Source organism: Pseudophryne corroboree, chromosome 1 (assembly GCF_028390025.1).
Source record: "Pseudophryne corroboree isolate aPseCor3 chromosome 1, aPseCor3.hap2, whole genome shotgun sequence".
NCBI classification, from domain to species: Eukaryota; Metazoa; Chordata; class Amphibia; order Anura; family Myobatrachidae; genus Pseudophryne; species Pseudophryne corroboree.
The window spans coordinates 244,181,313-245,334,745 of NC_086444.1; the positions used below are offsets into that span (position 1 = coordinate 244,181,313).

Genomic DNA, 1,153,433 nt, shown 5'->3' on the forward strand with positions numbered 1-1,153,433 from the left:
CTTGGGTGGCTGGGGGGGGGGACCCCTTGATTGAAGGGGTCCCCACTCCCCCAGGGTACCCCGGCCAGGAGTGACTAGTTGGATTTTTGATGCCACGGCCGCAGGGCACTATATAAAAGTGACCCCCGGCTGTGGCATTATCTGTCCAGCTAGTGGAGCCCGGTGCTGGTTTTAAAAATACGGGGGACCCCTACTCTTTTTGTCCCCCATATTTTTGGGACCAGGACCAGGCGCAGAGTCCGATGCTGGTTGCTTAAATATGGGGGAACCCCTGTCATTTTTTCCCCATATTTTTGCAACCAGGATCGGCTCAAAGAGCCCGAGGCTGGTTATGCTTAGGAGGGGGGACCCCACGCATTTTTTTAAATTATTTTACAGTGTTTAATAAAAATAAAAAAAATAAACCCAGCACGGATCACACAGATCCGGCCGAGATTGATTGTAAAAAAAGTCGGCAGTGTTTTGCTAATCACTGCCGTAAAAATAGAAAAAAAACCACGAATGACATCGACATCGGAACAAAAGAAAAACCCGAATACGACAGCTTAGTAAATTAGTCGTAATCAATTCAAAAAGTTGCAGTTTTACACTTTCGATGTCATTCGTGATTGAACTTTGACCTGAAACGGGAAAATACGAATCTTAGTAAATTTACCCCACAGTGTCTCCTAGTTTCTTGACTACCAGATCGTTTTCTGATACTCGCCTTTGCTCGGTAAATGTGTTGCTCTTGGAATTCTACTAATCCGTCCTTGTCATCAGAACCCATTCCAGATCCTTTCTCGACCTCTCTGGTACTCTCACCGAAACAGACTGCTCTGGTCAACAACAGGGTCAACAGGAAAACCCGGAATGCAGTCTCTTGGGGTAAGTCCATCTTGTTAAGGGGAGAGAAAAAGGAGCAAGGAAGGGGGAAAAGAGGGTAATGGGAGATGGAGAAAATAATAACAAGGAAAAAAGAAATTTGGTGCGACAACCGCCTCTGGTCTTGTAGTTCTCTGTGCTCAGGTGCCACCTCAATCTTCCCGGAACAGACACTCCAGTGATACGATGTTCTCTGCAGTTTGTTCTTTGTCACGGGCTTTCTCGGGGTCAGTGACCTACTTACAGTGGGACGAGTGGACCCAAGTCTCTTTTTCGCCAACCTTCAATGCTGTCGTGCTGGTTAGTAAGACTTGGTACGGTCCTTCACATCTGTCAATAAGGCAACCTGAGCGTAGAAAATTTTGAATCATTACATAATGCCCAGGTTCAATGTCATGACAATTACTGTTTGGTAGGTCAGGAATCACCAGCTTTAAGTTTCTGTTTTGATTCCTCAACTGCTTGCTCATCTTAACCAAATATTTTACAGTCACTTCATTATTGCATTTCAAATCATCCTGGGGTCAATCATTACATGGGGTTGTCGACCAAAAAGAATCTCAAAGGGTGATAGGTTAAGGGGGGACCTGGGAGTGGTTCTGATGCTGTACAATACAAGTGGCAAAGCTTCTGGCCATAACAATCCAGTTTCAGCCATCACTTTGCTCAGCTTGTTCTTAATAGTGCTGTTTACTCTTTCCACTTTCACATTCGCCTGTGGGCGGTACGGAGTATGCAGCTTACTATTAATTCCCATCAGTTTGCACATAACCTGAAAGACTTCACCTGTAAAATGGGTACCCCTATCACTTTCAATTATCCTAGGGATACCATATCTGCACACAAATTCCTGCACAATTTTCTTTGCAGTGAACGTAGCAGTATTTGTGGCAGCGGGGAACGCTTCTACCCAATTTGAAAACACGTCAATACAAACTAACACATACTTTAAATTTCTGCAGGGTGGCAACTGTATGAAATCAATTTGTATTACCTGAAAAGGGCTGTCTGTCGGCGGGATATGGGATGGTTCTGTTGGTATTGACTTTCCAATATTCTTCCTCAAGCAGATAAGACATGTCAATGCTCTCTTACCCGCATGAGAAGAGAATCCTGGCGCACACCAGTAGGCTCTCACCAGCTTACACATACCTTCTTTGCCCAGATGAGTCAGACCGTGTGCCGCCTCAGCTAAGCTTGTAAGATATGCTCTGGGGGCTACTGGCTTACCTTGTCCATCTGTCCAGAGTCCTGAGGACTCCTGGCCATATCCTTTTGACCTCCAGACTGCCTTTTCCTGTGGAGAACACAAATTTTGCATTTCACTTAATTTTTGTGTGTTGACGGTATTGAATACCATCGGTTGTGTGATATCTGTGTGTATGGGGGTGCTGGCTGCTGATTTAGCAGCTTCGTCTGCCCGGCTGTTACCAAGTGACACTGGGTCTTGACTGTAAGTGTGGGCTTTGCACTTGATAATAGCCAATCTGTCAGGTTCCTGTATCACTATTAGAAGCCTTTTTATATGGGATGCATGCGCTACAGGTGTGCCAGCTGCCGTCATGAAATTTCTGAGGCACCATACAGCCCCGAAATCATGTACTACTCCAAAGGCATACCTAGAATCTGTATATATATTGGCTGACTTACCCTTAGCCAATTCACACGCTCTGGTTAGGGCGACCAGCTCAGCAACTTGTGCTGAGTGTGGTGGGCCCAGGGGTTCAGCTTCTATGATACCTTTGTCATCTACGACTGCATATCCAGTACACAAGTCTCCCGAGTCCGTCTGTCTGTGGCAACTACCGTCAGTGTAAAAAGTAAAATCTACGCCTTCCAGTGGGTTGTCACTAATGTCGGGTCTTGCAGTGAAAGTTTGGTTCAGATATTCCATACAATAATGTGTGTCAGTGTCTGTACTAAATCCTCCTTCACCATCACTCTCATCCTGCACCCTTTGTGCCTGTCCAGGCACACCTGGGAGATAAGTTGCAGGATTTAGTGTGCTGCATCTCTTTATGGTGATGTTTACAGGTGCCATTAGTGCTAATTCCCACCTTGTAAACCGTGCTGATGAGACATGTCTGGTTTGGGCAGAATTCAGTAAGGCTGACACTGCATGAGGTGTATGGATGGTCAGGTTGTGTCCCAACACTACATCTTCGCTTTTACTCACTAGCAAGGCTATCGCTGCAACACTTCGCAAGCATGTGGGAAGAGACCGTGCTACGGTGTCCAACTGTGCACTGTAGTAAGCTACCGGCCTGCTGGCATCACCATGTCTCTGGGTTAGGACACCTGCCCCACACCCAGCACTTTCTGTAACGTACAACTCAAAAGGTTTCTCATAATCTGGCATGCCTAATGCAGGTGCCTGTGATAGGCATTGTTTAAGTCTCTCAAATGCCAGTTCGGACTCATCTGTGTGAGAGATCCGATCTGGTTTGTTCGAGGAGACCATTTCCTGCAAAGGTAAAGCCAGTATGGAGAACCCTGGGATCCAGTTTCGGCAGTACCCACACATTCCAAGGAAAGTGCGGATCTGCTGCTGGGTTTGTGGCAGAGTCATGTCGCAAATCGCCTGTATTCTATCAGCGGTGAGGTGTCTCAGTCCTTGTGTCAAGCAATGTCCCAAATATTTTACCTTGGTCTGGCACAACTGTAACTTATCCTTTGAAACCTTGTGTCCCGTATTAGAAAGGTGAAACAGAAGCTGTTTCGTGTCTTTCAAGGACGATTCGAGTGAATCAGAACACAGCAGTAAGTCATCTACATACTGTATTAATACTGATCCGCTCTCAGGTTGAAAGGATTGTAAACAGTGATGCAAAGCCTGAGAGAAAATACTTGGGCTGTCAATGAAATCTTGGGGTAGGCGAGTCCAGGTGTACTGTACTCCCCTGTATGTAAATGCAAACAAGTATTGGCTGTCAGGGTGCAGAGGGACCGAAAAGAAAGCAGAACAGAGGTCAATGACAGTGAAAAATTTCGCAGTAGGGGGAATTTGCATAAGGATGACAGCTGGATTTGGCACAACGGGGAATTGGCTCTCAACTATCTTGTTTATCCCCCTTAGATCCTGCACTAGCCTGTAACCCCTCCCCCCACTCTTTTTCACAGGGAAGATGGGACTATTGGCAGTGCTGGACGCCCTAACTAGGATGCCCTGTTGTAGCAAGCACTCTATGACTGGGTACACTCCTAATTCCACCTCTGGCTTCAGAGGATACTGTGGGATTTTTGGAGCTATCCTACCATCTTTTACTTGCACTACTACAGGAGCTACATTTGCCATCAATCCAGTGTCTTGTCCATCTTTGGTCCAGAGGGGTTCCGGTATCTGGGAGATCATTTCCTCTACCTTGGATGGACACCTGTCTATAACAGCAGAGTGTAACATTAACCTTTGTGGGGTGTCTAACATATCCTGCACTTCCTGAACGTGATTCTCGGGTATTTCTAAGAAGACACCCTCAGGAGTACAATATATGACACACCTCATCTTACACAATAAATCTCTCCCAAGTAGATTAGTTGGAGCCGATGCAGCTAGCAAAAGGAATGCTTGGTTTGCAAAGGCCCTATCGTAATCTCCGCTGGTTTACTTAAAGGGTAGTGTTGCACTACTCCTGTTACCCCCATTGCTGAAATTGTTTTACCCGTGGTTTTCATACCTACCGTTGAATTTAACACTGACCTGGCCGCCCCTGTATCTACAAGGAAAGGTAGTGATCTACCAGCTACATCAACTGTAACCTTGGGTTCATTTCCAAGGCTAGCAATCAACTTCACTGGCTGCAAACTACAGGTGTGGCCTAACCCCTATTGTATGTTGTGACCCTCCCGCAGCGTGCTGTCAGCTACAATGTGTGAGGGGGGTAGCTGAGAATTTCCAGAGGTCTGCCAGTCCCTCTGAGGTGGGTACCTCCTGGTTTCCCCTGCATCTGGCTCATAACTCCTATGCGATCCCTGATCCCAATTACGTGTGTTATACTGTGGGTCATGTTCTGGTCTAGGGGATCGGTATACATTATGGGTGTCTTTAAAATTACAGTTCCGTGCGTAATGTCCTTCCCTCTGGCAGTTATAACATTTTACAACATACGACTTACCATCAGGGGTCTGGGGTTTTGGCTGATGTGGCTTCGTTGTCAGGGCTTTGATACTTACGGTCATCAGCTTATCCCCCTGTGACTCCCTGTGCTAAATGATGTTCCGATCGTGCTCGATAGCGGACTCTCTTAATGCAGCCACCGAAATACCTCTCCAGTTAGGTTGAGTGGTTTGTACCCTGGTTCTCAACGTTTCTTTTAACCCTGAAAACGAAAGGTTGTGTTGATCTGCGCTCCTAATTTATGCAGCTGGCAACCTAATCGGGTTACACCATACCCGTATAGTCACATATAAAAGTAAAAGGGTTAGGTTGCCTGCGCTGAATCCAATCCTTTATATATAAACAGTTTATTGCGGGTATATTAAAACCACCCGTGCTGTTCAAATATAATGTGAACCATTAGTTTCATATAATTTTACCAGAAACTTATACCAAATGGATATTATATATTATAAAATCCTCATCATAATATATTGTTAATAGTAAAATCACAAGCCCAGTTTATGGACAACCACCCTTCGGCTTGATTCCCCTCCGTGGATTGCCCCGTGGGCAGACACTTACTTTAGTGTTCTCACCCGTAGTCACAGAAAGGTATCTTTTCCACGAAGCCCACTTATGTGCAAAATGGTTTTCCACGAAGCCCCACTTATGTGCAATAAGGTTTAAACGACACACCAAACTTACATTTTACTTCGATCTCGCGTGCTCCAAAAGGTTTCTTTAGGTCCCCGTTCTTTTTATAGAATCAACAGAACCGTGTGGATCCAAAGATAAAAGATTTATTTTAACATAAATATGGTTAAAAGTCCAGGTACATCTTCTCAGTCACTAACAGGATGGTCAAATAGCACACTTAGCCCGGTTTCCGTACGTGCTGCAGTCCACGATCTGCGCCGGGGCAACGGATGTTAGATGCGGCTCAGACTCCCCCTGAAGTGGCTTCCATAGCTCCTGGAAATGACGGCCTCAACACGTTTCAGATAATGCTTTATCCTTTTTCAAGAAATGCCGTCATGCACTTCCTTTCTGACATTTATCCTCCAGGGTCTCAGGTCATCTGACCCATATTCTCCAATCTTAGACGACCTATACCTGGCTTTTTCAATCATTTCATCAATCAGACACACCGTTCTAACTTTAAACCTCTGTTACTGGTTTCTATATGGAACGTATTTTACGCAGTATTCACAAAATTATACATTCTCATTTAAACACAGCCTCATTATTCGAATCCTAGTTAATATAGCAGATCTATTACAAACTTGTTAATATGATACATTAAATAAAATTAAACCGCCCCCTAACTATAGTCATCACATCCATTATTTATGTACATTGGACACACACAGCCAGGGATGATAAAGGGGACAAAAAGAGAACAAGTATCAGATATTTCATCATAATAACATCTTTCCCCCATTTTATGGCTTACATGTCATAAGAACCATTTAGATTCAAAATCAACGTTTAACCCATTAGGAGTCAATGTTCTCATCTCATATATAGTGCGCATCTCCAGCCTCGCTAGTGCTGCTTCCACATCCTTAGTGCGCCAATTACATTTCCCTAATTTAATACCACAAAATGATTTTAAATCTTTAATCTCACATTTATGCTTATCCCTAAAGTGCACAGATACACTACGGTTCTCAAAACCCTTTCTGATATTTCTAATGTGTTCGGATAGTCTTTCTTTCAACCTTCTACCTGTACGTCCGATATATTGAACCCCGCACTTGCACTCTAAAAGGTATATAACATTTTTGTTGTTACAGGAGATAAAGTCTTTGATCTGGTATTCCACATTTGTAATATTGGACTTATACTCCGTTACCTTATTCTGGGTTTTACAATTTTTGCACATTAGGCATTGGCCACATCTATAAAAACCTTTTGAGGTAATTCTGGTGGTCATTTTTTGTACTGGCAAAGCACTTTTCACCAACTTTGACCGTAAATTTTCCGCTCTTCTATATATGAATCTAGGGCGATTTGAAATAAAAAATTTTAAAAGTGGATCTCTTTCAAGAATCCCCCCAATGTTTTTTAATAATTTTTTCCACCTGTTGCTATTGTGAGGAATATGAAGTAATGAATGAAACCTCTTTATTCTGATTACATTTATTATTTTTATTCTTCCCATATAACATTTTATGCCTATCCATCTCAGAGCATTTCTTTCTAACTTCTCTAATAGTATTTGATTCAAAACCTTTATTAAGGAATTGTTCCTCCATGATGTTTGCCTGATCTTCATAAGATTCTAAATTGGAGCAATTTCTTCTCAGTCGTTGAAATTGGCTATAACTCCTATATTGATTCCAGTAGTAACCATCATGTAAATTGGATTAGGAGTATACCGAATAGCCAATTTCAACGACTGAGAAGAAATTGCTCCAATTTAGAATCTTATGAAGATCAGGTAAACATCATAGGATAGGCATAAAATGTTACATGGGAAGAATACAAATAATAAATGTAATCAGAATAAAGAGGTTTCATTCATTACTTCATATTCCTCACAATACCAACAGGTGGAAAAAATTATTAAAAAACATTGGGGGATTCTTGAAAGAGATCCACTTTTAAATTTTTTTTATTTCAAATCGCCCTAGATTCATATATAGAAGAGCGGAAAATTTACGGTCAAAGTTGGTGAAAAGTGCTTTGCCAGTACAAAAAATGACCACCAGAATTACCTCAAAAGGTTTTTATAGATGTGGCCAATGCCTAATGTGCAAAAATTGTAAAACCCAGGATAAGGTAATGGAGTATAAGTCCAATATTACAAATGTGGAATACCAGATCAAAGACTTTATCTCCTGTAACAACAAAAATGTTATATACCTTTTAGAGTGCAAGTGCGGGGTTCAATATATCGGACGTACAGGTAGAAGGTTGAAAGAAAGACTATCCGAACACGTTAGAAATATCAGAAAGGGTTTTGAGAACCATAGTGTATCTGTGCACTTTAGGGATAAGCAAAAATGTGAGATTAAATATTTAAAATCATTTTGTGGTATTAAATTAGGGAAATGTAATTGGCGCACTAAGGATGTGGAAGCAGCACTAGCGAGGCTGGAGATGCGCACTATATATGAGATGAGAACATTGACTCCTAATGGGTTAAACGTTGATTTTGAATCTAAATGGTTCTTATGACATGTAAGCCATAAATTGGGGGAAAGATGTTATTATGATGAAATATCTGATACTTGTTCTCTTTTTGTCCCCTTTATCATCCCTGGCTGTGTGTGTCCAATGTACATAAATAATGGATGTGATGACTATAGTTAGGGGACGGTTTAATTTTATTTAATGTATCATATTAGCAAGTTTGTAATAGATCTGCTATATTAACTAGGATTCGGATAATGAGGCTGTGTTTTAATGAGAATGTTTAATTTTGTGAATACTGTGTAAAATACGTTCCATATAGAAACCAGTAACAGAGGTTTAAAGTTAGAAAGGTGTGTCTGATTGATGAAATGATTGAAAAAGCCAGGTATAGGTCGTCTAAGATTGGAGAATATGGGTCAGATGACCTGAGACCCTGGAGGATAAATGTCAGAAAGGAAGTGCATGACGGCATCTCTTGAAAAAGGATAAAGCATTATCTGAAACGTGTTGAGGCCGTCATTTCCAGGAGCTACGGAAGCCACTTCAGGGGGAGTCTGAGCCGCATCTAACATCCGTTGCCCCGGTGCCGATCGTGGACTGCAGCACGTACGAAAACCGGGCTAAGTGTGCTATTTGACCATCCTGTTAGTGACTGAGAAGATGTACCTGGACTTTTAACCATATTTTATGTTAAAATAAATCTTTTATCTTTGGATCCACACGGTTCTGTTGATTCTATAAAAAGAACGGGGACCTAAAGAAACCTTTTGGAGCACGCGAGATCGAAGTAAAATGTAAGTTTGGTGTGTCGTTTAAACCTTATTGCACATAAGTGGGGCTTCGTGGAAAACCATTTTGCACATAAGTGGGCTTCGTGGAAAAGATACCTTTCTGTGACTACGGGTGAGAACACTAAAGTAAGTGTCTGCCCACGGGGCAAGCCACGGAGGGGAATCAAGCCGAAGGGTGGTTGTCCATAAACCGGGCTTGTGATTTTACTATTAACAATATATTATGATGAGGATTTTATAATATATAATATCCATTTGGTATAAGTTTCTGGTGAAATTATATGAAACTGAATGGTTCACATTATATTTGAACAGCACGGGCGGTTTTAATATACCCGCAATAAACTGTTTATATATAAAGGATTGGATTCAGCGCAGGCAACCTAAACCCTTTTACTTTTATATGTTTCTTTTAACCTGTCCATTAATACAGACACAGCTACCTCTCTATGATGTACATTTTCCTTAATGTCCTCGACCCCAGTGTATCTAGCCAATTCCTGCAGTGCTCGATGGAAATATTCAGAAGCAGTTTTGCCTTCTTTTTGTCTTATGGAAAATATTTTATTCCACTTGACAACAGTAGGGAAATATACTCCTAACTGCAGATTGATCTATCGTACATTCTCCTGAGTGTATTCATCAGTGAGAGGTACTTCTGCGTCTAATTTACAATCAGCAATGAATTTCACAGGGTCAATATTGGAGGGCAAACATGCCCGTAGCACTGTCCGCCAATCTTTGTTTGTGGGTTCGGTGGAGTTACCTAGTTCTCTAATAAACCTCTGACATGCGGCTAGATCCTTTCTGGGATCGGGAAATTCAGACATAATTGTCCTCAATTCTGTCCGGGACCAAGGACAATGCATAGCAATGTTCCTGACGGGAGTGATTCCCTGAGCGTCAGTATTCCCATTGGGGACTGCGATCACCCTTACAGGATTTAGTTCAATTACATCATTCTGGGTTGCTTCTACAATGTGAGGTGCAATTGTCTCTGCATAATGTACTGTACCGTACTTACCTGTGGACACAACCTCACCTGTCCCTCCGCTAGGGGCCTTTGCTACTGTTCTTACTGGTTGGGCCGTGCCCACTTGTGTGTCTTGTATGGTTGCTGCTAGAGAGAGTGCCGATATCGTGCTGGGCTCATCTTCTTGCTCGCAGTACTGAGGGAAGTTTAAGATGGGATACAACTTGCACGGGTTAGCATTAATACATTTATCAAGTTCACTCTTATCATATATTAGTATGCCATTGTCTGTAGGCACTTTCTCCCCTGTAATATATGGTGGTGGTGGTGGTGCAGTTGCAATCAGTTTCCTGCTAGGGTTGGAACCGGCTGCGTGAGCTAGTTCCCTTTGCATATCACTCTCTCGTTGCCATAAATGAAAACAGTTTGAGTGTCTGATCCTTTCTTTTTGGAATTTTAACAGACATATCCTAATCCTTAAATTCTGCAACACCTCTGGATTAAAACTGCCTACCTTAGGGAATGGTTCCCTATCTTCCGCAGTCATACGTTCCCATTCATTGCATAAAACCTCTGCGTGTGATCCATATTTCTCACACATTATGAACCTCGCCGACCCCTTGGGCCACGGAATATCAACCTGAACCCTGGTTGATCGTCCCTTACTTGAGCAACTGGCCCCCATCTTTTGCAGGTATTGCCTTCTCAGCTAATTCCTACAAAAAACAAAATACTCAGTGATAAGGCAACGGTGAAAGTTCAACGAGTGCTCTCACCCACTCACGCCCACGTTGGCCAATACACCTAAACACTGTCATCAGCGCCGGTCGTACCCAACCTAGGGCCCCCGTGTAACCTCTATTTACTGGAAATGTGTGGTCGTTGGAGATTTCCTGAGTGACCAGCGAAACTCCCTTAAAATACAAAATTGTTACACAAATCACGTTGCGTGTGCTACACCTAGCGCCAATGAGCCCGCGATTTTTACGCAAAATGCGTAAAAGGGTATCGCGGTGAGCTAAGTATTGCACCCACAAACGCGCGGTCCAATCGCCCAGCGTATAGGTAACTGTTACTTATCCGCTGTACGACCAATGGAATCGTTTTTCAGGCTGCGAAACCTCAGCCGGAGCGTATCTGAACGGGCCTATATGGGTACTACGCCAACCCCCTGGGCTGCGCTCTCTACACAAAAACCTTGCTGACCTTTTAGGCCGCGGTATTCAGAGCTTCGCTTGACTTTGTCAGCGGTTTTCTGACTTCGCTGACCTCTTGGTCTGCTGTTATCTACTACTGGCTCCTTTATACCTTAATCAATGTTAATGTGAGCAAGCCACTCTCACGCCACCAAGTGTCCACTCACCTGGTGTGGTCTCCTACGGGATCCCGAATTCCCTGGGTCCACAAAACCTGTATTGTTTGCACACTCACGCTCGTTCACTCATATACACTTTGGTTTTTCTGTACAGAAAATTAACTTTCATTCAGATAAAACAGCCTAAATTCCAGAGGTAATACAGTAAAAAAGGTATTTAAACTAAATATTGGGAAACTGATCAATTTGTGCTAATATCGCGTGGCTACCGTCTCGCGCTTAAACTAAAACAATGCTATTGTGTGATTTGTACTTAGTGGGCGTACCTTTACGCACGTTGCGTAAACATGCCACGTGTGTATGCCTTTATGTTGCGTACGCAGTCCCGTGTTTTGTCCGAGACACGTGTACAAAGGCCGTACGTCCGCAGTACTACAAATCCCACACTTCTATAAATGTAAGCGATATTTACCTATAATCGCTCACTTAACACAACACACAGTTTCCTCTGTATCAACCTTTACAACTAGGCCAGGCTGTGTGTGCGTCTTAACTTACTTCCTTAAATATTAACTCTATATTTTAACTAAATAGCAACAAATTTTTTTCAGTACAGGTCAAAATGAATCTAGTAATCAATGCTTACGGCAATAATGCGAGCAGATATGCAAAGTACAAAATACAGGTGTATGCGTGTGTTGCGTGCGCATTTGGCGCCAAACAGAAATTTACAGATTTTAAAAATAGCTTTGCGTTCTTACCTTACGGATTCCTCCAGCATCCCTTCAAACCATGCAGGGCAGACGCTTATCTAATCAGCACTAGTGTATCCACTGACCAAGAGAAGGCTTACAGGGTATACCTTTCCGCCCTTTGCTGATATATAAAGTCTGCGTAAACCTGCTAGGCTGCGGGTATGAGGAAGAACCGGATGAGCTCCAAATTGATAATGTCGATATTATCATAGACTGAAAAGCTATACCTGTAGATACACTATTACCGTGGAGCTGCTATGGCCGTTAGACTGAATACACGTGCTACGTACTTTGTACGCTATTTGCGTACAGAGTCACGCATGTGGTACGTACTTGGCGTACACACGCCCCGCTGAGTGTACAGAGTACACACAGCATGCGCACACACAATTGATAACCTTTAAACCTTGCTAATTATACAATGCAATGATATGATTACACTTTAAACCCTTAGCAGCAGAGTACTGCAACGATGTTATACCTTAAACCTTAAGTAGCGCTGACGGTACAAAGTACCCGCAGTGCGTACACCTTATCAATACTTATACACCTTATACAGATAAATACACTCTAAAACCCTTGCAGGAAAGTGAAGACACAACACTGATTTGTAGTTGCAACCACAGGGTTCTAAGGCCACAGTGGATTAATTCCAAAAGGTAAAACAGTACAAATCATACACTACAGGCTAACAAGATAAATCTAAACAGAATAATGGCTACAGAGAATGTACATACGTGAGAATGTTCGCAAGCGCAACCCGGCCGGTCCTCCGCTGGTCATACAGATAGCGTTCAGAGTCTTCTGACCGGCCAGGCAACAATGGGCTTTTTATACACAACATGCATACACAATACAATGGTCACTGTAATCTCATTGTCCATTGGACACAGAGATGTGTCTTTTCATTACAGAAGAGGTCATAGGTTGATTTGAATAGATGGGCGATGTCTTTCCCCAACTGCTCTTGTGGGTGGTATCCCCTGGATTCCCGCCGCATACATAATATAAGTAAATACAGTTAATGTTCATATTCTACTTTTGCACATAACTATACGCTGGAACATGCAATCTTTCTCTAACCAACACCAGAATGTTACCCTCAAAATACCCTACAGCTGGATACTAGACATCACCTTCCAACCTTTGTCTGACCCTTCCTATCATGTAAAGGCGAATCCCCTTGTCCAGGAACTGTTTAAACTATTAATACTCGCTTATGTGGTGTAGGGGAACTATATCTAAAATGTACACTATTTGGATTAAATATGTAATGTTCTAATAACCCTCTATGCTTTCACAAACTCTACCGTAAATGCGCATACCACGCTCTAAGGTGCATGACCGTGGAAAGCTACTTTACGCAAATTGCGGATATGTGCACGCACGGCAGACTGAGTGCACGCGCAGCGGGCATGTGCATGGGGTTAGTACGTGGGGCATGCATTACAATTTTTTTTGACTTTGACAATATATACACACAGTCACCGGAAGGGGCACTCTGGGATATCTGGTGAAGCTGCCGGGGTGCCTTCCAATCAATAATATACAAATGCAGGTGTCCCCCATGCAGAAAGGAACAGGCGGCACTCCTCCGGACTTTTTCATGGAAAGCAGCTGCTTTTAACAGAACGACGTTTCAAGGCCCATTGACCTTTTCATCAGGTGCAATGATTGCACCTGATTAAAAGGCCAATGGGACTTGAAACCTTGTTCTATTAAAAGCAACTGCTTTTCTTGAAAAAGTCGGGAGGAGTGCCGCCTGTTCCTTTCTGCATGGAGGGACACCTGCATTTGTATATTTTATATATATATATATATATATATATAAGATGAGCGGGTTCAGTTTCCTGAGAAACGAACCCCCCCAATCACCTCACCCCCCACCCGAACTTCAATACCCATGCCCGGATCTCAACCCGGCTCAGGTTTTCCCGCTTGACTCGGAAACCAGAACGAAACAAAATGTAATCATCCCTCTGTCGGAATCTCACAGGTTTTTGATTCCATATAAGGAGCCGTGTGTCGCTGCCATTTTCACTTCAATCCCGGAGAGTGTAAAGAGAGTACGTGTCTCTGTCCTCAGTGTCTGTGCGGGAGTGAAAAAGTGGAGTGGCGATTCTAGTGCTGTCTTGACCTTCTCAGTCCAGTGTAGTGTCTTATGCTGCATCAATCCAGTCACAGTGGTGGTGTCCTCTGCTACCATATGTTCAGTGTAGCTGTATAAGTCCAGTGCATTGGTGCTGTGTTGTCCTGCTTCAGTACAGTGGTAGTGTCTTGTGCTGCATCAGTCCAGTCACAGTGGTGGTGTCCTCTGCTGCCATATGTACAGTGCTGCTGTATAAGTCTAGTCCATTGCAGTGGTGCTGTGTTGTCCTGCATCAGTCCAGTGGTGGTGTCCCTGTGCTGCTTTATTAGTCCAGTGGTACTGCCGTATAAATCCAGTGATACTGCCGTATATGTCCTGTGATACTGCAGTATATGTCCAGTGGTAATGCTGTAAAAATCCAGTGATACTGTTGTATATGTCCAGTGGTACTGCCGTATAAAACCAATGATACTGCCATATAATTCTAGTGGTACTGGCGTATAAGTCCAGTGATACTGCCGTATAAATCCAGTCCAGTGATACTGCCGTATAAATCCAGTGGTACTGCCGTATAATTCCAGTGATACTGCCGTATAATTCCAGTAATACTGCCGTATAAATCCAGTCCATTGGTACTGCCAAATAATTCCAGTGGTACTGCTGTATAAATCCAGTGATACTGCCGTATAATTCCACTGATACTGACGTATAATTCCTCTGATACTGCTGTATAAATCCAGTCCAGTGGTACTGTCGTATAATTCCAGTGATACTGCCATATAATTCCAGTAGTACTGGCATTTAAATTCAATGATACTGCTGTATAAATCCAGTCCAGTGGTACTGTCGTATAAGTCCAGTGGTACTGCAGTATAATTCCAGTGATACTGCCGTATAATTCCAGTAATACTGCCGTATAAATCCAGTCCATTGGTACTGCCAAATAATTCCAGTGGTTCTGCTGTATAAATCCAGTGATACTGCCGTATAATTCCACTGATACTGACGTATAATTCCTCTGATACTGCTGTATAAATCCAGTCCAGTGGTACTGTCGTATAATTCCAGTGATACTGCCATATAATTCCAGTAGTACTGGCATTTAAATTCAGTGATACTGCCGTATAAATCCAGTCCAGTGGTACTGTCATATAAGTCCAGTGGTACTGCAGTATAATTCCAGTGATACTGCTGTATAATTCCAGTTACAGTGCCGTATAATTCCAGTGGTACTGGCGTATAAAATCTGTGATACTGCTGTATAAATCCAGTCCAGTGTTCACTGCTGTATAAGTCCAGTGATACTTCCGTATAATTCCAGTGATACTGCCGTATAATTCCAGTGATACTGCCGTATAAATCGAGTCCAGTGGTACTGCCATACAATTCCAGTGGTACTACTGTATAATTCTAGTGATACTGTCGTATAATTCCAGTGGTACTGGTGTATAAGTCTACTGATACTTCCTTATGAATCCAGTCCAGTGGTACTACCGTATAAATCCACTGGTACTGCCGTAAAATTCCAGTGATACTGCCGTATAATTTCAGTGATACTGCCGTATATGTCCAGTGGTACTGCCATATAAAATCCAGTGGTACTGGCATATAAATCCAGTCCAGTGATACTGCCATATATGTCCAGTGGTACTGCCATATAATTCCAGTGATACAGCCGTAAATGTCCAGTGGTACTGCCGTATAAATCCAGTGGCACTGGCGTATAAATCCAGTCCAGTGATACTGCCATATATGTCCAGTGGTACTGCCATATAATTCTAGTGATACTGCCATATAGGTCCAATGGTACTGCTGTATAAATCCAGTCCAGTGATGCTGCTTTATATGTTCAGTCCAGTGGTGCTGCCATATAAGTTCAGTGGTGCTGTCCTGTGCTGTATATTATTTACTCCAAATAAAGGGGTTATTAATATTTAATCCAAATAATTTTACGGGGTTTGCCCTGTGTGGTGTAGATGTACACTCTCCTTTGCTGCATTTTTTTAATATAACTCCAGAAAAATAATGGAAAACAAAAATATGAAGGATAAAATAGGGAAAGATCAAGAACCACTAAATCCTACTGCTGCTGCTGCTGCCGCTGCTGTTATTGCTGCTGGGATTCACTCTTCATCCCAGAGGTGAAGTCGAAAGACCACTTCTACTACTTCAACTAAGCAAATGACTGTCCAACAGTCCTTTGCGAGGAAGATGAAATATGACAGCAGTCATCCAACTGATGCCTTGACAGCTATGTTGTTGTTAGACATGCATCCGGCATCTGCCATTAGTGCAGTGGGACTGTGGTGCCAACCCTAGATGGGCCAGGTGTTTGTGCTACACACTTGTGTCGCTTAGCTTAGCCATAGAGCTACCTCATTGCACCTCTTTTACTTCTATGCATGATGTACTGTTTGGGGACTAGTTTTTTTTAAGTGCCATCCTGTCTGCCACTGCAGTGCCACTCCTAGATGGACCAGGTGTTTGTGCCGCACACTTGTGTAGCTTAGCTTAGTCATACAGCTACCTTATTGCACCTCTTTTTCTTCTTTGCATCATGTGCTGTTTGGGGCCTGTTTTTTAAATCTGCCATCCTGTATGCCACTGCAGTACCACTCCTATATGGGCCAGGTGTTTGTGCCACACACTTGTGTCACTTAGAATAGCCATCCAGTGACCTTGATGCACCTCTTTTTGTCTTTGCATCATGTGCTGTTTGGGGACTAGTTTTTTTAAGTGCCATCCTGTCTGCCACTGCAGTGCCACTCCTAAGTGGGCCAGGTGTTTGTGCGCACACTTGTGTCGCTTAGCTCAGTCATAAAGCCACCTCGGTGCAACCTTTTGGCCTAAAAAAAACAATATTGTGAAGTGTGAAGTGTTCAGAATAGGCTGGAAATGAGTAGAAATTAATGTTATTGAAGTTAAAAATACAGTAGCATCAAAATTACCACCAAATTCTGTGATTTTAGTTGTTTTTAGTTTTTTTTCAAAAATCATCCAGATCCAAAACCAAAACCAATACACGAAAGGGTGGTTTTGGCAAAACCAATCCAGATCCAAAACACAAGCATGGAACCAGAACCAAAACCAAAACACAAAAAGTGCCCACCGCACATCTCTACTCCAAATAAGGGGGAAAAAATGTCGGCTACTATGTTGTTCAATGGGATTATTGAAAGGACATTTGCTAAATGCAGGGAAATAATTCCTTCCGCAATCACAATTGTTGGGTGTATTCAATAAGTGTCGGAAGCTGCCGTCTTGTCAGAAAGATGGAAGGGGTTCCGACCTATTCAATACTGGCTGTGGATTGTCGGATTAGCCGCGGATCCACGTGTTCCGCAGCCAAATCCGACAGGTTTTGGCCCCGGTTCCGACAATGTCAATCCTACTTTTTTTAAAGTCTTATTAACATTGTCGGAAGCGGGAGATTAGATGTGTGAGGTGGCCAGAGGAGCAGCGTGAGATGGTCGGAGGAGCAGAGGCATAGGCAGCCGGAGGAGCAGCAGGACAAGCAGCCGGAGGAGCAGCGGCAGAGGCGGCCGGAGGAACAACGGGACAGGCAGCCGGAGGAGCACCGGGACAGGCGGCCGGAGGAGCAGAGGCAGCCGGAGGAGCCGGGGATCGAGGACTGGTGAGTATTGCCAGTGGCAGCAGCAGCACGGCCCGGTGCTCAGCAGCGCACCTACAGTTGTCGGGAGCGGCCAAATCCGACAGTCGGATTCGGCCGCCCCATTGAATACTCACCGACAGGTATTGAATATACCCCTGTATGTCAAATATATTCACTTATGACAAGTACCTAAAATATCTACAGTCATATACTATACAGTATTTGTGCATATTATAGTAGATATTTTCGATAAACCACCTTGTATTATAGATATAGTGGTCCTCTAAAGGATTTGCATTTTTTTTTTATCTTGAACTGTTTTGTTTAGTCCTGCAAAGCAATTTAAAGTTAATATAAAAATCCAGTATTTTATACATGCCACAGAGTATGAATCTACTTACTACAAATACTACTTGAATACTAAAAAGCAGAAAATGAAAAACATTTTGAGATGATGCGACTGTTTAGCAATTCAGGATACAGCTTTGGAATAATGTAATATGATGCAATGTGATATTTATATTTCACCATTTTCAAGAAAGAATTAAGGCTGTTTATGAAAAATTTTCTTCTATTATAAAACTTGCTGTGTGCAAAAATTATATATGATAATGGTTTTACTATATAGAAATTATATGCGGGGTAAAATTGCACAATAAAAGCTAACAAATAGCTTCAAATGCCATAAACTGTGCAGCTTATACTGAGCTATATTCCTTTTCAAGAATTCTGTAGTTTTATGGCACTATGTAGCAGTAACGTGATGTGTGGTTGGTGATTAAAGCTGCATAACCATCTTTCTTTCCGTCAGTGTCTTTACACCAACAGAACTTTTCATCAAATATAAGTATTTATTTATTGAAACAGAAACTCAGTAAAATTCTGCAATTTGTCAGATCATATCCCAGTTTGTTATTTTAACAATTTGTTTGGCCATCGATGGTATCATATACATATACTTATACATTTTGAGAGTTTTATTTGTTTAAATATAAACTCAAAGTAGAAAATCATATGCACATGGGTGCATCAAGAGAGGAGGAGGCCTGTGTGCAGCCTCCATTTGTGCCTCCTCCTCTCTAGCCGGCAGCATTGTGGACTCTAGGCACTAGGGTTACTAGAGGACCCTAGCTCTGTCGCTGAGCCTAGTGTGCATGGTGCATGCGCAGGTCTCTGAGAAAATGGCTAATTTTCCCAGCTATTTTCCTACTGAGCATGTGCAGAATGCCAAGAAAATGTCCGCCATGCTGTTTTTCCTGTGATTTCTGCAGCACTGCTGCTACCGATGAGGGACTCTGGAGGGTAGTATTGAAAAAATGGGTGCAGGGTATGCGGTGTGGGCCCCCCTGGATGCCAGCAGTCTGTGCTTTGCGCACACTGCACCCATGATAAATACGCCAGTGCATCATATAAACAGTAGAATTAATGCAAACAAGTCTTTAGAAGTGATGAGCCCAAATTAGTTAGCATAGCATCTGTTAACACATTCTACACCATTGTAGGAAAAAATGGCACACATTATTTCACAGCAATAACACAACTAGAAATTTTAAATCTCAAAAATAAATACAAGTTGAGTATCCCACATTTTTGGGTCAAATACTGAGATAATACTGAGATAATGACGTATAGATTATATATTATGTGTATTAGTGATGAGCGGGTTCGGTTCCTCGGAAACCGAACCCCCCCGAACTTCACCCATTTTACACGGGTCCGAGGCATACTCGGATTCTCCCGTATGGCTCGGTTAACCCGAGCGCGCCCGAACGTCATCATCCCGCGGTCGGATTCTCGCGAGATTCGTATTCTATATAAGGAGCCGCGCGTCGCCGCCATTTTCACTCGTGCATTTGAAATGTTAGGGAGAGGACGTGGCTGGCGTCCTCTCCGTTTATTAATGTTGCTGCAAAAATTTGTGCTTATTACTTAATTGTGGGGAGGACTGGGCAGCAGCTGTATTATATAGGAGGAGTACAGTGCAGAGTTTTGCTGATCAGTGACCACCAGTTTTATCCGTTCTCTGCCTGAAAAACGCTCCATATCTGTGCTCAGTGTGCTGCATATATCTGTGCCCACACTGCTTTATTGTGGGGACTGGGGACCAGCAGTATTATATAGGAGGAGTACAGTGCAGAGTTTTGCTGACAGTGACCACCAGTATATATAGCAGTACGGTACGGAAGGCCACTGCTCTACCTACCTCTGTGTCGTCAAGTATACTATCCATCTAGATTCTATACCTGTGGGGCATTTTAGTTTTGCAGTTTGCTGACAGTGACCACCAGTATATATAGCAGTACGGTACGGAAGGCCACTGCTCTACCTACCTCTGTGTCATCAAGTATACTATCCATCTAGATTCTATACCTGTGGGGCATTTTAGTTTTGCAGTTTGCTGACAGTGACCACCAGTATATATAGCAGTACGGTATGGAAGGCCACTGCTCTACCTACCTCTGTGTCGTCAAGTATACTATCCATCTAGATTCTATACCTAGGGTGCATTTTAGTTTTGCAGTTTGCTGACAGTGACCACCAGTATATATAGCAGTACGGTACAGAAGGCCACTGCTCTACCTACCTCTGTGTCGTCAAGTATACTATCCATCTAGATGCTATACCTGTGGTGCATTTTAGTTTTGCAGTTTGCTGACAGTGACCACCAGTATATATAGCAGTACAGTACGGAAGGCCACTGCTCTACCTACCTCTGTGTCGTCAAGTATACTATCCAGCCATACCTGTGGTGCATTTCAGTTGTGCGCAGTATATATAGTAGTAGGCCATTGCTATTGATACTGGCATATAATTCCACGCATTAAAAAATGGAGAACAAAAATGTGGAGGTTAAAATAGGGGAAGATCAAGATCCACTTCCACCTCGTGCTGAAGCTGCTGCCACTAGTCATGGCCGAGACGAAGAAATGCCATCAACGTCGTCTGCCAAGGCTGATGCCCAATGTCATAGTAGAGAGCATGTAAAATCCAAAAAACAAAAGATCAGTAAAATGACCCAAAAATCAAAATTGAAAGCGTCTGATGAGAAGCATAAACTTGCCAATATGCCATTTACGACACGGAGTGGCAAGGAACAGCTGAGGCCCTGGCCTATGTTCATGGCTAGTGGTTCAGATTCACATGAGGATGGAAGCACTCATCCTCTCGCTAGAAAAATGAAAAGACTTAAGCTGGCAAAAGCACAGCAAAGAACTGTGCATTCTTCTAAATCACAAATCCCCAAGGAGAGTCCAATTGTGTCGGTTGCGATGCCTGACCTTCCCAACACTGGACGGGAAGAGCTTGCGCCTTCCATCATTTGCACGCCCCCTGCAAGTGCTGGAAGGAGCACCCGCAGTCCAGTTCCTGATAGTCAAATTGAAGATGTCACTGTTGAAGTACACCAGGATGAGGATATGGGTGTTGCTGGCGCTGGGGAGGAAATTGACAAGGAGGATTCCGATGGTGAGGTGGTTTGTTTAAGTCAGGCACCCGGGGCGACACCTGTTGTCCATGGGACGAATTTGGCCATTGACATGCCTGGTCAAAATACAAAAAAAATCACCTCTTCGGTGTGGAATTATTTCAACACAAATGCGGACAACAGGTGTCAAGCCGTGTGTTACCTTTGTCAAGCTGTAATAAGTAGGGGTAAGGACGTTAACCACCTAGGAACATCCTCCTTTATACGTCACCTGGACTGCATTCATCAGAAGTCAGTGACAAGTTCAAAAACTTTGGATGACAGCGGAAGCAGTCCACTGACCACTAAATCCCTTCCTCTTGTAACCAAGCTCCTGCAAACCACACCACCAACTCCCTCAGTGTCAATTTCCATCTTACACAGGAAAGCCAATAGTCCTGCAGGCCATGTCACTGGCAAGTCTGACGAGTCCTCTCCTGCCTGGGATTCCTCCGATGCATCCTTGAGTGTAACGCCTACTGCTGCTGGCGCTGCTGTTGTTGCTGCTGGGAGTCGATGGTCATCCCAGAGGGGAAGTCGGAAGACCACTTGTAATACTTCCAGTAAGCAATTGACTGTCCAACAGTCCTTTGCGAGGAAGATGAAATATCACAGCAGTCATCCTGCTGCAAAGCGGATAACTCAGGTCTTGTCAGCCTGGGTGGTGAGAAACGTGTGTCCGGTATCCAGCGTTAATTCACAGGCAACTAGAGACTTGATTGAGGTACTGTGTCCCCGGTACCAATTACCATCTAGGTTCCATTTCTCTATGCAGGCGATACCGAAAATGTACACAGACGTCAGAAAAAGAGTCACCAGTGTCCTAAAAAATGCAGATGTACCCAATGGCCCTCATTCCGAGTTGATCGGTCGGTATTTTTCATCGCATCGCAATGAAAATCCGCTTAGTACGCATGCGCAATTTTCGCACTGCGACTGCGCCAAGTAATTTAACAATGAAGATAGTATTTTTACTCACGGCTTTTTCATCGCTCCGGCGATCGTAATGTGATTGACAGGAAATGGGTGTTACTGGGCGGAAACACAGCGTTTTAGGGGCGTGTGGATGAAAACGCTACAGTTTCCGGAAAAAACGCAGGAGTGGCTGGAGAAACGGAGGAGTGTCTGGGCGAACGCTGGGTGTGTTTGTGACGTCAAACCAGGAACGACAAGCACTGAACTGATCGCACAGGCAGAGTAAGTCTGAAGCTACTCTGAAACTGCTAAGTAGTTTGTAATCGCAATATTGCGAATACATCGGTCGCAATTTTAAGAAGCTAAGATACACTCCCAGTAGGCGTAGGCTTAGCGTGTGTAACTCTGCTAAATTCGCCTTGCGACCGATCAACTCGGAATGAGGGCCAATGTCCACTTAACCACGGACATGTGGACAAGTGGAGCAGGGCAGACTCAGGACTATATGACTGTGACAGCCCACTGGATAGATGTATTGCCTCCCGCAGCAAGAAAAGCAGCGGCGGCACCAGTAGCAGCATCTCGTAAATGCCAACTCGTTCCTAGGCAGGCTACGCTTTGTATCACCGCTTTCCATAAGAGGCACACAGCTAACAACCTCTTACGGAAACTGAGGAACATCATCGCAGAATGGCTTACCCCAATTGGATTCTCCTGGGGATTTGTGACATCGGACAACGCCACCAATATTGTGCGTGCATTACATCTGGGCAAATTCCAGCACGTCCCATGTTTTGCACATACATTGAATTTGGTGGTGCAGAATTATTTAAAAAATGACAGGGGCGTGCAAGAGATGCTGTCGGTGGCCCGAAAAATTGCGGGCCACTTTCGGCATTCAGCCACCGCGTGCCGAAGACTGGAGCACCAGCAAACAGTCCTGAACCTGCCCTGCCATCATCTGAAGCAAGAGGTGGTAACGAGGTGGAATTCAACCCTCTATATGCTTCAGAGGATGGAGGAGCAGCAAAAGGCCATTCAAGCCTATACATCTGCCCACGATATAGGCAAAGGAGGCGGAATGCACCTGACTCAAGCGCAGTGGAGAATGATTTCAACGTTGTGCAAGGTTCTGCAACCCTTTGAATTTGCCACACGTGAAGTCAGTTCAGACACTGCCAGCCTGAGTCAGGTCATTCCCCTCATCAGGCTTTTGCAGAAGAAGCTGGAGACATTGAAGGAGGAGCTAAAACAGAGCGATTCCGCTAGGCATGTGGGACTTGTGGATGGAGCCCTTAATTCGCTTAACCAGGATTCACGGGTGGTCAATCTGTTGAAATCAGAGCACTACATTTTGGCCACCGTGCTCGATCCTAGATTTAAAACCTACGTTGTATCTCTCTTTCCAGCAGACACAAGTCTGCAGAGGTTCAAAGACCTGCTGGTGAGAAAATTGTCAAGTCAAGCGGAACGTGACCCGTCAACAGCTCCTCCTTCACATTCTCCCGCAACTGGGGGTGCGAGGAAAAGGCTAAGAATTCCGAGCCCACCCGCTGGCGGTGATGCAAAGCAGTCTGGAGCGAGTGCTGACATCTGGTCCGGACTGAAGGACCTGCCAACGATTACTGACATGTCGTCTACTGTCACTGCATATGATTCTGTCACCACTGAAAGAATGGTGGAGGATTATATGAGTGACTGCATCCAAGTAGGCACGTCAGACAGTCCGTACGTATACTGGCAGGAAAAAGAGGCAATTTGGAGGCCCTTGCACAAACTGGCTTTATTCTACCTAAGTTGCCCTCCCTCCAGTGTGTACTCTGAAAGAGTGTTTAGTGCAGCCGCTCACCTTGTCAGCAATCGGCGTACGAGGTTACTTCCAGAAAATGTGGAGAAGATGATGTTCATCAAAATGAATTATAATCAATTCCTCCATGGAGACATTCACCAGCAATTGCCTCTAGAAAGTACACAGGGATCTGAGATGGTGGTTTCCAGTGGGGACGAATTAATAATCTGTGAGGAGGGGGATGTATACAGTGAAAGGGGTGAGGAATCGGAGGATGATGATGAGGTGAACATCTTGCCTCTGTAGAGCCAGTTTGTGCAAGGAGAGATTGATTGCTTCTTTTTTGGTGGGGGCCCAAACCAACCAGTCATTTCAGTCACAGTCTTGTGGCAGACCCTGTCGCTGAAATGATGGGTTCGTTAAAGTGTGCATGTCCTGTTTATACAACATAAGGGTGGGTGGGAGAGCCCAAGGACAATTCCATCCTGAACCTCTTTTTTCTTTCATTTTTCTTTGCATCATGTGCTGTTTGGGGACTATTTTTTTAAGTGCCATCCTGTCTGACACTGCAGTGCCACTCCTAGATGGGCCATGTGTTTGTGTCGGCCACTTGAGTCGCTTAGCTTAGTCACACAGCGACCTTGGTGCGCCTCTTTTTTTCTTTGCATCATGTGCTGTTTGGGGACAATTTTTTTGAAGTGCTATCCTGTCTGACACTGCAGTGCCACTCCTAGATGGGCCAGGTGTTTGTGTCAGCCACTTGTGTCGCTTAGCTTAGTCACACAGCGACCTTGGTGCACCTCTTTTTTTCTTTGCTTCATGTGCTGTTTGGGGACTATTTTTTTGAAGTGCCATCCTGCCTGACACTGCAGTGCCACTCCTAGATGGGCCAGGTGTTTGTGTCGGCCACTTGTGTCGCTTAGCTTAGCCATTCAGCGACCTTGGTGCAAATTTTAGGACTAAAAATAATATTGTGAGGTGTGAGCTGTTCAGAATAGACTGAAAATTAGTGTAAATTATGGTTATTGAGGTTTATAATACTATAGGATCAAAATGACCCCCAAATTCTATGATTTAAGCTGTTTTTGAGGGTTTTTTGTAAAAAAACACCCGAATCCAAAACACACCCGAATACGCCAAAAAAATTTCAGGGAGGTTTTGGCAAAACGCGTCCGAATCCAAAACACAGCCGCGGAATCGAATCCAAAACCAAAACACAAAACCCGAAAAATTTCCGGTGCACATCTCTAATGTGTATATATAGATATAAATTCATATAAATTCAAAATCACACATTTTGGTCCCCCTACTGAGATAATAACACACACACACACAAACACACACACACACACACACACACACACACACACATACACACACACACACACACACACACACACACACGATCGCGTGTGTGTGTGTGTGTGTGTGTGTGTGTGTGTGTGTGTGTGTGTGTGTGTGTGTTATTATCTCAGTAGGGGAACCAAAAATGTGTGATTTTGAATTTTGGATAAGGGATACTCAACCTGTACCCCCAAACCCGTTCCCTATTATCCATAGTAGTACTGAATTTCATGGGAGAAAAACAATTTTTTACATTCTAAAGAGTCATTCTTGGAATAGCGTCCTGCCTCATATGTTTTCTTTGATTGGCGACCCAGCCTAGTTATCTTATCAGGAGTGTTGGCAGGCTTTGTATCCCCACCATTGCCTGATAAAACATGCTCACCTCCATCTCTTTCTGGAGATGTTCAATCAAGTCTGGACAAAGTAGATGCTCTAACAAATTCTTCTGTAATTGAATGATGGCCTTACTATCATGCTACCAGTGCATTATTGTGGCCTTTGCCTTTCAGTTCTGTGAATCCAACATGCGGTTAATACTGTAGCTTCCTATAGCAGACAACCTATGTTTTTCAGATGCAATTCTAAAGTGGTCTATAAGCTTGTCTGTAAAAACAAACACAATTACATGATCAGTACATCTTTGTGTTATCCAGGGTAGATGGATAGATAGATAGATAGATAGATAGATAGATAGATAGATAGATAGATAGATAGATAGATAGATTGTAACTAAGGTAGATGGTGCCCAGAGCAAATGTAAAAAAAAAAAAGAATGACGTTCCTTGAAAACTGTTGTAAAACTGTGGATGAATTTAAATCTGGCAGCATAGTAGCCCCCATAAAAATCTATGGGGGCTGCATTTGCATAAGAATATGAGGTACTACGGCAGATGTCAGAGATATCTGCTGTGTTCTTTCTAAAGCACATCTGAGGGGATCCTTAATATTTGTAGGTACCACCCCAAAACAGCCATTTTCTGGGAAATCATGCAAATATTTAATGATAGGCAACTATGTCTTTGATCAGCATTACAGCAATGTATCATATCCATAGGTGTGCACAGCACATTTTATTAGGGGGTGCACAACTGGAGTGGCATGCTTAGCACCGCCTACTGGACGTGCCTATCAAAGCCTACTGGGCATGCCTAGCAACATATATTAGCAGTCAATGCAAACTAAATAATACTGTATAGGGAATTTGATTAAATAGAGTGTACAGTGAGGGCATATACATACAGACACAGAGAATAAATGGGACTCCAAATTCCACACCATTAAATATGCCTGGATGCCTTCAGTAATATAGAAATTTATAGTCAGTGAAAGGCTGTGGCACTCACAGGTCTTGTAATCTTTATGCAGGTTATATACTGGTCCACTTCACCTTAGAAGGATACTCCAATCCATGTAAAGGTCAACGTTTCATTTTATTACATAAAATTTTGTATGTTCTGACAAAATTCAATGTAATAAAATGAAACATTGATCTGTATATGGACTGGAGTGTCTTGCTAAAATTAGGTGGACAAGTATATAACCTGCTTACGGATTACAAGACCTGTGACTGCCGCAGCTTTTCACTGATTAAATTTATATATATATATATATATATATATATATATATCAAACTAACAATCGTCACTCTCACTTCAGCTGCATCCTGCCGCGGTGCACATTGGTACAGTGTATACAGTCCTCCAGGCTATGGCACTCAGCGGACTCCTTCAGGAAATAAAACTCCAACAGCAATATGCTAGTGTGCAATGTTTCGGCTTTAATTAGCCATTTTCAAGCAACATCATAAACAATGAGTGGTACAATAAGAGTTTAAATACCCTTACCTTCACATCTCGTGTCTGCAGCTCCCTCCCGCGATCCGCGTGCGTCACTTCCGGCTTCCGGGTGCAGCATCGTTGTCCCTCCGCACAGTACTCACTGTGCGTTGCCATAGCAACCCGCCGCTAACCATATCGGCTAAGGCCGCTGTGCTCTCTCACCAGTGCTGGCATGTCTGACATTGCTTGAATTAGTTTTAAAACGTAATTACTTTTATTTCAACAGTAAATACTACAAGCAGTGCTCTGGCTGTTCCATAGGGTCCCCTGTGGCACCGGTATATGCTAATACTTACATGTCAGTACTGGAAGAACAACTTTTCTTTAATCGAGAGGTGCGTGATCATATAGTGTTTTACAAACGCTATATAGATGATGTCATACTGTTTTGGAATGGGACATATGGGGAATTGGTCAACCTCATTGAACAAATCAACAGGTTGGATTGTCCCATTATGTTCACACACACCATCAGTCGTGAAGAAATCACATATTTGGATGTAAGGATCCAATTGGATGGAGACAATAAGATCCATACTGGCATATATTCAAAAAAATTCAGACAGAAATACTTTGTTGAGGGCAGATAGTTTTCACCCACAGGCCACAATTAACAGCCTTCCATATTCTCAATTTTTGAGAGTAAAGAGGATTACCAGTGATACAAGGTTGCTGGAAAGCAATCTTGATATCATGACCAATAAATTTAGGGAACGAGGTTACAAAGATGACACACTTAAGGCTGCCAGAAACAAAGTATCTCTGGGATCTAGACAGGATACCCTTCTGAATAGCAAGAAGGATGACTTTGCGGATGCCCTGAATTGGGTTTATAAATATACCACAGCCCATAAAAAAATTAGAGATAGCAGTACTAATTTATTGCCCATGATACAGAATGACATTAAGAGTTTGAAACACACAAGAATTAGGCATTGTTACCAGAGGGGAAAAAATATTAGAGATTGGACCGTGCATGCGGATATCACTAAACAATTGCAATCGAGGGATGGTACAACCAGACGTAGCAATGGTTATCACAAATGTACAGGTTGTACTACTGTACCTGCAGCCATATGATGGCTGGCAAATATTTCTTCCATCCACATACGGGCCGCAGGTATGAAATTAGACATTCTGTAACATGCACGAGTTCATACATTGTCTATCTGATTAAATGTCCATGTGGACTTTGTTATGTAGGGAAAACTATCCGGACCTGTCGGGAACGGATGGCCCTACACAGATCCGCAATTAGAGCGGCATTGGGTGGTAAAGGGTCTGAACAACCGATTGCCAGACATTTTAAAGAGGCCAGGCACAACATGGCCAATTTACGACATATGATTATAGACCATATCCCCGATGACGGCAGATTGGGGGACCGACATAAGAAGCTCCTACAATGTGAGGCCAGGTGGATTCACCTCTTGGAAACAGTAAAACCTAAAGGGTTAAACGATCAATTTAATTTAAGTGTATTTCTATAACTAGTTCATGGTTTACATTTATCAGAATGTTATCTCATGTTGCCTTTAGGGATTATACAGTATCATCTATTATAGGTTTGTGACATTGGAGACTGAGTAACCTTTTGTTTTTAATTTCAACATTATTGATTGTTTTTAATTGTTTTGTATTTTCACATGGTGTTTTTTCTTTCATGTGATGTGTTTCAGTGATCCCGACCGCGCTACCAGCAGGCTGTCTTACATACTGGCCTCGGGGAAGCACGGGAAACCCTACATGCCAGCACTGGTGAGAGAGCACAGCGGCCTTAGCCGCTATGGTTAGCGGTGGGTTGCTATGGCAACGCACAGTGAGTACTGTGCGGAGGGACAACGATGCTGCACCCGGAAGCCGGAAGTGACGCACTCGGATCGCGGGAGGGAGCTGCAGACATTAGATGTGAAGGTAAGGGTATTTAAACTCTTATTGTACCACACATTGTTTATGATGTTGCTTGAAAACGGCTAATTAAAGCCGAAACGTTGCACACTAGCATATTGCTGTTGGAGTTTTATTTCCTGAAGGAGTCCGCTGAGTGCCATAGCCTGGAGGACTATATATATATATATATATATAAGCAAAAAGAAAGGACCGGCACTCCTCCTCACAGGTTCAATGCTTGGGTGCCCTCCTAGCGAGTAGGATACAGGGTAACAAAAAATAGGCGGCACTCCAAGTCTGTAGTAAATTTCAAGTGTATTACACACAAAACTTATTCCAACGTTTCGGGGTCCAAGCGCCACTTTGTCAAGGTGAACAGTGTTCACCTTGACAAAGGGGCGCTTGGACCCCGAAACGTTGGAATAAGTTTTGTGTGTAATACACTTGAAATTTACTACAGACTTGGAGTGCCGCCTATTTTTTGTTACCCTGTATATATATATATATATATATATATATACTAGGCGATTCATCGCGCCCTACGGGCGCTCTTCACACCGTCGTTTGTGGCTACGCCCCGTTAACCCCTGCACTCCTTTGAACATACGCAGGCCGGTAGAGAACAGATGCAGAAATGCAGGGCAATATAGAGGGCATACAGAAAAGAGAGAGGCGTAGGGGGGAAGGGGGGGGGGGAATGTACAGAAACGCTGTGCGATGGGTAAAGGATAGGGAGAGGCAGGATGGTAGGGAGAGGATAAAGAGAGGCAAGGTGTTACAAAACAAAATACCAGTGGGTGCTGTGGGTACCACGGGTGGGGAAGGGGTGTTGCGGTTGGGGAAGGGAGTGCTGCGGGTGGTGGAGGTGAGGGTGTGGGTGCTATGGGTGGGGGAAGGGGCAGGAGTGCCGGGGGTGGGGGAGGGACGTGTGCCGCGGGAGGGGGGCGGATGTGAAGGATGCTGTGGGTGTTTAGGTGAGGGAGGGGTGTGTGGCACGGGTGGGGGGCGTATGTGGTGGATGCCGCGGGGAGGGTGGTGGGTTGCAGGGGGGAGAGGTGGGTATGGGGGTAGTGCGGGGTTTTTGGGGTTGGCCCGGTGGCATTCGGCATTCAGCCACCGCGTGCCGAAGACTGGAGCACCAGCAAACAGTCCTGAACCTGCCCTGCCATCATCTGAAGCAAGAGGTGGTAACGAGGTGGAATTCAACCCTCTATATGCTTCAGAGGATGGAGGAGCAGCAAAAGGCCATTCAAGCCTATACATCTGCCCACGATATAGGCAAAGGAGGCGGAATGCACCTGACTCAAGCGCAGTGGAGAATGATTTCAACGTTGTGCAAGGTTCTGCAACCCTTTGAATTTGCCACACGTGAAGTCAGTTCAGACACTGCCAGCCTGAGTCAGGTCATTCCCCTCATCAGGCTTTTGCAGAAGAAGCTGGAGACATTGAAGGAGGAGCTAAAACAGAGCGATTCCGCTAGGCATGTGGGACTTGTGGATGGAGCCCTTAATTCGCTAAACCAGGATTCACGGGTGGTCAATCTGTTGAAATCAGAGCACTACATTTTGGCCACCGTGCTCGATCCTAGATTTAAAACCTACGTTGTATCTCTCTTTCCAGCAGACACAAGTCTGCAGAGGTTCAAAGACCTGCTGGTGAGAAAATTGTCAAGTCAAGCGGAACGTGACCCGTCAACAGCTCCTCCTTCACATTCTCCCGCAACTGGGGGTGCGAGGAAAAGGCTAAGAATTCCGAGCCCACCCGCTGGCGGTGATGCAAAGCAGTCTGGAGCGAGTGCTGACATCTGGTCCGGACTGAAGGACCTGCCAACGATTACTGACATGTCGTCTACTGTCACTGCATATGATTCTGTCACCACTGAAAGAATGGTGGAGGATTATATGAGTGACTGCATCCAAGTAGGCACGTCAGACAGTCCGTATGTATACTGGCAGGAAAAAGAGGCAATTTGGAGGCCCTTGCACAAACTGGCTTTATTCTACCTAAGTTGCCCTCCCTCCAGTGTGTATTCTGAAAGAGTGTTTAGTGCAGCCGCTCACCTTGTCAGCAATCGGCGTACGAGGTTACTTCCAGAAAATGTGGAGAAGATGATGTTCATCAAAATGAATTATAATCAATTCCTCCATGGAGACATTCACCAGCAATTGCCTCTAGAAAGTACACAGGGATCTGAGATGGTGGTTTCCAGTGGGGACGAATTAATAATCTGTGAGGAGGGGGATGTATACAGTGAAAGGGGTGAGGAATCGGAGGATGATGATGAGGTGAACATCTTGCCTCTGTAGAGCCAGTTTGTGCAAGGAGAGATTGATTGCTTCTTTTTTGGTGGGGGCCCAAACCAACCAGTCATTTCAGTCACAGTCTTGTGGCAGACCCTGTCGCTGAAATGATGGGTTCGTTAAAGTGTGCATGTCCTGTTTATACAACATAAGGGTGGGTGGGAGAGCCCAAGGACAATTCCATCCTGAACCTCTTTTTTCTTTCATTTTTCTTTGCATCATGTGCTGTTTGGGGACTATTTTTTTAAGTGCCATCCTGTCTGACACTGCAGTGCCACTCCTAGATGGGCCATGTGTTTGTGTCGGCCACTTGAGTCGCTTAGCTTAGTCACACAGCGACCTTGGTGCGCCTCTTTTTTTCTTTGCATCATGTGCTGTTTGGGGACAATTTTTTTGAAGTGCTATCCTGTCTGACACTGCAGTGCCACTCCTAGATGGGCCAGGTGTTTGTGTCAGCCACTTGTGTCGCTTAGCTTAGTCACACAGCGACCTTGGTGCACCTCTTTTTTTCTTTGCTTCATGTGCTGTTTGGGGACTATTTTTTTGAAGTGCCATCCTGCCTGACACTGCAGTGCCACTCCTAGATGGGCCAGGTGTTTGTGTCGGCCACTTGTGTCGCTTAGCTTAGCCATTCAGCGACCTTGGTGCAAATTTTAGGACTAAAAATAATATTGTGAGGTGTGAGCTGTTCAGAATAGACTGAAAATTAGTGTAAATTATGGTTATTGAGGTTTATAACACTATAGGATCAAAATGACCCCCAAATTCTATGATTTAAGCTGTTTTTGAGGGTTTTTTGTAAAAAAACACCCGAATCCAAAACACACCCGAATACGCCAAAAAAATTTCAGGGAGGTTTTGGCAAAACGCGTCCGAATCCAAAACACAGCCGCGGAATCGAATCCAAAACCAAAACACAAAACCCGAAAAATTTCCGGTGCACATCTCTAATGTGTATATATAGATATAAATTCATATAAATTCAAAATCACACATTTTGGTCCCCCTACTGAGATAATAACACACAAACACACACAAACACACACACACACACACACACACACACACATACATACACACACACACACACACACACATGATCGCGTGTGTGTGTGTGTGTGTGTGTGTGTGTGTGTGTGTGTGTGTGTGTGTGTGTGTGTGTGTTATTATCTCAGTAGGGGAACCAAAAATGTGTGATTTTGAATTTTGGATAAGGGATACTCAACCTGTACCCCCAAACCCGTTCCCTATTATCCATAGTAGTACTGAATTTCATGGGAGAAAAACAATTTTTTACATTCTAAAGAGTCTTTCTTGGAATAGCGTCCTGCCTCATATGTTTTCTTTGATTGGCGACCCAGCCTAGTTATCTTATCAGGAGTGTTGGCAGGCTTTGTATCCCCACCATTGCCTGATAAAACATGCTCACCTCCATCTCTTTCTGGAGATGTTCAATCAAGTCTGGACAAAGTAGATGCTCTAACAAATTCTTCTGTAATTGAATGATGGCCTTACTATCATGCTACCAGTGCATTATTGTGGCCTTTGCCTTTCAGTTCTGTGAATCCAACATGCGGTTAATACTGTAGCTTCCTATAGCAGACAACCTATGTTTTTCAGATGCAATTCTAAAGTGGTCTATAAGCTTGTCTGTAAAAACAAACACAATTACATGATCAGTACATCTTTGTGTTATCCAGGGTAGATGGATAGATAGATAGATAGATAGATAGATAGATAGATAGATAGATAGATAGATAGATAGATAGATAGATAGATAGATTGTAACTAAGGTAGATGGTGCCCAGAGCAAATGTAAAAAAAAAAAAGAATGACGTTCCTTGAAAACTGTTGTAAAACTGTGGATGAATTTAAATCTGGCAGCATAGTAGCCCCCATAAAAATCTATGGGGGCTGCATTTGCATAAGAATATGAGGTACTACGGCAGATGTCAGAGATATCTGCTGTGTTCTTTCTAAAGCACATCTGAGGGGATCCTTAATATTTGTAGGTACCACCCCAAAACAGCCATTTTCTGGGAAATCATGCAAATATTTAATGATAGGCAACTATGTCTTTGATCAGCATTACAGCAATGTATCATATCCATAGGTGTGCACAGCACATTTTATTAGGGGGTGCACAACTGGAGTGGCATGCTTAGCACCGCCTACTGGACGTGCCTATCAAAGCCTACTGGGCATGCCTAGCAACATATATTAGCAGTCAATGCAAACTAAATAATACTGTATAGGGAATTTGATTAAATAGAGTGTACAGTGAGGGCATATACATACAGACACAGAGAATAAATGGGACTCCAAATTCCACACCATTAAATATGCCTGGATGCCTTCAGTAATATAGAAATTTATAGTCAGTGAAAGGCTGTGGCACTCACAGGTCTTGTAATCTTTATGCAGGTTATATACTGGTCCACTTCACCTTAGAAGGATACTCCAATCCATGTAAAGGTCAACGTTTCATTTTATTACATAAAATTTTGTATGTTCTGACAAAATTCAATGTAATAAAATGAAACATTGATCTGTATATGGACTGGAGTGTCTTGCTAAAATTAGGTGGACAAGTATATAACCTGCTTACGGATTACAAGACCTGTGACTGCCGCAGCCTTTCACTGATTAAATTTATATATATATATATATATATATATATATATATATCAAACTAACAATCGTCACTCTCACTTCAGCTGCATCCTGCCGCGGTGCACATTGGTACAGTGTATACAGTCCTCCAGGCTATGGCACTCAGCGGACTCCTTCAGGAAATAAAACTCCAACAGCAATATGCTAGTGTGCAATGTTTCGGCTTTAATTAGCCATTTTCAAGCAACATCATAAACAATGTGTGGTACAATAAGAGTTTAAATACCCTTACCTTCACATCTCGTGTCTGCAGCTCCCTCCCGCGATCCGCGTGCGTCACTTCCGGCTTCCGGGTGCAGCATCGTTGTCCCTCCGCACAGTACTCACTGTGCGTTGCCATAGCAACCCGCCGCTAACCATATCGGCTAAGGCCGCTGTGCTCTCTCACCAGTGCTGGCATGTCTGACATTGCTTGAATTAGTTTTAAAACGTAATTACTTTTATTTCAACAGTAAATACTACAAGCAGTGCTCTGGCTGTTCCATAGGGTCCCCTGTGGCACCGGTATATGCTAATACTTACATGTCAGTACTGGAAGAACAACTTTTCTTTAATCGAGAGGTGCGTGATCATATAGTGTTTTACAAACGCTATATAGATGATGTCATACTGTTTTGGAATGGGACATATGGGGAATTGGTCAACCTCATTGAACAAATCAACAGGTTGGATTGTCCCATTATGTTCACACACACCATCAGTCGTGAAGAAATCACATATTTGGATGTAAGGATCCAATTGGATGGAGACAATAAGATCCATACTGGCATATATTCAAAAAAATTCAGACAGAAATACTTTGTTGAGGGCAGATAGTTTTCACCCACAGGCCACAATTAACAGCCTTCCATATTCTCAATTTTTGAGAGTAAAGAGGATTACCAGTGATACAAGGTTGCTGGAAAGCAATCTTGATATCATGACCAATAAATTTAGGGAACGAGGTTACAAAGATGACACACTTAAGGCTGCCAGAAACAAAGTATCTCTGGGATCTAGACAGGATACCCTTCTGAATAGCAAGAAGGATGACTTTGCGGATGCCCTGAATTGGGTTTATAAATATACCACAGCCCATAAAAAAATTAGAGATAGCAGTACTAATTTATTGCCCATGATACAGAATGACATTAAGAGTTTGAAACACACAAGAATTAGGCATTGTTACCAGAGGGGAAAAAATATTAGAGATTGGACCGTGCATGCGGATATCACTAAACAATTGCAATCGAGGGATGGTACAACCAGACGTAGCAATGGTTATCACAAATGTACAGGTTGTACTACTGTACCTGCAGCCATATGATGGCTGGCAAATATTTCTTCCATCCACATACGGGCCGCAGGTATGAAATTAGACATTCTGTAACATGCACGAGTTCATACATTGTCTATCTGATTAAATGTCCATGTGGACTTTGTTATGTAGGGAAAACTATCCGGACCTGTCGGGAACGGATGGCCCTACACAGATCCGCAATTAGAGCGGCATTGGGTGGTAAAGGGTCTGAACAACCGATTGCCAGACATTTTAAAGAGGCCAGGCACAACATGGCCAATTTACGACATATGATTATAGACCATATCCCCGATGACGGCAGATTGGGGGACCGACATAAGAAGCTCCTACAATGTGAGGCCAGGTGGATTCACCTCTTGGAAACAGTAAAACCTAAAGGGTTAAACGATCAATTTAATTTAAGTGTATTTCTATAACTAGTTCATGGTTTACATTTATCAGAACGTTATCTCATGTTGCCTTTAGGGATTATACAGTATCATCTATTATAGGTTTGTGACATTGGAGACTGAGTAACCTTTTGTTTTTAATTTCAACATTATTGATTGTTTTTAATTGTTTTGTATTTTCACATGGTGTTTTTTCTTTCATGTGATGTGTTTCAGTGATCCCGACCGCGCTACCAGCAGGCTGTCTTACATACTGGCCTCGGGGAAGCACGGGAAACCCTACATGCCAGCACTGGTGAGAGAGCACAGCGGCCTTAGCCGCTATGGTTAGCGGTGGGTTGCTATGGCAACGCACAGTGAGTACTGTGCGGAGGGACAACGATGCTGCACCCGGAAGCCGGAAGTGACGCACTCGGATCGCGGGAGGGAGCTGCAGACATTAGATGTGAAGGTAAGGGTATTTAAACTCTTATTGTACCACACATTGTTTATGATGTTGCTTGAAAACGGCTAATTAAAGCCGAAACGTTGCACACTAGCATATTGCTGTTGGAGTTTTATTTCCTGAAGGAGTCCGCTGAGTGCCATAGCCTGGAGGACTATATATATATATATATATATATAAGCAAAAAGAAAGGACCGGCACTCCTCCTCACAGGTTCAATGCTTGGGTGCCCTCCTAGCGAGTAGGATACAGGGTAACAAAAAATAGGCGGCACTCCAAGTCTGTAGTAAATTTCAAGTGTATTACACACAAAACTTATTCCAACGTTTCGGGGTCCAAGCGCCACTTTGTCAAGGTGAACAGTGTTCACCTTGACAAAGGGGCGCTTGGACCCCGAAACGTTGGAATAAGTTTTGTGTGTAATACACTTGAAATTTACTACAGACTTGGAGTGCCGCCTATTTTTTGTTACCCTGTATATATATATATATATATATATATATATATACTAGGCGATTCATCGCGCCCTACGGGCGCTCTTCACACCGTCGTTTGTGGCTACGCCCCGTTAACCCCTGCACTCCTTTGAACATACGCAGGCCGGTAGAGAACAGATGCAGAAATGCAGGGCAATATAGAGGGCATACAGAAAAGAGAGAGGCGTAGGGGGGAAGGGGGGGGGGGGAATGTACAGAAACGCTGTGCGATGGGTAAAGGATAGGGAGAGGCAGGATGGTAGGGAGAGGATAAAGAGAGGCAAGGTGTTACAAAACAAAATACCAGTGGGTGCTGTGGGTACCACGGGTGGGGAAGGGGTGTTGCGGTTGGGGAAGGGAGTGCTGCGGGTGGTGGAGGTGAGGGTGTGGGTGCTATGGGTGGGGGAAGGGGCAGGAGTGCCGGGGGTGGGGGAGGGACGTGTGCCGCGGGAGGGGGGCGGATGTGAAGGATGCTGTGGGTGTTTAGGTGAGGGAGGGGTGTGTGGCACGGGTGGGGGGCGTATGTGGTGGATGCCGCGGGGAGGGTGGTGGGTTGCAGGGGGGAGAGGTGGGTATGGGGGTAGTGCGGGGTTTTTGGGGTTGGCCCGGTGGCATTCGGCATTCAGCCACCGCGTGCCGAAGACTGGAGCACCAGCAAACAGTCCTGAACCTGCCCTGCCATCATCTGAAGCAAGAGGTGGTAACGAGGTGGAATTCAACCCTCTATATGCTTCAGAGGATGGAGGAGCAGCAAAAGGCCATTCAAGCCTATACATCTGCCCACGATATAGGCAAAGGAGGCGGAATGCACCTGACTCAAGCGCAGTGGAGAATGATTTCAACGTTGTGCAAGGTTCTGCAACCCTTTGAATTTGCCACACGTGAAGTCAGTTCAGACACTGCCAGCCTGAGTCAGGTCATTCCCCTCATCAGGCTTTTGCAGAAGAAGCTGGAGACATTGAAGGAGGAGCTAAAACAGAGCGATTCCGCTAGGCATGTGGGACTTGTGGATGGAGCCCTTAATTCGCTAAACCAGGATTCACGGGTGGTCAATCTGTTGAAATCAGAGCACTACATTTTGGCCACCGTGCTCGATCCTAGATTTAAAACCTACGTTGTATCTCTCTTTCCAGCAGACACAAGTCTGCAGAGGTTCAAAGACCTGCTGGTGAGAAAATTGTCAAGTCAAGCGGAACGTGACCCGTCAACAGCTCCTCCTTCACATTCTCCCGCAACTGGGGGTGCGAGGAAAAGGCTAAGAATTCCGAGCCCACCCGCTGGCGGTGATGCAAAGCAGTCTGGAGCGAGTGCTGACATCTGGTCCGGACTGAAGGACCTGCCAACGATTACTGACATGTCGTCTACTGTCACTGCATATGATTCTGTCACCACTGAAAGAATGGTGGAGGATTATATGAGTGACTGCATCCAAGTAGGCACGTCAGACAGTCCGTATGTATACTGGCAGGAAAAAGAGGCAATTTGGAGGCCCTTGCACAAACTGGCTTTATTCTACCTAAGTTGCCCTCCCTCCAGTGTGTATTCTGAAAGAGTGTTTAGTGCAGCCGCTCACCTTGTCAGCAATCGGCGTACGAGGTTACTTCCAGAAAATGTGGAGAAGATGATGTTCATCAAAATGAATTATAATCAATTCCTCCATGGAGACATTCACCAGCAATTGCCTCTAGAAAGTACACAGGGATCTGAGATGGTGGTTTCCAGTGGGGACGAATTAATAATCTGTGAGGAGGGGGATGTATACAGTGAAAGGGGTGAGGAATCGGAGGATGATGATGAGGTGAACATCTTGCCTCTGTAGAGCCAGTTTGTGCAAGGAGAGATTGATTGCTTCTTTTTTGGTGGGGGCCCAAACCAACCAGTCATTTCAGTCACAGTCTTGTGGCAGACCCTGTCGCTGAAATGATGGGTTCGTTAAAGTGTGCATGTCCTGTTTATACAACATAAGGGTGGGTGGGAGAGCCCAAGGACAATTCCATCCTGAACCTCTTTTTTCTTTCATTTTTCTTTGCATCATGTGCTGTTTGGGGACTATTTTTTTAAGTGCCATCCTGTCTGACACTGCAGTGCCACTCCTAGATGGGCCATGTGTTTGTGTCGGCCACTTGAGTCGCTTAGCTTAGTCACACAGCGACCTTGGTGCGCCTCTTTTTTTCTTTGCATCATGTGCTGTTTGGGGACAATTTTTTTGAAGTGCTATCCTGTCTGACACTGCAGTGCCACTCCTAGATGGGCCAGGTGTTTGTGTCAGCCACTTGTGTCGCTTAGCTTAGTCACACAGCGACCTTGGTGCACCTCTTTTTTTCTTTGCTTCATGTGCTGTTTGGGGACTATTTTTTTGAAGTGCCATCCTGCCTGACACTGCAGTGCCACTCCTAGATGGGCCAGGTGTTTGTGTCGGCCACTTGTGTCGCTTAGCTTAGCCATTCAGCGACCTTGGTGCAAATTTTAGGACTAAAAATAATATTGTGAGGTGTGAGCTGTTCAGAATAGACTGAAAATTAGTGTAAATTATGGTTATTGAGGTTTATAACACTATAGGATCAAAATGACCCCCAAATTCTATGATTTAAGCTGTTTTTGAGGGTTTTTTGTAAAAAAACACCCGAATCCAAAACACACCCGAATACGCCAAAAAAATTTCAGGGAGGTTTTGGCAAAACGCGTCCGAATCCAAAACACAGCCGCGGAATCGAATCCAAAACCAAAACACAAAACCCGAAAAATTTCCGGTGCACATCTCTAATGTGTATATATAGATATAAATTCATATAAATTCAAAATCACACATTTTGGTCCCCCTACTGAGATAATAACACACAAACACACACAAACACACACACACACACACACACACACACACACACATACATACACACACACACACACACACACACACATGATCGCGTGTGTGTGTGTGTGTGTGTGTGTGTGTGTGTGTGTGTGTGTGTGTGTGTGTGTGTTATTATCTCAGTAGGGGAACCAAAAATGTGTGATTTTGAATTTTGGATAAGGGATACTCAACCTGTACCCCCAAACCCGTTCCCTATTATCCATAGTAGTACTGAATTTCATGGGAGAAAAACAATTTTTTACATTCTAAAGAGTCTTTCTTGGAATAGCGTCCTGCCTCATATGTTTTCTTTGATTGGCGACCCAGCCTAGTTATCTTATCAGGAGTGTTGGCAGGCTTTGTATCCCCACCATTGCCTGATAAAACATGCTCACCTCCATCTCTTTCTGGAGATGTTCAATCAAGTCTGGACAAAGTAGATGCTCTAACAAATTCTTCTGTAATTGAATGATGGCCTTACTATCATGCTACCAGTGCATTATTGTGGCCTTTGCCTTTCAGTTCTGTGAATCCAACATGCGGTTAATACTGTAGCTTCCTATAGCAGACAACCTATGTTTTTCAGATGCAATTCTAAAGTGGTCTATAAGCTTGTCTGTAAAAACAAACACAATTACATGATCAGTACATCTTTGTGTTATCCAGGGTAGATGGATAGATAGATAGATAGATAGATAGATAGATAGATAGATAGATAGATAGATAGATAGATAGATAGATAGATAGATTGTAACTAAGGTAGATGGTGCCCAGAGCAAATGTAAAAAAAAAAAAGAATGACGTTCCTTGAAAACTGTTGTAAAACTGTGGATGAATTTAAATCTGGCAGCATAGTAGCCCCCATAAAAATCTATGGGGGCTGCATTTGCATAAGAATATGAGGTACTACGGCAGATGTCAGAGATATCTGCTGTGTTCTTTCTAAAGCACATCTGAGGGGATCCTTAATATTTGTAGGTACCACCCCAAAACAGCCATTTTCTGGGAAATCATGCAAATATTTAATGATAGGCAACTATGTCTTTGATCAGCATTACAGCAATGTATCATATCCATAGGTGTGCACAGCACATTTTATTAGGGGGTGCACAACTGGAGTGGCATGCTTAGCACCGCCTACTGGACGTGCCTATCAAAGCCTACTGGGCATGCCTAGCAACATATATTAGCAGTCAATGCAAACTAAATAATACTGTATAGGGAATTTGATTAAATAGAGTGTACAGTGAGGGCATATACATACAGACACAGAGAATAAATGGGACTCCAAATTCCACACCATTAAATATGCCTGGATGCCTTCAGTAATATAGAAATTTATAGTCAGTGAAAGGCTGTGGCACTCACAGGTCTTGTAATCTTTATGCAGGTTATATACTGGTCCACTTCACCTTAGAAGGATACTCCAATCCATGTAAAGGTCAACGTTTCATTTTATTACATAAAATTTTGTATGTTCTGACAAAATTCAATGTAATAAAATGAAACATTGATCTGTATATGGACTGGAGTGTCTTGCTAAAATTAGGTGGACAAGTATATAACCTGCTTACGGATTACAAGACCTGTGACTGCCGCAGCCTTTCACTGATTAAATTTATATATATATATATATATATATATATCAAACTAACAATCGTCACTCTCACTTCAGCTGCATCCTGCCGCGGTGCACATTGGTACAGTGTATACAGTCCTCCAGGCTATGGCACTCAGCGGACTCCTTCAGGAAATAAAACTCCAACAGCAATATGCTAGTGTGCAATGTTTCGGCTTTAATTAGCCATTTTCAAGCAACATCATAAACAATGTGTGGTACAATAAGAGTTTAAATACCCTTACCTTCACATCTCGTGTCTGCAGCTCCCTCCCGCGATCCGCGTGCGTCACTTCCGGCTTCCGGGTGCAGCATCGTTGTCCCTCCGCACAGTACTCACTGTGCGTTGCCATAGCAACCCGCCGCTAACCATATCGGCTAAGGCCGCTGTGCTCTCTCACCAGTGCTGGCATGTCTGACATTGCTTGAATTAGTTTTAAAACGTAATTACTTTTATTTCAACAGTAAATACTACAAGCAGTGCTCTGGCTGTTCCATAGGGTCCCCTGTGGCACCGGTATATGCTAATACTTACATGTCAGTACTGGAAGAACAACTTTTCTTTAATCGAGAGGTGCGTGATCATATAGTGTTTTACAAACGCTATATAGATGATGTCATACTGTTTTGGAATGGGACATATGGGGAATTGGTCAACCTCATTGAACAAATCAACAGGTTGGATTGTCCCATTATGTTCACACACACCATCAGTCGTGAAGAAATCACATATTTGGATGTAAGGATCCAATTGGATGGAGACAATAAGATCCATACTGGCATATATTCAAAAAAATTCAGACAGAAATACTTTGTTGAGGGCAGATAGTTTTCACCCACAGGCCACAATTAACAGCCTTCCATATTCTCAATTTTTGAGAGTAAAGAGGATTACCAGTGATACAAGGTTGCTGGAAAGCAATCTTGATATCATGACCAATAAATTTAGGGAACGAGGTTACAAAGATGACACACTTAAGGCTGCCAGAAACAAAGTATCTCTGGGATCTAGACAGGATACCCTTCTGAATAGCAAGAAGGATGACTTTGCGGATGCCCTGAATTGGGTTTATAAATATACCACAGCCCATAAAAAAATTAGAGATAGCAGTACTAATTTATTGCCCATGATACAGAATGACATTAAGAGTTTGAAACACACAAGAATTAGGCATTGTTACCAGAGGGGAAAAAATATTAGAGATTGGACCGTGCATGCGGATATCACTAAACAATTGCAATCGAGGGATGGTACAACCAGACGTAGCAATGGTTATCACAAATGTACAGGTTGTACTACTGTACCTGCAGCCATATGATGGCTGGCAAATATTTCTTCCATCCACATACGGGCCGCAGGTATGAAATTAGACATTCTGTAACATGCACGAGTTCATACATTGTCTATCTGATTAAATGTCCATGTGGACTTTGTTATGTAGGGAAAACTATCCGGACCTGTCGGGAACGGATGGCCCTACACAGATCCGCAATTAGAGCGGCATTGGGTGGTAAAGGGTCTGAACAACCGATTGCCAGACATTTTAAAGAGGCCAGGCACAACATGGCCAATTTACGACATATGATTATAGACCATATCCCCGATGACGGCAGATTGGGGGACCGACATAAGAAGCTCCTACAATGTGAGGCCAGGTGGATTCACCTCTTGGAAACAGTAAAACCTAAAGGGTTAAACGATCAATTTAATTTAAGTGTATTTCTATAACTAGTTCATGGTTTACATTTATCAGAACGTTATCTCATGTTGCCTTTAGGGATTATACAGTATCATCTATTATAGGTTTGTGACATTGGAGACTGAGTAACCTTTTGTTTTTAATTTCAACATTATTGATTGTTTTTAATTGTTTTGTATTTTCACATGGTGTTTTTTCTTTCATGTGATGTGTTTCAGTGATCCCGACCGCGCTACCAGCAGGCTGTCTTACATACTGGCCTCGGGGAAGCACGGGAAACCCTACATGCCAGCACTGGTGAGAGAGCACAGCGGCCTTAGCCGCTATGGTTAGCGGTGGGTTGCTATGGCAACGCACAGTGAGTACTGTGCGGAGGGACAACGATGCTGCACCCGGAAGCCGGAAGTGACGCACTCGGATCGCGGGAGGGAGCTGCAGACATTAGATGTGAAGGTAAGGGTATTTAAACTCTTATTGTACCACACATTGTTTATGATGTTGCTTGAAAACGGCTAATTAAAGCCGAAACGTTGCACACTAGCATATTGCTGTTGGAGTTTTATTTCCTGAAGTAGTCCGCTGAGTGCCATAGCCTGGAGGACTATATATATATATATATATATATATATATACTAGGCGATTCATCGCGCCCTACGGGCGCTCTTCACACCGTCGTTTGTGGCTACGCCCCGTTAACCCCTGCACTCCTTTGAACATACGCAGGCCGGTAGAGAACAGATGCAGAAATGCAGGGCAATATAGAGGGCATACAGAAAAGAGAGAGGCGTAGGGGGGAAGGGGGGGGGGAATGTACAGAAACGCTGTGCGATGGGTAAAGGATAGGGAGAGGCAGGGTGGTAGGGAGAGGATAAAGAGAGGCAAGGTGTTACAAAACAAAATACCAGTGGGTGCTGTGGGTACCACGGGTGGGGAAGGGGTGTTGCGGTTGGGGAAGGGAGTGCTGCGGGTGGTGGAGGTGAGGGTGTGGGTGCTATGGGTGGGGGAAGGGGCAGGAGTGCCGGGGGTGGGGGAGGGACGTGTGCCGCGGGAGGGGGGCGGATGTGAAGGATGCTGTGGGTGTTTAGGTGAGGGAGGGGTGTGTGGCACGGGTGGGGGGCGTATGTGGTGGATGCCGCGGGGAGGGTGGTGGGTTGCAGGGGGGAGAGGTGGGTATGGGGGTAGTGCGGGGTTTTTGGGGTTGGCCCGGTGGCTTTTGCTGGTTGTGGGTGTTACGGGAGGCGGCGGGAGTGCCGTGGGTGGGGGAGTGGTGTGTGCCGCGGGTGGGGGGCGAATGAGGTGGGTGCTGTGGGTGGGGGAGGGGCGGGGGGTGCGGATGTGGTGGATGCTGTGGGTGGGGTGGAGGGTGCAGGGGGGTTAGGTAGAGGTAGGTGTGGGGTGGTGGAGGTGGGGGGGTGCTGCGGGTGGGGGAGGGGTGGGTGGGGTGGAGGGTGTAGCGGGGGGAGAGGTTGGTATAGGGGTGGGGGTAGTGCGGGTGGGGGAGGGGCATTGGGTTTTGCGGGGTGTGGGTGTTACGGGTGGGGGAGGGGGCGGGAGTGCAGCGGGTGGGGGAGCGGTGTGTGCTGCGGGTGGGGGAGGGGTGCTGCGGGTGGGGGCGGGAGTGCCGCGGGTGGGGGAGGGGTGTGTGCGGGGGGTGGGGAGGGGGCGGGAATGGCGCGGGTGGGGGAGGGGTGCCGCGGGTGGGGGATGGGTGCGTGACGCAGGTGGGGGAGGGGTGCGTGTTGCGGGTTTGGGATGGGTGCGTGCCGCGGGTGGGGGAGGGGTGTGTTCCGCGGGTGGGGGAGGGGTGTGTGCCGTGGGTGGGGAGGGGTGCCGCGGGTGGGGGCGGGGTGCGTGCCGCGGGTGGGGGCGGGAGTGCCGCGGGTTGGGTGGATGCCGCGGGTGGGAGGGTGCGGGATGCCGCGGGCCGTGTGCCGTGGTTGGGTGGGGTGCGTGACGCGGGTGGGGGAGGGGTGCGTGTTGCGGATGGGTGCGTGCCGCGGGTGGGGGAGAGGTGCGTGTCGCTGGTGGGGGAGGGGTGCCGCGGGTGGGGGAGGGGTGCGTGTCGCGGGTGGGGGAGGGGTGCGTTCCGCGGGTGGGGGAGGGGTGCATGCCGCGGGTGGGGGAGGGGTGTGTGCCGCGGGTGGGGGAGGGGTGCGTGTCACGGGTGGGGGAGGGGTGAGTGCCGCGGGTGGGGGATGGGCGGGAGTGCCGCGGGTTGGGTGGATGCCGCGGGTGGGAGGGTGCGGGATGCCGCGGGCCGTGTGCCGTGGTTGGGTGGGGTGGATTCCTGTCTCCCAAATCCCCAGCAGTGTCCCGGATCAGAGCACCCACCTTTCGGGCCAGGCGCATCACGCACAGCACGCAGCTAAGCACAGATTGCCGGAACTCCTCATATGTCAGCCAGTCCCAGAGCCGCTGAAGCAGGATGGAGAGGCGGGACCCGGCCCAGCGAGCCCCCTTCCTGAGCTGCCGAGCGCCGGACGCGGCCGCTCTACTGCCCAGAGCCCGGAGCAGCACGGAGCAGAGCAGGAGGAGCGGGGCAGGCATAGTGCGGGGGCGGCTGGGGGGAGACGGGCAGCGGTCCCAGAGGGAGGGGACTGTCCAGCCGCCGAGATCTGTGCCTGTGACTCCGCCCAGCGTTACGGGCACAGAGTCACAGACTAAGGCAAATATATAGGAGATATATATATCCAAAATTTGCCCCGGCACTCCTCCTGGTAACTGGCTGAGGTGCCCTTCCTTGTGGGCATGCTAATCCACCAACATGCAGCAAAGAGAAACAGGTGGCACTCACAGACTTGGAAGAAATGTTCAACAAACTCCACTCCGTGAAGCGTTTAATAGAAACAACAGGTGACGTTTCGGGGACACATCCCCTTCCTCAGATATATCAACCTGCACAGGTTATTTCCCAAATGGAAGGTCCTGTGTGGAGTATGTTTAATAAATTTATATTTCTTCATTATGTATAGAAGTCTGGAGAGTGCCCCCTGTTGGACTGCATATATATATATATATATATATATATACACAGTATATATAAAAGAGATGAGCAGGTTCGGTTCTCAGAGAATCGAACCGTACCGGACTTCACCATTCGATCCCGGATCCGAGTCAGGCTCGGGTTTACCCGCCTGACTCGGAAACCAGAACGAGGTAAAACGTCATCATCCTGCTGTCGGATTCTCACGGGGTTTGGATTCCATATAAGGAGCCGTGCGTCGCCACCATTTTCACTCCGGCATTGGAGAGTGTAGAGAGAGGACGTGTCTCTGTTCTCTCAGTGTCTGTGTCTTGTGCTGTATTTGTCCAGTCACAGTGGTTGTGTCCTCTTGCTGCCTTTTGTCCATTGCTGCTGTGTTGTGCTGCATCAGTTCAGTGGTGGTGTATTGTGCTGCATCAGACCAGTGGTAGTGTCCTGTGCATCAGCCATCAGTTATTCCAGTGACCATGCAGTCACAGTGGATGTGTCCTCATGCTGCCATATGTCCATTGCTGCTGTGTTGTGCTGCACCAGTTCAGTGGTGGTGTATTGTGCTGCATCATTCCAGTGGTAGTGTCCTGTGCATCAGCCATCAGTCATTCCAGTGACCAGGCAGTCACAGTGGTATACTCTGCAGTCATATGTCCACTGCTGCCGTATAATAAAATATTATAATAACAACAAGTCCCTTATAGTGTTCCTGTGTTGTCCTGCATCAGACCAGTGGTAGTTTTCTGTGCATCAGCCATCAGTCATTCCAGTGACCAGGTAGTCACAGTGGTATACTCTGCTGCCATATGTCCACTGCTGCCATATAACAATAATAATAATAATAATAATAATACTACCAACAAGTCCCTTACAGTGTTGCTGTGTTGTCCTGCATCAGACCAGTGGTAGTGTCCTGTGCCTCAGCCATCAGTCATTTCAGTGACCAGGCAGTCACAGTGGTATACGCTGCAGTCATATGTCCACTGCTGCCGTATAATAATAATAATAATAATAATAATAATAATAATAATAATAACAAGGCCCTTACAGTGTTGCTGTGTTGTCCTGCATCAGACCAGTGGTAGTGTCCTGTGCATCAGCCATCAGTCATTCCTGTGCCACATATTTTGGTATATAACTCCAGAAAAATAATGGAGAACAAAAAATTTGGAGGATAAAATAGGGAAAGATCAAGAACCATTTCCTCCTAGTGCTGAAGCTGCTGCTACTAGCCATGACATAGACGATGAAATGCCATCGTCGTCTGCCAAGGCCGATGCCCAATGTGATAGTAGAGGGCATGTAAAATCCAAAGTTCAGTAAAAAGACCCCAAAAAATAAATTTAAATGGTCTGAGGAGAAACATAAACTTGCCAATATGCCATTTACGACACGGAGTGGCAAGGAACGGCTAAGGCCCTGGCCTATGTTCATGACTAGTGGTTCAGCTTCACATGATGATTGAAACCCTCAACCTCCATTTTGCCATTTAATTCCAGTGATTAGGACATATAATTCCAGTGATTTTGCATTATAATTCCAGTGATTTTGCCATTTTATTCCAGTGATTTTGCCATTTAATTCCAGTGATTTGGACGTTTAATTCCAGTGATTTGGACGTATAATTCCAGTGATTTGGACGTATAATTACAGTGATTTTGCAGTATTATTACAGTGATTTTGCAGTATAATTCCAGTGATTTTGCCATTTAATTCCAGTGATTTGGACATATAATTCCAGTGATTTTGCCATTTAATTCCAGTGATTTGGATGTATAATTCCAATTATTTGGACGTATAATTCCAGTGGGAATTGTTTGTGTCGCTTGGCTTAGTCATACAGCTACCTCATTGCACCTCTTCGACATCTTTGCATGAGGTGCTGTTTGGGGCCTAGTTTTTGAAAAGTGCCCTCCTGTCTGACACTGCAGTGTCTCTTCTAGATGGGCCAGGTGTTTGTGCCGTACACTTGTGTCGCTGGGCTTAGCCATACAACATCATGTGCTGTTTGGGGCCTTTTTTATATCTGCCCTCCTGCCAGACACTGCAGTGCCACTCCTAGATGGGCCAGGTGTTTGTGCAAAACACTTGTGTCATTTAGTTTAGTCATACAGCCAACTCGGTGCAACCTTTTGGCCTAAAAAAAATATTGTGAGGTGTTCAGAATATACTGGAAATGAGTGGAAATGAATGTTATTGGGGTTAATAATACAGTAGGATCAAAATTACCCCCAAATTCTGTGACATTAGTCATTTTTATGTTTTTTTTTTAAATCATCCAGATTCAAACCAAAACCAAAACACGAAAGGGTGGTTTTGGCAAAACCAAGCCAAAACCAAAACATGAAAGTGAAATCAGAACCAAAACCAAAACACAAAACAGAAAACCACAGCACTTACCACCCCAGAAGCAGGGCATACCAATGCACTTACCACTCATAGGGTGGGGTGCAAGTAACACAGCATTTGCCACCCCAGAAGGGGGGGTACACAACTGCACTTACCACTCATACGGTGGGGTGCATGTAGCCCATGAACACATCACTCAAATACACACAAACAGAGAACCCAGCACTCACCCGAGTAAGCTCACTTATCCTCAACACTTCTATAAATAAATGATGGGGGTTTAGTTAGTGGATTGGCCAATGCACAGAAGCCTGCAAACCGATCGCCAAGGTACCCCACCATTTTGCAGGTCCTACACTATCACAGAGTTTTAAAAACTGACTACAGTTTCACATATCATCTGCCTGCTAGATTTAATGTGCACCTGTCACACACTTTATGGCTTTTAAAGGTACACTAGTCACCTTACACTGGCTAACAGACTGCTAAGCAACAGCTAAGACAGGTTCAGGATAATCGAGTCCACATAGGGGTGCATGAGAAAGCTAGTTGTTACGGTTAATAAGAGATAACCATAGATTAACCCCGTCATATACACAAAAAGAAAACCACAGCACTCACCACCCCATTGGGCACACCATTGCACTTACCACTCATAGGGTGGGGTGCACGTAACTCAGCACTCGCCACCCAAGAAGCGGGGTATAATACTGCACTTACCACTCATAGGGTGGGGTTCATGTAGCCCATGACCACATCACTCAAATACATACAAACAGAGAACCCAGCCAAGGTACCATGGCGATCGGTTTGCAGGCTTCTGTGCATTGGCCAATCCACTAACTAAGCCCCCATCATTTATTTATTGAAGTGTTGAGGATAAGTGAGCTTACTTGGGTGAGTGCTGAGTTCTCTGTTTGTATATATATATATATATATATATATATATATATATATATTAGAGATGTGCACCGGACATTTTTCGGGTTTTGTGTTTTGGTTTTGGATTCGGTTCCGCGGCTGTGTTTTGGATTCGGACGCGTTTTGGCAAAACCTCCCTGAAATTTTTTTGTCGGATTCGGGTGTACAAAAAACTCTCAAAAATAGCTTAAATCATAGAATTTGGGGGTCATTTTGATCCCATAGTATTATTAACCTCAATAACCATAATTTCCACTCATTTCCAGTCTATTCTGAACACCTCACACCTCACAATATTATTTTTAGTCCTAAAATTTGCACCAAGATCGCTGGATGACTAAGCTAAGCGAACCAAGTGGCCGACACAAACACCTGGCCCACCTAGGAGTGGCACTGCAGTGTCAGGCAGGATGGCAGATTTAAAAAATAGTCCCCAAACAGCACATGATGCAAAGAAAAAAAAAGGTGCAATGAGGTAGCTGTGTGACTAAGCTAAGCGACCCAAGTGGCCGACACAAACACCTGGCCCATCTAGGAGTGACACTGCAGTGTCAGACAGGATGGCAGATTAAAAAAATAGTCCCCAAACAGCACATGATGCAAAGAAAAAAAGAGGTGCACCAAGGTCGCTATGTGACTAAGCTAAGCGACCCAAGTGGCCGACACAAACACCTGGCCCATCTAGGAGTGGCACTGCAGTGTCAGACAGGATGGCAGATTTAAAAAATAAATAATAAATTAAAGAAAAAAGAGGTGCAAGATGGAATTGTCCTTGGGCCCTCCCACCCACCCTTATGTTGTATAAATAGGACATGCACACTTTAACAAACCCATCATTTCAGTGACAGGGACTGCCACACGACTGTGACTGAAATGACTGGTTGGTTTGGGCCCCCACCAAAAAAGAAGCAATCAATCTCTCCTTGCACAAACTGGCTCTACAGAGGCAAGATGTCCACCTCCTCCTCATCGTCCGATTCCTCACCCCTTTCACTGTGTACATCCTCCTCCTCACAGATTATTAATTCGTCCCCACTGGAATCCACCACCTCAGGTCCCTGTGTACTTTCTGGAAGCAATTGCTGCTGGTGAATGTCTCCACGGAGGAATTGATTAGATTGCTGACAAGGTGAGCGGCTGCACTAAACACTCTTTCGGAGTATACACTGTAGGGGGGCAACTTAGGTAAAATAAAGCCAGTTTGTGCAAGGGCCTCCAAATTGCCTCTTTTTCCTGCCAGTATACGTACGGACTGTCTGACGTGCCTACTTGGATGCGGTCACTCATATAATCCTTCACCATTCTTACAATGGTGACAGAATCATATGCAGTAATCGTTGGCAAACATGTCAGTAATCGTTGGCAGGTCCTTCAGTCCGGAGCAGATGTCAGCACTCGCTCCAGACTGCCCTGCATCACCGCCAGTGGGTGGGCTCGGAATTCTTAGCCTTTTCCTCGCAGCCCCAGTTGCGGGAGAATGTGAAGGAGGAGCTGTTGACGGGTCACGTTCCACTTGACTTGACAATTTTCTCACCAGCAGATCTTTGAACCTCTGCAGACTTGTGTCTGCCGGAAAGAGAGATACAACGTAGGTTTTAAATCTAGGATCGAGCACGGTGGCCAAAATGTAGTGCTCTGATTTTAACAGATTGACCACCCGTGAATCCTGGTTAAGCGAATTAAGGGCTTCATCCACAAGTCCCACATGCCTAGCGGAATCGCTCTGTTTTAGCTCCTCCTTCAATGTCTCCAGCTTCTTCTGCAAAAGCCTGATGAGGGGAATGACCTGACTCAGGCTGGCAGTTTCTGAACTGACTTCACGTGTGGCAAGTTCAAAGGGTTGCAGAACCTTGCACAACGTTGAAATCATTCTCCACTGCGCTTGAGTCAGGTGCATTCCCCCTCCTTTGCCTATATCGTAGGTAGCTGTATAGGCTTGAATGGCCTTTTGCTGCTCCTCCATCCTCTGAAGCATATAGAGGGTTGAATTCCACCTCGTTACCACCTCTTGCTTCAGATGATGGCGGGGCAGGTTCTAGGAGTGTTTTCTGGTGCTCAAGTCTTCGGCACGCGGTGGCTGAATGCCGAAAGTGGCCCGCAATTCTTCGGGCCACCGACAGCATCTCTTGCACGCCCCTATCGTTTTATAAATAATTCTGCACCACCAAATTCAATGTATGTGCAAAACATGGGACGTGCTGGAATTTGCCCAGATGTAATGCACGCACAATATTGGTGGCGTTGTCCGATGTCACAAATTCCCAGGAGAGTCCAATTGGGGTAAGCCATTCTGCGATGATGTTCTTCAGTTTCTGTAAGAGGTTGTCAGCTGTGTGCCTCTTATGGAAAGTGGTGATACAAAGCATAGCCTGCCTAGGAACGAGTTGGCGTTTGCGAGATGCTGCTACTGGTGCCGCCGCTGCTGTTCTTGCTGCGGGAGGCAATACATCTACCCAGTGGGCTGTCACAGTTATATAGTACTGAGTCTGCCCTGCTCCACATGTCCACATGTCCGTGGTTAAGTGGACATTGGGTACAACTGCATTTTTTAGAACACTGGTGACTCTTTTTCTGACATCTGTGTACATTCTCGGTATCGCCTGCCTAGAGAAATGGAACCTAGATGGTATTTGGTACCAGGGACACACTACCTCAAGCAATTCTCTAGTTCCCTGTGAATTAACGCTGGATACCGGACACACGTTTATTACCACCGAAGCTGCCAAGACCTGAGTTATCTGCTTTGCTGCAGGATGACTGCTGTGATATTTCATCTTCCTCGCAAAGGACTGTTGGACAGTCAATTGCTTACTGGAAGTAGTACAAGTGGTCTTCCGACTTCCCCTCTGGGATGACGATCGACTCCCAGCAGCAACAACAGCAGCGCCAGCAGCAATAGGCGTTATACTCAGGGATGCATCGGAGGAATCCTAGGCAGGAGAGGACTCGTCAGACTTGACAGTGACATGGCCTGCAGGACTATTGGCTTTCCTGTCTAAGGAGGAAATTGACACTGAGGGAGTTGGTGGTGTGGTTTGCAGGAGCTTGGTTTCAAGAGGAAGGGATTTAGTTGTCAGTGGACTGCTTCCGCTGTCACCCAAAGTTTTTGACCTTGTCAATGACTTCTGATGAATGCGCTCCAGGTGACGTATAAGGGAGGATGTTCCTACTTATTACAGCTTGACAAAGGCAACACACGGCTTGACACCTGTTGTCCGCATTCTGTTAAAAAAATTCCACACCGAAGAGGTGATTTTTTTTGTAATTTGACCAGGCATGTCAATGGCCATATTCATCCCATGGACAACAGGTGTCTCCTCGGGTGCCTGACTTAAACAAACCACCTCACCATCAGAATCCTCCTTGTCAATTTCCTCCTCAGCGCCAGCTACACCCATATCCTCATCCTGGTGTACTTCAACAGTGACATCTTCAATATGACTATCAGGAACTGGACTCCGGGTGCACTTGCAGGGGGCGTGCAAATGGTGGAAGGCGCCACCTCTTCCCGTCCAGTGTTGGGAAGGTCAGGCATCGCAACCGACACAATTGGACTCTCCTTGGGGATTTGTGATTTAGAAGAACGCACAGTACTTTGCTGTGCTTTTGCCAGCTTAAGTCTTTTCATTTTTCTAGCGAGAGGATGAGTGCTTCCATCCTCATGTGACGCTGAACCACTAGCCATGAACATAGGCCAGGGCCTCAGCCGTTCCTTGCCACTCCATGTCGTAAATGGCATATTGGCAAGTTTACGCTTCTCATCAGACGCTTTTAATTTTGATTTTTGAGTCTGTCAAAGTCGAAAAATATTGTAATGCATGCCCCGCGTACTAACCCCAGGCACATGCCCCCTGTGCGTGCACTCAGTCTGCCGTGCGTGCGCATATTCGCAATTTGCGTAACGGAGCTTTTCACGGCCATGCGCCTTAGCGCGTGGTATGCGCATTTACGGTAGAGTTTGTGAACGCATAGAGGGTTATTAGAACATTACATATTAACCCAAATAGTGCATTTTGTACCCATAGTTCCCTTGTACCATGTCAGCGAGTATTAATAGTTTAAACAGTTACTGGACTAAGAGATTCGCCTTTGTATGATAGGAAGGGTCAGATAAAGGTTGGAAGGTGATGTCTAGTATACAGCTGTAGGGTATTTTGAGGGTAACATTCCGGTGTTGGTTAGAGAAAGATCGCTTGTTCCTGCATATAGTTATGTACAAAAGTAGAATATGAACATTAACTGTATTTACTGTATATTATGTATGCGGCGGGAATCCAGAGGATACCACCCACAAGAGCAGTTGGGGAAGGACATCGCCCACCTATTCAAATCCACCTATGACCTCTTTTGTAATGTAAAGACACATCCCTGTGTCCAATGGACAATGAGATTACAGTGACCATTGTATTGTGTATGCATGTTGTGTATAAAAAGCCCATTGTTGCCTGGCCGGTCAGAAGACTCTGAACGCTATCTGTATGACCAGCGGAAGACCGGCCAGGTTGCGCTTGCGAACATTCTCACGTATGTACATTCTCTGTAGCCATTATTCTGTTTAGATTTACTTGTTAGCCTGTAGTGTATGATTTGTACTGTTTTACCTTTTGGAATTAATCCACTGTGGCCTTAGAACCCTGTGGTTGCAACTACAAATCAGTGTTGTGCTTTCACTTTCCTGCAAGGGCTTTAAAGTAGATTAATCTGTATAAGGTGTATAAGCATTGATAAGGTGTACGCACTGCGGGTACTTTATACCGTCAGCGCTACTTAAGGTTTAAGATATAACATCGTTGCAGTACTTCACTGTGAAGGGTTTAAAGTGTAATTATATCAGTACATTATATCATTAACAAGGTTTAAAGGTTATCAATTGTGTGTGCGCATGCTGTGTGTACTCTGTACACTCAGTGCGGTGTGTGTACACCAAGTGCGTACCATGTGCAGGACTCTGTACGCAAATAGCGTACAAAGTGCGTAGCACGTGTATTCCGCCTAGCGGCCATAGCGGCTCCACGGTAATAGTGTATTTAGAGGTATAGCTTAGCGGTCTAAGATAATATCGACATTATCAATTGGGAGCTCATCCGGTTCTTCCTCATACCCGCAGCCTAGCAGATTTTCACAGACTTTATCTATCAGCAAAGGGCGGAAAGGTATCCCCTGTAAACCTTCTCTTGGTCGGTGGATACACTAGTGCTGATTAGATAAGCGTCTGCCCTGCATGGTTTGAAGGGATGCTGGAGGGATCCGTAAGGTAAGAACGCAAAAGCTATTTTTTTAAATCTGTGAAATTTCTGTTTCGGCGCCAAATGCGCACGCAACACACGCATACACCTGTATTTTGTACTTTGCATATCTGCTCGCATTATTGCCATAAGCATTGATTACTAGATTCATTTTGACCTGTACTGAGAAAATTTGTTGCTATTTAGTTAAAATATAGAGTTAATAGTTAAGGAAGTAAGTGTAAGACGCACACGCAGCCTGGCCTAGTTGTAAAGGTTTATACAGTAGAAACTGTGTGTGTGTTAGGTAAGTGATTATAGTTAAATATCGCTTACATTTATAGAAGTGTGGGTTTTGTAGTACTGCGGACGTACAGCCTTTGTACACGTGTCTCGAATAGCGTACGGGACTGCGTACGCAACGTAAAGGCATACACACGTGGCGTGTTCACGCAACGTGCGTAAAAGTACGCCCGCTAAATACAAAGCACACAATAGCATTGTTTTAGTTTAGGCGCAAAACTGTAGCCACGCGATATTAGCACAAATTGATCAGTGTCCAATATTTAGTTTAAATACCTTTTTTACTGTATCACCTCTGGAATTAAGGCTGTTTTCCTGAATGATTGTTAATTTTCTGTACAGAAAAAACCAAAGTGTATATGAGTAAACGAGCGTGAGTGTGCAAACAATAAAGGTTTTGTGGACCCAGGGAATTCGGGATCCCGTAGGAGACCACACCAGGTGAGTGGACACTTGGTGGCGTGAGAGTGGCTTGCTCACGTTAACATTGATTAAGGTATAAAAGGAGCAATTAGTATAACAGCAGACCAAGAGGTCAGCGAAGTCAGAAAACCGCTGACAAAGTCAAGCGAAGCTCTGAATGCCTCGGCCTAAAATGTCAGCGAGGTTTTGTGTAGAGAGCGCAGCCCAGGGGGTTGGCATAGTACCCATATAGGCCCGTACAGATACGCTCCGGCTGAGGTTTCGCAGCCTGAAAAACGATTCCATTGGTCGCACGGCAGATAAGTAACAGTTACCTATACGCTGGGCGATTGTACCGCGCGTTCGTGAGTGCAATACTTAGCCCACCGCGATACCCTTTTACGAGTTGTGCGTAAAAATCGCGGGACCATTGGCGCTAGGTGTAGTACACGCAACGTGATTTGTGTAACAATTTTTTTGTTTTAAGGGAGTTTCGCTGGTCACTCAGGAATTCTCCAACGACCAATATTTACTGGTTAGGGTAAGTCACTCCCACACATTTCCAGTAAATAGAGGTTACACAGGGGCCCTAGGTTGGGTACGACCGGCACTGATGACAGTGTTTAGGTGTATTGGCCAACGTGGGCGTGAGTGGGTGAGAGCGCTCTGAGAACTTTCACCGTTGCCTTATCACTGAGTATTTTGTTTTTTTGTAGGAATTTGCTGAGAAGGCAATACCTGCAAAAGATGGGGGCCAGTTGCTCAAGTAAGGGACGATCAACTAGGGTTCAGGTTGATATTCCGCGGCCCAAGGGGTCGGCGAGGTACATAATGTGTGAGAAATATGGCTCACACACAGAGGTTTTATGCAATGAATGGGAACGTATGACTGCGGAAGATAGGGAACCATTCCCTAAGGTAGGCAGTTTTAATCCAGAAGTGTTGCAGAATTTAAGGATTAGGATATGTCTGTTAAAATCCCGAAAAGAAAGGATCAGACACTCAAACTGTTTACTTTTATGGCAACGAGAGAGTGATATGCAAAGGGATCTAGCTCACGCAGCCGGTTCCAACCCTAGCAGGAAACTGATTGCAACTGCACCACCACCACCGTATATTACATGGGCGAAAGTGGCTACAGAGAATGGCATACTAATATATGATAAGAGTGAACTTGCTAAATGTATTAATGCTAACCCGTGCAAGTTGTATCCCATCTTAAACTTCCCTCAGGACTGCGAGCAAGAAGATGAGCCCAGCACGATATCGGCACTCTCTCTGGCAGCCACCATACAAGACACACAAGTGGGCACGGCCCAACCAGTAAGAACAGTAGCAAAGGCCCCTAGCGGAGGGACAGGTGAGGTCGTGTCCACAGGTAAGTACGGTACAGTACATTATGCAGAGACAATTGCACCTCACATTGTAGAAGCAACCCAGAATGATGTAATTGAACTAAATCCTGTCAGGGTGATCGCAGTCCCCAATGGGAAGACTGACGCTCAGGGAATCACTCCCGTCAGGAACATTGCTATGCATTGTCCCTGGTCCCGGACAGAATTGAGGACAATTATGTCTGAATTTCCCGATCCCAGAAAAGATTTAGCCGCATGTCAGAGGTTTATTAGAGAACTAGGTAACGCCACCGAACCCACAAACAAAGAATGGCGGACAGTGCTACGGGCATGTTTGCCCTCCAATATTGACCCTGTGAAATTCATTGCTGATTGTAAATTAGACGCAGAAGTACCTCTCACTGATGAATACACTCAGGAGAATGTACGACAGATCAATCTGCAGTTAGGGGTATATTTCCCTACTGTTGTCAAGTGGAATAAAATCTTTTATATAAGACAAAAAGAAGGTGAAGCTGCTTCTGAATATTTCCTTCGAGCACTGCAGGAAATGGCTAGATACACTGGGGTCGAGGATATTAAAGAAAATGTACACCATAGAGAGGTAGCTGTGTCCGTATTAATGGACGGCTTGAAAGAAACGTTGAGAACAAGGGTACAAACCACTCAACCTAACTGGAGAGGTATTTCGGTGGCTGCATTAAGAGAGTCCGCTATCGAGCATGATCGGAACATCATTAAGCACAGGGAGTCACAGGGGGATAAGCTGATGACCGTAAGTATCAAAGCCCTGACAACGAAGCCACATCAGCCAAAACCCCAGACCCCTGATGGTAAGTCGTATGTAGTAAAATTTTATAATTGCCAGAGGGAAGGACATTACTCATGGAACTGTAATTATAAAAGCAACGTATATCGACCCCCTAGGCCAGAACATGACTCACAGCATAACACACGTAATTGGGATCAGGGACCGCATAAGAGGAATTATGAGCCACATGCAGGGGAAACAAGGAGGTACCCACCTAGGAGGGACTGGCAGACCTCTGGAAATTCTCAGCTACCCCCCTCACATATTGTAGCTGCCAGCGCGCTGCGGGAGGGTCACAACATACAATAGGGGTTAGGCCACACCTGTAGTTTGCAGCCAGTAAAGTTGATTGCTAGCCTTGGAAATGAACCCGAGGTTACAGTTGATGTAGCTGGTAGATCACTACCTTTCCTTGTAGATACAGGGGCGGCCAGGTCAGTGTTAAATTCAACGATAGGTATGAAAACAACGTGTAAAACAATTTCAGCAATGGGGGTAACAGGAGTAGTGCAACACTATCCTTTAAGCAGACCAGCAGAGATTACGATAGGAACTTTGCAGACCAAGCACTCCTTTTTGCTAGCTGCATCGGCTCTGACTAATCTACTTGGGAGAGATTTATTGTGTAAAATGAGGTGTGTTATATATTGTACTCCTGAGGGTGTCTTCTTAGATATACCAGAGAATCACGTTCAGGAAGTGCAGGATATGTTAGACACCCCACAAAGGTTAATGTCACACTGCTGTTATAGACAGGTATCCATCCAAGGCAGAGGAAATGATCTCCCAGATACCGGAATCCCTCTGGACCAAAGATGGACAAGACACTGGATTGATGGCAAATGTAGCTCCTGTAGTTGTGCAAGTAAAAGATGGTAGGAAAGCTCCAAAAATCCCACAGTATCCTCTGAAGCCAGAGGTGGAATTAGGAGTGTACACAGTCATAGAGCGCTTGCTACAACAGGGCATCTTAGTTAGGACGTCCAGCACTGCCAATAGTCCCATCCTCCCTGTGAAAAAGAGTGGGGGGAGGGGTTACAGGCTAGTGCAGGATCTAAGGGGGATAAACAAGATAGTTGAGAGCCAATTCCCCGTAGTGCCAAATCCAGCTGTCATCCTCATGCAAATTCCCCCTACTGCGAAATTTTTCACTGTCATAGACCTCTGTTCTGCTTTCTTTTCGGTCCCTCTGCACCCTGACAGTCAATATTTGTTTGCATTTACATATAGAGGAGTACAGTACACCTGGACTCGCTTACCCCAAGGTTTCATTGACAGCCCAAGTATTTTCTCCCAGGCTTTGCATGACTGTTTACAATCCTTTCAACCTGAGAGCGGATCAGTATTAATACAGTATGTAGATGACCTACTGCTGTGTTCAGATTCACTCGAAGCATCCTTGAAAGACACGTAACAGCTTCTGTTTCACCTTTCTAATACGGGACACAAGGTTTCAAAAGATAAGTTACAGTTGTGCCAGACATAGGTGAAATATTTGGGACATTGCTCGACACAAGGACTGAGACACCTCACCGCTGATAGAATACAGGCGATTCGCGACATGACTCTGCCACAAACCCAGCAGCAGATCCGCACTTTCCTTGGAATGTGTGGGTACTGCCGAAACTGGATCCCAGGGTTCTCCATACTGGCTTTACCTTTGCAGGAAATGGTCTCCTCGAACAAACCAGATCGGATCTCTCACACAGTTGAGTCTGAACTGGCATTTGAGAGACTTAAACAATGCCTATCACAGGCACCTGCATTAGGCATGCCAGATTATGGAAAACCTTTTGAGTTGTACGGTACGGAAAGTGTTGGGTGTGCGGCCGGTGTCCTAACCCAGAGACATGGTGATGCCAGCAGGCCGGTAGCTTACTACAGTGCACAGTTGGACACCGTAGCACGGTCTCTCCCCACATGCTTGCGAAGTGTTACAGCGATAGCCTTGCTAGTGAGTAAAAGTGAAGATGTAGTGTTGGGACACAACCTGACCATCCATACACCTCATGCAGTATCAGCCTTACTGAACTCTGCCCAAACCAGACATGTCTCATCAGCACGGTTTACAAGGTGGGAATTAGCACTAATGGCCCCTGTAAACATCACCATAAGGAGATGCAGCGCAGTAAATCCTGCAACTTATCTCCCAGGTATGCCTGGACAGGCACAAAGGGTGGAGGATGAGAGTGATGGTGAAGGAGGATTTAGTACAGACACTGACACACATGATTGTATGGAATATCTGAACCAAACTTTCACTGCAAGACCCGACATTAGTGACAACCCACTGGAAGGCGTAGATTTTACTTTTTACACTGACGGTAGTTGCCACAGACAGACGGACTCGGGAGACTTGTGTACTAGATACGCAGTCGTAGATGACAAAGGTATCATAGAAGCTGAACCCCTGGGCCCACCACACTCAGCACAAGTTGCTGAGCTGGTCGCCCTAACCGGAGCGTGTGAATTGACTAAGGATAAGTCAGCCAATATATATACAGATTCTAGGTATGCCTTTGGAGTAGTGCATGATTTCGGGGCCCAATGGCGCCTCAGAAATTTCATGACAGCAGCTGGCACACCTGTAGCGCATGCATCCCATATAAAAAGGCTTCTAACAGCGATACAGGAACCTGACAGAGTGGATGTTATCAAGTGCAAAGCCCACACTTACAGTCAAGACCCAGTGTCACTTGGTAACAGCCGGGCAGACGAAGCTGCTAAATCAGCAGCCAGCACCCCCATACAGACAGATATCACACAACTGATGGTATTCAATACCGTCAACACACAAAAATTAAGTGAAATGCAAAATTTGTGTTCTCCACAGGAAAAGGCAGTCTGGAGGTCAAAAGGATATGGCCAGGAGTCCTCAGGACTCTGGACAGATGGACAAGGTAAGCCAGTAGCCCCCAGAGCATATCTTTCAAGCTTAGCTGAGGCGGCACATGGTCTGACTCATCTGGGCAAAGAGGGTATATGTAGCTAGTGAGAGCCTACTGGTGTGCGCCAGGATTCTCTTCTCATGCGGGTAAGAGAGCAATGACATGTCTTACCTGCTTGAGGAAGAATATTGTAAAGTCAATACCAACAGACCCATCCCATATCCCGCCAACAGATGGCCCTTTTCAGGTAATACAAATTGATTTCATACAGTTGCCACCCTGCAGAAATTTAAAGTATGTGTTAGTTTGTATTGACGTATTTTCAAATTGGGTAGAAGCATTCCCCGCTGCCACAAATACTGCTACGTTCACTGCAAAGAAAATTGTACAGGAATTTGTGTGCAGATATGGTATCCCTAGGATAATTGAAAGCGATAGGGGTACCCATTTTACAGGTGAAGTCTTTCAGGTTATGTGCAAACTCATGGGAATTAATAGTAAGCTGCATACTCCGTACCGCCCACAGGCGAGTGCGAAAGTGGAAAGAGTAAACAGCACTATTAAGAACAAGTTGAGCAAAGTGATGGCTGAAACTGGATTGTTATGGCCAGAAGCTTTGCCACTTGTATTGTACAGCATCAGAACCACTCCCAGGTCCCCCCTTAACCTATCACCCTTTGAGATTCTTTTTGGTCGACAACCCCATGTAATGATTGACCCCCAGGATGATTTGAAATGCAATAATGAGGTGACTGTAAAATATATGGTTAAGATGAATCAGCAGCTGAGGAATCAAAACAGCAATCTAAAGCAGGTGATTCCTGACCTACCAAACAGTAATTGTCATGACATTGAACCTGGGGATTATGTAATGATTCGAAATTTTCTACGCTCAGGTTGCCTTATTGACCGGTGGGAAGGACCGTACCAAGTCTTACTGACCAGCACGACAGCATTAAAGGTTGCCGATAGAGAGACTTGGGTCCACTCGTCCCACTGTAAGAAGGTCGCTGACCCAGAGAGAGCCCGTGACAAAGAGCAGAGTGTAGAGGAAATCGTATCACTGGAGTGCCTGTTCCGGGAATGTTGAGAGGCAGGACTGTTGTCACGGCACCTGAGCACAGAGAACTACAAGACCAGAGGCGGTTGTCGCACCAAATTTCTTTTTCCTTTTTATTATTTTCTCCATCTCCCATTACCCTCCTTTCCCCCCTTCCTTGCTCCTTTTTCTCTCCCCTTAGCAAGATGGACTTACCCCAAGAGACTGCATTCCGGGTTTTCCTGTTGACCCTGTTGTTGACCAGAGCAGTCTGTTTCGGTGAGAGTACCAGAGAGGCCGAGAAAGGATCTGGAATGGGTTCTGATGGCAAGGACGGATTTGTAGAATTCCAAGAGCAACACATCCATTGAGCAAAGGCGAGTATCAGAAAACGATCTGGTAGTCAAGAAACTAGGAGGCACTGTGAAGGGTTATTGGCTGAGGAAAATTGTATTTGTAGAAACTGTGAAAACATAGTTGAGGACGGGTGCATCCAGAGATGTCAGTCCAGCCTTAATATCAACATGGACCGTCATCTATTGAGTGATTATCACTCATTAGTGGGTAAGGTTTTAAACCAAACAGAATGCTGGGTGTGCTCACAAGTACCTCAAGGTCAGAGCAAGTCAGGACTAGTACCGTATCCTTTAACAATAGATGAGGTACTTGAATTAAGGGGTGGGAGACCGGTGGACAAGAAATTTTATATTTCTAGGCCCCCTAGTTTGAAGCTCCACCAATATCATGTGGATAGATCCTTAGTATGTTTCAACATTTCCAATTCCCGAAAGCCGGGAAATTGGGAAGTGACATGGAATAACCAAACCATGGCATTTTCACACAGAGCCGATAGAATGCCCGTAGACACTGAACTTATACGTCAAATAGCCGACGGTTGAAGGTATTTTCGGTACAGGTATACTCTATGAAGTAGGACCATGCGGATTGGAGAAGTATCACCAGGGTTCTGTGCGCATATCATACAGCCTGATACGTGTACTGAACAGATGAGAGAGTTAGGGATAGGATTTTTCACTTGGAAGGTTTGCAATATGGTAATGTCATATTCTGTCCCATATGTTCTCCCCGATGATGCATATTTCATATGCGGGAGGAAGGCGTATAAGTGGCTTGTCCCAAACTCAGAGGGATCGTGTTACATTGGAAGAGTGTTGCCAGAAGTTATGACCATAACCCATAATAAGATGAAAGACGTTCACCGCAATGCTCAAGCTCCTTACACTCACACCCACTATGAACACATCGTTAAGAGACACCTTATAGATAGGACAGAGCACGCAGCCTCTGATTTGATCCACGAATCCACTGGGATTCAATTCCTACTCGCGTTAGATATCACCTGTACCGCCAGAGGAATTATAAATTATAGGTATATTCATGCGCTAGCGAACCTGATAGATAATATCACCGAGATGCATGATGACACCTTCAGGTATACAGGGAGGGAGTTGCAAGCTTACAAAACGGACCTGATCCAGCACAGGATGGTTCTAAATTATATCACAGCGGTGACAGGCGGGTACTGTGTCACTTTGGGAACTCAGTATGGTGTGAAGGGCTGCACGTACATTACAAACAGCACTGATGACCCAACCGAGGTCATAGATCAAAAGATGGACGATATCTTGCAATTGAAGTGGGAGTTCCGGAGGAGACACAACCTTACCCTTACTGCTGTGAGTAATGAACTGACCGGCTGGGTCTCATGGTTGAACCCACGCAATTGGTTCTCAGGTTTAGGAGAATGGGCTCAAAATGTTATCGTGAGTGTAGGAAAGTTTCTCCTTTGTATCCTGGGAGTTGTCATAATGATTTGTTTGGTATTTAGGTGTGTTCGAGTTTTAACGCGGCGCAAGCACGGTACCAAAGTGATGAGTTTGAGGAGCGGGGGCATTGTTACAACAACTGATTTAATTTATGACCCATCAATAGAGACAATGTTGTGATAAGATGTGATTCCACGGTCCGTTTCTTTCACCCGTTTCTCCTTTGTTTTCCCTCAAGCAAAAATACATCCATTGGGAAAAGACTTTGATGAACAATACATCCATTCGGAAAAGACTTTGATGAACAATACATCCATTCGGAAAATACTTTTGATGAACAATTCATCCATCCAGAAAAGACTTTGATTAACACTTTCAGCAAAGATACACCCATCCGGATAAGACTTCAGCCAACACCCAAGAACGATTGCACAAATGTTATGTGATTGTATTTGTGATACGTGTCTTATCTTCATCTCTACAACCTTCAGGTAGTGACACACATAGTCGACAGGTGATATATATACATATATTAGCATTCACATGTGTTTCCCCCTCCATGTATCATCAACTAAATGTGCACCCCATTTGTTGGAACAAGAAGCCGAAAAGAGCTCGGTAGTGTTTGTTGGCCCACTTACAGACCCTTAATACGGGATGAGAAGGATTTAATGTATACTTCGCAATACCTCGAAGCTTATCTAGAACATGTACGGCACGATGATACATGCGCCTCAGACATGGATTTCATACATACATGCTTTTACTATCCCACTAGGTCATACATTTCCCGCCTACTCCTCTCCTCCTACCATCCAATTATTTTATAGATATTGTATTGTATATTTTTCTGTTTAATGTTTAGATAGTGGCAGTTATTGTTGACTGCCAAAGGGTGGACTGTAAAAGTCGAAAAATATTGTATTGCATGCCCCACGTACTAACCCCAGGCACATGCCCGCTGCGCGTGCGCTCAGTCTGCCGTGCGTGCGCATATCCGCAATTTGCGTAACAGAGCTTTTCACGGCCATGCGCCTTAGCGCGTGGTATGCGCATTTACGGTAGAGTTTGTGAACGCATAGAGGGTTATTAGAACATTACATATTTAACCCAAATAGTGCATTTTGTACCCATAGTTCCCTTGCACCATGTCAGCGAGTATTAATAGTTTAAATAGTTCCTGGACTAAGAGATTCGCCTTTGCATGATAGGAAGGGTCAGATAAAGGTTGGAAGGTGATGTCTAGTATCCAGCTATAGGGTATTTTGAGGGTAACATTCCGGTGTTGGTTAGAGAAAGATCGCTTGTTCCTGCGTATAGTTATGTACAAAAGTAGAATATGAACATTAACTGTATTTACTGTATATTATGTATGCGGCGGGAATCCAGAGGATACCACCCACAAGAGCAGTTGGGGAAGGACATCGCCCACCTATTCAAATCCACCTATGACCTCTTTTGTAATGTAAAGACACATCCCTGTGTCCAATGGACAATGAGATTACAGTGACCATTGTATTGTGTATGCATGTTGTGTATAAAAAGCCCATTGTTGCCTGGCCGGTCAGAAGACTCTGAACGCTATCTGTATGACCAGCAGAGGACCGGCCGGGTTGCGCTTGCGAACATTCTCACGTATGTACATTCTCTGTAGCCATTATTCTGTTTAGATTTACTTGTTAGCCTGTAGTGTATGATTTGTACTGTTTTACCTTTTGGAATTAATCCACTGTGGCCTTAGAACCCTGTGGTTGCAACTACAAATCAGTGTTGTGTTTTCACTTTCCTGCAAGGGCTTTAAAGTAGATTAATCTGTATAAGGTGTATAAGCATTGATAAGGTGTACGCACTGCGGGTACTTTATACCGTCAGCGCTACTTAAGGTTTAAGAAATAACATTGTTGCAGTACTTCACTGTGAAGGGTTTAAAGTGTAATCATATCAGTACATTATATCATTAACAAGGTTTAAAGGTTATCAATTGTGTGTGCGCATGCTGTGTGTACTCTGTACACTCAGTGCGGCGTGTGCACACCAAGTGCGTACCACGTGCAGGACTCTGTACGCAAATAGCGTACAAAGTGCGTAGCACGTGTATTCCGCCTAGCGGCCATAGCGGCTCCACGGTAATAGTGTATTTAGAGGTATAGCTTAGCGGTCTAAGATAATATCGACATTATCAATTGGGAGCTCATCCGGTTCTTCCTCATACCCGCAGCCTAGCAGATTTTCGCAGACTTTATCTATCAGCAAAGGGCGGAAAGGTATCCCCTGTAAACCTTCTCTTGGTCGGTGGATACACTAGTGCTGATTAGATAAGCGTCTGCCCTGCATGGTTTGAAGGGATGCTGGAGGGATCCGTAAGGTAAGAACGCAAAAGCTATTTTTTTAAATCTGTGAAATTTCTGTTTCGGCGCCAAATGCGCACGCAACACACGCATACACCTGTATTTTGTACTTTGCATATCTGCTCGCATTATTGCCATAAGCATTGATTACTAGATTCATTTTGACCTGTCCTGAGAAAATTTGTTGCTATTTAGTTAAAATATAGAGTTAATAGTTAAGGAAGTAAGTGTAAGACGCACACGCAGCCTGGCCTAGTTGTAAAGGTTTATACAGTAGAAACTGTGTGTGTGTTAAGTAAGTGATTATAGTTAAATATCGCTTACATTTATAGAAGTGTGGGTTTTGTAGTACTGCGGACGTACGGCCTTTGTACACGTGTCTCGAATAGCGTACGGGACTGCGTACGCAACGTAAAGGCATACACACGTGGCGTGTTCACGCAACGTGCGTAAAAGTACGCCCGCTAAATACAAAGCACACAATAGCATTGTTTTAGTTTAGGCGCGAAACTGTAGCCACGCGATATTAGCACAAATTGATCAGTGTCCAATATTTAGTTTAAATACCTTTTTTACTGTATCACCTCTGGAATTAAGGCTGTTTTCCTGAATGAAAGTTAATTTTCTGTACAGAAAAACCCAAAGTGTATATGAGTAAACGAGCGTGAGTGTGCAAACAATAAAGGTTTTGTGGACCCAGGGAATTCGAGATCCCGTAGAAGACCACACCAGGTGAGTGGACACTTGGTGGCGTGAGAGTGGCTTGCTCACGTTAACATTGATTAAGGTATAAAAGGAGCAATTAGTATAACAGCAGACCAAGAGGTCAGCGAAGTCAGAAAACCGCTGACAAAGTCAAGCGAAGCTCTGAATGCCTCGGCCTAAAATGTCAGCGAGGTTTTGTGTAGAGAGCGCAGCCCAGGGGGTTGGCATAGTACCCATATAGGCCCGTTCAGATACGCTCCGGCTGAGGTTTCGCAGCCTGAAAAACGATTCCATTGGTCGCACGGCAGATAAGTAACAGTTACCTATACGCTGGGCGATTGTACCGCGCATTCGTGAGTGCAATACTTAGCCCACCGTGATACCCTTTTACGAGTTGTGCGTAAAAATCGGGGGACCATTGGCGCTAGGTGTAGTACACGCAACGTGATTTGTGTAACAATTTTTTTGTTTTAAGGGAGTTTCGCTGGTCACTCAGGAAATCTCCAACGACCAATATTTACTGGTTAGGGTAAGTCACTCCCACACATTTCCAGTAAATAGAGGTTACACAGGGGCCCTAGGTTGGGTACGACCGGCACTGATGACAGTGTTTAGGTGTATTGGCCAACGTGGGCGTGAGTGGGTGAGAGCGCTCTGAGAACTTTCACCGTTGCCTTATCACTGAGTATTTTGGTTTTTTATAGGAATTTGCTGAGAAAGCAATACCTGCAAAAGATGGGGGCCAGTTGCTCAAGTAAGGGACGATCAACTAGGGTTCAGGTTGATATTCCGCGGCCCAAGGGGTCGGCGAGGTACATAATGTGTGAGAAATATGGCTCACACACAGAGGTTTTATGCAATGAATGGGAACGTATGACTGCGGAAGATAGGGAACCATTCCCTAAGGTAGGCAGTTTTAATCCAGAAGTGTTGCAGAATTTAAGGATTAGGATATGTCTGTTAAAATCCCGAAAAGAAAGGATCAGACTCTCAAACTGTTTACATTTATGGCAACGAGAGAGTGATATGCAAAGGGAACTAGCTCACGCAGCCGGTTCCAACCCTAGCAGGAAACTGATTGCAACTGCACCACCACCACCATATATTACAGGGGAGAAAGTGCCTACAGACAATGGCATACTAATATATGATAAGAGTGAACTTGATAAATGTATTAATGCTAACCCGTGCAAGTTGTATCCCATCTTAAACTTCCCTCAGTACTGCGAGCAAGAAGATGAGCCCAGCACGATATCGGCACTCTCTCTAGCAGCCACCATACAAGACACACAAGTGGGCACGGCCCAACCAGTAAGAACAGTAGCAAAGGCCCCTAGCGGAGGGACAGGTGAGGTCGTGTCCACAGGTAAGTACGGTACAGTACATTATGCAGAGACAATTGCACCTCACATTGTAGAAGCAACCCAGAATGATGTAATTGAACTAAATCCTGTCAGGGTGATCGCAGTCCCCAATGGGAAGACTGACGCTCAGGGAATCACTCCCGTCAGGAACATTGCTATGCATTGTCCCTGGTCCCGGACAGAATTGAGGACAATTATGACTGAATTTCCCGATCCCAGAAAAGATCTAGCCGCATGTCAGAGGTTTATTAGAGAACTAGGTAACGCCACCGAACCCACAAACAAAGAATGGCGGACAGTGCTACGGGCATGTTTGCCCTCCAATATTGACCCTGTGAAATTCATTGCTGATTGTAAATTAGACGCAGAAGTACCTCTCACTGATGAATACACTCAGGAGAATGTACAACAGATCAATCTGCAGTTAGGGGTATATTTCCCTACTGTTGTCAAGTGGAATAAAATCTTTTCTATAAGACAAAAAGAAGGTGAAGCTGCTTCTGAATATTTCCATCGAGCACTGCAGGAAATGGCTAGATACACTGGGGTTGAGGACATTAAAGAAAATGTACACCATAGAGAGGTAGCTGTGTCTGTATTAATGGACGGCTTGAAAGAAACGTTGAGAACAAGGGTACAAACCACTCAACCTAACTGGAGAGGTATTTCGGTGGCTGCATTAAGAGAGTCCGCTATCGAGCATGATCGGAACATCATTAAGCACAGGGAGTCACAGGGGGATAAGCTGATGACCGTAAGTATCAAAGCCCTGACAACGAAGCCACATCAGCCAAAACCCCAGACCCCTGATGGTAAGTCGTATGTAGTAAAATGTTATAATTGCCAGAGGGAAGGACATTACTCACGGAACTGTAATTATAAAAGCAACGTATATCGACCCCCTAGGCCAGAACATGACTCACAGCATAACACACGTAATTGGGATCAGGGACCGCATAAGAGGAATTAGGAGCCACATGCAGGGGAAACAAGGAGGTACCCACCTAGGAGGGACTGGCAGACCTCTGGAAATTCTCAGCTACCCCCCTCACATATTGTAGCTGCCAGCGCGCTGCGGGAGGGTCACAACATACAATAGGGGTTAGGCCACACCTGTAGTTTGCAGCCAGTAAAGTTGATTGCTAGCCTTGGAAATGAACCCGAGGTTACAGTTGATGTAGCTGGTAGATCACTACCTTTCCTTGTAGATACAGGGGCGGCCAGGTCAGTGTTAAATTCAACGATAGGTATGAAAACAACGTGTAAAACAATTTCAGCAATGGGGGTAACAGGAGTAGTGCAACACTATCCTTTAAGTAGACCAGCAGAGATTACGATAGGAACTTTGCAGACCAAGCACTCCTTTTTGCTAGCTGCATCGGCTCCGACTAATCTACTTGGGAGAGATTTATTGTGTAAAATAAGGTGTGTTATATATTGTACTCCTGAGGGTGTCTTCTTAGATATACCCGAGAATCACGTTCAGGAAGTGCAGGATATGTTAGGCACCCCACAAAGGTTAATGTCACACTGCTGTTATAGACAGGTATCCATCCAAGGCAGAGAAAATGATCTCCCAGATACCGGAATCCGTCTGGACCAAAGATGGACAAGACACTGGATTGATGGCAAATGTAGCTCCTGTAGTTGTGCAAGTAAAAGATGGTAGGAAAGCTCCAAAAATCCCACAGTATCCTCTGAAGCCAGAGGTGGAATTAGGAGTGTACACAGTCATAGAGCGCTTGCTACAACAGGGCATCTTAGTTAGGACGTCCAGCACTGCCAATAGTCCCATCCTCCCTGTGAAAAAGAGTGGGGGGAGGGGTTACAGGCTAGTGCAGGATCTAAGGGGGATAAACAAGATAGTTGAGAGCCAATTCCCCGTAGTGCCAAATCCAGCTGTCATCCTCATGCAAATTCCCCCTACTGCGAAATTTTTCACTGTCATAGACCTCTGTTCTGCTTTCTTTTCGGTCCCTCTGCACCCTGACAGTCAATATTTGTTTGCATTTACATACAGAGGAGTACAGTACACCTGGACTCGCTTACCCCAAGGTTTCATTGACAGCCCAAGTATTTTCTCCCAGGCTTTGCATGACTGTTTACAATCCTTTCAACCTGAGAGCGGATCAGTATTAATACAGTATGTAGATGACCTACTGCTGTGTTCAGATTCACTCGAAGCATCCTTGAAAGACACGAAACAGCTTCTGTTTTACCTTTCTAATACGGGACACAAGGTTTCAAAGGATAAGTTACAGTTGTGCCAGACATAGGTGAAATATTTGGGACATTGCTCGACACAAGGACTGAGACACCTCACCGCTGATAGAATACAGGCGATTCGCGACATGACTCTGCCACAAACCCAGCAGCAGATCCGCACTTTCCTTGGAATGTGTGGGTACTGCCGAAACTGGATCCCAGGGTTCTCCATACTGGCTTTACCTTTGCAGGAAATGGTCTCCTCGAACAAACCAGATCGGATCTCTCACACAGAAGAGTCTGAACTGGCATTTGAGAGACTTAAACAATGCCTATCACAGGCACCTGCATTAGGCATGCCAGATTATGGAAAGCCTTTTGAGTTGTACGGTACGGAAAGTGCTGGGTGTGCGGCAGGTGTCCTAACCCAGAGACATGGTGATGCCAGCAGGCCGGTAGCTTGCTACAGTGCACAGTTGGACACCGTAGCACGGTCTCTCCCCACATGCTTGCGAAGTGTTGCAGCGATAGCCTTGCTAGTGATTAAAAGTGAAGATGTAGTGTTGGGACACAACCTGACCATCCATACACCTCATGCAGTATCAGCCTTACTGAACTCTGCCCAAACCAGACATGTCTCATCAGCACGGTTTACAAGGTGGGAATTAGTACTAATGGCCCCTGTAAACATCACCATAAGGAGATGCAGCGCACTAAATCCTGCAACTTATCTCCCAGGTATGCCTGGACAGGCACAAAGGGTGGAGGATGAGAGTGATGGTGAAGGAGGATTTAGTACAGACACTGACACACATGATTGTATGGAATATCTGAACCAAACTTTCACTGCAAGACCCGACATTAGTGACAACCCACTGGAAGGCGTAGATTTTACTTTTTACACTGACGGTAGTTGCCACAGACAGACGGACTCGGGAGACTTGTGTACTGGATACGCAGTCGTAGATGACAAAGGTATCATAGAAGCTGAACCCCTGGGCCCACCACACTCAGCACAAGTTGCTGAGCTGGTCGCCCTAACCAGAGCGTGTGAATTGGCTAAGGATAAGTCAGCCAATATATATACAGATTCTAGGTATGCCTTTGGAGTAGTGCATGATTTCGGGGCTCTATGGCGCCTCAGAAATTTCATGACGGCAGTTGGCACACCTGTAGCGCATGCATCCCATATAAAAAGGCTTCTAACAGCGATACAGGAACCTGACAGAGTGGATGTTATCAAGTGCAAAGCCCACACTTACAGTCAAGACCCAGTGTCACTTGGTAACAGCCGGGGCAGACGAAGCTGCTAAATCAGCAGCCAGCACCCCCATACAGACAGATATCACACAACTGATGGTATTCAATACCGTCAACACACAAAAATTAAGTGAAATGCAAAATTTGTGTTCTCCACAGGAAAAGGCAGTCTGGAGGTCAAAAGGATATGGCCAGGAGTCCTCAGGACTCTGGACAGATGGACAAGGTAAGCCAGTAGCCCCCAGAGCATATCTTTCAAGCTTAGCTGAGGCGGCACATGGTCTGACTCATCTGGGCAAAGAGGGTATATGTAGCTAGTGAGAGCCTACTGGTGTGCGCCAGGATTCTCTTCTCATGCGGGTAAGAGAGCAATGACATGTCTTACCTGCTTGAGGAAGAATATTGGAAAGTCAATACCAACAGAACCATCCCATATCCCGCCAACAGATGGCCCTTTTCAGGTAATACAAATTGATTTCATACAGTTGCCACCCTGCAGAAATTTAAAGTATGTGTTTGTTTGTATTGACGTGTTTTCAAATTGGGTAGAAGCGTTCCCCGCTGCCACAAATACTGCTACGTTCACTGCAAAGAAAATTGTACAGGAATTTGTGTGCAGATATGGTATCCCTAGGATAATTGAAAGCGATAGGGGTACCCATTTTACAGGTGAAGTCTTTCAGGTTATGTGCAAACTCATGGGAATTAATAGTAAGCTGCATACTCCGTACCGCCCACAGGCAAGTGCGAAAGTGGAAAGAGTAAACAGCACTATTAAGAACAAGTTGAGCAAAGTGATGGCTGAAACTGGATTGTTATGGCCAGAAGCTTTGCCACTTGTATTGTACAGCATCAGAACCACTCCCAGGTCACCCCTTAACCTATCACCCTTTGAGATTCTTTTTGGTCGACAACCCCATGTAATGATTGACCCCCAGGATGATTTGAAATGCAATAATGAGGTGACTGTAAAATATATGGTTAAGATGAGCCAGCAGCTGAGGAATCAAAACAGCAATCTAAAGCTGGTGATTCCTGACCTACCAAACAGTAATTGTCATGACATTGAACCTGGGGATTATGTAATGATTCGAAATTTTCTACGCTCAGGTTGCCTTATTGACCGGTGGGAAGGACCGTACCAAGTCTTATTGACCAGCACGACAGCATTAAAGGTTGCCGATAGAGAGACTTGGGTCCACTCGTCCCACTGTAAGAAGGTCGCTGACCCAGAGAGAGCCCGTGACAAAGAGCAGAGTGTAGAGGAAATCGTATCACTGGAGTACCTGTTCCGGGAAGGTTGAGAGGCAGGACTGTTGTCACGGCACCTGAGCACAGAGAACTACAAGACCAGAGGCGGTTGTCGCACCAAATTTCTTTTTCCTTTTTATTATTTTCTCCATCTCCCATTACCCTCCTTTCCCCCCTTCCTTGCTCCTTTTTCTCTCCCCTTAGCAAGATGGACTTACCCCAAGAGACTGCATTCCGGGTTTTCCTGTTGACCCTGTTGTTGACCAGAGCAGTCTGTTTTGGTGAGAGTACCAGAGAGGTCGAGAAAGGATCTGGAATGGGTTCTGATGGCAAGGACGGATTTGTAGAATTCCAAGAGCAACACATCCATTGAGCAAAGGCGAGTATCAGAAAACGATCTGGTAGTCAAGAAACTAGGAGGCACTGTGAAGGGTTATTGGCTGAGGAAAATTCTATTTGTAGAAACTGTGAAAACATAGTTGAGGACGGGTGCATCCAGAGATGTCAGTCCAGCCTTAATATCAACATGGACCATCATCCATTGAGTGATTATCACTCATTAGTGGGTAAGGTTTTAAACCAAACAGAATGCTGGGTGTGCTCACAAGTACCTCAAGGTCAGAGCAAGTCAGGACTAGTACCGTGTCCTTTAACAATAGATGAGGTACTTGAATTACGGGGTGGGAGACCGGTGGACAAGAAATTTTATATTTCTAGGCCCCCTAGTTTGAAGCTCCACCAATATCATGTGGATAGATCCTTAGTATGTTTCAACATTTCCAATTCCCGAAAGCCGGGAAATTGGGAAGTGACATGGAATAACCAAACCATGGCATTTTCACACAGAGCCGATAGAATGCCCGTAGACACTGAACTTATACGTCAAATAGCCGACGGTTGAAGGTATTTTCGGTACAGGTATACTCTATGAAGTAGGACCATGCGGATTGGAGAAGTATCACCAGGGTTCTGTGCGCATATCATACAGCCTGATACGTGTACTGAACAGATGAGAGAGTTAGGGATAGGATTTTTCACTTGGAAGGTTTGCAATATGGTAATGTCATATTCTGTCCCATATGTTCTCCCCGATGATGCATATTTCATATGCGGGAGGAAGGCGTATAAGTGGCTTGTCCCAAACTCAGAGGGATCGTGTTACATTGGAAGAGTGTTGCCAGAAGTTATGACCATAACCCATAATAAGATGAAAGACGTTCACCGCAATGCTCAAGCTCCTTACTCTCACACCCACTATGAACACATCGTTAAGAGACACCTTATAGATAGGACAGAGCACGCAGCCTCTGATTTGATCCACGAATCCACTGGGATTCAATTCCTACTCGCGTTAGATATCACCTGTACCGCCAGAGGAATTATAAATTATAGGTATATTCATGCGCTAGCGAACCTGATAGATAATATCACCGAGATGCATGATGACACCTTCAGGTATACAGGGAGGGAGTTGCAAGCTTACAAAACGGACCTGATCCAGCACAGGATGGTTCTAAATTATATCACAGCGGTGACAGTCGGGTACTGTGTCACCTTGGGAACTCAGTATGGTGTGAAGGGCTGCACGTACATTACAAACAGCACTGATGACCCAACCGATGTCATAGATCAAAAGATGGACGATATCTTGCAATTGAAGTGGGAGTTCCGGAGGAGACACAACCTTACCCTTACTGCTGTGAGTAATGAACTGACCGGCTGGGTCTCATGGTTGAACCCACGCAATTGGTTCTCAGGTTTAGGAGAATGGGCTCAAAATGTTATCGTGAGTGTAGGAAAGTTTCTCCTTTGTATCCTGGGAGTTGTCATAATGATTTGTTTGGTATTTAGGTGTGTTCGAGTTTTAACGCGGCGCAAGCACGGTACCAAAGTGATGAGTTTGAGGAGCGGGGGCATTGTTACAACAACTGATTTAATTTATGACCCATCAATAGAGACAATGTTGTGATAAGATGTGATTCCACGGTCCGTTTCTTTCACCCGTTTCTCCTTTGTTTTCCCTCAAGCAAAAATACATCCATTGGGAAAAGACTTTGATGAACAATACATCCATTCGGAAAAGACTTTGATGAACAATACATCCATTCGGAAAATACTTTTGATGAACAATTCATCCATCCAGAAAAGACTTTGATTAACACTTTCAGCAAAGAATACACCCATCCGGACAAGACTTCAGCCAACACCCAAGAACGATTGCACAAATGTTATGTGATTGTATTTGTGATACGTGTCTTATCTTCATCTCTACAACCTTCAGGTAGTGACACACATAGTCGACAGGTGATATATATACATATATTAGCATTCACATGTGTTTCCCCCTCCATGTATCATCAACTAAATGTGCACCCCATTTGTTGGAACAAGAAGCCGAAAAGAGCTCGGTAGTGTTTGTTGGCCCACTTACAGACCCTTAATACGGGATGAGAAGGATTTAATGTATACTTCGCAATACCTCGAAGCTTATCTAGAACATGTACGGCACGATGATACATGCGCCTCAGACATGGATTTCATACATACATGCTTTTACTATCCCACTAGGTCATATATTTCCCGCCTACTCCTCTCCTCCTACCATCCAATTATTTTATAGATATTGTATTGTATATTTTTCTGTTTAATGTTTAGATAGTGGCAGTTATTGTTGACTGCCAAAGGGTGGACTGTCAAAGTCGAAAAATATTGTAATGCATGCCCCACGTACTAACCCCAGGCACATGCCCGCTGCGCGTGCGCTCAGTCTGCCGTGCGTGCGCATATCCGCAATTTGCGTAATGGAGCTTTTCACGGCCATGCGCCTTAGCGCGTGGTATGCGCATTTACGGTAGAGTTTGTGAACGCATAGAGGGTTATTAGAACATTACATAGTTAACCCAAATAGTGCATTTTGTACCCATAGTTCCCTTGCACCATGTCAGCGAGTATTAATAGTTTAAATAGTTCCTGGACTAAGAGATTCGCCTTTGCATGATAGGAAGGGTCAGATAAAGGTTGGAAGGTGATGTCTAGTATCCAGCTATAGGGTATTTTGAGGGTAACATTCCGGTGTTGGTTAGAGAAAGATCGCTTGTTCCTGCGTATAGTTATGTACAAAAGTAGAATATGAACATTAACTGTATTTACTGTATATTATGTATGCGGCGGGAATCCAGAGGATACCACCCACAAGAGCAGTTGGGGAAGGACATCGCCCACCTATTCAAATCCACCTATGACCTCTTTTGTAATGTAAAGACACATCCCTGTGTCCAATGGACAATGAGATTACAGTGACCATTGTATTGTGTATGCATATTGTGTACAAAAAGCCCATTGTTGCCTGGCCGGTCAGAAGACTCTGAACGCTATCTGTATGACCAGCGGAGGACCGGCCGGGTTGCGCTTGCGAACATTCTCACGTATGTACATTCTCTGTAGCCATTATTCTGTTTAGATTTACTTGTTAGCCTGTAGTGTATGATTTGTACTGTTTTACCTTTTGGAATTAATCCACTGTGGCCTTAGAACCCTGTGGTTGCAACTACAAATCAGTGTTGTGTTTTCAATTTCCTGCAAGGGCTTTAAAGTAGATTCATCTGTATAAGGTGATTAAGCATTGATAAGGTGTACGCACTGCGGGTACTTTATACCGTCAGCGCTACTTAAGGTTTAAGATATAACATTGTTGCAGTACTTCACTGTGAAGGGTTTAAAGTGTAATCATATCAGTACATTATATCATTAACAAGGTTTAAAGGTTATAAATTGTGTGTGCGCTCGCTGTGTGTACTCTGTACACTCAGCGCGGCGTGTGTACACCAAGTGCGTACCACGTGCAGGACTCTGTACGCAAATAGCGTACAAAGTGCGTAGCACGTGTATTCCGCCTAGCGGCCATAGCGGCTCCACGGTAATAGTGTATTTAGAGGTATAGCTTTGCGGTCTATGATAATATCAACATTATCAGGTCATTTTACTGAACTTTTGTTTTTTGGATTTTACATGCTCTCTACTATGACATTGGGCATCGGCCTTGGCAGACGACGTTGATGGCATTTCATCATCTCGGCCATGACTAGTGGCAGCAGCTTCAGCACGAGGTGGAAGTGGATCTTTATCTTTCCCTATTTTACCCTCCACATTTTTGTTCTCCATTTTTTAATGTGTGGAATTATATGCCAGTAATTTATCAATAGCAATGGCCTACTGTACCGTACTGCTATATATTATATACTGGGGGTCAGCAAAATGATGCACTGTCCTCCTACTATATATACTGCGCACAACTAAAATGCACCACAGGTATGGATGGATAGTATACTTGATGACACAGAGGTAGGTAGAGCAGTGGACTACTGTACCGTACTGCTATATATTATATACTGGTGGTCAGCAAAATTATGCACTGTACTCCTACAATATATACTGCGCACAACTAAAATGCACCACAGGTATGGATGGATAGTATATTTGACGACACAGAGGTATGTAGAGCAGTGGCCTACTGTACCGTACTGCTATATATTATATACTGGTGGTCAGCAAAATTATGCACTGTACTCCTACTATATATCCTGTGCACAACTAAAATGCACCACAGGTATGGATGGATAGTATACTTGACGACACAGAGGTAGGTAGAGCAGTGGCCTACTGTACCGTACTGCTATATATTAAATACTGGTGGTCAGCAAAATTATGCACTGTCCTCCTACTGCTGCGCACAACAACTAAAATGCACCACAGGTATGGATGGATAGTATACTTGATGACACAGAGGTAGGTAGAGCAGTGGCCTACTGTACCGTACTACTATATATTATATACTAGTGGTCAGCAAAATTATGCACTGTACTCCTACTATATATACTGCGCACAACTAAAATGCACCACAGGTATGGATGTATAGTATACTTGACGACACACAGGTAGGTAGAGCAGTGTACTACTGTACTGTACTGCTATATATTATATACTGGTGGTCAGCAAAGTTATGCACTGTCTTCCTGCTATATATACAGCGCACAACAACTAAAATGCACCACAGGTATGGATGGATAGTATACTTGACGACACAGAGGTAGGTAGACCAATGGCCTACTGTACCGTACTGCTATATATTATATACTGGTGGTCAGCAAAATTATGCACTGTCCTCCTACTACTGCACACAACAACTAAAATCCAACACAGGTATGGATGGATAGTATACTTGACGACACAGAGGTAGGTAGAGCAGTGGCCTACTGTAACGTACTGCTATATATTATATACTGGTGTTTAGTAAAATTATGCACTGTCCTCCTACTACTGCGCACAACAACTAAAATGCACCACAGGTATGGATGGATAGTATACTTGATGACACAGAGGTAGGTAGAGCAGTGGACTACTGTACTGTACTGCTATATATTATATACTGGTGGTCAGCAAAATAATGCACTGTACTCCTACTATATATACTGCGCACAACTAAAATGCACCACAGGTATGAATGTATAGTATACTTGATGACACAGAGGTAGATAGAGCAGTGTACTACTGTACTGTACTGCTATGTATTATATACTGGTGGTCAGCAAAATTATGCACTGTCTTCCTGCTATATATACCGCGCACAACAACAAAAATGCACCACAGGTATGGATGGATAGTATACTTGACGACACAGAGGTAGGTAGACCAATGGCCTACTGTACCGTACTGCTATATATTATATACTGGTGGTCAGAAAAATGATGCACTGTCCTCCTACTACTGCACTCAACAACTAAAATGCAACACAGGTATGGATGGATAGTATACTTGACGACACAGAGGTAGGTAGAGCAGTGGCCTACTGTACCGTACTGCTATATATTATATACTGGTGATCAGTAAAATTATGCACTGTCCTCCTACTACTGCGCACAACAACTAAAATGCACCACAGGTATGGATGGATAGTATACTTGATGACACAGAGGTAGGTAGAGCAGTGGCCTACTGTACCATACTGCTATATATTATATACTGGTAGTCAGCAAAATAATGCACTGTACTCCTACTATATATCCTGCGCACAACTAAAATGCACCACAGGTATGGATGGATAGTATACTTGACGACACAGAGGTAGGTAGAGCAGTGGACTACTGTACCGTACTGCTATATATTATATACTGGTGGTCAGCAAAATAATGTACTGTACTCCTACTATATATACTGCGCACAACTAAAATGCACCACAGGTATGGATGTATAGTATACTTGACGACACAGAGGTAGGTAGAGCAGTGTACTACTGTACTGTACTGCTATATATTATATACTGGTGGTCAGCAAAATTATGCACTGTCCTCCTACTATATATACTGCGCACAACAACTAAAATGCACCACAGGTATGGATGGATAGTATACTTGACGACACAGAGGTAGGTAGAGCAGTGGCCTACTGTACCGTACTGCTATATATTATATACTGGTGGTCAGTAAAATGATGCACTGTCCTCCTACTACTGCGCACAACAACTAAAATGCACCACAGGTATGGCTGGATAGTATACTTGATGACACAGAGGTAGGTAGAGCAGTGGCCTACTGTACCGTACTGCTATATATTATATACTGGTGGTTAGCAAAATTATGCACTGTACTCCTACTATATATACTGCGCACAACTAAAATGCACCACAGGAATGGATGGATAGTATACTTGACAACACAGAGGTAGGTAAAGCAGTGGCCTACTGTACCGTACTGCTATATATTATATACTTGTGGTCAGCAAAATTATGCACTGTACTCCTACTATATATACTGCGCACAACTAAAATGCACCACAGGTATGGATGGATAGTATACTTGACGACACAGAGGTAGGTAGAGCAGTGGACTACTGTACCGTACTGCTATATATTATATACTGGTGGTCAGCAAAATTATGCACTGTCCTCCTACAATATATACTTCGCACAACAACTAAAATTCACCACAGGTATGAATGGATAGTATACTTGACGACACAGAGGTAGGTAGAGCAGTGGCCTACAGTACCGTACTGCTATATATTATATACTGGTGGTCAGCAAAATTATGCACTGTCCTCCTACTACTGCGCACAACAACTAAAATGCACCACAGGTATGGATGGATAGTATACTTGACGACACAGAGGTAGGTAGAGCAGTGGACTACTTTACCGTACTGATATAATACTGGTGGTCACTGGTCAGCAAAATTCTACACTGTCTTCCTGCTATATACTACAATGCAGCACAGATATGGAGCGTTTTTCAGGCAGAGAACGTATAATACTGGTGGTCACTGGTCAGCAAAACTCTGCACTGTCCTCCTACTATATAATACTGGTGGTCCCCAGTCCCCACAATAAAGCACACTGAGCACAGATATTTGCAGCACACTGAGCACAGATATGGAGCGTTCTTCAGGCAGAGAACGTAAATATTTTCAGCACACTGAGCACAGATATTTGCAGCACACTGAGCACAGATATGGAGCGTTCTTCAGGCAGAGAACGTAAATATTTTCAGCACACTGAGCACAGATATTTGCAAGCACACTGAGCACAGATATTTGCAGCACACTGAGCACAGATATGGAGCGTTCTTCAGGCAGAGAACGTAAATATTTTCAGCACACTGAGCACAGATATTTGCAGCACACTGAGCACAGATATGGAGCGTTCTTCAGGCAGAGAACGTAAATATTTTCAGCACACTGAGCACAGATATTTGCAAGCACACTGAGCACAGATATTTGCAGCACACTGAGCACAGATATCAGATATTTGCAGCACACTGAACACAACTGAGAGAACGCTGCACGTCCTCTCCCAATCATCTCCAATGCACGAGTGAAAATGGCGGCGACGCGCGGCTCCTTATATAGAATACGAATCTCGCGAGAATACGACAGCGGGATGATGATGTTCGGGCGCGCACGGGTTAACCGAGCAAGGCTGGAAGAATCCATTCTGCCTCGGAACCTTGTAAAATGGGTGAAGTTCGGGGGGGTTCGGATCCCGAGGAACCGAACCCGCTCATCTCTAATATATATATATATATATATATATATATATATAAATGTCCAGCAGTAACAGCACACGGAGATTTACTGGATGGATATATATATATATATATATATATATATATATATATATAGTCCAGAGGCGGCACTCACGGTGTACAACGAAGAAAGACAATGGAAGCTGTAGCTTACAGCAATGTTTCAGCTCTTTATTGAGCTTTTTTCAAGCACAACACATTTGGAAAAACAGATCAATTTAAATGCAGTCCCCACCACCAAGCACCTATCCACTCCAGTTACGTATTTCTGGTCAATTAAGCACCGGCTTTCAAAACTTGGTTACAAAATACAAATAACACCAATAAATAAAAATGTAGCCATACATCCATGAAATGTTGTTTCAATAAATAGTATCAAGATAGATATAAACAGTTGTAACAAATAAAACAATACTGTCACACTGTCACATCGAATGAAATGCAAAAAAATTCACATATGATACAAAATACTAGACAAATACATGCAGCATCGCTACTGGTTACAAATGAAATATTTCACATATACCAATTACCAGGAATAACAAAAAGGAACAAAATATATGGACCATCTACAAATAACAATGTAGCCCTAGTGTCTCATTTAACCCACGAGGGGCCAGGGCATCCAGACGTTTGATCCACCTTGCTTTAAGCATCAGCAATTGTTTAGACTCCCCCCCCCCCCTCCTCGTGTCAATGCTGGCACATGATCTATGATGCGGAAATGCAAACTGCAAGCTAGAACGATTGTGTTTAGCTAGAGCGTATTAGCACAACAAAATAATAACCTTTTATTTATTTTTTAGACAGAATTTTTTTTCCCACCCCCTGCCTGGCCTGAACCCCTCTTTTTTCCCTGGTGCACACAGTGAGTAAGTGAGTGAGTGAGTGAGTGAGTGAGTGAGTGAGTGAGTGGTCATTCAAGTCTTGATTCTTACTCACAGTCTGAAGGCTCAGGCAGTAAGGCTCAGCTGCCTATGTCCAGAGAGACCACCACTGTCCTCCTCCAGCGGTCCTTGGGGCTCCAGAAAATAATGGCATGTGTGCTGTGGAAAATGGCAGGGCACACACGAGTGACTGCCACTGCCACTAGAAATTGAGCGCGGACGGGAGCCAGGAGTAGAGCGCAGGGTGGGCAGGTGGGAAGTAAGGGAGAGAGGACACGCGGAGTGACGTGCTGATGTCACACTGCGAGGCAGTAGGACCATGATGCCGGGTGGGCTGGGCTGTGCAGCCAGTCATCCACCCACAACAAAGCTGACACTCAGTTCAGCTGAGACGAGTCTTACCGGTGGCGCAGCAGGAGGGGGTGACTGTAACAGCCCAGGCAGCGATGCAGGAGGTGATCCAATCATCTACAACAGCAGCACACAGTCAGCGATGATCGGATCGCAGGCATGCCTTGCGGGGGGGTCCCGGACATTAGAGGGTGCCTGTGCGCACCAGGCACCCCCCGTGTGCATGATATTTTGTGCTGTCTAGTCCCATTGGCAACACAAGGATGTTCCGGGGGTGTGGGCCTCTCCCAGGTGTTGCCCTTCCAAGGAGAGACACCAAAATGCAGACTCCACCGCAGTGAGAGGAAACGGATGCTGCAGTGTGACATTAACTTGTAGCCGTCAGCTCCAGTCACTGAGAAGGAACCTTCAGTGCTGGAAGGTAGTGCCATAAATACACTTTTTGGTGCCATGTGCCAGAAAGAAAATTGACACCCCACCCCCCATTTTTCCAATAGGGACATAAAGCACATGCCCTCGTGTTGAAAGGGAATGACAACATTGTTCACGGCTTCTTGCACGGAATGCAGAGCTGCAACTATTTCACAGCTGGCATTAATTTATACAGGGGTGTTTTAAGAGAGGAGGGGACTCGCTTGCAGCCTCTGTTTGAGCCCCCACCTCTTTGGCAACAAGTAGACTCTGCGCATGGATATGTCTCTGGGAACATGGTGCTTGCGCCTTTTTCCCCGAAAACATCTCCAGCACGCATGTGCAAATCACTCAGAAATGGCCGCATTGGTCATTTTCCAAGTGATTTGTGTCCGCACTGCAGGGCCGGAACCACGATACTCCGTAGGCATAAGTATAATATGTGGGTGCACTAAAATGTCTAGTTACAGCTTTGGTACACATTATGACCATAGGTAAATGCACATTACGGTGCACAGAAGAAATCCAGCCCCCCCACACCCACACCTCCCTACATCATTCTCTGAATGCAGCTCTTACCTGTATAACACCACTGGAGCCGGGTGAGCCGCAGACTCTACCTACTCCAGTGCCGCCTTTTCTGCAGCCCAGTGCCGATGGAATGACTCCTTGCAGGGCACTGTGGGACTGGACTGGGAGAGCCATCATGACATCTCTACTTTCCCTGAAGATATTAAAGAAGCTGGGGAAGGGGGCAGAGAACACAGGCAGTGCTGCCCACTGTAATATGTATTAGTATTGAGCACACAACTACTATTATACATTATAGCGGGCAGCTCTGCATACAAAGGAGAGCGTGGGTGAATGTAGCTGTTCCGACCAAAGGGCATGGAGCAGCAGCCAGGACAATAACTTAGGTGGTGCGGCCGGTGCTTGGCACACAGCACAGTGTGCTGAGCACCAGCCGCAACACCCTAGTTATGGCCCTGGCTGCTGCTCCATGCCTCATCATAGGTTATTTTCCTCACTCTCCAAGAGTGTCCGTGAAAACTTGCAATGTTGAGTGATGTGTGGAGATCTATATCTTAACAACACATTGCTGAGAATTACATTTTGTACTCTAAAAGTCAATTTACTGTATATCAGTGAATAATGCATCATAACTAGGAGTAGAAGAACACCTTCACCAAGAAGTCATTGTTGTATAGTACCTCTGGCCCAACTAACAAACAAATAATTGAGGGTACTGTTTCTGAGATACTCACTGTTCATTACTGGGGCAACGATTAACTCTCCTCTCCATTGAAATTCATGCAGTGGCAATCAAGGTGAGAGGAGGGATGGGCAATAGCATTGAATGCCCAATCCCCCACCCTCCACCCTCCTACTGTCACCTGGATACACCCCTGCCCTAGTAGTAATTTGCTGTGAATAGTTATATTGTGAAATTGATGTGATTAAGGGCCATGCATTTTTCTAAATATAGTTGCGTAAGGAATACAAGAGCTATACATCAAAACTATTCTTTAAATACATTATTTTGTCATGTGGAGAGGTGCTTTTTAGAGCCCTTTAAATGTGATTATATAAAGGTTTATTTATATCTACCAATTGAACTGCAAGCATTTCTGTTTTAGGACTGCATATTTCCTCACTTTTATTTAATACGGGGATCTGAAAATACAATGGAAAGTTATTTGCGATATCTGATACAAAACTTATGTTTCAAGTCACAAAACCAATTATTTCTCATACCTACAGAAGATTTCCCCCGGGGTGCGAGCACAAATCTGTATTTCTAGCCACCCAATGTTTAATGTATGAAGAGATCACATAATGAAAGCCTCATTACGCACATAAATACAGTAATACCACAGCAGGTAAACACAGATCTTCGGAAGATTTCTCGCCATATGCATGTATGCAGTCATTTATTTGTCAGGCATCAGAACATCCTGCCAACTTTACAATTTTCACTTTAACTTTCTGAAAACATTAAGCTAGTTAGTACATTTAAAGAAAATGGTTTGGCTATGCTCCATTATACATATTTGAGCACTTAACCATATGGAGCATTAATTAAAGGAAAAAGACTTGTAAATGAGCAACATGAAACCCTGTGTAATGTTGTTCTTTGATTATACAAGTGCCATATAGTCATTTTAAGCATAGAAAAAAAATAAAAGGATGTTAGCTACATACATGCCGACATTTAAAATAAGGGCCCTCATTCCGAGTTGTTCGCTCTGTATTTTTCATCGCATCGCAGTGAAAATCCGCTTAGTACGCATGCGCAATGTTCGCACTGCGACTGCGCCAAGTAACTTTACTATGAAGAAAGTATTTTTACTCACGGCTTTTTCTTCGCTCCGGCGATCGTAATGTGATTGACAGGAAATGGGTGTTACTGGGCGGAAATACGGCGTTTCAGGGGCGTGTGGCTGAAAACGCTACCGTTTCCGGAAAAAACGCTGGAGTGGCCGGAGAAACGGTGGGAGTGCCTGGGCGAACGCTGGGTGTGTTTGTGACGTCAACCAGGAACGACAAGCACTGAACTGCTCGCACAGGCAGAGTAAGTCTGGAGCTACTCAGAAACTGCTAAGTAGTTAGTAATCGCAATATTGCGAATACATCGGTCGCAATTTTAAGAAGCTAAGATTCACTCCCAGTAGGCGGCGGCTTAGCGTGTGTAACTCTGCTAAATTCGCCTTGCGACCGATCAACTCGGAATGAGGGCCAAAATCCGTGCACTCTTGCTACTGAACAGGTATACAGTATCTAAAAACACAGAGTTAATGCAAAATGGCTGCCTCTGTGATTTTTTGCATTGTGCAAGCTCAAAAAAACATCCAAGGCATAATTCAGTATCTCTGCGGATCAGCAGGCTATTGAAGCCCTCCGGATCTCCGCTTGAGGCTAAATGGGTGCAACCGGTGTACCCAGTGGCATAACTACTGCCTCCGCAGCCCTCGCGGTGGCTTGTAGGCGCAGGGCTGCGGGGGCGCCGCCACTGATTTAGCGCAGATTGACATGCGGACAAGCCGTCCGCATGTCAATCTGCTGTCTCCTCTCCCTCCTTCCCTCCGCTGCTGTGATGGAGGGACAAGGAGGGCACAGCGCGCCTCTCCTGTGTCCCTCCTGCGTCTCCGGCGGGTCTAATAAATGAAGTGCCGGTTCGTGAGCTCTGATTGGCTCATGAACCGGCACTTCATTTTACAGACCGCCGGAGACGCAGGAGGGACACAGGAGAGGCGCGCGCTGTGCCCTCCGTGTCCCTCCATCACAAAACAGCGGGGGAGCGCGGGGGGGGTGTTAACTGGCACTGGGGTAGCATATTCGGCACAGGGGGAGCATATTTTGCACTTTGGGGGCATATGTGGCACTTTGGGGGCATATGTGGCACTGGGGGGGTATATGTGTACCTGGCACATGGGAGGGGTATATTTGGCACTGGAGGCATGTGAGTACCTGGCACTGTGGGGGAATATCTGGCACTGGGGGCATATGTGGAACTGGGGGGGTATATGTGTACCTGGCACATGGGGGGGGGGCTATATTTGGCACTGGGGGCATGTGAGTACCTGGCACTGTGGGGGAATATTTTGCAGTGTGGGCTTATGTGGCACTGGGGGGGTATATGTGTACCTGGCACATGGGGGGGGCTATATTTGGCACTGGGGGCATGTGAGTACCTGGCACTATAGGGGAATATCTGGCACTGGGGGCATATGTGGCACTGGGAGCACAGCCCTAGCAACAAGCACTACCCCATAGCAACGAGCATGACACCCAGTGCATGAAACCCCTGGCAACGAGCATGGAACCAAGAGCATGAAACCCCTGGCAATGAGCATGACACCCAGTGCATGAAACCCCTGGCAACGAGCATGACACCCAGTGCATGAAACCCCTGGCAATGAGCATGACACCCTGAGCATGAAAAAACCTGGCACCGTGCATGGAACCAAGAGCATGAAACCCCTGGCAACGAGCAGGTAATTTAAAAGTAATTAGAAGCCTTACTGTAGGACTTAATGTGTAATGGGCATTACGGTGTGTGGCATAATGTATCACGGACATTGCGGTGTGTGTCATAATGTGTCACAGGCATTACGGTGTGTGGCATACTATATCACCGGCATTGTAGTTTGTGGTATAATGTCTCAGGGGCATTGCAGTGTGGCATAATGTATAATGGGCATTGCGGTGTGTGGCATAGGGTATAACGGGCATTGCGGTATGTGTCACAGGCATTACGGAGTGTGGTAACCTATATCACGGGCATTGTGGTATGTGGTATAATGTGTCAGGGTCATTGCAGTGTGTGGCATAATGTATCACGGACATTGCGGTGTGTGTCATAATGTGTCACAGACATTGTATGTGCTATAATGTATCAGGGGCATTGCAGTGTGTAGCATAATGTATAACGGCATTGCGATTCCTGTCAAAAGTAGACTCAAGGCTTTCCTGTTTACTCAAGCATTTCCATAATGTCCCTTTTAGTATCTTCATGCTTCTGTATTTTATGAAATTGTACTTCATTATTTTCTGTACTGTATTATGCTATGTATCTGTTAAGCGCCTTGAGTCCTCTTGGAGAAAGAGCGCTATATAAATAAAATTATTATTATTAATATTATTATTATTAGAATGTGTCACAGGCATTACGGTGTGTGGCCTAATGTGTCGGGGGCATTATGGTGTGTGCATATTGTGTCATCTGCATTATTGCGTGTGGCATAATGTCTTAGGGCCATTGCAGTATGAGGCATAATGTATGCTGGCCATTACTATAAGGAGGAAAAATGACAAATAATGTAAGGGGCATGAATCAGGATTATTTTTCTTTCCTGTGGTGGCCAACGTCTGGGCGTGCAGGTTGCAAAACTGGGGTATAAGGTAGTCTTTTCCTGCAATGCCATACCCCATTATGCGAAGCCACACCCATTTCAATGAAGCCACACCCTTTTTTGTGGCCTGTGCGCATGTTTATCCCTTTACTGGTGCCAATTATGGGGGATTGGGGGGGGCCGCGCCGGAGAATTTTTTGGCTTGGGGGAGAAATATTTCTAGTTACGCCACTGGGTGTACCCCTGACAAGAAGACATGGCTCTGTGTTGTGGTGGCATGGGGACATGTCTGTTGGCATGCCCCTGTTTTTCATCATACTGTGGGCATGGCCAAAAGTTCCTGAGCTGCTGGACCAACCCAGTCTGTCACTCCAGTGGTTAGATGAGCATGTCATCCATTCCCTGCTGAGTGACTGTTCCTCCAAAATCTGTACAGTTGGAAGGACTGAGCTTGGTGACAATATGGCAGTCACAAGGTCCACTGCCAAATGTAGCTTACTTAGCGGTAGGTGTACGTAAAAGTCTTATCAGTGACAGAACCCTTGCACGAAGTCTAAATGCAGACTGGTAATGATGGAGGCTGATTTCACAAGTGAATATATAGGGGCGGTGCAGTCACATAGATCTAGCCGACTGAATACAAGCAGAAATCTCCAGCTATTTTCAGCATAGAGCAGCCATTTTGAGTGTAGCTCTGAAGCAGCTTATTTTATATGTGGTTCAGGCTAGGTGTACCGCAGAGCACTATAAGCACCATCCTGCTAAATTCACTCACCTCCATTAATGTATTGTTTTTCTATTTAAATTATACTTTTTCAATAATGCTGATTTATAAAGGTCAGACAATAAAAACAAATAATGATTTAATTCATTATGCAAAACAAGAGAAACCACACTGTATCAATATTGAAAAATTGGAATATTTCAGAAACAAATCAAATTTTGGGATCTCTCTGGAAACTAGGGACCATTAGTAAATATGCATATTAATCTGCTATATTGTTATGATCATACAACTCCAGTTCAGTTACAGGCAATAGACCCGTGCCTATATTGTGCAGAATAAGTCCACATGGAACTCCAGACTTGGGAATATCACAGGCTTCCTCTTTGTCTCTCGTAATTAGTGCACACATCAAAACAACTATATGAAACCGTTCACATGTTATAAAAGCAGTTCAACTACTCATTAAAAAGCAGAAGCCCTGGCATTGGTGACAGTTAATTGTCGTTATTCAAAACACTGATTAGCTTGATCTCCTGTATGATGCAATATGATGTAATAGGGACACAGTCAACAATAAAACAGTATTTATAAGTACACTGTGGATAGATTTTACAAGTACAGTAATGATAGACAGAGATAGATAGGTAGATAGATAGATAGATAGATAGATAGATAGATAGATAGATAGATAGATAGACACTTTTTGTAATATATGTTTTGTATTGGAGCACATGGGGTTTTATTGCAGCACATTAAAGTATGTGTCTATTATTTTACCTGACTTTATATACTGTGTAGAGAAAAATTAAGTAATAAAAGGAAATACACACTTGCTGATCATGCTGATCATTGTTAGTTTTACAAAATATCTATCACATTATTTTCACATTCGTTTTCCTAATAAAGATTTTACAGTAAATAGAGATATTTTATTAGCTTCGGATGCAGTGAAATGGTTTAAATGTAAATGCATATAATTGGGGGCTAATTCAAAAATGGTCACACAATGAGAATCTAATTACTAAAAAAAAAAATAGTGCACCCAAAATAATATATATCTGTGCATATGCAGAGATAAAAATGGCCAGACACACTTCACTGGCACTAATGTTGCACATGCATCCTTGTTGTAAACAGAGGCGTCAGAATGGGGGGGGGGGGCAGCATGCCCCCCAAACATGAAAGAGGCACAGGCGCTTGGGAGGGGTAGCGCTTTCCTCCGAAACTCCGCTGAGACTCCTACTTTAAAAGTCTGCTGCTGGGGCCGAAGCGTGCTGCCCCCTGTCTTGTCCTAGCCGGTTCTTCACTGATGCATTACTGGGAGGAGGCAGGGATGTCCCAGCAGGCCCAGCATTTCCACGCCTCCTCCCAGTAATGCATCCCGGAAGAGTGAAGAGCAAACCAGGACAGAACATGTGGCAGCAGGCTGCGGCACTGGTGGCAGCCTTTTTACTGTACTAGTCTCTATGGGGATCCGGAGGTAAGCGATCCCTGCACGGAGAGGGTTGGGTATGAATCAGGGGGCAGCACCAAAATGTATATTTTACTATGTCGTTCCCCTCAACCATAAAACATTCCTGCGCCCCTGGTTGTAAACCATATATATTTTCTGCAACAAAAGCATTTGCTATTAGCAGTGGCAAATCCAGAATTTCTAGAGGGGGGTTTACAATCTCCCACTCTGCGGAACATTGGAGCAAGTGCAGGAGTCTGGAGGAGTGGTAGAAGAACTTAGTAACGACCCTGGACATTAATGTAAACATTGATCTTTTTATACACTGGATACTGTATGACATACAGTATTTATATTTAACAATATAGATAGTCTATAGCAGTGTTTCCCAACCACGGTCCTCAAGGCACACTAACAGTCCTGGTTTTAGTGATATCCAGGCTTGAACACAGGTGACTTAATTAGTACCTCAGTTATTTTGATTTAACCATCTGTGCTGAAGCCTGGATATCACTAAAACCTGCATTGTTGGTGTGCCTTGAGGACCACGGTTGGGAATGCCTGGTCTATAGTATAGGCTGTATCAAACATTTAAATAATATAAAAACTTTCCCTTTAATAGAGGTGTTTTTGCCTTTACCCCTGTAAAATATAGTTGTTTTTTTTATTTCAGATACCCTGATTTATAAGCCCGTGAGTATTGGCTTTAGATGACGCTGAAGGACTGGGTGGGTGTATGTCCTGTGGGTGGTGTATGGCCTGCAGAGTCAGTGCAGCACCACTGCGTGACAGAATTAGACTAAGGGGACTGGACACAACCTGTGGACGGACACAGCACAGCCACAGCACAGGCACTTAATGGACACAGCACAGGCACTTAATGGACACAGCACATCCACTTGTAGAGTACAGCGCAGCACACAACAGCATGACTGGAGTGAAAGGGCGCTAAATCACTGCCACTGGGTCCTTATATAGAATACGGTGTCGTATTCTCGACACCGGGTGGATGATGTTTTGTCTTGATTTGGAATCCAAGTCTGGTGGGAAAACCAGAGCCTGGGCTCAGATTGACATGGAACTCAGAAGCACGAGTGGCTTGGATTTCAGGAAATTCAAAACACTCATCTCTAATTAGAATGTCCCAGTCACTCCCTTCTCTGTCCATACAGGTAGGATTACCACCTTTTAATTTTTAGATTCCTGCATGACCAAAACCACAAAATGGTCACAATCTTTGTTTTTCTCATATTTCAGGCCCACACATAACCATTCCGTGTGTACCTTAGATGGCATCAGAACTCCCACATGCTCCTTATATACCTTAGATATACAGTGTTCAATATTCTTCTTCCTAGAAGACCAGAGGGTAAACACTCATATATCGGTAATATACCTCCCATCTTCATTAGGTAAGAGAGGCTGTATGTCTGTAAGTACAGTAGTGGTTAAATATATACCACTTAAATACACTCTAACCAGTGGCATCACTACGGGTGTGTGGAGGGTGCTGCCCACACCCGGGTGTCACCCACTGGGGGTGACACCAAAGTGAGACTCTTCCTCAGTGAAAGGAGCCAGGTGCTGTGCTGTGACAGTACATGCAGCACTCGCCTCCTGTTACAATGTAGGAGCCAACACTGCACTCACACTGGTCTCCAGGGCAGCCTGCATCCTCTGGACCCTCGGAATGTTGAAATGGGGGTTCGTTCCATGAAGCCACGCCCCAACCCATGAGGTCACGTCCCCTTTTTTGCTGGCACATAACATATATCCTGCACTGGGTGTCACCGTCATCAGTGACACCTCTGACTCTAACCAGTGAGGTCCAATGAAATCAGATTCTCTCTCCGTGATTCACTGTCATATTAAGACATTCACAAAGTTTAGCATGTTTAGCACCCCTGCATTGCACGATGCAGTAAAACAAGCACAATAAAACATTTTAAAATGACCCCATCGAAGCAGGTTGAAAGTACACCAAAGTCACCCCTCCCCCACCCAGGCACCACTACATTGCATGAAGCAGTAAAACCAGCACAGTGAAACATTTTAAAAGCACCCCTGCACACATTTAAAAAATATACAGACCCCCCCACCCCTGCACTGCATAATACAATACAACAATCAACATAAAAAATATTGAAACACACCACTGCACACATTTTAAACGTACCCCAAACACATCCGAGCTACCCCAAAGTACACCTCATGCACCCCTCCCCCACCTATACATTACATGCTGCACTCTAACCTCATACAAACCACCGCAAATGAACTCACAGAAGCACCCCTGCAGTACACATGCACGTACATGCAACACCATACACAGTTGGTACTTACCTAAAATTGTAGAAAACCATCCTGAAACGCCCTCTCATCTGTCCAACACTGTCTGTCTGTCTGTCTGTCCTCGCCGGATGATGGTCTGCTGTGTGCTAGTTCACCGTAGTGCACTTTTCCCACAGCAAAAGAAGCCAAGTGATCACTCTGCAGCACCACTCTCCGCTCTGCAGATTAGCAAAACAGTGACTGGACCACACCGAAAACACCCCTTATATCAGGTCAACAAGAGCGGGAAGTCTAATCCATTCCGCCCACAATCCGACTGATTGGTCCTTTTCTGAGAAGAGGTGTGTCAGATTCAAAACACATTAAATAGTGGGATACCTCTGACCGGAGACGGGATTCGACTGTCGAATTCCGGCGGAACTGAAAACTGTCGGAAATGGTGCCGTTTCTGACTCTAATTGAATATACCCCTGAAAGAGAGTGTCCTGTGCTGTCACTCCATGCGACACTAGGATCCCAGACTACTGGAGACACGTCCTCCAACCTTGTGCGCTACATCCATCCTTATTGCTAGAAGGACATGCCCCTGAGAGTCTCCAGTGATACTTGTGTAGAGACGATGTTACACAGGTCAGGACCCCAGATAGTTCCACTGCATCGCCACCACCGTTCTACTGCTGCATGCATAGAGCCAGTGTGCATTCTCCACTGTTGCCACTGTATGTGCAGACACATGAGTGTGCTCACACCTGTCACACACAACCTACATTTCTGGCTGGATCTGGTATATACTGTACATTATATCTGCTGAATTAACCCTGTGTCATAAACCTGTTCTGCCTGGTTAATAAACCTATGCCCTGGTTACAGTAAGTTATCTACCGTGTGGTCTAATCTGCATCACACACCGCTGCCACCTTTATCAACTATAGGTTCTGCCAATATAGCAAGAGACTATTGGAACTATAGACTATGCAGATTTGTACGTATGCGTGGCATGCTTATTTGGACTGGTACAAGAGCACACTTATAATTAGAGTTGAGCGATTTGGTTTTCACATTTTCTGGATAGCCAATTAGATTATGTTTTCAAATATAAACTTGCAATGAGTAAAAGTTAATGTTGTATACATGTGCACCAAGCGTTATAGGTGACTATATTGTTTAAGGAATGTTAAACTGCGCAATAGGCAACCAATCTAAATAGAAATCAAATATGGGATGTGTGCTATGCTCAGCCTTGTGATAATAAATGAATAAACTGCGTGACCAGTAAGAGTCTTTATGTGTTACAAGCTATAAATTATAAACATAAGTCTCTATTGTAGCCAGTGTGCTTTGAAATCATGGTATCGAAACAATGTGTATTAATAGAACTCTTTTACTAGATAAATGTTAAAAATTGACACAATGGCCCTCATTCCGAGTTGTTCGCTCGCAAGCTGCTTTTAGCAGCATTGCACACGCTAAGCCGCCACCTACTGGGAGTGAATCTTAGCTTATCAAAATTGCGAACGAAAAATTCTCAAAATTGCGAATAGAAATTTCTTTGCAGTTTCTGAGTAGCTCGAGACTTACTCTGCCATTGCGATCAGTTCAGTCAGTTTCGATCCTGGTTTGACGTCACAAACACACCCAGCGTTCGCCCAGACACTCCCCCGTTTATTCAGACACTCCCGCGTTTTTCCCAGAAACTGTAGCGTTTTTTCGCACACACCCATAAAACGGCAAGTTTCCGCCCAGAAACACCCACTTCCTGTCAATCACACTCCGATTACCAGAACGAAGAAAAAACCTCGTAATGCCGTGAGTAAAATACCTAACTGCATAGCAAATTTACTTGGCGCAGTCGCACTGCGGACATTGCGCATGCGCATTAGCGACTAATCGCTCCGTTGCAAGAAAAATATAACAAACGAACAACTTAGAATGACCCCCAATGTTCCTTCAATAACAAAAATGTTGAAACAGCTGATGTAACAAAATATACACTTCTCAAATAATAAGAATGTTCTCATTAATGATTTAAAGGACCCTAATTCGCATGGTCAGAGTTAGTAGTAAACCAGGTAACTGGTCTAAGGTCCACCTCTAAAGCTATTATGACTTTATACCATTATGTAAAAGGACCTTATTAATAAATAGTAATATATGTTAGTAGCACATTTAATGAAGTATATTAAATGACAATATTTTTATTAACATTTATATAAACAAAAGGAGGGGTATAAAAAAAGAGGGGGGGGTTACGATAAACAAACAACCGGAGACATATACATACTAGAGATGTGCAGGTTCCATTTTATGAAAACCGGCAGCTCTGGATTTCTCACTTATAAGTGGTGTGATTCACCGCTGTGAGTTCTTATTTTCAAAAAAAGTATTGGTCATTTGAAAAAAAATCTGGGCATATTGTACATAATGTACATTTGTTGACATAATAAATATAAGCAGTGTGACTCGCCACTGTGAGTTGTCATTTTCAAAAAAAGTAAATAAATAATTGCTTTTTTTTATATGCAAGCTGTATGTGCTGTACTCCACTGCGGCTTTGTTGATGTAATAAATATAAGGGGTGTGACTCTCCGTTGTGAGTTTTTTTTTAAATATTTGTTTATACAAGCTGTGTCACTGTACATTTTAAATATATGCAGTTTTACTCACCGCTTTGTGTTGTCACTTTCTAAAAAAAAAATAGCTTTTTCTATGCAAGCTGCGTGTGCTGTACCTCACTGTGCCTTTGTTGACATATATACTTATATAAATATAAGCAGGTTGAAAGTAATAATTTGAAGAAATAATTACTCTTTATTTATGCCAGCTGTGTGTGTTATATGCCACTGTGCCATTATTGACATAATAAATATAAACAGTGTGATTCACCACTGTGAGTTCTCATTTTCAAAAAAAGGAAAAACTACTGTAATTGGTAATTTTGTTATACAATCTGTATGCACTGTATGTCACTGCACCTTTATTGACATAATAAATGTAAGCAGTGAGACTCACCATTGTGAGTTCTCATTTTCAAAAGAGTAAAAAATAATTGCTTTTTTATATTAAAGCTGTGCATGCTGTATGGCACTGCACCTTTGTTGACATAATAAATATAAGTGGCATGACTCGCCGCTGTGATTTGTCATTTTCAAAAATAGTAAAAAAGAATTGCTTCTTTTTATTCAAGCTGTGTGCGCTGTACCCCACTGCGTCTTTGCTGACATAATAAATATAAGTAGTGTGACTCTCTGCTTTATGTTGTCATTTTAAAATATATATATATATATAATTGCTCTTTTTTAATACAAATTGTGTGCACTGTACCCCACTGTGCGTTTGTTGACATACAGTAATTATAAATATAAGTGGTTTGACTTACTACTTTGTGTTGTCACTTTCAAAAAAAGAAATAATTGCTCTATATTTATAAAGCTGTGTGTGTTGTAAGCCACTGCACCTTTACTAAAATAATAAATATAAGTGGTGTGATTAACCGCGGTGAGTTCTTGTTTTATAAAAATAAGTAAAAAAAGAATTGCCAGGTTTTTTACACAAGGTGTGTGCACTGTACGCTACTGAATTTTTATTGACATAATAAATATAAGTGGTGAGACTCGCTGCTGTGAGCTGTCATTTTCAAAAAAAGTTAAAAATAATTGCCTTTTTTTATACAAGCTGTGTGCGCTGTATGCCACTGTGACTTTATTGACATAATAAGCTGTGTGATTCACTGCTGGGAGTTCTTATTTAAAAAAAAATTGTAAAGTGTTGCTCATTTGTCTGTACAACTTGTGTGTGTTGAGTTCATCGAAATGGATCATGATCAGTAGAAGAAAGAGCACCTACTCAATGTGACATAATTTGCTGTGAGTTCATGAAATTTATTTTACACAATTATAATAATGTGTTGTAATTAACACCTACATTATCAACCTCCTCTTTAGTGATCAGAGGTAGTCCTTCCAAAAACTGTTTTGTGGGGGCCCAAACAAAGCACTTTCACCACAAAAAGGGAAGTTCCTGTCACTGAAGTGGTTGGATTGGTAAACTGTGCATGTGCTTTTAAATATCCAACATAAGGGTGAGTGGGAGAGTCCAACTCGCACTACTTTTCTTTTCTACTGTACATGAATAAAGGTTCTGGGACCATGCACATAAAAAAAAGATAAGCAGCAAAAAAAATAACTCTTCTGAAGAAGAACCCAGTAGGGTTTGAAACATGTTAAACTGACTGGCTACTGTGGGGACTCACTTGCTTTGACCAAAACAAGGAGATGTGGGGTATCCTGAACTCTGTGAATAGCCTTGGACGCGATCTGCTCTGATTAGTATATGATGTCCATACAGATGAGATGGATGATGTGTTAATGCTTGTATATATATTTACTTTGTGAGTGCATTTGATATACTGTACATATGTTAATCTTATTAAGTGTATCTGCACTACTGGTCTTTACTTTTGTTTCCTCTATGTGCATATTATAATAAATGACTATTTATGCCCATTTGTACAAGGCTTTTATGACCAGCATTTGATTGTCATTTATTGATTACAATGGATTGTGGGATTCTGTCTTGAAACACTTTGGAAAGTAAGGGTGATTATCCTTTATGGAACTATGATAACCGGTTTTACGCATTTTTTGCATTATATTATTTGTTAATACTACTTTTTTTTCCTGCCATTGCTGTTTGGCAATGTTTTATGGATACAATATATAGAATACATGGAAAAATACAGACCACCAAGAACACAAATGAAGAAACACCAAGGGAGGTAAATGGATCTGAGGGTCCAGATCCGACAACACACTATGACGATTCAGGTGAGCCTGAATCTGAAACAACAGAGGCAGAAATACATATGAGGGCACCAACTCCTTCCCCCTCGATTACATAGAAATGCAATTAAATCATTTTATAACAGTGGAGGCAGGTAAAGTGAAATAATGGGACTTCAAAGATCTGCATTTCAAAGTTAATCTGATGTTTAGAAATGACTCTAAAAAAGAGGGAGGGCTAGATGAGGGAGGGCTAGTAGATTTCCATAATTGAGCTATACCAGCCCTACAAACATTAAAATCTGTCCAGTTGAGTAACGTTCATGTTTAGTGATAAAAGATTGGTGCTAGTGTAAACAGTGAGAGTCAGATCCGGGGTCATAGCATTCTTAATAACTTTAGACAACAAATCAAAAAGCATAATTCAAAAGGGATGAGTAAAAGAGCAGTCACAGACTAGATGTTAGGGTCTCCTGCCCTGTGCTGCCACGTCGTCATGGCAACCGGGAGACAAGTGCTAGCGGAGTAACCTGAGCGGAGCTGATACTCCGGTTCGGGTCTTTTGCTGTGCAGTGGTTATAGGCTCTGTGCACGGCAGGGGATCCGGTGCTGGTTTTTGTGCTCACAGTCTGTGAGGTCTGAGTGGGGCGTGGACAGCACCTGCTTTATAAGGCCTCTTCTCAGGGTAAGCAGATGCTGCTGAATCTTTGTTGGTTAGTCAGTTCCTGAAAGTTAGCCAGTACTGTGTAGCTTTGTATTTGTTTGTTGCTTACTGCAAATAGGCCTGGGGATTTGGTATTACACTCTGCCAATCCAGACCTGGCAGTAAGACTGGAGTCAGTCGTTTAGCTTGCTGGGGTTCTGTTACTACTCTGTGAACTTAGCAAGTTTGCGGCTGTATTCTAAGACTTGCCTGTCTAATCCTGTCTCACTGTGCTAGGTGTCAGGGGTCAGTTTAGTGGCAGTAAGCTGAACCTGTGCACTGCAAGTGAGAATTAGGATTGTGGAGACTCTCCTTGTGTCTATCATTCCATCTCTGACCAAGGAGTTTACTGCCACACCCGTTGGTAACCCTTTAGGGTTTTGCTGTTGCCCTTAGCAACAGCATTTCGGGTTCTCTACGTATTAAAACACAACATCTTGCTTTTCCCATCTGAGCATTTCTAATACAAGGGAGATACCCAGTTCCTTAGCCTCTGGGCTTCTCTGTTCACTTTGTGTGTATTTTGTTACCCTATCACCTTCTGTGTACGTTATGTCATATTCCCCAGTCTGTCTGTGAGTCCATTTGTTTTGCATAACAGTTCAAACACCAGTACATTCCTGCAGGCACTGGAGTGCATAACAGTTCTGACACCAGTACTTTCCTGCAGGCACTGGTGTGCATAACATATTCAGCAGCCTAATACTCCTGTTGAAATTTTGTGGGAATATGGAGCATACCCCTCAAAATACGTTGCAACAGGTGGTCGATCAGGTGCAGGTCCTGACTCGACAATTTAATGATTTGTCCATTAAAATGCACACCTCCCAGGCTGCTGGCGGAGCTCCCGCAGCAGCACCTGCAGGGGTTAAGGAGCCGAAAGTAAATCTCCCGGATCGTTTTTCTGGAGATCGCTCGCAGTTCTTTTGTTTCAAGGAGAGCTGCAAGCTATACTTCCGGCTTAGGCCTCAGTCTTCTGGGTCGGAGATTCAGCGGGTGGGCATAGTGATTTCCTTGCTACAAGGAGACCCACAGGTCTGGGCATATGGGTTGCAGCCTGACTGTCCGTCGCTTAAAAGTGTTGATGCTTTTTTTACGGCACTGGGCATGTTGTATGATGACCCTGACAAGACGGCCTCAGCCGAGGCTCAGATTTCGATCCTTAAGCAAGGGCGAAGGCCAGTTGAGGTTTACTGTACGGAGTTTCGGAGGTTGGCCCATGATACCCAGTGGAATGACCCAGACCTGAGACACCAGTACCGAAGAGGTCTTTCTAACCAGATAAAGGACCAACTGGTACAATATCCCTTGCCTGATAGCTTGGATCAGCTCATGCAGTTATCCATCCGGGTGGATAGACGGCTGAGAGAGCGTAGGCTTGGAAGGGAGACTGAGATTTCCTTCCTTCCCAAGGGAACCTCAGACTCTGAGGAATTTTCCGAGGAGCCTATGCAGATTGGGGCTACCCGCCTCTCCTCGCGTGAGAAGACGCGGAGGAGACAGCAGGGGTTGTGTTTGTACTGTGGGAATAAAGGTCATGTGGTAGTATCATGCCCAGAAAAGCCGGAAAACTTCAGGGTCTGAGGGTGATGGGAAATATCCTGTCAGGCCAGAAGTCAGAATTTCCCAAGAAGACTTTTATCATTCCGGTGACCTTGAAGATCCTCGGTCAAACTGTCAAGACTGAGGCCTTTGTGGACAGTGGGGCCGACGGGGTTTTTATGGACCGCCAATTCGCCCTGAAACACTCTGTTCCCTTAGTACCCTTGGCATCGGAAATTGAGATTTGTGGGTTAAACGGGGAACCATTATCCCAAGGTAAAATTACCTCTTGCACTAGCCAGATTTCTTTGTTTATTGGAGCCACACACTCTGAAAAATTGTCCTTTTATGTGACTGTCTGTACTTTTGCCCCATTGGTGTTGGGGTTACCCTGGTTAAGGGCCCACAATCCTCAATTTGACTGGGTCTCTGGGGAGATTCTTAGTTGGGGTACTGATTGTTTCAGGAGTTGCTTGAGCCTTCCAGTCAGGCTCTCGCAGCTAAGTTTGCCAGGATTGCCAGGGTGTTATGCAGATTTTGCGGACGTGTTCTCCAAAAAAGTTGCAGAGGTACTACCTCCCCATCGCCCCTATGACTGTGCCATTGATTTGTTGCCAAATGCTAAGCTTCCCAAGAGCAGGTTGTACTCCCTGTCACGTCCTGAGACTCAGGCTATGGCAGAGTACATTCAGGAGAACTTGGCTAAGGGATTTATCAGACCTTCACAGTCTCCAGTTGGGTCGGGGTTCTTCTTCGTGGGTAAAAAGGACGGTTCGTTGCGACCCTGCATCGACTTCAGGGAATTGAACCGTATCACGATTAAAAACTCATACCCACTGCCTCTCATTTCGGTCTTGTTTGACCAGCTTCGTACTGCCACCATTTTTTCTAAGATTGACCTACGCGGTGCGTACAATCTAATCCGAATAAGAGAGGGGGATGAATGGAAGACTGCCTTTAATACCCACTCAGGGCATTATGAATATTTGGTGATGCCTTTTGGGCTCTGTAATGCCCCGGCAGTCTTCCAGGATTTCATGAATGATGTGCTCAGGGAATATTTGGATAGATTCTTAGTTGTATACTTAGATGACATCCTAATCTTCTCCCATTCCCTGGAGGAACATCGGAAGCATGTACGCTTGGTCCTCCAGAAACTCAGAGACCACCGGCTTGGGGCGAAGCTGGAGAAGTGCGAATTTGAAGTTCAGCAAATCGCATTTCTAGGATATATTATCTCCCCAGAAGGTTTCCAAATGGAGGGTTCCAAGGTACAGGCAGTCCTGGATTGGGTGCAGCCCACTAGTTTGAAGGCGCTTCAACGTTTCCTGGGCTTTGCAAATTTTTATAGACGATTTATCGCTGGATTTTCGTCTATAGTGGCGCCCTTGGTGGCACTCACTAAGAAAGGGGCGGATGTTGCTCACTGGTCTTGTGAGGCTAAAGCGGCTTTTGCCCGTCTCAAAAGGGCATTTGTTTCGGCCAAGGTGCTGCGACACCCAGATCCAGAGCGTCCTTTTGTGGTGGAGGTGGATGCCTCTGAGATGGGTATTGGGGCAGTGCTTTCTCAGATGGGAGTGTCTGATAATCGCCTTCATCCCTGTGCTTACTTTTCCCGTAAATTTTCGCCTGCCGAGATGAATTATGATGTGGGTAACCGGGAATTGTTGGCTATTAAGGATGCACTCGAGGAGTGGAGACACTGGCTTGAGGGGGCTAAGTTTGTGGTCTCAATTCTCACTGACCATAAGAATCTGGCATATTTAGAGTCAGCGAAGCGTCTCAATGCCAGGCAGGCACGATGGGCTTTGTTTTTTGCTCGCTTTAATTTTTTGATAACATATCGCCCTGGGTCAAAAAACATCAAGGCTTATGCGCTCTCGCGGAGTTTTGCTCCAATCCAGGAGACCACCGAGGAGCCGTTGCCCATTGTTTCCCCATCATGTATTAAAGTGGGCATTACCCAGGACCTCTTATCATTAGTCCTTAGAGCACAGGAGCAGGCTCCTCCAGACCTTCCGGTAGGTCTTTTGTTTGTGCCTCCTAGGTTAAGACAGCGAGTGTTCCTGGAATTCCATGCCAAGAAGTCGGCAGGTCACCCGGGTATTGCCAGAACTCGGGAGTTGCTATCTAGGGCGGTGTGGTGGCCCTCGGTGGCTAAGGATGTGGATCAGTGGGTTCGGGCATGTGACATCTGTGCCCGAAATAAGACTCCTAGAGGGGTTCCTGTTGGCCCATTACATCCACTCTCTATCCCATCTAAGCCATGGACCCACATTTCAATGGATTTTGTGGTGGACTTACCCAAATCCTCGGGGATGACAGCCATCTGGGTTGTCATTGACAGGTTTTCGAAGATGGCGCACTTCGTTCCACTGGTTGGGCTGCCATCGGCCAAACGCCTGTCTGAATTATTTATGCTGCATGTTGTGCGTCTCCACGGGTTGCCACTTGATGTGGTCTCTGACCGCGGATCCCAGTTTGTGGCCAAATTCTGGAGGGCATTTTGTTCCGATCTCCAGATTTCTGTCAGCTTGTCGTCAGGCTACCATCCGCAGTCTAATGGGCAGACTGAAAGGGTGAACCAGTCCTTGGAGCAGTTCCTCAGGTGTTATGTCTCCAAGTGTCAGACTGACTGGGTTGCTCATCTGTCCATGGCGGAGTTTGCCTATAACAACGCGGCTCACTCTGCTACAGGGATCTCTCCCTTCCTTTGTGTGTATGGGCATCATCCTAAGGCCAATTCTTTTGACCCCCTGGACTCCACGCCTGGTGGTTCCTCTGTGGTTTCGGTCCTTAGAGGTATTTGGCGGAAAGTGAAGAAAGCCCTTGTGTCTGTGTCATTAGTGACCAAAAGGGTTTTTGATAAGCGGAAAAGACCCTGCAGCTTCAAATTAGGAGACTTCGTCTGGTTGTCTACCAAGAATTTGAAGTTGAGACAGCCATCTCATAAGTTAGGCCCCCGGTTCATCGGCCCTTATAAGATCACCAGGGTTATCAATCTGGTGGCATTTCAGTTAGATCTGCCCCGTTCTTTGGGTATCAATAAAACATTTCATTGTTCCCTTTTAAAACGGGCGATTAGTAATCCTTCTTCCAGTGGAAGACCTTCCCCTCTTCTGATACGTGGCCAGAGGGAGTTTGTTGTTGAAAGGATTCTTGACTCCAAGGTGGTTCGGGGTCGGCTGTCATTTTTGGTGCACTGGAAGGGGTATGGCCCGGAGGAGCGGTCGTGGGTGCGCAGTTGTGATCTTCATGCCCCCAGACTGATACGCTCTTTCTTCTCGCAGTTCCCCGATAAACCCGGTGGTAGGGGTTCTTTGACCCCTCGTCAGAGGGGGGGTACTGTTAGGGTCTCCTGCCCTGTGCTGCCACGTCGTCATGGCAACCGGGAGACAAGTGCTAGCGGAGTAACCTGAGCGCAGCTGATACTCCGGTTCGGGTCTTTTGCTGTGCAGTGGTTATAGGCTCTGTGCACGGCAGGGGATCCGGTGCTGGTTTTTGTGCTCACAGTCTGTGAGGTCTGAGTGGGGCGTGGACAGCACCTGCTTTATAAGGCCTCTTCTCAGGGTAAGCAGATGCTGCTGAATCTTTGTTGGTTAGTCAGTTCCTGAAAGTTAGCCAGTACTGTGTAGCTTTGTATTTGTTTGTTGCTTACTGCAAATAGGCCTGGGGATTTGGTATTACACTCTGCCAATCCAGACCTAGCAGTAAGACTGGAGTCAGTCGTTTAGCTTGCTGGGGTTCTGTTACTACTCTGTGAACTTAGCAAGTTTGCGGCTGTATTCTAAGACTTGCCTGTCTAATCCTGTCTCACTGTGCTAGGTGTCAGGGGTCAGTTTAGTGGCAGTAAACTGAACCTGTGCACTGCAAGTGAGAATTAGGATTGTGGAGACTCTCCTTGTGTCTATCATTCCATCTCTGACCAAGGAGTTTACTGCCACACCCGTTGGTAACCCTTTAGGGTTTTGCTGTTGCCCTTAGCAACAGCATTTCGGGTTCTCTACGTATTAAAACACAACATCTTGCTTTTCCCATCTGAGCATTTCTAATACAAGGGAGATACCCAGTTCCTTAGCCTCTGGGCTTCTCTGTTCACTTTGTGTGTATTTTGTTACCCTATCACCTTCTGTGCACGTTATGTCATATTCCCCAGTCTGTCTGTGAGTCCATTTGTTTTGCATAACAGTTCAAACACCAGTACATTCCTGCAGGCACTGGAGTGCATAACAGTTCTGACACCAGTACTTTCCTGCAGGCACTGGTGTGCATAACACTAGATTAGCTGAAGGCTGCATAAGCCTGAGGCCATATAAGAGCCCAATTTTTTGTGATTGGTTGTTTATGACTAAGCAGTTGCTAGGTAGATTAGTTTTTCTCTGGTATTTTTCCTATAGGATTATAGAGCTGTCCGTCAAGGGTTTTGGGGTTGGTCTCGGAATAATATATAAGCCATAGTCATGTGCCTCAGACTTCCTCTTGCCATTTTGGAATGCCCTCCCGCCAACCCTGACTATATTTTTTCTTGCATCTTGTCTTTCTCTGTGGGCTCTTGACAGCCAGATTGGCGGGAAGTCGCTACCAACCAGCGGTCTGATGGGCATAAGTGGTCATTGTGGGGCACCCTCTTTAGAAGGACGGCAGGTGTGTCCTTACCTTGCGGTTGGACATTTAGACGTTCCCCTGCGGGAACCGAACGTTTGCCAGAGAAAAGAGTGGTGAGTCCTGCACAATGCGGGTTATGCAGGGAGGAGGCGGTGTTGTGGTTTAGTCCCCTCCTCAGTTTTTGTGTTTCAATCTAAATGACTGGAGCTGGTGTCTGGTAGCGACTTTTCCTTTGCCATCCTCCAATATAAAATCAATTCAATTACAATTATAGTTTAAAGAACAGGTCAGCGATCAATAAATATCGTCTGACCTTTAACTACAGCTAACCGTGTCCGTGTCGTTATTTTAGTGTGTCGTTATTTTAGTGGTAAGCTAGCTTAAAGAAGTGTTTATGTCAATCACATTAAAATTATGGGCACCTTATAAGAAAAAGAGTGCCTTTTTATTGAACAAAATATAGGGGTATATGCAATTGCTGGCGAATTGCGGCAATTTTTCGCCCGTTTTTTAATTCGACACAATTCGACCGTCAAACTCTGGCAGGTGGGTCCAAGAATTCTACATATTCAATAAAAAATGGATTCGACAGTCCCGCTGTCGAAAAACGGCCGATTTGACGGATTTTAATTAGATTTCTAAAAATGTTAAAAAAACTGGAAAAAACGGTAAAAAACCCGAAAAAAATTGCATGGCGTTCCCCCTCCTAAGCATAAGCAGCCTCTGGCTCTTTGAGCCGGTCCTGGTTGCCAAAATACGGGGAAAAAAATTACAGGGGATACATACTTACCTATGTTGACCCGCCGACTGCCACGTCTCCAATGTCGCCGACGATCCGGGGTACCTGTGAATAAAATTATACTCACCTCAATCCAGTGTCCTGTGATTTGTAATCCACATACTTGGCAAAACCAAAAAACGAATACCCGGACCACACGGACTGAAAGGGGTCCCATGTTTACACATGGGACCCCTTTCCCCGAATGCAGTGACCCCCCGTGACTCCTGTCACAGAAAGGTCCCTTCAGCCAATCAGGAAGCGCCACTTCGTGGCACTCACCTGATTGGCTCTGCGCGTCTGAGCTCAGACGCGCATTGCACAGCCCCCTCCATTACTTTCAATGGTGGGAACTTTGCGGTCAGCGGTGAGGTCACCCGCGGTCAGCGGCTGACCGCGGGTAACCCCACCGCTGACCGCAAAGTTCCCACCATTGAAACTAATGGAGGGAGCTGTGCGATGCGCTGTCTGCCAGCTCAGACGCGCATACAGCCAATCAGGAGAGTGCCACGAAGTGGCGCTTCCTGATTGGCTGAAGGGACCTTTCTGTGACAGGAGTCATGGGGGGTCTCTGCATTCGGGGAAAGGGGTCCCATGTGTAAACATGGGACCCCTTTCAGTCCGTCTGGTTCGGGTTAATGCGGTTTGTTTTTTTGCCAAGTACGTGGATTATAATAAAAGACCAGGACACTGGATCAGGTGAGTATAATTTTATTCACAGGTACCCCGGATCGTCGGCGACATTGGAGACGTGGCATTCGGCGGGTCAACATAGGTAAGTATGTATGTGTCGGCATGTATGAAATAAACTTTTACTTTCACGGTGTGTGTCTCCTGTTTTTATTTGGGTATTTTTTTTCCAGTAGACCTACAGGTACCAGCGGGCCCGTTTCCCCCCCGCATGCTGGTACTTGTGGTTCTCCAAGTACCAGCTTGCGGGGAGGCTTGCTGGGACTTGTAGTTCTTCTGGAAAAACCAATATTCGTGCATTTTACTCAAGGCTATCAGCCCCCCATCCGCAGCCCTTGGATGGGGGGGGGGACAGCCTCGGGCTTCACCCCTGGCCCTTGGGTGGCTGGGGGTGGGGACCCCTTGATTGAAGGGGTCCCCACTCCTCCAGGGTACCCCGGCCAGGGGTGACTAGTTGGATATTTAATGCCACGGCCGCAGGGCACTGTATAAAAGTGACCCCCGGCTGTGGCATTATCTGTCCAGCTAGCGGAGCCCGGTGCTGGTACAAAAAATACGGGGGACCCCTACTCTTTTTGTCCCCCGTATTTTTTGCACCAGGACCAGGCGCAGAGCCCGGTGCTGGTTGTTAAAATACGGGGGATCCCCTGTCATTTTTTCCCCGTATTTTGGCAACCAGGACCGGCTCAAAGAGCCTGAGGCTGGTTATGCTTAGGAGGGGGGACCCCACGCATTTTTTTTTCAGATTTTTACCATTCCATTAAAAAAAACAAAAACATTAAAAAATATATTTTAAAAAATATATAAATAATACTTGTGCCTCCAAAATAGACAAACCAAGTACCTAATCCCTTCTAATATAAATATATATGCTATTACCAATAAAAAAACACAAAAAAAACATGTTTTTAAAATTTTTTATTAGATTCCGCCAGCAAAGTGTGGCAGATTGAAAATGACGAATTTACTGTCTAAAAGCACTGTTGTCGAATTTACAATCTTCAATTGAATATACTTTTGTAGAATTGCCGCATTTGTACCATTGCAGAAATGTCGAATTTGACAAATGTCGAATTTCAAAAAGTCGAATTTGGAAAGTCGTTTTTTTTGGCGAAAATTACTGAATTGCATTGTCAAATTTTTTGGGGGGGCGAAAATGTCCCGTTTTTCAACATTTTCGGGAATTCGACCGCAATTGCATATACCCCATAGAGTGGATTGGGTATGATATGTCAACAATCATTATGTCGACACTCATTATGTCAATGTGACTATGGGGGTCATTCCGACCCGATCGCTCGCTGCAGTTTATCGCAGCGATCAGGTTGGAACTGGTCTGGCGCTGGCGCCGCAGTGTGCCGGCGCATGCCAGATGGCCGAAGATCGTTGTTGCCTAGCGATCGCATCTGCCTGATTGACAGGCAGAGGTGGTCGCTGGGTGGGAGGGGGCTGGACCATGGGCCGGACCGTTGGGGAGGCGTGCCGCGGTGGCTGCATGACATCACACGCAGCCGCTGCAACCCGGGCAGCGAAGAGGTTCTCCCGGCCAGCAGCAGGAGCTGTGCTGGCTGGGAGTTACTCCTCAAATGCAAAAGCACTGCCGCTGTGTGATGCTTTTGCATTCTGCAGGTGGGGCCGGCACTGACATGCGGGGCAAACTAGCCCTGTGCTGGGGGTTCCCCCGCATGTCTGAGTGCCTGATCGTAGCTGTGCTAAATTTAGTACAGCTACGATCAACTCGGAATGACCCCCAATGTCATCATAACATTCATCTTGTACACAGTGATGAAAAGTTGACATGTAAGAATGCCAACATACAGTGACACAGGGGGTGACATGTAATAGGATGCGATTTTTAGTAAGATTCCAAAACCGCCCCCTATCGCATGTTTGAAATTGTAATTTTTTTGTCAAAATCGCAAATGTAATAGGATGCAATTTTGGGAGTGAAACATGCGATATCGGGGGTCATTCCGAGTTGTTCGCTCGTTGCCGATTTTCGCTATATTGCGATTAGACGCTTACTGCGCATGCGCAAGGTTCGCAGAGCGCATGCGCTTAGTTATTTTACACAAAAGTTAGGTATTTTACTCACGGCATAACGAGGATTTTTCATCGTTCTGGTGATCGTACTGTGATTGACAGGAAGTGGGTGTCTCTGGGCGGAACTGGCCGTTTTCTGGGCATGTGCGAAAAAACGCTGGCGTTTCTGGGAAAAACGCGGGAGTGTCTGAAGAAACAGGGGAGTGTCTGGGCGAACGCTGGGTGTGTTTGTGACGTCAAACCAGGAACGAAACTGACTGTACTGATCGCAATGGCTGAGTAAGTCTGGAGCTACTCAGAAACTGCTAAGAATTTTCTATTCGCAATTCTGCTAATCTTTCGTTCGCAATTCTGCTAAGCTAAGATACACTCCCAGAGGGCGGCGGCTTAGCATGTGCAATGCTGCTAAAAGCAGCTAGCGAGCGAACAACTCGGAATGAGGGCCATCATGCGATTTGACGCGATATTATGACCCAGTAATGTACACTTTTCTGACCAACCAGAATGCGATTTCCAACACCCCCATTACACACAAGCAACGAACCCCACCTATTGGCCGAGCTAAGTCCCCTGGAATCTGCATCACACACCCTATATAAAGGGCTCAGTCACCATTTTGCCCTTTGTTAGGCTGGGAGGAGTGTAAGATGGAGAAGAGAGTGTCCAAGAGAGGAGCATGGAGAGTGGCAGTATGGTGGCAAGGAGAGCAGTGGCTGGGAGGAATCAGGAGCAGCAGGAGGAGGCTGGTGCTGGAAGCTGGCAAACTGATAGAGGAGGAGGATTTTGAGAGGGAGCAGGAGGAAGAGCTGAAGGAGCCTCTCCTTAGTGACGTTGACTGGCAGGAGGAGGAGGGTGATGGGGGCCAGTTGGAGAAGGAGGCCACAGAGGAGGGTGAGGAGGATGAGGAGGTTGAGGAAGGCCTATGCCAGGGTGTACACCCAGTGGTCGCCATGTGCGTTTCTCCTATGAGGAAAACTGTGCTCTAGCAGAGCAATGGTGCCAGTTTTTAATCAGCTTCTGGAGAAGGATAACCACCGCTCTATTATGGTGCGTAAGCGCAAAATGTGGGTAGATGTTATAGATGCAGTTAATGCGGTTAGCAATTTTAAGCGAAAAGTTGTGAACGTTAAAAAAAAGATTTAATGACATAAAAAGACTGCTCAAAATGAAGATGGCTGCAGAGAGAAAGGAGGCCAGATACACAGGGAGAGGTACCAGTGCACCAGGGACGTGCAGTCAGGGGAGGCAGGGGAGGCAGTGCCTCCCCTGTCATTAATCAGTAAAATAATGTAAAGAAGATATTTATGACACATATTCTGTGTCATAACTATCTGCTTTAGCCTTTACATTATTTTAATCTTTTTAATTTACAAGAAAACTGCCTGTAGTGTGATTCGGAGGCACTGCTGTCAGTGCCTCCCGCTAGCAATGTGAAATGTCCGGTAGCGGGGGGCGGGGCTAAGCTTTTGCCAGTGAAAGCCCATTAAAAATATCAGCAGAAGCGGCACTTACTATAAGTGCCTCTGTGACAGGGGGCGTGCACGCCCCTGTCACTACCACCCATGTCATTGGCCAGTCGCTGGAATAGAGGGAAGGGGGGGCGAGGGGACGAGACACAGCATGGATTTTATCTTACTTTATCTACATGTGCGGGTGCCTATTAGCTCCCCGCTCTCCCATCCCCCGGTAATGCAATATGGCCCAAGGCAGAGAGATAGGAGCCGCCACTTCAAAACCCTGTCCACTCGGCTAACAAACCCCTCCGCACGGCGCACTGACTCCTCGTCTGCCTGGTGTGTGGCAGCCAGAGCCTCACACCAGGCAGACGAGGAGTCCGTGCGCCATGCGGGGAGGGGGGGGGGGTTCGCAGTGGCGGCTCTTCTTATCTCTCCTCTGCCTCTGGCCGGACTGCGTTACCGGGGGTTGGGAGGGCGGGGAGCTAATAGGCACCCGCACATGTAGATGTAGACTATGAAAAGGTACACGTTGCTAAATAGCAGGGAGACATCGCGGCCGGACCGGGAGCTGCAGGTGAGGTGACAGTGATGCTTAACTGTGCGCTTATTCACAGTACTGCTCCCATCCTGCCCAACCCCCCCTTCCCAGCTCAGCACCGTTACTCCCATCCTGCCCCACACCACTACTCTCATCCTACCCCCTGCCCCACACCACTACTCTCATCCTGCCCCACACCACTACTCTCATCCTACCCCCTGCCCCACACCACTACTCTCATCCTGCCCCACACCACTACTCTCATCCTACCCCCTGCCCCACACCACTACTCTCATCATACACCTTGCCCCACACCACTACTCTCATCCTGCCCCACACCACTACTCTCATCCTACCCCCTGCCCCACACCACTACTCTCATCCTGCCCCACACCACTACTCTCATCCTACCCCCTGCCCCACACCACTACTCTCATCCTGCCCCACACCACTACTCTCATCCTACCCCCTGCCCCACACCACTACTCTCATCCTACCCCCTGCTATGCACCACTACTCCCATCCTGCCCCCCCTGCTATGCACCACTACCCCCATCCTGCCCCCCCTGCTCCGCACCACTACTCCCATCCTGCCCCCCCTGCTCCGCACCACTACTCCCATCCTGCCCTCCCTGCTCCGCACCACTACTCCCATCCTGCCCCCCCTGCTATGCACCACTACCCCCATCCTGCCCCCCCTGCTCCGCACCACTACTCCCATCCTGCCCCCTCTGCTCCGCACCACTACCCCCATCCTGCCCCCCCTGCTCCGCACCACTACTCCCATCCTGCCCTCCCTGCTCCGCACCACTACTCCCATCCTGCCCTCCCTGCTCCGCACCACTACTCCCATCCTGCCTCCCCTGCTATGCACCACTACCCCCATCCTGGCCCCCTGCTCCGCACCACTACTCCCATCCTGCCCTCCCTGCTCCGCACCACTACTTCCATCCTGCCCCCCCTGCTATGCACCACTACTCCCATCCTGCCCCCCCTGCTCCGCACCACTACTCCCATCCTACCCCCTGCTATGCAAGACTACTCCCATCCTACCCTCCTGCTCCGCACCACTACTCCCATCCTACCCCCTGCTATGCAACACTACTCCCATCCTACCCCCCTGCTCCGTAACACTACTCCCATCCTACCCCCTGCTATGCAACAGTACTCCCATCCTACCCCCCTGCTCCGCACCACTACTCTCATCCTAACCCCTGCTATGCAACACTACTCCCATCCTACACCCTTGCTATGCAACACTACTCCCATCCTACCCCCCCTGCCCCGCACCACTACTCCCATCCTACCCCCTGCTATGCAACACTACTCCCATCCTACCCCCTGCTCCGCACCACTACTCCCATCCTACCCCCCTGCTCTGCACCACTACTCCCATCCTACCCCCTGCTATGCACCACTACTCCCATCCTGCCCCCCCTGCTCCGCACCACTACTCCCATCCTACCCCCTGCTATGCAACACTACTCCCATCCTGCCCACCCCTGCTCCGCACCATTACTCCCATCCTACCCTCCCTGCTATGCACCACTACTCCCATCCTGTCCGCTGCTCCACACTACTCCTCCGCCTCAATGACGTCACACCACTCGAACGGCCGCTCACCAGCCCGTGTTCTCCTGCGGGGCCTACCAACTCCACTGATGAGGCTGAGAGACAGTGAAGGTCGGGCAACTGAGAGGCACAGACAGAAGGGGAGTCGTACGGTATGCCGGCGCTCGGGCTCCCGGCGACCAGCATACCGGCGCCGGGAGCCCGACCGCCGGCATACCGACAGCGTGGCGTGCGCAAAGGAGCCACTTGCGGGCTCGCTGCGCTCGCCACGCTGCGGGCACGGTGGCGCGATATGCGCGCCACACTATTTTATTCTCCCTCCAGGGGGGTTGTGGACCCCCACGAGGGAGAATAGTTGTCGGTATGCCGGGTGCCGGGATCCCGACATTCGGCATACAGAAGACCACCCGACAGAAGGGTGGGAGGCTCAGAGGCACAGAGTGAAGTGGGGAGAATGAGAGACAAAGTGAGGGGTATTGCGAGAGATTCAGATGGGAGTTGATGGTGTGGCTGAGAGACGACGCAGGGCGGAGATGATGGTGTGGCTGAGAGATGCAGGGAAGGGGTAATGGCGTGGCTGATAGATGCAGCGGGAAGGAGGTGACACGAGTCTGGGTGAACCTCTGTTGTATGATGATGACATTGGTTATATTCCTACACAAACAGGCATCTTCCGGATCATGTGATCTCCTACAGGAATAGTGATCACCGACTGAAGACACTGTCTGCCCAGGAAGGATACATTTCTTCAGAGGTTCCCCGTTATGAGAAACCACCATATAGGTAAGGTGCATATTGAATAGAAAAGAATGCCAGTAGGTGGTGCTAGACACGCCCGATAGGTGTTGCTAGACATGCCCAGTAGGTAGGTGGTACTAGACACGCCTCTACGATGGTGCACCCCCTAATAAAATGTGCTGCGCACACCTGTGTACGGCGGGGGCTGCGGCGGGGGAGAGTGGTGGCTAATTTAGTTTATAATGGGCTGAGTTCACCCATGCTTTATCAGTGACCCAAGGCTCAGGGCTGTACTCCTTCTGTTGTATTCTATACTGCTGGTAGAGTGGGACAGTAATGTGCTCTCCCTGGCGTCACCCTCTTCCTGTCACCCTCTCACTGTCACCGACTGCTCTAACCCACAGCTGGCACCGACTGCTGGTACCCTCTCACTGTCACCCTCTCCCTGGCGTCGCCCTCTCGACATCACTCACAGCTGGCACTGACTGCTGGTACCCTCTCTCTGGTGTCACCCTCTCGACATCACCCACAGCTGGCACTGACTGCTGTCACCCTCTCCCCGTCAGCCACAGCTGGCCCCCGACTGCTGTCACTCTCTCCCTGCCACCCTATCCCTGGCATCACCCTTTTCCCATCACCCACAGCTGGTACCGACTTCTGTCACCCTCTCCCTGTCGTCACCTTCTCTCCATTACCCACAGCTGGCACAGACTGCTCTACCCTCTCACTGTCACTCACTACCTGGCGTCAACTTCTCCCTGTCAACCTCTCCTTGTTGCCCACAGCTGGCACCGACTGCTGTCACCATCTACCTGGCGTCACCCTCTCTCCATTAACCACAGCTGGTGCCAATTGCAGTCACCCTCTCCCCCTCTTCTGTCACCAACTCCCTGGCATCAACCTCTTCCTGTCACCCTCTCCCTGTGACCCACAGCTGGCACAGACTGCTGTCACCCTCTCCCTGTGACCCTCTTGCTGTCACCAGCTCCCTGGCATCCTCCTTTCCCTGGCGTCACCCACTGCTGTCCCCCTCTCCCTGTTACAAACTGCTGTCATCCTTGCCCTGGCGTCACCCACTGTTATCACCCTCTCACTGGCAACACCTTCTCCCTCTCACCCTCTCCCTAGCATCACCCAGTGCTGTCACCCACTCCTTCTCCCTGGAATCGCCCACTGCCTTTCTTTGTCTCCCACTGACCCAGGGACAGCGGTGGTAGCAGGCATTGGCTTGGGTGCGGTGGCGCGCATCGGCGGGACACAGCAGACATTATGGCTGCAGTGCCTCACCAGCCACTGAGCTCACCGCACGCCACTGCAGTGCACTCATACAGTTCACAGCCTACGAAGAACAACTTAAGTGAATAATACCGCCAGAGATACTTCCCGGGCTACACATAGCTGGTACTGATCAGCCTGCATCACCCCCACAAGCTGGTAAGTGATCACATTTTTTGCCGATAAAAATACATTTACATTAACAAACTATGGGGGTAATTCCAAGTTGATCGCAGCAGGATTTTTTTTAGCAATTGGGCAAAACCATGTGCACTGCAGGGTAGGCAGATATGACATGTGCAGAGAGAGTTAGTTTTGGGTTGGTTATTTTGTTTCTGTGCAGGGTAAATACTGGCTGCTTTATTTTTACACTGCAAATTAGATTGCAGATTGAACACACCACACCCAAATCTAACTCTCTCTGCACATGTTATATCTGCCTCCCCTGCAGTGCACATGGTTTTGCCCAATTGCTAACAAAAATCGTGCTGCGATCAACTTGGAATTACCCCCTATGCTAGGTACTCTTGCTATGTGTTTTACAATCTGGTGCGCAGCCTGCGCCCTCCTCCTGCACAGCTCCTCCAAACGTGCAATATCACATACACACAGCTCAACTCCTGACTGCATAAACTCCATTGCTCAATCCCTCACAGGTGCCCTAGATGATGTAGGGGTATTTGTAGGGGTGGTTCTGATGAAAGTATGGCTCACCTGTGCAAAAGGAAACACTTTATTTTTGGGGGGATAATGGAAGTACTCCAAATCGCCTAGCTCTACCTGGTCTGTTTTGTGTGTGGTTTTTAGTAAATTTTTAAGTGCAATTTCCAAAATCGCATCCTATTACATTTGCGATTTGTGTACTTTTGAATGGGAAAACATCTGGATGCGATTTGAAGTGCAAAATAAAAACGACAGGTGAAAAATAGAGATGTGCGGCGGGCACTTTTCGTGTTTTGTGTTTTGGTTTTGGTTCTAATTCCCTGCTCGTGTTTTGGTTTCGGCTTGGTTTTGCCAAAACAACCCTTTTGTGTTTTGGTTTTGGATCATTTTTGGAAAAAACATAAAAACAGCTAAAATCACAGAATTTGGGGTAATTTTGATCCTACGGTATTATTAACCTCAAAAACATTCATTTCCACTAATTTCCAGTCTATTCTGAACACCTCACAATATTGTTTTTAGGCTTAAAAGTTGCACCGAGGTGGCTGTATGACTAAGCTAAACAAAAGTGAGCGGCACAAACACCTGGCCTATCTAGGAGTGGCACTGCAGTGGCAGACAGGATGGCAGATTTATAAAAATAAGCCATAAACAGCACATGATGCAAAGAAGAAAAAGAGGTGCAATAAGGTAGCTGTATGACTAAGCTAAGCGACACAAGTGTGCGGCACAAACAACATGGGGTGTGCTGGAATTTACTCAGATGTAATACACGCACAATATTGGTGGCACAGGATAGCATACCCCTAAACCAAATACACACACAGCAAAGCCTGTAAAATTAATTTGGAAAATAATAACCCTTTTATTGAAGCTATTATAATAATATGCAGCACAGGTAAGCGTACCACTAAACCACACAGGGCAAACCTTGTAAAAATTATTTGGATAATAATATAAGTAATGTATATAACCCTTTTATTTGGAGTAAATAATATACAGCACAGGACACCACCACTGGACTTATGGCAGCACAAGGCACCACCACTCGACTGATGCAGCACAAGACAGCACCACATGGATTGGACTTATACTGCAGTACTCCTAGATTTACACGGCAGTACCCGTGGAGTTGTATGGTAGTGTCATATAGGATGGCACTTTAAAAAACTAGTCCTCAAACAGCACATGATGCAAAGAAGAAAAATAGGTGCAAGATTAAATTGTCCTTGGGCCCTCCCACCCACCCTTATGTTGTATAAACAGGACATGCACACTTTAACAAACCAATAATTTCAGCAACACGGTCTGCCACACGACTGTGGCTGAAATTACCGGGTTGTTTTGGGCCTTCACCAAAAAAGAAGCAATCAATCTCTCCTTGCACAAGCTGGCTCTACAGAGGCAAGATGTCGACCTCATCCTCATCCTCCAATTCCTCACCCCTTTCACTGTGTACATCCTCCTCCTCACAAAGTATTAATTCGTCCCCACTGGAATCCACCATCACAGGTCCCTGTGTACTTTCTGGAGGCAATTGCTGGTAAAGGTCTTCCCAGAGGAATTTATAATTCATTTTGATGAACATCATCTTGTCCACATTTTATGGAGGTAACCTCCTACGCCGATCGCTGACAAGGTTGTCGGCTGCACTAAACACTCTTTCGGAGTACACACTGGAGGTGGGGCGGCAACTTAGGTAAAAAAAAAAAGCCAGTTTGTGCAAGGGCATCCAAATTGCCTCTTTTTCCTGCCAGTATACATACGTACTGTCTGACATGCCCACTTGGATGCTGTCACTCATCTAATCCTCCACCATTCTTTCAATGGTGACAGAATCAGATGCAGTGACTGTAGACATGTCAGTAATCGTTGGCAGGTCCTTCAGTCTGGACCAGATGTCAGCACTCGCTCCTGACTGCATTGCATCACCGCCAGCGGATGGGCTTGGAAATCTTATCCTTTTCCTTGCAGCCCCAGTTGCAGGAGAAAGTGAAGGAGGAGCTGTTGACGGGTCACATTCTGCTTGAGTTGACAATTTTCTCATCAGCAGGTCTTTGAACCTCTGCAGACTTGTGTTTGCTGGAAAGAGAGATACAAAGTAGGCTTTAAACCTAGGATCGAACACGGTGGCCAAAATGTAGTGCTCTGATTTCAGCAGATTGACCACCCTTGAATCCTGGCAAAGTGAATGAAGGGCTCCATCCATAAAGCCCAAATACTTTGCGGAATCGCTCCGTCTTAGCTTCTCCTTTGATTTTTCCAGCTTCTTCTGCAAAGGCCTGATGAGTGGAATGACCTGACTCAAGCTGGCAGTTTCGGAACTGACCTCACGTTTGGCAAGTTCAATGGGTTGGAGAACCATGCAAAAGACGGAAATCATTCTACACTGCGCTTGAGTCAGGTGCATTCCACCTCCTTTGCCTATATCGCATGTGGATGTATAGGCTTGAATGCCCTTTTGCTGCTCCTCCATCCTCTGAAACATATAGAGTGTTGAATTCCACCTCGTTACCACCTTTAGCTTCAGGTGATGGCAGGGCAGGTTCAGACGTGTTTGCTGGTGCTCCAGTCTTCGGCACGCGGTGCCTGAATACTGATTGTGGCCCACAATTTTTCGGGCCACCGACAGCATCTCCTGCATGCCCCTGTCATTTTTCAAAAAATTCTGCACCACCAAATTAATTGTATGTGCAAAACATGGGACATGCTGGAATTTGCCCAGATGTAATGCACGCACAAAGGCCCTCATTCCGAGTTGTTCGCTCGGAGATTTTCATCGCATCGCAGTGAGAATTCTCTTAGTGCGCATGCGCAATGTTCGCACTGCGACTGCGCCAAGTAACTTTACTATGAAGAAAGTAAGTTTACTCACGGCTTTTTCATCGCTCCGACGTTCGCATTGTGATTGACAGGAAATGGGTGTTACTGGGCGGATGCACGGCGTTTTAGGGGCGTGTGGCTGGAAACGCTACCGTTTCCGGAGAAAACGCAGGAGTGGCCGGGGAAACGGTGGGTGTGCCTGGGCGAACGCTGGGTGTGTTTATGACGTCAGCCAGGACCGAAAAGCACTGAACTGATCGCACAGGCAGAGTAAGTCTGAAGCTACTCAAAAACTGCTAACTCGTTTGTAATCGCAATATTGCGCATACATCGGTCGCACATTTAAGAAGCTAAGATTCACTCCCAGTAGGCGGCGGCTTAGCGTGTGTAACTCTGCTACATTCGCCTTGCGAGCGATCAACTCGGAATGAGGGCCAATATTGGTGGCATTGTCCGATATCACAAATCCCCAGGAGAGTCTAATTGGGGTAAGCCATTGTGCAATGATATCCCTCAGTTCCCGTAAGAGGTTGTCAGCATTGTGACTCTTACGGAAAGCGGTGATACATAGCATAATCTGCCTCGGAACGAGTTGGCGTTTGCAAGATGCTGCTACTGGTGCCACTGCTGTTGTTGCTGCGGGAGGCAATACATCTACCCAGTGGGCTGTCACAGTCATATAGTCCTTAGTCTGCCCTGTTCCACTTGTCCACATGTCCATGGTTAAGTGGACAGTGGGTACAATTGCATTTTGTAGGACACTGAGGACACTTTTTCTGACATCTCTGTACATTCTCGGTCTCCCCTTCCTAGAGAAGTGGAACCTAGATGGGATTTGTAACCGGGGACACAGTACCTCAAACAATTCTCTAAGTCCCACTGAACTAATGGCGGATACCGGACATCTGTCTAACACCAACATAGCTGTCAAGGCCTCAGTTATCTGCTTTGCAACAGGATGACTGCTGTCATATTTCATCTTCCTCACAAAGGACTGTTGGACAGTCAATTGCTTACTGGAAGTAGTACAAGTGGTCTTCCGACTTCCCCCCTGGGACGATGATCGACTCCCAGCAGCAACAACAGCAGTGGCAGCAACAGCAGGTGTACCACTCAAGGATCCTCCAGAGGAATCCCAGTTAGGAGAGGACTCCTCAGTCTTGCCAGTGACATGGCCTGCAGGACTACTGATGTTCCTGACTGAGGAGGAAGTTGACGTTGAGGGAGTTGGGGGTGTGGCTTGCAGGAGCTTGGGTACAAGAGGAAGAAGGGATTTAAGTGTCAGTGGACTGCTTACGCTCTTACCCAAAGTTTCACAACTTTACACTGACTTCTAATGAATGTGCTGCAGGTGCCGTATAAGGGAGGATGTTCCTAGGTGGTAAACATCCTTTCCCCTACTTATTACATATTGACAGAGGCAACAGATGGCTTGACATTTGTTGTCCGGATTTGTGGAGAAATAATTCCACACCGAAGAGGTGGCTTTTTTGGTATTTTGCCCAGGCATCACAATGGGATTCTTCATCCCATAGACAACAGGTGACTCCCCCAGTGCCTGATTTAAACAAACAACATCACCATCAGAATCCTCATCGTCAACTTCCTCCTCAGCGCCAGCAACACCCATATTCTCATCCTAGTGTACTTCAACAGTGACATCTTCAATTTGAATATCAGAAACTGGACTGTGGGTGCTCTTTCCAGCACTTGCAGGGGGCATGCAAATGGTGGAACGAGCCACCTCTTCCCATCCAGTTTTGGGAAGGTCAGGCATTGCAACCGCTGACACACTTGGACTCTCCTTGGGGATTTGTGATACCATCTCAGAATGCACAGTTCTTTTCTGTGCTTTTTCCATCTTAAGTTTTTTCATTTTTCTAGTGGGAGGATGAGGGCTTCTATCGTCATGTGAAGCTGAGCCACTAGTAATGAACATAGGCCAGGGCCTTAGCCGCTTCTTTCCACTCTGTGTCATGAATGGCATATTTACGTTTCTCCTCAGACCATTTAAATTTCTTTTTTGGGGTCTTTTTACTGAACTTTGGCTTTTTGGATTTACATGCCCTCTACTATCACATAGGGCATTGGCCTTGGCAGATGATGTTGATGGCATTATATCATCTATGTTATGACTAGTGGCAGCAGCTTCACCACTAGGGGGAAGTGGTTCTTGATCTTTCCCTATTTTATCCTCCAAATTTTTGTTCTCCATTATTTTTCTGGAGTTATTTAACACAATATGCGGCACAGGAGAGTATACCCCTACACCTCACCTGGCAAACCCTGTAAAAAATATTTGGATTAAATATTAATAACTCCTTTATTTAGAGTAAATAATATACAGGACAGCACCACTGAATTTATATGGCAGCACTACTGGACTGGAGTTATATGGAATTATATGAATTTATATGGAATTATACGGTAGGATCACTGGAATTATACGGCAGGAATACTGGAATTATATGGCAGGATCACTGGAATTATATGGCAGGATCACTTTAATTATACGACAGGATCACTGTAATTATATGGCAGGTTTACTGTAATTATATGGCAGGATCACTGTAATTATACTGCAGGATCACTGTAATTATTCGGCAGGATCACTAGAATTGTATGGCAGGATCACTGGGATTGTATGGCAGGATCACTGGAATTATACGGCAGAATTACTCGAATTATACGGCAGGATTACTCGAATTATACGGTAGGATCACTGGAATTATACGGCAGGATCACTGGAATTATACGGCAGAATCACTGTAATTATACGGCAGGATCACTGTAATTATACAGCAGATTCACTGTAATTATACGACAGGAGCACTTTAATTATACGGCAGGGTTACTGTAATTATATGGCAGAATCACTGGAATTATACGGCAGGATCACTGGAATTATATGGTAGGATTACTGGAATTATACAGCAGGATCACTGGAATTATACGGCAGGATCACTGGAATTAGGCAGGATCACTGGAATTATACGGCAGAATCACTGTAATTATACATCAGGATCACTGTAATTATACGTCAGAATAACTGTAATTATACGGCAGGATCACTGTATGTATACATCAGGATCACTGTTATTATACGGCAGGATTACTGGAATTATACGGCAGGATTACTGTAATTATATGGCAGGATCATTGTAATTATACGGCAGGATTACTGGAATTATACAGCAGGCTCACTGTAATTATACGGCAGTATTACTGGATTTATATGGCAGGATCACTGAAATTATACGGCAGGATTACTGAAATTATACGTCAGGATAACTCGAATTATACGGCAGGATTACTGGATTTATACGGCAGGATTGCTGGAATTATACGGCAGGATCACTGGAATTATATTGCAGGATCACTGGAATTATACGGCAGGATTACTGTAATTATACTGCAGGATCACTGTAATTATACGGCAGGATGACTGTAATTATACGTCAGGATCGCTGTAATTATACGGCATAATCACTGTAATTATACTGCAAGATCACTGGAATTATACGGCAGGATCACTGTTATTATACGGCAGGATTACTGTAATTATACGGCAGGATCACTGTAATTATATGGCAGGATTACTGTAACTATATGGCAGGATTACTGAAATTACTGATGCACAGGACACTACCACTGGTCTGATGCAGGACAACACAGCAACACTGTAAGGGACTTATTATACAGCAGCACTGGACATATGGCAGCAGAGGACACCACCACTGTGACTGGACTGTTGCAGCACAACACACCACCACTGAACTGATGCAGCACAACACACCACCACTGAACTGATGCAGCACACCACATCACCACTGGATAGCACTGGACATATGGCAGCAGAGGACACAACCACTGTGACTGGACAGATGCAGCACAAGACACGGACACTGAGGACACTGAGAGAACGGAGACACGTCCTCTCTCTACACTCTCCAATGCCGGAGTGAAAATGTGGAATCCAAACTAGTGATGAGCGGGTTCGGTTTCTCGGAATCCGAACCCGCCGAACTTCAGCTTTTTTTACACGGGGCCGAGCAGGCTCGGATCCTCCCGCCTTGCTCGGTTAATCCGAGCGCGCCCGAACGTCATCATCCCGCTGTCGGATTCTCGCGAGGCTCGGATTCTATCGCGAGACTCGGATTCTATATAAGGAGCCGCGCGTCGCCGCCATTTTCACACGTGCATTGAGATTGATAGGGAGAGGACGTGGCTGGCGTCCTCTCCGTTTATAGAGAAGAGAGTAGAGAGTTAGAGACACTATTTACTAATTTTGGGGAGCATATTAGGACTGGAGTACTACTACTTGCTGATAGTGTGACCAGTGACCATTGACCACCAGTTTAATTAATCCGTTCTCTGCCTGAAAAAAAACGATACACAGTGTGACACAGTCACATACCATATCTGTGCTCAGCCTCAGTGTGCTGCATCATCATATGTAATACTGTATATCTGACTGTGCTGAGTGCTCACTGCTCACACAGCTTAATTGTGGGGGAGACTGGGGAGCAGTTAGAGCAGGAGTACATAAATAATATATTTTAAGTACAGTGCACACTTTTGCTGCCAGAGTGCCACACTGCCAGTGTGACTGACCAGTGACCACACTGACCACCAGTATATTGTGATTGTCTGCTTAGGACGGAGTACTACTTGCTGATAGTGTGACCAGTGACCAGTGACCACCACCAGTTTAATTAATCCGTTCTCTGCCTGAAAAAAAACGATACACAGTGTGACACAGTCACATACCATATCTGTGCTCAGCCCAGTGTGCTGCATCATATGTAATACTGTATATCATTATCTGACTGTGCTGAGTGCTCACTGCTCACACAACTTAATTGTGGGGGAGACTGGGGAGCAGTTATAGCAGGAGTACATATTTTAAGTACAGTGCACACTTTTGCTGCCAGAGTGCCACTGCCAGTGTGACTGACCAGTGACCACTGACCACCAGTATATTGTGATTGTCTGCTGACCACCAGTATATTGTGATTGTCTGCCTGAAAAAGTTAAACACTCGTCGTGTGGTGTTTTTATAAACGCATTCTGCAGACAGTGTCCAGCTGGTCCGTCATTACATAATATATACCTGTCCGGCTGCAGTACTAGTGTGATATATATATATATATATTTTAATTTTATCTCATTATCATCCAGTCTATATTAGCAGCAGACACAGTACGGTAGTCCACGGCTGTAGCTACCTCTGTATCGGCAGTCGCTCGTCCATCCATAATTGTATACCACCTACCCGTGGTTTTTTTTTTTTCTATCTTCTTGATACTAGTAGCTTACTTTAGGAGTCTGCAGTGCTGACAGACAGTGTCCAGCAGGTCCGTCATTACATAATATATACCTGTCCGGCTGCAGTACTAGTGTGATATATATATATATTTTAATTTTATCTCATTATCATCCAGTCTATATTAGCAGCAGACACAGTACGGTAGTCCACGGCTGTAGCTACCTCTGTGTCGGCAGTCGCTCGTCCATCCATAATTGTATACCACCTACCCGTGGTTTTTTTTTTTCTATCTTCTTGATACTAGTAGCTTACTTTAGGAGTCTGCAGTGCTGACAGACAGTGTCCAGCAGGTCCGTCATTACATAATATATACCTGTCCGGCTGCAGTACTAGTGTGATATATATATATATTTTAATTTTATCTCATTATCATCCAGACTATATTAGCAGCAGACACAGTACGGTAGTCCACGGCTGTAGCTACCTCTGTGTCGGCAGTCGCTCGTCATCCATAAGTATACTAGTATCCATCCATCTCCATTGTTTACCTGAGGTGCCTTTTAGTTGTGCCTATTAAAATATGGAGAACAAAAATGTTGAGGTTCCAAAAATAGGGAAAGATCAAGATCCACTTCCACCTCGTGCTGAAGCTGCTGCCACTAGTCATGGCCGAGACGATGAAATTCCATCAACGTCGTCTGCCAAGGCCAATGCCCAATGTCATAGTACACAGCATGTAAAATCCAAAACACCAAATATCAGTAAAAAAAGGACTAAAAAATCTAAAATAAAATTGTCGGAGGAGAAGCGTAAACTTGCCAATATGCCATTTACCACACGGAGTGGCAAGGAACGGCTGAGGCCCTGGCCTATGTTCATGGCTAGTGGTTCAGCTTCACATGAGGATGGAAGCACTCAGCCTCTCGCTAGAAAAATGAAAAGACTCAAGCTGGCAAAAGCACAGCAAAGAACTGTGCGTTCTTCGAAATCCCAAATCCACAAGGAGAGTCCAATTGTGTCGGTTGCGATGCCTGACCTTCCCAACACTGGACGTGAAGAGCATGCGCCTTCCACCATTTGCACGCCCCCTGCAAGTGCTGGAAGGAGCACCCGCAGTCCAGTTCCTGATAGTCAGATTGAAGATGTCAGTGTTGAAGTACACCAGGATGAGGAGGATATGGGTGTTGCTGGCGCTGGGGAGGAAATTGACAAGGAGGATTCTGATGGTGAGGTGGTTTGTTTAAGTCAGGCACCCGGGGAGACACCTGTTGTCCGTGGGAGGAATATGGCCATTGACATGCCTGGTGAAAATACCAAAAAAATCAGTTCTTCGGTGTGGAAGTATTTCAACAGAAATGCGGACAACATTTGTCAAGCCGTGTGTTGCCTTTGTCAAGCTGTAATAAGTAGGGGTAAGGACGTTAACCACCTCGGAACATCCTCCCTTATACGTCACCTGCAGCGCATTCATAATAAGTCAGTGACAAGTTCAAAAACTTTGGGCGACAGCGGAAGCAGTCCACTGACCAGTAAATCCCTTCCTCTTGTAACCAAGCTCACGCAAACCACCCCACCAACTCCCTCAGTGTCAATTTCCTCCTTCCCCAGGAATGCCAATAGTCCTGCAGGCCATGTCACTGGCAATTCTGACGAGTCCTCTCCTGCCTGGGATTCCTCCGATGCATCCTTGCGTGTAACGCCTACTGCTGCTGGCGCTGCTGTTGTTGCTGCTGGGAGTCGATGGTCATCCCAGAGGGGAAGTCGTAAGACCACTTTTACTACTTCCACCAATCAATTGACTGTCCAACAGTCCTTTGCGAGGAAGATGAAATATCACAGCAGTCATCCTGCTGCAAAGCGGATAACTGAGGCCTTGGCATCCTGGGTGGTGAGAAACGTGGTTCCGGTATCCATCATTACTGCAGAGGCAACTAGAGACTTGTTGGAGGTACTGTGTCCCCGGTACCAAATACCATCTAGGCAGGCGATACCGAAAATGTACACAGACCTCAGAAAAAGAGTCACCAGTGTCCTAAAAAATGCAGCTGTACCCAATGTCCACTTAACCACGGACATGTGGACAAGTGGAGCAGGGCAGGGTCAGGACTATATGACTGTGACAGCCCACTGGGTAGATGTATGGACTCCCGCCGCAAGAACAGCAGCGGCGGCACCAGTAGCAGCATCTCGCAAACGCCAACTCTTTCCTAGGCAGGCTACGCTTTGTATCACCGGTTTCCAGAATACGCACACAGCTGAAAACCTCTTACGGCAACTGAGGAAGATCATCGCGGAATGGCTTACCCCAATTGGACTCTCCTGTGGATTTGTGGCATCGGACAATGCCAGCAATATTGTGTGTGCATTAAATCTGGGCAAATTCCAGCACGTCCCATGTTTTGCACATACCTTGAATTTGGTGGTGCAGAATTATTTAAAAAACGACAGGGGCGTGCAAGAGATGCTGTCGGTGGCCAGAAGAATTGCGGGACACTTTCGGCGTACAGGCACCACGTACAGAAGACTGGAGCACCACCAAAACCGCCTGAACCTGCCCTGCCATCATCTGAAGCAAGAAGTGGTAACGAGGTGGAATTCAACCCTCTATATGCTTCAGAGGTTGGAGGAGCAGCAAAAGGCCATTCAAGCCTATACAATTGAGCACGATATAGGAGGTGGAATGCACCTGTCTCAAGCGCAGTGGAGAATGATTTCAACGTTGTGCAAGGTTCTGCTGCCCTTTGAAACTTGCCACACGTGAAGTCAGTTCAGACACTGCCAGCCTGAGTCAGGTCATTCCCCTCATCAGGCTTTTGCAGAAGAAGCTGGAGACATTGAAGGAGGAGCTAAGACAGAGCGATTCCGCTAGGCATGTGGGACTTGTGGATGGAGCCCTTAATTCGCTTAACAAGGATTCACGGGTGGTCAATCTGTTGAAATCAGAGCACTACATTTTGGCCACCGTGCTCGATCCTAGATTTAAAACCTACCTTGGATCTCTCTTTCCGGCAGACACAAGTCTGTTGGGGTTCAAAGACCTGCTGGTGAGAAAATTGTCAAGTCAAGCGGAACGCGACCTGTCAACATCTCCTCCTTCACATTCTCCCGCAACTGGGGGTGCGAGGAAAAGGCTCAGAATTCCGAGCCCACCCGCTGGCGGTGATGCAGGGCAGTCTGGAGCGACTGCTGATGCTGACATCTGGTCCGGACTGAAGGACCTGCCAACGATTACGGACATGTCGTCTACTGGCACTGCATATGATTCTCTCCCCATTGAAAGAATGGTGGAGGATTATATGAGTGACCGCATCCAAGTAGGCACGTCAGACAGTCCGTACTTATACTGGCAGGAAAAAGAGGCAATTTGGAGGCCCTTGCACAAGCTGGCTTTATTCTACATAAGTTGCCCTCCCACAAGTGTGTACACCGAAAGAGTGTTTAGTGCCACCGCTCACCTTGTCAGCAATCGGCGTACGAGGTTACATCCAGAAAATGTGGAGAAGATGATGTTCATTAAAATGAATTATAATCAATTCCTCCATGGAGACATTGACCAGCAGCAATTGCCTCCACAAAGTACACAGGGAGCTGAGATGGTGGATTCCAGTGGGGACGAATTGATAATCTGTGAGGAGGGGGATGTACACGGTGATATATCGGAGGATGATGATGAGGTGGACATCTTGCCTCTGTAGAGCCAGTTTGTGCAAGGAGAGATTAATTGCTTCTTTTTTGGTGGGGGTCCAAACCAACCCGTCATTTCAGTCACAGTCGTGTGGCAGACCCTGTCACTGAAATGATGGGTTGGTTAAAGTGTGCATGTCCTGTTTATACAACATAAGGGTGGGTGGAAGGGCCCAAGGACAATTCCATCTTGCACCTCTTTTTTCTATAATTTTTCTTTGCGTCATGTGCTGTTTGGGGAGTATTTTTTTGAAGGGCCATCCTGCGTGACACTGCAGTGCCACTCCTAGATGGGCCAGGTGTTTGTGTCGGCCACTAGGGTCGCTTAGCTTACTCACACAGCTACCTCATTGCGCCTCTTTTTTTCTTTGCGTCATGTGCTGTTTGGGGAGTAGTTTTTTGAAGGGCCAGCCTGCGTGACACTGCAGTGCCACTCCTAGATGGGCCAGGTGTTTGTGTCGGCCACTAGGGTCGCTTAGCTAACTCACACAGCTACCTCATTGCGCCTCTTTTTTTCTTTGCGTCATGTGCTGTTTGGGGAGTGTTTTTTGGAAGGGCCATCCTGCGTGACACTGCAGTGCCACTCCTAGATGGGCCAGGTGTTTGTGTCGGCCACTTGGGTCGTTGAGCTTAGTCACACAGCTACCTCATTGCGCCTCTTTTTTTCTTTGCATCATGTGCTGTTTGGGGAGTGTTTTTTGGAAGGGCCATCCTGCGTGACACTGCAGTGCCACTCCTAGATGGGCCAGGTGTTTGTGTCGGCCACTTGGGTCGCTGAGCTTAGTCACACAGCTACCTCATTGCGCCTCTTTTTTTCTTTGCGTCATGTGCTGTTTGGGGAGTGTTTTTTGGAAGGGCCATCCTGCGTGACACTGCAGTGCCACTCCTAGATGGGCCAGGTGTTTGTGTCGGCCACTTGGGTCGCTGAGCTTAGTCACACAGCTACCTCATTGCGCCTCTTTTTTTCTTTGCGTCATGTGCTGTTTGGGGAGTGTTTTTTGGAAGGGCCATCCTGCGTGACACTGCAGTGCCACTCCTAGATGGGCCAGGTGTTTGTGTCGGCCACTTGGGTCGTTGAGCTTAGTCACACTGCTACCTCATTGCGCCTCTTTTTTTCTTTGCGTCATGTGCTGTTTGGGGAGTGTTTTTTGGAAGGGCCATCCTGCGTGACACTGCAGTGCCACTCCTAGATGGGCCAGGTGTTTGTGTCGGCCACTTGGGTCGCTTAGCTTAGTCATCCAGCGACCTCGGTGCAAATTTTAGGACTAAAAATAATATTGTGAGGTGTGAGGTGTTCAGAATAGACTGAAAATGAGTGGAAATTATGGTTTTTGAGGTTAATAATACTTTGGGATCAAAATGACCCCCAAATTCTATGATTTAAGCTGTTTTTTAGGGTTTTTTGAAAAAAACACCCGAATCCAAAACACACCCGAATCCGACAAAAAAAATTTGTTGAGGTTTTGCCAAAACGCGTTCGAACCCAAAACACGGCCGCGGAACCGAACCCAAAACCAAAACACAAAACCCGAAAAATTTCAAGTGCACATCCCTAATCCAAACCCCGTGCCTGACTCGGATCCGGGCTCGGAGCGTGAAGTCCCATAGGGTTCGGTACTCTGAGAACCGAACCCGCTCATCTCTAGTGAAAATGTACGATTTTCTCTGGGAAAAAATGTGAATTAGAGTGCAATTCGCATCCTATTACATTTGCAAATTACTCAAAACAGGCGATTTTGGATGTTTTTTTGACTAAAAGTCTCAAATGTCTAAAAATCTCATCCTATTAGATGTCACCTAGGGTAACTTATATGCTCTTGGTGGCTGGAAGATCATCTTCTAGGTCCCAGTGGTCATGTGACTATCACTTCCAAGTCAGAACAGAGTATTTTGTGTCTATCTATAACCATAATCCATAGCCCTAATCCTTCCTGTAGGGACTAACCCTTACACTCCTTACCCACTGCAGCTTAACCCTAACCCAGCCTACACTGAGTGGTCAAATTATTATGACACAAGTTTAGTACTTACTTAGGACAGCTTTTGCCCTTAATATGGCTTGAAATCTTCTAGACGCATATTCCACTATCTGACTTTATGTTTTGTGTTGAATAATTGCCCAAATGTGATGATCTGCATCTCTATAATGTTACCTACACCAACCTAAAGCGTCGTGGTGATGCAAGAAGGATCCATGAAACGGTTGTCTTCATATCCTCACCCTAACACCTGCATGGCATGTTAAAAATAATAATTTGTAAGGCTATTGGATGATTTCCAATAATTTCAGTCCAATTCCTATTTTCCTGAGCAAACTGAAGACATTTCATTCTGTTTGCAGCAGATAGCATTGGCATAGAGACAGGCCTTGTGCTTCTGTAGCTTATATGAAGTAATGTAGGGTGTACTGTTCATTGAGAAGCCATCTGAATTGGTCCCTAAAGCTATTATACAATTATTGGGCCAATTCGTCAATAATCAGGTGATTGTCCTATTTTATAGTGTAGTGTGTAGGCATGTACGTGTTGGTCAAATGCTGATAAAACGGTTCAAAAAGCCGGAACTTCTTACCTTTGATTAACCGATCGGTTGGCCTTGACAGAAAATATTGCCCAAAATGTCCCAATATCATGCAGTGTGTGTGCATTATACCCTTTAAGTTATCATGATTATTTTATCCTCCTTGTAGGCAGACAAATACAATTTCAGGGCCTAATTCAGACTAGAGATGTGCACCGGAAATTTTTCGGGTTTTGTGTTTTGGTTTTGGGTTCGGTTCCGCGGCCGTGTTTTGGGTTCGAACGCGTTTTGGCAAAACCTCACCGAATTTTTTTTGTCGGATTCGGGTGTGTTTTGGATTCGGGTGTTTTTTTCAAAAAACCCTAAAATACTGCTTAAATCATAGAATTTGGGGGTCATTTTGATCCCAAAGTATTATTAACCTCAAAAACCATAATTTCCACTCATTTTCAGTCTATTCTGAACACCTCACACCTCACAATATTATTTTTAGTCCTAAAATTTGCACCGAGGTCGCTGGATGACTGAGCTAAGCGACCCAAGTGGCCGACACAAACACCTGGCCCATCTAGGAGTGGCACTGCAGTGTCACGCAGGATGGCCCTTCCAAAAAACACTCCCCAAACAGCACATGACGCAAAGAAAAAAAGAGGCGCAATGAGGTAGCTGTGTGACTAAGCTCAACGACCCAAGTGGCCGACACAAACACCTGGCCCATCTAGGAGTGGCACTGCAGTGTCACGCAGGCTGGCCCTTCAAAAAACTACTCCCCAAACAGCACATGACGCAAAGAAAAAAAGAGGCGCAATGAGGTAGCTGTGTGACTAAGCTCAACGACCCAAGTGGCCGACACAAACACCTGGCCCATCTAGGAGTGGCACTGCAGTGTCACGCAAGATGGCCCTTCCAAAAAACACTCCCCAAACAGCACATGATGCAAAGAAAAAAAGAGGCGCAATGAGGTAGCTGTGTGACTAAGCTCAACGACCCAAGTGGCCGACACAAACACCTGGCCCATCTAGGAGTGGCACTGCAGTGTCACGCAGGCTGGCCCTTCAAAAAACTACTCCCCAAACAGCACATGACGCAAAGAAAAAAAGAGGCGCAATGAGGTAGCTGTGTGACTAAGCTCAACGACCCAAGTGGCCGACACAAACACCTGGCCCATCTAGGAGTGGCACTGCAGTGTCACGCAGGATGGCCCTTCCAAAAAACACTCCCCAAACAGCACATGACGCAAAGAAAAAAAGAGGCGCAATGAGGTAGCTGTGTGACTAAGCTCAACGACCCAAGTGGCCGACACAAACACCTGGCCCATCTAGGAGTGGCACTGCAGTGTCACGCAAGATGGCCCTTCCAAAAAACACTCCCCAAACAGCACATGATGCAAAGAAAAAAAGAGGCGCAATGAGGTAGCTGTGTGACTAAGCTCAACGACCCAAGTGGCCGACACAAACACCTGGCCCATCTAGGAGTGGCACTGCAGTGTCACGCAGGCTGGCCCTTCAAAAAACTACTCCCCAAACAGCACATGACGCAAAGAAAAAAAGAGGCGCAATGAGGTAGCTGTGTGACTAAGCTCAACGACCCAAGTGGCCGACACAAACACCTGGCCCATCTAGGAGTGGCACTGCAGTGTCACGCAGGATGGCCCTTCCAAAAAACACTCCCCAAACAGCACATGACGCAAAGAAAAAAAGAGGCGCAATGAGGTAGCTGTGTGACTAAGCTCAACGATCCAAGTGGCCGACACAAACACCTGGCCCATCTAGGAGTGGCACTGCAGTGTCACGCAGGATGGCCCTTCCAAAAAACACTCCCCAAACAGCACATGACGCAAAGAAAAAAAGAGGCGCAATGAGGTAGCTGTGTGACTAAGCTAAGCGACCCAAGTGGCCGACACAAACACCTGGCCCATCTAGGAGTGGCACTGCAGTGTCACGCAGGATGGCCCTTCCAAAAAACACTCCCCAAACAGCACATGATGCAAAGAAAAAAAGAGGCGCAATGAGGTAGCTGTGTGACTAAGCTCAACGACCCAAGTGGCCGACACAAACACCTGGCCCATCTAGGAGTGGCACTGCAGTGTCACGCAGGCTGGCCCTTCAAAAAACTACTCCCCAAACAGCACATGACGCAAAGAAAAAAAGAGGCGCAATGAGGTAGCTGTGTGAGTAAGCTAAGCGACCCTAGTGGCCGACACAAACACCTGGCCCATCTAGGAGTGGCACTGCAGTGTCACGCAGGATGGCCCTTCAAAAAACACTCCCCAACCAGCACATGACGCAAAGAAGAAAAAAAAGAGGCGCAATGAGGTAGCTGTGTGAGTAAGCTAAGCTACCCTAGTGGCCGACACAAACACCTGGCCCATCTAGGAGTGTCACTGCAGTGTCACGCAGGATGGCCCTTCAAAAAAATACTACCCCAAACAGCACATGACGCAAAGAAAAATGAAAGAAAAAAGAGGTGCAAGATGGAATTGTCCTTGGGTCCTCCCACCCACCCTTATGTTGTATAAACAGGACATGCACACTTTAACCAACCCATCATTTCAGTGACAGGGTCTGCCACACGACTGTGACTGAAATGACGGGTTGGTTTGGACCCCCACCAAAAAAGAAGCAATTAATCTCTACTTGCACAAACTGGCTCTACAGAGGCAAGATGTCCACCTCATCATCATCCTCCGATATATCACCGTGTACATCCTCCTCCTCACAGATTATCAATTCGTCCCCACTGGAATCCACCATCTCAGCTCCCTGTGTACTACTTTGTGGAGGCAATTGCTGCTGGTCAATGTCTCCACGGAGGAATTGATTATAATTAATTTTAATGAACATCATCTTCTCCACATTTTCTGGATGTAACCTCGTACGCCGATTGCTGACAAGGTGAGCGGCGGCACTAAACACTCTTTTGGAGTACACACTTGTGGGAGGGCAACTTAGGTAGAATAAAGCCAGTTTGTGCAAGGGCCTCCAAATTGCCTCTTTTTCCTGCCAGTATAAGTACGGACTGTCTGACGTGTCTACTTGGATCCGGTCACTCATATAATCCTCCACCATTCTTTCAATGGGGAGAGAATCATATGCAGTGACAGTAGACGACATGTCCGTAATCGTTGTCAGGTCCTTCAGTCCGGACCAGATGTCAGCATCAGCAGTCGCTCCAGACTGCCCTGCATCACCGCCAGCGGGTGGGCTCGGAATTCTGAGCCTTTTCCTCGCACCCCCAGTTGCGGGAGAATGTGAAAGAGGAGATGTTGACAGGTCGCGTTCCGCTTGACTTGACAATTTTGTCACCAGCAGTTCTTTGAACCCCAGCAGACTTGTGTCTGCCGGAAAGAGAGATCCAAGGTAGGTTTTAAATCTAGGATCGAGCACGGTGGCCAAAATGTAGTGCTCTGATTTCAACAGATTGACCACCCGTGAATCCTTGTTAAGCGAATTAAGGGCTCCATCCACAAGTCCCACATGCCTAGCGGAATCGCTCTGTGTTAGCTCCTCCTTCAATGTCTCCAGCTTCTTCTGCAAAAGCCTGATGAGGGGAATGACCTGACTCAGGCTGGCAGTGTCTGAACTGACTTCACGTGTGGCAAGTTCAAAAGGTTGCAGAACCTTGCACAACGTTGAAATCATTCTCCACTGCGCTTGAGACAGGTGCATTCCACCTCCTATATCGTGCTCAGTTGTATAGGCTTGAATGGCCTTTTGCTGCTCCTCCAACCTCTGAAGCATATAGAGGGTTGAATTCCACCTCGTTACCACTTCTTGCTTCAGATGATGGCAGGGCAGGTTCAGGCGTTTTTGGTGGTGCTCCAGTCTTCTGTACGTGGTGCCTGTACGCCGAAAATGTCCCGCAATTCTTCTGGCCACCGACAGCATCTCTTGCACTCCCCTCTCGTTTTTTAAATAATTCTGCACCACCAAATTCAAGGTATGTGCAAAACATGGGACGTGCTGGAATTTGCCCATATTTAATGCACACACAATATTGGTGGCGTTGTCCGATGCCACAAATCCACAGGAGAGTCCAATTGGGGTAAGCCATTCCGCGATGATCTTCCTCAGTTGCCGTAAGAGGTTTTTAGCTGTGTGCGTATTCTGGAAAGCGGTGATACAAAGCGTAGCCGGCCTAGGAAAGAGTTGGCGTTTGCGAGATGCTGCTACTGGTGCCGCCGCTGCTGTTCTTGCGGCGGGAGTCCATACATCTACCCAGTGGGCTGTCACAGTCATATAGTCCTGAGCCTTCCCTGCTCCACTTGTCCACATGTCTGTAGTTAAGTGGACATTGGGTACAACTGCATTTTTTAGGACACTGGTGAGTCTTTTTCTGAGGTCTGTGTACATTTTCGGTATCGCCTGCCTAGAGAAATGGAACCTAGATGGTATTTGGTACCGGGGACACAGTACCTCCAACAAGTCTCTAGTTGCCTCTGCAGTAATGATGGATACCGGAACCACGTTTCTCACCGCCCAGGATGCCAAGGCCTCAGTTATCCGCTTTGCAGCAGGATGACTGCTGTGATATTTCATCTTCCTCGCAAAGGACTGTTGGACAGTCAATTGCTTGGTGGAAGTAGTAAAAGTGGGCTTACAACTTCCCCTCTGGGATGACCATCGACTCCCAGCAGCAACAACAGCAGCGCCAGCAGCAGTAGGCGTTACACGCATCGGAGGAATCCCAGGCAGGAGAGGACTCGTCATAATTGCCAGTGACATGGCCTGCAGGACTATTGGCATTCCTGGGGAAGGAGGAAATTGACACTGAGGGAGTTGGTGGGGTGGTTTGCGTGAGCTTGGTTACAAGAGGAATAGATTTACTGGTCAGTGAACTGCTTCCGCTGTCACCCAAAGTTTTTGAACTTGTCACTGACTTATGATGAATGCGCTGCAGGTGACGTATAAGGGAGGATGTTCCGAGGTGGTTAACGTCCTTACCCCTACTTATTACAGCTTGACAAAGGCAACACACGGCTTGACAAATGTTGTCCGCATTTCTGTTGAAATACTTCCACACCGAAGAGCTGATTTTTTTGGTATTTTCACCAGGCATGTCAATGGCCATATTCCTCCCACGGACAACAGGTGTCTCCCCGGGTGCCTGACTTAAACAAACCACCTCACCATCAGAATCCTCCTTGTCAATTTCCTCCCCAGCGCCAGCAACACCCATATCCTCCTCATCCTGGTGTACTTCAACACTGACATCTTCAATCTGACTATCAGGAACTGGACTGCGGGTGCTCCTTCCAGCACTTGCAGGGGGCGTGCAAATGGTGGAAGGCGCATGCTCTTCACGTCCAGTGTTGGGAAGGTCAGGCATCGCAACCGACACAATTGGACTCTCCTTGTGGATTTGGGATTTCGAAGAACGCACAGTTCTTTGCTGTGCTTTTGCCAGCTTGAGTCTTTTCATTTTTCTAGCGAGAGGCTGAGTGCTTCCATCCTCATGTGAAGCTGAACCACTAGCCATGAACATAGGCCAGGGCCTCAGCCGTTCCTTGCCACTCCGTGTGGTAAATGGCATATTGGCAAGTTTACGCTTCTCCTCCGACAATTTTATTTTAGATTTTTGAGTCCTTTTTTTACTGATATTTGGTGTTTTGGATTTTACATGCTCTGTACTATGACATTGGGCATCGGCCTTGGCAGACGACGTTGATGGAATTTCATCGTCTCGGCCATGACTAGTGGCAGCAGCTTCAGCACGAGGTGGAAGTGGATCTTGATCTTTCCCTATTTTTGGAACCTCAACATTTTTGTTCTCCATATTTTAATAGGCACAACTAAAAGGCACCTCAGGTAAACAATGGAGATGGATGGATACTAGTATACTTATGGATGACGAGCGACTGCCGACACAGAGGTAGCTACAGCCGTGGACTACCGTACTGTGTCTGCTGCTAATATAGTCTGGATGATAATGAGATAAAATTAAAATATATATATATCACACTAGTACTGCAGCCGGACAGGTATATATTATGTAATGACGGACCTGCTGGACACTGTCTGTCAGCACTGCAGACTCCTAAAGTAAGCTACTAGTATCAAGAAGATAGAAAAAAAAAAAAAACCACGGGTAGGTGGTATACAATTATGGATGGACGAGCGACTGCCGACACAGAGGTAGCTACAGCCGTGGACTACCGTACTGTGTCTGCTGCTAATATAGACTGGATGATAATGAGATAAAATTAAAATATATATATATATCACACTAGTACTGCAGCCGGACAGGTATATATTATGTAATGACGGACCTGCTGGACACTGTCTGTCAGCACTGCAGACTCCTAAAGTAAGCTACTAGTATCAAGAAGATAGAAAAAAAAAACCACGGGTAGGTGGTATACAATTATGGATGGACGAGCGACTGCCGATACAGAGGTAGCTACAGCCGTGGACTACCGTACTGTGTCTGCTGCTAATATAGACTGGATGATAATGAGATAAAATTAAAATATATATATATATCACACTAGTACTGCAACTAAAAGGCACCTCAGGTAAACAATGGAGATGGATGGATACTAGTATACTTATGGATGACGAGTGACTGACGACACAGAGGTAGCTACAGCCGTGGACTACCGTACTGCGTCTGCTAGTATAGAGATGATAATGATATAAAAAATATATATATATATCACTACTGCAGGTATATATAATATAATGACGACCTGCTGGACACTGTCAGCAGACTCCTAAACTACTAGTATGAAGAAGATAGAAAAAAAAACCCCATCACAGGTAGGTATACAATTATGGACGAGCACTGACGACACAGAGGTAGCTACAGCCGTGGACTACCGTACTGCATCTGCTAGTATAGAGATGATAATGATATAAAAAATATATATACATCACTACTGCAGGTATATATAATATAATGACGGACGTGCTGGACACTGTCAGCAGACTCCTAAACTACTAGTATGAAGAAGATAGAAAAAAAAATCCCACCACAGGTAGGTATACAATTATGGACGAGCACTGACGACACAGAGGTAGCTACAGCCGTGGACTACCGTACTGCGTCTGCTAGTATAGAGATGATAATGATATAAAAAATATATATATATCACTACTGCAGGTATATATAATATAATGACCGACCTGCTGGACACTGTCAGCAGACTTCTAAACTACTAGTATGAAGAAGATAGAAAAAAAAACCCCATCACAGGTAGGTATACAATTATGGACGAGCACTGACGACACAGAGGTAGCTACAGCCGTGGACTACCGTACTGCGTCTGCTAGTATAGAGATGATAATGATATAAAAAATATATATACATCACTACTGCAGGTATATATAATATAATGACGGACGTGCTGGACACTGTCAGCAGACTCCTAAACTACTAGTATGAAGAAGATAGAAAAAAAAACCCCACCACAGGTAGGTATACAATTATGGACGAGCACTGACGACACAGAGGTAGCTACAGCCGTGGACTACCATACTGCGTCTGCTAGTATAGAGATGATAATGATATAAAAAATATATATATATCACTACTGCAGGTATATATAATATAATGACCGACCTGCTGGACACTGTCAGCAGACTCCTAAACTACTAGTATGAAGAAGATAGAAAAAAAAACCTACCACAGGTAGGTATACAATTATGGACGAGCACTGACGACACAGAGGTAGCTACAGCCGTGGACTACCGTACTGCGTCTGCTAGTATAGAGATGATAATGATATAAAAAATATATATATATCACTACTGCAGGTATATATAATATAATGACCGACCTGCTGGACACTGTCAGCAGACTCCTAAACTACTAGTATGAAGAAGATAGAAAAAAAAAACCCACCACAGGTAGGCATACAATTATGGACGAGCACTGACGACACAGAGGTAGCTACAGCCGTGGACTACCGTACTGCGTCTGCTAGTATAGAGATGATAATGATATAAAAAATATATATATATCACTACTGCAGGTATACATAATATAATGACGGACCTGCTGGACACTTTCAGCAGACTCCTAAACTACTAGTATGAAGAAGATAGAAAAAAAAACCCCACCACAGGTAGGTATACAATTATGGACGAGCACTGACGACACAGAGGTAGCTACAGCCGTGGACTACCGTACTGCGTCTGCTAGTATAGAGATGATAATGATATAAAAAATATATATATATCACTACTGCAGGTATATATAATATAATGACGGACCTGCTGGACACTGTCAGCAGACTCCTAAACTACTAGTATGAAGAAGATAGAAAAAAAAAACCCACCACAGGTAGGTATACAATTATGGACGAGCACTGACGACACAGAGGTAGCTACAGCCGTGGACTACCGTACTGCGTCTGCTAGTATAGAGATGATAATGATATAAAAAATATATATATATCACTACTGCAGGTATATATAATATAATGACGGACCTGCTGGACACTGTCAGCAGACTCCTAAACTACTAGTATGAAGAAGATAGAAAAAAAAAACCCACCACAGGTAGGTATACAATTATGGACGAGCACTGACGACACAGAGGTAGCTACAGCCGTGGACTACCGTACTGCGTCTGCTAGTATAGAGATGATAATGATATAAAAAATATATATATATCACTACTGCAGGTATATATAATATAATGACGGACCTGCTGGACACTGTCAGCAGACTCCTAAACTACTAGTATGAAGAAGATAGAAAAAAAAACTAGAGATGAGCGGGTTCGGTTCCTCGGAATCCGAACCCGCCCGAACTTCATGTTTTTTTACACGGGTCCGAGCGACTCGGATCTTCCCGCCTTGCTCGGTTAACCCGAGCGCGCCCGAACGTCATCATCCCGCTGTCGGATTCTCGCGAGGCTCGGATTCTATCGCGAGACTCGGATTCTATATAAGGAGCCGCGCGTCGCCGCCATTTTCACACGTGCATTGAGATTCATAGGGAGAGGACGTGGCTGGCGTCCTCTCCGTTTATTGAGAAGAGAGTGAGACAGTAGAGAGAGACACAGTAGTAATTTTGGGGAGCATTAGGAGGAGTACTAGTTAATTGCTGAAGTGATAGATAGTGTGACTGTATATTATCTGACTTGTGGGGGAGACACTGACAGTGGGGAGCAGTTAGAGTCTGAGAGCAGGACTCAGGAGTACATATAACGTACAGTGCACACTTTTGCTGCCAGAGTGCCACACTGCCATTGTGACCACACTGACCACCAGTATAATATATATTGTGATTGTCTGCTTAGGAGTACTACTTGCAAGTTGCTGATAGTGTGACCAGTGACCTGACCACCAGTCACCACCAGTTTAATATATATATATATATATATATATATATATAATTGTATATAATATATATATAATATTGTATACCACCTACCCGTGTTTTTTTTTCTTTCTTTCTTCTTTATACATACTACTATAGTAGCTTACTGTAGCAGTCTGCGGTGCTGCTGAGCTGACTGTGTCCAGCAGGTCCGTCATCAGTCATTACATAATAAATATATATACCTGTCCGGCTGCAGTACTAGTGATATTATATATATATATATTGATTTCATCTCATTATCATCCAGTCTATATTAGCAGCAGACAGTACGGTAGTCCACGGCTGTAGCTACCTCTGTGTCGGCAGTCGCTCGTCCATCCATAATTGTATACCACCTACCCGTGGTTTTTTTTTTCTTTCTTCTTTATACATACTACTATAGTAGCTTACTGTAGCAGTCTGCGGTGCTGCTGAGCTGACAGTGTCCAGCAGGTCCGTCATCAGTCATTACATAATAAATATATATACCTGTCCGGCTGCAGTACTAGTGATATTATATATATATATATTGATTTCATCTCATTATCATCCAGTCTATATTAGCAGCAGACACAGTACGGTAGTCCACGGCTGTAGCTACCTCTGTGTCGGCAGTCGCTCGTCGATCCATAATTGCATACCACCTACCCGTGGTTTTTTTTTTTCTTTCTTCTTTATACATACTACTATAGTAGCTTACTGTAGCAGTCTGCGGTGCTGCTGAGCTGACAGTGTCCAGCAGGTCCATCATCAGTCATTACATAATAAATATATATACCTGTCCGGCTGCAGTACTAGTGATATTATATATATATATATATTGATTTCATCTCATTATCATCCAGTCTATTTTAGCAGCAGACTCAGTACGGTAGTCCACGGCTGTAGCTACCTCTGTGTCGGCAGTCGCTCGTCCATCCATAATTGTATACCACCTACCCGTGGTTTTTTTTTTTTCTTTCTTCTTTATACATACTACTATAGTAGCTTACTGTAGCAGTCTGCGGTGCTGCTGAGCTGACAGTGTCCAGCAGGTCCGTCATCAGTCATTACATAATAAATATATATACCTGTCCGGCTGCAGTACTAGTGATATTATATATATATATATATTGATTTCATCTCATTATCATCCAGTCTATATTAGCAGCAGACACAGTACGATAGTCCACGGCTGTAGCTACCTCTTTGTCGGCAGTCGCTCGTCCATCCATAATTGTATACCACCTACCCGTGTTTTTTTTTTTTTCTTTCTTCTTTATACATACTACTATAGTAGCTTACTGTAGCAGTCTGCGGTGCTGCTGAGCTGACAGTGTCCAGCAGGTCCGTCATCAGTCATTACATAATAAATATATACACCTGTCCGGCTGCAGTACTAGTGATATTATATATATATATATATATTGATTTCATCTCATTATCATCCAGTCTATATTAGCAGCAGACACAGTACGGTAGTCCACGGCTGTAGCTACCTCTGTGTCGGCAGTCGCTCGTCCATCCATAATTGTATACCACCTACCCGTGTTTTTTTCTTTTTTCTTTCTTATTTATACATACTACTATAGTAGCTTACTGTAGCAGTCTGCGGTGCTGCTGAGCTGACAGTGTCCAGCAGGTCCGTCATCAGTCATTACATAATAAATATATATACCTGTCCGGCTGCAGTACTAGTGATATTATATATATATATATTGATTTCATCTCATTATCATCAAGTCTATATTAGCAGCAGACACAGTACGGTAGTCCACGGCTGTAGCTACCGCTGTGTCGGCAGTCGCTCGTCCATCCATAAGTATACTAGTATCCATCCATCTCCATTGTTTACCTGAGGTGCCTTTTAGTTGTGCCTATTAAAATATGGAGAACAAAAATGTTGAGGTTCCAAAATTAGGGAAAGATCAAGATCCACTTCCACCTCGTGCTGAAGCTGCTGCCACTAGTCATGGCCGAGACGATGAAATGCCAGCAACGTCGTCTGCCAAGGCCGATGCCCAATGTCATAGTACAGAGCATGTAAAATCCAAAATACCAAATATCAGTAAAAAAAGGACTCCAAAATCAAAAATAAAATTGTCGGAGGAGAAGCGTAAACTTGCCAATATGCCATTTACCACACGGAGTGGCAAGGAACGGCTGAGGCCCTGGCCTATGTTCATGGCTAGTGGTTCAGCTTCACATGAGGATGGAAGCACTCAGCCTCTCGCTAGAAAACTAAAAAGACTCAAGCTGGCAAAAGCACCGCAAAGAACTGTGCGTTCTTCGAAATCCCAAATCCACAAGGAGAGTCCAATTGTGTCGGTTGCGATGCCTGACCTTCCCAACACTGGACGTGAAGAGCATGCGCCTTCCACCATTTGCACGCCCCCTGCAAGTGCTGGAAGGAGCACCCGCAGTCCAGTTCCTGATAGTCAGATTGAAGATGTCAGTGTTGAAGTACACCAGGATGAGGAGGATATGGGTGTTGCTGGCGCTGGGAGGAAATTGACAAGGAGGATTCTGATGGTGAGGTGGTTTGTTTAAGTCAGGCACCCGGGGAGACACCTGTTGTCCGTGGGAGGAATAGGGCCGTTGACATGCCTGGTGAAAATACCAAAAAAAATAAGCTCTTCGGTGTGGAAGTATTTCACCAGAAATGCGGACAACATTTGTAAAGCCGTGTGTTGCCTTTGTCAAGCTATAATAAGTAGGGGTAAGGACGTTAACCACCTCGGAACATCCTCCCTTATACGTCACCTGCAGCGCATTCATAATAAGTCAGTGACAAGTTCAAAAACTTTGGGCGACAGCGGAAGCAGTCCACTGACCAGTAAATCCCTTCCTCTTGTAACCAAGCTCACGCAAACCACCCCACCAACTCCCTCAGTGTCAATTTCCTCCTTCCCCAGGAATGCCAATAGTCCTGCAGGCCATGTCACTGGCAATTCTGACGAGTCCTCTCCTGCCTGGGATTCCTCCGATGCATCCTTGCGTGTAACGCCTACTGCTGCTGGCGCTGCTGTTGTTGCTGCTGGGAGTCGATGGTCATCCCAGAGGGGAAGTCGTAAGCCCACTTTTACTACTTCCACCAAGCAATTGACTGTCCAACAGTCCTTTGCGAGGAGATGAAATATCACAGCAGTCATCCTGTTGCAAAGCGGATAACTGAGGCCTTGACAACTATGTTGGTGTTAGACGTGCGTCCGGTATCCGCCGTTAGTTCACAGGGAACTAGACAATTTCTTGAGGTAGTGTGCCCCCGTTACCAAATACCATCTAGGTTCCACTTCTCTAGGCAGGCGATACCGAGAATGTACACAGACCTCAGAAAAAGACTCACCAGTGTCCTAAAAAATGCAGTTGTACCCAATGTCCACTTAACCACGGACATGTGGACAAGTGGAGCAGGGCAGGGTCAGGACTATATGACTGTGACAGCCCACTGGGTAGATGTATGGACTCCCGCCGCAAGAACAGCAGCGGCGGCACCTGTAGCAGCATCTCGCAAACGCCAACTCTTTCCTAGGCAGGCTACGCTTTGTATCACCGGTTTCCAGAATACGCACACAGCTGAAAACCTCTTATGGCAACTGAGGAAGATCATCGCGGAATGGCTTACCCCAATTGGACTCTCCTGTGGATTTGTGGCATCGGACAACGCCAGCAATATTGTGTGTGCATTAAATATGGGCAAATTCCAGCACGTCCCATGTTTTGCACATACCTTGAATTTGGTGGTGCATAATTTTTTAAAAACGACAGGGGCGTGCAAGAGATGCTGTCGGTGGCCAGAAGAATTGCGGGACTCTTTCGGCGTACAGGCACCACGTACAGAAGACTGGAGCACCACCAAAAACGCCTGAACCTGCCCTGCCATCATCTGAAGCAAGAAGTGGTAACGAGGTGGAATTCAACCCTATATATGCTTCAGAGGTTGGAGGAGCAGCAAAAGGCCATTCAAGCCTATACAATTGAGGCACGATATAGGAGGTGGAATGTACCTGTCTCAAGCGCAGTGGAGAATGATTTCAACGTTGTGCAAGGTTCTGCAACCTTTTGAACTTGCCACACGTGAAGTCAGTTCAGACACTGCCAGCCTGAGTCAGGTCATTCCCCTCATCAGGCTTTTGCAGAAGAAGCTGGAGGCATTGAAGGAGGAGCTAAAAGGGAGCGATTCCGCTAGGCATGTGGGACTTGTGGATGGAGCCCTTAATTCGCTTAACAAGGATTCACGGGTGGTCAATCTGTTGAAATCAGAGCACTACATTTTGGCCACCGTGCTCGATCCTAGATTTAAAACCTACCTTGGATCTCTCTTTCCGGCAGACACAAGTCTGCTGGGGTTCAAAGACCTGCTGGTGAGAAAATTGTCAAGTCAAGCGGAACGCGACCTGTCAACATCTCCTCCTTCACATTCTCCCGCAACTGGGGGTGCGAGGAAAAGGCTCAGAATTCCGAGCCCACCCGCTGGCGGTGATGCAGGGCAGTCTGGAGCGACTGCTGATGCTGACATCTGGTCCGGACTGAAGGACCTGACAACGATTACGGACATGTCGTCTACTGTCACTGCATATGATTCTCTCACCATTGAAAGAATGGTGGAGGATTATATGAGTGACCGCATCCAAGTAGGCACGTCAGACAGTCCGTACTTATACTGGCAGGAAAAAGAGGCAATTTGGAGGCCCTTGCACAAACTGGCTTTATTCTACCTAAGTTGCCCTCCCACAAGTGTGTACTCCGAAAGAGTGTTTAGTGCCGCCGCTCACCTTGTCAGCAATCGGCGTACGAGGTTACTTCCAGAAAATGTGGAGAAGATGATGTTCATTAAAATGAATTATAATCAATTCCTCCGTGGAGACATTGACCAGCAGCAATTGCCTCCACAAAGTACACAGGGAGCTGAGATGGTGGATTCCAGTGGGGACGAATTGATAATCTGTGAGGAGCGGGATGTACACGGTGATATATCGGAGGATGATGATGAGGTGGACATCTTGCCTCTGTAGAGCCAGTTTGTGCAAGGAGAGATTAATTGCTTCTTTTTCGGTGGGGGTCCAAACCAACCCGTCATTTCAGTCACAGTCGTGTGGCAGACCCTGTCACTGAAATGATGGGTTTGTTAAAGTGTGCATGTCCTGTTTATACAACATAAGGGTGGGTGGGAGGGCCCAAGGACAATTCCATCTTGCACCTCTTTTTTCTTTAATTTTTCTTTGCGTCATGTGCTGTTTGGGGAGTGTTTTTTGGAAGGGCCATCCTGCGTGACACTGCAGTGCCACTCCTAGATGGGCCCGGTGTTTGTGTCGGCCACTAGGGTCGCTTATCTTACTCACACAGCTACCTCATTGCGCCTCTTTTTTTCTTTGCGTCATGTGCTGTTTGGGGAGTGTTTTTTGGAAGGGCCATCCTGCGTGACACTGCAGTGCCACTCCTAGATGGGCCAGGTGTTTGTGTCGGCCACTAGGGTCGCTTATCTTACTCACACAGCTACCTCATTGCGCCTCTTTTTTTCTTTGCGTCATGTGCTGTTTGGGGAGTGTTTTTTGGAAGGGCCATCCTGCGTGACACTGCAGTGCCACTCCTAGATGGGCCCGGTGTTTGTGTCGGCCACTAGGGTCGCTTATCTTACTCACACAGCTACCTCATTGCGCCTCTTTTTTTCTTTGCGTCATGTGCTGTTTGGGGAGTGTTTTTTGGAAGGGCCATCCTGCGTGACACTGCAGTGCCACTCCTAGATGGGCCAGGTGTTTGTGTCGGCCACTAGGGTCGCTTATCTTACTCACACAGCTACCTCATTGCGCCTCTTTTTTTCTTTGCGTCATGTGCTGTTTGGGGAGTGTTTTTTGGAAGGGCCATCCTGCGTGACACTGCAGTGCCACTCCTAGATGGGCCCGGTGTTTGTGTCGGCCACTAGGGTCGCTTATCTTACTCACACAGCTACCTCGTGCAAATTTTAGGACTAAAAATAATATTGTGAGGTGTGAGGTATTCAGAATAGACTGAAAATGAGTGGAAATTATGGTTTTTGAGGTTAATAATACTTTGGGATCAAAATGACCCCCAAATTCTATGATTTAAGCTGTTTTTTAGGGTTTTTTGAAAAAAACACCCGAATCCAAAACACACCCGAATCCGACAAAAAAAATTCGGTGAGGTTTTGCCAAAACGCGGTCGAACCCAAAACACGGCCGCGGAACCGAACCCAAAACCAAAACACAAAACCCGAAAAATTTCAAGTGCACATCTCTAAAAAAAAAAACCACCACAGGTAGGTATACAATTATGGACGAGCACTGACGACACAGAGGTAGCTACAGCCGTGGACTACCGTACTGCGTCTGCTAGTATAGAGATGATAATGATATAAAAAATATATATATATCACTACTGCAGGTATATATAATATAATGACGGACCTGCTGGACACTGTCAGCAGACTCCTAAACTACTAGTATGAAGAAGATAGAAAAAAAAATCCCACCACAGGTAGGTATACAATTATGGACGAGCACTGACGACACAGAGGTAGCCACAGCCGTGGACTACCGTACTGCGTCTGCTAATATAGAGATGATAAAGATGATAGAGATGAACAAAAAAAAATATAACACTACTGCAGGTAAATATTTATATAATATAATGAATGACGGACCTGCTGGACACTGTCAGCAGAATGCTTTTATAGAATAAAAAAAAAACACAACAGGAGTGTTTAACTTTTTCAAGCAGACAATATACTGGTGGTCACTGGTCAGTCACACTGGCAGCAAAAGTGTGCACTGTACTCCTGCTTTAACTGCACCCCAGTCTCCCCCACAATTCAGCTGTGTGAGCAGTGAGCACTCAGCACAGTCAGATATACATAGATGATATTATCATGCAGCACACTGAGACTGAGCACAGATATGGTATGTGACTGTGTATCGTTTTTTTTCAGGCAGAGAACGGATTATATTAAATAATAAATAAAACTGGTGGTGGTCACTAGTAACTATCAGCAAAACTCTGCACTCTGAGTACTCCTAATGCTCCCCAAAATTACTAAGTTAGTAGTAAATCAACTCAAGTGTCTCTATCTATTCTAACAGAGAGGACGCCAGCCACGTCCTCTCCCTATCAATCTCAATGCACGTGTGAAAATGGCGGCGACGCGCGGCTCCTTATATAGAATCCGAGTCTCGCGATAGAATACGAGCCTCGCGAGAATCCGACAGCGGGATGATGACGTTCGGGCGCGCTCGGGTTAACCGAGCAGGGCGGGAAGATCCGAGTCTGCCTCGGACCCGTGTAAAAAGGCTGAAGTTTGGGGGGTTCGGATTCCGAGGAACCGAACCCGCTCATCTCTACTATATACTACAATGCAGCACAGATATGGAGTGTTTTTCAGGCAGACAACGTATACTGGTGGTCACTGGTCAGCAAAACTCTGCACTGTACTCCTCCTATATAATATACTGGCGGTCCCCAGTGCCCACAATAAAGCAGTGTGAGCACAGATATATGCAGCACACTGAGCACAGATATGGAGTGTTTTTCAGGCAGACAATGTATACTGGTGGTCACTGTCAGCAAAACTCTGCACTGTACTCCTCCTATATAATACAGCTGCTCCCCAGTCCCCACAATTAAGCAGTGTGAGCACAGATATATGCAGCACACTGAGCACAGATAAGGAGCGTTTTTTTCAGGCAGACAACGTATACTGGTGGTCACTGTCAGCAAAACTCTGCACTGTACTCCTCCTATATAATACAGCTGCTCCCCAGTCCCCACAATTAAGCAGTGTGAGCACAGATATATGCAGCACACTGAGCACAGATAAGGAGCGTTTTTTTTAGGCAGAGAACGGATAAAACTGGTGGTCACTGATCAGCAAAACTCTGCACTGTACTCCTCCTATATTATACAGCTGCTCCCCAGTCCTCCCCACAATTAGCAAAGAAGTTATTGTACAAATGCGCTGCCTATTATGTGAATGCAGCACACTAATAAACAAGGAACCTTCACACAAAATTCCAAGAATAAACCACAAAGAAAAACAAACGTTAAAAGTAGGCGCAAACACTAAAAATGAGTCCTTACATAAGTATCCTTATGAACGGACAGGAGTAAGATCTTGGATTGGTGTATACTTCGTGTTCTTGGATCCATTGTCCACACAGCCTCAATAATATGGAGTACTTCTTTTTCTCAATAAAGAAGAAGAGGTCATAGTGCAGATCACTTTTCACAGGGATAACATTTATTTTACACAGAACACTTACAAAAATCATAAAACAACAAGCATATAACCACTGCTAGTGGGAAGAACTGATATGGGGTAACTAGAAGATACCCCATATCAGTTCTTCCCACTAGCAGTGGTTATATGCTTGTTGTTTTATGATTTTTGTAAGTGTTCTGTGTAAAATAAATATGTTATCCCTGTGAAAAGTGATCTGCACTATGACCTCTTCTTCTTTATTGAGAAAAAGAAGTACTCCATATTATTGAGGCTGTGTGGACAAGGGATCCAAGAACACGAAGTATACACCAATCCAAGATCTTACTCCTGTCCGTTCATAAGGATACTTATGTAAGGACTCATTTTTAGTGTTTGCGCCTACTTTTAACGTTTGTTTTTCCTCCCCACAATTAGGCAATAAAGCACAATCAAGTTCAACAATAAACGGAGAGGACGCCAGCCACGTCCTCTCCCTAACATTTCCAATGCATGAGTAAAAATGGCGCGACGCGCGGCTGCTTATATAGAATCCGAAACTCGCGAGAATCCGACAGCGGGATGATGACGTTCGGGCGTGCTCGGGTTAACTGAGCCATACGGGAGAATCCGAGTATGCCTCGGACCCGTGTAAAATGGGTGAAGTTCGGGGGGGTTCGGTTTCCGAGGAACCGAACCCGCTCATCACTATTGTTTACCCATTATTTCAGGACTGCTATACTGTATTAGTCTCTGCACAAACTACCTACCATTTTCAATTCTTATATAGACATCCTATGACAGTCTTCTCAGCAGAATAGATACTATGCATAAAATTGCCTGGTGGTCATAATAATTTGTCCACTCAATGTATATAATATGTTAAAATTTAAGTAGGGCTGCAAGCACATTTGTAAACCGTAGTCAGTGCTTGTAATAGGATAAAGCAATGGTGGGTGTGACTTAAAATTATATTGGCCCTCATTCCGAATTGTTCGCAATTTGGTTTGCACGCAAGCAGCGTACGCACAGCAGTGAACACATCGCACAAATGCAAACAAACGCCCACCGCGCACTACTGAAAACAACCATATAACAATGCACAAAGTAGGTGTGTATTATTTAGCCTCGCATGGTAGCATTCTGTTCGTATGACTGCCAAACGCATCGCTAGCAACACATACACTGTCGTACATGTGCAATACCTTCACAGGCTTACACATAGGCCCTAATTCCGAGTTGTTCGCTTGCTAGCTGCTTTTAGCAGCCGTGCAAACACTAAGCCGCCGCCCACTGGGAGTGTATCTTAGCTTAGCAAAAGTGCGAACGAAAAGATTGCACAGCGGCTACAAAATAATTTTGTGCATCTTCAAAGAAGCTCCAGACCTACTCCTAGCTTGCGATCACTTCAGACTATTTAGTTCCTGTTTGGACGTCACGAACACGCCCTGCATTCGGCCAGCCATGCCTACGTCTACCCAGCCACTCCAGCGTTTTTATCTGACACGCCTGCATTTTTACGCACACTCCCCGAAAATGGTCAGTTACCTCCCAGAAACACCCACTTCCTGTTAACCACTCTGCGGCCAGCAGTGCGACTGAAAAGCTTCGCTAGACCTTGTGTGAAACTGCAACGGCCATTGTGAAAGTACGTCGCGCGTGCGCATTGCGCTGCATACGCATGCGCAGAAGTGCCGATTTTTTTCCTGATCGCTGCGCAGCGACCGAAAACAGCTAGCGAACAACTCAGAATGACCACCTTGTTTCTTTAGCTTGCAAATATTCGCAGTTTTTTTTTTTTTCTGCTAAACAATTCATCCCATTCCTTTCTCAATTAAGAAACCAATTAGGACTGCCACTCACTCTCCATTGTGATTATAAATACCCCTAGGTCCTCCTGGCCCTTCTCTCCTATCTCATCACTGGCTGATTGGGGCACATTTGAAACTACATATCTTGGTCACTGCTGGGCCCTTTGACACTGAATACCTGGGACCTGCGTGCCGGCTGAGCCCAATTGGAAACGTGTTGTATTTGGTCGGTGGTTTCGGCTTTGCTAATATGGTGAAAGACGGCTAACGCTCGGCCGCGGTCAAGTGGGAGAAGTCTGCCCGCCAGTCTACCACCCAGCCGGCGCAGTCATCTCTCAAATCGTCCCCTCCTGCCCGCCCTGATCCCCCGGCTGGGGCTACCTCAGACGCGGCTATGCAGCCCTCTGCTCCATCCATTCAGCCGGTATTGGAGGCTATAGCGGCCAGCGAACAACGTTTGTCAGACAAAATGGAGAAGGTGCAGTGCGATCTTTCCTTATTGCGTCAGGATGTCCAACGTATCCGGGAGCGAGTAGGTGAGGCCTGGACCTCTGTGGCCCCCTGAAACAATCCGTGTCGGCGGTTTCCCAGCAGGTCTCAACGATGCAAACCAAGCTCCTGGATATGGAGGGGTGCCTCCGTAGAAATAATTTGCGGTTCATGGGCCTGCCTGAAAGAGAAGAGGGGGCACATCCTGAAGATTTCTTGGAGTCATGGCTCAAGGAGGCTTATGGGGTGGAATCCTTCACCTCCCAGTTTTCGGTGGAACGGGCTCACAGGGTGCCTTTCCGGCCTTTACCCCCTGGTGCCCCACCACGAACTTTCATCGCCAAATTCCTGCATTACAAAGACCGGGACTCCGTGCTGCGTCTGGGCCGCACGAAGGGTCCCCTGCTTCGGAATGGAGTCCGGGTGTCGGCATTCCCAGACTTTGCAGCGGACGTCCAGAAAGACCGGGCCCAGTTCCTGCCTATCAAGCGGCGTTTTCGTGACTTGAATCTTCCCTACTCGATGTTGTTCCCCTCCAGGCTGCGTGTGGTGGCGGACGGGGAGACTAAGTTCTTCAGTTCTCCAAGGGAGGCGGCGACCTGGCTGGACAGATATGCTCCAGGCGTCCGTCAATTAGCTCCGGACAGATATCCTGTTCCCCCTCCTACATGGGCCTACAACATGCAAGTATATGTCCAGGGAGCACCCTCTAGTTTTGTTGGTTCTGGACTTTGTAGCTCTGTTTTTACACTGGGACTTTAGGTCTTTATGCTACGCATAGGTTTGCCGTAGGCACTTGGATCTCCAGGGTTGGGTTTGGTTAGGGATATGTGTATGCCACTGTTTGGGAAGGTATACGGGGAGGGGGGTTGGAAGTTGGGTACTTTGGGTATTGTTTGTTCCTATGTGGGATTTGTTTTTCTTACTTCAGTTTATTGTTTTCTATATTTTTGTTCTTTTCTATGTGAGGTACTGATGTGTGGTTTTGACCGGCTAGGCTCTTGGCCCGGGGTCTGCGGACGGCAGGGTATACAGGTTACTGCTCTATATGGGTGGATAGGTGCGCAGATAACCTTGATTGCGGGGTCCCTTGTCCACCCTGTCCAAGATGGCCGTACAGACGTCATGCCTGCCTTAAAATTTTTGGCGTGGAATGTTCGGGGTATCAACAATAAAGTAAAGCGATCCCTGGTACTTAAAATGATTAAGAAATACGACCCGGACATTGTCTGTTTGAGTGAGACTCATTTAGAGGGAAATAGACTGCTGTCGCTCCGCAGACCTTGGGTGGGATGGGCATATCATTCCTCTCACTCCTCCTTTTCCCGGGGGGTGTCAGTCATCATAAAGAGAACTGTCCAGTTTGAATTGATTACGGTAAATACTGACCCCGTCCCCTATGGTAGGTTTGTGTTCCTCGAATGCAAATTGAATTCCTGTCATTACTTCCTGCTATCAGTTTATATTCCTCCACCTTTCTCATATGATGTATTGCTGAAGGCCACCTCATTTATTGCCTCTTCCCCTCATGCCCCTGTTATTTGCTTGGGGGACTTTAATAACGTGTTGGACGTCTCACTGGATGGGTGGAGGTCCCCCTCGGCTCCCGGGATAGGGAGTACCCAGTCTAAATTTGCAGACTTTCTGAGTAATATGCAGTGGGTGGACGCTTGGAGGGTACGGCATCCAGCACTTGGGCAGTTCTCATGCTTCTCCGGCACACATGGTTCATTCTCTAGAATCGACCTGGCCATGGTCTCCCCTGAGCTTCTGCCCAGAATCTTAGATGTTCATTATGAGGCGCGGGGGGTGTCCGACCATTCACCCTTGATGTTATCTTTGGAGGTGGAGTGCCAGAGGGGACAGTCGTATTGGAAGTTACATCCATCCTGGTTAGCTCAGTTGGGCGACTGTTCAGACTTTACAGTAAAGTGGGAGGGTTTTTTTGTGGATAATGTGGGCTCGGCCCCGGCTCCTGTCATTTGGGACTCCTTTAAAGCTTTTTTACGTGGTACACTGATTGGTAAAATTGCTGCACACAAATTGTCATGCAGGGAGAGGGAGAGAAATCTCGAGTCCGAGTTTAGGGACCTCGAGATCCGCTATTTGCCAGAGGGTACCTCTGCACTTAAATCGCAATGGCTGACGGCTCAGGCGGCATGGCTGGCCCATCTCTCAGATAAAAACGGGCGCTCCCTTTTGTTTCGGGCCACTAATTTGTACATGCAGGCGGATAGACTGGGTAGTTTGTTGGCCCATTTAGTACACTACGACCGGCCTGGGTCTACGGTGGTGCAGATGTCTGGTCCTGATGGCTCCATTGTAGACAACACCTCAGACATTGCACGGCTGTTCCTTTCATATTACAGGGATCTGTATGAGTCTCGGCTGACACACTCCGCGGCAGAGTTAGACATATACTTGAATAATGTACCCCTCTCCAGACTCTCCTCTGAGGCTAGTAATTTTCAGGAATAACCTCTGACTTTGGAGGAGGTGACCGCGGCAGTGGGTTTGTCCCCCGGCGGTAAGTCTCCGGGTTGTGATGGCATCCCCACTGAGCTGTATAAAACACATATAGAGTTCTTTAGCCCTAAGTTGCTTACTATGTTTACGGATATGTTCACTACTAATCAACTTCCTCCCTCAATGTCCGAGGCTGTTATTATAGTACTACCAAAACCCGGCAAGGACCCCAAACTCTTGGAGTCCTATAGGCCGATCTCCCTCATTCCTACTGATGCTAAGATCCTGGCAAAAATTCTGGCGATTCGGCTTAACTCGGTTATTAAGTCCATAATACACCAGGATCAATCTGGCTTTATGCCGGGCATGTCCACATCTATTAATTTGCGTAGGCTGTATACTATTCTACAGGCTCCGCATGCCTTCCCCTCGGACTCGGTTGTGGTCTCCATGGACGCGGCTAAGGCGTTTGATAGCGTTGAATGGTCCTACCTGTGGGGAGTTATGAAATGCATGGGCTTCGGCCCTAACTTTATACAATGGATCAGACTGCTATATCAAAATCCGTGTGCCAGGATCTTGGTAAATGGTTACATTTCACCCTCCTTTACCCTGTCTCGGGGTACTAGACAAGGGTGCCCCCTCTCCCCTGCCCTATTTGCTATAGCCATAGAGCCTCTGGCCTGCCTGATTAGGACACACCCGGACATTGGGGGAATCGCTACGGGCCCTTGTGTTGACAAGATCGCCCTTTATGCGGATGACCTGCTGTTATTCCTACATGATTATGCTGTCGCTATGCCTATTTTGCTGCAGGTTATTGAGGAATTCGGCAGCTTTTCTGGTCTCCGTATCAATTGGCCCAAGTCATTTATTGTGCCTATTATTGGTCCTCCTCCCCAGGTCCCGAATCTTTCCCTGCCGCTATGCTGGACAGATCAGTTTAAATATCTAGGAATTCAGGTGACAAATAACCCTTCTGATTTTATACCCCTGAATCTGGACCCACTGACGCAACTGATTATACGCAAGTCGAGAGCTTGGTGCAAACTTCCACTGACAGTGACTGGAAGGGTTAATCTCATAAAAATGATAATTCTACCCAAACTATTATACATTGTTTTGCAATCCCCGGTATATATCTTCCCGGCATTCTTTAGGAAACTGAATGGTATACTATCATCCCTGATTTGGGTCAACAAAAGGCCTAGGATAGGGTTGAACACCCTCACTAGGTTGAAGGTTGATGGAGGTTTAGCCTTACCCAGCTTTCAAATGTACTACTCTGTGTCTCAGTTATCACATCTTAGCACCTGGATACAGGGCGGGGATGCCGACACTTTACAATGAGCGTTTCTCCAGTGCTACTATCTGGGTCTCTCTCCGGTGCAGGTTTTGCTGAGTGGGAATGTTTCTCGGTACTCTCCCCCTATTGTCTTCCAGGCCATGAAGATCTGGCTCGCTATGAGAAAACTGCTTGGGTTTGATGGCTTGGACCCGGATACTCCCCTCTGGCACTCTACTTCACTGGGGGCTCTCGAGGGTGGGGCAGTGTGGGTTCCGTACTCCATTGTCTCCATATCCCAATTGTACAGTGATGGTACGCTGAAATCGTTTCAGCAATTAAAGGAGGAATTTGGTATACCTAATTCTTATTTTTTTAGATTCCTACAACTCCGACACGCCTTGCAGTCACAATTTCGGGACTCATCCCTGGCGCTCCTTTATTTCCCCATAAAGACCTTTTTAAGCTCGTTGGGGCGGGTTAAGGTGATTTCTTTCACCTACTCGTACCTATTAAAAATTCTTCATGCAGACCCTCTTTCGGGACTCCGTGCGCGTTGGGAGTGTGACCTAGGCCCCATAGGCGAGGAGGACTGGGAGCTAGCCCTGGAATACCCGGGTATGGCGACTAAGTCACTCCAATTTCAACAAATACAGCTTTTTATTTTGCACAGATCCTATATGACACCGGTTCAGTAGGCCAGATTTGGGGCTGGCAATACAGCTGTTTGCCCTAAATGTGGGGCCGATGGGGGATCCTTTTGGCACCTTGTGTGGGAGTGTCCGTCCATTCAGGAGTTTTGGTCTGGGGTCAGGTCGATTCTGGAGCACACGGGGATGCCTGGGAGTATGTTGACTACGAAATTCTGTGTACTGGGAATGGCGAGTCCTGCTTCGGGGTCCAAGTGGGAGGGCCTTTATGCTCATAGTATTTGTGCCCTGGCCAAAGTGTGCATTGCGCGGTCATGGATGGCCCCGCGTCGCCCTACTGTATCTGCCTTTAAGGCTCTGGTTAATGACACTCTCCTTAAAGACCGCTATATATACATGAAAAACAATGTCATGTCTAAATATGAGAAAATATGGTCCCCTTGGATTACCTCTGTATACTCCTCTCCCGCCCTTGTGCTATGAGAAGCACTGCGCCCTGGTAGTGATGTGCGTCCTAGGCTCATGCAAGGCCAGGTTGCGATATCAATCTTTATTCCATATACCTCAGCTATTTTATTGTAATACTGCTTCTTGTTTTTTTGTTTGTTTTGTTTTTCTCTCTCTCTCTCTCTCTCTCTCTTCCTTTTCTGTGGGTTTTTTTTTATTTTTTTATTTTATTTTTTCTTATGTTGAAAAAGTATCCGCTATGCTACGGCCTACTAGTTAGAGTTGTAACTGCTAAATAATTGGGGGGAAAATTAAAAATGTTTAATATGTGATTTACGACCTGTTTATGGACATTAGATTTTCCTTACACCGTGAGCTTGGTAGGACTATGGGAGCAATTGTGCATGTGATGTAATGTATTATGCTTTTTGAGTTTACACAAGCTAAAAACTGTTGCATTGCTTATCCTGTATTATCCGATTTCCCATGTTTAACGCTATGTCTACTGGTGATCCTTTTTCGAATAAACAAACTCTATTTAAAAAAAAGAAACCAATTAGGCTAAGGATTTGTAATGTGATTGGCCAATTAAGTGTTCAAAGTCTTAAAGAAGAGTTTGAACACCTAATTGCACAATAACAATCATCAATTAAGGTTTCCAAAATATGTTTGGTAAATATTTGTAGCCCTATTTGCTCAATACCACAGATTTTGGTTTTAAAAAATCCTTGACTGACATAATGTACATAACACAGTTTACCATATATGCTTTTTTTTTGTGTGTTTTAAAATGGGGAATGAGAAAGTACCAAACAATCAGCTCATAACTGTCATGTAACAGCCTTTTTTTTTTAAAGTGTCTGTTAGTAGTTGATTAGTTATTTCTCACTCTTCATGGTATCCCTTTCAAAATTAAGACACATCTCTACATATGTTACTTCCTTTTTAAACAACACAACACACCAATTTTGGCTTTAAACTATTTTATTTTTAAAACATGTTTTGTTTTGTTTTTATTCCAAAAAACATTATTTATAATCTTGTTTTAACAATTGAATGACCTGCATGAGGCTATGACAGTGGTGCTCCATCATCAAAATAATTTGTGGGAGTCCCACATTCGGATCTCCAACTGCAGCATCTGTAATGAATGTAAAAAATACAAAATTACTTAATCACATTATGCAATATACAAGCAAGGCACAAAGCACACTTTAACCAGTGACTACCTAGGTCAGGGATGTTGACAGTTTGGGCCTCCAGCTGTTGATGAACTATACATACCAGCATGGCCAGCAATTGTTCTCAAAAATAGCCATGTTAAAACTGGTGCAGGCCATGCTGGGATGTGTACTTCACCCACATCTGGAGTGGCCATGGCTCACCATTTCGGGTGTAGGCCCAGGCTCAGCAGACTGCATCTCTACATCTGCTGGTGAACTACGTATCCAAGCATCTCCTGACTCATTGACAGCAGGCCTTAATACATAAGCTGAGCCAGGGAATGTTGGTATGTGATTCAGACCACCATTTGCAGGGCCACAGTTTGAAAACACATGTAACTGTATTTAAATGTCACGTAGCTTAAAAAAAAATTCTGTTTTAGAAATGACTTACTCTCCCCTGATGGATGAGCAGCAACCTCCACCTCTTCACTGGTCTCTGCTGCCCACTCGTTGTCGCTTTGGCTGGGGGAAGGAGGTTGGATGGGGGAAGGAGGTTGGGGAAGGGGTTTGAAAGGGGGATGGAGAATGGATGGGTGAGGGGGTTTGAGAGGGGGGTAAGAGTGAGAGGGGAAGGGGGTTTGAGAGGGGGGCAAGAGTGAGAGGGTGAGGGGGTTTGTGAGGGGGGTAAGATTAAGAGGGTGAGGGGGGTTGAGAGGGGGGTAAGAATGAGAGGGTGAGGGGGATTGAGAGGGGGGTAAGATTGAGGGGTGAAGGGGGTTTGAGAGGGGGAGGAGGGGGAGGAGGAAGAGAAGGCAGGGGATTGTTGGGAAGCGGGTTGTTCAGTGGGGGAGGGGGTTTGAGAGGGGAGGAGGAGGCAGAGGCAGAGGAAGATGGAGATTGCGGGGGGTGGGTTGTTGAGAGGGGGAGGGGGGTTCAGGGGAGGATGAGGATGTTGGCTGTGGGTTGGGGTGTTGAGGGGGGCATGCTCCTTCCTCTTCCTCCTGGTGCAGTTGCCTTTGTGCTCTGCCTAAAAAGAGAGAAAAACACAACTTTTTGTTTTTGTTTTACAGGTAACTATAGTACATTTGTAGTGATGTAAATGTTTTGGCCATATGGTCCCATGGTTTTATTAGTTCTGTTATTTTTGACCAATAAAAATAGTTTTGTATGAAATTTTAAATAAATTATTTTTCACTAAATTGTGCATTTCCTTTTATAATCAATTATAAATTCCATACACACACACACACATACACACATACACACATACACACACACACACACACTTACTGTGGCACACGGGAGTTGTGTTGCAGACCACTGTGCATTGGCCTACCACCTGCCCCTATAGGTTTCCCAATCCAGCTTGCCCACTTTAATGATACCTAATACATATGTTTATTTACACAACGCAGGAGTATAGCCATTGTAATGTTACGCATTGTGATGATCCTGCTTGCTGGAATTCCTGTATATCTTTAGGAAGGACCACACTCTATGCACTGTAAACTTCTCTGTCAAACCAAAGTGCTGTCTGTGTACGGCCTCTGTGGAGACTGGCCACACCCCTACACATGGCCCACTCCCACTCTGTTTCCCAGTGTGTCCTGTTAGGCCTACCCCCACACAGTCTGTAAACATACATTATAAGTCTTATGTGTAATGTTTTGTGCTAATATTTTGAAATTTAAAAATGCTAAAATACACACTCACACAAACAACGGTGTTAATGCGGATTACTCATGTTGTCGGATTTGCTGGCGCAGCTGCGCCAGCAATTCTGGCTGACGTCAGCGGAGGTCAGACCACCTGCGTTCTAGTTAGACGATGGTCCGCTTAGTGCGGACCCTAGCCTGCAGTACTCTGCAGACCACTGCATAGGCCGCGTGCTTCCTAGAATTAGGAATGTACAGGCCCGCGCGGCCTACGCCGCAATCCATAATGGCCATGAGGAGCCGCAGCTCCCTCATGCTGAAAGCTGCAGCTTGCATGGTGCCAATGGCGTATTATCCAATAGGGCTAATATTTATACTGTGTGCTAAATGTTGATTGGCCAAAATGTGATGGTGTCATCAGTGTTGATAAACTTTATTAATATCACTACATCAACAGAGATGTGTGCTCCCTTGCGTACGCAGATGCGAATGTTAGCAGCTGCTGCACTGCTAAAAAACTCACTGTTATAAATATATAGAGAAAACTCACCACATTTGGAGCCATGATTCAGCAAATCAACCCCAGATAGTAGTATTAGTGTGTGCAGATGGGTAGGTTGTATAAAAAAAGTAAAAAAAACATCAGACCTGTGCATGGTAAATGTGAACAGCAACAACTACAAAGTTAGCATTTCTATGTTAACATCAGAAAAATAAACAAGATGCCTAAACGTAAAAGAGCAGGACTCTAAAAAATATGTGGTAAACATGCTACAATACTGTTGTTCAATCATCATTTACAGACGTAGGAGTTGACTGTAAGTTAGGATACTACTCAAAACAGATACACATTAATAATGAAAAACATCCATGTGTTGAAAAATGTCTGCAAAAACAACATATTAAACTCCTCTAAAATACAGAGCCATATGTATAAAATAAAAACATTTCAACAAAACAATAGTAGCATAAAGAATTGGATAATGTGTTCAGGACAGAAGCATACCTGAAATGCTGCGGCACTATTCTTGCCCTAACGGCATGGCCACACTGGGCCTCCATGCCTCGCCGCAATGTCCGCCCAACCCCTGGCTCCTCATCCTCTCTGGGCAATTCCTCTGTTCGAGGAAGCTCGACCAGACTCCTCACAGCTATATTGTGCAGGATGGCACACAGGACCACAGTTTTACTTACCATTTCCGGCGAATACATGGGGTCGCCACCAGTGCGGTGGAGCACACGGAAGTGTCCTTTTAGGATGCCAATGGTGCGCTCCACCAGCTGCCTAATGGCAGTAAGCACGGAATTAAATGTGGACTGTGGCCCTGGCCTGGGTGTGCTGTAATGAGTCATGAGCCAGGGGTTGCAAGGATATCCACAATCAACCTGTAAGAACACAATACAATCATAAGTTTCAACTTCTAACAACATCCCCAAAAAAACAAAAAAAAAATCTCACCCAATAGCCACATGTCTTGGCCTTCCATCATTCTTAATCTTTGCCAGATCCCTGATTGCCGAAAGACATGGGCATCATGGGCACTCCCTGGGTACATTGCGTTCAGGGACAGGATCTGGAGGGATGGGCCACAAACAACCATCACATTCAGAGAGTGGAACAGTTTCCTGTTCCTATAGATTTTCTCATTATGTTTTGGAGCCACAAGTGGAACATGCGTCCCATCCACAACCCCAATATTGTGTGGGAAGTGACTACTCCCTTCCTGGAATTGCCGCTTCAACACACCTAGGGCCCCAACATCCAATGGCATTGATATGAACTGCTTGACTTGCTTTAAAAATGCGTCTAGGACGCGATGCAGGACTTTGGAAAACTTACCTTGCGACATTCCTACCAGCACTCCAACGACGTGCTGGTAGGAACCCGTGGCACAGAAATGTAAGACAGCAACGAATTATGTCAATGCTGGTATTGCTGTAGGATACCGAATTGTTTGATCTAGAACACTCTCTATTATGGAGAGAGTTTCTAGGATGACATGAGGGGGCAAGCTGTAGCGCCGCACAACCTCATCATCTGGCATACCAAAAAGGATGACACGGGTACGGAAAATACTTGGCCTTGCACGCCTCCGTTGCCTTCGAGGATGAGGGGTAGGTTGGGGTTGGGCAGCTTCGGAGGCTAGATATGTGGCAATCAGCATCTTTAAAATTAACCAAAAAAAAAATCAATACAACATCCAATTAGAGATGAGCGGGTTCGGTTCCTTTGAATCCGAACCCGCCCGAACTTCAGGTTTTTTACACGGGTCCGAGCAGGCTCGGATCTTCCCGCCTTGCTCGGCTAACCTGAGCGCGCCCGAACGTCATCATCACGCTGTCGGATTCTCGCGAGGCTCGGATTCTATCGCGAGACTCGGATTCTATATAAGGAGCCGCGCGTCGCCGCCATTTTCACACGTGCATTGAGAGTCATAGGGAGAGGACGTGGCTGGCGTCCTCTCCGTTTAGAGAAGAGAAAGACACAGTATTTTCGGGGAGCATTATTAGGAGGAGTACTACTGTATACTACTATACTACTTGCTGAAGTGATATTTATAGATTAGATAGTGTGACTGTAAGTGTATTATCTGACTTGTGGGGGAGACACTGACAGTGGGGAGCAGTTAGAGTCTGAGAGCAGGACTCAGGAGTACATATAACGTACAGTGCACACTTTTGCTGCCAGAGTCAGTGCCACACTGCCATTGTTGTGACCACACTGACCACCAGTATAATAATATATTTTGTGATTGTCTGCTTAGGCCTCGGAGTACTAGTTGCAAGTTGCAACGTGACCTGTCCTGAAGTGACCACCAGTTTAATAATCAATCACCACCAGTTTAATATATATATATATATATATATAATTGTATATAATATATATATATATAATATTGTATACCACCTACCCGTGGTTTTTTTTTTTTCATTCTTCTTTATACATACTACTATAGTAGCTTACTGTAGCAGTCTGCGGTGCTGTGCTGACCTGACAGTGTCCAGCAGGTCCGTCATCAGTCATTACATAATAAATATATATAGTACCTGTCCGGCTGCAGTACTAGTGATATTATATTGATTTCATCTCATTATCAATAATTTATCATCCAGTCTAGACTCTATATTAGCAGCAGACACAGTACGTTAGTCCACGGCTGTAGCTACCTCTGTGTCGGCACTCGGCAGTCCATCCATAATTGTATACCACCTACCCGTGGTTTTTTTTTCTTTCTTCTTTGTACATACTACTATAGAGTATAGTAGCTTACTGTAGCAGTCTGCGGTGCTGCTGAGCTGACAGTGTCCAGCAGGTCCGTCATCAGTCATCATTACCTAATAAATATATTATCTACCTGTCCGGCTGCAGTACTAGTGATATTATATATACATACATATATATATTGATTTCATCTCATTATCAATCATCCAGTCTATATTAGCAGCAGACACAGTACGTTAGTCCACGGCTGTAGCTACCTCTGTGTCGGCACTCAGCAGTCCATCCATAATTGTATACCACCTACCCGTGGTTTTTTTTTTCTTTCTTCTTTGTACATACTACTATAGTATAGTAGCTTACTGTAGCAGTCTGCGGTGCTGCTGAGCTGACAGTGTCCAGCAGGTCCGTCATCAGTCATCATTACCTAATAAATATATTATCTACCTGTCCGGCTGCAGTACTAGTGATATTATATATACATACATATATATATTGATTTCATCTCATTATCAATCATCCAGTCTATATTAGCAGCAGACACAGTACGTTAGTCCACGGCTGTAGCTACCTCTGTGTCGGCACTCGGCAGTCCATCCATAATTGTATACCACCTACCCGTGTTTTTTTTTTTCTTTCTTCTTTGTACATACTACTATAGTATAGTAGCTTACTGTAGCAGTCTGCGGTGCTGCTGAGCTGACAGTGTCCAGCAGGTCCGTCATCAGTCATCATTACCTAATAAATATATTATCTACCTGTCCGGCTGCAGTACTAGTGATATTATATAAACATACATATATATATTGATTTCATCTCATTATCAATCATCCAGTCTATATTAGCAGCAGACACAGTACGTTAGTCCACGGCTGTAGCTACCTCTGTGTCGGCACTCGGCAGTCCATCCATAATTGTATACCACCTACCCGTGGTTTTTTTTTTTCTTTCTTCTTTGTACATACTACTATAGTATAGTAGCTTACTGTAGCAGTCTGCGGTGCTGCTGAGCTGACAGTGTCCAGCAGGTCCGTCATCAGTCATCATTACCTAATAAATATATTATCTACCTGTCCGGCTGCAGTACTAGTGATATTATATATACATACATATATATATTGATTTCATCTCATTATCAATCATCCAGTCTATATTAGCAGCAGACACAGTACGTTAGTCCACGGCTGTAGCTACCTCTGTGTCGGCACTCGGCAGTCCATCCATAATTGTATACCACCTACCCGTGGTTTTTTTTTTTCTTTCTTCTTTGTACATACTACTATAGTATAGTAGCTTACTGTAGCAGTCTGCGGTGCTGCTGAGCTGACAGTGTCCAGCAGGTCTGTCATCAGTCATCATTACCTAATAAATATATTATCTACCTGTCCGGCTGCAGTACTAGTGATATTATATATACATACATATATATATTGATTTCATCTCATTATCAATCATCCAGTCTATATTAGCAGCAGACACAGTACGTTAGTCCACGGCTGTAGCTACCTCTGTGTCGGCACTCGGCAGTCCATCCATAATTGTATACCACCTACCCGTGGTTTTTTTTTCCTTTCTTCTTTGTACATACTACTATAGTATAGTAGCTTACTGTAGCAGTCTGCGGTGCTGCTGAGCTGACAGTGTCCAGCAGGTCCGTCATCAGTCATCATTACCTAATAAATATATTATCTACCTGTCCGGCTGCAGTACTAGTGATATTATATATACATACATATATATATTGATTTCATCTCATTATCAATCATCCAGTCTATATTAGCAGCAGACACAGTACGTTAGTCCACGGCTGTAGCTACCTCTGTGTCGGCACTCGGCAGTCCATCCATAATTGTATACCACCTACCCGTGTTTTTTTTTTTCTTTCTTCTTTGTACATACTACTATAGTATAGTAGCTTACTGTAGCAGTCTGCGGTGCTGCTGAGCTGACAGTGTCCAGCAGGTCCGTCATCAGTCATCATTACCTAATAAATATATTATCTACCTGTCCGGCTGCAGTACTAGTGATATTATATATACATACATATATATATATTGATTTCATCTCATTATCATCCAGTCTATATTAGCAGCAGACACAGTACGGTAGTCCACGGCTGTAGCTACCTCTGTGTCGGCACTCGGCAGTCCATCCATAAGTATACTAGTATCCATCCATCTCCATTGTTTACCTGAGGTGCCTTTTAGTTGTGCCTATTAAAATATGGAGAACAAAAATGTTGAGGTTCCAAAATTAGGGAAAGATCAAGATCCACTTCCACCTCGTGCTGAAGCTGCTGCCACTAGTCATGGCCGAGACGATGAAATGCCAGCAACGTCGTCTGCCAAGGCCGATGCCCAATGTCATAGTACAGAGCATGTCAAATCCAAAACACCAAATATCAGTAAAAAAAGGACTCCAAAACCTAAAATAAAATTGTCGGAGGAGAAGCGTAAACTTGCCAATATGCCATTTACCACACGGAGTGGCAAGGAACGGCTGAGGCCCTGGCCTATGTTCATGGCTAGTGGTTCAGCTTCACATGAGGATGGAAGCACTCAGCCTCTCGCTAGAAAACTGAAAAGACTCAAGCTGGCAAAAGCACCGCAAAGAACTGTGCGTTCTTCGAAATCCCAAATCCACAAGGAGAGTCCAATTGTGTCGGTTGCGATGCCTGACCTTCCCAACACTGGACGTGAAGAGCATGCGCCTTCCACCATTTGCACGCCCCCTGCAAGTGCTGGAAGGAGCACCCGCAGTCCAGTTCCTGATAGTCAGATTGAAGATGTCACTGTTGAAGTACACCAGGATGAGGAGGATATGGGTGTTGCTGGCGCTGGGGAGGAAATTGACCAGGAGGATTCTGATGGTGAGGTGGTTTGTTTAAGTCAGGCACCCGGGGAGACACCTGTTGTCCGTGGGAGGAATATGGCCGTTGACATGCCTGGTGAAAATACCAAAAAAATCAGCTCTTCAGTGTGGAGGTATTTCAACAGAAAAGCGGACAACAGGTGTCAAGCCGTGTGTTGCCTTTGTCAAGCTGTAATAAGTAGGGGTAAGGACGTTAACCACCTCGGAACATCCTCCCTTATACGTCACCTGCAGCGCATTCATAATAAGTCAGTGACAAGTTCAAAAACTTTGGGTGACAGCGGAAGCAGTCCACTGACCAGTAAATCCCTTCCTCTTGTAACCAAGCTCACGCAAACCACCCCACCAACTCCCTCAGTGTCAATTTCCTCCTTCCCCAGGAATGCCAATAGTCCTGCAGGCCATGTCACTGGCAATTCTGACGAGTCCTCTCCTGCCTGGGATTCCTCCGATGCATCCTTCCGTGTAACGCCTACTGCTGCTGGCGCTGCTGTTGTTGCTGCTGGGAGTCGATGGTCATCCCAGAGGGGAAGTCGTAAGCCCACTTGTACTACGTCCAGTAAGCAATTGACTGACCAACAGTCCTTTGCGAGGAAGATGAAATATCACAGCAGTCATCCTGCTGCAAAGCGGATATCTGAGGCCTTGACAACTATGTTGGTGTTAGACGTGCGTCCGGTATCCGCCGTTAGTTCACAGGGAACTAGACAATTTATTGAGGCAGTGTGCCCCCGTTACCAAATACCATCTAGGTTCCACTTCTCTAGGCAGGCGATACCGAGAATGTACACGGACCTCAGAAAAAGACTCACCAGTGTCCTAAAAAATGCAGTTGTACCCAATGTCCACTTAACCACGGACATGTGGACAAGTGGAGCAGGGCAGGGTCAGGACTATATGACTGTGACAGCCCACTGGGTAGATGTATGGACTCCCGCCGCAAGAACAGCAGCGGCGGCACCAGTAGCAGCATCTCGCAAACGCCAACTCTTTCCTAGGCAGGCTACGCTTTGTATCACCGCTTTCCAGAATACGCACACAGCTGAAAACCTCTTACGGCAACTGAGGAAGATCATCGCGGAATGGCTTACCCCAATTGGACTCTCCTGTGGATTTGTGGCATCGGACAACGCCAGCAATATTGTGTGTGCATTAAATATGGGCAAATTCCAGCACGTCCCATGTTTTGCACATACCTTGAATTTGGTGGTGCAGAATTTTTTAAAAAACGACAGGGGCGTGCAAGAGATGCTGTCGGTGGCCAGAAGAATTGCGGGACACTTTCGGCGTACAGGCACCACGTACAGAAGACTGGAGCACCACCAAAAACTACTGAACCTGCCCTGCCATCATCTGAAGCAAGAAGTGGTAACGAGGTGGAATTCAACCCTCTATATGCTTCAGAGGTTGGAGGAGCAGCAAAAGGCCATTCAAGCCTATACAATTGAGCACGATATAGGAGGTGGAATGCACCTGTCTCAAGCGCAGTGGAGAATGATTTCAACGTTGTGCAAGGTTCTGATGCCCTTTGAACTTGCCACACGTGAAGTCAGTTCAGACACTGCCAGCCTGAGTCAGGTCATTCCCCTCATCAGGCTTTTGCAGAAGAAGCTGGAGACATTGAAGGAGGAGCTAACACGGAGCGATTCCGCTAGGCATGTGGAACTTGTGGATGGAGCCCTTAATTCGCTTAACAAGGATTCACGGGTGGTCAATCTGTTGAAATCAGAGCACTACATTTTGGCCACCGTGCTCGATCCTAGATTTAAAGCCTACCTTGGATCTCTCTTTCCGGCAGACACAAGTCTGCTGGGGTTGAAAGACCTGCTGGTGAGAAAATTGTCAAGTCAAGCGGAACGCGACCTGTCAACATCTCCTCCTTCACATTCTCCCGCAACTGGGGGTGCGAGGAAAAGGCTCAGAATTCCGAGCCCACCCGCTAGCGGTGATGCAGGGCAGTCTGGAGCGACTGCTGATGCTGACATCTGGTCCGGACTGAAGGACCTGACAACGATTACGGACATGTCGTCTACTGTCACTGCATATGATTCTCTCACCATTGAAAGAATGGTGGAGGATTATATGAGTGACCGCATCCAAGTAGGCACGTCACACAGTCCGTACTTATACTGGCAGGAAAAAGAGGCAATTTGGAGGCCCTTGCACAAACTGGCTTTATTCTACCTAAGTTGCCCTCCCACAAGTGTGTACTCCGAAAGAGTGTTTAGTGCCGCCGCTCACCTTGTCAGCAATCGGCGTACGAGGTTACATCCAGAAAATGTGGAGAAGATGATGTTCATTAAAATGAATTATAATCAATTCCTCCGTGGAGACATTGACCAGCAGCAATTGCCTCCACAAAGTACACAGGGAGCTGAGATGGTGGATTCCAGTGGGGACGAATTGATAATCTGTGAGGAGGGGGATGTACACGGTGATATATCGGAGGATGATGATGAGGTGGACATCTTGCCTCTGTAGAGCCAGTTTGTGCAAGGAGAGATTAATTGCTTCTTTTTTGGTGGGGGTCCAAACCAACCCGTCATTTCAGTCACAGTCGTGTGGCAGACCCTGTCACTGAAATGATGGGTTGGTTAAAGTGTGCATGTCCTGTTTATACAACAAAAGGGTGGGTGGGAGGGCCCAAGGACAATTCCATCTTGCACCTCTTTTTTCTTTAATTTTTCTTTGCGTCATGTGCTGTTTGGGGAGGGTTTTTTGGAAGGGACATCCTGCGTGACACTGCAGTGACACTCCTAGATGGGCCCGGTGTTTGTGTCGGCCACTAGGGTCGCTTATCTTACTCACACAGCTACCTCATTGCACCTCTTTTTTTCTTTGCGTCATGTGCTGTTTGGGGAGGGTTTTTTGGAAGGGACATCCTGCGTGACACTGCAGTGCCACTCCTAGATGGGCCCGGTGTTTGTGTCGGCCACTAGGGTCGCTTATCTTACTCACACAGCTACCTCATTGCACCTCTTTTTTTCTTTGCGTCATGTGCTGTTTGGGGAGGGTTTTTTGGAAGGGACATCCTGCGTGACACTGCAGTGCCACTCCTAGATGGGCCAGGTGTTTGTGTCGGCCACTAGGGTCGCTTATCTTACTCACACAGCTACCTCATTGCGCCTCTTTTTTTCTTTGCGTCATGTGCTGTTTGGGGAGGTTTTTTTGGAAGGGACATCCTGCGTGACACTGCAGTGACACTCCTAGATGGGCCCGGTGTTTGTGTCGGCCACTAGGGTCGCTTATCTTACTCACACAGCTACCTCATTGCGCCTCTTTTTTTCTTTGCGTCATGTGCTGTTTGGGGAGGGTTTTTTGGAAGGGACATCCTGCGTGACACTGCAGTGACACTCCTAGATGGGCCCGGTGTTTGTGTCGGCCACTAGGGTCGCTTATCTTACTCACACAGCTACCTCATTGCGCCTCTTTTTTTCTTTGCGTCATGTGCTGTTTGGGGAGGGTTTTTTGGAAGGGACATCCTGCGTGACACTGCAGTGACACTCCTAGATGGGCCCGGTGTTTGTGTCGGCCACTAGGGTCGCTTAGCTTAGTCATCCAGCGACCTAGGTGCAAATTTTAGGACTAAAAATAATATTGTGAGGTGTGAGGTATTCAGAATAGACTGAAAATGAGTGTAAATTATGGTTTTTGAGGTTAATAATACTTTGGGATCAAAATGACCCCCAAATTCTATGATTTAAGCTGTTTTTTAGTGTTTTTTGAAAAAAACACCCGAATCCAAAACACACCCGAATCCGACAAAAAAAATTCGGTGAGGTTTTGCAAAAACGCGGTCGAACCCAAAACACGGCCGCGGAACCGAACCCAAAACCAAAACACAAAACCCGAAAAATTTCCGGCTCTCATCTCTACATCCAATGTGTTAACAACATTTCAACATTTACTTAGATGGTTCCTACACAAATAAAACGTACTTCCGGTGCGTAATCCATATCTAAATGTCGGACACCAGGAGGCAAGAAAAATAAAAAATTAGGCTAAAAGAGGTCCCACTACATATGTAACTAATACAACACATACCCCAAACACTGAAATATAACACTTTGCAGGCTTATACTTACCTTAAACAGAGAATTAACACACAAAGATACATACATGCGTAACTTAAATAAGACATACAAGTCAAAAGGAAACCACCGAAAACACATCAATCAACACGCACATACTTACCAACAATAGCAAAAAAGGCCTTCAAATAACAGAAAGGAAGCCAAACTTGGCAGGGATTAGATGCTCCCAAATATGCACCCTACAGAAGAACAAGCATAATCAAAGTATAGTGTAAAATAACACACACAACACTAGCCTCCTCCACCCAAAACACATCAAGCAACATGCACATACTTACCAACAAATAGATATATACTGTTGATGACATTAGAATAAAGGGAAACACATTAAAATTAGAATTAAGGACAACACCACCACAGCAGTTTCTCATAACAGGAATTGACTTGCTATATGAACAATCAATGAGCACAATAGTAATTAATCAAATACATGTTTTATTTCTAAATAAAGAACGCAGGGCATATGCAATAAAAGTAAAAACGCATCATCTAAAGCGGATAAGCATGTTAGCATAAATTACTTAAAAACAATTCTTACCTCTCACGCCTTCTCTGCTTCTGAATCACTCCTCTCTCCACTACACTCCTCAACACAACACACCTCGACAATCAGCAACTCCTGCATACACCCACAAACACAGGTCGCATGGAGACCATTTAAATAGACACTAATCAAAGTATGCCTACAAATTATGTATGCATCTCCTGTGCAATTTCCCGCAATAAAATACATACGCAGGTATAAAAACCCTACACACATTCAGACGCACATGCCATCACCAATATGGCTACGATCAGTGAGGTTGATGCTGAGGTGGCAGAGCTGCAGCAGCAGATTCGGGACAAGGTAGCAAGGAGATGGAGGCTGCAGCAGCAACGCCTCCATCCAACACCTGCCAGTGCAGAGGATGAAGGAGCAGGAGCCACTACCCAACCCCCCCATCTACTGATTCACAAACAGAAGAGGCGGGTGTGAGTGCCCTGGCAGAGGAAAATGAAATACAAACTGAGGGAGATTCTGGGGTCAATACTCAAACCCAACCAAGCCAGAGCCAAAGTGAAGAGGAAGGTGGTGACAATTTGCAGGAAGATGCATCACAGGCACCTAGCAAAAAGTGAAGGCGCCAGCCCCCATTTACGAAGAGGGAGTTGGCAATTTTGGTCCCACAAGCCATGCAGAAAATACATTATGGGAGCAAAAAAATGGTTGCTGTGGCTAAAGACCACATTTGGAGAGAGATTACTGACTGCATAAATGAAGTTGGCCCAATTGTCCGTACCCCACAGGAAGTACGAAGATGGTAAGTACATACTGACACACAATTTGATATACTATTTTTAAACCATACAAGGAAAAATTTGATGTTGCCTATAGCAACCTAAGCAATTACATGTGTACAACAAGTAAGTGAGACATTTATTGCTATTTCTTTACTTCACCTTTCCCCCAAACCTAACCACATATGTAGTTGTGCCAACTTCAAGTGCCGCCTGAATCAGAAAAGGTCTGCGGAGTGGAGTGCTTCGAGGGCAACAGGTGCAGGACCAGCCACTGTGGAGTTTACAGATCTAGAGGAGCTAGCGATGCCCTGTGTGACCTATGAGGAGGTGGCTGGACACAGACATGCCTGAGATGTTAGGGCCACATGACTTGCCCGGTAAGTTGCCTTACATATATAGTCAAGTGTTTTATGTCTCATTTTTGAAGTTGGTACTAATTTTTTCCTGTTTTAATTTTCTCCTTTTGTATCACATTAATAAATCTGTTTTTTTCCATAACCCAGCACAGCAGGGGCAGCTTGGTAAGTCACAGGAGGGGGGAAGTAGTGACCCCTCCAGTGTGGGGCCAGTTATTCCACCAGGCCAGCCACACACTGCCCCCCCCCCCTCCCCCCAAGCCTCTCTCCCGGCGATTCTTACAGAAATCTCGAGTCACGGAGATCAGCTTACCCAATTCCATGACGTGATGACCCGGGAGGTACGCGAGATGTCCCTTCGGCTTCGGCTCACTGAGCATACCACCTGTGTTCAGCAAGGTGTGGGTGAAATCAGGCAAGGTCAATCCGAGCTCACCTCCTCTGTCCAACAATTTGCAAACACAGTTGCCTCTTGTAGACATGGCGCTTACACACATAACGCCCCCTGTAGCAGTGACGCTTACATGCGTAATGCCCCCTGTAGCAGTGACTCTTACACGCATTAAGCCGCAGTCATACATACACACACATACTGTACATACATTACACACATACAGTCACACATACATATACAGTACACAGATACTGTATACACACACACACACACACACACACACACACACACGCACTTTCACTCACTCTCCTTCCATCCACTTATGTAAAGGCTGGCAGGCCATAGCTGTAGCATGTTACCCTCCTGTGTTGCAGGCTGCAGCCTGGTGCATGTAGCTCCACCCCTTTTCTCCATGTAACCCTGTCCCCTTTTAGATCTTTGCACATTTCCTGTCACAGGGGAGGGGGAGAAGAGGCTTCATGCTGTCGGAGCCGCTGCCTGTCATAGAGCGTGACAGGCGCAGTGGCAGCTGGCAGCAGCAGCAGGCACAGCAGCTCAGCACAGGGAAGTAGAGCAGGGAGAGCGCCTCTCCATCCTGGTGCCTCCCTACTTTGCATCCCTTTGTTGAGCAGCCAGCGCCGGGCCTGAAGTGTTTTTCTACTCTACTAGAAGGAATGACACAAAACATCAGTGCAACTGTTTTTTTTTTTACTGTATACTACATTTTAAGTGTGGCCCAAAGTAGAGTGTAAGTGGAAAGGGATATTCTGGGCACCTATTTTATAGATCCCCTTGCTCTTGAGTTTGATATTTGTGACTGAGTCATACAATATGGAAAAATGTTTTTGGGATTCATATAGGGCATTATTCTGACCCGATTGCTGCTACAACAGTGATCACAGCCTAAAGTCCTGCGTGTTAGATGCAAAGGAATTTCATTGGTGCAATCGCCTCTGCCTGATTGACAGGCAGAAGCAGTCGCAGGGCGGGAGAGGGCGTACAAATAGCATTAGAACGCCATGGGTGGGCGTGGTCCAGACAACGCAGGTATGTCCAGACTGTTGCTGGGGCAGGCCGCAGCGCCTGCGTGACATCACACGCAGCCGCTGCGACCAAGAATGTGGCGGGTAGCTGCCTAGGCTGTGCAGGCAGGGAGCTACTTATCTGTGTGAAAGCATCGCCGCCGTGCAATGCTTTTGCACCTGTGCGGGCGGTGGGGATGGGGAGTGGTAGGGCCTGACATGCGAGGCAGAGTAGCCCTGTGCTTTGCGTCTGCTCCACATGTCAGAGAAACTGACCATAGATGTGCTAAATTTAGCACATCTACGATCAGGTCTGAATCACCCCCACAGTTCGTCAAATGACAAATAGCATGTAGATTTGGTGCCATGTTCACCTTCAGTGACCTTGGCATTTGACAGCTCAATCATTTTTTTTGATTGATATAATTGCCTACTGGGTAAATAATTCAAGGAAACAGAGAAATAAAATATTGTTCAGAAAGTTGTACAGATTGATAAGTCACAGATGAATGCTGCTGCAAGCAACATCCAATGCAGTACACACATAATATTGAATTTAAATTGCAAAGTTTACAATGTAAAAGGCAAGCGGGACAAATAAAATGCTGGCTGAAGGGAGAAGGATTTCCTTTGCTGAAGTTAAAAGTAAATCTATGTATAGGATTGCAAGGATTGATTCGCGCCCGTTTGTCAGAAAGAAGAGCTTAAAGCAATGACAGCTGACATACTTATACAAGGTGCGTCAAGTGGAAGATTTTTCAGTTGCATATTGGAGCACTAGTTTTCAATCAGAAAAGTTAATCACTATTAGGAATAAATATATTGAAATACAAACGCAGAACAATTTGTAAATAGAAATCATTGATTGGCTGCTTCTGACTAATTGTTTCTGCCTTATCTTCCTAAACCAGAGCTGCTTCATGTCACATTTAACAAATGTCCTGAGGCCTATGTCACCTGAGACTGACCTCAAGTTGTTTTGCTATTAGTCTGAGCTAGTGTATTTCAGACAGATTTGAAATTTGAAGAAATATTGCAAAGTTTTCATGTATAATATATAATTCATATAAGTTTTGCATAGATTAAATTCAAAAACTGTCCCATAAAGTAATTTCCATGACTTCCTCAGATATTCTGATATTTACTACTCCTATTATAATATGTACACTACCAAACACATACAGTATACTTACAATCTGTAATCTGTGCTTCTAAACACAAAATTCCTTTTAAATACAATTAAATCTTTTCTCGACCCTACCACCACTCTCCAAGATCTTGATTTTGATTTTAAGAACAAGATCTGATGAAAAATATTCCTGTTCCCCGAGCAACATCTTGCTCAATTAGGTTCCTGCACCCTCTGGTTCATTTTCTTAATTTAATGAAAATGAAGATTAATTATATGCTCTTTTCTTCACCTCCTGCTCTACTTCTTGTCTTACCTTAACCTATCTCCTCACACATCAGTCAATCACGGTCTCCTGTGCTCAATTCTAGCCTTAACTAATATTCTCTCTTTGCGCTGGCACATTTTCGTCCTTATACAAGCGTGCAGTTATTACTGCTATTCTGACCCAAATCCTCTTTCATATCACCGTCTTATCTCTCCACACTCATCACATTCACAGCTTCTTGAAAGACTTGCATATACTCGTCTCAGACAATACCTTTCTTCACACAACCTCTTGGACCCTCTTCAGGCAGGCTTTTATTCCCAACACTCTACTCCACTGCACTGAGCCAAACTGGTCAAGGGTTTTGGATCATTGCTAAATAAAAGAAAGACACTGCATACTTCTAATTCCCCTGAACCTCTATGCTGCATTTAACACTATTGACATTATTGATTACTCACTTGTCTTGCAAACCTTTCTATCCTCAAGGCCTATCTGTGTTCCCATTCTTTACATCACATTATTTCTTCTGTGTTCATGTCTCTGGGTCCACCTCCTCTTTACTTCCTCTATCCATTGACATGTCATAAAGCTCAGTCATAGGATAACTTCTGTTCTCTATCTATTGGATACTCAAAAAGACTAGTGCTATGAGAGCTGCTTACTTCCTAGTGGACTATAAATATGTAATGATGGGATCAATCACTCACTGCCAGAATTTGGAAAAGGGGTTCCCAATGTAGATAAACAAATTATAAGTGACAAATATGGCATAGATGGAACTCAAAATGTAAAGAAACCAACATGATGCATATAGTCTTAGGCTTTAGTGACAATGGAAAAATACCATCTATTGAACACATACTGTATAACAAAAGATGATTTGAAAGCATATTAAAGGTAAGAAAAGCGAAAATACATTACATGAAAAAATAAACACGTACTTCATGTACTTAAACTATCATGTGATTGAGATTCCAATTTTCATTCACGTTATTAGAATTTATCCACATCAAGTGCATTACTGTATTCTTTTTTTTTACATTCCTAAATACTTTTTCAGAGAGATACACAACATGCAGCCTTTCCATCACTCCAGAGTCCAATGGCGGTGTGTTTTATGCCATTCCAGCCGATGGTCTGCATTGTGCATGATGACCTTATTGGCAGATGCCTACAAGTTGGTAGGTGCATAGCTGATGTGAGTAAGGAGGTTAGTCAACACTTTGACTCCAAAACAGAGTTGGCTTTATGGAAGATAACAGGATATAAGTGATAGAACATAAACAGTAGTCAATATGATAGGGCATCAATCTGTCCTGGGTTAAGTACTGTAGAGCCATACAGCACTGTGATGCTGGCTGGTACAGTGAGTGTTTAGGCATAGACCAGAGAAAGTTCACATGTCCGCAATTGTGAGGTGGAAGGATTCCATTGGACCAGAGTAGAGAAACACAAGCGGAGCCTTGTGGGAAGAAGAGGGCAGTGACGCATGTTTTGGAAGAAGAGATGAGCGGGTTCGGTTCTCCGAGATCCGAACCCCCCCCCCCCCCCCGAACTTCACCTATTTTACACGGTTCCGAGGCAGCCTCGGATCTTCCCGCCTTGCTCGGTTAATCTGAACGCGCCCGAACGTCACCATCCCGCTGTTAGATTCTCGCGAGATTCGTATTCTATATAAAGAGCCGCGTGTCACCGCCATTTTCACTCGTGCATTGGAGATTGAATGGAGAGGACGTGGCTGCATTCTCTCCCTGTAAAGCTCCGTAATCTGTGCTCGGTGTGCTGCAAATATCTGTGCTCCGTGTGCTGCAAATATCTGTGCTCAGTGTGCTGAACATATCTACGTTCTCTGCCTGAAAACGCTCCATATCTGTGCTCAGTGTGCTGAAAATATATGTGCTCAGTGTGTTGCATTGTGCTCTGTGTCAAGTATACTAGCTCTGTGCTGCATTATTGTGAGCAGTATAAAGTAGGACAGTGCAGCATTTTGGTGACCAGCAGTATACATATAGTACAGTACAGTAGGTCATTGCTGTATCTTGCAGCTTTGTGTCAAGTATACTATCTCTGTGCTGCATTATTGTGAGCAGTATATAGTAGGACAGTGCAGCATTTTGGTGTCCAGCAGTATACATATAGTACAGTACAGTAGGCCATTGCTGTATCTTGCAGCTCTGTGTCAAGTATACTATCTCTGTGCTGCATTATTGTGAGCAGTATAGAGTAGGACAGTGCAGCATTTTGGTGACCAGCTGTATACATATATAGTACAGTACACTAGGCCATTGCTGTATCGTGCAGCTCTGTGTCAAGTATACTATCTCTGTGCTGCATTATTGTGAGCAGTATATAGTAGGACAGTGCAGCATTTTGGTGACCAGCAGTACACATATAGTACAGTACAGCAGGCCATTGCTGTATCTTGCAGCTCTGTGTCACTTCTAGTATCCTGATCAGTGCTCAATATCTGCTGCATTGTTGTGACCAGTATGTATACTGTACTGTACGACGTGTGTTATACACCTGGTGATTATACACCCTGTATACTGTACTGAGCGATGTGTGAGATACACCTGGGGATTATACACCCTATATACTGTACTGTACGATGTGTGTTATACACCTGGTGATTATACATCCTTAATCTGTACTGAGCGATGTGTGAGATACACCTGGGGATTATACACCCTATATACTGTACTGTGTGATGTGTGAGATACACCTGGGGATTATACACCCTATATTATTATTATTATTATTATCCTTTATTTATATGGCGCCACAAGGGTTCCACAATGCCCAATTTCAGAGTACATAAATAATCAAATGGGAAAACAGCAACTTACAGTTGATGACAGTATAGGACAAGTACAGGGTAAATAAACATAGTTACATCAGCAGATGACACTGGAATAAGTATCAGGTGGCAGAAGACTGCTGGATGTGGTACAGTTGAAGATTATTAAAGTAAGACAAAGGATAAGCACATGAGGGAAGAGGGCCCTGCTCGTGAGACCTTACAATCTAAAGGGGATGGGTAGACAGACATGGGTGACACAGATGGGGTACATAGAGAATGTGGAACAGAGGGTTAGGATGAGATTTGGCTGGGTTTGGTGAAGAAGTGGACCCCCAGAAGGCACAAGTCAATACTTAACATTGCAACATTTTACTGGGCTATGCAGGAGAAAATTAAAAATAGGGGGAAATAAAAATAAAAAAAAAGAATCGATAACTTCTACCGCTTTCAAAAAGGTCAATGGAAGCTGAAATAATGGGCAGCAACCTCATGGAAGCCAGATACAGTATACCAAACAGTACTTAGCAGAGTTAGGAATGAGTGCTTATGAAATACAGTAACATTTTGTCATAATATTTCAGAAACTGCATGGCTGGTCTCTTGCACTCTTCTGCTCTAATACACCACCTGCTTTAGGAATTATATTCAAAAACATTATGTCTCCATAATCCCAAAAACGTCAGTCTTCTTGGAAAGTGGTTTGTTCCTTTGTAATGGAAAGAGAACAAACGTTCTCAAACAACGGTTTCTCAATTTCTTTTTCCTCTGGGAAGGGATTGTGGATTCGCAGGAATATCTGAGCATTTCTGTAATCAGAAAGCAGCGACTTTCTACAAATGTTTACGAATAATTCCAGTGATTTTGTCATTTTCTTCCAGTGATTTGGACCAATAATACCATTGATTAGAACGAATAATTCCAGTGATTTTGTCGTTTTCTTCCAGTGATTTGGACCAATAATACCATTGATTAGAACGAATAATTCCAGTGATTTTGTCATTTTCTTCCAGTGATGTGGACCAATAATACCATTGATTAGAACGAATAATTCCAGTTATTTTGTCATTTTCTTCCAGTGATTTGGACCAATAATACAATTGATTAGAATGAATAATTCCTGTGATATTGAGGTGTTTGTGTCGCTTAGCTTAGCCGTCCAGCGACCACAGTGGACCTCTTTTTCTCTTTCTTTGCATCATGTGCTGTTTGGGTCCAATTTTTTTAAGTGCCATTCTGTCTGACACTGCAGTGCCACTCCTAGATGGGCCAGGTGTTTGTGCTGCCCTCTTGGGTCGTTTTGCTTAGTCATCCAGCGACTTCGGTGCAAATTTTAGGACTAAAAATAATATTGGCCCTCATTCCGAGTTGATCGGTCGCAAGGCGAATTTAGCAGAGTTACACACGCTAAGCCGCCGCCTACTGGGAGTGAATCTTAGCTTCTTAAAATTGCGACCGATGTATTCGCAATAATGCGATTACTAACTACTTAGCAGTTTCAGAGTAGCTCCAGACTTACTCTGCCTGTGCGATCATTTCAGTGCTTGTCGTTCCTGGTTGACGTCACAAACACACCCAGCGTTCGCCCAGGCACTCCCACCGTTTCTCCGGCCACTCCTGCGTTTTTTCCGGAAACGGTAGCGTTTTCAGCTACACGCCCCTGAAACGCCGTGTTTCCGCCCAGTAACACCCATTTCCTGTCAATCACATTACGTTCGCCGGAGCGAAGAAAAAGCCGTGAGTAAAAATACTTTCTTCATAGTAAAGTTACTTGGCGCAGTCGCAGTGCGAACATTGCGCATGCGTACTAAGCGGATTTTCACTGCGATGCGATGAAAAATACCGAGCGAACAACTCGGAATGAGGGCCATTGTGAGGTGTTTAGTGTTCAGAATAGACTGGAAATTAGTGGAAATTGTGGTAATTGAGGTTAATAATACTATAGGATCAAAATTACCCCCAAATTCTATGACTTAAGCTGTTTTTGAGGGGTTTTTGAAAAAAAAAACACCCGAATCCAAAACACACCCGAATCCGACAAAAAAATTTCAGGGAGGTTTTGCCAAAACGCGTCCGAATCCAAAACACGGCTGCGGAACCGAATCCAAAACCAAAACACAAAACCCGAAAAATTTCCGGTGCACATCTCTAGTTGGAAGGAAACCATTGTGGGAGGCAGACATGTTCAGAGGAGCAGAACAGCTGTAAGTGGCAATGGTCGGGCAGTCATGCAAGGCGGTGGGAGCAGGGCAGTGAGGTGCTTCCGTGTAGTTGTGAGAGCCGGGAGAGTGGGTGTGAGATGCTGCAACCATCTTGAAAAGGCTTGAACTCACTAAGTGGTGACACGTGTCAGAAGTGGCACAACTGGGAGACCCTGAGTGAGTTACATAGTCTATGTTTATGATGGACTGCTGGAAGGTAAGTGCTGAATACCATTTGTTTGTCACACACACAAAGCCCCCACAATCGTATGGAGAGGGAAGGCTGCCAGGCCTAAGACCAACAATTATACAAAGTGACCCTTATTTGAAGGCCACCCTAAGCAGCGTAGAGACACTCATTCTTTTGATCAACAGTATAGAGACATCTATTGCCTTAGATAAAGAGACAGTTAAGGGACACAGAAACATTTGCCTTTAAGTTAGTTGCTACAGAGACAGTCTGATTGTTTGGAATCTAAGGGGGTTGTTCAGAGTTGTTAGCAAACAAAAAAAAAACACACTATTGGGCAAAACCATGTTGCACTGCAGGTGGAGCAGATGTAATATGTGCAGAGATAGTTAGATTTTGGTGGGGGGTGCTCAAACTGAAATCTGAATTTCAGTGTAAAAAAAAATGCAGCCAGTATTTACCATGCACAGAAACAATATAACCCAGCCAAACCTAAATCTCTCTGCACATGTTACATCTGCCCCACCAGAAGTGCAACATGGGTTTGCCCAATTGCTATTTGGATATATGCATGTATCTCACACGAAACCATGCAGAAATGTTTAACACACTCATAGGGATACATTTACAGTACTAAGAATTGTGTTTGGTCTGAGTTAAACATGCCGGGGCATTGCTGGTATACAGTACGTGAGAATTTTTCAAGATCAAACACTCAAATTCATTAGGAATTATGTTTGACAGAAACATGTTTTCCAATGGTCTAAGCAGTTGTATTTATTAGTGTGCGATAAAAAAAGGGGGGGTGTTCATGTCTGAGAGGCATTATATGGGATTAGCATTTGGGAGGCATGCTGGTTCTTGGTAGTGCTACTGGGAGATCCCAGGGGTGGCTCCTAGGTAAGCTCACCTTCAATTTGGATTTATTTCTCTATGGGCCTATATTATGAGGCCTTATAATAGACAATTACATGGTCCTAAGTGGGCATTGTTACATGCAGTATAGGGACTGCAGATAATCAGACAAGCCATGAAGGGGCTCGACAGCTTACTTGTATTTGCAAATATATGCAACAAATATATCTGACTTTCTATTACCATATTACACCCCTTTTCCACTTGTAGCACGGGTCGCAGCCAGGAGCCTGACACGGCTGCGACCCGTGCTACAGACACCTTCTACACTCAGCTCACCAACCCGGCATGCTGCCAGGTTGGTGACGCTGCTGCTGAGGCGGCAGGGGCGGCGCTGGGAGATCACATGATCTCCCAGCGCCGCCCTTCCATACACTGTGACACGGCTTCCATTCACACTACACAGCTTACGTGTTCAACCCGGCAAGCTACCCGGGTAGGATTCCCGGATCACTTGATCCGGGAATTTGCAGGGGGGGCTGTTATCCCTAGGAAAAAACATGGGTAAATGCGCGCCCTTGCGCATTTACCCATGTTTTTAGAGCTAGTGGAAAAGGGGTATTAGTGTGTAGGGGGATACCAGGTTGGAAAAAGCATCCCCCTCTCTGTTTTCTGTTTGTTGTGACCTCTCCCTTTCATGCACCTGATCGAGTGCTGCCAAACTGATATAGCAGCTTCCACAGTGTGTGCTGTGACTTCTGTTGCTGTTGAAACTGCCTGTTAAACCTGAGCTGAAAATCCTGCATGAAACTGTGTAACCTGCTTGTGGTGAAAAATAGAGGGAGTTTGACTTTACCCCATCTATGTAGTTCTGTCACATCCTGTTTTTTTTTTTTAAGTTAAATTCGCATGAGAATGCAAGCTCAGACCAACACAAATTTTAGAAAATTTTCCCTACAGGCTCATGTTTTTTATTATTATAATTATTCTCACTGGTTTCCTCTTATCAAACTTTTTCCCATAGAAGCTTTATTTAATACAGTGATTAGACTAGCTTTCCTTGTATCTGATTCTGCTTCATCCTGTCTGTTCCTACAGTAGTTGCATGTATTTAAATGAATATAATATAAAATAGTGATACTATTATACAAATCCATTAACAAAACTGCATCAATACTCTTCTCTTTATTGCCTCAAAATATTTCTCACCTCTATTTTTGATATTTCTTCATATTGATACTCATTACTTGCTTCTATTCTTGTTTGCAGGACCTTTGTTAGGTTTCACCAACTTTGTAGTATGCTCTACTTAATACAACTTTTTTAGAGCATTCCCCTAAAATGCACCTTTTTAAGTAAGCAGATCAAATTACTACCCAACTTTTTAACTTACTTAGTCTATCCTCCCAAATAGCACAATTCACTCCAAACTTATAGATGTGTCCTCTTACATTTTTGCATTGTGCGCTACAAGGTTTGCTTCACAGAACGCATGAGTGCCATGTGACTCAGTAGCGCAGAGCATCTTTTTTTTTGCATTTTCTTCCGTAAAAATGCATCTTAGATGTAAAGTAATGTAATGTGATGCACAAGCAGTTTCAGCTGATTAAAATGATATGCAGCATACCTATATTATGTGTGTGACTGCAACTGATTTGCATACAAAATGCTATGCTATAGTCAGGGCCGGTGCTAGGGTGTTCAGCGCCCCCCTGCAAACTATAATTTTGCGCCCTCCCATAACTGAAAAAGGGACAATGCCGCCACAAAAAAGGGGTGTTGTCTCTAGAAATGACGGGTTCATTTCTCTGAGAACAGAACACCCCCCGAACTTCACTACCCAAGCCTGGATCCGAGCCCGGCTCTGCTTTTCCCGCCTGACTCGGAAACCAGAATGAGGCAAAACATCATCATCCCGCTGTCGGATTCTCACGGGTTTTGGATTCCATATAAGGAGCTGCGCGTCACCGCGTATTGCCACCATTTTCACTCCGGCATTGGAGAGTGTAGCGAGAGGATGTGTCTCCATCCTCAGTGTCTGTGCGGGAGGGAAAGTGGGGTGGCAATTCCAGTGCTGTCTTGTGCTGCTCAGTCCAGTGTAGTGTCTTATGCTGCATCAGTCCGGTTACAGTGGTGGTGTCCTCTGCTGCCATATGTCCAGTGTAGCGGTATAAATCCAGTGCAGTAGTGCTGTGTTGTCCTGCATCAGTACAGTGGTGGTGTCTTGTGCTGCATCAGTCAAGTCACAGTGGTGGTGTCCTCTGCTGCCATATGTCCAGTGCTGCTGTATAAGTCCAGTCCATTGCAGTGGTGCTGTGTTGTCCTGCATCAGTCCAGTGGTGGTGTCCCTGTGCTGCTGTATAAATCCAGTAGTACTGCCGTATATGTCCAGTGATACTGCCGTATATGTCCAGTGATACTGCCATTTAATTCCAGTGGTACTGGCATATAAGTCCAGTGATACTGCCGTATAAATCCAGTCCAGTAGTACTGCCGTATATGTCCAGTGGTACTGCCGTATAATCCAGTCCATATATATGCTGCCATATATATACTGCCATAGAAGTCCAGTGGTACTGCCATATAATTCCAGTGTTACTGCCGTATAAGTCCAATGGTACTGCCGTATAAGTCCAGTGGTACTGCTGTATATTTCCAGTGGTACTGGCGTATAAGTCCAGTGAATCTGCCATATAAATCCAGTCTAGTAGTACTGACGTGTAAGTCCAGAGGTACTGTCCTGTGCTGTATATTACTTACTCCATTTAAAGGGGTTATTAATATTTAATCCAAATAATTTTTACAGGGTTTGCCCTGTGTGGTGTAGGGATACGCTGTCCTGTGCCACATATTGTGTTATATAACTCCATAAAAATAATGGAGAACAAAAATTTAGAGGATAAAATAGGGAAAGATCAAGAACCACTTCCCCCTAATGCTGAAGCTGCTGTCACTAGTCATGACATAGACGATAACATGCCATCAAAGTCATCTGCCAAGGCCAATGTCCAATGTGATAGTAGAGGGCATGTAAATCCAAAAAGCAAAAGTTCAGTAAATAGACCCCAAAAAATAAATTTAAATGGTCTGAGGAGAAACGTAAACTTGCCAATATGCCATTTATGACACGGAGTGGCAAGAAACGGCTAAGGCACTGGCCTATGTTCATGACTAGTGGTTCTGCTTCACAGGACAATGAAAGCCCTCATCCTCCTGCTAGAAAAATGGTAAGAGTTAAGCTGGCAAAAGCACATTAAAGAACTGTGCGTTCTAAGATGGTATCACAAATCCCCAAGGAGAGTCCAAATGTGTCGGCGGTTGCGATGCTTGACCTTCCCAATACTGGACGGGAAGAGGTGGCTCCTTCCACCATTTGCACGCCCTCAGCAAGTGCTTTAAGTATCACCCATAGTCCAGTTTCTGATATTCAAATTGAAGATGTCACTTTTGAAGTACACCAGGATGAGGATATGGGTGTTGCTGGTGTTGAGGAGGAAATTGACAATTAGGATTCAGATGGTGATGTGGTTTGTTTAAATCAGGCATCGAGGGATACAGTTGTTGTCCGTGGGATGAAGAAGACCATTGTGATGCTTGGGCAAAATTCCAAAAAAGCTACCTCTTCGGTGTGGAATTATTTCTCCACAAATCCAGACAACAGGTGCCAATCTGTGTGTTGCCTTTGTCAATCTGTAATAAGTAGGGGTAAGGATGTTAACCACCTAGGAACATCCTCCCTTATACATCACCTGCTGCGCACTCATCAGAAGTCATGGTCAAGTTCAGAAACTTTGGGTAAGAGCGTAAGCAGTCCACTGACACCTAAATCCCTTCTTCCTCTTGTACCCAAGCTCCTGCAAGCCACACCACCAACTCCCTCAACGTCAACTTCCTCCTCAGTCAGGAATGTCAGTAGTCCTGTAGGCCATGTCACTGGCAAGACTGAGGAGTCCTATCCTAACCGGGATTCCTCTGGAGGATCCTTGAGTGGTACACCTACTGCTGCTGTTGCTGCCACTGCTGGTGTTGCTGCTGGGAGTCGATCGTCATCCCAGAGGGGAAGTCGTACTTCTTCAACTAAGCAATTGACTATCCAACAGTCCTTTGCGAGGAAGATGAAATATGACAGCAGTCATCCTGTTGTAAAGTGGATAACTGAGGCCTTAGTTCAGTGGGACTTAGAGAATTGATGGAGGTAGTGTGTCCCCAGTACCAAAACCAATCTAGATTCCACTTCACTAGGCAGGCGATACCGAGAATGTACAGAGACGTCAGAAAAAGTGTCCTCAGTGTCCTAAATAATGCAGTTGTACCCAATGTCCACTTAACAACGGACATGTGGACAAGTGGAACAGGGCAGACTCAGGACTATATGACTGTGACAGCCCACTGGGTAGATGTATTGCCTCCCGCAGAAACAACAGCGGCGGCACCACCAGTAGCAGCATCTCACAAACGCCAACTCGTTCCTAGGCAGGCTACACTTTGTATCACCACTTTCCATAAGAGGCACACCACTGACAACCTCTTACAGAAACTAAGGGACATCATCGCACAATGACTTACCCTAATTAGACTCTTCTGGGGATTTGTGATATCAGACAACGCCACCAATATTGTGCATGCAGTACATCTGGGCAAATTCCAGCATGTCCCATGTTTTGCACATACAAACAATTTGGTGGTGCAGATTTTTTTTTTAAATGACAGGGGTGTGCAGGAGACGCTGTCGGTGGCCCAAAAATTGCGGGCGACTTTCAACATTCAGCCAATGCGTGCCGAAGACTGGAGTACCAGCAAACACTCCTGAACCTGCCCTGCCATCACCTGAAGCAAGAGGGGGTAACGAGGTGGAATTCAACACTCTATATGCTTCAGAGTATGGAGGAGCAGCAAAAGGCCATTTAAGCCTATGCATCCACCTATGATATAGGAAATGCACCTGACTCAAGCGCAGTGGAGGATGATTTCCTTCTTCTGCAAGTTTCTCCAACCCTTTGAACTTGCCACACGTGATGTCAGTTTAGACACTGCCAGCTTGAGTCAGGTCATTCCTCTCATCAGCCTTTTGCAGAAGCAGCTGGAGAAATTGAAGAAGGAGCTAAGACAGAGCGATTCTGCTATGTATGTGGGACTTGTGGATGGAGCCCTTCATTCGATCCTAGGTTTAAAGCCTACGTTGCATCTCTCTTTCCAGCAGACACAAGTCTGCAGAGGTTCAAAGACATGCAGGTGAGAAAATTGTCAACTCAAGCGGAACGTGACCCGTCAACAGCTCCTCCTTCATTTTCTCCCACAATTGGGGCTGCGAGGAAAAGGATAAGATTTCCTAGGCCACCCACTGGCGGTGATGCAGGGCATTCAGGAGCAAGTGCTGCCATCTGGTCCAGACTGAAGGACCTGCCAACGATTACTGACATGTCTACTGTCACTGCATATGATTCTGTCACCACTGAAAGAATGGTGGAGGATTATATGAGTGACAGCATCCAAGTAGGCATGTCAGACAGTCCGTATGTATACTTGCAGGAAAAAGAGGCAATTTGGATGCCCTTGCACAAACTGGCTTTATTTTACCTAAGTTGCCATCCCCTCCAGTGTGTACTACGAAAAAGAGTGTTTAGTGCAGCCGGTAACCTTGTTAGCAATCAGCGTAGGAGGTTACTTCCACAACATGTGGAGAAGATGATGTTCATCAAAATGAAATATAAGACCTTGACTAGCAATTGCCTCCAGAAAGTACACAGGGACCTGTGATGCTGGATTCCAGTGGGGACGAATTAATACTCTGTGAGGAAGAGGATGTACACATTGAAAGGTGTGAAGAATCGGAGGATGAGGATGATTTCGACATCTTGCCTCTGTAGAGCCAGTTTGTGCAAGGAGAGATTGATTGCTTCTTTTTTGGTGAAGGCCCAAACAAACCAGTCATTTTAGCCACAGTCGTGTGGCAGACCCTGTCACTGAAATGATTGGTTTGTTAAAGTGTGCATGTTGTGTTTACAGTACACAACATAAGGGTGGGTAGCAGCCGGCAGCAAAAGTATTGTGCACTGTGACAAGCAGGCAAGCGTTGCAAAGTGATGAGCGGGGAAAGGGTGGGCGGTACATCAGTACAGAGGCAGGGAGGGGTACCCGACTTGCTCTTCAAGCTGCCACCACCACACACACACACACACACACACACACACACACACACACACACACACACACTACACATACATATATATATATATATATATATATATTTTAAATGCTGTGTGCTCGGCACTCACACTGATGAGATGGTATATGGTGCGGTGCCCTCCTGGAGGCGAAGACCTCTATGCATAGGTAGTAGAAGAAGGCGGCACTCAAGCAGACGTATATTGCAGTGTAAAAATGGTCAGTTTAATGAAAACTTGGGGCTACATTGTTTTATGTAAACCTTCCATAGCTATTAACAGCATTAGTTAGTAAGCGATCAGGTTAGCACTATATTATTGTGCATCATATTATTGTGCAGCATATTATTGCACATTAGTTTATACTATTGTCACTAGCAGGGTATATGACTCTGGCCAGGTGGGGGTGGGGATTTTATTGGTTTGTTAGTGGCACTGTATGTGTTAATGTTTTTGATTGATTAAAGTTTGTTTTTGTTGCTTTAGACATCTTCCTGCACCAGCGCAGTCTGATGCCGTAACGGACTGGCGGCGTGAAGTCTGCACTCGCATCCTGAGTGTACTGAGAACCGGCTTGGTGGTCTCCATAGCAACCGGATCCAGGCGCGACTCGATGACGTCACCGGAGAGCGACGCGGAAGCGTGGCTGAGCGTCCGGCGGTTCAGAACGGCGTGGGGAAGCAGGTGAGTAGGATTAGAGACTTGATGTTAATTGTTATGTGTATTTATGTATGTTGTTTGGTTCAGTTTGGGCTATGATGACCCTGAGGACGGGGTGATTACCCCGAAACATGTCGGATTAAACTGACCATTTTTACACTGCAATATACGTCTGCTTGAGTGCCGCCTTCTTCTACTGCCTATATATATATATATATATATATATATATACTAATACATACATATACATTTTCTTTCTCTTACTCACTCTTTACATCCACTTATTGATGGCTGGCTTGCTTGCAGGAATCAGGATCTGTAGCCTGGTCCAGTGTAGCTCTGCCCCCCTATGGCCCATGTAGCTCCGCCCCCTTTCAGATGATCACAGCCGCTGTCACAGGGGACAGGGGCGGAGAAGACCACAAGCTGCCGGCGCCGCTTCCTGTCAGTGTGACAGGCACAGCAGCAGCAGAGGAGACAGGTGCAGCACAGGGATGCAAAGCAGGGAGAGCGCCTCTCCGGTCCGGTGCCTACCTGCTTTGCATCCCTTTGCTGAGCGGGTAGCGCCGAGCCTGGCTACATTGCTTTCATTGAAAACACTGTAATGTGGCATTTCGGCTGCAGATAGAACCGCAATTACACACAGAATATAGGCATGCTGCATATCATTTTAATCAGCAGAAGCTGCTATTGTGTCCTATTACATTACTTTGCAACTAAGAAAAAAATGCAAAAAAGATGCTCTGCACGACACAGCATGGCGCGACTTGAAGGGCTGTTTAGCATGATAACAGCAAGGATGTAAGAGGACACATCTGAAGGGGTCTATGGTATAAATGTATTATAGCGACATGCATTGTGCCGCTATAACACTTCCTGCTTCACCTCAATACCGAGGTGAAGCAGGTAGGGACATCAACAAGATGTAAGAACATCTTGTCTGCCAAAGGGGGGATCAAAAACTCCCCCTTCTAGTGATGTCCCCCTGAGCACACAGCGCATCAGCTTAGTGTGACACGCTGTGTCTCCTTCCCGTCTGACTCTACTCATGTGAGATCCCCAGCGAAGTCCGGAGCCGGTACCAGCCACAGCCAGGGACAGCTCTGTACCTGCTGTGGTGTATGGGCAAAATTGACAGCTGCAGGTGTTGGAACGGTCATCGATGCTGACCATTCATACATTGCCTGTGCATATTGGCGTGCTATCTTTATCATACATTGCCCGTGCATATCGGCTTGCCCCTGTCACTGGGCCCACACCCACACTGGGCCCATACCACGGCTATTATACATGGGGGGAAGCGGCATAGTGCACATAACATGCGCTGATACAACTTACCCCTCATATTGACAGTACATACATTTACCTATATGAATACTAAGCCTTGGAGAGAGATAAAGTGGACATATAAAGTACATGGCAGTTAGAAGCTGATTGGCTAGTACTTTATCTCTCTCCAAGGCTTAGTACATAGACCCCTTACATTTATAATACTTCTATACTCAGACAACTATTTGTCCAACAAAGTAGCACTGCTGTGAGACGGTATGATATAGACCCAATAAACCATAGGTCTGCAAACTCGGTCCTCATTACCCCACACAGTGCATGCTTTGGAAGTTTCTCACAGAATCACAAGTGAAATAATTAACTCCACCTGCGGATCTTTTAAAATGTGTCTGCAAATAATTAATACACCTGTGCACCTGCTGGGTTACCTGCAAAACATGCACTGTGTGGGGTAATGAGGACCGAGTTTGCAGACCTATGCAATAAACCCTTTTTCCATTACAAATATTCAATATGTGGCACTGGCAGCTAACCTCATATATTAAACTCCTATTTCCCTATCGATTGTAACATTGTGCTCTTGCAAAATATAACTCAGTGTTATTTTATTACAGTTTTCTCCCCATATTCTCCCCCTATGATAGTATTATATAAATAAATGCTGCTAATAATAATTATAATAATAGTTTGTATAATAGGAAATAATGTCAGCAGATTTGACATTGCACATAAAAAGGAAGCTTACCACTCTGCGACTGTATGTTAATTTATACTGTATCTAGAACCACCTGCCTGTTCAACTTGTATTTGTAGGACAATTACTGTACAGTAGTTTGAAAATCTGTAAAGTCATGACAAATGCAGTAAAGCAATTTATCTTGCAAAGGCAGTATTCCTCAAATTAATTAAAACAGATCCAAACTCTAGTTGCTTGACTAACCTAAACCTAAAAGATACTTAGGTCGGGAGTTATTTAGCCTCTTTAGATTACCATGGGCTAATTGATCCAACAGGGCTAGAAGTGATCAGGTGGATCAAAAAAACTCCCAAATAACTAGCAGATTAACTGGTATCATGACCCTACTGACACGCAAATCCGTGAACTTTTCACAGATTCTGCATGTTAAAACCCATTAACCCATGTTAATACCCATTAACATTCTACTTTAATGGGTGTTAACAAATTATTGGGTGAAAAAGGAAGTACAATTGAATAGCCCTGGGCATCCAAGACCATGGCTACACCCCCTTTGTCACCTTGGTAATTTAGCGCAGCTAACTGAATTCCAGCCTTAGTAGCATACCAAGAGCAATGTTATTGGTAATGCTGGGTATACTATATAATTATCTGACCTATAATACCCAGTGTTGGACTGGGGCATGTAGGGCCCACCAGGAAATACTGCAGTGATAGGGGCCCATGATTAAAGGCTTGACTAACCATTAGTGCATGGTCTGGTCCCCATGATAAATCAAAAGAAGGAGCCACGTGGCTCCGTCTATGCCTGTGCACGCCTGAGGCCAGGGACATCTCCAGCCGGCCGGGCACGCACACCCACGATGGAGAAGCGCTCCATTCACTAGAATGGGAGAGTGTCTCCGTCCGGGTGGACGCGTGCGCCCGGATGGAGACACGCCCCATTTACTAGAATGGGAGCGTCTCTCTGTGCACTCCCGGTGTGACTAGGTGGACGGATTGCCTAGTCACACCGGGAGTGCACACCTGCGATGGAGCCGCCTCAGATGAGCGTAGCTCCATCTGTATATAGTAAATACTGCTAGTGCATGCATAATAATGAACCATATTAATAACATCACTACATTGTATAAAATACACCATAGTCCTGTGCAGTACAAGGTAACATATGCACAACGTATAATTCAAGTGCACAATCTGGAACCTGAGCCCTAGAGGAGAGGGTGGGGCCCCCCTGTACTCCTGTGGTCCATTTTGACTCTGTTTGTGGCCAGTCTCCACAGAGGTTTGGATAACCATTAGAGACTGCATGGTTTGGACCCCTTGATAAGTATATATAGTAAATACTGATAGCACATGCAATGTACCAGATTAATAACAGCAATGTACTGTAGAAAATGCAACATAGTTCTGTGCAGTATAAGGTAACATGTATAATGTGTAACTCAAGTGCACAGCCTGGAACCGGATCCTTAGAGAAGGGAGTGGGGTCCCAGGCAGTGAGGCCCACTGGGGGTTTCCCCTGTACTCCTGTGGGCCAGTCCAACCCTGGACCTATCCTCCTGGTACCTATATCTATGGATTGGCCAGACAGTAGCGGATCTTGCCACAGGCAAGCAGGACTTTTGCCCGGGGCGCCGCCCTCCGGAGGGTGCTGGCGCCATCCGGAGGGCACCTCACCATGGCAAGATCCGCTGCCCGCTCTGTCCTGCTGCTGCCCGCTCTGTCCCGCTGCTGCCCGCTGTGAAGGGAACTAGACGTGTAGCATCTAGTTTCCCTTCGTGGAGAGGACCTTTACTGTGCGGTGCGCGATAATGTCATTGCGCACCGCACAACAAATGTCCTCTCCACGAAGGGAACTAAACGCGTAGCATCTAGTTTCCCTTCGTGGAGGGGACCTTTGCTGTGCAGTGCGCGATGACGTCATCGCGCACCGAACATCATTTCAGCTGCGCTACTACTGTACAGGGGGCGTAACTGACCACGCCCCCTGTATAAAGCCACACCCTATTGCCCGCCCGGGGCACAAAAAGCCATAGAGCCGCCCTGACAGAGTATATGGGAGACTGATCTGAAAATATCAATCAGTCAGGAATGCCAGATTGTTCAGCATGTCCGTCCAATGCAATATTTTCTAAAGTAAAAGTCAGCGGCATCAGGCAGCATGTGCCCTATTGTGGCCAACCAACGGATATTTCCCCTGTTCCTTCACATGGGAAAGAACGGATAAATGTCTCCTACACAGGATCAAACACATCTTGGCCATACTATATACTGTGAGAGACCCTTAATATGTATGCCCACAATATCTGCATGGTCTGAGGGTGTCTGATAAAATGCCTGTCGGTCTGCACGTGTATGTCCAGCTTTAGGCTCTCAAAAGATGATGAGTATGTGTAATAATAACTGTCTTTAAGCTGCATATTAAGCATGTTGTTGATTTACTCAATAAATAATGGATTTCATGCAAACATTGGGCCGACTCGTCAGGAACTTACTGAAGCCTGCAAGAAGCAGGCTATTACATTTACCTCTAAGTGTTCTTAAAGTGTGTTTCTATTATGTTGCTAATAAAAACCAGTAAATCTCAATACATATATTTCAGCATGTATCTTTATATGACACAATCTAAATAAAGGCTTTCAGGCTTTGCTATGACCTTGTAGTACCAATCAAACATTTTACTTTTCAACTATGTTTCCAATCAACAAACTTTATTATGGAATGTGTATTACAGTTGCTCTACTATCAGTGTCAGAAAACTCAGCTGTCGAAATATTTGTCATTGCCTTGGCATTCCAGAGGAACAGGGACTCTCCTATCCAAAAAATGGCCAACTCCCTGTTGTTAAGGCATGTTATTTAGCATTGCTAACATTTGTAAGATTTTATTAGTGTGGAAACAATACAATAATATTGTGCAATTGGCAAAACTATTTGTTATCTAGGCGCAATTATCAGTACATTATTATTTCAAATAAATACAAATATTTCTAGAGCACATTATTCATATAGAGTAATTATCCAGTCAGTACTTCTAGTAGAATTTTTGGGAGGCAGAGTCAATTAGCCACATGTTTCATAGTGTGTGATTTTCCATGCTTGTTATATTATCATGAAGCGTTCCCCTAAGCCCCCTTGCAAATCAAATAGAAATTCAATTGCACAGATATTGCTTGTTAACTCTGCAGTGTGCAACCTGTGTGAAGTACATGAGAGGAGAAATCATTTTGAAACCCCAATAACAGTTAAATAAAATAGACAATGTACAAGGCTGTTTGTGGCTATAAGCAAAGTACTGGAGGCATTTATATGGTGTGAAATGGTTGGTTTCTGCAACTTTTATAAATGAGGAAAAAATGATAGCCAGCAAGTTTTTTTCAGAAAATAGAAGTGTGTGGAACATCTGGGGGCATATGAACATGTTTCTATAGTGATTTTTATGTGTGCATATACCAGTTTGTAAACATTTGGAAACATACACTTATAACTCCCATGTGCAAGTTCATAACCCCTTTCCCGTCTTTATTAGCCAGATATTACTATATAAAAACCTCTAAGTACATTATTATTTATTGAGTGAGCTGTTCAAGGGGTATTCCACTGTGTCCTGACATTTTTACCTTAAAATAAGGATTTCTCCTTACATTTCAACTACTCTGATGGTATGAGCTAAAATCTAAATTAACTGCCATAGAGACCTGCATTAATGCTGATTTCTAATTGAATAGGTAAAACTCATGGCCATGGGTTCTTAGTCTACAGTATGTTAAGCAATATGCAGCCAACTCACGGCTACTTGAATCTGTCCCTTTGTATTTGTGTTCAAACTACAGTATCCTCACTGAAAGATTTATACAGATACTTCACCTTGTTTCTACCGAAAATATACAAGTAAGTCAATGTTTCAAACAAACAGACATTTTCATATTGCACCTCTTGAGCTTGCTCACTATTATTATTGTTATAATCTACATTTATTAATTGATTTTAAAAACAGAGGATCAAATGTAACAGGGTCTGAGTTTGAAAAAGTTCAGGTTTTTTCGGCAATTTAAAGCTGTGTCGTCCCCCCCGCCCCCTGAAACTAACCTGCTTTATCTGTCGACTAAATATACGCTAATGTATTATGTGTATATTATATGTGTGTTAGGGAATTTTTAGTGGAACCTCCAGTGGGACTACACTGATGTACTTGGTAGATATGTAGGTATATATATATATATATATATATATATATATATATATATTTATGAAAAATCGTCTAAAAAAAAAGTAGAACTTTTTGATTTACAAACTTCTCCAATATTATCCACCTTCATTTAAAATGAACCAGTTATTGGTTTAATTACACTTTTTCAAATTAATTTAAACTACAAGCACACTAAGGCTTGAAAAACGTAGAATAATTATCTTTATTTTCACAAAGGAGAAAAAAGTTGCATCACTTAGTTTGTGTGTAAACCCAAATTTTCCATATCCATAATAATGTAATCACATCAGATAGCATCAGCATTACACTGTAAATGCCAATTTATGAAATTCAGAGGAAGCTAATAAGATGCTAACTTGTAGGGATGCAAGGAAACCTGCATTCTGCTGTATTGCAAGACGTTGGCTGCTATTATTGAGTATGACAACTCATCTGCTATGTCTCCAGCAGAGGGCTCACTGTTCTGATACCAGAGATCTGCTTATCTGGAAAACCTGTTTGGCTCTTTATTTAATGTAAGCCTGCAACAGACATACTTGCCTAGCAGTTTGTGTACAGTGTTTGTTCCTAAAGCACTACATAGATCCAGATTCTGTAAGCCTGAATCATTAAGCCTTCATAGGCAGAACCTTGGCAAACCTTGTCTGCACGTTCAAGTCATCCAAGTCTGAATAATTGTCTATTTTGTTTAATTTTGTCATTGTTCAATTCACCTGACTCTTATCTAATAACTGGATTGTGTGACTGCATATTGCGTCAATAATACATCATGTAGTTCCTTTTACAACCTTTGATACTGTAAGATTTGGACTGTTCTTCCTTTGTCTATATTCTTAGCTTTGTTCAATATGTATTTGTTTTTCATTTGCTTTTAGCTTTGTTAAATTATTTCTTCAACAAATCATTATCTATTTCAAACTGGCGGTTTTGTTTGGATGTATGCACCCCAGCCTAGGGGTTTTACCTTATAGCACCAGTTTTTCTCAACAGAGACCATGACAATATGGAAGTTTTAAATGTTCAGAGATAATAGTCTATGTTGCCTCTTCCTACTGAATGCTGAGACCACCTTTGGTTTAATGAAGTGCTGGGATGAGGTTACTTGGTCGTGGAGGTGGTGATGATGATTCTTCATCTTATTATTATTATTATTATTATTATTATTATTATTACTACTATTATTATTAATACTCCAAGTGAATGCTTTTCTTTTTTAGTGGTTCAGTGATTTCCATTTTTACCATTTGTTTGGTAACATTTGTTAATCCTTTGTCCAAAATCTTATTTTTTCTCTGTATTTTTAGCATGTACAACCAACACTTCCAATTGAAAATAATTTAAATAAAACGGCTAACAGATTGACACAAAATTAATACAGAACTACAGATTAGATAAAGCCAAAGGTCATCAAGCCAATCCAGTTTGATAGAATTTACAACTTGTTTTAACATTTCAAAAAGCTCTACTCTCCACCTCACCAGAATAACTTCCAATCAGGGGCATACATTTATACTAGGAGCCCAAAGGTTATATAGTTGGTGGTTCACACCCCATCTAAGCAGCACCCAGGCACACTCTCCAGTGGTAACAAGATGGTAGGGAAGTGGGTACTAATTATCTGGGACTGGGATTGTTAGAGGGGCCCAGCCTGGGTCATCTGCTAAAGGGAACATGGTCACCCAGACAGGGTAAGGCAGGACTGTGGCACATGTCCCCTAGTCTCCCTGCTTATTCCAGCTCTAGAGCGCAGGGAGCAGAACCTGGAGCAATTGAGGAGGTCAATGTACCCCCTACAGGGCTGGTGCTCAGAGGCGACTGCCTTCCATTGTCTCCTATATTTATGCCCCCACTTCAAACATTTTAGGGTATCATGGTGAAGCATTGGTGGCACAAGAGGTGAGGCTGCAGTCTAAAATTCCAATGGCGGCACCACACTAACTGCCAGCTAGTCCAGTCTGGAAATGCTTGGCAGTATTTGGAGTGGCAGTTGGTGTGGCTCCCCTATTTCAATATTGGACTGCACTGCAGTCCCACCTCTGGAGCAATCACTGATGGTGAGTTAAAAACACTGACTGGATGGCTGCAAAACACAATAAGCAGATGTATTTAGATATTGAGCATTCCTAAAACAGCAAGTGGTCCTGGACATTGAAATTGTGGTGTTCTAATAGTTGTGGAAAGTGGATGTAATGTAACATAACATATATTTTAATTACATAGCGATTCAAGTTTAAAAGGCTTACTAAGTATTTACTTACTTGTATTTTAGACCTAATGGAAGAGGAGCATAGTAAACACACAGGTATATGATAAATACATTGTACAGTGAATTTTGCACTAGGTCATTTTATGTTTCTTAAACAAAGCCTACTGATTGTGTCAATGCAGCATGCTATGGGCAATACAGTAGTTATTATTTTCTCATTATAGGCCAGGCTGGAAAGCCAAAATTTACTGCTGTTCTGCATGTCTGGAAAGTCCTGTCAATCAATCATCAGTTGAAAACAAGTTCTGAGTTAATTTAGTTAGTCATAGTTCTCATGTACCTTTGGATTTCCTGTCTCGAGTCAGAGTACATGAATCATTGTTAGTTTATTCTGGGGAAGAAACAGTTCTATACAATTGAATATTTTATCAAAGAACGAAGATTTAGCCTATCTTTTGATGTCTCTGATACTCTGCTTCCATGTTTAATGCATATTATTAGTAAAATGCTACCAATGCATTTGCAAAACATAAATGCTAATAAAATAGGTTTTAAATGTATACTTGTGTAATGTTAAACATTCTTTGTAGAAAAAGATCAAATATCTTTATTGAGTAGTGGGAGTAAAAATTCCACAATTTAATGTTTAGTTGGACTGTCAGCACATATGTTAACAATTATTTGGTTGGGAAAAGTGATTTTTGTTACCAGTATCTTACAATGTATTCTACGTCTGCTGTTCTTCCCATGTGTGTACCTACTTCGAGAAAAGATGAAGATGAGAAGAGGATTTTTTTATGCGTAACTTGATATTTTTGCAGTATAATCAGATTTCTTCTAGGAAAGCTAGGTGAATAATTATAGGTAACAGCAGAGTATTGTGATCCACATATGGAAAGATAATTTGCTAATAGAAAAAATTATACCAAAAGTGTCTGTCCTCTTGTAAAATATTTTTACCAGTTTATTTTTCATCTATCATATGCCATCAGCACTGAGATTTTCACTATGACAATATCCCACTAACGCCTCTGAGTTCTTTACAGTGAAACACATTATTTCCTCTCATTTTGGCTGTATAAACAAGCTCCAGTAGTCACGTACCAGAGGGCCAGACTGGGACTCATAAATAGCTCTTGCGTACAAAACACACCAGCACATGTTGTGTACATGACCAAAGTAAAAATAAAAAATCCTTTATCAACTTAAAGATGTCACTGAGGTTATAGTCACACACCGGGTGGATAGGGACCAAGGGGTAGTCTTTGATCAGAATAGGGATTGGGACCAGTAACGGAGGGAGGTTAGGCACTGGGGACTATATAGGGAGGAAGAGTGGAGGATGTGGGCCGGGCACATAACATAAGGATTATCTCGTAAGGACAGGGACATGATCTGAGGGGAATAGGAAGCAGAGACAGTATAAGAGGAGGAGAAAACCAGGACCATATACTGAGGATAATGCAGACCACAGTCTATATGTTAGTAGAATAGAGACCACAGTATGTGAAGGATAGTGACCAGAGAGACCACAGTCGTTATCTGAGCGGATAAAGAACAGGAACATTTTCCGAGGATAATATACACCAAGGACTCTTGTCTGCAGTCAAAGGAGTCTATGTACTAAGCCTTGGAGAGAGATAAAGTGGAAAGAGATAAAGCACCAGCTAACCAGCTCCTAACTAATTTTTCAAACAGAGGGGGTCATTCCGAGTTGATCGCTCGCTAGCTATTTTTTGCAGCGCAGCAATCAGATAGTCGCTGCCTATGGGGGAGTGTATTTTCGCTTTGCAAGTGTGCGAACGCTTTTGCAGCGAGTGGTACAAAAAAGTTTTTTACAGTTTCTGAGTAGCTCTGGACTTACTCAGCCGCTGCGATCACTTCAGTCTTTTTGGTCCCGGAGTTGACGTCAGACACCCACCCTGCAAACGCCTGGACACGCCTGCGTTTTTCCAACCACTCCCAGAAAACGGTCAGTTGACACCCATAAACGCCCTCTTTCTCTCAATCACCTTGCTATCGGCTGTGCGAATTAATTTTCTTCGTTAAATCCATCGCCCAGCACCGATACTCTTTGTACCCGTACGACGCACCTGTGCGTTGTGGTGCATACGCATGCGCAGTTTTGCTGAGTTTTGACCTGATCGCAGTGCTGCAAAAAATAGCTAGCATGAAATCAGGCCGGAATGACCCCCACAGTCTGTAACAAGGCAGGTAGGAGCTGATTGGCTGGTACTTTATTTCTCTCCACTTTATCTCTCTCCAAGGGTTAGTACAACGACCCAAAAGTCACTACTCTACTGTTTGCATTACTACAGCATCTCATCACAGTGAGTACAACTGCAGTCCAAAATCGCTAAACATATGTTGATTTTAAGTTATTTTTATTAGTTTAATTTTTTTCTTAGAATAAGGTTTACTCGGCGAAGAACATTACCTGATTACTGGGAGGCATCGATGTTGATCAATTAAAATTCCAGGGAAATAGGATACCCCTGATCTAAACAAAGGAGACACCAAGTATTGTTTTTGCTTAGAAGAACTTACAATCTACAAAAAAAAGTAATGATATAGCTGGATTGCTGTGTTCTTCTATTTTGACTATTACTTTTCACCTTCATTTTAACTGATGCCATTCCTAGAAAAAGAAAAAAGAACTCAATATATAAACATTAATTTCAATAACCTTACCATTTCTATAACGCATAGTTCTATATGACTCAGATTTGACTTCACTTAAAAAATGATAATGGTAAGGCACAAATGGGAAAAGAAAATGTGACAGTGAAATGACTGCCGACTGTCATTACTGAAATTGAAAATAAATTCATTTTTCAGAAATGGACTCAATGTGGGGTCTATACAGAAATTCAGCTGTAAAGCTGATACATATTATTATTCACAATAACAACTACAAGCAATCTGATATTCCAGAGATGACTTACACGTAGGTTATTAAAAAGATACTTTGCTCAGCCAGGCTCACAATAATAGAGATGTGGGACACAAAACAGGAGGTGCTTGGATTTGCTAACAATCATTTTTCACTAAGCTTTTTGATTTTCTAAAAGTGAAGCTTAGCTTTTAAAACTTTGTGATATATTTTACTATAGAATTACTTTTTTCTGAGTACCAGAACAGCATTATTCAATGGCCACTAAATTACATATTTAAATAGTGTCTCTGTACATAGCTGATGCTAATATATAACTGACGGCTTTGGCAGGTTTTGGTCCAGACTCCAGACCGATATACAAATTGTCAGTTAGTTAAAGCAGAGGTTCTCAAACTCGTTCCTCAGGACCCCACACGGTTCAGGTTTTCCATATCACCCAGCAGCTGCACTGTGTATCACCAACTGTCACATTTTAAAAATCTACAGGTGACCTGCTAAACATGAACCATGTGGGGTCCTGAGGAACCTGTGAGTTAAAGCAACTGATCATCACTGGTGGATATAAAATGGCAACTGTAATAAATGCTAAACCTGGCTTCTTTAGCATTTATTTCTGTAGCTGCATTACATCCAATGGTCTAAGCTAGGGCCGGATTAAGGGCCCCATGGGCCTGGAGCTTAAATTTTAGAAGGGCCTATACTGAGAGGGAGAGGAGCTGTGACCAGTGCTGTATGGGTGTGACCAGAGCCATGTGAGTGTATAAACTCAATACACTATGTGCCCCAATGTCTCCCTAAATACATAAACAGTGTAAAATTGGATAATTTTATGAGAAAACCACAAAAACTATTTTAATTTTTATCATTTATGATTGTTTGACCAGCTGTGCGCCTGGACATCATCCTGCTGCCAGCATAATGGGCCTGTTTTTATGTGAAGGCCTGGAGCTATAGCTCCATCCGCCCCATTGTTAATCTGGCCCTGGTCTTAGCCACTGATCTTCTGTGAGTTAGGCAAATCACAGGTTTGTAAATCTATCCCTAACAGTGGCAAACGCAGGATTTGCATGGGGGGGTTTCCAGAACTGGGCGGAGCCAATCACGGGGGTGGGGACTGAGGTGACCCAGTATATGCTGGGTCCGTAAAACTAGGGTGTTTGTGTGTGTGTGTATATATATATATATGTGTGTATATATATATATATATATATATACTGTACATATATCTACACATATATATATATACATATATATATATATATACATATATATATATACACATACACACACACACATACATATACACATATACATAGCATATTAAACATGCATACATATATATATATGTACAGTACACATATATATGCACATGTATATATATATATCATGTGTGTGTGTTTATATGTATGTATGTATGTATGTATGTATACATGTGTATATATGTATGCACATGGATATATATGTACTATAATTAAACTAAAGTAAACTTTTATTGCACTTACAAGTGCCACCAGGAAGACAGCAGGCTGCAGAGGACGCTAGACAGCCATTAATAATACTCATGCAGCTATAAGTGGAGGGGGGTTTCTGGGTGCTCGGAAACCCCCCCTGGGTGCGCCACTGCCTAAGTGGCAGATTCAATTAGCCGTGAGTTCAATTCCCTGTACTCGTGAGTTAATATCATGTGCATTTAAAAGGATTTTCTATGAACTTCGCCAAAGATACCAGTGCAATTCAATTAGAACTGTTGATGTCACACTTTTACTCTGCAAATGAAGTATATGGAAGACTGAGGAAATCATCCTAAACCCACAAAAAAGTGTAGCAACATTTTGGAGGCAGTTAAATGATGTCCAATGGTTGGTATTTGGAACTTTTGTAGATGATAGCAAAATGATAGCCAGAAAGTGTATTTCCAGAAGTTTGCATTGAATGTAAAGTACTGTGTTTTCTACTGTGCTGGACTGGGATACATTCCCCTTTCTCTCCCTATGTCATGGCTTGTTGTATATGCCTAGATGGCTTGTGTCTGTTCCTCCATTTGCTGTAGCATATATAGGGTGCAATTCCACCTGGTTACCACCTCTTGCAGGGGCCCCACTGCTTGAAGGCCCACTCTGTACCCCTGTGGGACAGTCTGACCCTGCTCTCCTCTAGGGATTAGGTTTTAGACTCTGCACTTGAATTATTCATTATACATAAGTTACATGATACCATGATACTGCACAGGACTATGGTGTATTCTCTATAGTGCATTGCTGCATTGCTGTTATTAATCTGGTACATTATCATACATGCCCTATGTTTTTTTTTTACAAAGGGGCCCAGATTATGTACTCACTAATAGTTAGCCAAGCCTCTATGGTGTGTGGCTGCAACACTAAACATGGGCCCCTACCACTGCATTCAAATGGTGGGCCTTTCACTGTCCCCACTGCTTCTTATCACAGGCCCTTGGACATTTTCAGCTCCAGGACCTTTATCCAGCCCTGCATGAAAGTATAACTTACCAGGAGACTTTCAGCACTCATGACAACTAGCAGATACCAGCCATGAGGAAACAGTAACACTAAGAAATGTACGGGAATGAGGAGAACTATCAACATAAAGGGACATGATGTGGTAACGTTGTACTCGGGAAGTACCCACCAGGTTCCAGTGACAAAGGGAATATATAGACTTGGATTGTTGCAATGACACAGTAGCTACCTTATTGTTTCTTAGTAATTATAAAACAATGTAAGTATTTTCTATTAGCTCTGTCAAACCACATTTCCATGCGAATCTTAGGAGTAAGTATACATACAGATCAGATATAAACCAAACACAAATAATACTGTTTTTCTGCAGGATGCATATGAGATACGTCTTATACAATATACTTACGTAATTCATTTTTTTCTTTTGAATCCCTCCCTTCCAATGCCTGTTTGGTGCTCTAATTTGTCCAACTTTAAATAAGTCCCATACAGTTTAGTGTCATTGACAGAAGTGTTGGCGCTTTACTTTCTCCGGCCTATATTTCTCCATTAAAGAAAAGCTGTGAGAAATTTCCATATTTCCATTCCCTGTTAATCTCCCTAATTTTCCATCCGAATGTTCATCCGATTAATATTTTAGTGGGTGTACTTAGACGTCAGGCCACATTTCACAAGGTTTTAGCCATTTAACAAAACATTAACCTCATGCTAATGGGAAGGCATTAATTACTAAAGAAAATAATGTGACATCGACAAAGACAATGTCAACCTTAAAGCAGAACATTAGGAATAATGGACACTACTTAAATGTTAGATTTAAATCATATGCAAATTATTCATATACTGTACATAAATCTTTGCTAAGGTTAATGTCAAGTAGTTGGTCATTAATCTTCATGCTAATTCCAGTAGAAATAAACATAAGTTTTATCATAGAAAATCTAATCTATATTTGCTATTATTTATTTTTATTATTTTCTGATGCCATAACACTTTCACAGTCATAACATTTATAACATAACATTTTATGCACACGTACCTACAGTCCATAGGATTGCATTGTAGAATATGCTCCTTTGAACGGGTCGCACGCACGCATGGCTAGTTCCAATTGCAATGCGTCCTAATGTGTGACCCCTTTGCGGGATGGATGATGAAGGACATATCTGTAAGTAAAATATTAAAGTTAAACATCACAGATATGTCCTCAGTCGCAGACAGTACACACGCATATCAAATAAATCAGCATAGTCTACTGGTGCATCCCAGTCACATTGTATTAGTTTAAAAACACATTTTCCATTGATGCCCGATTATATAGCCTTCTTTTTATTGTTGATCATTCCAGCTTCAGTCTTTGAGCCCCTACATGACTCCTTTAATCATAAAGCACACATTCCCAGTCTCATTACTACATCTTTACATAGTGATGATACATTTTATACCCATTATATCACATACTTAGACAACTATACTGTAGATTTTGATGCGCCCATATATGGTTCTATCTTATTTTCAGAAATCGGGGTCTTAGCCCACATACCGCACCGAGCGCTGTCATACAGTATCTTTGCTGTCCTCAATTCTCCTGGCCCACCACAGCATCCACATTTTCTCCAGATATGTTTGTAAACAAACCAGGCAGTTGCATGGATGTAGCCTATTTTGGATTTCTCCATATGATGTTCTAACCAATCTCTGCACTACAGCCGCACTCACATGACTGACATGACTCCAGCGGCCTATGAACTTCCACTACTACCTATTTAAACCTGATCTGACCTGCTGCACATTGCCAGAGAAAAGCCTTCCTTCTGGGATAGTTCCTGGTACCCAAGCCTCAGTTGCTCCTGTACCTCTTACCTGTTCCTGTACAAGCTGCCAGTATCCTGTAAGCCCTCCTGCTGCTTATAATTGGAAAAGCATTCCTGTTGTCATAACTTCTATACCAATTTCACAGTATCTATTCAGCTCACAATAATAACTATGGCTGTTCTGAGCTGCACCCACGTTCCATCTACTATTGCTATTAGCCACTGGTGTGCTCACCCACTGTCTGTCATCACTGCAGATATCCTCACCAGTGTCTCTTGCAGCAGATGCTCACGTTGACTACCGCTATATCTTGGGTTTATTCCACAGACTAGTGAAACAGTTGACTCCTCTACTCTGAGTTCATTACTATGGGTTGTTCCTGTGTATCAGGGATTTGACTCCAGGGTTGTGGTGGTATTTAGTTTCCAAGTATTTCTGGCTGCAGTAGATGGTGGTCCTTTATATTGTGTCTCGGCTCTCACCTCTGAATCTTAGACTCCAAATCCAGTTCCAGGCCAGTCGCTGTGGTTTGTTTCCCATGGTGATACAGCTCCTGTAGTTGGTCACTCTACAATTCCTATCGTATATAATAAAAGGCTAACCTACCTCTCACCTTTATCGGGTAAATTCAAGTGTTTTGCATGCTGGTGGCCACTAGATAGCACTCAATGAAGCAATTCAAGTGTTGCTTCATTCAGGTGTGCACACCCCTTGGCTCTGACATTACTATTATGCTGTTCCATCATTTTGACAGACTGGTAACTAGTTACTAATACTAGTTGCAACTTGCAAGTTCTATGATTCTGATTCTAAGTTTGGAACTATGCTCTAGTAGTTCTCTAGTAGCTTGACTGATTTATCAGTAGCATGTTCCAGTCTCTAGCTCTTTAGGCTTGGAGCTGAGGTTGCGTTCTGTACAAACAGCTCCAGGTATTCACAGATAGGATTCTGCATCCTGGTTTTGAATTTGGATTGGGTTGTTACTCAGCATTGCCAGGACTGCCTTAGACACTCCAAACACCTCTGTCTATCTGCTCCATGAGCAGACCACTACTCAGATCTCCTAGCTTCACTCACATACCTTCTTCAGTTTCAAAGATTTTACTTCGTCATCGGGATACAGAATACACAAAACACATACCTTAAATACACCAGACACCACACCACGTGTAAACGCCACCGGTCTGCGGGTTCTGGAGCAGGGACGCCCACTGATGATGTCACCATCTATTGCCACGCCACCGCAGATGTATACAAACAATTTAAAAATGGGAGCTGAGTGACATCTTGCAACATGGAGGCAGTTAACCATAGTAAACTGAAATGTGTAACCATAACACAATTACAATAACATAGCAATGCAATAGATACATGTATCATGGGGGTAATTCTGAGTTGATCGCAGCAGCAAGTTTGTTAGCAATTGGGCAAAACCATATGCACTGCAAGGGGGGGCAGATATAACATTTGCAGAGAGAGTTAGATTTGGGTGTGTTATTTCGTTTCTGTGCAGGGTAAATACTGGCTGCTTTATTTTTACACTGCAATTTAGATTTCAGCTTGAACACACCCCACCCAAATCTAACTCTCTCTGCACATGTTATATCTGCCACACCTGCAGTGCACATGGTTTTGCCCAATTGCTAACAAATTTGCTGCTGCGATCAACTCAGAATTAAGCCCCATATCAATTAAGTATCTTTAAAACACGTCAGGAAATAAGCTATACTAAAAGGCTAGCTTTATATAGCAACTAGAGACAATCTATACACATGTACAAAATACTGTTAATATCGAACAAAATCAAATGACAAAGGGAACATTGAATAGTAATCTCATAGAAAACATATAGTCCTAAATTTTCATTAAGACCAGCAGGTGCAATGGTACTAAGCCGAAAAATCCATTGTGCTTCACAACGTAATAGTTTTAATGAACGGTTACCACCATGGATATTAGCAGGTATATGCTCAATGATCATTTACCTTAACTGATATATAGCATGACCTGCTTTAACAAAATGTCACGCAACAGGTTGTTCACTGTCACCTGTTTCAATAGCACTGTTAATGGCTGATCTATGAGCAGCAATTCTGCTCCGCAAGTTAGTATCAGTTTTGCCAACATAATTTAGGCCACATGAACAAGTAATAAAATAGATAATATACTTAGTAGTACATGCTAATCTGTGTCTGATCTCATAATGCTTGCCACTAAAAGGATGTAAAAAAATAGGTACCTGTACTGAGTGATCGACAAGCAGTACAATTTAAGTAACGAAAGCAACCTTTTTTACCCGTCAGGAAATTACTTTGTTCAATTTGTTGGAAACACATGCCAGTAATATCGGTCCTCATCATCTAATCACAAATACTTTTACCGCGTGTATAACACAACATAATTTTAGTATCAAACAAGTTCAAATCACTATCGGAACACACAATAGGCCAGTGCTGTTTAACAGCTTTAGAAATCTTGCCACTATTAATATTGTAATGATTCACCCATGGGAGAGGTTTAAGTTCAGTAGAATCCATTGCTTAAATTGTACGGCTTGTCGAAACGTTGATCACTCCTCCTGCCTCATGTGAAGTTTTTTGAAGCTCTGGGCGCCGCTGACAGTTATTCAAAGGTGAATAAACTTCGAAACATTATTACTCATACTGTCCAGTGAATCCGAGTGCCGCCTGCATTGTTTCTGTGTTAAGGACCCATGGCTAAGTGGTGGAGTCAAGGTGGGCACTGGAGCAGTAACGCACGTTGTTGGAGGGCTGCCACTAAGAACTGTATATATATATTTATTTATTTCTAGAATACGGGGGCACCGGCCTGTGTACATCCAGCTTTTTGGAGTGCCGTACCTGTTGCCGCATATATATATATATATATAGATAGATAGATAGATAGATAGATAGATATTTGTGATGCTCTCTAGCTAGCCTTACCAAATTAGAATGGATGTGGATGTTAAACTTCTCACTATTACAAGATGACGAGGTTAGAGTAGAAACTTTGGGGGACATTGAAAAATGCTTCACTGAAAACTACACCCCTGATGTAGCTTATACAGTCATAAAAAACATATAAATGCAAAACTACTGCAGGATTCACTTTTTAAAGATTGTGTCAAGACTCACTGGTGTAGCTCAGATTTGGTGCTGCTTAATTTTTTCCTTTTTTTCTTCTTTTCTCTTACGTCCTAGAGGATGCTGGGGTCCACATTAGTACCATGGGGTATAGATGGGTCCACTAGGAGCCACTAGCACTTTAAGAGTTTGAGAGTGTGGGCTGGCTCCTCCCTCTATGCCCCTCCTACCAGACTCAGTTTAGAAAATGTGCCCGAAGGAGTTGATAAAAGTTTTCTTCAGAGTTTATTATTTTACAGGGAGGCTGCTGGCAACAGCCTCCTTGCTTCGAGGGACTAAGGGGGGAGTAGTGTCTGCCCTGCGGGGTCTGAGCCACTATCTCCGCTGACAGGACACTGAACTCCTGATGTGATCAAACATTCACCGCCACAGGGGATCGCTCACCCCAGCAGCATACCGCCACCCCCTTACAGAGCCAGAAGAGCAGTGGCGAATTAGTCACCGCCCCGGCAAGCGGGGAGCTGGTGTGAAGATGGTGGCAACAGGGTAGGGAGCGCAGTATTACCTATACTCTGGGGCTCAGCAGTACATGGTGCTGCACTGTGAGGGGTGCCCTGAGCCAGCGCCTACACCCTACACTGTCCAGCAAGCCTTTCAGGGTCCCTGGATCACTGCCAGCACAATTCCTTAGGCCAGTATAATCTTCAGAAGAGCGGGAAGACAGCGCCATGAAAGGGGGCGGAGATTCTTCTCAGAGCAGACCCAGCAGCGTTCAGCTCCATTTTCCTGGCTGCAGAAGTTCTGACAGGGAGAGCTGTCCCTCCAAGTCAACTCCAGCTGCCTTGTACGGTACCAGGGGGTTGTAGAAGGGGGGAGGAGGCTGTGTAAAGTATGTGTAGCCTATTAAGGTACACAGAAAGCGCTGGTAGTGTTATTAGTTCTACCTTAAAAAGCGCTGTGTGTGGGTTGGCTCCAATCTCTGTGTCTCTCTGTGGTATACTTGGGGGGAAACTGTGTCTGACATTTCCCCCTGTGTGTTTTTGTAGGTCTTTACTATCTCACATAGCCATGTCTAGGGACTCTGTGTCATATGCTGCAGAAGATGTTTCCTCTCAGGAGGGATCCATTCCATGTACACAGGATTGTAATGCTTTGTCTCAGATCCCCATTATTAAAGCTAATACTGAGACTGAAACTCAGGTGTTGAAGAAGTCTATGGCAGTTTGGTCAGGCTCTGTCTCTATTCCTGCAAAATCTCCTAGCATGTTCCCACAGAAACGTGCACTTGCCCAAATCATGCAAGATGACATGGATACTGATTCTGATACTGCAGATGGTGATGGGGAGGTACTGAGGGGGGCGGCAACCCTTACTAAGGGGGTGCAGCTCATGATTGAGGCCATTAGAAATGTGTTAAATATTAATGACACCACACCTGAGCAGGTTGAGGAGGCTTACTTCACTGACAATAAGAAAGCCTCACTAACCTTCCCTGCATCTAAAGAATTAAACGCTATATTTGAATAATCCTGGGAAAACCCAGAGAAAAAATTCCAGATCCTAAAAAGGGGTTCTGGTTGCTTTCCCTTCCCTGAGGTAAATAGAAAAAAATGGGTTAACCCACCCATTGTTTACACATCTGTCTCCAGACTGTCTAAGAAGGTGGTTTTACCTGTTCCTGGATCTACCGCGTTAAAAGAACCGGCTGATCGTAAAATTGACACTACGCTCAAATCCATTTACACTGCTTCAGGAGTGGCGTTAAGACCCACTATTGCCTGTGCATGGACTTCTAAAGCCATAGTAAAGTGGTCAGGCACATTACTAGGGGATTTGGATACAATGGATAGACGTGACATTGAATTGTTTTTACGTAACATACAGGATTCTGCGGGGTTCATGGTGGAATCCATGAAGGACCTGGGTACGCTGACTGCAAGGATATCTTCCATGTCTGTCTCAGCTCGCATGGGACTCTAACTACGCCAGTGGTCTGCAGACGCGGAATCCAGGAGAAGTGTGGAGAACCTACCCTACACAGGTCAGGCTCTATTTGGGGAAGCGTTAGATGCGTGGATTTCCACGGCAACTGCGGGTAGGTCACCTTTTCTTCCCTCAGCTACATCTTCTATGAAAAAACCCTTTTCTTCATCTGCATCAAAGTCCTTTCGGCCCGCTAAGACAAAAAAGTAGAAGAATCCTATCACCTTCTTTAAAGGTGGGCGGGCAAAATACAAAAAGCCTGCACCCGCAGGCTCCCAGGACCAGAGACCTGCTTCTGCTTCCTCAAAATCCTCAGCATGACGGTGGATCTCAAAGCCTGGAAGACGGTCTGGTGGGTGTGAGATTCAGACGTTACAGACATGTCTGGGTGTCATCCGGCCTGGATCCCTGGGTACAGGATATTGTGTCCCCGGGGTACAGACAGGAGTTTCAAGAACTCCCGCCTCACCGATTCTTCAAATCAGGCTTGCCAGTTTTGCTGACAGACAGGGCTATCCTACAGGAAGCCATCCTAAAATTGGAAAAGTCACATGTCATTGTCCAAGTTCCACCTCATATGCGAAGCAAGGGTTATTATTCAAACCTTTAGTGGTACCGAAACCGGATGGTTCAGTCAGACCAATTTTGAATTTGAAATCGTTGAACCTTTACCTGAGGGTGTTCAAATTCAAAATGGAGTCTCTCAGAGCAGTGATTTCAGGTCTAGAGGAGGGAGAATTTCTGGTATCCCTGGATATCAAGGATGCGTACCTCCACATTTCCGATTTGGCTGACGCACCAGGCCTATCTCAGATTTGCACTGTTGGACAGTCACTATCAATTTCAGGCACTGCCATTCGGCCTCTCCACAGCACCAAGGGTGTTCACCAAGGTGATGGCAGAGATGATGGTTCTTCTCCGCAGACAAGGGGTGAACATAATCCCATATCTGGACGATCTGCTGATAAAGGCATCATCCAGGGAGAAGTTGTTGCAGTCCATTGTTCTCACAACTCATCTCAGGGAACACAGTTGGATCCTGAACCTTCCAAAATCACATTTCGAGCCGACCAGGAGGTTGTCTTTTCTGGGAATGATCCTCGACATGGAAGTGCAGAGGGGGTTTCTCCCGGAGGAGAAGGCATTGGTGATACAAACAATGGTCCGGGATGTTCTGAAGCCAGCCCGTGTTTCTGTTCATCAATGCATTCGCCTTCTGGGGAAGATGGTGGCCTCTTTAGAGGCTCTACAGTTTGGAAGGTTTCATGTTCGGCCCCTCCAACTGGATATCCTGTACAAGTGGTCGGGATCTCATCTACACATGCGCCAGAGAATACGTCTGTCGCCGAAAGCCAGGATTTCATTCCTCTGGTGGCTACAACTACTGTACCTCACCTTCTGGAGGGCCGCAGGTTCGGGATTAGGACTGGGTCCTTCTAACCATGGATGTGAGTCACCAGGGCTGGGGCGCAGTCACTCAGGGGGTAACCTTCCAAGGAAGGTGGTCAAGCCTGGAATCCAGCCTTCCATAAACATTCTGGAACTAAGAGCCATCTACAATGGTCTTCTCCAAGCGGCCCATCTTCTGCGAGATTGAGCCATTCAGGTGCAGTCGGACAATGTAACGACGGTGGCTTACATAAACTGACAGGGCGGGACGAAGAGCAGAGCTGCAATGTCACAGGTAACAAGAATCATCCTCTGGGCAGAAAAACATGCGTTGGCGATGTCAGCAATCTTCATTCCGGGAGTAGACAACTGGGAATCAGATTTCCTCAGCAGACACGATCTCCATCCAGGAGAGTGGAGACTCCATCCAGAGGTGTTCACGGTGGTAACAGATCTTTGGGGTGTACCTTAAATTGACATGATGGCCTCTCATCTCAACAAGAAGCTTTGGTTGTATTGTTCCAGTTCGAGGGACCCGCAAGCTGTGGCAGTGGATGCCCTAGTGACTCCGTGGGTGTTCCAGTCAGTGTAAATGTTTCCTCCACTTACACTCATTCCAAGAGTTCTAAAACTCATAAGTAGAACAAGAGTTCAGGCAATCCTAATTGCTCCATACTAGCCAAGAAGTTCTTGGTACGCGGTTCTTCTGGATCTACTGCTAGATGAGCCGAGGCCTCTTCCTCTTCGGGAGGACCTGCTGCAGCAGGGGCCGTTCGGTTATCAAGACTTACCATGGCTACGTTTGATGGCATGGAGGTTGAAGACCAGATATTAGCTCGGAAGGGCATTCCAAACAAGGTTATTACTACCCCGATACAGGCTAGGAATGGAGTAACACTAAACATTACCATCGCATTTGGAAAAAATATGCGATGTAAGAAGTTTCCTACAGTGGAGTTTCAACTGGGACGGTTTCTCCTCTTCCTGCAAGCAGGTGTGGATAGAGGCCTGAGGTTGGGATCCATAAAGGTCCAGATTTCGGCCCTATCCATTTTCTTCCTGAAACAGTTGGCTTCCCTCCCTGAGGTTCAGACTTTTCTGAAAGGGTTCTGCACATCCAGCCTCCCTTTGTGCTGCCTACGGCACCCTGGGATCTTAACGTGGTGTTACAGTTCCTCCAATCGGATTGGTTCGAGCCTCTACCAGAGGTGGAGGTCAAATTTCTCCCATGGAAGGCTGTCACTTTGTTGGCCTTAGCTTCTGCTAAATGTGTGTCGGAGCTGGGGGCCTTGTCTTGTAAGAGCCCCTACTTGATCTTCCATGAAGATAGAGCTGAGCTCCGGACACGTCAGCAGTACCTTCCGAAGGTTGTTTCAGCATTTCATATCAACCAACCTATTGTGGTGCCAGTTGCTACTGACTCCTCAATTTCATCAAAGTCCTTGGATGTTGTAAGGGCTCAGAAAATCTATGTGAAGAGGACTGCTCGTCACAGAAAATCGGACTCTCTGTTTGTCCTGTATGTTCCAAAGAAACTTGGGTGTCCTGCTTCTAAGCAGACGATCTCTTGTTGGATCAGGTTCACTATTCAGCATGCGTATTCTATGGCAGGATTGCCGTGTCCTAAGTCTGTTAAGGCCCACTCTAAGGTGGGTTCTTCCTGGGTGGCTGCCCTGGGTGTCTCGGCTTTACAGCTTTGCCGAGCGGCTACTTGGTCTGGGTTGAACACGTTTGCAAGGTTCTACAAGTTCGATACTTTGGCCGCTGAGGACCTGAAGTTTGGTCAATCAGTTCTGCAGGAGCCTCTGCGCTCTCCCTCCCATTCTATGAGCTTTGGTACATCCCCATGGTACTAATGTGGACTCCAGCATCCTCTAGGACGTAAGAGAAAATAGGATTTTAATTACCTACCGGTAAAACCTTTTCTCATAGTCCGTAGAGGATGCTGGGCGCCCACTGATCCTGCAGTGGTTACTTAGTTCAGTACTGCTTAGTTCTTGGTTAAGTACTGTTTTGTTACTTGGTTAAGTAATATTGTTCAGCCATTGCTGATATTTCAAGCTGGTTAGCTTAGTTTGCCTTGTATGTGTGAGCTGGTGTGAATCTCGCCGCTATCTGTGTAAAATCCTTCTCTCGAAGTTGTCCGTTTCCTCGGGCACAGTTCTAGACAGAGTCTGGTAGGTGGCGCACAGAGGGAAGAGCCAGCCCACACTCTCAAACTCTTAAAGTGCCAGTGACTCCTAGTAGACCCATCTATACCCCATGGTACTAATGTGGACCCCAGCATCCTCTATGGACTACGAGAATAGGATTTACTGGTAGGTAATTAAAATCCTATATTTTCGCTGGTCCTGTTGCTCATAAAACTGTAGTTGGGGGGGGTGTCGGCATATATGTATATATAATAATGATACAAGTTTATTCTGGACAAACTATTTGTTATGCAGGTTGTTTATGATTGGATATAGTTGGACATAGCTGATTGTGAAGATAATCTTTTTGAATATGTATATGTTTGCTATCTATGGTGGTCATTCCGAGTTGTTAGCTCTGTAATTTTTTTCGCATCGCAGCGATTTTCCGCTAACTGCGCATGCGCAATGTTTGCACTGTGACTGCGCCAAGTAAATTTGCTATGCAGTTAGGTATTTTACTCACGGCATTACGAGGTTTTTTCTTCGTTCTGGTGTTCGTAATGTGATTGACAGGAAGTGGGTGTTTCTGGGCGGAAATTGGCCGTTTTATGGGAGTGTGTGAAAAAACGCTACCGTTTCTGGGAAAAACGCGGGAGTGGCTGGAGAAACGGAGGAGTGTCTGGGCGAACGCTGGGTGTGTTTGTGACGTCAAACCAGGAACGACAAGCACTGAACTGATCGTACTGGAAGAGTAAGTCTCGAGCTACTCAGAAACTGCAAAGAAATTTCTATTCGCAATTTTGAGAACCTTTCGTTCGCAATTTTTATAAGCTAAGATTCACTCCCAGTAGGCGGCGGCTTAGCGTGTGCAATGCTGCTAAAAGCAGCTTGCGAGCAAACAACTCGGAATCACCCCCTATATTCTGGCATTGATGATTTAAATGTTAAACTATTGGATGACATTGAATTAGTTGGTTACTATACTTTTAAGAGATCAATATGGGCCTAATTCTGAGTTAATCGCAGCAGCAAATTTGCTAGCAGTTGGGCAAAACCATGTGCACTGCAGGGGGGACAGATATAACAAGTGCAGAGAGAGTCAGGTTTGGGTGGGGTGTATTCAAACTGAAATCTAAATTGCAGTGTAAAAATAAAGCAGCCAGTATTTACCCTGAACAGAAACAAAATAACCCACCCAAATCTAACTCTCTCTGCAAATGTTATATCTGCCTCCCCCCCTGCAGTGCACATGGTTTTGCCCAATTGCTAACAAACTTGCTGCTGCGATCAACTCAGAATTACCCCCCATGGGGGTCATTCCGAGTTGTTAGCTCGCTAACTGCTTTAAGCAGCATTGCACACGCTAGACCGCCGCCCTCTGGGAGTGTATCTTAGCTTAGCAGAATAGCGAACAAAAGATTAGCAGAACTGCTACTAAATAATTCTTTGCAGTTTCTGAGTAGCTCCAGACCTACTCACAGATTGCGATCAGCTCAGTCCGTTTAGTTCCTAATTTGACGTCACAAACATGCCCTGTGTTCGGGCAGCCACGCCCCCGTTTCTCCAGACACTCCCGCGTTTTTCCCTGACACGCCTGCGTTTTTTTAGCACACTCCTGGAAAACGCTCAGTTACCACCCAGAAACGCCCCTTTCCTGTCAATCATTCACCGATCAGCATTGCGACTGAAAATCGTCGCTTGAACACCAGCAAATCTACTAAGTTTTGTGTAAAATAACTTAGCGCATGCGCTCTGCGTACCATGTGCATGCGCAGTTTGCAACAAATCGCAGCATAGCGAAAATCGGCAACGAGCGAACAACTCGGAATGACCCCCAATGTGCGCTGAATAGTGTAACCAGCCAAATATTTTTATCTATACTTGTATCATGCCTAGGAATATAAAATGCTGGTCTTTCAACAATAAGAACCTTTGGGAACTATGATGGACTTTTTGCTATACTAAATGACAGACCTTGCACACAACATTGTGCTGAAGGTGTGTGCGGTTTACTACTTGTCTGTTTATATATATATATATATATATATATATGTATATAAAAATATATTTGTGATGTTCTCTAGCTAGCCTTACTAAATTAGAATGGATGTTAAACTACTCACTATTACAAGATGACGAGCTTAGAGTAGAAACTTTGGGGGACATTGAAAAATGCTTTACTGAAAACTACACTCCTGATGTAGCTTATACAGTTATAAAAAACACATAAATGCAAAACTACTGTAGGATTCACTTTTAAAAGATTCTGTCAAGACTCACTGGTGTAGCTCAGATTTGGTGCCGTCACACACTATGGTACAAGCAACCAGGGGGTGCAGAGTCTAAGGGTACTGGTATTCACCAGAGATTCCCACGAGGGAATTTGGGCTTCAGTGTAGTACAGTATTCCACAGGTCTCTGCCCCCTGATTTGGGACCCAGATGCAACTATCTGGGAGTTAAGTAAACCCCTGTAAACAACTGGAAAACAATTCAAGTGATTCAAAGTGGATGTGAGGATTGTAAAGCAGAGGAAGTGGCTGGAGAAAATTCAGTGATAGGGAAAGGTGGTTTGAGAATTCTGCAGAGTATCTATTAGAAGGAGATCCAAATTAGAATTCAACAGAGTATCCACAGGAACCAGAACCATAGTACAAAACTGTAGCAGCCAGAGTGTCAAGCATAAGTGCAGACAAGGATCTGACACTGTGCTATAGGATAGATGTGATTAAACACAGTGCCCAATTAGAGAGGGAGAAGCCTTTTAAAGTGGGGTTACTTAAGAAGGCTCCAACAAGTTGGTGACCACTAGAGGCAGAATAGAAGATACTGATGGCAAGATGGCGGCTCCCAGAGTAATGTTGCAAGACTGCAGTCTGTCTAAAACTGAAGGAGCTGTCATTGAGGAGAAGACAAGGAACACTGGCTGGGACCCAGCTAGACCAGAGGTCCATGGTTTGAAATGAGAGGCAGGTTCTGAGAAGTAAAGACAAAAGGCTAATACAATTCAAAGGATTTGCTAATTCATTGACCCAGACTCTATGTACAGATGGGTCCACATTTATCTTGACCTTTAATAGGATTAACTGCGACTGGCCAGTCAGACTTCATCCCCTGCTGTAATGACTTAATCCCCTGCTGTATTGTTCTCTGTATTGTATTGCAGCTGAGAACAATAGATGAAGGGTTTATGCTAATAAATCATGTTGTGACTAGGCGCAGAAAACTAGTCAATATAACGGTGGACCCATCTTTATATACATAATTAGAATATGGTCATGTCTCCAGGGGTTTGCCTAGTGCTTTGTACAGTAAGTGCTACATTGTATTGCAATCTCCTCCAAATCCATATTCATTGTCGTGCACACAAGTGGGAAATGGGAGCAAAACCCATTCACCTCTCCCCCATATGCAGAACAGAGGCAAATGAGAGACAATTCCCACCAGAGGATAGACATGTCAGCAGGATGGATGGAAGGGAAGAATCCTCAAATTGGGACTGTCCTGGCAAGATGAAAACAATTGTTACAGTAGGTATGTAGTTATCTTTCTAAATTTTGGATGTGAAGCTTCAAAGTTGTATCCACAATTGCCTTACATGTGATTTTTTTTTATAATCCCAGATTGGGTTTTGCACTTATAATGTTCTTCTGCCCTGACTTTTATTTACTCTTTTTTTTTTTTTTTTGGGGGGGGGGGGGGGGGGGGGGGTAACTCTGCAAGAGTATGCATGCACCCAAGATAATGCTTTCTATCAAGAAAAGCAGTCACATCTGCTGGTCTGGTTTTCTGGAAGTCCAATAATTAGTGAGAACTGATATGGCACAATGTCAGGCAAATCTAGAAGTGTGTACATGCAGAGGCGCATTGGTCATAGGGCTAACAGGGAAGATTCACGGTGGGCCGACGCACCCGTAGGGCCTGTTTTGTTTGAGGACATGTGGTCCTATTTATAGACATAATGAATAAGATGCAAAATAATTTTCATATATGAAAATTACTTTGCCACTTAGCCTGTGATTGCAGATGATCTAGTGCACAGGTTCTCAAACTCGGTCCTCAGGACCCCACACAGTGCATGTTTTGCAGGTCTCCTCACAGAAGCGCAAGTAAAATAATTAGCTCCACCTGTGGACCTTTTAAAACATGTCAGTGAGTAATTAATACACCTGTGCACCTGCTGGGTTACCTGCAAAACATGCACTGTGTGGGGTCCTGAGGACCGAGTGTGAGAACCTGTGATCTAGTGTATGTTCTGTCTGCCTGCTTGGCTGACATATAAGATTGAGTGAATAGTGATTGGGATACGGTTGGTGTAATAAGCAAGAAAATATATATTTCTAAAGAATTATATAGTTTCCTAAATTCTAAAGGTGTATCATATAATGTGCTCATAATATTTAATTTTATTTCCTTTTAACTTCCCCCTTGATGCTAGACATGCCCACTATCTGGAAAGTCTTGGGGAGAGGGTGCTGCTGCCATGGCCCATGGCTAAACCCTACACCTCTGGTGCTGCCCATGTGGGGCCACTAGTACAAATTTTTCCAGGGCTGCTTTTTGTTCCCAATCCGCCCCTGTGTACATGTGACACCCCCAGTGGTGCTTTTGTATGTCAGTGTAGGCAGTACTTTTTCTACAGAACTCCTTGTCACAGCAGAGAGATAGGAAACTTCCCTGGTTCCCAATGCAATGATGAGACCAATGGGTAAAGTGATGTCAGTTTTATTAAATGGGATCACTCTATCACTATTTATCTGTTTTAAAAAAAAAAACAGTAAAGCAATATATATGGTGAAGCACAGTATCAAGTTAATACCCAATATGGGTAACAATACAATATCATAATTAGAATATTAACTTTGGCTGTCATTTTTAGCATCTCTAAAAGGCTGTACCCTAAGTATCAATAGTGCACTTTATATTTCTATAACACTTCTATTCTAAAATTCTATCTGTTGTCCTTTAGACAGTACAGATAAATGTCACATGACACTTTTTGCTTTCACTGCTTGCCCTGTAGCTAGAGCATGAAGATAAACAACCTACTGTATGATTGTTACAAGAGAGTTTTAGCAACATCAAACACAAAACATAAATATCAGCAGTTTAGGTAATATGTTAAATGGCAAGCAATGAATCCACAGGTAAATGAGTCCTGCAATACACAGATATAACAACCTTTTAAATAAATATTCCTGTCTCACAAAATACACTTAAAACCTTCCCTGGCCAAGCTTGCATCGGTGCACATCAGATTCAGAAAGAAAGTAGAGAGACAGTTTTACACAGGATGTTGCTGAGGAGAAATTGCTGAATGTCTCCGTATTTTCTGGTAAATGATGGGCTAATATATAGCTCAGTAGCAGTGAAGACTGAAATGGTGTCGTCCAAGCTTAACAAAACAATGCTGCCTATTGTATTTGTAGGCACTTATTGTTGAGCGGATGCCTTCTGCTGTATAAGTGAGTAAGCTGTCCCTTCAAATATGAAACTGAAGTTTGGGACTGGGACATGCTTTGCGTTGCTAGTAGGCAGGGTGTGTTACTGCTGCTACATTTCACTTGTCAAATACCCAGCCAACTCCTGAATTCTGGTACAGGACTGTGGCTCACTTGTAATACAGAAAATTTCACTTGCAGTTGGGGAGCTAAACTTAATTTCAGGCAAGGTCCTGTGGCTGTAAGTGTAGTACACAACTGGTAACAAAGTTCCTCAATGTGGGAAGAAATGTTGCTGGTATTCTCAACAATTAACTCAGACCAGAGACAATTTGCTTACGTGTACATTGTGGTATGTGTCTTTATACTGAGGTCTTGGATATGCTCTTGTGTGACCTAGAGGCACAAAATAGGTTTACTTGTGGAATAATTTAACAAACCTGCTCCACATTGCTGCTTGTACCTCTCTGTAGGCAATGCCCCAAAGGTTCTCATGTTTGGTCCTCCAGCTCACACCACAGTAGCCACTGCTGCTCTGCCCCATGCTGTCAGCCTGAGCCCAGAGTCCCACTGCCAATATTCTCTGCATACTGTAGCTGCTGGCTCTACTCTGTGTCTCAATGTTTCCTGCAGTTTCTCCTCTGCAGTCTTGCAGCGTCTCTCTCTCTCTCTCTCTGCCACCATCAGCATCTCCCTGCTGACACCAGCTTCTCCCTGCAGCCACATGCCATCTCCCTCCTGCAGCACTCAGCATCTCCTGCTTAGCTCCTACCCCTAACAACTCTATTTGCCCACAAAAATGGATTGCTGGGACCTGCTGCTCTAGTTGTCCATTGGGTCCTAGCACCTCTCAGCTTTACCCACTGGCACCAGCTGGTGTTCACAGTATCTTAGTGCACCCCTTTTCTCGTCTCTGCTCTCTGACACTTTGCCAATTATTCTGCTGGAGTATCACATATGCACTACCAACCATCTGTTCAACAGGTGGTTTTGATTGATTAAGATCATAAATCACATGGTATATTGTAATAGTGTGTATGCACGTATCTGCATGTTCAACTGGACTTTCAATCTTAAATGTAATTGTAAGAACAATTGTATCTCAAGTATGATTCTAAAGATGGGTACCTATCTTCAACTATTAAATACTGGGACTGTAAGAATGGTAATATGATGCAAAATGTCATAAATAATATTCATCTGCTCAAATAAAAAGAATTTCTAATCTAACTGATGCTGCATTTTGACTTAATTCATCTTCTTTTTGGGTGGGTGATATGAAAAGTTTATACTTTCACACCATGTCCCACAGGATACTTTAAATAACTATAGCTTCAGATTCAGCAGCAAACATGAATACATTATTTAAAAAATGTTGAAAACTACAGAAAAATACAGATTTCAAGTGGGAATTATTAATCTATTTTGATTAAAGTTCCTTCAGTACCTTATTTTTCTCATAGCATTAATGTTGTTTTATTAAAATGAACTAGCCCTTTGGGTAATGCCATTGAAGTATTTCTCTATGCCATATTGCACTCATATAAATTAAGTCGCTGACAAAACGTTGCCTGTATTTTATTTATTATATTTTAATGGAATAGCCCTCTTTTACTTGTGTGGCTTATGTATTGAATGTATTGATATTTATTAAGTTCAATTGTTTATTTCAGCTTTTCCATGTGCCTTTAATGTATTTAAATATGTGAAAATAGTTCAAAAGTGTTGGGTAATATTACCCACCTCATCAGAGAACATCTGGATACATTCCAATCCTTGTTTGTTGTTGGACATATGTTTGTTAGCGGTAGGGTATTATTCTTTTCATGTTGCTGAGGTTACACAAGAGAACAAGTAAAAAAGTATGTTATATGATTTTTTCTGTTGGTAAAACTTCAAATTTAACTAAAAAATGAACAGTGTTAAATGAAGTGACATTAAATCAATGAAATTAATCTTTCCTTTACATTTTTGCTTATTTGGATTCAAATGGCCATAACAGACTTTTAGTAACAAAAATATGTAGATTATTCATTATTTTTTCTTCAAAGAACAGGTCAATAAATAGGGTGACATAGAGAGGGGCAGATGTGATTCTGGCACCGGCACTCCAGGTCACCGATTCAAATATTTTGGTTCCTACTATTTACTGAACTGATCTCTTAGAGGCCGTGGCAGGATTCTCTGTGCTGAGCTTGGACATTGAGTCCTCCATACTCATTTGTGTCCCTTCCAGTTATAGACATCTTGGAGCCTGAGTAGCAATACAGGTCCTGGCTTCTTTGTTCTAGGTTCTGTCCTGATCCAGCTTTCCATGGTGAAAACTCCATAATGCGCTGAACACACTATCCTAATACACTACTTATCTGCTGGGCCTATCCTAATACACTACTTATCTGCTGGGCCTACACTTTAATCTAATTCACTGGGGCTCTGAAATAGTCACTTGACCTGTACATTATTTCCTTAAATTTCTATGGCAATATATTTCTGTACCTACTGTATCTCACCCCTTCACTGGTTGCAGAAGATAGGTTACTTTGATTAGTACTGTAGTTTAATTGTACAGCAGCACAGATGGTGTAATGGCCTGTTTTCATACTGCCTCACAGCACTCCTCAGGTCTTGGTTTAATTTTCCACCATGGCCCTGACTGTGTGAAGATTGTATATTCTCCTGTGTTTCCTCCAGGTTCTCCAGTTTCTCTCACAATTCAAAAATGTACTGTTAGGTGAATTGTCTCCAGGTAAAAACTAGCCCTGGGGTGTGCGTGCATGTGGTAGGGAATATAGATTGTATGCTCCACTTTGGCAGAGACTGATGTGAATAGCCAGATATTCTCTAGAAAACGCTGTGGAATATGTATGTGCTATATAACTCATAAATAATAAATTGTACACTTACTTGCTTTCGGTTATTATTGGTATTTATTCTGCCATGTTTGGCTCACTGGTGTCTGCTTTGTTAAGTTGCACTGCAAAATTACAAGTTGTTTCTTAACTCAACAGTTACTCTCCATTATATACTGTAGTTTAATTGTAAATAAATTATTTATTATATGTGTATTTCATGCTTTTCAAGAGAAAAACATTAAACATTCAATACAGGATACATGATCTCCATAAAAAACAAGCTTTGATTGTCAAATTGTAGTCCCACGTCATACCCCTGCAAGTTTTGCAACTAATTCCCCTCATACTAATTACATGGCCCTATAGGTGTCCATTGTCTGTGCAGGTTGACATTAAACTGCACTACTTAAATACTAGCTGGATGACACTGGCGTACAGAGTCGGACAGGCCCACAGGGGAAACCACTGGTAGGCCTTACTACCGGTGGGCATTCCTCGTCCTCTAGGGATCAAGTTCCAGTCTCTATCCTAGTGCACATGAATTATGCATTATACATTTTACATTATACTTCATAAGAACATGGTTTATTATATTTACCAAGGGGCACAGAACATGTACCCTGTAATGGTTAGCCAAACCTCTGTGGTGGCTGGCCACACCCTTAATCATGGGCCCCTACAACAGCATTCCCCCGGTGGGCCCTTCATTTCCCAGTCCAAAACTGCTGTCGTATCTACAATGGGTGCAAGGTGTATGGTGCACACAGGCCTCTGTGTTCAGAGGGGCCCACACCGCACATCCTGCACCCATTTAATTATAATCACTTTCTCCATCAGCCCAGCACTGGCTGAAGAGCGGCAAATACAGATGGAGCCTATCTCATCTAACCTTCTCTGGTGAACCATGGTGCACCAAGGCTTATTAGCATAAGGCTTTCATCTGTTGTTCTCAGCTGCAACACAATACAGAGAGAACACTACAGCAGAGGATTAAGTCATTACAGCAGGGGATTAAGTCCGACAGCACTGGCTCAATTAATCCTGTAAAAGGGATAGATGAGCAGGGCTCCATCTGTATCACTCTGATAATGGCTGCTCATGTGCTGTAGACTCTACCACAATGCCAGAATCTACTGCATTGCTGGAGTGGAGGGGGCCCAATCTGAGAATGCACACAGGCAGTACAAATTAGCGTTTTGCTTTACTGTAGATAAACGGTAGGTTAATGTCAAAGCAAAAATCTAAATTTTTTTATCTTGGTCGTGGTTAGAAAAATAAATTAAAAATAAAAATAAGAAAAGTACTTTTTGGTCATTTTGGGTACGTAATATTTGCTGTTTGAGGAGAAATAAGCATATTAATGCTATTTTCAGGAAATTACAAGGTATAATTTGTGTGGCTATTGCATAAATAATGACTGATATTGATGCTGCACTATAACTAGCTCATAAGAGCCAAAAAAGGTTCAGTGGTAAATGGGTTAAAAATGTTACTAGCATATCATATACCCATTGGTTTGAATCTGTTCATCTGGCCAATGTTGTAACACTATGGGCGATATTATAATGTTATCTCCCCTATCTCCAATCGAAAGTCATGGGAAATCGCAGGCAGCGATGAACAAATGTCATCCGTTTTCACGCTGATAGCACCCATAGCAGTCGGGTTTAGCCAGGTAAATCGGATAAACCCAACTAAACTATTGGGAGCGACAAGAAAAGTTCAGTTTGGGCACACAAACGGGTCACTTTTCACACATTTCTGCTGACCACTGCCGGGGGTAGCTAGCTGAAATGCTGATGTCATGCCCGTCGACAGCAACATTTGAGTTTTGCCGGCAGGCGCGATAGGGGTGCGGGAATGAAGGGCAAACATTTGAATATCGCCCTATTACTGCTAACAAAATGTGATTTGGTTTCTTAGTTTGTTGATTGTAACTAGAGATGAGAACCGAACCCCTCACGAACTTCACTACCCGAGCACGGATCCGAGTCAGGCTTGGGTTTCCCGCCTGACTCGGAAACCAGAACAAGGCAAAACATCATCATCCTGCTGTCGGATTCTCACGGGGTTTGAATTCCATATAAGGAGCCGCGCAACACCGCCATTTTAACTCTGGCATTGGAGAGTGTAGAGAGAGGACGTGTCTCCATCCTCAGTGTACTGCATCAGTTCAGTGATAGTGTCTTGTGCTGCATCAGTCCCGTCACAGTGGTGATGTCCTCTGCTGCCATATGCCCAGTGCTGCTGTATAAGTCCAGTCCAGGGGTGCTGTGTTGTGCTGCATCAGTTCAGTGGTGGTGTATTGTACTGCATCAGTCCAGTCACAGTGGTGGTGTCCTCTGCTACCATATGTCCAGTGATGCTGTATAAGTCCAGTCCAGTGGTGCTGTGTTGTGCTGCATCAGTCCAGTGGTGGTGTCTTGTGCTGCGTCAGTCCAGTTGCAGTGGTGATGTCCTCTGCTGCAATATGTCCAGTGCTGCTGTATAAATCCAGTCCATTGCAGTGGTGCTGTGTTGCCCTGCATCAGTACAGTGGTAGTGTCTTGTGCTGCAACAGTCCAGTCACAGTGGTGGTGTCCTCTGCTACCATATGCCCAGTGCTGCTGTATAAATCCAGTCCAGTGGTGCTGTGTTGTGCTGCATCAGTCACAGTGGTGGTGTCTTGTGCTGCATCAGTCCAGTCACAGTGGTGGTGTCCACTGCTGCCATATGTCCAGTGCTGCTGTATAAGTCCAGTCCAGTGTTGCTGTGTTGTGCTGCATCAGTTCAGTGGTGGTGTATTGTACTGCATCAGTCCAGTCACAGTGGTGTCCTCTGCTACCATATGTCCAATGATGCTGTATAAGTCCAGTCCAGTGGTGCTGTGTTGTGCTGCATCAGTCCAGTGGTTGTGTCTTGTGCTGCGTCAGTCCAGTTGCAGTGGTGATGTCCTCTGCTGCCATTTGTCCAGTGCTGCTGTATAAATCCAGTCCATTGCAGTGGTGCTGTGTTGTCCTGCATCAGTACAGTGGTAGTGTCTTGTGCTGCAACAGTCCAGTCACAGTGGTGGTGTCCTCTGCTGCCATAGGTCCAGTGCTGCTGTATAAGTGCAGTCCATTGCAGTGGTGCTATGTTATCCTGCATCAGTCCATTGGTGGTGTCCCTGTGCTGCTGTATATGTCCAGTGGTACTGCCGTATATGTCTAGTGATACTGCCATATATGTCCAGTGATACTGCCGTTTATGTCCTGCGGTACTGCCGTATAAATGCAGCGATACTGCCGTATATGTCCAGTGGTACTGCCATATAATTCCAGTGGTACTGGTGTATAAATTCAGTACAGTGATACTGCCGTATATGTCCAGTGGTACTGCCGTATATGTCCAGTGGTACTGCCGTATAATTCCAGTAGTACTACCATATAATTCCAGTGATACTGCCATATAATTCCAGTGGTACTGGCATATAATTCCAGCGGTACTGGCGTATAAATCCAGTCCAGTGATACTGCCGTATATATCCAGTGGTACTGCTGTATAATTTCAAAAGTACTGCCGTATATTTCAAGTGATACTGCTGTATAATTACAGTAGTACTGGCATATAATTTCAGCGGTACTGGAGTAAAAATCCAGTCCAGTGATACTGCCATATATGTCCAGTGGTACTGCCATACAATTACAGTGATACTGCCGTATATGTCCAGTGGTCATGCCGTATAAATCCAGTGGTACTGGATAATAAATCCAGTCCAGTGATACTGCCGTATTTGTCCAGTGGTACTGCCATATAAATCCAGTGATACTGGCATATATGTCCAGTGGTATTGCCATATAAATCCAGTGTTATGTTGTATAAATCCAGTCCAGTGATACTGCCGTATATGTCCAGTGGTACTGCCCTATAATTCCAGTTGTACTTGCATATAAGTCCAGTGGTACTGGCGTATAAATCCAGTCCAGTGATACTGTCGTATATGTCCAGTGGTACTGCCATATAATTCCAGTGATACTGCCGTATATGTCCTGTGGTACTGCCGTATATGTCCAGTAGTAAAGGGCGTATAAATACAGTCCAGTGATACTGCTGTATATGTCCAGTGATACTGCTGTATATGTAAAGTGATACTGCCGTATATATGTCCACTGGTACTGCCATATAAATCCAGTGGTACTGGCGTATAAATCCAATCCAGTGATACTGCCGTATATGTCCAGTGATACTGCTGTATAAATCCAGTGATACTGCTGTATAAATTCAGTCCAGTGATACTCCCCAGTAAATGTCCAGTGGTACCGCCGTATAAATCCAGTGATACTGCCGTATATGTCCAGTGGAACTGCTGTATAAATCCAGTGGTACTGCCATATAAATCCAGTCCAGTGATACTGCTGTATATGTCCAGTGGTACTGTCGTATAATTCCTGTGATACTGTCATATAATTTTAGTGATAATGCTGTAGAAATCCAGTCCAGTGGTACTGCAATATAATTCCAGTGATACTGTTGTATAATTCCAGTGATAATGCCGTATAATTCCAATGGTGCGGGCGTATAAATCTAGTGATACTGCTAAATAAATCCAGTCCAGTGGTACTGCCCTATAATTCCAGTGATACTGCCATATAATTCCAGTGGTACTGGCGTATACGTCCAGTGATACTGCCATATAATACCAGTCCGGTGGTACTGCTGAATAATTCCAGTGGTACTGCCATATAATTCCAGTGATTCTTCCGTATAAATCCAGTGATACTGCCGTATAATTCCAGTGATACGGCCGTATAATTCCAGTGGTACTGCCGTATAAATCCAGTCCAGTGGTGCTGCCATATAAGTTTAGTGGTGCTGTCCTGTGCTGTATATTATTTACTCCAAACAAAGTGGTTATTAATATTTAATCCAAATAATTTTCACAGGGTTTGCACTGTGTGGTGTAGAGGTACACTCTCCGTTACCGCATATTGTTATATAACTCCAGAAAAATAATGGAGAACAAAAATTTGGAGGATAAAATAGGGAAAGATCAAGAACCACTTCCTCCTAGTGCTGAAGCTGCTGCCACTAGTCAAAGCCAACGTTCAGTAAAAAGACCAAAAAAAATAAATTGAAATAGTCTGAAGAGAAAAATTATCTTGCCAATATGCCATTTACGACACGGAGTGGCAAGAAATGGCTAAGGCCCTGGCCTATGTTCATGACTAGTGGTTCAGCTTCACGTGATGATGGAAGCCCTCATCCTCCCACTAGAAAAATGAAAAGATTTAAAATGGCAAAAGCACAGCAAAAAACTGTGCATTCTAAAATGGTATCACAACTCCCAAGGAGAATACAAGTGTGTCGGCTGTTGCGATTCCTGACCTTCCCAACACTGGACAGGAAGAGGTGGCTCCTTCCACCATTTGCATGCCCTCTGCAAGTGCTGGAAGTAGCACCCACAGTCCAGTTTCTGATATTCAAATTGAAGATGTCACTGTTGAAGTACCCCAGGATGAGGATATGGGTGTTGCTGGCGCTGAGGAGGAAGTTGACGATGAGGAGTCTGATGGTGATGTGGTTTGTTTAAATCAGGCACCGGGGGAGACACCTGTTGTCCGTGGGATTAACAAGCGCATTGTGATGCCTGGGCAAAATACCAAAAAATCCACCTCTTCGGTGTGAAATTGTTTCTTCACAAATCCGGACAACAGGTGTCAACCTGAACATCCATCCTTATACGTCACCTGTATAAGTGCATTCATCAGAAGTCAGTGTCAAGTTGTGAATCTTTGGGTAAGAGCGTAAGCAGTCCACTGACACCTAAATTCCTTCTTCCTCTTGTACCCAAGCTCCTGCAAGCCACACCACCAACTCGAAGTCAGTGTCAAGTTGTGAATCTTTGGGTAAGAGCGTAAGCAGTCCACTGACACCTAAATTCCTTCTTCCTCTTGTACCCAAGCTCCTGCAAGCCACACCACCAACTCCCTCAACATCTACTTCCTCCTCAGTCAGTAATGTCAGTAGTCCTGCAGGCCATGTCACTGGCAAGACTGAGGAGTCCTCTCCTGACCGGGATTTCTCCGGAGGATCCTTGAGTGGTGTGCCTACTGCTGCTGTTGCTGCAGCGGCTGTTGTTGTTGCTGCTGGGAGTCGATCGTCATCCCAGAGGGGAAGTTGGAAGACCACTTGTACTACTTCCATTAAGCAATTGACTGTTCAACAGTCCTTTTTGAGGAAGATGAAATATGACAGCAGTCATCCTGTTGCAAAGCGGATAACTGAGGCCTTGACAGCTATGTTGGTGATAGACGTGCATACGGTATCTGCCATTTGTTAAGTGGGACTTAGAGAATTGATGGAGGTAGTGTCCCGCCGGTGCCAAATCCCATCTAGGTTCCACTTCACTAGGCAGGCGATACTGAGAAAGTACAGAGATGTCAGAAAAACTGTCCTCAGTGTCTTAATAAATGCAGTTGTACCCACTTTCCACTTAATCACGGACACGTGGACAAGTGGAACAGGGCACATTAAGGACTATATGACTGTGACAGCTCACTGGGTAGATGTATTGTCTCCCGCAGCAACAACAGCAGCAGCACCAGTAGCAGCATCTCGCAAACGCTAACTCGTTTCTAGGCAGGCTACGCTATGTTTCACCACTTTCCGTAAGAGGCACACCACAGACAACCTCTTATGGAAACTAAGGGACATCTTCGCACAATGACTTACCCCAATTAGATTCTCCTAGTGATTTGTGATATTGAACAACCCCACCAATATTGTGCGTGCATTATATCTGGGCAAATTCCAGCAGGTCTCATGTTTTTCACATGCAATTAATTTGGTGGTGCAGAATTTTTTGAAAGGGGGCGTGCAGGAGATGCTGTCGGTGGCCCAAAAAATTGCGGGCTACTTTCGACATTCAGCCATCACGTGCCAAAGATTGGAGCACCAGCAAACACTCCTGAACCTGCCCTGCCGTGACCTGAAGCAAGAGGTGGTAACGAGTTGGAATTCAACACTCTATATGCTTCAGAGGATGGAGTAGCAGCAAAAGGCCATTCAAGCCTATACATCCACCTATGATATAGGCAAAGGAGGGGGAATGCATCTGACTCAAGTGCAGTGGAGAATGATTACCATCTTGTGCAAGGTTCTCCAACCCTTCGAACTTGCCACACGTGAAGTCAGTTCAGACACTGCCAGCTTGAGTCAGGTCATTCCCCTCAGCAGGCTTTTGCAGAAGCAGCTGGAGAAATTGAAGGAGGTGCTAAGATGGAGCAATTCCGCAAAGTATGTGTTACTTGTGGATGTAGCCCTTAATTCGTTTTGCCAGGATTCAAGGGTCGTCAATCTGCTGAAATCAGAACACTACATTTTGGCCACCGTGCTTGATCCTAGGTTTAAAGCCTACATTGTATCTCTCTTTCCGGAAGACGCAAGTCTGCAGAGGTTCAAAGACATGCTGGTGAGAAAATTGTCAACTCAAGCGGAACGTGACCCGCCAACAGCTCCTTCTTCATTTTCTCCCACAACTGTGGCTGCGAGGAAAAGGATAAGATTTCCTAGGCCACCCACTGGCGGTGATGCAGGGCAGTCAGGAGCAAGTGCTGACATCTGGTCCCAACTGAAGGACCTGCCAACAATTACTGACATGTCTACTGTCACTGCATATGATTCTGTCACCATTGAAAGAATGGTGGACGATTATATGAGTGACAGCATCCAAGTATGCATGTCAGACAGTCTGTACATATACTGGCAGGAAAAAGAGGCAATTTGGAGGCCCTTGCACGAACTGGCTTTTTTTTTTTTTACCTAAGTTGCCCCCTCTCCAGTGTGTACTCTGAAAGAGTGTTCAGTGCAGCCGGTAACCTTGTCAGTGATCGGCGTAGGAGGTTACTTCCACAAAATGTGGAGAAGATGATATTCATCAAAATTAATTATAAATTCCTCCGGGAAGTCCTTTACAAGCAATTGCCTCCAGAAAGTACACAGGGACCTGTGATGGTGGATTCCAGTGGGGAAAAATTAATACTCTGTGAGGAGGAGGATATACACACTGAAAGGCGTGAGGAGTCGGAGGATGAGGATGAGGTCAACAAACCAGTTATTTCAGCCACAGTCATGTGGCAGACCCTGTCCCTGAAATGATTGTTTTTTTTAGAGTGTGCATGTCCAGTTTATACAACATTAGGGTGGGTGGGAGGGCCCAAGGACAATTCCATCTTGCACCTCTTTTTTCTTCTTTGCATTATGTGCTGTTTGGGGCCTAGTTTCCTGTCTGCCACTACAGTGCTACTCCTAGATAACCAGGTGTTTGTGACGAACACTTGTTTCGCTTAGCTTAGCCATCCAGCTACCTCATTACACCTCTTTTTCTTATTTGCATGATGTGCTGTTTAGGGCCTATTTTTTAAATCTGCCATCCTGTCTGCCACTGCAGTGCCACTCCTAGATGGGCCAGGTGTTTGTGCCGCACACTTGTGTCACTTAGCTTAGTCATACAGCCACCTCGGTGCAACCTTTTTGGCCTAAAAACAATATTGTAAGGTGTGAGGTGTTCAGAATAGACTGAAAATGAGTGGAAATGAATGTTATTGAGGTTAATAATATTATAGGATCAAACTTACCCCCAAATTCTGTGATTTTAGCTGTTTTTGTGTTTTTTTTTCTCAAAAATCATCCAGATCCAAAACCAAAGCCAAAACCTGAAAGGGTGGTTTTGGCAATACCAATCAAGATCCAAAACACGAGCGAGGATCCAGATATAAAACCAAAACACAAAACACGAAAAGTGCCCACCGCACATCTCTACTATAATACTATATGTTTTGGTAGATTTCTGTTATTTTTATTTTGTTTATATTTTAACAGGGGTTATCATATCTCCACGCATTGCTAATCTTGCCCAGTGTAATATGTCTGCCTCACTTGGTACATTCCTGGGTGGGTTGAATAAACCATGGATTTGATGATTCTTGTTCCTTGTAGTATATTGTATGCATCCATTGCAACAATTCTCTCTCACTCTCCGATTTTTACCTACCTCTCTCTTTCTCTCTACCATCCTCCCCTCTCTCTCTCTCTTGTCCTCACCTCACAGCTACTTCAATAGCGGTCTACTGTGGTGTAACATGTATAAGGAGCACAACTGTGGTGTAACATCTATAAAGGTCTTTACTGTGGCATAACACGTATAAGGGGCTCTACTGTGGTGTAAGGTATATAAGTGGTTGAACTGTGGTGTAATGTGTATAAATGACTGAACTGTGGTGTAACGTGTATAAGGGTCTCTACTGTGGCGTAACATATATAAGGGGCATTTGTGTTTCTGCAATGGGTGCAATGTGTGCAGTGCACATGGGCCCCTGGGTCCAGGGGGGGCTCAAACCGCACACATTGCACCCATATTTTAATACTTACCTCTCTGGAGTCCAGCATTGGGTGATGCAACCGAGTCAAAAAATGCAGCCAAAATGGCCACCGTGCATGCACAGTAGTGATTTTGGTCTCCAGAATGATGGGTACCATGTTTCCGGAGACCTGTGTATGGGCAGTCGACTCTAGCATGATGCCGGAGACTGCTGTGCTATACAGAGGAAGGGGCTCACCCAGCGTCTGCAGAGAGGCTACCTACTCTGTTAAAATGTCTCATATAAGGGGCTCTACTAGGTGTCATAATATCAATAATGGGGTTCCAATGTGTGGTGTAATGTGAATAACGGACACTACTGTGCAGTGTAATATGAAACGTTACTATTCTGTGGCCACACCTCTTCCCCATTAACCCACTCCCGTATATGTTTTTGCCCGTGTCTGCGGTGTGCAGTGTGCCTGCTTTTAATTTTGTGGGCAAGGGAGGGGGCTGACAAAGGAGGCTGTCGCCCTGTGCTCTGCAAGTTCTAGAACTGGCCCTGGTGTGTGTGTGTGTGTGTGTATATATGTATGTGTGTGTGTGTGTGTGTGTGTGTATATATATATATATATATAAATGCCATAAACCAATGTGTTATTTGTGGTGTCCGCGTATAAACACTAAACTTAATGGTGGGATGATCTGTAGTGGGCACTGACAAACATCTTGCCTAGGGCATCAAATTGCTTACGGCTGGCTCTGGTTGACCTGACCCAATGAGCAGCAGAATCTGTAAAAATCTGCATGCTACTTTCATAATAACTACTGACATTATCTACAGTAGTTTAGAGTAGGCAAAAAATAAATAATTGTATTGTGACATATGGGGTCAGCTATATACTTGTAGGATTGAAAACTGATCAAACATTCTAGTTAAAGGTGGGACAGTTATTAAATGTACTGTATGTAACTGAAAGAAACAACTAAAATATCACACAAGGCTCATTAGATGGGTTGGGTCGAAACGCCAGCGGTCAGAATACTGACTATGGTATCCCAATGGTTACAATCCCATCTGGGGTTGAGTTTGTACAATAAACCTCCCCCTTCAACCTCCTAATTCTAACCCCCCTCCCTGCAGCCTGAACCTACCCCCCCCCCCCCCCCCCCCCCACATGCGGCTTACTTCTCCGGCGGCCCGGCAGTCACTCGTTTAGGATCCTAGCTGTTAGGATGCCGGCGCCGGGATTGTGACCCCATTTGGGATATCGGTATTCAAAACAATATCGACATTCAGAGCAATGTTGGCATTAAGGTGTCGGTATTTTGATTGTCAGTCCTCTACAATTACGCATGTAAATAGCAAATATGTTTATTAGTGTAAAAGACTGTACAGTATGTACACTTCAGTTACTGTTACTACATTGAAAGAGCTGACAGCACTGCATGTTACAGTAGCTTTAGGAAACAAATTGAAAAGGTTTTTTTAAATGCTTTAGCAATTATTAGATCCTACATTTTAATTTCACATGGCAGGAATCAACCAGAAATAAGTTTACACTGTTACATTTAAATGGTCTCATTTCACGGTAATCTATTGTGAAATAAATATCAGGTGTTTTAAGGGACCAATTACTTATTTCCTGTTATTAGAGACACTTTTAGGATTGGCAGCAGCACACAATGACTAAATGTGTTAGAAAAGCAATTCACTTAGGTTTTGGGCAATATCCAGCTTTATCAAGCCATAAAGATGCTTTAAACGGCAAATGAAAATAGAATTAGCTAGATTTAACATATTACAATTCAAAACAGAGAAAAAATGTTCAAAAGTGAAATTTAGCGCTCAAATTGGTGTAGTAAAATTAAACCAATTTCAATGACAATTACTGATACTTATCTAAGAATAACGTCATTGTTTTCTACATTTATTGTGTCAAGTATGTTAAAGTACAGTTTATGTTGCCTTTTAAATGTAAATGAAATTACACATTTTAAATAGTACAAACTGGATATTTGACAGTTTAAAGTTTTTGCAAGAAATATGAATTGTAATATAAATTGTTATATGTAATAAGTATCCACATTTTTTAAACGCTACACTCTCTAATACAAGACAAAAATACTATACAAACAATCCACCATCAATGTACCACACTGCTCTCTCTAAAATGAAAAATTACAAATAGTGGAATTTAAATAATAGACTGGTCCGGAAACAAATGGAAAATAGCTTCACTGAACAGTAGATTTTTAATCTAACCATTTGCAAAGGGTTTCTCAAGCAAGTATTTGGAGAAACAACTAGAAACATTGCTGAGTTCAAAGGTGTTAGATGGCTATAAAATTGAGGGGCATATTTATCAAATATATTTGTGTGTTATCCGCTGAGAAAAAAATATAAATACCACCCAGAATCGAAGATATCTGCTGCAATTTCCCACTTTCAATTGCAAAAACAGGCCCTAGGTTTCTATGGGAGCAGTTTCCGGAATACAAAGCACTTTGGAGCCTAGCACTGGTAGCTAACACCATTGGAGCCTACAGATCACAAAATTTACCAGCTGATGACTGCTCATGCACAGTAGCAGGGCGGCCCCTGAACCAGGAAGTATATTGACTACATCACTTTACTTTTACACATAGTTGGGACAGTCTCATGTTGGAGACTTTGTCCCTGCATGTATTTTTAATACGTCCCCACAATGCTCAATAATCATATTGCCAAGATAAGTGGTGATAAGAGATTATAATGATTGGGTCTAAAACCTGATAATTATTAAATATGTCCCTGAGAAACAATATAAAGGTATTATCTTACTAAAATGGTAACACTACAGAGGATAGATAAACAGACATACAGACATTGGAGTTTTGGTATTGTACATAGATATAATAACAGGTGGATCGTAAGATAATGTTTGAAAGGTTAAATGTTGTCAGTTCTTATTAGATGGGTAGGGGACATGGGTTGTTAAACAGTTTAAAAATGAGTGCACAGGCAGTGCCCAATTATGCATGAAGTGGAAGGTAACAGAAACTGAAAAGGACAGTGATAATTTGTCATCCAATAGCAGTCATACCAGGTAGAATGTTCATCAGCTGTATAACACAGGTGTGGTATAGAGGATCTACATTCATTAGGTCTACATTTATTAGGTTGACCCCATATGGATGACAGGCACTAGTTCTTCATGGACAAAAGGTTGACAGGTACAAAAGATCAACAGGGTCAAATGGTTGACATGAAAATAGCCAACACTCTTTTTTGCATTTTGTGGGTTAGTGTGGATAGTTTTGGCATCTGGGACGATAAGTCCAAATTGAGCTGCATGCACGTTGACACGAGGGTCGTTAACAACCCACGGGGCGTCATCAGCAGCATACACACTGGGCGATATAGTAAGCGATATTGCTCAGGAGGGTAAAAATTAGAGATGAGCGCCTGAAATTTTTCGGGTTTTGTGTTTTGGTTTTGGGTTCGGTTCCGCGGCCGTGTTTTGGGTTCGAACGCGTTTTGGCAAAACCTCACCGAATTTTTTTTGTCGGATTCGGGTGTGTTTTGGATTCGGGTGTTTTTTTCAAAAAACACTAAAAAACAGCTTAAATCATAGAATTTGGGGGTCATTTTGATCCCAAAGTATTATTAACCTCAAAAACCATAATTTCCACTCATTTTCAGTCTATTCTGAATACCTCACACCTCACAATATTATTTTTAGTCCTAAAATTTGCACCGAGGTCGCTGTGTGAGTAAGATAAGCGACCCTAGTGGCCGACACAAACACCGGGCCCATCTAGGAGTGGCACTGCAGTGTCACGCAGGATGTCCCTTCCAAAAAACCCTCCCCAAACAGCACATGACGCAAAGAAAAAAAGAGGCGCAATGAGGTAGCTGTGTGAGTAAGATTAGCGACCCTAGTGGCCGACACAAACACCGGGCCCATCTAGGAGTGGCACTGCAGTGTCACGCAGGATGTCCCTTCCAAAAAACCCTCCCCAAACAGCACATGACGCAAAGAAAAAAAGAGGCGCAATGAGGTAGCTGACTGTGTGAGTAAGATTAGCGACCCTAGTGGCCGACACAAACACCGGGCCCATCTAGGAGTGGCACTGCAGTGTCACGCAGGATGTCCCTTCCAAAAAACCCTCCCCAATCAGCACATGATGCAAAGAAAAAGAAAAGAAAAAAGAGGTGCAAGATGGAATTGTCCTTGGGCCCTCCCACCCACCCTTATGTTGTATAAACAAAACAGGACATGCACACTTTAACCAACCCATCATTTCAGTGACAGGGTCTGCCACACGACTGTGACTGATATGACGGGTTGGTTTGGACCCCCCCCAAAAAAGAAGCAATTAATCTCTCCTTGCACAAACTGGCTCTACAGAGGCAAGATGTCCACCTCATCTTCACCCTCCGATATATCACCGTGTACATCCCCCTCCTCACAGATTATCAATTCGTCCCCACTGGAATCCACCATCTCAGCTCCCTGTGTACTTTGTGGAGGCAATTGCTGCTGGTCAATGTCTCCGCGGAGGAATTGATTATAATTCATTTTAATGAACATCATCTTCTCCACATTTTCTGGATGTAACCTCGTACGCCGATTGCTGACAAGGTGAGCGGCGGCACTAAACACTCTTTCGGAGTACACACTTGTGGGAGGGCAACTTAGGTAGAATAAAGCCAGTTTGTGCAAGGGCCTCCAAATTGCCTCTTTTTCCTGCCAGTATAAGTACGGACTGTGTGACGTGCCTACTTGGATGCGGTCACTCATATAATCCTCCACCATTCTATCAATGTTGAGAGAATCATATGCAGTGACAGTAGACGACATGTCCGTAATCGTTGTCAGGTCCTTCAGTCCGGACCAGATGTCAGCATCAGCAGTCGCTCCAGACTGCCCTGCATCACCGCCAGCGGGTGGGCTCGGAATTCTGAGCCTTTTCCTCGCACCCCCAGTTGCGGGAGAATGTGAAGGAGGAGATGTTGACAGGTCGCGTTCCGCTTGACTTGACAATTTTGTCACCAGCAGGTCTTTCAACCCCAGCAGACCTGTGTCTGCCGGAAAGAGAGATCCAAGGTAGGCTTTAAATCTAGGATCGAGCACGGTGGCCAAAATGTAGTGCTCTGATTTCAACAGATTGACCACCCGTGAATCCTTGTTAAGCGAATTAAGGGCTGCATCCACAAGTCCCACATGCCTAGCGGAATCGCTCCCTTTTAGCTCCTTCTTCAATGCCTCCAGCTTCTTCTGCAAAAGCCTGATGAGGGGAATGACCTGACTCAGGCTGGCAGTGTCTGAACTGACTTCACGTGTGGCAAGTTCAAAGGGCATCAGAACCTTGCACAACGTTGAAATCATTCTCCACTGCACTTGAGACAGGTGCATTCCACCTACTATATCGTGCTCAATTGTATAGGCTTGAATGGCCTTTTGCTGCTCCTCCAACCTCTGAAGCATATAGAGGGTTGAATTCCACCTCGTTACCACTTCTTGCTTCAGATGATGGCAGGGCAGGTTCAGTAGTTTTTGGTGGTGCTCCAGTCTTCTGTACGTGGTGCCTGTACGCCGAAAGTGTCCCGCAATTTTTCTGGCCACCGACAGCATCTCTTGCACGCCCCTGTCGTTTTTTAAAAAATTCTGCACCACCAAATTCAAGGTATGTGCAAAACATGGGACGTGCTGGAATTTGCCCATATTTAATGCACACACAATATTGCTGGCGTTGTCCGATGCCACAAATCCACAGGAGAGTCCAATTGGGGTAAGCCATTCCGCGATGATCTTCCTCAGTTGCCGTAAGAGGTTTTCAGCTGTGTGCGTATTCTGGAAAGCGGTGATACAAAGCGTAGCCTGCCTAGGAAAGAGTTGGCGTTTGCGAGATGCTGCTACTGGTGCCGCCGCTGCTGTTCTTGCGGCGGGAGTCTATACATCTACCCAGTGGGCTGTCACAGTCATATAGTCCTGACCCTGCCCTGCTCCACTTGTCCACATGTCCGTGGTTAAGTGGACATTGGGTACAACTGCATTTTTTAGGACACTGGTGAGTCTTTTTCTGACGTCCGTGTACATTCTCGGTATCGCCTGCCTAGAGAAGTGGAACCTAGATGGTATTTGGTAACGGGGGCACACTGCCTCAATAAATTGTCTAGTTCCCTGTGAACTAACGGCGGATACCGGACGCACGTCTAACACCAACATAGTTGTCAAGGACTCAGTTATCCGCTTTGCAGTAGGATGACTGCTGTGATATTTCATCTTCCTCGCAAAGGACTGTTGAACAGTCAATTGCTTACTGGAAGTAGTACAAGTGGGCTTACGACTTCCCCTCTGGGATGACCATCGACTCCCAGCGGCAACAACAGCAGCGCCAGCAGCAGTAGGCGTTACACGCAAGGATGCATCGGAGGAATCCCAGGCAGGAGAGGACTCGTCAGAATTGCCAGTGACATGGCCTGCAGGACTATTGGCATTCCTGGGGAAGGAGGAAATTGACACTGAGGGAGTTGGTGGGGTGGTTTGCGTGAGCTTGGTTACAAGAGGAAGGGATTTACTGGTCAGTGGACTGCTTCCGCTGTCACCCAAAGTTTTTTAACTTGTCACTGACTTATTATGAATGCGCTGCAGGTGACGTATAAGGGAGGATGTTCCGAGGTGGTTAACGTCCTTACCCCTACTTATTACAGCTTGACAAAGGGAACACACGGCTTGACACCTGTTGTCCGCATTTCTGGTGAAATACCTCCACACCGAAGAGCTGATTTTTTTAGTATTTTCACCTGGCATGTCAACGGCCATATTCCTCCCACGGACAACAGGTGTCTCCCCGGGTGCCTGACTTAAACAAACCACCTCACCATCAGAATCCTCCTGGTCAATTTCCTCCCCAGCGCCAGCAACACCCATATCCTCCTCATCCTGGTGTACTTCAACACTGACATCTTCAATCTGACTATCAGGAACTGGACTGCGGGTGCTCCTTCCAGCACTTGCAGGGGGCATGCAAATGGTGGAAGGCGCATGCTCTTCACGTCCAGTGTTGGGAAGGTCAGGCATCGCAACCGACACAATTGGACTCTCCTTGTGGATTTGGGATTTCGAAGAATGCACAGTTCTTTGCTGTGCTGCTTTTGCCAGCTTGAGTCTTTTCATTTTTCTAGCGAGAGGCTGAGTGCTTCCATCCTCATGTGAAGCTGAACCACTAGCCATGAACATAGGCCAGGGCCTCAGCCGTTCCTTGCCACTCCGTGTGGTAAATGGCATATTGGCAAGTTTACGCTTCTCCTCCGACAATTTTATTTTAGGTTTTGGAGTCCTTTTTTTACTGATATTTGGTGTTTTGGATTTGACATGCTCTGTACTATGACATTGGGCATCGGCCTTGGCAGACGACGTTGCTGGCATTTCATCGTCTCGGCCATGACTAGTGGCAGCAGCTTCAGCACGAGGTGGAAGTGGATCTTGATCTTTCCCTAATTTTGGAACCTCAACATTTTTGTTCTCCATATTTTAATAGGCACAACTAAAAGGCACCTCAGGTAAACAATGGAGATGGATGGATTGGATACTAGTATACAATTATGGACGGGCTGCCGAGTGCCGACACAGAGGTAGCCACAGCCGTGAACTACCGCACTGTACTGTGTCTGCTGCTAATATAGACTGGTTGATAAAGAGATAGTATACTCGTAACTAGTATGTATGTATAAAGAAAGAAAAAAAAACCACGGTTAGGTGGTATATACAATTATGGACGGGCTGCCGAGTGCCGACACAGAGGTAGCCACAGCCGTGAACTACCGCACTGTACTGTGTCTGCTGCTAATATATAGACTGGTTGATAAAGAGATAGTATACTCGTAACTAGTATGTATGTATAAAGAAAGAAAAAAAAACCACGGTTAGGTGGTATATACAATTATGGACGGGCTGCCGAGTGCCGACACAGAGGTAGCCACAGCCGTGAACTACCGCACTGTACTGTGTCTGCTGCTAATATATAGACTGGTTGATAAAGAGATAGTATACTCGTAACTAGTATGTATGTATAAAGAAAGAAAAAAAAACCACGGTTAGGTGGTATATACAATTATGGACGGGCTGCCGAGTGCCGACACAGAGGTAGCCACAGCCGTGAACTACCGCACTGTACTGTGTCTGCTGCTAATATATAGACTGGTTGATAAAGAGATAGTATACTCGTAACTAGTATGTATGTATAAAGAAAGAAAAAAAAACCACGGTTAGGTGGTATATACAATTATGGACGGGCTGCCGAGTGCCGACACAGAGGTAGCCACAGCCGTGAACTACCGCACTGTACTGTGTCTGCTGCTAATATATAGACTGGTTGATAAAGAGATAGTATACTCGTAACTAGTATGTATGTATAAAGAAAGAAAAAAAAACCACGGTTAGGTGGTATATACAATTATGGACGGGCTGCCGAGTGCCGACACAGAGGTAGCCACAGCCGTGAACTACCGCACTGTACTGTGTCTGCTGCTAATATATAGACTGGTTGATAAAGAGATAGTATACTCGTAACTAGTATGTATGTATAAAGAAAGAAAAAAAAACCACGGTTAGGTGGTATATACAATTATGGACGGGCTGCCGAGTGCCGACACAGAGGTAGCCACAGCCGTGAACTACCGCACTGTACTGTGTCTGCTGCTAATATAGACTGGTTGATAAAGAGATAGTATACTCGTAACTAGTATGTATGTATAAAGAAAGAAAAAAAAACCACGGTTAGGTGGTATATACAATTATGGACGGGCTGCCGAGTGCCGACACAGAGGTAGCCACAGCCGTGAACTACCGCACTGTACTGTGTCTGCTGCTAATATATAGACTGGTTGATAAAGAGATAGTATACTCGTAACTAGTATGTATGTATAAAGAAAGAAAAAAAAACCACGGTTAGGTGGTATATACAATTATGGACGGGCTGCCGAGTGCCGACACAGAGGTAGCCACAGCCGTGAACTACCGCACTGTACTGTGTCTGCTGCTAATATATAGACTGGTTGATAAAGAGATAGTATACTCGTAACTAGTATGTATGTATAAAGAAAGAAAAAAAAACCACGGTTAGGTGGTATATACAATTATGGACGGGCTGCCGAGTGCCGACACAGAGGTAGCCACAGCCGTGAACTACCGCACTGTACTGTGTCTGCTGCTAATATAGACTGGTTGATAAAGAGATAGTATACTTGTAACTAGTATGTATGTATAAAGAAAGAAAAAAAAACCACGGTTAGGTGGTATATACAATTATGGACGGGCTGCCGAGTGCCGACACAGAAGTAGCCACAGCCGTGAACTACCGCACTGTACTGTGTCTGCTGCTAATATATAGACTGGTTGATAAAGAGATAGTATACTCGTAACTAGTATGTATGTATAAAGAAAGAAAAAAAAACCACGGTTAGGTGGTATATACAATTATGGACGGGCTGCCGAGTGCCGACTCAGAGGTAGCCACAGCCGTGAACTACCGCACTGTACTGTGTCTGCTGCTAATATATAGACTGGTTGATAAAGAGATAGTATACTCGTAACTAGTATGTATGTATAAAGAAAGAAAAAAAAACCACGGTTAGGTGGTATATACAATTATGGACGGGCTGCCGAGTGCCGACACAGAGGTAGCCACAGCCGTGAACTACCGCACTGTACTGTGTCTGCTGCTAATATAGACTGGTTGATAAAGAGATAGTATACTCGTAACTAGTATGTATGTATAAAGAAAGAAAAAAAAACCACGGTTAGGTAGTATATACAATTATGGACGGGCTGCCGAGTGCCGACACAGAGGTAGCCACAGCCGTGAACTACCGCACTGTACTGTGTCTGCTGCTAATATAGACTGGTTGATAAAGAGATAGTATACTCGTAACTAGTATGTATGTATAAAGAAAGAAAAAAAAACCACGGTTAGGTGGTATATACAATTATGGACGGGCTGCCGAGTGCCGACACAGAGGTAGCCACAGCCGTGAACTACCGCACTGTACTGTGTCTGCTGCTAATATAGACTGGTTGATAAAGAGATAGTATACTACTAATATTATATATACTGGTGGTCAGGTCACTGGTCACTAGTCACACTGGCAGTGGCACTCCTGCAGCAAAAGTGTGCACTATTTAATTTTAATATAATATTATGTACTCCTGGCTCCTGCTATAACCTATAACTGGCACTGCAGTAGTGCTCCCCAGTCTCCCCCACAATTATAAGCTGTGTGAGCTGAGCAGTCAGACAGATATATAATATATATTGATGATGCAGCACACTGGCCTGAGCCTGAGCAGTGCACACAGATATGGTATGTGACTGACTGAGTCACTGTGTGTATCGCTTTTTTCAGGCAGAGAACGGATATAAACTGCACTGTGTGTCTGGTGGTCACTCACTATATAATATATTATGTACTCCTGGCTCCTGCTATCACCTATAACTGGCACTGCAGTAGTGCTCCCCAGTCTCCCCCACAATTATAAGCTGTGTGAGCTGAGCAGTCAGACAGATATATATAATATTATATATAGATAATAGATGATGCAGCACACTGGCCTGAGCCTGAGCAGTGCACACAGATATGGTATGTGACTGAGTCACTGTGTGCTGTGTATCGCTTTTTTCAGGCAGAGAACGGATTATAAATAAAACTGGTGGTCACTATCAGCAAAACTCTGCACTGTACTGAGTACTCCTAATGCTCCCCAAAATTAGTAAATCAAGTGTCTCTCTAATCTATTCTAAACGGAGAGGACGCCAGCCACGTCCTCTCCCTATCAATCTCAATGCACGTGTGAAAAATGGCGGCGACGCGCGGCTCCTTATATAGAATCCGAGTCTCGCGATAGAATCCGAGCCTCGCGAGAATCCGACAGCGTCATGATGACGTTCGGGCGCGCTCGGGTTAACCGAGCAAGGCGGGAAGATCCGAGTCGCTCGGACCCGTGAAAAAAAACATGAAGTTCTGGCGGGTTCGGATTCAGAGAAACCGAACCCGCTCATCTCTAGTAAAAATGAGTGATATCGCTTACTATTTGGACTAGCCTGTATGGGCCTATAGCTGTAATACAAATTGCATAACTAAATTTTGGCTTAATTACTGGTGCAGAGATGACATGAGTATATAAATACCTGGGAGTAAAAGAGAGTAGCTAATTTATCCTAGCCATTACCATGGTTTGGGAAAACTAAAGGAATAGCATAAGTACAGTACATTGTTCTTCACTTGTTACTGCAGCTTAATTAAATACACAGAAGCAGGTAAACTAATGCCGCATACACATGGTCTGATTATGCCTATGTGGTTGATTTGCACTATGCAATTTTCCTTGAACTCTTTAGAGCCCAAAACCACTGAAATTGACACGGTGCAATTTTGGCTCGGCAATTTTTGCTATGGCTTTAAATCGCACCTTGCGTATGCCTCTTAACCCTACGCTGCCAGTCATGACATTTGTTCAGCTAACTGGGCCTGATTCAGATATGGATGGAGGTGTAATCGCTGCTGCTTACATGGAAGCAGCAGCAATGCACTAGTATGTTAATGCAGTAGAAGGAATCTGATACGTAGATGCCTCCTGCTTACATTAGTGATCCTTGCTGCATCGGATCACCTGCGACATCATCAGCCGACTGCATGACTCATGGGGTGCACAAGCCAGCTACCACAGTTCCTACAAAGAGGCAAGGAATCTCTGTCTACCAACGGAGATTCTGGACTCAGCGCTCCCCCACACGCCTACTTTTTGGGAAACAGCGACCGTCGCCACCACCTCCCTGACACCACCTCCCTGCCACCAAACGGCAGCAGTCATTCGGAGGGCATTTTAGTTTTAATAATGTTTGTGTAGTAAAATAAAAATACTAGCCGCTGGTCTCCATGCATGTCGATTTTTCTTCCACGTCAACACACACGTTAACACTCCAAATCATTACTTTCGATCTCTCATTAGATATAAAAGCAGATGAAACTTGTATACTTCCTTAATGGAAACAATTTATATCAAGGAGAATAATGACAAAATACAACTCCATTAGTTCCTGAAATTGGCTTATTTTATAGCATTGGAAAAACAATAGGAGCTGATAGCATTAATGCTTGCAGTTCAATTGTTGTTAAACTTAAACAACCAAGTGTAATTAGACCATAATTGATCGGAGTTAGGTATAGGAGATTTGGAATAATCAGGCCATTTACTTTTTCAAATAAAGGTTAAACAGTTTTAGCCTGTAATAATATACAGATGTGTCCTCACACATCTTGGCTCAAAACAGCGGAATGGCGTAGCATTCCCGTGATGCGTATGCTTCGTGTTTATGTGCACTTTGTTGTGCTACTAATTGTAGGTGCATGTGTATGCATGAGCCCGCGATTGCGGTCCAGTAAAGCCTGTTATAACTACAGGTAAGGATACCGTATAGTGCCACTGGGCTTTAACAACTTAACTGACTAATATTTTTTCCAAAAATGGCACATTATGATTGTATAAGGTTAAGGACATTTAAAAAAATAAATAAACATCGGTACAAACTTTGCTAGTCAGAACATCATGAAAATCGATGGTCAGATCAGAACATCGGGAGCATCACATCTTCATTTTCCCGGCACCTGATCCTTTCTGTAGCCTAGTAGACTCCACAGAGAAGGTGAGGGCTGTTTTTTTTTTACATTTCCCCAGTGGCTGCTAATGTCTGCAGTTGCTGGCTGGGAAGTGCTGCCGGGCATATTTATTTATGAGCAAACACATTCTTAAGAATAGTCAGTGAATTGTTTTCTGCTGTTATTTGTTTTCCTTTTTGGTATGTATAGCTGATTACTGGTTTCCTCATTGCTATTTTTATTTTTCAATAAATTATGCTCAGCTGCTGCTCCCCACCCCTCTGTGTTCATTCTGTTATAGGATGGCACTACATAGATCGGTCATCCGTATGGCCATAGGAGGAAGTGATATTGACCAGCCTATTGAATGCCATTTTGGAGGGGCTGGTCATACTGTGTGGCATAATCATGTCCCGTTACCCCTCTGTGGGGACGATTGAGCAACATCACTCCTTATAAAAGAATCGAGATGGAACATTAGAGTAGGATCTACTATCCCAAAGGGGCTGAATGATAAAATTAATTGGAACAGTATTATGTAAATGTGGTATATAAATACCAAATTGAGGAGTCTATTTACTAAGTCTTGGATGGAGATAAAGAACCAGCCAGTCAGCTCCTACCTGCCATGTCAGGCTGGGTTTGAAAAATGACAGGAGCTGGTTGGCTGGTACTTTATTTCTATCCACTTTATCTCTCTACAAGGCTTCGTAAATAGACCCCATAGGGCTCTATGTACTAAGCCTTGCAGAGAGAGATAAAGTGGATGGAGATAAAGTTCCAACCAACCAGCTCCTAAGTGCCATGTTACAGGCTGTGTTTGAAAAATGACAGGAGTTGGTTGCTTGGTACAGATTTGCCCACTCTGGTCATTGCCGTGATGCATTCACACATGCTCATGCATAGTTGCAGTCAGGGCCGGCTCTAGGCATGTTCGAATAGAGCGGCCACGCAGGGCGCCACCCTTAATGGGCGCCGTGCGCTGGCGCCGCCATATTCGATGCTGGAGCCGGCCCTGTGTGTGCAGCATTGGCCCGTCCCGCCCGTGTATGCGCTATGCGCGCTGCGCGGCGCCGGTGTCTAACGTCAGACGCTGGCGCCGCGCAATGCGCATAGCGCACACAAGTGGCCGCCCGCCCGCACCCGGACCCGGACCCAGGCTCACTCTCACTCGCCCGGCCGCCCGCCCGCCCGCCAGCACTCCCGCCCGCCCGCCAGCACTCCCGCACTCGGACAGGCGGAAAGCAGTACTTCTCCCCAGCGCCGCAGGTATTTGGGGGTGGGGGATCCGCACTGTGGGGGCATTTATCTGGCACTGTGGGGGCATTTCTGGCACACTGGGGGCATTTTTGGCTCTGTGGGGGTCATTTCTGGCACTGTGGGGGCATTTCTGGCACACTGGGGGCATTTCTGGCTCTGTGGGGGGCATTTCTGGCACTGTGGGGGCATATCTGGCACTGTGGGGGCATATATTGCACTGTGGAGGCATATATTGCACTGTGGGGGCATTTATCTTGCACTGTGGGGGCATTTATCTGGCACTGTGGGGGCATTTATCTGGCTCTGTGGGGGCATTTATCTGGCTCTGTGGGGGCATTTCTGGCTCTGTGGGGGCATTTCTTCTGGGGGGCATATCTGGCTCTGTGGGGGCATATCTGGCTCTGTGGGGGCATTTCTGGCACCGTGGGGGCATATCTGGCTCTGTGGGGGGCATTTCTGGCACTGTGGGGGGCATTTCTGGCACTGTGGGGGGCATATCTGGCACTGTGGGGGCATATCTGGCACTGTGGGGACATATCTGGCACCGTGGGGGCATTTATGTATCAGGCACTGTGGGGGAATTTATGTATCAGGCACTGTGGGGGCATTTACGTATCAGGCACTGTGGGGGCATTTATGTATCAGGCACTGTGGGGGCATTTATGTATCAGGCACTGTGGGGGGCATTTATGTATCTGGCACTGTGGGGGGCATTTATGTATCAGGCACATGGGGGCATTTATGTATCAGGCACCGTGGGGGCATTTATGTATCAGGCACCGTGAGGGCATTTATGTATCTGCATATCTTGCACTGTGAGGGCATTAATGTATCTGGCACTGTGGGGGCATATCTGCGCTGTGGGGGCATTTATCCATCTGGAACTGTGTGGCCATTTATGTAGCTGGCACTGCTGGGGGGCATGTCATGTGTAGCTGGAACTGCTGGGGGGCATATCATGTAGTGTTCCCGCTAGGCGTCTGTGGCTGGGCAGTGTGTCTCAGTGCTCTACCTGGCGCAATGTGTCTAACGTGCTCTTATAGGAGGTTCTACCTGGTGCAATGTGTATTAGCTGCACTACTGTGTGGTGTAATGTGAATTGCCACTATAATGTGGCTACGCACCTTCCCCACGAAGTAACTCCCCTAAATTTTTGCTGCGCGCCTTCGCGCGCACTGTCCATGCTTTGGCGTGTGGAAATGGGAACAACAAGCATTACAATATGTACATCATTTTGCCAACCTAACTTAAAAATGTGCCCTCCCTGTGATCAGCAACCTGCCCTAAAAAGTGAACACTATCATGTGTAGCTGGCACTGCTGGGAGTCATGTCACGAGTAGCTGGCACTGCTGGAGGACATGTCATGTGTAGCTGGCACTGCTGGGGGGTGAGACCACGCCCACTTTTCCAGGAGGCCACGCCCACTTTTCCAGGAGCGCGCGCATGGGGGGGGGGCCACTTTTAAATTTTCTCGCTCAGGGTGCTAGTAGGCCTGGAGCCGGCCCTGGTTGCAGTGACTGCACGTGCCCAGGAGTAAATAGTCACACCCGCAATCACACAATGCATTTCTCATAGATCCCGGGTGTGGCTATTCGCACATGCCCATAAATGGACACGCTAATTGTGGCAAACTAGTCACACCCATGAATAGTCGCGGGTGCGATCAGTGTGGGCACATCTATACTTTATTTCTGTCCACCTTATCTCTCTCCAAGGCTTAAGGCCAGATTCATGCTAGCACGTAAAGCAAAAATACCAAGTAACTTTGTGTCTGGAACAAACTTATGTTGACAACAGTGGCATATCTATAATGGGTGCAGTGTGTGTGGTGCACAAGGGCCCCTGGGACCATAGAGGTCCCACACCGCACACACTGCACCCATTTTTTCTATAGACTTACCTTTCTGGTGTCAGGGTGTGGGTTCCCTCCTCTCCTGAGTCCCATAGCCGGCAGATGCAGCAGCGCTGTTAGCGCTCTGTGTGAGCACTAGAGACTCTGGCATGGTGCCAGAGTCTACAGCGCATGTGCAGGTCTCTGAAAAAATGGCTGCCGCACCATTTTTTCGAAGACTTGCGCATAAGCTGTAGACTCTGGCACTGTGCCAGAGTCTCTAGCGCTCAGACAGAGCACTAACAGCGCTGCTGCTGGCTACGGGATGGGAGAGGAGGGGGCCCTCACCCGGAGACGGCACACGGGTGCGGTCCCCTCCTCTCTAGATATGCTCCTAGTAGACATGCAAGGTGAGCAAATACATTTGTCTCCCCTTTAGAATGTAAGCTCTCACGAGTAGGATTTTCGCTCATGTGCTTTTCCTTTTCTTACTTTAATAATCCTCAACTGCCCAAATCCTGCAGTTTTTTTGCCACCTTGAAACTTATCTCTGTGTCGTCTACTGATATATTTATGCTTAGTTACTTGTACTATATTGTCTTCAACTGTAAGTCACTGTTTTCCTGTTTTGATTATGTGCATATGTACTCTGTAATCGGGCGCTGCGGAACCCTTGTGGCGTCATATAAATAAAGGATATATAATAATAATAATAATAATAATAATAATAATATTTTTTCTGTGCAGGATAAATACTGGATGCTTTTATATTCAGCCTAAAAATGTTATACGGCTTTATTTTTACACTGCAATTTACAGTAGATTGCAATTTGAACACACCTACAGTACAACATTGTTTTGCCCATTTTCTTGCTTTTTTGCTTTACTTACATATTGTATATGAATCAGGCCCTTAGTACATAGACCCCATAATATTTATTGAAATCACTGTATATGGTTAAATAATTCTTCCTGTCAGTATCTGAAATGAACTTAGTAATGTTGATCTTATAATAAGTAAAGATGATTGCTTATTATCTCTTCTGTGTTAACTAATTGTCATTTTGAATGTTTTTTTATGTTTTTCATGTGACCTGTGATCCTGCTGTGTCTATGGCCCTGTCTGTCATTGGAACGCAGCTGACAGGCCTGTGTGGAACACAAGCAGGTGGTCTCCACGGCGAAAGCCCTCACTGACTGACTGGCTGACTGACTGACTCATCATTAAGGGGTCTGTTTACTAAGCCTTGGATGGAGATAAAGTCGCTGGAGATAGAGCACCAGATACAGCCTGTAACATGACAGTTAGGAGCGGATTGGCTGGTGTTTTATCTCCAGCGACTTTATCTCCATTAAAGGCTGAGTAAATAGACCCATAATTCTCTTACTTCCCGATATGTTAGGAAGCTGAAATTTAATATAGGTATTCTTCAGGTGGGAAATAGGAAAAGTTCATAATTAGAATTTTAATAAACCTCCCCTAAGGGGATAAAAGGGGGGTTGACATAATGACGTCATTACCGATGCGTGGCTTGCGTTGCGTGAACGTTAATGCCCAAACGGACAATCGGATCAAAATTTGGATTGCACCTCCAGTGTGCAGAGTTGAATAAACTACAAAAATTGCCTGGTAACTTTTAACCTTATCTGCTACGGTTGCTCCTTGGGTAATGCCAAGAACCATGGATTAATATTTATTTACATTAAGTTACATCTCTATAAATTTACCAAATTTTTAACACTCATTTATATTTACAATCGTGAAAATCAGAAACTCCTGTGCGAAGAACAGGTAGAACAGCCTGTATATATATATATATATATATATGTAGATATATATATAGATATATATAGATATATATATAGATATATGTTAGTATATATATATATATATATATATATATAGTACAGTGTTTCTCCACATTACAGTGGAGAAAGATAGCACTCTCCAGACTTGTTATAATATACGTGATAAAGTCATTTATTCAAAGCACTTGGTTCCATGTAATCTCCATGTCACAAACAAGGTATATACATAAAGGGCTCACCAACGTTTCGGTCCTGTATTCGGACCTTTCTCAAGGTATTTGCCAGTCAATACATGCACAGTCACAAAACAGCAGCATCAGTGTCAGCATCGACGCAGGAACCAGGATCTGCATATTGCCTCCCAGGTCCCCTATATAAATACCCAGGAGTTAACTAGTGAATGGATCACATGCCAGTCTGGCCGCGGCGTCACTTCCGGTAATACCGGAAGTACCATTCTGCAGGCACTAAGAGAGGCCCTTGGGACCCACCCTCCGGCTGATCCACCGATTGATTTCATCATCCAACTGGCTGAAGTAGTTCTGAAGTTGAATCATTTCTCCTACTTGGACAAGTACTATGTACAACAATCCGGGACCGCCATGGGTTCGAATCTGGCGCCGGCGTACGCTAATATATATATGGCGGCCTACGAGAAGAAGCATATTCTACCTGCCTATGGGGCACACATTTTGATGTATAAACGCTTCATCGACGACATATTTATCCTGTGGACTGGGACAACAGAGACGTTCCACCGGATGGTTCAGGCACTAAATGAACTACAAAATCCGGTGAGATTCACACACCAGATTGATGACCACCAAATTCACTTTCTTGATATCACGGTCTCCATATCAAACCATGTGATCAGCACGACGCTCTTCAGGAAACCTACTGACAGGAATACCCTCCTTCTATCTACCAGCCAGCATCCTCCAGCACTCAAAGAGAACTTACCTATTTCCCAATTTTTGAGAGTCATGCGGAATAACTCCAACCCACTGAACATGGAACAACAGTTGGACGACATGTCGCGAAGATTCCGAGAACGTGGATACACGGACGGTTGCATACAGCGATGTCTACATAAAGCCCGTGAAAAATTTACAACATCAAACATCACTGAAACTAGTTCCAACACTGTGCCCGCAAGCCCCACCTCCAACACCGACAGGATGGTCTTCACCACAACCTTTGACAGCCAATCAGGCACTATCAATAAAGCCCTCCACAGGAGGTGGCCTATCATCACATCAGACGCATCATTAAAGGCAAAGAATTTACGACCTCCAATGATGGCATACCGGAAATCACCGAACCTCAAACAACTCTTATTGAGACCAACCGCGAACCCAACCGCTCCAAGCAGGACAACCTGGCTGCAAGAGCAGAAACCAGGATGTTATAAATGCACAGGTTGCACCACGTGCCGAAGCATGCTCACCGGACCCACCTCCCCACACCCACACTCTGGACGTCCAATAAAGATTAAGTACAAATTACACTGTCTGATGGACCATGTCATCTACATCCTTATATGCCCTTGCGGGCTATACTATGTCGGGATGACATCAAGAAGGTTCCGGGATAGGATGGCAAACCATAGGACCACCATCCATCAGGCTATTGAATCCAAGAAGGCAGATCAACCCGTACCGAGGCACTTTTTGACACATCAACACCAGGTATCCAATCTCAGGTGCAAACTTATTGACTGGGTACCACCACCCGTCCGCGGCGGAGACCGCACCATGACTTTGAAACGCAGAGAAAGCTTCTGGATTCACAGACTTGACACTATCTCTCCTAGAGGGATGAATGAAAATAACCCCCTCTCAATATTCCTGGGATAAATGAGCAGCGATCAAGGACTGCAACCCTAAGACTCTTTTCAGCTAGACTCAACCTATTCTCGCTGGAGACACCCTAAGGTGAACTATTCCCTCCGCCATGAATCTGTGTGCACAATTGGTAACTTTCTCTATGGATGGCATCCCTTAAATTATACTAACGTATAATTTATATAGTAACTTAACACCATAATCTGAAACCCACTAGTACTATCTGCACGGGTGTGACGCGCGTAGCGCACACTTATATGTCTGTATAAACTAATCTATGTGATGTTATATGTGTGACTCTCCAGGTCCCCATTATACCCATTTCATTGTATCTTAATATTGTACCTACTTATGATTGTCTACTAATGTTTCATATTGCCCAGTATAGTGTAATTAACCCGCATCCCATATGTTATATGTTAGTTCCACATTATGGAACACATCATTCTTGTCTGCTTCAATTGCGGCTTGAAACGCAAGTTCCACTCGGTGGAACGCATGACTTCCGGTCTAGACCGGAAGTGACGCGGCGGCATCGCGCGTCGCCATGGAGACCGGCGGTACAGCCAAAGTAACTAACGGCTGACCGCTCTATGCATTAGAGGCAAACAGGATGGTTTGCCTAAGATTAACTTATGTATCCCTACCAATTGCTCTTTGGGTTATATATTTACACTACGGCCGGCGGAATGGTACTTCCGGTATTACCGGAAGTGACGCCGCGGCCAGACTGGCATGTGATCCATTCACTAGTTAACTCCTGGGTATTTATATAGGGGGCCTGGGAGGCAATATGCAGATCCTGGTTCCTGCGTCGATGCTGACACTGATGCTGCTGTTTTGTGACTGTGCATGTATTGACTGGCAAATACCTTGAGAAAGGTCCGAATACAGGACCGAAACGTTGGTGAGCCCTTTATGTATATACCTTGTTTGTGACATGGAGATTACATGGAACCAAGTGCTTTGAATAAATGACTTTATCACGTATATTATAACAAGTCTGGAGAGTGCTATCTTTCTCCACTGTAATGTGGAGAAACACTGTACTGTACTATGAGTGTGACCCATTGATTGGATCAGACTTTGATTTGGCACCCCAGCCGGTATCTGTGTTGGGTGAGAGTGTGGGACTTCCCGTATATATATATATATATATATATATATATAAAAGTCAGAAGTTTGAGTCCGGCACTCACAATAACCATGAAATCAGCGTGTCGGGTGCCCCATTAACACCTATTGCTAGGTGTAATATATGTAAACAGCAGAAGTGCCAATTCTGCTGTTTACATATATATATAAAAGGATACCTCTAACAAACAGTGGCACTCGGAGGCTGTCCGTCACCTTGACAAAGTGGCGTCAGTGCCCCGAAGCGTGGGCTGTTTTTTACATGTGATGTGATGAATTAAAGGGGTCTGGGACTCCAGGTCGACAACAAAAAGGTCGACACACCTTAGGTTGACGCCAATTGGTCGACACACCTTAGGTCGACATGGACAAAAGGTCGGCAGGAACAAGGTCGACATGGAAAAAGGTTGACATGAGTTTTTTATGTTTTTTGGGTGTCGTTTTCTTCGTAGAGTGACTGGGAACCCCAATTAGTGCACCGAGTCCCCTCGCATGGCTCGCTTCACTCGCCATGCTTCGGGCTCCGGTCCGCTTCGCTCGGCACAGATTACCGTTCCAATCGTAGTCCACGTGGATCGTTAAGTATGAAAAAGTTCCAAAAAAGAAAAAAATTGTGAAAAACTCATGTCGACCTTTTTCCATGTCGACATTTTGTCTCTGTCGACCTAAGGTGTGTCGACCAATTTGTGTCGACCTAAGGTGTGTCGACCTTTTTGTTGTCGACCTGGAGTCCGGATACCGAATTAAAGCACACCTTTTTGGAAATATCTACTGTGACAGTATCTGAGTGCCGATGCTTGTTTTAGGTATCCTTATATGACTGTTTTCCATAGGACACCGTAGCAATATATTTTCGGGCACGGTGAGTGCTAATCCGTATGCAACATATATATATATATATATATATATACATATACACTGCTCAAAAAAATAAAGGGAACACTAAAATAACACATCCTAGATTTGAATGAATGAAATATTCTTATTAAATACTTTGTTCTTTACATAGTTGAATGTGCTGACAACAAAATCACACAAAAATTATCAATGGAAATCACATTTATTAACCCATGGAGGTCTGGATTTGGAGTCACACTCAAAATTAAAGTGGAAAAACACACTACAGGCTGATCCAACTTTGATGTAATGTCCTTAAAACAAGTCAAAATGAGGCTCAGTAGTGTGTGTGGCCTCCACGCTATGCCACTGCCCAGTGGGAGTGTATTTTAGCTTAGCAGAAGTGCAAACATTTTTATTGCAGAGCGCCTGCAAAAAAAAATTGTGTAGTTTCAGAGTAGCTTAAAACCTACTCAGCGCTTGACTATTCAGTTCTGGATTTGACATCACACACCCACCCAGCATTCGCCCAGCCATGCCATGCCTGCATTTTCCCTGGCACGTCTGTGTTTTTCTGAACACTCCCTGAACACGGTCAGTTGCCACCCAGAAACGCCCACTTCATGTCAATAACTCTGCTGCAAGCAGTGCGACTGAAATGCATCGCTAGACCCTGTGCAATACTACATTGTTCGTTGTGCCCGTACGTCACGCGTGCGCATTGCGCCACATACGCATGCGCAGAACTGCCATTTTTTAGCCTGATTGCTGCGCTGCTAACAATTGCAGCTAGCAATCAACTCGGAATAACCACCAATACCCCATAATGACAACGTGAAAAAAGATTTTTTCAGATTTTTTGCTAATTTATTACAAATAAAAAAATAAGAAATTACATGTACATAAGTATTCACAGCGTTTGCCATGAAGCTCAAAATTGAGCTCAGGTGCATCCTGTTTCCACTGACCATTCTTGAGATGTTCCTACTAATTTGAGTCCACCTGTAGTAAATTCAGTCTCTCCCAGCCAAACCACAGTGCCCTGCACCAAGAGCTGCTATGTTAAGGCAGAAGGTAGAGGAGGAGGACCGACACTGAGGCTGGCAGGTCAGTCACAGAGATGGGGGAGGGGGGGGCTTTACCTAGCATAATGTGGGCTCTACCTGGCATAATGTGCATCAGGGGCTCTACCTGGCATAATGTGGTCTTTACTGAATGTACTTTATATCAGGGGAGATGCATTTAGCATCCTGGTTATCGGGATGCCAGCAGTCATGTGACCGACGCCGGAATCCCGGCACCACTCAGGACACTGTCACCGGATCACCGACAGCCGACATCCTGAAGGTGAGTATCGGGGAAGGGTTAGAGTTGGGGCCAGGGAGAGGGGGTTAGGGTTATGCATTAGGTGGTTAGTATTAGGCGCTAAGGAGAGGGATAGCCTAGCCACCCCCGAAGGTTAGGGAAGAGGACAGGATGGGGGGTTTAGAAATACTTACTCCCTCTGATGTTGTGATCTTTTATGTATTTCATCAGGGGCTCTACCTGGCATAATGTGGGCTCTACCTGGCATAATGTGTATCATGGGCTCTTCTGTGGTGTAATGTGTTTAAGCAGTACTATTGTGTTATGTAATGTGATTAATGGACACTATTGTGCCATGTAATGTGAATTGGTACTAATCTGTGGCCATTCCCCTTCCCTGTAAGGCAACACCCCTATATCTTTGGTGCACGCATTTGGCGCGCACTGTCCCTATTTTAAATATGGTGGGAGAGGGGGCACCAATTTCTTTTCTGGCACAGGACACAAAAATGTCTAGTTATGGCATTGTTAGGAAGATATAAAACATATATAATAAACATGCAGGACATGCAGAGTTGGCTGTTGGTGCACAATACAAACACATAGAAATATACACTACTTAACATACAGAAGGGCACACAGTTTTTTTTTTGGGGGGGGTGGGAAATTAAAACAAAATACAGATCGAGCAGGAGAGGTGTGGGTAACTCGATACAGGATATGCAGATTAGTGAGAACATAATATGGATGGGGGGGTCCTTTAAGGATATACTGTACAATTGGAGCACATGGGGAAACACCTGGACCTAGAAATACTATTGTTCTATATTTGCTTTCTATACAATGGATATTAAGATTTTATTTAAAAGCAGAATGTGTATTGATTTCAAATAAGAATTTTTATGTTTTGTTTTTTTAAACCATGGAGTTTCTCTTTAATTAATATTTCTTCTATTTCTAATTGTGAAATGCTATTGTCAAGTAGCAAAAAAAGAAATTAGGCATCCTAATTGTATAACATTGTGCTGTGCAGTATGAATATTCAGAGCTCACAAATGTATTATGGAAATTCATACATTGTGCCCAAAGAGACTGAGTAGGACTGCATTCACATTAACATTCAATTTGTAGCTCATGAATAAATTGTACACAATTAATGATTTTGGAACTATTGTTAGAATCAGAATGCATTGGTGAAAGAAAGGTTAATGTACTAGCCATTTTCAATATGTTTAAAAAAGAAAACACTTTAATCTTTGTTTGGAAAGATTTAATGATTTAACCTTGTCAATAGGCATGCATTGTTCATACCAAAGCTGTAACCTTATGTTATAACCTTTGTTCGGCTGTCAGACTAATTGTGTGCCACTCTATCAGACTGTGGGCAAATAGATCAAAATACAGAAATAAACACAAAGGTAATTGCTGCATCAAGGAAGGATCTGACTATAGAATGAGGTTGTACTATCACCTGTAGCATTGGGTATGATATGCAGCCGGCCGGGATCCTGGTGGTCAGCATACCGATGCTGGGATCCAATCCACTGGAATCTTGGCAGGGGGCGAGTGCAACGAAGCCCTTTGCAGGCTCGTGGCTCGCTATGCTCCCCACAGTTTCTATTCCTACTCTACGGTTGTCGTGGACACCCACGAATGGGAATAGACCCTGTTAGCCGGGATTCCAACTATCGGCATTGTCAGTGGTCGGGATTCTGGCATTGGTAATCGTGACCGCTGGGATCCCAACTGCTGACAATGTAACCACATCCTGTTTTTATGGGTGCAACAAGTCACAATATGATGAGATATGATGCAGAATCCCTAGAACTGTATGTACCTCTAAGTGACACTGTGGGGTATATTTATTACAGATCGATTTTCTTAAATTTTAGTTGATTTCAGAGTGATTAAAATTGATCTTAATTGATGTTGGCCTTTGGGGCTAAAACACGTATTTAGTAACAGATGATTTTTATATTAATTTTTAAGTGCTAGTCAAAGTGTAGCCCTGAAAGCCGAACATCAATTAAGATTGATTTTAATCGATCTGAAATCAATTAAAATCAATCAAAACTGACCTTTAGTAAATATACCCCTGTAGCTCTATCTACTAAAAGTCTCTTGATCGGTCACTCATGCTCTAGGAATGGTTTTGATCTACTGCCCACCTGTGAGAATGCATCATTGTTTAAGTCGATTCCTTATCAGAAAAAATAAAAATTTATATATATATATATATATATATATATATATATATATATATACCGTATATACTCGATTATAAGCTGACTTTTTCAGCACGTTTTTTTGTGCTGAAAAAGCCACCTCGGCTTATAATCGAGTCAGCATTAGGAGGGACACGGAGAGCGCAGCGCTCGGCTCTCCTGTGTCCCTCCTGCATCTCCGGCGGTGTGTGTGTTAAAGGAAGTGCACGAACCGGCACTTCCTTTAACACACGCCGCTGCCGCCGGAGATGCAGGAGGGACACAGGAGAGCCGCGCACTGCACTCTCCATGTCCCTCCTTCAGAAGACAGCGCGGGAGCGACGGAGGGTAAGTATCTAGCACTGTGGGGCATATCTGGCACTGTGGGGCACATCTCGCACTGTGGGGCACATCTGGCACTGTGGGGCATATCAGGCACATCTGGCACTGTGGGGCATATCTGGCACTGTGGGGCATATCTGGCACATCTAGCACTGTGGGGCATATCTGGCACTGTGGGGCATATCTAGCACTGTGGGGCATATCTGGCACATCTGGGACTGTGGGGCATATCTGGCACTCTGGGGCATATCTGGCACTGTGGGGCATATCAGGCACATCTGGCACTGTGGGGCATATCTGGCACATCTGGCACTGTGGGGCATATCTGGCACTGTGGGGGCATATCTGGCAGTATGAGGGCATATCTGGCACTGAGGGCTGTGTACGGCTAGAGCTGCATTTCCCACCCTAGGCTTATACTCGAGTCAATAAGTTTTCCCAGGTTTTTGGGGTAAAATTAGGTGCCTCGGCTTATATTCGGGTTGACTTATACTCAAGTATATACGGTATATATATATATATATATATATATATATATATACAAAATCTTGAAAATGTAAATGTTTAATGTTGGATCTGTCACATGTGACTTTTTATGTATCCTAAGATTGAATTTGCCTTTGCAGTTGCTGCCTTAAGCTGGCCATATGCTTTAAGGTTATCTGTTTTACCATCCAACTAGTTAGCTGGTTGGAAAGAAAATTTTATAATGTATGGGAGCAAATGACAAAGGATAGATTTAACCAATGTGTCTGAATGACCATTTTTCGCCATTGTCCAGTATTTGGGAGCAAACGGTCAATTACACAGGTCTGCGAAATTTAAGGTATTGAAAGCTTTTTATAATAATACTTTTATATTCTGTACTCCTGTGTACATCAAGAAATAGTATATATTTTTTTTTTTTACCACATCACATTTACCTATAAAGGGGTTGCATACAGTTTTAAGAAAAAACAAGAAGTTTAAATGTTCTTTACATATTTATTGTGAAATACAAAGAAGTGTGGATGATATCACTGTGTTTTTGTTTTAATTACATAATAAAATAAAAAGAAAATCAAACAATACTAGAAACAAAACCATAATTATTGAAAAAATTGTTAATATCTTGTTTTGTTTGTCTTTAATCTTCACTTTTCGCTTATAAGTTTTTTTTGTGTCGTCTCTCTATCATCCAGCAGTAGTCAGCCATCATGCTGACGTCGCAATGACCCTGGTATCTTCTTTCTACATCTTTAACATCTTTGTGAAACAGTTCACCCTGTTCTTCACTGTAGTCTCCGAGATTATTCGGGAAATGCTCAATATGGGAATTCAAAAAATGTACCCTCAAACTCATGTTGCAGCCAATTGCCTAAATTTGTTTTTAAATCACTTGTTTCAAGGAAGTCCACGCCGAAAGTTTCACAATATTCATTACACACCTGAAATGTTCATCTTTTATTAACTTCTAATGTCAGGGTTTGTAAAAGTGCAGTGTGTATACAGTATGTGGTGGTAGGCAGGGGTTAAAATTAGCCAGCACAGGGCAAAACTCTGTTGCATCGGTTGTATTTGGTTCCACCTTCGCCTGCTCACCTTGTAGTTATAGTTGTTGTGTGTGTGCAATGTTCCTTTAGACAGTATGGGGTTAAGGCCCTTTGTAAATTTCAGCTCCAGGCCTAAGTGGACCTTAATCTGGCACTGGGCGGGGAGAAGTTTTATGACGAGAACTGAAATGCAATGTTCTATACTATCAACTGAATTCATTTAAGACAATGGGGTATATTTACTAAAATTTGTATTTGTACCGATTTGGAGTGAGATTCATCACGAATGACATCGAATGTGTAATTGTGCAACTTTTTGAATTTATTACGACTAATTTACTAAGCTGTCGTATTTTTCTTTTTCGTGTTTTCCAATGTTGATGTCATTTGTAGTTTTGTAAGGTAGAATGCGGCCGATTTAGTGGTTTTGCGGCCGTGTTATGTGGGGGTTTTTTACGACTGCGTCACATTTTGGTTACGACAGTGTTTGTCCATTCACGGCCGCTTTTTTTCCTAAGTTTCATTTTCGTCCGTGATTGGTTTGATTCGTGATGGAGGAGTGTCTGTGCACATTACTATAAAAATGCCCCAAACCGTCAGCACCTCGTGGGTTTAGCTAGTGGAGAGGTGAGAGGAAGGTGTGTTAGGAGTTGGAGAGTTGTTTGGAGTTTGTGGAGGATTTGAGGAGGTTTTTTGCGATTGTTGAGTGCTGTACTGTGTGTGTAAGTAGTCTTGTCATACTTGTTGTGTAGTTATATAAAAGTTTGTTTACTTTTTTGTCATTGTTTTTTATTTAACGTCTATTGTCATTGTTTGTGAGTGAGTGAGTGAGTGAGTGAGTGAGTGTGTGTGTGTGTTTGGTGTGTGGTGTGTGGTGTGTAGTGGTAGTGGAGGAGTGTGTTTATTGTTTTTTTTCTCAGTGTTATTTGTTGTTTGTCCTGATTATGTCCCAGTCAGAGGTGAGTGAGGTGGAGGAGGTGAGTGAGAGGGAGGAGGTGAGTGAGGTGGAGGAGGTGAGTGAGAGGGAGGAGGTGAGTGAGAGGGAGGAGGTTAGTGAGGTGGAGGAGGTTAGTGAGGAGGAGGGGGTGGCTGCTGCTGCGGCCTCCAGTGATAGTGATGGTGTTGTGGCTCCGCAGCCACGCACCACTACAAAGACTGGCCGCAATGTCAAATTTAGCTATGCTGAAAATATGGCTATGGTGCGGGAGCTGATGAGGCATCATCGGCAGTTGTTTGGCCATGATGCTGCAAAGGTGTCGTCACGCAGGAAGAGTGTTCTGTGGGGGAAGGTCATTGCGGCTGTGAATAGTGAGGGTGTGGTGAGGCGGACCGAGGACACGTGCCGTAAGCGTTTTTACGACATAAAGCGCCGTGTCAAGGCGAAGATGGCCAAGGAGGCTAAATCGGACCGCCAAACCGGGGGTGGACACCCCTTCCGTGCATCTTACCGAGATTGGGAGGAGCCTGTGCGTGCACTCATTCCGCAAGAAGTGGTTGGTGGCACTTATGTCTGGGATTCGGATCTGCCAAGGCAGGATGGTGAGTTATTTGTGTTTTTTTAAAAACAATTTAGGCATGTGTGCTTTGTCCTTAGTTGTCTGAAATGTCTTCTAGCTAATTGTGGTTGTCAGTTTTTTCATTCTTCTAATGTGTTGGTGATGTAGTGCAGGCCTGGCCAACCTGTGGCTCTCCAGCTGTTGTGAAACTACAAGTCCCATCATGCCTTGCCACAGTTTTGCTATTAGTAAATGCTAAAACTGTGGCAGGGCATGCTGGGATGTGTAGTTTCACTACATCCAGAGAGCCACAGGTTGGCCAGGCCTGATGTACTGGTTTTTTTTTGTTTTGTTTTTTTAATTATTACTGGTTGCCTTGGAGTTTTTCTGGTGTTGTAAGTCAAAAGTAAATGTTTGTAGGTGTGTTGTCATGCTTTAAAATTTTTAATTTTTAAACAAAGGTTTTTTTGTAAATACATTTCATATAATTTTTGATTATTGTGTGTTGTTATGGGTTGCCCTTTGTGTGCTTGATGTGTTTTTGATTGCATATTTGGTTGTGATGTTTCCAATTTTTACAATATATTTTTGTCTAGTGTTTTATTATTATTATCCAAAATTGGGACCTTAGCGTGCAATATTGTGGTTGTGTCAAGCTACGACGTTTTGTTTTTAAGTAGTATAATTGTTTGCATTATGTGCCTTTGTGTATTGTATTTTTTGCATAATTTATGCTAATTTAAAGAATACGCACCCAATGACGTCAGGCAGAAATGCATAAGCATCGTTTAGTTTACTTCTCAGCAGGTACCACATATGTTTACATCACAATAAGGAATTTGCAAAAACATATCACCAAAATAGTATGTTCATAAGGACATTCTTCATATTTCTACAGTACGCCAGAGAAGCAGCACAGCCAGGCCACAGCCAACACTGCCAAGAGATGCAGATGGTGGCAATGCCGGTAAGATTTAACTGTATACACATATTCTGCAAACACATAGAAACACAAAATTTAAATGATTATCTTATCACACAGGTTCTTCTTCGGCAAATCCACCTACACTAAGGCGCCCATCACAGGGCTCGGTTACTGTGGCAACGAGGCCACCCAAGAGACACCGTCTTGAGGCTCCAGCTCCAGCACCAGCATCACCACCCCAACGGCGCATCTCCGCAGTGTCGGCCGTTCCACCACTAGCTCTATTGGCCAGCCCCCAAAGTGAGGATCCACACTCCCCTCAGTTGTCTGGTGAGTAAACATAACAATTACGTGTAAATAAGTAAACAAACAGTGTTGTTGATTTATTAACCTGGAGAAGGCATAAGGAAGTGAAAAAACACTGATATGTGCAAGGTGATAAAGGCAGCAGTACAAAATAAACACAACTGTTAATGTACATATTGGATCTGTATGCCTTGTGCCTTTCTCACCTTGCACATATCACTGGTTTTTCACTTCCTTATGCCTTCTCCAGGTTTATACATCTGCCCCACTGTTAGTACATCGTAAATTATAATACACTAATGACCAGTCATCCTTGCAATAATCAACAACAACAAGCAGATGGTGTTAAGGTATTTTTAGATGGATAATTGTCAGATGGGATGTTGGCCATCTCAACATATTTTGACACATAAGTTTTGTAGTAAAAAAACGAAAGAATGTTAAGTCTCATCCAATTGTTTTGCATGGCCAACAACACCACTTCTAAACATAGGGCACCTTAATACTTTTTAGCCATTGTTAATGTGTACATTTTAGGCCACTATATTTTTTTTTCGTTTTTGGCAGACCACTGACTGCCTTGAACAATGTATGAGTGTATTGGCCAACACATTTATTGTATTGTGTGTGTTGTTCCAAAGGAAGCTTCATACCCAATATGTAAATGTAGTACTTTGTATTTGTTAGAGTTCTTCGTGTTTAAACAGTAATTATGGCTCAGAATCCTACTATTCCCCCCCAAAAAAAACAAATGAGTAGTGAACGTTAGAAGCCACATATTTATAAAAAAAGGTGAGCAACATAGTTAAGTTTATGCCACAATCTATTTAGCAATTACAACATTAATATTAAGAAGTAATGCATGTTGAGGTAAAGCTATAGTAAGACCAATGCTACATATTTACTAAATAGTGGCTATCTTCAACCCCATACAGACCCAGGCATCATCACCGAGGATGCCCAGCAGGAACGTGACCAGGAGACCTTCACACTCCACCTGCAGCCCATCGATCCGACTCAGACAACCACGCAGCAGGACATACCCCAACCACCCCAAACATCCCACAGCCCCCAATTGAGCACAACACAAGTTGACACACAAATGGGCCCTGAGTTTTGGAGCCGTTGGTCGTCACAACAGGCGCAATACTGCGCAAGCCTTAACACCCACAGCCAATACCTGTCAAGTCTTCCCCATCATTTGCCTAGACTGAGTCGCAACTCAGGCAGACTTATAGTGCAGGTGGGCCGAATCGCTAACTCCATGGAACAGATGAGGGCAGACAACACCCAAATGCAGTCAAACCTCCAACGCATCTTGGATGATCAGCAGCGGCAGCAACAATCACTTATACAGATCATACAACACAACCAAATGATCAACGACAACCTCTCACGCATGATAGCTAACAACACTGCCGCTAACACTCAGCTCACAGCAAGCTTGAACAATCTAAGTCAAAGCCTTAGTGTGTTGGCATCACACCATGCCACATCTAGTTCTGGGACAACGACACCAAGCCACAACCCAATTCATTCCCCAGTCCGACGCTCAAGTCGAACCCGCACCAATGAGCCAGCACAATCCTCGGGCACCCAGCACACACAAAAAAAAAACATTAATAATGTTCGGTCAGAATATATTGACCATTACAGTGTTTTTTCTTTTAGATTGGTCTCAAAAAGTTGTGTGTTAAAATTAATAAATTGTGAACATGCAACATGTGTATTGTTTAATTAGCTCCACAAACCACATGCACATTAGTGTCTTGGGCCAGATGTGCATTGTTAGAAATATATTGCCTGCCCCTAGGTGTCCTCAACTCAACATCGTCTAAGCTATGTCACCCAGCACATTGTCCATGGCCGCAAGATCAGATAAAGCTACCCTGACTGCATACCACTGCGACTCCTGGATAGGGAAGCAGAGAGAGGCATCTATGTAGCCATCCAAGACATCCAAAACCTGAGTGGCCCTTCAAAAATTAAAGGTGAGTGTCATGACCTGTAATCAATACAATACTGTTTTCTATTACATTACAGAAGCACCACTTAGACATAGACGTGTATGTATGTTTTAACTCACCTGAATTAAATATTTTTAAAAGGTGGCCTGTGAGATACTAATTACATTGCCAGTCACAGACTGGAAGCTGCCGGTAGCCATAAAGTGCAACACAGGGAGGAGTTTGTGCAGGCCTGAGACACAGCGAGAGCGTACTGTCTCAGGGTCTAGGGTCAGTTTGACAAGGTCATACAGAGGGAAAAAATTAATTACATTTAGTCTGAGCATCTGTATAACATGGTCATCAGCAATTTTGTTATCGTTTAAAGTCCCACTAAAAAAACAAGCCATGGCCAGCCTACGCGGAACATGTACAGCCTGCTTACCCTGTTGATTTTCCTGGCCAGGGTTTATTGTAGCCTCATGGAGCAGTGTCAGGTATCCCCCAGCAAACAAGACAGCAGTACTACACACAGTAGCAGCCATTTCAGATTGAGAGTGGTGAAAAATGTGCTTGGGCCCCTTTTAAAGGTCCAAAAAGTCCAGTGTGACTAATGTAGAATTGACAACACATGTAAACACGCTTCTCAAAAGCAGGTCTACTTTTTTTTAGGCTTTTTGTACGATTAGTAATTTTTTCCGGCCGCAAATCCATTTTCACGGTAGAGATTTCAAATACGAATGCTTAGTAAATGACCGAGTTCTAGATCTAAACAGCCGTGTTTGACCGATTGTGTATTCATTCGTATTTTTACTACACAGCCGTAATAAAAATACGAATGCCCTCATCACTGCCGAGATTTGTGCTTAGTAAATTCCCGAGATGACACTTTGAAGAAAAAACACCATCTCGGTCAAAATCGGGAGCTTAGTAAATATACCCCAATGTTTTATAATAAATGTAGGCAGAATACATTTATTACTTCAATGAATATGAAAATAATTACATTCATAAATACACATTTTGCAGAAAAACGTGTTGTGATATGCAAAATCAGGAGTCATTTTCGTGTTCAGAAGCCAAAAGTCTATAAGTATCACATAAATTTGTTAAAAAAGCTTTTGCAATGCAGACCTGTGTTATCATTTGCTCCCATACATAACCATCTTTTCTTTTCCATCAGCCAACTAATCTTAAGGTGTATGATGAGCATTATACGGGTGCAGCTGTATCAAAGCTATGGGGTATATTTACTAAGTTTTGTATTTTCAAAACCCACTATTTTTAAGATCTTACAATCAGAATGTTTTATTGCCACTATTCGCTGCAATAAGAAAATAACATTCTCCTGAATGTGTTAAAATCACATGCAGGGACAGGGGCTCTGAAAGTAGCCCAACCCTGTAATGCACAAAGAAGTGAAATGATTGCAAAGCAATCATTTCACTTCTACCGAGGGAGCTGGGGCTGTTCTGCGCTTCTGTAGCCGTATTTTACTGCAGGTAACGCCATCTTCAGATGATGGGGATTATTCAGAGTTGTTAGCAAACTAAAAAAGTTAGCAATTGGGCAATACCATGTTGCACTGCAGGTGGGGCAGATGTAACATGTGCAGAGAGATTTAGATTGGCTGGGGACTGAAATAGAGGAACCACCCAGCAAATATGGAGATATCTGCTGAGATCCCTTCCTCATACATTCAGGGGATCTTCCTTAAAGATTGATTGTCCAATTTAGCTGGTTGGTATTAAAATCTGGTAATGTATGGGAGCAAAAGACAATTGACATTTGCTCACAAACACTGAAAAGCAGACAAAAATGGCCATTTCATTTAACCAATTTGTCTGAAAGACTGTTTTTGTCAGTTTTCCGGCATTTCAGAGCAAATGGTCAATTGTCATTTGCTTCCATACATTACTAGGTTTTCATTCCAACCAGCCAGATTGGACAATCAGTCTGTAGGTGTATGGCCAGTCAAAATAATTGCGTTTGCCCCCTGAGTGTTTTCTGGGGATATGCCACAAATTATTACTTGATAAATAGGCTCCTTTGCCTGCCATAATTATTAAGGCAATAAGAGTATATGTAAAATTAGGCTGGTTTTGCATTAAATATTATTGCTCTTTTAAATCTGACGGGCAAAAGCTGCAAAAAAGTGAGATTTTCGAAAATATATGCTTAGTAAATATATACGAGAGAGCGAGAGAGAGAGAGAAAGAGAGAGAGAGAGAAAGTGGAGAAGTATATCTAGCACAGTCTATAAATAATCAGCTGATTGGGTAACTTCTCAACTTTTTCTCTCTCTCATCCTCTAAGGTTTGACACATCTCCCTTATGTAATCTAATATTCCTAAATCTTTTTTTCATCTCAATTTCCTCAATTTATTCTAGTTACTTATTATTCTTATCTTTGATTGTTATGGCTCCACATCAAACATAAGTGGAAATGAAAAATATCAACAATTTGCTGTTTACACCTAACATGACTTGTTACCCATGTCACCAACAGATGAGTGCACTAAAACGATATTCAAAAATATTATTTAAAAATCAGTATTAAAAATAAAAAAAATATTGTTTTAGAGCACATCTCAGAAGTAGGTGAAAACTTTTAACAGTGTTTCTTTTAGTGTAGACATGTCTCTATATCATGCAGGACATTATGTAAATGCATCCTGAATAAGTAAATAAATATATATTTTTTCTATAAGATAATGTTCCATAAATAAAGGTCATTTCCATTGTCCTTTCCCTTTAAAGTAGACATATTTGTGTTTTAATGTGTTTTTGGAGGTGTTTTCCATAGTTTATAAAGTGATATTTTTTAAGCACTCCTTTTGTCGGTAAGGCTTATAAAAAGGCTTAAATCTGGAGCAAGTTTGTTTGCATATGAGGGAGAATGAAGAAGTATAGTATATTGGGCCTAATTCAAGGTTGATTGCAAAACAATATTTTCCGCTAATGGGCAAAACCATGTGCACTGCAGGTGGATCAGATATAATATATGCAAAGAGTTAGATTTGAGTGGGTTATATTGCTTCTGTGCAGGGTAAATACGGGTGTAGTATGGTATGTCAGCAGCCGGGCTCCTGGCGGCCAGCATACCGGCACCGGAATCCAGAGCATCGGCATACCAACAGCTGGGCGAGCGCAAATGAGCCCCTTGCGGGCTTGCTACGTGCGCCACGCTATCTATTCTCCCTCCAGGGGGATCGTGGACCCCCAAGAGGGAGAAAAGGTGTCGGTATGCAGGGTGTCGGGATTCCAGTGCTGGTATTCTGTGTGCCGAGATCCCAACAGCCGGCAATCTGAAGACCACCCATAAATACTGGCTGCTTTTATTTTACACTGTAATTTAGATTTCAGTTTGAACACACCACACCCAAATCTAACTCTGTCTGAACATGTTATATCTGCCCCACCTGCAGTGCACATGGTTTTGCCAATTAGGGGAAAATGTTGTTTTGCAATTAACCTTGAATTAGGCCCATTATAAGTTATCTACATAGTGAAATGATTGTGCAGTAGGTCGAAATTCAATGCATGTAAGCCTGCCATTCAAGTTCAACATTTAAGTTCGCTGCAGAGATTATCATGAGATTGCATGTGTGTGTGTGTGTGTGTGTGTGTGTGTGTGTGTGTGTTATAACTCATACAAGTGTTTTACATTATGTAAAAAGGGGCAATCTCTTTATGAGTTAGTGTCTACACACAACTTGACAGATAGCCCAGTTAAGCTTACTTTAAACAGCAGCCGTACAGATATCTGTTTTTTAGATATTCAGATTCAAATTCAGGACAGTATGATAGAGACCAGCCTATACAAAAAACCCGCGGATCAGAACATGATCCTAAGGTATGAAAGCTTCCATCTGGCAGCCACTGTCAGGGGTCTACCATTCTCACAATTCCTCAGGGTATGCAGAACCAACATTGATGAGATGGTGAGGGAAAGACAATTGGATGAAATGGAGCAGAGGTTTATAACGAGGGGTTACCCTCATAAACTTCTGCACACAGCCAGAAGGAAGGCATTGGGCATGAGAAGAGAAGAAATCCTTAAGCCTTCTGAGGTGAGGGACATGTCCAAGGAAATTCCTTGAGTCTGTGAGCATAATGTGAATAGCAAGCAAATTAATAAGAAAATGAAACGCATTTGGCCAATTTTGTCGCCTGATCCTGACCTGGGAGTATTTCATGATATACGCATCATACCACACTACACCAGAGGCAGGAGCATTAAGGACATATTGGTCAAGACAGACATGGCCAAATTTAAGACCACACCCACTCATTTCTTAACCCGAAAAAAATAGGAATTTAATACCTACCGATAATTTCTTTTCTCGTAGTCTGTAGCGGATACTGGGGATCTGTACTTTAGTACCATAGGTATAGATTGGGTCCACTGGAGCCTGGCACTTTAAAAAACTTTAGTTTGTATATGTGTGTGCTGGCTTCTCCCCTCTATACCCCACCTACCAGACTCAGTCTAGGAAACAGTACCCGAGGAGACGGACATACCACAAAAGAAGAAAACAGGAACAATAGCGGTGAGGCACTAAGCCAATGCACAACCATAACTGAAAGGAGGGTGCTAACCAAAACAGAGGATAGCAACACCAACCTAACCAAGATAGCAAAGCTTTTCCAACAACAAAACGGGACCGCAACAGCGGGCCAACCAAACACTCAGGTAAGCAGGACTCGAAACACTGAGGCGGGCGCCCAGTATCCACTATGGACTAAGAGAAAAGGAATTACTGGTAGGTATTAAATTCCTATTTTCTCTTACATCCTAGAGGATGCTGGGGATCTGTACTTTAGTACCATGGGGAAGTCCCAAAGCTCCCAAACAGGTGGGAGAGTTCTGAGACCCCTGAAACTCCATCTGACCAAACTGAAGGTCATCCTTGGCCAAGGTGTCGAACAGATAAAACTTAACAAAAGTGTTCGAACCAGACCAAGTAGCAGCTCGGCACAACTGTAAGGCCGAGACACCATGGGCAGCTGCCCAGGAAGAGCCCACAGATCTCGTCAAGTTGGCCTGAATAGACGTCAGGAAAGGCAGGGCCGCCAAAGTAAAAGCTTATTGAATGGTCAACCTGAGCCAATGAGCAATTGATTGCTTAGAAGTCGGATGACCAATCTTGGTGGCATCATAAAGGACAAACAGCGAGTCAGATTTCCAATGATGAGTAGTCTGTTTAACATAAATCTTCAGAGCCCTCACCACATCCAAGGACTCTGGACCAATGGAGGCGTCAGACAACTTAAGAACCACAATGGGTTGATTCACATAAAAAGCTGACATCACTTTCAGCAAAACTGAGGTCGGGTCCTGAGTTCCGCCCTGTCTTCATGAAAAATCAAATAAGGGCTCTTACAGGATAAGGCCCCCAATTCAGAGACACGTCTGGCAGACGTCGCCCAAAGCTAATAACATCACTGTCTTCCAGGTGAGAAATTTTAACTCCACCCTATGTAAGGGTTCAAACCAGCCCGATTGAAGAAAGGACAGAACCACATTGAGATCTCATGGATCCGTGGGAATTATGAAGGGTGGTTGCATATGAAGAACTCCTTTTAGGAAAGTTTGTACTTCCGGCAACATGGCAAGTTGTTTCTGGAAGAAAATAGAGAGCACCGAAATCTGGACTTTGCTGGAGCCTAAGCGTAGGCCCATAGCCACTCCCGCTTGCTGGAAAAGTATAAAGCAACCCATTCTTAATTCCACAGGAGAAACCTTTCTACTTTCACACCAGTAAACATACTTTTTCCAGATATGATTATAATGTTTAGACGTAACCATCTTCCTGGCCTGGACCATGGTGGAAATAACCCAGGAGGGAAAACCTCTTCTAGCTAGAATCTCCCTCTCAACTTACAAGCTGTCAAACATAGCCACTGTAAGTCTGGATAGACGAACGGACCTTGTTGAAGAAGATCACTTTGAAGCCACAGAAGCCAGGGATCCTCCAGAGTGAAGGAGTGTGTCTTAGCTTAGTAGAAGTGCGAATGAAAGATTAGTAGAATTGCTTGAAAATCTTTTCCTGCAGTTTCTGAGTAGCTCCAGACCTACTCCTAGATTGCGATCACTGCAGACTGTTTAGTTCCTGGTTTGACGTCACAAACATGCCCTGCATTCGGTCAGCCACTCCCCCGTTTCTCCAGCCACTCCTGCGTTTTAGCTTGACATGCCTGCGTTTTTTAGCACACTTCCAGAAAACGGTCAGTTTCCGCCCAGAAACACCCACTTCCTGTCAATCAGTCACCGATCAGCAGAGCGACTGAAAAGAGTCGCTCGTCCCTGTGTAAAATTGCTTAGTTTTGTGTGAAATTACTTGGCGCATGTGCCCTGCAGCCCATATGCATGCGCAGAACAGCCAATTTTTAGCCTGATTGCTATGCTGCGAAAAACGGCAGCGAGCGATCAACTCGGAATGACCCCCTATATTTCTCTCCTCTATTATTTCTTAAGTTTAACATCAAATCAGTTTAGAAATCTCTATCACCTCAGTAATAAAAAGAATAAGAGTAAACAATCTTAATTCTTCTCTTACATCTTTTTGTTTTTTTGAAAATTGAAGAACAATAACATTAGGAATTTTTTGTGATGGGAAATAAAGGTCGCTACACTTATTAAAAATGAAAACCTCAAGGAGTGGAGGTCATAAAGGCGCTCGAGATAGAGCCTTGTTAATACATGTTTGTATATGTTATATGTCTTGTTTTAATTTTTAGATTGTATGTGATATAGGATACAAGATTAGGAAGCTAAAAATAGGAAAACAGAATAGAATGGAAGAACTTAGAGAAGGAAATAGAAAAAGATAATCTAGAATAATAGGATGACTAATATGATGTCAATAAATGTCAACGGGTTCAATTCACTGCAAAAGAGGAGGAGGGCATTTAAATATTTTTTTGACCAAAAGATTGATTTGGTAGCACTTCACGAGATGCATTTTTCAAGGATGGCAGCTTCATCTTTTTCCGATAATAGATATACAAAAGCATTCTTCTCAAGTGCTATTAAAAAGAAAAGTGGGGTTGCCATACTATTTAGTTGTAAAGTGGACTTTGAACTTGAAGTCCAAATTACAGACAATGAAGGCAGATATATTATCTTAAAAGGGAAGCTAAATGGTAAAAAGGTTACAGTGGAATCTAATGTTTCACAAACTACTTTTATAAAAAACCTTTTTGAAAAAAAATGCAGAAAGAGTCAGAGTGCTCAGTCTTTATACTTGGAGATTTTAACTTGGTTAGAGATGTAAGAGTAGACAAATAAGATTATACAAAATTGAAAATCCCCTCAACCAAGTTTCAATGCATCAGATAGGTTTGATAGACTGATTCAAGAATTATATGCTATATGGAGAGTAAAGCTTCTAACAACTCGAGACTATATATTTTTTTCACACGTGCATAAAACATACTCAGGAATAGATTTTGTATTTACATATAGGTTAACTTTACAAAACGTAAAAAGAGCAGATATACAGTATTACCAAGAACATGGTCAGATCATGCGCCATTAATCATTAAATGGGTGGAGAGGGAGTTTATAAAGCATTCTAGAGTATGGCAATGTCCTAATTTTATTTTTAATTCATTAGAAGCTAATCAGCCAATTAAGAGTTCTTTGGAAGAATTTCTGCTCTTTAATAAAGCACAACAAACCAATCGAGTCAATCTTTAGTGCATGCTAAAGGCAGTGATGAGAGGCAATATAATGCAGATTACATTGAGGTTAAAAAGACAAGAAACTAACCTTCTAAATGAACTAGGAAATAGTATAAAAATCCTAGAACAAAAACATAAGGGAAAACCTAATTATGATCAAATCAGTAATGTTCTCAACAGGTTGAGAGCAGTGTTGGAAACATATACTATTAACCAAATCCGTAAAGATCGGGATTATTTTAACCAAAGATATTATTTGGAGGGTAATAGAGCATCATGGCTTTTATCTAGAAAAATCAAAGGGATAAGAATGAGAAACTCAGTTAAAGCTTTATATAACACCGAAGGTGCCAAGATAACAAATCCCTCAGAAATTTCAAATATATTCACCGAATATCTTAACCAACTATATAACATTAAAAATGACCTTTGACATTTCAGCCCCTTAATGAGCTTATTTCTTGTCAAAAGTAAATCTTCCCAGAATTAATCAGCAACAAATAGAAATATTGAATCAGCCATGGAGGATACAGGTAGCGATATAAACTATTAAGACATTGAAAGTGAACAAGTCCCCTAGGACCAGACGAATTTATAAATAACTTCTATAAAAATTATCAAAAAGAGTTAGCGCCTATTCTCTTACAGGCATATCAGATAGGGATGCAGGTATTATCTTGGTAAGGAGGGGAAAGATTTAACTTTAACTTTACCACAAAATTATAGGCCAATAGCTCTTTTAAATACAGACATTAAAATCTATGCTAAAATGATTGTGAATAGACTAAACCCATTTTTGGGGGAATTGGTCAATCCAGATCAAGTAGGTTTTGTAGGAAATAGATATGGACCAGATAATACCTGAAGAGCAATTAATATAATAGAACAATCGCAATATAAAAATATTCCGCTGGTGGCGATATCGCTGGACAGAGAAAAGGCCTTTGATCGCCTACATTGGGGATATATTGAAAGAGTACTCCAAAACTATGGAATAGTGGGGGACATCCTGTAGGCTACATTGGCATTATATACAGTTCCAACGGCCCATGTGTCTTGTAGTGGCTTTAAATCATTTACATTTTATATCACTAATGGAACCAGACAGGGGTGCCCCCTGTCTCCAATTATCATGCTAGCGATGGAACCACTAGCGGAAATAATAAGACAAGCTCAGGGAATAAGAGGCCCAATGATGAATTGTATGCAACAGTAGATCCTATTATATGCAGATGATGTTTTGTTGTTTCTTATAGAACATAAAGAATCACTTACTGAACTCCTCAAAATAGTAGGTAAATATTCAGAAGTATCGTACTCCAAATTAAATAGGAATAAAACGGAAGCTTTTATATCTACGGATCTTAGATATTTAAAAACAGAATTTAAATTTAAATGGAATATCAATTCATTAAAGCATTTTGTAATCCAATTGGTTTCAAAAGAAAATAACTTTATAGATTATAATTATGGTAAACTTCTGCAACAGTTAAATCAAATAGTTAATCTGTGGATGTATCAGGAAGCAACTTGCCTTGGCAGAATAGCGGTGATAAAAAAATGTCTTCTCCCAAAGATTCTATGCCTCTTCCGGTCTATACCAAGATGGCTTCCTAAATATTGGCTGTATAGGTTTAAACCAATATTTAATAGAGTCGTTTGGAGAAATAAAAAGCCTAAACTGGCAAAAAAGTATTTGCAGTTGCCTAAATCGCAGGGCATATTAGACATCCCAAATTTAGAACTATATTAAACTGCATGTCTTATTAACCAAATTACCAACTAGGTAACAAAACGTAATAACAATCTAGGTATTGAGATGGAAAGGAAAGTGATAGGAGAAATACAACTGAGTGAGTTAACATGGCTCACTGGGCAAAATAGAGATTTATCAAGCTCAACATTAAAGTCAATAGCTGCAACTTTAAAAGCATGGGATGGCTATATAATACAGAAAGGCCTTTCTGGAGTCCCATTAAGACATTTATCACTGGGGGTACTGACAAAAATTATCCCCAACTTAAACTTAGATAGTTGGAGAGATGAGGGTATACATAATTTGAATGACTTACAGTATATTCAGAGAATGTTTTGATGTGTTTTGAACAGATTAAGGAAAAAAATCAGATAGAAACAGGAGAATTTTATAAATTCTTACAAATTAGACATTGGGTGCATTCATATCCTTGCTCCTTGGAGGTGTGCAGAGTGTTGCTAAAGAAAAATTTGACTCCGATCTCTGCCCCAAGAAAAAGAGGTGGAATAACATTCTGGTATAAAGTTTTATTAGAAACTAAACCAGAGATTGAGTTAAAATGGCAAAAAGGATGGGATCAGGATTTGGGTGTATCCATGGATAAGACAAAATTGACCCAACTGTTTCAGTCAGTGCACCAGATGACTAAATCGATTATTCACATTGAAAGATATATGAAAATGTTTTAGTGGATGTATTTAACCCCAGAAAACTTAAATAGAATTTGGCCAGAACAACCAGATCTTTGTTGGAGATGTGGTGAAAAACGAGGAGCTATTATATATATATATTTTGGTCGTGCAGGAAATTATTGCCTTTCTGGTTAGAAGTAGAGAATTTAGTAAACCAATATTGGGCTTTGAATTTCGAGTAACTTCACAGATGGCGCTGCTACACGTTTCCACTTAGCCTGGAGAATTCACAGAAAGCAGCATTAGACCAGTTACGGAGACAAGAAGTAAAGTAGTAATAAATAAAGTAAACCATAGCTATAAAATGGAGACCTTGAATAAGACACGTAGCTCAAAGCCAGTTAAGAAATGGTGTGAAAGGGAAAGCTGATATACCTGTATCAACATGTTTGTTATGTAGGTCTATTGTACAGTACCGTAACTAGACATTTTAGCGATATGTGCTAGAAACAGCATCGGCGCACACCACCCATACTTAAAATAGGGCAAGTGTGCGCCATAGGAGCGTGACAAAAATATAGGGGCGTGGCCACAGAACAGTACCAATTCACATTACACCGCACAGTAGCGTCCGTTAGTTATTCACAGTATACAATACAGTAGTGTCCATTGTTCCCATTACACCGCACAGCAGTTTTCGTTATTCCCATTACACCATATAGTAGTGTCCATTATTTCCATTACATCGCACAGTAGTACTATATATATATATATATTTATTAGAGATGTGCGGCGGGCACTTTTCGTGTTTTGGTTTTGGATCTGGATCCTCACTTATGTTTTGGGTCTGGATTGGTTCTGCCAAAACCACCCTTTCAGGTTTTGGTTTTGGATCTGGATGATTTTTGAAAAAAACATAAAAATAGCTAAAATCACAGAATTTGGGGGTAATTTTGCTCCTATGGTATTATTAACCTCAATAACATTCATTTCCACTCATTTCCAGTCTATTCTGAACACCTTACACCATACAATATTGTTTTTAGGCATAAAAGTTGAACCGAGGTAGCTGTATGACTAAGCTAAGCGACACAAGTGTGCAGCACAAAAACCTGGCACATCTAGGAGTGGCACTGCAGTGGCAGACAGGGTGGCAATTAGAAAAACTAGTCCCCAAGCAGCACATCATGCAAAAAAATAAATGAGGTGCAATGAGGTAGCTGTATGATTAAGCTAAGCGACACAAGTGTGCGGCACAAACACCTGGCCCATCTAGGGTTGGCACTGCAGTCCCACTGCACTAATGGCGGATACCAGATGCACGTCTAACACCAACATAGCTGTCAAGACCTCAGTTATCCACTTTGCAACAGGATGACGGCTGTCATATTTCATCTTCCTCGCAAAGGACTGTTGGACAGTCATTTGCATAGTTGAAGTAGAACAAGTGGTCTTCCAACTTCCCCTCTGGGATGATGATCGACTCCCAGCAGCAACAACAGCAGTGGCAACAGCAGCAGTAGGAGGAAGTGGTTCTTGATCTTTCCCTATCCTCCAAATTTTTGTTCTCCATTATTTTTCTGGAGATATATAACAAAATGCAGCACAGGAGTGCGTAACTGTGCACCACACAGGGCAAACTCTGTAAAAATGATTTGGATTAAATATTAATAACCTCTTTATTTCAAGTAAATAGTATTCAGCACAGGACAGCACCAATGAACTTATATGGCAGTACCACTGGACTTATACGGCAGTACCACTGGACACATATGGCAGTATCACTGGACTGGACATATACGGCAGTACCACTGGACATATACGGCAGTATCACTGGAATTATATGGCAATACCACTGGACTTATACAGCAGCACAGGGACACCACCACTGGACTGATGCAGGACAACACAGCACCACTGCAATGGACTGGACTTATACAGCAGCACTGGACATATGGCAGAGGACACCACCACTGTGACTGGACTGATGCAGCACAAGACACCACCACTGGAATGATGCAGCACAACACTGCACCACTGGACTGGACTTATACAGCAGCACTGGACATATGGCAGCAGAGGACACCACCACTGTGACTGGACTGATGCAGCACAAGACACTACCACTATACTGATGCAGGACAACACAGCACCACCGCACTGGACTTATACAGCTACACCGGACATATGGCAGTAGAGGACATCACCACTGTGACTGGACTGATGCACCATCTTCATACCCACATGCATTGTCAATAATGGTGTATATTTTTCAGAAGTGGTACATGAAAGAGAGAAATCAGGGATGCAATCTAGTGTGTAATCTTTTTAACTTTTAAAAGGAGATCACTTCCAACATGTCGAGTGCAATAACCAAAACATTTATGATAAAATATAATTCTGTTTAATAGTCAAAGAACAATCCAGCAGTAAAAATCTTCATCACGTGGAGAGATAATAAAAAATCCACTTTACATCCAAAAATGTATGAGGGTGGCTTCCTACCAGATTTTGGATTTCTGAAGTGCACCAAATATATGGCTGTATAGATGTTTCAGCGTCTCCGGGGACAATCAGCTCCAAGCATCCTATTGTCTAATCTAACATCAATGTTCTATTCTAAATGATATATTACATCCATTCTGTCCAAAACCGCTAATTAAAAGGCATTAGAATAGAACATTGATGTTAGATTAGACAATAGGATGATTATACTATGTATATATTAATTGTAAATGAGAGTGGCTCCTCCCAGTATTTGGGATTATTAATTCATAAGGGTATAAATAGCTGGGATGAGGGGCCATATGGATATGCCTTGAAAAAGATCAACGGATTGATCAAAACGCGTTGGCTGCTTATAACAACTGGTGGCTGATTGCCCAGACGAGGAGAGGATGAGGTGCCCATTGCTTGGAGCTGATTGTCCCCGGGGACGCTGAAACATCTATACAGCAATATATTTGGTGCACTTCAGAAATCCAAAATCTGGTAGGAAGCCACCCTCATACATTTTTGGATGTAAAGTGGATTTTTTATTATCTCTCCACGTGATGAAGATTTTTACTGCTGGATTGTTCTTTGACTATTAAACAGAATTATATTTTATCATAAATGTTTTGGTTATTGCACTCCACATGTTGGAAGTGATCTCCTTTTAAAAGTTAAAAAGATAACACACTAGATTGCATCCCTGATTTCTCTCTTTCATGTACCACTTCTGAAAAATATACACCATTATTGACAATGCATGTGGGTATGAAGATGGTGGAAAACTGAGAGAAGCAACTGGTTTAAGATAAGTGGAGATTCCCTTTTTGTTTTTTCAATTAGGGGGAGCGCAGGAAAGAAAACATTCAGAAATCTTGGTAGTTTGAAGTGTCTTTTTTGGGGTGAGGGTAACATCCCACTTCTGAGTATCCATTGACCTGCAGCCTGGTAGCGCAACTTCTTGATGGTGTGAATCTTTGTATTCTTTGGACTAATGCAGCATAAGACACTACACTGGACTGAACAGCACAAAACAGCACTGGAATCGCCATCCCACTTTCCCACACAGACACTGAGTGAGGATAGAGACATGTCCTCTCGCTACACTCTCCAATGCCGGAGTGAAAATGGTGGCGATGCGCGGCTCCTTATATGGAATCCAAAACCTTTGAGAATCTGACAGCGGGATGATGATGTTTTGCCTCGTCCTGGTTTCCGAGTCTGGCGGGTAGTCCTATATATATATGGAAAAAAAGGGAATACGGCGCCACTTGAGGGACACAATTACCACCACCACAATGTAATAAAAAGAAAACTGTAAAATCACACCGCCCTTCTATATGGGTTTCTACCAGCTCCTAAATAAAATACAGAACTGGTATAGAGCTATATACAAAGAAATGGATAAAAAGAGTAGAGGTACGGTGACCAAATGGGATACAAGGTAAATGTAACATATCAACGTTTCGGGGCCAGTTTCCCCTTCCCGAGGACATAGCTCATAACAAATAAGTGCATAAATAAGTGTACTAGTATAAATATATTCACTTATTTGTAATGTGTTATGTCCTGAGGAAGTGGCAAATGGCCCCGAAATGTTGATATGTTACAATAAACACGTTTGTTTGGTGAGATTCAACTGCTTGTGACGTCTCTGGAGTGCCAATAAAACAGCAAGTGTTACAGATGTGTATGCGCAACAAAATTGGCGTGCAGCTACCAGTGTGCAAAAAAAGAGGTGTATCCCACACATCAACCAGAGTAGAACATGTAAACAGAATGAATGCACAACAAGTGGTAGCGCTCACCAATTACCATGACCCCCCACGTGCATAGTAAACATAGTGGTGGGAAATGAAAACATTCACCCTTAATAGGATGATAATCCTCAATGGAACATCCAAATGGATTGAGGGTTCTTTTTCCTGAGAGATCCTTCTTTCTTCACATAGAGGGTACAGGCAGGACTAAATAATCCTTTTTAACACCTGAAAAGATAAATACCTCTTTTCCCAATAGGAGGTATTAAAGGCAACAGACCATAGTGTAGTAGTTTTAAAAAGACACGCACAGTTTTTAATGCCACAGATTAAACTCACAGGATAAAAGAATTAAAACAGCAAAACATGAAAGATTTCATCAAATGGCACATCGGACATATCACCATGAGGATCCCAGGACCACAGATGTAAGGAGTGTGGAGTACTGACAGGCTTTCCGGATGCCAGGCAGCATACAGGATCAGTCCCCAGGCAGTTGTTCAAAGTCCGTATGTGTCAAAGTGCAAAAGGAACCACGCTTAACGCGTATCGGACGTTGAGTCCTTCATCAGAAGCATGGTTCATTGTCTCCAGTATTCCGTTTATAATGGCACATCCATTAGTGGTAGACTCAGGTGTCCTTAATTCCCCGATAAACTTCGCGCTCCAAGAGAAGCGCATGCGCTGCCATCGTCACTGGCCGGAACCGGAAGTACCTATTGCGTTCCACATGCGTTCCAGGAAGTGATTTACTCGGCTCCCCATAGCCGCGGCGGTCAGCGCTGTTTGCGTTCCATTTACCAGGAAATCCTAGAGGCTGCTCTCCATCACCTCAATGGGAATATCCCTTTTTTCTTCCCATGGATCTCCATGCATCAATTGAGTCTGTATAGAGTCACAACAAACAAGTCCCGGACTCATACAACAACATAGAAACTGAAAAAAACACAATTACTAATAGTAATAAAATGCAGGAAAACCTTATGTGCACGTGTAATTAGGTGAGAAAACATTTAAGTTCGAAGTCCCCATTGAGACCTTTAGGAACCAAAGTCCCCAAACGGTGTATGCACTTCATCTCAGCCTGAGCAAGCCTTTTTTCCAGATCTTTCGTTCTCCATTTTTGTTGAACCACTTGCACACCCCAAAAGTTCCGCAAACAACAAGTTTTGGAACCATGTGCTTTCTTAAAATGTTAGGAGACAGTGTGAGTGTCTAGGCCCTTGCGAATGTTGTATATGTGCTCGGCCCACCTTACCCTGGCACTCCTCCCTATTCTACCAACATAAGCGAGGCCACATATACACTCGAGCACATATACAACATTCTTTGTATGGCACGTAATAAAATCCCGAATGGGATAGATTTGGCCATTAACGGTATACTCAGTGAATTTTCTCACTGGTACCTGGACCGTTTTACACATTAAACAGTCGCCGCAGCGATGGAAACCTTTCGTCCTGACACTCTGCCTTATCTCTGTATCCAAACTGCTTTTTACTAGCTGATTTTTTAGAGATTGTGCCCTCCTATAAATAAAAGTTGGTTTTTCAGGTATTAAATCACCTAGTACTGTATCCTGTTTAAGAATATTCCAATTTCTTATGAATATTTTTTCTATCCCTTTAAAAGATCTACTGAACTGGCTAATAAACGCCCACTTGTATCGGTTATCACTCTTAGTGGGTTTTTCTTTTATTTCTAAAAGAGAGACCCTATCAGTATTGTCCACTTTCCTTCTAGCTATATCGAGTGTCCCTGATGCATAGCCCTTCTGTGTCAAACGGTCTGAGAGTTCATCCAACTGTTGATTACACATGCCAGCATCTGTGCAATATCTTTTCACTCTCACAAACTGGCTGAATGGAGTGCCGCCTCTCTCCACATTCTGTATATATGTACTGTATATCAGGGGTGTATCTTCCTATTGGCCAGGATGGCACTTGCCAGGGGCGCCGTGCTACCCGCGCCAGGGGGTAGAATGACATAGTAGTTCTCACTGGGTACATCCCTTAGCAGTGCTCATCCACTGCCGAACTCTCAGAAGCGTATTGCACTCTGACACTCTCTGTGACTACGGTCACAATGATGGTGAATATAGCCAGGGAGCGGGGCACTTCCAGGCAGTGGCGTGCGGTGAGGTCAGTGGCTGGTGAGGCACTGCAGCCATAATGTCTACCGAGTCTGCCGATGACCCCTACCGCTGTCGAGCCAATGCCCGCTAGGTTATGGCTAAAACCAAGTTGAAGAAAGGACCTCTGACGTCACCAGTGGGAAGAGCTAGGCCAAAACATGGTACCCGAAATGTACGCTCGCCACCTTTTGGGCACGGTGGCAAGCGGAGGTTACTAATGTTGGTGGCGTGGATAGTAAAAGATGGCGTGGATAGTGAAATTACTATCCCACCAGCCTAGCTCCTCCCCCTAATGTCAGAGGTCCTTTAACCCACTTGGTTCTAGCATCTACCATGCCTGCTACCGCCACTGTCCATGCGAGGGGCCAAGGGGGCCCGGATGGAGATGGCACACAGACCCCCTCCTTGCTGAATACACGTGTGTGTGTGTGTGTGTGTGTGTGTGTGTGTGAAAAAAAACCTCACATTACCCCACACAGTATGAGCCGAACATCACATTACGCCACACAGTATGAGCCGAACATCACATTACCCCACGCAGTATGAGTCGAACATGACATTACGCCACGCAGTATGAGCCGAACATCACATTACCCCACGCAGTATGAGCCAAACTCACATTACCCCACACAGTATGAGCCGAACATCACATTACCCCACGCAGTATGAGCCGAACATCACATTACCCCACACAGTATGAGCCGAACATCACATTACCCCACGCAGTATGAGCCGAACATCACATTACCCCACGCAGTATGAGCCTAACATCACATTACCCCACGCAGTATGAGCCGAACATCACATTACGCCACGCAGTATGAGCCGAACATCACATTACCCCACACAGTATGAGCCGAACATCACATTACCCCACACAGTATGAGCCGAATATCACATTACCCCACGCAGTATGAGCCAAACTCACATTACCCCACACAGTATGAGCCGAACATCACATTACGCCACACAGTATGAGCCTAACATCACATTACCCCACGCAGTATGAGCCGAACATCACATTACCCAACACAGTATGAGCTGAACATCACATTACCCCACATAGTATGAGCCAAACATCACATTACCCCACACAGTATGAACTGACATTTTTTGGTAACTTCATGTATATACTCAGACAGTATATTCCCCATTGCTGTCCCCCTCTCTTTCTCCTGCATAAGCATGGCAGGCTCCTCAGCTGTAGCACTGCAGTTTACAGTGGGTTACTTACTCCCAGTCTGTGCTGCACTGTCTCGCTGTGGCGGCACACAAGGACAGAGAGAGCGCGTGCGGGAGAGAGAACGCGGACAGGAGAAAGAGAGAGGGCATGGGCGGCTGGGAGTGGGGGCGGACACGGTGTGACACCATGATGTCACATCGCGAGGCGGAGCCGGGTGGATGCATTAACGTTAATGCACCCAGTGGCCAGTAAAGTAAATAATATACTCTGGGCAGCGGGCACAGCTTGGGGGGCACAAGAATGAGCTGGAGCGCCTGGTGAACAGTGTGCTGCAGGCGTGATGTGTTGTGGGTGCCGGACATTTGGGGGTGCCTGTGCGCACCAAGCACCCCGTGTGCATGCGTATGGATAGTACAAAACCCCATTATGGTGATACAACCCCCACCCAATATTATTTACCAGCCCACTCCTCTTAAGATAACACTAATACAAAAGCCCTAGACAATATTAATATATACCCCAACCTCATATACAGTAAAAAAAAAAACATCCCCCCCACAGATACTTACCTCTCATTGTGGGAGGCTGCAGACTCTGTATATTCCCTGGTTCACAGAGCTGGCTGGGGAGGAATCACATCTTCCAGACAGCCACACTTGAGCAGGAAGGAAGCGTGGTTCTCGAAGTGAGAGGGCAGGGCCTCAGGAGGGGAGGAAGCAGGGACATATTGCTGAATTAGATTGGTGGCAGGTCCCAGGGGGAGGGAGCAGTCATGCAGATAGGGTAGGGGGGAGCAGGCATCAGGTACTGCTGCTGCTGATGGTTGTACTGCAGCAGACATGTCAGACTGTGTGACATGTCTGCATTCTCGGCCAGACAGCAGCTGAAAGGGGAGGAGGGGGGGCAGCGGCCGCAGCATACAGCGTCCAATAAGATAAGGGGGGGGTACGATCCACCACTGGACAATCGCTTCTGCATGGGAGAGCGAGGGGCGTGCTTTCATATGAGCTGAAAGCACGCCCCTTCCAAAGCGGCACTTCTGTTAGGTGCCGCTTCTGCTGGGTTTTTTTAACAGGCTTTCCTTGCCCAACACTTGGCCGCCTCCCGCTTCCATCCCATTCACACTGACAGTGGGAGGCACCGAGAGTGGTGCCTCCATAACACATTTAACACAGTTTTTTTTACAGTGGTAAAAATATTTAAATCATTTCAACGCTAAATCAGATACTTATGGCACAGAGTTTGTGTCATAAGTATCTTTTTGTATTAATTTAATTATTAATGACTCCCCTGCCTCCCCTGACTGCACGTCCCTGCTTCCAGGTATGGGGAGGGGCATGGCACCTCCTCTTCCTCATCCGCTACCCTTCTCATTGGTCCCACGTGGTCTTTCACCAAACACCAGCCACTACAATCAGCACCAGTCAGCAGTGCAGCATGAGCATACCTATAAATTTTCTGCGGTACCGTAGCTGCACTGCATGGTCTATCCTGGCAGTCTGGATCACAGGTTACAAAGAGCTCTGTATGGAGAGGTATCTAGACCAGTGACTGCCTGTCCAGCTGTGTTGAGACTACAAGTCCCAGCACACCTTGTCAACTGGATTTGCTGGGACATGTAGTGCCACCACACCTAGAGAGGGGTTTTTAACTGTATGTGTGTGTGCATATATACCCTCGGTGTCCCTGTCCGCACCCTCCTTGTAATTCCCCCTCAGTGTCCCTTCCCACACCATCTCTATAACTGCCGCCACAGTGACCCTGCCCATACACTCCTGTAATTCCCTCTCAATGTCCCTGCCCACCCTCTTCCCATTATTTCCCCTCAGTATCCCTGTCCGCACCCTCCCCGTAATTCCCTCTCAGTGTCCCTACCCGCACCCTAACCATAATTCCCCCTCAGTGTCCCTGCCTGCACACTCCTTGTAATTCCCTCAGTCTCCCTGTCTGCACGCTCCCCGTAATTCCATCTCAGTGTCCCTGTCTGCACCCCTCCATGTGATTCTCAATCAGTGTTCCTAACCTCAGCCTCCCTGTGACTCCCCCCTAAGTGACCCTGCCCACACACTCCTGTAATTCCCTCTCAGTGTCCCTTCCCGCACCCTCCCCGTAATTCCCTCTCAGTGTCCCTACCCGCACCCTAACCGTAATTCCCCCTCAGTGTCCCTGCCTGCACACTCCTCGTAATTCCCCCTCAGTCTCCCTGCCTGCACCCTCCCCGTAATTCCATCTCAGTGTGCCTGCCACCACCCTCATCGTAATTCCTCCTCAGTGTCCCTGCCTGCACCCCTCCATGTAATTCTCCCTCAGTGTTCCTAACCTCAGCCTCCCTGGGACTCCCCCTCAGTGTCCCTGCCCACACACTCCTGTAATTCCCTCTCAGTGTCCCTTACCGCACCTTCTCTGTAATTGCCCCTCAGTGTCCTTGACCTCAGCCTCCCTGTGACTCCCCCCTCAGTGTCCCTGCCCTCAGCCTCCCTGTAACTCCCCCCTAAATGTCCCTGCCCTCAGCCTCCCTGTAACTCCCCTCCCTCCCTGTAACTCCCCCCTCAGTGTCCCTTCCCTCAGCTTCCCTGTAACTCCCCCCTCAGTGTCCCTGACCTCAGCCTCCCTGTAACTCCCCTCTCAGTGTCCCTGCCCTCAGCCTGCCTGTAACTCCCCCCTTAGTGTCCCTGCCCGCAGCTTCCCTGTAGTTCTCCCCTCAGTGTCCCTGACCTCAGCCTCCTGTAATTCAACCTCAGTGTCCCTGCCTGTACCCTCCCCGTAATTCCCCCTCAGTGTCCCTGCCCACACCCTCCATGTAAACCCTCCACCTCATTGCCCGGAAACCCCCCTCCTCTTGGCAAGTGGCTCAAATTATGAAAACAATAGCAATGATATATAATACGATAACTAGAGCTACCACCACATAATGCAGTGTAAGGAACAGAGCAGAGCTGCTGCACATGCCCAGTGGTAGCAGCTTCTTCTACCAAGTTTGCTGCGTGAATCCTCAATCAGTGCACTGGACAAGAGAGTAGCTACGAGGAAGAAAAGAAAAGTGCAGGACTGGTATTATTATGTTTGTGTACTTATTTATTACGGTATGTTTACTCTTTTTCCTGACCACTTATTTATATTATTTAAATGTGTGATACAGTCTATACTATAGAGTATAGACCGTCTATAGTGTTAAATATTATTACTGTATTCCATACAGTATACATTAATGTCCAGGGTCTTTACTAGGTTCTTCTACTGCTCCCCCAGACTCCCACAATTGCTCCAACGTTCGGCAGAGTGGGAGATTGTGGAATGCATTTGGAAACCCCCCTCTAGAAATCCTGCGTTTGCCACTGTACTCACACCCTCCCTGTAATTCTCCCTCAGTGTCCCTGACCTCAGCCTACCTGTAACTCCCCTCTCTGTGTCTCTGGGTGGGGGGCGCCAGCTCCTTACTTTGCCAGGGGCGTTCAGAGCCCTAGATACATCCCTGCTGTATATATATATTTAAAGTAATGGGCAGCGGAATATTCAGGTAATATTGGATTGATGAAAAACTGTATGTGCAGGGTTGTTTTGTGTTTTTTTTTTTAATTTACAAAATCTTACACGGAGGCTAGTCACTCAAAGTTATTTTACATAAAACATTTTTTAAAGCACATACCTACATTATAAACAGCATTGAGACCTTTGCAACATGACTGCACTAGACAGTCATTTGGCATTTGATTAGATGTCTGCATGAGGGGAGAGGGGAAGGAAGGGAGAGAGAGAGCTACAGACTTGCTTCCCAGCCGGTGAAGTAGCACCAGCAGGTGTCTTCTCTCCAGTACCCGGACGTCACTGTGCAGTTAGTGCAGGAGAGCAGGAGGAGGGGGCAAAGCAGAGCACATGGGGGAAGAGAGAGGAACTCACAGACAGCCCAGTGCCACCTGCGGTGACTGTAATGTATATTAGCAGCTTTGCCTCCGGCAGGGAAGGAGCCGGGCGCAACGCTACTAATATACTGTATTAAGGCAGTACGGATGGTGTAATGGTTAGCATTACTGCCTCACAGCACTGAAGTCATGGGTTCGATTACCACCATGGCTCTAACTGTGTGGAGTTTGTATATTCTCCCCGTACTTGCGTGAGTTTCCTGCAGGTACTCCGATTTCCTCCCACAATCCAAAAATATACTGGTAGGTTAATTGGATCACAACAAAAATTAACCCTAGTGTGAATGTGTGTGCATGTACATGTGATAGGGAATATCAATTGTAAGCTCCATTGGGGAAGGTACTGATATGAATGGTCAAATATTCTCTCTGTAAAGCGCTGCAGAATATGTGTGCACTATATAAATGACTGGTAATAAATAATAATAAATAAATACTGTACACTACAGCGGGCAGCGCTGCAGCTGTGGCGGCCAATCAGTGTGGATGAGGCTGGTGCACCCACAGAGCAACTGCACTGTAGGCTAAGCACCATTCACCAACACCTAGTTACGGCCCTGCTTTTGTATGTACTTTGAGGGGAATGTATATACCCTCTTGTATGTTTTTTTTTACTAAATGTATAGTGTGATATATTCAATTAAAATTATATATATATAAAAAAAGAAAGAAATTGTGAGTGTTAAATTAGCCTGATCTGCCTGGATGAACTATTGACTGCAGAAAATGACAGGATGATCTGAATATAACTCAGCTTCTAGACACAGCGGGAAGGGCTCCCGAGTTTGCTGATGTGACTGCTGTATTGAACATCTGCTGAATTGATCAATAAACTTAGCTAAGTATACAATAAATTCATACTGATATATTCAAGTTATTTATTGAGTATTTTTCTGGGAATCTACCCATCTGGGTCTCCTCGAACTTAACCCATCTGTAACAAACATGCAGAACCTACCACTCAGGTACACCCCACTGCTCCACTGACGAAAGCAGCTGACACCAATCCAGTGCACCAAGCAACCTCCCAACAATAACTTGGTCTGCTGAGCAAGCCCGTGCTGCTCAGCCCAATAAATACAGGAATGGCCGACCAGCCAACTTGTCCCATTGATCCTTTTCTGCTGTAAAAGAAATAAAAACCTAACCGATGAGCTACTGCACCAAAACCAAGTTATGAAAAAAGAAACACACAACAAAATATAACATTAAAGAAAAGAGCCTAGCCAAGGAATGGAAACTGGTAACCCGACTAAAGGGGCAAAAGCAAATGACTTCCTGTGAACCAAATGGAGCCGAATCATAGCTCCTGAGTGGAAAAGAGAAAAATCACCCCTCACTCCCCTTTTTGTGTAATGCTAACCATTCCAAACATTAAGTGTAAACTAAATTTTTGGGTTGGTGCAGGAAGCTACAGCTTGTCGCAGCACACATAAGACTTGTATGCAGGGGACTCTCATCTTCAAAGAGCTTGTATGGGAGAAGGTGAAGCCCCAGACACTGCTGCCGTAGTCTCAGCCACAAGCTGGTAAACGACAGCAGCGCATGACCGTATCAACCTCAATCCCCAAATACTACAAGCACGTAGCGGGGACCTCTGTCTAATTGCTCACGATAGGAACATCCGTAAAGTGAAATAAAGCCTCAGCCAAAAAGAGGACATCCACACAGATATCACTCCTACCTGGTCCCATGAAAAGAAAATCGTCTAGGTAATAGGCAATACAGACTGTCAGATCCACATTGACAGTCTTTGGTGGGGTGCTTCCCCCCCCCCCCCCTGCAGATTTAACTGGAGTGGCAGAAAGTCATGCAGACCCGTGAACACATCGGGAATCACTAAAAGCAAAACACTTCCCTTTTGTTACACCTGCGCCAGCGGGCCAAGAGGGAGGGGGTCTTTACATGACTGCACTACCTCAGTGGGGAGCTTGTACTGTTGGGAAACCTCAAGCCAAACCTTCACATCCTTCACCCCGAAGAGCATAACTGACTTCCCATCGTGCTTCCGTCTGAACTGCACATCATACGCGCACCACTCAGACCCCTTACAGTGCAAAAACACGTCATGAACCAAATATATATACTTGAGAACACTGAAGTGCTCATTGGGATGCAACTATGTCTAACAAGCAGCAAAATCCAGCATACTATTCAACCACAAATAACTGCAGTACATCTCCTCCATAACGCTGCCCTGCTTCTTGACCTTAGATAAAGCTTTTCTTCATCTCCTTAGTGCGGGAGAAAAAAACCACAAACTTGCCTTTGCATCAATACCTCCTGGAAACACAGAAGGCTCAGCCACAACTGCTGGCGCTGCCACTGCTGACACAGATGCAGCGCCAGTTATTTGTCAACCACCACGCAAGCTGGATACAATAGCTTGCATGGACACCCTCGAAAACTAGATGATCTACAGCTAGAGGTGGAACTAGAAACAGATGCAAAAGCAGCAAGAAAATCATACTCACTGGCTACAGCAGCACCATAAACCAAGGAAGCCACCACTTAATATGGAGGAGCCACACCTCCAGCAGGAGGGGCCACCTAAATGTGCCTTGGAACCTCGATTACAGACAATACTGCAACACTGGAAGCACTGACCACAGCAGGAACAGCTGGAACTATAGGGACAAGATCAGAGGACACAGCAACAGAAACCTCATGCGGACCTCAAGGGAGGAGGTGGGCATAAAGGCTGCTGGTTCTCCACAGGTTGTGCAAGAAAAGGAGCAGAAATAGACAAGGGTGCAGAGAGAGGTGGGCACTGCTACAGGACCAGGAGCCAGGAAGCTCACTGGGGCTGTAAGGATAGAGGACATGACAGAAGGCACCAAATGGAAGGACACAGTAAATGGGGACAAAAATGGGGACTCCTGCGACCCCAAAGGTGTGTGTGTGTGTGTGTGTGTGTGTGTGTGTGTGTAGGAAAAACCAAGGAGAGGGGCCTGAAAAAAGCCAAGGATCAATAAGGGAAAGGGAAATCTGCAGGTTGGGATGGGCAAATGATGCAGCCAGGGAAGAAGGAGGTACCGTGCCACGAAAGCAGTGGGTAAACATCAGGTGCATACCCCAAAGTTCAAGAGTGTCTGGGATCATGCAGCACATACTATACAGGCAGCAGGAAAGAGGGTGGGCACTGAAACAGGGCCCCAGACAAACCCATCCCAGGAAAAACGCAACTTGTTAGGGGGGAGAGGGGTGGCAAAGAGACCCGAGAAGCACTGCTCACAGTCAAGGGAAAGGTGGCAGAAACCTTCAGTTAAAAAGAGGAGCTCTATGGCATGTAAAGAGGGGTTGGGGCTGATATGCCACTGGCATATCAACTGCATCCCGTAAAGAGGACCAGCTCCCAAGCCATGACTCATCCCCAAAATGCCTGCTGGACCCGCCAGCACCACTACACTAGGCCCCTGAAGACCCCAGATGGCATAGGTAGCCGAATGAAGAAGCTGTCCACCTGCTCGCAGTGTGATAGGACAGTGGCCAACACAGCAGAGACCACAGCAGGAGCTGTGTCTGCGGGCAGCCTGGCTGGTGCTGCATCAGACAAAGTGGAGGCTTAGCTACAGCATTACCTGCTGTTTGGAGAACAGCGGGGGATGAGGTTGCTGGAGGCAGTGATGTAGCAGCCATCAGCGGCTGGGATGAATCAGCAAGCAGGTGGGAAAGGGGGCTGGTGGAGGGAATACAGGGCAGAGGGAATGGGGCATTCTAGAGAAAACAGGGGACAAGAGGATCTGGAACACCCAAAAATCAGTAAAGGGAGAGGCAGAGGAGGAAAGATGGAAGAAAGAGAAAAAGGAAAGGGAAAGCCAGCAGGATAGAGACAGCAAGGACAGGTATGATAATTAGCCCAGGGAATATAGCAGGCAGGTCCCTCTGACAGCAGCAGCGGAGGGAAGTTTCCCTTCCTTGCCACTGCTTACACTGTTTATCTGATTGGTCACATCCTGTGCAACCAGGTCAGATAAAGCACTTGCAGGCATGGTCACATCTGATGTGACCATGCCAGGCAAGTGGTTAATGGCACTTTCATATTTTTTTGCACTGGCACTTGGCACTTTATGAGAAGGTCTGTCACTAAGGCTGCTGTGTTTTTATGTACGTCATTGTGTTATACATACCGTTTTGCGCTTGTAGTGCTGCTGTCACTATATCCTGATACAGTTTATTACATGGGTGGTGTTGTTACAGTGATATCTATGCTATTGATAATGCCATAGTAGCATAACTGTATACTAACATGGATCAAACCCGGCCAGCTAGTGGATATGTTGATATGGAATTCCCGTTGGGGGATATCCACTGTTATTCAGACATTGAAGCAGAGGCTATACTGTATGATGTCGAACTTGCTGAACAACTTGAGCCAAATCTGCCTGTTGACTTCTACCGTGAACTATTACATCATAAGAAAAAGGGATGGACTATTTTTACCATGGTTTAACTCTTAGTGAGTATTTTAGAGCCAAGAAAATTCCTAGAGGACTAAGAGTTAAAAACCGCTCCACAATAAGTCAACAGGACCCAGCGTTTTGTAAACGCTGGGTAGGTATACTCAACAAATGTTCTTTTGACCTTACTTTACTCATTATTGAATCGTTCACTAAAGAGGTAAATAAGATCAAAGATAAAATAACATAGTTTGAGCGCTTTAATAGAAGACGCCAACACTAAATAGCTTGAGAAACTTGATAGAAAAATGCAGGCATACAAGCGCAATTTGATTAAATACAAAAAAGAAAAAAGAGCTAAAGTTGACACAGATTATGATTTGCACATGGTGTATCAATGTACTAACCCAACAGAAAAGAGCTATACGCAGGGAAAACCATTCTTCCATAGAGGACTAAATATACACAAAAAGTAGACACTAAACTGTGTCCTAGGCGCTTAAAAGATGATTAAACCATAAATAATGTATACAATACGTTCCTTTTAGGGAAAGATGACCTCGGAGTTGGTTCACTCAATGAGGAAGAATCGTAATTTCATCCAGTTATATTATGTCATAGTTATTCGTACATGTAGAATAAAAAATAATAACATGCAATGTGTAATATTGTTTATAGTCCAATGTTAACATAAATTGTAGGCAAATGGTATATTTTGTAGATAGTAGTGATCTTGTAATGTCTTGCGTACCCCACTCACACTGAAATAGGTGTTAGTGTGCCCATAAAGGTATCTTTTACACAGTGGTGTTCATAGCTTCCAGGTAACCAGACATCAGATTATAATAGGTTTAATCATACACAGGCGTACCCAGAACTCACACAGAGGATGTAGAGGGCACTTCTTAAGAGGTATCTTTATACTTAATATTCTTCATATAAATGAGGCGTACCCCAACTCTGACTGGAACTGAATATTCTGCTCCTATCAAGGTATCTTTATTCAATGGTGGTGCTTCTGACAGACTTTGATGGTTTGATTCAGTAGCTCACAAATATGCAAAAAAGAAACAATAGCGAACAATGTGTAGTGTTGTTTGGGCAATTCAAAGTGCACAAATTATAGGGCACTGATACTTTGGTGAATAATAGTGGATAACTGATGTCTCGCGTACCCCACTCACACCAAAAATAGGTGGTAATGTGCCCGTGAAGGTGTCTTTTATATATTAACTCTCACAGCTCATAGACTGAAGTATGACCAAAATATATTGATTCACACAGGCGTACCCGAACTCACACGGGATATATATCAGACACATACAAAGAGAGGAAAGCTTTGAAATGATCTAAAAGACCTGGACTCTGTGGTTATCAAACCCACGGATAAAGGTGGAGGTATAGTCCTCATGAATCTTGAGGACTACGAACGCGAGGTCCTACGCCAACTTAACGACATATCCACATATAGGAAATTAAGAAACAATCCCACTGAACAGGTGCTATCCAAACTTAAAGAAATAGTAGAGAAATATGAGAAAAAGGGCACAATTACCACTAAAGAGGCTAAATTCATTTACATAGAAAATCCCACAGTACCCGTGATGTATATCCTGCCTAAAATACATAAACATGCAACAGCGCCACCGGGAAGACCGATCATTTCAGGGATAGATGCAGTCACATTGAATCTTTCTAAGTTCATTGACTTTATCCTGCAACCCTTGGTGGTTCAAAATAAATCCAACTTGAAAGATACAGGGGATTTCCTATGTCAGTTAGAAAAGATCCAATGGAAGATTGAGTACATTTTGGTAACAGCGGACGTGAGTTCGCTTTATACCATCATTGATCACTCAGATGGAATACAAGCAGTGAAATATTTCCTGGACGCATCCAATCTATCCAAAAATCTCCAAGAACTGGTGTTAGAAGGAATAGCGTTCATCCTTAATAATATTTTTTTTTATGTTTGGGGATGACTTCTATATCCAAAAGACGGGCACGGCGATGGGCACCAGATTCGCCCCAAGCTATGCTAATCTATTTATGGGTTTGTGGGAACTGAATAACATCTGGTCCCACAACCCATTTGGGGCGAGTCTGGTGTCCTACGCTAGATATATAGACGATATATTTTTCGTCTGGAAGGGTGATATGGACTCTTTGACCAAATTCTGTTCCTTCCTGAACACTAACAATTTGAACATTAAACTTTCATTTGAAAGTAGCAAAGAAAGTATTAACTTCTTGGATATAACAGTTTACATTCAAGACAGCAAAATTCATACCAAAACATACTCTAAACCTACGGATTCCAGCACCTTTATTGAGGCCACCAGTTGCCATCACAACAACTGGTTGAACTCGATTCCCACTGGCCAATTCAAGCGCCTTAAACGTAACTGTACTGATAATGAGGTGTTTGAATCAGAAGCTCAAATCATGACAGAAAAATTTGTGGCCTGTGGATATGATCGGAATAAGATTGATACTGCTAAATCCAAACTTATGGATATTAACAGGGAGAGTCTCCTTGAGAAGAAAACTAACAGTAAAACAGACTCAAAGAAGGATCCCAAATTTGAATGGGCATTTATCACTGAGTTTACCTCCCAACATCGTACGATTGAAGGGGTGTTCAAAAAACATTGGGAGCTTCTACGTAAAGACCCCATAATAGGCACCCTTGTTCCTGAAAAGCCTATCCATATATACCATAGAGCACCCAACTTGTAGTCTAAACTTGTTTCTAGCAATCTCCCCTCTGTCCAGCCTATATCAAGAATAACCTCCAAAGGCTTTTACTGATGTGGGGGTTGTCCGGGATGCAAGAATATTACTAGTGAAGGATACAACAAGATTGAAAGTATCTGCATAATGATACTGAAGTCAAAATTACTGACTTCATCACCTGCCACACTAAAAATGTAATTTATGCAATCAAATGCACCTGCTCCCTATTTTACATTGGTAGAACTACAAGAGATTTGAAAGTTAGAATGGGGGAACATGTAAGAAATATTAAAAAGGGTCTTGAGACCCACTCTCTTTCATCACATTTCAAAAAGGTCCACAACTGTGCAGTTTCCAATATTGTAGGTTTCTATGGAATCAAGCATATTAAAAACAACATCAGACATAGGGACACAATGTCTCAACTTGCAAAAGCTGAAATGAAGGCTATCTTCACATATAACACCTTGATTCCGAAAGGTCTCAACAGCGATTTCGAGCTGAAGTGGTTCCTAATGTTTCCGTCAACATACCCCGACATCTCTGTTTTAAATCTTATGTAATCTAAGTTAGGACTACGGAGAGAATATGCATATATGGTTAGGATAACCAACATATTGAGACTTGGACATCATAGGTTATGTTTACCGTTCGTGATATTATAGGAACTAAATTATATTGTTAGGGTAATGGACATATTTGCAATAGCAGTATCTATTTTGAATAAAAAGGAAAACTTGTCTTCCATGACATGAAATGTTTTATGTTTGACTGGCAGACATGTGAGGATTACTTTTTAGTAATCAAAGGGAGGGGTAATTAGAGATCACCTCAGTTGCTGTTAGGAACAATTTGATTATTGTACTACTTTTTATAGAATTCCTTACATTACTGAAGGGGGCAAAATAATCACAGTGATGTTTTAACAAAACGATTTATTATTAACACAAAACAGTAATTTCAGCTGTGATTTTGTTTTATAACATGATGATCGATCTCTTATACCCATTTAAACTATATTTTGTTTATTGTTAAGAAATCTAATTTCGATTGAGTCCGGGGTTATTTACTACAAGATCCAGAATGCTTGACAAATTCCGCTGGTCCGAGCGGCCGAGACGTCATTTCCGCTTCCGTTTCCGGCAGAAAAACCATATATGGACAGCATAGCCGAACAAGAAAACTACGAATCCCAGAAGGCTAAGCGCGGCAATCGCGATGTACTGGGAATGACCTTTCTACATGTAGTACATGAACAGTATTTATGCTGTCCTAACAATACTGCGGAATTCATGGTTTATAACTGATATGTATTGTATTTTGGATATATTGGTGCAATCAATGTAACTAAGGAACAGGAAGCTAGCTAATTGATTGCATCACTTCCTGCTACTCACAGATAGGCAAGTGGCGTTATAAATATTCAGCCTCCTCATAGTCCAGATATGTCTTGACAAAGGTCCACTGACCGAAACGTGTCAACATTATCTGGACTGTGAGTAGCTATATTCCACATTCATTTTTTGCCAGAATTTTTTCTTCATAGAGAAAAAATTTTCATGTTGCTCAGATTTTTTATGCACTTTTTATGTACTTTTTAAATTTATTGTCAAATTTTAAACTTTCTCTGGAATGGATTAAAAAACTTTTTGTTCTATGAATGCTATTACCTGATTTTTTGGAAAAATACACACATTGTCAACAGTGAACATTAGACTTTATCAGATTCCTTTTACCACTACGCACTGACTGGTGAAATCTTTAAAGACCGGATAGAATAACCATTTTAGTCCGAAAGATACCATGATAGGATTCAACTATGCTATTTCAACGTGAGTCTGGGTACGCCAATATCTAAGAAGCATGGTGTAAAGATACCTCTAGAGGAGTGTCTGATATATATCCCGTGTGAGTTCAGGTACGCCTGTGTGAATCAATATATTTCTGTCATACTTCAGTCTATGAGCTGTGAGAGTTATCGTATAAAAGACACCTTCACGGGCACATTACCACCTATTTTTGGTGTGAGTGGGGTACGTGAGACATCAGTTATCCACTATTATTCACCAAAGTATCAGTGCCCTATAATTTGTGCACTTTGAATTGCCCAAACAACACTACACATTGTTCGCTATTGTTTCTTTTTTGCATATTTGTGAGCTACTGAATCAAACCATCAAAGTCTGTCAGAAGCACCACCATTGAATAAAGATACCTTGATAGGAGCAGAATATTCAGTTCCAGTGTGAGTTGGGGTACGCCTCATTTATATGAAGAATATTAAGTATAAAGATACCTCTTAAGGAGTGCCCTCTACATCCTCTGTGTGAGTTCTGGGTACGCCTGTGTATGATTAAACCTATTATAATCTGATGTCTGGTTACCTGGAAGCTGTGAACACCACTGTGTAAAAGATACCTTTATGGGCACACTAACACCTATTTCAGTGTAAGTGGGGTACGCAAGACATTACAAGATCACTACTATCTACAAAATATACCATTTGCCTACAATTTATGTTAACATTGGACTATAAACAATATTACACATTGCATGTTATTATTTTTTATTCTACATGTACGAATAACTATGACATAATATAACTGGATGAAATTACGATTCTTCCTCATTGAGTGAACCAACTCCGAGGTCATCTTTCCCTAAAAGGAACGTATTGTCTACATTATTTATGGTTTAATCATCTTTTAAGCGCCTAGGACTGTTATGATTCCAGTACTTCTGACCAGAAGAGATCTTATGACAGAGGCCAGAGTACTGGAAGGAAATGCTGGTTACGGGAGCGGGAAAGCCTGGTAACCCCTGGCGCCCTAACTCCGTTGTCTCGCCCGTGTAATCAGAAATCCCCTGCGAGACTATGGTTGCTTGAGCCCATGGCAGCCGCGTTTGAAGGGCGGATTATGTCTGCCCAACTCCGATGCCCCCTCAGGTCTTAATGGGAGACAAAGGGAAATCCGAGACAGGGTGATAACAAGGGGCCCTCTGACTAAGCAACCAGGCCAGGGGCTACAAGCTAACTGACTTAAACCAGAAGTATGTGCGGACAAACCGCCAGGGAAAAGGACAACCAAAAATCCACTAATCCGTTACTCCTATCCAGCACCGCTGGATACCAGAGTGGATTTGTGGGAGCGGAATCCTCCGCAAAAGCTCCGAAACACAATATAACCAAATAATAAATAGTAAGCGGTCAAGCCGCAACACACGGCTACGCCGCGACTCACGAACACCACAGGATGTTAAAGGTGCTCGGTCTGGACTCCAGGAAAAGATGACAACTTCCGAGTACTGGATCACTGAGGACAGGAACGACCGGATAGAACAGGACTGGAAAACTCTCTGCAACTGACACAGCAAACAGGAAGCTATTACCGGCGTCTGTGAGAAGTCCTGAGAGTGCCTTTAAATGGGAGCCCTCCAATCAGGAGCCAGACAGGGCTAATTACAACATGCCGTGCAGCTGCATGCTGCACGGCCAGGAACCAGTGAGGTGATTAACTTAGACCCAGCAACGGGGAACGCAGTCCGACAGTGGCGTCCCCGTTGCTAGGGTCTGTGCGGCTCCGTGCGCCCGGCGTCTAGCGTTGCTAGGGAGCCGTCGGCTGTCCGCATGCGGCGTCCCTAGTTGCTAGGCGCCGGGCCGCACTGACGAGCGGACCCTCGGCGCCTAACAGTACCCCCCCTTGAGGAGGGGTCAAGGAACCCCTAAGGCCAGGTTTCTGAGGAAATTCTCGAAAAAATGCCCTCTTGAGCCTCGGGGCATGGAGATCCTTATCCAGGACCCAAGACCTTTCTTCTGGACCATAACCTCTCCAATGTACCAGAAAATAAAGCCGACCCCGGGACAACTTGGAATCGAGAACCTTCTCCACCAAGAACTCCTGCTGACCCTGTACATCTACTGGTGATTTCCCCTGAGAGACCTTTCGAGGAAATCTACTGGAAGAAACGTATGGTTTCAACAAGGAGCAATGGAACGTATTTCCGATCCGGAGAGTTCTTGGTAAACGTAACCGGAAAGCAACTGGATTGATTTTTTTTATAATATGAAATGGTCCAATAAATTTGGGGCCCAATCTGGCTGAGGTTTGTCGAAGTTTAATGTTGCGAGTCGACAACCATACCCTATCTCCTACTTTAAAAGTGCAAGGCCGCCGGAGCCTGTCAGAAATTTTTTTCTCCCGAAATGCCGCTTTTCTGAGAGCAAGGTGCACTTTTCTCCAAATGAGTCTGAGATGAGAGGTCAAGGTCAGCGAGGAGACAGAGGAATGTTGAAAAAAGGAATTAGCCCTGGGGTGAAAACCGAAAACTGTAAAAAATGGAGACACATTGGTGGAGGAATGACAGGCATTGTTGTAAGCAAACTCCGCCAAAGGAAGAAACTCGGACCAATCATTTTGGAGTTTGGCCGAGTACAAACGCAAATACTGTTTTAATGATTGATTAACTCGCTCAGTCTGCCCGTTGGATTGGGGATGGTAGCCGGACGTTAAAGACAATTTCATCTTTAATGAGGCACAAAAAGACTTCCAAAATTGTGCAATGAATTGTGGACCCCGATCAGAAACAATATCAGTGGGTAATCCATGGAGTCTGAAAACATGGCGGAGGAACAAAACTGCCAATCCCTGGGCAGATGGCAGTCGGGGAAGAGCAATGAAATGGGCCATCTTGCTAAAACGGTCCACTACTACCCATATGACTCGGCATCCGGCTGACAGAGGGAGGTCTACCACAAAATCCATGGAAATATGAGACCATGGCCTGAGAGGAACATTTAAGGGCATAAGTTGACCGATAGGCAAGGAACGGGGAACTTTATGCTGTGCACAGACTTGACAAGAAAAAACAAACTCCTTAATGTCTTTGGAAAGACCAGGCCACCATACTGAGCGGGAGACTAATTCCAAAGTCTTAGAGATCCCCGGATGCCCGGCAACTTTGCTATCATGAAACTCAGTCAAAACAGTTGCTCTCAAAAACTCAGGGACATAAAGACGACCAGCAGGAGTATTTCCAGGAGCTTGATGTTGAAGCTGCTTTAACTGGGTGAATAAATCTTGTGTGAGACCTGCCCGAATGACTGAAGACGGAAGTATGGGAGTAACAGGACTGTTATCATGAACTGGAAGAAAACTGCGTGACAGAACATCCGCCTTGGTATTCTTGGAACCTGGCCTGTAGGTGATAAAAAACTTGAAACGAGTAAAAAATAAAGCCCAACGAGCCTGCCGGGCATTCAGCCGTTTAGCTGATTCGATGTACTGAAGATTTTTGTGATCAGTCAAAACTGAAATGGTATGTGTTGCTCCCTCAAGCCAATGCCTCCACTCCTCGAAAGCCCATTTAATAGCCAGTAATTCCCGGTTACCAACATCGTAGTTGGATTCAGCAGAAGAGAATTTCCTGGACATAAAGGCACAAGGATGTAATTCTAGAGAGTCCGGATCCTTCTGAGACAGGATAGCCCCTACTCCAACCTCCGAGGCATCAACCTCAACAATGAAAGGCAATTCTGGGTTGGGATGTCTGAGGACTGGGGCTGAGATGAAGGCTTGTTTCAAGGCCTGAAAAGATACTTCAGCTTCACGTGACCAGTTGGTTGGATCCGCTCCCTTCTTAGTCAGTGCCACAATGGGAGCAACCAGGTCGGAGAAAGAATGAATAAATCTTCTATAATAATTCGCAAACCCTAAAAAGCGCTGAATTGCTTTTAAGTTGGTGGGTTGCGCCCAACTAAGGATGGCTTGGAGCTTCTTTGGTTCCATACAGAATCCCCGAGGGGAAATAATGTACCCTAAAAAGGATACCTCCGTGACATGAAATTCACACTTCTCCAGCTTGGCATATAGGTGATTTTCACGTAATTTTTGAAGAACCTGACGCACCTGGGTAACATGTTGTTCAATAGAGTCAGAATAGATCAAGATATCGTCTAAGTAGACGACTACGAATCTTCCAAGAAAATCACGGAGCACATCGTTAATGAGATCCTGGAAAACTGCCGGAGCGTTAGACAGGCCGAATGGCATAACCAGATACTCGTAGTGACCCGATTGAGTACTGAATGCCGTTTTCCACTCATCTCCTGACTTGATTCGGATGAGGTTATACGCTCCTCTCAGGTCAATCTTAGAAAAAATCACAGCCGAACGTAGCTGATCAAAGAGGACAGAAATCAGCGGCAAAGGGTAAGTATTTTTTACTGAGATCTTATTCAAGGCTCTAAAGTCAATGCAGGGTCTGAGTGATCCATCTTTCTTCTCCACAAAGAAGAAGCCTGCACTTAAAGGAGATTTAGATGGCCTGATAAATCCTTTCCCTAGGCTCTCTTTAACATACTCATTCATGGCCACAGTTTCTGGTCCGGACAATGCATATAACCTTCCCTTTGGTAATGTGGCACCAGGAATTAGCTCAATAGCACAATCATAAGGCCGATGGGGAGGCAGAATGTCCGCATTGCCCTTGGAAAATACATCAACAAAATCCTGGTATTCCACAGGAATGGGTGCGGGAATGACAGCAGCAATTCTGAGGGGAAGCGTAATACATTCCTTATTACAGATGGTACCCCATTGTGAGATCTCCCCCGACTGCCAATCAATGATGGGATTATGAAAGGCCAGCCAAGGGTGACCCAGAACCACTGGAACTGCTGGGCAATGGGTAAGGAAAAATTCAATTTTTTCGGAATGAAGAGCTCCTACCGAAAGTAGAACAGGGGGTGTACAGAGAGAAATAACCCCATTGGATAAGGGACTCCCATCTAAACCATGCATAGTGATATGCCTACCCAAGGTTAACTGAGGAATACCTAAGGCCTTGGCCCATGTTAAGTCCATAAAGTTCCCTGCAGCTCCACTGTCAACGAAAGCCGACACCGAAGAACTGAGGCTGCCAAAGGAAACTTTAGCTGGGACTAACAGGGAATTATTCGAGGAGATAAGCTGCAGACCAAAGTGAACCCCCTCACAATTCACTTGGTCGAGGCGTTTCCCGACTTGCTCGGACAATTACGGGCAAAATGTCCTTTACCCCCACAGTACAAACAAAGACCAGAATTTTGCCTTCTGGTTCTTTCTTCAGGAGACAGCTTGGAGAGACCCATCTGCATGGGCTCCTCTATGTCCACAGGAATGGAAAAAACACAAGGGGTAGACCCGACAGGTGCTCCTTTTTCAGCCCTCCGCTCTCTGAGACGACGATCAATCTTAATAGAAAGCTCCATGAGTTTATCGAGAGTCTCAGGAGCGGGATACTGAAGGAGACTGTCTTTTATAGACTCAGATAAGCCGAGGCGAAACTGACTGCGCAGGGCTGGGTCATTCCATCCACAGTCGTTCGACCAACGGCGAAACTCCGTACAATAAATCTCTGCGGGATTCCTACCCTGTCTGAGAGCACGTAACTGACTCTCGGCGGATGCCTCTCTATCAGGGTCATCATACAATAGCCCTAAAGACCCCAGAAAGGCGTCTACAGACAACAATGCCGGATCCTCTGTTCTTAAACCAAAAGCCCAGGTCTGGGGATCCCCCTGAAGTAAAGAAATAATAATTCCGACCCGCTGAGATTCCGTACCTGAGGAGACTGGTCTTAAACGAAAATAAAGTTTACAAGACTCTTTAAAATTAAAAAACTGCTTCCTATCACCAGAAAAACGGTCAGGCAAATGCATTTTCGGTTCAGGAACGACCCTCGGGGAAGTCCGTAAAAGATCTTCCTGTGACCTCACCCGAAGGGAAAGATCCTGAACCATCTGAGTAAGTTCTTGTATCTGGCTAACTAGAAGCTGGCCAGGATTTGGCCCTAAACCAGTGGGGTTCATGAGGCCGATAAATCTTCTAAACTGAATAAGGGAAAAAATCAAACCCTGTTTAATTTTAAGTTTTGGTCTGGCCGGTAATAATGTTATGATTCCAGTACTTCTGACCAGAAGAGATCTTATGACAGAGGCCAGAGTACTGGAAGGAAATGCTGGTTACGGGAGCGGGAAAGCCTGGTAACCCCTGGCGCCCTAACTCCGTTGTCTCGCCCGTGTAATCAGAAATCCCCTGCGAGACTATGGTTGCTTGAGCCCATGGCAGCCGCGTTTGAAGGGCGGATTATGTCTGCCCAACTCCGATGCCCCCTCAGGTCTTAATGGGAGACAAAGGGAAATCCGAGACAGGGTGATAACAAGGGGCCCTCTGACTAAGCAACCAGGCCAGGGGCTACAAGCTAACTGACTTAAACCAGAAGTATGTGCGGACAAACCGCCAGGGAAAAGGACAACCAAAAATCCACTAATCCGTTACTCCTATCCAGCACCGCTGGATACCAGAGTGGATTTGTGGGAGCGGAATCCTCCGCAAAAGCTCCGAAACACAATATAACCAAATAATAAATAGTAAGCGGTCAAGCCGCAACACACGGCTACGCCGCGACTCACGAACACCACAGGATGTTAAAGGTGCTCGGTCTGGACTCCAGGAAAAGATGACAACTTCCGAGTACTGGATCACTGAGGACAGGAACGACCGGATAGAACAGGACTGGAAAACTCTCTGCAACTGACACAGCAAACAGGAAGCTATTACCGGCGTCTGTGAGAAGTCCTGAGAGTGCCTTTAAATGGGAGCCCTCCAATCAGGAGCCAGACAGGGCTAATTACAACATGCCGTGCAGCTGCATGCTGCACGGCCAGGAACCAGTGAGGTGATTAACTTAGACCCAGCAACGGGGAACGCGGTCCGACAGTGGCGTCCCCGTTGCTAGGGTCTGTGCGGCTCCGTGCGCCCGGCGTCTAGCGTTGCTAGGGAGCCGGCGGCTGTCCGCATGCGGCGTCCCTAGTTGCTAGGCGCCGGACCGCACTGACGAGTGGACCCTCGGCACCTAACAAGGACACAGTTTAGTGTCTACTTTTTGTGTATATTTGTGTTCTATAAATGTGGTGACATTTATTTTGACATTAGAAGTGTACAGGCAGCTTTGCGCCTAAAGAACTCGCTTGACTGTTTCTTCATGTTTCCATAGAGGACTGTTTGGCAAGCAATTTGATGATACATCAAGTGACTTTAATCATCTGGTAGTGATTAAGAACAGAATACCCCCTCACAATACCCTTTAGGGGTAACAATGCGATCAAGAGAAGGGGGAGGATCAAGAGGCTGAGGCAACACATGAGGAGAGGACACCAAGGGCAGAGGAAGATGACGTGTCAGAATTCCACCTCTGCCACAGAGAGTGTAATTGTTAACCTCTCATCATACAACTTGACACCAGTGGAAGAACAAGTGCTATCTAAAGGTCTATCCTATGTCCCCACCTCCAAATTTGACTCCCTTCAATGGAAGATAGAACAACACAATCTCCATCTGTAATTAAAGATCAAAGAATTCTTTGTGAAGTCATCTGCCCAAAATGAGAAAGCTTGTAAACTCCCGCCACAACTGCAGAAACTCTAGCCTAGATCTTTGTTTGATCCTCAATCGTTCAACCCCTCTATAAAGACATACATGAGATTGATGAAAATTGAGGTCAATGAATATACTGAGAACATGCTGATGTCTCATCCTAGCCTCACAAAAATGAGTTCCTTGCAGTCAAGAGGCTCACTAACAATAATACATTGATCTTTCGCCCTGCGAATAAAGGGGGAGCTCTTGTAATCCAAGATATTTTGGATTATAGAGAGGAAATATATAGACAACTTACTGACACCAATACTTACTGTGCCTTGCCAACAGATCCGTCTAATATTTTCAAAAAAGAACTTAGCAATATTATTAAAGAAGCAGTTTCACTTAAACAGATTTATTCTACGTTGGGAGATGCCCTGATTACCGGACTATCAAGTTGTACCAATTTTATATACAACACCAAAGAGCCATAAAGATATGGTGAAACCACCTGGCCGGCCTATCATAGCCACTAGAAGGTCACTATACCAACCTACAGCAGTATACTTAGATAAATTGATGCAACCATGTATCCAGGCACACCCTCGTTAGCTACTAGACACCACTCCCCTACTGAAGAAATTATAGCAACTTCCACAGTTCACAGAAGAAGTGTGGATGTTTAGTATGGATGTCAGCAGTTTATATACTGTTATCCCATATGATCAAGGCCTCTTGGCAGTACGGAAATTTTTGGAGTTCAATGAACTTTATGATGGTCCAGTTCTGGACTATGTACTTGAACTACTACAGATGTTATTGACAAAGATTTTTTTTCTCTTTCATAATAATTTTTTTCTACAGACTGTAAAATGCGCAATGGGATCCAATATGGCCCCTTCCTATTCGAATATCTATGTTTGATGTAGAGGAGTCCATTTTTTCAGAGATCCCAATTTTGCTAGCCGTATAATTATGTACACAAGATAAATTAATGATCTCTTACTGTTTTGGAGGGGCCCCTAGGAAGACATCATTAACATTGTAGATTCACACAACGCGAGTGAAAGCCCAGTAAAGCTTATTATGGTAGCTAGCACTACCAAAGTCAACTTCCTTGATGTACCCATCAATATTGATGAGGGTCGCATATCCACTAGTGTATTCTCAAAACCTACAGACTGCAAGAATCTTTTGAAATATGACAGTGGCCATCCTCACCCTTTGGTTGAGGGCCTGCCATATTCACAACTGCTTAGGATTAAGAGGATCATATCTGATCCATCACTGTGATCACCAGGCAATGGTGGAAAAATTTGTGGAACGCGGGTATGACCACGATAAGGTCAATGTCTCCATGCAGAGAGTTATTGGTATGGATCGTGAAACAGTATTCACCAGTAGAATAAAATCTAACAAATCACCATACACCCTGTGGGTTAATAAATTTTCTCCTGTGAGTAAATTTATTAATTGGACTTTTAAAAAAATTATGGCTTATAGTTAAGACAGATCTAGATCTTAAACTCAATGAGATTAGAATTATGCCATGTTACACCAGGGGCCGCAACTTGAGAGATATGTGGGTGAAGACTGGCATCTCAAGTGCAAGTAGCAGTTCTGAATTCCCAATAGGGAAATTGGGATGTATAAAGTACAATTGTACTACGTGCCAGTTGCTTATAGCTGGAGATATTTTTTACCGCCCAACATCTGGTAAGAAATATCTTATTGTTATGCACACCAGTGCCTGCAGGAATGTACTTGTGTTTGAACTGTTATACACACCAGTGCCTGCAGGAATGTACTGGTGTCTGAACAGAGAGGGATGCAAAACAAATGAACTCACAGACAGACTGGGAAATATGACATAACGTACACAGAAGGTGATAGGGTAACAAAACCAACACAGAGTGAACAGAGAAGCCCAGAGGCTAAGAAACTGGGTGTCTCCCTAGTATTAGAAATGCTCAGATGGAAAAAGCAAGATGTTGTGTTTTAATACGTAGAGAACCCGAAATGCTGTTGCTAAGGGCAACAGCAAAACCCTAAAAGGTTACCAACGGGTGTGGCAGTAAACTCCTTGGTCAGAGATGGAATAATAGACACAAGGAGAGTCTCCACAATCCTAATTCTCACTTGCAGGGCCCAGGTTCAGCTTACTGCCACTAAACTGACACATGGACGCCCTGCACAGTGAGAGAGGATTATGCAGGCAGGTCTGAAAGTACAGCCACAAACCTGCTGGGTTCACAGAATAGCAAAAGAACCTCAGCAGGCTAAACGACTGACTCCAGTCTTACTGCTAGGTCTGGATTGGCAGAGTGTAGTACTAAATGCCCAGGCCTATTTGCAGTAAGCAACAACAAAATACAAAGCTACACAGTACTGGCTAACTTTCAGGAACTGACTAACCAACAAAGATTCAGCAGCATCTGCTTAACCTGAGAAGAGGCCTTATAAAGCAGGTGCTGTCCACGCCCCCCTCAGACCTCACAGACTGTGAGCACAAAAACCAGCACCGGATCCCATGCCTGTAACCACTGCACAGCAAAAGACCCGAACCGGAGTATCAGCTGCGCTCAGGTTACTCCGCTAGCACTTGTCTCCCGGTTGCCATGACAACGTGGCAGCACAGGGCAGGAGACCCTAACAGTACCCCCCCTCTGACGAGGGGTCAAAGAACCCCTACCACCGGGTTTATCGGGGAACTGCGAGAAGAAAGAGCGTATCAGTCTGGGGGCATGAAGATCACAACTGCGCACCCACGACCGCTCCTCCGGGCCATACCCCTTCCAGTGCACCAAAAATGACAGCCGACCCCGAACCATCTTGGAGTCAAGAATCCTTTCAACAACAAACTCCCTCTGGCCACGTATCAGAAGAGGGGAAGGTCTTCCTCTGGAAGAAGGATTACTAATCGCCCGTTTTAAAAGGGAACAATGAAATGTTTTATTGATACCCAAAGAACGGGGCAGATCTAACTGAAATGCCACCGGATTGATAACCCTGGTGATCTTATAAGGGCCGATGAACCGGGGGCCTAACTTATGAGATGGCTGTTTCAACTTGAAATTCTTGGTAGACAACCAGACGAAGTCTCCTAATTTGAAGCTGCAGGGTCTTTTCCGCTTATCAAAAACCCTTTTGGTCACTAATGACACAGACACAAGGGCTTTCTTCACTTTCCTCCAAATACCTCTAAGGACCGAAACGACAGAGGAACCACCAGGCGTGGAGTCCAGGGGGTCAAAAGAATTGGCCTTAGGATGATGCCCATACACACAAAGGAAGGGAGAGATCCCTGTAGCAGAGTGAGCCGCGTTGTTATAGGCAAACTCCGCCATTGACAGATGAGCAACCCAGTCAGTATGACACTTGGAGACATAACACCTGAGGAACTGCTCCAAGGTCTGGTTCACCCTTTCAGTCTGCCCATTAGACTGCGGATGGTAGCCTGACGACAAGCTGACAGAAATCTGGAGATCGGAACAAAATGCCCTCCAGAATTTGGCCACAAACTGGGATCCGCGGTCAGAGACCACATCAAGTGGCAACCCGTGGAGGCGCACAACATGCAGCATAAATAATTCAGACAGGCGTCTGGCTGATGGCAGCCCAACCAGTGGAACGAAGTGCGCCATCTACGAAAACCTGTCAACGACAACCCAGATGGCTGTCATCCCAGAGGATTTGGGCAAGTCCACAACAAAATCCATTGAAATGTGGGTCCATGGCTTAGATGGAATAGAGAGTGGATGTAATGGGCCAACAGGAACCCCTCTAGGAGTCTTATCTCGGGCACAGATGTCACATGCCCGAACCAACTGATCCACATCCTTAGCCACCGAGGGCCACCACACCGCCCTAGATAGCAACTCCCGAGTTCTGGCAATACCCGGGTGACCTGCCGACTTCTTGGCATGGAATTCCAGGAACACTCGCTGTCTTAACCTAGGAGGCACAAACAAAAGACCTACCGGAAGGTCTGGAGGAGCCTGCTCCTGTGCTCTAAGGACTAATGACAAGAGGTCCTGGGTAATGCCCACTTTAATACATGATGGGGACACAATGGGCAACGGCTCCTCGGTGGTCTCCTGGATTGGAGCAAAACTCCGCGAGAGCGCATCAGCCTTGATGTTTTTTGACCCAGGGCGATATGTTATCAAAAAATTAAAGCGAGCAAAAAACAAAGCCCATCGTGCCTGCCTGGCATTGAGACGCTTCGCTGACTCTAAATATGCCAAATTCTTATGGTCGGTGAGAATTGAGACCACAAACTTAGCCCCCTCAAGCCAGTGTCTCCACTCCTCGAGTGCATCCTTAATAGCCAACAATTCCCGGTTACCCACGTCATAATTCATCTCGGCAGGCGAAAATGTACGGGAAAAGTAAGCACAGGGATGAAGGCGATTATCAGACACTCCCATCTGAGAGAGCACTGCCCCAATACCCATCTCAGAGGCATCCACCTCCACCACAAAAGGACGCTCTGGATCTGGGTGTCGCAGCACCTTGGCCGAGACAAATGCCCTTTTGAGACGGGCAAAAGCCGCTTTGGCCTCACGAGACCAGTGAGCAACATCCGCCCCTTTCTTAGTGAGTGCCACCAAGGGCGCCACTATAGACGAAAATCCAGCGATAAATCATCTATAAAAATTTGCAAAGCCCAGGAAACGCTGAAGCGCCTTCAAATTAGTGGGCTGCACCCAATCCAGGACTGCCTGTACCTTGGAACCCTCCATTTGGAAACCTTCTGGGGAGATAATATATCCTAGAAATGCGATTTGCTGAACTTCAAATTCGCACTTCTCCAGCTTCGCCCCAAGCCGGTGGTCTCTGAGTTTCTGGAGGACTAAGCGTACATGCTTCCGATGTTCCTCCAGGGAATGGCAGAAGATTAGGATGTCATCTAAGTATACAACTAAGAATCTATCAAAATATTCCCTGAGCACATCGTTCATGAAATCCTGGAAGACTGCTGGGGCATTACAGAGCCCAAAAGGCATCACCAAATATTCATAATGCCCTGAGTGGGTATTAAAGGCAGTCTTCCATTCATCCCCCTCTCTTATTCGGATTAGATTGTACGCACCGCGTAGGTCAATCTTAGAAAAAATGGTGGCAGTACGAAGCTGGTCAAACAAGACCGAAATGAGAGGCAGTGGGTATGAGTTTTTAATCGTGATACGGTTCAATTCCCTGAAGTCGATGCAGGGTCGCAATGAACCGTCCTTTTTACCCACGAAGAAGAACCCCGACCCAACTGGAGACTGTGAAGGTCTGATAAATCCTTTAGCCAAGTTCTCCTGAATGTACTCTGCCATAGCCTGAGTCTCAGGACGTGACAGGGAGTACAACCTGCTCTTGGGAAGCTTAGCATTCGGCAACAAATCAATGGCACAGTCATAGGGGCGATGGGGAGGTAGTACCTCTGCAACTTTTTTGGAGAACACGTCCGCAAAATCTGCATAACACCCTGGCAATCCTGGCAAACTTAGCTGCGAGAGCCTGACGGGAAGGCTCAAGCAACTCCTGAAACAATCAGTACCCCAACTAAGAATCTCCCCAGAGACCCAGTCAAATTGAGGATTGTGGACCCTTAACCAGGGTAACCCCAACACCAATGGGGCAAAAGTACAGACAGTCACATAAAAGGACAATTTTTCAGAGTGTGTGGCTCCAATAAACAAAGAAATCTGGCTAGTGCAAGAGGTAATTTTACCCTGGGATAATGGTTCCCCGTTTAACCCACAAATCTCAATTTCCGACGCCAAGGGTACTAATGAAACAGAGTGTTTCAGGGCGAATTGGCGGTCCATAAAAACTTCGTCGGCCCCACTGTCCACAAAGGCCTCAGTCTTGACAGTTTGACCGAGGATCTTCAAGGTCACCGGAATGATAAAAGTCTTCTTGGGAAATTCTGACTTCTGGCCTGACAGGATATTTCCCATCACCCTCAGGCCCTGAAGTTTTCCGGCTTTTCTGGGCATGATACTACCACATGACCCTTATTCCCACAGTACAAACTTAACCACTGCTGTCTCCTCCGCGTCTTCTCACGCGAGGAGAGGCGGGTAGCCCCAATCTGCATAGGCTCCTCGGAAAATTCCTCAGAGTCTGAGGTTCCCTTGGGAAAGAAGGAAACCTCGGTCTCCCTTTCAAGCCTACGCTCTCTCAGCCGTCTATCCACCCGGATGGATAACTGCATGAGCTGATCCAAGCTATCAGGCAAGGGATATTGTACCAGTTGGTCTTTTATCTGGTTAGAAAGACCTCTTCGGTACTGGTGTCTCAGGGCTGGGTCATTCCACTGGGTATCATGGGCCAACCTCCGAAACTCCGTACAGTAAACCTCAACTGGCCTTCACCCTTGCTTAAGGATCGAAATCTGAGCCTCGGCTGAGGCCGTCTTGTCAGGGTCATCATACAACATGCCCAGTGCCGTAAAAAAAGCATCAACACTTTTAAGCGACGGACAGTCAGGCTGCAACCCATATGCCCAGACCTGTGGGTATCCTTGTAGCAAGGAAATCACTATGCCCACCCGCTGAATCTCTGACCCAGAAGACTGAGGCCTAAGCTGGAAATATAACTTGCAGCTCTCCTTGAAACAAAAGAACTGCGAGCGATCTCCAGAAAAACGATCCGGAAGATTTACTTTCGGCTCCTTAACCCCTGAAGGTGCTGCTGCTGCGGGAGCTCCGCCAGCGGCCTGGGAGGTGTGCATTTTAATGGACAAATCATTAAATTGACGAGTCAGGACCTGCACCTGATCGACCACCTGTTGCAACGTATTTTGAGGGGTATGCTCCATATTCCCACAAAATTTCAACAGGAGTATTGGGCTGCTGAATATGTTATGCACACCAGTGCCTGCAGGAATGTTCTTGTGTTTGAACTGTTATACACACCAGTGCCTGCAGGAATGTACTGGTGTCTGAACAGAGAGGGATGCAAAACAAATGAACTCACAGACAGACTGGGAAATATGACATAATGTACACAGAAGGTGATAGGGTAACAAAACCAACACAGAGTGAACAGAGAAGCCCAGAGGCTAAGAAACTGGGTGTCTCCCTAGTATTAGAAATGCTCAGATGGAAAAAGCAAGATGTTGTGTTTTAATACGTAGAGAACCCGAAATGCTGTTGCTAAGGGCAACAGCAAAACCCTAAAGGGTTACCAACGGGTGTGGCAGTAAACTCCTTGGTCAGAGATGGAATAATAGACACAAGGAGAGTCTCCACAATCCTAATTCTCACTTGCAGGGCCCAGGTTCAGCTTACTGCCACTAAACTGACACATGGACGCCCTGCACAGTGAGAGAGGATTATGCAGGCAGGTCTGAAAGTACAGCCACAAACCTGCTGGGTTCACAGAATAGCAAAAGAACCTCAGCAGGCTAAACGACTGACTCCAGTCTTACTGCTAGGTCTGGATTGGCAGAGTGTAGTACCAAATGCCCAGGCCTATTTGCAGTAAGCAACAACAAAATACAAAGCTACACAGTACTGGCTAACTTTCAGGAACTGACTAACCAACAAAGATTCAGCAGCATCTGCTTAACCTGAGAAGAGGCCTTATAAAGCAGGTGCTGTCCACGCCCCCCTCAGACCTCACAGACTGTGAGCACAAAAACCAGCACCGGATCCCATGCCTGTAACCACTGCACAGCAAAAGACCCGAACCGGAGTATCAGCTGCGCTCAGGTTACTCCGCTAGCACTTGTCTCCCGGTTGCCATGACGACGTGGCAGCACAGGGCAGGAGACCCTAACACTTATTAAATACAAATTGACATGTAATTCACAATTCGTCGGGTATCAGATTATTTGCCCATGTGGCTTGTCTTATATTGGTAAGACAGAAACAGCATTTAAAATGAAAATGACGGCACATAGATCATAGATTAGAGCAGCATATAAAATTGGCAATAGTGAACAACCGGTGGCGCATCACTTCCTAAACAAACAGCATCCACTCGCCACCATTCGCTATCGCATGATTGACCAGATCCCAGAATCCATTAGGGGTGGTAATTGACCACTGAAGTTACTTAGATGTGAGGCTAGGTAGATACACCGCATTAATACAGTTACTCCCACTGGCCTTAATGACCAACTTAGCTTGAATATATTCCGTTAATCTGGTAGAGTATACTGGTAACATATGTAGCGGTTACATCAAGCACATAGATGGTTCATATTATTATCATTTTTTCAATATGACCTTATATGGTCGTTTAATATAATAATAGGTACTTCAGTCATCATAAGTATATATGTATGTACTTCAGTATATATTGCTGCCTCTGGAGATATGCGCTGGATAGTTATGTGTTATACTTTGTCTTGCTATATGTCTTATTTTGTTTGGGGATCCATTGTGCTCACCATGTGTTCCCATTATGTTATCTGTATAGGAGTGGCCTATTTTATTTTATATATATGCTCGCCATATGTAGACTGTAGAGCTGTAATATATATTTTATTATAAGCATGCAGCCAGAGTAGTGTTGTATTTTATGCTGGAACGCTCCTGTTATGGGCATGTTAGTATTGTACTGTATACTTCTGTGTTGATGTTCACCATGGTTACAGATACACTTCCCCTTCCTGTGGGTATACACGCATAGTGGTTACCATGGTGATGCTTGGTCTTCATGTCCGCATTCATGCATAACTACACAGGCAGCGTGATGATACTAGTATTGTGAGTCTCTATGGAGATGCTTCAGCATTGCCTGAGTGACTTACTACTTGTGGTCATTGGCGTTTCTATAATGGGTGCAATGGATGCGATGTACACGGGCCCCTGTGTCCAGGGGGGACCCACACCGCACCCATTGCACCCATTTTAACACTTACCTTTCCGGAGTCCAGTGCCGGGACCTTCAATCGCAGCAGAAATTGTCTCCAAAATGGCCGCCGCGTATGCACCAAATTGGTCTCCGGACCATGGCGGGCGCCATGTTTCCGGAGACCTGCGCATGCGTAGTAGACTCCGGCACAATGCTGGAGTCTACAGCGCCGTGCAGAGGAGGGGGCCCACCCGTAGGTGCACACGGGCCCCCTCCTTTGTAGAAACGCCCCTGCTTGTGGTGCACACATTGTGTAACTAGGAAACTGGTGCAGTGATATAACTAGGGGGCACGGCCGGCCGGGGATGCCAGCAGCAGTGTGATTGGGAATGAGTTGCACATGGTGAGTATTTGGGTATATAAACGTGTTTTTCTGATGTTGTGTTATGTCCTGATGAAAATGCCCGAATAAAGAGGCATTGAAACATTGACTACTACACACTGGCTGTGATTGGAATGATTTAACAAAGGCTTAGAGTGCTGCTACTGTGGAGGACTATATCGATATTTAGCAAGCAGGCAACCAGCTAAGTAAAATTGTTTTAAGGGAGTGCTGGACAAAAAAAGTAGACATATCTATATCTATCTATCTATCTATCTATCTATCTATCTATCTATCTATATATATATATATATATATATTAGAGATGAGCGGGTTCGGTTCATCGGAATCCGAACCCCCCCGAACTTCACCCATTTTACACGGTTCCGAGGCAGACTCGAATCTTCCCGCCTTGCTCGGTTAACCCGAGCGCGCCCGAGCGTCATCATCCCGCTGTCGTATTCTTGCGAGATTCGTATTCTATATAAGGAGCCGCGCGTCGCCGCCATTTTCACTCTTGCATTGGAGATGATAGGGAGAGGACGTGCAGCGTTATCTCAGTTGTGTTCAGTGTGCTGCAAATATCTGTGCTCAGTGTGCTGCAAATATCTGTGCTCAGTGTGCTTGCAAATATCTGTGCTCAGTTTGCTGAAAATATCTACGTTCTCTGCCTGAAAAACGCTCCATATCTGTGCTCAGTGTGCTGCAAATATCTGTGCTCAGTGTGCTTTATTGTGGGGACTGGGGACCACCAGTATTATATAGTAGGAGGACAGTGCAGAGTTTTGCTGACCAGTGACCACCAGTATTATACATTCTCTGCCCTGAAAAACGCTCCATATCTGTGCTGCATTGTAGTATATAGTAGAAGGACAGTGCAGAATTTTGCTGACCAGTGACCACCAGTATTATATCAGTACGGTACAGTAGTCCACTGCTCTACCTACCTCTGTGTCGTCAAGTATACTATCCATCCATACCTGTGGTGCATTTTAGTTGTTGTGCGCAGTATATATAGTAGGAGGACAGTGCAGAATTTTGCTGACCACCAGTATATACATAGTAACATAGTAACATAGTATCTAAGGTTGAAAAAAGACAATTGTCCATCAAGATCAACCTATTTGTGGTCTCCTATGAACGATTATTTTGTAGAAAATTTTGACTGAAGTTGATGACTGCCGTTACGTTTTACCCCTCTTTTTTATAATAACCATAGTGCGTGACTATGCCCCGTAACCCTGGATATCCTTATCCATTAGGAATTTATCTAACCCATTCTTAAAGGTGTTGACTGAGTCTGCCATTACAACTCCCTCAGGCAGGGAATTCCAAACATGTATCGTCTTTACCGTAAAAAAGCCTTTACGCCATATTGTGTGGAACCTCCTCTCCTCTAACCTGAGCGAGTGTCCACGAGTTCTCTGTGTTGATCTAACCAAAAACAGGTCCTGCGCAAGATCTGTATAATATCCCCTTATATATTGGTAAATGTTGATCATGTCCCCTCTTAATCTCCTCTTTTCCAGTGTAAACATGCCTAGTCTTGCAAGCCTTTCCTCGTATTCCAGCGTCTCCATACCCTTAATTAGTTTGGTCGCCCGCCTTTGAACCTGTTTTAGCTCCAGGATATCCTTTTTGTAGTAAGGTGCCCAGAATTGTACACAGTATTCAAGGTGTGGCCTCACAAGTGATTTATATAACGGGAGTATAATACTCTCGTCCCTAGCATCAATTCCCTGTTTTATGCATGCTAATATCTTATTAGCCTTCTTTGCTGCAGTCCTACTTTGGGTACTACTGCTTAGTTTGCCATCTATGAGGACACCTAAGTCCTTTTCCAGTACAGAATCCCCTAATTTTACCCCATTTAGTAGGTAGGTGTTAATTTTGTTCTTGTTACCACAGTGCATTACCTTACACTTGTCTGTATTGAAGCGCATTCTCCATTTCGCTGCCCAAGCTTCTAATTTAACTAAGTCGTTCTGAAGCGACTCAGCATCCCCCTCCGCATTTATAACATTACACAATTTGGTATCATCTGCAAAAATTGACACCATGCTCTCTAGACCTTCTGTTAGGTCGTTAATGAAAATATTGAACAATAGCGGACCTAATACTGAGCCTTGCGGCACACTACTTAGCACTTCAGTCCAAGTTGAAAAAGATCCATTAACCACAACGCGCTGCTCCCTATTATCTAACCAGTTTTTGACCCAAGTGCATATTGTGCTTCCTAGCCCTGATTCTTGTAGCTTGTAGATAAGTCTCATGTGTGGTACAGTGTCAAATGCTTTGGCAAAATCTAAAAAGATTACATCCACCTCTTTACCCTGATCTAGGTTTGCGCTTACTGTTTCATAAAAGTAAAGTAAATTGGTTTGACAGGATCTGTCCTTCATAAACCCATGTTGATTCCTTTTAATTACCTAATTGACTCCAAGGAACTTCTGAATACTATCTCTTAGAATACCTTCCAATACTTTCCCCACTATAGATGTAAGATTAACTGGTCTATAATTACCTGGTTCAGCTTTACTTCCTTTTTTGAATATAGGCACTACTTTCGCTATATGCCAGTCTTTGGGAACCATACCTGATATTACTGAATCCTTAAAGATCAAAAATAGCGGTTTTGCAAGTTCAGAGTGAAGCTCCATTAGAACCCTTTGGTGAATACCATCGGGACCTGGTGACTTATTAATCTTTAAATGTTTTAATCGGTCACAGACTACTTCCTCACATAAATAAGAACCTATCAGTGGGATATTCTCATTATTGAGATTATGTGTTAGTCCCTGAATATGGTCCTCTCTAGTAAATACTGTTGAAAAAAACTAATTTAGTGTGTCTGCTATGTCATTATCATTTTTGCTTAAGACTCCCAACTTGTCTTTTAAAGGGCCTATACTCTCCTTCTTTAATCTCTTGCTATAAATGTATTTAAAGATTTTTTTGGGATTCGCTTTGCTTTCCTTTGCTACTAGTTTTTCTGTTTCTATTTTAGCCACTCTTATTTCCTTTTTGCATATTTTGTTACATTTCTTATAGTGCTGAAATGACTCTGCTTCCCCGTCAGATTTGTATTTTTTAAATGCTCTCCTTTTCTTGCCTATAAGTTCCTTTATCTTTTTGTTAAGCCACAACGGTTTATGATTTTTATTCCTTTTTTTGCTGCTCGTAGGAATAACTTTGAGTGTATTTTTAGCTAGCAGGAATTTTAGTACCTCCCATTTCTCCGTAGTATTTTTTCCTAAAAACAAACCTTCCCATTTAATATCCCTGAAAAATACCCTCATCTTTTCAAAATTCGATTTGGTAAAGTTTAGAGTCCTAGTTGAGCCAGTATAGGGCTGTTTATGAAAACTGATATTGAATGTGACCATATTGTGGTCGCTATTTCCTATAATACCTGATACCAAATCCCCATTGTTTGTTAATACAAGGTCTAAGATTGCATTGTACCTAGTTGGTTCTCAATTAGTTGAACTAAGTAGTTATCATTAAGTGTGTTTATAAACATATTGGCCCTAGCAGTATCACATGAATCGTTTTTCCAGTTTATCTCTGGATAGTTAAAATCTCCCATCACTACTATGGGGTATATGCAATTCACGGCGAATCGCGGCAAATTATCGCCGTTTTTTAATTCGACACAATTCGACAGGTGAATTCCAGCAGGTGGCTGCCGGAATTCACCATATTCAATGAAAAATGGATTCGACAGTTCCGCGGACGAAAAACGGCCGATTTGCCGGATTTTGCCGCGATTTAAAAAAACGGGAAAAAACGGGAAAAAACTGGAAAACCCCGTTAAAAAAATGGCGTGGGGTCCCCCCTTCAAAGCATAACCAGCCTCGGGCTCTTCGAGCTGGTCCTGGTTCTCAAAATGCAGGGAAAAATTGGGCAGGGATCCCCCGTATTTTTAAAACCAGCACCGGGCTCTGCGCCTGGTGCTGGTGCAAAAAATACGGGGGACAAAAAGAGTAGGGGTCCCCCGTATTTTTTACACCAGCATCGGGCTCCACTAGCTGGACAGATAATGCCACAGCCGGGGGTCACTTTTATACAGTGCCCTGTGGCCGTGGCATTAAATATCCAACTAGTCACCCCTGGCCGGGGTACCCTGGGGGAGTGGGGACCCCTTCAATCAAGGGGTCCCCCACCCAGCCACCCAAGGGCCAGGGGTGAAGCCCGAGGCTGTCCCCCCCATCCAATGGCTGCGGATGGGAGGCTGATAGCCTTGAGTAAAATGACAAGAATATTGTTTTTTCCAGCAGTACTACAAGTCCCAGCAAGCCTCCCCCGCAAGCTGGTACTTGGAGAACCACAAGTACCAGCATGCGGGAGAAAACCGGGCCCGCTGGTACCTGTAGTTCTACTGGAAAAAAAATACCCAAATAAAAACAGTACACAGACACAGTGACAGTAAAACTTTATTACACACTGCCGACACACACATACTTACCTATGTTGACACGCCGACTGCCACGGTCTCCGACGATCCGAGGGTACCTGTGAAAAAAATTATACTAACCTTCCAGCGTCCAGAGGTACATCCACGTCCAGAGATACATCCACGTACTTGTTAAAAAAAAAAAACGAACACCCGTGCCATGCCGGACTGAAAGGGGTCCCATGCTTTCACATCAGACCCCTTTCCCCGAATGCCGGGACACCACATGACTCCTCTTACTGAAGTCCCTTCAGCCAATCAGGAAGCGCTACTTCCGTGGTGCTCACCTGATTGGCTGTGCGCTTTCTGAGCTGTCAGACAGCGCATCGCAAAGCCTCTCCATTACTTTCAATGGTGAGAACTTTGCCGTCTGCGGGGGTTACCCGCGGTCAGCCGCTGACCGGCGGGTGACCTCACCGCTAGCCGCTAAGTTCCCACCATTGAAAGTAATGGACGGAGCTGTGCGATGCGCTGTCTGAGTTCAGATAGCGCACAGCCAATCAGGTGAGCGCAACGAAGTTGCGCTTCCTGATTGGCTTTAGAGACCTTTCTGTGACAGCTGTCACTCTGAGAGGTCTCTCTGCATTCGGGGTAAGGGGTCCCATGTGAAAGCATGGGACCCCTTTCAGTCCGGCATGGTACGGGTGTCCGGTTTGTTTTTTTTAACAAGTACGTGGATTTATCTCTGGACCCTGGCTGAGGTGAGTATATTGATCTTTTCTTTTCAGGTATCCGTGGATTCTACATGGAGAAGAGGACCGATGTCGGCGTGTGAACATAGGTAAGTATGTGTGTGTCGACGTATGAAATAAAGTTTTACTGTCACGGTGTGTGTGTCCTGTTTTTATTTGGGTATTTTTTTTCCAGTAGAACTACAGGTACCAGCGGGCCTGGTTTTCTCCCGCTTGCTGGTACTTGTGGTTCTCCAAGTACCAGCTTGCGGGGGAGGCTTGCTGGGACTTGTAGTTCTTCTGGAAAAAACAATATTCTTGACATTTTACCAAGGCTAGCAGCCTCCCATCCGCAGCCCTTGGATGGGGGCGACAGCCACGGGCTTCACCCCTGGCCCTTGGGTGGCTGGGTGGGGGGGACCCCTTGATTGAAGGGGTCCCCACTCCCCCAGGGTACCCCGGCCAGGGGTGACTAGTTGGATATTTAATGCCACGGCCGCAGGGCACTGTATAAAAGTGACCCCCGGCTGTGGCATTATCTGTCCAGCTAGTGGAGCCCGATGCTGGTGTAAAAAATACGGGGGACCCCTACTCGTTTTGTCCCCCGTATTTTTTACACCAGCACCAGGCGCAGAGCCCGGTGCTGGTTTTAAAAATACGGGGGATCCCCTGTCAATTTTTCCCCCGCATTTTTAGAACCAGGACCAGCTCGAAGAGCCCGAGGCTGGTTATGCTTTGGAGGGGGGACCCCACGCCATTTTTTTCAGGGATTTCACCATTCCATCTATAAAATAAATAAATAAATAAAAAATATTATTTTTAAAAATATATAAATAATACTTGTGCCTCCAAAAAAGACAAACCAAGTACCTAATCCCTTCTAATATAAATAGATCTGATATTACCACGAAAAAAACCCACAAAAAAAACATGTTTTAATTTTTTTTTATTGGTTTCACCCTCCAAAGTGTGGCGGATTGAAAATGACGAATTTGCTGTCTAAAAGCACTGCTGTCGAATTTCCAAACTTGAATTGAATATGCTTTTGTCGAATTGCAGCACTTGTATCATTGCTGAAAAGTCGAATTTGCAAAAAGTCGAATTTCAAAAAGTCGAATTTTGAAAGTCCGTTTTTATGACTGAAAGCACTGAATTGCATTGACAAATTTTTTTTTTGGGCGAAAAATACCCGAAATTCGACAATTTCGGGAATTCGACTGCAATTGCGTATACCCCTAAGTCTCCTACTCCTGCTGCTCTTTCAATTTGCTTTAGTAACAATTCCTCATCAGATACGTTGATACCAGGTGGCCTATAGCATACACCCAATACTTACTTTTTTATTCCTTTTTCCCCGGATGCAATTTCTACCCATAATGTCTCGACAGTGTCTTCAGTCCCCTCCTGAATATCTTCCCGTATATCAGGTTTTAAAAACGGCTTTACGTAAAGACACACCCCTCCACCCTTTTTATTTAGTCTGTCTCTCCTAAACAGTGTATAGCCCTCTAGATTGACTGTCCAATCATGAGATTCGTCCCACCAAGTTTCAGTAATGCCTATAATATCATACTGTTTGCTTGCTGCAAGTATTTCTAGTTCGCCCTTTTTACCAGTAATGCTTCTAGCGTTTACATACATACAACTAAGATAAGTATTTTCCCTTGCGTTAGGGACATCTTTCACCTTATGTAGCAATGATGACCTGTAATCGTCATTGTTTAGTGCTTTGGTAAAATCTCTTTTAGTACCCATGTTAGTAACCTTACCGCCTGCTCTTACCCTCCCCCCAACTTCTCCCCCATTTAGTTTACTACCGCCATTCCCACTATTCTCACTGCATGACCCGTAGTTTCTAGCTAAACCCTCCCCCCAGGCTCCTAGTTTAAAATCTCTTCCAACCTTCTTACCATCCTTCCCCCCAGCACCGCTGCCCCCTCCTCAGTCAGGTGCAATCCGTCACAACAAAAGAGATGGCGCCTGACTGAAAAGTCCGCCCAGTGGTTCAGGAACACAAACCTCTCTTTCCTGCACCAATCCCTAAGCCACACATTTACCTCCCTAATCTCCCTCTGCCTCCCTGGACTAGCGCGAGGCACGGGTAATATTTCGGAGAATATTACCTTAGATGATCTTGCCTTAAGTTTCTTTCCTAAGTCCCTATAGTCTTTCTTAAGGACATCCCACCTTCCGCTAACTTTGTCATTGGTGCCAATGTGCACCAAGACCGCCGGGTCTTTCCCAGCCCCTCCCAACAATCTATCTACCCGGTCCGGGATGTGCCATACCCGAGCAACCGGGAGACAACAGACTGTATGGCGATCACGGTCCCGGTAGCAGATTGCCCTATCTGCCTTCCTGATGATAGAATCCCCTACCACCACCATCTGACTAGGTACCACACTATCTTTTATCCCAACTGCGCCAGAGGGACCGCTCCTCTGGATGCTAGAGGTAGCAGTCTCCTCCGGCACCGTCATTTCTTCACTATCATCCTCCGATTCCTCGTCCAGTCGTGCAAATTTGTTCGGGTTTGATAGTTCGGAGATGTCAAGCCTCCCCCTCTTTTTCTTCCTTCTAACTGTGACCCAGCTGGCTACCTGATCATCATCCTCTTCTACCAGTGACCCCTCCTGCAACTCCTCCACCGTTCTGTCTAAACTTCGCTCGAGATTGTGAATCTCCCTCAGTCGCATAACGGTTTGCTCTAGATCTGTTACCTGGGCTTCCAGGGCAACCGTTCGCATACACCTCGTGCAGATGTAATCACACTGGGCCGGTAGCTCCAGGTGTGCATACATCTTGCACGACATGCACTGAGTGAGGTCCCCAATCACAGCCCCTCCCATATTTTTTGTAAGGTCTACTCTCAAAGAAAAGAAGCAAAAAGAAAAAGTAGAAGACAAACAATCTCACTTATACAATAATTAAGCTGGTTTATACTTATCTATCTTTGTGCGGTTCTTAGTCCTTCACTTTTATGCAGCCGTAGTACTCTCTCCTGTGGCACCGATACTCCACTTAGCAGTTGCAGTTGTTCCAGCTCACTGCACCTCCTTTTCACTTGGCTTACAGCTCCTGCTTTTGCTGTTATCAACTCACACTTACAAATCCAAGCAGCACTTTAAAATGCAAGCCCTTACAATGAGCAAGATCCAATGAGTCTAAACACTGATTATATAGGCTCAGCAAGCTGCTTTAGTCAGCCCCTCCTCCTCCTGATTACTCATATATAGCAGTACGGTACAGTAGGCCACTGCTCTACCTACCTCTGTGTCGTCAAGTATACTATCCATCCATACCTGTGGTGCATTTTAGTTGTTGTGCGCAGTATATATAGTAGGAAAACAGTACATAATTTTGCTGACCACCAGTATATAATATATAGCAGTACGGTACAGCAGGCCATTGCTATTGATATATTACTGGCATATAATTCCACACATTAAAAAATGGAGAACAAAAATGTGGAAGGTAAAATAGGGAAAGATCAAGATCCACTTCCACCTCGTGCTGAAGCTGCTGCCACTAGGCATGGCCGAAACAATGAAATGCCATCAACGTCGTCTGCCAAGGCCGATGCCCAAGGTCAAAGTAGAGAGCATGTAAAATCCATAAAACAAAAGTTCAGTAAAATGACACAAAAATCAAAATTAAAAGCGTCTGATGAGAAGCGTAAACTTGCCAATATGCCATTTACGACACGGAGTGGCAAGGAACGGCTGAGGCCCTGGCCTATGTTCATGGCTAGTGGTTCAGATTCACATGAGAATGGAAGCACTCATCCTCTCGCTAGAAAACTGCAGTGCCACTCCTAGATGGGCCAGGTGTTTGTGTCGGCCACTTGGGTCGCTTAGCTTAGTCACACAGCTACCTCATTGCACCTCTTTTTTTCTTTGCATCATGTGCTGTTTGGGGACTATTTTTTAAATCTGCCATCCTGTCTGACACTGCAGTGCCACTCCTAGATGGGCCAGGTGTTTGTGTCGGCCACTTGGGTCGCTTAGCTTAGTCACATAGTGACCTTGGTGCACCTCTTTTTTTCTTTGCATCATGTGCTGTTTGGGGACTATTTTTTTTAAGTGCCATCCTGTCTGACACTGCAGTGCCACTCCTAGATGGGCCAGGTGTTTGTGTCGGCCACTTGGGTCGCTTAGCTTAGTCACATAGTGACCTTGGTGCACCTCTTTTTTTCTTTGCATCATGTGCTGTTTGGGGACTATTTTTTTTAAGTGCCATCCTGTCTGACACTGCAGTGCCACTCCTAGATGGGCCAGGTGTTTGTGTCGGCCACTTGGGTCGCTTAGCTTAGCCATCCAGCGACCTCGGTGCAAATTTTAGGACTAAAAATAATATTGTGAGGTGTGAGGTGTTCAGAATAGACTGTAAATGAGTGGAAATTATGGTTATTGAGGTTAATAATACTATGGGATCAAAATGACCCCCAAATTCTATGATTTAAGCTGTTTTTGAGGGTTTTTTGTAAAAAAAACACCCGAATCCAAAACACACCCGAATCCGACAAAAAAAATTTCAGGGAGGTTTTGCCAAAACGCGTCCGAATCCAAAACACGGCCGCGGAACCGAATCCAAAACCAAAACACAAAACCCGAAAAAATTCCGGTGCACATCTCTAATTTTTATATATATATATATATATATATATATATATATCAAAATAAAATATAGTCGCTCATTCCAACAATAAAGTCTTGAAATGTATATCAGTCCAAATGTATTTTTGCTGCAATCCTCCTTCTAGATGAAACCTGTACTCCTCAGCACATGTAGAAAAGAAAAACAATGGAGGGCGCAATGGTGAGTGTAAAATCACAAGTAGTTTACTAACAAAGTATTCACTTACATACATTCAAGGTAAAAGGTAACCAGCGCAATGTAGACAAAACAGTGTAGCCTCCAGATAGCCCACACCGATGAACACCATTGCTCCCTGGATACCAACAGCCGCTGTGATCTTTCAGCCGCACGGACTCCAATCGGACCTCACATGCCGGCACTCCGGTCACTGGGTACGCGTCACAAGTCCTGCTGGCCACGCCCAATGCGTTTCGTCACGGGACTTCATCAGGGGGTGTGGCTAGCACTATTACAACACGCAATTTATATCAAAGCTGCATAATTAATTCAATTAAAGTACATCATTGCAAATCTCCAATAATAGCAGCGTAAACATCGTTGTTTGGACAGATTAGATATAACATATCAAAAACAATATCATATAATACATATTTAAAAAACATACTTAAAAGATAATTAAAAACGCACCGAGATAACGACTGTAAAGAATGTCTCCATTAAAAGGGATATACTAATTAATAGTTAGCGCAACCCTTCTTAAAAGAGGTCAAACACTTTTAAATGTGACATATACTGGGCTAAAAATACATAGATATTTGGTACAATCATATATTAATAGTACTAATTTATAGCTAATTTAAACCTCAATCTTTTACAATACTATAAAACCTAAAATGAAGTGATTAGAGTAAAATACCAATTAGATCTACAACAAAATAGATACATGTCTTAATTATAAATATCACAATAATTAATTATACTGACAACCAAACAAAGCGCATGAGAACATGAACGTCTTTATATCAATGCGTTTCTAATTGACACAACACACCAGAACCCCCGATATTCTATTGAATTTAATACCATCAACCATTATTAGTCTCATACCGGTGAAAACAAAAACACAAAGGAGCCAATGGCCCACCTGCAATGTGTTAAGTCACCAATATCAGTAACAATGGATTTTAGTGCAAAAAGGGTGTGATGTCATAATTTTCATTAAGCCCATAGGGGCTGATAGTGTTTAGTGTATGTATCCAATACATCTCTCTTTTTCCCAATAATTTGGAAACATCACCTCCCCTATCATCCAATTTCACATGCTCGATCACCTTAAAGGTAAAATTACTTAGCAACCCCCCATTACAACTTAGAAAGTGCCTAGGTACACTATGATCCTTAAGTTTATTAACTATACTTCTAGTATGCTCAAGTATACAAATCTTTAATTGCCTTTTGGTTTTTCCTATATATCGTGCACCACAAGAACACTCTAAGAGTTAGATTACTGAGGTAGTCTGGCAGTTGATCATACTTTTAATTTCCCAAGATTTTGATTTATCGGTATTCCAAATTTTCTTTCTCTCTTTATTCATATACGGACAAACTTTACAATGATTACATAGGTAACACCCCATAAATCGAGTTTTGCCTAACCAGGTTTTGTCTGTTATTCTACTTAAATTGCTAGGAGCCAGTGAATTTTTAAGAGATCTCGCTCTCCTAAAAACCACTTGTGGACCTTTAGGTAAATGGTCCTTCAGGACCGGATCAAGGGATAATACACCCCACGAAGTCCCGTGATGAAACGTGTTGGGTGTGGCCAGCAGGACTTGTGATGCGTACCATGTGACCGGAGTGCCGGCGTGTGAGGTCCGATTGGAGTCCGTGTGGCTGAAAGATCACAGCGGCTGTTGGTATCCAGGGAGCAACGGTGTTCACCGGTGTGGGCTATCCGGAGGCTACACTGTTTGTCTACATTGCGCTGGTTACCTTTTACCTTGAATGTATGTGAGTGAATACTTTGTCAGTAAACTACTTGTGATTTTACACTCACCATTGCACTCTCCATTGTTTTTCTTTTCTATATATATATATATATATATATATATCTCCAAAAAATGTATCAGATGGCGCTGATAATCACTTTTTTACTTGACCAGCAAAGCAATTGACCACATCAATAAATAAATAATAACAATTTATTAAAAGCACATATTGCTAAAAGAGATGACCCTTTCACAAACACATAACATTGATGAGTGTCAGATGATAAAATGAAGGGTAAATATTCTCTCTTCCACCCTGGCGCGTTTCGTCCTTAGCGGACTTCTTCAGAGGGATGATCAATACAGCTGGTGAAGACATATATATATATCAATCAATACAGTAAGTAGAAGATTAAATCTAACAAATACAAAGTTCATAATTGATTGAATGAGGATAAATGAGAACATCAGATGGTAGCCTTAGATTAGGCAAAAGGCATAAATTTCATTACAAATAACAGAACATGCCTACAATTACAACCATTTAGTGCAGTTTCTTATTGTTTCATGCAGGTACATACCTATAAACGCCAAAATTGACATTCATAAAAATCTTCAGGTCCTTAGACCATTTACCAATACAGGTTTGTATGACAATTCTAAAAAGTAATTACACAAAGTCACTAGTCCATCCATGAATAATAGAGCAAATGCTAATAAGTACTCAGAAGATAACTTACTTAAAAGTTTAAGAGACCTCCGTCTTAATTCGTGAGGATCAATTTATTAAAATCTGAAAAATAGCCCTAAATAAGGGCATATTACATAAATATCAGACCATTCTATTAATTTGTGAATTATGAGTGCAACTCTATACATACCCACTCAGGGAGAAACTCAAAAAATGATCCGTATATATCCACAAAGGGACCACCTGAAATAAGGTGATTCAATGTGAATAAACTTAAACAGCTTGTGCCTACCATAATACTTAATTAGTCTAAAGGAAAAAACTTACAAGTCCAACTGTGCTCCTATGTGCTCTCCCAAAGTGCAAGTGACTGAGGGGCCAGGACATGGGGCTTAAATAGACCATAACCATATTACCTCACTTCCTGGAATTATTAGCCAATAGAATTAGTCATGAAATAATGAGGCCTAATTAAAAGGTCCAAGTAAGCTAAAAAGACTAACACTATATATATATACTATCTATCTTCTTTATTAAATTGATAATATACCAAATAACCGTGAGGGTAAAGGTGATATAATTTAATGTGTATTTTTTGTATATATGACCGGAAGTGACATCACTTCCGTCCATACTAATAAGTATGAGGATAAACTTATTATAAATCCCCCCTGAACATAATTAAAGGTGCATCCAGCCCCCTGTGGTGACAGTGAAACGGGTCCCGCGATCAGAGGTATCCGTCCGATCACGGGGCTCCCGGTTCACTGACATGCGTTCCACACGAACGCTCGGTGGAGCGCACTTCCTGGTCTTCTCACAGGAAGTGCCGTTTGCGCTCCACCATTATCCGTGGTGGAACGCAAAGCGCACGCCCTATTGGCTCCATCATAAGTGGCGCTCGGTGGGGCGCACTTCCTGATCATCTTCACAGGAAGTGATGTTTGCGCTCCACCACTATCTACGGTGGAAAGCAAAGTGCACGCCTTATTGGCTACATCATGAGTGACGCCTGCGTTCCAACTCAATAACAGTGGGATGCAAAGCGTTACTTTACTACATACAGGTGCATCTATATAGAGGCATTAAACAATAATACGGGGGTGTCAACTTCTCTAAATGTGTCCTAGACTATTATTATACATAATTTTAAATAAATAATATGTGAACTATAAAAAGTGAATAAATACATTTATTATACATATATATATATATATATATATACATATATATATATGTGTGAACAATTAAATGCAATAAAGATGTATATAAATGAATCCATTTATTAATCTATATATATATGTATATACATAAATAGGCATAAGGTGCACTAATTATGAATGTTCCTGGGATGGTACTTCAGTTGTCCATACATCATCAACTATTATGTTGACAATGTATGGACAATGTGAATTAACCTATAAGTGAATGAATATATACATGTGTACATCAATGAAATTACATAAAAAATTATTATATATATATATATATATATATATGCACTGATATAAAGTGCACATAAAGTGAATGTAACATTACTAGGATGGTGCGAGATATAAAGTGCACATAAAGTGAATGTAACATTACTAGGATGGTGCGAGAGTAATAAATGTACCCTCCATCATCCATATGTTAGGTAGTTTGGTCTGGTCCTGGCTAACAGTAGGACCGTTTCAGAAGGCAGCTATTTTACAGCGCAGGATAAGGGTGTTCTTGGTTTATATATATATATATATATATATATATATATATGTGTGTGTCCTATATATAGGTGTGTCCTCGTCTATCTAGCCTTAATATGCCATGCAGCATGAGATCATTGGTGTGCGTGAGTCGCCAAGGCCCCGTGTAACTCTGCTAACTTTGGGTGTCTTTTTTTGCAGACAATGCATTTTAGGGCCTAATTCAGACCTGATCACTGGGCAGCGATTTTTGCTGTTATGCGTTCAGATAGTCACTGCCTACAGGGGGAGGGTAGTATAGCTGTGCAAGAGTGCGAACGCATGTGTACCAGAGCTGTAGAAACTGATTGTGTGCAGTCTCTGCGCAGCCCAGGACTTACTCAGCTGCTGCGATCACTTCAGCCTGTTCTGGGACCAGAATTGACGCCAGACACACTCCCTGAAAACGCTTGGACATGCCTGAGTTTTTCCAGACACTCCCATAAAATGGTCAGTTGTCACCAACAAATGCCCTCTGTCAATCTCCTTGCATTCACCAGTGTGATCGCTTTTTTTGCACCATCCCGTCAATAACGCTCAGGTCTGAATTACCCCCTTAGTCAATGTGCCTTGGACACACCAGTAGACTGTGCTGATTAATAATTTCATATAGGACACTTGTATAATGTGTGTGACTGAGTCTGTATAAGGAGCACAACAGTACTTGTATCGGAAAAAACTGTGGCTGCTACATTGAAGCACTTCAGAGACTCAGTTGCACACAGATACAGTATACAAGTGTTGTATATTAAATGAATCAGCGCTGTCTCCCCATGCACCCTAGTCTCATTGTGTTGCAACTAAGTTGTATTTTTGCAAAAAAGATGCCCGATACTAAAATATTCTCATGTGACCTGGCGTGCTAAGAGGCGCTGTTTCATGTGACTGCAGCAAAAATGCATGAGGACATATCTGTATCTTAAAATAAACAGCTTTATTTTGATAATTTGACTAGTCTATATATCAACCAGTGCATTCTCCATTATTATTTCTAGTTTTGTGTGCTGTTTGAAAATTACCCCTTTTTAAGAATTTCTACAGGTGAATAAATATGTTTTTGGAATACTTGTTTCACTAGCGCTGGGTGATAGTTACTATTGTTAGGTTTTGGATTTGTAATGCCACCTCAGGTCTGGGGTCTGTAGATTAAAGCCACTTTAGGTATAAGATCTATAAATAAATGCCACCTTAGATCTGGGATAAGTACAGCGAAGTCACTTTAGAACCGGGATTTGTATAGAAAGTAGTGATGTGCACCGGACATTTTTCGGGTTTTGTGTTTTGGTTTTGGGTTCGGTTCCGCGGCCGTGTTTTGGGTTCGAACGCGTTTTGGCAAAACCTCACCGAAATTTTTTTGTCGGATTCGGGTGTGTTTTGGATTCGGGTGTTTTTTTCAAAAAACCCTAAAAAACAGCTTAAATCATAGAATTTGGGGGTCATTTTGATCCCATAGTATTATTAACCTTAATAACCATAATTTCCACTCATTTTCAGTCTATTCTGAACACCTCACACCTCACAATATTATTTTTAGTCCTAAAATTTGCACCGAGGTAGCTGTGTGACTAAGCTAAGCGACCCAAGTGGCCGACACAAACACCTGGCCCATCTAGGAGTGGCACTGCAGTGTCACGCAGGATGGCCCTTCAAAAAAAACCTCCCCAAACAGCACGTGACGCAAAGAAAAAAGAGGCTCAATGAGGTAGCTGTGTGACTAAGATAAGCGACCCAAGTGGCCGACACAAAAACCTGGCCCATCTAGGAGTGGCACTGCAGTGTCACGCAGGATAGCCCTTCAAAAAAATACTCCCCAAACAGCACATGACGCAAAGAAAAAAAGAGGCGCAATGAGGTAGCTGTGTGACTAAGATAAGCGACCCAAGTGGCCGACACAAACACCTGGCCCATCTAGGAGTGGCACTGCAGTGTCAGACAGGATGGCACTTGAAAAAAATACTCCCCAAACAGCACATGACGCAAAGAAAAAAAGAGGCGCAATGAGGTAGCTGTGTGACTAAGATAAGCGACCCAAGTGGCCGACACAAACACCTGGCCCATCTAGGAGTGGCACTGGAGTGTCACGCAGGATGGCCCTTCAAAAAAATACTCCCCAAACAGCACATGACGCAAAGAAAAAAAGAGGCGCAATGAGGTAGCTGTGTGACTAAGATAAGCGACCCAAGTGGCCGACACAAACACCTGGCCCATCTAGGAGTGGCACTGCAGTGTCACGCAGGATGGCCCTTCAAAAAAATACTCCCCAAACAGCACATGACGCAAAGAAAAAAAGAGGCGCAATGAGGTAGCTGTGTGACTAAGATAAGCGACCCAAGTGGCCGACACAAACACCTGGCCCATCTAGGAGTAGCACTGCAGTGTCACGCAGGATGGCCCTTCAAAAAAATACTCCCCAAACAGCACATGACGCAAAGAAAAATGAAAGAAAAAAGAGGTGCAAGATGGAATTGTCCTTGGGCCCTCCCACCCACCCTTATGTTGTATAAACAGGACATGCACACTTTAACGAACCCATCATTTCAGCGACAGGGTCTGCCACACAACTGTGACTGAAATGACTGGTTGGTTTGGGCCCCCACCAAAAAAGAAGCAATCAATCTCTCCTTGCACAAACTGGCTCTACAGAGGCAAGATGTCCACCTCATCATCATCGTCCGATTCATCACCCCTTTCACTGTGTACATCCCCCTCCTCACAGATTATTAATTTGTCCCCACTGGAATCCACCATCTCAGGTCCCCGTGTACTTTCTGGAGGCAATTGCTGCTGGTTAATGTCTCCACGGAGGAATTGATTATAATTCATTTTAATGAACATTATCTTCTCCACATTTTCTGGAAGTAACCTCGTACGCCGATTGCTGACAAGGTGAGCGGCGGCACTAAACACTCTTTCGGAGTACACACTGGAGGGAGGGCAACTTAGGTAGAATAAAGATATCTGGTTTTCACCTGACTGCGCTCATCCCCTACAGTTTGAGTACTCGTGAAATGATGCAAATGGATACTTATATAAAGGTGTGTTTTACTTTCACATGTATCAAATATGACACTCAATATAATGAAACAGTGCAGATAATATTGTGGAACATGAAAAAGGTGGTAATCACAATGTGTGCTCCACGGGGAGCACCTTTTTAACTCAGTCCTTTAATCACTCAAATTGGTGATTAAATCCTTTAGGTTCTTGGCGTGTTTGTTCTGACACAAAGGCCAATGGGCTGGAAAAAATATATATATGTAATGATTAAATCTGGCTGTGTTGCTTTAAAAGTCAAATATAGATTTTCCAGTGGAAATGTCTCTAGTCCTCACCGGACTGTGTGGGCTTTAAAAATCTGTCTTTAGTAATTAGATTCATATAGTTGCAGAGGACGGCGTCCCGTACCTCTGCGTGTGGAAGTCAGGTATTCGTGCACTATCGTTGCGGCCGTACTTGTAAGATGTACAGGTGCGGGGGGCAGCGGGAACCTCCTGGCGGCTCCGGACAGACTCGTCCCTCAGCTCGCGCACCCGCTCTCCGGTTCGTCCTGTTAGGGATCTCCCTGTGTGCCTGCGCCGCTCGCTGGGTTGGTCGTGTTCGCGTGGGGGGGGAGCTCAGCCGCAGGATCTAAACAGAGCCTGTGGCAGTGTTGCACCTCCCCACAACGGAGTACTCACCTGTGTGGTACTCCTGCTGCCCGACCGTCTGTACTGCTTACCGATGTCTGCGCCGTAGGTCCGAGGGTCTCACAGCACTCTCCTGTCCTCCAATGGTTTGATGTCTCTTAGTCGTCTCCTCCAACGCGTTTCAACCGGATCGGTCTTCCTCTGGGAGTCATTGCAGTGTTCTGATAGTGGTGGGTGTTAAAATGGCTTGCGGGCGGGACCAGCATCAGTTCCTCCTTTGTTCCACTGATTTGATTGGTGGTTGAGGTTGTCAGTATTGGGTGTTAAATTGGCTTGCGGGCGGGACCAGCATCAGTTCCTCCTTTGTTCCACTGATTTGATTGGTGGTTGAGGTTGTCAGTATTGCAGGGGGCAGATTACATGTTCCTGCAATCTGTCCCATTTGTGAGTTTCAGAAACAGGGAAAAGGGAAAGTATGAAAACATGGCAATGCAAATGAAATTCCTTTTTTTTTTTTTTTTTAAAAGGTCCATAGTGGTGTTTCTTAATTATTTTTTGTTAGGCATTTGTATTCTCAGACAAATAATACGATTCTGGTTGTGTGTCTGGGTTTCTGAATTTCAGTCATCGGTACCAAGGTGCATTAACCAATGAACATAATATACTTTGGTCATGTAAAATTAAATGAGAATTGCGGTTATTGTATACCAGTGATGGTGTGAATCTTATTGTTAGAGCAAATGGTATAGGGCCTGTTGGTAAGCTTACTATTGTGGAAGATGTTACGTTACGTCGGGATATTTCTTATGTGTTTTATGTGGCAATGGTATGTGGCTTGTTAGTCTGCTATCTGATCACGGAGCTTTTAAAAAATTCAAGATGTTTCTTGTGTGTCAACAATTATGGTAAAGTGGATTCTTTGGTATTGTTATGAAATATCTGGGATATATATAACTTTCCTACTTTGGAGTGGTTTATAATCCTATGTTCCCTGTGGGCTTTTTCTGGGTATTGGATATCTGTATACTAAATGATTGGTTCTACTTGCAGATGATAGACCTTATTTCATTATCAATGTTTAACCCTTTTGGTGCTAGTGTGCCAAAGTATCCATTTGCATAATTTCACGAGTACTCAAACTGTAGGGGATGAGCGCAGTCAGGTGAAAACCAGATATCCATATTGAACCAAAGTTTTTTTTCCTACACAGAATTACCCCTCCCCTTTTAGCACCTGAGTGACATTACAATCTGATTGAGCAGCTTTCCACTTTGTGTATTGTATATAGAGAGGCATAAATGGGTCAGCATTAGGAGGGATTGCTGACTCCAGAAGTGCCATAGGGGAAGCCAGGGGTATCCCCAGGTAAGCTGGCTCTCAGATGCTGTAGGTGCCATTACCATGTGGCCTTACACTGGGAATTTAACCCAGATATATTTGTAATTATTTATGGGGTGGGTGTGGGGTGCGGTGGCCCCTGTGTCGGTATGGCTGGGCTGCTTCAGGTCGGCACACCCTAACACTTTATTAACACTTATTATTTTTCCTATCACTTTGTATACATTATTTTAATCACACCACTTACATAGCACTTCTGTGCTTCTTATTAACCCTTATTAATTCTCACCTGTGTGCTGACCTGGGGTGGCCGACCTGTGCCGACATCGTGGGGTCCTGCACCCCCGGCCCATACCTAGTATTAGGGACCCCCAGTGACGGAGAAGCCTTGTCGATCGGCCTGGGGGCTTAATCCTATATCTGCAGATATACGCAACTAAGATCTCCGTATTATCTGACTATTATTATGTAGAAATATTATTCACTCGGTGTGCATTAGGGAACACAGTTTTTTTTTTTCCTACACAGAATTACCCCTCCCCTTTTAGCACCTGCGTGACATTACAATCTGATTGAGCAGCTTTCCACTTTGTGTATTGTATATAGAGAGGCATAAATGGGTCAGCATTAGGAGGGATTGCTGACTCCAGAAGTGCCATAGGGGAAGCCAGGGGTATCCCCAGGTAAGCTGGCTCTCAGATGCTGTAGGTGCCATTACCATGTGGCCTTACACTGGGAATTTAACCCAGATATATTTGTAATTATTTATGGGGTGGGTGTGGGGTGCGGTGGCCCCTGTGTCGGTATGGCTGGGCTGCTTCAGGTCGGCACACCCTAACACTTTATTAACACTTATTATTTTTCCTATCACTTTGTATACATTATTTTAATCACACCACTTACATAGCACTTCTGTGCTTCTTATTAACCCTTATTAATTCTCACCTGTGTGCTGACCTGGGGTGGCCGACCTGTGCCGACATCGTGGGGTCCTGCACCCCCGGCCCATACCTAGTATTAGAGACCCCCAGTGACGGAGAAGCCTTGTCGATCAGCCTGGGGGCTTAACCCTATATCTGCAGATATACGCAACTAAGATCTCCGTATTATCTGACTATTATTATGTAGAAATATTATTCACTCGGTGTGCATTAGGGAACACAGTTTTTTTTCCTACACAGAATTACCCCTCCCCTTTTAGCACCTGAGTGACATTACAATCTGATTGAGCAGCTTTCCACTTTGTGTATTGTATATAGAGAGGCATAAATGGGTCAGCATTAGGAGGGATTGCTGACTCCAGAAGTGCCATAGGGGAAGCCAGGGGTATCCCCAGGTAAGCTGGCTCTCAGATGCTGTAGGTGCCATTACCATGTGTCCTTACACTGGGAATTTAACCCAGATATATTTGTAATTATTTATGGGGTGGGTGTGGGGTGCGGTGGCCCCTGTGTCGGTATGGCTGGGCTGCTTCAGGTCGGCACACCCTAACACTTTATTAACACTTATTATTTTTCCTATCACTTTGTATACATTATTTTAATCACACCACTTACATAGCACTTCTGTGCTTCTTATTAACCCTTATTAATTCTCACCTGTGTGCTGACCTGGGGTGGCCGACCTGTGCCGACATCGTGGGGTCCTGCACCCCCGGCCCATACCTAGTATTAGGGACCCCCAGTGACGGAGAAGCCTTGTCGATCGGCCTGGGGGCTTAACCCTATATCTGCAGATATACGCAACTAAGATCTCCGTATTATCTGACTATTATTATGTAGAAATATTATTCACTCGGTGTGCATTAGGGAACACAGTTTTTTTTCCTAAGTTCAAGAGGTTGCAGAACCTTGCACAACGTTGAAATCATTCTCCACTGCGCTTGAGCAAGGTGCATTCCACCTCCTTTGCCTATATCGTGGCCAGATGTATAGGCTTGGATGGCCTTTTGCTGCTCCTCCATCCTCTGAAGCATATAGAGGGTTGAATTCCACCTCGTTACCACCTCTTGCTTCAAATGATGGCAGGGCAGGTTCAGGTGTTTTTGGTGGTGCTCCAGTCTTCTGTACGCGGTGCCTGTACGCCGAAAGTAGCCCGCAATTCTTCTGGCCACCGACAGCATCTCTTGCATGCCCCTGTCGTTTTTTTAAATAATTCTGCACCACCAAATTCAAGGTATGTGCAAAACATGGGACGTGCTGGAATTTGCCCAGATGTAATGCACGCACAATATTGCTGGCGTTGTCCGATGCCACAAATCCCCAGGAGAGTCCAATTGGGGTAAGCCATTCTGCGATGATCTTCCTCAGTTGCCGTAAGAGGTTTTCAGCTGTGTGCGTATTCTGGAAAGCGGTGATACAAAGCGTAGCCTGCCTAGGAACGAGTTGGCGTTTGCGAGATGCTGCTACTGGTGCCGCCGCTGCTGTTCTTGCAGTGGGAGGCAATACATCTACCCAGTGGGCTGTCACAGTCATGTAGTCCTGAGTCTGCCCTGCTCCACTTGTCCACATGTCCGTGGTTAAGTGGACATTGGGTACAACTGCATTTTTTAGGACACTGGTGACTCTTTTTCTGAGATCTGTGTACATTTTCGGTATCGCCTGCCTAGAGAAATGGAACCTAGATGGTATTTGATACCGGGGACAAAGTACCTCAATCAAGTCTCTAGTTGGCTCTGAATTAACGATGGATACCGGAACCACGTTTCTCACCGCCCAGGCTGCCAAGGCCTCAGTTTTCCGCTTTGCAGCAGGATGACTGCTGTGATATTTCATCTTCCTTGCAAAGGACTGTTGGACAGTCAATTGCTTACTGGAAGTAGTACAAGTGGTCTTCCGACTTCCCCTCTGGGATGACGATCAACTCCCAGCAGCAACAACAGCAGCGCCAGCAGCAGTAGGCGTTACACTCAAGGATGCATCAGAGGAATCCCAGGCAGGAGAGGACTCGTCAGACTTGACAGTGACATGGCCTGCAGGACGATTGGCTTTCCTGGGTAAGGAGGAAATTGACACTGAGGGAGTTGGTGGTGTGGTTTGCAGGAGCTTGGTTACAAGAGGAAGGGATTTTGTGGTCAGTGGACTGCTTCCGCTGTCACCCAAAGTTTTTGAACTTGTCACTGACTTATGATGAATGCGCTGCAGGTGACGTATAAGGGAGGATGTTCCGAGGTGGTTAACGTCCTTACCCCTGCTTATTACAGCTTGACAAAGGCAACACACGGCTTGACACCTGTTGTCCGCATTTCTGTTGACATAATTCCACACCGAAGAGCTGATTTTTTTTGTATTTTGACCAGGCATGTCAATGGCCATATTCGTCCCACGGACAACAGGTGTCTCCCCGGGTGCCTGACTTAAACAAACCACCTCACCATCAGAATCCTCCTTGTCAATTTCCTCCCCAGCACCAGCAACACCCATATCCTCATCCTTGTGTACTTCAACAGTGACATCTTCAATTTGACTATCAGGAACTGGACTGCGGGTGCTCCTTCCGGCACTTGCAGGGGGCGTGCAAATGATGGAAGGTGCAAGCTCTTCCCGTCCAGTGTTGGGAAGGTCAGGCACCGCAACCGACACAATTGGACTCTCCTTGGGGATTTGTGATTTCGAAGAACGCACAGTTCTTTGCTGTGCTTTTGCCAGCTTAAGTCTTTTCTTTTTTCTAGCGAGAGGATGAGTGCTTCCATCCTCATGTGAAGCTGAACCACTAGCCATGAACATAGGCCAGGGCCTCAGCCGTTCCTTGCCACTCCGTGTCGTAAATGGCATATTGGCAAGTTTACACTTCTCCTCAGACGCTTTTAATTTTGATTTTTGGGTCTTTTTTTACTGATATTTTGTGTTTTGGATTTTACATGCTCTCTACTATGACATTGGGCATCGGCCTTGGCAGACGACGTTGATGGCATTTCATCGTCTCGGCCATGACTAGTGGCAGCAGCTTCAGCACGAGGTGGAAGTGGATCTTGATCTTTCCCTATTTTTTTAACCTCCACATTTTTGTTCTCCATATTTTAATGCGCACAACTAAAAGGCACCACAGGTATACAATGTAGATGGATGGATAGTATACTTTATGTATGACGACGAGTGACTGAAGACACAGAGGTAGGTACAGCAGTGGCCTACCGTACTGCTATATACAGTATAATGGACCTGGTGGACACTGTCAGCAGACTGCGTTTATAGCATAAAGAAAAAAAGACACCACAGGTATATAATGTAGATGGATGGATAGTATACTTTATGTATGACGACGATTGACTGAAGACACAGAGGTAGGTACAGCAGTGGCCTACCGTACTGCTATATACAGTATAATGGATCTGGTGGACACTGTCAGCAGACTGCGTTTATACTTATAGTATAAAGAAAAAAAGACACCACAGGAGTGTTTTTCAGGCAGACAAACGTATACTGGTGGTCACTGTCAGCAAAACTGTGCACTGTACTCCTGCTACAGCTGCTCCCCAGTCTCCCCCACAATTAAGCAGTGTGAGCACTCAGCACAGTCAGATATATCATGCAGCACACTGAGGCTGAGCACAGATATGGTATGGAGCGTTTTTTTCAGGCAGAGAATGGATAAAAAAAAACTAGCAAAACTCTGCACTGTACTCCTCCTAACAGCTGCTCCCCAATCCTCCCCACAATAAGCTAAGCAGTAGCAATCAGATCAACTAACTATAACTATATAAACGGAGACGACGCCAGCCACGTCCTCTCCCTGTCAATCTCAATGCACGTGTGAAAATGGCGGCGACGCGTGGCTGCTTATATAGAATCCGAATCTTGCGAGAATCCGACAGCGGGATGATGACGTTCGGGCGCGCTCGGGTTAGCCGAGCCATACGGGAGAATCCGAGTATGGCTCGGACCCGTGTAAAAAGGGTGAAGTTCGGGGGGGTTCGGTTTCTCGGAAACCGAACCCGCTCATCACTAATAGAAAGCCACCATAAGTCTGAAATCTGTAGAAAGCCACCACAGGACCAGCAGCAGCTGCATTGCCGATTACCTAGTTCAGGGTGGCCGCCAAGCAAAAATATAAACATCCTTGTGAAGATGTATGTAATATATATGCTAGCAGTGTATCCGGGGTCAGCAGTGGCGCTGTATATCACAGCAGCCTTGCAAAACCCAGAACTCAATCAGTAAGCATTAGGATTCTCTCTACTAAACCCACACCCAGACTCTCATTGGTTAGTATCACAGGAGTCTGGGGGCGGGTTTATTAGAGTAAAGCCTAAAGCCGAGTACCTTGTTCTGTATGGTGGCTGTGGTATACAGCATCACTGCAGATCATGGATACAATGGCAGCACATACATTGCATTCATCTTCACATGTATGTTTATATGTGCTTGGCGGGTGCCCCTACAATAGGTAGTCAGCGATGCAGCCCAGGCTGCATCCACTGCTGCTTATAATTAGTGATGAGCGGGTTCAGTTCCTCGGAATCCGAACCCCCCCCGAACTTCACCCTTTTTACACGGGTCCGAGGCAGACTCGGATCCTCCCGCCTTGCTCGGCTAACCCGAGCGCGCCCGAACGTCATCATCCCGCTGTCGGATTCTCGTGAGATTCGGATTCTATATAAGGAGCCGCACGTCGCTGCCATTTTTCACTCGTGCATTGGAAATGATAGTGAGAGGACGTGGCTGGCGTCCTCTCACTTTGTTTCAGGGGGCTGCAGTGCAAATATCTTTATTCTGGGGACCAGCAGTATTATAGGAGGAGTACAGTGCAGAGTTTTGCTGACCAGTGACCACCAGTATTATACGTTGTCTGCCTGAAAAACGCTCCATATCTGTGCTCAGTGTGCTGCATATATCTGTGCTCACACTGCTTTATTGTGGGGACTGGGGACCAGCAGTATTATAAAGGAGGAGTACATTGCAGAGTTTTGCTGACCAGTGACCACCAGTATACGTTGTCTGCCTGAAAAATGCTCCATATCTGTGCTCAGTGTGCTGCATATATCTGTGCTCACACTGCTTTATTGTGGGGACTGGGGACCAGCAGTATTATATAGGAGGAGTACAATGCAGAGTTTTGCTGACCAGTGAACACCAGTATTATACGTTCTCTGCCTGCAAAATGCTCCATATCTGTGCTCAGTGTGCTGCATATACCTGTGCTCACACTGCTTTATTGTGGGGACTGGGGACCAGCAGTATTATATAGGAGGAGTACAGTGCAGAGTTTTGCTGACTAGTGACCACCAGTATTATACGTTCTCTGCCTGAAAAACGCTCCATATCTGTGCTCAGTGTGCTGCATATATCTGTGCTCACACTGCTTTATTGTGGGGACTGGGGACCAGCAGTATTATATAGGAGGAGTACAGGGCAGAGTTTTGCTGACCAGTGACCACCAGTATTATACGTTCTCTGCCTGAAAAACGCTCCATATCTGTGCTGCATTGTAGTATATAGTAGGAGTACAGTGCATAATTTTGCTGACCACCAGTATATAATATATAGGAGTACGGTACAGAAGGCCACTGCTCTACCTACCTCTGTGTCGTCAAGTATACTGTCCATCCATACCTGTGGTGCATTTCAGTTTTGCACAGTTTGCTGACCACCAGTATATAATATATAGCAGTACGGTACAGTAGGCCACTGCTCTACCTACCTCTGTGTCGTCAAGTATACTATCCATCCATACCTGTGGTGCATTTCAGAATTTGCACAGTTTGCTGACCACCAGTATATAATATATAGCAGTACGGTACAGTAGGCCACTGCTCTACCTACCTCTGTGTCGTCAAGTATACTATCCATCCATACCTGTGGTGCATTTCAGTTGTGCGCAGTATATATAGTAGTAGGCCATTGCTATTGATACTGGCATATAATTCCACACATTAAAAACTGGAGAACAAAAATGTGGAAGGTAAAATAGGGAAAGATCAAGATCCACTTCCACCTCGTGCTGAAGCTGCTGCCTCTAGTCATGGCCGAGACGATGAAATGCCATCAACGTCGTCTGCCAAGGCCGATGCCCAATGTCATAGTAGAGAGCATGTAAAATCCAAAACACAAAAGTTCAGTAAAATGACCCAAAAATCAAAATTAAAAGCGTCTGAGGAGAAGCGTAAACTTGCCAATATGCCATTTACGACACGGAGTGGCAAGGAACGGCTGAGGCCCTGGCCTATGTTCATGGCTAGTGGTTCAGCTTCACATGAGGATGGAAGCACTCATCCTCTCGCTAGAAAAATGAAAAGACTTAAGCTGGCAAAAGCACAGCAAAGAACTGTGTGTTCTTCTAAATCACAAATTCCCAAGGAGAGTCCAATTGTGTCGGGTGCGATGCCTGACCTTCCCAACACTGGACGGGAAGAGGTGGCGCCTTCCACCATTTGCACGCCCCCTGCAAGTGCTGGAAGGAGCACCTGCAGTCCAGTTATTGATAGTCAAATTGAAGATGTCACTGTTGAAGTACACCAGGATGAGGATATGGGTGTTGCTGGCGCTGAGGAGGAAATTGACAAGGAGGATTCTGATGGTGAGGTGGTTTGTTTAAGTCAGGCACCCGGGGAGACACCTGTTGTCCGTGGGACGAATATGGCCATTGACATGCCTGGTCAAATTACAAAAAAAATCACCTCTTCGGTGTGGAGTTATTTTAACACAAATGCGGACAACAGGTGTCAAGCTGTGTGTTGCCTTTGTCAAGCTGTAATAAGTAGGGGTAAGGATGTTAACCACCTCGGAACATCCTCCCTTATACGTCACCTGCAGCGCATTCATCATAAGTCAGTGACAAGTTCAAAAACTTTGGATGACAGCGGAAGCAGTCCACTGACCACTAAATCCCTTCCTCTTGTAACCAAGCTCCTGCAAACCACACCACAAACTCCCTCAGTGTCAATTTCCTCCTTACACAGGAAAGACAATAGTCCTGCAGGCCATGTCACTGTCAAGTCTGACGAGTCCTTTCCTGCCTGGGATTCCTCCGATGCATCCTTGAGTGTAACGCCTACTGCTGCTGGCGCTGCTGTTGTTGCTGCTGGGAGTCAATCGTCGGAAGACCACCTGTACTACTTCCAGTAAGCAATTGACTGTCCAACAGTCCTTTGCGAGGAAGATGAAATATCACAGCAGTCATCCTGCTGCAAAGCGGATAACTCAGGCCTTGGCAGCCTGGGCGGTGAGAAACTTGTTTCCGTTATCCACCGTTAATTCACAGGCAACTACAGACTTGATTGAGGTACTGTACTGTGTCCCTGGTACCAAATACCATCTAGGTTCCATTTCTCTAGGCAGGCTATACCGAAAATGTACACAGACCTCAGAAAAATGTTAGGATCTCCTGCTCTGTGCTGCCACGTCGCCATGGCAACCGGGAGGCAAGTGTTAGCGAAGTAACCTGAGCGCAGCTGATACTCCGGTCCGGGTTTTTACTGTGTAGTGGTTACAGGCTCTGTGCACGGCAGGGAATCCGGCGCTGGTTTTGTGCTTACAGTCTGTGAGGTCTGAGTGGGGCGTGGACAGCACCTGCTATATAAACCATCCTCTCAGGCTAGGCAAATGCTGCTGAATCTTTGTTTGTTAGTCAGTTCCAGAGAGTTAGCTAGTACTGTGTGACTTTGTATTTACTTGTATTTACTTGTTGCTTACTGCGAATAGGCCTTGGGATTCGGTACTTCATTCTGCCAATCCGGACCTAGCAGTAAGACTGGAGTCAGTTGTTTGATCTGCTGGGGTTCTTTTGCTATTCTGTGAACCAAGCAGGTTTGCGGCTGTACTCTCAGACCTGCTTGCTTAATCCTCCCTCACTGTGCAGGGCGTCCAGGTGTCAGTTTAGTGGCAGTAAGCTGAACCTGTGCCCTGCAAGTGGGGGTTAGGATTGTGGATACTCTCCTTGTGTCTATATTTCTATCTCTGACCAAGGAGTTTATTCCCACACCCGTTGGTAACCCTTTGGGGTTTTTTCTGTTGCTCTTAGCAACATCATTTCAGGTGCTCCACATGTTAAATCACTACACCTCGCTTCATTGTCCGCTCTATTCCATCTGAGCATTCCTGACACTAGGGAGACACCCAATTCCTGAGCCTTTGGGCTTCTCCGTTCACTTTGTGTTTATTAGTTATTCCATCACCTCCTGTGTATGTTATGTTATACTGTCTGTGAGTTAGTTTGCTTCGCTTCCCTCCCTGTTCATACACCGGTATACTCCTGTTAGCACTGGTGTGCGTAACATATTCAGCAGCCCTACTCCTGTTGAAATTTTGTGGGAATATGGAGCATACCCCTCAAAATACTTTGCAACAGGTGGTCGATCAGGTGCAGGTCCTGACTCGACAATTTAATGAGATGTCCATTAAAATGAACACAGCCCGCAGGCCGCTAGCGGAGCTCCCGCAGCAGCAGCGGCAAGTTCAGGGGTTAAGGAGCCGAAAGTAAATCTCCCGGATCGTTTTTCTGGAGATCGCTCGCAGTTCTTTTGTTTCAAGGAGAGCTGTAAGCTATATTTCAGGCTTAGGCCCCAGTCTTCTGGGTCGGAGATTCAGCGGGTGGGCATGGTGATTTCCTTGCTACAAGGAGACCCACAGGTCTGGGCATATGGGTTACAGCCTGACTGTCCGTCGCTTAAAAGTGTTGATGCTTTTTTTACGGCACTGGGCATTTTGTATGATGACCCTGACAAGATGGCTTCAGCCGAGGCTCAGATTACGGTTCTTAAGCAAGGGCGACGGCCAGCTGAGGTTTATAGTACGGAGTTTCGGAGGTTGGCTCATGATACCCAGTAGAATGACCCATCCCTGAGAAACCAGTACCGAAGGGGCCTTTCTGACCAGATAAAGGACCAACTAGTACAATATCCCTCGCCTGATAGCTTAAATCAGCTCATGCAGTTATCCATCCGGGTGGATAGACGGCTGAGAGAGCGTAGGCTTGAAAGGGAGACCGCAGTTTCCTTTTTTCCCAAGGGAACCTCAGACTCTGAGGAATATTCCGAGGAGCCTATGCAGATTGGGGCTACCCGCCTCTCCTCGCGTGAGAAGACGCGGAGGAGACAGCAGGGTTTGTGTTTGTACTGTGGGAATAAAGGTCATGTTGTAGTATCATGCCCAGAAAAAACTGAAAACTTCAGGGCCTGAGGGTGATGGGAAATATCCTGTCAGGCCAGAAGTCAGAATTTCCCAAAAAGACTTTTCTCATTCCGGTGACTTTGGAGATCCTCGGTCAAACTGTCAAGACTGAGGCCTTTGTTGACAGTGGGGCCGATGGGGTTTTCATGGACCGTCAATTCGCCCTGGAACACTCTGTTCCCTCAGTACCTTTGGCATCAGAGATTGAGATCTGTGGGTTAAACGGGGAACCATTGTCCCAGGGTAAAATTACCTCCTGCACCAGCCAAATTCCTTCGTTTATTGGAGCCACACACTCTGAAAAATTGTCTTTTTATGTGACTGTCTGTTCTTTTGCCCCATTGGTTTTGGGGTTACCCTGGTTAAGGGCCCATAACCCTCAATTTGACAGGGTCTCTGGGGAGATTCTTAGTTGGGGTAGTGATTGTTTCAGGAGTTGCTTGAGCCTTCCAGTCAGGCTCTCGCAGCTAAGTTTGCCAGGATTGCCAGGATGTTATGCAGATTTTGCGGATGTGTTCTCCAAAAAAGTTGCGGAGGTACTACCTCCCCATCGCCCCTATGACTGTGCCATTGATTTGTTGCCGGATGCTAAGCTTCCCAAGAGCAGGTTGTACTCCCTGTCACGTCCTGAGACTCAGGCTATGGCAGAGTACATTCAGGAGAACTTGGCTAAGGGATTTATCAGACCCTCACCGTCCCCAGTTGGGTCGGGGTTCTTCTTCGTGGGTAAAAAGGACGGTTCGTTGCGACCCTGCATCGACTTCAGGGAATTGAACCGTATCACAATTAAAAACTCGTACCCACTGCCTCTCATTTCGGTTTTGTTTGACCAGCTTCGTACTGCCACCATTTTTTCTAAGATTGACCTACGCGGTGCTTACAATCTAATCCAAATAAGAGAGGGGGATGAATGGAAGACTGCCTTTAATACCCACCCAGGGCATTATGAATATTTGGTGATGCCTTTTGGGCTCTCTAATGCCCCGGCAGTCTTCCAGGAATTCATGAACGATGTGCTCAGGGAATATTTGGATAGATTTTTAGTTGTTTATCTAGATGACATCCTAATCTTTTCTCATTCCCTGGAGGAACATCGGAAGCATGTACGCTTAGTCCTCCAGAAACTCAGAGACCACCAGCTTGGGGCGAAGCTGGAGAAGTGCGAGTTTGAAGTCCAGCAAATCGCATTTGTAGGGTATATTATCTCCTCAGAAGGTTTCCAAATGGAGGGTTCTAAGGTACAGGCAGTCCTGGATTGGGTGCAGCCCACTAGTTTGAAGGCGCTTCAGCGTTTTCTGGGCTTTGCGAATTTTTATAGACGGTTTATCGCTGGATTTTTGTCTATAGTGGCCCCCTTGGTGGCACTCACTAAGAAAGGGGCGGATGTTGCTCACTGGTCTTGTGAGGCCAAAGCGGCCTTTGCCCGTCTCAAAAGGGCATTTGTCTCAGCCAAGGTGCTGCGACACCCAGATCCAGAGCGTCCTTTTGTGGTAGAAGTGGATGCCTCTGAGATAGGTATTGGGGCAGTGCTCTCTCAGATGGGGGTGTCTGATAATCGCCTTCATCCCTGTGCTTACTTTTCCCGTAAATTTTCGTCTGCCGAGATGAATTATGATGTGGGTAACCGGGAATTGTTGGCTATAAAGGATGCACTCGGGGTGTGGAGACACTGGCTTGAGGGGGCTAAGTTTGTGGTCTCAATTCTCACCGACCATAAGAATCTGGCATATTTAGAGTCAGCGAAGCGGCTCAATGCCAGGCAGGCACGATGGGCTTTGTTTTTTGCTCGCTTTAATTTTTTGATAACATATCGCCCTGGGTCAAAAAACATCAAGGCTGATGCGCTCTCGCAGAGTTTTGCTCCAGTTCAAGAGACCACCGAGGAGCCATTGCCCATTGTGTCCCCATCATGTATTAAAGTGGGCATTATCCAGGACCTCTTGTCATTAGTCCTTAGAGCACAGGAGCAGGCTCCTCCAGACCTTCCGGTAGGTCTCTTGTTTGTGCCTCCTAGGTTAAGACAGCGAGTGTTCCTGGAATTCCATGCCAAGAGGTCGGCAGGGCATCCGGGTATTGCCAGAACTCGGGAGTTGCTGTCTAGGGCGGTGTGGTGGCCCTCGGTGGCTAGGGATGTGGATCAGTGGGTTCGGGCATGTGACGTTTGTGCCCGAAATAAAACTCCTAGAGGGGTTCCTGTCGGCCCATTACATCCACTCTCTATTCCGTCTAAGCCATGGACCCACATTTCCATGGATTTTGTGGTGGACTTGCCCAAATCCTCGGGGATGACAGCCATTTGGGTTGTCGTTGACAGGTTTTTCGAAGATGGCGCATTTCGTTCCACTGGTTGGGTTGCCATCGGCCAGACGCCTGTCTGAGTTATTTATGCAGCATGTTGTGCGCCTCCACGGGTTGCCACTTGATGTGGTCTCTGACCGTGGATCCCAGTTTGTGGCCAAATTCTGGAGGGCATTTTGTTCTGATCTCCAGATTTCTGTGAGCTTGTCGTCAGGCTACCATCCACAGTCTAATGGGCAGACTGAGAGGGTGAACCAGTCCTTGGAGCAGTTCCTCAGGTGTTGCTCATCTGTCCATGGCAGAGTTTGCCTATAACAACGCGGCTCACTCTGCTACAGGGATCTCTCCCTTCCTTTGTGTGTATGGGCATCATCCTAAGGCCAATTCTTTTGACCCCCTGGATTCCACGCCTGGTGGTTCCTCTGTTGTTTCGGTCCTTAGGGGTATTTGGAGGAAAGTGAAGAAAGCCCTTGTGTCTGTGTCATTAGTGACCAAAAGGGTTTTTGATAAGCGGAGAAGACCCTGCAGCTTCAAATTAGGAAACTTCGTCTGGTTGTCCACCAAGAATTTGAAGTTGAGACAGCCATCTCATAAGTTAGGCCCCCGGTTCATCGGCCCTTATAAGATCACCAGGGTTATCAATCCGGTGGCATTTCAGTTAGATCTGCCCCGTTAATTGGGTATCAATAAAACATTTCATTGTTCCCTTTTAAAACTGGCGGTTAGTAATCCTTCTTCCAGTGGAAGACCTTCTCCTCTTCTGATACGGGGTCAGAGGGAGTTTGTGGTTGAAAGGGTTCTTGACTCCAAGATGGTTCGGGGTCGGCTGTCATTTTTGGTGCACTGGAAGGGGTATGGCCCGGAGGAGCGGTCGTGGGTGCGCAGTTGTGATCTTCATGCCACCAGACTGATACGCTCTTTCTTCTCGCAGTTCCCCGATAAACCCGGTGGTAGGGGTTCTTTGACCCCTCGTCAGAGGGGGGTACTGTTAGGATCTCCTGCTCTGTGCTGCCACGTCGCCATGGCAACCGGGAGGCAAGTGTTAGCGAAGTAACCTGAGCGCAGCTGATACTCCGGTCCGGGTTTTTACTCTGTAGTGGTTACAGGCTCTGTGCACGGCAGGGAATCCGGCACTAGTTTTGTGCTCACAGTCTGTGAGGTCTGAGTGGGGCGTGGACAGCACCTGCTATATAAACCATCCTCTCAGGCTAGGCAAATGCTGCTGAATCTTTGTTTGTTAGTCAGTTCCAGAGAGTTAGCTAGTACTGTGTGACTTTGTATTTACTTGTTGCTTACTGCGAATAGGTCTTGGGATTCGGTACTTCATTCTGCCAATCCGGACCTAGCAGTAAGACTGGAGTCAGTTGTTTGACCTGCTGGGGTTCTTTTGCTATTCTGTGAACCCAGCAGGTTTGCGGCTGTACTCTCAGACCTGCTTGCTTAATCCTCCCTCACTGTGCAGGGCGTCCAGGTGTCAGTTTAGTGGCAGTAAGCTGAACCTGTGCCCTGCCAGTGGGGGTTAGGATTGTGGATACTCTCCTTGTGTCTATATTTCTATCTCTGACCAAGGAGTTTATTCCCACACCCGTTGGTAACCCTTTGGGGTTTTTTCTGTTGCTCTTAGCAACATCATTTCAGGTGCTCCACATGTTAAATCACTACACCTCGCTTCATTGTCCGCTCTATTCCATCTGAGCATTCCTGGCACTAGGGAGACACCCAATTCCTGAGCCTTTGGGCTTCTCCGTTCACTTTGTGTTTATTAGTTATTCCATCACCTCCTGTGTATGTTATGTTATACTGTCTGTGAGTTCGTTTGCTTCGCTTCCCTCTCTGTTCATACACCGGTATACTCCTGTTAGCACTGGTGTGCGTAACAAAAAAGAGTCACCAGTATCCTAAAAAATGCAGGTTTACCCAATGTCCACTTAACCACGGACATGTGGACAAGTGGAGCAGGGCAGACTCAGGACTATATGACTGTGACAGCCCACTGGGTAGATGTATTGCCTCCCACAGCAAGAACAGCAGCGGTGGCACCAGTAGCAGCATCTCGCAAACGCCAACTCGTTCCTAGGCAGGCTGCGCTTTGTATCACCGCTTTCCAGAAGAGGCAAACAGCTGACAACCGCTTACAGAAACTGAGGAACATCATCACAGAATGGCTTACCCCAAATGGACTCTCCTGGGGATTTGTGACATCGGACAACGCCAGCAATATTGTGCGTGCATTACATCTGGGCAAATTCCAGCACGTCCCATGTTTTGCACATATATTGAATTTGGTGGTGCAGAATTATTTAAAAAACGACAGGGGCGTGCAAGAGATGCTGTCGGTGGCCCGAAGAATTGCGGGCCACTTTCGGCATTCAGCCACCACGTGCCGAAGACTGGAGCACCAGCAAACAGTCCTGAACCTGCCCTGCCATCATCTGAAGCAAGAGGTGGTAACGAGGTGGAATTCAACCCTCTATATGCTTAAGAGGATGGAGGAGCAGCAAAAGGCCATTCAAGCCTATACATCTGCCCACGATATAGGCAAAGGAGGGGGAATGCACCTGACTCAAGCGCAGTAGAGAATGATTTCAATGTTGTGCAAGGTTCTGCAACCCTTTGAACTTGCCACACGTGAAGTCAGTTCAGACACTGCCAGCCTGAGTCAGGTCATTCCCCTCATCAGGCTTTTGCAGAAGAAGCTGGAGAGATTGAAGGAGGAGCTAAAACAGAGCGATTCCGCTAGGCATGTGGGACTTGTGGATGGAGCCCTTAATTCGCTTAACCAGGATTCAGGGGTGGTCAATCTGTTGAAATCAGAGCACTACATTTTGGCCACCGTGCTCGATCCTAGATTTAAAACCTACGTTGTATCTCTCTTTCCGGCTGACACAAGTCTGCAGAGGTTCAAAGACCTGCTGGTGAGACAATTGTCAAGTCAAGCGGAACGTGACCCATCAACAGCTCCTCCTTCACATTCTCCCGCAGCTGGGGGAGTGAGGAAAAGGCAAGGAATTCCGAGCCCACCCACTGGCGGTGATGCAGGGCAGTCTGGAGCGAGTGCTGACATCTGGTCCGGACTGAAGGACCTGCCAACGATTACTAACATGTCGTCTACTGTCACTGCATATGATTCTCTCACCATTGAAAGAATGGTGGAGGATTATATGAGTGACCGCATCCAAGTAGGCACATCAGACAGTCCGTACGTATACTGGCAGGAAAAAGAGGCAATTTGGAGGCCCTTGCAGAAACTGGCTTTATTTTACCTAAGTTGCCCACCCTCCAGTGTGTACTCCGAAAGAGTGTTTAGTGCAGCCACTCACCTTGTCAGCAATCGGCGTACGAGGTTACTTCCAGAAAATGTGGAGAAGATGATGTTCATCAAAATGAATTATAATCAATTCCTCCGTGGAGACATTCACCAGCAATTGCCTCCAGAAAGTACACAGGGACCTGAGATGGTGGATTCTAGTGGGGACGCATTAATAATCTGTGAGGAGGGGGATGTACACAGTGAAAGGGGTGAGGAATCGGATGATGAGGAGGAGGTGGACATCCTGCCTTTGTAGAGCCAGTTTGTGCAAGGAGAGATTGATTGCTTCTTTTTTGGTGGGAGCCCAAACCAACCAGTCATTTCAGTCAGTTGTGTGGAAGACCCTGTCGCTGAAATGATGGGTTTGTTAAAGTGTGCATGTCCTGTTTATACAACATAAGGGTGGGTGGGAGGGCAAAAGGACAATTCCATCTTGCACCTCTTTTTTCTTTCATTTTTCTTTGCATCATGTGCTGTTTGGGGACTATTTTTTTGAAGTGCCATCCTGCCTGACACTGCAGTGCCACTCCTAGATGGGCCAGGTGTTTGTGTTGGCCACTTGTGTCGCTTAGCTTAGCCATCCAGCGACCTTGGTGCACCTCTTTTTTTCTTTGCATCATGTGCTGTTTGGGGACTATTTTTTTGAAGTGACATCCTGTCTGACACTGCAGTGCCACTCCTAGATGGGCCAGGTGTTTGTGTCGGCCGCTTGGGTCGCTTAGCTTAGTCATCCAGCGACCTCGGTGCAAATTTTAGGACTAAAAATAATATTGTGAGGTGTACAGAATAGACTGAAAATGAGTGGAAATTATGGTTATTGAGGTTAATAATACTATTGGATCAAAATGACCCCCAAATTCTATGATTTAAGCTGTTTTTGAGGGGTTTTTGTAAAAAAACACCCGAATCCAAAACACACCCGAATCCGACAAAAAATTTTCAGGGAGGTTTTGCCAAAACGCGTCCGAATCCAAAACACGGCCGCGGAACCGAATCCAAAACCAAAACACAAAACCCGAAAAATGTCCGGTGCACATCACTACTTATAATTAGGATCTGTATAGTAAAACCACCCTAGGTCTTGCTTCAGAATGCGTTCATGGGACCAATGCCGGAATACTGACACCACTCAGGAGGCAAGCACTAGAACACTGACAGCTGACATCCCACCAGTCGGGGAGTTAGGTTTAGTCACTAGGAGAGGATTAGGGTTAGGCACTAGGCGGTGGTTAGCTCTAGCCTCCACCCCCAGGGGGTTAGGGTAGGGGAACGGGGAGGGTAAAAATACTTATGTCCTCTGAGGTCAGGATCTTTAATGTCGGGATGCTGCTGTTGGTCATGTGACCACTAGCGCCCTGCCGCTGGAATGCCATTCCAAACCCCTTGATTCTGTATAGTAAAGTACACCACAGGTCTGGGGTCTATATTATAAATCAACCATAGGTCTGAAATCTGTATAGATAACCTACCAAAGATTTAGATCAGTTTGCATTGTAAATCCAAGTGACATTTTTGGAGTCTGCACTGTATCATTTGTAAAGGGAGACACGCATTGAAAAGCTACCAGACAGTATATAGGTATGAATTTTATAACTGCCTTCAGGAAAGGATTGACACTGAAAGGTAGTCACTAACATGCATTATGGTTACATGCCCTCTGTATTGTATCAAAGTCACTAGAATACTCTCCTGATGGGTAGTCAAATGTAGGAAACACAACCTGAAAATGATTTGTTGGAAAAATACATTTTCTGCAAATGAGTAACCAGCAAGTTCTTCATGGTGACATCTATTGAATGTACTGTAATGTTCAATTCCTGTAACAAAAATCTATTGTGCATGGTGAGACTTTTGCATTTAATGTTACTCAGAGTAAAAGTGCCATTATTGTTCTTTATAAATGCTTTACTTGATTTATGATCAATTTAGTCTCAGCAACTCTTGTTTCAGCCTAGTGTTGAATTTCCCATTAGCTATGTGAGACTTAGATAAGTGAGTCATATCTCATATAGTGGATCTATCACTCTGAAATATCAGTGGCTTATTTGCAATAAATTATTATGAACATGTAACTAGCGTGAGCTGACCTCCTTCACTATATTACAGATACATAACTCTTCAGCTAAGTGCTGTCTATGTATTTATTTATTTATTTGGAGATTTTAAAATAAGTTTTATATATATTTCCACACTTCAAGGTCGACTTGTTTTATTTTTCTATTCTACAAAATCAAACACTAACTAGTAACTAGCCATTGGTAAAAAGGGCCATCACCTCTGGAAATGGGGAACATGTGACATGCGTTTTGCATTTGGTCATAAGAACATCTCCTTTAGGTATGATTTGTAGGAGTTTAAGATAGAATACTGGCCTATGTTATAGTACAGCTAAGGGCTGTCTTTAAATCCTGCTTCTTTTCATTATGTTTCTGAATTATCATTAATCACATAATTATCATTAATCTCTATTGAAACGCACTGGTGTTATGTTTTTTTACTAATAAGTGTAATAACCCACAGAGGTGAGGTTACAGATGATGGTGTAAATTGGAGTTACTTCTGTAATCGTCAACTCTCAACTCAGACCATGCCCAATCAGAAACACAAAGATCAAATCATATAAAAACCAAATATGAAGACTATACATTTTCCAGGTGGTACCCTACTACCAAAAGTACACAATAAATAGAAAACAGAAAGAAAGTCGTTCTTAGGTGCTTCTGGTAACCCTTCACCAAATATATAAAGAAATACCTTTACTTAATGGAAGTCCAGAAATTTAATCCACTTCAAGAAATTCCCCTTTATTCCCCAAAAGCCTTATTTTATTATTATTATTATTATTATTATTATTATTAATAATAATAATAATAATAATAATAATAATAATAATAGCACCAATGTTCTTTTTGGGATACAATTAGACTTGTTTATCCATAGGATTTACCCAGAAACAAAAATATATATGCTGCAGAACATCCTAAGCAATGATAATTTATGCACAAAAATAGATGTTGCACATATAACATAAATTATGCACAAAAATAGGTAATGTGACTTCTGACATCCAAAACACAGATAATTGTGCGGAACAGTACAGTGATGGCTCCTGTAAAAGGAGATATAAAATGCTCTGAATTTGGGGAGTTCCGGAATCTCCTTCATTCACAGGAGCTTTTACCCATAGGTCTGTCCCTGATATCAGGCAGCATGCCAAGCAAGATTCAATAAAATATGTGATAAGTGGATACAGATAAGCAATATTTGTCACCAATGCGTTTCAAGTTACTGAATAATAGCTCTTCCTCAGGGCTGTAAGATCGCCCAACCAACCACAGACAATGAGAAACAAAATGTATGCTAAAGTATTTTTAGATTTATTTCTAATGACCTCAAATTGAGACTAGAACTGATTACTATAATGATATGATTAATTAGCAAGACAAATAGAATAAAATTTTGTTTTTAATAAGGCAAAAAGTAATGCTTTCTAACACAATATGGGTCACTTAGGGGTCTTTGTGTGCACTGTTGGGGCCCACAAAACATGTTTTTAGTGCTGTTGTGTGTAATACTTAATGTAGCAAATGCATCCCAATTTTGTCAGGACAGTCCCTCTTTTCAGACATCGCTTCACCCAAGGACTGCAGTGTCTCAAGCTGGGGGAGTTTGAAGGTTGGAAGGTTCTTCTGACCAGCTGTGACTAGCTACCCTCACATGCACATGGCATCTATTCACAGATGAAAAGGACTGGAACATGGTCAGCAGCTTATGGAGCGAAGAGCATGCCCCACCATGATAAAAAAGGGGGCATTGCTCACAAGCGAAGCATTTCCCATGAGGCAACATTCCTTTGTTGTGATGTCATGTCCTATAATTTGACCGCTTGCCTTTGATGCATGTTTAAGTCCCGCTTAATTCAACACAAACATTAGGGGGTATGCAGAGCCGACTTTAGACCTCATGGCGCCCCAGGAAAGATACCAATTTGAGACCCCTCAAAACCCCTCAAAACCTAAACCCTAACCCCTAACCCAAACCACTACATCAATTCTAATACCCTATCTGGAATACCATAACCCCTAAACTAACCCCTAATACACTAACCCTAAATTAAATATTATGACTAAATTACCTTAGTAATGACTCCTTAGAAGGAGTGATACAGGCGTTTACACCAGCAAACACCACCAACATCAACATATAGCCTCCATGTGTACCATGTTAGCTGGTACAGTACTGTTTTTTATGTCTGTACCTGCAAACAAACCTGTACTGATTTGTACCAGGTTCTGGTGAGACGTCCCTATTTCTTAGCAGTGCTGCGGGGATACAGGCTCCTGCAGCACTGCATAGTGATACTGATAAGCTCCCCTCTCCTTGTCCTAATATACTTGTCATATAAGTTATATGACAAGTATAATACAAGTAACCTGGGCACAAACAATAACAAAAAAAATCTTGGTAAATTAATCATCATCCATTATGTATGAGTGATGAGGCCAGCCAGCCCAGGCAAGCCCCAGCACAGAAGCATATATATAATCATAGTTTATTTACCTGCTTCAGTGCTGGTAGTGGTTGGGACTGGCCTGGGCTGTCTGGGCCCATCTGATGCACTGCAGAGTGCAGACAGGGACTTTAGGAATTTTATTGTTATGAATTGCAGACACCTAGGGAACAGTTTACTAAGAATCGATTTTGGGTGAAATTAGAAATCACCCATAATCTCCCTTAATCACTGGAACAAAAATCTCACATTTACTGATTGTGTATTTAGTGGCATTATGGCATGTGCGATTTGTATGGAATTTGTGGTATTCTCATGGGTATTCGCTTCAGAAGTCACATTTGAATGCTCTATAACTCGCAGTAGAATGCTTCAGAAGTCGCATCTCAGCACAAAGCAAATTACGCCTCAATTTGCACCATAAATCACACCTCAAATCCCTCCACAAGTAGCACCTTCATTTGCATCACAAGTCACCAAAAAAGTGGCAAAATCCCCAAATTCTGATTGGTTCAGCCATAAATAAAATGTTTTTCACATGTTGTTTTTTGGAAGTGGTACAGATGGAGCCTTTCTTATTTATGCCTGCCTAGTCGCAGGCGTACACTCCCAGCATGACTAGGCAATCCGTCCACCTATACATGCCGGGAGTGCACACAGCCGCTTCCCATTGTAAGTATCTCTGTCTGGGCACGCACATCCGCCCTGACTGGAGACGCTGTCCATTAAAGTGAATGGGGCGCCTCTCCATCTGGGCATGCATGCCCATCCAGACGGAGACGCTCACAGCATCTCCGTGTGCCCAGGCGGGCACGCTTAGTCAAAGACGGAGCCACGACTAACGTGACTCCATCTGTACATTGAGGTGCAATTTTGGAGCAATTTTGTTTGGGCTTTCGATGAAACTTAGACAAAAAAATGGATTTCACATGTCAAGATGCTCAACACAAAAACAGTGCATTGATTTTGAGCAGTGAGGTGTGATTTTTTGCGATATTGGTGCAAATTTTTGCGATTCTTAGCAAATGTGCCATTTCCACTGATACCAATGTTATTTTGACAATGTTTGTGCTGATGGTGATTTGCTGTGATTTTGAGTACAAAGTCGCATTTGACATTCTTTTTAGGGGACAAAAAAAATGTAAATCGACCAAAGTCGATTCCTGTTCATCTCTATTACATATCTCTCATTTCAGATGCTCTTTGTAATGGGTACAGAGAACCAAATTGTCTCCCATATGGAAGCGATCATTTTAGGTGAGACAAGACAAAATACAATAATTCCCCATAGTCATTGGAGTGAGAGACAGTTATAAAAATTAACAGACTTCAGGGTCCCACCCAGTGCACATTGCTTTACCCAAAGGGCAGTGCATCTGCGGTGCCTGTGGACTGCGCATGTGTGAACCGCAATACCAGTAAGTGCCGAGATTGCATTTTTCTTCATAAAATAAAGGTATATAAACCTCTGACAACAATCTGTATATACTAACATGTTACAAGCTCATCAAAATGATGGAACAACATAACAGTAATGTCTGCACTAGTGGCTGTTCGTGCCCAAATGGAGCAACACTTGATTTTCTCAGTCGGGCGCCACCTAGCAGCACTTGCCTTTTATTATATTGGAAACACATCCTTGTGTTGGATGTCCCAGATTTTGAGGTTCCTGGCCATGGGCCCCTTGGGATCCACCAGGCCCTTAGCGGTTGTATAGGTTGCCTTGTGGAAAATACAACCCTGGGTGTATGACTGTGTCGATTGCAAGAAAGCAGGTGCTGGATTTTGGATTCACACCAAAAGTGCCTTTTCCGGAACATTATTTTGGCACTCTGTACTCTGTGGCACTACATGTACCAAAAAAGATTATTTAGTGGCTTGTCTGTTACGGCTATAGCAGATTACAAAGTCTCTGTCTTTATCTCTTTTAAGCGCAAACCCTGCATCAACTCACTCTGTGTTTCTCAGGGTATCCGGTTGTTAGGTCGACAGTCACTAGGTCAAAACCACTCGACAGTGACTAGGTCGACATTGACAGAAGGTTGATATATGACTAGGTCAACATGGTTGGAAGGTCTATGTGGTCATTAGGTCAGCATGGTCAACACACATAAGGACAACACAGGTTTTTAGATTTATTTGGGAGGTTTTACTTTTTCATACCTTCTCTATCCAAGTGGGCATAGAGTTGGTTATAAACCTTGTGGTGGGTGTAGAGAGCCACCGTGCCCAAGTGTGGCGAGTGAAGCATGTCCCACAAGAGCCCGCGTTTTAACTGAAGGTGGTCCCAGATGCCTTCACTATCCAAAAACCCAATTTCTAAAAACAAAGTGTTGACCTTATGTGTGTCAACCAGGGGTTAAAGTGAGCCGAAACGGGGTGGAACTGCGTTCCATCAGTTCCATTTGGAGATGGAACGCAGTTCTGCATCCTCCAGCTTACCTAAACCGATGTGTGTCCGAAGCCGCAGGGAGATGTGTGCCTGACACCACAGTGGAAGCCGGAAGCAGGAGCTCACTAGTGAGCTCCGGCTTCTGGCTCTGTCAGTGTGAGCTAAGGCAGAGACGTCATGACATCTCTCCTATAGTGCCGAGGAGCGGACACCAGGAGGACTGCAGCTGTCGGACGTGGGAGTGGGGCTTGGTGAGTATTGTGTTTGGTTTTTTTATATGTTTGAGTGTAAGCGGCGCTTCTACTGGGGGCAAAATAGAAAGTGGCTAACTACTTGGGGCAAACTACAAAGGGGCTAAATACTAGAAACAAACTAGATTGGGGCTAACTACTGGAAGCAAACTGCATAGGGGCTAAGTACTGGAGGAAAACTACATAGGGGCTAACTATTGGGAGCAAACTATATAGGGGATAACTACTTGGAGCAAACTATATAGGAGATAACTACTTGGAGCAAACTACATAGGGGCTTACTACTGGGAGCAAACTACATAGGGGCTAACTACTGGGGGCAAACTACATAGGGGATAACTACTGGGAGCAAACCACATAGGGGCTAACTATTGGCTTCAAACTACATAGGGGATAACTACTGGGAGCAAACTGTCTAAAGTACTGGGGGCATAACTACTGGGGGCTAAACCACAGAGTGTGGGGCTACATAGGGGCTAACTACTGAGAGTAAACTAAATAGGGGCTAACTACTGGGGCAAACTACATAGGGGCTAACTACTGGGGGCAAACTACATAGGGAATAACTACTGGGAGCAAACTGTATAGGAGCTAACTACTGGGGGCAAGCTACATAGGGGATAACTATTTGGAGAAAACTACATAGGGGATAACTACTGGCAGCAAACTGCATAGGGGCTAACTACGGGGGGCAAACTACATAGTGGCTAACTACTGGGAGGAAACTACATAGGGGCTAACTATTCGGGGCAAACTGCATGTGGGCTAAACTACTGGGGGCATAACTACTGGGGGCTAAACTGGGGGCTAAACTACAGGGGAAGAAGCTAAACTACTGGGGGCATAACTACAGGGGCACTACTACTGTGGGCATTGTATAAGAGGCGCTACTGCTGTGGGCAATATGTGTATTAGGTGTGCTACTACTGTGGGCATTATGTGTATTATGGATGCTACTACTGTGGGCAGTATGTGTATTAGGGATGCTACTACTGTGGGCATTATGTGTATTATGGGTGTTACTACTGTGGGCTTTGTGTATAAGGGGCACTGATGTGTGTTATAACATGAATAAGGGACACTACTGTGTGGTGTAATGTGAATAAGATTGTGCTACTGCGTGGCATAATTTTAATTGAGGATACTATTGCATGACCATGCCCCTTTCTTTTTGAGTCTATGCCCCTTTTTTGGGGTGCACACCTACAGCGCGCACAATCCCTTCATTACATAGGCGCTAGGGGGAAGGGGGTGGAGTACCACCACCTCTCTAGGACCACTTAAATCACTGGTGTTGACCTAAAGACCATGCCGACCTAGTCATATGTCGACATTATGTTGGTCTTGACTTAGTCACTGTCAACCATATGTTGTCAACCTAGTGACTGTCAACCTAGACAGGGTCGACCTAATAATCCACACCCGCTTCTATTAGCAGCATCCCTTTGCTTCTGCAGGCTGTGTAGATCTGGGACTTTTCTCTGCACACAATCATTATCCAGGTTCTAATAGGCTCCTCTCAATGCCTCCCTGTGACTTCCTGTACACATCCTGCCACTTCACCTTTACCTGTCTCTCTCTCCTCCAGCTGCCACTCCTATGCTTCCTCAAACTGTCATTTATTTGACTGTTTTGTCTTACTGTAGCTCCTGCAATGTATCCTGGGATGTGTAGCCGTAGCTCTCTACAGCCTCAATAGCTGTGGTCGCAAGTTTGCAACCAACTTATTTTACAACACAATGCCTGAACCCAAACAATACATACAAGTTTTATTTTTATTTTTTGCATATTGCGACTCAAAGCACTTCTAGTAATGGTTGCATCTAATGAACATTATTGTTTTATATAGTTTTGTTTAATGTTTTCTAACATGGTGCCTGCCCTGAACACGCAACACAGTGCCTCACAATGCTACAACCCACAGTCCACAGTGCCTCTATGGTTTTGTTTTTTTGACACCATTCCCTTTTAAGGTACAGGATAATACAGATCTCCTGCTAGTGTTTTTTTTTTTTTTTTAAATAATCATGAATAACACAGTGGCCCTCATTCCGAGTTGTTCGCTCGCTAGCTACTTTTAGCAGAAATGCAAAGGCAAAGCCGCCGCCCTCTGGGAGTGTATCTTAGCATAGCAGAATTGCTAACGAAAGATTAGCAATTCTGCTATTAAGTATTTCCTTGCAGTTTCTGAGTAGCTCCATACCTACTCCTAGATTGCGATCACCTCAGTCCGTTTAGTTCCTGGTTTGAAGTCACAAACACGCCCAGCGTCCTTCCAGCCACTCCTGTGTTTTTACCTGGCACGCCTGCGTTTTTTAGCACACTCCCTGAAAACGGCCAGTTTCCGCCCAGAAACACCCACTTCCTGTCAATCACACTATGATCAGCAAAGCGATTGAAAAGCTTAGTTCACCCGTGAGTAAAATAGTATAGTTTTGTGTAAAATTGCTTAGCGCGTGCGCCCTGCTGTGCATACGCATGCGCAGTACTGCCGGATTTTAGCCTGTTAGCAATTCTGCTAAAAATAGCAGCGAGCGAACAACTCGGAATGACCACCAGTGCCCCTTTAATACAGTGCTTCTACTGGTATTTTTTTTTAAATAATGATTGACACAGTACACCTAAATTGGCTTTTCCTTTAAGTGCCCCTGTTCCAGTCCTAACTTAATGCATTTAGTATAGTTTTTAATTTATTTGACTTGGACCTGCCTCCCCTCATCTGTTTTGTGCTGCCATCTGTAGAATAGAATTACAGCTAATATATTAAGACCCGAGCCAGGACTTGGATTCCTCTATTAATCCGTAAGTTTGTGTGGGTTCTGTTTCTAGGAAACTGAACCCACTAAATTCTTTCACACACAAACACACACAAAAACCCACACAATGCAGCAGACAAGCTTACAAGCAGAGCATATGGGACATGCTATCGAACATTCAAAGAGAGCAATAAATGGTACACTAGTAAATTTGTACTGTAGGCCTCATTGCCTTACTTGTGATGTACTGGTAGTACATAGGAGAAAACATATTGTGATGAGTTTAGTAAAATGCAGGCATTAAACATTTATAAATATTTTGGTGGGTGTGTCATTAACACTCCAGTGCTTTCTAATTTTCCCCATTTATGATGCTCTAGTACTTCTTATTTTAAATTGTATTGTACTGTGAATCTAATAACCAGCCTCCTGGTACTACATGACCAGAGGAATGCACATGCTGAAAAAGAACAGGTTTGTGCGTTGAGGACCTCTTCATAAGAAGATGATCCTGTACAGATACTTTGGCTTAAAGGACCAATGGAGTTGATAGCCTAGACTTCTTGCCCAAAAATTAACTCATTATTTCACAAAATATGCCCAAGCCTTCCTAGCCTTAATTGTAGACTGTGATAATTGCCAAGACTTTATTTTTCATCCACTATGGTTTTCCCTGGAAACATTTTGAGAGTGACGTTATAAGAGAAATTTGCAGACCATTTACCAACAAGAAGTTGAGAACTGTTCCCTTTCATCTCAAGAATGATTTTGGGATGCTCAATCTTATCCTATCACATCTGTTGAGTACTCTAAACATTTTCAAGAGGCATCAAAGAAAGAATATGTCAGTCAGTTGTTCCATACTGGCAACTGTACCAAGAGTAAGTCTACTAAGTGTTCCCCTTATCATTTGATGTTTAGGAAATGATGTGTTAGCATGTCAAATGCTCACATTGCAAACGGATCACACTAGTAGTATGTAGACTGACCAAAGAGAAAATTGAAAGAAACCCACAAATTTGTTTAGGAAACTTCAAAGCTATATGTTGAGAAAAGTAAAGAAGAGTTTGAAGGAAAGATTAAAAAAATATATATTTTGATGCCTGGGGTTCATGTCTTTCTATGTTGGCTGGGATCACATAGAAAGCAGATGTCAAGAACTGGGTGGCAATAAGAACCCTATGAAGTAATTTTCAGATTGGTAACCTATCGTTATATGGGTAAAACCTGAAAGAAGGGCTCCTTTCAAGACATACCTTTGACAACATACTGTATACTACCTATTGTAATTACTGAATGTCCCTGAGACAAGGAAACTAGGCCTCTAGAACAGTGATTCGGCCAGTGAAAGTTTCAGCACCCTTCAGAGATTTTGGAAAGATTACTATACAAGCTACAGAGAGAGACAGAGAGTGGATGAATACCCAATCCCATATTGTGAGAAATGATTTTGGGGAGCACCACTGAGAAAGAAGAGATAATGAATCTGACCAACAATCAACCTAAGAGAGTCCCTTATGGTACTGAAGTATGATGGATTGGGGGAGAGTGTAAAGAGATACCTAGAATAGTGCATCCTAAACATATACATCAGTGGCTATACAGTGGTCCTGTGATGGTTGATAGTGGAGTTGGTTTGATTGTTATTTTTGCTGGTATATGTGTCCCACATTATGTCATAATTCTTTTTCAGGTGGGGAGGAGTTAGTGGCCAGTGTTCCCTGTCAACCTACTCACCATGGTGAGAATGTAGCACTCTAGTCCTCTGGGTGCTTGATTAACAGTGGACTACTATAAATACATCTACATCTACTAAAATGGAGGTGCCAATGAAGGACTTCCACAAAAACCCTAGATGATGCACTGCTGCATCTTGGAGGGTCCATCTAGGAGGGTTCAGGTGGAAGATGATGTTGGTGGAGGTGGAGTATTTACAGAGCTTGCACCAGCTGGAAAAGGTGAGGCAGAAGCCCTACCTGTGAGCCAAACTGTGTCTGAGGTGCTACAGACAAGGAGCAGAACCATGAGGCTGATTGTACTAACACAGTTAATCCTATCTAGGCATAGAAAAGGTGTCGCCCTTTTGTTGCTACGGGTGGAAAACAGCATTGGACAGAGCAGGCAGCAGGACTACAGAGAGTGGTAAGGAGATGTTGCAGACCCCTTCAGAGAGCCAGTCACAGGCTCATCACGCTGTCTTCAATAAAGTTAAGGGTATTGATTCTAGTCTAATAAACAGTACCTGCTACATGGCATGGTGGCATGGTAAAGAGTAGTCACACATGCGATTAGTTAATGTATTGCTTGAGGCTGCAGGTGCGAATATACTGTATGTACATGTGTGCTACCCATGACAAGCTAATCGTGGATATGACTGGCCACAGCTCACCTTGGCTACATCTGTACTTTAGTATAATATGTGACTCATACAAGCTGCTTGCTAGAGAGCATCAGAGTGTTCATTCCTCTAAATGACATCCAACAGCATTTTCAGGATTATTCTGTTTCACCAGACATTGCTATTTCAAGTATACTATGTGACATATTGCACATAATGATAATATATTGCTAATGTGTACTTCTATGCTTCATTATTGCATGTGTGACAGGAGGTGTGGCTGGTTTTATTATCCCGTGTAGGGATTATTACAGATTAATGGATTGTATTGTGGTTTTTGCTAATGGAATCACTGTAGCCTGTGTGTCTTCTGTTGTGGCAACCTTTCCAAGTGATAGTTACATTACAACATATTCATCTCATGTTTACATTCCCTTCTATTCAACTGTCTATGTTGCATGTTACTGCTTTCATTTAAAAAATGCTAAACAATTATACTATTGTATAAAAGGTTAGAGGTGTTGGGTCATCTCTGGTGGACAGAAGTCCCAACCATTACCCCTAACTCTTGCACAGATTTAAGTGGAGGTACTGCCAATATCTAAACTGTGAGACTGTGAGATGTTAGTTGCTATGTAGGTATCCCTTTTACATACCCCCTCCAAAGGTTTGTACCAAAGGGGTGTTACATGAAGAATTCTCTGTTTTAGGACTAATTTACAAAATGGTACAGAAAACTAATGGGGTCTATTTACTAAGGCTTGGATGGAGATACAGTGGACGTAGATAAAGAAACAGTCAACCAGCTCCTAACTGTCATTTTCAAACCCAGACTGTGACATTGCCGTCAAGAGCTGATTGGCTGGTACTTTATATCTGTCCACTTTATCTCCATCCAATGCTTAATAAATAGACCCCTTTGTCTCTTCCTAATTTCATAGAAGCAACCATTCTGTATTTTGTGGTGTGATGGTTTCATGCTGTGTTTCATCATAATTTGTATTATTCTTTTCTATATATTTAAATATTACAGTAATAGAAAATTTGCCCTCAGATAAAAGTTAGCCTAACATGGGGGTTCATTCCGAGTTTATCGCTCACTGACGATTTTCGCAGCGCAGCGATCAGGAGAAAAAAATGGCATTTCTGTGCATGCGTATGCTCCACAATGCGCACGCGCAACATATAGGTTTCCTTCACACTGGCTGCCGCAAGAAGATTGACAGGAAGGGGGCGTTACTGGGTTTCAACTGACTGTTTTCAGGGAGTGTTTGCAAAAACGCAGGCGTGTCTGAAAAAACGCAGGCGTGGCTGGGCGTTCGCTGGGTGGGTGTATGACGTCAAATCCGGACAGGAATATGCTGAAGTGATCGCAAGCGCTGAGTAGGTTCAGAGCTACTCAGAAACTGCACAAACTGTTTTTGCAGAGCTCGGCTGCACATGCGTTCGCACTACTGCTAAGCTAAAATACACTCCCCAGTGGGCGGCATTTGCATGGCTGCTAAAACTAGCTAGCGAGCGATCAACTCAGAATGATCCCCCATGGTACTGTAGATCAGTGGTTCTCATCCGCGGTCCTCAAGTACCCCCAACAGTTCATGTTTTCCAGGTCTCCTTACAGGATTGCAAGTGAAATAATTTGCTCCACCTGTGGGTCTTTAAAATGTGTCAGTAAGTAATGAATACACCAGTTCAACTGCTAGGTGACCTGGAAAACATGAACTGTTGGGGGTACTTGAGGACCGAGGTTGAGAACCACTGGTGTAGATGACTAAAAGAACTGTGAAGCAGTTTCTAAATATTTGCTGACCATTTAAAAATTATATTGATTTATACACCACATCCTACAATATATATGAACAATCCCAGAACATTAATATGTCAATTATTGACACAATAACTGTGAGCCGCTTGCACAGACTTATGTACACTGGAAAAACAGGACAATGTACAGTATATTGTAAGATGTGCTACAGTTATAGAATTTACAAATTATTAAGAGGCATCTATACATTGCATTCCTTGTGATCAAAGCTAACTTGTATCAAAGACATTTTTTTAAATAATAAAAAAGAGACTTTTTAGAACATTTATCCAGTGGACCTTCTGTAATTCAAAATGCTTGAAGTGGTCTTAATACAGTCGGAAGAATCTTTATTAGATTTATTAGAAACTGCTCATTGCTCTTCTAGTTGTATTGGAGAAAAAAACCACACAAAGAACCTCAGTTATTTCATCTTGTTGTTATTCTTAGTAGGTATTGGTAACATACGTGATCTCAGTTACCGGTTTCTGTTAGGGTGGCCCTAGGTATGGGCGCTAGCTAACCAGCTCCTAAATCTACTTCCAGGGAACATAATAGAGAGAGACATATGTGAAGAACTTTGGCCACATTGGCCAAAAATCACACAATGCTATTGCTGTTGGAAATGTAATGCTGAAAAATGTGTGAAATCTCTCAAATGTGCACAAGACTTGCAGCGTGTTCCCAAATACCCCACACCAGCATAGACATGCATATAAAAATATAAAAATGTTAATTGAAACTGCATATCTGTGAAATGTTCTTTCAAAGTCCACAATCTCCACCAAATCTTCTCTTAATAGGCAGTCCACTAGTATACGCCCAATGTCATAATGATCCCTCCTGTATCACAATGGGTCAGCAATGCAGATTTGCAGATCCATATGAAGTACCCCAAAAATGGAGTCATAGTACATGAAAGCAATTACTGGCTCACAGTGAGAACTGGCATAAGGCAGTTCCTAAATGTTTTGTGTCTCTGACTTCAGAAGGGAGGATTTCCTCCTCCAAACATGTCACAACACAGGATAGCCCCTCAATCGCTGTCACTGTTGACACACAATCCTCTGCCAACACGTTTCAACCCACAATGGGTGTTTATCAAGGCAAGTATAAACTATTGGAAATGTGAAACAGGTGGTGGTTTGGTAGAGTTAATGTATAGACTAGCAAAATGTCAACTTGGCCCAAGGATGAGTCTATTGTAAACTAACAAGGCAGTGTGGTTTATTGAGCAAGTGATAGTACAGTCATACTCACTGTTACACTGGTAGAAAAGCATTAAGAAGAGCAGTGTGTGGTATCAGTGCAGAAGCTGGAACAGCTGTATCATGGGTAATGTTGCTGTGCATGTGTAGTAGTATTAGTGTCAGCCATCTTGTTCAGGGAATGAAGCATCATCCCCAGAGAAGCCATATTTGAGTCTGCGCAGTAGTGCTTTCCACTGCCAGAGAAAGCCTGCTGCACTATCGCTATAGTAACTAGGTGATTGAACTTATTTGACCCAGACCAAACCTACAGTACAAAAATCAGCAATGCGTTACAGACCCAGGCAATCCATAGCTCTGTAATGGCATCTGCCCACTGTCCATCCGCCTCTCTACCTACAAAACTATTAAGATACACAACAAGTAGGCCTGCAAATTCATTTTGAAATGGTGTAAAAACAATATACATTCTAACCCAGATGTCCCCTCTTAAGCCTGCCTATATAATGCAGGACCTATGTGGACTTCCCCCAAACCTGGGCTTAAAAAAATCTAAGATTTATATGGATAGATGCATTCAGTTATACAATACTCAGCACTTTCCATTAACACCTGCAGCTATCAATTTCAACATGTCGTTGTCCCATCGCTACAGCAGGGACAGCTCTGTCCCTGGCTGCAGCGACTGCTGTCTTGGGCTGCATGTGAGATCTTGTGAGGCTTGCAAGTTCTCTTGCATGCCCATTGAACCGGCTGGGAGGACAGACAGCACATCAGCTGATTTTGGGGGTCTGGTAGGGATCGCTGGAAGCGGGAGTTTTCACTTCCCCATGTTCATACATCTCATTGCTACTTCTTCCTGTTTTGCCTCGGTAAAGAGGTGATCAGAAAGTGTTATACCAGCACAATATGTGCAGGTATAATACATCTACTCCAAGGTCTCCCATAAGCTGAGCACCAGAGCAATTCAGATCACGCTGAATATACACAGTCTGTGATGCAGTAGTGCTACAGAATGCAGGGAATTGCAGCACTATGTGGATGTAGCTGCCAATATAGATTGGAGCAAGGCTGGAAACAGTTAACAGTGTTAGTACTCAAACTGTGGTGCTGCGTGTTGGGATGATATCCAATACTGCTAAGAAACAGAGATTGACCTTTAGTCACTCATTCTTTAGTGCTGCAAGGACTCCTTGAGCTTCTAGCAGTCTTATAGTGTGGTGCGGACACCAAAGCTCCTGTGCTGCCTCAGTGTGCAAGGTGGAATGTCCGTAATCATTACAAGGGGGCGGCAGTGCTGGCAGTTGCCACCGCTAGACCCTCAGACCAGCAGAGGTATGTGGGATCACAGTGCAGATAGCTGCGGCTGTGATTGATAACACCTGCAGCCGCCATCTGTGTCATGTAGTAGAAGGATGTCTCTTTTAGAGGCATCCTTAATGTTTTGCTGGCAGACTCAGCAGTGCCTTCTAGGTCCTGGCATCTGGGTCACGTGTCTACTAGCCCCCCCTAGTTGCGGCCATGCTATCTCTAATATATTCTTTGTATGTTTCTGATACTTTATATAGTCAAAACTCTGACACATACAATAGTATGACAGGAAAGGCTCTGATTCACCTTACCGCACGGCACTGGTCTACTGAACTACAGTTGTAGCCAGGCTGATCACACCAGCGACAATTCGCGGGTGCGACTTGTTTTATGCGATGAATGTACACAATCATGTTCACATGCGAATAGTTGCACCTGCGAACCATAGGAAATTGATTATTCAATCGCGGGTGCAACTATTCACACCTAGGCGCTTATAGTTGCTGCCACAATGCATGCACACATCCATATGCTCGTTGCAATGATCAGCCTGGCTACATCTGTACTTACTGCTTCCATTTATGAAATTTTTTTTAAACGTGTTTTTATTCAAGTATCACTTCACTTCATTGTACAGCCATTGTAGCATACATGTAACATAGCAATGGGTTAATACAGAACATACATTTTTTTAAAATACACATCATTCCAGTCCGAAAAAGTCCAGGAGAGTAACAACTAAATAGAGTGTTCTAGCACCAAAAAAGAAAGTGTTTTGTACCTTTATAGGCTATGTCAGTTGTATACAACTCTGAGTGTTTATAAAATGATCATTATTATTTACCCAGATGCACAGGAAGATCGGGGCTCAAAGACCCCCCCAAGCCACACAGTGTTCTATAACCCAATAGGAGAGCCCCCCAACTGCAGTCTTGTCTCATAGCATTCTGTGTGTTTAAGGGAATTCCTGATCCTGTGTTGTTTTTTTATATTATTATTATTTTTATTATTATTATTATTATTATTATTACATTGCATGACATACAGTACTACATGACATACTAACAATAACATACCGTATGAAACTAAATGGTCGCTAAACTGCTTGCTTATTATAACTATTCCCTAATTACAGTAGCTCTATTTTCTGTAGAGATGAGCGGGTTCGGATTTAACGCCAGAATTAATGCCAGTTCGATTTTATCCAGATTTTTCCTATTGGCTATCCAAAACACGTGACATCCGTGAGCCAATAAGATGTAATTGTGAGAACCGAGTAAATCCTAGTAAAACCGAGTAAAACCAAACCCGCTCATCTCTAATCTTCTGTTAACTCTCCAGCTTTCAATGACCTGGAAGACTATTTTTGAATAGTGGTGGAGCTTGTACCAGTGTGATACCTATTTGTTTAGCACAATAAAAGCTTGGCACTGACTGAAAGGAAACTGAAAAACAAATAATTACTGCACTAAATATAATCTTGTAGGCTGTTTATAAAATGAAAAGAAGCCATTAATAAAATGTATTGGAAAAAATAATGGGACTATTACTCATCTCCAGTAAATAAAATACATTATCTGGCAGGGCCAGGTATATAATTTTTACACTCTATCTACAATTGCAAACGCAGTTGGAAACAATGCACAGTTGGAAACATTGTTTAGGCAAGAACGGCAAGGAGTCAAAGTATAGAATATGAACATTAACAATGCAAACAATAACATTAACATAAACAGTAGCAAACTTTAACAATAACATTAACATAAACAGTAGCAAACTTTAACAATAACATTAACATTGAAAGCAACAGCATAGAAAGTAAATGCAGGGTTGACAGAGTAATTTGTGGAATGAGGAAGGCAGGGGTAGAATGCAACATATAGCAGGTAGCAAAGAAGTGTAGATGGACTGAGGTTTTTTGGGGGGAAGTATGGAGTCAGGGTCTTTGGAGACAGGGCTGTTTAAGTTAAGCCCCGGAGCCAGTAGTTTGGTTTGTTGGTCAAGTTGGGAAGCAGACATGTGAGCTAATCTGGGTTAATCTGGGTTCCATATCATGTAGATGGTAGTTATCTTTTCTATCTGGGCAATGTGCCATACAGTATATAAGAAGATAAAAGAATAGCTGCCATATTTTTAGAAATATGTTTTATTCACGATTTCTATTATTTAAATTGTGGATCTGGAAGCTCTAAACAAGGTTTAAGTTTTGTACTTTTGCTGTGCCTTGAGCATACTTTATATATGTGTGTGTGTATACTATTTGAATTCTTTATATATATATATATATATATATATATATATATTAGTTTTAAATATTATCTCTTGGTCATATATGTCTTTCAATAACAGCTGTATTTATGACAGTATTTCTGCAGTAAACTTATGTGATTTGTTTTAATAAAGATGAATAAGGGAAATACTGTAGTTTTAGAGAACTGTCCAGAATGTAATTAATTAATTCACTGCACAAAAAAACAATAATGTTTTAACTTTTTGAGAATTCCTCCTTTTATGTAATGGTTCTGGGAGCTCTGGTTTAGCTCATTGAAGTTGGTGATATGTAATACTTTTAAAGTATGTAATTTCAATAACATCAAAAGAGCTCGTTTTCCTCCCTAAATGTATTTTCCATGCTGTAAAAGTAGAGAGGTGTACTTTTTATTAAATTAATCAGTCTAAATCCTGCACAATGTCTTATTCATTGTAATGAAAATGTATCTGTACATCCTTTTGATTATAGTTAACCTTTCTATGATCATATTTCACATTATATTGATTCCAGTGATCATAAACACTACAGAATGAGTAAGAAAAGACACAAACATGGAGTGGTAGAATTTCAAAGCTATTTTCAGAATTTAATTAAAAGTGGATGTAAAAGTAGCATGTCAAGATACTAATAATTACCAGCTATGCTTAGATAGTTAATACTTGACAGTGCCAGGGCTGAATCTAGGATATTCAGCACCCGGGGCAAAGCAGTAATTAAGCCCCCCCACCCCCCACCCCCCCCACCACCACCACCACCACCACCACCACCACCACCACCACCACACACACACACACACACACACACACACACACACACATAAAAAAATACCGCTCATTACACTGCACAATAGTACCCTTCATTAACACATATGTATGTATGTGTATTTATATACATATATATATATATATATATATATTTATTTATTTATATGTGCATATATATATATATATATATATATATATATATATATATATATATATATATATATATGGGATTCCAATGGCGGCACTCAACAGGGACTTAAAATAGCATAAAAAAGGAGACCAAACTCCAAATAGCAAACTTGGTATTTGGAGTTTGGTCTCCTTTTTTATGCTATTTTAAGTCCCTATTGAGTGCCGCCATTGGAATCCTATACATTACACGAGTATTGGAGGGCACCGGGGCATCGTATATGGAGGGATTGAGTGCCGGACACAAAGGCTCTATGTATATATATATATATATATATATATATATATATTCCATCAAACGAGATGCGGCACTCATGGGTCCTAATGCAAGCAGTTTGTAGCAGATTTTCCTGGCTTGTCAATGTTTCATTTATTCATATACATTTTGTTGTGTCCTGATTACATTTTTATGAATAAAAGAAAGCTTGACAAGCTAGGAAAACCTGCTGCATTCTGCTTGCATTAGGACCAGTGAGTGCCACATCTCGTTTGATGGACTACATGTACTTTACTTGATACACACACACACACACACACACACACACACACACACACACACACACACACGCTTCCGGAGGTTCTCAATGATAGAAAACATGCACTGCATATTTTACTTCATGATAATTATGATGTTTGGGGATTCCACACACCATCTTCAGGTAGCATACATTTTTGTATGCTTCCTGAAGACGGGGTGTACAATCCCAGAAAGGTAATTAGCATAAAGTGAAATATTCATTTCTAAACAACTCTGCAGTGCAGTGCATGTTTTCTATCTAAGTCAAGCTGGCACTCTGTATCATATATAAAGTACCTCTGTGCCCTTGCTACAATCTTAAAAAACATCCAGTCCAGTTGAAATCTACATAGAGTCAACTGTGCACGGCACTCCAGGATTTTGCATAAAGCAGTTTATATGAAAAAACACATCATAGTGAAAAAAGTACACCACACCATCAGTCAATGCGGCATTTCACAGCCACACAGACTATAGTGTATGTATATATATATATATATATATATATTAGTGATGAGCGGGTTCGGTTCCTCGGAAACCGAACCACCCCCGAACTTCACCCATTTTACACGGGTCCGAGGCATACTCGGATTCTCCCGTATGGCTCGGTTAACACGAGCGCACCCGAACGTCATCATCCCGCTGTCGGATTCTCGCGAGATCGGATTCTATATAAGCAGCCGCGCGTCGCCGCCATTTTAACTCGTGCATTGGAAATGTTAGGGAGAGGACGTGGCTGGTGTCCTCTCCGTTTATTCATTGTTGAGTTGATGCAAATATTTGTGCTTGCTTATATCATTGTAGGGACTGGGGAGCAGCTTTATATTAATATAGGAGGAGTACAGTGCAGAGTTTTGCTGATCAGTGACCACCAGTTTTATCCGTTCTCTGCCTGAAAAAAACGCTCCTTATCTGTGCTCAGTGTGCTGCATATATCTGTGCTCACACTGCTTAATTGTGGGGACTGGGGAGCAGCTGTATTATATAGGAGGAGTACAGTGCAGAGTTTTGCAGACAGTGACCACCAGTATACGTTGTCTGCCTGAAAAACACTCAATATCTGTGCTCAGTGTGCTGCATATATCTGTGCTCCCACTGCTTTATTGTGGGGACTGGGGACCAGCAGTATAATATTATATAGGAGGAGTACAGTGCAGAGTTTTGCTGACCAGTGACCACCAGTATACGTTGTCTGCCTGAAAAACACTCCATATCTGTGCTGCATTGTGTAGTATATAGTAGGAGTACAGTGCATAATTTTGCTGACCACCAGTATATAATATATAGGAGTACGGTACAGAAGGCCACTGCTGTACCTACCTCTGTGTCGTCAAGTATACTATCCATCCATACCTGTGGTGCATTTAAGTTTTGCACAGTTTGCTGACCACCAGTATATACAGGTTGAGTATCCCATATCCAAATATTCCGAAATACGGAATATTCCGAAATACAGACTTTTTTGAGTGAGAGTGAGATAGTGAAACCTTTGTTTTTTGATGGCTCAATGTACACAAACTTTGTTTAATACACAGAGTTATTAAAAATATTGTATTAAATGACCTTCAGGCTGTGTGTATAAGGTGTATATGAAACATAAATGAATTGTGTGAATGTAGACACACTTTGTTTAATGCACAAAGTTATAAAAAATATTGGTTAAAATGACCTTCAGGCTGTGTGTATAAGGTGTATATGTAACATAAATGCATTCTGTGCTTAGATTTAGGTCCCATCACCATGATATCTCATTATGGTATGCAATTATTCCAAAATACGGAAAAATCCCATATCCAAAATACCTCTGGTCCCAAGCATTTTGGATAAGGGAGACTCAACCTGTAATATATAGCATTACGGTACAGTAGGCCACTGCTGTACCTACCTCTGTGTCGTCAAGTATACTATCCATCCATACCTGTGGTGCATTTAAGTTTTGCACAGTTTGCTGACCACCAGTATATAATATATAGCATTACGGTACAGTAGGCCACTGCTGTACCTATCTCTGTGTTGTCAAGTATACTATCCATCTAGATTCTATACCTGTGGTGCATTTCAGTTGTGCAGTTTGCTGACACAGTGATCACCAGTATATATAGCAGTACGGTACCGAAGGCCACTGCTGTACCTACCTCTGTGTCGTCAAGTATACTATCCATCTACATTCTATACCTGTGGTGCATTTTAGTTTTGCAGTTTGCTGACACACTGACCACCAGTATATATAGCAGAACGGTACGGAAGGCCACTGCTGTACCTACCTCTATGTCGTCAAGTATACTATCCATCTACATTCTATACCTGTGGTGTATTTTAGTTTTGCAGTTTGCTGACAGTGACCACCAGTATATATAGCAGTACGGTACGGAAGGCCACTGCTGTACCTACCTCTGTGTCGTCAAGTATGCTATCCATCTAGATTCTATACCTGTGGTGCATTTCAGTTGTGCAGTTTGCTGACACAATGACCACCAGTATATATAGCAGTACGGTACGGAAGGCCACTGCTGTACCTACCTCTGTGTCGTCAAGTATACTATCCATCTAGATTCTATACCTGTGGTGCATTTCAGTTGTGCAGTTTGCTGACACAATGACCACCAGTATATATAGCAGTACGGTACGGAAGGCCACTGCTGTACCTACCTCTGTGTCGTCAAGTAAACTATCCATCTACACTCTATACCTGTGGTGCATTTTAGTTTTGCAGTTTGCTGACACAGTGACCACCAGTATATATAGCAGTACGGTACGGAAGGCCACTGCTGTACCTACCTCTGTGTCGTCAAGTATACTATCCATCTACATTCTATACCTGTGGTGTATTTTAGTTTTGCAGTTTGCTGACAGTGACCACCAGTATATATAGCAGTACGGTACGGAAGGCCACTGCTGTACCTACCTCTGTGTCGTCAAGTATACTATCCATCTAGATTCTATACCTGTGGTGCATTTCAGTTGTGCAGTTTGCTGACACAATGACCACCAGTATATATAGCAGTACGGTACGGAAGGCCACTGCTGTACCTACCTCTGTGTCGTCAAGTAAACTATCCATCTACACTCTATACCTGTGGTGCATTTTAGTTTTGCAGTTTGCTGACACAGTGACCACCAGTATATATAGCAGTACGGTACGGAAGGCCACTGCTGTACCTACCTCTGTGTCGTCAAGTATACTATCCATCTACATTCTATACCTGTGGTGCATTTTAGTTTTGCAGTTTGCTGACACACTGACCACCAGTATATATAGCAGAACGGTACGGAAGGCCACTGCTGTACCTACCTCTATGTCGTCAAGTATACTATCCATCTACATTCTATACCTGTGGTGTATTTTAGTTTTGCAGTTTGCTGACAGTGACCACCAGTATATATAGCAGTACGGTACGGAAGGCCACTGCTGTACCTACCTCTGTGTCGTCAAGTATACTATCCATCTAGATTCTATACCTGTGGTGCATTTCAGTTGTGCAGTTTGCTGACACAATGACCACCAGTATATATAGCAGTACGGTACGGAAGGCCACTGCTGTACCTACCTCTGTGTCGTCAAGTAAACTATCCATCTACACTCTATACCTGTGGTGCATTTTAGTTTTGCAGTTTGCTGACACAGTGACCACCAGTATATATAGCAGTACGGTACGGAAGGCCACTGCTGTACCTACCTCTGTGTCGTCAAGTATACTATCCATCTACATTCTATACCTGTGGTGTATTTTAGTTTTGCAGTTTGCTGACAGTGACCACTAGTATATATAGCAGTACGGTACGGAAGGCCACTGCTGTACCTACCTCTGTGTCGTCAAGTATACTATCCATCTAGATTCTATACCTGTGGTGCATTTCAGTTGTGCAGTTTGCTGACACAATGACCACCAGTATATATAGCAGTACGGTACGGAAGGCCACTGCTGTACCTACCTCTGTGTCGTCAAGTAAACTATCCATCTACACTCTATACCTGTGGTGCATTTTAGTTTTGCAGTTTGCTGACACAGTGACCACCAGTATATATAGCAGTACGGTACGGAAGGCCACTGCTGTACCTACCTCTGTGTCGTCAAGTATACTATCCATCTACATTCTATACCTGTGGTGCATTTTAGTTTTGCAGTTTGCTGACACACTGACCACCAGTATATATAGCAGAACGGTACGGAAGGCCACTGCTGTACCTACCTCTATGTCGTCAAGTATACTATCCATCTACATTCTATACCTGTGGTGTATTTTAGTTTTGCAGTTTGCTGACAGTGACCACCAGTATATATAGCAGTACGGTACGGAAGGCCACTGCTGTACCTACCTCTGTGTCGTCAAGTATACTATCCATCTAGATTCTATACCTGTGGTGCATTTCAGTTGTGCAGTTTGCTGACACAATGACCACCAGTATATATAGCAGTACGGTACGGAAGGCCACTGCTGTACCTACCTCTGTGTCGTCAAGTAAACTATCCATCTACACTCTATACCTGTGGTGCATTTTAGTTTTGCAGTTTGCTGACACAGTGACCACCAGTATATATAGCAGTACGGTACGGAAGGCCACTGCTGTACCTACCTCTGTGTCGTCAAGTATACTATCCATCTACATTCTATACCTGTGGTGTATTTTAGTTTTGCAGTTTGCTGACAGTGACCACTAGTATATATAGCAGTACGGTACGGAAGGCCACTGCTGTACCTACCTCTGTGTCGTCAAGTATACTATCCATCTAGATTCTATACCTGTGGTGCATTTCAGTTGTGCAGTTTGCTGACACAATGACCACCAGTATATATAGCAGTACGGTACGGAAGGCCACTGCTGTACCTACCTCTGTGTCGTCAAGTAAACTATCCATCTACACTCTATACCTGTGGTGCATTTTAGTTTTGCAGTTTGCTGACACAGTGACCACCAGTATATATAGCAGTACGGTACGGAAGGCCACTGCTGTACCTACCTCTGTGTCGTCAAGTATACTATCCATCTACATTCTATACCTGTGGTGCATTTTAGTTTTGCAGTTTGCTGACACACTGACCACCAGTATATATAGCAGAACGGTACGGAAGGCCACTGCTGTACCTACCTCTATGTCGTCAAGTATACTATCCATCTACATTCTATACCTGTGGTGTATTTTAGTTTTGCAGTTTGCTGACAGTGACCACCAGTATATATAGCAGTACGGTACGGAAGGCCACTGCTGTACCTACCTCTGTGTCGTCAAGTATACTATCCATCTAGATTCTATACCTGTGGTGCATTTCAGTTGTGCAGTTTGCTGACACAATGACCACCAGTATATATAGCAGTACGGTACGGAAGGCCACTGCTGTACCTACCTCTGTGTCGTCAAGTAAACTATCCATCTACACTCTATACCTGTGGTGCATTTTAGTTTTGCAGTTTGCTGACACAGTGACCACCAGTATATATAGCAGTACGGTACGGAAGGCCACTGCTGTACCTACCTCTGTGTCGTCAAGTATACTATCCATCTACATTCTATACCTGTGGTGTATTTTAGTTTTGCAGTTTGCTGACAGTGACCACTAGTATATATAGCAGTACGGTACGGAAGGCCACTGCTGTACCTACCTCTGTGTCGTCAAGTATACTATCCATCTAGATTCTATACCTGTGGTGCATTTCAGTTGTGCAGTTTGCTGACACAATGACCACCAGTATATATAGCAGTACGGTACGGAAGGCCACTGCTGTACCTACCTCTGTGTCGTCAAGTAAACTATCCATCTACACTCTATACCTGTGGTGCATTTTAGTTTTGCAGTTTGCTGACACAGTGACCACCAGTATATATAGCAGTACGGTACGGAAGGCCACTGCTGTACCTACCTCTGTGTCGTCAAGTATACTATCCATCTACATTCTATACCTGTGGTGCATTTTAGTTTTGCAGTTTGCTGACAGTGACCACCAGTATATATAGCAGTACAGTATGGAAGGCCACTGCTGTACCTACCTCTGTGTCGTCAAGTATACTATCCATCTAGATTCTATATCTGTGGTGCATTTCAGTTGTGCAGTTTGCTGACACAGTGACCACCAGTATATATAGCAGTACGGTACGGAAGACCCTGTCGCTGAAATGATGAGTTCGTTAAAGTGTGCATGTCCTGTTTATACAACATAAGGGTGGGTGGGAGGGCCCAAGGACAATTCCATCTTGCACCTCTTTTTTCTTTTATTTTTCTTTGCATCATGTGCTGTTTGGGGACAATTTTTTTGAAGTGCCTTCCTGCCTGACACTGCAGTGCCACTCCTAGATCGGCCAGGTGTTTGTGTCAGCCACTTGGGTCGCTTAGCTTAGTCACACAGCTACCTCATTGCGCCTCTTTTTTTCTTTGCATCATGTGCTGTTTGTGGACTATTTTTTTGAAGTGCCATCCTGCCTGACACTGCAGTGCCACTCCTAGATGGGCCAGGTGTTTGTGTCGGCCACTTGTGTCGCTTAGCTTAGCCATCCAGCGACCTCGGTGCAAATTTTAGGACTAAAAATAATATTGTGAGGTGTGAGGTGTTCAGAATAGACTGGAAATGAGTGGAAATTATGGTAATTGAGGTTAATAAAACTATGGGGTCAAAATGACCCCCAAATTCTATGATTTAAGCTGTTTTTTAGGGTTTTTTGAAAAAACACCCGAATCCAAAACACACCCGAATCCGACAAAAATTTTTCGGTGAGGTTTTGCCAAAATGCGTCCGAATCCAAAACACGGCCACGGAACCGAATCCAAAACCAAAACACAAAACCCAAAAAATGTCCGGTGCACATCACTTATGTATATATATGTATATATATATATATATATATATATATATATATAGTGTGTCTCTACATATACACTAATGTCCTGAGGAAGGAGCCCTGCGTGGCTCTGAAATGCCACATTGACTGATACAATCTTATCCTGGAGTGCCGTGCACATTCGACTCTCTGTATATTTCAGCTGGACTGGATGTTTTTATATATATATATATATATATAAAATAAATAACTAAAAATATAGAAATAACACCTCCATTCACCACTGGAAATGTGGGGGAGAGACCTGACACAGGGGACTCCAGAGATCACACACACAGGAGCTGGGATCCTACAGAGGCAGAATACCCGCAACTCAATTTATATGCATTCAACCATAACTTTTCAAGAACATCATCCACGGGGACTCTGATGTGAAAAACATGACTCAGCAGATCTTTTGTGCTTGAATAACAGATTGGAGGACGAAGTCACTGTGTTTGATGTGCACAATTGAAAGCCTACCATCTGGTACGCAGAATATATAAGTGTTGTCCAGTCACTGAAAGAAGTGTGAAGTTATTACACCATTAGGCACTTGTCCTTTCTCTCTTGATTTTATATATACAGATGTAGCCACCTTTATCTTGAGTGGCTGCGGCGTTTGTCCCGTTCGACCATACGCAGCGTACTGTGGCGTAGCGAGGCGCGCCTAGTCACAGAGAGGCTATCTAATCGCACGGAGACAGACATTTGACGTTTGGCGTTACCTTTACGTGTAATACCTGCGATCAGCCACCAGATGTCGCTTTTTACAATCACCACTGCGCATGCGTGTGGTCTCCCGTAAAATACAATACTGAAATACATAATAAGGACTACTTTACTAAGGCGTCTCATTACGCTGCATACAGTAAATACTGTACTCATTACGCTGCATTATTTAATACAGTACTGTACTGTATATACAGTACGACACCGACGCAAATAGTACAGCATACAGTATATGATCCATCTACAATACTTTATGAATACTGTATGTGAGCGTCCAAGTCCCGCAGACAAAACATACAGTACTGTAAAACCAGTAGTGTACACTGTCGCAAATGGATGTGTGTTACAAGTTCACTATTGCCTCTCAAGATTAGGAATTTTGTACAGTATGTTATCGTCCTAATCCCGTAGCCATTACAGCATAATCAAAACCAACGGATTTATACATTTGTCTGCGGCGAAGTGGTGAAGTGTTTCGCTTCCTATACTCAGAGTCCAGGGTTCGATTCCTTAAGTACGAATGCATGTTAGTTTTTTTCAGACACTTTATTATTTTTTTTATTCACATACTGTAAACCAGGGCATACAGTAGCTGCATGAGCGGTTCTATGCGATCGAGTCCGGTGTACCATAATGTGCAGGTTCTATGCAGGTTAAGGTTCTATGCTCCGTACAGTACACATACAATTCTGTAGCTGGGCAGACTGAATAGAAATGGCTACCACCTATGACTCCTTGCCCCACAGAGGCCCTAGGCTACGGAGCAAGTAATAGTCCAGATTGTACAGACTATGGGGCAATGCTGAAGGAGCGTCACAATCCCCTAGCTAAAATACACAGTATGCATATTATGGTACACCGGACTCGATCACATACTGTAGCACACTGGCAAAATGGCCGCCGCCCCTGAACCCTTGTGCAGGTTATGGGGCAATGCTGAAGGAGCGTCACAATCCCCTAGCTAAAATACACAGTATGCATATTATGGTACACCGGACTCGATCACATACTGTAGCACACTGGCAAAATGGCCGCCGCCCCTGAACCCTTGTGCAGGTTATGGGGCAATGCTGAAGGAGCGTCACAATCCCCTAGCCAAAAATACACAGGGGAGATAGGGATAAGCTACTGTAGGATTGCATACAGTATTACGGTACACCGGACTCAATCGCCAAGCACACTGTCAAAACGACCACTACCCATGAACCCCCACCTCCTGAACCCCCACCTCGTGGCAGGCAGCAGTTGGGTATGGAATGAGAAATGGCATAAGCTGTGCAGGCTACGGGGCGATGCTGAAGGAGCGTCACAATCCCCTAGCCAAAATACACAGAGATAAGCGAGGTCTATGCACATTACAGTACGTTACACCGGGCTCGGTCGCATAGCAAACTGACAAAACACAAGTTTTACAGTACATACAGTAAAGCAGGCCAAAGCTGCAGGAGAGTTTTTACTGTAAAGGTTCTATGCACCGTACGGTAATGTACACATACTGTACCTGTACAATTCTATAGCAGGGCAGACTCAATTGAAATGGCTACCGCCTGTGACTCCTAGCTCCTAGGAGGCACTCAGCTATGGAGCAAATAACAGCACAGATTTTGCAGGCTACGGGGCAATGCTGAAGGAGCGTCACAATCCCCTAGCTACAATACACAGGGGTGATAGAGATAATCGAGTGGCTGGAGGGGGGTCCCCTTGATTTAAGGGGCCCCCACTCCTCCAGGGTACTCCGGCCAGGTGTGACTAGTTGGGTATTTAATTCCATGGCCGCAGGGACCGGTATAAAAGTCTCCCCCGGCTGTGCATTATCTGTCCAGCTAGTGGAGCCCAGTGCTGATTCAAAAAATATGGGGAACCCCTACACTTTTTTGTCCCCCTTATTTTTTGCACCAGGACCAGGCGCAGAGCCCGGTGCTGGTTCTAAAAAGATGGGGGATCCCGTGTCCATTTTTTCCGTATTCCTGCCGGAATTCGACTGCAATTGCATATACAGTACTGTACCCCTTAATGTCACTGCTTACAGTATACAGTATTTAGACATGAGCTTGTGTACAGTATCTGTCATGAGGTGCTTTTTTCACTGACACTATAACTTTTTTCTATTGTAATATACTGTACAGAGGCGGCAAACTAGCCAAACGGGAATAATCAGCTTCTGCAGAATAAAATGAGATGCTACAGTACATGCCTATATTCTGTGAGTGACTGCGGCTCTATGAAATTAAATCAGAAAATTTAAATATGAAATGCATTACTAATGTGTGGCATTACTGTACTGTATGTGTATAAGGTGTACTACAATATTTTCTGGTGTAACATAAGGAAAGGGCACTACTGCATGGTCTAATGCAGTGGTTCTCAAACTTGGTCCTCAGGACCCCACACAGTGCATGTTTTGCAGGTAAACCAGCAAGTGCACAGATGTATTCATTACTAACTGACACATTTTAGAAGGTCCATACAGTAGGTGGAGCTAATTTTTTCACTTGTGTTTCTGTGAGACCTGCAAAACCTGCACTGTGTGGGGTCCTGAGGACTGAGTTTGAGAACCTGTGGTCTAATGTAAATAAAGATGAATGTGGTGGGGTGTAATGTGAATAAGGGGCATTACTGTTAGGAGTAATGTGGTACTATGATATGATGTCATGAGAATAAGAGACACCACTGCATGATATAATGTGAATAAAGTTGCAGTACTGTGTTGTGTCATTTCATCTTCGGGTATTATTGTGTTACCATGCCCCTTCCCAGCAAGAACATACTGTACACTGTTTTGGGCTGGCACTAAATGTGCACATTGTTCTTATTTAGATTATAGGGGGTAGGAGCGCCAAAATGGGTGATGGTGCTGGGAAAGGGGTGCAGGGTTAGAGGCGGAACTACGTAGCATCTGTGCAAGAGGGCATCAGCCAAAATCTAGCCTAGGGCATCATGTTGGTCAGGTTTGGCTCTGATAATACTGTATACTGTACTCTTACTGTACTTTGCATTCAATACAGATACTGTTTGCACACAGGTTTTACATGAATCATTGGCAATGCTGCAGGAGTGTCTCATTAGGCAATCTAAAATATACCACGACTATGGGTGGGGATACAGTAGGGAAGTTCTGTCACCATAAGCTGTCTGCTGTGTATAGCATATTTCCATCTGAGATGCATTTGTGTGTTTGTAATAAGAAAAAAACATTTTACTGTACATTTAGTGGATACAGTATTTCTCCCCCATAATGACGTATCATACTGTACAGGTACCCTCATGTACTGTACCGTACCATACTGTAAAATTGAATATTTATTGGAAAAACATCAATATTAATGTAAAAATAAAGTATTACAACATCCGATTCCATGTACTGCACTGATCAAAATGTACAGTACTCTTATTCAGGACTTATAAAACTGAAAATAACTGTTCATACACATCAATAACATTACTACTGTATAATATTCTACATTAGTTTATGCAAAAATCAGACAAAGGCAATTTTATCATTTTTTTTAATAATGCACCAATTTAAAATTTTAAACAGAAAATACAGTACAGAACTACATATTTGTGGCTTGACCATTTCTTTCGACTACAACAGGTAATACTTTATACAGGTGATTTATATAATTATTACAATGTTCAGGTGTGAGTACTTCTAGCCAAAATTTCTTTATCCCATCCACCAGTTGCTGTTTTGTTGTTGGCTTTGCAACACTCCTAACGTACCTCTTCAATTGAGCCCACACTAATTCGATTGGGTTCATGTCTGGTGATCTATATAAAAATTAAAAAAAAGCGTATAGAAAAAATTAATTACATTACAGTAAATAGAGAAAATTAAACATACAATATTGTACTGTTTATTAAACAATTTTTTTTTTTACAGTACTAGAGTGCTATCCAAAATTTTACTTGTACACTGTTGAAAGAATACTCACTCTGGTGGTGTGCGTTCCCAATTCATACCTTTCTCTTCCATAAATTTGGCTGAGGCGGAGTGTTTAGGATCATTGTCTTGGAATATCCTATGGTGAGTTGGGTAATATTTATTCACAAATGGCACCATACATTCCTCTACTATTGTTTCTTGGAAAAATTTCTTATCCATGATTCCTACAGAAATCAAAAAATGTTGTTCATTAATAAGCAACTCCTTTTATTGTGCAGTTACACGTACTCTACAGTACAACATGTATTTTTACAGAACACAGGCACAGAATAAAGTATAGTACTGTACCTTCGAAAAATAATAGGGGACCAGCTCCTAATCGTGATATGCCTCCCCATACATGGACTTTCAATGGATGCTTTGGGCGTGGTTTTAAAGAGATATGGTTACGTTTCCTGAATGACATTCTGGAGAACCGCTCAAGGGCAACAGACGATTCATCTGTGAAAATGACATCATCAAATGTTTCACCACTCTCAATCCATCGCCGTGCCTGTTCCACTCTCTTTTCTTTATTCACATCTCTTATCATTGGAGATATCCTGTGAAGAGCCAAAAATAATGAAATCAGATACAGTTATGAAATTACAGATTTACAGATTACTGTATATACAGTAGACTGTATGTGCAGTATACTGTATTATATACCTACTGTATACATTAAACTGTACATACAGTACATTAAGTTACATACAGAGTAATATATATATACATACTGTACATACACACAAACACACACACACAGTATACAGTATGTAATCATCACAATAAGCCGGCAATGCTTCATTGCTGTCTCTGAGTGCCTATACAGTAGGTATCTCTTTTGGGATAGAATATATACAGTACTGTATATACACACACACATACTGTATATAGTATAAAGTACACACTCTGTATAATGATTTATGGCATTATTATATCACGTATCAAGGGATTATTAACAGTGCATTTACTGTATGGTTTATACTGCTTTCAGTATTTTACCTTGTTGCGCCAAAGGTCCATCCCATTTTCCGTCGCATCCTTCTGATGCTGGTGGCCGATATGTCCAGGTCATACTTGGAATGGAGAATTCGTTTTATTTGCAGAGCAGTACGCTCATCATCCTCACGAGTTAGTTCCTCCACAATTTGTTGCACTCTCCTACAGTACAATACAGTATGAAAAATATGAATTCATGAACAGCACAATCACAGTTACAATTGATGAAGTTTTTATTTTATTTCAAAAAAATTGTTTATGGTATAAAGCAAGTCATTTAAACATTACAGTAGTGTACAGTACGTACCATGTGCATTTTGTAGGAAATACAAATCTGGGCGTTGTTCTCTCGAATGCATGATAGCGCACCGTTTCTAAAGTGACTATAATGCCACTTTCCTTGAGCCATGCATGGATCTCTTTGATGGTTTTATTTTCTTTTTTCATGTTGGCGATTATCTTGCTCATCGTTTTGTTGATAGTTACTGGCATGTTGTCCAACTATAATTCCTGTATGGAGAGAAAACATTTGTGAATACTGTAGTCTAAAATTTACACATCTGAAAATGCATAGGAGTTTTATGATAGAAGTTAATACTGTACATGTTTACTATCCAGTACCTGATGTTCAAATTTAAGTATTGTATACTGTACAGTACTGAAAATACCACTTCAGTGTTATGGACTGCAATTAGTTTCCTGTAGGAAACAGATACAGTACAGTAAATAACCCTCCTTGGAAGTGCATGGGCCCTGTGAGACTTACAGTAGTGTACAGCATAAGGGTCGACTGACATGATGTACAAGCATTACATACAGTACATGTCAGTACTGTATGTAAATTCTTCAATTATTGCCTAACAACAATGCTGCTTACTGTATATTAAATACTGTAGGCCTAGAAATGTGCATCTCAATATAGTAGTTAAAAACACAGGGGCCTATGTGGATAAGCGAGTTCTATGCACACTAAAAATGGCCACCGACCGTGAACCCCCAGCACGTGGCAGCGCTCGGATATGTAGTGAGATACAGTATGGCATACATTTCACACTCCAGGGGGCAATGCTGAAGGAGCGTCACAATCCTCCGCAGAGGAGGCCTGGAGGACCGCAGAAGAGACCTGGAGGACCGCAGAGGAGGCCTGGACGACCGCAGAGGAGGCCTGGACGACCACAGAGGCCTGGAGGACCGCAGAGGAAACCTGGAGGACCGCAGAGGAGCCCTGGAGGACCGCAGAGGCCTGGACCACAACAGCGGACTGGACGAAGTCAGCGACTTGGACGACCGCAGAGGAGGCCTGGAGGACCGCAGAAGAGACCTGGAGGACCGCAGAGGAGGCCTGGAGGACCGCAGAGGAGGCCTGGAGGACCGCAGAGGAGGCCTGGAGGACCGCAGCGGACTGGACGAAGTCAGCGGCATGGACGACCACAGAGGAGGCCTGGACGACCGCAGAGGAGGCCTGGACGACCGCAGAGGAGGCCTGGACGACCGCAGAGGAGACCTGGACGACCGTAGAGGAGGCCTGGGGGACCGCAGCAGCGGACTGGACGAAGTCAGCGACTTGGACGACCGCAGAGGAGGCCTGGAGGACCGCAGAAGAGACCTGGAGGACCGCAGAAGAGACCTGGAGGACCGCAGAGGAGGCCTGGACGACCGCAGAGGAGGCCTGGACGACCGCAGAGGAGGCCTGGAGGACCGCAGAGGAGGCCTGGAGGACCGCAGAGGAGGCCTGGAGGACCGCAGAGGAGGCCTGGAGGACCGCAGAGGAGGCCTGGAGTACCGCAGAGGGCTGGACGACCGCAGAGGCCTGGATTCAAGTGTGCTGTTGCCAGGAACACCAATGATGACCAGCACACCTGCTCACAGGCCACTTCTCAATACATTCGGAGGCTCTCTGAACAATATTGCCCTGGCTGTCATCTCAACTTCCCTGGACGACCATCTGTACAGAGCTTCAAATGGACATATTCAGAAATATGCATATTCTCTGTTCCAGCACCATGTACGGTACGACAAATACTTGACGTGGGCCAATCGTGTGAACTTTGATGGTTCCAAGGGCAAACTTCCGCTGCCCAAAAATCTGGTACATGACATCATGGCTAGGTGTGAACGCCGCGTGAGGATTGGTGATCCAGAAAAGAGGAAGATAAGGGATACCATAAACTCTGTGCTGAGAACGAAGAGGAAAATGACTTGGAAGCTCGACTATGATGAAACCAGATCATTACCTACCTCCTAGCTTCAGCACATCAGCTTCACACAGCTGAAGCTAAAAAATTGTGTCAATGTACCTGTATGACCTGTACATTTTCTGGGGCTGCATGCACTGTGCTGAATCCACTTGGAGCAGCTCGGTTACTCAAAGGGGGAGTGCATGAACTTGGCTCACCACATTCCTGGTAATGTAAGGGCCTGTTACAAGTTGCCCCTTTTATTCCTGTTGATTTTTTGGGCGCTGCTGTATCTATCCAGTAGCAGCCGAGTCCATTGTGCTGTGTCCATCTGGGGCCTTGGGCTGCGTTTCCATCCAGGGGCTGCTGTTGTCAGTCCTCTATTCTGGTGTCCGTATGCGACAGTGTTAAAAAGCAAAAGACAAAAACGAAAAATAATTCAAAAAAGCAAAACCTAAAAATAAAGTACAAAAACCATCACCCCGCACCACCACCACAAAAAAATAAATTATAAAAATGTTAAAGTTGATATTGTTACTGTATTTGTGCTGTTACCTTTTGATTAAAGTACCGTACAGTATGTGTGATGTTGGCTTTCTTATTACAATACAGTACAGTATGTGTGATGTTACATGTTCCAAATGATTTTGTCCGTAAATAAAGTGTTTCTTAAAATAAACATGACGTGGTTTCCAATGTTTGTATTCCCAACTTCCTGTACTGTATAAATTAGTACTACTGTATGATGGGAATTCAATTAAGAGTGGTATACTGTATGTAAAACAACTTGGTTAGGCATCTTGCATTTCATATTTTAATAAAAACCACAGGAAACTTCTATTTTTAAAAGTTTATTGAAGAAAAAAAAGGTGTTTTTTTTAAATAAAGTTTGAAAGTTAATTAAAACAAAAAAGTAGTTTGTTCTTCGTTACATTCTTTTCTTGTGTATATAGATATCTGTGGAAAAAAAAAAAAAAAAAAGTATTAAAGTAAAGACACTCATGTTCATTTGTTTTCCAAGAAAATTTGTGGAACCACACAGCCCAGCAATAAGTCATGCTGGGCTGTGTGGTTCCACAAAAGGCATGCGGTCCAAAGTGAAATAGTGGTGTCAGTGGTCAGCACTTTGACACGCTAACATTTGTGGAACCACACAGCCCAGCAATAAGTCATGCTGGGCTGTGTGGTTCCACAAAAGGCATGCGGTCCAAAGTGAAATAGTGGTGTCAGTGGTCAGCACTTTTACACGCTAACATTTGTGGAACCACACAGCCCAGCATTAAGTCATGCTGGGCTGTGTGGTTCCACAAAAGGCATGCGGTCCAAAGTGAAATAGTGGTGTCAGTGGTCAGCACTTTGACACGCTAACATTTGTGGAACCACACAGCCCAGCAATAAGTCATGCTGGGCTGTGTGGTTCCACAAAAGGCATGCGGTCCAAAGTGAAATAGTGGTGTCAGTGGTCTGCACTTTGACACACTAACATTTGTGGAACCACACAGCAATGGCTGACACACATAAAATGCCTGACACACACAAAATGCCTGACACACACAAAATGCCTGACACACACATGCTGGAGGGAAAACACATGTTTGCCAAACAGTCGACAGCACATGTCGGCCAGATGGCCGACCAAACTTGCTCCAAATCACCCCAAACTGGACAGAAAGCACGCCAGCACACTCAGGAGGTACACCACAGCTAAATTACGAGAGAATTTCATTACAAACAGCCAGATCTTGCAGATTATCTGCCAGATAATTGTATGGTGTACAGTATGCCTATCTTATACAGTAGAAAAAGATACTATACAATGGAGTACAATAACAAACATTTATTAAAAAAAAAAAAAAATTTTTAAAATGATCTTAATAACAAATTAAAAAAGTGGTCCACTAAGAGGTGGACCACCACCCGCAGGAGCAGAACGGCACGCTGCAACTGTTCTGTGGGAAAAAAAGGACAGTATTACAAAACAAATACTGAATACTTTACAGTGTAGTAATGGCAATACAGTACTTTACTCTATATTAGACAATCTTGTTATTTACAATGTACAGTACTGTATTGTCAGTACAGTAAATCAAACACTACTGTATGCTGTCGAGGTAATTTAAACATTGCTTTAGTTTACCTCTTGTATAAGTGGGCTGCTGCCTGCCCGCTTCTGGGCCAGCCCACCTATCTTGCCCCTGTCTGGGGCCCCCATAAATCATTGGCACTATATTGGAGAAAAAAAAACATTTAGTCACATTCAAATACTATACAATTATTACTGTATACTGTAGGTACAGTATTATACTGTATTGCTGGTATTCAAAATATAAAGTACTGTACAAGAGTTTAGCTTCAATAGGTCATAAACAAATTGTCAAAGGAATAAAACACCACAGTACAAATACTGTAGACATTTACTGTATGTATTAGCAGTCATGACATTTCATGACCGCTTCAGAAAAAAGAGGGTTACAGTACTGTAGGTGGTGTTGTAGGGAGTACTATCAATAATAGTGGACTGTACTCAGAGCCAGCCATAAATAATATGATTCCCTAGTCAAGTTTTTGGATGCTGCCCCCTTGCACAGACGCTATTTCCGCCTCTGATCCTGTACCCCTTTCCCAGCACCATCACCCCTCAACCATAGCAGTCCTCATTTTGGTGCTCCTCCAACCTACAGTACTGTATGTTTAAAATAGCAACAGTGTGCACATTCGGTGTGCATCCCAAAACGGTGCATGTTCTTGCTGGGAAGGGGCATGGACACACAGTAATTCCCCAATCTGAAATGACGCCACACAGTACTGCAACTTTATTCACAACATATCATGCAATAGTGTCTCTTATTCTCGTTATGCTTGCTTCGCTCGCCATGCGGTGGGCACGGTGCCTCGCTACGCTCTGCACACTATTATATCAGTAGTCAGGAAAGGCAGCATGCATTTGTGGAGTGAAGAGGGTGAAAAAAGAGAGAAAGTACAGTATGTACTGTAAGGTTATGTCAGAGGGTGTGAAGATGATCAGCTCAGTGTTATACATGTTACAGTAAGTTAGAATACAGTACAGTGCATTATGTATTTATATTTTATTACCAGGTGTCTCCTCCACTGGTTGGCGACGGACTGTAAAAAGATAAAATACAGTTAGTCATATCAGTTTGACTTAAAATAATGTTGGAGAAAAAAAATACTGTAATTACAGTACCAACTATTGCTACTGTACAGTATATTTACCAAAAATGTATTCTGGCTCGTCGTCTGTGGGTAAAAGAGAAGAATATTATAAGATACAGTATACAGTAAAAAGTATAGTAATAGTACACTAGTGTCCAGGCCCAGTGTCAGGTGGGTAAAAAAAGGTATGCTTGTGACAGGCATGGTGATTCCAAGGGACCCCACCGAGACCATCAGAAAATTTGTGAGTGACCCGTATGCCGGTGATTATGACTAGAATAAGGTAGCAACTCTTTTTTCTTTTGAATTATGTATACTGTACAGTACTGTATGTGCATATTGTACAGTACACTTAAAATATTTAGCAGTTACTGTAGTGGTAATTTTTGGGATGACAGTATTAGCATACTGTAAGCATCCAACTGAGGCCCCCAAACAGATGCCGCCACTAGGTACAGTACGTGCCTCTCGTGCCTAATGGGAAATTCATCACTGACAGTATCTAGAGAGATGAATGGAGAGACAGTGACAAGGGGTGAGAGAGAGAGAGAAATTGAGTAAGATGGGTGTTTTTTTTAGAACAGGATGTTGTCCATACAGTAGCAACCAATCAAATATTACCTACTGTACTGTATTATCGTCTGTAAGTGTAACTAGATACTGTAAATGTTAATGTGGGATGTGATCGGTTGCTACTGTATGGGCAATATCACCAGTTCAAACAAAAACAATTTTCATCCGATTTCTACGCATTTGCCAGAAAAATCTGATGAAAAGTGCTACTCTGATGGCATCAGATCAATGTCAGTAATAATTCTTACCACTAAATGCAGCAGCATCATCATCATCATCATCATCCTCCTCCTCCTCCATGGCCTGTTCCAGTGTAGGGCCTGTGAAAAAAAACATTAATGTGAAAAAAAAAAAGGTTCATTCCAGGAAATACACATACCCTCCAACATGACCCGCCCCACTAGGTACAAAATGCTCTGGTTCTGGACTTCCCTCTTAATTTATTATTGCCATCACCTGTGAAGAAACAGCTTTCTTATCATATAACTAGTTCAACACAGGTGATGGAAATCATAAATTAAGAGGGAAGTCTAGAAACAGAGCAGTGCGGCGGGTCATGTTGGAGGGTCTGCATACAGAAACATAGAATTTGATGACAAATACTGTAAGAACCACTTTGCCCATCTAATCTGCCTCTTTTTTTAACCTTTTTTTTACATCAAACCTTATTTGATCCTTATTTCTTTGTAAGGATATCCTTATGTATGTCTCTTCCATGCATGTTTAAATACTGTAGCTCTACTGTTTTAGGCTCTATCACCTCTGATGGGAGGCTATTCCACTTGTCCACTGCACTTTCTGTGAAGTAATTTTTCTTAAAATTCCCCCTGAACCTCGCCCCCCTCCAGTCTCCGTGCACATCCTCGTGTCCTATTGCTTGCAGTGTCTTCATTAGGAGAATGTTTCCCTCCTGGACTTTATTAAAACTAGAGATGTGCACCGGAAATTTTTCGGGTTTTGTGTTTTGCTTTTGGATTCGGACTTGTTTTGGATCCTGGTGCTTTTTTTCAAAAACCTCTCAAAAACAGCTTAAATCGTAGAATTTGGGGGTATTTTTGATCCTACTGTATAGTGTTATTAACCTCAATGACCATAATTTCCACTCATTTCCAGTCTATTCTGAACACCTCACAATATTATTTGTAGTCCTAAAATTTTCACCGAGGTCACTGGATGACTAAGCTAAGCGACCCAAGTGGCCGGCACAAACACCTGGCCCATTTAGGAGTGGCAGTGCAGTGGCAGACAGGATGTCACTTATAACAATTTTCCCCAAACATCACATGATGCAAAGATAAATAAATAAAAAAAGAGGTGCAAGATGGAATTGTGATTGGGCCCTCCCAACCACCCTTATGTTATATAAACAGGGTCTGCCACACGACTGTGGCTGAAATGACTGGTTGGTTTGGGCCCCCACCAAAAAAAGAAGCAATCAATCTCTCCTTGCTCAAACTGGCTCTACAGAGGCAAGATGTACCGGACTGGACTTACTTAATGGGTGCAGTGAGGTGATGGACATAGAGTCCTGGTCCTCCTCCTCCGCCACCGCCTGTGACAGTGTAGGGCCTGTGAAAGCAAAAATTCCATGAAATATACTTTTGTATTCTGTGTTGAATACAGTAAAGCAAAAATTCAGTCAGGAATTGGAGGAGGAGAGTAGATTTCGCACACAGAGACGAGAATGTCGAGGCCAGAATCAGGGGGTAGTGGAGGAGGGTTAGGATACCGTACCTCACCCTGTTGGGATTGCTGCAATCAGGATGCCACTGTCGGTCACCTGACCGCTAGAATCCTGACTGCTGGTCACGCAAACCCAACCCATTGGTTTAACACAATGTACAGTACAGTACAATACTGCAGTTTACTTACCAAGTTGGGGAGAGGGTTTTTCATCCTCACTGTCAATAATTACTGAGTTGAAAATAAAAAAATATTATAAACAAAATACAGTAGAGTACAGTTACTACAAAATTGCACAGTAGTACAGTGCTACAGGAGGCAGAGATATATTCATAATACAGTAGGAGCAGAATGACTGTCCAGCGGTAGGGGACATACAGTACTGTATTTAAAAGACCTGCTGTCTGGATCCCGACATTCAGAATGCAGAGTGTGGATTCAGAGTATGATTGGAGGGTTAGGCTAGTGGAGGGTGGGTAGGATGCACAATTTTGGGCACCATAATACAAAATGGATATCGTGGAACTACAAAAGGTTTAGAGGCGGGCGACCAAAGTGATGAAGTGGATTGAGAAGATGGAATACAAGGAAAGGCAGGCTAGGCATGTTTACATTGGAAAAGAGGAGATTAAGAGGGGACATGATTAACCTTTACAAATATACTGTATACAGTAAGGGGACAATACACAGGAACTGTTTTTGATAAGATGGACACAGAGGACACGTGCACAGTAACTCTTGTTGAAGTAGAGGCGATTTCGCACAGAGGCGAAAAGGGGTCTTCACAGTGAGGGAAATACTGTACAGTACATGTTTGGAATTCCCTGCCTGAAAAGTAATAAAAGTGGACTTGGTCAATACTTTTAAGAATGGGCTTGAGAAAATCCTACTGTACTTACTATAATCTGGCTCCTCTTCCTCCCCCGACTCAATGTAAATGAGCTCCTCCTCCGCCTCTGTATCAATTACGAGGCGGTCTGTGTGTAAAAGATGACAAGTATTGTAAAATACAAAAATTACAGTAATACTGTAGGAAACTAGTGTGTCTGTAACAAAAAGTAATTATTACCACTTCCGGAGCTCTCGGATGGTGTCGGCGGTGGTGGTGGTGGTGTTGGTACTGTGGGAAAAAAAATAACAGTAAGTGAAGCTGTCAATTGGAAACATGTACTGTACAGTATCCAGGACACATGTACAGTAGTGTAACAACGATGACAGTAGCACCAGAATTCTCGTTACACAATACCTGGCAGCGCAGCAGGTGGTGGTGGTGGTGGTGGTGGTGGTGGTGTTGTTGGTACTGTGGGAAAAAAAATAACAGTACTGTAAGTGAAGCTGTCAATTGGAAACATGTACTGTACAGTATCCAGGACACATGTACAGTAGTGTAACGATGACAGTCACACCAGAATTCTCGTTACACAATACCTGGCAGCGCAGCAGGTGGTGGTGGTGGTGTTGGTACTGTGGAAAAAAAAATAACAGTACTGTAAGTGAAGCTGTCAATTGGAAACATGTACTGTACAGTATCCAGGACACATGTACAGTAGTGTAACAACGATGACAGTAGCACCAGAATTCTCGTTACACAATACCTGGCAGCGCAGCAGGTGGTGGTGGTGGTGGTGGTGGTGTTGTTGGTACTGTGGGAAAAAAAATAACAGTACTGTAAGTGAAGCTGTCAATTGGAAACATGTACTGTACAGTATCCAGGACACATGTACAGTAGTGTAACGATGACAGTCACACCAGAATTCTCGTTACACAATACCTGGCAGCGCAGCAGGTGGTGGTGGTGGTGTTGGTACTGTGGGAAAAAAAATAACAGTACTGTAAGTGAAGCTGTCAATTGGAAACATGTACTGTACAGTATCCAGGACACATGTACAGTAGTGTAACAACGATGACAGTAGCACCAGAATTCTCGTTACACAATACCTGGCAGCGCAGCAGGTGGTGGTGGTGGTGGTGGTGGTGGTGGTGGTGGTGGTGGTGGTGGTACTGTGGGAAAAAAAATAACAGTACTGTAAGTGAAGCTGTCAATTTGAAACATGTACTGTACAGTATCCAGGACCAAAAAGGGGTCCGGCCAATAAACAATCTGCATCAGAGAAGCAAGATACAGTATGCTTAAAGTATACAGTACTATATACTAGATCGCCAACAAACGTAAATTAACAAACAACTATCACTGGAATTGACCATCCTCATCCCGTAGCGAAGCACGGGTATTCAGCTATCTACAATGTTATTTATACTTTGTGTTTAATATTTACATTTAGTTTTGTAAACAGACATTCTTAACATTAACGGATTGCAGCGAGTTATCTGTGATGGTCAGGACAGGGGGTTGGGACTATAGAAATCACTATGTACTGTACACTACTGTATTTGACAATACTTACCAGCTTGGCGGCGCCTGTCCCGCCTCCTGTGACGTCGTGCTACCAGCCCTGTAAAAATATATATATACACAGTATAATGGCAGCATACTGTACAGCCAATGAAATTCAACATTGACAGCATCTTTATGACATCACAATAAATGGAATTGTTCATTCTAGTACCCTGCACCTAATCACTCAGGAGGGCATAGTGTACTGTACTGTCTTCAAAACTTAAGGGGCACATTTCTAAATGTGACATACAGTACAGTACACTTACAGTATCGCTACAGTACAGTAGGTCCAGGGTATTAGACAGAACACTACCTTTATAGACATTGTAACACACATAAGCATTGCCCTTATAAACATTATGACACACATCAGCATGCAGCCCTCCCACCCTTAACCATCTCAGTACTGTTCATTACATTACAAATTGATTTCATGACAGATGATGCAGTACTCACCTGAATTCATCTTATTCACGTCATGTCACAGTAGTGCAGTTTATTCACGTCACAGTACTGTCCTTGATTCACGTTGTGTCACACAGTAGAGCACCGTATTCACGTCACAGTACTGTCCTTGATTCACGTTGTGTCACACAGTAGAGCACCGTATTCACGTCACAGTACTGTCCTTGATTCACGTTGTGTCACACAGTAGAGCACCTTATTCACGTTACTGTACTGTACGTCACAGTAGTGCAGTAGTATATCCACATTACGTCACAAAGTAGAGATCTGCCACAGTCATGAACCTTATAACACATTATGCAAGAGTAATGCACGTCAGAACACATTAGGCCACTGTAACATCCCTTAGAATAATTTCTGCCAAAGTAACATCCCTTAGAACACTGTACTATCTGAAACACAAATTTCTGCACACTGCACGACACACTGCAATTAAACCACACAATGCACTGCACGACTGCATAGTGTATGCACTGCGTGATATGACAAACTGCACATTTCCCTGCAAAATATGATACAATGTACACTACACAAAAAACTGCAATTACCACATGTGTATACAGTACACTGCACGACAGTGCTGGCCCTAGCCAGATACAGATACAGCCGCAGTCACGCAAAATATAGGCATGCCGCATATCATTTTAATCAGCAGAAGCTGCTGGTGCCCCTAAGCATAGCAAATGCCCTAGGCATTTGCCTACTGTAGTTTGCCTATGCCTAAGGCCGGCTCTGCTGCACGATGTGATTCACTATGCATTACACTCACTGCACAATACCATATACTGAATGTACACTGCATGACACGCTGCAATTACGCAGCACGATACACTGTGATACATTGCATATACTGTACACTGCATGATACTGTACACTGCACAATCGTAGACCACGTGGATTGTAAAGAACTACTGTATATACACAAGTTTAAAAAATAACAATTGTTTTTGTAAAACGCATGTCGATCTTTTTCCATGTCAACTTAACGACCATGTCTACCTACAGTAACTGGTGTCAACCAATTTCAAAAGCCGCACCATCTAGGTCGACGCAAAAAAACAAATTGACCTTTTGACCCGGGTTAATGTTTGGTCCTTGTTTAACCATTTGTTTACCACAAATACTGTACAGTGCTGTATAGACCGGATACCTGCTGCTACAGCAGCCCCTGCTATAATGTACTGTACCTGTAACTACAGTAACTTAAAGTACAGTAATCTACAGTAATGTACTGTACTTACAATCCCTTATGGCCTGCAGGCGTCGTGGGGTCCTCCTCACGAGGTCACTCCATCTCCTCTGGAGAGACCTCACCGTTCTCCTCCGGTTGTAGGTCCGGAGGATAGCCCTACTTGCCCTCCTGTATGCTCTCACCTTCTCCTCGTTGCTGGCGAGAGTTCTGTCCCGCCAGCGAACGAGGAGACGCAGCTCACCCAGAGCATAGGGACGGTCCCGTACAGCAGCCATGACCGTCCTTATGCTCAATGAGCGTCTCAGACGTCGTGCGCCTCAGACGTCGTGCGTCTCAGACGTCGTGCGTTCCAGGCATTCAACGTACAGTACTGTAGTTACTGTACTTTGTGACAGTTTCCCTTAGTTTTAAATATGCCCTTTCTTTGACCACAGTATTTTCCACTGTCTTGCCCTACGCCCTTCCCTCCTGGGAGCCTTTACAGGTCTTCTGCTATACACAAATACCGAAGATGCACAGTCCGTCAGAATACACTCATTTCATTCCCGCTGTTTAGGTGCATTTAGCGTAAAGAATCGCTCCTGCAGATGTACTTTGATTTATGTGAAACCTGTGTGCATCCTTCCATTGGATGTACTGTATTGGAGAGAAAAAAAAAATGTTAAAGTGAATGTCACGGGAACACATTAAAAATAAGGTTGGCACTTCCTTCCCATTGGTGTTGGTTTACAGTATGCCGTAGTGTACTCGGACGCTCATGTAATTGCATTTCAAAGGCACAGTATTTTCCATCGTCTCCCCCCTACCCCCATCGCCCTTCCCCCCTGGGGGCCTGCACAGGGAGGAAATTCAGGTCCTGTGCAATACACAAACGCTGAAGATCTACAGTACTGTTTTGCTTAGTTGGTAGCGTCCGAATACACTCATTTCATTCACGCTGTTTGGGTGCATTTAGCGTAAAGAATCGCTCCTGCAGATGTACTTTGATTTATGTGAAACCTGTGTGCATCCTTCCATTGACTGTCTTACAATGTAAATAAAATAATACAGTGCATTATTACAGAAAAAAAAAAAAAAAAAAAAGAAAGAAAGCACATCATGTCTCGAACCCTGGACCCCCAGCGAGGGAGGTGGGAGCCTTCACCCCTAGCCCACGACGCCTCATGAGAGATTTCCAATTTCATGTGTGAAAGTACTGCAAACAGCGCCCGGCCCCCGCCCCATTGCTGTTGGTTTATGCCTTAGAGGACTCGGACGCTCGCATTTGTAAAGCACGGTGTTTTCCTCCGCCTTCTGCTAGCCTGTTGCCCTTCCCCCATGGGAGCCTGCACAGATCATGCAGTAGACAGGGAGGGAATGCAGGTCATGTGCAATACACAAACGCCCACTGTAGTACTGTTTTGCTCACTTACAGTACCGTACTGTAGGTTGCATTTAGCGTAAAGAATCGCTCCTGCAGATGTACTTTGATTTATGTGAAACCTGTGTGCATCCTTCCATTGGATGTACTGTATTGGAGAGAAAAAAAAAATGTTAAAGTGAATGTCACGGGAACACATTAAAAATAAGGTTGGCACTTCCTTCCCATTGGTGTTGGTTTACAGTATGCCGTAGTGTACTCGGACGCTCATGTAATTGCATTTCAAAGGCACAGTATTTTCCATCGTCTCCCCCCTACCCCCATCGCCCTTCCCCCCTGGGGGCCTGCACAGGGAGGAAATTCAGGTCCTGTGCAATACACAAACGCTGAAGATCTACAGTACTGTTTTGCTTAGTTGGTAGCGTCAGAATACACTCATTTCATTCACGCTGTTTGGGTGCATTTAGCGTAAAGAATCGCTCCTGCAGATGTACTTTGATTTATGTGAAACCTGTGTGCATCCTTCCATTGACTGTCTTACAATGTAAATAAAATAATACAGTGCATTATTACAGAAAAAAAAAAAGAAAGAAAGCACATCATGTCTCGAACCCTGGACCCCCAGCGAGGGAGGTGGGAGCCTTCACCCCTAGCCCACGACGCCTCATGAGAGATTTCCAATTTCATGTGTGAAAGTACTGCAAACAGCGCCCGGCCCCCGCCCCATTGCTGTTGGTTTATGCCTTAGAGGACTCGGACGCTCGCATTTGTAAAGCACGGTGTTTTCCTCCGCCTCCTGCTAGCCTGTTGCCCTTCCCCCATGGGAGCCTGCACAGATCATGCAGTAGACAGGGAGGGAATGCAGGTCATGTGCAATACACAAACGCCCACTGTAGTACTGTTTTGCTCACTTACAGTACCGTACTGTAGGTTGCATTTAGCGTAAAGAATCGCTCCTGCAGATGTACTTTGATTTATGTGAAACCTGTGTGCATCCTTCCATTGGATGTACTGTATTGGAGAGAAAAAAAAAATGTTAAAGTGAATGTCACGGGAACACATTAAAAATAAGGTTGGCACTTCCTTCCCATTGGTGTTGGTTTACAGTATGCCGTAGTGTACTCGGACGCTCATGTAATTGCATTTCAAAGGCACAGTATTTTCCATCGTCTCCCCCCTACCCCCATCGCCCTTCCCCCCTGGGGGCCTGCACAGGGAGGAAATTCAGGTCCTGTGCAATACACAAACGCTGAAGATCTACAGTACTGTTTTGCTTAGTTGGTAGCGTCAGAATACACTCATTTCATTCACGCTGTTTGGGTGCATTTAGCGTAAAGAATCGCTCCTGCAGATGTACTTTGATTTATGTGAAACCTGTGTGCATCCTTCCATTGACTGTCTTACAATGTAAATAAAATAATACAGTGCATTATTACAGAAAAAAAAAAAAAAAAAAAAGAAAGAAAGCACATCATGTCTCGAACCCTGGACCCCCAGCGAGGGAGGTGGGAGCCTTCACCCCTAGCCCACGACGCCTCATGAGAGATTTCCAATTTCATGTGTGAAAGTACTGCAAACAGCGCCCGGCCCCCGCCCCATTGCTGTTGGTTTATGCCTTAGAGGACTCGGACGCTCGCATTTGTAAAGCACGGTGTTTTCCTCCGCCTTCTGCTAGCCTGTTGCCCTTCCCCCATGGGAGCCTGCACAGATCATGCAGTAGACAGGGAGGGAATGCAGGTCATGTGCAATACACAAACGCCCACTGTAGTACTGTTTTGCTCACTTACAGTACCGTACTGTAGGTTGCATTTAGCGTAAAGAATCGCTCCTGCAGATGTACTTTGATTTATGTGAAACCTGTGTGCATCCTTCCATTGGATGTACTGTATTGGAGAGAAAAAAAAAAATGTTAAAGTGAATGTCACGGGAACACATTAAAAATAAGGTTGGCACTTCCTTCCCATTGGTGTTGGTTTACAGTATGCCGTAGTGTACTCGGACGCTCATGTACAGTAATTGCATTTCAAAGGCACAGTATTTTCCATCGTCTCCCCCCTACCCCCATCGCCCTTCCCCCCTGGGGGCCTGCACAGGGAGGAAATTCAGGTCCTGTGCAATACACAAACGCTGAAGATCTACAGTACTGTTTTGCTTAGTTGGTAGCGTCCGAATACACTCATTTCATTCACGCTGTTTGGGTGCATTTAGCGTAAAGAATCGCTCCTGCAGATGTACTTTGATTTATGTGAAACCTGTGTGCATCCTTCCATTGACTGTCTTACAATGTAAATAAAATAATACAGTGCATTATTACAGAAAAAAAACAAAAAAAAAAAAGAAAGAAAGCACATCATGTCTCGAACCCTGGACCCCCAGCGAGGGAGGTGGGAGCCTTCACCCCTAGCCCACGACGCCTCATGAGAGATTTCCAATTTCATGTGTGAAAGTACTGCAAACAGCGCCCGGCCCCCGCCCCATTGCTGTTGGTTTATGCCTTAGAGGACTCGGACGCTCGCATTTGTAAAGCACGGTGTTTTCCTCCGCCTTCTGCTAGCCCTCCATTCCCATTATGCATTAGCGAACTCAGACGCTCATATATTTTAAAAGCACGGTGCTTATACATTGTACTGTACATTCTTCCTTTTACACAATTACTGTAGTTGCGTCTCCATACACATACAGTACTGTACAGTACTCCATACTTTTTCCACCGCCTCCCGTTACGCCTACAGTATTGCCAGAGCTGTAGATCAATCCGCCGCTATACTGTACGATCGAAAGTACTGGATTAGTGGAGCATTAGCCACACAGTGGTGGAGATGTGTAATGCATGATGAGTATCTAGATCGTCTCAACGCGCCTGCCTGTGATTAAACTCAGCTATCGCCTTAGCGTGGCTAAACGCCCGTCTCGGCGGAGAAACAGTCAAGATAAAGGTGGCTACATCTGTATATATATATATATATATATATATATATATATATATATATATATATAAATAAATAACTAAAAATATAGAAATAACACCTCCACTCACCACTGGAGTTGAGAGTTGAGTGTGGTCCTTAGCCTCCATGAGGTAAGGCCAGCGTATGCGGCTTGGAGCGGGTGTCAGAGGAGCAACGGGTGACGGTGCGCACACAGCCACCACCAGGGCTCTGTACCGCCTCTATAATCCAGTAGGCGGTGAAGACACGGGAGGCAGGAAGTGCTGCAGGGCGGGAGAGCAATGGCAGACTGAGACTTGCAGCAGTGGCGGGTCACCATACGTGGCTGTGGGAGGCAATCGCGGGGGGTGGGAGTGTAAGAGCAGTGGTCGTGGGAGCCAGGCAGCATTCGCCGTGCCACCTGAACTCCCGCGCCCAGGGCACGTGACCCCATAGCCCCCTCCCCCAGTCACGGCCATGACAGTGAAAAGTAGAAAACAAAAATCAAGATAATAACTGAGAGAGGTTAAAACAAGGCACTTAGGGGGTAATTCAGATCTGATCATAGATGTGCTTAATTTAGCACATCTACAATCAGTTACCCAGACATGTGGGGGGACAACCAGCACAGGGCTATTCCGCCCCACATGTCATGCCCTGCCCATCCCCCCCCCCCACACGGGTGCAAAATCATTGCATGGCGGCGATGCTTTTGCACCAGCCGAGTAGCAACCTGCCTGCACTGGCTGATGACTACCCACCGTGTCCCAGGTCGCATCGGCTGCGTGTGACATCATGCAGCAACCGCAGCCTGCCCCCACAATGGTCTGGACACGTCTGCATTGTCCGGACCATGCCCCACCAACGGCGTTCTAATGCCATTGGCAGGCCCCCTCCCGCCCCACGACCGCCTCTGCCTGTCAATCAGGCACAGGCGACCGCAGCCCAGAGATGCTTTTAGCATTTCACTGGGCCTCCCAGGGTGCACACACACAGTACGCCCACTGCACGTGCGCACTCTCCAAAGGCATCAGACTGTGATCGTTGCATCTGAATTATGACCTTAAATAAGAAAAAAGTTTGGTAAACAATGTTCTAAATTACTTTCATGTAGAGATGATCTGTTTGGATTAACTGGAAACTGAGCCCCCTGGCTCTAGTTTTTGTATTCTATATAAGGACCCTGTGGCGGTAACTCAGCGCCATTGCACTCCAGTCACGCTGCTGTGTGCTGCGCTGTGCTCTGCTGTGTCCATCCACAAGTGGCTGTGTTGTGGACATCCACAAGTGGTTGTGCTGTGCCCATCCACAAGTGGCTGTGCTGTGTTTATTAAGTGGCTGTGCTGTGTCCATCCAAAAGTGTCTGTGCTGTGTCCATTAAGTGGCTGTGCTATGTACTTCCAGAAGTGAATGTGCTGTGTACATCCACAAGTGCTGTGCTGTGTCCAGTCCCCTTAGTCTAATTCTGTCACATAGTAGTACTGCATTGACTGCCTAGGCCATACCCCACCCACTATGTTCACATATAAGCAGTGTGACTCTGTATTGCAATTGCTAACAAAGTAAAAAAAAAATTAAAAGATAAAAAAAGAAATAAGTTAAAAAAATATATTTTTACTTTTGTACAATCTGTGTGCACTGTGCACTGTACCCCAGTGTGCTTTGTTCACATACATGTATAAGCCCTGTTACGCTACAGTGTGAGCCAAACTGCAAGTTAAAACAAGAATACAAAAATATATAGTTGTATAATTTGTTTGTACTGTTCTGTGTACTTCACCCCATTATGCTGTACCCCAGTGCGCTTTGTTCACTTCACAAAGCAGTTTGCCTGTATGCAGTGTGAGCTGAGCTGCGAGTTATATATATATATATAGTGCTAATATATGATACTGTAAATTCAGTTCAGAGTAGATCAATCCAATGTTCAATACACTGAGGTTTTTAATGGATTCGGTGGGTCAAAGCAATGTTCCCTGGAAATAGACCCTCTCACCAAAATTCACCCAGAGAGAAAAATAGTAATTAAACATAGATAGTTATAGGACATTTTCCTTTACTTCATAAAAATGTTTTTAAAATGACATACAATTCATCATAAAACCAATAAATCAGTACACATGTCTGAGTACAAAAGTTGGAATATATCCAACCCTCACCTTTAGCAAAGGTGTGAGCTCTGGGTGGAATTTACATATACCAAGACATGATGAATATTGATTGGTGACCCTACGCGTTTCGTCTTAATGACTTCATTATGGTATACAACAATTAGATTTCAAATTTACTGCGTAGACACGCTCATTCCTTGGATTATTCCTGAAGATCATGAATAACTTAAAGTAGTGACACAACTTCTTTATAGTTAGGATTTTAGACAAAATTTGGAGATGGCATTCCCAAGAGATGCCCTATGTAAATATAACACTTTCAATCTTACTAGCATTAGATCTGTGGCCAATATCCACCATTAATGCTGTGGGTTTTAGACAGTTAATTGAGGTACTGTGTCCATGCTACCTAATTCTATCTCAGTTCCATTTTACTAGACAAGCAATTCCTCACATGTACCAGGACATGAAATAAAAACTTACAAATAATTGGCCTAAAAAAATGCCATCTCTGTGGCCCACTGTCCACTTAAACACAGATGTGTGGGCAAGCAGTAGTGGGGAAACTAAAGATTTCATGGCTGTGAAAGCCCACTGGATGAGTGAATCACCTTCAGCAGCAGCAGCAGTAGTACATAACAAACAATGACAGTTCATTCAGTGGCAGCCTATTCTGTGTATCGCCTGCTTCACTAAAAGGCATACCACTGACAACCTCTTAGAAAAACTAAGGGATGTTGTAGCAACATGGCTTACCCCATTTGGACTCTCCACAGGATTAGTGATTTCTGATAATGCCACAAATATTGTGATAGCTTTACAGCTTGCTGAATTCCAACATATCCCATGTTTTCCTCACACAATCATCTTGGTGGTACAGTTTTTTTTTTAAACTACAGGGTCATGCAGGACATACTGTCTGTGGCCCAAAAAAACTTTTGGGACATTTTTGGCACTCAGCAACAGCATGCAGGAGTTTGCAGCACTCCAAGATCAGTACAATTTACCGTGCCACCAAATGAAATTAGAGGTAATAAGGTGGAATTTAACATTTTACATGCTTCAGTAGATGAAAGAACAGCAAAAAGCCATCTACAACTACACAACAAGCTATGACCATTAAAGGATATATTTACTAATATATATATACTTAGTAATATATATAATATATATACAGCCGCAGTCAAACACATAATATAGGAATACCACATATCATTTTAATCAGCATAAGCTGCTTGTGCATCCTATTCACATAGCGATGCATCTAAGATGCATTTTAATGGAAAAAGTCGCACCTAAATATGCTTGGTGCTACCAAGTCATGCCACAGCATGGCTTCAATAGAAAGGCTGTTTAACATGACTATATTAAAGATGTAGGATAATTCATCTGTATGCGTCACATTACAGTACCCTTCAGTTCAAATAGGACCACAGTACAGTGCCGCCAGTGCATATTATGCCACACTATAGGGTTCTCCACTTTATATTGTGCCACATTACAGTGCCAAAGTTTTTATTATTTAACATTATTGTGCCCTCCAGTTGATATATTATACCACATTACAATAAACAGGTAGATTAAGCTACATAACAGTGCCCTCCAATTCAGATTATGGCACATTACAGTGCCCAGTTCAAATGATGCCACATTACAGTGCTCTCTTACCATTATAACATCTACTATACACACCTCTCACTTGAAATGGAATGTCACCCCATTTAGGCTGGGCATCCTATTGGACTCAATTGCTCAGAAGGTATATCCAAGAAATTGATTACAAAGGTGGTAGTGATTTATCAGTAACCCTCCCGGTGCTAATAGACAATGCATTATATATATATATATATATATATATATATATACACCATACCAATGTCCTTATAGCAAATGAAAGGCGGCACTCATCCGGTCTTGGGTTGAAGTGAAAAGGTGCTGTTTATTCATGATGTTTCATGATGGGTCACTAGCTTTGATACGTCTTGAATAAACAGCACCTTTTTACTTCAACCCAAGACCGGATGAGTGCCGCCTTTCCTTTGCTATAAGGACATAGGTATGGTATATTACTTACTAGGGAAGGCACCCCGGCATTGCTGTAGCTCCCAGAGTGCCACTTCTACATGACTATATATATATATATATATATATATATATATATATAGAAAATCGGCAAGGGTCTGGCACAGCCACTTAAATAGTTACCACACTGGGTGCCTTCACAAGGAGATAGTCAGCTAGAACAGAAGGTGCGGCACCCCAATGATTTGAACACACGTAATTCATAGATTACAACGTTTCAATGCCCTTTATTTTGTGGCATTTTCATCAGGTAAACAAAGGAACACACAAACATCTTACCTTAAATAGGCATCACCCTGTGTAACACGAGGACGCCGCGGCGGGGCTTCGCGCCCGGCACCCGGCGCATTCGTGATGACGTCACGGCGCTCAGACGTGAGACGCCGGACCTCAAACGGGACATCAGCATCACCATAGTTACAAATAACAACAATAGATATACAGTTCGCACTAGGTCAGGTTAGAATCACAATAGCGGGATACCATGCATAAACAATATCACAGCTAATTAGAGTAATCACAGAAAGATAACATAATGCACTAGTACTCATATTCATCATACTGAAAGTGCACAATAAATGACTATTAGAACTATCAAGCATGGTCCCAGAGCAAAAACTGACCATAGATAGATAGTAACATATACGGCTAAACAAATATATAATGTGTCATATAGCAGCATACCATATATATGGACGAGTCACATTCACATACTAATGCGCCAACAAGTACAGCATAGACAGAAAACACTGATACAATGCAAATGATTAACCACTATTGGTCAAAACGTTAATGCCTGAATATTCATTAAGGCTATTAGGGACCACTGTACCCAATCTAAAAATCCAGTGTGCCTCACATTGTAATAGTTTGAGACCCCTATTATTACCACCTCGTAAAGACTGCGGGATATGGTCTATCATTCTATATTTTAAAGTGGTAAGGTTGTGGGAAGCAGCCAGGAAATGCCTTGCCACTGGCTGGTCACTCTTACCAGCAGTTAAAGCAGCCTTGATGGCCGAACGATGAGCGGCCATCCTATCTTTAAAGGGGCACTCCGTCTTACCTATATAGGATAAGCCGCACGAACAGATGATCTGATATACAGTGAACTTAGACTTACAGGTGAGTCTATGCTTAATATGCATAGTCTTACCTGTTTGAGGATGGTAGAAAGTGTCACCTGGAATCAAAAATTTGCAGGTGACACAGGTACAACGTATGCAACCCAACTTAAATTATCAAAGGAGGTAAACACCAGACAGCATGCAATAATAAACTACGTTTCACTGATCAACTTCCCCACACATGCAATGCCAGTTACAAGCAAAACAATACATCAAAAAACATACATGAGTTTGCATAAGAGAGAACTGTAGTGAGCAGATTGGGGATGTCTTGTCATAGTTTAAAAAGACAGATAATATGCATAAGATGAATTACATACTTTTGAGGCACTAAGGCAGTGCATATGTGGTAGAGTTGGTGTGTTGATGTTTGTCTTCTGTTTACCTTAGGTTTAACGCAGGTATAACGCTAATATTATAATAACACTTTTATGTCAGCACTTCCAGCCAGTGGCTACCAGCCTTATACTAGACTTTAAATAGTAAAAATTGCCATGTGAATGCAATGATTGCAAACTCCACCCAATACAATCCCACTTGAAAGCTAAGGCAATAAATTAGCTTAGGCAAACAACCATTACATACCAACAAGGCAGACAACTGAATCTTTACAAAGAAAAAAGGGAAAAAACAACAACTCTATTTCAATGTACCTTTGCAATACAACACAGCTATGCAATACAATCCTATTTCATTTGCATCCAATGGGAGTTCAATGTACCTATGCGATGCAAAGCAGCTATGCAATACAATCCTATTTCATTTGCATCCGATGGGAGTAATGGTAGTTCAGTGTACCTGTTGTATATGCATATATATATATATATATATATATAAATAGAGAGAGAGAGAGAGAGAGAGAGAAATAGGGGTAAGCGACCAGCTGTGTTTTAAATACTATTCTCTAAAGAAGAATACTCTGGAGAGTAGTAATGGAAGTAATATAATAGATGTGCAAATGGAGGCTGACCCAATGTTTAAGTAGAAACCTATAACAATAGTTTTATTCTAAAAACAAAAATTAACAATTTTAAAAAACATAGGGGAATACATATACAAGAAGTAGGAGAAGGTAAAAAAGGAGAGAAGGTAAAGATCAAGTTTTATATTTTAGTATTTTTATATATTCCATATTCTCCTCTCCTTTTTAACTTTTCCTACTGCTTGTATATGTATTCCCCTATGTTTTTATAAAATTGTTAATTTTTGTTATTCCGAAAGACCGAACATCTCGGCACGAGGCTCATTAACACAACCAGTATCACAATATCTTGACAGTTTATTACAACCCTTAGTCATGGCATAAAATACATTCTTAAAAGATAGTACTCACTTACTTAATTTACTGGAAGAGATGACATACATACCGTCAGAAACAGTGATGTGCACGATGGATGTAAAAAGTCTATACACCATTATTCCACACGAAGCTGGCCTGGCAGCTATGGAAGCCTTTCTACATACCAACCACTTCGCTCAACTGGATATACCTCTGTTCATACAACTATTGGAATTTATCCTTACACATAATTTTTTTGTACACAATGGACAATTTTATTTGCCGCTCACAGAGTGAGCTATGGGTTCTCCAGTAGCCCCATGTATGCCAATTTTTTCATGTTTTTACAAGAAAGGTTATTATTTTTTTCATCTTTAGACATAACTGCAAAAATGGTTTTGTACCGATGCTACATTGATGATCTGTTATTATTTTGGAGTGGAACACAGCTTGAATTGGAAGATCTTATTGAATTGATCACCAATAGTGATTCACCCGTTGAGTTAACGGCCAATTACAGCTCTACTAATTAGAGATGAGCGGGTTCGGTTCCTCGGAATCCGAACCCCCCCGAACTTCAGCCTTTTTACACGGGTCCGAGGCAGACTCGGATCTTCCTGCCTTGCTCGGCTAACCCGAGCGCGCCCGAACGTCATCATCCCGCTGTCGGATTCTCGCGAGGCTCGTATTCTATCGCGAGACTCGGATTCTATATAAGGAGCCGCACGTCGCCGCCATTTTCACACGTGCATTGGGATTGATAGGGAGAGGACGTGGCTGGCGTCCTCTCCGTTAGAATAGATAGAGACACTTGAGTTGATTACTTAGTAATTTTGGGGAGCATTAGGGAGTACTCAGAGTGCAGAGTTTTGCTGATAGTTACTAGTGACCACCACCAGTTTTATTTATTATTTAATATAATCCGTTCTCTGCCTGAAAAAAAACGATACACAGTCACATACCATATCTGTGCTCAGCCTCAGTGTGCTGCATGATAATATCATCTATATGTATATCTGACTGTGCTGAGTGCTCACTGCTCACACAGCTGAATTGTGGGGTAGACTGGGGTGCAGTTATAGCAGGAGTACAGTGCACACTTTTGCTGCCAGTGTGACTGACCAGTGACCACCAGTATATTGTCTGCCTGAAAAAGTTAAACACTCCTGTGATGTTTTTTTTTTTATTCTATAAACGCATTCTGCTGACAGTGTCCAGCAGGTCCGTCATTCATTATATTATATAAATATTTACCTGCAGTGGTGTTATATATTTTTTGTTCATCTCTATCATCTTTATCATCTCTATATTAGCAGACGCAGTACGGTAGTCCACGGCTGTGGCTACCTCTGTGTCGTCAGTGCTCGTCCATAATTGTATACCTACCTGTGGTGGTTTTTTTTTCTATCTTCTTCATACTAGTAGTTTAGGAGTCTGCTGACAGTGTCCAGCAGGTCCGTCATTATATTATATATACCTGCAGTAGTGATATATATATATTTTTTATATCATTATCATCTCTATACTAGCAGACGCAGTACGGTAGTCCACGGCTGTAGCTACCTCTGTGTCGTCAGTGCTCGTCCATAATTGTATACCTACCTGTGGTGGGGTTTTTTTCTCTATCTTCTTCATACTAGTAGTTTAGGAGTCTGCTGACAGTGTCCAGCAGGTCCGTCATTATATTATATATACCTGCAGTAGTGATATATATATATTTTTTATATCATTATCATCTCTATACTAGCAGACGCAGTACGGTAGTCCACGGCTGTAGCTACCTCTGTGTCGTCAGTGCTCGTCCATAATTGTATACCTACCTGTGGTGGGGGTTTTTTTCTATCTTCTACATACTAGTAGTTTAGGAGTCTGCTGACAGTGTCCAGCAGGTCCGTCATTATATTATATATACCTGCAGTAGTGATATATATATATATTTTTTATATCATTATCATCTCTATACTAGCAGACGCAGTACGGTAGTCCACGGCTGTAGCTACCTCTGTGTCGTCAGTGCTCGTCCATAATTGTATACCTACCTGTGGTGGGGTTTTTTTTTCTATCTTCTTCATACTAGTAGTTTAGGAGTCTGCTGACAGTGTCCAGCAGGTCCGTCATTATATTATATATACCTGCAGTAGTGATATATATATATTTTTTATATCATTATCATCTCTATACTAGCAGACGCAGTACGGTAGTCCACGGCTGTAGCTACCTCTGTGTCGTCAGTGCTCGTCCATAATTGTATACCTACCTGTGGTGGGGTTTTTTTTTCTATCTTCTTCATACTAGTAGTTTAGGAGTCTGCTGACAGTGTCCAGCAGGTCCGTCATTATATTATATATACCTGCAGTAGTGATATATATATATTTTTTATATCATTATCATCTCTATACTAGCAGACGCAGTACGGTAGTCCACGGCTGTAGCTACCTCTGTGTCGTCAGTGCTCGTCCATAATTGTATACCTACCTGTGGTGGGTTTTTTTTTCTATCTTCTTCATACTAGTAGTTTAGGAGTCTGCTGACAGTGTCCAGCAGGTCCGTCATTATATTATATATACCTGCAGTAGTGATATATATATATATTTTTTATATCATTATCATCTCTATACTAGCAGACGCAGTACGGTAGTCCACGGCTGTAGCTACCTCTGTGTCGTCAGTCACTCGTCATCCATAAGTATACTAGTATCCATCCATCTCCATTGTTTACCTGAGGTGCCTTTTAGTTGTGCCTATTAAAATATGGAGAACAAAAAGGTTGAGGTTCCAAAAATAGGGAAAGATCAAGATCCACTTCCACCTCGTGCTGAAGCTGCTGCCACTAGTCATGGCCGAGATGATGAAATTCCATCAACGTCGTCTGCCAAGGCCGATGCCCAATGTCATAGTACAGAGCATGTAAAATCCAAAACACAAAATATCAGTAAAAAAAGGACTCAAAAATCTAAAATAAAATCGTCGGAGGAGAAGCGTAAACTTGCCAATATGCCATTTACCACACGGAGTGGCAAGGAACGGCTGAGGCCCTGGCCTATGTTCATGGCTAGTGGTTCAGCTTCACATGACCAGGGCCGTCTTTTCGTATGGGCTCAATGGGCTCTTGCCCAAGGGCCCCAGGAGTTAAAGGGCCCTACGCTGATAGCTGAGGGTCCCCTTTTTCCAGGGGTACCAGATTTTTGAAAATCGGCCCTGGGGAACTGGAGATATCCGACTTCAAAGCAGTTGTCCCCATCCAAGCCTGTTAATTGTTCTTCCCAGACAGATATCTCAGGTTCTGTCTGACTTAAAGTTTTTCTGAGGGTACATTCCAAAAGCTGTGACTCTGCCCTTTCAGTGGACACTGGCAGCTTGTCTTTACTATGCCCAGAACCAGAGATATCAACCTTCAAGCAGATGGTCCCTGCTCCAGCTCTACACGCCTAATATGCAGTTTTATATTTTTGTTGGTGGATTGCTCTGGCTCCTGAAGTCTGCTCCCCAAGTCCCCAGTACCTCTTGAAAGGTGAGACTCTCTAGTTTTTTTTATCCCATCAAAGCTAAGAAATCTATTCCCAGAAACTGGAGATATCTGCAGTAAAGCAAGCTGCCCTGACCCCCTGAAAATAATGAATATTAAGCCCACTCCACTATCCACCCCTCCCCTTTGTTTTAAATACCCCCTACCACCCTGGAAGTCATGTACCAGGGCCCCTTCATTCAGCACAATGTCCCCTTCTACAGTTTAGTGTTCTCCTTCCCACCCCATTTGTGCAGTAAAGTAATTAGCAGAAATTATTTCTCAAGGTTCTACATGCTGAGCAAAAGATAGAACCTAGGGAGGGGCCTTAGACTGCACACCTATAGCTGCCAGTAATGTGAGGTGCTACCTACTGAGACTTGTAGTTCTACAGAAGAAAAGGGGGGGGGGGGTTGTAGGTGCACTGTCTCTAGCATTACTGATATCATACAGCTTAGCATATAATAAATAGTGGAGTTTAGTTATGAATTGATCAATGCATGAAGCTGCAGCACCGCGGCAAGGGACTCCACTCTGCTGCAGTACCTAACACTATAGGGGTTCAAACCTAGGGCACGGGACCCCCCAAAAAACCACAGCCAAGCAACCCCAGGGCATCGCAGGGAATAATTATGTGTAGTGAGAAGGATTAAGGGATAGGTGAGAAAAAAAGGGGTGTTATGGGGTGAATTAATATAAGTGAAAAAAATGGTGTAACATGTATAATAAACAAACGGTGAAAGTGCCAAATTAAATGTAATGCTGCGATGCCCTGTTGTTGCCCAGCCACGGCAGTCCAGGAGGCCCCGTACCCCAGGAGCCACCCCATTTCTGACCTATTGTTCAGAATAATTGGACTTACCTAGAATTGTGCCATATTCACAAGTGCAGTCATGCTAGGTACCCTAGTTAAAATAAATGAGGGTCAGGTGCGGGTGGGTGCAAGTCTAAGAATGAAGGTGTCTCACTCCTTCAGGTGTGTCTATACAAAACACTTAGTTTGCTAGGGAGGGGCCTTAGACTGCACACCTATAGCTGCCAGTAATGTGAGGTGCTACCTACTGAGACTTGTAGTTCTACAGAAGAAAAGGGGGGGGTTGTAGGTGCACTGTCTCTAGCATTACTGATATCATACAGCTTAGCATATAATAAATAGTGGAGTTTAGTTATGAATTGATCAATGCATGAAGCTGCAGCACCGCGGCAAGGGACTCCACTCTGCTGCAGTGCCTAACATTATAGGGCTTCAAACCTAGGGCACGGGACCCCCCAAAAAACCACAGCCAAGCAACCCCAGGGCATCGCAGGGAATAATTATGTGTAGTGAGAAGGATTAAGGGATAGGTGAGAAAAAAAGGGGTGTTATGGGGTGAATTAATATAAGTGAAAAAAATGTGTAACATGTATAATAAACAAACGGCGAAAGTGCCAAATTAAATGTAATGCTGCGATGCCCTGTTGTTGCCCAGCCACGGCAGTCCAGGAGGCCCCGTACCCCAGGAGCCACCCCATTTCTGACCTATTGTTCAGAATAATTGGACTTACCTAGAATTGTGCCATATTCACAAGTGCAGTCATGCTAGGTACCCTAGTTAAAATAAATGAGGGTCACGTGCGGGTGGGTGCAAGTCTAAGAATGAAGGTGTCTCACTCCTTCAGGTGTGTCTATACAAAACACTTTTAGTTTGCTAGGGAGGGGCCTTAGACTGCACACCTATAGCTGCCAGTAATGTGAGGTGCTACCTACTGAGACTTGTAGTTCTACAGAAGAAAAGGGGGGGGGGGGGTTGTAGGTGCACTGTCTCTAGCATTACTGATATCATACAGCTTAGCATATAATAAATAGTGGAGTTTAGTTATGAATTGATCAATGCATGAAGCTGCAGCCCCGCGGCAAGGGACTCCACTCTGCTGCAGTACCTAACACTATAGGGGTTCAAACCTAGGGCACGGGACCCCCCAAAAAACCACAGCCAAGCAACCCCAGGGCATCGCAGGGAATAATTATGTGTAGTGAGAAGGATTAAGGGATAGGTGAGAAAAAAAGGGGTGTTATGGGGTGAATTAATATAAGTGAAAAAAATGTGTAACATGTATAATAAACAAACGGTGAAAGTGCCAAATTAAATGTAATGCTGCGATGCCCTGTTGTTGCCCAGCCACGGCAGTCCAGGAGGCCCCGTACCCCAGGAGCCACCCCATTTCTGACCTATTGTTCAGAATAATTGGACTTACCTAGATTTGTGCCATATTCACAAGTGCAGTCATGCTAGGTACCCTAGTTAAAATAAATGAGGGTCAGGTGCGGGTGGGTGCAAGTCTAAGAATGAAGGTGTCTCACTCCTTCAGGTGTGTCTATACAAAACACTTTTAGTTTGCTAGGGAGGGGCCTTAGACTGCACACCTATAGCTGCCAGTAATGTGAGGTGCTACCTACTGAGACTTGTAGTTCTACAGAAGAAAAGGGGGGGGGGGGTTGTAGGTGCACTGTCTCTAGCATTACAGATATCATACAGCTTAGCATATAATAAATAGTGGAGTTTAGTTATGAATTGATCAATGCATGAAGCTGCAGCCCCGCGGCAAGGGACTCCACTCTGCTGCAGTACCTAACACTATAGGGGTTCAAACCTAGGGCACGGGACCCCCCAAAAAACCACAGCCAAGCAACCCCAGGGCATCGCAGGGAATAATTATGTGTAGTGAGAAGGATTAAGGGATAGGTGAGAAAAAAAGGGGTGTTATGGGGTGAATTAATATAAGTGAAAAAAATGTGTAACATGTATAATAAACAAACGGTGAAAGTGCCAAATTAAATGTAATGCTGCGATGCCCTGTTGTTGCCCAGCCACGGCAGTCCAGGAGGCCCCGTACCCCAGGAGCCACCCCATTTCTGACCTATTGTTCAGAATAATTGGACTTACCTAGAATTGTGCCATATTCACAAGTGCAGTCATGCTAGGTACCCTAGTTAAAATAAATGAGGGTCAGGTGCGGGTGGGTGCAAGTCTAAGAATGAAGGTGTCTCACTCCTTCAGGTGTGTCTATACAAAACACTTTTAGTTTGCTAGGGAGGGGCCTTAGACTGCACACCTATAGCTGCCAGTAATGTGAGGTGCTACCTACTGAGACTTGTAGTTCTACAGAAGAAAAGGGGGGGGGGGGTTGTAGGTGCACTGTCTCTAGCATTACTGATATCATACAGCTTAGCATATAATAAATAGTGGAGTTTAGTTATGAAATGATCAATGCATGAAGCTGCAGCCCCGCGGCAAGGGACTCCACTCTGCTGCAGTACCTAACACTATAGGGGTTCAAACCTAGGGCACGGGACCCCCCAAAAAACCACAGCCAAGCAACCCCAGGGCATCGCAGGGAATAATTATGTGTAGTGAGAAGGATTAAGGGATAGGTGAGAAAAAAAGGGGTGTTATGGGGTGAATTAATATAAGTGAAAAAAATGTGTAACATGTATAATAAACAAACGGTGAAAGTGCCAAATTAAATGTAATGCTGCGATGCCCTGTTGTTGCCCAGCCACGGCAGTCCAGGAGGCCCCGTACCCCAGGAGCCACCCCATTTCTGACCTATTGTTCAGAATAATTGGACTTACCTAGAATTGTGCCATATTCACAAGTGCAGTCATGCTAGGTACCCTAGTTAAAATAAATGAGGGTCAGGTGCGGGTGGGTGCAAGTCTAAGAATGAAGGTGTCTCACTCCTTCAGGTGTGTCTATACAAAACACTTTTAGTTTGCTAGGGAGGGGCCTTAGACTGCACACCTATAGCTGCCAGTAATGTGAGGTGCTACCTACTGAGACTTGTAGTTCTACAGAAGAAAAGGGGGGGGGGGGGGGTTGTAGGTGCACTGTCTCTAGCATTACTGATATCATACAGCTTAGCATATAATAAATAGTGGAGTTTAGTTATGAATTGATCAATGCATGAAGCTGCAGCCCCGCGGCAAGGGACTCCACTCTGCTGCAGTACCTAACACTATAGGGGTTCAAACCTAGGGCACGGGACCCCCCAAAAAACCACAGCCAAGCAACCCCAGGGCATCGCAGGGAATAATTATGTGTAGTGAGAAGGATTAAGGGATAGGTGAGAAAAAAAGGGGTGTTATGGGGTGAATTAATATAAGTGAAAAAAATGTGTAACATGTATAATAAACAAACGGTGAAAGTGCCAAATTAAATGTAATGCTGCGATGCCCTGTTGTTGCCCAGCCACGGCAGTCCAGGAGGCCCCGTACCCCAGGAGCCACCCCATTTCTGACCTATTGTTTTTTTCTTCTGTAGAACTACAAGTCTCAGTAGGTAGCACCTCACATTACTGGCAGCTATAGGTGTGCAGTCTAAGGCCCCTCCCTAGCAAACTAAAAGTGTTTTGTATAGACACACCTGAAGGAGTGAGACACCTTCATTCTTAGACTTGCACCCACCCGCACCTGACCCTCATTTATTTTAACTAGGGTACCTAGCATGACTGCACTTGTGAATATGGCACAATTCTAGGTAAGTCCAATTATTCTGAACAATAGGTCAGAAATGGGGTGGCTCCTGGGGTACGGGGCCTCCTGGACTGCCGTGGCTGGGCAACAACAGGGCATCGCAGCATTACATTTAATTTGGCACTTTCACCGTTTGTTTATTATACATGTTACACATTTTTTTCACTTATATTAATTCACCCCATAACACCCCTTTTTTTCTCACCTATCCCTTAATCCTTCTCACTACACATAATTATTCCCTGCGATGCCCTGGGGTTGCTTGGCTGTGGTTTTTTGGGGGGTCCCGTGCCCTAGGTTTGAACCCCTATAGTGTTAGGTACTGCAGCAGAGTGGAGTCCCTTGCCGCGGGGCTGCAGCTTCATGCATTGATCAATTCATAACTAAACTCCACTATTTATTATATGCTAAGCTGTATGATATCAGTAATGCTAGAGACAGTGCACCTACAACCCCCCCCCCTTTTCTTCTGTAGAACTACAAGTCTCAGTAGGTAGCACCTCACATTACTGGCAGCTATAGGTGTGCAGTCTAAGGCCCCTCCCTAGTAAACTAAAAGTGTTTTGTATAGACACACCTGAAGGAGTGAGACACCTTCATTCTTAGACTTGCACCCACCCGCACCTGACCCTCATTTATTTTAACTAGGGTACCTAGCATGACTGCACTTGTGAATATGGCACAATTCTAGGTAAGTCCAATTATTCTGAACAATAGGTCAGAAATGGGGGTGGCTCCTGGGGTACGGGGCCTCCTGGACTGCCGTGGCTGGGCAACAACAGGGCATCGCAGCATTACATTTAATTTGGCACTTTCACCGTTTGTTTATTATACATGTTACACATTTTTTTCACTTATATTAATTCACCCCATAACACCCCTTTTTTTCTCACCTATCCCTCAATCCTTCTCACTACACATAATTATTCCCTGCGATGCCCTGGGGTTGCTTGGCTGTGGTTTTTTGGGGGGTCCCGTGCCCTAGGTTTGAACCCCTATAGTGTTAGGTACTGCAGCAGAGTGGAGTCCCTTGCCGCGGGGCTGCAGCTTCATGCATTGATCAATTCATAACTAAACTCCACTATTTATTATATGCTAAGCTGTATGATATCAGTAATGCTAGAGACAGTGCACCTACAACCCCCCCCCCCTTTTCTTCTGTAGAACTACAAGTCTCAGTAGGTAGCACCTCACATTACTGGCAGCTATAGGTGTGCAGTCTAAGGCCCCTCCCTAGCAAACTAAAAGTGTTTTGTATAGACACACCTGAAGGAGTGAGACACCTTCATTCTTAGACTTGCACCCACCCGCACCTGACCCTCATTTATTTTAACTAGGGTACCTAGCATGACTGCACTTGTGAATATGGCACAATTCTAGGTAAGTCCAATTATTCTGAACAATAGGTCAGAAATGGGGTGGCTCCTGGGGTACGGGGCCTCCTGGACTGCCGTGGCTGGGCAACAACAGGGCATCGCAGCATTACATTTAATTTGGCACTTTCACCGTTTGTTTATTATACATGTTACACATTTTTTTCACTTATATTAATTCACCCCATAACACCCCTTTTTTTCTCACCTATCCCTTAATCCTTCTCACTACACATAATTATTCCCTGCGATGCCCTGGGGTTGCTTGGCTGTGGTTTTTTGGGGGGTCCCGTGCCCTAGGTTTGAACCCCTATAGTGTTAGGTACTGCAGCAGAGTGGAGTCCCTTGCCGCTGGGCTGCAGCTTCATGCATTGATCAATTCATAACTAAACTCCACTATTTATTATATGCTAAGCTGTATGATATCAGTAATGCTAGAGACAGTGCACCTACAACCCCCCCCCTTTTCTTCTGTAGAACTACAAGTCTCAGTAGGTAGCACCTCACATTACTGGCAGCTATAGGTGTGCAGTCTAAGGCCCCTCCCTAGCAAACTAAAAGTGTTTTGTATAGACACACCTGAAGGAGTGAGACACCTTCATTCTTAGACTTGCACCCACCCGCACCTGACCCTCATTTATTTTAACTAGGGTACCTAGCATGACTGCACTTGTGAATATGGCACAATTCTAGGTAAGTCCAATTATTCTGAACAATAGGTCAGAAATGGGGTGGCTCCTGGGGTACGGGGCCTCCTGGACTGCCGTGGCTGGGCAACAACAGGGCATCGCAGCATTACATTTAATTTGGCACTTTCACCGTTTGTTTATTATACATGTTACACATTTTTTTCACTTATATTAATTCACCCCATAACACCCCTTTTTTTCTCACCTATCCCTTAATCCTTCTCACTACACATAATTATTCCCTGCGATGCCCTGGGGTTGCTTGGCTGTGGTTTTTTGGGGGGTCCCGTGCCCTAGGTTTGAACCCCTATAGTGTTAGGTACTGCAGCAGAGTGGAGTCCCTTGCCGCGGGGCTGCAGCTTCATGCATTGATCAATTCATAACTAAACTCCACTATTTATTATATGCTAAGCTGTATGATATCAGTAATGCTAGAGACAGTGCACCTACAACCCCCCCCCTTTTCTTCTGTAGAACTACAAGTCTCAGTAGGTAGCACCTCACATTACTGGCAGCTATAGGTGTGCAGTCTAAGGCCCCTCCCTAGCAAACTAAAAGTGTTTTGTATAGACACACCTGAAGGAGTGAGACACCTTCATTCTTAGACTTGCACCCACCCGCACGTGACCCTCATTTATTTTAACTAGGGTACCTAGCATGACTGCACTTGTGAATATGGCACAATTCTAGGTAAGTCCAATTATTCTGAACAATAGGTCAGTAATGGGGTGGCTCCAGGGGTACGGGGCCTCCTGGACTGCCGTGGCTGGGCAACAACAGGGCATCGCAGCATTACATTTAATTTGGCACTTTCACCGTTTGTTTATTATACATGTTACACATTTTTTTCACTTATATTAATTCACCCCATAACACCCCTTTTTTTCTCACCTATCCCTTAATCCTTCTCACTACACATAATTATTCCCTGCGATGCCCTGGGGTTGCTTGGCTGTGGTTTTTTGGGGGGTCCCGTGCCCTAGGTTTGAACCCCTATAGTGTTAGGTACTGCAGCAGAGTGGAGTCCCTTGCCGCGGGGCTGCAGCTTCATGCATTGATCAATTCATAACTAAACTCCACTATTTATTATATGCTAAGCTGTATGATATCAGTAATGCTAGAGACAGTGCACCTACAACCCCCCCCCCCTTTTCTTCTACAAAAGATAGAACCCCCTACCCCCCCCGCGGAACATCAAAGCTGCCGCTGATAGCACCTCCCACCCCTACCGCTGATGGGTGGGTAGGGGCCCCAGGGCATTGCTGTGCCCAGGGGCCTACACTGCTGTTAAGACGGCTCTGCACATGACGATGGAAGCACTCAGCCTCTCGCTAGAAAAATGAAAAGACTTAAGCTGGCAAAAGCACAGCAAAGAACTGTGCGTTCTTCGAAATCACAAATCCACAAGGAGAGTCCAATTGTGTCGGTTGCGATGCCTGACCTTCCCAACACTGGACGTGAAGAGCATGCGCCTTCCACCATTTGCACGCCCCCTGCAAGTGCTGGAAGGAGCACCCGCAGTCCAGTTCCTGATAGTCAGATTGAAGATGTCAGTGTTGAAGTACACCAGGATGAGGAGGATATGGGTGTTGCTGGCGCTGGGGAGGAAATTGACAAGGAGGATTCTGATGGTGAGGTGGTTTGTTTAAGTCAGGCACCCGGGGAGACACCTGTTGTCCGTGGGAGGAATATGGCCATTGACATGCCTGGTGAAAATACCAAAAAAATCAGCTCTTCGGTGTGGAAGTATTTCAACAGAAATGCGGACAACATTTGTCAAGCCGTGTGTTGCCTTTGTCAAGCTGTAATAAGTAGGGGTAAGGACGTTAACCACCTTGAAACATCCTCCCTTATACGTCACCTGCAGCGCATTCATCATAAGTCAGTGACAAGTTCAAAAACTTTGGGCGACAGCGGAAGCAGTCCACTGACCAGTAAATCCCTTCCTCTTGTAACCAAGCTCACGCAAACCACCCCACCAACTCCCTCAGTGTCAATTTCCTCCTTCCCCAGGAATGCCAATAGTCCTGCAGGCCATGTCACTGGCAATTCTGACGAGTCCTCTCCTGCCTGGGATTCCTCCAATGCATCCTTGCGTGTAATGCCTACTGCTGCTGGCGCTGCTGTTGTTGCTGCTGGGAGTCGATGGTCATCCCAGAGGGGAAGTCGTAAGACGACTTTTACTACTTCCACCAAGCAATTGACTGTCCAACAGTCCTTTGCGAGGAAAATGAAATATCACAGCAGTCATCCTGCTGCAAAGCAGATAACTGAGGCCTTGGCATCCTGGGCGGTGAGAAACGTGGTTCCGGTATCCATCATTACTGCAGAGCCAACTATAGACTTGATTGAGGTACTGTGTCCCCGGTACCAAATACCATCTAGGTTCCATTTCTCTAGGCAGGCGATACCGAAAATGTACACAGACCTCAGAAAAAGACTCACCAGTGTCTTAAATAATGCAGTTGTACCCAATGTCCACTTAACCACGGACATGTGGACAAGTGGAGCAGGGCAGACTCAGGACTATATGACTGTGACAGCCCACTGGGTAGATGTATTGACTCCCGCCGCAAGAACAGCAGCGGCGGCACCAGTAGCAGCATCTCGCAAACGCCAACTCTTTCCTAGGCAGGCTACGCTTTGTATCACCGCTTTCCAGAATATGCACACAGCTGAAAACCTCTTACGGCAACTGAGGAAGATCATCGCAGAATGGCTTACCCCAATTGGACTCTCCTGTGGATTTGTGGCATCGGACAACGCCAGCAATATTGTGTGTGCATTAAATATGGGCAAATTCCAGCACGTCCCATGTTTTGCACACACCTTGAATTTGGTGGTGCAGAATTATTTAAAAAACGAGAGGGGCATGCAAGAGATGCTGTCGGTGGCCAGAAGAATTGCGGGACACTTTCGGCGTACAGGCACCACGTACAGAAGACTGGAGCAACACCAAAAACGCCTGAACCTGCCCTGCCATCATCTGAAGCAAGAAGTGGTAACGAGGTGGAATTCAACCCTCTATATGCTTCAGAGGTTGGAGGAGCAGCAAAAGGCCATTCAAGCCTATACAACTGACCACGATATAGGAGGTGGAATGCACCTGTCTCAAGCGCAGTGGAGAATGATTTCAACGTTGTGCAAGGTTCTGCAACCTTTTGAACTTGCCACACGTGAAGTCAGTTCAGACACTGCCAGCCTGAGTCAGGTCATTCCCCTCATCAGGTTTTTGCAGAAGAAGCTGGAGACATTGAAGGAGGAGCTAACACTGAGCGATTCCGCTAGGCATGTGGGACTTGTGGATGGAGCCCTTAATTCGCTTAACAAGGATTCACGGGTGGTCAATCTGTTGAAATCAGAGCACTACATTTTGGCCACCGTGCTCGATCCTAGATTTAAAACCTACGTTGTATCTCTCTTTCCGGCAGACACAAGTCTGCAGGGGTTCAAAGAACTGCTGGTGAGAAAATTGTCAAATCAAGCGGAACGTAACCTGTCAACATCTCCTCCTTCACATTCTCCCGCAACTGGGGGTGCGAGGAAAAGGCTCAGAATTCCGAGCCCACCCGCTGGCGGTGATGCAGGGCAGTCTGGAGCGACTGCTGATGCTGACATCTGGTCCGGACTGAAAGACCTGACAACGATTACGGACATGTCGTCTACTGTCACTGCATATGATTCTCTCACCATTGAAAGAATGGTGGAGGATTATATGAGTGACCGCATCCAAGTAGGCACGTCAGACAGTCCGTACGTATACTGGCAGGAAAAAGAGGCAATTTGGAGGCCCTTGCACAAACTGGCTTTATTCTACCTAAGTTGCCCTCCCACAAGTGTGTACTCCGAAAGAGTGTTTAGTGCCGCCGCTCACCTTGTCAGCAATCGGCGTACGAGGTTACTTCCAGAAAATGTGGAGAAGATGATGTTCATTAAAATGAATTATAATCAATTCCTCCATGGAGACATTCACCAGCAGCAATTGCCTCCACAAAGTACACAGGGAGCTGTGATGGTGGATTCCAGTGGGGACGAATTGATAATCTGTGAGGAGGGGGATGTACACGGTGATGAATCGGAGGATGATGATGAGGTGGACATCTTGCCTCTGTAGAGCCAGTTTGTGCAAGGAGAGATTAATTGCTTCTTTTTTGGTGGGGGTCCAAACCAACCCATCATTTCAGTCACAGTAGTGTGGCAGACCCTGTCACTGAAATGATGGGTTGGTTAAAGTGTGCATGTCCTGTTTATACAACATAAGGGTGGGTGGGAGGGCCTAAGGACAATTCCATCTTGCACCTCTTTTTTCTTTCATTTTTCTTTGCGTCATGTGCTGTTTGGGGAGTGTTTTTTGGAAGGGCCATCCTGCGTGACACTGCAGTGCCACTCCTAGATGGGCCAGGTGTTTGTGTCGGCCACTAGGGTCACTTATCTTAGTCACACAGCTACCTCATTGCGCCTCTTTTTTTTCTTCTTTGCGTCATGTGCTGTTTGGGGAGTATTTTTTGGAAGGGCCATCCGGCCTGACACTGCAGTGCCACTCCTAGATGGGCCAGGTGTTTGTGTCGGCCACTTGGGTCGCTTAGCTTACTCACATAGCTACCTCACTGCGCCTCTTTTTTTCTTTGCGTCATGTGCTGTTTGGGGAGTGTTTTTTGGAAGGGCCATCCTGCGTGACACTGCAGTGCCACTCCTAGATGGGCCAGGTGTTTGTGTCGGCCACTTGGGTCGCTGAGCTTAGTCATCCAGCGACCTCGGTGCAAATTTTAGGACTAAAAATAATATTGTGAGGTGTGAGGTGTTCAGAATAGACTGAAAATGAGTGGAAATTATGGTTATTGAGGTTAATAATACTTTGGGATCAAAATGACCCCCAAATTCTATGATTTAAGCTGTTTTTTAGGGTTTTTTGAAAAAAACACCCGAATCCAAAACACACCCGAATCCGACAAAAAAAAAATTCGGTGAGGTTTTGCCAAAACGCGTTCGAACCCAAAACACGGCCACGGAACCGAACCCAAAACCAAAACACAAAACCCGAAAAATTTCCGGTGCACATCTCTACTACTAATATCAACTATCTTGACGTATCCATTGGGATTGAGATTGACAAGATCACCACCAATGTGTTCTACAAATCCATGGATTGCAATACCCTGCTGTTACATAACAGTTTACATCCACCATCATTGAAGAGGGGGTTACTAAAATCCCAATTTATAAGGGCAGCATGAATTACAAGCGATGGGTCCAAGGTTGAACCGGTGTTGGACAATGTAGTACAGAAATTCCAAGCAAGAGGTTATGATAAAAAAGTACTGACTAGGCTAAAGCAGGAAGTTATGATAACACCAAGGGATCAACTTTTGAGAACTCAAAATAAACAGACGGGCAATAGAATTCCACTGGATACACAGCCAGTGGGGTACTTCCAAGAGCTACAAAGGCCCTGTGGCCCATTGTCACCTCTGACAGAAGCCTACCATGTTTCAAGGGCAAAACCATCATGCCGAGTTATAAAAGGGGCCAAAACCTCTGCGATCTTTTAGTGAAAATGGATGTGACTCCAAAACGTGTCAGTACTAATATGAAAGGTTGCTTCAAATGTCTGTCATGTGAGACATGCTGCTACATGGAAGCAGGTCCAGTGTTTATACATCCTATCACTGAGGTGTCTTACCGTATACATCATTATATGACATTATTTTCTGCCCCTGAGGGCTTCTGTATGTGGGACAAACTACAAGGACATTTAGGGAGCGCATGGCGCTATATTGTTCTGCCATTAGGGGGGCCATTGATGGTAAGAAAAATGATCAACCAGTAGCTCGCCATTTCAATCTGCCTAAACACAAGATGTCTGAGTTAAATACAAAATCCTGGATCATGTCACAATTTTACCACGAGGAGGAGACAGAGCGAAGTTACTGGCATAGAAAGAAGCCAGATGGATTTTTGTATTGAACTCATTAACTCCCAATGGATTGAATGAACAGATGCCATGCAATGTGTTCTTGTAGAGTATAGTTCATCTTATTTAGGGTGATTACTCCATAACTGCTGTTTTGAATTTATTCCTCTTTCATAGAGGTTGACTATCCAATGGTGTATGTTTATATCATAACCTCTCCTGTTAGATATATCTAACATCCTCCTTCTATAAAGGAAATAGTGCTGCAGCTTGTATGGTGTTGAATTTTGTTAACATAGTGACTTGACACTACTATGTATGGATATCTATGGTAGATGCTTACATTTTCTTATAGAGAGCACATATTTATATTATCTTTTAGCATTGAATATGTACTAGTTGAGGTAGTTTATATTTTCCAGCCTATTCCCATAGTTACATTATGGCTGTATATCCCCATGTTGCACAAATTATATTGACATCTTCTCAGTTTATTATAGATTGTCAGGACCAACTGATTTTGTGAATCCATTAACCTTGGACCAGCCATAGGTGTTGGTGCCGGAGGATAGTGAAAACAGTGAGGACGAATAAAGTTCTGTTTTATATTTTATTAAAGGCAACAATTCCAGTAAGGTTGAAAAAGGGGGTGTGCTCTCTCTACAATGGCGCTAGTCTCTCTTACGGTCACCTATGTATGTGGATAATACCCAGGTGTGAAAGTGTATGTTGAAACACACTGGTATGGTAAATAAAATGGAATTTAATATAATACTAACATGCAATGTCTAAAAACAAGCAATACATAAAAAAAAACAAGTGGACTGGGAACAGGCCATGGGGGGAATGTGATCCTACTGATGCAGGTGGAGGAGCCGCAGGTGTCAAATAAAGGCAGGGTACCCCGGGAAATACCCTGCTGGTGGCTCCTCTGATCGAATTCCCTTCTAGGCAATCAGGAAAACAGTCTGCAAACGTCCAGGGGGTGGGCAGCGCCACAAGGTATCCCCAACGCGTTTAGGGACAGCCTGGTCCCTTCTTCAAGGCAAGATACCTTTGTGGCTTGATGGGGATCCTTTTAAATGTCTTTTAGCCAGTGAAAAACGGCCTAAAATGTCGAGAAAGGGTCACTTCCTGTCCAGACCGGAAGTGATGTTTGCGGTCCATTCAGGGGATGTTTTGACCGGAAATGACGTCAGAAATGCGTTCCACAGTGTCCATTGCTCTCTCCTGAGAAGATATCAACTTCTATGAGTGGGAAAAGTGGTGGACAATCGTTTTTGATGGTCATTAGACAGCATTTTGATTGTTTCCAATACAAATACACAGAAATTATAACCAGAGTTAATATTCAAATATGTCCCATGATGCACTTTATTAGCTTGAAGGAGAGGTAAACTTATATAGATGTCCGGTGAAAAGGATGGATCACAGTTCTTTCGTAGTGGTCGTTGAATGGCATTCTCATGTAGAAACAATGTAGTTCCCTATTGACATGAAAAAAAGGAAATACAACAATAAATAAATAATAGGAATAAATGATTCTAAGTAAGGTATACACCTGAAAAAGGAGGGCCATTAAGCATGACTAAGTGGTGATGGATAGATGATGTGGCTGGTACGCTGTTAAAGAAACCATTTGATTTCAAAGTCTTGATTAAGACCATTGGGGGAAAGCGTTTGTAAATTGAATATCATCCTCATTTCTGCTTTTGCTAGGTTGGCTTCTAGATTCCTATCTTTCCATGTGGACCTGATATTCCGGAGATCTACAAAGTTTCATTGGTTCATTCATCTACATGGTTTCTTTAACAGCGTACCAGCCACATCATCTATCCATCACCACTTAGTCATGCTTAATGGCCCTCCTTTTTCAGGTGTATACCTTACTTAGAATCATTTATTCCTATTATTTATTTATTGTTGTATTTCCTTTTTTTTCATGTCAATGGGGAACTACGTTGTTTCTACATGAGAATGCCATTCAACGACTACTACGAAAGAACTGTGATCCCTCCTTTTCACCGGACATCTATATAAGTTTACCTCTCCTTCAAGCTAATAAAGTGCATCATGGGACATATTTGAATATTAACTCCAGTTATAATTTCTGTGTATTTGTATTGGAAACAATCAAAATGCTGTCTAATGACCATCAAAAACGATTGTCCACCACTTTTCCCACTCATAGAAGTTGATATCTTCTCAGGAGAGAGCAATGGACACTGTGGAATGCATTTCTGACGACATTTCCGGTCAAAACATCCCTTGAATGGACCGCAATCATCACTTCCGATCTGGACAGGAAGTGACCCTTTCCCGCTATTTTCGGCCGCTTTTTACTGGCTAAAAGACATATAAAAGGATCCCCATCAAGCCACAAAGGTATCTTGCCTTGAAGAAGGGACCTGATTGCCTGGAAGGGAATTCGATCAGAGGAGCCACCAGCAGGGTATTTCCTAGGGTACTCTGCCTTTATTTGATACCTGTGGCTCCTCCACCTGTATCGGTAGGATCACATTCCCCCCATGGCCTGTTCCCAGTCCACTTGTTTTTTTTGTTTTTGTTTTTTATGTATTGCTTGTTTTTAGACATTGCATGTTAGTATTGTATTAAATTCCATTTTATTTACCATACTAGTGTGTTTCAACATACACTTTCACACCTGGGTATTATCCACATACATAGGTGACCGTAAGAGAGACCAGCGCCATTGTAGAGAGCACACACCCCCTTTTTCATTTTGCACTTTTGTACTGAGCCCTTAGGGAGCTCTGGCACTCTCCACACGGCCAGCTGTCTCAGTCCTATACAGCGCAGACTTGCTACCCCCGCCCTCCAGTTTGCACAATTCCAGTAAGGAGTTAAATGACAATTATTAGTCACTTTGTATAAACTGACATATTGCAATGAATTGCAAAATAATAAGCAGGTTCTGTATTAAAGATGCATTGAAGAAATGTTCATATGAATAAGATAAACATGCCAGAAGATTAAATGAAGAATTATCCAGTATGAAGCAATGATTGGTGCCAAACTGTAAGAAGTGTTAAACGGATATTGCAGACATTGATGAATAGCTGTGAAGACTTGTTACTGCAGTTTAAAGGCTGAACTGAAGAGCTGTGAACAATAGTCTTTAAATGATGCAAAACTGTGGATACAATACAGAAAGGAATACTTGCAGGTTGTTTTATACTTGGAACACTGAAGGACTGCAGTTGACGACAATGGTGACGAATTAGTTAAGCTCAGTGATGAGTAAACGAGGTACAGGATTAAGTAGAGACTTCCACAGGCTGTGTGTTTATAGAAGGCAGTCACAGAACAAACAGGGTAACCTCTCACGGGACTCCAGGGATCCAGTTGTTTGCCACTTGGAGAGCGATTGACTGACAGCACAGCAGGGAACTGGTGGTTATCTTGCAGGGAAGGCTGCAGGCAGACCTCTGGGAATGGAGGCGATATCAGGACCACTGGAATCACACAGAAATCCACAGGGAGAGCACAGAGCTAGGGTACAGAGTAGCTACAAGAAAGCACTGGCTCAGCGTAACATAATCCCAGCCTACTTAAAGGCAGCACAAGCACGGGATTGGCTAACACTTACCCACAGGTGTTTCACAAGTGCTCTCAGGTGCTCATTTGGTCTCCAACATGGCCACCTCCTATACTGCAGACACACAGCGGTGCCTTTGGCCATTTGGTCCCCGCACTCCCGGCTCCCAGAACCTGCATCGCCTCTGCTGCTGACCACGCCGCATCCCCACATGGCCGCACAGCACCGCAAGCAACCATGCTGGCAACGGACAGACCCCAGAACCCACAGAGGTGAAAGATTGGTCTGTGACAGTACCTCCCCTTTAAGGGTGGAATCCAGACACCTTTGAGCTTTGTCAGGATTCTTGGAATAGAATTTTTGTACCAGTCCTGGAGCATGAAAATCTTTGGCAAAAATCTAGGACCTCTCCTCCAGACCATAACCCTTCCAATCAACCAGAAACTGCAGACATCCATATCGACGACGTGAGTCCTCAATCTCCTTAACCTCAAAATCCTCATCCTGCAAAGAGTGAACTTTAGGAAGTTTGGACAGGGCAGTATAAAACTTATTGAGAATCAAAGGTTTCAACAACGATGTATGAAAGGCGTTAGGAATTTTCAAAGAAGGTGGCAACTTGACATTGTACGACACAGGATTGGGTACCTTTTCAATGGGAAATGGACCAATAAACTTGGGAGCAAACTACTTAGAAGGAACTTTGAACTTAAGATTGCGAGTAGAAATCCAAACTTGGTCTTTTACCGTGTTGTTTGGTACAACCTTATGTTTTCTATCTATGAAAGATTTATAACAAGCAGAGGATTTAATCAATGACTTGCGCACACAACTCTAGATTTTAGACAAACGTTGAAGCACTTGATCTGCTGCTGGAACCTCCTGAGCTGGCAACGGATGGAACTCTGGCACACAAGGATGAAAACCAAAGTTAGTGTAAAATGGCGTAGAGTCTGAAGACGAATGAAAGAGATTATTATGAGCAAATTCTGCCCATGGAAGCTAGTCACTCCAATCATCCTGTTAGGAAGATATGTATAATCGGAGAAAGGTTTCAAGATCTTGATTTACTCTCTCAGTTTGTCCATCTGTCTGGGGATGATATGCCGAAGAAAAATTCAACTTAATGTTTAAAGATGAACAAAGGGACCTCGAAAACTTGGCTACAAACTGTTCCCCAATCAGAGATGATCTCTCGAGGAAGGCCATGCAATTTAAAAATCTCAGAAATGAACAATCTGGCTAGTGAAGGGGCTGATGGTAATCCAGTTAATGAATGAAATGTGCCATTTTTGAAAATCAATCCACTATCACCCAAATGATATTCTGCCCTTTTGATGGATGTAAATCGGTCACGAAATCCATTGAGATATGAATCCACGGTTGTTTGGGTATAGATAACGGATGTCAAAAACCTGGAGGAGAACCCCTTGGACTCTTATGTTGGGCACATTTAGGACATGCTGCTATAAACTCTTGAACATCAGCTTTAAGACATGGCCACCAGTAAGACTGTTGAATAAATTTGAGAGTCTTTAGTACCCCAGGATAAGTCATGAAGAATGAAGAGTGAGCCCAAGTAAGTAGTCATTTTCAAAGATTTGTCACGACAAAGGTTTTGACAGGTGGAGGAACTGGGACTGGAGAAGTTCGAGTCATTAAAAGAACATAGGACTCACAATGACTTGATTAGTGGTAGCATCATTTGATTCAGAAGAATTGAAGGACTGAGAAAGGGCATCTGCTTTTTTGTTCTGAGACCCTGGACGATAGGTGAGCTTAAAATTAAATTGGGTGAAGAAAAGAGCCCATTGAGCTTGTTGTGGATTCAAACACTGAGCCGACTGCAGATAAAGAAGATTCTTATGATCAGTATATACTGTAATGGGGTGTTGTGCTCCTTCTAAGAGGTATCTCCACACCTCAAACGCCAATTTGATGTCAAGTAATTCCTGCTCCCCAATTGCATAACTACGTTCGCCGGTAGGAACTTACGGGAGAAATATCCACAGAGATGCACTTTTTTATCTTCAAAGAATTGTGACAACACAGCTCCCACTGCTTCCGTAGATGCGTCTACCTCCACTAGAAAGGGAAGGTTCAAATCTGGCTGTTGAAGAATGGGGGCTGACACAAAGGCTTGCTTTAAATCGGAGAAGGCTTTGATTGCTTCAGAAGACCAGTTCGTAGGATTTGCTCCCTTGCGAGTCTGGGCTGTGATGGGAGCGTCCAACGTAGAGTTATTCTTAATGAATTTCCTATGAAAATGAGCAAAGCCAAGGAATCGCTGAATCCCCTTGAGAGTTGTAGGAGTGGACCAGTCTTGGATAGCTTGCACCTTTACAGGATCCATACATAGCTCTGATCCAGAAATGATGTAACCAATGAACGGTATAGAAGATACTTCAAATGCACACTTCTCCAACTTACAATATAGTCGCCTTTTCCTCAGACGTGTCAGTACCTCTCTAACTTGGTGACAGTGAGACTTCAGATCCTTGGAGAATGTTAAGATATCATCCAAGTACACTACTAAACACTCGTAGAGAAGATCTCGAAAAAGTTTGTTCACAGTTTTGGAAAACTGTAGGAGCATTACAAAGACCAAAAGGCATTACTAGGTATTTGTAATGCCCATCCCGGGTATTAAAGGCAGTCTTCCATTTGTCCCCTGCATGGATGCAGATTAAATTGTAGGCACCATGAAGATCTATTTTCGTAAACGCTGTAGCTCCCTTTACCCAGTAGAATAATTCTGGAATTAACGGCAGTGGGTACCTGTTCTTCACAGTGATCTCATTAAATCAGCGATAATCTTGCATGGTCGTAAGCCACCATCTTTCTTCTTAACGAAAAAGAATCCGGCTCCTGTAGGTGAAGAAGATGGTCTAATAAATCCTTTGGATACATTCTCTTGTATATAATCAGACATAGATTGAGTCTCTGGAATGGACATCGGATAAATTTGCACCCCTAGGAGGTGTTTTGCCCGGCACCAAATCGATTAGGCAGTCCTATTCACAATGAGGGGGTAAGGAGTCTGCCGCTTGTGTACTGAAGATATCCACAAAGGATTGTTAGACTGAAGGTAACTCGGGAGACCGACTGACCGAAGGGGTTTATCTGGAGCTAAACAATCCTTGGTACAAGATTCACCCCTTGAAAGAATTTCCATGGTTTGCCAATTGAGTTGTGGATTATGTATCTGCAGCCAAGGTAATCCAAGTATCACATCATGAGAGGCTTTGGGAATCACGAGTAAGGAAATATATTCAAAATGGAGAACACCAACTTTCATCTTGAGACATATGTTCGATGAGTAATTAAACCTTCTGGAATCCGACTACCATCCACTGCAGTAACAGAAACTACTACTAGCAGAGGCACGGTTTGAACTTTAGATCGAATGACAAAGGCTGAAGTGATGAAGTTCCCGGCTGCGCTGGAATCTAGGTGAGCTGAAACTTTAACTGTAGAACTCGGAACTTCTAAAGAAACAGGCAAAGTTGGCTCCTTCCCGGACTCCTAGCTTAACCTTCCTTGTATAAGCTAAGAGCGAAAGTCCCGGCCGGAGTTTACAAAACTTAACGAAATGTTCAGAGGACCCGCAGTACTTGCAGATGTTACCCTGTCGACGATGAATTTGTTCCTCTTCCGTAAGGTGAGAGCGTTTGATCGGCATAGGCTCCTCTGTTGTCACAGGAGACTGAGATGAAGAAGAATTTTGTCGAGGTCTGGGATGAAAGTGCGGACTAGATCGCTCAACCTTGGATTTCTCTAAACATCGCTCTCTGTAGCGTAGATCAAGTTTATTGCAGATGGAAATTAATTAATCCAGCTTGGTTGGCACATCGCAAATGGTTAAATCATCCTTGATTCTTTCTGAGAGTCCATTCCAAAATGCAGCGACCAGGGCCTCCTCATTCGAGTTTAACTCTGAAGACAACGTGCAAAATTGAATAATATATTGACTAACAGGACGTAAACCTTGACGCAGACAGAGAATCTCCAAAGATGCAGAGATGGTTCTTCCTGGTTCATCGAAGATTTTCCGGAAGGATGATACGTACTCTTTATAATTAGAGAGAATAGGATCTCCCCTCTCCCACAGTTGCGACACCCACTCCAAGGCCTGACCAGACAGGAGGGCAATAATATATGCGATCTTAGAATGAGCTGATGGAAAACTAGCAGACAACAGTTCGAACTGGATCTCACATTGGTTCAGAAATTCTCTGCAAAGCTTTGGGGTCCCATCAAACTTACTTGGCGAAGGTAACTGCAGACGAGACATAGGCACTGTCACTGGAGAAACCGTTGCAGAAGCCGAGACCACCGAAGCTGGAATTTAAACTTGTGGAATCTTTATAGCCGTATGAAAAGCCTCTGAGCGATCTGCCATAGTTTGCATAAACTGAACTATTTGTGTCTGTTTGGACTCCTGATTTACCAGACGGGAAAGGATGTTTTCCGTAGCACCGCCTCCTGCGGTTTGGTCACCTGACGGATCCATGGGGCTAGTGCTTACTGTCAGGAACAACTGTTTTTGTGAATTCGTTAACCTTGGACCAGCCACAGGTGTTGGTGTCGGAGGATAGTGAAAACAGGGAGGATGAATAAAGTTCCGTTTTATATTTTATTAAAGGCAACAAGTCCAGTAAGGAGCTAAATGACAATTATTAGTCACTTTGTATAAACTGACATATTGCAATGAATGGCAAAATAATAAGCAGGTTCTGTATTAAAGACGCATTGAAGAAATGTTCATATGAATAAGATAAACATGCCAGAAGATTAAATGAAGAATTATCCAGTATGAAGCAATGATTGGTGCCAAACTGTAAGAAGTGTTAAACGGATATTGCAGACATTGATGAATAGCTGTGAAGACTTCTTGCTGAAGTTTAAAGGCTGAACTGAAGAGCTGTGAACAATTGTCTTTAAATGATGCAAAACTGTGGATACAATACAGAAAGGAATACTTGCAGGTTGTTTTATACTTGGAACACTGAAGGACTGCAGCAGATGACAGTGGTGACGAATGGGTTAAGCTCAGTGATGAGTAAACGAGGTACAGGATTAAGTAGAGACTTCCACAGGCTGTGTGTTTATAGAAGGCAGTCACAGAACAAACAGGGTAACCTCTCACGGGACTCCAGGGATCCAGTTGTTTGCCACTTGGAGAGCGATTGACTGACAGCACAGCAGGGAACTGGTGGTTCTCTTGCAGGGAAGGCTGCAGACAGACCTCTGGGAATGGAGGCGATATCAGGACCACTGGAATCACACAGAAATCCACAGGGAGAGTTCAGAGCTAGGGTACAGAGTAGCTACAAGAAAGCACTGGCTCAGAGTAACATAATCCCAGCCTACTTAAAGGCAGCACAAGCACGGGATTGGATAACACTTACCCACAGGTGTTTCACAAGTGCTCTCAGGTGCTCATTTGGTCTCCAACATGGCCGCCTCTTGTACTGCAGACTAGAGATGAGCGGTTACGGTTCTCCGAGATCCAAACCCCCCCAAACTTCACCCATTTTACACGGTTCCGAGGCAGCCTCGGATCTTCCCGCCTTGCTCGGTTAACCCGAACGCACCCGAACATCATCATCCCGTTGTCGGATTCTGGCGAGATTCGTATTCTATATAAAGAGCCACACGTCGCCGCCATTTTCACTCGTGCAATGCAGATTGAACGAAGAGGACGTGGCTGCGTTCTCTCCCTGAAAAGCTCTGTAATCTGTGCTCAGTGTGCTGCAAATATCTGTGCTCAGTGTGCTGCAAACATCAATGCACAGTGTGCTGAAAATATCTACGTTCTCTGCCTGAAAACGCTCCATATCTGTGCTCAGTGTGCTGCAAATATCTGTGCTCAGTGTGCTTTATTGTGGGGACTGGGGACCACCAGTATATAATTATACTTATAGTAGTACAGTACAGTAGGCCATTGCTGTATCTTGCAGCTCTGTGTCACTGCAAGTATCCATTCCATATCTGTGCAGCATTTTTGTGAGCAGTATATATAGTATTACAGGGCAGCATTTTGGTGACCCAACAGTATATAGCTGTGTACAGTAGGCCATTGCTGTATATTGCAGCTCTGTGTCACTGCAAGTATCCATTCCATATCTGTGCTGCATTTTTGTGAGCAGTATATATAGTATTATAGTGCAGCATTTTGGTGACCCAACAGTATATAGTTGTGTACAGTAGGCCATTGCTGTATCTTGCAGCTCAGTGTCACTGCATGTATCCATTCCATATCTGTGCAGCATTTTTGCGAGCAGTATATATAGTATTACAGTGCAGCATTTTGGTGACCCAACAGTATATAGTTGTGTACAGTAGGCCATTGCTGTATCTTGCAGCTCTGTGTCACTGCAAGTATCCATTCCATATCTGTGCTGCATTTTTGTGAGCAGTATATATAGTATTACAGTGCAGCATTTTGGTGACCCAACAGTATATAGTTGTGTACAGTAGGCCATTGCTGAATCTTGCAGCTTTGTGTCACTGCAAGTATCAATTACATATCTGTGTAGCATTTTTGTGAGCAGTATATATAGTATTACAGTGCAGCATTTTGGTGACCCAACAGTATATAGTTGTGTACACACTGTACAGTAGGCCATTGCTGTATCTTGCAGCTCTGCGTCACTGCAAGTATCCATTCCATATCTGTGCAGCATTTTTGTGAGCAGTATATAGTATTACAGTACAGCATTTTGGTGACCCAACAGTATATAGTTGTGTACAGTAGGCAATTGCTGTATCTTGCAGCTCTGTGTCACTGCAAGTATCCATTCCATATCTGTGCTGCATTTTTGTGAGCAGTATATATAGTATTACAGTGCAGCATTTTGGTGACCCAACAGTATATAGTTGTGTACAGTAGGCCATTGCTGAATCTTGCAGCTTTGTGTCACTGCAAGTATCAATTACATATCTGTGTAGCATTTTTGTGAGCAGTATATATAGTATTACAGTGCAGCATTTTGGTGACCCAACAGTATATAGTTGTGTACACACTGTACAGTAGGCCATTGCTGTATCTTGCAGCTCTGCGTCACTGCAAGTATCCATTCCATATCTGTGCAGCATTTTTGTGAGCAGTATATAGTATTACAGTACAGCATTTTGGTGACCCAACAGTATATAGTTGTGTACAGTAGGCCATTGCTGTATCTTGCAGCTCTGTGTCACTGCAAGTATCCATTCCATATCTGTGCAGCATTTTTGCGAGCAGTATATATAGTATTACAGTGCAGCATTTTGGTGACCCAACAGTATATAGTTGTGTACAGTGGTCCATTGCTGTATCTTGCAGCTCTGTGTCACTGCAAGTATCCATTCCATATCTGTGCTGCATTTTTGTGAGCAGTATATAAAGTATTACAGTCAGAGGCGTAACTAGGGTTTTTGGAGCCCAGGGCAAGATCAATAATGGCGCCCCCCCCCCCAAAAAAAAAAAAAAAAAAATTCTAATAAAAAGAATAAATTAATAAAATGCTAATAATAAAAAAAAAAAATACAAAAGGAAAGTATGTGCAGACGCCACCGGTGTCACTGCATATAAAGATGTCAGGGTGTGTATGTATGTGTATGTAGGTGCAGTGGTCGAAGTAGAATTTTGAAGGTGGAATGAAAGAGTTTATATAGCAATTATGCGCGCGCCGAAGGCGTGCGCGCTCCGGAAAAGGGGCGCGGTCACTCAAAAGGGGCGTGTCCTTCAGTGTATTAGGACCCCTTGTACTATCTAGTACTGGTGCCCCTTTCACATTATAGCACACGGTATGAGCCGAAATTCACATTATAGCACACAGTATGAGCCGAAATTCACATTGCCCCACACGGCATGAGCTAAAATTCACATTATGGCACACAGTATGAGCCGAAATTCACATTACCCCACATGGTATGATCCAAAATTCACATTACTCCACATGGTATGAGCCAAAATTCACATTACCCCACATGGTATGAGCCGAAATTCACATTACAGCACACGGTATGAGCCGTAATTCACATTACAGCACACGGAATGAGCCAAAATTCACATTACCCCACATAGTATGAGCCGAAATTCACATTATAGCACACGGTATGAGCCAAAATTCACGTTACAGCACATGATATGAGCCAAAATTCCCATTATAGAGTTAGGGGATCCTACCCCCAGAATTAACATGGCCTGTGGGGCACTATGATGAGGGAGCCCACCCCCTTAATAGACTAATTGCAGAGTTTAGCAGCGGAAGGGCTGCAGCGGTTTCTCACCCCAAGCTGCGGCGCTTCTGCCACCTCCGACACTCCACATCTTCGGCACGACCCGGGATGCAGAGCACCGCACCGGGTATGCACCCTTTTCAGTGTGGTCTGCTGCGCTCTGAAGGGGTTCTTGTTTCATGCTGCAGGATTCCGATGTGCACCTTCCTCCCCGCTGTTACTGTCACGGTAAGCATTAGTATCGATTACCGCAGAGGCCATTTTCTGAGGCATATGTGTTAAACCTCAGGAACTGAGATGCCCTTCTCACCATACAGCTGTGTGGCCGAGCCGGGCGGGGGGACAACCAGCAGCAGCATGCCGGATATCAGCAGCAGAGGGTGCGGGCTGTACATACTTGAGGTAGCTGGATATTCAACAGTGCTGAAAGCCTCCGGAGCCCGCACCCCCGGAGCTGCAGTACACCGGCAGAGGACACCCATCCCCCGAACCCTGCGTAGCCCAAAGCCGGACATCAGCAGCATGTTGAACGCGGAAGCAGAAGCTGCTTATTGCCGGTCAACGTGCTGCTGATCTCCGGCTTTGGGCTCCGCACGTGCATTACAGCCCCCACCCTCGGCTGCTGATATCCGGCATACTGCCCCTGCTGCTGGCTTTCCACCCGCCCGGCTCGCCCACCCAGCTGGATGGTGAGTGAGAAGGGCATCTCAGTGCCCGTGGTTTAATACATATCTCTCTTCGGTAAATGGCCATTAGTACATCCCACACACACTGATTACACACACACACAGACTGGCCACCCCCAAATCCTACACACACCCACTCAGACTACACACACACACACACATTCTCATACTTTCCTCTCCCCCACACACACACACTAGACTGCAAAAATTTACACACACTGACACTGTTCCACACACACACACTCACACTGTCCCACACACACAATTAACACACACGCACACTGTCCCACACACACAATTAACACACACGCACACTGTCCCACACACCAGTGGCGTGCGGTGAGGTCAGTGGCGTGCGGTGAGGCACTACAGCATAATGTCTGCCGAATCCTGCCAATGAGCCCTACCGCCACCGAGCCAATGCCCGCCACTGCCTCTGAGCCGATGCCCACTGCCACCACCAATGGCTTACAAACTGGCCCACCATCAACTGACCCAGCCCTCCGCCACTAATTTGCAACTCAGTCCAAAGCCGCCAATGCCCGCTGCATGCCTGCTCATCATACTTGTGATATATTGTACAATTTTATAGAAAAAAATAATAATTAGTGCTTGGGACTGGGAAGGGAGTGGGAGGAGGACATGAATGCAATTTTGTTGTCCAGGGCTTCCATTAACTTAATGGAGAAGGGTCTGAATGGGTTAAAAATGTCCCAAAAAAACTGCGTGAGGTCCCCCCTCCTAAGTATAACCAGCCTCGGGCTCTTTGAGCCGGTCCTGGTTGTTTAAATACTGGGGAAAAATTGGACAGGGGTTCCCCGTATTTAGACAACCAGCATCGGGCTCTTAGTCCGGACCTGGTCCCAAAAATACGGGGGACAAAAGATGTAGGGGTCCCCCCGTATTTTTAAAACCAGCACCGGGCTCCACTAGCCAGGGACATAATGCCACAGCCGGGGGACACATTTATGTAGGTCCCTGCGGCCATGGCATTACCCCCCCAACTAGTCACCACTGGCCGGGGTTCCCTGGAGGAGTGGGGACCCCTTAAATCAAGGTTCACCCCCCCTCCAGGCACCCAAGGGCCAGGGGTGAAGCCCGAGGCTGTCCCCCCCATCCGTGGGCTGTGGATGGGAGGCTGATAGCCATGTAAGTAAAAAAGAATATTGTTTTTTGTTGTGGAACTACAAGGCCCAGAAAGCCTCCCCCGCTTGCTGGTACTTGGAGAACCTCAAGTACCAACATGCAGGGAAATAACGGGCCCGCCGGTACCTGTAGTTCTACAACAGAAAAAATACCCAAATAAAAACACAACTCACACACCGTGACAGTAAAAATTTATTAAAACACACTGACACACTCACACATACTTACCTACATCCCACGCCGGTCACGTCCACTTGTCCAGTAGAATCCAATAGGGGCACCTGTAAAAATGAGAGAGAGATTACTTACCTACATCCCACGCCGGTCACGTCCACTTGTCAGTAGAATCCAATAGGGGTACCTGTAAAAATGAGAGACAGATTACTTACCTACATCCCACGCCGGTCACGTCCACTTGTCAGTAGAATCCAATAGGGGAATCTGTAAAAATGAGAGACAGATTACTTACCTACATCCCACGCCGGTCATGTCCACTTGTCCAGTAGAATCCAATAGGGGTACCTGTAAAAATGAGAGACAGATTACTTACCTACATCCCACGCCGGTCACGTCCACTTGTCAGTAGAATCCAATAGGGGCACCTGTAAAAATGAGAGACAGATTACTTACCTACATCCCACGCCGGTCACGTCCACTTGTCAGTAGAATCCAATAGGGGTACCTGTAAAAATGAGAGAGAGATTACTTACCTACATCCCACGCCGGTCACGTCCACTTGTCAGTAGAATCCAATAGGGGCACCTGTAAAAATGAGAGACAGATTACTTACCTACATCCCACGCCGGTCACGTCCACTTGTCAGTAGAATCCAATAGGGGTACCTGTAAAAATGAGAGACAGATTACTTACCTACATCCCACGCCGGACACGTCCACTTGTCAGTAGAATCCAATAGGGGTACCTGTAAAAATGAGAGACAGATTACTTACCTACATCCCACGCCGGTCACGTCCACTTGTCAGTAGAATCCAATAGGGGTACCTGTAAAAATGAGAGAGAGATTACTTACCTACATCCCACGCCGGTCACGTCCACTTGTCAGTAGAATCCAATAGGGGTACCTGTAAAAATGAGAGACAGATTACTTACCTACATCCCACGCCGGTCACGTCCACTTGTCCAGTAGAATCCAATAGGGGTACCTGTAAAAATGAGAGACAGATTACTTACCTACATCCCACGCCGGTCACGTCCACTTGTCCAGTAGAATCCAATAGGGGTACCTATAAAAATGAGAGACACATTACTTACCTACATCCCACGCCGGTCACGTCCACTTGTCCAGTAGAATCCAATAGGGGCACCTGTAAAAATGAGAGACAGATTACTTACCTACATCCCACGCCGGTCACGTCCACTTGTCCAGTAGAATCCAATAGGGGAATCTGTAAAAATAAGAGACAGATTACTTACCTACATCCCACGCCGGTCATGTCCACTTGTCCAGTAGAATCCAATAGGGGTACCTGTAAAAATGAGAGACATATTACTTACCTACATCCCACGCCGGTCACGTCCACTTGTCCAGTAGAATCCAATAGGGGCACCTGTAAAAATGAAAATGATACTTACAAACTTCAATCCACAGGAGGAGAGAGAGAGAGAGAGAGAGAGAGAGGGGGGGGGGGGTAGGAGAGAGAGACTAACCTGCTGCTGCTGCTGGGGAGACCGGCACACACTGCAGGGCCACGACGGGAGGACGGAGCCGGCGGAGCAGGGGGAGAGCCGCACAACACCGCTCCTGTCAGCAGCAGCGGAGGAGGACGGGGGCGCACACTGCAGACACCAATCACCGCCGGGACAATTAACACACGCACACTGTCCCACACATGCACACACACAATTAACACGCACACTGTCTCACACACACACACGCACTGTCCCACACACACGCACACTGTCACACACGCACACTGTCCCACACACACAATTAACACACACGCACACTGTCACACACACACACACTGTCACACACACAATTAACACACACGCACACTGTCACACACACACATACAATTAACACACGCACACTGTCCCACACACACACAATTAACACACACACACTGTCCCACACACGCACAATTAACACACTCACACAATTAACACACTCACACTGTCCCACACACGCACAATTAACACACTCACACAATTAACACACTCACACTGTCCCACACACACACAATTAACACACTCACACAATTAACACACACTCACACACACACACTGTCCCGCAACCCCCTCTCCCGACAGAAAAAAAACTAAAGTCCACTCCGCTCACCTGGCTGTTAAACCCGCTCACTGAAGCCGCGCAGGCGCGCGCAGCGCGTACCGTCGCGGACGCGCGCACGCGCGAACGCGCACAGTACAATGTGTAGGGAGACGTAGGGAGACGGAGAGAGGGGGAGGGCCGGGGGAGATGAGCGGAGGCTCCTGGCTGCCGCTGCCTGTCCAGTGTGACAGGCACAGCAGCCGGGAAGACAGGGAGAGCGCCGCAGGTAGCGTCGGCGGAATCCCTGTTGCATGGGGTGAGCGGGCCGTGCCGGTGGCGCCCCCTCTGTTGGGGCTTCCACAGCGCCCAGGGCACGTGCCCTGCTCGCCCCGTGCTAGATACGCCTCTGATTACAGTGCAGCATTTTGGTGACCCAACAGTATATAATTGTGTACAGTAGGCCATTGCTGTATCTTGCAGCTCTGTGTCACTGCAAGTATTTATAACATATCTGTGTAGCATTTTTGTGAGCAGTATATATATTATTACAGTGCAGCATTTTGGTGACCCAACAGTATATAGTTGTGTACAGTAGGCCATTGCTGTATCTTGCAGCTCTGTCACTACAAGTATCCATTCCATATCTGTGCAGCATTTTTGTGAGTAGTATATATAGTATTACAGTGCAGCATTTTGGTGACCCAACAGTATATAGTTGTGTACAGTAGGCCATTGCTGTATCTTGCAACTCTGTGTCACTGCCAGTATCCATTCCATATCTGTGCTGCATTTTTGTGAGCAGTATATAGTATTACATTGCAGCATTTTGGTGACCCAACAGTATATAGTTGTGTACAGTAGGCCATTGCTGTATCTTGCAGCTCTGTGTCACTGCAAGTATCCATTCCATATCTGTGCAGCATTTTTGCGAGCAGTATATATAGTATTACAGTGCAGCATTTTGGTGACCCAACAGTATATAGTTGTGTACAGTAGGCCATTGCTGTATCTTGCAGCTCTGTGTCACTGCAAGTATCCATTCCATATCTGTCCTGCATTTTTGTGAGCAGTATAAATAGTATTACAGTGCAGCATTTTGGTGACCCTATAGTATATAGTTGTGTACAGTAGGCCATTGCTGTATCTTGCAGCTCTGTGTCACTACAAGTATCCATTCCATATCTGTGCTGCATTTTTGTGAGCAGTATATATAGTATTACAGTGCAGCATTTTGGTGACTCAACAGTATATAGTTGTGTACACACTGTACAGTAGGCCATTGCTGTATCTTGCAGCTTTTGTCACTGCAAGTATCCATTCCATATATGTGCAGCATTTTTGTGAGCAGTACATAGTATTACAGTGCAGCATTTTGGTGACCCAACAGTATATAGTTGTGTACAGTAGGCCATTGCTGTATCTTGCAGCTTTGTGTCACTGCAAGTATCCATTCCATATCTGTGCAGCATTTTTGTGAGCAGTATATATAGTAGTGATGTGCACCGGAAATTTTTTGTGTTTTGTGTTTTGGTATTGGATTCGGTTCCGCGGCCGTGTTTTGGATTCGGACGCGTTTTGGCAAAACCTCCCTGAAATTTTTTTGTTGGATTCGGGTTTGTATTGGATTCGGGTGTATTTTTTTTAAAAACCTCAAAAACAGCTTAAATCATAGAATTTGGGGGTCATTTTGATCCCATAGTATTATTAACCCCAATAACCATAATTTCCACTCATTTCCAGTCTATTCTGAACACCTCACACCTCACAATATTATTTTTAGTCCTAAAATTTGCACCGAGGTCGCTGGATGACTAAGCTAAGCAACCCAAGTGGCCGACACAAACACCTGGCCCATCTAGGAGTGGCACTGCAGTGTCAGACAGGATGGCAGATTTAAAAAATAGTCCCCAAACAGCACATGATGCAAAGAAAAAAAGAGGTGCAATGAGGTAGCTGTGTGACTAAGCTAAGCGACCCAAGTGGCCGACACAAACATCTGGCCCATCTAGGAGTGGCACTGCAGTGTCAGACAGGATGGCAGATTTACAAAATAGTCCCCAAACAGCACATGATGCAAAGAAAAAAAGAGGTGCACCAAGGTCGCTGGATGGCTTAGCTAAGCGACCCAAGTGGCCGACACAAACACCTGGCCCATCTAGGAGTGGCACTACAGTGTCAGACAGGATGGCACTTCAATAAATAGTCCCCAAACAGCACATGATGCAAAGATAAATTAAAGAAAAAAGAGGTGCAAGATGGAATTGTCCTTGGGCCCTCCCACCCACCCTTATGTTGTATAAACAGGACATGCACAATTTAACAAACCCATCGTTTCAGCGACAGGGTCTGCCATACGACTGTGACTGAAATCACTGGTTGGTATGGGCCCCCACCAAAAACGAAGCAATCAATCTCTCCTTGCACAAACTGGCTCTACAGAGGCAAGATGTCCACCTCCTCCTCCTCCTCCGATTCATCACCCCTTTCACTGTGTACATCCCCCTCCTCACAGAGTATTATGAATTCATCCCCACTGGAATCCACCATCTCAGGTCCATGTGTACTTTCTGGAGGCAATTGCTGGTGAATGTCTCCACGGAGGAATTGATTATAATTCATTTTGATGAACATCATCTTCTCCACATTTTCTGGAAGTAACCTCGTACGCTGATTGCTGACAATGTGACCGGCTACACTAAATACTCTTTCGGAGTACACACTGGAGGGGGGGAAACTTAGGTAAAATAAAGCCAGTTTGTGCAAGGGCCTCCAAATTGCCTCTTTTTCCTGCCAGTATACGTACGGACTGTCTGACATGCCTACTTGGATACGGTCACTCATATAATCCTCCACCATTCTTTCAATGGTGACAGAATCATATGCAGTGACAGTAGACGACATGTCAGTAATCGTTGGCAGGTCCTTCAGTCCGGACCAGATGTCAGCACTCGCTCCAGACTGCCCTGCATCACCACCAGTGGGTGGGCTCGAAATTCTTAGCCTTTTCCTCGCAGCCCCAGTTGCGGCAGAATGTGAAGGAGGAGCTGTTGACGGGTCACGTTCCGCTTGACTAGACAAGTGTCTCACCAGCAGGTCTTTGCACCTCTGCAGACTTGTGTCTGCTGGAAAAAGAGATACAACGTATGCTTTAAACCTAGGATAGAGCATGGTGACCAAAATGTAGTGCTCTGATTTCAACAGATTGACCACCCGTGAATCCTGGTTAAGCGAATTAAGGGCTACATCCAAAAGTCCCACATGCCTAGCGGAATCGCTCCATTTTAGCTCCTCCTTCAATCTCTCCAGTTTCTTCTGCAAAAGCCTGATGAGGGGAATGACCTGACTCAGGCTGGCAGTGTCTGAACTGACTTCACGTGTGGCAAGTTCAAAGGGTTGCAGAACCTTGCACAACGTTGAAATCATTCTCCACTGCGCTTGAGTCAGGTGCATTCCCCCTCCTTTGCCTATATCGTAGGCAGATGTATAGGCTTGAATGGCCTTTTGCTGCTCCTCCATCCTCTGAAGCATATAGAGGGTTGAATTCCACCTCGTTACTACCTCTTGCTTCAGATGATGGCGGGGCAGGTTCAGGAGTGTTTGCTGGTGCTCCAGTCTTCGGCACGCGGTGGCTGAATGCTGAAAGTGGCCCGAAGAATTGCATCTCTTGCACGCCCCTGTCTTTTTTTAAATAATTCTGCACCACCAAATTCAATGTATGTGCAAAACATGGGACGTGCTGGAATTTGCCCACATGTAATGCACACACAATATTGGTGGCGTTGTCCGATGTCACAAATCCCCAGGAGAGTCCAATTGGGGTAAGCCATTCAGCGATGATGTTCCTCAGTTTCCGTAAGAGGTTGTCAGCTGTGTGCCTCTTCTGGAAAGCGGTGATACAAAGCGTAGCCTGCCTAGGAACGTGTTGGCATTTGCGATATGCTACTACTGGTGCCATCGCTGCTGTTCTTGCTGCAGGAGGCAATACATCTACCCAGTGGGCTGTCACAGTCTTATAGTCCTGAGTCTGCCCTGCTCCACTTGTCCACATGTCCGTGGTTAAGTGAACATTGGGTACAACTGCATTATTTAGGACACTGGTGACTCTTTTTCTGACATCTGTGTACATTCTCGGTATCGCCTGCCTAGAGAAATGGAACCTAGATGGTATTTGGTACTGGGGACACAGTACCTCAATCAATTCTCTAGTTCCCTGTGAATTAATGGTGGATACCGGAAACACGTTTAACACCACCCAGGCTGCCAAGGCCTGAGTTATCCGCTTTTCAGCAGGATGACTGCTGTGATGTTTAATCTTCCTCGCAAAGGACTGTTGGACAGTCAATTGCTTACTGGAAGTAGTACAAGTGGTCTTCCGACTTCCCCTCTGGGATGACGATCGACTCCCAGCAGCAACAATAGCAGCACCAGCAGCAGTAGGCGTTACACTCAAGGATCCATTGGAGGAATCCCAGGTAGGAGAAGACTCGTCAGTCTTGACAGTGACATGGCCTGCAGGACCATTGGCTTTCCTGTCTAAGGAGGAAATTGACACTGATGGAGTTGGTGGTGTGGTTTGCAGGAGCTTGGTTACAAGAGGAAGGGATTTAGTTGTCAGTGGACTGCTTCCGCTGTCACCCAAAGTTTTTGAACTTGTCAATGACTTCTGATGAATACGCTCCAGGTGATGTATAAGGGAGGATGTTCCTAGGTGGTTAACGTCCTTATCTCTACTTATTACAGCTTGACAAATGCAACACACGGCTTGACAAAAGTTGTCCGCATTTCTGTTAAAATAATTCCACACCGACGAGGTGATTTTTTTGTAATTTGACCAGGCATGTCAATGGCCATATTCGTCCCATGGACAAGAGGTGTCTCCCTGGGTGCTTGACTTAAACAAACCACCTCACCATCAGAATCCTCCTTGTCAATTTCCTCCTCAGCGCTAGCAACACTCATATCCTCATCCTGGTGTACTTCAACACTGACATCTTCAATTTGACTATCAGGAACTGGACTGCGGGTGCTCCTTCCAGCACTTGCATGGGGCATGCAAATGGTGGAAGGCGCCACCTCTTCCCGTCCAGTGTTGGGAAGGTCAGGCATCGCAGCCAACACAATTGGACTCTCCTTGGGGATTTGTGATTTAGAAGAACGCACAGTTCTTTGTTGTGCTTTTGCCAGCTTAAGTATTTTCATTTTTCTAGCGAGAGGAAGAGTGCTTCCATCCTCATGTGAATCTGAACCACTAGCCATAAACATAGGCAGGGGCCTCAGCTGTTCCTTGCCACTCCGTGTCGTAAATGGCATATTGACAAGTTTACGCTTCTCATCAGATGCTTTTCATTTTGATTTTTGGGTCATTTTACTGAACTTTTGTTTTTTGGATTATACATGCTCTCTACTATGACATTGGGCATCGGCCTTGGCAGACAACGTTGATGGTATTTCATCGTCTCGGCCATGACTAGTGGCAGCAGCTTCAGCACGAGGTGGAAGTGGATCTTGATCTTTCCCTATTTTACCCTCCACATTTTTGTTCTCCATTTTTTAATGTGTGGAATTATATGCCAGTAATATATCAATAGCAATGGCCTACTGTACCATACTGCTATATATTATATACTGGTGGTCAGCAAAATTCTGCACTGTCCTCCTACTATATATACTGCGCACAACTAAAATGTACCACAGGTATGGATGGATAGTATACTTGACGACACAGAGGTAGGAAGAGCAGTGGCTACTGTACCGTACTGCTATATATTATATACTGGTGGTCAGCAAAATTCTGCACTGTCCTCCTACTATAAAATACTGCGCACAACTAAAATGAACCACAGGTATGGATGGATAGTATACTTGACGACACAGAGGTAGGTAGAGCTATGGACTACTGTACCGTACTGCTATATATTATATACCGGTGGTCAGAAAAATTCTGCACTGTCCTCCTACTATATAATACTGCGCACAACTAAAATGCACCACAGGTATGGATGGATAGTATACTTGATGACACAGAGGTAGGTAGAGCAGTGGCCTACTGTACCATACTGCTATATATTATATACTGGTGGTCAGCAAAATTCTGCACTGTCCTCCTACTATATATACTGCGCACAACTAAAATGCACCACAGGTATGGATGGATAGTATACTTGATAACACAGAGGTAGGTATAGCAGTGGACTACTGTACCGTACTGCTATATAAAACTGGTGGTTACTGGTCAGCAAAATTCTGCACTGTCCTCCTATACTACAATGCAGCACAGATATGGATCATTTTTCAGGCAGAGAACGTAGATATTTTCAGCACACTGAGCACAGATATTTGCAAGCACACTGAGCACAGATATTTGCAGCACACTGAACACAGAAACTGAGAAAACGCTGTACGTCTCCAATGCACGAGTGAAAATGGTGGCGACGCGCGGCTCCTTATATAGAATATGAATCTCGCGAGAATCCGACAGCGGGATGACGTTCGTGCGCACTTGGGTTAATCGAGCAAGGCAGGAAGATCCGAGTCGGCCTCGGAACCATGTAAAATGGGTTAAGTTTGGGGGGGGGTTCGGATTCCGAGGAACCGAACCCGCTCTTCACTAATATATAGTATTACAGTGCAGCATTTTGGTGACCCAACAGTATATAGTTTTGTACAGTAGGCCATTGCTGTATCTTGCAGCTCTGTGTCACTGCAAGTATCCATTCCATATCTGTGCAGCATTTTTGTGAGCAGTATATATAGTAATACAGTGCAGCATTTTGGTGACCCAACAGTATATATTTGTGTACAGTAGGCCATTGCTGTATCTTGCAGCTCTGTGTCACTGCAAGTATCCATTCCATATCTGTGTAGCATTTTTGTGAGCAGTATATATAGTATTACAGTGCAGCATTTTGGTGACCCAACAGTATATAGTTGTGTACAGTAGGTCATTGCTGTACCTTGCAGCTCTGTGTCACTGCAAGTATCCATTCCATATCTGTGCAGCATTTTTGTGAGCAGTATATATAGTGTTACAGTGCAGCATTTTGATGACCCAACAGTATATAGTTGTGTACAGTAAGACATTGCTGTATCTTGCTGCTCTGTGTCACTGCAAGTATCCATTCCATATCTGTGCTGCATTTTTGTGAGCAGTATATATAGTATTACAGTGCAGCATTTTAGTGACCCAACAGTATATAGTTGTGTACAGTAGGCCATTGCTGTATCTTGCAACTCTGTGTCACTGCAAGTATCCATTCCATATCTGTGCTGCATTTTTGTGAGCAGTATATATAGTATTACAGTGCAGCATTTTGGTGACCCAACAGTATATAGTTGTGTGCACACTGTACAGTAGGCCATTGCTGTATCTTGCAGCTCTGCGTCACTGCAAGTATCCATTCCATATCTGTGCAGCATTTTTGTGAGCAGTATATATAGTATTACAGTGCAGCATTTTGGTGACCCAACAGTATATAGTTGTGTACAGTAGGCCATTGCTGTATCTTGCAGCTTTGTGTCACTGCAAGTATCCATTCCATATCTATGCTGCATTATTGTGAGCAGTATATAGTAGGACAGTGCAGCATTTTGGTGACCAGCAGTATACATATATAGTACAGTACAGTAGGCCATTTCTCTATCTTGCAGCTCTGTGTCACTTCTAGTATCCTGATCAGTGCTCAATATCTGCTGCATTATTGTGACCAGTATGTATACTGTACTGTGCGACTTGTGTTATACACCTGGTGATTATACATCCTGTAATCTATACTGAGCGATGTGTGAGATACACCTGGGGATTAAACACCCTATATACTGTACTGTGTGATGTGTGAGATACACCTGGGGATTATACACCCTATATTATTATTATTATTATCCATTATTTATATGGCGCCACAAGGGTTCTGCAGCGCCCAATTACAGAGTACATAAATAATCAAACAGGAAAACAGCAACTTACAGTTGATGACAGTATAGGACAAGTACAGGGTAAATACATATAGTTACATCAGCAGATGACACTGCTACACTAGTATCAGGTAGCAGAAGACTGCTGGATGTGGTACAGTTGAAGATTATTAAAGTAAGACAAAGGATAAGCACATGAGGGAAGAGAGCCCTGCTCGTGAGAGTTTACAATCTAAAGGTGAGGGGTAGACAGACATAGGTGACACAGATAGGGTATATAGAGAACGTGGAACAGAGGGTTAGGATTAGATTTGGTTGGGTTTGGTGAAGAAGTGGCCCCCAGAAGGCACAAGTCAATACTTAACATTGCAACATTTTACTGGGCTATGCAGGAGAAAATTAAAAATAGGGGAAAATAAAAAATAAAAAAAAGAATCGATAACTTCTACCACTTTCAAAAAGGTCAATGGAAGCTGAAATAATGGACAACTACCTCATGGAAGCCAGATACAGTAAACCAAACAGTACTTAGCAGAGTTAGGAATGAGTGCTTATGAAATACAGTAACATTTTGTCATAATATTTCAGAAACTGCATGGCTGGTCTCTTGCACTCTTTTGCTCTAATACAACACCTGCTTTAGGATTTATATTCAAAAACATTATGTCTCCATAATCCCAAAAACGTCAGTCTTCTTGGAAAGTGGTTTGTTCCTTTGTAAGGAAAGAGAACAAACGTTCTCAAACAACAGTTTCTCAATTTATTTTTCCTCTGGGAAGGGATTGTGGATTCGCAGGAATATCTGAGCATTTCTGTAATCAGAAAGCAGTGACTTTCTACAAATGTTTACGAATAATTCCAGTGATTTTGTCATTTTCTTCCAGTGATTTGGACCAATAATACCATTGATTAGAATGAATAATTCCAGTGATTTTGTCATTTTCTTCCAATGATTTGGACCAATAATACCATTGATTAGAACAAATAATTCCTGTGATATTGAGGTGTTTGTGTCGCTTAGCTTAGCCGTCCAGTGACCACAGTGCACCTCTTTTTCTCTTTTCTTTGCATCATGTGCTGTTTGGGGCCAATTTTTTTAAGTGCCATCCTTTCTGACACTGCAGTGCCACTCCTAGATGGGCCAGGTGTTTGTGCCGCCCTCTTGGGTCGCTTTACTTAGTCACCCAGCGACCTCGGTGCAAATTTTAGGACTAAAAATAGTATTGTGAGGTGTGAGGTGTTCAGAATAGACTGGAAACAAGTGGAAATTGTTGTTATTGAGGTTAATAATACTATAGGATCAAAATGACCCCCAAATTCTATGATTTAAGCTGTTTGTGAGGGGTTTTTGAAAAAAAACACCAACTGTGCCGGTAACGGACGGACCCCAGAACCCGCAGAGGTGAGTAATCGGTTCATGACATAGATGTTTTTAATTTTGTTTTAAGTAATATGTATACACTTACGCACTCAGAATACACTAGACACGTCTGTGACAGCATTATTTATTTATGGTCATTCTTATATAATTATTTAGTCTATTGCACTTTTTCTTCCCTTCATTCAGCCTCTGTGTGCCGCGGGTTGAGGGATCGCCGCATCCGGTTGCCTGGCAACATGGGGATGTCATCAGCAAACGCCCATGTGACAGTCCCGTTGTGCACGCTCAGCTCACCACTGATGTCTGGAAGCTGGAGGTGTAGGATCATACACTGGTCACCTATTTAGGTAAGTGCACCTGATGCAGTTGGTTCTTGTTTGTTTTGTTTTGTTTTTTGGCACAGATTCAGCATTTGTCATCTTGAAAAAAATGCCTGTAAGGCATTGAAACATCGGCTCTACTGCACAATGCTTTTTTTTATTGTAATGCATCGAACTACCATAGATTTATAAAAGTTTGACTGTTTCAAAAAATCCTAAATCACGGAGGTGACTAGCCAGTCCATACCAGGGAACCACAGTGTGTGTATATTTCAGTTTAAGGAGGGCACCCCGGTGGCTGTATATACAGGGAGTGCCTGCTACCCCCTTCTATTTATATATATATATATATAAAAACTAATTGCGCAAAATCACTTAGTCCATATCCTTAATGGTCAGTAGTTAATCCGGCACCTGATTCCCATCGACTGGATGATTTCCCTGCAGAGTCCTCCCATTAGTGCCATACCACAGGCTCAATAGTATACATGTAGAAATAAAAAAAGATGGATGGTGCAGGCAATAAGTGTAACGTTTACAACTCTTTTAATGTGAGTATATATATACATATATCTGGTTAGGGTATCACAGCATAGAAGACTATCACTGGCGCCTCCGGACAGCACACACAGGAAGCCGCTAGCCGACGCTTGTCAGACACTCCTGGTCTGAGACCACACACCATCAGGTAAGCCAAAGACACGTAATACATCCAGTGTCCTGCTATCACGCCAACATGTTTCGTCCCAAGGACTTAATCAGGGGGTGTGGCTATAGAACGTCATCTGTCTGCTTTTATGCTCACTTGATTCATTTGCATATTAGATTACTAGCAATCAATCAATTTAACTTCAGCGCAATCCATATACAAAGTAACACTACAGTAAGCATATATATATAGACTCAGAGCTAATACAATACACTATACATGATACTTATTAAAATATCACAACGGACAACAATATCCTCATTAATCGGTAGGCCGTTTTTAAATAATTACTTTAAAAATAACAGTTAACATAAATCAATACTTCATTTATATAAATAATTTTATTCTTGTTTCAAATTTCTACGCCTCTGATTTATGAGTTTTATTCATGTCCCACAATTAACAACATTTAACAAACACACTTTAAATTCACAGTATAACAAACACATAAAATACATATAAATATATATAAAATTATATAGTATTATAAAAAAACATGAAATCTAAAAAATGCTACGAAATGGAGAGAAATGATCAAAAGACATCAATATTTGCATGTGTCACAGGTCAGAAAAATTCACTATAAGCTGAACAGAGAGTCCAATGGACCAGCAACACTGAACTGCAAAGTGAATAATCTATTCCAGGACTCAATGCAAAAAAGGAGTGATATCATATGTCTCATTAAGCCCGTTTTGATTAATTGTCTTCAATGTATGGATCCAATAAGTTTCCCTTCTACTAAGTTTCTTCAATAAATCACCACCTCTTGGATCAGGGGTGATATGTTCAATAGCTTTAAAACTAAATTTATTTAAAGAACCACCTTTACATGCTAAAAAATGTCTGGGAACAGAATGATTAGTAAGCTTGTTGGCAATGGTAATACTTCTCATATGCTCAAGTATTCTTATTTTTAACTGGCGTTTTGTTTTTCCAACATATCTTGCCCCACATTCGCATTCTAAAAGATAAACTACAAATGTTGTTTGGCAGTTCATAAATCCCCTAATATTCCAACAATGCGTTTTATATCTACATCCAAAATTTTCTTTTTTTCTTTACTGATATATTGACAAGTTTTACAATGATTACATGGAAAGCATCCATGCACATTGTTCAACCATATCTCTTCAGTAATTAACGGTAAACTACTGGGGGCCAATGTATTTTTAAGAACATATCACCACTGATCCAAGAGGTGGTGATTTATTGAAGAAACTTAGTAGAAGGGAAACTTATTGGATCCATACGTTGAAGACACTTAATCCAAATGGGCTTAATGAGACATATGATATCACTCCTTTTTTGCATTGAGTCCTGGAATAGATTATTCACTTTGCAGTTCAGTGTTGCTGGTCCATTGGACCCTCTGTTCTGCTTTTAGTGAATTTTTCTGACCTGTGACACATGCAAATATTGATGTCTTTTGATAATTTCTCTCCATTTTGTAGCATTTTTTAGATTTCATGTTTTTTTTAATAAAAATATATATATATATTTTTTAATAATAAAAATATAATTTTTTTTATATATATGTATTTTATGTGTTTGATATACTGTGAAATTAAAGTGTGTTTGTTAAATGTTGTTAATTGTGGGACATGAATAGCGCTCATAAATCGGAGGTGTAGAAATTTGAAACAAGAATAAAAATATTTATATAAATGAAGTATTGATTTATATTAACTGTTATTTTTAAAGTAGTTATTTATCTAAAAACGGCCTAACAATTAATGAGGATATTGTTGTCCGTTGTGATATTTTAATAAGTATCATGTATAGTGTATTGTATTAGCTCTGAGTCTATATATATATGCTTACTGTAGTGTTACTTTGTATATGGATTGCGCTGAAGTTAAATTGATTGATTGCTAGTAATCTAATATGCAAATGAATCAAGTGAGCATAAAAGCAGACAGATGATGTTCTATAGCCACACCCCCTGATGAAGTCCTTGGGACGAAACATGTTGGCGTGATAGCAGGACACTGGATGTATTACGTGTCTTTGGCTTACCTGACGGTGTGTGGTCTCAGACCAGGAGTGTCTGACGAGCGTCGGCTAGCGGCTTTCTATGTGTGCTGTCCGGAGGCGCCAGTGATAGTCTTCTATGCTGTGATACCCTAACCAGATATATGTATATATATACTCACATTAAAAGAGCTGTAAACGTTATACTTACTGCCTGCACCCTCCATCTGTTTTTTCTACATATATATATATATATATATATATATATAAACAATAAACTGACCAGCGCCTATAAAGTGCTTAGGGTGAAGTTCGTGCATTTAGTGTTACGATAGTGAATAGAAGGACAAAAAAAAGCCAAGCTTATCATTTATAACTCCATCTTTGGACCATTCTTTGGGCTCAATATCAGATAGCAGGATAAATAAACCTGAAACAATTAATAGATCATTGTGCGTATTTCTTATAAACCCAGTACCATGCCTATATACAATATATATATATATATATATATATATATATATGTATGTGTGTGTGTGTGTGTGTGTGTGTGTGTGTGTGTGTGTGTGTGTGTTTTGGTATTATTAGAGATGAGCGGGTTCGGTTCTTCGAGATCCGACCCCCCCCAAACTTCACCCATTTTACACGGTTCCGAGGCAGCCTCGGATCTTCCCGCCTTGCTCGGTTAACCCGAACACGCCCGAACATCATCATCCCGCTGTCGGATTCTCGAGAGATTCGTATTCTATATATAGAGCCACGCGTCGCCGCCATTTTCACTCGTGCATTGGAGATTGAACGAAGAGGACGTGGCTGCGTTCTCTCCCGTACAAGCTCCGTAATCTGTGCTCAGTGTGCTGCAAATATCTGTGCTCAGTGTGCTGCAAATATCTGTGCTCAGTGTGCTGCAAATATCTGTGCTCAGTGTGCTGCAAATATCTGTGCTCAGTGTGCTGCAAATATCTGTGCTCAGTGTGCTTTATTGTGGGGACTGGGGACCACCACTATATAATTATACCTATAGTAGTACAGTACAGTAGGCCATTGCTGTATCTTGCAGCTCTGTGTCACTGCAAGTATCCATTCCATATCTGTGCAGCATTTTTGTGAGCAGTATATATAGTATTACAGTGCAGCATTTTGGTGACCCAACAGTATATAGTTGTGTACAGTAGGCCATTGCTGTACCTTGCAGCTCTGTGTCACTGCAAGTATCCATTCCATATCTGTGCAGCATTTTTGTGAGCAGTGAGCAGTATATATAGTATTACAGTGCAGCATTTTGGTGACCCAACAGTATATAGTTGTGTACAGTAGGCCATTGCTGTATCTTGAAGCTCTGTGTCACTGCAAGTATCCATTCCATATCTGTGCTGCATTTTTGTGAGCAGTATATATAGTATTACAGTGCAGCATTTTGGTGACCCAACAGTATATAGTTGTGTACATTAGGCCATTGCTGTATCTTACAGCTCTGTGTCACTGCAAGTATCCATTCCATATCTGTGCAGCATTTTTGTGAGCAGTATATATAGTATTACAGTGCAGCATTTTGGTGACCCAACAGTATATAGTTGTGTACAGTAGGCCATTGCTGTATCTTGCAGCTCTGTGTCACTGCAAGTATCCATTCCATATCTGTGTAGCATTTTTGTGAGCAGTATATATATTAATACAGTGCAGCATTTTGGTGACCCAACAATATATAGTTGTGTACAGTAGGCCATTGCTGTATCTTGCAGCTCTGTGTCACTGCAAGTATCCATTACATATCTGTGCTGCATTTTTGTGAGCAGTATATATAGTATTACAGTGCAGCATTTTGGTGACCAACAATATACATATATAGTACAGTACAGTAGGCCATTGCTATTGATATATTACTGGCATATAATTCCACACATTAAAAAATGGAGAACAAAAATGTGGAGGGTAAAATAGGGAAAGATCAAGATCCACTTCCACCTCGTGCTGAAGCTGCTACCACTAGTCATGGCCGAGACGATGAAATGCCATCAACGTCGTCTGCCAAGGCCGATGCCCAATGTCATAGTAGAGAGCATAAAAAATCCAAAAAACTAAAGTTCAGTAAAATGACCCAAAAATCTAAATTAAAAGCGTCTGAGGAGAAGCGTAAACTTGCCAATATGCCATTTACAACACGGAGTGGCAAGGAACCGCTGAGGCCCTGGCCTAGGTTCATGTCTAGTGGTTCAGCTTCACATGAGGATGGAAGCACTCATCCTCCCGCTAGAAAACTGAAAAGAGTTAAGATGGCAAAAGCACAGCAAAGAACTGTACATTCTTCTGAATCACAAATCCCCAAGGAGAGTCCAATTGTGTCGGTTGCGATGCCTGACCTTCCCAATACTGGATGGGAAGAGGTGGTGCCTTCCACCATTTGCACGCCCCCTGCAAGTGCTGGAAGGAGCACCCACAGTCCAGTTCCTGATAGTCAAATTGAAGATGTCACTGTTGAAGTACACCAGGATGAGGATATGGGTGTTGCTGGCGCTGAGGAGGAAATTGACAAGGAGGATTCTGATGGTGAAGTGGTTTGTTTAAGTCAGGCACCCGGGGAAACACCTGTTGTCCGTGGGATGAATATGGCCATTGACATGCCTGGTCAAATTACAAAAAAAATCACCTCTACGGTGTGGAATTATTTTAACAGAAATGCGGACAACAGGTTTCAAGCCATGTGTTGCCTTTGTCAAGCTGTAATAAGTAGGTATAAGGACGTTAACCACCTAGGAACATCCTCCCTTATACGTCACCTGGAGCGCATTCATCAGAAGTCATTGACAAGTTCAAAAACTTTGGGTGACAGCGGAAGCAGTCCACTGACAACTAAATCCCTTCCTCTTGTACCCAAGCTCCTGCAAACCACACCACCAACTCCGTCAGTGTCAATTTCCTCCTTAGACAGGAACGCTAATAGTCCTGCAGGCCATGTCACTGGCAAGTCTGATGAGTCCTCTTCTAACTCAGATTCCTCCGATGGATCCTTGAGTGCAATGCCTACTGCTGCTGGCGCTGCTGTTGTTGCTGCTGGGGGTCAATCGTCATCCCAGAGGGGAAGTTGGAAGACCACTTGTACTACTTCCAGTAAGCAATTGACTGTCCAACAGTCCTTTGCGAGGAAGATGAAATATCACAGCAGTCATCCTGCTGCAAAGCAGCTGTGTTTGTGTTAAATGTGTGTCCGGTATCCACCGTTAATTCACAGGGAATTAGAGAATTTCTTGAGGTACTGTGTCCCCGGTACCAAATACCATCTAGGTTCCACTTCTCTAGGCAGGTGATACCGAGAATGTACACAGACGTCAGAAAAAGAGTCACCAGTGTCCTAAAAAATGCAGTTGTACCCAATGTCCACTTAACCACGGACATGTGGACAAGTGGAGCAGGGCAGACTCAGGACTATATGACTGTGACAGTCCACTGGGTAGATGTATTACCTCCCGCAGCAAGAACAGCAGCGGCGGCACCAGTAGCAGCATCTCGCAAACACCAACTCATTCCTAGGCAGGCTATGCTTTGTATCACTGCTTTCCATAAGAGGCACACAGCTGACAACCTCTTACGGAAACTGAGGAACATCATCGCAGAACGGCTAACCCCAATTGGATTCTCCTGGGGATTTGTGACATCGGACAACGCCACCAATATTGTGCATGCATTACATGTGGGCAAATTCCAGCATGTTCAATGTTTTGCACATACATTGAATTTGGTGGTGCAGAATTTTTTTAAAAATTACAGGGGTGTGCAAGAGATGCTGTCAGTGGCCCGAAGAATTGCGGGCCACTTTCGGCATTCAGTCACCGCGTGCCAAAGACTGGAGCACCAGCAAACACTCCTGAACCTGCCCCGCCATCATCTGAAGTAAGAGGTGGTAACGAGGTGTAATTAAACCCTCTATATGCTTCAGAGGATGGAGGAGCAGAAAAAGGCCATTCAAGCCTATACATCTGCCTACGATATAGGCAAAGGAGGTTGAATGCACCTGACTCAAGCGCAGTGGAGAATGATTTCAACGTTGTGCAAGGTTCTGCAACCATTTGAACTTGCCACACGTGAAGTCAGTTCAGACACTGCCAGCCTGAGTCAGGTCATTCCCCTCATCAGGCTTTTGCAGAAGCAGCTGAAGAGATTGAAGGAGGAGCTAAAATGGAGCGATTCCGTTAGGCATGTGGGACTTGTGGATGGAGCCCTTAATTTGCTTAACCAGGATTCACGGGTGGTCAATCTGTTGAAATCAGAGCACTACATTTTGGCCACCGTGCTCTATCCTAGGTTTAAAGCCTACGTTGTATCTCTCTTTCCGTCAGACACTGCACATGTTCAAAGACCTGCTTGTGAGACACTTGTCAAGTCAAGCGGAACGTGACCCATCAACAGCTCCTCCTTCACTTTCTCCCGCAACTGGGGCTGCGAGGAAAAGGCTAAGAATTTCGAGCCCACCCGCTGGCGGTGATGCAGGGCAGTCTGGAGCGAGTGCTGACATCTGGTCCGGACTGAAGGACCTGCCAATTATTTCTGACATGTTATCTACTGTCACTGCATATGATTCTGTCACCATTGAAAGAATGGTGGAGGATTATATGAGTGACCGCATCCAAGTAGGCACGTCAGACAGTCCGTACGTATACTGGCAGGAAAAAGAGGCAATTTGGAGGCCCTTGCACAAACTGGCTTTATTTTACCTAAGTTGCCCCACCTCCAGTGTGTACTCAGAAAGAGTGTTTAGTGCAGCTGGACACCTTGTCAGCAATCAGCGTACGAGGTTACTTCCAGAAAATGTGGAGAAGATGATGTTCATCAAAATGAATTATAATCAATTCCTCCGTGGAGACATTCACCAGCAATTGCCTCCAGAAAGTACACAGGGACCTGAGATGGTGGATTCCAGTGGGGACAAATTCATAATGCTCTGTGAGGAAGGGGATGTACACAGTGAAAGGGGTGATGAATCGGACGATAAGGAGGAGGTGGACATCTTGCCTCTGTAGAGCCAGTTTGTGCAAGGAGAGATTGATTGCTTCTTTTTTGGTGGGGGCCCAAACCAACCAGTCATTTCAGCCAGAGTCGTGTGGCAGACCCTGTGGCTGAAATGATGGGTTTGTTAAAGTGTGCATGTCCTGTTTATACAACATAAGGGTGGGTGGGAGGGCCCAAGGACAATTCCATTTTGCACCTCTTTTTTTATTTATTTATCTCTGCATCATGTGATGTTTGGGGCTAATTTTTTTAAGTGCCATCCTGTCTGACACTGCAGTGCCACTCCTAGATGGGCCAGGTGTTTGTGCCGCACACTTGGGTCGCTTAGCTTAGTCATCCAGCGACCTCGGTGCAAATTTTAGGACTAAAAATAATATTGTGAGGTGTTCAGAATAGACTGGAAATGAGTGTAAATTATTGTTATTGAGGTTAATAATACTATGGGATCAAATGACCCCCAAATTCTATGATTTAAGCTTTTTTTGAGTTTTGTTTTTTTTTAAAAACACCCAAATCCAAAACACACCCGAATTCGACAAAAAATTTTCAGGAAGGTTTTGCCAAAACGCTTCCGAATCCAAAACACGGCCGCGGAACCGAATCCAAAACCAAAACACAAAACCCGAAAAATTTCCGGTGCACATCTCTAGGTGTTATAATTAGGAGATACTTTCCCCACAAATATTTTTTTAGGTTTTAAAGTTAAAACGTTATTTTAATGCACACACAAGTAAAAAAAGTAGTTAAGATCAGCAGGCAAATGGTAGGTATCAAACGTACAAAGAGTAAAACATAAAATCATCTGTCCAATCATCTGGATACAGGCATGAGGTAAGTCCCATGTATATGTATACATATATATATATATATATATAAAACAATATAGTCCTCCAGACAGATCTATTAAAATTGTTTTACTAAAATAATGTATAAACTCCAAGCCTGGGTACATTTCATTTGAAATCATATACTCCTTAAGGCATTAGAGTGACATGGAACTGGATGCTAGACAGAAGTGCAGACCTCTGCTTTGAGGCAATACAGGGAAACATCTATGAAAATAAACAGTCTTCTGGCTTCCATAGAGGTCATGAGTTTTTTTTCCCAGTAGACAACTAGCTTTGTACAGGGTGACATTGGGAACTCAAACAGAATGTAATGTAAACCACATCTTACACTCAGTGGGCTCCTTGGTACAAACAGGGCCTGCTCTACCACTAGTCAGCTTTAGGCGGCTACCTAGAGGTGACGGCCACTGGAGGGCACCACTGAATTCATCTAGCAGAAAACTGAAAAGTGTCTCTGTATGCAAGTCAGTAATGAACTTACAGATGGGGATGGAACACAATTAAGAGCATACAAATATATGTATGTCTGTGCATATATATGTATGTATACACATTCAAGGGATGTAGTTATATATGTATGTATACACATTCAAGGGATGTAGTTGGCTTCACGGCAGATGGGATGCCAGCATGCAAGATATCGGTGCCAGAATGCCGACACCAGTCAGAATGCTGATGCCGGAATCCCGACATCCGGCATCCTGAAAATTATTAGTATGCTGGGGAGGGTTAGGCTGCAGGAAGGGAGGGTAAGTGGTAAGGTTAATTAATTTATTTAAAATGTCGGTATTATGGTGGTTAGAATGCCGTTCGCGGTAATCTAACCAGCGGTGTCCCTTACTCAAGCCCACTTAAATATCCCCGTCAGAGACCATATACTGTACAGTATTATACAGTATATTATGACTAGACGGCTCTCAGGGACTTTAAAGTGAAAGCATATCGTTTACAATATACTTCTTCACTTTAATAGTCCTTGAGTGTTTTCCATTTTCTTTGTATACAGTATGTTTAATGATGCAAATCACTCCAGCCCACCTAATGGCAGCCTGCATCTACTCTCCGGGAGGTGTGTGTGTGTGTGTGGGGGGGGGGGGGGGGGGTTGCAGGTTAGGCTGAAGCTTTGCCTAGGGTGCAGAAAGACCTTGCACCGACACGGAAGAGTCTTGACTGATAGGGGAATTCTACAGATGTAGCCACCTTTATCTTGACTGTTTCTCCGCCGAGACGGGCGTCTAGCCACGCTAATGCGATAGCTGAGTTTCATCACAGGCAGGCGCGTTGAGACGATCTAGATACTCATCATGCATTACACATCTCCACCACTGTGTCGCTAATGCTCCACTAATCCAGTACTTTCGATCGTACAGTATAGCGGCGGATTGATCTACAGCTCTGGCAATACTGTAGGCGTAACGGGAGGCGGTGGAAAAAAGTATGGAGTACTGTACAGTATGTGTATGGAGACGCAACTACAGTAATTGTGTAAAAGGAAGAATGTACAGTACAATGTATAAACACCGTGCTTTTAAAATATATGAGCGTCTGAGTTCGCTAATGCATAATGGGAATGGAGGACTAGCAAATGCGAGCGTCCGAGTCCTCTAAGGCATAAACCAACAGCAATGGGGCGGGGGCCGGGCGCTGTTTGCAGTACTTTCACACATGAAATTGGAAATCTCTCATGAGGCGTCGTGGGCTAGGGGTGAAGGCTCCCACCTCCCTCGCTGGGAGTCCAGGGTTCGAGACCTGATGTGCTTTCTTTCTTTTTTTTTTTTTTTTCTGTAATAATGCACTGTATTATTTTATTTACATTGTAAGACAGTCAATGGAAGGATGCACACAGGTTTCACATAAATCAAAGTACATCTGCAGGAGCGATTCTTTACGCTAAATGCACCTAAACAGCGGGAATGAAATGAGTGTATTCTGACGCTACCAACTGAGCAAAACAGTACTGTACAGTAGATCTTCAGCGTTTGTGTATTGCACAGGACCTGAATTTCCTCCCTGTGCAGGCCCCCAGGGGGGAAGGGCGATGGGGGTAGGGGGGAGACGATGGAAAATACTGTGCCTTTGAAATGCAATTACTGTACATGAGCGTCCGAGTACACTACGGCATACTGTAAACCAACACCAATGGGAAGGAAGTGCCAACCTTATTTTTAATGTGTTCCCGTGACATTCACTTTAAAAAAAAAAAAATTATCTCCAATACAGTACATCCAATGGAAGGATGCACACAGGTTTCACATAAATCAAAGTACATCTGCAGGAGCGATTCTTTACGCTAAATGCAACCTACAGTACAGTACGGTACTGTAAGTGAGCAAAATAGTACTACAGTGGGCGTTTGTGTATTGCACATGACCTGCATTCCCTCCCTGTCTACTGCATGATCTGTGCAGGCTCCCATGGGGGAAGGGCAACAGGCTAGCAGGAGGCGGAGGAAAACACCGTGCTTTACAAATGCGAGCGTCCGAGTCCTCTAAGGCATAAACCAACAGCAATGGGGCGGGGGCCGGGCGCTGTTTGCAGTACTTTCACACATGAAATTGGAAATCTCTCATGAGGCGTCGTGGGCTAGGGGTGAAGGCTCCCACCTCCCTCGCTGGGAGTCCAGGGTTCGAGACCTGATGTGCTTTCTTTCTTTTTTTTTTTTTTTTCTGTAATAATGCACTGTATTATTTTATTTACATTGTAAGACAGTCAATGGAAGGATGCACACAGGTTTCACATAAATCAAAGTACATCTGCAGGAGCGATTCTTTACGCTAAATGCACCTAAACAGCGGGAATGAAATGAGTGTATTCTGACGCTACCAACTGAGCAAAACAGTACTGTACAGTAGATCTTCAGCGTTTGTGTATTGCACAGGACCTGAATTTCCTCCCTGTGCAGGCCCCCAGGGGGGAAGGGCGATGGGGGTAGGGGGGAGACGATGGAAAATACTGTGCCTTTGAAATGCAATTACATGAGCGTCCGAGTACACTACGGCATACTGTAAACCAACACCAATGGGAAGGAAGTGCCAACCTTATTTTTAATGTGTTCCCGTGACATTCACTTTAAAAAAAAAAAAATTATCTCCAATACAGTACATCCAATGGAAGGATGCACACAGGTTTCACATAAATCAAAGTACATCTGCAGGAGCGATTCTTTACGCTAAATGCAACCTACAGTACAGTACGGTACTGTAAGTGAGCAAAATAGTACTACAGTGGGCGTTTGTGTATTGCACATGACCTGCATTCCCTCCCTGTCTACTGCATGATCTGTGCAGGCTCCCATGGGGGAAGGGCAACAGGCTAGCAGGAGGCGGAGGAAAACACCGTGCTTTACAAATGCGAGCGTCCGAGTCCTCTAAGGCATAAACCAACAGCAATGGGGCGGGGGCCGGGCGCTGTTTGCAGTACTTTCACACATGAAATTGGAAATCTCTCATGAGGCGTCGTGGGCTAGGGGTGAAGGCTCCCACCTCCCTCGCTGGGAGTCCAGGGTTCGAGACCTGATGTGCTTTCTTTCTTTTTTTTTTTTTTTTCTGTAATAATGCACTGTATTATTTTATTTACATTGTAAGACAGTCAATGGAAGGATGCACACAGGTTTCACATAAATCAAAGTACATCTGCAGGAGCGATTCTTTACGCTAAATGCACCTAAACAGCGGGAATGAAATGAGTGTATTCTGACGCTACCAACTGAGCAAAACAGTACTGTACAGTAGATCTTCAGCGTTTGTGTATTGCACAGGACCTGAATTTCCTCCCTGTGCAGGCCCCCAGGGGGGAAGGGCGATGGGGGTAGGGGGGAGACGATGGAAAATACTGTGCCTTTGAAATGCAATTACATGAGCGTCCGAGTACACTACGGCATACTGTAAACCAACACCAATGGGAAGGAAGTGCCAACCTTATTTTTAATGTGTTCCCGTGACATTCACTTTAAAAAAAAAAAAATTATCTCCAATACAGTACATCCAATGGAAGGATGCACACAGGTTTCACATAAATCAAAGTACATCTGCAGGAGCGATTCTTTACGCTAAATGCAACCTACAGTACAGTACGGTACTGTAAGTGAGCAAAATAGTACTACAGTGGGCGTTTGTGTATTGCACATGACCTGCATTCCCTCCCTGTCTACTGCATGATCTGTGCAGGCTCCCATGGGGGAAGGGCAACAGGCTAGCAGGAGGCGGAGGAAAACACCGTGCTTTACAAATGCGAGCGTCCGAGTCCTCTAAGGCATAAACCAACAGCAATGGGGCGGGGGCCGGGCGCTGTTTGCAGTACTTTCACACATGAAATTGGAAATCTCTCATGAGGCGTCGTGGGCTAGGGGTGAAGGCTCCCACCTCCCTCGCTGGGAGTCCAGGGTTCGAGAGCTGATGTGCTTTCTTTCTTTTTTTTTTTTTTTTCTGTAATAATGCACTGTATTATTTTATTTACATTGTAAGACAGTCAATGGAAGGATGCACACAGGTTTCACATAAATCAAAGTACATCTGCAGGAGCGATTCTTTACGCTAAATGCACCTAAACAGCGGGAATGAAATGAGTGTATTCTGACGCTACCAACTGAGCAAAACAGTACTGTACAGTAGATCTTCAGCGTTTGTGTATTGCACAGGACCTGAATTTCCTCCCTGTGCAGGCCCCCAGGGGGGAAGGGCGATGGGGGTAGGGGGGAGACGATGGAAAATACTGTGCCTTTGAAATGCAATTACATGAGCGTCCGAGTACACTACGGCATACTGTAAACCAACACCAATGGGAAGGAAGTGCCAACCTTATTTTTAATGTGTTCCCGTGACATTCACTTTAAAAAAAAAAAAATTATCTCCAATACAGTACATCCAATGGAAGGAAGCACACAGGTTTCAAATAAATCAAAGTACATCTGCAGGAGCGATTCTTTACGCTAAATGCACCTAAACAGCGGGAATGAAATGAGTGTATTCTGACGGACTGTGCATCTTCGGTATTTGTGTATTGCATAAGAACTGTGAAGGCTCCCAGGAGGGAAGGGCGTAGGGCAAACATGTGTTTTCACTCCAGCATGTGTGTGTCAGGCATTTTGTGTGTGTCAGGCATTTTGTGTGTGTCAGGCATTTTGTGTGTGTCAGGCATTTTGTGTGTGTCAGCCATTTTGTGTGTGTCAGCCATTTTGTGTGTGTCAGCCATTGCTGTGTGGTTCCACAAATGTTAGCGTGTCAAAGTGCTGACCACTGACACCACTATTTCACTTTGTACCGCATGCCTTTTGTGGAACCACACAGCCCAGCATGACTTATTGCTGGGCTGTGTGGTTCCACAAATTTTCTTGGAAAACAAATGAACATGAGTGTCTTTACTTTAATACTTTTTTTTTTTTTTTTCCCCACAGATATCTATATACACAAGAAAAGAATGTAACGAAGAACAAACTACTTTTTTGTTTTAATTAACTTTCAAACTTTATTTAAAAAAAAAAACACCTTTTTTTTCTTCAATAAACTTTTAAAAATAGAAGTTTCCTGTGGTTTTTATTAAAATATGAAATGCAAGATGCCTAACCAAGTTGTTTTACATACAGTATACCACTCTTACTTGATTTCCCATCATACAGTAGTACTAATTTATACAGTACAGGAAGTTGGGAATACAAACATTGGAAACCACGTCATGTTTATTTTAAGAAACACTTTATTTACGGACAAAGTCATTTGGAACATGTAACATCACACATACTGTACTGTATTGTAATAAAGCCAACATCACACATACTGTACGGTACTTTAATCAAAAGGTAACAGCACAAATACAGTAACAATATCAACTTTAACATTTTTATAATTTATTTTTTTGTGGTGGTGGTGCGGGGTAATGGTTTTTGTACTTTATTTTTAGGTTTTGCTTTTTTGAATTATTTTTCGTTTTTGTCTTTTGCTTTTTAACACTGTCGCATACGGACACCAGAATAGAGGACTGACAACAGCAGCCCCTGGATGGAAACGCAGCCCAAGGCCCCAGATGGACACAGCACAATGGACTCGGCTGCTACTGGATAGATACAGCAGCGCCGAAAAAATCAACAGGAATAAAAGGGGCAACTTGTAACAGGCCCTTACATTACCAGGAATGTGGTGAGCCAAGTTCATGCACTCCCCTTTGAGTAACCGAGCTGCTCCAAGTGGATTCAGCACAGTGCATGCAGCCCCAGAAAATGTACAGGTAATACAGGTACATTGACACAATTTTTTAACTTCAGCTGTGTGAAGCTGATGTGCAGAAGCTAGGAGTTACTGTAGGTAATGATCTGGTTTCATCATAGTCGAGCTTCCAAGTCATTTTCCTCTTCGTTCTCAGCACAGAGTTTATGGTATCCCTTATCTTCCTCTTTTCTGGATCACCAATCCTCACGCGGCGTTCACACCTAGCCATGATGTCATGTACCAGATTTTTGGGCAGCGGAAGTTTGCCCTTGGAACCATCAAAGTTCACACGATTGGCCCACGTCAAGTATTTGTCGTACCGTACATGGTGCTGGAACAGAGAATATGCATATTTCTGAATATGTCCATTTGAAGCTCTGTACAGATGGTCGTCCAGGGAAGTTGAGATGACAGCCAGGGCAATATTGTTCAGAGAGCCTCCGAATGTATTGCGAAGTGGCCTGTGAGCAGGTGTGCTGGTCATCATTGGTGTTCCTGGCAACAGCACACTTGAATCCAGGCCTCTGCGGTCGTCCAGCCCTCTGCGGTCCTCCAGGCCTCCTCTGCGGTCCTCCAGGCCTCCTCTGCGGTCCTCCAGGTCTCTTCTGCGGTCCTCCAGGTCTCTTCTGCGGTCCTCCAGGTCTCTTCTGCGGTCCTCCAGGCCTCCTCTGCGGTCGTCCAAGTCGCTGACTTCGTCCAGTCCGCTGCTGTGGTCCAGGCCTCTGCGGTCCTCCAGGCCTCCTCTGCGGTCCTCCAGGCCTCCTCTGCGGTCCTCCAGGCCTCCTCTGCGGTCCTCCAGGCCTCCTCTGCGGTCCTCCAGGTCTCTTCTGCGGTCCTCCAGGCCTCCTCTGCGGTCGTCCAAGTCGCTGACTTCGTCCAGTCCGCTGCTGTGGTCCAGGCCTCTGCGGTCCTCCAGGCCTCCTCTGCGGTCCTCCAGGCCTCCTCTGCGGTCCTCCAGGCCTCCTCTGCGGTCCTCCAGGCCTCCTCTGCGGTCCTCCAGGCCTCCTCTGCGGTCCTCCAGGCCTCCTCTGCGGTCCTCCAGGTCTCTTCTGCGGTCCTCCAGGCCTCCTCTGCGGTCCTCCAGGCCTCCTCTGCGGTCCTCCAGGCCTCCTCTGCGGTCCTCCAGGCCTCCTCTGCGGTCCTCCAGGCCTCCTCTGCGGTCCTCCAGGTCTCTTCTGCGGTCCTCCAGGCCTCCTCTGCGGTCCTCCATGTTTCCTCTGCGGTCCTCCAGGTCTCTTCTGCGGTCCTCCAGGCCTCCTCTGCGTTCGCCCAAGTCGCTGACTTCGTCCAGTCCGCTGCTGTGGTCCAGGCCTCTGCGGTCCTCCAGGTCTCTTCTGCGGTCCTCCAGGCCTCCTCTGCGGTCCTCCATGCCGCTGACTTCGTCCAGTCCGCTGCGGTCGTCCAGGCCTCCTCTGCGGTCCTCCATGCCGCTGACTTCGTCCAGTCCGCTGCGGTCGTCCAGGTCTCTTCTGCGGTCCTCCAGGCCTCCTCTGCGGTCGTCCAGCCCTCTGCGGTCCTCCAGGCCTCCTCTGCGGTCCTCCAGGCCTCCTCTGCGGTCCTCCAGGCCTCCTCTGCGGTCCTCCAGGCCTCCTCTGCGGTCCTCCATGTTTCCTCTGCGGTCCTCCAGGTCTCTTCTGCGGTCCTCCAGGCCTCCTCTGCGTTCGCCCAAGTCGCTGACTTCGTCCAGTCCGCTGCTGTGGTCCAGGCCTCTGCGGTCCTCCAGGTCTCTTCTGCGGTCCTCCAGGCCTCCTCTGCGGTCCTCCATGCCGCTGACTTCGTCCAGTCCGCTGCGGTCGTCCAGGCCTCCTCTGCGGTCCTCCATGCCGCTGACTTCGTCCAGTCCGCTGCGGTCGTCCAGGTCTCTTCTGCGGTCCTCCAGGCCTCCTCTGCGGTCGTCCAGCCCTCTGCGGTCCTCCAGGCCTCCTCTGCGGTCCTCCAGGCCTCCTCTGCGGTCCTCCAGGCCTCCTCTGCGGTCCTCCAGGCCTCCTCTGCGGTCCTCCAGGTCTCTTCTGCGGTCCTCCTGGTCTCTTCTGCGGTCCTCCAGGTCTCTTCTGCGGTCCTCCAGGCCTCCTCTGCGGTCGTCCAAGTCGCTGACTTCGTCCAGTCCGCTGCTGTGGTCCAGGCCTCTGCGGTCCTCCAGGCCTCCTCTGCGGTCCTCCAGGCCTCCTCTGCGGTCCTCCAGGCCTCCTCTGCGGTCCTCCAGGCCGCTGACTTCGTCCAGTCCGCTGCGGTCGTCCAGGCCTCCTCTGCGGTCGTCCAGGCCTCCTCTGCGGTCCTCCAGGCCTCCTCTGCGGTCCTCCAGGCCTCCTCTGCGGTCCTCCAGGCCTCCTCTGCGGTCCTCCAGGCCTCGGTCGTCCAGGCCGCTGACTTGAACCGCTTGGTGGTGTGTTGCAATGATGGTGCGGCAAACTCCAACTTGCCATTCTTCCCTCGTTTGTTCAATGACTTTCTTCATGGCTTCTACCATCTGTTCCTTTATGCCTTCTTTAAGGCCAGCCACATCGGTCTGCAGCTGATTGATCTGTCCACCAACTTCTGACTCCATATTGGTCACCTTACTGAGTAGCTCCTTTAGTAAAACAGGACAGGTACACTGGCAGTCCTGCACTTTGGTGTTCACATCTGTGAAATGCAACCTTCTTCGTGGTGAATGTGTCATGTCTTCTTGTCCAGGGGTGGCTACATGGTCCAAAAAAGAAGCTTCCTGATGCAGCGTGTTTGTCACGTCCTCTAGCACCGGTATTTCCAGATTCATTGGCTGAACACTGTGATCTGCAGGAGATGGAACAATTACATCATTTGCCACACCACATATCATCTCCAACGTATTATTCTTTGCCTTGGCATTTTTTCGTGGTTTCACCACATTTTCTTTCTGAGCCGCCTTGGCAGTTTTCTTCTTCTTTTGTGGGACTACTGCAGCAAGTTTCTGTGCCACTGATGGGTGGGTTTTGGCACTCCCGTAAAATCTGGTAGTCTGCATTCTTTGTCTTTTGTCTAAAAATATAAAAACCACAATAAGAAAACATGTAAAGCACAGCATGCTAAAAATAGCAAACAACTGTACATTTTCAAATAAAGTGCACAACAGTAAAGTGCAAATACAGTACTGTACAGTATTTGCCTTTTTTCCCTGTGCCTCCCAACAAGAACCTCTGCAGGAGGGACAGAATGCTCTGTTACGGACTTCAGTTTAAATATACAGTATGATTACCATCACCTGTGCGAACAACTATACTGTACAGTAGTTACTGTATTTGATAAGATAGGTGTTTCACCACAAGTGATAGCAATCATTCAGTACTACTGCACATACCTGTAGTACACCGGGATAAGCAAGGTCTATGTACATTACGTTATACCGAGCTGGATCGCTTAGCAACCTGACAAAATGGCCACCGACCGTGAACTCCCAGCACGTGGCAGCGCTTGGATATGGAGTGAGATACAGTATGGTACAGTCCAGGGGCAATGCTGAAGGAGCGTCACAATCCCCTAGCTCAATTACTAGAGCCATCTTAACAGCAGTGTGGGCCCCTGGACACAGCAATGCACTGGGGCCCCTACCCACTCACCAGCGGAAGGGGTGGGGGGAGCTATCAGCGGCAGCTTTGATGCTCCGCGGGGGATAGGGGGGGTTCTATCTTTCGCTCAGTATGTACAGTAGGACCTGGAGAAATAATTTCTGCTAATTATTCCTTTACTGCACAGATGGGGCAGGAAGGAGAACACTAAACTGTAGAAGGGGGCATTGTGCTGAATGAAGGGGCCCTGGTACATGACTTCCAGGGTGGTAGGGGGTGTTTAATACACAGGGGAGGAGTGGATAATGGAGTGGGCTTAATACTGTATTAGTGTTATGGACTGCAATTAGTTTCCTGTATGAAACAGATACAGTACAGTAAATAACCGTCCTTGGAAGTGCATGGGCCCTGTGAGACTTACAGTAGTGTACAGCATAAGGGTCGACTGACATGATGTACAAGCATTACATACAGTACATGTCAGTACTGTATGTAAATTCTTCAATTACTGCCTAACAACAATGCTGCTTACTGTATATTAAATACTGTAGGCCTAGAAATGTGCATCTCAATATAGTAGTTAAAAACACAGGGGCCTATGTGGATAAGCGAGTTCTATGCACACTAAAAATGGCCACCGACCGTGAACTCCCAGCACGTGGCAGCGCTCGGATATGTAGTGAGAGATGGTATACATTTTAAAATACAGTACACCGGGATAAGTTGTACAGGCCATGGAGCAATGCACAGGGACATTCATCATTTACGTACAGTATATAAATAATTGTAAACCGTAAATGAAAGAATTACCGGTCAAATACTGTATGACGAAACTGTGTCAATGAGCTGGAACAGTATGGCCTGTGAAGAAGTTTTCGAAGGCAGAAACGGAGAGCAAATTATCAGGAGATTTCTGAAAGGTCGGAGAAGATCCACACAGCAAGTCTGCCTACGAGGAAACAGATTTGCAAAGTGGGTAGCGTAAAGCCTAACAACAATGCTGCTTACTGTATATTAAATACTGTAGGCCTAGAAATGTGCATCTCAATATAGTAGTTAAAAACACAGGGGCCTATGTGGATAAGCGAGTTCTATGCACACTAAAAATGGCCACCGACCGTGAACTCCCAGCACGTGGCAGCGCTCGGATATGTAGTGAGATACAATATGGCATACATTTCACAGTTCAGGGGGCAATGCTGAAGGAGCGTCACAATCCCCTAGCTCAATTACAGTACATTGGGATAAGCGAGGTCTATGCACATTACGGTATACCGAGCTGGATCGCTTAGCAACCTGACAACATGGCCGCCGACCGTGAACTCCCAGCACGTGGCAGCGCTCGGATATGTAGTGAGATACAATATGGCATACATTTCACAGTTCAGGGGGCAATGCTGAAGGAGCGTCACAATCCCCTAGCTCAATTACATTGGGATAAGCGAGGTCTATGCACATTACGGTATACCGAGCTGGATCGCTTAGCAACCTGACAACATGGCCGCCGACCGTGAACTCCCAGCACGTGGCAGCGCTCGGATATGTAGTGAGATACAATATGGCATACATTTCACAGTTCAGGGGGCAATGCTGAAGTAGCGTCACAATCCCCTAGCTCAATTACATTGGGATAAGCGAGGTCTATGCACATTACGGTATACCGAGCTGGATCGCTTAGCAACCTGACAACATGGCCGCCGACCGTGAACTCCCAGCACGTGGCAGCGCTCGGATATGTAGTGAGATACAATATGGCATACATTTCACAGTTCAGGGGGCAATGCTGAAGGAGCGTCACAATCCCCTAGCTCAATTACATTGGGATAAGCGAGGTCTATGCACATTACGGTATACCGAGCTGGATCGCTTAGCAACCTGACAACATGGCCGCCGACCGTGAACTCCCAGCACGTGGCAGCGCTCGGATATGTAGTGAGATACAATATGGCATACATTTCACAGTTCAGGGGGCAATGCTGAAGGAGCGTCACAATCCCCTAGCCAAAATACACAGGGGAGGGATAAGCTACTGTAGGATTGCATACAGTATTACGGTACACCGGACTCAATCGCATAGCACACTGTCAAAACGACCACTACCCATGAACCCCCACCTCCTGAACCCCCACCTCGTGGCAGGCAGCAGTTGGGTATGGAATGAGAAATGGCATAAGCTGTGCAGGCTACGGGGCGATGCTGAAGGAGCGTCACAATCCCCTAGCTCAATTACATTGGGATAAGCGAGGTCTATGCACATTACGGTATACCGAGCTGGATCGCTTAGCAACCTGACAACATGGCCGCCGACCGTGAACTCCCAGCACGTGGCAGCGCTCGGATATGTAGTGAGATACAATATGGCATACATTTCACAGTTCAGGGGGCAATGCTGAAGGAGCGTCACAATCCCCTAGCCAAAATACACAGGGGAGGGATAAGCTACTGTAGGATTGCATACAGTATTACGGTACACCGGACTCAATCGCATAGCACACTGTCAAAACGACCACTACCCATGAACCCCCACCTCCTGAACCCCCACCTCGTGGCAGGCAGCAGTTGGGTATGGAATGAGAAATGGCATAAGCTGTGCAGGCTACGGGGCGATGCTGAAGGAGCGTCACAATCCCCTAGCTCAATTACATTGGGATAAGCGAGGTCTATGCACATTACGGTATACCGAGCTGGATCGCTTAGCAACCTGACAACATGGCCGCCGACCGTGAACTCCCAGCACGTGGCAGCGCTCGGATATGTAGTGAGATACAATATGGCATACTGTACATTTCACAGTTCAGGGGGCAATGCTGAAGGAGCGTCACAATCCCCTAGCTCAATACAGTATCTCACGCTTACAGTATCTTACAGTATACGCTTACAGTATCTGTGTATTTTGGCTAGGGGATTGTGACGCTCCTTCAGCACCGCCCCGTAGCCTGCACAGCTTATGCCATTTCTCATTCCATACCCAACTGCTGCCTGCCACGAGGTGGGGGTGAATAAAAAAAATAATAAAGTGTGAAAAAAACTACAGTAACATGCATTAGTACTTAAGGAATCGAACCCTGGACTCTGAGTATAGGAAGCGAAACACTTCACCACTTCGCCGCAGACAAATGTATAAATCCGTTGGTTTTGATTATGCTGTAATGGCTACGGGATTAAGACGATAACATACTGTAGAAAATTCCTAATCTTGAGAGGCAATAGTGAACTTGTAACACACATCCATTTGCGACAGTGTACACTACTGGTTTTACAGTACTGTGTTTTGTCTGCGGGACTCGGACGCTCACATACAGTATTCATAAAGTATTGTAGATGGATCATATACTGTATGCTGTACTACTGTATTTGCGTCGGTGTCGTACTGTATATACTGTACAGTACTGTATTAAATAATGCAGCGTAATGAGTACAGTATTTGCTGTATGCAGCGTAATGAGACGCCTTAGTAAAGTAGTCCTTATTATGTATGTCAGTATTGTATTTTACGGGAGACCACACGCATGCGCAGTGGTGATTGTAAAAAGCGACATCTGGTGGCTGATCGCAGGTATTACACGTAAAGGTAACGCCAAACGTCAAATGTCTGTCTCCGTGCGATTAGATAGCCTCTCTGTGGCTATGCGCGCCTCGCTACGCCACAGTGCGCTGCGTATGGTCGAACGGGCCAACCGCCGCGGCCACTCAAGATAAAGGTGGCTACATCTGTATGTGAATTTTGTGAAGCGTGTTTTACAATAGACCTGCTTGATTCTGTGGTACCTGCAAAGCCTTTGACTACAACCTAATTACAGTGCAAAGGTGGGAAATATAGATATTTAATTCTTCCCATTGGACAACATTCCTTCTATGTCATTACAATGTTTAAAGGAATTGTATGACTATGCAAAGACCAACCAATTTAGCAGAGAAACAGTAATATACAGTTTTGACACAATCATAGCCCTAACGTTCACTTGAGTTGTAATTAATATGGTAAAGGGATAGTAGGTTGTTGTTTAAGGGAATCTTACAGACATTTCAGTCTTACACCAAATATATTTTGCTTAAAAAAATGTGCAAAATGCAGATGACAAAGAGACACTTTGTGCAGCATGCAGAACTGGGTACATCCTAATATGGGATCAGCTTTCTAGGGTAGGATATGCATCCTTTTCATGCCAGGAGAAACCAATAGTACTGTATGTGCCAGATCGATGCTAGGATAAAATCCTAGGGTATGCGCCAAGTATCCCAGGAGATAGTAGGTTGACAGTGTTGGTAATAAATACTCAAGTTACAGCTCACAAATTTTACACAATATGGTATTTCAATGACATATCACATATATAAGGTTTGTCTGTTTCTGGACAGTATTATTAATAAATAATAAAGTTGCATATTACGTATAAAATACAATGAAATACAGATGTAGATTCAAATACAAAATATAAGTAGTAATTAGGTTAAAATAAATTCATACATTCATGTTTCTGCAGCAGGGTACACTGGTATTCCACAGGGAATAACATCAGGGTGTAGAGTTGGATCTTGATCCGAGGCACCAACAGGCTAAAGCTTTGATTGTTCCCAGGATGCATTGCACCGCCTCCTCTATAACTCTGCCTCCAGGCACTGGAGCTCAGTTTGTAAGTTGGTGCCCGCTGTGCAGGTCACTAACAGGTGGGGCTGCGCTAGGCAACCCTGAAAAAGATCTTTTTAAGAAGAATTCAAGGACCGCAACACTATTTGTCAGTCTGACATTCTGTGCTGTGGCTCCAATACCTTCCCAGCAGCGCTGCATACTTCCGCGTTCGGGGTCCCAGGTACTTGCAGCGGAGGCACACCGGTCATCATGGCACACCACCGCTGATGCTCTTCAGGATCGCGTGGCAGCACATCAAGGAGGAGGTAACAGGGTCCCCCAGGTGGGACCCGCCGGTTAATCGCGGTCCGGTCGTGGTCCCAGGAGATGGACCACGCAGCTGGCGTGATCACTGTACTGTACAGGGACCTCACTATATCCACCAGGGCAAGGGAGCACAGGTCGGATTTACTGAAATCCGTTTGATATAGGCTCCAAAGTACCTGGTGGTATGGACCAGCGTAGGGTATAAGGCACTGACCCTATAGCCCCTCCCCCAGCACCGGGCGCCATCTACTGCAGGTGTTCCCGCCCTGGAGCTGCATTTCACTCTCCCTCACTCCCTGACAGAGATTTTGGCGCTATCTTCACTACTAGCTGGGCTGATCTCTGGGACTGTAGGGCTCTGTCTCCTCTGTAAAGCTGCCTGCCTCATCAGCGCTGTGCATTTACAGGCACTAAAGTATTCTACAGTGTTAGTTAAGAACAAGTGTACTCTTTTATAAATATTTAGTACAAGTATTCTGTGATATACATCCAGTATCTACTGTGCATTGTTATATCTATACTCATAGATATTTATATGTAGTTTTACTAGTCCAGTGCAGTTTTATTGTTATATGTTATATGTAATAACTTCTGCATTGTACATGTGACTGAGTGTGCCTTTAGCCATTGTGTGGGATTCCATTCTCCCTTATCACATATTGCTATCACTATATTCTGTACCCTGAGGGGCTAGGTGCGTCAGGGTCCCATATATATATCTATATATCTATATCTATATCTGTATATATATATATATATATATATATATATATATAAAGTGTTAAACAGAATATATGATTTGGTATTGGGCAGCATTCTCAAGTATGTTGACTACACTTGTGACACATCTTACGCCCCCTGTGGGACCTCCTGTGCCATTGCAGCCACTTATTGTCCTTGTAGTTAATCCGCCCTGGGCGGATACTCTGTCTACCCAACTACAAAAATTAAATCAATCTTTGGTTAAACAAAAGTCTACCCTATGCCCCTCTGGGGCCAAGGGGTCATCTAAATGGGCCATTTCTTCCTCATAATCCACCAATAGTTCGGATAATTCTACCGATAAGGATAGGGAATGGGGATGTCTGATCCGTCAGACACTAATACAGTTGCTTCTGATGAAGAATATACAACCCAGGTTGATGTTCCTGACCTAGTGGAGGCTATTAAGCTAATTCTTCAAATAGATGATGACATTGAGCCTACTACTGCGTCTAAGAAACCTGACAAGTTCAAATAGAAGGTTGCTAAAGTAGTCTTACCACATTCTGACCATTTAATTGACATATATCAGGAATCCTGGAAATCTCCAAGAAAGAAATTTCCCCTGTCTAAAAAGATGCTTGCTCATTATCCTATCCCTGTGGAGTTGAGTAACAAGTGGGAAACTTCACCGCCGGTGGACTCTCATGTCACCCGTCTTGTGGTGTCATCTACTCTGCCTGTCACCGCTGTCACCTCACTGAAGGAACCGACAGATAAGCGTGTGGAGGGATGCCTGAAGTCTATTTACTCCCTTACAGATACAGTACATAGACCCACTATGGCAGCCTCCTGGGCTGCGACAGGAATTGAAGCATGGGTTCAGGCAAATTAGGATGCGCTGCCTCAGGATTTTCCTGACACTGCCAAACAATATCTGACTTATATTACCTCAGCCCCCCACTATATTCAGGAGGCAGCCTCTGATGCAGGTGTAATGGCGGACAAGGCATCTACTATGCCTATCCTGGCTCATCAAATTATGTGGTTGAGGTCCTGGAAGGACCTGGACTCTAAAAAGACCTTGGAGGAGCTCCCTTTTAAAGAAGACATCCTATTTGAGGAGGATCTGAACAAGATTGTAACTGGCTTGGCTACTGCCAAGACTGTGTGCCTCCCAAATACTAATCCTTCTGCTCCGAAGGCTAAGAGTACTACCTTTCATTCCTTTTGACCTCAAGGGAAAGCAAAGTGTCAAGCATAACAGCGACAGGCTCGTGCTTCCAAAACCACTAAGCCTAAATCTAAACAATCCTGGGCCGCTCGTCAGCCTGCTTCCAAACAAGACAAGCCTGCTGCATGATGGGACGGCCTCCCCCTGGGGGACCCCAGGGTGGGAGGACGACTTCTGCAGTTAACCTAGGCCTTGTTAAAGACCACTTTGGATGCCTGGGTGTGGGAAGTTGTCTCTCACAGGTAGGCAATCTCTTTCAAAAGACATCCCCCAGGCCAGTTTTGTACAATGGTTATTCATGCAAATCCGTTGAAAGTGCAAGCTCTAAACTTGGTTGTACAATCCCTCCTGGATACAGGAGTGATAGTGCCGGTATCTCTGTCTCAGAGAGGCAGAGGATACTATTCAACCCTGTTTCTAGTTCCGAAGCCAAGTGGGTCCTTACAGCCTATACTCAACCTCAAATCATTGAACAAGTTTGTGAGAGTGTGCAAATTCCATATGGAAACTCTGCGCTCTATTGTACTGGCCATGGAATGCGAAGACTATATGGTATCCCTGGACATACAGGATGCTTACCTGCATATTCCTATTGCCATGTCGCATCAGCAGTATCTGTGGTTTGCTATTGGCAACCTACATTATCAATTCCAGGCCCTGCCATTTAGATTGACCATGGCCCCTTGGATATTCACTAAGGTAATGGCTGTGATGACGGCTCATCTCCGTCATCAGGGAATCATGATCTTGCCATATGTGAATGACTTGCTGATACTGTTAATCTCCCAAGAGGTACTCCTCAGTCATCTGGAGCTGATGGTCCAATTCCTACTAGCCCACAGGTGGCTCATCAACTGGAAAAAGTCCTCGCTGTTCCCTGCTCGGAGCATGGTGCACCTGGGGGCACTACTGGACACACACAGCCAATGATTGTTTCTGCCTCCAGAGAAAGTCCTGAAACTTCAGGACAGGATCAGATATTTCCTCTCTCGCCTAAGAGTGTTGAAACACTCGTAGATGCAAGTACTAGGCCTCATGGTGTCGACTTTTGACATGGTGGAGTACGCTCAATTTCACTCTCACCCTCTGCAGAGGTTAATCCTTTCCAAGTGGGACAGCCTGCCTCATCATATCAGGTCTCAAATCTCCTTGACTCCGGAGGTTCATCTGTCACTGAGCTGGTGGCTACAGGACCAACAGTTGAGCAGGGCCATTCCTTCTGGATCTCCAATACGGTCCTCCAGACAATGGGTGCCAGTCTGTGGGGTTGGGCCGCTGTGTTGGAGCAATACTACCTCCCTATAAACATTCTAGAATTGCGGGCAGTGTCCAATGCGTTGACACTGGCCCTGCCTCTAGTACAGAACAGGCCTGTTCAAGTACAATCATATGCCACCACGGTGGCTTACATAAATCATCAAGGCAGCACTCGAAGCCACATGGCAGTGCTGGAATTATCAAAACTCCTCCGTTGGGCGGAACGCCAACTGCCAGCAATATCGGCAGTGTTCATCCCCGGAGTCCTCAACTGGGAAGCGGATTTCCTCAGTCGTCAGGACGTTCATGCTGGAGAGTGGAGTCTTCATCGGAAGTCTTTCAACTCCTAGTGGACAAGTGGGGCCTACCAGATGTAGACCTGATGGCATCTTGACACAATCACAAGGTTCCGGTCTTCAGATCAAGGACCAGGGATCCTCTAGGAGTGTTCGTGGATGCACTAGCTATTCCACAGAACTTTCGGCTGCCATACGTGTTCCCTCCAGTGTCACTCCTGCCCAGGGTTCTATGGAAGTTCAAGCAAGAAAGAGGAATACTACTTCTAGTCGCCCCAGTGTGGTTCACACGGCATTGGTTCTCAGACCTGCAGGGTCTATCGATAGAGCATCCTTTTCTACTTCCTCAATGCCCAGACCTCCTCGTTCAGGGCCCTTGTGTCTATGTGGACCTGGCCAGACTGGCTTTGATGGCGTGGCTCTTGAAGCTTCACTCCTGAGGGCCAAGGTATTCTCCAAGGCAGTTATTCAAACTATGTTGAAGGCCCACAAACCAGCTTCTGGACGGATTTATTACAGGGTCTGGAACTCTTACTTCACATGGTGTGCTGCTAAGAATTATGATGCCTATTCATTCAGTACCTCTAGGCTTTTAGTTTATCTGCAACAAGTCCTAGATTTTGCCCTTCGTCTGGCCTCCCTCTAGGTTCATATATCTGCCTTTTTGGTGTGGTTTCAGAGGAAAATTATGCCTATTCCTGACGTTCCTATTTTCACTCAGGGCGTTTTATGGATTCAGCCTCCCTATGTTCCTCCTGTGGTTCCATGGGATCTGTATGTTGTCTTAAATGCCCTAAAAGAGTCTTCATTTGAACCTCTTGAGTCTGTGGATCTTAAATGTCTTACACTTAAGGTCGTGTTTTTACTGGCTATTGCCTCTGCTAGGAGGGTGTCGGACTTAGGCGCCTTGTCCTGTCGTCCACCCTTTCTGATTTTTCACCGTGACCTGGCAGTTCTTCGTACTCGCCCTGGTTATCTACCTAAGGTGGTATCATCTTTTCATCTTAACCAAGAGCTTGTGGTTCAGGCCTTTATCTCTTTTGGTTTGTCCTCCAAAGAGCGGTATTTGGATGTGGTATGGACTCTCCATATTTACGTATAGAGTACTGCTGCCCTCAGGAGGTCATATACCCTTTTTGTACTTTTTGGTTTTCACAAATGTGGCTGGTCTGCGAATAAGCAAACCTTGGCCAGATGCATTAGAACGGTGATTGCACAAGCTTATGCACAGGCTGGTCTCCTAGCTCCTGCTGCTATCAAAGCCCATTCTACTCGGTCTGTTGGACCTTATTGGGTGGCCCACTGAGGCACGTCTGCTGTACAATTGTGCAAGGTGGCTACGTGGTCCTCTGTGAACACGTTCATCAGGTTCTATGTCTTTGATACTTCCGCCTCCCAGGATGCTTCCTTTGGACGCTGGGTTCTTGTGCCTGCTACAGTGCATCCCCTCCCATGAGGAACAGCTTTAGGACATCCCCAATGTTATTCCCGCTGCAGAAAATTTGATTTATGGTAGACTTACCATAGTTAAATCTCTTTCTGCGAGGTACACTGGATACCACAGGGCGCCCACCCTGACGCACTTAGCTTCTTTGGGTTTGTATGGCATTAGCCGCTAGTCCCTTCTCCTGTAGTGAGAATGTGGTTCTATGTGACTAACATCTACAATCTCTTTTACCTGCTACTGCATTGGACTGGTTAATGAAACTGAGCTCCAGTGCCTGGAGGCGGGGTTATAGAGGAGGTGGTGCAATGCATCCTGGGAACAGTCAAAGCTTTAGCCTATTGGAGACTCGGATCAAGATCCAACTCTACACCCCGATGTTATTCCCTGTGGAATCCAGTGTACCTTGCAGAAAGAGTTTTAACTATGGTAAGTCTACCAAAAATCTCCTTTAAAAAAAACCTTGATGGGATTATTCTTTCCTGATGCAGACAAATAGCAAAAACATAATACATGATGAATGATGGTGGAGAGGGGTTAGTGGGGGCCATGCTGCTTTTGGAAGCATGACATCACTAGCATAAAAAACTTCTATGCGTTTCAAGGATTCTCTCCCCTTAATTCTTGATAAAGGGGAGAGAATCCTTGAAACACGTTGAAGTTTTTTATGCCGTGATGACTATCCTTTGACTGTGGGACGTTCTGCTGCAGTATCCATGTCCTTGAGGTTTTTATGAATAAATCTGTTTGGCTTTTCAAGTACATCGGTCTGCCTGCCTCCTATCTACACTGTGCGGGGGAGTAAAAAGAAACCTTTAAGAACACTCAAGACTGAACGTGAATGTAAGTGTGATTCCTACGGTTCACTGCTTTTGACACAAACTACAGTCACCTCCTATTGGTTTAAAGATACCTTTATAGGAACGCGGGGTTGAATTTAAATGTGAGTGTCTTTTCAATAACGTGGGACCACTTGAGGACAGAATTGGATGAAGCTATATGTTTTCAGGATTCTCCAGTTATGATTGTTTTAACAAATTTGTAAAACAATAACAGCGCTAGTTTTTACATCGTTTGTTGTTTGAATAGATTCATGTTTGGGAATTTTGGAGGGTAAATTCCACAGATTAAAAACCAGCAGCTTTTTGCAGCGCAGGGCTACAGACACTATATTCTCTTGCATGACATCACTAGCGACAGCCTCAGATCTTCTTGCATGTACAAAAGATCTGAGGCTGTCGCTAGCGAGCCACGAGTGTGCATCGTCATTGTCATAATTCATACACAGAATGATTTTAACGATTGGTCGTTCCCATTGATCAGGAATGACCACATAGTTTGTCAAATCTATCTGCATGTATGTACCTTTAGTTTAATTTTGTTTATGGATAATTTGTGATCTGGTTAATGATCTTTGTGGTATGTAGTTTGTATTTGTTATTGTACATTCGGATTCATATGTACTTTTATTGCGTCATGTTTATAAACTATTATATAAAACACAATTTAACAGCTATTATGCAATTTATTGGTGCACATTTTCATTTTAGACCCTGATAATCCCTTTATATCTATTAATCTTTTTCTAGAACCTTTTATTATGCTGATAACCCTATAAATATTATAAAACCTCCAGTTTAATATTACATTATTGCATTCTAGTACATTTTTTAATTATTGATGTGTGTAATAGAAACCAGAATTGGTCTTCAGTAATTCAATACTGTAGGGATTTTTTTTTTCAATTACATTATGCTTTACTGTTTTTTGTTACAATTAGTGTTGGGACAGATCTAAAAGAGTCCCTTTCCTCTTGGACAGTTTCAAAGGGAATGTGACTACAAAACAAATTAAAAAATGCAATATGAATGGATTGCATCTACACATGAAAAGGCAATCTAGAACTTTGGAGCAGATGATTAGAAAAAAAATTACAGACATTTCTACAGAGTTTACAGATATCTTCTGATAGGACTGATAAAAAGTATAATTATTTTGTAAGAAGTTATATTTGTAAATCATAAATGTGGAATGCTGGAGTAATCACAGCAGTGAAGGGTCACTGTTGAAGTTGACACATATGGTTAACTTTAATATAATGGAATATTCTCCACAGATGAATGAGAGCTAGACTGTAATCTCTAAGTAGATACCGTATATCAAAATACTGTATCAGATCTTATCAGACTGCTTTAAACTGAAGACTCATACAGGTGATCGAGATATTATTTCTATTTTCATATATTGGTTTGTTTTTATTTTGCTTTTCAATTATGTAATAGAAATGAATAAATATTTTATATTTTAAGGTCTGCTATGCATAGCTAGAACTGATTTTAAGATTCAGTATTTTTGCTGTAAAAAGTGACCCCCTTTCAGTAGGAAGGCCCCCTTAGAGCCTATTTATTTATTTTTTTATGGGAAGAACCTATATTTGTAATTTCTGTGGAACACACTGAGGTTTTTTTTTGAGTGTGTTCACATGGAACAACCATTTTATTTGTTTAAGATCCATTAAAAGCACCACCAAAGGTGCACAAAAATCACGAAAATGTCGCACCTCAATGCATCACTACCAAAATAAAACTTGACATGTGAAATGCATTGTAATTAACACTAACTCAATTTAGAATGCTCATAAAAGCCCACTCATCAAAAATGTTTTTTACAGCAAAAAAAATGTTAGTACACATACAAATATTTACAAAATAAATGATGAAATATGCAATAATCAGGCCTACATAGCCTTAAATGCTTTAAACTTAACATACTATTACAAACAATGCTGCATTCAATTATTATTGTTTTTGGACACAAGAACAATTTGTAATTATTTTTAACAAACTAACAAAACTAGAAAACATTAACTGCTTTTATTAAAGCACGCAAATTAATGTTAAAGGTTTTTTAAGGCAAGCGTAATATTGTAATTCACAGACAATGTTGTCAACATCTCCTTTTAGGTCGATGGATAGGGGAGGATGAGTAGTGTCAAGGACCAGTACCACCACCTTGAGTACGGGCCCCATGCCAGGGTGGCGTTGGTGCAGGTGAGGGATGGGCACTACTTCTACTGGAGCAACTTGATGCCTCAGTGAGATGACTCTAAAGGGCACTTGACATTGTTCTGAACTGTACCTGAGTAATCAGAGAAGTTCAATACGATATCCTGGCTGACGGGATGGTGGCTGTCAAGAGCCCGACAGCGACATCCCACCAGCCACAATACAGGCAACAAGTGCAGCGAGTCCCCTTGTGAGCTCGCATTGCTTGTCACACTTTGGGCCAGGTGGTATTCATGTGACCGGCGGTCAGCAGACCAATGGTCACATGACCTCCCCCAAAATCCCACCCCCTCACTATCCCGACGGTCGGCATGCCGACCAATAGGGACTAGAATAGAACACGTGGAGACCGCAGGTGGGAATAGAACACATGGAGACCGCAGGTCATCACCGAGCCAGCAAAGGGGCTGGCTGCACTCGCCCGTCCCCACCGGGATCCCAACATCGGTATGCTGCCAGGATCCCAGCATCAGTATGCTGACCGGTGGTCAGGAGACCATCGGTCAGCCATACCACACTTCTTTGGACCTGGTGGTGAGCTTCGCGGTCTGCTTCTGTGACCTACTGTAACATGCAACCGAGCACACTACCTGCCAATAATTGGTTGTCTCAACAAAAAGGTTGCTTTTGATGCTTGGGCTGCACCACTTGTCAAGCAATTATAACTGGCAAATTCTTCAGCCATCCGCATAGTGGCAAAAATATTTATCTAAAATATTGACTTATCTGCCAGATGGACCATATAGTGTACTTCCTTACCTGTCCATTCAGACTAATGTATGTCAGCAAGATGATCAGGACATTCCTAGAACAAATGAATCAGCACAGGTCTTCAATACACCTGGCTTATTCAACAGGCATAGCTAACAAACTGGTGGCGGTGCAATTTTTGAAGCAGGGGTATCAAATACCCATCTTTAGTTATATGATCATTAATTGGGGGCAACCTCTGACAAGGAGTTTGTCACTTTTGAAGTGCGAAGCAAGATGGATACACAATTTGGACACTGTGGCCCTTGAAGGACTAAATGAATGTAATTCTCTCTATATATTTATTTGAAGACAGGCATATAAAAGACACGCATAGGGTATGGACTTGGCACTAAAAAAGCGAGTTGAATATTTGAGCAGCACACATTAGAAATAGGGTTTGATTGTTTTTATTTTTTTGAGATAATTGATTAGATGTGTTATATGTCTTATGTGCTCTAGTATTCACTTATGCCTTATATTGTGCAATATGAATCAGTTTATACTATACTGTAGTTTATGTATTCTGTGTGATGTGAAACAGATTGTGTATGTGTGTACAGTTGGAGCTCTAGTGTGTGAACACCGACTGGAGCCGATGCACACGATTGGGTCATTTCTGGCCTTGGGACTTCCGGCTGGTTGTTCTATGTGTTCCACCACATTCCACTGCTGACTTATGATCTGGTGAGATCGGGAAGATCCACAATCTACAGCATCTTTGGTGCAGAGTTGGTATGTTTTAACAAATATCTAACTGCATATAGTTGTTAAAGGGGGTCATTCCGAGTTGATCGCTTGCTGCCGTTTTTCGCAGCATAGCGATCAGGCTAAAAATCGGCTGTTCTGTGCATGCGTATGGGCCACAGGGCGCACGCGCCAAGTAATTTCACACAAAACTAAGCAATTTTACACAGGGGCGAGCAACGCTTTTCAATTGCTCTGCTGATCAGTGAGTGATTGACAGGAAGTGGGTGTTTCTGGGCGGAAACTGACCATTTTTTGGGAGTGTGCTAAAAAACGCAGGTGTGTCAGGCTGAAACGCAGGAGTGGCTGGAGAAACGGGGGAGTGGCTGGCCGAACGCAGGGCGTGTTTGTGACGTCAAACCAGGAACTAAACAGTCTGCAGTGATCACAATCTAGGAGTAGGTCTAGAGCAGGCCTGGCCAACCTGTGGCTCTCCAGCTGTTGTAAAACTACAAGTCCCATCATGCCTTGCCACAGTTTTGCTCTTAGGGAATGCTAAAACTATGGCAGGGCATGCTGGGATGTGTAGTTTCACAACATCTGGAGAGCCACAGGTTGGCCAGGCCTGGTCTAGAGCTACTCAGAAACTGCAGGAAAAGATTTTCGAGCAATTCTGCTAATCTTTCGGTCGCACTTCTGCTAAGCTAAGATACACTCCCAGAGGGCAGTGGCTTAGCATTTGCATTGCTTCAAAAAGCAGCTAGCAAGCGATCAACTCGGAATGAGGGCCAAAGTCTTAAGCTGACTTGAGGTTATGATTAACATTGATTATGAAATGATATTGCAAGTATGGTTTTAGCTTTCTATAGACTATTTGATGTCACCTCCGGCGGCGTCCCTCATGATAGGCTGGCTGTAGTGGAGGGTAGGTATAAGTGGGTCCCAGGCTGCATTTGGTACTGTTTGTTTGATAGTCACTGGAGGGTCTTGACAAATGCCCCGTTGAAGGCCAAAACATTGACTGGTTTATCAACTCACTCTGATGGAGTAATAAAGTAACTTATGATCAGATTACAAAACTATTATAGGTAAATGACTATTACTCCCAATGTCTCACATTTGTATAGCGTAGATTTAAAAACTATTATAGGGACATTAGAAGGCTGGAAGTGCAATAACATCAGAAGTGAAAAAATTAAAAGTTCAGTTTACATTTTAAACATAATCTCAGAGTTAGACCAGCGTTAAACCAAAGCAAAACCAAAGAAGGAAATTCAAAAACCTGTCTCAACTACAGAAGGAAAGTTTTAATACAACAACTGTAAGTTCACTAACTCTACACTATAGAAATCAGCTGTCCATCTAACCTGTATGCTCAATACTGAACTCCCTGTTTGGTCACTGCAAAACCTTACTTCCTTGCTTACAGAGGTGTAGCTACAGTAGGTGCCATGGTGCCTGGAGCAAGGGTATGTTTTGGTGCCCCGTCCCCTATACTGAATTGGGGGCCTAGCCAACATGTGGTGGTATGTTACATTTGAAAAGAAACAATATTTACAATTTGTAAATTGATAACAAAGCCGGATCTAGACCTTGTGGAGTTCAGGGCCCCCATGTTTAAAATAGGGACAGTGCGCACCAAAGATGTGGCATCATTGGGAAGTGGCGTGGCCACAGAATAGTACCAATTCACATTAAACCGAGCAATAGTGTCTGTTATTCTCAGTACACTGCACAGTAGTAGTAACAGCAGACAGTGAGACATATAAAGAGGGTGGCCAGAGATCCGGCATGTGCCGGCTGTCAGTGTTTCCTGTTGCATCTGGACTGCCCTGTTCCCTACCTTGTTTCTGAGTTGTTGTGACCCCCTCTGCTCCTCCTCTAACTGTTCTGCAACTGCCTGTACAGTGACCCGCTGGAAGGGGGGGTGGCGGTGCTCCCTTTAGCTTATTTGGCACCCAGAGCTCACGCTCCACCAGATCCATCCTCACTACACCCCTGCTTGCTTATAACTACAGGTATTTTTACTGTCTTTTTCTTTTCATAACAATCAAACTGCATATATGCACTTATACAGTAGCTCTGTTATGCCTGTCTGCAGAGCCGACCATAGGCATAGGCAAACTAGGCAATTGCCTAGGGCATTTGATCTGCCTAGGGGCATCAGCAGCTTCTGCTGATTAAAACGACATGCTGCATGCCTATATTCTGTGTGTAGCATTTCATATGCAGATACAGCCACAGTCTCACACAGTATATAGGCATGCTGCATATCATTTTAATCAGCAGAAGCTGTTTGTGCATCCTAGCCACATAGTAATGCAAATAAAATGCATTTTCATAAAAAGGTGCCCAATGTTAGCATTAAGGCAAGATTTATGAGGACACATCTGTATCCAAGCAGAGGCAGAGGCACAGTGTTAGTGGCAGTGTGAGTGCTGTGTGCGGAATAAGTGTAAGGAGCATTATGTGTGTCATGTAAAAATGCATTAATAATGTGCAACATATGTGTAAGGGGCACTATGTGTGTCATTATGTGTATAAGGGCATTAATAATGTGCGGCATATGTGTAAGGGACATTATGTGTAAAAGGGCATTAATAAAGGTTGTCATAATGTGTAAGGCGCATTATGATTATGAGGACATTAATAATGTGTCTAATATGTGTAAGGGGCATTACTCTGTGGCATTATGTGTATAAGGTGCTCTACTATGTTGCGTTGCGTATAGAAAGGGCACTACTGTGTCGTCTAATGTGAATAAAGAGCAATAGGGTATGGTGTAATGTGAATAAGGATCAATTCAGTGTGATGTAATGTGAATAAGGGGCACTACTGTGAGGAGTAACGTTTATGAGGTAAAGTGATACTACTGTGGGATGTAATATGAATTATGGACACTATCGCATGATCAAATGTGAATAAAGTTGCAGTACTGTGTGGCGTAATTGGAATTGGGGTTACTATTGTGCGGCCATGTTCCTTGCCAGCAAAAATACACCCCTTTTTGGGCTGAGCACCAAATGTGCGAACTGTTCCTACTTAAAATACAGGGGGTACAAACACCAAAATAAGGACTGCTATAGGTGAAGGGTGATGGTGCTGGGAAAGAGGTGCAAGGTCAGAGGCGGAACCAGTGGTGGTGCTAGGGGGCACCAGCCAATATCTTGCCTAGGGCATCACATTGGTTAGGGCCGGCTCTGCCTGTCTGATTTAGAGTCCTGTGTTCTGACTCTCATCCCTCACCTCTAACTTTGTCTACTTTAGAAACAGAATCAGAATCAGCTTTATTGGCCAGGTGTACTCATGTACGCTAGGAATTTTTGTGATACAATGCATTGCCAAGCAGCAACATGAAGGTGGAATACATAGCATAAGAAGGGGGGAAAACGTAGCATACATTACAAACATTACACGTATGAGTTCATACTGCACATTGCAACTGTATGATAGACTCAAAATATTAAACATATTATTCATGTTAGACTTTTTATATATTGTTCAGCTAGTGGACAGCTAGTGGGAAGAAGCTTTTAATGAATCAGGTCGACTTCGCAGGAATTTGGCATCCACTTTCTGCACCCATTAGCTATTTTGCTCATGGAGGAATAGTTAATGAAGACATATGGGGGGTCATTCCGAGTTGTTCGCTCGCTAGCAGTTTTCAGCAGTCGTGCAAACGCTATGCCGCCTCCCACTGGGAGTGTATTTTATTTTAGCAGAAGTGCGAACGAAAGGATCGCAGAGCAGCTACAAAAACAAATTGTGCAGTTACAGAGTAGCTTCAGACCTACTCAGCGCTTGCGATCACTTCAGACTGTTCAGTTACTGTTTTCACGTCACAAACACGCCCTCAGTTCGCCCAGCCATGCCTGCGTTTTTTCGAACACTCCCTGAAAACGGTCAGTTGACACCAAGAAATGCCCACTTCATGTCAATCACACTGCGGCCAGCAGTGCGACTGAAAAGCTTTGCTAGACCTTGTGTGAAACTACATCGGGCGTTGTGAAAGTACATTGCGCGTGCGCATAGCGCTGCATACACATGCACAGAAGTGCCTTTTTTTGCATCATCGCTGTGCAGCGAACATTTTCAGCTAGCGATCAACTCGGAATGACCACCATTGGGAGAATGTTTGCATAGTCAAATACAGTGTCATTTATCACCTTTCATCAACTACTGTAAACATTTGACTCACAAGTAGCCTGTATTAAATAGCTATAGTGTTCCTTTAGTTGCAATACATGATTATTTATGCTGGTCAATGTATGTTACTACAAACTCATTGTCACTGAAGTCCTCCAATCCTCCTTAAAACCACAGGAATATTTACACAATTAATTTTCAAACACTTTCTATCTTTCTGCAGCAACTGCCCTTGCCTATTTCTGCATTCACTTCTCCTGAGATAGCTGTGTCACACCTGAACCAGACTCTACCATAGAAATAGCTCTTGATGAAATTATTCCAGCTACCCATCACACTCCACACAGGTATAGATGTAAACCATGGTACTCTAAATTAACAAGACACCTACAAAAACTCTCACATAAAGATGAACATCACTGGCATAAATTTTGTACTCCAAGTGACTTTCTCACATGCTTGTTTATCACTTCTATTGTAATGCCCTGGACACTGCCAAACAAATATATTTCCAAACTCTTATCTCTGCCCAAACATTTAACCCCAAGTGACTTTTAATACACTTAAATCACTTAACAACCTTCCCTGACTCAACCCACTAGTCACTATCAATGCACAAGATCTTGCTGCCTACTTCAAGGATAAGATTAATAAAATCCAAGATGAAAATATGATGTTCTTTCTCAGCAGGTGACCTGCTCAATTCCTTACCTGAATTATCTGGTACTTTCTCTTCATTTGATTCCACAAATGAAGAAGTATCAACACTCTTCTCATCCTCCTACTCTACTACCTCTCCTCTTGATCCTATACCATCACAAATAAGTAAAGCTCTGTTCCCAGTGCTCATCCCAACCTTAACTAAAATATCAAATTTCTCTTTCTCTTCTGGTCTCTTCACTTGTCTGTTCAAGCATGCAGTGATTACTCCTATTCTGAAAAAACACAATTCTGACCAAACTCTCTCTTTAACTACAATCCCATCTCTTAGCTCCCATGCCTCTCCAAGATACTTGAGAAACTCACCTGCAATCACCTCACACAAATTATTGGACTCATTTCAGTCAGACTTTTGTTCCCAACACTCCACAGAGACAGTTTTGACTAAAGTAATGATTGTTCTGGTCAATGCTTGATTCAAAGGTCATTACTCACTTCTTATTCTTCTAGATCTCTCTGCTGTTTTTGACACTGTTGACCACTCTCTTCTCATACAAACACTACAATTGCTAGGTCTTCAGGACACAGACTTTTCTTGGTTCTCATCCTACCTGTCTAATCGCTCTTTCAGTGTCTGCATCTCTGAATCCACTGCCTCTTTGCTACTTCTATCAGTTAGAGTATCGCAAGGCTCCATATTGGGTCCTCTGCTTTTCTCAATCTTTACCACATATCTTGGCTGAAAACTGAACAACTCTTTTGGATTTCAGTATCATCTGTACGCAGGTGATTCTCAAATCTACCTATCCTCTCCAGGCTCGTCACCATCTTTATTGGTCCGTGTGACTGAATGCCTTTCTGCAGTTATATCTTGGATGTCATCTTACACCTCAAGCTTAATATTTCTAAAACATAGTTAATTATATTTAAACTGACCAATAGTAGTAACCACCCTGATATCTCTATCACTGTTGAGAACTCGACAGTCAATTGTACCCCACAAGCTTGCTGCCTAGGTTTCATCCTTGACTCTGAACTTTCCTTTGTTCCCCACATTTAATCGGTCTCAAAATCATGTTACATACATCTTAAAAACATTTTAAAAATATATCAATACCTTACACAAGAAACTGCAAAAACTCTAATCATGCTCTCATTATCTCCTGCATTGATTATTGCAATAGTTTTCTTATTGGTCTTACTACAATCGATTCTGAATGTAGATGTGAGCCTAATATTCCTTGCTAGATGTTCAGCATCTGCAAACCCACTCTGCCAGTCCCTCCATTGGTTACCTCTATTGTACCGTATACAATATAAAATACTTTCACTCACATAAAAGGCAATTAACCAAACTCCACCAACATACATCTCTTCGCTTATCTCAAAATATCTGCAAGCCTGACCTCGTTGCTCTCTTCAAGATCTATGTCTCTCATCTACACTCATTTTGTCATGGACCTGGGGGACTCACTTCCAATGATGGTCTCCAGCGGCTCTCTGTCAGATGGCTAGTGATGTGGCGTCAGAGGTCTGTAAGGGCTGCTGGTGTGCTGCAGCTGAGAGGGAGCTGGTGACTGTGCGGCCTGCTGCCTCTGTAGCGGGTGGCTGCCTGAGCAAGATCCCCTTCTCTAGCATGTCTGCAGTACTGGGGACCACCATGTTGGAGGCCAATTCATAGAATGTCAATGGGATTTGGTCTCTGGTCTCTTCCAGCCAATCACAGACTGAGCTCTCTGGTAAAAGGGGGCAATCCAGATTCAAACCTTGCCAGTGCTTTTTGTTTCTGTTCCAGTACAGGTGTCTTAGCTCTGCACTCCAACAGATCCACCTGTGTGCCTTTCCAGTGTCCTTGGATTTTCAGCTCCATAGAATTATCACATCAGCTGTCGCTTGCTGCACAACTGACAGTGTTTACCCTGGTCCCATGGGTCACTGCCTGCCACTTAGGACAGTGTCTCCTGGAGTCCTATCTGTACAGGATTTTCCAGCAGTCCTGCAGTGCTCTTCAGCCATGTCTTATAATCATCCATTCTGCAAAACTCCTTCAGTGTTCTTCAGCCACGTCTTATAATCATACACTCGGCAAAACTCATTCAGTGTTCTTCAGCCACGTCTAATAATCATATACTCTGCAAAACTCCTACAGTGTTCTTCACCCATGTCTAATAATAATCCACTCTGCAAAACTCCTTCAGTGTTCTTCAGCCACATCTAATAATATAGAAACACTATAACAGCGCTTTATGAAGAAAAAGGTGTATTTTATTTATACACAAATTCATATAGACTATATATATATATATATATATATATATATATCAACATTAAAAAATAGTTAAAAGCAGTCCATGTCCATTCAGCCAGTAATAATTCCTAAATTAGTAGAAAGACTGATTTTATGCCTCAGTTTTTGTTCAGTTGATGTTAGAGATGAGCGGGTTCGGTTCTCAGAGAACTGAACCCTACCGGACTTCATGCTTTGAGCCCAGTTCCGAGTTAGGCTCGGGTTTTCCCACCTGACTCCGAAACCTGTACGAGGCAATACATCATCATCCCGCTGTCGGATTCTTGCGGAATTTGGATTCCATATAAGAAGCCACGCGTCGCGGCCATTTTCACTCCAGTCTCGGAGAGTGTAGTGAGAGGACATGTCTCCATCCTCAGTGTCTGTGTGGGGCGGGAAAGTGGGGTGGCAAGTCTAGTGCTGTGTTGTGCTGCTCTGTCCAGTCAAGTGTAGTCAGTGTCTTATGCTGCATCAGTCCAGCCAGTCACAGTGTTGGTGTCCTCCGCTGCTATATGTCCCCAGTGCTCCTGGCTGCTGTATACGTCCCTTGCATTTTTGATGTGTTGTCTTGCATCAGACCAGGAGTAGTGTCTTGTGCAGCATCAGTCCAGTGACCAGTCACAGTGGTGGTGTCCTCTGCTGCCATATATCCAGTGTAGCTGTATAAGTCCCTTTCAGTGGTGTTGTGTTGTCCTGCATTAGACCAGGGGAAGTGTCTTGTGCAGCATCAGTCCAGTGACCAGTCATGGTTGTGGTGTCCTCTGCTGCCATATATCAAGTGTTACTGCCGTATAATTCCCATGATACTTGCGTATAATTCCCGTGATATTACCGTATAATTCTTGGAATACCGGCGTATAATTCCTGTGATACTGCCATATAATTCCGGTGATACTGGCGTATAATTCCTGTGATACTGCCATATAATTCCTGTGATACTGGCGTATGATTCCTGTGGTACTGCCATATAATTCCCGTTATACTGGCGTATAATTCTTGTGATACTGCCATATAATTCCCGTGATAGTGGCGTATAATTCCTGTGATACTACCATATAATTCTCGGAATACTGGCATATAATTCCCATGATACTGGCATATAATTCCTGTCATATTGCCGTATAATTCTCAGAATACTGGTGTATAATTCCTGTGATACTGCCATATAATTCTCGTGATACTGCCGTATAGTTCGAGTTATCCTGCCGTATAATTCCATATAAATCCATATAATTCCATATAAATCCAGTCCAGTGGTGCTGCCATATAAGTTCAGTGGTGCTGTCCTGTACTGTATATTATTTACTACAAATAAAGGCGTTATTAATATTTAATCCAAATAATTTTTAGAGTTTGCCCTGTGAGGTGTAGGGGTATGTTCTATTGTGCCGCATATTGTGTTATATAACTCCAGAAAAGTAGTGGAGAACAAAAATTTGGAGGATAAAATCAAGATCAAGAACCACTTCCTCCTAGTGCTGAAGTTGCTGCCACTAGCCATGACATAGACAATGAAATGCCATCAACGTCGTCTGCCAAGGCCAGTGCCCATTGTGATAGTAGAGGGCATGTAAACTCCAAAACGCCAAAGTTCAGTAAAAAGACCCCAAAAAATAAATTTAAATGGTCTGAGGAGAAACATAAACTTGCCAATATGCCATTTACGGCACGGAGTGGCAAGGAATGGCTGAGGCCCTGGCCTATGTTCATGACTAGTGGTTCAGCTTCACATGACGATGGAAGCCCTCATAACTGAGGCCTTGACACTTATGTTGGTGTTAGACGTGCATCCGGTATCCACAATTAGTGCAGTGGGATTTAGATAATTGATGAGGTATTATGTCCCCGGTACCAAATCCTATCTAGATTCCACTTCACTATGCAGGCAATAGCGAAATTTTGCCATTTAATTCCAGTAATTTGGACGCATAATTACAGTGATTTTGCCAATTAATTCCAGGGATTTGGACGTATAATTATTAATTACAATGATTTTGCCAATTACTGTGATTCCAGTGATTTGGATGTGTAATTATTAATTACAGTGATTTTGCCAATTAATTACAGTGATTTGGACGTATAATTACAGTGATTTTGCCAATTAATTCCAGTGATTTAGACGTATAATTATTAATTACAGTGATTTTGCCAATTAATTCCAGTGATTTGAACGTATAACTACAGTGATTTTGCCAATTAATTCCAGTGATTTGGACGTTTAATAATTCTTAATTACAGTGATCTTGCCAATTAATTCCAGTGATTTGGACGTATAATTACAATGATTTTGCCAGTTGATGCAAGTGATTTGGACATATAATTATTATAATTCCAGTTGGAATTGTTTGTGTCGCTTGGCTTAGTCATACCTCTTCGACATTTTTGCATGAGGTGCTGTTTGAAGCCTAGTTTTTTAAAAGTGCCATCCTGTCTGATACTGCCAAATGAGTCCAGGGATCCTGCTGTATTAGTCCTGGGGTACTGATGTATAAGTCCACCAATTGCAGAATTTTTTTAAAATGACTGGAGCGTGCTGGAGATGCTGTCAGTGGACCGAACAATTGCGGCCCACTCTCGACATTCAGCCACTGCGTGACACTACTAGATGGGCCAGGTGGTTGTGTCGCTTAGCTTAGTCATACAGCAACCTCAGTGCACCTTTTTTTCTTCATTGCATGATGTGCTGTTAGGGGCCTTTTTTATATGTGCCCTCTTGTCTGCCACTGCAGTGCCACTCCTAGATGGGCCAACTTTTTGTGTCACTTGGCTTAGTCATACAGCTACCTAATTGCACCTCTTCTACATCTTTGCATGATGTGCTGTTTGGGGCCTTTTTTTATATCTGCCCTCCTGTCTACTACTGCAGTGCCACGCCTAGATGGGCCAATTGTTTGTGTCGCTTGGCTTAGTCATACAACTACCTCATTGCAATTCTTTTTCTTCTTTGCATGATGTGCTGTTTAGGGCCTTTTTTTAATATCTGCCCTCCTGTCTGCCACTGCAGTGCCACGCCTAGATGGGCCAATTGTTTGTGTCGCTTGGCTTAGTCATACAAGTATCTCATTGCAATTCTTTTTCTTCTTTGCATGATGTGCTGTTTAGGGCCTTTTTTATATCTGCCCTCCTGTCTAACACTGCAGTGCCACTCCTAGATGGGCCAGGTGTTTGTGTTATCCACTTATGTCACTTAGCTTAGTCATCCAGCAACCTTGGTGCAACCTTTTGGCCTAAAGACAATATTGCGAGGTGTGAGGTGTTCAGAATAGACTGGAAATGAGTGGAAATGATTGGTATTGAGGTTAATAATACAGTAGGAGCAAAATTACCCCCAAATTCTGTGATTTTTGCTGTTTTTATGGTTTTTTTTAAAAATCATCCAGATCCAAAACCAAAACACAAAAGGGTGGTTTTGGCAAAACCAAGCCAACACCAAAACACGAAAGTGGAATTAGAACCATATCCAAAACACAAAACATGAAAAGTGCCCGCTGCACATCTCTAGTTTATGTTAATAAGCATGATTATTACAGCACTGTTTGGTTAGTATAGCATTAGTTGCAGGCATGCAGTCACTTGAAAATAGGTTAGAGGCTTATCCAAACATTCATCACAGCTCTGTCGCCCGCTTTGGTAGTTTAAATTGGTTACCAGTTACCACATAACATTAAGATGGTTCCTCCCAGCGCTTTTCAACCATATATTGGTGCCATATCTAGAGTGTACATTTTCAAAACGATAAACATATACGGGTTTTAGTGCCGTGAAAAGATAGACCGGTATCGGATGCCTCTGTGGTGTTCTCTTACGCATTTCTCCGCCTGTCTGTATGTGAGCGGCTTCCTCAGAGTTCTTCAATAACGTTAAACAAACATCCATTGTACAAACTCTTTCAAGTGTTCTTTAGCCACATCAATAATCATTCATTAAACGAACTCTTGTAATTATCTCTGCACCACAAATACTCTGCATTCAGGTCTTCTGGAATTCTTAATCTTTGTTCTTCAAATATTTGCTCTTATATGTCTTTTCTTAAATAAAAGTATATGAGAAGAAATCACATTTGTCCTCCTTAGTTTCTGCTTGCAGAAGAATCTACTACTGTTAGCACTCACTCAATGGATTCACAAACTCCGAAATTTGTGACACTATTCACAATTGCAGGACCTTTTTCATGCTGCACTCACTCTACCATGCACAATAAGACTCTCCTCTAGTCTCCAAACCTTCAAGTGTTCCCTGAAAACTCACCTCTTCAGGCAAGTATATCAAATTCCAGAACCACCCAGATAACCTTCATAAACTTTCCTACCCAATTGCATACCAACTGTACACTGTACATCTCCTCACATGAATTTTTTTTACTTTAACATCCACCTGACCTAAGGCCGACGGGTGTAGTATAGTATGACGGCGGGCAGGCTCCTGACGACCAGCATACCGGCGACCGGGAGCCCGACCGCCGGCATACCGACAGTGTGGCGAGCGCAAAGGAGCCCCTTGCGGGCACGGTGGCGCGATACGCGCACCACGCTATTTATTCTCCCTCCAGGGGGGTCGTGGACCCCCACGAGGGAGAATATCTGTCGGTATGCCGGGTGTCGGGATTCCGGCACCGGTATACTGTGCGACGGGATTCCGTCTTTCGGCATACTGAAGACCACCCAAGGCCAACATTGCTGTGTAACAATATCATACAGCCCACCAAGATCCTTTATAATCTGGTGGACCATTATGCAATCAATAACACCTACCCTTGTGCATCAATGCATATTTCCCTATAGATTGCAAGCTTGCGAACAGGGCCTTCCTACCTATATAACTGTCTGTTATTATTACCCAGTTTTGTTTTATCACTGTTGTTTCCAATTATAAAGTATGTTGTTTCCAATTATAAAGTGCAAAGGAATTTGCTCCGCTATGTAAGAAACTGTTAATAAATAAATAAATAAATAAATAAATAAATAAATATACAGTATACTGTATATATTAAGTTGTTTTTTTAAGATAAAAAATACTATATGAGACAAACTTCTTCCACTGTGCTCTGCACTACTGATTCAGCATTTTATTTGTATTTTTATTAAAATATATAGGAGAATGTAACACTATTCTCTCAATTTACAATTTTCAAAGACTCAAAACCTTTATTTAAGTTTACATTTGCATTTAACTCATATAAACGATATGGACTGAAACAACTTTGTTTTGGGACTTTACTTCATCTCTGTGATGTACCAGTAAATCTACTTGCAGAGCTCACTACTCATTTTGTTCTTTGAAAACATAAATTAATAGCTAAAATGCTATTCACTTCCTAATAATCCTGCTAGTTTATGGTGGATTGACCTAGTGGCAAGTGATGTGTGTGACATCATTGAGGATTGGATAAGATTCTTAGATGTGTGTGCAGATTAGAGATGAGCGCCTGAAATTTTTCGGGTTTTGTGTTTTGGTTTTGGGTTCGGTTCCGCGGCCGTGTTTTGGGTTCGACCGCGTTTTGGCAAAACCTCACCGAATTTTTTTTGTCGGATTCGGGTGTGTTTTGGATTCGGGTGTTTTTTTCAAAAAACACTAAAAAACAGCTTAAATCATAGAATTTGGGGGTCATTTTGATCCCAAAGTATTATTAACCTCAAAAACCATAATTTACACTCATTTTCAGTCTATTCTGAATACCTCACACCTCACAATATTATTTTTAGTCCTAAAATTTGCACCGAGGTCGCTGTGTGAGTAAGATAAGCGACCCTAGTGGCCGACACAAACACCGGGCCCATCTAGGAGTGGCACTGCAGTGTCACGCAGGATGTCCCTTCCAAAAAACCCTCCCCAAACAGCACATGACGCAAAGAAAAAAAGAGGCGCAATGAGGTAGCTGTGTGAGTAAGATTAGCGACCCTAGTGGCCGACACAAACACCGGGCCCATCTAGGAGTGGCACTGCAGTGTCACGCAGGATGGCCCTTCCAAAAAACCCTCCCCAAACAGCACATGACGCAAAGAAAAAAAGAGGCTTTTTACTGATATTTGGTGTTTTGGATTTGACATGCTCTGTACTATGACATTGGGCATCGGCCTTGGCAGACGACGTTGCTGGCATTTCATCGTCTCGGCCATGACTAGTGGCAGCAGCTTCAGCACGAGGTGGAAGTGGATCTTGATCTTTCCCTAATTTTGGAACCTCAACATTTTTGTTCTCCATATTTTAATAGGCACAACTAAAAGGCACCTCAGGTAAACAATGGAGATGGATAGATTGGATACTAGTATACAATTATGGACGGGCTGCCGAGTGCCGACACAGAGGTAGCCACAGCCGTGAACTACCGCACTGTACTGTGTCTGCTGCTAATATATAGACTGGTTGATAAAGAGATAGTATACTCGTAACTAGTATGTATGTATAAAGAAAGAAAAAAAAACCACGGTTAGGTGGTATATACAATTATGGACGGGCTGCCGAGTGCCGACACAGAGGTAGCCACAGCCGTGAACTACCGCACTGTACTGTGTCTGCTGCTAATATATAGACTGGTTGATAAAGAGATAGTATACTCGTAACTAGTATGTATGTATAAAGAAAGAAAAAAAAACCACGGTTAGGTGGTATATACAATTATGGACGGGCTGCCGAGTGCCGACACAGAGGTAGCCACAGCCGTGAACTACCGCACTGTACTGTGTCTGCTGCTAATATATAGACTGGTTGATAAAGAGATAGTATACTCGTAACTAGTATGTATGTATAAAGAAAGAAAAAAAAAACACGGTTAGGTGGTATATACAATTATGGACGGGCTGCCGAGTGCCGACACAGAGGTAGCCACAGCCGTGAACTACCGCACTGTACTGTGTCTGCTGCTAATATATAGACTGGTTGATAAAGAGATAGTATACTCGTAACTAGTATGTATGTATAAAGAAAGAAAAAAAAACCACGGTTAGGTGGTATATACAATTATGGACGGGCTGCCGAGTGCCGACACAGAGGTAGCCACAGCCGTGAACTACCGCACTGTACTGTGTCTGCTGCTAATATATAGACTGGTTGATAAAGAGATAGTATACTCGTAACTAGTATGTATGTATAAAGAAAGAAAAAAAAACCACGGTTAGGTCACTGGTATATACAATTATGGACGGGCTGCCGAGTGCCGACACAGAGGTAGCCACAGCCGTGAACTACCGCACTGTACTGTGTCTGCTGCTAATATAGACTGGTTGATAAAGAGATAGTATACTACTAATATTATATACTGGTGGTCAGGTCACTGGTCACTAGTCACACTGGCAGTGGCACTCCTGCAGCAAAAGTGTGCACTGTTTAATTTTAATATAATATTATGTACTCCTGGCTCCTGCTATAACCTATAACTGGCACTGCAGTAGTGCTCCCCAGTCTCCCCCACAATTATAAGCTGTGTGAGCTGAGCAGTCAGACAGATATATAATATATATACTATAGATGATGCAGCACACTGGCCTGAGCCTGAGCAGTGCACACAGATATGGTATGTGACTGACTGAGTCACTGTGTGTATCGCTTTTTTCAGGCAGAGAACGGATATATTAAATAAACTGCACTGTGTGTCTGGTGGTCACTCACTATATAATATATTATGTACTCCTGGCTCCTGCTATAACCTATAACTGGCACTGCAGTAGTGCTCCCCAGTCTCCCCCACAATTATAAGCTGTGTGAGCTGAGCAGTCAGACAGATATATATAATATTATATATAGATAATAGATGATGCAGCACACTGGCCTGAGCCTGAGCAGTGCACACAGATATGGTATGTGACTGAGTCACTGTGTGCTGTGTATCGCTTTTTTCAGGCAGAGAACGGATTATATTATGTACTCCTGGCTCCTGCTATAACCTATAACTGGCACTGCAGTAGTGCTCCCCAGTCTCCCCCACAATTATAAGCTGTGTGAGCTGAGCAGTCAGACAGATATATATAATATTATATATAGATAATAGATGATGCAGCACACTGGCCTGAGCCTGAGCAGTGCACACAGATATGGTATGTGACTGAGTCACTGTGTGCTGTGTATCGCTTTTTTCAGGCAGAGAACGGATTATAAATAAAAGTGGTGGTCACTGGTCACTATCAGCAAAACTCTGCACTGTACACTACTGAGTACTCCTAATGCTCCCCAAAATTAGTAAATCAAGTGTCTCTCTAATCTATTCTAATTCTAAACGGAGAGGACGCCAGCCACGTCCTCTCCCTATCAATCTCAATGCACGTGTGAAAATGGCGGCGACGCGCGGCTCCTTATATAGAATCCGAGTCTCGCGATAGAATCCGAGCCTCGCGAGAATCCGACAGCGTCATGATGACGTTCGGGCGCGCTCGGGTTAACCGAGCAAGGCGGGAAGATCCGAGTCGCTCGGACCCGTGAAAAAAAACATGAAGTTCTGGCGGGTTCGGATTCAGAGAAACCGAACCCGCTCATCTCTAGTGCAGATATGGTAAGAAGTAAAAACTGATGGAGACCAGGCACAGAGGCAGCAGACACTACCCTCATAGACTACACACAGAGTTAAGTTAACATCTGGAACATAATTAAAACTGGGCCACATAGCAAAAGTTTAAATGGTCCCCAAAGATTTTACAGAATTACACCTGGCTTGTTTGCTGTACTGAGTCTCCAGTGGGGAATAGCAGATGTGTCTTGTGTCCATTAAAACTTTCATGTATTCAAATCTCCCATATCACTAATAATCTATTAATTTCATGACCATCAATTCCCCATATTATTATTTTCCTCATTTATCCTCCATTAAAATATGTACCCTTAATTTCCCCATAATAAAATACCCCCCAAAAATTCAATTTTCATCCCCCATTAATCCCTTCTTTGACCTTCCATCCCCTCATTTATACTACCGGCCCAGCGGCACACTTCCTCTTGTTCTCTGCTGCCTCTGCTCTCTCTGCTCTACACCTCCTGCTAATAGTGTAAAGGATATATCAGAGTTCCCTTTACCTCACTTCAGAATTTACTTGTGAGTGTATAATTACATAAAAAATGGTATTGCATTTTGTAGTGCTGCTCACCACCAGTAGCACAATCAATGGTGGTGGGCAGTGTCTTCTGTGTTTTTTCAATAAGAGTAGCTGTGTGCATGTGCATATTGCTGATGAAGACATGCACTTTGCTCTGTGTAAGTGTAAATAATGCAATACTCATTGTGATGCCCAAGCCATCAAGGTCTTTCAGCAGCAGCTCTTTCCGCACCTTCAGCATGCTTTATTTTGGCCTGGTTAAACTATGCCAATCCACTTGCCATTGTGGCAGGTGAACTGCACTTCCTTGGCTTTATGTATTTGGTTACTATATGTGACCACTGTCATCATAGAGATGACTCGTTTGAAGTGGACTTTCATATATAAGTTATCCATTGCTTGCTTCTGTATATGATCTGGCATTAACCAGACTTGATGCAGTCTTTGTCTGTGATTCCTCTCAGTGTTAATCCTTTATCTTATCCGTGACTCCTCTGTGTATGACCTTGGCTTACTCTTGACCCTTCCTTGCATAACCTCTTTGATATATGTGTAACTCCTGTGTACCAGACTCAGGCTGACTTCTCTTAGTATTAGCCTGCCACCACCTATCACGTTTCTAACCAGTACTTGGGACCATGACCTGCGTACCATATGCATGAAGTCTTGCTTTCTGCTGCGGGGTACACTGAGCTCCACAAGGATAGACATAGGGGGTGTAGAGTAGGATCTTGATCTGAGGCACCAACAGGCTCAAAAGCTTTGACTGTTCCCAAGATGCATAGCGCCGCCTCCTCTATAATGCCGCCTCCCTGCACAGGAGCTCAGTTTTGTAGTTGGTGCCGCAGATAGCAGGCACATAACAGAGGGGCTGCTCTGGGCAGCCCTAAGAAGAGCTTTTTTAGAAGAAGGTGGCGGATGATCCTGAGCCATCCGTCCCTCCTAAGAAACCAGATAGGTTCAAGCGTCAGAAGGTGGTTAAACAAGTTTTATCTCACTCTGACCACCTAGTGGAAATACGTCAGGAATCCTGGGGAAACCCAGGGAAGACGTTTGTGCCTCCAAAGAAGATGCTGGCTCGCTATCCCCTCGTGCCAGAGCTGTCTAAAAATTGGGAAACGCCTCCTCCAGTAGATTCGCATGTGGCTAGGATGGTGGTTTCCTCAGCTCTACCTGTCACTACCGTCACGTCTCTAAAAGAGCCTACGGATAAACGTGTGGAGGGTTGTCTGAAAGCGATTTACACCCTCACGGGTGCTGCACAAAGGCCCACTATTGCAGCAACATGGGCTGCAGAGGCTATTGAAGCATGGGCCCTAGAGTTGGAAGCTGAAATCTCTTCTGACCATGCTAGACAATGCTTGTCATATATTGTCACAGCTTCTCACTGTATTAAAGAGGCGGCTTCTGATGCCGGTATTCTAGCAGCCAAGGCCTCTACTACGTCAGTCCTGGCTCGCCGGATATTGTGGCTGAGATCCTGGTCTGTGGATCTGGACTCTAGAAAAACCCTGGAGGTACTCCCTTTCAAGGGAGATAGTCTGTTTGGGGAGGACTTAAATAAGATAGTGGCTGACTTGGCTACTGCCAAAACCGCCTGTCTGCCAAGTACCGCTCCTTCTGTGTCGAAGGCTAAAGGTACTTCCTTTTGCCCCTTTCGTCCTTCAGGTAAAGCAAAAGGTCAGGTGTACCACAAGCAGGCCCGCACTTCCAAACCTGGTAAGCCGAAGCCAAAAAGAGCCTGGGCTGCCCGTCAGCCAGCTTCCAAGACAGATAAGCCTGCCGCATGATCCCAGGGTGGGGGGCCGGCTTCTAGGGTATACCCAGGAATGGTTGAAGACCACTTCAGATGCCTGGGTATGGGAAATCATCACTCGAGGTTACGCCATAGCCTTCAAAAACTGTCCCCCTCATCGATTTTGCCTTACAGATGTCCCTTTGGACCAGACAAAGGCAAAAACTCTACATTAGGTGGTACAGACCCTCCTGGATACAGGAGTGGTAGTACAGGTGCCTCTTGCTCAGAGGGGCCGGGGGTACTATTCTCCGCTGTTTCTAGTCCCGAAACCGAATGGGTCCTCTAGGCCCATTCTCAATCTCAAGGCATTGAACAGGTTTGTGAAAGTTTCCAAGTTCCGTATGGAAACCCTTCACTCTATAGTTCTGGCCTTGGAACCTGGGGATTATATGGTCTCCCTGGACATACAGGATGCTTACTTGCATATTCCTTGTCACATCAGCAATACCTGAGGTTTGCGATTGGCAATCTCCATTACCAGTTTCGGGCGTTACCTTTTGGTTTGACTACGGCTCCGCGAGTCTTCACCAAAGTTATGGCGGTGATGACGGTGGTACTCCGCCGTCAAGGGGTCAGGATCCTGCCATATCTGGACAACTTGTTGATCCTGGCAAAATTCCCCAGAACTTCTCCTACGTCATCTGGATATGACTGTCTGGTTTTTGCAAGCCCACAGGTGGCTCATCAACTGGAAGAAATCCTTCCTGGTCCCTGCTCAGAGCATGGTGTATCTGGGAGCACTATTGGACACTCACAACCAGTGGTTGTTCTTTTCTCAGGAGAAAGTCCTGACACTTCAGGACAGGATTCGTTGCTTCCTTTCTCGTCCGCAAGTGTCGATACATTCGGCGATGCAGGTGCTGGGCCTCATGGTGTCAACATTCGTCATGGTGGAGTATGCTCAATTCCATTCTCGCCCCCTCCAGAGGCTGATTCTAGCCAAGTGGGACGGCCTGCCTCACCGGATCAGGTCTCACATGATCTCATTGACTCCGGAGGTCCGTCTGTCGCTGCACTGGTGGCTCCAGGACCAACGATTGTGCAGGGGCCGTCCCTTCTGGATATCCGACTGGGTCCTGTTGATGACAGATGCCAGTCTAAGTGGTTGGGGCGCGGTGCTGGAGCAACACTCCCTTCAGGGCCGGTGGACCAAGGAGGAATCTCTCCTCTCGATCAACATTCTGGAATTGCGGGCGGTCTTCAATTCGTTGAACCTGGCCCAGCATTTAATTCAGAACCGTCCTGTTCAAGTACAGTTGGACAACGCCACCACAGTAGCTTACATAAATCATCAAGGTGGCACTCGAAGCCGTTTGGCAATGAAGGAAGTCTCACGGATTCTGCAATGGGTGGAACGCCATCTACCGGCCATATCAGCAATATTCATTCTGGGGGTCCTGAATTGGGAAGCGGACTTTCTCAGTCATCAGGACGTACACACCGGCGAGTGGGGCCTCCATCCAGAAGTGTTTCAACTCCTAGTGGAAAAGTGGGGCCTTCCAGACGTAGATCTGATGGCGTCTCGACACAATCACAAGGTTCCGGTCTTCAGAGCAAGGACAAGGGATCCTCAAGCAGCATTCGTGGATGCGCTGGCAGTGCTGTGGAGGTTTCGGCTGCCGTACATGTTCCCTCCGGTGTCACTCCTGCCCAGGGTAATTCTGAAGTTCAAGCAAGAAAGAGGAATTCTGCTTCTCATAGCTCCGGCATGGCCCAGACGGCACTGGTTCTCAGACCTGCAGGGACTATCGTCAGAGCGTCCAATTCTACTTACACAACGCCCAGACCTCCTCGTTCAGGGCCCCTGTGTCTACCAGGACCTAGCCCGGCTGTCTTTGTCGGCGTGGCTCTCGAAGCTTCCGTCTTGAGGGCTAAAGGGTTTTCTGAGGCGGTCATTCAAACTATTTTGCAGGCCCGTTAACCGGCTTCTGCATGGATTTACCATAGGGTCTGGCATTCTTACTTTGTTTGGTGCGCATCTAACAATTATGATGCTTCCAAGTTTAGTACAGCCAAGTTGTTGGCTTTTCTTCAGCAGGGCCTGGACTTAGGCCTGCGTCTGGCCTCCCTCATGGTTCAAATATCTGCCTTGTCGGTGTGGTTTCAGAGAAAGATTGTGACCTTACCTGATGTGCATACCTTTACTCGGGGTGTGTTGCGTATCCAATCTCCCTATGTCCCGCCTGTGGCTCCTTGGGACTTGTCGGTGGTTTTGGAGGCGTTATAAGAGTCTCCGTTTGAACCTCTTGGTCCAGCTGATCTTAAGTGGCTTTCCCTTAAGGTGGTGTTTCTGCTGGCTATTGCTTCAGCTAGAAAAGTGTCGGATTTGGGTGCCTTGTCTTGTAGTTCCCCATATCTGATATTTCACCTTGACCGGGCGGTTCTTAGGACTCGTCCCGGTTATTTGCCTTAGGTGGTTTCTTCGTTCCACCTTAATCAGGAGATTGTGGTACCGGCCTTTGTCTCTCCTGATCTATCTCCCAAAGAGCGGTCTTTGGGCTCTCCGTATCTATGTGAAGAGAAATGCCTCTGTTAGGAAATCCGATTCTCTCTTTGTTCTGTTTGGGTTTCACAAACGGGGCTGGCCTGCTCACAAGCAGACTTTGGCCAGATGGATTAGAATGGTGATTGCACATGCTTATGTGAGGGCTGGTCTGTTAGCTCCTGCTCACATTACAGCCCATTCTACTCGGTCTGTTGGACCTTCTTGGGCGGCCCGCCGTGTTGCGACCCTTGAACAATTGTGAAGGCGGCTACATGGTCCTCAGTGAACACGTTCATTAGGTTCTATGCCTTCAATACTGCCGCTTCCCAGGATGCTTCCTTTGAACGCCGGGTTCTTGTGCCCGCTACAGTGCGTCCCCTCCCATAAGGAACTGCTTTAGGACATCACCTAAGTCTATCCTTGTGGAGCCTAGTGTACCTCACAGCAGAAAATGAGTTTTATGGTAAGAACTTACCTTTGTTAAAACTCTTTCTGCGAGGTACACTTGGCTCCACAAGGGGCCCACCCTGACGCACTTAGCTTCTTTGGGTTGGTATGGCATTAGCCGCTAACACTTCTCCTGTCGTGAGAGTGTGGTGTATGTGGCTACTAACCGTTGTCGTCTCTTTTCCTGCTACTGCATTGGGCTGGTTAACTAAAAACTGAGCTCCTGTGCAGGGAGGCGGGGTTATAGAGGAGGCGGCGCTATGCATCTTGGGAACAGTCAAAGCTTTTGAGCCTGTTGGTGCCTCGGATCAAGATCCTACTCTACACCCCCTATGTCTATCCTTGTGGAGCTCAGTGTACCTCGCAGAAAGAGTTTTAACAAAGGTAAGTTCTTACCATAAAACTCTTTTTTGTGGGGGACCCTGGCAAACATCAATGGTGTGTTAGACTCCACAGCCTTGTACAGAACTGATTTGTGTCAGCAGTCAGATAGTACTAAACAGAATAAACGTCCTGAAGAACTGTGACAGTAAGGAAGGAGGAAAAGATTAATCTATTTGTAGCTTCATGGACCCATTACTACTGTATGTCATCAGAGCAACTCACTTGCTGGATCTCCAGTGGGTAATTAAATGAGGTAGTGCCCACATCTAGGAAGCGGACAAGGGATCACCTGATCTTTTCATTATCCTCACTGATGACCTGATGAAGCAATCCCATTCACTCCACAGTCCAATAAATCAACTGAAGTGCCACAGTATAATGGCAGAGAAAGTATTTCCATCTATTCTGCACTGCAATAATGTAAGCACCTTTTTTGAAGTTAAATGAACTGTGGATCTGATTCAGCGATGTACGCTAATACTGCTGCAGCTGTGACTATGTATGCAGTGACTGTGCAAACATATGCAAATGCCGCAGCCACCTGCATTTGTATTGAGATGCCCACCGGCAGCTTTATTAGACCCAGCGACTACATACAAAGGTGCATCATCAGTCGCAGATGAGTCAATTATAGAACTTTGAGTAGCCCTATGGTTGCGCAGCATGGCTGCAGAAAGTAAGACATCAGAGCCATTGCAGCTGCATATGGGATCGCAGTCACAGACTGAGACATGCCCCAAAACATGCCTTCATTTTTGCTGCCTCTCCCCGTAACTACCCCCAAAACAGTCCCTGACTGTCAATCACTTTGCAAATAATTCCTCTCTGTGACTGCCATTGCAAGACCATCAAGGAACATGTGCAGTGTGACTTTGACTCATGTGCAGTCAGCCAACTATCACTCAACTTCATAAAAATCTGTTTTTCATGCATCTAAATCAGGCCCTGTGTTGATTCTACTGCAGCTGGATCATAGGGATCTAGAAATTACTTTTTTCTTATGTCCTAGAGGATGCTGGGGTCCACATTAGTACCATGGGGTATAGACAGGTCCCTTGGGAGCCATGGGCACTTTAAGAGTTTAATAATGTGGCCTGGGTAATAGTATATGCTATAGCTATACACATGGGCATAAACGCTGGGGTAGAAGTAGTAGTAGAGTCGCTGTGATGGTATCTGGGATAGTACAGTGCCCAGAGTCAGCACGGATCTTAATGAGTTCCCTGCTGCCTGCCTGCTGACACCAGAAGGCATGTGAAGACCTAGAGAATACCATGCATGAGAACAGACAATCCATCTTGCCGAGGGGCCTATTTACAAGCAGTCATTATCTCTTTTTCTGCTGAGAAATGGGCTATCATTTTATAGTCAATTTACTAAACTTATTTCTGCAGAGATATCGTTGATTTCTCATGTGGTCCTGTCAGTAGTACAGTTTATCAGGTTACTGTTGGAGGCAACAGGGAATGTGGTGTGTGGGTAATGTATTATACTCTGAGAAGCTAGGCATTTCACAGCTACAGCAAAAAACGTAGCGCCAGCTCATGCACACGTGTGATGTAGGTGCCGAAGAAGAGATACAGCTCAGAAAATAGGATTTTAATTACCTACCGGTAAATCCTTTTCTCATAGTTCGTAGAGGATGCTGGAGTCCACATTAGTGCCATGGGGTATAGACGGGTCCCTTGGGAGCCATGGGCACTTTAAGAGTTTAATAGTGTGGGCTGGCTCCTCCCTCTATGCCCCTCCTACCAGACTCAGTTTAGAAAATGTGGCCGGTGGAGCCGGTCACAGCTAGGGGAGCTCCTAGGAGTTCTTTTAGTTTTATAGTTTTTTTTTAAAGATTTAGGTACAGGGAGGCTGCTGGCAACAGCCTCCCTGCTTTGTGGGACTTAGTGGGGGAGTAGGATCCAACCCTTGAGGTTATTGGCCCCTATCTCCACTGACAGGACACTGAGCTCCTGAGGGTGATGATCGCAAGCCCCTGAGGCGACCGCTCACTCCCGCAGCACTGCCGCCACCCCCTAACAGAGCTAGAAGATGGAGTGGTGAGTATGACGTCGGTGCCCCGGTAAGTGGGTCACAAGCGGGAATGGTGGCATAAGGGTCAGAGTGCAGCGCTGACAGGCTGTGCTCCGGAGGGCTCAGCGGTACCATAGTGTGCGGCGCTGTGAGAGGTGCCCTGGGCCAGCACAACACCCTAACACTTGTCAAAACTAGCTAACAGGGTATAATCCCACTGTTAGCTGCAGCAAACCTCAGGCCAGTATAAACTAAGAAGTGCGGGAAGACGTGCCATTACAAGGTGCAGGGCTTCTCCTCAGAGCGGATCCAGCACTCACCAGCGCTATTTTCTCCCTGCAGATCACATAGCAGAGACGCTGACAGGGAGCGCTGACCCTCCACATAACTCCAGCTATCCTGTGCGGTACCATGGGGTTATAGAAGGGGGGGGGGGGGGAGAGTGTTATTAACTGTTTAACCTATTAAGGTTACTCAGTCAGCGCCAGGCTTTTATCATATAACTGCCTACTGGGGCGCTGTGTGTGCTGGCTCCTTATTCTCTGTGTCTCTCTGAAGGTACTCTGGGGGAAATTGTGTCTGACATTTTTGTGTGTGTGTGTGTATGTTTATATATCTCACATTACCATGTCTAGGGACCCTGTGTCTTGTGCTGCAGAGTGTGTATCTTCTCCAGAGGAGTCTATTCCATGTACTCAGGAATGTAATATACTGTCACAGCCCTCTGAATCCGAACCCCAATGGGTGGCTTCTATTAAGGGAATGATATCCCAGATTTCATCTAGGATAGCTCATAATGAGACTGAAACTCAGGTTTTGAAAAGCTCTGCAGAGGTTTTGTCGTATTCAGCTCCCGCTACCTCATCCAAGACCCCTGATGTATATCCTAATAAGCGTGCTCTTGCAAGAATAATGCATGTCGACATGGATACCGACTCTGATTCAGTGGACGGTGATGGTGATATGTGGGGAGGAGGCATCCCTTGCTAAGGGGGTGCAACTCATGATTGAGGCTATTAGGGACATTTTACACATTACTGATAAGGTTCCTGAGCAGGTGGAGGAGACTTACTTTACTGACACTAAGAAAGCCTCCCTTACCTTTCCTGCGTCTAAAGAATTGAACACATTGTTTGAAAAATCCTGGGAAAATCCGGAGAAAAAGTTTCAGATCCCAAATAGGGTTCTTATTGCTTTTCCTTTCCCGGAGGAGGATAGGAAAAAGTGGGAAAACCCTCCGGTCGTAGACGCTTCTGTTTCTAGGTTGTCTAAGAAAGTAGTTTTACCTGTCCCTGGGTCCACCGCTAAATAAGAGCCGGCCGACCGCAAGATTGAGACTACACTCAAATCTTTATACACAGCAAATGGCGTAGCTTTAAGACCCACTATTGCTAGTGCATGGATTTATAAAGCCATTGTAAAGTGGTCAGGCACTTTACTAGAGGATTTAGATTCTATGGATAGAAGTGACATTAAATTGTTTTTAAGTCACATACAGGATTCTGCAGGTTTCATGGTGGGAGCCATGAAAGACCTTGGACATCTGAACGCGAGAGCTTCTTCCATGGCTCTCTCGGCACACAGAGGACTCTGGCTGTGCCAATGTACTGCAGATGCGGAATCCAAGAAGAGTGTGCAGAACCTACCCTTCACAGAACAGGCTCTGTTTGGGGAAGTGTTAGATGCGTGGATATCCACAGCATCTGCAGGTAAGTCAACTTTTCTTCCCTCTGCTACACCACCTTTCGGATCGCTAAAGCAAAAAAGTCCAAATCCCCCTCCACTTTCTTAAGGGGTGGTCGGGGGAAATCCCAAAAACCTGCACCCACAGGTTCCCAGGAATAGAAGCCTGGTTCTGCTTCCTCAAAATCCTTGGCATGACGGTGGACCTCCTAGCCTGGAGATCGGGCAGGTGGGAGCAACACTAAGAAATTTCTTTCATGTCTGGGCGTCCTCAGGCCTGGATCCCTAGGTACAAAATATTGTTACCCAGGGGTACAGACTGGAGTTTCAAGAACTCCCACCTCACAGATTCTTCAAATCAGACTTGCCAGCTTTACTGACAGAAAGTACTATCCTACAGGAAGCCATTCAAAAATTGGTCAAATGTCATTGTCCCAGTTCCACCTCACCTACACCACAAGGGTTATTACTCAAACCTGTTTGTTATACCAAAACCGGATGGCTCAGTAAGACTGATGATGAACCTAAAGTCATTGAACCCCTACTTGAGGGAATTAAAATTCAAGATGGAGTCTCTGAGAGCAGTAATCTCAGGTCTGGAGGAGGGGGAATTCCTGGTATCCCTGGATATCAAGGATGCGTACCTTCACATTCCGATCTGGCCACCTCACCAGGCTAATCTCAGTTTTGTGCTGCTGGGCTGTCACTATCAGTTTCAGGTGCTGCCATTTGTCCTCTCCACGGCTCCAAGACTGGTCACCAAGGTGATGGCAGAGATGATGCTACTCCTCCGCAAGCAGGGTGTGAACATAGGCCCTCATTCCGAGTTGTTCGCTCGCAAGTGAATTTTAGCAGATTTGCTCATGCTAAGCCGCCGCCTACTGGGAGTGAATCTTAGCATCTTAAAATTGCGAACGATGTATTCGCAATATTGCGATTACACACCTCGTAGCAGTTTCTGAGTAGCTCCAGACTTACTCGGCATCTGCGATCAGTTCAGTGCTTGTCGTTCCTGGTTTGACGTCACAAACACTCCCAGCGTTCGCCCAGACACTCCCCCGTTTCTCCAGCCACTCCTGCGTTTTTTCCGGAAACGGTAGCGTTTTTTCCCACACGCCCATAAAACGGCCTGTTTCCGCCCAGTAACACCCATTTCCTGTCAATCACATTACGATCGCCAGAACGATGAAAAAGCCGTGAGTAAAATTCCTAACTGCATAGCAAATTTACTTGGCGCAGTCGCAGTGCGGACATTGCGCATGCGCATTAAGCGGAAAATCGCTGCGATGCGAAGATTTTTAACGAGCGAACAACTCGGAATGAGGGCCATAATTCCTTATCTGTACGACCTGCTGATAAAAGTGTCTTCCATGGAGAAGCTGTTACAGAGCATTCATTGCTCTCTCAACTCAACTGCTCCAGGATCATGGGTGGATCCTGAACCTTCCAAAGTCACATTTGGAGCCGACAAGGAGACTGTCCTTCCTGGGGATGATTTTCGACACTGAAATACAGAGGGTGTTTTTACCGGAAAAGAAAGCATTGGTGATACAAGCTATGATCCGGGAGGTCTTAAAGCCAACCCGGATATCGGTTCATCAGTTCATTCACCTTCTGGGGAAGATGGTTGCCTCCTACGAGGCTCTACAGTATGGAAGATTTCATGCACGGTCCTTCCAACTGTATCTCCTGGACAAATGGTTGGGATCTCATCTTCACATGCACCAGAGGATACATCTGTCTCCGAAAGCCAGAATCTCGCTCCACTGGTGGCTGCAAACCTCTCACCTACTAGAGGGCCGCAGGTTCGGGATTTAGAATTGGATCCTCCTAACCATGGATGCAAGTCTCAGAGGTTGGGGAGCAGTCACCCAGGGGGAAAACTTCCAAGGAAGGTGGTCAAGTCTGGAATCCATCCTTCCGATAAACATTCTGGAACTAAGGGCCATGTACAATGGTCTTCTACAAGCATCACATCTTCTAAAAGATCAGGTCATTCAGGTTCAGTCAGACAATGTAACGACAGTGGCCTACATAAACCAACAAGGCGGAACGAAGAGCAGAGCTGCAATGTCAGAGGTAACAAGAATCATCCTCTGGGTGGAAAAGCACATGGTGGTACTGTCAGCAATCTTCATTCAGGGAGTGGACAACTGGGAAGTGGACTTTCTCAACAGACACAATCTCCATCTGGGAGAGTGGGGCCTCCATCCAGAGGTGTTCGCAGAGGTGACAAGCCTTTGGGGCGTACCTCAAATAGACATGATGACCTCAAGCCTCAACAAAGAAGCTTCGGAGGTATTGTTCCAGGTCGAGGGATCCACAGGCAGTGGCGGTGGACCCCCTATTAACTCCGTGGGTGTTCAAGTCAGTGTATGTGCTCCCTCCACTTCCACTCATCCCAAGGATTCTCAAAATAATCAAAGGAACAAGAGTTCAGGCGATCCTAATTGCTCTGGACTGGCTAAGAAGGGCATGGTACGCGGCTCTTCTGGAGTTAATGCTGGAAGATCCCAGGCCTCTTCCTCTTCCTCTTCTGCAACAGGGGCCGTTCATTTATTAAGACTTATCACGGCTACGTTTGACGGCATGGAGGTTGAACACCAGATCTTAGCTCAGAGGGGCATTCCAAACAAAGTAATTCCTACCCTGATTCAGGCTAGGGAAGGAGTAATGTCAAAACATTACCATCGGATTTGGAAAAAGTACATGTCTTGGTGTGAATCCAAGTAGTTTCCTACGGTGGAGTTTAAACTTGGACGGTTTCTCCTCTTCCTGCAAGCAGGGGTGGATGTGGGCCTGCGCCTGGGCTCCATAAAAGTCCAGATTTCGGCCATGTCCATTTTCTTCTAGAAACAATTGGCTGCCCTCCCTGAAGTTCAGACTTTCTTGAAAGGGGTTCTGCACATCCAACCTCCCTTTGTGCCTCCTACGGCACCTTGGGATCTTAATGTGGCACTGCAGTTCCTGCAGTCAGATTGGCTCGAGCCTTTACAGGAGGTTGAGGTCAAGTTTCTTACTTGGAAGACTGTCACACTGTTGGCATTGGCATCTGCTAGACGTGTGTCAGAATTGGATGCATTGTCCTACAAGAGCCCCTACTTGATTTTTCATGAAGATAGAGTTGAGCTCAGGACGGGTCAGCAATTTCTTCCAAAGGTTGTGTTGACTTTTCATATCAATCAACCTATTGTGGTGCCAGTGGCTTCAATTACTTCAAAGTCCTTGGATGCTGTGAGGGCTTTGAAGATTTATGTGAAGAGAACTTCTCTTCACAGAAAGTCGGACGTTCTATTTGTCTTTTATGATCCCAACAAGGTTGGGTGGCCTGCTTCTAAGCAGACTATTTCTCGCTGGATCAGGTTTACTATCCAGCATGCTTATTCTATAGCAGGATTGCCGTATCCAAAATCCGTTAAGGCCAACTCTATTCGTAAAGTGGGTTCTTCCTGGGCAGCTGCTCGGGGTGTCTCGGATTTACAGCTTTGCCGAGTAGCTACTTGGTCAGGGTCGAACACGTTTGCTAAGTTTTACAAGTTTGATACTTTGGCCTCTGAGGACCTAAAGTTTTGTCAATCTGTTCTGCAGGAGCCTCCATGGTCTCCCTCCCATACTGGGAGCTTTGGTACATCCCCATGGTACTAATGTAGACCCCAGCATCCTCTAGGATGTAAGAGAAAATAGGATTTTAATTACCTACCGGTAAATCCTTTTCTCGTAGTCCGTAGAGGATGCTGGGCGCCCGCCCAGTGCTTCGTTTTCCTGCAGTTGTTACTTGGTTCAGTACTGCCTTGTTCCTTGGTTAAGTACTGCATTGTTACTTGGTTAAGTACTATTGTTCAGCCGTTGCTGACTTGATTCAAGCTGGTTAGCTTGGTTTTCTGTTGTTATGTTTGAGCTGGTGTGAATTTCACCACTATCTGTGTATTTCCTTCTCTCAAAGTAGGTCCGTCTCCTCGGGCACAGTTTCTAGACTGAGTCTGGTAGGAAGGGCATAGAGGTTGGAGCCATCCCACACTATTAAACTCTTAAAGTGCCCATGGCTCCCAAGGGACCCATCTATACCCCATGGTACTAATGTGGACTCCAGCATCCTCTACGAACTACGAGACAAGGATTTACAGGTAGGTAATTAAAATCCTATTTTCTGAGCTGTATCTCTTCTTCGGCACCTACTCGCATGTGTGCCTGAGCTGGTGCTACGTTTTTTGCTGTAGCTGTGAAATGACTAGCTTCTCAGCGTATAATACATTACCCACACACCACATTCCCTGTTGCCTCCAACAGTAACCTGGTAAACTGTACTACTGACGGGACCACATACGAAATCAATGATTACTCTGCAGAAATAAGTTTAGTAAATTGACTATAAAATGATAGCCCATTTCTCAGCAGAAAAAGGGATAATGACTGCTTGTAAATAGGCCCCTTGGCAAGATGGAATGTCTGTTCTCATGCATGGTATTCTCTAGGTCTTCACATGCCTTCTGGTGTCAGCAGGCAGGCAGCAGTGAACTCATTAAGATCCGTGCTGACTCTGGGCACTGTACTATCCCAGATACCATCACAGCGACTGTACTACTACTTCTACCCCAGCATTTATGCCCATGTGTATAGCTATAGCATATACTATTGGGTTTGGATCATTAGATCGACAGTGTCTAGGTTGACAATGTTTAGGTCGACCACTATAGGTCGACAGTCACTAGGTCGACAGGGTTGGAAGGTCAACATGGTTTCTAGGTCGACATGTGCTAGGTCGACCGGTCAAAAGGTCGACATGAGGTTTTTTTTGTGTGTCGTTTTCTGCGTACAGTGACCGGGAAGCCAAATTAGTGCACTGTGTCCCCTCGCATGTCGAGCGAGCTTCGGGCAAGGTACCTCGCTCGGCACAGATTACCGTTCCAATCATAGTCCACGTGGATCATTAAGTATGAAAAAGTTCCAAAAAATAATTATTTTAAAAAAAAACTCATGCCAACCTTTTGACCTGTCGACCTAGCACATATCAACCTAGAAACCCTGTCGACCTAGTGACTAAAGTGGTTGACCTAAACATTGTCGACCTAGACAGTGTCGATATTCAGACCGGATCCCATACTATTACCCTGTGCTAGGCACAATTAAGCACTGAAAATGTTGAGATTACAATTAATGTAATTATTCCTAACTAAAAATGTATATATGCTTTTAAAAAAATAAACAAATATTTACAACCGAACCCATTTCCATTATTATTATTTTCTTACTGTTTGCACTAGTTTTACTTTACTAAAAATAATCTCAAAAATCCTTGTCTTTGTAAAGTACAGTTTGTGAAAAAAAAAGTTTAAAAAGTAAAGTAAAAGTAAAAAGAATTACAAGGTTAATGAATACGCCATGGTCCATTAAACCAAAGGTGCTACCATTAATGGTACCAAGGACATTACTTAGCAGGTACAAAGAAAGGGTCACGATTGAATAAATGTACTGCTCACTTAAGCACGGTTGTTAAAATGTTAGGCAGACATATTGGACCTTGTGTTATAAAGTACAAGAAGTGGATTATGCAATTCTTCACATTGCTTTAGTTTGATAACCACTGAAAGTACAGTACTGTACAATCCTTTTACATACAGCACTCCAAAAAAATCATAATAAAAAAGTAATTTCTTGGCAGATGCTATTTTTTCAGATTTACCTTAAACCGCTAATAAATACCAAAATGGCTGATAGTGGCTTTCGGCTTCTGACATCTAAGCCGTAGACTTTAATAACTTGTGTTAGGTGCCGCGGTCCGGGGCTTCCTCCTTGCCCGGCGCCTAGCAACTAGGGACGCCGTACGCGCTCAGCCGCCGGGTCCCTAGCAACGCTAGGACGCCGTGCGCGCTCAGCCGCCGGGTCCCTAGCAACGCTAGGACGCCGGGCGCGCCGAGCCGCCAGGACCTTAGCAACGGGGACGCCACAGGCGGACCGCGTACCCGTTGCAGGGTTGATTATTGAAGTGTTCACACATGTTTCTCTGGTCGTGCAGCAAGGCAGCTGCACGACATTTGTGGTAATTAGGCTCTGTACTCTGATTGGAGGGTTCCCTGTTAAATGCCTCCTCAGTGCCTCATACAGACGCCGGTGATAGCTTCCTGCATGCTGCTCATGTTTGGTGAACGTCTGTTCCTGGTTAGCTGTGTCCGGTCCCTCCAGTTCTCTGAGTTCCTGAATCTTGGAGTTAATCACCTGGTCCCAAGGAGTTCTTCTGGTCCAAAGTTACCTGTGGCAGTCGATTGAGGTTCTCTCTTGGTTTCGTGAGTGGCAGCCTGCCGTATGTTGGGGCCTAGGCCAATTTAGTATTGTTTCATTGTACTGGTGCATTTGCAGAGGTTTCCGCTTCCATAGTCCTCTCCGGTACTCGGCGGTGCCGTGTAGGAGAGTGGACAAGTGGAATAATTTGGTTGTTCTTTTCCCTGGCGGTAATCCGAGCATACTTTTAGTTTCAGGTTTGCCAGTAGCCCCCGGCCTTGTTGTTTAGTTAGAGGGCCCCTTGTTATCACCCTGTCTCAGTTCACTCTTTGTCTCTCATTAAGACCTGAGGGGGCATCGGAGTTGGGCAGACGTAATCCGCCCTTCAAACGCGGCTGCCATGGGCCCAAGAAACCATAGTCTTGCAAGAGTGTACTGACAGCACGGGTGAGACAATGGAGATAGGGTGCCAGGGGCTATTCCCATTCCATTTCCCTTTCCCAGCATTACGTCCTGGTACTCAGGTCCCACGGTATAAGATCTCCCCTGACCTGAGTATCAGGATCATAACACTTGTCCTTTAACTCAAAAATAACTAGACTGACATAATATTGCAGTAAAAGGTCACACAACTACTAGCTACAGTATAGTGGCAGACGAAGAGCAGCTGGACCAGAGATCACCATTGAAATCAAATGCCAAAACAACATTCCCATGCACACCAACACAACTACATCACATGAGCAAGAGCCATCACCCCCTTACTAATGCTTGTAAGACATGTACTGGGAGAAAGTGGTATTATAGAGGAGACAAGAACGCGCCAAAAGGTTCCTATCATCAGGGTTCCCACCACTTCTTCATGTAACACCAATATTTTTCTTCACATAAACCCCTGTGAGGAAACCACTGGCAGGTAAGATGGAGAAACATGGATGATTTCAACACCCACAACAAGGGACTTTACTTGCTACAAGATATCGCTTTACAGCCATCTACCTGTGTTATCAGCTGTGCAATTCCTCCCACCTGCTGCACCACTATGCCTGCGGCAAAAGCTACACTCCATTATGCAACTGGCCGGCCACTCTTACCTGCCAATAAAATACTGTAAACACCTATGAACACCACAAGGAAGGGAGGGTGGGAAGATCAGTTGTAAAGAAACTGATTCACTGCTGAAACTGATAATATACAATAACCTAAAAGATATCCCCATATACTCCACTACCCATAACACCATTGTCAGGAATCGACTTACCACAGCTGCATCTGTCCGTCGGTGCGGACTCCGTCTGGGGTCCCTACGTCTCGCTGTCGCTGGTCTCCCTGTCGCCGGATGCCATCCTGGGCCTAGGAACGCTCCTGTTCCCGCTGGGCCGCGGCATGGGCGCCGCCATGACAGCTTACCTCAGACTGCCGCATCGGCCAATCCGGAGCTTGGCCGCACCTCCTCGTTTCCCTGCCAGCCAATGCCTGCAGACCGGGGGGTATATCAGGAGCAGCAGGGTGAGTCAGTCCTTGTCCTGGACTTTGTGTCACTCCTATGACCTGTGTCTCTGGATCCGTTCTCCAGTTCCTCCGCTGACCTGCTTTGCCTTCCAGTTTGTTCCTGTACTACCGTGGAACCAGCAACCCTTGCACTTGAGTTTTGGCTTCACACCTTTACCAGCTACAGTGTGCTCCAGCCTCTGCAGTAGAGACTCTCCTCCAGGTGCATCTCGTCATCTACACCTGTTCATCAGCCTGCAAGCTGCCAGTGTTATTCAAACTGCACTGAGAACTTTAACACTCGTCTCCTGCAATTGCTACCAGGTTTGCTATTCCCATCAACATCTCTGCTGGCTCCACGGTCCAACAACTATCGGTTCCCATACCGACACATCGATCCCCTGATCGATTGAACTCATTATACAAACTTTGCCATAGACTCTCAGCTTCCACGCTGCTCATTCTCATTTGCATCGTTACTGTTATTATTTCTGCTGCCATATTGTTTCAATTTATTGTTTAATAAAACAACTTTGCGCACATGCGCAGGAATCCAATCCGGCCTCCTCACTTCCTCCGCATTACTACCACTGACCCACTAGCGCCCCCTCCGGGAACACAAACTAAACAGAACCTGACAACCATAAACATAACCCAACATTATGTTATCAGGCCCAACCCTTCTCAGCCTCAGTGTTTACCCCTTTCACCCTTATGGGCAGTCTCTTGCTCTGTTAAACAGTTATTACAACAACAATAGTTTGCAGATGCATCTTTGTGTCTGATAGGGAGATGTACTAAGCAGTGAAAAAAAGTGCAGAAGTGAGCGTGTGGAGAAGTTACCCATGGATATCAATCAATTGTTCTGTATGTTTTTATAGTATGCAAATTATAAATGCTGATTTGTTGCCATGGGCAACTTCTCCACTGGCTCATTTCTCTACTTTTTTCACTGCTTAGTACATCTGCCTGTGATGGATATACAGAGTCTATCCCAGGGCTACCATGTTTGATATGACCAGATCTATAATTACTATTTAGATTTGTCAATAGGATTTCAGGAGTACTTCTGAAACAATATTTTATCATGGTTTTCTGTTCTACTGGTAGGTAGATGGCAGAACAACATGATGAATAAGTATAGGCAAATAGGAATAACGTAAAGGTAGTGTCTGTCTAGTGCTTCATCCTATTATCAAGTTCTCGACCCTCTTATACCCCTATCACATTGCACAAATAACTCTGCATATTGCAGGGTTGCAGTGCAGTGTGAGAGGGGTATATTTCAATTCCCCGGGTCGAATGACCAGGTATTTCGACCCGGGAATAAAGCAGGGTTATTCCCGGGTAGAAGTGCAGTGTGAATGGGTTGCCGGGTCATTGTGACCCAGGACCTGCTATCACTATAGGGAGAGGCAGCGCTATAGGGATAGGCAGCTCTTGGAGATGATCTGATCTCCAGGCACCACCTCCGCACAGCACACATCACCGCACATGTCACCAACTCAGCTATTTGCTGGATTGGTGCAGCCAGTCTTAAAGCGGTCTCAAGCGGGCCGCACCTGGGAGGGATCTGTGTATAAATCCCGGGTGCGACCTGCTAATACAATATGAAATCTGTATTATTCAGCAATGTAGGGATGGCAGCTCCATCATGTGCTATGTATGCTGCTGATATGCAATATTTCATATTCATAATTGAGCTTTACTAACTGGAGAGGGAACTGAACATAATAAATGATTATTCATTAGCCACACAGCCAGTTAAGTGGAGAGGTCACTGTTGTCCACTTTTAAAGCCCTTGAATTTAAATCAGTAAAAGCTGAAGGAGAAATGACCTTCACTTGCAGATTAGATTTGTACATTTCAGGCCTGAGACAAGGATTCGGCAGATGAGAAAATTGGCTTTTGCTAAAGGAGGTTTAGGTGGCACTGGTCTTCCATTCAACACAGATTGCTATTTAGAATAATGTATCATCAGAATCCTCTTGGAATCATTTTTTACTGTATTAATAAATAGTCATGTAGAAGCAGAATTGCATTTTCACATTGTCTCTTGAGTGAAAATATTTCATTCAACCACAGTCCAAACCTAATTCTGTTTTGAAGTAAAAGGTTTATGCTTACAAGTAAAACCCCAGTGACTTTAAGTGAAATATTTATTTATTAATATATACAATAGAAATAAATATACTAGTTGTCAGAGGAGCTAATTCAGCATGGACTGCAGTTCACAGCAGTATTGCAAATACAATCCATAGCAATGCAAATGCAGTAGGAGGTACATAGCACCTCCTACCTCCGAAAGCAATATTGCGATGCAATTGCAGTCCAATTTAAACATTTGCGTCGGCAGGCTGAGTAAGCTTGAGCTTACTCAGACTACCTGTCACAGGGCAGCTTGTGATTCGAAGTAAACTGCATACCTGACATGCTGCCGTTTCTGGCAGTGCTGTCTCCCCTCCCCCGAACACCTCTGCCTGTCAATTCTGCAGAGGCTTTCGCAATACTGCAATGCAATTTCAGGACCCGCTCTGCACATGCGTAGAACGGGTCCTGCACATGCGCAGTTTCCCGATTATCGGGAAATTGCGCTTTGGATTGCATAAGCCATCCAAGCTGAATTAGCCCCATAGTGCATCTGTGCAAAGTATTTCATAGCTGTAAATGCTATTGATATTGCATTATTTTGAAATATCTCAAATGTAATTGTCCTAATGTTTACATTTCTGTAATGTTAATGCAGTTTTAAGCTTTTATTGTGCAGTATCTTAAGATAAAACAGACGTATATATTTTTTTTTATATAATGTTCTGCAATTATGTGATTTTCTTGGTAACATGCAATTGCTATTATGTTTCATCTCCTGCTAGCATCTGACTACAAATGTTTCCATGCTATATGGGTTTTCTTTTTAATGTGTTGACTTGAATTTAGTTTAATTAGTTATAATTGTTTACAGCAATTTTATTTTCTGTATATTTGCTACTTAACATTTGGGTACATATTTTTTTCCCAGGCCTTAATGGAACAAGGATTAAATTGTATTGTTTTTCTTCAAAGCTATGTGTTGGCACAAAAAAAGAGAAAACCAAGAGAGCGCTAGTTCACATTTGATGTGGATATTTTATTTATATTAAATGAAAAAAAGTTATAAAAAATTATTATTTTTCTAGCAATGTTTAAAACATTTCAACTTATTGCCGGCCGGCAGAAACACTCTCACCACATAAATAAATAATAATAACTCTAAAACAGGACAATTCCCTTTCTTAAAAAAGAACAATTTGCATGAGTCCTATGATTACAGCTATTTAGATAATAATCAGTGAATGCTTCACAATTTTTCTCATAAATTGTATGTGTATTGGTTTTAACCATGGATGAAATACTAGTCACATATTTTAAGCGAAGTCTCTCCAGAAAATTGAAACCTGTATTAAGTTGCTTTTTGAAATCTTGCTACAATGTAACAGTCCACGTGTCAAAATTGTGAAGAAATGCTGAAGATATTCCTGGGTATATTTATGAAACAGTGTAACGACATTCGAATGAGCTATAATGATTAATGGCAATTGCTTTCACTGGTAATTATTTGCTCTTAGATGGACATGCTTGTTAAGCCAATATACTTTCACAGATGTTTGAGCCAGTGATACGTATCATGTACTGAGGAAGCCGCCGATATTGAGGAGTAGGCGGAGAAACGCGTCTGTCTATCATTGCCCGCACAGATAGCGGAGGAATCCATACGGAGGAACTCACACCAGCTGATCGGTGTGAACCGACACCACCTGAGAAGGGAAAACCACCACCAGCTTGAACTCACGGACTCCGGATAAGGCTAAAGGTATAAGTGAATACCATCAAAGGCCGGGAGGACGAACTGTCTGCTGCCGTGGATAGATGAGAAATTCAAGTCCCATATCTAACAGGTGATCGGTGAGTCAATCAGCCGGGAGCACTATCACACGCACGGTGATTGCTTCAGAGACATTTGCATGACAAAAACATTCATTCTATACTTTCAGTACATGATACGTATCACTGGCTCAAACATCTGTGAAAGTATATTGGCTTAACAAGCATGTCCATCTAAGAGCAAATAATTACCAGTGAAAGCAATTGCCATTAATCATTATAGCTCATTCGAATGTCGTTACACTGTTTCATAAATATACCCAGGAATATCTTCAGCATTTCTTCACAATTTTGACACGTGGACTGTTACATTGTAGCAAGATTTCAAAAAGCAACTTAATACAGGTTTCAATTTTCTGGAGAGACTTCGCTTAAAATATGTGACTAGTATTTCATCCATGGTTAAAACCAATACACATACAATTTATGAGAAAAATTGTGAAGCATTCACTGATTATTATCTAAATAGCTGTAATCATAGGACTCATGCAAATTGTTCTTTTTTAAGAAAGGGAATTGTCCTGTTTTAGAGTTATTATTATTTATTTATGTGGTGAGAGTGTTTCTGCCGGCCGGCAATAAGTTGAAATGTTTTAAACATTGCTAGAAAAATAATAATTTTTTATAACTTTTTTTCATTTAATATAAATAAAATATCCACATCAAATGTGAACTAGCGCTCTCTTGGTTTTCTCTTTTTTTGTGTTTTATAATTGGGGCATATATACCAATAGCCCCATAGAGAGCAGCTTTAAAACATTTGTGTAAATCACAGCGCCAGGTTTGGTTCATTCTATGTGTTGGCAGTATTAAACAATTCACAATTTAATTCAGAAGTTATATAATATAATTAATAAATAAATAACATTGTAACGCTATAATATACTACTATAATCTAATTTCTACATGAGTTGGTTCAAATAATGTGTTAGAATGGGACTCGAAGGAGTGTTTTATAGAGTTTCTGGTTACCAATTGTCCTCTGCGATCCTTCGTTTCTAGTTGTTACTATGCGGGATCAGTCTGATCTGCGTTCATCTCTGTACATCCCTCCTCTGTAACACCTTGCTTGGGGGGAGGGGCAATCGAAATGTTTGCCCTGGGCACCACAAGGTCTAGAACCAGCCTTGCAACTGCCCCACAACATCCCAGAATGTCACCTCACCCACTATTATGAATTAGTATATTCAATGTTTCCCACAAAACTACATTGAAGAAACATTCATGTATTCAGTCATGACAGTAATGTGACTAACATTTTCATGTATCGCATTTGTACATTTTCCCATGCACATTTTGATAGATAAATGGTGTGAGTGGGAGTCAGTCAGTCACATGAGCCGGTGACCACACTGCTCACCACTCATCACATGACTGCTCTGTTGTATAGTTATGATGTTAGCAGGATTAATCTGATGCAGATTGGGAGGTGCCAGATTGTAACATTTTGGAATAAGATTTCTGCTACATACTGTATATCATTTACTTCCCCAGAATTATACATTTGAAATGTATTCAGTAAACTGTTGCTCATTCAAATGAGGTACTTTTCTACAGTAAAAGCCATATAGGGAACTTGTTATTTCTTATTTGAGACATTCCAACATCTGCCATTGTAATGTTTGTAATGAAGGAAATACCTAAACTGCTTTACTTTATTTGTCTACATGTTATTAGGAATAGAATAAAAAGTTCATAAAAAAAACTATTTTCTGTGATATCCATTACATCACTAATTGGACCATGTGTCACACTGCTTGGAGACTCCACTTCCATGTGGCACTTACACCATACACTGTAAATTGTGTGTTGTTGTTGTCTGTAATACTAAATTAATAGTTAAAATAAGTACTACTGTATACTAATCCAACAATCCTTTCAGTCATTCTCAGGTTGGAGACACTGAGGCATATATGGATTTCACAGACAAGAATTGTGATTCATTTTCCCTTGAAACAGCAAGAATTACTATGTTATTTGGAGAAACTTGTGTCTTCCGAAATAACTTGTCCTCTAATTTGTTTTAAATTACTTCTACAGTACATAGGCAAGGTACACATTAGGTTTGTTGGTGACTGTTATATTTTCTATGTTACTGTTCTTTTATACATTAAGGAAAAGTTATACAGCTACTTTAAGTGTGTATGTTAATCTTCCATTGACTTGTAGTGATTTAAAAGACGTTAAATGATTTCTTCACTGTCACTGAAGTTTGTCTATCTCTAATCTTCTTTAATCTGCCATCTGTAAAATCCATGGTTTTCTTGATTGCATTCCTCGTAATTGGCTTCCGTTCACAATTGTATCAACCCTAGGGGTTTTTTTTTGTCACAATGAAAATATTTTTTGTCAGTGGTCTTTACCAGAGAGTAGTTCTGGATTTAGTTTTATTGTGGCAATACAAAAACATATTACCTGGGGGCATGTTGACATCAGTTGATTGCAAATCATTCTGCCTTTCATCAGCAAAGCAAACTGGCTTCATGGATTTTATTGAAAAACATAAAATATAGCTTCTGTGCTTCCTTTGATGAAATCATACTACATACTGTGATTATGGCTCTAATGATCAGAAGCCAGGAAAACATCTATCAGCTCAGTAAGGCTCCTTACACATATTATAGATAGAGATTAGCAGTTCAGCTATGCTGAAACCAAACACACCCAAACTTTGAGGTTCCGAGTCTAACCTATTCCCAGCTTGTGTCACTTTGTGGTTGTGAGTCAAACTGAGTATCGGCTCGGTACATCCTGCCAAGCTCTGATCTTGGAACTAAAAACTGGATCTCGTGTGTTTTGGATTGCATGTAAGCCCCTCCCTAGTAATTGCAGGAGCCACTTCCCACTGGAAATGACTGGAAATTAATGTTATTGATGTAAATATCACTGAAGGAAAAAAATTTCAGCTGTTTTTACAAATTTTATAAGAAATCCAGAATCAGATCAAAAACCAAAACACTTAAGGGTGGTTTTGCTAAAACCAAAACATGGTGGTCTGCGCACATCTCTAATTATAGACCAGGTCAGCACCCCTATTAGACAGTTTAAGGCCGCTGCCTAGGGTGCCATGATTTTGGGGGTGCCGTAGTTGCTTGGAAGTAAGTTATAGTAATGCCATGTTACTGTGGATATGGTTATTTAAGAACAACCATATAGAATAATGCTGTTAAAGAAATTCTTATTTAAATTCATGCTAACAGCCCGGATTGCCATCAGAAATTGTGGGGCTTGGGACTGTCTTTCCTCTACTCTGAAAGTTAATCTTTGCTTACTTGGAGGTCTAGGGCACAGTATTCCACTGTGTCGCTCCACTCCTATGTTATATTACATTTAGGTGGAGCACTGCAGACCTGCAGGAAGAATTCACAGAGGGCAGCAATCAAGGCTTGTTTTAAGAAGTCCTCCCTGCGCATAGGCCTGCTGCTTATGCACAACCTTGTGCAGCTCTCCAGGCAGAGGCGTCACCAAGTCTGGTGACACCCGGTGCACACTCCGCACTCTACCCCCAGCGCTTCCGGCACAGCCACCCAAAAATGGGGACGTGACCTAACAAAAGGGGCATGTCCTCACAGGGGTCTACATTTCTTCACTTCAGGGGCGTGTCCAGCATCCCCAGACATGCTGGCTGCCCCTGGAGACTAGCTGAGTGCAGTGTCGACTCTTCATGTGTGACAGGAGCCGAATGCTGCAGGTGAATATCACACTGCAGCACTCGGTTCCTGTCACTGCAGAAGAGCCGGTACTTTGGTATCACCCATTCCGTGGGTGACACCTGGGTGCAGGCTGCATACCCATCACACCCGGCATGTGATGACACTGTCTCCAGGTACCAGTGGTCGGAGCCAGGAGCAGGTCCCCTCTCTTTCTAGGCCTGGGATTCCAGTCCCGGCAGTCCCCCCTGATAGATGCCCTACTAACAGCAGCCATGGATCTTGTTTAGAGTGACTTCAAAAATCTGCATTCCACTGCACATGTTGTTAATTACCCAGGTGTCCTAACCTTCACCTTGCATGGGTATTGGCACAGCAGCCACCTTCCTAGTAACACAAACTCAACCCCTATAGTATCCTCTAGCTACATCATTAGTGCTAGCAAGGTTTTCCAGGAAAGGGACGCTGCACTAAACAACATGGGAGACAACAGACCACCTGATCTTCATTCTCCCAAGCAGAAAGGCACAGGAAGAAGCATAGGGCCTGATTCAGATATGGATGGAGGTACTATCTTTCATGGAAGCAAAAGCAATAGTTCTAATATGATAATGGAGCAGGAGGCGTCATGCCTCCTTCAGACATTTTTTATCTGAACTGAGTCCTAGGACGCACTATCCCGATCATCTGTGACACTATCGGATAGCTGCGTGAGCAAGAGGACCGATGTCAGAGACCCATACTGCACATGCACTGCAGTACTTGGCGGCATGCAGCGCATCTATGTCAGGATCTGTATCAAGGCCACTGAGTGGTATGAATCAAGGCCACCTAAAGGAACAACAGAAAGCACTTAGGGCCTGATTTATGTTTGTCAATAAAGCAAAAAAGCAAGTAACTGGGCAAAACTACAGTATGTTGAACTGCAGGTGGGGCAGATGTAACATGTGCAGGGAGATTTAGATTTTGGTGGGGTGTGTTCAAACTGAAATCTAGATTGCAATGAAAAAATAAAGCTGTCTAACATGTGTGGGCTACAGAGGCGTAGCTAGGATTTCTGGAGCCCAGGGCAAGATGGAAAATGGCGCCCCCCCCCCAAAAAAAAAAGAAAAAGAAAAAAGAAAAATGGGCGTGGCCACGCACCAGAAGGGGTGTGGCCACTGAAAATGGCCCACAGTGCCAGTTACATTGCCCCACAGTGCCAGATACAATGCCTCACAGTGCCAGATACATGCCCCACAGTGCCAGACACATGCCCCACAGTGCCAGATACATGCCCCACAGTGCCAGATACATTGCCCCACAGTGCCAGTTACATTGCCAGATACATTGCCCCACAGTGCCAGTTACATTGCCCCACAGTGCCAGTTACATTGCCCCACAGTGCCAGATACATTGCCCCACAGTGCCAGATACATGCCCCACAGTTAGTGCCAGATACATGCCCCACAGTGCCAGATACATTGCCCCACAGTGCCAGTTACATTGCCAGATACATAGCCCCACAGTGCCAGTTACATTGCCCCACAGTGCCAGTTACATAATTGCCCCACAGTGCAAGATACATTGCCCCGCAGTGCCAGATACATGCCCCACAGTGCCAGATACATGCCCCACAGTGCCAGATACATTGCCCCACAGTGCCAGTTACATTGCCAGATACATTGCCCCACAGTGCCAGTTACATTGCCAGATACATTGCCCCACAGTGCCAGTTACATTTCCCCACAGTGCCAGTTACATTGCCCCACAGTGCCAGATACATTGCCCCACAGTGCCAGATACATTGCCCCACTGTGCCAGATACATGCCCCACTGTGCCAGATACATGCCCACTGTGCTAGAAACATTGCCCCACTGTGCCAGATACATGCCCCACTGTGCCAGATACATTGCCCCACTGTGCCAGATACATGCCCTATTGTGCCAGATACATGCCCCACTGTGCCCCACTGTGCCAGATACATGCCCACTGTGCTAGAAACATTGCCCCACTGTGCCAGATACATGCCCCACTGTGCCAGATACATTGCCCCACTGTGCCAGATACATGCCCCACTGTGCCAGATACATGCCCTACTGTGCCAGATACATGCCCCACTGTGCCAGATACATGCCCCACTGTGCCAGATACATGCCCCACAGTGCCAGATAAATGCCCCACAGTGCCAGATACATTGCCCCACTGTGCCAGATCCATTGCCCCACTGTGCCAGATACATGCCCCACTGTGCCAGATACATGCCCCACTGTGCCCCACGGTGCCAGATACTTGCCCCACTGTGCCAGATACATTGCCCCACTGGGCCAGATACATGCCCCACTGTGCCAGATACATGCCCCACTGTGCCAGATACATGCCCCACAGTGCCAGATACATTGCCCCACTGTGCCAGATACATTGCCCCACTGTGCCAGATACATGCCCCACTGTGCCAGATACATGCCCAACAGTGCCAGATACATTGCCCCACTGTGCCAGATACATTGCCCCACTGTGCCAGATACATGCCCCACTGTGCCAGACACATGCCCCACTGTGCCAGATACATGGTGTGCGGTGTGCGGTGTGCTGCCCCCCCCCCCCGGTCACTCACCGGCTGTTGTGTCTGTGAGAGGAGGAGAGCACAGCGCAGCGCCTCTCCTTCCCCTCACCGCTCCCGGTCTCCGGCAGCTGTGTGGCGCCGGTTCGCCAGCCAATCAGAGCTCGCGGACCGGCAGCCAATTAGGAGCCGGTCCGCAAGCTCTGATTGGCTAACGCCGGAGACCGGACACATGCAGCGCTGCTGGCAGCGCTGCTAGTGCTCTGGCGGTGGGGAGGGGAGGGAGAGATGCTGCGCTCTCCTACCCTCACATTTCGGCGTGATGGGGGCGAGTGGGGAATGATGCCCTGGCCGCCGGCGGCGCCCCCCTCTCCTGGGCCTGCCAAGGCGCCCAGGGCACGTGCCCCACTCGCCCTACCCTTGTTACGCCTCTGGTAGGCTACATAAATAAAAAACAGCCAGTATTTAACCTGCACAGAAAAAATTTAAATGTATCTGCTCCACTTGCATATCAACATGGTTTGTTCCAGGCACAAAGCAACTTGCTTTCTATGCTTTACATACATACTGTACATGAATCAGGCACTTAAACACTGACTTTGTATTTAGTTTGTAACTTTTGCCCAGGCTTGTACACTGGAAAATGCACAATACAAGTGTTTTATTCTGAGACATCTCATTTCATTTTTTGCATTTTTCCTAATATAATTGTTAAAATGAACATAAATACTACCTCAGTTTTCCCTCATCTGAAATGGAATATTTCAGAGGGAAGGAGAAATCCTTCAGGCGGAATATCTGATGGTCAATATAACTCAGATTCTAAGGTAAAACGTTGGTCTAATTCAGTTTTTTTCTACCATATTATGGTAAGTATGTTTGTATTAAATAATTTATAAAATGAATGTGTATTTCTCATAGGGATGCCTTTTTTAGGCAAATCTGTTTTATTTACAATAACAGGATATGTTTTCCTGCTATGGGCATTAAAACTTATTTGCCTAAAAAGGCATCTCTGTGAGAATCCATATTAATTTTATTTATTAAATTGCTGGAGCCAACAGACCAGTTCTTCACCTAGATGGCCTAGTACCTTAGCCCTCCTACTGACATCAAGTGAAGACCCAAAGTTTGACTAAAAGTCCTCTCACAGTAAACTCATTGATGGTCCTTCATACAGTGAATAATCTTAGTAGTATTATTATTCTACAAATGTAGGCACTGATTATTATAATTGGAATAAAGAGGGTACAGATAAAATGTATTAGACTAAATTAGACATTGTGTAATTTTTTGGGGTTGGTCACCTCCTCCCATTGATGACACATCTACTCAATGATTGGTCACGCCCCTTCAGAAGGCCCCTACAGCTACATTTCTGTTAACCACTTGCCTGGCATTGTCGCATGGGATGACAGCGACTGCAGTATTCCATCTTCCCATAGCCATCTCAGTGGACTCACCGAGTCAGAGTAAGCGATTTACTCTTCCTTTAAGGGTCCGGGCTGTGATGTCAGTGGTCATTGTGACCATCCACATCACATGTCCCTTGTGCACCCAAGAATGCCTTGACATCTGCATTCTAGACTAGTGAAAGGCATACAAATGTGCCTAGAGAAACATAAGTTCTGATCTGTGAGTACTATATTACGATCTGTGCATTTAGAGTGGGCTGATGTGTGATCATTAGCTCATCCAAGTGATGCACAGCCCTTGCTCTGCTACTTACTGCTCAGAGGAGACTAATTGGTCCCTTCTAAGCTGCATGGATCAATGCTCTGCTGCACACTGCATACAATATAAGAGAAGGGGTGAGTGAGAATGTGGTGTAGATGGAAGCATATAGAGGTATCTATGATCACAGGGGTGGGGTGGGGGAATAATACTCAAAACTGATACTCTAATGATAATAAAATTGACAATTTAACATAAAGTAATATTGACATATAACATCTCAGTATAAGGGCTGCTAGGGTCCCACCTCATGAGGTCACCATGATGTGGTAAGTGGGACTGCATTTTTGGCCAAAATTGTGCTAAGAACCTGATGTTAAATTGTAGAGTTTATTATAATTATTTAGGGCAGTATTCTTTGTGCTTACAGTGTGTATTTTTTTTTTCTGTGAGATACTGTGATATATTACTGAGCTTTGGTACACCCTCTTCCAATCTCTAGGTACAGCAGATCCCCAAATTTACCATAATAGTTAAATTTTGCTAAAGTGTAAAATTGCATCTTTTAGTTGTATTTATTCCTTACTCTAAATTAGGGGTTATTAACTCCAGTCTGCAATTATCGGCAACAGGACATGTTGAGTTAATCTGCTTTGCTGGGTCAGTAATTAATTACCCCACCTACTTCCACAGGCAGATATCCTCAAAAAGTGACTGGTTGGGAAAGCTTGAGGGTTGAGGTTGTGAACCACTGCTCCAAATGATTTCGCTAATTCAGCAGGTCACAATCCCTTATTGTACAATAGAAGGTGTTTCACTCATTTCAACTGCAGGATACATTCATGCAAAACAGAGATTGATTGATTTATTTATTTAATTTACCCTTGTTAGATCACTTGTGACACATTGATGGAGCCTCAGATAATAGTGTTTTTTGTGCTGGCATTTCATGACAAAACAAATATCAGTCTGTGTAAATAAACATGTCGGAGCAGATTTTAGTGCTGATTACGTTATGCAAACCAGTAGTTAATGTCCCTCACATCAGCCTGCTTAGGAAATGACATCTGATTTCTACAGTGCTCTGTTTGAGTTCCATGCATCTCTAATACACAGTCAGTAACATTTATTCTATTTATGCAAATTGTGTTTTTGTGTCCCAATTTAAATGATGTTATAAATTATGTGTGTGGACACTGTTAGTGTGCTTTTGTTACAGTTAATCCACACTTTACATATACAGTTTACATGTATGTATGTAAGCAGGTCTTCAAGTGGTCCTGGAGAGGTGGGGGAACTCATCTCCCTTGCCACCCTCGCGCTGAAGGCACATCCTGCAAAAAGGGGGTGTAGCCTAATTAGGAAGAGGATGGCCACACAATAGTGCCCCCAATTCAAAATAATTTCTCACAGTAGCACAATCTTATTCACATTACCCCACATATTAGTGCCCTTTACACACACAATTCCCACAGCAGTACACCCCCCACCCTTTTTTTGTAACCCTCTTACTCCCTATATACTCTCCTTTGTGCCTGATCACCTGAATCTTTCTCTCCTTTACTTACCCCCTACACCCCTCACTCCTTCTATCCCTTCAGCCTCTGATTCTATCTCACCCCCTGCACCTCTCATTCCCCTATCTCACTCCCTGTGCCTCACACCCCCATCTCACCATCTGTGTCTCACTTCCTCATCTCACCACTGCTCTTTTCACTCCCCTATCTCACCCACTGCTCCTGTCATTCCCCTGAGACATACCTCTGTCTGCAATGGGAGTGGGACTTAGGAGGAGCAGGGAGCATCAGCTGGGTCCCAGCTGCAGTATAGTTTGAAGTTGTCAGCAGCCACCAGCCGTTCCTGTGAACTAGCTGTTAATCAAAAGAAGATGCTGCTCTATTTAATCTGGTGTGATTGCATGCCAATCACCAACCGCGGACTGCCAGCCAATGAGAAGCTGCCACTTGGCAGCTTCTCATTGGTTGGTGGTCTGAGAGCCATGATTGGCTCAAGCCAGTTTTTTTTTAAAAAACTCATAGTCTCTGTATTAGATGGCGGTCACAAAAATGCTCTTCATATTGTCTGGTGGTAACGAAAAAGCTTTAAGTGGTGTTTGGCAGTCATTAAAATGCTATCAGTATTGTTTGGTGATCACAAAAGTTATGTAAATATTGACTGGCCGTCACAAAATTGCTCTTAGTATTGTCCGACGGTCACAAAATTGCTCTCAGTATTATCTGACTATCTCTAAAATACCCTCTATTTTGTCTCACTATCATAAAGATTGCAGATGGAATCAGTGATTTTTACATTACTCACATTCATCATTGGCTGAAATGTTACTCTCCACTTGCATCAAATTAGCATTGCAAATTTGCATGGATCTGTATCATTGGCAAACATGAGCAATAACAGATTAGCGGCAAATGGCCTGTAACTGGATTGGCAGTACTGTGTCGCATGATGCAACTCATTTTCATAGGATATGGGTGTGTCATTCGTTTTACGAGTTGGCATGGGAGGGGCCAAGATCTATCTTGCCTCCGGCCGACTGGGATGAAGTTATGCCACTGCTATAGCCAACAATACTTACATTGCAAAGTAGAAAATAATGGGTAAGCAAAAGCTTTAAATCATTCCCTTTTATTTATACTCTAAAAAAAAATGACAATTTACCCTCTGTTTGATTAAAGTTACAAAGCGGCCAGATCTGCAATTTAAATGACAACACCTTTACTGTATATCCCTGAGAAAGTCAAAAGAGTATGAAACATATTGACAGCATCTAGACTCCATATTATTTTCCATTTTGATGTGAATCACCAGCAAGACTGGACAGAGTACATAAAGGACAACAGCACAGGTTTCTTCACACAGGAAGATATTTTCTTATGTATTTGCAGACTGGGAACCCAAAATGTTAATATATTTATCATCTAATTTTGTGCAATTTGTTTTTGTAAGTTCTCTATATAGTGCATTAATACATTATTTAATTTTCTTACTATTCTTTATTCAAATATGTAAAATTGTGCAGAACTAATTATTTTTAAAACTATGCATAAAATCTCTATTATAATTGTGGTATAATAAGTGCAATTGGTATTATTCATTTAAGATTCTGTATTAATATTAGTGATTAGATATTTTTTTCATGTTGATTTAAGTGACGTAATATCTATAAAAGATTCAAATGTATTAATGTACATTGCTACAAATGTTAAACTGTTTCCTATTCATTTTCTTCCACCTTTTACAAGTGGTTCTTGGCTAAATCCTGATATTTGGATAATTTGAATCCTATTCAATTTTATTATTTTATAACATTTTTACTAACATTTCTCATAATCATTCTCTGGTGATGATTCAACAGTTCACCGCAGAAGAAACAGTGGAAAGATATAATAAATCAAACATATGCTCAATGGGAGAACACCAATCACAGAAATACTATATATATAATTTCAAGCAAGTTTGGCACTCCTAAAGCACTTAGGGCCTAATTCAGACATGGGCCCTCATTCCGAGTCGTTCGCTCGGTATTTTTCATCGCATCGCAATGAAAATCCGCTTAGTACGCATGCGCAATATTCGCACTGCGACTGCGCCAAGTAATTTAACAATGAAGATAGTATTTTTACTCACGGCTTTTTCATCGCTCCGGCGATCGTAATGTGATTGACAGGAAATGGGTGTTACTGGGCGGAAACACGGCGTTTTATGGGCGTGTGGATGAAAACGCTACCGTTTCCGGAAAAAACGCAGGAGTGGCTGGAGAAACGGGGGAGTGTCTGAGCGAACGCTGGGTGTGTTTGTGACGTCAAACCAGGAACGACAAGCACCGAACTGATCGCACAGGCAGAGTAAGGTTGAAGTTACTCAGAAACGGCAAAGTAGTGTGTAATCGCAATATTGCGAATACATCGGTCGCAATTTTAAGAAGCTAAGATACACTCCCAGTAGGCGTAGGCTTAGCGTGTGTAACTCTGCTAAATTCGCCTTGCGACCGATCAACTCGGAATGAGGGCCATGATTGTAGCAGCAAATTCGTTAGCAGATGGGCAAAACCATATGCAGTGCAAGGATGGGGGCAGATATAACACGTGCAGAGAGAGTTAGATTTGGGTGGGGGTGTTCAATCTGAAATCTAAATTGCAGTGTAACAACAAAGCAGCCAGTATTTACCCTGCACAGAAACAATATTACCCACCCACATCCGACTCTCTCTGCATATGTTATATCTGCCCCCCCTGCAGTGCACATGGTTTTGCCCATCTGCTAACAAATTTGCTGCTACGATCAAGCCTCCATAGAAGTACATACAGGGACTGAAGATGTGGCACTCACGGCTGTACAATAAAAACTTCACATACCAGTCAAGGTTTACAATGTTTCAGTTATCTACGCGACTGTCGGCAGGTTGAAAATGCACATTAAAAGTAACATACCTTTATAACACCATCATGTATGTGACTATCCTCTGAACTGCCCAGAGCTGGTCACCCGGCGGGCTGCTGCGGAAATGACGTCATAGTGCTGGGACCGCAATGTGTGTGTGAAAAACCATCACCATGACAATGAGTATACTGACACAATTAGTAACATCTATGAGACAAATAATTCAACCATTGATTCGTGATGAACCTAGTTTCCTACTGGAAACAACCTCATTTTTAAATAATTTACAAAAAATTACATCTTTACCCCCTAATTGCTGGTTAACAATTATTAATGTGGTAAATTTATAAACTTTTATTCCTCATGCAATGGGTCTAGCAGCGGTACAACGGTTCTTAATAAGGAAAAATGTGTTCCATATGGCTCAAATAAAAGTTATATTATTGCTTTTGGAATTAATCTTAACACAAAATGAATTCCCTTTGGTCCGGCCTTTATGGACACGACGTCACTTACACGAAATATTTTTTTATAATTAATATGAATAAATAATCTTAAATGAATTATACTAATTGCACCTATTATACCGGGTGTGGTTCGTTTTATCGACAGTATCTAGGTCGACAATGTTTAGGTCGACCACTATAGGTCGACAGTCACTAGGTCGACATGGATGGAAGGTCGACAGGGTTTCTAGGTCGACATGTGCTAGGTCGACAGGTGTAAAGGCCGACATGAGGAATTTTTTTTTTTGTGTCGTTTTCTTCGTAGAGTGACCGGGATCCCAAATTAGTGCACCGCGTCCCCTCGCATGGCTCGCTTAGCTCGCCATGCTTCGGGCATGGTGCCTTCGCTCCGCTACCGCTTTGCTCGGCACACTTTACCGTTCCAATCGTAGTCCACGTGGATCGTTAAGTATGAAAAAATCAAAAAATAAATGTGAAAAACTCATGTTGACCTTTAGACCTGTCGACCTAGCACATGTCGACCTAGAAACCCTGTCGACCTTCCATCCATGTCGACCTAGTGACTGTCGACCTATAGTGGTCGACCTAAACATTGTCAACCTAGACACTGTCGATCTTCAGACCGGATCCCATTATACCACAATTATAATAGAAATCTTATGCATAATTATAAAATTAATTAGTTCTGCACAATTTTACAGTTATGCGATGAGGTGAGGCAGAGCCTCTTGTGTCATAGTAAAGTATGTGAGAGATTTTTGACTGTAAAAGAAAATAAAAATAAATAAATTCAAAGACTATATTGTAAATAGCTTCTTTGTATTATTTTAATCATTTGTATAGTCAAAACTTTGGCATATAATGGGCTAACTGCATACAAAGAAAAGGTTGCAAGTGTACAATTCAAACACTACCAATTTATTAATAATAATCATTGCAATAAAATTTAGCATTTTGAACGACGTTCTTCGTATAGTTATGGCCATAAGTAACGGCTTGCCCACTGCGTCCAGGTGACCTCATTAGTCGGGCAAGTCCCTAACATTTTGGGGGGTACAAATCTAGGGCGCAGGACACCCCAAAATGAAGCAGCTGAGTGACCCCAGGGCAAAACAAAAGTGAAAAAAAATGTAGTGAAAAAGTGAAAATAGGTTAGTGAGAGAGGCTGCTGAAAACAGCAGGGGTAAATTAGTGAGGTAACAAAGTGAGAAATAAAGTAGGGAGAGGTAAAGTAGTGAAAAGTGAAGGTGGGAAATGAGTTACATTGAAACAAAAGACACGATAGGGATGAAAGTAAACATGAAAATAAGTGTTAATCTGTGTTGCTCCTGAGGCCAAACAGCCACAGCAGTCCAGGAGGACCCACACCCCGGAAATCCACCCTCCTATCTGATAATCCAATATACATTTGTGCAGGACTCACTTTGCTCAGCATACAGTCTAAGAAATGCCAGGAACCTAATTAAAACCAATATATAGGACAGGTTTTTTTCACTTTAGTGTTGCCCTAGGGTCACTCAGCTGCTTAATTTTTGGGTGTCCCGCGCCCTAGATTTGTACCCCCCAAAATGTTAGGGACTTGCCTGACTAATGAGGTCACCTGGACGCAGTGGGTAAGCCGTTACTTATGGCCATAATTATGCGAAGAACCTCGCTCAAAATGCAAAATTTTATTGCAATGATTATTATTAATAAATTGGTAGTGTTTGAATTGTGCACCTACAACCTTTTCTTTGTATGCAGTACTACTGAAAGGTCTCCACAGGGTTGCACCTCTCATTACCGGTGTGCATCCCAGGACCCCTCCCCTGTATATATAATGGACTAAGACAGATAAGGCAGTGCCTTACCAGCATATCTTCTCTGCTCATCTCTGATCAAAACTCACCAAATTCCTTTGCATTATACCCACATGAACCTTTGGGCTCATATATTGTGTGTAAATCTGGCTCTGATACTAGCCAGTGCCTGCCCAGCCATTGACCTTACTGCACGTCACTGATATATATACATATTAATATTTTGTGATCTGGAGAATGGTACCCTGGTACTCTGAACTATTTTAATTTTGATACAATTGTTATAAAATGCTCCCAAACACATAGTAGCCACATACTGTATATCTATATTTGCTGTAATTTGGTGGTTAATATATAGTATTGGGCTAATCTATTATGGGCATGACTCTGTGGGGCAGATGCAGAGGCGGATTTTCCAAAGGCAGCAAAAGCGGACGCATAGGAGCCAAAATGTACCCTGGGGGGGCCTGCCTGACTTTTTCTTTTGTAGGCATTGTTCCCCCTAGCCTACTCTCTGTCTGAAGTCATGCTGTTCTCCGATTTTGGGAGAACCACATTAAGGAAAACCTACTCCATCAGCTCAGCAGCAGCAGCAGCGAGTATCCTGCTGACATTGGGGGTCAGAGGAGCATGTGCTGAACCCAGATTGGTGGAGCCCAGCACATGCTCATCTGACCCGAGCAGGGGACGTGGCTACAGAGGCATGTTCAGCTCTTCTCCTGTGCCCTGGCTGGTAGCATGGAAGATGAGGGAGCAGCTGCTAGAGCTACAACATCAAGGTGAGGGGCACCTCTGTCTGTGTTTGTGTGTGACCCTGACTGCATGTGTCTCCATGTCCCCCTCTTCCCCACCAGTTTGTCTCCATGCCCCAATCATCAGTGTGTGTCTCCATACCCCCCTCCCTCCACTAGCAGTGTGTCTCTAAGCCCCACTCCCCCCCCACCAGTGTGTCTCCATGCCCCCCCCCCCCACCAGCAATGTGTGTGCCTCCATGCCCAACTCTCCCCCCCACTGTGTGTCTCCATGGCCTCCTCCCCCCACCAGCAGTATGTGTGTCTCTATGTCCCACTCCAGCAGTGTGTCCCCATGTACCCCTGTCCCCCACCAGCAGTGTGAATATCTCCATGCCCCCCCTCCCCCAACCAGACAGTGTATATGTCTCCATGTCCCCCTCGCCCCTCTAGTGTGTATGTCTCCATGTCCCCTTCCCCCCACCAGACAGTGTGTGTGTCTACAAGTCCTCCTCCCCCAACCAGATAGCGTGTGTCTGTCTCCATGTCCCCCTGCCCCCACCAGCAGTCTATGGATGAAATTCAATTGTTTGAAAAGTCGGTTGGGTGTCTGTTTTTTTCCTGTCTATTAGATAGGAGAAAACAGACTCCCAACTGACTTTTCAAACATTTGAATACCTCCCTAAGTGTCTCCATGTGCCCCCAAGTCCCAGTCACCAATATGTATGTTTCCATGTCCCCCCCCAAGGAAGCATCAGTGTGTATGTCTCAATGTCCCCCTCCCCCCACCCCCAGATACGAGTGTGTACATCCAGAGGCGGAACTACCGCCAGTGCAACCAGTGCGTTGCACTGGGGCCCGCCACTGTCCAGGGGCCCAAAGCATGTAATGAGTCAAACTGACTCATTACACGCCGCTGTGTGCTGCGGGCAACCGATGCCCGCAGCACACAGTTGCCTGGACAGAGAGGAGAGGAGCGCAGCGGTACGGGGGAGAAGGAGGAGGAGGGAGGTGGAGGAGGGAGCCGCAGCAGCGCTTTGCTACTGGTTGAGGTGCTGCTGCTGCTGTCCCTCTGCTTCACTATAGGCTGTCTTCCGAGAACAGCCTATAGTGAAGCAGAGGGACAGCAGTAGCAGCTCCTCCACCAATAACACAGCGCTGCTGCGGCTCCCTCCTCCACCTACCTCCTCCTCCTTCTCTCCTGCCCAGGAATCGTGATCTGCCAGAAGCTGCACCGAGGAGCCTGAGCCAGCGGAGAGGGTAAGTATAATTCTTTCTTTCTTTCTTTCTTTCTTTCTTTCTTTCTTTCTTTCTTTCTTTCTTTCTTTCTTTCTTTCTTTCTTTCCATGTGCAAAAAGGGGGACTGTCTGCAACAATGTGTAAAAAAGGGGAATCTGCCTGCCGCAATGTGTAAAAAGGGGGAATCTGAATGCCACAATGTGTAAAAAGGGGGAATCTGCCTGACATAATGTGTAAAAAGGGGGAATCTGCCTGACGTAATGTGTAAAAAGGGGGAATCTGCCTGCCGTAATGTGTAAAAAGGGGACGCTGTCTGCCGTTATGTGTAAAAAGGGCACGCTGTCTGCCGTTATGTGTAAAAAGTGTACGCTGTCTGCTGCTATGTTTAACAAGGGCACTCTGTCTGCCGTTATGTGTAAAAAGTTTACGCTTTCTGACGCTATGTGTAACAAGGGCACGCTGTCTGCCGTTATGTGTAAAAAGTGCACGCTGTCTGCCGCTATGTGTAAAAAGGGCACGCTGTCTGCCGTTATGTGTAAAAATGGGGACGCTGTCTGCCGTAATGTGTAAAAAGGGGACGCTGTAATGTGTAAAAAGAGGATCTGTCCGCCGTAAGGTGTAAAAGGCTCTCTACCTGGTGTAGTGGTGCTACTGTGCGGCGTAATTTGAACAATGGAGTCTACTGTGCACCGTTTTATGAAATGGTATTATTTTGTGGCCACACCCCTTCCCCACGAAGCCACGCCACTATGTATTTTTGTGCGCGCCTACGGCGCGCACTGCCCCTGTTTTGCATGCAGGGGTGGGGCTCCGATGCCGTTTCTTGCACACAGTGCTAAAATGTCTAGTTACGGCACTGTTGCTAGGTATCCATTTCTCTGGCCCTGAGCAGGTCCCCCTCACCAGATCCTCTCCAGGGGTGAGGGGGTGGACTTGGATGGGATGGGGGGGGCCCAAAGCATTTTGTCACACCTGGGCCCACCGCTCGCTAGTACATCTCCATGTCCTCGTCCCTTCCAGTCACTGGTGTACTTATCTATGTCCCCTCTTTCCGTTCTCTGTCACCACTGTGTACATCTCCATCTCCCCTCTCCCCTCCCCCAGTCACCAGTGTGTACTTATCCCATTCCCTCCAACTGTACCTTTTTGGCAGGTACAGTACCTATTTTCTATGGTCTGTACCGATTTTTGACTCTCCAAATTTCCATTGAAAGTATAGGAAAAGGGGCATGGCCATGCCCTCTTTATGCGTGGCCATGTCCCCTTTTCTAATTTGTACCCTTTTTTATGTGTAAAATGTTGGAAGCTATGTATCCATGTCCCTTCTCCCCAGTCACCACTGTGTATACAGATTGGGTATGTAACCACATCCCGTGTGTACATAGACATCTACCCTCTTCCCACCCCCAGTCACCAGTGTGTACGTCTCCATGTCCCCCAGTCACCAGTGTATACACCTGCATGTCCCCAGTCAATAGTGTGTACATCTCCATGTCCCTCCTTCCTCCAGTCACCAGTGTGTACGTGTCCATGTCCCCCAGTCACCAGTGTGTGTACATCTCCATGTCCCCCCTTCCCCCAGTCACCAGTGTGTATGTCTCCATGTCCCTCTTCCCCCACTCCAGTCACCAGTGTGTACGTCTTCATGTCCCCCATTCACCAGTGTATACATCTGCATGTCCCCAGTCACCAGTGTGTATGTCTCCATGTCCCCTCTTCCTCCAGCCACCAGTGTGTACATGTCCATGTCTCCCAGTCACCAGTGTGTGTACATCTCCATGTCCCCCCTTCCCCCATTCACCAGTGTGTATATCTTCATGTCCCCCAGTCACCAGTGTAAACATCTGCATGTCCCTAGTGTGTGCGACTCCATGTCCCCCCTTCCCCCAGTCACCAGTGTATATATCTCCATGTCCCTCTTCCCCCACCCCAGTCACCAGTGTGTACGCCTCCTTGCAGAATGTTTTTAGTTTATGTATATTTTTTTATTTTCTTATTTTAGGTACGGGGGGGGGGTTCCAGACCAGTAAGTTGCCTTGGGCCCCATAAGGTGTAAATCCGGCTCTGGGCAGATATAACATGTGCAGAGAGATTTACATGTGGGTGGGGTTGTGGTTAAACAGAAATATAAGTTGCAGTGTAAAAATGAAGCTGTCTAACATCTGTGGGCTACATGCAAAAGTAGCTAGTATTTACCTTGCACAGAAATAAAATAAATGTATTTCCTCCCCTTACATTCCAACATTGTTTGTTCCAGACGCAAAGTTACATTTGTTGCTTTTTTTGCTTTTACTTACAAATCTGAATATTCCCTGCTGTTCCTGTGACCCCTGATGCAGTAAAGTGATGCTGCAAAGTGACAGCTAACTTTACAGCACCGGAGGTCACAGCAGCAGGGAGCCCCAATGTACCACAGCCCTCCAGGAACTCCGATCAACGATCACCAGGTGTTGGTGAGTATGATAATAATCAGGGTGGGAGTGGAGGTCGAGGCATGAGAGGGTTGTTTTGACGGGGAGGGGGGTGCCAGCAGTGGTGGTAGTGGTGGCGATGTTTGGTGGCGGTGCATGCACAGCACATGATAGGGGTATTTTTGGTGAAAAACACCCTGATTTGGCTGCGGTGTGTCATTGCACTGGCAGAGCTTTCTCGCAAGCTCTGTCCCTCCATGCGATAATTGATAAATCTGTGAGATGTAATCAATTATCACATTGGGGATTGTGCCAATATTATGACAGCGCATCCGCATCCTCAGATGTGGATGGTGATATATCAACCCCATAGTTATTATTAATGTATGGTATTTTTAGGTCATTCATGAGAGTTTTAATAGAATATTGTACTGTATAACAATAACGGAAATAAAAATATATATACATTTAAATATTCTCTACAGTTTCTTACAGAAGTGTCTGTAAATTCAAATGATACAAATCTATCTATTTACTAATGTGCTGCTTTTAATAAATGTGAGTTAAAGGACTGTTACAATTCATGTAATACACACTGCCAAGTATCACTGCAGTAGGGTGTTTTATGATTTTCATTTTTCAAGTGCATGGGGATTAAAGTTACATGCATAAAAGCCTACTGGGTTTTATTATAGTCATACCATAAGGTGTTACAAACATCTAGCACATCAAAATTCTTCAGATAGAATTTAAAGATTCAATCAGCACCTACGATGAAAGAGATCAAAACTTTCACCCTCACTAAGACAGACAGAAAAGAAATGATAGCTGTGAAACACATCAACAAGATAAGGATTGGGAACCTGAGATTGTGACACACAATGGTTTTGTACCATATATATAGATGAAGGTACATAACCTTTTGTGCACTTCTGTCAGATGTAAAATTATATAAGTATATCCAGCTTAATATTTTTGTTGTAGATTATGTGTTAGTTTTTTGAAAATTCAGTTCAGATTTATCAGATATCTTCATATGAACCTGTAAAGCCAGATGCTTCTATAATGCAGCTGTGGAACTTCATTACATAGACTTGTGGATTAAAAATAAACAGAATATTCTATTAATGGTAATGTTTCCCTGTGTTATAGATTACAACCCATCTCTTTGCCTGACTAGTAAAAAGATGATATTAATGCCCGCTGAAGATTGTTTTCTCCAGACATCAATGCCTGGAGAATATACAAGACAGACTGTATTGACAGGAATGTAGCCTACTGTGGGGGAGATGTACTAAGCCTTGGAGAGAGATAAAGTACCAGCCAATTAGCTCCTAACTTGTTAAAGACTGTATTTGAAAAATGACAGTTGGAAGCTGATTGGTTAGTAGTTTATCACTCTTCACTTTATCACTCTTCAAGGCTTAGTACATCTGCCCCTGTAAGTTTGCAAAGACAGAACACTCAAAAGTGCAGAATGACAAAAAGAAAACATAGCTCAAGGCATGTATGTACTCGCTATGGGGGATATCTGAGGTCTAGCAGTGTGACAGCAGCTGAGGCTTGCAGAACTTCTGCCATATGTAGCTACAGATATGGTCAACAGTCATTTTATTATGTAAACAGAAGTGAGCCAGTAAAATAAAGTTAATAATAGAGATGAGTAGTCTTGTTTTGCTGTACACCAAACGCACCCAAACTTTAGGGTTTCAAGCCAAACTGAGTCCCGTCTTTCTTTGATCTCTCTTGGATTCCGAGTAGAGCTGAGTCCAGTCTCGGGTCTTCATGCAAGTTCATATCTCAAAAATGGATTTTGCATGTTTTGGATTGCATCTAAATCCCTTCATCATGCTATCAGGTGCCATTTCACACAGAAGAGTGTATGGAGAGGATGTGAGCTGTAGTTAATGCTGCACTAGTATCCAAGTTACCTGATTTTAGCAATTTTGTTTTACATTTTTAAAGAAATCCAGATCCACTAAAACACTTCGGAATTGAGGAACTTCAACCAATAAAATTCAATTCAACCAATATAATTCAATAAAGCGCTTCTGTTAAGTCGTAGAGTGTTTTTCGGTACCAAAAAAGAATTTATTTATTTAGTGTACACTGTGTAACTCACCTGTTCATCAAAGCCTACCCTTCTGCATAACCCAGTTTTGAGACTGCTCTCTCATCCTCATGCCTTGGCCATCTCTGCCTCACTTACATCCTAACACCAGGCCACCTTCCGCTTGCTTATACCTCATAGCACCTGTCTGTCTCCTTCTTCCCTTAGATTGTAAGCTCCTTATAGCAGGGCCCTCTTCCCTCCTGTTCTCACATCCCCCTTCTCCTGCACTTCAGTTACATCTTTCTCCTACTGAGTGACTGTCTATACCTGTATTTCCTCCTGCTCGTGACTGTTCATTTCTTCCAATGGCTGCCCGCCCCCAGTAGTAGGCTGATTACATCTTTGATTCCTGACATCTCAGCTGTATTGTGTACTGAGAACTGTGGTGCTGATTGTTACCTGTGTTCTGTTTTTAGTTTTCTGTGATGTAAGTTCTGTTTACCATGTGTTGTTTAATGTGTGTTCATGTACAGGGCTGCAAAACACTTGTTGCATCTTATAAATAAATTGTAATAATAATAAATAATAACATAAGCAAAACATTCAAACAATACATGGTATGCTGTCCATTTGGTGCAGAGAAGTGCGATTTGAGTACAACTGCACCAATATCCACAGAAGATCATGTTTGGCAATGTTCTCTCCTGGAATTCCAGCTTTTCTAGTCCTGAATAGGTATACAGAATGCAATGGGAGAAAAGCATTGTGCTTTCTGTTGTAAAGGATAGACCCATCAGATAATGGTTTATTAGTCTATACTCATCCTCATGTCAGATATATGTTTGCTTTGAACATTCATTTGGAACCCCAATGCACTTTGGTGTCTTTATTATGAAATGTAAGGATATACTGATGATTGCAGGGGGGAAATTGTGTATATTGAATTCTATAAATACTCCATCATTAATAAAAAAAAGTATCAGTTGGTGTAAAAAAGTTATTTATTAGATGCAATTAAGTATAATACGTATAATTAGGTATCCATTTAAAACTTTATGTTGATAAAACAACAAATACAGACGGAGCTATGCACACTGATCATGGCTGCATCGCAGACGGGGGCGCGCGGCGTGCCTAGGCGCACCTGCACCTCGGCATGCCGCAGAGGGTACAGAGATGCTCCCACTCACTTTGAATGGGCCGTGTGTGTGTCTACAATGCACACGCGACCCATTGGTTCCAGGCAGTGGGCCTTGCCGGGTGCACCTAGTCGCAGACAGAACCACGATTAGCGTGGCTCCATCTGTATATAAAAAAAATTTAAAATACTAAATGTAATAATTTTAAACTGGGGAAGTAAATAGGAATAAAAAAAAACTCACAAATGTATGTGCAATGCTTATTGCAGATCACTGTCTGTTTCCTAAAGCAAGTCAGAGGAAGCAAACAGATCTGCGATAAGTGTTGCACCTAAATTGTGAGAGTGTTCTATTCCTTATTACTGTTTTATCAAGAAATTCAAAGTTTTCTATAGCATAAAAGTTAATTGCATCCAATAAATAATAACTTTTTTAATCAAAAGAAATCCCAAGGTGTAAATGCTTGGAAGAAAGACAGTTTACTGTATACTAAAAACTTAAAATCCTAAAATTCAATGCTACATGTCAACAATATCACAAGTTACAATTATGCTATTCGGACTTGGCAGAGTCACGGAGCAATTAATGTGCAAATAAATGGATAAAGAATAGCAGAAGGCTGGCAAAAGCCTGGCATTGTTACAACCACAGGCCGCGGGCTGGCATGAGTGGTGGTCCCCTGTGCTCATAGCCATAGTGTTAGGTGTATAGTTTGTGGATTTTATGTATTATTTATTTAGTCTTTAGTTTCAGGGCTTAGTCTCTGATCCTGAAGAAAACCCTTCACTCTTCCTCCTCATTTCCTTGTTGTTTGTACTTGTTAGTTATTTTGAAGGGAAAGATTGGCTATATGTTAGCCTGGGTGCAGTTGTTTTTTTGGGTGCATTCTCCTTCATGGAGATTGTTTGGAATATCTCAACCACCCTATTGAGGGCAGCAAATCTAGTTTTGGTTTAAGGCACCCATGGCGCGGTCATGATCTACAGTACAATGCAATTATTGTTGTTGGGTTTTGCATTCTAGGGCTGTTCGGATTAGGGGCCATACTTTCTTTATTATAAAGAAATAGCTGACATGTTTAACTCCCAATTCTGTCGGTCTGTGTTTATTGTTAATAAAGTTTATTTACAGATGACACAAACACAAGGCACAACCCAACCTTCAACTGTTCCTACAGGTGTACTTGTACTAAATAATCCTGATTTATTCACATATGTCACATGCAAAGGTAGTAGTGATGTGCAACAGAAATTTTTCGGGTTTTGTGTTTTGGTTTTGGGTTCGGTTCCGCGGCCGTGTTTTGGGTTCGGACGCATTTTGGCAAAACCTCACCGAAATTTTTTTGTCGGATTCGGGTGAGTTTTGGATTCGGGTGTTTTTTTCAAAAAACCCTAAAAAACAGCTTAAATCATAGAATTTGGGGGTCATTTTGATCCCATAGTATTATTAACCTCAATAACCATAATTTCCACTCATTTTCAGTCTATTCTGAACACCTCACATCTCACAATATTATTTTTAGCCCTAAAATTTGCACCGATGTCGCTGGATGGCTAAGCTAAGCGACCCAAGTGGCCGACACAAACACCTGGCCCATCTAGGAGTGGCACTGCAGTGTCAGACAGGATGGCCCTTCAAAAAAATACTCCCCAAACAGCACATGACGCAAAGAAAAAAAGAGGCGCAATGAGGTAGCTGTGTGACTAAGATAAGCGACCCAAGTGGCCGACACAAACATCTGGCCCATCTAGGAGTGGCACTGCAGTGTCACGCAGGATGGCCCTTCAAAAAAATACTCCCCAAACAGCACATGACGCAAAGAAAAAAAGAGGCGCAATGAGGTAGCTGTGTGACTAAGCTAAGCTACCCTAGTGGCCGACACAAACACCTGGCCCATCTAGGAGTGGCACTGCAGTGTCACGCAGGATGGCCCTTCAAAAAAATACTCCCCAAACAGCACATGATGCAAAGAAAGAAAGAGGCACAATGAGGTAGCTGTGTGACTAAGATAAGCGACCCAAGTGGCCGACACAAACATCTGGCCCATCTAGGAGTGGCACTGCAGTGTCACGCAGGATGGCCCTTCAAAAAAATACTCCCCAAACAGCACATGATGCAAAGAAAAATGAAAGAAAAAAGAGGTGCAAGATGGAATTGTCCTTGGGCCCTCCCACCCACCTTTATGTTGTATAAACAGGACATGCACACTTTAACGAACCCATCATTTCAGTGACAGGGTCTGCCACACGACTGTGACTGAAATGACTGGTTGGTTTGGGCCACCACCAAAAAAGAAGCAATCAATCTCTCCTTGCACAAACTGGCTCTACAGAGGCAAGATGTCCACCTCCTCCTCATCGTCCGATTCATCACCCCTTTCACTGTGTACATCTCCCTCCTCACAGATTATTAATTCGTGCCCACTGGAATCCACCATCTCAGGTCCCCGTGTACTTTCTGGAGGCAATTGCTGCTGGTGAATGTTTCCACGGAGGAATTGATTATAATTCATTTTAATGAACATCATCTTCTCCACATTTTCTGGAAGTAACCTCGTACGCCGATTGCTGACAAGGTGAGCGGCTGCACTAAACACTCTTTCGGAGTACACACTGGAGGGAGGGCAACTTAGGTAGAATAAAGCCAGTTTGTGCAAGGGCCTCCAAATTGCCTTTTTTTCCTGCCAGTATATGTACAGACTGTCTGATGTGCCTACTTGGATGCGGTCACTCATATAATCCTCCACCATTCTTTCAATGGTGAGAGAATCATATGCAGTGACAGTAGACAACATGTCAGTAATCGTTGGCAGGTCCTTCAGTCCGGACCAGATGTCAGCACTCACTCCAGACTGCCCTGCATCACCGCCAGCGGGTGGGCTCGGAATTCTTAGCCTTTTCCTCGCACCCCCAGTTGCGGGAGAATGTGAAGGAGGAGCTGTTGACGGGTCACGTTCCGCTTGACTTGACAATTTTCTCACCAGCAGGTCTTTGAACCCCTGCAGACTTGTGTCTGCCAGAAAGAGAGATACAACGTAGGTTTTAAATCTAGGATCGAGCACGGTGGCCTAAATGTAGTGCTCTGATTTCAACAGATTGACCACCCGTGAATCCTGGTTAAGCTAATGAAGGGCTCCATCCACAAGTCCCACATGCCTAGCAGAATCGCTCTGTTTTAGCTCCTCCTTCAATGTCTCCAGCTTCTTCTGCAAAAGCCTGATGAGGGGAATGACCTGACTCAGGCTGGCAGTGTCTGAACTGTCTTCACGTGTGGCAAGTTCAAAGGGTTGCAGAACCTTGCACAACGATGAAATCATTCTCCACTGTGCTTGAGACAGGTGCATTCCACCTCCTTTGCCTATATCGTGGCCAGATGTATAGGCTTGAATGGCCTTTTGCTGCTCCTCCATCCTCTGAAGCATATAGAGGGTTGAATTCCACCTCGTTACCACCTCCTGCTTCAGATGATGGCAGGGCAGGTTCAGGTATTTTTGGTGGTGCTCCAGTCTTCTGTACGCGGTGCCTGAACGCCGAAAGTGGCCCGCAATTCTTCGGGCCACCGACAGCATCTCTTGCACGCCCCTGTTGTTTTTTAAATAATTCTGCACAACCAAATTCAAGGTATGTGCAAAACATGGGACGTGCTGGAATTTGCCCAGATGTAATGCACGCACAATATTGCTGGCGTTGTCCGATGTCACAAATCCCCAGGAGAGTCCAATTGGGGTAAGCCATTCTGCGATGATCTTCCTCAGTTGCCGTAAGAGGTTTTCAGCTGTGTGCGTATTCTGGAAAGCGGTGATACAAAGCGTAGCCTGCCTAGGAACGATTTGGCGTTTGCGAGATGCTGCTACTGGTGCTGCCGCTGCTGTTCTTGCAGCGGGAGGCAATACATCTACCCAGTGGGCTGTCACAGTCATATAGTCCTGAGTCTGCCCTGCTCCACTTGTCCACATGTCCGTGGTTAAGTGGACATTGGGTACAACTGCATTTTTTAGGACACTGGTGAGTCTTTTTCTGAGGTCTGTGTACATTTTCGGTATCGCCTGCCTAGAGAAATGGAACCTAGATGGTATTTGGTATCGGGGACACGGTACCTCAATCAAGTCTATAGTTGGCTCTGAATTAACGATGGATACCGGAACCACGTTTCTCACCGCCCAGGCTGCCAAGGCCTCAGTTATCCGCTTTGCAGCAGGATGACTGCTGTGATATTTCATCTTCCTCGCAAAGGACTGTTGGACAGTCAATTGCTTACTGGAAGTAGTACAAGTGGTCTCCCGACTTCCCCTCTGGGATGACGATCGACTTACAGCAGCAACAACAGCAGCGCCAGCAGCAGTAGGCGTTACACTCAAGGATGCATCGGAGGAATCCCAGGCAGGAGAGGACTCGTCAGACTTGCAAGTGACATGGCCTGCAGGACTATTGGCTTTCCTGTGTAAGGAGGAAATTGACACTGAGGGAGTTGGTGGAGTGGTTTGCAGGAGCTTGGTTACAAGAGGAAGGGATTTACTGGTCAGTGGACTGCTTCCGCTGTCGCCCAAAGTTTTTGAACTTGTCACTGACTTATGATGAATGCGCTGCAGGTGACGTATAAGGGAGGATGTTCCGAGGTGGTTAACGTCCTTACCCCTACTTATTACAGCTTGACAAAGGCAACACACGGCTTGACACCTGTTGTCCGCATTTGTGTTGAAATAATTCCACACCGAAGAGCTGATTTTTTTTTGTATTTTGACCAGGCATGTCAATGGCCATATTCCTCCCACGGACAACATGCGTCTCCCCGGGTGCCTGACTTAAACAAACCACCTCACCATCAGAATCCTCCTTGTCAATTTCCTCCCCAGCGCCAGCAACACCCATATCCTCATCCTGGTGTACTTCAACAGTGACATCTTCAATTTGACTATCAGGAACTGGACTGCGGGTGCTCCTTCCAGCACTTGCAGGGGGCGTGCAAATGGTGGAAGGCGCAAGCTCTTCCCATCCAGTGTTGGGAAGGTCAGGCATCGCAACCGACACAATTGGACTCTCATTGGGGATTTGTGATTTCGAAGAACGCACAGTTCTTTGCTGTGCTTTTGCCAGCTTAAGTCTTTTCTTTTTTCTAGCGAGAGGATGAGTGCTTCCATCCTCATGTGAAGCTGAACCACTAGCCATGAACATAGGTCAGGGCCTCAGCCGTTCCTTGCCATTCCGTGTCGTAAATGGCATATTGGCAAGTTTACGCTTCTCCTCAGACGCTTTTAATTTTGATTTTTGGGTCATTTTACTGATCTTTTGTGTTTAGGATTTTACATGCTCTATACTATGACATTGGGCATCGGCCTTGACAGACGACGTTGATGGCATTTCATAGTCTCGGCCATGACTAGTGGCAGCAGCTTCAGCACGAGGTGGAAGTGGATCTTGATCTTTCCCTATTTTTTTAACCTCCACATTTTTGTTCTCCATATTTTAATGCGCACAACTAAAAGGCACCACAGGTATACAATGTAGATGGATGGATGGTATACTTATGGACAACGAGTGACGACACAGAGGTAGGTACAGCAGTGGCCTACCGTACTGCTATATACAGTATAATAAATGGACCTGGTGGACACTGTCAGCAAACTGCTAAACTAGTATAAAGAAAAAAAGCCACCACAGGTATACAATGTAGATGGATGGTAGTATACTTATGGACGACGAGTGACGACACAGAGGTAGGTACAGCAGTGGCCTACCGTACTGCTATATACAGTATAATGGACCTGGTGGACACTGTATGCAGACTGCTAAACTAGTACTACTAGTATATAGAAAAAAAGCCACCACAGGTATACAATGTAGATGGATGGATAGTATACTTATTATTATTAATGGATGACGAGTGACTGACGACACAGAGGTAGGTACAGCAGTGGCCTACCGTACTGCTATATACAGTATAATAAATGGACCTGGTGGACACTGTCAGCAAACTGCTAAACTAGTATAAAGAAAAAAAGCCACCACAGGTATACAATGTAGATGGATGGTAGCATACTTATGGACGACGAGTGACGCCACAGAGGTAGGTACAGCAGTGGCCTACCGTACTGCTATATACAGTATAATGGACCTGGTGGACACTGTCAGCAGACTGCTAAACTAGTACTACTAGTATAAAGAAAAAAAGCCACCACAGGTATACAATGTAGATGGATGGATAGTATACTTATTATTATTAATGGATGACGAGTGACTGACGACACAGAGGTAGGTACAGCAGTGGCCTACCGTACTGCTTTATACAGTATAATAAATGGACCTGGTGGACATTGTCAGCAAACTGCTAAACTAGTATAAAGAAAAAAAGCCACCACAGGTATACAATGTAGATGGATTGTAGTATACTTATGTACGACGAGTGACGACACAGATGTAGGTACAGCAGTGGCCTACCGTACTGCTATATACAGTATAATGGACCTGGTGGACACTGTCAGCAGACTGCTAAACTAGTACTACTAGTATAAAAAAAAAAGCCACTACAGGTACACAATGTAGATGGATGGTAGTATACTTATGGACGACGAGTGATGACACAGAGGTAGGTACAGCAGTGGCCTACCATACTGCTTTTATATACAGTATAATGGACCTGGTGGACACTGTCAACAGACTGCTAAACTAGTATAAAAAAAAGCCACCACAGGAGTGTTTTTCAAGCAGACAAACGTATACTGGTGGTCACTGTCAGCAAAACTGTGCACTGTACTCCTGCTATAGCTGCTCCCCAGTCCCCACAATTAAGCAGTGTGAGCACTCAGCACAGATATATCATGCAGCACACTGAGCACAGATATGGTATGGAGCGTTTTTTTCAGGCAGAGAACGGATAAAAAAAAACTGGTGGTCACTATCAGCAAAACTCTGCACTCTACTCCGAGTCCTAACAGCTGCTCCCCAATCCTCCCCACAATTAGTAATAAAACAAGCAATCAACTGTCTCTTCTACAATTATAAACGGAGAGGACGCCAGCCACGTCCTCTCCCTATCAATCTCAATGCACGTGTGAAAATGGCGGCGACGCGCGGCTGCTTATATAGAATCCGAATCTCGCGAGAATCCGACAGCGGGATGATGACGTTCGGGCGCGCTCGGGTTAGCCGAGCAAGGCGGGAGGATCCGAGTCTGCTCGGACCCGTGTAAAAAAGGTAAAGCTCGGGTGGGTTCGGTTTCTCGGAAACCGAACCCGCTCATCACTAAAAGGTAGTAGCCACAATGTCAAGTTGATACAGCACGGACGGTGTAACAGCACTGAGGACAAGGGTTCAATTCCCACCATGGTGACCCTAAATATGTGGAGTTTGTATAGTCTCCACATGCTTGTGTGGGTTTCCCTTGGTTACTCTGGTTTCCTCTCACAATCCAAAAAATATACTGGTAGGTTAATTGGCTCCCTAGTGTGAATATAAGTGTGTTTATGTATGGTAGGGAATGTAGATTGTAAGCTACATTGGGTAGGGACTGAATGGGCAAAATATTGTCTCTGTAACCGCTGTGGAATATGTATGCGCTATATAAATCAATTGATATTGCCAATTGTACTCGTCTAATTTAATAAAAAGAAGTTGAAACACAAACACATACAGGAATCTGCCAATACCTGCATAAATGAACCAGAAGATTATACTTTAGTTTACTAAGCCAGGCTCGGCAAGTTTCTGCAAGACAGTAACCCTTGACAGAATCAAAAAGACACATCAAGCATATCACAGAGTAAATGACAGACACCACAGACAGATACAGAAGTGCAACAACTTAAATAAGCAGGAATATCCATGAACATGGAAAGGCATCATCATGAACATATATCTAGGGGTGTATCTAGGCGTCTGAGCTCCCCTGGCAAAGTAAGGGACTGGCGCCACCCCATATTTTTTGACACTTTGTATTTGTAACTGTCACTCACACACACACACCCTCACCCCAACTCCACTCACGGTAAGCATTCGATATCCTGGCTGTCGGGATCCCGGTGCTCAGCATACCGGCGCCGGGATGCCGACAACTATTCTCCCTCTTAGGGTGTCCACAACACCCCTGGAGGGAGAATAAATAGCAAAGAGCGTGTAGCGCACCACCGTGCCCGCAGCATGGTGAGCACAGCAAGCCTGCAAGGGGCTCTTTTGTACTCAATCCACTGCCAACATTCCAGCGGTCGGGATCCCAACAGCCGGTATATCGTAGTGCACCTCCCCTCACATCTTCACCACAATTAACCCTTAAACCTCCCTCAAAACCACTCACACCTCCCCATCACATGTGGTCTGTCTGCGTGTGTAAGGCCACCTCCCAATGTGTCCGCAATCTAATTGCAAACGCATTGGATCTAAGGTTGACCCCTGGCCAGACAATCAACGGACATTATTTTTTCTGGAAAGGCTGCGTGTGACATCAAGCAGCTGCCCAGAAAACTTTCCTGGCCCACCCCATTTGCCCAGCATCTCCCCCGCAGTGCCAAAACTCTGCCCCCACAACAGCCTTGCCAGTCAATCATATTGCATTCGCGTCCATCTGGGATGTGACCGTAATGTGTGCATGCACAATTTGGCACCATTGGCAAACTGCGCTGCAGGATGCTGTTGTGGCCGGGTCTGATTGACACCTATAGTGCCCCACATGGTATTTCACCCAGTACACACAGCACCCCTATATGACCCCTAGTACACACAGTACCCCATATGACTCTCAGTACGCACATTACCCCAAAATAGCCCCAGTGCAGTGTCTCCATATTACCCTCCAGTGCACATAGCACTCCCATATTATACCCAATACGTTCAGCACCCCCATATTGCCCCCAGTACATTCAGCACCCCCATATTGCCCCCCAGTACACACAGCACCCCATATTACCCCCAAAAACACATTGCCCCAGTGGTACCTGGCTTTTTTCTTTCCTCCTATAAAAAAGTGCAGGGAACCAGGAGAGTGTTGTGAAGGAAGGCGGTCCCTAGGGAGAGCTGTGAAGCAATGTTGAACATCCCCCATATCTGTGTAGCTCCCGAATCCCTGCAGGAAGCACAGGCTCACAGCAACATGGCCACCATGTAGAAGCAACAGCGGGTCCAGCAGCACTCACTGCCCTAAGTGTGAGCACATCCCGCACTGGCCTGTGAGAAGCTGCCAGTGAGGAAGGGTAGGGGGCAGGACCATGCACTTTGGATATAAAGGCTGCGCTGGTGCTGCTGCATGGACCTGTCAGCAGGCTAGACATCTCCTGCCCTTCTGCCACCCACACGTGACCATATGCACTGTCAATGTTTGACAGCGGCTACTGATGAGAGAGGGTGCCGGGCCAGGGTGACACCGCCGTCCACACCTCCTCCTCAGCAAGCGGCACCCCTGGCAAGTGCCATCCTGGCCAGTGCATAGATACACACCTGCATATATCTATCTATGTGCCTGGAAAGCTTTTTACAAATGCAATAAATTAGCAATATTTCATGACTTTTTGGGATGTGCTTTTCAGGATGAAGCATTCCAATGAACGCTTGATCCTGGAAGCTAAATTCAAAGAAAATGAGATCCTATTTCTATGTAATTAAAGTAATGCAAAATATTATAAATATAGAAAAATATTAAATGCACTAACAAGAAAAAAGTTTACCAAATATATACGTTGAATTGAATTGGGTATTTACACATAAAATCCGTTTCTTTTTTACATAAATTCAAAATATTTACATCACCACTAAACTCAGCCATAGTAGTTTATTGAACTGCTCTTATATAGGAGTGACATTGTGTCTGTCATTACTGGTTTTCACATGTTAGTATAAAATGCCTGCCATCTTATTAATCATATCAGTTTATTATCCTGTGAAAGAAAAGCCCACACACCGCAAAAACTTCAAACAGGGCCAATTTTGGGATTTATTTCTAACTTCAGGGCCAGGGGAAAAAATTTATAATACACAAAAGAAATCTCACCAAATAAATTCAAGTGTAAACATACACAACGGGGAAAGGATTTTGAGTGACCCCTGTAGAGTCTTCCTTAGCAAACCTTTGTCATTATTGTTTATTGAATGTTTACCAGATTTTAGTTTCCTGTATTGTTACTTATGTTTCTGCAATCTAAAAGTTTTTTTTACTGTATGTTTCATATTTTTATGTGTAATGGATTTAAGGACAAGAAAGAATATTGTTAATTTTAACTGTGCAAGACCTAAAATAAAGATGTACACTATTTTATGTTTCATTATATCTACATATCCTATAGGTCTGTGTAATTAAATTACCTTAGAGGACAGCTAAAATCATACTGTATATGTAGCATGGAGGTATTATAAATTTGTTAAGTGCCACAGTGCTCTGAAGCAGAGTGGAAAAAACAGAATTTATACAAAGCAGGAATAACAAAATACATGTAGTTATTACTCAGTAGGAAGTACAGAGCTGTTTGGTCATGGTAAGGAGTTCTATATGCAGATAGCAGCATGGAAGGAAACTTTAAGGTGAGAGTGATGGGAGGTTACCAGTGACGAGGCAAGGTACAGGTCAAGGAGGTTTCAAAATGTTGGCACGTGTCACTGATTGCTTTGTACAGTATGTGATGATGAGTAATTTTAGTTGCATTGTGGAAGATGTGGGAAGTCAATATAGGGACTTGCAGAAAGTAAGAAAGATAAGTCTGGGAGTTTCATTTAAGTTGGATAGAATTGAGGATGAATATGTGAGGGGAATACCAGATACAGTAGCAGCAGGCTACAATAGTTAATTCAGGAAAAAGAGTAAAACATGGGGGTATATTTACAAAGATTTGTGTTTTTGCCGTTTTGAAGGGTGTTTGAACTCGAATGGTATCGGGTGCATTTTACTGCAACTTTTTGAATCCTGATACGATCATTCACTAAGCTGCCGAGTTTTGCAAAATCGTTTTTTCCGATGTCGATGTGATTCGTAATATCAGGCAGTGTTTTACGGGAGTGATGAGTAAAACACTGCCTGACAAAACACAAGGAATCCCGGCCGGATCTGTGAGATCCGTGCAGGGCTTCATTGTGTACCTTAAAAAGTTGTTTAAAGTCTTAAAAAATCTGAAAAAAATTGCGTGGGGTTCCCCCTCCTAAGCACAACCAGCCTTGGGCTCTTTGAGCCGGTCCTGGTTGAAAAAATATGGGGGAAAAAATGACAGGGGTTCCCCCATATTTAATCAACCAGCACCGGGCTCTGCGCCTGGTCCTGGTTCCAAAAATACGGGGGACAAAAAGTGTAGGGGTCCCCCATATTTTTGAAACCAGCACCGGGCTCCACTAGCCAGGTATATAATGCCACAGCCGGGGGACACTTTTATACTGGTCCTTGCGGCCCTGGCATTACATACCCAACTAGTCACTCCTGGCCGGGGTACCCTGGAGGAGTGGGAACCCCTTAAATCAAGCGGTCCCCCCCTCCAGCCACCCAAGGGCCAGGGGTGAAGCCCGAGGCTGTCCCCCCCAACCAAGGGCAGCAGATGGGGGACTGATAGCCTTTTTAAAAAATGCGAATATTGTTTTTAGTAGCAGTACTACAAGTCCCAGCAAGCCTCCCCCGCAAGCTGGTACTTGGAGAACCACAAGTACCAGCATGCGGTGGAAAACCGGGCCCGCTGGTACCTGTAGTACTACCACTAAAAAAATACCCCAAAAAAACAGGACACACACACCGTGAAAGTATAAGTTTATTACATACATGCACACCTCCATACATACATACTTACCTATGTTCCCACGAGGCTCGGTCCTCTTCTCCATGTAGAATCCTTGGGGTACCTGTGAAAAAAATTATACTCATATAATCCAGTGTAGAATCCAACCTTTGAATAATCCACGTACTTGGCAAAAAAATAAAACGGAAACCCGACCACGCACTGAAAGGGGTCCCATGTTTACACATGGGACCCCTTTCCCCGACTGCCAGGACCCCCCCTGACTCCTGTCAAAGAGGGTCCCCTCCGCCAATCAGGGAGCGCCACGTCGTGGCACTCTCCTGATTGGCTGTGTGCTCCTGTAGTGTCTGTCAGGCAGCACACGGCACAGATACAATGTAGCACCTATGCGCTCCATTGTAGCCAATGGTGGGAACTTTGCGGTCAGAGGTTGACCGAAAGTAACCTCACCGCTGACCGCAAAGTTCCCACCATTGGCTACAATGGAGCGCATAGGCGCTACATTGTATCTGTGCTTTGTGCTGCCTGACAGACACTACAGGAGCACACAGCCAATCAGGAGAGTGCCACAACGTGGTGCTCCCTGATTGGCTGAAGGGACCCTGTTTGACAGGAGTCAGGGGGGGTCCTGGCAGTCGGGGAAAGGGGTCCCATGTGTAAACATGGGACCCCTTTCAGTGCGTGGACGGGTTTCCGTTTTTTTATTTTGCCAAGTACGTGGATTATTCAAAGGTTGGATTCTACACTGGATTATGTGAGTATAATTTTTTTCACAGGTACCCCTAGGATTCTACATGGAGAAGAGGACCGAGCCTCATGGGAACATAGGTAAGTATGTATGTATGTATGTATGTATGTATGTATGGAGGTGTGCATGTATGTAATAAACTTATACGTTCACGGTGTGTGTGTCCTGTTTTTTGGGGGTATTTTTTTAGTAGTAGTACTACAGATACCAGCGGGCCCGGTTTTCCACCGCATGCTGGTACTTGTGGTTCTCCAAGTACCAGCTTGCGGGGGAGGCTTGCTGGGACTTGTAGTACTGCTACTAAAAACAATATTCACAATTTTTAAAAAGGCTATCAGCCCCCCATCCGCCGCCCTTGGATGGGAGGGACAGCCTCGGGCTTCACCCCTGGCCCTTGGGTGGCTGGATGGGGGGGACCTCTTGATTTAAGGGGTTCTTACTTCTCCAGGGTACCCCAGCCAGGGGTGATTAGTTGGGTATGTAATAACAGGGCCGCAGGGACCAGTATAAAAGTGTCCCCCGGCTGTGGCATTATGTACCTGGCTAGTGGAGCCCGGTGCTGGTTTCAAAAATACGGGGGACCCCTACGCTTTTTGTCCCCCATATTTTTGGAACCAGGACCAGGCACAGAGCCCGGTGCTGGTTGATTAAATATGGGGGAACCCCTGTCATTTTTCTCCCCATATTTTTTCAACCAGGACCGGCTCAAAGAGCCCGTGGCTGGTTGTGCTTAGGAGGGGGGACCCCACGCAATTTTTTTCTCAGTTTTTACACTAAACAGACCCTTTCCCATAGATAACCATGCACAGATCTCACTGATCCGTGCATGGTTATCCAAACTCGACTGGAAAAAGCAGGTCTATTTTTTTGCTGCTTTTTTTTAACGATTCAAAAAAAAAAACGGACCCGCACTTGAGCACTCAGAAACTAACACCCAAATATGAATGAATAGTGAATGCCTGTATTGTATGAAATATCAGCCGCGTTTGAACGATGGTCTATTCATTCGTATTTCGGAACTTTGCAAATCAAACCATTACGAATAGTCCAAACACTGACGAGATTGGTGCTTAGTAAATTCCCGGATTGGGACTTAGAAAAAAAAACACAAATCGGACAAACTCGAATTCTTTGTAAATATTGGCCATGGAGTGTTGGTAGAATATTGACTAAGAAATGTCTGTATGTTTGATTATGACAGAACTGGGCAAGAAACAGAATGTGAGAAATAATGCACAGGATATAGTCAAGATTGATACTAAAGCAGTGGGTTTGGGAGACTAAGGAAATTGGACATTGTGGTGTTATTGAGGGAGATTTAAAGTGAGTTGGGAGTTCTGGGAAGAAGGAAACTGATAAGTACAATTTTAATATGTTCTGCTCTAGTTAGCATTGGCAAAACCATGTGGAAATAGCAAAGAGATAGATATGAGATGTGAGATGCAGAAAGCTGAGGTCAGGGAAGGAAAGTTAGCTGTGGGTATCATCAGTGTAGAAATGGTAGTGGAAGCCTTGTGTGCAAACTATTTCTTTAAGAGAAGACGGCAGACAGTTATAAAAACAGAGGTCCAAGAACAGAGTTTTATAGGTCCACAACACATAGTTGAGTGGGGGAAGAATGTACCATTGGTATTGTACTGTAGACCCACTAAATGAGCTATTTGACAGGTTAGAAGTGAACCTGTAAAGAACTATGTCTCAAAGGCCACTTTTATGCAGGAGAAGAGGGTGATCAAGAATGTTGAAAGCAGCAGAAAAGTCAAGGATGTTGACTATGGAGAAAAGACCTGTAGATTTGGCTGTAAGTAAACCATTAATCAGTTTTGTAAATACAGTATCAGTGGAATGTTGGGAGGGAGGGGTGAAATCTTGATAGCAGAGATTGGAGTGAGAGAAGAGAAAGTGAACTAGTTGAGCATAGAAATAAAGGTGTAGTTGGATAGTGAGACTGGGCCGAGAGATGTCTTGTTTAGAATTGGTGATATCTTATGTTTAAATGAGAATGAAAATAGGCAAGTGCAAAGAGATAGGATGTTGTGATGAGCTGGTGGTGGGCTGCAGTTGTTGGGAGGAAATAGGTTTTCAAGGGCAGACTGTAGGGTAAACTCATAAGGTAAGCTCAGTTTGTCTTCAGTTACAAGGGAGAATGAACGAAGCAGCCATTGTGAAATAAGTTAGAAGGTGAATGTGAGGGATTTGACATGACGAAATATCTTGTTGAATGCTGCATATATTGTCTTTGAAGTAGGTAGAAAAAGCATGGGTGTCAAGGAAGCCAAAGGGGCTAGGAGACTGAATGGATATCAAATAAGTAAAGAATGCTTGCTTGGCAAGTGAAAGGGCAGTGCTGGAATATTAAATTATGATTTTAAAGTTGACTAAGTTGCCATAAGGGCAAGACTTCCTCTAATGTTGGAGCACTTTTACAGGTACCTTATTAGTGTGCCATGGATGAGATTTGCATGGTTGGATACTGCATGTGGTTGTTGGGGCTACATTGTCCAGGCAGAAATTTATATTTTATTGTAAAAAAACACCCCAGTTTAATGAAGGTAAGACAGTAGGCACAGGAGAATGTATTTTTTTTTTTAGTGAATATGAGAAGTAGATTGTGCAGGAGGGATGGTGTAATATGAGTTGAAGCTGAAAGTATGGAATTAAAACAGAATTTAGAGTGAACTTTAGAGTATCCTGTGCTGTTAGTAACAAATATCATAATAATAACTTTTGGAGGCTTCTGTGCAAATTAAAATGAAAACAAAATCCTAAGAAGATCAAAGTGTACAGAAACAAAACATACATAATTATTCTCTTAAATCATTGTCCAAAAGAGATATCTAAATTGTATTGCTAGGTTTTGAAGCTGGCATCTAAGAAGAGACCTTTTAAACATACAAGTTACATTTACAGTGTTGTGAGCAGATCAATCTTTACTACAGTATGTCTGGTTAATGTCTTCCACAGTTGGATCCTAGAGTCTTTGTAGTAAGCAGAAGAAAGACATTGAAAGCTAGCTGACCAATTTTACAGACATCACTGACACCATCAATTTCAATGAGCAAATGATCTCAATAATACATGAAGACATCAACATAAAAAGGAAAAAGGCTTCAAAAGCACAAGGTCAGATGTGTAGAGGATTTCATTTGTTGGTGTACAGTGGCTATGCTGCACTAAGTAAGAAGCCTGTCAAAACTTTGATCACATTTTCCTACCATATTGTTTATAGTTAATTTACATTATATTAAACATTCATTCAAGAGTCTTTTAGCAGACTTTATCTGAAGATAGCATGACAAATATTTTTTAAACATACAAACACACACATGCACAAATACCTTCAACAGTTTTGTGTAATGATTGTGTCTTAAGACTTTAGACACTGTATAAATCCATGTCAGAAACACCTAATGAATTTGGAGTCGAATAGTGATTATTTATTATATATCTATGATTTCAAAATATAATTTGTTGTTCTTTTATAAATTTAAATAGACCTTTCAATTTTAGATTTTGCTGCACACTAAACACTTGATACTTTATGGATTTTTCTCTCACAATCAGAGAAATTAATGTGACATTTTGTTTGTCAGATTTTGGCCATTGATGCCACAAAGCAGGCTGCACACCAGCTGTAGTTTAATGTGGCCGATGCATCTTTGTAAATACTTACCTATGTTGCTGCAAATGATCATTTCAGTGCTCAATCCAAGACTACAAGAGAGTAACATTGCCACTTCGGAGTCTAGACAACACAATTCTACTGGCATACTACAAAACTCAACCTGATATAAAGTTGATCACACCATTAATTTAAGTCACTATAGAGTATGCTGCATAGCATATCAGCTTAATATAGCCTGCATTACATATAGCAAATAGGAGATATTTCCTGTTGCAGGATGGTGATTTGCCACATATGATGAAGGATGTATATAGGTAAATTGACATATTGTGAATTATGGTTTTCTTTTGATACTACTGTAGTTTTTCTAATTAAAAGTCATAGAGGATAGGTATAGGAAGGCCTTTTGTTAGCCCATGGAAGGATTTTTTTTATTATCATGTTAATTCTACTCAAGAGAGGAGGTTGGTGTAATACAATAGAATGCTCTCTGATGACATTCTGTGATTAGGACACTCAACTGAGCAGGGTTTTGTAAACCTTGCCTAGTGTGTGTGAGATGCATATTGATAACTTAGACAGGGGAAGCTGACAGGAGTGAGGCCAGCCCTCAGCAGTCTAGGCACCAGATATGACTACACATAATCCAGATAAAAGACAAAACCGTGGTTTCTGTTTTTGATGTAAAATTAATTTTTCTATAACCACTAGATGCTTCCAAAAACATATAAAAATATCTAAGTCTATACACATTAAGTGCGATTTTGGAAATCATTAGGATGTACTGTATGGCTGCAGAGAAATGAGGTATCTAAGAAATCCCACATCACATTGCAAGAGTGTTTGAACTCATATCATATCTTTAATAATGGAGATTACTGTGTACAGACTTTATTTTATGTAGTCATTACACAGGGGAACTTATGTACAATTATTTGTTAAATTATTAGTTGGGTGACATCATCCATGATGTGGGTGGGGTGATCAGCTAACAAAAAGGTATGTGCACCTTTTGTTCTAGGTTCCGACTGGGGGGAATCAATTTTATTAGTTGTACCAGCATTTCCTGCATTTCCCTGCCATTCCTCCCAGCCAAATTAGCTGCATGTTTTTCTATGTAAGTTCTCTTTTTTTACTTAAAATTCCAGCACATCTATGTAACTTACACCCTTTTTCTTTATATCATTTCTGTAACTAACATTGTACATCTTTTGTAAAAAAAAAGTTTTCTTAATCTATTTCATATACAGTACACTTCAGAATTCAGTCTTTAAGGAGTCATTAGATTGCTAAAGTTAATTTATATATTTTATTGATTGCGAGAAGCATGAGGAGACCAAATAACTGCTGTGTAACTGAGCCTATGCAATTGTGTAAGTGTTTTGGGACCAGTGGCTCCTTTGTGTAATTATCACCAGTGATTTAAATAAAGAAGTGTATAGTGTAGTGGGCAGAGAGATTGGGTGTGAGTATTATGTTTGGCTCCGCCCTCACTACATCAGAAGTTGGTCTGGGAGTAGAGTTCCTGGTTGTTCACAAGTAAACTGCTTATTATATTATACTTTTTTCTATCCATACTTAGAACTGATGCCATCGGCGGGATGTAATGGAGTCTAAGATCACTGGAGGTGCAGGATGGCGGCCAATCTCAGATTTTTTTAAAGGGGCAATCATTACAAGGCATGGTTTTGTCTTGTGTTTGCCCCTTTAAAAAACTTCTTAGATCAGCCGTCATCCCGCACCTTTGGCGATCTTGGACTCATTACATCCCACTGCATATATGCTTTTTGCTGATCTGTACTTGTTTTGTCAATCTTTAATTTTAAAGTATGTAATTGTTAACCTTATATTATCATGTTTATTGCTATGCTTCAATGAAATTTGTTTAATAAAAAATAAAAAAGCATCACATCTGTGAAGGATGTAAGACTACCAACACGGAGATTCTAATCCACCATTATGAAGCTAGCTGGCCAAGGTAGTCTGTTCCTTTTGTTGAAGTTATTACTAATGCTCATCAGTATCGCACTTGGCCATGAAGGACCCACCTATGGAATACAGGGCCCATGTGTGGTGTTGCCGGGATCAGTATGAAATACCTACAATCAAAATCATGATGGTCAAAATCCCAACAACAGTTGACCGATGGTAAAAATCCTGACAAGGTCAAAAAACTGACAAGATGAAAATACCGACATTTAAAATACTGACAGGGTCAAAATACAGACATTTAAAATGTCGACAGGTCAAAAAGCTGAAACAAGTTTTTATTTTTTTTAATGTGTATGTTGACAATGGTTGACATGGACACCGTATAAATGTACCATGTCCCCTAGCATGGCTTGCTGCGCTCACCATGCTTTGGGCATGGTGACTCGCTGTACTCGCGCACTGTTATATATTCCCTTCAGGTCCACTGGGATGGTAAAGTATGAACAAGTCTGTTTCAATAAAAAAAATCTTGAAAAACTCATGTCAACTTTTTGACTTTGTATTTTAAATGTCAGTATTTTGACCTTTTCGGACAATGGTTGTCGGGATTATGAGCAATCAGGATTTTGATTGTAGGTAAACTGACTGCATCCGTTATGGCCATTCTCCACAGAGGTTTGGCTAACCATTAGGGAAAGCATGGTCTGGGCCCCTTGATAACTATATGTAGTAACTACTGATAGCACATGCAATGTATTAAGAACACCAATACACTGTAGAAAATACACCAGTATAAAAATGTAACATGTGTATTATGTGTAATTCAAGTGCAGAGCCTGGATCCTGATCCTTAGAATAGGAGGTGAGCCCCCAGACAGTGGGTCCCACCAGGGGTTTCCCCTGTATCCTGTGGGCCAGTCCAACCCTGTTGCTCATGTATTACAAGGACCACCCTAATTTCTGTCGTATAATTCAAGAAGAATTTGTCAAAGAATATGGAAAATACCCTATTTTTTTAATACTTACTGCTTTAATTTCAAATAAATATCTTATTTCTATTGGCTGCATATATAATACTTGGTCCACCCAGCTGCAAATATATTTCTTATACATTGCCTAAAACTAATATCCTGAATTGGGGTTGTGCCTGTACATGCCAGCTCATGATAGGTAGAGAATGGTCAAACCTTTCAGCCCTCTGCCTCAAGAAAATACTAGATGTTTCACCCATTTTTTGGCTATGGGATATAAGTCACTTTTTGATGATTTTAGCCTATGTACTGTAGCTGCAAGCCTTCATGTTACATTTTACTATAGCAAATTCAACATTATGTTAAGAGGAGTTTTACTCTGAGTAGGTTCATCTGAAATTGTGCTCATGGTCCAATGCAAAAAATTAATATCTTGACTTTCGTATTGGGCCTAAAGTTATTGAGGATTCATTTAGTGCATTATTTTAATATTCGCAGACTGATTGCGCAATCATGCAATTTATACCATAAAAACAATAAGAAGGCATATTAGAACAGTGAAAAACTGGAAAGAACATCTCCTCCTTTCCTCTATTTGCAGTTTTCAAGGGCCCTAATAGTTAAAACGACTTTTTGCCATGTAGGTTTTTAAAAGGAATGAAGCTTTAGGGTATTTTGAACTTTTGAGAGAAGTTTTTTGAATGAGAATATCCTAAAGAGTGTGGTAGCTTTGTAAAACCCATAGACTTAAGTGCCTTGAAGAAATTTGAGAAATGCATAGTAGATACAAGAGCAGTTGTATAATAATAACAACAACTGCGTTTGTGCTTTTGCACCTCTACTCATGCAACAACACACACAAAAGAGTAGGCTATAGGCTAGATGGCAAGGTCCTTTTGAAGTATTAGAATTGTAGAGGTATGATAGCATTTTATTTTGTGACTCAAGAGCTAGGAATCATTGAGAAGTCCCAAAATAAAATGCTATCATTAACGGAAACTTGACCAGGAAAGTTTGAAGACCAATATCTAAAGTAAGTCTTGGGAAATGGCTATTTGAAACTGCAGCTTATTCAGATCCAGGTTCACAAATAGCCATTCTTATGAAGGCCTAGCAGATTCCATGTAAAATTCCTGGAGAAAGAAGTTTAATCTACAGTCAATCCTTAAAAAGTCTGAGCTGCAAACTTGCTCTCTGTTAACCTTCTGTCAGACAGGACTGCTAACAGAACCTAATGATCCCAACTCCTTTGATATGTGGATCCCAAGTTGCTGTCCTGCTGCTGGGGATCTAATAAATGTAATATAGAGTTATGAACACAACTTTCTCTGGAAGACAGATTGCAACCTGCTTTTTTTTCTGCAGCTTATACTATGGTGGTGCAGTTAAGATGCCAGCTGCCAGAATCCCGACAGCCATTAGAATGCTGATGCCAGAATCCCGACATAGTCAGGAAACCTTTACTGGAATCCTGACACCCAGTATCCTGGTCGTAAGTATAGCAGGTGTATTAGGGCTGCGGGGAGGGGGGGTGGTGGTAGGGTTAGATTTAGGTGGGTTAGGCTGCGGGGGGGGGGTAGGTTAGGGTTATACTATGGGGAGGGGTTTTAGGGTTAGGCACCACCAAGAGGAGGATAGGATTAGGCACTAAGGGGGAGGGTTAGGATTAGGCTGCAATATAGGGGGTTAGGTTAGGCGCCTGCGGGTGGATGTTAGAGATAGACAATAGGGGTGAGGTTAGGGTAAGGCTACTGAATGGGAGGGTTAGGGTCAGGGGTCAGCTGGCCAGGCTTGGGCTGTGTAACATGTCAGACATTGGGGAGGGTTCTTCCCAGGAAGAGCCCATTTTAGATACACAAGAGGGTAATATGGTGGCCCTTCCCTCTCAGAAGGAGCCAGAGTGGGTGAGAATGTTGCAAAAGAGAAAGGAGGTAACAATCTTAACTGGGATTTCAATTATCAGGATGCTGACATTGGTATTCTGACTGCCATCATCCTGTGCGCTGCCAGATCATACTGAATCCATACTACTCTATGTATTACAATCTATTCAATTGACTTTTGAAGTTGATCTGGTAACTGGCTTCATGTAAAGGGTAAACGAGGGGCACAATATACAGTATTTGCATAAGGGTACACTTTTAAGAGTTTGGAGAAGAATTGCTCCAAATAGTCAACTTCTAGTAATATAAATTCAATCTATTATTGATAAGACAACAGATATTTGGTTTATAACTAGTATATATATAGTAACTGAGTGGCTTCTTTTGTAGTAACCCATTTAACTTCCTAATTCATGGTGACACAGTACTACTTTTCAGGCACTGTCTTGCTGTACCAAACGCAGGCCACAGTGTCACATGGTGGGGAAAGGGTTTGAGAGTTCACTCTCTATTCAGAGCTGTGGTGAATAGATACACATGTCATCTAAACACATTATAGAGAGTCTGAGGGAATCCCAGCAGCTCTGGAAGTGTTGGGCACACCCCGAGCATGACAAGGGTGTATGATGAGCAGCTATGTTTGCATGTGAATGAATTCAGCACATGTATGTTGTCCCAAATTTCCAACTGACTGGTCAAGCCTAATGCTGGCAAAAGCTGGGGGGAGGGGGGTCATACTCTTTGTACATGGAAATTTTCCAATACAAGCTCAGGCAGAAGCAATTTTATTTAAATGATTTAATATCAACATATATAAAACCGATGGAGCACAGCAATCTCATTTCCCTGTGGCCTGTCTATTGTTTAGCACATTATTCTGGCACATTTATGATGACTATACAGGTCAGGTGTAGTTGCATTCTATAACACACTGCAACTTGAGAGCAGAGGCGTAACTAGGGTTTTTGGAGCCCAGGGCAAGATGAAGAGTGGCGCACCCCCCCAAAAAAAAATCCCATAAAATCAACAAAAAATGTGCATGGTCATGCACCAGAAGGGGCGTGGACACATACCAGAAGAGGCATGGCCACTGAAAATGGGGTGTGCCAACATGACTATCACCTACCCCCTGTGTCACCTCTCAGCACAATATCTCCTACTCTTTGTGTCATCTCTCAGCACACCTTCATTCAATTTTTGCACAGTATGCACGCAGAGTCCCTTTTTTACACAGTACACATAGTTCCAGATGCACAATTGCCCCACAGTGCCAGATACATATTGCCCCACAGTGCCAGATACATATTGCCCCACAGCGCCAGATACATATTGACCCACAGTGCCAGATACATATTGCCCCATAGTGCCAGATACACAGGGCCCCACAGTGCCAGATACATACAGTATTGCCCCACAGTGCCAGATACATATTGCCCCACAGTGCCAGAAACACAATTACCACACAGTGCCAGATACACAATTACACCACAGTGCCAGATACATATTGCCCCACCACAGTGCCAGATACACAGTGCCAGATACATATTGCCCCACAGTGCCAGATACACATTGCCCCACACAGTGCCCCAAGATACACATTTCCAGCCCCCCCACTCACCCGATGGCTGCTCACTGAGTCACTGCTGCCTCTGTAATGTGAGGGGAGGAGAGCACAGTACAGCAGCTCTCCTGCCCCTCAATGCTGCCCCTTGATAAAGACAGTCCGGTCTCCAGCGGAGGGAATGTTGGCGCCGGTTCATTAGCCAATCAGAGCTTGTAGACCGGCATCCAATCAGGAGCCAATCCGTGAGCTCTGATTGGCTAGCAAGTGGAGACCAGGTCACAGCACATTGAGGGGCAGGAGAGGCGCTGTGCTCTCCTCTCCTCACATTCACATAGCAGTTGGTGGAATATGATGAAATCGCACAACTTTTTCAAACTCACACTCTTTTACATTTGGTCCAATGCCTTCTTCAAAGCTGGTGGGTAGACTTAGTGCTCAATTTAAGGCCCTTGTAACTTTTCCTTTGCAACTAACATTTCTTATTACCACTATTCACATTGATAAGAGATGCTATATTGGGACAATTTACAAATATTCTTATGCCAGGACAGCTGCTATGACAAATATGAGATTTACAAGCATAAAGTACATTAGCTTGAGGAATTACACATTTTTATAAATAGGCCCTTTATTGACTTCTAAGTTTGGGGTGCAGCAGTCTTTGCACTAAGTACAGTATATTGTTAAAACATGTATAAAACTTTATCCATAATCACTGCACAACCTCTCCTATTCACCAAGACTGAGAATTAGGACATCCATTAACAATGTTAAGAACAAAAATCAGCAAGTTATTTTTTAATTATCTGTTAATGAGGAAGTGTTTGTTGTTTCTTTCGCAGATGTACATTATACAGGATTCCCAAGGTATTAGCCCCTAGCAGTAAATTATTGACTCTTATGTTCAACAACACCAACCATTACAAGGGACCTGACAATCTTAAGACCATTGTTTCCATAACACCAGGGTGACCCAGTTTAGAGCCCCAGTATTAGTTTGGGCCATAATTTATCATGTCTCCCCCTCACTTTTATAGCTGTGGCAGGAAATACTTTTTATTCTTGGTTAAGTATTCACTGGAAATACTGGGACACAAAGCCCTCCTAGACAGGCAGGTCTCAATATTCTCTCAATAGCATAACCTAAGATATCCACATAGGTTCCAAGCATTATTTTGAAAGAAAATATTTTATTTACTTTTTATACATTTACAAATTATCCTGTCAAGTTTTAGTGCCTGGACATGCATCTCAAGTTAGTAAGCAACACCTTGCAATCATGAGTCTGGGATGCAGTTACGTGACTGGCGGTCAGGAGACCGGTGGTCACAATACCGGCCCCTAAAACCTGCCTGCTCACAATCCCAATGGTCGGCATGCCGACCAACAGGGACTATTCCCACTTGTGGGTGTCCACGACACCCATAGAGTGGCAATAGAGCCTTTGGTGGGCGCAGTAAGGGGCTTGTTGCACTCATTCCCCCTGCTGGCATTCCGTTGCCAGGCTACCGGCATTGGTCTTCTGACCACCGGTCACGCATACCCAACCCCATGAGTCTATGACAACTCTGATGATCACTATCACTTAGTACACAATAAAAGGTCAAGTTGCTATCATTTGTTCAACAACTGTTTATTATACTACCATTGCAATAAGCAGTGATAGAAGTTATTAGTTATTACAGAGATAGAGCTACTTGTAGACAAGTTGCATTATAATTGCCAAGTACACCAGATGCCTCTAGTCATACCATAATGAACTAATATGATATTGTTCTCAACCTTCATATTTACCGGAGCCATAAATAATAGCATGAGATTGTTCTTGCCCAGTCTCAGGATTTCATTGTTTTGTGAACCCAAATAAAATGTGCATTGTATTTATGAGTACTAATGACCTGAGTTTAGGCCTACACTTGGGATTATGCACACTTTTGAATTAGATACATGTTGGAATTCATATTATTATGCAGATGTGTAGTATGAAAAGTTACTGTAGTTGGTAGCCTCATGTTCAGCTTTAGTATACAGTCAACTAATGCCGGGGGTCCATGCATGTGCAAGTGAAAACCTGTGCCACCCACTGATTGTATGCTGGCCACTGCAACCGTCATAAGTAGTATCTGTACTTACACCAGACCCATGCTAGGTGTAAGAAGTGCATTAGATGCTGGTTTCCAATATGCATTTAGATTTTGATACACGCCCATGAGACTCCCACAAGTCAGGTTGGTTACCTGCAGTCACATTAACACTGCCCAGTTATCATTCGAAAATGCCCTATTTCACAGAAAGACATATTGACAAGTATGTTTTGTGGATTTATTTAATCATACACAGGTGAGTTAAACCATTTTGCTGGGTCAGTAATTATCCCACCTGCTTCTGCAGATATATATCCTCGAAATATAACCTTTTAGGAAAACTTGATAGTGATTTTTCCTGTTGTTTCTCTGATATTTTATTTTTGGGCTATCCTATTAGGTTACCCCCAAAAAAATGTTCTCCCGAAAACACACAGGTTCAGTGAAATACCTGATAAGCCGCCTCCCCCCCCCCAGCTTATTAGGGCTAATTGGATAGCCCCCCTGGTGAGACAATTACCCACTGTAAGTTACCTTAGGTAATTGGATACCCCCCCCCCCCATAAAAAGATTACACGATCAAACAATTTATCTTTGGTTATGTTTCATACAAAGTCATACTATCCTTGTTTCAAACATACATTTTAAATGCCTTGTCTTTTGCATTTTTGTGCAAAACATATTTTCTTTCTATTGTTTAATTATTGTATTGAAGTTTTTATTACTATTTGCATTTTTTTCTTCACTAATCAACAGCTAAAGTATGAATACATCTAATTAATCTAACAGTGTTATTACAAAAGCAGCCTTTTCATATTGGAAACACCATATGAAAAAAGTTATCATCCTAAAACAGCAGGAATATGAACAGATAATAAAAAAGAGATTATATTTTGGCCAAGTGGTTTCATTCTGTTTTTACTCTGATGGAAATATAATGTTTTCATTAGTTAGTTTTAGTGAGCTACATGTTTCACTGTACTTATATTAAGTTCTCAATATTTTTCCCTTTTATAGGCTGTTTTAGTGGTCTCTACAGGCAAAAGCAGGTGAAGACAAAGATAAATATTTTACTAAAAAAAAGGTTCACTCTCAAAAGTAACTAATGCAAGTAAATTCTGTTTGCCATGCAAAACTGTAGCTAGGAAGAGAACAGTCTTTAGAGTTTATGGTTTACAATCACACTGAGATTTTGAAATACTAAAACACATTATGGGTTGTCTACAAATGAGATGGTGAGATTGAAGTAATATGCTCATTATTTCTAAAGGGATGAAAATTTAAGGACTTTGTTACAATTAAATTGGTTTGATCAATTACCCTATTTTTAAACTGTAAGAATTGTTCAAAGGGATGGAACCTTCTCTCTGGAAATGAATTGCTTTATTTGTAAGTGTTCATCTGGGAGATACTTGGAAGAATCTGGAAATTGAAGGCTGTAGAGAGCAGAGTTTACTTAGTTAGCCATACTTACTGACCGTCATGTGTTACCCTCAATATAGTAAATGTCTCAAGTTTCTACCAGCCAATAACAGATTTTAATATCCCATTCCTCAGTATCATGAGCGGCACAATCCGTCTTGAAGACCCTGCCCTTCTACTACATGATATAGTGGAGCAGAGTAGCAACAAAATAATGAACACTTGGGGGTTCATCTTCCTTGCCCCAACTGTTCATTGTCAAACTGGAATAATGCAACCTATCATCTCTTTTCTATAATTGGGAAGCAAAACCTTAAAAACTGTTCACAAGCCTTTTATTGTGGACAAAAAAAAACAGTTCCTACACTCTTATGCCAAAGTTGTGTGGAATGAAAGAAAATAGACTCCCAGGGGTACTCGTATTTACTAAAGATTTTTAGTCAATTTTCAGTTTACTAAAGCCAAAACTGTCTGAAAAGCGACTAAAAAAACTAAGTTTAAGCTAAAATATACCATCAAACCAACCATCGGTACTTATCTCTTATTTACAGTCAGTTTGAAAATTGACTCAAAAGTGACTAAAAAAAAAAAAGACTAATAAGAAGCAGATCAGTTTAATTTCTATAACATGTGCAATTGGCTAAAATCTCATTATGATGCCCATAAACAAGGACACAAACATGTGGTGCTTTCTGGCTATAGAAATCATGGCAATTCAAGGCTCTGCAATCCTGTGCATTTACTGGCGGTATGCACATCACCATTGGAATGATGGTGTTTGTGGGTTTAAATGTACATGTGACATGACTTCTGGCCAATAGGAGAGCAGTAGGAAATTGAATTTGGTTTACGTCTATTTTGAGTCATTTAGAGATAGTTTATAACATCTGTTTAAATAAAAGCAACTGAATTTAGACTTTTAAAACCAACTCACTTCACCATCAATCTTCTAAATGACAAAAAAAAGGACTTTTAGTAAATACCCAATTTTATACAGTCTAACAGGCAATTTGAAAAGCGAAAAAACCCCATACTTTTGGTAAATTTACTCCTCCAGTCTCCCCGCTAATGGAGCCTCTTTAAAAATGTGAGCTTATTTAGTACTAAACACCTTTAGTGGTGAAGGAATGACATTGAACTGCACACAACTCTGCCACAGTTGGAAAATGGTAACAATGACATTTCTCCTGCTTATTGCTGAACATAATTTTGGTACTCTTGAATAAGTTACTTTTCAGAAATATAAAATGCATTACAGTATACAGAACAATTCTGCAGTGATCAAAGGTTTCACTAGACTTAGTTACAATATACACATGCTACATTCAACCCAAAGTTGTTCTAACTGCAAACAAAAATGCACATCCTTTATCCATTATGCTTTACATTGCCTCTAATACAATCTAGCTTCTCGTTGACTTTTCGTGGTACCCTCGGGATTTCCCAGAAATAGTACATCTGCTGATGGCTTGACATTTTATGATCAGCTTTGACATTTTATGCTATTTTATGTGTGTGTCAATGCCTATGAATTGATAAACATTACACAAGAAATGGCTAGTAATTTACCACATTTATTATATTTTGTTTTATTTTCCTACATAAATGAGACAAAATATTAATATATTTTTTTCTTTAATAGAATGTTCTTAGCTTAATCATATGTTATTGTTATTCGCTTCAAGGAAAGATAAGCACAAGGCCAGTTATAGGGCATACATTTCTCCACATCCAACATTTGTAATTTAAAACACAATATAACTTACATTTAAAATTGTATATCATAATAAGTTGCTAACTATTAAGACACAATGGAATACAAATGATTCTTCCATTTATCTAAATTACATTCATGTTAGTGCACAAAATGCAAGCTCAATATATCAACTGTAATAAGTATTCTAGCAAATAATATCTTTATGAAGAAGTGGCTTAAATATATGAAGTTATTATGTATTATGAACTTTAACCTTACCAAACCTTGCAACAGAGAAGGCCAGCTACAGTATATAGTAATTGAAAACTCAAGGGGCATTCGATTGGCATTTTCTTGGGCTTTGTCATCTCTAAAACCATTTGATAAGATGTACCACTAAACTAACTTTGGAATCACAAATCCCCTGTCCAGAATGCAGTATATCTTCAAAAAAGAAGCAACCTGCACATTAATAAAATAGTTAATTATACCACAAATGTTCCTTGTTCTAGGCATTGGCATACTCAATATAATTGATCGCCACCCCTAATCCTTGTACAAGGCTGCCAAGCACTTTTCTGATTCTCAGTGCAGGGACTCTAAAACTATGTTATGTAGAACATGAAATATGTTTTCCTCTTCTCCAATTTCCATCTTCTTTTCCAGTTGATAAATCGCTAACATTATATGTGCCTGTCTGACAACACTGTAACTGACAATCAAAGTAAATTGGATATAGTGACAGCACAATGGAAAGGGGCTTAAGAGAGCATAGACATTCTGACTCATGATTAGTAAAGGAAAAAATTGTTTGCTACATGTCTGTGTGTATCATAATAGATTGTGCATTTGCACACCAACTTTGTTAATAGATCTAATGACTAAACTGTGTTTTGCAACAGTGAGTGTGTGGTAATCAAAAATAATTAGATGAGATGACAGTATTTTGCTTGGGAATTTTTACACATATGCGCAGAAAAAAGGGTTTGTTCCAGTCAATGCCTTGTAAAATTATATGCTTGCTTATCTATTGCAAGCTTTTAAACAGCTATATACAGTATGATATTGTATCTACAGATACATGCAATGTATATAATACTGGTCGAAAAGTTTAGAACACCCTCCATATTTCCATTTTCTCAGTGTACTCTGACATTAAAGCATAGAACAAATAAACAATTAAATAAATTGTTGAATCATTTTGTTTACTCAATTTTGATTTAAAATTTTTGTCTCATCAGAAGATACTCATGGCATTCTTTCTACAATGGAAATCAAATAGTGTTCGGGGAGTTATTTCCAACAATGTTGCAGAAGGTCTCACACATGTATAGGACTTGAAGGTTGATTTGCAGTCTTTTTTTAGTCCATTTCATCCAAAACCAGCTCAATGGATTTTGTCTGGAGACTGTGCTGGCAATTCCATGATTTGATGTCTACCCTCTTTGGTCTTTTTACTCAAACATAATTCTAAAATAACCTTGTCTTGGTTCATTATTTTGCTGTACCTTACGCAACTTGGCATAGACCAGATGGTTATGCATGGCACAGAAAAAATTATTATTATTATCATCAATTATTAATATAGCACACACATATTCTGCAGTGCTTTTCAGAGAATATTTGGCCATTCACATCAGTCCCTGCCCCAGTGGAGCTTACATTCTATACTCCCTAACACATGTACACACAAACACATTCACGCTAGGGTTAATTTTGTTTGTAAGCCAGTTAACCCACCAGTATATTTTTGGATGGTGGGAGAAAATCAAAGTACCCAGGGGAAACTCACACAAGCATGTGGAAAATATACAAACTCCACAAAGTTAGGTCCATGGTTGGAATCCTTTCAGCTACTTGTCTGCATATAAAAACCCTGCATGATGAACCAAAGATTTCAAATTTTGATTCATTGGTCCAGAAGCCTTGCTTGCAGTCTTCAGTTGTTCACTGGTTGTGTTCATGGCCCAGACAAGCATCTATTACATTACTGCAGCAATAAGATTTTAACTCATTACTTGTACCCTGAAAATGGTCTATATTTTATAACCTGAAAAAATGCTGACATCAGTTCAGTCCATTATTGGCAAAGTACAGTATTTGAAGCTTTGTATTTACTTTGTCATTTCACTTGACACTTGTCTTTGTACCCTCTTATGGATATCATAATCTGTAATCCATATGCCCAATTTTTTATTGTTTTCTGCATTCTCATCCAACAGTTTACCAAAAACCCAAAGGCTAAAGTTTGTATCAAGGTTACTATAATTGAAACTACTGAGGAGAAAAGGAGCCGCTATTTCAAGTGACTAAAAGGGAGGGAAACAATGCAGCAAAGCAATGAGAAAGGAAAGTCAGGCTCTTGGTTGCATAGGGAGAGGAATCAGTAGCAGAAAAAATGAAGTAATAATGCCACTGTATCTGTCATTGGTACGGCCTTATCTGGAATACTGTGTACAGTTCTGGAGACTATATCTCCTCAAGGTTATAAATACATTAGAGAGTGTACAAAGAAGGGCAGCTAAAAAGGTGCATGGACTCCTGGCCTTATTCAGGTTTGTTATTAAACCAAAAAAGTTAGCAATTGGGCAAAACCACAAATCTTACCCGAAAAGACTATCAGATCTTAACATGTATAGTTTGGATCAGTCTTTTATGTAAATAATTGGAAAATGATTATTAATAAAACATAACTTTTAATTGCTCATATTCATAAAAACCTTTCTGGACAAGATCATACAATATAATTATAATGAAAAAATATTGAAAATATATATACACGCTCACCAAAATAATATTGGTAGTGGTGGTATTTTAAAACATCAAAAAGGTAAAGTACCTATGACACATCTACACACCGGTAATTCCACTAGGATTTTGAAGCTTTAAATGCTATTACATAATCATCTCCAGCTAATGATACCCTTGAAAGTAATCCTCATAATTAGTCATATAATTCTTTCATATGATACCTATTAGTAATTTGGCATAAAATTCTGAATATTGGATAGCATGACAGATTATCCTCTCTCTATGTCCTCTCCCTTATCGACTGTCAGATACAAATTGTGATGGACACACTGGGGATAGAAAGGAACAGCGTGAAGGTATGCCACCCCTTCTACTGCCGCCGTCTTCCGTGAGCGGACGGGGGTGAGAGCGGGACCGGCAAACGCTGTTCACGAAATAGAGATACAGTGATGAGCCCTAGATCCTCCGTTTGCGGTGTTAGATGGTCCTGGTTACACTAGGCATAGCAGGAGCCAAATTCGCCACCGGGAGGAGGGCAGACACCGAAAATGGATAGGATAGATACATAAATCACATGTTTGTAACTAGGCTCCTGGATGGATATATATGGGTTAAGTCAAATAGTTACATTCCTAATCAGCCAAACTATGAGTTTCTGAAATGTATCCCAGAAGTGATGATAAATTACTAGATATCATTATGAGTCGATGGTATATTGTGCCTTTGGATATTTTAGAAAAGTGTGTGACACTGTATCCCTAACGTGTTTATATTCGGTTGTTTAACACATATTTGAAAATTAGGGACAGCGTGGGAGTCTGCAGCCCTTTCTACTGCCTCCGTCTTCAATGAGCGGACGGAGGTGAGAGCGGAGCTTGCAGGCACGCTGACCGGAGACAGAGATACAGTGTACAGCCCTACTCCCGTATGCGGTGTTAGGTGGCCCTGGTTACTAGGAGCATTGCAGGGACCAAAATGCGCCGCCGGGAGAGGAGAAGACACCTGAAAGGACAGGGTACCTGACTCTTTTGGCTGGAGGGTGTGGATGTGTGCAGGCTGTTCCCCCTGCAGCGGGGAATCAGCAGACGGCCAGAACGCGTTTCACCACGAAGGGCTTAATCACCTGTGAGCCTGACCGGAGTCAGGAGGTGTGTCAGTATTTAAAGAGGGTAGAACCAATCCTGAAACGGGGACTAATTGCCCCATCATTGATTGCCTAACTGGCTAGTAGTTTAAACCTGATGATACGAGCAGAGATATTCTTGTTAAGACAATGCCCAATTAGGCATAATCAGAAAAGGGGGCAATGAGTATTTTAATAAGACACATAGACAAAGATCAGTGGGTGTTGTGACAGATAATTTTTCATCAAATTAACACTTATTACAATATATATTCTCCATTAAGTACACATTATTTATACATTTACAGAGGATTTCTCGTTTACAAATTCATGATATCAGAATACTTGATTAAATTGTCCTTCCCGTGGTGATAATCTATTAACCACTGGGGTGGATGTATGAATTTATACACTTTATATTTGAATGCTGTGAGGAAAGTAAAGGGGCGGGGAGGGAAGGGAGGGAAGGGAAAAGAGGGAAGGTTGATCACTATATTGGTGTGGGTGGGTTTGAAGTGATTGGCAAAAAGGAAATACATAAGTGTTTGTAAAGTGAATATGAATAAATTAAAAGTGAATTATATGAAGGGAAACCGGAAGGTGAGGGAGGAGGAAATTGACAAACGGAAATTGCCCATTGTAGTGAGCAAAATACTATAGTGATTCTAACTGGTGTGTTTAATTGTAAGGCTTAATAGGAAGTAAAAGATGAGGGGAGAGTGACAGAAGAAAAAAAGGGGGGACAGGTAGGGAATTAATAAGTTGGGGAAAATTGTGTTGTTTTAACAATGTATCCATATATTAGTGTATGTGATGATAAGTGATGAATACATAGACATACGTACATCTACATCCATATGTATATACATACATGTACACATGTAGACATACATGTACATATACACATGCAATGCGCATGTTTTTGAAAGTAAGTATTGAGAATGGTGAGAGGTGCATAATTACAAAAAAGAGAGTGCACGTGTACAAATATAAGAAAATGAATACCATACCACACTATCCTCTCAGGTGGTATGCTGGTATCCATGTATATTATGTATTAAATGAAAAAAGTTTTTCAAATATATGTTGTATGATATATTACTACCCTACTGTAAGTTAGGGAAGCACATATAAGACATAGCCAGATTCTAGAGCTAACAGGCTGGATGAAAGGGATATGGTCCAGAAATATGGTGTGTCTATTTTTTTATATAATTCTACATAGAAGATTAAGCCTTAATTCTACCCTTCAGGTCCCTAGTTGGTTAGAGGGACCCCTGGGCTTCCTAATCTATTATCCTGTGTATCTGTTATAAAATTACACTTTAAAAGAGAGATATTGTAATTGATGGATTTTTTTGATCAAAAGATTACGCTTTCAAAGAAAAATGTTATAATTGATAGACTCATTGAGACCATCCGGTCCCAGGGTACCCAACATGAATGTCCACTTGCTCTCTTTTTGGAGAAGCGCTTTGGTCGTGTCTCCGCCCCTGATATTTGGTTTAATCTTGTCCACACAGAATACTTTCATTCTGTGTGAGGGATTATAGTGGAAATGTTTAGCAACGGATGTGATCTGTTTCATGTTCCCCAAATCTCTGGCCGCGTTCCTGATGGATCTTTAAATACTGACACACCTCCTGACTCCGGTCAGGCTCACAGGTGATTAAGCCCTTCGTGGTGAAACGCGTTCTGGCCGTCTGCTGATTCCCCGCTGCAGGGGGAACAGCCTGCACACATCCACACCCTCCAGCCAAAAGAGTCAGGTACCCTGTCCTTTCAGGTGTCTTCTCCTCTCCCGGCGGCGCATTTTGGTCCCTGCAATGCTCCTAGTAACCAGGGCCACCTAACACCGCATACGGGAGTAGGGCTGTACACTGTATCTCTGTCTCCGGTCAGCGTGCCTGCAAGCTCCGCTCTCACCTCCGTCCGCTCATTGAAGACGGAGGCAGTAGAAAGGGCTGCAGACTCCCACGCTGTCCCTAATTTTCAAATATGTGTTAAACAACCGAATATAAACACGTTAGGGATACAGTGTCACACACTTTTCTAAAATATCCAAAGGCACAATATACCATCGACTCATAATGATATCTAGTAATTTATCATCACTTCTGGGATACATTTCAGAAACTCATAGTTTGGCTGATTAGGAATGTAACTATTTGACTTAACCCATATATATCCATCCAGGAGCCTAGTTACAAACATGTGATTTATGTATCTATCCTATCCATTTTCGGTGTCTGCCCTCCTCCCGGTGGCGAATTTGGCTCCTGCTATGCCTAGTGTAACCAGGACCATCTAACACCGCAAACGGAGGATCTAGGGCTCATCACTGTATCTCTATTTCGTGAACAGCGTTTGCCGGTCCCGCTCTCACCCCCGTCCGCTCACGGAAGACGGCGGCAGTAGAAGGGGTGGCATACCTTCACGCTGTTCCTTTCTATCCCCAGTGTGTCCATCACAATTTGTATCTGACAGTCGATAAGGGAGAGGACATAGAGAGAGGATAATCTGTCATGCTATCCAATATTCAGAATTTTATGCCAAATTACTAATAGGTATCATATGAAAGAATTATATGACTAATTATGAGGATTACTTTCAAGGGTATCATTAGCTGGAGATGATTATGTAATAGCATTTAAAGCTTCAAAATCCTAGTGGAATTACCGGTGTGTAGATGTGTCATAGGTACTTTACCTTTTTGATGTTTTAAAATACCACCACTACCAATATTATTTTGGTGAGCGTGTATATATATTTTCAATATTTTTTCATTATAATTATATTGTATGATCTTGTCCAGAAAGGTTTTTATGAATATGAGCAATTAAAAGTTATGTTTTATTAATAATCATTTTCCAATTATTTACATAAAAGAGTGCTCCACAAAGGAACTTTTTTTCTGTGGGAAATCGTCTCTGGGTTTCCGGTATTAGAGTATGTGATATTCAGTTCCGTGGAGCACCTCCAGCTGTGACACTAAATGAATGTAAGAATATTATTGCAATTGCTGGTTTAAATACATTGTATCCATTTATTACCATTTATTATTGTTTATGTTTTGTGCGGGATATACAGTTTTCTTCTGATAGTTTGGATCAGAGAAGGGAAAGGGGGGACATGATAGAAACTTTCAAATATATCAAGGGTTTTAACAAAGTACAGGAGGGAAACATTCTTCAAAGGAAAAGAAGAATTAGAACATGAGGATATACACTGAAACTGGAGGGAGGTTCAGGGGAAATTTATTAAAACATTACTTCACAGAAAGTAGTGGATATGTGGAATAGCCTCTTTTCAGAGGTGGTAGAGGCTAAGACAGTAGAGCAATTTAAACATGCTTGGGATAGGCATAAGAATATACATACTAAGAACTAAAGATAAAAATGTAGTTGAGGTTACATGAAGGATAAAAAATGGACAGACTATATGAGTCAAGTGGTTCTTATCTGCTATCAAATGTAATGTTTCTATGTTTTTAGATCCTGTTCAGGTTTTGGATTTTGTGCATTTTTTTTTATTTATATGCAGTTTCAACAGCAGACATCAGTATAATATATTTTTTTCCTCCCTACCTTTTTTTCCTTCCTCCCTTGTCCCATTTTTTTATCACAATACCCCCTAACATAATTCATCCTTGCCATTTTGTCTAGTTAAGTTTAGTTAGATAGGAAGTTTTGTGATATTATAGTTGTATTTATTGTAGACATTATTAATTTATTATACCTATCTGTGTGATATGCTTTCTATTGGTGTCTATAAATCTTTGTTTTATTTTTACTGTTGTGTTGTATTTTTGTGGTGCCTTAATAAAATGTTTATAAACAAAATAGGAAAAATAAGGGTTTTGTAAAACTTTTGATGAGTTGTGTACAATGAGATAAAAAAAACCTACAGAAATCTATCGGACCCTTAGAGATAGTGAATTGGTATAGGCGTGAATAAGAAAGATGTTAAATTAGGATATAATGATAAAAATGTTTTATTGATGAAGTGTTTTTCTCCCATAGGACTCAAGATGCTTTACATTAGAGGGCATCAACACATAATACAATCAAGGTTAGGCAGTAATATTGGGTGCATTAGAATAGGTACAGTGAGGAAATGCAATTGAAGGGTGGAATTCAATTGATCCACCTGCCAGCAGCCTGCTAGTGGAGCCCAATGGCACTTCTCAGTTGTAGCTCTGTTCGGGAGTGAATGGCTGTCAGTGCCTGCATTTCAGCTTGCCACCCCGGGGGATGCACCCAAATGGCACTTTTCATGATATATCGCCCAGCACTTTGGTTGGGTTCAGCTACTTTACACGGCTAAACCCGACCTTTTTGGGTGTGATCAGGATAAAAACAAAATTTGAATTGTGCCCCATGATCTCTCGTCACTTTAGATGGGAGATCAGGTACGCAAAACAATGAAATATATCACCTATAGTGTTAACAATGAGCAAGACAAGATCCAAAACAAAATCATCATCAATTTCACATTTCATTTCATGTCACTATTTGCACAAATGGTGTGGCAGCCATTTTAGGCACACTATGTTGTAATAAGATTCTGAACTGTTAAGATCGATATATGCCATATTAAAGAGATAATTCCATTAGTGTACCAGATGTGCATTTCAAGCTGATGCAGAGCTGAATGCAACTTGCTACTAAATGTAAAACAGCACATTTTGCTTTGTATGCAGAGCTGTATGTAAATGAGAGATGTGTCCAGCTCAGCATGTCTAGCAAAGTGCACCATGTGACACCAGCAGATGGGAGCAGATGTGCTCAGGAAATGACAGGAAGTGTGGCATCATAGTTATAGTATAGTAAAAGAAATGCTTAAAACTCAGTATGCAATACATACATATTATAACACATAAAACAGAGTGGAGGCTGCGCTAAGTTTGTTCAATATGACAACAATAATAATTTATCTGATAATTGCACAATTTAATATTGAAGAATTATTACACTAAAATATTGTGGTGAATACACCATAAAATGCATGCAACAATAATAAACACACAATTGAAATAATAAGCGTTTTTGGAGTTACCCAAATTGCCAGGAATTGGAAAGAGATTTAAAGATGGAAAGTTTGTTCCAAAATAGTCCCCCAGATATGTCTGAGTCCAGCGTAGACAAGTTTTAGGAGGTAAGCAGTGTCCAATGTAGTAGCAAGTTACCGCTAGAGGATGTAGTGCTCAGAGGTTTTAAATGGTGAGCTCCTCATGCAATACGGTAAATGAAGGTCATTGGTTCAGCTTGCTATTAAAGTCCTCCAAGTGCAAGTGATGGTCTGGATTTTGTTGGGGGTGGTTCGGTCTTCCAGCAGTAAGTTCCTGACTTGGGTCCCTGTGCACCTGACGTATTTCGCTGCAATCAGCTAGCAGCTTTTTCAAAAGCTACCTTTGAAAAAGCTGCTAGCTGATTACAGCGAAACGCGTCAGTTGCACAGGGACCCAAGTCAGGAACTTACTGCTGGAAGACCGAACCACCCCCAACAAAATCCAGACCATCACTTGCACTTGGAGGACTTTAATAGCAAGCTGAACCGATGAAGTTCATTTACCGTATTGCATGAGGAGCTCACCATTTAAAACCTCGGAGCACTACATCCTCTAGCGGTAACTTGCTACTACATTGGACACTGCTTACCTCCTAAAACTTGTCTACGCTGGACTCAGACATATCTGGGGAAATATTTTGGAACTGACTTTCCATCTTTTAATATCTTTCCAATTCCTGGCAATTTGGGTAACCCTAAAAAAGCTTATTATTTCAATTGTGTTTTTTAATCCTTATTATTGTTGCATGCATTTTATGGTGTATTCACCACAATATTTTAGTGTAATAATTCTTCAATATTAAATTGTGCAATTATCAGATAAATTATTATTGTTGTCATATTGAACAAACTTAGCGCAGCCTCCACTCTGTTTTTTGTTTATCTCTGTGGGAGTGACTTCCCTTAACCTTGAGGCCGCTGCTTGGTGGAGCATCCCATACTCAGAGCACCCGAGCACCCCTGGGTAACCAAACTCTTACACATATTATAACACATGGCTGAATAGTGTAATTAAATGCTAATAATGTTGCAGAAAAATATAAGATGGAACTCAAACCAGAAGGCAATACAATTTTTTTAAGTACACAATAATAAGCAATTATTTTAGTGTACCCCTTTACATGCTGATGAAGAAATATGTTTTAGGACTGTAGACCTGCATATACAGTATAGTGTAACAGCACACTTAGAGACATTCAGACGATCATATGTGGCCACCGGTCATTATCATCATCAGTTTGCAACTTAGTCCTGTGGTCAAGCATCTGCAAGTGATTTGTGTATTTGATACTCAGCCTGGGATTCACTTCTCATTTCAATAATGTTGCTCCACAAACTGGACTAGTAACTGTTTTAGTGCACAGCCTGTTTTTAAAATCAATAAATAGAAAATGTTTAAAACAGTATAAGATTAATACATGCATTTTTACAATTTTCTGCTCTAATGCATCATGCATTACTAAATGATCCAAATACATACTATAGAATAAGTGACCTGAAAGGAAATACATGAGACATAATAAAACTAAACACAATTTGAGATTGAAACAATATGTGCTCTATCTCCTCTTAAAGTCTTTAACAGGTGCAACCAATTTCTTTACTTGTCGTTTTCTTAATTATACACTTTATATTGAAATCAATCGGACCTTGTCCCTAGCCAATAAAAGGTAAAATTCTGTCCTTGTGGAGATAATTTTAAAATTTTACTGTAGCCATAACTCACTTAATGCTGTTACAGAACATGAAACATCTGTTTTCCATCTAAATCAGTTATGTCAAGACTTTATCTCAACATGGGGATACTAGTATCCTAATTTGTTTAAGAGTCACATGATGAGTTAAAAACAAAGCATAAAATAAAATAAAGAATTGTCACCACCAATTTAAATTGTGACTTTGAAATAACATTTTACTATAGATAGTCTCATTTATCTTACTGTTTACATTATGCATCTAGACTTGTAATTCTCAACTATTTTAAGTATATTGTTGCTGAATGTGGGTTGATTTTTTTTTTATTTTCATGTAGCTTTTATATTAAAGCAACTAGTAAATATTGTCATGATATTTAAGTTCCATGTTTTTTTTTTTAGTCTACAGCTGATAGAGTGATAAAAGAACATGATTAGGGTTACCACCTCATCCCTTTAATTCTGGACACATATTAATTACACAGGTTCTGTGGCTGGCTGAATTCAAGACTTTAACCTGGTTTTAATCAGCCACAGAACCTGTGTAATTAATATGTGTCCAGAATTAGGGATGAGGTGGTAACTCATTAAAAATGTATGTAAATTAACAGTATAATGATAAAAAAATGATCTTTACCACAAATGGACAGGTCTATCCAGAGCTGTGATCAATAAAATAGTATTGATATTTCTAAGCCTAGGAAAAATATACTTAACAGACCAATACTTACGTTTCTAACAATGTAGAGAAAAACTGGACTCAGGTGAAACCATTGTGATACGTAAATATAAAATCAAGACTTTTATTTATAGTATATTAAGAACTATGTCCACAAAGAACAAATAACTAACAATAATAATAATAATAATAATAATAATAATGCGTTGAGGTACACAAATTTCTAATTGGTGATACACAAAATGGATTATAATAAATTAAATAATTACATCTCTAAGAACATTTGTTGTTTACTATATAGGGGGATATTAAATTAGCTGCTGTAATTTACCATGACTAATTAACTCCCCTGGGGCTATCCAATTAGCCCTGCATCCAACACTGATTGGGGATTTTGTTTCACCTGCTAAAAGCAGGCAAAACCAAATCCCTGATAATTATTAATTATATTCTGTGTTTTTGCTTGAAAATGTAGTATTGTTTGTGTTTAAAAAGGGGTCTAATTTAATATACCACAGAGTGTCCTATAAGTTTATTTTTATTTAGTTTAAAAATGGCAAATGGTTTAGCAAGGAGGTCATTTATTATTATGCGCATGAAGGTGAGGAGAGGTGCCTGGGATAGAATGGAAGGTGCAGGAAGTGGCACCGAGAGAGGGGGGAGAGGGTGCTAGATACCCAGGCCCAGGTCTGATGGAGGGGCCCAGTGAGGGCCCATCTCCCCACCTTAACTGGCAGCTGCTGCAGCAGGGAGGCCAGGGATGCGCTTAAAATAATTTTTTTCTGTATTTTATTTTAAGGGTGCATGGCTATTCCTCTTGTGATTAGGCCACACACCCTGAAAAGTACCTGTGCCCAGCCAGGCTCTTTACTGCCCTGGGTGCAGGCCTTAGGTGGCCATCCACTACTCAGACTTGTCTGAACTGCAGATCTCATCAGATTTCTCTTGAGCTCTCCCGGGAGCTTCCCGGGAATCGGATCTGACCCTGGGCTTAATTTTCACTGCATTCACTTCAGATGTATCTGATGCGATCTATCATGTGTCAGATCGCATCAGATATATCTGATGCACACATGCTACATGCGATTGATCTGATGCTGCTGCTGCCACTGTTCCCCCTCTTGGTGGGTGGGAGTGGCTAGGGAGATGCCAGTCAAGTGACGCTTCAGATGAATCTGATCAGATACATCTGAAGAAAAAAAAACAATCCGATGTGCACCTGATTTCTTCAGATTCCGATAAATAGTTGGGGCAGCCTCAGAGATTTGTAGTTCAGACAAATCTGACACGGGAGTGCGCATCGGATCGGAAGAGCCATTCGATGTGACACTTTTCTTCAGATTTGACGGTCAGATGTGTCGAAATCTGAAGAAAACTGCCCAAATCGGACTAGTGGATGGGGGTCTTTAGTGGTGAGGTAGCAGCACCATGGCTGGAGAAGTGATTGAAAATGAAGGTATGCAAGAGGCGGTGGAGAGGACCAGAGGAGAGGAAAGGATACAGAGGAGGAGAGATCAGGGGAGGATAAGGTGGAGGAGACTAGGGGGGAAAGGAAAGGTGGAAACAGGTGGTAGAAAAGAGGCTTATCTAGCCACTGAGTGAGGTGGGGAGTTGAAAAAAAGAGTGACATGGTATTGATGAGGGAAAAGGGAAAGGATGAATTGCATTAGTAATGGAGACTGTATGATACAGAAACAGTGCAGTAAAAATGTCACAAATGCAGTTAAAAAGATCAGTGTTAGTAAATATACACTGTACTAGTTACCAGCCTGTCATAATGATGAAACAACATAACAGTAATGTCAGCATCGGTGGCTGTGCACACCCAAATAGAGCAATGCTTGAATTGCTCCATCAGGTGCCATCTAGTGGCCACTGGTGTGCAAAATAATAAAATTTCCTCCATTGAGGGAAGGAGCGGCGTTAGCATTTTATTATATAGGATAAGCATATAGGACATTTAACGTAAAATATTATTTTAAAATAGAACTGCTTGGATAATATTAACAAACGTTTAAATTAAATTAGCTTTTGCCTTTTAAGTACATTATTTAGTTAAATAAAATGTTTTTCAAACTACAGAATATGATAATATAGTATTTTTTCATTGCACTCAAAGGATAAAATTATTATTCAGCGTTTTACTAGATTCATATGTTTGGTTCTTATTGACAAATGACCTGGCTTTACATGCAGCAAGTTTTGTATAATCAGTTGGTAGAAATGTTGTCCGGAGTTAGGCCCATATTAAAAAAAGATATATATTATTGCAAAAATATTATGTTAGTCAGGGATGCCATCAGAAATTCTGGGGCCCAGGACTCACAAAATAGGCAGCCCCCCCCCAAAAAAAAACCCACCCAAATAATAAAATTATATATATATATATATATATATATATAAAAGAATTGTTTCTTTTGGGGTGCACCTAATGCTTATAGATTTCTAGGGGTTGGTTGACCTTTATAGACAGTTATCTATGGAATAGTAAACATCTTATACCGATCTAATAGCTAATAAAATTAGCATCAGTCTTTTTCATTTCCAAGGTAAACATATATTTATTTAAAAAAAAAATTCTACCTAAAAATATTCGTTACTAGAACCTATTGTAGTGAAACAATAGTAGGTGCATAAATACAATTCAGTTTTTTCTGTAGGTACTTGATAGACAACTTTTTCATTTCCTTTTAGGATCCCAATGCTATGTCACCCAATACATTTCGTCACTTAAGACTTCATCAGGGGTGTCTTTAGTATACACTACTAAAACATAAAAAGAGTTGTCTCAGTAAAAACAATACATATAATATATGCAATTTGACAAAAAGACTGTGCAACTTGGATAATTTTAACATATTTCATAGTACATTTTAAAATATAGTTCATAATACACTTTAAATATAGAATATAATAAAAAAGATAAAGAGGATGTACAGCTGGAATACAAATTCATATTCAAAAATATCATGCATACATACTGCACAAAGGTTTTCCTGTGTATACTAAAGATACCCCTGATGAAGTCTTAAATGAAGAAACGCGTTGGATAACATAGTATTGGGATCCTAAAAGGAAATTAAAAAGTTATCTATCAAGTACCTACAGAAAAAACTGAATTGTATTTATGCACTTACTATTATTTCACTACAATAGGTTCTAGTAACGAATATTTTTAGGTAGAATTTTTTTAATTTTTTTTAAATAAATGTATGTCTACCTTGGAAATGAAAAAGACTGATGCAAATTTAGATCGGTATAAGAGGTTTACTATTCCATAGATAATGTTCTATAAAGGTCAACCAACCCCTGTGCCAGAACTCGGTCAGGAAAAGTGGGAGGAGCATCATGGTGGGCAAACAGCAGCATGAGTTGCCCGGGCCCTCTCCTCTCTGTTATAGAGGAAGAACCCAGGACAGCTGTGCCCGCAGCAGCCCCTGATGGCGGGCCTGATGTTAGTGTACTATGTTTAGTAAGTATTACAGAAATATCTAATTATTAAACAATAAATATAAAGTAGTTAAATTACCTTTGTTTTCTCTTTGTTTTTTCCCTCTCATGTTCCTAGATGTGGAGCAATTACCCACTTACAAGCCACCAGGAGAAAAAGGGCTGGCAGAAGTGAATCACAGTATAAAAGTTTTAGAGGGAGCTGCAACAGCACTTGTGGACACCCTGGAATGAACAGATTGGTCCCTGCGCCCCTGGACCTAACCCACTTTTTGCTCCATGGAACCTCTGCCTCTGCTTCTACAGCCCCCCCAAAGCTCAGGTTTGGTTCATGCAGACAGAAGCAGGGTCTACAGTAGTTACTTTGACCCTTCAGAAAATCCTGCAATAAAAATTAAGTTGTACATTGTTTACAAAAAAATGGTGCATGGTGAATTCTGTGTTACTGTATATCACCAAATATTTTTTGTTTTGTTTTTATGGTGGGGGAATTAACATGTGTTTTAGGAACCCATTTTAGCCTAATTTTTATTATTATTATTATTATTATTATTATTATCCTTTATTTATATGGCACCACAAGGGTTCCGCAGAGCCCAATTACAGAGTACATAAACAAATAATCAATAGAGGAAAACAGCAACATAGGGTGTGTACACACGGTGAGATCCTTGCTATGCCCGATTTTCACTAGTGATTTCCCTTGAACTCCCCGGAGCCCAGATAGCACAAATTTTGACTAACTTTTCTTGAGATATGGACTATGTGTGCATACGATTTTGGCTTATGTGAGATTTTGGCTTATGTGAGATGTAATTGACATGTGAGGTGAACTAGATAGCACACCAATCTAGCAAGGATTGACTTGCCTGCATAGTCTATCTTTTCTTGCAATGCCGACCTGGCGGGACTGCGCATCGGGATCGAATCGGGATCACAAGGTGACTTTCACCTTGCAATCTGCATTAACGTTTCTTGCAATTTTGACTATATAGTCAAAATCAAAAGAAAATATCTCACCGTGTGTACACACCTTTACAGTTGAAGACAATATAGGACAATACACGGTAAATAAACATAGCTACATCAACAGATGACACTGGAAAAAGTATGAGGTGGCAGAAGACTGCTGGAGTTGATGCAGTTGAAGATTATTAAAGTAAGAAAAAGGATAAGCACATGAGGGAAGAGGGCCCTATTCATGAGAGCATACATTCTAAAGGGGAGGGGTAGACAGACAGGGGTGGCACAGACGGGGTACATAGCGAGCATGGGACAGAGGGTTAGGATGAGATTTGGCTGGGTTTGGTGAAGAAGTGGATCTTGAGAGCCTGTTTGAAGTTTTGTAGAGAGGTAGAGAGTCGGAGGGGGAAAGGTAGGGAATTCCAGAGAATTGGAGCAGCACGTGAAAAATCTTGGAGGTAGGAGTGGGATGAAGTAATCAGTAGGCAGGAGAGTCAGCGTGCATTAGCAGAGCGAAGAGGATGGGTGGGAGTGTAAGGAGAGATTAGGTCAGAGATGTAAATGGGAGAGGAGTGGGTGAGGGCTTTGTAAGCGAGTGTGAGAAGCTTGAAATGGATTCTGAAAGGGAATGGAAGCCAGTGAAGGTCTTGTAGGAGAGGAGAGGTGGACGTAGTGCATTTGGTGATGAAAATGAGCTGGGTAGCAGCACTGAGGATAGATTGGAGTGGAGAGAGGTATTTGTCAAGAATGCCAGTCAGGAGGAGATTACAGTAGTCCAGTCTGGAGATGACCAGTGAGTGGATAAGAGTCTTAGTAGCGTCCTGGGTCAGAAAGGGTTTGATCCTGGAAATATTTTTTAGATGAAAATGGCAGGTTTGTGAGAGGTGTTGAATGTGTGGTTTGAAGGAGAGGGAGGAGTCAATGATTACCTCAAGAAAGCACACTTGGGGGCTTGAGGAGATAGTAGTGCCATCAATAGATAATGAGATTGTGAGAGGTGAGGTTATGCAGGAGGGAGGGAAGATGATCAGCTCAGTCATAGACATGTTAAGTTTAAGAAAGCACTGGGACATCCAAACAGAGATAGCAGAGAGACAGTTGGAGATTCGAGTGAGGAGAGCAGGGGAGAGGTCTGGAGAGGAAAGATAGATTTGAGTGTCATCAGCATAGAGATAATATTGGAAATCAAAAGAGCTAATGAGCTAGTGAGGATTTATAGAGAGAGAGAAAAGAAGGATTTATAGAAAGAGAAAAGAATAGGACCAAGGACAGAACCTTGGGGTACACCTACAGTTAGTGGAAGTGAGGGGGAGGTAAAGTCATGAGAGGAGACAGAGAATGAATGGTAAGAGAGGTAGGAAGAAAGCCAAGAGTGGGCAGTATCACGCAGACCGATGGAGTGAAGGATTTGCAGTAGGAGAGGGTGGTCCACAGTGTCAAAAGCAGCAGAGAGATCAAGAAGAATAAGAAGAGAGTAGTGGCTCTTAGATTTAGCAGCATGGAGGTCATTGCAGACTTTTGTAAGGGCAGTTTCAGTGGAGTGGAGAGGATGGAAGCCAGACTGGAATGGGTCAAGCTGTGAGTGTGAGGAAAGAAAGGAAGTAAGATGGTTGTAGACAATTTGCTCAAGGAGTTTGTTGGCAAAAGGGAGAAGAGAGATGAATCGGTAGTTGGTGAGAGTGTTTGGATCAAGGGTAGGTTTTTTAAGAAAAGGAGAGATGAGTACATGCTTGAAGGCAGAGGGGACAGTGCCTGATGAGAGGGAGAGATTGAGAAGGTGGGCAAGATGGGAATAGGCAGAAGAAGAGAGGTAGCAGAGGAGGTGGGAGGGTATAGGGTCAAGAGGGGAGGTGGTAAGGGGAGAGGAATGAATGAGGGCCATAACTTCCTCACCAGATGCATGGGAGGGAGATGTAAGAGTTAGTGAGAGGGATGGGGAGGGGTGGTAAGTTATGGGAGGAGGCTGGTTGCTGATGGTCTGGTGTGATGATATGTCCTGATGAATGGAGTCAATTCTGGACATGAAGTAAGTGGCAAAGTCAAGAGCAGAGAGTACGGAGGGGAGACAAGGTGGAGGTGGCAGAGGAGTTAGTTGAGAGTGGCAAAGAAATGCCAGGGGTTGGAAGACTGGGAGGAGATGAGGTTCTTGAAGTATGACTGTTTAGCAAGAGAAAGGGCAGGACTGAAAGATGAGAGCATAAGTTTGAAATGGAGGAAGTCTGCCTTAGAGCGTGATTTCCTCCAGTGTCGCTAAGCAGTACGCGAGCATTTTTGCAGATATCTGGTGCATTTGGTGTGCCAGGGTTAAGGTGTTAATTTGCGAGGGTGAATAGTGATTGGTGGAGCAAAAGAGTCAAGAGCAGAAGTAAGGGATTCATTGTATATGGAAGTGGCTTGTTCAGAGCATGAGAGAAAAAGAATAGGAGAGAGAAGTGAGTCAAACAGGGAGGAAAGGAATGTGGTGTCAATAGCATCAATGTTACGCTTAGTGATGGTAGCCTTAGGAGGTAGAGATGGGGGAAGCAGAGAGAGATAGGTTAAAGGAGAGCAGGTGATGGTCAGAGAGGGGAAATGGGGAGTTGGAGAAATCAGAAATATCACAACGGTGAGTGAAGACCAGATCCAGTGAGCTCCCATTCACATGGGAGGGTGAGGAAGTCCACTGGGAGAGACCAAGTGAAGAGGTGAGGTTAAGGAGTTTAGAGACAGGGGATTGTGTAGGATATCGATAGGGATGTTGAAATCACCTAGGATAATGGATGGAATGTCAGAAGAGAGGAAGTGAGGAAGCATTGAAGCAAAGTTGTCGATTAATTTGGAGGCAATGCCAGGGGGGGCGGTAAATGACAGCTACTCTAAGATGGACTGGTTGGAAGAGGCGTATAGCATGAACCTCAAATGTAGAGAATGTAAGGGACGGTTCTGGTGGTATGAGTTGGTAGGAGTAACTAGAAGGTAAAAGAATCCCAACACCACCCTCATGGCGACACCCATGTCGGGATGTGTGTGAGAATGTGAGGCCCCCAGAAAAGAGAGCAGCAGGAGAAGTAGTGTCAGAGGGCATAATCCAGGTCTCAATAATGGCTAGGAGATGCAGGGAGTTGGAAATGAAAAGGTCATGAGTGGGGACCAGTTTGTTACAAACAGATCTGGCATTTCAGAGGGCACAGGATAGGGGGTATTAGTCTGTGGGAGAGATGTAAATGAGATTATCAGGGTTGCTGTAGTGATGAGGTGAGATTAACTTTGAGGGCAAGGATGATGAGAGAGTAGTGATGGAGCGGGTGCCTGAGCTAGGAGGGGAAACTGCAGGAGGTGGGCAGGGGGGAGTTCAGTGTGATGTGGATTGGGGTGTGGTGAGGAGACAGGGAAGGGAGGGAGGGAGCAGGGCTGAGTTGTGGGGTAGCAGGACCATGGAGCAGAGGCGAATGAAAGTGTGGTAAAAGGAAAGGGGGGGACAGGTAGATGGAGGGGAGACAGAGGAGGGGAGAGAGGAAGAGGTATAGGAGACTAGAGGGGAGGGATAGAGTTGTGAACAGGGGGAAAGATACATGATTAGGTAGACACTGAGTGATGTGGGGAGTAGAAGAAAACTGGACATAGTGTTAAGTAGGTAAATAGGTTGAGGGAAACTGGAAGTAGGAGTGGAGGCTGTAAGGGAATCAGAGCTGAAGAATTGCAGAGATGCAGGTGAGAAAAGAAGTGTAAGCTTAATGGGTGTAGATTTAGTTTGAAGTGAATCAAAAGCATAGATAAAGTGGGTACAGAAATACACTGCTCAAAAAAATAAAGGGAACACTTAAACAACACAATGTAACTCCAAGTCAATCACACTTCTGTGAAATCAAACTGTCCACTTAGGAAGCAACACTGATTGACAATCAATTTCACATGCTGTTGTGCAAATGGAATAGACAACAGGTGGAAATTATAGGCAATTAGCAAGACACCCCCAATAAAGGAGTTGTTCTGCAGGTGGTGACCACAGACCACTTCTCAGCTCCTATGCTTTCTGGCTGTTGTTTTGGTCACATTTGAAAGCTGACAGTGCTTTCACTCTTGTGGTAGCATGAGATGGAGTCTACAACCCACACAAGTGGCTTATCAGGAGCATGCCCAGGCGTTGTAGGGAGGTCATACAGGCACGTGGAGGACACACACACTACTGAGCCTCATTTTGACTTGTTTTAAGGACATTACATCAAAGTTGGATCAGCCTGTAGTGTGTTTTTCCACTTTAATTTTGAGTGTGACTCCAAATCTAGACCTCCATGGGTTAATAAATTTGATTTCCATTGATCATTTTTGTGTGATTTTGTTGTCAGCACATTTAACTATGTGAAGAACAAAATATTTAATAAGAATATTTCATTCATTCAGATCTAGGATATATTATTTTAGTGTTCCCTTTATTTTTTTGAGCAGTGTATATTTGGACTGGTAGAAATGAGAGAGTTGTGAGAGGGTTAAAAAGCAATGTTAATTCTGAAAGGATATTTCAGTGTTTGTTGGTAAAATTGCATTGGTGTAGCTGTGCATAAATAACAGATTACAAAAATACAGATACAAGCATTTGTTGGTAAAATGGATGGTTGTTGAAATGTCCAAATAAGGTAGTTCCGTGCAATTTAATCAGATGCAACAATCAGGAGATGAGTGATATGCATACTTGCCTACCTGACCCTCTCCATGAGGGAGAAAATGCTCTGTTCCTGGACTTTCCTGGTAATGTATGATTGCCATCACCTGTGGTGAGCTAGTTAATTGATAAGAAAGGTGTTTCACCACAGGTGATGGCAATCATACATTACCAGGAAAGTCCAGGAACAGAGCATTTTCTCCCTCATGGAGAGGGTCAGGTAGGCAAGTATGGTGATATGAAGAGTAAGTAACTCACATTTGTTATTAGTCCTTCAGTCTTCTGTGTTTTGTTAGAATGGTGTGCTTCTGTTTTCCTTCTTTTTCACTTTGATTGAACGCTGATAGAAAGCTGCAGTTATGTGTCAATTTTATCGTACTTTGATACAAATGCACTTCGATATTAAATGCACAGCCAACCGACTTTGCACAGCCTACAAAATAGAACTTAAGTAGAGGAATACTGCATGTGAATCCAATAATTGGAATCTACAACCACTCCCCACCCCCCAGAATGCCAGGCAGTAAATTACCTTAAAAAAACAACCAGCCATCCCACACAGATAACAGTTGGGTCTATACAATTCAAAACTAAGTAAAGTACATCAGAATGAGATACTATGCAATATTGTTTCAATTTTTATATTATTATTATTATTATTTTTATTTATTTATTTATTTATTTATTTTATAAAACTTGTATGCATAATTCTGGAAAATTATATTCACAAATTATGATTTAGACAATCAGATTTTAAATCTTTTAGACCCAAAGATAAATGAGAAAATATGCACTATTTGAACTTTTTATATGGTATATGTATCTTTTTTGAGTAGACATACATCAGAAGAATTACTGCATAACCTATAATATTCTTCCAATGTGGAAGAGTCTTCTGCTATAATTTGTCTGATGCTCTGTGTAACTTCAGGGGATTAGTGCTAAGATAAAAATTGCGATAGATAGATAGATAGATAGATAGATAGATAGATAGATAGATAGATAGATAGATATCCAATGCAATATACCCTTAGTCAATTAATATACAAATAATTGTGGTTTTTTTAAACCTAGATGGAATTGCAGTTACTCTCAGAAGGTCTGTGTTAGTGAAACCTGAACCAAACACATACAACAAATACTGAGGGGGCACTCAGTAATGTTTTAAAAAAGATAATGCTTGAATCATATCACAAATGTAACATAGGCTGTATTTATATTAAAAACTCCCATTAAAAGTCCAAATGTACAAACTTGATAAAAAAAAAACATTTTATACTGGATGGAGTCTTTTTGTATACACTGCAGATAGAGAGTTCTAGCAGGCATCCAACTGGGAAAGTTTGGTTGGATACCATTCTGATACATCACTCATTTTTTACCTGCATGAGGTTAAGGTAGAATTTATTGTACAACTGCTTATGATAAAGCCCTGATGAAATCTCATAACGAGACAAAATGCATAGGGTGAAGGTGCTGTATGGTCCAACATTGCAGGTACTGTACACACTGTCTCAGGCTCACACCCTATCAGTGGCAGGAGGCAGGAGTGAGGCAGGAGGTTGGAAACATCTTACCTAAGTGACTTTAATCTAGCAGCATCTGAAAAATTGCTGTGTAAGCATTTATATGTGAATATTTATCTTTAATATTTTTTTGTACATCTTCTAATGAGTGGCAACTGGCCTTTTTTCTTGAGTGGTATGATGGGTCTGTTTTTAAATCCACCAGTGATTGTTCTACAGTATATGATTTGGTGTCCAACCTAGTGAACTACAAAGAGGACAGTTTATAGAAAATGTTGGTGTTGCTAATAAAAATTCTATGAGGTAAATTTATGAAGATTGGTATTTAGTCCATGTCTGATCAAGATCAAACACAGATGATGTCAATCAGACACATGTATATTTTTGTAAAAAAAAGATATGGAAATTTACTATGATTCTGTTTTTGATGGGATTGTGTCTGTCGATGGTGTGTATGTCATGTTTGGCGTCAACCAAAAATGTACATACATGGGGGGTAATTCCAAGTTGATCGCAGCAGGAATTTTTTTAGCAGTTGGGCAAAACCATGTGCACTGCAGGGGAGGCAGATATAACGTGCAGAGAGAGTTAGATTTGGGTGTGGTGTGTTCAATCTGCAATCTAAATTGCAGTGTAAAAATAAAGCAGCCAGTATTTACCCTGCACAGAAACAAAATAACCCACCCAAATCTAACTCTCTCTGCACATGTTATATCTGCCTCCCCTGCAGTGCACATGGTTTTGCCCAACTGCTAAAAAATTTCCTGCTGCGATCAACTTGGAATTCCCCCCATGAAGCCTGCTTCTATGTTTAAAAGTGAAAGTGTTAAAAAATAGTAAAAAAAAAATAATCAGCCTTGGCTCTTTGAATTGGTCCTGGTTCTAAAAATAGAAGGGGAGAAAAAGTCATGGGGGACCCCGTATTTTTTAAATCAGCACCAGGCTCCACTGGCCAAGGAGGTAATGCCATAGCTGTGGGACATGTTTATATAGGTCCCAGTGGCCATAGCATTACCTGCCAAACTAGACAACAAGGCCAGGGCACCCTGGGGGAGTGCAGACCCCAGAAATAATGGGATCCCCCCTCCAGGGCATTGAAAGCCAGGGCTGAAGCCTGGGGCTATGCTCGGCACCCCTGGGTTCATAGCTTTCACGTGTAAAAGTAAGATTCAATATTGTATTTTATAAGTGGAACTAGAGATACCACCAAGCTTCCATAGCATGCTGTTACAAGTACCAGTATACAGGGCATTAAAGAGCCTGCTGATACTTATAGTCCAACCTATAAAAAAAATTACAATAAACACAGTGCCTTTCATGACCTCTTCTCCAGTAGAAATCCATATCACCTGTAAAAAATAAAACCAAAACTCAGCTATTCCAGTATACATCAGTCCTCTTCATTTCAGTAGGCATTCCAGGCGTTAGAAAAAAATACCAATTAGCAGAACCCAGGTGAATGTAGGGAATCTGTATGTAGACATAAAGATTCCCTGTCTTGAATGCCAGCCTCCATGTGACTTCTGTCACTAGGTGACCTGCCAGCCAATCAGAGAGTGCCACATGGTGCTGCTCTCCTGTTTGCTATGTGCTGCAGTGCTGTCAATTATCGGCTTCTATAGAGCTCTATGGGCCTTCCCCCCATAGAATTAGAATTGCAAGGTCTATTGAGGTCCACCACAAGACTGACCTCAATTGACCTTTGACCAGTTAACCATATAGCTGTGGATCATTGCCTTTTGGGACAGTGCATTACAAGGACTATAACCTCTGATGACATTGACTACATTTTGTACTTTCTCATATCTACAGTATATTGGACCCTGGATATTGTACCTTGGAGCTCATACCAGGCTAATATCCAACAATAGACTGGATCATTCTGTACTATCCATTGCAGGACTGCATTGGATGACTACTGCAGTTAAGTGTAAAATTTTCTATTTCTTCTACATTTTTATTACCTTCTGTGTGCGGGTGTACACTGAACTCTGAGAGGAACACACCCACTGCTTGCACATCGCCTCTACCGATTAATATGCAGAAGGTTGTGTTTCAGCTACTAACAGTTAAGTGATATATAATTTTCACTCCTTACTGGTTATTTTTTAAACTTTCTGCTTTGATGCTGCATTTTTGTGGCTGAGCCTCCCTATAAAATGGAGTCTCATCATTTTGTGATTTAACACTAGACATAGTCTGGTCCTAAATTCATCCAAACTGGTACAATCACTGGTACTCATGTTTTCATTGCGTTATTCTTACCTTTCATATATTTGGGCAATTGATTCTGTACCCCCGAGGAAGTCTCTAAGGGATGAAACGCGTTGGATCTATCATTTATTTAGCTTCTAAGTCATATGCTGAATCCACGTTGACTAAGAAACACATGAAAAACTGAATGTAAACCGGATAAATCCCAAAGCATTTCTCTCTCAAATGCTCTGTATATTTTATGGTGTACTTTTATACTATTATGAATACATTTTACATAAACAGAAGTAAGATTTTATCACCATAATGTTTATTGAACTTTTTACTTTTGTATAATCCTTATATTGTTGATGGTTTAAAGATTGGAACATAACCACTAACTAGCGCCCTCAGATCTGTTTGTTATTCTTGTCCCTTGAACCTTGGCTAACAGAAGGCTCTTCTAGAGGTGCTGCTTGTAATTTCCACTTAGCGCAATTGGGTATCTCATATCCTTTATATATATATATATATATATATATATATATATATACACATATACACATACACATAATTATACGTTTTTCTTTGTGGACATTTGCATGATTGTTTATGCTACACAAACTGCCATAAATTAACTTAGCTTGACTTGTTTCTCCATGGATGATTTTTTTTTATATGGTTGTAGTTATGCTTGCCTTGAAATGGATCATTTCTGCTTTTTTCTTATAATTGTTTTAACTACTGTTTGTCTTTACCATGGTGGATTTATCTGTATCCCATTTTTTTTATATACAGCGTAGTAGTCTTTTCTATCCTGAGTATTTCTGTCCTAGTGCTCTGGGATTTGTTATATATTCTTCTACAGCATGTGTCTAGCAACAGGGAGGCCCCCCACATAGCTCCCCTCACAGCTCTCACTGACTGGATAACTTCCAGACACAGGCTCACTTCTGTATTCTCTCCTGTTGTGAGAGGTGGTGGGGAAATCCCTTGGTATGAAAAACTGGCTGTAAATGCTAATAAGAGGAAACAGTCATGTAAGGATGGTCTTAGGTTAACCATTGATAATAACATTGGAGATTATAATTGATGGCATGTAAACATTGATGGGGAACCATCAATGATTTGCAATCAGCAACTGCCATCCCTGCTGGAGTGCAGGGTGGACCACATGCCAATGAGCTCAGGGGCAGAGTTTATTGAGACAATGTGGGGGTGAGGTTTATCCATATGCAGCAGGGCTTATCTCCATGTCCCCTACATCAGGAGAAAAAATTAAATCCATCACTGACAGGCAACTACCAATGGTGGAGAACCATTGGATCTCTATCATCTACTGAAAAACCATTGATGATCTGTGAAATATCATTGATGGCCATCCCTGCCCTAACAGTTTCCCCCCAGCATCCTCCCATGACCAAAGGGCAGTTGGGGACAAATATGAGAAAGACTACTAGAGGAAGAGAGGGGGCAAACAGAGATGATGCACTGACAGGGTCAGAAATGAGAGACAAAGAGGTGGGGTTGATGAGGACAGATATAAGAGAGACAGGGAGACAGAGGGTGAGGGGGCAGACATAAGCGATGGGAGGAGGTGTGGAAGATAGAAGGAAAAGGGGTGGTAGGGAGATTGGGATGAGAGATAGGGAGGAGGGAAAGTCAGTGAACAGAGATGTAATATAGGAAGATGGGGTGGGTGAGGGAGACAGAGATAAGAGATAGGAAGAGGTCTGGAGGACAAAGATGAGATAGAGGGAATAGGGGAGTAATGGGGATAGAGATGAGAGATAGGGAAGAGGTAAGGTCAGTGAAACATAGATGTGATATAAGGAGATGGGGTGGGCGAGGGGTACAGAAATGAGAGACAGGGAAACAGGGAGGTGAGAGGGACATAAATGAAAAAGACATGGAGACAGGGAGGACAAAAATGAATTGCAGGAAGACGGGGGAGGTGGGAGGGGGTCAGAGATGAGAGGCAGAGGGAAGAATACCTGCTGCAATTGGCATGAAAACTAGTGACCAGGCATATGGCAGGTCCAAAATACTAGTAAGAATAATAGTATACCATGGACAGTGTGGATAGATGAAGTACAGTATATGCTTGAGCAAGGAAAAAGAAAGTTTATGTCACAAAAAGTTAAAATTGGTTTGTTTGTCCCTTTCATTTCTAATATTCTGCTAAAAATAGCAAATGGGGAAGTTAGATTTCTTCATTGTAAACTACAGTATACTGCAGTATGGTGCCCAGCAGCTTACATTGAGTGGTCCTTTCTTCCTACAGCACAGGCAAGGTACAAATGAGAAGGAATTGTCTAAAAGTAGACAACACCTTAATCAAATTATTATAGAAAATGTGCCAAGGTTTTCAAGGGACCTGTGTTGACAGGATATTGGGGTTAATGTATCAAGCAGTGCAAAGAGTGGAGAAGTGGGCCGGGTTGAGAAGTTGCCCATAGCAACCAATCAACTTTGAGAAAACATTTATCATGTACATTCTACAAAATGATAGGTAGAAGCTGAATGGTTGCTTTGGGCAACTGGTCTACTGCTCCACTCTTTTCACTGCCTGAAACACATAACAAAGTAAGCAGAATATCCAATTTGTATCATTCTCTGCATGCCTAATAAATTTATATACAATCCCGAGCAAGTTAAATGCAGCATTTTACTACTTTTTAAAACTGTTTAGTAGTTTGCCTTAATAAATAATGTATTAATATTTTTTATTAAACTCCTTCTGCTCTCTGCCACCTTCCTCCATATGTCACTAAGAGGTTCTCACTACATTTATGAGAAGTCACAAGCTCTGGCATAGGGTTGGCAGAAAGGGGGTCATATACAGTAAACAGGTCTGAGCAGTAAACACTGAATTAACATCATTTATTTAAATAAATAAATAAATAAATACATAACTAAATGTCTGTAAAATATAATATGAATAAGAAATGGAAACTTATGCTAATAAAGTTATTAATAAATATGCACGAATATGTATTATGATTTGTTAAACTGGCAAACATCTGCTAAGCAAATATTAAAATGTGTATAATTTTGGAATAGTTTACTGACTTCTATCCTGTTATACTGTTGTGACAAATAGTGAAATCCCATATTTCCATGTATCATGGCATTATTGGCTTCTCACATGCAATAATCTCACCCATTATGATGGTGAAGGGCTGTTATATAAGCAATGTCCTTTCTGTAGTCTCTCTCCCCTCTCTCTCTATATATATAGATTGCCAGCACTGGGAGAATATACAAACTCGACACAGGGCCATGGTGGGAATTTAGCCCATGACCTCAGTGATGTGAGGCAGTAATGCTAACCATTACACTGTCTGTGCTACCCAAATAAATATATATATATATATATATATATATATATATATGTGTGTGTGAGGGTGATATAAAAATTAGCAAAATATTTAAGGGTCTATTTACGAAACCTTGAAAGGAGATGAAGGGGATGGGGATAAGGTACCAGCCCATCAGCTTCTAACAGCAATGTTACAGGCCACAACTTTTCATACTCTTAAAACATTAGAAACAGTCTTTTTCATTTGAACCAGGAATACAGTACATTTATGAACCGATTAGCTTAAAATAGAATTATTGATCCAATATTGTGACTCTTTCAATGATCCAGAATAGGAGCGACCTGCTCATCTCTACTTAAACAGATAAAAAATAGATGACAAATAAGATTGCATGAATATAAGTTCTGCTGGCAATAGATCCCATGCTCTTCTGATGTATAATGTTGTTTAACCTTCAAAATGAAAGACTACTAAACACACAAAGATATAACAGTGCTGGGTTATGGGTTGTATCTTTATGTATTGCATATAAGTGCATCCTCAATAATTATACCAATATAATGAACTAAAATTAATAAGTAATTAAGTCTCATGGCAGAAGAACATATTCAAATAATTAGCTTAAAATGTAATGACATACCATATTTAATTGTTTTTAATTATCATCTAGATATAACACTATACTAAATAATTCTATAACTAAATAAGAATAAATATGAGTATAAATAAAATCATACACACATATACAGACATAAAAATTAAGAAGATAAGTGAATGCAATTAATCCAAAAGGCAAAAAAGAAAAAAACAGTTGTAACAGTACACTTAGGAACTTGTGCTAACTATATAATTAGAAGCTTTCGTTCCCTATAATATAGTTCTATGTTAGTGCATTTTAAGACTGAGAGATCGGGGGTAAATTTACTAAGGTGGGAGTTTTTTTAAGAACTGGTGATGTTGACCATAGCAACCAATAAGATTACATATATTATCTTCTAGAAGCAGCTAGATGAATGTTAAGTAGAATCTGATTGGCTGCTATGGGCAACATCACTAGTCACCTTATCATTAGGGCAGTATGGATGGTGTAGTGGTTAGTATTACTGCCTCACAGCACTAAGGTTCAATTCCGACCATGGCCCTAACTGTATGGAGTTTGTATATTCTCCCTGTACTTGCGTGGGTTTCCTCCGGGTACTCCGGTTTCCTCCCACAATCCAAAAATATACTGGTAGGTTAATTGGATCCCAACAAAATTAACCCTAGTGTGAATGTGTGTGCATGTACATGTGGTAGCTAATACAGATTGTAAGCTCCACTGGGGGAGGGACTGATGTGAATGGCCAAATATTCTCTCTGTAAAGTGCTGTAGAATATTTGAGCGATATATAAATAACTGATAATAAATAAGGTGACCAAAATAATTGTTTTTAAAATTTATTCTCATTGCTTAAATTATATCATGTTGAGAGACAGATTTTTAGTAAGTACATGCAAATTGTCTTTATACTTGGATCTGTCCTTATGCTGGTCTGCTTCTAACATGTTTCACATGTTACACGTACATGCTCATTGCAACATCTATTAGGGGTGTGCAATATGTTTTCAGATGCAAAAAAAATATTATATATACAAATAAAGTGAACATTACATTTTATTAAAGAATTCACTAGAGTATTCTGTGCATAGTTGCATGTGCTTAAACCACTTGGTGGAGCAGTCCAAAGCAGGTATTTTTTCTACATGCTGAATGGAGGTCTCCACTGTAGCTTCCAGTGACTCAAAATGAACCCATCTTGCACTTGATTTGTGGGAACACGAAGAAGTCGCAGGGGACCAGGGCTGTACGGTGGATGACCAAGCTCCTGGATGGGTCAGAACATCCTCCACTTTTCCTAGACTTGTGGGCAAGTGCATTGTCATGATGGAGAAAGGCACCACAAGTGTGAGTTCTTGGATGGTGTCTGAAAATGGCTTCCCGCACTTGCGGCAGGTATTAGTTGGCCAGTCTCTAGTGATGACGCACTGCTGCATGAGTGGATTGAGTAGTATGGAAGCTACATGACCAGTCTTTGCCACAAAAACAGCCACCTTCTGCTTGGCAATGCTGTGCTCATGTCAGACCTGTGTAGATCCAAGATTCATCATCACTGATGATCTCCCAGACAATGTTTCAGTGACCACCATCAAACCTGGCCAGTCACCCAAGCCTCCTTATGTTCTTGAGTCAGCTTATGGGGCACCCAGCATGCATAAACCTTTCTCAAACCAAGCTTTTTGTAGAGTATCAAGTGGATAGATCCCAATGAGATGCCTATCTCCTTTTCTTATTGAGCATGGTTACCCTGGCATCCACTTCAACTATGGACCACACGTAAGCAATGTTATCCTTGGTGATGGCAGACAAAGGTTGGCCACAGCACTCGTCATCCTCCAGAGACCATTTCTTGTGCCAAAAATCTGCAAATTACTCATGCACAGTGGATCAGGACAGTGATTCCTCCCCAAAAGCAGTTCTCATTTGGTCAAAAACTTTCCTCCTGTTGCAGACAACTCTTGACCCTCCAGTGGCCTCTGTTGGTCTGCATAATGAGTTCATGAAGTTCATGAACATGTTATGTTCTTGGGTGTGCAGTGCTACTTATATATGGTTCTGACCCTTGTCATTTCACAGGAACTTTAGTCAGAAATTACAGTTCAAAACTAGTCAGATTGTGTCTACTCTACCTATACACTGCACATCCGGTAATTTATTGCACACCCCTTGTATCATTATTTAAGGCTTACACAGAACATGCTACTTATCATCTTCAGTATTCTCTTCCCATTTGATTACATTTTTTTAAATAGTATTAATATTAATACTATTACTAATACTATTGCTATCAATTTTATACATTAAATTATTACCATTATTATTATTTCAATGATTATTTTAAATAGTTCTAGCTGAATGCCCGTGCTTCACTATAATTTCAAGTATTTCCATGCATATAACTTTAATTTTTAAGGCCTTGCTGGTAAACTAATTAGACTTATAACAGTACATGCTCCACCCACCACTGCCAATCTTTGTCAGGCCGCACCTCCAGACGGTCCTTCATCAGATTGATGCTGTCAAAAGGCTGGTGCTGAGGAAAATAATCTACATCCTCTGCCCCATCCCACCTCTGATGCAACCCTGCTCAGTGCTGTAAATGCTGGGACGACAGGCCAAGCTCTACCTGCTGTATGCTAAATATGTAAGGTTTGAAGGGATAGGCTGACTCTATTCCAAAGAGCCCTAGATCTCTTTACTTAGCTTCTCACTCTTCAAAGGGCTTCTCATTTGAGGTAAAAAGGTAAATATTTTCACACAACAGGTCACTGGGAGAGCTGTTGGTACCCTTTACACAGCAGATAAGCAGTTGAGGATTGTTTGAGGAAGGGGGCCGCAAATTGGTGTCTTGATTAGGGCCCGATAAAGTTTAAATCTGGCTGTAAGGATTCCAATAAATGCTTGGAAACTGCGAAGCATAGGTGCAGCATGAGGGATGTCTTAAATTCATAAATGACAAGCTATGACCAGAAAAAAGGGAGAAGGGAGACATATTGGAATATTTATGTATGTTTAAAGAGATAGGGACCACTAAGGTTAGACACTCACTTTCCCAGTTTTCTTGCTTTAAACAATTATGTAATCAGAAATTTACACCAATCACTGCACTCACTGTAAAAGTTCATAGCAAATGTTATGTAGATAGGTGACAATATGACACTTTTGTTGTTTACACTGCTGATACAACTAAACATTTATCTTGAGAAATGAAGCATGAAAAGACGGTAAATTGTCTCAGATTAACATTACAGGCGAGTTAAATTACATATTACAATATTTTATTTATCTTGAGAATCGTTGATTGCATTTACATATCTCTAAACTGCCAAAATTACATAAACATAATTGATTTATTGATGTTTATGTCATCAAGTTTTATTTTGAAAATTATTTTACTTTCAGTATTTTATGTTGCATTAATACAAATAATCTGAACATAACAAAGGTAAAATCCAGTTTGTTAAATGGTACATTTTTGTAATAGTTAAATAGGGATATTTGTGAATGTATTAAAATATAAGGGTTAAAAATAATTGTTGAAGGGCTTTTCTGCATTATCTCTTACTAATGCATAGCCCAACTATTGTACTTGCTATAAAATAATTATTTGCCTATTAATAGAGTACCATACAGATGATATTTACACTGCCTGATTGTGTCTATCAATGCTAAATATGTTGAATGGGTGCTCAGTCACAGGTGATAATTGAAGTTAATGACTGAATAAAATCATTATGGTTACAAATGTTTGCTTTTAAATTAATTAAGCTCATCATGCACAGAAGTAAGCAAAGGGCAGAGCAATTATTATTTAAAAAGTCCACTTAGTTCCATAATTTTAGGTGACAAATTGTTAAACTTTAATAAGGGGTCATTGTGCGACCTGTTTATGGAAGAGGATATTAGAAAGAAATATTAAAAAAAAGATGATTGCTCTAGAATACAGAACATATGGTGTGAATTAGGGACATATGTTCTGTAAGGTAGTATTTTCAATAATATCCCCATTAAGTTCTCAATGTCATACATTTTGCTTTATTTTACTTTGCTTGAATGGCTATTATTACATGCACATTATGTCAGAGTATATATCAATAATTTTATAGTAAAGGAGAATAAATCTTCTGTTCCCTTCCAAATGTTTTATGCTATACAGCTACCTCAACATGTACTTTGTATTAAAAGAATGGAATATTAGTTCCATATAATGCAATATATATAATGTTTCTTGTCAGCTCACACCAAAGTCTTCCACATTTGGCTGGTCATCAGAATTATCAACAGAATTATTCTTATTCATAATAAAGTTTAGAATCACCTGAACATAATTTTTCAAATAATATAATCCACAAGTAACAGTAGCTTTTTGTGGTTACAATCATTGTCGGACTGGGGCATGAAGGGCCCACCGGGGGGATGCTGCTGTAGGGGCCCATGCTTAAGGGTGTGGCCAGGCTCCACTGGGGTGTGGCCAGCCACCACTTATGTTTGGCTAACCATTACAGAGTACATGTACTGTTCCCCTTGGTAAATATATAATAAACCATATTCTTGTGAAGTATAATGTAACACATGTATAATGCATAATTCAAGTGCACTAGGATAGAGTCTGAAACCTGATCCCCAGAGGAGAAGGAGGTCCCACAGGCAGTGGGTCCCACCAGTGGTTTCCCCTGTTCCCCTGTGGGCCAGTCCGACCCTGGTTACAATAATAGTTTGGTGACAAACCACACATATAGGGCTGGATATAATGAAGTCCAACTTGTAAAGAGGTGCGGGTTCACGGCCAAAGGCAGACTTTTTAAAGTGACATTTACAGTATGTACAGGGCAAAACCATGCCTTGTAAATGATCACCGCTTTAAAAAAAAGTACGGTCGGTAACTTGCACCTCTGGCCAACTCGGACTTAATTAGATCTGGCCTATAGTGTATGGATGTTTGCTCACCACAGCAATTAAATGAAAACTGAGGTGCAACAATTGTGTGACCATGTTACAAAAAGAAATGTATCTCCTGCACTCACCTTTAGCAACAAATGAAAGAAACATATTGTTTGTAATGTGTAAAACTCTCATTCTTCCAAAGTTTTCATGTAATGGCTTTGATGAGTACAATGTGTACCTATATTTAAAAAATATAGTGTTCATAATGAAACTTTTACTGTATGTAGCTCTCTTAAACCTCCCCCTCTTAATATCAGAAGATTCCCTAGCTGTCCAATGGAGACAGTGTTGGAAATGGCAATATTATTTGGTTGTACTAGCTAGGTGGCTCAAAATGAAGATGCTGTAGTGTATGGTAAATGTCTTACAGCCGCCTAAACCCCTGCGGTTTGCTATCGTGAACATATGTGGTGACTGGGACATGTAAAATAAATTCCTTGTTCCATTCTATTGCTTGTGGTGTACTTGGCTTGAAAAACTGTATGTAGCCTATGTGCAGTAAGGTTCAGAATAGCATAGTAGTAATTGCTTTGGCAATACAGAATGTCTAATTGAGCATGGGGCTTAATTCAGACCTGATCGCAGCAGCAAATTTGTTCTCTAATGGGCAAAACCATGTGCAGTGCAGGAGGGGCAAATATAACATGTGCAGAGAGAGTTAGATTTGGGTGGTTTATATTGTTTCTGTGCAGGGTAAATACTGTCTGCTTTATTTTTACACTGCAATTTAGATTTCACACCCCACTCAAATCTAACTCTCTCTGCACATGTTATATTTGCCCCACCTGCACTGCACATGGTTTTCCCCATTAGAGAACAAATTTGCTGCTACGATCAGGGCCAGTATTTACTAAAAATCCGAGTTTGGCCGATTTGTGTTTTTTTTTAAAGTCCCAATCCGGGAATTCACTAAGCACCAATCTCGGCAGTGTTTGGACTATTAGTAATGGTTTGAATGACAACGTTCAGAAATACGAATGAATAGACCATCGGTCAAACGCGGCTGTTATTTCATAGAATACGGGCATTCACTATTCATTCGTATTTGGGTGTTAGTTTCTGAGTGCTAAAGTGCGGGTCTGTTTTTTTTTCGATTCGTTAAAAAAAGCAGCAATAAAATAGACCTGCTTTTTCCAGTCGAGTTTGGATAACCATGCACGGATCAGTGAGATCTGTGCATGGTTATCTATGGGAAAGGGTCTGTTTAGTGTAAAATCTGAAAAAAAAATTGCGTGGGGTCCCCCCTCCTAAGCATAACCAGCCTCGGGCTCTTTGAGCCGGTCCTGGTTGAAAGAATATGGGGGGAAAAATGACAGGGGTTCCCCCATATTTAATCAACCAGCACCGGGCTCTGCACCTGGTCCTGGTTCCAAAAATACGGGGGACAAAAAGCGTAGGGGTCCCCCGTATTTTTGACCCAGCACCGGGCTCCACTAGCTGGGGAGATAATGCCATAGCCGGGGGACACTTTGATATCGGTCCCTGCGGCCGTGCCATTAAAACCCCAACTAGTCACCCCTGGCCGGGGTACCCTGGAGGAGTGGGGACCCCTTCAATCAAGGGGTCCCCCCCCTCCAGCCACCCAAGGGCCAGGGGTGAAGCCCGAGGCTGTCTCCCCCATCCAAGGGCGGCGGATGGGGGGCTGATAGCCTTGTTTACAAAATGTGAATATTGTTTTTAGTAGCAGTACTACAAGTCCCAGCAAGCCTCCCCCCGCAAGCTGGTACTTGGAGAACCACAAGTACCAGCATGCGGTGGAAAACCGGGCTCGCTGGTACCTGTAGTACTACTACTACAAAAATACCCCCCAAAAAACAGTAGACACACACCGTGACAGTACAACTTTATTACATACATGCACACCAACATACAGACATACTTACCTATGTTCCCACGAGGCTCAGTCCTCTTCTCCATGTAGAATCCTAGGGGTACCTGTGAAAAAAATTATACTCACATAATCCAGTGTACCTTCTGTTCTTTGTATAATCCACGTACTTGGCAAAATAATAAATCGGAAACCCGACCACGCACTGAAAGGGGCCCCATGTTTACACATGGGACCCCTTTCCCCGACTGCCAGGACCCCCCCTGACTCGTGTCAAAGAGGGTCCCTTCAGTCAATCAGGGAGCGCCACGTCGTGGCACTCTCCTGATTGGCTGTGTGCTCCTGTAGTGTCTGTCAGGCAGCACACGGCACAGATACAATGTAGCGCCTATGCGCTCCATTGTAGCCAATGGTGGGAACTTTGCGGTCAGCGGTTGACCGAAAGTAACCTCACCGCTGACCGCAAAGTTCCCACCATTGGCTACAATGGAGCGCATAGGCGCTACATTGTATCTGTGCCGTGTGCTGCCTGACAGACACTACAGGAGCACACAGCCAATCAGGAGAGTGCCACAACGTGGTGCTCCCTGATTGGCTGAAGGGACCCTCTTTGACACGAGTCAGGGGGGGTCCTGGCAGTCGGGGAAAGGGGTCCCATGTGTAAACATGGGGCCCCTTTCAGTGCGTGGTCGGGTTTCCTATTTATTATTTTGCCAAGTACGTGGATTATACAAAGAACAGAAGGTACACTGGATTATGTGAGTATAATTTTTTTCACAGGTACCCCTAGGATTCTACATGGAGAAGAGTACCGAGCCTCGTGGGAACATAGGTAAGTATGTGTGTATGTTGGTGTGCATGTATGTAATAAAGTTGTACTGTCACGGTGTGTGTGTCCTGTTTTTTGGGGGGTATTTTTGTAGTAGTAGTACTACAGGTACCAGCGGGCCCGGTTTTCCACCGCATGCTGGTACTTGTGGTTCTCCAAGTACCAGCTTGCGGGGGAGGCTTGCTGGGACTTGTAGTACTGCTACTAAAAACAATATTCACATTTTGTAAACAAGGCTATCAGCCCCCCATCCGCCACCCTTGGATGGGGGGGACAGCCTCGGGCTTCACCCCTGGCCCTTGGGTGGCTGGAGGGGGGGAACCCCTTGATTGAAGGGGTCCCCACTCCTCCAGGGTACCCCGGCCAGGGGTGACTAGTTGGGGTTTTAATGGCACGGCCGCAGGGACCGATATCAAAGTGTCCCCCGGCTATGGCATTATCTCCCCAGCTAGTGGAGCCCGGTGCTGGGTCAAAAATACAGGGGACCCCTACGCTTTTTGTCCCCCATATTTTTGGAACCAGGACCAGGCGCAGAGCCCGGTGCTGGTTGATTAAATATGGGGGAACCCCTGTCATTTTTTTCCCCATATTTTTTCAACCAGGACCGGCTCAAAGAGCCCGAGGCTGGTTATGCTTAGGAGGGTGGACCCCACGCAATTTTTTCTAACTTTTTTAAGACTTTAATTAACTTTTTAAGGTACTCAATGAAGCCCTGCACGGATCTCACAGATCCGGCCGGGATTCCTTGTGTTTTGTCAGGCAGTGTTTTACTCATCACTCACGTAAAACACTGCCTGATATTACGAATCACATCGACATCGGAAAAAACGAATGTGCAAAACTCGGCAGCTTAGTGAATGACCGTATCAGGATTCAAAAAGTTGCAGTAAAATACACCCGATACCATTCGAGATCAAACACCCTTCAAAACAGCAAAAACACGAATATTAGTAAATAAACCCCCAGGTCTGAATTAGGCCCCTAGTTAGATGAGAACACTTTACCATGACTTGACCTCCTTGCTATTCTAATATATGGAACTGGTCTTAACATTTCTTTTATAATACAGAATTCCTTTTTTATTTGCTATGTAGTATTAATAATGTGTTATTTTATATTGCTAATGGTCAATGCAGAGGGTACATTTGCATTGTTTATATTGTGGATACTTTTTGTTTACAGTTTAGGCTTATAATATACTGTAGGTATCTCCATGGAAATGTGTGTATTCCTCAAAACATACAAGAAATATATATATTTTTTAAATTGATGACATGGGTTGCTTACCCTCTTGCTTCTGTAGTATTTCTCAAGCATTACAGTTTTTCATACCAGCACAGTTAAACAGAAATCTACTTAAAACAGATCAACACAAAATATCAGCAAAGCTCTATGCAGGTATGCAGGATTAATTAATTTTGTGAAAAGGCAATTTTGTTTTTAAAACAAACTATAGTATAGAAACAGAAATAAATCATGATAAACTTAATTAACCGAAACAACCTTTAACCCGTCAATAATTTAGTTGAATTTACTCCATACTCTCATCAGTTTAAGGCAATAATACTAAGTAGTTAGTTACCTCATCCATTAAACCCAACAGCATAGCTGAGACCAATTGATTCTTCTTGTGAATTGCTGCTTGCTAAGAAAGAACGACCACAGCTCTGAGCCAGTCTAGATGACATCATATAGAAACGTGTGTATGGGATTTAGGTAATCTCTTCCTGTATCTCTTTGTGCGTGTAACTGAGAACTTTCCACTGTATTAAAGCAAAAGCAGAATTCTTTCTTCTCTTGCAGGAATTTGTAATTTACTTGTGTGGTCTGCGTTTATTTAATTAGAATTCGGCAAAGCATGCTTTTATGCTATCCATCTGCTAGTTAATAGAAATGTGTCATAGCATGAAGCACAAAAAGCTATTTATACAAGATCTTTACATAATTGAGAAATTTACCCCAATGGTGGTGGTTATATGGTAGTAATTTTGTTTTTTCATATATCACTTGTTATTGGTGCATACAAGCTATAGTAAGGTCCTACCACATTTCCTTAGGGTTATGATGGGCCTTAGGGCCTAATTCAAGGTTGATCTGTGGTTTACCCCAGAACTTACAGGACTCATGATCCCTTCAATTGACATGTAAATTGCCTTATTGTACCAGGTGATCCACGTAGGACCCTGTGAGAACCTGTGTAGCCCGGACTTTTTGCCAAAAAGGACAGCTGTATACTCTGGGCTGCCATATAAACAGAGACATAACCTGCAGCTTTACCCTTTCCCCCCTTTTTCTTGGAGCCTAGCAACAGTGGATGGTGTGATGGGGGACACAGCCCACACCTCTCATCTGATTGGCCAATCCCTAGAGAGAGCCCAGAGGGAGGGTGGAGTGATGGAGAGATGTGTGTGAGGACTGAGGAGTGCTGTAAGCAGGGACAGCAGAGAGCACAGCAGACCAAGCAGTGGGATCCTGAGTGAGTTGCAGAGGCTGAGTTCCTGTGTGTCAGTTCCAGAGTGTCCTGTCAGCACTAGTATCATTGTGCAAGTCCTAGCAGCAACAGCAAGGAACTCCTCTGGAGGAGACAGGGAGTGAGATCAGTGAGCTTTCTTCAGTAACAGCTCACTGCCCATATAAGAACAGAGAAAGTAGCAGCTACAGAGAAAGCCCTAACAGGGAGAGATCCATGCAGAGATAGTGTTGTGGATACAGCAGCCAGAGACAGCACTGAGAGGTAACTCCATCCTCAGGGAGGATTCTGTACAAGTAAACAGGGTCCCTGCTCACACACTGTCTACAAACATTGCATCTGGCACTACTCTAGGAGTATAGACCCCTTTTGTCTGTGGCACAGCATAACTTGTTGCCAGCAATAGCACAAACTGCCTCCTCTTACATTAAATGACCTAAGTCTTAGTAGAAAGGACAGCACACACAGTGCTAGTGCCACCGATGCTTATCTGCCGGGCCTTACAGACCAGTGACATTGTACGTCAGATGAACTGTGACAGCCAGGTTACAGTGCAAAGGAGGCCTGAACAGAACTACCCAGAGCGAATGGGAAAGGCAGTGGATCAGTTTTCCCTCAGTGTGGCCACAGAGAGGACAGGCCTTTATTTACACTACAGGGACATGTCTAAGAAAGACTAAATATATATATGCATATATATCCACTTGTGGACACGCTCTAAAGGGGGTTACAGATCTATGCACAGGCGGAAGATCATAAGTTGTACTAATACTTGCTTCTAAATACATGGGATACTCAATAAGGGTAATCAGATAATTGTAACTGGTAACAAACTGTTTTTCTTATGCATGCATATTTTGATGGTAACGGTTTGAATATTTGAGTTAAGGTTTGAATAGTATAATAAGTCAATATAACCAATTCAGGTAAACATGTATAACTGCTGAGAAGGACGGCGATGGGATATGCAACGCTTGAATAATTAAACAGTCTATGACAGTGTTGGCATAATCTACGGTGTGAAGACCAACTGCTTATTATCTGTACTTGATAATTTACTGTAAAGTATTACTATTGTTCAAATTGTTTGATTTTCCCACTGCCTTTAATAAACCGAAGTTGAGTTGAGACTGCTCCCTGAACAACCCCCTTGTGCAGACATATATTCCTTACCTCTCTGAAGTATCCTGAACGAACCTCCATCTTAAGTTGGTATCCCGGTACACAGATACTGTAAAGCGAACATAATCACCAGGTAAAAGATCATCTACTCACCCAATAACATTTACCTTTATTTGCCCGGGTATCACATTTGGCGTCCACAGAACAGGATTCGGAGCTCAAGGTAAGGAGGCCCAAAGCAAGAGGAAATGTCAAGGGAGCAACATACCTTGGAGAGGGCATCCTGCAGTGAACACAGCAGATCAGGACAGACAGCCATGACAATGGTGCAAACTAACCCAATTACTCTTCCATACTACTTTGGGGCACCATGGCTCCCAGCATACAGTGGGGATGCCCACAGTTCAAAAGGAAACACCCTAACATAATTTAAAAATTAAATGAAATCTATGTTTCGGCTATACCCTCTAAGTGACCAACAGCAGATGGAGATATTAATCGGCCAACTTAAAGGATCAGCCCTCAGAGAAGTTATCTCATGGCCGTTGGATAAGAGGAAGGACGTAGACCAAGTGTTGAAGAGGCTGGCCACTACATTTGAAACGCAAACCCTATCCGAACTGAAGATGAAATTTTACGCCTGTAAGCAACTACCAGGAGAAACTCTCCGTAACTATGCTCTAAACCTGCAGGAAGCTTTACGGACCATACAGGCTGTCGACGCAGAGGAAGTCCGAAATACGGAGGAGGCCCTAATCACTCAATTCATTGAGGGATCCATGGGAGAAAATGTGCAAGCGCAGTTACGGCTGCTAAGGTTGCAGAAAGCAGACTGTTAATTTCTGGACATCAAAGAAGCTGCAATCAAAGTGATTGGCACTAGCACAGACCGAAACGTGGAGTTCCCAGAGATGCCAGGATTTCATGAACACTCATGTCCACGTGGTGCTACGTTTTCCAGTGCTGAGAAGGCACCAAAAAGTAAAGAGGCGCTACAAGGTGTTCAGGCCCCATCCACTGACTCACTACACTCCCTGAAGAAACAACTGGAGGATCTTATTGTAGAGATGGCAGAGATGCGAAGGGAGATGCGGAACATGATGAAGCAGCAAAACTCTGGCCCTGTTGAGCCTAGGTGGAGGATGGAGCGAAAGAGGCCATCGAGCGATTGGTGGGACCCTCCTCGGGGGGACGGAAGGAGATCAGTCGATCAATTTGACGACTCTCAAGGTCGACCAATCTGCAGAAGGTGTAGACAAGCTAGCCACATCGAACGAGAATGCCGCTGCACAGAGCATTTAAACTCCAATGCTCCGAGGACGGAGACCGAGCCTCGGGGGACACAACAAGATTAAGACCAATTAAGACCATCTGAAGAAGGATGGCCACAATATGGCAGGCAATGCCATATAAATGCAAATGAGTTAACTGACATATTAAATATTGACATTCCAGTCCGCACAAGGAAAATTTCAGGAAAGGTCATCTGGTTTCATGTGCAACGTGGGTATGGATTCATCAATCGTGATGACACCAAGCAAGATACATTCGTTCATTATACGGCCATACAGAGGAACAACCCAAGAAAATACTACCGCAGCCTGGGAGATGGAGAGATGGTGGAATTTGACATAATCAATGGAGAGAAAGGTATACGGGCAGTCAACGTCACCGGTCCAGGAGGTGCTCCAGTGAAGGGCAGCAGGTATGCAGCAGATCGCAGGCATTATTGGTGCCATCCACACCGTGGAGGTCATCCACGTCACTACCGATGCCATGAAGATAGAATATATTCCACAGAAAACGTGACAGAAAGTGTAAACCAGAGGCCATCTGTATGCAGTCAACAGGATCCTAATGCTGTATCGCAGAGTGCATTATTGGGAAGAACAGCTAACCTTGAGAAACCAAGTGGATATACGCAACAGAACCTGCAAGAAACTGTTCGGCCGTTTCAGTGTGGACCTACAATGATGGATGACACCAATTCCAATATGGCCTACCTCAATCCGGCTCATTCAAACGCTACTGATCAGGACCGGGAAGCAGAAGTAGTGACCCACAAGGCCACAGAGGAAGACTTAGAATCCTCTAAACCCAATGCATCAGATTCAGTTATGCTCATCCCTAAATTTCCCCATCCTGCAAAAACCCAGGGGAAAGCTAAAGAGGCCGTGAAATGGCTCTTTCCAGAGTTGCATCGTCCTGACTATGAGTACACCTCAATGAGTGGTGAAGAATTTATCTCACTGTTGCAGCAGGCATCGAGAAAGCCATGGAAGAGGCACACAGGGATTTTTGCCCATTAGTTATAGACCCTTCTCATGTCTGATCTGTAATGATTATACTAATGTGATTTTCAAACGTGTTTGCTCTACAGTTACTAAATGCATTGAGGTTTAAAACGTAATTGTTTCAGTACCTGCAACCCAATGTATTTCATGTCGGTAAATTGTCAATGTTGTAAAAAAATGGACTTTATGACTATGTGGAGAGACAAATGCGTGAGCACACGCATCATTCAAGCGGGTATGAATGTGGTATCCTCCAGAACTTACAGGACTCATGCTCCTTTCAATTGACATGTAAATTGCCTTATTGTACCAGGTGATCCACGTAGGACCCTGTGAGAACCTGTGTAGCCTGGACTTTTTGCCAAAAAGGACAGCTGTATACTCTGGGCTGCCATATAAACAGAGACATAACCTGCAGCTTTACCCTTTCCCCCCTTTTTCTAGGAGCCTAGCAACAGTGGATGGTGTGATGGGGGACACAGCCCACACCTCTCATCTGATTGGCCAATCCCAAGAGAGAGCCCAGAGGGAGGGTGGAGTGATGGAGAGATGTGTGTGAGGACTGAGGAGTGCTGTAAACAGGGAACAGGGACAGCAGAGAGCACAGCAGACCAAGCAGTGGGATCCTGAGTGAGTTGCAGAGGCTGAGTTCCTGTGTGTCAGTTCCAGAGTGTCCTGTCAGCACTAGTATCATTGTGCAAGTCCCAGCAGCAACAGCAAGGGACTCCTCTGGAGGATAGAGGGAGATCAGTGAGCTTTCTTCAGTAACAGCTCACTGCCCATATAAGATCAGAGGAAGTAGCAGCTACAGAGAAAGCCCTAACAGGGAGAGATCCATGCAGAGACAGTGTTGTGGATACAGCAGCCAGAGACAGCACTGAGAGGTAACTCCATCCTCAGGGAGGATTCTGTACAAGTAAACAGGGTCCCTGCTCACACACTGTCTACAAACATTGCATCTGGCACTACTCTAGGAGTATAGACCCCTTTTGTCTGTGGCACAGTATAACTTGTTGCCAGCAATAGCACAAACTGCCTCCTCTTACATTAAATGACCTAAGTCTTAGTAGAAAGGACAGCACACACAGTGCTAGTGCCACCGATGCTTATCTGCCGGGCCTTACAGACCAGTGACATTGTACGTCAGATGAACTGTGACAGCCAGGGTACAGTGCAAAGGAGGCCTGAACAGAATTACCCAGAGCGAATGGGAAAGGCAGTGGATCAGTTTTCCCTCAGTGTGGCCACAGAGAGGACAGGCCTTTATTTACACTACAGGGACATGTCTAAGAAAGACTAAATATATATATGCATATATATCCACTTGTGGACACGCTCTAAAGGGGGTTACAGACCTGTGCACAGGCGGAAGAACATAAGTTGTACTAATACTTACTTCTAAATACATGGGATACTCAATAAGGGTAATCAGATAATTGTAACTGGTAACAAACTGTTTTTCTTATGCATGCATATTTTGATGGTAACGGTTTGAATATTTGAGTTAAGGTTTGAATAGTATAATAAGTCAATATAACCAATTCAGGTAAACATGTATAACTGCTGAGAAGGACGGCGTTGGGATATGCAACGCCTGAATAATTAAACAGTCTATGACAGTGTTGGCATAATCTACGGTGTGAAGACCAACTGCTTATTATCTGTACTTGATAATTTACTGTAAAGTATTACTATTGTTCAAATTGTTTGATTTTCCCACTGCCTTTAATAAACCGAAGTTGAGTTGAGACTGCTCCCTGAATAACCCCCTTGTGCAGACATATATTCCTTACCTCTCTGAAGTATCCTGAACGAACCTCCATCTTAAGTTGGTATCCCGGTATACAGATACTGTAAAGCGGACATAATCACCAGGTAAAAGATCATCTACTCACCCAATAACATTTACCTTTATTTGCCCGGGTATCATAGATCGCAAAAGCAAAATCTTCCTCTAATGGGCAAAACCATGTTGCACTGCAGGTGGGGCAGATGTGACATGTGCAGAGAGAGTTAGATTTGGGTGGGGTGTGATCAAACTGAAATCTAAATTGCAGTGTAAAAATAAAGCAGCCAGTATTTACCCTGCACAGAAACAATATAACCCACCCAAATCTAACTCTCTCTGCACATGTTATATCTGCCACCCCTGCAGTGCACATGGTTTTGCCCATTAGAGGAAGATTTGCTTTCGGTAATGGAATAGTGCAGTAATGGAAGGGTAGCACTGGAAGGGTATTCTCTCCTCTTGTTTCAACCATTTCCCCTACACTCATGTAACTACTATAAGCCCATACACATGTTAATATTTATGTGTGTGTGTGTGTGTGTGTGTGTGTGTGTGTGTGTGTGTGCTGATCACCTTTTTTATTTGTTGCTTAGTTTACCTTGTTTTGCATCATTGGGGGTAATTCAGATCTGATCGCTGCTGTGCGTTTTTCGCACAGCGGGCGATCAGGTCCAAACTGCGCATGTGTATGCACTGCAATGCGCAGGCATGTCAGAAAGCTACAATGGTCATCGCCAGGTCAGCGACGGGATGGTGTGAAGGATCCATTCGCACATGCGTACGCAATGTGATTGACAGGAAGAGGCAGTTTGTGGGTGGCAACTGACCATTTACAAGGAGTGTCCAGAAAAACACAGGTATGCCCAAGCGTTTTGAGAGAGGGTGTCTGATGTCAGCTCCAGCCCCGATCAGCAGGATTCAATCGCACTGGAAGAGTAAGGGTGTGTACACACGGTGAGATCCTTGCTATGTTCGATTTTTACTTGCGATTTCCCTTGAACTCCCCGGAGCCCAGAAAGGACAGATTTTGACTAACTTTTCTTGAGATATGGACTATGTGTGCTTACGATTTTGGCTTATGTGAGATTTTGGCTTATGTGAGATGTCATTGACATGTTAGATGAACTAGATAGTACACCGATCTAGCAAGGATTGACTTGCCTGCACAGTCTATCTTTTCTTGCGATGCCGACCTGGCGGGGCCGCGCATCTGGATCGCAAGGTGACTTTCACCTTGCGATTTGCACTAACTTTTCTTGCGATTTTGACTTTATAATCAAAATCTCAAGAAAAAATCTCACCGTGTGTACACACCTTAAGTCCTGGGCTGCGCAGAGACTACACAAACTGATTTTTAGCAGCTCTGCTAATACATAGGAAAGCACACTTGCACAGCAAAAATACACTCCCATTGTAGGCAGCGACTATCTGATCACAGGACAGCAAGAAATGCAGCCCAGTGATTAGATCTGAAACACCCCCTTTGTCCCATATGGCATTGGAGAGCTTTGTGGCACATTATAAATACATGATAATGATAATAACAAAGGGCGAAAGAGAAGGTGGATTGATATGTTTTGGAATGAATTAGAACAGGGGTTTTATAGTAGCATGCAGTCACAGCGATGTGACAGCATTGTACATGACAGCTCATATATGTTGCCTGCATTTTGGATTTAAGTATGGTCTGCACATGGACAACAACTGTACATAATACTAGTAATCATTCTGTCCATCATTTCCAAATGCACTCATGTCATCAGAGTATAGTTATGCAGGTATTTGTACAGTGCTGTGTTTATGCAGCTTAAATGTTACTATTTGGTTTTACTGCAGTATAGAACTTATTGGCTGAAGTACAATGGACGTGTTAGGGCATGAATAATACTAACATAAAATGTTAAATGAGAGCAATAAAATTATATAGTCATCTTTCCTATGACTACTGAGTAACCAATTGTCCTGAAAATGTGGTTTAATGCACAACTTTCTTACTCTCTTAAAACTCCATATGAACTGGAAAAATGTGTGTATTTACAGCAGTAGTGATTACCAAATTGAGTAACTTTCCCATTTAGAGCACTAGTAGATTTTTATAAATCTGCTAGTTGTACTTTGTAACCTGTCAGAATGCAGCCAGATGGTTCCGGTATGAATGGTCGACAATGTTAAGGTCGACAGTCATTAGGTCGACCACTATTGGTTGACACTGACATGGTCAACATGGACAAATGGTCGACACCTGAAAATGGTCGACACATGAAAAGTCGACACATGAAAAGGTCGACATGGATTTTTTAACTGTTTTTGGTGTCATTTTTTCCGTAACATGAACAGGACCCCAATTAGTGTACCACGTCCCCTTGCATGGCTTGCTTCGCTCACCATGCTGCAGGCAAGGTGCCTCGCTCCGCTACCACTGCACTCGGCACAGGTTACTATTCCCAATCGTGGTCCACATGTATGAAAAAGTATTTAAAGTATGAAAAAGATAAAAATCTATTTAAAAAAAAAAAAAGCCATGTCGACTTTTTTATGTGTTGACCTTTCACGTGTCAACCATTTTCATGTGTTGCCAATTTGTCCATGTCGACCATGTCACTGTTGACTAATAGTGGTTGACCTAATGAGTGTCGACCTTAACATTGTCGACCATCTGAACGTATACCCAGCCAGACACATGTTAGTCAGGGTGACCTGTCCAGCTCAACCTTCAACACATCTGACATTTTTTTCTTGCTAAGAGAAGGCTTTCACATTACCTTTATTAAAATCTGCCTTGTTAAATATTTCTTGCATTTACAATTATGTATATGTTATCATTTTTGTAGTAGCTATCTTTGCAATGTACTCTAAGGGCAGTACAAAAACTCAGGTCCAAACAAACAATGGTGTGGGTGTGAAATACTGTAGTACAGAAAGCCCAATGCACTCAGGAGGTTCAGTGTGATTTCCTGATGGACGGGATGCTGGCGTTTAGAATACCAACAGCGGGATCCCAACCATCAGAATCTCAACAGCCCCCCTGTAAAGTACCCTAATCCTCTCCTGCCACGTACCCTAACCCTCCCTTTTGGGTGCCTAAACCTAACCCTCCCTAGTGGTGCCTAACCCTCCCAGGTGGTGCATAACTCTTACCCTCCCTTCCCCACTGCCTAAATCTAATCCTCCCTGCATGGTGCCTAACCCTTCCACCCCCTCTAAGTGCCGAAATCTAATCCTCCCTCACCGGTACCTAACCCTAACCTTCCCATCCCTGCACCCTAACCTTAACCCTCTTTCTCATGCCTAAACCTACCCCTTCCCCCCCTTGTGGCAGCAGGTCCCGCTGGAACGACGTTTGGAATTCAGGCTGTCGACATTTTGGCACCTGTATCCCGAGCTGCGTTGGTATCTAGGTGCCGGGCTTGTGATGTCCTTCGGGATCCCGGTATTGGTATATCAACCACTGGGATCCCATCCTTTGGGAACTTATCTGCATCCACTCTCATTAATAAATGTAGCAGCAGTAAAAAAGATAAATTAAAAAACACAAATTGAAAGTTATAGTTATATCAAGTATTCATGTATGGGTTCAAAGTGTCATGATTGAGCAATTGTCTATATAGTTTCTGTTAATCTTCTTTTTTCTAACAATTTTATCAGGTAAATTGCATACTGGGTGAGACCAGGGTTGTTAATTACATGTGACTTGGAGAGATGTATCAATCCTTCTAAAGCAGGCATGTCCAAACTGCGGTCCTCCAGCTGTTGTGAAACTACATATCCCAGCATGCCCTGACACAGTTTTGCTGTCAGAGAATGCTAAAGTTGTGTCAGGGCATGCTGGGATGTGTAGTTTCTCAACAGCTTGAGGGCCGCAGTTTGGATATGCCTATTCTAATTTGAAGTATTTGTCCATAGCAATTAAACAGCTTCTAAGTATCACTTCAGTAGCAAATGCAATAAAATGATGCTGATTGGTTGCTATGGCAAACTTTACTTTGCCTCTCTGTAAGGTCTAGTGCATCACCCCTTATGTGAGATTTACATCTCAGATGACACTTCAGGAGAGATTTTTACCTTGTCCCAAGGCCCCCAGCCTTTAAGTCCCTCCACAAGTCAGCACTCATATTGACTAAAGAAGAAAGAGTGCCCAGATCAATCACCTGCACATTACTCTCACGTCACTTTGGGGGAGAGAGAGATATAAAATCGAGAGAGATAAACTAACAGCCAATAAGCTCCTATCTGCCATGTTACAGGCTGTACTCAATAAATGACAGGAGCTGATTGGTTGGTACTTCATCTCTCTCTACTTAATCTTTTTCCAAGGCTTAGTATATCTACCCCTTTGTGAGTTATATTTGATAATACAATAAAAGGTCCGGCTAATTAATAGGATCACCATGTACTTTATGTTAGTATTCACTCTCCTAACAGATTCCCCTAGCGATTATTGATTGTGGAAAGTGGTGAAATGATGGAGAAGAACTTGGTGGAGACTAGTGGGGTGCTAAACTCAGACAGTGTAACCTTTGTGGACAAGCCTGGGTGTGATCAAAGAACCACACACAATGAATCAGCAACATGTTTCAAAGTAAGCAATACATTTAGGAATTGCATAGGCATTTCATATTTCAGTCTATGGGATGCTAATTCCAGCATGTGGATGGCAATTAGTGATGATTGCACTGTTCCCTACTTCAAACATCATCTTCTTCTCACACATATAAAACATATAATATTGAGAGATTACAAAGTATCTGGAAAGTATTACCAATGCACACCATCACAGCAGCAACAGGAACTACTGGACAAACATTTCTGTTGAGCCCAAGTGCCTTTGCTGTTTTACGCATATTGGGGGAGATTCAAATGTTTGAAAAGTCAGTTGGGAGTCTGTTCTAATAGACAGGAAAAAACAGACACCCAACCGACTTTTCAAACAATTGAATTTCACCCATTGAATGGTGATCCTGACATTAGCTGTACCAACTTCACTATCAGGGTCGCCTCTACCATTAGGCAGCTTTAAGCATCTGCCTAGGGTGCTGGGATCTCAGGGGGCATGGGGCATTGCCTGTCGCAAAATTAAGGATGTCTCTGAAAGAAACATCTTTGTTGTACTTAATGCAGTACAACAAGGATTTTTCTTTCAAAGTCACACTTTCATTTGAAGGGATGGGAAGTGGGTATTGGTAGTGGTTGGGGGCAGTAGGCTGAAGTTTTTGCTATACATAACTATACTCTGATACAGTGCATGGGTGTGACCATAACAGGGAAAGCCCAGCTTGGCTTGGTCGCATCTGATGCAACCACAACATGCAAATGGTTACAGCATTGGGAGGCAATTGAATGGTATTGTGCATTTAATACTCCCAATCCAAAAACAACTTTCAATTTCATGTTTCCATCTAGCCACTACCTTTTATTTACAAAAATGCTAGTTGCCAACTGCTGGTGTAATATTGGTAAATATACACAGAGACACTTCCACTATACAGTAGCCACACATGCTTTCTCTACCACCAACTAAAATTATTATACTGCTTCCTTATGTATCACATGTACCCTACACCTTTTAGATTGTACTTTACTTTGTAATGGACCTCTTTGCTTCTGTTTAATTTCACTCTAAGTATTTTATATAATGATCACCTCAATAAACAGTACTGCATAACATCAGTGCTATATAAGATAAAGATTATATTCATAGTCGTCGTCATCATCATCATCATCATCATCATCATCATCAAGTATTATTCTCTTGCTTGTTGAAAGAGATACGTGTATCGGGGGTATACCGCACTGGAAAATAATAATGTATCTAATAGATAATATTGAGACCAAAATGCAATGAGTAAAAAGAGAAAACCAATGTTTTCTAATTAATCTTAAATTTGGTGGTGCACCCTGAGTCAGTAATGAAACATGCAACAGAAAAAGAGAAAAGAAGACTCTTTTGTGGGCGCACTCTTATATGTATATGTATAGAAGTCTCAGAAGAAACAATGATAAAAAATATATGCAAATTTTATTAGCAAAAATCGATAAAATGGTAGTAGAATTATATACTGTCAAAAATATCAAAAAGAGGAGGGGGGGTGGAAAAGGGGAGGGTAGGGGAACACAGAACAAATTTTTACAGTGTAAATACTGAGTAATAGTTCTGGACTGCCTGGGTTCAAAAATACAGAAAATAACAGCTGGAGGCCTGAAAAAATATATCTATATGAATCCTAAGTAGGTATGTAAATAAAATTATACCGATATTAGGTTGATGATAAGTCAGCTATATCTCTTGTGAGTAATATTGAAGAGACGAATGGAGTAGATAAGGCTTGAATGAGTAAGATGAATCTGCTGTCAGTGTTAGACGCTGAGCAAACCGTCCAAGAACTTCTACTAAACTGAGTATTCCTCAAGAGTCTCCCACTTGAGTACTAACCCAGCCCAACACTGCTTAGCTTCCAAGATCGGAAGGATTCGGGCGTTGCCAGTGTAGTATGAAAGTAGAAGGGATATTTGATGTCGAAGGCTCGGGAATCACTGATGAGAGTTCACGAAATGGAGAAGAAAAAGAGTAGATGTACATTGGAGAGGAATATAGGGGATCTGCTGCCAATGTTAGACAGGGATGGTTACCCCTGAATCAATGGTGAGAGTCCTGAAATTAGAAGAAGTTGGAAAAAAAAAAAAAAGCGAGTAGAGAAAGAAACAATGCTGGTCTATGGTTGTTTAGGACACAGACAGCCGCATCAGACCTGCAGTCACGTAACATCCTACAACTGACATATTTATTGGCTCAGTATTTTTTCATATTTTTTCAAGTTTTTCTTTTTCTTCTCTCTTTGCTTTCTGCCTTTTCTTAAATCCACTTGGAGCAAAGATTTATAGTAGCATTTTCTACTACTATTATTATTATGTAATGTATCTCTGCAGTTCTGATATCAGTGAGACATAAAAGTTACAATTTATTTTTCTCCTTATTATAGAACTGTTGTCACCAATATGTTACTATTTTGCTAATTTTCCAACTTGATATCTCTTTGAGACACATGATATCAATCTGATAGCATCAAATAGATATTTTTCTATGGTTTAAATCATTTTTATTTTCTGCCAATTTTCTTACAATCAGCTTTCCTCAACATTTGGTATTATTAACATCACAGGTACTATCAGCACCCTGTAATTGGTAGGCATATCCGTAATAATTTTTCTGCAGGACTACTGTCTATTTGTACCTATAGCTTATCGACCATTAACCTTTCCTAAACAACCATAGACCAGCATTGTTTCTTTCTCTCCTCGCTTTTTTTTTTTTTTTTCCAACTTCTTCTAATTTCAGGACTCTCACCATTGATTCAGGGGTAACCATCCCTGTCTAACATTGGCAGCAGATCCCCTATTTTCCTCTCCAATCTACATCTACTCTTTTTCTTCTCCATTTCGTGAACTCTCATCAGTGATTCCCGAGCCTTCGACATCAAATATCCCTTCTACTTTCATACCACACTGGCAACGCCCGAATCCTTCCGATCTTGGAAGCTAAGCAGTGTTGGGCTGGGTTAGTACTCAAGTGGGAGACTCTTGAGGAATACTCAGTTTAGTAGAAGTTCTTGGACGGTTTGCTCAGCGTCTAACACTGACAGCAGATTCATCTTACTCATTCAAGCCTTATCTACTCCATTCGTCTCTTCAATATTACTCACAAGAGATATAGCTGACTTATCATCAACCTAATATCGGTATAATTTTATTTACATACCTACTTAGGATTCATATAGATATATTTTTTCAGGCCTCCAGCTGTTATTTTCTGTATTTTTGAACCCAGGCAGTCCAGAACTATTACTCAGTATTTACACTGTAAAAATTTGTTCTGTGTTCCCCTACCCTCCCCTTTTCCACCCCCCCTCCTCTTTTTGATATTTTTGACAGTATATAATTCTACTACCATTTTATCGATTTTTGCTAATAAAATTTGCATATATTTTTTATCATTGTTTCTTCTGAGACTTCTATACATATACATATAAGAGTGCGCCCACAAAAGAGTCTTCTTTTCTCTTTTTCTGTTGCTTGTTGAAAGAGATGTCAAACTGTTCAAATACATTGAAGCAAGCCCTTGTTTGTCCAGAAAGCAACCTGTGTAAGTGTGAGGCGGTGGGCGGTGGCACAGCAACAGGGCCTGAACGCGGAGGAACTAGGATCCGAGAGGTTCCGGGTTCCTCTAATCAGCGCCCAATGATTTGAACTGGGCGCCGGTCGCGAGCCAATCGCGGTTTGCGGCTTGGCGCCCAATGAGGAGCCGCCGCAACGGGTCAATCCGTGCTCGTCGCGGCGGACCAATGGGAGTTCGCCGCGTCATCGCTCTGCCTCCTTCCAGCGTCTTATATCAGGCGCTGGGCGGCGGCGGAGGTCAGTTGCGCGCCGGAGACGGAGCAGAGAAGAGCTTCAGAAGACGCCGGAAGAAGACCTGCAGCGGCAGAAGGTGCGGCGGCGGAGAAGAAAGAAGAACTGGCGGAGAAGAGAGAAGATAGAAGACAGAATGAGGATGACAGAAGAGGCGGAGCCAGAAGCCCAGCAGCGGAGGACCGGCGGAGAGAGCTGCAGAGAGAGGGAAACAAAAGAGCTAACGAAGTTCCCCTCTGCAGCCTCTCCCACCGATCCGGGTAAGAGGCTTTGGGCCTACACTACTTTTCTCTAGGCCTCTTTCCTCCCTAGACCACAGGGGTTGTCAGGCACTAGGCCTGTGGCCACAGACAGGCAATAGGCCTGAGGCACAGATAGGAGAAGGGGTCCCCGGTGTGTATAAAAGTAATCTTGTCGTTAGGCCAAGATTACTGTCCAACGTTAGGCAGGCACTAGGCCTGAGGCCACAGTTCAGGCACTAGGCCTGTGTCCTGGATAGGAGTTACAGGTCCACGATTGATAGTAATCTTGGCACTAGGCCAAGATTACACTTCTATTGATAGGCAGGCACTAGGCCTGTGGGCATCTACGGGCAGTTGGCCCGGGCGCAAGTTAGGGGTATAGGAAGAAGGGGAGGGGCCTACATTAGACCCTGGAATCTTGAGCGCTAGGCCAGGATTCCATTATCATCAGGGGTGCTGCTGGGACTGGGCTCAGTCCAGCGTTGGGTAGGAACCGCGTCTGAATTGGTTATAGAAAGATCGTAGTTGGTAACATAGTGCACATCCCTTCCGGCTTGGGTCCCGCAGCGAGTGGGCTTTGCGGCAGCTCGCTCGGGGTCCTTGGTTGGTCGGGGTGTAGGGCCGGCTGGCCCACACGCTCTGTACTCTGTTTGGGATAGGAGGGGTTGTGAAGAGGCGATCCCGCCTCCGCGTACCCTGCCATCCCGTAGGCCTGCATTGGACGGCTGTCCGTGACAGGCGGGTTAACGCAAGTGTGCGCCCTGGAGAGAAGCGTCACATTTGTAGGTCGGCCCGACCGGACAATACCAGGGTAAAGGTAATATATTGTTCTGTCATTACTTTGTCTCATTGATTGTGTCTGTTTTGCTAGTAGAGGATGTTTACAGCCGTTCTTCTAATCAGATTGGTTTAAGAGGTTCATAGCAGCATAGGCCAGTTTAGTTGTTCCGCTTATCTGCTAGTTGTTTGGAGGCTGTTGTCGATTTTCTCCTCAGGAGCAGAGATTTGCGACCGGCAAGTTGACAAGTGTGACAACGTGAGTATTCCCCACTGTGTGTTGTCTTGTTCTGTGTAGGGCGCCGATTCACGAGTCTTCACTAGGCCTAGTGAAGCTCATTTCACCTGGTGCGCAAGTGCCAAATAGGTGATAGTTGGGTGGCTGAGGCCTTCGGGCCAGTGATGACGATCACCTAATCGGTGAAAGTCACGGCCGCCATTTTGGATCCCGTCTCTCCTCCTCGTGAGAAAGTGTGTTCTCCTGTGTGATTGGTGCCTTTTTTCCCCCTCCCAGTATCTGAGATCGGACTGGATCGTCGCGTCCTGATCACTGGAGTGCTCCCTGGCCAGAAGAGGTTCCGTGGGTAGAGAGTGAAGGAGATTTGCGGTAAGGAGTCAGTCACACCTGCACAGCAGCAGGCATAACACCGCACTTTGCATCCTTACATTAGCTACAACTAGTTCCATCTCAAATTTTCTTAAGACTTGTGGGAATGAAATTAACATGGAAATTTGGAGAAATTCATCTTTCGGGATTACGTGAGTTGTGCTCTGAAGGTGTTGAGCAGTAGGGTGACATAGCAGAGAACAGTGCAATCAGAGCACTGTCTGGCAGAGTACATACTGTACATAATTCTGCAACAAGTGTAACCATTTCTTCACTCCCATTACCAAAAATATAATAAAAATTCCCATGTTTTAAAGCTTAACATATAGTAAACCTCATAATGTTACATATCAAACTTCACACTATACCTTTATCATTTTGTTCCTGCAATTCAGTTGACCCATTGCCTTGATTTTATTCTACTTTTATTCCATTTTTCAACAAAACATTATCCAGATGTCTTACAATATTTGTTGCTGTTTATTACTGCAAGTGGTCAGTACAGTAGTTCATGATTTAATAATGCAATTCAAAGATTGTACATACAGTACATTTGCTTAGATAAAGTTTTGCTTTTATTGGTTTATTTCTTAACATTTTACTCTGCTTAAATAACATTTATTGTTGTATCAGCAACATACGGTTCTGTAAGTTTATTTTTATATTTGTATAGCACAGACCTATAGTTGGTTCTAATTTAATTTAAATCTACATGAGTTGATGAATTTGTATCTTCACATCACCAAGGTGTCTTTTGAGTGCATTGTTGAGGTTGAAATGGCTAATGCCTTGTTGAACAGGCTGTTTTATTAAATATCTTTATTTAGTATAATAGTAGACAAAATCTACTACTAATTAATAGTCTGCAATAAGATTTACATCAAGGTTGTTTTATTTAAAAAAAGAAAACTTGAACAAAATTTTTTTTTTTAGCATTTACAAGAAACATACAAAATATTTTACCTATTTATCACCTCATTAACCACAATCATGACAAGAAGTATTTCCCTATATTACATAATAAACAGTAGGGGTTGTGGATAATTTGAGCAATTATTTCTTAAACTGGCTTCATATTAAATCCACTGGGAATTTACATTCCATTTCATCAATGTATTTTGCTATGGAAAAGAAACTATTTCTAGTATAAAAGTTTAATTTAAATCAAATTATTTTAATGTGTCTGTAATGGGAATAATAAAGCTTGTGTTGGTCTGTTGGTCATTTCCTGGCCCAACTAATAGTTTTCTAAATTAAAACAAGATTTCTAGATTCAAAGCTTGTCTTTATTGTTCACTGTTATACCAATTGCATGATGCCTTTGGGCTATAGTCTCAGATCATTAAAGATTAATTTATGCATGGTTCTAATACAATACAATGACTTCTGGAGTACATTTAAAGTACAATAACTAGATCATGTAATGATTATTTTTATTATATATACCAATGCAAAATAGTGAATAATGATGACAACGATAATCCTTCATAAAATCTCATCATATTTTTACATTGAGTTTTCTTTATTTGTGCACCCACTTAGTAGGGCTATATTGATATGATTATGGAAATATTATTTTTTGGTGTGATATGCTAGATCACCAAACAATTTCTTACATACATACCCAGACCAATCCATGACAAGGGCAAAACTTGTTCCTTGTCCCAGGACTAGTGAGGGACAGAGATTGTACTAAGTTAAATCCAATGATTCTTGCTTTTCCCCTCAATCAAAAAATATATACTGTATATCGTCTATATGGGCCACAAAGATCAATAAAAGATATTGCTGCTGAATTCAGCTGATGAACCCTTCCATTTTGGAAATACCCCTTTAGAAATGCTGTTTGTCTCTGGCATGGAGCAACCCTGAGGACTCCAGTGAGGGGAGTAGTTCATAGAGTCATCTTTCACATAACCTGGTAAGACAGCTTTAAGTTACCACTAAATAAATAGTATTTAATATAAAATGATGTGGTTCCCCTGCCTGAGCACAACCCAAATCCATTAGCACTTTAAATGTACCAGAGTTTAGATTATTCAAATAGGGATATTTCTCATATCACACATTTATCTATAGTAGGTACAGAGTAAAAGTTTTAAGTATTATATGTATGCTATTTACTTGCATTGTGTTATTAGTGTGTTGGGAGACCTTGTGCTCTTATGTTGTATTGTAAAGTTGTTGGGCATATATGGAGTGTGTCTTTTAAATACTGAGATTGATGCTATAATTTATGTTTAATTGTATTAAATACATTTTTACTCTGTTCACCTACTATGTACTCTCCTTCTGCATCCTTCTTCTGAATTCTTATTTTCCATTGGTCAAAGCCATGCTTTAGCTCATTATCTGTTTGCTATTTCAACAGCTCTGTCCTTTTATTATTTACCTCAGTAACTGGCACAAAACAAGTTTCCTTACGTACAGATTCAACTTTAAGGAAAAGAAAGAAGTCACATTTTGCTATATGTGGAGAGCATGGAGGGATTTCTAGTACTGCAATCTGTTTCTCGGCCAAAAATGGCTTCACAGAGTACTGATGGAGGATGAAACCATTTTCCCCACAACTCTGGCCTCTTTCTTCTGATTCTTTCCTGCAAAGTCTCTAGAACATTTTTGTGGTAATGTTGGTTCACTGTTGGACCTTCTGGTACCCAGTCTGCCAAAATAACATCCTTGATTTCAAATAAAACAATTAACATGGGTTTGAAATCCTATTTGCTTTTACGTGCTTTCCTCATTATTGGTGATAATGGTATGGTATAGTGTTTTGTCTCAGGATCATACACAGCTAATAACTTTATCTAACAATTGCTAATCCACTTGAATTTGTTCCAAAATGTCTGTACAAATTCACTTTCGAATTTTCTTTCTGCTCGGCAATGAGAAGTCTTGGAACCACCTTAGCAAAAACTTTTGTCATGCTGAGATCTTGATTCAAATCTTACCCAACAGTTTCTTTGTCATTGTTTACCATTTCTGCTATCATTCAAATACTAAAGTGACAGTCTCAATTTTTTCCACATTTTCATTTGTTTTTAATGTGTAAGGCCTTCATCATCCTTAACATCCTCACAACCGTCACTTAATCTTTTGTGTCACTCAAATACATATGCACATGACATACAATTGGCCCGTAAGCCTCGGTTAGCATACGGAAAGATTTGGTGGGAATTTTTTTCAAATTAACTAAAAATTTTGAAGTAAGCATTTTAACAAAGCACTGGAAAAATTAAATTTCTGAAAATGCTGTGTGACAGTAAACTATCGGACAAGACATGTGAAACTTGCAAAACTATTTGGGGATAGTCCAATTAGGAGATAAGATTATATCTCTGACTAGGCACAATCAACTTTTGCTTCTTCCCTAGGATAATTTTAATAAATAATGTGATGCAGCTGAGTATTTCAAAAAAGGTATCTCATTGATTTTGATGACTGACCTAAAATATATTTTGTAACAAGTATTTAAAAATAATACCAAAACATTTTCAGCTAAATCCGAACCCACTCTCATTTTGCAGAACTGTATCGAACTGAGTCCAGGTTTCAAGTTTTCTGCAGTTCGGAATTTGGATTTTAAATCTGAATTTGGATTGCAAAATTTACATGAGTTAGCTGTTTTTATCCATTTTTAAGAAATCTAAAAACTCAAGATTCATATTTTAAATCCAAATTCCAATCCAAAACACTTGAGAGTGGTTTGTCAAAACCAAGACCAAAACATGGCGAGGAAGTTACAACCAAAACCAAAACATGAGTTAACATGTTTGTCTGTCTTTTATCAGATTAGTGGGGGGTTGAAATGTAAAACAACATCACTATTTTTATGTCAGGTTTTTTTTGCTACTGCTCTGAGTGAATTTGAGGGTAGGGATAAGAGTAAACCATTTATATAAATGGGTATGACATAATACTATCCTTAAACTTCTCTAGAGCAAAGACCAATCAATACTCCATGGTGTTCTTTTACTAATCTGCAGCCAAGGGTGCTGTGCTTGTCTAAGAAGTTAGGCTAATAAGGAGGAACAACCACACCACAAGTTGGTGTGACCATGCCCTCTATAGTGGGCAGTGCAGCAGGTAAAAGAGGGCCCTGGTATTCCCATTTTGGGCATGGCCAAGGGTGTGGATACTATAGGTGCAGGGGATGTAGCTGCTATTGTACCCAGCAGAGTCATACCTAGAAATGTTGGTGCCATGGGTCAGAAAAAGCTTTGGCATCCACCCCCCTATATTTTTCAAATAGGGACATAAGGCGAGTCCCTTTCCACATGATATATACTGTATATACATTTATAGAGCACCTACACTTACAGAACACTCCCAAGAAAATAGAGACTCCAAAAATCTCATACCATCATTTATGCGCTTAATTTGAGAGCTCTTTGTCATTTTGTTACATTATACTTTATTTTAAATCATACATTTCTTAGCTGTCATACCCAGGACCTTCAGTCACATCCTTCTTTATTTAAAGGACATATTTCAAAATATTGTCATACCTAAGATTCAAACCCATGACTTGCTATATTGCAGTCAGACACCTTACTCATGGAGCAATTTTCTCCTGTTGGGAAGCATGAGAGTATTTTCAAATGTGTGCTTTTAAGAAAGGAGTGTGTGATTGAAGATGCTTAGGGACATGAAGCGGAGATGGTGGCAGCTAGGTGATCCTGGGGATTAAAGAGTAGGAAGTTGCAAGTGAGATTGATTAAAACAGAAAATTGACAGGTGCTGCAGAACAGCACCCCCTGCCATGTGGTGACCTGTGTGACGGCATATGTTGCACCAAAATAATTATGGCCCTGGTACCAAGAGCTGAGCAGTGGTGACTCCAGAGGTGGAGTTGCAGTGCAAACCAAAGTTCAAATAGGGGAGACACACCAACTGCCAGTGAGTCAGTTTGAGATGACAGTTGGTGGCAGTAGTGGTGGCTTCCCTATTTAAACTTTGGAGTCATACCAAAATTATTATTTACCCTTTACTAGGATGCCCTCTGTAATTTTAGTATAGTATTGATAATTTCTGGTTGTGCAATATTTAGTATGGTGGTTTGGGACAGGGGCAATGATGTCCCTGTATATTTATACATTTGCTTACACTAACTGAGCACCAGGTAACAGAAACTGTACTGTATTTTTTGTATTTCTTTTTCTACAGTTGTAATGGATGTTTTTCTAATGTCTGTTTGATTCTGCTGGGGCTTTTGATATTTTTTAAAGCTGTAAAATTTTATGCTTATTGTTGTTTGCTACCACCACTTTGTCTCTTTGCACAATGGGTAATGTTATGTTACAGATGTAGCCACGCTCATCCAGCCTGCGGCACAGCCACATGGACACATGCATCACGCCTAGGTATGGGTGCAACATAGTACGCTAAGCCGCACCTCAGTAGGCCCCTAATGCATTCCTATGGGCGTGTGTACTTAGACGCACGTGCACTTCCTAGTTGTGGGCACCCTTGCTGCACCTGGCTTGCTGTGAATTTTCCAAGCTGCAGGCTAGATGAGCATTGCTACATCTGTATGTGGTTGCAAGATTTTCGCTGGTCTGTCTGGGCGTGCCAGTGCGCACGCATTCCTAGCTGGTGACATCAGTGGATCGGACAGGCAGTGTGTGGACTGCATTCTTAACTTGATTTGCGGGTGCTATAAAGTTAAGCAATATTGTGCTTGTGTCTTTATTTTACCTACTATAACAGTCCTGTGAGTGCCAACTGTTTACCATCTGCTGCATATTGTGGTTATCCACATTGGAGGGCACCCAGGTACGTGGTGTATATCAGACAGACAATTTGCTCACATGCATAAAGGAAAGTATATCTGTGTTGTCTAAGAATACATTTGTGCACCTTGTAAATGTACAGATGTAGCCATGCTCATCTAGCCTGCAGCTTGCCATATTCGCTGCAAGCCAGGTGTAGTAAGTGTGCCAGGGACTAGGACACGCGCATGACCCTAAGTACGCACACACATGGGAATACATGGGCGCCATACTAAGCTGCAGCTCATTATACTAAGGCACACCTGCCGTAGGCTGCATGAGCATGGCTACATTTGTAATTACATACAGTAAAACAATATATTAATGGCTCTTAGTCTACACTGACCAGCTCTACAGAACCTGACCTACATTGCAGATTTTGTATACATATAATTATTGGTTCCAATATAAGTTGAAGATGTGAAAACTCACTTCTGTATTTATTTGTAGCCAATACAAAGACATAGGGCCTGATTCAGAGGTGGACACAGTGCCAATATGTGTGATGTTGACCAATGCTTTTTGTATTATGTATGCATCTGAGTCACACCACGCATGTGTCCCAATTGTCTGCACTCAGGGATTCAGCACAAAATTGGATGCAGGGTCTGAGAATTTTAGTGGGTATTCCTGGGATGAAATAGGGGGAGGTGCGGGCAGCAGCTGCAATCAAAGATGCACAGCCACTCACACAGGAGGCCATGGCCAGAAAGGGAAACAGCACCTGCCAAAAGGATGGTCCAAGTTTCAATGGTGCGACCGATGGAGCAATGGACAGACACAACAAGTGAGTGCCTCAGTTCTTTAAAAATCAGAGATGGCATTAGGATAAAGACAAAGATGGTTGCAGCATAAGATGCAGCCTTGTCTCATCTGCATCCACTTCAGATTCAGACCAATAACGAGCATTTAACAACATTAATAGACTTCATAACCATCTATACCCCTTTATTTTAATTACTGTATTACAAAATCCAAATAGTTATCACAAAATAGTTAACAACAATTAAAATTCTTTTTATGCATCATTACCTCCTCTGAAATCTCAAGTCCTCTCTCAGATTTCACACCTGTGTTTCCCTTTGTTGGATTATTGACAGTTTGGACACATAAGTGTCATCTCCCATCAAAGACCTGCATCTTGCCTCCTGCAATATGTCAAAGGTGTCCTTTGTTGTAAGATGAGAGCTCCTGGTATTAACAAAAATAAAATCGCAGCATGTCCTTCACAAAATAGTTAGAATTTTAGGAAACAGACTACTACATTCTTCTATAAACCAGTACATACCAGTCTAGAAAACTGATGTTTACAGTGCATGTTTATTATTTATAATATGTTTATATATAGTAAGAGAGTGTTTCAATAACTAAAGTAACAAGACCTCTCACGGTATAAATGTATTCAACTCGTACATATACATATAATCAATAGTATGGCCTTGGTACAGAATATTTTTCCACATACTGCACATTAGTCCCCATACTTGTCTAACCATTTGTTCAGATGGTACATCAAGACATATATGAAATCATTGTCATGCACCGGAAGGCAGGACATGATGAACTATTCCATCAGTTGTGAATTGCCTTTCACCCAGGTGCTTCTTCAATGGTCAAAAGTAATTGAAATCACTCGGTTCCAGGGGGTTTGGTGGTCGGGACTCCAGGGGTCACATGACCAACTGCAGCATCCCGACACTGAAGATCCCAACATCAGTGGGGGTAAGTATTTTTACCCTCCCCTAACCCTAACCCTCCGGGGGGTGGCTAGGGCTAACCCTTGGGGGGCTGGCGACTAGGGCTAACCACACCCCATAGTGCCTAACCCTAACTCCCTCCCCCTTGGGGTCCTAACACAAACTCAGATACTTCAATACTTATCTTTGGGGTGCCAGCTGTCGGTGTTCTGGCCCCGGTCTCCTGAGTGTGTCCCGACCCCAAGGATGACTAAAGCATCCTGTTCCAGGTCAGGGCTTTAGGGAGGATGGTCCAATACCACCCAATGGTAGCGCTGTCGCAATTAAAGCATGTGTTATCAATGGCAGTGCACCACACCCATCCTTTTCCTTGACATGACATTATCACCATTCATGTCGACAAGTTGGCGATGAATTTCATCTGCTGATATGCCTTTAGATACAGAAATCTGATCACACTATGCACCTCAATGGGTGACCTTGTTTCTGCCATCCTACCATGTTACAACTGATACTGAGACAGTATGACTGATATTAAGTGCAGTTTACTGGCCGTGAGGGGAAACAGTGGTCTAGCTGCTCTGGCCTGGTGATAAATTAGAATGAAATAGAGAATATTGCACGTGTGAGAGGTCTTGTTACCTTACTTATTGAACCACCTCCTTATACGTTTTACCTTACACGAACATACATAATCTTCTGCCCTCACTTTGTACATTATTCAAAAGGATTCAAGAAAGGCAATGTAATATATAGATGTGAATATTCTGTGTTGCACACCACTACCAGAAGTGTTTTTAAAAGTAGTGTGTTACCTGTGATCACACCTCCATTAAACCATTTTCAAAACAGAGATGATCCAGTCACAGTTATTGCAGTATGCAAATCGACTTCTGTTCATATGTTTTTCAATGCATTAAAGTAATTGGAGAACTAATAAAGATCTTCACTCGATGTCTAATTTACCACTTTAGGAAGTATGCCCTTGAGGTAGGAGCAGGTTGGAAGCACTTGATTCAGCATATAATGTGAAATAAGAGCATACTTACCTACTCTCCCGGAATGGCTGGGAGGCTCCTTAATATTGGGTGGTGCTCCCGGACCCCCGAAAGAATTGGCAAGTCTCCTGGCTGGCAGCTGAGCCCCCACACACCCTGGGGAAGCACTCAAGTATCCTCCGCAGCAAGGGTGCTGATGATTTGCTTCAACGTGACCCCACCCCCTGCCCCCACTATGCCGGTAATCTCAGCATAACATAGCAGAGGTGGAGCTACGATGATGCAATCTTGCTGCCACACCCCCTGCCCCTCCCCATTACGCCTCCCTTTGCCATGCCATGCCCCCTACTGAGCCGACCTGGTTGCCTTCTCCTGGAGAAGTGGGATATAATTTCTGACAAGACTTCTATGCGGGGTATTGTTGCCTAATGGGGTGACATTCCACTTTTAGTGAATGGTGTGTAGTATCATAGAAAGATAGAAACATTACATTTGATGGCAGATACTGTAAGAACAACTTGGTCCATCTTGTCTGCCCCTTTTTTAACCATATGGTTAACTCAAACGCTATTCTTGATCCTTATTTCTTTGTAAGGATAAACTCATACAGGGTTGGACTGGCCCACAGGGGTACAGGGGAAACCACCAGTGGGCCCCACTGCCTGGGGCTCCTCCTCCTCTAGTGATCAGATTCCAGACTCTGTTTTTGAATTATACATTATACATATGTTACCTTATACTGCACAGGACTATGATGTATTCTCTACAGTGCATTGCCAATATTTATTTGGTACATTATCATGCATGCACTAGCAGTATTTATATATTTGTCAAGGGGCCCAGCCCATGCACTCACTAATGGTTAGGCAATCCAATGTTGCGGCTGTCCACACCCCCTCTGGAGACTGACCACACCCCTAAACATGGCCCCTCCCAACACCTCCCCCGGTGGGCCTTCTTGCCCCAGTCAGACACTGGCCAAATATCTATCCCATACATGTTTAAATTGCTCTCCTGCCTTAGCCTCTATCACCTCTGATGGGAGGCTATTCCACTAGACCACCTCCCTTTCAGTGAAGAAATTTTTCATCATATTTCCTCTGAATCTATCTCACTTCAGTTTCAGTGCATGACGTTGTATTCTAATACTTCCATTCCTTTGAAGAATGTCTCCCTCCTGTACCTTTTTTAAACCCTCCAGTTTAGTAGTGCAGTAGATGTTATAAAGATAAAGGGGGCTATAATTAGTAGATTTTATAATGTACTGGGTGCACTTTAATTTGGTATAATGTGATTAAGGGCACTGTGAGGTATAATGTAAACTAGGTCACTACTATCTACATATCTGTGTAATTTCAGTAATCTGTACTCTTCTCTGTGCATTGCTTTTCTTATTGTTTTGTTTTAACAATCAGCATTTAAAAATATACAGTATATATATAAATACAAAAATACAATCTCTCCAAAGTATTCTATAAAAACCAGGTAACTATAATTATTGGAAGAACACAAAGTGAAAACTTTGCTCACGTATACAGTAAATGCTGAGCTGGTTCTATATGTCATACTGTTCAACTGCTAGGCATTTCTTTGTTTATATTAAGCAAAGGGAATTCTTCATTCTGCATTACAGTTCACTGAATACGCTACAGAAACTAAACTGTCCATCATTCCCACATAGAATAAAATCTAGCAATTTTCTCTAGTTGTAATTTACAGTACTTCAGCACATCTTTAATTTATTGACGCCTTTAGTATAAAAGCTTTTGCTGCAACTCGGTTTTTGCAGGCATTGCCTTTTTATGAGATGAAAGAAACTTTGCTTATTATGTTCTAGGTGTGCTGATTGTAACACAGTGACCTTGGTGTTCAAAGCCTGCATACCCAAGCACTTCAGTACAACCTGAAGGAATATAATAATTCTCTTTAAATTATCACTGTTTGCCTGGCAACAATTCATTTTGCTACTTAATACCAGAGTAAATAAAAATACTGAACCTATTAGGGCCTCATTTACAATGTAAATGATTGAAATCAACCAGAGTCTTTGAATTTCATTAATTTATATTGAAGAAACTTTATCTGTTCCGAATCTCAAAATAACATTTAGCTTAATCTAGAAATGGCAGATAAATGCGCTATTGAATTATTGCTTTCTAGGGTTCTACCAAATCATATTTTTTAGTGTCTAAAGTACTGATTAAACAAGCCCTATAAGTAATGCCTGGAGATAAAACATCCTTGTTAAACAATGAATTATTGGTCAGATTTTAATGTGCAGAATGTAAATGTATTAAACATAAAAATATTCGACAACTAAAAAGTCTTCATTGCTATTCAGGCTAATTAAAAAGTAAAGGAAGTTTACTGTACTTTCCTAAACTTTTGGCTACATTAATAATGAAAACATTTGAATGAGTGATTGTCAGTTAAATTTGCTACTTGATTTGTATGTATACATATTTTCTTCTCAGCAACATTTCTACTGCAAACCTGAGCCAGCACCCCTTCACCTTTTTATCCTTCCATAATAGATAATGGGGGTGATTCAGTAAGAATTGCTGATGCAATCCTTACTGAATTTTCCCCAATGGTTGGGTCATGTGCAGAACGTGTCCTGTGATCTCAACGCAGGAATGTGAACACCTGATTGATAGGCAGAGGCGTTTGCGGCTGGAAACAAGGGTGGGGGCAGCCAGCGTTCAGGAAAAGTGGTGTGTGTGTGGCCCCCATTTTCCGGGAATGGTGATGCCAAGGACTGTGTCGCGAGGTGCAGTTTCCATTGCCTCGCAAGATGCCCGGCTTAGGTTCACTCAGCCTGCCATCGCAGATGAACATCGCGACCGGTGGTCACGATGGTCATCTCAGATGCAATTGTATCATAAATGCAGGGTGGAGGTGGTATGCACCCCCTCCTGCAATTGCAATGCTAAGTAATTGAATAGCAAAGCTGCTGCAAACAGCTTTGCAATTGCAATCCTTAGTGAATTAGGCCCAATGGGCTTTATTCATGTTTGTTAGCAAACCAAAAAAGTAAGCAATTGGGCAAAACCATTTTGCACTGCAGGTGGGGCAGGTGTAACATGTGGAGAGACATTTAGGTTTGGGTGGGTTATACTGTTTCTGTGCATGATAAATGCTGGCTGCTTAATTTATACACTGCAATTAAGATTTCAGTTTGATCACACCTCTCCCAAATCTAAAGCTATGTACACGGTGAGATCCATGCTATCAGGCCCGGCGCTACCTGCTCAGTAAAGGGATGCAAAGCAGGTAGGATGCTCTGCATCCCCGCTGCTGCATCTGGGTCCCCTGCTGCTGCTGCCGGCTGCTGTGCCTGTCACACTGTTTGACAGGCAGCGGCACTGGCAGCTTGGAGCTTCCCCCTATCCTGGCCCCTGCAGTGTCCGTCAGTGTCCTGGGCTCTGGCTGAAAAGGGGGTGGAGCTAAACTGCACCGAGAGGCAGAACTAAATGGGACCAGGCTGAAGAGGACAGAAACTGCTACAAATTCAGCCAGCCAGATGGTATGTTGAAGGAGCATGAGTGAGAAAGTGTGTGTGTATCTGTGTGTATATGTATTTGTATGTGTGTGTGTATACGTGTATGTGTGTATCTATCTATGTGTATGTGTATCTACAGTATGTGTGTATGTATATGTGTGTGTGTATCTCTGTGTATGTGTGTGTGGAAGGCAGTGTATATGGCACTGTGTGGCAATGTGTATCTGGCACTGTAGGGTACTGTGTATCTGGCACTGTGGGGCACTGTGTATCTGGCACTGTGGAGCATATCTGGCACTGGGGGCATATGTGTATCTGGTACAGTGGGGCATATCTGGCACTGTGGGGCATTTGTGTATCTGACCCTGTGGGGCATTTTTGTATCTGGCACTGTGAGGCATTTGTGTATCTGGCACTGTGGGGCATTCGTATAACTGGCACTGTGGGGGCATATCAGGCACTGTAGGAACATACTGTATCTGGCACGGTGGGGGCATATGTGTATCTGGCACTATTTGGGTCATATGTGAATCTAGCCCCCCCCATATGTGTATAAAGCCCATATTTTGATTGGCCACGCCCCATGTGGCATTTGGTTACACCCATTTTTTGGCACGCTCACCTTCGGCGCGTGCACACAGTGCCACTAAGACATTTTTTCTACTTGCACCACTGATGGGAGGGGGCATAATTTGTATAAATGGCACTTCTGAGGGCATTATATATAATTGCCGCTACTACAAGGGCTATTATGTGTATAACCGGTGCTAACACAGGGCCTATTATGTGTATAACCGGCTCTACCACAGGTTCTATTATGTGTCAACCAGCGCTACTACAGGGGCTATTATGTGTATAACTGGTGCTACTGCAGGGGCTATTATGTGTATAACTGGTGCTGCCACGGGGGCTATTATGTGTATAACCGGTGCTACCAGAGGAACTATTATGTGTATAACTGGTGCCACTACTGGGGACATTATGTGTATAAACAGCACTACTATGTGCAGTGTAATGTGAATAAGATTGTGCTACTGTGTGGCGTAATTTGAAATGGGGGACTATTATCGTTTGCAGGGGGGCACTGGACACCCTAGCACCGGCCATGCATGCTATGCCTGATTTTGACTACGTGATTTCCCTTGAACTCCCCCAGAGCCCAGATAGCACAAATTTTGACTATCTGTACTTTTGATTTTGTACTAATTGTACTATTTTGACTAAGGGGGTAATTCCAAGTTGATCGCAGCAGGACTTTTTTTAGCAGATGGGAAAAACCATGTGCACTGCAGGGAGGCAGATATAACATGTGCAGAGAGAGTTAGGTTTGGGTGGGTTATTTTGTTTCTGTGCAGGGTAAATACTGGCTGCTTTATTTTTACACTGCAAATTAGATTGCAGCTTGAACACACCCCACCCAAATCTAACTCTCTCTGCACATGTTACATCTGCCCCCCCTGCAGTGCACATGGTTTTGCCCATCTGCTAACAAAAGTCCTGCTGCGATCAACTTGGAATTACCCCCTTAAAGAGTCAATTTTGACTATACTTTGTACTAGATAGGACACTAGATAGTCAAGATTGACTTAACTGCACAGTCTGTCTAGTCTTGCGATACCGACCGCACGGGAGTGCACATCAGGATCAAATCAGTATCGCAAGCTGCCTAACACCTTGAGATGTACACTAACTTTCCTGAAGATTCTAACTATATAGTGATAATTTTACAGATTTATCTCACCATGTGTACACACCTTAAATCTCTCTGTGCATGTTACATCTGCCCCACCTGCAGTGCAATATGGTTTTGCTTATTTTTTTGGCTTGCTAACAAACCTAAATAAACCCACTATTCTTTTGGGTACTTACAGTGTATGATCCATTGGGTTTCAAACTCAGAGACTATTACAGAGCTGAATGCAAGACAATTGAAACTTGCAAGTTTTCCCCCTGCACATTCTCCGAAGTTGTTTACAACTCAGGGCTAAATGTATGAAACAGTGAAAAGAGTGGAGAAGTGGACCAGTGGAGAAGTTGCCCATTGCAACCATTTAGCCGCTACATATAATTTTATAGAATGCACTTGATAAATGTTACTTTATAGTAGAGATAAACAGTTTGGATTTTAGGAAATCCAAGCCTGCCCAAACTTCCTGGATCCAAGGCAATCTCCCTGTCTGCCCCATATACCTATCTGAGGCTAAACTATGAGATCCCACTATTGGATCTTGTGGTTTTGCCTTGGGTGTCAATTTTAAAAGTCCCATTGAAATCAAAGGGCTAATCGCTGATTGGCTGAGAAAGCCATTTGTCACGGCTCTCAGCTAATAAGTGCTTTCCCATAGACTTCAGTGGGGCAAACATATGCGAGATGGCAGCCCACACCGCACTCAGGACACTGTTGACACTGTTGGCACCCGACATTGCAGGCAATCCAGAAGTGCCCAAACTGCTTGCTCTATCGCACTGAGGACACCGCCGGCAACCCCGAACTGCTGACACTGCTGGCACCCCACATTAAGGACACCACCAGCACCCCAGCACTGATGACACCACCGGCACCTCCCACACTGGGGAATTCGCTGGCACTCCCACACTGCCAACACCTGTGCACTGAGAACACTGCATGCACCCCTGCACTGAGGACACCACTGACACTGCCAGCACCCCCACCCTGAGGATACTGCTGGTACATCCATGCTGCCGACACCCCCAGCACCACCACACTGAAGACACCGCCGGCACCCCTGCACTGCCAACACTGCCAGCACCCCTACACTGAGAACCGCCATCACACCAGCACTGTGAACACCGCTGGCACTCTGCACTGAGGATGCCACCGGCATTCCCACACGAAGGACACCGCTGGCAACCCCACACTGATGACATCGCTGGTACCCACACACTGAGGAAACTGCCAGCACTCCCACACTGAGGAAACTGTTGGCACCCCTGCACTGTCGACACTTCTTGCACCCCTTTACTGAGGATACTGCCGGCACCCTCACATTGCTGACACCATCAGAACTCCCACACTGAGGACACCACCAGCACCCCTACACTGCTGACACTGCACTGCTAGCAACCATATTGCTGACACCCTCCGCAACACAACACTAAAAACACCACCAGCACCCCTGCACTGCTAACATTGCCAGCACCCCCACACTGAGGACATCACCATCACACCCACACTTCCAACACCACTGGCACCCCTACCCTGAAGATACTACCAACACCCTCACACTGCTGACACCACCAGAACCCCCACACTGAGGACATGTATTAAAATCACTGCTAATTAATAATTCTCATAAATTTATTCCCACCAGCAGCAAAAAAAGGAATAAAAATCCCAAACCAATGTGGTTTAACAAAAATATAAAGGAATTAATGGACAAAAAAAGACGAGCATTTAAAAAATTCAAATCTGATTGGGATGCGGAGTCATTTCAACACTATAAGGACTGTAACAAAATATGAAAAAAGGAATAAGAGCGGCTAAAGTAGAAACTGAAAGACTAGTAGCAAAGGAAAGCAAAGCGAATCCCAATTTTTTTTAAGTACATCAACAGTAAGAGACTAAAGAAGGAGAGTATAGGCCCTTTAAAGGACAAGAGGGGAGTTTTAATCAAAAATGATAAAGACATAGCAAACAAGTTTTTTTCAATGATATTTATCAGAGAGGACAAAATGCTGGGTCTAACACAAAATCTCAACAAAGATAATGTCCCACTGCTAAATGCTTATTTGTGTGAGGAGGTAGTCTGTGACCGATTAAAAAAGTTAAAGATTAATAACTCACCTGGTCCCAATGGAATTCACCTGAGGGTTCTTATGGAGCTGCATGCTGAACTAGCAAGTCCTCTATATTTGATCTTCATGGATTTGGTTAAATCGGGTATGGTTCCCAAGGACTGGCATATAGCGGAGGTAGTGCCGATATTTAAAAAGGGGAGCAAAACTGAACAAGGTAATTATAGACCAGTTAGTCTTACATCTATAGTGGGGAAAGTATTGGAAGGCATTCTAAGGAACAGTATTCATACATAGTAACATAGTATTTGAGGTTGAATAGAGGCAAATTGCCCATCGTGTTCAACCAGTTTTAAGTTGTGATGATTCTACATACTTGCTGAATAATGTTTTATTATAGCTACTATAACTCATGTTACCCCCGGATTAACCACGTTGATATTTTAAGTATTATAACCTTCAATAGCTTTTTCATTCAGAAATTTATCCATTCCTTTTTTAAATCCAATTACATAGTCCGCCATTACCACCTTTCCTGGCAGGGAATTCCACATCCTGTGAAGAGCCCTTTCCTCCGTTGCGTTCGGAACTTTCTCTCCTCCAGTCGCAGCGAGTGCCCACGTGTCCTAAACTGTGTTCTTTTAATAAACAATTCCTCTTATAACTCTTTGTGATGTCCCTTTACGTATTTGAAGATATTAATAATATCTCCTCTTAGGCGCCTCTTTTCTAGTGTCTACATATTCAGCCTAGTAAGTCTTTCCTTATAGTCCAGTCCTTCTAGGCCTTAAATCAATTTAGTAGCTCGCCTTTGAACACTTTCGAGTTCACTGATGTCTTTTTTATACAATGGTGCCCAAAACTGAACACAATATTCCAGGTGCTGATGTACCAATGCCTTATACTGCGGCATGATTACGTCCGAGTCCCTTGTCTCAATTCCCCTTTTTATGCACGCTAGCACCTTACTTGCCTTCTTTACTGCGTTTTGACATTGTGTATGGTTATTAAGCCTATTATCAATGAATACCCCCATATCTTTTTCCAACTCTGTTTCCCCTAGGCGTTCCCCATTTAATATGCAGGATGCAAGTTTGTTTTTAGTCCCAAAATGCTTAACCTTGCATTTGTCTGTATTGAACCTCATTTTCCATTTAGACGCCCAGAGTTCAAGTTTAGATAGATCATTCTGCAAGGACTCCACATCCAATTCTGAATTAATTACCTTACACAGTTTAGTATCATCTGCAATGATTGACACTGTGCTTTCCAGGCCTGTTTCTAGGTCATTGATAAATATGTTGAACAGTAGTGGTCCGAGTATGGACCCTTGTGGTATTCCACTGACTACTGGGGACCAGGTTGAGGACGTCCCGTTGACCACTACTCGCTGTACCCTGCTATCCAACCAGCTGCTTATCCATGTGCAAATAGTTTTTCCTAGGCCAAGCTCCTTTAATTTGATCATCAGTCTCCTGTGAGGAACGTTCCTTGAAGCAAATAAGGTCATTAAAAGGAACCAACATGGATTTGTGAAAGACAGATCATGTCAGACCAACTTACTTGGCTTTTATGAAACAGTAAGTGCGAACCTGGATATAATCTTTTTAGACTTTGCCAAAGCTTTCGACACTGTACCACACATGCGTCTTATCTATAAGCTACAAGAAATAGGGCTAGGGAGCACAATATGCACTTGGGTCAGTAATTGGTTAGATAATAGGGAGCAGCACATTGTGGTGAATGGATCATTTTCAAAGTGGACTAAAGTACTAAGTGGTGTGCCACAAGGGTATGTACTTGGACCACTTTGGTTCAACATTTTCATCAACGACCTAACAGTAGGTCTAGAGAGTATGGTGTAAATTTTCGCAGACGATACCAAATTGTGTAAGGTTATAAACACGGAGGGGGATGCTGAGTCTCTTCAGAATGACTTAACTAAACTGGAAACATGGGCAGCAAAATGGAGAATGAGATTCAACACAGAGAAGTGTAAGATAATGCACTGTGGGGGCAAGACCAAAAATTACACCTACATACTAAATGGGGTAATATTAGGGGATTCTGTACTGGAAAATGACTTAGGGGTTCACATAGATAACAAATTAAGCAGCAGTACCCAAAGTAGGACTGCAGTAAAGAAGGCTAATAAGATATTAGCATGCATAAAACGGGGAATTGATGCAAGGGACAAGAGTATTATACTCCCATTATATAACTCACTAGCGAGGCCACATCTTGAATACTGTGTGCAATTTTGGGCACCATATTACAAAAAGGATATCCTGGAGCTAGAAAAGGTTCAGAGGCAGGCGACCAAACTAATCAAGGGCATGGAGACGCTGGAATACGAGGAAAGGCTTGCAAGGCTAAGTATGTTTACATTGGAAAGGAGGAGACTAAGAGGGGACATGATCAACATCTACAAATATATAAGGGGTCAATACACAGAGCTTGGGAAGGACCTGTTTTCTATAAGATCAGCACAGTGAACACATGGTCACTCGCTTAGGTTAGAGGAGAGGAGTCTCCGCACATTGAGGCGAAAAGGTTTTTTTCACAGTAAGGACGTGTTTGGAATTCCCAACTGCAAACTCAGTCAACACCTTTAAGAATGGGTTAGAATAATTCCTATTGGATAAAGATATTCAGGGTTATGGTGCGTAGGCACGCATTATAGTTAATTTAACTTGTCCTAACATAAAAATAACTAGTCCTATAATAAAACTGCATAGGAGACCACAAATAGGTTGAACTCGATGGACAATTGTCTTTTTTCAACCTTAGTTACTATGTTACTATATGACACCACTGCCAGCACACATGCACTGAGGACACAGCATTCACCCCCACACTGCCAAAACTCAGCAATGAGGACACCTCTTGCACCCCTGCACTGTCAAAACCACCAGCACCCTCACAATTAGGTCACCGCTGGCTCTCCTGCGCTGCCGACACCACCGACAACCCTGCATTGAAAACACTGCTTGAACCCCTGCACTGAAGTCATCACCAGCACCCCTGCAGTGTGGACACCTCCAACATTCCTGCACTGCCGATACCACCGGCATCCCACAAGTGAGGACTGCACCAGCACTAAGGACACTGCGCAAACTCCTACGCTACTGACACTGCTGGCACCCCCACACTGAGGACACCACTGGCACACTCACACTGAGGACACCGATGGCACACCAGTATTGCCAATACCGCTGCCCCCCCCACACTGAGGACACCATTAGTACCCTTGCACTGAGGACACTGTAACCACCCCCACACTGAGGACACCATCTGCAATCCTACACTGAGGAAACTTTTGGCACCCCCACACCGCCGACACCGCTAGCAACACTGCACTGAGGACACCAGCACCCTTGCACATAGAAGACCACTGGCACCCCTGAAATGAGGACACTGCCAGCACCCTAGCAGTACCAAAACTACCGGCACCCCTGCACGGAAGACACCACCATCATCCTCACACTAAGAACATCGCCAGCACCTCTTATCACAATAAGTGTACTATTGGTGTATCCAACCTACACTGTATCTGACCCGCACTGTAATGTAGCCCTACTGCATCATCTGCACTGAGAATAGGCTTGTGCTGGGGCCATGTGCACTTGTGTAGGGGACATCCATGCCTCCTATTACTATTTTACAGATGGTTCAGGGTTTTTTTGTCTTTGCTATTCTTTACTTGTTTGTTCTACTTTTGTTCTACTTTTTTATAGAGACAATGGTGGTCATTCCGAGTTGTTCGTTAGCTGTTTTCGTTCGCAGCGCAGCGTTTAGGCAAAAAAGCGGCACTTCTGCATATGCGTATGCTGAACAATGCGCATGCGTGACGTACTTTCACAACAGCCAAAGTAGTTTCACACAATGTCTAGCGAAGCTATTCAGTCGCACTGCTCGCCGCAGAGTGATTGACATGAAGTGGGCGTTTCTGGGAGGTAACTGACCGTTTTTGGGGAGTGTGTGGAAAAACGCAGTGTGTCAGATACAAACGCAGGCATGCCTGGGGAAACGCGTTCGTGACGGCAAAGCAAGAACTAAATAGTCTGAAGTGATCGCAAGCGCTGAGTAGGTCTGGAGCTGCTCAGAAACTGCACAATCTTTTTTTTGTAGCCGTGCTGCGATCCTGTTGTTCGCACTTCTGCTAAGCTAAAATACACTCCCAGGGGGCAGCGGCTTAGTGTTTGCACGGCTGCTAAAAGCAGCTAGCGAGTGAACAACTCGGAATGAGGGCCAATATTCCACACACAATTCTTAGTAAGTTTCTGCATGAGATAGTTTTTTATTGGAAAGTACTTGTGAGTTGGTTCGATTGGTTATTGCTAATACATTACTAATTTGCTAAAAAAATGTAAACATAAATAACTGTTATGTGTTTGTGCTGCTGCTCTTTTGCATAGTTTAGCCAGATAGTCTTTAGCCTATGTCGGTGAACAATATTAGCTGTGAAGTGGTCAAAATTGAGTGGTAATGACTGGAAATTAATGTTATTGAGGTTAATAATACTTTAGAAATAAAAAAGGGCCAAAATTATGTGATTTTAGCTTTTTTCTGCCAAAACCAAAACCAGTCACAGGCAAAATCAAAATCCCAAATCAAAATCGGGTAACAAATTAGAACCAAACCAGCAAAAATGGTCCAGTGCAAATTTCAGAGTTGATTGGTTGCCATAGGTAACTTCTCCACTGTTTAACTTCTCCAATCTTTTCACTGCTTCATACATCTACCTCTCAGTCGCATCTCCATTTGCATATGAATGGGCACAAATGAGTGGTAACGAAGCATGCAGGCAAAGGTTAGGTTGTTTAACAAGTGTGTGGCAGGAAATTGTTGATGGAACTGTGGGCTATGCAGTTGTGCAGAAGTAGAAATATGCCTGTTTTCAGATGGATCTCTTGCACAAAGGATAGGGCTTGTGCATGTGCCCACCAATAATGTTGATGACTATGAAACCAAATGTACAGATAGGGGTGTATAACTCTTCATACAAGGTAATATCCACATCAGTGGTGTGCGGTGAGGTCAGTGGTTGGTGAGGCACTGCAGCCATAATGTCCTTCGAGTACCACCAGTGACTCCTACAGCTGCCGCGCCAATGCCCACTACTGCCACCGACTCCGCCAATGCCCGCAGCCTGCCTGCTCATCAAACTTGTTATGAGCAGGAGGCTAATATATTGTCAATTTTATAAATTTATGGGAAAGAGATAGGAGAAATATGGGCAGATGGAAGAGAGAGGAGAAGTATGGAGGCCTGAGGAATGAGAGAGACAGGAGAGAAAGGAGGAATAGGGGGAGATGGCTGACAGAGAGTGAGGAATAGGGGAGACAACGCAAAGGGAGAGAGGAGTGGGGAAGAGGGCAGACAGAGAGAGAGGAATGGGGGGCAGGGATAGGGGTAGAAGGAAGAGAGAAGGAATAAGGGGAGAAGGAAGAGAGAAGCAATAGGGGGAGAAGGAAGAGAGAAGCAATAGAGGAAGAAGGAAGAGAGGGAGAAGGAAGAGAGAAGGAATAGAGGGAGAGGGGAGAGAGAGAAAAGGAATAGGGAGAGACAGGAGAGAGAGGAGGAATAGGGGGAGATGGAAGAGAGAGATGATGAATAGGGGAGAGACAACATAGAGGGAGAGGGGAGGAATGGGGGAGAGAGCAGACAGCAAGAGTGGAATAGGGGAAGAAGGAAGAGAGAGAGAAGGAATAGGGGAGATGAAAGAGAGAGAGAGGAGGATTAGGTTTATACGAGAAAGCGGAGAAGTAGTGGAAAAACAGGAGCGAGGAGAAATAGGTGAGATGGGAGTGAGAGAGAGGAACAGAGGGAGATGGCAGAGAAAAGGAATAGGGGGAGACTGGAGAGATGAGAGAGAGGGAGGAGGAATAGGGGGAGACCACCGAATATAGCAATAAGCCAGTATGTAAGTAAAAATCAGAACATGTTAATGTAAGGAAATTGTACCCAGGGACTACAAGCACTTACACATGGGGAAATAGGGAAAAGGAAAAGCACACTAAAATAAACTTGTAGACCAGGCACTATTCAGAAATGAAAACTACAGTCCAATTATAATACACAGAGAAGGTAATGTAGCCAGGTCTGAGAACAATGTGTAGGGACATAGGACCTGATTCAGAAATGGACGCAGATCTCTGCATACGCAGCCAGATCTGCATCCATCTCTTCACATACTGAGGGCCACCCAGCACAGGGTGCCACCTCCTTATGCATCCACAATTAGATTTGACCCCTGACAGCGCATCCTGGCTGTGCTATCAGGTGGTTAGCCGCCATTTTTTAAATCGGTCACGGCATGCTCCTGTTTGACCCGCCCCCCAATACCATGAACGGCCATTGTTGTCAATCACACTGCGGCCGCATCCTTTTAGGATGCAACTGCAATATGTAAGGTCGAGCATGCACAGACCACCTGAATGCAGCCGCTGCATACAGATGCGTAGCTGCGTTCGTGTCTGAATGATTCCCATAGCCGAAAAAGCTAGTAGCAAGATTCAAATACAAATTACTGTATACAAAAGTCTAGCACTTCCCAGTGGAAATATAGGGCCTAATTCAGACCTGGTCGTTGCAGCAGCAGCAATCACAGGCTGAAGCACCGTGCCGTGTGCGCATGCTTAAAAAACATGGCAGGTAGCCACCTGCCTTCGCAGCTAGGCTGTGTAGGCAGGGAGCTGCTCGGCAGGTGCAAAAGCATCACCATTGTGCGATGCTTTTGCACGTCTGCTGGGGAAGATAGGGCCTGGCATGCGGGGTGGACTATCCCTGTGTGGACGTCCCCCTGCATGTCAGAGATTTTGATCGTAGATGTGCGTTTTTTCGCACATCTACGATCAGCTCTGAATTAGGCCCATAGTTACAGGGACAGTAGACAGGAGAAGGATGATTGGGAAAGGGGAGGAGGAGTGGGGGAGACACAAAAGGTGGTGGGGGGATTAGCAAGGGGTAAAACAAATACCGGGTTACTGGAGGTGAAATGAGCCTGCAAACGATGAAAGTATGCAGCAAGAACAACAGAAAACAGGAAAGGACATCCGCAGGGAACAGTCCAGACAGGATACGCATGGACACAGCTACCTGAAGAGCAGCATTAATAGGTGGTAACAATCCAGCATGTAACCCCACAGTCTTCTGAGCCCAGTTGAGGAGGGACAAGGCAGCCGCACTAGAGATGGGACAACTGTAACGCCAGCGGAGCTTCTTCGGCTCCTCACGCCAGAGACAGTGTGTTACCCTGAGCACTGCTGGCACTGTTTGCATGAAAATCGGCAGTGGGCGGCCATGGGAGGGACGCAGGATCTCCGCTGCAGCCCTGCTCTCCCTTCATGTGATGCGCCCACCGCATCGGTAAACTCCAGCGGGGGGGGGAATTATTAGCAGCCGCTGCTGGTATAAGCTTGGGGGGTAGATGGCGGGTGTGTCTAATGCTCACGTCAGCCAGCCGAGGAATAGGGTAGAGGTTGGTGCCAGTCAGCCGGCCCTGCCCAACCCATTGCCCAATCACATCAGTGTTAGTGACAGGGGCGTGCTTTCATATGGGCTTAAAGCACGCCCTTGTCAAAGAGGCACTTCAACTAGGTGCCGCTTATAGGTTTTTTTTATATGAGATTTTCTGCCTGATATTTGGCCCTGCCCCCCATTTCCGGCCCTCCCATATTGACAGCACATTTAAAACTTTTTTTTTACATAATAAAAATGATTTAAATAATATAAAGGATAAAGCAGATACTTATGACACAGATTCTGTGTCATAAGTATCTTCTTTGTATTATTTTAATCATTAAGAACAGGGGAGGCACTGCCTCACCTGCCTCCCCTTGCTGCACGACCCTGATCCACACGTAGTTCCATGCATTCAATCTAAGTACTCATTAGAGATGAGCAGGTTTGAACCAAACTTACCAGAACTTACTGATAACAAGTGGATCTTCGTGCTATTTTCGGATTCCAAAATGATGCAAAGCATTATCCTTCTGGCATCAACTCTTGTGGGTTTTGAATTCTACATAGGCCATTATTCAGCACCATTTCAGTCTCAGGTACGCTGTTGTATGTTGCACTGTACTCTGCTGTAAATTGGTTTTGCTGAGACTTCAGACTCCAGTATTCTGTATGGCCAGTGATGTATATGGGCATGCTGCGCTGTAATTTGCTGTAAATTGGCTATGATGAGATTCCAGACTCCAGTATTATGTATAGTCAGTGATGTATAGGGGCATGCTGCTGTTTGCTGTGTTATACTCTGCGGGGTAAATTGGCTGTGCTGTGTCCATCTAAATTGGCTGTGTGTTCACTTACAGCACTGCAGCGTGTTTTGTCATTGTCAGTTGCGAAAACAGTAAAGAAAATGTTAAAAAACTGAAAAATTTTGTTTTAAAAAAGTTGATTATTTGAAATCTGCACAGCCTGTGTCCACTGTACACCTGAGCATTTATTATTCATGTACATAATAAAATAACAGACTTTTGAATTGCCGCAGTGAGAGTTGAGCTGCAAAGTGAAAAATAAAGATATTATTCTATTGTTTGTACTGTTTGATGCCCTTTACCTTAGTTCACTTTATTTGAAGCCCTGTGACTCCATGCAGTTTGAACTGAGCTGCAACTTAAAAAAATAAAAATAAAAACATATATAGTTAAGTTATATTGTTTATACTGTTTAGTGCTATATCCTAGTGCGCTTTGTTCAAAGCCTTCTTCTACCATGCAGTTTGAACCGAGGTGCAAGTAAAAAAAAAAAAAGATCTTTTGTTTGTACTATTTTATGGCCTTTAGCCTAGTGTGCTTGTTCAATGCCCTGTGACTCCATGCAGTTTGAAACAAGCTGCAAGTTCAAAAAATAAAAATATAGATCTATTGTTTTTACTGTTTAATGTGCTTTAACCCTGTGCTCTTTGTTCAAAGCCTAGTGACTCCACACAGTTTGAACCAAGCAGCAAGTTAAAAAATATAAATTATACAGTATATATTTAAGTTCTATTGTTTTTACTGTTTGGTGCACTTTACCCTAGTGCGCTTTGTTCACGTGCATATATAAGCCCTATGACTCTATGCAGGGATCTGTAAATTGAAAAATGGATAATGATCAGTTTACTACCAATCGTGATGACGCTAGTCATCTATTATAGCCGATGCTCAAGAGCATAGAGGTACTTATTCAGGGCATCTAAAATAAAAATAAATATACAGTGGTAAAGAGAAAACAGCTCTAATAAAGGGAAAGTTTGGTGTAGAAAAGCATAAAATTGGCAACATGCCATTCACCACATGTAGTAGCAAGGAAATGCTCTGGCTTTGCCCTTTAATTATGAGTGGTGGTCTGTAACCATCAATGAGACATCTTCTGCTTCTCATGATGATGCAAAACCTTTTCACTCAAAGTCTAGAAGAGATGTAAAAAAACTGAATCCCTCTTTGGCAGTAGAACAAACTGTTCAGAAATGGAAAAAAAAAACCTAGAGTAGTCAATGTGGCAGCTGCTCATCCTCTCTCTCTGCACTTTCTCTCTGTTCTCTCTATCAGCAATCTCTATATCTGCATTCTCTCTCCCTTGGTCCCAATCTCTCTCCATAGGCTGCCCCCCTCTCTCTCACCACCCTCTGCACCCTCACTCTCTCCCTCAGTCCACTTTCTATCTTGGTCTGAAAATTTTTGGGACATTTTCAGCATTCAGCAGCTGCATGCAGAGGAGTGCAGTGTCTGCAAGAACAGTTATATTTGCCCTGCCACCAACTGAAGCAAGAGGTGGTAACTACTGTATATGGAATTCCACCCTTTACATGCTTCAGCGGATAGAGGAACAGCAAAAAGCAATCCAAAGCTACATGACAAGGCATGACATTGGGATAGGAGGGGGAATGTACCTTTGTCCAATGCAGTTGAAAATACTTTCCATGTTGTGCATTGTACTGAAATCTTTCAAAGTAGTCACCTGTGAAGTGAGTTCAGATACTGCCAGCTTGAGTCAGGTGATTCCCCTAATTAGACTTTTGGAAAAGCAGCTCAAGACATTGGGGTATATTTACTTATATTCGTGTTTGAGTCGGTTTGTGTAGAGTTTAAACTAATTTTTTTTATCGGGTGCATTTTACTGTAACTTTTTGAATCCTGATAAGCTGCTGAGTTTTCAACATTCGTATTTTCCGGTGTCGATGTGATTCATAAAGTCAGGCAGTGTTTTTTACGGGATTGATTAGTAAACCACTGCCTGACAAAACACAAGGAATCCTGTCCGGATATGTGAAAATTGCGTGGGGTCCCCCTTCCTAAGCATAACCAGCATCAGGCTCTTTGAGCCGGTCCTGGTTGTAAAAATACAGGGAAAAAACTGACATGGGTTCCCCCATATTCAAACAACCAGCACCGGGCTCTGCACCTTGTCCTGGTGCCAAAAATAAGGGAAACAAAATGTAGGGGTCCGCCGTATTTTTTACACCAGCACCGGGCTCCACTAGTCAGAGAGATAATGCCACAGCTGGGGGACACTTTTATATTGGTCCCTGTGGCCCTGGCATTAAATCCCCAACTAGTCACCCCTGGCCGGGGTACCCTGGAGGAGTGGGGACCCCTTAAATCACAGGGGTCCCCCCTCCAGCCACCCAAGGACCAGGGGTGAAGCCCGAGGCTGTCCCCCCCATCCGTGGGTGGTGGATGGGAGGCTGATAGCCTTTTGTGTAAAAATAGAATTTTGTTTTTTGTAGCAATATATGCCCTCACACTGCCAGATATGCCCTCATAGTGCCAGATATGCCCCCTCAGTGCCAGATATGCCCTCATACTGCCAGATATGCCCCCCCCAAGTGCCAAATATGCTCCCCCAGTGCCAGTTACTTACCTTCTGCCGCTCCTGCGCTGTCTTGAGAAGAAGGGACACGGAGGGCACAGCGCGCGCCTCTCCTCTGTCCCTCCTGCGTCTCCGGCGGCAGCGGCGGGTCTGTTAAATGAAGTGCCGGTTCATGAGCCAATCAGACCTCATGAATGGGTACTTCATTTAATAGACCCGCCGCTGCCACCGGAGACGCAGGAGGGACACAGGAGAGGCGCGCGCTGTTCCCTCCGTGTCCCTCCTTCTACTGACTCGAGTATAAGTCGAGGGGGCTTTTTCAGCACAAAAAAAGTGCTGAAAAAGTTGGCTTATACTCGAGTATATACGGTATGTCACAATTGTATATCAATTCCTTTATTTATTTACTTCAACAGGATCCAAGGTTTGTCAATATCTTGAAATTGGATCACTAAATTTTGGCGACCATGCTTGATTGTATATTTAAGTCATATGTGGTGTCTTTCTTTCCAACTGGCCCAGACCTTAAGAGATGCAACAAGCTACTGGTAAACAAGTTGTCAGCTTAAGTGGCACATGACACGACAATGTCTCCTCCTTCAGTTTCTCCAGCAACTACTGCTGCCAGACTCAGCTTCCAAGAGACTCGGTGGTGATGCAGAAGAGTCAACCCAACATTTTCACATCTGGTTGGGTTTAAAAGAGTTGCTCAAAATTAGTGACACCATCTAATATGATCACCATACAAAAAATAGTGGAGGATTATTTAAATTACAGTGAACAAATATACATGTCATAGAATCCCTTTGACTACTGGAAGGAAAAAAAATAAATTTGGACACTTTTATACAAACTAACTTTGCATTAGTAGAGCTGCCTACACTCCACTGTGTACTCAGAGTTTTCAGCACAGCCAAAAACATTGCAAGCAATCGGAGTAGGAGGCTACTGGAACTAGAATTGGAATTCCATGAGGAAGACCTGTACTGGCAATAATATCAAAATACAAAGAATTCTGTAATGGTGAATTCTAGCAGGGATGAATTAATATGATGTGAGGAGGATGTAAACACTGATGAGGGTGAGGATGAGGCTGACATCTTGCCACTGTAAGGAAAGTTCCTTAAGATGATCGGTTGCTTGTTTTGTGGGGTCCCAAACAAACTAAGTACTTCAGGCAGTCTCTGTCGCTAAAGTGCGTGGTTTGTTAAACTGTGCATGTCCTTTTTAATATCCAACATAAGGGTGGGTGGGAGCACCCAAGGACAATCCCATCTCACACCACTTTTTGTTTATGCCATTGCTATGTGGCAATGTTTCATAGATGTGTTAAAAACTGCTGCTTTTTTGTGCTGCTATTCTGCCAGTTAGCAACCAGCCAGCTTGCTGCAGAATGTGGCCTAAACTGGATGAAAACAATACTGTGAGCTGTGAGGTGGTCAAAATTGACTGGAAATGACTGGAAATTAATGTTTTTGAGGTTAATAATACTTTATGAACAAAAAACCTGCCCAAATAATGTGATTTAGAAGTCTAGCAATTTTTGAATAAAAAAATATAGAGATCCAAAATAAAAACTAATATACGTGAGGGCGTTTTTTGCAACATCAAACATGGGGTCGGAGCACACCTCTAGCCCTCACTGATCACATAGAGAATAAATACATGCTTAATATTGGGAACATTAGAACATGACAATGCACTTTTTGGAAATAAAGCACTTGGAGTAGTATATAAATACTGTGTGTCAGGGTATAACTTTTTCCGTAATATGTTTGCTGGCATGCTTAGAGATGTGTCATCTTACATCCTTGTCATGCTCATTCACATAGCTGCTGGGTCCCTTATAAGTGAATGGGAGGCGGGCAAATGCCAGTTCCCATTCAAGTCTCAGGGGAACATTTACTAAGCAGTGATAAGAGCGGAGAAGTAAGCCAGTGGAGAAATTTCCCTATCAACCAATCAGCAGCTCTGTATAATTTTATAGTATGCAAATTATAGATGTTACTGCAGTGCTGATTGGTTGCCATGGGCAACTTCTCCACTGGCTCACTTCTCCGCTCTTATCACTGCTTAGTAAATGTACCCCTAAGGCATAGCAGGAGCATGCGTTTGTATTACAGTCCCGCTACAGCTGTAGAGGGACACATCTGTATCCTATTTTCGTAGGCGTTTCTATAATGGGTGCAGTGTGTGCGGTGCACATGGCCCCCTGGGTAGCTCACACCGCACACAGTGCACCCATATATTATACTTACCCCTCCGGGGTCCTGCACTGCAGATAGAAATCACTTGGAAAATGGCCACTGCGCCCATTTCTGAGTGATTATGCATAAGCACTGGAGATGTCCCCAGGAACAAAGTGCAGGCGCCATGTTCCCAGAGACCTGCGCATGCACAGTAGACTCTGACATTATGCTACCGGAGAGGAGGGGGCCCATGACGGAGGCTGCACGTGGGTCTCTTCCTCTCTTAAAATTCCCCTGAGTATTTTACAGCATGACAAAAACTGTCTTTTAGCGAGATTTTTGACCAATGGATGTTATTAGGCTATCCAATTATAGCCCATTTTTACAGTGTGGTAAATTACCCGTTTTCAGGCGATAACACATGGGTCCGGGATAAGTTTCTAAGGGGCTAATTATCTGGGATTTGCTTCGAGTGCTTGAGGCACGTGGATCATAATCTTCGATCAGTGCCAGCTTGTCATGGCTAATTGGATCAATTAGCCATAGTAATTTACCGCAGCTAATTGGATACCCTCCTATGAGGTAAATGTAGTAGCCTGCGAGATTGAGGCATTGGGGAGTTCTTGGCGAGTCAGCCTGATGTTTTAAAGGGGCAATCATTTAAAAGGAAAAAACTACTTGTTTTCCTTTTAAATGACTGCTCTTTCAAAACATCAGACAGACAACTTGCCGGTAACTCACTGATGATTGCATCTTATTATACTTACCCCTGTTATAATATGTTTGAGACCTGCCATGTTAGCTACTTATTGGAATACTTTGCAGAGATTTATTTTTAAATATTCTGAAAAAGCCACCAAAGTTTTCTAATTCAGAGGCAGCTTTTAATTGTAACTACAGAATCTTAGCAATCTTAATGTGACTAGCTGATACAGTACAGTGGGCCTAATTCAGACCAGACGATTATCGAATGACTATGCATGCGTATGAATTACAATGCGCAAGCGCGAGGCCATACTGCAAAGAATATTGATCGCTAGGCGTACGCACGTTGCTTGACAGGAAGCGGACATTTGTGGGTGGCCTTTTTCTGGGAGTGTTAGCACAAACGTAGGCATGATCAAGCGTTTTCAGAGAGTGTGTGTGACGTCAGCTCCTGCCCCGATCAGCCTGTTTCTATCGCACTATAGGAGTAAGTCCTGGGCTATGCACACTCTGCACAGACTGGAAAGATAATTCGATGGTGAGTGAGTTGTGAACAGATTTGCAGATGTCCACTGTCTAGTGAAGTTTTTGCACGGTGTACATATGCATTCGCACACTTGCACGGGGTGGGTTTTCACTCTCTATGGATGGTGGCTATCTGATCGCAGACCTCTGCAAAATCGCAGAGGAGCGATCAGGTCTGAGTTAGGCCCAGTATACAGTATTACATTGTTAGAAATAATACTGTAGTGATTATAGTGAAAACTGCTACTATTCAGTGTGATCAAATTCACATCATGAGTGAAATAGTGTAGTAAGATTAAATATTGTGGCACCACAAACATACAGTACAGTAATTAATAATGTAGTATCGCTAGCTGCTGTTATGGTAAATAAAAGTTTTAGTAACACTAAACACACAAAAAACTGTTTACAAAAGTAGGAATGATAGATTAAAAGAGATATATCAAATCAGTTTTTATGAAAATATATAAATGTACAAATGTCTAAAAGTCTGTTAATGTAGAGTTTGTTAATAATGTGTGTGCTAGTAATCTAAGGAGGTCATTCATATCGGATCGCTGGGCTGCATTTTTTGCTATGCTGCATTCAGATAGTCACCGCCTATGGTGGCAGTTTATTTTTGCCGTACAAGTGTATAAGGTTATGTGTACGCTGAGCTGCTAAAATTCTGTGTGTGCAGTCTCTGCGCAGCCCAGGACTTACTCTTCCAGTGCAATAAAATCAGGCTGATCGGGGCCGGAGCTGACGTCAGACACCCTCCCTGAAAACATTTGGGCACGCCTACGTTTTCCTAAACACTCCCAGTAAATGGTCAGTTACCACCCACAAACGGCCCCTTCCTGTCAAGCACCTTGCGAACGCCCGTGTGAACCGATTTTTTGCACCATCTATTCGCTGACTGGAGATACCGGTTGTTGTTCGAAGTGCGTGCGCATTGCGGTGCATATGCATGCGCCTTTGTGACCTGATCACCCACTGTGCGAAAATGCACAGCTGCGGTCAGATCTGAATGACCCCCTATATCATTACCAATAGTGATATCACTCTCATATTTGCACTTACAGCAGAAACACATCACATTCAGGGCATGTGTTTCTCACTTCTATTAATCACTAAATCTATTAATCAGTGCTATGTATCTGTTGGTGGTTTATATAAAATAATGAATAACAAATGTGGTCTACATCTTAGGCGTATAATGCAATGTTATGCAGTTCATTAGCTGTTACTTAAGTAGGCTACGACAAAGTAGTGATGAGCACCGGAAATTTTTCGGGTTTTGTGTTTTGGTTTTGGGTTCGGTTCCGCGGCCGTGTTTTGGGTTCGAACGCGTTTTGGCAAAACCTCACCGAATTTTTTTTGTCGGATTCGGGTGTGTTTTGGATTCGGGTGTTTTTTTCAAAAAACCCTAAAAAACAGCTTAAATCATAGAATTTGGGGGTCATTTTGATCCCAAAGTATTATTAACCTCAATAACCATAATTTCCACTCATTTTCAGTCTATTCTGAACACCTCACACCTCACAATATTATTTTTAGTCCTAAAATTTGCACCGAGGTCGCTGGATGGCTAAGATAAGCGACCCAAGTGGCCGACACAAACACCTGGCTCATCTAGGAGTGGCACTGCAGTGTCACGCAGGATGGCCCTTCCAAAAAACACTCCCAAACAGCACATGACGCAAAGAAAAAAAGAGGCGCAATGAGGTAGCTGTGTGAGTAAGCTAAGTGACCCTAGTGGCCGACACAAACACCTGGCCCATCTAGGAGTGGCACTGCAGTGTCACGCAGGATGGCCCTTCCAAAAAACACTCCCCAAACAGCACATGACGCAAAGAAAAAAAGAGGCGCAATGAGGTAGCTGTGTGAGTAAGCTAAGCGACCCTAGTGGCCGACACAAACACCTGGCCCATCTAGGAGTGGCACTGCAGTGTCACGCAGGATGGCCCTTCCAAAAAACACCCCCCAAACAGCACATGACGCAAAGAAAAATGAAAGAAAAAATAGGTGCAAGATGGAATTGTCCTTGGGCCCTCCCACCCACCCTTATGTTGTATAAACAGGACATGCACACTTTAACCAACCCATCATTTCAGTGACAGGGTCTGCCACACGACTGTGACTGAAATGACGGGTTGGTTTGGACCCCCACCAAAAAAGAAGCAATTAATCTCTCCTTGCACAAACTGGCTCTACAGAGGCAAGATGTCCACCTCATCATCATCCTCCGATATATCACCGTGTACATCCCCCTCCTCACAGATTATCAATTCGTCCCCACTGGAATCCACCATCTCAGCTCCCTGTGTACTTTGTGGAGGCAATTGCTGCTGGTCAATGTCTCCACGGAGGAATTGATTATAATTCATTTTAATGAACATCATCTTCTCCACATTTTCTGGATGTAACCTCGTACGCCGATTGCTGACAAGGTGAGCGGCGGCACTAAACACTCTTTCGGAGTACACACTTGTGGGAGGGCAACTTAGGTAGAATAAAGCCAGTTTGTGCAAGGGCCTCCAAATTGCCTCTTTTTCCTGCCAGTATAAGTACGGACTGTCTGACGTGCCTACTTGGATGCGGTCACTCATATAATCCTCCACCATTCTTTCAATGGGGAGAGAATCATATGCAGTGACAGTAGACGACATGTCCGTAATCGTTGGCAGGTCCTTCAGTCCGGACCAGATGTCAGCATCAGCAGTCGCTCCAGACTGCCCTGCATCACCGCCAGCGGGTGGGCTCGGAATTCTGAGCCTTTTCCTCGCACCCCCAGTTGCGGGAGAATGTGAAGGAGGAGATGTTGACAGGTCGCGTTCCGCTTGACTTGACAATTTTCTCACCAGCAGTTCTTTGAACCCCAGCAGACTTGTGTCTGCCGGAAAGAGAGATCCAAGGTAGGTTTTAAATCTAGGATCGAGCACGGTGGCCAAAATGTAGTGCTCTGATTTCAACAGATTGACCACCCGTGAATCCTTGTTAAGCGAATTAAGGGCTCCATCCACAAGTCCCACATGCCTAGCGGAATCGCTCTGTGTTAGCTCCTCCTTCAATGTCTCCAGCTTCTTCTGCAAAAGCCTGATGAGGGGAATGACCTGACTCAGGCTGGCAGTGTCTGAACTGACTTCACGTGTGGCAAGTTCAAAAGGTTGCAGAACCTTGCACAACGTTGAAATCATTCTCCACTGCGCTTGAGACAGGTGCATTCCACCTCCTATATCGTGCTCAGTTGTATAGGCTTGAATGGCCTTTTGCTGCTCCTCCAACCTCTGAAGCATATAGAGGGTTGAATTCCACCTCGTTACCACTTCTTGCTTCAGATGAGGGCAGGGCAGGTTCAGGCGTTTTTGGTGGTGCTCCAGTCTTCTGTACGTGGTGCCTGTACGCCGAAAGTGTCCCGCAATTCTTCTGGCCACCGACAGCATCTCTTGCACGCCCCTCTCGTTTTTTAAATAATTCTGCACCACCAAATTCAAGGTATGTGCAAAACATGGGACGTGCTGGAATTTGCCCAGATTTAATGCAAATACAATATTGCTGGCGCTGTCCGATGCCACAAATCCACAGGAGAGTCCAATTGGGGTAAGCCATTCTGCGATGATCTTCCTCAGTTGCCGTAAGAGGTTTTTAGCTGTGTGCGTATTCTGGAAAGCGGTGGTACAAAGCGTAGCCTGCCTAGGAAAGAGTTGGCGTTTGCGAGATGCTGCTACTGGTGCCGCCGCTGCTGTTCTTGCGGCGGGAGTCCATACATCTACCCAGTGGGCTGTCACAGTCATATAGTCCTGAGTCTGCCCTGCTCCACTTGTCCACATGTCCGTGGTTAAGTGGACATTGGGTACAACTGCATTTTTTAGGACACTGGTGAGTCTTTTTCTGAGGTCTGTGTACATTTTCGGTATCGCCTGCCTAGAGAAATGGAACCTAGATGGTATTTGGTACCGGGGACACAGTACCTCCAACAAGTCTCTAGTTGCCTCTGCAGTAATGATGGATACCGGAACCACGTTTCTCACCGCCCAGGATGCCAAGGCCTCAGTTATCCGCTTTGCAGCAGGATGACTGCTGTGATATTTCATCTTCCTCGCAAAGGACTGTTGGACAGTCAATTGCTTGGTGGAAGTAGTAAAAGTGGTCTTACGAGTACGACTTCCCCTCTGGGATGACCATCGACTCCCAGCAGCAACAACAGCAGCGCCAGCAGCAGTAGGCGTTACACGCAAGGATGCATCGGAGGAATCCCAGGCAGGAGAGGACTCGTCAGAATTGCCAGTGACATGGCCTGCAGGACTATTGGCATTCCTTGGGAAGGAGGAAATTGACACTGAGGGAGTTGGTGGGGTGGTTTGCGTGAGCTTGGTTACAAGAGGAAGGGATTTACTGGTCAGTGGACTGCTTCCGCTGTCGCCCAAAGTTTTTGAACTTGTCACTGACTTATGATGAATGCGCTGCAGGTGACGTATAAGGGAGGATGTTCCGAGGTGGTTAACGTCCTTACCCCTACTTATTACAGCTTGACAAAGGCAACACACGGCTTGACAAATGTTGTCCGCATTTCTGTTGAAATACTTCCACACCGAAGAGCTGATTTTTTTGGTATTTTCACCAGGCATGTCAATGGCCCTATTCCTCCCACGGACAACAGGTGTCTCCCCGGGTGCCTGACTTAAACAAACCACCTCACCATCAGAATCCTCCTGGTCAATTTCCTCCCCAGCGCCAGCAACACCCATATCCTCCTCATCCTGGTGTACTTCAACACTGACATCTTCAATCTGACTATCAGGAACTGGACTGCGGGTGCTCCTTCCAGCACTTGCAGGGGGCGTGCAAATGGTGGAAGGCGCATGCTCTTCATGTCCAGTGTTGGGAAGGTCAGGCATCGCAAACGACACAATTGGACTCTCCTTGTGGATTTGTGATTTCGAAGAACGCACAGTTCTTTGCTGTGCTTTTGCCAGCTTGAGTCTTTTCATTTTTCTAGCGAGAGGCTGAGTGCTTCCATCCTCATGTGAAGCTGAACCACTAGCCATGAACATAGGCCAGGGCCTCAGCCGTTCCTTGCCACTCCGTGTGGTAAATAGCATATTGGCAAGTTTACGCTTCTCCTCCGACAATTTTATTTTAGATTTTTGAGTCCTTTTTTTACTGATATTTGGTGTTTTGGATTTTAGATGCTCTGTACTATGACATTGGGCATCGGCCTTGGCAGACGACGTTGCTGGCATTTCATCGTCTCGGCCATGACTAGTGGCAGCAGCTTCAGCACGAGGTGGAAGTCGATCTTGATCTTTCCCTATTTTTGGAACCTCAACATTTTTGTACTCCATATTTTAATAGGCACAACTAAAAGGCACCTCAGGTAAACAATGGAGATGGATGGATACTAGTATACTTATGGATTGACAAGCGACTGCCGACACAGAGGTAGCTACAGCCGTGGACTACCGTACTGCGTCTGCTGCTAATATAGACTGGATGATAATGATCTAAAAAATATATATATATATCACTACTGCAGCCGGACAGGTATATATTATATAATGACGGACCTGCTGGACACTGTCAGCTCAGCACTGCAGACTCCTAAAGTAAGCTACTAGTAGTATCAAGAAGATAGAAAAAAAAAACACCACAGGTAGGTGGTATACAATTATGGATGGACTAGCGACTGCCGACACAGAGGTAGCTACAGCCGTGGACTACCGTACTGCGTCTGCTGCTAATATAGACTGGATGATAATGAGATATAAAATATATATATATCACTACTGCAGCCAGACAGGTATATATTATATAATGACGGACCTGCTGGACACTGTCAGCTCAGCACTGCAGACTCCTAAAGTAAGCTACTAGTAGTATCAAGAAGATAGAAAAAAAAAAAAAACACCACAGGTAGGTGGTATACAATTATGGATGGACTAGCGACTGCCGACACAGAGGTAGCTACAGCCGTGGACTACCGTACTGCATCTGCTGCTAATATAGACTGGATGATAATGAGATATAAAATATATATATATATCACTACTGCAGCCGGACAGGTATATATTATATAATGACGGACCTGCTGGACACTGTCAGCTCAGCACTGCAGACTCCTAAAGTAAGCTACTAGTAGTATCAAGAAGATAGAAAAAAAAAAACACCACAGGTAGGTGGTATACAATTATGGATGGACGAGCGACTGCCGACACAGAGGTAGCTACAGCCGTGGACTACCGTACTGCATCTGCTGCTAATATAGACTGGATGATAATGAGATATAAAATATATATATATATCACTACTGCAGCCGGACAGGTATATATTATATAATGACGGACCTGCTGGACACTGTCAGCTCAGCACTGCAGACTCCTAAAGTAAGCTACTAGTAGTATCAAGAAGATAGAAAAAAAAAAACACCACAGGTAGGTGGTATACAATTATGGATGGACTAGCGACTGCCGACACAGAGGTAGCTACAGCCGTGGACTACCGTACTGCGTCTGCTGCTAATATAGACTGGATGATAATGAGATATAAAATATATATATATCACTACTGCAGCCGGACAGGTATATATTATATAATGACGGACCTGCTGGACACTGTCAGCTCAGCACTGCAGACTCCTAAAGTAAGCTACTAGTAGTATCAAGAAGATAGAAAAAAAAAAAACACCACAGGTAGGTGGTATACAATTATGGATGGACTAGCGACTGCCGACTCAGAGGTAGCTACAGCCGTGGACTACCGTACTGCGTCTGCTGCTAATATAGACTGGATGATAATGAGATATAAAATATATATATATATCACTACTGCAGCCGGACAGGTATATATTATATAATGACGGACCTGCTGGACACTGTCAGCTCAGCACTGCAGACTCCTAAAGTATGCTACTAGTATCAAGAAGATAGAAAAAAAAAAAACACCACAGGTAGGTGGTATACAATTATGGATGGACGAGCGACTGCCGACACAGAGGTAGCTACAGCCGTGGACTACCGTACTGCATCTGCTGCTAATATAGACTGGATGATAATGAGATATAAAATATATATATATATCACTACTGCAGCCGGACAGGTATATATTATATAATGACGGACCTGCTGGACACTGTCAGCTCAGCACTGCAGACTCCTAAAGTAAGCTACTAGTAGTATCAAGAAGATAGAAAAAAAAAAACACCACAGGTAGGTAGTATACAATTATGGATGGACTAGCGACTGCCGACACAGAGGTAGCTACAGCCGTGGATTACCGTACTGCGTCTGCTGCTAATATAGACTGGATGATAATGAGATATAATATATATATATATATATCACTACTGCAGCCGGACAGGTATATATATATTATATAATGACGGACCTGCTGGACACTGTCAGCTCAGCACTGCAGACTCCTAAAGTAAGCTACTAGTATCAAGAAGATAGAAAAAAAAAAAACACCACAGGTAGGTGGTATACAATTATGGATGGACGAGCGACTGCCGACACAGAGGTAGCTACAGCCGTGGACTACCGTACTGCATCTGCTGCTAATATAGACTGGATGATAATGAGATATAATATATATATATATATCACTACTGCAGCCGGACAGGTATATATTATATAATGACGGACCTGCTGGACACTGTCAGCTCAGCACTGCAGACTCCTAAAGTAAGCTACTAGTAGTATCAAGAAGATAGAAAAAAAAAAACACCACAGGTAGGTGGTATACAATTATGGATGGACTAGCGACTGCCGACACAGAGGTAGCTACAGCCGTGGACTACCGTACTGATTCTGCTGCTAATATAGACTGGATGATAATGATATAAAAAATATATATATATATCACTACTGCAGCCGGACAGGTATATATTATATAATGACGGACCTGCTGGACACTGTCAGCTCAGCACTGCGGACTCCTAAAGTAAGCTACTAGTATCAAGAAGATAGAAAAAAAAAACACCACGGGTAGGTGGTATACAATTATGGATGGACGAGCGACTGCCGACACAGAGGTAGCTACAGCCGTGGACTACCGTACTGCGTCTGCTGCAGTGCTAATATAGACTGGATGATAATGATATAAAAAATATATATATATCACTACTGCAGCCGGACAGGTATATATTATATAATGACGGACCTGCTGGACACTGTCAGCAGAATGCGTTTATAGAATAAAAACACCACACGACGAGTGTTTAACTTTTTCAGGCAGACAATCACAATATACTGGTGGTCAGTGGTCACTGGTCAGTCACACTGGCACTGGCAGTGGCACTCTGGCAGCAAAAGTGTGCACTGTTAAAATATGTACTCCTGCTATAACTGCTCCCCAGTCTCCCCCACAATTAAGCTGTGTGAGCAGTGAGCACTCAGCACAGTCAGATATACAGTATTACATAGATGATGCAGCACACTGAGGGCACACTGAGGCTGAGCACAGATATGGTATGTGACTGTGTCACACTGTGTATCGTTTTTTTTCAGGTAGAGAACGGATTAATTAAACTGGTGGTCACTGGTCACACTATCAGCAAGTAGTACTCCGTCCTAATATGCTCCCCAAAATTAGTAAATCAAGTGTCTCTACTCTCTACTACTCTCTAGTCTACTCTAAACGGAGAGGACGCCAGCCACGTCCTCTCCCTATCAATCTCAATGCACGTGTGAAAATGGCGGCGACGCGCGGCTCCTTATATAGAATCCGAGTCTCGCGATAGAATACGAGCCTCGCGAGAATCCGACAGCGGGATGATGACGTTCGGGCACGCTCGGGTTAGCCGAGCAAGGCGGGAAGATCTGAGTCTGCCTCGGACCCGTGTAAAAAGCGTGAAATTCGGGGGGGGGTTCGGTTTCCGAGAAACCGAACCCGCTCATCACTACGACAAAGGGGAAAAAACAGTTAATATAAAACTTCAGCTTCCAAATAAATGATAAATTAATGAAAAATAAGGTGTGCACAGAGGAGGGGAATGGGGGGTTGTTGTCCTATAAATCTATCTAGCAATTAAATATCAAGAAAATACAATAGTATGAGTAATAGAAACAAGACAAACAGAGAAGTATAAAACAAATTAAGCCTCTTGTGCATATTGTATTTGTGATACAATATGTAGTAATATATGATAATATTCTAATATTTAACAATTATGCTTATTAACATGATGTGGGATATGTAATATGATTTAAACATATGTATATTAATGACATTTTTAAAACTGTGGTGCAGAGACAATATAAAAATACTAATCAATATTTCAGAAAACAAAGACATACTAAAATCTTTATCTTCATTGTTGATGTTTGGTGAAAGGGCCGGACCCATACTGAGCATTTGCTGAGTCCTGCAACCTCGGACGCATCAGTTGATTGATAGTCATTTGAGGGTGAAAGGGGGGGGGGGGGGCGATGATCTCTATTAAACAAAACTTGTGCATTGCCTCCATTTTGTGGGAGTGCTGAGACCAGGGTGTCCTCCTTCCTATGGAGATTTCCTGGCCTCAGCAACAGAGCTGCGACAGCCAGTCTGCGTAACCTAATGTGTTATTCAGCCGGCTGACAGTGTCACAGGTGATCCCATGCCACGTCAGAGGCAGCAGAGGATCACACATGTATATAGGAGGTGTCTACTAATACCATACGCCTCCTGCTGCATTACGATATCTGAGCATCACTGCTGCTTCCAAGTAAACAGCAGCGATGTTATTTCCATCCACATCTGAATCATCCCTAGGGTGTGCAATTAATGCATTAAAAGTGCTCACATCTTGATAATAACAAATATCTAGTTTTACTATTTGATGTCCAATACCCTTAAATGTAAAAATGTAAAAATATTGACTGCGTGTTACAAAAATTTTGTGGTAAACTGGAGGCACTCATTTTATCTGGAATATTTCTATTATTTTCTGATATGATGATTGTTAGCTGTGTCTCTGTTTTACCTATAAAACAAGTTACAGTATATGCTATATATCAGGGACTATGGGGTTAATTCAGCCCCATACTCTTTTCATTGACCAATATATTTCAAAATTGGTCTCTGCAAAGCTTCAGTTCACTAAACTTTGTAGGTCTCAAACATACATAAACCACATATAGGAGAATGGGGATAATGTAATAACCATTTTTCTTGATATGCAAATTATTCCTATTTTAACTTTAGATGAAAAGAAAAAAGAAAATTGTTTATAAAGTGTTTTTTTTAAACAACAGGTAAAGTTCTGACTAAGTAACTACAACGGATTACCAAATGTTCTTTTTTAAATAGTGTTTGTTTTTTTACATAGAATAGGCAATGTCTAAAGCTAGGTACTCAGTTGAATGGTGTAACAAATGATGGGATGATCATTGGAATTTCACAACACATGATTCTAGCATACACACTATGCAATGTTCGGAACAATGACACAAAGTATCAAGTCCAGGGATTGTATCCAATTATTATTCATGTATACACTATGCAATTATCATGTAGAAAAGTGCCAAACCTCAGAGTCCAACATATTGCGTGCTCCTGCATACACACTACATTTTATGCACCATTTCATATATCGCATTGTCCCATCTGACATGCAGCACAGATGGGATGATGGGATAAAAAACATGTGTAAGCGAAGGATTGGGTGCACACACTATACGATGGTGCTGGTCATATGATGGCACAACACTGTGTGTCATATAGTGTGTACCCAGATTAACATTCTACGGTGTTCTCACAATTTGGGGTTGAGCTATTCATATATATTCTACAAAATGTGTTTACTTTGTTGGTAAAAGGTGCAACCAATATACAAAAAAAGTCAGGTTTGGTCCATGGAATAGAGAGTCAAGATAGTGCCAGCTGTAGGATGTGGGGAAGCAGGGTAAAATGGGCAATTCCCTGCTGCAGTATATGTGGAATAGGCCTACATGCTAAATGAGAATGAATATTGTAATAGAAGATATTAAAATGAGCACCAAGAGGTGATGATTGCCAACAAAGTTGGTTGCAGGATAATGCATTGCTTGACCATATACTGTAGCAAAATACGGGGGAGACATGGGGAGGCTGGCTTACCTCCTCCCAAGGCTCCTTATTATCAGCATGTGCAAGGACGATTTTTAGAGAAAATATATTCAGTGCTCTACTGAAAGAAATAAAAATAATACTTCCCCTTCAGGTTCTTTACAGACCCTCGGGTTTCCCCAAAATGAAGTGTGTTCTCCAAATGGTATATACAAAGCAAACAAAAAATATGGCATAGAGTGAAACCTTTATGGTAACAGGTATAATTATTTAATATGCTTTGGGACAACTCAGTATAGTTATGGAGGGGTGATCTCTTAATTATTTCTAGAGTTTCACCATGTGCGATTCAATCAAACAAGCTGCTCACTTTTATCTCTTACATAGAAATGAAGAAACAATACCTATAAAGGTGTCTTTTAAAGCATAAATGCTCACATGGATGCTTACTTTTGAATTGTGTGTGATCCGCGCATCTAGCTATCTTTTCCACAAAGCCCACTGCTTATCCAATGAGTAATGGTGTTGATCCAAATATGTATAGTGGGTTACACAATTTATTGAAAAACATCAAACATATTCCATTTCAAATATAAATAGAAAACAAATGTCCAGTTTGTTACGAGGAAGTGCTGGTGTTATGTCCGTATCTCTATAATGTCCTCTGGGATTGATGTAAAAAGTCCCAGGAAAAGTCTTACCAGCTGGTCCAAGAGACTGGAGCCCCCAAAATGTCACTGGATAGTTCGTGTGGAACACTGCACCAACGTGTTTCTACCGACAGGGTCTTTCTCAAGGTGGTGCTGCAATGGTGTACTGAAAGGATATTAATCCCTTAGAATAGTGTTTCCCAACCTCGGTCCTCAAGGCACACTAACAGTCCTAGTTTTAGTGATATCCAGGCTTAAACACAGGTGACTGAATTAGTACCTCAGTTATTTGGATTTAACCATCTGTCCTGAAGCCTGGATATCACTAAAACCTGCACTGTTGGTGTGCCTCGAGGACCACGGTTGGGAATGCCTGCCTTAGAAGGTCCCACCCTTTCTCTTTGTATTATGCCTGAATCATTAATATGCAGGGACCGCACATGCATAATGCAGTCCACAGCTGTGCATACCCACACATGCATATGCCCGGTACATACTGTACTCAGAAAAAGAAGAAAAGTGGTCTGGCCTTTCTATCCTGGTGAAATCATTGATTTCTGCACCTTTTATAGATGAAGGCCAGATCTCTGTCTATGGAATACAGTCCATGCGGTTTGTCCATAGTGAATATATTGCCAAACTGTTTGTGGATACGACAATGCTGATACCAGTATGTTAAAAAATTGTAACTGTGATGGCACGATCACTTGACATGATACATTTCCGATCATGTTTAACGTTATACTGCTGACACAGTTACAATGCTTTAACAATCATTACAACAATGGCAACTTACTGGCATTTGCATTGTCATGTTCACTCTATTCATTGTCAACAAACCATACTGTATGTATTCCATAGACAGATACCTGATCTCCTTCTGTAACAGATCACTAACAATAGAATGACTACATTCCCTGACTATATTTTATTACACATAAAAACATTTATATGTACATTAAATTGTACAGTATAGTTGACATGTTTTAAAGACTGTCCTGATAGCTCCTGTAATCCCTCTATTAATCATTCGGAGCTTCTGCATATTTTCCTTACATCTTATGATGATGACAATTGTGATGTACCAAACTTAATAACTTACATTTTTTTTAAATGCATACAAATATTATAGCTATGTTTTATGTATAGGTAAATTATTCACTTACAATAACCTACAGCCTAATATTGTCTGCTGAGCGATGATACTCTTCTTTGCTTCAAGGTATTTATTGTAAGCATAGGAATGACCTCTATATAATGTCTTTTTAAAATAACAGATAAAGAGAAGAAGAAACAGATTAATAAAACATTCCAAATACACTACACTGATGAGAAAAGCTGTCAAATAAAAGCACTAAATAATAATTGCTCAATTATATGCTTAAAGCTTTCTCCACTTATAAAAGGCAATAGACATAAATATGTTTTGAAAAAGGCATTTCAGTAGCTTTTGAAATGTCAATAGTTTTACTATTTTCCAAACACGTGTAGCAACACACTGGCATAATTTTCTGTTATACATATTTCCATCACTGCAGTTTCTACTAGAGATGTGCACTTGAAATTTTTCGGGTTTTGTGTTTTGGTTTTGGGTTCGGTTCCGCGGCCGTGTTTTGGGTTCGACCACGTTTTGGCGAAACCTCACCGAATTTTTTTTGTCGGATTCGGGTGTGTTTTGGATTCGGGTGTTTTTTTCAAAAAACCCTAAAAAACAGCTTAAATCATAGAATTTGGGGGTCATTTTGATCCCAAAGTATTATTAACCTCAAAAACCATAATTTCCACTCATTTTCAGTCTATTCTGAACACCTCACACCGCACAATATTATTTTTAGTCCTAAAATTTGCACCGAGGTCGCTGGATGACTAAGCTAAGCGACCCAAGTGGCCGACACAAACACCTGGCCCATCTAGGAGTGGCACTGCAGTGTCACGCAGGATGGCCCTTCCAAAAAACACTCCCCAAACAGCACATGACGCAAAGAAAAAAAGAGGCGCAATGAGGTAGCTGTGTGAGTAAGCTAAGCGACCCTAGTGGCCGACACAAACACCTGGCCCATCTAGGAGTGGCACTGCAGTGTCACGCAGGATGGCCCTTCCAAAAAACACTCCCCAAACAGCACTTGACGCAAAGAAAAAAAGAGGCGCAATGAGGTAGCTGTGTGAGTAAGCTAAGCGACCCTAGTGGCCGACACAAACACCTTGCCCATCTAGGAGTGGCACTGCAGTGTCACGCAGGATGGTCCTTCCAAAAAACACTCCCCAAACAGCACATGACGCAAAGAAAAAAAGAGGCGCAATGAGGTAGCTGTGTGAGTAAGCTAAGCGACCCTAGTGGCCGACACAAACACCTGGTCCATCTAGGAGTGGCACTGCAGTGTCACGCAGGATTGCCCTTCCAAAAAACACTCCCCAAACAGCACATGACGCAAAGAAAAAAAGAGGCGCAATGAGGTAGCTGTGTGAGTAAGCTAAGCGACCCTAGTGGCCGACATAAACACCTGGCCCATCTAGGAGTGGCACTGCAGTGTCACGCAGGATGGCCCTTCCAAAAAGCACTCCCCAAACAGCACATGACGCAAAGAAAAAAAGAGGCGCAATGAGGTAGCTGTGTGAGTAAGCTAAGCGACCCTAGTGGCCGACACAAACACCTTGCCCATCTAGGAGTGGCACTGCAGTGTCACGCAGGATGGTCCTTCCAAAAAACACTCCCCAAACAGCACATGACGCAAAGAAAAAAAGAGGCGCAATGAGGTAGCTGTGTGAGTAAGCTAAGCGACCCTAGTGGCCGACACAAACACCTGGTCCATCTAGGAGTGGCACTGCAGTGTCACGCAGGATTGCCCTTCCAAAAAACACTCCACAAACAGCACATGACGCAAAGAAAAAAAGAGGCGCAATGAGGTAGCTGTGTGAGTAAGCTAAGCGACCCTAGTGGCCGACATAAACACCTGGCCCATCTAGGAGTGGCACTGCAGTGTCACGCAGGATGGCCCTTCCAAAAAGCACTCCCCAAACAGCACATGACGCAAAGAAAAAAAGAGGCGCAATGAGGTAGCTGTGTGAGTAAGCTAAGCGACCCTAGTGGCCGACACAAACACCTGGCCCATCTAGGAGTGGCACTGCAGTGTCACGCAGGATGGCCCTTCCAAAAAACACTCCCCAAACAGCACATGACGCAAAGAAAAAAAGAGGCGCAATGAGGTAGCTGTGTGAGTAAGCTAAGCGACCCTAGTGGCCGACACAAACACCTGGCCCATCTTGGAGTGGCACTGCAGTGTCACGCAGGATGGCCCTTCCAAAAAACACTCCCCAAACAGCACATGACGCAAAGAAAAATGAAAGAAAAAAGAGGTGCAAGATGGAATTGTCCTTGGGCCCTCCCACCCACCCTTATGTTGTATAAACAGGACATGCACACTTTAACCAACCCATCATTTCAGTGACAGGGTCTGCCACACGACTGTGACTGAAATGACGGGTTGGTTTGGACCCCCACCAAAAAAGAAGCAATTAATCTCTCCTTGCACAAACTGGCTCTACAGAGGCAAGATGTCCACCTCATCATCATCCTCCGATATATCACCGTGTACATCCCCCTCCTCACAGATTATCAATTCGTCCCCACTGGAATCCACCATCTCAGCTCCCTGTGTACTTTGTGGAGGCAATTGCTGCTGGTCAATGTCTCCACGGAGGAATTGATTATAATTCATTTTAATGAACATCATCTTCTCCACATTTTCTGGAAGTAACCTCGTACGCCGATTGCTGACAAGGTGAGCGGCGGCACTAAACACTCTTTCGGAGTACACACTTGTGGGAGGGCAACTTAGGTAGAATAAAGCCAGTTTGTGCAAGGGCCTCCAAATTGCCTCTTTTTCCTGCCAGTATAAGTACGGACTGTCTGACGTGCCTACTTGGATGCGGTCACTCATATAATCCTCCACTATTCTTTCAATGGGGAGAGAATCATATGCAGTGCCAGTAGACGACATGTCCGTAATCATTGGCAGGTCCTTCAGTCCGGACCAGATGTCAGCATCAGCAGTCGCTCCAGACTGCCCTGCATCACCGCCAGCGGGTGGGCTCGGAATTCTGAGCCTTTTCCTCGCACCCCAGTTGCGGGAGAATGTGAAGGAGGAAATGTTGACAGGTCGCGTTCCGCTTGACTTGACAATTTTCTCACCAGCAGGTCTTTGAGCCCCTGCCGGAAAGAGAGATCCAAGGTAGGTTTTAAATCTAGGATCGAGCACGGTGGCCAAAATGTAGTGCTCTGATTTCAACAGATTGACCACCCGTGAATCCTTGTTAAGCGAATTAAGGGCTCCATCCACAAGTCCCACATGCCTAGCGGAATCGCTCTGTGTTAGCTCCTCCTTCAATGTCTCCAGCTTCTTCTGCAAAAGCCTGATGAGGGGAATGACCTGACTCAGGCTGGCAGTGTCTGAACTGACTTCACGTGTGGCAAGTTCAAAGGGCAGCAGAACCTTGCACAACGTTGAAATCATTCTCCACTGCGCTTGAGACAGGTGCATTCCACCTCCTATATCGTGCTCAATTGTATAGGCTTGAATGGCCTTTTGCTGTTCCTCCAACCTCTGAAGCATATATAGGGTTGAATTCCACCTCGTTACCACTTCTTGCTTCAGATGATGGCAGGGCAGGTTCAGGCGTTTTTGGTGGTGCTCCAGTCTTCTGTACGTGGTGCCTGTACGCCGAAAGTGTCCCGCAATTCTTCTGGCCACCGACAGCATCTCTTGCACGCCCCTCTCGTTTTTTAAATAATTCTGCACCACCAAATTCAAGGTATGTGCAAAACATGGGACGTGCTGGAATTTGCCCATATTTAATGCACACATAATATTGCTGGCGTTGTCCGATGCCACAAATCCACAGGAGAGTCCAATTGGGGTAAGCCATTCCGCGATGATCTTCCTCAGTTGCCGTAAGAGGTTTTCAGCTGTGTGCGTATTCTGGAAACCGGTGATACAAAGCGTAGCCTGCCTAGGAAAGAGTTGGCGTTTGCGAGATGCTGCTACTGGTGCCTCCGCTGCTGTTCTTGCGGCGGGAGTCCATACATCTACCCAGTGGGCTGTCACAGTCATATAGTCCTGACCCTGCCCTGCTCCACTTGTCCACATGTCCGTGGTTAAGTGGACATTGGGTACAGCTGCATTTTTTAGGACACTGGTGAGTCTTTTTCTGAGGTCTGTGTACATTTTCGGTATCGCCTGCCTAGAGAAATGGAACCTAGATGGTATTTGGTACCGGGGACACAGTACCTCCAACAAGTCTCTAGTTGCCTCTGCAGTAATGATGGATACCGGAACCACGTTTATCACCACCCAGGATGCCAAGGCCTCAGTTATCCGCTTTGCAGCAGGATGACTGCTGTGATATTTCATCTTCCTCGCAAAGGACTGTTGGACAGTCAATTGCTTGGTGGAAGTAGTAAAAGTGGGCTTACGACTTCCCCTCTGGGATGACCATTGACTCCCAGCAGCAACAACAGCAGCGCCAGCAGCAGTAGGCGTTACACGCAAGGATGCATCGGAGGAATCCCAGGCAGGAGAGGACTCGTCAGAATTGCCAGTGACATGGCCTGCAGGACTATTGGCATTCCTGGGGAAGGAGGAAATTGACACTGAGGGAGTTGGTGGGGTGGTTTGCGTGAGCTTGGTTATAAGAGGAAGGGATTTACTGGTCAGTGGACTGCTTCCGCTGTCGCCCAAAGTTTTTGAACTTGTCACTGACTTATTATGAATGCGCTGCAGGTGACGTATAAGGGAGGATGTTCCGAGGTGGTTAATGTCCTTACCCCTACTTATTACAGCTTGACAAAGGCAACACACGGCTTGACAAATGTTGTCCGCATTTCTGTTGAAATACTTCCACACCGAAGAGCTGATTTTTTTGGTATTTTCACCAGGCATGTCAATGGCCATATTCCTCCCACGGACAACAGGTGTCTCCCCGGGTGCCTGACTTAAACAAACCACCTCACCATCAGAATCCTCCTTGTCAATTTCCTCCCCAGCGCCAGCAACACCTATATCCTCCTCATCCTGGTGTACTTCAACACTGACATCTTCAATCTGACTATCAGGAACTGGACTGCGGGTGCTCCTTCCAGCACTTGCAGGGGGCGTGCAAATGGTGGAAGGCGCATGCTCTTCACGTCCAGTGTTGGGAAGGTCAGGCATCGCAACCGACACAATTGGACTCTCCTTGTGGATTTGGGATTTCGAAGAACGCACAGTTCTTTGCTGTGCTTTTGCCAGCTTGAGTCTTTTCATTTTTCTAGCGAGAGGCTGAGTGCTTTCATCATCATGTGAAGCTGAACCACTAGCCATGAACATAGGCCAGGGCCTCAGCCGTTCCTTGCCACTCCGTGTGGTAAATGGCATATTGGCAAGTTTACGCTTCTCCTCCGACAATTTTATTTTAGATTTTTGAGTCCTTTTTTTACTGATATTTGGTGTTTTGGATTTTACATGCTCTGTACTATGACATTTGGTATCGGCCTTGGCAGACGACGTTGATAGAATTTCATCGTCTCGGCCATGACTAGTGGCAGCAGCTTCAGCACGAGGTGGAAGTCGATCTTGATCTTTCCCTATTTTTGGAACCTCAACATTTTTGTTCTCCATATTTTAATAGGCACAACTAAAAGGCACCTCAGGTAAACAATGGAGATGGATGGATACTAGTATACTTATGGATGACGATCGACTGCCGACACAGAGGTAGCTACAGCTGTGGACTACCGTACTGTGTCTGCTGCTAATATAGACTGGATGATAATGAGATAAAATTAAAATATATATATATATATATCACACTAGTACTGCAGCCGGACAGGTATATATATTATGTAATGACGGACCTGCTGGACACTGTCAGCTCAGCACTGCAGACTCCTAAAGTAAGCTACTAGTATCAAGAAGATAGAAAAAAAAACCACGGGTAGGTGGTATACAATTATGGATGGACGAGCGACTGCCGACACAGAGGTAGCTACAGCCGTGGACTACCGTACTGTGTCTGCTGCTAATATAGACTGGATGATAATGAGATAAAAATAATATATATATATATATATATATCACACTAGTACTGCAGCCGGACAGGTATATATATTATGTAATGACGGACCTGCTGGACACTGTCTGTCAGCACTGCAGACTCCTAAAGTAAGCTACTAGTATCAAGAAGATAGAAAAAAAAACCACGGGTAGGTGGTATAACAATTATGGATGGACGAGCGACTGCCGACACAGAGGTAGCTATAGCCGTGGACTACCGTACTGTGTCTGCTGCTAATATAGACTGGATGATAATGAGATAAAAATAAAATATATATATATATATATCACACTAGTACTGCAGCCGGACAGGTATATATATTATGTAATGACGGACCTGCTGGACACTGTCTGTCAGCACTGCAGACTCCTAAAGTAAGCTACTAGTATCAAGAAGATAGAAAAAAAAAACACGGGTAGGTGGTATACAATTATGGATGGACGAGCGACTGCCGACACAGAGGTAGCTACAGCCGTGGACTACCGTACTGTGTCTGCTGCTAATATAGACTGGATGATAATGAGATAAAATTAAAATATATATATATATATATCACACTAGTACTGCAGCCGGACAGGTATATATTATGTAATGACGGACCTGCTGGACACTGTCTGCAGAATGCGTTTATAAAAACACCACACGACCAGTGTTTAACTTTTTCAGGCAGACAATCACAATATACTGGTGGTCAGCAGACAATCACAATATACTGGTGGTCAGTGGTCACTGGTCAGTCACACTGGCAGTGGCACTCTGGCAGCAAAAGTGTGCACTGTACTTAAAATATGTACTCCTGCTATAACTGCTCCCCAGTCTCCCCCACAATTAAGCTGTGTGAGCAGTGAGCACTCAGCACAGTCAGATAATGATATACAGTATTACATATGATGCAGCACACTGGGCTGAGCACAGATATGGTATGTGACTGTGTCACACTGTGTATCGTTTTTTTTTCAGGCAGAGAACGGATTAATTAAACTGGTGGTGGTCACTGGTCACTGGTCACACTATCAGCAAGTAGTATTCCGTTCTAAGCAGACAATCACAATATACTGGTGGTCAGTGTGGTCACTGGTCAGTCACACTGGCAGTGTGGCACTCTGGCAGCAAAAGTGTGCACTGTACTTAAAATATATTATTTATGTACTCCTGCTCTAACTGCTCCCCAGTCTCCCCCACAATTAAGCTGTGTGAGCAGTGAGCACTCAGCACAGTCAGATATACAGTATTACATATGATGATGCAGCACACTGAGGCTGAGCACAGATATGGTATGTGACTGTGTCACACTGTGTATCATTTTTTTTCAGGCAGAGAACGGATTAATTAAACTGGTGGTCAATGGTCACACTATCAGCAAGTAGTAGTACTCCAGTCCTAATATGCTCCCCAAAATTAGTAAATACTAAATAGTGTCTCTAACTCTCTACTCTCTTCTCTATAAACGGAGAGGACGCCAGCCACGTCCTCTCCCTATCAATCTCAATGCACGTGTGAAAATGGCGGCGACGCGCGGCTCCTTATATAGAATCCGAGTCTCGCGATAGAATTCGAGCCTCGCGAGAATCCGACAGCGGGATGATGACGTTCGGGCGCGCTCGGGTTAGCCGAGCAAGGCGGGAAGGTTCGAACCTGCCTCGGACCCGTGTAAAAAGGCTGAAGTTCGGGGGGGTTCGGATTCCGAGGAACCGAACCCGCTCATCACTAGTTTCTACAAGCCGCATTATATTAGCATATTACTATTACAGGGGCTGTACTAGAGGTTGAGGCACTCCAGGTGGAAAGCTGAATGAGCCTGAAGGATAATTAATATTTTAGGTTCATTTGGTTAATGATGTGGGCTAGAGGGCATTAGATTTTCTTCTTACCACAGGTGCTAAAATTTCAAGTTACAGATCTATTTGTTTGCATACATTAATAAACTTTGCTTGTACTATTCTACTGCTTTTATTTTCAGTCATCTTGAAATGTACTTTTATGCAGTAGTCCAACGTGTCTTTAATTGTTCTGTAACAAGAACCACAATAATATTTATGCACAACCTGATCATGAAATTAACAGTGACAAATTGTGTAAAACTAAAACACAAAAACCCTCTGTATAGTAAACTAAAGAAACATTTCTAAGCATTTTGTCTGTGAAAATCCAAGTCACTTGTATGTCAATGGGTTTCATGATCCCCATGAAAATAACAACTAAAATCAATAATTAAACATTTTACAGTTAACATTTAATCTGTTTTGGAAACACTGGTATACAGATATGCCCTCATACACTTAGCCTCAATACGTTATATGGTGTGAAGCAGCCAGGGTGACTGAGTCTGAGCCACTCCAAAAAGGGTGGGGTTCCATCTTTTACTTACAATTTTGCTTTTTATTCGCATCACAGATACAGCGAAACACAACTCAAAATTAGAGATGAGCAGTATATAGATGCGGGGTATCAACATTTACCGCACAAGAATTAGTTTTAAACACGTACAAGGTTGCACATGATGCACAATGGGACTTTGCATGTGAAAAAGCCATGGCCACTGCATTGTATCACTTTGCATACAAATTCAGACTCAGTTGCACACAGATGTACAAATTTTGCACATCAAACAGATCAGTGCAAACAAAAAAGTAATTGTGTAGCTTCCACTTGTTTTATTTGTGCAAATAAGATGCACATTTTGGGCAAAAAAAGATGCTCTGTATGATGGTCACCCAGGGCCTGGTGTGCCATCGGGTCTGTTTGGTAACAATATGGCCCGGATTCTAAGTTGGGAGGAAAGTAAGAAGGAGCAAGTAACATGCATCTGGACAAATTATATTGCAAAGCAAGGGGTGCAATTACATATTTTGTTTTGTATGTAATTACTAGCGATGTGCATAGAGCCCTGTGTTTTTGTTTTGTTTTACTGTTTTTACAAATCCACCCATATGTGTTTTGCATCTGGACTTTTTTTTTTCAAAAATGCTTAAAAAACAGCTAAAACCATGTACTGCAATTTGGTCCTGTTTTTGTTCCTACATTATTATTAACCTCAGTAACATTAATTTCCATTCACTTTCAGTCAATTTTGAAAGATTATAGCACATCTATGAAACATCGCAGCACAGCAGTGGCAGAGACAATGGCAGTTTCACAAACTATACCACCCCGTAGAAAAAATGTTTTTAAAAGAAGTACAGGAAAATAGAGGTGGAATATGTTGTGAAAGCAGGTAAAGCATTGCTTGATTGATTGATTGATTGATTGATTGATTGATTGATTAGTTGATTTAAATAGAATTTAATTTAGAAACTATATTTATTTTTTAAAAGAGAAAAGGCCTTAAAAGAATACAATATTAAGGGTTGAAGAAAGAAGCCAAGAAAATTAATAGTTGCACTGCAGAGCTGCAAACTCCAAATCAGCCAATTTGACAATAACAAATATTAGGAGGCCATATTATATTGCTGACCATACTACTCCCTCCATAACTGTGTAACACACCCCTGTAGTACATTTATGTACATTTAATATCATGTATTTTATCCTAAATCTAGTTTACAAGTGGTACAAGATGGAATTGTCTTTGCGCCCTACCCCTTATATTGTATATTGAAAAGGACATGGACAGTTTAATAAACCAAACACTTCAGCGACAGGGACTGCTAATTTGTGGTAGAAGTGCTTGGTTTGTTTGGGCCCACATTAACCAATTTTTTGGAAGGACTACCTTCTGATCATTAATGAAGAGGATGATGATGAGGTTGTTGTTGGTTGCATGTGCTGGTCCAAACTGCTGGTAGCTGATACTGGACTGCTTGTTATCATTTTTTCAGACTTTGATAAATAATTAGCATGAATTCGCTGCAAGAAGGAGGTGCCTAGATAGTTAACTTCCCTACCTCTAATAACTTTGACCTCACATATGGTATAGATGCCTTCACAAATGTCAGGATTTGGGTAAAAATAATTCTACACACAAGAGGTGACTTTTTTTGTTCTTATGCCAACGCATGACAATGACCTTCTTTTATCATAGACAAGAACTGCTGCCACTGGTGACCGACTTATTTTGACACAAACAATATCTTCATCAAAATCCTCGTTAGCATCAGAGACACAAATTGAATCCTCAATTTCTATATCACTATATTTACTTGTGCTGCTGCTCATTCCCACACTTGCAGAAGGTGCAAATATGCTGGAAGGAGGATCTCTATGATTAATGGTGGCACATAATGGATTCTATTTTTTAACACAGTGACAAACTGAACACACAATAGTTTTATTTTATTTTTTTAACACACTATAACTCACAGCACTTCTATTAATAGGGGCACCTATTAAATAGAGATGAGCGGGTTCGGTTCCTCTGAATCCGAACCCGCCCGAACTTCAGGTTTTTTACACGGGTCCGAGCAGGCTCGGATCTTCCCGCCTTGCTCGGCTAACCCGAGCGCGCCCGAACGTCATCATCACGCTGTCGGATTCTCGCGAGGCTCGGATTCTATCGCGAGACTCGGATTCTATATAAGGAGCCGCGCGTCGCCGCCATTTTCACACGTGCATTGAGAGTCATAGGGAGAAGACGTGGCTGGCGTCCTCTCCGTTTAGAGAAGAGAGAGACACAGTATTTTGGGGAGCATTATTAGGAGGAGTACTACTATACTGTATACTACTATACTACTTGCTGAAGTGATATTTATACTAGATTAGATAATAGATAGTGTGACTGTAAGTGTATTATCTGACTTGTGGGGGAGACACTGACAGTGGGGAGCAGTTAGAGTCTGAGAGCAGGACTCAGGAGTACATATAACGTACAGTGCACACTTTTGCTGCCAGAGTCAGTGCCACACTGCCATTGTTGTGACCACACTGACCACCAGTATAATAATATATTTTGTGATTGTCTGCTTAGGCCTCGGAGTACTAGTTGCAAGTTGCAATGTGACCTGAAGTGACCACCAATTTAATAATCAATCACCACCAGTTTAATATATATATATATATATATATATATATATATAATTGTATATAATATATATATATATATATATATATATATATATAATATTGTATACCACCTACCCGTGGGTTTTTTTTTCATTCTTCTTTATACATACTACTATAGTAGCTTACTGTAGCAGTCTGCGGTGCTGTGCTGACCTGACAGTGTCCAGCAGGTCCGTCATCAGTCATTACATAATAAATATATATAGTACCTGTCCGGCTGCAGTACTAGTGATATTATATTGATTTCATCTCATTATCAATAATTTATCATCCAGTCTAGACTCTATATTAGCAGCAGACACAGTACGTTAGTCCACGGCTGTAGCTACCTCTGTGTCGGCACTCGGCAGTCCATCCATAATTGTATACCACCTACCCGTGTTTTTTTTTCTTTCTTTCTTCTTTGTACATACTACTATAGAGTATAGTAGCTTACTGTAGCAGTCTGCGGTGCTGCTGAGCTGACAGTGTCCAGCAGGTCCGTCATCAGTCATCATTACCTAATAAATATATTATCTACCTGTCCGGCTGCAGTACTAGTGATATTATATATACATACATATATATATATTGATTTCATCTCATTATCAATCATCCAGTCTATATTAGCAGCAGACACAGTACGTTAGTCCACGGCTGTAGCTACCTCTGTGTCGGCACTCGGCAGTCCAACCATAATTGTATACCACCTACCCGTGGTTTTTTTTTCTTTCTTCTTTGTACATACTACTATAGTATAGTAGCTTACTGTAGCAGTCTGCGGTGCTGCTGAGCTGACAGTGTCCAGCAGGTCCGTCATCAGTCATCATTACCTAATAAATATATTATCTACCTGTCCGGCTGCAGTACTAGTGATATTATATATACATACATATATATATATTGATTTCATCTCATTATCATCCAGTCTATATTAGCAGCAGACACAGTACGGTAGTCCACGGCTGTAGCTACCTCTGTGTCGGCACTCGGCAGTCCATCCATAATTGTATACCACCTACCCGTGTTTTTTTTTTTTTCTTTCTTCTTTGTACATACTACTATAGAGTATAGTAGCTTACTGTAGCAGTCTGCGGTGCTGCTGAGCTGACAGTGTCCAGCAGGTCCGTCATCAGTCATCATTACCTAATAAATATATTATCTACCTGTCCGGCTGCAGTACTAGTGATATTATATATACATACATATATATATTGATTTCATCTCATTATCAATCATCCAGTCTATATTAGCAGCAGACACAGTATGTTAGTCCATGGCTGTAGCTACCTCTGTGTCGGCACTCGGCAGTCCATCCATAATTGTATACCACCTACCCGTGGTTTTTTCTTTTTTCTTTCTTCTTTGTACATACTACTATAGTATAGTAGCTTACTGTAGCAGTCTGCGGTGCTGCTGAGCTGACAGTGTCCAGCAGGTCCGTCATCAGTCATCATTACCTAATAAATATATTATCTACCTGTCCGGCTGCAGTACTAGTGATATTATATATACATACATATATATATTGATTTCATATCATTATCATCCAGTCTATATTAGCAGCAGACACAGTACGTTAGTCCACGGCTGTAGCTACCTCTGTGTCGGCACTCGGCAGTCCATCCATAATTGTATACCACCTACCCGTGGTTTTTTTTTTCTTTCTTCTTGTACATACTACTATAGTATAGTAGCTTACTGTAGCAGTCTGCGGTGCTGCTGAGCTGACAGTGTCCAGCAGGCCCGTCATCAGTCATCATTACCTAATAAATATATTATCTACCTGTCCGGCTGCAGTACTAGTGATATTATATATACATACATATATATATTGATTTCATATCATTATCATCCAGTCTATATTAGCAGCAGACACAGTACGGTAGTCCACGGCTGTAGCTACCTCTGTGTCGGCACTCGGCAGTCCATCCATAATTGTATACCACCTACCCGTGGTTTTTTTTTTTTCTTTCTTCTTTGTACATACTACTATAGTATAGTAGCTTACTGTAGCAGTCTGCGGTGCTGCTGAGCTGACAGTGTCCAGCAGGTCCGTCATCAGTCATCATTACCTAATAAATATATTATCTACCTGTCCGGCTGCAGTACTAGTGATATTATATATACATACATACATATATATATTGATTTCATATCATTATCATCCAGTCTATATTAGCAGCAGACACAGTACGTTAGTCCACGGCTGTAGCTACCTCTGTGTCGGCACTCGGCAGTCCATCCATAAGTATACTAGTATCCATCCATCTCCATTGTTTACCTGAGGTGCCTTTTAGTTGTGCCTATTAAAATATGGAGAACAAAAATGTTGAGGTTCCAAAATTAGGGAAAGATCAAGATCCACTTCCACCTCGTGCTGAAGCTGCTGCCACTAGTCATGGCCGAGACGATGAAATGCCAGCAACGTCGTCTGCCAAGGCCGATGCCCAATGTCATAGTACAGAGCATGTCAAATCCAAAACACCAAATATCAGTAAAAAAAGGACTCCAAAACCTAAAATAAAATTGTCGGAGGAGAAGCGTAAACTTGCCAATATGCCATTTACCACACGGAGTGGCAAGGAACGGCTGAGGCCCTGGCCTATGTTCATGGCTAGTGGTTCAGCTTCACATGAGGATGGAAGCACTCAGCCTCTCGCTAGAAAAATGAAAAGACTCAAGCTGGCAAAAGCAGTAGCACCGCAAAGAACTGTGCGTTCTTCGAAATCCCAAATCCACAAGGAGAGTCCGAATCCAATTGTGTCGGTTGCGATGCCTGACCTTCCCAACACTGGACGTGAAGAGCATGCGCCTTCCACCATTTGCACGCCCCCTGCAAGTGCTGGAAGGAGCATCCGCAGTCCAGTTCCTGATAGTCAGATTGAAGATGTCAGTGTTGAAGTACACCAGGATGAGGAGGATATGGGTGTTGCTGGCGCTGGGGAGGAAATTGACCAGGAGGATTCTGATGGTGAGGTGGTTTGTTTAAGTCAGGCACCCGGGGAGACACCTGTTGTCCGTGGGAGGAATATGGCCACTGACATGCCTGGTGAAAATACCAAAAAAATCAGCTCTTCGGTGTGGAAGTATTTCAACAGAAATGCGGACAACAGGTGTCAAGCCGTGTGTTGCCTTTGTCAAGCTGTAATAAGTAGGGGTAAGGACGTTAACCACCTCGGAACATCCTCCCTTATACGTCACCTGCAGCGCATTCATAATAAGTCAGTGACAAGTTCAAAAACTTTGGGTGACAGCGGAAGCAGTCCACAGACCAGTAAATCCCTTCCTCTTGTAACCAAGCTCACGCAAACCACCCCACCAACTCCCTCAGTGTCAATTTCCTCCTTCCCCAGGAATGCCAATAGTCCTGCAGGCCATGTCACTGGCAATTCTGACGATTCCTCTCCTGCCTGGGATTCCTCCGATGCATCCTTGCGTGTAACGCCTACTGCTGCTGGCGCTGCTGTTGTTGCTGCTGGGAGTCGATGGTCATCCCAGAGGGGAAGTCGTAAGACCACTTTTACTACTTCCACCAAGCAATTGACTGTCCAACAGTCCTTTGCGAGGAAGATGAAATATCACAGCAGTCATCCTACTGCAAAGCGGATAACTGAGGCCTTGGCATCCTGGGTGATGAGAAACGTGGTTCCGGTATCCATCATTACTGCAGAGCCAACTAGAGACTTGTTGGAGGTACTGTGTCCCTGGTACCAAATACCATCTAGGTTCCATTTCTCTAGGCAGGCGATACCGAAAATGTACACAGACCTCAGAAAAAGACTCACCAGTGTCCTAAAAAATGCAGCTGTACCCAATGTCCACTTAACCACGGACATGTGGACAAGTGGAGCAGGGCAGGGTCAGGACTATATAACTGTGACAGCCCACTGGGTAGATGTATGGACTCCCGCCGCAAGAACAGCAGCGGCGGCACCAGTAGCAGCATCTCGCAAACGCCAACTCTTTCCTAGGCAGGCTACGCTTTGTATCACCGGTTTCCAGAATACGCACACAGCTGAAAACCTCTTACGGCAACTGAGGAAGATCATCGCGGAATGGCTTACCCCAATTGGACTCTCCTGTGGATTTGTGGCATCGGACAACGCCAGCAATATTGTGTGTGCATTAAATATGGGCAAATTCCAGCACGTCCCATGTTTTGCACATACCTTGAATTTGGTGGTGCAGAATTATTTAAAAAACGACAGGGGCGTGCAAGAGATGCTGTCGGTGGCCAGAAGAATTGCGGGACACTTTCGGCGTACAGGCACCACGTACAGAAGACTGGAGCACCACCAAAAACTACTGAACCTGCCCTGCCATCATCTGAAGCAAGAAGTGGTAACGAGGTGGAATTCAACCCTCTATATGCTTCAGAGGTTGGAGGAGCAGCAAAAGGCCATTCAAGCCTATACAATTGAGCACAATATAGGAGGTGGAATGCACCTGTCTCAAGCGCAGTGGAGAATGATTTCAACGTTGTGCAAGGTTCTGATGCCCTTTGAACTTGCCACACGTGAAGTCAGTTCAGACACTGCCAGCCTGAGTCAGGTCATTCCCCTCATCAGGCTTTTGCAGAAGAAGCTGGAGACATTGAAGGAGGAGCTAACACAGAGCGATTCCGCTAGGCATGTGGGACTTGTGGATGGAGCCCTTAATTCGCTTAACAAGGATTCACGGGTGGTCAATCTGTTGAAATCAGAGCACTACATTTTGGGCACCGTGCTCGATCCTAGATTTAAAACCTACCTTGGATCTCTCTTTCCGGCACACACAAGTCTGCTGGGGTTGAAAGACCTGCTGGTGAGAAAATTGTCAAGTCAAGCGGAACGCGACCTGTCAACATCTCCTCCTTCACATTCTCCCGCAACTGGGGGTGCGAGGAAAAGGCTCAGAATTCCGAGCCCACCCGCTGGCTGTGATGCAGGGCAGTCTGGAGCGACTGCTGATGCTGACATCTGGTCCGGACTGAAGGACCTGACAAAGATTACGGACATGTCGTCTACTGTCACTGCATATGATTCTCTCAACATTGAAAGAATGGTGGAGGATTATATGAGTGACCGCATCCAAGTAGGCACGTCACACAGTCCGTACTTATACTGGCAGGAAAAAGAGGCAATTTGGAGGCCCTTGCACAAACTGACTTTATTCTGCCTAAGTTCCTAGTGCTCCCACAAGTGTGTACTCCGAAAGAGTGTTTAGTGCCGCCGCTCACCTTGTCAGCAATCGGCGTACGAGGTTACATCCAGAAAATGTGGAGAAGATGATGTTCATTAAAATGAATTATAATCAATTCCTCCGTGGAGACATTGACCAGCAGCAATTGCCTCCACAAAGTACACAGGGAGCTGAGATGGTGGATTCCAGTGGGGACGAATTGATAATCTGTGAGGAGGGGGATGTACACGGTGATATATCGGAGGATGGTGATGAGGTGGACATCTTGCCTCTGTAGAGCCAGTTTGTGCAAGGAGAGATTAATTGCTTCTTTTTTGGTGGGGGTCCAAACCAACCCGTCATTTCAGTCACAGTCGTGTGGCAGACCCTGTCACTGAAATGATGGGTTGGTTAAAGTGTGCATGTCCTGTTTATACAACATAAGGGTGGGTGGGAGGGCCCAAGGACAATTCCATCTTGCACCTCTTTTTTCTTTAATTTTTCTTTGCGTCATGTGCTGTTTGTGGAATGTTTTTTGGAAGGGCCATCCTGCGTGACACTGCAGTGCCACTCCTAGATGGGCCCGGTGTTTGTGTCGGCCACTAGGGTCGCTTATCTTACTCACACAGCTACCTCATTGCGCCTCTTTTTTTCTTTGCGTCATGTGCTGTTTGGGGAGGGTTTTTTGGAAGGGACATCCTGCGTGACACTGCAGTGCCACTCCTAGATGGGCCCGGTGTTTGTGTCGGCCACTAGGGTCGCTTATCTTACTCACACAGCTACCTCATTGCGCCTCTTTTTTTCTTTGCGTCATGTGCTGTTTGGGGAGGGTTTTTTGGAAGGGCCATCCTGCGTGACACTGCAGTGCCACTCCTAGATGGGCCCGGTGTTTGTGTCGGCCACTAGGGTCGCTTATCTTACTCACACAGCTACCTCATTGCGCCTCTTTTTTTCTTTGCGTCATGTGCTGTTTGGGGAGGGTTTTTTGGAAGGGCCATCCTGCGTGACACTGCAGTGCCACTCCTAGATGGGCCCGGTGTTTGTGTCGGCCACTAGGGTCGCTTATCTTACTCACACAGCTACCTCATTGCGCCTCTTTTTTTCTTTGCGTCATGTGCTGTTTGGGGAGGGTTTTTTGGAAGGGCCATCCTGCGTGACACTGCAGTGCCACTCCTAGATGGGCCCGTTGTTTGTGTCGGCCACTAGGGTCGCTTATCTTACTCACACAGCTACCTCATTGCGCCTCTTTTTTTCTTTGCGTCATGTGCTGTTTGGGGAGGGTTTTTTGGAAGGGACATCCTGCGTGACACTGCAGTGCCACTCCTAGATGGGCCCGGTGTTTGTGTCGGCCACTAGGGTCGCTTATCTTACTCACACAGCTACCTCATTGCGCCTCTTTTTTTCTTTGCGTCATGTGCTGTTTGGGGAGGGTTTTTTGGAAGGGACATCCTGCGTGACACTGCAGTGCCACTCCTAGATGGGCCCGGTGTTTGTGTCGGCCACTAGGGTCGCTTAGCTTAGTCATCCAGCGACCTAGGTGCAAATTTTAGGACTAAAAATAATATTGTGAGGTGTGAAGTATTCAGAATAGACTGAAAATGAGTGTAAATTATGGTTTTTGAGGTTAATAATACTTTGGGATCAAAATGACCCCCAAATTCTATGATTTAAGCTGTTTTTTAGTGTTTTTTTAAAAAAAAACACCCGAATCCAAAACACACCCGAATCCGACAAAAAAAATTCGGTGAGGTTTTGCCAAAACGCGGTCGAACCCAAAACACGGCCGCGGAACCGAACCCAAAACCAAAACACAAAACCCGAAAAATTTCCGGCGCTCATCTCTACTATTAAACACTATTTTTAACACAGTGTCTGTACGTGAACACAGAAGTTCTTGTTTTGCACTTTAAGACTCAGTGGTTCTAGTAATGTTGGCACCTAATAAACATTTTTTTCAACATAGTGCCTGAACACACACACACATTTTTTTTATTTTACACACTGCGGATCACAGTGCTTCTAGTAATGGTTGCACCTAATGAACAGTATGTTTTAGCACAGTGCTGAAGCCCACAGTCCACAGTGCCTCTAAATTTGTTTTTTTAACAAAACATTGATACAGCTCCAGTCAGAAAAGTCCTAAAATCCCCATAATGGTGTTTAGTGACTCTGAATGCTGCAGTCCAGAGAACCGAATTGACACAGTGCCCCCTGGTCTCCTTTACTGGCTTTGACAATTAATATTATTAACAATAGAATGTGCTTCGCAGTTCACTTCCTACACCCTCTCCTTCTGGCATTCTGTTTAAAATAGAGCCCAAACTATGAGGGAGTGACTTTAATACAATCCAAAACATACAAGATCCAGTGCCGGGAAGATTATGATTTGACCCGTTCCCGGATCCGAGCCTGGCAGGCAAAGCCAAGCTGGAACTTGGATCTACTTGTAATGTGAAAGTTCAGGTGTGTAGGGTTCCATGAATACCGAACTGCACATCTCTAGTAAATACTGGCAGCTTCTGCATATAGCACACACATACTGGGCAGATTTATTTTTACACACCAATTTGAATTTGAGTTTGCACACATCTCGCCTAAATCTAACCCTCCCTGCACATTTTACATGGTCTTACCAAGGTGCACACACAGTTACTTGCATTACTTTCATCTCAGAATAAGTCACTGTGGGGCATATTCATTATCCTTTAAAGTTCAACATTTCTACACTCCCCAGGAGATGTAGAAATTGTGACATTCATTAAACTCCGAAAAGACTTTATTTTCGGAGTTTGGACGTGAAACTGTTCACCATGTTGGGATGGCAAACTCATCACAAGCTGCCATTTACACAGTAGCTTGTGCAGCATGGAGGTGAGGGGGACCACAGCTGCAGAGCGGCTTTTGCAGCTGGAAAGACCCGGACCGCGGGAGCTTGGCTGTGGCGCTCCTTATGCTGAAATGGGGAGGGGGGAGCACCATTATTGCCTATTTAAACCGGTCACGTTAGATGATGTTTGGTAAGAAATTAATATTCAGTATTTTCTGTACTGTATATCACAAGCCATCACTGTTTTTGCACACAGAATGTAAACAGCAAAACTATTTGAAGAAAATGGGGGTATGTTTGTGTGCTGTCCATGGGCCCTCATTCCGAGTTGTTCGCTCGCAAGGCGATTTTAGCAGAGTTACACACGCTAAGCCGCCGCCTACTGGGAGTGAATCTTAGCTTCTTAAAATTGCGAACGATGTATTCGCAATATTGCGATTACAAACTACTTAGCAGTTTCAGAGTAGCTTCAGACTTACTCGGCATCTGCGATCAGTTCAGTGCTTGTCGTTCTTGGTTGACGTCACAAACACACCCAGCGTTCGCCCAGACACTCCTCCGTTTCTCCAGCCACTCCTGCGTTTTTTCCGGAAACGGTAGCGTTTTTATCCACACGCCCATAAAACGCCGTGTTTCCGCCCAGTAACACCCATTTCCTGTCAATCACATTACGTTCGCCGGAGCGAAGAAAAAGCCGTGAGTAAAAAAACTATCTTCATAGCAAAATTACTTGGCGCAGTCGCAGTGCGAACATTGCGCATGCGTACTAAGCAGAAAAACGCTGCGATGCGAAGAAAATTACCGAGCGAACGACTCGGAATGAGGGCCATGGTTCTGTGTAGCCACTGGGAACAGGGGCACCTTAAGAGAGGAGGGAGCAGTGTACACTCTCCACCAAGGCCACCTTCACTCTAGCTGTTGGCACACAGCAGTAGATTCTGGAGCTGTGCTAGAGTTTACCGTGCATGTGCGAGTCTTTGGCAAAACGACGCTGGGGTTATTTTTCCCAGCAATTTTTCTACGACGTGTAAATCACTAGGAAAATTCCTCCTGCACCATTTTCTCAGTGTTTTCTACAGGATTGCACTGCCAAAATGGGACTCTGGCGAGGTAAGAGTAAAAAAACAGAGGTATAAAGTGTTAAGTGTGGGCACCTCACCCATATAGATAACAACACTGAATGGGACTCAGGGGTCTATTTACCAAGCCTTGTATAGAGATAAAGTCCCAGCCAATCGGCTTCTTACTGCCATGTCACAGGCTGGGTTTGAAAAATGTCAGTTAGGAGCCGATTGGCTGGTACTTTATCTCCATCCACTTTATCTCCGTCCAAGTAAATAGACCCCTTGGTCCTTCCATGACAGTGGTGCACTGACATTAGCATACCTTCCAACATGACCCTCTCCAGGAGGGATAAAATGCTCTGCTCCTAGACTTTCCTCTTGATGTATAATTGCCCTCACCTGTTTTGAACAGGTTAATGGATAAGAAAGGTGTTTCACACAAGGTGATGGTAATCATAAATGAAGAGGGAAGTCCAAGAGCAGAGCATTCTGTCGCTCCTGGAGAGGGTCATGTTGGGAGGTATGCATCAGAATGATGCAAAAACCCTCAGACAAATGAACTCGTGCACATGTGCAGCTTGTCCATGCATCTTTTCCTCCATCCTCCATTGAGAGACTATATGCCCCTGTGTGTCTACCATAAGAGAGAAACTGTGTATAACATAAGAGACTCTGCAGTTCCATTATGTCACCACTATTAGATAAATATGTAAGCCTCTGCCACCACTGGCTATACTACTCTGCTATTAGCCCCTAAACTCCTAGCTAAATCAAGAACAGTGCCTACTGTGTACGCTGCATATGAAAAGTGTTCCTGTTACACACGTACATACTGTTTAACCCTCTGTTACCTGAATTCTGTTATGTCCCGGTTAGTAAATCACCCAACCTAGGGCCTTATTCAGGTTTGTTAGCGAACTAAAAAAATCTAAGGGGTCTATTTACTAAGCCTTGGATGGAGATAAAGTGGACAGAGATTAATGACCAGCCAATCAGCTCATAACTGCCATGTCACAGGCTAGGTTTGAAAAATGAAAGTTAGGAGCCGATTGGCTGGTACTTTATCTCCATTCAAGGCTTAGTAAATAGACCCCATATATCTCTGTCCACTTTATCTCCACCCAAGGCTTAGTAAATAGACTCATTAATCTCTCTGCACATGTTACATCTGCACCACCTGCAGTGCAACATGGTTTTGCCGATTAGTGTGCTTTTTTGGTTTGCCAATAAGCCTGAATAACCCCCCTGGTTCAGTTATATACTGTGTGGACTGACCTCCATCATACATTGATGTCAGGCATAATGACATCTATAGGTTCTGCCAAAACAAGTAAGAGCAAAGGACACCTGGTTGTGCACATAAAATACTTTTGCGGTTTTAAATTCTGTGGGGAAAAACATTGAAAATTGGTGGATTGGAAGGCTGTTGTGTAGTAAACAAATCATGAAGACTTCAATGGAACCATATACTGTGCTTGTGTAATAATAATGCAGTTAATTATGACTTCAGTGGTATGTGAAGATATCATTTCAGCATTCTGCATTTAGTTCACTACATACTTGCCTACCTGACCCTCTCCATGAGGGAGAAAATGCTCTGTTCCTGGACTTTCCTGGTAATGTATGACTGCCATCACCTGTGGTGAAACACCTTTCTTATCAATTAACTAGCTCACCACAGGTGATAGCAATCATACATTACCAGGAAAGTCCAGGAACAGAGCATTTTCTCCCTCATGGAGAGGGTCAGGTAGGCAAGTATGGTTCACTATGATGTGTATTCAGTTAAAAGAAAAAATATATAAAGTACATTTCTCTTAACAGAAGATGTACCTCACTTTCCTAGGAATGAGTTAAATAATCATTGTAGGAAGTGCAGTTTATACATATACATGTAAAGGTAGTATGGCAACATAACATTTCCTGTTGCATACCTACCAACATGACCCTCTCTGCTTCTGGACTTTTCTCTTAATTTATGATTACCGGCACCTGTTTTAAACAGGGCAATGGATAAGAAAGTTGTTTCAGCACATGTGATGGCTATCATAAATTAAGAGGGAAGTCCAGGAGCAGAGCATTCTGTCCCTTCTGTAAAGGGTCATGTTGGGAGCTATGCTGTTGATCTGTTGTGTACAGTGTGTCCTCCAGTTTGCTAAGTGCCCTCAAAGCACTAAGGAAAGGGGATCCAGGGAACAGCTCCTATAAAGCAAACTCCTATCAGTGAATACTGTACTTTGCTACTAGGATCTGGTGATCCAATTTGCTGAAGGTTTTTCTATGTGGACACAGAAACAATCAGGAGGTGAAGAATGGCAATAAAGCTAAGACTCTAATAATAATAATAATAATAATAATAATAATAATAATAATTATTATTATTATTATTATTATTATTATACCTTAAGTAGTTAAATTGATCATCTTAAAGTGAATAATTTACAGCAATCATTCATGTTAATGTTTTTATGAATCAAGTATTGTTCTTCTAGCCAAGTATTGTGCTTCTAGCACAATTATGGAAACGGATTAAGTAAGGACAAGAATGTACTAGAACACAGATGCTGAACACATACCACAACTCTCAAAAGAATGATCATTAACTTATCGTCAGTACAGCTGTCAAGGTAGAGCAATGATCTTTATGGACAAATCGTGTCATGTGACTGCACTTAGATCTGAAATATAACTGTTGGAAAAAATATATTTTATGAATCATTTTTTACAGACTAGTGCAGTGGTTCCCAAAACTTTTTTGAATCATTGCACCCTGGAGTATCAAAACTATTTTGACGACACCCCTAGGCCAAAGGTTTGTTATTGAGAAATTTAGAACAAAATATTAAATTAAGTAAATTGTGTTTATATGTAATCCTTAGGTTCTGTTGTGTGGTAAGTGAAAGGATTTACTTCTGTTTGTCTAAATAGTTTATGATTAACAGCCACCAGCACTAGTTTTGCCCAATACATTGATTATAAATAATATAAATTGGTCCTGTAAAACCAATCCAAGGCACCCCTGCAAGTGTCCCAAGGCACCCCAGGGTGCCTAGGCACACAATTTGAGAATCAATGGGCTAGTGCAAAGAATTGTAACAATTGTTTGGTTGGCTGTGGTTCTAGATTTTCTCAATAAGTGAATGAAGTACTGTAATGGTTAGTCTTTAGAGGCTGTTTCAAAAGATGATCTACAGTACAGTATATTTAAGATTACCTTTAAAACTAGAATACTGTGTGTCTACATTTCTGCAGGTTTGAAGATTGAAGTAAGTTATAGGAAAATGTTGCATCTTTGCAGACACAAGTGCTTTTCCATGCAGACTTCAGCAATGTTTCTGCAGGCAGTCTATCCTAGGGGTTCACTAGGGGTGGCCGGCGGTCGGGCTCCCGGCGACCAGCATCCCGGCGCCGGGAGCCCGACCGCCGGCTTACCGACAGCTTGGCGAGCGCAAATGAGCCCCTTGCGGGCTCGCTGCGCTCGCCACGCTACGGGCACGGTGGCGCGCTACGCGCGCCACACTATTTTATTCTCCCTCTATGGGGGTCGTGGACCCCCACGAGGGAAAATAAGTGTCGGTAAGCCGGCGGTCGGGCTCCCGGCGCCGGTATACTGAGCGCCGGGAGCCCGACCACCGGCAAACAGAAGACCACCCTATCCTAGCTGAAAACCAAACATTTTTTAGGAGCTAATGCAGGTGAAGGTACTTTAAATATAAAAGTGTAAAAAAATAAAAATAAATATTGGTATCCAATAATGTAATGAGAATGGAAAAAAACCCCAGCAGTGTCCCAATGTGAGTTTGTGGATACTCACTACAAAACACAGAACATGATAGTGAATGGCACTACTCTAATATAATGAAACTGTCATGACAGAGATGTAACAATCAAGCATCCATTAGAAGTGAAACTGGTTAGAGGAGTCCAGCATTTTCATCACTGATTGTCCAGTGCATCTCTGCTCATAAGTCAAAGGGGTCTATTTATGAAGCAGTGAAAAGTGTGGAGAAGTGAGCCAGTGGAGAAGTTGCCCATGGCAACCAATTAGCATTGAAGCAACTTTTATAATTTGTTACCATTTATAATTTGCAAACTATAAAATTATAGAGCCCCTGATTGGCTGCCATTGGCAACTTCTACACTGACTCACTTCTCTACACTTTTCACGGCTTCATGAATAGACTTCTTAAGCTGGGTACACACTACTGTAGGTGATATTTCAGCTAGAATGGCAAATATAGTGCAAGCCCATGGGTGGGTGAGTACACCCAATATGTCTGTGAATTATATCGTTCACAGACATATCGCATTGTTAGTGCAGCACAGCTGATGGGCGATATATCTAAAAGTAAACTGGCGCTTTTGGCTGTGTGTTTGGGTGCTCCATACACTTGCTGCAGGGGCTGATATCACAGCTGGGCAAGCAAATTCAAATGCCCACCCAGCTGGGTGCCCAGTCCAACACATCGAGTGGCCGATCGTTAAGTACAGTATGTATACTTATCTAATTCAGCAGCTCTGTCGGCGCGATAGTGAGTCACATTACATCTCCGGCTAATGTGTAACCAGCCTAAAACTTCCCAATGTGTCATCATCACCAGTAAGACACCTACTTTTGCAGGCTCCAGTTATCATGTTCTCCTGTAGCGACAGCAAAATGAGCACAGTGACAAATGCACATTTTTCTAATTTATCAGTACACCTTTATTTACCAGCACTGCACACTGCAGTTTTTACAGATGTTGTTGTATTTGAGCAGGAAGCAGCAAGTTACAGCAGCCACACAACACCTTCCAGCCAGGATCAGCAGTCCATGATTAGACTTGCCTTAGCCGCAACAGTCGCTCTGAATATTCCATGTGAGCATTTTGTGGATTCATCATTACACAGTCAGTATTACCTCTAGTCCGGCTCATCCAATTTGATTGCAGAGGAACTACCTCTCTACGCTAGAATCACACTGACGGTGGAACTTTCCGTAGAAGTTGTGGACATGTCAGATAAAAACTGCAACATTACATAGGATCTTATCACATCCTGTTTGGACTGTATTTTTTTTCAATGAGCAGAGACTTATAACCATATATAGTATCTTGCAATTAGGTGTGTACAGAATTAATTAATTGTCAATTATATTTGTCTATGGTTATTATTACCATTTTGCTTTGTTTGATTATATATTTTGTCAGAGTATTCTTTCTACTTTTCTAGTACATTGGACATTGTACACTACAAATATTTCCAACTTATAACACTTTGAAATCAGAGCATTTTGCTTAAGCCGGGTACACACTAGGTGGTTAATCGAACGATATATCGTTCCTATGCAGATCGGAGCAATATATTGCCCACATAGGTCAGTGTGCACCTGCTATTGCACGCTCCTGCAAGTCATTCCCATGCATTTTAATTGTGGTGGGCAACGATATATTGCGCCATCATCTAACTGCATCTTGCAGTGTGTGTGTGGATGACACAATGTATTGCGATGTTGCATCGTACCATCATTTAGTGTGAACAGAGCATTAAAGCCATGATTGCTGCAGCCCATACTTCTTAAATGTTGGGGATACTTTGATGTTTGTTAATATAACTAAGCTTTAAAAAACATTATTAAAGGCCTGTGTGTACTGTACTAAGCCTAAGGGGTTAAAATATTACCAAGGTAACAGACTAAATTAAAGATGCTTAATTTGCATGATTGCAGACATGATTTGATTTATAATATGTCAGGGTTTTCAGGAATGATGCTTCTCATTTAGCTGGAGACATCTAATGAATTTACACTAGGTAGTTTCCTGCAAATGCTTGACTATGCTCTTTTGCATACATTGCCTATAATATACACATACTTTTGCAATAAAAGATTAATGAAATACTCAAAACTGTTTCACTAAATATTTACTATCTGTATAGTGCAGTATTTGGCTTTGAATTTTTTTCTCCTGCAGAAATGTAAATGTTCTATATGGGATTTCTGCTACCATTTTTGTTTCACCTGGGTTTTCACAGTAAATTTAGACAGAAAGTCAAAGGGAGAAAGAGAAAAGTACAGGGAAAAGGAGAGAGAAATATAAAGAAAAACTCCTGGAAAGGAGAAAGAAAAGGAGTCAAAAGGAGTAAAAGATATGTAAACAAAGAAAGAGAAAAAGAATGATATAGGCAGGTGCGTTTCTAGAGAATAGGAGGCCCATGTGCAGGATATGTCTGGGAACCCTAGCACTGTTTCAGAATCTAGAGCAGATGCGCAAATGTCCGGGAAAATGGCGTGGCATTTTACCAATGATTTTCCTACTGCGCATGTGCAAAAACAGGAAAAATTGTGCTGCGTTATTTTCCCAGTGATTTCCGTAGCACTATTGCTGCCCCGCGGGACTCCGGAGGGCACACACACTGCACCCATTAATAATACGCCAGTGGATATACTGTAGGGCCTAATTCAAAGTTATACATTAGGCAAATGCAATTGCCATTATTATTTTCTAGGCTACGGAATTGCTAGTTAAAACAAGACAAGCTGCTATAGCAAGCACATTCACAAATGTATACACATACACAGCCTATACCCAACATCATGAAACATTGACTGCTCAAGTAGGTCTATGGCTTCACAGACTGGCCATGGCAGTAGTGACGCAACAGCCATGTTTCTCTGCGTACATAGTGACAGTTGATGTCAGTTACATGCCCCCCAAAACATCCATGACATGCCTGCATTTTTGCCACCACTCCCTGTTACCACCCCCAAATGGTCACTTCCTGTCAATCACTCTGCAAACAAATCCTCACTGCAAGCGATATCACAAAGTCACCTGCCGATAATCGCTCTGTTGCAAAACATTAACATAGTGTACAACTGAATTAGGCACCATAGATAGCAAACTGGTAGGGAAAACTCTCAGCAAGCAAACAAATGCTTCAAAGTTTGAAATAATAAAAATAAAACTCTTTCCAAAATGTTAAATGGCCAGTTCTAACAGGTGTTATATTAGAAAGGTAATTGTCAATCACAGAGATGTTATCAACAGGTGAAAGATCTGAATCAGTCCCATGAGTAAAGGTGCATACACACGGAGCGATATAACTGAGCGATTTTGACTATATAGTCAAAATCGCTCAGAAAGTTAGTGCAGATCGCTCCGTGTGTATACAGGCAGCGATAGCGATGCGCGTCCCCGCTAGGTCGCTATCGCTGGGAAAAATAGTCAGTGCAGGCAAGTCAATTTTGGCTATGTCGCTGCTAAAGTTAGTCAAAATCGCTATACTTTAAGAGGCCAGCGATTTTTCCCAGCGATAGCGATTTTGCAGGCGGCGGTGGTGCGGGCGGCGGCGGGTTGTGGCGGCGGTGCGGGCGGCGGCGGGTTGCGGTGGCGGTGTGGGCGACGGCGGGTTGCGGCGGCGGTGCGGGCGGCGTCGGGTTGCGGTGTGGGCGGCAGTGGGTTGCGGTGGTGGTGTGGGCGGCGGCGGTGCGGGCGGCGGTGCGGGCGGCGGCGGGTTGCGGCAGCGGTGCGGGCGGGGGAAATTTACCTTTATCTTTATCTTGCAGAGTTTGGCAGCGGAGCGGTACCAGTTTCAAAAATGGCGCCTCAGCGTCATTTTTGAAATTCAAGATGGCCGCCGTGAGCCAATCACGGCTCGCCGCGTCATCGCCCCGCCCCCTCCCGCTGATTTATATAAGTCAGCGCGAGGCAGCGGCTTTCAGTCCGACGGCGGAGGAGGAGCGGAGAAGAGCTCCTGAATCCTGAAGACGCCGTGGAAGTCCTGGATGGGCGGCGGCTATGCAAAAGAGCTTAGCAGCCGCCGCCCACCAGGTGAAGACGCCGGAAGCCCTGGGAAGGCGGCGGCCATGCAAAAGAGCTTAAAGGCCGCCGCCCCCAGGTGAAGACCCAGTTTAATAAAGGATTTTTTAAAGAATGTGTTGTGTTTTTTTTTCAATATTTTCTTTACAGGTGGACTACAGGTGCCAGCGGGCCCTTTATGTCCGGGCATGCTGGCACTTGTGGTTCTCCTAGTGCCAGCATGCTGGGGCAGGCTTGCTGGGACCTGTAGGCCACCTGTAAAGAACAATATTACTATTGAAAGGCTATCAGCCCCCCCATCCGCAGCCCATTGGATGGGGGGGACAGCCTCGGGCTTCACCCCTGGCCCTTGGGTGGCTGGGGGGGGGACCCCTTGATTTAAGGGGTCCTCACTCCTCCAGTGTACCCCGGCCAGGGGTGACTAGTTGGGGGGGTAATGGCACGGCCGCAGGGACCAATATAAAAGTGTCCCCCGGCTGTGGCATTATCTCCCTGGCTAGTGGAGCCCGGTGCTGGTTTTAAAAATACGGGGGACCCCTATGTCTTTTGTCCCCCGTATTTTTTAAACCAGGACCGGACGCAGAGCCCGGTGCTGGTTGTCCAAATATGGGGGAACCCTACTCATTTTTTCCTCTGTATTTTAACAACCAGGACTGGCTCAAAGAGCCCGAGGCTGGTTTTACATAGGAGGGGGGACCCCACGCAAATTTTTTTTTTTTACTTTTAGCTATTTAAATACCAGCCACCCTGTAAAATCGTCCTATATATGACACTCATCCCCTTATTTAAATGAGATAGTCAAAATCTCCCATAGCCAAAATCTCTTGCATAGTTAGACAAAATCTCTGGTAAAGTTAGTCAAAATCTCCTACTGCCAGTTCAAGGGAAAAGTTAGTCAAAATCTCTCATAGCCAAAATCTCTCCGTGTGTATGCACCTTAATGTTAACTGGAGGTCGGATCGACACTGCATCTCTTGGTTTTACAGTTCACATACATTTTGTTGAATACAATTTGAAACAACATGTTGTGGAAGACAGGAGCTTGCTATTTGACATATTAGTAATTTGTATTGAGACAAGGAGTGATGGCATGGATGTAGAACCAGGGGCCACCCTAAAATGTGAGGAAGTAAGCTGTACCTGTGGGCTCTACTACCTTTTGTTCTTATACCTCCTGCATGGAGGGTCAGTGCTTGACTCTGGGTACTCCTCCATAGTCATCCTTGCCAACATCATATAGAACATAACTAAAGATGGATAGAAAATGACAGCAGGAATTAAAGATAGCTTATTTCACTTGCCCTAAATGGACCAATGCATGATGCCATGTACACACTGGCATTCACATGTGATCTGGAACTGTAAACATCAGACTGTTCTGATATCCCCTTCCCCAATGCTCTTTAGCATCCCCATACAGAGACTGTACCACCCTAATACACACACTAATTTTGAGCACAGGTGGTCACTGAAAGTCTCTACAATTAGTTTTTCTTAGGGATGAGCGGGTTCGGTTCCCTGAGAACCGAAGCCTCCCCCCTCCCCAAACATCACTTCCCAAACCTCGATCCGAGCATGGCTCTGGTTTTTCCGCCAGACTCGGAAACCAGAAAGAGGCAAAACGTAATTATCCCGCTGTTGTATTCTCGCGGGTTTTGGATTCCATATAAGGAGCCGCGCATCACCGCCATTTTCACTCCAGTCCTGGAGAGTGTAGCTAGAGGTCTTGCCCCCTTAGTGTCTGTGCGGGAAAGTGGCGTGGCACGTGGGGTGATGACCTTCTCTTTCGTGTCATTCCAGTGCTGTCTTGTGCTGCATCAATCCAGTGGTGGTGTCTTGCGCTGCATCAGTTCAGTCACAGTGGTGGTGTCCTGTGCTGCCATAAGTCCAGTGCTGCTGTATAAATCCAGTCCGGTGGTGATGTCTTGTGCTGCCATAAATCCGGTGGTGGTGTCTTGTACTGCCATAAGTCCAGTGGCGCTGCTGTATAAGTCCAGTCCAGTGGTGCTGTGTTGTGCTGCATCAGTCCAGTGGGGGTTTCCTGTGCTGCCATAAGTCCAGTGGTGGTGTCTTGTGCTGCATCAGTCCAGTGGTGTTGTCTTGTGCTGCATCATTCCAGTCACAGTGGTGGCTTCCTGTGCTGACATAAGTCCAGTGCTGCTGTATTAGTTCAGTGGTGCTGTCTTGTGCTGCATCAGTCCAGTGGTGGTGTCCTGTGCTGCCATAAGTCCAGTGGTGGTGTACTGTGCTGTCATAAGTCCAGTAGTGCTGCTGTATAAGTCCAGTCCAGTGGTGCCATGTTGTGCTGCATCAGTCCAGTGGTGTGACCTGTGCTGCCATAAATCCAGTAGTGGTGCCCTGTGCTGTCATAAGTCCAGTGGTGCTGCCGTATAAGACCAGTCCAATGATGCTTCCATATACGTTAAGTCCAGTGGTGCTGCCATATAAGTCCAAGGGTACTGCTATATAAGTCCAGGGGTACTGCGGTATAAGTCCAGTCCAGTGGTGCTGCCATATAAGTCCAGGGGTACTGCCGAGAAAGTCCAGCAGTACTGCCGTATACGTCCAGCGGTACTGCTGTGTGAGTCCAGGGCTATTGCCATATAAATACAGTCCAGTGATGCTGCCGTATAAGTCCAGTGGTGCTGCCATATAAGTCCAGTCCAGTGGTGCTGCAGTATAAGTCCAGGGGTACTGCTGTAAAAGTCCAGTCCAGTGGTGCTGCCATATAAGGGGGTCAGTCATGAGTTGATCGCTCACTAGCTGTTTTAGCAGCCGTGGGAACGCATAGATGCAACCCACAGGGAAGTGTATTTTAGTGGTGCAAGTGTGCGAACGCTTGTGCAGCCGAGCAGTACAAAAACAGTTTGTACAGTTTCTGAGTAGGTCCGAACTTACTCAGCCGCTGCGATCACTTCAGCCTGTCCGGTCCCGGAATTGACGTCAGACACCCTACCTGCAAATGCTCGGACATACCTGCATTTTTCCAACCACTCCCAGAAAACGATCAGTTGACACCCATAAATGCCTTCTTCCTGTCAATCTCCTTGCAATCGGCTGTGCGAATGGATTCTGTGTACAATCCATCACCCAGCAACGATCCGCTTTGTACCTGTGCAATGCATCTGCGCACTGCGGTGCATACGCATGCTCAGAAGTGACCTGATCCCTGCGCTGAGAAAAACGTCAGCATGCGATCAGGTCAGAATGACCCCCTAAGTCCAGTGGTGCTGCCGTATATGTCCCATCCAGTGGTTCTGCCGTAGAAGTCCAGTGGTGCTGCCATATAAGTCATGGGGTACTGCCTTATAAGTCTACTCCAGTGGTGCTGTCATGTATATACAGTATGTCCAGGGATACTGTCATATAATCCCAGTCCAGTGGTGATTCCATATAAGTCCAGGGGTACTGCCATATAAGTCCAGGGGTACTGCCGTATAAGTCCAGAGGTACTGCGGTATAAATCCAGGGGTACTGCCGTATAAGTCCAGTCCAGTGGTTCTACCGTATAAGTCCAGGGGAACTGCCATATAAGTCCAGGGGTACTGCCGTATATGTCCAGTCCAGTGGTGCTGTCGTATAAGATCAGGGGTACTGCCGTATAAGTCCAGAGGTACTGCCGTATAAGGCCACCAATATTGTGCATGCATTACATCTGAGAAAATTCCAGCACGTCCCATGTTTTGCACATACAATTATTTGGGTGGTGCAGAATTTTTAGAAAAATGACAGGGGCGTGCAGGAGATGCTGTTGTTGGCCCGAAAAATTGCAGGCCACTTTCCACATTCAGCCACTGCATGCCACTCATTGCACCTCTTTTTCTTCTTTGCATCACGTGCTGTTTGGGGCCTAGGGGGTAATTCCAAGTTGATCGCAGCAGGAATTTAGTTAGCAATTGGGCAAAACCATGTGCACTGCAGGGGAGGCAGATTTAACATGTGCAGAGAGAGTTAGATTTGGATGGGTCATTTTATTTCTGTACAGGGTTTATCCTGGCTGCTTTATTTTTACACTGTAAATTAGATTGCAGATTGAACACACCACACCCAAATCTAACTCTCTCTGCACATGTTAAATCTGCCTCCCCTGCAGTGCACATGGTTTTGCCCAGTTGCTAACTAAATTATTGCTGCGATCAACTTGGAATTACCCCGCTAGTTTTTAGAATTACCATCCTGTCTGACACTGCTGTGCCTCTCCTAGATGGGCCAGGTGTTTGTGTCGCACAAAAAGGAAAAAAAAGCTTAAAACTAGCGCTCTATATACATGAAATAAAGGTGTTAAATATTGACACGCAGAAATCCCCTGTGTATTCTCTCTTCTGGAAAAACACTTACAGGTTATTTCTTTCCCGTGTGTCCGTAAAGGTATCTTTAAACAGCTTAAGGATTTCACCCACTGATATCACAGTATTCTTTAAATGTTTAGCTGACAGTGTGTAACTTACATTAAATTTCTGTCCCGCGTTCCCATAAAGGTATCTTTAAACAGTTTATGGATTTCACCCACTGATATCACGGTATTCTTTAAATGTTTAGCTGATAATGTATAACTTACATTCGATTTCTGTCCCGCGTTCCCATAAAGGTATCTTTTATCCTCTCTGTGTGTTGATATCCAAAAAAGGAATTCTCCAGCAGGACACACTTACTTTCCAAAAAAGGATATTTATTAAAATACAAAATCAAAATCTTAAAAATAAGTCCGCATACATGAATAGGAGCTGGGTGTCGGCAGTTGATGAAAGAACCCGTGAGAGGACGCACCGGCTGCAGACAGGTAAGCGCACCGCACGGAATCCGAATCACCGATCTCCAGGACCTTCTGTACACAGACACAGGACGGCTTCGACGCGTTTCTGGGAGTCCACTCCCCTTTTTCAAGAAGTGCCGTCCTCTTCCTCCGGTCCGATTTTTATACTCTCAATGCACATCAAGCTGACTACAATGATTATCTTTACAAGCAATTATTTAAAAAAACCATAAAAAACTGTATATGAACATTAACAATATGAATAAAACTTATTTACTTGTCGTTAATACTTATCAGCTATCTACTCAATTACAGGCTTTACATATATATTACTGCAATCTGTGTTTATATTCTAATTGCCCATTATCCAAATCACCAATGTTTATTAGAATGGGCTGTCTCACAATATATAATTACCCCACAAATTGCATTCTGATACATTTACACGCATCATAGAGGAAAATATATAACCAGGGACACCCATAGTTTATGAGCTGCCTACATGCGCAGACTTCTCCATTAGTTTTTATAAGATCCGGAAAAGAATACAAAAAAATATATATATATGATAATGAAAAAGAAAATGAAAAATAGGGGCTAATCAAACCAACGATAAAAATGTTTTGTAATACACATGGAAGCATCTCTCAAAACGGGTTCCCCGCATTTGCATAATATACAAATATAACGTTGTCTGAAAATACAGAACACTCTCCTCCGAGGAAGATGCAGCCCATGCTCTACGATCCATACATTTATTATTAAAATAGCCATAGTGACTCCCCGATCATATGACCGGCGGCAAGCAAATTTGGAGTATTATATACTTAACTTTTATATGGTCCAGGTGGAATGGGATCTAATAGGAAGATGTAGTAGCTAGTCCTCCTATATCTGTGGGTTATTTTAAAAGACGCCAAGGAGATTCCCGTTATGTTGCCTAGCAACCCGCCGGAGTGTTATGTACCCTTACTTTTATGTGGTCAGATGCATCTTCCTCAGAGCCAAAGGAGTGTAGGTTCTTTAGCACACAAAAATTAGAAGTATAATATGACTTTCTGATGATATAAAGTCCTCCAAAAGGGCAATTTTTTTCCTTCTTTCTTCCATGAGCGTTATAGTCACAGTCCATAACATATTCTTTCCAATGGTTCGATTCCTCCTAAAGATTGGGAGAAAAAAGGACAAAACAACACCATACAAGTGTATTAATATACTGATTTTTCAGATAAACCATTTTGTCTCGAAGTCCATATTGAGACCATTGGGTGTTAAAGTTCTCAATTCATATATAGTTTTCATCTCTAATTTAGCTAGATTAATTTCTATATTTTTAGTTCTCCAATTACCCTTCCCAATTTTTATTCCGCAGAAGCTTTTTAAACCTTTTATGTCACATTTATGTTTTTCCTTAAAATGGAGAGATACACTGTGTCCTTCCAAACCGTTTCTGATGTTTCTAACGTGTTCATTCATTCGCTCCTTGAGCATTCTACCCGTCCTCCCCACATATTGGGTACCACATTGACATTCCAATAAATAAATGACATTTTTACTACAGCACGTAATAAAATCTTTAATAGGTATTGTTTTTTGTGTCTGGTTTGATTTGTAATGTGTTAGTTTCGTGGCCTCTGATTTGCAGTTCTTGCACATATTACAGCTACCACAACGGTAAAAACCTTTTGATGTTATCCTTGTTTGTCTTTTTTCTACTTCCAATGCACTTTTGACTAACATGGTTTTAAGATTATCAGCCCTTCTATAAGTAAATTTTGGTATGTTCATTATGTGGCCTTTAAGTAACGGATCCCTGGTAAGAATCCCCCAATGTTTACGTATAATCCCTTCTACTTGTTTATATTGGGATGAAAATTTACTTATAAAATTTATACTTTTTATTTTGTCTCTTGCTTTTTTAACATTACCAATTAATTCCTCCTGTGATAGAGCTCTATTCTCTATTTTTGCTCTATGTACTGATTCTATATTATAACCCTTTTGAATAAAATCCATTTCCATAGAGGTTGCTTCAATATCAAACAGATCATCTGTGGTACAATTGCGTCTGAGACGTCTAAACTGACTCTTAGGTATACTCCTTACCCAATTTTGATGATGATTACTTTCCTGGTTAATATAAGCGTTACTATCTGTAGGTTTTTTATAATTTGTTGTAAATAATTTTCCTCCTTCTGAAATAATCGTTAAGTCGAGAAAATTAACCCTTTCTTTACTAATTTCGAAGGAAAGTTCAATATTTTGGTCATTGTCATTAAGATATGTGCAGAAGGAATCCAAATCCGATCTATTTCCTCCCCACACAAAGATGATATCATCTATATATCTGGCCCAGAGCACCAGGCTGGCACCCCACTGGTGTCCTGCCCATACTGACTTATCTTCCCAGTGGGCCATAAATAAATTGGCGTAACTCGGTGCCAGCCTGGTGCCCATAGCTGTGCCAGATACCTGAAGATAAAAATCACCTTCATACCAAAAAAAATTATTTTCTAATACGAGAGTTATACCATCCAAAATGAAATTTTTTTCCTGTATGTTTGTACCCTTATTTCTTAAATGGTACTCAATGGCTCCTAAACCCAATTGATGTTGGATGATAGTATATAATGACTTAACGTCAGCTGTAACTAAAAAATAGTCCGCACTCCATTCAATTTCCCTGATTTTCTTTATGGTGGCACCTGTATCCTTCAGATATGATTTTGTTTCTAAAACCAGGGGTTGAATCTTACTGTCTATATACGCTGACAAATTTGACATTACAGAATTAATTCCAGCCACAATCGGGCGTCCCGGGGGATGGGTAATACTCTTATGGAGTTTAGGAAGGACATAGATGACTGGTATGGAGGGGTTGTCCAATTTTATATACTCTGCTTCCATTTCCAATAATGTCCTATTTGAAAGATATAAATTAAGGAACACCTCTAATTTCTTAGATATGGTAATGGAGGGATCACCCCTCAGTTTTTTGTATGTTTCCTTACATGCCAGCTGTTTAATGATTTCTGCATGGTAATCATCCCTATTAAGGACCACCACCCCCCCCCCCCCTTATCGGCAGGTTTTATGACAATTGAGTTGTTATTTTTGAGGGAGCCTATTGCCTTTCTTTGTGTTTGGTTCAGATTTCCCTTAATGGGTTTGAACTTAGTCTGTTCTAGATCTTCTTTTACTAGGCGTTCAAACGTATCCACAAAACAACCCTTTTTGTGTTTTGGGAAAAATTTTGATTTTCTCCTGAACACTTTTACACTCCCCCCCTCCCAATTGTCCTCCTCACCTTTCTCAGAGAAAAACCTTTTCAGAGCCAACTTGCGTACGAACCTTTGTAGGTCCACAAATACCTCAAATTCATTAATGTTACTTGAAGGGGCAAATTTCAGCCCTTTTTCCAAGACCTCAGTTTCTTCTTTGGTCAGGATATAGTCACTAAGATTGAATATTTTTGTTTTCCCTTTATCCTCTGTCTCTACAGGGGTAGGTGTTTTGGTGGGGTCATTATCTTTTTTTCTTTTTATATTCACCCTTTTCTTCTTTGAGATGCCCCGATATTTTCCAGCCCTACACCCTCGTATTTTTCTATTATTAGTTGTTGTTATGTGTTTCTGGAATATCTGGGTCTTCTCTCTAAAAAATTTTGTTGTTTATTTTCACCTACGTTTCTTTCCGATATATCCCCCCTCTGATCATTCCTTCCTTGTTTGACCCATGACCTCTGTGTGTAGTCATCTTCTTCCCTTCTATCATTTTCTTTGTATTTATTTCTCTCTGATGTGTGTCTGAAATTGTCTCCATACTGTGTTTTTTGTTGTTGTCTAAACTCTATGGGTGACCTCCTATATCTCATTGAGTTATATTCTCGTCTATTTTGAGTTGGGGTACCCTGGTTATAAGTCTCATTATCCCATTGTACATAATTTTGACGTCTCCTTGGATATTGCCCTTTGTTATATCCTCTATTTGAATTTCTTCTATCACCAGATTTATTACAATTTTCCTCCACTTTTTTGGTGTCTGTCGTTGTATATTCCTTAAAATTTTGCGGTTTAACCCGTTGATAGACATTATTCTGTTCATAATCTTCCTTGTCTCTATAATATTTCTTTTGTTTTTTGTTCATTAAATCCCTCTCATTTCTTTCAACTCTGTTTAGGGTTCTATCCTCCAACTCTTTATACTCCTCCAAATTTATGGAGGGTTTAATTAGTGAGTCCATTGTTTCTATTTCTTGTTCCAATGAACTCAATAATTTCTTTTTTTCCCTAATGATTAAAGTCATTAGGCTAAATGAACATATGTCTAAGATTTTACACCATTCCTTTCTAAAACCCTCTGTTTCTCCTTCAAAAGAGGGCATTTTATCCAATCTTAACCCATGGGGAATTATATTTTCTTTAATGTATTTTTCCAGGGTAGCAATTTCCCACCAAGCTTTACCTTCCCTTATCAGGAGTTTTTCTATTCTCCTCATTGCTCCCTCTAAATCATCATCCTGTAGTGAAACATTTTCATTATCTTCAAATAAATTTTTCAACATATCCTGCCTGGTTTTTCTAAATCTAAGCATTGTTGTATATAACCAATTGATCTTCTCTCACAAATCCTTCTCAAACAGCAAGACCACTACAAAGGGTGTATACAATACTTCAAAGAAAGAGATTAGTAGCAGCCTTGCGCTTGTTAATTGCTGCTAGTTCCAATGCAATGGAGGAAACACCCAATAATAATGGGTGTTTCCTCCATTGCATTGGAACTAGCAGCAATTAACAAGCGCAAGGCTGCTACTAATCTCTTTCTTTGAAGTATTGTATACACCCTTTGTAGTGGTCTTGCTGTTTGAGAAGGATTTGTGAGAGAAGATCAATTGGTTATATACAACAATGCTTAGATTTAGAAAAACCAGGCAGGATATGTTGAAAAATTTATTTGAAGATAATGAAAATGTTTCACTACAGGATGATGATTTAGAGGGAGCAATGAGGAGAATAGAAAAACTCCTGATAAGGGAAGGTAAAGCTTGGTGGGAAATTGCTACCCTGGAAAAATACATTAAAGAAAATATAATTCCCCGTGGGTTAAGATTGGATAAAATGCCCTCTTTTGAAGGAGAAACAGAGGGTTTTAGAAAGGAATGGTGTAAAATATTAGACATATGTTCATTTAGCCTAATGACTTTAATCATTAGGGAAAAAAAGAAATTATTGAGTTCATTGGAACAAGAAATAGAAACAATGGACTCACTAATTAAACCCTCCATAAATTTGGAGGAGTATAAAGAGTTGGAGGATAGAACCCTAAACAGAGTTGAAAGAAATGAGAGGGATTTAATGAACAAAAAACAAAAGAAATATTATAGAGACAAGGAAGATTATGAACAGAATAATGTCTATCAACGGGTTAAACCGCAAAATTTTAAGGAATATACAACGACAGACACCAAAAAAGTGGAGGAAAATTGTAATAAATCTGGTGATAGAAGAAATTCAAATAGAGGATATAACAAAGGGCAATATCCAAGGAGACGTCAAAATTATGTACAATGGGATAATGAGACTTATAACCAGGGTACCCCAACTCAAAATAGACGAGAATATAACTCAATGAGATATAGGAGGTCACCCATAGAGTTTAGACAACAACAAAAAACACAGTATGGAGACAATTTCAGACACACATCAGAGAGAAATAAATACAAAGAAAATGATAGAAGGGAAGAAGATGACTACACACAGAGGTCATGGGTCAAACAAGGAAGGAATGATCAGAGGGGGATATATCGGAAGGAAACGTAGGTGAAAATAAACAACAACATTTTTTAGAGAGAAGACCCAGATATTCCAGAAACACATAACAACAACTAATAATAGAAAAATACGAGGGTGTAGGGCTGGAAAATATCGGGGCATCTCAAAGAAGAAAAGGGTGAATATAAAAAGAAAAAAAGATAATGACCCCACCAAAACACCTACCCCTGTAGAGACAGAGGATAAAGGGAAAACAAAAATATTCAATCTTAGTGACTATATCCTGACCAAAGAAGAAACTGAGGTCTTGGAAAAAGGGCTGAAATTTGCCCCTTCAAGTAACATTAATGAATTTGAGGTATTTGTGGACCTACAAAGGTTCGTACGCAAGTTGGCTCTGAAAAGGTTTTTCTCTGAGAAAGGTGAGGAGGACAATTGGGAGGGGGGGAGTGTAAAAGTGTTCAGGAGAAAATCAAAATTTTTCCCAAAACACAAAAAGGGTTGTTTTGTGGATACGTTTGAACGCCTAGTAAAAGAAGATCTAGAACAGACTAAGTTCAAACCCATTAAGGGAAATCTGAACCAAACACAAAGAAAGGCAATAGGCTCCCTCAAAAATAACAACTCAATTGTCATAAATCCTGCCGATAAGGGGGGGGGGGTGGTGGTCCTTAATAGGGATGATTACCATGCAGAAATCATTAAACAGCTGGCATGTAAGGAAACATACAAAAAACTGAGGGGTGATCCCTCCATTACCATATCTAAGAAATTAGAGGTGTTCCTTAATTTATATCTTTCAAATAGGACATTATTGGAAATGGAAGCAGAGTATATAAAATTGGACAACCCCTCCATACCAGTCATCTATGTCCTTCCTAAACTCCATAAGAGTATTACCCATCCCCCGGGACGCCCGATTGTGGCTGGAATTAATTCTGTAATGTCAAATTTGTCAGCGTATATAGACAGTAAGATTCAACCCCTGGTTTTAGAAACAAAATCATATCTGAAGGATACAGGTGCCACCATAAAGAAAATCAGGGAAATTGAATGGAGTGCGGACTATTTTTTAGTTACAGCTGACGTTAAGTCATTATATACTATCATCCAACATCAATTGGGTTTAGGAGCCATTGAGTACCATTTAAGAAATAAGGGTACAAACATACAGGAAAAAAATTTCATTATGGATGGTATAACTCTCGTATTAGAAAATAATTTTTTTTGGTATGAAGGTGATTTTTATCTTCAGGTATCTGGCACAGCTATGGGCACCAGGCTGGCACCGAGTTACGCCAATTTATTTATGGCCCACTGGGAAGATAAGTCAGTATGGGCAGGACACCAGTGGGGTGCCAGCCTGGTGCTCTGGGCCAGATATATAGATGATATCATCTTTGTGTGGGGAGGAAATAGATCGGATTTGGATTCCTTCTGCACATATCTTAATGACAATGACCAAAATATTGAACTTTCCTTCGAAATTAGTAAAGAAAGGGTTAATTTTCTCGACTTAACGATTATTTCAGAAGGAGGAAAATTATTTACAACAAATTATAAAAAACCTACAGATAGTAACGCTTATATTAACCAGGAAAGTAATCATCATCAAAATTGGGTAAGGAGTATACCTAAGAGTCAGTTTAGACGTCTCAGACGCAATTGTACCACAGATGATCTGTTTGATATTGAAGCAACCTCTATGGAAATGGATTTTATTCAAAAGGGTTATAATATAGAATCAGTACATAGAGCAAAAATAGAGAATAGAGCTCTATCACAGGAGGAATTAATTGGTAATGTTAAAAAAGCAAGAGACAAAATAAAAAGTATAAATTTTATAAGTAAATTTTCATCCCAATATAAACAAGTAGAAGGGATTATACGTAAACATTGGGGGATTCTTACCAGGGATCCGTTACTTAAAGGCCACATAATGAACATACCAAAATTTACTTATAGAAGGGCTGATAATCTTAAAACCATGTTAGTCAAAAGTGCATTGGAAGTAGAAAAAAGACAAACAAGGATAACATCAAAAGGTTTTTACCGTTGTGGTAGCTGTAATATGTGCAAGAACTGCAAATCAGAGGCCACGAAACTAACACATTACAAATCAAACCAGACACAAAAAACAATACCTATTAAAGATTTTATTACGTGCTGTAGTAAAAATGTCATTTATTTATTGGAATGTCAATGTGGTACCCAATATGTGGGGAGGACGGGTAGAATGCTCAAGGAGCGAATGAATGAACACGTTAGAAACATCAGAAACGGTTTGGAAGGACACAGTGTATCTCTCCATTTTAAGGAAAAACATAAATGTGACATAAAAGGTTTAAAAAGCTTCTGCGGAATAAAAATTGGGAAGGGTAATTGGAGAACTAAAAATATAGAAATTAATCTAGCTAAATTAGAGATGAAAACTATATATGAATTGAGAACTTTAACACCCAATGGTCTCAATATGGACTTCGAGACAAAATGGTTTATCTGAAAAATCAGTATATTAATACACTTGTATGGTGTTGTTTTGTCCTTTTTTCTCCCAATCTTTAGGAGGAATCGAACCATTGGAAAGAATATGTTATGGACTGTGACTATAACGCTCATGGAAGAAAGAAGGAAAAAAATTGCCCTTTTGGAGGACTTTATATCATCAGAAAGTCATATTATACTTCTAATTTTTGTGTGCTAAAGAACCTACACTCCTTTGGCTCTGAGGAAGATGCATCTGACCACATAAAAGTAAGGGTACATAACACTCCGGCGGGTTGCTAGGCAACATAACGGGAATCTCCTTGGCGTCTTTTAAAATAACCCACAGATATAGGAGGACTAGCTACTACATCTTCCTATTAGATCCCATTCCACCTGGACCATATAAAAGTTAAGTATATAATACTCCAAATTTGCTTGCCGCCGGTCATATGATCGGGGAGTCACTATGGCTATTTTAATAATAAATGTATGGATCGTAGAGCATGGGCTGCATCTTCCTCGGAGGAGAGTGTTCTGTATTTTCAGACAACGTTATATTTGTATATTATGCAAATGCGGGGAACCCGTTTTGAGAGATGCTTCCATGTGTATTACAAAACATTTTTATCGTTGGTTTGATTAGCCCCTATTTTTCATTTTCTTTTTCATTATCATATATATATATTTTTTGTATTCTTTTCCGGATCTTATAAAAACTAATGGAGAAGTCTGCGCATGTAGGCAGCTCATAAACTATGGGTGTCCCTGGTTATATATTTTCCTCTATGATGCGTGTAAATGTATCAGAATGCAATTTGTGGGGTAATTATATATTGTGAGACAGCCCATTCTAATAAACATTGGTGATTTGGATAATGGGCAATTAGAATATAAACACAGATTGCAGTAATATATATGTAAAGCCTGTAATTGAGTAGATAGCTGATAAGTATTTACGACAAGTAAATAAGTTTTATTCATATTGTTAATGTTCATATACAGTTTTTTATGGTTTTTTTAAATAATTGCTTGTAAAGCTAATCATTGTAGTCAGCTTGATGTGCATTGAGAGTATAAAAATCGGACCGGAGGAAGAGGACGGCACTTCTTGAAAAAGGGGAGTGGACTCCCAGAAACGCGTCGAAGCCGTCCTGTGTCTGTGTACAGAAGGTCCTGGAGATCGGTGATTCGGATTCCGTGCGGTGCGCTTACCTGTCTGCAGCCGGTGCGTCCTCTCACGGGTTCTTTCATCAACTGCCGACACCCAGCTCCTATTCATGTATGCGGACTTATTTTTAAGATTTTGATTTTGTATTTTAATAAATATCCTTTTTTGGAAAGTAAGTGTGTCCTGCTGGAGAATTCCTTTTTTGGATATCAACACACAGAGAGGATAAAAGATACCTTTATGGGAACGCGGGACAGAAATCGAATGTAAGTTATACATTATCAGCTAAACATTTAAAGAATACCGTGATATCAGTGGGTGAAATCCATAAACTGTTTAAAGATACCTTTATGGGAACGCGGGACAGAAATTTAATGTAAGTTACACACTGTCAGCTAAACATTTAAAGAATACTGTGATATCAGTGGGTGAAATCCTTAAGCTGTTTAAAGATACCTTTACGGACACACGGGAAAGAAATAACCTGTAAGTGTTTTTCCAGAAGAGAGAATACACAGGGGATTTCTGCGTGTCAATATTTAACACCTTTATTTCATGTATATAGAGCGCTAGTTTTAAGCTTTTTTTTCCTTTTTGTATAAATCTGTGCCAAATAAAAAGGAGGTATTGGGTGTTTCCTCCATTGCATTGGAACTAGCAGCAATTAACAAGCGCAAGGCTGCTACTAATCTCTTTCTTTGAAGTATTGTATACACCCTTTGTAGTGGTCTTGCTGTTTGAGAAGGATTTGTGAGAGAAGATCAATTGGTTATATACAACAATGCTTAGATTTAGAAAAACCAGGCAGGATATGTTGAAAAGTTTATTTGAAGATAATGAAAATGTTTCACTACAGGATGATGATTTAGAGGGAGCAATGAGGAGAATAGAAAAACTCCTGATAAGGGAAGGTAAAGCTTGGTGGGAAATTGCTACCCTGGAAAAATACATTAAAGAAAATATAATTCCCCGTGGGTTAAGATTGGATAAAATGCCCTCTTTTGAAGGAGAAACAGAGGGTTTTAGAAAGGAATGGTGTAAAATCTTAGACATATGTTCATTTTAGTGATGAGCGGATTCGGTTTTACTCGGTTTTACTCGGTTCTCAAAACGGCATCTTATTGGCTCACGGATGTCACGTGTTTTGGATAGTCAATAAGATGCCGTTTTGAGAACCGAGTAAAACCGAGTAAAACCGAGTAAAACCGAACCTCGCTCATCACTAGTTCATTTAGCCTAATGACTTTAATCATTAGGGTAAAAAAGAAATTATTGAGTTAATTGAAACAAGAAATAGAAACAATGGACTCACTAATTAAACCCTCCATAAATTTGGAGGAGTATAAAGAGTTGGAGGATAGAACCCTAAACAGAGTTGAAAGAAATGAGAGGGATTTAATGAACAAAAAACAAAAGAAATATTATAGAGACAAGGAAGATTATGAACAGAATAATGTCTATCAACGGGTTAAACCGCAAAATTTTAAGGAATATACAACGACAGACACCAAAAAAGTGGAGGAAAATTGTAATAAATCTGGTGATAGAAGAAATTCAAATAGAGGATATAACAAAGGGCAATATCCAAGGAGACGTCAAAATTATGTACAATGGGATAATGAGACTTATAACCAGGGTACCCCAACTCAAAATAGACGAGAATATAACTCAATGAGATATAGGAGGTCACCCATAGAGTTTAGACAACAACAAAAAACACAGTATGGAGACAATTTCAGACACACATCAGAGAGAAATAAATACAAAGAAAATGATAGAAGGGAAGAAGATGACTACACACAGAGGTCATGGGTCAAACAAGGAAGGAATGATCAGAGGGGGGATATATCGGAAAGAAACGTAGGTGAAAATAAACAACAACATTTTTTAGAGAGAAGACCCAGATATTCCAGAAACACATAACAACAACTAATAATAGAAAAATACGAGGGTGTAGGGCTGGAAAATATCGGGGCATCTCAAAGAAGAAAAGGGTGAATATAAAAAGAAAAAAAGATAATGACCCCACCAAAACACCTACCCCTGTAGAGACAGAGGATAAAGGGAAAACAAAAATATTCAATCTTAGTGACTATATCCTGACCAAAGAAGAAACTGAGGTCTTGGAAAAAGGGCTGAAATTTGCCCCTTCAAGTAACATTAATGAATTTGAGGTATTTGTGGACCTACAAAGGTTCGTACGCAAGTTGGCTCTGAAAAGGTTTTTCTCTGAGAAAGGTGAGGAGGACAATTGGGAGGGGGGGAGTGTAAAAGTGTTCAGGAGAAAATCAAAATTTTTCCCAAAACACAAAAAGGGTTGTTTTGTGGATACGTTTGAACGCCTAGTAAAAGAAGATCTAGAACAGACTAAGTTCAAACCCATTAAGGGAAATCTGAACCAAACACAAAGAAAGGCAATAGGCTCCCTCAAAAATAACAACTCAATTGTCATAAAACCTGCCGATAAGGGGGGGGGGGTGGTGGTCCTTAATAGGGATGATTACCATGCAGAAATCATTAAACAGCTGGCATGTAAGGAAACATACAAAAAACTGAGGGGTGATCCCTCCATTACCATATCTAAGAAATTAGAGGTGTTCCTTAATTTATATCTTTCAAATAGGACATTATTGGAAATGGAAGCAGAGTATATAAAATTGGACAACCCCTCCATACCAGTCATCTATGTCCTTCCTAAACTCCATAAGAGTATTACCCATCCCCCGGGACGCCCGATTGTGGCTGGAATTAATTCTGTAATGTCAAATTTGTCAGCGTATATAGACAGTAAGATTCAACCCCTGGTTTTAGAAACAAAATCATATCTGAAGGATACAGGTGCCACCATAAAGAAAATCAGGGAAATTGAATGGAGTGCGGACTATTTTTTAGTTACAGCTGACGTTAAGTCATTATATACTATCATCCAACATCAATTGGGTTTAGGAGCCATTGAGTACCATTTAAGAAATAAGGGTACAAACATACAGGAAAAAAATTTCATTATGGATGGTATAACTCTCGTATTAGAAAATAATTTTTTTTGGTATGAAGGTGATTTTTATCTTCAGGTATCTGGCACAGCTATGGGCACCAGGCTGGCACCGAGTTACGCCAATTTATTTATGGCCCACTGGGAAGATAAGTCAGTATGGGCAGGACACCAGTGGGGTGCCAGCCTGGTGCTCTGGGCCAGATATATAGATGATATCATCTTTGTGTGGGGAGGAAATAGATCGGATTTGGATTCCTTCTGCACATATCTTAATGACAATGACCAAAATATTGAACTTTCCTTCGAAATTAGTAAAGAAAGGGTTAATTTTCTTGACTTAACGATTATTTCAGAAGGAGGAAAATTATTTACAACAAATTATAAAAAACCTACAGATAGTAACGCTTATATTAACCAGGAAAGTAATCATCATCAAAATTGGGTAAGGAGTATACCTAAGAGTCAGTTTAGACGTCTCAGACGCAATTGTACCACAGATGATCTGTTTGATATTGAAGCAACCTCTATGGAAATGGATTTTATTCAAAAGGGTTATAATATAGAATCAGTACATAGAGCAAAAATAGAGAATAGAGCTCTATCACAGGAGGAATTAATTGGTAATGTTAAAAAAGCAAGAGACAAAATAAAAAGTATAAATTTTATAAGTAAATTTTCATCCCAATATAAACAAGTAGAAGGGATTATACGTAAACATTGGGGGATTCTTACCAGGGATCCGTTACTTAAAGGCCACATAATGAACATACCAAAATTTACTTATAGAAGGGCTGATAATCTTAAAACCATGTTAGTCAAAAGTGCATTGGAAGTAGAAAAAAGACAAACAAGGATAACATCAAAAGGTTTTTACCGTTGTGGTAGCTGTAATATGTGCAAGAACTGCAAATCAGAGGCCACGAAACTAACACATTACAAATCAAACCAGACACAAAAAACAATACCTATTAAAGATTTTATTACGTGCTGTAGTAAAAATGTCATTTATTTATTGGAATGTCAATGTGGTACCCAATATGTGGGGAGGACGGGTAGAATGCTCAAGGAGCGAATGAATGAACACGTTAGAAACATCAGAAACGGTTTGGAAGGACACAGTGTATCTCTCCATTTTAAGGAAAAACATAAATGTGACATAAAAGGTTTAAAAAGCTTCTGCGGAATAAAAATTGGGAAGGGTAATTGGAGAACTAAAAATATAGAAATTAATCTAGCTAAATTAGAGATGAAAACTATATATGAATTGAGAACTTTAACACCCAATGGTCTCAATATGGACTTCGAGACAAAATGGTTTATCTGAAAAATCAGTATATTAATACACTTGTATGGTGTTGTTTTGTCCTTTTTTCTCCCAATCTTTATGAGGAATCGAACCATTGGAAAGAATATGTTATGGACTGTGACTATAACGCTCATGGAAGAAAGAAGGAAAAAAATTGCCCTTTTGGAGGACTTTATATCATCAGAAAGTCATATTATACTTCTAATTTTTGTGTGCTAAAGAACCTACACTCCTTTGGCTCTGAGGAAGATGCATCTGACCACATAAAAGTAAGGGTACATAACACTCCGGCGGGTTGCTAGGCAACATAACGGGAATCTCCTTGGCGTCTTTTAAAATAACCCACAGATATAGGAGGACTAGCTACTACATCTTCCTATTAGATCCCATTCCACCTGGACCATATAAAAGTTAAGTATATAATACTCCAAATTTGCTTGCCGCCGGTCATATGATCGGGGAGTCACTATGGCTATTTTAATAATAAATTTATGGATCGTAGAGCATGGGCTGCATCTTCCTCGGAGGAGAGTGTTCTGTATTTTCAGACAACGTTATATTTGTATATTATGCAAATGCGGGGAACCCGTTTTGAGAGATGCTTCCATGTGTATTACAAAACATTTTTATCGTTGGTTTGATTAGCCCCTATTTTTCATTTTCTTTTTCATTATCATATATATATATTTTTTGTATTCTTTTCCGGATCTTATAAAAACTAATGGAGAAGTCTGCGCATGTAGGCAGCTCATAAACTATGGGTGTCCCTGGTTATATATTTTCCTCTATGATGCGTGTAAATGTATCAGAATGCAATTTGTGGGGTAATTATATATTGTGAGACAGCCCATTCTAATAAACATTGGTGATTTGGATAATGGGCAATTAGAATATAAACACAGATTGCAGTAATATATATGTAAAGCCTGTAATTGAGTAGATAGCTGATAAGTATTAACGACAAGTAAATAAGTTTTATTCATATTGTTAATGTTCATATACAGTTTTTTATGGTTTTTTTAAATAATTGCTTGTAAAGCTAATCATTGTAGTCAGCTTGATGTGCATTGAGAGTATAAAAATCGGACCGGAGGAAGAGGACGGCACTTCTTGAAAAAGGGGAGTGGACTCCCAGAAACGCGTCGAAGCCGTCCTGTGTCTGTGTACAGAAGGTCCTGGAGATCGGTGATTCGGATTCCGTGCGGTGCGCTTACCTGTCTGCAGCCGGTGCGTCCTCTCACGGGTTCTTTCATCAACTGCCGACACCCAGCTCCTATTCATGTATGCGGACTTATTTTTAAGATTTTGATTTTGTATTTTAATAAATATCCTTTTTTGGAAAGTAAGTGTGTCCTGCTGGAGAATTCCTTTTTTGGATATCAACACACAGAGAGGATAAAAGATACCTTTATGGGAACGCGGGACAGAAATCGAATGTAAGTTATACATTATCAGCTAAACATTTAAAGAATACCGTGATATCAGTGGGTGAAATCCATAAACTGTTTAAAGATACCTTTATGGGAACGCGGGACAGAAATTTAATGTAAGTTACACACTGTCAGCTAAACATTTAAAGAATACTGTGATATCAGTGGGTGAAATCCTTAAGCTGTTTAAAGATACCTTTACGGACACACGGGAAAGAAATAACCTGTGTGTTTTTCCAGAAGAGAGAATACACAGGGGATTTCTGCGTGTCAATATTTAACACCTTTATTTCATGTATATAGAGCGCTAGTTTTAAGCTTTTTTTTCCTTTTTGTATAAATCTGTGCCAAATAGGAGGTATTGGGTGTTTCCTCCATTGCATTGGAACTAGCAGCAATTAACAAGCGCAAGGCTGCTACTAATCTCTTTCTTTGAAGTTTGTGTCGCACACTTGTGTCACTTGGCTTAGTCATCCAGCAACCTCGGTGCACCTCTTTTTCTTCTTTGCATCATGTGCTGTTTGGGGTCTAGTTTTTAAAAGTGCCATCCTGTCCGCCTTTGCAGTGCCACTCCTAGATGGGCCAGGTGTTTGTGCTGCCCACTTGTGTCGCTTAGCTTATTCATTCAGCTACCTCATTGCACTTCTTTTTCTTCTTTGCATTATGTGCTCTTATGGGCCTAGTTTTTAAAGTGCTATCCTGTCTGACACTGCAGTGCCACTCCTAGATGGGCCAGGTGTTTGTGCCGTCCACTTGTGTCGCTTAGCTTAGTCATCCAGTGACCTCGGTGCAACCTTTTGGCCTAAAAACAATATTGTGAGGTGTGAGGTGTTCAGAATAGACTGAAATTGAGTGGAAAATAATGTTATTGAGGTTAATAATACCGTAGGATCAAAATTACCCCCAAAATCTGTGATTTTAGCTGTTTTTGTGTTTTTTAAAAAAATCATCCAGATCCAAAACCAAAACCAAAACCCGAAAAGGTAGTTTTGGCAAAACCAGTCCAGATCCAAAACACGAGCGGGGATCCAGATCCAAAACCAAAACACAGAACACGAAAAGTGCCCGCTGCACATCTCTAGTTTTGTATGTGCTTCCTTCTAACCTTGTGTTTTCACTAGAGATGTGTGGTTCGGTTTTCCTGAAATACGGAGATACCCAAACTTAGGGAGTCTGAGTCTAATAGATTCCCAGTTCGGAATCACTTTGGGGTTCCAAGTGTAACCCAGTGGCGTCAACAAGCCAGGTTCTGGGGGTGATATTCTCCTGCAGAACTCAAAGTAATTAGGCTGTGGTCAGCAGCACATTCAAGGGATATACCAGTGTGATTGTAGCTTTTGCAGAAATACAAATAAACCGCAGGACATATGCACTATGCACTATGCTCAGACCTCCCCTATTTGTCAATATCTCACCACTATCACTTGCAACATGCAGGACATCTGATAACAACCATCGGGGTAATTCAGAGTTGATCGCCCCCCTTCCTGCAGTGCACATGGTTTTGCTCAACTGCTAACAAATTTGCTGCTGCAATCAACTCTGAATTAGGCCCCATGGGGGTCATTCCGAGTTGATCGTAGCCGTGCTAAATTTATCACGGCCACGATCAGGCACTCAGACATGCGGGGGGACACCCAGCACAGGGCTAGTCCACCCCGCATGTCAGTGCCGCCCCCCCCCCCCCCCCCCCCCGCAGAAATGCAGAAGGAGTTACTCCCGGCCAGCGCAGCTCCTATGGCTGGCTGGGAGAACCTCTTCGCTGCCCCGGGTCGCAGCGGTTGCATGTGACAACACGCAGCCGCTGCCTCCCACCCCCTAAACGGCAGCTTAACGTCACCATCCAGCCCCCTCCCGCCCAGCGACCACCTCTGCCTCAGAGGCAATCGTTAGGCAATGACGGCCTTCAGCCATCTAGCATTCACCGACGCACTGCGGCGCCGGCACATGCACAGTTCAGAAATGATCGCTGCGCTGCGATAAACTGCAGCTAGCGATTGGGTCGGAATGACCCCCCATATCAGGTATGTTGTTCTCTAAATAGACAATGCTCTGTTTTGTGTGCAGTCCCGATTTATAAATCAGGACTGCACATGAACAGGCATAGTTACTTTGGGACTTGTAGTGTGAACTTAGCAATACTATTGCTACTCCAGAGCTAATTGGATACATATTTTAAGGTGTGTTTTTTGTACATTATTTCATTTTATATTTATAATAAGCTGCTTACATTTTTAAATTAAAGCTATATTTTTTTATCTGCAAAATAGATTGATCATTATTGTGGATACTATTGCAATATTTATATATATGAACACAGCAGCACTACCTTATATTATTTGTTTGTTTATTCATTAGTATCATCTAGTACTATTGGGAGCTGCAGCAGAGATAACTAGAGATACTGAAGCATCTTTTAAATTTATGTTAATACATTTGTGCCTGATTTAATTTATTGTTGTTTTCTCCTGCAGAACTCGGCTCCTGTCAGAGATGAAGAGACGGCAGTGGCACTGAACACAGCCAACAGCCCAGTCGCCAAGGGCAGCCAGCATCTCACAAGATGGAAATCTCCCTACCCCCGGCGTATGTAATAGGGATTCCATGAGGTCATGAACCCTATTATTAGGCCACACCCCATTTTCAGGCAGAAATTCTGGGGATGAGTAATGCTAAGTGTGCCGCGGGTGTCACCACACTTGGTGATGCCTTTGGTGTAACCGAGTTCCGGCTCGGTTCTGTTATCAGTTCGGAACCCAGATTTAAAAACCAAATTTGGGTTTTCGATTGCATGTAAACTAGAAATGTGTGGCGGACATTTTTCAGGTTTTGTGATTTGGTTTTGGATCTGGATCCCCGCTTGTAATATTTTAACAGCAGCACTCCTGAATTTTTACAGCATACAGGAGGACAGTGCCCTGTCCACTGTACAACACAGTGACAGCCAGGACAGCAACAACACACATGTACAGCTGCAGCATCCCTAACAGCACATGAAACACCAGTGACAGCCAGGACAGCCAGGACAGCACCCCTAACAGCACAGGTACACCACAGTGACAGGAGCAGCACCATTACAGAGCACACACTTACTGCACCCAACACCACCACCACCAACAACAGAGAGACAGAAGTCTGTCTCCCTCACTCCCCAAGTATGGAGTTAAAATGACAGTGATGCATGGCTGTTTATATGAAATCCAAAATGCACGAGAATCCAATAGCAGGACGATGATGTTTTGCCTCATTCTGGTTTCCGAGTCTGGCGGGAAGTCCCAAGCCGGACTCGGATTCGGGCTCGGAGCATGACGTTTGGGGGGGGGGGGGGTTTGGTTCTCTGAGAACCAAACCCGCTCATCTCTAATGTAAACAGGTCCAAATTACATAATTTACCTCTTTTTATTGTTCTTAATTGTTTTTTTTTAGCAATGTTTATCGATTTTAAAGGAATCCAAAATCGAACCAATTCTGAAACAAAAAAGTTGAGGGTGGTTTTGCCAAAACCAAAACACAATGATGAAAAAGAAATAAGACCAAAACACTGGGGTTCACACATATCTCTAGTTGTGACTAGTGGTGGACTGCCTGTAACTCATTGGTGGTCTGAATCTGGCTTTAAAATTGAAATTCAGCAGCCGCTGCAAGTTTTTTTCTTTTTGATATTGACATGATACACTTTAGTCCTGATTCATTGTTGTATGCTATGCCAAAGTTTTTGCAACAGAGTGATTATGAGTAAACAGCGCATGTGTCATTGCTGCCATCCACACTTGCGGCAATTGATTTGTGATTATACTGGTTGTGAGGATTCATTTACAAGTGATTGACACAAACCAATCATTTTGAGGGAGGTAATGGGGTGTGGCGGTAAAAATGCAGGTGTGTTGGTGCGTGTAAAGGGGTCTACACACGGTGCGACTCTGCCTAAAGGCCGATTTTGACTTTAAGATTTCCCTTGAACTCCCTGGATCCCAGAACCACCGATATTGACTATACACATGGTGCAATTTTGGCTATGTACAATTTTGACTATACTAGAAACTAGATTGTATAATTTCTAGTCAAAATTGACCTGCCTGCACAGTCTATTTTTCTATTTTTTCTTGCGATACAGACCCCGCAGGACCGTGCATCAGCATCGCAAGCTGTATACACACGGTGCGATATGTACTATGTTTTCTACTGATATGGACCATATAGTCCATGCTGGTAGTTAATATCGCATCGCATGTATGCGGCTTTACAGCCACTGACTCTGATCCTGTAGGAAGGAATCATGCCTCTGGCATCTCATTTTGAGTGAACCTAGACTTTCTCAAGAAGTCAATGGGTTCCGGGTCTATGTTTGTACTGCGAATGTGTACACAGTTGTAGGCAGCTGCAAAGGCTCCGGTGGATGTCTCCATACAAATCCCTGCTGTGCATTTAGCATATTTTCGCACATCCTCAAAAATCAAAAATTGCAGCTGCAGTTCTAAAGGTGGGTACACACTAGAAAGATATATCTGCAGATCAACTGATCTGCAGATATATCTATGGACGGATCGGGCAGTGTGTTGAGCATACACACTGCCCGATCCGTTGGGGACTGACGTCATGTTCAGCTGTCTGACTGGGACTGACCCAGTTCAGCTGTCAATCACCGCCGGCCGCCGCAGCATGTGTACGGGTGGTCGGCCGACCGCCCCGTACACACACATCGACGCGCCAATATATTGGTAGATATATTGTCCGTCGGCTGTGCAGCGGGGCCGACGCGATACGTCTGTGAACGACGGAGTTCACAGACGTATCAGCCGTACACACTGGCCGATGGTCCAGCGATATATCAGCCGTTCAAGAGAACGGCCGATAAATCGGCCAGTGTGTACGGGCCTTAAGATTTTTTATAGAATATTACACAATCCTTTACTTGCTTTAAAATAATCGAGAATATATTCTAATGGGGTGTAGTCAAAAGATTGACAGTAACAATGTTGACAATTATGTCGACAACACAATGTCAATAGTTATTGACTTTCTCAGAATATCGATAAGTAACATGTCAACATTGTCAGAATGCTGACATTAGGGTTCAGTAGATGTGAGGCTTAGGGCTATGCTGCAGGGGGGTTTATGGTTAAGCTGTGGCAAGGGGGAGTTAGAGATTAGGGTTACGGATAGTGAAGAAGTACTTACCAGAATGCCAGAGGATCAGAGTTCTGATCCAGAAGTATTAGTCACATGACTGCCGGGACTCGGAAGATGCCGTTGGAGTTGTAGCAGCCATCAGGATCTACGTCGATATTATGAACATGGCGACTTGATGAATTTCAACATTATAACTGTCAACACATCATACCCAACCCTTCTTATTATACAGTATGTATTTATGTTACTTCCTCATAAACTTTTGATGCAATTAGTTTCTAACATCTGCTGTTCCCTTCTGTCATTGTTATGCCTTCTGGTGTGAAGCCGAAATCCTTTTTCAATTGAAACACCTACATTTTGCTATATCCTTGGGAATACTGAGCTTATTTAGACTATGCATCATAATGTAGGTAAATAGATGTTTTATTGCATTTCCAATAAAGATTTCTGATAAATGTATTTAGACATAATGGACACTTATAGTGCGGCTGGGATAGGTAACTTAGCATTCCTTCAAAAATTCACAAATTTCAGTTAATTTTCTGTGTAAAAAAAATTAGACTTCAGCTGTATTTATTTTGAACACAAGTTAAGGAGTTTTCAGTGCTGCTAAATCAGATCTAAGGGTTAGACTTACTAAAGCATCTAAAAACAAAGTTGGTAATTCAGATCTGATTGCTAAGGTGCATTTTTTGTATCCCTGTGATCAGGTAGTCACCGCCTATAAGGGGAGGGTATGGTGCATGTGCAGGTGTGCAATTGCTTTTGCTGCAGTGCAGCACAAACATAAGTTTGTCCAGCCGCTGCGATGATCGGGGCCAGAGCTGACGTCAGAAACTCTCCTTCCTAATGTCGAGTCCCTCCTGCTTTTTCCCGGACACTCCTTGAAAACGGTCAGTTGCCACCCACAAACAGCCTCTTGCTGTCAATCTCCTGGTGCAGTCGGACTTTTTGCACCATCCCGCCGCTGACCGGCGATCCCTGTTGCTGCGGTCTATCGCGCCTGTGCATTGCGGTACATACGCATGCACAGTTCATCCTTGATCGCCTGCTGTGCGAAAAAGCACAGCAGCAATCAGGTCTGAATTACCCCAAAAAAGTTGTGGTGTTGTCCATAGCAACTAGCCAGGTTCTGTCTATCATTTCTTTATTGCATCCTAGAAAACAATAGCTAGAGTCTGATTGGTTTCTATGGGCAATACCACCACCATCCTTGCCTACTCTCCCAGATCAGCCTGGAGGCTCAAACAAATTGACTGTTGCTTCCCCTCTTCCAGCCATCCTTGAAAGTTTGCAGCCTGGGGAAACAGATGACGCAATTCATACTGAATTCGACATCATAGCCCTACCCCCTTTTGTCCCTCCTGGAATTAGTCATGTTAAATTGTGTATATTAAATTTAAACCAATGGTATACATTTGATTTAAAATAATAGTTTAATAATGCCTGAGTACTTTAAACAAAGACAACTTAAACAACCTTAAAATACACATAGAAAATTAAATCTATATTCTATCTTGCAAAATGCAATAGCAGCAACCTCTGTACTACTTACACTTGGACAGGACTCAGCAGGACTCTCTGTGTGCCTCTTTTCCTACACACAAATTCTCTCATTAGATAGCACCAGGACCCAGACACCCAGGTGGGGAGGAGGAGAATTTGCAATCCCCAGGTTACTTGAAGCTGTCTCCCCCCTCCTATCTCTCCTCTGGCCGGGAAGCTCCATTGGTAGCTCATGAAACCTGATACTACTGTGTCTCTGCCTGCCCTGCATAATCTCCTACTCACATTATGGCTGCCTGTTACTGCTGCTGCACAAGAGGAAGTGCTAGTGATGACAGGGTGCTCCGGCCAGGGGGGGGCCCTGACCAGTGGGGTGGTGGTACATTATCACATGCACCCCAACTTAAGCTGGCTATGTATCAACCCCTAAAAGTAGGCTTTTACATAGGTTTTCCTGACTTGAGCAGATTAGTCAAGCTTGGGCATCTCTTTTTTTTATATTCATAACCTTGATGGCAACAGAGCATCACATGCTTAATTCATTCAAAAGATCACAGATCCATGATATGCCACATCACAGAGCAATTTATATATTGCATCTGTAATATTTATCCTTTCAATACAAAATGAATATGTGTGTTTTTTTTTGTTTTTTTTCCTTTAACTTGTGGCCTATGTCAGTGTCCTGTACATGTTTTCCTGTGTTGATGTTGCCATATTGCATATGTGTATTGGACAATGTTTTTAGTTTTTTGTTTTTTATTTTTGTATTTCCGGTCCTTATGTTTTTTTATAAATAAAAACCAAGCATTTCTAAAAGAATAAATGTTTATAAGCATAATGGGTGGATGTATACACAATAGCATGAAATTATTATTTTTTTAAATTTTATACAGTGTTAGAAAAAAGCAGTACTACTCGTCAGCCAGTAACTCCTATCACATCTGATGATGATGACGCTGCAGAAGCAGGTAAAGTGTCCATTGTAGTATAGGGTATGCTTGTAAAGGAATGGCCATAACAAAATTGCACTTTCATTGGGTGTAGTATGAGTAAGCGGCACTTGCTTCGCCGGTGTTTATATTGCCGACTCCACCATGGCGAAGATTAATGATCCCGATGTAAATAATGCCGATACAGTTGTATTACCTACAGACAGTGTCCCGATAGTGAATATGCCGACAAAGTTGTAATATAGACATATCGAATTGTTGACCTTGAAAAGTCCAACAGATAGATATGCCGGCATCATGTTCATACCGACTTATCAGTATACCGAAAATTCCGTAATATAGACAGCGCCATGTGTACCGAAATGCACAATTCCGACACATAACATACCGAATAAACAAAACCGTGCAGTACCCAATCCCGACACTTTCCCATACCGATTCCCCATATCCCGGCAGTACCATCTTTCTATCACATTACCAATAGAAAAGCATCCCGGAGTTACCCACGCCCGACACTTACCATACCGATTCCCCATTTCCCGGCACTACCATCTTTCTAACACATTACCGATACAAAAGCGTTCCGGAGTGCATCACCCTCACAACTACAATAACGAAACAAAAATGTCCCGGCATAACACAATACCGACATAAGGCAATACCGAGAATACCGACATTACATAATACCAAAACAAAAATGTCTTCAACCTGTTCCTACTTCTACTTGAACACCCCCCCCCATCCCTGTTTGTCGCCATTGGAGCTCCCGACGACCAGCATCCCGACCGCCGGCATACCGACAGCTTTTCGTGGCGAGCGCTCATCCAGCTGTCGGTCTGCCGGCGGTTTGGATTCCGGGAGGATGGTTGCCAGCAGTGACCGTCTGTTCTCCCCCCTTATCACTGACGATCCGTCTTATTACAGACGGCAAGCCCACCCATACCTACCGGCAGCACCGTCCTATTTATGGCGGCACCGGCTTATTACAGCCGGCAAACCCGGTTGGACTTCTACCCCATATATTCCCCCCCCCTCCTTTGTCCCCCAGGGTACCAGACGGGAGAGGACGGGTGTCAGGTGCCATCATGTTGCTACCCCAAGGCACCAACATGATGGCACCTGACACCCGTCCTCCCCAGCAGTGACCGTCTGTTCTCCCCCCTTATCACTGACGATCCGTCTTATTACAGACGGCAAGCCCACCCGTACCTACCGGCAGCACCGTCCTATTTATGGCGGCACCGGCTTATTACAGCCGGAAAACCCGGTTGGACTTCTACCCCATATATTCCCCCCCTCCTTTGTCCCCCAGGGTACCAGACGGGAGAGGACGGGTGTCAGGTGCCATCATGTTGCTACCCCAAGGCACCAACATGACGGCACCTGACACCCGTCCTCCCCAGCAGTGACCGTCTGTTCTCCCCCCTTATCACTGACGATCCGTCTTATTACAGACGGCAAGCCCACCCGTACCTACCGGCAGCACCGTCCTATTTATGGCGGCACCGGCTTATTACAGCCGGCAAACCTGGTCGGACTTGATCGCCGGGAGGCCGGCCGCTGGCAACCCGAAGACCACCCAGTACCAGATGGGGGAGGATTGTGTATTTATTACACAGTCACGTTGGGTCAGCAGAAATTTCAAAAGTTGTTATTTTGGACCACGTCTAGACGAAGTGGCGCCCCAGTGATCAAATCTATTGTTTAAAAGCAGACTGTTTATCCTGACCACAAAGTGATTTCCAAGCTCACATGTTGTTTATTATTTTCAAAGCTTTGGCCTAGTTCACATATAACAATGATGTCTGTCAAAGTGTAATATGTTATTTAGAGTCACATTGACTGCCTCCCCTCCATACACCCCACTCCCCGCCCCTCTATAGTTGATATGTGTAAATTAAAGTGAACTCACAGGTAGAGGAGGGACATTGACCCTTATAAAAATGAAGACATCCAGCCAAATGACATACTACATTGATTGGTGGATCTGATCGTACTTGCAAAGACTCTGATCCAAGCTTTTTTGAACTTTGAAACTCGTGTGCAATAGGTTTTCTGAAAACCTTTACTATACACCTGTGCTGATTACAAATTACATCCTAACTTCTGCATTTATTTACAAATGGATGTACAAGAAATACCACAGCTTTGTCAACTCTCCTGCAAACTTGTTCCTTCACAAAGGGGAGGTACGTTACTCAACATCGATGGATATCTTTTTGCAAAGAACAAACAGCGAGGGGACATTTGTTATTGGAATTGCGTTGAAAAGAAAAGTGGATACTGCTCATCATATGCAAGTACCATTGATTTTGCTGAACATGCAGTACGTTCCCATGGTGAACATAATCACCCTCCCCATGCAGATCGGACTGCTTTAGCTATTGCAATAGCTGCTATTAAAGACAGAGCAAAACGGACAATGGAGACACCAGCGCAAATTATACAGACAGTAACCACTGAAATGCCCTCAGCTAGTGCTATCTCAATGCCTAACCGTGCAGCACTGAGGCAAGTTATAAAGCGTGCACGAAAAGACGATTTGCCACCTGAGGCACAGTCATTGTCTGCTATAAATGTCCCACAACATTTGAAAGAAATAGATGGAGCTGTGTTCCTGGCAAAAGATAGTAGTTTTGCTGGAAACAGAACACTGCTATTTACCACCGTAGACAATATGCGTAAACTGCAAGAGGCACCATATTGGATCATGGACGGGACATTTAAAACGTGTCCCACCATTTTTCGTCAATTATATACTATACATGCACCTGTTGGAACCGATGAGTCAACTCAAAGGTTTCTACCATTAGTTTATGGTTTGCTCTCAAGTAAAAGCCAGGAATGTTACCAACGGTTCTTTTCGGATTTGCAGGATTTTGCTGAGGAAAATGACATACAGTTTGCGCCACAATTTATAATGACAGACTTTGAACTGGCTGCTATAAATGCTTCTAAACATGAATTTGGTGGCAGTGTACACAAATGCTGTCTCTTCCATTTGTCACAAAACATATGGAAAAGTATACAGACAGCAGGACTTTCGCAACAGTATGGAGCTGACCCAGAATTTTCATTACAACTGAGACATTTGCAGGCATTGGCTTTCTTGCCAGAAAGTGAAATCCCAACAGCTTTTGTGGAGCTAAAAGGTGGCATGCCTTCCAATGCACATCAAGTAATTCAATATTTCGAGGACAACTATGTTCTGGGAAGAGCTCGTACAGGAACTAGGAATAGGTCAACAAGAATCCCTCCCAGTTTCCCCCCCTCAATGTGGTCTGTAGCTGAAAATAATGCATTGGGTATTCCAAGGACACAAAATAAATTAGAAGGTTGGCACAGACGTTGGAATACCATTCTTGGACACAGGAAATTAGGCATTTACCAACTTATTTCATATATCATCAAGGAGCAGCGAAACACTAACACCCAATTTGAACGAGTGGTTGCAAACATTGCAAGAAGTCCTTAGAGAAAAGCTCAATTCAACAAGGAAAAGGCATTGCAGGTGTGCATCCGCACTCGCCAATCTGTCGACACAATGACATTTCTGAGAGGTATTGCACACCATTTAAAATAGTAATTAATGTGTAACAAAAAATGTCTGAATGCAGGAACACATTTTTTATACTTTATTTCTTGCACTTTGTATAAAGTTATGAAAGTAATTTTTATTGTAATGCACTTTTTAATATAATAAATTTTGAAAGGTTCAATTTATATATTATGTTTGCTGCACTAAGCCTAATAAGGAACAGTGTACTATAAGTAATCTACCTTGTCATGTTTTGTTGTGACTTTCAATAAACTTAACATTGTTTCAGAATTATTTGGTGTGTTTTCTTTTATAATAATATAATGACAGCTAAGCTAATATACACAATTAAGCATACCAATAGGACTGTTATCACAGCTAGACTGCAAAGCAGTCATGGCTTGAATATGTCCGCTATCCGCGCCTTAACAACGTGCATAGCCGCCATGTTGTAGACGGCTAGAACATGGCGCCAATCGTAGTTTTTAAAATGTGCATAGGCGCCATGTTGTAGACGGCTCGAACATGACGCCAATCCTAGTTTGTAAAATGTGCATAGACGCCATGTCACTGAGTAGAAGAGTACTTAATATGAGATTCTACAGTTATGTCCAACATCCAGTTTATGTGCTGCTTTGTAAAGTTTGTTCAGTTAGCACAGACATGGACCAAAAGGCCAGAGCGTCGGTGCAGTACACCTTTCTTCCACCACATACTGAGGGGATGGTGGGGGGTGGCGGTTTTGTTATTAGCGTTTGTCACATATATACAGACATTTTAAGGTGTATGTAGAACAATATATGTTCATTTTCAGTGTACTAATATTATTGGGTTCCGTCGTGTAAATAGTCTAAAATTCCACAATATATTTAATTTCTATTACTAACTGCATACCAGGAATAAAATGGCTGCAGGCAAGCATCCCCCTCCCTCTCTCTCCATCCACACCTTGGTCCCCTGGTTTGTTTGTTTGTTTGTTTGTTTGATTGGTTGGGTAGTTGCTGTCTGAGATGATGTATTGTGGACTTTGTGGTACCACAGAAGCCAACCAATTCCAATGCATAAATGAAAGCAAGTGGGAGGAGACAATAATTTTTTTTTCCCTTCAAATATAAAAACTATGACCCGCACTTGCCTAGGCGCCATTTTGCTAACACTGCCACTGACTGTGCCAGCGTGTCGAATTTGGCTTTGGTAATCTCTGATTACTACTACCTAATAGTGATCTTTACTGAGACCGCTACCAGTGCTGTGCGCCACCTGCCTTCTCCAGGAAAGAATATTTTATTTCTCTTTCAGATTAAGGTAACGCCAAAACTTCCTTCTGTAATATAAAATATCTTCCTTATTAACTCCTGTCATGTTCTATATTGTAACCGCTTTAATACAGTTAGTTTTTCATACAGGTTGAGTATCCCATATCCAAATATTCCGAAATACGGAATATTCCGAAATACGGACTTTTTTTAGTGAGAGTGAGATAGTGAAACCTTTGTTTTTTGATGGCTCAATATATACAAACTTTGTTTAATACACAAAGTTATTAAAAAATATTGTATTAAATTACCTTCAGGCTGTGTGTATAAGGTGTATATGAAACATAAATGAATTGTGTGAATGTACACACACTTTGTTTAATGCACAAAGTTACAAAAAATATTGGCTAAAATGACCTTCAGGTTGTGTGTATAAGGTGTATATGTAACATAAATGCATTCTGTGCTTAGATTTAGGTCCCATCACCATGATATCTCATTATGGTATGCAATTATTCCAAAATACGGAAAAATCCCACATCCAAAATACCTCTGGTCCCAAGCATTTTGGATAAGGGATACTCAACCTGTATATATTTTTATACACTCCCCTAACTAACCTATGATCTTTTAACACACTAGCATGCCCTTTAACTTCAGGAACATCAAGGTGGGAATTCAAATGTTGTAAAAGTCAGTTGGATTTAAATCCCCCCCCCCCCACCTCCCAAGAGTGTAATGATGTGTTTGTCGCCATGCTTCTAATTAAATAAAGCACTTTATTCAGCTATCCGCATGGTAACCAACACATGGGGGGGAAGAATAACATTTTGAAATTCCCCCCCCCATGGAGTGTCCCGGACATATGAGAACTTTTTGCGCTCATTTTGAATAATGCGCCTCTTGAAAGCCAATCGTGCTCACGCTGCTTCAGCCACTGCATTATAGCATGATTCTATTGGCATTCAGAAAGCGCCAGATTCAAAATGACAGCGGCGCAATCTGCATAGCTGTCTCAGACTAGAGGTGGGGGGGCGGGGCTAGAGGTGGGAGACTGAGGGGGGTGGCCAGTCAATGGGCTGTTGCTAGAGGAGGCAGAGCAGCTGCAGCACTGGAGCGACTGGAAACACTGAGTGACGCTGCAGCCAATTATTGGAATAATGCCACGGACATGGAGTTAGTGATGCGGCCAGGCTTCCATCGCTGCTGCTGCAGCAGTGGCAAGAGCTTTGCTCTGATTGGTTCTCACAGTGTCAGAAAACCAATCACAGCATGCAATCTGCTCTGTTGCCTAGCAGCAGCCTGGGAGAGGGGAGTGACCGAGCAGGCACTTACGTCTGAGGCAGAGAAAACGTCCAATGGGTCACCAAGATGTTCGGCAGGGGCAGCGCAGCTTGCATTGTTTAAATCAGCTAACCATCGGAAAACCATCCACTTAATACCATTTGATGGCAGCAAACATCGGAATGCCGTCATTGAATAGTAAAAACACTAACACCACAACAAAACATCGATGGTTGCTAACCATCGCAATTCGATGTCCATCCAGACTTCTCAGGCATTTACCATGGGGCATAATGACTGAATATTGCCGCCATGTTCTAGCCGTCTACAACATGGCGACTATGCACTTTTAAAAGGTGCGGATAGCGGACCTGTTCAAGCTGGGTGAAGACCACCCATTCAAGCCGTGTAGAACATGGCTTCTATGCGGTGTAGCAATGATAACTGTGGTAGTAGGTTAAATTTTTTGTAATTAAGTATGGCGGTATGGGTCCGCACTGTGTACCAGCTAAAAAATTGCCAACTGGTACGCAGTAACACCGGGCCGACCGCCATGCTTGCAGCCCGCTGCTGTGTCAGGGAAAAAGAGCAGAGCAAAGCGTGGTCCCTCAGTCTAGGGATGGACATTAATGGTTGATGTTTCAGAAACATTGATGGTTTTCTTTACATGGGAGTGTTTTGATCATTTGATGGTGACCTTCCAATGTTTGCCACCATCGAATGGTGATCATTCAATGGTGTTCCCATGGATTTTTTTTTTAAATTCCTAATGTGTCCTCATATGTGTATATTATACATAGACATATATATATATCATATATATCATTATACACACAATGCACAGTGATAAAAGTAGTGTATACGAGGGAGAAAAAGTGTCGGTATGCCGACTGTCGGGATTCTGGCGCGGGTATACTGTGCGCCAGGATCCCGACAGTCGGCATACTGAGGACCACCCCCCCTAAGGGACTAAATGATAAAATAAACTGGAACAATCTTACGTAGTTTTTTATAATATAGTATCTAATTAATTTAAGGGTCGACCATGCCAAGTGTTTAAGCATTGTGACTTAAGTAACTGTGTTCCAATAGTATTACTTTTTGTGTCTTAAATGTGACGAACATTAAGTTAATTAACAATATTTTTAAGGATGTCCAAAGAAAGTGGTGAAAGACAGTTTCCTTCTGCAAGGGAAGAAGAGAAGGACCAGCATTCACAGCAAGATAAAACTGAGAAAGAGACATTGGAGTCACAGCCTGTGACTATGCCTGGGTTACCCGCTGACAATACTCTGTCTGTCAATGAATTAGCAGAAGAAGGAGCAAGCTCAAGAGCGCCAAAGTTTTCTGAGGAGGAAACTGAGGCTCTTATCAATGAGGTCAGTAGTCACACTTGTCGCTTATTTGGGCCACAGGCAAGGAATCTCAATGCAAAGCTGAAGACATCCACATGGGATCAGATAGCCCAAGCTGTCTCAAGTACTGGTGGAACAGAGAGGACTGCGGAGGCCTGTAAGAAGAGGCTTAGGGATTGCAGGCGGCTCACCCAAAACAAGCTAAACTCAAGACCAAAGAAACTAAAAGATTGGGAGAAGAAGTTCCAATAGTACTTCATGCTAACCGAGGAAGAACCAGTTCCGGGCACCAGCAAGCAAGGTGAATAAATTAATTTAGTATATATTATATAAAATCTAAAATATTTTAAATAGAAGTTTCTAATAACAAGTTATCTTATTGTGTATTTAAAAATCAGACACACCAGAAAAGACCAAGAAAGCAGACACTCCCAGAAAACAAACAGGTCCGTCACCCAAGAAAGGGACACCGGAAAAACAACATGAAGAAACCAGAAAGAATACAGATGGCAAGCTATATTGTTATTGTGGAATACATACCATATCCCGCCAGACGGGATGCCGGCTGTCACGAATCCGACAGCATCCTCCCGCCAGGCATAATACCGGCACTGAGTCCCCTCATGCGCTTGCCAGTGTCTGACTGGTGGTCAGGAGCCCGCCGGCCAGCATACCGACACCGGGATCCCGGCAGCATACTGATGGTGGGATCACGGCGGGGAGGGTCTAGTGCAGCAAGCCCCTTGCGGGCTCGCTGCGGTGCCGCGCTGCGACCAACCGCGGGTCACATGACTAACACCCCGCTTGCCAAGCTTCGTGCCTATACTCTCTTTTGTGTGGTGACGTGGACCCACCACCAAAGTGGGAATACTGTGGAGCTATGGTTAATCTGACCGCTGGCATTTTAACGGCTGTTGGGATACTGGCGTCGTATCACAACAGTTGGTATGTTATGCGCATCCCTGTTATTGTAGTACTTCACATATAATTCAATTGTAATCTAATGTTTGAAAATACATATTTTAAAATGCAGGTAGGAAGAGAAGAAGAGTTTCTTTTTCAAAAACTGACAGCCATGTTGAAGACCAAACTGTGTCCCATGAAGAAACAACAGTTGAAGTCAATCTTCCAGTGGTTGAGGAGAAGTTGACTGACGCAAGCATTATACCACTGAGACAGGAGCTCACGGATGTTGGCAGTGCAATCCCAGTGGATGTAGAAGAGACTGGTAAGGACATTATCATTACATTGGAGGTGCGGTTGCTAAAGTGAACCGCTCAGCATACATCTCTCTCCCCGCTCAGCACAGCGTGATGTGTGCTGAGCGTGCGGGAGGAGAGGGGGGTGCTCATTTCACCCGCTGGCCTGACCTGCTAGATTGAGCCTGGAAGTGTGTAGGGCACTTCTGTGTGTATCCAGCTTAACAGGTGCGAGCTATAATGACTTGTGAATACAGCAGGTTCATACCTTGTGACTTGGAGAAGAAACACCAGTTAACCCCGGGAATGCTTGAGTCAAAGCAACAATTGCTCTTCTTACTTATTGTGGGGTAGCCGCAATCCCTTCTGCTGAACGGTTCCACATTACATTGTTCTTGTCCCTTGCTGTTGATGCAGTAAGGAAACATCCAGAAATTACAGCAGCTACAATTTTTTTGTTTTTAAACTGGGCAAATGAGCTAGATCACAGGACAATTTAGCTCCTTTGGTCAACTGATCATTTGGGTTTAGCTGTGTTAAAATAACAATGTGCTAAGTTTATTGGGAACAGTTATTCAAACTGAACAACAGCTTATAACAGGAAATTTCCACTTAAACAATGGCATTTTCTTATATACCATCTGACCATGGCTAAGAATAAGGGATACACAAGATAAACTCTTAGAGCTATGGACCTTATCCATATTTGTGCTCTATCAAATCTAGAGCTATGGACCTTATCCATATTTGTGCTCTATCAAATCTCTAATCAATAGCACTACCTGCACCCACTCTACCACTGCACTTCTGGGGTAAAAACACCATTTAACCCTGGTAACACTTGAATTACAGCAGCAGCCTCTGGAATAGCATTCCTTAGGAAATATTACAATGCATGATAAGAAAGGTGTGAGCTCTACTGCAAGGCCTCTAACCCTTTGACGGTGCCAAATACATAGGGCCTGATTCAGATCTGATCGCAGCAGCAAATTAGCTAATGGGCAAAACCATGAACACTGCGGGGGGGTATATAATATGTGCAGAGAGAGTAAGATGTTGGTGCGGTGTGTTCAAACTGAAATCTAAATTGCAGTGTCAAAATAAAACAGGCAGTATTTACCCTGCACACAAACAATATAACCCACCCAAATCTCTCTGCACATGTTATATCTCCCCCCCCATCACTGCAGTGCACATGGGCCCTCATTCCAAGTTCTTCGCTTGCTAGCTGCTTTTAGCAGCATTGCACACGCTAGCGAATGTAAGATTAGCAAAACTGCTACTAAATAATTCTCTGTAGTTTCCGAGTAGCTCCAGACCTACTCACAGATTGCGATCAGCTCAGTCCGTTTAGTTCCTGGTTTGACGTCACAAACACACCCTGCGTTCGGCCAGCCACTCCCCCATTTCTCAAGACACTCCCGCATTTTTCCCTGACACGCCTGCTTTATTTAGCACACTCCCGGAAAACGCTCAGTTACCACCCAGAAACGCCCCTTTCCTGTCAATCATTCACCGATCAGCAGAGCGACTGAAAAGCGCCCCAGGATCCAGAGCAAATCTGCTACGTTTTTAGTTAAATAACTAAGCGCATGCGCCCTGCGTGCCTTGCGCATGCGCAATTAGCAACAAATCGCAACGAACAAACAACTCTGAATGACCCCCATGGTTGCGCTGCGTACCATGCGCATGTGGCTTTTTGTCATTTTTCCATCTGATTGCTGCAATGTGAAAATCGGCAGCGAGCGAACAACTTGGAATGACCACCAATGTGAATTAACCATATGGAAACAACCATGGTTATCATTACAACCCGAGGGGTCTATTTACTAAAGTGACATTGTGGATGATTTCAGACTAATTTAAGATCGATCTTAATCGATGTTGGGCTTTCAGGTTGAAAAACACAGACATTTACGAACATTTATATTTTTTTATTAAAAATCATATATTAGTACAATGTTTTTTTGTTTTTCTACCACACACAATATATTACTGTTAGGTTATTTTTCTACAGACAGAGTATTGCACCCGGTGTGTAAATTTTCTTAATAAAAATTGGTTTATGTCAGGAAAATGGATGATTATCTACTGTCAAATTCTGTTTGTTTTGCAGAGACCCAGGAGCAGGAGACTGACAGTGTCATTATAGCAGCGGAACAAGTAGAGACTGAGGTCTTAATTACCCAGGACATTCAGGAGCAAGTCACTCAGATACAGGGCATCCCAGGGATTGACGAAACAAGGGATGGTGAGAGACGATTAATACCCGAGGAACCAGTTGATCAAACTACTGTACAAGGTTAACAGTGTAATTTTTTTTAAAAATACACATTTAATATGTTGGTCTATATTAGTTAATAAATTGTTAACATAGTTTAAGATATTGACAACATGCTTTGTGTGTTTTTGAAAGAAGTCCTGGAGTCCCTGGATGTCCAAGAACAAATGAGAGATACAACAGTTCTAACAGATCGTCAAATGATGGAATATCAATGTACTAGATTGTCACAGAATATGGAACATCAATTTGCCAGAATGTCGGAGAGGATGGACCGGATTCAGGAAACTCAACATATACACGCTGAACTAATGATAACTATTGCTCGCAGCATTGATACCTTAGCTGCATCTCATGCGCATTCACATTCAGTAACAGAGCAAGTCCATCTTGGAATGCTGCAAATGCTCTCATGGCAACAACAGGCGAATACTAACACGTCGTTGATTGCGACAAGTCTGCAGATGATGTCTGAAGATTTAAGGCGACCAACATTGACAGAGACAACAATACCAATCAGACAGGAAAACATGCCTGGACCTTCAACACATACAATGCAGCCATCAAGTTCAAGACAGCCAAGGTACGATGAAAATATGGCTCTCCGTGTGCAAATGGAGTACGAGCGTTTGAGAAATAATCCTGAAGGCAATTTTGAAAGAGAATTCAAATAGGCGCTGGTATGCTGAGCGCCGGGATCCCGACAGCCGTCCAATCATACTACAGCTAGTAAGATCAAAGCACAATGATAATATCATCACTGAATACCTGAACATTGTGGAGTATGTTTTGAATTGGGTTTGTGAAATGTTTTGTTAAATGTATTGGGGGGGGAGGGGGGGGTTTGGTGACTTTCAGGGCAGTATTAGGGTCAGCAGCTGGAAGTGGTGGACACCCTGTGAATGTGAGTATACAGGAATAGAGTTAGTATGCAGGTATGGGCTTCGCTTTGAGTAAGGTATTTATTTAGATTTTTTTGAAGAACAAGTCAACCGACCACCGACGGCCACCGGAGAGAAGCACAGAACTGTGCAAGGGCCCAGCCTGCAGCGACACAACTGAGGCACAGAAGCAAAGCGTCACAACTGAATACATACAGCGTGTCATTTAAATAAAAGTGTACATTTTAGAAATGTAGATATGAACTTTCAATGTATAGTTATTGACAATTGTATGTGGCTGCAGCACTGAGAATATTAGTGTTTGTAAAAGGTTCCAAAAGTCAGGTGAATTTATTTGGATAACTTTGAATGAAAATAAACTTTGGAAAGTAACAGGTGTAATTTTTTGCTATTTTTACACATGATGACAATGGTGTGTGTGTGTGTGTGTGTGTGTGTGTATATATATATATATATTTATATTATATTTAAAAACATGCAACGGTTTGGGTATTCTGTAAATCACAGCAATTCAAATGGGTAACAGGTGTAATTTTTTGCTATTTTTACACATGATGACAATGGTGTGTGTGTGTGTGTGTGTGTGTGTGTGTGTGTGTATATATATATATATATATATATATATATATATATTTATGTTATATTTAAAAACATGCACGGGTTTGGGTATTCTGTAAATCACAGCAATTCAAATGGGTGTGGTATGGTATGCCGGCGCCGATATACTGTGCGCGGGTATCTGTGAAGTAAGTATCCTAACCATAAAGCAGGCAAACACTATGGTTGAGCTTCAAATCTCTGCCCACCCTCTCCTGGCCGTTATAGTTCCCACTGACAATATTGTAATGTAACTGCAGAGGGGTGGCAAAAAGTTATTTTTGTGATGCTGATAAATACTATAGCGAGGAGGGACTGTGGTGCTTGCTGCTGCTTGTTGTATGCGGGGGTGGGTGGGGAAGCAGAGACGTGCTTTAGTTATAGACAGAGAGAGAGAGGTAGAAGGAGGCCGGCCTCTGCTTGCGGCCTGTAAAAAGATGGAGCCGCCATAAATAGGACGGGGTAATAAGACGGAGCCGTCCTAAAGATACAGTCCGCCTGTAATAACCATCCTAATGTAATGAGACGTAGCCGCCATAAATAGGACGGGGTAATAAGACGGAGCCGTCCTAAAGATACAGTCCGCCTGTAATAACCATCCTAAATAGCAAGGGTCAGACAGCGAATACGGGTAGAAGGCAGGCCGGGCTTGTGGGGTGATGAGGGATTGGGGATACCTTATACCTGAATGATGGCTGTGTGAAGGTCGGTGTGAAGGGCTATCGGGATTTTTTGGGTCGGTATGTATTATACCGATGTATTATACCGATGTAGGCGTAGGTATTGTGGTTGTAGGTGTGATGCGGTGTGAAGGGCCATCAGGATTTTTTGGGTCGGTATGTATTAAACCGACGTAGGTGTCGGTATTGTGGTTGTAGGGGATTTTTTGGGTCGGTATGTATTATACCGATGTAGGCGTCGGTATTGTGGTTGTAGGTGTGATGCGGTGTGAAGGGCCATCGGGAGTTTTTGGGTCGGTATGTATTAAACCGACATAGGTGTCGGTATTGTGGTTGTAGGTGTGATGGGTCGGCGGTTGATGTCAGGCTGTTAATTGTCTGATTTCGGTATTGTGTTAAAAGATTGCATTGGCGGGACATTTACTGTCTGTAACCCAAGTGTCGGTAATGTGGCTGGCGGCGTGTTATGGCATAGGTATCCCAGTACATCGGTGTAATGTTCCGTCTGTAAGTAACGTGTGTGATCATTGTGACCTGTCGGTATTGAGTGTTGTGTCGATAGAATGTGTGTCAGTGTTTTTTTGCCGGTGGGTTATAGTATGCCGGGATGTTGATAATCGGTATGTTCATGTTTGTCGGCCTCTGTGCTGTTGGTTTTGTGTGGAGAGGGTTGTGTATTAATCTGTAACCTGCAAACCGGGCTTGTGCTTGTGTCGGTATAACGGATATCGGTGGCTTGACGTCGGCAATCCATTGATAGGTAAAGTATGTACCTGCAAACTGAATACCACCCCTTTCATTAAAAGGTCCATCAAAAGAAGTATGGAGCAGCAGAAGTGGCACTTCTGTAAGACATCACCACAAAAAACCTGTGGCCGAAAAGAAAGCAAGGTCGTATGTCACGGCCCAAACACAGCAGGCTACCCCGCCACGAAGATTATTGTCCGTATGTTCTGTCCCCCCACTCCAAATTTTGGACACACCTCCAAGACATCATCCACACTCCCCTCATCTTGATTGTGAGTATCAAACTGAAATAAATGTGAAAAATTTCAGAACGTAATCAAAATATTTCATAACCGCATTAAATCAAAACACATCAAAAACTTAAATATTTACCGCAGTAAGTAAAAGCAGAAATGGAATCCAAGCTAAATGGCCTTGTCCACATCCAGTAAAGATATGTATGTCTACTTGAGCCATACAGTATGACATTGTGTGTAAGATGCTGCAACAAAAAAGCATGTTGGTTTTATTGCAAAAAGTAAGGTTGTTTTTCCAAATTTCACATGTGTGTTTGAGGTAACATTGCAAAATACATATAAAAACATTACTATGTTTGTTTGAACAAAGCTATAAGGTAACACATTATGTATTCCAATGTGTTTTTATGGTGGAGTATGTGTGAGCTACAATAAAACTAAAGTGTTTGCTTTCACAATTAAGTAACCAGACACATTTGCCACAAACAGGCATTTGTATGTATTTAAGCTATGAGTGATGATGTTGCTAGGCAGAATAGTTGAAAGCAACAGTGAATGACATGTGTTCCATGTGTAGTGATTTGTTTACATTTCTCAAACATATGGATAGCTAACGGAGATTTGTCTAACATTTCAGCTTCTAGTCCTGGAAACAGCATCCCTCCGCAACAACAGCAACACAGTGACATGGAGGAGACAAACATCTTAGAAATGCAGCCATTAATGCAAGGAATGAGCCACCCAGCACCTGTGAGTACACCACCACAGCAAAGCACACCACCACCACCACAACACAGCCCAACAACACCAGGAACACAAGGCCCTGATCAGGTGTTTTGGTCCATTTGGGCTAGACAGCAGGCCACTAATGAAGATTGCCTGCGTAAGCAGACACAAATGTTTGTAAGCCTACCATCTCACCTCAGAAGAATATCAAGAAATCTGAGTAGACAAAATGAACAAACAACCAGTATAGGCAATACCATGGAACTCATGCGTACAGACATTACACAGGTCATGGGCAACTTACAGCGCATAATGGAAGAACAGCACAGACAACAGCAAAGTTATATGAGCATTTTTCAAAACAATCAAAAGATTAATGAAAGTTTATTCCGAATAGTAGACAACCAAAATCCTGCTACATGTGAACTCAATGCCACCCTCACTAACCTGAATGAAACACTCAGATGCATGCACCAACAGCAAACAAGCAGCAGTTCTGGTACGACTACTCCAAATATCACGCCAGTCTCATCACCACCAAGACGCTCCACCCGAGCAAGACAACATGACAGTGCTAAAGGCAAAGGGCTAGACAAGCAGCCACCAAAAAAAACGTGAAAAAAATACAAGTTAGACACTTGTGATAAGTAACTCAAAATAGTTAGTAAGTGTATTTTTGGCAAAAAATATATAACACTTAGCTCCTTGACAATTTTTTCAACATCCTTAATTATAAGTGGTACAAACAAAAACATAAATTTTGTACGCACATTTATTATTTACCATTTTTTTTTGTATTGGAGGAGGGAAATGTTGATGGAGCCACACATACATGTTAGCAGGAAGTAAACTGACCACTTGATTTTTTTCTAATCATTACTCTTTCTAGATTCCAATCATTCTCTTTTCCTGCAGACACAATCATTGGCAGCCAGGCAGAATGTCTTTAGCAGGAAGTAAACTGACCACTTGATTTTTTTCTAATTATTACTCTTTCTAGATTCCAATCATTCTTTTTTCCTGCAGACACAATAATTGCCAGCCAGGCAGAATGTCTTTAGCAGGAAGTAAACTGACCACTTGATTTTTTTCTAATCATTACTCTTTCTAGATTCCAATCATTCTCTTTTCCTGCAGACAATCCAAATTACAATGTTATTGATACATATTTTAGCTATCTTATCTATACAACATTACAAGAAGAACACAATTGAGTTGCGTAAAAAGTTTGTAATATGTTGGCTTTGTTTTGTTTTAAAAACATTGACAAAATGAATGTCAGTATTGTTGGGACATGTTTGTGTGTGTTAAAAATTAGTAAGAATGTTTTTACACATGATGCTGAAACAAACAAATATGTACTTTTACAACAAAAATCAAAGAATGTGTATAATAATGTATATGTGTGGCAAACTGTGTATTTACTTACACATCATCAAGTTTACAGCATCAAACATTAGGAAAAAAATTATTCCTGATTACAGTAAGTTTGTCTGTCTTAAATATGATGGTGCATCACACATAGGGACGTATGTATTCCTCAAGGCTAACATATTATATGTTGAGGAGTGTTTTTTGGGAACACAGGTTCTCAAACTCGGCCCTCAGGAACCCACACAGTGCATGTTTTGCAGGTCTACTCACAGAATCACAAGTGACATAATTAGCTCCACCTGTGAACCTTTTAACATATGTCTGTGAGTAATTCATACACCTGTGCTTCTACTGGGTTACGTGAAAAACATGCACTGTATGTGATCCTGAGGGCCGAGTTTGTGAACCTGTGCATTAGGACGTTACACACAATGATAAAGTGAAATACTAAATGGATTATGTGGGCTTGTAAGAAATTAGCACTGCAAGTTTTCGATCACTTATCCAGACTTAATGCATGCCACTCATAATCTGTTGTTTTGAGTATAAAAATACACACAATACACATGCGACATTTGTTTTTCATAAAGCGAGGGTATGTTTGTATGTGTCAAGGAGACAGACACATTCTGAGTAATGGTTTTGGGGAAAAAAAGGCAAAACATCTATTTATGATTACACAACAAATGAAATAAGCAAACCAAACTTACCTTAGAAATAGCAATTGATGATCTCTTGCCTAACCTGCCTCCCTACATCTGTACTCCAAGTATCACCAGATGTCTCTAATTCCTCTGCTTGCTGGCTGCTTTCTTCCTCCTCCTCCTCCACAACATGTGGCAGATGTTGTTGCAAACACATGTTATGAAGAAAGCAGCAGCAGAACACAATTTGAGTCACCTTGGAGGGACTATACAACAAAAGGCCACCAGACTTATCCAGACACCGAAACCTAGATTTCAGCACACCAAAACATCTTTCTATCACATTCCGCGTGGACTTATGTGCATGATTGTAATTGTGTTCAGCAGGGGTATCAGGTCGGGACAATGGAGTTAGAAGCCAAGAGAAACAGCCATATCCTCCATCACCTAAAAGACAGATATAGTAACGTGATTAATGTTAAGATACAGCAACACATCAGTAACACACTGTGGGGCAGATGTATTAACCTGTAGAAGGCATAAGGAAGTGAAAAACCAGTGATATGTGCAAGGTAATAAAGGCAGCAGACAATCTGTTCCTAAATGTTCATTTACATATTGGAGCTGATTGGTTGGTGCCTTTATCACCTTGCACAGATCACTGGTTTCTCACTTCCTTATGCCTTCTACAGGTTAATACATCTGCACCTGTATTTGGACAAAGTATACGCAGGCCTACACATATCAAATTACATACCCAGCAGCCATCCATCTGGCATTTGTCCGTCCTCAAACTTATCAAAGAGGGATGACTGACTGAGGATGAAGGAGTCATGGCAGCCCCCAGGGTAACCAGCAACAACACTCATTATTTTGAGATTTGCATCACAAACCACCTGCACATTTGTGGAGTGTTCGAAATGGCGATTTGTATATATGTGCAATCTATGGCTCCAAGCACATTGGGCATGCCAGCCAGCTCATAGAAATCTACCCTGATGGCATGCCACTGAAACTCCTGGGTAGGGAAGCAGATTGAGGCCTCAATGTGGGGCTGCAAAACAGCAAACATCTGTGTGTATATTTTAAAGAACAATAAACATGAGATTTTAGGACAGAACTGGCCACCGAGAAATTAAAACAAACACAAAACAGAAGAGGTAGTTAGGTATACATCACCTATGTTAAGATTCTGGAAAATGAGGGCTGTGAGATTCCTATGACATCCCCAGACACAGCCTGAAAGCTGCCAGTAGCCAGAAAGTGCGACACAGCCAGGAGTTTGTGCAGGCCTGAGACAGAGCGAGAGCGTGCTGTCTCAGTGTCTAGGCCCAGTTTGACAAGGTCATAGAGACGGAAAATGTTGTTACGATTTAGACGGAACATCTGTATGACCTTATCATCGGACAATGCGTTCAAGTTTAAACGCCCCCTAAAAAAACGAGGCCTGCGCAGCCTCCACGGAACCTGTACAACCTGCTGACCATGTTCAGTTTCTTTGCCCTGGTTACTTACAGGCTGATGTCTGAGTCTGAGGAATCCCACAGCACACAAAAGATCACTGGCCCACAGTCCTGCTGCCATTTCTGAGTGTAGGTGTATTGAAATGGGCCTAACATCCTTTTATAGGCATCCTAATTCAGGTGTGAGTGATTTTTTATTTGCAACACATGTAAACACGACTGAAAAAAGCAGGTATATTTTTTTTGCCGCTTTTTTCAACGAATTGCAAAAAAATACGACCGCATTTGAGCACTCAGAGACTAACACCCAAATACGAATGAATAGTGAATTCCCGTATTCTATGTAATAACAGCCGTGTTTGACCGATGGTCTATTCATTCGTATTTGTGAACATTGTCATTCAAACCATTACGAATAGTCCAAACACTGCCGAGATTTGTGCTTAGTGAATTCCCGGATTGAGATTTAGAAAAAAAAACACAAATCGGACAAACTCGCATTCTTAGTAAATACTGGCCAATGTGTCAAGTTTGCGGGCTATAATAATTGATCATGTCCCACAGTCACACAGGGGGGGAGATCGCAATAAAATTTTATTACAACGTGAGAGTAGGAGGATTTTCACCCTCAATACTTTGTCCTCAAAAGGGCTGAATGAAACATTGGGTCTTCAGTGTTTCTTATTAATTTAAATTTGGTATATATTACAGTGGCTTTTATTTGCTGCAAACGTTAGAATGTGCTATTTCATGATGCTCATTAAGGATTACTATGATTCTTGTTCTATATATGCATTATTATCATGTATGGTGTTCCAGACACTTGTTTATATCTTGATTATTAGGTGAGGAGGTTTTTTCACTTTGGAATATGTATGTATTGTCCATGTTTAGTGTTTCCTAGCAACCGTTAAATGCACCTTCTAATTGGTCCACCTGATCCCGGCTCTGACTACTTATGTCCCTACCCAGCGTCTCCAGTATAGAGACAACGGCTGGGCATGAGCAGAGCCGTAGGACAGGTGAGTTATGGTGATGCACTGATTGTTTGGTGAGGTATATATTGTCTGTAAATGTTTGTCACTTGTTGTATGCTTGTCCCTGACAACGGGTTGTTACCCGAAACGGCGTAGGACATAATAAATAAAAAGTTGTTTTAAACGTCTTCAAAGTCTGTGGAGTGCGCCATCACTGTTGTTTATATATATATATATATATATATATAAAAAAATATCCGAGAATTCCAACACTCAGAGGCTTTCAACAGACTTGAAGTAGCAAAAAAAGCATTTATTTAATCCATAACTCAAAATACATAGGGCCATGTATTTTGAGTGATGGATTAAATGCACAATTTTTTTGCTACTTCAAGTCTGTTGAAAGCCTCTGAGTGACACCGCATGTTGGAATTATTGGTTGTATGAAATTATCCGGATAGCACCTGAGCAAATTATTTTCTTTGGGGTGAGTGACGATTCTTTTGTTTTATATATATATATATATATATATAAAATCATGCAATACAGCGTGGCACTCACAGGACTTGTCTCATCAAGTAACGTCAGGCGCAGGACACCGTAACTGGTTAACGTTTCAGTTTATTTGTAAACTTTCGTCATATATATAAAAATGTGTCACTAGTTTATTTTTATAAGAATGCATTCAAAAATAGAAGTGTTACTACTTTATTTTTATCAGTGAATAAACAGAAGAGAAATCTAAAACAAATCAATATTTGGTGTGACCTTTGCCTTCAGAACAGCATCAATTCTTCTAGGTACATAACACTTGCACACAGTTTTTGAAAAAACTCTTCAGGTTGTTCCAAACATCTTGGAGAATTAACCACAGCTCTTCTGTAGATGTAGGCATGCTTATTTCTTTCTGTCCCTTCATGTAATCCCAGACAGACTTTATGATGTTGAGATCAGGGCTCTGTGGAGACCATATCATTCCTTCCATGACTCCTTTTTCTTCTTTACGCTGAAGATAGTTCTTAATGACATTGGTTTTATGATTGGGGTCATTGTCCTGCTGCAGAATAAGTTTAGTGCTAATCAGACGCCTCCCTGATGGTATTGCATGATAAGTACTTGCCTGTATTTCTAAGCATTGAGGACACCATTAATCCTGACCAAAGCCCCACCTCCATTTGCTGAAATGCATTGGAATTTGGACAGCTCATCTCTACCTTACTGAGATATCATTTGTAACAGGTATATTTTTGTCAAATAGTTTGCATATGCTTGGCTCAAAAGCAGCATGTATGTAACAGGATTTAACTCAAATAACATTGGCCCTCATTCCGTGTTATTCGCTCGCTAGCTGCTTTTAGCAGCATTGCAAACGCTAGTCGGCTGCCCTCTGGGAGTGTATCTCAGCTTAGCAGAATAGCAAACGAAAGGTTAGCAGAACTGCTACTAAATAATTCCTTGCAGTTTCTGAGTAGCTCCAGACCTACTCCTAGATAGCGATCACCTTGGTCTGTTTATTTTCTCGTTTGACGTCACAAACACGCCCTGTGTTCGTCCAGCCACTCCCCCGTTTCTCCAGCCACTCCTGCGTTTTTTCCTGGCATGCCTGCGTTTTTTAGCACACTCCCTGAAAATGCCAAGTTGCCAGCCAGAAACACTCACTTCCTGTCAATCCCACTACGATCACTCGAGCGTTGAAAAAACGTCGCTCGAGCTTGTGTAAATCTCCAAAGTTTTGTGTTAAATTACTAAGCGCATGCGCACTGCGTACCATGTGCATGTGCAGTTTCCACCTAATCACTGCGCTGCGAAAAACGGCAACGAGCGAACAACTCGGAATGACCACCATAGGTTCTTGCACTATGAGTCACAAATTCAAAAAGACAATATTTTTTTACAGCCTGGCCCCTGCTAAACAATGACATTCTGTATGGGAATATATTGGATTAATATAAAGTACTGTCTTTCTTGTAAGCATAGAAAGACAGCTTTGGAAAAATAAACAACAGTAACTAAAAATACTGTACCTTATGTATGGCATAAAACACATAATGGGCAATTTATGTTTTATTTTACAATTAAAGAACTAATAACTCTTTTGTAAGAGACTAAGATATTGTAGTCAATGGATATTTAATGGAAATGCAGTTTAATGGCAGATAAGAATCAGATGACTCGGCACATCAAAGCCTGAAATGTTGTGCATTCCAATAAAAATGAATTACGTAATTTGTGTTTACCTAAGTTTTGAGACATGCCTACAGGTTTACAAACTAAACACTCTGCTGCATTGGTGGCGCTCATCTGTTTCTTCACACCATTGCCATATCAGTGCCCTCTAATTGTGTTCAGTGGTTTGACCTCTGCTCATATCTCTGCCACATTTCTATCGTCTATCTGATCATTGTCAAATTACATAGTTACATAGTTACATAGTCAGTGAGGTTGAAAAGAGGCAAAATGCCCATCGGGTTCAACCTGTATTCTGCGTTAATCTGTTCATATTATACTGTGCATGCCAAAGTAATGGTTTAGTACCGATTTACATTAGATACATCAAATTTGATACATTAAAAAGAGAAAATGACCCACTCTATGACATGAATAGAATACGATCAGAAGCGCTGGGTTTTAGGACTCAACACTTTTAGTAAATAAACCCCAAGGAATCTCAATCTTATTAATTGTCCATAGTAGTAAGGAACAGCATCTGTACATTTTAGCTGGTAGGCTCTGAGGCAAAGGGACTGTGGGACAGATTTATCAAAGCTTTGAGAGACATAAAGTGGAGAGAGATCAAGGCTTGGATGTAAGAAGTCCAAGTTCAGCATCTGTGCAGGATGCCAGCAGAACTCCGATGTTTTTTTTAATGGGGCATTAATGTACAAGGCTACACCATGCCCTGAGTTTTGAGACAGTGGAGCCTGCTTGCTTCATTCAATAGTGTAGATATCCTAGAATCACAGAATAAATGCAGCAGGCGATGGCGCCCTGGTCCAGTATACCATTGCAGCTATTTGTTTTTAAAGGCAACAGCTAAGAAGGTAAATCATTTATTAATTTAAGCAGTGGCTAGGGATGTATGATGAACACTTATGGAAATGTCAATAATCAGTGAACAATTTGGGATTATGTTCCACTTTTTAATTAATCTAATCTATACCAGCACTCAAGGAAAGGCAGATAATGCAGTTCATGTCCTTTTAACAAAAAAATGCAACCTTTTTCCTATTATCACTCCACTTTAAAGTGGTTTAAGGTTGGCACTAGAATATGTTAGAAAACAATACACTACTGCACTGCCTACTTACTGTGCACACATGCTGGGTTTCTCTTGTACTGCTGCACCATGTGACTGTAGACATCTTGTACATCCTTAGCACAGTGAGACTGTAGTAGTGACATGGTGGAGACACAAGTCTCCCATGTAGCTCCAGAGAGACCTTCAATATCAAACTTTTCCAACAACCCTGCTCCACTACCTGCAATCAGGATATACTCACTTGCTGGTGGGCGGTATAGAACCCTGCTACACTGAAGCTTAGATCCATGAGAACCAGGGTGTATACAACAGTCTTTACAGCTATGCCTGTTATCTTTCAGGAAAAATGGGGGAGCTACACACCCTATTACTAAAGATATTAAGAGGCGCTATCATGCTGAGGCTTCTAATACTGTGTTGGAGGTCCTACATTTCAGATCACACATTGATAAGGGCTCTATTTGAAGGTAAGACCTAGATACATTTATATAATTTGAAAGTATTAGAAATGTTAAGGACCCATGTGAAATGAAGTCACCTGGTCACGGTGCATGGGTCCACATATTTGCGAAAAAAAATGTGTGCTAAGAACTTCAATTATATATTAACTGTCAGGGTTTATTTAAATTATTTATACTATCAGTGTTCTTAGTATAGTAGTGTGCATCAGTTTTTCTCTTCTTCCACACAGTATTAGAAGCCTCAGCATGGTGGCACCTCTTAATATCTTTAGTAATAGGGTGTGCAGTCCAGCTCCCCCCTTTTTCCCCTGTATGTGTGTATATATTGTACACTTGAAGGTCAGGCTCCTTCATGCTGGTATTGGCACCCCTCCCATTCACCCTCAGGTGTTTCAATTAGCAGAGGTCCTACATATCAGATCACACAGTGACAAGGGCTCTATTTGAAAGATAGACCTAGGTAAATTTATATAATGTGATAGTATTAGAAATGTAAGGGACACATGTGAAATGAAGTAACCTGGTTGTGGTACATGGGCCCACATATTTGTGCAAATGTGTGCTAAGAACTTCGCTTATACTCCATGTTAATTTTAATGGTTTATTTTAATTATTTATACTAAATTATTTATACTATCAGTGTTCTTAGTGCTAGTAGTATGCATCAGATTTTCTCTTCCTGTTATCTTTCAATAAGCCAACACCACTGGTTAAGTAAATAGGTTATCTTGATTCATCCACTGGTGTGTGCCTACATAACTCTGCAAATAACACCTACACACAAATGATTTAAAACAAATATGCCCTTCATGGAACCACACCCATGGTACAGGGCACACCCTCTATGTAGACCACACCCATACCAAATTGGTCCTGCCCCCACATCACTAGTCATGCCAACACAATGGCACATAGTAGGTTCTTTATATATTTCAGCTCCAGGCCCACGTGAATATTAATCTGGACCTGAGGTCTTTGTATGCTCTGGAACCAAGCATATGCAACTATGGGTGATTAAATGTCATATACAAACCAAATGCACTTTCACTTGCTACTGAAAACACATAGCTGGGCTGTAATGAGATGTATGTTAAGTTTAGAGAGGGTGTAGCAATAGAATTAAGGACCATGCAGATTTGTGCGTATGTATAAGTGAGCACTGATAATGATGACAGCTATGACAACAAGCGTACGTTTAGGGGCTGGTGACCATATGCATTTAGTTACGTGCGCACATGTATGCATTTATGGACAATTTGCATTCAACTTTGTGTGATTAAGGGGCCTATTTATAACCATCCGCATCCTGGGGTGAGGTGATAAAATCGTCTGAATCCGTACTGCGATAATAAGTTACATCGCATGGATGTATCAATTTTTGCATGCAGGGACAGAGCTGGCGAGCAAATCTCTGTCCCTGCGATGCCTGTCTGCAGCATCATCAGGGCATTTTTCCAACATCACCATTACTGCTGCCTCTGGGTCAACCCACCACCCCCGTCGCAACTACCCCCCTGCACGCCGTACACCCTCCCCGCACAGTCAATATACTTATCAGTCCAGGGAGCTGGTCATTGCTGCTCCTGTACGGCTGCCGGGTGCTGAATCCTGTGCACTGCTGTGAACTCCGGTGATTTAAAGTGAGCTGCCATTTTGCAGTGTCATTTTACTGCACCGGGGCTCACAGCGCAGAGTATGGAGGACCCGGCGCCCGGCAGCCAGCACATGAGCACCGATCCCCGACTCCTGGACGAGTAAGTATGGGGGGGTTTAACTTTTTTTTTTTTTACCAGTGATCAGCCCAGGCCCCTGCACAGCTTTCTCTGCCAGAGGCAGAGGAAACTGTGCAAAAGGTTGCATATCACAGTGCTGCCCAGTTATTTCGACAGCCTGAGCTGGCAAAATTATCACAGTGCTCACTGTTGGTTTTTTCACATTTCTTCTTTAGTAAATTTGGCCCACATTGCATTTCCCATTATAAGTATGGGAAATGTGATGTGAGTTACTAAAATAAAAAAAATGTATTACGGGGTTTGCAGCAGTTTTTTCATAAAAACTGGCCCAAAAGCCCTTTCATACATTTGAATGCTACTAAAATAATGTGAAAAGGGTGTGAAAACACCCTTTTGCACATCCTTTTAGTAAAAATAATGTTAATAAATATGCCCCTAAATGATTACAAAGCTTCTTGGTTTTGCTAAATATTCTATGGATTTCATACTGAAGACAGACAGATCTAAAGCTTATCAGCCAAGTGATTTAGAATCTACAGTACATACAAACACAACCAGTGGTGGATTTTACCTATGGGCTGCAGGACTGCAGCCTCCCCAGGTAAAATCCACACACAGCTCAGCGTCAGTGAGCCAGATCCAGTCCGTAACTGCACTGGCTTCAATGTGACTGGCAGTGCCTTCCTATTGGAAGTCCTACCTATCAGTCACAGACACACAAGGTAGTCCCATTGGTACAGTATGTGTTTCTTTCCTCTGGGACTGTCAGACAAGGCTGCCACTCCCTGCCTTTGGCACAGCCCAATCCAATCCAGCTTGTATGGGCTGCAGTCATTGCAGTCCATAAAAGCCAGGGGTTTGTGCATGCACAGTCGCACCATGGCGACTGCGCATTCACTGGTCTCGGAACCTGCCTGCTTAATTGCACAGGTGCTGGGACCTCAGGCGATGGCTGTCTGTCTCTTCTCCTCTCCCAAGTGGCAGCCCTCCTACTAAACATAAGTAGGAGATGCCGCTGAACAACAACTGTGATAAGTGTGCCTTGAGTCCTATGGGAGACAGAGCGCTATAAAAAAAATAATAATAATAATAATAATAATAACAATAGTATTATTATTATTATTATTATTATTATTGTTATTAAAAGACATCAGCCACTTAATTGTCCAGTTGTGATAAGTTCTCATTGGAACCTTCTCATTGTTAGTAACATGTGTTTAGTTTACTGAACAGCAAAGTGCTAACATGTACCACGCCATAGTGCACCATATTTATTGTTCATTACTTCCTACAGCTGTTGACATTAAACAACCCTATCATGATCTATGTCACAGGACTAACCCACTATAATGCTGCTTTTGGCTTGTGAACCAAACAGTTGGTATAATGAGGAAACTCTGTACCAACATTTACTTTAAATAGATTCTATTTTAATAGTGAATATTTATTATAGTTAAAAGTCTCATTGCATAAAAAAGTGCACATTTACTTCTTACTGCTGTAGCATTTAATGCAGCTTTTCTAGATACAAGAAAGATGACATCCAGCTGCTTAGATAATAGGACAATTATTCCCTAGCACTTTCATTAATTCCCTAATTCTCAACTATAATTCCATGACTGACATACTGTATGTCAAATAAAGTAATGTTGGGAAATTCAGGAAAATGTCCTTATAATTGTTGCTTGTCTGCAGACAGCAAAAATGATTAAGTCATTGTAAGTTGTATTTCAAAATATGACAGAGCAAAAAAAATAAATCTTAAATCCAATAGATTATAAATTGTTTTTACTTCAATCTTATGGAAACATCATTGTTTGGAGATCTTGAGGGATGTGTACGGAGAAAAAAACACATGCATCAATTAATATTTTTAAGTTATTTCTTAACAAACAGTGGGGCCTGATTCTTAGGTATCAAAAAAGTTACCATACTGTATTCTTTCTACCATCTTTTTTTCACAAGTAATAATAGTTGTCATTTCTGTAGCTAGGAAGCATTTGAAGGGTATCACAGATGGGACCAGTCTTTGTAGGCACTACTCTAAGTGATGGGCACTGTTGTGGGCATTAGATAAGCTACTGTATATTGAATGCTACATTTACAAGTAAATGTGTGCAGGGCCATCTTAACGTATCGGCACAGGGTGAGTAGTAGGACAGGGTGGGTGATGGCAGCATTCTCAACCTGCCTCAAAGCCTGCAGCCAGACAATGGGGGTAATTCTGAGTTGATCGCAGCAGCAAGTTTGTTAGCAATTGGGCAAAACCATGTGCACTGCAAGGGGGGCAGATATAACATTTGCAGAAAGAGTGAGATTTGGGTGGGTTATTTTGTTTCTGTGCGGGGTAAATACTGGCTGCTTTATTTTTACACTGCAATTTAGATTTCAGTTTGAATACACCCAACCCAAATCTAACTCTCTCTGCACATGTTATATCTGTCCCCCCTGCAGTGCACATGGTTTTGCACAACTGCTAACAAATTTGCTGCTGAGATCAACTCAGAATTAGGCCCAATGGCCCTCATTCCGAGTTGTTTGCTCGCTAGCTGCTTTTAGCAGCATTGCACACGCTAGGCTGCTGCCCTCTGGGAGTGTATCTTAGCTTAGCAGAATAGCGAATGAAAGATTAGCAGAACTGCTACTAGATAATTCTTTGCAGTTTCTGAGTAGCTCCAGACCTACTCACAGATTGCGATCAGCTCAGTCCGTTTAGTTCCCGGTTTGACGTCACAAACACGCCCTGCGTTTGGCCAGCCACTCACCGTTTCTCCAGACACTCCCACGTTTTCCCCTGACACGCCTGCATTTTTTAGCACACTCCCGGAAAACGCTCAGTTACCACCCAGAAACTCCCCTTTCCTGTCAATCATTCACCGATTAGCAGTGCGACTGAAAAGCGACGCAGAATCCACAGCAAATCTACTAAGTTTTTAGTTAAATAACTAAGCGCATGCGCCCTGCGTGCCTTGCGCATGCACATTTTGCAACAAATCGCAGCATAGCGAAAATCGGCAATGAGCGAACAACTCGGAATGACCCCCAATGAACGGCTGTCAGCATGATTGGTGGATGGTTGGAGCTGAAAGACATTCACTGTATGGAAGCATGTGGAGAGATGGAACAGGACCATAGGAGGGGCATTTTATGATTTGCTTTGTAAATTGGTTCCCAGTAATGGTTTGTGTAGGGGTCCCAGTACATTGATTTGCCCAGGGCTCAAGATGCTGTTAAGACAGCCCTAAATGTGAATTATTTGAGTTATTTTACATGTCAATCTATATAACTATATATAATGTACATGGCCTGTTGTTACATGCATTCCCTCTCTATTCTGCTTACTGTATCTTGACACAAGGAGGCGCAAGTAAGGGATGTGAAAAAGTCTTAAAATCAATGCAAGTATATGAATTTTTAATGTTTATGAATAGGTTTTATTAAGATGTCTAGTGAACAAGAGGCATTGTCTGTGACCTTAGTTATTTGACAGAAGGTAATAGATTCTTACAGTCCTACTGCCTTGAAGTCAAAACATTGAAGAGTATAGGCTAAAATCAACAACCTTTTTAAGGGGTCTATTCACGAAGCAGTGAAAAGTGTAGAGAAGTGAGCCAGTGGAAAATTTGCCCATGGCAACCAATAAGAATTGAAGTAACATTTATAATTTGCATACTACACAATTGTACCCAGGCTCACTTCTCCACTCTTTTCACTTCTTCATGAATATACCCTTAAGTCTGGTTGAGTGCTAACAAACCTATGGTCTCCCAGTATCCTTTGTCTCCCCAAGTTGAACGGAAAAAAGGGAGTGTTGTAGGTGCACTATCTCCAGCATTACTGATATCATACAGCTTATCATATAATAAATAGTGGAGTTTAGTAATGTATTGATCAATGCATGAAGCTGCATCCCCACGGCAAGGGTCTCCACTTTGCTGCGGTACCTAACCCTGTAGGGGTTCAATCTCCCCAAGTTTAGGAATTTATAAGACAAGACAGCATAGGTCCTAAAGTATCACCTTGTAACACCCCTTTACTTCATGTATAAGAATAATGCAAGAATACCTAGAGGAGGCACAATGTACTGTACCTGCTTATTTTGTTGTTCCAAACCCTGCAACCAGGGGTGTATTAAGAAAGGAGGGGGTCCATGTGCAATTTCTGTATTGGCCCCCTTCTCTGTAGCTGGCAGCACAGAGTTTTCTTAGGATACCCTAGCACTGTCCCAGATACTAATGTGCATGCACAGGTCTCTGGGGAAATGGCACTATGGTCATATTACTGGCGATTTTCCTACTGCATATGTGCAAAACACCAGGAAAATGGCCGCCACGCCATTGGTAAAGGGTGTGAAACCAGGGGCGCATGTTCACCGCACACACTGCACGCATTATATATATATGTCACTGCCTCCAAATATTCTATGTTGTAAACAACCTAAAGCTGGGTATACAGTATACTTCAGTGACCCAGCAATCTTGGGTTGGCATGATACAATGTAACAATATGGACTGCACAAGCCAGCATATAATAGTACAATATATCATTACCAGATTCTGCATCACATAGTATATGTTGCATTGTCCTATCTGAGGTACAGCGCATCAGATATTCAGCATACCGATGCCGGTATCCCGGCAGTGGAATACCGGCAGAGGGTGGCGAGTGCAACAAGCCCCTTGTGGGCTTGCTGCACTCGCCACGCTGCAAGCTCGGTGGTGACCTATGGTCGCCATGGGTTCTATTACTACTCTATGGGTGTCGTGGATACCCACAAGTGGGAATAGTCCTTGTTGGTTGGTATGCTGATCGTCAGGATTGTGAGGGGGCAGGATGTAAGAGGAGGTTATGTGACCGTCGGTCTCCTGACTGCCGGTAACATAACTGCATCCCAATATGGTAATGTCAGTGCTAATTATGGGGTTCTGCTGTCTTTAAATGTGATTTTTTTTCAAAGTAATTATAGCATCAAACTTGCCTACCTGGTCTAATTTTTATGCAATTTTTAGTAAGGTTTTGGGTGCGAGTTACAAACCCACATTGCATTACATTGCCCGAGAGCTATCTTTTCTATTGGAAAACATCTTGTTGTGAGTTGTCGAATGCGAGTTTTTAGTATGGCTGAAAAATGCAAGTTTACTCACATTCGCATCATATTACATTTGCGAGATGGTCAAAATGTACGAGTTTAGTGTTAAACTCACATTATTTGACCAAATTGCATCCCCTTACATCAGTGGTTCCCAAACTGTGTGCCGTGGCACCCTGGGGTGCCTCGGGACACTTGCAGGGGTGCCTCGGGTTGGGGGTCCAGAACCAATTCAAATTCTGAATGGTCAATGTAAAAAGCAAAACCAGTGTTAACGGCTGACAATCATAAAATATATTGACAATCAGAAGCAAATCTTGTCCCTCACCACATAAGTTACCCTAAGGGTGACACATAAAGACAATTTACTTAATTTAATATTTCTTTCTAAATTTTTCAATATTAACCTATTGGCTTAGGGGTGCCGTGAAAATAATTCTGATACTCTAGGGTGCCATGATTCAAAAAAGTTTGGGAACCACTGCCTTACATCCTGCCCATAGTGTTTTTATAGTTCAGTTCCCTATTTTCTCTTAGAATGAAAACTGTAGTGTCACTACTCATTGGATAGTAGAGGCCTTCACCAACTGTGAAATGCTATGTGTAATGATACATATTGCATACCTCCCATCTGTCCTGATTTTGGCGGACAATCCCGTTTTTCATGGTCTGTCCCACTGTCCCACCCACGGGTCGCAGTGCCCCGTGGTGGTGGGGCAGTTGGGAGATATCCCATATCACTCAATGTTGGGAGATACCCCATATCACTCTGAGCAGAGCAGCGATGAATAGATACTGTGCACATGCACACAGCATCTATTCCCGGCAGAGAGGGAGGGGGCATGACTAGCAGCTCACTGAGCACTGTTCATGCCCCCATAATGACAAAAACAGGGGGCATGGCTTGCAATCGTGGCACTTGCCATGAGGCCACATCCCCTAGCCGATAGGCTACGTCCTCTATTTTCGGGCATGTGCTTTTGGTGCGCGATGATATCCCTCTCTGGAAGAGAGCAAAGTTGGGAGGTGTGTACATATTTCAGCATGCCAAAACACAACTTCATAGTTTACAAACTCAATTTTAGTTGATGGACATTCTGCTACTTGTAGTTTCACAACATTTGACAGTGAACAGGATGTGTACAATATGGCTGGCTAACTTATTGCAAACATGCATTGTATTGACATGTTACAGATGATGTTTTACTGACAAGTTTTTCAAGCAAGACTATAAAATATAAAAATATAATAGTTTGTTCTGCATTTTTAAACATAAAACCAGTACAATTGTTTTGTATGGTTGTTTAAAACATTCTATACTGCAGGTTGATAACTTCATTATACCAATATAGAACATCAATAGGTGAAGGAAATTTCTTGTGATAATAGTTTATACATTTAATTGTGTCGGTTTGCCATTCTTATAATTAAATATTTTTTTTATAAAATACAGTAGTTTTTCAAAACAGAATAACTTAAAAGTACAATATAACATATGCATAATAACAAAGAATTTAAACATAAACTTTGTCTGTTTTAATTACAAAAAATGTCTTTACATTTACAGTACAAAGGAAGTACTCCAGCACGTCTGCCTAAACATCTGCCCAGGCCCATATTGAAAAAGCAGAAGTTGCAGTTAAATTAAATGTCAGTCGTTGTTTGCTGAAGGTATAAACAAATACAAAGGTCTAATTTTTAGTCAACTTTTCTTTAAGTTCTTCAGCTGAAATTGTTCCACCACAGCGCAGAATCTAAAGGGTGACCTCAAGGACCCCAAGCCCCGTACTAAAGAGTCCATGACGCCAGTCTCTGCCATCGCAACAGATTGCTGGTGAGTAAGAAACCTAAAAAAACACACACATATCAACATAAATGCAAGCAGTGTAGGAGAGGATGCGGTCAATTTACCTACAATCAAAATCCCGACGGTCAAAATCCCGACATGGTCAAAATACCGACATTTAAAATACTTACAAGGTCAAAATACTGACATTTAAAATGTCGACAGGTCAAAGAGTCAACATGAGTGTTTCATGATTTTTTTTATTGAAACCGACTTGTTCTTACTTTACCATCTCTGTGGACCTGGAGGGGGAACATAATAGTGCCGTGTCCGAAGCATGGTGAGTGCAGCGAGCCATGCAAGGGGTTGCGGTACATTTATACTGTTTCATGTCGACCTATGTCGACATACACACAAAAGCCCAATGAAACATTTGTGTCGACTTTTTGACCGGTCGACATTTTAAATTACGGTATTTTGACCTTGTTAGTATTTTTAATGTCGGTATTTTGAACTTGTCAGTACTTTGACCTTGTCGGAATTTTAACTGTCTGTCAACTGTTGTCCGGATTTTGACTGTCAGGATTTTAATTGTAGGTATTTCATACTGATCCCATGTAGGAGGTATGTTTAGTAAGATGTCTCTTTTTCTATGTTGTGATGTTGCCTATAGCTACGATTCACATGTTGGGTGTTATTGTTTAGAAGGTGTAAATTAAATGTAATGTATCAAATGAGTGGGAGAACATCTCCACTTCTAAAAAGTCACACCTCCATAAATATACCCCTGGGCCTAGATTAATTTAAACATTTAAATGCCCATACTAACAAATTCATTTACTAAAGGTTTACAAAATGTAAATTGTTGTTGCTCATAGAAACAGATTCACTTATCCTAGCATGTGAAAATAACATTATACACCAATTCGTTTTTTATGGGCAACAACACTTTTTGAAAGCCTTTAGTACATGTAGCTATAAAAAATAACACGTTCACACAACAAAGCAGCTACCATTACAAAATTAAACTTACCCACATCTCTGCTTTCCTTCCAGAGGATGAAATTCAGCAGCAAACACAGACCACAGAAGAGGGGGAGGCTGCAGTGGAAGAATAGACGTGTATGCTGACTCTGACAGCCATTCTGCCAATTATACCAACACCACCATCACCACCTACACACCCATGGCCCAATCTCTATAATGGGTCCCCAACCACCTGCAGCACCAACACAGGAGGAAGTGTTTTGGAACACATGATCAATGCAGCAAAGCCAATCACCTGGAATGGCAAAAGCAGTGCTGAAAGTAGGGTGGTATGGGGTGGTAAGGAGTACCATTAAGAAATATGGTGGAGGTACGCAGTACCACCAGCCCACCACTGGGGAATAATTTATAAGGAGCATTTTTGTAAAATGGTGTCAGTGGCATAACTGTGTGTGGCATAATATGTAATAGGCATTACGGTGTGTGGTATAATATGTAATATGCATTATGGTGTGTGGCATAATTTCTAATGGGCATTACGGTGTGTGTCATAATGTGTAATGGGTGTTACGGTATCTGACATAATGCGTAATGAGCATTATGGTGTGTGGAATAATGTGTAATAAGCATTATGGTGTGTGGCATAATGTGTAATAAGCATTATGGTGTGTGGCATAATGTATAATGGGCATTACAGTGTTTGGCGTAATGTGTAAGGGGCATTACGATGTGTGGCATAATGTGGCCATGCCCCTATTGTCATGTAGCTACTTCCATAGTTTTGTGTGACCACACACCCCTCATGACATGTGATCACGCCCATTTTTACTATCAGTCCCACTAAGAAAAAATTTCTACTTGCACCACTGGGCTAAAGAGACAAGTGACATATCTAGCAAACCATTCCAGCAGCACACACAGGTAAAACAGGACAGCTACTTGCCAAAACAACAAATAACATGGCTGGCTAAGACACTTGAACTGATGCAGGCTGATAATAACATGATGCAGCAAGATCATAACCAATTCTATGATATAGATGTCACCATGCTCATTGTTGGCGCGATGCTCACACACGTGCAGCGCATCGTGGCGTAATGCGGATGCACTGCACTGCGACTGGACACAGCGGGTGTTTACGCCATAGGGATTAATGTGTTCGTGTATATGAATGCGCACAGTCATGGGCACATTAGCAGCACCATTGCTGCCGTGGTGCATGCAACGATGAGCATGGCTACATCCATACCTTCGTAAGGCTGGTGGAGGATAACCAGAAACTTCATCAAAGCTATTTACACATACTTGACTAAAACCTTAAAACACAACAAAGCATTTTAAAATTAATGGAATCACAGAATGCAGTCACCAGAGACCTCAACACAACTTGCAAATTTAACATAACAACTGGTGGCACACCACACAGAACCACACACAAGTAATTCTGGGGAAACAACCCCAATATCAACCCCAATTACCTCACCTCAAAGGCAGTCATCCCACAGATGTGAGAACAGGATATGAATATAGCTTGGGCGCTACCACCTGAGATGTATATTACAATGTTTGAAAATAATGATGTTAGGGAGTAATGAGAGAGTCTATTTTAATGTCCCAGAAAGGTTTCTTTGTACTTCCACAGGTTCACTTTCCTCCAGTAGGTCTTCAAGGCAGGGAACTTCTTATAAATAAGTGTCCATGCAAAATAGAAACAAAGGCGCATATACAGTAGTGTAGTATTTTGGTTTAAAAAATGACAATTTATTTTACAAGTCAAAAAGTGTATAAAAAGTAAGTGTGTGTAAAAACACTTTTTCATCCAAATAAAAGTGAAAGCATTCACTTTACATTAATAAAATTGGAACCGTACCGTGCCAAGCTCCCAGCATGGAGCAATGGAGAGAGCAATAAATTTTGGAGTTTCCAGAATTCCTCCTTACTCCTTCCAGGTTAAACACCGGCAGCAGGACCAGGTAAATTCCTTTCCAGTTGTGGATGCAGGTAAAAGGATCAATAAGCCGCCAACGTGTTTCGAGTGATTGTTAACTTTTCCTCAGGCCATTCTGCCCTGAGGAAGAGTTAACAATAACTCGTTGGAGTCTTATTGATCCATTTACCTGCATCCACAACTGGAAAGGAACTTACCTGGTCCTGCTGCAGGTGTTTAGCCTGGAAGGAGTAAGGAGGAATTCCGGAAACTCAAAAATTTATTGCTCTCTCCATTGCTCCATGCTGGGAGCTTGGCACGGTACGGTTCCAATTTTATTAATGTAAAGTGAATGCTTTCACTTTTATTTGGATGAAAAAGTGTTTTTACACACAATTACTTTTAATATACTTTTTAACTTGTAAAATAAATTGTCATTTTTTAAACCAAACTACTACACTATATGCGCCTTTTTTCTATTTTGCATGGACACTTATTTATAAGAATTTCTCTGCCTTGAAGACCTACTGGAGGAAAGTGAACCTGTGGAAGTACAAAGAAACCTATCTGGGACATTAAAATAGACTCTCTCATTACTCCCTAACATTGTCATTATTTTCAAACATTGTAATATACATCTGAGGTGGTAGCGCCCCAGCTATATTCATATCCTGTTCTCACATTGTTTGTTATTGGTGACTGGGAATCATATATCTGGGCAGCTCTTAGTCCACTAAGCGCTATTTGCTGATCCATATTTCTATATACTTCCAGTCATCCCACAGATGCTTGGTCTGCACCACAGCAGCCAAAAGCTGTAGCACCTCCAGAGGATGGGAGGGGAGGACATAAATGTGGCCACCTAGCTGTCATCTGATGGACACAGTTAATGTTAAAATAAAAATTGTCATCAATGACATATGTAAAACATGTTGATTTATTTTCGAAAATGTTTAATGTTTGCAGCATAACCTTTATCGAATGCAACGTAGAAAAAAATTAAAAAAATTGCAAACACTAAGCAGAACAGTTAATACCACCTAATTTGTTATTGTTACTTACAATAAACTCTATTTTGTGAATTGTCTGGTTATTTGGCAAACTTTAGAAAAGTAAATAGAGGTTAATTATACATACAACAGTGTTTACTAATTTATGTTGAGAAGTGGTCCATAACAAATAAAGTCAGATATGGTGTAAACACAAACACATTATGCATTGATATATATGAAGTGTTACAAAAATGTGTTTGCTATGAACAACATCTCAAGCAAAAACAAATTACATTTAAAAGTGTCTGCACAGCATTAGTAATACAATATTATAATGGTAATATCACACATGCTTACCACATATGATTAGAAATGAGCGGGTTCGGTTCGTTGAGATCCGAACCCCCCCAAACTTCACCCATTTTACACGGTTCCGAGGCAGCCTCGGATCTTACTGACTTGCTTGGTTAACCCGAACGAGGCCGAACGTCATCATCCCGCTGTCGGATTCTTGCGAGATTCATATTCTATATAAAGAGCCGCACGTCGCCGCCATTTTCACTCGTGCATTGGAGATTGAACGGAGAGGACGTGGCTGCATTCTCTCCCTGAAAAGCTCCGTAATCTGTGCTCAGTGTGCTGCAAATATCTGTGCTCAGTGTGCTGCAAATATCTGTGCTCAGTGTGCTGAAAATATCTACGTTCTCTGCCTGAAAATGCTCCATATCTGTGCTTAGTATGCTGAAAATATCTGTGCTCAGTGTGCTGCATTGTGGGGACTGGGGACCACCAGTATGTAATTATAGTAGTACAGTAGAGTAGGCCATTGCTGTATCTTGCAGCTCTGTGTCAAGTATACTATCTCTGTGCTGCATTATTGTGAGCAGTATATAGTAGGACAGTGCAGCATTTTAATGACCAGCAGTATACATATAGTACAGTACAGTAGGTCATTGCTGTATCTTGCAGCTCTGTGTCAAGTATACTATCTCTGTGCTGCATTATTGTGAGCAGTATATAGTAGGACAGTGCAGCATTTTGGTGACCAGCAGTATACATATAGTACAGTACAGTAGGCCATTGCTGTATCTTGCAGATCAGTGTCAGTTCTCCGTAGTATCATCAGTGATCAGTATAATCAGTTCTCAGTATTAGTATCAGTGTTAGACGTGTGCCCGTTTTCCACCATTAATGCAGTGGGATTTAGACAATTGATGAAGTTATTGTGTCCCCGGTACAAAATCACATCTAGTTTCCACTTCACTAGGCAGGCGATAGCGAGATTTCACCAAATAATATCAGTGATTTATAATTATTAATTACAGTGATCTTGCCAAATAATTCCAGTGATTTTGTCATTTTCTTCCAGTGATTTGGACCAATAATACCATTGATTAGAATGAATAATTCCTGTGATTTTGTCATTTTCTTCCAGTGATTTGGACCAATAATACCATTGATTAGAACGAATAATTCCTGTGATTTTGTCATTTTCTTTCAGTGATTTGGACCAATAATACCATTGGTTAGAATGAATAATTCCTGTGATTTTGTCATTTTCTTCCAGTGATTTGGGACCAATAATAACATTGATTAGAACAAATAATTCCTGTGATATTGAGGTGTTTGTGTCGCTTAGCTTAGCCATCCAGCGACCACAGTGCACCTCTTTTTCTCTTTTCTTTGCATCATGTGCTGTTTGGGGCCAATTTTTTTAAGTGCCATCCTGTCTGACACTGCAGTGCCACTCCTAGATGGGCCAGGTGTTTGTGCCGCCCTCTTGGGTCACTTAGCTTAGTCATCCAGCGACCTCGGTGCAAATTTTAGGACTAAAAATAGTGGTGTGAGGTGTTCAGAATAGACTGGAAATGAGTGGAAATTGTGGTTATTGAGGTTAATAATATTATAGGATCAAAATGACCCCCAAATTCTATGATTTAAGCTGTTTTTGAGGGGTTTTTGAAAAAAACACACCCATATCCGACAAAAAATTTTCAGGGAGGTTTTGCCAAAACGCGTCCGAATCCAAAATATGGCCGCGGAACCGAATACAAAACCAAAACACAAAACCTGAAAAATTTCCAGTGCACATCTCTACATATGATATAGGATATTTTGAAGCAAATAACATCATTTTATGATTTTATAGTGACAGTATGATGACATTACTATGGGGGCTATTGAGAGGTGGATGCAGATGTCTGAAAAACACAAACGGGTGATTTTTGGATGTGCAGCGGCCACACAGTGCACGATCTATCATGATGTGAATTCGGAAGATTGCATTTGCATCATGATTGACAGGTGGTGGGCATCCGGGGGCGGCAACGTGGCATTGGAGGAATTCACCAGGAAACACCTATGTGTCATGGATATTTTTGGGGAAAAATTTGAGGTTTTTGTGATGCAATCGCCATTGAATTGCAATCACATTGCAGGGTAGCACAACACATGCTGGGCTGTCCTTGCCCTTTGCTGGGCGGCCCCCAACATGAGTTTTAAGTGGTCACAGATTTTGCTAGAATAGCAAAACAGTGATCAACGCTGAATAACCCCCTATATGTATATGTTTTAAAGGATAGAACAAAGGAATATTGATTGATATATACTTACTGCTGAAGTGCCCATTAATGACTTGTTACCTTACCTATCTCCCTAATTCTGTACTCAAACTGTTGCCAGATGGTACTAGGTCCACTACTTGCTGACTGTCTGCATCATCAACATGTGGCAGATGTTGTTGAAAATACATGTTGTGAAGGCAACAGCATCTGAGCACATGTTTAGTCATCTTTAAGGGACTATACACTTACAGAAATAGCCCAGCCAACTTATCCAGAAACTGAGATTTCAGCATGCCAAAACATCTTTCTATCACAGACCAACTGATCTTAAGTGCATGATTTTATTTGTGTTCAGCAGGGGAGTTAGGGGGCAATAATGGAGTCAGAAGCCAGGAGAAACAGCCATAGCCATCCCCACCAGAATGACATAGATAGCGTAGTTAGAATTTGAGGTAAAGATTAACATCGACAACTTTGCTTCCTGACTTCCTCACTTCCTCTCTTCTGACATTCCCTCCATTATCCTAGGTGATTTCAACATCCCTATTGATATCCCCACACAATCCCCTGCCTCTAAACTCCTTAACCGCACCTCTTCACTTGGTCTCTCCCAGTGGACCTCCTCACCCGCTTCACTCACCATTGTGATATTTCTGATTTTTCCAACTCCCCATTTCCCCTCTCTGACCACCACCTACTCTCCTTTAACCTATCTCTCTCTGCTTCCCCATCTCTACCTCCTAAGGCTACCATCACTAAGCGTAACATTGAGGCTATTGACACAACATTCCTTTCCTCCCTGTTTGACTCACTTCTCTCTCCTATTCTCTCTCTCATGCCCTGAACAAGCCACTTCCATATACAATGCATCCCTGACTTCTGCTCTTGACTCTGTTGTTCCACCAACCACTATTCACCCTCGCAAATTAACACCTTAACCCTGGAACACCAAATGCACCAGATATCTGCAAAAATTCTGACGTACAGCCAAGCGACAGTGGAGAAAATCACACTCTAAGGCAGACTTCCTCCATTTCAAACTTTTGCTCTCATCCTTCAGTGCTGCCCTTTCTCTTGCTAAACAGTCATACTTCAATAACTTCATCTCCTCCCAGTCTTCCAACCCCCGGTGCCTCTTTGCCACTCTCAACTCACTCTTCTGCCCACCTCCACCTCGTCTCCTTTCCTCACTCTCTGTTCTTCACTTTGCCACTTACTTCACATCCAAAATTGACTCCATATGTCAGGACATGACATCACACCAGACCATCAGCAACCAGCCTCCTCCCATCCCTTACCAACCCTCCCCATCCCTCTCACCAATGTTGACATCTTTCTCGCATGCATCTGGAGAGGATGTCATGGCCCTCATTCATTCCTGTCCCCTCACCACCTTACCACTTGACCCTATCCCCTCCAGCCTCCTCCGCTACCTTTCTCCTTTTGCATGTTCCCATCTTTCCCACCTTCTCAATCTCTCCCTCTCATCAGGCACTGTCCCTTCTGCCTTCAAGCATGCACTCATCTCTCCTATTCTTAAAAAACCTACCATTGATCCAAACACTCTCTCCAACTACCGACCCATCTCTCTCCTCCCTTTTGCCTCCAAACTCCTTGAGCATATTGTCTACAACCGCCTTACTTCCTTTCCTTCCTCACACTCACTGCTTGACCCATTCCAGTCTGGCTTCAATCCTCTCCACTCCACTGAAACTGCCCTTACAAAAGTATGCAATGCCCTTCATGCTGCTAAATCTAAGGGCCACTACTCTCTACTTATTCTTCTTCATCTCTCTGCTGCTTTTGACACTGTGGAATACCCTCTCCTACTGCAAATTCTTCACTCCATTGGTCTGCGTGATACTGCCCTCTTTTGGCTGTCTTCCTTCCTCTCTGACCGTTCATTCTCTGTCTCCTTTCATGACTCCACCTCTCCCTCACTTCCATTAACTGTAGGTGTACCCCAAGGTTCTGTCCTTTTCTCTCTATATACGTCCTCACTAGGTAAGCTCATTAGTTCTTTTGGTTTCCAATATCATCTCTATGCTGATGACACTCAAATCTATCTTTCCTATCCAGACCTCTCCCCTGCTCTCCTCACTTGTATATCCAACTGTCTCTCTGTTATCTCTGTTTGGGAGTCCAAGTGCTTTCTTAAACTTAACATGTCTAAGACTGAGCTAATCATCTTCCCTCCCTCCCTCCCGCATAACCTCACCTTCTACAATCTAATTATCTATTGATGGCACTACTAGCTCCTTTAGCCCCCAAGTGCGCTGTCTTGGAGTCATCATTGACTGCTCCCTCTCCTGCATACCACACATTCAGCACCTCTCACAAACTTGCCGTTTTCATCTAAAAAATATTTCCAGGATCAGACACTTTCTGATCCAGGATGCTACTAAAACTCTCTTATCCACTCACTGGTCATCTCCAGACTGGACTACTTTAATCTCATCCTGACTGGCATTCCTGACAAATACCTCTCTCCACTCAAATCTATCCTCAATGCTGCTGCCCAGCTCATTTTCCTCACCAAATGCACTATGTCCACCTCTCCTCTCTTACAAGACCTTCACTGGCTTCCCTTCCCTTTCATAATCCATTTCAAGCTTCTCACACTCACTTACAAAGACCTCACCCACTCCTCTCCCATCTACATCTCTGACCTTATCTCCCTTTACACTCCCACTCGTCCTCTTCGCTCTGCTAATGCACGCTGGCTCTCCTGCCTACTGATTACTTCCTCCCACTCCTACCTGCAAGATTTTTCACATGCTGCTCCATTTCTCTGGAATTCCCTACCTCTCCCCCTCAGACTCTCCACCTCTCTACACAACTTCAAATGGGCTCTCAAGACCCACTTCTTCACCAAACTCAAACAAATCTCATCTTAACCCTCTGTTCCACACTCTCTATGTACCCCATCTGTGTCACCCCCGTCTGTCTACCCCTCCCCTTTAGAATGTAAGCTCTCACGAGTAGGACCCTCTTTCCTCATGTGCTTATCCTTTTACTTACTTTAATAATCTTCAACTGCACCAAATCCAGCAGTCTTCTGCCACCTGATACTTATTACAGTGTCATCTGCTGATGTAGCTATGTTTATTTACCCTGTACTTGTCCTATATTGTTGTCAACTGTAAGTATCTGTTTTCCTGTTTTATTTGTTTATGTACTCTGTAATTGGGCACTGCGGAACCATTGTGGCGCCATATAAATAAAGGATAATAATAATTGTGCTTTTGTTTTTTCCCATTACAGAAACATTACTATTTAAAGTACACGTACACAGTTGATCGACGTGTGTGGTAGGACCCACAGCTCACCGATAAAAGAAAATTCCTTTGTTTGGAGCACTCTTTTTAAATAATATGTATATGATGATGAAATGTTTATTCAGAATTAAGACGTAACCTTTATTTTTCAAATTTAGACTATAAAATACATGGGGTAAAACAATTCAAATAGTATTTAAAGAATTCCCCTAGAAATATAATGTTGGACATAAAATTGGTCCTTGTGGCAAAAATTAATCAAAAATCATATGTGATCATAAAACGTGAGCCTATAATTCATACACAGCTCAAAAGACAGTACATCTGTCTAAATTCCAGCAGGCAGCATACATAATACATTGTAGGTCATTAGATCCTGTGGCTGAAGAAAGTCTGCACATGAAACTAACATATCCTCCTAAATCCCAGTATAAATTACAAAAATATGATAATTAAATCGGCATGACTCCTCTATTACATCTCCAGTAGAAATAATATTAATAATATAAGGTTCAAATAATGAGTGGCTACCCAGCCATGTGGCTAAGTATATCATAAACAATGTAATTCATAATAAACATAGCAGAGTATTCCTTGGGCAAAGCAATATAAGGATAACATTGTAACAACCTCAAAGTATGTATCTAAATGTTGGTGTCACAAAGTATCACACAGGGTTGATGAATAGGATCCCTGGAATAATTTGGTTGTGTATAGTGGAAGTGACTGTTGTTATTGTGCAGAAACAAACAGCAGATTGCATAAGTCACACCAGATCCAACAAAAAATGAACTTTGTGTGTAGTATGTGATCAAAATATGGATGCCCTGTGAGTAGCAACTCAAGATCATAGAAAATAAACAAAAACAGATATGTGTTACTCTGCGCCTTTGAGTGCATACAGGATTGTAACCATTAACAAAATTTGTTATCAAAAAAACACAAATTGTGCAGAAGAAAAGAATTAGTGGGCACTCTAGTTCACTAATCCCATCTGCTGTCTGACCTCATCTGAGAGCGGAGGACAGATGAGAGTGGGAAGGTGAGCTGTGTCCAGAAAAATTAGAGATGGACAAAAACCTGAATTCCTCACGTGGTGTTAGGTGAACCTTGATGCCAGACCGGCCTTGCAGGGTCCAAATACGCCACTGGAAACAGGATATATGTACATATGGAGTGTAGAAGAGAAAGAGAAGGGAAAAGAATGATATAGAGAAAAATTGCTATAAAAATTGCTATATTTTAGTCTGGTGCGGATTAGATAATCTCAAGTTTATTTATTTAAAGTACACTGCAGCCACCTCTCTGGCATTCGTACTTCTTCAAATTTGAGGGGTCACGACATAAGCAAGGGAAACCCACAACAATTATTTTTAGATTTGCATCACAGACCACTTGCACATTATTGGAGTGTGCATGATGGCGATTTATATATGTTTTGTCTCCAACCAGGCAGTTTCAGCCAAACACATGTGCAATCTATCACACCAATAATGTTAAGATTTCCAGCAAAGCAATAGAAGGCTACCCTGACTGCATGCCACTATGAATCCTGGATATAGAAGCAGATAGAGGTATCTACATAGGGCTGAAAAGTGTCCAGCACTTGAGTCAGATACTGGGAGAGGGTGGACCGTGAGACCCCTATTACTCTGCCAGTGAAAGGAAGCTGGCAGTAACAAGAAAGTGCAACACAGCCATGAGTTTGTGCAGGCCTGAGACAGAGTGTGAGCAATGCCGTCTCATGGTCTAGGTCCAGTTTGACTAGGTATAGAGAAGGAAAATGTTACAATTGAGTCGGAACATCTATGTGACTTTGCTGTCGACCAATGCTTTCAGGTTCAATAGCTCCCTAAAAAAAAATAGCCTCTGCAGCTTCCATGGAACCTGCACAATGACCATGTTCAGTTTCAGAACACGGTTTCTTCCAGCCTGGTGGCAGTCTCATATATCCCACAGCACCCATGAAATCACAAAAGCCAAGCTGTACAGCCATTTTACAATCAGGGAACAGGATGCAGGTGCTATTACCCATTTAATAGGCATCATATTTGAGTTGTCAGTGATGGGTAACTATAGACACATGTCAAACATGCTAGTCAAAAGCAGTTCTATTAGTGTATGAATTCAATCCTTTTGCGGCTGTGTTTGAGTCATTTCCGGACGCGATTGCAAATACAAATCCTAAGTAAATTGCCATGTTCTATGAGGTTTATGTAAAAATTCAACAATGTTTGGCTGATGGTCTGTTTGTTCGAACATGTCAGGTCAGCCATGAGCCTCAATACGAATTGGTCATACTGATGGTATGACCGGTCATACTGATGGTATGACCGTGTTTGACCGAGCTGCCTTTTTCGGCTGTGAATGCAATCTCGAATCGATTCGGGAGCTTAATAAATTTACCCCTAAGTCTGTCATTTTGTAAAGTTCCTCACAATTTGTGGCTGTTAGCTTTTCATAGCCATGCTGAACACAGAGACACACTTCCTTTATTGTAACACATTAATATTTTTCTTTGAAGTTCCCCATCTAGAAAATAATTACAAAACATATTGATGTACAAACTGTGTTATATTCCTAACAGCACATAGTTTTATTATATAAATTTCAAAGAGAAAAAAAAATATGTGGCATCTGACTTAGAAATGCTACTTCAAAAGATAGGAAAATAAAATATCTCTGCTCACCTATGAGTTAGGAGGGCATATAATAAGTAAAATTTGCTCTTTCTACTTACAGTACTTCATTCATTTTTTGAGACATCATTAGATTCTATAAATCATCATTGAAGAATACAGCCTGTGTTACAGTGCAGCTCTGAGTTATAGCCTCATTCAATTAAACACTCCAAAGGGCATGATTGCTTTAGCTCTGAAATTGAACAACGTATCAGTAGAAATTAAAAAAACATAAAGAAATGAACTTGCTTATTAAAATTTTATACCCAAATGACAATAACAAGTTCAAATTGATTGCTCAATGCTGCATGTTTAAATAGATTAAATAGTTTGTAGAACTACATGGCTACATTACAGAATTTCAAGTGTATTATCAAAAACCTTGTTGGACAATATACAAGAATCCAGGGCTGCCATCAGGGGAGGACTGCCAGGACTGGAGTTCCAGGCCAGGACAGATAGAGGGGCCTGCCCCTGACTCCTACAGAGTTGTCCTGGTGCCTGCAACTTCTCACTGACCACTCTTCCCTGGTTCCCTAATACTATACTGTAGCTGAGGTGTGTGTTCTGCATAATGAGGGACACTGAGTAGGGTGTACAATGAGTGACTGAGTTATATGGCATCCTGCAAACATCTTACCTGGATGGCATAGGTTGCAGATCACCAGGAACTGCTATGAGCCACGACCACTGGTCAGCATGTGTGAAGATAACTGGGTGTTTGGTAGAAGTAATGGGTATATTGGACATGTCATCGAACATTTACCAGACACTCCAAGTTGCATATATATGGTAACTATATATCTACCAAGTAGATAGTTCACCTCCTATACAGGTTATTCACCCAGTGTCTTATGTAATGCTTTATTGGCACCATTATCGTTCTTGAGTGTTTTTAGTGTTCCATTTAAATGTAAAAAGTATTTGTACATAGCCAGCTGTGTCGCTGATTTTTATGTAAATTTTTAGATATATTTAACAGTTGATAAATATATGCTACTGTATATAATTAAATTATAATAATAAATATTCATTTATAGCATACATATATTTCTAATGGTGTTTTTATCTCCATATCAGATTCTATCAGAACTAGTGCAAAACTCTTATCCTATTTGTCTTTTTCATATATTGGCTATCTTGCGAATGTAAGTATTTAATATATGTGCACAAGCATACAGTATATGTAGAGTTTTTGCTGCAGAGGTTTTAAATCTTGGTATTTATATTCTAATTTTTATAAATTAATTAGCGCCTGTTGATTTTTCTCTTTTATGTTATTGCTACAATCGACAACCCGTCGCTTGTTTCTCACACCAGTTTGATTTCAGACGTGTTCTTTAGTAGTAAATAGTACAAAATGCTACAGGGAAGCTTTATGAAAGCAGATTGCTGCATACGTAGCCAGTTCTGTATTCATCTCCTCACATGCAGGGAGCTGCCCAGCATGGGTCAAGGCCACCCAGCACATGTAAGGCTGACGCCTGATGCGTCCGCAATCTAATTGTGGACCCATCGGAACTAAGGTTGACCCCTGGCAGCACAGCCCTGGCTACACTGTCAGGCAGTCGGCAGCCATTTTTTTGGAGCAGCTGTCCCATATGCCCCACCCCCAACGGTTGCCACTGTCTATCAAACTGTGGCAGGATTCTTCCTGGATGTGCCCGCAGACCACCCGGTTGCAGCCGCTGTGAGCAACCCCTGCGGCATGAGTCCAGGTCTCAGTTAAGCCCAAAGCACAAGATTTTGTCTATGCGCTTACTCAATTTTGTGGTAAGCACCCCAGGCCAAAGAGTAGCATAGGTGAAACTTAAAAATTGGAAATCATATATTGAAAAATGTAATTTCCAAGCATTCTATACAATGGAATAGATGTTATCATTGTTGTTTCTACATTTTGTATGAATTATTTTCACATCAGAATAGGACATTGCTGTACAGAATGTTATTCCACACTGTATTGTAAACTCCCATTTCACAGAATGTATGATTTTTAAATTAGAGATGTGCACCGGACATTTTTCGGGTTTTGTGTTTTGGTTTTGAATTCGGTTCCGCAGCAGTGTTTTGGATTCGGACGCGTTTTGGCAAAACCTTCCTGAAATTTTTTTCTCGGATTCGGGTGTGTTTTGGATTCGGGTGTTTTATTTCAAAAACCCCTCAAAAACAGCTTAAATCATAGAATTTGGGGGTCATTTTGATCCCATAGTATTATTAACCTCAATAACCATAATTTCCACTAATTTCCAGTCTATTCTGAACACCTCACACCTCACAATACTATTTTTAGTCCTAAAATTTGCACTGAGGTTGCTGGATGACTAAGCTAAGTGACCCAAGAGGGCGGCACAAACACCTGGCCCATCTAGGAGTGGCACTGCACTTAAAAAAATTGCCCCCAAACAGCACATGATGCAAAGAAAAGAGAAAAAGAGGTGCACTGTGGTCGCTGGATGGCTAAGCTAAGTGACACAAACACCTCAATATCACAGGAATTATTTTTTCTAATCAATGGTATTATTGGTCCAAATCACTGGAAGAAAATGACAAAATCACAGGAATTATTTGTTCTAATCAATGGTATTTTTGGTCCAAATCACTGGAAGAAAATGACAAAATCACAGGAATTATTCGTTCTAATCTATGGTATTATTGGTCCAAATTACTGGAAGAAAATGACAAAATCACTGGAATCATTTGGCAAGATCACTGTAATTAATAATTAATTATAAATCACTGATATTAATTGGTAAAATCTCGCTATTGCCTGCCTAGTGAAGTGAAACCTAGATGGCATTTGGTACCGGGGACACATTACCTCAAGAAATTCTCTAAGTCCCTGTGAACTAACAGTGAATACAGGACACACGTCTAATACCAACACAGCTGCCAAGGCCTCAGTTATCCGCTTTGCAACAGGATGACTGCTGTGATATTTCATCTTCCTCGCAAAGGACTGTTGGACAGTCAATTGCTTACTGGAAGTAGTACAAGTGGTCTTCCGACTTCCCCTCTGGGATGACGATCGACTCCCAGCAGCAACAACAGCAGCGCCAGCAGCAGTAGGCATTACACTCAAGGATCCATTGGAGGAATCCCAGTCAGGAGAGGACTCGTCAGACTTGCCAGTGACATGGCCTGCAGGACTATTGGCGTTCCTGTCTAAGGAGGAAATTGACACTGAGGGAGTTGGTGGTGTGGTTTGCAGGAGCTTGGGTACAAGAGGAAAAAGGGATTTAGTTGTCAGTGGACTGCTTCCGCTGTCACCCAAAGTTTTTGAACTTGTCAATGACTTCTGATGAATGCGCTTCAGGTGACGTATAAGGGAGGATGTTCCTAGGTGGTTAATGTCCTTACTCCTACTTATTACAGCCTGACAAAGGCAACACACAGCTTGACACCTGTTGTCCGCATTTCTGTTAAAATATTCCACACCGAAGAGGTGATTTTTTTTTGTATTTTGACCAGGCATGTCAATGACCATAATCATCCCACGGACAACAGGTGTCTTCACGGGTGCCTGACTTAAACAAACCACCTCACCATCAGAATCCTCCTTGTCAATTTCCTCCTCAGCGCCAGCAACACCCATATCCTCATCCTGGTGTACTTCAACAGTGACATCTTCAATTTGAATATCAGGAACTGGACTGTGGGTGCTCCTTCCAGCACTTGCAGGGGGCGTGCAAATGGTGGAAGGAGCCACCTCTTCCCGTCCAGTGTTGGGAAGGTCAGGCATCACAACCGACACAATTGGACTCTCCTTGGGGATTTGTGATTTAGAAGAACGCACAGTTCTTTGCTGTGCTTTTGCCAGCTTAAGTCTTTTCATTTTTCTAGCAGGAGGATGAGTGCTTCCATCCTCATGTGAAGTTGAACCACTAGCCATGAACATAGGCCAGGGCCTCAGCCATTCCTTGCCACTCCGTGTCGTAAATGGCATATTGGCAAGTTTACGCTTCTCTTCAGACACTTTTAATTTAGATTTTTGGGTCATTTTACTGAACTTTTGTTTTTTGGATTTTACATGCTCTCTACTGTGACATTGGGCATCGGCCTTGGCAGACGACGTTGATGGCATTTCATCGTCTCGGCCATGACTAGTGGCAGCAGCTTCAGCACGAGGTGGAGGTGGATCTTGATCTTTCCCTATTTTACCCTCCACATTTTTGTTCTCCATCTTTTAATGTGTGAAATTATATGCCAGTAATATATCAATAGCAATGGCCTACTGTACCGTACTGCTATATATATATATATATATATACTGGTGGTCAGCAAAATTCTGCACTGTCCTCCTACTATATACTGCGCACAACTACAATGCAGCACAGATATTGATAGTATACTTGACGACACAGAGGTAGAGCAAAGGACTACTGTACCGTAATGCTGTATATATACTGGTGGTCAGCAAATTTCTGCACTGTCCTCCTACTATATACTGCGCACAACTACAATGCAGCACAGATATGGATAGTATACTCGACGACACAGAGGTAGAGCAATGGACTACTGTACCGTACTGCTATATATATACTGGTGGTCAGCAAAATTCTGCACTGTCCTCCTACTATATACTGCGCACAACTACAATGAAGCACAGATATGGATAGTATACTTGACGACACAGAGGTAGAGCAGTGGACTACTGTACCGTACTGCTATATATATATACTGGTGGTCAGCAAAATTCTGCACTGTCCTCCTACTATATACTGCGCACAACTACAATGCAGCACAGATATGGATAGTATACTTGACGACACAGAGGTAGAGCAATGGACTACTGTACCGTACTGCTATATATATACTGGTGGTCAGCAAAATTCTGCATTGTCCTCCTACTATATACTGCGCACAACTACAGTGCAGCAAAGATATGGAACGTTTTCAGGCAGAGAATGTAGATATTTGCAGCACACTGAGCACAGATATTTGCAGCACACTGAGCACAGATATTTGCAGCACACTGAACACAGAAACTGAGAGAACGCAGCCACATGCTCTCGCTATCATCTCCAATGCACGAGTGAAAATGGCGGCGACGCGCGGCTCTTTATATGCAATACGTATCTCGCGAGAATACAACAGCGGGATGATGACGTTCGGGCACGTTCGTGTGAACCGAGCAAGGCGGGAAGATCCGAGGCTGCCTCGGAACCGTGTAAAATGGGTAAAGTTCGGGGATGTTCGGATCTCGAGGAACCGAACCCGCTCATCTCTACTTTAAATAGATTTTGAATAATGTTTACTAATACTAAAAATAATGATATATAGTACTGTAGCAAAACTGTTTGTCAAAGGTGAACGCCAAGGAATTTTTTCCTTGCTAATGTTGTCCCTACTTTTATTAGCAAGAACAGTGTGGACCAATAGCGGTGAACCCAGTGGTTTTTGGAGTCCTCACACCTGATGACACCTTTAGCCAATGCTCTGCAGGCATAACAACCTGGTAAATGTGTTGTTAAATGAGGCTAGGTGGAAGATTGTACTTAACATGAATAAAAATGTGTATTAATTTTTATAACTGTTCTCCAGGAAATCCACAATGATGGTAGGTTAGCAAAATGGAATTTTTATTACCATTTTGTATTGCATTGTACATTAGTTTCCAATGTGTTGCTTTATCTGACACAGACAGGGATGGAAAGTCGTGTGATGTGGATGTCTGTGGTTAACCTGAACTTCATCTTTGTGTTACACTGACATTTTGCCCCTGCTTAGCCAGTGATCATGTTTTCAACTAATTTGGGGTAATGTTTCTGGCCTTTGCCCTCTGTGATATAAAAACTGAAAAACTGCTATGCAAGAGGCTTTTTGACGTTGTTGTGTCCTGGACCCATGCACGGCCAGGATCTCCCAAAGATGTCCAGCCTAGTCGTGGGACAAAGCCCTGGATAAGTGGCGGAACTTGTGAGTGTTGGGCCCAGGTGCAAATATATAGTTTGGGCCCTCCTCCTCCACCCCAAACCCAATTTCAAAATATGCCACACAGCAGTGGGTGACAGCAGAAGGCAGGTAGAAGCAGGAACACATCGTCCTCTGCTCTGTCTGTGAAAAGGGTCCCCATCCCATGTGCTTTCCTCGGTTTGGCACTCAGTCAGGCAGACTCTGACAGTGCCTACTTTACAGATAGCAAAGAATCAGAAATGTATAGCTGTCTGTTAATTTGAGGCAGTATGTGGCTGTGATCAACAGCACTGATAGGTGGCAGGACTCCTCTATCAGTCTATCTCATACAAGGTCAGCCCTGCTTCCCTAAGGTAAGGAGCAGATCCCTCAGGCATTGGGGCCCACCCTGCTCTCTGCACTGGGCCATTCATATAACATTGCTCAAAATGGTCGGCAGCGGGGTCAGTGGATAGCTCATTGGTGGTCTGGGCAGCAGTGGGCACCTTAGTCCTCAGGGGCCCAAGTGCAATGCACCTGCTGCACCTATGGTAGTTCCGCCTCTGCCCTGGACACAACAACCACTAGAACCAGAAAGTATAAATGAGCCTTGCCTGGATGACCACTGACTGCAGAAGTGCCATGGCGAACGACCTATCCAGCTTCAAAGTGATAGAAGTAAGTCTCCTGGATTGTATGTGCCGATGTGATTGTTGTTTTGAACATATCTACCTGATTGATCATCATCTCTTTTGTTAAGTATAACTGGGTTGGGCGCCGGTAACCTAAATACATCCTGTATAACTCCATGTTACAGCTTATTCTATAAAGCACATTTAAATTAGGGATGAGTGGGTTCAGTTCCCTGAGAACCGAACTCCCCTGAACCTCACGTCATGAGCCCGGTTCCGAGTCTGGCTTGGGACTTCCCGCCAGACTCAGAAACCAGAACGATGCAAAACAGCAGCATCCCGCTGTTGGATTCTCACAGGTTTTGGATTCCATATAAGGAGCCGCGGGTCGCCGCCATTTTCACTCCAATCCTGGAGAGTGTAGCAAGAGGACGTGTCTCTCTCCTTAGATACCGCTGTATATGTCCACAGCACGGAAGTCATGGGTTCGATACCCACCATGTCCCTAACTGTGTGGAGTTTGTATATTCTCCCCGTACTTGCGTGGGTTTCCTCCGGGTACTCCGGTTTGCTCCCACAATCCGAAAATTTACTGGTAGGATAATTGGCTCCCAAATAAATAAAAATAAAATTAACCCTAGCGTGAATGTGTGTTCGTGTACATGTGGTAGGGAATATAGATTGTAAGTGTGTACATGTGGTAGATAATATAGATTGTAAGCTCCATTGGGCAGGGACTGATGTGAATGGCCAAATATTCTCTGTAAAGTGCTGCAGAATATGTGTGAGCTATATAAATAACTGGTAATAAATAAATAAAAAATAAATAAATGTCCAGTGGTACTGCCATATAATTCCAGTGATACTGCCATATAAGTACAGTGGTACTGCCATATAATTCCAGTGATACTGCCATATATATGTCCAGTGGTACTGCTGTATATGTCCAGTGATACTGCCATATAAGTCCAGTGGTACTGCCATATCATTCCAGTGTTACTGCCATATAAGTCCAGTGGTACTGCCATATAATTCCAGTGTTAATGCCGTATAATTCCAGTGGTTCGGACGTATAAATCCAGTGGTACTGCCGTATAAATCCAGTCCAGTTATACTGCCGTATATGTCCAGTAATACTGCCATATATGTCCAGTGATACTGCCATATATGTCCTGTGGTACTGCCGTATAAGTCCAGTCATAGTGCCGTATAAGTGCAGTGGTACTGCCATATAATTCCAGTGATGCTGCCGTATAGGTCCAGTGGTACTGCCGTATAATTCCAGTGATACTGCCGTATATGTCCAGTGATACTGCCATATATGTCCAGTGGTACTGCTGTATAAGTCCAGTGATACTGCCGTATAAGTCCAGTGGTACTGCCATATAAATCCAGTGATTCTGGTTACCTGAATACATCCCGTATAACTCCATGTTACTGCTTATTCTATAAAGCACATTTAAATTAGGGATGAGCGGGTTCTGTTCCCTTCACGTCACGAGCCTGGTTCCGAATCTGGCTCGAGACTTCCTGCCAGACCCGGAACCAAAATGAGGCAAAATGTCATCATCCTGCTGTCAGATTCTCGCAGGTTTTGGATACCATATAAGGAGCCGCGCATCCACACCGTTTTCACTCCAATCATGGAGAATGTAGCAAGAGGACGTGTCTCTCTCCTCAGTGTCTGTCAGTGTCTGTCTGTGCAGGAAAGTGGTGTGGCGACCTGCTCTGTCTTATGTGTATCACTCCAGTACTGTGTTCTGCGGCATTAGTCCAGTGGTGGTGTCTTGTGCTGCATCAGTCCAGTCACAGTGGTGATGTCCTCTGCTGCCATATGTCCAGTGCTGATGTATAAGTCCAGTCCAGTGGTGCTGTTTTGTGCTGCATCAGTCCAGTGGTGGTGTCACGTGCTGCATCAGTCCAGTCAAATTTGTGGTGTTCTCTGCTGCCACATGTCCAGTGCTGCTATATAAGTCCAGTCCATTGCAGAGGTGCTGTGTTGTCCTGCATCAGTCCAGTGGTGGTTTCCCTGTGCTGCTGTATAAGTACAGTGGTACTTCCGTATAAGTTCAGTGGTACTGCCATATAATTTCCAGTGATACTGCTGTCTATGTCCTCTGGTACTGCCATATAAATCCAGTGGTACTGCCATATAATTCCAGTGATACTGCCATATATGTCCAGTGTTACTGCCATATAAATCCAGTGGTACTGCTGTATAAATCCTGTCCAGTGGTACTGCCATAAAAGTCCAGTGATACTGCCGTGTAAGTCCAGTGGTACTGCCATATAATTCCATTGATACTGCCGTAGATGTCCAGTGGTACTGCTGCATAAATCCAGTAATACTGCCGTATAAATCCAGTCCAGTGGATACTACCGTATATGTCTAGTGGTACTGCTGCATATGTCCAGTGGTTCTGCCGCATATGTCCAGTGGTACTGCCGTATATGTCCATTGATACTGTCATATAAGTCCAGTGGTACTGCCATATTGTTCAAGTGATACTGCCATATATATGTTCAGTGGTACTGCCATATAATTCCAGTGATACTGTCATATAAGTCCAGTGGTAATGCCATATGAATCCACTTATACTGCCATATATGTCCAGTGGTACTGTCATATAAGTCCAGTGATACTGACGAATAAGTCCAGTGGTACTGCCATATAATTACAGTGATACTGCCAAATATATGTCCAGTGGTACTGCCATATAATTCCAGTGATACTGCCATATACATCCAGTGATACTGCCATATAAGTCCAGTGGTACTGCCATATAATTCCAGTGATACTGCCATATATGTCCACAGCAATGAGGTCATGGGTTCAATTCTCACCATTGCCCTAACTGTGTGGAGTTTGTATATTCTCCCCGTACTTGCGTGGGTTTCCTCCGGGTACTCCGTTTTTTTCCCACAATCCAAAAATATATACTTGTAGGTTGATTGGCTTCCAAAAGAATAAAAATAAAAATGAACCCTAACGTGAATGTGTGTGTGTACATGTGGTAGAGAATATAGATTGTAAGCTCCACTGGTTAAGGGACTGATGTGAATGGCCAAATATTCTCTAAAGCGCTGCAGAATATGTGTGCACTATATAAATAACAGGTAATAAATAAATAAAAAATAAATAAATGTCCAGTGGTACTGCCATATAATTCCAGTGATACTGTCATATATTTGTCCAGTGGTACTGCCGTATATGTCCAGTGAAACTGCCGTATAAGTCCAGTGGTACTTCCATATAATTCCAGTGATACTGCCGTATAAGTCCAGTAGTACTGCCGTATAAATCCAGTGGTACTGCCGTATAAATCCAGTCCAGTGATAATGCTGTATATGTCCAGTGATACTGCCATATATGTCCAGTGGTACTGCCATATAATTCCAATGATACTGCTGTATATGTCCATTGGTACTGCCGTATATATCCAGTGGTACTGCCGTACAAATTCAGTCCAGTGGTACTGCCATATAAGTCCAGTGATACTGCTGTATATGTCCAGTGGTACTGCCGTATAAGTCCAGTGATACTGCTGTATAAGTCCAGTGGTACTGCCATATAATTCCAGTGATACTACCATATATGTCCAGTGGTACTGCCGTGTAAATTCAGTGATACTGCCATATATGTCCAGTGGTACTGCCGTGTAAATTCAGTGGTACTGCCATATAAGTCCAGTCCAGTGATACTCCTACAAAATGTCCAGTGATACTGCTGTTTATATCCAGTGATGCTGCCATATAAGTCCAATGGTACTGCTGTAAAATTCCAGTGATAGTGCAGTATATGTCCAGTGGTACTGCCATATAAATCCAGTGGTTCTGCTGTATAAATCCATTCCAGTGATACTGTCGTATATGTCCAGTGATACTGCCATATATGTCCAGTGATACTGTCGTATAAGTCCAGTGGTATTGCCATATAATTCCAGTAATACTGCCGTATATGTCCAGTGGTACTGCCATATAAATCCAGTGGTACTGCCGTATAAGTCCAGGCCAGTGATACTGCCGTATATGTCCAGTGATACTGCCGTATAAGTCAAGTGGTACTGCCATATAATTTCAGTGATAGTGCTGTGTATGTCCAGTGGTACTGCTGTATAAATCCAGTGGTACTGCTTTATAAATCCAGTGGTACTGCTGTATAAATCCATTCCAGTGATACTGCTATATATGTCCAGTGATACTGCCATATATGTCCAGTTTTACTGCCATATATGTCCAGTGATACTGCCATATATGTCCAGTGGTACTGCCATATAAGTCCAGTGATAATGCCATATAAGTCCAGTGATACTGCCGTATATGTCCAGTGGTACTGCCATATAAATCCAGTGGTACTGCCGTATAAGTCCAGGCCAGTGATACTGCTTTATATATCCAGTGATACTGTTGTATAAGTCCAGTGGTATTGCCATATAATTCCAGTGATACTGCCGTATATGTCCAATGGTACTGCCATATAAATCCAGTAGTACTGCCATATAAATCCAGTCCAGTGATACTGCCGTATATGTCCAGTGATACTGCCGTATATGTCCAGTGATACTGCCGTATATGTCCAGTTTTACTGCCATATATGTCCAGTGATACTGCCATATATGTCCAGTGGTACTGCCATATAAGTCCAGTGATAATGCCGTATAAGTCCAGTGATACTGCTGTATAAATCCAGTCCAGTGTACTGCCGTATAAGTCCAGTCCAGTTGTGCTGACATATAAGTTCAGTGGTGCTGTCCTGTGCTGTATATTATTTACTCCAAATAAAGGAGTTATAAATATCTAATCCAAGTAATTTCATCATCCCAGAAGGGAAGTCGAAAGACCACTTGTACTACTTAAACTACGCAAATAACTGTCCAACAGTCCTTTGAGAGGAAGCTGAAATATGACAGCAGTCATTCTGTTGCAAAGCGGGTAACTGAGGCCTTGACAGCTATGTTGGTGTTAGATGTGCATCCGGTATCCACCATTAGTGCAGTTGGACTGCAGTGCCACTCCTAGATGGGCCAGGTGTGTGTGCTACTCACTTGTGTCACTTTGCTTAGTTATACAGCAACCTCATTGCACCTCTTTTAATTTTTTGCATGATGTGCTCTTTGGGGCCTAGTTTTTTTAAGTGCCATCCCGTCTGCCACTGCAGTGCCACTCCTAGATGGGCCAGGTGTTTGTGCTGCACACTTGTGTCACTTAGCTTAGTCATACAGCTATGTCATTGCACCTCTTTTATTTCTTTGCATGATGTGCTGTTTGGGGCCTAGTTTTTTTTTAAGTGCCATCCTGTCTGCCACTGCAGTGCCACTCCTAGATGGGCCAGATGTTTGTGATACATACTTGCATCACTTAGCTTAGTCATACAGCTACCTCATTGCACCTCTTTTACTTCTTTGCATGATGTGCTGTTTGGGGCCTAGTTTTTTTAAATGCCATCCTGTCTGACTCTGCAGTGCTACTCCTAGTCCTAGTCATGCAGCTACCTTGGTGCAACTTTTAGGCCTAAAAACAATATTGTGAGGTGTTCAAAGTAGACTGGAAATGCGTGGAAATGAATGTTATTGAGGTTAATAATACCATAGGATCAAAATTACCCCCAAATTCTGTGATTTGGGCAATTTTTATGTTTTTTTCAAAAATCATCCAAAACCAAAACCCGAAAGGGTGGTTTTGGCAAAACCTATCCAGATCCAAAACATGAGCAGGGATCCAGATTCAAAACCAAAACACAAAACACGAAAAGTGCCCGCCGCACATCTCTAATTTAAATACAAGCAATGTCTTGTCTGTTTTCTTTAATTACGTGTATCGAAAGAATCCAGTGAACAGATATGGGCATTATTTGATGATGCATTTGTGACATCAAGTGAGAGAGGTAATATACATAATGGGCAGTACGGATGGCGTAATGGTTAGCATTACTGTCTCACAGCGCTGAGGTCATGGGTTCAATTCCCACCATGGCTTTAACTGTGTGGAGTTTTTATATTTTCCCTGTACTTGCGTGAGTTTCCTTTGGGTACTCCGGTTTCCTCCCACACTCCAAAAATATACTGGTAGCTTAATTGGATCCCCAAAAAAAAAAAATTACCCTAGTGTGAATGTGTGTGTGTGTGTGTGTGTGTGTGTGTGTGTGTGTGTGTGTATGGTAGGGAATATAGATTGTAAGCTCCACTGCGGCATGGACAAATGGCAAAGTATTCTCTGTAAAGCACTGTGGAATATGTGTGCGCTATATATAAATAACTGGTAATAAATAATAATAATGGTGCTAATTGCTAATCATACCCCTTACTGAGGTGTACTTTCTTGATAGCATGTTTGAAATTTGAGTCAGCATAGGCAAGGGTAGGATGGTTTCCAGTGGTCTGGAATCTCACACCATGACCTCAGTAGCAGCTGTCTGATTATAATGGATATAAACACACTCATCACTGTGGTAAGTGGCTACCCCGCCTCAACCTGCCTGCACACCAACCCACTTACCAGCCACAAAGTACAGGCAGCTTTGGATAATGAAGAATTAGAGGACTCACTTGCAGAGGCACAGGCTGGCTTCCCGGATGCTTCTTATGGCTGCCCCACTATGTGCTGCCCATATCAATAGATGTGGTGAGTGGATGGTGCTACAGAGAGAATGATTGACTTGGTGCAACCTGGCCGCCTCCAGTGTCTCTCCTTTGGCAGTGGCAGCTGGGAAAGAGATACCGCAGTGACATAATCATACACCTCTGTCTTCTGCTGTGGGAAGAGAACCCACATGGATGCTGAGGACAGGGAAATATTTATATTTATTATCAGAATTTATCAGAAGTTCAGAATGGAGGTTACTGTGACTGTACTGTGCTGGCATAAAACATGGCTTAAGGATTTACTTATCAGTTTTATGAGTTTTATAAGCAGCACTACTGTGGGCATTATGTGTATCAGGCATTATGTGTATAAGCAGCACTACTGTATGATTTATGTGTATAAGCAGCACTACTATGGGCATTGTGTATAATGGGCACTACTATTGTGTGGCATTATGTGTAAGAGGCACTACTAATGTGGGCATTATGTAAAAGGGGCTCTACTGTGGGCAATGTTTAAAAATGACACTACTGTGGACATTGTGTATAAGGGGCACTACTGAGTAGCATAGAGTGAATAAGGGACACTACTATGTGGTCTAATGTAAAGCAGGGGTACTACAGACAGTGTAATGCGAATAAAACTGTGTTACTGTGTGATGCAATTTGAATTGTGCTTACTATTGTGAGACCACACCTCTTTTTCCGGCATGCGCATTTGATACACACTGTCACTTTATAAAGTATAGGAGGTAGGGCATAAATTTATAGTTTGCAGGGGGCTCCAAAAGCCCTATTACTGACCCTGGCTTTACCTAATAGGATGGGGAGGGGGGGAGGTGGTGGGGCAAATAAAATCCACCACCTCTCCAGGACTACTTATGTCATTTGGGGCACAAATTGTTAGCCAACTTCCTGAGGCATCAAATAGCACCCATACTAACTTAAACCCCTCACCTGCACCAAGGCCACCCAGGCATGGGGCCCACACCTTAGGTGGTGCTGCATGCCCAAGCCGCTATTCACCCTTTTCTAGTCAGCCCAATAAAATGGAAACTTTCACAATGAAATTAAAATAGATGTTCAGCAGTTGTATTTGTATGCTGAAAATAAATGTTATTTTTTATATTTGTATACTGAAAAAAAAGCATTACTTGTTATATTTGTATGCTGAAAAGAAAATTCTAATTTTTTGGTATATTTGTATTCTGGAAAAAAGCATTTCCTGCTATATTTGTATACTGTAAACAAATTATTCTTTTTTAAACATGTATGCTGACTAAAAACATTGTTATTGACATTTCTGTTTGTGGCCTATTTCAGGCATTTGTTATTTTTTGTTACACCACTTTAACAAAAAAGCACCAACAACATTATATGCTGCTGTTGACCGAATAAACATGTTAACAACCTGTTCTTTGTACTGTATTATGTATTATTTTATATGATACTTTAAAACCTGTTCTCATGTAAATGGTTAATTTAAACATAAGCTTTAAAAGAAGGGAAAACTGATTTTGTTGACTTTTTATGTGAAGACTGTAATACAGTGACATACTATATTAGTGAAGGAGTGTGTGTGGCAAATACAATCACACACTTCACCTCAAAGTGATGTGTTTAATGCTTGCATAAATGGCCATAAAAATTATATGCACCAGAAACAGAGGTACTCTAATAATGTGATTATTTGACATGTTGTTTTTTTTTAAAGGGAAATTAACCTTTCTTATGAAATGGTTTTTGTATACTACTTTAAATGAATCAAATGTTAAAGACTCTGAGAATTGTCAACATGACACACTACAGAAGGGGCTAAATGCTTTGCACCTGAACTTCAAACCTAAATTTTGCGGGACATAATCTCTGTTGAAATACATCGGATAAGTAGTTGACCACAGGTGAGGTCAAACATTAATTTAGAGGGAAAGCAAGAAACACAAATTTAAGCAATTACTGGAATAGGTGATTTGTGCAGGAGGCTCAGTAATTTGTAGCAATTAAGAAGACACATTTTCAGTCAAGGAAAAAATAGCAATTGTGTGTTATATACTTACAGTGAAATAGTTGGCAATCACTAATGCCCTAACCTGTCTCCCATTTTCTGTGCCCGCAGTGTCCTAGATGAAGCAAGTAGGCCTGGCTGCTGACTGCATTGCATAAACTGGCGGGAAAGGTTGATTAAAGCACAGATTATGCAACACACAGCAGCAGAGCACAATGTCAGAGATTTTATCAACAGAATACAACAAAGTCACACCATATTTATGAAAAGAGCAGAACCTAGATTTTAATAAACCAAATGTACATTCTATCAAAGATCTAATGTATTTATGAGCATCATTATATTTGCACTCAGCAGGACTATCTGGATGCAACAATGGATTGAGAATCCAGGCGAAACATCCATACCCTAAATCCCATTTAAGGCAAATAAATTATGTATTTGAAAGTTTACATGACCACATTCAAAGGTGTGTATTTACCAATCAGCCATCCCTCCAGCATTCCTCCCATCTCAAATTTAGCACACAGGGCTGACTGACTGGTGATAAAGGAATCATGGCTAGCTGACAATCACTTATGATTCCTTTGTTTGCATCACAAACTGCCTGCACATTGGTGGAATGGTTGTGAGGCCTGTTGAGATAAATGTGGGCACACCCCCTTATTGGTCTCAGTGCAACATGTGTGCAGTCTAAAGCACCCAGGACATTGGGCATGCCTGTAATCCTATAAAAAGCTAACCTGATATCATGCTACTGTGACTCAAGGCTAATGAAGCAGATATAGGTGAGGGAGAGGGTCTTAAGTGTGTCAAGAACCTGGCCCAGGTAGCGGGAGAAGGTGCTTATGACATGCCTACCACCCAACCCATCACTGACTGAAAATTCCCAGTAGCAAAGAAGTGCAGAATCCTTTTTGGAAGATAAATTCCGAATGTTTTGTCCTGTTGTTTATTTCTTTGGGTGTCTTGGCCAATGTGATGTATTGTCTCGTTTTCTCTTTCATAAAACTTTAAGAGTACTTAATCAAAAGCTTTTAATATGAAAATTATCTCATGCTCCCTTATGTTCACTGATTCACATGGCTTTAATAATTTGAAGCAACTCTTAATGCAGCTGAAGTACCTTGTGGATCCTCAGTCCGAGTACCAATAGCCCTTGTGGTGGGGGTCTGCTACATTCATTGGTGACTTATTCTTACTGTAACACTTACATGATGAGGTACCACTTTGCTCTCACGCACTCTAAGGCTTTAAGTTCCAATTTATGACATTTGAAACATCTGTAATTTGGCTTTTTAGGCCTTGTGCTTTTTGTCAGAAAAACATAATTTCTCAGCATTAGTCTCTACAGGTTCTTGTAACTGCAGTAGTTTGGAATTTACAGTCCCTGTCATCAGCTTATTGCAATAGACTCTAAAGCTATTACTAAAAAGTCATTCTCTGGCAAAAAGTATTGCAGCATCACCATTGAAACTTCTTAGTCATCTATTAGGATGCTCATTGAAGTTACTTGCTGTGAGATGGAGATATATATTCATTCATATTCTTGAATGCACTAAGATTTTCAGCATACTGTATAAAGTATGCCTCAAAATAATTTATCTCATTAGACCATTACCTTTGTAAGTCATCTGTACAGCCATCCTCAGAGCATGTGTACTGGTCTTATGATGACTAATGGCGTATACAAGTTTCTCCACAGCTAGACATATTGTTATCAGAGGTATATATAATCTGACCTTGGATTATCACCAGGATTGATTGTAACCTTCCACAGCTTTGACTGCTTTATATGCATGTCCATGGGAAAATGTCATGTGGTATCTTCTGAACCTGTTTGTTTCGCAAAGCTTATGCTGGTCCCTGCATTGTACGTTTTCATACAGGTGAAAAGGGATTTTCTGTACTCACTCAGATCCTTATTTTCCATGACGCTGCAGCCTTTACTCTTGGGGGTGTCTGGACACACAGGCAATTGGAGGCAGTGGCTCCCTTGGCCTAAAAACTATTAGCAGAGTTCTGGGCCCATAACCTATTAGCAGAGTTCTGGACCATAGGCCTATTTCAGACCTGATTGCAGCAGCAAATTTGTTAGCTAACGGGCAAAACCATGTGCACTGCAGGGGGGCAGATATAACATGTGCAGAGAGAGTTAGATTTGGATGGGGTGTGTTCAAACTGAAATCTAATTTGCAGTGTAAAAATAAAGCAGCCAGTTTTTACCCTGCACAGAAACAAAATAACCCACCCAAATCTAATTCTCTCTGTAAATGTTATATCTGCCCCCCTGCAGTGCACATGGTTTTGCCCATTAGCTAACAAATTTGCTGCTGCGATCAGGTCTCGATTAGGCCCCATGCACATTAGTGCTGGACACGTTAGTGTTCGGTGTCGACACTATATGGGCAGAGTTTGGCAGAGTAAACAGAGGTGGTTGGGTGACTTATTTCAGTGGGTGTGTGAGCAGAGGTTAGACCACACAGCAGACAGCTTAACCAGATTGTTGGTTTATTAACCAGGTAGAAACAACTGGCATGGGACACAGGGTTAAACACAGGTACAGGCTGTAGATGGTATGTCAGATACAGCCTGGAGCATGCACAGTGTTGGAGTGCACCAAATGGTATGGAAACAAACACCTTACTGGTATATGGTGGTATACTCCCCATAATTAGTGGTGGTTGTACAGGGCAATGGGGTCTCTGTTGGGGTTGTGTGTCCCTGTATAGAGTAGTCATTTAGGGGCACATCTATACACATGAGTTGCCACAGGACAAAGACACAAGGTGTAGCTTCACATGCACAGTAAATATCGGAGCTCAGACCTCTGTTGGAGAGAGTGCTGGGTCCTAGTGGCAGTAGCTGCAAGCCGGATAGAGGCTGCACAAAGCTCTGCTCTTCTAATAATGCCCAAATCTGAAAAAGAACTAGTCAGCTCAGATGGGTTGGCCTTACTGCCACATCTAATTACTTACCACGATAGCTGGCCTGATTTGTGTCTGATGTATAACATATTTGTATGAGGTATACTGTAGCTGGTAAGTGCCAATTATGCCCTATTCATGGGCTGGCCACACTCATAAAATCAAGCACTCGGAAACCCCCGTCTAGAAGTCCTGCATTTGCTCTTGGGCAGGTAAGCACCCTTGCAACTATGGTCTACTCTTCTGAGAGCCCTGGAGTTCTCCCCCTTGATTCAGGAATCTCAAGAACATTCTATGGACAAACCACAACATCATCTAATTAGCCGCATTAGCATTCTTTTAATATGCATTGGCTTTGCTAATGGGATGGGGAATATCATTAACAAAAATTAATTCTAAACATATACATATACTGTAATTCAATACTGGAGCTTTAATTTAATAGTTTGCAGACTCTTATGGTTGTCCTGATTAAACATAAAAATCTCTAAATATGTTGAAAACAAAGCCTAACAATGATTATTACTCGTATGATTATCAAAATAATGACTGTAGATTTGAATATACCTCCTGTACCGAACCCTGCTATTTTAAATGTATACAAGTCCGGCTAAGCCCATGAAATCAACTTGATATGCCTCAAAGGAGATGTTGTTCAAGAACTTGTCAAATAAATATAACAAAGATATGAGTGGAATAAACATAAGTTCAGTCAAGAGAAAACCAATCAGCAAGAAGTATAGAACCAACATGCATTCTTTACTTACTACTGCAATAATATGCTGTCTGAAACACACCAGTGACTGGGATTCTTGGCAGGCTCAGTTAGACATAGGCTCCTGCCAGCTGCTGTATTTTAAATTGTGCTCAGCCTGAATGCAGATGTAAAGCATTTACAATTTTATGGTCTAAACACGCATTCATGGATCACTTTGAAGGTGTTTAAACCTGTAAAGAAAAAATTGAATTTAAGCTAAATAACAGAATTCCTCAAGAGCTTTGTATGGATGTGGATTGCCTGCACCTGTGGAGAGAATGAAGGAATAAATATAAAGAGAGAAAACTCATTATTTCCACTATCACTGCTGTTTCTAGTCACTTCAGTTTGGGTGTACAGTACATTAGACATATGTACAATATATTTATTGTATGAGTTGCTTACTTGGAATTTTTAGTGTTGTATTAAGTGCACTAAGAATGAAACACATTTCCCTGGAATCCCATGACGGCTGTCATTGCCTAGTGATTGCCTCTGCCTGATTGACAGGCAGAGGCGGTCGCTGGGTGGGAGGGGGCGGGAGGGGGTGGGACATCGGCATTTGGCCGCTGTTTTGTTGGCGCGGGCAGCAGCATCTGCGTGACGTCACACGCAGCCGCTGCGAGCCGGGCATCAACAAGTAGCTCCCAGCCAGCACGCAAAAGCTGCACTGGCCGGGAGCTACTCCTGAAGTGCCAAAGCATCGCCACTGTGCGATGCTTTTGCACTTCTGAGACAGGGCAGGGTCTGACATTCGGGGCAGGCTAGCCCTGTGCTGGGCTTCCCCCCGCATGTCTGTGTTCCTGATCATAGCTGTGCTAAGTTTAGCACAGCTATGATCAAGTTGGAATCACCCCCTAAATTCACAATATGTTTTCATGAGTCAGGAAATGTATATCATCTTCTGTAATATACAGCATTCTTACAGCACTCAAGATAACAACGTACCACACATAGCAGGGCGGGCATCACTTACTATGTTGGGCATGTTAAGTTTGGTACAACAAAAACAATCTAGAAATGCTTTTGAGTATTTGAAATGCTTAGCCTAACTCTATGTAGCACCCAGTTTGTAAACCTGGTGCCCTAACGTTCCTTGCTTCTCAAAAATACATACATATATATATATATATATTGTGACAGGGACACTGGAATAGTGTTTGAGGGCAGGTATGTTTGTCCCAGGTTCGTGTCCTACATATTTTATAAAAAAGAAACTTCCTAGAAAATGTTTGTTTTTTAGCAGGTTTTCAGTCTGTTGGAAAAGCTGGATAAGGGTCCTGGGAGAGAGTGAAGGGGCAAATTCCAGCCATTGGGCCCAGTTCGGGTCTTTGACCTCACAGAGGGCTAATCAGGGCTTTCAGCTGGGTAAGAGTGTTATAGGGCTGCTAGCCAGATCAGTATGTGCAGACTGCCCGGGGAGAAACTGCAGAATCTCTGTGAGGGAAACCTGCATCCTTATACAAGTGAGCCACACAGTACTTACTGGCAAAACTCTGTGTTTTGTTTAGAGACAGTTTACATCTTGTGTAGAGTTAGTGCCAGACAGGCAAGGTATTTTCTTTTGATGCTTATTTTTATTTTCTGCTTAAAAAAACTGGTTGTGGCCAGTTGCACCACAAAACTGGACTTGTATGATCTCTCACTGCTGTCTACCCCAGGAGACAGCGCCTGGTCCCCTACAGTGTTACAAGTTGGTGGGTTACAAGTTGGTGGAGAATGCGAGCACTGCGTTCTGCGCATAAGTGAAAGCAGCAGCTTTATGAGACTTGCAGAAAACTGTGGTTTATACAGATACAGCACAGTGTGAAGTTGCTGAGACTCACCCCTGAAGATTCAATATATGTCCTGGGTGAAAGCAGCTACAAAGCAGCCCGAAAAACCTGTTGACATTCAGGAACTTCTTAAGGCCTTGCTGCAAACTACAGCGGCCCAGCAGGAGGCCAACAGACAACAGCAGGTGGCAATTGAGGAAAATAGGAGACTACAGCAGGTGGCCATTGATGAACTTTACAGGCAACAGCGTCAGGATAGAGAAGCCTTGACAGAAGTTGTGCAGAGACTTGCAACACGTACTGGAGATGTCGCTGCAAGTGCTCCGACCAGCTCTAGTTCCATAGGGGCCAGTCACTTCCTGCAGAAAATGACGGCAGCTGATGATGTGGAGGCATATCTGACCATGTTTGAGAGGACTGCCGAGTGTGAGAACTGGCATGAAGCACAATGGGCCAGTCTGCTAGCACCTTTTCTTTCAGGTGAGCCCCAAAAAGCGTACTTTGATTTAAGCCCTGCCGAGGCTTGGTACTATGATAAACTAAAATCTGAGATCCGGACCTGCCTGGGAGTCACGCTGTCAGTGCGGGCACAACGGGTTCCCCGTTGGGTGTATGCCATGGAGAAGTCTCCTCGCTCACAGATGCACGACCTTATTCACCTAAGCAAAAAATGGTTACAGCCAGAGACATTAACTGGTCCCCAGATGGTTGAAAGAGTCTTCATGGACCGCTATTTGAGATCTTTGCCCATGGTCCTGCGCAAGTGGGTGAGCTATGGAAATCCGGGTGCAGCTGATCAATTAGTGGATATAGTAGAGAGGTATCTAATGGCAGAAGAACTACTGATGACTACCCAGCAACCCCTAGATCCTCTACAGCGCCCTTCAGTAAAGACTGATAAGACTGTTCCATGGGAAAATGTTGCTGGGTGGTTAAGAGAATGCAAAACTGGAAAGAATGTAAATACTGGCCCTGTAGACAGGCCAATGAGGCTAGAAAGGTCTCTGCTGCCCAAACAAGTGGATAATCGTGTTTAAACGTTTCATGTTGTTGCCAATTGCCCAGTCACGCAAGAACCCATACAATGTGATGCTGCCTTTGAATGTCGCAGAATGTCTTTATTTTCTAGGTTAGCCTGTACTGTTGTACCTCTACCTGAGCTGGAAAAACAAATGTATGTAGTGTCCCTAGATGGTAACCAGGTAGAGGCATTGCTAGATTCAGGAAGTTTAGTTACCCTTGTGAAAGCTGGGTTAGTGAACCCCCTAAAGGTCCAGCAACTAACTATGGGGGTAACTTGCATACATGGGGATACCCAACACTATGTCACTGCTGAAGTGAATATAGAAACCTTTTGTGGGTCAGCAATTTTTAAAGCAGGACTGGTCCCCACCTTGGTACATGGGGCCATAATAGGAAGGGATTTTCCTCATTTTTGGAAATTGTGGGAATCCCGTTTAGCAACAAGTGTGAGCAGTAAAGAGCCAGTTGACAATATCGGTGATTTTATGGCTGTACGTGTGTCTTCTGAACTTTCTGACCCTTTACCTTTTGCTAGTTTGGCTGGGGAAGTAACAGATGGGGAGTCCAGTGAGGACCCTCTTGCTGGGAACAGAGACATAGTAGTTAGAGCTGAAAGTATGCCTGACCTTAAGGTAAAGAAGGATCTGTTTGCGACTGAACAGTTAAGGGATCCTACCTTAATAAAGGCTATAGAGAATGTTAAGGTTGTTAATGGGGAACCTGTGGTACCAGGTGACAGGATTACATATCCGCACATGGCCATCTGTAATGAGCTCTTGTACCAAATGGTCAAAAGAGGTGAGGATGTGGTGGAACAGCTGGTAGTTCCCCAGCCCTATAGGAGAACATTGTTAGACTTAGCTCATAGTCACATTACAGCAGGACATTTAGGAGCAGAAAAAAAACACAGAGAGTTTTACAAAGGTTCTTTTGGCCAGGAGTTTATAAAGAGGGGTGTGAATATTGTTCTTCCTGTCCTGAATGCCAGTATCATGCCCCCAGACCCCATTTCAGGAGCCCACTAGGTCCCATGCCTATTACAGAGGTCCCGTTTGACAGAATAGCCATGGATCTCATGGGGCCCTTGTTAAAGTCTGCTCAGGGCCATCAGTATATCCTGGTAATAATGGATTATGACACTCTATATCCTGAGGCTATCCCTTTATGCAATATCACAACCAAGGCGATAGCTTGGGAGCTGGTGCAGGTTTTTAGTAGGTTGGGAATACCAAAACAAATCTTGACTGACCAAGGTACCCCATTTATTTCGAGGGTCATGAAAAAATTGTGCAAATTATTTAAGGTCACTCACCTCAGGACATCCGTCTACCATCCCCAAACTGATGGGTTGGTAGAAAGGTTTAATAAAACATTAAAAAGTATGTTAAAAAGGTTGTAGATAGAGATGGGAAAAACTGTTCCTCAGTCCTCTACGGGGTTTTCTCCATTTGATTTATTGTACAGAAGACACCCCAGAGGGCTGCTGGACATTGCCAAAGAGATGTGGGAAGGACAGCCCACTCCTTATAAAAGCATTATTGAACATGTAACACAAATGCAGGATAGGATTGCAGCAGTGGTACCTATTGTCAGAGAGCACATGGAACAGGCCCAAAGTGCTCAACAGAGGGTATATAATTGGAATGCCAGGGTACAGGAATTTGCTCCTGGAGATAGAGTTCTTGTTTTGGTACCCACTGTGGAAAGCAAGTTTTTAGCTAAATGGCAGGGACCATTTGAGATCAGGGAAAAAGTGAATGAGGTTAACTATAAAGTATACCAACTGGGAAAGCGAAAACCTGAACAAATTTACCATGTTAACTTAATAAAACCCTGGAAGGATAGGTTGTCTGTGTCAGCTGAGCCTTGCCCTTCTGTGTCTTCACCTCATTTGCTTCCAGCAATAAAGGTGTCAGAGACACTATCATCTGCTCAGAACAACCAGGTTAAAGAGTTTCTCATCCAAAATAGGGAGATATTTTCAGAGCTGCCTGGCCAAACGGTCATAATAAAACATGACATTGTCACAGAACCAGGGGTCAAGGTCAATTTAAAGCCATATAGCAGTGGTTTCCAAACTTTTTTTGAATCACGGCACCCTAGAATATCAGAATTTTTGTCACGGCTCCCCTAGGCCAAAAATTTCTTATTGAGAAATTTATAAAGAAATATTACATTAAGTAGATCGCATTTATATGTCATCCTTAGGTTCAGTTGTGTGGTGAGGGACAAGATTTGCTTCTGTTTGGCCACATATTTTATGACTGGCAGCACTGGTTTTGCCTATTATATTGACCATGAATAATTTGAATTGATCCTGGACCACCAACCCAGGGCACCCCTGCAAGTGTCCCGAGGCACCCCAGGGAGCCACAGCACACAGTTTGGGAACCTCTGCCATATAGGATTACTGAAGCTCAGCAAGAAGCTGTCTCTAAAGAAGTTAAAAACATGTTAGAACTTGGAATTATAGAGGAGTCTAACAGTGAGTGGTCCAGCCCAATAGTTCTAATCCCAAAACCAGACAGTAGCATACACTTCTGTAATGATTTTCGTAAGCTAAATGCGGTGTCCAAATTTGATGCATACCACATGCCCCATGTGGATGAGCTTATAGAAAGGCTGGGAACAGCCAGGTTTCTCACCACGTTGGACCTGACCAAAGGTTACTGGCAAATACCTTTAACTGATAGCGCAAAAGTAAAAACAGCCTTTTCAGTTCCAGAGGGGCTATACCAGTATAAGATGTTACCCTTTGGGTTGCATGGGGCTCCAGCAACCTTTCAACTGACAACGGATAAGATTTTGAAGCCCCATAGAAAGTATGCAGCTGCCTATTTGGATGATGTGGTAATTCACAGTCTGGACTGGGGGTCCCACTTGGTTAAAGTACAAGCAGTGCTGGACTCAATCAGAGAGGCAGGGTTAACTGCTAACCCAAAGAAGTGCTGCCTAGAGATGGAGGAGGTGAAGTACTTGGGCTTCACCATAGGTAGAGGCCTGATTAGACCCCAATTGAATAAAATTGACGCTATTCAAAACTGGCCTTGTCCAGTGAATAAAAAACAGGTAAAGGCTTTTTTGGGAATAACAGGGTACTATAGATGATTTATTCCTAATTTTGTGACCACAGTAGTGATGTTGTCAGACCTTACCAAAGGGAATCAGTCAAATATGGTGAAATGGAACCCTGATGCTGAAAAAGCATTCCAAGCGTTAAAAGTGGCTTTATGTTCACAACCTGTATTGATAACACCAGATTTTTCAAAAGAATTTGTTGTACAGACGTATGCCTCAGAGGTAGGGATAGGGGCCATGTTGTCCCAAAACAGAGATGGGGAGGAACACCCTATAATTTGAGTAGAAAACTCAATGAGCATGAAAAAAAAGGTATGCTTTTGTGGAAAATGAGGCTTTGGCCATTAAGTGAGCATTAGATATCTTGAGATATTACCTCTTGGGAAGACAGTTCAAACTAGTGACAGATCATGCCCCTTTAAAATGGATGTATGTAAACAGAAGTCAGAATGCTCATGTAACAATTTTAAGTTTACTGTTGAACATAGGCCAGGTACACAATTGGCGGAGGCTGATGCGTTGGCCAGCATCTTCTGTTTAGGGGCTACAAGTGTTCTGGCCCCTAGGTCGAAACAGGGGAGGAGGATATGTGACAGGAACACTGGAATAGTGTTTGAGGGCAGGTATGTTTGTTCCAGGTTCTTGTCCTACATGTTTTAGAAAAAAGAAACTTCCAGGAAAATGTTTGTTTTGTTAGCAGCTTTTCAGTCTGTTGGAAAAGCTGGATAAGGGTCCTGGGAGAGAGGGGGCAAGTTCCTGCCATTGGGCCCGGTTCAGGTCTTTGCCCTCACAGAGGGCTAATCAGGGCTTTCAGCTGTGTAAGAGTGTTATAGGGCTGATAGCCTGATCAGTGTGTGCAGACTGCCTGGGGAGAAACTGCAGAATCTCTGTGAGGGAAACCAGCATCCTTATACAAGTGAGCCAGACAGTACTTACTGTAAAAACTCTGTGTTTTGTTTAGAGACAGTTAGGTACATCTTGTGTAGAGTTAATGCCAGACAGGCAAGGTATTTTCTTCTGATGTTAATTTTTATTTTCTGCTTAATAAAACTGGTTGCGGCCAGTTGCACCACAAAACTGGACTTGTATGATCTCTCAGCTGCTGCACACTGCTGTCTTCCAAAGGAGATGGTGTCGATTCCCCTACAGTGTTACAATATATATATATATATATATATATATATATGTATGTATATATATATATATTCATTAAAAAAAATTATTAGGCGCTATTGAAAGTGTATACTTTACGGAACTGCTATGTTCCCAAAGATTAATAAATCATATGAATAGAGAATATTATAGTCCTCTTTGTGAATCCAGTGTATATAGTGCCTAGACTAATCCACTAGTAAGGGGCGGCCAGCTTCTTGTTTGTCAAGCGCACCCACTCCTTTTGAATCTATAACAACAATGGGGGTCATTCCGACCCAATCGTACGCTGCAGTTTTTCGCAGCCGTGCAATCGGGTCCGCAATGTGCATGTTCTGCAGCCGCAATGCGCAAGCGTGTTACTTCCCGGCGATGGAGAATGCCAGGCAGCGATTGTTCTAACAAAGATTTTGATCGCAGCGGCGATCGCAAGGTGACTGACTGCAGGAAGGCGTTCCGGGGTGGCAACTGACCATTTTCTGGGAGTGGAGAGGAAAACACAGGAGGGTGTCTGACGTCAATTCCGGGACCTGACAGGCTGAAGTGATCACAGTGGCTGAGTAAGTTCAGAGCTACTCAGAAACTGCACAAAATGTTTTTGTACAGCTCCCCTGCACAAGCGTTCGCACACTTGCACAGCTAAAATACACTAACCCATAGGTGGCGACTATCTGATCGCATGGGCTGCAAAAAGTTGCAGCGTGCGATCAACTCGGAATGACCACCAATAAACAAGAGAGCCTCCTAGTGCAAACAAACGTAATGTGATCACCACAACTGAAAAATGGGTATAGGTGAATCCGTACCAATTGATAAATAAACAGCACTTATCTCACACTCTTTTCCTTGATGTCCACATAATATCGCAAACACCATCAGGAATTTTTTCATGTTTTTAATGAAGAGCCAGATTATATAAAAACAATAAAAAGCACATATAGTGCAATACAGTTAAAGCAATCCCAGAACACTACCAAACAACAAGTAGTTGCCCGTAGATCGGTTTAGAAAGATTTTTGCTTATCTGAGTGCTGGCATCCAGCCACAGCCACAAGAGAAGGGATGTTTTTAAATGTTTTAAACAAGGGAATGGTCCTCAAGGCAACATACACAGTAGTGATTGCAATGTATTTCTATTGCAGCATTTAAACTGCATTAAGATATGCTAATAAAGTACAGGTTTAATAATGGACATGTTTTGGTTAGAGATGAGTGGTTCTGTTTTCCTGAAGTACGAACACACTTGAACTTATGGGTACTTAGTCGAATCAAGTTCCAGTTTGGAATCACTTTGGGGTCCCTTTGGATCTGAGTCATGGCTTGGGTGTGTTGTCAGACTCAGTACACAACTTAGTTTTAAAAAGCAAGCTTGCATTTTTATTTTTATTTTTTTAGCAATGTTTAGTGATTTTTATTGATTTAAAAGGTATACAAAACCGAACCAAAAACTGATGATGAATTAAAACCAGAGCCAAAACGCGGGGGTCCATGCACATCTCTAGTTTACATGTGAGCAGTATTGAAATTGGTATATTTAGGCCCCACAGATGGACTTTATGAAAACACATTTCCTATCTGAGTGGCCTATACCCACCTTCTGTAATACAGTGGCAGAGGGTGCTACCAGGTAACGGGTGACAGGGGGTGGCAGTAAGCTACTCCAGGAATAGGTGACAAGAGGAGGAAGTGACATGGGGAGCATGACGGGGATGAGGCAGTGAGTAACAGGGAGAGGCATTGGGTGATAAGGAGAAACAGAGGGTGACAGGAGAAGGTGATGCCTTGGATAGGCAGAGGGTTACAGGAGAGAGATGGTGATGGGGAGATAGTCATGCGGGGGAAAGGTAGAGGTGGAGGCAGTTGGTAAGAGGGAGAGATAGTGTCAGAAAGGCAGTTGGTAACAAGGAGAGGCAGGGTTGACAGGGAGATAGTGGTTGACAAGTGCAGAGGACCTGCAGGCAGGGGCAGGGCAGCTCCTACTATCCGCCCTGCCAAGATCATGACATCATCCAGGAAGCACCATCTATAGCCTCCAATTTACTCTGACAATGTACTCATTGAACTTCCAATTTATTCACATTATAGGAAGACAATATTCCTAATTTAGTCGCAGATGTGTGGTGTTCATTAGATTATATATGTATGGTCTTATTTTATGGATGCAATTGGCCACAAGGTTTTCCACATATAAAATTAAGCAGACCTTGCAACCAATTTTGGATTTCCATGGGTATGCACACTCCCCATACCCACGATATCCAAAAAAAAAATTATACAGGGTTTGCTGTGTTGAAAACACTACGGTGTGAAAAAATACTAACCTGCTCCGGATGCTCTGCTGTTATCTGTGCCCAGCTACTGCATCCTCAAAATGCTGGACTGGCTCCTGCATGAAGAAAGAAGCCAGCCAGAGAAGGCAAATATAGAGTGGTGTGTGTGGGGAGTAGGTGCAGGATTGCAGCAATAGTGTCATGTAGTATATGCAGGGAGAGGGAGTACAGGGTTGTGACGGTAGTGTAATGCTTGGAGAGGGGGTGCAGAGGTAGTACGTACGAGTTATGTGCCCGACTGGTTCCTTGGAGATATGGAAGTTCAGTAATTAATGTGCCCCATCCCCTGAAACCACCTATGCTACTCACACAAGTACAACTTTACTGGTTCAATTTCTGCTTTAAATAACACTTGTTCCACTTACTGTATCTCAGCTGTACCCTATATCCCCAACAGAATGTAAGCTCTCATAAGCAGGGCTTTAACTTTGTCTTGCATGTAAATATTTGTTTTATGTATGCTCTGCTTCCTCACTGTCTGGCACTGTGGAGCACTGTGATGCATTATGAATAAACAGCATTAATAATATGAATAATATTGGTTTCTACAAAAACTATTGATGCAGTCATTGAAAAACTCATGATAGAAAACAAAGAACTTGTTCTTTCAGGTTGATATTTTACTAGAGATGTGCGGTGGGCACTTTTCGTGTTTTGGTTCTAATTTCCCGCTCGTGTTTTGGTTTTGGCTTGGTTTTGCAAACCCACCCATTTGTGTTTTGGTTTTGGATCTGGGTGATTTTTGAAAAAAACATAAAAATTAGAATTTGGGGGTATTTTGCTCCTACGGTATTATTAACCTCAATAACATTAATTTCCACTCATTTCCAGTCTATTTTGAACACCTCACACCTAACAATATTGTTTTTAGGCCAAAAGGTTGCACCGAGGTGGCTGGATGACTAAGCTAAGCAACACAAGTGTGCGGCACCAACACGTGGCGCCTCTAGGAGTGGCACTGCAGTGGCAGACAGGATGGCAGATTTAAAAAATAGGCCCCAAACAACACATGATGCAAAGAAGAAAAAGAGGTGCAATGAGGTAGCTGGATGGCTAAGATAAGCGACACTAGTGTGCGGCACAAACAACATGGGATGTGCTGGAATTTTCCCAGATGTAATACATGCACAATATTGGTGGCACGGGATAGCATACCCCTAGACCAAACACAAACACACACCCTTTTATTTGAAGCTATTTTAATTATATGTACCCCTACACCACAAAGGGCAAACCCTGTTAAAAAAAATTGGATAATAATATAAGTAATTTATATAAACCTTTTATTGAAGTACATAATATAAAGCACAGTACACTACCACTGGACTTGGACTTATACGGCAGTACTCCTGCACTTATATGTCAGTACACCTGGACTTGTACGGCAGTGTCAGACATGATGGCACTTTAAAAACAAGTCCCCAAACAGCACAATGGTGCAAAAGTAGAAAAAGAGGTGCAAGACGGAATTGTCCCTGGGCCCTCCCACCAACCTTTGTGTTGTATAAACAGGACATGCACACTTTAACAAACCAATCATTTCAGCGTCAGGGTCTGCCACGCTACTGTGGCTGAAATGTATGGTTTGTTTGAGCCCCCACAAAAAAAGAAGCAATCAATCTCTCCTTGCACAAACTGGCTCTACAGAGGCAAGATGTTGACCTCATCCTCTGATTCCTCACCACTTTCACTGTGTACATCCTGCATCTCACAGAGTATTAATTCGTCCCCAATAGAATCAACCATCACAGGTCCATGTGTACTTTCTGGAGGCAATTGCTGGTAAAGGTCTTCCGGGAGGAATTTATAATTTATTTTGATGAACATCATCTTCTCCACATTTTGTGGAAGTAACCTCCTATGCCGATCGCTGACAAGGTTACCGGCTGCACTAAACACTCTTACAGAGTACACAATGGAGGGGGAGCAACTTAGGTAAAATAAAGCCAGTTTGTGAAAGGGCATCCAAATTGCCTTTTTTCCTGCCAGTATACGTACGGACTGTCTGACATGCCTATTGGATGTGGTCACTCATATAATCATCCACCATTCTTTCAATGGTGACAGAATCATATGCAGTGACAGTAGATATGTCAGTAATCGTTGGCAGGTACTTCAGTCCGGAACAGATGTCAGCACTCGCTCCTGAATGCCCTGCATCACCACCAGCGGGTGGGCTCAGAAATCTTATCATTTTCCTTGCAGCCCCAGTTGCGGGAGAAAGTGAAGGATGAGCTGTTGATGGGTCACGTTCTGCTTGAGTTGACAATTTTCTCATCAGCAGGTCTTTAAACCTCTGCAGACTTGTGTCTGCCGGAAAGAAACATACAACATAATCTTTAAACCTAGGATCGAGCGCATGGTGGCCAAAATGTAGTACTCTGATTTCAACAGATTGACCACCCTTGAATCCTGGCAAAGCATATGAAGGGCTCCATCCACAAGTCCCACATACTCAAGCAGGCAGTGTCTGACCTGTCTTCACGTGTGGCAAGTTCAAAGGGTTGGAGAACCTTGCACAAGACGGAAATCAGTCTCCACTGCGCTTGAGTCAGGTGCATTCCCCCTCCTTTGCCTATATCATAGGTGAGGTATAGGCTTGAATGGCCTTTTGCTGCTCCTCCATCCTCTGAAGCATATAGAGTGTTGAATTCCACCTCATTACCACCTCTTGCTTCAGGTGATGGCAGGGCAGGTTCAGGTGTGTTTGATGGTGCTCCAGTCTTTGGCACGCAGTGGCTGAATGCCGAAAGTGGCCCGCAATTTTTCAGGCCACCGACAGCATCTCCTGCACGCCCCTGTCATTTTTAAAAAATTTCTGCACTACCAAATGAATTGTATGTGCAAAACATGGGACATGCTGGAATTTGCCCAGATGTAATATTGGTGGCGTTGTCCGATATCACAAATCCCCAGGAGAGTCTAATTGGGGTAAACCATTGTGCAATGATGTCCCTCGGTTTCTTTAAGAGGTTGTCAGCTGTGTGCCTCTTACGGAAAGCCATACATCTACCCAGTGGGCAGTCACAGTCATATAGTCCTTAGTCTGCCCTGTTCCACTTGTCCACATGTACATGGTTAAGTGGACAGTGGGTACAACTGCATTTTGTAGGACACTGAGGACACTTTTTCTGATGTTTCTGTACATTCTTGGTATCGTGTGCCTAGAGAAGTGGAACCTAGATGGGATTTGATACCAGGGACACAGTACCTCAAAATATTATCTAAGTCCCACTGAATGGCGGATACCGGGCGCACGTTCAACACCAACATAGCTGTCAAGGTCTCAGTTATCCGCTTTGCAAAAGGATGACTGCTGTCATATTTCATCTTCCTCACAAAGGACTGTTGGACAGTCAATTGCTTAGTTGAAGTAGTACAAGTGGTCTCCTGACTTCCCCTCTGGGATGATGATTGACTCCCAGCAGTAACAACAGCAGCGGCAGCAACAGCAGGCTTACCACTCAAGGATCCTCCGGAGGAATCCTGGTTAGAAGAGGACTCCTCCATCTTGACAGTGACATGACCTGCAGGTCTACTGACATTCCTGACTGAGGAGGAAGTTGACATTGAGTGAGTTGGTGGTGTGGCTTGCAGGAGCTTGGGTACAAGAGGAAGAAGGGATTTAGGTGTCATTGGACTGCTTACACTCTTACCCAAAGTTTCAAAACTTGACACCGACTTCTGATGAATGCACTGCAGGTGACGTATAATGGAGGATGTTTCTAGGTGGTCAATATCCTTACCCCTACTTATTACAGATTGACAGAGGCAACACACGGCTTGACACCTGTTGTCTGGATTTGTGGATAAATAATTCCACACCAAAGAGGTGGCTTTTTTGTTTTTTTGCCCAGGCATCACAATGAGCTTCTTCATCCCACGGACAACAGGTGTCTCCCCCGGTGCCTCATTTAAACAAACCACCTCACCATCAGAATCCTCATCGTCAACTTCCTCCTCAGCGCCAGCAACACCCATATCCTCATCCTGGTGTACTTCAACAGTGCTTCAATTTGAATATCAGAAACTGGACTGTGGCTGCTCCTTCCAGCACTTGCAGGGGGCGTGCAAATGGTGGAAGGAGCCACCTCTTCCCGTCCAGTGTTGGGAAGGTCAGGAATCGCAACCGCCTACACACTTGGACTCTCCTTGGGGATTTGTGATACCATCTTAGAACGCACAGTTCTTTTCTGAGGTTTTTTCAGCTTAATTTTTTTCATTTTTCTAGCAGGAGGATGAGGGCTTCCATCATCATGTGAAGCTGAACCACTCGTCATGAACATAGGCCAGGGCCTTAGCCATTCCTTGCCACTCCATGTCATAAATGGCATATAGGCAAGTTTACGTTTCTCCTCAGATGATTTAAATTTCTTTTTGGGGGGTCTTTTTACTGAACTTTTGCTTTTTGCATTTTACATGCCTTCTAATATCACATTAGGCATCTGCCTTGGCAGACGACTTTGATGGCATTTTATCATCTATGTCATGACTAGTGGCAGCAACTTCAGCACTAGGAGGAAGTGGTTATTGATATTTCCCTATTTTATCCTCCAAATTTTGTTCTCCATTACTTTTCTGGAGTTATATAACATAATATGCGGCACAGGAGAGCGTACCCCTACACTTCACAGGGCAAACCCTGTAAAAATTATTTGGTTTAAATATTAATAACCCCTTTACTTTGAGTGAATAATATACAGTACAGGACAGCACCACTGAATTTATATGGCAGCACCACTGAACTGGATTTATATGGAATTATATGGATTTATATGGAATTATACAGCAGGATCACTGGAATTATATGGCAGGATTACTGGAATTATATGGCAAGATCACTGTAAACATATGGCAGGATCACTGTAATCATATGTCAGGATTACTGGAATTATACGGCAGTACTACTGGACATATACAGCAGCACAGGGACACCACCACTGGACAGAGGCAGGACAACACAGCACCACTGCAATGGACTGAATTTATACAGCAGCACTGGACATATGGCAGCAGAGGACACCACTGTGACTGGTCACTGGACTGACTGATGCACAGGACACTACCACTGGTCTGATGCAGGACAACACAGCAACACTGTAAGGGACTTTTTATACAGCAGCACTGGACATATGGCAGCAGAGGACACCACCACTGTGACTGGACTGATGCAGCACAATACACCACCACTGAACTGATGCAGCACAACACAGCACCCCATACAGCAGCACTGGACATATGGCAGCAGAGGACACCACTGTGACTGGTCACTGGACTGACTGATGCACAGGACACTACCACTGGTCTGATACAGGACAACACAGCACCACTGTAAGGGACTTATTATACAGCAGCATTGGACATATGGCAGCAGAGGACACCACCAATGTGACTGAACTGATGCAGCACAATACAGCACCACTGACAGCACTGGACATATGGCAGCAGAGGACACAACCACTGTGACTTGATGGATGCAGCACCAGACACGGACACTGAGAGAATGGAGACACGTCCTCTCTCTACACTCTTCCATGCAAGAGTGAAAATGGCGGTGACGTGCGGGTCCTGATATGGAATCCAAACTCTGTGAGAATCCGACAGTGGGATGATGACGTTTTGCCTCGTTCTGGTTTCTGAGTCAGGTGGGAAAACCTGAGCCTGACTCGGATCCGGGCTCAGAGCATAAAGTCTGGTAGGGTTCGGTTCTCTGAGAACCGAACCCGCTCATCTCTATGTTTTACATGCCCTTTTGTTGGCATCTATATCTTTATTTTTACATTTTAAAACAAAAATAATGTAGATTCCCTTCCCCTTCCATTCCATTCCCTTCCTTTCCCTTCCCTTCCCATTCCCCTTCCCTTTCCCCTTCCCTCTCTCTGGGAAAGGAGTGCTGGGAAAAGTGCTTACGGAGCATAACCTGTAAATGAACACTTCTCTCTGACATTTATGACACCTGTCATCGGAGGCTCCTGCTGACATCAAGGTCAGGACCATCCACGATGTTGGTTCAGGATGGGAAGTAGAGAGCTGCTGTATAAGGACAAAATGATACAAAAGTAACCATTTCAGCACCCCCTCAAATCCGTCACCTAAAGGACATGCTCCACTAGCATTATAATAATTATAATGTCATTATTACATGAAAGTATGAATAACGTGTTAATTAAATTTAAAATACAAAATTAATACTATTTGTTTACATACCTTACCTAGATTTTAGTATAGTTTTCACACTGTCCCACATCACAGACTGCTAAATAAACTGGAAAGCATTGGATTGGATACTAAGATGGTTCAATAGGTAATATCTTGGTTACAGGATAGAAAACAGAGTTGTCATAAATAGAGTGCATTCACAGGAGGGAAATGTTACCAGTGGATCTGTACTTGGGGCCTAATTCAGACCTGATCACTGTGCTGCATATTTGCAGAGGTCTGTGATCAGATAGTCGCTGCCCAGGGAGAGTGAAAACCCGCCCCGTGCAAGTGTGCAAAGGTATGTGTACGGTGTGCGAAAATTCCGCCAGACAGCTGCAAATCCGTTCGCAACTCACTCACCATCTAATGATTTTTCAAGTCTGTGCAGTCTATGCGTAGCCCAGAACTTACTCCTCCAGTGCAATAGAAACAAGCTGTTCGGGTCCGGAGATGACGTCACACACCCACCATGAAAACGCTTTGGCACGCCTGCGTTTTTCCTGACACTCCTAGAAAATGATCAGTTATCACCCACAAATATCCGCATCCTGTCAATCACCTTGCGAAAGACCATGCGATCAATATTTTCACACCATCCTGATGCTGTTTGGCGATGTGCCTGCGTGTGGCGGTGCATACGCATGCGCAGTCATTCGATATTCGGCTGCTGTGCAATTTCGCACAACAGCAATCAGGTCTGAATTGGCCCTCGGACCTGTACTACACAGAAAGGGTAATGGACAAGTGGAATAGCCTCCCAGCAGAGGTGGTAGAGACTAAGACAGTAGAGCAATTTAAATACGCATGGGATAGACATAAGGATATCCTTACAAAGAAATATGGATGAAATAGGGTTTGAGGTAACAATATGGTTAAAAAAGGGGAAAACTATATGGGCTACGTATTTCTTATCTACCATCAAATTCTTTGTTTCTATCTTTCTATGATCCTGATCTAGTCAGTGAGTACCAATTCTAAGGGACTGTACCATGTACTGACAGCTAAGAAGTGTTTCCTAAAGGAATGGAATGAAGGAAACTTTACTGTATTCACCTGTGCGCTGCACAGTGCATCAGTGTTGTGTGCCACGTGCACATGCCACTAGCATATGCACTAGTTAGATGGTGTTTTTGGGGGGTGGAAAGGGAGTTGGAGACCTACTGTAGCACTCAGAGGCATAGCTATGCATGATAATAAAAAGTGGAATGTTGGGCAATATGGGTTTAGAATAAATAGTTCTGTATTTTAAATTGTAATTCTAGGTCTAAATATAAGTTTTGACTTAAATTTATGGTACATCGCTTGCTGTAGTACAGCATTTAGTTTTATTAAATTAGCATTTCTAAAAATCATCTTAAGAAATGATCTCCCTGGCACAGAATTCCACTTCAAATGTCAGTTTATGCTCAATTACACAAATATTTAAATCTGGCTTGAAAAGGTTATTTTGAATTGCTGATTTGTTCAATAGATTTTATGACACAAATTATGCAGTTCTCGATGTAACAATGTGTACAGCACATTTTTTAACACTATAAGCTTTATGTTATATTTAATTTGCTGTTATTTAATTTTGTCATTTTTATATACTAACAATCCTTTTGTAAACATTATAATGGCTGGCATATCAAATGTTATGGTCAACTATTATTAAAAACTACCACTTTTAAATTTAATTTAGTAAAGAAGTGAACACAGCAATTATGTAGGTTCTTTTTTTTGTTCTGTTTTTGAGCTGTTTTTGAGCTGTTCCCTTGTCTCTATGCCCCATTTAATGCACTCAAGCACTTTCGTTGCCTTATTTGCTGCACTTTGACTGTGTGCACTGTTAGTAAGCCTATTATCTATGAGCACCCTCAAATCTTTTTCCACCATAGTTACCCCTATATTTTCCCCATCTAGAGTGTAGGATGCATGTGTGTTTTTTATCCCAAAATGCATAACTTGGCATTTTTCTATATTAAACCTCATTCTCCATTTAGACGCCCAGGTTTCCAGTTTAACTAAGTCATTCTGTAAAGACTCCACATCACCTTCTGAATTAATTAACTTACACAGTTTAGAATCATCTGCAAAGATTGACACTGTGCTTTCCAGGTCTATTCCTAGATCATTGATAAACATAGTGAAGAGCAGTGGGCCAAGATCGGACACTTGTGGTATTCCACTGACTACTGGTGCCAAGCTGGAGAACATCCCATTGACCACTACTCATTGCACTCTGTTATCCAGCCAATTACTTATCCATGTACAAATAGTATATCCTAGACCAAGATCCCCTAATTTGTTGATCAGTCTCCTATGAGGCACTGTATCGAATGCTTTTGCAAAATCTAAATACACCACGTCCACTGCTTTTCCATGCAAGATTCTTGCTCACTTCCTCGTAGAAGCTAATTAAGTTGGTTTGGCATGATCTGTCCCTTACAAACCCATGCTGATTTTTGATAATAAACTTTGTAGCCTGTAGGTGATCCCCTATGCTGTCCCTCAAAATAGCATAGGGGATCACCTACAGGCTACAAAGTTTGTGCAGTAGATTTGTATGCATTTGTAAATTTATGCTCTGTAAGAGAATTTGTATTTTATGCAAATGAAGCAGAAGCACTATCCAGTTGTCGTAAAAAAAACATAATATTGCATTGTTCAAATCAAATTAGACCAAAACCAGTATATTTATTAATGACAGGGGTGTATCTACCCATTGGCCAGGATGGCACTCGCCAGGGGCGCCAGCCAAGGAGGGGGCGCCGCCTGGCAGTGCTACCCTGGGTGGGTGGAATCACTTAGTAGTGACGTCGTCTGGGCTGGAGGATCTCACAGTAGGCAGGAACAGGCGCCGGTGTTTGGCACTGCAATGCTAGTGAAGAACGTGAAAGTAAACTACAGTTCCCAGCAGCCTTTGCTGTCGGGAGGTCCTGGTAACAAGGGTTGCTGGGAGCTGTAGTTTACTTTCACTTTCTTCAAGTGTATTTGTGGTGTTCCTGCCTACTGTGCAATCCTCCAGCCCAGGCGATGCCCAGCTCATCACACTAGGTACTGCAACATACTGTATTAAGTGATAGGTGCTTTGAGGGGGGAGGCCTATATTTACTGAGGGGAAACCATTGCTATGTGCAGGGAGTGGGGAGACCATGCTATGTGCAGGGAGGGGGGAGATCATGGCTATGTGTAGGGAGGGGGAAACCATGGCTATGTGCTGGGAGGGGGTGGGGGCTACAGCTATGTGCTGGGAGGGGAATGGAGATTACGGCTATGTGCTGGGAGGAGGGGGACTATGGCTATGTGCTGGGAGAAGGAGGGGGACTATGGCTATGTGCTGGGAGCTGGATGGGGACTCCTTCTATGTGCTAGGAGGGGGTGGGGACTATGGCTATGTGCTTAGGACATGAGGTAATCTTCCCGGTGGCCAGGATGGCACTCACCAGGTATACTGGATGAGGAGGGGGCGCTGCCTGGTGGTGCCACCCTTGGCCAGGGAGTTGAATCACTTAGTAGTGGCAGTGCCTGGGCTGGTGGTTTGCACAGCAGCCAAAAGCTGGCGCTGGTGTCCGGCACCACAATGCACCACAGTGAAGAAACTCAAAATAAACTACTAGAATGTCATTCTTAATATATCACTACATCATCACTACTAAGTAGTGCGCAGAGATACCTTTTCACTGCCATTAATATTTGATTATACCCACTGATTGCATATGGCATTGCTGGGCAGTGCCCCTCCTTGGCCGCACCAGGCACTGCTGATTTCTCCCCAATGTGACAAGGATTACTGTGTGGGCATAATGTGTAAGTGGCACTAGTGTGTGACATAATGTGTGTAAGGGGTACTATTGTGTAACGTAATTTGAATTGGGAGTACTATTGTGTGGTCATGCCCCTTTCCCACAAGATCATGCCCCTTTTTTGCGCATGCATCTTCCCTATTTCAAATATGGTGGAAGGGGGGGGGGGGGGTGCCAGTCCCTTACTTTGCCAGGGGCGCCCGGTCCCCTAGATACACCTCTGATTAATGATAATAAAAAAATAATTAAATTATGATACAATATACATGAACAATAAAAAAAATTATTAGAGCAATGACATATGACATATCAATGAGCATATGCATATGATCAAATACTTATGTAGAAAAACTATGACTGTGGGGTAGTATAACTTGGGAGCAGATTTATTAAGCCTGGGGAAGTTATAAAGTGGAAGATGATATAAAACCAGCCAATCAGTTCCTAACAGCCATGTTACAGACTGGCAGGTAAATGTATTATAGCACTTACTGCTTTGACTCATTACCGAGGTGAAGCAGGAAGGGACATCGACAAGATGTATCAACATCTTGTCTGCTGAAGTGGGGGAGCCTCTGGCGATGATCCCCATAGCTCACAGCGCTTGTCTCCCTACTCGGCCGGCTCTCTCTGCGCATGTGCGGGATCTTACTACTCCCACGAGATCCCCAGGGCTGTCAGGAGCCGGCATCCACCACACGCAGGGACAGCTCTGTCCTTGCTGTAGTCTATTGGCATCGCCACCTGCTGCTGTGGAAATCAACAGCTGCAGGTGTCGGAACTGTCAGCGATGCAGAACATTCATACATTGCCAGCACATATCAGCCTACTGTCTTTTAGACAGCAGCCCCGATAAGGACACTGTGCAGTCCCTGCAGCCATCCTAAATGGGGGAGAAGCGGTTCAGCGCACATACAGTAACATGCACTGATACCGCATCTCCCCCATAGCGCCCATGCTTACATTTTTTAATGGGTTTGAATAATGACAGTTAGGAGCTGACTGGCTGATGTGTTATCACCTTCCACTTTATCACTTCTCCAGTCTTAATAAATCTGCCCCTGAGTTCCTAATGTGGGAAGAGCAAAGTATTTTTGAGTGTTCTTTGCTAAGTTGGATCCAGTTATTTAAGTATGCCTACCTACTGTAGACACTGAAATACAAAAATAAGTATTCAGTTGTGCTATGAAATAGTGGATTTTGAGTCTAACCAGGTGCTGATTAGCGATGTATTGGTTGTCCACATGCCTTTTTTTTCTAATGTACTGAAAGGGTTTGAGGTTGTGGGAAGTGATGGGAAGGTTTTAGAAACACTTCATATATTGGGTGAACCACTGTGTATAAAACCTTCTAAAGAGTGGAGAAGTTGGCCATTGCAACCAATCAGCTTGAAGGAAGAGTACAGTAGTATTTATCAAGTACATACTATAAAATCCAATCAATTCAATCCAGTCTTTATTGTCATCAACAATTTGCATACATGAACAGACAACAAAATTTTACATGTGCAAAAAAACAGAAACCATAAAGCACAAATGCATCGCATAAAAGCCTTCACAATACAATTTGAATGGTTTAACATATTTATCACTGTAGGGGAAAAACTTCCTTTTAATCATGTTGTTCGGCATAATATTGATCATTATTATTATTTAAGGGAAGTGTAGAAAACACCCCATGGTTTGGATGTGAAAGGTCTCGCAATATACTGTTCACGTTAGTAAAAAGCCATTTTTCATATACCTCCTGAATACTAGGTAAGCACAAGCCAATTACTTTACCTGCTGTTTTTGCCATCCTTTCGAGACTTGCGCTCTGCAGCCACACAATGATCAAACAACAATTCCGTAAGTTTAAACACTCTCGATAATCTATATGTGTATATATATATATATATATATATTAGTGATGAGCGGGTTCGGTTCCTCGGAATCCGAACCCGCCCGAACTTCACCTTTTTTTTACACGGGTCCGAGCGACTCGGATCCTCCCGCCTTGCTCGGTTAACCCGAGCGCGCCCGAACGTCATCATCCCGCTGTCGGATTCTCGCGAGACTCGGATTCTATATAAGGAGCCGCACGTCGCCGCCATTTTCACACGTGCATTTAGATTGATAGGGAGAGGACGTGGCTGGCGTCCTCTCCGTAATAGAAAAGACTAAGTCTAAGCGTGACATTGTTATAATTGTGGGGAGGATTGGGGACGGGGAGCAGCTGTTAGGGAGTACAGTGCAGGGTTTTGATTATACCACCAGTGATTTTAATACTTTGTTTCTCTGCCTGAAAAAAACGCTCCACCATATCTGTGGCTGTGCTCACTCAGTGTGCTGCACTGCTGCATGATATATCTGTGCTGAGTGCACTGCTCTGCTCACACTGCCTAATTGTGGGGACTGGGGAGCAGTTATAGCAGGAGTACAGTGCACAGTTTTGCTGACAGTGACCACCAGTCCAGTATACGTTTGTCTGCCTGAAAAACACTGTGGTGTTTTTTTTTTTCTTTCTTCATGCTAGTTTGTTTAGCAGTCTGCTGACAGTGTCCACCAGGTCCGTTATACAGTATATTATATATATATATATATATATATATATATATAAGCAGCAGTACGGTAGGCCACGGCTGTACCTACCTCTGTGTCGTCAGTGCACTCGTCGTCCATAAGTATAAGTAATACTATACTATCCATCCATCTACATTGTATACCTGTGGTGTTTTTTTTTTCTTTCTTCATACTAGTTTAGCAGTCTGCTGACAGTGTCCACCAGGTCCGTTATACAGTATATTATATATATATAAGCAGCAGTACGGTAGGCCACGGCTGTACCTACCTCTGTGTCGTCAGTGCACTCGTCGTCCATAAGTATAAGTAATACTATACTATCTATCCATCTACATTGTATACCTGTGGTGTTTTTTTTTTCTTTCTTCATACTAGTTTAGCAGTCTGCTGACAGTGTCTACCAGGTCCGTTATACAGTATATTATATATATATATAAGCAGCAGTACGGTAGGCCACGGCTGTACCTACCTCTGTGTCGTCACTCGTCGTCCATAAGTATAAGTAATACTATACTATCCATCCATCTACATTGTATACCTGTGGTGTTTTTTTTTTCTTTCTTCATACTAGTTTAGCAGTCTGCTGACAGTGTCCACCATGTCCGTTATACAGTATATTATATATATATAAGCAGCAGTACGGTAGGCCACGGCTGTACCTACCTCTGTGTCGTCACTCGTCGTCCATAAGTATAAGTAATACTATACTATCCATCCATCTACATTGTATACCTGTGGTGTTTTTTTTTTCTTTCTTCATACTAGTTTAGCAGTCTGCTGACAGTGTCCACCAGGTCCGTTATACAGTATATTATATATATATATATATATATATATAAGCAGCAGTATGGTAGGCCACGGCTGTACCTACCTCTGTGTCGTCACTTGTCGTCCAGAAGTATAAGTAATAATAGTATACTATCCATCCATCTACATTGTATACCTGTGGTGGCTTTTAGTTGTGCGCAAAATATGGAGAACAAAAATGTGGAGGTTAAAAAAATAGGGAAAGATCAAGATCCACTTCCACCTCGTGCTGAAGCTGCTGCCACTAGTCATGGCCGAGACGATGAAATGCCATCAACGTCGTCTGCCAAGGCCGATGCCCAATGTCATAGTACAGAGCATGTAAAATCCAAAACACAAAAGATCAGTAAAAAAATTACCCAAAAATCAAAATTAAAAGCGAAATCACAAATCCCAAAGGAGAGTCCAATTGTGTCGGTTGCGATGCCTGACCTTCCCAACACTGGACGGGAAGAGCTTGCGCCTTCCACCATTTGCACGCCCCCTGCAAGTGTTGAAAGGAGCACCCGCAGTCCAGTTCCTGATAGTGAAATTGAAGATGTCAGTGTTGAAGTACACTAGGATGAGGATATGGGTGTTGCTGGCGCTGGGGAGGAAATTGACAAGGAGGATTCTGATGGTGAGGTGGTTTGTTTAAGTCAGGCACCCGGGGAGACACCTGTTGTCCGTGGGAGGAATATGGCCATTGACATGCCTGGTGAAAATACCAAAAAAATCAGCTCTTCAGTGTGGAAGTATTTCAACAGAAATGTGGACAACAGGTGTCAAGCCATGTGTTGCCTTTGTCAAGCTGTAATAAGTAGGGGTAAGGACGTTAACCACCTCGGAACATCCTCCCTTATACGTCACCTGCAGCGCATTCATAATAAGTCAGTGACAAGTTCAAAAACTTTGGGCGACAGCGGAAGCAGTCCACTGACCAGTAAATACCTTCCTCTTGTAACCAAGCTCGCGTAAACCACACCACCAACTCCCTCAGTGTCAATTTCCTCCTTACCCAGGAAAGCCAATAGTCCTGCAGGCCATGTCACTGGCAAGTCTGACGAGTCCTCTCCTGCCTGGGATTCCTCCGATGCATCCTTGAGTGTAATGCCTACTGCTGCTGGCGCTGCTGTTGTTGCTGCTGGGAGTCGATCGTCATCCCAGAGGGGAAGTCGGAAGACCACTTGTACTACTTCCATTAAGCAATTGACTGTCCAACAGTCCTTTGCGAGGAAGATGAAATATCACAGCAGTCATCCTGTTGCAAAGCGGATAACTGAGGCCTTGACAACTATGTTGGTGTTAGACGTGCGTCCGGTATCCGCCGTTAGTTCACAGGGAACTAGACAATTTCTTGAGGTAGTGTGCCCCCGTAACCAAATACCATCTAGGTTCCACTTCTCTAGGCAGGCGATACCGAGAATGTACACGGACGTCAGAAAAAGACTCACCAGTGTCCTAAAAAATGCAGTTGTACCCAATGTCCACTTAACCACGGACATGTGGACAAGTGGAGCAGGGCAGACTCAGGACTACATGACTGTGACAGCCCACTGGGTAGATGTATTGCCTCCCGCTGCAAGAACAGCAGCGGCAGCACCAGTAGCAGCATCTCGCAAACGCCAACTCGTTCCTAGGCAGGCTACGCTTTGTATCACCGCTTTCCAGAATACGCACACAGCTGAAAACCTCTTACGGCAACTGAGGAAGATCATCGCAGAATGGCTTACCCCAATTGGACTCTCCTGGGGATTTGTGGCATCGGACAACGCCAGCAATATTGTTCGTGCATTACATCTGGGCAAATCCCAGCACGTCCCATGTTTTGCACATACCTTGAATTTGGTGGTGCAGAATTATTTAAAAAATGACAAGGGCGTGCAAGAGATGCTGTCGGTGGCCAGACGAATTGTGGGCCACTTTCGGCGTACAGGCACCGCGTACAGAAGACTGGAGCACCACCAAAAAAACCTGAACCTGCCCTGCCATCATCTGAAGCAAGAGGTGGTAACGAGGTGGAATTCAACCCTCTATATGCTTCAGAGGATGGAGGAGCAGAAAAAGGCCATTCAAGCCTATACATCTGGCCACGATATAGGCAAAAGAGGTGGAATGCACCTGTCTCAAGCGCAGTGGAGAATGATTTCAACGTTGTGCAAGGTTCTGCTGCCCTTTGAACTTGCCACACGTTAAGTCAGTTCAGACACTGCCAGCCTGAGTCAGGTCATTCCTCTCATTAGGCTTTTGCAGAAGAAGCTGGAGGCATTGAAGGAGGAGCTAAAACAGCGATTCCGCTAGGCATGTGGGACTTGTGGATGGAGCCCTTAATCCGCTTAACCAGGATTCACGTGTGGTCAATCTGTTGAAATCAGAGCACTACATTTTGGCCACCGTGCTCGATCCTAGCTTTAAAACCTACGTTGGATCTCTCTTTCCGGCAGACACAAGTCTGCTGGGGTTCAAAGAACTGCTGGTGAGAAAATTGTCAAGTCAAGCGGAACGCGACCTGTCAACATCTCCTCCTTCACATTCTCCCGCAACTGGGGGTGCGAGGAAAAGGCTACGAATTCCGAGCCCACCCGCTGGCGGTGATGCAGGGCATTTGGAGCGACTGCTGATGCTGACATATGGTCCAGACTGAAGGACCTGCAAATGATTACTGACATGTCGTCTACTGTCACTGCATATGATTCTATCACCATTGAAAGAATGGTGGAGGATTATATGAGTGACCGCATCCAAGTAGGCACGTCAGACAGTCCGTACGTATACTGGCAGGGAAAAGAGGCAATTTGGAGGCCCTTGCACAAACTGGCTTTATTCTACCTAAGTTGCCCTCCCTCCAGTGTGTACTCCGAAAGAGTGTTTAGTGCCGCCGCTCACCTTGTCAGCAATCGGCGTACGAGGTTACTTCCAGAAAATGTGGAGAAGATGATGTTCATTAAAATGAATTATAATCAATTCCTCCATGGAGACATTCACCATCAGCAATTGCCTCCAGAAAGTACACGGGGATCTGAGATGGTGGATTCCAGTGGGGACGAATTAATAATCTGTGAGGAGGGGGATGTACACAGTGAAAGGGGTGATGAATCGGACGATGATGATGAGGTGGACATCTTGCCTCTGTAGAGCCAGTTTGTGCAAGGAGAGATTGATTGCTTCTTTTTTGGTGGGGGCCTAAACCAACCAGTCATTTCTGTCACAGTCGTGTGGCAGACCCTGTCGCTGAAATGATAGGTTGGTTAAAGTGTGCATGTCCTGTTTATACAACATAAGGGTGGGTGGGAGGGCCCAAGGACAATTCCATCTTGCACCTCTTTTTTCTTTCATTTTTCTTTGCGTCATGTGCTGTTTGGGGAGTATTTTTTGGAAGGGCCATCCTGCGTGACACTGCAGTGCCACTCCTAGATGGGCCAGGTGTTTGTGTCGGCCACTAGGGTCGCTTAGCTTACTCACACAGCTACCTCATTGCGCCTCTTTTTTTTTTCTTTGCGTCATGTGCTGTTTGGGGAGTATTTTTTGGAAGGGCCATCCTGCCTGACACTGCAGTGCCACTCCTAGATGGGCCAGGTGTTTGTGTCGGCCACTAGGGTCGCTTAGCTTACTCACACAGCTACCTCATTGCGCCTCTTTTTTTTCTTCTTTGCGTCATGTGCTGTTTGGGGAGTATTTTTTGGAAGGGCCATCCTGCCTGACACTGCAGTGCCACTCCTAGATGGGCCAGGTGTTTGTGTCGGCCACTAGGGTCGCTTAGCTTACTCACACAGCTACCTCATTGCGCCTCTTTTTTTTCTTTTTTGCGTCATGTGCTGTTTGGGGAGTATTTTTTGGAAGGGCCATCCTGCCTGACACTGCAGTGCCACTCCTAGATGGGCCAGGTGTTTGTGTCGGCCACTAGGGTCGCTTAGCTTAGCCATCCAGCGACCTCGGTGCAAATTTTAGGACTAAAAATAATATTGTGAGGTGTGTGGTGTTCAGAATAGACTGAAAATGAGTGTAAATTATGGTTATTGAGGTTAATAATACTATGGGATCAAAATGACCCCCAAATTCAATGATTTAAGCTGTTTTTTAGGGTTTTTTGAAAAAAACACCCGAATCCAAAACACACCCGAATCCGACAAAAAAAATTCGGTGAGGTTTTGGCAAAACGCGTTCGAACCCAAAACACGGCGGCGGAACCGAACCCAAAACCAAAACACAAAACCCGAAAAATGTCCGGTGCACATCACTAATATATATATATATATATATATATATATATATATATAAATGCGAAAGCCCTCACTCACTCACTGACTGACTGACTCATCATTAATTCTCTTCCCAATAATTATTGTTTCGTATCCTGCTCTTGATTCTTTGTCAAATAATTCCTTGACAAAGAATCCAGAGCAGGATTCGAAACACGTTGGCGAGTGAAGGAGCAGACACAGAGGAAGAAGATAGCAGCGCCGCCGTCAGCATCTGATGTCACCGGTTACAGCTATTCGGTGCTGAGAGCGGATACCACACAGCATGTGAAGTAGGGTAAGCTAAGGACAGTCTCTACCTACAAGGACTGTGTAATCAAGCTAAATCCAAGTGTCTAAAAGCTCCAACAAAAACATCTATTAAAGGAGCTGTAAACATATTAGCTTCTCTTGCACTCATATTCTCCTTTTCATACACTATTTTCATCCATATCCCTAATCTCTCCTTCTCTTCCTCACCTTTCATTTCCATATCTATTTTTCTTTCCTATTTATTTTCATTGTTTATTTTTATTAATTTTTATTTTTTATATTTTATTTATTATTTATTTATTTTTATTATTATTATTATTATTATTTTTTTTTTATTATTTTTTTTTTTTTCACACTGCAATTATCACCCATTTTTAGCACACACAGCGCTTGGCCACAATCACCAATTATTGATTTTCTGATCTAAAAACCTGAGCAGCTTCTTACAGCGCAGCAAGCTATACAATTATTTCCCTTGTAAACATAGGCTTAAAATGTTGAACCAGTGGTATATACTGTATGCTGGAACCAGAAACAAGGAGATATGATCAGAGTGACCAATATTTCAATATCTGACAGTCAAGTTAGCATCTTTTGATATTACAACAAACATGATCTAGCAAATTCCCCGTCTGGTAGGGGTATTGACATATTGATAAAATTTCGGTAAAATGTCCATCAACTTGGCCTGATAAAATCCCAACAACTAGAAATACTCCATCCATATATTTAGTATCCAGCTTTGTTGGAAAATTTATGTAAAATGTCCAGAGCAGATTCGACATGCGCTTGTGGCAGAATATATACGTACAGCAACCACAACTACTACTGAAAATTCTCTTGGCAAGTAGAAAGGTCAACATTTAACAATTGCATACTCCACATCAGGAGAACAAAAGGTGTTAATAAGGTTTGTATCTGAACAACAGTTGTAATTAACATATATATGCATAGTCCTTCCCCTCTTACTTTACCAGGAGAAAAAATTGCAAATGAAAGAAGCTCAATAATACCAAATAATATGAATTCAATATAATAAAATACACATACAATAAATGCATAAATACATTCAATGTTTAAACATGGGCTGCTGTGAAAACTGACATATATTTAGAAATTGCAATATAATATCCAATTCAGGACTCACATGGATCCCCAGGTGACAGAGAAAAGATATTACTGTTGAAAAGCAATTAAATACTTGAAACAATTGTAACTCTTAGTTAGACACATAAAATGGAGTAAAAGCTTTCAAGTTAATAACCCTTGTCCCCAGGGACAGACTGGAGAGTCCAGCCGGCCCTGGCATACGTATGCGCGCGCCATGTAAAGGGTGCGTGCACACTGCAAATTGTGGTGTGTCATGAGTCAGGGGGTTATGGACTCACAGCAAGCATGCCCCCATATTGCCTAGAAACAGGTGGCGGCAGCAGCGGGGGACTAATCAGAGAGCCAGGAGCTGCGCTGAGCACAGCCTTCTTGGCACTCTGTGGACCGGACTGGCCCAACAACCCATCAGCCCTTCTGGCATTTGCCAGAAGTGCCAGATAGCCAGTCCGGCCCTGCTTGTCACACCTGTATGTAAGTGTTCATAGCATTTGGAAATCGTAGATTGATTTTAAAGGGGTAAACTTTGGGCCTAATTCAGGTTGGATTGCAGTAAGCGATCCAAACACAATAATTGTAAAAAGATGCGGGCACATATGCTAGCATTTTCTGGGGGAGAAGAGTGGAAAATGCAATCGCCTCTGCCTGTCAATCAGGCAGAGGTGGTTGCAGGGATGAAGGCAACGCTCCATTTCCTAGGTGAAGACGGATCATTGCGGGGGAGGCGCCGGTGAAACGGGGGGCGTGGTGTGGGTGTGATTGTGGTGGCTCTGTGAAATCACATGCAGCTACCGCAATCAAATACATGGTGGTGGGCCTCCTGGAGGTGCAGCTAAGCTGCGCTGGCAGTAGGCTACCTTAATTTCTGCTATCAAGCAGAAATTGCAATGCAATCACAATTTCTGCTTGATTGAGGGGGGGAGGCAGCGGTCAGCATGCTTGACAGCCTTGTCCTGCGATGGGCAGCCCCCAGCATGCGTACAGAAGGATTGAAAATTCTGCTAATTAGCAGATTTGCAATCCTTACTTAATTAGGCCCTTTATTGGGAAAGAGCTGTGTTAACACAGTACTTGTTTCCCATTAACACAGGGATAATTTGTAGGTGCCATATTTTTGTTGTTTTATTTTACCAGGATTTTATGGTTCATTCTGACCTAAGCGCAACCTATTCGCAAGCTGAACTGCACAATCCAATATATCACTGTTCAACCACGTCTCCGTAAATATAAGAGAGTGTGTCTTAAGGAAGTATTGACTAGCCATTCTTGCTTGTATCTCATGCAATTTATGTGGGAGCAAAAAATAAGCTAGGAAATGAGGGTCTACATGGGCACAAAGAGAGTCTTCCCCCTCTTCTGCCTCCTCTCCCTCCTTGGTCTGCTTACTTGCTGTCCAAGCTCTCCACACTCTCCAACCATCCCCATCATGGACTGGCTGCTCTGGTTGCTCAGCCTCTGGTCTCTGAAATCTACCATCTTCTTGCAGCAGATGCCACTTGGGTCAGGCTGCTGCTATGGCTCCTAGTGCTAGGGGACCCCCAGCAGACTCCCGGCCATGAGATCTCCCACAATTCACCTGGCCATGTGAACTTCCAGCATCTCCTAGGCCATGGGATCTTCTGACATTGCAGCCTGTTCCCTGCAGCCTCCGGGATGCATCCACAGCTTCAGCGACTGCAGTGGCTCTACCAGCACAGGGTTGACCAGTGCCCACTGTGGCTATCACATAGGAGGGACCAATTGTCACTCTGCAACCTCCAACAACCATGTTGCCCCCCCCCCACTGGATCACGTCCCCAGGTTGCACCGGCCGCATCACCATGACTGGCTCCACTACGTGGGACACCTGACAAACCAGCCGCCATTAGGGTGTGACCATCTTGGACAACCAGCAGCTTCATCCGGGAGTACCCCATCCTGCAGGACCTGCCACAAATCACAGCTAACAGGGTCAGCAATAAGGTAATGAGTCTCCTTTGCTCCATGGTTCCGTTTGGCACAGCCGCACATGCCGCCAGATTCCTTCTTGTCTAAAAAGATATGTGGAACCTTATTGGTTAATATGGCCAACTTCTGCACTTACAAAGGAATGTTGCGGTGCTTGGAACATTAAAAGAATACAATGCAAATTATAATACTAGAAATATATAAATATTGATTTAAAAAAAATGTTAACTCCTTGAACTAATAGAAAACAAAGATAATCAGCAATTAATGAGCAATAAACAATAAAACAAATACTATTAATCAAGATACACTAAATAGTACAGCTGGGTCACACATAATACACAGGGAGAGATGTGTGCTGAGTGATCTGTCACAGACCGCTCAGCACACATCTCTCCCCTGCTCAGCACACAGCGCGATGTGTGCTGAGCGAGCGGGGCAGCGGGGGGGGGGGGGGGGGGGGCTAGATTGGCCTGCATGCATGTATGCACAATCTAGTACGAGTGATAGCGATGCGCGGGGCCACACATCGCTATCGATGTGGGGCATACACATGGATTGATCCGTGCTTAACTTCTAAGCAATCTAGTCAGATTGCTTAGAATTTAAGCATGGATCTCTCGGTGTGTATCCCCCTGTCCTCTGTTACATTCAGTGAGACTATTGTTATAATATTGAATGTAACTAAAAGTAGCAGAGTTTCAATTTAACAGAAATAACATCATTACCGTGCTATGATGTACTGGATCCTAATAATAAATAGACAATCACATCATGGTATGGCTGATAATTGAGACAATGCATTGGGTAAATACTGTAGTCTCGACAAGAAACCTGAAATGTCTCACTATACTAACTTTGGAAGATTTCCATAATAGGCTTTGAACAGAGCAAGTTTACCACAATGTGAAATGATGAAAAGCTCCTACTTATGAGTATTTTTGAATCCCTGATATGTTGTCAGGTAATTGATGAGCCCCGTGGCATAACTAAAGTGGGTGCAAGGGGTGTGACTGCTACGGGGTCCGGACTCCATCTTGAGCCCACCTCCCCCACTGTACCCAGTCATGCATGTAGTAATCAGACAGACAAGTCTGATAGCCCTCTACCCTTCCTCGTGCAGCCAGCCCTCTTACCTCCATCAAATTGGATGTTATGGGCTTGGTATGCTAATCCTGGGTACAAAGATGAAAAGGGGTGTGGCATCTCTGGGTTTGGGGGAATGGCATTGTTGTTCAACCCACCCTGTTCTCATCACTCTGGGGACGTGCTCAGCACTCCTGAAGATGTTGAGCTGCCCCCAGGCTCTCCACACTTTGCACGCATCTGTTCATCCACTTGATGCCACTAGGCCACACCATCTACCTGTGAGGCCTCACCCCTAACCATATGGTTATGCCCCCTTTTTGCACATAATCCTGGGATTAGCTTCACTGGTGGAGATGGAGGCTGTAGACCTCTCACTTCCTGCCTAAAATGCCAGCCACTGCATGAGGTGAGAGGAATTTGGGAGGGTGTTGGGGACCTTTGCTTTAGGCCCACTAGAGTTCTTGTTACACCTCTGGGTCATGTAAGCCTTTAAGCAAAGACGGGGGATTTCAGCCACTGACTTTAACCCAGGACATGGTCAGTGCCAGGAGTGGGAGTCTGGAAAATGAACAGCAATTGGATGGAAATGTAGTAAATGAGCTGTGAACACAGTTGTTTGTAGAGAGTAAACCTCAGAGCACTCATAACTTTCATTTGTTTCACCACACCTGGGCAACTTTGTCAATTAGCACCTGTCCACTTCTCAGTTATCAAAAAGAAGGCTTAATACATTTCCACCTGTGTAGGAACATTTAGATATATGTAAAATCTCAAATATTAGCATGTAGATCTGTAACTTAAGATATAAATGATGTTTCCCTGAAACAACATTTTAGAAGGAACCATAACAATGATTTAAAGGATTAAGGATGATAGGACTTTAAAGTAGAGATGAGCGCCTGAAATTTTTCGTGTTTTGTGTTTTGGTTTTGGGTTCGGTTCCGCGGCCGTGTTTTGGGTTCGAACGCGTTTTGGCAAAACCTCACCGAATTTTTTTTGTCGGATTCGGGTGTGTTTTGGATTCGGGTGTTTTTTTAAAAAAACCCTAAAAAACAGCTTAAATCATAGAATTTGGGGGTCATTTTGATCCCATAGTATTATTAACCTCAATAACCATAATTTCCACTCATTTTCAGTCTATTCTGAATACCTCACACCTCACAATATTATTTTTAGTCCTAAAATTTGCACCGAGGTCGCTGTGTGAGTAAGATAAGCGACCCTAGTGGCCGACACAAACACCGGGCCCATCTAGGAGTGGCACTGCAGTGTCACGCAGGATGGCCCTTCCAAAAAACCCTCCCCAAACAGCACATGACGCAAAGAAAAAAAGAGGCGCAATGAGGTAGCTGTGTGAGTAAGATTAGCGACCCTAGTGGCCGACACAAACACCGGGCCCATCTAGGAGTGGCACTGCAGTGTCACGCAGGATGGCCCTTCCAAAAAACCCTCCCCAAACAGCACATGACGCAAAGAAAAAAAGAGGCGCAATGAGGTAGCTGACTGTGTGAGTAAGATTAGCGACCCTAGTGGCCGACACAAACACCGGGCCCATCTAGGAGTGGCACTGCAGTGTCACGCAGGATGTCCCTTCCAAAAAAACCCTCCCCAATCAGCACATGATGCAAAGAAAAAGAAAAGAAAAAAGAGGTGCAAGATGGAATTGTCCTTGGGCCCTCCCACCCACCCTTATGTTGTATAAACAAAACAGGACATGCACACTTTAACCAACCCATCATTTCAGTGACAGGGTCTGCCACACGACTGTGACTGATATGACGGGTTGGTTTGGACCCCCCCAAAAAAGAAGCAATTAATCTCTCCTTGCACAAACTGGCTCTAGAGAGGCAAGATGTCCACCTCATCTTCACCCTCCGATATATCACCGTGTACATCCCCCTCCTCACAGATTATCAATTCGTCCCCACTGGAATCCACCATCTCAGCTCCCTGTGTACTTTGTGGAGGCAATTGCTGCTGATCAATGTCTCCGCGGAGGAATTGATTATAATTCATTTTAATGAACATCATCTTCTCCACATTTTCTGGATGTAACCTCGTACGCCGATTGCTGACAAGGTGAGCGGCGGCACTAAACACTCTTTCGGAGTACACACTTGTGGGAGGGCAACTTAGGTAGAATAAAGCCAGTTTGTGCAAGGGCCTCCAAATTGCCTCTTTTTCCTGCCAGTATAAGTACGGACTGTGTGACGTGCCTACTTGGATGCGGTCACTCATATAATCCTCCACCATTCTATCAATGTTGAGAGAATCATATGCAGTGACAGTAGACGACATGTCCGTAATCGTTGTCAGGTCCTTCAGTCCGGACCAGATGTCAGCATCAGCAGTCGCTCCAGACTGCCCTGCATCACCGCCAGCGGGTGGGCTCGGAATTCTGAGCCTTTTCCTCGCACCCCCAGTTGCGGGAGAATGTGAAGGAGGAGATGTTGACAGGTCGCGTTCCGCTTGACTTGACAATTTTGTCACCAGCAGGTCTTTCAACCCCAGCAGACCTGTGTCTGCCGGAAAGAGAGATCCATGGTAGGCTTTAAATCTAGGATCGAGCACGGTGGCCAAAATGTAGTGCTCTGATTTCAACAGATTGACCACCCGTGAATCCTTGTTAAGCGAATTAAGGGCTGCATCCACAAGTCCCACATACCTAGCGGAATCGCTCCCTTTTAGCTCCTTCTTCAATGCCTCCAGCTTCTTCTGCAAAAGCCTGATGAGGGGAATGACCTGACTCAGGCTGGCAGTGTCTGAACTGACTTCACGTGTGGCAAGTTCAAAGGGCATCAGAACCTTGCACAACGTTGAAATCATTCTCCACTGCGCTTGAGACAGGTGCATTCCATCTCCTATATCGTGCTCAATTGTATAGGCTTGAATGGCCTTTTGCTGCTCCTCCAACCTCTGAAGCATATAGAGGGTTGAATTCCACCTCGTTACCACTTCTTGCTTCAGATGATGGCAGGGCAGGTTCAGTAGTTTTTGGTGGTGCTCCAGTCTTCTGTACGTGGTGCCTGTACGCCGAAAGTGTCCCGCAATTTTTCTGGCCACCGACAGCATCTCTTGCACGCCCCTGTCGTTTTTTAAAAAATTCTGCACCACCAAATTCAAGGTATGTGCAAAACATGGGACGTGCTGGAATTTGCCCATATTTAATGCACACACAATATTGCTGGCGTTGTCCGATGCCACAAATCCACAGGAGAGTCCAATTGGGGTAAGCCATTCCGCGATGATCTTCCTCAGTTGCCGTAAGAGGTTTTCAGCTGTGTGCGTATTCTGGAAAGCGGTGATACAAAGCGTAGCCTGCCTAGGAAAGAGTTGGCGTTTGCGAGATGCTGCTACTGGTGCCGCCGCTGCTGTTCTTGCGGCGGGAGTCCATACATCTACCCAGTGGGCTGTCACAGTCATATAGTCATGACCCTGCCCTGCTCCACTTGTCCACATGTCCGTGGTTAAGTGGACATTGGGTACAACTGCATTTTTTAGGACACTGGTGAGTCTTTTTCTGACGTCCGTGTACATTCTCGGTATCGCCTGCCTACAGAAGTGGAACCTAGATGGTATTTGGTAACGGGGGCACACTGCCTCAATAAATTGTCTAGTTCCCTGTGAACTAACGGCGGATACCGGACGCACGTCTAACACCAACATAGTTGTCAAGGACTCAGTTATCCGCTTTGCAGTAGGATGACTGCTGTGATATTTCATCTTCCTCGCAAAGGACTGTTGAACAGTCAATTGCTTACTGGAAGTAGTACAAGTGGGCTTACGACTTCCCCTCTGGGATGACCATCGACTCCCAGCGGCAACAACAGCAGCGCCAGCAGCAGTAGGCGTTACACGCAAGGATGCATCGGAGGAATCCCAGGCAGGAGAGGACTCGTCAGACTTGCCAGTGACATGGCCTGCAGGACTATTGGCATTCCTGGGGAAGGAGGAAATTGACACTGAGGGAGTTGGTGGGGTGGTTTGCGTGAGCTTGGTTACAAGAGGAAGGGATTTACTGGTCAGTGGACTGCTTCCGCTGTCACCCAAAGTTTTTGAACTTGTCACTGACTTATTATGAATGCGCTGCAGGTGACGTATAAGGGAGGATGTTCCGAGGTGGTTAACGTCCTTACCCCTACTTATTACAGCTTGACAAAGGGAACACACGGCTAGACACCTGTTGTCCGCATTTCTGGTGAAATACCTCCACACCGAAGAGCTGATTTTTTTGGTATTTTCACCTGGCATGTCAACGGCCATATTCCTCCCACGGACAACAGGTGTCTCCCCGGGTGCCTGACTTAAACAAACCACCTCACCATCAGAATCCTCCTGGTCAATTTCCTCCCCAGCGCCAGCAACACCCATATCCTCCTCATCCTGGTGTACTTCAACACTGACATCTTCAATCTGACTATCAGGAACTGGACTGCGGGTGCTCCTTCCAGCACTTGCAGGGGGCGTGCAAATGGTGGAAGGCGCATGCTCTTCACGTCCAGTGTTGGGAAGGTCAGGCATCGCAACCGACACAATTGGACTCTCCTTGTGGATTTGGGATTTCAAAGAACGCACAGTTCTTTGCGGTGCTTTTGCCAGCTTGAGTCTTTTCAGTTTTCTAGCGAGAGGCTGAGTGCTTCCATCCTCATGTGAAGCTGAACCACTAGCCATGAACATAGGCCAGGGCCTCAGCCGTTCCTTGCCACTCCGTGTGGTAAATGGCATATTGGCAAGTTTACGCTTCTCCTCCGACAATTTTATTTTAGGTTTTGGAGTCCTTTTTTTACTGATATTTGGTGTTTTGGTTTTGACATGCTCTGTACTATGCCATTGGGCATCGGCCTTGGCAGACGACGTTGCTGGCATTTCATCGTCTCGGCCATGACTAGTGGCAGCAGCTTCAGCACGAGGTGGAAGTGGATCTTGATCTTTCCCTAATTTTGGAACCTCAACATTTTTGTTCTCCATATTTTAATAGGCACAACTAAAAGGCACCTCAGGTAAACAATGGAGATGGATGGATTGGATACTAGTATACAATTATGGACGGGCTGCCGAGTGCCGACACAGAGGTAGCCACAGCCGTGAACTACCGCACTGTACTGTGTCTGCTGCTAATATATAGACTGGTTGATAAAGAGATAGTATACTCGTAACTAGTATGTATGTATAAAGAAAGAAAAAAAAAACACGGTTAGGTGGTATATGCAATTATGGATGGGCTGCCGAGTGCCGACACAGAGGTAGCCACAGCCGTGAACTACCGCACTGTACTGTGTCTGCTGCTAATATATAGACTGGTTGATAAAGAGATAGTATACTCGTAACTAGTATGTATGTATAAAGAAAGAAAAAAAAAACACGGTTAGGTCACTGGTATATACAATTATGGACGGGCTGCCGAGTGCCGACACAGAGGTAGCCACAGCCGTGAACTACCGCACTGTACTGTGTCTGCTGCTAATATATAGACTGGTTGATAAAGAGATAGTATACTCGTAACTAGTATGTATGTATAAAGAAAGAAAAAAAACCCACGGTTAGGTGGTATATACAATTATGGACGGGCTGCCGAGTGCCGACACAGAGGTAGCCACAGCCGTGAACTACCGCACTGTACTGTGTCTGCTGCTAATATATAGACTGGTTGATAAAGAGATAGTATACTCGTAACTAGTATGTATGTATAAAGAAAGAAAAAAAAACCACGGTTAGGTGGTATATACAATTATGGACGGGCTGCCGAGTGCCGACACAGAGGTAGCCACAGCCGTGAACTACCGCACTGTACTGTGTCTGCTGCTAATATATAGACTGGTTGATAAAGAGATAGTATACTCGTAACTAGTATGTATGTATAAAGAAAGAAAAAAAAAACACGGTTAGGTGGTATATACAATTATGGACGGGCTGCCGAGTGCCGACACAGAGGTAGCCACAGCCGTGAACTACCGCACTGTACTGTGTCTGCTGCTAATATATAGACTGGTTGATAAAGAGATAGTATACTCGTAACTAGTATGTATGTATAAAGAAAGAAAAAAAAACCACAGTTAGGTGGTATATACAATTATGGACGGGCTGCCGAGTGCCGACACAGAGGTAGCCACAGCCGTGAACTACCGCACTGTACTGTGTCTGCTGCTAATATATAGACTGGTTGATAAAGAGATAGTATACTCGTAACTAGTATGTATGTATAAAGAAAGAAAAAAAAACCACGGTTAGGTGGTATATACAATTATGGACGGGCTGCCGAGTGCCGACACAGAGGTAGCCACAGCCGTGAACTACCGCACTGTACTGTGTCTGCTGCTAATATATAGACTGGTTGATAAAGAGATAGTATACTCGTAACTAGTATGTATGTATAAAGAAAGAAAAAAAAACCACGGTTAGGTGGTATATACAATTATGGACGGGCTGCCGAGTGCCGACACAGAGGTAGCCACAGCCGTGAACTACCGCACTGTACTGTGTCTGCTGCTAATATAGACTGGTTGATAAAAAGATAGTATACTACTAATATTATATATACTGGTGGTCAGGTCACTGGTCACTAGTCACACTGGCAGTGGCACTCCTGCAGCAAAAGTGTGCACTGTTTAATTTTAATATAATATTATGTACTCCTGGCTCCTGCTATAACCTATAACTGGCACTGCAGTAGTGCTCCCCAGTCTCCCCCACAATTATAAGCTGTGTGAGCTGAGCAGTCAGACAGATATATAATATATATAGATGATGCAGCACACTGGCCTGAGCCTGAGCAGTGCACACAGATATGGTATGTGACTGACTGAGTCACTGTGTGTATCGCTTTTTTCAGGCAGAGAACGGATATATTAAATAAACTGCACTGTGTGTCTGGTGGTCACTCACTATATAATATATTATGTACTCCTGGCTCCTGCTATAACCTATAACTGGCACTGCAGTAGTGCTCCCCAGTCTCCCCCACAATTATAAGCTGTGTGAGCTGAGCAGTCAGACAGATATATAATATTATATATAGATAATAGATGATGCAGCACACTGGCCTGAGCCTGAGCAGTGCACACAGATATGGTATGTGACTGAGTCACTGTGTGCTGTGTATCGCTTTTTTCAGGCAGAGAACGGATTATAAATAAAAGTGGTGGTCAGTCACTGGTCACTATCAGCAAAACTCTGCACTGTACACTACTGAGTACTCCTAATGCTCCCCAAAATTAGTAAATCAAGTGTCTAAACGGAGAGGACGCCAGCCACGTCCTCTCCCTATCAATCTCAATGCACGTGTGAAAATGGCGGCGACGCGCGGCTCCTTATATAGATTCCGAGTCTCGCGATAGAATCCGAGCCTCGCGAGAATCCGACAGCGTCATGATGACGTTCGGGCGCGCTCGGGTTAACCGAGCAAGGCGGGAAGATCCGAGTCGCTCGGACCCGTGAAAAAAAACATGAAGTTCTGGCGGGTTCGGATTCAGAGAAACCGAACCCGCTCATCTCTACTTTAAAGGACTTTTAACTTTTTTTCAAATACACATTCATTTTACAGGCCACAAGAGATGCTACAAAATAGTTGAGATGGCTCAAACACTTCAGGCTCCTCACATTATCAAGAGTGGAAATCCATGATCCTGCCTAGCAAGTCACCACATCAGGGAACGTTAATAAGAGCCTCATGCAATATTGAATTTATATTTTCTATTGTATTACACCCTCCAGACCTTAGTTTGGTTTTATAAAGTGCTTGTCTCACTTTGCAGAATATTGCTCTTTTACATCCAAATTATTGCCTTATTTTACCCACCCACAGTGTTAATCACACATCACTGCACTACATGAAAGAGCTTAAATTTGTCGTGGAATACAAACCAATGCATGTTGCTTTTGCTTCAACAATATTGTTTAGTGCACTGTGAGAAACATTGTTGACTTGTACCTTGGCATGAGCAACAGCAGATTATACTTGTCTTTTATAAAAGCATTTCTAAATCGATTAACCAAGGGGAACTGAAAGCCAAATTGCTAAAATAAAAATCTGTATTATAGAAGAGTTATCAGCATCTGCAGATTTTGGATGGCAAGTAACATGCATTTCACTAAGGATACAATTTATGGAAAGTTATAATTTAATCCTTCTACAATGACAAGTAGGGAAGCAAAAATATTAAAGTGTATAACCTTACATAAATCATTGGATATTGTGGACATCTACTACATCTGAAACATTTATAGTGCAGAGCTGGATACACACATGACCATATGCGCCATGAGCGATATCGTCTAGTGTTTTCCCTTGACTCCCGGGTGGCCAATATAGCGCAATTTACTCCATGGACTGCATCCCCAAAGACACTGAGCTGGATGGCGGATTTTACCTGGTGGAGCTGCAGTCCTGCAGCCCATAGGTAAAATCCACCACTGTACTCCACTGTCTCTGGGAGAAGCCCGTAGAGGAGATGCCGATCACAGGTTATGGGAGAACGGCCCCACGATTTGCATAGTTATGCACTCATGACAAAATGCTGTGAATTGTTGATCTAAGAGGTGTATGGGCCAAATTATGTAATTATCATAGAATCACCTCATACTGGCCCCACCCTATCTTATGAACACTCGATTTACAGCAGTTTTCATCCCCATTTTGCTCACTTAAATAGGAAGTTGGCTGGAGTACTGAAAGACAACTCACTCGGGATTTGTCCCGAGGTTCCTGGTCCTCTCTTCTCCTTTGTCTTTTCTATAATTATGTAAAATGTTAATGGTATTCCTGTGTGTAATTACAATTTTAGTACCATATATAAAGAAGCAATACAGAGCCCTTGTGGAGCTTTCTAAATGAAAGATAATAATAACATTAGAGATGAGCGGGTCCGGTTCTCCGAGAACCGGACCCATCCAAACTTCACGATCCGAGTCCGTATAATAGTCTGGCTCGGGACTTCCCACCTTACTCAGATCCCAAGATGAGGCAAAACGTTGTCATCCTGCAGGTTTTGGTTTCTATAAAGGTCTCCGGTGATTTGCGTCATCTTAACTCTGACTGTGGAGCGTGTACTGGATGGACATGTCCGTCTCAGTACTGTGTAGTCTAGTGTGGGGCAGGTGCTTTGTCTGCTGTATATGAAAGGGGTGCTCTATCTGCTGTATCTAAAACAGGGGTGCTCTGTCTGCTGTATCTGAAAAATGGGTGCTCTGTCTGCTGTTTCTGAAAGGGGTGCTCTTCTGTATCAGTCCAGACGGGGGGTGCTCTGTCTGCTGTAACTGAAAAAGGGGTGCTCTGTCTGCTGTATCTGAAAAATTGTCAGCAATTAAAATGTCACTATTTGAAATTGGGGTCAGGTGTAGGGTAAGACTTAGGCTGCAGTCAGGGTTAGGCTTAAGTTAAGGTTGCAGTTAGGGTTACAGTTTATGTTTTGCTGCAATTAAGGTTATGCTAAAATATGAATGTTAATGTCCTATGGGTTTCATTGATCATTTGCTTTTACAAATCTGTTACAGAAAAACATGGTAACATTAAAATGTATCTGTACTGATTCCATAAGTCATTTATATTCATTATGGCACAATTTACTATGCTCTCAAACGGTGTAGGTAATTAAATGAATGAATTACTCAGAAGATTGACTAAGGGACTATGATTTAAGTATACAGAGCAGGGAGTTACATGGCTTTAGAACTATGTAACAGTAGTGAATGCTAGTTCAGTGAATGCTGAGTTAATGAGATACTTGGATCAACTGAAGAATGGGTCAATGACTTGTTAATAGCAAGTGAAGTGCTAGGCATTGGAATCCCATATTAATTTAAGAAAAGCCTAGGGAAAGGGGAGTGCAAGTGAATAAAAGAATCTTGAATGTAAAAGAAACAATAATGTATATTTAATGTCTGTGATATATGGTGTACTATATAAAGAGAAATGACAGAATCTCCAAGATCAACACCTAGCAACACTAGCCAGAGAGATAATGCCGCAGCCGGGGGACACTTTTATATAGGTCCTTGCGGCCATGGCATTATCATCCCAACTAGTCACCCCAGGCTGGGGTTCCCTAGAGGAGTGGGGACCCCTTAAATTAAGGGTCCCCCCCTCCACACACTCAAGGGCCAGAGGTGAAACCCGAAGCTGTCCCCCCAATCCGTTGGCGGTGGAGGGGAGGCTGATAGCCTTTGTGTAAAAATAAGAATATTGTTTTTTGTGGCAGAACTACAAGTCCCAGCAAGCCTCCCCACAAATGGGCACTTGGAGAACCACAAGTACCAGCATGCGGGTAAATAACGGGCCCACTGGTACCTATAGTTCTACTACAAAAAAAATACCCCCCAAAAAAACAACACACACACCGTGAAAGTAAAGCTTTAATTAACATACATGCACCCTTACACACACATACTTACCTAGTATCCAACGGAGCACCTCAGTCCCATTGTCCAGTAGAATCCATGGTGGACCTGTTAAAAAATGCCCCAAATACTCACCTATTATCCGCTGAAGTTCGGTCCTCTTCAGTCCATGTAGCTTCCAGGGGGTTATAAAAATGACAAAACCCAAACCCTCGCAATAAAGGGGTTCCATGTTCACACATGGATCCCCTTTTTCCGAATGCCGGGACCCCCCATGACTACTGTCACTGGAGATCCTGCCAGCCAATCAGGGAGTGCCACGTCATGACACTCTCCTGATTGGCTGTGTGCTCCTTGCCTGTCAATCAGGCAGAGCACAGCGGCTAGAATGGAGGATCGTGATCCTCCATTCTAGCCTATGATTGGAACTTTGCGGTCTGTGGTTAACCGCAAAGTTAATTGGGGTCACCCACAAGAGTACCCCCTCTTACTCTTTCTTTTTTTTCCTTTCTGTCTATCTCTCATTCGTAGGAGAGGAGGAAAGGAGGACTGTACCACTGAGAACATGGTAAGATAAGGAGGGACAGGATGAAGAGGATAGAGCAAGTAAAAACTGAGGGAGATGGGGTGTGGTTGGCACAGCAGCAGCGGGCAGAAACTGAGGTGACTTAGTATATGTGGGTCTATTTGTTTGTAATTACATAAGACAATTTGATTATAACAAACACACAGACATCTGTTTTTCATTTTTTATGCTGTTGTAACATAAACAATAACCCCCAATTGCTCATCTCTGTGGACTATATTTTTTTCCTCTGGCAACCTGGTCTGAAAAGTCACCTCAAAGTTTCTTCTTCCTCTACAAACAGCTCTCATTCCAACCTCTCTCTGCTTTAACTCTAACTTTAATAACTCCTTTAGTTGATTGCTGTACGTGTTTCTCCAAATTGCTTTCCATGTTTCTCCACACTACCTCATCACCTTATCCATACCCAAACTTTACTGTCCTACTGTCTCTCTTCATCGCCCACTTCTGGATAGTAACCTCTTGGACAGAGACATAAACCATCATTGTCTCATGTCTGTCCACTCTCCATTCTGTTTGTACAGTACATCCTGTCATGTCTTGTGCTGAATTCTTCTGTTTGCTATACTATTTGGGCATAATTGCATCCATAATTTTTTCATTTGCTTAAGTGTAAATTGCATTATTTTTGTTATTGAAATATTATCTGTCATGATCCAGGCTATTTCAAGTAGGAATAGGCCTGTTAATATCAATGTATGTGATATCAAGATAGATGTATCAATGTATTTTGTATTTCAAAACATGTCTGTGAATGACACCTGATTTGAGAGTTAATTGCCTTGCAGTGTTTACTCAGGCACACCAAGGGTCCAGAGACAAACTATTGAACAACCCTGGAATTCCCCAGTAAATCATTCAAAGGTTTGTGCTATGTGGAAAGGTGACAAGCTTCAGTGCTCCTCCTCTGAGCTTATAAAATTTGTCCAGGTCTGTAGATTGTGACTATTTACATTGCAAAGGAACAGAACTTCAGAGGCCAGGGTCAGGTCTGGCTTATGTCATTTCAAACAAGTTGTTTACTTTCACAACAGGGGGTCCATCCTTATGGGTCAGTGAAGACGTTTTGGCTACAACAGATGATAAATGTCCCTTTAGCCAGTTGTAAAAACTGTCCCAGTATAATGGATAAGACTGGTTCATACCTTCAAACAAAATGAGATGGGTAATTAAATAATCCTTGCTTATGTGACCAGGAGGGCCTGTGCCAACATCTAAAACCACTAATTGTAGATTTAGTTATGTGTTTAGTGTCCGGAACTGAGCTAGTTAAGAAACAGAAAGGTATGTAATGTATAATTACACTTCTCCTTTAATGTTCAGTGTTCATTCTGTGTGAGGCTATTGAAGGATACAGATAATCCATAAATCACCAATGGGAGCCCTCATCCTATAACTATTGAATCAAAAGAGCCTGGATTGGTTTGTTTTGTTTATTTCCCTATTTTTGTGACTATTTAACTGTTATATTCTTTACTTTTTTGCTGTAAAAATAAACTTTGAAGTTTTGACTTGGATTAAAAATCTAATCTTAGTTCTGTTATCTGTGCTTTCATACCCAAAGCCTCGAGAAGTCAGTGTAACCTATTTTTTAAGTATTAATACTTTTGTGTGTGGGTGAGAGCAGAAGCTCGCCATGGGCGTGGTCCCTCAAAGTCGCTTAGCCTGGCTGGTGCAGAGACTGGTACTTCTGCTGGTGGCAGTTACCACGTGGATTTATCACACACACTGAGGCAATCAGTAAGGTGTCACAGGCAGTGTTCTCAGATTTGTGTATCTGGAGAATCACTGCACCAGGATCGATACATTACTTGTATGTCTTCTGATTGGGTCTTCAATTTTATCATTGCCTACTTCATTCTACTCAAACTGTTTTCCTATGTGTCTCATTTGTATTGCTCTGTATGGCCCTGTGGAATCTGCATCATCTTATAAAGAAACTTTAATGTTGGTGATTATGATTACGGTGATGATGATGATGATGATGATGATGATGATGATGTGTTTGTTTTATTTAGGTCTTCCACAAAATGCAAGAACAAGATAATTAATGATGTAATATGATTTGTAATAAAGAGCCTGATTCATGTTTGCTAGTAAAGCAAAAAAAGCAAGCAACTGGGCAAAACTATTATTTATACTGCAAGTGGGGCAGATGTAACATGTGCAGAGAGATTTAGATTTAATTCCAAATTGCAGTGTAAAAATAAAACTGTCTAACATTTGTGGGCTCTATACAAAAGCAGCGAGTATTTACCTTGCACATAAAAAATCTAAATGTGTTTGTTCTCCTTGTATGGTAACATTGATTGTTGCAGACACAAAGTTACAGCATGTGCTTATTTGCCATCAAATTCTATGCAAAAAAAAGAACAACTTGGCCCATCTAGTGTGCCCCTTTTTTTATCTTATAGGTATCTTCAACCCTATTTGAGCCTTAATTATTTGTAAGGATATTCATATGCCTTTCCCAAGCATATTTAAATTGCTCTACCAGCTCTGCTGGGAGGTTATTCTACCTATCCACTACTTTCATTTTTCTTTAAATTTCCCCTGAACCGACCTCTCTCCAGTTTCAGTGCATGTTCTCATGTTTTAATACTTCTCTTCCTTTGAAGAAAATTTCCCTCCGAATACTTTGTTAAAAAACCTTTGTATATTTGAAAGTTTCTATCATATCTTCCCTTTCCTTTCTCTGCTACAAACTATACATATTTATATATTTTATTCTTTCCATGTAAGGTTTATGATGCAGGCCATCTACCCCTTTAGTTGCCTTTCTTTGCATGCTCTTTCATGTATTTATCCTTCTGGAGATATGGGGCCTGATGCAGGGACATGCGGTGAGGTAAATGGCTCAGGAGGCACTGACTAGAAATGGAGCCAGATTTACGCACAATATATGAGCCAAGGTATTCATGTGGGCATTATGCAAAGATGCAAGGGTATAAACTCCAGGAAATTTGGTGAGTTTTGATCAGGGAAGTGCGGAAAAGATAAGTAGGGGTGTCACAGCCTCTCCTGCCATAGACTTTTTACTTCAGAGTTTTGACTATAAAAATTATTAAAATAATACAAAGAAGATATTACTAACATATTCTTTGTATTTTCCATATACTCTATACAGTCAAAACTCCGGCACAAATGATAGTATGTAATAAGTGATTTTTTTTTTTTTTATATTTAATGGCAAAACCATTCCTTGTAAGTGATTACCCCTTTAAAAAAAAATGTTCCAGATTGGCCAGCATCTTGCACCTCCAGTGATCTTGGGTGTCATTGCATCAGGCCCATAGTCTCCAGAACTGGACACAGTATTCCAGATAACCCTTTTCCTCTGTAGTTTCCATTATAGTACCATTGATACTATTATTAGTGTTTAGATTTTCGAGACCCAAGTGAATGATTTAGCATTTTTTAGTGTTAAACTGTAGTTGCCATGTTCTTGAGCACTCCTCAAGTCTACCTAGATCCTTATTTGTTTTACCCCTTTTGGTGTATCTACCCATTCGCAAACCTTTGTGTCATCTGCAAAAAGACATACTTTCCCTTCAATACCATTTGAAATGTCACCAACAAAGATATTAAAGAGCACTGGTCCAAGCACAGATCCCTGGGTTACCACACTGGTAACTTTTCCCTCTATAGAATGCACTCCATTTACTACAGCTCTGTTTCCTATTCTGCAATGAGATTCTTATCTATTTCACTGTTTTATAATCCAATCCCATGCTTTTGAGTTTATTAAAGCACACTAGAGGATATGCTCCATGAGTGATATCATCAGTGTTTGCACTTGAACTCCTGGGCAAAAGACATAGTGCATACACACTCAATAATATTGCTAACAATTTCATTCAGTGATGTCATCTTGCCACAACCCCGAACATGCAGTTTGTGAATATATCCTTAGATTAACCTGCATGTTCAGACAATAGACAATATCATTAATGACCCATCATGATATCATTAATATCATTAATGACCCACTAGAGCATGCATCATTAATGATATTGTGTGTACAGACTGGATGATTATTATAACGATATGTCGTTATCATCCACATTCAAAAAAATCATCTAGTATGTATGGATCTTTAGCAGTCTGCGATGTGGGACTGTGTCAAATGCCTTACTAAAGTCTAGATATGCTTCATATATGGACTTCCCTTAGTCTATAATTTTAGTCACTGAGTCAAAAAAGTCAATTACACTTATTTGCCATGACCTCCCACAAATAAATCAATGTTGTTTTATGATCCTGTAAGTTGTTTGATTTAATATATTCCACAACCATTTCTTTTAATAGTGTTTCCATTACTTTCCCTACTACTAATGTAAGTCTTACTGGTCTGAAGTTACTTGCTTCTATCTTGCTTCCACTTTTGTGCAGTGCTACTTTATTTGTGCTTTTCCAGTCCTTTGGAATTGCGCCTGTAGCTAGCGACTGGCTGAATAATTCTGTTAACAGCACATCTTTAAGCCATTTTAGTATCCTTGGATGTATCCCATCTGGGCTCATTGATTTATCCACTTTCAGTTTTGAGAGATCTGTTAGGACCTTTTCCTCTGTAAAAGTACTTTCGTCTACCTTATTTTTATGAATGTCCTTGCAACTTATTTGCAGTCCTTCTCTCTCTCCTTCTGTTGTGAATACTGAGCAAAAATAATTATTTAGATGATATGCTATTACCTTGTCTTCATGAAAACTCTCTCTCTCTCGTGTGTGTGTGTGTGTGTGTGTGTGTGTGTGTGTGTGTGTGTGTGTGTGTGTGTATATATATATATATATATATATATATATAAAAAAGAAGAATGTATCTCTGTGGAGCGCACTTATTATAATATAATTTGGTATCTTTCTAACTGATTATTAATACAATTTGATATAATTATACTCGGTTGCTAATAAAGAGAGGATGACTTAACAAACACACCCTTTTTCTTTAAAACACTTGTTTCTTTTTATTGCTAAAGATCATTTTAAATTCTCATTTCATTAAAATAAGTTGATAAACATTTTCACAATGTATTATTGTTCATTATAAATATAATATTGAATTTCAACTTATCCAAACAACAAAACATGTATTTTCAGCCAACGCATTTCGTCTTCAGGGGTGTTTTCTTAGGGTGTAATCCAAAAATAAAGAAAAAAGAAGAATAAAAAGGAACATTAAGAAAGAGAAGAAATATGCACAAAACATGATGATATCTATATCCAAATTAGCTAACCTCATACAAATTTGTTGCATTTATCTATTTAATAAGACATTTCTCAAACTGGATATCAATATCCATAAAGGCTTATAACATAAAATCTAATAATGATTGTCTAATGAATTACTCCACAGTAAATTAATTAAGTAGAAAATAATTTATCAAGAAGATAAAGGATTGGGCGCTAAAATGAGCTTTTTAACTAAGCTGCTGCTAAATATTCGGGATAGTCACACCCAAATTGAATTACCAACCAAAACAAAACAATATAGCAGCGCTAATACAAGAATTAAAAAATAGAAGGATTGAGTACCAATTGGTATAGTTTAATAAACCATAAAAGACGCTCCTCTTTCATAAAGCTGCAGGACCTGTAGCAAAACGCGTCAGGTAGGAGGCTTTTGGGGTCACTATTCTTCTGAACTACTACTGCCCGAGTGTGCTCCGAACCAGGACCGGATCTTGTTGTCATCAAAACCACTGTGGTGATTATTAAGAACAGAGCTACCACTGATCCCCTTTATCTGCAGAGGATACCGCGATGCAGTGAGGACCCACAATCACGGACTTTTGCAAGAGTCAACTTCAAGAGACTTTTACCTCCAGCGGCTAAAAGTGGTAAATAACTCTGTAGGACTGTGCTGTCGGTCCATGACAAATTTTACACCTGCTGATCACCCGGTCTATACTAAACAGGAACGGATCACACAGAGAAGGCACTTAATAATGTGACCCCCCTTTTTTAGCACTATTTGATTTTATGTGTATATATGCTTATGTTAGAGGAGCGTCTTTTATGGTTTATTAAACTATACCAATTGGTACTCAATTCTTCTATATTTTAATTCTTGTATTAGCGCTGCTTTATTGTTTTGTTTTGGTTGGTAAATTAATAAAGTAGTATGGTATCCCTTACTTATGAATAACAGATTATTATTTAATTTGAAACGGCTGTTTTTTCATAAAAATATGATCCGTATTATTCCTATTTTTAAAAAAATTCAAGTTGTAATAATTGTATTAATGACGACATTTTGTCTTTTTTAATGATTTGATCAATGATACTTACTGAAAGATATTTTTTAAAAATAACAAGCTTCCATAATTTAACAATATTTGTAGAACTTCCTATTTGATACCGCCCTACAATTAAATATAAATATATAAATATATGTATTTTAAACAGATGTGTTTATTCTTTCAAATAGTCATAAATAAAATATGAATACTCACTGGTGATTTATATTATTCTTCAAATTATTGACTTGTAAATGGTTTATCAAACTTTTTATTTATAATTTTCCTATTAAAAAACAAACATACATTACTGTTGGTCTAAATTTAAACCGTAATAGGATAAACTAGAAAAAGATTTTTTTATCACAACTTACCCACAGTTTTTTCATATATTAATAAAAGTAAGGATCCAAAAGTGTACTGAATATTATTAGGCCTCTTTTATTTCCCTAAAAAACAAGATAATACTAAATATCTTAAATTGGACCATCTTGAAACAAGATTTAAAAGTAGCCCTTATAGCTTACCAGCAGCTATCATATGTGTCCGTATACATAGGGATCCAAAAGTGGAATGAGAGCTGAGTTCAAAAACCTCCCTATTTAAGTACCTTAGCTAGTTACATCACTTCCTATCTCATTAAATTAATTGTTTTATTGATTGAGCTAATAGCTATATTTGCTTCTTCCTTTTAATATCTATCCAGTGTTACTACGTTGATAATGGCTTCCTATTTCATAAAGTTAATATATACCCATTAATAACAGAGGAACATGAATAGTGATTAGTTGCAAGAACCAGAATAAAAGTTTAATTGATAATCAAGGAATGTATAAAGCGCTTCCTATATGCGCTGCAGTCCTCCTTGTGGCGGGCATGACGTAAATGCACACATCCCGTCACTTAGCAACCCCAAGGAACCGGTATGTGTGTTCCAGGACTCGTTCTCGACAGACGTGACGTCATTACGCATGTCCCGTCTCCTAGCAACGCGTTCTGAAACCGGAAGCTTCCTTGTCCTATAAAGAAAGCGCTGATCGTATATACATATAGTTGTTGTGCATTCTATACCTGGTACATATAATGTTCTACATGTCCACATTATAACGTTCATTGTCAGTATTTGTTTTTAAAATTAATAAACGATCTCAATGTTTATTTATAGTGATATTCCTATTAGTTAATTACATTGAGGTTTTAATAGATGTTATCAATTAAGTGATTCCCTTTAAAATTCCCCAAAAAATTTAATATTAAGGGGTTCAATTATGATTAATAATATATATATATAAATCTATTGTTCCCACAACTAAAATTAAAACTATAGTGTAATACCTAATTTTTCCAAAGTGCCTATTATCTTATTAATTACTATATGATAAGTCTCTCAATATATTAATTTTATTCCTTTAGTAAAATGCATGTATTTACCCTAATAAGTGCCTAATAGTTAATTAATTAAATCATAATTCCCTAATATAGTTATTAATAAACCTGTGTATATATATTTTAATAAACTATATCGTGTAGTAAATTCTATTAATTTCTTTGACCCTCTACAAATGCAAAGCGATGAAGTCAATAAGACTTGATTCCCCTGCATTTGCCTTGAATCATAACCCAAAGTAATTGGGTTATTTGAGTGTAATTTAAAGCTTAAAATAATTAATAAAATAAAATAAAGTGAAATAAAATAAAAGTGTGATAAATAGTATGGGAATCAGTTGATACTTCTGATATGAGTTAAATCTTTTTTTTATTATTATTTATTTATACTTTTCTTCTTACCCCCCCCCCCCCCCTAATGGAGTCTTTCAAAAGACTTACATTTTACATTGGTACCAACCTAGTGTGTACAAAAAAACAAATACTGTATTTATCAACACAATAAAGCTTTCAATTTATTTGACCAAATATACATTTAATGTATATATATATAATAAACATACACACATATATATATATACATACACAAGATTAGAACCCACAACTAATTTATATACTTGAAGTAGGTAATGATACATAGAATTGACCTAAAGATAGAGATAGATCTAAAGATACAGCTGTCTTACAAAAATGAGGCAATATCAATCCCCTCATTCATTCCAAATGGAATGAGGGTATTTAAGGTAAAAATCCAATAGGACTCTCTTTTAGATAATTGTAGCTCTCTGCTGCTTCCTCTATCATTTTCGGTAATATGTTCCAACATAGTAAATTTTAAACTTTTAGTGTCAGAGTTGTGGGCTTCTGTAAAGTGTCTTGGTACAGTGTGTGTACTCACTTTATTTTTGATGTTCCTTAAGTGCTCTTGGATTCGTGTTTTAATCATCCGTTTAGTTTTTCCTATGTAAGCTTTCCCACATCCACAGATAATTCTATAAATAACAAATGTAGAGTTACAGGTATGGACCCCTTTCAAACTGAATGATTGTTTATTTGATTCATCATAAATTACAGGTGATTTTTCAATAAATTTACAATAGATGCATCTAGTGCATGGAAAGCATACTGATTGTTTTAGAAAACTCCCCAGTTTATGATTAACTCTATCTACTGATCTTAAATTACTTGGAGCTATCATATCTTTCAAATTTGTTGCCTTTCGAAATATAAGGGTAGGTTTCTGAGCTAAATGGGGTCCCAAAATGGGATCTCTCTGTAGGATAGGCCAATTATTTTCAATAATCTTTTTAATTTGTAAGTGTCCTTTGTTAAATTGGGTAATAAAAGGTCTATTATTAATAATTGTTTGATCTTTGTTATTATTTGTTTCAGTAACTCTAATCTATTTTTTCGAAATGCCTTAATTCTAGCTTCTTCAATTTTTTTCTTTACAATAACCTCTTTCAAGGAATCTTTCTGCTAGTCTTTCTGATTGTGCCCAATAACTTGAATCTTCACTGCAGTTCCTTCTAATTCTAAGAAATTGCCCAAATGGGACATTATGTTTCCAAATAGGGAGATGGCAACTGTCAACTGGAATGTAACTATTCATATCGGTATCTTTAAAGAAAGTAGAGGTTTCTATTTTTCCTGAAGTAGAGCCTTTTAGTACCAAATCCAAATAATCAATCTTTTCAACATCTGTCTTAAAGGTAAATTTCAAAATTTGAAATACATTCTTTTTCTATTTAATATTGATCTCTTTCGACAGGGGATCATCTCTGTGTGGAAGCGTGCCCATTAATCAAGGTATAAGATTAAAGAAACTAATATACATTAAAATTACAGTTTTTCCAATTTTAAAGCGCGTTAAGGGATATTTTAGTATATATTTATATATATATATATATATATATATATACAGCAGCCGCGGCACTCCTGGTGTTTGACTTAAAGAAGACTCTTGTACAGGCAGGTATAAAGTGACAACGTTTCAGTGACTTTTATTGAGTCATTTTCCTCAGGTCTCCTCAGGAGACCTGAGGAGACCTGAGGAGAGACCTCAGGAGACATGAGGAAAATGACTCAATAAAAGTCATTGAAATGTTGTCACTTTATACCTGCCTGTACAAGAGTCTTCTTTAAGTCAGACACCAGGAGTACCGCGGCTGCTGTGTATATTACTCTCCCACTACGGAGCCACCCGGTGCAGCAAGCATACCTAAAGGAGAGCCAGATCATAAGGACACTGTATATTTATATATATATATATATATATATATATATATAAATCATACAAATTCAGCACTCAGCTAATATTAACACTTCAAACTGTAATTCATCTGAATTCAGGGAATGTTAGTTCCAAAATATTGCAATAGTTTGTTAAGCTGACCAGCCCCTTCACGGCCTTCCCATTTGGTCAGTCCCTACACTGACTTACACAAATCTGAGCAATGCTCACAGGCATCTTTTGGATTTTAAATGCACAGCATGCTTATACTGTATCATGTGTTTAGGCCCTGTCCCACTCTTTTAAAGAGACAGGAACCACACCCAAGCATATCAGTAAAAACACCTGGGGAATTTCTTAACATTTAATTTACATATGGACAATAGGGGTGCAAGAAAGAGTGTGACCACACAAATTTTATATAAACAATAGGCAAGAACCCACAGCACTCATACATCCGCGGTGCCAGTGGTATTGTGACCACACTATTTAAATAAAAAAATCATACAAATTCAGCACTCACCTAATATTAACACTTCAAACTGTAATTCATCTGAATTCAGGGAATGTTAGTTCCAAAATATTGCAATAGTTTGTTAAGCAATTGTTAAGTATTGTTAAGCAATAGTTTGTTAATAGTTTGTTAATAGTTTGTTAAGTTTGTTAAGTTTGTTAAGCTATCCTGCAGCAGCACTCTCTGCACCCACTGCCAAAGCACCTCTCTCTTTCATGGAACCTGCAGCACATGTCTATACTTCAGATACTGCAGTAGCTCCCTGCCTTAGCTGTGCAGCAGCACCTCTTTCTGTCCCAGCTTCTGCAGAAACTCTCTCTGCCCCGGCTGTTGTAGCACCTATCCCTGCTTTGGCTGCTGCAGCACTTCTCTCTACATTGATGCTGCAGCACCTTTGTCTGTCCCAGTTGATGCAGCACTTCTCTGCAGCGCAGAACCTCTTTCTGCAGCAGCTGCTGTAGCACCTCTCTCTCTCTGCCATGGCTGCTGCTGCAGCACCTCTCTCTGCATTAAAAGCTGCAGCACCTCACTATGTCTCTCAGGCTGCTGTAACACCTCTCTCTGCCCCTCAGGTTGCTGCAGCAGCTCTCTCTCTCTCTCTGCCCATCCCATGGGTGTGTCTTAGTCTCACCCGTGCACATTAAGAATGTACTGAGCGGCAGTTGCTGCAGCTAGGCACAGCTGGGCATGGGTGCGAGTAGGTGCGCCCTGCGTGCATGTATTGCCACGGTGAAGCCACGATGGTCTATTTATTACAGGGTGAAAAGTTTTGACCTATACATTAAGATATCCCTGCTACCTTCTGCTATCACCATCTCTCTATGGCAATAAAATAAAAATTATGACAGAATGGTTTTTAATTTGAATAAAAAAATTTTTTTTCAATAGCGGTTCTGTTTATAATTTAATTTACCTATTGGTTTTAGTTGAACTATATACATAATAAACATGAAGCAAGATGTAATTTTAGGGGTTACTATTAATGTACAGGTATTTTACCCAACAAAGTAAATTTGAGTAAAGAAAGACCATTTCTAAATTAGTAATTGTCAGATATATTTTTATTAAGCTGTAAAATAAGCTAAACGTGTTACTTTACTTTTCCTTTGACAGAAACTACACTAGCCTCTCCTGTGTGCACTTTTCGAGTCAGGGATTTGGTGTTCTTCTGTTTTTATTTGATAAATTTGACTGAAATTTGACCCTAGGGTAATGTTACTGAGAAAAATACATTTACTACCATTTAAATTTTGAAATGTTCATGAGACAAACAGCACCACCAGGGATAATAAATGTAGAAATGTGCCACTGATTAAAATTAAAGTGAGCTGCGGTAGACAGAATTTGTATCATGTCAATGGAATAATGTTTTACCACAGAAACAACCTTGATTTAGTTTTTTGTTCTTATAAAATGTGAATTATTGTATCTGATTTATCAGCAAATTAACAAAGTGGTGTGGATATAGCTCAGCAGTCAGTACACTAGCACACTTGTACACTAATCACTGTCTAAAAAATAGAACTTGAGTTTTAGGAAAGATTGCTGTCAAAATGATGTTACTGTTCACTAAAAGAACTAGTTTGTGGAAAAATATGGGCATAAAGCAGGGACACAACAACATTTTTACATTGGGGGCCAAGATAAAATAAAAAAAAGTCATGCTCCTAAATTGCTGAATGCCAACCCCGGGGCAACTGCACAGAAAAGAAGCGGGGTAGCAGGTAATGGAACGCAAGCATCTCAGCTGCTAAGCGGAGGTGCCAATGCCTGCAACAATATTACATCTGTATGCAGGCACCATATAGCAAGAGATCAATGGAGATAAATATTTACAGGGGCTAACAAAACATTACCAGAGGCTCTCATACAGATAGTAATTACAGTAAAACAAAGTAATGTAAATCACCTATAAAGGAATAATTCACTAACCAAAAAGGTCTGACACATTAATCTACTGAGAAAAAAACGAGGTTTTGTGGAGCCAGATAGTTGCAGTGACTATTAGCAAATGCATAATGCATTATTGTTGATTTAGGGCTCTTATAGATGGTAAAGGTACCTCCTCATTACTAGTAGTCAATTACCCACCATAATACGTGTTAACATGCAACATCCCATGTTATTATATACTTATGTATTTTCAAAACAAATTCAATGAGCCCCAAAGAATCAACAAACAGTCCATCGTGGTAGAAACAATGAACACCAAAGAACATTAATCACATAGGAAAATAAAGGGGGTTCTATACATCTCGACCCCCTAGTGTGTGTATTGGTGACACATAAAAATTAATATCATCCAAAGAAAACCGGGAAATACTTTTCATATATAAATGTCCACGGTCAACGCAGGAAAACTTTCAAAGGGTTCACTTCATTTAACCCATAAAGGGCCACAGATCCAAATTTGAAAATACAACGTGCCTCTAATTTTCTTAGAAGTAAAGCCCGATCTCCTCCTCTTTTGGGGACAGGCACCCTGTCGATAATCCTGCACTTTAAAGCTGCCACTTGACGTCCTGCATCCAAAAAGTGCTGGGCAACAGGTTTATCAGTGATACATGACTGTAAGGCTTGATATATAGAACTGCAATGATTCGCCATCAGTACTCAAATGCTGCATGTGGTCATCCCTACATAGGACAAACCACAAGGGCATACTAACATGTATACCACATAGTCCATTCTACAGTGGAGCCGGTAGTGAATTTTAATTGGCCTTCCACTGTGTGGATGTGGAAATTTGTCACCTGTAAGCATAGAGTGACAAGTTGTGCATCCCAAACACGTCACAAACCCTTGCCTTTGTGAATTCAACCAGGTTATATCACTGGTTGTCGGTTGAGGCAAAGGGTGCTTTAATAGATGTTTCAAATTGTGTCCCCATCTAAACGCCATCATCGGTGGGTGTTCATATTCCTTACTGAATTATGGTTCCGTTTTTAATAGTGGCCAGTGCCTCCTGATGGATTTTTTAATGCAAGTAGATTTCTCTACGTATTGTGTGACGAATATCATTCACTTTTCTTTTTCGGGCTTACTCTGGGTAAGTCTGGCACGTGCCTTTACAAGACAATCATCAACGGTACTTCTCTTGTATCCCCTTTACATAAATCGATCCTTCATCTCAGTAATCTGTTCATCAGCCATTTTTGGATTTGTATTATTGCGCATAATCCACATAAATTGAGAAATAGGAGGGCTGATTTTTAGAGAAGGTGGATGATTACTGGTAGCATGCAATACTGAATTGTGATCTGTGTCCTTTCTAAATAGGGTTGTTCCCAGTCGATTTGAGTCCCAGAAAATGGTTGCATCAAGGAAGTTTATAGACTCCTGATTAGAATGACCTGTGAAGCGTACAGTTGAATCCAAATTTATCAACTCTTCAAGCATCACAGAAAACTCAAGTTCAGTGCCATCCCATAACATAAAAATGTCATCAATAAAGTGTTTATAGTATATAATCTTAGTGCCATATCTGGGCAAAATGTTTGTGGATTCGTATTTGTGCATAAAAATGCCAGCATAAACAGGGGCGACATTTGAGCCCATGGCTGTGCCCAAGCATTGCATGTAATATTCACCATGGTACATGAAGTGGTTATTGACCAAAATAACTTCCAAAAACTCAAGAATGCATTCTATAGGTATAGTCAATACACCAGATGAGATACACAGGTTCCTCACTGCCTCTAAGCCCTGTTTATGGGGAATAATGATGTATAGGGATGAAACATCAAGGGTTGCTAATAAAACACTCTCATTAATCATCCCAATCTCCATTATTTTGTAAAAAAAAAAATCACCAGAGTTCCTAAGGTAGCTCGGTATGAATGGAGTTAATTCTTGGAGAAAACTGTCAATAAACACTGCCAAAAGCTGTAATAAAGACACCCTTGCAGATATGATGGGTCTGCCTGGGGGATTTGACAAGGTCTTGTGCACCTTAGGGAGGGTATACAACATAGGACATATTGGAAAATCAACTTTATGGAAAATGTCGAAACCTGATCTGACAGCCATCCATGGGCCACTGAACTGTCAACCAAAGCATCAACCTTTCTCTTAATAACCGGCATTGGGTTTGAGCTACACTTAACATATGTGGAAACATCAGCTAATTGGTGTCTGATCTTACTATCATAATCCTTGAGGTTTTGAATAACCACTGACCCGCCTTTATCGGCAGGCCAAATCACTATTGTATCATAAGCACATAGTGACTTTAAGGCTTGCCATTGTTCAGGTCTCAAATTGTCATAACCCCCTAGATGAGTCCATCCTAAGGTCATTCTCAGTCATTCTCCAAAAACTCCGTATACTAGCATTGTATGACGGAGGATCAAAGAAACCAGGTTTTGTGAACAACATCTTATTGGCATTCTCACCAGTATTGGCACTTGGTTTGTCATAAATTTAGTTTCCTACCATATCTGTAATGATCTACTATCAAGTTGAACTCAATGTTTCTATAGGTAGGAACAAAAGACAAGCCAAGGGCCAATAGCGTGTGTTCACCATCAGTCAAAAAATATCAGATAAATAAAAAACACTACTTAATTCCTTCTCCTTCGACCCCTTCTTCTTATACCCCCCTCTCCTCGGGTGGGGCCTCCGGGTTTACCTGAATTTCCTGGCGCCCTGGCCTAAAAAAAACACTTGGGGAGAGTGAGGAAAAATACTCAGAATCAGATGCTGAATGGGAGTGCTGTTGGACTGTTTCTATATCTATGGTACTTGTGTATCTGGAGGTCACCCCAGCTGTTGATTTTTGGAGGATGTGAGTGTGACCTGACTGTATATATATATATATTAGGAATTAGTTCTTGGTAATTAATTCCTAGTTGGACACCCATCGCTATTTGTTAACTATGAAAGTCTCTATTTTTCAAGACCAGCATGATGGACCGTAAAAGCTGGCTTCTTTAAGCAGTGAATACTGTTTCTTTAAAAAAACAAAACATTTTTTGCAACACCTTCTAAAGATTTTTTTTTTAGTGTATTGGTTACATTTACTCCTGTTCAGTGCCGTCCCAAACTTTATGTACCCTTTGGGGTTATTGATTTACAGGATGTCTTGGTGTTTATTTGGTGTCTAGTCATATATTCTGTTAGCTTTAGTGACAGTAACTTGCTGGAATTACTGCATATGTTGTATTATCAGGCACATGAGGTCACGATCACCATTAGGTCCCTATGGGGTCTTGATTCCCTGTGCCTGTAATTTAATTAAAAAAATAATTTTTCTTTTTTATTTATATGTGAAGGTGAAGATGATGATGACTAAATTAATGGCTGTCTAGGTCCATACAAGCTTGGTTATCTTTATTAAATTTTTACATTTATGATGTCTCCGGGAGGTGCAACGGGTTTTGATGAAGGACTTCTGTTTGCAGCAGAAAATCAATTAGTGTCATTAACAGATGATGACGCTGAGAAAGTATACTTTGACCATTTTGTAATCACCAGTTTACCTTCAGAAAAATCCATAGATCTGTTTCATAGGATACTCAGACTAAAACAGAGAGAAATTGAATTGACTCTTCCTGGTCAATTCTTGTCAGAGTAACACCAGACAAAAAGAATCCTTCTGGGTTTCCAGGTGATCAATACTCCCACCATAGGCAGTACCCAAGAAGTAAATGGTGTGGAGTATTGAATAGTTTGATCTTATTAGTAAATGAAGAAGTTGGCATTGAGCTTGTCAAGATCATGATAAAATTGTGAGCTTTGACAAATCTCATCTTTCAAAACTTAAGTCTGATAAGACTGACGGATGGTGTGATAAGCTACAGATCCAATTGGATGGATTTAGGGATGAACTGGTGACATTCAAACGGAAAAAGTTGCAGACAGTCAACAATGACTATTTTACCCATCAGGTATATAGATGGTTTACTGGTAATTCAGGGAATACTGTAACCATCATATGCGATCTTCTAGAACATTTAAATCTAGGTCACAACCCACTACGGATTCATCAACTTCCCATTCAGCATCTGATTCTGAGTCTTTTTCCTCACTCTCCCTGAGTGGTCTTTTTAGGCCAGGGCGCCAGGATACCATACAGCAGAAATTCAGGCGAGCCCAGAGGCCTCACCCGAGGAGAGGGGGTATAAGAAGAAGGGGTCGAAGGAGAAGGAATTAAGTAGTGTGTTTAATTTTGGTGAGAATGCCAATAAGATGTTGTTCACAAAACCTGGTTTCTTTGGTCCTCCATAAAACAATGCTAGTATACAGAGTTTTTTTGAGAATGACTGAGAATGACCTTAGGATGGACTCATCTAGAGGTTATGACAATTTGAGACATGAACAACGACAAGCCTTAAAGTCACTACATGCTAATGATACAATAGTGATTTGGCCTGCTAATAAAGGCAAGTCATGGTTATTCAAAACCTCAAGGATTATGATTGTGAGATCAGATGCCAATTAGCCGATGTTTCCACATATGTTAAGTGTAGCTCAAATCCAATGCCGGTTATTAAGAGAAAGGTTGATGCTTTGGTTGACAGATCAGTTGCCCATGGATGGCTGTCAGATCAGGTTTCGACATTCCTTAAGGTTGATTTTCCAATATGTCCTATGTTGTATACCCTCCCTAAGGTGCACAAGACCTTGTCAAATCCCCCGGGCAGACCCATCATATCTGCAAGGGGGTCTTTATTACAGCCTTTGGTGGTGTTTATTGACAGTTTTCTCCAAGTATTTACTCCATTTATATCGAGCTACCTTAGGGACACTGATGATTTTTTTTGGACAAAATAATGGAGATCGGGATGATTAATGAAGGTGTTTTATTAGCAACCCTTGATGTTTCATCCCTATACACCATTATTCCCCATAAACAGGGCTTAGAGGCAATAAGGAACCTGTGTATCTCATCTGGTGTATTGACAATACCTATATAATGCATTCTTCAGTTTTTTTAAGTTATTTTGGTCAATAACCACTTCATGTACCATGGTGAATATTACATGCAATGCTCGGGCACAGCCATGGGCTCAAATGTTGCCCCTGTTTATATGGGCAATTTTATGCATGAATACAAATCCACAAACATTTTGCCCAGATATGGCATTAAGATTATATACTATAAAATTTAAATGCTTTATTGATTTTTATGTTATAGGATGGCACTGATCTTGAGTTTTCTGTGATGCTTGAACAATTGAAAAATTTGGATTCAACTGTATGGTTCACAGGTCATTCCAATCAGGAATCTATAAACTTCCTTGATGTAACCATTTTCTGGGACTCAAATTGACTGGGAACAACCCTCTTTAGAAAGGACACAGATCGCAATACAACATTGCATACTACCAGTAATCATCCACCCTCCCTAAAAATCAGCCTTCCTATTTCTCAATTTATGCGTGTTATGCGCAATAATACAAATCCAAAGATGGCTGATTAACTATGCTGATTTCCTGATGCTATAATAATAATAATAATATAATAATAATAATAATAAAAAGGCTTAAGAAGACTAGTGAGTGTTCCTGATATCATTATTATATTGAAGTAGATGGGTCCTGGTGACACTTGTCTATTTATGGATGTGACCCCAGCAGTTATTATACAAGGCTAGAGAGTGGACTATACAAGAGTATATATATATATATATATATATATATATTAGAGAACAAACGGAGAGCGTACTCATGAGTAATAAAAATATAAATTGTTTACTTAAAGCATCAGGGGGTGTCCCTATTGAATGAAACGTGTTGGGCATGGCCTGAGACATGGACGTTGTGACATCACCTGCTGGAATCAGAGCCGGTTGAGAAGCAAGACACAACATCGTTGTAGAACGGCTAAGTGATGTGCCATTCATGAGCATATGCTTTAAGTAAAAATTGTATCTTTTTATTACTCATGAGTGCGCTCTCCGTTTGTTCTCTAGTTTTTATCATACTCCGGTGGCACGGAGTGGATTGAAGCAGCACTTGGTTGATGTGAAAAAAAACTCTGATATCCTAAGGATCTTTTACGCAAGGACTGACCATTGTTTCACAAATATATAAACATATAGCTTGATAAAAATGCCTTGCTAATAAACGGCATATTGAAACGTTGCTTTCTACCCAAGAGTTGCCATGAGTTATTGGAGTGCCGCACCATGTATGTGTGTGTGTATATATATATATATATATATAGCAAACATGGAGGCGGCACTCAAACAAATAATAGAGACAACAGGCAGTTGTATCAATCAATGTTTCGAAGTCACCTTTACTTCTTCTTCAGGATAATACATGAACACAAATCACATACCTTTATACCCCACCAAGTGCCTATCCAGGTGTGCAAATCAGGTATATCAGCGCCCACTAGTGACGTCTCAACCCTGCGCCGCATCACCATGGTCCCGACCACAAACAACCAAATTAAAAAAACAAAACACGGAGGTACAATGTATACTTGCAATCATGGCAATAGGAATATTATTACACATCTAGCGATACTCTGATATATACAATATCAAATTCAAGTCATAATTTTATACAACAACAAAGTTTTAAATATGAATAAATCACCATATATCATTACGGTAATCCGCAAAGCACATTTACAACTTTACAATACACTTAAAGAATCACAATCTTACAAAAAGCAATGGAGGCCCAGAGCTTTGTTTAACCCCTTAGGGGACAGCGTCTCTAATACATGTATCCACTTGGATTCTTTTTGTAACAAGAATTGGTAAAAGATACATGATACAACATCGTGTTACATGTACAACAAAATACATCATATACATGATCACATGTCCATGTGGACTCAATTACATAGGTAAGAGTGACCGCACACTACGCGAACGGATGGCCAATCATAAATCTGCCATCAAGGCAGCGTTAGTAAGTGGTAAAAGTGACCAGCCTGTGGCGAGGCACTTTGTGCAGCGGCGGCATAATCTATCATCCCTGCATTACATGATCATTGATCATGAACCAGCTACGATGAGAGGGGGTGATCGCTCACTGAGATTGTTACAAAAAGAATCCAAGTGGATACATGTATTAGAGACGCTGTCCCCTAAGGGGTTAAACGAAGCTCTGGGCCTCCATTGCTTTTTGTAAGATTGTGATTCTTTAAGTGTGTCGTAAAGTTGTATATGTGCTTTGCGGATTACCGTAATGATATATGGTGATTTATTCATATTTAAAACTTTGTTGTATAAAATTATGACTTGAATTTGATATTGTATATATCAGAGTATCGCTGGAAGTGTAATAATGTTCCTATTGCCATGATTGCAAGTATACATTGTACCTCCGTGTTTTGTTTTTTTAATTGGGTTGTTTGTGGTCGGGACCATGGTGATGCGGCGCAGGGTTGAGACGTCACTAGTGGGCGCTGATAAACCTGATTCGCACACCTGGATAGGCACTTGGTGGGATATAAAGGTATGTGATTTATGTTAATGTATTATCCTGAAGACGAAGTAAAGGTGACTTCGAAACGTTGATTGATACAACTGCCTGTTGTCTCTATTATTCGTCTGAGTGCCGCCTCCATGTTTGCTATTTTGTACCCGCAGTGGTTTTGAGGAGGGCACCAGTCTGTACAAACATTTACTGGGAGTGCTGCTTTCAACAAGTGTGTGTGTGTGTGTATATATAAATATATATATATATATATATATATATATATAAACCAAAAGATATGTCTCTGTGGAGCGTACTTATTAAAATATGATTTGGTGTATTCGTATCTGGTTATTGATTAAGTATGATTTGGTTACTGACAAAGAAAGGATGACTTTACAAAAACACCCTTTTTCTTTAAAACACTTGTTTATTGCTAAGAACAATTGAAATCCTAATTTCTATTAAAAAATTGGTAATCATTTTCACAATGTATTGTTGTTAAATGAAAATACAATAGTAAATTTCAGCTTTTTAATCAAAAGATAGATAAGGTTTCACCCAACGCGTTTCGTCTTATGGCGACTTCTTCAGGGGTGTTCTTTATGAATGGCAAGTTATTTAATATTAAACCGCTGTATTTTCATAAAAGTGTGATCCATATTGCTGAAAATAATTATAAAAGATAGTAATTGACTTCCACGATTTTGGAAATATTTGATAGAGATTCCTACTTGAGACCGTCTGGTGATTTATATTAATCTTCAAAGTTGTAACTTGTAAATGGTTAATCAAACTTTATGTTTAAATTCTCCCCGCTGATCTTTCATATCTCAAAAAACATAAGAATCCAAATATGGACTGAATGGTCTTAAGTCTCTATTATTTCCAGCAGCTCTCCTATGTGTCCTCATGCATAGAGATCCAAAAGTGGAATCAATATATATATATATTCCAGGAAAAGGGCACTCAATCCATAGTTAAAAAATTATTCAATTTATTGAATTCCAATAGAAATACTTTAAAAATCCATTATGATGGCTCAGCTCCAATGCAAAAATCATCCATCTCACACTGTTAGACACTGTATATGCCTCTAACTCCCATCACGAATAATATCAAATGCAATGTACATAAAGAATCATTAGTTATATGTCTCCGTCTGTTGACTTCGGTCATGACCGTTCTAGACTCAGCATCCTAGCAACGACCACCATTACAGCCAAAAGCCCTCCACATACCACCAACTAAGCATTTAACCTTAAATATCTAATGAGTCAATTACCTGAAACTCTGCAGGTGTGCCACCATGCTGCTCCCCACCGTGGCTTGCATTCCACCTCTGTGCGCATGTGCCAAGCACAGCCAATCACATTGCACGCTGAGTGTGCTGGCTGTAGTTTTGAAATGCACAGCCACGGGAGTTTCAAAGATGGTCGCGCCGGTGCTTCTGGCCACGACTCATCACATGGCCTACTGATGCAGCCCTTCCTGGGCCTCCAAATGTGGTACATCATATTCACTGTGACACAATACGTGTGTCACTTCCGGGTGTGTTTCCAACTTAGCCCCGGGGAAACATACAGCGGACAGTGGTAACCATGGAAACATGGGCTAATGATGCGCTGGTACAGCCCCGCACAACATAGCAAAGACATCATGTTACCAACACTTACATTCATAATATAAAACGCTCTAATAGCTCTGCACCAAAGGGCCCGCAAGGTCTCCGTGTCAGATTACAGCATAGTAACACAGCCACAATGAGCTTGAAACAAACCCATTAAAAAGTCTAAATATGATTAATATGCTGTGGTGTATGTTTAGCCCTAGGTCGCAATCTCTAAAGTATCAATGTAGGCACATGATGTAACTGTGCTGAGTAATGTTACAAATACCAGACTTTATCACATACAACTAGATCTATTTTAAACCTATACCAATATTGTGCTTAATATAAACATATCTACGAGTATATCCAGTTACAGGGCATCAAATAAAATTAATTGAGACACTTTTGATCATCAGGTCGACATGTATAAAATGGGACGTAAATTATATCTCAGAGAATTTTTTCAGGATTCAGGTACACCGGTTGGAAAAGAAAATTAATTTCTGATCCCAAAATCCAGTAATTTTGATCCATCTAGCACTAATCCTAGCATAAAAACCTATTTGAGAATGGTTGAGGGCGACTTACTCAATATGGCTGGGACACCACGCATTATCAAAATATCCGCCCAGAGCAGCAGTTGGCTATCAATTCAATCAGGAGATAGTGATCTGCATGGTGTATAAAGGAGGAGGGGTAGTCGTGTTGGACTACCAGTATTATGATGATGACCTGAGGTCTCAGTTGGCAGATAGCCAAACGTATAAGAAAATGTCATATAACCCCATGTATGAGATTAAAAACAAGGTTGATTCACTTTTAGTGACCGGTCTTTCAGGTGGCTGGTTGAACAGACAGTGACATAATTAACGGTAGAGTATCCTGTATGTCCTGTTTTATATTGTATTCCAAAAATCCACAAGTCACTCAAAAGACCGCCTGGCAGACCTATAGTGTCAGCTGAAAAGTCAGTCCTACAGCTACTGGCTAAATATATAGACTTTCTGTTACAGCCCTTGGTTGTGCAGAGTAAAAGCTATATACTGTATGGGACACTGGAGATTTTCTTAACAAACTAAGAGGGATAAATCTATTATCTCAAGAATATGTATTTGCAACCATGGATGTTTCATCCCTGTACACTGTCATCCCTCATGTGGCAGGGGTTGAGGCAGTTAGACAGGCATTGCTAGAGTTTGAGTATGGTGGTCTACCGGAGGACTACATATGTGAGATGATCATGATCATCCTGACGCTGAACCATTTCCACTATGGTGAGTCCTTCTATGTGCAGAGTGCTGGGACCACCATGGGTTCCAATTTGGCTCCAGTTTATGCAAATATTTGTAAAACGCAGTATGAGACTAAGCATATATATCCCATGTTTGGTCCCAGCATTCTGCACTATTATAGATTTATTGATGACATTTTCATTTTCATCATTTGGGGGGGCACCAAAGACAATTTTATGGAGATGGTAGATACACTAAATGGCCTTAACAGCCCCATTTGCTTCACGTGTAATGTGCAATCTGACCAGATCAAATTCCTTGATGTATCAATTTTCAGGGATGGTAATAGATAAGGGAATACATTATTCTGTAAAATTACAGACAGGAATACGATTCTACACTCGTCAAGTCACCATCCAAAATCGCTTAAGGACGGACTCCTAATCTCCCAATTTCTTTGTGTACTCAGAAACAATATACATTGTGAAACAGCAGAGATTCAGCTACTGGAGATGGCTGAAAGATTTGAGGAGAGAGGATATGCATGACATATTTTTGCACATGGACAAACAAAGAGTACATTTAAACTCACAAATAGGATGGTAGTCACAACACAGTATGATGTGACTGCTCCAGCTTTTGCATGGTCAGTCAAGAGAAATTGGTCAATTGTGGGCACAGATAAAGTGTTTAAACAAATTGGAAACAAGCCATTAATTTCCTATTCGAGAGGACCTATCCTGAACCAATTGTTGAGTCAGCCAACTAAGAACTTTAGCACAGATCCATCATGTACATAGCTCAATCCAAAGAAATTAGGATGCTATCATGGTTTAGGGTGTACGACCTGCAATAGGATGCTCACTGGCAAGTCATTCGCCCATCCACACACCGGAAAAAAAATATACATCAAGCATCATGTCACTTGTATGACTACCCATTTGACTGACATCCTATTATGCCCATGTGGGCTATATTATGTGGGCAAGACCACAACCACATTTCGCTAAAGAATGGCGAACCATCGTTTGTCCATTAGACAAGCTTTTATCAACAAGCAAAGCGACAAACCTGCTGCAAGACATTTTTTTGAACTGGGACATCAGATTTCATCTCTCAATAGTATGATAATTGATCATGTTCCAAAATTGAGCAGGGGAGGTCCTGCAGAGTGAGGCCAAGTGGATGTTCAGATTGGACACTAGAGCACCACACGGCCTCAATGAGAATAGAAATTTCCGTTGTTTCTTATAATGTTTACAGCAGTGTTTGGTCTATATGTAAGCCCGGTATAGAAGGCCAGATTGGTCAGGAGACCTGGTTTACAACGTGTAACCAAGCAGGATTTTATTTGATGCCCAGTAAATGTATACACACGTAGTTATGTTTATATTAAGTACAATATTGGTATAGGTTTAAAATAAATCTAGTTGTATGTGATAAAGTCTAGCATTTGTAACATTACTCAGTACAGTTACATCATGTGCCTACATTGATACTTTAGAGAGTGCAACCTAGGGCTAAACATACACCACAGCATATTAATCATATTTAGACTTTTTAATAGGTTTGTTTCAAGCTCATTGTGGCTGTGTTGCTATGCTGTAATCTGACATGGTGACCTTGTGGGCGCTTTTGTGCGGCACTATTAGAGGAGTTTTTATTATGAATGTAAGTGTTGGTAACATGAGGTCATGGCTATGTTGTGCGGGGCTGTACCAGCGCATCATTAGCCCATGTTTCCATGGTTACCACTGTCCGCTGTATGTTTCCCGGGGGCTAAGTTGGAAACACCCAGAAGTGTGTCACAGTGGATATGATGTGCCGCATTGGGAGTCCCGGGATGGGCTGCATCGGTGGGCTGCATCAGTAGTCTTTGAAATTCCCATGGCTGTGCATTTCAACACTACAGCCAGCACAATCAGCGTGCAATGTGATTGGCCGCGCTTGGCGCGTGTGCACAGAGGTGGAACGCAAGCCACGGTGGGGAGCAACATGGTGGCACATCTGCAGAGTTTCAGGTAATTGACTCATTAGATATTTAAGGTTAAATGTTGGGCTGGTGGTGTGTGGATGGCTTTTGGCTGTAATGGTGGTCATTGCTAGGATGCTGAGTTTAGAATTGTCATGATATGACCGAAGTCGACAGACGGAGACGGATAAGTTATGACTCTTTATGTACATTGCATTTGATATTATTCATGATGAGAGTTAGAGCCATATACAGTGTCTAACAGTGTGAGATGGATGATTTTTGCATTGGAGCTGAGCCATCATATATAATTTTTTAAGTATTTCTATTTGAATTCGATAAATGTAATAATTTTTGAACTACGGATTGAGTGCCCTTTTTTCCTGGAATATATTATTTCTGGACCCTGGGAGGAACAGTTTAAAGGGAGCTCCACAAATCAAGTTTGAAATAGTGTGCATTAGTTTATGAACTTTATATATATATATATATATATATATATATATTTACAGTATATATATATATATACAGTATAAATCCAGTAAATAGGAGCACTCACCAGTCTTCATAATATTCTTATTTTTATTAGCAGCAAAACATCAAACAGGGGGTGTAACCGACGTTTCAGTCCCAAATGGAACCTTTGTCAAGATCATATAGCTCAGTAAATGGTCCCCTTATAAACCCTAAAGTGACCCTCCCCCTAATTAACCAATTACAATATGTTCAGTGGTTATATCCAAAAACAAACAAATAAACTACACATACAAAGACAACATATAGACAAATATAACAGAGATAAAAACATATATACCGATTAGACCATGAGTCCACTGTAAATCGCTGATCTCAGCGGTACACGAGTGGCGTGCGTTCCACTGCGCACCTTACTTCCGGTGTCTGGAACGCAAGTTCCGGACACATGACCGGAAGGGCCCAGTCTCGTCATCCCCAGTCCTGTGACAGTTACCAGCCCTCAGTAGTCCGGTCTCCATGGAGACATGACATCATATCAATAACAAGCATAGCTAAAGCAACCTCCTAGGCTTATTTGCTGGTACAGTACAGGTAATAAAATTGTCAGAACTAATTGACAAAGACAGTGGTTTCATGTATCCAAACGGAAAGATCACAATGGATCAACAGCACGTAAACTATCACATGGTCTTAAGTTATGTTTTTTCCTAGAATTAATGTGAATAATCAATCAAATATACAAATTATAATACCAAAATTCCAAAAGGTATGGGTATCGACACAGACCGTCCACTTATGGAAGCACAGAAAGCAAAAAAATATATATAAATAAAAAATGAAAAATAAGAAATGAAAAATGAAAAATATATATCAAAAGAAAAACATTAGCCTAGAAAAGCATATAGTTATTATTATTATTATTATTATTATTATGTGTTAAAAAATGTTTTTTTCCCATTTGTAGCTATACCCACATTGAAAGTATAACATGGGCAAACTGATTTTCTCTTTTGACTAATACATACAGTATTTACAAGTAAATATTATTATTATTATTATTATTATTCTTTCCAGAGTTGTCACAATAGTGAGCAAACCAGTTAGGAATGCATCTTCTTATTATTCAAATGAGTGTGTACAAATAAATGACGTTATGCAATTAAAGCAACAAAATACTAAGCTAATAGGTTACTTCAATCATTTCAAAAGACTAATCAGTTTGATTATTCTTTAATGACAATGTGGGTTTTTCATTTATCGCCTGATGGAACGCTAGATATGCATTGTCCAGCTTTTGAATAGGACACTATAAACCTGATTTCCACAGACCGAAAACAAGATGTGACAAGCAGTTTAACACAGGCCCTCCACTAATTTCCGCTATTTGCAAAGAGCACATATGAATGGAAACAGCTCACCGAAATGGGTCACTATAGTTGAGGATATGTCAGTCCACATATAGAACCTCAGTGCAGGGAAAAATAAGCATCCATTGATTTCCAGTGAAAGCTTTAAGAATCTAGGGGAAAATAGCCAAAATGAAGCACCAGCTGCTCTCTGCTGGAAGTCTTTTGTAGAGAAGTAAGCAGACTGAGAGAAAGCAAATGAAATCGGTTGGACCTTAAAAAGGAAAGTGACACAGGAATCAGTGTATGAGAGGTAATGGTGATTGCCTTGGCCATTTACCAATTCCAACATTTAATAGGCTTACATTCTTTGTACATATATGTTATAACCAAATAGGTGTCCTGCCATTTACATCTACAAACTGAAATAATGTTATTTTAACACAATGTTGATCACACTGTGCTGCTACAGTATGTTTATTTCACTATTGCTGTAATAAGATATCACACTGCAAACTATAAAATTACAATGAATTTACACTATGGGCCTAATTTATGTTATTACACACTTGCCAACGCAGTTGAGATTCTTTAGGCTATTTCTATCAGAAAAGAAGATAGACACACACTGTAGCCGTCACAAAGTCATTAGCAAATACGTACATATATGTATCATCCACATAATAAGGAGGAACACAGACTGGATGCAACAGTAGCTGAAAGAAAAAATGGCTATAGCATGCCTGCATTTTGCTGCCAGTCCCTGTTACCTCCCCTAAGTGATCACTTTCTGTCAATCACTCTACGATAATGTCCTCAATGCGAGTGGAATCTCAAAGGTGTCTTGACACATGCGCAGTCTGACGATAATCGCTCAGATTCATTGCATGCAAATATGAATTAGGCTGTATGTGCGCTAAATACACCAGTTTTCAATCATGTTTACATTTGTTGACTGATGAGAAATATATTATAAAAATAAAAGTAGATAAGTAATTGGATCCAGATGATTTACTCATAAGAGCATTAGTGCTTGCGAAAAACATTATCAAACATTTTTAACCATTTGCTACTGGCAGGAACAATTTTAGGTGATTGAAGAATGGCAGATGCAGTTCCACTACATTAGCAGAAAGATAAATAGAGACCTTTAAATCTCATATTACTCATAAAAATACTGAACTATTTAGAATCAAACAGACTGCAAGTTTGAAGGCAGCATAGATTTGCTGCAGGAAAATCAAGTCAACAAATCAAAATAGTGGATTTTTAAAGCAGTAGATCAGGGTTGAGTAGTGGACATAGCTTATTTTAATAAGACAGTTGATATGGAATCCTCCAATAAATAAACTTTTAAACTAAGAATTAATCAGTATACGAACACTCTAAAATGGGTAAAGTTTTAGCTTTAAAGGACAGGATTTGGAGTATTGTATTCGATGGTGTAAGCTCAGGAAGGGCTGATAACCAATGGATTAACTCAGGGATACTTGTGAGAGAAGGGACAGATGTAATATCATAGAAAAATTCTAATATATTCAAAGTATTAGTAGCATTTAGAGTGGAAATGAAGATTTGTAGAAACTGAAACTGTAGGGAGAAATATAGTTGTGTTTCTGCACCAATAAACAATCAAGTCAAAAGATAATACAGGTTGAGTATCCCTTATCCAAAATTCAAAATCCCACATTTTTGGTTCCCCTACTGAGATAATGACACACACATATATAGCTATATATTATATATCTATATAGTAGATCTATATATACACATAATATATAATATATATGTCATTATCTCAGTAGGGGATCCAAAAATGTGGGATTTTGAATTTTGGATAAGGGATACTCAACCTGTATAATATAAATTGTGAACTTGATATTAATAATTATTAACCTCTATTATGTTCATTCATTGAGTGATAGGATTCACAACATACTTTGAGGGTGCCGTTGTTTAATTCCCTAATATAGGGTTTTATTGGTATCCTGCTGCATATTACACAATGATGCCTTAATTAATTCTATATTTGCAGATCGTCTGTTTACCATGGATATGCAATTGATATGAGTATGAAATTTTGCGTGGTATAGTGGACAAAGGATTTATTAAATTATATTTGTCAATAAAAACGATTGTATTCAATTAAAAGTTAGATTTTAACTTCTATATGCTTTTCTTAACGAGTGCGCCAACAAAGGGTCTTTCTTTCTAGTCTCCTATACTGTAGGGAGAAACACTGAATAGTAATATAATAAAGATTTGTTTTTTTTTTGTTTTTTTTTTACAAACCGGTCCATTGAATGGAAAACAAAGGTATTGTGGTGTGGTAGAGTTGTGGTGGGGACTTATACAGTAAATAAAAATAAATCAACAATGCTTGGGTTAAACATATTGTTATTTTTAAGCCAAATATAGAACACATACATAACCTTTCCACCCCGTAGAAATAAAACCTTGAGAACAGTCGCACACAAAAGACATAGACAAGATGGACATACAGTATAAGTTATTTTCTGCTATTAAATTCAATTTTTTCTGTGGTTTCTCTGCAACAAGGGGGAATTGGACATTCTGTTCTTTTAGCTAAAAGTAATTTACAAACTATGAATCAATGTTAAAGACTAAAATGAATCCTACAATACAAAAAAATAAATACACACTGAAGAGGTTCTACCATTTGAAATTATTTGAAATACCTTGTTTGTCTGGCTTGGGCTATTATCAATTATCCTTCATTTTAATCTATGGATACAAATGATTGCCTGCCCATTCAATTACTAAAACATGGTTAAACATTTAAGAAAGACTAATTGAAATTTCTGCTGGGGAATCCACTGGGAATACAGCCAACATTCAGACCGAAGGAAATGAGCTTGGTGGTCTTTGTTTGAATTGTGACAAGACAGAATGACAGTGACTGCTAAGCAGTGTGCTGGAATGAAGGCTGTAATGTCACTTTTCCCATGGGAGCCTGCTTCCTCTGATCATGATGAGGTCATTATTGGTTAAACATGCTACTCCAGGGTATAAAATATAAAGCATATGTTTCTAAAGGAATTCAAGCTACATCTAGAGCTGGATCAGTGTAGAAGAAGAACCAAACTCTTATTGCCAGTCCACTACTAGACATATTTTCAAAAAAAAGTATAAGATTAATATACAATTATGAGCCATATTTCAATAATTAAAATTTTACACTTGCAAGAATGTTTTTACAATAATCAGAATCAGTTTTGTTTAAAAAAAAAAAAAAGACTATAGCAGTGATGGGGAACCTTGGCACTCCAGCTGTTGTTGAACTACACATCCCAGCATGCCCTGCTACAGTTTTGCTATTTGGCATGCTAAAACTCTAGCAGGGTATGCTGGGATGTGTAGTTCAACAACAGTTGGAGTGCCAAAGGTTCCCCATCACTGGACTCTAGTGTATCTTCACTTTTTTTTATTTAAATCATGATAAAAGCAAAAGCGTGTTTCAAAATAGCTAACTCACATGTTAAAAGAGCACTGTTGCTGCCAATACCAATCATATTCTGAAGGTCCTAATGTAACACAAGCTACTGTATGTAATACAAACATTATACTGTACAAGTGTAACTTAGATTTATAAAGATTTTTAAAAGTGTTAGATATCCTTTCTGCAATCCCCCTGTTTATATCCTCATCTGTGTACATTTACGGTAGTTTAATATTACCTATTCCTCCACTAGGTAATGAACATTGAGCAATTAGACTGAGGATATTCAGCACATCATTCAATACCTGTAATGAGACTAATGTCAATATATTTATTACATAGGAAAAGAATGGACCCATTATGAACTGAAAACATTACTAACTGTCCTTAGCTATTAGGCTTCTCGGGAGGGGCCTTAGACTGCACACCTATAGCTGCCAGTAATGTGAGGTGCTACCTACTGAGACTTGTAGTTCTACAGAAGAAAAAAGGGGGGTGTTGTAGGTGCACTGTCTCTAGCATTACTGATATCATATAGCTTAGCATATAATAAATAGTGGAGTTTAGTTATGAATTGATCAATGCATGAAGCTGCAGCCCCGCGGCAAGGGACTCCACTCTGCTGCAGTACCTAACACTATAGGGGTTCAAACCTAGGGCACGGGACCCCCCAAAAAACCACAGCCAAGCAACCCCAGGGCATCGCAGGGAATAATTATGTGTAGTGAGAAGGATTAAGGGATAGGTGAGAAAAAAGGGTGTTATGGGGTGAATTAATATAAGTGAAAAAAATGTGTAACATGTATAATAAACAAACGGTGAAAGTGCCAAATTAAATGTAATGCTGCGATGCCCTGTTGTCCCCCAGCCACGGCAGTCCAGGAGGCCCCGTACCCCAGGAGCCACCCCATTTCTGACCTATTGTTCTGAATAATTGGACTTACCTAGAATTGTGCCATATTCACAAGTGCAGTCATGCTAGGTACCCTAGTTAAAATAAATGAGGGTCAGGTGCGGGTGGGTGCAAGTCTAAGAATGAAGGTGTCTCACTCCTTCAGGTGTGTCTATACAAAACACTTTTAGTTTGCTAGGGAGGGGCCTTAGACTGCACACCTATAGCTGCCAGTAATGTGAGGTGCTACCTACTGAGACTTGTAGTTCTACAGAAGAAAAAAGGGGGGTGTTGTAGGTGCACTGTCTCTAGCATTACTGATATCATATAGCTTAGCATATAATAAATAGTGGAGTTTAGTTATGAATTGATCAATGCATGAAGCTGCAGCCCCGCGGCAAGGGACTCCACTCTGCTGCAGTACCTAACACTATAGGGGTTCAAACCTAGGGCACGGGACCCCCAAAAAAAACCACAGCCAAGCAACCCCAGGGCATCGCAGGGAATAATTATGTGTAGTGAGAAGGATTAAGGGATAGGTGAGAAAAAAAGGGTGTTATGGGGTGAATTAATATAAGTGAAAAAAATGTGTAACATGTATTATTAGGCTTCTCTAAATAAACCAGTTAGGCGGCGTTCTAAATAGTAGCTCAGCGTACTAAGTCGCACTGGTGCCTTGGCGTGATGCAAATGTGGGCTAGCTGCAGGATGGCTACATATTACTCAATGAATAGAATGTCTGACTGCATTGCTTGTCTAAATAAACCAGTTTATGTTGTAGAAAAGTAACACATTGTAAATGTAAGCAAAATCCCAAATGGAATAAGGGAAACAAGTTTATGGTTCTGATTTAACATTTTGCTTCTCTGCTGACCACTTTTGCTGCCCACATTCATTGAGTCTAAATAAACAAGCTAGATATTTAAAGAAATAAGTTGCCATAACCCGTAATAGCCAGAGCCGTAATTAAACTTTATAGTGCCCTGTGCCAGAAAGAGAATTGCCCCCCCATCTCCATTTTTCCAATAGGGACATAAGGCATATCTTCTTTAAACCACATTCATGCTCATTGTTGTTCAGATACAATACCCTTTAGTAAACAACACATTTCAATATACTACCATATCCAGGATTCAAGCACACAACCTGTTGCTTTCCAATCAAACGCCCTACTCATTGAGCTATCAAATTCTCTAGGTTTTATTGCAAGGGCAGATATAGATGTTGGCCAGATGTACTAAGCCTTGAAAAGTGATAAATTGCAATATCATTTTTCAAACCCAGCCTGTGACATGGCAGTTAGGATCTGATTGGCTGGTACTTTATCAATGTGAAGTGTATTCAAGGCTTAGTACATCTCCACCCTAGTATTCATGATCATACAGCCTGCAGCTTGGCGTATTTGAAGGTGTACCCATGACTAGGGCTTGCGAGTGCATCTAAGTACCTTTGCCCATAGGGCTACATGGGCAGCATACTAAGCTGCAGCTCGGTGTACTAAGTTGCACTGGTGCATTGGCGTGACGCATGTGGCCATGTGGGTGAGCTGCAGGATGGCTACATCTGTAACTCAATGAATAGAGTGTCTGACTGCATTGCCACAGGCAATGGGATCGAATCCCAAGTATGTCTACATCTTGAAATGTAATAAAGGACAGTCTGACTGAATAACAAAGACTTTTAAAGTTACAGTAAGTTTATGAATGTTGTATACAGTAGGTATTAGCGACAGAAGGGGTGGGAAAAGAAGACAGAGGCGGTCAGGAAATGCTGGGCTTCTAAAAGCAGGGAAGCTACAAGTGAAAGTAACTAAAACAGATAATTGACAAGGGCTGCCAACAGCACCCCCTACCTTGCAGTACTATGTGCAGTGGCATACTCTGCACCACCCTAGTTATGACCCTGGTAATAGCAGCAAATATTTTTTTTCTTTTTTTAAATGATGTAAGAGATATATAAGAAAATGTGGAAAGATGTTTAGATAATGACCATCCTTACAATACTGCAATTCTGCCAACCTAGTGCTGTGCAACTGATTTTGAAGCTAAATAATACTAGTTTCCTGTAAATATTCTACACAATTAATAAATTAGTAAATACCATATGACACCAGAGGCAAATAACAATTGTTATGATAACAGTATTTGCTTATTTTCTAAAATTCTGATGCAGCTATTCTAGAAAATCATTTTCCATATCCCATTTTTTTGTCAATGTTAGGAGAGGAATGTTCCTCTCAGTTTTCCGTATGGATCATTACCCTGTGTTATACTATCTTCTGACAGATTGTTATAAAACAAAGCTCAGATGGGGAAGCTGAACAGTCCATTATAGTGATGCTCTCTCTGATAAGCTCCAGTTTGTTGTTGGGAGATAACCAGCATCTGATTGACACATTATATATTTTCTGCTTTTGGTACCATGAAATTAGTCTGCATATGCATAAAATGAGCTGGTTGCCCAACAACAGCAAATTAAAAACCTTTAATATAAATGCTTAAGCTGAAGAATTTCACTAAATGTGTTGTTTGGCTATACGTTACTCTGTGCACTAAAGCAAATTATCTTTCAGATCATAGATTTTTGCAAGCTGTCTTTTCCCATACTTTCTAAAGCAAACCCCTTTTTTGTAGTTTTGAAAAGTGCTTATCTGCTCCTATGAAACACATGCAATCATCAAATTCACAACACAAGTAAAATATTATTCTGTGAAGTATAAAGAAGCTAGAACCTTAATGGATTTCTGTCTTTTAGTCAGTCACTTGAGCAGTGGTCTGCTTCACAGACACAGCAGCTTCATTACCATATGAATATTGATTCCTCTCACATGAATGGTCCATCCTTTTATGCCGCATTCACGTGAATTTCCTCTTCTGGGAATATATGTTTTCATCGCTTTTGCTGGGATCGGCTCTACTCTTTAAGTTTAAAGAGAGGAAAAAAATCCTTTTAAAATAAAACAGGAGCTCAACTCCTGCTTATCCACAGTTCCCTCTCTGTCAAGCATAAACAATCTAAGCTTCCTTCTAAAGAAAGATTGAACATTTGACCTTCGCCATTACCTCACCAGATAAGGGTGAAGGAAACAATATAAGTAAGGACATAAACAGGGAACTATTAAACTTAATTAAAGGCCCAATGCAGGACGCTGTCAAGATTCGCCATTATTTCAATCAATTTATTAAAAGCTTACGCATTTCATGTTTGATATTCATCTCCGCAATGTCAAATTCATTAGTTCTAATGGAAAATGAAAACAAAGCAAAATATTAAGAGATAATTGAAGCATTTGTATTGCACAAAGTCTTTGATATTATTTCAATAAAATGTTCACTAGTTATATTTTACAAGGCATCCAACAGATTAAAAGGTTTCTATTGAAAATTATGGGATGCGATGCAATAACTTTAAAACAAAAGGGTAGTTCCAAACAATTTTATGCCTGCTTCTAAAATAGTTGACTTCTTCACCTCATTACATACAATACTTACTTTGCTATCCGGTTTGACCTGATATTCTTTTTTTCTTTTTTTTTATCTTGTTTTCCAGCTCATTATTAACTTTGTGAGTTATTTCTTCAATTGAAAGTAAAAGAATTATGGCTTTCACCAGCATTAGAAATTATGCTAAAATATGCCAACAATAACCTTGAAAAAGGTTCTTGCTATCTTTCTAGTAATGATGCATAGAGATTATTTAGAATTCACAAATACTAAGCCTAATGATGAATGTACTTCTTATCACTGCTTTCTTCTTTGTTAGTGGTAATTAAATTTGTTCCTTATAATGTGAGATTTGCTTGAGTTTAGTACATTTGGGCAACATTACCTGCTTTGTGATTTTGTGAAGGTTTTGCCGTATTCTGCAATTACAGTTAAAGAGGCTAATTCAGTTAAAGAATATTATTTACATACATGCAACTGATAACATTAATTACAATCACCAATTAAACTTTTCTAACACACAGGCATAACTTTAGTACATTTCCTCTCTCCCCAGCCAGTGAGTTTAATACCAAAATCATGTTAATGGGGGAATTCAATTGATATCACCACCTAATCTCCCGTCTAAAGTGACAAGAGATCATTACTGCAATATTTGATTGATGCAGGTTATTGTGCTTATCGTGCCCACTAGTGTCGGGTTTAGCTGCATAAAGCCTGACTAAACTAATGAGCGTGATGTGAAAAGTCCCATTTGAGTGCTCAAATGGGTCACCTCACACATTTCAGCTCACAACTCCCTGAGTTTGCCAGCTAAAATGCTGGCACCGGCAGCTGATTGCGCCCATATGGAGCTAAAATTGAATAGCTCCATTGGGAGCAATCTGCTGGCAGCCTGCTAAAATAACAATTGAATTCCGCCCAATGATTGAAAGTTAGTGGGTCACAGAGAGTTTGGGGAAATAGTGTCTGTGTGTAGTCTCTTAGGAATGAGTAAGGATTAGGGATGAGCGGGTTTGGATTTTGGAAATCTGAACTTCACCAAACACCCCCGATCCGAGTCAGGAATCGAGTCTGGCTCAGGTTTTCCCACCAGACTCGGTTCCCAGAGTGAGGCAAAATGTCATCATCCTGGTGTCGGATTCTCATGAGATCTGGACTTTGTATATTTCATGCCTCCCACCCCGCCATCTTCACTCCAGTTCTGGAGAGTGTCACAAGAGGATGTGTCGCCTCAGTGACTGTGCAGGAAAGTGGCATGTTGCGTGGGGTGGTGACCTGCTCTTGTGTATCATTCCAATGTCTTGTGCTGCATCAGTCCAGTGGTGGTGTCTTGTGCTGCATCAGTCCAGTCACAGTGGTGGTGTCCTATGCTGCCATAAGTCCAGTGGTGCTGCTGCATAAGTCCAGTCCAATGGTGCTGTCTTGTGCTGCATCAGTCCAGTGGTGGTGTATTGTGCTGCCTCAGTCCAGTAGTGGTGTCCTGTGCTGGCATAAATCCAGTGGTGCTGCTGTATAAGTCCAGTCCAGTGGTGCTGTCTTGTGCTGCATCAGTCCAGTGGTGTTGTCTTGTGCTGATTCAGTCCAGTGGTGGTGTCCTGTGCTGCCATAAGTCCAGTGTTGCTGCTGTATAAGTCCAGTCCAGTGGTGCTGCCATATAAGTCCAGTGGTACTGCTATATAAGTCTATCAGTACAGCCGTATAAGTTCAGTGGTACAGCCGTATAAGTTAAGTGGTACTGCCGTATAAGTTCAGTGGTACAGCCGTATAAGTTAAGTGGTACTGCCGTATAAGTTCAGTGGTACAGCCGTATAAGTTCAGCGGTACTGCCGTATAAGTCCAGTGGTACTGCCATATAAGTCCAGTGATCCTGCCGTAGAAGTCCGGCGGTACTACCATAGAAGTCCAGTGGTACTGCCGTATAAGTCCAGTGGTACTGCCGTATAAGTCCAGCGGTACTGCCATATAAGTCCATCAGTACAGCCGTTTAAGTCCAGTGGTGCTGCCGTATAAGTCCAGTGGTCCTGTCCTGTGCTGTATATTATTTACTCCAAATAAAGTGGTTATTAATATTTAATCCAAATTTTTTTACAGGGTTTGCCCTGTGTGGTGTATGGGTACCCTTTCCTGTGCTGCATATTATTATAATAACTCCAAATAAAAGGGTTATTATCCAAATAATTTTTACAGGCATTGCCATGTATGTGTGGTTTAGGGGTATGCTCTCTTGTGCCACATATTGTTATATAACTCGAGAAAAATAATGGAGAACAAAAATTTGGAGGATAAAATAGGGAAAGATCAAGAAGCACTTCCTCCTAGTGCTGAAGCTTCTGCCGCTAGTCAATACCATCTACGTCATCTGCCAAGGCCGATGCCCAATGTCACAGTAGAGGGCATGTAAAATCCAAAAAGCCAAAGCTCAGTAAAAATGACCCCCCCAAAAAAATTGAATCATCTGAGGAGAAAAGTAAACTTGCCAATATGATTCTGATGGTGATGTGGTTTGGTTAAATCAGGCACTGGGGGAGACAGTTGTTGTCCATGGAATGAATAAGCCCTTGTCATGCTTGGGTAGAAGACCAAAAAATCCACCTCTTTGGTCTGGAATTTTCTATCCAAATCCAGACAACTACTGTCTTGCCATATGTACCTTATGTAAAGGTGTAAAAAGTAGGGGTAAGGACATTAAACACCTAGGAGCATCCTCCCTTATACATCACCTGCAGTGCAATCATAAAAAGTCACTGTCAAGTTCAGAAACTCTGGCTAAGACCGTAAGCAGTCCAGGGTCACCTAAATCCCTTTGTCCTGTTGTATCCAAGCGCCTGCAAACCACACCAGCAACTCCCTCCTCGTCAATTTCCTCCTCAATCAGGATCAAAAGTAGTCCTCCAGGCCATGTCACTGGCATGACTGACTACTCTCCTATCTGGGATTTTTCTGGAGGATCCTGCATTGCTACGCCTACTGCTGCCGCTGATGCTGTTGCTGCTGGGAGTCGTTCATCATCCTGGAGAGGAAGTTGAAACACCACTACTTTCACTAAGCAATTGACCGTCCAACAGTCCTTTGCAAGGAGGATGAAGTACGACGGCAGTCATTCTGTTGAAAAGCGGCTAACTGAGGCCTTGACAGCTATGTTGGTGTTAGACATGTGTCTGGTATCTGCCATTAGTGCAGTGGGAATTAGACAATTGATGGAGGTAGTGTGTCCCCGATACCAAATTCCGTCTAGATTCCACTTCACTAGGCAGGCGATACCAAGAATGTACAGAGACATCAGAAAAGTGTCCTCAGTGTCCTAAAAAATTAGGATAAATGTTCACTTAACCATGGACATGTGGACAAGTGGAACTGGGCAATATGAGGACTATATGACTGTGACAGTCAACTTGGTAGATGTATCGCCTTGCGCAGCAACAATAGCAGCGGCACCAGTAGCAGCATTTCAGAAACGCAAGCTTGTTCAAAGGCAGGCTACTCTGTGTATCACCGGTTTCACACCACTGACAACCTCTTAGAGAAACTGAGGGAAATTATCACCCAATGGCTTACCCCACTTAGACTCTCCTGGGGATTTGTGATATCAAACATCGCCACCAATATTGTGTGGGCATTGAATCAGGTCAAATTCCAGCATGTCCCATGTTTTGCTCACACAATAAATTTGGTGGTGCAGCATTTTTTGAGAAACAACAGGGCCGTATAGGAGAGGCTTTCAGTGGCCTGAAAAATTTTGGGACACTTTCGCCATTTAATGACTGCATGCTGAAGACTGGAGCACCAGCAAACACTCCTGAACCTGCCCTGACATCAACTTAGGCAAGAGGTTGTAACGCGGTGGAACGCAACCCTCTATATGCTTCTGAGGATAGAGGAGCAGCAAAATGCCATTCAAGCTTATATATCCACCTACATTATGACATAGGCAAAGGAGGGGGTATGCACGTGACTCAAGCACAGTGGAGATTGATTTCCATGTTGTGCAATGTTCTCCAACCCTTTGAACTTGCCATATGTGAAGTCAGTTAAGACACTGCCAGCTTGAGTCAGGTCATTCCCTTCATCAGGCTTTTGCAGAAACAGCTGTCGAAAGTGAAGGAGGTGTTAATACGGAGCAATTCCGCTCGGTATGTGGGACTTGTGGATGAAGCCCTTCATTTGCTTTGCCAGGATCCGAGGGTGGTCAATCTGTTGAAATCGGAGCACTACATTTTGGCCACCGTGCTTGATCCTAGGTTTAACGCCTGCATAGTGTCTCTCTTTCTGGCGGACACAAGCCTGCAGAGGTGCAAGAGGTGCAAAGACCTGCTGGTGAAAACACTGTCGGCTGAAGTGGAACGTGACATGGAAACAGCTTCTCCTTCATTTTCTCCCACAACTGGGGCTGCCAGGAAACAACTTAGATATCTGATTCCTAACCAACCCTCTGGCGGTGATGCAGGGCAGGCAGGACCAACTTTGGACTTCTGGTCCGGACTGTAGGACCTGCCAACAATTACTGACATGTCTACTGTCACTGCAAATGATGCTGTCACCATTGAAAGAATGGTGGAGATTACATCGGTGACAGCATCCAAGTAGACATGTCAGACAGTCCGTACCTGTACTGGCTGGAGAAAGAGGCAATTTGGAGGCCCCTGTACAAACTGGCTCTATTTTACCTACGTTGCACCCCCTCCAGTGTGTACTCTAAAAAAGTTTTTGGTGCAGCCGGTAACCTTGTCAGCGATAAGCGTAGGAGGTTACTTTCACACAATGTGGAGAAGATGATGTTCATCAAACTGAATTATCAATTATTCCGGGAAAACCAGCCTCCATAAAGTACAGAGGGACCTGTGGTGGTGGATTCCAGCTGGGACTAATTCATTCTCTGTGATGATGAGGATGTACACAACACTGAATGGAGTGAGGAATTGGTCGATGAGGATGAGGATGACATCTTTCTTCTGTAGAGCCAGTTTGTGCAGGGACAGATTAATTGTCAGCTTGTTTTGTGGGGGCCCAACTGAACCAATCAGTTCAGCCACAGTCATGTGGCAGACCCTGGCACTGAAATAATTGGTTTGTTAAAGTGTGCGTGTCCTGTTTATACAACATAAGGGTGGGTGGGAGGGCCCAAGGACAATTCCAGCTTGCACCTCTTTTCTTTACATCATATGCTCTTTGGAGCATTGCCAGCTTGTTTTGTGGGGGTCCAACCAAACCAATCATTTCAGCTACAGTCATGTGGCAGACCCTGGTGCTGAAATTATTGGTTTGCTAAAGTGTGCATGTCCTGTTTATACAAGGACAATTCCATCTTGCACCTCTTTGTTTTTCTTTGCATTACTGTATGTACTCTTTGTGGCCTAGTTTTTCAAACTGCCATCCTGTCTGCCACTGCAGTGCCACACTCCTAGATGGGCCACGTGTTTGTCCCGCTGACTTATGTCGCTTAGCATAGTCATCCAGCTACCTCAGTGCAACCTTTTGGCCTAAAAACAATAGTGTGAGATGTTCAGAATAGTCTGGAAATTAATGTTGTTGAGGTTAATAATAGAATAGGAATAAAAAAATTCTGTGATTTTAGCTGTTTTTATGTTTTTTTCCCCAAAAAATACAAATCCAAAACAAAAACCCGCAAGGGTGGTTTTGGCAAAACCAATCCAGATCCAAAACACGAAGAAAGATCCAGATCCAAAACTAAAACACAAAACACAAAAAGTGGCCGGTGCACATCCCTTGTAAGGATACATTTTGAGACACTTTTACAAATAATGATTTTTTTCTAGTGATGAGCGGGTTCGGTTTCTCTGAAACCAAACCCCCCCGAACTTCACCTTGTTTACACGGGTCCGAGGCAGGTTAGAACCTTCCCGCCTTGCTCGGCTAACCCGAGCGCGCCCGAACGTCATCATCCCGCTGTCGGATTCTCGCGAGATTCGGATTCTATATAAGCAGCCGCGCGTCGCCGCCATTTTATCACTCGTGCATTGGAGATGATAGGGAGAGGACATGGCTGGCGTCCTCTCCGTTTATTGTAGAACTAGAAGTTGATTGGTTTATTGCTTTTGCTTAATTGTGGGGAGGATTGGGGAGCAGCTGTTAGGAGGAGTACAGTGCAGAGTTTTGCTGATAAGTAACCACCAGTTTTTATCCGTTCTCTGCCTGAAAAAAATGCTCCATAACATATCTGTGCTCAGTGTGCTGCATAATATTTCTGTGCTGAGTGCTCACACTGCTTAATTGTGGGGACTGGGGAGCAGCTATAGCAGGAGTACAGTGCAAAGTTTTGCTGACAGTGACCACCAGTATACGTTGTCTGCCTGAAGAAAAACACTCCATATCTGTGCTCAGTGTGCTGCTTTATTGTGGGGACTGGGGACCACCAGTATAATTAATATTATATAGGAGGAGTACAGTGCAGAGTGCACTGCTGTACCTACCTCTGTGTCGTCATCCATTAAGTATACTATCCATCTACATTCTATACCTGTGGTGCATTTTAGTTTTGCAGTTTGCTGACAGTGTCCAACAGTATACTATATATAGCAGTATGGTAGGCCACTGCTGTACCTACCTCTGTGTCGTCACTCGTCATCCATTAAGTATACTATCCATCTACATTCTATACCTGTGGTGCATTTTAGACAGTTTTGCAGTTTGCTGACAGTGTCCACCAGTAAACTATATATATACTTATAGCAGAACGGTAGGCCACTGCTGTACCTACCTCTGTGTCGTCACTCGTCATCCATTAAGTATACTATCCATCTACATTCTATTCCTGTGGTGCATTTTAGACAGTTTTGCAGTTTGCTGACAGTGTCCACCAGTATACTATATATATACTTATAGCAGTACGGTAGGTCATTGCTGTACCTACCTCTGTGTCGTCACTCGTCATCCATTAAGTATACTATCCATCTACATTCTATACCTGTGGTGCATTTTAGACAGTTTTGCAGTTTGCTGACAGTGTCCACCTTTTTATTATATATATACTTATAGCATGACGTTAGGCCACTGCTGTACCTACCTCTGTATCGTCACTCGTCATCCATTAAGTATACTATCCATCTACATTCTCTACCTGTGGTGCATTTTAGACAGTTTTGCAGTTTGCTGACAGTGTCCACCAGTTTATTATATATACTTATAGCAGTACGGTAGGCCACTGCTGTACCTACCTCTGTGTCGTCACTCGTCATCCATTAAGTATACTATCCATCTACATTCTATACCTGTGGTGCATTTTAGACAGTTTTGCAGTTTGCTGACAGTGTCCACCAGTTTATTATATATATACTTATAGCAGTACGGTAGGCCACTGCTGTACCTACCTCTGTGTCGTCACTCGTCATCCATTAAGTATACTATCCATCTACAGTCTATACCTGTGGTGCATTTTAGACAGTTTTGCAGTTTGCTGACAGTGTCCACCAGTAAACTATATATATTCTTATAGCAGAACGGTAGGCCACTGCTGTACCTACCTCTGTGTCGTCACTCGTCATCCATTAAGTATACTATCCATCTACAGTCTATACCTGTGGTGCATTTTAGACAGTTTTGCAGTTTGCTGACAGTGTCCACCAGTATACTATATATATACTTATAGCAGTACGGTAGGCCACTGCTGTACCTACCTCTGTGTCGTCACTCGTCATCCATTAAGTATACTATCCATCTACATTCTATACCTGTGGTGCATTTTAGACAGTTTTGCAGTTTGCTGACAGTGTCCACCTTTTTATTATATATATACTTATAGCATGACGTTAGGCCACTGCTGTACCTACCTCTGTATCGTCACTCGTCATCCATTAAGTATACTATCCATCTACATTCTATACCTGTGGTGCATTTTAGACAGTTTTGCAGTTTGCTGACAGTGTCCACCAGTTTATTATATATACTTATAGCAGAACGGTAGGCCACTGCTGTACCTACCTCTGTGTCGTCACTCATCATCCATTAAGTATACTATCCATCTACATTCTATACCTGTGGTGCATTTTAGACAGTTTTGCAGTTTGCTGACAGTGTCCACTAGTTTATTATATATATACTTATAGCAGTACGGTAGGTCACTGCTGTACCTACCTCTGTGTCGTCACTCGTCATCCATTAAGTATACTATCCATCTACAGTCTATACCTGTGGTGCATTTTAGACAGTTTTGCAGTTTGCTGACAGTGTCCACCAGTATACTATATATATACTTATAGCAGTACGGTAGGCCACTGCTGTACCTACCTCTGTGTCGTCACTCGTCATCCATTAAGTATACTATCCATCTACATTCTATACCTGCGGTGCATTTTAGACAGTTTTGCAGTTTGCTGACAGTGTCCACCAGTATACTATATATATACTTATAGCAGTACGGTAGGCCACTGCTGTACCGACCTCTGTGTCATCACTCGTCATCCATTAAGTATACTATCCATCTACATTCTATACCTGTGGTGCATTTTAGACAGTTTTGCAGTTTGCTGACAGTGTCCACCAGTTTATTATATATATACTTATAGCAGTACGGTAGGCCACTGCTGTACCTACCTCTGTGTCGTCACTCGTCATCCATTAAGTATACTATCCATCTACATTCTATACCTGTGGTGCATTTTAGACAGTTTTGCAGTTTGCTGACAGTGTCCACCAGTTTATTATTTAATATACTTATAGCAGTACGGTAGGCCACTGCTGTACCTACCTCTGTGTCATCACTCGTCATCCATTAAGTATACTATCCATCTACATTCTAAACCTGTGGTGCATTTAGTTTTGTGCAGTAAATATAGTAGTAGGCCATTGCTGTTGATACTGGCATATAATTCCACACATTAAAAAATGGAGAACAAAAATGTGGAGGTTAAAGGGAAAGATCAAGATCCACTTCCACCTCGTGCTGAAGCTCCTGCCACTAGTCATGGCCGAGACGATAAAATGCCATCAACGTCGTCTGCCAAGGCCGATGCCCAATGTCATAGTAGAGAGCATGTAAAATCCAAAACACAAAAGTTCAGTAAAATGACCCAAAAATCAAAATTAAAAGCATCTGAGGAGAAGCGTAAACTTGCCAATATGCCATTTACGACACGGAGTGGCAAGGAACGGCTGAGGCCCTGGCCTATGTTCATGGCTAGTGGTTCAGCTTCACATAAGGATGGAAGCACTCATCCTCTCGCTAGAAAAATGAAAAGACTTAAGCTGGCAAAAGCACAGCAAAGAACTGTGCATTCTTCAAAATCACAAATCCACAAGGAGAGTCCAATTGTGTCGGTTGCGATGCCTGACCTTCCCAACACTGGACGGGAAGAGCTTGCGCCTTCCACCATTTGCACGCCCCCTGCAAGTGCTGGAAGGAGCACCCGCAGTCCAGTTCCTGATAGTCAAATTGAAGATGTCACTGTTGAAGTACACCAGGATGAGGATATGGGTGTTGCTGGCGCTGGGGAGGAAATTGACAAGGAGGATTCTGATGGTGAGGTGGTTTGTTTAAGTCAGGTACCCGGGGAGACACCTGTTGTCCGTGGGAGGAATATGGCCATTGACATGCCTGGTCAAAATACAAAAAAAATCAGCTCTTCGGTGTGGAATTATTTCAACACAAATGCGGACAACAGGTGTCAAGCCGTGTGTTGCCTTTGTCAAGCTGTAATAAGTAGGGGTAAGGACATTAACCACCTCGGAACATCCTCCCTTATACGTCACCTGCAGCGCATTCATCATAAGTCAGTGACAAGTTCAAAAACTTTGGGTGACAGCGGAAGCATTCCACTGACCACTAAATCCCTTCCTCTTGTAACCAAGCTCCTGCAAACCACACCACCAACTCCCTCAGTGTCAATTTCCTCCTTACCCAGGAAAGCCAATAGTCCTGCAGGCCATGTCACTGTCAAGTCTGACGAGTCCTCTCCTGCCTGGGATTCCTCCGATGCATCCTTGAGTGTAACGCCTACTGCTGCTGGCGCTGCTGTTGTTGCTGCTGGGAGTCGATCGTCATCCAAGAGGGGAAGTCGGAAGACCACTTGTACTACTTCCAGTAATTCCAGTAAGCAATTGACTGTCCAACAGTCCTTTGCGAGGAAGATGAAATATCACAGCAGTCATCCTGCTGCAAAGCAGATAACTCAGGCCTTGGCAGCCTGGGCGGTGAGAAACGTGGTTCCGGTATCCATCGTTAATTCAGAGGCAACTATAGACTTGATTGAGGTACTGTGTCCCCGGTACCAAATACCATCTAGGTTCCATTTCTCATGGCAGGCGATACCGAAAATGTACACAGACCTCAGAAAAAGATTCACCAGTGTCCTAAAAAATGCAGTTGTACCCAATGTCCACTTAACCATGGACATGTGGACAAGTGGAGCAGGGCAGACTCAGGACTATATGACTGTGACAGCCCACTGGGTAGATGTATTGCCTCCCGCAGCAAGAACAGCAGCAGCGGCACCAGTAGCAGCATCTCGCAAACGCCAACTCATTCCTAGGCAGGCTACGCTTTGTATCACCGCTTTCCAGAATAGGCACACAGCTGACAACCTCTTACGGCAACTGAGGAAGATCATCACAGAATGGCTTACCCCAATTGGACTCTCCTGGGGATTTGTGACATCGGACAACGCCTGCAATAGTGTGCGTGCATTACATCTGGGCAAATTCCAGCACGTCCCATGTTTTGCACATACATTGAATTTGGTGGTGCAGAATTATTTAAAAAACGACAGGGGCATGCAAGAGATGCTGTCGGTGGCCCGAAGAATTGCGGGCCACTTTCGGCATTCAGGCACTGCGTACAGAAGACTGGAGCACCACCAAACATTCCTGAACCTGCCCTGCCATCATCTGAAGCAAGAGGTGGTAATGAGGTGGAATTCAACCCTCTATATGCTTCAGAGGATGGAGGAGCAGCAAAAGGCCATTCAAGCCTATACATCTGCCCACGATATAGGCAAAGGAGGGGGAATGCACCTGACTCAAGCGCAGTGGAGAATGATTTCAACGTTGTGCAAGGTTCTACAACCCTTTGAACTTGCCACACGTGAAGTCAGTTCAGACACTGCCAGCCTGAGTCAGGTCATTTCCCTCATCAGGCTTTTGCAGAAGAAGCTGGAGACATTGAAGGAGGAGCTAAAACAGAGCGATTCCGCTAGGCATGTGGGACTTGTGGATGGAGCCCTTAATTCGCTTAACTAGGAATCACGGGTGGTCAATCTGTTGAAATCAGAGCACTACATTTTGGCCACCGTGCTCGATCCTAGATTTAAAACCTACGTTGTATCTCTCTTTCCGGCAGACACAAGTCTGCAGAGGTTCAAAGACCTGCTGGTGAGAAAATTGTCAAGTCAAGCGGAACGTGACCCGTCAACATCTCCTCCTTCACATTCTCCCGCAACTGGGGGTGCAAGGAAAAGGCTAAGAATTCCGAGCCCACCCGCTGGTGGTGATGCAGGGCAGTCTGGAGTGAGTGCCACTGCTGACATCTGGTCCGGACTGAAGGACCAGCCAATGATTACTGACATGTCGTCTACTGTCACTGCATATGATTCTCTCACCATGGAAAGAATGGTGGAGGATAATATGAGTGACCGCATCCAAGTAGGCACGTCAGACAGTCCGTACGTATACAGGCAGGAAAAAGAGGCAATTTGGAGGCCCTTGCACAAACTGGCTTTATTCTACCTAAGTTGCCCTCCCTCCATTGTGTACTCCGAAAGAGTGTTTAGTGCAGCCGCTCACCTTGTCAGCAATCGGCGTACGAGGTTACTTCCAGAAAATGTGGAGAAGATGATGTTCATCAAAATGAATTATAATCAATTCCTCCGTGGAGACATTCACCAGCAGCAATTGCCTCCAGAAAGTACACGGGGACCTGAGATGGTGGATTCCAGTGGGGACGAATTAATAATCTGTGAGGAGGGGGATGTACACAGTGAAAGGGGTGAGGAATCGGAGGATGATGATGAGGTGGACATCTTGCCTCTGTAGAGCCAGTTTGTGCAAGGAGAGATTGATTGCTTCTTTTTTGGTGGGGGCCCAAACCAACCAGTCATTTCAGTCACAGTCGTGTGGCAGACCCTGTCGCTGAAATGATGGGTTCGTTAAAGTGTGCATGTCCTGTTTATACAACATATGGGTGGGTGGGAGGGCCCAAGGACAATTCCATCTTGCACCTCTTTTTTCTTTCATTTTTCTTTGCATCATGTGCTGTTTGGGGACAATTTTTTGGAAGTGCCATCCTGTCTTGATTGACACTGCAGTGCCACTCCTAGATGGGCCACGTGTTTGTGTCGGCCACTTGTGTCGCTTAGCTTAGTCACACAGCCACCTTGGTGCACCTCTTTTTTTCTTTGCATCATGCGCTGTTTGGGGACAATTTTTTGGAAGGGCCATCCTGCCTGACACTGCAGTGCCACTCCTAGATGGGCCAGGTGTTTGTGTCGGCCACTTGCGTCGCTTAGCTTAGTCACACAGCCACCTTGGTGCGCCTCTTTTTTTCTTTGCATCATGTGCTGTTTGGGGACTATTTTTTTGAAGGGCCATCCTGCCTGACACTGCAGTGCCACTCCTAGATGGGCCAGGTGTTTGTGTCGGCCACTTGTGTCGCTTAGCTTAGCCATCCAGCGACCTCGGTGCAAATTTTAGGACTAAAAATAATATTGTGAGGTGTGAGGTGTTCAGAATAGACTGAAAATGAGTGGAAATTATGGTTATTGAGGTTAATAATACTATGGGATCAAAATGACCCCCAAATTCTATGATTTAAGCTGTTTTTTAGGGTTTTTTGAAAAAAACACCCGAATCCAAAACACACCCGAATCCGACAAAAAATTTTCGGTGAGGTTTTGCCAAAATGCGTCCGAATCCAAAACACGGCCGCGGAACCGAACCCAAAACCAAAACACAAAACGCGAAAAATTTCCGGTGCACATCACTAATTTTTTCATGACTTGCTAATTAGTTCATATAGCTTATTTGTTAATAGTTATTTGTACAGCACCTACTGTACATATTAGTCAGAGCTTTACAGAGAATATTTAATCACTTGTATCAGTTCCTTCCTACCCTAGTGGAGCTTGCAATTTTCATTTCCTCCGACATGGACACATATACTAGGTATACAGCCAGTCAGAATGTTCACACCAGAATATTGACATGATCTGAATGTCAACAGCCACAATGTCGGCAGTCCATTTTAGTGTCAGTGTTAGGGTTAGGGATCAAATCTGCTGAAAACACTATGTCAACATGCTGACTGTCACTCTCAACATTGTAAATGTTGCCATTTGACACCTCAACATTCTGAATGTCAACATCCACACCATGGAGGTCATTCCGAGTTGTTCGCTCGCAAAGCGATTTTAGCAGAGTTGCTCACGCTAAGCCGCCGCCTACTGCGAGTGAATTTTAGCATCTTAAAAATGCGAACGATGTATTCGCAATATTGCGATTACACACCTTGTAGCAGTTTCTGAGTAGCTTCAGACTTACTCGGCATCTGCGATCAGTTCAGTGCTTGTCGTTCCTGGTTTGACGTCACAAACACTCCCAGCGTTCGCCCAGACACTCCTCCGTTTCTCCGGCCACTCCTGCGTTTTTTCCGGAAACGGTAGCGTTTTTTCCCACACGCCCATAAAACGGCCTGTTTCCGCCCAGTAACACCCATTTCCTGTCAATCACATTACGATCGCCAGAACGATGAAAAAGCCGTGAGTAAAATTACTAAGTGCATAGCAAATTTATTTGGCGCAGTCGCAGTGCGAACATTGCGCATGCGCATTAAGCGGAAAATCGCTGCGATGCGAAGATTTTTACAGAGCGAACAACTCGGAATGAGGGCCCATGTCACCATTATTGTATCAACATTTTATCCTACACCCATATACCAGGGTTCATTTTGTCATATGTCAGATAACCTTATATATCTTTTGAGAGTGGGGCAAACCTGAGCACCTGGAGAAACGCCATGCCCTATGAGAACATAAAAACTCCCCACAGTTGGACCCTGGTTGAAATCGAACCATTGATACCAACATTGTTAAGCTAACCACTGTACCACCTTGTAGCACATTGTGCTGATTTATAAACTTTATAGTTTTTTCTAGACAACTTTTGTTGTCTATTTTCTGTGAAATGTCTTATACAGTATAGTATAAGACATTTCACAGAAAATAGAGCTATTTGTCAAATATTGCAAATTTTCCAACAAAAAAGGTGAAACATCTGCTAATCTTTAGAGCAACTATTATATTGTATACTACATTTATGGTATTTTGTATGCTGATACAAATAATAAGGTACAGTAACTAAAAAGTTTCTTAAAAAAGAAAATGGTATGATCCTTCTGCCACATAGACTCATATAACATTATATACTGCTAAATATTTTATTGGATGGGGAAACAGACCGATTGTGTTCATTTTATGTAATCCATATTTTCACTTTCTGAGTCCCCTGTTCTGTAGATTTTTCAACATTTAATTGTTATTCCACATTTACACTACACATCTGCCCTAAAAAAAAGATCACTCCCATTTACAATTATGTACAATTTTCAATATTTTTTTTCCCAAGATTCATCACCAATATTGCTGCAGTTGCGTTTTGGCTCACGTTTTATGCTTATTTGGCTTTGTTGTTATTTTAGGTCACAATTGTTAGCAGGTTACATACTAAACAAAGTTACCTTCAGTAAATGTACCCTCTCCAGTCACAGATCCTCAGGTCAGCCTATGATAATGCAGTCAAAGATAATTATTCTTCAGTAAACAATGCTTTTCCATAATTTTATAGTATGGCGGAATATAATATAACAAAATTGTTAACATCAATGAAGGTATAAAAAGGTAATAAAATCATTAATCATTCAAACTATGTGGCCCATTTATCTTGTGTAAGTGGCTGTGTGTGTGTGTGTGTGTGTGTGTGTGTGTGTGTGTGTGTGTGTGTGTGTGTGTGTGTGTGTGGTGCTAATTACATGGGCCCTCATTCCGAGTTGTTCGCTCGCAAGGCGAATGTAGCAGAGTTACACACGCTAAGCCGCCGCCTACTGGGAGTGAATCTTAGCTTCTTAAAATTGCGACCGACGTACGCGCAATATTGCGATTACAAACGAGTTAGCAGTTTCAGAGTAGCTCCAGACTTACTCTGCCTGTGCGATCATTTCAGTGCTTGTCGTTCCTGGTTGACGTCACAAACACACCCAGCGTTCGCCCAGGCACTCCCACCGTTTCTCCGGCCACTCCTGCGTTTTTTCTGGAAACGGTAGCGTTTTCAGCCACACGCCCCTGAAACGCCGTGTTTCCGCCCAGTAACACCCATTTCCTGTCAATCACATTACGATCGCCAGAGCGAAGAAAAAGCCGTGAGTAAAAATACTTTCATCATAGTAAAGTTACTTGGCGCAGTCGCAGTGCGAACATTGCGCATGCGTACTAAGCGGATTTTCACTGCGATGCGATGAAAAATACCGAGCGAACAACTCGGAATGAGGGCCATGGGCCAGGGCATGTTGGAGGGGCTCCAGTGTACTGTCATATGGAAATAAATGTTTGATCCTTTAGGGGCAGTTTCTGAATACTCAGAACTACCCCTACATGTGTCACTGATACCATACTCTATCATTCTGGTTTGGATATTCAGATTTACCCCTAGGTTATATTCAATATCAAAACCAATATCAACTATTACAGTACCTTTATCTCAATACTAATTTTAATTGAATACATTTTCAATTTGCTTCATATATTTTTATATTTGTATTTATTCTCATACACACCCCATTCATCACCCACCTCCTACATAAAGATCACCTTTAGTTAGCACTCTGATAATGAACTTTGCAATCTTATGTATAAACAGCCCTAGCTGTGTCTTTAGGCAAGGTGATCAATGTTATATTTGGCGAAACGTTGAATATTTTTTATTCACGTTTTGACAAGGATGCTGACCTCCCTCGCACATGTGCGGTTAATGAAGGTAATGGAGAGCCACTGGTGCTAGATGAGTTGTCCGTTAGGAAATGTTTTGCTGCTATTAATCCCAGTAAAGCCTCAGACCCCGATGGAATTCCAGGGAGTGTTATCAAGAATTACTCAGAACAATAGCAGGTATTTTTACCATAATTTTTAATTTCTCCCTTGCACAGTGTATTGTTCATAAAAAATGTAAATCAACAGTAATCACTCCCATCCCGAAAAATGGTAAAATTAATACTAATGAGCCAAACGACTTCAGGCCAATTGCCCTTACGTCATTAATTATGAAGTCATTTGAAAAACTGGTTATTAGACATTTAAAGGGCTTTATACCAGCTACCCTTGATCAGTTTCAATTTGCTTATAGGGCAAATAGATCTACTGATGACACAGTTCTTACCCTATTTCACCATGTGCTTACTCATCTAGAAAACAGGGATTCTTCAGTAAGAATTTTATATGTAGATTATAGTTCGACTTTTAACACCGTCATTCCTACCTCTTTAATTACTAAATTGACTCAACTAGGTGTGGATAGTTTTGTCTGCAGATGGATCTTTGACTTTTTAACTAATAGGCCTCTGGCAGTCAGGGTCAATAACAAAATCACACATGAGGTAACGATTAGTACAGGTGTGCCACAGGGATGTGTGTTGAGTCCATTTATTTATTCCTTGTTTACCTATGACTGTGTCTCTATTTCTGACACAGTGCATATACTTAAATTTGCAGATGATATTGCTATCATAGGCCTCATTAGTGGAAACAATGACTCTGAATTCATATCTGAAGTATGTAGGCTGGAGAAATGGAGTCAGGATAATCATCTAATTCTTAACGTTACAAAGACAAAAGAGATGATTTTAGATTTTAGGACAACAAATCAGTATACTCACAGTCCTTTGGTCCTGGATAAGCAAGAGTGGAGACAGTTACATCTTTTAAATTTTGGGGTATGATTATATCTAATGACTTGTCATGGTATTATCATATTGACAATGTCATAAAGAAAGCCCAACAACGGTTATATTTTCTTAGAAAAATGCATTTAGCAGGAATATCTGAGCCAATTTTAGTTACTTTCTAATCTTGTATTATTGAAAGTGTGCTTACATACGGTATTTCCGTTTGGTATGGAAATTGTAAGGTAGCAGAGCGCGAATTGCTTGACAGAATTGTTAAAACTGCCGGAAGAATAGTTGGTTTATCATTGCCAAATATCCAATCCAATCCATTTATGAAAAGAGGCTCCTTAAGAAGGCCAGGAGTATATTAAATGACGTAACACCACCCCAATTATAGGTTATTTACCCTGCTTCCTTCTAATTTACGTTATAGATCTTTGTTGTGTAAGACCAGTCGGTTGAGGCACAGTTTTTTCCCTAGGGCAATTAATATGCTTAATGGTTTAGGGGGTAGATAGGAGCGTAGTACCTGCTTATGTGTCTATTTGTGTTCCTACAGCTTTTACAAATATTTTAAAAATATTTTATGGTGTTTTGTTGGTGTTATACATGTGATATCTGTCTCACTCATACCATCTCCTCATGTAGACATGGCAGTTGTCAGAGCAGCTATTTGGGAACTGAAACACTGGTGGTGTGAACCACCAGTGCAATGGGTAGCTGGATGGTCACTGGGAATGGAAAGTTTATGAAGACTAGCAGTAGTAATGCTGGGAGTTACCAGCAAACAGATTGGTAGAAGGCTGGGTGGAACCAGCACAGCAGGTTTTCCAGATGCTGGACGGAACCAATGGAGTAGAGTTTGCTAGCATGCTGTGTGGAATCAGCAAGGCAGGTTTTCCAAAGTGCTGGACGGAACCAGCAGCACAAGTTTTCTATGAATGCTGTGAGATATCAGCAATGCAGGTTTTCCGAAGTGCTGGACGGAACCAGCAGCACAGATGCCGTGGTGATATTCAGAACAGTCTTTAGATGCACTGGGATGGCACACCTATGCAACTGGACATGCTAAGATGTAAATAGCTGTATGGCCCTTTAAGACCAGCCAGGCAGTCAGCTAGTACTGAGATGGGATCAGTACTTAGTCAATTACAACTGGAGATTCAGGAGCTCTACACAGACTGAGAGACAACAAAGCACTGACAGCTTGCAGTGCTGAGACTTGGAATTTATACCTTCTTCTTAATGCTGACTGGTTAAGGGATTCAAAAATAGATCTAAGATGGAGTAACTTGTGCCCACTTAGCTGCAGTTCAGTCCCCACTCACAAGAGCACCAATTCTTGATCAGCATGTACACAAACAAAATAGAGAACGGACCTCGAATGCTGCTAGATTTTCCATAAATATCCTGGTATTGGTAACCTGCATATTATCAGTATGAGCAGAAGAATATCAAGGGAATACAATTAACCAGTAGCTTATAGCAAATTGTGGCTACTGTAAAAAGGAAACTCCAGACTCACCCAAATTAAGTGAGATGCGTTCACATAAAGGTTTCTTTTTATTGATTGTTGATCCCCCTCTACAAACAGTGGGACAATTCTCTCACATAGTGACACTCACCTAGGCCATAAGCCCTACTGTATGTGCATCAAAAGGTTTCTTTTATCCCAGATGTTCCCTCCAGACTCCTTTCAATACACTGAACGTGACAAGCAGCTTTCACAACTTCCACGAGTATATTAAAAAGTTTTCTTTATTTTCCCATAAAAAAGTCTGATTAAGAATCCATACATGTACATAAAGGGGTGTATTCAATAACTGTCGGAAGCTGCCGTCTTGTCGGAAAGATGGCAGCTTCTGACAGAAATAGGTCGGCAGGGGTTCCAACCTATTCAATAGGGGCTGATTTTTGCCTGACAAGTCGGGAATTTCCGACTTGTTGAAAAAAAAAAGGATCGGCGAAATAGCCACCGATCCACGTGCTTCTGTCAGAAATGGGGCCAAATCTGGCCCCCTTTCCGACAAACTCAATCCGACTTGAAAACAAGTCGGATTGAGGTGAGAAGACAAGTGGTGCTGTGGGTGGGGGGCGACCAGGTACCTCTCTCCCTGCAGCGCCTCCCCCCACCGCCGCAGACATGTCACCCCACAGTCAGCTCCTCCCGCCGTCCGCTGATCTCTGCTCTCCCGCTGCCCGCAGACAACTCTCTCCTTGCAGTGCCTCCCACCGCTGTCCTAGACATGTCCCCCCGCAGCCTGCTCCTCCCACCGGCCTCCGATCTCTGCTCCCCCCACTGCCCAGCTTACCTCCACCGCCATCCCGCTCACGCTGCCGCCATCTGCATCCCTAGCCGCTACAGTCAGCGCATCTACAGCCGCAGGACAGGACTCTGTGTACGGCCAAATCCGACAGTCGGATTTAGCCATCCATTGAATAAGGGTTGTCTGATCCATTCCGACAACTGCATGTCAGAATGGGTCTGACTCTTATTGAATATACCACAGAAAGTTAAAAACACAACTATAACGATTCCTGATCTGGTTGGAAACAAACCAACTTTCCAACCAGATCAGGAATCGTTATAGATGTGTTTTTAACTTTTGACTGGAGGGAACATCTGGGATAAAAGAAACCTTTTGATGCACATAGGGCTTATGGCCTAGGTGAGTGTTACTCTATATGAGAGAATTGTGCCGGAGTACGCCAGGGTTTGCGGCAGAGGTAAGACAGAGCGCAGCTGGGTAGCGCTGAAAGCTTCCGTTTTGTGACACACAGGAGTCTAAAATTAGTCTTAAAATATTTTATTTCAAAAGATAAAAAGTATCAAAATTAAATTGCTCTACAGACTTGCTGAAGAGAAAAAAACAACCAACACGAGATTTTGAAATTGACATATAAAACAAGAGAGTACTGTTACAGAAGAATAATGTTTAAGTATCATTTTCTGCCTTAGGCAAGGTTAACTCAGTAATTTGATGCGTATTCTACATTTCCAGAGAATTAGTTTTTAAGGCAGAGATTATAACTGTTTTAAATACTGTATCTGATACAATCAGTGCAACCATCATTTTATCACTGTACATGTGGATGAAATGTAAACAGCACAATAAGAACATCTCGATGCAGCATGATATTGTTACTAAATTGTTCAAACAGGCCTACTTTATTTTGTTTTTATATGTCATTAAACATGTTGGTGCTTTTTAAATAATAATAATAATAATAATAATAATAATAATAATTATTATTATTATTATTATTATTATTAACAACAATTATTATTATTATTATTATTATTACTAAAATAATAACTTTTGCATGCTGTTATTTTCTATGAAATCTTTAGATTGGACATGTATTTTAATGATTCTATAAAATTAGACTTTTCAAAACAATATAAAATTAATGATGAAGAGAATTATTCAAAGACATTTATTTTATTCAAAGACATTGCGATTATGGCTGCTTTGGAATCACAGGAGAGACATGTATTTTTTAAAAGTGCATCCTAAAGGTATCATTTAGAATTCTATTTAAAAAAATATTTCCTTCACTCTGTGTTATATGACATTTGTGCATGTCTGCGACTACTGACAGCTGAGCACTGTGCTATGGCCCTCATTCCGAGTTGTTCGCTCGTTGCCGATTTTCGCTATATTGCGATTAGTCGCTTACTGCGCATGCGCAATGTTCGCAGAGCGCATGCGCTTAGTTATTTTACTCAAAAGTTAGGTATTTTACTCACGGCATTGGTGGTCATTCCGAGTTGTTCGCTTGCAAGCTGCTTTTAGCAGCTTTGCACACGCTAAGCCGCCGCCTACTGGGAGTGAATCTTAGCATATCAATATTGCGAACGAAAGATTCGCAATATTGCGAAAAGACTTCTCTGTGCAGTTTCTGAGTAGCTAGAGACTTACTCTGCCAGTGCGATCAGTTCAGTGCTTGTCGTTCCTGGTTTGACGTCACAAACACACCCAGCGTTCGCCCAGACACTCCTCCGTTTCTCCAGCCACTCCCGCGTTTTTCCCAGAAACGGTAGCGTTTTTTCGCACACACCCATAAAATGGCCAGTTTCCGCCCAGAAACACCCACTTCCTGTCAATCACATTACGATCACCAGAACGAAGAAAAAACCTCGTAATGCCGTGAGTAAAATATCTAACTGCATAGCATATTTACTTGGCGCAGTCGCACTGCGGACATTGCGCATGCGCATTAGCGACTAATCGCTCCGTTGCGAGAAAAAAATAACGAGCGAACAACTCGGAATGACCCCCCATTATGAGTATTTTTCTTCGTTCTGGTGCTCGGAGTGTGATTGACAGGAAGTGGGTGTTTCTGGGCGGAAACTGGCCGTTTTATGGGTGTGTGTGAAAAAACGCTGCCGTTTCTGGGAAAAACGCGGGAGTGGCTGGAGAAACGGGGGAGTGCCTGGGCGAACGCTGGGTGTGTTTGTGACGTCAAACCAGGAACGAAACTGACCGAACTGATCACAGTGGCAGAGTAAGTGTCGAGCTACTCAGAAACTGCTAAGAAATTTCTATTCGCAATTTTGCGAATCTTTCATTAGCAATTCTGCTAAGCTAAGATACACTCCCAGAGGGTGTGCAATGCTGCTAAAAGCAGCTAGCGAGCGAACAACTCGGAATGAGGGCCTATGTGCCTTAACTATCTAGTAGCCATACCACTTGGCATTTACAACTAACACCATGTCTGCCATTAACCTTTCATTCATTTGCAGGGTGAAAGGCCAGTGTCCACGCATGACTTGGCACTTAACATCAGATAAGTGTAGTTTCGAGTGACCATTGCTTGCAAATAAAGGACTTGATGCCACAATTTGGAAATCCCACCCTATCTCTTGCAAATAAAAACAAGATTGATGGCACTCAGATCCTTAAGAAATGAGTCAAATAGTAACACCAGTCACACACACAAGAAATAGTTGTTCACATTCCCCCACATTGCATTTTAACAATTAAGGGTTATAGCAGTTTTGGCTAGAACATCCTCTATCAGGTCTGTAACTAGGATGGTGCAGCCAGTCCCGACACATAGAGTGCAGGACATCCTAGCAGAACAACCAGCAGCTGCCTCAATCTCCATTTGCCAGGTGCCCACTGTGATGTTACCAGCGAGTGCCCAGCTCTTTCTCTGCACTCCAAGTCTCACAAAGTAGCTCCATCTTCTGGCTTCTTCATCCCCCACATCATAACATCTCTCCCACTCACTTTGCCATGCAAGGAACCATGGGAGTTGGTACCACGTGCAGAAACGTGGCTGCACCATACAGACTGTTACTGTATATACAAGTAGGAGAGAGAGTGCATATACAGGACGTAAAGATATCTACATAATGTACTGTACATGTACTGTAGGAGAGAGTGCAGGACACACAGAGACAGCATACATACTGCTGCTTTGTCTTGTCCCTCACAAACATCTAAAATCATTATTAAAATATGTTTAATGGTCTTAGATCTAAAATGTGCACCGCTTAATTCAGATATTCAGACCCCCCACCCACCACCACCAACTGAGCAAAGCCATAACTAGACATTTAGCTCCGTGGGCGAGAAAGCGCTGTACTGTATCTCAAGGTATGATGCGCATATATTATTTATAATGTCAACTTGTAAAAGAAAGGAAGAAATGGCGTAACTCATGTGCAGAAATGCACAAAGACTCAAGTTCTATGCCAGCTTTTTCTCTGCATGTGCTCTATTCTGAGACTTTATTTGGAAATATGGTGACAGCACAGTATTCTAGTGAATACCTCAGAAATATGCTGTTACTACAATAAATACATTCGTAGATATTACCATAATGATGCTGGGGTAAGCAGCAGGAGGGTCTGGTGGGTAAATGCAACAATTGGTACAATGTGTGTGGACCCCCTTCAACACAGTGGCTCTTATGCACTGCACACCCTGAATCCATTAGAGATACACCACTGTGCATTGGTGTGATTTACTTTGCTCTTCAACAAACACTGTGGTTTTGCTCTGTAAACTCATACATGTAGCAAACCGGTAAAACATTAGGTTTAAAATGAGTTGACACATTATGGCTTGTAAATAACTTCATACTGTATATAACTAACATACAGTAACATAACATCTCTTTTTATAATTGTATCTAAACACCCTAAACATCCGCAACATCCTTCATAAAGGAAGAGTTTCACACATCAAAAGCTGTAAAAAAAGCAGGTACACAAGTAGCAGCAGTGCAGCCAGTGCAATGAACCAGGCTCTGCTGCAATTAAGGGGGCCACAGCTGACAGAATGACCAGCAGGACAGCCAGATACTAAATATGAGTCAGACTGACTTATTATAATACACTGCCAACCACGACACGAGCACTAACAAAGAGGGAGGAGGAGGTGTCCCCTTCCATCAGTGCCATAACTAGACATTTTAGTGCTGTGTGTAAAAAACAACATCAGCACCCCCCCATATTTTAAATAAGTCCAGTGCGCGCCATAGACGAGCTCCAAAAATATAGGGGCATGACTTCATGGGGAAGGGGCGTGGTCACAAAATAATACCAATTCATATTACGTTGTACAGTAGTCTCCATTATTCAAATTACGCCGCACAGTTGTGCCATTTACACACATTACACCAATTAGAGCCCTTGTCACATATTACACCAAGTACACCCCATTTTACACATTACTCCAGGTAGAGTTCTTATCACACATTACGGCAGCTAGAGTGCCCTTTTATACATTACGGCAGGTAGAGTCCTCCTTCACACATTACGGCAGGTAGAGTTCCCATTTACACATTACGGCAAGTAGAGTCCCCTTTTACATATAACGGCAGGTAGAGTCCCCCTTTTACACATTACAACAGCAGAGTCCCCATTTTTACACATTACGGCAGCAGAGTGCCCTTTTTACACATTTCAGCAGCAGAGTCCCCTTTTTACACATTACACAGGCAGAGTCCCCATTTTACACATTATGGCAGGCTGAGTCTCCTTTCACAAAGAGAGAGAGAAAGTGTTATACTTACGTTTGCTCCGGGACAGCAGCATCCACCAGCCAGCAGTCCTCTTGTCCTTCTTGACCTATGCTATGACTCTTTTTCACAGCGCAGGGCACTGTGGGTGAGCTGGGGGCGATCTGGGAGAGATGTAACCTCTCCCAGTAGACAGGGGCAGTCGAGCTGCAGCACTACCTGGCTTTATGTGAAAGAGGTAGCTGCAGCTGAGTGGCAGTGTGGTGTGGTGTGGGTGATATACACGGCGAGTGGGTGGCTGGGCGGACCCCACACAGTGTGGCATCATGAGCCAGTGGGTGTTGCCACACAGTGTGCCCACAGTGCATATGTGCACACTGGCACACACCTAGTTACGGCCCTGCCCAGTCCCCCCACACACACAGCTTGTCCCCTCCAGTGACTACACACACAGCCTGTCTTCTACACACACACACGCACACACACACACACAGCCTGTCACTTACTCACACACAGCTTGTCCCCTCCAGTGACTACACCCACAGCTTGTCTCCTACACACGCACACACACAGCCTGTCCCCTCCAGTCCACACACACCAATCCACACACACACTCACTCTCCCCACACCCTCTCCCAGTCCCCATTGCGCTACCTCCAGGAGAGTAGAGACGGACGCAGACAGACCAAACAGCAAAGTCGGGGGCGTGGCCTAATCACGGACCCATGACCACGCCCCATTTCAGGAAAAAACATACAGCAAGTACTGATAGGTGGCCTGGAGAGGAGGAGGCACAGGACCGTACATACGGTAAACTCATCCAGCGTCCTGATCCACCACTTCAGCTACACTACAGTAACTTCTGCAAACAAAGATTGAGCAGCGCGGACCTGCAGGTGTGTGTTGGCGATCCTGCGCCCTCAGTGCACATGCGCTGAGTGCCAGGCACCGCCGACACACACCTAGTTACGGCACTGCCTCCCATCATCACACCCCTTGCTCCTCCTCGCTGAGGCGGTCCTCCTTTTTCTGTTGGCACCAGGAATGTGAAGTTCCCCAATGTGAAAATCACCTGTGAGCTGCCCTCATGGTTACTTCACCAATTGCCATGGTAAAGAAGATGAATAAGTAAGGGGCACTACTGTGTGATAACTTGAATAAGGAGCACTACTGTGGCATAATGTGGATAACAGGCACTACTGTGTGTCATAACATAAATAAGGGGTACTACTTTGTGGCATAATGTGAATAAGGGGCAATAGTGTGCCGCATAATGTAAACAGTGGGCACTACTTTGGCATAATGTAAATTACGGGCATTACTGTGTGGCACATTGTGAATAAGAGATACAACTTTGTGGCATATTGGGGCAGATGTATTAAGCCTGGAGAATTGATAAAGTGGTGATAAGTGCAAGGTGATAACGCACCAGCCAATCAGCTCCAATATGTAAATTGACAGTTAGGAGCTGACTGGCTGGTGCATTATCACCTTCCACTTATCACTGCTTTATCACTTCTCCAGGCTTAATACATCTGCCCCAATGTAAATAAAGAGCATTACTGAGAGTCATAATGTGAATAAGGAGCACTACTGTGTGGTGTAATATGATTTGGGGCACTATTGTGTGGCATGTAAATTTTGGCAACTGCATGGTATATTGTGAATAAAGAGCATTACTGTACAGCATTACATGAATAAGGGGCACTAATGTGTTGCATGATGTGAATTGGGGCATTACTGTGTGCACAATGTGAATAAACAACACTACTGTGCTGCATAATGTGAATAAACAGCACTTCTGTGTGGCATAATGTGAATAAGGGGCACCACTGTGTGGCAAAATGTGAATAAGGGGCACTATATTGTGGCATAACAGGAATAAGGGTCACTACTGTGTGGCGTAATGTGAATTGTGGGCACTAGTAATATGTGGTGTTATGTAAAAAAGGAGCACTACTGTGGGCCTAATGTGAGTTGAGGCACTAATGTGTAGCATATGAATTTTGGGTATTGGGGGTAATTCCAAGTTGATCGCAGCAGGACATTTTTTAGCAGTTGGGCAAAACCATGTGCACTGCAGGTGTGGCAGATATAACATGTGCGGAAAGAGTTAGATTTGGGTGGGTTATTTTATTTCTGTGCAGAGTAAATACTGGCTGCTTTATTTTTACACTGCAAATTAGATTGCAGATTGAACACACCCCACCCAAATCTAACTCTCTCTGCACATGTTATATCTGCCTCCCCTGCAGTGCACATGGTTTTGCCCAATTGCTAACAGAATTCCTGCTGCGATCAACTTGGAATTACCCCCATTGTGTGTGGCATTATGTGAATTGGGGGTATTATAATACAGTACATATAATGTAACATTGATTATATTAATGTTGTATTACTGATGTACAGTATATAGTATACAACTACACATGAGCTTCAAAAGTGTCCAAAATTTTGCCCTTCAAAATTTAAATGTGTAACCCTCAGTGGTTGTGTTGGTGGGTGGTTGTTGGTGGTGGGGGTAATGCATATTGTTGTATCTGGGCCTACCACACACTAGTTCTGTTAATACATATTTCCCTGGTATGCACATATTTTCTTAAATTAATTGTAATAGAAAAAGTAATAAACTGCAAATCTGTCAGGTACAGTAGATTTATTCTTCTTCAAAATAAATAAATCTTTATGCGGTTTTGAAAAAAAATCGGGTGAATAAAATTAGATTTTAGAATGGAAACATTTGATTCTCATACAGTACTGTACCTTTAGTAGGTAATTACAGTAATCAACAAATACTGAAAGGGTTTCCTTTAAGTTTTTCAGGCTTTTTGAGTCTACGTAGTTTTGGAGTATAGTCCTTATCTTTAAGAAAATGAATCCTCCTCTCACATCCAATAACTATAATTACATGACTGTTATTTTGTAGTTCTTTCCTGTTTATCATAAAACTTTTTTGTTCTTTTTTGAGAACATCATCTTTCCATATCTGGGGACCATTGAACATCCTTAAAAAAAATGTTGGATCTCTCTATTTACTAATGTACCTAATGGAACAAAACAGTTAAAGTGGACCTGTTAAAATGATGTTAATCACAAATGTATTTATACCCTCTCTACCTGTAAATTGTGAGCAGATAATGTAAGTATTTATTATGTATTTACATTGTACATGACTGTTTACAGGTATTGATTATAAAAATGTTACTCACTATTCTGTGAAACTACAAGTACCAACATACCCTCCCACTGATCAGCTGGTAAAGCATGGGTCTGCTAGCACCACAACAGCTGGAGAGCCACAGGTTGGCCAGGCCTGGCACAGTGTAACATTGCTACATTTTATTAAGCAAACAGAAATATGCAGAGGATTAACCTGTTTATCAATTATCAATATATGTATTTCTTATAATAAGGAACTACTTAAAATACAATTATTTTTTTATAGTGCCTCGAATAACATTCTTTACCTTTCTGAGGAAACTGGGATGGAGATCATTATGCTTTCTATACATTTTCATACCAAAGATAAATTAATATATGCTTTATCGTATTGCCCTGGTCACTTCAGTATGTCTCATTTGTGAGCAGTGCAGATCTGGTAATTCATCTGCTTTATGCATTATCATAAAATATATCTCTGCATCATAATAGTCTATGCAAAGGTATAATTTAATCTAAATATATTCTAATTTTATTCTGTCATTCAAGTACATCTACTTTTGTGTTTCAGAAATGAAAAAAATATTCAAACCACTGATGCCCTGTCACAGTAATAAATGATGAGAACTGTACAATGCTTTTATTATAGCCCCTAGCTTGGAGCACAGATGTCTGCAATCTCCGTCCTTAAAGTTGATGTTGTGGAGGAGTGTCAGACTGCCACATGCTGCTCTGGTAACTTGTTTAAGTGAAGAGATAATGCTTCTTTCAGGGCAAGTTAAAGATTTCTGGGTGCAATAGGGCAAGTAACTTATAGGCACTGCTTACCACAGTATTTCCCAATACACAGCACTACAGGTGCAGACCAATAGGCATGTGCAAGCTTCCTATTTGGTTTCCTATTGGTTCAGTCTGTCACACCCCCTAATTTGGATGTGACAGTGCTGACCATCATAGCAGCAAGCAATGAACAAAGAACAGCAATCAGCTTTCTATGATATTTAAAGTGACTGCTACATTCTATCATTTCTGGAACACAAATGAAATGTACAAAGAGGATGTAACACCACAAGGATGAGTGAAACACTGCATTGCCTGGACCCATAGTACGAGTTAGGTAGGGCTAATGCTGCTATAGCCTCCTGGGCTTTATCTTAAAATACTGATTTGTTCTGAAATGAGGGGTTGGTAAAATAGACCCTAATCCCCAGGCCCCAAAGCAACCCTTCCTCCCTCCTGTACACATGGTTGATCCACCCCTAACAACAAATAGATTGAAATCACAAGCTTAACACTTTGCATGGACAGCACAAATCTGTTAAACTAAGGGAGATATACTTAATTAATGTATTTAGAGATGGTCTTTCCTAATTTATTTATTTATGTAAATATGTATAAAGGCAAGGAAAACTTAATACAGTATTCTGAAAAGCAAATCACAAATTCACACTGTAAACATGTCATAGTTGCCAAATAAACCCCACAGTGGCGGATACATACATGACACAAACTGGCACAAGATTATATTTCATAGCTTGTTAATTGAACACTACAGTGGATCACAAGGAAAACCCTTATCTTGGATTAGTAACTACTTTAATAACACACTAATTCTATTTACTAAACTGTGTTGACCATCTACAGTATAGTTTCTATCGGGATCCGGTCTCTAGGTCGACAAGACTTTGGTCGACAATGTCTAGGTTGACCACTATTGGTCAACAGTAAGTAGGTCGACATGGTTTTTAGGTCCACAGGGACTCTAGGTTGACATGTACTAGGTCGACATGACAAAAGGTTGACATTTTTAAAAAAAATATTATTTTAACTTTTTCATACTTTACGATCCACGTGGACTACAATTAGGAATGGTAACCTGTGCCAAGCGCAGCAGTAACACCTTTATGCAAGGGGACAAGGTGCATTAAATTGGGGTTCCCAGTCACTGTACGAAGAAAACAACACCAAAAAAAAAACTAATGTCAAACTTTTTCCTGTCGATCTAGTACATGTCAACCTAGAGTCCCTGTCGACCTAGAAACCATGTCGACCAATAGTGGTTGACCTAGACATTGTCAACCTCAGTCTAGTCTATCTAACATAACACACTCATTTCTATCACTGAGACACCGCAGCTCAGTATTACGTTTGCAAATGTATTTACTGTATGTTATATGTGAGTGTTTGGACCACTAATACTGCTTAGATAGATAGATAGATAGATAGATAGATAGATAGATAGATAGAGAGATAGAGAGATAGATAGATTGATACTCCATATACACATTTAACTATATGTTGTATTTATTTCTATTTACATCTGCCTAATGCATATAATAACCAAAGAATTTATATTTTTGATACATGCTTTACTACATTTGTACAATAGATACTGTGTTTTCTGTGCTGAATAAACAGTAAACACTTGCAGCATATACAATTAAAGAAAAAATTCACTATTTTTCCATACAATCAATATAACAAGAAATTAAATGTATAATTGCATAAAATAAGATTTTACTCACCGGTAAATCTATTTCTCGTAGTCCGTAGTGGATGCTGGGGACTCCGTAAGGACCATGGGGAATAGACGGCTCCGCAGGAGACTGGGCACATCTAAAGAAAGCTTTAGGACTATCTGGTGTGCACTGGCTCCTCCCCCTATGACCCTCCTCCAAGCCTCAGTTAGGACACTGTGCCCGGAAGAGCTGACACAATAAGGAAGGATTTTGAATCCCGGGTAAGACTCATACCAGCCACACCAATCACACCATATAACTCGTGATAGGAACCCCGGTTAACAGTATGATAACAATGGAACCTCTGAATAGATGGTTCGCAATAACAACCCGATTTGTGTAACAATAACTATTTACACGTATTGCAGACAATCCGCACTAGGGATGGGCGCCCAGCATCCACTACGGACTACGAGAAATAGATTTACCGGTGAGTAAAATCTTATTTTCTCTGACGTCCTAGTGGATGCTGGGGACTCCGTAAGGACCATGGGGATTATACCAAAGCTCCCAAACGGGCGGGAGAGTGCGGATAACTCTGCAGCACCGAATGAGAGAACTCAAGGTCCTTCTCAGCCAGGGTATCAAATTTGTAGAATTTTGCAACGTGTTTGCCCCTGACCAAGTAGCAGCTCGGCCAAGTTGTAAAGCCGAGACCCCTCGGGCAGCCGCCCAAGATGAGCCCCCTTCCATGTGGAATGGGCTTTTACAGATTTAGGCTGCGGTAGTCCCACCGCAGAATGCGCAAGCTGAATAGTGCTACAAATCCAGCGCGCTATAGTCTGCTTAGAAGCAGGAGCACCCAGCATGTTGGGTGCATCTAGGATAAACAGCGAGTCAGTTTTCCGGACTCCAGCCGTCCTGGAAATATAATTTTTCAGGGCCCTGACTACGTCCAGTAACTTGGAATCCTCCAGGTCCCTAGTAGCCGCAGGCACCACAATAGTTTGGCACAAGTGAAAACCTGATACCACCTTCGGGAGAAAGTGAGGACGAGTCCTCAACTCTGCCCTATCCATATGGAAAGTAAGGTAAGGGCTTTTTTATGACAAAGCCGCCAATTCTGACACATGCCTGGCCGAAGCCAGAGCCAACACATGACCACTTTTCATGTGAGATATTTCAAATCCACGGTTTTAAGTGGCTCAAACCAATGTGATTCCAGGAACTTCAAAACCACATTGAGATCCCAAGGTGCCACTGGGGCACAAAAAAGGGGCTGAATATGCAGCACTCCCTTACAACGTCTGCACTTCAGGCTGACATCCTTCCTGGCTTTGATCAGGATAAGAATGACTTCCTCCGGAATGCCTTTCTCACTCAGGATCCGGTGTTCAACCGCCATGCCGTCAATGCAGCCGCGGTAAGTCTTTGAACAGACAGGGCCCCTGCTGCAGCAGATCCTGTCTGAGTGGCAGAGGCCATGGGTCCTCTGAGATCAACTCCTGAAGTTCCAGGTACCAAGCCCTTCTTGGCCAATCCGGAACCATGTGTATAGTTCTTACTCCTCTTTTCCTTATTATCCTCAGTACCTTGGGTATGAGAGGGAGAGGAGGGAACACATAAACCGACTGGTACACCCGCGGTGTCTCTAGAGCGTCCACAGCGATCGCCTGAGGTTCCCTTGACCTGGCGCAATATCTTTTTTATTGAGGCGGGACACCATCATGTCCACCTGTGGTCTTTCCCAACGGTTTACCAGCATTTGGAAGACTTCTGGATGAAGTCCCTATTCTCCCGGTTGGAGTCTGCTGCGGAAGTCTGCTTCCCAGTTGTCCACTCCCGGAATGAACACTGCTGCCAGTGCTACCACATGATTTTCCGCCCAACGGGGAATCCTTGTGGCTTCTGCCATCGCCCTCCTGCTTCTTGTGCCGCCCTGCCTGTTTACATGGGCGAGCGCCGTGATGTTGTCTGATTGTATCAGTACGGCTGGTGAAGCAGGGGCCTTGTTTTGCTTAGGGCCTTGTAAATGGCTCTTTTTTCCAGAAAATTTATGTTAAGTGAAAACTCCTGTTTTGGACCATAGTCCTTGGGATTTTATTCCCTGTGTGACTGCACCCCAGCCCCGAAGGCTGGCATCCGTGGTCCCCAGGACCCAGTCCTGTATTCCGAATCTGCGGCCCTCTAGTAGATGAACCCTCTGCAGCCACCACCGCAGCGACACCCTGGTTCTTGCCGACCGGGTTATCCGCTGCTGTATCTGGAGATGGAACCCGGACCATTTGTCCAACAGGTCCCACTGGAAAATCCTTGCGTGGAACTTTCCGAATGGAATTGCTTCGTACGAAGCTACCATTTTTCCCAGGACTCGTGTGCATTGATGTACCGACAGCTGTCCCGGTCTTAGGAGGTTTCTGACTAGAGATGACAACTCCTCGGCTTTTTCCATTGGAAGAAACACTTTTTTCTGGTCTGTTTCCAGAATCATTCCCAGGAACAGAAGACGTGTCGTCGGGACCAGCTGTGACTTTGGAATTGAGAATCCAGTCCTGCTGTTGCAGCACTTCCCGAGAAAGTGCTACCCCCTTACCAACTGTTCCTTGGACCTCGCCTTTATCAGGAGATCATCCAAGTACGGGATAATTAAAACTCCCTTCTTGCGAAGGAGTATCATCATTTCGGTCATTACCCATGCTAAAGACCCTCGGTGCCGTGGATAATCCAAACGGCAGCGTCTGGAACTGATAGTGACAGTCCGGTACCACAATCTTGAGGTACTCCTGGTGAGGAGGGTAAATGGGGACATGCAGGTAAGTATCCTTGATGTCCAGACACACAGCACACACACAGGGAATGCTCTGACAGAGGACAGGACCCCACAAAGCCCTTTGGGGAGACAGAGGGAGAGTATGCCAGCACACACCAGAGCGCTATATATCACAGGGATATCACCTATAGAGAGTGTTTTCCCTTATAGCTGCATTATATATATATATACTGCGCCTAATTTGTGCCCCCCCCCTCTCTTTTTAACCCTTTTCTGTAGTGCAGGACTGCAGGGGAGAGCCAGGGAGCGATCCCTCCAGCAGAGCTGTGAGGGAAAATGGCGCCAGTGTGCTGAGGGAGATGGCTCCGCCCGTTTTTCGGCGGGCTTTCTCCCGCTATTGTAAAAGTTCTGGCAGGGGTTAATAAACACCTATAAAGCCCCTGGGGCTATATATGGTGTCAGTTCGCCAGCCAAGGTGTTAATATTGCTGCTCAGGGCGCCCCCCCCCCCCAGCGCCCTGCACCCATCAGTGACCGCAGTGTGTGGTGTGCATGAGGAGCAATGGCGCACAGCTGCAGTGCTGTGCGCTACCTTGGAGAAGACAGAAGTCTTCAGCCGCCGATTTTCCGGACCACCTTCTTGCTTCTGGCTCTGTAAGGGGAACGGCGGCGCGGCTCCGGGAACGGACGACGAGGTCGGGTCCTGTGTCCGATCCCTCTGGAGCTAATGGTGTCCAGTAGCCCTCGAAGCCCAAGCTATCACCACTTAGGTAGGTTCGCTTCTTCTCCCCTTAGTCCCTCGGTGCAGTGAGCCTGTTGCCAGCAGGTCTCACTGAAAATAAAAAACCTAACATATACTTTCTTCCTAGGAGCTCAGGAGAGCCCCTAGTGTGCATCCAGCTCAGCCGGGCACAGAAATCTAACTGAGGCTTGGAGGAGGGTCATAGGGGGAGGAGCCAGTGCACACCAGATAGTCCTAAAGCTTTCTTTAGATGTGCCCAGTCTCCTGCGGAGCCGTCTATTCCCCATGGTCCTTACGGAGTCCCCAGCATCCACTAGGACGTCAGAGAAATACTGTTTAATTGGTTACATAAATAACATTACTTCCCTTTTTCAGACAGGGAGGAACTCCTCAAATACCATCCAACATTGAGATAAATAAACTGAAAGAGATAACAGATGCAATAGTGCAAACATCCAATTCAATAAAAATAAGGTTTTATTTTGGTATCACACTCACCAATAAAAAGAAGGCATGTAATGGATCGTTGCTTTAAATGGATACGTCAATTCAAATGGATTCTTTTGGCATCTCTCTGAACTTTTACTGAAAAAGTGAAGAAAAACAATAGTGCAGACTCCCACTTTAAGGGAAAAGATTTAATAAAAATGCACTCACAAACAAAGAAGTATAAAAAGCATATAAAATCTCTGGTGGTAGAGGCAAACGTATACTCATCAGATGATCAGCTTCCAAGAGTCCCACAGAGTTCCGGATACTCCAAGGATTCTCCTCAAGGTAAGTTCCAGTATCGTTCCTCTATTTCCCAGGTTACAAGAGCCACACCGCTTATTGAGAACTCAGTGATTTTACTAGATGGGCTCTTGACTGTTCTACACATCAAACTGTCCCTCAAAGATGGAGCTTTCCTATAGATGAAAGATGGTCTCTCCGGGATCTCTTTTCCTATAACAGGATCTTTCTTTAGCAAGTGCCAATTTTTTATCCAGGTGATCCTTTTCCCACCCCAAGTAGCGAGGTCTGACTGAAGCTTGGCCAACAAAGGAGGGAAATTGGAATGAAAGACTTGGGAATGGTCTTTATTTAATGTTATCCCCAAATACTTCAGCTGCGTGGGATGCCATTTGAAGGGGAAAATAGTTTGGAGGACCTGAAAACTTGTCTGATTTAACGTCAGGTTCATCACTACAGACTTGGCTTAATTGACTTTATAGTTTGAGAGGGCTACAAACCGCTTAAACTCCATGAGGAGGTTAGGTATAGAAGCCAGTGGGTGTGACATTACTGCAAGAAGGTCATCCGCAAATAAAGTAAGTTTATACTATTACCTACTGTCATTCCTGTAATGTTAACATTCTGTTGAATGGCCCTTGCCAGGGCCTCCATGCATAAAACAAATATCAACGGAGACAGGGGACAACTATTCGCAATCAGAATTGAGTCCGAGAGCTCCCCATCGACATGAACCCTGGTTGAGGGTTTAGCGTATAATGCCCGAATTCTCTGAAATCCCACTGGCCCCAGGCCTACATGCTCCAGAACTCCTAACAGGAAGTCCTAATCCACCCTGTTGAATGCCTTTTCTGCATCGGTTGAAAGTAAAATAGAGGGAGAATCATAGCGAGAGGCAAAGTGAATCAAATCCAGGACTTTATTGGTAATATTCTCTCGACCAGGGACGAATCCCACTTGGTCCGTGTGGACCAAATTAGGGAGAAACATCTTCAACCGATTTGCCAGCAGCTTATTGAAAGCTTCATGTCAACGTTTAACAGGGAGATGGACCTGTAACTGGAGCACTGGGTCGGGTCTTTATGTGCTTTAGGAATAATTGAAATGTGAGTCAGCAGAGACTGAGGGAAAAAAAGGGTTTGATCTGATATCTGATTAAAAGCATTGAGCATTATAGGGGATAAGACATCACCAAACATCTTATAATATGCTATGGGGAAACCATCAGGGTCCGGACTCTTAGGAGTAGATTTAACTATGTCTTCAAGTTCCAAAGAAGTAAAGGGAGCCTCTAACTTCTCCGCCTCCTCCTTCAGAAGACAAGGAAAATTCACCTCCTTAAGATACGCACTAATCAAGGTCTTCCTCGAGTCCACCACATCTACCCCAACTGAGTCCCGCAAGTTATACTTGGGAACAAAAGAGCAGAAAGGCCGCTGCTATCTCTTTCATTGTGTTACACGTAACCCCTTTGTGGGGCTTTACCCGAGCAATAAATGTTGCAGCTCGCTGTTCTCGCAGTGCCCTAGCCAATAACCATACAGGTTTATTACCCCATAGAAAGTAGCGTCTGCAACATTTTCGCACGTCCATTTTAAGTTTATCTGACATGAAGGAATTGAGGTCCTTCCTGACCTCCAATAAGAAGCGAAGAGCCTCTGTAGAGGGGACAGATTTGTGCAAAAGTTCAAGAGCCTGGATTCCAGTATCAAAGCTTCTCTCGCTGCTAGATGCTGCTTTCTTAAATGGGCACTCAACTGAATAAATTTGCCTCTAATTACACACTTGTGCACCTCCCAAACCGTAACATTGGAGACCTCAACATTATCATTTTTGTCGATATAGTTGTGTAGTGCCTCCCTAGTTTGCTGTTGACAGTACAGATCTTGAAGGAGCAAGTCATTCAGTCTCCACATATATGAATTTGGGTGCGACGTGGAGAACCATAGTTTGCTGAAGTTTCAGTGAGGTGTAAGAATCTATGTGAAATAGATAATCAAGCCTAGTGTAACTATTATGATGGTGCAAGTAGAAAGTGTAATCCCGTGTGGAAGGGTGTTGGATACGCCATACATCAATTAGTTGAAAATTATGAAAAAGTCTTCTAATCCTACGGTGCAACTTGTCGGTGTACCGGGGTGCATGAGTAGAGGAGTCTAAACAAGGATCCAAGGCCCAATTCAGGTCTCCACCAAAAACCAAAAACCCTTTTATATGGGACTGAGCTAGGTTAAACACTTTGTCAAGGAATGCCGGTTGGGCCTTATTCGGGGTACAAACATTAGGAAAGGTAATATCATTGCTGAAGATCTTACAGTGCAAAAGCAAAGCCCTACCCGGGATCAAGTTGTGGCTTACTACGTCAGAAAGAACTACATGTTTAGCAAACATAATTGATACTCCCAGTGTTTTACCCTCTGTATTATAGGAAGCATAGCCGGTGGGAAAGTCCCTTTTCTTGAAAGAAGGGGCAGCACCGTCCTTAAAATGCGTTTCCTGCAGAAAGGCGACATCCGCTTTCTCCATCTTCAACTCTCTTAGGACCCGCGACCTTCTCTCAGGAATATTGAGTCCCTTAACATTAATGGAAGCTACATTTAAACTAGTCATTATAACGTTTCAAAGTAGGAGCACATAACATTGTTGAGCAAAGGCTTAAAATTCGCACCAACAAAAAAACTAAATAAATTTGAAACATATTTGGACCTACACCAATTCATGCGTAAACTGGCACTTGCAAAATATTACTGTCCCGACCACCGGCTGATTCTCCAGATACACCAATCCGAGAATCGCCTTGCGTGACTACTGGATTACTTTAAACCCGAAACTGCCACCGGCAAGAAGATTTTAGCGGCTAAACGCAGGTCCGTCTTTGCTTCAGCTTACACACAATTATTAATACGTCACAAAATGATAGCATGGACCATGAGGCCTTTGGGCATAAGAACACAGACCAGAACTAAAAATTAGATGTTTAATTTCAAGAATATCTTCAGAGCTTCAGTTACAAAAAAGAGTTACATAGATTATGAGAAATATTTAAAAGTGCACACTGATTAGGATACAATTTCAAATAAAACAAAAGAGGATAACAATTCCAGAAGTCTAACTTACTCAGCAGCAGGTAAGCATCCTGTGTGGGGGAAATTCACAATGTAAGATATATGGTGCATACCCAGCTCTTGGCTGTTACCTCAGGAATAAACAACCCAGTGTGTGTGAGAGGGACAGATATAACCCCCTCACAGCTGCAGTCCCCACCCTTTTCTTAACTCTCTCAATGCTGTGTACCTGGGCAGTGAGAAACCAGATTTACTTTCATTTCACTTTCAACAGCTGGCTTTCTTCTAAGTTTCAAGAGGTCTGGTTTCTTGACCTGTGATGTTCCTCCTAACTATAGTTTATAGCTTCTTAGATAAGTCTAAAGGCCATAAACTAACCTCTGAATCCCCACTATACAACAGTGTCCTCTACTCCCAAATCTATGTAGCTATGGGTTCAATTAGAGGACAGGCTGGCAACCATGTTGTGTCACAGGCTCCATTACAATATGCACGTAGACATTACATACAAGTCTTATATCGCTGGATACAAATGATTGTCACATTTGCCACAATTATAATAAAGGATCCACTGCATATGCAGAACCTAACATCAGTAAAGATAAATTCAAACATTCAGATTTAAAACCAACCTCCACCTTCTAACCACAACACATGAGAGCTTCCATCATTGACGCTTTTGAAGAGCTCATAACAAGAGACATGAACAAAATAGATACTACAAACAGAAACTTCAATTTGACATTAATGGAGAAAAATGCACTCAAAGAAATTTCCTGTTAACAGGGAACTGGTGATAAAGCCATCAGATAAAGAGGGGGATAGTCCTTTTGGATAGGAAAGACTACATAACAGAATCTCTTAGAATTCTAAGTGAAAAAAATACATATGAGATTCTCACAAGATCCCACAACAGAGTACAAGAAACTGTTAGGACATCTGCTTAAAGATGGCCTTGAGAAATGGATATTGACAAAAAAAAGATGACAGTTTTCTGGACACTACAAACCACATAATTCCAGTTTTCTATTGCCTACCCAAGGTATACAAGAACCAAACAAAACCACCTGGCCACCCAATAATAACTGGGATAGGTTCACTTACAGAAACATGTCACAATACATTAATACATACTTACAAACATATGTACAATTGCAAAAATCCTACATAAGAGACACAACAGACATTATGAAGACTCTTAACACCATCAAATGGTCAAGTGAGTACTGGATATGCACTAGTGATGTGACATCTTTGTATACCGTCTTAGACCAAAAACAGGGACTAGACTCAATACACCATTTTCTTGAAGCAGATCCCATAATGTAAACGATGCAGGCCACTTTCATCTTAGATTGTGTCAACTTCATCTTACAACATAATCATTCTTGGTTCGAAGACACCCATTACAGACAGACCTCAGGAAAAGCCATGGGGACTAGGTTTGCCTCAAGTTATGCTAATCTATTCATGAGTAGGTGGGAGGACATGAATATTTGGAGTGAGCATAACTTTGGGACGAACCTGGCCCTCTGGTGATGGTACATAGATGATGTGAGTTTTGTGTGGCAGGCGTCAGAGAAAAGATTGCTGGAATTTCTTAACTACATCAATTCCAACAATAACAATTTGGTGTTCACAACAGACTATAGTCAAACTTCAGTAAATTTTCTGGTCATAACTGTTTTTTTAGAGGGTCACACACTATGCACCAAAACTTATCAGAAAAGTGTAGACGGCAATAGCTATATTCTTAGCACAAGTGGACACCACTCCAATTGGTTATATAACATACCATTAGCGCAATTCAAAATAATTAAATGCAATTGCACAAAGGTAGAAGACTTTGAAACATAAGCTAACAGAATGAAACAACAATTTCTAGATGAAGGATATAAAGAAGAGAATTTAGAGAAAGATCTACAAGTTACCACCAATACAAAAAGAGAGACATTACTAACATACACGGACAAAAATAAATCGAGTGAAGATTTCAAAACTATATTCCAAACGCAGTATAGTAGTAACAATAGGAAGCTTGAAAAGATACTTCGTAGATATTGGCACATCATTTTAGAGGATGAATCATTAGCATATATACTTTCAGACAAACTCAAGGTGGTATATAAGAAGGCACCAGATTTGAAGTCCAAACTGACACACAATCATTTAAGTAAAAGGGAGACAATACAAACTACCTTATTGGGCCAGAAACTTAGTAATGTTTTTTTTCTATTGTGGATCATGCCAATACTGCAAAACACATGACACAACCACAAAGAAAGTTCAGGCTCTGAGTCAAACAAAACACACAAATCCTTTAGGATTCAGGAGCATATTTCACATATAAGTAAAAGGGCAATCTATTTGATAGAATGCCCACGTAATTTACAAAATGTAGGGAAAACAGTAAGACCTCTAAAAACAAGAATAGCCGAATATATGAGGAATATAAAGAAAGGCTTAAAGACACACAACCTCTCAAACCATTTTGAAGAGAACACACAAACAGAATTCGGCTGGAATTAATTTTTTAGGGAACAAATTAGTACAGCATAATTGGAGGGGAGGAGATTTCTTGAAATAAATAAATAAAGAAGAATTGAAGTGGACATTTACACTAAAGCTGGGTACACATGGGATGATCTTGCCAACTATTTTGGCTAGATACAGTAGGTCATTGAACGATAATATCATTCCGTGTGTACAGGCTAGATCATTCACTAAGCATGCTCCCATGGGTAAATGACAAAATTGTTGATAGACTTTGCAGCAAGGTCAATTTTGGCTAGATCGTTCATGACCATTCACTGTCTACACTGTGTGCATTAACGATGAACGATTTTGGCTAGATTATGTCATCTAGCCACTAAGAAAATATTTAAATTTGGAGCCAAAAACCATCTAGCCAAGATCTTTGAAAGACTATAAAATTTGGCTAGATATTTCCATGTGTACACTCTAGATCAGTGATTTTCAACCTTTTTTTACTCGCGGCACACCGGACAATATTTTAAAATTGCCAAGGCACACCATAAGTTCCCCACAGAAAAAAAACAAAAAACACACATTTGCCCTCACAGTTAAAAGAACAACACACATACATTGGCCTACACAGAAAAAATAATCACATTGCTCCCCACATAAATCCTATTGCTCCTTACATAAATCCTATTGCTCCCCACATAAATCAATCACATTGCTCCCCACATAAATCATGTTGCTCACACATAAATCAATCACATTTCTCCCCACATAAATCCTATTGCTCCCCACATGAATTATGCACATTATTCCCCCCATAACTCCATAAATCCTTATTCTCCTCACATAAATCCTATTGTTCCCCACAGGAGAAATAAAATAACAAATATTAGCCCCTACCGGTCAGCTGTCCTTCTCCCTGTCTCTCAGTGGCGGGAGTTGTTAATTTATTTTATTTATTATTTATTAACAGTTTCTTATATAGCGCAGCAAATTCCGTTGCGCTTTACAATTTGAAATAACAATTACAAACTGGGTGATAACAGTCATAGAGGTAGGAAGGCCCTGCTCGCAAGCTTACAATCTATAGGGAAATAGGCATATGTACACAAGGAAAGGTGCTATCTATTGCATAGAATGAGAAGACATGTGAGGATATGTGTGGACTGTACAGAGTGGATGTAATTTGATAGGAAGGTTTATGAAAGTTATGTGAGCGGTTCAGGAATTTGATACGCTTGCCTAAAGAGGTGAGTTTTGAGGGAACGCTTGAAGGTTTGGAGACTAGAGGAGAGTCTTATTGTGCGTGGTAGGGCATTCCACAGAGTGGGTGCAGCCCAATGAAAGTCCTGCAGTCGTGGGAGCGAGTAATGAGTGTGGATGAGAGACGCAGGTCTTGTGAAGAGCGAAGAGGTCGGGTTGGGAGATATTTTGTGATAAGCGAAGTGATGTACGTTGGTGTAGTATGGTTAATAGCCTTGTGTGTGAGTAAAAGTATTTTATATTGAATGCGGTAGAGTACAGGTAACCAATGGAGGGACTGACAGAGCGGATCTGCAGACGATGAACGTCTAGCGAGGAAGATAAGCCTCTCCACAGCATTCAGAATGGATTGTAGTGGGGAGAGTCTCGTTTTGGGAAGACCAGTTAGGAGACTATTGCAATAATCAATGCGGGAGATAATGAGAGTGTGGATTAGAGTTTTAGCAGTGTCTTGTGTAAGGTATGGTCGTATTTTGGATATGTTTTTTAGATACATGTAACATGATCTTGAGACAGATTGAATGTGGGGAACAAAGGACAGATCAGAGTCAAGGATGACACCTAGGCAGCGAGCTTGTGGGGTAGGGTAGATAGTCGAGTTTTCAACAGTGATAGAGATATCAGGTTGGTACCTACTATTGGCCGGTGGAAATATAATTAACTCTGTCTTTGAAATATTAAGTTTGAGGTGGCGAGATGTCATCCAGGATGAGATGGCAGAAAGGCATTCAGTGACCCGGCACAGTACAGATAGGGACAAGTCAGGGGAGGATAGGTAGATTTGAGTATCATCTGCGTACAAATGATACTGAAAACCAAAAGAGCTGATTAGTTTACCAAGAGATGAGGTATAGATAGAGAAAAGCAGAGGACCCAAGACTGAGCCTTGCGGTACTCCACCTGAAAGAGGTAGCGAAGAGGAGGTAGATTCAGAGAAGCGAACACTGAAGGAGCGATTAGATAGGTACGATAGGAACCAAGAAAGGGCTGTGTCTTTAAGACCTAGGGATTTTAGTGTCTGTATGAGAAGAGAGTGGTCTACAGTGTCAAATGCAGCAGATAGATCTAGAAGAATAAGTAGTGAGTAGTGGCCTTTAGACTTCGTAGTGACCAAATCATTAACCACTTTAGTCAGTGCTGTCTCTGTGGAATGTTGGGAACGGAAGCCTGACTGAAGTGGGTCCAACAAAGTGTATGAGCTAAGAAAGTGTGTGGGGGGGCGTGGCTTGGCTGGCAAGTGCAGTAGACATGCTTCTCCCCAGCTCTCCCTGAACTGGCACTTATAAGGGCTCCTAACCCTATTTACCCGTATCCCTAAACGACCAGACGACACCCTAGAGACCCCCCCTATATTGCTGCCGGCATCTGAGGAACCCGCGGAGTCGGGGAGCGCTTTTAAGCGCTCCCGCGGACTGCGGCCTTCTTCCCCAGACAGAGACCGGGGCCTGAAGTAGAAGCTGCACCCGAGACTGACCTCCCGCCGCGTACGGACATAACAGCGAGACCCCGTAGCTCTCCCCGAGCCCATCGAGACTCATCAGAGGAGAGGAGGGACGGGTCCCAACGAAGCGGTGAGTCTGCTCCATAGCCGGAGCTTGGCCCGCGACCGCCGCACCAGCTGCCTGCACGGAGCTGCAGGGACTCCCACGAGCCGGCTGCTTCTCCCCTGCATCCCCGAGGCGCGGCAAATCCCTCCGCCCGAACAGCCCGGCCGCAACGGAAGCTGCGCACCCATCCCTCTCCGTTCACGCTCTGCAGACCCCAGGGCTCTCCCTACCCCTGGACGCATAGCCCTGGGACACAAAACGAGGCAGCCAGAGACCACAGCCCTACCTGACACGCCGTTCCTGGTATAGGGACACATTCTTCCCCCACCACAGTACCCACACATACAAGCCAGAGCCGCTTGGCTGCTCCACCGCTGGGATTCACTGCAGGGGGGGCTGGTTTCACAGAGCTGGAGGGGGCCTTAACACCCCCCTGCGGGTTGTGGCCTGGTTTCCCCCTTGAAGCCGGGGACTCCATTTCCCAACATCCGGCAGGCCTGAGACACATTTATCCTCAAGTCTTAAGCTACAGCTACAGCTCACTCAGAAGGCTCCCCCTGGTGGTCACTTTGAGGCAATTAAGTGGAGGAGCAAACTTTTGCTTACACAAAGGAAATTATATATTAGCTTCTCAGTCTCTCAGAGCCTATAATGCTATAAGAAATGCACCTGGAACGGTCACCGCGACCACCGATGCCGTAATGTGATGCTGATGCCAACCCAGAGGGAGCCGCGCCGCTGAAAGCACTCTTATGAAAACCATGTAACCATACTTCTCCTCGTCAACCTGATCTCAAGGAAATTAAGCTTCCTGATGCTGATTGAGTGGTGCCCAATAACAAGAAATCTTCTCAGAAGACCAGCAAACCAACTCCTCGGGGGACCATGTCGCAATCTGCAATGAGGCCCTTTCTACAACCTACCTCGCCTGCTCCAACAGACAACTCTCCTACAACAACCTCCCCTTCCCTCCCGCAGACCCCTCACCAGTCCTCCCCAAGCACGGATACACCACATGCTCACACCCCGGGAGGCAAAGACCTGCAGGACATATTAGCCTATATGAAAAATCTCCCCACTAAACAAGACCTGCAAGACACAGTGAGACGTGAACTGGCCGCAATGAGACAGGATATCTCTCACATCTCTGACCGGGTGTCGAGCTTGGAGGACCACCAAACTTCCTCTGATACTTTCCTAAAATCATTGACGACCGTCATCGAAGCCCAATCATCGGAGATCCGCTCCCTCCAAACGCGGATAACAGATTTGGATAACAGAGGGAGGAGAAATAATATTCGTGTTCGGGGTCTGCCGGAGGATGTCCCTCAAACGGGCCTGATTGACGCTCTTACAAAGATCTTCAACGAGATCCTGGGTTTTGATCCCAATGACACCATCACTTTCGATAGGGCTCATCGCGCTTTGAAACCGAGGGGTCTCTCCGCAGATAGACCACGCGATGTCATATGCAGGTTGCATTATTTCTCCCAAAAAGAGGACATCATACGCAAAGTCCGCCAACTTGATGGAGTGGACTTCAACGGTTCCGCGATCCAAATTTACCAAGACTTGTCCTGGCATACACTACAACAGCGGAAGGCCCTTAAGCCCCTAACGGATGAACTCCGCAAACGCCAATTGAAATACAGGTGGGGCTTTCCCTTTAACCTCCAGGTCTCCTCATCCGGGAAAACCCACACCCTCAACTCCTACTCGGACCTCCCAGAGTTCTGCATAGGACTTGGTATACCAAAACCTGACCTGCGCGATTGGGACTTCCCTATCCCAGAGCTACCATCTCACCAATCCCTGAATACAGGATCATCTTGGCAAGTGGTGCGAAAGGCTGGAGGGAAGAACACCAACGGATCCCCCTCCAACAAGGATTCATGTGTCACCGGACCGACTACCTGAGATTTCTTGTTTGATATAGCTTTACTTAAAAAGTTCCTATAGGTTTGCAGCGTGACACTATTCTCAGGTTACAAAGTGATACCATCTCACACGTCTGAAGAACCCCCAAGTGAAACCACGCTGATACTGAGGCTCCACCCTCACCCCTCCCCAATATGTCTTGGGTCGTTGATTATTATTGTAATTTCCTGTTCCATTTTTACAGAAATTCTTGCATCCTCCTATTCGAAGTTTTCATTAGGTTGATGAGGTTTAAGGCTTATAGCTTATTGTTTGCAATTAGTTAAATCTATACATGTATACTGTTTAATGCATACTTTTTTCACATTATCGTTATGCCTTTGGCGGTGGCTCCCTCACCTGCCCCATACCCGCTCCTGGCTGTTTGGCCTCTTGGGTCCCCGATCCTTAGCTGGATCGGTTACTCCATTGCGGGTTTTTTGAATGTTTTCATTGTTTTTTCTTCATGTTCTGTCCTTTTCTTTTTCCTCCCTATCTCTCCCTCCCTTCCTCTATTGACCATTCAGGACTCACTGCCCCCCATTATATCACATACCCCCTATGACGTCTACAGGCAAAATTAAAGTCACATCGATTAACGCGAAAGGTCTCAATATACCGGAAAAAAGATCATCCCTTTTGAGATCCCTTTGGGCTGATAGAGCAGATGTTGCACTGGTCCAGGAGACGCATTTCAGAATATCAGCTAAAAATCCTCCCCTGACTAACTACCGCTACCCCCAGGCCTTTTATAATAATAACCCAGATTCTAAATCAAAGGGTGTAGCGATAGTGTTCTCCAGGACTCTCCAGCTGTCAGACGCATCAGTCCATAAGTTGATCCCGGGTCGACTCCTAATAGTTCGTTGCACCATATGCACCTGCCCATACACATTTATCGCACTCTACGTGCCAAACAAAGACCAGGTTTCATTTTTCCGCACCGCACTCTCCCAAATACAACCATTCCTTTCAGGGGTGACTGTTCTAGGAAGCGATCTGAACTGGATAATAGATCCATTCTTAGATTCATCTTCTCACGCTCCCCGGGCTTCCCAACGTCAATACCGACAGGTTAGACGACTGTTTCACGACCTCCAGCTAGCTGACTCCTGGCGGATTCTCCATCCCTCGGATAGAGACTACTCCTTCTATTCTCCCCCACATAATGCCTACTCCCGCCTCGATTATTTATTTCTGAGCCATAGGCATCTCCCCTTATTAATAGACTCCTCTATAGGTTCGATAACCTGGTCTGACCATGCCCCAGTTCACATGACGCTTTCGACACCCCAGACCACCCCAGGTCAGTGGACCTGGCATCTTAATGAGTCATTGCTGCAAGACCAATATTGCAAGGGTGAAACAGAAAAGGCCCTGGCTGAGTTCTTCTCCATAAATGACACCGACGATGTCTCAAAAATGACCCTGTGGGAAGCACATAAATGCACCATACGAGGTAAGCTTATACAGTTAGGGACATTTGTGAAGAAGCAGAGGTCAGCACTAATCACCAAACTATTAGACCGACTCCACCATTTCGAGTCCCAGCACAAAACGACTCTGTCGGAGTCCGATTACTTAGAACTTCTGGATACACGGGCTCAGCTAAAGAAAACCCTTACTGATAGTATCCAACTTTCAGTTCGTAAATGCAACTCCAAATATTACCAGTGGGGTAATAAACCTGGTCGCCTTCTGGCCCAGGCTCTCAAGGCCCAACGCTCCTCTCTGTATATTAACAATATAAAAGATCTCGGAAATATTCTCCGATTCAAAACCCCGGAAATTGCGGCATGCTTCAAAAGGTATTACTCCCTTTTATATAACTTAGAGAACCGACCTGATGGCACCACCACCCCTTATGACTTTTTACAAGCGAAGGCATATCTAGAAAAAGTGTCATACCCCGTCCTACCACCTTCAGATAGGGAAGCCCTGGAATTACCTTTTACCCAACAAGAATTGGAGACTGCCCTGGCCATGACGCCATCTGGTAAAAGCCCAGGGCCGGACGGCTTCACCCTCACCTACTATAAACAATTCAAAGACCTCACACTCACCTATCTTCTTCAAGCCTTTAATTCAATTTCCGCGGAAACCCACTTCTCTAGCCAGTCCCTGGAGGCACACATCTCTGTCTTGCCCAAACCCGGTAAGGACCCCTCGGTATGTTCCAGCTATAGGCCCATATCCCTCCTAAACGTTGATGTCAAGCTTTTCGCAAAACTAATGGCAAATAGACTGAACGTATTTCTACCTTCCCTAATCCACAACGATCAGGTGGGCTTTGTCCCGAACCGCGAGGCAAAGGACAATACCACCAAGGTACTGAACCTGATCCACATCGCGTCCCAGTGTGGCCCACCCACAGTACTACTATCCACCGACGCCGAAAAGGCTTTCGACAGGGTTGGCTGGGGTTTTATGAGGTCTGTGCTGGAGCATATTGGATTGGGTCCCCGAATGCTTGATAGAATAATGGGGCTATACAGATCACCCACAGCCCGGGTCCGAATAAACGGATCTTTATCTGACTCCTTTCCCATAAGTAACGGGACACGACAGGGCTGCCCACTATCCCCCCTACTCTTTGTCCTCTGTATCGAAGCTTTTGCTAGAGCTATTAGGGCCAATGATAGTATTACGGGCCTGAGGATTGGGGATACAGAGCACAAACTTTCCCTGTTTGCTGATGACCTACTAGCCACAATAACACACCCGGTTTCCTCCCTTCCTCACCTTATGCAGGAGCTCTCTCATTTCAGAACACTCTCCAACTTTAAGATCAACATGACCAAATCATGCGCCCTGAACATTTCCACCACCCCCGACACAATAGCTAAACTTAAGCGATCCTTCCCCTTTACCTGGAATGCCTCCCACCTGTCCTACTTGGGATTACAGCTACCAAATGACCTGTCCTGTTTATACACTTTAAACTTTGCCCCCCTCCTTCGAACACTCAGGGCTGACTATAGCAGGTGGTACCTCAAACCACTCTCTTGGCTGGGGAGGGTGAACGTTGTAAAGATGAATACTCTCCCCAAACTACTCTACAAACTGCAGACCCTCCCCATACAGATCCCAGACTCCTGGTTCAGATCCATCCAACTCTTGATACAACAATTTATCTGGTCTCGGAGACGGCCAAGAATCAGCAGATCCATTATGATTCGCTCCACCCGAAGTGGTGGTTTCCAATTGCCTGATATCAGAGGCTACTATTGGGCAATATTGCTCAATAGGGTTCTGGACTGGACGAGGAGTCGAGACACAAAGCAATGGGTTGCTATAGAGGGGCTATATATGCAACAATTCCCTGAGATCTTTCCCTGGCTCCCCTCCCTGCCCAAGCCCCCCTCCTCTCGCCCAACTATCACAGCGACCCTCTCCTTCTGGAAAAAAGCGCGCCGCTGGCCCTTCCTCTCTTCTGATTTTGGCCCACTGACCTCTTTTCTAGCTAACCCCGACTTCCAGCCCGGCTTAATACCCTCCCATTTTCGTGACTGGGCCCTTGAGGGTCTCTTTAGAGTAGGCCAGATGGCAGTTTCCTCGGGAGTTAAACAATTCTCCGAAATACGATCAAAATGGGAAATCCCACAACATGACTTTTGGAAGTACCTGCAGCTCAGACACATTTTGCACTCTGAGCGTAGATACCTCCAGGCCTCACGAGAGTTAACACAGTTTGAGAGGATGTGCGTCGCTACATGCCCCCCTCAACACACCATCTCCTCACTTTATAGACTACTGCAGACACCAAACGCTCAGAAGCCCACACCCTTCCAGCTGGCGTGGGGAAGGGACCTGGGGATTCCCCTAACAGACAAAGATTGGCAGATGATATTCCTCAAATCCCATAAAAGCTCAGTCTGTATACAAGTTAGGGAAACTCAATATAAGCTCTTAATGAGATGGTATAGACACCCCTCTCTCCTCCACTTCATGTATCCTGGAGTGACGGACAGATGCTGGAGATGTCTCAGTGCTGCAGGCTCCCTAATGCATATCTGGTGGAACTGTCCCCTACTAAAACCATTCTGGACTGATGTTGTATCCATTTCTCAAGACATACTTCATACTCCCGTTCCCACAGATCCAGCCTTCTGGTTGCTTTCCCACTCCCCAATCTCACTGGCTCAGCACAAAACATTGCTACTCCGTCACTTGTCTAACGCTGCGCGGGCAGTCATCCCCACACTATGGAGATCTCAACTCCCACCCACAAGGAAACTATGGTTTACAAGAATTAGTTACTATATGAATATGGAAAACATCCTCCTGGTCTCCAGAGACAAACTCTCGGAGTTCATGGCCACATGGATGCCCTGGATGGAGTATGCGTCCTCCAGAGACTACAAAGACTACGTCTATGCTACCAAATGACCTAATCAAGCAACTGATTAAACAGAGAGATTGCACCGCACCACCTCCCCAATTCGAAAGCTCCCCCAGCTTGGTCACACTACGTTCTTTCCTTCCCCTTTCTCTTACTTCATTCTTCTATCTTTCCTATGTCTTCTCCACAATGTTACTTAAGATACCACGATTACATTATTGTATAGAAGGACAGCGAATGGTCACTAAATGGATATTATAGAAACACCTACTAATGCCAATACCTGTACCAACCCCCAGCGCTGGGGGCGATACGCTACCCTATGCTTACAGGCTTTGATGTAATAGACCTTCATTGTATGTCCTGATGATTTCCTTCTCTTTCTATCAAAATGTGATGTAATACTTACACTGTCCTAAATAAATAAAAACAGATTATACAAAAAAAGAAAGTGTGTGAGTCGAGTGTAGGCAAGTCTCTCAAGTAGCTTAGAGAGACAAGGGAGCTGATAGATAGGGCGGTAGTTTGAGAGAGCATTAGGGTCAGAATTTTGTTTTTTTAAAATGGGAGTAATCACTGCATGCTTGAAGAGTGAAGGAAAAATACCAGTAGAGAGAGAGAGATTACAGATGTTAGTTAAGGTAGGGATGAGCACCAGAGACAGAGCTTTACTTATTTGTGAGGGTAAAGGATCAAGAGGTGAGGTAGTAGAGAAGCAGGATGAGAAGAGTGATGATACTTCATCTTCATTTGTGGGATCAAATGAAGAAAGAGTGCCAGAGGGTTCAGGTAAAGAACGGAGCAGGTCACTGGCTGCCGAAGAGCATACCATTTCATCTCGGATCTTATCAATCTTCTCCTTGAAGTAGGAAGCAAGATCCTGTGCCTTGATAGTGGCTGGTGGGGTAGGTGCGGGAGGATTCAGAAGTGATTTAAATGTATTAAAGAGTCGTTTGAGGTTAGAGGCTTGAGCAGAGATAAGAGTTTGGAAATATGTTTGTTTGGCAGTGTCCAGGGCATTTTTATAAGAATGGTAGACTGTCTTATATGTGAGGAAGTCACTTGAAATACGAGATTTACGCCACTGACGTTCAAGTTTTCGTGTGAGTTTTTGTAGTTGTCTTGTTAATTTGGAGTGCCATGGTTGACATCTAGGCCTACGTGGAGTGTGATGGGTAGTTGGAGCCACTTCATCAAGGGCTAGTTCTAGAGTCTCATTAAGGTGTGATACAGCCATCTCAGGAGAGGTGAATGCAGAAATAGGTGAAAGCAGTTGTTGGAGTGAAGTGGAAAGTTCTTGAAGATTAATTGTGTTAATATTTCTGCGGGTTTGAGGAAGATTGGAGAACTTCCGCAACACAGGGTTTGAATTAACAGAGGAGAGCATGCAGGTGATAAGGTTGTGATCTGAGAGGGGGAAAGGAGTTCTAGTGAGTTCAGAGATGGAGCATAGTCTGGTGAATACTAGATCAAGGCAGTGGCCCGCCTGATGAGTAGAGGAGTCAGTCCATTGGGAGAGGCCAAGAGAGGAGGTTAGAGAGAGTAGTTTGGAGGCATGCACAGCAGATTTTGGACAATCAATAGCAATATTGAAATCACCCATGATAATGGTGGAGATGTCAGAGGATAGGAAGTGAGGGAGCCAGGCAGAAAAATCTTCCAAAAATTGTTTTGGATGCCCAGGTGGGCGGTAGATAGCTGCAACACGCAGAGAGAAAGGAGAGTAAACCCTAATGGAATGTACTTCAAATGATGTAAATGTGAGTGATGGAACCTGTGGTAGAACTGTATATGAAAAAGATTGGGAAAGTAAAAGTCCAACTCCTCCTCCTTTATGGTTATCGGGTCTGGAGGTGTGTGTAAAGTGGAGACCACCGTGTGCCAGTGCTGCAGGGGAGGCTGTGTCAGATTGTGTGAGCCAGGTTTCTGTTATAGCCAGCAGATTGATGTTGTTAGATATGAAGAGGTCATGGATGGATGTTAATTTGTTACAAACAGAGCGTGCATTCCATAAGGCACATTTTAGTGATCTGGAGGGTGATGGAAGACATGTGATGTTTATGAGGTTAGCTGTATTTCTATGTTGCTGTGAATCAGGTGAATGCGAGTTATGCAAGTGGCTGGGTCCTGGATTTGGTGAAATGTCACCAGCTATCAGAAGCAGAAGAGAGAGATAAATGTGGGTGTCAGAGGTTTGTGAAAGTGTTTTATGGTGAGAGGTTGTAGATGTTATTGTCAATGAGTATAGGGAAGTAAAAAGCTCATGAGTGCTAATAAGAGGGGAGTGTAGAATTGAGGGGGCAACATGTACAGAGGGCTGAGTTGCTGGGAGACTGAATGATGCAATGGTCTTTATGAATACTCCATGAAGAGCAATGCAGAAAATCAATTTGTGGAACATACTGTAGTTAGTCTGAGATGAAACCAGTGTTTTCTAGGCTGAGAGTGTAAGGTTTTACTTGTTCAAGTTAAAAGTTCAGGTGCCTATTTACTGGTGTTGTTCTGCTGTATGTTAACTGTGCATTATAGAGCAAAGTGACAAACAGGTATGTACAATCACATGTAAATCACAATGTATATAGTTGTATACCAAATTGGTATATAATAGTGGAGTGCTGCAAATACTGAGCAGCGGGCGGCCAGGCAGGTGTGGATGTGGGTGGGCAAGGAAAGCTGTGTATGCAGGCAGGAACTGGAAGATGTGTATGCAGGCGGGTGGGTTGGCTGAGTGGTGAGACGCAGCATCCGTGACCTATGATATCACACCGCCGCATCATCAAGGCATTGGTTACGGTTAGAGCATGACGTATCCTCTAAGAAGTGTCCGGGCCAACATTTCACTCTGAAGGTGCAGGAAGCTGCTCTGGCTCCGCGGCACACCTTGCAACTGGTTGCGGCACACTAGTGTGCCACTGCACACTGGTTTAAAAAGCCTGCTCTAGATCATTGAGTCAGGAGCAGGGAGCTGAAAGTGAAAGACTTTATCTTTCAGTCTTTCAGTCTTTCGATCTTTCCATGTGTGCCCAGCTTAAAAATATTGAGACCCCAAGGTTTTTATTTATTTTATTATATATATATATATATATATATATATATATATATATATATATATATGGAAAGAGGTCGGCGGCACTCACAGACTGAGATAAGAGGCTGAATAGCTTCAACGTTTCGGTTTTATTAACCTTTGTCAGGAATAACAAATAACAAACATAGTGAACTTAAATATATACAGACAGGTAACAAGTGCCAATCACCTTCACCATTGAATTAACGAACATCCGGTGATGTCAGCTGGCAGAACCATCCCACCTCTGCTAGCTCACCGGTCCCTAAGTTACACTAATTAATTAACCATTACCATGGTGACTATACAGCAGTGTAGCTCAATCAATCAAGCAACCATCATATCTTTATACAAAACAATACAAAACAGGTACATAATGGTTAAACAGCTCCTACAGTTATATCCACAAGTACTAAATAAAACTAGAGAACGACAGGTATTCATTTAGACCTAAAGGGAAAATTGTATTTAGATTATAGATCCACCGTGCTTCCTTTTGTAATAATAATTTATCACGGTTACCTCCCCTTATGTCCTCAGGGACCATGTCGATTTATTTATTTAGTACTTGTGGATATAACTGTAGGAGCTGTTTAACCATTATGTACCTGTTTTGTATTGTTTTGTATTGTTTTGTATAAAGATATGATGGTTGCTTGATTGTATGTATTTAAGTTCACTATGTTTGTTATTTGTTATTCCTGACGAAGGTTAATAAAACCGAAACGTTGAAGCTATTCAGCCTCTTATCTCAGTCTGTGAGTGCCGCCGACCTCTTTCCATGTATGCATGATTTGGAAGGCACCCAGCACGTTGTTACCTGAATTCGTGAGTGCCGAGTCCACACGCTCCTTATATTGGGTAGACGCTGTTCTAGCCCTTACTAAGGCACCCGAGAAGATTACACCAGGAATCAGTTTTTTTCACGGTGATACACTTTGTGTGGTGTGGAAATGGAGTCTGATGGCGGTGCGGCTACGGGATATCATGCTATACATCTACCTCTGGGTGACCAGCTCTCCATGTCTGATGACGATGCTGAGAGAATTCTCTTCAAGGAGAGAATGGCAACCACAGCTGGAGAAGAATCTGCGGAGCAGATCTTTCACAAACTCCTTAAACTACAGAAGAGGGAAGTGGATTATTTCCTACACGGAGTCTCATTATCCGAATATTTCCAAGAGAAGAAACTCCCCCGGGGATTCAGAATCCGCAATACCCCCACTATTGGACGTTTTAGCCCGGAGTTCTGTCGGAGATGGGTGGCCATTCTAAATAAGGCCTTGTTTGACCTTCTACTCCTGGTGATCGAGGAGGCCACACGGGAGATGAACTTGGTAAGAGATAAAATCAATACTTTGGAGACTTTGGGTAGAGAGACTCTACATAAGGACACAACGGGGGACTGGTTAACTAAATTACAAGTGCAAGTTGACAAATACAAACAAGAATTAATTACCTTTAAACAGAATAAGAGGGACATTGTTAACAAGGACTATGAGGATAATCGTGTGTATTTATGGGTTAACCAGCGGGGCGGAGGTCCTGGACAGAATAGATTCCGCAGAGGGAAGAAATTTAGACAACCTTGTGAAACTGACTCCTCAATGGATGGCAGATCCTCACAGAGTGAGATTGATGGGGAGACTTCACGACAACCCTCAGGCAGAGGACGTCCCCCTTTAGGTGTCCGCACACGGGCTCAAAAAATCCCAAGAAAAGACCGAGAACCCGACGATCCAAGCAATGAGAAAGGCAAGCAAAAAAAGACTTCAAAGACGAAGTAATGTTAGTTAATTTGTCGTCTCGAGCTTTATCTGATGTTGAAACCAGAGTTTTGTGTAAAGGGTTATCATTTGTCCCGACCAACCCTCATGTTCCCTTTAACACTATGGTTGATATTAGCAGATTAAATCGTACTCTACGACTGAAGGAACATTTTGATAAGTCTGTTTCTAACTATGTGATTGAACCTTGTCCAATCAGAAGTAAGAGTACGTTTGATCCTCCTTCTTCTAATGCTGCCATAAAATCTTATTCCAAAATACTAGCTGATTCCGTTAGTGAGATATCCAAGAAACCTCCTCCGTTTAAACACAATTTATCCAAATGAGAAAAACAGGCATTGATTGATCTCTCTCGATATACAGATATAGTAGTGCGCCCCGCTGACAAGGGGGGCGCGATAGTAATTCAAAATGTTTCTGATTATCGAGCTGAGGCCAATCGACAGTTATCTGATTCTACTGTGTATTTACCATTGAGTAGTGATCCTACTATGTGTTACAATGATGAATTGAGTGATGTGATTAATCATGCTGTGGATTTCCATATTATTACTTCTTATGCTGCAGGAGCGCTTATCAACAGGTTCCCGAGGGTACCTATTTTTAATATGCTCCCTAAATTACATAAGGATAGACTTTTTCCTCCGGGCAGACCTATAGTGTCTGCCACTAATTCTGTTTACAGTGCTGTGTCTCAATTTTTAGATGCTTTTTTGCAGCCAGTAGTACAGTGTCAAAAGACCTATTTAAAAGACACTGCTACTTTTCTTACTAAACTTGCTACTCTCAATGATCTCCCTGATGAGTTTTGGCTATGTACGATTGATGTCGTTAGCTTATATACAAATATCCCCCACCAACGTGGATTGGATTCTGTAAAAGAATTGCTACATAATAACCCTTTGTATATGGACCCAGATTTATCTTTTTTTGTACGGCTATTATCCCTGGTGCTCAATAGGAATTATTTTCTCTTTGATGGCCAATTTTTTAAACAACAACTTGGCTGCGCGATGGGGACGCCGGTCGCCCCTGCGTACGCCAATGCTTTCATGTTCGGGGTGGAGGACAAATTGTTTTTTGGGGAACAACAGTTTGCCAGAAACATTTGTTTCTTCACAAGATATATAGACGACATGTTTTTAATCTGGCAAGGAACTAAAACTCAATTCATCGAGATGATGGAGTGTGTCAATACCAGGGATATAAACATTAAATTCACCTATGACATTCAAGCGGACAGTATAAATTTTCTAGATGTGGTTGTTACACATACTGTTGAGGGTTTGAAAACATCACTATACAATAAACCCACTGATTGCAATAGCCTTCTAGCTAGTTCCAGCTTTCATCCACCGTCCTTGAAACGGGGATTGCCCTATTCACAGTTTCTAAGGGTTCATAGGATATGTACTGATCCTATTGATGAATCACAACAGATGGAAACAATGAAGCTTCGCTTTTTGCAGCGTGGATACTCTAATACATTACTGGTTGACGCGATGCACAGAGCGATGCTCGCACCTAAATGCCCGACAGAGATTCATAGCGTTAATAAGATTGACAATTCTGTGATATGGGTAAATGATTTTACCACAGCAACCCCTAATTTAGTAAGTGTTGCGAAACGACATTGGCCAATATTACAATGTGACGATGATTTGTCTACGCTTAAGAATAAACGCGTTTTACCATGTTATAGACGTGGTAGGAATATTAAGGATTTTATTGTACATACCGATATCTCTAGGCTGAAACCTCCTGCAGCTACCCATTTTTTAGCAAAGAAACCAGGTGTCTACAAGTGCTTGGGGTGTACGACATGCACCTATATGGAAACTGGCAATACATTTGCCCATCCCCATATTGGCAAGAGAATAGCCATTAAACATGGATTGATTTGCTTTTCCCGTTATGTGATATATTTCATACGGTGCCCGTGTGGATTGTTTTACATCTGGAAAACAAAACGCCAATTTCGGAAACGTATGGCACAACACCGCAGTGCGATTAGGATGGCACTTGAGGGTAAAATTATAGATCAACCGGTAGCCAAGCACTTTAGGGATATGAGACACAATCTGGCAACCCTCAAGTACAAGATGATCGACATGGTCCCTGAGAACATAAGGGGAGGTAACTGTGATAAATTATTATTACAAAAGGAAGCACGGTGGATCTATAATCTAAATACAATTTTCCCTTTAGGTCTAAATGAATACCTGTCGTTCTCTAGTTTTATTTAGTACTTGTGGATATAACTGTAGGAGCTGTTTAACCATTATGTACCTGTTTTGTATTGTTTTGTATAAAGATATGATGGTTGCTTGATTGATTGAGCTACACTGCTGTATAGTCACCATGGTAATGGTTAATTAATTAGTTTAACTTAGGGACCGGTGAGCTAGCAGAGGTGGGATGGTTATGCCAGCTGACGTCACTGGATGTTCGTTAATTCAATGGTGAAGGTGATTGGTACTTGTTACCTGTCTGTATGTATTTAAGTTCACTATGTTTGTTATTTGTTATTCCTGACGAAGGTTAATAAAACCGAAACATTGAAGCTATTCAGCCTCTTATCTCAGTCTGTGAGTGCCGCCGACCTCTTTCCATGTATGCATGATTTGGAAGGCACCCAGCACGTTGTTACCTGAATTCGTGAGTGCCGAGTCCACACGCTCCTTATATATATATATTTATATATTTAATATTCTTTATTACATTTGCCGATGATGTCAATTTCACCTACCATCAGGGCATACAATTACAGACCCCGTTAACTGATCTTCTCTCTTGTCCCTTTGCTCCTCTACCCTTTTGTATGAACAGAAACAAAGCACGTCCCACAAAATGGGCATAAATAGCCCACACCCAAGATGGCTGGCACAGACTCCCTGACAAAGGCTCCGAAGGACCGATACGTGTAGGAGCATTACTGAGACACTTTTTGTTAAGAGTGTATGCTTACCACCTCAGCTGCTCTGCAGGTGTTTCTGGGGGCATAGTGTGTACCTAGCCTAAGACAGTTATTTTCCTTATAATTAACAAGGTTTTACAAAAAAATTAGTGAACCAATTGCCCGGTTTAATATTGTTTGAGAGCTGTCTAAATGTAGTACAAAGGAGGTACATAAAATGTATTGATTTTATCAAAACAGTCCCAGCATGTGCTATGACAGGTTATTACATACTGCATAGATATACATTATGTGTCAAATGCATCCCTATGTAATTCTTCTAATAACATTGAAAGATAATCACTATAAAGATGCCTCTCTATTTATTTAATCTGTCAAGTGGTTCACACTTATCATGATTAATGTGTAATTCTGTAGCACTCCAGTTGCTGGGAAACTACACCTCCCTGTATGCCCTGCCACCGTTTTTCTGTTAGGGCATGCTAAAATTGTGGCAGGGCATAATGACATGTGCAGTTCTACAGCAGTTGGAGTGCCACAGGTTAACTACACCTGGACTAAAATGAAATCTATTAATGAAATCTATTAATTCACTAAAATGAAATCTATTAATGTAACAATGTCAAAGTTGATTAAATATATTGTGTCCAAATTAATTGTCTTTGAGACATTTTTGTATGGGGAACAACTCCCCCAGAATGGCCAGCTACTGAATTTACACAGGTTACACAATTATGTCATATGGATACTGTATAGATTCCATCAGTTACAGCTTGAATCGACTGGCATTACAACAATCTTTGTGTGAGCAGCATTATCACTGTATTTTGTTTTTATTTACCAACAGATTGCCACCACTGTGAACAACTTGAGGTAAATTTACTAAGATTCATGTTTTGTCCGAGTTTGTCTGAGATTAAACACGCTGTAAATCGCTGGAACATGGTTGAATTTTTCTCAGTCAAACACAGAAATATACTATGAGTCATGTTTTCAGGAATCATGTTTTCCGATGGCATATGGATTCATGCTTTTCTCTGACGTCCTAAGTGGATGCTGGGGACTCCGTCAGGACCATGGGGAACAGCGGCTCCGCAGGAGACAGGGCACAAAAGTAAAAGCTCTAGGATCAGGTGGTGTGCACTGGCTCCTCCCCCCAGTTAGATTTTTGTGCCCGGCCGAGAAGGGTGCAATCTAGGTGGCTCTCCTAAAGAGCTGCTTAGAGTAAAAGTTTTGTTAGGTTTTTTTTTATTTTCAGTGAGTCCTGCTGGCAACAGGCTCACTGCATCGAGGGACTTAGGGGAGAGAAGTGAACTCACCTGCGTGCAGGATGGATTGGCTTCTTAGGCTACTGGACACCATTAGCTCCAGAGGGAGTCGGAACACAGGTCTCACCCTGGGGTTCGTCCCGGAGCCGCGCCGCCGACCCCCTTGCAGATGCCGAAAAGTGAAGAGGTCCAGAAACCGGCGGCAGAAGACTTTTCAGTCTTCATAAGGTAGCGCACAGCACTGCAGCTGTGCGCCATTGTTGTCAGCACACTTCATAGCAGCGGTCACTGAGGGTGCAGGGCGCTGGGGGGGGGCGCCCTGGGCAGCAATGATAGTACCTTATTCTGGCTAAAAATACATCACATATAGCCCCTGGGGGCTATATGGATGTATTTAACCCCTGCCAGGTCTCAGAAAAACGGGAGAAGAAGCCCGCCGAAAAGGGGGCGGGGCCTATTCTCCTCAGCACACAGCGCCATTTTCCCTCACAGAAATGCTGGTGGGAAGGCTCCCAGGCTCTCCCCTGCACTGCACTACAGAAACAGGGTTAAAACAGAGAGGGGGGGCACTTATTTGGCGATATGTATATATATATATTAAAATGCTATAAGGGAAAAACACTTATATAAAGGTTGTCCCTGTATAATTATAGCGTTTTTGGTGTGTGCTGGCAAACTCTCCCTCTGTCTCCCCAAAGGGCTAGTGGGGTCCTGTCCTCTATCAGAGCATTCCCTGTGTGTGTGCTGTGTGTCGGTATGTGTGTGTCGACATGTATGAGGACGATGTTGGTGAGGAGGCGGAGCAATTGCCTGTAATGGTGATGTCACTCTCTAGGGAGTCGACACCGGAATGGATGGCTTATTTAAGGAATTACGTGATAATGTCAACACCCTGCAAGGTCGGTTGACGACATGAGACGGCCGGCAAACCAATTAGTACCTGTCCAGGCGTCTCAAACACCGTCAGGGGCGTTAAAACGTCCTTTTACCTCAGTCGGTCGACACAGACACGGACACTGACTCCAGTGTCGACGGTGAAGAAACAAACGTATTTTCCTTTAGGGCCACACGTTACTTGTTAAGGGCAATGAAGGAGATGTTACATATTTCTGATACTACAAGTACCACAAAAAAGGGTATTATGTGGAGTGTGAAAAAACTACATGTGGTTTTTCCTGAATCAGATAAATTAAATGAAGTGTGTGATGATGCGTGGGTTTCCCCCGATAGAAAATTATTGGCGGTATACCCTTTCCCGCCAGAAGTTATGGCGCGTTGGGAAACACCCCTTAGGGTGGATAAGGCGCTCACACGCTTATCAAAACAAGTGGCGTTACCGTCTCCAGATACGGCCGCCCTCAAGGAGCCAACTGATAGGAGGCTGGAAAATATCCTAAAAAGTATATACACACATACTGGTGTTATACTGCGACCAGCGATCGCCTCAGCCTGGATGGGCAGCGCTGGGGTGGCTTGGTCGGATTCCCTGACTGGAAATATTGATACCCTTGACAGGGACAGTATTTTATTGACTATAGAGCATTTAAAGGATGCATTTCTATATATGCGAGATGCACAGAGGGATATTTGCACTCTGGCATCAAGAGTAAGTGCGATGTCCATATCTGCCAGAAGATGTTTATGGACACGACAGTGGTCAGGTGATGCAGATTCCAAACGGCACATGGAAGTATTGCCGTATAAAGGGGAGGAGTTATTTGGGGTCGGTCCATCGGATCTGGTGGCCACGGCAACAGCTGGAAAATCCACCTTTTTACCCCAAGTCACATCTCAGCAGAAAAAGACATCGTCTTTTCAGCCTCAGTCCTTTCGTCCCCATAAGGGAAGAAGACTGCAGCAGGCAGCCCATTCCCAGGAACAGAAGCCTTCCACCGCTTCTGCCAAGTCCTCAGCATGACGCTGGGGCCGTACAAACAGGTGCGGTGGGGGGTCGTCTCAAGAGTTTCAGCACGCAGTGGGCTTACTCGCAAGTGGACCCCTGGATCCTACAAGTAGTATCCCAGGGGTACAGATTGGAAATTCGAGACGTCTCCCCCTCGCAGGTTCCTGAAGTTTGCTTTACCAACGTCTCCCTCCGACAGGGAGGCAGTATTGGAAACAATTCACAAGCTGTATTCCCAGCAGGTGATAATCAAAGTACCCCTCCTACAACAAGGAAAGGGGTATTATTCCACACTATATTGTGGTACTGAAGCCAGACGGCTCGGTGAGACCTATTCTAAATCTGAAATATTTGAACACTTACATACAAAGGTTCAAATCAAGATGGAGTCACTCAGAGCAGTGATAGCGAACCAGGAAGAAGGGGACTATATGATGTCCCTGGACATCAAGGATGCTTACCTCCATGTCCCAATTTGCCCTTCTCACCAAGGGTACCTCAGGTTCGTGGTACAAAACTGTCACTATCAGTTTCAGACGCTGCCGTTTGGATTGTCCACGGCACCCCGGGTCTTTACCAAGGTAATGGCCGAAATGATGATTCTTCTTCAAAGAAAAGGCGTCTTAATTATCCCTTACTTGGACGATCTCCTGATAAGGGCAAGGTCCAGAGAACAGTTGGAGGTCGGAGTAGCACTATCTCAAGTAGTTCTACGACAGCACGGGTGGATTCTAAATATTCCAAAATCGCAGCTGTCTCCGACGACAAGTCTGCTGTTCCTAGGGATGATTCTGGACACAGTCCAGAAAAAGGTGTTTCTCCCGGAGGAGAAAGCCAGGGAGTTATCCGAGCTAGTCAGGAACCTCCTAAAACCAGGCCAAGTGTCAGTGCATCAATGCACAAGGGTCCTGGGAAAAATGGTGGCTTCTTACGAAGCGATTCCATTCGGCAGATTCCACTCAAGAATTTTTCAGTGGGATCTGCTGGGAAAATGGTCCGGATCGCATCTTCAGATGCATCAGCGGATAACCCTGTCTCCAAGGACAAGGGTGTCTCTTCTGTGGTGGCTGCAGAGTGCTCATCTACTAAAGGGCCACAGATTCGGCATTCAGGACTGGGTCCTGGTGACCACGGATGCCAGCCTGAAAGGCTGGGGAGCAGTCACACAAGGAAAAAATTTCCAGGGAGTGTGATCAAGTCTGGAGACTTCTCTCCACATAAATATACTGGAGCGAAGAGCAATTTACAATGCTCTAAGCTTAGCAAGACCTCTGCTTCAAGGTCAGCCGGTATTGATCCAGTGGGACAACATCACGGCAGTCGCCCACGTAAACAGACAGGGCGGCACAAGAAGCAGGAGGACAATGGCAGAAACTGCAAGGATTCTTCGCTGGGCGGAAAATCATGTGATAGCACTGTCAGCAGTGTTCATTCCGGGAGTGGACATCTGGGAAGCAGACTTCCTCAGCACGACCTCCACCCGGGAGAGTGGGGACTTCATCGGGAAGTCTTCCACATGATTGTGAACCATTGGGAAAGACCAAAGGTGGACATGATGGCGTCCCGCCTGAACAAAAAACTGGACAGGTATTGCGCCAGGTCAAGAGACCCTCAGGCAATAGCTGTGGACGTTCTGGTAACACCGTGGGTGTACCAGTCGGTGTATGTGTTCCCTCCTCTGCTTCTCATACCTAAGGTACTGAGAATTATAAGACGTAGAGGAGTAAGAACTATACTCGTGGCTCCGGATTGGCCAAGAAGGACTTGGTACCCGGAACTTCAAGAGATGCTCACAGAGGACTCATGGCCTCTGCCGCTAAGAAGGGACTTGCTTCAGCAAGTACCATGTCTGTTTCAAGACTTACCGCGGCTGCGTTTGACGGCATGGCGGTTGAACGCCGGATCCTAAGGGAAAAAGGCATTCCGGAAGAGGTCATTCTTACCCTGGTCAAAGCCAGGAAGGAGGTGACCGCACAACATTATCACCACATGTGGCGAAAATATGTTGCGTGGTGTAAGGCCAGGAAGGCCCCACGAAGAAATTTCAACTCGGTCGATTCCTGCATTTCCTGCAAACAGGAGTGTCTATGGGCCTCAAATTGGGGTCCATTAAGGTTCAAATTTCGGCCCTGTTGATTTTCTTCCAGAAAGAATTGGCTTCAGCTCCTGAAATCCAGAAGTTTGTCAAGGGAGTACTGCATATACAACCCCCTTTTGTGCCTCCAGTGGCACTGTGGGATCTCAACGTAGTTCTGGGATTCCTCAAATCACATTGGTTTAAACCGCTCAAATCTGTGGATTTGAAATATCTCACATGGAAAGTGACCATGATGTTGGCCCTGGCCTCGGCCAGGCGAGTGTCAGAATTGGCGGCTTTGTCTCACAAAAGCCCATATCTGATTGTCCATTCGGACAGGGCAAAGCTGCGGACTCGTCCCCAGTTTCTCCCTAAGGTGGTGTCAGCGTTTCACCTGAACCAGCTTATTGTGGTACCTGCGGCTACTAGGGACTTGGAGGACTCCAAGTTGCTAGATGTTGTCAGGGCCCTGGAAATATAGGTTTCCAGGACGGCTGGAGTCAGGAAAACTGACTTGCTGTTATCCTGTATGCACCCAACAAACTGGGTGCTCTTGCTTCTAAGCAGACGATTGCTAGTTGGATGTGTAGTACAATTCAGCTTGCACATTCTGTGGCAGGCCTGCCACAGCCAAAATATGTAAATGCCCATTCCACAAGGAAGGTGGGCTCATCTTGGGCGGCTGCCCGAGGGGTCTCGGCTTTACAACTTTGCCGAGCTGCTACTTGGTCAGGGACACACCCTGGCTGAGGAGGACCTGGAGTTCTCTCACTCGGTGCTGCAGAGTCATCCGCACTCTCCCGCCCGTTTGGGAGCTTTGGTATAATCCCCATGGTCCTGACGGAGTCCCCAGCATCCACTTAGGACGTCAGAGAAAATAAGAATTTACTTACCGATAATTCTATTTCTCGTAGTCCGTAGTGGATGCTGGGCGCCCATCCCAAGTGCGGATTGTCTGCAATACTTGTACATAGTTATTGTTACAAAAATTGGGTTATTATTGTTGTGAGCCATCTTTTCAGAGGCTCCGCTGTTATCATGCTGTTAACTGGGTTCAGATCACAGGTTGTACAGTGTGATTGGTGTGGCTGGTATGAGTCTTACCCGGGATTCAAAATCCTTCCTTATTGTGTACGCTCGTCCGGGCACAGTGTCCTGGCTGGGGCTTGGGGGGGGGGGGGTCGTGGGGGGAGGAGCCAGTGCACACCACCTGATTCTAGAGCTTTTACTTTTGTGCCCTGTCTCCTGCGCCCAACTATCACAGCGACCCTCTCCTTCTGGAAAAAAGCGCGCCGCTGGCCCTTCCTCTCTTCTGATTTTGGCCCACTGACCTCTTTTCTAGCTAACCCCGACTTCCAGCCCGGCTTAATACCCTCCCATTTTCGTGACTGGGCCCTTGAGGGTCTCTTTAGAGTAGGCCAGATGGCAGTTTCCTCGGGAGTTAAACAATTCTCCGAAATACGATCAAAATGGGAAATCCCACAACATGACTTTTGGAAGTACCTGCAGCTCAGACACATTTTGCACTCTGAGCGTAGATACCTCCAGGCCTCACGAGAGTTAACACAGTTTGAGAGGATGTGCGTCGCTACATGCCCCCCTCAACACACCATCTCCTCACTTTATAGACTACTGCAGACACCAAACGCTCAGAAGCCCACACCCTTCCAGCTGGCGTGGGGAAGGGACCTGGGGATTCCCCTAACAGACAAAGATTGGCAGATGATATTCCTCAAATCCCATAAAAGCTCAGTCTGTATACAAGTTAGGGAAACTCAATATAAGCTCTTAATGAGATGGTATAGACACCCCTCTCTCCTCCACTTCATGTATCCTGGAGTGACGGACAGATGCTGGAGATGTCTCAGTGCTGCAGGCTCCCTAATGCATATCTGGTGGAACTGTCCCCTACTAAAACCATTCTGGACTGATGTTGTATCCATTTCTCAAGACATACTTCATACTCCCGTTCCAACAGATCCAGCCTTCTGGTTGCTTTCCCACTCCCCAATCTCACTGGCTCAGCACAAAACATTGCTACTCCGTCACTTGTCTAACGCTGCGCGGGCAGTCATCCCCACACTATGGAGATCTCAACTCCCACCCACAAGGAAACTATGGTTTACAAGAATTAGTTACTATATGAATATGGAAAACATCCTCCTGGTCTCCAGAGACAAACTCTCGGAGTTCATGGCCACATGGATGCCCTGGATGGAGTATGCGTCCTCCAGAGACTACAAAGACTACGTCTATGCTACCAAATGACCTAATCAAGCAACTGATTAAACAGAGAGATTGCACCGCACCACCTCCCCAATTCGAAAGCTCCCCCAGCTTGGTCACACTACGTTCTTTCCTTCCCCTTTCTCTTACTTCATTCTTCTATCTTTCCTATGTCTTCTCCACAATGTTACTTAAGATACCACGATTACATTATTGTATAGAAGGACAGCGAATGGTCACTAAATGGATATTATAGAAACACCTACTAATGCCAATACCTGTACCAACCCCCAGCGCTGGGGGCGATACGCTACCCTATGCTTACAGGCTTTGATGTAATAGACCTTCATTGTATGTCCTGATGATTTCCTTCTCTTTCTATCAAAATGTGATGTAATACTTACACTGTCCTAAATAAATAAAAACAGATTATACAAAAAAAGAAAGTGTGTGAGTCGAGTGTAGGCAAGTCTCTCAAGTAGCTTAGAGAGACAAGGGAGCTGATAGATAGGGCGGTAGTTTGAGAGAGCATTAGGGTCAGAATTTTGTTTTTTTAAAATGGGAGTAATCACTGCATGCTTGAAGAGTGAAGGAAAAATACCAGTAGAGAGAGAGAGATTACAGATGTTAGTTAAGGTAGGGATGAGCACCAGAGACAGAGCTTTACTTATTTGTGAGGGTAAAGGATCAAGAGGTGAGGTAGTAGAGAAGCAGGATGAGAAGAGTGATGATACTTCATCTTCATTTGTGGGATCAAATGAAGAAAGAGTGCCAGAGGGTTCAGGTAAAGAACGGAGCAGGTCACTGGCTGCCGAAGAGCATACCATTTCATCTCGGATCTTATCAATCTTCTCCTTGAAGTAGGAAGCAAGATCCTGTGCCTTGATAGTGGCTGGTGGGGTAGGTGCGGGAGGATTCAGAAGTGATTTAAATGTATTAAAGAGTCGTTTGAGGTTAGAGGCTTGAGCAGAGATAAGAGTTTGGAAATATGTTTGTTTGGCAGTGTCCAGGGCATTTTTATAAGAATGGTAGACTGTCTTATATGTGAGGAAGTCACTTGAAATACGAGATTTACGCCACTGACGTTCAAGTTTTCGTGTGAGTTTTTGTAGTTGTCTTGTTAATTTGGAGTGCCATGGTTGACATCTAGGCCTACGTGGAGTGTGATGGGTAGTTGGAGCCACTTCATCAAGGGCTAGTTCTAGAGTCTCATTAAGGTGTGATACAGCCATCTCAGGAGAGGTGAATGCAGAAATAGGTGAAAGCAGTTGTTGGAGTGAAGTGGAAAGTTCTTGAAGATTAATTGTGTTAATATTTCTGCGGGTTTGAGGAAGATTGGAGAACTTCCGCAACACAGGGTTTGAATTAACAGAGGAGAGCATGCAGGTGATAAGGTTGTGATCTGAGAGGGGGAAAGGAGTTCTAGTGAGTTCAGAGATGGAGCATAGTCTGGTGAATACTAGATCAAGGCAGTGGCCCGCCTGATGAGTAGAGGAGTCAGTCCATTGGGAGAGGCCAAGAGAGGAGGTTAGAGAGAGTAGTTTGGAGGCATGCACAGCAGATTTTGGACAATCAATAGCAATATTGAAATCACCCATGATAATGGTGGAGATGTCAGAGGATAGGAAGTGAGGGAGCCAGGCAGAAAAATCTTCCAAAAATTGTTTTGGATGCCCAGGTGGGCGGTAGATAGCTGCAACACGCAGAGAGAAAGGAGAGTAAACCCTAATGGAATGTACTTCAAATGATGTAAATGTGAGTGATGGAACCTGTGGTAGAACTGTATATGAAAAAGATTGGGAAAGTAAAAGTCCAACTCCTCCTCCTTTATGGTTATCGGGTCTGGAGGTGTGTGTAAAGTGGAGACCACCGTGTGCCAGTGCTGCAGGGGAGGCTGTGTCAGATTGTGTGAGCCAGGTTTCTGTTATAGCCAGCAGATTGATGTTGTTAGATATGAAGAGGTCATGGATGGATGTTAATTTGTTACAAACAGAGCGTGCATTCCATAAGGCACATTTTAGTGATCTGGAGGGTGATGGAAGACATGTGATGTTTATGAGGTTAGCTGTATTTCTATGTTGCTGTGAATCAGGTGAATGCGAGTTATGCAAGTGGCTGGGTCCTGGATTTGGTGAAATGTCACCAGCTATCAGAAGCAGAAGAGAGAGATAAATGTGGGTGTCAGAGGTTTGTGAAAGTGTTTTATGGTGAGAGGTTGTAGATGTTATTGTCAATGAGTATAGGGAAGTAAAAAGCTCATGAGTGCTAATAAGAGGGGAGTGTAGAATTGAGGGGGCAACATGTACAGAGGGCTGAGTTGCTGGGAGACTGAATGATGCAATGGTCTTTATGAATACTCCATGAAGAGCAATGCAGAAAATCAATTTGTGGAACATACTGTAGTTAGTCTGAGATGAAACCAGTGTTTTCTAGGCTGAGAGTGTAAGGTTTTACTTGTTCAAGTTAAAAGTTCAGGTGCCTATTTACTGGTGTTGTTCTGCTGTATGTTAACTGTGCATTATAGAGCAAAGTGACAAACAGGTATGTACAATCACATGTAAATCACAATGTATATAGTTGTATACCAAATTGGTATATAATAGTGGAGTGCTGCAAATACTGAGCAGCGGGCGGCCAGGCAGGTGTGGATGTGGGTGGGCAAGGAAAGCTGTGTATGCAGGCAGGAACTGGAAGATGTGTATGCAGGCGGGTGGGTTGGCTGAGTGGTGAGACGCAGCATCCGTGACCTATGATATCACACCGCCGCATCATCAAGGCATTGGTTACGGTTAGAGCATGACGTATCCTCTAAGAAGTGTCCGGGCCAACATTTCACTCTGAAGGTGCAGGAAGCTGCTCTGGCTCCGCGGCACACCTTGCAACTGGTTGCGGCACACTAGTGTGCCACTGCACACTGGTTTAAAAAGCCTGCTCTAGATCATTGAGTCAGGAGCAGGGAGCTGAAAGTGAAAGACTTTATCTTTCAGTCTTTCAGTCTTTCGATCTTTCCATGTGTGCCCAGCTTAAAAATATTGAGACCCCAAGGTTTTTATTTATTTTATTATATATATATATATATATATATATATATGGAAAGAGGTCGGCGGCACTCACAGACTGAGATAAGAGGCTGAATAGCTTCAACGTTTCGGTTTTATTAACCTTTGTCAGGAATAACAAATAACAAACATAGTGAACTTAAATATATACAGACAGGTAACAAGTGCCAATCACCTTCACCATTGAATTAACGAACATCCGGTGATGTCAGCTGGCAGAACCATCCCACCTCTGCTAGCTCACCGGTCCCTAAGTTACACTAATTAATTAACCATTACCATGGTGACTATACAGCAGTGTAGCTCAATCAATCAAGCAACCATCATATCTTTATACAAAACAATACAAAACAGGTACATAATGGTTAAACAGCTCCTACAGTTATATCCACAAGTACTAAATAAAACTAGAGAACGACAGGTATTCATTTAGACCTAAAGGGAAAATTGTATTTAGATTATAGATCCACCGTGCTTCCTTTTGTAATAATAATTTATCACGGTTACCTCCCCTTATGTCCTCAGGGACCATGTCGATTTATTTATTTAGTACTTGTGGATATAACTGTAGGAGCTGTTTAACCATTATGTACCTGTTTTGTATTGTTTTGTATTGTTTTGTATAAAGATATGATGGTTGCTTGATTGTATGTATTTAAGTTCACTATGTTTGTTATTTGTTATTCCTGACGAAGGTTAATAAAACCGAAACGTTGAAGCTATTCAGCCTCTTATCTCAGTCTGTGAGTGCCGCCGACCTCTTTCCATGTATGCATGATTTGGAAGGCACCCAGCACGTTGTTACCTGAATTCGTGAGTGCCGAGTCCACACGCTCCTTATATTGGGTAGACGCTGTTCTAGCCCTTACTAAGGCACCCGAGAAGATTACACCAGGAATCAGTTTTTTTCACGGTGATACACTTTGTGTGGTGTGGAAATGGAGTCTGATGGCGGTGCGGCTACGGGATATCATGCTATACATCTACCTCTGGGTGACCAGCTCTCCATGTCTGATGACGATGCTGAGAGAATTCTCTTCAAGGAGAGAATGGCAACCACAGCTGGAGAAGAATCTGCGGAGCAGATCTTTCACAAACTCCTTAAACTACAGAAGAGGGAAGTGGATTATTTCCTACACGGAGTCTCATTATCCGAATATTTCCAAGAGAAGAAACTCCCCCGGGGATTCAGAATCCGCAATACCCCCACTATTGGACGTTTTAGCCCGGAGTTCTGTCGGAGATGGGTGGCCATTCTAAATAAGGCCTCGTTTGACCTTCTACTCCTGGTGATCGAGGAGGCCACACGGGAGATGAACTTGGTAAGAGATAAAATCAATACTTTGGAGACTTTGGGTAGAGAGACTCTACATAAGGACACAACGGGGGACTGGTTAACTAAATTACAAGTGCAAGTTGACAAATACAAACAAGAATTAATTACCTTTAAACAGAATAAGAGGGACATTGTTAACAAGGACTATGAGGATAATCGTGTGTATTTATGGGTTAACCAGCGGGGCGGAGGTCCTGGACAGAATAGATTCCGCAGAGGGAAGAAATTTAGACAACCTTGTGAAACTGACTCCTCAATGGATGGCAGATCCTCACAGAGTGAGATTGATGGGGAGACTTCACGACAACCCTCAGGCAGAGGACGTCCCCCTTTAGGTGTCCGCACACGGGCTCAAAAAATCCCAAGAAAAGACCGAGAACCCGACGATCCAAGCAATGAGAAAGGCAAGCAAAAAAAGACTTCAAAGACGAAGTAATGTTAGTTAATTTGTCGTCTCGAGCTTTATCTGATGTTGAAACCAGAGTTTTGTGTAAAGGGTTATCATTTGTCCCGACCAACCCTCATGTTCCCTTTAACACTATGGTTGATATTAGCAGATTAAATCGTACTCTACGACTGAAGGAACATTTTGATAAGTCTGTTTCTAACTATGTGATTGAACCTTGTCCAATCAGAAGTAAGAGTACGTTTGATCCTCCTTCTTCTAATGCTGCCATAAAATCTTATTCCAAAATACTAGCTGATTCCGTTAGTGAGATATCCAAGAAACCTCCTCCGTTTAAACACAATTTATCCAAATGAGAAAAACAGGCATTGATTGATCTCTCTCGATATACAGATATAGTAGTGCGCCCCGCTGACAAGGGGGGCGCGATAGTAATTCAAAATGTTTCTGATTATCGAGCTGAGGCCAATCGACAGTTATCTGATTCTACTGTGTATTTACCATTGAGTAGTGATCCTACTATGTGTTACAATGATGAATTGAGTGATGTGATTAATCATGCTGTGGATTTCCATATTATTACTTCTTATGCTGCAGGAGCGCTTATCAACAGGTTCCCGAGGGTACCTATTTTTAATATGCTCCCTAAATTACATAAGGATAGACTTTTTCCTCCGGGCAGACCTATAGTGTCTGCCACTAATTCTGTTTACAGTGCTGTGTCTCAATTTTTAGATGCTTTTTTGCAGCCAGTAGTACAGTGTCAAAAGACCTATTTAAAAGACACTGCTACTTTTCTTACTAAACTTGCTACTCTCAATGATCTCCCTGATGAGTTTTGGCTATGTACGATTGATGTCGTTAGCTTATATACAAATATCCCCCACCAACGTGGATTGGATTCTGTAAAAGAATTGCTACATAATAACCCTTTGTATATGGACCCAGATTTATCTTTTTTTGTACGGCTATTATCCCTGGTGCTCAATAGGAATTATTTTCTCTTTGATGGCCAATTTTTTAAACAACAACTTGGCTGCGCGATGGGGACGCCAGTCGCCCCTGCGTACGCCAATGCTTTCATGTTCGGGGTGGAGGACAAATTGTTTTTTGGGGAACAACAGTTTGCCAGAAACATTTGTTTCTTCACAAGATATATAGACGACATGTTTTTAATCTGGCAAGGAACTAAAACTCAATTCATCGAGATGATGGAGTGTGTCAATACCAGGGATATAAACATTAAATTCACCTATGACATTCAAGCGGACAGTATAAATTTTCTAGATGTGGTTGTTACACATACTGTTGAGGGTTTGAAAACATCACTATACAATAAACCCACTGATTGCAATAGCCTTCTAGCTAGTTCCAGCTTTCATCCACCGTCCTTGAAACGGGGATTGCCCTATTCACAGTTTCTAAGGGTTCATAGGATATGTACTGATCCTATTGATGAATCACAACAGATGGAAACAATGAAGCTTCGCTTTTTGCAGCGTGGATACTCTAATACATTACTGGTTGACGCGATGCACAGAGCGATGCTCGCACCTAAATGCCCGACAGAGATTCATAGCGTTAATAAGATTGACAATTCTGTGATATGGGTAAATGATTTTACCACAGCAACCCCTAATTTAGTAAGTGTTGCGAAACGACATTGGCCAATATTACAATGTGACGATGATTTGTCTACGCTTAAGAATAAACGCGTTTTACCATGTTATAGACGTGGTAGGAATATTAAGGATTTTATTGTACATACCGATATCTCTAGGCTGAAACCTCCTGCAGCTACCCATTTTTTAGCAAAGAAACCAGGTGTCTACAAGTGCTTGGGGTGTACGACATGCACCTATATGGAAACTGGCAATACATTTGCCCATCCCCATATTGGCAAGAGAATAGCCATTAAACATGGATTGATTTGCTTTTCCCGTTATGTGATATATTTCATACGGTGCCCGTGTGGATTGTTTTACATCTGGAAAACAAAACGCCAATTTCGGAAACGTATGGCACAACACCGCAGTGCGATTAGGATGGCACTTGAGGGTAAAATTATAGATCAACCGGTAGCCAAGCACTTTAGGGATATGAGACACAATCTGGCAACCCTCAAGTACAAGATGATCGACATGGTCCCTGAGAACATAAGGGGAGGTAACTGTGATAAATTATTATTACAAAAGGAAGCACGGTGGATCTATAATCTAAATACAATTTTCCCTTTAGGTCTAAATGAATACCTGTCGTTCTCTAGTTTTATTTAGTACTTGTGGATATAACTGTAGGAGCTGTTTAACCATTATGTACCTGTTTTGTATTGTTTTGTATAAAGATATGATGGTTGCTTGATTGATTGAGCTACACTGCTGTATAGTCACCATGGTAATGGTTAATTAATTAGTTTAACTTAGGGACCGGTGAGCTAGCAGAGGTGGGATGGTTATGCCAGCTGACGTCACTGGATGTTCGTTAATTCAATGGTGAAGGTGATTGGTACTTGTTACCTGTCTGTATGTATTTAAGTTCACTATGTTTGTTATTTGTTATTCCTGACGAAGGTTAATAAAACCGAAACATTGAAGCTATTCAGCCTCTTATCTCAGTCTGTGAGTGCCGCCGACCTCTTTCCATGTATGCATGATTTGGAAGGCACCCAGCACGTTGTTACCTGAATTCGTGAGTGCCGAGTCCACACGCTCCTTATATATATATATTTATATATTTAATATTCTTTATTACATTTGCCGATGATGTCAATTTCACCTACCATCAGGGCATACAATTACAGACCCCGTTAACTGATCTTCTCTCTTGTCCCTTTGCTCCTCTACCCTTTTGTATGAACAGAAACAAAGCACGTCCCACAAAATGGGCATAAATAGCCCACACCCAAGATGGCTGGCACAGACTCCCTGACAAAGGCTCCGAAGGACCGATACGTGTAGGAGCATTACTGAGACACTTTTTGTTAAGAGTGTATGCTTACCACCTCAGCTGCTCTGCAGGTGTTTCTGGGGGCATAGTGTGTACCTAGCCTAAGACAGTTATTTTCCTTATAATTAACAAGGTTTTACAAAAAAATTAGTGAACCAATTGCCCGGTTTAATATTGTTTGAGAGCTGTCTAAATGTAGTACAAAGGAGGTACATAAAATGTATTGATTTTATCAAAACAGTCCCAGCATGTGCTATGACAGGTTATTACATACTGCATAGATATACATTATGTGTCAAATGCATCCCTATGTAATTCTTCTAATAACATTGAAAGATAATCACTATAAAGATGCCTCTCTATTTATTTAATCTGTCAAGTGGTTCACACTTATCATGATTAATGTGTAATTCTGTAGCACTCCAGTTGCTGGGAAACTACACCTCCCTGTATGCCCTGCCACCGTTTTTCTGTTAGGGCATGCTAAAATTGTGGCAGGGCATAATGACATGTGCAGTTCTACAGCAGTTGGAGTGCCACAGGTTAACTACACCTGGACTAAAATGAAATCTATTAATGAAATCTATTAATTCACTAAAATGAAATCTATTAATGTAACAATGTCAAAGTTGATTAAATATATTGTGTCCAAATTAATTGTCTTTGAGACATTTTTGTATGGGGAACAACTCCCCCAGAATGGCCAGCTACTGAATTTACACAGGTTACACAATTATGTCATATGGATACTGTATAGATTCCATCAGTTACAGCTTGAATCGACTGGCATTACAACAATCTTTGTGTGAGCAGCATTATCACTGTATTTTGTTTTTATTTACCAACAGATTGCCACCACTGTGAACAACTTGAGGTAAATTTACTAAGATTCATGTTTTGTCCGAGTTTGTCTGAGATTAAACACGCTGTAAATCGCTGGAACATGGTTGAATTTTTCTCAGTCAAACACAGAAATATACTATGAGTCATGTTTTCAGGAATCATGTTTTCCGATGGCATATGGATTCATGCTTTTCTCTGACGTCCTAAGTGGATGCTGGGGACTCCGTCAGGACCATGGGGAACAGCGGCTCCGCAGGAGACAGGGCACAAAAGTAAAAGCTCTAGGATCAGGTGGTGTGCACTGGCTCCTCCCCCCAGTTAGATTTTTGTGCCCGGCCGAGAAGGGTGCAATCTAGGTGGCTCTCCTAAAGAGCTGCTTAGAGTAAAAGTTTTGTTAGGTTTTTTTTTATTTTCAGTGAGTCCTGCTGGCAACAGGCTCACTGCATCGAGGGACTTAGGGGAGAGAAGTGAACTCACCTGCGTGCAGGATGGATTGGCTTCTTAGGCTACTGGACACCATTAGCTCCAGAGGGAGTCGGAACACAGGTCTCACCCTGGGGTTCGTCCCGGAGCCGCGCCGCCGACCCCCTTGCAGATGCCGAAAAGTGAAGAGGTCCAGAAACCGGCGGCAGAAGACTTTTCAGTCTTCATAAGGTAGCGCACAGCACTGCAGCTGTGCGCCATTGTTGTCAGCACACTTCATAGCAGCGGTCACTGAGGGTGCAGGGCGCTGGGGGGGGGCGCCCTGGGCAGCAATGATAGTACCTTATTCTGGCTAAAAATACATCACATATAGCCCCTGGGGGCTATATGGATGTATTTAACCCCTGCCAGGTCTCAGAAAAACGGGAGAAGAAGCCCGCCGAAAAGGGGGCGGGGCCTATTCTCCTCAGCACACAGCGCCATTTTCCCTCACAGAAATGCTGGTGGGAAGGCTCCCAGGCTCTCCCCTGCACTGCACTACAGAAACAGGGTTAAAACAGAGAGGGGGGGCACTTATTTGGCGATATGTATATATATATTAAAATGCTATAAGGGAAAAACACTTATATAAAGGTTGTCCCTGTATAATTATAGCGTTTTTGGTGTGTGCTGGCAAACTCTCCCTCTGTCTCCCCAAAGGGCTAGTGGGGTCCTGTCCTCTATCAGAGCATTCCCTGTGTGTGTGCTGTGTGTCGGTATGTGTGTGTCGACATGTATGAGGACGATGTTGGTGAGGAGGCGGAGCAATTGCCTGTAATGGTGATGTCACTCTCTAGGGAGTCGACACCGGAATGGATGGCTTATTTAAGGAATTACGTGATAATGTCAACACGCTGCAAGGTCGGTTGACGACATGAGACGGCCGGCAAACCAATTAGTACCTGTCCAGGCGTCTCAAACACCGTCAGGGGCGTTAAAACGTCCTTTTACCTCAGTCGGTCGACACAGACACGGACACTGACTCCAGTGTCGACGGTGAAGAAACAAACGTATTTTCCTTTAGGGCCACACGTTACTTGTTAAGGGCAATGAAGGAGATGTTACATATTTCTGATACTACAAGTACCACAAAAAAGGGTATTATGTGGAGTGTGAAAAAACTACATGTGGTTTTTCCTGAATCAGATAAATTAAATGAAGTGTGTGATGATGCGTGGGTTTCCCCCGATAGAAAATTATTGGCGGTATACCCTTTCCCGCCAGAAGTTATGGCGCGTTGGGAAACACCCCTTAGGGTGGATAAGGCGCTCACACGCTTATCAAAACAAGTGGCGTTACCGTCTCCAGATACGGCCGCCCTCAAGGAGCCAACTGATAGGAGGCTGGAAAATATCCTAAAAAGTATATACACACATACTGGTGTTATACTGCGACCAGCGATCGCCTCAGCCTGGACGGGCAGCGCTGGGGTGGCTTGGTCGGATTCCCTGACTGGAAATATTGATACCCTTGACAGGGACAGTATTTTATTGACTATAGAGCATTTAAAGGATGCATTTCTATATATGCGAGATGCACAGAGGGATATTTGCACTCTGGCATCAAGAGTAAGTGCGATGTCCATATCTGCCAGAAGATGTTTATGGACACGACAGTGGTCAGGTGATGCAGATTCCAAACGGCACATGGAAGTATTGCCGTATAAAGGGGAGGAGTTATTTGGGGTCGGTCCATCGGATCTGGTGGCCACGGCAACAGCTGGAAAATCCACCTTTTTACCCCAAGTCACATCTCAGCAGAAAAAGACATCGTCTTTTCAGCCTCAGTCCTTTCGTCCCCATAAGGGAAGAAGACTGCAGCAGGCAGCCCATTCCCAGGAACAGAAGCCTTCCACCGCTTCTGCCAAGTCCTCAGCATGACGCTGGGGCCGTACAAACAGGTGCGGTGGGGGGTCGTCTCAAGAGTTTCAGCACGCAGTGGGCTTACTCGCAAGTGGACCCCTGGATCCTACAAGTAGTATCCCAGGGGTACAGATTGGAAATTCGAGACGTCTCCCCCTCGCAGGTTCCTGAAGTTTGCTTTACCAACGTCTCCCTCCGACAGGGAGGCAGTATTGGAAACAATTCACAAGCTGTATTCCCAGCAGGTGATAATCAAAGTACCCCTCCTACAACAAGGAAAGGGGTATTATTCCACACTATATTGTGGTACTGAAGCCAGACGGCTCGGTGAGACCTATTCTAAATCTGAAATATTTGAACACTTACATACAAAGGTTCAAATCAAGATGGAGTCACTCAGAGCAGTGATAGCGAACCAGGAAGAAGGGGACTATATGATGTCCCTGGACATCAAGGATGCTTACCTCCATGTCCCAATTTGCCCTTCTCACCAAGGGTACCTCAGGTTCGTGGTACAAAACTGTCACTATCAGTTTCAGACGCTGCCGTTTGGATTGTCCACGGCACCCCGGGTCTTTACCAAGGTAATGGCCGAAATGATGATTCTTCTTCAAAGAAAAGGCGTCTTAATTATCCCTTACTTGGACGATCTCCTGATAAGGGCAAGGTCCAGAGAACAGTTGGAGGTCGGAGTAGCACTATCTCAAGTAGTTCTACGACAGCACGGGTGGATTCTAAATATTCCAAAATCGCAGCTGTCTCCGACGACAAGTCTGCTGTTCCTAGGGATGATTCTGGACACAGTCCAGAAAAAGGTGTTTCTCCCGGAGGAGAAAGCCAGGGAGTTATCCGAGCTAGTCAGGAACCTCCTAAAACCAGGCCAAGTGTCAGTGCATCAATGCACAAGAGTCCTGGGAAAAATGGTGGCTTCTTACGAAGCGATTCCATTCGGCAGATTCCACTCAAGAATTTTTCAGTGGGATCTGCTGGGAAAATGGTCCGGATCGCATCTTCAGATGCATCAGCGGATAACCCTGTCTCCAAGGACAAGGGTGTCTCTTCTGTGGTGGCTGCAGAGTGCTCATCTACTAAAGGGCCACAGATTCGGCATTCAGGACTGGGTCCTGGTGACCACGGATGCCAGCCTGAAAGGCTGGGGAGCAGTCACACAAGGAAAAAATTTCCAGGGAGTGTGATCAAGTCTGGAGACTTCTCTCCACATAAATATACTGGAGCGAAGAGCAATTTACAATGCTCTAAGCTTAGCAAGACCTCTGCTTCAAGGTCAGCCGGTATTGATCCAGTGGGACAACATCACGGCAGTCGCCCACGTAAACAGACAGGGCGGCACAAGAAGCAGGAGGACAATGGCAGAAACTGCAAGGATTCTTCGCTGGGCGGAAAATCATGTGATAGCACTGTCAGCAGTGTTCATTCCGGGAGTGGACATCTGGGAAGCAGACTTCCTCAGCACGACCTCCACCCGGGAGAGTGGGGACTTCATCGGGAAGTCTTCCACATGATTGTGAACCATTGGGAAAGACCAAAGGTGGACATGATGGCGTCCCGCCTGAACAAAAAACTGGACAGGTATTGCGCCAGGTCAAGAGACCCTCAGGCAATAGCTGTGGACGTTCTGGTAACACCGTGGGTGTACCAGTCGGTGTATGTGTTCCCTCCTCTGCTTCTCATACCTAAGGTACTGAGAATTATAAGACGTAGAGGAGTAAGAACTATACTCGTGGCTCCGGATTGGCCAAGAAGGACTTGGTACCCGGAACTTCAAGAGATGCTCACAGAGGACTCATGGCCTCTGCCGCTAAGAAGGGACTTGCTTCAGCAAGTACCATGTCTGTTTCAAGACTTACCGCGGCTGCGTTTGACGGCATGGCGGTTGAACGCCGGATCCTAAGGGAAAAAGGCATTCCGGAAGAGGTCATTCTTACCCTGGTCAAAGCCAGGAAGGAGGTGACCGCACAACATTATCACCACATGTGGCGAAAATATGTTGCGTGGTGTAAGGCCAGGAAGGCCCCACGAAGAAATTTCAACTCGGTCGATTCCTGCATTTCCTGCAAACAGGAGTGTCTATGGGCCTCAAATTGGGGTCCATTAAGGTTCAAATTTCGGCCCTGTTGATTTTCTTCCAGAAAGAATTGGCTTCAGCTCCTGAAATCCAGAAGTTTGTCAAGGGAGTACTGCATATACAACCCCCTTTTGTGCCTCCAGTGGCACTGTGGGATCTCAACGTAGTTCTGGGATTCCTCAAATCACATTGGTTTAAACCGCTCAAATCTGTGGATTTGAAATATCTCACATGGAAAGTGACCATGATGTTGGCCCTGGCCTCGGCCAGGCGAGTGTCAGAATTGGCGGCTTTGTCTCACAAAAGCCCATATCTGATTGTCCATTCGGACAGGGCAAAGCTGCGGACTCGTCCCCAGTTTCTCCCTAAGGTGGTGTCAGCGTTTCACCTGAACCAGCTTATTGTGGTACCTGCGGCTACTAGGGACTTGGAGGACTCCAAGTTGCTAGATGTTGTCAGGGCCCTGGAAATATAGGTTTCCAGGACGGCTGGAGTCAGGAAAACTGACTTGCTGTTATCCTGTATGCACCCAACAAACTGGGTGCTCTTGCTTCTAAGCAGACGATTGCTAGTTGGATGTGTAGTACAATTCAGCTTGCACATTCTGTGGCAGGCCTGCCACAGCCAAAATATGTAAATGCCCATTCCACAAGGAAGGTGGGCTCATCTTGGGCGGCTGCCCGAGGGGTCTCGGCTTTACAACTTTGCCGAGCTGCTACTTGGTCAGGGACACACCCTGGCTGAGGAGGACCTGGAGTTCTCTCACTCGGTGCTGCAGAGTCATCCGCACTCTCCCGCCCGTTTGGGAGCTTTGGTATAATCCCCATGGTCCTGACGGAGTCCCCAGCATCCACTTAGGACGTCAGAGAAAATAAGAATTTACTTACCGATAATTCTATTTCTCGTAGTCCGTAGTGGATGCTGGGCGCCCATCCCAAGTGCGGATTGTCTGCAATACTTGTACATAGTTATTGTTACAAAAATTGGGTTATTATTGTTGTGAGCCATCTTTTCAGAGGCTCCGCTGTTATCATGCTGTTAACTGGGTTCAGATCACAGGTTGTACAGTGTGATTGGTGTGGCTGGTATGAGTCTTACCCGGGATTCAAAATCCTTCCTTATTGTGTACGCTCGTCCGGGCACAGTGTCCTGGCTGGGGCTTGGGGGGGGGGGGGGTCGTGGGGGGAGGAGCCAGTGCACACCACCTGATCCTAGAGCTTTTACTTTTGTGCCCTGTCTCCTGCGGAGCCGCTGTTCCCCATGGTCCTGACGGAGTCCCCAGCATCCACTACGGACTACGAGAAATAGAATTATCGGTAAGTAAATTCTTATTTTTAGCTGTGTTTTGTTGGAGGCTGGGCAAACACTCCTGTACATTACCAAGGGGTCTATGCACTTAGACAACAAAACAAATGAAAGGACTGCGCTTTACGCTATTTGATATCCAAGCTGCTATGGGGGTGAAAAAAGGGGGGGGGAATCCACGTTTCCCAACAACAATACAGTACACAAAAATATCCTCCAAGCGCTAAAGTCTCAAATAATAGATATGCACTCTTGATTCCAATTTAGGATTATTTTATTTTTAAAAAGAAAAAGATTTTTTTATATATATAACATATACAGAAATTAATTTATTATATAGATATGTAAATATATAGATTGGATTTAATTAAAAATTAATAATAATTCATAAATAAAACAAGATATATATGTGAGTCCTAATACCGGTATACTACACATAAAGACAATACAACATTGAACATATATTCTTGGTGACGTGCTTTAACAGCTAATTCACCTTAAAAGGCCACGCCTTGTTTAAAATCAATTTGATATGTCCCTTATGAGGTATAGGGTATCTCACGTTTGATCTTAAGTGTCTTTACAATAATAGTTCAGACAGGAGGGTCCATAGGTTTTTGTCAAAACTTCTTTAGCCACAAAGTCAAAATTTATGACTTCAGCAGGTTAGTTCCTCCTCTCGAATCCACTTACTTGTAAGTCCGTTTGTGCAAGGGAGCCAGAGCAATCTGAGTCTGCCGGCAGACGTGAAGAGGTGCTCTCAGCTAAAGAAGTTTTGACAAAAACCTATGGACCCTCCTGTCTGAACTATTATTGTAAAGACACTTAAGATCAAACGTGAGATACCCTATACCTCATAAGGGACATATCAAATTGATTTTAAACAAGGCGTGGCCTTTTAAGGTGAATTAGCTGTTAAAGCACGTCACCAAGAATATATGTTCAATGTTGTATTGTCTTTATGTGTAGTATACCGGTATTAGGACTCACATATATATCTTGTTTTACTTATGAATTATTATTAATTTTTAATTAAATCCAATCTATATATTTACATGTCTATGCACTTAGCCTTGGCTAGAGATAAAGTAGACAGAGATAAAGTACCAGCCAACCAGCTTCTAACTGTCATTTATCAAGCACAGCCTGTAACATGGCAGTTAGAAGCTGATTGACTGGTACTTTATCTCCATCCATTTTATCTACCTCCAAGGCTTAGTAAATACACCCCCAAGTGTAATATGGTCCTTGTTTACAAATTACTGGTGAACACGGAATTGATTCAGACTGTGTTTTCATTGGTTTAAACTGTCACATGTGCCATTGTCATGCCACAGACATACGAATATGCCCCAAACCAAGTGAACCTCATGAGTTTAGTGATAGGAGCTCAGAGAGGAGGCAGTATAGTGGAGCTTGTGCTGGTGATTTGGATTTTGCTAATTTCTGAGTGCTGTATTGTGAATGTAAGTAGTCTTTTGTTGTTGCAGTTCATAGGCCAAATTATTGTTGTAGTTTTTTGCTGTTTAGTTGAGTAATACAGTTCCTTAGCATATTTATTATGCAGTGATTGATAGCTCTACAATTTGAGGGCCACATTTTTATATATTTTACAATACATTAAAAAACTAAACTTGGATATTTGTATATTTGTCTGCTTGGTATCTGCTTATTTATTTAAAAAACAAACAATAACATTCATCAGAAATTAACATATTTATAGCAAAGAAATTTAGCAACATAACTATGCATATTTATTAATGTATACATGTTAATACAAGCTAAATAAAATGTGCTGATAAGGAAGTGGCCAGTAAATACATAATAATAATAATAATAATTATTATTATTATTATTACTACCAGTTATTTATATAGTGCACACATATTCTGCAGCGCTTTACAGAGAATATTCAGCCATTCACATCGTCCCTGCCCCAATGGAGCTTACAATCTACAGGGTAATTCAAAAGTTGCAGTACACCCTTTTGTTTCAAAAACTGTGCAGGAAATGGGAAAACTGAATACTCCAGTAAGGTATGGGTGAGGTGGGCTATCTTTTAGTGTATGTACCAAACATGGTGGCCATCTTGAAATCAGCCATCTTGTATATAAGTCAGTTTTTTCAAATAGAAAGGGGGTCATGTAACATGTTGCTGCAAACAGATTTGAAATAGCAGTTATGGTTCAAAAGTTACAACAATTTCTTTGTTGCAAGTAACTGAAGATGGCTTTGACAACAGAGGAGAGAACTGAGGTCATTTTGATGTGTGGAGAACAAAGTTTCCATGTCATAGCTGCAGATTTTAACAACCGACACTAGAAAGACCTCCAATTTCACATAACACTTAGATGTTCAGTACCCTCCAATCCTCATTCCAAAGATCACAGTAAGTGATTGGAGGGTACTGAATCACCCTGTATATTCCCTACCACATGTACTGTACATGTACACACATTCATGCTAGGTTTAATTTTTGTGGGGAGCCAATTAACCTACCAGTATATTTTTGGATTAAAGTAACATTGTAGCATACTATGTGAGAAGTATATTTTTAATAACAGAAACATTTTGCTTGTAAATCCATCCAGAGTACCAACAACACTACCCAGACAGTCAACATCACATGGTGAACCAACACAAAGGTTTCCTTTGCTCTCAATTGAGGTCACTGCAGGTCCATGCTCTCCACATCTTGAAGGTGAACCTGCAATTTGAACACAAACACATTAAGGGGGATTTATCAAAGCGTGGAGAGAGATAAAGTGGAGAGAGATAAAGTGCCAGCCTATCAGCTCCTAACTGCCATGTTACAGTCTAGATTTTAAAAATTAATGGAGCTAATTGCTTGGTACTTTATCTCTTTCCCTCCAAGATTTGATATATCTCCCCATGACACTGCACGCTCCAACATTAAAACAAATAAAAACACACTAAACACTAACCATACTGTAGTACATTGAAATCAGAGGCGGATTGGGCATAGGGTTTACAGGGAAGAATCCCGGTGGGCCGACGCACCCGTGGGGCCTGTTTTGTTTGAGGACATGTGGTCCTTTTTATAGACATAATGAATAAGATGCTAAATAATTTGCATATATGAAAATTACTTTGCCACTTAGCCTGTGATTGCAGATGATCTAGTGTATGCTCTGTCTGCCTGCTTGGCTGACATATAAGATTGAGTGAATAGTGATTGGGATACGGTTGGTGTAATAAGCAAGAAAATATATCTTTCTAAAGAATGATATAGTTTCCTAAATTCTGAAGGTGTATCATATAATGTGCTCATAATATTTAAAAAAACATTTTTTTAACTTCCCCCTTGATGCTGGACATGCCTACTATCTGGAAAATCTTGGGGGGAGAGTGCTGCTGCATGGCCCATGTCTATACCTTACACCTCTGGTGCTGCCCATGTGGGGCCACTAGTATAAATTTTTCCAGGGCCGCTTTTTGTTCCCAATCCGCCCCTGATTGAAATGTTTTTCATTATATTTATATATTAAAAAAAAAATACTTACAGTACACACTTGTTTGTCCTAGGTTCCAAAGTGAAGATGGGGTGGTGACAGTTAATACAGTATGTACCCCATCTTCCCTACAATGCCACCCAATAATCGCTTTCATGACAACTTCCTATGGCTAATGGACTCAAACAAATGCCATTCACAACCATCAAGCAACCAAGGTTTAGGCACACAAATTGTGGCAAACTTCTGTGAAGGAAATGCTAGCACATCATCAGGCAGCCACACCAGTGTCACCCCCACCCCATCATCCCCACCGCACCAGAAGTAGGTCTCAACAGTCCAGGGTTGCAGGGGAGCAACTAGACAAAGGCTGTAAAAAAAAAATCAATAATTAAAAAAAATTAAATTAATATGTTGCAGGACATTGTTTGGAGGCAATACACATTGTTTGTGTATTTACTGAGGTGGTCATTCCGAGTTGTTCGCTAGCTGTTTTCGGTCGCTGCGCAGCGATCAGGCAAAAAAAATGGCACTTCTGCGCATGCGTATGCGGCACAATGCGCACACGCGACGTACTTTAACAACAGCCGAAGTAGTTTTGCACAAGGTCTAGCAACGCTTTTCAGTCGCACTGCTTGCCGCAGAGTGATTGACATGAAGAGGGCGTTTCTGGGAGGTAACTGACTGTTTTCGGGGAGTGTGTGGAAAAACGCAGGCGTGTCAGATACAAATGCAGGAGTGCCGGGGGAAACGCAGGTGTGGCAGGCCGAATGCAGGGTGTGTTCATGAAGTCAAAACAGGAACTCAATTGTCTGAAGTGATCGCAAGGTAGGAGTAGGTCTGGTGCTGCTCAGAAACGACACAATTTTTTTTTTCAGTCGCGCTGCGATCCTTTCGTTCGCACTTCTGCTAAGATACACTCCCAGAGGGCGGCGGCTTAACGTTTGCATGGCTGCTAAAAGCAGCTAGCGAGCGAACAACTCGGAATGAGGGCCCAAGGCTTTTGTTACATAGCATTTTGTCATGATGCCCCCTTACTCTAATTCATGTATAACAAAAATGAGGCTTGACCAAACACTATACATGAGCAAAATGTAAAAGTTTAAATGAATGAAAGAGCAGCCCAAAAATGATAGCAGAATTGGTTTTGAAATTATGTTTTTTGTTTTTCTATCTTCACATTTGAAGTCCTGCCTATGCTTGTACCAAGTATTTGCATGAGCCCAAACCACAAAATTCGCTGAAGGTATAGCATAAAGGCCCTCATTCCGAGTTGTTCGCTCGCAAGTGAATTTTAGCAGATTTGCTCATGCTAAGCCGTCGCCTACTGGGAGTGAATCTTAGCATCTTAAAATTGCGAACGATGTATTCGCAATATTGCGATTACACACCTCGTAGCAGTTTCTGAGTAGCTTCAGACTTACTCGGCATCTGCGATCATTTCACTGCTTGTCGTTCCTGGTTTGATGTCACAAACACACCCAGCGTTCGCCCAGACACTCCCCCGTTTCTCCGGCCACTCCTGCGTTTTTTCCGGAAACGGTAGCGTTTTTTCCCACACGCCCATAAAACGGCCTGTTTCCGCCCAGTAACACCCATTTCCTGTCAATCACATTACGATCGCCAGAACGATGAAAATGCCGTGAGTAAAATTCCTAAGTGCATAGCAAATTTACTTGGCGCAGTCGCAGTGCGGACATTGCGCATGCGCATTAAGCGGAAAATCGCTGCGATGCGAAGATTTTTACTGAGCGAACAACTCGGAATGAGGGCCAAAGTACATAATTCTTCATTACACATAAAAGCTCAACCATGGTAATTTCTTATGTGATTTGATTTTTTAATAAATGAAAGTTTTAATATCTTTAATTAAAGACCTGTAGGTGCAAAAAAAAAAAAAAAAAAGAATATGGCTTCTGTGTTACAACAAATGGATTTACTTAGTATTAAAATAGATGAAAGGAAAGCAGTCAAATAAGGGGCAATGTTAAGTGTTTCTTTTTTAATTCAACTAACTTCAATAGCAATTACTGCAGGTAACATAGATTCTTAGGAAGAGAAAGCTTTGAAGGTCAATTAACCCCAGGTGACTGCAGAAAGACGACTATATTAAGCTTTGACAGGTAACTTATTTAACTTCACGTCAGAGGTTATCTAGATAGAACAAAGCTAATCTATAAAGTGAGTTTCTTCTAAATGGAAAATGACATGTCTCTATCAATAAATCAAAATAGATATATATGATTTTGATTTTGTAAACACAATGTCATGTATATTCAATGCAAACAATAATTTAAAAAGAAGACATAAAGTAGTAATAATTGTTCTGGGAGGGACCGGCCAGTAGACCAACAACAAAAAAGCCAAAAGGGTGCCTGTAATTTACCTGGGAGTTGGGTCTCCACAGAGATGAGTATGACATTTTTACACTGGATTATAATATTTCAATCTAATGGCACATTTTTGTTTATACTTTGTTTCAGAAATTTCATCCAATTTTAGATATATATGCTAAAGCTTAGTGGGTTGCGCTAGTGAGATCAAAATCAAAATGTTGAATATACGACACAATGTATACATGTATAGGCATGTGTTTAGGGTGTCCGTATAATGAGGAGGCATATTGGATGAATTTTCTACATATTTTTTATGCTTGTTTTGGCCACAGAGGCAGAACTGCTGAAGACAATGGAGTCGGACGCCGCCGGGCTTCTGTCCTGAGAAGGGCACCTCTCCTCCATTTTCTCCCGCTCCATGCCTAATCTGTACGTGCTGCTGCAATGCTGCGACATGGGGCCAAGTGAAGCGCCATCACGATCAGCAGTGCTTCCGCTCTCTGGTCCAGACACTTGTTGGTGCCGAGGGAAAGAGGGATGAGCCATGGCCCGGAAAGCCCTCTGCAGCTATGTCTTCATCGCCTCCAGCATGATCCACATTACACAGGTCAGGCATCAGGTGGCTGGCCCCAAGCAATAGGTCCACTGGTAATGTACATGGCTGTGCGGCCAGCTGGGGACTGGTGTACTTCACAGCATCATCACTGACCTAGGTACATGTAGTTATTCAAATGTTCACACCAGACTTGTGACACAGAAACTCAATGTCACACTGAACAGGGTCCATACACACACAAGCATACCAACCAGGGGCCACTCACAGTCACACTGACCTGGGGCCACTCATTGTTCAGGGGCTACTCACATTGACCAGGGTCCACTCACACAGTCTCACCAGTGGCCACTCACAGTTACACAGACCAGGGGCCACCCATTGTCCAGAGGCCACTCACACTGACCAGTGGCCACTCACACAGTCTCACTGACCATGGAACACTCACAGTCACACTGACCAGGGGCCACTCACACTAACCAGGGGCCACTCACACACTGTCACACTGACAAAGAGCCACTCACACACTATCACACTGACCAGGGGTCACTCTCACACCATTACACTGACCAGGGAACACTCTCACACTGTCACACTGACAAAGAGCCACTAACACTGTCACACTGACCAAGAGCCACTCGCACACCATCACACTGACCAAGAGCCACTCACACACCCTCAAAATGACCAGGAGCCACTCACACACCTTCACACTGACCAGGGGCCACTCATATACCTTCACACTGACCAGGGGCCACTCACACACCCTCACACTGACCAGGGGCCACTCTCACACTGTCATACTGACCAAGAGCCACTTACACACCATCACACTGACCAGGATCCACACACACTTTCACACTAACCAGGGGCCACTCATGTACCCTCACACTGACCAGGGGCCACTCACACACCATCACATATACCAGGGGCCACACACACACACTGACGACACACTCTCACACACACTGTCTTACTGATCAGGGTCCACACACTCACAATGTCACACTGACCAGGGTCCACATGCTAAAACAAACCACCAGATCGGTGCTCAATAACAATGGTGTTGATAAAAAACAATTTATTAACATATAAAAACAATAACAGACTTACTAAAAAAAGACCACAACAATTCTCAAAGCATGAAACTGAGGTATTATAAGCCTCTAAGATTACATAGATGCATACATTTATAGTAAATTGATGTATGAAAGGGATGCTGAAATATATGGGGAGAGCCACTCTCTGTTAGATTGAATTAGTCTCTCAAAATAATTCCATATCTCACAGTTCAAATGGGAATAAATCCTTCAACTGGTATAGTTAACGTCTATGACCATATAGAAGTGTCCAAACTTAAATAGATGTTTCCATGGAGTAAATAAGAATTATAAAACCATGCGGTTGCTGTTACTCACTGAGACGCTGTAATCCCTTACTGCACGGGATAAGTAGTTGAAAGCCGCTTGTTATCACCCTGTGCATGGGTGAGACATCTGTCAGCGGTACGTTCAGGTAGGAACCGTTCCCTTCAGTGCGGCACAGGGTGATAACAAGCGGCTTTCAGCTACTTATCCCGAACCCCCCCGAACTTCACCCTTTTTACACGGGTCCGAGCCATACTCGGATTCTCCCGAATGGCTCGGTTAACCCGAACGCGCCCGAACGTCATCATCCCGCTGTCGGATTCTCGCGAGATTCGGATTCTATATAAGCAGCCGCGCGTCGCCGCCATTTTCACTCGTGCATTGGAAATGTTAGGGAGAGGACGTGGCTGGCGTCCTCTCCGTTTATTCATTGTTGAGTTGATGCAAATATTTGTGCTTGCTTATATCATTGTGGGGACTGGGGAGCAGCTTTATATTAATATAGGAGGAGTACAGTGCAGAGTTTTGCTGATCAGTGACCACCAGTTTTATCCGTTCTCTGCCTGAAAAAAAACACTCCATATCTGTGCTCAGTGTGCTGCATATATCTGTGCTCACACTGCTTAATTGTGGGGACTGGGGAGCAACTGTATTATATAGCAGGAGTACAGTGCAGAGTTTTGCTGACAGTGACCACCAGTATACGTTGTCTGCCTGAAAAACACTCCATATCTGTGCTCAGTGTGCTGCTTTATTGTGGGGACTGGGGAGTCGGGACCACCAATATAATATTATATAGGAGGAGTACAGTGCAGAGTCTTGCTGACACAGTGACCACCAGTATATATAGCAGTACGGTACAGAAGGCCACTGCTGTACCTACCTCTGTGTCGTCATTAAGTATACTATCCATCTACATTCTATACCTGTGGTGCATTTCAGTTGTGCAGTTTGCTGACACAGTGACCACCAGTACATATAGCAGTACGGTACGGAAGGCCACTGCTGTACCTACCTCTGTGTCGTCATTAAGTATACTATCCAGAGCCGGATTAAGGGGGGGGCCCGGGGGGTATGTACCCCGGGCCCCCCTTCCTAAAAGGGCCCCCCGCCGCAGATCGGAGCTCTTACCGATCTGCGGCGCTGCGCTGCATTTCCGGCTCCCGTTTGGTTGCCCTGGCAACCTAACACCTGAGCCGTGGCTCCGGCGCCGCCTATCAGTACAGGACAGTTGAGCGACGGCTCAGCTGTCCAATAGTGTAACAGCCTGCGGCTCAGTCACCGTCTGAGCGCGCAGGCTGTATGAGAAAATGTAGTGTAGGGAATGGCAGCAGTACGGAGCAGTGTTTGGAGAAGGAGAGGAACGAACACTCACTCTCCTGTCTCCTGTGCTACAGCAGCCTGCCAGCAAAAGTAAGGCTGGCTGTATAATTATAGCTCACGTTTGTTAGTATTTATATATATATATATCTGTATATATCTTTATCTGTGTATATATCTTTATCTGTGTATATATCTGTGTGTGCATATACAGTATATGTAAACATACTGTATATGCGTGTGTATATATGTATTTGTATTTATATGTGTGTGTATGTATGTTTACGTGTGTGTGTGTATGTATGTATGTATATATATATATATATATATATATATATATAATCCGCTGCCTGCCTTTTAATTAGGGGCCTCGCACTCTGAAGTGCCCCGGGCCCCCCAGAGCCTTAATCCGGCTCTGATACTATCCATCTACATTCTATACCTGTGGTGCATTCTAGTTTTGCAGTTTGCTGACACAGTGACCACCAGTATATATAGCAGTACGGTACGGAAGGCCACTGCTGTACCTACCTCTGTGTCGTCATTAAGTATACTATCCATCTACATTCTATACCTCTGGTGCATTTTAGTTTTGCAGTTTGCTGACACAGTGACCACCAGTATATATAGCAGTACGGTACGGAAGGCCACTGCTGTACCTACCCCTGTGTCATCATTAAGTATACTATCCATCTACATTCTATACCTGTTGTGCATTTTAGTTTTGCAGTTTGCTGACACAGTGACCACCAGTATATATAGCAGTACGGTACGGAAGGCCACTGCTGTACCTACCTCTGTGTCGTCATTAAGTATACTATCCATCTACATTCTAATTCTATACCTGTGGTGCATTTTAGTTTTGCAGTTTGCTGACACAGTGACCACCAGTATATATAGCAGTACGGTACGGAAGGCCACTGCTGTACCTACCTCTGTGTCGTCATTAAGTATACTATCCATCTACATTCTATACCTGTGGTGCATTTTAGTTTTGCAGTTTGCTGACACAGTGACCACCAGTATATATAGCAGTACGGTACGGAAGGCCACTGCTGTACCTACCTCTGTGTCGTCATTAAGTATACTATCCATCTACATTCTATACCTGTAGTGCGCCTCTTTTTTTCTTTGCATCATGTGCTGTTTGGTGACAATTTTTTTGAAGTGCCATCCTGTCTGACACTGCAGTGCCACTCCTAGATGGGCCAGGTGTTTGCGTCGGCCTCTTGTGTCGGTTAGCTTAGTCACACAGCGACCTTGGTGTGCCTCTTTTTTTCTTTGCATCATGTGCTGTTTGGGGACAATTTTTTTGAAGTGCCATCCTGTCTGACACTGCAGTGCCACTCCTATATGGGCCAGGTGTTTGTGTCGGCCACTTGTGTCGCTTAGCTTAGTCACACAGCGACCTTGGTGCGCCTCTTTTTTTTCTTTGCATCATGTGCTGTTTGGGGACAATTTTTTTGAAGTGCCATCCTGTCTGACACTGCAGTGCCACTCCTAGATGGGCCAGGTGTTTGTGTCGGCCACTTGTGTCGCTTAGCTTAGTCACACAGCGACCTTGGTGCGCCTCTTTTTTTCTTTACATCATGTGCTATTTGGGGACAATTTTTTTGAAGTGCCATCCTGTCTGACACTGCAGTGCCACTCCTAGATGGGCCAGGTGTTTGTGTCGGCCACTTGTGTCGCTTAGCTTAGTCACACAGCGACCTTGGTTTGCCTCTTTTTTTCTTTGCATCATGTGCTGTTTGGGGACAATTTTTTTGAAGTGCCATCCTGCCTGACACTGCAGTGCCACTCCTAGATGGGCCAGGTGTTTGTGTCGGCCACTTGTGTCGCTTAGCTTAGTCACACAGCGACCTTGGTGCGCCTCTTTTTTTCTTTGCATCATGTGCTGTTTGGGGACAATTTTTTTGAAGTGCCATCCTGTCTGACACTGCAGTGCCACTCCTAGATGGGCCAGGTGTTTGTGTCGGCCACTTGTGTCGCTTAGCTTAGTCACACAGCGACCTTGGTTTGCCTCTTTTTTTCTTTGCATCATGTGCTGTTTGGGGACAATTTTTTTGAAGTGCCATCCTGCCTGACACTGCAGTGCCACTCCTAGATGGGCCAGGTGTTTGTGTCGGCCACTTGTGTCGCTTAGCTTAGTCACACAGCGACCTTGGTGCGCCTCTTTTTTTCTTTGCATCATGTGCTGTTTGGGGACAATTTTTTTGAAGTGCCATCCTGTCTGACACTGCAGTGCCACTCCTAGATGGGCCAGGTGTTTGTGTCGGCCACTTGTGTCGCTTAGCTTAGTCACACAGCGACCTTGGTTTGCCTCTTTTTTTCTTTGCATCATGTGCTGTTTGGGGACAATTTTTTTGAAGTGCCATTCTGTCTGACACTGCAGTGCCACTCCTAGATGGGCCAGGTGTTTGTGTCGGCCACTTGTGTCGCTTAGCTTAGTCACACAGCGACCTTGGTGCGCCTCTTTTTTTCTTTGCATCATGTGCTGTTTGGGGACAATTTTTTTGAAGTGCCATCCTGTCTGACACTGCAGTGCCACTCCTAGATGGGCCAGGTGTTTGTGTCGGCCACTTGTGTCGCTTAGCTTAGTCACACAGCGACCTTGGTGCGCCTCCTTTTTTCTTTGCATCATGTGCTGTTTGGGGACAATTTTTTAGAAGTTCCATCCTGTCTGACACTGCAGTGCCACTCCTAGATGGGCCAGGTGTTTGTGTCGGCCACTTGTGTCGCTTAGCTTAGTCACACAGCGACCTTGGTGCGCCTCTTTTTTTCTTTGCATCATGTGCTGTTTGGGGACTATTTTTTTTGAAGTGCCATCTTGCCTGACACTGCAGTGCCACTCCTAGATGGGCCAGGTGTTTGTGTCGGCCACTTGTGTCGCTTAGCTTAGCCATCCAGCGACCTCGGTGCAAATTTTAAGACTAAAAATAATATTGTGAGGTGTGAGGTGTTCAGAATAGACTGAAAATGAGTGGAAATTATGGTTATTGAGCTTAATAATACTATGGGATCAAAATGACCCCCAAATTCTATGATTTAAGCTGTTTTCTTAGGGTTTTTTGAAAAAAAACACCCGAATCCAAAACACACCCGAATCCAACAAAAAAATTTCGGTGAGGTTTTGCCAAAATGCGTCCGAATCCAAAACACGGCCGCTGAACCGAATCCAAAACCAAAACACAAACCCGAAAAATGTCCGGTACACATCACTAATATGTATGCATCTATGTAATCTTAGAGGCTTATAATACCTCAGTTTCATGCTTTGAGAATTGTTGTGGTCTTTTTTAGTAAGTCTGTTATTGTTTTTATATGTTAATAAATTGTTTTTTATCAACACCATTGTTATTGAGCGCCGACCTTGTGGTTTGTTTTAGTTGTTCATTTTTAAGGAGGCCGGCTACCTCCTTACCAGGTGGCTGCCAATTTCAGTGTTATATTTACACGGCTCTGTTCAGCGCCTACAAACCCTTTTTCTGTTTGTATTGACCAGGGTCCACATGCATACATTGTCACACTGACCAGGATACACACACACTGTCACCAGTGTCCACACACACTGGCATGGTGATCAGGATCCACAGACCTGCACTATCACACTGATCAGACCAATCTTGCACACACATTGACCAGGTCACCCTCGCACTGTCAGTCTGACCAGGGTCCACACAGACACTGTCACACTGACCAGGGTCCATGGCACACACTCTCTCATTGACCAGGGGCAACTCACACACTGTAATTCTGACTGAGAGGAGCTGAGCCGAGTTACAGTGCAGCAAGGGCAGTGGGTGCAGTAGCAAAATCAGGTACCTGCGGAGACAGCAGAATCCAGAGGAAAGTATTTGTCCTGCAAGCAGTGGCTGTGACTTGTGCAGCTGGCAGAAATAATCTATATACTAACAATGGCCCTCATTCCGAGTTGTTCGCTCGCTAGCTGCTTTTAGCAGCATTGCACACGCTAGGCTGCCGCCCTCTGGGAGTGTATCTTAGTTTAGCAGAATAGCAAACGAAAGATTAGCAGATCTGCTAATAAATATTTCTTTGCAGTTTCTGAGTAGCTCCAGACCTACTCACAGATTGCGATCAGCTCAGTCCGTTTAGTTCCTGATTTGTTTTCACAAACACGCCCTGCGTTTGGCCAGCCACTCTCCCATTTCTCCAGACACTCCCGCGTTTTTCCCTGACACGCCTGCGTTTTTTAGCACACTCCCGAAAAACGCTCAGTTACCACCTAGAAACTAGAGATGAGCGGGTTCGGTTTCTCTGAATCCGAACCCGCCCGAACTTCATGTTTTTTTTCACGGGTCCGAGCGACTCGGATCTTCCCGCCTTGCTCGGTTAACCCGAGCGCGCCCGAACGTCATCATGACGCTGTCGGATTCTCGCGAGGCTCGGATTCTATCGCGAGACTCGGATTCTATATAAGGAGCCGCGCGTCGCCGCCATTTTCACACGTGCATTGAGATTGATAGGGAGAGGACGTGGCTGGCGTCCTCTCCATTTAGATTATAAGAGAGAGAGATTTACTGGAGCTTAGGACTAGGAGGAGTACTGTAGAAGTGTAGAGAGTGCAGAGAGTTTACTAGTGAGTGACCACCAGACAGTGCAGTTTATTTAATATATCCGTTCTCTGCCTGAAAAAAGCGATACACACAGTGACTCAGTCACATACCATATCTGTGTGCACTTCTCAGGCTCAGCCCAGTGTGCTGCATCATCTATATATATTATATATCTGTCTGACTGCTCAGCTCACACAGCTTATAATTGTGGGGGAGACTGGGGAGCACTGCAGTGCCAGTTATAGGTTATAGCAGGAGCCAGGAGTACATAATATTATATAGTGAGTGACCACCAGACAGTGCAGTTTATTTAATATATCCGTTCTCTGCCTGAAAAAAGCGATACACACAGTGACTCAGTCACATACCATATCTGTGTGCACTGCTCAGGCTCAGCCCAGTGTGCTGCATCATCTATATATATTATATATCTGTCTGACTGCTCAGCTCACACAGCTTATAATTGTGGGGGAGACTGGGGAGCACTGCAGTGCCAGTTATAGGTTATAGCAGGAGCCAGGAGTACATAATATTATATAGTGAGTGACCACCAGACAGTGCAGTTTATTTAATATATCCGTTCTCTGCCTGAAAAAAGCGATACACACAGTGACTCAGTCACATACCATATCTGTGTGCACTGCTCAGGCTCAGCCCAGTGTGCTGCATCATCTATATATATTATATATCTGTCTGACTGCTCAGCTCACACAGCTTATAATTGTGGGGGAGACTGGGGAGCACTGCAGTGCCAGTTATAGGTTATAGCAGGAGCCAGGAGTACATAATATTATATAGTGAGTGACCACCAGACAGTGCAGTTTATTTAATATATCCGTTCTCTGCCTGAAAAAAGCGATACACACAGTGACTCAGTCACATACCATATCTGTGTGCACTGCTCAGGCTCAGCCCAGTGTGCTGCATCATCTATATATATTATATATCTGTCTGACTGCTCAGCTCACACAGCTTATAATTGTGGGGGAGACTGGGGAGCACTGCAGTGCCAGTTATAGGTTATAGCAGGAGCCAGGAGTACATAATATTATATAGTGAGTGACCACCAGACAGTGCAGTTTATTTAATATATCCGTTCTCTGCCTGAAAAAAGCGATACACACAGTGACTCAGTCACATACCATATCTGTGTGCACTGCTCAGGCTCAGCCCAGTGTGCTGCATCATCTATATATATTATATATCTGTCTGACTGCTCAGCTCACACAGCTTATAATTGTGGGGGAGACTGGGGAGCACTGCAGTGCCAGTTATAGGTTATAGCAGGAGCCAGGAGTACATAATATTATATTAAAATTAAACAGTGCACACTTTTGCTGCAGGAGTGCCACTGCCAGTGTGACTGACCAGTGACCTGACCACACTGACCACCAGTATAGTTAGTAGTATACTTATATTTTGATTGCCTGAAAAAGTTAAACACTCGTCGTGTGACTTCACTTGTGTGTTGTTGTTTTTTTTATTCTATAAAAATAAAACTCATTCTGCTGACAGACAGTGTCCAGCAGGTCCGTCATTATATAATATATAATATATACCTGTCCGGCTGCAGTAGTGATATATATATATTTTTATATCATTTATCATCCAGTCGCAGCAGACACAGTACGGTAGTTCACGGCTGTGGCTACCTCTGTGTCTGCACTCGGCAGGCAGTCCGTCCATAATTGTATACCACCTAACCGTGGTTTTTTTTTCTTCTTTATACATACATACTACTACGACATCTCTTTATCAACCAGTCTATATTAGCAGCAGACACAGTACAGTACGGTAGTTCACGGCTGTGGCTACCTCTGTGTCTGCACTCGGCAGGCAGTCCGTCCATAATTGTATACCACCTAACCGTGGTTTTTTTTTCTTTCTTCTTTATACATACATAGTTACATAGACATCTCTTTATCAACCAGTCTATATTAGCAGCAGACACAGTACAGTACGGTAGTTCACGGCTGTGGCTACCTCTGTGTCTGCACTCGGCAGGCAGTCCGTCCATAATTGTATACCACCTAACCGTGATTTATTTTTCTTTCTTCTTTATACATACATAGTTAAATAGACATCTCTTTATCAACCAGTCTATATTAGCAGCAGACACAGTACAGTACGGTAGTTCACGGCTGTGGCTACCTCTGTGTCTGCACTCGGCAGGCAGTCCGTCCATAATTGTATACCACCTAACCGTGTTTTTTTTTTCTTTCTTCTTTATACATACATAGTTACATAGACATCTCTTTATCAACCAGTCTATATTAGCAGCAGACACAGTACAGTACGGTAGTTCACGGCTGTGGCTACCTCTGTGTCTGCACTCGGCAGGCAGTCCGTCCATAATTGTATACCACCTAACCGTGGTTTTTTTTTCTTTCTTCTTTATACATACATAGTTACATAGACATCTCTTTATCAACCAGTCTATATTAGCAGCAGACACAGTACAGTACGGTAGTTCACGGCTGTGGCTACCTCTGTGTCTGCACTCGGCAGGCAGTCCATAATTGTATACTAGTATCCATCTCCATTGTTTACCTGAGGTGCCTTTTAGTTGTGCCTATTAAAATATGGAGAACAAAAATGTTGAGGTTCCAAAATTAGGGAAAGATCAAGATCCACTTCCACCTCGTGCTGAAGCTGCTGCCACTAGTCATGGCCGAGACGATGAAATGCCAGCAACGTCGTCTGCCAAGGCCGATGCCCAATGTCATAGTACAGAGCATGTCAAATCCAAAACACCAAATATCAGTAAAAAAAGGACTCCAAAACCTAAAATAAAATTGTCGGAGGAGAAGCGTAAACTTGCCAATATGCCATTTACCACACGGAGTGGCAAGGAACGGCTGAGGCCCTGGCCTATGTTCATGGCTAGTGGTTCAGCTTCACATGAGGATGGAAGCACTCAGCCTCTCGCTAGAAAACTGAAAAGACTCAAGCTGGCAAAAGCACCGCAAAGAACTGTGCGTTCTTCGAAATCCCAAATCCACAAGGAGAGTCCAATTGTGTCGGTTGCGATGCCTGACCTTCCCAACACTGGACGTGAAGAGCATGCGCCTTCCACCATTTGCACGCCCCCTGCAAGTGCTGGAAGGAGCACCCGCAGTCCAGTTCCTGATAGTCAGATTGAAGATGAAGATGTTGAAGTACACCAGGATGAGGAGGATATGGGTGTTGCTGGCGCTGGGGAGGAAATTGACCAGGAGGATTCTGATGGTGAGGTGGTTTGTTTAAGTCAGGCACCCGGGGAGACACCTGTTGTCCGTGGGAGGAATATGGCCGTTGACATGCCTGGTGAAAATACCAAAAAAATCAGCTCTTCAGTGTGGAGGTATTTCAACAGAAAAGCGGACAACAGGTGTCAAGCCGTGTGTTGCCTTTGTCAAGCTGTAATAAGTAGGGGTAAGGACGTTAACCACCTCGGAACATCCTCCCTTATAAGTCACCTGCAGCGCATTCATAATAAGTCAGTGACAAGTTCAAAAACTTTGGGCGACAGCGGAAGCAGTCCACTGACCAGTAAATCCCTTCCTCTTGTAACCAAGCTCACGCAAACCACCCCACCAACTCCCTCAGTGTCAATTTCCTCCTTCCCCAGGAATGCCAATAGTCCTGCAGGCCATGTCACTGGCAATTCTGACGAGTCCTCTCCTGCCTGGGATTCCTCCAATGCATCCTTGCGTGTAACGCCTACTGCTGCTGGCGCTGCTGTTGTTGCTGCTGGGAGTCGATGGTCATCCCAGAGGGGAAGTCGTAAGCCCACTTGTACTACTTCCAGTAAGCAATTGACTGTCCAACAGTCCTTTGCGAGGAAGATGAAATATCACAGCAGTCATCCTGCTGCAAAGCGGATAACTGAGGCCTTGACAACTATGTTGGTGTTAGACGTGCGTCCGGTATCCGCCGTTAGTTCACAGGGAACTAGACAATTTATTGAGGCAGTGTTCCCCCGTTACCAAATACCATCTAGGTTCCACTTCTGTAGGCAGGCGATACCGAGAATGTACACGGACGTCAGAAAAAGACTCACCAGTGTCCTAAAAAATGCAGTTGTACCCAATGTCCACTTAACCACGGACATGTGGACAAGTGGAGCAGGGCAGGGTCAGGACTATATGACTGTGACAGCCCACTGGGTAGATGTATGGACTCCCGCCGCAAGAACAGCAGCGGCGGCACCAGTAGCAGCATCTCGCAAACGCCAACTTTTTCCTAGGCAGGCTACGCTTTGTATCACCGCTTTCCAGAATACGCACACAGCTGAAAACCTCTTACGGCAACTGAGGAAGATCATCGCGGAATGGCTTACCCCAATTGGACTCTCCTGTGGATTTGTGGCATCTGACAACGCCAGCAATATTGTGTGTGCATTAAATATGGGCAAATTCCAGCACGTCCCATGTTTTGCACATACCTTGAATTTGGTGGTGCAGAATTTTTTAAAAAACGACAGGGGCGTGCAAGAGATGCTGTCAGTGGCCAGAAGAATTGCGGGACACTTTCGGCGTACAGGCACCACGTACAGAAGACTGGAGCACCACCAAAAACTACTGAACCTGCCCTGCCATCATCTGAAGCAAGAAGTGGTAACGAGGTGGAATTCAACCCTCTATATGCTTCAGAGGTTGGAGGAGCAGCAAAAGGCCATTCAAGCCTATACAATTGAGCACGATATAGTAGGTGGAATGCACCTGTCTCAAGCGCAGTGGAGAATGATTTCAACGTTGTGCAAGGTTCTGATGCCCTTTGAACTTGTCACACGTGAAGTCAGTTCAGACACTGCCAGCCTGAGTCAGGTCATTCCCCTCATCAGGCTTTTGCAGAAGAAGCTGGAGACATTGAAGGAGGAGCTAACACGGAGCGATTCCGCTAGGCATGTGGGACTTGTGGATGGAGCCCTTAATTCGCTTAACAAGGATTCACGGGTGGTCAATCTGTTGAAATCAGAGCACTACATTTTGGCCACCGTGCTCGATCCTAGATTTAAAGCCTACCTTGGATCTCTCTTTCCGGCAGACACAAGTCTGCTGGGGTTGAAAGACCTGCTGGTGACAAAATTGTCAAGTCAAGCGGAACGCGACCTGTCAACATCTCCTCCTTCACATTCTCCCGCAACTGGGGTTGCGAGGAAAAGGCTCAGAATTCCGAGCCCACCCGCTGGCGGTGATGCAGGGCAGTCTGGAGCGACTGCTGATGCTGACATCTGGTCCGGACTGAAGGACCTGACAACGATTACGGACATGTCGTCTACTGTCACTGCATATGATTCTCTCAACATTGATAGAATGGTGGAGGATTATATGAGTGACCGCATCCAAGTAGGCACGTCACACAGTCCGTACTTATACTGGCAGGAAAAAGAGGCAATTTGGAGGCCCTTGCACAAACTGGCTTTATTCTACCTAAGTTGCCCTCCCACAAGTGTGTACTCCGAAAGAGTGTTTAGTGCCGCCGCTCACCTTGTCAGCAATCGGCGTACGAGGTTACATCCAGAAAATGTGGAGAAGATGATGTTCATTAAAATGAATTATAATCAATTCCTCCGCGGAGACATTGACCAGCAGCAATTGCCTCCACAAACTACACAGGGAGCTGAGATGGTGGATTCCAGTGGGGACGAATTGATAATCTGTGAGGAGGGGGATGTACACGGTGATATATCGGAGGGTGATGATGAGGTGGACATCTTGCCTCTGTAGAGCCAGTTTGTGCAAGGAGAGATTAATTGCTTCTTTTTTTGGGGGGGTCCAAACCAACCCGTCATATCAGTCACAGTCGTGTGGCAGACCCTGTCACTGAAATGATGGGTTGGTTAAAGTGTGCATGTCCTGTTTTGTTTATACAACATAAGGGTGGGTGGGAGGGCCCAAGGACAATTCCATCTTGCACCTCTTTTTTCTTTTCTTTTTCTTTGCATCATGTGCTGATTGGGGAGGGTTTTTTGGAAGGGACATCCTGCGTGACACTGCAGTGCCACTCCTAAATGGGCCCGGTGTTTGTGTCGGCCACTAGGGTCGCTAATCTTACTCACACAGTCAGCTACCTCATTGCGCCTCTTTTTTTCTTTGCGTCATGTGCTGTTTGGGGAGGGTTTTTTGGAAGGGACATCCTGCGTGACACTGCAGTGCCACTCCTAGATGGGCCCGGTGTTTGTGTCGGCCACTAGGGTCGCTAATCTTACTCACACAGCTACCTCATTGCGCCTCTTTTTTTCTTTGCGTCATGTGCTGTTTGGGGAGGGTTTTTTGGAAGGGCCATCCTGCGTGACACTGCAGTGCCACTCCTAGATGGGCCCGGTGTTTGTGTCGGCCACTAGGGTCGCTAATCTTACTCACACAGCTACCTCATTGCGCCTCTTTTTTTCTTTGCGTCATGTGCTGTTTGGGGAGGGTTTTTTGGAAGGGCCATCCTGCGTGACACTGCAGTGCCACTCCTAGATGGGCCCGGTGTTTGTGTTGGCCACTAGGGTCGCTAATCTTACTCACACAGCTACCTCATTGCGCTTCTTTTCTTCTTTGCGTCATGTGCTGTTTGGGGAGGGTTTTTTGGAAGGGACATCCTGCGTGACACTGCAGTGCCACTCCTAGATGGGCCCGGTGTTTGTGTCGGCCACTAGGGTCGCTTATCTTACTCACACAGCGACCTCGGTGCAAATTTTAGGACTAAAAATAATATTGTGAGGTGTGAGGTATTCAGAATAGACTGAAAATGAGTGGAAATTATGGTTATTGAGGTTAATAATACTATGGGATCAAAATGACCCCCAAATTCTATGATTTAAGCTGTTTTTTAGGGTTTTTTTAAAAAAACACCCGAATCCAAAACACACCCGAATCCGACAAAAAAAATTCGGTGAGGTTTTGCCAAAACGCGTTCGAACCCAAAACACGGCCGCGGAACCGAACCCAAAACCAAAACACAAAACCCGAAAAATTTCAGGCGCTCATCTATACTAGAAACGCCCCTTTCCTGTCAATCATTTACCGATCAACAGTGCGACTGAAAAGAGTTGTACGAACACCAGCAAAACTGCTAAGTTTTTAGTTAAATAACTTCGCTGCGTACCATGCGCATGCGCATTTAGCAGCAAATTGCAGCATAGCGAAAATCGGCAACGAGCGAACAACTCGGAATGACCGCCATTGCTGTTAGTGTCTGCAGTCTGTTAGGAACGAATTTTAGCTATATTGGAAATGGAATCTTCAGTGTATATATCATTGGGGGAGGGGGTACTAATATTTATCTTGCCTCTGGGCAGCTGGGATGAAGTTATGCCATATTTGTCTACTTTTGAAAAAGCATTTCAGGGAGACAGTGAAAGTGACCCCTATCAGCGCAGATGTGTACTGCTGTATCTGAGAGCCGTGTCATGAAAATGACTTACATCCAAATGTAAATGACCCCAAAATTAGTAAGATCTACTTATTGAAGAAAAAAACACTGATATTTTGCAGGATTTGTTTGTGTATTGTGTTTTACATGAGGTTCCATATACTGCAAGTGGCCACGCGCAACCTTATTTAAACTAGAGATGTGCAGCGGGCACCTTTCGTGTTTTGTGTTTTGATTTTGGTTCTAATTCCACTTTCGTGTTTTGGTTTTGGCTTGGTTTTGCCAAAACCACCTTTTCGTGTTTTGGTTTTGGTTTTGGATATGGATGATTTTTGAAAAAACCCAATAAAAACAGCTAAAATCACAGAATTTCGGAGTAATTTTGCTCCTACGGTATTATTAACCTCAAATTTCCACTCATTTCCAGTCTATTCTGAACACCTCACACCTCACAATATTGTTTTTAGGCTAAAAGGTTGCACCGAGGTAAGCTAAGCGACACAAGTGGACAACACAAACACCTGGCCCATCTAGGAGTGGCACTGCAGTTGCAGACAGGAGGGCAGATACAAAAAAAAGGCCCCAAACAGCACATCATGCAAATAAGAAAAATAATTGCAATGAGGTAGTTGTATGACTAAGCCAAGCGACACAAACAATTGGTCCATCTAGGCGTGGCACTGCAGTGGCAGACAGGAGGGCAGATATAAAAAAGGCCCCAAACAGCACATTATGCAAAGTTGAAAAAGAATTGCAATGAGGTAGTTGTATGACTAAGTCAAGTGACACAAACAATTGGCCCATCTAGGCGTGGCACTGAAGTGGCAGACAGGAGGGCAGATATAAAAAAAGGCCCCTAACAGCACATGCTGCAAAGAAGAAAAAAAGGTGCACCGAAGTTGCTGTAGGCCTAAGCTAAGGGACACAACCACCTGGCCCATCTAGTAGTGTCACGCAGTGGCTGAATGTCAAGAGTGGGCCGCAACTAATCGGTCCACTGACAGCATCTCCAGCATGCTCTAGTCACTTTTAAAAAAAATCTGCAATTGGTGGACATATATGGCAGTACCCCAGGACTAATACAGCAGTACCCCTGGACTCACATGGCAGTGTCACACAGGATGGCACTTTTCAAAAACTAGGCCCTAAACAGCACCTCATGCAAAGATGTCGAAGAGGTGCAATGAGGTAGCTGTATGACTAAGCCAAGTGACACAAACAATTCCAACTGGAATTATACGTCCAAATCACTGTAATTAATTGGCAAGATCACTGTAATTAATAATTATAAATCACTGAAATTAATTGGCAAGATCACTGTAATTAATAATTATAAATCACTGAAATGAATTGGTAAAACCACTGTAATTATACATCCAAATCACTGGAATTAAATGGCAAAATCTCGCTATTGCCTGCCTAGTGAAGTAGAATCTAGATGGGATTTGGTACCGGGGACACAATACCTCCATCAGTTGTCTAAATCCCAATGCACTAATGGCAGATACCGGGCACACATCTAACACCAACATAAGTGTCAAGGCCTCAGTTATGAGGGCTTTCATCGTCATGTGAAGCTGAACCACTAGTCATGAACATAGGCCAGGGCCTCAGCCGTTCCTTGCCACTCCTTGTCATAAATGGCATATTGGCAAGTTTATGTTTCTCCTCAGACCATTTAAATTTTTTTTTTTTGGTTCTTTTTACTGAACTTTGGCTTTTTGGATTTTACATGCCCTCTACTATCACATTGGGCATCGGCCTTGGCAGACGATGTTGATGGCATTTCATCGTCTATGTCATGGCTAGTGGCAGCAGCTTCAGCACTAGGAGGAAGTTGTTCTTGATCTTTCCCTATTTTATCCTCCAAATTTTTGTTCTCCATTATTTTTTTGGAGTTATATAACACAATATGTGGCACAGGAATGACTGATGGCTGATTGCCAAGACACTACCACTGGTCTGATGCAGCACAACACAGCAACACTGTAAGAGACTTGTGGCTGTTGTTATAATTATTATAATACTGTAGCAGTGGACATATAGCAGCAGCGTATACCACTGTGACTGCCTCGTCACTGGAATGACTGATGCACAGGACACTGCCACTGGTCTGATGCAGCACAGCACAACAACACTGTAAGGGACATGTTGTTGTTGTTGTTGTTGTTATTATTATTATTATACAGCAGCAGTGGACATATAGCAGCAGCGTATACCACTGTGACTGCCTCGTCACTGGAATGACTGATGAACAGGACACTACCACTGGTCTGATGCAGCACAACACAACAACACTGTAAGGGACTTGTGGTTGTTGTTGTTATTATTATTATATGGCAACAGTGTACATATAGCAGCAGCGTATATCGTCACTGGAATAACTGATGAGACAGGACACTACCACTGTTCTGATGCAGCACAACACAACAATACTGAAAGAGACTTGTGGTGGTTTTTGTTGTTATTATTATTATTATACGGCAGCAGTGGACATATAGCAGCAGCGTATATCGTCACTGGAATGACTAATGAGACAGGACACTACCACTGGTCTGACGCAGCACAACACAGTCAACAACACTTTAAACAGCTACACTGGCAGGAGAGGACACCAACACTGTGACTGCCTGGACTGATGCAGCACAATACACTGTGACTACACAGCACAAGACTTGCCACCCCACTTTCCCGCCCCCACACAGAGACTGGAGGATGGAACGGAAACACGTCCTCTCACTACACTCTCCGAGACTGGAGTGAAAATGGCCGCGACATGCGGCTCCTTATATGGAATCCAAATCCCATGAGAATCCGACAGCGGGATGATGACGTTTTACCGTGTTCGGGTTTCCGAGTCAGGCGGAAGGCAAAGTCCGGTAGGGTTCAGTTCTCTGAGAACCGAACCCGCTCATCTCTAATTTAAACTGCATGTAGCCATAGGGATTATTGGCACAGATGTATTAAGCCTGGAGAAGTGATAAAACAGTGATAAGTGGAAGGTGATGACGCTCCAGCCAGTCAGCTCCTAACTGTCAATTTACATATTGGAGCTGATTGGTTGGTGCATTATCACCTTGCACTTATCACTGCTTTATCACTTTTCCATGCTTAAAACATCTGCCCCATTGTGCCTTATAACCAGTGCAGGGAAATGGCCCTGATGAGCCCATCTGAATGTACAATATGTATCTCTGATTTATTTTTTCCCCCTGAGAATGTAACAGCTGTATAATGGGGATAAGGCGCTAACAGGGAGATTGCTGGTCTATTCAGGAAGTCAGGGAGATTGCTACTATTTCAGAGAGTCTCCTGCAGAATGAGGGAGGATAGGCAACTATGAGTTACGCCAATGTTTGGCCATTTGTATTAGACTTGAGATTAATCTAATGTCTAGTGTTTATTTCCAGGTATGTGTTTGTTTCCAATTTAATACTGCCTACATTGTGTGATATGATTTAAACTAAAGGATGTCTATTAGCCTTAGGGTAACATTCTCTTTGTTTTGATACTCCTCCTTCCAGAAGATGAGTAACCACATATCCATATTCACTGTTCTCATATATGAAAGCTAAATAAACAGCGTTGTAGGGGTTGATGTATCAAGCAGTGATACAGAAGTGGAGCAGTGGACAGGTAGCCCATAGAATGCAGTCACCCTTGAGGTAGCAATTATTAATGACATTCTTTAAAATGATAGATAAATGCTGATTGGTTGCTATCTGGAACTTTTACAGTAGTTCACTTCTCAACTCTTTTCACTGTTTGATACTGTACATATGCCCCTACAGTCAGTTTGGATTAACAGCTAATATAATTAATTGGCCTGCCTAACTGCTACAGATTGGAAGTAAATGGGAGTAGTAAAGGGTTACGTTTAATTAGGATCATATCTTTCAAAATTACTTTTGACAACTGGTATATGCAATTTAGAACCAATGCTGGTATATTCAATATATAGGCACAGCTTGCTTATATGAATAATTTGTTCAAACACTAGACAAAGATACTAGTTAATGATTTATCTCCATGGGCAAAGCAAAAAACACAATAAAAAAACAGCTGATATAATAAATATATTACTTTAATGGCATAATTAGTAAAGGGCCGTCTTAACAACATTATAGGCCCCTAGGCAAAGCAAAGCACTGGGGCCCCCACACACCCATTTATGGGAACCAATTAAAAAATATAATTTCATGACCCTGCTGTGGTCCTGTGCTGTCTCTCCACATGCTCCAATACAGTGAATGGCTGTCAACATTCAGCATGTTGAAAGACATTCACTGTCTGTCTGGCTACATGCTAGGAGGCAGGTAGAGAATGCTGCTTCACCACTCTGATTGTTTGACCATTACCCAACCCTGCTTGAAGGTCCCAAGAATTGTGGGTCCCTGGGCAACTGCCCAGTGTGTCTATATGTTAAGGTGATCCTGCATTAGTATGTGGGAATATGTGGTCACAGCCATGGCTGTGTGTGCTAAAATAATTAATTATGGCTCTAGTGTGGTCAAAGAGATATTGACTATATATGGAAAATAGAAGCTCTGGTGTATTTTAATTAACAAATAAATTGCCACAATACTCTAGGCAGATTGTATTTGAAATTGTAACCATAAACATTTTTCATGAAAAATAGTTGTAAAAGGGTATGTGGATGTATTCAGTGCTATTCTCTGAAAGATATATAATTTTCCAGTAGGGTCATATGCAATATCTTAAGTGTGATACCCTTATATCTCATTTTACCCAACATATTGGAAACAAGATGATTAGACTGAAAATAAAGGTATTTAAAATATATTGCAGATGTAGGTTTGAATCATTAAAACAGAGTAATGTCAGTCACACATAAAAGATTATATATACACAAAGTATGCAAAACAGAAAGTGAATTCCCTTGACTCATACAGTACTATGTATGACTTGAAAAAGTATCCCCAGATCCTACAAGCATTGTGGGGATGCCAAGCTGAACCCCTTCTATATAACTTCCTGACGAGACAAAGCTTTGTGGTATGTTTCAAAATTTGCCTCTATTCTGAAATTGGGTGCATCATCCTGTTTACACACACCACCAGCCAGTCATGCTATGAGCCAGGGGAATTTACATTCGGTTTTACATTTTACTTTGTGTAAATATAATCTATTATGTCAGACTGACTGACACTGCTCTGATTTAATGTTTTAAACCTTTATGTGAAATAAATTTGAAATCCCTTTTCTCAGTCTACTTATATTGTTTCCATTATTTTGGGTAAAATTAGACCTAAGGGTCTCACGCTGAAAGTATTGAATATGATCCTATTAGAAAATGATATATCTTTCAGAAAATAGTGCTGAATACTGTACATCCACATAGAGTACCCTTCCACCCAGGGGAGCCTCAAGAGAAGAGAAGGCCCATGTGCAGCCTCCTCCGTACAGGCCCCCTACTCTCTGGCCCATGTGCAGCCTCCTCCGTACAGGCCCCCTACTCTCTGCCAGCAGAGCTGAGAGTCTGAACACTAGAGGGCTCAGACTCTACTGCGCATGCACAGATCTCCGGGAAAATAGAGTGGCAGCCATATTCTCAGTGATTTCTCTACTGCGCCTGGGCAGAACTCTGTTAAAATGTCCACTGTGCTATTTTCACAGTGATTTTATATCACTGCTGATGTCGACATGGGACTCCAGAGTAGTGAGTATTCGAAAAATTGGTGCAGCATAGGCCCCCCTGGAATCAGGGGCCCATGTGCACCACACACACTGCACCCATTATAAATACGCCAGTGCTTCTACCAATTGTATATTTCAAGTATTTGCTGGTGGTGTGGATGATGTAATAGGACATGAGAATAGAAGTGATAGATTTTGTGAGAGTTCTCCTAATTTTTTTAAGTGGCAATCATTTACATGGCAAAATCAACCTGGTTTTGCCATGTAAATGATTGCCACTTAAAAAAACAGGAGAACTCTCACAACATCTATCACTTCTTGATTCTCAAACCCTATTACATTCCCCCCTTGGTGTTTCACTTGCAATATGGAAATGTTGGCTGCAAGTTTCTATTAACTGTATTGTTAATAGAAGCTACTGTACCTTTAAAATATATTCTTCACTTTGTTTTAAAAGTGACCTCCAGTAGTTCAGGCCCATGGTAATGTCCCACTTGTGATGACAGTTACTATATAGAGCACATTTATCAGGTCAGCTTCTGAAGAAAGATGCAAAGGTCACATGGTACCTGCAGAGGTGAAGCCACAACAACACTCCTTATAAATCCAAGCTTTTATTTTCATCCAATCAGTAACATGTACAATACAAAAGCAAATACTGTACATCAGTCTGACAACATTCCCTTCTTCTCTGCCAGGGGTCATAGGCCTGAGCTGTGGTATCACATGGGAAGTTGTTGAAGAATAAAAAATAGAACTATATGGAAAATAAGATAAAATGTTTGGCATCAAAATTTGCCACCACAATGTAATTAACTAGTAAATTTGTTACTAACTGTGTATTTAATGACCCTCATCTGTGTCATCATAAACTGAGAAAAAGAAAGAAAGAAAGAAAGAAAGAAAGAAAGAAAGAAAGAAAGAAAGAAAGAAAGAAAGAAAGAAAGAAAGAAAGAAAGAAAGAAAGAAAAAAAGAAAGATGTATTTATTTCTATCTTTAAAAATATTTTAATACTGCTAAAGACAGTAAATGTGACCACGTACATAATGTTTTTCTACAAAACAAGAAAAGTAATTGAAATTACATATTTGACCTGAATTTGAACGGAGGCATTAAAAGAATCTGGTTACAGTTGGATAACTGTCTCTACATGATTGTGTGAGGTACTGTATCATCCTTAAATTCTGTGCTGTTAACTGTGTGTCCTTCACACATACCTGACCTGCACACTGGTACATTCCTGTTAGGAAAGCTAATGTGAAGCTGCATACAACAATTTTGTGATTTAAATGGATATTAGACTTTGGCTTTTAAAGGTGTGCAGTATTTAAAATAAACATATAAACACTAACAGAACTGTGTACACGTGCAGGAAAGATATTTTTTTTTACTGTATAATATAGAGATAAGTAGTTTGGTTTTGATGAAAAGTGAACACCCCTGAACTTTGGGGTTTTCGAGTCGTACTGAGTCCTGGCTCAGGTCATCCCACTAAGTTCAGATATCGGATCTGAATAATTAATCTTACATGTTTGGATGGCATGTCAATACCTCCGTTATGGTTTCAGGAGCCATTTCACACTGGAAATTAATGTTATTGATAATAATACTGGAGGAACAAAAAGAGTACCAAATTACATGATTTAGCTGTTTTTGTCAATTTTAAAGAAATACAGATCCAAAACCAAAACACTTAAGGGTTATATTTATAAAACCAAAATATGCTAATGATTTATAACAAAAACTAAAGAATTGGGGTATGCGCACATCTCTCAGTTTATAAAATCTATATGTTCAGTATACTAAAATAACATACAGTATAGTATAGAGGAGTCAAATATAAAAGAAAATGCACAATTCCTAAACTGGGCATACTGTGTATGCATCAGTTTACAGAAATTATTGACCCATTTTGTTAATCAATGAGCACATCAAGCTAATATTAAATGTTGGGGTAATTAAGAAAAAAATATTTTTTAATTACACATAAAGCACAAATTTGACCGATTGGACTTCATGTCAGAAATATAATGGACACTATTTGTAATATTTTTATTATAATGTACGTGGCTTATTAAAGCAAAGCTTCTTTGGTGCTTTTAGCTGTATACAAACCTTTCTGATGTGTTGATTGGATATACAGTATATGGCTATGACACAGTTCAAATTTGCATTCCCTCCCCGTCTTATTATATGCACCATTTTGTAAAGTAACCCAATTTCTTACAGTGGACTTTACTTCCACTTATTTGACATTCACATTAAAACTCAGCAAATCTGCCCACTTAAAAACAAACTGAAAATGACTGTGCCAGTGGGAAATTAATAAAAAAAATGGTATTAAAAAAACATCTATTCACAAATAGAAGCAGCACTATTGGCTTCCCTTTGATACCAATAATTTATATACATAACATCAAGACATAGAAATAAACAAATGTAACAAAATATGTAATGACAGAGCTAATGCCCCCCCTGTGGCATCAAAGAGAAGCCAATTGTGCTGATTCTATCTGTGAACAGGTTTTTTTTTTGTCAATAACATTTTTTATTTATTTCCCACTTGAGCAGTCATTTTCAGTTTGTTTTTTATTCTGCAATTTTGTTTTTAGACCACTTGCCCATTGGTTATATTGGTCTGCTGCAAGTGTGAATAATTGTTATATTTACTGCAATTTTATATTTTAGCGCCAGGATTTGGAATGTCCATATCCCTACTTTTGAAATCTGCCCACTACCTCATGTCCTTTTAGCTCTTTCTATAGAACTAAAAAAAAAACTAGTGACATATAGTTCTTAGTTATAACAGATTTTGGGAACACTTCAGGTTTTTTTTTAAATCAATCACTCTAAATCTTCTAAATATGATTCCAAACATGTTCATATACTCTTAAGGATGTATTTTCAAGTACTTATAATTTATTTTCTAAAATTATTAAATCTGTTGGTAACTAGTATGATACAGGTTGGGTATCCAATATATATTCTGAAATACGGAATATTCCAAAATACAGACTTTTTTGAGTGAGAGTGAGATAGTGAACCATTGTTTTTTGATGGCTCAATGTACACAAACTTTGCTTAATACACAAAGTTATTAAAAATATTGTATTAAATGACCTTCAGGCTGTGTTTATAAGGTGTATATGAAACATAAATGAATTGTGTGAATGTACACACACTTTGTTTAATACACAAAGTTATAAAAAATATTGGCTAAAATTACCTTCTTGCTGTGTGTATAAGGTGTATATGTAACATAAATGCATTCTGTGCTTAGATTTAGGTCCTATGACCATGATATCTCATTATTGTATGCAATTATTCCAAAATACGGAAAAATCCGATATCCAAAATACCTCTGATCCCAAGCATTTTGGATAAGGGATACTCAACCTGTATTTTGTGTCCCTGACTGACGATTAATGTAATTGGTATAGTATTATTTAGTAAAGCAATATATGGTTACTTGTGTAGTTGACAGAAAAGGGTTTAGAGATACAGTAATTACAATATATTAGACATATTGCAATTTATGTTTTTCTTTAGATGTTAGGTAAATCTGACTCACACAGAGGGCAGGTAATAGGAATGCTTTTGTTATGTTCTTTTGATGTTGTGTTATAATTTTGTCCACACAGTTAATAGGAAGTTTCTATCACTGAGGATGCCCTGAGGTGATCCAGAGTAGTTCATTCGAATGTCTATCTCTGAGGAAATTATGTGGCTAAGAAACCTATTAACTGACTAAGGACTCATTAACAAGGTCTACGGTCAGTGGGTACGTATTGATTACTTAGATCTGTAAAGTTGGCACTGAACCCAGCAGGAGTAGGCAGGAATAAACAGACAGCAGTCTACCAAAAAGGTGCTTTCAGTTTGCATACAGAGAACAAAAGCAAAAATACTATCTGTTTTTAAAGTAAAAATAATATTTCTATAATAACTAGGAGCTTCCAAAAATCATAGCGTATATTCACAAGTCTATACGCAGGTTACAGTAGGTGCAATTTGAAAATCACTGGGATTTATTATTTTTTGAGAAATGAGGACTCTAACCTATTACACATCACAAATCTATTGTTTTTACACAGCTAAAATATTGAAGACTAATGGGAGCATAGGGAAACTAATGTACAATTATTGCACTTAAGTTAAATGTTATGGAGCAGTTCTGGGAGGGACTCAGAGACTTGTATGACATCATCAAGGGAGTGGGGTGAACACTGTGCCAGACTTTGGGAAATCATTTCTAAGATGAAGCCTGTTGTGTATTTCCCACTGTTTCTCCTAGCCTGAATAGCTGGCTCTTGTATTCTGTGTAAGTTTTTCCTTTCCAATTACTGCCATAATCAGAGTGCAAGCAAAAGCTATTGTTACCCTCCGCATCGAAGCCCCAGTATCCAGGGCTTAGTACACATGGTAAATGAGGGCTTTTGGCTGCATTTTCCCTTTAGAACATCACACTCTTAAGATTTAACTTTTGCAACACAAAAAGTGTAGTGCATTTGTATTACATTTGAGACCTCTCGTTATTTAGTGAGACCGGGGGGCCTATTAAGACCAGGCTTAATAAACATAACAGTACAACTAGAACATATAAAAACAGAAGATACTGAAGTGTTCAAGATAAAATAGAAAGAAACTACAGCAGTAAGCACTTAATATATATAAAATATACTAAATGTACAGTAATTTACAAAAGAATAAAAGTACAGTGCAAATTCGGTTTTGTGACATCAAGCAACTATTTTTCTGCAAATGCCCCTATATCTATAGATAATCATATTGATATTTGGTTCAGGACTATAAATGAAGCACAAGACTACCTAAATGGAATTATAATAGAAAAATATAACTGTTGAAATTAGTGAAGGCGGAAGCCGTAAAATGGTTTTACATATGTTGAACTTTGAAATTACATTTTTAAAATTTTCAGGTAGGATAATCCCAAGTAAATCCAAGGATCAGGCAGTGGGCATGATGCACTTGGAAATGTGAAATGTTCTTGGTGAAGAAATAGGTGAAAATATTTAATTGAAAAGACAGTTAAAAATGTTTTTGCCTTTTCAGAAAAAAACCTTAGGGCCAAATGTAATAGATATAAATTTGGCAAAAATACAGATTTAATGGAAATCATGACACTGTATTTAAGCCACAGAATTATTTTTTTATTAAAGACAAAACCAACTCATCACTTTAAAACCTAGAGAATATCACTTTTGTCAAATTGGGACCTTTCTTATTTGCCACTAAATATCTCTGATTTTGTTTGGATGTTATTAATGGAAGAAAAGGAAAACCTTCAGCCAGTGTGTACGGCCGATACGTCTGTGAACTCCGTCGTTCACAGACATATCGCGTAGGCCCCACAGCACAGACGACGGCCAATATATCTACCGATACACATGCTGCGGCAGCCGGCAGTGATTGACAGCTGTACTGGGTGGGCGTGTGTACACAGAATTTTTTTTTTGTTCCTACGGTATTATTAACCTCAATAACATTAATTTCCACATTTCCAGTCTATTCTGAACACCTCACAATATTGTTTTTAGGCCAAAAGGTTGCACTGAGGTAGATGGATGACTAAGCTAAGCAACACAAGTGGGCGGCACAAACACATGGTCCATCTAGGAGTGGCACTGCAGTGGCAGTTTTAAAAACAAGGCCTTAAAGAGCACATAATGCAAAGAAAAAAATCGTGCTAGATGGAACACCCTTATGTTGAATAAGTAGGACATGCACACTTTAACAAACCAATCATTTCAGCGACAGGGTCTGACACACGATTGTGGCTGAAATGATTGGTTTGTTTGGGCCCCCACCAAAAAAGAAGCAATTAATCTCTCCTTGCACAAACTGGCTCTACAGAGGCAAGATGTCATCCTCATCCTCCGTTTCCTCACCCCTTTCAGTGTGTACATCTTTCTCCTCACAGAGTATTAATTCGTCCTCACTGGAATCCACCATCATAGGTCCCTGTGTACTTTTTAGAGGCAATTGCTGGTAAAGATCTTCCTGGAGGAATTTATAATTCATTTTGAGGAACATCATCGTCTTCACATTTTGCGGAAGTAACCTCCTACACAAATTGCTGACAAGGGTACCGGCTACACTAAACACTCTTTTGGAGTACACACTGGAGGCGGGGCAACTTAGGTGAAATAAAGCCAGTTTGTGCAAGGGCCTCTAAATTGCCTCTTTTTCCTGCCAGAATACAGACTGTCTGACATGCCTACTTGGAAGCTGTCACCGATTATAATCCTCCACCATTCTATCAATGGTGACAGCATCATATGCAGTGACAGTAGACATATCAGTAATTGTTGGCAGCTACTTCAGTCTGGACCAGATGTCAACACTTGCTCCTGACTGCCCTGCATCATTGCCGGGTGGGCTAGGAAATTTTATCCTTTTCCTCGCAGCCCCAGTTGTGAAAATAAAGGAGGAGCTGTTGATGGGACACGTTCTGCTTGAGTTGACAATTTTCTCACCAGCAGGACTTTGCACCTCAGCAGACTTGTGTCCACCGGAAAGAGAGATATAATGTAGGCTTTAAACCTAGGATCGGGCATGGTGGTTAAAATGAATCCTGCCAAAGCGAATGAAGGGCTCCATCCACAAGTCCCACATACTTAGCGGAATCGCTCTATCTTAGCTCCTCCTTCAACTTCTCAAGCTGCTTCTGCAAAAACTTGATGAGGGGAATGACCTTACTCAAGCTGGCAGTGTCTGAACTAACTTCACATGTGGCAGGGTTCAAGGGTTGCAGATCCTTGCACAACACAGAAATCATTCTCCACTGCGCTTGAGTCAGGTGCATATCCCCTCCTTTGCCTATATCATAGGTAGATGTATAGGCTTGAATGTCCTTTTGCTGCTCATCCCTCCTCTGATGTATATAGAGGGTTGAATTCCACTTCGTTACTACCTATTTCTTCAGGTGATGGCACAGCAGGTTCAAGAGTGTTTGCTGGTGCTTCAGTCATCGGCACGCAGTCGCTGAATGTCGAAAGTGGCCTGCAATTTTTTGGCCCACCGACAGCATCTTCTGCATGTCCCTGTGATTGTCCAAAAAAGTTTGCACCACCAAATTAATTGTATGTGCAAAACATGGGATGTGCTGGAATTTGCCCAGTTGTAATGCACGCACAATATTGGTGGCGTTGTCAGATATCATAAATCTGCAGGAGAGTCTCAGTGAGGTAAGACTTTGTACGATGATTTTCCTCAGTTTCCGTAAGAGGTTGTCAGTGGTGTTATGGGAAGCGGTGATACATAGCATAGCCTGCATAGGAACCAGTTGGCGTTTGTGAGATGCTGCTGATGGTGCCATTGCTGTTGTTGCTGTGGAAGGCAATACATCTGCCCAGTGGGCTGTCACAGTCATGTAGTCCTTAGTTTGCCCTGCTCCACTTGTCCATATGTCCGTGGCTAAGTGGACACTAGGTACAACCACATTTTTGAGGACACTGAGGACACTTTTCTTAATGTCCCTGTACAGTCCAGGAATCGCTTGCCTAGTGAAGTGGAATCTAGCCGGGATTTGGTACTGGGGACACAATACATCCATCAACTATCTAAATCTCACTGCACTGATGGTGGATACCAGACACACGTCTAACACCAGCATAGTTGTTATTGCCTCAGTAATCTGCTTTGCAACAGGGGGACTGCTGTCATATTTAATCTTCCTCGCAAAGAACTGTTGGACAGTCAATTGCTTAGTTAAAATAGTACAAGTGGTCTTCTTGGATCCTCCCTGGGATGATGATCGACTCCCAGCAGCAACAACAGCAGCGGCAGCAGCAGTAGGCATACCACTCAAAGTTCCTCAGGAGGAATCCAGGATAGGAGAGGACTTGTCAGTCATTCCAGCGACATGGCCTGCAGGACTACTTATGTTCCTGACGGAGGAGAAAATTGATGTTGAAGGAGTTGGTGGTGTGAATTGGAGGAGTTTGGATCCAACAGGAAGAAGGGATTTAGGTGTCTGTGGACTGCTTATGCTATTACCCAAAGTTTCTGAACTTAACAACGACTTATGATGAATGCACTGCAGGTGACGTATAAGGGAGGATGTTCCAAGGTGGTTAATGTCCTTACCCCTACTTATTATGGACTGACAAAGGCAACACATGGCTTGACACCTGTTGTCCGGATTTGTGGAGAAATTATTCCATACCGAAGAGGTGGCTTTTTTAGTATTTTGTCCATGCATGACAATGGGCTTTTTCATCCCATGGCCAACATCTTTCTCCACTGGTGCCTTATTCAAATAAACCACATCACCATCAGAATCCTCATTGTCAACTTCCTCCTCAGCACCATCTACACCAATATCCTCCTCATCCTACAGTGACATGTTAAATCTCAATATCAGCAACTAGACTGGTGGTGCTCCTGCCAGCACTTGCAGGGGGCATGCAAATGGTGGTAGGAGCCTCCTCTTCCCATACAGTCATGGGAAAGTCAGGCCTAGACATTGCAACCACGGACACACTTGGACTCTCCCTGGGGATTTGTGATTTTCTGAACGCACAGTTGTTTCCTCCTGTGCATTAACAAGCTTAATTTTTTTTCTAGAGGGAGATGGGCTTCTATCTTCATTAGAAGCTGAATCACTAGTCATGAACATAGGCCTTTCCTTGCCACTTCGTGTTGTAAATGGCATACTGCCAATTTTATGTTTCTCATCTGATAAAAAATTTTGTGTGGTTATTAATCTTAATTGTTGCTTTTTGGATTTTACATGCCCTTTATGACATTGGGCATCAGCCTTTGCAGATGACGTTGATGGCATTGCATCAATGTCATGACTGGTGGGAGCAGCAGCTTCAGCACTAGTACTAAGAACTGGAAGTGGTTGCTGATCTTTCACTATTTTTTCCTCCAAAGTTTTTGTTCTCCATTTCACAGGACAGCACCGCTTTATTATTACAGCACACAGAACAGTGCCCGTATATCTTCACAGAACCCCTTTAATTTTACAGCATACAAGACAGGGCCAGTGTACATTTATTTTAACAGCACACCTGTTATTTTACAGCATACCTTTATGTTAACAGTGTACCTTTATGTTAACAACAGCACCACTGTCTTTTAACAGAATACAGGACAGCCTTAGTGTACTTTTATTTTCACAGCACCACTGTATTTTTACAGCATACAAGACAGGGCCAGTGTACCTTTATTTTATCAACAGCACCCCTGTCATTTTACAGCATAGAGGACAGGGCCAGTGTACCTTTATTTTAACAACAGCACCCCTGTAATTTTACAGCATACAGGACAAGGCCAGTGTACATTTATTTTCACAGCACCCCTGTAATTTTACAGCATACAAGACAGGTCCAGTGTACCTTTATTTTATCAACAGCACACTTGTATTTTTACAGCATACAAGAGAGGGCCAGTGTACCTTTATTTTAACAACAGCACCCCTGTATTTTTACAGCATACAGGACAGGGCCAGCACCCCTGTATTTTTAAAGCGTATAAGACAGGGCCAGTGTACATTTATTTTCAAAACACCCCTGTAATTTCACAACATACAAGACAGGGCCAGTGTACCTTTACAACACAGCTGATTTTTTTTTACAGGATACAGGACAGGGCCAGCACCCCTGTATTTTCACAACACCCCTGTAATTTTACAGCATACAAGACAGGGCCAGTGTACCTTTACAACACAGCTGATTTTTTTACAGGATAAAAGACAGGGCCAGCACCCCTGTATTTTCACAGCACTCCTGTATCTTTAAAGCATACAAGACAGGGCCAGTGTACATTTATTTTCACAGCACCCCTGTTTTTTAACAGCATACAAAACAGGGCCAGTGTACCTTTATTTTAACAACAGCACCCCTGTATTTTTACAGCATAAAGGACAGGGCCAGCACCCCTGTATTTTTACAGCATATAGGACAAGGCCAGTGTACATTTATTTTCACAGCACCCCTGTAATTTTACAGCATACAAGACAGGGCCAGTATACCTTTACAACACCCCTGATTTTTTTTTACAGCATATAGGTCAGGGCTAGCACCTCTGTATTTTCACAGCACCCCTGTATTTTTACAGCATACAGACAGGGCCAGGGTACATTTATTTTCACAGCATACCTGTATTATTACAGCATACAAGACAGGGCCAGTGTACCTTTATTTTAACAACAACACCACTGTATTTTTACAGCATACAGGACAGTGCCAGTGTACATTTATTTTTACAGATTTCCTGTATTTTTACTGCATACAAGACAGGGCTAGTGTACATTTATTTTCACAGCAACCTTATTTTTGCAGCATACAGAACAGGGCCAGCATCCCTGTATTTTAATAACACCCCTGCAATTTTACAGCATACAAGACAGGGCCAGTGTACATTTATTTTAACAACAGCACCCCTGTAATTTTAATGCATACAGGAAAGGGACCCGTCCCCCTGTATTTTTACAGCATACAGGACAATGCCATTGTACAGCACAGTGACAGAACAGTGACATGTACAACTGCAGCACCCCTAACAGCAGAGGACACAATAGTGACAGGATTGCACCCCTAACAGTGACAGGACAGCACCCCTAGAGAGCACACACTGACCCCACCTGACGGTTTCTACTAAAAGTACCCGTAAATTTTAAATTGTATGAATTAATATTAATAATGTACATAGATGATGTATTAATAGTCTGGAAGGGCACCAAGCCAGAGTGGAATGACTTTCTAAAAGAGATTAATATTAATTCATACAATTTAAAATTTACGGGTACTTTTAGTAGAAACCGTCTTGAGTTCCTTGACCTGGTATTATCAACAGAAAATTTTCAAAGCTCTGGTGTTATTGAAACCTCCATACATTTCAAACAGGTAGACAGTAACAGCTACTTAGAATACACTAGCTGTCACCTTCCGCAATGGAAGGAAAACATTCCCCTGTCCCAATACACTAGACTTCGTAGGAATTGTACCCATGTATCTAAGTTTGATGAACAAGCTCAGGTGTATACTGATAGATTTACTGAAAGTGGCTACCCAGAAAAACTTGTGTCAACAGCTAGAGAAAAAGCTAGGATAAAAGAAAGGACTGGCCTACTTCAGTATAAAAAAAGGGAGAATCAAAATAAATTATTTTGCCCCTTAGTCACACAATTCAGTGCAGCATTCCGAGAGCTGGAAAAGATAGTCTGAAAAAATTGGCATATCCTCCAGCTAGACCCAGTCCTGGGACCTGAACTTACCAGCAAACCAGAGATCATTTATAAAAAGGCTAAAACCATCAAATCCATGATATCTAAGAGTAAACTAAAAAAGGTACATGGAAATATGGAAAAAAAATTCCTGGATAGTCTAAAAGGCTTCTTTAGTTGTGGGAAATGTAAGGTATGTAATAATGCAGAAAATGGAAAAAAGACATTTTCTGGAAATAATAAGCAGAGTTCTCCCAATAACATCAGGTCTTTTATTAACTGCAATACACCTTTTTGCATATATGTATTGAGTTGCCCATGTGGACTAAGATACGTGGGAAAAGCCAAAAGAGTCTTGAAGATTAGAATTTTAGAGCATACCCGGAACATAAAAAAATGGGTTCTAATTCATAGTGTCCCCCGACACTTTACAGAATGCCACAATGCTGACCCTAGTTTATTGAAGCTTATGGGGATTGAACATGTTGCTCAAAATAAGGACGGAGGAAACAGAGAGGAACAACTGCTGAGACGAGAAACTTTCTGGATCCTGTCTCTAGACACTCTGATTCCTAATGGGTTAAATGAAACATATGAGATCACCCCATTCATCAGACAGAGATAAGCGTGGTAGGGTTAAATAATTGTATAGTTACTTTCTCCCTGCTTCTAGTACACCAATATGAGAATATAGTGGTAGGGAGAAAAATATGAAGAAAATTCCTATCTCTGTACTGCAGAATTATCAAGACATGATTTGGTAGTCACTGATAAATTCCTCTGTTCGTTCTGCTGTTTTTTCTGTTTCCATCATTTTACTTTTTATTATTACTAGTACCTTTATGTCTAATCTAGCTACCTGATATTTTCTCTATTCCCCTTGATTGTGACAGCTGCTATTCGGGACATATAGTTTATATTACTGACACCCTTGAGGCCAGAATGATAAAGATCAGTCTTTCTGTGTCTGCTAGCAGTTTTGAACAATATTAGCAATACTGTTACAAATATGTGCAGTAGGTAACAAAATAGCTGGAAACGATCTTAAGTGATACAACGAATAATGGTTACTATTGCTTTAAGCAACATGTAACAAGGGATCTAGCTGTGATTAACTGAGAGAAATGCTTAAGAGAAAGTTCTCCTGTCAGTTGTGTAGAGTTTAGTGTTCTGAAGTATCTTCTGGTACCTTCTCTGTGTGCACTCCCTGAATCTAACTACTGTGATCTCCCTCCTACAAGTAAAGATTTTTTATAGATATATTTTATATTGCATTATATGTATGTGTTTTGTGTACATGTCATGAAATGTTCATTAGTATTTGCTATTCATTGCCTGTGATCTATGTATGGTCTTTTAAGCTAAAAGTTGCTGCTATTAGGCTAAAAGTGTTAAAAATGTTAAAAATGTTCTGTTGTTATGTTTTTAGAAAAAAAGTGCTTTATTGGCATGTCTTAAACACTTTTACCTGGAGCAATAATAGTGCTCAGCTGTGCTTGCCACTAATTGAGCAGTGTGGGCTGATGCGCACACACAGCCCAGGGACATAAAACATGAGCTCAGCGTCAGACAGGCCAGCCTCCTGACGAAGTGTGATACGAAACGCGTTGGGAATGGCCTGTCTGACGCACTGTGTCCACCTGTGCAGCTGCTTCCACTGTCTGATCCAGAGAGGTTTCCCGATGAGTCACGGCTATACCATAGCCGGTGTCGCGGTGTGTGGTCCCGGGTGGTGGCCAGCGGGTATGCAGTTTGTGCCAGTGGATTTTCTTTGAACCGTGTGGTAACCAGCCCACAGTGTGTGCTATATGGTACGAGTCCTATACAATTTGTCCGTGGACCTGTTACTGTTTTTAAATTGAATAAAGTCTGCACTATGAGCGCCTTTTCCATTATGTTTTATTCCTAGAAATCAATCCTGCTCCAGGAGTCCGGAGCCTTCATTGGGAAAGTGCTGCGGTATTTATTCTATACCTGTGCTACAACTCAGAGGTTTCTGGTGCTTGTAATTTTATCTACTGTTGAGAGAAAAGGGACTGCCAGCGCACCTGCACACCTTCTAATCGAACTGATATATATATATATATATATATATATATATGTATATATATTAGAGATGAGCGGTTTCAGATTTAACGCCAGAATTAACGCCAGTTCGGTTTTATCCGGATATTTCTTATTGGCTATCCAAAACACATGACATCCGTGAGCCAATAAGGTGCCGTTTTGAGAACCGAGTAAATCCGAGTAAAACCGAGTAAAACCGAACCCGCTCATCTCTAATATATATATCAGATAGAAGGTGGCACTCCTGGGACTTCTTAGCAGCAGTAAAGTAGGTGACGGACACCATACAGAGCGGTTTACGTTTCAGTTTAATTACAAAACTTTTGTCAGAACAATTAACAAAGGAAACAGAGCTTACCTTAATTCTTCCATTTATTATGGACATTTTTGTGTCCAATCCTTTAGGCTGACATTCTCTTTGAACATTGTTATTGCATTTTTTGTTTGCATCTAATAACCACCTGAGTCTCTGTTATGTTATCTTATTTGTAGAGCCGATTTTGTGCATTACTCCGCCAGTGAGAGCTGCTTGTGTGTCCTAGATTGACACACATGCTGCTCTATCCCATTTTCCTGGGCACTGTACTAGTTGCACAGTCTAGGCACATTGTATTTTTATCAGTGCACACTGCGTCCTCGCTCCAGGTTATCCTTTAATATTGGTTATGGTTTTTTCTCACTAGTTTACATTGTTGGCATGGTAACGGCCAGATAGAAGGTGGCACTCCTGGGACTTCTTAGCAGCAGTAAAGTAGGTGACGGACACCATACTGAGCGGTTTATGTTTTCAGTTTAATTACAAAACTTTCGTCAGAACAATTAACAAAGGAAACAGATCTTACCTTTATAGAAAGACACCCTGTGCATCAAGTGTAGTGTGTCTCATGCACTGATAAAAATACAATGTGCCTAGACTGTGCAACTAGTACGGTGCCCAGGAAAAAGGGATAGAGCAGCATATGTGTCAATCTAGGACACACAAGCAGCTCTCACCGGCGGAGTAATGCACAGAATCGGCTCTACATATAAGATAACATAACAGGTGGTTATTATATGCAAACAAAAAATGCAATAACAATGATCAAAGAGAACCGCAGCCTAAAGGATTGGACACAAAAATGTCCATAATAAATGCAAATTTAAACTATGTTACAAAGTTACAGAAAACAATTCAAGTTCAGCTGTTCATTCAAGCCCATGGGGGCAAAGGTGTTCAATTTATGAATCCAAGTGGATTCTAATTGGAGCAGCTTACATCCCCTGTCCCCTCCCCTGATGTTCAGGGGGACCTGATCAATAATCTTATAGCGCAAAGTCGCTAAACTATGATTTTGCAATTTAAAGTGTCTGGCCACCGGTTGCTCTGAGTCCGTGCCCTCCAAGGCTTGACGTATTGCTAATCTATGGTTAGCCATTCTTTCTTTAAAAGTACAAATAGTCTTGCCTATATAGAATAGGCCACAAGGACAACGTATATATTAGATCATGTACTAGCTAGAACATGTCAGCACAAATTTGATGGGAATGCGCCTCCCAGATTGGGGATGTGTGAAGGAGGGACCAGTTTCAAAATAGCTGCATGTAATGCAGCCTGTGCATCGGTAGCAACCGGGTTGTTTGGTTAAAAAGTGGGTCTTTGTGGTTGAAGACAATCCCGTAATATAATTCTTAACCAGAAAATTTTTTAGACTTCTGTCCCTGGTGTAGCTGGTTTGAGAGAAAAAATCCCGCACCTGAACTACTGGTAATTAATTTTAGTATTGGGGATTATATGTTAAATTCTTAATGTGCATAACATATGTGCATAAAAACATCGGTGCTACCCACTAATCCAGAAGTATATACAGAAGAAAAGAAGCAGAGATCAGTTTGTTTGGGTGCACTCTATCCCACTCACAAATATATATCTGTGGTATTTATTGAATTTCATAAATTAATTGCTGAATATATATTTTCAACCATAAATTGCCAATACCCACGTGGAATACTTCCTCTATTTTAATTTCACATGCAGTATTATTATTGCCTAGACATTTGGCCATACAAAGCAACATATTTAAAAACAATATAGAGATAGAAAAACGTGAAGAAAAGAAAATCTTTATTAGACAGATTTCTGTCTTGTGTACAAAATAAAAATATTGTTAAAACCAAATCGTGTACCGCCTGTTATTGCTTATATAATCAATATACTCTTGTGATGAGTATAAATGTTTAAAGCTCCAAATATTTATATATATCTCCTGCGAATATTAATATATTATTATCCTTGCCATAAATTTCTGTACATGATACGTAACTGTACCTATATCCGAATGATATATTGTATGAGGTTCTAAATATGATCCGTGTTGATCTCAAAAAATTATTAAGAGAAAAAGGAAAGAAGAAGTAAATATAGAATTGATGTTTCTGTCACAGCCTTTGTATTTGTAATGTGTCTACTCACTTTATTTTACTAGCAACAATTGATTTCAACTTTATATTGCTTTATGTACAGAGACTGGCAACAAATGTTGCTATATGAGTTTCAATTGGAATTCTCAGCAGTCTGCCCTTATTTCTGTACTGCAGACATTAAGCAAACATTACACATAATACAAATGTGGTTGTTATAATTTTTGCCCCAGATGTTTCTTATCTTAATCTGTGTCCCTAAGTTAATCACTACCTAACACAGATATGTAGAATTACACAAATATGGTTGCTGATAACATCCAAAAACAGGGGAAATACGTCCCAAGTAATGTACCAATCAATTCATATGTATTGTATTTTCTGTTCCAGTCTAAATCCAGATATATCTTGTCCTGTGCTCTTATACGCAATATTCTATAATTCCCCATACACCGTGTGTCGGTTATACATATATCAGGACACCTATCCTTATTTTTTAATATCAGTATTGCACAACCATGTGTCCCCCATGTGGTCACTGGGTATGATAATTACTACAGGAACTTGTGCCTGCTCTAGTTTAAATTAATAGTAATGTAATATGTAGGAGTCAGCAATTAATATATATTACTTAAACTGAGGATATGCTAACTCTACTTCTCATGGATATATATTATTGAGCATGACAGTATATCAAGAGTAAACGATTTATCAACGAGTAGCACATTTGTTATGTATATACATGTGACACCAAACTTCCTATCACTAAAACTCCTCCTAACCCTGAACGGCATACAGGTAAACAGTATAGGGCAAGTCAATTATGAGCTTTTAAACATTATCATAGCACTGACGGCGCACGGCTAACCAAAGCGCATTTTGCTCTATGGTAGAGCTTCCTCTGGGCAACTGGTTGAGTATCTATTCAACTATTGTGCATAACAATATGTGCTCAGTGCACCTTTGCTGGTACTTTGCCTGACCTTCTGCAGGACTGAAGCACAGCCTAGAACTATGCATGCCAGTAAATTCAGTTTATTGTTTATGTTCATATATGAAATGGCATAGGCAGTTTTTATTCCCTCAGCTTCTTTCCATTCTGAATTTTCCTATCTTTTTCTGACATTACCTGTCTTTACTCATACTGCAGGCTGTGAGCTAACAGGTAATTGGGCAGCTTGAAGAGACCTTTATATGATCCTGCAGCCTGACCTTCCACTTCTCCCATAGGTATTAGAGCCAGAAGTGCACTTCTGGAGGATTTTTGATATGGTGCTGAAGCGTTCTATTATATCTAGAATGTATTTTGATGTTTCTTTTTCCTCTTTTTTATTCCTATCTTCCCTGAGGAGCTGTGGATAAAGTTGTACCAACTATGTTACATTTCTGCAGGACACCACTTACTTCTGATGAAAATCCAGTTGTTCCTTTGCTTTGCTGTATCTTGATTTTGTTTCAGACGTTTTACCCACAATATCATATTAATGTGCTGTTTTCATACAGGCATATTTTTTTTTAAATTCAATACTTTTTTATTGGTTTTCAGATTTTCACTAAACACAAATACGAAAAGACAAAACCAAAAACATACAGCAAACATAAACAAAACAAACTAAAACACAACCCCGATTCAGGGAATACGCAGATTCCCAGTTCAATTAGGGTTCAACTAACACAGTAAAAGTTCAGGCCTAAATTCCGAGACATAGATTATAAATTAGAATTAATATCGCACGTTAGCATGGATCTTACAGAGCAATGTATATTGTACATAGTCGTCTATGGCAACACAACATAATCAATAATCAGATCACACAGCAGTAACATTGGCAAAGGAAAAGGAATGGCCGACCGCGGGCGCCAGGGGACCACATATACAAAGAGAGGCAGCTCACCCGATGTAGATCTAGAATCACACACCCAGTCTAACCCCCCGATGCATGTCACAATTTCCACTCAGTCAGACACGGAGCCCTCAGTAGCGGGTGCTCAGACATTGTGGATTCCAGAGCGCGGAGACTCAAGCCATCTACCCCACAGGTCCTGATATTTTTTCCCCGCTTTTCTAGCTAAGTATACATATTTCTCATGAGAGGCCATATCATTTACAAGTGAGACCCAAGATCGCATTGTGGGCGCATCTTTGGCTAGCCAGAGCCTGGCGATACACACCTTGGCCAGGCCGCACAGATTGATTATATATCTTTTGGCAGGGGGGTCCAGGGCATCCTCCTCCACAGCAGATAACACACATGTCGTCGGGGAGCATATTGACGAGTGAATACCCGTTGACACCAGGGCGTCAATAACACCCGACCAGAATACGGCTACCTTGGGGCATAGCCAGATAATGTGCCAAAAGTCTGCGTCCAGGCTATCGCACTTAGGACACCTGGAGGAGTTAGTACCCCCCATATGTCGCAAGCGCACTGGTGTCATGTAAACTCTGTGTATGATGAACAGTTGGATTTGTTGATATCTAGTGGTGGTAGTGGATAATCGGGGAGAACATAAAGCACCCTCCCAGATCTCATCAGAGATGGCACCCAAGTCAGATTCCCACTTGTTCCTGAGAAGGGACAACGGGTCAGAATAGTGAGATCGAAGCATGCTTGTATAAATGTTGGACACCAGATGTCCACTTCCCAGGGACTGCAGGAGAGACTTGACCGGGGAGTCAGCAATCATTGGAGGAGTTTCGGGAAATTGTGCGTTAAGTGCATGTCTCAGCTGCAGGTATCGGTAAAAATGAGAAGAAGGTACACTATAGTCCTGTTGAATCAGCAAGAAGGATTTCAGTATACCATCGTTATACAGGTGGCCTAGGGATGTCACCCCCCACCTCCCCCACACCGCCCCAACCCGCAGCAAAGCCAATTCTGGGAAGCCAAAGGCATTGTCCAGAGGAGTATCCGGGTCAATACCTTGGCCTAATAGGATAACATGTACCTGTTTCCACACAAGAACAGCCTGTTTTAGTATAGGGATCTGGGACAAGTTAGGGTTCCCACAGAGAAGCAACTGTAATGGAGTGCCGTCAGGGTAGACCTGTAAAAGCATTTGGGAGTGTATAGTGAGACCATCTGGGGCATTCACCCACTCCCATATATGTGCCAACTGCGCAGCATAATAGTAAAATCGAAATATAGGGAGAGCTAAGCCTCCCAGTACTTTTGGCCTGGACAGAACGTCAAGTCTCAACCGCGCTCTCCTGCTGGCCCATATTAAAGAAGAGAGCAAACCGTCAATCTGTCTAAATGTCTTCAAGTTAATATATATAGGGGATTGCTGGAGGACATATAGGAGTTTAGGTAAATATACCATTTTGACCAAATTGACCCTACCAGTAACAGTCAGGGGCAGAGTCCCCCAAATCTTGACCTTCGAACGAAGATATACCATCTGCGGCAAGACATTAAGGGAAACGTAGGAACAAGGGTCATTTGATACCCATATGCCCAGGTACTTAAAGGAATCTACCCATTTAAGGGGGGTATGAATCACTGGGACCCCCGAGACCAGGCCTCTAAGGGGAGTAATGGTGGATTTATCCCAGTTAATTTTGAGCCTGGAGAAGCGACCATAGTCAGTTATTAAGTCAAGGAGTTTAGGTAGGGAGGAAACGTAATCATCCACAAAAAGCAATAGGTCATCAGCGTATAGCGCTATCCTGTCCTCTCTTGCGCCAACCCTAATACCCACAATATCTTGAGTTGCTCTAATCAAACATGCCAGTGGCTCAATAGCAATGGCAAACAAAGTCGGGGACAGAGGGCAGCCCTGCCTCGTTCCCCTGGATAGGGGGAAGGAGTCCGAAACAAACCCATTCACTGAGACTCTGGCCCTGGGCAGAAAATACAATAATTTAACATAACTGATAAAGTTGGGGCCCACGCCAAACCTACCCATAGCCTCCCAGAGGAAGGCCCACTCCACCGAGTCAAAGGCCTTTGCGGCATCTAAGGAGGCTATAACGGCAGAGCAGTCCTCCCCCCGAGAAACCTGGAAATGAGTAAACAGGCGCCTCAAATTCACAGCGGTGGATTTGCCAGGCATGAAGCCCGTTTGGTCAGGGTGAATAATTTGGGTGATAACCTGGTTAAGTCTGGAAGACAGGACCTTGGCTAAAATTTTAATATCCGTGGGCAACAGGGAAATAGGACGGTAGGATTCAACCCTCCTGGGGTCCTTATCTGGCTTGGGAATCACTATAATCAAAGCCTCCGACATAGACGGGGGAAGCGCGCCCTGGGCAAAAATTTCATTGAATAACTTAAGCAATTGAGGGGCAAAAAATTTTGTGTGCTTCTTATACAGTTCTGGTGGGATGCCATCAAGGCCAGGGGCCTTACCATCGGGGGAGGCAGAGATCGCAATCTCAATCTCCTCCAACGACAAAGGAGCATCGAGGAGAGCCCTGGTATCACTGGATATATGGGGCAAGTCAACTCCATCCAAGTAGTCACACAGTTCTAGTGAGGAACAGGTCAATTTGGAACCATAGAGTGCCTGATAGAATGAAACAAATTCCGCCACGATCTGAGGGGTATGGTCCAATACAGACCCAGCCGAGTCCAAAATCTCCACCACAGTATAAGAGGAGCGGTCACCCCTTGCAAGATTGGCCAAATAAGAACCTGGTCTATCCCCAGTAGCATATTGGACATGCGAGGAGAAGAGAAGTCTGTGCTGGGTTTTCCCCCACAGGTATTCCCTCCACTCACCCTGTGCATGGAGCCACACCAACCTAGAGGCGTCCAAGCCATCGCGCACGTACGTCGTCTCTGAAGCAGCCACCCGGGCCTCCAATTCATATTCACGTTTTCTAAAGGAGGATTTAAGACTCCCTACCCGTTTAATCAATGTTCCTCTCAGAAAAGCCTTGAAAGTGTCCCACAGCAGAGACACATCCGAGGTTTCGTCATGCATAACAAAGAATTCTAACCAGCTTGCCTCCAAGTCGGATCCCTCACCCATATGCGTCAGCCAAAAGGGATTAAATTTCCACATTGCTTGGCCTCGCTGACAGTTCAAATCAATATGTAACGATATAGGGGAGTGATCCGAAATACCTCTAGTCTCATATCTGACATTTTGAACCTTGGGCAAAAGCTCCCGGGACAAAAGAGCCAAATCTATCCTTGAGAAGGAAGAGTGAGAGCTTGAAAAACAGGAGTACTGCCTCAAATCGGGATACTTCAATCTCCAGGGGTCAACCAGACCCAACTCCGAAACAGTGTCTGCAAATGGGGAACGCTTGGGCTGTGGGTTGGAGGATGCCGTGGACAACCTATCCAACTCGTGGTTCAAAACGTTGTTGAAGTCCCCCATACAGATAACTGCTACCTCAGGGGATACAGCCATAAAGGCAGATGCTTTTTTAAGGACTTCATGCGAGTATGGAGGAGGAACATACATAGCCAGCAATAGTAGGGGGACGGAGTTAATTTTGCACTTGAGAAATACATATCTACCCCACTTATCCGTTTGCACAGAATCAAGCGCAAAGGGAACAGACTTCCTAATGAGGATCGACACTCCCCGGGACGCTGCAGTATGCATGGAGTGGTAAGCCCAGCCCACCCATGGTTTTTTGAGGGACATAATCTTAGTACCCAGTAAGTGGGTTTCCATCAGACAAATTATATCCGAGGCATAATGCTTGATCTGTCGAAGCACCAGGGAGCGCTTAATTTTGTCATTGATCCCTCGCACGTTCCATGACAGAAACTTAACCAAAGCCATGGCAAAGCATTACTATAATATTGACGAGTACCCGCGGCCAGCCACCCCCAGTGAATACCAAAAAAGATATGCCCGCAGTTAGTTGCGTCATAGACATAGCGGAAATAAGCACATTGCACAGCAAAAAGTAAAAACTCAGCAATAGTAACAGTCTAAAACAACCCCCACCCCCACCCCGTATACCACCTAAAACTAGCAGCATACCCGGTTCCCTAACAACAAAGTACCCTAAATACTAATCGTAACAGCTAAGGCAGAGAACACCTTAACATATCCCGCCAGTACCAAATAAGGCCAAGTTCCTATAACCGATAGGGGAGCCAAGAATATAATGACCTTGAGACAGGAGAATCTCCCAGCTAAACTCAAATCAAATCCCCCCCTGAACCACTACACCCACCCCAATTAAATAACCGTTTACCCCTTAAAGACTTTATGGCAAAATAAACACAGAGTATGAGGCCTAAGAACAGTGTATAATTAGCGTCTAACAGTCTCCCGTCTCCACAGAGCTACCCATTCCCAGTGAAGGCCTATAAGAGCCACAGAGAACCCCTGCGTGAGCACATAGCAATCAACTATACAACCCTTCCGATTCAGTACAACAATAACATAACAGACATAAAAGAAACCGTATACTTGCAAGTATAGAAATCAAATGTATAAGTTCAATCAGCGGCTAACGCCCGCCGTGCCGGAAAGCGTCTGTCCAACCACACTGATGCTTCACGAGGGGTCATAAAGAATTTTGTTTCTCCATCTGAAACTACCCGCAGTCTAGACGGAAAGAGCATGGCATAGGGGATATTCAGTTCACGCAGCCTGCGTTTCACAGGGACAAACTGAGCTCTTTCCTTTTGGACGTCGACGGCAAAATCCGGAAAAACTGAAACTGGGGAACCGTTCCACTTAAGAGGACCCTTAGTGCGGGCCAGTCTCAGAATCACATCTCTATCCCGATAATGAAGGAGTTTGGCAATAAACGTACGGGGAGGTGCCCCTGGAGGTAATGGACGCATCGGGACCCTATGGGCGCGCTCCACTGCAAAGTGTGAGGTGAACTCCTCCGCTCCGAATGCTTCCAACAGCCAACGTTCAAGAAATTTTTCAGGGGAAGCACCCTCCTCTTTCTCCGGAAGTCCGACGAAACGGACATTATTTCGTCGCAATCTCCCCTCCATATCTGTCATCTTTTTATGTACCTCCGTCATCTGAGACTCCAGAGCAGAGGTGCGTCTATCGAGAGGCGTAACCGTATCTTCCAGCGTGGAGGTGCGCGTTTCCACTTCACCGACCCTCTCTCGCACCCGCTGGAAGTCGTGGTGTATAATGGATAAGTCCGCCTGGACCTGACCAATCCTGTCGGCCAAGCGGGCTTCACTGGCCGTGACCGCATCCAGCACCTTTTGCAAAGCAGTATCGGTGGCCTCCACAGATGAGGAGCTAGCCGACGGAGAAGGCGGTGCCGAGGTCGACCGCACCTCCCCCGCCTGTTGGGACCGTGTTGGAGGGTTTCTGGCAAACTTCTCTAACTTCGCCGCGGCAGACTGATGCGGTTTGACCATTATAGCCGAGCGGATGGCAGATGGCAAGAAAGTATAGTAAATAGTATATCACAAACTGTCCAGGGGCGGGCAAAGAATAATATAGTGCAGTATATCCGAATTGCCCAGTCGCTGCCTGCGGGCAAGTGTAGTATATCAAAACTGTCCAGTGAGCTTATAGTGTCAGAATAAACAGCCTCTGCTAGCCCAAAATGATAAATCACAACAGGATATTCCTCAGCATGAGGGACACATGCAGCGTGGAACTAGGCCAGATATGCTGAGACAGAGCAACAAGTAGGCCCTCCAGGGGTTAATTCTGCACCTCTCCCAGTCCCCATGCGGAGCAGAGCAGGGCAGGGCAGCACTTATATTCTTCCCTGTCCCTATGGGAAACCGAGCAGGGCAGGACAGCAACTATATTATGGGGAGGGCACAGGCACTTATATTACACAGCTGTGCCGTGTACCTCTTCCCCCAGCAGCAGAGTGCAGGAGGTCAGTGCGGGAGTTTACTGGCCGGGTGAAGCCGCCGGAACGAGCAGGGAGAGCGGCAGCGGGTCACGTGATAGCGCCTCGGCCGGGGACCGCTCGGAGACGCTCACAGACGCTCACAGCACAGACAGGGAGAAGCGGCTGCCACGATCTCCCCGGCAACGGCAGAGGGGAAGCCGCGGACTCCGGCACAGGCAGCGCTCAGGCAGAAGCTATGCAAAAGTGCTGAGCGCGGGGATGGCGGCGTCTCACGTGGCCCAGCAGGCCCCGGACCCCCGCACACTGGAGTCTCTCTGCTGCAACGGATAAAGAGCAGACTGGTCCCAGAGCAGCACAGGGGCACCTCCACACAGTCCAGCAGGTATTGGGGTGCTTTGCAGGCCCAGGGGGGGACACAGGATAGGAGATCAGGATAATATAGCTGGAGAGACACACAGCCTGTGTGCTACTCCATGTCCACCGAAGCCACGCCCCCCCATACAGGCATATTTTACACAAACTTCAATCTGGCCCCAAAAATAGCATTCCTTATCCATATATTATGCCTATAGTGAATTATTTCTTCTGGGCTAGGTATCAAATACACTATTGTGCAAAATGTTTAGGCAGGTGTAGAAAAATGTTGCAAAATAAGAATGCTTACAAAAATAGAAATGTTAATAGCTTATTTTTTATCAATTAAAAAAATGCAAAGTGAATGAACAGAGAAATCTATATCAAATAAATCTTTGCCTTCAAAACAGCATCAATTCTTCTAGGTACACTTGCACACAATTTTTAAAGGAACTTGGCAGAGAGGTTGTTCCAAACATCTTGGAGAACTAACCACAGATTTTCTGTGGATGTAGACTTACTCAAATCCTTCTGTCTCTTCATGTACTGTAATTCCAGACAGACTCAATGATGTTGAGATAAGGGCTTTGTGGGGGTCATTTAATCAATTCCAGGACTCCTTGTTCTTCTTTATACTGAAGATAGTTCTTAATGACATTGGCTGTGTGTTTGGGGTCATTGTCCTGCTGCAGAAGAAATTTGGAGCAAATCAGATGCCTCCATGATGGTATTGCAAAATGGAAAAGTACCTGCCTGTATTTCTCAGCATTGAGGACCCCGTTAGCATAGTGCTGGTGGTATTTTTAGGGGATAATGTACACTTTTATTGAAAAAAGTTTTTATTAACTTTTAACAAATCCTAAAAAGCTCTGATCTTGTACATAAAAGGGGAGCAACAGCAAATAAATAAATGTAATCATTTTTTTTATTTATTCAGCAACACTGTTATGACTAACATACAGTACAGTAGTTATCCTGCTTCAGTGAAATAAATATATCATTGACTTCTTTAGAAAACATTTCTGAACATCAGATCTACCAATGGTCAGCAGCCGTTATCTATGATATGCACTGTATGAATCACAGTGGGGTTTGTTTCTAATAATAAAGTTAGATAATTTGCAGATAAAAAGAGTAGTTGTCTTCCTTCTGTTTGGTTTTTTAGCTATCCATTAAAATGCCCTGTGTAATAAGTAGTTGAATTACACATGGCTAATAATTTATTAGGAAAAATCTAGAGGTGTGCAATTCAGTTTCTAAGGAAACATTCACCACACAAACTTTCAGGTTACAAATATTTCCAAGTCCTGGATCGGTATTTCCCACAAGGCGCGACTTTGAAAATAAGGCAATACATCATCCTCCCGACTTCAGATCTCTCGCTTGTTTTGTATCCAATGAAAGTCCCTCCCTCATAGCTCAGGTGCCATTTCATACAGAGCGCCAGCAGGAGAGGGTGAGGGTCAGGCTGCAGTGTGTTAGTGACTGTGATTAAGGGCTGTTGGCTACCGTGTTACACTCGGTCTCATAAGGGGACTAGGCCTGTGGTCTGTAGCACTGTTTGTGACTGTGTCAGTGCCAGATGATCATCAGTGAAGGGCTGCGGACTACTGTGTCAGTATCATCATCAGTGAACTAGGATTTCAACAATGTCTGTGGCTGTGTCAGACTGTCAGTCTCATACATGAAGGGCTATGGGCTGCAGCACTGGGACTGTCAATATTAGGCAAATCATCATTATTAAAAATAAATTAAACATGTGTGCTCAAAACAGTTTCAGACACTGTTAAAAAATAATGTTCAGTAGGTCCCACTATCACTTACTGCAGTGAAAAAATTAAGATAACATGTATTGTTGTTCAGGCACTATACGTAAACAAATAGTGTTAAGTATGTGCCACCATTACTTACTGCAGTGTTAATAAAATAAAATGTGTGTGTGTGGTTCATTCACTGTACTTAAACTATAACATTCAGTAGCTTTCACCATTATTAATAGTGCTGTGAGTTGATATGGATCAGTTGATAGAAGAGCAGGAGCAGTAACTAAGTACTAGTGCTATGGCTGCTGCAGTATGATAGTACTTTAACTTTTAGAGGTGTCACCTTTAAAACAGACAAATCAGTGCCCCAAAATAGAACACTAAGGGGTAAATTAACTACGGTGGAGGGTTTTTCTTTTTAGAACTGGCGATGTTGCCCTTAGCAACCAAACAGATTCTATCTATTATCTTCTAGAAGCAGTTTGATAAATGTTGAGTAGAATCTGATTGGTTGCTATGGGCAACATCACCAGTTCTAAAAAAAACCTCCCACCTTTGTAAATTTACCCCTAAGTCTGAAGAACAAACTGTTTTTCACAAATCCCTGAGAAACATCTAGGAATGTCCATGTTAGCTACTGCGAGTCTGACATTTCTGACATACAGAGAAGCCTCCTTTCACCATTTTTACACCCTCAGCAAATGTGGGGATAAGCAGTACAAGTAAAAATAGTGATGTAATAGAAATTGAGGATGCAAGTGCATCATGTGCAACATGATGATGGAGATATTTATGTAATATCTGATGTTAATGAGGATGTTGATGATGAGGATGTTGTTTGTGTAAAGTCAGTCACCAGTGGCAGCAGTTCTTGCTTATGATAAAAAGAAAGCCATTGTCATGCCTGAGGATAAATTAAAAAAAAAAGCCACCTCTTGGGCGTGAAATAATTTTTATCCAAATTCTGACATTTGTGAAGACATCTATACCATTTGTGAGGGCAAAGTTAGCAGAGGTAGGGGCATTAACCATCTACAGTAGGCACCTCTTCCCTTTTACATCATTTGCAGTGAATTCATGTAACTTATTTAACAAATTGATTATGCTTTGTAAAATAATAACAAGCAGTACAGCAGTTTGGATCAGCACATGCAATCTTCACCACCAACACCCTCATAATCAACCTTGTACCATTTTGCTTTTCTTAATAGGCTGTATTTTGGGGGGGCAATGGGGATGGTCTTCGTTGCATAGACAATCATTTTTATTGGTTATTACAGAAAAGAATACAATGTTAATACAATATCCAAGGATTGCTGTCATGGGTTGGAAAGAAAGAAAAGCAATGAAAATTAATAGTTGCAACAGAGCTGCAAACTTCACAATAATTAAAATAAATAATTACAATGTTAATAGCTAAGGACTCCTAGTAACAGGGGTTTAAAAGATGCCAAAATATTAATAGTTACAGCAGAGCTAGTCCAAATGAGCCTAAAAAAAAATCTAAATTAAGTAATCATTTAATCTTCTTACATTTTCTTAATCATTCATTGAAATTAATGAATGAATGAATGAATCAATCAATCAATCAATCAATCAATTTTTTACCTGCCCTCCACTAAATACATACTCCACCTCCATTTTCCTGTAATGTCTCCGGGTATTTTCTTTTTTCTTTTTTTTCCAAAAGTTTTTATTGACAGGTAAAATAAAAAACAGGTAATACACATATAGAGGTCAGGTATATCTCGCAATAACCAAATGGATCATCAGTACCTTACATCAAACAAAAGAAAGAACAGCAATCATATAAGAGTCAAGAGCATATACAGAGTAATATAAACCAAAGATAACAGATGCAAGATACTGTAAGTAAAATACATCATTGGGTACATGAGGACACATTCTTAGGCAGGGCCGGGTCAGATCGGGGCACCGGAGTCAAGGACTTCTAAATTGTACCATTTAGTAGTCTGGAAACACCTCCGTAAAGCCTCTTTAAGTAACGGGGATAAAGTGTGGACATATGGAAGCCATGCGCCAAAGTTTTTCTCAGCTTTTCTTTGTGAAGTGTGGTATTTGTCCAATCTAGATGAAACAAATATGAGATCTTGGGGTGTAATAATGAATGGGAATGGAGTCCGGAGAAATCCATTGGAAGAGTATCTTTTTTTTTTGTGGCAGCTGCCAATTTGACCAATAAAATACGGTTCCCTTTAGACAATATAGAGCGGGGAGATTTAGGATAAATGCCCCAAAAAGCTCAGGTTTTATTTTCAAATAATTTGTGATATACATTTGAAGTGCGTGCCACAGAGCCTGTACATTCGGGCAAGACCATAGGCAGTGAACGATATCAGCTTCTGGTGAGCCACATTTAAAACAATTGGACGTAGGGGCAGCTCCAATAAGAAAGTTCAGTTTAGGTGTAACATAGGCACTATGCAATATTTTCTGGCGCATCTCCGTTATGATGTTGACACTAAAGCTTTATCTAAAGATATAGTAGCATCCAGAATGGACTTCAATGTGAGGTCTGGAAACTCTAGTTTCCAAAGCAATAAACTCACAACCCCTGAGTCCAAATCAAGTAAGGGTCATGAGTGGGTGTGTATGAAAGCAGTGAAGAAATGGCCACCCGGATTATGGCGTAATGTTCCATCTAAAGTGTTGGTCTTATCAGTCACGGTCAAAGTGGCCAGAACCCTCTGTATATAACTACATGCCAGTAAGAAGGGAAATAAGGGGATCACCAAAGATGGAAAATGTTCCATTATCTGAGAGTGCGTGAGCAGGACTAAATCTTCCTTATTTAAGAAATTATGGATATATTTGAGGCCCCCCTTATACCATGTGTGGAATATCCGTGAGGTGGTATGTGGTTCAAAAGCGGGATTGCCCCAAAGAGGTAAGAATAAAGAGGCTTGTCATGACAATTTCATTTTAGAACATATCGTCCTCCACGCTAAACATGGAGATGATAATAGAACATTGTCATTTATGAAGTCAAGCATGGAGTGTGGTGTGGTGTGTAAAAGAGATACTAGATTCCACCAGTTTGGTGCAAAAGTTTGTTCTAGTTGTAGATTAGCATAGACGTTGCATCCATTAATACAGTTCAAAGTGATTTTGTAATTGGCTGCCATTGCATAAGTGCACAGACATGGGAGATTAAGGCCACCCTGGGTCCTTGGTTAACGCAGCTTGAACAATGAAAACCTTGGACGCTTACTTGCCCAGATATATTTAGTTAATGCCTTATCCAAGTGGGCGAATGTACATTTGGGCGGGATTAACAGAAGCATTTACAATACATATAAGAAACGTGGGAAGCTAATCATTTTATATAAATGACAATGGCCAGTGTATGTCAAAGGGAGATGATCCCATTTAGAAAAATCCATATATGTTCAAGTAAGTAGAGGACAGAAGTTTAAGGTGTACAACTTTGAAGGATGACTAGGGATTTTGATACCAAAGTAGGTGATAAAATCGTCAGTTGCCCATTGAAACATAAAGAAGGCATCCCAACTTTATTTGGCAGAAGAAAAGAAAGCCAAGGCGTTCTGCTTTTGAATGATTAATTTTAAAACCTGATACTAATTCAAAGGAATTCAAAATGGATAGCAAGTGTGGTAGTGCCGTGTGGGGATTACTAAAATAAAGCAGGATATCATCAGCGAATGCCGAAAACTTAAGTTCCATATGGGCCAATTTAATACCATGCCATCTGTCTTCCTTTAGAAAATGTTGAAATAGGGGTCTAATGCCAAGCTGAACAGAAGCGGAGATAAAGGGTAACCCTGTGTAGTACCTTGATGCAATGTAAAGTAACAGGTATTGTGGGCATTAGTCGTCAAAAAAGCCAAGGGTTGTTGATAGAGAGTACGGAACACGTAAAAAGTCTAGGCCAAATTCCTGATGTTGAAGGATTCTATCAATGTGAGCCCATGAGACCCTATCAAAGGCCTTGTCGGCATCACAACTGAGAACTATGTGAGCCATCTCCAGAGAGCTGTGTGTTTTAATCATAGCCGCCAATAAGGAGCGGACATTGTGAACTGAATGTCTATTACACAGGAAACCTGTCTGGGCAGGGTGCAACAGTTTGGGCAGAACCAACTGGAGACGAGAAGCAATAATTTTTGTAAAAATCTTAAAATCCTGGTTTAAAAGGGAAATTGGTCTATAAGAGGAAACCAAAGTGGCATCTTTATTAGGTTTGGGGAGGACTATAACCCTGGCTGTATTAAAATCAGGTGGGGCCGAATGACCTGTAAGAATAGAATTATAGAGTTTAGAAAGATGTTCTTTTAGGTGTGGAGATAGAATTTTGTAATATGCAGCAGATAGGCCATCTGGGCCCGGGGTTTTCCCATTGGGTAGGGATTTAACGGCTTCCAGTTCCGCATCTGTGATGAGAAAACTAAGAATTTCTCTATTAGCTTCTGAAAGACTGAACTAAAAAGTCCATACCTGTAACCAGTTGGTCAGGAGGCGCAGTATATAGACATTAAATTTTTTTAAGAAAAACGCCACTAATTTTATCTTGGGTCAGTGTCAACTTTCCCTGAGTGGTTCGAATAGATGAAATATGTTTAGGGGCTGAAGAGGCTTTCACTAAGTATGCCAATAGTTTTCCAGGACGATTGCCCCAACGAAAATATTTATTTGATTGAAATGACAGAAACAATTTGGCCTGCTCAGCACAGAGGGTATCATGAACCGATTTGGCATCTTTGTATAGCAATCAGTTACTTTCAGAAGGGTTAGCTAACAATTGAGAGTAGGACGAGGTGACTGTTCGGGAACCGGGAGATAATCATTACTGATATTTTTTTCCCAGTGGCAACATAAGATAAGATGTGGCCCCAAAAGACCAGTTTTGAAGCCTGCCAAAAAAGATTTATATCATCAGAATGAACACTATTGTCATGGGCATATTTAAAAAAAGATTGTGTTAAGTAAAGTTTAAAGTCTTCAGAGGAGGCTAGGTAATCCAGAAAGCGCCAATTATGGGAGTATGTGCGGGGTGCTGTCAGGGTAAGTGTAAGGGTGATGGGGGCATGGTCAGATGAGAGAATACTAGTTATAGTCGAGTCTTCAACTCTGTGAATCAATGAACCAGAAATCAACCAATAGTCTAATCTGGAAAATGATTTATGTGGGTGGGAGAAAAAGGAGTATTCTCTAGAGTCAGGATATAAGAACCCCCAGTGATCTAATAATTGTAGTGAGTCTAATAACAGTAATAATGTGGATGGGGCAGATCTACACAATTCTGTCTGTCTGGGTCCACCGGACATATCTTGGGTTGGATCAAAAACTATGTTCAGGTCACCCCCCAAAATTAAAGAGCCTTCCAGCCAACCCTGCAGGTTAACAAAGAGATCTAAGTAAAATGATACATTTGGTCCTATATGGGCATAAATGCATGCTAAAGTGAACCTTTCCCCTTCAATATCTACCTTCAAAAATAAAAGCCTCCCATCAGGATCTATCCATTCATCTTTAATCTCATAGTGTAATGATTTACTAAACAAAAGCAACACTCCCCGGGTTTTTGTAGTGTAGAAGGCACACCTAAAATCACTAATCCAAGTGTCTCTCACTTTGTTAGTGTTCGTGATCCGCTAGTGTGTCCATTGTAAGAATACAACATCTGGACGGAATTTTTTAAGATGACCCAGAATTTTCTTTCTCTTAATTAATGTTAATGTTCAATCCTTCCACATTACAAGAGATCAGCCTAAGAGAAGTATTAGAGCTGTCCATTGAGACGTCAGCAGCAATAGGCCCAGACATCATCCAATAACTAGTCTGATGGCACATGGAAGGCAAAGCCATAATAAAGCATCCAACCACCTGACCCAGCGAGCAGAGGAAGGACTAAAAATAAATAGCAAGAGAAGGCACATAATATAACCTGGAAAATTGAATCGTACCACAATACTTGTAAAAACAACAACAATATATAACAAGTGGCACCTGTCAACATTTTTTTTATTTTTTTTAACCCAGTAGGACAGTTCTACCAACCATCTAAATATAATAAAATTACTATTACGAATAGAATAAAAGGAAACATTGAGAACAGGCAGAGAAAATGGATAAACAATGCCCCTCCACCCCGGTATCCACAGTATAGCAGGATAAACCCCCTGCAACAGTAACACCAGGAAAAGCAAAAGGGACAAAAATAATACAGCATGTCACTCATTAGGAAAGATAAAAGGACATGTCTTAGCAATACTTATCAGGTACAGTCAATCGGCATCATCCATACGTTGGTCAGACAAGGATGGAAATTTAAGAAAGTTCCGAGCAGTTTCAGGGGTGTCAAAATAATGTGGTTTGCCAGCATGAAAAATCCTCAGTTTTGCAGGATAAAGGAGTGCAAATTGGACATTTTTGGAGAAAACTTCTTTACAAATCGGAGAAAACTCCCGTCTTCGCGAAGAAACTTGAAATGAGAAGTCCTGAAAAAGGAGCAGTTTAGAGTCCTCATAGCTGAAGTAAGAGGTCTTGCGGTAGGCTTCCATGATTTTCACCTTATCCAGGTACAGTAGTTCAGAAGCTTAAAAACCACTGTCCGAGGGCGGTGTTGTGAAGGCTGTTTATCAGGGCCAATGTGATGAGCCTTTTTCCACCATATAGGATGTGGGCGAGGAAGGGAGAGCCAGAGTGTTGGGAAGCCAGTGAGAGACTAGCTCCAGTAGATATTTGGGTCGGACTGATTCCAGAAGGCCAATAAGGCGCCAGTTGTTTCACGATTGCGATTCTCCAAATCTTTGATTTTATCATTTAGAGCCGCAAGATTGGTGTCATGCGTTTGCAGTTGCGACTTAGCCTCAAATTGGTCATCTTCCAAAGTGGAGATGCGGTTCCACGCTTCCACAGGGTATTTGGTGTGTTGCGTTATTTGAGCAGCCGCCGAGTTAATGGCCTCCATTAGCGGGGCTAATTTCGCATCCAAAAGGGGTGCGATAATGTCCAATATTTCTTTGGCCCTATGAACAGAAGACGGACTGAATCTATCAGTTCTAACCAAAGTATCTGTGGAGTCTCCCCATCCGGGTGATGTGGGGGATAAGGAGTGATCCGATCAAGCATCTTTATATTTAGAGGCCGTTTTATTTTTGTTCTGGGAACCTTTGGTTGTTCGTGGTGTTTTGGCCACATACCGCTCCATGGCAAATGGCACAATGTAAATACAAAGGAAAAGGAAAATGTCCCAGATAATGATATAATGTAAGAGTGTAGCACTGTTGTCAGAGTGCTGGCAGCTGTAGTAAAAGCACTGTTACTTGCAGGGAGAAGAGTGCAGAGTCAGGCAGAAATTCACACTGTAGCCTCTGTTGTGAGGTAGGGAAAGGACATGCAGGATGCAGTGTGGATTAACTGTTTGCAGACATATATAAAGCCTGTGTAGAGAAAGGAAGGGGGGAGTCCTGTGACCCTTAATACAGCCCTTGGTGTGAGACAGAAGATAACAAGGCAGGGTAATGTAACAGAATGTCCCCAGGCATTGTAGCAGAAAGAAGCCTGTGTGGAGCAGGGAGGGAGGGGGGGAGAGCCCTCAGCCCCCGAACACAGCTGTTGGTGAGAGCAGGCAGCGACCAGCACAGTACTTTCTGAGATGATGGGTCCCTGACAGAGATATTGCATCCATGGGTGAGAGCAGAAGCAATTGCAGATGCCTGCCGCACACAGCATGCACCGCTTCCAGAGACAGAGAGGCGGAGTCTGTAGTGAGCATGGAAGGGAGGCAGGGAGTCCCCAGACCTGCACAGCAACCACAGAGGGGCACAGATAGGGCTGATGCGCCCACCAGCAGCCAGATCTTAGACGCAGCCGGGGCCCAATATGGCTGCCGTCATACACCGCACACAGTGTGTGCCGACTCCGGCGGTGAGTAGAGTGCAGGGGGGAGCTGGTAGGCAGCACCACTTTGCCCCCAGTATCTCTGGACCCTGCTAATGAAAAAGCTGGGGTCTCAGTCCTAGTGCAGCCGGCGATATAGGGCACTATAGCAGTCTGGACAGAGCCTGCCGGAAGTCCTCAGGGCTTTTTCTTGATTAATGAGAACATAATTGGAGGAAAATTTACCACAGGTCGACTATGACCAATTTGCCATTTTTTGTTGTTGCAAAAAAGACATGATTTTGGTAATTGTGAATTTACTAAGGTCCAATTTGCATGGAAGTCGCATGTAAAATGTGACTTTGCACTCAAAATCACGGCTAATCACCATCGGTACAAACATCGGCAAAAGAACATTGGTATCAATGGAAATCACATATTCACTAAGAATCATCTTTGCAAATGTGCATAAATTTGAACTACAATCGCAAAACAAATCACACCTCAATGCATGAAATCAATGCACTGTATTTCTCTGAGCATCTTAACATGTAAAAAACATTTTGTGGGCCTAAGTTCTATCAAAAGCCCCACCAAAATAACACAAAAATTGCACCTCAATGCACCACTTCCAAAAAGCAACATGCAAAAATCATTTTAATTATGGCTAAACCAGAGAGCTGATAAAAGCACACCAAATAACCCGCAGCACTCACTTTCTGCTGTCAACCATGACTTTCATTGTGGTCTAGCCTGGAGCCAGGCACTGATTTGATGTGGCCTGCACTAGCTGACTGAAAGGACAAGGAACAAGAAGCAGAACAGGAGAACCAGCAGGTTGGGGTGCCATAGAGCCTATGTAGGCCTAGATTCTTCTCTGGACTGTTGAATCTCAATGCACTCCACCTAAATTGCACAAAAATGTACCTGTATGACCTTGTCAAAGCTCAGCTTGAGCCATACATTGAACAGTCACAAGCCTTTTCAGGCCTGCACAAACTGCTGGTTGCTCTACACTTCATGACTACTGGGGACATTCATTTAGTTATGGGGAGGTTGGTGGGGATCTCCCAAGCCACCTTCTCACACTTGACTAAGTCCTTGCATAGTCAAGACCCTATCAAGCATCTACGTCTGCTTCCCTAGCCAGGTTCACAGTAGCATGATGTCGTTAGGTTGGCTTTTTAGAAAATCGCAGGAATGCCAAATGTCTTGGGTGCTATAGACTGTACACACATTGCACTGAGACCACCTAGGGCAATAGCCTATGTGTTTTAAATCACCACCACACCTATTCCACCAACGTGCAGGTGAATTGTGATGTAAACCAAAGAATCTTGAGTGTTGTGGTCTTCTATCCTGGCTCATGGATAGGCAGGACAAATGTTGGAGGGATGGCTGATTGGTAAGTAAACTTTCCTCTGGTTACTGCAAATGTTGTCATGCTAACCTACAATTTTTGTTTTTTAACATTACAAGGGACTCGGTGTATCTATGTTTCTCTTGGTTTCTGACTCCATTGTAGCTTGCTTATAGTCCTGCAGAGCACAAGTATAATGATGCATATACAATGATGTGCAAAAGTTTTTGGCAGGTGTGGATAAAATGATGCAAAGTAAATATGCTTTCAAAAATAGAAGTGTTAATTGTTTATTGTTATCAAATAACATTTAAAGTGAAAGAACAGAAGAGATATCTAAATCAAATCAATATTTGATGTGATCATCCTTTGCCAGGAATTCTTCTAGGTACACTTGCACAAAGGGGGTAATTCAGAGTTGGTCGCAGCAGCAAATTTGTTAGCAGTTGGGCAAAACCATGTGCATCGCAGGTGTAGAAAATATATTTGCAGAGAGAGATTTGGAAGGGTTATATTGTTTCTGTGTAGGGTAAATACTGGCTGCTTTATTTTTACACTGCAATTTAGATTTCAGTTTGAACACACCCCACCCAAATCTAACACTCTCTGCACATGTTATATCTGTCCCCCCCCCCCCCCTGCAGTGCACATGGTTTTGCCCAACTGCTAACAAATTTGCTGCTGCGATCAACTGTGAATTAGGCCCAAAATTAGGGATTTTGTAGGATTTTAATAAGGTGTGTGATAACCCAACAATACCAATCAGGTGATAATGATGATAATTTTTATATGTAGGTTAAAACACAGTTATTACCTGAAACAGAAACCTCTTTGTAGGAGGTTTGAAACTATGCTACAAAGATGAGGTTGTAGAAGACAGTTTCACGTCAAAGGTCATACACCATGGCAAGACTGAGCACAGCAACAAGACACAAGATAATTATACTGCATCAGCAAGGTCTCTCGCAGGCAAAAATTTCAAATCAGATTGGAGTTTCAAGATGTGCTGTTCAAGCTCTTTTGAAGACGCAAAGAAACAGGCAACATTGAGGACAGTAGACTAGAGATGAGCAGGTTCGGATTTACTTGGTAATTAATGCCAGAATGAATGCCAGTTCAGATTTTCCAGGTTTTTCTTATTGGCTAACCAAAACTCGTGACATTCGAGAGCCAAAAAGAAGATCCAGGTAAATCCGAGTAAAACCGAACCCGCTCATCTCTACAATAGACGCAGTTGTCGGCCAAGGAAACTCAGTGCATTAAATGAAAGACACATCATGCTTTCTTACCTTCAAAATCTTAAGATGTCCAGCAGTGCCATCAGCTAAGAATTGGCAGAAACCAGTGGGACCCAGGTACACTCATCTGCTGTTCAGAGAAGTATAGCCACAAGTGGTCTTCGTGGAAGAATTGCGTCCAAAAAGCCATCCCCTTGATGTGGAAATAAGGCCAAGTGACTCAACTATGCATGGAAACATAGGAACTGGAGAGCAGAAAAATGGCAGCAGGTGCTCTGAACTGATGAGTCAAAATTTTAAATATTTGGCTGTAACAGAACGCAGTTTATTCACCAAAGGGCTGAAAAGAGGTACAACAATGAGTGTCAGCAGGCAACAGTGAAGCATGGTGGAGGTTCCTTGCACGTTTGGGGCTACTTTTCAGCAAATAGAGTTGGGATTTGGTCAGGATTAATGGTGTCCTCAATGCTGAGAAATACAGGCACGTACTTAGCTATTATGCAATACCAACAGGGAGGTGTCTGATAGGCTCCAAATTTATTGTGCAGCAGAACAATGACCCCAAACATACAGCCAATGTCATTAAGAACAATCTTTAGCATAAAGAAGAACAAGGAGTACTGGAAGCAATGATATGGCCCCACAGAGCCCTAATCTCTACATCATCAAGTCTGTTTTCGATTACATGAAGAGACAGAAGGAATTGAGCAAACCTACATTCACAGAAGATCTGTGGTTAGTTCTCCAAGCTGTTTGGAACAACCTCCTCGCTGAGTTCCTTCAAAAACTGTATGCAAGTGTACCTAGAAGAATTGATACTGTTTTGAAGGCAAAGGGTGGTCACACCAAATATTGATTTGATTTAAATTTCTCTTCTGTTCATTCATTTTGCATTTTGTTAACTGATAAAAAATAAACTATTAACACTTCTATTTTTGAAAGCATTCTTACTTTGCAGCATTGTTTCCCTAACTGCGTAAAAGTTTTGCAGAGTATGGTATGTCCACTCAATCTGTGATAGAATGTACATTTGGGCTCTTAAAATCTAGGTTCTGTTGTCTTAATACATCTGGGGTGACAATGTTGTATAGTATTGATAAGAACTGTGACATGGGGCCTAATTCAGACCTGATTGTAGCAGCAAATTTGTTAGCAGATGAACAAAATAATGTGCACAGCAGGGGGGGGGGGCATATCTAACATCTGCAGAGAGAGTTAGATTTGGGTGGGTTATATTGTTTCCGTGCAGGGTAAATACTGGCTGCTTTATTTTTACACTGCAATTTAGATTTCAGTTTGAACACAACCCACCCAAATCTAACTCTCTATACACATGTTATATCTGCTCCGCCTGCAGTGCACATGGGGGCTGATTCAGACCTGATCGGTGCTGTGCGTTTTCACACAGCAGCGATCAGCTCTGAACTGTGCATTTGCCGGCGCAGTAGTGCATTAGCGCATGGCAGACGGCCGACGGATGTCATAGCCCTGCGATCGCCACTGCCTGATTGACAAGCAGAGGCGGTCACTGGGAGGGAGGGGGCGGGCTGGCGACATTTAGCCGCCATGTAGGGGGGCGCAGTCTGGGTAACGCAGCCGAGCCTGGACCGTTGGGGGGGGGCCACAGTGGCTGCGTGACATCACACGCAGCCGCTGCGACCCAGGCAGAGACGAGTAGCTCCCTGCCAGTGCGCAGGAGCTGCGCTGGCTGGGGGCTCCTCCTGAAGTAGAAAAGCATTGCCACTGTGCGATGCTTTTGTACTTGTGCGACGGGACAGGGACTGACATGCGGGGTGGGCTAGCCCTGTGCTGGGCGTCCCCCCACATGTCAGTGTGACTGATCGTAGATGTGTTAAATTTACGATCAGGTCTGAGTCACCCCCCTGGTTTTGCCCATCTGCTAACAAATTTGCAGCTATGATCAGGTCTGAATTAGGACCCTTGTGTGCTGCTGCCGTGGGTTGCATAAGATGTGTCTCCATCAACCACCATTGCCGGATCATTCTATGCACAGACGTCAAGCAGGCTACTACTTTTATCTGGTGGCAGAAAGGCAGGTTAAAGCTTCAGTGATAGCCAACTACTTCACAGTAAGTGTATTACATAAAATTACTATTTTTGCCATCAGTAAAAATGTGTATGCCAAAAACTTTACAAATTACTCACCATCCTGCACATTGGCCCTCATTCAGAGTTGTTCGCTCGGTAAAAATCTTCGCATCGCAGCGATTTTCCGCTTAATGCGCATGCGCAATGTCTGCACTGCGACTGCGCCAAGTAAATTTGCTATGCACTTAGTAATTTTACTCATGGCTTTTTCATCGGTCTGGCGATCGTAATGTGATTGACAGGAAATGGGTGTTACTGGGCGGAAACAGGCCGTTTTATGGGCGTGTGGGAAAAAACGCTACCGTTTCCGGAAAAAACGCAGGAGTGGCCGGAGAAACGGAGGAGTGTCTGGGCGAACGCTGGGTGTGTTTGTGACGTCAAACCAGGAACGACAAGCACTGAACTGATCGCAGATGCCGAGTAAGTCTGAAGCTACTCAGAAACTGCTACGAGGTGTGTAATCGCAATATTGCGATTACTTCGTTCGCAATTTTAAGATGCTAAGATTCACTCCCAGTAGGCGGTGGCTTAGCGTGAGCAACTCTGCTAAAATCACCTTGCGAGCGAACAACTCGGAATGACCTCCATTGTCCCCATTCCACAAAGTGTTAACTGATGTGTGTGTTCCCTATAAGTGAATGTGTCACCTCACCTATGGTTATCCTAGCAAATTTATCACAGGTGATGCCCTTAATAAATCATAGTTTTTAGTTCAGATGCATAGCATTTATGTCCTCCTCATATGTGTGCTACAGACCATTCTAAAAGGGTACTTAATATTACACATGACAGTTTGAGATGAAAAATGTGACTGTATTTGGCTTATACACTTTCACTAGTATGTTAGTGTAATTTCACATTTGTACCACCACCCCAAAAAAATAAAACAGTTTACACTTATTTTCATGTGTACTATGTTTCCTTTTTAATAATTGCATCTGAATAGGTTTGACACTGAAAAATAGTTTCAAGGAAACAAAAAACTGGCTTATTTCAGGTTTCAATTTTAACATACCATCATAATGTTAGGGTTTTCACAAAGAGGGGGTTATTCAATTAGTGTCGTTGCACTTTTCACCCATTTTCAGGTCAAATTTACATTTGACCTGTTCAAAGATGTTTTTTTTGGGTGGTCTTCTAGTTGCCGGCGGCCGGGCTCCCGGCGACCACCATACCGGCACTAAAATCCCGACTGCCGGCATACTGACATCTTTTCTCCCTCTTGGGGGTCCACGACCCCCCTGGAGGGAGAATAGACAGCGTGGCGTGCATAGCGCGCCACCGTGCCTGTAGCATGGCGAGCGCAGCAAGCCCGCAAGGGGCTCATTTGTACTCGCCCAGCTGTCGGTATGCTGGCGGTCGGGATTCCGGTACCGGTATGCTGGTCGCAGGGACCCTGACCGCTGGCAAACCATACTACACCCGTTTTTTTGACTGATCGAAAAATCTGCCACTGGTGAAAATCACATTTATCTGCAAATTCGCCACTGATACACATGTTTCAGCATTTTTGCTCATTTTTGGCCCAATTTTCGCCTATGACAATTTGAAAATAAAAGTGAAACTGATTAAAAACGGGCGAAAATGCTCGCAATTCAATATCCTGTGTCGAATTAGTGCCGTTTTTTCAACCAGTTGAACCAGTTGAAAAAAACGGCAGTTAATTGAAAACCTCCATAAAAGTGGTGGTGAAGATAGGTAAATAAGGCAGAAATAGACCTCAATCAAATCGCACATTATTTTTTTCTAGCCAAAGAAATAGTGTAGAGTGACAAAATCTATTAACAATGTTTTTTTGCAGCATACCAAAATACATGAGAAATAGAAAGTAAATAATAATATATATTTCAGAGGGGGAGGTTTAAAAAATAGTGTTAATTGTTTGATAATCAGCTTTTTTTAAGGACTCACAAAGAACATTATATTAACTGCTTTGTTTTTAGCATATACATTATTGGTAATGAAATATATTTGTAAACAAAAACAATCAACTGCATATAATATTTTGTATTGATATTTGGATATAATCCTTTTAGGTGGTTGGCTTGGGGAGGCTGAAGAGTCGCAAAGACCAGCTCTCGTGCAGTACCCGCGCCTGAGTGGTATTGGTGTATGTGAGGGATTGGGAGTACTAATGCCAGTACTAATGCTGGAGGCCTCAGGGAGGTGACTACTAATTTGTTGGCCTAGTGAACTCATATTTTCATTCATACCCCTGAGAATGTTGTTTTGGGTTTCAATGAGTCGTATCAAATTTTCTTAAAAAGCCATGTTTCAGTTGGTTTGTGCCTCAAAAGTCCTGGATATCATAGAGAATTATTATTTTTTTACAAATTGGTATTAATATTATAGACATTTCATTTAGATTAGTTATATTTTCATATAGAAGCAATAAATTGGCATTCATTTCTGAAAGTTTGCAGTCATGTTTGCACAAATTGTATGATATTTCTGACAAATGTTTAATTTGTATATCTAATAGATCCACATGTCTGGCATTGAATATTTGCCATGGAGGTCAGGAAGGCTGAGGCAGCATCAGCACCTGTTTGTGTGGTAAGCTCCTGTAAGTCCGACCTGGGTGGGCTTGCAGTTTGGTCTTGTGGTGGTGTTATTGCTTACAAATTCAAAGTAAATGTGTCATCTTCTTGTATTTCCACAGGGTCTATTCTTGGTGAGCGAGGCACATCACTCTGTGGATCTAAAGAAAAACATTAGGTCAGTATGAGTGAAAGTAGAAGCTACAAGGGTACATATAGCACAATGACCAATTTTGTTGTCTGTGGCAAAAATACAAAGTTAACCACATAGCAAGGGCCCCCCAAAACACCCCAAAAAAAGTTTGCCACTACAATATGCATAGGTTTAGTGGTACAAAATGGAAACAGGATGACGTGTGATGAACTATTCATCATTCAAAACAACAATTCTTGAGTTTATCATACCAAACATGTAGCTTATACACACATTTCACTAGAATAACCTTTACAAAAAACATTATTTGCAGAGTTTTGTTTTAGCTAAACTACTCCAAAGTGTAACTGAGAATTGTTCTTTTACTTCAGGCATGTTACCGTAATTTTGTGTAATCAAAGGTGCCTAAAAACACATTTGTCTGAAAGATAACATGCTAAGAGGCCTATTTATTAACATTATTTTAACTAAAAAAAATGTGAAAAAGGATGTTTTCACACCCTTTTCACATTATTTTAGTTTCACTGAAATGTATTAAAGAGCTTTTGGAGCAGATTTCGTGAAAAACTGCTCCAAACCCTTTAATTGTAATTTTTTTAGTTACTCACATCGCATTCCCCATACTTATAATGGGAAATGCGATATGGCTGAAATTTCTAAAACATTTTTTTTTAAAAAACACTGCAGTGTGCCCTGTGATATTAATATCAGCTCAGGATGGTGAAATCACAGGGCAGCACTGCGATATGCTGCCTTCAGCCCAGCTTCCCCTACCCCTCAACAGACCCCACCCCTATTAGGGCTGCTTCCATAAATTTCCCGGGCTGGTTTTCAATCCCAATCCGCCCCTGACAGCAGTGCACAGGATCCAGTGCCCGGCAGCACTGCAGGAGCAGCTATCACTGGCTCCCAGGACTGGTAAGTATATTTACCATGTGAGAGGGCCGTGGCACAGGGGCTAGTCATGATGATGGGGGGGGTACCTGGTGGTGGTGATGGTGGCGATGTTGGTGACGCATGTGCAGCAGGACATTGACAGGACTTCCCAAAAAATATGCAGCAGGACATCCCAAAAAATACCCCAATGCTGTTGCAGATTGGCATCGTAGGGACAGAACTTGCTCACAAGCTCTGTCCCTTCATGCGATAATTGATACAGCCATGCAATGTAATAAATTGTCGCATTACGGATTAGGTCGATTTTATCACATGCCATCCGCATCCTTGAATGCAGGTGATGATAAATCGTCCCCTAAGCCTTTTCATTCCTCTTTGTAGATACTCATCAAAATGGCTGTGCATATGGCGGTGTGTGCTGGCTTTCCAGGTGCAGCTCCTCCCTACTCCTGAATGATAATGCTGACAGTGGTGGTTGCAGTCTGGCAGATGGGTCTTAAAGAAATTAAGCTTTTTGAAATTCAAAGACAATATTGTTTTTGAAGACTTGCCACAACACAGTCCGGAAAATGTACCAGGCTGATTGAGTAGCTTCTTTTTGGGTGGGAAAGATGCTTTCTTCCTCACTTTGCCACTTTCCCCTGTGATGTGAAATTGAGACGGGGTGGGTTACAAATGTAATTTTGTTTATTAAAACATTGTTCTCTTTGAAAAGTAAAAAACAAACAAACCCAAAACATTTGTATACATCAATGCAAGGCAACCAATGTACAGTAGCATTATCATTACCAGAGCAGACATGCAACTTAACTTTGTATAGGCCTAATGATGATCAGTTTGTAGATGGCAACAGAGTTGTAATACATTTACTGATGTCACCAAAAAATAAAAAAACCTGCCCTTTTACATTGACAGTAATAAACGTAAAGATAAGATTTTTAAAACAGACCAAAACCAAGGTGGACTCCAAAAAAAATTGTATGGACACATATGTTGCTAATGTTATTAATTGACATGCCCAGACCAACACAAAACACACATTACAGACTGTAAAGTACTAAGCAGATTTGGCTGACGGTATAGATTGAAACCACCTCTGGGAGAATAATCACACAGTTTCTCCTCATAGTCCAGCCACTCCTGCTGGAAGCGGAAGCCGGTGCCACTATGCCTATTCAGGCAGGACTCAATGGCCATCTTTATATCATTAAAATGTTTACTGGATACCTCCACACTGTGCTTCAGTGGATCTAAGTAGTTCACCTCATCCATAATCTTGTCCCACATAGCAGTCTTCCTGCGACTACTGGTCCTGGATGAGTAGCGACCAAACAGGCTGTCATAATGCTGAATTATTCCCTTGACCAAAGATACTTTCTCTTCATATGTGAAACAGCATTGCACCCACTCTTTGTCTTGCCCATAGACATTCAGTCCTCATAATCCTCCTCATCCTCCACCTTCCCCAAATCAGGCTCCAACTCCTCAGCATTCCTGCTCCCACTCTCCTCCATCACAACACAAAACACTTAACTCTGAAATCAAAGAAAATTATAAACCCGTTCACCACCACCTTATTTATACACACACAACACACTCACACACCACAGACACTCAGAAGACAAAACTTAAAAGGACACAGGACAAAAATTAAACACACTTTTAAATTGACCAAGACAACAGAAAATGTCAAGACAGCTTACAGTCTAAGGCAACACTCCACCACAAACACCACCAATGCAAGTGTTCCCTATGGTTTCTTTTTCTTACAACATGGTGATGTCACTGTAGCATGTGCATTTTTTCACTAGTCTGAATGTGTTTGGGAATTTTGCTGCTTAATGACAGCTTGTGGTGCAAATTGAGGTGTGACTTGTGGAGGGCTTTGTGGTGTGACTTGTGATGGGATTAGAAGCATGATTTTCTTTATATTGCCATGTGATGTCTGAGGCATTCTGCTACAACTTATAATGCATTCATGTGCAACTTCTAAACTGACTTCGCATATGAAAAATCAACACAAATTGTACATATCAAAATTCAGCCATACTGTATGCACCATTGAAAGACAAGACTCATGACAAAACACTTGTTAGTAAATACCTGTATGCAAATTTTTGGGGGCGATTATTAGCAAACATGATTCTTATTTCTGCTGCTCTGTTGCATAGCTTAATCAGCCATTATATGGACAATATTGGTGGACAATATTCTGAGGTGGTCGAATTTAACTGGAAATGACTGGAAATAAATGTAATTGAGATTAAAAATACTATAGGAACAAAAGCAGGCCCCTCTTTTTAGCAATGTGTTGGGGGGGGGGGGGGGGAATACAGATCCAAAACCAAAATCAAAACACTTGAGAGTTGTTTGTAAAAACTAAAACCAAAATGAAAACACAAAACTGAATCCAGATCTAAAACCAAAACATTGGGGTCAGCACACATCTCTGGCAAAATCAAAGTTAGCATCAAGTTTGGCCTTCAGAAGTTAATGTTGGAAAAACATTGCTGTAGTTTTCAAAATCACATGTTTTTAATTGCTTGTAATTTAATTTTTTTAGCCCTGGTTTTACCTGTTCAATTGGTTGTCACATTTTTAGTTAAGGTATATTTTTTAAAATATTTGTCTTCCTGTCTGTTGTATATGTTTTTTCATAGAATCCTAGTTCTATTGGGTGAGTTTTTTTATTTCAAAATTACTTTTGGAGTCAAGTATTAAACTATTATTGTAGAAGAATAAAACAGAATATGATAAAGGGAAAATGGTAATAAACTTTAAGATTCAATAGATTAGAATCTCACACAATAAAAATCAAAAAGTGTCATATTGAAAGCTTTATAAAGCATATGTAACAGTGCATCTTGACCGCACAATGGCCTTATTATGATTTTAAGGATTTTCTATGCCTTACAATCAAACCATGACAACCTGAAGAAGAAATTCAAATACACAAATCCTTTGTCACTCAAAATGTAAGCTTGGCTATACAGTCTTAATCCCTGTCAATCAAATGTATTTAAGCAAATTATAATATTAACAAGATTAAGATTCTTTCATGTATTGTAATGTTTAGGGAGATTTTGTTGACTGACAGAAAAATATAATTGAAATCATGTAACTACCCTGTAATAAGTCCATTAATTATGTTTTTTATAGAATGTGTACTGTACTAAGGAATGTTGAATGTTTTTTTTTTAAATATGATTTCTAAATTGAAACAAGACCTGGCTATATGACAGATAATTACATGTTATGCAGTAAAGAGAATCAGAATGACATACTGTAAATCTGTTTCAAAAGTAATATCATGCTGAAAAAGTGATAATAACTGTATGAGTTAAAGAGCATGTGAGTAAACAACAAATGTAAACATGCAGGCACATTGTCAATATTAAGTTTATTGGTGTACAAATTTATGCAATCTAAGGAGGGTTTAGGTATTTTATTCATCATTTGTTGCATAGACGTTCTAGGAAATTAAGGGGGAATTGTCATGGGATGGGTGGGTTTGTAAATGATGAGGGGAGAGGGACAGTGTGGTGGCTAGAGTGGTGAAGAGAAAAAGGTGTAAGGACAGATCAAATGGAAATGGACATACAGTTTGTTAGGTATCTGTGCCTTATAATGAAACTGGTATTTATTGGAATAATTGTTGTACCATGTGTCCCATGCATTGTAGAATTTCTTTATTGTCTTGTAAGATAGTTAGGCATTTCATGTTTGTTAGACACCAAGGTGGACCAGTAGAGAAATTACCCATAGTAACCAATCAACTTTTACCTACTATTTTATAGAATGTACTTGATAAATGCTACCTCAAAGCTTTTACTTGGGTCCACTTTGCCACTGTTTTCACTGCTTGACACATTAGCCCCTTAATATTTTTTGTGATTATGTATTGTATCTGTTCTTTTTCCCCAGGGACGTTCATTATGAGTCTACAGTATCTGTATGATTGGTAACATTTGTTTACTTGTTTGGATGAATCCTATTCAGAGTTAATACTGTTAGAAATTTTCCTTTATAGCTATACTGTTTGAGATCTTTGCTATGCACTCATGCATTTTATCATACTTCCACAGCTACTCCTTGTCTTTTTCCAAAGCTATGTCATATGTGTCTAAGGTTTATGCTTATGAAAATGTACTTTAAAAGGCTTCTTTGAGACTAGTTTTGACAAATGGTGTTTTACTTTTTGGAAATATTGATAGAACGTAATGTCTAGATTGGAACATTTTGCTAAATGATTGGTGAGTGAAGCCAATTGTTGATGATGGGAACATGTGATGCCTGCTGCTTTCCATATAGAGGCCATCTCACCATTTTATTACATGGAGAGCACAGGATCCCATATAGGTGGACAGTGGGAAAGGGTACTCAGAAAGACAGAGACAAAAATTAATAAAATCCCAAGTCAGAGTTGGGATGAGTAGAGGTCTGTTTGGTATGTATTAGATGGAGGGGAGTGAGCTCTCAAGCACTAGGTCATTCTTTGTATCTACCAAGCAATTAACTTATGCCTTGGTGTGCCTAACCGGGTATTGGCTCAAACAAGTTGTGCTGTAGTATCTATGGAATACAGGTAGTCCCCGACCTTAGAAACAGGTGACCTGAAAAGAATACAGTGGCTCTTCTCAAAACTGATTATTTTTCCAAATTCAGTACAGATTCTGCAGTGCTTTACAGAGAATGTTTGGCCATTTACATCAGTCCATGCCCTGGTAGAACTTACAACCCATATTACCAACCACATGTACACACACACACACACACACACACACACACACACAAATTATTTTTTAGGGAGCCAAGTAACCAGTATAACAAGCAGGGTATAATATACAAACTCCACACAGTTAGACCCAACTCATCACAATCAGTGTTTTCCAAACGCAGTCTTCTAGGCACCATAAAATTCCAGGTTTTAAGAATATGAATGCTTGAGCACAAGTGTCTTAATTTCATTTTGTTTCAACCATTTGTGCTCAGCCATGGATATACTTAAAACCTGGACTGTTAGAGTGACTTGAGGACTGGATTTGGGAATCACTGAGTTGTGACGAGCTGGTGTAATGGTTTACCGCACTAACTGGTTGGCTCTGAAACACATTGAGGATTTTTGAGTTGATATCACTTTTTACTTTGTTGACTTTATCCAACTGTGGATAAATAGTTTTTCTTAGAATGCTAAATCCTGATAGATCTAAGTGTGGATAGGTAATTAACTTTATATAAATGATCATACAACTTACTGATGTTAACACCTAAATAATTGTGTTTTACATTGAATATCAAAATTACATTTAAGAAGGCCTCTGATTTGTGATTATTCATCTTTTATTAAGATATAGAGCCAAAACCAGACAATTCTTTGAATAGTACAGCGAGGAAGCTAAGCAGGTTGTAGACTTAAAAGAAAGTAATCTATAAAAAATAGTAACTTTGTAATGAAATCTAATTATGGATATACCTAAATCTTCATTTTTGCATAAATAATATTTTTTGTAGTGTGCGTATGCACATTTAATGCTTACACTTCCAAGAGTTTACTAATATGGTATGTATCATCTTGCTCTTACAGCTCCAGTTACTTAGGAAGGCGTAATGTGTGAGGAGGGGTAGCACAAGAATAGGCCTAACAAATAAAGGCATGCAGGAGATATGTATATTGCTGGTAATTGACACCTGGTGCAAAATCTGCACAAATGATGATGACTATTAGCAGCCACTGATTGGCTAATAAAATCTCCTCTTGTTCCCTTCCTTATATAAGTAACATAGTAACATAGTATTTGAGGTTGAATAGAGGCAAATTGCCCATCGTGTTCAACCTGTTTTAAGTTGTGATGATTCTACATACTTGCTAAATAATGTTTTATGACTAGTTAGCTACTATAACTCATGTTACCCCCGGATTAACCACGTTGATATTTTAAGTATTATAACCTTGGATAGCTTTTTCATTCAGAAATTTATCCATTCCTTTTTTAAATCCAATTACAGAGTCCGCCATTACCACCTTCCCTGGCAGGGAATTCCACATCCTGATTGCCCTAACAGTGAAGATCCCTTTCCTCGTTGCGTTCGGAACTTTCTCTCCTCCAGTCGCAGCGAGTGCCCACATGTCCTAAACTGTGTTCTTTTAATAAATAATTCCTCTGATAACTCTTTGTGATTTCCCTTTACATATTTGACGATATTAATAATATCTCCTCTTAGGCGCCTCTTTCCTAGTGTATACATATTCAGCCTAGTAAGTCTTTCCTTATAGTCCAGTCCTTCTAGGCCTTTAATCGATTTAGTAGCTCGCCTTTGAACACTTTCGAGTTCACTGATGTCTTTTTATACAATGGTGCCAAAAACTGAACACAATATTCCAGGTGTGGACGTACCAATGCCTTATACAGCGGCATAATTACATCCGAGTCCCTTTTCTCAATTCCCCTTTTTATGCACGCTAGCACCTTACTTGCCTTCTTTACTGTGTTTTGACATGGTGTATGGTTATTAAGCCTATTATCAATGAATACCCCCAAATCTTTTTCCAACTCTGTTTCCCCTAGGCGTTCCCCATTTAATATGTAGGATGCAAGTTTGTTTTTAGTCCTAAAATGCATAACCTTGCATTTGTCTGTATTGAACCTCATTTTCCATTTAGACGCCCAGAGTTCAAGTTTAGATAGATCATTCTGCAAGGACTCCACATCCAATTCTGAATTAATTACCTTACACAGTTTAGTATCATCTGCAAAGATTGACACTGTGCTTTTCAGGCCTGTTTCTAGGTCATTGATAAATATGTTGAACAGTAGTGGTCCGAGTACGGACCCATGTGGTATTCCGCTGACTACTGGGGACCAGGTTGAGGACTTCCCGTTGACCACTACTCACTGTACCCTGCTATCCAACCAGCTGCTTATCCATGTGCAAATAGTTTTTCCTAGGCAAATCTCCTTTAATTTGATCATCAGTCTCCTGTGAGGAACTGTATCGAAGGCCTTTGCAAAATCTAGGAAGACCACATCCACTTCTTTTCCTTGGTCAAGATTATTGCTCGCTTCCTCGTAGAAGCTAATTAATTTAGTCTGACATGACCTGTCCCTCACAAACCCATGTTGGTTCTTGCTAATAATCCTAGTGGACTTTAGATACTCCTGTATGACGTCCCTTAGAATTCCTTCCAATATTTTCCCCACTATAGATGTTAAACTAACTGGTCTGTAGTTTCCCGGAAGATTTTTGGATTTTTTAAATAATGGCACTACCTCAACTATATGCCAATCCTTCGGTACCATGCCTGATCTAATTGAACTATTGAAAATCAAGTATAGGGGTCGTGCTAGTTGTGAACTAAGCTCCATAAGAACCCCCAGGTGAAGTCCATCAGGACCAGGTGATTTATTAATCTTAATTTTGCTTAGTCTCTCCCAGATTACTTCTTCGCTTAAACAAGTATCTAACCATGAATCATTACTGTTACAATTGTTATGCTCTACTCCCACCATCAGTTCTTCACTGGTGAATACTGATGTAAAGAATTTGTTCAGTATTTCCGCTTTTATTTCATCATCATCATTTATCAATTCTACTAATTCGTCTTTTAATGGACCTATTTTCTCCTTTTTTAACCTTTTACCGTTTATGTATTTAAAAAACTTTTTAGGATTGGTTTGACTCTCTATAGCAATTTGCTTTTCATTTTCCATTTTAGCTGCTATTATTGCTTTTTTGCTTTTCTTATTACACTCCTTGTAATACTTGAAAGACTCCTCCTTTCCATTAGATTTAAATGCTTTGAAAGCCCGCTTTTTTTTATCCATTTCTGCCTTAACCTTCTTGTTAAGCCACATCGGTTTGAGTTTAATACTCCTGCGTTTACTGCCCATGGGAATAAAGTTATGAATATTGCTATCCAGCAACCCTTTTAAATCATCCCACATTTCCGAAGTGTTCTTGTTATTAAACAGAATCTCCCACTCTATGTCGTTAAGTGCACATCTAAGCATACTGAAATTAGCCTTCCTAAAGTTAAAAGTTTTGGTGGAACCCCTGTAGCTATGTTTCCTGAAACTGATGTTAAATGTGATCATATAGTGATCACTGTTACCCAAAGTCTCCCCAACTTCAGTGTTTGATATAATGTCCACATTATTAATAATTACTAGATCCAGGGTAGTTTTACCCCTAGTTGGGTCCTTGACTAATTGAGATAAGTAGTGATCCCTAATCATATTTAAGAACCTGCTGCCCCTCGCATTAGCACATGAATCGTTACTCCACTTTATATCCGGGTAATTAAAATCCCCAATGACAAGGTTGTCCCACCATCCCTCAGCCGTTTTGATTTGCTGCAATAGTTGTTCTTCCTCATGTATGCTAATATCCGGCTGTTTGTAGCACGTGCCTATGACTAGTTTTTTTGCATCAATTCCCCCACTTGAGATTTCTACCCATAGTGACGCCACATTATCGCCAGTCTCCTCATAGATAACCTCCTTTAGGCATGGTTTAAGTGATGGTTTAACATAAAGACATACACCTCCTCCTCTTTTGTTAGCCCTGTCCCTCCTAAAAAGACAATACCCCTCCAATAAATTGTTACTGTATCGGCTGCAGTTTGTTCCCAATATTAAATATTTCCTTTGCTCTTTGGCAGGAAAGAAGATTCCCATTTCATTTTTAAAGGGGTAGACAACAAATGTTTGTATTTATTTGAACTTAGTACTCATTTTATATTTGCATCTGTATTCAGTTCTATTTTTTATGGTAAATGTATCTTTAGTATTTATTAAAAACACTGCTTTGGCACAGATAGACTGTCTATGAGCAAAAGATGCATGCATGTTTATAGTACTATGGGGTCTATTTACTAAGCCTTGGATGGAGATAAAGTAGCTGGAGATACAGTACCAGCCAATCGGCTCCTAATTGTCATTTTTCAACCACAGCCTGTGGCATGGCAGTTAGGAGCCGATTGGCTGGTTTTTTATCTCCAGCGATTTTGATTTTATCTCCATCCAAGGCTTAGTAAATAGACCCCGTTCTATTTAAATTACTGAGCTTTCATAATACTGTATTACTGTACTTGTGACTCATCTGTATATCTGCATTATATGTATTTGTACTGTATGTTGTGATGCTAACTTATCATTATCACAATACAAACATAATTTGTTTAAAAAAAAGTGCCTCATTATATATTAAGACTCTCAGTCTCAGTCTTAGCATTGCTTTATAGCCCTTTAGAATAAAAAAATGAGAGTAATTATTGTGACACCATGATGGTTGGCTTGGCTATATTTTACTTTGGAGAGGTTAGTCCCTTGATGTTAAAGGTTACAATTATGATTGACATATCACTAGTTCAACCTACTATGCTAACCTCACAATGGGAACAAGGGGTAAAGAAAATTGGGGTTGGTTAAAGGTTATTGGCAGGTGGGAGATTGGGAAATCAAGTGTGTCAACAGGACATTTTCAATTTAGCAGAAAAGGTTATGTAAGGAATATTGATTGCTCCTAAATTCACACAATACTGTACATCAGTTACAAGTATTTGACATTTAACACAACACATAGCAGTTGTAAGTTGATGTCTTCATCATCAGAAGTGTTTTGTTCCTCAATCCCTCTTGTGATTCGTTAAATACAACAGGAAACACACTTAATTAGTGCACACAGACAGAGGAAACCTACTGTACTGTAAGTCAGGCATCTATGACTTTCCCTATCCTGCCTATAGCTAGGAATAGTCTAAGTGTTGTCACAACATGTTGAACATTGGGGGTAATTCTGAGTTGATCGCAGCAGGAATTTTGTTAGCAGTTGGGCAAAACCATGTGCACTGCAGGGGAGGCAGATATAACATGTGCAGAGAGAGTTAGATTTGGGTGGGTTATTTTGTTTCTGTGCAGGGTAAATACTGGCTGCTTTATTTTTACACTGCAATTTAGATTGCAGATTGAACACACCACACCCAAATCTAACTCTCTCTGCACATGTTATATCTGCCTTCCCTGCAGTGCACATGGTTTTGCCCAACTGCTAACAAAATTCCTGCTGCGATCAACTCAGAATTACCCCCTTTGTGTAGCTTCTGAGGGTATGAAAATTGATTTAGAAGCTTATCAAATTCCTGCACCAACCACATTGCCTCCATCTAATTATTTCCCCACAGATCAGACAAAACGTACGTACATTATTTATTTATTTATTACCAGTTATTTATATACAGTAGCACACACATATTCTGCAGCGCTTTACAGAGAATATTTGGTCATGCACATCAGTCCCTGCCCCAGTGGAGCTTACAATCTATATTCCCTACTGCATGTACTGTACACACAGACACATTCATGCCAGGGTTAATTTTGTTGGGAGCTGATTAACCTACCAGAATAGTTTTGGATTGTGGGAGGAAACCAGAGCAGCCGGAGGTAACCCACACAGGTATTGGTATCTATCTATCTATCTATCTATTATATATAGATAAAAATAATCAATGACATTCCAGTAGTCTGGACTGGGGTGATGTTATTACAACAACACATTGGTCTCTCAAGACATGTGTGCTTAGGCTAGGGCATGCGTCACTGTAAGTATGTACCATGGTGCCATATAGAGACCCCAGCCACAGACCCAAACACCTATCTATATGTTAGCTGTCAGGCCCTCTCTCTGGAGTGCTTAGGATCCACTGTTCGCTGATTGCTGCTGCGGCTGGTGCTCTCTAATCTCTACTGGCTCCTGTGTTCTGGGTGTGAGGCTGGTGCCGATGTCCTCCATTGAGGATCTCTCACAGGTTTGGTCCAAGGATGCAGTCTTTTTACTTCCAATGAGCTGACCATTGCACTACCAATGAGAACCAAGTCCTACGATCTCCAGAGGTCTCTGCCAATCCGTAGATACCAGTTACTATAATGGGGATTCCTGAAGTTCTGGCAGATTGCCAGTGCAATGTGTATCACAGTCTTCAGTGAGAGCAGTATCTCTGAGCTCCTCAGTGTTTATTCATTGAGACTACCATTTTGGATACTTTTCGGATACTTGTCCCTGCCTTGTGTCCAGTACCACTGATTTCAGCCCGGTGTCTAGAACCACCGCTATCAATCCGGTGTCCAGTACCTGCCCCACTGGTCCCAACTAAGTATCCAGCATCACTGGTTCCAGCCTTATATTCAGCTCAGAAACCACTATTCCCAGTCCAGTGTCCAGTTCCAGCCCAATGTTCAGCTCAGGATCCACTGGGTCAGTCCAGTTCCACCAGTTCTTGGCCAGTATTCAGCTCACTTACCACTGGTCTCAGCCCGGTGCCCAGTTCTACTGGTTCCTGGCTAGTATTCAGCACAATAACCATACCTACAAGTCCAGCCACTGGTATCACAGATCTACATTCCAGACTCTCAAGTCACCAGTCCCAGCCAGGTGTTCGGAACTCTCAGACTTCATCCAGAATCCAATCCTATAGACCTTGTTTATGTTTTCAGTAGCACAGACTCTGATTGAACCAAGTCTTATTCTTTTCCTAGCCAAGTAATCAAATGATCTCAGACCTTTCCTCAAGTGAAGACTTGCTGTTCCAAACTGGTTTCTGCATTTCGCCACTAGTCTGGTCAGGATAGGTATTTCTGAGTTCTACAACCCTGCAGCATCTGCTTTAACTGTTTCACTTGCTTTCCTGTGTGCTTCCTCAAAACACCACAGTCCTAGTTTATGTGCAGGAACTTTATCAAACCACCAAGATTTCTGTATACAGCCTCTCCTCTAACTCTAACCCCAGGCTCCAGTCTGGGAACACAAACTCATCCAGGCCTGACAGTATGTTGATCTGTTTGCCATTGCAGTCTCATGGACAACGATGATCATGACTGCCAATACAAAAGGTTGTATGTGTGAGGATGCCTACATGCCTTTTTGTATATGGTTGGGCTACATGTGTGCTTTCTCAGCATGTTACCTAGAGACTTGGCCTTTGGAGCACACCAACATCATACTATATTCATCACCTGTAATTTCCACAGGGGCTTTGCATGATGCACTTATGACAAAAAAAATTCACAAGCTGGATGGATTGACTGTCATGTATTTCAGCTGCTTGGTTGACAGCCTATCCAGATTTGGCTATGGCATCATAAATGAGGAAGGAGTTTTGCAATGATTTTTGCCTGTTGCTGTCATGGTCCTGTCCAGTTCCAAAAATCTGCATGTCCAGCTCATACTGTTTCTCTTTCTATGTCAACACTGTTTATATTTTTTTTTGAGTCCCTAATGTGCACAACAAAACAGAAGGCCCCATGAATAAGCTGGGATAGAAATTTATATCTTGGACTGCTGTTTCTGGGGGTCATTCCGAGTTGTTCGCTCGTTATTTTTTTCTCGCAACGGAGCGATTAGTCGCTAATGCGCATGCGCAATGTCCGCAGTGCGACTGCGCCAAGTAAATTTGCTATGCAGTTAGGAATTTTACTCACGGCATTACGAGGTTTTTTCTTCGTTCTGGTGATCGGAGTGTGATTGACAGGAAGTGGGTGTTTCTGGGCGGAAACAGGCCATTTTATGGGAGTGTGTGAAAAAACGCTACCGTTTCTGGGGAAAACGCGGGAGTGGATGGAGAAACGGAGTAGTGTCTGGGCGAACGCTGGATGTGTTTGTGACGTCAAACCAGGAACGACAAGCCCTGAACTGATCGCAGATGCCGAGTAAGTCTGGAGCTACTCAGAAACTGCTAAGAAGTGTCTATTCGTAATTCTGCTAATCTTTCGTTAACAATTTTGATAAGCTAAGATTCACTCCCAGTAGGCGGCGGCTTAGCGTGTGCAAAGCTGCTAAAAGCAGCTTGCGAGTGAACAACTCGGAATGACCCCCTCTACCAGAAGACATATTTATCTCCATAAGGATTTCTGCACTTCAACAAGTTACTTTTCTTAGGAATCCACAAATCTGGAACTCCAGTATTTAACAATCCCTTGCCACACAGCACTCACAATACAGATGCCAGACAGATACTAACAAAGTCAGCAGAATGGCTCTGTTACATTCTGTATGTACTTTTATGGTGTTCTTTTTTCACCTTTTCTTACCTTCCATGTGTTTTACCAAAGATATTGAGTTAGGAATTCCTTATTTAACTTGGTAAATGGTTGGAAAACCCTGATAGACAATGCACAATATTGGAGACTTTGCTGGCCATACACCTTAAGATTTATTGTGAGATCTGGCTGGTTGGAATGACAACTTGGAGATGGATGAAAGCAAATGACAATTTGACCATTTGTTCCCAAACACTGGAAAACAGACAAAAATGGTCAATCAGACAAATTGGTTAAATCCATTTGATTTAACCAATTTGTCTGAATGATAATTTTTGTCAGTTTTACGGCATTTAGGAGCAAATGGTCAAATTGTCATTTGCTCTCATCCAATATCAGATTTTCATTACAACCAGCCAGATTTGACAATAAATCTTTAGGTGCATGGGCGCAGCATTAGATTGATTAATATGTTATTACGGGCTGCGTTCAGGATGCCGGCAGTTGAAATCCTGGTGCTGGAATCCCAACATGCAGCCAGAATTCCGGTGCCAAATTCTTGATATCAGACAAAATGCCACAGCTGGAATCCTAACAGCTGTCATCTGGATCATAAGTATGCCGGGCACTGTAATGGTTTGGCCACGGGGGTAGGGTTAGGTTTAGGCATGGGGGAGTTAATTTAGGCTGCAGGAGTAGGGGGTTAGGTTTAGGCAGCGGGGAGGGGGGTTAGGTTTAGGCACCACAGGGGAGGATTAGCAATAGGCTGCGGAGTAGGGGGTTAGGTTTAGGCACTCCCGGGGAGGGGTAGGGTTAGGATGTGGAGTGTTTGGGTTAGGGTTGTGTTGCATGAAGGGAGGATTAGAAGTAAAAGGTATGTATTCTTACTGAAACCCTGTCAAGATTCTCACAATTGGGATGCCACTGATGGTGTTCTGACTGCCAGCATCCTGACCATCTGTCATGCGTATGTATTCCATTATTACAGTAGGTAACACTAGCCTTTTTATCTATTATTAGGTAGAAAGGTCCTTTCTCATCTTTGCTGCTATTCATATGTACATGCGCATGCATCGTAGCAGCAGCTACAAACTATTATTTGTGTAAAGTCACACCCGCGATCACACAATACATATGCTATGGATCGATTGTGCGATTATTCAAACATACCCACTCACGGGTACTCTTCTCACAGCAAGCCAGTCTCACTCACGAATAGTCACAGGTGCAATGAGGAAGGGCACAGTTAGATTTGTTGTAACCATCTCACTTTGCACACACAGCTATTCATATATGAAAATATCGAAGGACATTTTTTATAGGTTTTGAAAGAAAACCTCTTTATATCTATCTGTTAATAGTAGCAAAGATTGGTGTTTGTTGTTTAAGTAATTAATAAATTACAGTATATCATGTGGCATGTGAGTTATGATAAATTCATATTGATTTACTCTGTAATTATAGCATTATTGAATACATTGTTTTGATGGAGATATCAGCAGTCTTTGTTGGGGTAATTATGATCCAATGTTTGACTTCATGGAGAGTGAAGACCATTTAAATGTGAGCAAATTCCAGTTTATACAGGTATACAGTATTACCGTTATTACAATTATTTTATTACCATTGGAGTTGCATTTTCATATGGGGGTAGATAATGTTGCTACTAAATATGTTTAAAGAGACTGTTACTACTATTACTACAAAGGTACTTTAGTTCAATGTATGCTGAATCTTGTGACCAGCTTTACTGAGGTTCATCTGCATGCCACTTTCACTTACATTTCTGATACTACAAATACAATATCTGGATGAGACAGACTGTTATACTTTACTATATTTGTATGTGGCATATACTGTATATAGTAGGGAGATAAAGAGAACTAATCCCATTTGAAGAATCTTATGTCTGACTGATGAATTGACTGCATTTGAGCATTATCTTATCGCTGTCAGTTAATCTTATGTATTGGTTTGTTCATGAAGACACTATTTATCTATAGAAACAATTTAGTGTACATTTCACAGTGTTATAAAGCTTTATCTGATTCTGTTGACAGCTTTTGGTAATGTAAATCACAGGAGGTGTGTGTAATTGGGTAAATGAGATTAATGAATGCACAACGTATTATATAGTTAGTATTATGCAGCAGAGATATCTGATTTCCAAGTCCAGAGAATGCTGTTGTACTATATATGTACACAAAAATATATAAAATGTATCTCTATCTTGAATTCTTATAGGCATGGATTCTAATAACTGTCAGTATGTTTCTTGAGGAATATTAGTCCAAATGTGATGAACTCTTCATAACTTTGCCCCCACCATCCTAAAAAATTGTGACGATGCTAAATGGACCCATGCTTTCATGTTGTTGTCTCCATATCCCCACCCTGACATCTGCATGGTGTAACTGGAAATGTGATTCGTCTGACTGCAAGATTTATTTCCAATCATGTACTGCATAATTTCTGAGCACTTTGGAGAAATTTCACCCTCCTTGCAGCAGATATCAATGATGTAGCAGATATAAATTTTCGTGTACATACTGTATATAGACAGGTCTTCTGCTTCTGTAGGCCTTGTGAAGTAATGTGCAGCACATTAAGAGATAATATGAATTGATTCCCTGATTTAGATTATCCATAATTTAATACACTGTTGCCTGTCTGTGGGACTGAATACATTTGCACACTCCCCATTCCCCTTGATTATCCAGTAGCATCTTACAACACAGGCCAGTGTAACATTAACAACTGATGTCCTCATGCAATTCACCATTGCAGTCGTTTTGTTAATGGGGGTAATTCAGGTAAAACTGAATGGGGGTAAAACCTGATCGTAGCAGCAAATTTGTTAACAGTTGGGCAAAACCCTGAGCACTGCAGGTATGTCTGCCATACCTGCAGAGAGATTTAGATTTGGGTGGGTTACTTTGTTTCCGTGCAGAGTAAATAACGGCTGCTTTATTTTTACACTGCAATTTAGATTTCAGTTTGAACACACCACACACAAATATATCTCTCTCTGCACATGTTATATCTGCCCCCTGCAGTGCACATGGTTTTGCCCAACTCCTAACAAATTTGCTGCTACGATCAGGTCTGAATTACCCCCAATGCTCACACCACAGATGTGAGCTCCAACAATCATTCCACATTCAAAATCTGTCAGATCACATTGTTTACCCATTATTTCATAAGTGCTACACTTCCCTAGTCTCTGCATACCTTTGCCTTTCTGTTCTTACACAGATTCAGCTATCCTATGTCAGTATTATCTGCAGGATACCGTTGGTAATTTGCATAAATTTGCCTAGTCATAGTTAGGGATGTGCACCTGAAATTTTTCGGGTTTTGTGTTTTGGTTTTGGGTTCGGTTCCGTGGCCGTGTTTTGGGTTCGAACGCGTTTTGGCAAAACCTCACCGAATTTTTTTTGTCGGATTCGGGTGTGTTTTGGATTCGGGTGTTTTTTACAAAAAACCCTAAAAAACAGCTTAAATCATAGAATTTGGGGGTCATTTTGATCCCATAGTATTATTAACCGCAATAACCATAATTTCCACTCATTTCCAGTCTATTCTGAACACCTCACACCTCACAATATTATTTTTAGTCCTAAAATTTGCACCGAGGTCGCTGGATGGCTAAGCTAAGCGACACAAGTGGCCAACACAAACACCTGGCCCATCTAGGAGTGGCACTGCAGTGTCAGGCAGGATGGCCCTTCCAAAAAATACTCCCCAAACAGCACATAACGCAAAGAAAAAAAGAGGCGCAATGAGGTAGCTGTGTGAGTAAGCTAAGCGACCCTAGTGGCCGACACAAACACCTGGCCCATCTAGGAGTGGCACTGCAGTGTCAGGCAGGATGGCACTCCAAAAACTACTCCCCAAACAGCACATGACGCAAAGAAGAAAAAAAAGAGGCGCAATGAGGTAGCTGTGTGAGTAAGATAAGCGACCCAAGTGGCCGACACAAACACCTGGCCCATCTAGGAGTGGCACTGCAGTGTCAGGCAGGATGGCCCTTCCAAAAACTACTCCCCAAACAGCACATGACGCAAAGAAGAAAAAAAAGAGGCGCAATGAGGTAGCTGTGTGAGTAAGATAAGCGACCCAAGTGGCCGACACAAACACCTGGCCCATCTAGGAGTGGCACTGCAGTGTTAGGCAGGATGGCCCTTCCAAAAACTACTCCCAAAACAGCACATGACGCAAAGAAGAAAAAAAAGAGGCGCAATGAGGTAGCTGTGTGAGTAAGATAAGCGACCCAAGTGGCCGACACAAACACCTGGCCCATCTAGGAGTGGCACTGCAGTGTCAGGCAGGATGGCCCTTCTAAAAAATACTCCCCAAACAGCACATGATGCAAAGAAAAATGAAAGAAAAAAGAGGTGCAAGATGGAATTGTCCTTGGGCCCTCCCACCCACCCTTATGTTGTATAAACAGGACATGCACACTTTAACCAACCCATCATTTCAGCGACAGGGTCTGCCACACGACTGTGACTGAAATGACTGGTTGGTTTGGGCCCCCACCAAAAAAGAAGAAATCAATCTCTCCTTGCACAAACTGGCTCTACAGAGGCAAGATGTCCACCTCATCATCATCGTCCGATTCATCACCCCTTTCACTGTGTACATCCCCCTCCTCACAGATTATTAATTCGTCCCCACTAGAATCCACCATCTCAGATCCCTGTGTACTTTCTGGAGGCAATTGCTGCTGGTGAATGTCTCCATGGAGTAATTGATTATAATTCATTTTAATGAACATCATCTTCTCCACATTTTCTGGAAGTAACCTCGTACGCCGATTGCTGACAAGGTGAGCGGCTGCACTAAACACTCTTTCAGAGTACACACTGGAGGGAGGGCAACTTAGGTAGAATAAAGCCAGTTTGTGCAAGGGCCTCCAAATTGCCTCTTTACCCTGCCAGTATACGTACGGACTATCTGACGTGCCTACTTGGATGCGGTCACTCATATAATCCTCCACCATTCTTTCAATGGTGAGAGAATCATATGCAGTGACAGTAGACGACATGTCAGTAATCGTTGGCAGGTCCTTCAATCCGGACCAGATGTCAGCATCAGCAGTCGCTCCAGACTGCCCTGCATCACCGCCAGTGGGTGGGCTCGGAATTCTGAGCCTTTTCCTCGCACCCCCAGTTGCGGGAGAATGTGAAGGAGGAGATGTTGACAGGTCGCGTTCCGCTTGACTTGACAATTTTCTCACCAGCAGTTCTTTGAACCCCTGCAGACTTGTGTCTGTCGGAAAGAGAGATCCAATGTAGGTTTTAAATCTAGGATCGAGCACGGTGGCCAAAATGTAGTGCTCTGATTTCAACAGATTGACCACACGTGAATCCTGGTTAAGCGAATGAAGGGCTCCATCCACAAGTCCCACATGCCTAGCGGAATCGCTCTGTTTTAGCTCCTTCTTCAATGCCTCCAGCTTCTTCTGCAAAAGCCTGATGAGGGGAATGACCTGACTCAGGCTGGCAGTGTCTGAACTGACTTCACGTGTGGCAAGTTCAAAGGGCAGCAGAACCTTGCACAACGTTGAAATCATTCTCCACTGCGCTTGAGACAGGTGCATTCCACCTCCTTTGCCTATATCGTGGCCAGATGTATAGGCTTGAATGGCCTTTTGCTGCTCCTCCATCCTCTGAAGCATATAGAGGGTTGAATTCCACCTCGTTACCACCTCTTGCTTCAGATGATGGCAGGGCAGGTTCAGGTTTTTTTGGTGGTGCTCCAGTCTTCTGTACGCGGTGCCTGCACGCCGAAAGTGGCCCGCAATTCTTCTGGCCACCGACAGCATCTCTTGCACGCCCCTGTCGTTTTTTAAATAATTCTGCACCACCAAATTCAAGGTATGTGCAAAACATGGGACGTGCTCGAATTTGCCCAGATGTAATGCGCGCACAATATTGCTGGCGTTGTCCGATGTCACAAATCCCCAGGAGAGTCCAATTGGGGTAAGCCATTCTGCGATGATCTTCCTCAGTTGCCGTAAGAGGTTTTCAGCTGTGTGCGTATTCTGGAAAGCGGTGATACAAAGCGTAGCCTGCCTAGGAACGAGTTGGCGTTTGCGAGATCCTGCTACTGGTGCCGCCGCTGCTGTTCTTGCAGCGGGAGGCAATACATCTACCCAGTGGGCTGTCACAGTCATGTAGTCCTGAGTCTGCCCTGCTCCACTTGTCCACATGTCCGTGGTTAAGTGGACATTGGGTACAACTGCATTTTTTAGGACACTGGTGAGTCTTTTTCTGACGTCCGTGTACATTCTCGGTATCGCCTGCCTAGAGAAGTGGAACCTAGATGGTATTTGGTAACGGGGGCACACTGCCTCAATAAATTGTCTAGTTCCCTGTGAACTAACGGCGGATACCGGACGCACGTCTAACACCAACATAGTTGTCAAGGCCTCAGTTATCCGCTTTGCAGCAGGATGACTGCTGTGATATTTCATCTTCCTCGCAAAGGACTGTTGGACAGTCAATTGCTTACTGGAAGTAGTACAAGTGGTCTTCCGACTTCCCCTCTGGGATGACGATCGACTCCCAGCAGCAACAACAGCAGCGCCAGCAGCAGTAGGCATTACACTCAAGGATGCATCGGAGGAATCCCAGGCAGGAGAGGACTCGTCAGACTTGCCAGTGACATGGCCTGCAGGACTATTGGCTTTCCTGGGTAAGGAGGAAATTGACACTGAGGGAGTTGGTGGTGTGGTTTGCGCGAGCTTGGTTACAAGAGGAAGGGATTTACTGGTCAGTGGACTGCTTCCGCTGTCGCCCAAAGTTTTTGAACTTGTCACTGACTTATGATGAATGCGCTGCAGGTGACGTGTAAGGGAGGATGTTCCGAGGTGGTTAACGTCCTTACCCCTACTTATTACAGCTTGACAAAGGCAACACACGGCTTGACACCTGTTGTCCGCATTTCTGTTGAAATACTTCCACACTGAAGAGCTGATTTTTTTGGTATTTTCACCAGGCATGTCAATGGCCATATTCCTCCCACGGACAACAGGTGTCTCCTGTCAAAGTCAGAAAAATATCTCTATGCACACTACCATATTTGCACCTCACACAGGTCCGTGCTGCGCATGCGTACGCTCTCCCGTACGTGCGCATACTCACAGTCGCGGGCACCCGCAGGCGCACGGTATGCGTATTTACGGTAGAGTTTATGTGATCGTAGCGTGCGACTCAATCGTTACATATTTTCACTATATAATGTATTTTGTAGATCATGGTCCCTTTGATAGATTCTGAAAGTTTGGTTAATGTAGAATGTTCATGAACAGAGAAATCCCTCTTTGTTTGATACGAAGGGACAGACAGGAGTAATACAGTGGTGTTTAGTACCCATCGGAAGAGTATTTAATTAGCAATATTCCGGTGTTGGTTTGAAGCGGATTAATCGCTCGTGCAAATAGTTATGGACATAAGAAGTTTATGAACATTTACTGTATTTGCACTTACTTATCCATGCGGCGGGAAACCCAGTTTCCCTCCCACCTGAGCTGTTGGAAATAGTCACGGCCCACCTGTATGAATCAACCTATGACCTTTTGTTATAATGCGAGGAGGAATTCCTGTGTCCAATGAACAATGAGATTGTAGGGACCATTGAATTGTATTGTGTGTGGGGCATAAATAGACAAGCCGATCACATCCAGCTCTCACTCTTCAACGGTTATCATTGCTGAAAATCGGGAGCTGGATGTCCAGAGGCGCATGCGATCGTTTCCCCTTGTGCGTAAGTTTTCTCCGCAGCCATATTGATCTTCTTGTTATTGTGGGCCAATTTCTCTCTCTCTCTCTCTTCTCCTCTTTCTCTCTTATTTTCCCTTAAAACTTAATTGTATTGTATTGTATTTCCTGTGTAGTTATCTGGTTAGGTAGTCTATGTTATATTGTAGTGTATGACTTGTATTGTGTTAATTCTTTTGCAAGTATATCATTCATAATATATATATTAGGCGTTGGACCCTAAGCACGGTATCTGTGTATTTCTTATAGTGCTTTGTATTCTCAGAGCGTCGGTAACGCTCAAACAGCTTTTTAGTTAATAAGGTTACACTAGGTTGCATCTACACCCTATTTCTACACAAAAGGTTTTACAGCATATTATACTGTATATGGTTTAGATTTAAAGGTTTAACATTGTGAGCGTCAGCGCCGCTGGTGATCTCCTCGTGGTCCCGAGCATCCGCTACGCTATAGCGAATCATTACGTTAGTCGGCAGCCAATAACGTGCCTGCCTGTGATCTCTTGGCCGTGAGCGAACGTGACGCTTGAGCGTCTCGACTACGGCTAAGCGATTGTTACGCAACGTGCGTACCCTTACGGTACTTCATACGTAGATAGCGTACAGTGTTCTTAGACCTCATAAAGGGTATTATATACGATAAATATCTAGCTTTATCACTCCCCGGGTGCCTGACTTAAACAAACCACCTCACCATCAGAATCCTCCTTGTCAATTTCCTCCCCAGCCCAAGCAACACCCATATCCTCATCCTGGTGTACTTCAACACTGACATCTTCAATTTCACTATCAGGAACTGGACTGCGGGTGCTCCTTTCAACACTTGCAGGGGGCGTGCAAATGGTGGAAGGCGCAAGCTCTTCCCGTCCAGTGTTGGGAAGGTCAGGCATCGCAACCGACACAATTGGACTCTCCTTTGGGATTTGTGATTTCGAAGAACGCAGTTCTTTGCTGTGCTTTTGCCGCAAGTCTTTTCTTTCTTCTAGCGAGAGGATGAGTGCTTCCATCCTCATGTGAAGCTGAACCACTAGCCATGAACATTGGCCAGGGCCTCAGCCGTTCCTTGCCACTCCGTGTCGTAAATGGCATATTGGCAAGTTTACGCTTCTCCTCAGACGCTTTTAATTTTGATTTTTGGGTCATTTTTTTACTGATCTTTTGTGTTTTGGATTTTACATGCTCTGTACTATGACATTGGGCATCGGCCTTGGCAGACGACGTTGATGGCATTTCATCGTCTCGGCCATGACTAGTGGCAGCAGCTTCAGCACGAGGTGGAAGTGGATCTTGATCTTTCCCTATTTTTTTAACCTCCACATTTTTGTTCTCCATATTTTGCGCACAACTAAAAGCCACCACAGGTATACAATGTAGATGGATGGATAGTATAGTATTACTTATACTTATGGACGACGAGTGACGACACAGAGGTAGGTACAGCCGTGGCCTACCGTACTGCTGCTTAGTGCTTATATATATGATATACTGTATAACGGACCTGGTGGACACTGTCAGCAGACTGCTAAACTAGTATGAAGAAAGAAAAAAAAAACACCACAGGTATACAATGTAGATGGATGGATAGTATAGTATTACTTATACTTATGGACAACGAGTGACGACACAGAGGTAGGTACAGCCGTGGCCTACCGTACTGCTGCTTAGTGCTTATATATATGATATACTGTATAACGGACCTGGTGGAAACTGTCAGCAGACTGCTAAACAAACTAGTATGACTATGAAGAAAGAAAAAAAAAAACACCACAGGTATACAATGTAGATGGATGGATAGTATAGTATTACTTATACTTATGGACAACGAGTGCACTGATGACACAGAGGTAGGTACAGCCGTGGCCTACCGTACTGCTGCTTAGTGCTTAATTATATATATAATATACTGTATAACGGACCTGGTGGACACTGTCAGCAGACTGCTAAACAAACTAGCATGAAGAAAGAAAAAAAAAAACACCACAGTGTTTTTCAGGCAGACAAACGTATACTGGACTGGTGGTCACTGTCAGCAAAACTGTGCACTGTACTCCTGCTATAACTGCTCCCCAGTCCCCACAATTAGGCAGTGTGAGCAGTGCACTCAGCACAGATATATCATGCAGCAGTGCAGCACACTGAGTGAGCACAGATATGGTGGAGCGTTTTTTTTCAGGCAGAGAAACAATGGATTAAACTCAAAACCCTGCACAGTACTCCCTAACAGCTGCTCCCCGTCCCCAATCCTCCCCACAATTAAAACTAAGTCACTCAGTTTTTTTTTTTTCTAATACAACGGAGAGGACGCCAGCCACGTCCTCTCCCTATTAATCTCAATGCACGTGTGAAAAATGGCGGTGACGCGCGGCTCCTTATATAGAATCCAAGTCTCGCGAGAATCCGACAGCGGGATGATGACGTTCGGGCGCGCTCGGGTTAACCGAGCAAGGCGGGAGGATCTGAGTCGCTCGGACCCGTGTAAAAAAAAGGTGAAGTTCGGGCGGGTTCGGATTCCGAGGAACCGAACCCGCTCATCACTAGTCTCATAGTTTGGCCTCTGAGGGTACAGCCATCAGCCATAATTTTTCAATTATTGACATGTGTAGCGAATAACATTGATTATCTCATTACTATGGCACCTTTCAAGGATGGGGTATATTAGACAGCAAATGAACTGTCAGTTCTTGTAGTTGATGTTTTGAAAAAAGGAAAAATCGGTGAATGTAGGGAAGTCTGTGCCTTTGACAAGGGCCAAATTGTGATGGCTAAATGACTGTGTCAGAACATCTCCAAAATGGCAGGTCTTATTGCAGTGGTTAATACCTACCAAATGGGTTCCTAGAAAAGACAATGGGTGAAGTGGTGACAGGGTCTCCCAAGGCTCACTGATGCATGTGGGGAGCAGGGCCATATTAAGCCTTGGGGGGAAGCCATGCCTCCCAATATGACCTATTCCAGGAGTGACAAAATAATCTCTGCCTGGACATCCATCTGAATATATAATTGGCGTCACCTGTGTTGCACTGTTTAATTCATAAGAAAGGTATTTCAACACAGCTGACTGCAGCCATACATTTAGAGGGAAGTACAGATATAGAGAATTTTGTCCCTCCAGGAATGGGTCATGCTGGGAGGTATGGAATGTGTATATTAAATTTAAGCCAATGATATATATTAGATTTAAATGGATAGTTTAATAATGCATTGGTACTGTTTACAGCTCCACCTAATTGAGAGACAACTTAAATAACCTTAAAATACATATAAAAAAAATAAAATCTAGAATTTATCTTGTCACATACAATAATAGCAGTAGTCTCTGTACTACTTACACTCTGGGACAGCACTCAGGAGTACTTTCTGTGTGTTTCTCTCTCTAGAACCAAATGCTCTCATTAGATAAGAGGTTACACAGTACCAGAAAGGGAGGAGGAAAAGCTGATATCCATGGGTCACTTACAGCTTCCTATAGTATATCTCCCCCATCATATCTCTTCTTTGTTTGGGAAGCTCTATCAGTAGCTTGTGAAACCTGATACGCCTGTGTCTCTGCCTGCTCTGCATACTGTCCTGCTTGCAATCTGTCTGCCTTGTTCCACTGCTGCACAAGAGGGAGAGATAGTGATGTTAGTGTGCACCGCCTGGGGAGCCACCAGACAGAGGGGTGCCAGGGGTACAGTATACCCTGTGCCCACCTCTAATCTGGCTATGGTGGGGAGCAAAAGTGAACCCGCCTGGTCCAATCCCAAAAGAGCTACTGAAGCACAAATTGCAGAAAAAGTATTGCTGGCTATGATACAAAGGTGTCTCAGAACAACAGTGTATAGCAGCTTTCTGATACACCCTTTCAACTAGCTCAAAAAACACAGGTAAATGCACAGGGGTGCGCATCTACCCATGTGTTTTGCTAGTGGAAAAGGGTCCCTCCGCAAAAAACCCAGATCAAGTGACCCATGAATCCTACCCGGGTAGCTACCTGGGTAGGACACGGGAATGATCCGGGTAAGGTTGTAGTGTAAACGGAAGCCGTGTCGATGCGACACGGCTCCTGTTCACACTGTATGGAAGGGTGGCACTGGGAAATCATGTGATCTCCCAGCGCCGCCCCTGCCGTGTCACTAGAGCGTCACCAACCCGGCAATATGCCGGGTTGGGTGAGTGCAGTGGGAAAGTGGGCTCTGATGCGGGTCGCAGCCGAGTAGCTCCCGTGTCAGGCTCCCAGCTGCGACTCGCATCAGTAGTGGAAAATGGGTATACGTATGGGGCTGCATAGACACAGTGTGGTCAGAGTGCCCATGGTCCACTGCCGATAGTGCCTACAATAGTCATACAAGTGTCAGAATTGCATCATGGAGCAATGTAAGAAGATAAACAGCTAGGTACATGTGCATTGATAATAACAACAAGTGTAAGCAAGCGTGCGCACCCTCTTGGCACGGGGTAAAATGGATGGCAGTTTTAGATACCACAATGTTACACTATTCCCTTTTCTGTTGGGATCTCTAGTGTTACAATCCAATTCAGTCTCAATAGATGGGCTCAAATGTCCGTTATCTTGTTTCTTAATCTTGATTCTCTCCTTTCTCCCGATAGGAAACCAATTCCATATGGACCCAAAAATTGGAAAAGAAAGGAGGATATAGAGTAGTACTGTTTTTATTCAATAATTTCACAAAAATAATGATATGTATTTCCCACAAAAAATTATATTAATAAAATTGAATTTCATACACAGCAATCCACCACAGACTAGGCTAGAATGCGTACCGGATTAAGTGGGGTGTCATGAAATGTCCACCCAAAACAGCATATTAATGTACCATGGATTCCCCTCGATCTTTCCAGGTGCCGTGTCCGTCTCTGGATCTGCAGTATCCAGGAAGTCAAATACCGGTTCAATGCAATCTCCCCAATCAGATCACCAACGCGTTTCTGCTCTCTAAGGAGCCTTGAAAAAGGCGTTGGTGATCTGATTGGGGAGATTGCATTGAACCGGTATTTGACTTCCTGGATACTGCAGATCCAGAGACGGACACGGCACCTGGAAAGATCGAGGGGAATCCGTGGTACATTAATATGCTGTTTTGGGTGGACTTTTCATGACACCCCACTAAATCCGGTACGCATTCTAGCCTAGTCTATGGTGGATTGCTGTGTATGAAATTCAATTTTATTAATATAATTTTTTGTGGGAAATACATATCATTATTTTTGTGAAATTATTGAAGAAAAACAGTACTACTCTATATCCTCCTTTCTTTTCCAATTTTTGGGTCCATATGGAATTGGTTTCCTATCGGGAGAAAGGAGAGAATCAAGAGTAAGAAACAAGATAACGGACATTTGAGCCCATCTATTGAGACTGAATTGGATTGTAACACTAGAGATCCCAACAGAAAAGGGAATAGTGTAACATTGTGGTATCTAAAACTGCCATCCATTTTACCCCGTGCCAAGAGGGTGCGCACGGTTGCTTACACTTGTTGTTATTGTCTTGGACTTTTTGGTGGTTGGGATCACCTTAGCTACTGTTGCTGCACTTTTGAGTTGGGGCGCTGTTTTTGTAAACTTGTATTCTTCATGTGCATTGATAACCTGGAGAAGAGATGGCACCAGGATGCGCTGTGAGAAGAATGCAAGCCAGCAAAGGCAGTATGATGCCCTGGGAAATATTCTGTTGGGAAACCCTGGGTCCCGGCATTCATGTGTATGTTACTTTAATACCAACTAACTAAACATTGTTGCAGACGATCAACTGCACACCTCATCATGGCAATGGTATTCCCTGATGACAGTGGCCTCTTTCTGCATGATAATGCACCTCTGTCACACTGCAAATGTTGTTCAGGAGTGGCTTGAGCAGTGTTGCCAACTATGAAATGAAAAACAAGCAACTGATGACTAAAAAATAAGCCCAAAACAAGCCCAAACCATTCCTAAAAAAAGACCCCCAAAAAGCCCAACTTAAGTTTTTAGTTTTTCTAATTAAAATACATATAATTATAAGTGCTATGTCTGGCTACTACTCAGTGTTATCTCAGGTGCTGCTGGATGGACTGAAGACAAGTTCTGGAACTTGAAGTCAAGTGGATAGCTTTCAATTTCTTTATCTTTTTCTTCTGGTATCTGGCTCTCCAGTCGGGATGATAATGATATCCCAGCGGACAGGATACCGGCTGTCAATATACCAAGAGTGGAATCCCGGCAGCGATGAGAGCACAAAGAGTCCTCTTGCGGGCTCGGTGGCTTGCTGCACTCACCACAGGTTTCATTCCCACTCTGTGGGTCTTGTGGACACAGACGAGTGGGAAAACCCGTGGTGAGTACTGTCGGCATTTCTGTCTGTCAGAATTTCAGCTTTAGGATCCTGAACGCCGGGATTCCGACAGTCGGGTTAACTACATCCCCTCCAGTCTGTAGTAGACATTATGGGCCTTTTTCAGACCCTGACACAGATGGGCAAAAATAATTGCGAACAACCAATTTTCAGCCATCTGCGTAAGTTATCATGATGCGATTGCATAATAATTGACAGGCAACAGATGTCCGGGGGCAGCTTTACGGCATTGTGGGTGAGTGTCACGGGAAATGCAGGTGTGTCATGGTTGGTTTTGGGGCCGACCAATGATGTCGCTTGCGTTTCATGCAATTGGAAGCATGGCGGCGGTGCCCCTGCTTATGCAGTTATGCTGCATAGGCAGGGGTCAACCTCTTTTTGAATTGCAATTGCATCACGGGGAGGCACCACACATGCTGGGTGGCCTTGCCCTATGTGATTTTGGTGGTTGCATATTCTGCTAAAATAGCAAAATCTGCTTAGTTTGCAGTAAAGAACTTGCTTACTATAATTTTTCCATTGTTTTAGAAAAATGCAGCCATTTGACACAATTTAAGACCCCCAAATTCATCTATTCATCCACAGCTTCTCACCTATGTCTTTGTGAGAATCTGTGTTGAATGAATGGATGAATGATTACTTCTGATGGTCGGTGCTTTCTGTACCTATATAAAAAAAAGCCCAAAAACAAGCAGCAAAAGAAATGATAAGCCGAAAAACAAGCAACAAGCAATCATCAAAAAAATAAAGCAACTTGAAAAAAGAAGCCCAATTCCGCTTGTTATAAGCTGAATTGGGAACTATGGGCCTGAGGAACATGACAAAGAGTTCAAGGTGTTGACTTGGCCTCTAAATTCTCCAGATCTCAATCCGATAGAGCAGTGGTTCTCAAACTCGGTCCTCAGGACCCCACATAGTGCATGTTTTGCTAATAACCCAGCAAGCGCACAGTGTATTAATTACTCACTGACACATTTTAAAAGGTCCACAGGTGGAGCTAATTATGTCACTTGTGATTCTGTGAGGAGACCTGCAAAACATGCACCGTGTGGGGTCCTGAGGACCGAGTTTGAGAACCTGTGCGATAGAGCATCTGTGGGATGTACTGAAAAAAACAAGACATGGAGGACCCACCTCTCAACTTATTTTGCATACAAAGAAAATGGCTATGAATATGAGATTGTATGACACCAGGTACCTCTGCCACTGGAAACAACCTGCACATATCTTACAATAATGGCAGCTTTAAACACTCAATTGCAGATTTTTAAGTAATGCAAAATGCGGTTGCAATTTGGAGTGCAATTACAATTGCACCCATACCTGCATCAGCCCCTTTGTTAATAAATCTTTAAATCCCAAGCATTCGAACTAATATATTACAACATTTAATTAATTTCGATATTTTTATAATAAATAAGTACAGAAATAATAGAAAAATACATTTTAATCCTGTTAATAAAAATAAACTGTACATATATTATTTTGAGCAATAGAATAGAACCTGCTGTATAGTGGGGTCCCTTGTAGGGGTGGTATCTGGTCTCTAGGTTGACCACAGTTAGGTCAACAATGTCTAGGTTGACCACTATTGGTCAACATGCATTAGGTAAACATGGTTTCTAGATTGACATGGACACTAGGTTGACATGTACTAGGTCAACATGACAAAAGTTCGAAATGAGTTTAAAACAAAAAAAAACCTTAACCTTTTTCATACTTTACGATCCACGTGGACTACAATTGAGAACAGTAACTTTGTTCAAAGCATGGCGAGCGAAGCGAGCTATTCGAGGGGACACGGTGCACTAATTGGGGTTTCCCGTCACTGTACGAAGAAAACGACACCAATTTGTTTTAAAAAACCTCATGTCGACCTTTTGTCTTGTCGACCTTGTACATGTCGACCTAATGCATATGTCAACCTATTTCAGGTGTCGACTTAGATACTGTCGACCAATAGTGGTCGACCTAGACACTGATGACCTAAGTCTGGTCGACTCTATGAATCACAGCCTTAGGGGCCAGCAGGCTTAAATGCATTGATCCATACATGAATTAAAGCTCCACTGTTTATTATTGTTAGTTAATATAATGAGTGCAGAGCCCCTGTGATTTCTATTTTGGGCACATATCGTGTTGCACCTCAAATCTAGAAGTTTATTAGGTTAATTAATCTTTTTGTGATCACATTTTCTCATGCACCCTTTTTAACTTAATTATAGCTAGTGTCAGCTGTTTTCCTAGGTGCTTTACAATAGGTGTGTTGGTAGCTCTTTCACCTATATAAGCAAAGTTGCTGTGAGCTTTAGACGAGATAGCATACCTAAAGTTTAATACTAATGTGATAGCTATTTTCATGATAAATAATTTGAGCAATAGAGTAGGACTTGCAGTATAGTGGGGTCCCTTGTTGGGGGCTACAGGGCATAATGTGGTCCTGGAGAGGTGGTGGAACTCATTTACCCCCCCCCCTCCCCCTCACATTAAGCGGAGCCAGGGCCAGTGCTAGTGTATTTGGCACCCCCCTGCAAACTAGAATTAGTGCTCTACTTCTAATACTTTATAAAGGGACATTGATCATTGATCTCACAAAGAAGCAGCATGGTCACATAATAGTCCCCCCAATTCAAATTACACCACACAGTAGCAAAATCTTATTCACATTACACCGCATGTAGTGCCCCTGATTCATATTACACCACAGTAATGCCCCTTATTCAGGTTACATGAGGCTGTAGTTCCCTTTATTCACACTGCACTACACAATGGTACCCTCTATAATGCCACCAGGGGCGTCGGAACTGGGGGGGCAAGGGGACAGCTTGCCCCCACCAACCATAGAGAGGCACCGGTCTGGATGAAAGGAGTGATGTTCGGGCAGGTGAAAGACTGCACATTGCATACTCTGCTCCGTGTACGTACAGTAGCCGCAGCATTGTGACCCTCTTCCTACTCTCTGGTGGTCCCGGCGCCAGGCTCACCTATAATGCCATTCACTGCTAGTGTGCATTGCTCCTAGGGTCCTCCTCCCACCACCACATCTCATCTTCTCACAGAGAGGTGCCGGTCATGTATGGGAGGAGAGATGTGCGGTCAGGTGAAAGACTGCACATTGAATCCTCCACTTAGTGAGTCAGTGGCAGTGCAGGGAATGTGTAGCCACAGCAGCATTGTGCCTCTCCTACTCCCTGTTGTCCCATCAGCCAGCCTCACCTATAATGCTGCATTGCTCCCAAGCTCCTCCTCCCGCCACCGCACTGTTTCTATCCCTCAAACCCCCGGGCTCTTCTCCATTGCCAACTTCTCTTATCCTGGTACCGCCTCCGCTTCTTCGGTGGCTCTGCCCCCAGGTCAGTTTGAGGACACCCCAGGTCAGTTTGAGGATGCCCCAGGTCAGTTTGAGGACACCTCACAAGGCACTAAAGGCAGGCACCACAGCCATTTGCTGCAGCAGGAGCACCATAGCAACACCACAGAAAGAAGATATTCTGACCCATTCTGTACCAACAACAGGTATGTTGAAAGGGTGGTTGGTTAAAGGATATATTAATATTAATAAATATAAGGGGCTTATTATTATTATTATTATTATTATTATGGGGTAGGGTAGTATTTTGTTTATAATGAGGAAGGTAATGAGGGGGTTAATATATTGACTTAATTGATTAATGAGGGCTAATGTTAGTAATGAGATGAGATGTAGTTATTATCCCTGCTCTCAGGTTCCTTGCGATCATGATCCAGACGCCGAAATCCCAACAGCCGGGAATGCCAACAGCACTTACCATGGGTATTCCCACTTGTGGGTGTCGACGACACCCATAGAGTGGAAATAAAAAAAGTGGACTCTTTGCGCTTGCCCTGTATTCTGGCACCTGGGATGTTGCTGTAGGTATATTGACAGCCGGCATTTCGTCCACCAGGATATCATTACCATCCCAATGAGATAACTAGATAAGAAGCTTTAAAAAAATAGCTCTATTATATGGTGGTTCCACTACTGCTCTTTAAGGGGGTGATAAGGATATACAGATGTAGACACACTCATCGTTGCCGCAAGGTGTACGCATGGCATACACATTGCGGCAATACGTGTACGCGCTGCACTGCAACTTTTAAGGGCCCTACACACTCGGCGACTGGATGCCGAGCTGCCCAATGGCTGATGCGGCCGTCGGACGACCCGGCGGTGGGGGTGGTGGTGATGGGGGGAGTGAAGTTTCTTCACCCCCCCCCCCCCCGTCATACATGAGGCAGACCAAAAATTAGTATGTACTGTATCCGGCTTTTCTGGGTGTGGCAATTTAAGGGTAAATGTATTACCCTGCGATATGGGGACGAAGCAGTATAGCGCACGTTATGCGCTCTGCGCCCCTGTCCATATCGGTACTGCTATCTGAAAGATTGCAGGCCAATATGCGCGGGCTATGTCGTTCCGACACCTACAGCTGTCCCTGGCTGTGTGGGTGCCGGATCAGGAGTGCTCTGGGGATCCCGCGCGAGTAGCAACATCCCGCACATGCGCAGAGGAGCCGGCTGGGAAGGAGACACAGCGCGTCAGCTCTGAGCTGATTAGCTGTGAGCTCAGGAGGACATCGCCGGAGGGGGGAGCTTTCACTCCCCCACTACGGCAGACAAGATGTTGATACATCTTGTCGATGTCTCTTCCTGCTGTACCTATTAGTGTGGATCTGGCATTTTCAATGTATTTCATGTACAGTAGATCTGGCATTTTCAATGTATTTTGTGTGGGCCTGACTATTTTCAATGTATTTTGTGTGGGCCAGGCTATTTTCAATGCATTTTGTGTGGGCCTATCTATTTTCAATGTATTTTGTTTTTGTGTGGGCCTGGCTATTTTCAATGTATTTTGTGTGGGCCTGGCTATGTTCAATGTAATTTGTGTAGGCCTGGCTATTTTCAATGTATTTTGTGTAGGCCTATCTATTTTCAATGTTTTTTGTGTGGGCCTGACTATTTTCAATGTATTTTGTGTGGGCCTGGCTATTTTCAATGTATTTTGTGTGGGCCTATCTATTTTCAATGTATTTTGTGTGGGCCTGGCTATTTTCAATGTAATTTGTGTAGGCCTGGCTATTTTCAATGTATTTTGTGTAGGCCTATCTATTTTCAATGTATTTTGTGTGGGCCTGACTATTTTCAATGTATTTTGTGTGGGCCTGGCTATTTTCAATGTATTTTGTGTGGGCCTGGCTATGTTCAATGTAATTTGTGTAGGCCTGGCTATTTTCAATGTATTTTGTGTAGGCCTATCTATTTTCAATGTATTTTGTGTGGGCCTGACTATTTTCAATGTATTTTGTGTGGGCCTGGCTATTTTCAATGTATTTTGTGTGGGCCTATCTATTTTCAATGTATTTTGTGTGGGCCTGGCTATTTTCAATGTATTTTGTGTGGGCCTGGCTATGTTCAATGTAATTTGTGTAGGCCTGGCTATTTTCAATGTATTTTGTGTGGGCCTATTTATTTTCAATGTATTTTGTGTGGGCCTGGTTATTTCCAATGCATTTTGTGTGGGACTATCTATTTTCAATGTATTTTGTATGGACCTGGCTATTTTCAATGTATTTTGTGTGGACCTGGCCTAATGTCCTAATATCAAAATGATGGCAAGGCATGCTTGGATCTGCAGTTCCGTAGCAGCTGGAGGGCCACGTGTGGAATACCCCTGCTGTATTGTATGTCAGTATCAAACATTTACCTACAGTATACTTAATTTTGTATGGCAGTCTCCCAAAGGCACTCTGTTTTTTGTGGTGGTCATACAAATCCACTCTATATTGTTTGGCAGTCTAAAAAATTCTAAATCTGTATTGTAAGGTGGTCTAAGAAGTGCACTGTGTTTTGAATGGTGCCGGTGATCTCACAACTGCACTGGTATTATTCAGTGATTTAAAAAATGTACCGTGTATGTTCTTGTGGTCTCACAAATGCACTTTGTATTGTATGGCAGTCTTAAAATTGCACTTTATGTTGTATAGTATAGTGCTCTCACAACTGCTTTTTGTATTGTATATTATCCCTTTGTGCAAGACGCATGCCCAGTAGTACAGAGCCGTAACAAGACTTTTTGGTGCCCTGTGCCAGAAAGATAATTGATGCCCCCCTCCCCATTTTTTTCCAATGTATACCACATTCATGCACATCACCAGAGAGCTTGCTTCCATTCAGCCACAATACACCTAATTAAATAATACACTTCAATATACTTTCACACCCACGATTAAAACCCACAACCTGATCCATCCCAGCCAAACAACCCTCCCACCGAGCCATTTGATCCCGCATAAAAAAAAGAAGTGTATGAAAATGTAGTGGTTGTTCTTGGGCGATAACAGCGAGTTATATTATTGCATGCACAGAGATGGTCCCCTTATGGTCGTATTATGGGAATGTCGCGGATGTGTCAGTGAAAGTGGTTATGTACATAAACACTTGACCACTCTCATAGGAGGCCATACTCAGGTGGAGAAAGATTTGATGGTGCAACTGATGGTGTATTACAGCATATACAGACAGTGACAGTGGGCATATCAGTCATTGCTCATTCGGACGCATGGGTGTACACAGAGGGACTTTATAGCAACATTAGCATTAGTGATGAGCGGGTTCGGTTCCTCAGGATCCGAACCCCCCGAACTTCACCCATTTTACGCGGTTCCGAGGCAGCCTCGGATCCTCCCGCCTTGCTCGGTTAACCCGAGCGCGCCCGAACGTCATCATCCCGCTGTCGGATTCCGCGAAATTCGTATTCTATATAAGGAGCCGTGCGTCGCCGCCATTTTCACTCATGCAATGGAGATGATAGCGAGAGGACATGCAGCGTTCTCTCAGTATCTGTGCTCAGTGTGCTTGCAAATATCTGTGCTCAGTGTGCTGAAAATATCTACGTTCTCTGCCTGAAAAACGCTCCATATCTGTGCTGCATTGTAGTATATAGTAGGAGGACAGTGCAGAATGTTGCTGTGACCACCAGTATATATCTATAGCAGTACGGTACAGTAGTCCACTGCTCTACCTACCTCTGTGTCATCAAGTATACTATGCATCCATACCTGTGCTGCATTTTAGTTGTGTGCAGTATATAGTAGGAGGGGACAGTGCAGAATGTTGCTGTGACCACCAGTATATATATAGCAGTACGGTACAGTAGTCCACTGCTCTACCTACCTCTGTGTCATCAAGTATACTACAAAAGTTCAGTAAAATTACCCAAAAATCAAAATTAAAAGCGTCTGATGAGAAGCGTAAACTTGCCAATATGCCATTTACGACACGGAGTGGCAAGGAACGGCTGAGGCCCTGGTCTATGTTCATGGCTAGTGGTTCAGATTCACATGAGGATGGAAGCACTCATCCTCTCGCTAGAAAACTGCAGTGCCACTCCTAGATGGGCCAGGTGTTTGTGTCAGCCACTTGGGTCGCTTAGCTTAGTCATACAGCTACCTCATTGCACCTCTTTTTTTCTTTGCATCATGTGCTGTTTGGGGACTATTTTTTTAAGTGCCATCCTGTCTGACACTGCAGTGCCACTCCTAGATGGGCCAGGTATTTGTGTCGGCCACTTGGGTCGCTTAGCTTAGCCATCCAGCGACCGTGGTGCACCTCTTTTTTTCTTTGCATCATGTGCTGTTTGGGGACTATTTTTTAAATTGGCCATCCTGTCTGACATTGCAGTGCCACTCCTAGATGGGCCAGGTGTTTGTGTCGGCCACTTGGGTCGCTTAGCTTAGCCATCCAGCGACCTCGGTGCAAATTTTAGGACTAAAAATAATTTATTGAGGTGTGAGGTGTTCAGAATAGACTGGAAATGAGTGGAAATTATGGTTATTGAGGTTAATAATACTATGGGATCAAAATGACCCCCAAATTCTATGATTTAAGCTGTTTTTGAATCCAAAACACACCCTATTCCGACAAAAAAATTTCAGGGAGGTTTTGCCAAAACGCGTCCAAATCCAAAACACAGCCGCGAAACCGAATCCAAAACCAAAACACATAACCCGAAAAATTTCCGGTGCACATCACTAATTAGCATACAGTTGCAGATGGGCGACCGCCAATAGCCACTGCTACGAGTGATTCTGCATCTACCTCAGAATCAGACCCTAATTGTGTATTTTTAACCTGATGATGTATTGTATTTGATTAAACTAAAACTTCTGAGATGTAAGTATTCTATTAATATAGATATAATTTATTTCATACAAACAGGGCTGCTAAGAGAAATCCTGGGCCCCGGTACAACAACTTCCAGGCCCCCCCCCACCCTTCTGGAAAGGGTGTGACCACAGCATGCTGGGGGCATGGTCACACCTTTTTGTGGGCATGTCTAGCACATGAGAAGCACCCACTCACAGGAGCATGGCATGTCTCCCAGCCAGGGCAGTAGAGAGCCTGGCTGCGCCCTGGTACTTTTCATGGCCTAATCACAAGAGGTGCGGACCTGGGCCCCCACTGGGCCCCTCTATCAGTCCTGGGCCCAGGTAATTTGTACCCTCTCCCCCCTCTCTCTGCACCACTGTGTACAAATATAAATTAATTTATCTCCTCAGCACTGATATCACCACCCACTTTTTCAGGTTTGTGCACGAGAAAGAAGGGACTAATTTGCGTTATAATGAGTGATTGTAAAAGGAAAAAACTGTCCAGGGAGCAGAAAAAGAAAGCCAAGAAGGTGAGAGAGGAAGAAAATAGAAAACAGTCAAATGCTTTGATAAAGTTTTTTAAGTCTAAGGGGCCTATTTATCACCATCCGCATCCAGGATGCGGATGACAGGTGATAAAATCACCCAAATTTGCACTGCGATAATTGATTACATTGCAGGGATGTATCAATTATTGCATGCAGGGACAGAGCTTGCGGTCAAGCTTTGTCCCTGTGATGACACTCTGCAGCATCATCGGGATATTTTTTGTAAAAAATATCCCGATGTACTGCTGTGCATGCACTGCCCCCGCCGACATCGCCACTACCGCCACCGCTCGGTCGACCCCCGTCACGACTACCTGCACATGCCGTGGCCCCCCCAGCAGATCAATATACTTACCAGTCCAGGGAGCCGGTCCGCGCTACTACTGCTGGGCTGCCGTGCGCCGGATCCTGTGCGCTGCGGTGACCCCCGGTGCTGTAAAGTGCGCTGCCGCTTTGCAGCATCACTTTACTGCACCAGGATCACATTGCAGCAGATGGGGGACCCGGCACCCGGCAGCGCTCACCAGTGGACACCGGCTTCCTGGACAGGTGAGTATGGTTTTTGTTTTGTTTTTTTTTCCTTTTTTTTCCTTTTTACACTTTAATCAGCTTGTGTGTCCATCAGACACACATAGCTGTGCATTGGAGCCCAATCCCACTCAGCTTTCTCTGCCAGGGGCAGAGAAAGCTGGGCAAATGCCTCTCTATTGCAGTGCTGCCCTGTGATCTCGCCAGCCTGAGCTGGCGAAATTATCAGAGGGCACACTGTAGTATTTTTTCACATTTTTTTTGTGTGTAAATTTGGCAACATCACATTTCCCATTATAAGTATGGGGAATGCGATGTGGCTTACTAAAAAAAAGTGAATTAAAGGGTTTGGAGCAGTTTTTCATGAAAACTGCTCCAAATGCCCTTTAATATATTCAGGTGATACTAAAATAATGTGAAAAGGGTGTGAAAATACCCTTTTTCACATTATTTTAGTAAAAATAATGTTAATAAATCTACTGATGGCCACAGCAGTGCCTCTGTTACAGATGGCCTCAGCAGTGCCTCTGTTACAGATGACCACAGCAGTGCCTCTGTTACTAAAGACCACAGCAGTGCCTCTGTTAGTAAAGACCGCAGCAGTGCCTCTGTTACAGATGACCACAGCAGTGCCTCTGTTACTAAAGACCGCAGCAGTGCCTCTGTTAGTAAAGACCGCAGCAGTGCCTCTGTTAGTAAAGACCGCAGCAGTGCCTCTGTTAGTAAAGAACACAGCAGTGCCTCTGTTACTGAAAATATTCATTGTGAATATGAGAAATCAGAAAGTGTTTTTGCCCAGCGTGTATGAACAGCGATGATCGCTGACATCGCGGGGCTGAAAAGCGCTCAGTGCATACACAATGAGTGCTTTTCCCAGCTGCCTATGTCAGCGGGGATGAGCGGCTTTCCATAACAGGATGCTATGGAAAGCCGCTCACCCCGCCGTTCATCTACTGGTAATATTAATAGATGAACGGCGGCCATCAGCGATGAAGCGGGAGCGTGCATCAGCGCTCACCGCTCATCGCTTGTCCATACACACTGGGCGGCTTTGAGCTGAAAGCAGGTCAACACACCAAAAGTGAGCTGCTTTCAGCTCAAAATCGCCCAGTGTGTATGGGCCTTTAGCGAGATGTGCATTAACACACTTGCAGCCGACAGCCTTCATGAAGTTAATGAAATTGTGAATGCTACTAGTGAAAATGATTACAGTGAAGCTGAGTGTTTAGCTGAAGAACAAGAACATATCATTCGTCAGTCTAATGAACTTTTAATGTCTCACTGTAACCGTGAGCAAAGTTCCATGGTGGTAAGAGAAGACAAGTCTTTTCAGCCTGAAAAAAAAAAGAAGTGTTTTATGATAAGCAATCAAAATGTAGTTTTTGTGTTGCTTGGTACAAAAACTTCCAGTGGCTTCATTTTGATGAAAGGCTTGTTTTTTTGCGTTTAAGCAATTGAAAAGAAACTAGTGCCTGACTCCTTTAGATTAGAGTCAGATTTAGTCATTGGAAGAGGCTTTCGCAATTGGAAAAAAGGAGTGGAAAAATTTAAATTGCACAGCAATTCTTCACTACACAAGACAAGAATGGCAAAACTAAGTGCTCTTAGCGCTAAACCAATAACCTCTTTCTTTTCAGAGGGACTAAATTTTCAGCAGCAAAAAACAGAAGAGGTTTAAAAGCCCTCCTGGATTCAGTAAAATTTTTGGTTAGACAAGGTCTTTCTCTAAGAGGCCACTTTACTGACCGTGTCAATTTAAGCCAACTGAACATTTTGAGGAATAGTGATATTTCTGAACTGAAAGAGTTTCTTGAAAGGAAAAAGCATTTTACAATCTCTGAAGTCCAGTGTGAGATGCTGGAAATCATAGCACATAAAATATTACAAGACATTGCCTCTGAAATTAAACATTGTGGAATTTATAGTTTAATCATTGATAAAACATCCGACATCAGTAACAAAGAGAAAGTTTCTATTTGTCTCTGAGTTGTGGATGATCTTGAGTCTACAGAATTTTTTCTAGGCTTGTATGAAACTTCTGTTACCACTGGGAAGGCCATATCTAACCTGACAGTCTGACAAAATTCAATATACCAGTTGCACAGCTGCGAGGTCAGTGGTACGATGGAGGTTGCAATATGAAAGGTTCCATTAAAGGTGCCCAAGCTAGAATGCTGGAGATACAACCTTTAGCTCTGTATATTCACTGCAGTGCTCATTCCCTTAATCTAGGACTACAAGACACAGTTTTGGATATCCTATTCCTATGGAATTGTCTAAATGTTATTAATGATCTTGCCGTTTTCCTATAAGATTCCCCAAAGTGAGCAGCTATGTTTGAGAGAATAGCAGAGGTTTTAGGAAGAGGACAAAAAGATGTCTCTGTTCTAAGACCACTTTCACCTACACGATGGACCGTAAGAACCTCAGCGATAAATGCTGTGCTTGCTTCATATTCAGTAATTTCTCCAGCAAGGTCCACAGGTTATCCACAGGATAACATTGGGATGTGATGAAGTGACAGCGGATTTGCACCAATCGGTCAAAGCTTTTCGGTCTCCAAGCATTCAATGGGCCCGTTCATATTTCCCCGCCTCCTGGCTCAGTCAAATCAGTTTTTTGTTTGGTGCGGTAGGAGCCGGACCATGGTCAATGGGCTGCTCGTTTTTAGCAGCAAAAAGCTTTCTTATTTTATTTTTATAGTCTTACTATTTTTTTGAGTGATCTTTCTAAAAAGCATCTTATATGTACCTTAGAAAGAGTCGCTCCAACAACTCTCTGCCGGGCTGCGACAACACTTACCTACGAGTACAGTGCTGTTTTTCGGTGGGTGTCTGTGTTGGATATACTAGCAGGTCCAGTAGACGTTACCAGACTGTGGCCGGAGCATGGGAAGAAGGTAAGGCATCGGTTCCGCTTTGGGGGTGTTACAGACAGAGCTGCACTGCTTTGGGAGGAGACTACCAAACAGTCGCTGACACGGCTGCCACCTCTGCCACCTTGGTTGCACCAGCGCTAGCCCTTATGGATCATAGGCTCCAGGAGTAGTTTGAGGCCGCGATCCCTAGGGTTGATGTCAGCAGTGGGGAGTCAGATGCTCTCCTGGTCACCCTTCCCCCCGGATCATGACCAGTTTCCTCTGAGTCTCCCGCCATGAACTGTTTTCCTGCTTCCATCTGAGATGGTGTGTACTAAGGGACCCAGTCGCAGCATAAGCGGCTGTGTGACTGGAGCGTCAGTGTACACTTGGGCGTCTGTGTTCACTATAGGTTCACGGAGCAGTGGTGTATGCTAATAGCATCTGGATCCACTCAGTGTTCGTAGATGTATTGATCAATCCTTGAAGCGGGTCAAGTCTCCCTGTATTCCACTCTGCTGAGTATGGGTTAAACAGCACTAAGTCTCTATCTACCTTTTGAGTACGAATAGTTGTATAAGTGCATAATGCATATGAGTCTGATAATTTTACTGTGGTTTCTTTTGCTATGCATCTGAATATGGTTAAAACATTTATAAAGTAATGCAGTAATATGTTTCTCCTACATACTTGAAATGTATCTGTAGTTGATTATGTGCTCATATTGCTTATTATACTAATGTATAACATGTGACTGACTGCTAATGTGATTGTTGACTTTACTGTAATTCTGTCAGCTTTTTTTCTATCTATTCCGATCCTCAATGCTGGTGTATAGCAGGGTAGGGTCGGATTGTATGTTACTTTAAAGAGTCATAAAGTGATTACAGTTACAAATTGTGTAGTATACTGTGTAAGTGTTGATTATTTATCATGTCTTAGAACAGCAAAGGTGAGGAAGGTACACTCACAGCAACACCAACACTCATATCATGTTTGTCTTGCAAATCTGGCTTAACCCCTCAGGATCTGGTTCAGGATGGTTTGTGTGCAAATTGTTTTAGCTTTCACCAAGGTCTCTTGAATAGTACAAGGCAGATACAGATGCAAGTTGATCCCCATTGGGCTATGTTTGCACAAACATCCAGTATAGCTGAACGGATAATTCCAACTTCTGAGCCAGGGATAGGTTAAACAATTAACCCTTATATGCAGCTTCTCACCTGCAGTTTATCACTTCCAGCAGCAGACTCTCAAAAGAAACAGGCTGAAAAGCCAGTGGTAAGTAAATCTACATCTTCACAGTCTACACATGTTTCAGATGAGGATTCATCGGAGGATGAAGGCTCATTAAGCTCTGGTTCTGCATACGAAGAGGAGGAGATAGGCCTCAGCTCAGTGGACATAACTGAGTTAATTAAAGCAATGAAAGCCATTCTATCCTTAGAAGAATCAGCAGAGCCTGTGTTAGAATCCAAGGCACCTGTGTTTAAACATCTCTAAACAGTTAAGACTGAGTTTCCTGGGTCAGATTAGCTGATGGAAATCATGGAAGAGGCTTGGTCTATGCTCAGTAAGAAGTTTAGAATTCCTAGGACATGGAAATCCAATTATCCTCTTCCAGCTGGGGATTGTTTAAAGAGGGAGGTGGCCCCCAGAGTAGATACGCATGTTATTCAATTAGTGCAAAAATCTACATTACCTCTGCCTTCAACATCATTGAATGATGTCACAGATAGGAGAGTGGATGGTTTTTTAAAAAACATTTTTTCCCTGTCTGGGGCAGTGGCTTCAGCTTGGATGGCAAAGGCAGTGGCTGCCTGGGCTGATGCATTGGAAGGAGATCTTTCAATGGCATATAGAGAGCAAAAATCTCATATGGCACATATAAAACAAGCTGCAATGTTCTTGGAAGAAGCAGCTTTGGATATGGGTACAATTTCCTCCAGGGCATCAGCTTCAACAGTAGCCGCTTGCAGAGCAGTTTGGCTACGCACACGGAAAGATGATTCAGAATCTAAAACGGTTTTGGAGTCTTTACCTTTCTCTGGAGATACTCTTTTTGACAGATATTTTAGAGTCAGAAGCAGACTCCAAGAAAGTAAAGTTTCCATCCACATACAAATTCAAACCTAAAGTTCCAGCTTTTTGGACCTTTCAGTCTCAAGGAAAAGCTAAAGGTAAAAGTGATGGCAAACAGCCCCAATACAACAAGTCTGGTAAGACTAAAAAGCATTGGGCTACCAGAGGATCGGTTGGTAAAACAGAAAATAATCCATCAGCCTGATGGTGCGGGACTTTACCTGGGGAATTCCAGGGTGGGGTTTCGACTTCTTCTGTTTGCTCAGATCTGGCAGCAGTCTACCACAGATGCCTGGGTGCAGGAAGAGATATATCTCGGTTATGAATTTGCCTTCAAGAAACACCCTCGTAGAAGGTTTTTTGTACCAGCCCATCCAGGGCTTTGCAGGAGGCAGTTCAGAAATTGCTTCAGTCATGGGTAATCATTCCAGTTCCTCCTGCACAATGAGGACAGGGTTTTTACGCCATCCTGTTTCTAGTTCAGAAGCCAAATGGGTCATTCCGGCCCATACTCAATCTCAAAGTGCTGAACAAGTACATTTGGGTACCTTTGTTTCATATGGAGACTTTACATTCCATCATTTTGTCCATGGAGCTAGGGAATTATATGGTATTCCAGGATATCCAGGATGCTTATCTACATGTTCCTATAGCACTGTCCCATCATTGCTATCTCAGGTTCGCTATCCTCCAACAGCATTTTCAGTTCCAGGCCCTATCTTTTGGGTTAGCCACAGCCCCCACAGTTTTTATCAAAATTATGGTGGTAAAGGAAGCTTACCTTCGGATAAAAAAATTTCCAAACCTAGATGAACTGTTAATCCTGTCACAGTCTCAGGAATTGCTCCTGTGTCATTTGCAACAGACAATAACGTGTCTGCAGAAGCACGGGTGGCTCATAAATTGGGCAAAATCATCTCTGGTTCCGTCACAGCGGATGACTCACTTGGCGTCTGTACTGGATTCAAGCCTTCAAAGAGTATTTTTACCTCTGAACAAGATATCCAAAGTTCAGTCAAGGATTCAGGAGCTGCTACACAGTCAAAGGGTATCTATTCACGCAGCAATGCATGTGATGGGATTGATGGTGTCAATATTCGACATGGTGGAGTATGCATAGTTCCACTCGAGACCTCTGCAGTATCTGATCTTTGCCAAATGGAATGGATTTCATTGGATGATAAAAACGCAGACTATGGTCCTTACGGTGGAAGTAAGGAGGTCATTAGTCTGGTGGCTACAAACATCCCATCTGGAAAAAGGGAGACCCTTTTGGATATCAGATTGGGAAATTTCAGTCTCCAGGGCTGGGAAGCAGTGTCAGGAAGGTTTTGTTTCCAGGGGCAATGGACCAAGGATGAAGGTTGCCTGCCAATAAATATATTGGAACTTTGGGCCATATGCATGGCACTGATTTAGGCAAAGGACATCCTGTGGGAAAAAACAGTTCAGATCCACTCAGACACTGCAACGGTAGTAGCGTACCTCAACCATCAGGGAGGAACTCGCAGCCAAAAAGCTATGTGGGCAGAACTTCATCATCCAACCTTGTGGGCAGAACTTCATCATCCACCCTTGTCCGCAGTGTTTATTCCAGGAGTCCTAAACTGGGAAGCAGATTTTCTCAGTCGACACGCCATTCAGGCAAGTCAATGGGCTCTTCCAGACTCTAGTTGAATAGTGGAGGTTGCTAGAGATAGATCTCATGGCATCCCATCAGAACAACAAAGTTCTCGCATACGGGTCAAGAACAAAAGATCCCAGAGCGATCATTGTGGATGCCTTGTCGGTGAGATGGGACTTTCATCTGGCCTATGTGTTTCCTCCCATCACCTTATTACCCACAGTGGTGAGAAAGATAAAGCAAGGAAAGGGTGCCGTGATACTAATAGCTCCGTCTTGGCCCAGAAGACATTGGTACACAGATCTGCAGAGAATGTCGATGGATGCTCCATTCCTGCTCCCTCAACGTCCAGATCTACTGATGCAGGGTCTTTGTTGTCACAGACATCTGGATCGACTGTCTTTGACTGCGTGGCTCTTGAGACCTCTATCTTAAAGTCAAGAGGATTCTCACAACAGGTAATTCAAACAATGCTCAGAGCAAAGAAACCTTCCTCAGCTTGAATTTATCACCGAATATGGCAAACCTATATTCATTGGTGCAGTGAACGGAAAATGGACCCTAGGTCTTCCAGAGTTTCCAGGGTCTTAGCATTCCTTCAGGCAGGAATGGATAAAGGTTTGAAGGTGGCTTCCTTGAGAGTACAAGTGTCAGCATTGACTGTATGGTTCCAAAAGAAAATTGGCAACTTACAGGATGTGCATACTTTTTTCCAGGGAATGCTGCGCATTCAACCTCTTTTTGTTCCTCCTACAGTGCCTTGGGACTTAAGTTTAGTCCTAAAGGCCCTTCAAGTTGCCCCTTTTGAGCCACTTAATAAAGTGGATCTTAAATGGTTGACAGCTAAAGTTCTCTTTCTACTGGCCATGGCATCAGCTAGAAGAGTGTCAGATTTAGGGGCATTGTTATGTCGTCTTCCATTTCTGATTGTTTATCCAGATAGAGCGGTTCTCAGAACTAAATCTGGGTATCTTCCCAAGGTGGTGTCTAAATTTCACCTTAACAAAGAAATTGTAGTCCCGGCTTTCCACGTACCGGGCCTTTCTGCGGGAGATGCGTCGCTGGATGTGGTCCGTGCCTTATGGATCTACGTGGATCGTACCAGTGCCATCAGAAAGACAGATTCTCTCTTCACTCTCTACAGATTTCACAAGAGAGGATGGCCTACTTATAAGCAGACACTGGTGAGGTGGCTTCGTATGACTATTTCAGAAACATATTCACACGCTGATCTCCCTGTTCCAGCTAATGTCTCTGTTCACTCTACTCGTAAGGTAGGTCCATCATGGGCTGCACAACATGGTACTTCAGCAGAACATATATGTAAGGCAGCCACATGGTCTTCCATTACCACATTCATTAGACATTATGCCGTGGATACCTTTGCCTCTCAGGATGCTGAATTTGGGCGAAGGATTCTCCTGTCCAATCAGGAGCATCCTCACCACTAAATTGCTTTGGGAAATCCCAATGTTATCCTGTGGATAACCTGTGGACCCTGCTGGAGAAATATACGTTATGGTAAGAACTTACCGTTGATAATAGTATTTCTACTAAGTCCACAGGATGCACAGGGATCCCACCCTGATGCACCTGATTTGAGGATCCTTTTACATACTAACCTCTTCCTTCTTGTATGGAAGGGTGTGCATGTGTGTTCTTCTCGCCTGATTAGGGCTATCTATGATGCTCCTGCCTTAAGCTTTGGGAAAACAACTAATTTGTCTGAGCCAGGAGGTGGGGATATATGGACGGGCCTGTTGCATGCTGGGAGGCCAAAAAGCTTTGACCAATTGGTGCAAATCCACTGTCGCTTCATCATATCCCAATGTTATCCTGTGGATCCTGGGGACTTAGGAGAAATACCGTTATCAATGGTAAGTTTTTACCATAACGTATGTTTTACAGTTCATGGAAGATCTAAATGATTCTAAAGATGCTTCCTCCAGCAAAGCCCATGGATTTTTCTTACAAATGGAAAAAGGAACTTTCTTTTTTTCTTAGTGTAGTGCTCCAGAAGGAAACTCAGACAATATCAGGTGCAGCGGAATCCATAGCCAAAAAACATAGATCTGATCAGGAGTTTGATAACATTTGGAATGAGGCTAAGCAAAAATCAGTAGAGCTGAACCAACTGCCCCCAGACACATCTTATCGGAAAAGAGGACAAAAAAGTTCTACAGAGCTGTCAACAGAAGATGAATATCATCGCCACCGCCGTATATATTTTCAAGTCTATGGAACTCACTTCCCCGCACAGTGCGAGAGGCCCCAACTATAGAATCCTTCAAAAGAAGACTCAAGACTTTCATGTTTACTCAAGCATTTCCATAATGTCCCTTTAGTACTTTCATGCTTCTGTATTTTATGAAAAGCTGTTCTGTACTTCATTATTTTCTGTACTATATTATGCTATGTATCTGTTAAGTGCCTTGAGTCCTATTGGAGAAAGAGCGCTATATAAATAAAATTATTATAATATTATTATTATTATTATTATTATTAAGTCCTGGACAGTGTAACATGGGAAATTGAAAGCAGATTCCAACAGAGAGGATTTGAAACTATATGGGTGTTAGAGCGTTTCCTTCTTAAATGTCCTACTGCATCGTGTGAAAATATGAAAACTTTGGCTGAAACATATTCCATAGACTGTCAAAGCTTGGAGAGCGGGGTGGAAATACTTCAAGCTTCAGGATGCACTTCATCCCCATTTTCAGTAAAAACATACTTGAAAAATGTGAAGATGGAAACCCGCAGACTATTCCCTGAAACAGAGAAGCTACTGAATATCTTATTTGTGGTACCGGCAACATCTGCTACTGCGGAGAGATCATTTATTATGCTGCAGAGGGTGAAAACGTAGCTACGATCAACAATGCTTCAAGAGCGGCTGAACCATCTCTGTGTTCTACACACTTACCCATTGCGAGTTGATGAACTGAATATGAACTTTATTCTTAATGAATTTATCTCTAAAAATACATTTAGAGTCTCAGTCTTTGGCAAACCTTAATGACTTACTCTGTTAGTTTTGCTGAAAACATATTTAATTAACTATGAGACATTAACTATGTGGGGGTGACATTTAGCGATTCAGGAATTTAGTGGCACCAAAATGAGATTATATCTTGCCCCATCAACCTAAAAACATTCTGATGCCCCTGTATGCCACACAGTAGTGCCCCTTATATACAGTGCCCACAGTAGTGCCCCATATACACATTGTCCACAGTTGTAGTCTACCTTACACATAATGACCAAAGTAGTGCTACTTATAAACAAAATGCCCGCAGTAGTATTGCTGCCTATATACAGAATGCCCACAGTAGTAGTGCCCCTTACACACAATGCCCACAATAGTGCCCCTTACACATGACCACAGTAGTGCCGCCTAAACACATAATGCCAACAGTGTACCCCTTATACACATCGCTGCATCTGTCACTCCAGCAGCTCCATGCACTATATCCCTCCAGCAGCTTCCCCACCTCTCTTGTCCCTCTAGCCCTCTCTCACCTTGTCTTCAAGATGCACAGAGCCTGCTCCTCTTCATGGCTCCTCTTCACTTCAGCAGCAATGACAGCATGACATCACGTATGCCATGCCGGAAAAGGAAGTCACTGGGACCTGAGGAGGGCGGGGGGGGGGATGCTGTCCATCAGATACAGCATGTGTGAGTATCAGGAGGGATGGGCTGTAGATGGAGGAGGACCTGAGGAAGGGGGAGGTGGTTGCAGCTTATCAGTAACACTAGTGCCACTGACATCATATATTGATGTACAGATAGAGCCATGCTAATCGTGGCTCCGTCTGTGCCTAGTTGTGCCTGGCGAGGCAGACCACCATGAGTGTACAGGGCACACGTGCATCCTGAATGGGAGCATCTGTGTTTGCTCGATGGTGGGCCAAGGCGCAAGCACACCTATGCAAGCCGCTCGCCCCGTCTGCGATGTAGCTCAATGAGCATTGCTCCATCTGTAGGTGGTAGGGCAGGTTTTTCTGTTGGAATTACTGTACAGGGAAATGTAGGTGGTGGAACTAGTTCCCCCTACCATTACACAGGGTCCGGCAGTCACAGGCTAATGACAGTAACCATGCTTAGGTGCCCTCCTGGAAAGGGGATGTAGTTATGTGACCGGTGGTGAGGAGACCACCGGGATCCCGCTCGCTTAAAAGTCCGACAGTTGGCATGCCAACTGACAGGGACTATTCCCACTTATGGGGCTTCAATGCGCTGACCCCTCTCCCCAATTGGTATGGTGACCGGCAGGTTCCCAAGCTCCGGTTACATGATCACAACCCTTGGGAAGTATGTAAGCCCTCAAATTGTAGTAGACAAAAGTAGGTGCCACTCAGAGACTGAAGATGAAGCAACACCTGGTGTATACTTTGTTTCAGGGATAGCCAACCCTTCATAACAATTACAAATTATCTTCTTGTATACCATGTACAAGCAGTCCCTAGGTGCAAATCAATGTTTCTGAAACCAGACTAATTTATGGTTTCAGAAAAAGAGAATCTGGCAGGTAACCTTTATCTGGAATGCACCTAGTACAGACTGCAATTAGCACATGTGTGGGGAAATAATGGAAACCACATATTATATAAAAACAGCATGATGAAATATTCAGTAAAATATTACACAAACATAGGTAGAAAAATACATAAGCCTTGCTGCAAAGATTGGGACAGACTGGCAAGACAAATGTCATACTGTAATACATAGTCAGATATAAAGGCAGTATGAAACTAGTACTTGTACCCATTACTGCTAAAGGCACTATTATTGAAAAAATACCTCTTAGGGAGAAATAAAGTATCCACCAAAGTAGCACAAAATGATACATTAATAAGAGTAGCAGAAAAGTAACAAAAATGTAACAGCCTATGAATAAATTTCATACATAGACATTTATAGATAACAACTCAGACCTATTGAATTATTTAATCACCAGGGCTGTGGCTCTCAAACTGTGTGCCATGGCACTCTGGGGTTCCTCAGGACACTTGCAGGAGTGCCTTGGATTGGTGGTCCAGGACCAATTCAAATTATTTATTGTCAATGATATAGGCAAAACCAGTGCTGGTGGCTGTCAATCATGAAATATGTGGACGAACAGAAGAAAATCTTGTCCCTCACCATACAACTGAGCCTAAGGATGACATTTAAAAACAATTTACTTAATTTAAATTTTCTTTCTAAATGTCTCAATTAGAAACTTTTGGCCTATGGGTGCCGTGAAAAAAAATATTAATGCTCTAGGGTGCCATGATTCAAAAAAGTTTCTGAACCACTTCCCTAGGACTTAGAGTATCAAGCAAAAATATCAATTTGGAGTCAAGATGCAAAAGATTCTTTGCTCTGTCAGCTCCTCTTAAAGAGACTGGGAACTGATCTATTACCCTATCTCTGAGAGTTATTCAGCCATGTTGTACCTGAGCAAGGTGATGTGAAACAGGCTGCTCACTGGTACCTGCTAAAAGAGCTGCCCTAATGGCAGATCTATGCTGGGACATTCACTCCTTGAATTGCATCTCAGTTTACCCCCATAATGTAAGCCACAAGGGTTTCAAATAACACATACATTTATAGCACCTTTCTTCTGTTGAAAAAATGTGAAGTTCCTTCTGAAGATAAACCGGAAATATCTGTTCTAACCACAAAATCTTTGATATTATGACTTCTAGTATTACTAGGTAGTATTCTTGTGTTCTTAAGTAGAGGTCAGCGTCAGAGCAGCTCATTGTCCATAACTGTTCAGCCTTTTCAACAATGTTATTACTTTTGGCATTATATTTGCAGACAAAAGGGATAATAATACCTTCCTTTTTCTGTTTAATAACAGTAAGTTTAGTTCTATCCAATGCAAGATTCTTTTTCTTTGCTTCTCAATAACTCACCAGGGGGATACCCTCTCACTTCAAATTTATGAATCATTTTATTTAATTCCACCTCAGTAGTATTAGGATCATTGGTGACACTCGTTACTCGTAACAATTGTGAATATGGAAGACCATGAATTGTTGACCTCACATGAAAGCAATAAAGTGTTACAGTCAGTTGGCTTCACTTATTAAGCCATACTGATCATTCCATCATTCAAGGAATTTTATTTCACAAATTATGTATTGTCCATCACGTTATGTTTTTGAATGTTCTTTTTAATATTTCACAGCAGGCATTTTATGATAAATAAATAAAAATAAAAGTTATATTTTATATTACTTTCCTTTACCTTACTTACCTTTTGCTGTGCACCACTAAAAGACCAATCCTTTTCTTTTCCTCTTTGTAAAACATCATTCAAGGAAACATGCACATCTTAAACTTTAATGTCAGACTTGTGGATGGAAAATGTCAATTTCGTTGGACAATCAGATAGATTATGGGACTCACTTAGTTTACTGAAACACTCCATTGTCCCACACCAAAAGATAATTATATCATCTATGTGTCTATAGTATTTAAACATGTTGTTTGACAGATGGGATAGTAAAACAAATAAGTCTACTTCGACCCCACACATGTATGCATTGGTATATGATGGGCATAGGCGTGCGCAGCACATTTTATTAGGGGGTGCACCATCGGAGGGGTGTGTCTAGCACCGCCTTTTGGGCGTGTCTAGCACCATCTATTGTCGGTCAACGCAATATAAAATATACACCCTTGTACCAATCCTAATAAAGCAGATACATTACACCCCTGATGGCACTCACTGCAGTTACAGTGCTCCTCCTCAGCCTGGTCTGGCTCCCCCTCTCTTTCCCCTGCAAGCTGCAGCAGCTTACTTACAAGTCAGCCACTCACTGACACTGACAGTTGCAGACTAGTACTGCTGCTGCTGGAAAAATGAGTGACGTGTCAATGTTGCTGCCGACCGCCTGCCAGTATTGAATTTGTCTTCCTAAGGGGAACGCTGGCTGCATGCTGATCCTCATCAGTGGCTGGCGGTGGCATAGCATAAAAGGAGAGAGGTGGGCATGTGGCGGGTGGTCGTGCAAGCAGCATGACGTAATCATGTCACATCACGCTGTTTTTGTACATGGAGGTGGAGCCGGGAGTTTGAAAGCTGGTGGAAGTGGCACCCTTGATTAACCCATGCGTCCGGTCAGTAATGCAGTCCTGACAGGGTGCAGCGCAGAGGGGACAGTAATCAGCCTGCTCGGCAATCGCTGCATCAGGCATGTGAGATCGGGGTGCCAGACATTAGGGGGTGACCGTGCGCACCAGGCACCCCCCCTGCGCACACCTATGATGATGGGGCCACAAATGACACAAGTTCTGTATGAAGTATTTTCATTCATGTAAAAAGTAGTTATGAGTCAGAGAAAATTCCAATAAGTAAATGAAAAAATCCACATTAGGACTTTTGTATAAAGGATTGTTTAAAATCAGGCATTGGACTTCCGCGAGCCTCTCCCCATGCTGGATATAAGTATAGAAACTTCTAACATCAACACAATAAAGAATGCAACTGTCAAGTACTTTATTAATCACAGGGAGATTATGCAATCGCGAAGCTGTGTCTTTAAGGTGAGTTGTAAATAAGTATCTAAAAAGCCAGCAATTAGATAGCACAGAGATCACCGGACAGAGATGATAAGTCTACCCGGGGGGCACTCTGTGCTTTGTTGTGAATTTTTTGAATAATATAAATGAATGGCACAATCGGAAAAGCAATACTAAGAGAATTAAATAGCTCACCAGAGATGATTTCATGTGTTACTGCAAGAGATAATAAATGATCTAATTCATGTTTGAATGCTGCTGTGGGATCATAAGATAAAGCACTATATGTCAAAACATCAGACAATAATTTTGCTTGATAAGCCTGCAAATCCATAATCACAATGGAGCCCCGCTTATCAGTACCTCTGATAATAATGTCTTTTTTCTTACTCAAATCCCTAAAGTCCAGTACTGATGGGGAGATTTCTCCACAAATGTGTGCTGAGTGATCTATCAGTGAACGCTCAGCACACATCTCTCCCCCCGCTCAGCACAGCGCGATGTGTGCTAAGCGAGGGGTTGGGGGGGGGGGGGAGAGGGAGCCGCTCATTTCAACCAGCAGTGAAATGAGCGACCTGCTAGATTTTGCAGGCCAGTCTAGCATGGGTGATAGCCACACGCGGAACCACGCATTGCTATCGCTGTAGGGGATACACACTAGAGATGAGCGGGTTCGGTTTCTCTGAAACCGAACCCGCACGAACTTCATGTTTTTTTCACGGGTCCGAGCAGACTCGGATCCTCCCGCCTTGCTCGGTTAACCCGAGCGCGCCCGAACGTCATCATGACGCTGTCGGATTCTCGCGAGACTCGGATTCTATATAAGGAGCCGCGCGTCGCCGCCATTTTCACACGTGCATTGAGATTGATAGGGAGAGGACGTGGCTGGCGTCCTCTCCATTAGAAATTAGATTAGAAGAGAGAGAGAGATTGTGCAGAGTCAGACAGAGTTTACCACAGTGACCAGTGCAGTTGTTGTTAGTTAACTTTTATTTATTTTAATATATATCCGTTCTCTGCTATATCCGTTCTCTGCCTGAAAAAAAAACGATACACAGCAGCAGCCAGTCACACAGTGTGACTCAGTCTGTGTGCACTCAGCTCAGCCCAGTGTGCTGCACATCAATGTATAAAAGGCAAAGCTTATAATAATTGTGGGGGAGACTGGGGAGCACTGCAGGTTGTTATAGCAGGAGCCCCCAGGAGTACATAATATTATATTAATTTAAAATTAAACAGTGCACACTTTTGCTGCAGGAGTGCCACTGCCAGTGTGACTAGTGGTGACCAGTGCCTGACCACCAGTATAGTAGTATATTGTTGTATGTATTGTATACTATCTCTTTATCAACCAGTCTATATTAGCAGCAGACACAGTACAGTGCGGTAGTTCACGGCTGTGGCTACCTCTGTGTCGGCAGTCGGAACTCGGCAGGCAGTCCGTCCATCCATAATTGTATTACAATATATACCACCTAACCGTGGTATTTTTTTTTCTTTCTTTATACCGTCATAGTGTCATACTAGTTGTTACGAGTATACTACTATCTCTTTATCAACCAGTGTACAGTGCGGTAGTTCACGGCTGTGGCTACCTCTGTGTCGGCAGTCGGCAGGCAGTCCGTCCATCCATAATTGTATTATTATTATAATATATACCACCTAACCGTGGTTTTTTTTCCATTCTTTATACCGTCGTCATAGTGTCATACTAGTTGTTACGAGTATACTACTATCTCTTTATCAACCAGTGTACAGTGCGGTAGTTCACGGCTGTGGCTACCTCTGTGTCGGCAGTCGGCAGGCAGTCCGTCCATCCATAATTGTATTATTATTATAATATATACCACCTAACCGTGGTTTTTTTTTCATTCTTTATACCGTCGTCATAGTGTCATACTAGTTGTTACGAGTATACTACTATCTCTTTATCAACCAGTGTACAGTGCGGTAGTTCACGGCTGTGGCTACCTCTGTGTCGGAACTCGGCAGGCAGTCCGTCCATCCATAATTGTATTATTATTATAATATATACCACCTAACCGTGGTTTTTTTATTGCGCCTCATTGCGCCTCTTTTTTTCTTTGCGTCATGTGCTGTTTGGGGAGGGTTTTTTGGAAGGGCCATCCTGCGTGACACTGCAGTGCCACTCCTAGATGGGCCCGGTGTTTGTGTCGGCCACTAGGGTCGCTAATCTTACTCACACAGTCAGCTACCTCATTGCGCCTCTTTTTTTCTTTGCGTCATGTGCTGTTTGGGGAGGGTTTTTTGGAAGGGCCATCCTGCGTGACACTGCAGTGCCACTCCTAGATGGGCCCGGTGTTTGTGTCGGCCACTAGGGTCGCTAATCTTACTCACACAGCTACCTCATTGCGCCTCTTTTTTTCTTTGCGTCATGTGCTGTTTGGGGAGGGTTTTTTGGAAGGGCCATCCTGCGTGACACTGCAGTGCCACTCCTAGATGGGCCCGGTGTTTGTGTCGGCCACTAGGGTCGCTTATCTTACTCACACAGCGACCTCGGTGCAAATTTTAGGACTAAAAATAATATTGTGAGGTGTGATGTGTTCAGAATAGGCTGAAAATGAGTGTAAATTATGTTTTTTGAGGTTAATAATACTTTGGGATCAAAATTACCCCCAAATTCTATGATTTAAGCTGTTTTTTAGGGTTTTTTGAAAAAAACACCCGAATCCAAAACACACCCGAATCCGACAAAAATAATTCGGTGAGGTTTTGCCAAAACGCGTTCGAACCCAAAACACGGCCGCGGAACCGAACCCAAAACCAAAACACAAAACCCGAAAAATTTCAGGCGCTCATCTCTAATACACACACATACATCTAGTCAGATACATCTAGTCAGATTGCTTAGAATTTAAGCACTGATCTCTCTGTGTGAACCACCCATTAAAGCCTGTCTTTCAGGTCTTGACAAATTGAATCTAACACACTGATAAGCTTCTTTGGGGGAAGCGTCCAAAAGTCTTGAAAAAGTCCTAATACAATGGGTTATCCAAAAGAAACAGAAATTAATGATTTATTATTTATTTGTACATTTTGAAACTTCAGTCACCATCAAAGTACTCTCCACTTGAATCAAAACATTTGTCGAAGCGTTTTTTTCCATTGCTCAAAATATTTTTTAAACTCATTTTCGTTGATGCCTTTTAGTACTTTTGCTGTTTTTGTTTCACCTATTTAATATCAGCAAAACATTTTCCTTTATGGTCTCTTTTCATCCGAGGAAATAAAGAAAAGTCTCATGGGGCCATATCAGATGAATACGGTGGGTGAGGCAAAGGTGTCATGTCATTTCTCATTAAAAATTGCTTAACACTGAGCACTGTATGGGCAGGTGCTTTGTCATGATGGAAGAACCAGTTACCTGTTCACCACAAATCGGGACAATGTCTCCTCAAATCTTGATTGTTATGTTCCAGAGTAGATACCTGGACTAAGTGATGCAGAAGTCTGGATATGAGACAGATATAGTGGGTTGGCTAGACACGTGGAAAAATTGTAATGATTCAGGGCTGGTGTAGTGGCTGTTTTGAGGGTTCCAGGTAGTACCAGGTGTTGCTCCAATGATTACACTTGCCCAGCAGTCTTTTAGCCTTCTGCAATACTAGGCTTCATCTTTAGTGGCCACATTTCCAGGGTGAATTAGGTCCACCCCGTATTCAGATGCCCCCAGGACTTTTGGATGGACAAGGTGACTATTGGAGGCTGGGCAAGAGTAAGGTACATGTGCAGAGAGATGCTTGCTGGATACGACCTTGATTAAACTGCCCAATTCACAAGCTGAGATCAGTAACAGAATGTATGCAGGTGAAACAATGCACAGGATGATGTTAGCAACTAAACATAAAACTGTATGTGAATGCAACAATGCACATGGTGGAATAAGCGAGTAAGTATTATTAATTATGGGGGTAATTCAAAGTTGATCGCCGCAGCAAATTTGTTAGCAGTTGGGCAAAACCATGTGCATTGCAGGTGTGGCAGATAAAACATTTGCAGAGAGAGTTAGATTTGGTTGGTTTATTTTGTTTCTGTGCAGGGTAAATACTTGCTGCTTTATTTTTACACTGCAATTTAGATTTCAGTTTGAACACACCCCACCCAATTCCAGCTCTCTCTGCATATGTCATGTCTGCCCCCCTGCAGTGCACATGGTTTTGCCCAACTGCTAACAAATTTGCTGCTGCGATCAATTCTGAATTAGGCCCTATATGCGAATGCAACAATGCACAGGATGGTAAACAATAACAGAATGAATGCGAGCTAAAGAAAAGAAGGTGGAAGGTCCAAAACCTGATTTCAAGGTGAGCTGGATCCGATCAGGAAAACGATCTAGAATGGCCAACTAAACTTCAGGAATACACAGAGCTGAGAGGTTCTCAAATGTAGCAGGACCTATAACCAGCACAGGAAGGTAACCAGGAAGGGAATATAAAGGGAAGCTGCACCAATCAGCCACCAATAACAGGGAGTGCATAATTATTCAAAGGAGGTGCAGGTGCCCTTCTGCACATGCAGTAATCGTTGCCCAGCAAACGGGAATGCTGTCTGTGTACCGGTTGCTAGGTGCTGTGTGACTATCCAATGTGACTGGCGTCAGCCTGTTGCTAGGCACCGGGCGTGGACCAGAGTATAGAGTGCCCGGCTTCAGCCTGTTGCTGGGTGCCAAGTGGGGATCAGTGGGAGGCACAGCGTCCTGGCTCCCAAGCAATGTCCAGGATGTGCGTCTCCCTACGTTGCTGCTGACAGTGATGCAACCTTTTTAAAATTTACAAATACAAACTTTGGTTGACAGTTTGACCCTGGGGTACAAATTCTGAGTACACAGTCCCTCTCACATCAAAGAAACAAATGAACATTGTTTTCACATTTGACTTCACTAAAAATAGGCGAATGAGTGAATAACTTGAGGGGAAAAAATCACTGCAGTCAAACGCTGCCTTCCATTGCAACGTCATCGGGGATACTGGCTCAGAATGTCTCGCAAACATTCACCTAGCAGCAGAAGCCCATAATACAAGAGCCCCGGCTTCTAGAACACAATTCCTGTTTCTTTTGGGTACCAATTCATAGATGGACTAGATGATATTGGTTTAAAATTTGACTTAATTTAATTTTTTCTTTAAGAGGCAGGAACATCTGAACTGAACACTCCTTGTTGGAAGATGGAAATTTGCCAAAATGTTCTTTTAATTTACTGAACGTTGAAACTTGAACATGTCAATCTTCCAATAAAAATCATTATGAAAATTGGCAAATGTCCATCTACCAACAAGGAGGGTTGGATGTTCCCCCCAAAGAAGCTCCCCAGTATGTTAAATCCATTTTGTCAAGAGCTGAAAGACAGGCTCTTAAGGAACTTAGTAAGAGAAAATGTTGTAACATCATTTTGATGGGCTGGTAATTAGTCATTTTATATTTGTAGCAATATCAAGAAAAAAACACCCAATTTTCATGGATTAGCAGCAAATATTCCTGCAATGTATGTAAGAGGAACCACAGCAGATAGCCCTGATACCTGCTGCGAACTCTTTCATTCTTGCCGGCTGCTGCATCCCTCATAGGTTTCTCCGATTTACTTACTGTTTATTCAGAATGCGAAGCATTCCCAATACTGACACCTGTTGTAGCCTGTGGGCTGCATATCGCATTCCTGGCAGGCAGAGGGTTCTCCCAGATCTTTCTCCGGAAGTGGCCACTGTGCATGTGTAGTCAGGTTGACCATGCATGCGCAGAATCCCTGACAGCTCAATAAGCACATCACTTATTTATACATCCAATCGATATGATCACATATTGTAATGCGATCATGGGCACTAACATCGTGCCCATATCACACTGAATATACGAACATTGATAAATGGACTCCTAAATCACTACAGTACACTATACATCAGTATTAGGAATACCCCTTCAGATATCTTCCCAGCTCCTCTGTCCTATGGAGCTCCAACAGGGCAAAACAAGGGCATAAACAGGGCAGCGTTGAAGAGGGGAGCAAATTAGCAAAACGTGTTTTGATAAACGGGAGAGGTCCCGGAAACATCGACCTTACCAGCGTTGTGGTCATGTTATTATTTCCTGAGTTCCTCCATTACGTTTTGTCTATACATATATATACACATACAGTATATACACATATATATACACAAACATATCTACATAAACACACACACACATACACACACACACACATACACACATATGTAGCCATGCTCATCTTACTGCGATGCAGTATGCTGCATGGCATGCCAGGCTGTGACCATTCGTAGCCGGCAATTGCTCTATTAATGCCATTAGGGCAGCTCTTTTAACAGGTACAGTGAGCAGCCTGTTGAGTGTTATTTTGCTTAGGTGCAACATGGCTTAGTCACCCTCAGATACAGGCTAATAGATCAGATCCCAGTCTCTTTAAGAGGAGGTGACAGAGCTTCTACGTCTTGAATCCAAATGAATATTTTTGCTTGACATTCTAAGCCCTAGGGGATATAGGATTCTTTAGGTTGAAGTGTAATCTATAAATCACTATTTATGAAATGTATTTGGGGGCTATTACATTTTTGTTGCTTTTCTGCTATTCTTACAGATGTATCATTTTGCGCTACATTGGTAAACAAATTTACACAATATGCCACACACCATAATGCCCCTGACACATTATGCCACATGAAGTAATGCCTATGCCACAATATGCCACATACCACAATGCCCCAGATACATTATGCCACACAAAATGCCCCAGACACATTATACCACACACTGCAATGCCTGTGATACAGTATGTCACACACTGTAATGCTTGTGATACATTATGCTACACACCACAATGTCCCTGACGCATTATGCCCCACAGTAAGGCTTATAATTGCTTTCTCTAGCATCCATAAGGGAAATTGGGGACACATTAGTACGATGGGTATAGACGGGGTCCAAAGAAGCCAGTGCACTTTAAATTTCTTCCACTGGGTGTTATGGCTCCTCCCCTCTATGCCCCCTTCTACAGGCAGTTTAGAAAAAAGTGTCCTCAGGAGAGGATGCACACTGCTACCTCCAGAGTTTTTCTTAATTTTATTTTAAACTTTTGTTTATTTCGGTATGCTGTTTGGGCAACAGCATACCTGCGCCATGGAAGTTAGTTGAGGGGACAGTCACCTGAGGTGCAGGGCCACTTTCCCGCTGCAGAACCACCGTCCTGAGGAGTTGTTTGTTCAGCGGGGCACTGCATCTTGGCTGTTGCAACCGCAGCACACCTCACACCTCTAACAAAGCCTGAAGGTGATGTCGGTGGTGAGTACTCACCGGGGGCCCCGCTACGGGGTCCCCCAGTTCTTGGTGTGGCAGAAGCGCAGGTGAGGCATACGGGTCCCTCCTGGGGGGGACCCATTATAGCACCTGCGTGAAACTGGCTAGCGATGGCTGTACCAAGCATTCTTGTGAAGCTAGTATATATGTATGTATATATATATATATATATATATACATACATATATACATACACATACACGCGCGCACATACACAGACAGAAACAGAACGGCACTCACAGGACTGTATGTGTACAAATCGGGAGCTGGAGCCCAGGTTGCAATAATCATTTCAGTTTCTAACAAACTTTCGTCAGAATCAAGTCAACATGTTACTTGCAGCCTGGACTCTGGCTCCTGATTTCTACACATACTTCAGTCCTGTGAGTGCCATCCTGTGTCCGTCATTGTATACTCTCTATTTAAGGAAAAGGCACTCAGGGACCATTGCTGTAGATGTGAGTGCCTGTCATTAAAGACTCTCTCTGTCTCTCTCTCTCTCTCTCTCTGTGGGGGTAATTCATACCTGATTGGTAGGCTGCGTCTTTCGCAATGCGCAGGTGCATCGCACAGGTACAAAGTGGATCGCCACTCAGCGATGGGTTTGTGCGAAGGATCCATTCGCACGGGCGTTCGCAAGAAGATTGACAGGAAGAAGGCGTTAGTGGGTGTCAACTGAGCGATTTCTCTGAGTGTTTTGAAAAACGCAGACATGTTCAAGCGTTTCCAGGGAGGGTTCCTGATGTCCATTCCAGTCCTGAACAGACTGATGTGATCGCAGCAGCTGAGTAAGTCCTGGGCTACTCAAAGACTGCACAGAACCTGTTTGTAAAGCTCTGCTACATATGCGTTCGCACACTCGCACAGCTAAAATACACTCCCCTGTGGGCATCGACTATCTGATCACAGTAGTGCAAAAATCACTTACTAGCGAGCAGATCTGAATTACGCCCCTATACACAGTGTGTATATGTGTGCATGTATATATATATATATATATATATATATCCAAAGTGTTACCGGCACTCCAAATAAAAGTGAAGATATTCCTTTGCTGCGGTGCCCTCCAGGTCAGCAATAGACAATATAAAACATATGGAGATTGGTGGCACTCACGCAGACTTGATAAATGCAGGAAGAAGTTTCTTTATTTGCAAATAAAGAAACTTCTTCCTGCATTTATCAAGTCTGCGTGAGTGCCACCAATCTCCATATGTTATATATATATATATATATATATATATATATAAACAATCGGAAAAAAAGGCATCACTCCAGGTCTTTGAGGTGCTAAAATCTTCAATAAGTGTATTCAAAATATCATCACATAACCGTTTCGGGGCCCGTAGCCCTTTGTCAAGGTGTGTGTGTGTGTGTGTGTGTGTGTGTGTGTGTGTGTGTGTGTGTGTGTGTGTTTGTGTGTGTGTGTGTGTGTGTGTGACGCCTATTTTTTTATTGTTTTTCTATACTAATATTGGAGGGCACCCAGGCAATTTTACAATATAAGGACCAGGAGTGCCGGGCACCATCGTTGCTATATATATATATATATATATATATATATATATATATATATATATATATTCAACAGAACAAAGTAATTTATAACATATATACATATATATTTTATGGGCAAATCATCGGTGCCATTCTTTTTATGTCAGTAATCTTTGAATTAACGACAAGAGTTGTATGTAAAGCCCACGATTAATGTTACGGATTTATTGTACTCTTGATTATGTTTTGTGATATTTAAATACTGACCTGTGGAATACCGAGAAAAAATTTAAATATGGACAGATCTAACAAGACTCATTCTAGTTTGTACAACATCTCCTTCACTCTTTATTTTTAACTCTTGTGTGTTAAAGCCTTAATTTTCATTCTCTGTTTTTGCTTCTTACATCATCTGCCTTAATTACTGGTTACGGTGAAGTTGATACTATGTTTACCTTGGTTACTCAATTTATATTGTTAATCAATACAAATTTCCTCAAAATGTTTATTCATTTGACATCATATTGTTTGATGTACTACAGTATTTGCTGTATTCAGAATTTAAAAAACAGGAAAAAAAATATGGACAAATCTGTTTTAGTAAATTCAATATAGACACTTACACTGGTCATACATCAGAACGATATCTTTCCAATCAGCCAACTGGTTGGCTGGTTGGAATGATAATCTGGCAGTGTGCGGGAGCAAACGATTATCAGCCGTTTGGTCCCACATGCTGAAAAACGGCAAAAATGGTTGGACCAACTACTTGGGGAAATGAAACATGTTTGATTTTCCAAACTAATTGTTCTAGTGTAGAGGAAACCTTTCCCCCAACTGAACAATTATTAGGCGGATACTGACCGGCAATGCCTGCCTACATCTGTTCTACTGGGTTCAGATGGACTGACCCTGTCAGTGGTTGAGTGTCCATTGCTGCAGCATAGGAGCAGGAGGAGGACCAGAGCTGCTATACTGCATTTCAGTCACTGTCACTCTCCCCCTCCTCTCCTCGGCTGTCACCCGCGATCACTGTGGACATAGACACCCCCACCCCGCTGATACTCGCAATTATTGTGGACACCCCATTCTCTTCTACTGACACCTGTGATTACTGTGAGCAACCCCTAACCAATCGTTCTAATGTAGGGAGAACTTTGACACTTCCCCCTGTATTGTGCATCCCTGCACCCATTACCCATCAACCACTCAGTGCAATGATATGCTGCAGCACCCCATGCATCCCCCCAGTATGTCTGACACTATGCACTTCAGCTTCACTCCTACCCCATGCAACATGCACCAGCCATTGGGTCCCGGTCATCGCACCAGCAGCGGTTCCATGTCATCAGCTGCAGCAGGTGTCATGGAAGCCTACGCTTCAGGTGCACCCAGCCCTCCGCTCCTGCATGATCACACCCCACATTCCCCCTACCCCATTTTGGCCTCTTTTCCCCCAGCCTTTACAGAGCTAGATAGGGATCTCCCTATTGAGGTGCCATTGCCTGTCTGTCTACACAGTTGTCATAGGCATAATGTTTTGTTATAGTTGCTTTCCTCCTGCCCCTAAGCTTCACTGCTCCAAAACATTGTGGTAGGGACACTCAGAACATCCTGTGTCACACATACTGCATGCAAGTAGCCTGCACCGAAGGTACCTGGTACAGAGGTGCTGCTTCATATGCTCAGGGTACATGCTCCATGCTACAGGTGCAGGGGTTACCTGTGGTACATGCTCCATGTAGGGTACCTAAGCGCTACTTTTACACAAACCACTGCCAGCTATCAGCTTTATTATTATCAGTAGGTTTTGCGCTTAACATTGCTGACTGTCAGAAATATTTTATGATAAGCTCCATTTCAATATTACTTTTAAATCCTGTTCCTGCATTTGAACATTACACTTCAGATTCTGCCAGGTTAGACAGGTGTAGATGACGGACACACTATAGGTAAGCCTCATACAGGACTGGAGCTAGGGTGTTCAGCGCCCTCTCTGCAAACTGTAATTTGTGCCCTCCCAAATGTTACAAAGGGAGAGCGCACGATGAATAAACAGGTGTGGTCTCACAAGGAAGGAGTGTACCCCCAATTACACCACACAGTAGCACAATCTTATTCACATTACACCACACATAGTAGTCTATTTATACACATAATGCCCACAGTAGTAGTGCTGCTTGCATTAATAACGCAATAGTAGTAGTTCTGCTTATACACATAGAGGGCTATTCAGAGATGGATGCAGCCGCTGTGTCATAGTGCTCATGCACAACCCACTTTTATAACAGAAGGATGCGATCACATAGTGATTGAGGCCATCTGGGGGGCCTCAACAATGAGTTTGGTGGACATGGTCCATTTTAGGGGCATCTGCATGAATCACACGCAGCCGCTCAGAGAAAAATATGGCACTGGACCACCTGAAAGTGCAGCCAGACTGTGCAGGCAGGGGTATTTATCAAATGTATCCATTCACAATCAAATTGCAAATGCATCATGGGGCGGCACAACACACATGCTGGGCAGATCTGTGTCCATCTCTGAATAACCCCCATAATGCCCCCAGTAGTAGTGCCATTTATACACATAATGCCCACAGAAGTGCCACTTATACATATAATGCCCCAGTAGTAATGCTGCTTAGAAACATAATGCCCACAGAAGTGCCACTTATACATATACTGCCTCCAGTAGTAGTGCCACCTATACACATAATGCCCACAGAGGTGCCTCTTATACATATAATGCCCCCAGTTGTAGTGCCACTTTTACACATAATGCCCACAGAGGTGCCTCTTATACATATAATGCCCCCAGTAGTCGTGCTGATTACACACATAATGCCCCCAGTAGTAGTGCCCCTTAAACACATAAGTGTGACAGGCACAGCAGGGACATCTGCAGGGATGCAGAGCAGGGAGAGCACCTCTCCTAGCCTGGTTCCTCCCTGCTTTGCATCCCTTTGCTGAGTAGGTAGTGCCGGCCCTGGCCTCATATGCCAGTATTTGTATTAACATTATATTTTGCGTCATGAAGTAAATAGAATGAGATACTACACAGCATCCTCTACTACTCCCTCACACTGTCACCACACCACACAAAACATGCAGGAGTAGGCAGAACCTGTGTGCCTACTTCTGTGACATCACAAGTTAGAGAGAAGTTGGCTGGTCTGCTGAAAAGCTGGCTTGTTAGCTGGTCTTATGAAAAAGTTGGCTGTTATCGGGTTTATCTGCGCACTGAGATCCTCAGTGTGTGGACGAGCTGCTAACACTTGCAGGTGACCGGACTACAGATTGTGGAAACAGTTGAGTTACAGTGTAGCGCTCAGTCCTAACTTTTAGTTTTTCACTTAGGTGGAAGTGATATATTCTAAGAGTGTGCTTGGTTTAGTTCAATGGGTGTTTTGGATATCTCCAATGGTATATTGTAACACTAAATAATTAATACTAAATAACTAAATCCCACAAATGAAATGTCCACATACAGATAATAAATGATAGCGTAGGTTTATTATTGTCAATGTTACTAACAGTGAGAGTTATGAGTAACTCTTTGTCTTTATGTAGATTGAGTGTGTGTTGTAGCCTGCGGCGTCCCGCACGGCTGCTGACACTCGTTACTGTTCAAGTCCGTATTGAAAATATATAAAAAGGTATAGTGTGTGAAATAAAATAATATATATATATATATATAGCAAAAAAATGTCAAAAAGCTGGAACAAAAACAAAAGGCAAAAACAAAAACAAAGCAAACCCCAGTCGTGGGTTTCTTCACGGTTTGGGTGTCTGGGGTTAATCAGGAAAACGTCGGTTGCTCCGGACTAGTCTTTCTCTCTATACTCCGCTTCACATGGCGTGTCCTTGTTCAGACACGCCTGGAAGCCGGAGGGTTCGAGAGGCTGACCTGTCTAGGGTGAAGGGGAAACTCTGTCAGTGCTCTGCGGAGCGACTTCAGGAGTGACCCCTGCCGCATACGGAGACTCACCTTCAGTTTCCTTCTGTTCCCCCGTCGCACCTCGTCACCGACTTCTTCTCTTGGTTTCTCTTCTGTTGCTAGGCAGCGTGGTTGGTTTCCGGGTTTCCCCGATCACGTGACCGGGACTCTGCTCCGTAGTAGGCGCTTGTAGTGATCTTTGTCTGTTTCAGTATTCAGATAGCAGTGTTAGCTCCAACGCGTTTCAGCCTCTAGGGCCTTCCTCTGGGAGAAGTGGATGATTGGAATGGTGTTTTCCAAGTTTTTAAAGGCACATTAGTGTGACATCATAGGTCATGTGATTAAAGTTCCTGTTCGCCATTGGTCTCCTTATTCCTGACCAATGTGTTGCTGTCACATTAGCAAGATATGCTTTCTGTTAGTTTTAGTTTTAAAAGTCAGCAAGGTCTGTATGGATATTGCATTTGTGCAGAAAAAAGTTGCATTTATGCAGAGAAAGTTACTAACTTAAACATATGGACATTACTTTTTTGTGACGTTTGGTGTATATGTTATGAGGATCATGTTCTGATCAGGGTTGTTTGATTATAGGTAAATTAAGGTATAATTGATGTAGTAGATAAAGGCTTTCTAAGTAATTCTTTTGCATAGGACTTCAAATGGATATGTGCATCTGGCCCGTCCCTGCAAGTGGTTTGTGTACCTTAAGAAAACGTCGATATGTTTATTCCTAAATCAAAATGTTTTGGTCTTTTTTATTTTTTGCATATCAATGATTTCACTTCATTGTCACGATTAAGTCCCATGCTAGCTAGTGTCTTTAGCTCATACATCCATCTTAATTCCATGGTGTTAATTTTTGTGCTATAGTCCCCTCCCCTCCAATTAGGGTGTATTTCCTGAATCCCTATGAATTTGAGGGATAATGGGTTACTGTCATGATGGTCCTTAAAATGTTTTGATAGGTTGTGGTCTTCTAGCCCCTTTTTGATGTTCCGAATATGCTCACTAATTCTTGTTTTCAAGGGGCGTATGGTGCGTCCTACATATTGTTTGGGGCATCCACACTCTAGTAGGTAGACGACACCTTTACTGTTACAAGTTATCCTCTCTTTGATGTTGTAAGTTCTTTTTGTATTGGTGGAGCTAAATTGTGTGGCTGGTTTTGTGCTGCGCATTTTGCTGTTTTTGCATCCCATGCATGTACCACAGTAATAGAATCCTGACAAAGGTTTGGAATTATTAATATGGGATTATATTAATAATTCCAAACCTTTGTCAGGATTCTATTACTGTGGTACATGCATGGGATGCAAAAACAGCAAAATGCGCAGCACAAAACCAGCCACACAATTTAGCTCCACCAATACAAAAAGAACTTACAACATCAAAGAGAGGATAACTTGTAACAGTAAAGGTGTCGTCTACCTACTAGAGTGTGGATGCCCCAAACAATATGTAGGACGCACCATACGCCCCTTGAAAACAAGAATTAGTGAGCATATTCGGAACATCAAAAAGGGGCTAGAAGACCACAACCTATCAAAACATTTTAAGGACCATCATGACAGTAACCCATTATCCCTCAAATTCATAGGGATTCAGGAAATACACCCTAATTGGAGGGGAGGGGACTATAGCACAAAAATTAACACCATGGAATTAAGATGGATGTATGAGCTAAAGACACTAGCTAGCATGGGACTTAATCGTGACAATGAAGTGAAATCATTGATATGCAAAAAATAAAAAAGACCAAAACATTTTGATTTAGGAATAAACATATCGACGTTTTCTTAAGGTACACAAACCACTTGCAGGGACGGGCCAGATGCACATATCCATTTGAAGTCCTATGCAAAAGAATTACTTAGAAAGCCTTTATCTACTACATCAATTATACCTTAATTTACCTATAATCAAACAACCCTGATCAGAACATGATCCTCATAACATATACACCAAACGTCACAAAAAAGTAATGTCCATATGTTTAAGTTAGTAACTTTCTCTGCATAAATGCAACTTTTTTCTGCACAAATGCAATATCCATACAGACCTTGCTGACTTTTAAAACTAAAACTAACAGAAAGCATATCTTGCTAATGTGACAGCAACACATTGGTCAGGAATAAGGAGACCAATGGCGAACAGGAACTTTAATCACATGACCTATGATGTCACACTAATGTGCCTTTAAAAACTTGGAAAACACCATTCCAATCATCCACTTCTCCCAAAGGAAGGCCCTAGAGGCTGAAACGCGTTGGAGCTAACACTGCTATCTGAATACTGAAACAGACAAAGATCACTACAAGCGCCTACTACGGAGCAGAGTCCCGGTCACGTGATCGGGGAAACCCGGAAACCAACCACGCTGCCTAGCAACAGAAGAGAAACCAAGAGAAGAAGTCGGTGACGAGGTGCGACGGGGGAACAGAAGGAAACTGAAGGTGAGTCTCCGTATGCGGCAGGGGTCACTCCTGAAGTCGCTCCGCAGAGCACTGACAGAGTTTCCCCTTCACCCTAGACAGGTCAGCCTCTCGAACCCTCCGGCTTCCAGGCGTGTCTGAACAAGGACACGCCATGTGAAGCGGAGTATAGAGAGAAAGACTAGTCCGGAGCAACCGACGTTTTCCTGATTAACCCCAGACACCCAAACCGTGAAGAAACCCACGACTGGGGTTTGCTTTGTTTTTGTTTTTGCCTTTTGTTTTTGTTCCAGCTTTTTGACATTTTTTCGCTATATATATATATATATATATATATATATATATATTATTTTATTTCACACACTATACCTTTTTATATATTTTCAATATGGACTTGAACAGTAACGAGTGTCAGCAGCCGTGCGGGACGCCGCAGGCTACAACACACACTCAATCTACACAGGGCCGGTTCAAGGGCGCTCTGCGCCCCGGGCAGAAAATGGGGCGTGGCCTAATACAGGGGGCGTGGTCAATCACGCCCCCTGTACATTAAAAGCGCCGCTTGAATGCTGAGCGGTGCGCGATGACGTCATCGCGCACCGCACAGCAAAAGGTCCTCTCTACGAAGGGAAACTAGACTCTATGCATCTAGTTCCCTTCGTAGAGAGGACCTTTGCTGTGCGGTGCGCGATGACGTCATCGCGCACCGCTCAGCAAAGTTACTCTCCAGAAGGGAAACTAGACGCATAGCGTCTAGTTCCCTTCAGGAGGCGCACGGGGACGGGAATGGAGACGGGGACGGCGGCGGGCAGCAGAGGCGACGGGGACACAGCGGGCAGCAGTGGCGGATCTTGCTACGGTGCGGCGCCCTCCGGATGGCGCCAGCGCCCTCCGGAAGGCGGCGCCCCGGGCAAAAGTCCTGCTTGCCCGTGGCAAGATCCGCCACTGAATCTACATAAAGACAAAGAGTTACTCATAACTCTCACTGTTAGTAACATTGACAATAATAAACCTACGCTATCATTTATTATCTGTATGTGGACATTTCATTTGTGGGATTTAGTTATTTAGTATTAATTATTTAGTGTTACAATATACCATTGGAGATATCCAAAACACCCATTGAACTAAACCAAGCACACTCTTAGAATATATCACTTCCACCTAAGTGAAAAACTAAAAGTTAGGACTGAGCGCTACACTGTAACTCAACTGTTTCCACAATCTGTAGTCCGGTCACCTGCAAGTGTTAGCAGCTCGTCCACACACTGAGGATCTCAGTGCGCAGATAAACCCGATAACAGCCTTCTCTACCAAGTGACCATTATCTGCAGCAAGGGATCACATATGGGATTGATCGAAATAAGGAACACTAGAGATGATAGGGCCAGAACAGCCTTCCAGGCTTTAGTAATCCCCAACACACAAACAAATGACAAAAACACATTTTGCAACACCTTCCTTCAACTAGAAAAACTGATTAACAAAGAAACCAACCTATGGTGGGACACACATACACTGAACTGGTACCTCAAGAATGAACTGATTCCCAGAGGACTTAAACTGAAAAAAAACCCCACACACAACAGAGAAAATATACCCTTTATGACAAAATGGAACAGCATCCTGAATGAGTGCTCAAAGAATCTAATTACACTACTTGTAGAGACAAACACATCAGAGCTAGAATCCATTGCCAAGACTATTGAAACACTAGATATCCAACTAGAGCCCTACAAACAGGAACAAGAATTTATCAATCTCTCTGAAATCACTGCACAAAGAATTTTAAGACGAGAGGGTGAACTAATAGAAACTAAAAAAAGAAAAATTCTCAGAGACAAATTTGGAGTTAGAAAACCACAGAAAGCCAACAATAAAATCTCAAAGCAAGGGAATGAGAAGTCTAGAGTCAATTTAAAACCCATCCCAAAAGGGAAGAACAACAGAACCCCAGTCTATAAAAGACTCAACCTAACATACCAGCAGTACATGTCAAAAATTCACAAGACTGAAACAAACACTGAAATAGATGCAAATCTAGAACAGGACTCATCTATCTCCTCAACAGAAGCCGCAGAGTCATTAGTTTCATTTTCAATCTATGAGATAGAGGAAGATCCACAATACGAGGAAGTAGCAAGACTATCACTAGAGAAAGGGTGGGACAATCAGAACCAGGCAAGCACCTTTATCACAGAGAGGGTACACACAACCCTTAGAAAGATACCCATAGACCCACAGGTCACCAAGTCCCTGCAAGTACCACACGGACCAATAAAGTTGTCAGACCCTATTTCAAACAAACCACTAGAAGAACAGGATATAGAATCATGTGCATCAAACCAGTCTTTTTTAGGGGTCAGCCACCCAAAGAGACACGACAAGAACACCAACAGCACACCGACAAAAACAGGGAAACGAAAACTAGAAGAACAAGAAGGGGATGCAGGGGGGGAGAAAAGAACAAAGACAAACCACCTGTAGTGACAGAAGAATTGGGGAAAGGAATATTTAACCTTAGCGACACGATACTGACAAACAATGACTTAAAACTCCTAGACAAAGGCCTTAAATTCGCACCCACAGCCAAACTTGACAAATTTAACACCTACCTTGACCTCCATAAATTTGCTCGGAAACTAACCCTTAAGAAATACTATGCAACAACAACACCAGCCCCGGTTAGAAATCAAGGAGATACAGACAACATTAGACATAGTAAACTTAAACCACCATCCACATTCTACCCTAGTCATCTAAAAGGAACACAAATAGATGCATTCATTAAGATGGTAGAAAGTGACATAGAGAAACTCAATACAAACAATCCCAAGAGTAACTTATCTAAACAGGAAAAGAGAGCACTACAAGAACTACAAGACAACCACTCATTGATCATAAAACCAGCCGATAAAGGGGGGGGTATAGTCATCCTCAACAAATCCCAATACATCAACGAGGCATACCGTATCTTAGGTGACACCAACACATACCGAAAACTAGGCGGAGACCCAACCACTACATTTCAGAAGGAACTAGACCACCATCTACAAAAGGGAGCAAATACTGGTATCCTCAACCAATCTGAACACCAATACATACAGACTCCCCACCCCATCATTCCAGTCTTCTATTACTTGCCAAAACTACACAAAGATCCACAAAACCCACCAGGAAGACCCATCATATCCGGCATTGGTTCATTAACTTCACACTTGTCAGAGTATATAGACACAAATCTACAACCATATGTACAGAAACAAAAATCATATTTACGAGACACAACACACATATTAAACAAAATTAAAGGATTAGAGTGGGATGAAGAAATGTGGCTTGTAACCTCAGATGTAACATCACTATACACAGTGATAGACCACGATCAAGGGATCTCAAGTATCAAATACCATCTAGAAAAAGATGAAAACCTGCCAGACACACAGAGACAGTTTATCATTGATAGTATCTACTTCATACTCAAACACAACTACCTATGGTTTGAGGATGAATTCTACCTACAGATCAAGGGTACCGCGATGGGCACGAGATTCGCCCCCAGCTACGCCAATCTCTTTATGAGTTGGTGGGAAGACCATCACGTGTGGGGGAGCCCAGGGCTGGGGGCGAGTCTCGTGCTCTGGACACGCTACATAGATGACATATTTTTCATATGGCGAGGAGAGGAGGAAACACTAAAAGAATTCATTCAGTCAATGAACCAGAACACGAATAACCTACACTTCACAACCACCTATAGCAAGAACAATGTGAATTTCCTTGACCTAAACATCTTTTCAGAAAATGACCAACTACACACAAAAATCTTTAGGAAAACTGTTGACGTAAATAGCTATATCATATCCACCAGCGGACATCATCCCAATTGGCTTAAATCCATTCCAAAGGGACAATTTACAAGACTAAGGAGAAATTGCTCAAAGAAAACGGACTACATGACCCAAGGCAGAGAAATGATGACAGAATTTAAAGAGAAACAATACAAAGAGGAATTGCTAGAGGAGGCATACGGTGCAGTGGGGGAAACAGACAGAAGCCATTTACTTCAGTTTAAAAACAAGAAAGACAGGGAATACTCGGATCAGGTTCTATTTATCACGAACTACACACAACAAGCCAGAACCCTACAACACATCCTTAAAAAACACTGGCCACTTCTCATGGAAGATGAAATCCTGAACGACATACTAGACACAAAACCGAAAGTCATATTTAGAAAAGCACCTGATTTGAAGCAAAAACTGGTACACAGCTATATAAAACCAAACAAAATGACCCAATCCCATATTAATAATTCCAAACCTTTGTCAGGATTCTATTACTGTGGTACATGCATGGGATGCAAAAACAGCAAAATGCGCAGCACAAAACCAGCCACACAATTTAGCTCCACCAATACAAAAAGAACTTACAACATCAAAGAGAGGATAACTTGTAACAGTAAAGGTGTCGTCTACCTACTAGAGTGTGGATGCCCCAAACAATATGTAGGACGCACCATACGCCCCTTGAAAACAAGAATTAGTGAGCATATTCGGAACATCAAAAAGGGGCTAGAAGACCACAACCTATCAAAACATTTTAAGGACCATCATGACAGTAACCCATTATCCCTCAAATTCATAGGGATTCAGGAAATACACCCTAATTGGAGGGGAGGGGACTATAGCACAAAAATTAACACCATGGAATTAAGATGGATGTATGAGCTAAAGACACTAGCTAGCATGGGACTTAATCGTGACAATGAAGTGAAATCATTGATATGCAAAAAATAAAAAAGACCAAAACATTTTGATTTAGGAATAAACATATCGACGTTTTCTTAAGGTACACAAACCACTTGCAGGGACGGGCCAGATGCACATATCCATTTGAAGTCCTATGCAAAAGAATTACTTAGAAAGCCTTTATCTACTACATCAATTATACCTTAATTTACCTATAATCAAACAACCCTGATCAGAACATGATCCTCATAACATATACACCAAACGTCACAAAAAAGTAATGTCCATATGTTTAAGTTAGTAACTTTCTCTGCATAAATGCAACTTTTTTCTGCACAAATGCAATATCCATACAGACCTTGCTGACTTTTAAAACTAAAACTAACAGAAAGCATATCTTGCTAATGTGACAGCAACACATTGGTCAGGAATAAGGAGACCAATGGCGAACAGGAACTTTAATCACATGACCTATGATGTCACACTAATGTGCCTTTAAAAACTTGGAAAACACCATTCCAATCATCCACTTCTCCCAGAGGAAGGCCCTAGAGGCTGAAACGCGTTGGAGCTAACACTGCTATCTGAATACTGAAACAGACAAAGATCACTACAAGCGCCTACTACGGAGCAGAGTCCCGGTCACGTGATCGGGGAAACCCGGAAACCAACCACGCTGCCTAGCAACAGAAGAGAAACCAAGAGAAGAAGTCGGTGACGAGGTTCGACGGGGGAACAGAAGGAAACTGAAGGTGAGTCTCCGTATGCGGCAGGGGTCACTCCTGAAGTCGCTCCGTAGAGCACTGACAGAGTTTCCCCTTCACCCTAGACAGGTCAGCCTCTCGAACCCTCCGGCTTCCAGGCGTGTCTGAACAAGGACACGCCATGTGAAGCGGAGTATAGAGAGAAAGACTAGTCCGGAGCAACCGACGTTTTCCTGATTAACCCCAGACACCCAAACCGTGAAGAAACCCACGACTGGGGTTTGCTTTGTTTTTGTTTTTGCCTTTTGTTTTTGTTCCAGCTTTTTGACATTTTTTCGCTATATATATATATATATTATTTTATTTCACACACTATACCTTTTTATATATTTTCAATACGGACTTGAACAGTAACGAGTGTCAGCAGCCGTGCGGGACGCCGCAGGCTACAACACACACTCAATCTACATAAAGACAAAGAGTTACTCATAACTCTCACTGTTAGTAACATTGACAATAATAAACCTACGCTATCATTTATTATCTGTATGTGGACATTTCATTTGTGGGATTTAGTTATTTAGTATTAATTATTTAGTGTTACAATATACCATTGGAGATATCCAAAACACCCATTGAACTAAACCAAGCACACTCTTAGAATATATCACTTCCACCTAAGTGAAAAACTAAAAGTTAGGACTGAGCGCTACACTGTAACTCAACTGTTATGAAAAAGTTGGTTAGGTGTGCGGGGCACCATTTTAGTTGGACAGACAAGTAGGATGGTTGGTCAGTTGGATCATAAGTTGGTCTGATGTATGTCCAGCATTAGGGGCAGATGTAGGAAGCCTTTGAGAGAGATAAAATGCAGATAGATAATGTATCAGCCAATCAGCTTCTAACAGTCATTTTTCAAACACAGCCTGTAACATGGCAGTTAAGAGCTGTACTTAATATCTCTCCACTTTATCTCTCTCCAAGGCTTTGTACATCTGCCCTATTGTTAACAGATTGAATTTTAAGATACAATTTTAATTTTAAAAAGATAGAAAGCATTACAATAGCAAAATTTATACTGTATGAGTATTTTATATTCTACCACATGCATATGAAACACACTAAATAACTATCATGTATTGAATTACAATTTCATCTACCGCCATATTGAATTGATCAGTAGTGTAAAGATTATCCTTGCATGTAAGCCCACCTAGCTAATAAATGTGTAGGTGGATTTTTGCAAGAAGGATGACAGCAGAAGTTCACAAGGGAGCACTGAACAAATGGAAAAATCTATTGTGTTACATACAAGATAATGACAGTCACCAAAGCTGTGTTGGTCAGCTTTTATTACAGGATTAGAAAACAGGCTTGAAAACCAACACAATAAGCAGTGCCAGCAATTCCATTAATGCAACTAGATCAATGGGAGTGAGAAATGCTCTATGTGTCCAGTGTCATTTTAAAAGTCCCTAAAAGGTCTGAGGTCATCAAGAAATCAGACAAAATGATAGGTCTTATTTCGGATCTCAGTGAGAAATGAAACACTGTAAAAAAAATTATATGAATATTTATATATATAATCATTAAGAATACATAAGATATTTATCCCTGAAAATATATATTTCTAAAAGTAAATGTAAAAATTTCACAACTATATATATTTTGGAATTCCTACTTTGAAATGAAGACAATCTCAGAATGCCGATGGTTAGACTGCAGAGAATAGTCAGATTAAAGATTAGGAATTATGGGGGGGAGGGTTAATGGTAGGAAATAGAGCTAGGGATAGCTAGAAAATACTTACCAAAACTGCTGCACTGTCCGAGGTCTGCGTCACAAGTGATGGTCACATGATGACTGCCAGGACCAGATGCTGCATCCATCGGAACTAGCTAATTAACTGCTCGGCCACCAGGGATGTTAGGTCAACATTCCTTTATGTAGACATGTCATCCATGTAGGCACATGGAAGAGAAAGAATGTGCAGTGCAGTGAACTGAAGAATATGGAACAATGGTATATACAGTATTGATTACAGAAAATTATATGGTAAAAATATTAACAATTACATTCGATACATCCTTAAAAAACCTGTATCAGCTCAATATAGAAGCATATAAAGAATATACACAGATTACAAATAAATATGGCCACCCATGTAGACGTGCTGAATGTCATCATGGTCACTGTCAACATGCTGCATGCCAACATTTCGACCATGTCAACATTCTCATATCAACCTGATGCGTGTCAGCATGACAACATAACACACCCATCTGCAACAGCTTTTGCTGGGTCTCTTTGGCGAAGGCTCCACCATACAAAGCTCAATAGTAGTAGTTCCAATCCCACCACTGTCCTCCTGTTGCTAGTGCCATCTCAGGATGGAGATAGACAGGACACAGCGGCAAAATTATACACAGTGGAGCAAAGTTTTTTGTCTGCATATGTGTCTTAGTCTAACTGCGCATGCATCCGGATTTTGTATGTAATGAGTCAGATCCAACAGATTTGGATGTACAGTAGAAGTGGTATATTGGGAATGTATGGGACATTCCTGGGTGGTAACAGGGGCTGGGTTATCAGATGCACATAGATGCTGCATCTTATGAGAGTGTCACGGTGTGATGCTAACAGTGGTTGCATATGGAGACACATGGGCCCTCATTCCGAGTTGTTCGCTCGCTAGCTGCTTTTAGCAGCATTGCACACGCTAGGCCGCCGCCCTCTGGGAGTGTATCTTAGCATAGCAGAATTGTGAATGAAAGATTAGCAAAACTGCTACTAAATAATTCTTTGCAGTTTCTGAGTAGCTCCAGACCTACTCACAGATTGCGATCAGCTCAGTCCGTTTAGTTCCTGGTTTGACGTCACAAACACGCTCTGAGTTCGGCCAGCCACTCCCCCATTTCTCAAGACACTCCCGCGTTTTTCCATGACACGCCTGCGTTTTTTAGCACACTCCCGGAAAACGCTCAGTTACCACCCAGAAACGCCTCTTTTCTGTCAATCATTTACAGATCAGCAGAGCGACAGAAAAGCGCTGCGGGATCCACAGCAAATCTGCTAAGTTTTTAGTTAAATAACTAAGCGCATGCGCCCTGCGTGCCTTGCGCATGCGCAATTAGTAACAAATCACAGCATAGCAAAAATCGGCAATGAGCGAACAACTCGGAATGACCCCCATAATCGTTCACAAAAGAGGCCATATTCAGAAAGGTAAACTGCTAGAGATGAGCGCCTGAAATTTTTCGGGTTTTGTGTTTTGGTTTTGGGTTCGGTTCCGCGGCCGTGTTTTGGGTTCGAACGCGTTTTGGCAAAACCTCACCGAATTTTTTTTGTCGGATTCGGGTGTGTTTTGGATTCGGGTGTTTTTTTAAAAAAACACTAAAAAACAGCTTAAATCATAGAATTTGGGGGTCATTTTGATCCCAAAGTATTATTAACCTCAAAAACCATAATTTACACTCATTTTCAGTCTATTCTGAATACCTCACACCTCACAATATTATTTTTAGTCCTAAAATTTGCACCGAGGTCGCTGTGTGAGTAAGATAAGCGACCCTAGTGGCCGACACAAACACCGGGCCCATCTAGGAGTGGCACTGCAGTGTCACGCAGGATGTCCCTTCCAAAAAACCCTCCCCAAACAGCACATGACGCAAAGAAAAAAAGAGGCGCAATGAGGTAGCTGACTGTGTGAGTAAGATTAGCGACCCTAGTGGCCGACACAAACACCGGGCCCATCTAGGAGTGGCACTGCAGTGTCACGCAGGATGTCCCTTCCAAAAAACCCTCCCCAATCAGCACATGATGCAAAGAAAAAGAAAAGAAAAAAGAGGTGCAAGATGGAATTGTCCTTGGGCCCTCCCACCCACCCTTATGTTGTATAAACAAAACAGGACATGCACACTTTAACCAACCCATCATTTCAGTGACAGGGTCTGCCACACGACTGTGACTGATATGACGGGTTGGTTTGGACCCCCCCCCCAAAAAAGAAGCAATTAATCTCTCCTTGCACAAACTGGCTCTACAGAGGCAAGATGTCCACCTCATCTTCACCCTCCGATATATCACCGTGTACATCCCCCTCCTCACAGATTATCAATTCGTCCCCACTGGAATCCACCATCTCAGCTCCCTGTGTACTTTGTGGAGGCAATTGCTGCTGGTCAATGTCTCCGCGGAGGAATTGATTATAATTCATTTTAATGAACATCATCTTCTCCACATTTTCTGGATGTAACCTCGTACGCCGATTGCTGACAAGGTGAGCGGCGGCACTAAACACTCTTTCGGAGTACACACTTGTGGGAGGGCAACTTAGGTAGAATAAAGCCAGTTTGTGCAAGGGCCTCCAAATTGCCTCTTTTTCCTGCCAGTATAAGTACGGACTGTGTGACGTGCCTACTTGGATGCGGTCACTCATATAATCCTCCACCATTCTATCAATGTTGAGAGAATCATATGCAGTGACAGTAGACGACATGTCAGTAATCGTTGTCAGGTCCTTCAGTCCGGACCAGATGTCAGCATCAGCAGTCGCTCCAGACTGCCCTGCATCACCGCCAGCGGGTGGGCTCGGAATTCTGAGCCTTTTCCTCGCACCCCCAGTTGCGGGAGAATGTGAAGGAGGAGATGTTGACAGGTCGCGTTCCGCTTGACTTGACAATTTTGTCACCAGCAGGTCTTTCAACCCCAGCAGACTTGTGTCTGCCGGAAAGAGAGATCCAAGGTAGGCTTTAAATCTAGGATCAAGCACGGTGGCCAAAATGTAGTGCTCTGATTTCAACAGATTGACCACCCGTGAATCCTTGTTAAGCGAATTAAGGGCTGCATCCACAAGTCCCACATGCCTAGCGGAATCGCTCCCTTTTAGCTCCTTCTTCAATGCCTCCAGCTTCTTCTGCAAAAGCCTGATGAGGGGAATGACCTGACTCAGGCTGGCAGTGTCTGAACTGACTTCACGTGTGGCAAGTTCAAAGGGCATCAGAACCTTGCACAACGTTGAAATCATTCTCCACTGCACTTGAGACAGGTGCATTCCACCTCCTATATCGTGCTCAATTGTATAGGCTTGAATGGCCTTTTGCTGCTCCTCCAACCTCTGAAGCATATAGAGGGTTGAATTCCACCTCGTTACCACTTCTTGCTTCAGATGATGGCAGGGCAGGTTCAGTAGTTTTTGGTGGTGCTCCAGTCTTCTGTACGTGGTGCCTGTACGCCGAAAGTGTCCCGCAATTTTTCTGGCCACCGACAGCATCTCTTGCTCGCCCCTGTCGTTTTTTAAAAAATTCTGCACCACCAAATTCAAGGTATGTGCAAAACATGGGACGTGCTGGAATTTGCCCATATTTAATGCACACACAATATTGCTGGCGTTGTCCGATGCCACAAATCCACAGGAGAGTCCAATTGGGGTAAGCCATTCCGCGATGATCTTCCTCAGTTGCCGTAAGAGGTTTTCAGCTGTGTGCGTATTCTGGAAACCGGTGATACAAAGCGTAGCCTGCCTAGGAAAGAGTTGGCGTTTGCGAGATGCTGCTACTGGTGCCGCCGCTGCTGTTCTTGCGGCGGGAGTCCATACATCTACCCAGTGGGCTGTCACAGTCATATAGTCCTGACCCTGCCCTGCTCCACTTGTCCACATGTCCGTGGTTAAGTGGACATTGGGTACAGCTGCATTTTTTAGGACACTGGTGACTCTTTTTCTGAGGTCTGTGTACATTTTCGGTATCGCCTGCCTAGAGAAATGGAACCTAGATGGTATTTGGTACCGGGGACACAGTACCTCCAACAAGTCTCTAGTTGGCTCTGCAGTAATGATGGATACCGGAACCACGTTTCTCACCACCCAGGATGCCAAGGCCTCAGTTATCCGCTTTGCAGTAGGATGACTGCTGTGATATTTCATCTTCCTCGCAAAGGACTGTTGAACAGTCAATTGCTTACTGGAAGTAGTACAAGTGGGCTTACGACTTCCCCTCTGGGATGACCATCGACTCCCAGCGGCAACAACAGCAGCGCCAGCAGCAGTAGGCGTTACACGCAAGGATGCATCGGAGGAATCCCAGGCAGGAGAGGACTCGTCAGAATTGCCAGTGACATGGCCTGCAGGACTATTGGCATTCCTGGGGAAGGAGGAAATTGACACTGAGGGAGTTTGTGGGGTGGTTTGCGTGAGCTTGGTTACAAGAGGAAGGGATTTACTGGTCAGTGGACTGCTTCCGCTGTCACCCAAAGTTTTTGAACTTGTCACTGACTTATTATGAATGCGCTGCAGGTGACGTATAAGGGAGGATGTTCCGAGGTGGTTAACGTCCTTACCCCTACTTATTACAGCTTGACAAAGGGAACACACGGCTTGACACCTGTTGTCCGCATTTCTGGTGAAATACCTCCACACCGAAGAGCTGATTTTTTTGGTATTTTCACTTGGCATGTCAACGGCCATATTCCTCCCACGGACAACAGGTGTCTCCCCGGGTGCCTGACTTAAACAAACCACCTCACCATCAGAATCCTCCTGGTCAATTTCCTCCCCAGCGCCAGCAACACCCATATCCTCCTCATCCTGGTGTACTTCAACACTGACATCTTCAATCTGACTATCAGGAACTGGACTGCGGGTGCTCCTTCCAGCACTTGCAGGGGGCGTGCAAATGGTGGAAGGCGCATGCTCTTCACGTCCAGTGTTGGGAAGGTCAGGCATCGCAACCGACACAATTGGACTCTCCTTGTGGATTTGGGATTTCGAAGAATGCACAGTTCTTTGCTGTGCTGCTTTTGCCAGCTTGAGTCTTTTCATTTTTCTAGCGAGAGGCTGAGTGCTTCCATCCTCATGTAAAGCTGAACCACTAGCCATGAACATAGGCCAGGGCCTCAGCCGTTCCTTGCCACTCCGTGTGGTAAATGGCATATTGGCAAGTTTACGCTTCTCCTCCGACAATTTTATTTTAGGTTTTGGAGTCCTTTTTTTTCTGATATTTGGTGTTTTGGATTTGACATGCTCTGTACTATGACATTGGGCATCGGCCTTGGCAGACGACGTTGCTGGCATTTCATCGTCTCGGCCATGACTAGTGGCAGCAGCTTCAGCACGAGGTGGAAGTGGATCTTGATCTTTCCCTAATTTTGGAACCTCAACATTTTTGTTCTCCATATTTTAATAGGCACAACTAAAAGGCACCTCAGGTAAACAATGGAGATGGATACTAGTATACAATTATGGACTGCCTGCCGACTGCAGACACAGAGGTAGCCACAGCCGTGAACTACCGTACTGTACTGTGTCTGCAGCTAATATAGACTGGTTGATAAAGAGAAGATGTCTATGTAACTATGTATGTATAAAGAAGACTGAAAAAAATCCACGGTTAGGTGGTATGCAATTATGGACGGACTGCCTGCCGAGTGCAGACACAGAGGTAGCCACAGCCGTGAACTACCGTACTGTACTGTGTCTGCAGCTAATATAGACTGGTTGATAAAGAGAAGATGTCTATGTAACTATGTATGTATAAAGAAGAATGAAAAAAAACCACGGTTAGGTGGTATACAATTATGGACGGACTGCCTGCCGAGTGCAGACACAGAGGTAGCCACAGCCGTGAACTACCGTACTGTACTGTGTCTGCAGCTAATATAGACTGGTTGATAAAGAGAAGATGTCTATGTAACTATGTATGTATAAAGAAGAATGAAAAAAATCCACGGTTAGGTGGTATTACAATTATGGACGGACTGCCTGCCGAGTGCAGAGACACAGAGGTAGCCACAGCCGTGAACTACCGTACTGTGTCTGCTGCGACTGGATGATAAATGATATAAAAAATATATATATATCACTACTGCAGCCTGACAGGTATATATTATATATTATATAATGACGGACCTGCTGGACACTGTCTGTCAGCAGAATGAGTTTTATTTTTATAGAATAAAAAAAAAAAACACACAAGTGAAGTCACACGACGAGTGTTTAACTTTTTCAGGCAATCACAATATAAGTATACTACTAACTATACTGGTGGTCAGTGTGGTCAGGTCACTGGTCAGTCACACTGGCAGTGGCACTCCTGCAGCAAAAGTGTGCACTGTTTAATTTTAATATAATATGTACTCCTGGCTCCTGCTATAACCTATAACTGGCACTGCAGTAGTGCTCCCCAGTCTCCCCCACAATTATAAGCTGTGTGAGCTGAGCAGTCAGACAGATATATAATATATATAGATGATGCAGCACACTGGCCTGAGCCTGAGCAGTGCACACAGATATGGTATGTGACTGACTGAGTCACTGTGTGTATCGCTTTTTTCAGGCAGAGAACGGATATATTAAATAAACTGCACTGTGTGTCTGGTGGTCACTCACTATATAATATATTATGTACTCCTGGCTCCTGCTGTAACCTATAACTGGCACTGCAGTAGTGCTCCCCAGTCTCCCCCACAATTATAAGCTGTGTGAGCTGAGCAGTCAGACAGATATATATAATATTATATATAGATAATAGATGATGCAGCACACTGGCCTGAGCCTGAGCAGTGCACACAGATATGGTATGTGACTGACTGAGTCACTGTGTGTATCGCTTTTTTCAGGCAGAGAACGGATATATTAAATAAACTGCACTGTGTGTCTGGTGGTCACTCACTATATAATATATTATGTACTCCTGGCTCCTGCTATAACCTATAACTGGCACTGCAGTAGTGCTCCCCAGTCTCCCCCACAATTATAAGCTGTGTGAGCTGAGCAGTCAGACAGATATATATAATATTATATATAGATAATAGATGATGCAGCACACTGGCCAGAGCCTGAGCAGTGCACACAGATATGGTATGTGACTGACTGAGTCACTGTGTGTATCGCTTTTTTCAGGCAGAGAACGGATATATTAAATAAACTGCACTGTGTGTCTGGTGGTCACTCACTATATAATATATTATGTACTCCTGGCTCCTGCTATAACCTATAACTGGCACTGCAGTAGTGCTCCCCAGTCTCCCCCACAATTATAAGCTGTGTGAGCTGAGCAGTCAGACAGATATATATAATATTATATATAGATAATAGATGATGCAGCACACTGGCCTGAGCCTGAGCAGTGCACACAGATATGGTATGTGACTGAGTCACTGTGTGCTGTGTATCGCTTTTTTCAGGCAGAGAACGGATTATAAAGTAAACTGCACTGTCCTCACTAGTAAACTCTCTCCACTCAGTCTCTACACTTCTACAGTAACAGTACTCCTCCTAGTCAGCTCCAGTAAATCTCTCTCAGTCTCTTATAATCTAAATGGAGAGGACGCCAGCCACGTCCTCTCCCTATCAATCTCAATGCACGTGTGAAAATGGCGGCGACGCGCGGCTCCTTATATAGAATCCGAGTCTCGCGATAGAATCCGAGCCTCGCGAGAATCCGACAGCGTCATGATGACGTTCGGGCGCGCTCGGGTTAACCGAGCAAGGCGGGAAGATCCGAGTCGCTCGGACCCGTGAAAAAAAACATGAAGTTCTGGCGGGTTCGGATTCAGAGAAACCGAACCCGCTCATCTCTATAAACTGCACCTGCTATAGGTGTGGAGCAAGTTTCAATGGCGCATTTGATCATACAACTAGACATATCAAGCATGATTGCTGCATCTGTAGAAGCTCAAATTGTGTATTCCTATCCTGGCAAATTCAAACATACAGATGTACCCTAGGGAAGCGCTTTGTAGAGACATTGGCATAAAGTTGCAGATGCAATTGTGGCAAATGACACAGAAATGGCAGCGTCCAGCTCAGCATCAGGCCCTCTCTGTGCATTTTTTCCCCTCTTTTTAGGTAAATGTATAACATATTTTTAAACTATAAAACATCTGTGATCCTGACTATACCCTACACTACTGACACCTCTATACCCTACACAACATCACTAACTGCTCTATACCCTACACTACATCACTGACCCCTCTTTACCCTACACTATATCACTAACTCTTCTATACCCTACACTACTGACTCTTCTATACCCTACCCAACATCACTAACTGCTGTTTACCCTACACTACATCACTGACTCCTCTATACCCTACACTATATCACTATCTCTTCTATACTACACTACTGACTTCTCTCTACCCTGCACTACACTACTGACTCCTCTATACCCTACAATACTGACTTCTCTATATCCTACACTACTAGCTCCTCTATATCCTGCACAACATCACTTACTGCTCTATACTCTACACTACATAACAGACTCCTCTATACCCTACACTATATCACTAACTTTTCTATACTACACTACTGACTCCTCTCTACCCTGCACTACATCACTGACTCTTCTATGCCCTACACTACTGACTCCTCTATACCCTACACTACTGACTCCTCTATATCATACACAACATCACTAACTGCTCTATACCCTACAATACATAACAAACTCCTCTATACCCTACACCAGGCATGTCCAAATTGCGGCCCTCCAACTGTTGTGAAACTACATTTCCCAGCATGCCCTGACACAGTTTTGTTGTTAGAGAATGCTAAAGCTGTGTCAGGGCATGCTGGGATGTGTAGTTTCTCAACAGCTGGAGGGCTGCAGTTTGAACAAGCCGGCCCTACACTATATCACTAACTTTTCTATACTACACTACTGACTCCTCTCTACCCTGCACTACATCACTGACTCTTCCATACCCTACACTACTGACTCCTTTATACCCTACAAAACATCACTAATTGCTCTATATGCTACAATACATCAGACTCCTCTATACCCTACACTACATCACTGACTCTTCTATGACCTACACTACTGACTCCAGATAACTAACTCTTCTATACAACTACACTACTGACTTCTCTCTACCCTGCACTACATCAATGACTCTTCTATGCCCTACAGTACTGACTCCTCTATACCCTACACTACTGTCTCCTCTATATCCTACACAATATCACTAACTGCTTTATACCCTACACTACCTAACAGACTCCTCTATACCCTACACTATATTACTAATTCTTCTATACTACACTACTGACTTCTCTATGTCTTACACAACATCACTAATTGTTCTATACCATACACAACATCACAGACTCCTCTATACCCTACACTACTGTATATCACTAACTCTTCTACACTACACTACTGACTTCTCTATATCTTATATAACATCACTTACTACTCTCTACCCTATACAACATCACTAATTTCTCTATACCCTATACTACATCACTGACTACTATCTATCCTACACTACATCAAAGACTCCTCTATATCATACACTATCTCACTAACTCTTCTATACTACACTACTAACATCTCTCTACCCTGCACTACATCCATGAATCTTCTATGCCCTACACTACTGACTCCTTTATACCCTACACTACTGACTTCTCTATACCCTACACAACATCACTAACTGCTCTTTACCGTACACTATATCACAGACTCCTCTATACCCTACACTATATCACTAACTTTTCTATACTACACTACTAACTCCTCTCTACCCTGCACTACATCACTGACTCTTCTATGCCCTACACTACTGACTCTTCTATACCCTACAGTACTGACTCCTTTATATCCTACATAACATCACTAATGATGTTCAAACATCAAAATGATAGAGCTGCTGATTGGTTGATGGGGCAATTTCTCCACTAGCTCACTTCTCCGCTCTTATCACTGCTTACTAAATGTCCCCCTATATCACTAACTCTTCTATGCTACACTACTGACTCCTCTCTACCCTACACTACATCACTGAGTCTTCTATGCCCTACACTACTGACTGCTCTATACCCTACAATACTGACTCCTCTATATCCTACACAACATCACTAACTGCTCTATGCCCTACACTACATCACAGACTCCTCTATACCCTACACTATATCACTCTTCTATACTACACTACTTACTCCTCTCTACCCTACACTACATCACTGAGTCTTCTATGTCCTACACTACTGACTGCTCTATACCCTACAATACTGACTCCTCTATATCCTACACAACATCACTAACTGCTCTATGCCCTACACTACATCACAGACTCCTCTATACCCTACACTATATCACTCTTCTATACTACACTACTTACTCCTCTCTACCCTACACTACATCACTGAGTCTTCTATGCCCTACACTACTGACTGCTCTATACCCTACAATACTGACTCCTCTATATCCTACACAACATCACTAACTGCTCTATGCCCTACACTACATCACAGACTCCTCTATACCCTACACTATATCACTCTTCTATACTACACTACTGACTTCTCTCTACCCTGCACTACATCACTGACTATTCTATGCCCTACACTACAGACTCCTCTATACCCTACACTACTGACTCCTCTATACCCTACACAACATCACTAACTGCTCTATACCCTACACTACATAACTGACTCCTCTATACCCTATACTATATTACTAACTCGTCTATGCTACACTACTGACTTCTCTCTACCCTGCACTACACTACTGACTCCTCTTTACCCTACAATACTGACTTCTCTATATCCTACACTACTAGCTCCTCTATATCCTGCACAACATCACTTACTGCTCTATACCCTACACTACATAACAGACTCCTCTATACCCTACACTATGGCCCTCATTCCGAGTTGTTCGCTCGCAAGGCGATTTTAGCAGTATTGCACACGCTAAGCCGCCGCCTACTGGGAGTGAATCTTAGCTTCTTAAAATTGCGAACGAAAGATTCGCAATATTGCGATTACACATCTCGTAGCAGTTTCAGAGTAGCTTCAGACTTACTCGGCATCTGCGATCAGTTCAGTGCTTATCGTTCCTGGTTTGACGTCACAAACACACCCAGCGTTCGCCCAGACACTCCTCCGTTTCTCCAGCCACTCCCGCGTTTTTTCCGGAAACGGTAGCGTTTTTTCCCACACGCCCATAAAACGGCCTGTTTCCGCCCAGTAACACCCATTTCCTGTCAATCACACTACGATCGCCTGAGCGAAGAAAAAGCGGTGAGTAAAAATCCAAACTTCATAGCAAATTTACTTGGCGCAGTCGCAGTGCGGACATTGCGCATGCGCACTAAGCGGAAAAACGCTGCAATGCGAAGAAATTTTCCGAGCGAACGACTCGGAATGACCTCCTATATCACTAACTTTTCTATACTACACTACTGACTCCTCTCGACCCTGCACTACATCACTGACTCTTCTATGCCCTACACTACTGACTCCTCTATACCCTACACGGTAGACTCCTCTATATCATACACAACATCACTAACTGCCCTATACCCTACAATACATAACAAACTCCTCTATACCCTACACCAGGCATGTCCAAACTGCGGCCCTCCAGCTGTTGTGAAACTACATTTCCCAGCATGCCCTGACACAGTTTTGTTGTCAGATAATGCTAAAGCTGTGTCAGGGCATGCTGGGATGTGTAGTTTCTCAACAGCTGGAGGGCTGCAGTTTGAACATGCCGGCCCTACACTATATCACTAACTTTTCTATACTACACTACTGACTCCTCTCTACCCTGCACTACATAACTGACTCTTCCATACCCTACACTACTGACTCCTTTATACCCTACACAACATCACTAATTGCTCTATATGCTAAAATACATCAGACTCCTCTATACCCTACACTACATCACTGACTCTTCTATGACCTACACTACTGACTCCAGATCAGTAACTCTTCTATACTACACTACTGACTTCTCTCTACCCTGCATTACATCAATGACTCTTTTATGCCCTACAGTACTGACTCCTCTATACCCTACACTACTGTCTCCTCTATATCCTACACAATATCACTAACTGCTCTATACCCTACACTACCTAACAGACTCCTCTATACCCTACACTATATTACTAATTCTTCTATACTACACTACTGACTTCTCTGTCTTACACAACATCACTAATTGTTCTATACCATACACAACATCACAGACTCCTCTATACCCTACACTACTGTATATCAGTAACTCTTCTATACTACACTACTGACTTTATATCTTATATGACATCACTTTCTACTCTATACCCTACACAACATCACTAATTTCTCTATACCCTATACTACATCACTGACTACTCTCTATCCTACACTACATCAAAGACTCCTCTATATCATACACTATCTCACTAACTCTTCTAAACTACACTACTAACATCTCTCTACCCTGCACTACATCCATGAATCTTCTATGCCCTACACTACTGACTCCTCTATACCCTACACTACTGACTTCTCTATACCCTACACAAAATCACTAACTGCTCTTTACCCTACACTATATCACAGACTCCTCTATACCCTACACTATATGACTAACTTTTCTATACTACACTACTAACTCCTCTCTACCCTGCACTACATCACTGACTTTTCTATGCCCTACACTACTGACTCTTCTATACCCTACACTACTGACTCCTCTATATCCTACATAACATCACAAACTGCTCTATATGACACAATACATCACAGACTCCTCTATACCCTACACTATATCACTAGCTCTTCTATATTACACTACTGACTTCTCTCTACCCTGCACTACATCAATGACTCTTCTATGCCCTACACTACTGACTCCTCTATACCCTACACTACTGACTCCTCTATATCCTACATAACATCACTAACTGCTCTATACTCTACACTACATAACAGACTCCTCTATACCCTACACTATATTACTAACTCTTCTATACTACACTACTGACTTCTCATTATCTTATACAACATCACTAACTATTCTATAACATACACAACATCACAGACTCCTCTATACCCTACACTACTGTATATCACTAACTCTTCTATACTACACTACTGACTTCTCTCTACCCTGCACTACATCACTTGCTACTCTATACCCTACACAACATCACTAATTTCTCTATACCCTACACTACATCACTGACTACTCTCTACCCCACACTACATCAAAGACTCCTCTATACCGTACACTATATCACTAACTCTTCTATACTACACTACTGACTTCGTGTCAGCATGACAACATAACACACCCATCTGCAACAGCTTTTGCTGGGTCTCTTTGGCGAAGGCTCCACCATACAAAGCTCAATAGTAGCAGTTCCAATCCCACCACTGTCCTCCTGTTGCTATTGCCATCTCAGGATGGAGATAGACAGGACACAGCGGCAAAATTATACACAGTGGAGCCAAGTTTTTTGTCTGCATATGTGTCTTAGTCTAACTGCGCATGCATCCGGATTTTGTATGTAATGAGTCAGATCCAACAGATTTGGATGTACAGTAGAAGTGGTATATTGGGAATGTATGGGACATTCCTGGGTGGTAACAGGGGCTGGGTTATCAGATGCACATAGATGCTGCATCTTATGAGAGTGTCACGGTGTGATGCTAACAGTGGTTGCATATGGAGACACATGGGCCCTCATTCCGAGTTGTTCGCTCGCTAGCTGCTTTTAGCAGCATTGCACACGCTAGGCCGCCGCCCTCTGGGAGTGTATCTTAGCATAGCAGAATTGCGAATGAAAGATTAGCAAAACTGCTACTAAATAATTCTTTGCAGTTTCTGAGTAGCTCCAGACCTACTCACAGATTGCGATCAGCTCAGTCCGTTTAGTTCCTGGTTTGACGTCACAAACACGCTCTGAGTTCGGCCAGCCACTCCCCCATTTCTCCAGACACTCCCGCGTTTTTCCATGACACGCCTGCGTTTTTTAGCACACTCCCGGAAAACGTTCAGTTACCACCCAGAAACGCCTCTTTTCTGTCAATCATTTACAGATCAGCAGAGCGACAGAAAAGCGCTGCGGGATCCACAGCAAATCTGCTAAGTTTTTAGTTAAATAACTAAGCGCATGCGCCCTGCGTGCCTTGCGCATGCGCAATTAGCAACAAATCGCAGCATAGCAAAAATCGGCAATGAGCGAACAACTCGGAATGACCCCCATAATCGTTCACAAAAGAGGCCATATTCAGAAAGGTAAACTGCACCTGCTATAGGTGTGGAGCAAGTTTCAATGGCGCATTTGATCATACAACTAGACATATCAAGCATGATTGCTGCATCTGTAGAAGCTCAAATTGTGTATTCCTATCCTGGCAAATTCAAACATACAGATGTACCCTAGGGAAGCGCTTTGTAGAGACATTGGCATAAAGTTGCAGATGCAATTGTGGCAAATGACATAGAAATGGCAGCGTCCAGCTCAGCATCAGGCCCTCTCTGTGCATTTTTTCCCTCTTTTTAGGTAAATGTATAACATATTTTTGAACTATAAAACATCTGTGATCCTGACTATACCCTACACTACTGACACCTCTATACCCTACACAACATCACTAACTGCTCTATACCCTACACTACATCACTGACCCCTCTTTACCCTACACTATATCACTAACTCTTCTATACCCTACACTACTGACTCTTCTATACCCTACCCAACATCACTAACTGCTGTTTACCCTACACTACATCACTATCTCTTCTATACTACACTACTGACTTCTCTCTACCCTGCACTACACTACTGACTCCTCTATACCCTACAATACTGACTTCTCTATATCCTACACTACTAGCTCCTCTATATCCTGCACAACATCACTTACTGCTCTATACTCTACACTACATAACAGACTCCTCTATACCCTACACTATATCACTAACTTTTCTATACTACACTACTGACTCCTCTCTACCCTGCACTACATCACTGACTCTTCTATGCCCTACACTACTGACTCCTCTATACCCTACACTACTGACTCCTCTATATCATACACAACATCACTAACTGCTCTATACCCTACAATACATAACAAACTCCTCTATACCCTACACCAGGCATGTCCAAATTGCGGCCCTCCAACTGTTGTGAAACTACATTTCCCAGCATGCCCTGACACAGTTTTGTTGTTAGAGAATGCTAAAGCTGTGTCAGGGCATGCTGGGATGTGTAGTTTCTCAACAGCTGGAGGGCTGCAGTTTGAACAAGCCGGCCCTACACTATATCACTAACTTTTCTATACTACACTACTGACTCCTCTCTACCCTGCACTACATCACTGACTCTTCCATACCCTACACTACTGACTCCTTTATACCCTACACAACATCACTAATTGCTCTATATGCTACAATACATCAGACTCCTCTATACCCTACACTACATCACTGACTCTTCTATGACCTACACTACTGACTCCAGATAACTAACTCTTCTATACAACTACACTACTGACTTCTCTCTACCCTGCACTACATCAATGACTCTTCTATGCCCTACAGTACTGACTCCTCTATACCCTACACTACTCCTCTATATCCTACACAATATCACTAACTGCTCTATACCCTACACTACCTAACAGACTCCTCTATACCCTACACTATATTACTAATTCTTCTATACTACACTACTGACTTCTCTATGTCTTACACAACATCACTAATTGTTCTATACCATACACAACATCACAGACTCCTCTATACCCTACACTACTGTATATCACTAACTCTTCTATACTACACTACTGACTTCTTATATAACATCACTTACTACTCTCTACCCTATACAACATCACTAATTTCTCTATACCCTATACTACATCACTGACTACTATCTATCCTACACTACATCAAAGACTCCTCTATATCATACACTATCTCACTAACTCTTCTATACTACACTACTAACATCTCTCTACCCTGCACTACATCCATGAATCTTCTATGCCCTACACTACTGACTCCTTTATACCCTACACTACTGACTTCTCTATACCCTACACAACATCACTAACTGCTCTTTACCGTACACTATATCACAGACTCCTCTATACCCTACACTATATCACTAACTTTTCTATACTACACTACTAACTCCTCTCTACCCTGCACTACATCACTGACTCTTCTATGCCCTACACTACTGACTCTTCTATACCCTACAGTACTGACTCCTTTATATCCTACATAACATCACTAATGATGTTCAAACATCAAAATGATAGAGCTGCTGATTGGTTGATGGGGCAATTTCTCCACTAGCTCACTTCTCCGCTCTTATCACTGCTTACTAAATGTCCCCCTATATCACTAACTCTTCTATGCTACACTACTGACTCCTCTCTACCCTACACTACATCACTGAGTCTTCTATGCCCTACACTACTGACTGCTCTATACCCTACAATACTGACTCCTCTATATCCTACACAACATCACTAACTGCTCTATGCCCTACACTACATCACAGACTCCTCTATACCCTACACTATATCACTCTTCTATACTACACTACTTACTCCTCTCTACCCTACACTACATCACTGAGTCTTCTATGTCCTACACTACTGACTGCTCTATACCCTACAATACTGACTCCTCTATATCCTACACAACATCACTAACTGCTCTATGCCCTACACTACATCACAGACTCCTCTATACCCTACACTATATCACTCTTCTATACTACACTACTTACTCCTCTCTACCCTACACTACATCACTGAGTCTTCTATGCCCTACACTACTGACTGCTCTATACCCTACAATACTGACTCCTCTATATCCTACACAACATCACTAACTGCTCTATGCCCTACACTACATCACAGACTCCTCTATACCCTACACTATATCACTCTTCTATACTACACTACTGACTTCTCTCTACCCTGCACTACATCACTGACTATTCTATGCCCTACACTACAGACTCCTCTATACCCTACACTACTGACTCCTCTATACCCTACACAACATCACTAACTGCTCTATACCCTACACTACATAACTGACTCCTCTATACCCTATACTATATTACTAACTCGTCTATGCTACACTACTGACTTCTCTCTACCCTGCACTACACTACTGACTCCTCTTTACCCTACAATACTGACTTCTCTATATCCTACACTACTAGCTCCTCTATATCCTGCACAACATCACTTACTGCTCTATACCCTACACTACATAACAGACTCCTCTATACCCTACACTATGGCCCTCATTCCGAGTTGTTCGCTCGCAAGGCGATTTTAGCAGTATTGCACACGCTAAGCCGCCGCCTACTGGGAGTGAATCTTAGCTTCTTAAAATTGCGAACGAAAGATTCGCAATATTGCGATTACACATCTCGTAGCAGTTTCAGAGTAGCTTCAGACTTACTCGGCATCTGCGATCAGTTCAGTGCTTATCGTTCCTGGTTTGACGTCACAAACACACCCAGCGTTCGCCCAGACACTCCTCCGTTTCTCCAGCCACTCCCGCGTTTTTTCCGGAAACGGTAGCGTTTTTTCCCACACGCCCATAAAACGGCCTGTTTCCGCCCAGTAACACCCATTTCCTGTCAATCACACTACGATCGCCTGAGCGAAGAAAAAGCGGTGAGTAAAAATCCAAACTTCATAGCAAATTTACTTGGCGCAGTCGCAGTGCGGACATTGCGCATGCGCACTAAGCGGAAAAACGCTGCAATGCGAAGAAATTTTCCGAGCGAACGACTCGGAATGACCTCCTATATCACTAACTTTTCTATACTACACTACTGACTCCTCTCTACCCTGCACTACATCACTGACTCTTCTATGCCCTACACTACTGACTCCTCTATACCCTACACGGTAGACTCCTCTATATCATACACAACATCACTAACTGCCCTATACCCTACAATACATAACAAACTCCTCTATACCCTACACCAGGCATGTCCAAACTGCGGCCCTCCAGCTGTTGTGAAACTACATTTCCCAGCATGCCCTGACACAGTTTTGTTGTCAGATAATGCTAAAGCTGTGTCAGGGCATGCTGGGATGTGTAGTTTCTCAACAGCTGGAGGGCTGCAGTTTGAACATGCCGGCCCTACACTATATCACTAACTTTTCTATACTACACTACTGACTCCTCTCTACCCTGCACTACATAACTGACTCTTCCATACCCTACACTACTGACTCCTTTATACCCTACACAACATCACTAATTGCTCTATATGCTAAAATACATCAGACTCCTCTATACCCTACACTACATCACTGACTCTTCTATGACCTACACTACTGACTCCAGATCAGTAACTCTTCTATACTACACTACTGACTTCTCTCTACCCTGCATTACATCAATGACTCTTTTATGCCCTACAGTACTGACTCCTCTATACCCTACACTACTGTCTCCTCTATATCCTACACAATATCACTAACTGCTCTATACCCTACACTACCTAACAGACTCCTCTATACCCTACACTATATTACTAATTCTTCTATACTACACTACTGACTTCTCTGTCTTACACAACATCACTAATTGTTCTATACCATACACAACATCACAGACTCCTCTATACCCTACACTACTGTATATCAGTAACTCTTCTATACTACACTACTGACTTTATATCTTATATGACATCACTTTCTACTCTATACCCTACACAACATCACTAATTTCTCTATACCCTATACTACATCACTGACTACTCTCTATCCTACACTACATCAAAGACTCCTCTATATCATACACTATCTCACTAACTCTTCTAAACTACACTACTAACATCTCTCTACCCTGCACTACATCCATGAATCTTCTATGCCCTACACTACTGACTCCTCTATACCCTACACTACTGACTTCTCTATACCCTACACAAAATCACTAACTGCTCTTTACCCTACACTATATCACAGACTCCTCTATACCCTACACTATATGACTAACTTTTCTATACTACACTACTAACTCCTCTCTACCCTGCACTACATCACTGACTTTTCTATGCCCTACACTACTGACTCTTCTATACCCTACACTACTGACTCCTCTATATCCTACATAACATCACAAACTGCTCTATATGACACAATACATCACAGACTCCTCTATACCCTACACTTTATCACTAGCTCTTCTATATTACACTACTGACTTCTCTCTACCCTGCACTACATCAATGACTCTTCTATGCCCTACACTACTGACTCCTCTATACCCTACACTACTGACTCCTCTATATCCTACATAACATCACTAACTGCTCTATACTCTACACTACATAACAGACTCCTCTATACCCTACACTATATTACTAACTCTTCTATACTACACTACTGACTTCTCATTATCTTATACAACATCACTAACTATTCTATAACATACACAACATCACAGACTCCTCTATACCCTACACTACTGTATATCACTAACTCTTCTATACTACACTACTGACTTCTCTCTACCCTGCACTACATCACTTGCTACTCTATACCCTACACAACATCACTAATTTCTCTATACCCTACACTACATCACTGACTACTCTCTACCCCACACTACATCAAAGACTCCTCTATACCGTACACTATATCACTAACTCTTCTATACTACACTACTGACTTCGTGTCAGCATGACAACATAACACACCCATCTGCAACAGCTTTTGCTGGGTCTCTTTGGCGAAGGCTCCACCATACAAAGCTCAATAGTAGTAGTTCCAATCCCACCACTGTCCTCCTGTTGCTATTGCCATCTCAGGATGGAGATAGACAGGACACAGCGGCAAAATTATACACAGTGGAGCCAAGTTTTTTGTCTGCATATGTGTCTTAGTCTAACTGCGCATGCATCCGGATTTTGTATGTAATGAGTCAGATCCAACAGATTTGGATGTACAGTAGAAGTGGTATATTGGGAATGTATGGGACATTCCTGGGTGGTAACAGGGGCTGGGTTATCAGATGCACATAGATGCTGCATCTTATGAGAGTGTCACGGTGTGATGCTAACAGTGGTTGCATATGGAGACACATGGGCCCTCATTCCGAGTTGTTCGCTCGCTAGCTGCTTTTAGCAGCATTGCACACGCTAGGCCGCCGCCCTCTGGGAGTGTATCTTAGCATAGCAGAATTGCGAATGAAAGATTAGCAAAACTGCTACTAAATAATTCTTTGCAGTTTCTGAGTAGCTCCAGACCTACTCACAGATTGCTATCAGCTCAGTCCGTTTAGTTCCTGGTTTGACGTCACAAACACGCTCTGAGTTCGGCCAGCCACTCCCCCATTTCTCCAGACACTCCCGCGTTTTTCCATGACACGCCTGCGTTTTTTAGCACACTCCCGGAAAACGTTCAGTTACCACCCAGAAACGCCTCTTTTCTGTCAATCATTTACAGATCAGCAGAGCGACAGAAAAGCGCTGCGGGATCCACAGCAAATCTGCTAAGTTTTTAGTTAAATAACTAAGCGCATGCGCCCTGCGTGCCTTGCGCATGCGCAATTAGCAACAAATCGCAGCATAGCAAAAATCGGCAATGAGCGAACAACTCGGAATGACCCCCATAATCGTTCACAAAAGAGGCCATATTCAGAAAGGTAAACTGCACCTGCTATAGGTGTGGAGCAAGTTTCAATGGCGCATTTGATCATACAACTAGACATATCAAGCATGATTGCTGCATCTGTAGAAGCTCAAATTGTGTATTCCTATCCTGGCAAATTCAAACATACAGATGTACCCTAGGGAAGCGCTTTGTAGAGACATTGGCATAAAGTTGCAGATGCAATTGTGGCAAATGACACAGAAATGGCAGCGTCCAGCTCAGCATCAGGCCCTCTCTGTGCATTTTTTCCCTCTTTTTAGGTAAATGTATAACATATTTTTAAACTATAAAACATCTGTGATCCTGACTATACCCTACACTACTGACACCTCTATACCCTACACAACATCACTAACTGCTCTATACCCTACACTACATCACTGACCCCTCTTTACCCTACACTATATCACTAACTCTTCTATACCCTACACTACTGACTCTTCTATACCCTACCCAACATCACTAACTGCTGTTTACCCTACACTACATCACTGACTCCTCTATACCCTACACTATATCACTATCTCTTCTATACTACACTACTGACTTCTCTCTACCCTGCACTACACTACTGACTCCTCTATACCCTACAATACTGACTTCTCTATATCCTACACTACTAGCTCCTCTATATCCTGCACAACATCACTTACTGCTCTATACTCTACACTACATAACAGACTCCTCTATACCCTACACTATATCACTAACTTTTCTATACTACACTACTGACTCCTCTCTACCCTGCACTACATCACTGACTCTTCTATGCCCTACACTACTGACTCCTCTATACCCTACACTACTGACTCCTCTATATCATACACAACATCACTAACTGCTCTATACCCTACAATACATAACAAACTCCTCTATACCCTACACCAGGCATGTCCAAATTGCGGCCCTCCAACTGTTGTGAAACTACATTTCCCAGCATGCCCTGACACAGTTTTGTTGTTAGAGAATGCTAAAGCTGTGTCAGGGCATGCTGGGATGTGTAGTTTCTCAACAGCTGGAGGGCTGCAGTTTGAACAAGCCGGCCCTACACTATATCACTAACTTTTCTATACTACACTACTGACTCCTCTCTACCCTGCACTACATCACTGACTCTTCCATACCCTACACTACTGACTCCTTTATACCCTACACAACATCACTAATTGCTCTATATGCTACAATACATCAGACTCCTCTATACCCTACACTACATCACTGACTCTTCTATGACCTACACTACTGACTCCAGATAACTAACTCTTCTATACAACTACACTACTGACTTCTCTCTACCCTGCACTACATCAATGACTCTTCTATGCCCTACAGTACTGACTCCTCTATACCCTACACTACTCCTCTATATCCTACACAATATCACTAACTGCTCTATACCCTACACTACCTAACAGACTCCTCTATACCCTACACTATATTACTAATTCTTCTATACTACACTACTGACTTCTCTATGTCTTACACAACATCACTAATTGTTCTATACCATACACAACATCACAGACTCCTCTATACCCTACACTACTGTATATCACTAACTCTTCTATACTACACTACTGACTTCTTATATAACATCACTTACTACTCTCTACCCTATACAACATCACTAATTTCTCTATACCCTATACTACATCACTGACTACTATCTATCCTACACTACATCAAAGACTCCTCTATATCATACACTATCTCACTAACTCTTCTATACTACACTACTAACATCTCTCTACCCTGCACTACATCCATGAATCTTCTATGCCCTACACTACTGACTCCTTTATACCATACACTACTGACTTCTCTATACCCTACACAACATCACTAACTGCTCTTTACCGTACACTATATCACAGACTCCTCTATACCCTACACTATATCACTAACTTTTCTATACTACACTACTAACTCCTCTCTACCCTGCACTACATCACTGACTCTTCTATGCCCTACACTACTGACTCTTCTATACCCTACAGTACTGACTCCTTTATATCCTACATAACATCACTAATGATGTTCAAACATCAAAATGATAGAGCTGCTGATTGGTTGATGGGGCAATTTCTCCACTAGCTCACTTCTCCGCTCTTATCACTGCTTACTAAATGTCCCCCTATATCACTAACTCTTCTATGCTACACTACTGACTCCTCTCTACCCTACACTACATCACTGAGTCTTCTATGCCCTACACTACTGACTGCTCTATACCCTACAATACTGACTCCTCTATATCCTACACAACATCACTAACTGCTCTATGCCCTACACTACATCACAGACTCCTCTATACCCTACACTATATCACTCTTCTATACTACACTACTTACTCCTCTCTACCCTACACTACATCACTGAGTCTTCTATGTCCTACACTACTGACTGCTCTATACCCTACAATACTGACTCCTCTATATCCTACACAACATCACTAACTGCTCTATGCCCTACACTACATCACAGACTCCTCTATACCCTACACTATATCACTCTTCTATACTACACTACTTACTCCTCTCTACCCTACACTACATCACTGAGTCTTCTATGCCCTACACTACTGACTGCTCTATACCCTACAATACTGACTCCTCTATATCCTACACAACATCACTAACTGCTCTATGCCCTACACTACATCACAGACTCCTCTATACCCTACACTATATCACTCTTCTATACTACACTACTGACTTCTCTCTACCCTGCACTACATCACTGACTATTCTATGCCCTACACTACAGACTCCTCTATACCCTACACTACTGACTCCTCTATACCCTACACAACATCACTAACTGCTCTATACCCTACACTACATAACTGACTCCTCTATACCCTATACTATATTACTAACTCGTCTATGCTACACTACTGACTTCTCTCTACCCTGCACTACACTACTGACTCCTCTTTACCCTACAATACTGACTTCTCTATATCCTACACTACTAGCTCCTCTATATCCTGCACAACATCACTTACTGCTCTATACCCTACACTACATAACAGACTCCTCTATACCCTACACTATGGCCCTCATTCCGAGTTGTTCGCTCGCAAGGCGATTTTAGCAGTATTGCACACGCTAAGCCGCAGCCTACTGGGAGTGAATCTTAGCTTCTTAAAATTGCGAACGAAAGATTCGCAATATTGCGATTACACATCTCGTAGCAGTTTCAGAGTAGCTTCAGACTTACTCGGCATCTGCGATCAGTTCAGTGCTTATCGTTCCTGGTTTGACGTCACAAACACACCCAGCGTTCGCCCAGACACTCCTCCGTTTCTCCAGCCACTCCCGCGTTTTTTCCGGAAACGGTAGCGTTTTTTCCCACACGCCCATAAAACGGCCTGTTTCCGCCCAGTAACACCCATTTCCTGTCAATCACACAACGATCGCCTGAGCGAAGAAAAAGCGGTGAGTAAAAATCCAAACTTCATAGCAAATTTACTTGGCGCAGTCGCAGTGCGGACATTGCGCATGCGCACTAAGCGGAAAAACGCTGCAATGCGAAGAAATTTTCCGAGCGAACGACTCGGAATGACCTCCTATATCACTAACTTTTCTATACTACACTACTGACTCCTCTCTACCCTGCACTACATCACTGACTCTTCTATGCCCTACACTACTGACTCCTCTATACCCTACACGGTAGACTCCTCTATATCATACACAACATCACTAACTGCCCTATACCCTACAATACATAACAAACTCCTCTATACCCTACACCAGGCATGTCCAAACTGCGGCCCTCCAGCTGTTGTGAAACTACATTTCCCAGCATGCCCTGACACAGTTTTGTTGTCAGATAATGCTAAAGCTGTGTCAGGGCATGCTGGGATGTGTAGTTTCTCAACAGCTGGAGGGCTGCAGTTTGAACATGCCGGCCCTACACTATATCACTAACTTTTCTATACTACACTACTGACTCCTCTCTACCCTGCACTACATAACTGACTCTTCCATACCCTACACTACTGACTCCTTTATACCCTACACAACATCACTAATTGCTCTATATGCTAAAATACATCAGACTCCTCTATACCCTACACTACATCACTGACTCTTCTATGACCTACACTACTGACTCCAGATCAGTAACTCTTCTATACTACACTACTGACTTCTCTCTACCCTGCATTACATCAATGACTCTTTTATGCCCTACAGTACTGACTCCTCTATACCCTACACTACTGTCTCCTCTATATCCTACACAATATCACTAACTGCTCTATACCCTACACTACCTAACAGACTCCTCTATACCCTACACTATATTACTAATTCTTCTATACTACACTACTGACTTCTCTGTCTTACACAACATCACTAATTGTTCTATACCATACACAACATCACAGACTCCTCTATACCCTACACTACTGTATATCAGTAACTCTTCTATACTACACTACTGACTTTATATCTTATATGACATCACTTTCTACTCTATACCCTACACAACATCACTAATTTCTCTATACCCTATACTACATCACTGACTACTCTCTATCCTACACTACATCAAAGACTCCTCTATATCATACACTATCTCACTAACTCTTCTAAACTACACTACTAACATCTCTCTACCCTGCACTACATCCATGAATCTTCTATGCCCTACACTACTGACTCCTCTATACCCTACACTACTGACTTCTCTATACCCTACACAAAATCACTAACTGCTCTTTACCCTACACTATATCACAGACTCCTCTATACCCTACACTATATGACTAACTTTTCTATACTACACTACTAACTCCTCTCTACCCTGCACTACATCACTGACTTTTCTATGCCCTACACTACTGACTCTTCTATACCCTACACTACTGACTCCTCTATATCCTACATAACATCACAAACTGCTCTATATGACACAATACATCACAGACTCCTCTATACCCTACACTATATCACTAGCTCTTCTATATTACACTACTGACTTCTCTCTACCCTGCACTACATCAATGACTCTTCTATGCCCTACACTACTGACTCCTCTATACCCTACACTACTGACTCCTCTATATCCTACATAACATCACTAACTGCTCTATACTCTACACTACATAACAGACTCCTCTATACCCTACACTATATTACTAACTCTTCTATACTACACTACTGACTTCTCATTATCTTATACAACATCACTAACTATTCTATAACATACACAACATCACAGACTCCTCTATACCCTACACTACTGTATATCACTAACTCTTCTATACTACACTACTGACTTCTCTCTACCCTGCACTACATCACTTGCTACTCTATACCCTACACAACATTACTAATTTCTCTATACCCTACACTACATCACTGACTACTCTCTACCCCACACTACATCAAAGACTCCTCTATACCGTACACTATATCCCTAACTCTTCTATACTACACTACTGACTTCGTGTCAGCATGACAACATAACACACCCATCTGCAACAGCTTTTGCTGGGTCTCTTTGGCGAAGGCTCCACCATACAAAGCTCAATAGTAGTAGTTCCAATCCCACCACTGTCCTCCTGTTGCTATTGCCATCTCAGGATGGAGATAGACAGGACACAGCGGCAAAATTATACACAGTGGAGCCAAGTTTTTTGTCTGCATATGTGTCTTAGTCTAACTGCGCATGCATCCGGATTTTGTATGTAATGAGTCAGATCCAACAGATTTGGATGTACAGTAGAAGTGGTATATTGGGAATGTATGGGACATTCCTGGGTGGTAACAGGGGCTGGGTTATCAGATGCACATAGATGCTGCATCTTATGAGAGTGTCACGGTGTGATGCTAACAGTGGTTGCATATGGAGACACATGGGCCCTCATTCCGAGTTGTTCGCTCGCTAGCTGCTTTTAGCAGCATTGCACACGCTAGGCCGCCGCCCTCTGGGAGTGTATCTTAGCATAGCAGAATTGCGAATGAAAGATTAGCAAAACTGCTACTAAATAATTCTTTGCAGTTTCTGAGTAGCTCCAGACCTACTCACAGATTGCGATCAGCTCAGTCCGTTTAGTTCCTGGTTTGACGTCACAAACACGCTCTGAGTTCGGCCAGCCACTCCCCCATTTCTCCAGACACTCCCGCGTTTTTCCATGACACGCCTGCGTTTTTTAGCACACTCCCGGAAAACGTTCAGTTACCACCCAGAAACGCCTCTTTTCGTTCAATCATTTACAGATCAGCAGAGCGACAGAAAAGCGCTGCGGGATCCACAGCAAATCTGCTAAGTTTTTAGTTAAATAACTAAGCGCATGCGCCCTGCGTGCCTTGCGCATGCGCAATTAGCAACAAATCGCAGCATAGCAAAAATCGGCAATGAGCGAACAACTCGGAATGACCCCCATAATCGTTCACAAAAGAGGCCATATTCAGAAAGGTAAACTGCACCTGCTATAGGTGTGGAGCAAGTTTCAATGGCGCATTTGATCATACAACTAGACATATCAAGCATGATTGCTGCATCTGTAGAAGCTCAAATTGTGTATTCCTATCCTGGCAAATTCAAACATACAGATGTACCCTAGGGAAGCGCTTTGTAGAGACATTGGCATAAAGTTGCAGATGCAATTGTGGCAAATGACACAGAAATGGCAGCGTCCAGCTCAGCATCAGGCCCTCTCTGTGCATTTTTTCCCTCTTTTTAGGTAAATGTATAACATATTTTTAAACTATAAAACATCTGTGATCCTGACTATACCCTACACTACTGACACCTCTATACCCTACACAACATCACTAACTGCTCTATACCCTACACTACATCACTGACCCCTCTTTACCCTACACTATATCACTAACTCTTCTATACCCTACACTACTGACTCTTCTATACCCTACCCAACATCACTAACTGCTGTTTACCCTACACTACATCACTGACTCCTCTATACCCTACACTATATCACTATCTCTTCTATACTACGCTACTGACTTCTCTCTACCCTGCACTACACTACTGACTCCTCTATACCCTACAATACTGACTTCTCTATATCCTACACTACTAGCTCCTCTATATCCTGCACAACATCACTTACTGCTCTATACTCTACACTACATAACAGACTCCTCTATACCCTACACTATATCACTAACTTTTCTATACTACACTACTGACTCCTCTCTACCCTGCACTACATCACTGACTCTTCTATGCCCTACACTACTGACTCCTCTATACCCTACACTACTGACTCCTCTATATCATACACAACATCACTAACTGCTCTATACCCTACAATACATAACAAACTCCTCTATACCCTACACCAGGCATGTCCAAATTGCGGCCCTCCAACTGTTGTGAAACTACATTTCCCAGCATGCCCTGACACAGTTTTGTTGTTAGAGAATGCTAAAGCTGTGTCAGGGCATGCTGGGATGTGTAGTTTCTCAACAGCTGGAGGGCTGCAGTTTGAACAAGCCGGCCCTACACTATATCACTAACTTTTCTATACTACACTACTGACTCCTCTCTACCCTGCACTACATCACTGACTCTTCCATACCCTACACTACTGACTCCTTTATACCCTACACAACATCACTAATTGCTCTATATGCTACAATACATCAGACTCCTCTATACCCTACACTACATCACTGACTCTTCTATGACCTACACTACTGACTCCAGATAACTAACTCTTCTATACAACTACACTACTGACTTCTCTCTACCCTGCACTACATCAATGACTCTTCTATGCCCTACAGTACTGACTCCTCTATACCCTACACTACTCCTCTATATCCTACACAATATCACTAACTGCTCTATACCCTACACTACCTAACAGACTCCTCTATACCCTACACTATATTACTAATTCTTCTATACTACACTACTGACTTCTCTATGTCTTACACAACATCACTAATTGTTCTATACCATACACAACATCACAGACTCCTCTATACCCTACACTACTGTATATCACTAACTCTTCTATACTACACTACTGACTTCTTATATAACATCACTTACTACTCTCTACCCTATACAACATCACTAATTTCTCTATACCCTATACTACATCACTGACTACTATCTATCCTACACTACATCAAAGACTCCTCTATATCATACACTATCTCACTAACTCTTCTATACTACACTACTAACATCTCTCTACCCTGCACTACATCCATGAATCTTCTATGCCCTACACTACTGACTCCTTTATACCCTACACTACTGACTTCTCTATACCCTACACAACATCACTAACTGCTCTTTACCGTACACTATATCACAGACTCCTCTATACCCTACACTATATCACTAACTTTTCTATACTACACTACTAACTCCTCTCTACCCTGCACTACATCACTGACTCTTCTATGCCCTACACTACTGACTCTTCTATACCCTACAGTACTGACTCCTTTATATCCTACATAACATCACTAATGATGTTCAAACATCAAAATGATAGAGCTGCTGATTGGTTGATGGGGCAATTTCTCCACTAGCTCACTTCTCCGCTCTTATCACTGCTTACTAAATGTCCCCCTATATCACTAACTCTTCTATGCTACACTACTGACTCCTCTCTACCCTACACTACATCACTGAGTCTTCTATGCCCTACACTACTGACTGCTCTATACCCTACAATACTGACTCCTCTATATCCTACACAACATCACTAACTGCTCTATGCCCTACACTACATCACAGACTCCTCTATACCCTACACTATATCACTCTTCTATACTACACTACTTACTCCTCTCTACCCTACACTACATCACTGAGTCTTCTATGTCCTACACTACTGACTGCTCTATACCCTACAATACTGACTCCTCTATATCCTACACAACATCACTAACTGCTCTATGCCCTACACTACATCACAGACTCCTCTATACCCTACACTATATCACTCTTCTATACTACACTACTTACTCCTCTCTACCCTACACTACATCACTGAGTCTTCTATGCCCTACACTACTGACTGCTCTATACCCTACAATACTGACTCCTCTATATCCTACACAACATCACTAACTGCTCTATGCCCTACACTACATCACAGACTCTTCTATACCCTACACTATATCACTCTTCTATACTACACTACTGACTTCTCTCTACCCTGCACTACATCACTGACTATTCTATGCCCTACACTACAGACTCCTCTATACCCTACACTACTGACTCCTCTATACCCTACACAACATCACTAACTGCTCTATACCCTACACTACATAACTGACTCCTCTATACCCTATACTATATTACTAACTCGTCTATGCTACACTACTGACTTCTCTCTACCCTGCACTACACTACTGACTCCTCTTTACCCTACAATACTGACTTCTCTATATCCTACACTACTAGCTCCTCTATATCCTGCACAACATCACTTACTGCTCTATACCCTACACTACATAACAGACTCCTCTATACCCTACACTATGGCCCTCATTCCGAGTTGTTCGCTCGCAAGGCGATTTTAGCAGTATTGCACACGCTAAGCCGCCGCCTACTGGGAGTGAATCTTAGCTTCTTAAAATTGCGAACGAAAGATTCGCAATATTGCGATTACACATCTCGTAGCAGTTTCAGAGTAGCTTCAGACTTACTCGGCATCTGCGATCAGTTCAGTGCTTATCGTTCCTGGTTTGACGTCACAAACACACCCAGCGTTCGCCCAGACACTCCTCCGTTTCTCCAGCCACTCCCGCGTTTTTTCCGGAAACGGTAGCGTTTTTTCCCACACGCCCATAAAACGGCCTGTTTCCGCCCAGTAACACCCATTTCCTGTCAATCACACTACGATCGCCTGAGCGAAGAAAAAGCGGTGAGTAAAAATCCAAACTTCATAGCAAATTTACTTGGCGCAGTCGCAGTGCGGACATTGCGCATGCGCACTAAGCGGAAAAACGCTGCAATGCGAAGAAATTTTCCGAGCGAACGACTCGGAATGACCTCCTATATCACTAACTTTTCTATACTACACTACTGACTCCTCTCTACCCTGCACTACATCACTGACTCTTCTATGCCCTACACTACTGACTCCTCTATACCCTACACGGTAGACTCCTCTATATCATACACAACATCACTAACTGCCCTATACCCTACAATACATAACAAACTCCTCTATACCCTACACCAGGCATGTCCAAACTGCGGCCCTCCAGCTGTTGTGAAACTACATTTCCCAGCATGCCCTGACACAGTTTTGTTGTCAGATAATGCTAAAGCTGTGTCAGGGCATGCTGGGATGTGTAGTTTCTCAACAGCTGGAGGGCTGCAGTTTGAACATGCCGGCCCTACACTATATCACTAACTTTTCTATACTACACTACTGACTCCTCTCTACCCTGCACTACATAACTGACTCTTCCATACCCTACACTACTGACTCCTTTATACCCTACACAACATCACTAATTGCTCTATATGCTAAAATACATCAGACTCCTCTATACCCTACACTACATCACTGACTCTTCTATGACCTACACTACTGACTCCAGATCAGTAACTCTTCTATACTACACTACTGACTTCTCTCTACCCTGCATTACATCAATGACTCTTTTATGCCCTACAGTACTGACTCCTCTATACCCTACACTACTGTCTCCTCTATATCCTACACAATATCACTAACTGCTCTATACCCTACACTACCTAACAGACTCCTCTATACCCTACACTATATTACTAATTCTTCTATACTACACTACTGACTTCTCTGTCTTACACAACATCACTAATTGTTCTATACCATACACAACATCACAGACTCCTCTATACCCTACACTACTGTATATCAGTAACTCTTCTATACTACACTACTGACTTTATATCTTATATGACATCACTTTCTACTCTATACCCTACACAACATCACTAATTTCTCTATACCCTATACTACATCACTGACTACTCTCTATCCTACACTACATCAAAGACTCCTCTATATCATACACTATCTCACTAACTCTTCTAAACTACACTACTAACATCTCTCTACCCTGCACTACATCCATGAATCTTCTATGCCCTACACTACTGACTCCTCTATACCCTACACTACTGACTTCTCTATACCCTACACAAAATCACTAACTGCTCTTTACCCTACACTATATCACAGACTCCTCTATACCCTACACTATATGACTAACTTTTCTATACTACACTACTAACTCCTCTCTACCCTGCACTACATCACTGACTTTTCTATGCCCTACACTACTGACTCTTCTATACCCTACACTACTGACTCCTCTATATCCTACATAACATCACAAACTGCTCTATATGACACAATACATCACAGACTCCTCTATACCCTACACTATATCACTAGCTCTTCTATATTACACTACTGACTTCTCTCTACCCTGCACTACATCAATGACTCTTCTATGCCCTACACTACTGACTCCTCTATACCCTACACTACTGACTCCTCTATATCCTACATAACATCACTAACTGCTCTATACTCTACACTACATAACAGACTCCTCTATACCCTACACTATATTACTAACTCTTCTATACTACACTACTGACTTCTCATTATCTTATACAACATCACTAACTATTCTATAACATACACAACATCACAGACTCCTCTATACCCTACACTACTGTATATCACTAACTCTTCTATACTACACTACTGACTTCTCTCTACCCTGCACTACATCACTTGCTACTCTATACCCTACACAACATCACTAATTTCTCTATACCCTACACTACATCACTGACTACTCTCTACCCCACACTACATCAAAGACTCCTCTATACCGTACACTATATCACTAACTCTTCTATACTACACTACTGACTTCTCTGTACCCTGCACTACATCCACGACTCTTCTATGCCCTACAATACTGACTCCTCTATACCCTACACTACTGACTTTTCTATACCCTACACAACATCACTAACTGCTCTTTACCCTACACTACACCATGACTCCTCTATACCCTACACTATGGGGGACATTTACTAAGCAGTGATAAGAGCGGAGAAGTTGCCTATTGCAACCAATCATCACTGAAGTAACATCTAAAATTTGCATACTATAAAATGATAGAGCTGCTGATTGGATGATGGGGCAATTTCTCCACTGGCTCACTTCTCCGCTCTTATCACTGCTTACTAAATGTCCCCCTATATCACTAACTCTTCTATACTACACTACTGACTCCTCTCTACCCTACACTACATCACTGAGTCTTCTATGCCCTACACTACTGACTGCTCTATACCCTACAATACTGACTCCTCTATATCCTACACAACATCACTAACTGCTCTATGCCCTACACTACATCACAGACTCCTCTATACCCTACACTATATCACTCTTCTATACTACACTACAGACTTCTCTCTACCCTGCACTACATCACTGACTCTTCTATGCCCTACACTACAGACTCCTCTATACCCTACACTACTGACTCCTCTATACCCTACACAACATCACTAACTGACCTATACCTTACACTACATAACTGACTCCTCTATACCCTATACTATATTACTAACTCATCTATGCTACACTACTGACTTCTCTCTACCCTGCACTACACTACTGACTCCTCTATACCCTACAATACTGACTTCTCTATATCCTACACAACATCACTTACTGTTCTATACCATACACTACATCACAGACTACTCTATACTCTACACTATATCATTAAATCTACTATACTACACTATTGGCTTCTCTCTACCCTGCACTACGTCACTTACTACTCTATACCCTACACAGCAGCACTAATTTATCTCTACCCTACACTACATCACTGACTCCTCTATATCCTGTACTAAATCACTATTTCATTTATACTCTACACAACTGACTCATCTACACTCTACATATCTCTTACTACTCTATACACTGCACTACATCACTTACTCCTCTATACCCTACCCTATATCACTAACTTTTCTATACCCTACACTACTGACTTCTCTATACTCTACAGAACCATTCAAGTGCATCTCTAAATTTAAAAAAACTAATTGCTATGCTCCTCCAACAAAGCAACTGATTATTTCAGATAACTATAGAGCTGCTATAACAGAATGGTAAAAATACTATATACTAAGGAGCTACTTCGCGGTGATTTATTATTATTATTATTATTATTACAACAGGTTGAGTATCCCTTATCCAAAATGCTTGGGACCATAGGAATTTTGGATATCGGATTTTTCCGTATTTTGGAATAATTGCATACTATAATGAGATATCATGGTGATGGGAACTAAATATAAGCACAGACTGCATTTATGTTACATATACACCTTATACACACAGCCTGAAGGTAATTTTAGACAATATTTTTTATAACTTTGTGCATTAAACAAAGTGTGTGTACATTCACACAATTCATTTATGTTTCATATACACCTTATACACACAGCCTGAAGGTCATGTAATACAATATTTTTAATAACTTTGTGTATTAAACAAAGTTTGTGTACATTGAGCCATCAAAAAACAATGGTTACACTATCTCACTCTCACTCCAAAAAGTCCGTATTTCGGAATATTCCGTATTTCGGAATATTTGGATATGGGATACTCAACCTGTATTGTTTTATTTATTACCAGTTATTTATATAGCGCACACATATTCCATAGCGCTTTACATAGAATATTTTGGCCATTCACATCAGTCCCTGCCTCAGTGGAGCTTACAATCTATTTTCTCTACCACATGTACACGCACACACATTCACACTAGAGTTAATTTTTGTTGGTATCCAATTAACCTACCAGTATATTTTTGGATTGTGGGAGGAAACCGGAGTACCTGGAGGAAACCCACGCAAGTACGGGGAGAATATACAAACTCCACACAGTTCGAGTCATGGTGGTAATCAAACAAATGACCTCAGTGCTATAAGGCAGTAATGCTAACCATTACACCATCTGTACTGCACCATGATGATAAATATATGGTCTCTGGCAGTGCCTGTAGTTTCCCATTACCAACAACATACTGTGTATACTGGGTATATTTGGGGAAACTACTGAGTAGCACTGTGCTCACTCTCTTGTATATGTAAGTCAGGGTGGTGGTGGTGGTGAGATATATTTATCACATAATAGCAATATCTTGTAAAGCACCTATATATTTCAAATTAATACCTTACAGTTGGGGCCAGGGCAATTCTAAGCAGCCACTGCTGGCATTGGCAAGTCTGTGGAAGCATCCAGCAGTAACCACAAGTTACACTCTGTGGCACTGAGGCTGAAGTCAGAACGCGGCAGTAGTTGAGGGAGACACGCTGGACGCAAAGGCATGTGGCTTCTCTCCCTCTCACTCTGCTTCTGCCAGAATGCCGGGCATGATGTTGTCACATGATGTGATGTCATTACACCTGGAATTCTGGAAAGAGAAAAAAAGGAGTCCAGTGGGGACATATTTTTAATCCCAGCACTGGGGGCAACAGCGGGCAGGCATGAACGACAGAGTAGTAAGTGCGGCAATGGCAGGTTGAATACAGTAGTGCCCCCAGGCCACAGTACTCAGGGCAATAGCCCTTCCTACCCACCCATTGAACCTACACTCTATCTGGCTATTGTTGCATCAATGAAGAGTAATGTATATTATATTTGTAAAAATTAGAAACAGGTAACACTGTATAGATGCTTTTAGTGAAGTAATGTTGTGAATTTTCGACAGACTAAGGCAGTGAAAGAGAGTTGTCAGTTTCCTGGATTGTTGGGCACTTACACCCCCTATTTTTGGTGTCTTCCTGATAGGAAGCTTATTCAATTTGTAAAGATGAGCTGCCTGTTGCTGCTTCTGCTCTATTCTCATTGACATTCTGTACTTCACTCCCTTATGATATTGGAAATAATTTTCAACAGTCTTACATAAAGTTTTTACTATTCCACCTGCATTCGCTACTGTGCACACTCTTACCCACAGTTGCCCCTTCCTAGCCACAGATATTGTAGCAGCTTGGTTAGCAAGAAATCAGCCATAGCATAGTATTATGGGCCTGATTCAGATGTATGCAATGCCAATATTTACACAGTTGAGTGATTATCGTCCGAGTGCGCATGCATCACATTCACACTACGCATGATCCAAGGTATCTTAGTAATGCCTCTCACAGTGATGATCTAAAGTGATATACAGTCAGGGACCATAGAAGAGAGGTAACGGGGAGTAGCAACAAGACTGGCTAACCTTGACACTCCAGCTGTTGTTGAACTACACATCCCAGCATGCCCTGCTACAGTTTTGCTATTTGGCCTTGCTAAAACTGATGCAGGGCATGCTGGGATGTGTAGTTCAACAACAGCTGGAGTGTCAAGGTTAGCCATCACTGGGTTATACAGATGGTCAGTATCGAAGGATCTGAGACCACCACTGTGTGTTTGTACACAGTTGCTGGAACTTTCACGCATCTGCTAAATATAAACAAAATCACAATTTATATTACATTAGCAGCCACATCTGAATTAGGCCCTTGTATGCAAATCCAATGGTTTTCGTACAAATCCAATAGTAGGTGCACTGCATATTTACAGGATCTGTTCTGTGCATGTAAAGAACGGGTCCTCTGTGATTGCTCATAGTCTCCTCTTAGCTGCAGCATAAATGACTTGCTGCAGAATAAAGGTCATGCTGCAGCATTTGGGGAGTGAAGCAGGAGCAGTGACCGACCCCTGTTTTATAAGTGTACCAAGCCCAGGGTCTATGTCATAAGACACATACTTTCCGGACCCGGCTGACCAGTTCTGATGGCCAGTCTGAAGCATTCTTTCCTGTGGTCTCTCCTACCACTAACAACTGCAACCCCTATACACTATACACTGATCATAGAACGTAGGTAGTTTTATATATTGCTAGCATGTGGAAAGTGTGGATTAAAATCAGCAAATCAGAAAAAACAATTATTTCTAAACCACAGCATTATCTTAAACATGCCAGCCATTTGTGTTTTACCCCTCTAGTCTAGACCACCAATTTACCCATATGACTGAGACAACTACAAGAGAGACACTTATGTAAACATTGGTGGATTATACTGTACTTCTTCAACCGAACCTACATATCCCTCTGAGATTAGTGGGCATTAATGGCCCCACAGTATTAACCATTGCAATTGTGGTGATGGAAGTCACTCTGTAGCCTTCATTAGTAAATCACATTAAAGTGGATTACCTCTCATAATTCTGGGGACGAATGTATTGCAGAATTATCATTCTTATTAGTGGAATGAGCTTAACTTTGAAATGATGAAATACAGATGTGTCTTTTCTCATCCTCCTGGTAATTGCCTACCGGGTGCGTACGCATTGTGGTAGCAATTACCCGCAGCCTGCCGCAACCGTGTAAGGTCCATGCCTTCCTGTGGAAGTAGATGCTTACGCACGTGCCCACAGACATTTGCGGGCATGCTATTCAAGGCACATGAGTCACATTTACCATGACTTCTTTGCAAGCTGACAAAGGACCCAACTATAGCACAGTGGATTCAAACCCAAATACTTGATCCGATCAGAGACCAGCTACGTCTTTCAGCTACTGTACTTCTATTGTATAGTATCCCATGGACACCGCATAATATTAATTGTCAGTTGAGAAAGGTTAAGTCCATTCACCTGACTACATACATAAAGTATATATTTTCTCAAGGAAAATAATGGGTATTATATAACATGGGGGAAATGCATCAAACCTTCTAAAGACTGAAGAAGTGGACAAATGCCCATAGCAACCAAAAACGAGATTCCTAGTGTTTATGAACAAACTCCTATATTTGGATTTAATTTCATAACTGAAACCAGCGCTGGTTCTAGACCAAGTGAAGCCCAATGTGAGAATTTCCTTTGACACCCCCACCCCCTTAATAGTTTAGGTAGCCACCGGGGGCACAGGGTCAGCCTGTGCCTTCAGCTGCCCCTGATTAGAACATCATTTATTTGTATTTTAATAAAACTTATTGTTTCTTTCAATCTGTCTGTCTGTCTATCTATCTATCTATCTATCTATCTATCTAGATTGAAGTATAATATATTTCATAAACAGCATTTTTTTGTATTTGTTGTTTTTTTCCTTTGCATTATATACTGTTAGTGTGTTTGTGTTTGCACCATTAGCTTATACATAATAAATTATGGAAAAGTGTTAAAAAAAAGCTTACAGTAAATCAACTGTTTATAGAACGTTAAACTTCAACATACAATTGTAGAGTTGCCACATACTGTAGTATGATTTTTTTGTCACCATAGGATGTAGTGCTTTACTATACTCAATTACATATGGGAAGGAACACAATTTTCCCTGCAGATGCATAATTCACCATAGATTTTTTACCCTGAGCTTTCCACCATGAGTTATAGCGCTGTATCTTTTGCCTGTATATGAGCATCTAAAAGGATTGAGTGCTGTGTGCCATTAACTGAAACTTCAGACGGTGATAATAACTTCTCTCTAGGAAAGCTTCTATCTCTGTTTCTGTTTGTTCAGGAGTCTAAAAAACACAGTAAATTATAAATCAGGAATTACCAAGTGCATTTTATGTAGTGTACTGTAAAAAAATGGTCAATATCCTATCTAATGTTCTGTACAGATAGTTCTGTCCCATTGTTCTCAGTTTTCAAAGGCTGAACAACTTAAAATATTCCATGATTGGGTAGATGTTGTTCTTACTGCATGTGAGCTTACACACATGGTTGTCAGTGTTATGCATTTAACATGCATTGCTACAGTCTGGTAAATGTATTTTAAGGGAGATAAAATGTAAGCAACAAGAATTGTACACCCACCCACTTTCTGACAAGTGTATCCATCAATGTCAAAGTTGTTTTCATTAGTGTTAAGCTCAGTGCAATAAAATGCTTTTCTATGGGGATGGCATTCTTTTTCAGCACCCTTGTATACAAGATACTTCAAACATACTGGGGGAATTGTAATAGGATTTGAGAATAAGAAAGTGAGAGATTTTAGTAAAATTCTCCTGTTTTTTTTAAAGTAGCAATCATTTACATTGCAAAATTAACCTGGTTTTGCTATGTAAATGATTGCCACTTTAAAAAAACAAGAGAATTTTACCAATATCTCTCACTTTCTTATTCTTACACCCTATTACATTTCCCCCAGTATGTTTGAAGTATCACACCCTATTAAATTTCCCCCACTGTATTAACATATTTACATAAAATAGTTGGAAATGATGTGTACGAAGATGTTGATATTGCATAGTTATATAGGCACACAAAATATGAGCAACCCAGTTATTTAACCAGTGCTGTTGGTTTGATAGATAGTTGGTACAGCAGTGCTCTCTGATACATGTACACTGGTGATGATGTGGCGCTTGAGCAGGGTGGGGTTTTCTACGCTCACAAGCAGGTGAGTATATGCTGAAAATAGGTAGTAATGCAGGTGTATGGTATAGTGTATGCTGAAACAGCTTTATAGCAGGTAATTACCAAGCCTCTCATAGTAGTTTAGCACGAGACTTCTGTCTCTCACCATCTCACTCTACACAGTAAAGAAAAGATGAACCTGCACATGCTCAGTAGAGATCTAGTTGGCCATCTTGGGATAGAGCATTAAGCCTCCCTGGAGGAAAGGAAGACTGGAGCCCATGCAGTAATGCACTCCTCTTTCAACACCCCCCTCACTACAAGGTTCTCCTCGTTACACAAATATTTAATTTCAGCTCTTCTGTAGTGACCTGTAAAAGAAAAATGGGTTAAACATATGAAAAGGAACAACATACCACATGACACTGGTTTGGTCTTCTGTACAAACATCAGTAATAGTCACTTAACTGGCAGCATGGACGTGGCAACAGTCTCTTGATTCACGAACGTTGGACTGCTGTCACTCATGATTTGTGGTGTCTCTTATACTTGTGACCTTTAAATTTGGCAAAGTCCTTTTCCCTATCTTGGAATTCCATTAACACCAATGAGATCTTGACTTTGACTTCTGGATGTCTCAAGGCTCACTAAATGTAATGTTTGCAAATTCTTCATCATACCTATTAGGTGGCTTGCAAATATTTGCTCCTGCATAAGAGCTTTTCTGTGGCTGAACTTCCACGCTAGTAGTCTCTGGTTCAGATACATATCCAGCTGCTGCCATGTCTAGTGACACATACCTGTATTTGTCCTGCATATCATATTCCAGCTTTTTTTTATAACTTGCACTGTTTCTTTAGATAAAATTTCTATAATTGACTAGCTTTTTGGTATTTGGATTCCATAAATTGTAACCTTTGTTTTCATGGTAATAACCAAGCATGATGAACTTTACTGATTTTGAATTCAGCTTACATCTTCTTTCTTTTAGTATATGCACATATTCCATACTTACAAAAGTTCTGAAATGTGTTGGTTTTCTCTTTGACAATTATTCAAAAGCCGTTAAATCCTTTTGGACAACTGTAGAATGGTTCATGAGATAGACTGCTGTGGATATGGCTTCTGCCCAAAATGAACATGCATCTTCCTCTCTCCACTAGTATATGGTTTGCCCATTCACTGAAATCATTTTGGTTAGGGGTATAGACAATGGTCAATAGATGCATTATTGCATATTTTCTTAAGAATTGTTCCAACTCCATTTTGATATATTCTCCAACATTATCAGATAACATGGTCAACACTTCAAATTTCTCTCTGTTGAAGTACAAATGTGTAATCTTTGTGAAGTTGTATTTAAATGTCACAAAGTATCTCTATTCACTTACAGACTTTACTTCAACTGGACGACACACATCTGAATGTACTATCTTGAGTGGTGTACAGATGTGTCATCCTAGTTTGTTGCCTGCATGACAAAGGACACATGCATCCGCTATCCATTCACTATACATAGAGAACAAGCAGGTGCGATTAAGTGTGGTATGCCATGATGCGTACACTTTGCAGTAGCGCTGTTAAACACACACCACAGTACAACTCACAAATATGGATTTCTCTGCAAAATTTACCATCATTCTTGTGACCAACCTGTTCTTTAGCTTCCAAACATAGTTATCCAAGGTGACCAAATCTTCTATCCCAGAATTCTAGTGACTGTGACCAGGGGTGTAGAGAGGCACATTGGGCCCCACTAAAGGGTGCTTGGCTTAAAAAGAGGGTGTGATGCTGCCCATTTCTATAAAAATATTTATTGAGGAGAGCTCCCGCTTCCTACCTTACTTGAACAGGAAGCAAGTCCCTCCTCCCTTGCTAGCACCATCTTACCAGTGATATTTGGGAAGATGACGCTGACACTAGAGAGCAGAGAGTCTGGGACACTGTAAGATTTTTTGCTTTCTATGTGCAGCACCACCTTTCTAAAGAGATCACAAGGAAGATGTCGCTGCCATCGCCAGCCACGGCACTGGTATACTGGGGAGGTAGCATGCTGGACCCCCACCGGGCCTCTCCAGCAGCCAGGGCTCAGGTAATTTGAACCCACTCTCCCCTCTCAGTGCCACAGACTGTGGCTCACTTATCATTTTATAACAGTGCTGACACCCTGTGCCTGAAGCTATAACTGTCCTTTTTGGTTTCACACAAAGCACTTTCCATTAGCAAAGGGATCTCTGTGGCCTCTCTGTTCTAGGACACTTATGGCTATAAGATTTGTTCAAATTTCTGGTACATGAAGCACACCCTGGATTTCTGTGACTATTGTTCCTGTTCCAATTTTAAGTGAGTTTTAATTGGTTCAACGTTTGAAGCTGTAAGCACTTGGTTGCCAATCCCTTTAATAGCGATAGGGTCACATTTTGTTAACATGGTAAGCAACTCCTTATAGCAGCTGAAATATCTAGTTGCACCCAAACTAATATAACAGGACTCTTTACTGGGGCTATTGTAACACTCAGGGCTGATTCATCTTTGCTGTTGAATATCTTTCTTTGCATAGGATTCACACTTTGGTGGTCATTCCGAGTTGTTCGCTCATTGCCGATTTTCGCTATGCTGCGAGTTGTTGCTAAATGCGCATGCGCATGGTACGCAGAGCGCATGTGCTAAGTTATTTAACACAAAACTTAGTTGATTTGCTGGTGTTCGAGCAACACTTTTCAGTCACACTGCTGATCGGTGAATGATTGACAGGAAAGGGGCGTTTCAGGGTGGTAACTGAGCGTTTTCCGGGAGTGTGCTAAAAAACGCAGGCGTGTCAGGGAAAAACGCGGGAGTGTCTGTAGAAACGGGGGAGTGGCTTGCCGAACGCAGGGCGTGTTTGTGACGTCAAACCAGGAACTAAACGGACTGAGGTGATCGCAATCTAGGAGTAGGTCTGGAGCTACTCAGAAACTGCAAAGAATTATTTAGTAGCAGTTCTGCTAATCTTTCGTCCGCTATTCTGCTAAGCTAAGATACACTCCCAGAGGGCGACGGCCTAGCAATTGCAATGCTGCTAAAAGCAGCTAGCGAGCGAACAACTCGGAATGACCACCTTTATACTTAAACGCTTTGTAATCATTCTGGGACAATTATACTGAAGCACTTGAATTTTTATCTTTTGTTTTTAGTAGTTTTAGCACTTGAATCACAGGACACACATTCTCAGAACTGTGCTCTGACTTGGTGAATTTAGCTGTGTTTGCTTCTAATGCAACATCTACTGTAGGAAGTCAAACTCAGGTGTCAAGTTCTATAACGTTGCTGTAGCAATCTCCTCTTATTCTATTTGCACTCTAACCTAACATGTTAGTTTCTGAGAAACACTGCAACTAATGGTGCCCACGACCCACTCTACATTATCTGGGCTTGGATCTGCACAAGGAACAACCATAACCTTTCGCAATCTTCAATGTTTTAGTTTCCCTAGCAAACTCCTAGGTTTTACTGCATAATTCACTGCATCTTTTAGCTTGATAAACCCTCATTATGGGCGTACCAGTTGTATTCATGATTCTTGCTGACATAGCTATGCAGCCTGTGTGTAATAAACATTTTCTGTGCTGGAAACACTCATGTGCTGTATTCACTCTGTGTTCTAAGGCAGTCTGTACTGTACATGCACTTAAGACAGCATCTGCATGCTCTTCTGGATGTCCTAAAAGCTTGTGTGTCTGGATATTAGGGTGCTCTAGCCCTTAACCATTTGTAAATTGTGTGTACAGGTGTTGATATTGCAGAGAATATTAGCACACACGCCAGTGGAGGACTCAAACTATGGACAGCCCAGTGGTGTTGGCTTTTTGATAGATAGTAGATGCAGCTGTACTAATGTTACATGTACACTGGTGATGGAGCAGAGCTTGAGCAGAGTGGAGTTGTTTCATACAGTTCACGAGCAGGCGAGTGTATACTGCAAATAGGTAGGGGTTCAAGGAGGCTAGAACAGCTCTATAGCAATTACAAGCATGGAAAAATAATTAATTAATTAATTACTATTAAAGAGAGCACAGATAATATATATATTTTTAATAGTCAAAAAAAGAAATAACGGGGCATGGCCAAGCAAGTGGAGCAAACGGACCCTGATTTCAGGGGCTCCTGCAAACCCAGCTGTACAACGGCCCTGGCACGCTATTGTGGGCTCCCTATGTCCCTCCACTGCCTTCTATAAGCCATACACCTGCCTCAGGGATAGAGGGGAAGATGCTGCGGAGCTGGGAGATGCTTCTATGTGTCTTTGCAGGTTGCGGCGTTCCCCTCTCTGTGAAGCCGGGGACTGTAGTTTCACCCGATGCCCGGGATCGGCGTGCTATCAGTGTGGAACACACCCGCCACGGAGATCGTGTACCGCGGCGCCTATTCCTGGGACAAGAGCTGTAGCACTAACTGTGTCCTCCCTCACCGAGCCCCGGCGGCAGACATCTGCACTCTCTGAGCTCGGCGGTGGCCGTGGCTCTGATCACCATGGACGGCCTTAGTGTGCTCTTTCCCTCCTGCTTGGGGAAGCCTGCTGAGCACCCAGGTCAGCAGGCCCCTTCCCTGGCTTCCTCAGTGCATATAGTGGGAGCTCCCTATATATCTCCCTCACTCTGGCTGCATTGAATTACCTCTCACAGGTCTGCAGTTTGCTCCAATTCCTGATATTCTCCAGAGCAGTGGGACTGTGCTGATCTGTATACTCTGCTGACCCCTTTTCCCCTTTTTTTTCTTTTTCCACATTGGAGCATCCCTAAAGTTGTGTATATCAGCCTCTGCTGTATGCTCAGTTGCACATCATTTTAACTATATCCAGTGCTTGGAGCTCCATCTAGTGTCCCCCTTTATATATTGCATTCTCCCCTATGGGATGCTCTGCTCTATCCGCCCATGAAATAATGTTTTTATTCTGATTACTTTTCTTCCTGCCGCAGTCCTAACCCGGGATATGTGTTAATTGGTAATTTTTTGTATGTGGAATCTTTGCTCTCATCGACTCCAATCGAGAATTTCTCCCCACGAGTACTGATATGCCTCCTAAATGCCAGAAATCCTCCAAGCCAGTATCTCAAATTTCCTTCTTTAAGGCATCCACCCAACCTTCCAAAAAAATGGGGGAAAACCCTCAAGTTCGGAATTCTGACCCCCGACTTCTTACTTCTACTTCTGCCTCCACGCCTCTGGAAACACCCTCTCCCTCCACAGACACGATCAGTGACTCTGACTCATTAACTGTGGGTACGATGAAATTGCTTATGTTTCAGTTCAAAACGGAAATAGCGGTGGAATTCCACTCTGCTCTCCAGGCGTGCCAACAATCCATCGACGATATTGGAGATCGTACCAGCCTTTTGGAAACAAAAATGGAGGAAGTAGTGGGGTCTCATAACCATTTAATTCACTCTCATGATGCTCTTGAGGCTGAAGTGAATAAGCTCAAAGATAAGCTCACAGATCTCGAAGACAGATCTAGACATGGTAACATTAAATTGCGCGCAGTTCCTGAAGCTGTTTCAAACAGTAGCCTCCATGACTTCACTGTCAATCTATTTAAAAAGCTTTTACCACGAGCATCCTCGGTAGATCTCCTAATCGCCAGGATCCACAGACTCCCTAAAGCCAAGGCGGCTCCAGACAATGCTCCTAGAGATGTTCTTATGAAAATGCATTATTTTCATATTAAAGAAGCAATTCTGAAGGCGTCCAGACCCTCATCGGATATGTCAGTGGCTCTTGGTCATCTGCAGTTATTTGGTGATCTGTCCCAGCCACCCTCTTCAAGAGATGTACCTTTCAGTCCATTACATCAGCCTTGAGAAAGGCTGATATATCTTACCACTGGGGATTCCCTACTAAGCTTATCATTGTGCGCAAAGGTTCCACAATCGTGATCAACAACGCCGAAGAAGGATCGAAACTCCTACATTCTTGGAAAATTGCCTATTGGTTTATCATAGTGCTTAACCTAATTCTATGTCCATTATATTGTGACCTTAAGTCCGCATTTTTATGGTGCCTCCATATGTTTATTTTTTTTATTTTTAAACAGCCTTGGAGGACAGTTGAAATTTTTGGCGGCGGCTTAGTTCTTTCATTGTATAACCCTTCTTTATTCTTTGGTTTGCCAGAATTGATGTTCTTATACCATGTTTGTTTGATGCTGATGGTTCATCACTCCGGCCTTCTCCCGGGGGGCAACCACTCCCTCTTCTGTATAGTATGCAGCTTGTAGTTAGTAAGTAGATGGGATAGTATACTTGTGGGATGCTCGGGAGGCGACTGGACTGACGGAGAATCTGTTTTATCTCTGGGTTGGGATAGTGGGTTGAAGAAATGCCACTACCCCCCGCCCATTGCACACAGATGCCGAGACAGGGTGTCTGGATATGGTCTCAAGGGAGACCAGTTAAGTTGTTTAATATGTTTTGTTTTCTTCAGTTTTTTTTCTTCAGTCTGTGCTTTTTTTTCTCCCTCTTCTGTGAGCCATCCTATGTTTTCCTTACTGACAGGTACATGGTTTCTAGGTCCTCAAACACCCCTGCATCCAGCAGACTTCTTACTTGATCCATGGTGAATGTTATTTCAATTAATGCTAAGGGGCTGAACTCCCCAATAAGTGAAAATTGGCCCTTAACTACTTTTCTAAACAGAAAGCTCATATCGTAGCTGTACAAGAAACGCACTTTCCGAATCAAAACCCCCCACGTTTTACTAATGCTAAATAATCCCAGTGTTTCACGGCTAGTGGTCCTGTTAAAAAGGCTGGAGTAGCCATACTTATTGCTCAGACTTGCCCATTTGCACTATCAACCCAACATTCGGACCCTGAGGGTAGATATTTAATATTAATAGGTCATTTGGAAAATGTTGAGGTTACTGTTGCCTGCTGCTATGCGCCCAATACCAAGCAAGCTCCTTTCTGCAGAAAGTTCTTTTATATCCTTCAGGAACAGTCTAAAGGTGCTATTATACTTCTAGGTGACTTAATTTAATTCCTGACCCTAGCATAGATAGGTCTGACCCGCCAATAGTTCCCCATCCGGTAAAACCTCATATATATTTTGGTCCTTTTAGACACTTAATAGCTGAATACGGCTGGTATGATGCTTGGCAGGTCAAACACCCATCAATGCGAGATTATACTTTTTACTCTCATGTACATAGATCATACTCCCGGATAGATTTAGCCATTGTAGATAGATGGACTTTAGTCTCGTTAAGCAAGATTAATATTTGATTGAGCTCTCATCTTTTGAAACAACTGCTAGTCCTCCAGGCGATACAGAAATCTTTGGAGCTGTATTTGGACACTAATCAACCATCGGATACCTCTACTTTCACCTATTGGTGAGCTCTGAAAGCAGTGGTTCGTGGCTCAGCGGTACAAATTGCGGCCAAACTAAAACGTGAATTTAAACAGCAATTTGCCTCTGCTGAGCAGGAGGTTGCTTCTTTGGAGAGGACCCATAAACTGAACCCCCTAAATAAGACTATTTTTACTAAACTTCTAGTAGCCCGAGATAAAGTTAACTCTTTTGCACTTGCTGAAGTTCACCATAATATTCAGCAGCTTAATCAAAGATATTATTCTTTAGTCAATAAGGCAGGTCAACTTTTGGCCCATAAACTTCGGGGTCACAGAGCTAGGGAACGAATACAGGCACTATATAATTCTAAAGGAGCCAAGATTATGGATCCTTCTGACATAGCCAACACATTTGTGGAATATTATTTCCAATTATACAACTTAAAAGACGACCCTAATACCCCCAACCTAAACCCCCAGAGATCTCTGCGTTTCTTCGGAATCTCCCCCTAAAATCACTATCGGCTCAAGAAGCTGATATTATTAACTCCCTTCGGACTCTTGAGGAAGTTGAGGTGTACATTGGATCCCTTACTCTAGACAAAGCCCCTGGCCCTGATGGATTTTCCTCTAACTTTTATAAGCAATTTAAGAGTATACTGGCTCCTATTTTACTAAGTGTTTTTGATGAAGCCTCTAATGCTTCTCATTTCCCTAGAGAAATGCTGGAGTCCCAAATTATAACAATTCCGAAACATGGTAAATTGCCTACATCTGTCCAAAATTATCGCCCTATCGTTGATGTCAAATTATTAGCAAAATTAATAGCAAACAGACTTGCTCCTCTGTTACCCACTCTAATAGACCCAGATAAGGTTGGCTTTGTAACAGGTAGGCAGGCTACTGACAACATGAGAGGAGTAATTGCAGAGGTTTGGTACTGATGGTAATTTTCTTAGTTCCATTTTAGCCTTGTATTCTTGTCCGTCAGTTAGGGTGTTCACTAATGGGTGCTACTCTACAAGATTTTAGGTAACCAACAGGACCCAACAGGGCTGTCCCTTATCCCCATTGATATTTACCCTAGCGATAGAGCCATTAGCAGAATATATTAGCAATAACACTACGATTGTGGGCCCACTCATAGGTGGGAAACAACATAAGATATGCCTGTTCACAGACAACATTTTATTGTGTCTTCTGCAACCGGAATCTTCCCTCCTACACTTACATGATGTGCTTGACCTGTATTCCAAATTGTCATATTACAAACTTAACACTACTAAAACCAAAGCTCATCCCCTGAAGATAAGTAACAGTGAGGTTCGTTCCTTGAAATCTTTATATAGATATGCCTGGCAATCACAGTCCCTTAGATACTTAGGAGTTAACCTTTCTAGAGAAGCGGATCTTTTGTCACTTAATTTTGTCCAACTTCAGAAAGCGTTTGGAACACTCACCAAAGACTGGATGTTGCAGGATGTTTCATGGATTGGGTGCACAGCGGCAGCTAAATTGGTGCTCTTACCTAAATTGATGTTCCTCTTTAGAACTATACCTCGCCCCTTCCCTAAGAAGATTTGTAATCATTTTAATAGGATCTTAGCAAACTACATTAGGGGGGGAAGAAAACCAAAAATCACTAGATCTACTCTTACAGCTTCAATATTTAGGGGAGGAGTAGCTTACCCGTATTTAAAAAAATATCACATGGCATGCATTCTGAGCCACATTAGAGATTGGGTTGACTTAGACTCAGTGAAGCCTTGGGTAAAAATCGAACAGACAGCTATATCCCCTTACCGGCTGGAAGATTTATTGTGGCTCCCAGTGTTGACTATTCCCACTTCGGTCAATAAGTGTAAAGTGATCCTATCTACGTTGACTGTCTGGCATAGTCTCCTTTCACCCGTGGCTAAACAATCACTTCCTTTTTTGCAGCTTCCATTGCGGGCATTAGCTCTTAAGATCCCCAACTTGTACTTGCTCTCTTGGTCTGATTGTGGTCTCCAGACCCTTCAAGATATCCATTTGCAAGATAGTCTCTTTCATGCATTTACAAACGCACTTCCACATTCCAAAACAAGATTTTTATAAGTATCTCCAAATAAGGAACTGGCTTTCTAAATACCGTTCCAATCCCTCGGTACCTACCTGCCTTCCTAAAATGCTCTCTCTCCTTATTCACTCTAAACATAGTCGAGGTAATATTTCTAGATGGTACAGGTATCTAATTTCAGAGACGATTAATTCTACTTTTGTTTCACAGAGTAGATGGGAGAAAGATTTGCCCAATGTCTTTACTGAGGAGGTGTGGACAAGTATTTATCGCTCATGTTTTAAATTTTCATGATGTGTTAATCATTCGGACATGTTTTTTAAATTGATTCATATGGCATATCTCACCCCAGATCGTCTTCATAAAATATGGCTGACATCTCTCCCTACTGTTGGAGGGGTTGTGGACAAATAGGGAGCATTATGCATGTATTTTGGTCATGCCCGATCTTACAGCCCTTCTGGAGAGAGATCTTTGTTTTAATTTCTGAGGTGTTAGGTTATGCCATCCCATTGGATCCCCTCCTTGCTTTATTTCACTACTCCCGATTACATGTGGATGCCTCAGACTATTATTTGTTAGGACATATTTTGATAGCCTCGAAGGCATCCATAGCCCAGCTCTGGATATCGGTGAAGATTCCGGATATTATTACCATTAGCACTGAAATATACAAACACCATATCTTTGAGACAACTGGTAGCATATTTTCCCCATCAAGCTCTCTTATTTCTAATAAATAGCTTCAATGGTCTGACTATGTAAAATGATGCGCCTCATCCTGGACACATACACAGTGTGTTACTGTTGGCAATTTTAATTCGTCTCCTTTAAGCTCACAGCCTTTGGGTTTTATTTTGTACTGGAGTTATTTGTCATTATACTGGAAACCTTCACTCTGTCAGTGTTTTGTATGCGATATACCTAATTTAGTTTCCACGTACTTCGATCGGTATGATGTACCTAATTATGATATATGATGTCCATGTCGACATATATGGCTCCCCCCTCCCCTTTTTATTTTGTTTGTTCAATCTTATGGTAGCTGTTTTACCTACTGTATTGTTGTCTTTTTTATATTCTTTTGTTGTGGATGTTATTCATAAAATTCAATAAAAACTATTATATACAGTATACAAAAAATAGAAATAACATATATAAACATAATACACATACAATTGTAAAATTGTAATTAATTAATTAATTAATTATTCTTGCAATATCTAGTTCATATAATAGATTTATAAGTGCACTTCATGTAGACAAAGTACAAATTATATCCTGTATCAGAACTCCATGGTTAGTAAAATTTAGCCTTTTAAAACCAAGTTCTTTAAATATATTGTGTTAGAACTAGAGATGTGCTGCGGGCACTTTTTGTGTTTTTGGTTTTGGTTCTAATTCCCCGCTCATGTTTTGGATTGGTTTTGCCAAAACCACCCTTTTCGTGTTTTGGTCTTGGATCTGGATGATTTTTAAAAAAAAAACATAAAAACAGCTAAAATCACAGAAATTGGGGGTAATTTTGATCCTACGGTATTAACCTCAATAACATTAATTTCCACTCATTTCCAGTCTATTCTGAACACCTCACACTTCACAATATTGTTTTTAGGCCAAAAGGTTGCACAGAGGAGGCTGTATGACTAAGCTAAGCGACACAAGTGTGCGGCACAAACACCTGGCCCATCTAGGAGTGGCACTGCAGTGGCAGACAGGATGGCAGATTTAAAAAATAGTCCCCAAAGAGCACATGATGCAAAGAAGAAAAAGAGGTGCAAGATGGAATTGTCCTTGGGCCCTCCCACCCACCCTTATGTTGTATAAACAGGACATGCACACTTTAACAAACCAATCATTTCAGTGACAGGGTCTGCCACACGACTGTGGCTGAAATGACTGGTTTGTTTGGGAACCCACTAAAAAAGAAGTAATCAATCTCTCCTTGCACAAACTGGCTCTACAGAAGCAAGATGTTGAACTCATTCTCATCCTCCGATTCCTCACCCCTTTCACTGTGTACATCCTCCTCCTCACAGAGTAGTACTTAGTCCAAACTGGTATCCACCATCACAGGTACCTGTGTACTTTCTGGAGGCAAATGCTGGTCAAGGTCTTCATGGAGGTATTTATAATTCATTTTCATGAACATCTTCTTCTCCACATTTTGTGGAAGTAACCTCCTACGTCGATCGCTGACAAGGCTACCGGCTGCACTAAACACTCTTTCGGAGTACACACTGGAGGGGAGGGGGGGGGGGGGCAACTTAGGTAAAATAAAGCCAGTTTGTACAATAGCATCCAAATTGCCTCTTTTTCCTGCCAGTATATGTACGGACTGTCTGACATGCCTACTTGGATGCTGTCACTCATATAATCCTCCACCATTCTTTCAATGGTGACAGAATCATATGCAGTGAGAGTAGACATGTCAGTAATCGTTGGAAGGTCCTTCAGTCCAGACCAGATGTCAGCACTCACTCCTGACTGCCCTGCATCACTGCCAGCAGGTGGGCAAGGAAATCTTATCCTTTTCCTCACAGCCCCAGCTGCTGGAGAAAATGAAGGAGGAGCTGTTGACAGGTCACGTTCTTCTTGACTTGACAATTTTCTCACCAGCAGGTCTTTGAACCTCTGCAGACTTATGTTTGCCAGAAAGAGAGATAGAACGTAGGCTTTAAACCTAGGATCAAGCATGGTGGCCAAAATATAGTGCTCTGATTTCAACAGATTGACCACCCTTGAATCCTGGCAAAGCGAATGAAGGGCTCCATCCACAAGTCCCACATACTTTGTGGAATTGCTCCATCTTAGCTCCTCCTTCAATTTCTCCAGCTGCTTCTGAAAAAGCCTGATGAGGGGAATGACCTGACTCAAGCTGGCAGTCTCTAAATTGACTTCATGTGTGGCAAGTCCGAAGGGTTGGAGAACCTTGCACAAGACAGAAATCATTCTCTACTGCGCTTGAGTCAGGCGTATATCGTTGGTGGATGTATAGGCTTGAATGGCCTTTTACTGCTCCTCCATCCTCTGAAGCATATAGTGTTGAATTCCACCTCGTTACCACCTCTTGCTTCAGTTGATGGCAGGGCAGGTTCAGGAGTGTTGATGGTGCTCCAGTCTTCGGCATGCGGTGGCTGAATGCTGAAAGTGGCCTGCAATTTTTCGGGCCACCAACACCATCTCCTGCATGCCCCTGTAATTTTTTAAAAAAATTCTGCACCACCAAATTAATTGTATGTGCAAAACATGGGATGTGCTGGAATTTGCCCAGATGTAATGCACGCACAATATTGGTGGTGTTGTCCGATATCACAAATCCCCAGGAGAGTCTAATTGGGGTAAGCCATAGTGCAATGATGTCCCTCAGTTTCCGTAAGAGGTTGTCAGTGGTGTGCCTCTTACGGAAAGCAGTGATGCATAGCGAAGCCTGCCTTGGAACGAGTTGGCGTTTGCGAGATGCTACTGGTGCCGCTGCTGTTGTTGCTGCGGGAGGCCATACATCTACCCAGTGGGCTGTCACAGTCATATAGTCCTTAGTCTGCCCTGTTCCACTTGTCCACATGTCCATGGTTAAGTGGACAGTGGGTAAAACTGCATTTTTTAGGACACTGAAGACATTTTTTCTGATGTCTCTGTACACTCTCGGTATTGCCTGGCTAGTGAAGAGGAACCTAGATGGGATTTGATACCAGGGTCACAGTACCTCAAACAATTCTCTAAGTCCCACTGAACTAATGGCAGATACCGGACGCATATCTAACACCAACATAGCTGTCATGGCCTCAGTAATCCGCTTTGCAAAAGGATGACTGCTGTCATATTTCATATTCCTCACAAAGAACTGTTGGACAGTCAATTGCTTAATTAAAGAAGTACAAGTGGTCTTCTGACTTCCCCTCTGGGATGACGATCGATTCCCAGCAGCAACAACAGCAGCAGCAGCAGCAACAACAGCAGGCGTACCACTCAAGGATCCTCCAGAGGAATCCCGGTAAGGAGAGGACTCCTCAATCTTGCCATTGACATGGCCTGCAGGACTACTGATGTTCCTGACTCAGGAGGAAGTTGACATTGAGGGAGTTGGTGGTGTGGCTTGCAGGAGCTTGGGTACAAGAGGAAGAAGGGATTTAGGTGTCAGTGGACTGCTTACGCTCTTACCCAAAGTTTCACAATTTGACAACGACTTCTGATGAATGTGCAGCAGGTGACAAATAAAGGAGGATGTTCCAAGGTGCTTAACATCCTTACCCCTACTTATTACAGATTGACAGAGGCAACACACAGCTTGACACCTGTTGTCCAGATTTGTGGAGAAATAATTCCACACTGAAGAGGTGGATTTTTTTGTTTTTTTGCCCAGGCATCACAATGGGCTACTTCATCCCACGGACAACAGGTGTTTCCCCCAGTGCCTGATTTAAACAAACCACATCACCATCATAATCCTCATCGGCAACTTCCTCCTCAGCACCAGCAACACCAATATCCTCATCCTGGTGTACTTCAACAGTGACATCTTCAATTTGAATATCAGAAACTGGACTGTGGGTGCTCCTTCCAGCACTTGCAGGGGGCGTGCAAATGGTGGAAGCTCTTTTCTGTGTTTTTATAGCTTAACTCTTATCATATTTCCAGCGGGAGGATGAGGGCTTCCATCGTCATGTGAAGCAGAACCACTAGTCATAAACCAGAGCCTTAGCCGTTCCTTGCCACTCTATGTCGTATATGGCATATTGACAAGTTAACATTTCTCCTCAGACCATTTAAATTTCTTTTTTAGGGGTCTTTTTACTAACCTTTGGCTTTTTGGATTTTACATGCCCTCTACTATAACATTGGGTATCGGCCTTGGCATATGACGTTGATGGGATTTCATCATCTATGTCATGACTAGTGGCAGCAGCTTCAGCACTAGGAGGAAGTGTTTCTTGATCTTTCCCTATTTTATCCTCCAAATTTTTGTTCTCCATTATTTTTCTGGAGTTATATAAGAATATGCGGTACAGGAGAGTGTAAATCTACACCACACAGGGCAAACACTGTGAAAATTATTTGGATTAAATATTAATAACCCCTTTATTTGGAGTAAATAATATACAGCACAGGACAGCACCACTGTACTGGATTTATATGGAATTATGTGGAATTATACGGCAGTATCCCTAGAATAATACGGCAGGATTACTGGATTTATATAGCAGTACCATTGGACATATATGGCAGGATCACTGGACATATACAGCAGGATCACTGGACTTATACGGCAGGATCACTGGACTAATACAGCAGGATCACTGGACTAATACGGCAGTACCACTGGAATTATACGGCAGGATCATTGTATTTATTCGGCAGTACCGCTGGACATATACGGCAGTACCGCTGGAAATATACAGCAGTACCACTGTAATTATATGGCAGGATCACTGGATTTATACGCCAGTACCACTGGAATTATAGAGCAGGATCACTGGATTTATACGGCAGTACCGCTGGACATATATGGCAGGATCACTGGACTTATACAGCAGGATCGTTGGAATTATATTGCAGGATCGCTGGATTTATATGGCAGGCTCGCTGGACTTATAAGGCAGGATCGCTGGACATATACGGCAGTACCGCTGGACATATACGGCAGCACAGGGACACCACCACTGGACTGATGCATTACAACACAGCACCACTGCAATGAACTGGACTTATACAGCAGCACTGGACATATGGCAGCAAAGGACACCACCACTGTGACTGGACTGATGCAGCACAACAAGTTTGTATATCCTTCCTTATGCTGTATACTTGTGTATAGACAAGGAAACTCTCCTTGTAACCTGTGACGTAGAGTCACTATACACAAGTATACCGCATAAGGAAGGCATACATTCAGTTAAGCACTTCCTCCAAAAGGAAGGAAACACTGAATTTGGAGAATTTTTATTAAAACTACTGACATTTGTTCTTCAAAAAAACTTTTTTGTCTTTGATGACAGGTATTATCTGCAGGTGAGGGGCACAGCTATGGGGGCGGCGTGTGCCCCCACTTATGCAAACATATACCTAGGTTGGTGGGAGGAGACTGTGGTGTTCTGTGAGGAAATGGACAATTACACCCAACATATCATGATCTGTATGAGATATATCGATGACCTTTTGATACTATGCGACGGTCCTAGAGAGAAGTTTAGAGAATTTATTACTATTCTGAATAACAACACAATTAATCTCAAACTTACTTATGAGACAAGTGACTCAGAGGTCACCTTCCTTGACTTGAGGGTGAAGAAATTGGAAGATGGTCGAATTGGAACAGATCTGTATAGGAAGCATACAGCGACCAATAGCGTTCTACACAAATCCAGTGCACACTTCCCCCCTGTACTGCAAGGAATTCCTAATGGAGAATTCCTGAGAATGAGAAGAAACTGTTCAGGGGGGGAGGATTTTGAACAAAGAGCGACAGAATTGAGTGAAAGACTCCGCAAAAGGGGATATTCTAAAAGGGCTATTAAAAAAGCAAAACATCAAGTGAAACAAACAGATAGAAATCAGATGTTGTATCCAAATAAGGACAAGATCAAGAAATCTGAAGTGATTAGATTTGTGGGGGATTTCTGTTCAGAATGGGAAGAAATACAAAAAATTTTGAAGAAACATTGGTCGATTCTAACACTTGATCCGGATTTAGCTAAGGAACTGGGATCAAAACCATCTATGAGCTGGAGGAGAGCAAGTAATCTGAGAGACGAACTAGTTCATAGTCATTACGGCTCTAAGAATATAACTACAAAAAAGGAGAGAACAATCACAGGATCATACAGGTGCGGGGACTGTAAAGCCTGTGAATTCATGATGAAAACAACTGAATTCAACGATAAATACAGCAAGACACACAAAATCAAGGATTATATAAACTGTAAAACATCAGGAGTAATATATTGCCTTACCTGTACCTGTGGGAAGAAATATGTCGGAATGATGACTAGGCCTTTGAAACAGAGAGTGCTGGAGCATGTAGGCTCCATCAGAAATTGTAAAAAAGAGTATAATAAATTTAAGCAACTTACAACAGTGGCCAAACATTTTTATGAGAAACATGCAGGAAAGACAACCAATTTGAAAGTCTATGGAATTGAGCGAATCCAATTGGGAATAAGGGGAGGTAGCCTTACCCAGGAATTGTTAAAGAAAGAAAGCTGGTGGACCTTCCTATTGGATGGACTCCAACCACAGGGATTAAATGAACATATTAATTTCTCAGCATTTTCGAAAGAGTAGAGAAATATCTAGTGAGAATAAGCAGGTAGAAAATAAGGATATGAAAGGATATAGGGTTATGATTGTCCATAGACACAATTCCCCATAATGATCAAGGTTTCTTATTAGGAAATATTCACAGTTATTTTAATTTAGTTTTTCTTCTCTTTTCTTATTTTAATGTGATGTAGCACCCTCACCAGAGTTCATTTGAATTATTAATTTTTGACACATGTGATACTTTTTATTCAGAAGAAATCTGATATTTTATAATACACTATGTGAACAAAGACAGTGGAATATACTGACAATATTTAATTTTAATCACACGGTACTATATACTTTTTCACAGGATAATGATGGATATTTTATGTTTCCATTTTTTATTACAATACACACTTAGCACCTTATCCTGATAGAGAGATATGGCCTGAGGAAAGTACAGTAGTAATTAGTGCACTTACCAATATACTAATAAATTAAATTTATGAGTTGTTATTCAGGGGCAAAGAGAATAGTAAGTATGGTGGAAGGATGATGTTACAATACGGAGATATATAGCCCAGCTCGAATAATGATTATGATTTCACCACCTCCCTCTAAATTATTTAATCCATTTATAAAAGAATATAGAGGATAGGGTGGAGAAGGGGATAGATGTGGAGGAGATGCCTGAATAGGAACCCTTTTATATAAATCAAAAATAGGGGGACTTAATATTACCAAAAATCATATGAAAATTATATGATGTACATGATGGCAAACAACTAGTAAATTAATTAGGATATATTTAACAACTGATTCTCCAAAATAAAGTAAGGATGTGATGTGGCATGAGATGATGATGATGTAACAATATAATAATGACCTAAGTGACATCCACCCCATCCCCAGGGAATGGGTAAAACAATATACAGAGAGAAGCATTTTTCTATATATTGTTTATATATATTACAATAGATTTGATATGGGATAAATGCAGTTGGGGACCATACCCTAAAGAATTTATAAGAAATTAATACTAAAGGATAAATAAATTAAATTATGACCTATGAGATATAAAATTCCATGCAAACTAACATTTGGAAATTATTAAATATCCTTACAGTATTCATTAAAATTCCACCTGAAAAAAATACATATATTAACATGAAAGTATATATTAATATATAGCTACTTAGTGGTTACTGATCCAGATAGGGAAGATCAACTCTCTGAAATTATTACACAATCCCTTTTAAGAATGAATAAATATAACAAAAGACAAAGCTATATGTGAATTTGTCCAAAAGAACAACGATAGGCAAAGAGACCTGTCAATCAAAAATCTAGACGAATGAGAGACTGGAACAGGGGATATAGTTCTCCCAAACCCGGAAATCGGGTTTCCTATGATGAAGCAAATGCGAAACGATCGTTAGGAGATCGGACGCAGTTATTTTGTGTCCATTTTAATAGCTTAGTCACTGGGTATATAGAAATGTGATGCATGTTTAGCCAATTCCTCTAATAGCCTAGCTCCAGTGTTAGTGACAGCTGCCGTGGGCGTAATTGATTCGACACTATGCCGGAAACGGCTTTAACATACTGAGATCAGTGACGTCAATACAATTCAGACATGAGCCGCGGTTAGCGGCTACACGCTAAGACACACGGCAGCCAAAGGGGGACATAGGCTGAGGCGGCCCTGTTGGACGTGTACCGCGGTTAGCGGGTACACGTGTGGATACACGGCACTGAAGGGGACTCAGACCCAGATTGCCCCAGAGCCGCTTGGGGGGTACACACACATACGGGGAGTACCTGAGAAGTATACCGCCGTGTGTGAGCAGCATTTATCTATTAGACACAGGACGGCCGCTACAAGATTGTGGGGATATAACCACAACATGCAGGCAATACTGATCTAAAGAGAATGTAAGACTGCCACATTGTACAAACATTCCGGAATATAGCCCTCCATGGGTGACTGATTATGTGAAGAAATTTAGCAGCATTATTGGTGTGTTGTGCAACATCCCAACATTTAGGTGGGAATATCTCTACATGTGATTGCTAGATGTTAATTAATTAATCCATAGTATTAATTTATTGATGGCATGGAAAGCTCATTAAGAAATACAAAATAAAGTATAAAATAAAATTAATAAAACAATGGCTACACATGTGACCAGATAAATGGGATAATACACTATCTACAGAACTAGTTTAGAGCTATTGAATTAAGCACAATTCCCTCACTGACCTATTATAAGACCTCAATCAGATCTATCAGTTACTCGGAGAGGGGATTCTCTGAGTCTCATATATGTGATATAGGAATAGACGTGTGTAGAGAATACCCCCCAAGTGGCCACAAGTTATTTATACTGGATGCTAGGATATATTTGTAGTTTAACTGTGTATATAGTACACCACCTAACCTTTCAAATAAGGGAGCAATTAGGTAGTGATGCGCACACTACAAGCACATAACTAAGGAAAGGATTTAGGTGGTATTACTAAACTAATTATAACTAATGGCTATTTGTAATACAAATGTATCAGTTAAAAACAGTTAGAGGCAGACATTGCAACAAATATTGAAACATTCTGAAGGATAAGAGAGATAGTGAAATCAACACAGTGACCAAGCTTTTTAAATTCACTTTATTTTATTTCATTTTCACAATTACACTTGCACTATATTTCACGTATGTTTTAAGGACAATAATAAAGGTTATATTTTAACAATTGGTGGCCATCTACCTTAGGGTATTTGACTATGAGAATAGATCTGTCCGTGTGTGCCCACAAAAGGGAATTCTTTTTTCTTTTTCTTTGGTTTTCTACAGTCATATCATTCCCAGGAGCACCTCCCAAAATTTATAGGATACATATCCAGATATGAAATAAAAGGGGAAAGGACAAATACACATTTTGAAACATTAAAAACTAGAATATAGGGTATCTGTGCGACCTTTCACCTATCCAATGTTCCGATGGTCGCAATGTTCCCGATCGATGTTTTGATGTTTGAAAATATATATATTAAAAAATATATATACATATACAAGCCTGATGAAAATGCCAGATTAAAGGCATTGAAACGTTGCACTTTATTATGTGTTCGTATTGAACCATTTGGAGTCTGGAGTGCCGTACCTGCAACTGCATATAACCCTATTCCGTGAAGTCAACCAACCCAGTACAGTAAGCCTAACTGGGGAGTGCCGGTATCGCGAATGTGTATTATATATATATATATATATAATATAATTCTTCTTTTCTAACTAAAATCATTTTGGATAGGGTTACATTCATGTTCTTCACCTAATTCACTCGTAAAAACCTCCAACAATTTCGGAGCGTTTTTTTTTGGGGGGGAAATCATCAGTTAAGTGGTTAAAATGTGGAAAAGATGATGTTCATCAAAATAAACTACCAGCTTCACGAGGAAGACCCTTACCAGCAATTACATCAAAGTACAGAGACTTCTGTAATGGTTGATTCCAGCAATGATGAAATTAATATTGTATGAGAAGGAGGTACACAATAATGAGGGAGAGGATGAGGATGGTAGTGACGATGACATCTTGCCACTGCATCGCTTATCTCACACCAAAATCAGAGAAGCACCTCAGGAGAGATCTTTGTTGATAAATTTCAAATACACATAAAACAAAATACAATTCCCAAGTGCGCTATATTCACTAGATATTCATGAATTCTTTCAAGATGGACCCATTAGGTATGAACTGCAAATTGGAGAATCCTGTAGAAACAATTGTTCCTGGGGTCCTGAAACAGATATACCCTCACCAGAAAATCACCCAAACCGAAGGCCCAAGGCCAATTAGTACCAATTAATGGTTTATTTACACAGATTTAAAACATATACAGTAAAAGATCATACAGGAATAAAATTTGTGTCAGTGAGAAATGTCCAGAATATGATGGTAAGTTAAATCCTCCCTCACCTTAACAAGGTGTGAGCTCAAGAAAGGAGAATCTTTACAAACTGGATTGATAACTCATAGCTGACAAACCCTACACTTTTTGTCTAATCAACTTCATCAGGGGTAATTAAATAAAAAAAAAGGCAGGACCAAATACAGGATTGAAATTGCATGTACAGTATAAGTGGTCATACCGCAACCTGGATGTATTCTCAAGTCAAAATTAAGGTTGTAAATCTCAAATGGCTAATGGAGCTCACCTGTTGATAAATAATGTGTATGTACACAGGTGTCCTAAAGAGCACCTGAGAATATTAGAAAGCCTATGTGTTTCTGAAACCTTCACATTTGTGTGTGCTGCACAAACACTTCTGATCCATTTGTGAACTTTACTGTGGACAGTTTTCATTGTCAAAAAGTCTTTTTAACTTCTGCTATATTTTGATGATAAAAACTATTTTTTACAAATTCAATTAAAGCTGTTTGGACACATAGGCTTTCTAATATACTCAGGTGCTCTTAAGGACACCTGTGTACATACGCATTATTTATCAACAGATGATATCAAGGAGAGGAGGCATTCACATACAGATTGGAATTCATTCTTTGGATATCACATTGGTCTCACAGAGTATTTGATAGAGGACAACCTATATTCGGATTGGTCTTCACCAATTGGATGTTTATTGCACTAAATTGACAATCAAAGTTGTACATTGGCCTCAAAAAGTATTTGATAGAGGGTGTCTTACATTCAGATTGGTTCCTGCCATCTGGATGTATGCTGTATAGTCTCCTATAGTAAAATCCAGAAAGAATTTACTACTTTTAGAATAGCTACTGTCATCTGGTATATAACCTTCGATAACTGGGCCCCAACTTGCACCTATTTGGGACTTTCGCACAGCGATATTTTTGAATTTAATATGGTTCCATATTTCCATTTTCCTGATTATATAGGATCCTATTTCCACTATATCAACAACCTGTACCCCTGATGAAGTCCTATGTTGACGAAACACGTTGGGTTTCATGAACTTTCTCATCTATACAATTGAGTACAGTTTTTTACCAGTGCTTTGTGTAAAAGGACATTGGTTATGTATATGTTATGTAATTGTACCTAAATTACTGGAGATTGGATTTTAATAAATGTATTTTATTAGGTAAACTGGTCTGCTGGTTAGAATTTTAATTAATTGTAACACTTTTTATTAATTAATTGTAACACTTTATTGTGCGCCCTCAGAAAACTGTATTGATTGTATTCTTTCAATCCTCTGCTAGCACAGGGATTTTTCTTGAGGTGCAGCCAAATCACAGCGCGAGATAAGGGTCTATTGTTCTTAAATATATACAGACAGATACTGTAGATAGATAGATTCTCCACAAAAATACACATACACATATAGATTCATCTATACTCTACAGTTCTAACTATACCACTATATGAGATTCGCGTACTTCATTGAAAAACACTGTCAGCTGTGTACTGCATCTGCAAATGAAATATTGACAAGCTTTCAGCCAGAACAGGCTTCGCTTATTGGAAATAAATCTGTCATTCTACTGAAACAGTCATTTCACTTGTGTGACTAATAGTGTAAATGACATCACCCAACAAAATTACGTATATCATACCTTTATACTATATTAATCTCACTGACTGGTACATTGAATTTCTGTTTAGCATGATAAGATTTGAAACCAATGTAGTGAGCATGTGTGTATAATATATATATATATATATATATATATATAAAATGAAAACACGGAGGCACAATGTAAAACTGTATAACTCTGAGCTTGTTTTACTCTGTGCTTTGACTCATGTGAAATCTTTTTCTCCAAGTTTGCCCACTCATATCTGCTATTTCTTATTTCCATAGTCTTCGTCAAACCTTAATTTGTCTATTGGACTTTTTGCACTTTAAGGGCAACTTTGATTCAACAAATATTGAGGCACAATTTGGCAACACCATTACAGTACATAGGATTAGGAAAGTTGTATTCTTTACCCTGTTCCCAAAATAGAAAAGAAAAGTATTGGTAGGTATGAGTGGTACATATTTAGGGGCTAATACAGAGTGAGTAGTAACCAGTATGTGTAGCAGAAATTGAGTGACATCACTCTGAGTATGCTTGCAAAGAGAAATCATGTAAATGGTTGATTGCATTCCCGTACTTAGCTGGCACTTTAATGACAATCTGAGAGGCAGTGTGGCTGAGAAAAGTGGGCATCTGAGGCTTCCATGACCACAATGAGGTCAGGCTGAGGGAGGTTTGTCTTCCTAGTGGGGCAAAAGTTCCTGCCAGGTGCCCAGATGCAATACAGAGGGTGGTGCTCCCTGCCTCCAGTGGCTACTTATTGTGCACATGCCAATGTCCTTCGCCAAATGTGCAGTAGCATATCTGAGGGGGCAGGGGCAGTGGATATGGTAATATTATAATGCCCCCACACACATATATTCATTATTATTATTATTATTATCCTTTATTTATATGGCGCCACAAGGGTTCCGCAGCGCCCAATTACAGAATACATAAACAAATAATCAAACAGGAAAACAGCAACTTACAGTTGATGACAGTATAGGACAAGTACAGGGTAAATAAACATAGTTACATCAGCAGATGACACTGGAATAAGTATCAGGTGGCAGAAGACTGCTGGATGTGGTGCAGTTGAAGATTATTAAAGTAAGAAAGGATAAGCACATGAGGGAAGAGGGCCCTGCTCGTGAGAGCTTACATTCTAAAGGGGAGGGGTAGACAGACAGGGGTGACACAGATGGGGTACATAGAGAGCGTAGAACAGAGGGTTAGGATGAGATTTGGCTGGGTTTGGTGAAGAAGTTGATCTTGAGAGATCGTTTGAAGTTTTGTAGAGAGGTGGAGAGTCTGAGGGGGAGAGGTAGGGAATTCCAAAGAAGTGGTGCAGCACGTGAAAAATCTTGGAGGTAGGAGTGGGAGGAAGTAATCCGTAGGCAGGAGAGTCGGCGTGCATTAGCAGAGCGAAGAGGACGGGTGGGAGTGTAAAGGGAGATAAGGTCAGAGATGTAGGTGGGAGAGGAGTGGGTGAGGGCTTTGTAAGCGAGTGTGAGAATCTTGAAATGGATTCTGAAAGGGAAGGGGAGCCAATGAAGGTCTAGTAAGAGAGGAGAGGTGGACGTAGTGCGTTTGGTGAGGAAGATGAGCCAGGCAGCAGCATTGAGGATAGATTGGAGTGGAGAGAGGTATTTGTCAGGAATGACAGACAGGAGCAGATTACAGTAGTCCAGTCTGGAGATGACCAGTGAGTGGATAAGAGTCTTAGTAGCATCCTGGGTCAGAAAGGGTCTGATCCTGGAAATATTTTTTAGATGAAAATGGCAGGTTTGTGAGAGGTGCTGAATGTGTGGTTTGAAGGAGAGGGAGGAGTCAAGGATTACTCCAAGACAGCGCACTTGGAGGCTAGAGGAGATAGTAGTGCCATCAATAGATAATGAAATTGTAGGAGGTGAGGTTATGCGGGAGGGAGGAAAGATGATCAGCTCTGTCTTAGACATGTTAAGTTTAAGAAAGCGCTGGGACATCCAGGAAGAGGTAGCAGAGCGACAGTTGGAGATACGAGTGAGGAGAGTAGGGGAGAGGTCTGGAGAGGAAAGATAGATTTGGGTGTCATCAGCATAGAGATAATAATGGAAACCAAAAGAACTAATGAGCTTACCTAGTGAGGATGTATAGAGAGAGAAGAGAAGAGGACCAAGGACAGAACCTTGGGGTACCCCTACAGTTAGTGGAAGTGAGGGGGAGGTGGAGTCATGAGAGGAGACAGAGAAAGAACGGTCAGAAAGGTAGGAGGACAGCCAAGAGAGGGCAGTGTCACGCAGACCAATGGAGTGAAGAATTTGCAGTAGGAGAGGATGGTCCACAGTGTCAAAAGCAGCAGAGAGATCAAGTAGAATAAGTATAGAGTAGTGTCCCTTAGATTTAGCAGCATGGAGGTCATTGCATACTTTTGTAAGGGCAGTTTCAGTGGAGTGGAGAGGACGGAAGCCAGACTGGAATGGGTCAAGCAGTGAGTGTAAGGAAAGAAAGGAAGTAAGGCGGTTGTAGACAATACGCTCAAGGAGTTTGGAGGCAAAAGGGAGGAGAGAGATGGGTCGGTAGTTGGAGAGAGTGTTTGGATCAAGTGTAGGTTTTTTAAGAATAGGAGAGATGAGTGCATGCTTGAAGGCAGAGGGGACAGTGCCTGATGAGGGGGACAGATTGAGAAGGTGGGAAAGATGGGAACAAGCAGAAGGAGAGAGGTAGCGGAGGAGGCGGGAGGGGATAGGGTCAAGTGGGGAGGTGGTGAGGGGACAGGAGCGAATGAGGGCCATGACTTCCTCTCCAGATGCATGGGAGAAAGATGTCAGAGTAGGTGCGAGGGATGGGGAGGGTTGGTAAGGGATGGGAGAAAGCTGGTTACTGATGGTCTGGTGTGATGTGATGTCCTGACGTATTGAGTCAATTTTGGATGTGAAGTAAGTGGCAAAGTCAAGAGCAGAGAGTGAGGAAGGGAGACGAGGTGGAGGTGGGCAGAGGAGTGAGTTGAGAGTGGCAAAGAGGCCTCGGGGGTTGGAAGACTGGGAGGAGATGAGGTTCTTGAAGTATGACTGTTTAGCAAGAGAAAGGGCAGCACTGAAGGATGAGAGCATAAGTTTGAAATGGAGGAAATCTGCCTTAGAGCGTGGTTTCCTCCAGTGTCGCTCAGCAGTATGTGAGCATTTTTGCAGATATCTGGTGCATCTGGTGTGCCAGGGTTTAGATGTTAATTTGCGAGGGTGAATAGTGGTTGGTGGAGCAACAGAGTCAAGAGCAGAAGTAAGGGATGCATTGTATGTGGAAGTGGCTTGTTCAGGGCATGAGAGAGAGAGAATAGGAGAGAGAAGTGAATCAAACAGGGAGGAAAGGAATGTGGTGTCAATAGCTTCAATGTTACGCTTAGTGATGGTAGCCTTAGGAGGTAGAGATGGGGAAGTCGAGAGAGATAGGTTAAAGGAGAGCAGGTGGTGGTCAGAGAAGGGAAATGGGGAGTTGGAAAAATCAGAAATATCACAGTGGTGAGTGAAGACCAGATCCAGTGAGCTCCCATTCACATGGGAGGGTGAGGAGGTCCACTGGGAGAGACCAAGTGAAGAGGTGAGGTTAAGGAGTTTAGAGGCAGGGGATTGTGTGGGGATGTCAATAGGGATGTTGAAATCGCCTAGGATAATGGAGGGAATGTCAGAAGAGAGGAAGTGAGGAAGCCAGGAAGCAAAGTTGTCGATGTATTTGGAAGCAGTGCCAGGGGGGGCGGTAAATGACAGCTACTCTAAGATGGACTGGTTGGAAGAGGCGTATGGCATGGACCTCAAATGTAGAGAATGTAAGGGATGGTTCTGGTGGTATGAGTTGGTAGGAGTAACTAGAAGGTAAAAGGACCCCAACACCACCCCCATGGCGACCCCCAGGTCGGGGTGTGTGTGTGAATGTGAGGCCCCCAGCAGAGAGAGCAGCAGGAGAAGTAGTGTCAGATGGCGTAATCCAAGTTTCAGTAATGGCTAGTAGGTGTAGGGAGTTGGAAATGAAAAAGTCATGAGTGGGGACCAGTTTGTTACAAACAGATTTGGCATTCCAGAGGGCACAGGATAGGGGGTATGAGTTTGTGGGAGAGATGTGAATGAGATTATCAGGGTTGCTGTAGCGATGAGGTGAGATTAATTTTGAGGACAGGGATGATGAAAGAGTAGTGATGGTGCGGGTGCCTGAGCTGGGAGGGGAAACTGCAGGAGGTGGGCAGGGAGGGAGGTCAGTGTGATGTGGATGGGGGTATGGGGAGGTGACAGGGAATGGAGAAAGCGAGCAGGGCTGAGTTGTTGGGTAGCAGGACCATGGGGCAGAGGTAAATGAAAGTGGGGTAACAGGAAAGGAGGAGGAAGGAAACAGAGGGATGGAGGGGAGACAGAGGAGGAGGTGTAGGAGACTAGGGTGGAAGGATAAAGATACATTATTAGGTAGACACTGAGTGATGTGGGGAGTATAAGAAAGCCTTGACATAGTGTTAAGTAGGTAAATAGGTTGAGGGAAAGTGGAAGTAGGAGAGGAGACTGTAAGGGAATCAGAGCAGAAGAATTGCAGAAATGCAGGTGAGAAAAGCAGTGTAGGCTCAATGGGTGTAGATTTAGTATGAAATGAGTCAAAAGCGTAGATAAAGTGGGTGCAGAAATGTATTTGGGCTGTAAGAAATGAAAGGATTGTGAGAGGGTTAAGAAGCAATGGTAATTCTGTTAGATTTTTTAAGTGTTTGTAGATGAGAAGATGAACTCACAATTGTGCCAAAGAAGATCTTTGTGATCCTGATTATGGATGGAAACCAGATCTTACATATGTTCTTTTCTGCAAATGGGTTGCATAGTGTTCACAGAGTGAAAGTTGGAGGGTGATAAATTTGCATATGCAGTTGATATTGATAAGTAGTTCATCTGTTGTTGTTTGATGTTTTCTTTCAGTTGTTCGTCCAGTTTAAGTCCAGTCTAAGTCCAGGCTTTGATATTAAAATTATATATCTGCTCCCTTTGAGCCTCCTCCCTTAGAGTCCTACACCCTGGATCAATCAGCCAGGCTTAATCAGCCAAGTATACTCTAATATGAACTAACATTCATGACTGTTTCCCCTTCCCCATCTACATTCCACACTTTGCTCTCCTTCTACTCTCCACATCCTATGCCTTGCTTCCCTCCTCCATCCACATCCCACACTATGGGGTGTATTTACTAAACCTTGGATGGAGATAATATGGATGGAGATAAAGTTCCAGCCAATCACCTCCTAACTGTCATATTTCAAACCCAGCCTGTGACTGGGCAGTTAGGAGCCAATTGGCTGGGACTATATCTCTGTCAACTTTATCTCCATCCAAGGCTTAGTTAATAGACCCCTGAGCTCTCCATCTACCTTCCACACCCCACACTGTGCTCCCCTTTCTCCTCCACATATTGTGCTCTTTTCCCCTTTGTGCTCCCCTATTCCCCCATCCTACATGCCTCTCTAAGCTCTCCTTCACCATCCTACATGCATCACTGTGCTCACATTTCTATCCCACATGCCTCACTGTGATACCTTTCTCCATCCCACATGGCTCACTGTGATCCACTTCTCCCATCCTACACATGGTTTACAGAGCTCCCCTTTCCATCCCACATGCCTAACTGTGCTCCCCTGTTCCCCCATCCAATATGCCTCACTGTGCTTCAATTCTCCCATCCCACATGGCTCACTGTTCTCCTCTTCCCTATCCCACATGGCTCACTGTGCTCCCTTTCCCCATCCTACATGGCCACTATACTCCCCTTCCCGCATCCTACATGGCTCACTGTGCTCCCTTTCCCCATCCTACATGGCCACTATACTCCCCTTCCCGCATCCTACATGGCTCACTGTGCTCCCTTTCCCCATCCTACATGGCCACTATACTCCCCTTCCCGCATCCTACATGGCTCACTCTGCTCCCTTTCCAACCATACTTCCCTGTTCCTTCTCCTAGCCCCTTATCAGACAGATTTCCCTCCTTGGTGGTGAACTTACCTTACCTCCATTCAACCACTGCAAGTGGCCCCCAGGCTGCTGTTGCAGGAATTTACAGGGTAGGAGATGTTGAGCACTGGGGTGGGGGAGGGGCTACTGTCTAATGACATGCAAGTCTCTCAACCAGTGATCTGAGTGGACTGAAGTAAGTTGAGCTGTCCATTACTTCAGACTCTTTGGATCACTGGCTGAGAGATCTGAGGAGTAATCAAGCAGATCTGCCCCCACCCCAGTGCTCTGCCTCTGACTCTGGTCTGTCTGGTTCTAGCGCTGCTTGACTAAGAGGATTCCTCAGTCTGTGCCCACCTGAAAGCTGGCTCGCAGGGGCAAATGTGTCCATTGCATCCAAGACTTATTCCACTGCTTCTTGGGCAATATGGGAAGGAGGGGACTGTGGGGGATTTTAGAGAGAATAGAGGCCAGCACTGCAATGCATTCCAGTGGCCACTGGTTGGTGTTTTTAAACAGTCAGATGCTATGCTGTCAGGGAAAGCCTTGTTTGATGTAGATTCATCTTTTGTGACATCCCAATCATGTGGTTAATTACAGTCCTTCAGATGTATGTGAACATAGCCTCTCTCTTAACGTGAAATCTTATTGAATTTCATTGATTATGTTTTTAAATAGATTAATTTGATCTTACACAACCTCTATGTATACTGTATCAGTAAGTCAGCAGGTATGGTTACATACCCACTGTTTCTATATCATTTTTTATTGAGATAAAGATGAAAGTATGACAGTTAGGCTTGAATATACGGGTGGTATTTAGTATGCCGCCTGTTGGGATCCCAGTGCTCAGTATACCCGACACCCGGCATACCAACAACTATTCTCCCTCTTGGGGGTCCACGACCCCCCTGGAGGGAGAATAAATAGCGTGGCGCACGTAGCGTGCCACCGTGCCTGCAGAGTGGTGAGTGCAGTGAGCCCGCAAGGGTCAGGATCCTGGCGCTGGTATGCTGGGTGCCGGGATCCCGATCGCCGGCCACTCATACTACACCCGATTAGCTTGAAAAAGAAAGTTCATAGGAGTAAATCTATATATGTATTTGCTAAAAGTTTTATAAAATATACATAAAATGTTGTGTTTATATCCTCACATCTTCAGTCCAAATCCTGTTTAACAAAAATAGAACAATAGGACCAATAATGTACATAATATTGCAGACATTCACTTTTCTCTACTAAGAAAATGGTTAATTACCATATAAATTTGCCCAGTTCCATTTCAGTTATTCATCATCTTTGACTTTGCAACCACCTACTATCAGAGACTGTGCCTTTACCATTTTTAATTTGAATATGTAAACTTTACTAACCAAATATAAAGCACATTTTAAAACATTGGATTTTGTATTGCTTGGAAATAATCCAGAAACTGCTTAACTGCAAAATTATCTACATCTTGGAAACTGTGAAATAACACCACGTTATTAAACTATTTTGAGCTTCACTTAGCTGTAACATAATAATTAGAATCCTTCAATACTGATATACAGTAGGACCTCATTTAGATTCAGTTGCAATTTTGTTTTTTTAGCAAAACTGCAACTGCTTGCTATAGCATGCTGGGGGCCGCTCAGCACAGGCAAGGGAGCCCAGCATGCAAATGCCTGCCAGCGATGCAATTGCAATTCAATTGCGATCGCATTGCTGAATTAGGGATGCCCCTGCCTGCTCAGCAGAGCTGCAAAGGCAGATGCAGGTCAGCCATGTTTTCATTTACAGCAGCTGCATATGACGTCATACGGTTACCCAGAAAATGGCACTGACCCGGCCCCGTTTTACCCGCGCCACCCCAGCAACGCCTCTTTGCCCCCCTGCCGACAACGTGAATGGCATTGTGACAGATTCTCTGTCTGTCAATCAGGCAGAGGTGTTCACAGCACTGAGATGCAATTGCATCTCCCCGGCCTGCTCATGCGCAGTGTGGGTCCTGTGTGTGCACACTGTCACTAAATCCAGGGAAATGAAATCAATGCATCCAGTAGTAAATAGGGTCCATAGATCAGACTTCCACACACTGGCAAATCTATAATAGGTGCACAGGCCCCTGGGTCCGGGAGGCCGCACACAGCGCACATCCTCCACCTATTTAATTATCCTCACTTCTCCATCGGCCAGGTGCTGACTGAAGAGGGGCAAACATCACTTGAAAAATGGGTGCTGCTGTTATTTTCTGGTGATTCACGTAGATGTCCCTGGAATGTGGCGTGGATGCCATGTTCCTGGAGACCTGCGCATGCACAGTAGACTCTGAGACAATGCCACCAGAGAGGAAGGGGGCCCAATTGGCAGAGCCGGCCTTAGCTATAGGCAGGCTAGGCATTTGCCTAGGGCATTCAAGCATGTCTAGGGGCATCCAAGCATGTCCCTGCAGTATCTCATGCTGAGAGGGACAGTCCGCAAACTAACTGTTACTTTCCAAATGTATTCAATTAGTACTTGTATACACTGCTGTTTACATTTGTCAAAAAAAATGCACACTGTGCCTTAAACTTCCTCCGACATGCTTGAATGCCCCTGACTTGGGAGACCTCAGACAGACAGCAGAAGCCCAGTAAATGCAATTCCTGGACCTGTGACATTTTTACTGACTATATAAGGTTATTACTGGATGGCTTCTTATGATAACACATGTGTATTTTGGAAGACTGCTTCACAGAAACCTGACATCACCTATACTGCTTGTGCACATGGGGGAGGGGGACCCTGCCATCCTGTGTGTGTCCCTTATCCCTGTGCAAACCCCAGGTGTCTGCAGGGACATAACATGGGCAGTGTTCTCCCCACACTTTATTTCCTAGTCAGTCCATACCGTAAAATTCCCCTGCCATCTAGCACTGTAACGTGGTCAGTAAGTTGCGTTGTGCTATTTCTATATGAAACATCAGTGCAGCGTGACTTTCGGACACATCAGACTGGAGGGCAGAGCATTTAGCTCCCACAGTATAAAGTAAAGTGCATGCAGTTAACGGGAGTAACAGACACCAGCAAACACACTGAATAGTGAAGAGAATGGACAGTTTCTACATGTTTGATACTGATCTTTTTGTATAACCAGCAAGTGTGGCAGTATCTGTGGCAGTATATGTGTATTATGGGCATGACTAATGTGGGGCATATGTGTAAGGTGCATTACTGTGTGGCATTATGTGTATTATGGGCATTACTAATGTGGGGCATGTGTGTAAGGTTCCTTTACTGTGTGGAATTATATGTATTATGGTCATTACTGTGTGGCATTGTGCAGAGTTGAACTGGCCCACAGGGTAACCCCCCGGTGGGCCCCACTACCTGAGCGTTGCAGGTACAGATGCAGAACTAGCGGCGGAGCTAGGGGGCACCAGACAAAATTTTGCCTAGGGCATCAAATTGGCTAGGGCCGGCTCTGCCAATTGGGGACTGCACACTGGCCCCTCCTCTCTTAAAGTGCCTCTGCTTCCACAGCCAAATTGCTGAGGAACTCATTTTTCTTAGATAACTATATAAACAGTTCTGTACCTTACAACAAACCTATAATATAGGTCATAGAGTGCATGAAAGATATATCTTCCTGTAATAAAATATCTGACTTTATTAGTTTAGTGAAGTCCAGGATGCCTAAACTCTGCTATTTTTTATGTAGGTTCATTATGTTGTGGCACAAGACATTAGGGTCTGATACAAATTGCTCCAAAAAATAGTGCACACAAAAAATTCTTATTTTCTCACATATGTACAGCCTTACACATCTTACTATGCATTTGGGCCTACATGGGCAACTTACAGCATGTGCTTTGTTTGAGACAAGTCATCGTCATCATCAGCTCCTTATAGCAGAAGCAAAAGATATAGCTCTTACTTTAAGAGCTGACTGGTTCAATTTTTACAAAAATCCAACACATCTGAACTAAGGGGATCTGATAGTTTCAGAGTCCCAGCTTTGGTCTTCCTGCCAAACTTGGATCCTAGAACAAGGCAAAATATTACTTTTGCTCGCCACTCCATATATGGTGGGACTGCAGGCTCCTGCGTCCCTTCTGGGACAAAGTGATATACATATCCAGGTCAATAATGGGTGTCGAGACCCCTTCTACTCCTTTCTGGTTTCCTAATTTTTACTCTGGTTCCCCATCATCTTATAAAAAATCCCAATTGAAATTTCTCAATAGTGCTGTGAAGGCCGTGATACTAGTTCACTGGAAGTCTACATCCCCCCCTACCATGAAGGAATGGTTCACTCGCATTGACATGTATATCTTAAAGTGACTTCCGGAGCGGATCCGGAGCTTCACAGCTACCTGGCATCCTTATAAAATATAGAGTGTTCTAATTAGACAATCTGGAAATGTGCAACAACCATACAAAAGCAGCCCAGAGGTGAGACAAGCCCCAGGAGGTTTTCTCCAAACAACTCCAAAATGGCAACATATATTTGTAGGTGGTGGGGATGTCCTTCCTCAGGCGCTAATACAATAATGACCCGTTAAGGTGACTAGGTGCAATCACAAAAATAACACAATTGTGATACCAAAGTGTGCAAAGAAGATTAAAAAATTCATAAAATTCCTTATCTTTCAAATTAGATGGACAGGAGGATTCTTCCTCAATAAATGTTCCTCATTTCATATATTCCCATATGTGGAAGAAAATAAGAATTTACTCGCCGGTAATTCTATTTCTCGTAGTCCGTAGTGGATGCTGGGACTCCGTAAGGACCATGGGGAATAGCGGCTCCGCAGGAGACTGGGCACAACTATAAAGAAAGCTTTAGACTACTGGTGTGCACTGGCTCCTCCCACTATGACCCTTCTCCAGACTTCAGTTAGGATACTGTGCCCGGAAGAGCTGACACAATAAGGAAGGATTTTGAATCCCGGGTAAGACCCATACCAGCCACACCAATCACACCGTATAACTCGTGATACAATACCCAGTTAACAGTATGATAACAACTGAGCCTCTCAACAGATGGCTCAACAATAACCCTTTAGTTAAACAATAACTATATACAAGTATTGCAGACAATCCGCACTTGGGATGGGCGCCCAGCATCCACTACGGACTACGAGAAATAGAATTACCGGTGAGTAAATTCTTATTTTCTCTGACGTCCTAAGTGGATGCTGGGACTCCGTAAGGACCAAAGCTCCCAAACGGGCGGGAGAGTGCGGATGACTCTGCAGCACCGAATGGGCAAACTCTAGGTCCTCCTCAGCCAGGGTGTCAAACTTGTAGAATTTAGCAAATGTGTTTGACCCCGACCAAGTAGCTGCTCGGCAAAGTTGTAGAGCAGAGACCCCTCGGGCAGCCGCCCAAGAAGAGCCCACCTTCCTCGTGGAATGGGCTTTCACTGATTTAGGATGCGGCAGTCCAGCCGCAGAATGTGCAAGCTAAATCGTACTACAGATCCAGCGAGCAATAGTCTGCTTTGAAGCAGGTGCACCCAACTTGTTGGGCGCATACAGGATAAAGAGCGAGTCAGTCTTTCTGACTCCAGCTGTCCTGGAAACATAGATTTTCAGGGCCCTGACTACGTCCAACAACTTGGAAGCCTCCAAGTCTTTTGTAGCCGCAGGCACCACGATAGGTTGGTTCAGATGAAAAGCTGATACCACTTTAGGGAGAAACTGGGGACGAGTCCTCAATTCTGCCCTATCCATATGGAAAATCAGATAAGAGCTTTTACATGACAGAGCCGCCAATTCTGATACACGCCTGGCCGAAGCCAAGGTCAACAACATGACCACTTTCCACGTGAGATATTTCAAATCCACGGTTTTCAGTGGCTCAAACCAATGTGACTTTAGGAAATCCAACACCACGTTGAGATCCCAAGGTGCCACTGGAGGCACAAAAGGGGGCTGAATATGCAGCACTCCCTTAACAAAAGTCTGAACTTCAGGTAGTGAAGCCAGTTCTCTCTGGAAGAAAATCGATAGAGCCGAAATCTGGACCTTAATGGAACCCAATTTAAGGCCCATAGTCACCCCTGACTGTAGGAAGTGCAGGAAACGGCCCAGATGAAATTCCTCCATTGGGGCCTTCCTGGCCTCACACCACGCAACATATTTTCGCCATATGCGGTGATAATGGTTTGCGGTTACTTCTTTCCTAGCTTTAATCAGCGTAGGAATGACTTCCTCCGGAATGCCCTTTTCCTTCAGGATCCGGTGTTCAACCGCCATGCCGTCAAACGCAGCCGCGGTAAGTCTTGGAACAGACAGGGCCCCTGCTGCAGCAGGTCTTGTCTGAGCGGTAGAGGCCATGGGTCCTCTGAGATCATTTCTTGAAGTTCCAGGTACCAAGCTCTTCTTGGCCAATCCGGAACAATGAGTATAGTTCTTACTCCTCTTCTCCTTATTATCCTCAGTACCTTTGGTATGAGAGGAAGAGGAGGGAACACATAAACCGACCGGTACACCCACGGTGTCACTAGAGCGTCCACAGCTATCGCCTGCGGGTCTCTTGACCTGGCGCAATACTTTTCTAGCTTTTTGTTTAGGCGGGACGCCATCATGTCCACCTGTGGCCTTTCCCAACGGTTTACAATCATTTGAAAGACTTCTGGATGAAGTCCCCACTCTCCCGGGTGGAGGTCGTGCCTGCTGAGGAAGTCTGCTTCCCAGTTGTCCACTCCCGGAATGAACACTGCTGACAGTGCTAACACGTGATTTTCCGCCCATCGGAGAATCCTTGTGGCTTCTGCCATTGCCGTCCTGCTTCTCGTGCCGCCCTGTCGGTTTACATGGGCGACCGCCGTGATGTTGTCTGACTGGATCAGTACCGGCTGGTTTTGAAGCAGGGGTTTTGCCTGACTTAGGGCATTGTAAATGGCCCTTAGTTCCAGAATATTTATGTGCAGGGAAGTCTCCTGACTTGACCATAGTCCTTGGAAGTTTCTTCCCTGTGTGACTGCCCCCCAGCCTCGAAGGCTGGCATCCGTGGTCACCAGGACCCAGTCCTGTATGCCGAATCTGCGGCCCTCTTGAAGATGAGCACTCTGCAGCCACCACAGCAGAGACACCCTTGTCCTTGGAGACAGGGTTATCAGCCGATGCATCTGAAGATGCGATCCGGACCACTTGTCCAACAGGTCCCACTGAAAGGTTCTTGCATGAAACCTGCCGAATGGAATTGCTTCGTAGGAAGCTACCATCTTTCCCAGGATCCGCGTGCAGTGATGCACCGACACCTGCTTTGGTTTTAGGAGGCCTCTGACTAGAGATGACAGCTCCTTGGCCTTCTCCTCCGGGAGAAACACTTTTTTCTGTTCTGTGTCAAGAACCATCCCCAGGGACAGTAGACGTGTCATAGGGACCAGCTGTGACTTTGGAATGTTTAGAATCCAGCCGTGCTGTTGTAGCACCTCCCGAGATAGTGCTACCCCGACCAACAACTGCTCCCTAGACCTCGCCTTTATCAGGAGATCGTCCAAGTACGGGATAATTAAAACTCCCTTCTTTCGAAGGAGTATCATCATTTCGGCCATTACCTTGGTAAAGACCCTCGGAGCCGTGGATAGACCGAACGGCAACGTCTGGAATTGGTAATGACAATCCTGTACCACAAATCTGAGGTACTCCTGGTGAGGATGGTAAATGGGGACATGCAGGTAAGCATCCTTGATGTCCAGTGATACCATGTAATCCCCCTCGTCCAGGCTTGCAATAACCGCCCTGAGCGATTCCATCTTGAACTTGAATTTTTTTATATATGTGTTCAAGGATTTCAAATTTAAAATGGGTCTCACCGAACCGTCCGGTTTCGGTACCACAAACATTGTGGAATAGTAACCCCGTCCTTGTTGAAGTAGGGGTACCTTTACTATCACCTGTTGTGAATACAGCTTGTGAATTGCCTGTAACACTGCCTCCCTGTCTGAGGGAGTGGTTGGTAAGGCAGATTTGAGGAAACGGCAGGGGGGAGACGTCTCGAATTCCAGCTTGTACCCCTGAGATACTATTTGAAAGATCCAGGGATCCACCCGTGAGCGAGCCCCCTGATTGCTGAAATATTTGAGACGGGCCCCCACCGTACCTGGCTCCGCCTGTGGAGCCCCAGCGTCATGCTGTGGACTTAGAGGAAGCGGGGGAGGACTTTTGCTCCTGGGAACTGGCTGAATGCTGCAGCTTTTTTCCCCTACCTCTGCCTCTGGGCAGAAAGGACGCGCCCTTAACCCGCTTGCCCCTATTGGGCCGAAAGGACTGTACCTGATAATACGGTGCTTTCTTTGGCTGTGAGGGAACATGGGGTAAAAATGTAGACTTCCCAGCTGTTGCTGTGGAAACGAGGTCCGAGAGACCATCCCCGAACAACTCCTCACCCTTATAAGGCAGAACTTCCATGTGCCTTTTGGAATCTGCATCTCCTGTTCACTGCCGAGTCCATAACCCTCTCCTGGCAGAAATGGACATTGCACTAATTTTGGATGCCAGCCGGCAAATATCCCTCTGTGCATCCCTCATGTATAAAAGTGCGTCTTTAATATGCTCTACGTTTAGCAATATAGTGTCTCTGTCTAGGGTATCAATATTTTCTGACAGGGAATCTGACCATGCAGCTGCAGCACTGCACATCCATGCTGAAGCAATAGCTGGTCTCAGTATAACACCTGTGTGTGTATATATAGACTTCAGGATAGCCTCCTGCTTTCTATCAGCAGATTCCTTCAGGGCGGCCGTATCCGGAGACGGTAGTGCCACCTTCTTTGACAAGCATGTGAGCGCTTTATCCACTCTAGGGGATGTTTCCCAACGTGCCCTATCCTCTGGCGGGAAAGGGTACGCCATTAGTAACCTCTTAGAAATTACCAGTTTCTTATCAGGGGAAGCCCACGCTTCTTCACACACTTCATTTAACTCCTCAGATGGAGGAAAAGCTACTGGTAGTTTTTTCTCTCCAAACATAATACCCTTTTTTGTGGTACCGGGGGTAACATCAGAAATGTGCAACACATTTTTAATTGCCTCAATCATGTAACGTGTGGCCCTACTGGAAGTTACATTAGTCTCATCGTCGTCGACACTGGAGTCAGTATCCGTGTCGACATATGTGTCTGCCATCTGAGGTAGCGGGCGTTTTAGAGCCCCTGATGGCTTTTGAGACGCCTGGGCAGGCACAAGCTGAGAAGGCGGCTGTCCCACATTTGGTATGTCGTCAAACCTTTTATGCAAGGACTCGACACTGTCGCGTAATTCCTTCCACAGCACCATCCACTCAGGTGTCGACCCCGCAGGGGGTGACATCACATTTATAGGCATCTGCTCCGCCTCCACATAAGCCTCCTCATCAAACATGTCGACACAGCCGTACCGACACACCGCATACACACAGGGAATGCTCTGACAGAGGACAGGACCCCACAAAGCCCTTTGGGGAGACAGAGAGAGAGTATGCCAGCACACACCAGAGCGCTATATAACACAGGGATCCCACTATAAATGAGTGTTTTCCCTTATAGCTGCTTTTTATATATATATATATATATATATATATACTGCGCCTAAATTTAGTGCCCCCCCTCTCTTTTTTACCCTTCTGTAGCTTGTAGACTGCAGGGGAGAGCCAGGGAGCTTCCTTCCAGCGGAGCTGTGAGGGAAAAATGGCGCCAGTGTGCAGAGGGAGATGGCCCCGCCCCTTTTCCGGCGGACTTCTCCCGCTTTTTCTGGAATTCTGGCAGGGGTATTTTTACACCTATATAGCCTCTAGGACTATATATGATGTAGATTTGCCAGCCAAGGTGTCTTATATTGCCCTCAGGGCGCCCCCCCCCCCCCCCAGCGCCCTGCACCCATCAGTGACCGGAGTGTGAGGTGTGCATGAGGAGCAATGACGCACAGCTGCAGTGCTGTGCGCTACCCTGTTGAAGACTGAAGTCTTCTGCCGCCGATTTTCCGGAACACTTCTTGCTTCTGGCTCTGTAAGGGGGCCGGCGGCGCGGTTCCGGGAACAAACACCAAGGTCGGGTCCTGCGGTTGATCCCTCTGGAGCTAATGGTGTCCAGTAGCCTAAGAAGCCCAAACTACCACCAGTTAGGTAGGTTCGCTTCTTCTCCCCTTAGTCCCTCGCTGCAGTGAGTCTGTTGCCAGCAGATCTCACTGTAAAATAAAAAACCTAAATATACTTTCTTTCTAGGAGCTCAGGAGAGCCCCTAGTGTGCATCCAGCTCAGCCGGGCACAAGATTCTAACTGAAGTCTGAAGGAGGGTCATAGTGGGAGGAGCCAGTGCACACCAGTAGTCTAAAGCTTTCTTTATAGTTGTGCCCAGTCTCCTGCGGAGCCGCTATTCCCCATGGTCCTTACTGAGTCCCAGCATCCACTTAGGACGTCAGAGAAAAAAGGAATATCATGTGTAGCACAGTAACAATATTTTAATACTGACATACAAACATGACAAATAAAGGAACACAGTGTGCAATAGCATGCAGGACTATCCCAGTCTATGTGGGTGGGGAGTCAGAATAATTACCAGCAGGTCTGGGAACTACTAAGAGATTCCCAAACAAGTTCTTAAAATGTCCAATCGCCTCTCCGGATAAGCTGACTGGATTCCGTTCCTGGCAAGAGTTCTGTAACCCAGGTGTAACCACTGAAGCTGCAAGGTCCACTGCTGACCCCTCAATAACCAGCGCATTTCCACCTGCTTTGCTGCAGGTCTTTTTCAAGGTGAGATAAGGGGTAATCTGTTGAATCCAAATTTAAACCTGTATTTAGCCAATCCTCGTTCTGATGTAATTATTCAAAGCAGCTGTGTGTTTCCATAGCTATACGGTCCTCCAATCCTGTTAAGGGGCTGACTGTGGTTGTGTTACATCTCTTCCGGGATCGCGGGCTTCAACTCGATATTTTCGCGTTATGCGGCTGATTTCTGCCAACCTCCCTTATGTGTGCGCCAACCCGAATCGGAAGCCATAGATATCAGCTTCCGCCCACCTCACCACCGGTATCCATGGATACCAACGACGCTAGAACCCGGCCTCTCGCTTCCGTCCGTCTCGTCGTCCTAATTGAGACCGGAAGTGCTGTGGTTTATACGGCTCCTGTTTCGGCCAACCATCCTTAACACCAAGCCGCCAACCATACCTGGAAGTGTCTCTCACAAGCACCTCAGCCCTCATAATATGTGCGTTCCGTAGTCCAAACATTGAATATAAAATGTCTTATAATGATTCAAATTAGGTTCCTTTCCAGATGAACTAAAATTAGGAAGACATATGAATAAAAAGATAAATGAAAGACTCATTTAATAGACGGAAGCATATAAGTGCAAAAAAATAATAAACATCAGTACAATTTAAAATTTCTTCTTATAAAAACCATTTCAATTCGAAATTATTGTTTAAACCAGGAGGATGCAGTGTATTAAATTCATATATAGCCTGCATTTCATTTTTGGCTAGAATTGACATAATGTCATTTTGTCTGTTGGTACATTTTATTAATTTAAACCCTGCAAATCTAATGATATGTTTTACAGAGCTGTTGTGAAAAACTTTATAATGGTTAGATAGAGCATGCGTAATTAATCCTCTTTTTATGTTTCTGCAGTGCTCACTTATTCGTACTTTGAGTTGTCTGGTAGTACGTCCAATATAAAATAAATGGCAAGAGCATTTGATAAAATATAACACATTTTTTACATTACAAGTAATAAAATCATGTATTTTAGCAGTTTTTCCGTTGATACACACAGTATCTAACTTCTTGGAACCCTCGCCTTTAATTTCCCTGCATCCAATGCAGGTCCCGCATCGGTGAAACCCTTTCGTTAAAATCCTGCCTTCTCTTTTCTTTCGGTGGGAAATAACTCCTTACTAGAGCATTTTTTAAATTCAGGGCTTTCCTATTGATAAAAATGGGATGGTCTGGGATTACGTCCCCAACTATTGGATCCTTTTTTTAAATATTCCATTTTTTTCTAAAAGATCTTTCCAATAATTTATGTTGTGCATTAAAACTAGTGATAAAAGCCCATTCATAATTTCCTTTCTTATTTCTTTGCTGTTTTATTTCATTACTTAAAAGGGTTTCTCTATCAAGTGCCTCTATATCACCAAATGCTTGCTCAATTTTCTTACTATCATAACCACTTTTTTCAAATCTATATTTTAAATCCTTCGCTTGTTGTGAGAGGGTGATATCCAGAAAATGAACTTCCTTATGATCTATATTGAACGTCAACTGTATATTTAGATCTAAATATACAGTTGACCTTCAATATAGATCATAAGGAAGTTAATTTTCTGGATATCACCCTCTCACAAGAAGTTGGAAAATTCTGTCCTAGAACTTTCATTAAAGAAACCGACTCTCAAGCATATAGCAATATAAATAGCTGTCACCACCCCAATTGGCTAAATTCAATCCCTCATGGTCAATTAAAAAAATGCAAAAGGAATTGCACAAATGATGATGTATACCAACAACAAGCGAAGGATTTAAAATATAGATTTGAAAAAAGTAGTTATGATAGTAAGAAAATTGAGCAAGCATTTGGTGATATAAAGGCACTTGATAGAGAAACCCTTTTAAGTAATGAAATAAAACAGCAAAGAAATAAGAAAGGAAATTATGAATGGGCTTTTATCACTAGTTTTAATGCATAACATAAATTATTGGAAAGATCTTTTAGAAAAAATTGGAATATTTAAAAAAAGGATCCAATAGTTGGGGACGTAATCCCAGACCATCCCATTTTTATCTATAGGAAAGCCCCAAATTAAAAAAATGCTCTAGTACGGAGTTATCTCCCACCGAAAAAAAGAGAAGGCAGGATTTTGACGAAAGGGTTTCACCGATACGGGACCTGCATTGGGTGCAGGGAAATTAAAGGCGAGGGTTCCAAGAAGTTAGATACTGTGTGTATCAACGGAAAAACTGCTAAAATACATGATTTTATTACTTGTAATGTAAAAAATGTGTTATATTTTATCAAATGCTCTTGCCATTTATTTTATATTGGACGTACTACCAGACAACTCAAAGTACGAATAAGTGAGCACTGCAGAAACATAAAAAGAGGATTAATTACGCATGCTCTATCTAACCATGATAAAGTTTTTCACAACAGCTCTGTAAAACATATCATTAGATTTGCAGGTTTTAATTAATAAAATGTACCAACAGACAAAATGACATTATGTCAATTCTAGCCAAAAATGAAATGCAGGCTATATATGAATTTAATACACTGCATCCTTCTGGTTTAAACAATGATTTCGAACAGAAATGGTTTTTATAAGAAGAAATTTTAAATTGTACTGATGTTTATTATTTTTTTGCACTTATATGCTTCCGTCTATTAAATGAGTCTTTTATTTATCTTTTTATTAATATGTCTTCCTAATTTTAGTTCATCTGGAAAGGAACCTAATTTGAATCATTATAAAGCATTTTATATTCAATGTTTGGACTACGGAACGCACATATTATGAGGACTGAGGTGCTTGTGAGAGACACTTCCGGGTATGGTTGGCGGCTTGATGTTAAGGATGGTTGGTGGAAGCAGGAGCCTTATAATCCACAGCACTTCTGGTCTCAATAAGGACGACGAGACGGACGGAAGCGAGAGGCCGGGTTCTAGCGTCGTTGGTATCCATGGATACCGGCGGTGAAGTGGGCAGAAGCTGATATCTATGGCTTCCGATTCGGGTTGGCGCACACATTAGGGAGGTTGGCAGAAATCAGCCGCATAACGCGAACATATCGAGTTGAAGCCCGCGATCCCGGAAGTGATGTAACACAACCACAGTCAGCCCCTTAACAGGATTGGAGGACCGTATAGCTATGGAAACACACAGCTGCTTTGAATAATTACATCAGAACGAGGATTGGCTGAATACAGGTTTAAATTTGGATTCAACAGATTACCCCTTATCTCACCTTGAAAAAGACCTGCAGCAAAGCAGGTGGAAACGCGTTGGTTATTGAGGGGTCAGCAGTGGACCTTGCAGCTTCAGTGGTTACACCTGGGTTACAGAACTCTTGCCAGGAACGGAATCCAGTCAGCTTATCCGGAGAGGCGATTGGACATTTTAAGAACTTGTTTGGGAATCTCTTAGTAGTTCCCAGACCTGCTGGTAATTATTCTGACTCCCCACCCAGAGAGACTGGGATAGTCCTGCATGCTATTTCACACTGTGTTCCTTTATTTGTCATGTTTGTATGTCAGTATTAAAATATTGTTACTGTGCTACACATGATATTCCTTTTTTCTTCCACATATGGGAATATATGAAATGAGGAACATTTATTGAGGAAGAATCCTCCTGTCCATCTAATTTGAAAGATAAGGAATTTTATGAATTTCTTAATCTTCTTTGCACACTTTGGTATCACAATTGTGTTATTTTTGTGAATGCACCTAGTCACCTTAACGGGTCATTATTGTATTAGCGCTTGAGGAAGGACATCCCCACCACCTACAAATATATATTACCTGGCATCCTTGGCTGGAATTTAAATCATCACAAATGTATCTTAAGTTTGCTGTTTGAGCCAGGTGTACCTATCTGTATCTTCATATCGTTATGTGCTGACGGGAAATATGTTTATAGTCTTTTATACATGTACTTCAGAGCAAACATCTCTTCCTGCCCCTACCACTCTTATTCTTTTAAAACCTGTAAATGTTTGCCTTTTCTCCCCTAATAACCTTTTTCTTTTAAATGCCGTCCTTGTTTTACAGTGGAACACTCTGTGGTCTGTCTCCATTCCCAGCACTAGAGGCAGCTTCACTGCTCTAGTGTTTTCCCTCCTAGTGTCAGCTCAGTGCAGGAGGAGGTGCTTAGTACACAGTCTGAGAGAGTTCTTCCTGTCAAGACAACTGCACTGACATGCAGCTTCTACTCTCCTGAGTGTGCAACCTTGTCTACCACGCAGCTGCACCCTGTGTGTATACAGCTGCATCTTGTGTGTACTGAGATGCTGTGTTATGCTGTACTGCTTCACATGTAAACTGTGAGTTACTGCTGCAGTAGAACATCTTCTTTATACTACAAGCTGTTATCTCTGTTATCTGAATAAACCAATCATCCTGGTTAAGTGCCATTGCATGGACTAACATCCCTATCCGACACCGCAACACTCTGCCAACAGGTTATGGGCCCAGGACCCCAAGTCAGAAAGGCATTCTAAAACAGAGGTACATACTGTAAGAAATAAAAGTGCAGCTGATTAAAGTACTTTTATTAAATATAGAGAAGAATGTACTGTACAGGGAACAGCATGAACTTTACAAAGCTAAAAGGCTCAGAGAATTACACAACATGGAAATTTGCCATGACGATGCTGCTTAAGCGGGAAAAGTTGTGAAAAGCCACAATTGAGCCAGGAGCAGACTCAAACCCAGATGAAGTGGATAGAGCCAGCGGGACGATAGGCTTGGCCATGGAACAACACGTCTTCTCCATTATCAGTGGGAAAGTGTCAGCCAAAGACATGTGGGCAGCTCTGCAAATAGCGTATGAGAACAAAGGTCTGATGAGAAGAATAAACTTGAGGCATATGTTGTATGGGACAAAGTTAAGTGTCTGTAAAGACATGAACAATTATATTGATAAAATACTGTCAATAGCTCAGCAGTTGGCATCTGTAGGGGCACAGGTGGATGACGAGGAAGTGCTGATGGCAATGTTACAAAATCTGACACCAGAATTCAATTTCCTGGTAGTAGTTTTGGAGTCTAACGATACCAAGCTGACAACAGAAAATGTAGGAGCCAAGCTGCTGCAGTTCCAAGAACATTTTCCTGTTGAGACACATGCTGATGATTATGCCTTATTCACAAAAGGTACCAAGTCCAGAAAGCTCAAGTTCAAGTGCTTTATACGTCACAGGGTGGGCTTGCAGACTGAGAAAATGTGAGATTGCAGACTGAGAAAATGCAGTGGTACACAGAAGAAACGTGACAAACCAAATGAGTCAGCATTGTATGTAGCAGATAGTCACAAGAAGGATTGCTGGTACATGGACTCGTAGGCCACTAGGCAATTCAGTTGTAATCATGAATGGTGCAATTCACTGACAGCATGTGAACCCATTCCTGTAAAAGGGATTGGAGACAAAGTCCTTACTGCTTCAAAATTTGGGACAATCACAGTGCATCCAAGAATTAAAGGTGAAACAGTTATTATGGACATTCAAGACATTTTGTTTGTGCCAGAATTGGGAAGCAATCTCATTGCTATAAGCACCCTGGAGAAAAAGAGTTACAGAGTACAGTTTGAAAAGGGCTAATGTATGGTGCAAAATGAGAAAGGGACTGTAATTGCTTCAGCAACCCGGTGAAACCAACTGTATATCCTGGACACTGAGCAGTGTTCTGCAATGGTGGCCTCTGATTCAAACCAGTCAATGGAGCTGTGGCACAGGTGCCTAGGTCATCTGGTGTCAGGGATATACTAGCCAGGATTAGTGATTCCGAACTGGGTTCAGGATGGGAAGCAGACTCTCTGGGATGGAAGTGTCTGGGTTGAATAAAGTTCTGGTTTAGCACCAAAGTGTCAGCTGATACCGGTGTCTTTGAGCTAAGTTCAGACTGGGAGATGATCTCTCCAGGATGGTAGCAAGCTGGCTGAATAAAGTTCCTTCTCATGAAGTGTATTATTCAAGACACAGACATTAAATATGGATAAGAAGATGATGAGGGTACTGAAGATCCGGATTGAATCCACTGGGATAGGCGTAGGAACCGGTTTACCATGATCAGAAGCTGAGCCACTCCTTTGCAGACTGAAGCAGTAACGGAGGTGGCTGAAGTGGAGTGATGTCAGTATTTTGACCACTCAGAGCCGTTCGGGTCTTAAAGCGTGAAAGCTGGGTAGGTAGGAGCCAGAAATCAGGACTGAAATAGCAACAGGAACCAGGAGCAAGGGCACACACTGGAAACTGGGAGCACACAGAACTAGCATGCAGACTAGCTGCTTAAGACATTGCACTGGTGTCAGAATGCCTCAGAATGATCCAAGATATATCCTGCCCTTCCCAAGGATTGGCTGCAGCAGGATTGTCTGAATCAGGCCTCTGATTGGCCTTTGATGAGCATGTGATTAGACCAAGATGGCGGTGTCCTGAGCCCGGCGCTGCCCACACTGCAGCCGCCCTGAGCACCCCTGTGATGTCACCCGGCCTCCTCCAGCTCCCCAGACCTCCATCCGATCACCAGCCACCCACTCCCACCAGCTGCCCATCGCAGTGCTGCAGGGGAAGTGGCCACAATGCCCGGAAGGGTAAGCTTCGGCTCCCTGGCTCTAGTCTTCCGCTGGCCATGACATCTGGGATATGACAACATCCAGTAACTGCTTGATGGAATGGCAACTGGAATCACTGTGAGTAATACTGAGACCTGTGTGTGAGAGTTGTATAAAAGGAAAGAAGACTCGCACCCCATTTCCTAAGTCTACTAGTAGAGCAGAAATACCACTAGCCCTAGCGCATACTGACGTATGTGGTCCAATGGAGATGGAATCAATGAGTGGCTACAGGTATTTTATAACATTTATTTATCATGCCACAAGGATGACTCATGAATATTTCATGAAAGATAAAAGTGAAGTTGTCAATAAAATTATAATAAAATTATATAATAATATATAGTAATACAAGAACCTGGTGAAGACTCAAATGGGTCTTAAATTAATAGTCTTGAGAACCGACAATGGCAGAAAGTATGACAACAGAGCACAGTTCCTGAAAAAATATGGCATACAGCATTAACTAACAATTTCTTACACGCCAGAACAAAACGGTGTGAGTGAGCGTGCAAATCCTACAATTGTTGAGAGAGCATGGACTACGTGGATTTACGCAGGCTTGGAGAAAAGCTTTTGGGTGGAAGCCGTGTCTACTGCAGTTTATATAAAACACTGTGCACCCACAGTAGCCATAAAAGGTAAAACACCACTGGAGGCATGGTACAAGAAAAAGCCAGCTGTCAATCATCTCCATGTCTTCGGCTGTAAAGCTTATGCACATATACCTAAGGAGAAAAGACGGAAATTAGATCCAAAGTCAGTGGAATGTATTATGCTAGGATACTGTGAAGAAAGCAAAGGACACCGGCTTTGGGACATTACAAAAAAAGTCTTCTAAAATCTAGATATGTAGTGTTCCATGAGACAGCACTAATCACTGGAACATTGGATCAAGGATCACAGCAACAATATGTATTGCTGGATGTACAGGCAGCAGAAAGCAAGTCTGAACCTGAAAGTGTTAATGCGGATACCCAATCAGAAAACAGATGTTCTATGGGGAGCAATAAAGGTGTTCCGTCCAAGAGGTACAGTGAGGAATATGCAAATATAGCTTACTGTGAACCCCAGAATTTACAGGAAGCAAAATCAAGTAGCCCGCCTTGTTGCTAAAGGATATACAGTACACAAAAGTCCAGGATCGACTACGGAAAGATCTTTTCACCTGTCGCAAGTACAGCACCTTGAGGTTAGTTATTGCCATTGCTACACTTCATGATTTATTGTTATACCAGTTAGACTTTGATTCTGTATTCCTAAATGGAGAGTTAATTGAGGAGAGTTATATGGAACCACCTGGACATTATGACAAGAGTATGTTCCAAGAGAGAAAAGTTTGCCCTTAAAGAGATCGTTGTATGGCCTAAAGCAAAGTGGTCATTGTCAGTATGTAAAGCTGGATGCTGTGCTGCTAGATATGAACTTTGTTTGGTCAGAGACTGATCACTGCTTATATCATAAAACTATAGAAGAAAAGTGGTTCATCATAGTTGTGTATGTGCATGATCTATTGCTAGCAGGTCAAGAAAAGCACATTACTGATGTAAAACAGCTACTGAAACAAAGATTCAAGCTAAAGGATTTAGACCCTGCAAATCATTTGCTTGGCATGAGAATTGTACAAAACCTGAAAGATGAGACGGTTACAATTGATCAACCGACATATATTGAAGCAATACTTAGCAAGTATGGAATGTCTGATGCAAAACCAGTGAGCACTCATATTGACAAAAGCATAAAGATGGTAAAGGCCATGTCACCAACCAGCCAGGAGGAGACAGAGGAAATGAGAGAGGTTCCTTATCAAAATGTTGTTGGTAGCTTAATGAATGCAAGTATTGGTACTTGCCCCAACATCACACATGCAGTGAGCCAGGCAAGCCAGTTTGCAATTAACCATTGGAAGCAACACTGGATTGCACTCAAAAGAATCTTAAGGTACAAGTTCATTAAAGTTGGTGTTTACAAAGTCAAAAAGTAGGACTTTGAAAGTTTTCTGTGATGCCGATTGGGGATCAGATGAGGATGACTGTCATTCCTACACAGGATACTAGTTCGCTTTGGCAGGCTCAGCCGTCAGCTGGGTGAGCAGAAAGCAACCCACTGTTGCTTTATCCACCACTGAGATGGAGTACATGGCACTTACCGAAACTGTAAAAGAAGCATTATGGATAAAGGAGATTTGATGTGAGCTTAGCATTCTTTACCACAATGATACTATCAACATTGCGTGTGATAACAAGAGAGTAATTGATTTGTCTTACAGCACCAAGCATTATGGGCGGTCCAAACATATTGCCATTAGACATCACTTTATCTGTGAGTTAGTGGAAAATAAGTCTGTCAATGTGGATTACATAGCAAGCGAGAGCAATGCTGCTGATATGTTGACAAAGGGACTGTCATCACACATGCTGGATATGTTCATGACAAAATGTGGACTGGAATACTTATGAGAAATGTTGATTTGTTTTACTGTTTGCTTACCATGCTTTTTTTTAATGTGTTTTTGGTTACAGGAAAACTTTATTGAGAAATATTTTAATAAAGTGTTATGCAAATGTATGTAATCGGAGACAGCCTTGAGCGAGGGGGGGGGGGTGTTAGACAGTGGATCACTCTGTGGTCTGTCTCCGTACCCAACACTAGAGGCAGCTTCACTGCTCTAGTGTTTTCCCTCCTATTGTCAGCTCAGTGCAGGAGAAGGTGCTTAGTGCACAGTCTGAGAGAGTTCTTCCTGGGAGAGACAACTGCACTGACGTACAGCTTCTACTCTCCTTAGTGTGCAACCTTGTCTACCCCACAGCCGCACCCTGTGTGTATACAGCCGCATCTTGTGTGTACTGAGATGCTGTGTTACTGTTGTACTGCTTCACATGTATACATCTTCTATATACTACAAGCTGTTATCTCTGTTATCTGAACAAACCAATCATCCTGGTTAAGTGCTGTTGTGTGGACTAACATCCCTATCCAACACCGCAACACTCTGCCATCAGTCCTTGTCTACGTCTACTTGTTTGTTTTGGTTTATGTCTATTTGTGTTTGTTATTTCGAATTGCGATAGATACTGTTTTGGACACCTGTGTTGCATCTTGTGCATATCGAATCAACAGGATTCTTATTATCAATAATACTATGCTGCACTCGATATACCCATTTCTCTGATCACAATGTTTATTTTGTGTCCTTGTTATTTAAAACCAATAAACACATATTGAAACAAAACATATATCATTTTCACGGAGTCAGATCTTGAGTGTTTTGGATTTTCCCAGAGTCAGAAATTGCTTTTTGGATTGCATATAAAAGTCCCTCTCTCGTCATCAGGTGCTATTTCACACTGGAATGTGGGATGGGGCTGGGAGCTGGAGCACTGTGTGCCATTAGCACACCATCAAGGTGCCATTAGGGTTTAGGGTTTACATTTGGTTTATTATAGTAGGTACTGGAGAGATAGGAGTAGGTGTCTGGGAAGGGTGACTGGCTGCAGGCATCATTGTCACTGTGGGTCTTTTCATCATTACATAATTATCATTAGGGATAATTATGTTTTAAACTCACTACCAAGTTTAAATAACCTTTCGGAGGCATTCATCATGCATACTCTACCTAATTATCACTTGCGAAAAGCTGCTCATTTTGTGAGACAGCTTTTTGAAAGAGTGAAATGCTTCACTTGCTGCTCCGTTGTGGTAACCATTTGGCAGGTTGACCCTACTAATGTCGACAGTCACTAGGTTGACCACTATTGACAAATGGTCGACAGATGAAAATAGTCGACACAGGACATGTCGACACTTAAAAAATGATTATTTTTTTTTACTTTTTCATCCACGTGGACTACAATTGGAAATAGTAACCTGTGCGGAGTGAAGCAGTAGTGGGGCGAGACACCTTGCCCTTGCTCACCATGAAAGGGGAAGCGGTACACTAATTGGGGTTTCAGGTCATGTTATGGAAAAAATTACACCAAAACTGTTCAGAAATCCATGTCGATCTTTTCATGTGACGACATGTCCTGTGTCGGCCATTTTCATGTGTCGACGATTTGTCCATGTCGATTATGTCAATGTTGACCAATAGTGGTCGACCTAATGATGTTGCCCTTAACATGGTCGACCATTCATACCAGAACCCTCCGGTGTTTGGTTAGTACAGGAATGCTGCTGCTAGTGGTGGCTGCTCTGTGCTCCGCTGTTACCCACTCCCCAGCTAGCCAGGGACCTTGGAAAGGTGAGCTAGCACAGAGGTGAGAGGATCGTGGGGTGAGGGGAGGATCTTGCTTCCTGAAGCATTCATCCACAGGGAGCGGCTCCTCTGTGCACCTGATTGTGATGTCCTATTCTGCTGCTCACAGTGCGCCCTGGCCACTTCTTCCCAACTGCTTTGTATATACTTGGGAATCTATTTATGAAGCAGAGAAAAGAGTGGATAAGTTAGCCAGTGGAGAAGTTGCCCATGACAACCAATCATTCCTCCTTTCCCTATCTTATTGTATGAGTGCTGTGGATGCTGCCAGTGATAGTGAGTCTTCAACATTTACTAAATAATAATACTGTAATAAAAATACACCTTTATTGTCATCACCAAAACAGCAACGAATTGCCAACAATATACAGACTAAAATACTCCCCACAGTAAAACAAGCAATGTACCAATTCTCATAATACTGAGATCAATGCATTTTTGACAGTTCAACATATCTATATGTGCGGCTGTAGGAAAAAAAACAGTCACACAACTGTTTTGTGTATCTTCACCAAAGCCTAAAGAGTCTATTTGATGGTAAGTTCTCAAAACAGCTTATACTTTGAATGACTTTGAATTCCCCTAGTTCTCTTTAATACCATTTTCTCATAGAGATCCTGAATCCAGGGCAATTCCACACTGATCACTTAATGTGCAGTCCAAACTACATATTCTAGTGCAACTCGTTCAGCAACAGTTACAGATACCATACCACACAGTAATCCCATAAGTCAGTATCCTCTCTATTATAAAGCAAGAACACTTTAATAAAGTTATTTTCCTCACACAGGCCACTCTCAACTGACTAAAAAAAATAAAAAGGTATTTCTGTGTGGAGTTCATGGACCATGACAGATTATTCGAGATGTGGATCCTCAAAAATGTTAAGGATTCGACTTCCTCAATAATCATACCATCTAAGTGTCACACCGGGGTGTTTTTGTGAATCCGTTGGACTCAAACCAGTTAAAGGAGTAGATGCTTCCGAATGGAGGAAACTGGGAGGATGCAGATAGTTCCATTTCATATATTTATTGAAAAGATAAACAGATTTTAGTGCAGCTGATGAATAAGAATAAAAGTCTCAATGAATTGAGAGAGGTAATTATACTGGTTCACTGGAGGAAGTTCATACGACTGACATGTTAAGGATTCCGGAAATTTGGTTGAAGAACTGTGAGGAATTGTGGTACTGGATATCTGAAAGATGTGGCTGAAGAACTCTGAGAAAAACTGGATTCTGGATAGGTTTGTGGGAAACTGTGAAGACTTGCAAACTCAGGATATTTGAAAGACGAGGCTGGAGAACTGTGGAGAATTGCGGACTTTGGATATTTGAAAAACGAGGCTGAAGAACTGTGCAGAATTGCGGACTTTGGATATTTGAAAAACGAGGCTGGAGAACTGTGGAGAATTGTAGACTTTGGATATTTGAAAGACAAGGCTGGAGAACTCTGGAGATGCTGGCACCCCACCACGGGACTCAGGATTGGCCAGCGGTACCATTCAGTTAACTGTACAATGTACCGGAGAGCTGGCAGGTATCCGACAGCGAGGGATGGCTGGCGAACACAGAGAGCACAGTAGGAACCAGGATACTTGGATAGACACAGATATAATCTGCAGGAGCACAGAGTTGGGATACTGACTAGCAACAACAAAGCACTGGCAGAGAGCGCCCAAGGCCAAGCCTATTTATAGGAAGTGAAACCACTGGATTGGCTAATCACTTAACCCCAGATAAGATCATTGGCACAGAACAACTGGTCTCCAACATGGCTGCCTCCTATGCTGCAGACACACAGGAGCACTGCAGCCTACCTGGTTCACATTTCTCCAAGGTCTCCTGGAAGTCGCATCACCCCTACCACTGACCGCACCATGTCCCCCTGCGGCCACACAGCACCATCAGTAGCCACACTGGCAGTAGCCGGACCCAGGATCCCGTGACAGTGAGTACTTGCCTTGTGACACTAAGACTATTTTCTTTCTATAATCAATTACAAATCCTTAAGGTGCGTACACATGCACTGATGCAGACTAACGGCTGACACTGACTACATTGTGCCTGGAGGCATGTAGTCAGTATCGGCCCCACCTGCGCACTCTATATTTTCTTGCAATGCCGATCCCGCAGGACCGTGCATCACCATCGCAAGTGCATTCATACAGTGTGATATGCAGTATGTTTCCGTGCGATATGGACTATATATATATAGTCCATATCGCTCAGAAAACCACATCGTGTGTAAGCAGCTTTAGTTTTGAACATGTTTATAAATAAAAAAATATCCCATTAAAACTTCATTTTTATGATGTTTCCTTGTCATCATTACTTATCAACTCATCAATAGCAATGTCATCTACAAATTTTACAATCGTAACTGATTGTGACTGTCGCTATCCATCACGTTATCTAATCCCAAAATATGGTATTGTTCAAATTGTATGCTGTATCAATGTATATTCTGTATGCACAATGTTATTTTCAAACTGTATGTCAAATTGCCATTCTGA

General features: G+C 43.1%; 2 pseudogenes; one reads left to right on the forward strand and one right to left on the reverse strand.

Annotated features, from left to right (window-relative positions):
- Positions 1 to 602,135: 602,135 nt before the first annotated feature.
- Positions 602,136 to 602,254, reverse strand: LOC134951320 (5S ribosomal RNA; annotated as a pseudogene).
- Positions 602,255 to 603,236: 982 nt separating this feature from the next.
- LOC134948927 (5S ribosomal RNA) lies at positions 603,237 to 603,355 on the forward strand (annotated as a pseudogene).
- The last annotated feature ends 550,078 nt before the right edge of the window (positions 603,356 to 1,153,433 follow it).